The following is a 1,018,685-nucleotide window of genomic DNA, read 5'->3' as shown; positions in this document are numbered from 1 at the left end:
TGATCTTGAGTTTCCCTGACATGAACAATCGTTGCGCATTAGCTTGACCGGTTACGAGTTTAGCAAAGTCTTCGTCGGAAAGTGCAAGAGTAACTATTGTTTATCATCGCGAATTAGTATGCTAAGTTTCACGCGAATGGATTCGACAATCGAATCGCGGTGGTGTATTACCTGTTGGTTTGGTCCCAATGCCGGTACCGACAGCGCCCTTCTCCTTTAGATCGATATGCCAACTCTCGGTTTCGCCGGCCTTGTTCTTTATGGTGAATGCAAAGATGGCATTTCCCTGCTTGATAGCATCCTTTTTATCGGCTTCGCTTGCGTTTAACGCGGCGTTGATAGCATCGAATGCCTCTGAAGAAGGAAATTTGTCTAGCAAGAGGAGGTTGGTTAGTAATTTGCGGAATGGGAATGGACGCGCAACAAGGGACATACCGTTTTTGAAGCTCATTTTGGCGAACTTTGTTAAACCGAGAGTTGATACGATATAGGGAAACCGGCGGTAAGAAGTTGTGTAGTCGTCTAGTCGTTTAGTCGTTAAGCACGCGAGATAAAGTTGGAGAGTTAAAGATTCGGAAGATCGCAGGATTGAGTAAGCTAAAGGCTACACGTACATAATGTACTATGCGAGAAACGATGACGATGTCTCTCTCGGACCTTGCACATGTGAATTGAACCTCGGCCGCTACCCAATTTGTTCATGTGCTAGGTAGATCCAGGCACTTTTTCGGTAAGCGAAACCGAACGGAAGGTGCTAAGTACCTGGGTACATATATATCTTAGCCTTTATTGTAGACGGATGCAGACTGTGATCGAAGATGGGGTTGACTGGGGAAGTACTTGGTACTTAGTAGTAATATTACGATTTATGTAAGCGGAATGGAGTCAATCCGAAGCCACAATTTCAACAGGTAGCCACTTGCCCCCACATTTCCCCAAGCCACATTTCCTTTTTCTCCATATCTCCATTTCTCCACCATATCGGATTTAAGTCATGAGCAACATACAGGGTCGTATGCCACTTAGTAAAGTCCCCCAGGTTCTCCAAGAGGCAAATAAGAAAAGGGATCGGCTAAGCTGGCAGACCAGGTCAACCTTGACTCAACCTAAACTCACATGTTACACAGGCACATATTACATGGAAGTGCGTTCCGCAAAGCTTACGACTTTGCCGTACCGAGTTCTGGATACAGTTAGCAAAGGCTGCAATGGCTGTCCACGGTTGTCCACAATGTAACAACATCCAATAAGAGGTCAACTTATTTACCACAATCGTTCCCCCGCGGGAGAGCCCCTGGCATCATTAACTCGATTAACTCGCCATCGCCTGATCTCTTCTGACCTTTTCCTTCTCTGGTCTAGAGGGGCTATTTCCGGCCTTACCCGTCATCTCACCGGTCGATAGTGATCGAGCTTTGCCATCTTTGCCAGCGTCACTAGCAACTCGCCAAGGACCCAGGAGTCCCAAGTCGTGCTGTGGGTGCGCTGTCATTCCTGTCATTGTTGTCATCAGGGTTTTAGAGTGGTTGTTGTGGTTGTGCTTGTTGTGCTTGTTACATACATACGCTCAACTACCACACACACCCCTCAGCTGCCCCAGCACACCTTGTCTACTTGTCTGAGATCTCACCTCTGTTGAGCTTTTCGAGGTGCACAAAAAAAGCCATCAACCATCATCATTTACCCAACTTAAACGAAGCCACGGGGAATAGGAAATTTATGGGATTTGAACTTCATCTTTTATGGTGCTACAATCGAATGAGGATGACGTAAAGGCGAAGACTCTTGTATCTAAGAAGTTCAGAAGTTTCGTCAGCAGCAACTGTCCAACTGAGAAGTGGCATCAAAATTATCCCGCTCCTAATCGCCGAACTGCCGAATACTGGTCTCTTCGCCGACTAGTTGTCGATATTCTATTAATCTCTATCACCGACATCGATTCGAATTTAACGAAATCGAAAATTTTTCTACATCTGATTCTACCACGTTTCTTCGCTGGCATGCGTGTGTAGGACCCAGCTTTCCTGCATTTCCAATTCCAGGTGCCAGACGCTCGGGGTCTCGCCCGGTCACTCGGGATTTGACTGCTAGCAACCCCGACGGCGAGGAGGGATCCAATTGGTCAGTAGGGAATTGCGGAGATCTTGATATTTTTGAATAGTACGATATCGCTGCGACCATCTTCAAGAGTCAACGTACATCCAATGTACCAAGCAAACCGGGGACCATCCTATCGTCAGAGTCTCCCAGCTTGTCCTAAACCGTACAGCTGAATCGTTACAATGCGTCGTATGATGGCAGATTCGAGAATTGTATGACCAAAGTAGAATATCTGTTCATCTGCTCTGTTATCGATCCGTCTGTGGATAATATACCCCGTCTGCCTCCGCGTCTGCGCCGCTTCGCTGCTTTTCCCCAGCCTCGCCACTGTAAAGAAGTCAAAACCCGCGCACGAAGATGCAAGGCTCAGACCCCGTGGGTGTGGCCTCATACTAAGAAAGACTTGTGCACAAACCTGATTCCTGTTCCTGATTCTTGACTCGCGCTGAAGGATGGAGACTGTTAGACGAGCGCAGGGGTGTTGGACCTGCAAACGTAAGTTTTTCGAGTATAACATCAGCAATCACAGCACTTACTAAACGTGTCGGAAAGGACGTAAGATCGGATGTGACCGCGGCTACCCAGCCTGTAACAACTGCCTTCGCACGGGGAGAGAGTGTCTGGGATATGGGATCCGCCTCGCATGGCCAGATCAGCCGGATGGTCGTCGCAGATTGAATCGCCTTCCTGACCACACGATCCACCATCACGAAATTGATTCGGCCTATTATGGGAAGCAGTTTTTGAATGTCACTTACTCAGATCTAGCATTAGCTAGGAAAGGCATCTCGCCCATTTGCCTCTCCTTCGTGAGGGGCCAGCCAAGACCTGCCCGAATCATCCCTCTATTCTCGAACATCCACGAGAGAGAGTCTCATCTCATCGATTACTGTGAGGAATAACCCTTTCGTTATATGTTAGATTCGCGAGACCCGCGAGACCCGCGCGCCTTGAATGATTCGCTAATACTCGGCGCTTTAGACCGGCGTAAGCTCTCTCAGATGATATCCACAATTGACGTCAACAATGGATTCCGCGACGATTTGTTGCCTATGGCGCTCTCAAGCATCGGGAGCGCCTCAGATGGCCTCAGAAATGCCATGCTCGCCGTATCGGCTTTTCACTTATGGGGCCCAGAGCATGCTCTATCTTACAAGGCCGACGCGCTTCGGTCGCTATCTTCCTCTCTCTCGAGCGAATCGGTCGGGATTACTGAAACACAACTAGCCACGTCAATGATGCTATGCGTCTATAATGTAAGCGCATGCGTAGTTTTTTCTACTCATAGACATATTAACCTGGGGCAGGTATTTGATGAGACTGAGGGCAATTGGAACCTGCATCTTCACGGTGCCCAAACCATTCTTCAGAAGCTTGCCGCCATCCACGGCGGTCAATTGAAATACGGATTCTTATATACATGGTTTCTCTATCATGAAATTCTAGGTTACTTTAGCCAGCCACTCCTTCATGGGACCCGAGGTCCGGCATCCTTACAGCTCCTACACGATGTGTCTTTTGATAAATCTCTGGTAAGGGTTTCCATCCCGCCCTTTCAACTTCTCGATAGTCCCAACTTTAGCTAATACTTCGCAGATTATAGGATCTCTTGGATGTTCTGTAGAAGTTATGGAGATCATAAGTTACGCCAACGGCTTACGTGCCATCGAGCTTAGGGGCGAGTCTGCAGATTTTAATGCCGAAGAACGAGCTCGGAGAGCTGATGAGTGGCACTTGTTCGAGAGTAAAGTAACATGCCTCCAACAGCATCTGGATCCTCATGACGCCCATCGCCTACCACAGCAGGAGCGTACTAGGATCCTCACCACCGCTGAGCTTTATCGAATTGCGGCATTCCTATACTTGCAAAGAACGGGCGACTGCACCCATAACCAAGACCTCAGGTCAATGTATCTAGAGCAAGCCTTCCAGGCGTTGAGTAGCCTCGAAGTCTGTACAAGCCCATGGCCACTCTTCGTCATCGCGTGCGAGACGGAGAATGACCAGCAAAGAATTATGATCCTTCAAACGCTCGATCGAATGGACGACGAAAGACGAATTGGTAATGTTTTTGTTCTACGAGATATTATCGAATCGTTTTGGAAACAACAAGATCTCCAGGCCGACAATGGCCGAATCTCTCATTCCAAGTGGTGGAATGTCGTCAACTTAAATATTACAGCGCCGTGGTGTATCTAGGACGATGTAAATCGTCATCACCCTCAACACCGCACCGCCTTCATCTCCGTCATACCAAATCATACCTAGTATATCCTCGTCACGATCGCCACCACTACCATCACCATCACTATCACCGTCACTACAACCATCACTACCATCACCACGTACCTCTACCACGTACTGCCAACCACCACGTATAATCCACTCACCATCTCATGGCCATAATGTCCACACCTACTTTGCCATTTTCGTCACATGTAAATCCTGGGTGGGGTTCACCAATAAGCTGAGCAGATCCGGCCTTGCATAATGACCAACAACATCGATAAACGCCTTAGGGTAGTCGATGTCTCGCAGATTGACATCCGCTGTCAGGATACGCTCCTCGCCAGCGCCGATGGGCTCGCAAAGCGGTTTACCGTCGGGTCCAAATATCATGGAAAATCCACCACCAGGCTAAAAAAAAAAAGGGAGGAGTTATGTTAGTACATATTATATGGCGTGGCGGGAAGTTAGGAAGACCTCACCGTCTTCGTGACTGGGTTGCCGGAAAGGTTGTTTTTTTCCAGGTTCTTCTCGGTTAGGATTTGTGATGCGACAAGGACAAAACATTGTCCTTCAATAGCCATGAACTGGCTAGCTCGGTAGCTTGCTTCTCCTGTTTCGTGGTATAGCCACTTAAGTTTTGCGGGATCTGGCATCTCGAACTCTGCGGGCCAACTGCACAGTTCCGGTCAGAAGGGGCTTATGATTAAAGAAGAGAAACAAGGAATGACCAAGACTGACCTTGCAACATGTATTTGAACTCCCTGCGAGTATTCGTAGTAACGAAGCAAAGGTTGCAAATGCTCCCAACAATTCAAGCCACCAATATTGCCAAACTTGGATGGCACGACACACTTAAGCGACTCGGCTTGCCCATCTCCCCATATTGTCCGCTCTATGTGCGTGGGCTTTATCTTTCGGCGGTGGTGAACTATCTCGCCCTCTGGAGAGATAAACGATTGTGCCATGTAGAGACTAGCACCATCTCTTTCGCTGTATCCAAGAACCACAAACATGCCCGCCTTCTTCACTGCAGCGAGGATACGTCTCATCTGATCGGAGTCTTTCCGCATCGAGTTGGCCATGTAGTCGTGGATGATGTGGGAGTTCTCGATGACACTAGAAGTCCACATAGACCTAGGTTGAGGCAAACAAGTTGACGTTAGCTGTTGGTGCCCTATCGAATCTTCGACCGAACTCACCACGGGTATCCAGGAATCCAGACCTCGGGAAACCCAAGCACCTGAACTCCATCTGCAGCGGCGCTCTCGATAAGGGAAATGGTTTTGTCGACGCTTCCATCAAGGTCAAGCCATACTGGCTCAGCCTGTACGGCACCAACGCGAACTGTGGCAGTCATTGTAAAGCGGGGAGGCGAATTCTGGTAGGAGGGGTGGTGGTTTGCTTGGGACGAAGAGGGGAAACACCCCCAAAGCTATAGTCGATCATATGCTGCTTGCCCTTATATATACTATACCATGCCGGCAGAAGCGTCTCACTGCAGTAACATACAGGTGCGGGGAGCTACGGCGTCTGCAGTCAGCAAAGAGCCACCTCAGTCCTATGCTACGAATCCCGAGCTTGCTACCCTCTCGGCTGCTACTATATCGAGCGATAGTATAGACCCCAGACGCCGCGTCACGCAGTAGCCGAATTCCACCATTGGTCGTGCAGGGAGCATTCTGTACGTGGTGCGGTCCAAAATGCTACACAGCACGACGCTTCCTTGCAGTCCTTGCAGCTTTCCCTCACTTTATGCGGCAGGTCCACGAGCTCGTACTGCATAGGCTAGCACCGCACCGCATATCTGTAGCTGCGGGTAGAAGAAACAGAAGCTTAAGAATCCACCAGTGCCACGACATTTTTTTTAACGCACAATGGTAAGGCTCTCGAAGAGCCCTTGCATCTTTAGCACTCGTGATATCCCTACCCATATATTCATAGGAAAATCCTCTCGACAAACATACCAAAAAGGTCGCTAAATATTCTATTATTGAGGCACGGCCGTACGAAGATCGTCACGTTCGTATGATCGATCGCAGAGTCCTTCCAAAGGCTATTATACGATCAACTAGCGCGGCTTCAAATAGTTAACCTACGTGGATCCTGGTTCCGGATCCAGGAAAGTCGCGAGGCTAAAGTGGAACGAAAACTGGGCGGAAGAGCTGGAGCTTTCCCCAGCCGTGACCAACTTGCCTTAAACTTAACCCAGATTCGCCTAGTTTACGGGCGATTTGCAGGTCGTCAAGCTAAGTCCTACGTCCTACGTCCTACTGCTTCTCCGTTGGCAACAGTCCGCGATCACGGGATCGGGTGACGGTAGCCGGCGTTCGTTTTAACGGCATCTGTTGAACGATGGAAGCTGGGAATAGCACGATATTCAATCCCCGGTCTCGAGCATGGGTGCTGACAAGCTATGAGCTATCGCTTTCTCGGAAAGCAGTTCCCGGACTTCCTCTCGGACCTTAAAGTCCCCCAGACTCCCTTCCCAGGATGCTGGGATATGTGGAGCCATGGGCGCATTACATACCAGACACACATATGCGGAATATGTAACGTCGAGGTCCGAACCAGAACGAACATGATTCTATACCATTCTGTGAAACTGAGGCACAGCAGGTACGCAAAAGGCACACAGGCACAGTACCAGAGCACTCAAAACATTTGACGCATAAAACATGCCATCCAATTCGAACAATGACATGCTGAGCAGGGTTCACCTGTTCTCCTAGGGTTCCCAGGTCCTTGCCTTGCATCGCAGCCCGGGATGTAGCCAGGTGGGCGGGATCTTTATCAGAAAAACGCCACGAGAGAGAATTACATAAAAACCGACTCAGTAGTACCGGGGGAAAAAGCATGAAACTTGAGAGAGAAAAAGCAATTAAGGAAGAAGAGGAAGGGACTAGAAATCGGGGGAAGGCCACGAATTTATGTTCATTTCCTTTACACATACACATACACATATCCATACACACACGTCTTGGCTTGGCGAGCTCTTGAAAGCCGCAACTTCGTAGCTGTCTTCAGAGCGTAAATATCTCGTTCTAGTCTAGAAATAAGCGGTGAATTTAACAGTCATCACAATCTGCAATCAGCACAATTTTCGGCAGGCAAGCCCATCCAGCCCTCCCGCGTAGAAAAGAAATGCGCGCCCGCCCGTGCATCGACGCCCACCCAATGATAAGCCGGGGACTGAGACGATGATTGGGCAGCGGGACGGCCCCCCTTACCTACATACCAGATCTACCTACCTATGTACGGAGTATGGTGTCTTAGTTTTGGAACGCCATCTTATCTTATGTATATCCCTGGGCTACAGCGCGGCGTTAAAAAAGAAATGTGAGAATCGATTACGTGAGCGCGGGTGCTGATATAGATACTCGCGTCGTATCCGTCGATCAGCATCTGTAGGCTGGCCGCCTTGCGTGCTTCATACTATTGCACGACCATACGTAGTAAGGTAACCTCTTATATGTAACTAGCCTACCTAGTCGTACCTATCTACCGACATATATAGGCACATACGTGCGTTTGCTATCTATCTATCCATCTACCTACGTAAGTAGGTATCCGCCTATCTGTGTACCTACCTAGGTAGTATCTAACCATACGATAACCAAAGGTTCGTCCGATGGCGCGGTTCACGGGGGTCGCTATTTAAGGGCGCGCGCGCGAATATCGAATTTATTTACCTAACAGGTACCTACTTTTTCAGCTTGCTTCCGCCATCCGATCTTCCGTGCTCTTTCCCCCTTTTCTCCCATGCCCAACGCCGAGCAACGTCGCACGACCTCCCCAACCTCGCGTCAGAGCTGAGCTGAGCTGCGGAACGGAACGTCGTCGGTATCCTACATACATACACACGGTAACAAGTCTCCCGTCATGGCGCCGACCGAGCCCCCCGCTGTGGGCGAGGGCAGATTGCAACCCCGGCTGTCGAGGTTAACCATGGTGGCTCTGACCTTCGCTATCCTTAAGTGAGCGCTCACATCACACTCGCTCCCTTGCTCCCTTCCCTTCCCCTGTCACACCCCCCCTCCCCTCCCCTCATATACACACCTACCCGCGTCCACAACACCAAACCACAACAAAAACCACCCCCACTAACAGCAACCCAACCCATCTCCAGCACATGGATCGCCCTAGCAGGCTCAATAGGCCTCGTCCTGCCCTCAGGCGGCTCCGTCTCCTTCCTCTACGGCTTCCTCTTCTGCGTCCTGTGCAATCTCGCCCTCGCCGCTAGCCTCGGCGAGATGGCCGCTATTTGGCCTACCGCGGGCGGCCAGTATCATTTCGTGTATGCGCTTTGCGCGGAGAGGTGGAGGAGGGTTGTGGTATGTGAGAGTCCCGGTTGGGATTTTTCTTTGTTTTTGTTTTTGGGGTTTGGGTTTGGGTTTTGAGGGGGGTTGGGGTGGGTGGAAGAAGATGGGGAGATTGGAGGGAGGGGAGAGGGAGGGGGGTTTGTGTTTATGTTTATGGGAAATTGTTGGCTGACTGAGTGATAGAGTTTCTGGGTCGGGTGGACGAATATCGCGGGCTGGCTTACGCTGGTGACGACGGAGGGTTTCTTCGCTGGTAAGATCCACACCTGAGATACCAAACAAGTGAAATAAACCGTTAACACAACCCCCAGCGCAATTCATCCAAGCAGCCGCCGTCATCGCCTCGAACGGCACCTACGAAATCGAAGCATGGCGGACATACCTAATCTTCCTCGCCGTCGTCACCTTCACGACCGGCTCCAATATCTGGGGGAACCGGATCCTCGGACGATGGAACGACGCCGCGCTGTACTGGTCGCTCCTCGGCGTCGTGGTCATCAGCATCGTACTTCTCGCGACATCCGATAAAAACGACGCGCACTACGTGTTCGCCGAGTTCAGCAACGAGACGGGGTGGTCGGATGGGATGGCGTGGATCCTAGGACTTCTCCAAAGCGCGCTGAGTTTGATCGGTTTCGACGCGGCGCTGCATATGACGGAGGAGATGCCGCGGCCGGCGGAGGATGCGCCGCGCGCGATTATATACGCGGTCATCGTGGGAGGCGTCACGGGAGTTGCATTTATCCTCGTCATCCTGTTCTGCATCACGGACCCGACGACCGTGCTGAGCACGCCGACGAATATGCCCATCGCGGAGCTGATACTTCAGGGAACGAAGAGCAGGGCCGCGGCGACGGTGCTGACGCTTATGTTGGCGGTTTGCTTTATCAACGGCACGAATGGCTGCGTGACGAGCTCGAGCAGGTTGCTTTATGCGATGGCGAGAGATAAGGGGATCGTGTATCATCGCTAGTAAGCCTTTCCTCTCCCCCCATCACTCATCCGCAAGTTCCTTTTCCTGTAGAGCTATGGACTGGACGCCATACTAACAGCCCTCCTCTCTAGCTTCGCCCACATCACACCAAAACTAGACGTCCCCGTGCGCACGATCGTCTTCACCTTCATCTTCAACGTGCTCTTCGGACTCCTCTACCTCGGCCCCTCAGTCGCTTTCAGCGCCTACGCCGCTAGCACCACCATCTTCCTCAACGTATCGTACGTGTTTCCCGTCATAACGCTGCTCGTGCGCGGGCGCAGTATCTTGCGACAGTACAGGTCGGAGCGGACGTACTTCGACCTCGGGCGCGCCGGGTGGGCGTTGAATATCGTTGCGGCGGTTTTCGTGGTTGTTACTTCTGTGGTATGTAGTTATTTTCTCGGCCCGTCCAAGGATGACACCCCCTCGCCCGTCTCCCAAAAGGGAAAACATGCTAACCAACACTCCAGTTCTTCTGCTTCCCGACCGGCCTTCCCGTTTCCGGGGACGATATGAGTTAGTCCTTGCCTACCTATCCCCCACCTTCCTACTAGGTAGCGATCCATCTTACTAATTACCTACCAACATCTACAGACTACGTAGTCGTCGTCATCGGTATATTCCTAATCCTAGTCGGCACGTACTGGATCGTGAACGGCAGTGTCTTTGAAGGACCCGTAAGTTTATACCACCTATCTTTTACAATCCACACACCACTACCACTATTTACCATGCTAACCGAAACCTCGTAGAAATTCGAAGCCATCATCGGACGTGCTCCCGGAGACGAGGAAGGAGTGCATACTCCCGCTACTGCTTCGGAATCTAATGGTATAGATGAGAAAGGGGAAATCCCAATTTAGACGAGTGCATGTTTTGTATTAGAAAGCGTAGCTCTTAATTTCTGGGGTTCGAGCTTATTTGTTGGATTGATATAAATCCAGGTACCTGGTATATGTAGACTTGATTCATTATTAGAAGATTGTATGAAATTGATGATCTAGATGACCTCTATTTTCTCTCGATCAGGTATCAGGTACCTATCTGAGTTTAGAACAGTCTCAGTCTGAACTCTCACATTCAGACTAGACTTAAAATTGGGTACTGACATCTATATTACTTCCATCACTCTAGTACTTGGTGTGTCGAGCAGCTGAAAGAAAACAGCAACTTAGAAATAGAGCATAAGCCAAACGACATCATCATACTACCATCATATCCATCATCACATACATTTGATTGTATAATGTCATGGCTAAATATATTCATTTACAAATGGGTATGTACATAACATAACATATCTACTTTGAAAAACTCGCAGCGCACCTTAGTCCGTCTAGGACTAGGAAGCTGGAAGAGTTGATTCGTGACCGATCTGGAATCCATACATGCAATGAATCTCTTCGTAGCCGAGACGAAGCTCGGCGTAAATATCAAATCTGACGCCAGGTATGCGAAACGCCAAGCAATGCGATGAGTTTAATTCCCTCGCCATGATCGCATCTTCTTTCTTTTCGTGTCCTTTTTGTCCGAGTCGCGTCTTGCACACTCGCCTCTCTAAATGCCGAATTTCTAGAAGCTCGATCTAAAGAAAATGGCCTTCGCTTGCTTTTGAAAGGCTGGGACCAAGCTAGTCGACTAGAATTCTATCACGCGAAGCGCTGATATTGATGTGATAACCGAACCCAGCTAAGAATACTTGGGTATCTCATATCGATTTAGTCGTTAGACTGAATCTAATAGTAGTTCGTCGCACGGATAGGAAATCCTGAGTTTCAAAAGAGTCGTCAAAAGGTCCTAAACGCTAGGCCCATTCCTTAACGATGGTAGAGTACGGAGTTCTGGCGCGGGTAGTAAGGTAATAATTTTTTAAATGCCGATAGATTCTTATCCGCTTAGGAGTAGGGAAGGTTTGACTCGCTCTTATATCCAGGTTCGGTGGGTTCGATATCTTTTATAGGGTGGAGTAGCATAGGCGGTAAACAGGGCCGTCCGTACGTCTCTTCCCAATCTTCGCCGCCCAGATTAGTATCTTCCCAACCCATCATGTTGAGGTAGAGTCGCTGCGGTGGGTTTGCCCGATAATACCAAGTGCTTCCACGGTATCTCGCCTCACGCCCCCAGCCCATAGCGCAACCGATGCCACCACTTTCTCCTTTCAGACCACCATTGAACCACTTGGCGAGGTCCTTGCCTTTCCAAGGTCGGTCAAAGAAGACAGGCATTGGGACATAAACTGCCTTAAGGCCATGTAGTAGCGCGGTGGTCTGCGTGACCATTTCTGATGAGATATGGTTTCCCCGAAGATTCTCGACGTGCATGATATCGAGAAGTTTCTTCGACACTCTCGAATGCGTGACAATAGTAGCTCTTCTTGGCAGATCTGTAGTCGCATGTGTAGAGTCATTAAATCCCCACAACTCATTACCACTGATCCATGAACTATTGAGCGGGTTGAAAATAGGGGCAACGGTAATGAGGTCTGCCTCTTCGCCGACACCCCATTTGTAGTTGTCATCTTCGGGACTTGCAACCGGAGGTTTCGGTCCAATAGGGGTAACAAACGGTAGCTTCGGAGGACCCCAGACCGTGTCCTTCCCCGACACACGCTCTACCTCCTTTCGAAACTGTGTATCGTAATCCCCATGAATAGATGGGATATAGTATCGCTCGTTACGTTCCCATAATCCTCGGCGAGGCTGCCGCTTGGCGAAAGTGGCCAATTTTTCAACAAAGTCATAATGATGACCAGTTACTCTTGCATCAATTTCCCAATTCCAAATATAATCAAACTCGGGAAACTCCTGAGCAAACTTTTGGACTGATAACCACTGCGAGACATGTACGGTCGCCTTCTTAGGGTCGATCTTCGGATACATTGTCTGCGTGGCTTCATCATTCCAGAGAACCGCAATATCCCTGAACTCCGGGGGAACATTCCTCTGGAGGACATATTGATACGTTTCTTCGTCATCCCAAATTGCGTACGCCGTATCCTTGACGTGGACAAACAAGAACACCTGGTATAGGCCGCCGGTGCGTATCGAAAGCTCCGTGATTAATGATCGAATCACCTGCTTGTCATTCTCACTGTATTCCTTGCCAGTATAAGTCCGTAGCAAGAGAGCGGTTCTCGCTTCAGAACCAGCTAGAGGTTTAGATTTGCCAGACTTAGGTTGTTCAGGAAGCCCCCTCTTGTGACGCAATGGCGGGCTAGCTTTTCCAAGACTATACAGGGGCAATTCCGACGAACCAAGGCTAGTCTCGCCATTTGAACTCGAGTTGTCGCGCGAGTAGACTGTCGTAAGGTAAGGATTGGAATGCCCTTGCAGGTTGTATCGGGCCTTGTTCTTTTGAGCGCATTTTTCCTGCAAGTCTCCCCAGCGGACCTTGTCCCAGTCAACCGATGGTTTCGAGGTGTCGTTGTCCGCCTGGAAACCGTATACACCCAATCTCGTCTCACGCTCATAGCACAAGTTTCCATCCATGCCAAGGACATCGTAGCTTCCAAATCCGGGCTCAGGAAATGCCTTGGGTTGTCCTTTGAAAACCATTACATCCCCTCCCGATGTGCCGCCTGGGCCTTCACAAGATACATACTTGGCCCTTTCGTCAAGCCAGGCTTTCTCATTATATTTAGGATACGGGTTGTAGATATATGGTTGGTGGTCACTGAAATAAGTCTTAGATATGGCGGGCGTCAGGTGTTCCTCGATTTGTAGCGACCGTTTCTTGGAAGGCTCAAGAGTAGTGAGTGTTTGCCCAAATAGTGCATCGGCGCCAGGCTCTCTGCATGGTCGTTAGAACTTGCCGTGCAATAAGAATGGCCGAACTTACTTAGCAAGTGCCTCATATTCTCTATCAAACTGTTCTCGGAGGTTCTCTTCTCTTTGTTCCTCTGCTTCCTTCTTTTTCTCCTCTTCTGTCTTTTTATGTGACTCAGTTTCGGTGTATTGGTTTTGTTGACTCTGTTCGCCTTGATCGCTACTACTCTGTTGGTTCGCTGGTAGAGGGACTTGCTGCTGGGCTTGCTGCTGGGTTTGTTGTTGGGCTTGCTGGACCTGTTGGGATTCGGTATTTTCCTTTAGGGGAACTTGTACTGATCCAGCTCGCCCATCATACCATCTCGTAGTATGGAGAGTAGCAGTCCCGTGTAACAAGAACCAGTAGAGGGTTGCGGCGAGGACTGCGAAAAGCAATAGACCTCTCGGTCGCGATAATAACCGACGCGGTTGCACCGCTAGCATCATACCGAACCGATTGGGTGGATTATATGCGGCTTATGGGCGGACGAAGCTATAAGTCGGATATCGCGAAATTTAAAGAAGTTCATTAATAGCCTGGAACATGGCGAGGTGGCGGTAGCTATCTTGCTAAGCCAAATATCGAGAATTTAGTAAAGGGCGAGGTGGAAATATCGATCCAGAGTCACTCCCTCAACTCAATATTCTATATCAGATTCCTTAACTAGGAATTTGATCAGCGATACGTAACAGGTCAAATTCGCGACCGTATCTACTTCTACTCAAACAAGAAATCGTCTGTACAAGACGTAATGTCGTCCGAAGGGTTCGTCTAAAAAATTCAATAGGAAAAAATGAGTGTAAGGGGTTAACTCTGTGACGGATAACCGGTCGGATAAAGAAAGATTACGACAGCGTGTGCCGGGGTATGAAGTATGAAATCTGAAATCTGAAATTTGAAATCTGGTCAAGTCGACGGGAAAATGAGGTACAGTACATGTAGGTAATAATCCCCACGTTAGAAGAGAAGACGGAACTCGAACAGAAGAGAATGAGCAGAGAAAAAAAAAGGGACTGGGGAAATAATGTCGCGATGTCTTGGCCGCGGTGATCAACACCAAAGCAAAATAGAAGGAGATTCGAAATTGGGACCCCCTTCGCTCCCCTTTTTGGGTAAGAAGTTGAAGGTTAAAAGATTAGACCTGGCCTAATGTTGCGAACGGGAAAGAGCACGATAAACGATACGTGGAGTAACTATAGGGGACCTGCATAGGCGACCGGGGTATAAAGTACCCATTACATGTATGTTAGTGTAGAGTTGATTGTATCAACCAACTCCGATGTATATCGTGGTACATTTACCTACTGCAAGCTACATGAGACTAGTGGGGTCTTCGGTGACAGGGCTAGGAAAATAAGTTCCTCGTACGAGACCTATTTCGGACCCATTCGAAACGAGAGGTCAAATAATTATCGGCGGTCTAATACAATGACAGCTTCAACGCACTAGATTAGTTTGTCGTTTGAATATAAAACTAGCACATAAAACCTCAAGTTTATCATAAGAATTCTTACTAGATGTTTTGTCGATATTTTTAACTATTACAAAGCGGATGATAAGACTATCGATAGAACTGACTGTTAGAATCGCTTGTACAACTGCTACTGTACATCCTAGGTACATAAAATATAAGGTATGTACGGAGAGGGGTTTAGCGTCATAATACCGGCACCAACTGAGGTGCGAATTTAGTCTAGTCGCACAGCGTACGCGGGTAACTGCTGCAAGGTGACCAGGAGGATTTTACAACAGTTGGAAGGAGTGAGACTTTAGGGTCCAAGTCCAACATGTGAAAGAGCCAACCAAGTTAAAGAAACCTAGAATTGACATTTCGACTTTCAATTTTTAATCTCCAACATTCAAGATTCTTTACTATTTTTCTTCAACAATTCCTCTGGGCTCTCATCGAAGAATTTGAACTCTTCATGCATTAGTAGTCCTACCTTTTAAACTTCACTATACCTAAATTTGATAAGGGGTAGGTTCTATGCTGCCCTTTCCCCACGTTCCCTTATTATTAAAATTGACGCGAGATAAGGTCAATTGAAAGATTGGCAGAACTTCACAGAAGACGCAATAGGCAGCTCCCTATTGGATTGTCTAGACTCTAGTTTACCTTGTCAGCACCTTGTCATTGTTACTTATTAATAAGACATGGGACTCGGCAGCTAGCCCTGGAGGTTTTCAAGAGCCCTGCCGAAATGATTAGTACCTCTCAACGTCCAATCCGCGATCCGCGACCCGACGTTTCTGCAAGACACAGACGGCAATGAAATGTAGCATTAACGCACACGTGGAGAGTTACGCATAAACAAGTTTCGCAAGTTTGGCAAATATGGAGGGAGCAATATTCATGAATATCACTCTCCTCAATTCCTAGTTTATGTAATATTCTCTTACTAATATGATCCGAATCCGAACGATCGTCAATCATGGTTCTATCGAAATGCATCTGACACAGAAAAGTGCCGATTCTGAAAATCACCGACAATCATCTTCGGAGCTCGAATTTAGCTTATTTGGCTACTTCTCGCTCCCTTGCCCATATCGCAGGATCGCAAACAAATAACTATCCGCCATCTGTTTCTCATGAGATAACCAAGGTGGCTATGAAAACAAAATAGGGAGAAATTCAAGTTTGAAAAGCGATCGATCATAGAATAATCCGGTTCTTCAACATCGAATGTTTCGTCACCGACTATCGCTACTAAGATCAAATCGATACACAGATGGGGGACAAGAATCTGATACGCACACCATCACCCCCAAAACCAGTTAGCGTACAACGCAATCCCACAAGCGGCTCGGGGTCACTCGTCACAATGTTAAAGATCGTCATCGTGCAGGCGCCCCGGATCATCCAATCAAGGAGCCTCCTCGGTAGCTTTATTACTCACGCGTCACACTCGCTAATTTTTCATTTAAATTCGCCCAAGTTGGTATAACCTTAGTTATAAGTTACCTATTGTGGGAGGAAAGAAGAAGATCCGGCAATCTCTTGGCCTGGGGCATCTTTGGTCTTGATCGTACGTATGGGGAGAAGGTAAGCTAAGGTTTGTATCAGATCCCTCCGGTCCGGATTCGTCCGCGTTGGCTTCGTTTTCGAAGTTTCCACCGTTGTGATGCGTTGCACTCCAACGCTTATATATAACCCAGAGGCTTGCTGACTGTGCAGTTGCTGCAGTGTACCGTTATCCGGCACAATAGTCCACTCAGATAGGAAATACCTAGAGAAGCCGCAATATTATTGAGATACGCAATCGTACATATATGTACGTATGTTTGCTCTGTAAGAAGATTCTTCACACGATGAAAGGACGGGGTTTCTCGTCAGACCTAACCTATTCCTCGTAATACTATGCACATCTACCTCTTACCAGCCAGCACCTAGCTAATAACGTACGTACGCGTACATCAATGACCAACAGTTGGGGATTAGCAACGCAGTGTGCACTTCTGATGTGATATCGATGAGAGGTAGCACGCATCTAAAAGACGCAAACCTACCCACCCAAACAAGCAAACCCGTAGCACATCTCGCATTTACACTACCGTAGCATCAAGCGAACACACCACAATCCCATCTCACGGACCCTCCAGACCTCCGACGTCTATCTTCCTACCTATGCGTTTACTCGCTCCTCTACTCTCCCACTCTAAGACAACATGCCTACTTGCAGAATCTCCCGTCTCATCCAGCAACCACCCATAGCCCATAAGTTCTAGACCCAACCTACGCCACTGGCTGCAATAACGGCCGAGCACAGCATAGTGAGCCCATCCATGTATACATCCATCTACTGTAAGTCCCTAACCTACCTCCTAGCTCAGGCCACAGTAAAAATAAATTACAACCTTGCGGCTGCAACCCGCCTAGAAGCCCAAGTTGCGAATCCCCGTTTTGGCCGTCGGGTACTAGCCTTTCGGTAGTTAAAGGGTTTTCACCTTGGTAATTAATTACATAAATACCTACCTACACCTTAACAAGGATCTCTATCTAAGCAGCTAAGATCAAAACCGGAAATTTTAAGTTGAGGTCAGTTTCTCCAGATTCGTCATATCATTGTATCCGTCCGTTCGTTTCATCAAGGCGCACCGATCTCAACATCATAGCACAGCAGCGGGCGGACAAGCGAACGAGGTAACTTGCCGACAGTAAAACAGCGAACAGAATCACAATAGCATACGAGTCAATTATACACAATGTACAAACAAGCAAGAATCGTAATAATTTCACGTATTTGTCATTTACTATTACTATTCTGTCCGCGCTCTCCAAGCGGACCGCTACGATAGTCTTGAACGCCGTAGACGGCGTGACTAAAGTAGATGTATTCTAGCCTTCTCTCGCACATGCTAGATCCTCCCCCGCCATCCCCTGTGTATGTCGCTCGCGTCCCCGTTCTATTCCTCTATCTCCACCTTCTATTAGCAACAGGCGACGCGAATAGCTAAGGCTAGATTCGCGTCGTCTGAGGTACGTGCTCGTGTCTAGGTAATCACCTGCCGTCCCGTCCCATCCCATCCCGGACATTTCTCCCACGTACCGTAGAGTGATTAAAAGACGTTACAGAAGCGCACTAAGCCCGCCAATGCCCAATGCAGGTAAAACCGAGAGACGTCGAGGTGGTGATTCGAGATGCATCTCAGAATTATCAAATTATGATAATATAATGCGTTCGTGATATCCGAACTGATTATGGACCAGAATGGCGAAGCTGGCTATCGACCTCGTCAAGGGGTATATAAACAAATCGCAGTAGCGAATGGAAGTGTGAAAGGGTATATGCGATCGAAAAAAAGATAAATGCTATCCCAGAACAGAACCGCGAACTCCAATGCTGATGATATATGATAAATCACACAGCCAACGAAATATGCGTAGTGACATAGGGTTCGGTCGATCGAGACAAAAGAGAGTCGTATCGTCGTTTCAGAAAACAAAAAATTTCAGGAGATGAGTTCGGGTTTACATCATGCCTAGTCTCGTCATCCTCTTCTCCATCCTCACCAGGCCACCACGACCTAATGCCTGACCAGGAGCCAGGCGGTTCCCGGTGGGCAATCCGAACGGTCGGTTGAGTGGACTAGGCCCTCTAGGACCGGGTCCCATCGAACCGGGGCCGGAGGGAAGTCCTCTCGGTGGTGGAGGTCCTTGAGCGGTGCTTGGTCGTCGCGGCGGGTACATTTGCATACCCGGTGGCGGTCCTTGCCTTTGCACTTGGGCCGCGAATTGCATTCGCTTCCAAGCGTCACGCTCGCAGTAGGCCTTGCCATCGACATCGAAGTATCCATCTCGTAAGACGGTGCCACAGTCGCCACATCGGAAGCAACCAGGATGGTATTTCTTCGAAGATTCATCCTCGAGATATTGCCCCTCGATACCCCTGTTGCATTTTCCACATAGACTGCCATTAAGCTTGTGGTAGTGTTGTTCACAGTATGGTTGATCGTTCAAAACGTAGAACGTCGATGATGAGAAGGGTTCTTGGCATGTTGTACACACGAAGCATGCCTTATGATATCTCCCGGTTAACCGGCCATCTGCCGATGAGATGGATTTCCCGGTGATTGGCAATTTGCAAGCCTTGCAGTTACCACGAGAGCGGGATGGTTGGCGGTTGTGGGATGGCCGAGTTGGCGGTGACTGGTTTAGACCAGTCTGAACAGCAGGATCCTTGCGATCTGAGTGTTCGGGAGAAACCGGAGAAACCGGCGACCTCAATGGAGGACCTAACTTCTGGTCTCGTCCCACTAGGCTAGCGGGATCTAATGGTAGGTCCTCTGGAGGTGGTGCGCGACGATCGTTTGACCGCAGCGGTGCGACGCTTTTTTCGGATTGTAATCGGTCAGTAGGGGAGGGTGGTTGTCCTTTGGGTTGCATTGAATCCATTGAAGCCTGGAGGTCGTCCATCAAAGAATCGAAGTTGGACGTATCTGAAGGCCGCCGTACCTCTGGACGAGATGCAACTGATCGAGCTGGACTCGTACTTGAGCTGGCTTGACTGGGTCGAGACATGTGACTATAGCCAGAGCTACTGGAAGATTGCGATACGGTAGATGCGTGGTATGGATTACCAACGCCGAATTCTTCAGCAAGATTCACCGAAGGTCTTCCATTCCCGTCTCGCGTTGGCGGGCGAGCGAACCCTCCCCGTGGAGGAGGCCTGAGCGCATCTTGTGCGCCAAATGAAGGACGCTGTAAGCGTTGGCCGTTTGTGGGTTGTCCACCGAGGTTTGACGTATTCCGCAATCGATCAGGTCTTGGGCCAGGTGCGGAGGGCGCACGTGCTGGTGCTTCGTATATTTCATCATTTGCTTGCAAAAGTTTCTCTGGGAAAGTCTCGGAACGTTTACCAAACCCAAATTGTGGAGGCTCGAATTCATCGCTGTCTCTTTGCGGTGCCCCGAATCCTCCGTATCCATTTGCTCGTGGTGCCCTAGGGGGTGCGAGGTTGGCACTATTTTTAGAGGAGGTTGAACCAGATGTGCCTGGCCTATCCATCGTGTCGATCGAATCTACTGTGAGATTTTCCCTACTATTATTTCGTGCGAAGGAATTTTTTGAGCCAGGTCGTCGGTTCGAGTCAAATGGACCAGGCGCGATGCTGTTCATCCTGGTTAAGAAATTTGTTGATTTATTTGGGCTAGTGCCATAAGTAGAATCGCCTTCATATGATTCTGCGTCTCCAAATCCTCCATATCCGCCCGGTCGCCTAGGCGAGCTAGCTATTGCTGGTCCGAAGTCATCTCTGCTAGGACTGGCACCAGGCCGTCCATTAGGCGTCTTCGGTGAGATGGCCTGAGATCCGGTTGAGGCGCTCCTTGGAGTTAGTTGGTCCTGCTTTGCAAATGCGCGATCTACTATCGCGTTAGCAGGCGTATTACATTCGATAGTGAGTGGTGAGCTTACTTGCTGCATTTGTATCGACAGCGGGGGGAGCAGAGCGGCCGAACCCGCCAAACATATTTACTTTGAGAGAATTCAACGTGCTACCTAAAAGATCAGGTATTGGTGGAGGAGGTGCTGCTTCGATAGTTAGAGGCAAAATCTATAACGAAAAGACGAATGAAAAATCACGAACGTTCTGGCGGAGCCGGCGTGCTACCACAGACATGATCCCCCATCATCGAAATCTCAACCTGATTCCCGCAGTTCGAGCATTTTATCGTCGGCATAAAAGCCGATTGTCGTGATGTGTCCGCCATGATTGAAAAATGCTTCACGATTCCCTTCTCTTACTCTACCCTTGCCTATCCTCATTAAGGATTGGTTAAGTCGGTTCCGCGCATTCAGCAGCTCTCTGCCTCGTCCACCCTTTTACTAAAAACGTGAGGGTTGTGTTGATCAAAGACGGCGTCGTTTGACTGTATGGAAGCCAGGTTGATCGTCTTAATAGCACCAACACCAATTAAAGGTTGATATGCTGATGAGAAAAAAGGAATTTTGATCGGTCCGTCGTGCTGGATGTCGTGCAGAAAAGTCGAAACATGAACTCCACAGATAGTAACAGTCAGATGGCAACAGTCAAATAGGACGGCTCCAGATAAGCGTAGCGCTCTCTCGCTAATGTTAATGCTGATGGTGTTAGGGAGGTGAGGTATGCCTTGCGATAGGCTGTATGCAGAGTTGTTCGTGCGACAGTGGACGCTATACGGGCCCTCGCTTGGGAAGATTTCCGTAAGAATTACGAACAATTGGTCGAGAAGAAACAAGGTCGAAGAAGTTTCAAAAGAGATCTTTTGGTGTAAAGGTCGGTGAGTTAGTTATCCAAGTCGTCTTGGACGTTGCGACCTGTGTCTCGAAAGAGTGGATGTTAATACGACCCCCTGTTCCTCTTACCCCTGGCTAAACTATGCACGGGCAGTCCACTTAGACCATTCATGGGCTGTCCCTGTCCCCTGTCCCCTGTCTTTACTTGGCTTGGCAGTAATAACTTAAAAGAGTATGTGATAGGGATCTCATTACTATGTACATGAAGCCCGAAAGCACGCGGATAATTCTTGAGGTCGAAGTCAGATTCTAGACGACTTCCAGGGAATTAAATAATATGCGAAAGAAGGGCATACGGTAGGAATTATGATGGTTATCTATATCAAACACTCGCCGGTTCGAATCTACGAAGGGAAGAGGTGGCGCATGAGGCGTCGAAAGGAGGATGTGATTAGGAACTTGAAGTCAAACATTGATGGTTTTCGCAACTGTAAGCTAAATATGTAAATTTGGTACCATCCGTCACCTGAAGGAGTCGGCGATGAAGTCACCGTTGATCGTTCACCGACGTCTTACTTCCAAGGTTAGTACTCACTCATTAACATGAATCGGTAGGATTTGGGTCTTGTTTAGTTAGTTGCTAGGTTCTATTCCATCTAGGTAGATATTCCACCTCTTTTAACTTTTGTTTCTAATACTCTATGAAGTAGGTGGTTACTCGAAACGTTGGTTCCTTCCTCGTCGGTTCCAGAGGATTGTGGCACTGTTTCCCTTTCTCCCTTCTCCCTCTTTAACCTTAAATTGGAACGTACTTCCACGTTGACATTTATTTCCACAGCTGAAATGCATGTATATCACCCGTCACCAACACACTTGCGCATTTATGGAAGTACCTACATAACCGATTAGCACAGTAGCCGCTTAGTCCGCCGAAGAATCCGACAATATTTAATGAAGAACGCCACAATCTCACTGTTCCGGATATGGACAAAATAAGCAAAGTTATCGATGGATAAGAAGGCCATAGCACGTCGGTAGGCGGTAGGTTGGTCAGACTGGCACTGGTTGGTGGTCAGAGTGGCTTTAGGTGATGGTGCTATGTAACACTAATAAAGCTGTACGATCGACCTTCCTTACAGCACTAGCAATCGCTAAACCGATCCAGCATAGCGCTGCTCTACTAGACAGGGCTGGCAGGAGCTAAGTCGACCTGAACGGGTACCTTGCAGCTTTAAAGTTGGTAGTGATTCGACAATTTCTACAAAGATACCCCTGTCTCCACTTAATCGCAGCTAGAAATATGGATCGAATACGGAGTACCCAGGAACCATGGATCAGTTCTGGTCTGCATATATGGGTACGTGTGGGTACATGTGGGTAATATGGAGAGCTACCAAAAGGGGATATTCTAAAAATCGAATTAAATTCCTTCTCGGTCTCTTTTTCTTTCACTCTTGCTGCTCTTGGGTCTCTCTCATACATCATTCTAGAGCCGTCGATTCTTCATCTCTCATTTGCTAATCGGCTATTCAGCTTTCCTATACTACTGTCATACATTTAACCAGATTCGTTTACATCGTCTTCTCATTAATATGAAATTCTAAATAGTGCCGATGTGACCATGGACGGCAATGCCATAATTAACCAATCAACCCCAATTGAACCGGTTTGAAATCTAAGGAGGTAAGCAGTAGCTCAGGCTGGTCAGGCTGGGCGAAGAGGGTTTGGGGGGTCTGGAGGGTTAGGTAATGGTTGTCATGGGGATACCAGAACCTTGCTAGCTCTGTTCCTCCTCATGTTTCTTGCCACTTACGGCCTCTACGCTGATTATCGTGATAGGCTTGCTGTGATTAGACGTCATCTCTGCATCTCATTGCTTCTTAAAGCGAACATGCTGAACACGTTCCATCACTCGCAGATCAAGTAACCGCCGCTATCACTGATCAGGAACCCCCAGATGTGAACATGACAGATCTAGCAATTTAACTAAAGAAGGCCCTAAAGAAGACGCGCAGTGGACACGCCGTCAATAATTTAGCCTTCTCTATTCGACCCTACTATGTATTAAGTCTTTAGTTAACTGTCGCGGTGACGCAGTTATCATAGCGTTGGTCCAAACTATTAGAAATATGCAGACACACTCCGCATACTTCGCATATTGGTCCGTCGAGAAAGTGAAGCATTCAACCTCTCGGCAAGATAGTCGTCCATTTCATGCCGTTCTTTCGGCCCTATGCGGCACCTGTTGGTCCCGAAAGCCCTTGTCGCACCTAGGTCGGGTTACCTGGGGTTATAACATGATCTACCTTAGCTAAAGTCACTTGACATTACACCCATGGATTAAATCATGGCCGCTAAGATTAACGTGGAATGACTGTTGAACGAATGGGAAAATTAATCTTCGATGTCGTTTGGTCAATCGTGATATCAACGGCGACACAAACAAGCCTAATCGCGTGAGAAATTTCCGGCGACTAATGAGACTCTCTAATACCTCCGACGTCAGATGTGGTTAAATTTGTTAAATTCCCTACCATCCAATTATCGCGGCCGAGTCTTGCCCTGGCCATTTGGCGTTTCTTGACACTGCATACAGCCCCTGATCTTGTACGGGGTAAAGGTCCACGAACTCGGGTCCAATGAAGTCTCGTGTGCTAACCATCGCCGAGAATTATGATTATTATTATTAAACGGCGTAAGGGATTGTGTTTATACGCTATAAACCGTCGCATAAAACAGCGATAACTCGGGCTCCTATTATTCTATTATTACCTATCAGCATCCCTAATATCTATCGATAGATAATTAAGTCTTTTCGAAGCTCTTATGAACTCTTGGTCTGTTCGCCTATCCGATCCGAACCCCCCTGGACCCGGAAATGAGGCTCAATGTAGCAAGTAGCTGGTTGGCAGGATGGTTGGCGAAAGTAGGTACAGAGTGGGACCTCTTAATCTGTGCATCGTAGGAATTCTTGGAATGTAGCCTTATTGAACATACGTTTGTTAATTCAAGGACGTAGAAATTTAAGAGTCTATGCAAGTTACGTAGGTAGGTAGGGAGGGAGAAGCGCACATAATATATCATAGACAAGTCCAATGTCTTACGAAGAGGCTCGAGGTTCAATAGTAATTTAGTTACCATAGTAGAATATGGACGGTTTCCTTTTGCACAGACTCTGAACAGTCCCTTAGCTCTACCCTTGCTTCTGATCTCCGAGTCTGTGTGTCGTTGGCCAATAGGAAGTTTTTGAAACATCCCCCCTTTTTTCCATAACAAATTGGCCGCACATTTTGCTTCACATGATTTGTTTCGCCTGTGTGTGCCTTTAAGCTCACTAGTTCCGTCTTACATAGTAGATTCTTACATAGTAGATCTGGTCCAAGAGATTGTGCACACGTGCCACAATCCAAGTATAAATCGGTATGCGAATTCCGTCACCACGGAATTGTGTAAGACATGCATTTCTTAGCCACCTTCTCTAGCTTCTACTTCATGTGGTCTTTCATTTTACACATGTGAAACTAATAGTACGTGCGTAGGTATGTTTCTAGAACAATCAAAAGATTTCTAAAGATAGAATCCCGGAGTAGCCCTTACGTCTCTTGAGCCTTGACTGTTGGTGATGGAAACAAGTCGGCGATGGGTGGAAATTGAGATCTAAACTAGGTAGCTAGGTAATAAGATGTGAACAAGTTGATGATGCGAGGAATAGCGGACGATAAGGACAACAGGCAAAGAAGAATACGCTGTATGTAGGTGCGCAACCGAAGGACCCGGGACCGGACATCGCTAAAGCTTTCGTACATGTGCAGGCTAGAGACGCCTCTTTTAGCCCTAACTAGATAAGTCTTGACACCGACATTCCAGAATTGACCAATCACACCCCTATCAACCCCGCTACAGCTTCGTCAAGGGTTCGTTGGGATTCTTAAGACCCCAACGGCGGGGAGCATACGGAGCAGCATACGACGTTTAAACTACAACTTCGTCCAACGACTGTGACGACCGATATCGTGAGTTCGGCTATCCAAGTAATTAATAAGAGGTAAGTAAACAATTAGTAGCTGTTCACCTTGCTTCTCATCTTCTCATCATGCCACATTTATAAGCTGAATCTGCATGTGTTGTTCGACTCGGTCCACCACGTAGCATAGTAGTGGGTTACTTAGTATCCCGCCATATCCGTCGAATTCCAACGTTCCACCTTTAAAAGCTAGAGCTACTGCACCTGTAGATTTCTTTATTGTTTGCTTTTTGAAAAACTTAACTTAGTTAACAGCATTGAAACTTTTGAAATACCCAGAATCAAAAAATCTATAGCCAATCTTGTCCTGAGTAGAGCTGCTATACAGCAATCTATCTCAATCTATTCTCTTATTCAACTACTTGACAGGACGATCGCGCGTTTAGGCGGCGATCACCACACATAGTCAAAACGTTTTCCAACCTTCTTAACTCGTAAGCTTATTTCTCAACCCCTAGAACAAATATTCAGATTGTATTCTGACTTGCCATGAAGCGTCCATCACCCGTACGCAGGAGGCCGCTGTTCTGCTTCTCCGGGGAGCGCAGCGGACTTGGCCTTTACCCAATAAAGGCCTCTACCCAAAATAGCGACCAAAATCACAAAGCAGTGCAACATGGCACCGCACGCTGAGGTAGACGCGGGCACCGCGTACGGGAACGGACACTCCCACGGCGACAATTCGACCCCTTCGCCATCGAACAACAACGATCTCTTCGTAGTTAGCTCACCTAACGTGGCCTACACCGACAATGAGATCCGGTCCAAATACACCTATCGCACCACTAGCGTGACCCAAGATGCTGCTGGCAAGTATGTTGCTACCCCTAAGGAACTAGTGTACGACTTTAAAGTCGAACGGAAGATTCCTAAGGTCGGTATGATGCTTGTAGGATGGGGCGGAAACAACGGATCTACCGTGACCGCCGGTATCATTGCCAACCGCCGAGGGCTCGTCTGGGAGACTCGCGAGGGTCCTCGTGCTGCCAATTACTATGGGTCAGTCATCATGAGCTCTACTATGAAGCTCGGTACCGATCCTAGAACCATGAAGGAAGTCAACATCCCGTTCCGCGATGTTCTCCCTATGGTACATCCCAACGACTTTGTTATTGGCGGGTGGGATATCAGTAGCATGAACCTCGCTGATGCTATGGATCGGGCTGCCGTACTTGAGCCTACCTTAAAGCAACAAATCAAGAAGGAGATGACCCAGATGGTCCCGCTCCCAAGTATCTATTACCCCGACTTCATTGCAGCGAACCAGGAGGACCGCGCTGATAACCTCATCCCGGGAAGCAAAGCTTCTACGGCCCACGTAGAGAAGATCCGCCAGGATATCAAGTAAGATAAACTCTCATACTTACCTCAATTCTTGCCCCTGCTAACTCCGTAACAGAAATTTCAAACAACAGAATGGCTTAGATAAAGTCATCGTCCAATGGACGGCCAACACCGAACGATTCGCCGATATCATCCCCGGCATCAACGACACGGCCGACAACCTCCTCAAAGCTATCGAGGAGGGCCACGAGGAAATTGCCCCGTCCACAGTCTTCGCCGTAGCCTGCATCCTAGAGAAAACACCATTCATCAACGGCTCGCCGCAGAACACTTTCGTCCCAGGAGCCATCGAGCTAGCAGAAAAGCACTCCGCCTTCATCGGCGGCGACGACTTCAAGTCCGGACAGACGAAGATGAAGTCCGCGCTCGTAGACTTCCTGATCAACGCAGGCATCAAGCTGACGTCGATCGCGAGCTACAACCACCTCGGCAACAACGACGGCAAGAACCTCAGCTCGCAGAAGCAGTTCCGATCGAAGGAGATCTCGAAGAGCAACGTGGTCGACGACATGGTCGAGGCCAACTCCGTGCTGTACAAGCCCGGCGAACACCCGGACCACACCGTCGTCATCAAGTACATGCCGGCGGTCGGCGACAACAAGCGCGCCCTCGACGAGTACTACGCCGAGATCTTCATGGGCGGACACCAGACCATCAGCCTGTTCAACGTGTGCGAGGACTCGCTGCTCGCCTCCCCGCTGATCATCGACCTTGTGCTCGTCGCTGAGATGATGACGCGTGTTCAGTGGAAGCTACACGACCAGCCTGAGGGCGCGTTCAAAGGCTTCCATAGCGTTCTTAGCATCCTTAGCTACATGCTCAAGGCCCCGCTCACGCCTCCCGGCACTCCTGTCGTTAACGCACTGGCGAAGCAGCGTGGTGCGCTTACGAATATCTTCCGCGCTTGTGTGGGCTTGGAGCCGGAGAGCGATATGACGCTTGAGCATAAGCTGTTCTAGATTAGATGAGCTGTCTGCTTGGTGAACGGATGTGAAAAAGTGCCTGTAGGACAGGGCTAGTTGGCTGATAGGTGCCTATCTAGGTAAGAAGTGGAGGAAATCTTGGAATATTTACATTCTTGTCGCTCCTTAAGGTTGGTTACAACCACACTTCTGAAATTTTTGGAAAAAAAGCTCAACGCTCCTTGACTTGGGATCTCAACATCCCGAAGAATATACAAAATATAGCTGCTATTGAATTATCAATGCCATAACCCAGTGGCTCTATCCGAACTTATTTTTTCTACCTACGCTGATATGTGGTGACTACTAAATGAACCTGTAAATGCAGAGTATATGTGATTCCCCCTTTTCTTTTCCAGTTTCCCATGGTATCCCCGAATCTCCCCCATCCAAAACGCCTTCGCTATGCTACTATGTACCCCTTAGGCGTATGTAACACTGAAATGCCCAAAATATACAAACAATACCTGTAATACCTAACTATATACCCTCATTTCTTTCAACAGGTTCCTTACACTCACAATCCCCAATCTCACAACCAAGTCCGACTCGAACTCAACCTCTTATAATTATCCCAATTCTGACTCCTATACCTCCCCCTCGGCGCCAACAAATCCGATCCACTAACCACACTCTCTCCCCTCGCCCTCACTCCCCCCGTCGCCTCCTCAAAGAAATAATGATTCGCAGCAGCAGAATACCCGACGCGCCAGGGGACCACCATCTCCCGTGCATCCGGCCCATGTCCACAGCTCCCCGACAACGCGCCGCTGGCGGGCGAGTTCACCGACACCGCGAACAGGTTCTGCGGCTCCGTGTAGTCGCTGACGAGCCCGGAGCGCACGAACACGATATAGCACAGACACGCGAGGTTGAGGATAAACACGAACCCCAGCACGGCGTAGAACACGGCCTGCCACGCCATCACGTGCGACGACGTGTATTCCTGCGTGCGCATCGACGCGCGGAAGGATTCGTATACACCCCCCGGCGACATGTCGACGCTTGGGTAGTCCCACACCGCGCGGTACGTCGAGTACAGAGTCCCCGCGACCAGTGTCGAGGAAGCGAGGACCGCGAGCGCTTCGGCCATGGAGGGCAGGTTCGGGTTGAGAGATGGGGACTCGAGGATTAGGTGCGCCATGATGCGCGCGTTGCTCGCGTTGTTGTTCTGCACCCCGCCGTTCAGGTCCATGGATAACCGCCATTGGTCGGCGAGGTTGCGCCAGTCGAGGCTCGGCGCCGGCATGTGGATGTCGAAGTCGGTGTTCCCTGACCCGGCTTCGTAGGATATGCTGTTCGCTGGGTCTTCGCAGTGCGCGCGCATGTACCCCCCTGAGATACCGGACACGTCGAACTCGGTGGAGCATTTGGGGGTTACCCAGGACGACAGCTGGCATAGCGCGAAGGTGTCGATGGTCCCGGATTTCGCGAGCACGTAGATGTCGGCGGACACCGCGACGGAGGTGTTGGTTATCATGTTGTAGTCGATGGGGTACAGCTGGAAGACGGGAGGGCGTCGGTGGTACTTCGGTCCCCACCGGAAGATGTCGTCGACGGCGGTGCGGTTCAGCCATTCGGTGTCCGAGGGCGCGGGCACGTCGTTGAACCAGTCTTCTACGCCGGCGCGCTGGCCCGGCACGTTGGTCGATGCGGTTCGCGCTTGTGGCCATTCGGTGTATACGAGTGGTGCGAGCTCGGCGCGCGCCATGTTCACGCACATCACGTTCACGACGGGCGAGACGACGCTGGCTCGGATGGAGTACTCGCCGACGCCTGCTAAGTCGTCCGGCTGCAGGATGTTGTTTCGGGGATCTGTGGCTGCGGAGTACACGCCTGCGTGGGGCATCGCTAGAGTGACGTTGTTTACGATCCTGTTGTATGTTGCGAAGCTCGTCTTCGGGTCTCCAAACTCGGTCTCTATCCAGGTCGACGCCATCGTAGTGTTGTCGAATAGATTGTGCTTCCCCACGGGTCTCACGCTCAGATGATCGGCGGTTGATGATTTGTTCTCGTGGAGCGTGTGCCATTCACCCCTAAATAGAATGTATTAGTCAATTCGGGGGCTATGTTGGAATGGATTCGGTGGGGACGTACATGAAGGTCAGTAGGTTGTGATAGGATTGACCTGAGTATTGCACGTCAAGACAAGAGGGGGCCGAGTTATTCGGATCCATCTGCGTGTCGATGGGTGTCGAACAAGCCTTCTGGACATAGTACGGATTCGCATAGGAAGCCTTTACGAACCCCTCCAAGCTGCGTGATTCCCATGCTCCATACTTGAGCTTGGGGCTGACCATCGCGTCGGATGCCGTCGTATAGAACATTGTGCAGATAGCTGCAATCAGCGATAAGGCGCCCATAACCGTCGTAGCCGCGAAAGGAACTCCTGCCCAATATCTAAGTAAAGAACCCGGTTGCTGTATTCAGCATCGTACGGTTAGTAACGGACTGCCAGCTCAATTAAGCCATAAGACGGGTTTCCTCTATAGCACTCACAATGACCCAATTCCGCATCGTCATTTCAGCGAGCGTCACGCCCTTAGATTTCTTAACAAATGCCCTCCGCGTCAGAACCTGGCCGATGAAAGCCACGAAGACAGTGACGAATGACATTTCGATAGTCTTGGCTATCAAGGTGCAGAGCAGCGTTGCAGTCGATGGCGCCATTTTCCATCCCTCGCTATCAGATATCCCTCTCCCGTAACGTGGCTGGTAGATTGAAGTAAAAAGCCATAGTCCACTAAGTAGGGTAGAGTACAGGGATAGTGACAAGAGAATAATGAATGTCCAGCTCCAGCGTTTAACGTAGACATCACGTCTCGAGTGACAGTCCAGAGGAGGTCGCTCTGATAGCTCATTAGTATCTACCTACTAGATGATAAAAACATGGAATGGGCGGAATGGGAATTACACATACCATATTTGGTAGCAAGCTCGTCGATATCGATGTCATCATCGTCTTCCGAGCCGCTTGAACTTGACGGACGGGATCTATCCTCCACAGCTAAGCGGGGCGCGTTGACCGAGTCCATGGGGTAATGCTCAGGGCCCTGGTGACTCGAAGGTTCCTCCGCTATCGTGTTGTAATTACTGCCTATGCTAGGCGAGGAAGGGACCTTTTTGCCCAGTAACGACAGTGATAGGGAGCGACTTAGTAATTCCGTGAACTTAGTGCGCCGTACGGTACCTCGTTTTTGCTGAATATCCCCGGCAGAAATGACAGTTTCGGTCACTGGTTGCATGCCGTGATCATCCGGTCTCAGCATCAGTTGCTCGTCGTCCCCTTGAGCGTGAGGCGTCGGCGTAGATCTAAAGGGAGAAGCCCGCCGCGATAGCGGAGGCCTCACTACTTCGTCTTCCGCGATATACGACGATAGGTGCTCCTTAGACCTCTCGGGTGGTGGTGGTGATGATGTTGGCGATGGTGTTAATGATTGAGCACGTGAGTGCCCAAAGTCTGGTTCGTCCTCATGGCCGGTCCAAGGCGAGAATGTCGAAGGTAGAACGTATTGCTCTTCGACCGAGTCTACGTCCGTTGCCCGAGTAGCCTTTTCCATCGCTGTAAATCTCTGCAAATCTCACCAAATCTCTTCGATTCCCCTTTTTCCTCCAGTTTTAGGGAAATTATTAAGTTGTGGAAACTTGACGGTGACCGGATGAGTTAAGAACTTGGAAGACGGACAGACAAACATTACAGTACAATATAATACAGCATACAGTGCAGTGCAGGTAGAGCTGCAAACCCGCAGACCCGCAAGCTTGGACCTTCAGGGCTGGCTTTTTGTTCACCTATTTTTCAGATGCGACCTGGGGCGCATGGATCAGCGATTGACAGAAGCCCGCAGTGGAGAAAATAGGATTCTAACCAGGGTGGCAGCGCAGATGTGTCAAAGACATGCCGTTGCAAATTGTGGAAGCTTTGACGATCTTATATTTTATTGGGGGGATAATAGATGTTAGCCTAGTGGTATGTAATGTACAGCTGAGTTATATGTATCGACATCGTATACTATTAGTATATGATCAGTACCTACCTATTCTTGCATTAAAACTCGCGGACGGTTACCTACAGCTATGGATATCATAAGTACCATGTTATCCTTAATGGGTCGTCGTTCCACTGCTCGGTTGGTGGTTGGTTAGACGGGACCCAACGACATGGAAGCTAAGGCACTGCCCGAATATTTACACATGATTGCCTATTATTGCTTGAAGTGAACCTAACAAGATCTCTGCTGACATACCTCTGAACTATTCGATCGCTGTTTGTGTTTCGCGGCAGATAAAAAACCCGTGTACCTGCTATGTAACGGCGCAGCGTCGATGTTCTCTCTCTCGGTTTCGCTGGCAGGGAGCCATCATAAATTGGATATTGTCCCCCTTGCTGTCGGGTAGCTGCATAAACAGGAATATCTACCACATACACACATCGTACTCCTTGTTCATCTAAATTGCTTATTTAGCCTTACCTATACACAACTAGGATAAGTCATAAATCCCATCAACATCAGCAAGGGTCAGCTGGTTGCGTGCGAGAGAGGTGCAAGGCAAAAGAAGCAAAACCAACACTCAGAGAAGTCCGTCCAAACACTAGGCACAGCCACTAAACGAGGGATACATGTTCTGCTGCCGCATGTCTATCATAATCCACTGTTTGTTCGTTAGTACGATTTCTAAAAACAGAACTTCGCTTCCGATGCATTAGCCTCATTACTAACTCTGCGATGCGATCTCTTCGAATACATAACAGGTATGGCCATATGGATTATCTCGCCTCCAGTGGGTCGGTATAAATCCTTACTAAGTTTCTAAGTTCATAAGGTTCCTATCAGAGGGATGGGTTCAATCCTTCTGCGCGTCGTGTGCAACATCCAGCGGCCAAAGCGACGTAAACGATCCTTGCCTGTCTCATTTCAGCCGTTAGACTAGCCACAAATACCACATTCGACCTGTGGCTTGCGTAGGATTCAAGAGGCTTAAGCCACGTGGAAATTGAAGCTTTTGGGATGATTCTAGTAGAACAATTCCCGTCTTCTTCATGCGATCCTTTTATAAAGTGCTTATATACCGACATGTCCTGTTCACTATGATAAGGCATTGCACCCCCTGGGATGGAACAGTGTCCTAGGCGTTTGTAGAAAACATTGCAAGTCCTGTCTTATAACCTCATGAAAACATCGACTATTCATTTTCGGATTCTGCTGCTACCCGACACAATATTTCGGCACGATAGCTCCACTAGGAGTATTTTTGGAGAAAAAATAGGTCCGCTAGCTCCGGGACCGAACGATAACTTTGAAGCTAGCAGCCGTCCAGCAAGGAACGTTGAACCGATCAAGCTGTTGAAACCGCCCTTATGTTCTTCTGTTGCATCATGACTTTTTTGAAACATAAGTTAGAACTAATGTAAAAGTGCACGGATGGCAACGCCTCCTTCACCAGCGAGATGCCAAGAGACCTACAAATCAACTTTACTCGAAATTCACAGAACTGCTGATTTGACAGACCTGGATGAGCTGTGGTAATTTCAACAGCTGTACCTAATCCCGATTGGGCGCATCGTACAGGTGCCAGCGCCGCCATTAATATCTTAGGCTTGGCGCGCTCCGGAGTAAATGGGAGGCGCTGGAGGCGTCGCGGCAAGTTACCTAAACAAGGTCGTACCCGTCCCCAGATGGAAATGACCCAGATCTTGTATCATCAATGATTTTATACTCGTGGAACTCGGTTGGCTGTGTGATAAGGTACGATCAAAGCCGATGAACCTTCAAAGATGACGATATGCGATTCTCAAGGAAGCAAAACATGAGCAACGTTCCGGTTCTACATGGATTACTTCCTCTTAGAAAAGTCAGCAAATATAACCGGAGAGTTTTGAATTATTCTATCTGTTCTGCATCTTGAATAAGTCATTCAATTATATTTGCTCCAATTGAACGAGGACTCATGAGCAACCCCTTTTTCTACTAACCCGGTTTATAATCCCATCAAGGTAGCATCTTAATACTGCAAGCATCATTTATAACGATATACTAATATACTATCATTAAACCATCGCGAGTTACACAATACTACTTCTGCCGTTCCTTGAGTTTACAGACCACAATATCAAAGAGCTGGATCGCGATATTTCATACAGGATCGGCCTTAAGAATGACATGGTGAGTTACATGTTACGAGACCTAGTGCCCATCGTGTTAGATAGGTAGGTATGCTTGAGAGACTCAACCTCCAAGCAAGCTGTTATAACGGGAGATCACATCTAATAAGCTCATGTCTATACGCCGGGGATGGGAGTATATTGACACAAAGGCATCTCTAACTTGGCGGAAACTAGTAAGCGAAGTTATTCGGGGTGTCATCATCCGCTGGCCCGAGTTATGTGTCCTTTGGATTGACGGCAAGGCAACAGCTGAGCTGTGACAAGCCGAGCACCTCCACGCGAAGCTGAAATCAACATGCGCAGCGTTCCATGGGGAGAATATAACCCGAAAGGAACAGGAAACAATCCCACGGGGAAGGATAACGGGGGTATTGCGGGATATTGCGGGGGGTTCGTCTACTGTTTCCGCTGGCGTCTTCGAACGGCCTCGATCTTGGAGAAATGGAACGTCGCAAACCAATGGGAATCTTCTTATCAGATCAGAGTCCTAGAATCCCGGGCTCTCTATTTGCTGTGCCCTCACGGTTGGTATCCGAACATGGAGCTCGCAATCAGGCGCATGGCGGCTAAATTGGAAAATGGTTATACACATCCGCGACCTCTTATGATTTTCGCGCACCTTTAGATATAAGCTGATATTGCCTTATTAACCGCCGAATCCTACCAGAAAAAGTCGGTCCGAGCGAAGGAAGTTGGTTCAGTTATATATGAACCAACATCATGACCGATACCTTAGAACAGCATCAAAGATAGATTTGAACCTGTTTTGCTAGGTTCTATCTCTCCGACGAATACAATCTCGAACCCTTATCACCGCAACCCGGAAGAAATCTCGACACAATGGTTGGCGGCGGCGCTCAAACGGACAATATCGTCCATCGCATGGCGATGGAGGATAGGGTCCCATGGCATCAGAAGAGAAACTTGCGCTACTTGTACTTCATGCTGTTTCCATGTCTGATGGGGATCGAAATGACTTCCGGGTTCGACTCGCAGATCATCAACGCCGTCCAAATAGTTCCCGCGTGGTCAAATTGTAAGCTTCTGGGGAAATTCCGAGTTGGAGATGGAGAAAGCTGAACGCGAATGAACTCTAGTTTTCGGCCATCCAACAGGCGGTTATAAGGGGATCCTGGCCTCCGCCTTGCCGCTCGGCGCCGTGATCGGTCTCCCCTTTATCCCACTACTTAATGATAACTTGGGTCGGAGATGGTGTGTTATGTTCGGCAGCGTGGTAATGGTCATTGGATCGCTGATTCAGGGGTTCGCGGTAAACGGTACGTGATGAAGCAACGAGCCATCCCTATAGCTAATTCCCCACCAAAGACCAAAGCTAATTATCTCCTAAGGCCCGATGTACATCGTTTCCCGGTTGATCATTGGCTTCGGACTGCCATATGCTATCGTTGCAGGGTCTAGTTTGATCGGAGAACTTGCGTATCCCAAGGAGCGTGCGATCTTGACGTCTTTGTTCAACGCAGCATATTTCATCGGCGCCATCGTGGCTTCGGCTGTGACGTATGGAACCCAGCAAATTCCGTCGGATTGGTAAGTTGACCTCAGATGTAATCGATTCATCAAATATTGCTCATGACCTGACAACACCGCTTTTCGTAGGTCTTGGAGGTAATATATACCAAAACATCGCGTCGACTCGAGTTTTCTAACGTGGAGATATTAGAGTTCCTTCCCTTCTACAGATGTCGCCATCTTTGTTACAAGTCGCCCTCATCTTGTGAGACTCGATTCGCTACCCAATTCCCAAGTTCCATGCTCATGACGCCTAGTTTCTTGCCCGAAAGCCCCCGATTCTTGATAAGCAAAGAACGATACGAGGAAGCTTTTAAAGTTTTAGTTACCTACCATGCCGAAGGAAACGAAGACTCGGAATTCGCAAAGGCGGAAATGGCTGAGATAAAGACTACCATCGCTATCGAACTCGAGCATTCGAAGCGCTCTTGGATGGATATGATCAACAGCCCCGGAAATCGACGACGTGTGATTATCGGCTCGCTTCTCGGAGTCATGTCGCAGCTTTCCGGAAACGTGGTTATCTCGTATTACCTGGGAGATATTCTTAACCTGATCGGCTTCACGGATCCCAGTTTCCAGGCCAAGTACAATATCGGAAACCAGTGCTTGGGGTTAGTATGCGCTGTCTTTACCGCGCTATTGGTCATGAGGTTTAAGCGTAGAACGATGTTCCTGACTTCCATATCCGCTATCCTCATCATATATGTAGCCTGGACTATCTCCGCGGCCGAGGCCATTGTCGGAGGATCGAAAGCTGCCGGAAAGCTCTGTTTGTTCTGGATCTATGCATACCAGCCAGCCTACAACATCGGCTTCAACGCCCTGACGTATAGTGAGTACCGATGGATAAACTAACCACACATCAACGCTCTTAGCTGACTAGGTCAATCTTTTAGCGTACCTCGTCGAGATTTTCCCGTACGCTATGAGAGCTCGCGGAATATCCATCTTCCAATTCTTCGGGAAAGCCGCCCAGGTAATATTTATGAGCCTTCAGAACATATCATAGAGTTATCGGGTTGCTAATCCGATTTAGTTTTTCGGTACGAACGTCAACCCCGTTGGTCTGGACCCCGTCTCCGGTATCGGGTGGAAGTTCTTGATCGTGTATTGTTGCTGGATCGCAGTTGAAGCTTTCCTCATGTGGTACCTGTGGCCCGAGACTTCGAATCGCACTTTGGAAGAACTTGCCTTCTGTATTACCCCCTCAATAAGCCCTGGATGCGAATACATGCTAACGGTAGGACAGTGTTCGAGGATATAAACCGAGCCCACGCCGCGACGGAAGCTGTCGAAAGGCAGATCCACGTCGAGGATGGCAAGCATCAAGAGTCGGCAAACATATCGGAAACTACGAGCAAAGACCAAGTTTAAGATTTTGAGGCTATCACCGATACTGATGAATGTTAACTCCGAAAACGGACTTGGTTTTCGCGGCCATATGAATATTGTGGGTTTCGACTGTTCGACTGTTCGACATCTAGAATTTGTATGTTTAGGTATTAAAGAGTCAAATGTAAAATTGGGTACAACATCAAGACTTTCGAACGAGAACACGACCTAATTTTTTTTTGAGAATAGAATGTAAATTTCTTTATGGTCCAGGCTGTCGGGGAAGAATAGAATGACGAAACGTTTACCCCAACTAACTTGTCTCGGACTTTCGGTCGACTGTCTGGGGGCGTAAAAGCAAAGTCCGCCCACTATTCTTAAGCGAACGAGTCTACCGTGAAGATCATCGAGGTGGGCTCAATTTGGTTAAACGGTTAATGATTTCGTTGGAACTGTATGTACCTCATTTAGAATCATGAATGATAACAGTGTACAGTAGGTTACTACTGAATGGAAAATGGTGATTCTTCATGTGGCGATTCGGAGTTCCTTGATGGAATATCGCCACGAGTCTTGGCAAGGACCTCATCAGCCGCACGAAACCCCGCGGCTCGGAACGTAAAATCATAACACATCTAGGCATCTACCCAGAGAGCGCCACGATGGCCTTAGACGATCAGAGCTCGATCGCGCTACCTACATCGAGAATAGGTGTCGTAATTGACCAACCCCAGAGTTAAGTAGACCTGACGTAGGTTGACACTCGGGATCTCGGGAGCCAGTTAAAACATCAAGGGATAAAAGAGGTGGTTTGACTGGCAGCTGGTAGACCGGAGCCGGCTCCGATGGAATTTGGAATAACCCATGGTAGTCGATCTCGATCGGTGGTGGCGACGGCGTATTACGGGTCTACTCGCACGTACTGGATCACCTCCTTCTTGAACACCGGATGCTAGCGACCGGTGACTAACCGAATTTGGGACTGGCGTATGACCCTTATTTTGCCCCTATTCAACCTGTCCAACTTTGCGGTTCCACGTTGTGACAACCGTCCCGGTCTCAAGCTTGACCGTAACTACGGCAGTACCTATCTAAAAGAACTTTAAAGAAGTCAATCAGAAATTACCTATATTCTAGCAGAAGGGTCGGGGTAACCGAATAATGTTGCGACTCTAGGTAGGTAGGTGGTAACGTTCAGATATGTGAGGCACGTATAAGAGGTAGCATTCCCCATTATGCAACTATTAACCCCCAAACTTCCTATTTAAGAAACCCGCACATATTTTGACGAGTAAGGAGTGCTGATTAAGCTGACGGGGGATAGTTAATACATAGCGTATTACAGCAACGTCAACACCAATTCGCAAGTAACTTGTTAGTTTTGACGATATATTAATTGTACGTTTCTTAGGAGATAGCTAGTAAGAACGATCTAAACGATTGATGAATTTCGAATTTCAAGTTCTACGCATTAACCCTAAAATACTAGGTAATCTAGGTACTGAGTCCCTAGTAGTAATTAACTATAACAAGAAACCTATAATCTAGCAATAATATCTTTATAAAACGGAAGCCGTACATAACCAGGTATCAATTCATGACAGTCATAATTCATCCATCTTAAACGCCACCCCCAAACCTCCTATAACCCACATCTAGCGACCCGCAGTCGACGTTTGTTTTTCCGCGCTCTGAGCCTCCCCCACACCACCCATCGCGTAATTCTTGGCTGCCTGCATGAGGTAGTTGCTGATAGGTTCGCAGCCGCAGGCTGCGTGGATAAGGAGTTCGTTCTTGAGTTCGATCACCTCGGACTCTAGGAGAGCCTTGTGCGAGGCTAGGGAATTGTGCTGCTCGTCCATGATCTGTGCTTTTTCCTTCAGCTCCTTGTTCGCCTGTTTCTGCTTCCTCCGACATTTGTTGGCCGCTTTGCGGTTGCGCTCGCGCTTTTCGAGAGATGACTCGTCGCCTGTGAGCTTGTTGCTGGATCGCGATGATCGCCGACTGTGTGTCATCATGGTGATGTCTTCCTGTTTTAAGGATGGCATTCCGTTCTCGTGATGGTTCTTGCTGCCGCCCCCCGCTGGTTTCTGGGATTCATCGTTCCGGTATTCATGTATTGGGGAGGATTGTTGGAAGTGGAGATCTCCCAGGAGAGTCATGTATCTTGATATATCGGGATCTGCAAGGCTACCTTGGCCATCATACGGATTGACATTATTGGCCGCTTGGTGGTACTCTAACGAGCTGTCTGTAAACTCCATTGGCAATGGTTGTGGCTGGAAATGTGGTTCGAGCGTACAATAGATGGACTTGTCGTCTGGGGCTTGAGTTAAAAGACCTGGATGGATACATGAGTCGGATGGATGATTCATCCTGGATAAGTACTTGTTTCTGCTTGTGTGGAATCGATTACTTGGTATGTATCTGATAGAGATGTGTGGAAGACTAGAGAATGTAAAAATTGGGGCAGACGACAGAAATAAGGATTAATCGGAAGAATTCAACGTACAATGTCGCCTAGAAAGCTCTATTTGAGGTAACCCGTAAAAGTTTCGATATTTCTTGTCAAGGGTTGATGCAAGCCATACTACAACTGGACATGCAAGATGGCGTAAACAGTGGATGTACTGTCTAAATGTAGTTGTTCTCCAAAATTCAGTGATATTCGAGTTGCAAGTCATCTAGGTCTGTGATTGGTCCATCGCCTAGATATAGCACGCCCATGTTTTCGAGTATCGATCAAGGATCACTTTGGGGGATGGCTTGGCTTGGGAGCCATTGGTATCCTAATACAAACATACGGGTCTACCTCGCGGAGGCTCCATCGATATGGGTCAGTATATCAGATCCGATGCCCAGGTGGCAAATTAAAGACCTCACCTTTCGGACCCAAATCCGAAGCTCGATTAGCCAATCGTAGGTCATATTGAGGTTACCCCTATTGACGGTTCGACCGGCATATGGAAGAGAGTACGCGGTCTCATGATAACGAGAGAAGAAAAATCAGATCCCTCGTTGTCCCTAGGTAAATGCTGATGTCACTATATCGCTAATCAGAATTCAGTAGGTTCTACTTATTCGATATGATTGGCGTGTTACAAACTGGGATCGCTTGCACAAAGCTAGTGTCTCTGCGTATTCGGCGGAATTTGGCCATCTTCGGATTCAGCAATCTACCTCATAAACGGCTTCATTAATATTGTCCATTCAGATAAGTTTTCTCACCCGGAGCATTTTCTCCGGATATATCGATGCGAATTTTTCACTTCAGTCACCCTTAACTTCGGCGTAGCGCGTTCATGCCATCGATCACAGAGTTAATGTCGGTAAGTTCGTGTGGAAATAGTTGTTTTCTTCCAATTAAACGAATTGTTGTACTATCTCATCAAATGAGAAAATCTTCGCATATTGCCGTAAAAACCGTCAAATATCACCGCTCGTTCTTCTGTGGAAATATGGCGTATTCTGGGAAGAGCTTTTTGACTGGGGCGTGCGAACGCCCCAATTTCGAAACACATGACCAAAAGATAGCCCAGAACCACAAGGAGCCAAAAGCAATACCCATTTCGTCGATAACAGACAAGGCAATCGTTGGAGCGATAATTTTGGAAGCGTGTACCCCGACATACTATGCCGAGGAGAGAGGGTGCTGACCCCCTGTTCAGAGCAGGCAATAAATTCTCACCCACTGTTTGTACAGTACATGCCTTGGCCCGGAATGTGCTCCGCTCGTACCACAGCGCCTGTAGCTTCTCAGCGTACGGTAGCATTACGTGCTGTCAAGAAGCCCAAATCACACTGACGGCAGCTGGCTAGCCATCTTGCCAGGCGCTATTGATTGACCGTCCAGCATAGGATTACAGCAAGTACCTGCCTAACGTTAGCACCCTGAGGATCACTTTTCAACTATGTCTTGGGTATTACGGTAAGCTCACAGTATTCAACTAAAACATCTCACTAAAACTGCTGAGTGTTGGTCACATTTCAGAAATGGCAGTTGATATACGTACCAGCATACCTAGTAGGCAAGGAACGAAGCCAGAGAACTTCTTTCTATTAATTCCTTTTAAACAAATTTACCTCGGTTTAATCTTCCCTGTCAATGAGATCATGTCAATTAAAATGTAAGTAGATAGTTGAAAAGGGGTAGAAATATTTGTAGGATGAGCAATGTCGCTAGAAAATGTTTGGGGGTATTTGAAGTTTCGTCTCGACAGCAATAATATAAATAAGGTATGTAAAACCTTCAAAAAAATAATAACAAGTAAGAGACGTGAAAATAACCAATCTGGATGGGATCTGAGTTTATGGACGATTCGTATCTATTTATTATGAGTTAAGGTGTACTTACGTATTTTCAATTCTCTATGGGGGAGATTATATTTCCGCAAATGAGGCAAAGTTACGTACCGGCAGGTACTGTCGATCGTTTTCAATCGATGATGTACAACGTCATTATCCCATGTTTAGATATCGATTTCAGGAATGATTTACATATGTAGTAAGTATCTTATCTCTTTCTATTACATCATAGCTTGCTGATCTTGATGAACAATGGTATGGGAACGTTGAGTTGTCGAGTGCGAATGTCCTGGGCGCCTCTGCCTCCCCCGCAGCAGTACGAACGATGAGGGGTTGACATTTCGTGTGATATAATAAGTACTAGGAAGTACCCTAAACGTATTTTTAATAGCAGGTACATGAAATTATGATAACTTAATTCTGTTCAAGGGTTATAATGCTACCTCGCGCCTTCGACAATAGTATCAGTATAAATGTAGTAGGAGGGAGGTCTCACTTTATCTAGGCAAGTTCAACTGTTAGTTAAGGTTCAACCTTGATTTCTACCACATGATGCAGGAAATTGCAATGAACACTTATAAATACCTACCTAGGTAGGTACCTTTTCCTGGAGGACGGAAAGATCTACTTTACCTTCACGAAAGGCAACCGTATCACTGGCGATACGAGGAAACGCGATCGATGTTTCTGTGGCTCTGTACGCGCACAGACCATTTGGTCGTATCCCCGAGCTTCTCGTGCAACAACACTGTTGTTTCCTTGTTCATTAGTTCGGCCTCATGGCATAATTTTCTTTGACTTCACGGGAACCGTGAGAAAGGTGGCTGAGAGTGCACCCAGGTATGTGCCTCTAAATTAATCATAGCCATCGCAGAAAGATCAGAGGATTAATTCTTCATTCATGCATGGGCTAAGGGGCGTAGGTAAGGAGAGCCTAGAGAGGTTACAGACGACTGAGTGAGTCATCTTGACCGGTACCGACAGCGATGATCCAAGATTCCAAGTCTACGGCTTTGATTGTGGCCAAACATCCTATTCTACCGATTTTAACTCTCCCTAAGATATCCAACGTCCCTCCGTCACGTTTCGGCCTCCGTGATTCTCACCCACATATCCTTATGAAAAGGTATAAAATAAAACGTTTCGGACCAGCCTTTCGTCGGGTATATAAGTTGAAAATCAAAAACGCGCAGCAGCTATAGTACCATATCAGCTTATATTAAGTTATGCTACATTCCGCGCCCAACGAGATATCTAGGTGGATAGGGGGACCACTAACCTCGAAAAATATTTTGTTAAGCTCCATAAACGCGATGGGCTTGCCGGCGCACATCCATCGGCCGCCGCCGAAAACCATGTCTATAGCGAATTCCCTCTCGGCCTTCGTGTCTTTGTCGCAGTCAAGGAAACGTTCTGGTCGGAACGTGTCGACGTCTTCGCCGAAGATGGATTCGGTGCGTGTTAGAGCTAATGAGTTGTGGCCTAGGGCGGTATTTCCGGGGATAAAAATATCATTGATCATATCCCCTTCCGGAGGCGTCTGCTTGTCTGCTGTGTGTTAATGAAATTTACTGGATATTACGTGCTGCATACACCCCTATCTCCTCAGATACGAGACCTCTATGGCTGGGGAGTCATCACTCACAATGTCCGTATGTTACCGGTATGCGCATGCGAAGGCCTTCAAAGATAACAGCCTGTTCGACCGTAAGCTTGGAGTTCCCGATTAAGTACCAAGGCATATGTGATGAGGATTCATACCTGTAGGTAAGGAAGCCTCTGAGCCTCTTCAAAAGTAATAGGCTTTGAAACTTCGTTGCGGTCTACGCATTGCTTGATCATTTCCTTCATCTTAATATAGACCCGAGGCGTGGACATGATATACATCAATGTGGTACGAATAGCCACGGCCGTCGTATCCGATCCAGCTTGTATCTGAAGCAGCGCTTCCTCGGCGCATTCTTTTTTGGTCATACCATGGCGAATGAATGACCCCTATTTTCATCGATTAGCGACCCTCTGAGGATACAAACCTAATACTATAACCTACCATCATGTCCTTCGTATGCTTCCCAGCATCGAACCTTTCATTAATAATCTTCTGTGTATACCTAACACAAAACATTAGAACCACCCCCAACCAGCAGACATCGACAATGTAACTTACCCCATGATCTTCCCAACGCCCTTCTCATCACTCGGCTTCGGACCGAACAGACTGAAGAAAAAGTGCGAGAACACGATATACCTAAAGATCGGAATCTCCTGCGACAAGTTCTGCGCTTTGAGCAGCTGGTCCACCTGGCCGGTATACCCAAACAGATCCTCCTCGGAATCCAGGAACCCAAATGCCTTGCCGTACGCCAACCTGGTAATAATATCTAGCGTCAGATAGCGTGACATCCTAGCGAAATCAACAGTGCGTATCTTCTCCTTCGTCGTTAGATGCTTAGCGCGCACCACATCGACGAAATGCATGATCACAGAATCAACCGCGACTTCCAAGTCGGGGTTCTCGCGACCATTGTACCCCTGCGCAGTCTTCGCCTTCAGCTTATCATGGCTGTAGTTATCCAGGATCGTAATCATCGTCCTGTGTCCCGGCGCAAAGGTAGCCGCGGCGAACCAGTCGTTCTTGGTGTACTTCGTGCGCGCGGACGCGATCTTGCGCAGGATAGCTGGGTCGTTCGTGACGATCGAGTTCGGCCCCGTCCGCGCCAGCGGCCCGTATTTCCTCAGCTGGCTGAAGTCCTGCTCCAGCGTGCCGAGGAGAATGCTCTTCGCGATCCAGATGTGCGAGAATGAGGCTAGGAACGGGCCTGGGATGTGTCGTAGTCGGTACCATGTGAAGAAGGCTGAGACTGTGTACCACATTACGAATATGCCTAGGAGGCCGAGGCTTATGCTTGTGAGGCTGAGTGAGCCGATGGTGTCGGCTATGATGTCGATTGACGACATGTTGATGGTTTCACACAACCTCGGGTAAGGCACTTGTTACACAACAGGATGTGATCTAGATAAGGTATATTAAATGAAGCCGGTGCTTACCATCGTAAGGCTGCCTGGAATAAGAGAGAAGGTACCAATCTTCTGATGGCAAGAAGTGATCTATATACTGAAAAATGAGATGAACTAGCACATGGGAGCGTAGCACTCCCGCATGTGTGTACCATGGCCTCATAGGATGTGGTAGATCAATGTCGTTCACTTCTGCATGTATTGAAACACCACCCGGATCCCACGATCTGCTCCCCTCCCCAGGCCACTGTAACCATGCCATTCGCTCATTCGTACGTAGCTTGCTACCGAGGCCCCAGCCGGACCTTACATGGTATTCGACATGTCATATGTGTATATGCGCGTATTTGAAAGTTATAGCTCGGTTCGCTTCCAGCGGTGTAAGAGCCCACGTTTTTTCCCGTTTTCCTTTCTTTATGAAGAAAAACCCCAGTTCCTTCAAGACGATGATCGGCAGAGGTCCAAGACCGTCGGTGGCAGGCGCTGGAAGAGAACGGGGCGGGCCGTCTGCGCGGGGATGTCCCGACGTGCAAACGCCAGTAAGCTAGGTAGGCATGTGTACCTATAAATTCGTGCAATATTGATGTAGCACACAGTACGACGTAAAAGGTTACATGGTAGTGACTGGCCAATGACGAGTGGCTGAATTATCAATCAGGACGGCTTGAAAAAGCAAGAACATACCAAACAAGCAGACAAGTACCCGTAGATGGTTCTGCGTCATGCAAAGCCAGATTGTATGACGGGGCAGTGACTCTGTCGGGCGAATTGTTAAGACATATTGGCGTTCGAGACGACTCTGATAGGTTAGAAATCACGCTGATACTACCCTAGGCAGGCAATCCTCTTCAATCTCGTCCCGGAAGGCTTCGGCGGGACAATGGATGATGGACCTAGACGGCCAGGGTCGCAATCGTTACCGAAACTTGTTGGATATCTGGTTTCGATGTTGCTTTCCAAGCTCCGCAGAGAAAGAGATCTGCGAGATGTTGGAAGCTGAAAAGCAGAAGAGTTCTTTCGTGGAGCTTTGACATCGGGAGATTTATCTGGGGCTATCACGGATCTCTGCTTTTTTGGAGACGATTGCAGGCATTAGGCGACGGGGGGGGGAGGCCCGGGTAGTTCCCGGTGATGTATGTAGCCGTGTGGCGTCGATTTAAGGTATTTCATCTAGCCGATCTTTTCTAGCACTGTATTTGTTGCATTCGGGTTGTTCGTAAGATTCCGTTTTAGTAGCTTGAATTCCCATTTAAGTGTCTTGGACAACAGTTATCGACGATACTGGTCATAAGATACGACAGGCCCTGGTAGCATTCGTACAGGGGTGTCGAAGGAGGCTGGGAAGTGCATACTGTCTGATTCCAAGAGCCGATTCTCTTTCAGCTCCGGACCGAGTGTGGTATCAATCACCTTACAATTGGCTGCGGGTCAAGGGGTATGTATATGATGCCAAAGTATAGGGAAACGTCAGTAATGGGAAGATACCTGCCATTCGTAGCGTTGGATCGAGATCATTGTGGATTATTGCAACGATATCGAAGTTCACCGATAATAGCAATTCCGAGAGCATACACGCCGTAAAGCATGCACCTTTCAAGTATAATTATACTAATATGTCGTCATTTCCAAGCCTATCTTCTTGGATGATACGCATCCTACAACTCATAGTTCCAAGGTCTTGCATCTGCAGAGAATAATACTTCTAATGATCAATCTGAGCAACAATGCCCAGCAACATAAAATCATTAAATCAATTCATTAATGAGCCTATATTAAGAGAAAATCATTCATGAGTCATAACCCATCTCACCGCTATCTTCATCATCAGACGTAAAAAAACACCGAAATCTATAGCCCATGAACTCGTCGACTCGTCAGTAAGGAAAGAAAACAAAAACGCACACATGAATCATTACGTCAAAACGTATCTCATCACCACCATCCCTCTTACCCTCTTCCGCTCTCCTCCCCGAGTTATTAAGTATCGTTCATTATCTTAGGCAGGTAGAAACCGAATTCGGAAATTAAATATCCCTCAATGCATGTCCCAGCATCCCCATCAACCCACCCCTAGGCTGCAACAATTCACCAAAAGTTTGCGCAAGTCCGCTGACGAGCGCCGGGTCCGGATTTCCGAGCGTCTGCCACGCGCCGCGGACGTGCCAGTCATTGTTGTCGCGCGGGAGATATTCGAAAGAGCCGCGTCTCGGAATACTAGAAAGTGTGCTATTATCATTATCGAGAGGTCGGCCGGAGGAATCAAATCGGTCAGGTAAGTATTCGACATCGTCTTCGTCAGAGGCCGGCGATTGGTCACCGCGTCTTCTTCGTCGTTTGACACGCGGACGATCGTAATTTGGTTCGGAGCCCGACCGTCTTCTAGAGTCCCGGGGCCGGTTCAGACGAGCAAGCTCTTCGTCGACGGCATCTTCGTCTAATGGTCTACTTAGGGTTCGGCGATGTCTTCGGAGAGTTTGTGAGGACTTTGGTGAGAGGGGGCCGAATTTAACTTCCTTAGGGCTAGGAGAAGGAGAAGGAGAACGCGTCCGCTGCCGGTAGCTTAGACCATCTAAGAGTGAAGTTAGTATGGCTAGACTTGACAACCGAGCATAGACTTATTCTAAAATAGAATATACTCAAGGAGACGCACCCTGCTCGATAGCCGGGCTCCGAGAGGCATCGGGATGAGATTGGATGTCACCAGAGCGTGGACGACTCACATTTTCTGGCCCAGGGCGGTTACCCGAGCCTGGGGGTGGGGGTAGAGGTCCAGATTGCGGAGGTCCAGGGGGTGGCGGAGGGAGGTTCATGGGAGGTTGGTTTATATAGTCTTGAGGGTTATATGGTTGGTGAGGGGGGTAAGCATTGAAGTTCGTCGTAGACGGGTTAGGATGTTGCATAAACCCACCAGGACCGGCTGGCGGTGGTCCGGTAGGCTCTTGGGGCGGAGGAGGATAATAAGCACCACCTGAAGCATGAGGCGGAGATGGTGGACCCTCATCGCCGTAGTAGTACGGGTTTGGAGCTTCCTCTTCATAACCTGCCTTGAGTTAGTCTCATGAACTCACATTAGGAAGTGTATTGTGCATACGCATTCGTTCGCGGTCACGGGACCGCCTAGCCTTTCGCCTTTCTCGATTCTGGTCTTCCCTGTCAAGCGAACGATTCCGACTCCTATCCCTAGATTTACCTCTATCTTCTCGATCCTTGCCTCTTTCTTTGCTCTTCTGGCGATCCTGATATTTCTTGAGGCCTATCGCGGCAGCGGCAGTGCCAAGCCCGGCGGCAGTTATATCACGAAGCGTGCTACGACTCCTCTTCTTACGAGCCTCTCGGTCAGACGTCGCGGAGGTTGATCGGTGACGATGGCGAGTGCGGCGTCGTGGCTCTTCGCTCGCCGACTCGTATCCCTCGAGAGGTTGACTCCCGTACTCAACTCCGGGATAAGGAACCAGGCCTAATTCTCTATCAGCCGTAGAGTCTCGGGAACGCGAATGGCGGCTAAGAGACCTGGAGTGGGATCGACTTCTTGAATGGCCTCGATCACGATCTCTATCAGAATACTCCTCTTCATCTAATTCCCTCTCACGTTCATGTTCTTTCTTCTCTTTATGATGATCCCATATTTTGCTCGCTGCAGCGCCAGTCAACCCGGCAGCTGCAATTTCAGCGCCTAGAAAAATTTAGAGATTAATTTTATGATATGACGTTTGGTAAATGCTCACCTGTTCTTAAGCGGGACTTCGAACGAGATTTTCCGCGAGATTTAGACCTATAATGCTCCACTACGCCAGCGAGAGCACTAGTAAATTCAGCAGTCAGCGATCTATCATCTACAAATATAGGCAGTAATCCGCTAGGCACTTGTATAACTGAAAAGGATGTATAGGTTGAATGGAGCATCACCACGAAATCTGTAATACTTACCCTGTCGCCAGGGCTGCCTTGGCCGCTTTCGAATTAGACTTGCTACGGGTGCGGGAGCGGCGCGATGATTGACTTGGAGATCTCGAGTAAGAGTCTACGGAATGCCGGCGTCGCGCACGTCCACGGTGGGCCTCTTCTTTCTCGATCTTGTTGTTCTGCATGTACTTCCATCCACCAGCAACGGCCAGAGCAGCAGCACCCTGTCATCACGTCAGTATTCATCTTCTTCCACGACAAAACACCAGGAAACTTACGATTGCTAAGCCAGTTGCCAGCCTACTGCGTGACTTGCTGCGGTGACGATGATGGTAATACCCGTCATCATAGTCGTCTTCGTATCTGTCGTCATGCCTATCCTCGTACGCACTCTTGGCACGGCGCACGGCCTCGGTACCCAAGGCACCCAGGGCGGCACCGGCAAGAACCTTACGCCCTCGGTGTTCGCGGTAACCACTATCCTTATTACCACGTGGCGACAATAGGGCAGTGAGACCGGCTCCGGCAAGGGCACCTTCAGCTAGATGGCGTTTTTTGTGATCGGAGCTCGAGCTACGATCTCGTCTTATGATAGTTCGCTTGACATAGTAATCTTCGTCGTATCCGTCACTTTCGTATTCGCGCTCATCACGACGTCGTCGGTGATGTTCTTCCTCCTCTCGGCGTGGCGGCGCGACTTCGCGATGCTCATCTCTTAGGACGATATATGTGGGCTCCTGGCGTGGAAGGATTACAGGAGCCGGCGCAGCAGCTTCGTGAATAACAACCTTCTGCTCAGGAAGTTTTTGACGGATGATAACAGGGGCAGGTGGTGGAGAGGGTGCCGCGTAATACTCGACCTCCTTCCTATATCGCTCAACGTCAACATCACGCGGCGGTTCTCTTTCCTCGACGACCCTGCGCTCAACCTTCCAGTTGCGTTCTCTGTAGTCGCGAGAGTCATCTCTATGTTCTTCTACAGTTTTTTCCTTGATTCTCACATCGCCGTCGTCGTCCCGACGTACCACACGTTTGTCGATCCGGACATCCGTGTCATCCCAAGGATATCCTTGTCGGCGGTCCCAATAATTGTCACGGGGTGAGGTAGATGTCTCCTTAATCTCCTCGACGACCCTAGTGTGAGAGTGTCGCTCTGGATAATGATCTCTTCCCCTATCGACCTCACGCTCATATTCTACGTCTCTGTATCGGTCGGGTGGGTCGAAAGATGATCTCGGTCGGTCGGGATAGGTAGTTCTTTCAATGCGGCGGTCGATGCGATCGACTTCTATGACATCATCGGGAGAGTGAGCTTTGTGGGAATGCGAATGTGAATGCGAATGTCTTGATCTGCGATCGTCGTCTTCCTCAAAGCGCTCAATACGATCTCGTTCCACAACCCTATTACCAGACTTTCCACCAGCAACCTTGTACCGTTTTATAGTTGTACTTTTGTATTTATCGTCATCGGACGAAGGACTTTCATCTCTTGTATAGCGCACATCGCGCTCGCGATAAACTTGAGACATAGATATCGTCGCGATGTTTATATATAACTTGATGGCCAAGCGACAGTGACGTCACAAAGGCTTGACGATTGATTTCAAAAGATGAAGCTTATAGATATGTATAAAAATGGGTTATAGCGACAAAAGGCAATGTTTCTGAGTGGTAGTAAAGATTATATATGGTGTGGGCAAAGAAAAAAGAAAAGAAGCTGGTGACGATGATGTGGGATGATGAATGGTGTCACGCTGAACTTGTAGTGCTTAAGTTGGGCAGTGAGGGAATGTCCGGGAAGAGCGAAAAGAGCGCTGAGCAATGAACAAATGCAATGGGTAGGCCGGCAATGGGCAGATGGGAGGATCTGAGAATGATGGTTGCCGAGGGGCGCCGTAAATGTGACTCTATAAGTCAGCCCAGCCTATTTCGTTACTTGGCATACGGAGCTTTTGTGGAGGGGCAGAATGAGACTGTGTCCAAGTATTTAGTCTTCGGATTTCCCAGTTCTTCGAAGTCTCTAATTCCTGCTTTCTTCTTCTTTTAGAATGACTAAATAAAAAAATGACTGTTTGTCTGTGCTGCGCCGTGACGTTGTGTAAATTTGCAATTCTATTTCCACCAACTTCCAAGGTTATTCTGTTTGTATGAGACCCGGGAGGGACGAGACCCTCTTCAGCTTCGATCTTCTAGTGCGGGGTCCTTGAACTCGGCCAATATCATCACTTGCTTGCATGGGTTCGGTTGGTTCTAGAAATCGAAAAAAATAGCACAGCCCACCTAGTTGGTAGTCAGCTCTTTTCGATGTTGGTACAAGTTGAAAAACGTTCTCAAACTGTTCTAGTTAATTAGCAGTGAAATATTCCATTCTCGTAGGACTTACTACCACCTAGATATTGATACGCAACATGTAGTGTGTAATAGTTCTAATAAATTATGTAGGCAGACAGGTGATTTCCGATGCTGATTATGATGATAACAAGTGAGACTTTTTTTTTCTACCTTGTGATCATTTGTCTGAACTGGGGGCTGTGATGCCTTCCTGTCTCGTTTGATACGATTTAATTGGTGAGAGAGAATGGAATGCGCAGCTACAGCCTATACCCATGCAACTTTTGATCTCGTGGGTGCTTAGTTAGCACTATCGGGCGTGTAATTCTCTCTCGCTCCTTCTGAGATATTCTTCTTCTCTTTGGTACCTTCCATGAATTTCGAATCTCGCAAGACCCATGAATGCATCATAATACCACTTTGTACTGTCATGACGTTATTTAACATGAGTATTCAATATCACCGATCTTCGTGTTTTCCAAGCTTGAAGTACGAGACGAACCACTTAGTTCGATAAGCTTTTGGGACCTAGGGTTCCTAGGGCTGGTGGGCTGGCAAGCTGGTAGAAAATGTCGTCATTTCTCTCTTTTAGATACGAGCCGGAGGGGAGAGTCTAGGCCTAAATAGTTCTAGAATTGCCTCCAGAAGTTTAGAGGATGGATGCCAGGGCAGATGGCCGTTCGGCTTCTTAAGTGGAACCTGCCGCTAGCCGCTACAGATGGATGAGATAGAGTTTCTTTTTTTCATGGTCGGGCTTCCCCGCCAATATCCTCCTGGCTGCCTGGACTCTTCAAATGTTCCACATATCAGCCAGCCACACCTTTGCACCGCCACAGTCTGCGGCTTAGACGCACTTGCCAACTTTGGTAACTTGTACATTGTAGGGCCACGTTCCAGCTTCGCAACCCCTTCTCCCTCTTTTTGAGAGCATCTTGCTCGGGCAAAATCTATGCATAATGACTGGTTCCACAATCCACACCTGAAACGAAACAAAGTTTGCATTGGTCAAAGAGATTCTCTGATCCTCTCAATATTATTCATCCTATCATTTTCACGCGTAGGCCGTCACGACTTCACGCAAATCGAGGCTCAAACACCTCCCTCACTCGACTTCACCGAATTATTCAACTACAACGGCTGACCTATTATGCTCAGCTAAGCTTATGGTACTAACTCAGCCAGCTCAACAAGCTCAGCATAATGTCGAGCCACTCAGAGCGTTATGCTGACCCACCGAGTACGCGCTCGATTGCGTGAGACTGCATAAGGCTCGCCTAAATACCAATTCCCTACCTACCTAATACTTTGTAGGTAGTACCTATCTAAGTAAACGTCTATGGATATAGTCATGGACTAAGTCCCGCAGATCAATCCCCATCTTTATGACCTAGAACCTCTGTTAATTAATTCGAGATACCGACTTAACGGAAACATAGATATCCATGAAATATTCAAGCTTTTTGACATCATTGAGTTGCACGACATGTTCAGACAATTCAATAATTATGAGTTTGATAGTTCGCCACGATACATTCATATCAGAAGACGACGGATTCTCCTATCACCCTTAATAATAAACATTGTTTCGTTTCGTTTCGTTTGGACAAGACGGCTTTCCACTTTTGATGTTTCATGAGTTGGTGTGTTACGTACTTGGGTTAGGGTTGTATGTAAACTCGTCCGATATTGAAGTTGGTTGTGGTAAGGACGGATCTCTGTTCCAGCCTTCGCCGCATTTGCCAAGGAAGATCCGACTCGGCTGATTCGATATCTAGGTATGTTTTCCCTCCAATGGCTCATCGATCTCCGGTTAGATGTCATGGCGTCTACCCGGCACTGCTGCATCTGGAGACGTGATCCGATTCTAGTATGACCTCGCTTATAACACCGACACCTATCGTTCCTCTTAGTCTATTAATACCTCATACAGACTATATACCTAGTAGTATTTACTCTTCTCATTATATCCACTTAGATATACTTATCTTTAGTGGAACATTACTTGTGTAAGTAAACATATCTAGCTCGTCATATCGTTGACATCAGTATGTCCACATCTATTCGACTAAGCTATAATTTAGAATTTTAGCTAGGTATATACCTAGGTGTAGATCATCTTACCATCTTTAACTCCACAATTTGCACCCCGCATTTCCCAGATACGGCACTCGATAGCGCTCTAATCGCTAAAACGTCGCAATTTAATCTGAGTTTAATCTGTACCCGTCCGCATGGTCCAGGAACGGGATGAAATGGCTAAATTCAAATCAGATGCTTAATCATATCGTCTCAACTACAGAAATTCTGTAGATATCATGATCAAGGTGCGATTATAGGTTGTTTTTACGTCACAGATATTGCGTTCAGGACAGGGACAGATGGCATCAAGCTTACCTATAACGCATCCCAACCCTTTGGATGACGCGTCAAGTGTCGCATCAGTCACGGACCTTTCGGCGGTTAATTCAGGAGATAAATTGCACTTGTCGATCTATAAACAATTCAAGCTAAAGCTAGAGCACGTTAGACTACGCGTCGGCAGCGAGCAGGCTGAAGGCGAGGCAGTGGTCGTCCTTCAATTAACCAACCAACACCCTGATACTCCCATGTGGCTTTACTCTTTTGAGTCTTGGCGAGGCTTGTTCCGCGATGTATCCACGTAGCTTAAAATCGGGCCTTACACAAGCTACTTCTCCGCCATTCTTAGGTAACATACCGGTGCCGTGTTAAGTCTTCGTGGTTGTAGTCGTAATGGGCTTGCGTTGAGGAAAACCTGCACTAATCTCCAGTCAATTTGCCGAGAGCAGTGCTCCTGAGTCATTCCGGGCATGGATCGACGTCGGCCGGTTCTTCGAAGGAAGGAGGTGTCTCCGTAGGCTCAAGGAGAGTCAAAGTCCAAAAAGGAATGTCCAAAATGTGTATATATATCTGGCTCGAGGACCTCATCTTCCCTCATCTCGACATCCACAGCAGTCATCCAGATCAGAGTCAAGCCACCACCTAATTCTTCAACATCACATCTTACAACTCTCAAAATGAAGGGAATCGTCGCTTTCTTCCTCCTCGGCCTCGCCATTGCCGCTCCTGTTGCTGAACCTCAGGAGTCAGACCGTATGTAATATTGAAGCTGTTTACCTAGCAAACGTCTGGGTATCCTTCCAAGACGAAACTAACATATCTCTATCTAGTCCCCTCTGACTTCCCCTCTGGTTTCCCATCCGGTTTCCCCTCCGGTCTACCTTCTGGTCTACCTACTCTCTCTGGATCTGACTGTAAGAAGCTACACGGTTGTCGTTCGTACAAATATGAACTAACGATATCTAAATAGTCCCCCGCCCTACTGGTTTCCCAAGTGGTTTCCCCGGTGGCTCAGACCGACCTCGTCCCACTGGTCGTCCTAGCCACTCTGGTGGCCCTCGCCCTACCGGAGGCCCTCGTCCCACCGGTGGTCCCCGACCCACTGGCCGCCCTACTGGCGTTCCCAGCGGTTTCCCTACCGGCAGCGACTGTACGTTCCCCTTAATCTCCTCCATGAGCTGAGTCTCTAACATGTGAATAGTCCCTGTCCCAACTAGCTCTGCTTAAATATGCTCTGCGCATAAAGTGTATACTAAATTCTTGGCGGCCCGATAGGGGTGATGTTGCAAGAATCGCCCGCATTGGTGAAATAAATTCGGGGATTATTTCTCCTATAAGGGCCGAAAGGATTCTAAAACTAGGATGGGATGGGAATGGGATTTAACCTTCTAAATTTACAAGATCAAACAATCCGCTGGGGTGTTTCGGTACCGAGCAGTATTCTTGTATCTATTCAATTCTCTAGTCGAACTAGATTGTTATATATTGGGAACGTCTGATGTTTTGTCTTTCACATACTTTCAGTGTTTTATTGACTATCCTAAAGTGGTAGTTAACTGGGGTACAACCCCCCTGAATGATTGGCCTAAATTGTGAAAGTATTCCAGGGGTCTATAAAGAGTAACTGGGAGGACAGAACTGAACTCTCATTGGTCATTCTAGTTCCGGTTGGTTGCAGTGGAACTGAGCCCTTTAATTCATTTTCTTCTGTTGATGCGATGTTAAGGAAAGAGCAACGCCTTCTACATTCAATGTTTTTCATACTTGTAACCTGCAACTACCTACCTTGAAGTTCTAAGGTAAGTACTCTTATTCATAATGAAGAACTTGCCCTCCAGAAAGCGGGGCATGTATAAGGGAAGGAAGGAGGGTAGATACATTCAGTATAGGTAAAAACAATCATTGAATGTCAATTGATATGATAGATTTGTCTTTTCAACCTCTTCGTCAATAAACCGAAACCTCTTGTCCACATCCTTTCCAATCCCTAAATATCGTCAATACCGTAGAAACACTCATATTTTATAGTTATTTTCATCCTATCTTTCATATCTGTCTCTTTTCGAGGCCTTCCTGGGCTCGTACACCTTACGAGCTATCCATTTTCAAAGAGCAGCTCTTTCGTCCTCATGGTTTTTCTTGGTGTACACCAATCATTCCGTCGCTAGGGAATCTGGTGACGGTGACGGGAATTGTGTTGAGAGGGCAGTGTTTCCTAGCAACACCTATTCGGTTGCACCAAAGAAGCCATTGCCATGGAGTCCAAACTAAAACTCATGCTGCGTCCTAGCACTTCGGCTCCCTCACTGAAGGATGTAGAAACTCGACCCGAATCAATCAAATCCACCAGGTCAAAGGCCTCGTCATTTCGTCATGGGTTGTTAAAGATAGATTCTTCCATCGACCACTCGGCCAAAGACCTGCCAGCACCTCCAGTTTTGACTCCAGGCGCCCCAAAACCGACAGGAAGAAATATCACTATGAAACACAGGTTTTCAAGTGTCTCGGTTCCGTCAAGGAAATCATCAAAGGCTAATGTTGAGAGACGAAGCGAAGGAACCCTTATAATCGACGACACTAAACGGCCCCACGTAGTGTGTCTTGATCCTACGATGCACCCTCTTGACATGCACGCGGCAATTCACCACCCTGGCTTAGTCACGGAGGCCGACTTTTGTGATGCTGGTGTTGCAATTGACCGCGACTCGCCTATCATAACACCGCCAAGTAGACTCTCCCCTCTATCAGATATCATCTCAACCGCCCCGGTCTACCGCATTCTCTCGGGAGGCAACATACATCAAGATGTCATAGATGTGTCCGCTCATACCCACAAACACCATAGCTCGGCCGTCAAAGTTCGCCCAGCTGCTGGACTTCTTCCTAAGGTGGCAGCACACGAAGGCCATTCAAACATCTCTAAGGTCCAACCTGCTGCAGAAGATCCTGGAGGCAGGAATGTTCTAACATCGAGAGTCAGTCCATCAATAGGCCCCAGTTCTCCTTTGAGCTCTGAACATACTTCAAACCACGAAGGTCATATCTGGGTTCCCAAGGTACAGCCTTACCACGAGTCATCAGTTATTGTGTTCAAAACGGAAGAGAACTCGTTGCCAAAGTTGTCCGTCGCAAGTAGTGACCGAAGAGATGAGGACTCATCGAAAGGATCTTCGTATTGGGGATTTCTACCAAAATTTGGCGACAAGAAGGATGAGAAGTCGAGTGTCGCCGATGAGTCCTTAGCCCATCCTGCTTCTCCGCTTGGGCTACAAATGACCCCACCTGAATCAAGAAGCAGATCCGTTGTCACGACTCGCATTGAAAATAGGCCTTCAAGCCAATATTCAACTTCTCAAAAAAGTTTCGATGTTGTCCCAAGAAACATCACGAGTGCCGCCGAATCAATTGATAATCGAAAGAACGTCCGCCATGACAATAGAAGCGTAGCATCTCCCGACAATATTTCCAACACTAGTCCTCGGCAGGAGGAAATTGCGCTTCAAGATAATGAGGAAGAGAGAGCCTTATCGACCGGCTCAGTTTCCCCTACCTCTCATCCACGTCATGCAGAGAGTTTGTGCGAGAATGACGATCAGGGGCAGACCATATTGCCCCAGTCGCCCGATAAAAATGACCCGTGGCGTGCTGGTACCTGGCTTCGCCAGTTTCTGGGATATCCCGAGTCAACTGATCCGAACCTTACCCAATTACCGGAGATGTCTCATCCTCGCCACGAAGAACATTACGATTATCCCAATGATATAATTGATGAGATCGCATCTAGAGTAACAACATTCTCGGAGCAGAGTGCAGCAGATGCCGGGACGATGGATGCGACTATGCATAACCTTGAACGGCTACTTAACGAAGCACTGAATCTCGCTGGTGAAGCTACTGAGCACGATCATTGTGGATATACTGATGATGGGAACCTCTCTAGCCATTTACATAACACATCTGAATCAATTCAACCGGATGTTCATGAAAAGATCAGAAGTCCAAGTAAAGATACGCACGAGCTCATAGTTACTAAGGTACCGCAACATGTCTTCGTGGGTGCGCCTGAAGGTTTCGGTCATGGTTGCGAGGCTTTATCATCAAGATGGACAGACCCCCGCGGATTGGTAAGGCCTGACATGCGCAATGGCAATATTAGTCGATCATCATATCCCACCGAGGTTACCAGAGAACGAAGCGTGCATAATCGCCGAAAGTCCAAGCAAAAGCGCACAAGTCGCGAAAAACGTCATGTATCGTCTGACGATAGCGTTTTGCCAATGCCACCTTCCGATAGCAAAATCAAGAGACGATGTCCATCTCCAATACCTCATGCATACGACGAAGATGATCCAACGGGGGTTATAAAGCATCGTGCCAGGGATGTCCCTAACAGTCGAGAAGTTAGAGAGTATATCCGTGTCTTTCATCACCCTCCAATTACATCTCGGAACAGCTCTAGAAATCTTCGCGAGGCCTCGCCGGAAAATGAATATAAACTTCGTAAAGCTGATACGTATCCTGGGGTACGTCGCAGAGATGTGGACGTGTGCAGCTTAGACGGTGGTTCCGACGAGATAGTAGACTTTTCTACCCAATACAACACCAAGGAAGGACAAGATATTGCAGTCCCAGAATTCAAAAAGTCTAGGCGTCATCGCAACCAAGATGCCTCGCCTGTGAAAACTGGTGCGCACCATAAACAAGCAGCAACCAGAAAACATCACGAACTACGCAATATAAGCCTTCACAGAAGGTCTCACGTGAGTATCAGAGATGGGCAACGATTCAGTCTTACCAAGTCTGTGAAACGCCAACCTACAATCGCCCGTGACTGGTCACCTATCCGCAAGAGATTTGTTGCTTCTGTCGCGTGTTTGAGCACTGCATTGATCGGTGTCCTGGTCGGAATCTATGCTGGTCTAGTTCCGTCGATGCAATATTACATTGCAGACTTCAACCACTACACGATTCTTGGCAATGTTGGGATGTATCTGGGAATGGCGCTTACGAATTTCTTGTGCTGGCCGTTACCATTGCTACACGGCCGTAAGCCATACATCGTGTGCAGCTTATGTGTAGCAATGCCGCTACTTTTCCCCCAAGCGATTGCAGTAAGTGTCCCTCGGTCTCCATACACGAGCGCTTGGAGATGGGCACTACTTCTTCCCAGGGCTCTCATGGGCTGTGCTTTGGGTTTCGCCAATATGAATTTCCATTCAATATTGACCGACCTTTTTGGCGCGTCTCTGATGAGCAGTAATCCACATCAGGAGGTCGTCGATCGTTACGATGTGAGAAGACATGGGGGAGGCCTTGGTGTATGGCTCGGTATTTGGACATGGTGCTTCATCGGCTCGTTAGGTATCGGCTTTCTGCTTGGTGCCATAGTCATTGACAACCTACAGCCTTCATGGGGGCTCTACATAAGCATCATGCTTATTGCGGTCGTCCTTCTTCTTAATGTACTCTGCCCTGAAGTCCGACGATCAGCTTGGAGACGTTCCGTGGCCGAAGTGAAAACTAGCTCAGCAGTATCGCGAAGAGTAGCTCGGGGGGAGGTCAAGATGCACCGAGTCAAGGACGGCCCCAAGTGGTGGGGCGAAGAAATGTATCACGGAGTAGCTCTGTCTCTAGAGATGCTCCGCCAACCAGGATTCGTTATTATGGCACTATACTCGGCGTATATATATGCTCAGGTGGTTTTGGTCATTGTCGTAAGTTGGCTTGACTCATGGATTTACGTCCTTTGCTAATATATCTAGCTTCTGGGATCTCTGACATCCAGATACTACCGGTTTAAATCCACATATGTAGGCACCGCGGTGTCATCTGTTGCGATCGGTGCCCTGTTAGCGGTGCCATTCCAGATGGCGAACCTCTTCTCTCGAGCCCGTTCCACAGGTCCGCTAACGAACAGTATGACCTTCGATAAAAGGTTGACATGGACTTCACACCTCGTCCGGCGGGCAATCTTTGTTATTGTGCTCCCTATCGCCGGCGTTCTCTATACTATCGTCTCCTCTGGCCCTCCGGTACATGTGGCCTTCCCTTGCATTTTTGCATCTATGATTGGATTCCTGTCATGTCTCGCCATAGCTGAGTGCAATGGTATGCTGATGGAGGCATGGGATACGTCTGATCTCCAACCAGGAATGACTGGTCGCTCTAGATCGTCAAAGGATACCATGAAACGGACCAATTACTCATCTTTCCCTCGAGTAACCGCCGGATGGAATCTTATTCACAGTGTTGGTTTCGCCGCGGCTGCGGCGGCGACTTGGGTAGGCGGCATAGCTACGCGAAGTCTAGGACAGAGAGCTGCAACGGGAGTTGTAGCATCCGCCTTGTTCTTACACTCGATTCTACTCCTAGGTGTATTTACACGGTTTAGACACGTCCAAATCATTCCCAATTCGAAAAGCTTCGAGATGGACAAATGGACGAAGGAACGGAGAGACAGTATCCGCCGCCGTGCTTCCGCGATCGCTACCGCCAAAGCCAACGGTCTTCAAGATATTTCCGAGATTCCCGAGGAGGACGTAGGCTAGAGGCCCATCATCCTTGGCAACCCGTCGGAGAAATTTCGTCGTATGAACATCCTTGAGTTGGGCTCTCTAACGCGATGGAGCGAGATCCGCAAGAAGAACCGTCTAATCGATGAAGGCGCTCATCTAAATAGACAAGTAGTTGATCTTGCTCGCGGTGAGATTGGGCGTCGAGGCAACCAAGGCGTAGAGAGATTCGGGGAAATTGTCCGAAAAGTGAGTAAGAGGAGTATGAGAAGCAGGCGTAGCCGTGACAGCGATGAGGATAACATCCCGCGAGTCGAACTTCGAGATATCGGACCATTGGGGCCACCAGGGGCCGGCCTTGAACACCACCACAGCGAATTACCTCCTACAGTGTATTTTGAACGCGAATGCATCATGGGTCAGACTTTGCCGGAAGAAGCGGAGGAAGCCCCATCCACGGACAGCGGGTCGGATGATGATTATGACGCAGGTCATTTACAAGAGCACTCCTCTCATATGACTTCCAAGGTTCAACCATACGCCGGCTTCAGAAAGCCAAGCCTACGAGGCGCCGTGGCTGGCACAGATGATTATGCGATCGACACGGAGCTCGCCCGTGGCGAACACGCCTCTCACGCAGAAGCAAAAGTGAAGCCTGCAGATCCCAGAGGTTCAGAGCACAGAGAACAACACGGTGCGCATATGACAAACAAAGTCAAACCGGCCGACACGGAATTTGCAAATTTGACGCGGGAACATGGCGCTCACATGGAAGCGAGTAAAGTGAAGCCGGCAAAGGTAGAATTTGAGGATGTTGACTTGACCGACAAATCCAGTCGCAGAAATTCGAAAAGGAAGCAAGACTAAAAATGGTTTGTAAGCGCTACTGACAATTCCGAATAAAAGCAGAGAATGAAAGTACCTATTATACATGCAATTAAAATTGATGCCTATTTTCAACCTTGAACATTTCATCACTTAGAAATGCTGCGAGATGAAGCTGGACTCTCGTAGGAAATATTTCAAAGTTCGTTTGAATCTTGGGTTAATCCTATGGGAATACCCCGACTACACGATATATGTGATAAGATATGCAGGTAGGCAGATTATATGGACCAAAGGGAGTATAAACATCGCATATAAGAGTAGTCTTATGTAGTTAAAATGCATATCTACCAATGAAGCTATTGAACAGTACCGTTTCTGACCCAATTTCAAGGCCTTCGATCTCATTCCGATCAACACTACACAAAGGTAAGCAACGCAGCACATAATTGGCTCTTCGGACTTTATGATGCATACACCTGACGCACCTGCTAGATCGGGGCTAGCAATCAACATTCACTCGACACTCACCCACAACAACACATCATCGCACCTAGCGCAGGCGACCACAGCACAGGCGCTACCATGAAGCTCTACGCTATCGGAGATCTCCACCTCAGCTACGAGTACAACAGGAAGGCCCTCGACGATCTCACCCCGCACCTGGACGACGGGCTCATCTTGTGCGGCGACGTCGGCGAGTCGGCCGATCACCTGAACCTCGCGTTCCGCGTCGCAAAACGCAATTTCAAGGACGTCTGGTGGTGTCCCGGCAACCACGAGCTGTACACCCTCGGCAGCTCCCCGCGTCCCCATCTCCGCGGCGAGGCGAAATACCGCCGCTGCGTGGAGCTCGCTAGGGAACATGGTGTGTTAACGCCTGAAGACGAGTTTGTGGTCTGGGGGGATGAGGGGGAGGGGGAAAAGGTTCTTGTGTGTCCGGTCTTCACGCTGTATGATTACAGTTTCCGCCCGAAAGACGTCGAGAGGAAGGACGCGCTGAAGTGGGCTGAGGAACGCGATACCGTTGCTACGGACGAGTTCCTGCTCCATCCGGATCCGTATGCTACCCGGGATGAGTGGTGTCGTGTTCTCGTTGATAGGTTTGAGAAGAAGATCGAGGAGGCGAGGGTGAGGAATCCGGGGTTAAAGACTGTGCTTGTGAATCATTGGCCGCTGAGGGAGGATCTGGTGTTCATTCCCCGTGTGCCGAGGTTTAGTCTTTGGTGCGGGACGACGTTGACGAGGGAGTGGCATGCCCGGTTTGATGCGAAGGTTGTGGTTTCTGGACACTTGCATGTGCCGCGCACGGATTGGAAGGGGGGTGTTAGGTTCGAGGAGTGTAGTTTGGGGTACCCGAAACAGTGGCAGGATGTTAGGACTACCGGGAAGGATATTAATGATTTGTTGAGGGAGATTATGCCGGGGCCGTCGCCGCCGCCGGGGGGAGAGGCGGAGATGAAGTGGAGGCGTTGGGGATAGGGGAAGGGGTGGTGGTGGTTATGAAGGAGATTGTTAGGGGGGACAGGAGGAGGAATTTGAGGAGGAGGATTAGGGGGAGAAAGGGGGTGAGTCGGGTGGTGTATTTTAGGGGTGAGGTCTTCACGAAGCAGGCTGATGGGTTTAGGACGGGCATAGTGGGCGGTCCTGGAATGGATAGTGATATGTGTCTAGGTCTAGGTACCTAGGTTATGGAAGGCCTGGAAATAGGAAAGGATGGTATATGATATATATATGGCTATCAAGGCTGGTTAAACACCGTAAGTTCATTCATCGTAGTCAGTTAAGTCAATTGGGACCATGTTTTGTAGAATAGAATGTAGATGCAGGGAGAGGAGAGTTGGCTTAGAAACTCTCAATAAAGAACATCGACCAGTTCAACCAGTTGGTTAACGTTTCCTAAACCCCTTTTTCTCAATTGATCATGTCGTCGACGATTAGATGTTCTAACCCCTTAATAATATATACTTTAAACTTACATGGTCACTCATGTTCCTTGAGATACCCCTCTTGACAGATAAAGTGCCTACTGCAAATAAATCATATATCTATACCATAACTCATAATAGATAAGTTATAACTAATATGAGTTATCAATTCCTCTCACATAACGTCATCGTCAAATCTCATATTTTGAGGTTTAGGAGCCCCACGATGGTTCTCCTATAGGAGTAGATCGGTGGGTCTCTTGAGTCTAGCCTCCTGCAGAGATCCGAGGACCGCAGAACTAGTCGAGAACGCACATCTCGCCTAGCTTAATATTCCTACATAACCCTAAGCAAATTTTATGTGTCAAGTTCGGATTCGTCCGTCCAGCCTACTATAGACTGAGAATATCGGTCCTCCGTGGCGCAATTGGCTAGCGCGTCGTGAGTTCTTCCCCCATCCCTTGACACCATCGTGAGGGTTGTCGGTGTATACTAACCATATTCGTATAGTGACTGTTAATCAGGAGGTTGACAGTTCAAGCCTGTCCGGGGGAGATAATTGAGTCTTCTAATACTTTTTGCTGGTTGTGGCTTTGGTATAGAGGTCAAGATCTCTTTGGCATTAGTTTTGGAAACTCCACAAGACACCGAATCATAATTAGTACAAATATTTTCATAAATAAAACGGTGCGTAACATGCAGGTTACTAGGTAACATACCTGTAATAATTTACAAGCGTTTAATTGTAAGTACCTATGTAAGTACCTAAGTGTGGGTAAGTGTAAGCAATAGGTACTGATTGGTACTCATGACATACCTAACGACTTGCTATGGATGTACGGCCAAGGTATATCGGAGATCTACCAGGTACCTAGGTAGATATCTATCCCTAGTCCTAATCACATAGCCTTAGTTTTTCCCAGGGGAAGAATTAGGACGCAGGAACTACGCTGCAGCGATGAACGCCTCATCAGCCGCCCCTGACATAAACGGCAGCTGGATCGTGTTCGGGTTCGTATAGAAATTCACCTCTTGCCTATGTTAGGTGAAGCTGACTTGGAAAGTCAGGCAACTTCAGGGAGACCAGTGAACCGATACAGGTTTTCACCTTCATTCTATCTCGGGATTTGAGTTCTTGAACTGTTGGTAGAAGTAAGGGAGCTCCGGTCCATTGGTAGATAGACGTGCTTGACGCGTATCATGCCTACGTATCATCTAGATCTATTGATATTCTTGGCGAATATGTATTCCTTCATATCATATCATTAATTGAAAAGGGATGCTTGCGTGAGTTGCGTACCTACTTACCGAGTAGGTATGTACAGCCGGCTGGTATTAATAAACCGAAGATGCTGATAGGTCCCGACTTTGCTTGACCTAGGTAAGGAGAGTACCTTCACCATTCTGGCTTTGTACTTGTGAAATACGAGTTGCAAATATACTTAAAACCCGTTGCTTGCTACTAAGAAACTCCGGAATTTTTGGTCCTACTCTTGACTGATTCCCGCTATGATACGTCCCCATTGGTGCGCAAACTCCATCACTAGCAGCTGGTAGACGATAAAAGTGTCAATTCTTTCGCATATAGATGCCCTGAAATACATTTCCAAGGACAATAAAATCCAGCCATAAAGTTTCAGCTGGTTATACCCAAGCCACCGACCCTCACTGAGTTACATACCAATCGCAAGAAGCTGCAGCTAACCTTGAAGCCACTACACAGCACCTACCCAGATAGGTAGGTATAGGGCTAGCAAAAAGAAAAAAACGTTATAGATGATACTGGGCACTCATCCTCCTAGAAAGTTATTTCCCGCACCAGGGAGTCGGCTTAGACTAGTGCATTATGCTAGATCGGGTAGTAGACCCCTATGGAAAATAGCCAGTAGAATTACCCCTATCCCGTCATCCAACGATATACATAGCACTGGACAGTTTACCCTCGCCAATAACCTAATCTCGATAACCGTCCCCTAGGCCATCCTCTACATCCTTCTGGTAGCTTTCCATGCAGCACCATCGCGCTAGGCAAAAAAAATCTGGGGGCATCCTTCTGGGTTACGCAGAGACGAAAACGGGACAGAGGTAGCGGATGAGTCAGGGTCAGCCAGAGATGCAGCCACCGTCGCTACGGCGCCACAGCGAGAGAGAATGCAGGGCGTAATCAATCTGAAGCGCCCGCGGATCAGCTGGGCACGATCAATTCGACCAGCTTTCTCGGTCTCGCAAGGTTTCAACGAGGCAACATCCAAGTGCCGAATCTACGATGTGCCAAGGGAACATGTATCTTGCATGATGTCACCTACTAGTCCCGAGCGGTTGGAGGTCGTGGTAGCTAGGTCGTAGCGATGCCCTAGATATCGCGTGTGGAAGCAGATGCGCACGCACATGAAGAACAGGAAGAAAATAGAGAGAAGGGAGGGGAAAGGGTTAGGTAAATCTTGCAGTTCCCCGTTAGCCACGTCGTCTAAAGGTGGTCCTGCGTGCGTGTTGTTTCTAATAAACCTGATTACCACAGGTAAGTTATTCATGATAATTCAACTTTTTTTCCCACCTGCCCAGCCCCGAATCCAGCCGAGGCAAACGAGCAGACATGTCATATATCAGCTACGTGTGGCGTCCTCTCAGATTGAGACCGGTGAAAAGGGGAGGGGCCCCTTGAGCAGATCACTACTAAGCGGAACGCTACGTAGAGGCTGTTATTCGGCACATGCAAAAGGACAATTCTAGAAAGATGGGACGAGATATCCGAGCATGCCTAGAACGATGCCGCAAACGGCCTGCGGCACAAATTTCCCTTCGCCACATCCACACGTCAAGTACGCACACGGCGAAGGATGGGAATAAGAAGGAAAGGAGATAGGTAATTAATAGATGATGATAGTCATTGCACAGCAGTCAGCGCAAGACTATGCGAAGGGGGGACACCGCGTCATTCTCTTATATGTCTGTCTACCTACCATCTATGTAGCATCTAACGTACCTAGGCAGCTAGGTAGGTACAAGTATGTAGCGTCAGAGTGGGATGGGTAGATTGGCGGGCATCCTCCAACCAGAGAGGGAAAAACAGGGTAAGATGATTCGAGATCTCACGCCGGGCCATGCGACCACCCGAGGAAACACGCATCATCCGCTTACGGTGGTAGGATGTGGTAGGCTGGGATTGGCCGCGAGACTCGGCGAAAATTAAAGACGAAAGGGGGGGAAGATGGGGGGGAGGAATCAGATCAGAAAAAGGCGCCCCCTCCTGCAAGATTGCATGGAGAAATCAGAGATCGGGTCGAGTTGCTCAGGCCGAGAAATAAAGGGAAAAAAAGTTAAATGAAACGACAGGTCTGTTTTTTGGTCTCACTCTCGCTCTCTTCCCTCGGCGATGCTCGTGACGAGTACCTAGTAGTAGAGTTAGAACAACCAGCTCGCTTCGTCAACGCCACCGCTTTTTAGATGACGGGGTTTTTATACCTACATGACTGTTAACGGGTGATATCAGTAACAATTTGTGTGATCATGAATATCTAAGTTATATCATATGGAAAGATATTATCTTGTGTAGCTCGTCGCGATTGCGTATAGTGATCTCGGGGTTCGTTGGCTGATTGTCTCGGGGCCCATTCGGTTGGCTGCATCTTGCCGTGTCTCCCTTGCTTAGCAGCTCGCTTCGAGACACAAGCAGGACGACTCAAGGGAGTCCCGTAGCATGCAAGCAATCCACAAAGCTAGTAACAGCATCACCGAGGATCATATTCTGGACTACGGGCCTACGGAAACGCAGATGCTCACGAACGTGACGAAAGCCGTCGACGTAAAATGCGACTATTATACTCTCTCGTACGTACTATGCTGCGTGGATATCCCGGCGGGCACTAAGCGGGATCAGCCGTCGATGAGGCGTCACATGGAAAAACTACTGCGTTTACCTAGGTCCTAGGCTATACCTATGCGATGTAGATGCAATAAAGTATTTTTATCTAGTAGAGAGTTACTGTAACTACAAGTACCTATATCTTCTATTTAATGTCAAGTAAAAAGATGCAGAATTATTGGAGGAAATTCTCTCTTTTTTCCTTTCTTTTTCTCTTTGCAGGGGGCTCTGCTGCTAGAAGGCGTTTTTAAAGCCGCCGAACCTCTCAATAAGGCTGAAACGACTGTGCGCGATACAGTGTTGTCAATATCTTACATAATTACCTCGGGTGGTTGCACTGATTGGAGTAGGACGGGGACCCAGAGCCGGGCAAAGTTATCACGATGCATAAGATCGTGATCTTGGATGATCTAGGGGACTGGGAAGTATGGATATATTATTATATTGGCCTGGGGTCATTTACATACGTGTGTTTGTACCCTCTACATCCTCCCTACCTGGTCCCGGATAGCCGGTGTACCATTAAAGGGGCAACCATGATTACATCTTAAGCGTAGCAGATGCAAAGATTGCTAGGTTTTGTCGATATTGGGAAGCGTTCGATAATACGTATCTACTATACCTACTCTTGGACTGAAGGAAGATAACCCTACAGCAACGGCAACCAGCAACCAGCTACCCATGAAGCTGAGAAAAGAACATCATCGGCGACCAGCTTCTAGGACTATTCTGCCAGTCCACTAGTATCTTTTACTAAGTCGAACCGTACAACCCGACATGCGGAACTGTGTGGTAGCACCCATCTCTAATAAGTGGTCTTGTACCACATATAGTTCCTGAAAATAATAGAAGTGATTTGCAGGAGGTCCCGGACCAGTTGACAACACACGCCGTTCCCTCGCTCTCGAACCTCTCAATTTCGTGGGAAGTGACAGGTAACAAATCTCCGCCGTAGGACCCTTCGGCTAGAGTGCAGGACGTTAGAGCCAGTCAGCCAGCCCCCCCTAACCCCAGAACATATTGGAACTGGGAGCGTGTAGATGTGGGGATAGGTAAGGGTATGGATGGGTATATTGGGACCTGGGTATGTAAGTTGGTAACTAGGTAGGTAGCTAATAGGTATGCGGTAATATGTAGTAGATATGCTAGGTAATATTGTATTGTATTGTACCATGTATGAAGGCATGTTCCGGGGAGTAGGAGTGGTACTAATGTAGGTAGGTATGTATGTATGTAGAGTGTTCGCTTGAGAAAAGAGTGCTAGAGATCATACGGCAGACAAAAAGATAGGACTATTGTTTGGCCAGTCTCGCTTCGTCTTTGGGACCCTAGATGTCGTGGTGTAGGCAGCGACATTAGGATAGGTTGCTGGGCTGCTGCTGGGCTTGCTGGGTTAGTGAAGTCAGATCCTGCAATGCATCCATCTGACGGCAGGAGGAAAAAGGTCCCGCGATCTTATTCATCATTTCCTTTCAAGGACCAGGCCTCGAAATTGTCTGGCCTGGGTCTGTCTGCTTGACTGGCCTGTACCGTGGTGGGCTGTTTGCCCATCAATCCCATCAATCCCTTTCACCGGAGTTTGCTGCGCCAATAGGAGATCTCCAATTCCATCACCCTGGTCTCTTAACCCTCTTAACCCTCTTTCCCCTCGCTGTGATAAGCATGCAGTAGGTAGAGAGAGTGGGACCCTTAGTGATCGCCGGGACCAAGCCACAGCGTAGCATTCTGACTTTCCCGAGCGTCGCATTGGGATAGGTCCTGGACGTCCCATCGGCGTTTAGGTAAGGGAAGTTCATGTGACATTCCCAGATTCATTTGGTCTTGGCTTGACGAGCTTGGCGGCGTAGAAAGATTGGATTCCCACCCCCTATCGAACAAAATACATAGTACATCCTTCACTCAAAACACCAGGGCCACCTGGTTGCCTACTACCCGGACCATGCCGCCGCCACCATTACCAGCCATTGCCTACCGACACATGTACGTATGCATTATTAGTCGTAGCCCTAACTACTAAAATTTCCTATTTTGGTGATAGTAACATGTTCGTGCTTCAGCCTTTTTTTTTTTTTTTTTTTTTCTCTCATCGTTAATATACCAACAGACTAATCCCAAAGATCTCTAATCTAACCCGTAAACTTCTACGTAATATGACAGACCCACCATAAAGAACACGAACACGGCTTTGGTGCTGTTTCGTACAAGGCAGTCGCATAGTAGACTCCAGCGGACCGTACATAATACATACTTGTTCGTCGTGCGAGCGAGGGATCCAATGATCCTAGGCCACGGAAACAGGTGGTGCCCACCGCAGAACCAGAACAAAATTACCAGTATGCCTGCTCGCTCGCTGCTCTCTATCCCCTGCGAAGTAATAGAGCATAGTAGGAAAAAAAGTGACAGGTCATAAAAAGCACCCGGGTCCCCCCCCCCCAGGGTCGTATGTATGTAGTTACCTCTTTGCTGCTATCCGGCCAACCCATGGGATAGGCTACGTTGGGACGTGATAGGACGGAGCTGGGACGAAAGCGTAGCGAAGACGAGAGAGAGGAAAGATATGTCGTGGTTTTGTTATGTGTGTATGTGCATAAATACGACGGCATGCGCATAGGTAACCATCTTTGCTCCGCGTATGGGCGAGCAGAAGAAGAAGCAGAAGCAGAAGCAGCGTACACGCAGCGTTGTATGGCCATGGTTGAGCCATCCGAGAGGAACACAAGGCGACGCCGGGTGCCCGCTTGCGAGCGTATGCGACAAACATATTATGGTAAGCGGGAATCCCGAGCCCGGAAGACCTTCTGTACGGCAACATCGCCGAGAGGTGAGGAACCAACATCGCATCGTCATCATCATCATCACTCACGTATTGCATACGGACATATTATCTGGGGGGGACAAAAGGACCTGCGCATGGAAAGAGGGGATCGGGTTTCAGCGAAGAACAGAAGTGAGAATAGAACATGGAGGTATGCTGCGCATGCGCAATCCTACGTACAACGCATAGACATGCAATATACATACATCTCATGGATTCGCAGAGAGTAATTACGTACCTAACTGAGCAATACCTACAACGTTCAATGGATTTTCCCGTTTGTCAGAGTCGGCTGAGTCAGGTCGCTTTTATTTTATTTTATTAACGGAACAAGCATGTTCAGAGCCGAGCCGATGGGGCTTCCAGATCTGGCTGGGCAAGACCAAAGATGGACTGGGGGTTACCTAACTCGGCCGTCGTTACGACGAGAGTAATATATGCCGAGATAAGCAAACGTAGCAGTCGTCAAGAAACGGAAAATGCCCCACGCTACATAGATCTGGCTTTCTACTACATATATAGATCAGAAGATCAGCCACGTTGGGTGCCATTGGCTCGCCGCCGGAGATACTGATTTTCAATTTCAAACTGGAGTGTGCCATTCAGCCTAATCTAGTAGCGATAGCATGTGTACGACACGATGGCCTCGCCGATGAATTGGGTTAGCGACGTGTACGTAATCCTCATACCAGATGCTACTGTAGGTACGCATTAGCGGGAGAGGGAAACCCATGTTGGATTGGAAGGAGATTGGACGTCCATCAATAGCGATCAATAAGGGCATGGCAGGACAATAGGATTCTCGCGGACTAAGAGCCCAGCTCCGATGCTCGAGGGGTCATCTGCCATTTTTATTCCAAGGCACGAGCAACCGACTCGCAATAGCGTAATCTTGAATAATGAGCGATTTTCAACTTCCGGTGGGTGCCTTGAGATATATATCGAACCGATCATAGGACGATAACGGTACTGACCGACGAGGTGCTGGGTATATCATATGCATGTTGGGATGTTTGAAACATGATCTCGGCTGGTACCTACGGAGTTGAGATGTATCTCGTACGTAGACGACGGCGAAAGTGCCTCTTTTATATGCCTCCTCAGTGATCAGTGGTCAGTAATGATCAAGAGTACGGTACGATATACGTAGATAGAAGTAAATTATGTAGAGTCGTATGGGAACGTCGTCCTCGGCTTTTTATAATGAAACCACACCCCGTGGGCAGGCGTTGCGGGAGGTGGTGAAACGCTAACGAATCTGGTAACGACCAGATTATTATGGCTGGAAAAGGGCGAGAGCACCCCAGTCGGATACCAAAGTAGCGAGATAGGAAAGAAGAAATCCTTCCGCGCGAGAGTGATGGCAGATCTGGGTGTGGTCTGCATATCTAAGGCGACCGTTGGATCCAGATAACACCGCAGTCTTGGGTCGATGGCTGACATTAGGCGCCCAATCTTTCGGAGCTGGCCCCGTACCAATACCGACTTTCTTCTCATTTTTTCTTCGCAACCAAATTTGGTGAATCGCGGGTGCACGGAAGATAAGCTATCCTACCATGGTTCCGGTACGACGTATGCTCTGACGAGAAGCTCGATGTTCGCCTCATAATTAGGATAATTTACAAAATTTCACTCAATTTCATACCCAGGGGTAGGTACTAGGTAGGTAGATACCTACCTAATATACGTGCACTTGACTTGTAGAATGAAGGAAATGCGTCGAACTGAGGCGGCGGCGTCAAGAACGCCTCGTGGGTCTGTAAATAGTTCGTCGACTCCGACGTCGTGCAGCGTTCCTGCAAGTTTGACAGCAGCTGACACTAAGTTGAAGATCTTGCTAATGAGGCTCTTGCTAGTGAACTTTCATGGTTTGTTCGATATCTTGACTCTCTGAGAAGCGGTTCCTTGTTGAGGACTACCGATAAAAATGATAGATCAAATGATATGCGGTTGGCAAGCCTAAGTTGAAGCACCATGAATCATCATCTCGCGTATTCTATCTTGCGCCTGAGTCGTTCATTTCCCCCTGATGCTGCGGGAAGAGAACTCGAATGCAACGCAGCGCTGTCATGTATCCGCCGAAGTACTTATTATACATTGTACTTTCCTTATGCGTATTGTACAATTCACTGTCAGAGGTCGGTCCCGACGTCCATGCAAAGCTTGGATGGAAGAGATGAGAGAGATGAGATACCTACATCATCCAAGTCAAGATCAAGAGCCGGCTGACCGGTTGGCGTACTAAATAAAACACGATCTCTCCCCGAGTCTTTATACGGAAGGGGTAAAAAAATGTTGCGGACAACTCAATCACCTACTCAGACGACAGGATCTGGTTCAGGCATTTGACCTCCTAACCGAATACACGATAGCATAAACTGTTCCATATGAAGATCGCCCCGATTTGGGAGAACTCCAAGGGTACGGATTCCTGAATCGGATGTAAACCCGGCAGTTTGGCGCATCTTCTGATTCTTCTAGACTTTCTGACGCAGTAACGTCGACTAGGGTCCTCCGGGCGTGGGGTCTAAAGTCGAACGATTTCAATGCAGCTAGTTGCTGCTAACCAGGGATCGCCATACCGGTGGATGGGAGATCTGTACGTGGTATCTTGTTCCCTCTTCGCTATGAAATAATTTCGACCCACGCACTTCATGAGAACCTCTTTTGCCTTGTCTAAAGCAAATCCCGAACCCACCGAAATTAGTACGTACAACAGATCCCGTAGCTTCATCTAGCCACTTATATTACTAGCCTTAGCTGTCATTTAGATGGGCACAACGCAGCATTGCGTTCACCGTGTCCGTTTGTATGTATAGGTAGGTATGCATGTGGGTAGGCAGGTTATGTAGGTAGGCAGCAGGTGTGTAGAACGGACAGTTCGCTGACATGCCGCACTGATACCCGTCTCGCAGGAACGAACCTCTTGCATTAATACACCGCGACGTTTCGAAGGGATGAACATCAGAGAGACACCCGAATAAGGCGATTAAAGCAACCTCTTCCCTCACCGTCCTTGTCAAGTGGGTCCGAGACGTATTATGGGCGATCTAATAGCGTACCTAGTATGCGAAGTTGAGGCATTGGTGGCAGCAGGACTTCTTTCCGCCAATGAAAAGCCGGCTAAGTAGTTCCTTAACTCCCTTTGGCCTGAGCGATAGGATATTTCTCTAGTACGCGATCCGAGCGTTTCACGCCGGCAGGGCTTCGAGTATTTTTCTAAGTGGAGATTGCCGGACGTTGGAAACGTGCTGGCCTTTCAGGCTGTCGAGTCCGGGCTGTCAAAATGGATAAATGTTTGGACTGGCGATCCTAGCGATCCTAGCGATCCTAGCTTACTTGGCAACACTCAACGCGTGACTGCAGGGTCTGGCATTTCTCTTTCTCCTTTGACAGAGTCATAAACTCTTTATCCATAAACCCGGATGAGTTTAGTGTCGTCTCAGGGGATTTCTTGACGAACAGCATCGGTTGGCCGACCGGTAGACTTCGTATTTGGATCGGATAGACTTGATCGGCTTTGCTCCTTGCTACAGTATTACATTGGCACTCAATGTAATGAACGGCTCAAACCGGCAATCTGTGGTTTAAGGATTTACACATACTCCAAAATATCTATTAAAATAAATTGAAGGGGACGACTGCATGTGATAATGGGCTGGCTTGTAAGATTAAATTAGCAATCGCATCGATTTTTTTTTCTTTTTCGAGACGGTAAGGTAACCGAACTGATGTACGTGCTTAGAACATAAGAGGGTTGTTCCTTGTTGGCCGTCACAAATCGCAACCCGGTCTAGGTTCATCGATCTGAAATCTCGAACTCCTTTTGCTTTTTTTGAGATTCCCGAGAGATAAGCCTAGATCGCGCCCACACGTTAGGACGATGGTACTCGTTACATACATTAACCCCGTTGGGCGTCTGACTTACACGTTACACGAGGCCATAGATTAATACCCTTTATGGAATAGGAAATAAAATAAAATAAAATAAAATAAACCCGCTATCTTAGCTCGTCCCACTATATGGTTCCTGTGATGGGATTGCGTGCAAACCTCGTGTTGGTAAGTCAAATGTCACGAGCGCCAACAAAATGCGGTAGTAAAGCGAACTTCCGAAGTGCTATGACGTACTTTTGTATCCCGAATTATATGTTGATCTTTCGAGATAGCCTTTTATATGTATGTAGTAGAACGGTCGAGTCGAATAGGACCATGCGATACATAGTAATAGTCCAACGGTACCTAGCCCAGGCTAAGGGTGAAAGGATTCACTAAAAACGCGACACCGATATCATCTGCGATGAAATGTGCATGATATCTCGGGACATCGAAAACAAACTGCATTTCGATCTGAGCCTCATATCCTTGTACCTAGTTGGCGAAGGAGTTTGCGTAAATAGCCCATGCAAACTTCCTCAGGGGAACTCATCCGGGATGCAAGAGGATGGGAGCCAAGAGTATCGCGCTGCGTTCAACCCTAGCATGTTTAAGTAGTGTGATACGATTATTTCGATGCTTCTCTGTGTACCTCGTAGCGCTGGGAGGATTGTTTGGACCTTCTGCAAATGGCTAAGATGGACAGGAATCAACGGCGCTGAGGCTACCTCAATCCCTTCGCTCGGAAGAGGTAGACTTATAAGTAATTATTTGTTACCCGCAAGTCGTAGTTCGGCAGTTTGACTTGCAAGATCAATTGAAGCAGTAGGCCGTTATCTGATCCGACCCAGCCTGAAAATACAGATATGTACACGTGGGTGTAGTTTGCTCGTAAACCCAGTGCTTATCGTATACGGAAAGGAGCGAAGCTTACGGTGAAGCACAACAGCGGCGAATTTCGCGTTGTGATGCGGTGATATAGAAAGATCAAGACTTATTGTTGTTGCACTTATTGGTGCCATAATACCCAGTACGTTCTTGCGGTCAACGGTCAACCCAATGAAGGTACAGGTACCTAGGTAGGTAATTTGTGGACCCGCTTTCCGGAATCGTGAGAACGGTCGTTGTAACTTTCGTGTGTCTAGAACTTCATATTTGGCTTAAGGGATTAATAGAATGTCCTCGGAGAAGTCGATAATTATTTCTTTCTAAATCATGCCCGGTTGTTCGAGGTTTGCGACTATCAGGCAATACTGTCTTGAGAGGTAGATAGGTACTTCGGCCTAAACCCAGCCCAACTTAGGGGTCCTTAATGTAGGTACATGCTGTACCTAAATGCCAATGCAAGCCACAATATGGCAATTGCATGAGATATGCTGGGGGATACTGTCAACGGCCCTACCCAAGTACCCAGAGGTAACATCACTGTCGACACTTTTGAAATTCGATATTCTAAACACGCCTTCCCAAATTTTGCTTCGGTAACCGTCAGAATTTCCAACTGAACGGTTCAAAGTTGCTGTTGACGTATCGGTCGCTAATCTGTCCAAACAAGCCAATCTGGATGCAAGATCTCCGAAAATTGCTTAGTAGTATGGGGGCGAAGGCAATCTAGCCGAGAACGAGTCCTGATCGATTAATTGCACGCTAACCGGAGTCGAACCATTTGCCCACATGGTTCTCCAAATCTGACCAAAATCCCGGGTTGAGATGACGGGATGGGCATCTTGGATTGGTCGATGCTAAAGACCAGAAAACACAGCTATCTCTGCTGCCTTATTGTATTGCACCGGATGACGTGAGCCTTTGCTCACAATAATATAAAAACGCCATATACTGGCAATTGATTGGCTTGAAGTGGAATTAATATTAGGAACATTGAGTCGAGCGAGTACTACTTTTCGGTAGATGTATGAAGAAAGAAGTAAGAAATTGGGGATGGATTTTTTCTGTCAACGAAACCCGGAGGTATGCATCTAGTACGTAAATTCCGGTTAAATCGAATTAAGTAACGCAGCTAGATACCTATTTGCAGCGAAGTTGCACTAACCATGCACTAAGTAGACTACGTGTATCTGTATATCGAATGTATTCTCCGATATGTCCAACCCTAACGGTTGCATATGCCCTTTCTTAAGGCGAAAACAAGAAGAAAGGCAACATTTGGCGGGCAAGGGGGTTGTGACTTCCGTAACATTGAACTCAACTTCCACACATTGCATCTTTACTTACAAGATACCTAGTATTATGTTCCCGACTAGGAAGGAAGTCGCAAACGAAAGGAAATAAGGAAATAAGGAATTTATCGAAACGTGTTGCGAATTTCGCTCGTTACGATCCGCCATCTAATCTGATCTGATCTCACTCATCTCATCCATCTCACTCGACACCATGAAACCATGAAACGCTATCGAGCATTTTATTATCACAACAATGGAAAGATGAACTTTCGGGTCTTCCGACTCATGACGTTTTCGCGGAAATCAAGATTTCGCTCGAAAAGTTTTAAGAGTTTAATAAATTTACCTCAAGGGGCATCGTATTAATAATTGGCTTCTAGGAGACTGGGAGATCGATTGATACCCAAACGCATAAAGAAAAACCCGCAAGGTAATTGACTTGCTAGATTACGAGATTATTCTTATATTCTAGGTGGGTTATAATTTTCAGTGGATAGTTTCCTAACTATTGCAATATTGCGACGTACTCTAGGTGAATAATTCTGAGGAAGATTGGATATAAGTCTTCTTTATTAATACCCACCCAAAAAAACGGATGCCATCCACCTTGAAATATTTACATTCATATTAATAGCCATACGGAAATCTCCTTCATTAAAGCTTCTAGAAGCCCATCGGAGTTAAGTCAAAATTAGCAATACATATTTTTACGAAGCATCAATATCCACATCCACATCTCTCACCCAGATCTAGTTTTTTGTCGGTCACAAGGCCACAGCAATTGACAGCGGTAATAGACTGGAAATAACCCGAACTGCAAATGTGATAGGTTGAGGTAAATGGACGTACATATATGTATGAGAATAAAGCCATAGGTAGAGAAGAAAACGTCAATAAACCTTGATGCGTTTAGGTCATAAAACGTCCAAAGTTAAGGTGTAGGAAAGTTCCCTAAGGATTGAACAACAAAGCAATTCCTACGCTGTACGCTGTACGCTGTAGAATATGCAGCATGCAGTATAATAGCTTTCGGCAACATGCAGCCTCTCAACCTGGTCCCCTGCCAGCCCGTTCCCCACCTGACTTAAAGTAGAGGTAAATGGTAGATTTCGACGGCATGCAGTGGACTGCTAAGGCATGCGAAGGAGCGGCCCCAAAGCCCCACAGGCTCTTTGAATGAGATCCATCTGGGTACTTGAGTACGAAGTCAAGGTACAAGTACCATATACATAAGATGCCAAGTCGATACGTATCTAGGTACATATAAACATGTACGCATGGATAAGTACATATTAAGTATCAAGTATTATACCTATTATGTGCTAATTAGGGCCTGGTAGTGCTAGTAGTGCTAGTAGTGCTGGTAGTGCTGGTAGTGTGGTATTAATAATAATAATAACTTTTTTTTTTTTCAGCCCATCTAGCACCTACCTTCCAGCACCCGTCCAGCACATGCTTGCCATGTTCCCTCGTAACCCACCCCGTTCTCCCAATCCATGCTCACACCCCCTGTCTCCGAAATCTCACATTTTCTCATCAAAAGAAGTAATGATATTCGTCTAGAGCTCCATTCGAGAGACCTTGTATCTATTCTGCCTCTTCGCTGGGTTAATAGGCTTAGGGTACCCGCAGCAGCAGCAGCGCAGTGCAGCGGTCTTGTCGTCGTCGTCCAAGAAACAGAGTTGTTCGACTCTGCTGCTCCAGTCGCATCTATGGCACTCATGATGTAGCCAAGTCGGCTGAACATGGAACCTCCATAACCCTCCAAACCCTCCATAACCTACCGCCGCCTACATCTAGATATGTACATGGTCTGTACTATGAAGGTTATAGGTAGCTCCGGCATCTGCGTCGCTGGCTGCGTGGACATTCTTCTTCGATTACGGATTGACACCGAGAGATCGTCATGAAAGGTCGGGTTCTTAAGCGTACCGAATCATACCCTTCCTCCCCAATCAGGAACACTCCTTGACGGAACAACCCTGGTCTGCCTACCGCCCATCTCATCTTCGATCTGAGCTGCCAAAGGGTTGGCAGAGATGCTAGTCGATGGGGCCTATCGCCACCAAGGGACCCTGTAACCCTCACCGTCTAACAGCCTTGGATTGCCAAAAAGTGGTGCCACCTTATTTCGCTGTGAGGATAATGGCGTGACCTGACAGGTTTCGGGACTCGTCATTCCTATACAAACCAGGTGCTATACTTGTGCTATACCTATACTGTACAAGTACCCAAGTTTTGGACCGTCGGGAGCGATCCGTTCGCGTTCAGATTCGCCCACAACTTTACAAGTCCCATGCAACTGGGGCTACCGTATGTTTGAGAAACAAGAGATCGTCATCTCACTATTCCCAGGCGATCATAGCCGACCGTGTCATTGCAGTTGCGAACCTTGCTCGCATCGAGCCAAGGTAGTTTATGTCGCTTCTTTGTAGAGATACGGATGCATCTTTTTTATTTTATTTCTATTATTATTATTATTCCCATTATTGCTATTATCGTTATTATTATTTCATCATGGGGTCGCCGTCTAGAGCTGCCAGATTGCAGCCACGTTTATTCTGCGGGCACGACAGCTTCGCAACCACCATCTCCTACCCGCTAGGTTTGCTCTGCGATACGATACCAAAGATCCCAAGTCTCAGGGCAGGCATCGTGTTCCTTTCCAAGGGTGTGGGGAGGGCGATGGTGCCCAGAATCGCGAGCAATCTTTCTTCCTCTTCAGACCCCCCCGGAATTGTGACAGAACCTAAGTCGCAGTACCAACTGACTGGCTGCAAGCCCTGACTTGTGAGATTCTTACCCTTGTCATGACTATTTCGTGCCCCGTTTCCCCCACTTCAAGCGACCCAGGTCAAAGTCTCCGTACTGTGGTTACTGCACATATAATAGTAAATTGGTAGACAGGGGTACGTTAAGTTATGTATGTATGTACACCACAGGCTGGTGTTCCTTATTACGCATATTTTGCCCATCTACGTATGGTACATCATACATTGGCAGCATACATCTCGCTCTAATCTGCTGTGCTTATTTCTCTGAACTCTCTTAATACCTACGACACATCACCCGTGTTTTCGTCATCTACTTTTGAACCTTTCTCTTCCCTTTCCCTCTTCCCATTCGACCGTCACGAGGCCAAAGTGACCTTGACGGTGTTAACGATTAGAGATCTTGGTTCATCTACCTGTCTATCCTATTAGACGTCATCATCTTTCTCAATACTTTACCCGTCTATTACTCTTAGAAGAATTATCTGGCACCTTAATCTTGTCCTTACGAAGTACGAGATCTCATATCTACTCGCACATCCCGATTGTTAAGAGACTACTACTGCCTCTTCAACTTCTGTCGACGCCTGAGCAACTCGAGAAGAAACATACTAGCAAGAAGTCCGGAGCGACTCACATACCCAGAAACCGAGAGCAAGATCTCATAGAATATTCGGGTCATATCTAGACCCACTTGGTGGCTACATAAAAAAAAAGGTAAGAGTTCAGGAAATGTCTTAAAAGAGAAAATCCCGTACCGCCACCACTCGTGGTAATTCGATTGTCTTGTATACGAGCCGTCTCTGTCCTCCACATGGTCTAGGAGGGAAAGCTAGGAGTACCGTTGCTCTAACCACACCCTTCCCGTCCTACTACCTGCATGCCATGATCTAAGGTGTTCTAACCAAACCGGGTTCAAAGATACACTTTCGCCATCCTGACGCCACTCCTACGTACACCGGCCGCTTTATGGTGCTTCTTTGGACTTCTTGTCGATTTAGATCGCCTTAGGTTGGATAACTCGTGTGACGGAAACTATCTCGACTCGAATTCTTTTCGCTCTCGAATCCTCTCATCCCTACAATAGCGCGCGAAACCCCAACTTCGGACTAAGCTTGTCGCATCGGCGACGATTAACCTCATAGTCACAAGCACACAGAAATAAATCAGATGCATGAGGTGTTCTAGGTGATCGGTTGGAGATTTTGGTATCGTCGTTGGTAGCAGTCCCGCTATGGAAGCGGGTGAATCTGGCACTAGGTCAAGGTCCGTTATTATTAGGAACTACCCGTTCTAGTGCGCTCGGCGCCATCCATCTCATCGAACTTAAGTTGATCAGTGTCTTTCTCTTAGTGGTTTTACCTCAAGCAGACTCGATACGTATAGCCAGCGTCTTCCAGAAATTTCAGAGCGGCATAATCGCGACGCGCCTACGATGGCTGCTACGGCTTTGATGAATCCTGCTCCGGCATATCATCCTCATAAACCACCATATCCAACTGCTTACCATCAGCCACCGCCATCGATGCCTAGCATGATTTCACCTGGTGAGAGTAGGAGGACGCCTAATGAGGAACCTTCCCAACGGCAGTCCCTTCCTTCTCTATCAGAGGTTTTCCCAGGGGCCAAACCAAGTCATTATTCACCGACTACTCCTACGTCGCTAGGTGGTTCTCATAGCTTACCTCCACCATTAAGATCCGAGCCGCCGCCCGAATCACGACCGCCACCACCTTCACATGAAGATAAATTCTTCCGCTATCCTCCGCGGTCAGAGGTTGGGCCACCCCCGGGTCCTCCTCTTCCTCCCGACTCGGGCTATCCGTACTCAAGCCAACGTGATCCTATCAAGCCTCCAGAGCCTGTTTCTAACGCTGGACACCAAAACCCGCCACCTCCGCCTCAAATACCATACCCTGCGGGCCAATACCCATTACCACCGGCACCTATATCACCGCACCACATGGGCCCGTCACTTCCACCTTACGAACAATCACGGCCGCCCCTTCATGCTGATGAGGAATACGCCATACACCGAAACCGATACGATAATACGTTAAACCGGCATTTTGAGTCTTGGGGATACCAGGACTGTTTAAATAAGGTCTGTTTCTCTGAATCTTGCGCCAGTACTATTGCTAACGGATACAGCAGTTGGTGTGGACATCAAGGACTGTTTGTAATTTTGCTGAAGCCTACAGCAAAATTGCTTCTGAACAACATGGTGGACAACCTATTCCAGAGAGATTACCTAGTGATCAAGAAGTATCGAGTATGCTCGGAAATGTAGAGTTTATGAAGCGTTCCCTCGAAAACCTACGGGAATTAGTGCAGCACAGTTTGGCTACAGAAAAAGCACGGGAAGGTCGGGGAAAAGGGCCATATGAAGGGGATGATGATATAAGCATGTACGGTGATGGCATGAAACAACCATACGGGCTTAGTGAGGTGAAGAAGCGGCGAGGCGTAAGTTGTTCTGTTATATATCGTTGACACTTTCAGACTAACATATAGTTATAGCGCGCAGCACCTCCCGGTCGATGTCACAGCTGCAACAGGATCGATACTCCCGAGTGGCGACGAGGACCAGATGGCGCGAGGACGTTGTGCAATGCATGTGGGCTTCATTATGCCAAGCTCGAAAGGAAGCGGCAAATGGAGCAACGGTCTATTCGACCGAAGACGGTGGAGGAGAGAGTATGAGCCCGATTATGGGTGATTATCAATGCCCAGTCACAGTATACCATCACGAACATCGGACATTATAGAAAGGAAGCCGAAAGCGGCATACGACCCTCATTCTCGAAATTATTCAATCACTCAAGATTCCCTAAATACCTACTAACTCACCTTCTCGATCATTCGATATTCACCATATTAAAGCCAGCGAATCTTATCCTATATCGTTCCGGAATATATAACGTGTGTTAATTATTATACCCGATTTGGAACTTGTGGTCTTTTTTTTTTTCTTCGCCAGTTTTGGTTCTTGACATACAGTCAGCTTTCGTTGTATATACCCTCATCTGGGCGAAAGGACTCCGGGAGGTTACGTCAGGGCATCATTCGGCGTCTGGCTGTTTCGCAAATTTGATTTCATGTGTGCCATTTTGACGTTCTGGGTCGGCTCATGAAATGCAGGCAAAGGGGACAGGCTGAGTGGGGTTGCATATGGGAGTTAAACAATTTTTATTTTACTTTGGCATCTAAATAGCGGAAGCACGACGAGCCGAGGGACGTATGGGTCAAGCCGAGAAAAAAAAGAGAACAAAACTCAACGCATTTCCTGCGGTGAATAGAGGGACGGACGAGATGATTCCTCATTATGTCTGGAGAGTACCTACGACGCAAGTCCTTTTTCTTTTTTCCAAGTCTGGTGAATGAGCTCCGACTTATTGACCTCTTTTTTGCCATGCTACAAAGAGCGGCGGGATGACTACAGTACTTGTACGGATTCAGTTCGTTGGTGACGCTCCTCAAGGAACGCGCCTATCTTGAATTTTTTTGGTAATAAATATAGGGAGGTTAATACAACTTTCTAAATCACGACTGTCCTATTCTACGCTGTATGCAACGTTGACATGTAAATCGTATGAAAGAGAAAAAACAAGGAACCCACATAAGCTCAGGTAATGGGTCTAGCTTCATTCGTTACCCAGTAATAGGCTATCTAGATCCTTCGAGAGATTGAATTTATTACAGATCTACAGTGGCTATCTAGCAGCCACCGTATGGGATCAGTATACGACGGGTACCTATCGGAAGAGAAAAATAAGATATGGTCTCACGGGTCCTTCCACAATCTTCCCTTTTCTCCTAACGCTGCTCCCCAATCTCCCGCTACTCGTAACACACGACGCGGGGGGGACTGTGTCACAGCTGGAGCTAGGCTACAAATCTACCGTAGCCGTCGGTTGTGGCGTGCCAGTGCTCACTAGTGCTCATATGAACGAATGCCTACGGCCGTCTTGGGAATTGCCTCCCTCTTCCAACAGACTCACTTACGCTTCAGCTGGTTGGCCGAAACAAATACCTACCTTGTTACCTACCTAGTAAGTACCTCGGCTCCTAGCTTAGTGGCACGGCTATTACGTAGGTGTCTATTTAAGTACCTTACCTAGTACCTAGGTAAGCGCCTAAGGTAAGAAGATCAAGGCGTTAGGAGTCTAAAACTCCCTTTTCATTATCCTGTCTAAAACGCACACACGCACGCATGTATCTTGGGATGAGGCGCTCCGGACGACGATGGCAGGATGCAAGCTCCCCTACCGCAAACGCACCCACGCGGCGGGAGGCGCGGGCCTCTCCACAGATGCCGCCGTGCGACGTGACCTGTCAGATTGATGACATGCGCCTCGAACTGCTTAGCCGATGTCGCTGCGACGCCCACGCAATATCCGTGGGGCTTGGCGAGGGATACAGGAGCAACGAGCGACACGCGACAGAATCCATCCGTCGCTCGGTGGCTCGCCAACCTCCCCCTAACCGCACCGTAGCGGTACCAAGATTGCGGTTTTCCTGTCTTTGTGAACTGTTCAATTGGGGAACTATGTAATATGTAGGTAAGGTGGGATCGTAAGGTAGACACTACATATAATAATAATAAAAAAAGGTTGGTTGTGAACCCGGACTACGCTAGGCAGGTTTGTGACACATGGATCTGAGACCTTCAGGGTCCTTTTTGTCAGTGCGTTGCGTGTGTGGCTGGCACGATACAGCTATGTAAAGACACTTGCAGACACGCCACCACCCGGGGCGTGTACAATACAATGGGTTAATATGTAGGTACGTTGACAAGGTAAGGGATGGAGAATTTCATATACCGGTGTGAGATCGATAATATCAAAGTAAAAGCCTACATGTTTCAACCAACGCCGCAACATTTCCTCTACTCTACTGTACCTACCTACTAAAAGTTGAATTTAATAAAGTGGCTTTAGAGGCTTTCGACAACCGCAGCGCCGCGAGCCTACCTACAGGATCGGGACGAAAATGCGGAGGACCCCATTCGTCCATCGAACGGTACACCTGTGATCCCGCGGCCGGCGTCACGGCAGGGAGGGAAGGGGAGGACTGGGAGCAGGAGTATTGGCGAGGAATAATTCTCGACTCGCAGCGGCTTCGACGCGATGATTTTTTTATTTCCTGCGCGAGATATCTAGGTTGTGGACCCTGAGGCTCAATATATATAATACCCACCGGACGCTTGACCCCTTGCCCTACACGGCCTGCCACGACTGACACTCGCAGCGCGTCACCCTCAACCCCGGCGCGATCTCTCTCTTTTTCCCTTTTCCTTTCCTTTTATTTCTCCTACTGGGGGGCCAAGCTACGTCGTAGACATTTCATGTATGCACGAAAGGGTGATTGCATTCCGTCCCGTCCTATGCTTAATACAAATGCGATGCGGGAAGACGGAATAGGGTGAAAATAAATCTACGCGGGGCCACCATGTGTGGGAGGGCAAATTAAAAATGAAAGAAAAAAGACTTAGGACGGGTATCAGAAGGACGGACGTGATAGATCAGATCAGATCATCGTCGCGCCGCCCCCTATCTATCTGGCTCCCGTCGCACGGTGTTGTCTGTCCCACGGGCGCACCAAGGAGGAGGAAAGAGAGGGGCTTGCATGAAATCAAGTTCGCCGCGATGCAGCCAGGCGGGATCTGCATCATTGCTCCAGGCTAGATCTCGTCCGTCCGACATCCGTCAACATTTTCCCCCGGGGGAAAAAAAGGAAAGGAAAGGGGGGGGTGGTGGCAGACGGGCGCCTCCTCGATGTCCGTTGCAGGACGGGTCGGGTACGGACTATCGAGCCTGGCCTTTCGCTACCTATACCACAACAACGCTGTACGCTTAAGTGGGAATCTGGCCGGCCGGCCGGCGGCAAGTCGCATGGATGTGCCACCACCGCCCGCGCGCCCAATGTTTTTTTCTCCCTCCTGGCTCCTGGTGCATTAAGCCGCACTTTTATGGTGACCCATGCTCGAAATAGCGCCTGATGCAACGTCGGGTTTTGGGTCTAGTCTAACCAGTCTCCTTCTACATAGTAGGTTTCCCTGTGCTAGTGGCTAATGAGAGAGCGTACGAAGAGGCACCGGCGCGGATTTTCTTGTGGTTGTGTTACCCCCAGGATGGAGTTGGGTGACTTAGGGTTGGTCATATCTCGAGATCGGTCACGAGGCCTGCAGCTAGTATGCGATCTCAGGTTCCCTTTCTCCATTTTCGGGTCACACGTGTACGAACGCGGGATTTTCGAACTTACTACTAGTTACTTGGTACTAGGTAGGTAAGTATTCGTGTTTGAGGAGATGGATGAATCAGCGTTACGCGGCTGTCGCTGCTTATAAAGAAATAGACTTCACCGAAGTTGTTCGTTGCACGTGCTTTACTCATCTTGATACTCATACTAGGTACCTGGTATGCACCTGCTGCTTCGGCGATGGATTACTTTACCCCGGCCGGATAGAGTTAGGGTTTTGACGGGACTCCGTCCGGCTCGAAACTCAACTTTACCACGACTCTTTCCTAGGCGCAACGTTCGTCCGATGTTTAGGTTTCGGCTCATGTTGTCAAAGTAACATGAACCTTGAACATTGAAACTTCCCTAGCTGCCTAGATGTTTAAGTTTACAGGTACCTAGTTCATGACTAACATTAGATTGCTAGATGCCAACGTCTATTCCAAGATTGGGTTTAGTGATTGATTCCTCAACCGTCAATCGTCAACCTTCCCCGTTCTCTTTTTATCCTTTATCCTATTCTGGAAAACCATCCATGTCCTCTCCTACGATAATCGCGTGGTGTCTCTCAACAACATAAGACATGTGTAAATTACCTTGTCTCTCTCGTGGATCCCCTTTCCCGCATGTCTACCACCTTCCACAGATCTAAGACATAGCTTGATCCTTGATTCACCTTCTTATCAATTGGCGACGATCTCTATCCCGTGCTCAACGTGATACAGCCATACGACCTTGATCTGATGGTTCTAGTTCCCAGGATGGCAATTGCATCCTTAGGATATCTAGATTCGTCGTCTACCAAGACAAAACTAACAGACTAAAACAAAATACCAAGCTAACATCATGCTAACCCACTAGGTACTTAGATAGGTACTTTGTTTATTAGAGATCTATAAGACCCTATAAGATCTACGCTTACGCAATCTCTTAAGAAATTAATAAGATTGATTTGATTTGCAGGCAGATGGAAACAAGAGGCAGTCTAAGTCTAAGACGGCTCGTCTCGAGCTGCCTCTGTTTCTCTGTTCCCTTTAATCCTATGCGAGATGGTTTCATGCTATCGCCCGAAATTTATGCTTACCTACCGTACGCTTTCTCTGTCTAAGATCGCGAGTCACAAGACAAGGCTCGAGTTACTAGGTACTAACTTTTTCTTAGGTACCTACTAAGTTGGTGCTCATTGGAACGATTGCACGGGTTAGCAAGTACCGACGCGTGCGTAAGGTAAGGTGTTATATCTACCGAGGAAACTAACTTAAAATAATCGAGTTGCGTAAGACGGCTTAGGCGGCTTAGTCAGTACTATAAGGATGTGGGATGGATGGGATGGAGTAGATGTGCGATGTGCGAGATGCGATGTACGTTACGATGTACCCGGATACTTCCACGACGACGATACGAACGTCTACTTCTTGTACAAGTACATTGCGACACGTGGTGTAGCAGTCTGCTTGTCATCCATTCTGCCAATCGAGATCCTTTCCAGATCCCAGATCGGCCCCCCCCACTCTACATCTCGCAGCTTCGGTGTGCTGTATCGGTACATCCATCTCACCCCCTTCCCCCCTAGTACCCCTAGTACCGCTCCCCCCCCCCCTTTACACACCCCCGTTCTTTTTTAGTCCCTTGGTTTTTTTGTTCTTTTTTTTCTTTTAATCTTTTTTTCCCTATTCCAATCCGACACGAACCCAAGATCCATTTCTTAGGTCGGCGTCTTATTTGCATACCATGCATACATCATTTCTGTATTGGGTTCCTGTGGCCTGATTTCGATCCTTCCCGCCAATTCACCCACAATTCTCCCACAATTCTCTATTTCGTGATCCCGCCAATCGACTCTTCGTGTCCATCTTCGGCGCGGCCGGCTTGGATCAGAGTTGAGAAATATTGCTATGTACATAGTATTGCGCTGCACGTGTACGTACATGCATTACCTACATGCTTACAGCAGTTCATGTCCACACTTGATACTTGATACAATGGATGCGATGGATGCGATGGATACAATGTGCTGTACAATACTACAAGTCCTATAGTGTCGGTATGTATCTATTAGGTATTAGCTATATGCCATGGTATCGATAGTTCCCTCTTTTTTATCCTATGATGGAATGTCTTCCGTCGTCAGCTTGTCTACGCCAGCGCCAGCCCAGCGGGAGATGTGTCGGAGTTTCCTCCGGTACGCTTTATTAGGGACCTGGAAGGGACTTTTAGGGAGGCAGGGAGGGTCTAATCTCAACTTCCAACGACGATGTACCGTAAACTTAATAGTTTCGAGTCACTTGTAGACTCCCCTTGTCCCGTCAAATATCAAACTTGTCTACTAGTGTAAATTTGCCTGCCAAGCGTAGCCCGGCACAGTTCCGTAGTAGCGGCTAGTGCCGTGTAAAGAGGTTCAAGACGTTACTTTGCTCATTTCTGCTTCGTTTGAGGAAGACTTAAGCAGCTAGGCAACTACCTAGGTCCCTAGGCAGCTAGGTCATCAAAGTGTTCTAGTCTCGATTTCCCCCTATTAGCGTCTGTTTTAGCATTCTTCCTAACCCGGCGCGATCATCGTCGTTTCGATGCGCTACGGCGGGAAAAATAGTCCATCGACTCGGTGCCCGACGCTTACATAGTACGCTTGAAGATTCTAGATCGTGGTCTGGAGTGTCGATCTAGCACGTGTAGACGATAGCTTCTCCGCGTATCAACCGGAGCCAAGGTACCCATGTTTCACTAACGCCTACCCTTTCAAACATCGTCATTTCGTAATCTACGAGTACACGCATCCCGTTGTTCCCCGTTGAACTACAACAAGCAGCTAGCCAAGCTGAAAAGAATCCGGGTGATCGCATCGGGGCTGAGATCTAGCTCAACGTCAGTACGTTGCATGGACGGCAACCCGACAAAAGGACGCCGCTTTCAGGGAGAGAAAAATCCACGCACTCGTGCGAAGCAATCTACATCCACCAAAAAAGATCATCGCCAGGGGACTCGACCGGTGAGCGAGGTACCCAATCAACTATCCTCTTTTTGGTGATCGCTAGATCGTCTCCGCTGTCATGGACCCTTGCTAGCCTCGCGAACCTCACGAGATTTCGACGTCATGTCTCAGTTACTACCATACCAGCTAGTTTTAGCGGTAACCGGTAATTCGGCTACTTAGGAATAGTACCCAGACCTCTTAATAATTCTTACCTCGACTCTGCTATAGGGACTGGGTTGGCTGGTCTTTTTTTTTTTTTTTTTTTTTTTTTTTTTTTTCCCACACCAGGATTAAACCTGTACCGTGACGCTAGCAGTATTATGTCGCTGCGGTATAATAAAGGGTCTTTATGAAAGTACCGAGATTCCAAGATCCATTCGTGGCATGATTTCAAAGTGGGCAAATTTCAACGATATGTAAATTATCGATATGCAGGCCTTTTCGTTGACGGTTAGAGCCAGCTATAGCATTGGATTTAAGTGCTTACACCATAGCGTTCTCCCCCATAATGATCTTCAACACTCATTTAGGGCAATAATGAAGTTTCCGCGGGGAGGCGGTATGAGTTTAATGAGTTGGCAGAAAACCACTCACCCTCATCATCCGTCCGCATCACGCATCACGCACTAGAGCGTCGCTAGTTGCTCTCTGAAACCATATGCCCGTCCCATTGACTTAACCCTGGAGGTTGGAGATTAGTCGCATCCATGTGTTGGCCTCTGTAGAATCGTATGAGCTTGTAATACATCATGGTATTATCAAAATTCGTTGTATGTCTCGCCGAAGCCGGTGGAGAAGCGTCCGGCTGGTAAGACGTCGGCGATAACGGCCCTTGCTAACCCTATGCCGGTGATAGACTTAGACATGCACTTCTTGCCACTCCGTGTTGCCCGAGTATCTAGATAGGATCATAAACTAGATATCATTTTCTGCCAGATCCCGAACAGAGATCTCTCCTGTCCTTGCCCGAAACACTCTGCTTACCTCAGACATGTGTTGTGTCGTCTCTGATCCCGGGACCGAGACCTAACGGCTTCACGAAGCGGGGAGGCGGGGTCAGGTATATCAAGTAAAGAAGTCGATTTGAGGAAAGAAACGTGTTTCTCTTTAATACATGCCATGTAGGTAGCTGTGTTGATTCCCCTCTCCGTAGTCTAGCCCGGCGGTACTACCAGCTGTCGTCCTACGTGATCCGAAACACAGATCAGTCAAGTTTTTAGTAAGGAGTGTAACCTTTGAGTCAAGGCTTAGTAACTAGAACTATTTCTTAAGGCCGAAGACTTGTTTATTATACAGACAAAGCTGTTGGATTATGGTTTGCGTGTACTACCTATGTGACATCTACCTGGAGTCCGATATCCGCCTCCTTTACGTCCTACGCTCTACCTAGCCCCTAGACTCGAAAGTGAACGTTCCTCCAATCCTTATACCCGACAATTTGGGTTTATCTTTTTTCATGCTCTTGAAGGAGCTTTGTGGTCTCATTTAATATGAAATTCACATCATGGATGGCGACAGGCAACAGCTCATGCCTCCCCTAGAAGGGGTAGCAGATACAATGACCAGCAATACCAAAGCATACAAGAGGTACCAATGACCACGGAACTATCCTATCTATAATGTAATTGACTAAGCATGAAATAGTGACTATCAAGTATATCCTACTATGTATCTAAGATTCAACCTGCAGTATCTTCAATGTGGTTGTTCACGCCAACGTATCTAGACAAGCATAAGGCCCACTCCCTTTCAACTGGCAATAATTTGCGAGGTTTTGTAGATCAAAGCAAAGCAACTCGTATGATATCGCGCCACCCAGCCACGGTGGGTAGTATTCGCTATTCCCAATATTGTATTGATTATTAGAAAACCGGTACCGGTCCTGGTGGAGCTGGCGCCTTATGTCAGTCCGTGAGATAGCGTCCACGTACACTCATTATAGTCGTACATACTTACTCAAAGATAGGTACGTTACCGGAGGCTCTCTAGGGTCGACGTTGTCTCCAGGCGCAGCCGTATTGTATGTGAGGAGGCGCGATGAATAGATTGTAGATTATGTTCATCTAGCACTCGTATGACGTTAGCCTTGGCAAATGGCTGGGGGTCTGTTTGCCTTGAGCGTTGCTTTCTAGAGTGATATGAGAATCATTTGGCTCTGATGGCGGAATAGGATGTGATAGCGTAGGACGAAGGGGTAGTTCATTGGGATTTAGAAGTATATGCCGCAAAATCTCTTAATAGGTAATATCTGACTTACAAGCTCAGGGGCTTTTGGATCCCTTTGTACGAGAGACTAAAGTTTCCTACACATACTACTACTAGTACTAGATGGTTTGTTCACAGTAAGGTATATTACAAGAGTATCAAGAGTTTCAACTCGGCTATGTAGATTAATTCAAGCCAGTGGCCGGATAGATAGATGGTGAAGAATAGATATACAGATTACCTACCTAGGTATTTACCTAGAGATGACGAAAACTTACCTAACAACACCGTATCCTCGCCCCAAGCATGACTTTTGAGGGATACCAAAAGCCCCTCATACGGAAGAGCTTCTAGATATAACGTTTGAATGCTGAATTTCCTGTGTCGCTGTTGTTTTTAACGACGATAACTGACTCTTAGCGATGACTTCGATACCTCCCAAGTGAACAATTCCAATTCCTTTACAGAACCAACCTCAACCCATCTTACACATTCTAAGATTATTCAGAACTGAACGATTTGGAGTTTCTAGAGGCTTAGGAGGTTGAATGATCTTAGTGTAAACTGATAGAATCGTGGATCCTGTTATTGAGAGGAGTAGTAACTCAGCCAATCGACACATACAAACCTAGAATTTACTTATCACTGCTCAATATAAATATGATGTTAGATGTTGATTAGCTTCTTTATGTGTCTGCAGTGTCATCGACGATTCGATGTCTGCGTTCCAATGAAAGCTTCTGCGGGCATTCTATCTGCGGGGCATGTAGACAATCCTCCGCATTCAATCCTTCAGCTGTCGGGTCTCCCATCTACAACCTCTAAATTTCATGGGGTTCTTTTCTCTTGCAATCGCTTCCGCTAGACGCAAGCTTAGAACAACTGACCGCAATCGGGCATGTTCTTATATACCAGCGTCAGGATCAAGGCAACTCGAGATGCCTGACGGGGCCGATAGCAGCCCGCTTCACGAGAAATTCAACGACCCGAAATCAGAAATACGACTTCTTGAGATCGAGGATGATACTACAGCCGATATCTGTTGGAAAATGAGAATTGTCCCTCTCAGGGACAACCCGCGATTCACAGCTCTTTCATATGTCTGGGGTGACCCAGCCATAACAGAGAATATAACCGTGAATGGCCAGCAGGTCCAGGTAACAGCAAACCTGGCGTCCGCATTACACCATGTCCGCCAACATTGGGAACGGGAGATCGGCCATGACTCGCAGGAAAATTTTTGCCTCTGGGCAGACGCCCTATGCATCAATCAAAACGACGTTTATGAGAAGAACTACCAAGTGCCACTAATGGGAACCATCTACTCTTCCGCCGAGCTTGTCATGTGTTGGCTCGGCCCAGCCGATTCAAAGATCCATCTAGCTTTCGAGACGATCGATCAACTTCATAATGAGTGGGCACACCTAAGTCCCGAAGAGCTCTTGAACTTCGACTGGATACGCCGTCACCCCTCGCTATGCACAACACCGAAAAACGAGCACCCCTTAAATCACCGATGGGAAGCCGTGAATTACCTCGCTCAACAGAACTACTGGAGGCGCACATGGATTCTCCAAGAGGTCGTTCTCGGTCAAAGGGCTATCGTAGCCTGTGGCCAACAGGCAATCGAATGGACCTTAATACGGAATGTCATGAGGACGGGCACTACGCTTAGTAGTGGGATAACGCATAACAACATTGTCTGGCCGACGTTTATATGCCCGGAAGTCTGGAAAGCCATTAAGAGCGTACCCGTAAACTGGGCCTCCATTCTATTCTTCTCCTACGCGAGTAAACCTCGAGCAGACCTGATAGACCCGGGACTCACCAAAGCGGATTGGCAACTCGCGATTGTGGCGGGGAGAACATTACAAGCGACTAATCCGAAAGACCATATATACGGACTTACAGGCATCTTCCCAATTCCCCTGGTCCCCGATTACAGCGAGTCTACGCCGGTTTCAATAGTATACCGAGACTACATTGATACTTGGCTGAGAAATTGGAAGGCCGGACTTTGCGGAGACTTAGAGGAACATTACTTCCTCTTGTATTCAGGCGCTTATCTAGACCGGCCAGAATTGAAACTCCCTTCATGGGCACCGGATTTCCCAGCGCTATCCAAGCACCGACAGGCAGTTTACGACGGGAGCCGTCAATTCGGCGAGCTTATTACCGATGGTCATGCGGACAATTCCGTGTTTCCCCTGGATACCGAAGGTTCCTCGATTGTGGACATGTCTCTGTTCGTGGACGGCATAGATCTGGGTCCGATTCTTAGTTCCGAAGACTACGGCGAGGATATGAGTCGAGTGTCTACCGCTACAACTAAGTACTTGGAACAGTTTATCTCAGAGGTACCGATATACCCTAACGGATTGCCCTCGCTTCAGATGATATTCCGATTATTCTGTCGAAAATCCTACGGGATGGGCAAGCCCCTTGATGCAGAGGGACTTGTCAAGGCTCTTGGGTTCGTGGAAACACTACTTGGACTCGATCCGGACGAGCCACCACTTAGCCAGGAACTCCGCAAGAAAAGCACAGAAAGTTTCGGGCTGGCGGCAGATGATGCGGTGGCGTTTGCCACTTCATTTATGAGCACATTTGCGCCTCACGACCCTTCAGTCGACCCCCTTGAAATCCTTGATATTCTACACCGGTGGCACAACTCTAGCGGCGGTATTAGCAGTCCGGAGATGGGATACGATGACGATCACTTAGCTATGCTCATCAGTTCTTGCTTGGATTATCTCCGAGAGGCAGAACGTGGCGCTTATCACGTTCTCTTCAGGACGGGACGGTACATCGGAATCTCACTGCGCGGAATACAAGTTGGAGACCGCATATTTGTCTTGAAGGGAAGCAACACACTATCGGTTCTAAGGAGAGCGCCAAATAATGAGAATCACTACATCCATGTAGCCCCTTGCTTCATCGTTGGTCTCATGAATGGAGAAGTTAAAGAATTTCTAAAAAGTGAAGACTACAAAGTTCAAAGGGTTGAGATTCGATGACGAGCTTGAGCTTCGGAGGTCGCTACAGTGCGGACTTCGGTTTGTCCCGAGAATTCAGCCATGGCGCCTATAGACCTTGACGCTAGCGCTAGGAAAAAGAAAACCCACACATGGATAAGCCACGTATAAAAAGGAAAAATGAGCAAAAATAAACGTACAACACTGGGGATTCGCTGGTCGTCACCGACCCAACTACTAATCCAGCGGTATCCAGCTTATCTATGGGAGAGCGGACGGGATCCCGAGCTTTCTAAATCCTATGGTCGTACGTGAAGATTAATGGTGTTGAATTGGTATATATTGTTTGCCTCCCCGCCTTAGTCTTGGGGTTGAACGGAGAACTCCCCCAATACCTGGGTGCCTACACATATCTCTTCAGAGCCTAATAAAATCTGGCAACGTCAGTCTGACAAAATACCTCGGTATGGAACATACGTAATGAGAAATCACTGACAATACTAGCGATGACTCCAACATTGTCTTAAAACCTCGCAAGTATAGCGCCAAGGGAGAACATAACACCGGCACACATGAACTCAACATCGCATTGCCGTGTTCTCATTAGAATCACGAGAAACAGAATCGAGTTACATCAACCGATTCGATGGCGAGCCAATCCCCGCGAATAGCGGCGTCCACTTGAATGGCAGGTTGGGGAAAAGATGCGGGGAAAAGCAAGGACGGGATTGCCTCCAGCAGGTAAGGTGAAGAGCTGTCGGTCAAATTCAGCCGGAAAGCTATACGGATTAGGCTAGCCAGGGGCGAGAGCCGGGGCCGATGATCGTCGCGATGTAATGCCAGGCATGTGGATGCGGAGCATTATGTCGGAAATGCAGCTTTAATTGCAGGAAATCGGGATCCCGTCGGCACGATGCTCGCCTATGAGGACTAGACCTTCACGCTACGGCGAGGGGATGAGGACGAGTATAAATATATTAGAGAGGTAGAAGCAGGCAATGACAATTCCCGTGAGGTAGTCTCTCTACCTAGGTGCGAAGGTATTCAAGATGTTCGGTCACAAGTTCCTCGGCCTGTTGGCGTTATGCGCTCTAAGAGCATCTGCCTCGGTCACGGTCCGGAAGACGAACAAGGGTCCAACCGGCTACGAGGTAGACTTCAAGTACACCAACACCACTGCCAAGCGTGTGATCATCGGCGACTTGCAGTTGTTCACTGATCAGCTGCATACCACGCTGGACAATCGTGCATGGTACAGTCCGAAAGATTATCAGCCTGGAGACTTCCCGGTCAATTATGGAACGCAGCCCGTCGATCTTGTGTACCCATATGAGATGACAAGCGAGGGCGATGGCTTGTGGACATTCACGACTCCTCTCCCCGCAGGCATCTACCAGTATCATTACCTCATCGACTGCGACTATGCGCCGAACTGCACCATCGTGACTGGTCAGCTAGTCACTGATCCGGATAATCCTCCTTTCCAGAATGTCATAGGAGATCAAGTCGCGTCTAACTTCCAAGTCCCGTACGACCCACAGTTCCAGGCCACGAACGACATAAGCGCGGACTACGATTATGCGCTGCCCGCGCCTGCGGAGTACCGAGGGACCATTAAGTCGGTGAATTATACCTCGCCGGGATCCATACACCCGGCGCCTGACGTGCACCACCTAGTCTTGTATCTCCCAGCCGAATACGGCAAGATAGAAGGGAAGAAATACCCACTTCTCTATCTCTCTCACGGCGCCGCCGGCAACGCCAACGACTGGGAAAACCAAGGCCGAGTATCCGCAATTCTGGACAACCTGATCGCAGGCGGGCACATCGAGCCGACAGTCGTCGTGATGCCGTCTTTCTATAACCTCGACGACAGCCTCCCCCGCTTCATCATGGGTGACGCGTCGACCATGTTCACAGCATTGCCATCTTCGATCCACATCCGCGAAAACTACCAGAAATACCTGTTCCCGTGGGTGGAGCAGAACCTCGAGGTCTGCTCGGACCCCTCTTGCCGCGCGTTCGCCGGGCTATCGTGGGGCGGGCGACTGACGTACGAAATGTACGTCAATGCGACGGACTACTTCTCCTGGTTCGGTATGTTTTCGGCCGCCACAAGCGCCCCGTACATCGACAACGCGACGTTGGCGGCGAACCCGGCTTTGGCGCAAAAGGGTGTGTTTGTCGCGTACGGGCTGTACGACTCGCAGTTCGAGCCGGGCCGGGAAATCCAAGCGGCGCTAGATAGCTTAAGCATCGGGCACCTATCGCGTGTCACGCCGGTCGGCGCCCACTGGTGGAACACATGGCAAGATGAGCTGTGGTGGTTCGGCGTCAAGGCCCTGTGGAAGCCGTATCCGTATAATACGCGGAGCGGGCGGTAGTATTGATCTAGTAGTCTAGTTCATATATTCGTATAATAAGGCAAATTCTCGTTCGATAGCGTACGTTCCAAGTAGGAGACCGCAGATATTCAAGTTCATAGCAGCTGGTCTCTGCAAACATCTGTCTTGGCTGCTTCGCTCTAATGCAAACTGCAGATACAGCCCTTTTAGGCAGTCCGTTGAGTATTCACCGCTTCCGCTAGAAGAATTACCGGTACACTGCACGTGTTGTCGTCAGGTATCCAGGTGATTATCACACCACGTTGAAGGCTAGATGAACTATGTACATATTAGTCTTAACCAACAAACATGAAAATTCTTGAATTGCGATGGCAGCGTAGCTTAGCATCGAGATTTCGAATTGGGAAGCATATGTACCTGCATGCTTATGCAGTTCGTCCTGCAACCTATTACCTGCATATGCATCCTGACATGCGAGTGGATGAGGGATTCAAGGAATTGAGTTGCGACGTGAGCCAGTAATAAGAGGAGGGGAATATTCTTTGAAGGTGAAAGGCTATTAAGCAAGAAGACTTCTTACCATGTTATCATGTTCCAAGTAATAAATCCTAAATCAAGTGAGAATCAACCAACACTCCATTGTTGATGATGGAAGTCAATAATGACTTATAAGAAACACCGACGACCTACCTAGGTACCGGTACTAACAATACTACACATATAGTTTGACCAGGTCAACCACTGTCGAGGGAGCATGGTATAGCTTAAATAAAGCGTTCAATATACCCGCTTAGATTGTATCATTGCCGTCTTCAACACACATATATGTATACTTGAACACCGCATATATCGACCAAACGGGAAGAGGGGATCTTACAATAGGACCCGAAGCATTACGATTGCCGTAAAAAAGGACATAAATATGACGGAATTAATAGGTTCCCTTTACAGGATGACTTAACAGCGTAGAAACGGATATAACGTAACGCGGAGGTTTGAACATTTGACATTTAGATGTTGGAATATGTAGTTTTAGTTTCATCGGAGAAATAGATGCGGCGTAGGATGCGGCTGACCTGATTCTAGTAGGGCTAGATCTCTACATAGTAGAACATCGTCGGCTTATGTCAGAGTAACTTTGGCGTCTCGACTTGGCAGATCATCACACGATATGACTGCAGCAAGGTCTAACTGAGAACATGTTAGCGATGATAGCTTCAGTTTAGCAGCGGATGGTGTGGGTCAGCCGGTATCCGATCGGGGCATCGTTTTGCCTGTGGGGCCATGTACAATACATGCAATGGTAATGATCCCACAACTACCGAATATGTATGAAGGAAGTTGATTGAAGTCAAAACTTGAATCTAAATTCCTCCAATCCCGCATTCCCATAAGATGCATTACATAACTCGCGTGACACGAATCTTATCTGTAAACGACCAAAGAAGGCAACTCCGTGACCAGGACCGACGACGGGAGGAAGCTGCGACCGTTATGCATCTTGTCAGTGTCCACTATCGACTATCGACTACCCACTGCCCAGCCCACTTGCGTAAGGGCGGCAAGGCGCAAGAACGTCCATGGATTAAACCTTGAAAGTTGCCTCAACTGTGGAACTGCGCCGCGCATCGTTGCGCTAAAGCCTGTCGAAAGAATACTTACATGTCTAGTATTGTTTCCGTAGTCCAATCTAATCGATACAGAAGACTCATAATTGTTTGCCCATTGTTGAATTGAATCACGCGATTCGAAGACTCTCGAGGGAAGATGTAAAATAAAGATTCACCGTCCAAAATTCGCAATAGAATTGGAAATTCCGGAAAGTGTGATTCCTGGTGGTGCGGTCGTACGATCCGGATCAGCTCATACAGAGTGTAAAAAGTCACGTAGAGTTCTTTTAGGGTGTCCCGGTTGGTGTGTAATGCTGATTAGGCAATTCGTGATTGGCCAATATACATTACGGTAGCCGCTTTAGGGAACGTGGGGTGACCTGATGGACCCTTATGGGGCGGGGACACCCGGTGAACACGACAGTCGCAACACTGAACCTCCACTAAAGTAAATCTAATCAGCGATTCTAAGCAGTGACTGGTGGCCTTCCCCTTTTTAACTAGACACTAACGGGAACCTTACCTACCTGGTCCCTATGTGTTACCCGATTCTTCAACCATTTCATCCACTTCATCCACTCAACCAACGATCCCATCATCCATCCCTACAATAACTCGCAATACTAACATACCGCAATGCGTCAGTTGAACCAGTTGAACCAGCTGAGCCTATTCAACGTGTCAGGGGTGCTCTGACACCACCTAGGCACCCTCGTAGATCAAGATAAATTCTATCTATTTATTCTATTTCGGGAAAACCGTCTAGGCAAATAAAACTCTCCCCTCTCCCACTGTCCGTTTACGTTTCCTCTCTTTCCTTTTCAGTACTCCTCATCAGTATATCTTACCTCCTATTCACCAACATCCAAGCTCTATTCCAAGCTACGTGTCTCTATTTATCTACCGCAGCGACAACGACAAAATCTGATATTTGTTGCCCTTCTCTATTCGACATCCACATACAAGCGTATTTCACGAGTAATCAAGCTGTGCTCTCGCAGCCTTGAACGAAGCCCTTCAGTGTCTACCTAGTAGCCTACCTACCTAGGTACCTAGCCACCAGTAATTCGCATTAAATCGAGGCCACGCGCCGCTCTATCACCTTCGTATCAACATGTCGCCCACATACACCATGTCAGCACACTTGTGCAAACAAATCTACAAGTCTTTCCAGACTCGCCAAACTTCTCCCGAACCGCTAAGCAGTCCTACGACTACCACCTACACTTCCACATACCTGCGCCGCTCGCCGTCGCCGACACCTGAAAAGCGCTCAATGGATAGCGACCGTGGTGACTCTACCGCTCATTCTACATCGCCGCCGTCGAGCTCGGGTTGGAAGTGGGGTGGCCGCTAGCTTGATCTCTACCTACCCTAGGTATTGAGGGAGTCTGGATTCTTGGAAGAATGTGGAGATTGGAGATTTTGGCGATGACGTACCAGCGAATGGCACGTAAATGGAAATGATACCCCTTTTGAAATTGAGAATTGGCGAATAGCTACCGACAGCCGCAAATGGCAAAACAACTCGACGAATCACGCAATTCAATTCACCAATCACGCAACGCAACGCAACACCGCGCAAAACATATAATCATCGATACGCGCATATGCAGCTATTACTGCATCGATGCTACATTTTATTACTATGAAGGAATATTCGTTATGGATTCAGTAAGCTACGAGGTAGCTTAGGGCTTATATTTGCCTAATCATGAAGCCCTCTGTAGGGCCGGAGTTATACGGATTTTTCCATTGGCAGGAAACACATCACGATACATAAGAATGAGGGCACTCCATGACAAGCAAGCAAGTTTAGGCCTAGCTGTTCAACTATTGAACTGGGGAAAAGTAGAGTACTTTTCACCGACAACATAAATTCTAACATCATGTCTATCATATTACATCTCCCACAGTGCATTCACATCAGCACATGTTCATCAATCCGGTGAATCATATGAGTTGCGCTCATAAATTTGGAAAGTTGAAACCCCTTGATAAAACATCGGTTTCCCTAACCTATATGAAATGAATATATCATAGTAAAAGTCACCTAGTAGGACAACATAAGAACAAATACGAGAGCTAGTCATGTAAGGTTAGCCATAATACCTACCATCGATCGATCAACCATACACATGTCTCTGAGTTTAGCAATTGGCGTAGTTATGCTGTTTTCTCGATGAGCAAAGGATAGCAAAAATGTACTCATAATTAATCTAGCCTACAAGCTTCGTTGGAGTCATGTAAGTTGAGTCAATAGTGGTTTCATACTATATGTAGCAAGCACTAGGGACACATTCTCTATATATTTGCTTAGCGACCCTGTAGCTTATATATAAATGTACAAGCCATCTAGATGTACCCAGTAGGTTAAGAGTACCTAGGTATCTAACGACCTATATATACGATGACTTAAACATCATGAATATCTCCTTTTATTTCATACTTATCTACTATCTAGGTGCACTACTAAGAACTGCACATTTCTTTGCTGGCAATTAGGATATCTAATTACTTAGTACCTGGGTACAGAATAAGCATTTTTGGCTGTTGGTGTATCCTCCATCCCCATTCGCATCCACACAATACGGATTAGATACTATGAAAGAGATACCATCGTGCAGCATTGCAACCCGAACCAGGTTTCAGTTCGGCCTCTGTTTGAGTAGCTCATGACTCCACTCTTAGCAATAAGGTAGCTGTAGCAGGCTCTCTCCTATTTCGACTTCTGTACGTAGACTTTAAAAACATATAACAACCAATGTGTCATCCTAAGCATACTAAACGAGTCTATCAGATATCCTCTGTACACTTAACTTCCGTATACCCAGGATACATACTTTAGTGAATATGGAGAAGCCTCGCCTATCGTTCCTACTTGACGTCACCTTATAGAGGACCAAGCCGTAACGTTTTGCAAGATTCACCCTTGACAAACAGAATGCGAAGACAATATCGAGGATCCGGCTGTCATAGTAATGAAGAAGCTGGCTTCAGCAGTATGAATAAAACTAGAACCCAGACTTGATATTCACCGCACTAACATCATGGCAGTCCGATAGCAATTCTGTCTTCGATCCCGGCTAAATATTCCGGACGCCCCTGGACACCACACTCAAGGATGCCCACCGTTCAATAGACTTGCTTACCGTGGAGCAGATAAGAACGACAACACACAAATAGCCATTTACACCAAAGTTGCACCAATGGAGAACCATATCCCTTTGATCTATCTTCCTCGGATTCATATAGTCGGTTTCCACCGCAACCATATTGAAATTACCTTATCAGACTCGGATATGATTTTTTTTGTAGCAAGCTCAGTTGAATCATCTAGAACACAGTAGGACATAATCAGTACCACGAGCCTACAATAACTCCACAACGAGCTAAGTCACCCGGAAACGTAGCATCCCGGAGAAGCAACAGAACGCCATGCAACAATTGAACGGAGTCAACAACAAGGTAGAGGGAACCATAAGCCCGCATACTGGAGAAAATCCGAACGCAAACCGCAATCGTCATCAACACGCACCCGGCTATCGAGACCATAAATCCATAACCAGAACATATCCAACGCACGCATAACCATCCCAACCTCACGATTGATTAAACCATCCATAGATAGATACCTAAGTAGACATCTCACGAAAATATTCATATTCCACACATCTAACTACCCATCCCTCCCCATCGACGCCATCTAATGCATATACATATCTATCTATCAAGGTATCTTATCTTACGACCGTCTCTTCATGACCCCCTAAAACCCAACAAAGAAGAAAAGGCATCCGCATGCATCTACCACCGAAAAACCACCTCTATTAATATTTCCACGTAGACCTATTCCCCCGTGAATGTTCCCATGTAGATAACCAGGCCCTTTACAACGCCACAGCAGCAGCGCCATAGCTCGCCGTGTTAACGCCGACCATCCTCTTGACACTAAGCCACAGCTCGAAAGCCTCGAGCTTAAGCTCCACGCGCAAGTAGCCCACCCACGCGGCGATGAACCTCAGCGCGTTGCCAGGCCATAACAAGCTTCCGGGGCGTTCACGTGCATCTTCCACTTGCTCGCGGAAGACGGTGCGCGCGCAGTACCTGGCGAGGATCATGAAGCTGCGCATTGGGCCCTGGCGGGTATGCAGGTTTTCGTCGAGGCTGCGAGTGAGGTCGTTTGTTTTGAGGATAAGTAGGATGATGCGGGGGACTTGGCCGAGCATCGTTACGAGATCTGATAGTAGACCTTCTTGTAGAGCGGTACCCATTGATTTCTTTTCCTCGTCGGATCGTGACTTTAGGATGGATGAGCTGACGACGGTGTAGTCGCGGCCGGTGATGGCGCTAGCAAATAGGGGGAACTGCTCGTCGGTGACCCCGGCAACCTCGTGCGCGTATCGCTTCATGGCAGTCATGTCCCCGTCGATAATCGCCAGCCACATTTTGGCATATGAGCGTTGTAGACTTTCGGGAATATCGCGATATAGTCCGTGGTCGTAGATGATAATCTCAAAATTAGCACCGCCCTTTCTTCGGCGAGTCGCCTTTCGGATGGCGAGATTGCCGCCGTGTGGGTCGCAGTGCAAGGATGCGTTCTTCCCGAAGATCATCTCGTTGAAAATTCGAGCAAGCGTGGCTGAAACCTCATCCCGATCAATATGGTTTGAATCCAAATATTCCAGATCGTCTAGACGGTGGCCCGACTCATTCGCCATAACCAAGATGCGCTTCCTTGCCCAAACAACGTCGGGGACCACAAGTGGTAGCTCGGGGATCCGAGAGAAGTATTCCTGAGTACGGGTCGCATTTGCGGCCTCGAGTTGGAAGTCGAGCTCTTGTGGTAATGACACATCCATCTCAGAAGATAACCACTCTAAATCATACTCGGGGAAGAACCTCTTCAAAGTCGAGAAGGTAAACCTGGTTAGGGTGAGATCGAGAGGTGCCCATTGCGCCAAGCCGGGATGCTGAACTTTTACGGCGACTTTTTGACCGGTCTCCTTCACGGTGGCTAAGTGGACTTGGGCGAGGGATGCAGCCCCTATTGGCTTCTCCGAGAACTCCGAGAAGTAATCTTTAAGCTCTTCACCCGTGTCGAAACGGAACATTTCCTCGATGGACTCATATGATGATACCGGACACTGATCTTGGAGGGGTATAAACGTATCAGTCCACTCACGAGGGAGAAGGTAAGTCATTGCGCTCTACCCACGGAGTTAGTAAATATTCAATGGGTTGCGTGGTCTTGATTATAGGATTACCAAGTGCTGTCCCAGCTTGATGAATATGCCTCCATTCTTCTCGAGAACCTTTAGTGTCCTCTCCGCACACCGCTTGTGACATGATTTTAGGATGATATCTTGTGCTATAGGGTCTTCGGTCTCGTCTCGTTTATTCAAGGTTGTTCGGTAACTAAGTAAAGACTTGGTTTAGTTATGATCTCTACCCCTTTTCATATTATCATATAGTTATCCATGGATGTTATACGTACTCGTTGATGCATATTGCCAGTGCTGCAGCCACCCTGCCCGTCCTCTCTGTGGCATCGTATCCATATTTTATGTCATCCGTGAAAGCCAGGACACCAGCTCCGGTTGCCGCAGTTGCAGTAGCGGTTAGCACACCAAGTTTCTTTTTACGAGGCTTTTGTCGTTTCGAATAGCCCGAAGAACCGGTCGCATATTGTCTTGCAAGAGAACGTTGTGTTGTCTTAACACTAGCTATAGGTAGCTGGGTGCGACAATTTACACAGGTCCATGATCGGTTAGTGGCGAGGCGGCCAAGAGAATTGATCGAGAGGCATTTCATGATAACGTAGCTCACGTAGCCTTCTAGTTCTCGTCATTTGAGGCGGTAAACTGATTAAACGGACCAATTACAAAATGTTTTCTATGACCATGAGCAGAACAATAAAGACATGTTGTCCTATTCCCTAGAATCTCCTTGCTGGTGGAGAATTTATTCAATGATTGTTGAATCGTGAATTATGTTGGGATTGTACTTTGTACGAAATGGACTAAGTAATAAAATTTCACAATCTTTTTTTTCTCTATCGATCGGGACATGCAAGTCCCGGTACGCAGAATACCTCGGCGTCATAGAGGCAGGGGCAGGGGTAAGGGAACATTCTATTCTGGATCGTGTGATGCACTGATCAATTGATGGACGGTACAGGGTTTCTGTGGCTGGGTCGAGCTTATCCAAATTTGGGATCGTATACGGGCTAAACGGTATCAGTACACTATTATGCATAAAAGCGAAAACTAATGCAACTATCAGGGTCTCAGCTTCTTTTTGTAGAATGCTTTTCTAGAATGATTGGTTCGAGTCGCGAACTATTACATTATCCATAGAACACGATATTCCCCGCAAACCCCTTAACGCGTTGTTACCCCTCTTACATGCATTGCAAGGTTCGCGTTGCTTTCCTACCCGCGTTTCTCTTTATCGAGCTCGACATAGAAATAGGTGGGCACTGTTCTTCATTGTCTGACTCAATTAAACAATTAAACCATCATTACAAAGAACGACAAATTCGTAAATTTCATATATCACATCATACCATACCATCGTACCATCAACTACCTATTATCCCATCACAATAGACGAGATGTTATCAACGATGCCAGTATTTAATCTCGATTTCTCATCGCCGCATCGGCCGGCGCATTCTTCGCCATTGTCGTCATCACCCATCAGAGCCAGTTCCCCGCCGCCTTTATCACATCGCGACCCGAACACACTTCCTCGCTTTGACACCCAGTCTTCGCCCATACGAGAATCATCTACCAAGTTCAAGTTCGCTCGTAATGTGAAGCCGAACCCGTTAAGACAGAACCGAGAGAATGCGCAAGAGAGCAGACGAAACCTGTTCCTTCGGAATGTACGGAAGCGGGCAGATGATAGACAGTGGGAGAGAAGAGGGGGCGACCAAGAGGTACGAGCGATCCTAATCAGATTAACAAACACATTGTACGACATTAATGCTAACAAGTTTTGTAGACTTTAAAGCTCGAATGGTCGATATTGGACAGGCAACGAAGAGAGCAAAAGAACGCGGATATCGATGGCATCGTATTTGAGGATGAGATCGATGAGATCCTAGATTTTCAGCGCCGGCAACCGGAGGACCCCGATGAAATGATGGTCGACGCAATGGCACAGGAAGAAGAGGCTGAGCTAAATGCGATGCTATCCATGCTTGAGACCCACTCATCTCAACCACGCGCAGAAACAAAACCGTCGACACTTGCCGATGATGACGACTATGATGATCTCTTCATGGACTTCCTATCGCAACAGAGCCAAAATAACCACAACGCAAACCAAGTGTTCGCATCTTCGGGACAGATGGACATGTCGTGAACTTCAAGGGCAACTGGTTACGTTAGTTCCATGGCAGCAAGGAGTTCTCTGGTACCGGTTTTGATTTGGCGTTGCGACTATATTGCGATTAGGGGTCTATGATAGGGTCAAGGGTTAAGGGTGGTAAGATATAAGTTCGTATTGCCTATATTACATGGCAATTTTGGGATTGGGACTTCACACAATCCGGGTGTATAAAAAATGAGGAAATAAGGGATAATCTTCCTCCTTGTATATCATCACTGTGGCGCGCATGACTCATCAGGCGCGTCAAGCACTTCTTTAGCTGAAGGCATATCTCCAACTAGGTCATGAGGCGGCGAGCCTGCTGCTTGCATCTGGTGTCCTAGTTAGTGATATAATAAACCAGTAGTCTCATGGGAGAACCATGAGACGGTCAATTAACTTACTTTTTGCATTCGATCCACGATGTATTCTCGATCTGCTACGTTGGAGTCGGCATATGTTGACTCCTCGAATTTGGAAACCATCTCTGAAACTAGGACTTGCTGGTCTTGGTAGCGCTTCAGGTCATCTTTTGGTAGGGTTTCTTTATTTTTCTCCATCCATGCCGGGAACTTGTCGTTTAGTTCCTTCATCGGTTCATAAAGGATCTCCTTATTAGTGAGTTGCTCCATCATTCCCATTAGCATCTTGGAAAAGTCCTCTTCGTTGCCTCCCTCGCTAGGGAGGTCCTTCATCGCTTTTAACATCTCAGCAATGAAATCATCCTCGGAGCCTTCAGCGGCAGCGGCAGCTGTGGCTTGGTCCCCAGATTCTTGCATCCTTTCCATCGTGCGTCGAATCGTCTCTTGAAATGAGGCGTCTTGGCTCAAATCCTCGGCGCCTTTCTTGGATGGCTGTGACGTCGACTCTGGTGCATTACCTGAACCTTCCGCAGTACCTTCCCCAAGTCCTTTGAATATGTTCTCAAACTGGGCTTGCATGTCCGGCTGGTTTTTATTAGTTCTGATATACTGCTCCTATATACGGTGATAACATAGCCTACCGAGTCATTCAAACCACTCATTAATTCTGCCATGCCAGCCTGAAGTCGTTTCTGAAACTCTTCTTCCGACAAATCCTCAAGATCCTCTAGTGGGTTGTCTGTTTCTAGCGCCGCGGCTGCCGATGCTGCAGCAGGAGCGGCAGAAGCTGGTGCAGGTGCAGATGAATTTGTTGTAGGTCTACCTGGTCCAGATGCTGCGACTGGTTTCTTTGCGTCTAGGTTCACACTGGAAAATTCGTCCAGAAAGTCGTCCAGGTCATCGAGGTCATCTTCATCTGGATCTGGCGCCTCGTCCGGATCCTGTGCTGCTAGATTGGCATTTTTCTCCACATCATTCAAGACATGTGCCGGAGTTGAATCGATATCAGAAGGCGTTGCTTTATCCGCCTCCATTTCGATCTGTTAAGGACTTAGTCCTTTTCTACACAGATTGTGAACCGCGGAATATCGCCAAACCCAACTACTTAGGTACTTGAAATCGGAAGCCCCGCGAACCAGGTGTACAGATTGGCCAAAACAGGTTTAATCGTCAAGCACGCGAACTGTATGAGTTAAACCAGGAATGGCAATAGAATGGCGATTTGAACAATAATATTCGCGAAGAATGGTGGGAGAAAGAAAGTGAGTCAACTAATAGAATAATATAGAACAATGAGTTTAAAAAGGCCGCTAGTAGAGCGATGCGATGCAAGTTGCGATTTGAATTAACGAATATGAACAAGTTGCCGAGGCCCTTTTAAGTGCCTTGAAGCTGTGAGATGCTTGGCAACAACTTGGAATGAGTAGGCAAGTAGATTTTACGTTATAATAACGGTTCTTACTGCAAGAGCGTACTGGAATTAGTGGTTTGACGTACATATGTCTACCTAGTACATAAGGTTTCTAAGGTTCAAGGCTCTAAGGTGATAAGATACTGCTAAATAACCCCACCATATCCGTTTTGGCTGGCTGGAAAATACTGGCAGAAATACTTAGACAGGAAGTCACCGCCTTCCCGTTTTATTATCTTTTTGCCTTATCCGTTGCTCGGACTTAACGTACAGTACCTGCCTGCGTGCCTAGCAGCAATAAAGAGAAAGAGAAACTGCTAAGGGTCTGTTGGAAAAGCGCTGGAACACCGCTGCAAGACGAAGCTTCCGGCTAACATCTATTCACGTTCATGCATTTCTTGCCTTTGGAGCCTCACCTACGAAGGCTTCACATTCTTTCCTTTTCTTCTTTTTCTTGATACACAACTTCAATACAGATCATCCCCTACTAGTAAACCAACTTTTTTCTCAAACTTTCTACCCGTTGTGAGGCCCTGAAGCCGATAAAGTCTATGACCCGCTGGCGAATATCGTAATAGATTCAACGCGAAAGTCATAGTATTAGCTTTTTCATAGAAATTTGCGCGAAGTCTTACCGCATTCCTTCCTTTTGATTCTACTACAAACATAGTAGAAAATCCATCCACCAGAACAAGAACAAGTTACACACGATCATCATCAATCGATTTATCCTCCAACCATGTCTCTGTGTCAATTGCGCCTCGGTGAGGAAAGGTACGTTACGCTCGTTATCGCACGGCTGTTGCGCGAGGCATTTATCATCGACCATTTCCCGTACTCTGTAGCTGACTTTTATGTCACAATAGAAAACAGTGGCGCAAAGATCACCCCTTTGGATTTTGGGCCAGACCGGTTAAAAATGCTCAAGGTGTTTTGGACCTGAAGATTTGGGAGTGTGGTATTCCTGGCAAGGAGAAGACAATCTGGGAAGGCGGTCTGTTCAAGTTAACCATGACGTTCCCTGATGGTAAGTTGTGACTACAATACGAGCTGCTTCAAGAGAGAATGATGCTGACTACCATTTCACAGAGTATCCCACGAAGCCTCCGAAGTGTATGTTTGACTATACCTACCGAGTACGACATGATTTATTGAGTAAATGCTAACTCACACTCCTAGGCAAGTTTACGCCGCCGCTATTCCACCCCAACGTATACCCTTCGGGCACCGTCTGCCTCTCGATCCTGAACGAAGACGAAGGCTGGAAGCCCGCGATCACAGTGAAGCAGATCGCGCTTGGCATCCAGGACCTCTTAGACAATCCCAACCCAGAATCGCCCGCGCAGGCCGAAGCGTACAACCTTTTCAAGCGAGACAAGATCGAGTATGAGAAGCGTGTCAGACGAACGGTCAGGGAAAACCCAGCCTCATAAAGCGTTCTTCGGGTGCTAGGAAGATGGTCTCTTAGGTCTGGGACTATTATACTTGGTGTGTTTTCGGGATTGGAGTTTAGGCTACGGATACCACACATATGGATGGCTGCTTTCTGCATTTGAGCCCTCGGAGTTTGACACAGGCAACTACGCAAGGATGTCAGAGAGGTTTTTAAACATTGCGGCCATGAAGTCCACGGCTTTTTCTTTCACTGGCGAAAATGATCTAGCTTGTGCTTTAGGAAGCCGTGGCACGATTTCAATGCAGATAGATTCCTCCGGGATTTATAGAGTCTATACATTCTCCGTTCCTTGTGACGACTATTCCGATGCTTACCTCTTATTCACTTCACGTGAATATCTAATAGCATGTGTTCAAAGCTAGAACCACTTGTTTAAATATCTAACTAGTAGGTAGAACAGGAACATCTGCTTACCCACTTTAGGTGGAATTGCTATGTATGGTTTAACCTGGCCTATTAAGGATTGATTCGATATCTATATGTATCACATAGGACGATCGAGCCCTATTTTAAGGCCATTCAATGGTACCCGGTTATCTAGATATGACGCAAAGATTACACAGCGCTCTTATGTCCCAAGTACACTTTTTCTCTATTTATTATAATGTTCAATGTTTAATGTTTAATTTCTAAACACATCAAATTCCATATCATACATCCAGAATGTTCAGATTAAAGTTCCGACTTTAGATGTTTCAATACGAGATAGGTTTAACAACAAACATTTCAATCTAGTATCTATTCATATAGTACCTAGATAACGTTATATAATTATAAAGTACATCCATGCATCCCAGAATAGGAATATATGAAATTAGCCTTTAAGTACCTGAATGTTTATCGACTGGTTTGACAATCAATCGGATGTATGTACCAATAGACGGTGGGCAGTTGGTAAGTGACTTAAGATTTCTTTCTTGTCCGAAATCGGCTATCTTCCGACTCGACGGTCTTAGCTAGTAAAAAAAGATTATAGGTGCCGTAAAGCTAGACGCCCCTTGGACGCCCCCTTGCCTACTATCTGACATAACGAACCCAGTTTGGTATCAGAAGGCAAAAATAAGTAATAAACCGTACTAATTGATAGCAATAATAGTTGTGACTCAAAGTCTCCTGTTCCGGTATTGGCTTTTTAGACTCACACTTTGACGCCGCTCCACCTAGCGCTGGTAAACATCTACCCCTTCTACCCACGCTTTTCTAGATCTAGTCGCGTGGCATATCTTCTTTTCCTAACACCATCACACCTTTTTTCTCTCTCTCGTTCCATTTGACGAGTTCATTCATTCCTACTTCGACCCTACCTGCACTACCACACTTCAAGACAAGCAAGATGTGTGGAATATTTGCTTGTCATAGGTAAGTTACCTTTTTTCCCCTGCATGGGAGACCGAAAGTCATGGAGGGGCAATTCGCGAGGGAGAATAAACCCCACCAAAAATAATTATTATCGATTGGTTTTACTTGTGCTGCCATTGGAAGAACACGCCGTATGCTAATAATTGGCTTGCGCCCAGTCACCCCGACGTCCAAAAATTCAAGCCGACGGCTTTGAAATTGGCGAAACAGTATGTATAGTCCATACTCGAGCTTGAGATCTTTAATTGACTCGTTCTGCGCAGAATTCGCCATAGAGGACCGGATTGGAGTGAGTCACGGCATAACGAACTGATTGCAACATTTAGGCGAATACTGATAGTTCCTATGCGTTCTAGGTGGAAGCTGTATCTGCAACAACACAAGTAAGGGCGTCCGTTAGGGTAGAGCCTATTAAGCGTGAGATTTGTCTAATCAATGTGCATTTAGTCCTTTGCCATGAGCGACTAAGCATCGTCGGTGTTGGTACGTAAACATCCTTATCTTAAGTACCGAAGATAGCATCGTGTTCATACTTACGGTATCACAGAGTCTGGCGCACAGCCCCTGACCAATGCGGACGACTCTATCATTCTCGCCGTCAACGGCGAAATCTATAACCATCGGTTGATCCGAAAGAACTTGAAGCACCCCTACCACTTCAAGACCGCCTCAGATTGTGAAGTCATCATTCCCCTGGTAAGGATAGCCTAGGAATTGTGTGTTCGATAAGCGAGGGGCACTCCATCTAACGTGCTTTTAGTATATGGAATATGGACTTGACGCCCCCAAGTATCTGGATGGTATGTTCTCGTTCGTACTGTATGATAAGAAGCTCGACCGAACGATCGCTGCCCGCGACCCTATTGGCATCACCACCTTATACCAAGGATGGTCATCCAAGGAACCTGGTACGACCTACTTTGCCTCCGAGCTGAAGTGTTTGCATACGGTTTGTGATGAGATCCGCGCATTCCCTCCGGGACACATCTACGATACCAAGACCGGCGAGACTATCCGATATTACGAGCCGAGCTGGTGGGAGGAGTCGAAGGTCCCCGAGACTCCCCTAGATCTGAAGTCCGTCCGAGAATCGCTTGAGAAGTCTGTGAGGAAACGGCTTATGGCTGAAGTTCCATATGGTGTACTGTTGTCAGGTGGTCTTGATTCAAGTCTGGTTGCATCCATTGCCCAACGAGAAACTCTACGGTTGAAGGCGGCTGCGTTAGCTGCTGCTAACAGTGCAGACGCTGAGGCGAGTGAAGACCCCGACAAGGGTGAGGGTCTCGTCGGTATCGATGACGACAACAAGCTCTCAACCGTGACGTATCTTCCACAACTCAACTCTTTCTCCATCGGTCTACCTGGCTCTCCCGATAACGAGGCTGCTGTAAAAGTAGCCAAATTCCTCGGCACAAAACATCACGTTATGACCTTCACCATCGAGGATGGCCTCAACGCATTATCCGACGTCATCTACCACCTCGAGACGTACGATGTGACGACGATTCGTGCTTCGACTCCCATGTACTTGCTATCGCGAAAGATCAAGGCTATGGGTGTCAAGATGGTCCTTAGTGGCGAAGGAAGCGATGAGATTCTCGGAGGATACCTATACTTCCACGCTGCCCCGGACAAGAAGGCCTTCCATGAGGAGACGGTTCGTCGGGTCAAGAACTTGCATCTCGCCGACTGCTTGCGAGCCAACAAATCTACTTCAGCATGGGGTCTTGAGGCTCGAGTCCCTTTCCTTGACAAGGAGGTAGGTTACCATAATACCAATTTGATGCTTTTGAGACGTTCCTTACTGATACCGTCTAGTTCCTCGAAGTCTGCATGAACATTGACCCGCAAGAGAAGATGATCACCAAGGAGCGAATCGAGAAGTGGCTGTTGCGAAAAGCATTCGACACATCGGACGACCCCAACGCGCAGCCGTACCTACCAGACGAGATCCTCTGGAGACAGAAGGAGCAATTCTCCGACGGTGTCGGTTATGGCTGGATTGACGCCCTCAAGGACAATGCCGAGATCCACGTTACCGATGAGATGATGAAGAACCCCAAGCCCGAGTGGGGCAGCGACATTCCCGATACTAAGGAGGCGTAAGTTCGATCATTACCCCTCTAAAAAGACCTCGCTAACATTCAAAAAAGTTACTGGTACCGCCTGATGTTTGACGAGCACTTCCCTCCCCACTGCGCTTCGACCGTAATGCGATGGACGCCGACATGGTCGAAACAGACTGATCCCAGCGGAAGGTAAGTTGCCATGATGGTAAACCGTTAATTTAATATTGTAACAGACGCTAATATGCAAAAATGCAGAGCTATCGCAACACACGTCGCCAAATACGACGAAACATCTGCATAATTCAGCATCCTTTGATGTTGGGTAAAAAAGGTGAAACCAAAGAGAAGCATAGAAGTACAGGGTCTGAAATATAATGGACTGAATAGGGCATTGAAGGGTCAATTGCTGAATAAGGCATCGCGTACCATTAAGGGAAACTTTCAGCGATTATGGCGAGATTTGATTGGTCTCTTCCGGTTAGGAGAACAAACTTAGAGCATGGATGTACCTGTAGCTGCAGTGCCGTGTGTTTTCATCTGGGTACCTGCCTCTTTTAGATAGGGACTTGCCATACATACCTAGATAGAGATTTGTTTCGGACAACATCCGTATATTTCTTTCTTGACTGTGACTAGGAGATTCCACTCTTGAATCGGTAGAATGGTAGAATGGATACCATTACATGCATGCATAAGACCGTCTTGAATAGAACCCTGGATGAGTTCAGTTAATCGTTCTATTTTGACTTTTAAACCACTCCTAGTGTAGACAATCCCCACGTGGACAGGGGTTAATCGAAAGGTGAGGTTGTACGAGGAATTACATACTGGCATCCATAGATGTACCTAGACTGCTAGGTTAAAGTTGCCAAGTGCTTCACGTTGGTTGCCCAGTTGTGCCTGCTAGTGTGCTTTAGTTCATCAGGACCAATTAGAGGCTGGGAATGTACGCCGCAGACCCGATCGGGTAGAGGAAAGAATAATTTCGGGTTTGTCGTTTTGTACCATATGTACCAAATCTAGCATCACCCAATCCCATTCAATTCAAATCCACACACAATACCCCAACACAATTACTTTTTTTCCTCATCTGCATCTGCTTGATATTTTTGTCAAAACAACAACCTTCGGTATTGTGAATAATCATAACCATTGATCAAGATGTCTATTCCGGCTTTCGCTGATATCTCCAAGTCAGCAAATGACGTGCGTACACCAACTCTTAATGCTTCTACACATTTGGAGCTACCCCCCCTCCTCGGCTATCAGTTTCCCAAGCCTCAAATAAATTTCCCGCAGCTCGAACTTTTTGCTCCTGTCGCGCAAACGAGAAAGACGAGGCTAACCACGGCAAATATAGTTGCTGAACAAGGACTTCTACCACCTGTCCGCTGGCACCATTGAGGTGAAGAGCAACACTCCGAACAATGTTGCTTTCAAAGTTACTGGCAAGAGTAGCCACGAGAAGGCCACTGGCGGTGCCGTAAGTATCCCCTATTTGATTCGGTTGTCATTATGCTAGCTGCACTAGGAGTCAATTCCTATGCGCAAGCTATGTAGACGACTCTTCTCCCTTAAATAAGTGTGTCGAAGGTTAACGATTGGATACTTTGGACTACAGATCGAGGGCAAATACGCGGATAAGTCACTCGGTAATGATGCCACCACTCCCAATGAACAGACAAACACCACAGTCGCCCGCAAGCGCCGGCCAGCGCAATTCTCACTGTCATTAAGTCGGATAAGGGTGCCAGGCCCAACAGCCTTTCCACTCGAATTCGCTTCACACGTTAATCAACACGGATTGGGTTTGCTAATTCTATACCGACGCGCAGGCCTTACCCTGACTCAGACCTGGAATACTACCAATGCTCTTGACACCAAGGTCGAACTCGCCGATTCCCTCGCCAAGGGTTTGAAGGCCGAGACTATCTTCTCCTTCCTTCCCGCCACCCAGAAGAAGGGTGTCAAGCTCAACCTGACATTCAAGCAATCTGCCTTCCACGGCCGTGCCTTCTTCGACCTCCTCAAGGGCCCCACCGCAAACGTCGACGCCGTTATCGGCCACGAAGGTTTCCTCGCCGGTGCCTCTGCTGGCTACGATGTCCAGAAGGCCGCCGTCACCGGCTACAACGCCGCCGTCGGCTACCTCTCCCCCCAGTACAGCGCCGCCGTTACTGCGACCGACAACCTAAGCGTCTTCGCCGCTAGCTACTACCACAAGGTCAACAGCCAGGTCGAGGCCGGTGCCAAGGCCACCTGGAACTCCAAGAGTGGTAACAATGTTGGTCTCGAGGTTGCCAGCAAGTACCGCCTCGATCCTGTCTCGTTCGCGAAGGTTTGTCCCCTCTGGCGCAATTGGATTGAACAACTTATGAAGACACTAACAAAACGTAAAATAGGCCAAGATCAATGACCGTGGTGTCGCTGCCGTTTCCTACAACGTCCTTCTCCGCCCTGGCGTTACCCTGGGTCTCGGTGCCTCTTTCGACACCCAGAAGCTTGACCAGGCCACCCACAAGGTTAGTATTGCATCGTGAATTATCCTAATAGTAGGGTCGTATTCTAACAGAAAAATAGGTCGGTGCTAGCTTCACTTTCGAAAGCTAGAGGCTTCCATAAATCGGTGGATTGATTGCGCTAGACGAATTCCCGGGACGCGGATGCCCAATACCCTTTCATTATCCATATGTACCCTATAAACACAAGACAGGCAGGATTCGCATTCAGGTGGGTATCTCTTGAATGTAGATTAGACCTCGGACGTTTTATGCCGATTAAAATGGAAATAATGCTCGGGTGGTTCTGAATGCATACGACTCTTGCCTTTTCCCCCTTACTTTTTTTCACAATCGTGACAACTGACCGCTAGTACCTATGTATATCTGACTCCAACACATGCATACCGTAACCGTGAACCGGCCCTCCTCTAGGTCCTATCTCATGCAGGAGCGCTCCACTTCCCCTTCTTCCCCTTCTTATCCTTATCCCCTCCACCACTATCCCAGATCCTACTAAGCGCAAGCGGTATCATAATGCTCATCGCCAGTATCCCCCCCACTACAATAAACATGGCCCCCTCCCCCCGCTCCTCGGACCGCGGGCGTGCATTCAGATCGATCTCGTGCTCGTTGAAATACGTCCGTCGCTGTTGCTGCGTGCGTCGCTTGTCGCTCCACCGCGCGGAGCTGTGCTCGTGCGAGACCCGGTCGAAGTGCGGGACTTCCCCCTCGTAGCCCCGCCCGAACGGCGTTTGGCCCGGTCCCATGCCCCCCGCGCCCGTGCCCGTGCTTTCGTGTCCGGTCCCGGTTTTCGGGGATGATGATTGCGAGGACGAGGTAGAGGTAGAAGAGGGGGACCCCGCGCTCTCGTCCTGCGCAGCCTTCCTCTTCGCACCGTGAGCACCCCAGCCCCCGCTGCGGAAAAAACTCGGCGGTGGGCCCTGGAAGGCGGAGCGGCGTCGGCTTAGGCCCGAGGCGGGACGGCCGCCGGCGGGGTTTGTGCTGCTGTACGAGGGGTGGCGTTGTTGTTGTTGTTGGTGTTGGTGTTGTGCGCGCTTGTGCAGTTGCAGTGTGTCTCGGTCGTAGGTCGCGCGCTTGGCCGGGATCGAGAGGATGCTGTAGGCTTCGCTTATTCGCATGAACCGCCGTGAGGCGTGCGGGTTGCTGGGGTTGTGGTCGGGGTGGTGGGTTTTGGAGAGGGAGTAGAAGGATCTGTGGTTGGGGGTTGGCTTGTTAGTGGGGTTTGTAGCACGGGGACGGGTGGGAGTGTGAGGTTGGGTTTGTGGAGGGGATTGGGGAGGGTGCGACTGACTTCTTGATCTCGGCGGGAGTGGCGCCTGGTTGTAGTTTCAGTGTCTCGTAATGGTTCTTTGAGCTGTCGATTTGCTTATCGCGAAGGTGCGTGGAGCTGTGGAATCCATTTGAGGGACTTGTCGCCGGCGACAGAAGAAAGGGAGCGATGCCGTATAAGAGACATCGGCGCGGACGGGCTGCGGAGACGGAGGGGGTCAAGGGGGATACGGCGTGACGGAGTGGCATGCCTCATCCCGAATCAGAGAGGGGTTTTGGACCTGGAATTGGGTTCTTTGAGCAGATCTTAGCATAGAATAGGATTGCAAGTAGGTGAAAAGGGAATCTAGGTGCTGTATCACCGACATCCGCAGTCGGATGAAATGAGTGACGACATCAATGGAAGGTTTAATGCGCGTGCTCATTTCCGCTTTATCGACGGATCTTATCTGATGTGGCGGTGTCCGCATATGTGGCGTTTTGTATACACTGTAAATCCGAAGTCCCGGGCGAGCTTGGAAGCTGCAGGTACATACATTTACTTCAAAGGTTCATATGTCACGTTGGTACTCTTTCTCTCCCAGATCTCGGAGATCCCCCACCGTTCTACAAATGCCGTACAGTTACATCCGTGCAGGTGCAGTTACACAAATAGGTACCTAGCCGGAATATTGTTTGCTCAGTAATGTGCCGCTCTAAAATGCCGCCCTTCTTTCCTTACCGGCAGTCAGCAATTAAAAATGCAAAGACACGGGGAATTGGTCTATAAATCTTCACGTAAAATTGGGTATTCAATTGGAAGTGGGAAGTTGAAGTAGAAGTAGTTTAAAAATGACTCAAGAAACTACGGGCGTCCAATTGGGGATTAAGACGGACGAACTTGGGGATGGAAACCAACCCGGTGTGACGCCCTCTGCGGAAATACAAGCTGAGAAGAAACCCCAGCCTCCAAACGGAGGTTACATGGCTTGGCTTCAAGTTTCCGCTGCCTTCGTCCTTTATTGGAATACCCTGTAAGCTGACCTCGACTCTCACCCGTTTATCATAACCCACAACTGGGAATACTCATAGTAGCTAGTGGTCTCCTCAATGGCTTCGGTGCTTTTCAGACATACTATGAAGAATCCTTGCTCAGCAATGAGTCGCCATCAGCCATCTCATGGATCGGTTCCGTCCAGATCTTCTTTCTCATGGCTGGCGGTGTCTTCTTCGGTCCTCTGTACGATTTAGGCTATGCGCGCTCGATGTTGGTCGCGGGCACGTTCTTGGTGACGTTTGGCTTTATGATGACTAGCATCAGCGCGAAATATTACCAAATATTCCTGGCCCAGGGACTCTGTGTCGGCATCGGAACCGGCTGTCTATACATCCCCGCCATCACCTTGGTTCCGGCCTATTTCACCACTAGACGAGCCCTAGCAATGGGCATCTCTGGCGTAGGAAGCAGTCTAGGAGCGACCCTCTACCCCCTCATCTTTGAAAGGCTCCAGCCGCAAATAGGATTTGGCTGGACTGTCCGTATTATCGCATTTATTAACCTAGCGATGTGCTCATATGCTACATTCATCGCAAGACCCCGCCTAAAACCTGCCCGGACCAACTCCACTGCAGGTTTAAGCTGGAGCTCTCTCAAGGAGGTTGCCAAGACCGCCGAACTGTCAGACTCGCGCTACATTATCCAATGCGTCGCCATATTCTTCAGCAATGTCGCTTTCTTCGAACCTCTGTACTATCTGCAGAGTTATGCCCAGTCTCATGGGATGGAAGGCCAGGACCTAGCCAACTATCTCCTGGTGATACTTAACGCCGTCGCTATTCCAGGCCGTATTATACCTTCGTATGTTGCTGACAAGTTTGGTGTGTTGAACACCTATATAGGTATCTGCGCTTTTACGGCAGTAAGCGTCTTTTACTGGATTAGCGTGAACAATCGGGCTGGAAATATCGCCTTCTCTGTGCTGTATGGCTTTTTCTCCGGCAGCGTTGTTACCCTAGCGCCAGTGGTATTGGCGAGCATCACCGACGATCTTAGCATCTTAGGCACTCGACTGGGTTTCGTCGCCGTGTTGAAAGGAATTGGGTCCCTGATCGGGCCACCCATTGCTGGCGCCATCTTAGGGGCTACCAATAGCTACCTCGGCGTCCAGCTGTTCGCTGGTTTGGCAATATCGCTCACCACCGTGTTTGCCGGCCAGCTACGGATCATAGTGGCCCGTCATAAGAAGCGGATAGACAATGGAAGGTCCGAGAGCGAAAGTGAGCCGAGTGGCGAGTCGGAAAAGAAAGTTTAGATATAATTAGATGCCTCTATGCACTGCTTTAGAGTGCGTTATCGACGGCGTGTTTAAAGTTAGAACCGGGTTCAAATGGCTACTTTAGGGATCGCCAATGAATACCACGGCAAGTTCTCCGGACGTTTGAATCCTGAACCCAGTCCCCAGGGTGGACCCCAGGGCGGATTCCCGTTGCCGTAGGAGGGATTAATCTTTCTTTTTAAAGCCACTAAGGCGTTCAAAGTTTCCAGTTTGACCGGAATTCGGCCTGTGGGAGACCTGCCGTGTAATTCACATCCTCAGGTAGGTTGCCACCTAGGTACCTAGTAGGTAAATCGGAAGTCTTTAGCCCACAACATGTCCATGGAATGACTTGTTGACTAAGTCGATAGAGCTTAGGGTACGAGGAGATAGCTCTCTTGGACAACGGGATAATTGTCTTCGTTAGAGATCGCTTTCTTGAGACACCGTGGATTCCGTCCACGAACATGCAACGGTACATGAGTTGACCCTAGGACGGAGGACTTTTCCTGTATGTAACCTTATCACTAGGCAATAGGAGCCAGCTCCTGTTGCCTAGTGTCACAATGCACATACAGGATTTGTAGTCCATCTACACTGTTCCTAGGGACAGCATCTACGGTGCATCTCCTAGTACCCTTGGATTTCCCCGCTTTAGTCAATAAAGTCTCTAGCAGACTTTGTCGCTAATCCTTGGGTCGTTTCCCTTCTAGCCGAAAACCGAGCATTTTGTGCAATACCCTTCGCTCGTCCGTGCCAGCACGAATGCGAAGGGGGTTGGGGTCGTTGATCAAGAGTTAGGTCTTGATCATCCGAGTGCGGGATCAGAGTCAGTGGTCTGTGAAGTAGGTATGTTAGTCATTTGACGCATATAATGTTATTCGGAATTAACAAATACAAAGTAAAAATTCTGCAAAATCACTTACCCAGCCACTGGGACTACCTCTTATTCGGTAGTGTACCCATCCCCTTGAGTAGGTAGGTGCAGACTCTACCAGATACAAGATTAGCTTGTATCTCTTTAGGAGGCCTACATCCGCCAACCAAGGGGACGGGCGTGTATCTTGCTAGTATTCGTATTGTAGCCCCTCTCCCTCTGGGTTTGGGAGCTACAACGAGCTCATTGGCCTGATACTTTAGAAGTACAGACGGCAATGGGCTGTTTCGCCGTTCGATATTGAGTGAGGGGGGAGATAACACTCCCGAAACTGACAAGTGATATCTACGTTAGTAATGCATTAAACAAATCGTTCACTCAAATTTTCGAAAGGAAAACTGGAGGTGTGTGAAACTACTTACCGGCACAAAGAACCGCTCATGGATCTTGGCGATGTGGCTTCGCCAAACATTAAGGACGGTCATCCATCACGTTAGATGTGTTGGGGTAACGCTTCCCCTGAGATTCGCGTTGTGCGATCTTCAACGATACGGCAATAAGCTCATCGAAGTCTAGTTCCAAGACACGGACAGTGACTGGATCAGTCCTATCGTGCGAGGAGAATGTCTCGTTTCGAGTCTTGTTAAGCCCCGTTGTAGGTACAGGAGACCTCCTGTAGGTGTTGTTAGCTAATAGGGCCTAGGTTTATTCGAAACCGTCGAGGATGATTGCACGATCATCCTTATTGTCTGAAGGTGAAATTATTAATAAGGGGGAGTCATTTACCTGATAGGGTTATGCCGGCCACAGCACACCCGTCTCCAATGGGTGTGCCGGAGGTGCTCTGCACGAGCAGAGCACGGGGATTTAATGAATCCTTCCAAGGAAGCGAATTTCCTTGGAATGGTAGAAAGGTATTAAAAGGAGTTATTTATAATGATTAATATTGTGACAATGCGTTTATGCAATGTCGAAATAAAAAGATGTAGGATGTTAAGGTAGAATTAGTAAATGGACGGTATGAAAATACGCGTCAAGTTGGATTTGAAAAAAAGATGTTTTGGGAGAAAGGAAACGAGAATAAATAGGATGGGGGACGAGATATAAGTGCCCATGCTCGCCTGTACAATCAGTAACTGCCTGACTTATCTACACGATACTGATCATATGGATGTAGTAGTGTATATAATTAATGATATACATGTAGTGTACGTACCCAGGTACCCAGGTAGGAACATCGAATGTACTGATGATTCTATCACGTACCTCGTACCTCGTACCTCTGCGGTCATTACCTAGGTATTTAAGTATTCATAAATATTTCGCAGCAGTACATCCCAAGGTATATAATTTCAACCATCAGATCAAAAGTTCATAACTCAGTTCATTTATACCCAGATATTATCTGAACTGTTATATTGTCGTCTTACATTATTAATCCGCCTCAGCCAGACCTATCTTCCCATGCCGGGTTTTAAAGGGGGTTGAGTTTCATTTTCGAATCCAAAAGTACCTGCATAGGTATTTTTCCCGCACACAGGTAACTTGGAAGCAACGACTTATCTGAAGTATGTGTAGGGGGTTATAGAATACTACACGGTGGTCATCCTCAATAATGACGTCCAGGAATGTAGTATCGAGTCGCGCGAATCCTTGATTCTAATGTCAAGATTTCCTAGTCCCTGAGAGGCAGCGTCTCCATTGTGTCAAGGTTAATCATAACTACAAAATAGTCAACAGCGGCGCGAGCGTCTCTGCTGGTTAAACCCCCGGCTCGCATACACCACCCACCCCGACCTTATCTCAAGCCTTATGCAAAGAGGTCTCCTTGGTCACCATATAGAAATTCCGTCTTTAATCCTTTCCATGGGATTGTTGCCATTCGTGGACATCATACTCTACGTCCCGTATTATACCACTATGCGGAACGCCTCCTACAACTTGGCCTTTTCTATCGCACACGCTATGGCTAGCCGTGTCTCCATTTGTTTCAGTACGCCAACGATATCCCATGGATTGAGGTACTGTAGACCCATGGTCTTCAGAAAGTGCCTGAGGGACTATATGTTGGGAAGGCCAATCGCTTGAACCTAGTTCAACATCGGGCTGCGACCGTAAAAGCGACTCGTCGTTGTACAGGCCTCTCTTCTTTTGAGGTCTAAGCGAAATCGAGCCAACAGTCGGGGGGAAGTTCTTTTGAGACCTTTCTTCGATGACTGATGGTTTCGAGGACGCAATGGATACCCATTTCTCACCCAGGGTGTGGTAAATGGGACCAAGTGTCGGTACAGTGGCCACAACAAGACCGAGTGAGATCTCTGATAATACGAAGATGGTGCTGTTGAGAAGACAAAATGTATTGTCCGACTCCGGGCATGTTAAATTCCAGATAAGGCGACCTAGATTTACACCTGCGACACTGCAAGATGTCAGTATGTACCTAGTTGACGTTATACTTCCCCAGTAGGCTTCGACGGATGAACTCACCATGTGCCTACTGAGAATGCACTAGTGAGCACCCATTTCTTCTGCTTCGAGAGTTGTAATTGCCAGATGACTGGCAGAGGAAGAAATGTTACCAGAATATCGATGATCATACTGATGACAGCAGAGGATATCTCTGCTGTAAGAATATTGCCGCAATGCCGGTCCAATGTGATGTCCCAACTTGCTTGGATGGGTCTACATAGGACGAGGTCGACCACGATGCATTGTATCTCGTTTACAACGACTAGGATGATGAGGATCATCGAGCCATAGCGGACGACCTTCGCGGAAAATATCTCCCTGTACAGCAAAAGAATTGCAAGGCGGAAGGCAGTAATAGATGTGGACCAGATCCATTGCTGGACGAAAAGCCCCTGAAGTGAATTGGAGATGTTACTACTAATCGGAGGATACTGTGTATAAATATGCAGGAATGGGATGAACAAACCTTGAGCGAGTTCTCAATCTCTTCCAAAGTTAACTCGTTTACATGTATACCATATCCTCCACGGGCAATACCTGGTGTGGTTACCTGTCAGTCCTCAGAGTTCAAATTATTGTGTCGAACAGGTAGCCAATCTAGCACATACCGAATAAAGAAACACAAACGACTTCAATAATCAAACCAAAGTAAGCCAGAAGGATGAGATAATCGTACGTCTTGGGCATTGAGCTTCGAAGGTGGATGGCTAGAAATCGTAGGAGGACTGCTGCCGAGCCAAGCACAAACATGACAGCGGCCATGATCGACCAAACAACCGTAGGGCTGGTAGTCATGTTGCTCCTTGAGATCTGCAAACGTGTGCGAAATAGGGGAAGGGGAAAATCCTGGGCTCTGCTCAATGACTGGAGTTGAAAGCTGTTGGGCCACGTGACGGGTAACAGGAACTCGATATAGGAAACTCTCAGGGTAGGTCATTTGAGAATTTCGTGACGTGACGAGTCTTGAAATGTATTCGGAATTAATAAGATTCTCATTCAGTGAACCGAGAGGTCATTAGAACGACAGCCGGTAATTCTCAATCGGTTAACCCGTTAATTTATTTTCTTTATAAAAACGTTAAATCAATAAATGCCAGAAGCCAATAAACTAATTATAAAATGCAGTTGGGGAACAAGATTCAGCCATATACACCTCCATTTCTGCGGTCAGCGCACTTTCAGCTGTGCGACCAACTGCGCGCCCAATAGGCATTTACTCCAACATATATACCTAGCCATCCAAGTACTGTGACTTGGAGCATACGAGCCTTACTCTGTACCGCTGAGTCTTAAGGATAAAGTAATAATCGAGCACGCCATTCTGCCTGCATGCCTATTCTCAGTAGAGTAAGTTTGGGATCTACCTAAGTGCAGAAGGCCCATGTCACCATTAGCCGGGCGGTTTCGAAATATGATCCAGCATCTTTATTTGCGTGGGCAAAGGAGGGTGCGAGGTTATCGTGATAGGGATGTCTCAGCGCCATCGCACTCCAAACCCCAACACGCGTCTCCCGCGGGCCGCCACCGGCTTCTCTCGTCCATCCCTCGCCTGTTCGCCTGTTCGCCTGTTGGGAGCCATGGAAATAGCGGGCGCTTGTGTGACCGACCCTGGAATTTCCTTCGGCAGTCTACCGACGGCACAGTTCTGATGGTGAAACCCTCATGTCGCAGGAGTGACATTCACATTCCGGTCATATTATCCCGCAGCAATTATTGTCCAATACCACGCGACCTACGATGTAGAAGGGCGGTATAGTTAACATTCACAACCCCCGTTGTAGGTCATCAGTGAGGAGCAATGGATACTTGGGAATAGTTCGGACTTCGTCTCGGGGAAAGCTCTGAGACGTTTATAAGCCTTTGAAGGATTGTACGCTTTTGACACACTCTAGGTGTCGATCGATGTCAAAATCTACTTTCAACTTGAAGACAAATTCTGTCGATAGGAAACTGTACCCCTTTAAATCGTTCTCTAACGATGACAGTGTGTGGTTTGCCCTAAATCACTCCATCCGTTGTAATTGTCTCTCGACATGGTTCCAGATCTCGAGTCTCAACACTCTTCCCTCATGGTTCGGGTCACATTTCACGCCCAAACGTTGTGGCTGTTCACTTTTAGTGATCTTAAAACGATTGTGATCCCAAGCACAATTTTCGGCATCATCAACGCGCTAGCATCATCTTTTTTCGGAATTCCCTCTACTGGGACAGATCCTATCAGGAGACTGCCCCTTATTTTCCTCTGGGTATGGGCACACCTACTGCCCTTTGCTATCAACAACCAGAGGGCACCATTATCTATTATCGAGGACTTAGTCAACAAACCATGGCGACCGATACCCCAGGGCCGAATCTCTCCTAGCCAAGCTAGAGTGTTGATGCTCTGTCTGTACGCCACCACGCCCCTTATCAGCACGTTACTCGCCGGTGGTCTACGACAGAGTGTGGCTCTCATTTTTCTCGGTACCTGGTACAACAACTTCGGCGGTGCTGACAGACACCCCATCATGCGCAACGCCATCAATGCGCTGGGCTATTTATGTTTTGCTTCTGGAGCTATGGAAGTCTCGCTCGCCTCACCGCTGCCAATAAACTTCTCTGGCTCTGGTTCCGGCTCGGGTCTTCTCCAATGGCTAGGCATCATTGCAGGTATAATTATCACGACTGTACATACACAAGACATGTACGACCAGGAAGGAGATGCCTTGCGAGGTCGCCGCACCTTGCCGATTGTCGTTGGCGACGCTTGTGCTCGATATATCACAGCTCTTTCAGTGGCACTCTGGGGGATTTGCTGCCCTACCTTCTGGGGTGCAGCCCCCGGTAGTATGGCTTTCATCGTGAGCTTCGGATTTGCGATCATAGTCGTTATTAGAACATTGATGTGCCGGGACGTCCCGAACGACAAGTTGACATTTTTAGTATGGAATATATGGGTTTCTACCGTATTTATTCTTCCAATTTGTTCCCCGAGTCGTAGGGTATAACTGTGTTTAGTTGTTTTATTTAAAACCGAGTGAAAAAAACATCAGAGATATGTTTGGCCACTGGTAGTGTAGAGTTAACTGATCAATCTATTAGGTACCCTCACGATCCGTCGTGCTGTGCGCAGCCCTGGAACCACACCATTTCCAAACGATGTGAAATCCTGTTTAATAATCTAAATGTGCTGTGCCAGGTGACTATTAGGTATGACCTAATTCTGGTGACGTAGTACCTATTTCCTATAGAGCTCAGCCCATCGGATGTGGGACATAGTCATGCAGGCAGACCCCAGCTATTCTCAGCACTAATGACGGATACGCGCAGAGCCGCAATAATTAAATCTAGTGAATTACTCGGAGTTACGAAGTAGACGGGAGCTTATGAATTCAAACCCCCCACCACCTCTTTCCTAAATAAGAAGGGATGGGATTGCCAAGCTTTTTAAGTAGTCTAGACTACCGCCTTCTTTCGACCCACTCAAATGTGTGTTTTACCAATTATAATTAGCCTACATAAGGCTTTATTAAAAACAGTTCGGTAAGAGTTTTTAGAATAATAAAAAGATAACATAAGAATTTACTAAGAAATTACCTCAAGCGGTTATTGGTTAGAAAGATAAAAAGGTGGAAATTGAGCACTTCTGTTGTTAAATGAACCCTAGATTCCATTGGCTAAAAAGGGCTAAAGTGAAGATAAAATGGATCTGCCGAGCTGATAACACGGCATACATACAGATGAGGCTCTTTGTCTTTTCTGTTCCCGGTTCCCGGGGCTAGCGACCAACAGGACCTCATGCACCTCCACGGGCCAAGCTACTGTGCCGCCCTCTTTCTTAAAGGGGGTGACCTTGCAGTGGGCTAGTAGAGCCGAAAGACGGGAGTATACATATTTCTCGTGGGGGCCGACTTAATCTAGCCACTCTTGAGTCTTTAATGTCTCTAGGTAAACATGAGGTCGTACAGCATGGCATACAAGTAAGCAAGATAACCCGTATGGTATAACCACCCCTCTCCTCGATTTGTGGTAGTTGGCATTCCCCCTCTGTTGCCGTAGTACCTTCCCTGTAAGGCTGGCTGGTTAACTAGGTGCGGCGTCGTACGAATATTACAAGGCTACCCCCCTTAGGGAGGAGTAGCTCGGAGTTTACATATGACAGGTCTCATGTCATATGAATCTATTCCCCGTGGGCAAGCGCGCCTAAGTGAAAAAGAGCCCTCAATATAGAAAGGCCACGATGTAAAATAAAAATCTTGGATAATCCTTGGTTACACATATATACGCCTGAGCTGATTACACCAAAGTTGAATCTTGATAGCACTGGGCACTCATATCAACAGCACCAATCTAAACAAAGACATTTGATTGTTATGTCTTTAATAATAATCTTAAAACAAGCTAGTTAAATAAATTAGAACTTGGGATGATGTAAAAGGAAGGACGCATCTTTGGCATAAATAGGGATACGTAGCCTTGTCCCCTCTTGCTACAGCCTGTAGGGCTTGGCAAGCCTTCTTGTCTGGGAAGAAATAATGATCAACTTATTTACATCCGGTGGGACGTATATCTATCTACCCAGGTAGGTATCTATACATCGCCTTGGCGCGCGCTGGTGCATAGGATGTCTCCTTTAAGAGGGGGCAGAGCTGGAGTTTCGTGTGACAAAGGAACAGCAAGTGTCCAGGAAGGGGCCTTGAACCCATGAGAAGTAAACTCCGAGCACTGAGTGGGAGCGGTTGGTGTAAGGTCACACTGGTTGGTGAGGTCGTACTTGTGACGAGAATGCACCAACCTTCGAATCGACAAAATGAGAACAACTGTTGCGGGTGGCGCGATTCTTACTGATATCAGTATCAGTCGTATCGCGTTCAGACTCTCTGGGAATCGAGCACCCTGCAGATTCTGTTACGTCTCAAGGCGTTCTCGATATTCCCTAAGCAGCTCAATCCAGTTCTTAGGCATGACAGACTAGAGCCTCAATAACAGTCGCCTTGACAGCCTAGAAAATCACAGCTCGACTTTCTGCTGCAATTAATGCCAAACACTTAGTCAAGATGGCACACATCATGCCACAAACTTCCGCCAACGTTATCCTGCCGTTTCTTCTTGGTGTATCTATGCACCACGGTGTATTCATTCACGGAGAATGGCATAATCAGGCTCCATCGATTGTCGTTAGCCACTTTTCATTTCTCTTTGTCTTGCTAGCGTTCAGAATCGTCCGTGGGTCCGGGGCCGTCTTTCAAATTGTAGTCGAGACGGCTCTCTCAACATCCATCTACTTTCTTGGCTTATTCCTTAGTATAGCAATGTATAGGCTGTTCTTTCATCGCCTGAAAGCGTTTCCAGGGTCTCGCCTAGCTAGTCTTTCCAAGCTCTGGCATGTCTGGATGTGCCGAACGTCGAAAGGTCACCGCGTCCTTCAGGCCTGGCAGCAGCAATACGGCAGTATTGTCCGCACAGGTTAGATCAGAGCCTATATCACTGCCTGGATGCATAGACATCTTTCTAATCTAACGCATATTCAGGCCCAAACGAGGTCACCCTTTTTCATCCAGCTGCTTTCGAATTTCTGGACGGCATCAAGAACGAAAACACAAGATCTGACTGGCATGATATACTTCACCCAAAGTCAGGTGCTATTTTCACAAGGGATAAGAATGCCCACAAGGCTCGGAAGAGAGTGTGGGAGTCAGCCCTGGGCTCTGGAGGTAATTGTTCGGTCCTGTCCAAGATGACGAGGCTAACTATTAAGCTTTGATTCATCATTATGAAAGCCTCAAGCGGCATGTCCAAGTACTCGAGAGTATGGTCAGCGAGTATAGTGAGACGCCGGTGGTTGTAAATGACTTGTTGCACTGGTTCGCTTTTGATTCAATGGGTGATTATGGGTTTGGGCAAGACTTCGGCTTGATGAGAGAACGAAAATGGAGTCGCGCTGCTATCAACTTGCACTCTTCTTTGTCTGTCCTCGGATACTTGAGTCCTGCGATCTGGGTCTGTATTCTTGCGTTTTTCTTCATGCCTGGGCTCTGGAAGGTAAAACATTGGTTCCAAATGATCGAGTTTGGTGATAATTGCGTTGAGAAAAGGAAAAAAGTACGTTCAGATCCTTGTCTTTCTCCAGTGCTCTGAGGCAACCCTTTCTGTGCAAAATTAGCAAGATATCCCCATTAACTAATCGTAGCAACTTTCTGGACACGTGGATATAGTCTCAGCCTTCATCCGTGACTATGAAAAGCACAGAGAAGATGAGATCTACAACCCAGACATGACGCTCAGTGGAGAAGCTGCCATCTTGTTGGTCTCTGCAAGGTAGGCATTGGCTCGCATTACTTGATTGAACGTACGTACCTGGAGAGTGAATACAAGTCTAACGCTGCCGTTTATGTCACAGTGAAACGATTGCTCCGACTCTGACCACCCTTCTGTACTTTCTGGCTCGCCATCCAGAACATGCAGCCAAAATACAGAAGGAATTAGAAGACGTCGATACTACGGATCCACAAGCTCTCTCCGTGCTGCCTCACCTTGCTGGGACGATTAATGAGGCAATGAGGCTACTTCCTGCAGTAATGAGCTGCAATCCAGGTTCTAGAGTGTCTCCACCCCAAGGCCTGAACATTGATGGGACATTCATCCCCGGTGGCGTCAAGCTTTGTGCATCGCGATATTCAATTGGTAGACGTGAGTGACTGTCATTTCCAAATCGTATATTTATAAGTCCCCTGGTTCTAATCAAGTGTAGTTGAGTCGGCCTTTGAAGATGCCGAAAGCTTCATCCCAGAAAGATGGTACTCGCGGCCGGAGCTGATTAAAGACAGACGAGCATTTGTACCTTTCGGAGTTGGTAAGTGTACTATTTCATACACACTGTGCAGAATCTGTGCGCTGGCATTGACAATATGAGTAGGTCGCACTAGTTGTGTTGGAAGAAACGTTGCCCTTGCGACGTTGAGGCTCGTAACGGCACGTTTTCTGAGTAAATATCACATAAGGTTTGCCCCTGGTGAAGGCATTTCTGAGGCCGTGGAGAGAGACTTAAAAGATGGGGTCGTGTCGCAGCCAGGCAAACTTGTTCTGGTTTTTAAATCGCGGACTTCCGCCCAAGACTGAAGGGCCTTTGGTAGGACGAGCGGAAATTTCTTAGTGCAGTCAATTTGCTAGAAATTGTTGAATTACAGGGCCTAAGCCCTGTATTTAGTACACTACTGTACTAGGTAAAGGTAGTTGATTAATCCGCTATTAGATAAATTCCATATTTGATTACCTAAAGAATCCAGGGACACTATTAGTGCTGGCTACACTGAAGTTCTCCTAGCACCCCCTAGGGGGTGCTGCGCTTTAATTAACGAAAATAATTTTCTATACGATTTACATATAGGAATACTTACCAAGACTCTTATGTTAATAAAGTACTTAAGATTAAGAAAGAATCTTTCGCAATAGAAAGTATTTTGCTAATACCTGGTCTTTTTGCTAATTAAAGCGCAGCACCCCGTAGGGGTGCTGCGCGAACTTTAGTGTAGCTAGCACTAGAGTACAATACAGTGACCCCTCTTAGCACCCAGCTTCCCTGTATTGCAGCTCACGATAGCACTCGCGCTGTAACTAGCGTATATGGATGACACCTACCTAGTTACAGTGGTTAGTTCCAACACAAATATTTAACGAAATTTTATAAAATTAAAATGGAGATTTTTTTTTGATTCGACAATACATACTATGCGAAGTATTAATGAGCGCTTCGGAGTTATGTGTCAGGATACGATGGGGATCACTGGCTTGATTAAGGAACCTCCGTTCGAGGTAGACGCATTGATGGATTAAAAGTGACTACGATGATACAACTCTACGCAATGTCTGTATATACGACTAACACTCATGGTGGGATACCTCCTAGTTCAGCAAAGCCTCGTCCTATATCTGGAACATATTGCATCTCACAGGACTTTCTTTCCTGTGACGACGTAGACATCATATCTGACATAGCCACCCGCCTCAATCTCCTCGTTTGCTCGTTTCTCGGCTACGTCCAGCTCCTCGTTAGTCATTCCCACACCTTTCGAGGCCAACGCGCGCAACCAAGAGAAGATAGCCGTCATGCCATTCTCTACTGCCTCCTTCCTCGTTTCTGGCAGCCTGTCAGAGCTCACGCAGTCGCTGTCGACCGAATCCAGTCCCGCTGCTCGCATATCCTCTGGTAGAGTACTCCAGCCGCACTCGAAGCGTTCACGCATCTCTGTTTTCCACTTATTGCCTAGCGCAATGAGGGTATCAGTCGGCGAGGATTCCAAGGCTCCTCCCCGAAGAAACGTCGCTGAGATGAAGTTACCCTCTCCCCATTGCAGCCACCCTCCAGGCTTCAGCAGCTTCGTCAGGTTGCGAACAAGGGCTGTCCACTCAGTCGGTAGTATAGCCGCCACAAGTACACGGGCATGCACCAGGTCGTAGACTCCATGGAGCTCTTCTGGAACTGGCTGTTTCATATCTAGAACTTTCAGGTTGATATCCTTGGGGAGCGGTTGCGGGTACATGGACGAAGAGATATCATATCCATCCAGTGTAGCATTGGGGAATGCTCCCGATTCCTGTACGCACTGTAGGAAGTGGCCAGTTCCTGTGCCGATGTCTGCGATGCGAGGACTGGGAGGAAGGGCAGCGGCAATGCGAGGGTGAATGAGGTAGCCGATATTCCTATATAATGAATGAGCGAGCCTGCGTGCTCCGAGACTGTATGCATAGATGTCGAACGAGATCAGTTATATTTACCTAGTCAGGAGGTCAAACTGTCCATTGAGCCTGTGGCATAAAGTCAGCTATTCGATGCAATCCAAGGCTGGGGATAATTGTGACATCTGAATCGTACCTGCGTCCCTCGGCCGCGGATCGAGTGAGTTTGTCTGCGTAAATATCCGGCATGGTCGTGATGCATGTACAGTGTCTTGAAAACAGAGTTGCTTGATTTCTCATGAGCAGGAAACGAGTTAAGAGATAGGTCAAAGAGAGTGATAGAACGATCCTAAGGTAAGGATGTTGGGGGCTTTAAAAGGCTCTGGTGCTTTCAGCTCAGCACAGCACAAATGTGCTGCGTCTTTAACAAAGACGCTACTAGGTACTACTGGCACACTGGTCATGTTGCACAGAATCAAGTGGCGTGGAGGGTGACACAAACTCCACTCTCATACCGACGATGCAGAGAAAGGGATGGTGGTATAGGTACTTACATAGAGGTCGACCAGAATGTGGGCAGTGAGACGCCAACTTGCATAGCGATATATTCACACACACCCCCCCACCCCCCCACCAACATCCACAACATGGCCAGGTGCAGGTGTTGTTGCACCGATGCCTCTTCATCTAACTTATTGAATAGCGGTATGTTATTATAAGAAACGAATATCAGTGTCGAGCGCATTGGCCACCCAGCTCCAACATGTACGGACAAGTTAGGCCAATTCTTTCTACTCTTCTCGTTCAAGCGATTGCATGAGCTCAAGAGTCGCACCCTCAAGTGCGTAGATGCGCCTGTCGACAATTTCCTACCTTTATTTAGCCAGTGCTCCGGTGATGCTTCACAAGACAAGGCCATAAACCACTATTCAAATATATGGCTTCCATGCTGAAATCGACCATAACCATCGAAGATATAGAACATATCCCACCGGCTAAGCTTCCGGAATCGGCGGCCTCAGGTTCCTCGTCAACCCCGGCAGATGGAGAGGAGGGCCAGAAGACTTCAGGCCAGGTCGACGAGGTCAGTTGGGACGGACCTGACGACCCTGAAAATCCAATGAACTGGCCAACCTGGTTCAAAGTGGTCAACGTCGGTCTGATCAGCTGTCTGACTTTCCTTACTCCCTTGGCGTCGTCTATGTTCGCGCCTGGCGTGCCACAGGTCATGAAAGAGTTCAACAATAACGACGATCTAATCGCCGACTTTGTCGTCTCAGTCTATGTTCTCGGCTTTGCACTTGGACCCATGTTCCTCGCGCCTATGTCCGAACTATTTGGTCGTATATGGATATATCACGCTACCAACGTCGGCTTCATCGTCTTCAGTGTCTTGTGCGCCGAGAGCTCCAGCGTGAGCATGCTTACTGCCTGTCGATTCTTCCAGGGCCTTTTCGGTGCCGCGCCGATTACGATCGGTAAGTGCATAGACTCTCGACTCCACCCCGTCTGCTTGACGAAAATGGTAACTAACGATATGTAATCATCAGGTGGGGGGACTATTGCGGACGTTATCACCCAGTAAAAGCGAGGCGCCGCGCTTGGAATCTTCGCCCTGGCTCCAGTGCTTGGGCCTGTCATCGGCCCAGTCGCAGGCGGCTTCCTCGTTGCTGCCAAGGGCTGGCGTTGGGTATTCTGGGTTCTCGCAATAGTCGGCGGTGCGCTGACTCTTCTCTGTCTCACTTTCTTGCGAGAGACGTATGCTGCTGTTATTCTCGAAACAAAGGCAGCTCGTCTCCGAAAACAAACAAACAACAGTAGCATACGTTCCCAGATGGATCGGAACTTGAATGTCAAGCAGCTTTTCTCGCGGGCTATAGTTCGTCCCTGCAGGATTCTCGTCTTCTCACCCATTGTCAGTGCACTATCGCTCTACATGGGCGTAGTTTATGGATACCGTACGTTTCAAAGCTCATTTCAGTCCGTCAATTGTGCAATGAAAGTTTTGCTTCTAGGTACTCGGGTGCCTTCGTGTTAATCGTTTCCTTGGCTGCGCTATGGGCGGTTGCTAATGCAGTCTAAACAGAGTATCTCCTATTCAGCACATTCACCAAGGCCTTCGAGGATCAGTACGGATTCTCTACGTCCATTGTCGGACTGACGTTCCTTGGTCTCGGAGTAGGCAACTTGATTGGCCTTGCGGTCATCAGCAGCCTCCTTGACAAGCATCTCAGAGACGGGTCCAAGGTCACCGAAGCCAATCCCAACGGCAAACGAAAGCCAGAGTACCGCCTCATACCCCTCGGGTGGAGCTCCATTTCACTACCGATTGGGCTTTTCCTCTATGGATGGATGGACAATGCAGTACCAGGTTCACTGGATTGTACCTCTCATCGGCACCGCCATATATGGTTTTGGGCAATTAGCAGTCTTTCTCTGCATCATGTCCTATCTTATCGATGCCTTTGGTGTGTACGCTGCCAGTGCTCTGGCGGCAAATACAGTCGTCAGAAGCATTTTTGGGGCTGTGCTGCCGCTCGCAGGGGCGCGTATGTACAGTGTTCTTGGATACGGATGGGGCAACAGCCTGCTAGGTTTCATTGCACTAGCTTTGATTCCGATTCCTATTCTTCTGAACAGGTACGGAGAGACTCTGCGAAAGCGGTTCGATGCAAGCCGCATCTGAAAACTTAGGCTCGTAGCTAGCATCGTCGGCGATTGTATTAAAAGTTTGAGAGACATATCCTCGTCATGTATTCTTCAGTTTCTAAAACCACGGCGGGTTAATAGAGAACCTTCCCCCATCACTAAGCAACACGGCTCCATTAATGAATGACCCGCTCATCCCGACCAAGAATAAGAAGAACCCAGCCACATCAAGAGGATCGCCAGCTCGTCCCGCCGGCGTGTTGCCGAACCGCATATTTTGCATGACTGGCAGAGGTGCCGTCATCTCACTGTGGTAGTATCCAGGAATGCAGACGTTACTCCTGATATTCCAAGGAGCCAGTATCGTTGATAGCGTTTGTCCCAGATGGACGACTCCGGTTTTGCTCGCGGTGTAGGCAAGCCCGGTTAGGCCCGACCTTTGTATGCCTCCCATGGAAGACATGGTGATAATCTGGCTGGTTCGCCTGTCTCCTGGTTCGACATTGGACTGTGAATGTTCGAGGGACCGTGTGTTGGTATCGGTCGCCTGGAGCTTCTTCACTGGCCAGCCACGTCGAATATTGCCCTTATGGAGAAGATGAAGGAAGGCGGTTGATGTACCAATGATAGCGGCTATGTTGGTGTCTAGGACGTTGAGACTACCTTTATGAGCCTCGAGAAGCCCCTGCTGCAGGGCCTCGATTGTGTCCACGCTCTCTGGGTCGAAGAAAGGATTCGGAATGCTTGCATTGTTGACGAGGACATCGATGTATCCCGACTCCTTCTCGATATGCTGGACGACCGCATTCACAGAGTCAATGGATCTCACATCACATGGAAGGGGAACGACTTTCACTTGGGTCTCGTTGAGTTCCTTGGCAGTATTGGTGATCACCTCAAGACGGCGCCCGAGAATGTACACCCTGGATGCGCCAGCCTGACAAGCTGCTGATGCCATAGCCTTGCCAATTCCTATCATGCGCAAGGGATATTACTAGTGAGCTTTTTGACATATTCATAGGTGAGAGGGGAAGTAAGGAGGTCTCACCACTCCCGCCACCAGTCACAACAATGATCAAGCCATCAGCCGAGAACAAGGCAGCGGGGCTGATTTTCGTACCGCTGTGCTCCATTCTCTACTCAGAGAATTGAAAAATGTACTTATAGCGGCAAAATGTGTATCTATGTTATAATTTATTTAGATGGAGAATGATTTGTAAAAGGTAAAAAGGGTGGAATAGGTAGTTCCGGAGTTCTTGTAAGCAGGGTAGGTACTAATGTACGACGTGGTATTGTGGGGACTACGATACGATACTACATCGTAGTACTCTGTAGTACAAATACTATCAGTATACGAAGTAAGGGAGTGGTGAAGCTTAATATATTGATTTTCAAATAAGAATTGTTTCGGATATAAGAATGATTCCAATAATAAGAACAATCCCTTCTTATGCTAACCATGCAGTTGGTTCAAGGTTGGTATGGGGGTGAGCTTATCTCTCTGTCCCGCGCAGTAGCGCTAAAACGGTATGTCATTTGCGGTATTCTCGAGATGCCTATACTTCGTACAAATGGATGTACCCTAGCATACTACCTCAATTGAACTTATATTATCATGTACTTATACAATTCTCTTACAAGTCCGCACCTACATGTACTAGGTAGATTTTCTCTCGTATCTACCAACTCTCAAAGGGATTGATTTGTTAGACTTGTACTCGATCCGAAAGGCTGGTTCGAAAACGTTGTCCATTTGGTAGTAAGATCCTAACTTGAATGTAGAATGCACCATTTTCCAGACGTCGAAATTTAGTGCAACCAGGTTCATTCAATTACCCTTTTCAAGCGCAATAATAAGATAATAGTAATTATCAAATCTTTGAAGCTAAATTGATTGAAGATGAGGGTCTATGTATACATAATAAGTTACAAGCGCGAGTATAAGGTTGGTGTCAAAATAGAGTACATGACTTACCACTCTATCTGTATGAGGCAATATGTACCTCTCTTTTCGACATTTCTCCGGCCCGTACCCTCAAAAAGACGCACCCAACCAAAATTGGGCATAGAATGACCAAGCCCATGCTGCCATGGTGAGGCGACCCCACTTTAATAACGCATCTACACCCGTGGGTTCGATTCCAGTGGCCTCCGGACCTCCGGTTGATTCCGGCGATCACACAACATCTCCGCTCTATACAATTTGAAAGATACGAATCCTCTTCCTGTTGCTGAGAGCTAGCATTTTCTTATGGACCAACCGTATTGCAGAGAAGACACTACACTCATTCACTCTATCTACGACCGGTTCAAGAAGATTCGCAATAGCAATGTGTATATCATTTAACGAAAACGGCGATTCATTCTAATCAAGCCCAAATGTATCTGGTCGCCTATACCGATGCCCCAAACGTGTCCCAATGCCCCAAGGCTATCCCAATACTCCAAACCGGAAGATGCGATTAGATATTTTGTCCGGCTGGGGCCTGCTCCCAATTGCCCTTGGCGATATTGAGACGATTGTCAACTTCGTCCCGAAAACCGTACCTCTTGGTGTGATGCGCAAGCCGAATCCAGCAGCGGCGCATCAGCTCGTCAGCTTCTCTGACGAGAGGAATTGAGGTCACGGGCTCAAAGATGAAGCCTCCGATGGTGGATAGAACCGCGGTCATCCAGTAGCGCTGACCTGTTATATCGTATATTAGTGACTAGATAATGTGGGGCAAGGGTAAGGCGGGTTGACATACCACGGCCGAGCTTCAGCTTGTACTGAAGCAAGCCTGCAGCTTGGACCTTGAGGATAATATCCTGCAAGGTTGTGCCGTCGTTGACGCGGCGACCAGCATGGCAGATGCTGTCGGTAATGAGCGCCTTCCAGTCGCTCAGGGGCGCGGCGTCGTGCTTGTCGCTGAAAGAACGGACTAGGAAGATCGCGCCGTTCGGTTCCTCGGTGTTGTAAAGCTCAAGAGTGACCATCTTGGTACTCTTAAGTTCGAGGGCGATTTTCCATCCGTTAGGCACCGAGTGTTCGATGTCAGGAGAGGGGGTGGCGTACAGCCAGATACTGTCGACCTTTTGGCCGAAGAACTGAGCCCAATCGTTCTTCGACGCGGTAGGCGACAGCACAAAATTCGCCGAACTGGCGAACTCGTACTGTGAGACGCTTGTTAAGGCGCCATCAACAGAGATGCGACTTATGAATGAGTGCATCGTGAGTGCGGGAAATGAATTATTAGGTTGATACGACAAGTATGTTTAAGAGTTGGGGTTTGTTGTGTCGTATGTTAAAGGCAATGTCTTAATGATTGTGCGTTGTAGTGCAATATTGACTTTCGCAGAAACGTAAATGCCAAGTGGTCTACAACGCGTTTGTAGGGAGAAAGAAGGAAATAATTGAGGTCAGGAAACGATTGTTATATAGAAAAGTATTCTCTATTCTGCCTACCCCTCGTCTACCGCCCGCCTACTATTCTGCCACCTGGGCGACCATATTTTCTGCAGGACAGTATCTTTTGAGGGCAGGTACCGAGTCACCACTTCCTACTTTAGCATTAACACTGTCCATTAAATTGTCTGTTGAGCTTTAAAGGGAATCTTTGGGTCACTTGACACCTGCTTATACTGTTTACCAATTTATTATATCATTTTGGTCGATTTAAGGACTGGAGGAAGACCATTTAAAGACCGCCTTTAACTTGTTTGCTGATTTGTACAGTATATATTGGCCTTATTCTCGTCTGTGTTAACTCAGTCCTGTAAAACATCAACCGAGGCTAGATAATCTTAATGTTATTATCGAAATAAGGTATTGTTAATATACATGTACATCGTGCTGCGCTTTAGGTACTACGTGAGTCGATTGGAACAAATATTCAATTATATATTTATTTTCGTAGTTAATGCCAGGTTTGCTCCTTCATTGGGCACTTAAAAAAAATTTGCACTTCAATCAAGAAACATCATCATTCCATGTTGTGGATATTATGCACAAGTAGTTTGAGTTTCTTGTGGACAATGTGCGCACACAGTGTAAACACATTGTAGGAAACCAAACATCTATTCTAACTATGTCTCTACCTAAACAAAAACGTTACGAAAAATAATGGTAGCTAAACTAAAGGCTTTTATGTCGTGTAAGCATCATTTATATGTTATATAGCTCCCCTTTAGCTGGTATAATACTGTACCAATTCACTACTGGCACAGTGTTTAAAGGAAGATTCACGATAGCGATGTAGACATTATATAAAGTAAAGGGTGATGCCTTCCATCAAGGCTTTTAGGCCCCGACTTCCTGAGTAGCCCAAACGCAAAAAGTACAAAACAATAATAACTGCTGAGAAAGAGCCAAGAAGACGGCGTGTTCTGTCACGAGGCGGAACCAAACGGCTAGGAAACAACGACGTTGTTGCGCGAGGAGCTCCTAACTACTCTCGCTATGGAGAACACGGTATACATACAGGCGAAGCTCTTTGCCTGTCCTGCTCCTAGGACTAGCGACCAACAGGACCCTCACGGGGACTCTACGAGCCGAACTCCGATCCCATAGACCTCTAGCTACCAACCTAGAGGAAGACCGATGTCTGACATGTTCCTTCGATGTCCCCCTCCCCTCCCAACGATATAGCTAGTTAGGGGTAAAGATAAGTCATCTAAGGGAGTTTCCCTAGCCCTTCCAATATCGTCTCTCCGATATGCATCCCCTAACCCATAAGCGACCGGAATCACCGTACAAAGGAGGTATTAGGTAAAGCCATCAATAGGACCAGTCGGTCCCATTTCATTACCTCGGCCTTGGAACCGCAATTATTCCCCCTCTTATTTCGGTTGGGGGCGGTTCCATAGGCCCTCCGCGATGGTATGGTAAGAGGGTTATTGGGCTCATCCTTCTTGCCATATCCACCGACTGCCTTGTTTATCTCCAGCCAACAACGTCGCATAAGCTCGTCCGCTTCTTGCTCCATTATGTTTGTGAGCGTGGCTTCACGAATGAACTTGCCGATTATCGAGTCGACAATACGGCAGTTGATCAGAAGCGACGACCTGTTATATGATATGTTAGTAACTAAATGTGAATATAAAATAAGGGAGAATGGTAAGGTGGGATGACATACCACGGCCGTGCTTCAATTGGTAGGTCAACAAATCAGCAGTCTTCTCTTCCATGATGATATCTCGGAGAGGCACTTTTGCCTCATTCGTCGGCCGGCATGGCAGATGCCGTGTGTCGTGATCTTCTTCTAATCATCGAAGCGTGGCATGTCTTGGTTATCGGTGTACGAGCGAACCATTAAAATGGTACCTTTGGTCGTCTTAGTGTTATAAAGTTCGATGATAATCATCTTGGAGGGTTAGAGTTCCAATGCAATCTTCCAAGGATTGGGGACCGAGGCGCCTGGGTTGGGCGAAGGAAGTGCGTAAAGCCAGATGCTCTCAACAGTCTGACCAAAAATCCCAACCCATCGAGTTGAGCTGTGCGGTGCGGTGCTTGAGAGGACGATGTGTGCGCGCCCTCGGCGAATTCGTAGCGTGCAATGCGCTTGATGATTCCGTCTATAATCTGGCCGGTCTATAGGCGCTACATGTTGAATGATGAATGATGAAAAGTAATTAATGACTTGATGTAACCAAGTCAAATGTGTGTGATGGTTTGCGACAGTGCAGGAAGAGCACAATATGAACGGTTGTGAATGGTCGTTGTTGTATAAATAACACGTCCAGTATTTATGTGAAACTGGTGTTAATTAGAAGATGAAGAATTAGAAATAAGAGTTAGACGGTGGAACATGATATTATATCGAAAATGAGAAGGTGTTGCCTTTTCTGCCTACTGTGCATCACCCGGGTGGTGTAGTTTTCTGCCGTTTGAAATTTTTGGGTGGCAGGTGCCGAGAGTTTCTTAACCTCCCCAGGGCTTTCAAGCTCAAAAACGTATTCCGCCATAATTGTCAGCTGTACGAATTTCGATTCTTGATACAATAATTTTCGTTTATCTGTGATGATTGAGTACTTGGTCGTAACGTAATAGCCTTATTACTTGATTGAATAATAAATACAATTTCATGTTAATCCCTTGCAAATATCACCAGTCTCAATGCCAAAATATAGAAAAGATGATTACTTCGCAATTATTACCGTATAGATAAGTACCTAGTAGTTTAAGTCTCAAATGGACAATGTGCGCACACAGTATAAACACATTGTAGCAAATTAAACGCTTCTTCTTACTACCTAGGTGCCCATGTCTATCCCTAAACGAAAACATTACTAAAAATAATGACAGCGAGAGATGAAAAAGGCTAACATAATTACCTAAGTACGTAGGTAGTAGAAAGTAATAAAATAATTTCAGACCATTCATGTACACAAAAGGGGCATTTAATCCATCCATACGGTGCAAATGCAGGTACCTATGTAACTAAAGGCTAAACAAAACGACCAAGCCGTGCGATTCCAAGACGTTGGATCCATAGATGGTCCAAGCTCCCTGCAGCAGTTACCTAAGCAACCCCCCGGACCCCAAAACCCAGCCCCACCAACAATTGAAATCGAGCTCGCGACGCCATCGCCGCAGCGTTGACGCATGTTAATTCGTATCTGTCGGAGACCTGCATGTAGCAGTAGTGATTGGCAGGAAAGCCCTTAATCTAGGGGAAAATCCGATTGCACCAAGACAATTGATTCGTAGATCGATCGATGAAGACGATGAGATGGTAAGACTAAGGGGAAAAAAAGTAGGTAGCGGCAAGATTTTGGGGGATCCAGGGGGCCGTCGTCATCAGCCCACCGATTATTCTCTTGTTTTTTCTCCCCTGTCCTGCCGAAAAAAGAGGCTGGGCCAGTGATAGTGGGGACGCGCACATACAATTCGCAACCGCCCAGCGGTCCCAACCTCCTATCAATCGGTGAAGTACCAATACGAAGTCCAGTCCCGCTGTCATATATCGAATAAATTTCAATTCAATCGAAACTCCTTTAACCTTTCTTAGTTTCTACTTCCTTTGTTTGTTTATACAATTCTCGCTTCGTCATACTTCATCGTCGGAGATATTGTCTCTACTTTGCTTACTACTTGGTACATACCGCAACCCATCCGCTAGCTTCCGAGTGTACCGCTTCCGCAAATCTTTAGATTAAATGAGCCGCTCCGCCCATCCCACCGCCATGAATAATTCTCCCACCAGACCTCGTCCACGTCAAGCTCAAGCACCACGTGACTACGACGACGGGCAACCAGCAATATATCACAACAGCGCAAAACCTGCGCCTAGTAGTGCGCGTTTTGACAGCCACGACGATTTTTATGACTTTCTAGACAGCAACCGGGGAGGTCCTATGCCCGCTCTGAATAGTCTTGCAGGTCCTTCCAACGCAAACGCCAACGTCAGCGCATCATTGCATACGCAGCCACTACAGATGCCCCAGCAGCAGCAACGCTTCGGACAAAATAGTGGCCCGTCAAACCAGAGCCCATCAACCAGTCGGCCTCCGCTCACTAATTCATTCCCGCCCCAGGCAAGCGGCGCTCCGGATAGGTCGCGACCTCCGTCGTACTCTGGAAGCAGCCGTTCCGAGGAGATGCTCGTGGCAGATCGCACCCGCGACGACGGTCGCATCCAGCGCCAAAATGGGCGTCGCGGACCGCCTGATGGAAAGCCAGTATCAGGTCCACGACCTCGTCCACCCACTAGCAGCTCTGCCGGGTCATCCCCACCCCGTAACTCAACGAGCTACCCAATCAACCCACAGGTTCAACATGCGCAGGCCCAGTCCAAGGCAGCCTCGGCATCGGATCCCAGCCTATCCATCCCAGGCGCAAGCGTAGGCGCATCAATCCAGCGCCTTAAGAGTCCCAGCGTGGCGGACTGCGTGCTACAGCCGCTTGACCAGAAAGTGCGTGAGTACAACGAGTTGATGAACCGCGAGCAAGACGAGATGGACCGTCTAGATGCCGAACTCCGTGCACTGCAAGAGCGTCGTGCGGATGCCGAGACACGCTTCCTCGAAGCCAAGGGCAAGCACGACGATTACAAACAACAATACGTCAATGTCGAGCGTGCTATGCGTGGGGAAGCAGCACTACCACCTCCCACCCCTAGAGAGCAGCCAGCGCCTCTCGCGCGACAACACACGCGACCTATGAGTCTGCAGGATGACGATGACGACGACGATGATGATGACCTGGCGCTGCCCCCGTCGTCGCACCGACGTATCAATTCCCAGCAGTCTTTCGGACGTTCCTCCCAGAAGCTGAGAAGTGGAGGCCGCTTCCGATTTAGCCTGTTTGGAGACAAGCAATGAATGATGGTCTGATGGTTTTTTTTAGTATGAAACGTAACGTCTGGGGGGAAGGTTGGTTTCGTCAGGAGAATAAAAAGCAATGGCCGTATAATAAAGATGGAAAGGCCTAATGACTTACGTTAACGTCTTCTAATTCTTCGGTGTATAAATGACAAGTTAATGGTAATAACGATTAGAGCATGTAGATGGAAGATGGACGGCATGGAAAATGGAGTCAACTTTAATTTGGAATTATTCATCAGTCCCTCTTGGCGATCGACCATTCCTTGTGCTACATTCCGATATATAATCAGACTCGAATCCGACCATGGCAATTTATGAAGCTAAATGGCGTCCCTGGATTATCGACGATGCTAAGTGCGTCAATCTATTATTCGAGCTAAGTCAGCCCAAGCCAGTCATGACTCTTCTTAGCTCGCTAGCTAAAGTCTACACACCCAGAAGCCTCCTTGAAGACTTCCAAGCTCCCTTTAACGTCGTCATGTAATATCGCCGCCCGTTCCATATGATAGCACCCATGTTCCCGTGTGGCCAGCTATCGACATTGATTGTCAGCATACCTACCTAGGTATTTGAGAATGAACTCGTCACCACTCAGCTCCTAATATGCAGACTTTTTCCAGCTGGGAGGACCAGCCGAAGGTCAATGTGACACGGGAATAAAGCAAAAATTCTTCCATGTCCCTTAGAGAGTCGGTACCGAGAGTGGTCAATTCCTCCCATGATTGCTCAATCAAGTCAGGTTCCGAGTCGTCTTTTTGGGGTTCGTTTGCTGCGCTCCCGAAGAGGAGTTGAGTCCAAGCGCCGTCGCGCCATACGAGCTTATTAGCCGCAATCATACCACTTTCATCAACCACCGACCCGATAATACGTGGGTTTAGCGTGAGTTCTCTCTTCAATTCGCAATTCTTGCATATTGCGACGGGCTTATTCGAATATAGTGGCATGCTACAACTAAACACCTCGATTAATTAGCGAAGCGGACGAGAATAAACGTCTTTACCTACCTACCATTCAAGACAGCAGAGCGTTCCTTTACGCCAATGTTCCATCAACTTCATTTCAAGAATGACTACGTTCAACTTCCCGGTGAAATCTACCATAGGCTCGGGATGACGTACGCGATCTTCTACGTCGGCGATAGTAAATAAGGTTCGATCCGGACCATTGATAGCCCGCTCGGTGTCCCATGTACCAGAAGGAAAAGGGATATAGATGCTCTGCTTCTTGGCCATATTCTTCAACCTATTCCTTAGCCAATCGGCATCAGGAAATTCAGGATTGACATCGACCATCGAGCTAAAACCAATCCCAAGCTCCGGGGATGTACCCCTATTCTTGTAGATGGGCTTAGAGATGAGAAGGATTGTCTGGTTGGGGACCCAGCTCTTGGCCGAAGGGACTTTGCCTTGCCAAAGCTTCAGGGTGCAAGTCGCAGTGTCGTCGAATATGCCCACTTCTATCATATCAAGGGTCTGTTGAGTTTTCTTCGACTGCACTGTCCTACGTGGCCCAACGCTTCTCACACACACTAAAATCTTGCCCTCGCCTAAATCATACCCGGTAGAAAGAAACGACTTTAGCGTCATCAACGCAGGGAGATATTCGTACTCCTTTAGATCACACTCTAACGGGTGGCGCAATATGCGATCTCCATCCGAGTCGGGATCATCGTTATGAAAGACAATGTGCGTTGCGCCATTACGGCCGGGATAGAGGGTTGTAGTTGAGGAACAGAATGGTATGCTACTCGATGAAGCCCCTGTTGAGTCGGCGATGAAGGTTGTCCATATCGTGACTCTCTGACCGAGAAGCAGCTGGTAATCCGATATTTTCATATAATACACTCTTACCTTCGACCTCTGGTTATTATCGAAGCGCATTGATATTGCAAATCAACTTACTGCAATAGCCCCTGATCCATCGGTCACAACAAGAAAATGGAAATCTTGTTCACGGAAATTCTCGGCAAAATTTACAACCCTTCCCGATATCTGGTAGTTACGCGGGCCCGTTTCAAGGAGAGAGATTGGGCATGTTTCGTAGTGTCGTGAAGGCTTCCAAGGTCGCGATAGAGGATCAAGCACTGCTTCAACTTCAGAAGATGTGAAGCCATCTCCCGGCATTTGCGATTTCGAAAGCTCATCACTCGGATCTTGAGAACCGGGTGGTAATTCCCTAGAATAAAAGGTCTGAATAGAAGGGAAACTGACATCCATAATGAAGACAACTTTAAGGAAAACTTCAAGCTGGTGTTTAATATTGAGCAGACAGGAATGCATTCAATCCCGTAAGATGAGGGATTATTTCCATCTAACAGACAAATTATGCTGGGAAGTTACACTGTTGCTTAGGTGGATACTTAGGCTCTCAAACTCTATTCTATGACAGAATAAGAGCGCAATTTCCTTTCAAGCCTTCTTACATACATATTTCCAACTATCCTAGAAGAATACTCCTACCTTGTATACGATTCGCAGACGTTATATGACGTGTCATATAGGTAATCAATTGATTGTTGGCTTACCCTAGGTACCTTCTGCACATGTGGTTTCGGACCTTGGAATAAATAGAAGGGACAAGAGTAGTCGTCACGGATGAGCCTTCCTATGAAAGATATACCTCCATTGAAGATAAGTCCATCACACACAGTCTCACACCACCAACAAAAGTATTTTATAGCACCTTCTACGTCGTCGTCTGTTGTAAGTTGAAGCTAACTGCATAAAATATTAGGTGATAATGTGAGGTAACTACTAGGTACCTACCTAGGTAGGTATGTAGGTGCCTACGAGGTAGCAATGAGGTTACGAATCGACATCAGCACCCTCCAAAATATGAAACATTGGCTTTTATATTGAGAGCCAAAAACGCCATTCGGGGATCTACGGATGTAGGATCCCGTCATCTCGGGACCGAGTCGACCGAATCAATCCACTATGGCTTTATGATATGATACGCACCAATTAAATGTAGGATTTTATGGAAAGCAACTAGTCATCCTATGCTTCTCTAGCTAACGGTGGTGGACCGGACTTAAGATTACACATTTCTTCAATTATGTAACGTATTGCTTACTGTTGTCTCGGGTCCGTTAGGTACTCTATATCTATTCCTACCGGTATCTACCTACTAGGTAACTTCAAGAGATCTAGACCTTATCAGTCTCTCTCGGCTCATCATCATCGTGAAGATCCGCGGTTTTAGATCAGAGATGGAAGACTGTCTTGCATCCGTAACTCAACACACGGATACACCGACATGTTGTACTTGTTACTAATCTCACACCTATCATAAAACGTCTTTAAATGCGGAGAATCATTTTAAAATATATTCCTTCAGGTTTGTTCAGTGTTCTGATGTTGGAAGGCTGAGCGTTCGCTTGGTGGGCCTCTATCCTACCACAGATCTGGACCGGGACCGAAACATACATGTTCGTGCCATGGCTATACCACATATGTGGATCACTTTATAGATCGAGTTTTACTACCTTATCGCCATACATATATCATTAACCCATTCGTCCTTTGTTGAGAGATGGTAGGTACCTAGGCAGTCACCTATTTCCCTACCTAAATCACAACCAGACCTCAACAACGTTAGTAGCAATGCGTCTATGTATAGTTGTCACTGTAGCCTCAATGGCTCAGATGGCACTATCAATCTCTTGTCGTGGAAATAGTAGTGGCATTCCTAAACCACTCGAGTTCAGAAAGTTAGAGAGGCAGTACCAAGCCAATATCCGAGCATCTCTAGGTGTCGATGGATGCACAGAAAAAACGATCCGAATTCGGAAATCTTGGTAAGTAAACATCATAGATTCCCTTCAAATTCGTGATGAATTACATGAGCTGGAGCTGAAGTCTAACATGCATATTAGGGATGATATTGACGTCGCAACAAGAAACGATTATGTCCGGGCTGTCAAGTGTTTGGCCGCGAAACCGGCAATGGTCGACAAAGCCCTAGCCCCTGGAGCCGTCAACCGCTTGGATGACTTTACATATATTCATATAAACCAGACAAATAACGTTCATATCTCTGTATGTAATTATCTTCCCTGAGGACTGCAAAATAGTCATGCTAAGACCGGTGGTAGGGCTCATTCCTATCCTGGCACAGGATCTTTGTCTGGCAAATGGAAGAGGCACTACGAAATGAATGTGGATACAGGGGCACAATTCCATATTGGGATCAAGCTCGATTCTCCCAAGACCCCACGAAGTCGAAGGTGTTCGATAATTCTTCCTTCGGTGGTGATGGAGAGTATCTTCCCAATGACCACGGCCCATACACCGTGTTAATTCCAGGGCTTGCAGTCAATACGACTACCTCACGGCCTGCTGGCTCTGGGGGTGGTTGTGTCAAGGATGGCCCCTTCGCCAACTTCCAACTTAGTCTGGGGCCTACGGATAGACCGTTTATCGATCCCAAGAACAAGTATGGCTATGAGCCGAACCCTCGCTGCCTGAAGCGGAATTTTGACTACCCGTCCAGCACGGACTACATGACTTGGGAGAACGCAATCAAGATCGTAGGAGCATCTGATGTTGTAACGTTCTACTGGAACATGGAAAATTACTGGCATTTGAAGTCACACCAGTTTCTTGGTAAGGACGGTCTCGATCTATTTACCTCACCAAACGACCCAATCTTTTATCTACTACACTCTCAGATCGACCGAATCTGGGCTATCTGGCAAGGCCAAAACTTGGATAATAGAACGTTCGCGATCACTGGAAACCGCACCTTCTTCGGTATCCCACTCGACACTGCGCCAAATGTGCCACCTTCAAACGCTACGATCGAGGATATCATGGATTTAGGACACGGATATAGACCCAAGATCAAAGACGGCATGCCTATGACGTACAGTGGAAGATGTTACATGTATGAGTAATTTGGAAATACAGGTCGACAATCGCATTTATAGAAAGACGGTACACCTCGGGGTTTGAATTGGTTCTATTTAACAGGAAACGCATAGATGCATGGAGGATAGAAGGTGCCTACCTACCGTACCGGGAAAGGGGGGGTAGCTGCAACGCGTTGAAATGGGTATTAATCATTATTGACCTGAAAACAGTTCAAGCTGTACCAACAGTTACAGCGCTTAGAAGTACCTTCCCATACAAATTAGGTGGAGAGGTACAAGGTTGTAATGACAACGTTTATAAAGGCTCAAAACCGTTGAAATAGTTGAAGCTATTCCCACCAAGCGTTGAAATAATAGAAGTAGGTAAAGTTTTACAACCATTGCAACCTATTCTTCTTCGTTGAACAACCTTGCAACCGTTATTACTACTATACAGAAACCTTATAACGGTTACTGCAGTTTTAACGAATCCTAGCTATAACGTTTGTGAATAGCTTCAACGTAGTAAAACAGGCTTTAGAGTCGCTATTGCCACAACAGTTACAGCAATGCGTACCTAGCAACCGTACCTACCTAGGTAGTTACCTAGGCACCTGACTACCTACCTACCTACCTACTTCTCCACAGTAAAACTAAGATGTTTACTTTCTACCTAACTATCTAGTACCTAATCTTTTGTTTTTTCCTAAGTAATAAACCTTCCACATACAACACCAACAACACACATCCAATACACATCAAAGTAAGTTCAATTTTATCTAAATGCCTAAGGAGCTACCTACTTTTCTAATAATATATTCCAAGTACCTAAGTAAGTATAACCCCCTCGTATCAAATCAAGCTAATTGAATCAACAAAGTCAACAAAGTCAACAACAGCCTAATTGCATCAAGTAAGTATCTCCAGATCAACACGTCAAAACAAAGCTAATTAAATCAGGTCAGTAATCAATTTCTCCAAGATACCTACCTACCCAAAGAACGATTAGCTAACTTAGGTATTAATCGAAGCCCTTAGGTTCGAACCTTGGATCTAATACCTTAGATTTCGTTCTTAATAATTAGATAATTCTTAATAATAAACTACTTATAATCCAACGATTACAACTGCTTCTCAATGCGTGAAATTTTTTGAAGGCTTGAAATCAATTTTACCCTTTCCGTATATATAACTATTGTATGATTTCAACCGTTGAACATACGGAAAGCGTAAAATTGATTTCAAGCCTTCAAAAAATTTCAGGCGTTGAGGCCTATCTACAACCGTTGCATTTAACCCCCTTTTCCGGTTAGGTAGATACCACGAGATTAGAAATACCTACCTACCACCATTGATAACATAAGAACACATCACTTAGAAATGATGTCTTTCTCGCTGCATTAATACGAATAGAGGACACTACGACTCAATTGATAGTAATTTCTGTATTTGGCTAATAACCATTTTCCCAAAGCGCAATAACATCATAGCCCCTATTCTGGCCCGCCTTTAATTCCCTCACAGAGCTTCAAGGAGGAAGTCATACGTATCGGTTAATTTTCCCACTCTCATAAAGACATGGACCTGGTCCGCCTTATTATTTTTCATCGCAACGAAGGAGGCATGGAGCAGGCTCTGCCAGCTCTTGGGCGACAATACATCCAGTATACGCGTGGTCTCAGTTTTACCACCTTTCCATCGGACGGTATAGGTATTGACGTCATCCGTGTGCGATACATGTCCTAGGGTACCAGCTACACTGATCTTTTGGGCGATCGCAAACGAAAGTGCGACTAGATTGTCGGAAATTCTCTGCTGCCATGATTCGGAAAGGTTGGTTCTGAATTCTACTCGGTCTACAATGAACCATACGCGCATCAATGCGGTCATTGGTAGTTTCTGTAACTTGGCGATTGGAGTGCCCTCTGATATTGGTCCATCACTCTCTGCTAACACTTGTTCTGAGGTATAGAGGACAAGCTCATCAACTTCAAATGTTGGGTGCTCAGGGTTGGTAGAAGAAGTGGCTTGTGGGTTATCCATTTTCGATATGGGTCGATGATAACTTCGGTCAGACAGTTGGAAGAGGTATTGAAGTCTTATGAGGGTAATTCTTTCTGTATAATTGAAATGAGGTTGAGGTCTTGTTTAAATATATGGTTTTGGTTGAGAGCCCGAGCAGTGAGTGATTCATGCAGTATGGAGAACATGTTTGGTTAAAGGTTTATGATCTATTATTTACTTGTCTCTCTACCTACCTCTGTGTTGTCATAACGACTCATTAGACAACTGGAAGTTAAGGCTATGTAGGTTTTTACGTTTATCATAGGCAAGTTACCAACAATCTGTGCAATGTCCGGAATATCAGGAGCAAAAATGTTCGCATTTGAAGGCACGGATCTGTGAAGGCATCTCGTATCTCTGCACAAACACAAGAAGTTGCCCCTTAGAAACCCAGTGTAATATATCTACATTATTGATTTTTATTATAAGAGAAAACATCTTGCTAGAATAGTCATCACCAGTGGAATTAGTAGCAAATATAACATAGATCTCAACATGACCCTGAAACTAGCGTTAATAATCTCCAAGCAAATTATTTAACTAGGTAGGTAAGTGACTACCAGGCACTTAAAGAAAATTTTATCCAGGAGAAAGTTATCTGTGGTTTTCTATCTTTTATCAACACCTTCCTGATACAGGTGTTGCATAGTCGCATTGCATTGACGCCGTAGCTTACAATAGCTTAATTCAACGACGACCACCTCTATGTTTACTAAGTAGGTAGGTACTTACCTATCTACTTAATTTAGTAGACTTTTGGTTGAAATTTGTTAACATTGTTTTTTCTAAATTTTGAATACCCATGGAAACAGGCGGGTAGTAGAACGTGTAATTTGACTTGTAACCTAGGAGGTATGTGAACTGTTAAGAGTTCTCTCGGCTCATAAATGCCTCAACGATGAAATTATTTCCTCTTATGGTTCCAATATGGAAATATCCCTAGCTTCATTTTCAGTTTGCGAAGGATGGATTCTGAAATTGCATCGTGATATGCATGAGATTGATGATTACCTTGCCTACCCCTTAAGCTGGGATATATCAAACTAGTCACCATACTAACCTTAAAGACACTCGCTGTATTCGCTTAATCATTAGCATAACTTCCACTCATTCGCACTGCGACATGCACGTGGTAGATACCTACCTACCTAGGTAGGTAGGTATTATAAAATAACCATCTTAGTTTCTCATCCACATGAAAAATTCACATTCTCATGCACTCCTCCAAAGATAAAGAGCACGTCTATTGAAATCACGTGCACCCATGACTTGGACAGTGTCCTGAGATGATCTCGCTAGTAAGCCCCTGGCGTTTAGGATGAGAATCTTGAATCAGCAACATCAAATGGTGTGGGACTCTGCTTATCGTCTGACGGGAAACCAGTCACTTGGGAAACAATCTGACTCGTTTGTTATATGATTATCCAGGGGTAATGACTTCCATTGGAGGAAACTATTCATGCGTTTGATCCTTTTAGGTACTAAAAACAATTTATTCCCCTCCCCCCTTTCGAATTAGAGCTGAAGCAAACAAGTCAAGGGGAAGAAAGTGACTAGAGTTGCGATGTAACATGACATGGAAGACGAATGACGGGCGACGATGATGGCGAGTCGCGGAATAATTAGGGAGTCAAGGCATGGCCATGTTGATTACCTACTAGGTAGACTTTCGCATAGGTAGGTACCTAGGTATTGATGAAATACAGTAGGCTTTTCTGTTTGCGCCGTTTCTTTTTCAAGTATGGACGTCATGATCTTCATTGGCCAATTGGGACTAATCCTGAACTAGTCTCTAGATGGATGCTGATAACCGGGAACCCGTTCTTGCATCCCAGCCAATCGGCATAAATGAAATTATAAGACGATACTAACGGGCGCTGGATACTTCACTATGAAGCAAATATGTCCTCTTAGCTGTGTAACGCAGTAAGCAGTAAGAACAACGAATATCGAATACCGTATTATTATTGCCTACTTAGGCAGGTATGTAGGATACATACGATACGGTACCGAGGGAGCGGTACGCCGACAATTGAATTCATCTTCCGGTGGTGTCAAGTTCGTTGCGAAGAAAGACTCAGCGAGAGGTTCGGTAATTGACCTATAATAAGCAGATAAAGTGAGACATAAATCGAGACACTTATCTGACTGTCGGGTTCAATTTCTTTGTATGCGCGACTTTTGGGATTTCGACTTCAATTTTCGGTAGCGGAAACAGATGAGATTGTCCAGGTTGCTAAGCTGCTAAGCTGTTAGCCTGAAAATGAACAAAGGAGGACCCTTCAAGCTTATCGAGATCGGAGGGGAAGGGAGGCAAGAAGTATGAAATACGTACGTGAAAAATACGCTAATCCGAACCCGACTCAGCCGAGCCGAGGCAACTGACTTTACCTAAGTGGTATGGTTAACCGTTCCAATCATGGAAACAACCTTGGCGATAATAGCGACTTTGAAAGCTTGAAAGCGTTGGAATGTAACGCGAATCCGGGGAGCCAATCTGGGGTAAAATACTAGGGAGCCGTAGTGAAATATGGTCAAATGTGGAGAAGGACCCTAACCCCCTGTCCTATCCCAAGCGAAACAACGTCATTCAGCGGAAGCCCTGGAGCTAAGAAAGTCTCTTCAGGTATCCATAGTACCCATAGTACCCATTGTACCCCGAGGTTAATCGAGGTTAATAGCTATGGGGAGGATGAATAGCGTTTAATAGCCAAGCTAGCGAGGTGGTTAGCGAGGTAATTGCACCATAGTATTGACTTAGCGAGGGACAACTGGTTGTGCAGGAAGTCGCAGGTTGTCTCCAGCTTAACGAGATTTTTCAATTTCTAATTAGTTGCTAGTAAGATAGACCTAATAGCGGCAAATGAGAAGAATTGTCTGCTGCTAGGTAGAGGTAGCTATACTTTCCAAGCTTTTTAGTCTTTTAGTCTACCGTTTCCTGCCTGCCATCAATTTCCAAGTTCCATTCGCATTCGTTCGCATCCGAATCCGCATCCATTCGTCCTCCTCAATCTCTAACCACTAATAAGCACCACCTAAACTCGCACAACCTAATAATACTATTACTACTACCAAAAATAATAAAAATAATCCATTACCGAGAAACAATAGCGACCATTTTGCAGCAATCAACGACAATGTACCAGCCGAGAAGGGCCAAAGTTGCGGCTTTTCTGGTCTGTTAGCTGTTAGCTGTTAGCTGATTCCTCGTTAGCTGGTTCCTTTCACACTCCTCTCCCGATCGCACATACACGTATACATCTACGCGCATCTTACGCATCTACGGCACCCAAGCACTTGGCACACAAACAGCCTTTGTGCACCGGTTTTCCATTTTCATCTCTCCAGTCGCCTCTCTTTCTCCCACTCGTTTCTCTCGTCCCTCTCGTCCTTCTCGGTTTCGGCCCTAATAAATTCACATTACCTATGGCGGTCGCGGGGTAGGCGGTCTTGTCTGCCTCGTTATTCAGTACATGTACAATAGCTCAGCTCTCTCCTCACTCTCACCGCTCCAACCGAATTTCACTTTTGCCTTTTGCCTCCTCATCGTTATCCTATCTCGTCGATCATTTTCTCCATTCTTCTATGTATTTGACCGACCTCCTATTCGGGCTTGGCTGAAATCCTCACAACTAAAGAGCTGAAACTGAAAACTGAAATTAACATCTTACCTACTCCTATACCGTCGCCGTTTCGACCTCGAGTTAGCTTACGGCCAGCCTCGCCTGCCGTGCTTCTTATATACGCTGCACATCGGTTTACGAGCTAGCGCAGTATAATTTAAGTTCATATTATATCACCTCCGTATAGAATGATAACTTAGGAAGAACCATCGCCGCTTCGTTCGGATATACTAAACGGTTCACCTATACTCAAAACCCGTCTTCTCGTCTCCTCTTAGGAGTCGATACGTACTAATGGCCTTGCATAAGGTCTCTAGTCGTATCGCGACATCACTATATCGAAGATGTCAGCAAGCAGTTCCCCCAACCGCGGTCCTACGATCATTGCTGTAACCTCCTGGACCCTCGCCTTAACCAGCGTCATTGTTGCTGCTAGGTTATTCTGCCGGACTCGTATCGTGCGAAGGGTGACATGGGACGACTACTTCATTATAGTTGCTTGGTGCATCGCTTTTGCTCTTACCTTCTCTATTGGTATGGCTGCTGGTAGGGGACTTGGCCGTCATGATAAAGATATACCTAGCCAGGATTGGGTTACTCTGCGTAACTGCGAATATGCCTTCTCGATTTTATATGTAAGTTGAATTAACTTGATAAATCAGATCCTACGTTAAATCTAACTACCCGGCAGAACCCTGCCTTGATGGCCACCAAGACATCCGTTCTAATCTTCTACCTTCGCCTGTCCAAAAATACACAAAGAGTGATGCGGATAGCTTCATGGGCTGTCCTAACTATTGTTAACCTAGCGGGAGTGGTCCTAACCTTTATAAACCTCTTTCAGTGCCGTCCAGTCGCCGCGGCATATGATACGGTTACGGAGCCGGCGTATTGCATTCCGTTGCTAACCCAATTCCTATGCTCGGCGCCCGTCAATGTTTTGACAGACCTCGCGATATTGGCTTTACCATTACCCGTCCTTACTAGTATGAGGTTACCGCGACGACAGAAAATCATCTTGATCTTTACGTTTGCTTTGGGAATATTCGTCACTGTCGTCGATGTCGTTCGGATCTACTATCTAGAGCAGGCTATTACTATGACCTCTACAGAAATCGAGAGCGAGAAGGGGCCGATCATCGGACATTCACCTGAGTTTGCCTGGAACGCATCACTCTCATTCATGTGGTCGTCTCTCGAAGTTAATGTGGGCATAGTTTGTGCGTGCATTCCGACACTAAAGCCACTCATTCGCCGCATCTTACCCGCCATGCTGGTCGACCCTAATGGAACCCGAGCGTATGAGAAAGGCTCCTCGACGGATGGGAATGTAAGCTCAAATAATGCCCGACCACCCACTGCAGGTATCTTCGCCGATGGCAATATTACACCACCAGCCCCGACGCATTTCGGAGGTAGACAGGAGAGTCAGGTCTCCTCGATCGATTTCATGACTACACCGGACATAGGCTTCAATACTCATTCCCCCGACCCACTTAATAGATCGCCCACTATTTTGACGAGCGCCACTGGAACCTTCTCGATGACGGAGAACTCGGTCTATTTCGGATTCGTAAACATGCGTCGACCCAAGAGCATGATCAGAACCTCAGTTCGCGACTCATTCAAATATTGTACCATAGTCATTATCCTATTTTTGCTATGGGGGTTTTCCTATGGCCTGTTAAATCAGCTCAATAACGCCGTCTCTACCGTTTCGGGCATGTCGACCGCCGAAACTATAGGGCTTTCGTCGATGTACTTCGGAGGAGGATATCTACTCGGCCCGTTGCTCGTTGGAGAATGGATTCTACGACATGACGAACACACTAGGTCTGGAAAGAAAACCAACGGTCCAGATCATATTGGTGGCTATAGGGCAACATTCATAGTGGGACTCTGCTTCTACGGTGTGGGGACGATTATGTTCTGGCCTAGTGCTGTCCTCGCTTCGTTCGCCGGCTTCATGGTCTGCAACTTCGTCGTCGGATTTGGCCTTTCAATTATAGAGACTGGGGCCAATCCGTTTATCGTCTTCTGCGGTCCAATGGATTATGCCGAGATGAGACTCTGTCTAGCCCAGGGAATCCAGGCCGTTGCAACTGTTTTAAGCGGACTTCTAGCTGAGAGAGTCTTCTTTACTAAGCTTGAAACGAATACTTCTACCATTACAAACCCAGGGTCGCTACTGGACGTCCAGTGGACATATTTAGCTATTACACTCCTGTGTGCGGCACTGGCACTTTTCTTCTATTACATGCCATTACCAGAGGTCACCGACACCGAGATGGAGACCTCCACGCGATACCTTCCGGTTGACCCTAAAAAGCGAAGTTTTGGCGGGTTACAACTTCGAACATGGACTCTAGCATTGGCCGTTTTAGCCCAATGGGCCACGGTTGCCGGCCAGGAAAGCATGAGCATCTTTTTTCAGAAAATCATTACGCCGAAACTCGTTGTGCATACAGCCAACGGCCAGTCGATAGAATCGCTACTCTCTCCGATAGGGCTTACTCTTTCCATTCCGGATTACCTTTTAATCTCCCATACTTCTTTTGCTCTCTCGCGTTTTCTGGCGGCATACCTCGCCTTTTTATCTCCAACGCACCCAAAAGTCCCACAACCACGTACCATATTAGGCATTACCACCGGACTTAGTATTCTCTCTGGTATCGCTGTGGTTACCCTCCGTCCAGAGAACCCAAACTTGGTTGTCATTCCGGTAGTCCTTTTTTATTTCTTTGAAGGTCCCTTGTGGCCTCTTATATTTGCCCTCGGACTTCGCGGTCAAGGCCAACGCACCAAACGGGCGGCGGCATATATCACCATGGGTGCTTCTGGGCCGGCGTTCTGGCCATTCGTGATATATGCGGCGATTCAACAAGGCGGTAGTGTTCAAACAGCCTTTGCCGTGGTTCCTGCGCTTTTTGTTCTATCAGGATTCTTTCCCTTCTTCTTGGACATGAAGAAAGATGCCCGAGCCTTAGTTGACACTCGTTTTGGTGCCGAGAACCAATCAAGAATACAAGATCGTGCAAACCGGGACATGGATCTTGACACCATACTTGAAGCGCGGCGTCGAGCATCGATAGCTGGCCTGGCAGCCGATGACGAGAAGGCCGGGTTTTTCAAGAGGCTCTCAATTGCATTGAGCAAAGGTAGCAGCGCACTCCCCGGTCGAAAAGAATCGGACCCGCCTACTTCAGAGCACCGCGAAGCAAGTAGTGGAAGCCCTGGTTGAGACAAAGAAAGCTGTCAATATCCACCTCTTGAATAAAACCCAACCATGCGATCACCAGCTTAGGTTGATACGCTTTCCTCGGAATCGTCGTCGTCAGCGAAGACACGGAGTGAGATGCACCATTAAGAAAATACTTCAGTCTCTCAGGTCCTACAATGATGATATTATCCCTCGCATCCCGGCTTCGATTACCAAAACCTTCAATTCCAATGGGTCACAGATGATTACATAAAGCTCTTGGTTTTTAAATCACTTGAAACCCAGGAATTTCCTTGGAATCAACATGCAAGATAAGCATAACTCGAAGGCTCTGTTATTGAAACGGTAAGAGCGGTCATCGTGAAATCATTCAACTTGATATTGATACTAACGTGATGTTAGCAGACTGCTTTGAAAGTGGGATTGAAATCCGGTTTGATACCCACATATTCTAGCGATTAATTAGATACCCAGGAGGTACGTTTGCAAAACTAGGGGCACTTGGTACCCTAGGTACAATACAACTTGGCCAAACCGCTCAAGTTTAAATTATGGTGGTCGGGCCAGGAGTCGAGTCACTGTTAATGGGGATCTTCGTGTTCTGTTCATAATGAAAATACACGGAATAAACCCTAATTACTGATGTCAGGTCATCGCAGTACGATGGTCGCAATTATTAACCTAACATATAACTTGTTATTTATATATATGGTGTTGAGAATCTGATTCAAAGGTCGTTTCCATATGATACCCATATATAGTTAAATTAATATAAATTTACAACATCAATCTTTGAGTATTTATGACATTCAGTGAATGTGAATGAAAATATAAATCCAAAGTGAAAACCGGAATTCTCGGTGTATTGTTGTACAGTAAACCCCATTAAAAATTACGGGGATCGTGGAACATGGAACATCCTCTTAATCGGATTTCTAATTATCTATGCATGTAACAGTAAGAATCCCATAAAAGGGGCGAACGATCTTGATGGTTAAATTTTCGGAAGGCGAGGAATTTGTATTTAAAAAGAGCTATGCATAAAAGAGATCGGGATTGTACTATTCTAGGTTATTATTGCGAGCTTACCAATCCAATCCAGGTCGATGATGTCTCCTTCCATTTCATCCCGATTCGTATCGTTTGAATCTTTCTTTTTAATCAAGTTATCAATTCTATCTTAGTTCTAGTTCCTTGCAACTTTTTTTATGTTATTAGACTATAGAGGAGGGTAGAAAAGCAACAAGTCCTCATATCTACCCAAGTACCGAGGTATACACCAATAGTCGAATCCGTATTCAGAGACATTATTTGTGTAACGTGAATACCGCGGAACCGGGGGACCGGTATCGCTGAAGTCACGATGACATCCGCTCGAGTCGAATCGTCTGGAGGATCCCCTTTTAAAAATGGTTCGAGAGAGGAGTCCGGCGATTCGAAAGATGCCCCGTCGATAAACGACTCCACCACGGAGGAGACGCCGCTGCTGCGGTCTGGGTCCGGTTCGGACGTCGTGGGGAGCGTCTCGTCTGTCTCGTCTGATCCGTCTGAGGATGGCGATTCTCCGGATTTGGATACCCCGAATCAGAGGGTCAGTCGCGGTCGCGCTGTGGCTATTATCTTGAGTGTTTACCTCTTGATATTTCTGCAAGGTAGGTGCCTGCTACCCGCTGTCTAGCTGGCTGTAGATAGGTGGATATATGTGCTAATGCATCTGCGCAGCAACCAATATGTCGGGCATCACGATGGCGCAGTCGACGATTGCCGCGGACTTGGACTCGTACGAGAACGCGATGTGGTTCACGACGGCGTTCCTCGTGGCCATGTCCTCGTCAACGCCGCTCGTCGGCAAGCTGGCGTCTATCTTCTCGCCCCGAAGCATGGTGCTAGTCGCGTCCTCCTTGTTCGCCGTCGGTTGCTTTGTCACCTCGCAGGCTCGCTCTTTCTCAGTCTTCATCCTCGGTAGGGTGTTGACGGGAATGGGTGGTGGTGCGGCGATGGCCTTGGCTATTGTGCTTATTCTTGAGCTCACGACTAAGAGGGACAGGGGGCTTTATGTTGGGTTGATGTGAGTGGAGACTTCATCGATGGGGAGTTATGTGTAGTGCTGATGCCCTTGTCTAGGAATGCCGGGTTCACCACTGGTGTCTCGTTAGGCGCTGTCGTCTTTGGTGGGCTCATTTCTGTCACTGGCTGGGTATGAATACCTGTTGTCCCCTTATAGCCCTAGAGTATCAACTTATAGTATCATAGAGAGCTCTCTTTTGGGCACAAGTCCCGCTAAGCTTGATCGCCGGGCTCGCGATCTACTTCAGTATCCCGGCTTCTTTCTCCTCGGGCCATCACTCCAAAGAGGGCTCATTGGCCTCGAAATTGAAGCGGATTGATTACCCCGGCGCCTTATTCTTGGTAAGTCAATAGTCCAAAAAGGGAGTCTTCCCCATCTTACTAACAATCGATAGACCAGCACCGTTGTTCTTTTCCTGTTCGGACTATCTAACAACATTCAACCCATTCCACTGTTCATCTCGTTGGTAACGCTCGTCATATTCGTCCTGATCGAGTGCTACGTCGCCGCCGATCCTATCGTTCCCATTTCCGTCATTAAGAACCGCGGCGCCTTACTAATATGCCTTTCGCAACTCGGCTTTATGGCTGCGCGGTGGGCGGTGCTGTTTTATGCCCCTATCGCGGCCCTTGCAGTGCGTGGTTTCGCACCGGCTACGAGCGGTAGTATTCTTATCCCGACGAATCTCGGTTTCGGCTCTGGTGGACTGCTTGTCGGTGTAAGTCATTCCATATCTTCTAATATTGCGCATGTATCGAGTAAGGGGAGCGTGGTTATCTCTAGCAGACTACTAATATCTATCTTAGTGGCTACACATTCGCCGTGCTGGGAGTTTCTGGCTATCTTGCGTTGTATCTTTCACCCTTTTCGCCGCGAGTTTGTTCATGCTGTCTTTAGCATCAACACCTGACGTCCCGATCGCCGTATATATCGTCATAGTGTTCTTCAACGGCCTCTTCACCGGAGCCGCGCTGAACTACACACTAGCCCATCTTCTGCACCTGACCGCGCCTGAGACACACTACATAGCTACCAGCTTGCTGGGCACATTTAGAGGATTTGCCGGCAGCTTCGGTAGTGCTATTGGTGGAGGCATTTTCGCTCGGACTCTGCGCGAGTCGCTAGAAAAAGGGTTCGACGGCATCGATGGCTCGGACCGGGACCATAGCGAGCTTGTCCGGAAGCTAATCGGAAGTCCGGCACTCGTGTTCAATGGTGGACTTGGACCCCGAGAACATGAGGTCGCGGTGCAAGGATATGTCGACGCGATAAGGGTTCTTTTCCAGGCTGCTGTGGTTCTGTCCGTGATTGTCTTGGTTATCCAAGCAGGTACTGGATGGAAGGGACCTGCGGACAAGGTGAAGGATTCGGAGGAGGTTGGGGATGGTGGCGTCCAGAGTGATGGGGCTAGTGGAGACCGGCGGTAATTGGATGTAAGCCTCTTCGCGTATTCAAAATTTGGTGGTGTACTAAAATGTATAAGGCGGTTATAATTATAGAAATTTAGTTCACATAGACTTATTTTAGAAATGGCTGAATAGGTAGTTTGGTGAATTGAAGCTGACGGCTTCAGAGTTTATTTGTAAGGGAAACCCCCTATTCCTGCGTCTTAGATCTATGACGTTCATATGCACCACATACGTAAGAGGCTGATCATGAGAGCATAGGGCACAGGGCACAGTCACGAATACCGGGAGAAAATAAATGGATTCAGATATATATTTGAATATTCTATGTGCATCTAACTTTTAAAACAGATGTTTTTCGGTAGAAACAGTAAACATAGGTAAACAAGTTTTTAAACAATGCGACAAAGGTTTATGGCAACTCAGACAGACATAAAGGGGAAAACTCATCCGGATGTATCATCAACTTTACCGATGCATTCTCTTCGCAATCTCATTATCTCCTTGGGAGCCTCATTGCAATTATTCCTCATCCTCCTCCTCATCATTCACCGGGTGGTCAACGAGCCATTGCACATGCTGAGCGAATCGGTCGTCGCCGATTCTAGCTGCGGCCTCTGGAAGAGGAATATTTTCGTACGCCCACAGGTCCAACAAGTTTTGAGCTTGAAGTCGAGTCACCGGGTACTGGTCTGGTGCACCATCTGGCCCTCCATCTTGTCCAACGGCTCGGAATCCGAACGGTAAGGCTGGCCGGATGTTTTCTATGATCGGTGGAGGGTTGCCGAGTTCGAGAAGTAATCGGAGGAGCACCCCGTCTCTGTCTATAATGGCCGCGTACAATGCCTGAAGAGAGCGTCGGCAGTTGTAGTGGAGCAGCCATCGGATAGTTCGGCCTTGTCTGTCGCGGACGGCGGCGTACAAAAGACGACCAGGGACGTTTCGGAAGCGGCTCCTTCGCGACACGGTGAACAGGACTTGCGTCCATTCCGCGTTTGGCTGCTGGAGATCCGCGAGTTGCAAGAGCAGATCCTCGCCATGCACATTCTGCGGCTCATCGGGTTGAGGCGTAATTAGACCATCGTTTGGATTGTATGCTGTGCGGTAGCCCAACATTTCGAGGGCTGCTCCGAGCACAATTGTTCCGCCCATGATGGACTGCCCAGCGATTCTGGTGATCCGTTCGGCGCAAATAGGCTCGCTCAGTAACGCAAGGTGGCGGATCAAATCAACGTCTTCGGGACCTAGATTATCGCGGGTAGCCACACTCTCCACAACGATCGGAAGCGAGGCTCGTAGGCCCTCTGTATAAATCTCGGTGTCAAACGCGACGATATCATCCACGATTCTTCGGAGGGAGGCATTGACATGCTGGCGGGGAACATCTCGCGCTGTCTCGCCTGGGTTGCCGTATCGTTGTAGAAAGACTGGGTCGAGGTTCATCAAGTTGACCCTGTTGTTGTTCAGGAAGAGGTGTGGCATCATCAGCGCTAGCTGGATACGGTCCCCCCCTGAGAGACGCCCGACTAGTTCGATAAGGTCGTCATTAGATAGGAACGGGATCCGATGGAGACATATTGGAATACGGCGCTGAAAGTCCGAGAGGGCTGCGGATGGCGCCTTGCATGCCTTGCCCACCTCACACGCCTTACCCACCTCACACTCCTTGCCCTGCTGGCATGCCATGCCCTGCTGGCACGCCATACCCTGCTGGCACGGGCACGCCATAACCTGCTGGCACGGGCACGCCATGCCCTGCTGGCACACCATACCCTGCTGGCACGGGCACGCTATACTTTGCTGGCACGGGCACGCCATGCCCTGTTGGCACGCCTTGCCCTGCTGGCACGCCTTGCCCTGCTGGCACGTCATGTCCTGTTGGCACGTCATGACCTGTTGGCACGCGTTACCCTGCTGGCACACCTCAGCCTCCTGCTTACTCGCCTTGCAATCTTGAATCACTTCGACCGCCTTGCACATGGGTCGCGTTATAGTCTTCTTCGACCTCGATTTAATTTCCGGCATCCGTTCTCTCTGCCGACGACGAGCCCGTCGCTTACGGTCCCTAGACTCCGAACTTGCCTCCGAAGGCAAAGGCGGCAGCACGCGACTTGGAGTGCGGGTTCTCTTCCAACGGGTCGTCTCTGATAAAGGCGACGACTTGAAAGCAAAAGTGGAAGTTCTATTCCCGTCGTCCATGACTGTACTGACTGCACTTGGTGAGAACGGCGGCGTTGGTTCGAAAATATAACTCTCCTCGCTGTCCGTAATTGACGAAGGCGGAGCAACTCTAGATCGCCCTTGCTGCCTGGATTCGCGTTGAAGTTGTCGCAGCGTTTCCCACTGCTTGCGGATATTCTCCCGTCGTCGTCTCATCCGAGCTTCTTGTTGACCATACAGCCTGGTCTCCTTCTCGATCTCCTGTGTCAACTGACATACCTCATCTGCCTGATCATCTGCCTGGTCATCTGCCCCATCATCGTCCGGTCCCTCCGGCTCTTCATCGATGGGAGGTAGGCCCACCTTTGAACGTAAGTATCGTGATCTTTCTCGTCTCTCCAATCGCCGCATTATCTTCTGCCGTCTTCTTAGCCCCTCGATATCTTCCTTGGCATTCTTCCCACCGTCACGCTTCCCAGCTCGAGCCCTAGTCGGAGGCGCCATGTTGTCGAGTGGGTTGTCTTGAATATTGAAGATAAGTCGAGAATATGTAGAGTGAAGATAAATCTAACCAATTGCTAAACTAGCAGTTATCCAGCGATTTGCTTCTTGAGAAATGACAGAGGCGATGGTGCATAGGTATTTATATTACTAGCTCTCCCAAGGGTGCTTTTGATTGTTCCTTAATAATAACAGAACATTGTCATGAAGTCTCATACAATTCCATTGTTCTCAAACCCATCTCCCCGTGGCTTTGTATCTGTCCACCATTGATAGGTACCTCCCCATGTCTTCAAAATTCGATGTGCATTGCTTTGTCAGATTATCAAAGGGACCAAAGACCTAGACTCTTTTTCACATTATCGTGACAGTACACTAACCGAGCCTGAATGACAAGTTGGCTACGGTGACTCTATGGGTTTAACCTCAACTCACTAGATTATAAGTTCCTTGATATTTGGATATATGCCACGGAAACTTTTGGAATCGAGCCAATTATCAATTGGACTCGTGTTAACGCCCGACTTTCGTGTTATCTTCCTACGAGGGCGGGCTATAGCTGAATAAACCGAATGTAAGGAGATTTTCACGCGACACGTGCTACTTTATATCTGTGTTTCAACAGGCACCCCTGAAGACCAGCTTGTGTAGGACTAAACGAGAGCTCCTTCTTAGTAGAACTTCTTAGCTATATCTACGTTCTGTAAAAGACCCATCGGCAATTGTAACCTGATATAGCCTTAAAGGAATCGTAGAAGGATTCGTTTATTCTCTTCGGGAATTTTAAGATTGATCCCAACGACATGGCTTCGAAAGCTCACGCCTGCAAGGAATCTGAGCTAATAGTTGGCTGATGTCACGTTGTAGATCGGATGAGTTGAGAGTAAAGTGTCAAAGTGTACACTGTGTCTATTCTAAACGTCTTGAACAGAGTGAGATAATCATCGCGTATCCCTCCCATGTAACACATAAATGCCATTAGTTCTAGAAGGCCATAAGCTATGCGGCGATGCAGCTGAGGGTACCTTACAGAACAGCCCTGTAACAACAGCTGATCTTACCCTTGAACGGGCACCGGGGGGCTAGACCACTAATACGACCAGCCATTTTGGGTAGCTGTCATCCATCTCACAGGCTGAATTATAACGGTTCGTGTCACTATGAGGAAACCTCTTGCGACGGGTAAATTAAATGATCGTCAGTCCGAATGCTTACCTAGGTATGCGGTATGTGGTGCGGCAACATCCATATCCTATCCATGAAACTATCACGTTGCGCACAGGAGAGAAGGGATGATATTTATATAAGCTGGCTTGGCTTCGAATCCTGATATTTCAAGTTCGAGGCAGCTTAAAAACACCATCATCCCAATTTGTCATTACCTACCTAGAACAAACAGAAAGGAACTCTCAAATCTATCAAGATGATGTTCAAGAATTACACTCTCGTCCTCGTTTCAGCCGCTCTCTCTTTCGCGTCAGCTTCAGTCCTACCTAGGGCGGCATGCTGGACTGGCGAGATTCACTACCCATGCAACAACGCCACTACGGGTTGCACTCCGGATGGAATCATGGTACGTTCGATAATAGTCTTCGCTTCTCAACATTAAGACATGACTTACTCATTAACTGGTATCTGGTATAGGTTAAATGCCAAGCTGACAGTGGCGCGATGATCTTCGACTCTATGTGCGGAGGACCGACCGGACAGGGCTCATGTACCTATGACGCAGCATGCAACGCATACTGCGCTTAGAGCAAGAGAGCACTTTATAGAGTGACGTTTTGGGCATCTAAGTGCGCTTTGTGATGCTATACTGATGGCATCTTGGTCGGATTCGGGTTTTAATTCATGTAACTTCTTCATCTTTACTTCTCAGTAATATGGATATAACGATGCCCCTATTTATATCTCGAAAGCCGTAGGTGAATGGGTTAGTGCGATGAAAACGGGATTGTAAATTGATATCAAAGAGATCTATGTAGACCTCAATCACCTACCTAATTATAGATCTCCGGTCATCGTGGGGCTCCTTTAAATCCGGGGTAAATGATTAGCGAGTTGACGTGCTCGCCGTAGTGAAAGACGATTGCTTCTTAAAGGTTCAGAAGGAAAATAAAAGCTTCATTCCCCCACGGATTGCCTAGACCAGATTTTAAATACCCCACACGGTGCGAATCAAGCTGATTACGGAGTTATACCACTACCTGATGTCATTTCGAGACTTCATAATATAGAATATAACCTAACATTATATAGTGGTATTGAAGGTGTCCAACAAATTCACGGCTTCGATGCTAACCCCAATGCTTAATCGGATAAGGGGGTAGGTACAGTATGACGACGAAGAAATATGCAGGCTACAGCGAGTTCGGCGACGTTGGTTCATATGTCGCATATCCCCTACGCCCTCCAACAACATTTTGGAATTCTACAAACTTAAGTCTCGAGAAGTCATGCCGACAACTTGATATCTCGTTCCATATCTACCTACCCAGTACGCAATAGAAATAATGACAAGCCGTACCCCTAACCCCCTTGGCCCACCCGTTGGTGGTAACACGGCTCAACGTCCGTCCCGGGAGACGAGATTAGTTGGTCGACACGTTACACTGGTCGGCGTGTCAAGTGCGCAACATGCAGATCAGCTCTATCCGCATATCTCAGGGCCGGAGAATGCGTATCTCTGGGATTACCTGTTTGACGGACCGTTCGATGACATTGCTGTATTCCGAGCTAATCTCAAAGCTAAGGAGACTAGTCAAGATCCCGTCTTTTACTCGATCCTATTGAATGATCAGGGGAACAACGAGGTCGTCGGTATGACTAGCTACCTGCGAATTGAGCCCGGCCATCGCTGTATCGAAGTTGGCAGCTTATTATTCTTGCCGAAATTACAGCGCACGCCAGCTGCCACCGAAGCCATGGTACAGATTTATGTAACATTAACTCGAGTTCAAGTCGTTACTGATCTATAGTGTAGTATCTGATGGCGAGACACGTGTTTGAGGACTTGGGATATCGGAGATACGAATGGAAGTGCAATGAACTCAATGCCCCAAGTCGGAGAGCGGCTTTGCGTCTTGGGTTTACGTATGATGGTCTCTTCAGAAAACACATGATCGTTAGGGGTCTCAATAGAGATACTACTTGGTTTTCGATGATTGATGACGATTGGCCCGGTATTAAACAAGCTCTGGAAGCTTGGTTAGACCCTTCAAATTTCGATGGTGAGGGCAAGCAGAAGAAAAGGTTAGAAGAGTTCCGGCAATGATAAATAGGAAGAAAGGTATTTTATGTACTAGGTAGATTATTTTTACTTTTTCTTTTTGGTGAGAGGGAAAAGTACCTACCTACATTGTAATTTGTGGCAGATCATTAATGTGGCGCAAACGCAATTAATCAGCTGATCGCAGCTGGCATATAATCATCTACAAACATCAACTTCCTTTTTGAAGTTTTTTTCCTTCCTTCCTTCCTGCCTTGCTTGCTTAACACTCACGAGGAAAAAAAGAAAGGGAAAACAACAAACTTCACCACAAATCTCGTGGTCCCCTCCACTTCCCAAATGTGCATCACCTAGATAACTACAAAAGCCCAAAGCCGGACTTGTTCTTTGATGGCGACTATATAATAGCTATCTGATCGGCAGCGCAACGATAAGGGCCTCGGAAGAAAATGTTGCGCTTCTCGCTTAGAAGGGTCTCGCTGTCAGCAAGTCGCAGTTCGATCAGTTCGATTCGGACCGGCCCGCTTAGGCGCACATTCGGGTCTTACTCTCCGGAGCTGCCTAAGGTTCCGATCCTTAGACCAACGATATGGGCTCTTGCCGCTACGGCTACCATCTATATTGGTTGCGCCACACACAACGTCTATCGAGAGGCCCGGATTGTCAAGCGAAGGGGGGATTACAAGGAAGATGTCATTAAGTCGTACGATGATTTGGAATACGTCAAGAAGCGTGGAGATGGCTTCCGTCGCAATCTGCCCCTTCCGCGGAAGGAGAGGTGGTTTCCGACTGGGCATCTCTCTGCTATACAGAGTGGATACACGGGCGCGGAGATAATGACTATTTACTTCTCAGCCCTCAACGTCAGCCTTTTCGGGGCCAAATTTCTTGCCCCCAGCTCCGTGATGCCGTACCTCTCCCACGTACCAGCGTTCAGCCCTAATTATACGCTCCTAACCTCTATATTTGGCCACAGCGGCCTCTTACACGTTTCGCTTAACACGTTCGTGCTTCTACAGTTCGCTCCTAGAGTCACGAAATCCCATCTATTCCAAGGAAATGGCAACCACTTCACGGCGTTTTACCTTTCGGCCGGTATCCTCTCGTCGCTGGGACACCAGGTCGGGACTATACTACCGACGCGGACGTATCGATTCAACCGTTTCGCGCCGGCGGCGGAATCTAGCGGCGTGATCATGGCTGGTAAGTTACATTTGCAGTAGTCGTCTGTTTACAATCCTCACTAACTTTATACATAGTGATAGGAGCTTGGGCTACGATGAACCTCAATGAGAAGGTGGGCATCATGTTTCTACCGGGATCCTATGCTGTCCAGGATTTGGTGACTTTTATGGTCGCACTTGATACGTTCGGGCTCTTTTTCGGATTGCCGTTTTTGTCCACCGCACATGCTGCGCATCTGAGCGGGTTGGCTTTTGGTTGGGCATACGCGCATTTCGACGGGGAAAAGAAGCTGTGGCGTCCTACCTGCCGGTCCGCCTTTTTATTGATGAAGCAATTAAAAATGATATGACCGTCTAGTCACATAACGAGAAGCTTCGACGAGGTTGACATATTTACTCCTTACAAGGGTACTAGGTAGGTAAAATAACAAATGATGCATAGGAATGGTTTAAGAGGTAAATAGCAAGCGAGCTATGTATATCCATGAGACAATGAACATCTTTAGATACCCTCTTTAGAATTGTAATTTTAGCATTATATTCCGTTGTATTGAAGTGAAAGAGGTAATTCTTTAATGCTGTATTTTGTATAATGGATATCGAATTGTAAGATGAAGATTACTAAAGTGAATATTTGATAAAGCAATCGTTCAATTGGCGGCAGCTGCCCGCACTGAGGTCATTATTTCGTAGTGGGGCATCCCCGGAACGGATAATCCACCTACCGCACAGGCTTGACCAGTCGGGTAGAGGCATTTCTTGATTAGCGAAGCGGCAAAAAAAGTAGGTCGAGGTTTAACGAGAATCCGCCCTCCGCCCTCAATCCCGTCAGTCCGTCCGCGTAGATGCACCCGATCGATTGATATCATCGACCTTCGACGAACCTAGATCGCATCTTCCGAATCCAAAGAACCTCTCCACTCAACCTACAAATTCCTCAACATATCAAACGATCGCGGATATCATCAATTGACCCTCGAAACGATGCTGTCTTCCTCGAGAAGAGCAGCCACCTTGGCTTTGAGAGGTTTGTTCTCCTCTTCCCCGATAGCTTCACCCCTGTATAGATATCTACATATTTACCTACCTGGATGGATATATATATATAGAAATATATGTAAATATGTAAATAATCATGCTAACTCTCATCTCCAGTCAAGCCGACAACCCGTACCCTCGTCCCTTTCCAATCCGTCGCCGCCATCTCGACCACCCCTAAGAAGGATGCCACGTCGGTGACGCCTCACACCTCCACCGGTCTCGCGCACCGCGAGCGCAAAGAAGTACCGCTCCTCAGCGAAGTACCCAAGAAGGGCGTCATGCAATATGCCTTGTACGTCATACTCGCCCCTAGTACCTATCTACACATATAAATATTCATGAATATATATGTATACAAATATTCAACACGCATAATCTAACATACCATCCCCAGGACAACCCTCGACCAAATGGCCAACTGGGCGCGGCAGTCGTCGCTATGGCCAATGACATTCGGGCTCGCCTGCTGCGCCGTCGAGATGATGCACCTATCGACACCACGCTACGACCAAGACAGACTCGGGATCATCTTCCGCGCGTCGCCGCGGCAGTCGGACGTGATGATCGTAGCGGGCACGCTGACGAACAAGATGGCGCCGGCGCTGCGGCAGGTGTACGACCAGATGCCGGAGCCGCGGTGGGTGATCAGCATGGGCAGCTGCGCCAACGGCGGCGGCTACTACCACTACAGCTACAGCGTCGTCCGCGGCTGCGACCGCATCGTCCCCGTCGACGTCTACGTCCCCGGATGCCCGCCTACCAGTGAGGCTCTTATGTACGGTATCTTCCAGCTCCAGCGCAAGATGAGGAACACGAGGATCACGCGGATGTGGTATAGGAGGTAAGACGATGGGGGTGGTGAGGAAAAATGGTAAAGGGAAGGGGAAGGGGTCCGGGGATAGAGAGGGACCGATGTCCCCGGGCGACTCGGCGGTAGATTACGCTTTCTCTCTTTTGTCGGGCATAATGATGTACATAAGATACCGGGGTGCATTTAAACATACGATTCACACAACGCGAGTCTTTGCTGCTTCGTATATCTTGCGAGTAACCGGGATTTGTCCGGCTTGGTTTTGGTGAGGAAGCCATCGGGCACTATTATGGGCCTTGATGAGGCTGATATCTCGATTGTTACTACAGGTGTAACAACTACCTAGCCAAACAACAGATTATTGTCTGTAATTCGTTGATATTGTTCGTCGTACTCAATAATATTATATAGCGGGATATTCATCGTAGGGGCTGTCGGAATATAATTGCCGGGGTATACCCGGTCGATGATATTGCTCAGCCAGCTAGACCTGCGATCTACAACTTGATTTCTGAATTTCTGGATTACACCTCATCATAGCTAGGTGCCTATTCATTCTATTCTTTATTTTCCATTATAAAGAGATTTAAATTTTACGAAAATATTGAAGAATATGAGTAGCGACACCCCCCTACTCGGTGAGTCTACCCCTATCTAGGATGGCGATGATGTAAGAGGCTTGGTCTATAAGCCACCAAACCGGATATCCGTAAAATCTCAAATGAACGAGACGAATATGAAAAGAAGTCGGAGTTATATTGTTCAAAGAAACCGCCCTCACAAGCCAACACGTTAATCAGGTCAAGACGCAAGTGGTCCTCACTACGAAGATGAGGATGAGCACCAGACATTCGTGGAGAGCTGGAAGTCCGGATACCACCGAGTCCAAACGGCAACATCTCGCTTCACCAACTCCCGCACAAAACACTGGATCCTCCTCGTCCTCATCATCCTCGACGTCGCCGGTATCTTAAGCGATATCTTCATCGCCCTTATCACATGCGAGATCGGTGTCGAAAACGACGAATGGGTGGCCCCCACGAGAAATGCCTTGACCACCTTCTCGTTGGTCATGAGTTGCATCTTCCTCGCGGAATTGGCCTTGTCTGTGTTCGCCGATGGCTGGGGGTGAGTGTCTTACGTCGTTCGGTCCGATGCGTTTCCCGGCTGCTTACCCATTACCTACTCACCTGCTTATTTGAATGTTTGCTGATTCTTTAGCAGGTACTTCCGGAGCTGGTTTCACCGATTCGACGCCTTCGTGGTTGTGGCTGGATTTGCCGTCGATATGATCGAGAATAATACGGCGGAGGAGATCGCCTCGTTGATTGTTATCTTGCGATTGTGGCGCTTCGTCAAGATCGTCGATGAGTTCTCCGTCGAAGCCTCTGAGGAGATGGAAGAGATGCGCAAACGCTGCGAGGATCTGGAGTCGCGCAACGCAGCTCTAGAGGCGCAGATTGCGCAACGATAGTATGTTCCTACATAAGGTAGTTTCCGCACAGCGCTCATGGTGTGTCTGGCATACCTTTCGGTCGTCGGTGGTTCAGAAGTAAGGTTATGGCTTGACTCTGGAAACCTTGATGCGATAGAGGTGAGTAAGAAATAACAACGTGGCATATTGAATTTTGTCATCCCATCTCTATTGAACTTTACTAATATAGTAATCGCATAGTACCTTGCTTGACAGAGATTAGCTAAGGGCGCTAGTTAGATGATGTCTTCAATATCGAGATACCCCTTTTTATCGTTTCGCTTGGTGTTCCGCTCACAACTACCTTTTAACAGCTTGCCAAGTATACATCGGATGACAACTTTATCCATGCACAGTATCGAGGTAGAAGCAAACATACTTAGTACCTAAGTAGTGGTGATGACGCTCGACATATTAAGTTCTTCAATCCTATCTTCGGATGGTAGAACTCTACTACCAACCACATGATAGCTTCGTATGTGAAGCAAACTGCTTAATCACCTACCTAGTAAATAATAGGTGGCAAAGGTTTGCCCTGCCCGTCTGAACTTTGGTTCGACCACGAACTTATGCTTACATTTACCTACCGCTGTCACGTCGTCGCAAAAACTCTACTTCACTCTAAAACTCTTAATGTGGCAGACCGTTAAGAAATGGTTAAATATTCACAGATTGATGAGTCTTCATAAAGATCCTTCAAGCCACCAACGGACGGCCATGCATTAGCGAACTATCATCTCTTCTACGCGTCAACATTAGAACTCATTGCCTCCTTCCCAGATTATTTGAGCCCAAGAATGGCTGCTTCTAATTCTACATAGGCTAGTTTTTCCTCTTTTCCCTTCATCATACATATGCTCATATGGCCTTGGTTGAGCACCCGCTCCTTCATTCTTACTAGATAAACATCCTACACTCGTTTTCATACATAACATAAAATATTTTAAACACCATGAAATCTATCATACTTTCAGCAGTCACACTTCTGGCCTCTGTCGCCTTAGTGGATGCTGACACAACGACTGCGACTTCAACCTCTTCGACATCGTCAACTACTACTACAACATCCGCTACGGTAGCAACGACGACCACAGGATGCGCCGCCCAAAATATCGTCGACACTTGTCTCGATACTACTGAGAGCTACGTAAGCCTCTGCGGTACAACAGACTACCAGTGTCTCTGTGACAAGTATGTCGCGATCGTCATGTACGGTGTCCTATACAAATTTCGCGCAACCGATATATACGGAACTGACTCTACCGCGATAGATGCTTCAACAACTGCCCCAACGACCCCCGAGGACCGAGCTACACGCAACAGAGGGATAGTTACTGGTTAGTCACGCTACCTCAGATGAGAGCTCCGCATTACTAACATAACGAACACAGCCAAACCGCCAGCCTCTACGCCACCACCTCCGGAAATCTCACGATGAGCCGGACCATCACTCCCACCTCGGTCCCGGCTGCCACGACGTCCACCAACGTCATCATAAAATCCATGGACGCATCCGGAACCGCGGCAGCCACCGAGAGCGGGAACGACGCACAGGAGCGGATCACCCGCGTCGGGGGCATGCTCGCGGGTGTTGCCGGCATCGTGGCCGTTTTCCTATAGACTGCGGTCTTCGTGGGAGAAATAAGAATAATAAGGAGTAAGGGAGTTTCTAGGCTACCGGTGATTTTACGCGTGGTTGACTTGGGTATCCGTGGATATTCGAGGAGCTGGATAGAGGACTAAGATTCCTAATAAAAACATTGTAGTGTATAGTTTCGATATTTATATATTAATATGCTCGTTACTTTATCTTATAATATGTCCCTTTCACCATCTCCCTCGCAACCCCTTTTCAATCTCCGCAAAAACATCCACCCCCTTCCTCCCCAACGCCGTCCCCACACCCACTACCGCCGCGCCAACATCCCTCATCCGTCTATACCCATCCGCGTCTCCCACACCACCCACCCCAATAATCTGTATATGCCTCGTCTCCGGCGCCTCATCCAGCATCTCCCTTAACGTCCTCACATTCCCCAGCGCCAAAGGATGCAGCGGCGGTCCTGCCATCCCACCGATTCCTGTCCCTGCCAACCTCGCATTAACTCCCCCTCCCCCTTCCCCCTTACTACTCACCTCACCATCAAGAACCAAACACGACCCCAGCGTATTCGTAGCCGTAACAAAACTAACCGGACAAACCCCCTCAACCACCACATCCCTCAACGCCTCCACAAACCCACCAAACTGTCCCGCATGCGTAAACGGCGCCGTCTTAACCCCCCACGGAACCCTCCCCCCTCCCCCATCCTTTACAACCTCCCTCACAGCCCTCAAATACCCCCCCAGCGCCACCGCATCGTACGCCAGCGGCGGAACACCCGGTATATTAGGACAGCTAAGATTAACCTCCATAGCAAGCGGCACCTGCTCCCCCACAACCCCCTGCGTCCTCGCGATCCGGACATAACACTCCGCAACATCCACCGGCGACCCCGTGACCGAGACGATGAACCCTTTCCCCGGCACCCCGGCACCGTTCCCCTTCGCTGCTATCGCTTCGATGAACCCGAGGTACGAGTCTAGCGGGATAGGGCTATATCCCAAATTATTCAAGCTCGCGGTCGCGGTTCCGTCATCCCCGGGAGTTGAGACTTGTCCTGCGGGGATGTTGGTATCGGGGTTGAAGAAGGAGTATTGGTGTTTATCCGGATCATGTGGGAAGCCGGACAGAAGCGCTGTACGGGTGGTTACGGCGCCGGTGGAGGGGCACTCGTATAGGGCTGTTAAGTCCTCGAGCGTTGTTGCCCATGGGTTGGCTGAGTTGACGAGGGGTGGGTTGATGTTGAGAGGTGGTGGGAGCGACATGGTTGCGTTAATGTGTATTTGGTGCTGTTTGATATTTACCCAAGATATTTCAGAATATACGTAATATCTATTAAATTATCTATGAAGGAAATATACAAAAGTATAGGAATATCATGGCTTGAGATGTATGAGTCTACATGCGATAGCGGGGTTCACTCAGCTCGAGATAAGATAAGCATATAATCCAACCCCTATATTCTCCCCTTTACAAATAATAGATCAGCCCATGAAATCACACCAACATATTATAAATACCTGAGTTAGGTAGATGATAAATGATGAATGGTAAATATCAATTGTTATCTTACAGCAAGGCTATGAGTTTCCGGTAAATCTCCCCTAGATAAATAATATTGTGTTGAGCATTTGAGTAAGGCCGCATGAACTCCTTACCTTGTTAATCCGTAACAGCTAGTATCACTTCGCCACGCCTCCTAATTTTAAGAAGATGGCAAGTGTGTGTTAATGTATACCTAGATAGCATTGGTTTCGTAAGAAGCAACGCTACACACGAAAATTCTCTTGCTCTCGGACCCGAATACAGATCCATGAAAAAAGAAAAAGCGGGCTTGAGTAGATCCCAGCAGCCATGTCTCAGCCACCACGACGGCCACCGGTGCTCATCAGAGTAATCTTCTGTTTCTGCTTCTTCTTCTTCTTCCCGCTATTAGTCCCGGGCCCACTACTAGACCCAGCACCGCCCCCGTCGAGATCGAAAGCCTCCATCTGCATTGCTAAATCGGCAGCACCGAGAAATTCGTCATCTTTAAGCCAACCGTCATTAACCTCGCTTTCTGAAACGGGTGCTAGTTCGGGCGAAGCAGGAATAGCGCGTGTCCCCCAAATCGTTTTTGACGTCGAGGGACTTGTGGACATATCCGCAAGTTGGCTGAATCCTGGCCGGGGATTCGGTGGAGTTGTGCCCTCGACAGCACCGAGCGGCTGGAAGTCCTCTGAATTCATTGTCGGTGTAGGATCGAACTTATCTCCGTTAGCCTGGTCGAAATGTCTTCGAGCACTACGGCCGATAGCCGAGGCCTCTAAGCGCTCCGCCTGCAATCTCTCACGTTCTTCCTGTGCCGCCTTGTCCCTGTGTACCTTACGCCGGCGCTCTAAATCGTCCGAAAACGTGTCTAGGATATCCGAAGGTACTATGTCTGTCCAATCGCACTCCAGGAAGCTCACAACGCAACCGTGAGGAATATGTCCTAGATACTTGGCCCGCTTCCTTAATGCGTCATCTACCACATGGCCAGTAGAAATGTGCTCGACACGTGGAAGTAACGTCGAGGGGAAGTTGGAGAAATCGCCAAACTTAGTCTTTAAAATGCGAATGTCTAGTGGTGATAGGTAAAGGTGCGGAGGCGCTGAGTAGAAATGAAACTGCTGCTTGGCTGGCTGCTTTGCCTTTATAGCGCTCGTCGGCAATACTTGCACCTCTTTGTCCAGGGGTTCTCGGATCTTGTCTTTCGCTGTGTTAATAGCCCTGATAGCTCGTTGTGTCCAATCCCCTTCCTCTACCCCAAAATATTTCTCATCATCCAGTGCTTGTTGCCGCAAGTTATCTATCTCCTCGTTGTATTGTTCTACCACATACTCGTTAGTCCCTTTCATAATTCTAGCATAATCCAGGACGTTTGCTGCAAAGTGCCAAGGTATATCCTCGCCCATATTGACGATGTCCGGACCTCCTTCATTTGGTAGAGCCAAGGTAGAGCCCGCATCTCGAACCATCAACCTCAATACGACATCTTCTCCCGGCCTTGGTAAGGAGCACTCCTGGCCAGCATAGAAACGGACCGGTTTGACTTCGGAAAGTCGAAAGGAGTCTTCGCATATAGGACATTTCTTCCATCGCGCCTCCTTTCGCGGGCTCGGCTCATCATCGTTCGTCGAGTTCATGAATCGCAATAGACACGGTAAGCAGAATATGTGGCCACAGCGAGCCATGCGGGGAGCTACAGGATCTTCGAGGCATATAGGACAAGAGGTGGATTGCGATACGGTCGAAGCTATAATCTGGAGTACATCGGACCATTCCAAATACTTATCGGCATCTGCGGCTTGTAAGGAGTAGTCTCCGGTAGGCGAAACTACGAAGCGATAGTTGGCATGGACAAATCTGCGCTTCTGTCAGCATGAGATGACAATGACCCGACATTTGGAATAAACGCACCGTGCCTTATCAATAGAGTGGTAGCCGGAACCAGGTCCCCAGGTAGGATGTCTGCGACTCGATCTAGAGTGGTGGTAATCGTGGTGGTGGCGCATTGGAGAAGAGAAATCTAGTAGATGGGTAATGGAGGTTTGCCCTCGGCGGCTTGAGGCGTTTCGTAAAGCACTCTATTTCAATGGTTCAGCAGGATATTTCCTTAGTCTATTTATTAGGATTATAATCATCTTACGAGCTCGGCCATCGCGTCATCCTCATCCGGTGGTGCGATGTCTCTCAATGGTCTTCTTTGATTCCGGTGCTGCTTCCTCGACGCTTGTCCTTTTCTCGGAATTGAATTTGAAAACGACGGGCTCGACAGACCAGAGCGGCGAGAATTAGACTCGAAGTTAGGAGTAGGAACCGAGATAGGTTGTGAGTTTGTGATGTGAGCTGCTGGAGATGATAGGGACTTCCCTCCCAAATTTGTCGAGCCAGAACTCATTGTGATAACGACTGTCAAAGCCAGCCGTAGTTAGTCGATGAGTCGGATGACAACGGATGAAGCAGAAGGCCAACGTCTAACGACGTCATGAAGCCTTAGCTGTCCCCCAGTATCAATCAAGAAGAGAGAAAAGAAATGAATAGATGCAATAGATATTTAGGCTACCGAGAAGAGTACAAAGATTCGCTCGTCAATGATAAATAATTCGATTGGTTGTCTGATAGTTTGGTAGTCGGCTTTGCAGTTCGAGGGGTCCAGGATGGACGGACCCCGGAGGTTTGAAGAGAGGAAGAAACGGAAGAGTCACACGGCGGGGCGAAAGCTAAGTGGTGATTTGATGTCACTCCAACGTGGAACCACAGCGCTGCCATCTGCTGACAGGTGCAACAAGGATAGGGGGGGGGCCGACCTTTAAATAGAACCAAGTTACCTCGATACATAGGTACATGATATAAGTACTGCTAAACTAACACCACAATGCGCACCTTCCATCATAGCAATTGAGAATTACTAGGTATATTTGCCATACAAATGAGTCATTTCAATGTTCGTTTGAAAATAATGCACTGTCTATCTTATAGTTTAGATAGAATACGCATGCAGTATATACGGCGTGGTGAAATAGTATAGGGCAATTAAATATCAATTATAGGTAATAACCTATTGGCTTAGAACATCAACTCATGTGAAATCTTGGAATTACGAAGGAACAGAATCCAAAGAATTATGTAGTGTAGTCTTAATCACAAGCACGTATGAAAAGGGGCTCCAGGAATATTCATCTATTACTGTAAGTTGCTTTTCCGCAATTTTCACATTACTACGCCGTGGGTCTCTCTGCCTCGGACGATATGCTGGGTTTCCAATGGATGTCCTGTGCCTATACCCTAGCTAGGCATTGCCGCCAGTCCACCACGAACAAACATTCCCTATTGCATTTCGTAATCCTAGCTTTCGCCCTTCTCAAACGACATAGACAGTAGCCCGAAGTGTCGAATAGTAAGAGGCATCAATCATAAAGGTAAGGTGAGGTGAGGTAAACGCAACCTTCCAAGCTCAAACATTGTTCGTGAGGACGTAGCATGAATCACAAGTAAAAAGAAAACAGTGAAACCGTACAACCGTAAAACAACATCAACCACCTAGCATTTACCGTCCAAAGCAGCGTGGGGCCTTTTCTCGCAAATCGACGGCAAGATGGTATTCGTTGGCTGGCGGTTGAGAGATGCCGACTTAACGGAATTATATGTACAACAATATGCCTGACAGCGAATAATACCCTGCCAGCACCTATCGCGGTGAGTCGACGCAAGATGGGGAATCATGAGCTCCAGAAAAGAAAAGAAGAATGTGAAAACAGTACCGAATAAGTACCCAAAGCAGAGGCCAAGCAATTTACACTTATTTGTTAGAAAGCTTGCTTTTCACCTTGCCGAACAGGGCACTGAATCGGTTCTTCTTCTTTTTCTCGACCGATGCGGAACCGTCGGTCGCCTTGGCGCTACTCGAGGTGGTAGCATCCGCAGGGGCAGCTGGCGTAGCTGGCGCGGCGGTCTCGGTGGCTTCGGTAGTCTCGGTTGGCTTAACTTCGACAGGCTTGACTGTTTCTTGAGTGCCGTTAGCTCCGTTGACTCCGTTGGCCCCATTAGTGGCCGTCGATTCCGCAGCTGCGGGAATCTGAATCTCCGAAGATTCGCCAGCAGCGTCCTTCGACTCTGTCGGCTCGCTCTTCAACGGCTCCTCGACGGCTTCCACGGGCTTGACCTCCTTTAGGAGCTCGGTTTCAACAGCCTTCTTGTCCTCGACAGCTTCCGTGTTTGCTGCGGCCTCAGGGGCCTTTCCTGCTTCGACAATAGATTCCTTAACCTCAGCGGGTACCTCGGGCGAGACTTCCTCGCGAGTTTCTTCCTTTGTCGTGGTAGCGATCGCATTCTGTACTGACTCGGGAAGTTGCTCCTTGATCGGTTCGGGCAGGGTGGCGGCAGCTTCAACGACGGACGCTTGTACAGTTGAAGCGGCACCAGTAGCCTTCTCGACAGCAGCATCCTTAGCAGCAAAGGCGCCAGCAACCGCAGCACCACCAACGGCGGTAGCCGCGGCAGCAACAGAGGCAGCGGCCTCTCCAGGACTAACGACCTTCTCCGTCTTCTCAGTACCCTCACCAGCTGTACCTTCAGAAGTGGAGGGTGCTTCCTTCACCTTTTCAAGAAGCTCGTCCTCAACGGCAGCTTTATCCTTCACCTCCTCGGGAACAGCACTGGCTTCGGGCTCCGCATTTGCCTTTTCTTGGCTTTCTTTTACCACCTCGGGAACCTTGGTCTCGATGGGTGCGCTAGCCGCTAGAGCAGCAGTCGTAGATTCCGGCGCAGCAGAGGACAATATAACAGGAACACCACCTAACATGAGACTAAGTAAGCGCTGACACATAGTGCGCGAGGGACTGTGAAGGGCACCAAAGAGACTTACCTGGAAGTGTGTCGCTCTTCTCATAGGACTCAGGGTCCAGCTTGACATTGTCTGTAGGGGCGGCAGCTGCGAGATTTTCAGGGATCTTCTCACCCGGGGCCAGCTTAATCGGATTGACAGCGCCTGCGGTAGCCGGCAGGGGGTTCACGGAAAAATCACCACCCTTTTCGGTCTCGGCGGGGGCGGAGGCGGCAGGTGTTTCGGGGAAAGTTCCAGGCAACTCCTCAGCCTCAGCCTTCTTCTCCAGTGGCACATCAGCGGCCAATGCAGCGGTGGTAGAATCTGGGGCGACGGAGCTCATGATGGCGGTAGTCGCGGGAGCTTCCACAATAATACGTTCCGGGGTCAGGACGTTATTCTCGTTCCCACTTTCGTCCACTTCCTTCGGCACAGTGTGGTCCGTAACCCAATTGCCGTCAACAACAAACTATGACAGAAAAGCGAAGGGTTAGTTCGGTATAAGAATATAGTAGGTAAGACAGGACTAAAACTGTGTCTCGTGGGTATAGTCTAGAAATGGAATTCTAGGACAAGTAAAAAAAAAGAAAGAGAGAAAGTAGGTAGGATGAATAGGTTGGAAATTTGTGGGCTGTGGGTATGGGTATAAGATCGAAGGGTTGCTGAACAATGACAAGTCTACCTAATGCAGGGTGCCGCATGACCCGAAGCACAGCTCAGGGAGCCCAGGGCAACTGGAGCCTCTAGCCTATTTAAATAATAAGAGACCAGCAGTAACTGCATCCAGGGACAAGGTTTCTTAAGGTTTCTTTTAAGAAACGAACGCAAATCAGGACAGGTTAAGCCTACTCCAGTCTGACTGGGCTGGGAGCTAGCTGGGGGGCATGACGGTGTTGGGACGCCACAATGCAGCTCGCCTGCTCATGCACTTGCAAGTCCCCGAATAGTGACGTTCGAATTTGCTCAGATACCTAGACCTAGGTAGGTACCTAGCAGGTCGAGCAATGGCACAAGACCTTTGCAGGGTGAGAATAACAAAGACGATAATGGTTTTAAGGGCTGATCAGGGATAGATGAGGGGGACTTGATGGGGATGAGAATGGGAATTCGTTTGTATCCCCACAATCTCCATAATCCCCATCCCCATAACACCCATAGCACCTCCCATAGCACCCTTAGCCCCTATAACACCTATAACACCCATAACAACCCCTCATAAGGACCTAGGCAGCTAGGGCAGCTAGGTAGGTAGCTGAGACCGAATCTGTGATGGTGCTATGTCACTCCAATACAATTGACCTATCAGAGTGGAAGCCCACACCGCTTCGTTGCATTCGTGATCGACTTGCGTCATACGAAGTTCACGGAGTTATGTTTTGCATCTATGGGACACAAGGCGGGGTCCAACGGCTTTGAAGCTCCCTGTGTCCACCAGTCCATCTGTCCAATACATAACAATCATGTATCGTCATGTATCGTGACAGCTGGTGAATAGGAATTGTGGATGCGCAATACGCAATAAGGGGAATTGAATGTGCAACTCGACAATTGAATGTCTACCTAATACTAGGTAGGCACTGTCGCACATTCGGTATTATCTTATCCGCGAGGTAATGTATGTATGTGGGTGGACATGTAGGAATTCATCATTGCGCATAGCTGCCTGCCTAGGACCTGGGTACGATATTGTAGGAGGCTATGTTATCTTTATCACAAGAGCACCTTGCGCTCTTCCGGGTCCACCTGTTATCAACGGATGGCAGTAGCAGGGGTAAGAGGGATAAGGGAAGAAGAGGAAGATCCGGATAGATTGGACAATTAAAAAAATAAATAAATACTGCGAAAAAGAGCGTATTTAGACGAACCTTATAATAGATCTTTTTAGAAGCATCTTGAAGTGTCACCGTTTTCTCGAAGCGATCGTCGATTTTTTCTAGCTTTTCTGTCTTCTTCCAATCATCGAACGTGCCTGTCACGTAAACTTCGGACGCAGGATGTTCCCTATAACAATAATAGATGAAATATATCAGCTAAAATTCTATACAATTTTGATAATTTGATAGAGGATGGCCAAGTGTGCGATGAACATAAACATGGATGTAATAGGTGATCGCGTGCGGTGCTAGTGAATCTTGACAACGATGTGCATCAGGAATTGACAGATTCCAAGTTCGCAATTTGAGATGCGCGCGCAGAAGCCAAGGTGAGGAAAGGTGAATTGTCGTGTCTAGTAGATACTTACCACTTGAACAAAAAGCTTCCCATCTTCAACGTTGTATTAAATTAAACAATATAGAAAAAAGATAACAGTAGGAGGAGAGATGTGTTAGGAGGATTGACGTTCTATGTCTCGGTCGCTTTGAGGATGAAAAAAAGAGAGAAATCCGTGGCGGGAGCTTCCCAAAGTCTTGTCTGGAAGCCTGCGGCTCTCAGCGCGCTGTAAGGGAGGTACTAAGGACCTAAGGTAAGGCCGGGTAAGCTTATAGGTACCTACATAGGTACCTAGGTAAGCTAATCCAATGAAATAGGTCCGATCTATCGATCTTTAGACCTAGAGGTCCTAGCACCTAGCGGTAAAGCGGTAAGACCAACCCTCAAGACCCCACCCATGCAAGTAGATAACGTCAGGTACCCGATACCTTCACACATGTAATGTTGCGTTATCATCACCTCAACACTGATAGACAATCTCCAACAAATTTCATTATGCACCTAACATTTTGAAATCTGAGTAAGAACTCACTACAAGGTACATTCATAGTACATACATATACCTAATATTTTATGTATCATTTACACCTATTTTATGATTCATTCGAACTGTTCATATATTAATACTCGCTTAAAATAAAAGAACGTCGAATTCAGTCTCCATGTGTCAGATACAAACCTCTCTATTTCCACATCCGGAGCAAATATTAGTCCAATTCCCACCTTTGCGTTACGTCGAAGCTATCCCATGCCACTATCCGTCATGGAACCATCTATTTAATTCGATTTACTCATGTACTGTCCGATCACATGTAAGAACCCGTCATTAGTTATGTCCGAATAAAGCCGAGCCAAGAAACTGTGCAGTAGTCGTGCTGAATTCGTCACAAAGTCACAAAATCACAAAATCAATGAACTCTCAAGTTGTTCCAACTCGCTGTTATATTCCTTGTTATCCATCATGGCAACGCCGCATAACATGCCGAACGTAAGAATACACTCATTACCCGTCGTTAATCATCCTCAACCAATATGGCGCGTAGGCAGTTCCGGAGATAAAGACAGAAAATAAACCCTTTCCCCAATGGTCCGTGGATATTCGAAAATGGAGAGAAATAGGACATGCTCCTCCCCGAACACCCCCAAAGTGCAGGTAGACAAATCCCATGCAAATACCTCTTTTGCTGTAAGCGCGCCCCCCTTTTTTTTGTCTTCCCTTGCAATGCGTTTCTAATGGTACAAGTGTATCTCTGACCTCCCAACCTTCGAGTCTATAGTTAGGTATACATGACACGATCAAGAAGGAATGTAATTAGAGAGACAGTAAAAAAAAATAAGACAGATAAAATGGGATAAATAGGGATAGAGAAGAAATATAAAAAAATCGAAATAATATAAAAATTGTTTGAAAGAAGTGAAAGTGAGAAGTGAAGGTAAGAATCAAAAAGGTGTAAAAAAAACAAGGGAAGAATATAGAAATACAGGAGAAAAGAGAAAATCGAAAAAAGGGGGAGAAATAAAAAATTACAACCGCCACCCGCTCATCGTATATTCCTTCCCCCTTTCTTCCGATTAGAACCACTTGTGATTGCCGCGTTCCTCGAGGTTCTTCAACGTCCTCGTAGCATCGACAAGCAGGCGATTCTTGCTGCCGACAGCTTCGTCCTCGAGCCTTCTTCGAACCATGCCAACGATCGCCATGGTCTCCTTCCGGCCCCGCACGTTCAGCGCTTTCTCCGAGCTTAAGTCGGCCACCATCTTAAGCCACCTCATGGCATCCCGCTCCCCTTTCTCTCCAGAATTAGCATTAGAGTGGTTGTGGTGGTGGTAAGAGGAGGTCAGGTCGGACCCGGTGTTGTTGCCTCTGACCATTGCGCGGTGTCCGAGCGCCCAGCAGATGAGTGCGCATACGTACATCCCCCAATAGTCCGAGATATCCAACATGTGCCAGCTCCCATCCCAGCCCTCCTCTTTCTCGAGATTCGAAATAACAGTTGCGTTTAGTACATTATGGTTGCTGCAGTCGATGAAGGCCAGAAGAGCCCTAGCGGCGAATTTTACAGCGACACCGGCGTGGAGGTTGTTGCACCAGAGTTGGAGACGCCTCTTGTGCTGTTGAAAGACCTGAGAGGACGCCACCTTTTTTGAGAAAAGCCAGGTTTCGCCGCTAACCGCGAGTAGGTCGTGGAGAGGTGTATAATGCAACGCCAAATAAGTGTTCCCAACGGCAGATCCAGGAAATAGTCCAGTGATCCGCTCGGTAGAACTTTCGTCTACTTCTGCCGTGAGATCTAATATGGAAGGGCTGGGTCTCTTAGGTAGCCGAAGCGCTTCCGAAGCTAAAAATACAGTTTGGTCGAGGTATGGCGCATCAGCTACTTGTTCGGCAGTAGTTTCGCCAGATAGGTTGGTAGGTTCCGTGTTCGTTGACCACGACCCGAGCAGGACTTCCCAGGATTCTGATGATTGGGCGGCCCAGAGGTCTTCGGTTGGTCTTATTAGGGGAATAGCGGGTGTCGTCGACATAGGAAAAGGTTTCATTAAATGTTGCTGATAATACACGGATGCGTGGACATCCAAAACAAAACAAGCGGCCAAGAGTCTCCGTCGTGACTCGTTATCAATCCATTCGTTCCATCGGTCATGACGCGTTGAGGTTGAAAATAGTAAATCGTCCGGCATTTGGTGATCGGCCATCTGTGAGGAAGAAGACGTTGAGTATGGATACCATTGGCCAGTAGGAGAAGAAGAAGAAACAATGCTAAAGAGATGATCCTGAAAAGTAGAGTATATGAGATGACCAACAAAAGTAGGGGAAATAGGAGAAGAATGCGAACTTACCCGAGTGTATACTGACTGGAAGGATTCCGACGAGCTTCTCGACGCACTTCGTCCGCGGAACCGCGAGTAGAGCTCGCAAAGGAGAATCGCTTGCATGACTTGGAGGTTCCATTGGGTACACTGCATCTGTTCATTTAGCGCTTATTTTCCACGAGAGGAAGGTCTTCTAGGCCGGGCGGGTTAGACTTACGGTCTTAACCTCCTTCCAGGCGAATTCATGCAATTCATTGCCTCGGATACGATCCTCCTTGCTTTGAAGAAACTGCGTACCGACGGCGGCCATGGCACAGCGCAGGACCTCGTCAGCAGCAGTTTTGGTGCTCTTGCGGTGGACTAATGGGAAGAGAGTGTCGAAACGCTTCCAGTACAGGTCGATGTATCTCGGGATAGCATTCCGGACGTGTGGTGACAGGGTGTTCGCGGTTAGAAAGGTTGTCCCCCCGAGTGGTCCCAGGAGTGAGGATCCTTTCTGACGACCCGTCGAGGCAACGCCGTGTATGGGTGGGGCTGCAAGGGTGACTAAATTTTCAGCCGGTTGAGCGGACAGTGAGATGGTCGGTGGGGTCGGACTACGAACTGAAGAGTAGGGGTTGTATTGTTGCGTGTGGTCGACGAAAGATGCGTCGTCGGAGAAGGATAGCGGCATGCTCATCGTGTGATCAAGCGCTGGTGCCGTCGGGGAGAAAGGTGTCCCGAAGAAAGGTGCCGTGGTGGCGATGTCAAGCCCACCACCAGGGCTATGTATGCTATGAGAGGTCCCAGAGTAGAGGCCGGTACCATGCCAGTCTGATGTTGGCGACTCGTACCCCCGGGGCATATTATTCCTCCTATGGCTAATTTCCGAAGGGGTAGAGTAGTTGCTCTCCGAAGCAGATGACGGCCAAGGAGAGCCGTCGTGGCCAGCGTGGACAAGACCTGGAGGCATACTGTTGTCAGGTATTGTCAAACTAGGTAAATTTTGGGACAAGGCCGCTGTGGTATCCATGTAGATGGGGAATGGAGATGAGGTGCGAGGTGTGAAGCCTATCTCGAAAGGAGTACCTGTGACTGGTGACCCCCCAATACTCGGGGGCGGGTTACTGATAATAGAAGACAGCACATAGCTATGACCTCCAGAAGGGGGATTAGAGGTTTGATAACTCTCACCCCGACCCGAATGCTGGCCACTGCTGTTACCCTGGTTACTCATTGATTGGTATGGAGGCTGGCTAGTTGTGAAGGCCACACTCGACGACATATCGGACGGGTCAGTCATCGCTGATCGGGAGCCAGAGACGCCACCCATCGATGAAGGACCATGGGTCATGTAGCTCATGCCAGGTGGTCCTTCTGCAGATGGTGGCCGGCTGCCATCTTCGCCTGTGCCCCTTGATAACTTATCGTCTTGATCGTTGCTAGCACATCAGTTCAGAAACGTTGTCCTAATCCCTAATATAGCAGCCTACTTACTGCCTTTGAGCGTGACGCGCAAGCAGGTCAGCTCTGTGAAACGCTTTATCGCATCCAGGGAAAGTGCAGGAATGCCTGGGAGTCCCATGACTCAGTTGGTGGCGCCTACAACTCAATGTTTAGTAACGTACGCTGCTATGTTCTTCATAGCCAGGATGCTTCACCTAAGGTGTTCTGCTCTCGTAAATGTCTAGTCGTCGATGTAATCAGCATTGACGACGTCTTGCGTACTAGGTAGATACGGGATGGTTGGTTAGGTTAGGTAATTAGGTAACTTACCTTAGGCGGTTTACATATTTCGCATGTGTGAACTGGTACGCCCTTCTTCGCTCTACTAACACGTCTCGTGATAGGGGTCAGCTTGACGGGCATGCTCCCTTCGCCCGTAGCATTCCCCATTGGCCTCGATGGCATAGACGGCGGCATGCCTCCTCCGGATGACGAACTTTGGGCGTGGCCTCCGTATCCACCAGGATCCATCGACTCGGAACTAGTAGTGCTCCGCCTACTCACAGACGCCGGTCGTGCTGATGATGTCGACGGGGACGACGTGGTTGCTGTAGATTTAGATGAACGTCCTGAAGGACCGCGCCGTCTTGTTGGGGCTGGAGTTAGTCTGTCGTCTTGATCTTTTGACTTCTCATGGCTCGACGTTGCCGCACGGGAAGGATCTTGACTTTTAGATGGCCCGGGTTGGATGGAGCCGTCCTCGTTCTTATCTATCTGGGTGGTGTCCTCTTCGTCCCCCATATCCATTATAAACTCAAGGCTAGTCATGGTGCAGAGAGGCTCAAAATGGAAACACACACAGCCCTGTTAGATTTGGATAAATAAAGAGTATAATGATAGAAATAGTCACAAAGGGTAAGACTGGAGATGGGGAGGGGTGGGATCTGTAAAGAAAGGGCAAGGCTAGAGAGACCTCAGCCTTCTAACTGGTGGTAGTATTCAAGCTGGTTCGAGATGTGTCTGGTGAATAGCATTACCTCCGTCTGCGATGAAACGGGAAATGCCAACAGCGAAGCAAGAGGTAGGCTGAGCTGCATTGCTATATTGAGGTACTCTTAAAGGGCCGAAAAGGCACAAGCAAGCATGATGGAGGACAGATGGGCATGGAGAAGGTAAAGTGAAGTGGTCAACGAGAGTTGTCGGTCATGTCCAGGCAGGCTGGGTGAGAATCCGTCCGCCTGGCCATGCACCTACCTAGGTACGTAGCTGCAAGTACGTCGTAGTGTAAGGCACCCCTGCCATCAGCTGGGCTGCATGGGTATGGACGAGGGCGCGCGCGACATGCAAGGTACTGGTCCTAACGGTAGTGGCTCATTTCGACTATTTACGGGATATCCTCCATGAATAGTACGTATACAGAGTATACGGCAGTACTATGCGCTTGCTGGTTGCATACCATAGATATGAATCGCGCTTAGATTAAACTGGTTTCTGTTTCTGTCATTGCTGTTAAGTAAAGGAATTAAGGAAAATAATCCTAATATGTACTCTTGTCTCCGCTAGAATAGTATCTCGCTTACGGTACATAAGCAATTAGTTTCTAGCAGCATAAAGACTGCTCATTGTGTACGTAGATATGTAGGCACGTATGTGTAGGCTCGAGACATACATACATAAGGCGACGTTCCGTACCGTAACCCGATAGACTGGGCCGCGGCAAGGAGTGCCATAATTAGCAGGAGTCGGGACCCCTGGACGTCAGGGCAAAATCAGAGCGTGGTATCGGTAGTACGATACGCACATGTCCTGCACGCTCCATCGCAGATTTAGACTTAAGAACGCGAGTATCTCTTGGTATCTGTTCCCCGGAAGCCATACTGAGATGATATTGAGATTTGTATTGAGATGTGAGATAGCGCTCTGTGTGGAGAACATTAAACCATTTTTGTGATGGGTTTTGCAGTCGATTATTGCTGTCTCTTTCAATCAAATTCTGTGGATTTGCTTGTGTAGTTTTCCGGGGAACCGTCCTAGCCCATGGTCGGCTCGAGACGATGGATGACCAATGCCTGCTAGAGCAAGAGCGGAGTACCTATACAGGTCCAATTCCAATCTGACAGACTTATGAGCCAAGGGGGCGCAGCTACATAAGCGTAAAGATGTAATGGCAATGCATGAGACGCGGTTCATGAGTAGTACTAGTACTGTATAACACCACACATAAAAAACGGTGTACTTCCAGACTCGCAAACTCGCAGCCGGAGACCACCGCCAGTGTAGTTTTTACGGTTCAGATGGTTTCACGGCAGGCGTTCCCACCATCCACCATCCACCCTACTACCGTAGTATGAATTGCGAAGATTATGATACCAGAACGCAGATCTTCACCGGAGGATCCGGCTCCAGAGAGTCGGTCGCCTTCTGATTCGCATATATGGTCCGCTGCCGTTGAAGGAAACAGCCGGCGCTTCTGCCGCTTATCCAGACTCCAGAGCGCTGCATAGAGCAATTCTGAAACACCACGCCAAAACGATGGTAACTTACCTACCTGCCTATCTACACGGCTGACTCCCTAGTGCTCATTAGCAAAAACTTGAAAAGGCGATATCTCCGGAGTCACGAGACATTGGTATAAGAAAGACAAGAATAACAAGCAATCCCCAAAATAAGCATTGATTATAAATCATAGATGTCGGGGATTTCCAAGATTTCTTAACTTCTTCAAAGCTTCCCCACGGTTTGGCGAATCCATCGGCTTGTTAATGGCACAGGGGGCTCTGTGTTCTGTCCGTTCGGGGCAGATACATACCCCTAGGTATGTACATAGGTACATATTCTGGGGGAGCATGTTTGGGATAATAGACAGACAGTGAACAGCGAACAGTATAATACTGTCGTTTTTGCTTGTTAAGTTCCCTACGTTACAACCTAAGCTTTGCACGGCCCGCTGCCCAGGTGTAAGACTAGGGGTACATGCGGGGCGAATCCTTCAGGCTGGAGTTCTCGTTCTCATTGGTCTGCCTTTTCCAGCTCGACCCGTGGTAGGCCAGGATTATGGATGTACTGGTACCGCAAAAGGGGGCTTGGATGGACTTTGGAAGGGCTAATTGGACAAAATCGTTAGACAACCCACTTTGCCCTACTGCGAAGCGATTCTATTAATAACTGATAGACGTCACTGGCATTAAGGAATTAGAACGGATACTAACACCTGTATCATCGTATCATAAGTGTGGTAGTAAGCCTAGACAGCAGCCCAGAGTAGAATATAGATGGCCCGGACCAATGCAGAACGATGGAGAAAAATCAAATAAACATATTTGAGTAAGCAATCAAAGCTGGCCAAGGCTAGGGATCTACTTCGATATGTTTCATGATCGCGTGTATTCAGATGTGGCGGCTATTTCGATACCAGACGCCATCGGCAGTGATCCGAAGAAGATTTGCGATAAGGCGAATGGGGTCCAAAAAAAGCCACGAGAACTGGTGGTCTCTGCTTGTATGTCAGTAAGTAGGTACTATCGAAAGGGATGGAGATAAACTAAACACCGACCTATTAGCATCGGCATACTAGGTGTCTACCTAGGTGTCGACCTAGATATTTAATGAGTTGGGGTCTAGATGAGTTTCATTCCAGGTACATACACATGATGCCGAGGGATGACCTGCATAGAAGCGTGTGAAGAATGTTTCTCCCGACCTATCTTCACGGTCAATAAGCACGATAGGGCAGGATAAGGCAGGATAGGGCCGGATAGGGCTGGCAGCCATTGGAAGTCAGGAAGGGTACGTAGATTAATAGAGCAGGATTGTACATGTATCGATCAACTAGACACCTCCCTCGGCACGTAATAGTCTTACACAACAGGGTTCCCACGTTTTTTCCTTCTCGACGCATGTCGTAGATACAGTGTTTTGTATGAATCTCTTTCCGGTGGTGTGTTGCAAAGAAAACGCCACTACTATGTAAGACGGTTCTTTCATCGAACCTTCTTCCCCCGGCTTCCACAACATTCAGGTGTGGAATTTGCGGGATCGAACGGCGACATATCTGATGCAAGTGCAAACGGCATGTGGCCATTCTTAGCAACATCAATCAATTAATCAATTGAATAGCAGTTGCCCGCAGCAATTTGTATAACCTCGGTGCCTAGGTGCCTAGGTGCCTAGATACTTGGTAAGTGCCTTAGTTTAGCAATCACGGAATATCGAATCGTTCTTGCCCCACTTGCTATAGATTCTGCACCCAGCCTCCTTTATACATATATTTATAAAGTACCTGCCTTAGGTAGTATATGCCTACATGTAGTATGTATAGATTTGTGTACGTTAAACTTTATATTGTAATGTTTCTAACTTAACCCTATCCAATGTTTCAACTTTTCAACGTCGCAGGGAATAGTAAGTTAAGGTTATGTAACACGAGTTGCCCTACTTCTACCTAGGTAGGTACAGACCTTTTGCTTAGACAGCGGGCGCTTAGGTGTTATTTTTAGGCAGGCTGCGTTGGTGTGTATGGATGTATTGGCGTATATACTAATATACCACCTTCATTACCACACACCTACATTACCACCACATGCACTCACTACATGCACTACATACACCACATACATCATATACACCTAACTACTTTGTACTTACCTTCTACCCTCCTTTACATCGTTCATCATTCATCATCTCAAATCCGGTCGCCAAAATAGCTCCCGTCCAACATGTTTGTGTGAGCCTTCGAATGTCTTGGCTCTGCCGCATTCCGCATCTGGCTCCGAACAGCCACATTTGTGTGAGTGCCCATAACCAAAATGGTTCTTTCTTCCTGCAAGACTTCTAATAGTGTCCCGGCCAGCTCTTCTCTTTTCGGCGACAATCAAGCCAATGATGCCATATAAGGCAGCATGTCTTATTGTATTATGTTCTTATCAGCTGCACAAGCGCGGTGTGCCGTAGAATCCTACATAATCGCGTGGTACTCACTGCCATAACACGAGACATGCATCATCCACCGATATGACTGGTCGGAAAACGTGCCTATTCTTCCACCTCAACGTCATCTCAACACTCAAAACTCTTAAAACTCTCTCTCGACTTTGTCGGTTCCACATTGCCGCGGTATAGCGACACGAGATCTTTCAACTTGAGTGATCTAGAGTTATCTGCATGTCTTCGATCCTCATTCTAATTCGGTACTAAGTAGATGATAATATCTACCTACTAAGTATGTAGGTAGGTACCTATATACCTAGGTATCGCGGCAAATGTGCCAAGCCTGGCGTTGGCTGCCGGCTCACCGCGTTGTACCTTGCATCTGCTTCGTCGACTATATCGAGTTCGACTTAGCCTCGCTCCATGGGAGAGAAGAGAAAGCAATATTTAGACTCTTGCATACTAATCCATCGTATAGCACCCCTACCGGTCCGACAGCCTTGGGATATGTTCATTATGGCGATTACCGGCTGGATCGGAGCTAGATCACGGCTGTGCTTGGCATGTCCCAACGTCCTCTCTGTTTCTAGACGGTATGTGTTTTTGGAAGTATCGCCTAGTATCGCCTCGTAAGAGTTACACTTTCTCGGAAGTTGACTCTATTTCTAGGTCCGAGAAACGGTGAGGTTATTTTGTCGTCCTATCGTTTGGGCTTCTGTGGCAATGATACAGGTTCATATGCATATGGTCGTCCGTCGTCCGATGTCTCTAGTCGGAGAGTGGACCTCATCAATGAATATTCTTAGTTCTCCCTCCACACCGATGCAGTAGTACGGGGATAGAGAAAAGATGGCTTGGAACATGTTGGGGGAGGTGACTCTCGGAACGCCACCCGAATACTCTCGATGGCTTGTAGAGGAAGCCTACATGCCTAGGCAGCGTCGCCCCCTGAGTTTCCAATACTGCGTCCCGCTTCTAAGACCCCATCTTCACACCACAATAACGCATATATTACGTTTCTCTTCTGCATTGGCCTATCGACTTCCAGAGAAGCATGTTCTTATCCTGAAACGGGCGGGTCCTTCTGTACAGTCACTAAGCACCTGGAATAGCTTCGAGGGGAGTTAGGATTTATTAAGCAGGACGAATACATCGTTGTTCGCAATTTCAACATATTCAGTATCTATTAAAGGATATACTATTATAAGTCGCTTTTCTTGGTACTACTGCTAAATAGCATACAAACCTTGCTTAATACCAACATATATCAAATCAATCCGAGCGAGGTATGTCTATTATAAGTCCAAGGTAGTTCACAATCTAGCCTCATCTGTGTTAACGTCGTAGGCATCTGGTTCCTATGTGGAAAGGCTCTCGATTACTGGCATGTCTCTATACCACCTACCTATGCAGGTCAATACTAGTGGCCCCTGGGGAAGCTTATACTGCAAAAGGCATGTATAGAGTAATTCTAGCCACCTACGCATCTAGTATCCAGACATACAACCACCAGTTCGGGGTACACATCTCGAGAAATATGCCCCATCCTGTCGTAAATTGCAACCTTCAATTTACCTATACGTCTGAGGCTTATATTAGTCGGTGTGTGGGGCTACGCTGATGAAAGGGGCAACTTGACACTACTGACTGCCTTACCAACTTTTTACCAATACTCTAAATCCTAGGACTACTCTCCAAGACCGGCCTGGGATCCCAGATACTTGAGTTTCAGCTTCTGATACAGCTATCCTGGGTTATGAGCTGTCTGGCAACAGTCTCTCTATGGATACGCCCAGAGCTACCCCTTGCCTCAGAGCCTGCCATCACCCCTATCCTACAATGTATGAGATCGTCTCGTGGCTTATACTACCACGTCTATCTTCGCTGCTATATACCCCCCACGTAGTTCGGTTAACTGTGATCATCCTATCGCAGCTTCTCTAGTGCTCCTGTGGAATTTAAATCTAATCAGTTGGGTTACATACGGCACAGCATTGCGACGCTTGGTACGACGACGATATTAAACTCATATATGATGGCGATTCCAAACACCTAACATAGTCGCCGAATATACATTCAAGTATTCGTACAAGCACGACTATTGGTAAGGCTACAAGCTTTTCTACACCTCGCCACTCGACAGCGTGATAAGCTTGACGATCGCCTCAACGACTGGCACGATCTTCATATCAGCAAGCATGTGAATTTTAATATACCCTTGACATGACGGTATATCTTTCCTATGTAGTGTAACTCTATAAGGTAGCCCTACATAAACGAGAATGCCTACAGCAAGTAAGAGGCACGTACTGTAAGGTTAGGAAGAGCTATCAGCCATATTGTATAAGCCACTGTTACATTTATTGCACAGGAAAACGAAACAGATGGCCGCGTGGATGTGTCATACGAGATTACTTGCTTTACCGTCCATCGTAAACGATATCGGTGCTCAATATCCCACGCTCACCTTGTCGTCGAGGCTTGGAATATGGCCAAGCTCTACAATATAGAGGATCCAATGGGCTTTGGCTTCATGTACGTAAGATAGTAGAAACCAGGAGGATCATATGATAGGTGGATAGTAGTGAGGGCCTCACTTCCCCGACGCACATAGCAAGAGGATTGAGAGCTTACCTACACCTACATACCTACTACGCAGATACCTATAGGTAGGTAGTTAGGCACTTACATCGCGTCTCAGTACTCTACACTCCCCGTTCATTTGGTATATCTATAAAATATTTAGGACTCGAAACCCTTCATAGATCAGACTGCTGCTATGGCACTCAATGACGAAGTTAGCCATTAAGTTGTTAAAGGGGCAGAGCGCATCATCCACGATCCCCACAGATAGCCCAATCAGCAGCACATAATACCACTACGAAATAAAACTTCAAAGGCAATCTAATTCCCAATTCCAAATCACCCAAGTCCCCCAAAACGCGCATAAATCAGTCATGAACATTCATGTTTGTTATTACGTAGCTCTATCAGATGGGATTGAACACACAAAAGCAGTGGAGTCGTCCAAGTTTTCCGTCTACACCACACCTTTAATTCATGACCTCCGACATCCCCATCCCGGACCCAGCAACGGGGCTCAATTTTGTGCGGTGTCAGGACGATGCAAAATCCATCAACGCCGTTCGTTCCTGTTTAATGATTTTTCTGTATGCCCCGATCCCTAATCATCAACGTCTCGGTTATTTTCGACGTCTCCTTCGTCCTCTGAGCCGAATTGGCTGTCCCCGTCGTACGATCTGACGCCTTTTTCACGGACACGAAGGCGGGCGAATGGCCTATGTAACTAACTAGCCGACGCAACTAGCCGCCCACGGTCATTGTTCTTGTCGTTCTTATCGTCACTTTCTGAATCATCGTCGCTGGCCGGCCGGCTGTCCCGGAGGTTACGTCGATTCTTAGTCATCTATTCATGTTAGTTATGAACATAATCCATGCTAGGGAATTAAGAATCTTACCCAAGATCTTACGCCACCGATTAAGCCGATGGTATACCCAGTGATAAAATCATTAGGAGCTCCAAGTCTCTCCCCTGGTGTAGTGGGTGACCTAGCAGCAGCAGCCACAGTGGCGGCTTCTCGTAGATTGGCATCGCCGTTTGAGCCTGGAGTGGCGGGCATGGAAAATCGGTTTGCCGGTGATGGACTCTGAGGTCTGCTCGCGGGCCAATATTGTCGAAGCTCACGGCTAAGTTCCTGGCCGGTCGTAGTCCAGTTTGCCCTGATGTTATCACGCAAGTCCTGAACATGTCGCTTAATATCTAGCTCGTTCTTCTTGAGCCAGCTCACGTTGAGCTCCTGGCGCGTTGTTCCTCGCTTCAATTGACGCGCAATGTACTTCTCGTAGTCGCGAACAATCCTAAAGTAGCTTAAGTAAGCACTATGATCTATAACATTTAAAATAAACTTAACATCATAGCAACTTACTTTGTAATAATACCCGTTGTGCTGACACCCTCGGTTCGTTGGGTTACCAAAAATTTGCCAGCCTTCTTGATAGGAGCGTAGATATCGTCACCTTCGGCAGCACCGTAAGGGATATCATCATGGGCAACATAATCAATCCGGTGTTTCTCGAGAAACTCGGGCGTCACAATCCAAGGACAGTTCTCAACGACCTCGTCAACCCACTTGCAATGTCTTAGCGTCTCGGCACGTTCGCTGCCCGAGAGGACCGTGAGGCCCTTGCGTTTGTGCGTCTCTTCATCTCCCGTAACACCAACGATCAAGTAGACATCGTCAAATGCTTTCTTGGCCTGTTCGAGTTGACGCATGTGACTGTCAAAAAGTCAGCTTTGTTTTTTTTGAGGGTAACAAACAAGAAACCGCTCTCCCTAAACAATATATACATACCCTAAGTGAAATAAGTCAAAGACACCATCGGCATATACTCTTATGGTGCGACCGGTAGGTGGGGGATTTGTTCTGTATCCGACAGGGTGTACCAGGCGGCCGGTTGGGGGTGGTAGCATAGCAGCTTGCTTCTTCTTTTCCTCATCCTCATGTGCCGGCATTTCCTTAGAACTGGACTTCCTGCTCTTCCTAGCGACCCGGTCTGCAATGTCAATGCTGGCCTCGGTAGTGTCACTGGGTTCACCAGGATCTGCGGTATAGTCGGTGGTTTCTATGGCGGAGGCACGATCGGAATTGGCTCGTTGGCGTTTCGCTGGATTCGAATTACCCGTAGATTCCGACTTGCGGTGTGTAAGCCTTCCAGATTCGGGTGCGGTGGTGTCCCCTTCTTCTCCGGATGCATCTCGGGAAGATGGCTGAAGGAGAGGGTTTTCGTCCATCTTGGAGGTGCTTGAAATTGCTGGGCGTTTGCGCTTGCCAGCGTGAGAGGAATTCGACGGCGACGACATCTTTGTTTCAGTGGAAGGAGGAAGGAGGGAAGTAATGATTGGAACACCAAGACGAAACGAAGTCTAAAGCAGACCAAAATCTTGCCGAGGATGTTGTTAAGAGCTATCAGAAATTGACGCGTTGAGGTTGGAAGTTGGAGCTTAAAGCTTATGTATGTATTAGGAAGGATGACACGCAGGTCCAGTCAAGTTTTAGTCGAGTTAACGAGACTGCAACGATACAGTATACACCATACACCATGGAACACACTATATGCAGCTCCTCTCAGGTAAGTGCGCAGCTTCCCCGTCAAAGGGATCCGGAAAATGGGGTACCCGCCGCAGTAGCGTTAATTGGTTCTTTGACTAAGGAAGTCTTGGGCAAGCGTCATAAGTCTTTAATGCTACTAGCAATTGACTTCCAGTAATTAACTTGCTAGAACCAAGCTAGAATCGTTGACATTGGATATGGGAGTAACGAGTTAACAGGTTGACAAGTGAAGTTGGAGTTGTAATATTATAGAGAGTGATAAGACAGGTCCAATAACTCCCGACAAATTATAGTTAAAGAGATGTAAACGTGTCTAAGTACCCGAAGCTTAGAAAGTGGATTTGTACCTAGTATGATGTTAATGGTAACACAGAAACCACGGTCCTCCGTGAACATCGGTATCTGATATATCGATAAAGAAAAATGAGGACACACTGAAGGGCCACTGAACTTTCTTTTCGATCTACCAGGTACCCCTTGCTCCCGGTTTAAGAAGATCAATCAGGGTTATCACGCTAGTCATAAAAGGGGTTGTAGTAAGAAAGAAATATCTCGAAAAGGTGTCTTTTAAAATTGCACAAATTCGACAATGCTACTTCTAATGCTGTTATTTTCTCGCCAAGTCTCTTATCCATGTAGTTGTCATCAATTATCAAAATTATCAAATTTTGAGAAAAAAAATCAATCAATCATTCGATTCCAGTTTCGGAAGATGTCAGTGGCGTCATGATTCGCCAATTAGCTGAACACGTTTTGATATAGTAGGCCCTCATCGGCACGGGTGTGGCTCGCTTATCCAGCCACCGGCATTAGGTCAAGCCACGTCAACTATTTGACCTAGCTCTTTTTGAGGTAATATTAAGCTATGACAATGTTGAAGGTTCAACTTTATTAACTTTCAGGCATGTGCGACTGATGTTGTATTGAGATTCAATTACAAGAAATTCATTAAATTAATATGTTTAATACATGCCTATAACAGCAGGTAGTCATTTGATAGTAAAGCGTTTGTATTAAACGAGTATAGCCGTAGTTTGTGCTCATTTCGTAGAAATTACCAATCGGAGTAAAGTTGAGGGTGAAGCCATCTCCAATTATCTCATATCTTACCATCACCGAGTATTCCCTTACGATCCTTTTACACATATATTTCATTTAGTTTTACTTGTTTATTCATTCATTGGTATATCAGTCAAGTCATTCTAGCTTAAGTATATGTTCCCATATATTCTCGCCGTCGCATGTTGCCTTAATCCTTGCCTTACATGTCGCCAAACTATATGGCAATCCGAGGTATTCGTCCAAATACAAATCCTGAAGCACGGCCCTGCGAAACCCGCACCCCGCAGTTGGTGCCTCTCAACCAAATTCCACCGGTGTGGGCAGACAAGCGCGAGTGGGTGTGAGGCATTTCTCGATCTTATGATATAGAAGTCGATCCCGGCTTCGAAGCCAAGGCATATATAAATATAAGTATAGATATATTATATGTATATCGAGTTTATTTCATCTTGCGAATGAGGTAAGCGTTCATTTCGCAATCATCAAGAAAGACGAACTGCTCGCTGCTGGCGCGTATGTCTGCCGCACCGGTGCGGGTGCTTCGGGGAGCTCCTGAAGCAGAACGCTTTGGCCTTCTCGGGGGCAGCGGGTCCGAATTTCTGGGATACCTCACAGTATTCCGCGTCGTTGCCAACCCATTCACGGATGTGGTTATGTAGCTCACAGCGCGCGGTCCGACACTTGCGACAGTAGACCTGGCCGCGCGGGGACAGCATCGCGAGGGAGTTTTGCTTGCCCACGCCGCCGCCTGCCACGAACGGTCCCGAGATGAACGCGTTCCGCCACACCCACTCCATGTCGTTTGGTCCTTGCCGTCGCGCCGACAGCGCCACCTTCCCGTGCATCCGCTTGTGAATGGCGTAGAAGTGCGTGCTCGTCAGCCCTAGGCACGTGCTATCGATCGGGTCTAGGAAGTCGAAGACGGCGTAGTGCAGCTCCGGCGGAAGATCCTCTAGCGTGAGCGCTACTCCCGGCTGGTGCGTGAAGGGCACTGGTTCGACGTCAGTCACTGAGTACGACCGTAGCGGACCCGGTAGAATCGGGCGCTTGGTCTGGGCGGGGTTTGTCGCTCGGGGTGATGGGGAGATCGGGTTTGAAGTAGATTCGTGCGGTTGCGACTCGAAATACGAATCTGTCTCCGCCTTTTCTGCCACCGCCCGCGGCGTGCCGACTGGAGTGAGCAGACGGTGTTGTTTCCGCAGAACGGTGGATGCGTTGACCGACGCCGGATAATCAGTCGAGGTGAAAGCACGCCGAGGCACATGAGAAAGGCCCTTTTTGGATCCTGCTTCCTTCACGGATCCCTTCTGTTGCTGCATTGCTACCGCCGATGAGTCCGAGGCTGGACCGAGATCGACTTCGAGGAATCTGTTCGACATCTCCATCATATCAGATGTCCCTGGGGATAACGACTGTCCCAGTGAGGGGGCTCGGAGAATTTCAACCATGTTGAATTCTTGTAAGTAGGTAATTTCAAGTTCAAAATCTGCAAAAGAGATGTTGCTCGGTGATAAGCGCTATTGATGCGCCAAAAGTATTTTGAACTAGGTAGTGATGCAATGTGTAGCTAGTTTGTATTAGAGTCGAGTTACGACGAAACTAATGAGCCTTAGGGTCAAGTGAGCAATAAGACGCTCTTCGGTCTTCGGTTCAGAGTTTGTGGCGGATCGATAGCCCAAATGCTACCAATAATAGGTGGTGACGATAATTTCGACTTAGTCAGAAATGGGTCAAAGCTGGCGCTTAGGTGCGGTGGATCTTATTGCGTGAAGATAATCTTCAGGCGTTCGTGGGGAGAAACTCTTTCGGTAGTCTGTTGGCGAGTCATGACACTAGCCGGAGCCTCGACATCTACGTGGGACGGGGGAGGGTTTATTAAATCCGCCCTCGAGAAGAGAGCGGTCAGGGGTCATCAGCTACGCCCGGCGCAAATACTAGCCACAGTACGCTACGATACGAAGATCACTATTCGGTGGAGCTTGGATCCACTTCTGTTAACTTGGCGAGGCGCCGAAGAAGAGGGTCTGGAGATCTATCGTGACAAATGGGGAGAGGTGGAGTGGTGTGACCCGCAACCCTCGACGCCCCCGACCGGAGAGGCCAGGAGGACACGGGATGACGGAAGAATCCTTTGGCAGACCGGGCTAGGCCAAAGAGATGTTTCTGTTCATAATTGAACAAGGCACTAACCAGTTACGGGAAACGGTTTTTAGAAGACAGGCTGAATCCGGCTCAGACATTTGTGGCAATTCGGCGCATGCCAGAGGAATTTTTCCCATTTTCTTTCAGTTCCGGGATATTTTCACTGGTGACGCCGGACATCCCGGTTAGTTTCTGTGCGATAACGGACCGCGTCTAGCATGTACATTGTAGTAGTTAACTCTATGGAAACTACTGATGTACCCCCATCTTGAAAACTGTTCTCTGTTTCAGAGATACATATCGTTGCTAGGTATAGTATGCATCGTAACACATCAGAGCATTCACCGCTTGCTTGGAGGTTAGGTAGGCTTAAGCCACTGTCTAGGTACATACGTACATCCATGGATGTAGGGACCAGACAAAAACCCCCAAGTTGCAGGACGTGGCCGCGACAAGGGTCCATCCCGCTTACAGCTGACGGCCAAGTTCGACTTCCCCTCAAACACTACTGCAGGTCTCTGCCGTCCGGTTCCTACGGTGGAACAATTATCCACATTGTAATTGTTTGATACGAACATGCAACACTGTTCTGTGTGTATGTAGGCAGTCTACATGGCAACATGGGCAGTCATAGAACGGAATCGAGCGCGCAACTCGGAGACTTGCCCAGCCTGCCGGTACTCGACATAGCAGCGATATGATCGGGAATCGGCATTTGCAGAGCTGTTGCTATGGCTGCGGCCGAGACAAGAAAATCTTTCCAAAACTAATGATTATAAAATCTAATCAAAGACGGGACTAGATTGTTACCAACCAATAGGGTTATGTCAACATCGCCAATGGTTAGCCATGTAAGGGGTGGCTATCAATCTGATCCCTCTCCTGAGTATGTAACTTGATTTTAGATATCCCTCCTTCCAGGACGTTCTGGACTGTACATAGAACTAAAGATGCCTTGGCGCCCATGCGCCCTATCCGCGCATTCAGATCTTCGCGATCGTATCCACAACTATGGGGTCCTGACGTCTCACTACCGATTATGGAGCCATCTACTAGCGAAACTTGTCTTCTGTGGTATGAGGTCACTCAGCTCACTCGCAGACTCGGTCGCTCAAATAGCAGAAGAAACCCTTATTTTCGTCTTAGGGGTCCTGTATGTAACTAGTTTGCTAGTCTTGAAACCTGTTACCAGAATCAGAACATCGAATGGGCAATGTCGGCTCATAAACAAGGCTGACAGACTGATACTCCCCGGAATACCCATCTTGGAAATATCTTGCCGTGAGAAATAATGACCCGATTCCCAATCCCGCGTTAAGCCGGGGAAAATGCTCCGGTCGTGTGTTAATAGATTTCTTCGCTGAGCTCCGACTCGCGAATGGGCTCAATACAAACATAGCCTGTTATCCTTGATTTCTGACGCAATAGCACTTGGCTTCACCATAAACAGTCTAGATTCAATTGACAGTTGGTCCCGCCCGTTGCTCGCCTATGCAGTACGACATCACGTAAGGCTAGTGATACCATTCACATACATTAGTAGGCACATAACTGACGATAAATTGAGATTAGATTAAAGAAGTTGTGTGTTCAGCATACACTTCATTTCACTAGCTACGTGGTAATTCAAGGTATGATTCCACTTTAACTAACAACAGGGCCGACAACGTCGATGGCGATGCGGGGCACCAACCAGGTATGTACTAGACAGATATACTATACTTAATTGAGGTTGAACTTCACCAGGCGAGCAAAGTCAGTTATGGACCTTTTACACAACGAATATATATCATAGACACATGCGATTATAATTATCCCTTTAATTTACCGCGAGTGTACCTATAGGGTTACCTATACTCAAGATAAACTATTCATTATCAATCTATCTGAAGTGATGCTCCAAGTGTCCCATATCTGCTGTAATCAATAGTAATGGTATGTTATATCGTTGGGAATAGGCATGTATAATCCCATACGACAATCTAGATCTACAACTTCTCACTCTAAATGGCCTACACTTATGGACACTAATAGTATAACGGCCAGTAGCATTCCAGCATAGGCATGACCAAGTGATTAAAATTGAGTATAACAGTCTACCTTTTATAGACGAAACTCATGATGAGTTAAATGGTATGGCTTGCAAATTATAATGAACATGCCATATCCATAAGGCATATTACTCCTCGTGTTTATCTGTGAAAATGCCTACCAGAACAACTAGAAAGACATGACTTAACCTGGCTGACAAGTATGAGAGAATGACTATCTAGGGTCGTACGGGTTAGGTATATTCTTCCATATAAGAAGAGGTTTCCATTAGTTTTCTCCATAATACGTTTCTGAAGTGTTTATTTCAACCCCCCCTATCTAAAGAAACGAAGATATATAAAAACACCACTTGGTACTACCTTAAAATAAGAAGCGATATATCCATTATTTTTATATTTATGCCTCGTATATAACGAGAAGTGGAATGTATAATTCTATATTCATCTCCATTAGTACCTTGACCGAAAAAATCTATGCGGATTAAGAGGATAACTCTCATGCTGCTTTTTAGCGAAAAGATAGAATGTACAGAGATTTGAAGTTGGCTAAAGTCGATCAAATATAGTATAAGTATAGATGAGATTGAACAACTTATCAATGTGCTAGGTTTGTGATGATTGATTGGAAGTACAGACTCGGTCAACCGCAACTTGCTGTTTGTACATAGTACCGATGTGTGCGAGAGGTACCTCATCAATGACATAACAAACAAAAGACGCGAAGTACCGAGGATAAAGGGCACCGGCGTCGAGTTCTATATCAACATAGGCAATAAAGATAGATGGTAAATTAAGTAGGCCGTCGCTGCAATTACTATTCCAGTGGTGATACACCGCAGTGCTAGAAACATGGCTTAGCATAACCCAAGGTTTCGAGAAGGCGTCCATCAAATTCACTCCCTCTTCACCGTAGACATACAAGATGGTTATACAAGGGTCCTATCCGTAGATCCAACTGATGGCGAATTCTTATATGCCGACCCAGATGATGCTGATGACGACGTCCATGCCCTTGCCCTCTCCACCGTCATATTTGAAACTCCACATGCCATCTGTCTTCTCATTCCAGAACGCTTGGGTTGCTGAATGCATGCCTCGTCGGCCGACGTGCGGCTTGCCGTCCGTAGCAGTCGCGTTACCGCCGTCGCTCGTGCTGATGAGCGGTCCATCGGCCTTTGCTTCGCTACCGCCTTTGGGCTTGTTCAGGGCAGAAGTCGGGACGAGATGTTGGACGATGGTGCTATTGACCACGAATTTATGAGCCGGGATCTGGGAGCTTGATGGAGTCGATTCTGATATGACGGCTCGGAGGATTGAATTCTGGTGTTGGCATGACACGTTAGCAAGATTGAACGAAGTAGGCACTTAGGCACGTAGAGAATTGAGCGACCTACAATTATAGTACCGTTCCAACCTTCAACCTTCGAATGCTCGTAAAACTCTGCACTACCGATGGCGCTCTGGCAAGCCTATATTTGACCGAAGTTAGCTGAATGAACACCCGTATAGCGATGCCTCCAATAAAAGGCGGCGGGGCGAACCTACGTCCATCGCTATCTGCTTGAGTCTCGTTGTGCTAATTGGCTAATCATTATTCCTGTAAGCTTCAAGACGGAGATCAGGGGTGGCAATTAATTGTGACGTACAGCATTGCTCGGTGCAGACGCCATTTTGGATCGTGGGAACGCGGTTTCGTACGACAAAAATGGTACAAGGACGGAAAGTATAGGCAGAGGTATGTGTCGGATTGGAAGTAGCGGTAGATGTGTATTGTTCCTATATGAACCGTGCCACGATTTGTTGTCAATTGGTCATTAAATGGACGTAAGGTAGGATTATGACAGCCTCGTGAGACTTTCTTTCAGCCTTCTCTCCTGTGACGTTGTAAACAGTAAAATGAATGGAGTTGTAAGATCCTTGCTTCAGCTGACATATGCAGACTGCTAGGTGCTTCGTTAACCAGGTTCTTAGCACGACAAAGTTGCTGTTTCCAAATCGTTTCAAGCCTTCCGCGGGGCAATTGAGCACGTGAAAGGGATCTCTCTCTTTCCTCGTCGGAGGCATTTGTACTAAACTCCGTCCTCTACAACTCCCCGGTCGCTTCCATGGCAACAACCACTGAGAATAATGATATGGCCCACGTGGAAGAGGATTATGTAACTAGCGCCACTGGCTAAACCATCTTTAGATGTTTTTTCACTCTCCACTATCAAGCTCCTTCAACATCCAATTACTCGCCATCATCGTCATAGCTAGTCGTCTTTTTTTCTTCCTTTTTTAGTTTTTCTTTATTATAGTCCGCCTATAGTTGTCTTAGGATTAAAGCTCAATTTCTTCTTATTCTTCGTTGTCTGCTCTTGCCCGCTATCTCTGGCTGATCTGATCCAACTATCTACTCTCGCTGCGATTCGCTGCAATCCAATCACATCAACACCAGGCTCGACAGCTATCAATTGGCTACAAACATTGGAACGCATATCGACTAACCGCTCCGGATTACTGAAACTTAATTCCACAAATCATATCACATCAACCACCTGCTTATCCCCAATTGCCCGATATGTCTAGCCAACCTCTTCTGCAAACGGCTCCAGGTAAACAATCCCTCCCGTTTCAAGAGATCGTCAATTCTGAACGTTACGTGAATTAACATGCTTTGATCAATTACTTTAGGCAAACGAATTGCCCTACCTACCCGAGTCGAGCCCAAGGTCTTCTTCGCCAACGAGCGTACATTCCTATCATGGCTAAACTTCACCGTAATATTGGGTGCCTTGGCCATCGGTATGCTGAACTTCGGTGACCGCCCCGCATTCATCTCGGCTTTCCTGTTTACAGGCGTAGCTATGCTTACCATGATATACGCGCTGTTTACGTATCATTGGCGAGCCAAGTCGATTAGGGTGAGAGGGCAAGCTGGGTTTGACGACCGCTTTGGGCCGTCCGTCCTAGCTATCATCCTTCTGTTGGCTGTTGTGGTCAACTTCGTGTTGCGAATAACTTATTCGAGCGGAGAGGGTGGCAAGAAACACTAAGAGGATATGAAGGATTGGTGTTTACCGAAGTGCTGGGTTCGGGATGAGATCATGCTTTCGAAATCCAATGAGAAGACGAATCCTGAGCGACGACTTGACGTGCTTAAAATAGCATCACCTGCAAAACATAGACGATAGTCTCCGAAATAAAAGAAATTGTATATGATGGGTGGAGGAGACGGAGAATTTGTATATCAGAAAGCATCATGTTCTAGCATCGCATTTGTTCCATACGAAGGGTAGTTTCGGTGGGGTTTATGTTGGACATCACGGAGTCGATTTTTACTTATATGAGCATTGTTACATCGGGTTTTGGGGGGAGTAGTTCGATATTTTTATAGCGCGATATCTCTCGAAGAAAACAAGATCGATCCAGCTTCCCTGTGGTTCCTCATACTGATGCAAGGTGCCTTAATTGGTGTTCGTATTGGTTGCTACATCTCTCGGCGAGAATACTAGCACCACTTAGCTGGCTATGTCGAAGATGTGTTTGTCTGTTCTCCATATCGCTTCTTTAATTCCTCGATAGAGACTCGGCAAAGGAATAAACTTATGACAGGGACTCCTCTCAAGCGGGGCTGGCCTTCAATGGCTCTTTCAAATGGGGTCTTCATGACTTCGAAATCGTCGTTACCGAGCCTTGTCTCCTCAATGATAGTATTACCTTCATCTCTTGGTATTTCTTTGAGCTCCTCCCCAATCGCGACGTACTGAAACCAAACGCACTCATTGCCCGCCTGCTCTCTTAACTCCCGCTTTGCAATTTCGGCTATTGAGACTAACTTGCCCGCGTCGGAAGCTTTGGAGCGTAGGATAGATACAGTCGTCTTTGTCGCAGGGGAAGCAAGATGTTGAAGAATCGCAGTCACCTTTTTCTGGATCTTGGATGATGAGATTATCGAGTGGGTTCGAACGTCGTATTTGGACTCCACGGCTTGTAATATTCTAGCATCCTCGGTCGATGAAGGGTTGGGGCTGTTTTCTGGTCGAGGTCGCTTGTTAGAAAGGATCGGATCTGTGTCAGCTCGCTTCCGCTTTGTAGGCGAGTCGCAACCCCGATTGCTCTTCGAGGAGCTTCCGAAGACGGTCATGATACCGCCAGAAAGGGAGAACCTTTCTTCATTGGAAATTGCCGATAATTGATGAGTCGTGTCGGCGCTTACACAAATCGTTGTGAAGATGTAGTGGGATAAGTATTAGCTATGCGGCTAGGTAGGTAGCACCTTTGGAAATAATTAATTGCGATCTTATCGATAAAGCCCACTACCAACCACAGTTTCCAGGTTTCGATATTCGTGCAACGCAACCTTGAAATGGGATTATGTATGGTTGTATCTATGTACCGTGTATCAAGTACCTATGTATATGCAAGGACTGGGGACATATCCTGGGGTTATCGATAAAACGTCCTTCGCTGTCAACAACAAAACCTTGCAGTTTATTTCGCAGTTCATACACTTTCGAGACATGTCTTATCCGTAATTGGCTGATCACCAAGGAAAAGACCCTGTTCCAAAATGCACGCTGCAGTTGCCTAGGTACATACATACCTAGTACCTAGTCATTGCCAAGAATTAATCAAGATATTATGCATAGGACATCGTAATATTGTGACTGGGGTATCAAGCTAAATTCTGATCTTTCTGAGTCGCTTTGTGACTGAGAAGCTGTCGCAATGTCTTCGCATCGAAACACCACGCACTGTTGCCGCTTATGCGGTAACTTACCTATACCTTCTATTAATACGATTTGAAAATGGCGTATGCACCTAGCCAATTCAACTAATAATTATCTAGATATATATATTTGAAGAAGAAGTACATATGTCATAATGCGTAGTAAGCCCGGTACCATTGTAAAGCCTACACAGCCTATCACTTTTTAAACGTCATCTAAGGTTACATGATCTGTTTATCAAAGCTAGGGGTCTATGCACCTATCATACATATGCCTTTTTGGTCGCATGAAACGAACGAGGGAAACAAATCAAGAAGCCGAGCAATCTTGTTGTATGATAATCCATAGTCTTGCCCATTCGATATAAAAGCTATGCTAATGAGACAATGTATTCCATGTAAATTTACATATATTTGTTAGTTATGTAGAGTCTCTGGGCATTATACCAACAAAGTTTAACTACACAAGATTCATTATGTCTATGGTATCATGAAAACATATTGGAAAGAAATAAAATGCAATTAATAATGCTTGCCAGCCTTGTTATTGTAAAGTCCTCAAGAAACGCTAGCCTTGCCTACTCCGGCACCTTGTGTTTATTGACTAGGTACCTGTGTACTGAAGTTTTGCTGTGGATACTCAATCGTGTCTAAAATTATATTATGCAATAAGTCGGACAATTTGTACGATACTTGGTCTAGCTGGTCTACTTCGCGCTAGTTTCATGGGACAAATACCTAAGTACTTAAGTAGCTAAAAGCAGCCATGTGACACACACCTTATTGAAACCTCTACTACACAGATTGTCACGCTCCTTCTAAAGAATATATCTGCCTGTTCGTTTCCCATTTAAGGGGTATGATTCCAGGTTATCGCCACCACATCCCAAAACTTCTTTACCACCTACTACATATGCGTCGTCCATCCTTTGCTATAGTAAGTGAGTCATAAAAAAGATATCCTAGTCAAATCGTCACATATCAAAATCGATGTGTATGTTATGTACTATTATGTGTGCATAACCCCCTTTATTTTGCAGCACGGGCCACTATAAAGGTCGTGCGTATTTTGTGCACGTAATAGCACCATGACGCTATGTACACTTGTATTGTCGAATATCCCTGCCGCGTAACTTGATTGAGATACCCCCTGCCTTATTTTGTACTTGCCTAGAAATCCTAAGTCCAACCAACCAACCATCGGACTATCGGGCAATCAAATCAAATCATGGTGCTAGAAATTCACGAGGTTTTACGAATTAACCAGTAAATATTCGCAACTCTAGGCATGTAGCCACCCACTCGACATTAGGAAACAGGGACTATCACACACCCGCAACAACACCATCAGGTAACCAGGACACCCCCATTTCCACCTGTAAGTCCTTCCCTTTTGCCCATTTTTTTGCCCTTTGCCTTCTGCATTCTCGCGACCTCTAGATTGAACTACCTAACCTTGCACCTTGCACCTTGCACTCTGCACTTTGCCAGGCCCTGGCAATAGAAAGCTTTACAACCTTACAATCTTACAACCTTTCATTTTCATTTTCCTGGCCTTTTGCGCAATCCACTTGTCGCAACAACCAAGAAGGAAGAGAATCGCAAGCGAATGATAATCGTCTTTCTTCCGATTTTCATTTAATTCATTTCACGCGTTCCTTTGCATCAGTGGTTTTTAATACTTACCTGTTTTCCCCCATCCACATCGGGCGCGCGACTTTTGCCTTACCTCGTTCCCTTTGCCTCTTTTTGTCTCTGGTCTCCGGTCTCTAGTCTAATCTCACCTTGATGATTATCACACGCGCCTTTCTAATACCGCTACTACGTACTATCTGCGGAATCTGTACCTAGTATTTGATACACGTTTCGCACCGCTCATTGTCCTTTTTTCGCAGCCTGCTCTCTTTCCAGCAAGGACATTTTATTATTACCTACCTATTCTTTTTTTTATTTGTTGTCGCCCGGTCGCAACATTCTCTCAAATGAGACGAGCCTATATACATCAATACTAATAAATACGCGCAAGTATCTCGGATCATTTGCACTGCGCTGCATTGCACTGCCTTCCAAGATTGTCACTTTGGCATGGTGTTGCGCATTCCTACTCCTCTACCGCCAACCCTGACTCAGACTTGAGTTTCGTTGGGTTTGACCGTGGCCACATCAGCGCGCGGCCTACTCCTTTTTTCTGCGTTCGACAACCCATCAGAATCCATATCTCGCAATTCGATACGTGCGCCAATCCTTGGTTCTGTCCTTTTGCCTTGGTACTAGTGACTACATTCCTGCTAGTCTAGTTCTAGGACTGTACCTAAGGTGGACTTGGTCCATTCAACAACGGGCAGTAGCCAGGCTAAAAAGGGTGGTCGCATCCGCCGGCTCAGCCGATTCCCGGTTGTACACTACGTACACCATACTTTCTGCCTGCAGCCACAGGGAAGGAATTAAGGGAATTAAGCAACGAACTCTACGTTCATTCGCCGCTACGTCAGCATCGCCTTCCCATTTGGCGTCGCACTTCTAACAATAGTTCCTTCTACCCCTTTACAACTTTAGAACAGCGTTGTAAGCGTACTTTAGGTACTTTGGGTACGTCGGAATTATTAGTCTAGGCCTGATCTGTCAGCGCTCCGACCACATTCATACATCATCAAGCCTCCCCCCAACGCCTCTTCGGCCTGGACCTAGACTTTCATATATTGTTTTCTTCTTGTCGGGTATGCTCATGTTCCGCTTTTGGAGTTCAGATTCCAGGGGAAGTGATAAGACTCTACAAGTTGAACAACCTATGCTTGATTTCGGAAAACCTATTCAACCGTGGGTGTCGTCGGAGTCTTCAGTTATTACTACTACTACAATTTCTTCGCCAACGACTCCGAAGCGGCGCAAGCAGAGCAACGTCGCGATAGCGTCGCAGCCAGCTCCAGCTTCGTCCGCTCGAAAGCGGGCGAGGACAGATGATGATGGTGATGAAGGCGATCGCGCTCAAGCGCTTAAGAAGGTAGCCTTATCGGTAGAGAAGGGTGAAAGGGATGTACCGCAAGCGGTGTCGCGTGAACCCGACATGGATCGTGCTAGAGATATTATCGAGGAACAGTTCAGCCTTGAGATACTACTCAAGCACGACGAGTTACGGTTGATTAATCAAGAACTTGCCAAATGCCAGGTGGCTTTGGAGCAACTACGCAGGTGCCATCTAATACCGTATCCACAGAACGTTCCCACGCCGGAACAAATGGTGAATATCATGAATGGATCAGGCGCAGCCTTACAACCGAAGTTAGGCGAACAGCTGCCTCAGTGGGCACCACCTTTTGGCGTTACTGATGGCCCATATGCGCGGCATTATGCCAAGTGGCTCATACCCGACCCCAAGTTCGACGGTATCCAGCCCGTGACTCCCGCCCACACCGAGGCTTCGCGGTTCAGGACATCGGTGGATGGTAGATCGACAAGGAATAGTTTCACTGAGTCAAGCGCATCTCAAGGTAGAGGACGACCCGTGAGGGGATCTGCGGGTCAAAAGCTCCAGGCCCTATCTAGTGGTTATCCGCCCCCCAAAGACAAGAACAGTCCTTGCATCTTGAAGCGATCCGACGGAAAGACCGTGAAGCTTGTTTGCATAGATTGCCATCGCGAGAATTTCTCAAGTACACAAGGTTTTATCAACCACTGTCGCATAGCGCATAAGAGGGATTTCAAGAGCCACGAGGAAGCTGCGGTACACTGTGGTCACCCCATCGAGGTTGCTGACTCTGGCAGCAGCATCGTAGGAGAAGAAAAGCCGGCCATTCAAAGCGCTCCCCCGTCCGGCCTTGTTCATCCCTTTGTCCGAGAGAATGCCATGTCCGAATCCGAGGCTTGCTTCTCTGTTGTACGTCGTATCCAGGAGTCGATGGAGATGTATCGTCGGGGACAGTTGCCTGGCGTTTCCTCGATCCCAGGTACTACTGAGAGCTCTCAGAGAGCTCCAGTTACCGCTGCACAACAGCCGAACTTCGCTCCTTCAGCTGATTCCCCACACCTTTCCCGCCTACTTCAAAGCAGGGGTTTCAATGGCAACCTAAGCAATCTCGTCAGCGAATCCAAGACTAAGATAGACTTAGACCAATTCTTTTCCCCCGAGGATGAGTCGTCAGATGAAGTTGATATAGGTGGTAATGGCAACGTTCGTGGAACCGGGAACGTGGCCCCGTCTCTTGTGCGAGTTCCCGCGAGGGCAACGATGTCGCCCGCTCTTGCCATCACTCGACCAGCAAGTAGCAAAGGCCACCCGCTTGTGCCATATGCTACACCCGTACCGACTCCTGCCCCACGAGTCACATCAGGCCCCGAACCGGAGATGATCGTAGATGACGACATGTTGGATGTGGATCTGAGTCCTCATACTGCTGTTAGCAACAATGCGCCATCGCTTGTTAGTGACGATGGCGAATATGATGACTCAGAAGCCGATTCCGAGGTCGAGTCCGATGTGAACGATAGTATTGGAGCACAGTCAATCTCGGATGTTGACGAGATCGATATTGACGATGATCACAGCGGTACACGCTCTATTAGACATCACCGTGGTTCTACTGGCGCCGGGCCAGGGACGACAGTACGATTACGTAAGGATGATTCCAAACACGTAACATTTGTTAGCCCTATCAAGGGTAACGGGAACGACCACCAGCGACGAGGAGGTCGAAGATAGGGGCACGGAACTAATAACTAAGTGCTTGATGCAATCTATTCACATGGGGCAGGCGGTTGGCCACCGCGATAGTGAGGAGAGTGCCTTTTTTTTCTTATCGTTGGACTACCGAGTTCTTTGGCGATTACCATTACCCTACACCTTTTATTACGCCATTGCCTTTATTCAGATTTTTACGTTCCGAGATGTGCCCCGAGGATGGGAGACATGTCTCTTCTAGGTTACGAAAGTTGTTTCAATCAGCATCAACATGGAAGCACATTGGCGTCAGGTTGACAGGTCAATTTGAGATTGCTGGTAGAGGCTAGAGGGAGGCACTTGACGTTTTGCTTTTGATATATATATTCTCCAGGTTGCGCAAGCTAGCCGGCAATGATGATGAGGAGGTTCGAAAGGCCCATGGGCTAGCAAGACAGGCAGCCGTTTCTGTATCTATAATTTTCAAACAGCTGTACAAAGAAACTGTCGAAAACGCGAGCTATCGCAGACAAAACACAGAACTTTCCACTGTTGTGAATTTGTCTTGCTTCCTACTTTTTTTTTTATCGATACGTGATATGTGTAATATCTCCCCTGAGATTAAAATAATATTTATCATTTAGCAAGTACTATCACTACCTACCTACTTAGTACCTACATGTACCCTTAAGCCCTCTATTACTGCCTACCTACTATGCTCCGCAATTTGCACGTCAAATCACACAAAGGGAAGTCCCAATGCATAGTGGCTTAGCACTAGCTATGTAGGCGGGATGCAGAAGTGTAGCAGTAGGCAAGAAGGGGAACTGATTGGACGACGAGCAACGAGTAGGCTATTGGGGGCAACACACAGTTACTCCGTATGGCTATGTCGAAGTCCAGCTCCCGCATGGAATCGATCGATAGAGTACCAGCCTACCTACCTACCTACCTAGTACTTACCTGTGTAGGTACCTAAGGTCATATTCGATGGCAATACGCCAGTAATCTTTGTCATACACAACTCTCCCCGCATACTCCCGAGCTACCGTACTTAGGTACCTACCTAGGTAGAGTTGTATATAGTATCCAGGGACAAAGAAATCGGGCGAAGAGTCCTAGAGCTGAAGTCGATATTGCTACCCAAAACCCATCCAGTACCAAGCCACCACTAAAGCCATCTCCTATACCGACTCGCTCGGCAATTAGAAAAATACCTAGATATTTATCTATAGAACAATTCCCATTAGCAGACAAGACGTTAAGTCACACAAGCTTAAGACGCCTAATTGCATCGCGAATTTACTGTTATTATTGCCCCCCTTGATAATACGCCAATACACGATATAATATAACGAATGTTAAACCCGCCCCCGAGTTCCTTTATCTCTTCATTTATCTTCCTAATAATAAGATACATAACCACCCCCCAAAAGATAAAAATAAGGATACGTGCTATTAGTCTTCCCTGAGAAACCCCCGCTAGAAGTCGGTGGGGGGCAGATGAAGGGGGTTCAAAGCAAGCACAAAAAAGGAGATGCAAAATCCTTCCATATTTCAGGTTCTGTTCACGAGGGGAAACACATCATTCGTCGTCGTTCTATATACAGCAACAGCGATGAAGAAACGCCAAAATAGCCTTCTATTCCTGGCCAAAGCCCATCGTCTCTTCGACTGCTGTAGTCAATTTGCCCTGCAAGTGCTCCAATGATTTGTACGGGGGCAAATCTAGACGGTTGAAACTGCATGATTGTTAGCATCTTTCTAGATATCATTGGATCTGTATTCTACCCCAACGCTAGGATATTGATACGTACCAAGTATGAGCCTTTGGCAAATTGCCAACTTCACCCGCCTTTTCGATTGTAAACCTCCTCGGACCATCGCTACCTTGGAGATCCTTGAACCCGTTGACGGGGATTCGCGAGGTACCCGTTGTGAACTGTAGAAGTCTGCTCTTCTGCTCTCCATCCCAGCTTCGTACTGTTTGCCAGAAAAATTGGATGACCTCGTCGCTTTCAGTGTAACCCCGGTAATCCGTATGCTTCTTCCAGTCCTCTACGTCAATATCGGCAATACCGCCAATTAACAATTCCAATTCGCGTTCGTCGAAGACGTTGATTAAGTCCTGGGGGATGAGCTCGTGGAAACCTTCCTTAAAGGCCTGGAATTGCTCTGCGATGCGCTTTTCGATGCGCCACTTCACCATAAGATCTACGTACTCCTTTTTATTCTCGTTGGTAACATCGATGTTGCGTCCGTTAGGGATAAGGTCCTCAACTGTCACAACGCCAAAGCGCTCATCTTCGGTAGAGAATGTTTGCTCCAGTATACCGCCCGAGATATCGTTATCCAGCATCCACTGCAAACTTCGATGGAAATCCGCGTCCACACCCTCCATGTCGGCTAATACCACAGACTTACCCAAAATCATCTTGTAAAGGGCGCCGATGAAAAAGGCGTCGAGGAATCGTCGGTGGAATATAGCAAGACCAACCACACGACCGATGAATTTAAAGTAATTCAAATGCTCGGGGTTGATACCGGAGTGTGGGTTGATCTGGAGTGTATAATTATCGTGCGCGGAATATTCGAAGAGACAGTAAAATGGGTTAAACATTTCGTGCGATAAAAGGAAAAAGAATTCTCTGGAGAGACCACCATAATCCAGACCGTCTTCGCCGTCGAATTTTATCATTAAGCGCTTTTTCAAGTCTGTGGCAGACTGGCGCGAGATCTCCGCGAATGAGTCTTCGAAGATATGTGATCGTCGTACCTTCATGTGACACTGCCCCGAGAGTATCCTCATGGCGGGTTGTGAGCGGAAGTATATCAACTTCCTTCGGAAATCTCGCTTGTACTGTGGTACATTCTGGTCCAGGGAGGAAGGTAATCGGGGGTCGTCCCAAGTCGTTGTCTTAGTATTATGATCCACGAAGTATACACGAGCCGTGTTGGTCAATCGCATTTCCCAACCACTAGGCAGAGGCCCCAACTGAGATACTGGTTGCTGTTGTATCGTTCCGTTGGCATTATTTTGACCGCCATACATTCTAATGTATTGCTGGCGTCGAGGATCGACCCAGGTCGTAGTTCGAGTGTTGTGGTCGACAAAGTAAGGCCGGCCTTCGGGAGTCCATCGTTGCTCCCACCCAGGAGGAAGTTCGCCAGTTCCAGGACTGGTAGCGCCGGTGTGCATCAGGGTTCCTTGGCCAGGACTATTTGGAGAACCACCGGATGGCTGAGGCGGTGACTGCTGTGAGAGCGTGGGGGAATTCGCACCAGTGCGATCTTCCGGTAGAGTTCTGTTCTGATGCCTTTGGCGTTCAACCTGAGTAGCCGCCTCCCTCTCGCCACGATTCTCTGCCGATGTTCCGGTCTGAGTTGGACGATTCCAACTAGTAGTTCGCGTATTATGATCCACATAGTAAGTTCTCCCCAAGTGATCCTCACGCCGCTCCCAGCCAGCAGGTAAACGGCCTTGGGCATCTTCGAAAGGACTCATCTGATTTGCCGGCCGAGCCTGCGCCGCAGTACTGCCATTAATAGAGGGCGCACTTGCGCCGTTCGGCCTGACGGGCAAGGCCATTTGTGCTCCCGGTGCGAGCCCGTTAGGACCCGAAGCCGAGGAAGTTGGCCGTTCCGAAGCGCGATCGGTGCTCGCTGTAGATGTCTGGGGGACTAATGACGGCCGGCTCACGCTTGCAGGCGAAGGTTGCTGTGCAGGACGGGCAGGGGTAGACAAGTTAGTAGACAAATTGATGATCAATTTACCGTGAACAACAAGATTGTCTGTGGACTTCTTAAGGTCCCTCGTGAGCATCTGGTCTAAGAAATAAGTATCCTTGTCAGCTTATACAAAGATGGGGGCAGAGCGGCGGGGAGATGATTGGTCATACCATCAGCACCCTCCGCCAACTCGATAACATCCCCAATGCGAATATTGATAACACCCAAGAAACCCTGATCCTTCTTCTTGAATTTCTTTTGGTCAAATACCTGCACTGCCAAGATGCTATCCTCGGTTGCTCGACTAGATACTAGGTGAGTATGAGGACCAACGATAGTTCGTAGAGGACAAATGCGTACAAGTCGAAATTCTCGTTCCAGTAGGGATTGAGGGTTCGTTTCGAGACGATTGTAGTCTTTGTCTGTTCGCCGTTGATCGTGGCTACGGCGAAAGGATCGGGCAGACCTATACGATTAAAGAAATAGGTTAATGGGGTTGGGTACTAATGATTGGTAAGGATAGTGAGGAACATACGGAACACATCCCGTTTATACAGGCCGTCGGCAGCGATGACTACGACAATAAGGTTAATATATACGTCTCGTTAAGGATAGAGGTAGAAGCGATAGGGAATGACGAGAAGGATGGAGAGTATGTTGGCGATGGAAGATGAATAGGGACTCGAAGACGCACTCGTGACTCGCAAATTTGGTTGGCTGTAGAATAAACTCGATATTAGTTTCAAAACGTCTCAAATATTACAGTGATATTCTTTTAAGCTGAATAAAAAGGTGGACTGGGTATTGTACATTGAATATTCTATGGTACAAAAGAATAATCACAATTAAAAAACAAACTTACGCTGATGGCCCCGGCTCAGAACGACTTGCGGTCATGCTGGACTGGTGGATGCTTCACCGTTGGGAATGAGGTCAAGCGTTTTCACGTCTTTGCTCTCATGACCCTCTCTCTCTCTCTCTCCTCTCCCACCGTGGGCGTCCCGTCCAAAGGAGGGGTTCGTCCGTCTTCGGGTCAAGGTGGATAAGCCGAGTTTAAATAGAAGGATAAGACTCTTAAATTGATAGTTTCCTCTCCCTTCCCTTTACCTTTAATTCTTTTTCTAATTTTGGCCTTATGATATTGACGTTTGATGGCGATGGACACTAACGAGAAGAAAGTTATGAAGTTCAAGTTAGGTAGGGTGTAGCGGTAGTAGTGGGTAGCAGGTAGCAATAGTAGGTTTCTCAATAGTGGTGGCGGTACCTCCGATGTATTAGGTGGATGTATTCAAGGTTGTACCTATTGACATGGATCGCAAAGAAACATCTGGGCGCAACACACACACAAACTGTACCTAGCCCGCTGCCCACTGCCCGCTAAAGTTGACCCAGTCCAATGGCGGTGGCATTTGATTAGTTGAGGCTGTGCATGCGCTAAGAAACAGGAATGATTGATGTACATACTTCTTACGCACGTGCATTTTTGTATGTATAGATAAGACGATACCTATTTTTACATGTTTATCTACGTATTTGTACCGGTATCTGTTAGCACGATGGAGATAGATCGAGTTACTGTACAGGTATCTAGCTCTTGCCTTCTATGCAGGTAGGTAGCATGAGCTTAATCCGTTGTATGATGTACCTATCTCCAAGTATTAGTCAACCCTTCGTTCGGCGCTCTTAAACATTCTCTTCATCCTAATTCATACCGGTATGTTTCACTAACAGAGAAAAGAAGATATGGATCCGTGTATGGATTACTATGTGCTTATTGCCAGGTCACCCAATTTGTAAACAACATGTCGCCTTTCATGTCTAAAATGTGTCAGATCAGACAGCCCCAATAGAATAACGACTGTCAACACTGGACTCGTTTTACGGCGTACCCTTCACTGCCTTCATTCCCCCCTAGCTACCCTAGGTATCCTCTAGGTACAATACTTGCATTCACTCTATTTTGGAAGCTGATGCACTATCTTCTAAGCTCCGAATCTACATATCAGGTAGGTACGTAGTGCTGTCTACGAATCCAATTTCGCAAGACGCGTAGGCGAGCAGGCTGGTAAAACTCCTATCCAGCGGCCTCCCACTACATATGTACCTAGGTAGGTACTAGGTAGGTACAGTACCCTAGCATCTAAGCCTCGCAACCTCCAGGATAATACGCAGTATGACCAGGAGAGAAATGAGAACCCCCGCTCATTGGCTATCTTAGTTCTATAGATCTGGACCGTGCCGTTACCCGTCAGCTCCGATCATTACCCGGTACATAGAGAGGTAAGCTACGCTGTATTATTCCCGAGTCCATTCCTGTAGAAAGCCACAGTCGAGAAATCCAATCGTAAAAATCACAAATCAATATTATGTACCACACCCTCTTGCCCTGGCACCATGTAACTTTGATGACATTGTTGGTGTACATATGGAGATGCTGGCAGATCAAGACAGGACCGGTTAGATAATCGATCGGATCCTCTCTTATTCCTACTCCTTACGTAGATTGGACTTAATATTAAACAGATTAGATTCTCACTTTTATGATGATGATGGCGATGACGACGACGACTGGTAGCCATCGATTTATCTGTCATAAACTAGCAAATAGGCCCATAAGAACAATGCAAACCCCATCCGACCCAGTCACCCTATTTGCGATCGTCCACCTGAAACAAGTCGTATACATATCATAAACAACCCCCAGATTATGTTTCTCGCATTGCCAAAGAATCAAACAAGATCGTAGGCAAAATGCGCAGTTAAATGTGAGCCCATGAGCCAGCCACCAATCACTCCAGGCCAGACGCCGTCAACATTACTTTTGTCTTGGCGTCCTTGATTTGCAACTACCAATGCCTGACGAGTACACAACGAAGATCGAGACGGTAAAACACTCATATGTCAGCCGTCTGGTTACAGTTGTATATCTCGCCTGGCAACGCCCCTCCCGGTCTTGGATAGGTAGGTACGGATAGAGAAGAAAGGGACAGTTATGCCATCTCTTCAAAGTCGGTAATGTAATAAAGCCCTGTATGCGTCCCACATACCCTGTCGAATAATGTTTCCTGTTCTTCAAAAGAAACCAAGGTTATATGCCTTGGTTCCTCGGACTATCAATCATATTTACCCACTAGTACGATCCTCGAACTCCAACAAGGGCCATTGACCGGCGGGTCTCAGAAAAGAGGACATGTCGGGTTACTTCTCAGTAAGGGTTGAAACCACCACCACGTGCTCGTCCCCGGTAGCCGCCACGGTAGAACCCTCCTCGCGGCATGTAACCTCCTCTTCCTCCGAAATACCCACCTCGTGCCGCGCCACCAAATCCTCCACGGCCGCGGCCTCCACGACCACGGCTCAGACCCGGAATGTTGGTCCGCTTCGGGGTGACCTTGATGTTACGTCCCTTGAGGACGCTGTCGTTCAATACCAGGGCCTGAGCTACGAGGCTAGGTTCAGTAAACTCGACGTAGGCATATCTGTGCATCAAAAATGTGAGCCAATGACAACCTGCTAATTTATTTTTGCATGTAATTCGGACTTACCCCTTCGGCTGACCCGTAAATTTGTCGAGTAAGATCGTGACGCGGTTGATAGAGCCGCAGCTCTGGAAATGGGCTTGGATTTCCTCAGGGGAGACAGAGTAATCGACATTTCCGACAAAGATACTTCGACTATCTACGTCGGATCGGTCTTCGGAAACTTCCTGTCCTCGTTCCTCTAAGGCAGCATGCATCTCTCTTAGCTTGGCAGCTTCTTGCTCCATCTCGGCAACGCGTTTCTTCATGGCAGAGATTTCCTCCTGTGCGCGTTGGTAGTTTTTGTTAGCCTATTACTTCCTTTGTAGATCCAGGTTTCCACCAGGCTGCACGTGTAAAAGGGTCGAAAGGGGATACATACTTCATCGTTACCCTCTTCATTGACCATAGGGTCCTCACCAGTAACGTCTCGCTCGTCGTGATTCGTGTCAGACATGTTGGGCTAAAGTCAATTCCCAGATTTTCTTCTAAGATGTCAGTAGGTAGAAAACCATAACGAGCAAGGCAGAAAGACCAACCCCTCGGTGAATTGTAGTTATAATAGAAGAGCTGGGTATCGGGGGATCCAAAGAACTCTTGCACAGAGGGAAATTTATAGCATTTGAATATTGCTACACAAAAGAATGCGCCAGTGTTAAAAGCTGGTTTGTGGAAAATGCGATAGAAGGCGACGCAAATGCCCAGTCTTCAGTTGTAATCAGTTGTAAAGCTCTAAAAGCTGCAGTGGAGCAGACAAGATCCAGAGATCCTTAGGTAATACAGTTCGCGCGCTAACACAACACGCTAAGACGGCCTGGACGGCCAGGTAGCTACGCGGTACGTACCTATTTCATCTTTGCTCCAGTCGTTCCTTCCAAGATTTTTCCTTCACTTGTCTTTGACCTGACGGCGGGTCACATGGTCTGTGCGTTGGTAACAAATAGCATGTTGTAGGGAAACATCTATGTATGAATATGATAGTAGGTTTTAAGAACTGGACTACTTCACACAACATATTCTATCCAATATACCTAGTTGTCGATAAATGTGTTTTGATTCTTTTCAATGCTACTTCTTTTTGAGTCTATAGGCTTAACTATACAGAATTGCTAACTATGGAAGATATATCTTCCTACAAACATACTCAGCAGGTAATGGGTCCTATTCCTTCGAGCACATGGCTCGTCTTGAAATATGCCCCGACATATACTTCATACGTTGGACAAACAAAATAGAAACTTCAGCGATTCATTTATTGTCATAATATCGTAAAATAGTTTGTACAATGTTAGCCAAGAACATCCAGCACAATGTCTAATGCAAACTATTCAAGCTACATAAACGAAAACTGAAATAAGAACTTGATATAAGCTTTTATGACACAAGATAACCACAACATCAAGCTTTCCATACCCAACGTAAGATATACATATAATAGCCATATAGTCTTAGCATACGCTTTGGATTTATAATTAGAATCAACAATCACCTTTAAACAGCCTTTATCGAATAGCCGGTATGGTCACGAGGACAATCAGGTAAAAACAATAAAACTTACATCATCGGACATGACTGACTACGACGGACCAAGCAAATACGACTTTTACCAGAACAATCTCAATGCGCTATGCCGATACACCCGCGAAGGCAAATAAACCCATGATTCAAGAACACTTTCTTCCATGAGAACCGATTACCAACCTAGAGTACAATGATTTCCCATCCATTAATCTATGATGAGAAGCCGTTCCGGAGCGTACAACATATGCAGTAGCAACACAAATACAGATGCGGGTTCTTGCTCAGTCATCACCAGATGCCCCATTCCACCATTCTTATCACACCCTCGATCGCCTAGCAACCATCTCTTTGCTCATCTTCGGCTGCCAGGCTGAGTTTTGCCGTAAACTTGAGTCGTATGTAGTATTCGTCGGTAGACGACAGCTCATGAGGTAAAGGGATAAGGGTGTAAGTACAGCTTTCCCTCCCTTCTATCCTAGCATAAGCTATCGCGTCTAATAGGAGACCGTCGTGTTAGCATGCTTCCCTCAGCAGCTAACATCGACGGAAGCCTTAGAGTTCATAAGCAGGGCCACGATGAGACCGTAGAGACCCAAAACTTCGGCGAAAATGAGAATCAGGATCATGCCGACGAAGAGCCTAGGTTGTTGAGCGGTTCCTCGCACACCCGCATCACCGACGATACCGATAGCGAAACCAGCAGCCAAACCAGCAAGACCCACAGAAAGACCCGCACCCAGTTGAATGAAACCCGTGTACAGGGGAAGCTGTTGGGTCAAACCATCGGAAATCAGGACGGAGACGACGAGACCGTAGATACCAATGATACCAGCCATAATAACGGGAACGATGTCTATACAGGTTAGTATTGTTGAACGAAATATGGCGATGGCGAAGGTGGCGCGTACTCTTCACGATGAGATCAGGTCTCAGGACACCCATAGCCGCAATACCAACACCGGACTTGGCGGTTCCGTAGGAAGCACCTAAGCAGGTGAAGACGATGGCCGCTGTGCAACCCATGGCGCCGAAGAAGGGCTAGTCATTAAAGTTAGCATTATATCCAACGTCGCGTCTATTTCGCATTCTAGGATAACAATGTCGATCTTCGCTGAGACTAAAGGGACGAACTAACCGCGTAGACCGGGCTATAGAGAACAACATTAGCATGGTAATCAAAACATATCAAAAGCCGGAATTGGAATTGCAGAATATTGTTTAAAGCTTTGTTTGATGATGGAAGGAGTTGGCGGGAGAAGGCATCCAATGAACTACGTACCAAGCTTCAGAGTAACCGGACATGATGACGGTGGAAGAAGAGCTTTTCTAGAAAGGGGAGAAGAGAAAATAGAAATAGAAATTTTCTGAATGATAGACTTTCAAAGCGAACTGATGAGAAGGGTAGAATGAATTGGGAATTGAGATGGCAAAGCTCAAGAGTTGTAGTTTTAGTAGTAATGAAAGAGAGCTATGGATGGCTATGGGAATGTATTACGGGGAGAAGTGTTGCTTTCGCGAGGTTGCAGGTGCTGTTACAGTTTGGCCCTTTGATTGGGGAGAACTGAAAGGTTAGATTGATTTTGCAGCTCCGAGTCACCTGGAAAGTGGACCTCATGATTATGTCAGCGGAATCGGCATTACGTGTCGCCGAAAGGGAAATTCCGTCTTGGTAGGGTCTTGGCATCTAAATCCGAATTGAAGCTTTGACATTGTCGAACTTTTTTTTTTTCGTCCTTCTATTCTTCAACGAAAAACACTTCAACCTACCACTTTGCGCAATTCTTCATAGGGCGAGCCACCGCAAGGAACCCTGTGTTATCAAAATGTCTGGACAAGATCAAAACGCTGGTATATTTAGACAATACGCCCAACGAAAACTTTGAATGATTATACTTACTTATTCATAGCTTGGCCTTTGGCCGACCATACCCTTACGCAGGAGATTCTCGACCTCGTGCAACAGGCTGGTCGTAAGTCTACTACTGTCTTCGCCAATCGAAACCCATTTCGCTGATAATTATATCTATAGATGCCCGCCAGCTCAAGAAGGGAGCCAACGAAGTTACCAAGACGTTGAACAGAGGTGTTGCCGAAATTATTGTCCTTGCTGCAGATACCACTCCTCTTGCGATCCTTCTCCACCTACCGCTACTTTGCGAAGATAAGAATGTGATCTACTGCTACGTACCTAGCAAGGTTCGTCTCGTAAAGGCTATCCTAGGAGATCCTTATGCTAATCCAGTTAAACAGATCGCACTCGGCAGAGCTTGCGGTGTATCCCGAGCTGTCATCGCTGCCTCGATCACAACCAACGAGGCCAGCGACCTATCAGGCCAGATTCGCAGTCTGAGAGACAAGATCGAACGTCTCATGATTTAAAGATACCCCAGAGTTAGGAAAGGAATTCAGGGCCCTACAATTAGGAACATGTATTAGGCTACAAGTCCTAGACAGATAGCCTAGAAATGATTATATGCAGATACAGATACTATACTCTGTATTAGATCAGATAGCTTAATATAAGATATAAACTTTTATACCTATTTCGTCTCATACAAGGCACATAAGTAGGTAGGTATTTGATAATTCAAACATGGTAGGCTAAAATATAGGAGTGATAAGTACAAGATGTACCACAGTATTTATGCATACGGATCACATTAGCGCATCTGGTTACCAGCGATGTCGCCCTATCAAGTATGCCCCACCGTGTGACGGCATCAGCAACCCCACCAAAACTCTACTATGTAAGACATCCTTCATTAGGACAACCAAAGAACCTGGGAACTTTCAAAGACTTTAAAAATGACCATATCAAACTTCTCAGAAGTCGACATGATACAAAAAGTTTACAACTCATAGAAAATTCGTTTGTGCTCATTATCTCTTAGTTCAAGCTAATAGAATTCTCTATAATTCTCTATACCTACTTACGAATATCATGATTGAGTTCTTGAGTACTAAGAATGCCTAGTATAGCGCGAAAGCTCTTGATTTGCGCCGCCGTTGACGGCCTCATAATCCAGCCACTTGCAACCAAAGGGCAGCGAGCTCAACAACCCGTTAAAGTCAAATATGGCGATGCTACAATATCCTCGCTTCCTCGCGATCAACCGCTAGAAACACCAAAGCCAAACTCATCCTTTGAGGCTTTTGGTATTGTAGGTTCGTCTTCTCTAGAGCATCTAAACTGTCCTTGTAGACAGATCATACAAGTAGAACTAAATTCCCTCTAACTGTCCCTTTCAATAGGGCTCTTCACTGTTTCCCGCTTAAGCTATCTTATAACTGTTACTGGTCGCCAGCAAGTTGCGCAAATTCGTGGCTTTCCTGTCTACGTCGTGACCGACGTCGCGCTCACCCCTTGTACGAGCCAAGCCGATGCCGAACTAGCCATTGCGAACACGGCGACCAAACTCCGACGCGCATCAGCAGATAAGTTTGTCGACGATAGCGACTCAGAAAGCGAGGTCGAAGGGCCCTCGTTCTCTGGCGGCGACGATACTGAAGATCCGGGTGCCCTAAGCGACCGCGAGACTTCTGAAAATAAAGATGTGTCCGAGGTAGGAGGTGAGAGAAGCAGCATAGCGGAAGACGTCATAAAGCGTCGCGGTAGCTATGGACGCTTTGCGCAGCGCTGGTTCAGTCGCAAAGGCTGGATGATGGACCAAAAGCGCAATATGGGACTCAGCAACCTTGTAACAGATGGACCGGGTAGCCCAACCAACAAACCAAAAAACGGAAGCCCAGAAAGGGAATTGAGCGAGGCAGTAACGCAGGAAGGAGTCGATCCACCATCCACCCCGTCTGTTGGCGAGAGTTTGATGCCCAAGTTACTGCGATTTGCGCATATCTGGCTTGGGACATCCAGAAGCTTTTACTTTTCATATGACGTGGATCTCACAAGAAGTGTTGCTAATCGATCCTCCACAACGGCAACAACAAATCTTCCGCTACATCAACAAGCTGATTCAACCTTCTTTTGGAACCAAAATCTAATGAGGCCCTTCCAAGGCACCGGTAATGACTCAATAATATTACCCCTGATGCAAGGCTTTGTGGGACAAAGAACCTTCGTTGTCGATCGTCATCCACCGCAATCTGATTCCCAGGAAGATTCTATGGAAATGGCTGACATGTCGCCTCCTCCCGAGCGCAATACCGAATTCTTTTCACCAGAAAGAGCATCTGTTGATTTGAGATCATCTGAAAAGAAATTCGTTATTACGGTGATTTCCAGGAGGTCGACAAGACGAGCTGGGTTGCGTTATTTACGGCGTGGCATAGATGACAATGGGCATGCTGCGAATTTCGTTGAGACAGAACAAATACTCTCAACTCCATCATGGGAACCAACGTCTAAGATCTTCTCATTCGTCCAGGTACGGGGTAGCATACCGATTTTCTTTACCCAGTCACCATACTCCCTAAAGCCGATACCGGTACTACAACACTCCTCCGAAGCCAATTATCGAGCGTTCAAGAAACACTTTGAACTACTAGGCAATACATATGGAGCTATGCAACTCGTGAATTTAGTTGAGAAGCACGGTGTTGAGGCTATAGTTGGGAATGAATATGAGAAGATGGTCCAAAGATTTAATGAGCAGAAGGCAGAAGATTCTCAACCCCTCGCTTTTGAATGGTTCGACTTTCACTCCGCCTGTCGCGGGATGAAATTCGAGAATGTGAGCTTGCTTTTGGATACCCTGGGCAAAGAAATAGAAGAGGCCAGCAGCACCGTGGAAAAGGGCGACCAAATAGAACGGAAACAGAAGGGCGTATTGAGGACAAATTGCATGGATTGTCTGGATCGTACCAACGTCTGCCAGAGTTCCTTTGGCAAGTTCATGCTCGATCTGCAGCTAAGGGGGGAGGGTTTCGATATGTCAGCTCAGCTTGACCAGGAGAACTCGTGGTTTAATACACTTTGGGCTGACAACGGAGATGCCATATCCAAACAATGTCAGTCCATACCTATTCCTTATCAAGAAACGACTGATCCCCCGGCGGGAGGGACTCGAATTGCTAACTCGAAATATTCTAGATGCCTCTACTGCTGCGATGAAGGGCGATTATACTAGAACGAAGAAACGAGATTACCGTGGAATGGTGAACGACCTTGGCTTGTCTCTAACACGATTCTACAACGGGTAAGGAATACTGTTCCACTAAATTATTCAATTGCTCACAGCATATGCCAGAATGGTCAACGATTATTTTTCGCAGGCTGCTATCGATTTCTTCCTAGGCAATGTTTCATCCATGGTCTTCGACGAGTTTGAAGCAACTATGATGAGTAAGGACCCTGGAGTTTCGATGTCAAAGATGAGGGAGCAGGCTATCGAGACATCGCAGAAAATAGTCATCGAGGACGATAAAGAGGACTTTATCGGCGGATGGACGTTGTTGAGCCCTAACACATCTGACACTATCAAAACTTCGATGTTTGAAGAAGTAGTGCTTCTTCTCACTGACACAGCGTTGTATTTATGTCGATTCGATTGGAAGCTTGACAAAGTGTCCTCCTTTGAAAGGGTAGATTTGGCACATGTAGTCAGTATTAAGGTCGGCACGTACATAACCTCAGCCATCTCCCCCGCGGAAACCGACGAATCGAGGAACATCGGACTTGTCATTACTTATGAACCAGGTAAATTTGATATCAAGCGAACCAACACACGATCTCTGTCCAGTACGTCGGGACAATCAGACCAAATATCGGGAAAGGATATATTTGGTGAACCGACAAAGGCCCCAGCCGCCGTATCCGGCATCTTGAACCAAGCTATTCTCAACGCCATCGCGGGTAAGCCGCAGTCGCAATCGCACCCGCCGCGGAAGATCGCTCTCAAAGCGCTATATTCTAGGACGGCAGTATCGGAAACGAAGGACGTGAAGAAGATGACGGAGAACGAGCAGATCAACGTTATCGCCACGGAGATCGAAAGGCTGGTCTTCCTCAGCCAACCAATCCCGGGGGATTCGGAGCGGAAGAGCATTGTAGAGAAAGGAGACATCATCTCCCTCGCCGAGGCGAAGAAGAGCACCGGGATTCTAGAGCAGTGGGGTCACAGCATAAAGAAGTTGGTTTGGGCATAGATGAATCTTCATAGCTGCTCATTATGAGGTGTACATAATATGGTGACTTAAGGCCCTGGTAGATACCTATTGAGTTATTTAGTTAGACGGCCGAGAGGTGGTGCGATACAGGTGCATCTGGTAGCGCATATCTTGTAGATCAATAGGATATCGCAGTTCGTCGGAAAGTCGGAACCAGACCGAGTCGTGTGATTGCAGCTTCTCCCACTCGCAACCCTCGGGCGGCAGCTTGTCCGCCTGGAGTAAGGTGTGGTCTAGCAGCCATTGCATCGGGTACTTCTTAGCCTCCTTACCCACAGCTGCCTCTGAATAGCTCCCGGGGCTGTCAACGACTAGGAGTAAGGAACCGGCCGGGATTATAGTACTTAGATTTCGGAGGAACGCCGTGGTTAGTTTGATGCCTCCCGATGTATAGAGCTCGTTCAGCGTGAATAGCATCGTGATGAGTAACGGCGTTTGGCCGAGAAGCTTTGATAGCCTGGCGCTGTCTAGTTGGAGCACGTCTTGCTGTACAAAAGTCGAGCGCAGACGTGTTGCTGGCTCGACTAAGGCGGCATTTGTTGCTTTGACAGCAGCACTTGCATATTTAGATAGAAATGGCGGTGTTGTGAGGCCGATATGAAGCTTTTGTACGACTTCAGCCCATGGTCCAGTATCTAGGAGCGTAAGATCTCCAACGATACTAGAGGCCCGAAGATAGTCCCCGAAAGCTACGATCTCAGCAGCACCACCTCCGATGGCAAGCATTCTCAGCGTATCGCTGGATTTCGATACCCGCTCATCTTCCTCTAAATCGACCGTTGGAGAAAACCGACCCATCTCAACTTCATCCTCAAATGGGACATCGCTATCAGCGACACTAGTGGCGAGTATCAAAGGCCCTAGCTCGTCCCTAATCTGACTCATTACTCTGCTATAACACAACGCGCGACCGGGACTCCATCTCGCCGCGTACACTTCGAGGAACTGCTCGTTGCCAAATGCGGTCTCGAAATCTCGGTTGAATAGCGCTTGCTTTACCTTCTGCAATGTGGTGTCAAACTCATCGTCGCTAAAGATCTCTCTGAACGTGTCATTGAATATGTTTAGTAGCTTCTGCTGCGCTTTGATCTCCTCTGGTGACAGGATCGCTGCTGCCGACTGTTGCTCCGTTGCCCCTGAAGCCGGGCCCTCCGCCGACTTGGAGGCGGATGTCGAGGTTCGAGGCGGCGGCTTGGAGGATTTCGATCCGGAGCTTTTCTTAACCATGACTCTTTATCATGGGAAAAAATAATTTAGGTTTCGTTTAAAGTGTTTCAAAGTCCGTTTCCCCCTTTTGCCCAAATATTTGTTAGGTAAAAAAAAGTTGCCTGCAATTAGACTTTTCGGGTTTTTGCGTTAGAGGAGTTGAAGAGGCCTGTGATCAAATTTTGATGACCTAGAAGAATCATGTTAATTGGTGGATAGCAATAGCACAACCCAATTCTATCGAGTCATTTTTCAAACTCATGTATTTATTCTACCTATTTTTCATCTAATTCACGGGGACAAAAAAATAAAGATTATTTACTATAATATTTCATAAATCTCATAATCATTTAGTCGTAAGGTAAGTTAGTTACCTATAGATTAATTTCGTAATAATTGATGAGCAAATTCAGGACTGTGTAGGTATTAGGTAGGTGCGCACCTAAACCCGGGAATACGGCGAGGTGTCGGTGACTCCTGTAAAATAACGGCTTTTGGGAATTATTCACGACATTGACCGAATGGATAGGTACTATACATATTAACTAATAGTTCCCCTGCGGTGTCGCCGTCGTTACATAAGCATCACATGGCTAAAAGTCAAAAGGCTCTTTAAGTCGAATTGGAGGTTAGAGTAGCCCCGGCTAGGCCGGCTGGTATATAGCTTCAATCAGAGGTGATCGGGCGAGAGATCACGATGCTTCAAGTAGAGTCACGGGAGGAGCAAATATTCCGCCCTTCCGCCTGGCTCGCTATTGGTAGGGGTGAGATGAATAAGAAAGAACCTAAGGCAGGAAACGCTCGAATGATCTTCTTCGACTTGCTCACGTTGCTTGATAAGCTAGCCCTGGACGTTCGTGCGTTCGTGAGTTTAGAGAGTTTAATATAGCGCACCTTTCGGGTTAATTTTATGCGATGACGCTTAGCCCAGAAGGTCGGAGGCTGACAAAAGCTGACATTAGGTACCGATACATGCCTACGACGTACGGACGTACCTACATATGTAGGTGTGTATGTAGGTGAATACCTAATATATCATAGGTCCGATACGGAGCGAGATATAAGGCCGGAGTTATGAGTTGGATGTATATAGAATAGAATGGTCAACGACGTCTTCGGCGATGAAACAAATAAGTAAAATGCTCTAACCAAGATTTGATATTAGTCCCCGGAGGCTCAAATGACCTAATTACATATTGGAAATATTAGTAGCAAATATATTACCAATCTCACAGATAACTGATGAGTCTTTTTCCGGACCTATTAGACGGATAGTAATAAATTTGGCTCGCGCAGGGCTGCAAGGCGATTGAAGCTAGAACTCCCGTTCACCTGAGCAAGGAGGATTTGCCAATAAGTATATGTATTCCGACTAGGCGTGTTCGGGGAGATTTGCCCCTTTTGCTCGCGTAGTAAGAGATATGGTTACACATATGTACCTAGGTAAGGATTCGAATCGTCTAATGTAACTTTCTTGTATACCTTTGGAAGTACATATATTAACAGCTCCCGTTTGAAACAACATCGTGAACGAAGTATCGGATGTTGAAAAGGTGACGTAGGTAACAGATGGGATGCTGTATCACCACATTGACGGCAAACTTCTCAGTGGCAAAATGAATCCAGGGACTTTCAAAATTTCAGAAGAAAAATTGAGACGCGTCGGACAGTAGCGTAACCGACTGTTTGGGGAAGAAATACTGGAGCCGGGCACCTGAACAGGCATTCGTTGTTGAGGGTTTTGATAAGAGTTGAGAGGAAATGATGAAATAATACCGCTCTAGTCAGTATAGTAACAGGTAGTGACCGGTAGTACTTGACTACAGAATCCTAGCTCACCCCAGCTCTTTGGGAAGTGAACCCCCACCCCACCTGCTATGATTGATCGTCTCCGACTAATACTTGCCTCAGCGGACTTTAGTGAGCCATACATGTATCGTATCAGAAAGCCCCGGCCCCTCCAGGTCCCTCTTTCCAAGAAGAAAGGACCCATTCAAGGACGCCTGTTGCCGCTGCCGGCGTTCAGCGACTGCAGAGATCAAAACATTTTAACCATCCGCGATTCTTCCCACACTCTTATTTCCTTCTCTCTCTCAATCAACTTTTCCATTGACTCTCTTTTTAACCTCATTTCCCAAGATATCTTCACAGAAACGCAATCATGGGGTATACAGAGAAAGATTGGCTCGCCATTAACACAATCCGTGTTCTTGCTGTAAGATGACGACTCTCTTTTATTAACCCCGCCCCCGCTCTGCCCCTCCAATCCTCCATCGTGAGCTCATTGAAGCTTTGCTCGCTCTGCCTTTTTTTTTTGCCCTCATTCCGGGTCTCCCCTAAGAATAATTACCTAACAAATACTAACAATTGTCTTCCTCTAGGTCGATGCCACCTTCGCATCCAACTCGGGCCACCCTGGCGCGCCCATGTGAGTAGCAAATATATCTATACATAAAACTATAATGGTTTTTCTTTGAAGGAATAGTTATTGACATTAATCGGTATAGGGGTATGGCACCGGTTGCCCACGTTCTCTTCAACAAATTCATGAAATTCAACCCCAAGAACCCGAAATGGTTAAACCGGGATAGATTTGTGCTTTCGTAAGTCGAAATGCTGCTCTATGTTAACCCAAACCAATTATTGACCTGGGTCTCAGTAATGGGCACGGATGCATGCTCCAATATGCTCTTCTCCACCTTTTTGGATATGCCCTATCCATTGACGACCTTAAGGCATTCCGAGTGAGTCTCCCTTTCAAGTCTAGATGTAACTTGTAAAAAGAACAGAAAGCTTACAGCTGCCATAGTCAGTTGACAGCATCACCCCCGGACATCCCGAGGCTCATGATACACCCGGTATCGAAGTTACTACCGGTCCTCTCGGCCAGGGTATCTCCAACGCTGTCGGTCTTGCTATCGCCCAGGCCCAGACCGCCGCCAACTTCAACAAGGACGGTTTCCCTATCGTCGACAACTACACCTACTGCTTCTTGGGTGATGGCTGCTTGATGGAGGGTATCTCTAGCGAGGCTAGCTCGTTGGCTGGTCACTTGCAACTGGGTAACCTGATTGCTATTTACGATGACAACCAGATCACTATCGATGGTGACACTGCTTGCGCTTTCACTGAGGATGTTGTCAAGCGGTACGAGTCGTACGGCTGGCATGTCGAGATCGTCAGCGATGGCGATCACGACCTCGACAGCATTGAGAAAGCTATCCAGAAGGCCAAGGATGTCAAGGACAAGCCTACTCTAATCAAGCTTAAGACCACCATTGGTTTTGGCTCCTTACAACAAGGTACCCACGGTGTTCACGGTTCCCCCCTGAAGGCCGATGATATCAAGCAGCTCAAGCAGAAGTTTGGCTTTAACCCTGAGCAATCCTTCGCCGTTCCCCAAGAGGTTTACGACCAATACGCCCAGAAGGCAGCTGAGGGTGCCGCTCTTGAACAGGAGTGGAACAAGCTGTTCGCAAGTTATGCAACGCAGTACAAGGCTGAGCACGACGACCTCGTTCGCCGTCTTAGTGGGCAACTTCCGGAAGGCTGGGAGAAGAACCTTCCAGTCTACACTCCCAAGGATGCTGCCGTTGCGTCTCGAAAGCTCTCCGAGATTGTCCTCTCCAAGGTTGAGGGCATCATCCCCGAGCTCATCGGCGGCTCTGCTGATTTGACAGGATCTAACTTGACTCGGTGGAAGGGTGCTACCGACTTCCAACCTCCTTCGACAAAACTTGGTGACTATGCCGGCCGATACATCCGATACGGTGTCCGTGAACATGGTATGGGTGCTATCATGAACGGTATCGCGGCATACGGTACTCTTATCCCCTTCGGTGGTACTTTCCTAAACTTCGTCTCATATGCCGCCGGCGCTGTCCGTCTATCTTCGCTGTCCCAGGTCCGCGTTATCTGGGTTGCTACCCACGACTCCATTGGTCTCGGAGAAGATGGTCCTACCCATCAACCTATCGAAACCCTCGCTCACTTCCGTGCTCTGCCTAACATGATGGTCTGGCGACCGGCCGACGGCAACGAGACTAGCAGTGCCTACTATGTTGCTTTGACTTCTAAACACACCCCTAGCATCCTCGCTTTGTCGCGACAGAACCTACCTCAACTCGAGGGATCGACTATTGAGAAGGCGAACAAGGGTGGTTACGTCCTACACGATGTTGAGGGCGCTGACATCACCCTCGTCTCGACTGGTTCTGAGGTCTGCATTTGCGTTGACGCCGTCAAGTACCTCCAAGAGAAGCACGGCCTCAAGGCACGTGTCGTCTCCATTCCTTGTTTCGAGGTCTTCGACTCGCAATCCAAGGAGTACAGACTTAGCGTTCTCCCCGACGGCATTCCCTCTCTGTCTGTCGAGGTCATGAGCACAATGGGTTGGGAGAGATATACCCATGAGCAATTTGGCCTCAACAGATTCGGTGCTTCTGGTGCCTACAAGGACGTCTACAAGGCAAGTTTTCCAGAGTCCTTTTATGGATCCCACAATTTACTAACAAGTGCAATAGAAGTTCGAGTTCACCCCTGAAGGTGTCGCAAAGAGGGCAGTGGCCACCGTTGAGTTCTGGAAAGACGTTCCCAACATCCGCTCGCCCATCAACCGTGCATTCCAGCAGCTTATTTAAAAATAGAGGAGCGATGAAGAATTTTGGAATGATTATAAGTTAGCTGGCGCAATGAATGAGATGGTTTCCGCGGACATATAGACTTGTGAGCCAAAATAGTTTTGAGACCAGATAGTAACCAATGCAGTGAAATTTTAAACAAAATCGTAAATCTTCAATTGAATATGAATCCTTCATGTCTAAAATGGGTATTGTACTAGCTCTATTTTGAAGCGCGAAGCAAGTCGATTACCTAGCAAGGGCGTAGATATAAGTGTTTCGCCATGCCAACTCCGCGAAACCATGGTCATAGTTCTGTGCCTAAAGCATGACTATGGATATAAAAGCCCCGGAATATAAAGAGCAACCAAACCCCTGGGATCTTGAATTGTAGCGTAGCCCAAATATTACTACCCCTGAACCCAATCCCTTTCCACCACCACCCCACAAGTCCCCAGACTATGCAGGTACCGGGGAGCAAGTACTTCATAGGGAAGCCGTTTTTTTCCGTCTTTAGATTCCGGTGTGGTGGTATGTTCTTACTTTTGACACCTGTATACCTACCTACCTAGGTAGGTAGATACGTATCCCTACACCCACCCATCCTCCCAGCTCAATCCCCAGCATCCCCCGCCGCCCCGGCCCCGGAACCCGAACCTCCACCTCCGCCCTCGTCTTCATCCTCATCGGACTCCACCTGCGCCTCGGCCCACCGCGCCTGTATCTCCCGCCCTACCCGCTCCAGCCGCGCCGCCGCCCGCCGCGCGTCTCGCGCTTCGTCGGCTGACGGCGATATCACTACCCCCACTAGCGTCGGCGGCGCGTTCGCGTCCTCGGCTTCGAGCGCGGGGTCGTCGACGATCACGCTGCTGTTGCTTTGGAGTTGCAGCTGTGCTAGACGTCGCTCGATGGTGTCGGTTGGGCTGGCGGTTGGGGAGAGGGGGGTGCTGGGGGAGGAGGGGGGGATTGGATCGAGGCCGTTTGGAGCGGCGGCGCTGGGGGGTTGAGGGAAGGTGCTCGGGGGAGCGTGGGCTGTGGTTGCGGAGGAGGAGGGCCGGATGTCGGCGCGCAGGAAGGATTGCAGGATTACGGGGCCGGCGTTCGCGTGCTCGACTATGATGCGTTGAGGGGTGCCGAGACCGAGGCGTAGCGCGGATTCGTGCGCGCTGAGGGCGCCGTGGGAGAGCGAGGTTAGGGCTTCGAGTTGGTATTGCGTGCGTGCGGAGGTTATGAGGGGGGTTAGGGCCCGGTCGGAGAGGTGTAGGGATAGGTGCGGGTGTTGGGAGGGGAGGTTGGCCATTTTGGTTTCGGGAAGCTCCCGAGGTCCCTTTCGTGGTCGTCTTGTGATGGCGCTTTTTATAGGTATGTTGTCTCGGCTCTGGGGCCTGGTTCTCCTTTCCCCCCTTACTGCGTGAGTGCGGGTGGGAAACGGAGGGAATCAATCGGATAGTTGGTAAATCGGTTCCTCTTAATAGGGATTTTGGGTGGATGTTTTAGCTAGTTAAATATATGGGAAGTAAGATAAGCTGTAAGTATAGTGCTAGCCTTAGGATCGCTCATATGGGGGAGCTCGAGTGAATGGTGTTTCGTTTGGTGGAATGCGACTTTTGCAATGACCAATATGAGAGAAGCGATCTATGCGCGTCGGTTCATGTCATTGGATGTACAAAGGTACCTCGGAGAAGACGGGTCGGGCGGGACTTAGGGTGCCCCTGCCAGGCGCTCACTTCCGTCTAGGCAGGCTGCTGCTAAGTTCCATTGGGTGATGAACCGTCAAACTAAACTGCAGGTAAGGATCATGCGTAATGACGCACTTGGTTAGAAAGCAGCTTTTCATTGGCTAACCTGGAGTTCTGTACCTAAAATATTGGCAGGTGGCTACCTGAAGCGGAGCTGCTTCGGTACCTGTATGCTACCTAGAATTTAGAAAGCCCCACATGCCGGGTTGCGCACTTGACCAATTCTCAATTCCGCCATCACATCCTTAATACCAAGTAACATCCATCCATAACTCCAGCATCGTCGAGTGCCCGGGTGATCCTTTGTAAAAGGTCATAATCCATATATACAGTCATTCTCTTCTTGGTCCCTCGAATAACGATAGTACGATATCACGGTAACGACATAATAATTATCTTACATCAGACTTATTCCCTACTCGTTCCAAATAGAATAATTCCGACCATGTCTCAGAGGTTCTAGGAGCACCGTGCGGGAAGACAGAGGACGAAGAAGAGGGCTGGTGTCGACTACGGAGCTATGACCAACGATAACGTTACTAGTAGTACAGTCGGCGGTGGAACTTCGAGGTGGTTGCCACGACCCGCTAGGGCTCCGACGAGGACTGTAAGTAAAATCTAATTCTGCTTACTGACTTTTCTTTATCCCTTTGCTTCTTTCTTTTTATTTTCCGCGTATAGACATCTGTAGGAACTCAACTTGTCTCTACTGTCGGGGCGGTCAAGTGTGAAATGTTGCCATTACTGACGCGATGCCCCGACGACGACAGAAGCTACGCAATGGCACTTGGGTTGTACCTGGCACCGGCGAACGTACTCGTCGCCAATTCACCCTTCGATATCCTCACCTCGATGGTCCCAGCGACGATGACAACTTGCGCCCTCTCGCCGAGGGTACCACAATAAAGGACAAGGTTCGGAATGTGTGGCATAATACTAGAGTGTCGGCTAGCAAGCTATGGGCTTGGTCGAATTCCCCCAAGGGACGAGGCACCATCAAGTGCTCTATCGCGTACTTGTTGGCTAGCATGGGAACTTTTTGGCATCCTGCCGCCGCCTTTCTAGGCCCAATGGATGGGAAGCATATCGTCGCCACGATCTCTGTTTACTTCCACCCAGCCAGGTCAGCAGGTTCGCAGATTGAGGCTGTCGCTATAGCTGTCGTCGCTGTGTGTTATGCCATGTTCATTGGAACCTTGTCTATGGCTACCTCGGTCCTCTTCGGTTCTGTGTTAGACATGGTAGAACTCTCGTATGCCTTGGTTCTCATGATCTTTATTGGTGGTGGTTTAGGTTTTGTCGGATGGGTTAAACAGAAATTGAATAATCCTCTGGTGAGCGTTGGTGCCAGTATAGCATCCATCGGTATCATCACCATTGTGACAAAGGAAAACTCGGTTCATACTGGCGTTTTCACGAACCAGAAGATCATCCAGTCGCTCAAGATCTTACTTATGGCTACTACGGTATCGACATTAGTCAACTTACTCATCTGGCCGGTCTCTGCGAGGTTGGCTTTACGCAAATCCATGCAGAATGCGTCTACTTCGCTTGGCGCTATGCTGTCTATGATAGCAAGCGGGTTCTTGAGCGGCGCCGAAGAGGATTTCACCTCGAGCGAATTCACAAAGGCATCGTCTACGTACACTTCAACTTTGACGCAGATGAACAAGAACGCGCGGGAGTCGAAGTACGAGTACTTTTTCTTGGGACAAGAACAGATATATAGACAAGACAGGGCTGTAGTAAAGTCAATGGAGAACCTTGCCCAATCCTTGGGTGGTCTCAGAAGTGCGGCTAACACCCAATTCGAGCTCCTCAGGGAGGTATCTAACGGCTACTTTACCTCCAGCCCAGCCGTTTCCCCTACCACGAATCCCTTCTCCCCGACTTTTACTCGGTCTTTGTCGGCGATGTTAAAAAGCGGCAGTAACAGGGTTGGCTCCCTTGGCGCTATAGATGAGGCACCTGATGAACGAAGCGATCGAGAAGATGAGCCGACGCCTACGCAAGAAATGCCCTTCGCTATGTTATCTCCATCTGGCTCGTCGTTAAAAACACCTTCTGACATCTTCGAATTGTTTATCGCACGTCTTGGGCCCTCTATGAAATCACTTGTTTACACGATGGCTGAAATGCTTAAAGAGCCACCATTTGGTGTTCCAGGCTCGCCGATCACGATTAATGAACAGTTTAAGCAAAGCCTCTCGGATGCAACTAGTCTATATAACCAAGCAAGAGGAAATGCCCTTGAAGAGATTTATAAGACTATCGAGTTAGGCAGGACCAGATCCGAATCGGTCCAAGCGGACTTTGAGGAGGTTGCCGCAGCATGTGGTCACTTTTCATTCAGTTTGCTTAGCTTTGCGGATGAGATGCAGATCTACCTTGATACGCTAGACGACTTGAGAGATGTCGTAGAACAAAACAATCGGTCTTGGAAGTGGATCATGTTTTGGAAGCACTTTAAATTTCCATCCAAGGCGAAGAATGATGATGTAGAGCGGTTGTCTTTGCTCAAACCTGTAAAGCGATTAAGGCAATCTAAGATGCCCAAAGGTATCCCTGATGCGATGAAAAACCGGCGTGGTACTTTCAGTTGGGACACAGCACCCCAAGGCGAGGGTATTTGGGATCATGTTGTTCGAGCTACATCTCGAAGTCTCCTAAAGTTCTTCGGGTTCCTCGCGAGGGACGACAGTAAGTTGTTGTTCGACTATTTTCATCTTTAAGTAATTTCTGCTAATATCTATCGCAGTTCGTTTCGGTCTGAAAGTTGGCATTGGCGCTACTTTGTACGCCATGTTTGCTTTCATCCCTCAAACGCGACCCGTATACGCCCACTGGAGAGGAGAATGGGGGTTGTTGTCTTTCATGATCGTATGCTCAATGACTGTTGGTGCTGCCAACGCTACTGGTATGGCTCGTTTCACTGGTACCATTATGGGTGCTGCCTTCGTTCTGGTCAACTGGTGGATATCTAATGGTAACGCTGTTGCGCTTGCCTTCCTCGGCTGGGCCGTTTCTTTTGGCGCGTTCTACATAATGGTTGATCGCGGTAATGCGGCGTTTGGTCGCTTCATATTACTAAGCTACAACGTCTCTTCATTATACGCGTACTCTCTCACCCAGCAAGTCGACGACGACGATGACGACGAGGGTGGTGTCCATCCCATTATTGGTTCCATCGCTTATCACAGAGTTGTTGCTGTGTCGGTGGGTATCGTCTGGGGTCTAATCATTTGCCGTCTCATCTGGCCTATGCCAGCTCGTCAGAAGTTTAAGGAGGGTTTGGCCGTTTTATATCTTCAAATGGGCCTCGTATGGAAGCGAGGCCCACTCGCGGTGCTTCTCCGTAACGACATAGCCGCGGCAAGTTACATGAAAATAGGTGAACAAGCTGCGATGCAGCGGTATGCAACGCAATTGCAGGCACTTCGTGTGTCCGCGAACAACGAGTACGAGCTTCGCGGGCCGTTCCCCTTCCAGGAATACGGTCGGGTCATGGCGTCAACGCAACGTGCACTGGATGCTTTCCATGCTATGAGCCTGGTAACACAGAAGCATGGGCGACTAAGTGCGGGCGAGAAGGCGCTATTATATTATACAGCAGAAGAGAGGGCACAGCTATGCGCACGTATCTGCCACGTGTTCCAGGTGCTCGCGTCAAGCGTGATGCTCGAGTATCCGCTTACAGACGCTATCCCTAGTGTTATGGTCATTCGGGATAAGCTCCTCGGAAAGATCTTCCGCTTCAGAAAGGAACATAGCCACAACCATCACGCCGAGGGAGTGGAAAACGGAGGAAAGGCCCCGGCGAACGGACACGCAGACACAGATGCAGATGCAAATGCCGAAGCGGATAATGGTAAAGCTAAGGCTCCGAAGTTGGGCGATGTTGTGGTGGAAGAACCGGATTATGCGCTCCTATACGCATACGCCCTGGTTACCGGCCAGCTGGCGAAGGAGCTGACGGTTGTGGAAGAGGAAATCGAGAATTTGTTTGGACGGCTTGATGAGGATGCTCTGCTGTTGCAATAACGGAATGAACTGACTGGGCTGGGCTGAAGTTTCAAAGCTATAAGTTTACGAGAACCATGTCTCGTTTGCACGTTCCAAGGGGTATTGGTATGGTAGGGCTCTCCTATAAAGAGAAGGTTTATATATAAATTATAAAGCATCGATAAACAGGCTCTAGTTTGTCTATTCGGTTTACACATGATTAACATGGGGACTGGCGTGCTTTATTGGCGAATAGGTATACAATATATAAATACATATATACGCATCCTTTGGCTTATTGATATATTTGCTTGATTCTTTAAGACCTTGAGTTACATACATACGTCTATTACAATTCTCTTACCAATGCGCGTCTATCCCCCTTTTCGCTCAACCCCACTTATAGAAAGAATCTATACCCTATACCTTGATGGCCTGTCTGTCTATATTACTTAGTCCCCCGCGAACAGTTTATAGCATAAATCCCAATACAATATAAAGTCAAGTCTAAGTAAGTCCAAATCATCGATTGCAAAAGTGCTCAATATTCGCGCTATATGCCGAGCTCCCACTACTCCCCCCTGAACTCCATAAGATCGAAAGGTCTACAAAAAAACACATTTTTTACCCAAAAAGATGCCGGAACCAGATCAATTCGATTCTCCGTCTCCCCCTTTCTTTCTTTCTTTCTTTCCTTTCCTTTCCTTCTATTCCCCCTTCTTCCTTTTTCGTTCGTATGAGTCTCTTCTTCCGGGCTAGTAGTACATGCAGACTACACGGTCTTTTGTCATCGTCATCTTCACTTCACGATGTTTATCTCAGTTTTGAGGTGGATGCTGGGTGTAGAATTCTTATTCGAACAATCAATCGTCATAGTGGTCTTTGGCGCCGATGACACCTTCACTCTGCTTCCTGCGCCTGCGGCCGACGACTTCCTTCAGCCACTCGCTTAGGGTAAAGCCCCAGTGACAAGCGACGAGCACGCCGCTGAGGATATTGACGACCTTGACGCCGAACGTGAGCAGGCTGTCGCGGCGCTCCTCGACGTGCAGCATGATGGGCTCGATGTCGTACTTGAAGAACAGCCCAGGTACTAACCGCTCGTGGACCTCCTTGCTCTGCTCCGTGACGGCGTATTGGTTCGTGAAGATGGTGCGCTGCGCCGATGCCGCGCCCGATCCTCGTTGTACACTATATACTGTCGGCACCACGGACATGAAGTATTGGAACTTGTAGAAGTGCGCCTCGGCTAAATTGATCGTGCGGTCGAGGGGGTTCACGAGAGATGGGTAGTAGGGACCGTATGAGAGTTCCGAGATGACGTGGGAGAAGTTGAAAGCTATGAGAGAAGACGAGTTAGTATTGTTCTTCCCAATCAAATACACAAGAAAAGAATAAAGGGCCGTACTCACCACCATGATCCAAGTGCTGTCCAGCCTCAGCATATCCATGACCTCTCGCAGTAATATGAAAGTCGCCCTGGACCTTATTCAAATCCAGACTCCCATAAATACGACAACTATCAGCCTCCGCGCCCCAAAGCCTAGGCGTCTTCCCCCAACGAGCCTTCTTGCGTCCCATAGCAACGATATCATGAACATGTTCCTCACCGAATCCCTCGTCATGCCAACCAGCGCCCGTGACAGCGCGACCGTGGCTATCCCTTCCTAGCTTATGCACGCCCTTCGCATCGACCCACTGCCCCCACGAAGTCGCGTCCTCCTGCAGGCGCGAGGCGGCTAAGATGCGGTCGCCGGCGGCGTCCTGCACGTTGACGTGCAGGTCCTTGCACTTCATCTTGACGACGATATCGAGATTGATCTGCATGCTATGGCCGACGCCCTTCTCGACCGCGAACGTATGCGTTTCCTGGCCCTGCCACCAGCGCCCCAGTTCGGACCACAGTAGCACGAGCGACACCAACGACATGGCCACCGTCCACTTCCCTCCTCCCGACGTGCGCGTTACATATTGGGGCTTCGATTTCGCTACGGTGGAGAAACGGGGTCGGTAGTTAGCTTCGCTGACATCCTGCGATTCGACACTCCTCCCTCGCACGAGACGACGGCAGGGAGAGAGGTGATGGGTAGGGAGGTAGGTCGCACTTACGGAAAGCGTCAAAGGCGCGCACGAAGTTCCCCTGTTCCGGCTCATCATCGTAGTGGCTTTTCTCGTTATAGCCGTTCATCGTGACGGCGATCCCCTATCTAGGATCCAGAATCGTGTATGTTAGGTCCCTAAGGGAGTCTCTCGTATGCGATTCCGAACGCGCTGTAGGCTCGCCGAGACGTCTAGCTAGATAAAGCTAGCACGGCATTTGTTTTTCTAATTTGGAATTGGATTGCGGAAGGTGGTGATGGTTGTCGGTGTCGGTATCGTTGTCGTTGGCATTGACCATTGACAAGGTAAAGAAGTGGATGGGATGATTCCAAAGGTTGAAATCGCTCTCGAATCGCACTTTTACCTTTTAGCACCTATCGATATTAGAGGACAACTTGCACCAAAAGGAATTCAGGTACTAGTGTACATCTAATACTAGCAGGCTAGGTATGTAGCCAAGTGGACCCCCGACTCGAGGTGGGGACGGAGACCCTTCCAGTCCTCTCGCGGCTGAATTTGGAGAATATGTACCTAGTATTGATGCACTTGCGCTTACCCGACGAGTGGGGTCGATCGACTCACGTCGTCGTAAGCACTCATGTCTCTATATATGTATGTACCTACTTGTGCATGCAATTACACTACTATACATCTACGATTGTGGTATAATCAAAGATAGCACATTTAAAGACGTGGTAGCACCTAGTGAAAGTACATCATAATTCACACAATTTTTAATGAACACAAGTGAATTGAGCTACCGGACCCTATCCCTATAGCTCCTGCGCATGCCAACAATCTGTTCCTGTTGCCTAACTAATGAGTGGAATGAGATGGGAAGGTGATGTGGCATCTGTAGAGGTCGTCGTGACCTCTACCCGAAAACAAGCAAATCCGTCAGTAATGGGATACTCCTAGGCCCCGGCACCGGAACGGGAAGGAAGAAATAGACAGCACACAGAAATAACGCCATTCGTTCTTTGCCACGAAGTCCACCCTCGAAACTGTCCTACTAAGGTAGTGCTCTTAGCCGAACGCATTGCGAGGCATCTCACTATTGCTTACTTCTTCGATGCTGGCTTGTGGTTTTCTGAGAGGTATTCTTCATCCGATGCATCGAGGATGTCGTACTCCTCATCGGTCATAAAACCCTCGTCAGATTCCGCCCACTCCTCATCTTCATCACAATCCTCAAAGTCTTCCTCTTCCTCCTGCACCGATTGTGCGAGCGTCTCCGTCTCCGTCTCCATTTCTCTCTCTGATCGAGCAATCTCATGCATGCTAGCAGATGGTGATTCATGCTCCAACTTGGGAATGATCATCTGGCTCTTGGCCAAATCAGGAGCAGATGAACTGCTAGCCTCCTCTTGCTTGGGGAGAGGCTGCGCCTCTACGACCTTCGGGAGTGCCTGGACAGTTACATCACACCACAGTTTGTGGCCGAATTTGACACCGTCAGGGGTGGTTAATCGCCAGTAAGAAATCACCTTTCCCTCTCGGTCGGGAGTGCGCATCAAGACGGTGAACGGGAACTCCTGGCCGGGGCTAAGTGCGTTGTAGCAAATAGTCGACTCCGAAGCCGAAACCAGCTCGTGAATACCAGCCGGGTGAGCGGGATCGACAGCTCCCATGTAGTCACCGCCAACAAACTTGACCGAGCACCCAGCTGGCCAAGCATCTGTGCCCTCATTTCGGAGAACCCAGACCTGCTCGAAAGTGTGGTTAGGAGGCAGGATAGTTCCATCAGGAACTCTGTCGTGCTGGAAGACAGCAACTAGGTCAGGCGTAGTTGATTGCTTCTCTACAAGAGTTGCTACCTCTGGGTCTACCACTTCTTCCTTCACTTCTACTTCGGCTTCCTCTTTCTCCTCCGACTTAGGGAGCTGCTGCTCGGTAGGTTGCACATCGACTACGGTCTGCACAGGCGTGGCAGCAATGCTCTCGTGAATGGAGGCATCCGTTGCTGTAGCTCGAGTAGTGCGATCGCCCATCGCGGGCATGCGCTGGCCATTCTCGTGCTCACCAGTGGTGGTGACGCTAACGTGACGCACCGGCGTTTTGAACTTGATCAGAGGATGCGTCTTATTATGCGTGTTGGAAGGGCTAGCCTCGCAGTTGGAGCAGAAATCAGTATCATTGCAGACGGCACACTTATATCGTACGCCAACAATGTACTTGGACGGGCTTCCGCGGGTAGCTGCACATAATGGACCGTCACAGCAGATGCCGAGGTGGGTGGTACGAGATACGGATTGCATGGCCCGGTCAGTCAAGGGCTCGTAGATGGCTACGAAACGATGGTTTGCGTGGATGAAGCCAGCATTCTGGACACATTCCGAGCAGTAGTCCCAATCAGGACAGTCGAGGCACTTGTGTCGAATGCCGCGAACATATTTGTCGCAACCGTCGCAGATGGCGTTGTGAGTGGTATTTCGGCCGGGGGGCAGACGCGAAGACACACTGTGTTCGAAGACTGTACCTTTCACGACAGGGACGAAACCATGCCCGGGGTGGTGACCATGCTTATTCTTGGCAAAGCAATTCTTGCAGAGGTCGTAATCATCGCATGTCGTGCAGTGAAGGAAATCCTCTCCAGGGAAATCCTGAACACAACAGTTGCAGGTCCGATCATTGAAAGACGCATTCCAGGCTGGAGACAAGTGCGCACTTTCGGCGGGCCTAATAGGTAACTTAAGCGAAGGAGCAGTAATCCTACCAGATTGGGGTCGAGGAATCTTAGGGGCGACGTGGGTGCTGCTGTAATTGATCCGGCCATCCTGAATGGTTCGCTTGATAAGCCAGTGTCCATCACCATAACACGTTATGCCCTGGTTGACGCAGTCTTGGCAAAGGTCAAAGTCGCCATCGTCACAGGTAGAACAGTGGAAATGAGCGTCAGGAACAGCTCGGTCACAGCTGTTGCAGAATACGGCGAACGGACGCTTAGGGCAACTGGGAGAAGCCGTGGTTTCTTCCATTCTAGGTTCCTCCACCTTTGCCTCTTCCGGTTGCGCTTCCTTTGCCTCGGTGCTGCGGTAATAACTCTCTGGAGATCCTTGTTCCGCTGTATGTTCTCTCGAGGCAGAGAGTCTCTGCTGAAGCGATTGAAGAAAATGAATAGCTTCGTTTGTGGTAATCTGAGGGGAGAAGTGGCATCGACTGGTATCGTCCGGGCTCGTTTGCGTTCCCTCGCTAGACTCAATGGCACCCAGGGGCTCGGCGGTAACTGCAGGCGCGGGTTTGATTAGGTCGACGAATTCATTGCCCTCTTCGTCTCGTCTAACATGAAGACTGGGCATGTCATGTTTACGCCATAGCTCAACGAAGTCGGGCAGATTCGAGTGGATGTCTGACACAGAAATGGAATCGAGGACTTCGGTGGCAAAATCAACGCGAGTCTCGGCTAAGACGTCACATGCCAGAACTGGTGAAGGTTCCTGGGCGGCAGGCTCAACATGGACAACCTCCTTAGGTTCAATCTCGGGCTCGTCTTCAATAGTGACGGGCTTAGGTGCCTTGACCTCTTCAGGTTCGCGTGCAGGTTCGGCATCCTGCTCAACTTCCGGCTCTAGCACAGCCTCAACCTCAGCCATGGGAACGCATTCGGGCAGTTGAGTGGTAACTCGCAGCTTTAACTTTTGCTTGGCTTTGGCGGCACGGTAAAGTTGCTTGTAGGCAGAGATATTGGTTGGGTGTAGGAGAACAAATGAGCCGGCCGAGTCTGAGTAGCGCTCAAATGCGGCTGTAGTTTCCGCAGGAATATGCAAAGAACTTCGAAGCTATAGATCAGGTGTTAGTGGATGATTAGTTTGGATCGGGATAGAAGGATAAACGATAGACGTGAAGAGGTTAGATAGGAGTAACTAACCTTGCCCTCCAATGTAGATACCACAAGCTCACGAAGAGGGAGCTTGAATCGACGGGTTACGCCATCGAAGTTAACCTTGAGAGTAATCAAGGTCTCCGGGGTCGCGGTTGATGACGAAGCCATCTTGACCGGAAGGCTAATGGGGGAATAGAGCTTGTTAGTTGACCAACTTAAAGTTTCGTCGATTTATTGATGGAAGAAAGGAAGAAGGGATAAAGCAAGCGTCGGGTGTCCGTCAAATAATGACGAGGCAATATACGCCCTGCGAATAACTTTATAGTGGGAGGTGGTGCAAACGGTGGCACCTAGGCAGACGGACAGGGGACGAATTGAATAATACATAAAAGAATGGAAGAGCACTGGGCAGACAAGCAGGGAAGGGTATTACATACATATGTACCCGGAGGCAATCAGATTACTAAGTGTCAGGTGGACAATGTCGCTTATCAGAAGTGGTGTTTGTGGTACTGTACTTCCTAGATTTAGGCGGTCAGCTTCTAGAGCCGTATCGTGGCCTCAATCAAGAGGCGAACAAAGGCGCAGCCGACGAAGAATATAGGTGTAGAAAAGGTGTACAAGAGGTGTTAACAATAAATATTGATAACCCCGAGACGAAGGTAAGATTGTGGTGATGAAAAAAGGATGGAAAGATGGATGGAAGACGACACAGGAAAAAATGAGAAGGTCGTTTGAAGGTTGTAAGGAAATGACGGAATTAATGTGTTTGGTGAGGAGAATAAGAAACCTTAGGGGAAGAAGGTGGTCCGAGGCAGACACCGCCGATCTGGTCAGTGCCAGGTGCTCAGGAGTCAGGAGGGGAAGGTGTTTCGATAATGCCTGTGCTGTCCAGCTATTGCCGTAGGGGGGCCGTTCAGGTGAATAGGTAGGTAGATAGGTAGAGATGTTACCAGGTGCAGGTTTATTAACTTACATGTACGTTAGACGCGTGCAGGAAGTAAAGTTCGATCACTCCGTTAGACAGGTGCTAGTCTAGTGTACGGGCGACGAAGTAAAAAAGAACAGACCGTTAGTATCAATTGTGGGATGCGGAATGTAACTTCACGTCGGTGTATTGATGAAGTTGAGTTGGGAAGTTGGTTAATCAGGAGTTAAAAGACGAAGGACGGATGAGAAGCGGCAATTGGCACCTGCCTAGGTATAATGTATATAGGTGCTGCAGGCAGATAAGTTACTCGCAATCAAGGTAGCAGGGATACGCTAGGTACATATGTACATATGTACGTATATACTTCGTACTTGTTAAGGTAAATAAATGCACACCATTGGCGTATAAGAAGGCGAGGTTAAATGGGTGGATACATGGTCCGAGCTTTCACTAGGTACCTTGTGCTGTTAGTGCTATCAGAGCTGCTAGTCAAAGGCAGTAGCGGGGCAGTGGAGGCGACAAATAAGGCGGGTTAACGAGCAACAAACCCAGCTTCGATGACGGATTGCTTAAAGGGAAAGCGGGGAGGGGACGAGTGAGGCTGTTTCCTGAAATGCGGTACTTGTATACATAGGTGGTTACTTCCAAGCAATTCCCGGGTCTACGCTACAAACAAGCTTGGATCACCTAACTGCCGCATTAAAATGGTCCACGTATGCCTTTACACGGTGCATGTCCTCACATTCGCATACTGTATGAACTTTAGCCGATAATGGTTCAGATAAAACCTATACAAATCTATTTCCTGATATTACTTCTGTAATCGACACTGTATTTCAAGAGATTTATAGAACATAGTACCTACCTAATTATATAAATATTAAATCGGATACATTAAAGGTCTAACTAATGGCTTCAGTTACATTGCATACTACTTACATAGTATAGCTCTCTTTACATGTATCTGTATGATCATCAATGGAATAGACGCCGAGGCAAAGTGAGGATTTGACACTTGTCAGGGGGTCCGGGGGAGGGATTGTAGGTATGATACATTGCTACATTACGACCGCTACGTGCCTGCCTTACGAGGCTCACATTTACACTTTGATACCCTTGAAATCTTCAATATCAACTGATGACGATGACGTACCTAGTCGCGTAGATCTCGGCTTATACCTTTACATACCTAGTAGTTGCGGCGTATCCGACTTTCCTCATATGTGATATGCGATCTCTATCACATACATATCTGACCGAGGTATGCCAGTATCCATGAATGTAGATCGGAATAGGAAACTACCAACTACCCTAATTGGACATCTTCTCTCCGACTATACGGAGCTAAGCCTGGATGCGGCTTCATCCACTTCAAGTCTCCGAATCAATCCTCGGGAGATATATACCACGGACCTGCACGGGGTTAACAGTTCACGGAGCGGAGGAAAGGTAATACGCCAAGTAATCTTCTATTTGCTTTTTACGAACCATAGCCACTACTATCGTCTAGCTTTCACTAGGCACGTCCGAACTATTCATGTCTTGCATCATGCCTAGGAAACCATGACGCGGCTTGTTGTCTAAAAGAACGCCTCTCTAGTATGACTATCCTATGACCACCAGGGTAACAGTCGCACAGTTCATAAATCAATAGCTGTCCAAGGCCGTATTAGGACGCTGGGCTTTATGTGAGAACCATTGCCTATTACACCACCTGCTATCATCGATAGAGTCGCGGCTGACTAGTAATAAGACAAAAGTTGGCAAGCACATCAGCAATGATGCAATTAAATGGTTATTGATAACTTTGAATATCAAAATACGCAAAAATCAAGTCACGGAATATCCAACAAGTCAGATGTAAACTCAGGTTCGTTTGTACTGCTTACTACCTAAGTATGTGCCTACATCATCGGGTTGGATATTCACAAAAGAGTATGAATATGGTTTCCCTGCTTGTCGCTTTGAGACTCATCCTCGAATATACGAACCTCTTCGGCTTTTAGCGATTAACGTCAACTTCCCTTTTCGCCATGTCCGAGACCTTCGTAGGCTCCGATCCGAATCGGCCCGGAGCTTGTCCATCTTCGTCACCCCGGTGAGCTGCCGAGTCTTTAAATCTTCAATGTTGCATTGCAAACATGTAGTTTCAAGTGAAACATATCAAATGGTAACATCCCCAGCAAATGCGTCGAAGTTGCATGCCATGTTTGAAGTAGGTAATACTCTAAACGATCGATTGCTTTACTTGAAATTAATCATGAGCCTTGGCGATCCTGGGAAAGATAGTAGAACGCTTGTTATGGAGGAAAATACATAATGGTTTTCTATTCGTCACTTCACCTATGCCGGCCATATACCTATCAACATGCCATATTACCAAAGGTGGTTGTCTTGGACAGCCGAGGGAATATACCTAGGTACATTTGTTACAAAGGCATTCCCCTTTTGAAGTTTCGCTTCGCAACCTCACTACCTAAACAGGTGATTATCTTCTCCATGTCTTCAACACCTTATACGATTCTCATTCATAACATTGCGTAATATTTATTAACACTTTTCTGTCGCCAATCACTAAAGATTATCTAGTTCTTAAAGAAGCTTGATCCAAGTTGCATTTGACTTTAATACAAGTATTACAGGGGCATGCCTGACGAGAACTTGATGTCCTATCGCTTTAAGACACGGTAGGAGGCAGGTAAGTATTAAAAAACCTATTTGCAGTCTAATGAGCGCAAAGCTCACTTGCAGTATAGGTTAACAATGTTTACTTTGCAACAAGTTTCAGCCAGTTAAAATATTAGACCAATAGAAGAATTTACCGCGATATCCACTGCCAGTTCATGGTTCACGTTCTATTGATTGTTTTCCGTTGGCGTGGCCGTCGTCTCTGGCCAAACTGGACCCAACCAGCAGTAGCCACAACTAAATCTCACCTGAGTTAGTACCTGTCAGCCAACTATGCTTTAAGCAGTTACTCGAGAGTTGAGGTTTTATTTTGTTCCCTATTGTTGTTTATGGCTCCAACTAGTATAAGTATAATATTAGGCGAGTACTTACCTAGGTGGTATGGGTATAAGAAGGACGAAATGAATTGGAAGAGGAACACGTATATGGGAGCACGTCATTCCATCAGTATCTTGATAGTATCAAGACACTATGAACGCACTGCGTAAAATGGGAGCTGCCATAAATAGACGAGTCTGTGTGTTGCCGCTACTCGTAACCATCTCTGCCTTAGTAAATGATACACCTATCGGCTTTAAAGAAGTGTTCGGAAGAATCGCGCTTGCGCTAAACTTGAGCGAACGCTGTTATAGGCCACAACATACGTGCTTCTAAGACCGGCATTGGATCTTGTATGCAGTAAAAAGGGCAAGATCAACGTTGGCGGACCGCGGATTTGCACAAGACTCCATAATGCTTGACACGCCTTACGAGATGGCCCATTGGCTATTCCTTCAATTGGTAGAAATCGACGAGCGTGAGAGGTAAACAGACACCGCGAGCTGGCCCTCCGTCGGTATATGTATCAGGGAGCTGCGATAGAGATTGTACGTAAATTTGAACACTTAACACTAAATACCGAGATAGCTTAACAAATATGACGGTCGATACCACTGTCTACCGTAGTGAGGTATGACAGCAGGTTGGCGATACCGGAGGTCACCATAAGAGAGAACGGTAGAACAGGCCGCTGGTACGCTGGGTAGACGTGCTATACCTAGCTTATTAATGGATTTCCTTTCCGTAGCCGATAACATTTTAACAGCTTGGCAGCACTAAATCTCGATGTTTTTATACATACCTAGGTACGAAACAGACGAGACCAGGTGGCTTCCAAGTGCTAGTTATGAGAGGATGGAGATTTCTCGAAGAATCCACTCTGTCACAGTCCAAGGTGGACAGGGATCATACAGGCAATGATTCATGCCGTCGATACGTGTAAAGACTGGTTGGTCGAGAGTGGTGAGTGCTAGGTAAAGATTGGATTGTGCTGTACATTACAGTTGTACTCGGATGATTTGGACGTGATTCTGCATTACAGAGGGGCCTCGGCGAGTGATGGCGCACGGATGGATGAATACATGATAGGTAGGTATCTATACACATACCTAAGAAAGGTCTCCGTTATGCTGGCCAAAGCTGTTTGTTTACGGAATGAGGACTTTTTTCTCAAAGACCAGAATTCTTGCCCGCGGACTAGTGGTGGCACAGATACGGCGCTGTATAATAGGTACGCCTTTCGGCACATACCTACATACCACTGCAAGGTATGCGTTGCTAGATATTGTACAGTGTACGGTGTGCTGAGTACGTAGGGATTTGAATTATAGACCGATGACCAGATTTGAAGAGTAGATAAAACAAAATACTATACGATGCATGTACGCAAGTATAAAAGAACGCATAGCAGAAATATGAATAAACATGAATTACTTGAATAAATGATCGTAAAACTTAGGTAATGATCAGATTAGAACGAAAGAGTAGAAAAGTTATGACAAATAGTAGTAGGTATTGAGCACTTAAGTATTAAGCGTTCAACGTTGTCATTATTATTGAACAAAATGGCATTAGACATTGGCAGATTGTTCTGACCGAGAAAAACATTAAAAGTGAAAACTCGTTGATAAGAGGTGCAGCTTCGTACTTGTACGTTCGGAGGTCAAGTCGAGCAGAACTTCCAGCGCATCTGACTGCCTAAGAGCAAGTCCAGAGGTCTAGAAGTCTAGACGTCCAGCCCAAAGAACATTGGATCGCAGTTACGCTCATTGGTTCATTTGTCCCGCTCATAGAAAGACAGGGAATTCTCGCACGGACCATAATGACCAACACCGTTGAACGCAGCATCAGAAGGTTTTAATGCCTGGAGGTGCCTTCTCGAAAAACCGATCTGGACTTGACTGTCTGGACTTGTCTCCGCACTGCGGTTTTTGGCTGCAACGCTACATACTTGCTACCTACCTGGTACTTACAACATTGAAGTTACCACTTACCACTGGGCACTTACCACTGATTCACTGGCAACAGCAACCTTAGCTTACATAGTAGGTGCTTACCGTCTGGTACCGCACAGTACTGTACATCCCGTATATCCATACATCCCCATGGAAGATGGATATCCACTAATCCACTAACCTACATACCTAACCTACCTTCAACCTTACACCAAACCGAAGCAGGCCTACCTAATCCTGACCTCGAACTTCCAAATATTAAACCCTTTTGGCTTGGCTTCTACATCTATCCAACAAAAAGCCCTCCTCGTCACTACATCACCTAAAAGAAAAAAAACACCAAAAATATCTCCTCCGCAGTGCCTGTGAATATCTTTCACCGGCCCGGAGGCTTTTCTATAAAAGTTCTTGCTCTAAGATTGTTTTCCTTCCTTGCCGTCTTTTCCTCTTCCCTGTCCCGCTTGTCTAAACCCGGCTCGACGAGAAAAGAGAGAGAGTGTGTGAGAGAGAGAACTTCTATCGTTTTGGGGGAAAGAGAAAAAAAAAGGGATCGATCCTAGGAAAATAGGCATACTGGCTTCTTAATTGATTTCTCTGACCTGCTTTCCTTTCTTTTCTGCACCGCAGGCGGTTATTTCGCCTTTAGGTTTTTATTTCTTAAGGAAGCCCATCGTCCGATATCACGCCCGCCAATCCGAACGACGTATGATATCCATATCCACCAAGACGTCCACGTCTCCCACGTCGTGCCCGAGCACTCGTCAACAGCTCTACTAGGAAGCCTCTCGTTCATCGTCTACCGTCTACCGTCCATCTCCATCGTTCAACCAAACCCCGTCCTCGGCTTCGAAGCCCCGAACCCGCCATTTGCCTGTGATAGCGCACCCTTGAACAGTAATCCGTTTTCAACATGGTAGCCGCAGTCCGACGAAGAAAAATGATCGGCCACCGCCGTCGGGTAGAAGACGAAGGTGAGGATGATGGAGGTCTCGACCAGCTCGATATCGATGACGACTCTTTGACCGATGGGTCTATGGCTTCCGAAGACCCCGATCCAGCCGACGACAGCGATACTAGTAACGTTGATGAGGCCTCACCGACCACACCTGCTGCCCCGAAATTGACTAGTCAGGTAGCCAATGGTAACGGCAATGTGAAAAGAGCACAATCCAAGTCTTCCGGCAGCCCGCCCAGCAAAAATCCTAGGAAGTCCACTCAAAACGCTGTGTCTGACACCGCATTTATGCTGAATAACCTGAGCATCTCGAGCGGAGCTACCCCAGTCCAAGTCTTGAATTTTGACGAATCTACCGAGCCTCCATCCAGATCATCGGCCCCTATAGTGGTCAGCTCCAATTCCGCCACCACAAATACTGAACACCCGCAAGAAGCACTTGTTGATCGACGACGAAAGGAACATGAAGAGTATAGGCGCAAGCGAGACGAGGATCCGTCTTTTGTTCCCAATCGGGGTGCATTCTTCATGCATGATCACAGGCACGCCGGTCCGTCTGCCAACGGCTTTCGTCCTTTCGGTAGGGGCCCCCGAGGGAGAGGCCGTGGCGGCATCGGCGGCCCCTATGCTCCTATCAAGTATGTTACTAAAGACCAGCAACAATGTGTCACCCCTTTTACTAACCTACATAGTCATCAAATGCATAGTCAAGCCGATCCCACGACCAATGGTCCATGGGCCCATGATATGCACGAAGTAGTTGCACAGCCCATACACGTTCGACAACCGCGGCCCTCGTTTACCGATGACGGTCCACCAAACGGCGACGGTTTCATTCCTACCTGTCCACCAAGCTCCACGCCGATCAACCGGACGATGGCAACGGACAAGCACGTTGGGAATGTACAGATCAGGGTCTTTTTCCCAGGAGTCAAGGAGCCCATTGTCTTTTCAGGCATACAAGTACGACAATATACAAAATTGCCAGACCACCGACCACCATTGAGACGAGATAAACCAGTTCGCATCTCCTTGCCCGATTTCCCTCCTCGGTACATTTTCCCAGCTACCGACAGGTCGTTTATATTTATTCCTAGAGCTATGCGTCCGAACCAGAGATTACGGGGAAAGCCAAGGTCTGGCCTCGGGTCTATTGGAGGTTTCTCCAGAAGAACTAGTGTCTTCGGTGGAAGTGTATATGCAGGTAGTGCGTACACTCCAAGCATTGCCCTCAGCCGGCGCTCTTCTATTGCTCCTGATTTAGGTAGGGACTATCTCGTGTCTCCGACTGGTTCTACCATGTCGAGGCCGCCTTTACCTTACGATCCTTCTCGGCCCGTTGTTAGGCTTCCCCCACAAGCTCGAACGGAGCAACAGCTTCCCGCTGTCGACGGTGCACCAGGCGAGGGCCCGGGTGGCGTTGGGCACCCTAATATCAATGACACCACAATGCAAATGCAGCATCCTGTCCAGAAGCCGATCTTCCAAGAGAACCGACCAGTGCCTCTTCCAATGCACCAACCCCGGCCTCAGAAGACGGTCTCGGTAGCCGGCATCGAATCGCCTGAGATGCACCAAAACCCGTCTCAGCCGTACCAGCAAGCGTTCCATCAGCAAGTCCCTGTTCAGGTGTCGACTAGTCTGGGCCAAGAATCGCATGTTCGTCATCCCTCGTATCCGTCTCAGCATTCAACCGGCACGCCTCTCTCTCAAATCCCAGAGCGTGCTATTCATGCTGCACCTTTTCAGCCGAATCAATTTCCTCAGCAGAATTATTACCAGCCGTACCAGATGATGCAACCGCAGCAGGGCTACTACTATCCTTCAGGCCCTTACCCTGGCTCGCTACCCCCATCAGGCGCCGCACCGAACTTCATACAGGGGACTCAACAACAAGGCCAGCCCCAGGGCGAGACTCCTACTAGCCAGCCAAATGGTCAAGGTAATCCCAGTTCTAATTTGGTTGCTCAAGAAGTCAATGGCATGGTCTATTACTACGATGCGTCTCAGCTACCACCTATGGCGACATACCCCTACCCGGCACCTCAGGGTTACCCGATGCCCGGTGGCGTGGTCGGTATGAATGGTATGGTCACCCCGACTCCAGACGGCTATTACTACCCCCCATCAGGGCCCGGCGTTGTCTATTATCCGCAGTAATCTATTTCCATGTGGGCTGTTGACGTTTTGGCTTTAAATCATCTAACTAGAGATGGCGGGATACTCGGGCATGCGCATTCCACGTCAACGAGATTGGGCATATTCGGTATCGTCGTTTAGGGCATCGGTCTGGCTACGAGTCTTGGGGCTCTCCTTTTGCTTCACCCCTTGGATTACCACTGGCAATGTACAAGAATATCCATTATCCTCATTCCTACGGTACTATAGCAATTTTACGAGAGCTTTTCCCACCTGAAACCGGTCTCGGACTTGGTTTTACGGACAGGAGGCGTCTTCTCCCCACTTCATCCGTCTGAACTGGTTTTTCTTTTGATTCGATTCTTCCAGCTATGGCTCTTATTGTGTTTTTTCCTTCTTCTTCCGATGACTTCTGGGAGGGCCCCATACCGCATAGGCGTTCGGCGGAGTTTATGCTTTCCTCTACATTTGCTTTTCTTTCCGCATGATAAGCGAGCTATTGGCCTTCTCGGGAAGACCCAGCAACGAGCACGGTCGGGGTCTTCCTCACACGGAGCAAACTGCAGAGGTTATCAGAAGGGACTAAAGTGGGAGGTAGTTGGGGATTATCACGAACGCATCAGGCCGAGCTGAAAAAGGGGGAGCTTAGTTCACACACACACACCGCATGAGCGAGGACCGAAGACAAGAGAGTGGCTAGGTACCGCGGGTTCAGTCGCGGACGTAGGAAACCTAAATTATTTACCACCCAAAACCCCTTCCCCGATCCTTTTTTCTCTCTGCCGTCTTCCTTCTCTATTGATATGTGACGCTGGTATATACGTAACTGACTTGTCAAGCTATGGTCTGATATATATATGCGTGTTTCTCAATATTATGCTGATTGTCTGGTATGCCGTTCGCAGTGAATTCAAATGCCCGCCCCAAAAAGTAGAATCCTCACCCAATCATCTACTTCGCCTGGTACCAGCTTGGGTGCGTACGTAAAAATATATCTCGTCTAGTAAGCTTAATCATGGATATTTTCAGGTAAGACCTGGGTGGTCATCACGATTCCCAGTTTTTGCAAGTCGTCTTAAATGATATGGTAATGCCAAGTTCGGTGCGAAGCAATTTTCAAGAGGGTCGATAAGAAAGATAGGGGTAAAACTAGGTATAGAAATTCCATTCTATCTAGGTGAGCTAGGGATTGAAGTACAACAGCACCGTTGTTTAGGTTGTTTAGGTAGGCGCAATACAGAGCGAGAGTAGACAATCTTGGGCCAACGAAGTCGCCGCCAACAGAAAAACAAAGCTCAACAACCCGAAGCGAGAGACGATGTTCATAGGAACCTGCTTTACTTTCGGTCTTCAACGGACTTCTACTGTGGGGTCATTGACGACCGCATATCGTTGTAGACGCCGAATGCCCTCCAATTTGCTAAAGCCGACACTTTCCCGCCAGCTAACATGACTTTAGACGATATACTCATCCGTAGCATGGTCGTTCTCCGCCCCATTGTTGCCAGGGCTATCAGGGGGCGGCTCGAGGCTCTGCGTTGGTTGAATCTTTGGCACCAGGCCCAAACGCCTGTTGCCCTGATCCCAGACCTGCGAGGTGATATGTTAGGACAACAAGACATGGAACAAGGAAAGGCAAAAATGATATCAAAAGGGACACAGGCATAGGACTTACGACGTAGACGCTCTTCAAAAATGTGTCACCAAGGATATCGAAAGGCATCATGCCACGACTCTGTACACCTCCGTACCAGTTCTTCTTGTCGTCCGTAAGGGCGAAGGCTAAGTCTTCCTTCTGGATCACGTATTCCTGGTCACCAACAGCTACCTTGAATTCTGGTAGGTCATCTGCTTTCACGGTAGTTGGGAAGATGTATCCTTGATTGAGCCAGTCGTAGGTCGCCCCTGGAATTTGATCGTACAACTTCTCAACTACTTTATCCGACATAAGTGCTAGCGTGGTGCCGGTGTCAGCAATGGCAGTGTTGCCACTCAGTTTGACTTTCTCCCCATTGATGGAGCACGATTCGGATGAGAAGGACCAGAAGCCCTCCTTGTTGTCAACTTGTGTCCATTGAAGATCCTGTCCGGACTTCTTCACAAGATCCTGGTCAATGAAACCAAATGTATAGAACGACTCGGCATCCTTGTCACGCGAGCTATAGAAGGCCGAGGTAAAGAGTTCGGCTTCCTTGGGGATGTCATCCTGTTTAATCATGTTCTCAACAGGAGTAGCTTGTGGGTCAGCTTCACCAGAATCTGTGACCGTGTTGATCTTTCCCCAAGCAAGACCAAGAAGACCATCGCTTGTGCCCTGAGAAAATTGTCGTGATAACTTGGCAGCACACTCGATTGTCTGCTTCTTGATAGCCAATTTCCCCAGAATCAGTGTATCGCTTCCACAATCACCCGAAGCAGTCGAGCCGTCCCCGTACTGGATCTTCCATTTCTTTCCGGTCATCTTCTCGAAAGTCTTGGACTTCTTGGGGTCGAAAGCGTTATGGTCTGAGTGAGCAGTCTTGCCCTCGAGAGTCGATCGAACCTAGTACAAGTATTAGATTAAAAGAATGAGATAAATTTGGAGATTCAACGGACCCATGTGTCAGCGGAACCGGTATCAAAATCGAGTAGTAATTTCTGAACGGGTTCGCCGATTCCAACCTCACAGATATACATGGAGTCGTTTTGCTGATCTTCGGCAGTAACCTCTGCGGTCTGTCCATCATCACCAGGATCATCCTTCTTGACAAGTGTTCGCTCTGTGTGGACAACGCCTCCAAGTGCCGCGTGGAGTTCCTGGGGGAGCAGACCATGCGATCTAACCTTGTCGACATGGAGATATGGGCCAGGTTTAGTAGGGTCAAAACGGTAACGATTCATTGAATGGACATAGGACTTGGTGCCATGACGTTGGTAGTTCTGGTTATGGATGACCTTGATCTTGGTGAGACCTAGGTCTGCCTTGAACTTGCCCTGGGCAGCATACAACATGGTTGCAGTGATCTTAGGGTGGATCGAACGAGTGAGTTTCTATTGGAATTATGACTAACAGCTGGTGACTTGTGCGGAATGGAAACGATAACGATGCCTGATGCTAGATATATCGAGGATAGAGGATAGGGGATAGGGGATAGGGGATATAGAAAATATGTTGGTACACCTAGATATTGGATAATGATGGAGGTTTAGGGAGAAAAGAAAAACATGAGACCGGAGAGAGAGAAATGTAGGACTTTATATGGCTTGCTCTTGCTATCCTAATGGAAAGAGGGCTGAAAATATGAAGAGAAGGAGTTTCAAACTTTCACCATTACAGGGGGGGAGTCATTCCTGCCTTGGCTTGGAGCAGACGCACAAAAAGGGGTTCGGATAGACTCGGATATTGAGACTTCCTGATTCGTGATATCTGCTATGAGCGACTTTGACGAGGAAGGAATATCTTGAGTTACCTATACCTAGTCATAACATGTATATCTAAGCAAGTGACGGTGAAAACATTGAACGTCACGAGAACCTAATTTGATACGGTCTGTTTCGGCTCCTTTGTGGCAAGAGCGGTTTCCTACCTAGGTACCTATGTTTAAAACTGTCAAGGGAAACTGCTCTCATGTATGACAGTAGATCAAGTTCTCTTCAAACTTACACTATGGGATTTCGTATATTATTCTATAATAAAAACTTCTACATACACATTGTATATGTCGATACTGCTTCATTATAGACTTCTTGGAGAACTCTTTGATATCTGCCCGTTATTGGACTCCTCAACTAAGTATCTTGGTGATTTTTGAAGATCGAATTATTTCTAGGCTATTCGGAGTCGGTGTGCTTGTGCTTGTGCTTGAGGTACGTAGAACTTGCCTCTCCGGAATGATGCGTTTTGTCTTGCGCCAACGGGAGGCTGAGAGTCAGATACACAAGAAGACAACGGTAACTGGTAGATCTATAAGTAGCATGTGAAAATGTGATATCTGCATAAGCTGATATTGGTTTTGTCTAGGCGGCCTCAATGACTGTTTCGTTGATGTCTTATTGTAATATAAACCTCTTGTTTTTTGCGTCCTGTTTCTATATGTAGCTATTCAATCTGTATGTCTATGCGAAAACAGCTCATCGGGTCTGCATATGTACAACATAGCTGATTCCTGCGCATGTACCATGTTTTAATAGGACTAGACCATGTCGGCCTTGTGCTTATTGGATCTCTGGACTCGTCTGCTATGTAACCGCCCGATAGACAGACATAAGCATCGATGCTCAGCGTAATCTCACTTTTCCACAAATGAAGCCACGAAGACCGTTACTTATCCAGCATTCTTCACCGTCTACCAGTGAATCAGCAAGGACAGCTTCCTCGGCTACAAGATCCCTGTTTCGGTTAGCACTAATCACTCACACCCCGAAGAAGGGTTATAAATCGATACCTCTCCAGGGCCCATCTTCTAGTAGTTCCGTCGTTCCCACCGCTTCCTTGAACGGTGTCGAACTTCTTTGGAACAGGAGGAGTGACCCATTTCCCGTTTCTCCAGAAATAGGGGGTACTAATGGTGCCCTCCATGATAAACCCATCGTCGTTGACAAGAAGCACCTCCTTATTATCGCCCGGGTTTACTTGAGCTCGCTTCCTTGCATCGTTATACATATCTCTGATGGTAGTTTTATAATGAGTAAATTCGGACTTTGTTGTCATTTTACTATCAAGAAAGATGTCGTAAACGGTATCTTTGATTGGAACTTTGCTTTCCGTAGCTAATGCTGAAGACTCAAAGTCAGAATACTTGCTCGGCAGGTATCCAGGGTGTAAGTTATTCAAGTGTGTCCCCGGGAGCGAGGATGTTTCATAACCTAAGGTTCCATCCCGAGCTAGAGTGATCATTAATCGATGGGGTCCATTGACCAGATCGGCAGCAGCGCTCTGGAGGAATCTTTCGAAGTTTTCTAAACCCTCTTCCCCAGAAATAATGGCTACAGCAGCCACCCAGTCCCAGTGAATAGCTGCTCTTAGCATGCGGTCTCGATGTAAGTCGAGCATATAGAAGGGCGAAGACTTTGAATTCCATCCAATATTCGTAAACCCGAGACTAGGAACTTTCAAGAGTTCCGGGTCATATCGGATGGATGTAAATATACGAAAATCGGCCATTGTCTCTAAACACCCTGGATATGGCCTTGGTTATTATGGTTAGTTATTTACCTAGTACCTAGGTCCTAGGTATTCATCTTTAGTGAATGTCATCTTGAGGTAAGGGTGTAGGTATTGAAGGATATGAGAACTCCAAATATTCGGAACATTGAATGGTGGGGGTTATTCTTATCCTTATCTTCTATCAGATCGGTCAGGGTGGGGATGACAAATGCGGTACGTACACGTACCTGCTATGTACATCCATATTGATGTACATAAACACGATGTACCAGGGTAGCAGGGACTGATGACGAGAGGATGTGGGCCAACAGGGTCTTAAGCTTCGATAGAACAGCGCACATTAATGTGGGACAAGAGGCTAGGATAGAAGAAAAAGTGTACTTGGGTACATAGCTAAGTAAACTTTTTTTTGCGCCGTGCAGACTATTTTCGATGGATTATATCGATTTGATCGATTTTTGGTAAAGCTTCCTGCAACAACATCATCAAGCCCTCAACTCGAAAATCCACTTACGATCTCGCGACCTCGACTCGCCCCCTATTGTCGCATACTACCTTGACCCACGTAATTGTCGATATCATCTCCCTATTATTTCATTATGTCTCGTGCTTCTGCAGCTCCGCCGCCGACGCCTCCATTAGCCCGACCCGTTGCCATCCCGGTCGAATCTTCTATCTGGAGTCGCTTCACCAATTGGGCATCCGAGAACAAAGCACTTGTTTATACTATCGCCGGTGTAGCTGTTGTTGTCACAAGTGCTGGTGTGGTTTATTATCTGAATGACGCTGTTAGTTATCCGCCTTCGACCTCGTATCCCCCGCCGCCTGGTAGCTTACATTTATCTACGAGTAGAAACCCAAAGTCGCAGCGCAACCTAAGCTCAGCAAGAAGGAGAGGAGGAAAAGGAAAGAAGCAGAACGTCAGGCAGAACCCACACAATCACCTACCACTTCGGGTGAACAATCGAAAGCTCCCACCGTAGAGGCCGCCGACGAATTACCAGAGATCAACGAAACCACTGTTGCCACCTTCACTGACGAACAGCGCCGGGACTATGCCTTGCAACTCAAGAACTCCGGCAACAAGGCCTATGGCAGCAAAGATTATAACCGAGCTATTGACCTCTACTCGAAGGCTATTCTTTGCAAGCCAGACTCCATCTTCTATTCCAACAGGGCTGCATGTTACAATGCTTTAAGTGTTTGGGATAAGGTCGTCGAGGACACCACCGCCGCTATCAGCCTCGACCCCACTTACGTAAAGGCATTAAACCGAAGAGCCAATGCCTACGAACATCTATCCCAATTCAGTGAATCGCTCCTCGATTACACTGCTAGCTGCATTATCGACGAGTTCAAGACCGATTCTAGCACCAATGCTGTTGAGCGATTGCTTAAGAAGGTCGCCGAACAGAAGGCTGAGGATATCATCAAGTCCAAAGACCCTAACAAGCTGCCAAGTCCGACCTTTGTTTCCAACTATATCCAGAGTTTCCGCTCGAAATCCCGACCTGAGGGTCTAGAAGATGATGTTGAACTATCGGAATCAACTGGTCTAGGCCAACTGCAAATCGGGCTTAAGGCGATGGAAAAGAAAACCCACGAAGGTTATGAAGAGGCTGCGAACGCATTTGAGAAAGCTCTAGAGTACGATGACTTGGGCGAGCACGAGGCGCTCGCTTATAACTTGAGAGGTACCTTCAGAAACTTGCGTGGGTCGCAAGAACAAGCTCTACGAGACATGGACAAGAGTATCGAGCTCGATCCGACCTACACCCAGAGCTACGTTAAACGGGCAAGCATGCATCTAGAAATGGGTAAGTAATTGAAGCCTGGTGATTCGGAAGAGCCGGAAATCCATTTAAACTGACACGCTGTTGGTAGGCGATCGGAATAGCGCTGCTGCGGACCTAGAGCAAGCTTTGAGCCAGAATGACACTGATCCGGACATTTTCTACCACCGTGCCCAATTGCACTTTATCCATGGCGAATTCCAAGACGCTGCGAAGGATTACCAGAAGTCGATCGATCTCGACCCATCATTCATCTTTTCGCACATCCAACTAGGCGTGACGCAATACAAGATGGGCTCTGTAGCGTCCTCGATGGCAACGTTCCGTCGGTGTGTCAAGAACTTTGACAGCGTCCCTGACGTGTACAATTACTACGGAGAACTACTATTGGATCAATCTAAGTACGAAGAAGCGATCCAGAAGTTCGACACTGCCATGGAGATGGAAAAGCAGACCAAGCCCATGGCGATGAACGTGTTACCCCTAATCAACAAGGCGCTAGCACTCTTCCAACAAACGATGGAATTCAGTGAAGCTGAGAAACTATGCGAGAAGGCGCTGATTAGTAAGGACACGCCCCCAAATATGGATGTGTCGAATTTAAATGCTAATAATTTACAGTCGATCCGGAATGTGACATTGCCGTAGCCACGATGGCGCAACTGCTTCTCCAACAGGGCAAGATCACCGAGGCGCTCCAGTACTTCGAGCGCGCAGCCGAGCTTGCCAGGACGCCCGGGGAGATCGTCAATGCGCTTTCGTACGCAGAAGCCACAAGGACGCAGATCCAAGTCCAAGAAAAATACCCCCAACTTGCTGCCAAGCTTCAAGGAATGGGCGCGGGAGCTGGCGGGATGGGCGCCACATTCGCGGGTGCTCGCTAAAAACTTGGTCCTACACACAACACAGTCATTGATAACTACTTACCTACCTATCTACCTAGGTACTTGACTTTTTCAGACAGGAAAACAGGGCGACTCCACTCATCTCAAGGCGACTGCGCGAGGCTTAATTATTCGGGGTAGGGTATGTTTCGGGTTCGCACGAAAATTGACGAAAGTGGCCGAGGGTCTATAGGTCCGAACGACGATACGATGCGCTGGTAATGATGTCGTCCTATTCACTGTACCTGTACCTAGTATTGTACATAATTAATACCTCCCTCTCGTTGTCGGTTGAAAGCTGGACGCATCGGGGGATGTTGCGGCCGCGCTTTAACGCATTCACGTCATGACTAGTGGACCAGTAAAAAAAGGGGGATGGACGTTTATAGCTATCGTTATGGATACTACACGAGTGGCAGGCTTATGTGTTTAGAGAATACATTTGCAGTATCTTGATAGCTTGACCTATCGTGTCCGCACTCAAGTGACATGTCTTTTACATTTCCGTACAGTATATGTCTCGGGGTTAAAGACGGCATGATACGAGAAGATCATGATTCGTCGACAGTAAAAGAAATGTCAATAGCTAACCTAGGTATTTCTAGTATATGGTGGAAGACTATAAACGAAACACCTCGTAAGCTAAACCATCTGCTCTGGTCCTGTATATGTATATATATTCAATAGGTAAACCTAAGGAGGTAGGTAGGTAACCGTACTTCAAGAGACAGCTCCTCATTAAACCGGATGTCCGAAGAAGAAAAGCAGGAGAAAAAAATGAACATCGAAAATTTCTAACTAAAAAAGTCCTGACGTACATATAAACAAGCCACATCGGAATATCGGAAATAAAGAGCACCAGCGACCATAAAAAAACCAACGAAAAATGTAAGAAACCAATTTAACAAAATATGCCCCGTGCTAAATCTTCATATCGGCTATGCCTAGGTAGCTAGGTACTACTACTAGGTACCTAGATAGGCTTGTGTTTTTCTAAATATGTATTGTACCTAGGTAGGTACCTAGATACCTAAACTTCACTTTACTTGGATCTTAGCGATCCCATCGACCTCGACGCCGTGGCTTGACCGGGAATCTAAATCCGACTCGGCCGTAGACCCGGCCGAGGAGGCGGCGGATCCCGCGGACGAGCTCGTGTTGTATTCGTCGGCGGTGAACACGCTAACTGGTGTCTCTGCGCCCGAGCCGGACCGGGAGACCCTCTTTCCGTTGCTGCGACCCTCCGATTCCCCGGTCTTGTTGATCTTGGTGATGACGTCGGACAGCGTGTCGCCCAGCTGCTCGACGTTGTCGGCGTCGCGGGGGACCAGGTGGCCTAGGCCGTGGTCGTACAGCTGCGCCGTGTCCTGGTTGCACGAGTTGTACAGCGCGACGGAAGAGTACACGAGAGGGTCGTTGGACCCGAATACGTGGAAGGTAGGGATGTTGATCGAGATCCCGTGCTCATCCGCTAGCTTGGCGACGAAGCCGTCACCTTCGGAGACCAGGGGTGGTGAGCCGGCGAAAAATATGGCGAACTATAGGGGTAGACGCGAGCTCGTCAGTTTCTTTGCTCAGGTTTCTAACAACATAATGGATTGGGATGTTTCGAGTAAATGAAAGCAAAGATTTAATTAAGGGGGAAAATACCTTGATACGTCTTGGAACCCCTTTTTCTTCCCATCTCCTATTCTCCTCCGCGCAGATCGACGCAGCCATCATGGCGCCTTCCGAATAGCCTATCAAGCCGTCAATCTCTGGATCCTCATCAATAGTCTTGAATAAGCGGTCCAGCGCCTCGCGGAAGGTCTGCCATCTGAAACCCAAGGGCTCATCGTTTTTGCTGAACAGCCGTAATGTGTCCTCCGGGCTGAGACCACGTGGGATATGCCTGACTCTGCGGATAGCCGCGAAGGCATCGCCCTCAGAAGAGTCGATAAACCGGTATAGCGGCCGCGACCCGAAATAATTCTCCCACCCAAGCGGCGGCTCGACCTCGTGCTCTCCTTGACTGAATGCGAATGTCGCCAAACCCCTATCCTCCATGTGCTTGGAGAAGGGACCAAGCTGGACGCCGAAGTTCTAGGCTCTACCGTCAGCGCCTGTATAGATTCCCTAAGAGGGGTCAGTGACCTACCTTGGCACTCCCGTAGGCGCCGGGTAAGCAGAGGAATCTCATTGTAGGCGAGGGGATCCGAAAGATGTGATTTTCCGTTCTCCTTTAAGCTCTTCTCCTACTTATTATATTGGTTTTATGAGAGAAGTGGAAAAATAAGATGTATTGCAAGCATGAAAAGAAGACAACGTGCCCTCTAGCGACTGTTCTTGTATTAGGTTAGGTTTTCGTGTGCCTTAGGTAAAGCTACTCCCTGCACAAGTCCGGATACCGTACAGCCAGTAGCAGCTATACATCTACACTCGAAGGGGTGTCATAGTCGGTAATTTGCTAAAGCTATAGGCTAGATGATGACTCAGAGATTTACCTTGCGGACCAGCATTCGAGCTAGGGCTATGTTAAGGAAAGTTAACTGAGGTAATCCCTGAAAATTCACATGAAGGGATGGCAACTTGAAGCAATGCCAACTGAGATTGTCATCCCTGAAGGAAATTCCCGTAGAGCGATGGGTATGTGAAGAAACGTTAAACAAGATCATCCCTGAGAGCCCACGATTTAATATCCCTGTTACCCTACACCACTGATAGATAATTGATGTAAGCCGAGTGGAAGGGTGCCTTGGACGACGGAAGAAATCTTGAAAACGTTTTCTCCATGTGTTCGTCTCTGAGAGGTTCCTATCCCAGTACAACAAACCTCGGGGATGCAGCTAGGAGAAGCACGTTGCGGTCTCAACAAACCGGTGTACTGTTCTTGCGATAACGAAGCCGATGACAACTTACATGCCTACCGACCCACGGACTTCCGATACTCTTTACCTACATATCTTGTACGAGCCATTACGTAGCATAGTCACATCAGACTAGGTTTACGATGTACCGCACCGACCGAACCTGAACCTTGCAAATCTGCAATTCTGTATACCGAGACAGTGTCTTGTGAGTGCGCCTTGGCAAATGTAGAGTTAGCCCAGTCACGTACTTAGGGGGGGTTTCCCGGGACGTATTCACTCACTTACTAAGAATTAAGATGACGTGAAGGGAAAATGTGTCGTACCTACCAGCAAGGAACTGGGATAGATGTCAATACGCCTTGTAAAGAGCCGGAAGATAAGTGATTTGCCTTCTGAGGATGTCACTTGTGTCAGGTTGAAGGCAAAAGTGACCTACTGAGTGACGTTAAAGCGTCGGACTTAGTCGCGATATCCATCTCTATTCGTCTCAAGTGAAAAACTTGCCGCCTGTTGGAGTCCCGTGTTTCATTGTCAGTTAAACCCTTGGAGGAAGAGTCTCTGGAGGAGAGTTGCCACGCAAGCTTAACCCAATCAGTAAATATATCGAGTCTTCGAAATGAACGAAGCATACTTGGACCATAATCCAAGTACGTCTTACTCCTTGATATATCATGACTACTGGCGCGTTCGATCCTGGTGATTCTACGATTGTTTTAAGGTTGCCCAGCTATTACTCCTTGGCACCAGTCTTTTAGCACCCTTTCTCACACCTCTCAATATGGAGTCTGAGGCGCCGATGCCCATTGCTATCGTGGGCATGTCGTGCCGCCTGCCGGGCGACGTGTCTTCGCCGGGCGACTTCTGGAAGCTGTTGACTAAGGGCCGAAGCGCGTGGTCTAAGATACCCAAAGGTCGCTTTAATCAGGAGGCCTACAACCACCCCAATCCAGAGAAGAAGGGCACAATCAACTCACAAGGGGGATACTTCGTATCTCAGAACCTGGAAATGTTCGATCCTGGATTCTTTGACATGACGCGCAAGGAGGCCGAGACCATGGGTAAATATTACTCTACGAATCTAAGTTGCGTCACGGAACTAATCCTTTTCAAGATCCTACGCAGAGACTCCTCCTCGAATGCTCGTACGAAGCTCTCGAGAATGCTGGCATTCCTAAGGAGTCTATCTCGGGGCGGAGAGTCGGTGTATTCATCGGTGGCTCCGACAATGAACATAGGATGGGCAATCTTAGAGACCTGGACGACGCGCCCATGTTCGACCCTACCGGTAGCCAAGGGGCGTTCTTGGCAGGACGAATATCGTACTTCTTGAATTTGTGCGGACCTACCGTCACTCTCGATACGGCATGCTCATCTAGTATGTATGCGTTACACATGGCTGTTCAGAGTATACGATCAGGGGAGTCTGAGCAAGCTATTGTCGCGGCTTCTCATCTCATCACACAACCTGATGTCTGGGTATCTATGGCTAAACTAAGGTAAATAAGGCAACATTTCTGTTTCAAGAGATTAGCTGATTAATGATATAGATTGTTTGCCGACTCGGGAAAAACTTACGCATTCGATCACCGCGCCAAGTCCGGATATGCAAGAGGCGAAGGGGCAGGGTGTTTGATCCTTAAGCCGTTACATAAGGCGCTGGAGGATAGAGACTATGTTAGGGCCGTCATTTCTCATACGGGAGTTAGTCATAATGGCAGAACAGTTGGTGCGTATACTCTACCTAGGTGTGCATCTGCTTTGCAAGCAAGAGATTAACATAAAATGCAAAGGCATCGTTGCGCCTAGCTCCGAAGAGCAGGAGTCGTTGTTACGAAACGTGCTTTCGCAAGCCAACATCGATGCCAAGGATATCGGATTTTTTGAGGCTCACGGAACTGGTACTAGAGTTGGAGATCCTATAGAAGCCAAGGCCATATACAAGGCACTAAGCCGGAAGCTAGATGGATGCAAACCGTTAAGTATTGGGTCAGTGAAATCGAATATTGGTCACCTTGAAAACGCAAGCGGCATTATATCGGTCATGAAGGCCGCCCTTATGCTGGAAAAGGGGTTTATTGTACCGAATGCCGACTTCGAGAAAGAAAATCCAGCCATTCCCTTATCCGAATGGAACCTAAAAGTTAGTTCATGAAGATAATACCTTCTCAATGCTATGTAATAATGAGCCGAGGATGGATCGAATACTAACTTTTACCATTAGATCTCTCAAAGGCAGCAGCCAATTCCTCGAGACAAGAAGTATATATGTGTAAATAACTTCGGGTATAGCGGATCGAACGCGCATGCAGTACTTAAGGCACTGCCGGAGGAGAACGAAATCGAGTTTCTGGACGCTAACAAGTTCGAAGGCCATATCAAAATGAAAAGATTATTCGTGATAAGTGGAAACGACGAGGCCGCCGCGAGGAAGAGTATGGAGCAGCTGGGCATTTTCCTCGAGCAGCACGCGGAGCTTTATCAAAGCACTATGCCTCGAAACCTAGCCTGTAAGTTTGAACATCATCCATATTTCCAACACAGGCATACTAATACGTGATTAGACACATTATGCCAACGGCGTTCTCAACTACCGTGGCGTATCGCTTTGGTGGCCGACATGTGTAGCAAATTAGCAATAGCCCTCAACGGCGAAGTAGCACCAAAGCGTGCGCCCTCCAAGCCACCAAAGCTCGCTTTTGTCTTCACCGGACAGGGTGCACAGTGGTATGCCATGGGTAGAGAGTTATTGGGGTCCCACGCCGTATTCGCATCAGCCATCCAGAGAGCCGATAAGCACCTCCTATCCATTGGGGCCGACTTCTCGTTGCTAGAGGAGCTGATGCTGGATGACAAAGATTCGCGTGTTGGCTTGGCCCATATCAGTCAGCCGATCTGTAGTGCTATTCAACTTGGACTGGTAGATCTCCTGGCATCGTGGGGAATCAAACCTTCGGCGGTCATTGGCCATTCTAGCGGGGAAATTGGCGCGGCATACGCAACTGGAGCTCTGACGCTAGAAGCGGCGATGTCTGCAGCGTACTATCGTGGTCAGGTAATTATCGACTTGAAAAAGAATTTTCAAGATGTTCGAGGTTCGATGATGGCGGTAGGTATAGGCGCCGAGGAGTTGCAGCCCTTCTTGAAACAGATACGAGATCCATTTCAAGCAGTAGCAGCTTGTGAAAATTCACCTAGTTCGACAACCGTATCGGGAGACGCCGAAGCTATCGATCAACTTTCCGATATGATGGCGAGCAAAAAGATTTTCAATCGCAAGCTCTTCGTCGATGTTGCCTACCATAGCCCGCATATAAAACTAGTTGCTGAGACATACTATAACATGATCGCAGATGTCGAGTTAAGAAGAGGTGATGACGAGGTCGCGTTCTTCTCTTCTCTTCATTCTCGCAAGATTGCTACCGACGAGCTTGGCCCGCAGTACTGGGTGGACAACCTCACAAATCCAGTACGTTTCACGACCGCATTACAGTTGCTTTGCGAAGAAAGCGAACCCGATATTCTCATAGAGGTCGGCCCACATGCCGCTCTCAAAGGCCCTATTATGCAGACTCTCAAGACTCTCGGGCAGCCAGCTTCTAAAATACCGGCATATATTCCAACCCTTGTACGAAGCCGTGATGCTACTGAGACAACTCTTGAGCTCGCTGGCCAGCTTTTCATTCGCGGGTACGAGGGCATCGATTTCTTTAACATCAACCACAGACGTTCTGAAATAGAGAAGCCCGACATTGTTCCCTTTCTCTACACATATCCGTGGTCGCGCCAGCATTGTTGGTACGAAAGTAGGATCACACGACAGCACCGGCTCAAGCCGTTTGCACGCCATGACCTGATTGGAACGTTGACTGATTGGAGTAGCGACCTGGAGCCGACGTGGCGCAATTTCATCAGGCTAGAAGAACTTCCATGGTTACGTGAATATCGCATCAACGATCAAGCTGTATTCCCAGCATCCGCCTTCATCTCTATGATTGTAGAGGCAGCTAGTCAACGAGCGGCAATTAAGGGGTTTGAAGCGAGTAGCTTTGACCTGCGAGACATCGTTATCCCTGACCAATTATTTCTAGCTGATGATGAACCAGTTGAACTCCTAGTGAATTTTAGGAAGCACGCCGCATCTCAGACAGGATGGGATGAATTCCACATTTCTAGTTTCGAGTCTAAGCGAGGATGGTTGGAGCATTGTCGCGGTTCCGTTGAGATAAAACCCCCGCGAAGGAATAATGCGGTGGTTTCCCGTCCTAAGGAATATTTCAATCCAAAATCGGAGGGGAATGAAATATCAATGCCCGCAGCAGGCTTCTATTTCAACCTCAGTTCTGGTGGTATTAGCTATCCTCATACCTTTTGGAATTTGGTTAGTGTCAAGATGGGCGCGTATGGAGTTAGCGGTCAAGGTGCTCTCCAGGATACGAAGCTTATTATGCCTTTAGCATATGAGTCTTCGTATATAGCCCATCCGGCCACGCTAGAACCCCTTATTCAAGTGTCGCAGGCCAGTCTGGGATTTGACGGAGATGCAGACCCACAGCTACCATCTGCCATCAAACAGGTCCATATCGATGTCAGCGATGACTGGGAGAGGAGCTTTGGGTCCAAATTCATTGTCCAATCCTCAAAAGACACCAAATCCGGGACATTCCTAGCCGAATTGTTCTCGCCAATGGAGAGCGAGTTGTCCACCGTCTCTATGTTAGGATTAGAGCTCACATCGCTCAAGACTGCTGCTCCTGAGCCACCCAAGCCTAGAGAGCTGTGCTATAAGATACAGTGGGAACAAGCTGAAGCACGGCATGCCAATGGTGTGAGCCACGCGCATATCAAGACCCACGGAGAACGTGTTACGGTGGTGACAGAGCGTACTCGAGACGACACACTGGTGGCATCGCTTTGCGCAGTTATCGAGGCACATTCTGGAATCTCTCCCGATATCTCAGGTTTGACCCAAATCAGCAATTTTAACGGCTTTTTTGTCGTCCTCTCGGAGCTTGACCGTCCTGTTCTAGCCTCGGTAAATAAGGCGGAGTTCGAGAAGGTCCAGAATATATTGACACAAGCCGGAGGTATCCTATGGGTGACATGTGGCGCATCTAAATTCTCTATGAATCCAAGTACCAATATGATTTTAGGTCTATTTCGCACGGTACGATCGGAACTTGGAAAGATGGCTATTACGCTAGACCTCGATCCAGATAGCACTCTGGACGTCGAAGGCCAAGCGGCATTGATTGAAGATGCATTTAGGCGAACAGTACTAGCGGATAATCCTGAAGCCGAGGTTGAGTTCGCCGAGCAAGGTGGAGATCTAGTCGTGCCTCGTTTTATCGTTGACGATGATATGAACCTCCGACTTCATCGTGAGCTGGGAAAATCTGAGCCATACCTCCAATCATTTCGCCAGCATGGACGACAGTTGCGAGCTACTGCCCAAGCCGATAGTTCTCTTGACACACTTTACTTTGAAGATGTTTCCTTTAACGAGAACTTGGGTAAAGACCAAGTTGAGATAGAGGTTAAAGCTAGCAGGCTGAGCCAAGACGACATTTCGGCACATCTAGAAATCAATACGTCTAGCGAGCCTGAAAGATCATGTAGCGGCGTTGTCACTCGCGTCGGCCAGGATGTTGTCAATCTTGGCATCGGGGATAGAGTTTGTGTGTTGGGAGGTGGCCGGCTGAGCACACACATCTCTGTAGCAGCTAACGGCGCCGTCAGGATTCCGGAAGGAATGAATTTCGAGGATGCGGCAATGATACCATCGGCATTCGGCACAGCATTTTATGCACTATCACAAGTCATCCGCGTTCGAAAATCGGAACGTGTGCTCATCCAAATAAACGACGCTAAGGGATTGGCAGCAATACAAATTGCACAAGACCTTGGCGCCAATGTGTTTGTTGCAATCCATGGTAGCGATAGAAAGGAGTTCGTTGTGAAGTCATTTGGTGTCAAGTGCAGGAACGCCTTCGACACAACCAGCATCTATTTTAGCCGGGACATACAAGACGCTACTAGAGGAGCTGGGATGGATGTAGTGCTCACCAGCTCATCCGGGTTGTCAGCGGCGGCCGATACCTTGGGTAAGGTTTGGGCAAGTATTGCGCCCTTTGGACGTATCGTCCACATGCAAGGAGCACTCCATGATCACCTTGACGGTTGGAGCGCCAGATCAGACCTTGCCGAAAACATAAGCTTTACGACAATCAATCTGCTGAATCTAGCTACTACCCGCCCGCGGCTTATGAGGGATATCCTCCGGGATGTTGTAGGGTGTTTTTCGAGGGGCACTCTAAAGCCACTAAGGAAGCTGGTGGTATTGCGAATGGGCGAATTGGGCAGGGGCTTGCAAATGATCCAACAAGGCGTTCTGCACCCTATTGTAGTTTCTGCTTGGAGGGGCGACATGGTAATGGTAAGACCAATACTTGTGTTGGAGACCTTCGAATTGCTGTTAGCTAGAAAATTGCTAACATTTCGAGTAGGCATTGCACTATGCATCTAAGCGCTTTCTAAATTGCGAAGGGACTCATATCATCATCGGCGGCACTGGCGGATTAGGACGCAGTATGGCTAGATGGATGGTCGAACACGGTGCTCGACACATCGTACTTTTATCGAGGAGCGGAGGCAATGTCGATAAACTAAAGGAACTCATCAGCGATACTCGGGGCAGAGCCAATATAACTGTCAAGGTATGTGATGTCGCTAACGAAGAAGATGCTTACCGGTTGGTGAGGGAACATGTCGAAACACTTCCACCGATATGCGGTGTAGTCCATGCCGCAATGATGCTTCATGTAAGTCCGATCCCACTCAGTAATAACCTTGATTGGAAATCGTTTACAAGAGAGTCCTAACCATTCATAGGACGGGCTGATAGAAGAAATGAGCCACGAGTCGTATGTTTCGGCAACTCGAGCTAAAGTTAAAGGTACCTGGAACATCCACAATGCGCTCGAGTCTGTCAATGCACGGCTTGACTATTTTGTCCTCTTATCGAGCGTTGCGGGCATTGTTGGCAGTCGTGGTCAAGCCGCGTATGCCGCGGCTAACACTTTTCTTGATGGGTTTGCCTCTTGTAGAGCAGCGCAAGGCCTACCTGGGGTATCCCTTGACCTATCAGTCGTAACTGATGCGGGTTACATTGCTGAGAATGCAGGGCGAAAGGACGAGATCAGTAAGAATTTTGGCGGACAATCAATTTCCGAAGCTGAGGTTTTGGCCCTTTTGGCCGTGGCCACATCCGGCAATTGTGGCGCTCAGTGCCTGACCGGTCTGAAGCTCGTTCCAAACAACACGGGCGCTTTGCCTTACTATGCGGAGGATCCACGGTTCAAGCATCTTAAAGCGGAGGCAGCTGCTTTGATACGAGCTGCGGGCCAAGACTCAGGGCAAGCCGTATCGTATAGAAATGCATTCCGTGCTGCAGCTAGCAACGACGAGGCTCGTCAAGTTGCCATACAGGGCGTGCTACAGAAGCTATCCGAGGTTTTGTCAGTCGCACGCGAGGATGTAGATGCTCAGCGTAACATGGCATCGTATGGTTTAGATTCCTTGACGGCGATTGATGTACGCAATTGGATTACGAGAGAGCTTGGTGCGACTCTTGAGATTCTAGAGTTGTTAACAAGTACGAATGTGACGGATTTGGCCGACTTGATTGTTTCGCGGACGAAGGCATAGTTTTCTGAAAGCTGTTCATTTCCTATTGAATCTCATAGATAGATAGATACTGGGTAGATAGACAATAATGTTCATCATACGATTGAGATGAGCGAAGCGTAAGATAGTTAAGTTTTGCCTTTAAGATTAAAAGTAAGGTAATGAGTGCGAGGTGTGACTATTAGAAGAAGGTTGATGGAGCGAAGAGTGAGTGTGGACGGAGGCACCTGCCAGTGACGGTACTTATCGATTAGGTACATAATCCAGATGAGATTGTCCTAGTACTAGGTACCTCGGCATCAAACTACGATCAAGCTCCGATATAAGACATTTGGTACGAAGTAGGAAGATTCAGTACCTATCTCTGTAATTAGAAAATAAAAATGACAGGAAAAAGGTAAAATGGTATCATTGAGCACTATCTTCTGATGCATTAATTCAGTCAATCCAAATAGCTCCCCCAATCTCCCCCTGAAGCGTCAAAAATGTGACATACAACCTCGCAATACTTTTGTTGCCCGGGAATGAAAGTCAATATAGCTGTAATGACGGATTACATAGATTTTGCGCAGCATATTCCTCAACTACAAATGCAACTCCCACTGTATCCACCAATCCCTGGTAGTCTCCCCCCCTGCTATATGTCTATTATGCGATGTAGAAGCTCCTAGGCCTTGATATCTACCTTGGAATCACCATTAGTGTGACTGGTATGGGTATGGTTGGTACGATAAGTATCGATGCTCATTCGGCTCATCTGGCTTGCCATACTCAAACCTGTACCTTTTCTTGTCCTCAGCGCCTTCTCCCATCGTTTCTTGTCCTTGATGGGAGCGCCGCTACCGTCTAGACCGAGTACCTCCATGAGCTCCGGCATCTCCGCATGATCCCGTGTTGTCCGCATGCGATGACACCATGTTACTCGCTTCTCTTCGACTTTAGGGTCTTCATGTTCGTCTGCTTTGTTCTCTTCACTGGGGAACTCAAGCTTCTTCTCTTCTTCGCTGCGTGGCGTAGTCACGGGTGTATCTATTGTCAGGTTGGCCGGTTCGAAAAGGAACTCTCCTCCTACTTGTCGTTGGTCGCCCATCTTCATTACCAGACCTGTCTTGACTTGCTTTAGGCCCTGGACTACGCCGGTCACGACGGTATGTGCTAAAGATTTCCCCTGGAGATAAGCTGGTCGTGACCCCATTGCCAAGGTACGCACCATTCCAAGTTCGGAATATAGACGACGAGTTGGGTCAGCATAGACTGGAAATGGGCACCCGGTTTCTTGAAGGTACGAATTGATTAACTCGGGAGTGCCACACCCTATGACCGCAATAAAGGTGCTGACCGGCAATTGCAGGAGAGCATCTGGGGTAACAGAGGCTGATAGAGTGCGCAGGTACTCTTGGCAGTTCTATGACATCGGTTAATACGCATGCTTGTTCGAAAACAATCGTCGGTAACTAACCCCACAGAAGAAATGTCGAATGAAGACTATTAGGACTCGACGGGCAGAGTTGTGGCCAGCATAGAGGCTCTTGAAAGTATGTGACTTTCCATCACTGTCGAGAACTGTGTATGTCTCTATTTTGCGTAGCGTCTCGATTGTTGGTAGGTCGTTGGTAGTTTGCACTTCGCCTTGGAAATCCTGGGAATTCACTGGATCGTCTTGAGTTTGCCGTGTCGCCAAGTCGGTATCGCTAGTAGTTGCGGCAGACGTGTCTATGGTCGTAGTAGTAGGCTTGGCATCTTGAATGGGTTTCTCTATTGCATTTAGCCCTTTCGAAATATTCGAAGCAGGTATCGCTGCCATTGCCGGTTGCTTGTTTTTCTCATTAAACGATGACCGTGTGTTCTTTTCATTTGTTATAGGACCTCCCGAAGAAGTAGAGTGTACCGACGAAGCCATCTAGGATATGCTTGCTCTCAACTTTTAGTGGGATGGATACTTGACATGAGATGGCGGGGGTTGGGAAGTAATCCGGATTTACTGCCGAATACGAGGGAAAGGTTGGGTCTGAGTGCTTGCTTTCAATACTATCAACCGTTTTCCAAGGATTTTTTCTATGCTCCAGGCAAAGAATTATAGAGGTGACATGTGCAATTAATTGGCATCCCAAGAAAGAAGATGGAGGAGAAATCAATGCTGAAACTTGGAGAGAGTTAGTGACGGTTGACGTCGCGGGTATACAAGGGAAATCTACGGGTACCGGTATGTAAGCTGGGAAGTGGTACCTAAACCGGGTAGGTACCTATGCTCAATGCCTAAACGCCCAACCCGCACCGCCCGCAGTGCTCAACATGTCGTATCTCGGTACAATGCAGGGATTAAGGAGGCTCTCTGTAGGTACAATAGGATAAGCTATTCTATTTAACTTTCAGGCTCCCCACATCGTTATCTCGGCAGGTACTTATTTATAGGAGTCAACCCTTTCCAAGTCAAAGTGAATGGTAACCGTATATACTTACTACATAGGTAATTTACTAGGTAGGTAATATTATGTTACAGATAACCTTCATGAAGCAAGGTAGAATCTTGCCAAGGTATCGAATCTAATTAAAGAACTATTCATATACTATAAAAGTTAGGTATTCTACTTTAAATATTCGTACTATTATAAAGAGCAACCCGACCACGTGGTTAAGGTTTCAGGGGAGGTTACACCCGCTTTTTAAAGGTTCCTGCAACCCATGGCGTAGCTCCAATGAAATTCCATACTTCTTAACAAGGATAAGAACCTTGAACTCCCTACCGCTGAACTACCTGTGTATATAAAATCTGTATCTGCTAGCTATTACTAGGCATGCAAATAAATGTTTTATTCAATATTGTCGCCTTGTCTGTCAATGGAGCGAGTGTTATTTTCAGGTATGTACCTAAATCGTTTAATACGTAAGTTGATTCTCTTAACATAGGGGCATATAACTTCAGGCGAACGAATGTATATTAATAAGCAACGTCTACTCTGTTATGAATCAAATTGAACGCAGCAAATTTTGAAGGACTTGTGGGAATTCTGAAGCCCTAGCCGAGTCCTCATGAGTGGAGGGCTCGCACTTTACGAATCGAGTGGGACTCGGGATGGCTCCCAATCGCAGAGCATCAGCCATATTGCTTGCTATCGTTCGTGGTGGTTATCTCGGTCTGACACCAAATTCCATAGCAGCTGCCTAACACAACTGCTACAACTCATTCGGTGTCCTGCTACGGTCTTCTCTGTCGTCTTCCACTGCCACCAGACCAAAACCCTAAGCTAGACAACTCATGTCGTAACGTCTGTGAATTGGTCCCGGCGGGACTTGCCGGTTGGCAGCAACTTGAGCTCCGCTACTTCTGTTAAATCAGTTACGCGAACTGCAACTGCAGAAGAGCTGGATGGTTCCAAAGTTTATAGGTCGGCAAGTATTAAAGCACGAGCTGTTCTGATGTGCAGCTCGGGTTCGAATGATTGCGGATCGAGAGTACAGGGCTATAGGGCCTTGGGACTCTTTGACTGCTGGATCTTCTTATTCTTGTCTAAATGTTCGTGCTGTTCACTTGTCCTTGGCAAATCAATCGAGTCCACCGCCAACCTGACTGGCAAAAGCTGTGCTAACCGACTTCTCATCGTCGTCATATCGACGTCGAAATCCATTCGAAAAGGCTGGGTAGGAACTATCCGCAACATGTTGTTTTAAACGGTCGCTCTGGGTGAACGACGTTGGTCGGGTGCGAAGAGCATCCGGAAGCCCAGCTCCGAGACTAGCGCCACCTTGCCCAACACCTTTGCTTCCAATGACACTGGCAGTACCGTCTGTGTATTCAGACGTGGCGACACTCTCACCGGCGATACTCTCTGTCCCTCGGCCCCTACCCTTGCCGCCGGCGCGGCCACCTGAAGCTGGGTTGAAACCCGGAAGCCCCGGCCACTGTTCAGAATTAAAGTTGGAAAACATTTGCGGGAAAGCAGTATTGCCAATCCCAGCCCCGCCAAGAGCCGAGCTATGGATACTGGACGTATCATCGGGGATGTACGAAATCATTGAACTCGACTCAAAGTCTTGGCCTGAATTTTGGCCACCGTTGTACCCGGCTGAGCGACCATTGGTGTAACCGCTAGAGACGTACGAAGCCTGCTGAGGACGCGGGCGGTACGTATTTTTAGGCCGACTGAACTGAAGCAAGGACGTTTGCAGATTGGTCAGAGGTCCTTCCACGAGACATTTGCGCTCTTTGAAGTGTACTAGGAGGTGGTGCCATAGTTCGTGTTTGGATAGGACTTTGGGGTTGCCGATGATAACGAGACCAAACTTTGCACGAGTGAGAGCAACGTTCAACCGGCGCGGGTCAGAAAGGAATCCAATGCCTTGGTTGTCATTGGAACGTACACAGGAAAGAACAATAAAATCCTTTTCACGGCCTTGGAAAGCATCCACAGATGCGACCTCTACTTCCTTGTAAGACTCCTTCTTAAACGTGCCTGTATTCTGCATCGTGGTGACAATGTAGCTGCGCTGGCCTTCATACGGGGTAATAACACCAATATCTGAAGGTCGTACGCCAGCTTTGAAAAAGCGAGTTACAATCTTTTCCACATTGGAAGCCTCAGTCCGGTTGAGGTATGACGTTCCGGATGCAGAAATTTCCTCGTTGCCCAGGTTAGACCAGAACATCATCGGCATTTCGCCGACCGGCCAAGGGAAATCGACATCTTTACGGATTCTGTTCGGTGCCGAGACACCATTCTGGAGAGAACCTTCGTAGAACATGTTTGAGGGAAACTCGGATAGGCAAGGATGCATTCGGTACTGAATGTTCAGTCGAATAGGGGTAAACCCGAGTCGGACGAGGCGTTCAAAGAGTGACTGGTTTAGACCGGCCTTTGCAGCCTTCTTGTTCATAATCACAGGTCCGAGCTGTTTGTGATCACCGACAAGAACAACCTGTTTACATCCCAGAACGAGAGGTATCATGCATTCGGGTTCAGCAGACTGCGTCGATTCGTCGATAAGGACATTTCGAAATTTCATCTTGGCCAAACGCGGGTCTCCAGCACCAACGCAGGTACAGCAGACTACGTCTGCATTGTTCAGAATCTCACGCTCAGCAGCACGAGTCAGCTGCTTGTACCGTTTCTCGTCTTGGCTTGAGAGTTCACCAGCAGTGGTCTTTAGCTGAGAGAGCTTCATCAAGTCGGGGTTGGTATCGAGCATCCGGACTTGCTCATGCAGGGCTAGGAAGCTAACAGAAGACTCAACATCCTCACGAGACTTCGCCGTAAGACGAACGACTTTCAACCCCGTGAGGTTGATACGTTCACAAAGTTGGTCCACCGCAACGTTTGAGGGAGCACACACCAGGACTTGACCATTATTCATCTTTGCTAAATGATAAATGATTGTTGCAGAGGTAACCGTTTTACCAGTCCCTGGAGGCCCCTGGATGAGACTTAGAGGCGTCAATAGAACATTCTTGATAGCGCTAATTTGGCTGTTGTTGAGCTCCGGAAGGCCAGGCACGCTAAACTTCTTAGGTAGGTTGGTCTTCATAGGAGCAACAGCAACTTCATGACCGAGAAGCTTGTGAAAGATATATCCAGAGACACTCATCTCATCCACGGCAAAGGTCTTCATAGCGGCCTGCATGCGATCGTAAGAAGTGGCTTTCCAGACGTAGTCGGCCGAGAAATTATGGGTGCATTCAGTTGGCACGGATTTATCGTTTCCTGTCTTGCGTAATTCCAAGGTTACCTCATCAGATTGACTGTTAGGGATCTTGACCACGTATCCAACGCCCTCCCAAGGAGGCCGAAGTTCACCCTTGTATTTGATTCGCATTTCATCGCCAACGGCCAATTTAACATCCCCAGATTCCAATTTCGGAAATGTAAAACTAGAGAGATGCTTCGTGTTGAGACCTAGGTCCCATCGAACAACCAGGCCGTCTTCGGATTGCGCTTCCTTCAGTTTTTTGTCATAGTCGGACTCCATCTTCACAAGCGGCCCAAATATATTCTGATACTGGTACGGATCCTCGTACTTTAGGAGAACCGGGAGCGGATCATCATCGATGCTGGCTGCCTTCTCCAGGTCAGCAATAGTAGCACTGGCATTCTCCTTCCACATTTCTTCTAATTTAGCGATCATGGGAGGTGTCAAGTGACGAGCACGCAGTTGTTCATTATCGCTCGGTGGTGAAACGAGCCAAGGGAGAAAACTTCGGTCCTCAATCAACGGTTGCCATCTAGAGGTATCCCAGCTCATGTCCTTCGAGGAGGGCGTAGCGGCGCAAGGCTGACGACATAAGAGAACAACGACAGTATCCGATTTAGCGGGGATAAATCCAAGTAAGAAGACGTTCTTCGTTCCGCAGTTATAGCATTCAAGAGTAGTGTCACCGAGGGTCGACTGCGGGTGAAGCTGTACTTCTTTATGCCGGGCTCGAACTAGATGGTTGACAATGTGCGACGAGCTCGCATTGCCTCGGGCACTGCAAAACCACTTGTTGCAAGCAAGACACTTCACGACCGAACCCGGAGAATGGATACCACAGTACCTATAATTGCACATTAGCAATCCGCCTGGATAGCCAACCTTGGAACCTATAGCCAATCAAATTTTGAAGACCTACGCGCAAGCATGTGGAGGGAGCTTTTTCTCTTCCTCCGGGGCCTTAAGGTTTAAACCCTTCATAGCCCCAACAGGGACACTAGCTACACTCTCGGTATCGTCATCATCGAATGTCTCGGTTTCGTTGTCGTCATCGTCATTCCGTCGTCTTGCGCTGCCTAAACCTCCGCGCCCACTGTACTTGCCATAGAGAAGACTCTCATCGGGATCCAGCGTGGATAGGTCATCGTCGCCGGCGTTGATAGCGGCGGCGGAATCGGATACAAGATGATTACCCAGGTGGGTAAAGGCGCCTTCCATAATAGTGCCGTCAGCCGGCTGGGGACAGCCGGGTTTGGGAGGCAGTTACTTTCCACCTGATATATATTAATATGATTTAGATTAGTTTTATTTTGGTTCATATGGATTTATAATTTGACATGATATGAGAAATGGACAGAAAGGTGAAAGATGCGAGGGTTAGGGTGAAGAGGGGGGTTTAACAAAAAGGTCGAGCGATTGGCGAAAGTATTCAAGTATTTGGATTGTGGAAGAAAGAGAATGGAGGGAGTGACGAGTTGAGGGAGAATCGACAGTTGCCGAACTTACCTAAGTCCTTATTTGGTGCAAAGTGATGCGTAAAACCACAGCTTCTATTGTTCCTCGTCGCAGCCTAATTCGGCGCAGTGAGAGGGTTGACGAGTTATTGTTGTAAGGTAAAGAAAGAAGAAGTGGATGTGATCCGATCACATTGTGGAATTCTGAGGTTTAGATTTCTTAGATTGCGATAACTTTCGCGCTTGCATCTTTCAATGTGGCGGCCGGAAATCCAGGCGGGACAGGTGGGTCTTTGACGCTTGGACCAATGATCTCTTATCCTGAGCCGACCTAAACCTGTTTAAGTATCGGGCAAAGTCTGATAAGCCCCGATACCAAATTTTCCAATCGATACCAATGGACAAGCCCCCCCAAAAAAGTTCATTACTGCAACCACTTTCTCTAGGACTTTGACTTTATTACCAACTTAAAGCTTCCCATTACTCAAATCGAGACCGATTTCTTAACCTTCACAGCTTACCTACCTCAAGGCATATAACGTCGGTATACTGTATAGAGTCAATCGCGCAAACCTAGTGTTCACGACATCACAACAGACCTCATATATAGCTAGGCTATACTATCAAACTAGCACGTCGACACGCCGATAAAAATCATGATCGTGTGTTGATCTACCTAGTACTTAGGCCTACTGTACAAAGTTTCTAACATAATGATATTATAGCGCAAGCAAGCTCGACAACGGCGCGACTACCTCTACAGAAGAGCTCTACTGTTACGAGATTCCGAGATAAGTGAGAAGAGAGCAAAGCTCAGAGCATCCTTAGCCACCGGCAGGCCCTTGGATCCATCTATTGCAAACGACAAAGAACTAAGGAAGGACTACCAATTCGATGAATCTCAACTGGACCGAAGCAAAAATGAAGAGCTAGATCTCGATGATGAATATTCCCAGCTCTCTGGAATCGTCGACCCTCGAGTCCTCGTTACTACTTCGAGAGATCCCTCCGCTCGCTTATCAGCATTTGCCAAAGAAATTCGTCTGCTACTCCCAACTGCCATACGACTAAATCGCGGCAACTTAATTCTACCAGACCTCGTTCGATCGGCGCAGTCCAGCGGCCTAAGCGATCTGCTTCTTCTCCATGAACACCGTGGTGTCCCAACGGCTTTAACGTTGTCCCATTTCCCCCATGGTCCAACGATATCATTTTCACTACACAACGTCGTGTTACGCCACGATATCCCCAACAGTATCCGAGGAACCGTTAGCGAGTCGTATCCACATTTGATATTTGATGGTGAGTCGTATCGCATGTGCCTAATTTACCAGTGTTATTAATCTCAAGACGCAGGCTTTACTTCTCGACTTGGTGAAAGGGTTGTCAAAATCTTGAAGCATATATTCCCCCCGCGAGAACCCTTGACGAGCAAAAATAAGCTTGGAAGTCGAGTGGTCACGTTTAAAAACATCGAAGACTCGATCGAAATACGCCATCACGTTTTCGTCCGAACAGGATTTGACAGCGTAGAACTATCCGAAGTCGGGCCTCGAATGACTATGAAGGTTTTTGAGATTCGTAGCGGCACACTGGAGAACAAGGATGGCGATGTCGAATGGCACCTGAACCAATACACAAGAACTAGTCGCAAGAAGGATTACCTTTGAGGTTAATCATCACCTTTCCGTCCACGACCCAAGGCATAAATCCATACTTTACACGCAGCTAGAGAAATACGTGTCGCCATGGGGAATGATGGGTTTCCGTTCGGATCCAAGCGAATCTCCATATGAGCGTATAAATATCCTGCAACACTTGATCGACATAGTAGCCGCTCAGGGTATACACGGATTCCACGATGAGTAGCTCTATTCCGGATGGCCGATCCATGCGCCGGAATTTAGTTGGGGGCTCAACTTTGAATACGCGGCGGTATCCTTACTGCCGTTAATCAGTCCGGTTCCGTAGGGCGCCATCTTATAAGGACGGACGACATTCAAAAGTTTGCATGATATAAAGTCATAGTAAAACTATGGTGATCTACATAGTATAGGCTGTCTTAGGAGAAAACAGCATACAGCCAAAGAAGAATATGTCTACCATACGATTGAGCAATTCAAAGTATGGCTAGAGGTCTAGACAAGCAGGCTGTCTGAGCTTTTACGGGAGCTTATCAGCAGGAGAGCAAAGTGCAAATCAAGTCTCGGACGCAGCTGTCTTAGCAATATGTTGGTAGATTGAGACTGAATCTATAACAAGCAAAGGCATTCTGAAACGCAGTTTTGTTGGTATGGTTTAGGAGTTGTATTAGCAGACATCGTGACAAGACAGCAGTGCAATGAAGTTTTTGTAACTGCTAGACAGCAGATTAAGATTTCATCCATAGCAGGTATTTCGGAATTACCAAGTGACGGATAAGTAACTAGCCATAGCAGTATTGGTAATGAGGTAAGTCTGAGCCCTATGAACACGACAGCGTCTAGTAGGAAATCATTCGAGTCAGCTGTTTTGTAGCTGCCTAGACGGCTAGGTACAGGTAAACTACTACCAATTCATGGGCTGTGACGACATGTGAGCATCTTTTAAGTTCACAGCCCCAGAGGCAAGGAAGCGCTAGGGATTTTCCATTGGCGGGTGAAGCCTTGGTACATCCAGCAGCTAAACTCAGAAGGGTAGCAGGGATGGCAGCTCTCCAGGGCTCTACCTATTTTTGGGGTAGTACAGCCTGTACAGCGTATTGTACAATTACGGTATTACCTGCAGTTCATTCTTGCCACGGTCAGGTAATGTACTTCTTTAGCTCTAATTTCCACGTGCATATGTAGAAAGGCTTCCATCATGGATCTTTAGATTGATAGTGGAGTACATGTATGCAAAGTACTCCATATTATCCTTCAATTTGTTCAATTGATCCTAGCTTTAGGCGAACCTCGCTCTTTGTCCAAGCCACCACTGGTCGTCGTCAATCATCAATCATTCAGTACCCTGAGCAGTCTGAGTTACCCCATTTGCGAAAACCAGATTCGCGGGTTAATCCTTGAATAAGAAAATTCTATTTTGTTTCTTTTAAGATTTTACCCATCGACTTGTTATATCTCGTTTTTGTTCACTTTTTCTTCTTCATCCTTCATTCTCGACGTTCCATTATTTTCTTCCAAATCCATTCCAGATTAAATTAATTGTATTAAAGAATAGCGTCGGAAAGCAGGTCGACTCGGAGAGATTGATAGGCTGTTGGTAGCCTACAAAGCTGCCCAGACGTCACTTCGGTCAGCTAGTATTTGCAATTTACAGGGGCCGTGTGTACCGTAACAAGCAGCTGTAAAAGCTGTAAATTGATTCAGGGTTCAATCCATCACTCCATCACTCTCCAATTCACATTCCCTCCTTTTTACATCATCATAATCATCACCATATCCGACCATTACACCACTTCCCGCCCGTCGCGCCGACCCGAGATCTTAAATCCATTAGGCTTTTTAGATTTCATGAGGGCGACGGCCTAAAAAGCCATCATGTCTTACGGACAATATCAAAACAATCCATACCAGGAAGCCCCCTCAACCGAGCAGGGTTACGGTTATGGCCAGGTAAGCGATAGCAACAGCAATGACAATGGCAATATTAATAGCCTGCGCATATCCATATCCATCTAACAATCATTTAGGATCATGAGATGCAAAGCTATCCTCAACAGCCAGCTTCAGACACGCTCTCGCAACAGGATTTCCTTGGTCGGATTCAATTTCTTCGCAATGAGATCGGCACTCTCACAAACAACGTCCGAGCAATTGCGTCGCTACACCAGCGCGCGTTAGCCGAAGCAGATGGCGGCGCAGCATCCTCGCAACTCGAGCGTATTATCGCCGAAACCCAAACTTTAAACCGCGGCATCCGGGACCAGCTCAAGTTCCTAGCAAATGACGCCAACAAGACTACCGATGCCAGCCGTAACGTGAAGGAGCGCCAGGTCAACACAATTAAATCCGAATTCGAGCGCGAGTTGCGCAGCTACCAGGAAGAGGAGGGTTCGTACCGCCAACGGTATCGCGATCAGATCGCCCGACAGTACCGCATCGTCAACCCCGACGCTACTGAGGACGAAGTTCGCCAAGCAACCGAAGCCGATTGGGGTAATGAAGGTGTTTTCCAGACTGCCGTATGTCTTACATTTCTCTTAATTTTTGCCAGCGAAATTCGCGGAATGAAGTAATGCTAACAGTAACATAAAGCTTCGCACCAACCGTACCGGCCAAGCATCGACAGTTCTCGGAGCCGTGCGCGCTCGCCATAATGAATTGCAACGCATTGAGCATACTCTCACAGAGCTAGCATCTATGTTCCAAGATCTAGCTGTGTTAATAGAGCAGCATGAACCCTACGTGCAGCAAGCAGAGGAAAACGCCGTCAACACTGCCAAGTATATGGACGAAGGAAACACACACGTGAAGAAAGGTATTATCCACGCTCGCAACCGCCGCAAGTGGAAGTGGTGGTGTCTATTCATCACTATCCTTATCATCCTCATCGCCGTCGCTATCGGCGTCGGTGTCGCGGCTAGTAACGGGGCTTTTAAGAAGAGCAACTAGGACAACTCGCACGCGACGTGATCGTTTCGGGGAGGGATGGATGACCAAAATGGGATGTGCTTCCTCCGGGAGACGAAACGACCGGATGGAAAGGAGAAAGAAAAAAACCGACAGATCATACGGGAATGGCTGATCTGGGGAGAATCATATTAATTGCCGACTTTCCGTCCAATATCTATCCATATGGACGTCGGCGAGCCTTCCGGCCTCCGGTTAGCACGGAGGATGGGGGAAGGGTACTTAATGCATCGTTTTCTTATGTACGCATACTTTTTGTGCGGATTCTTTGCCGCTCGGGCGGCGTGTCTATTGGATCTTTTTCTCAGGGTGACGGTCCTGAATTAGACGGGCTGGTATTGTAGATAGGTAGATACGTATGCCCGTATGTTTATTGCTTCTTTTCTCAAACCCTTCCATGTGTTTTCGTAGATTCCTCAGGTATGTTTTTGCCTTCGAATTTCAAGAATTCGAAGCCTAGGCGCACAATAAATCTGATGTACCTAGCGTGAGAAGATTGCCATTATACCGAGTGTTCAAGTTCGATTATCATCAGTTATACTTGGACACAATGGGGGTGTATATTACGAATTTTATATAATAAACTACAACATATAGTGTTTATATATAAAGTTGTCAAGTGTAAGTATCACCTAGAATCTCAACTATAATGAAATACGTCGTCTCATAAAACAGTATCTGTATCAATGAAGAATAGAATATATTTCACAGCGTATGTCTAATACAAGATAATTTTACTCGATACCGGACCCTTATCATGAAATATCCAACATTCAGATATTGAAAGTAATGATGCTAGCCGCCGGAAACCTTTTCTTCGCTATTTGGTTAACTAGGAACGCTCGACGATGCAGTTGCTCGTGTCCTTGCAAGCCACACTTGGAAGATTTGCATTCGGTGCGACCATTGCAAGTAACTTGTCGAACAAGGGAGTCCCCAACCCCGTCACCGGGTCCCATCCTTCAGTAGCATTCCATCCTGCTCCCGGGACATAAGGCGTTGGTAAGCCACTATAGACTGTAACATGTTAGTGACAATGCAAAGATATAACAGTCATAGGTTCAGAATCGGCATATAAATCACGAAAGAACCCGCAAGGATAAGAGTGTAAACATACTATCAGTGCCAGTACATCCCTTGCTACCACCCAGCTTGATGTCAGTGAGACCACCTTTTACGGCATCGCTGTAAAGCCATGGGTTTAAGAAGCCCAGGGGTTTCTCGCCGCTCTTGATACGTGCGTTGTTGAGCAAGCTGATGATAGCAGCGAAGGTTGGTGCCGAAGCCGACGTCCCGCCTACTTTGATGAGCTGCCCTTGAGTGTACACGTTGAAATTTCGTCCTTGAGCTGCGACATCGGGGAATCCACGTCCACTTGGGTTGTACAGTCCTTTGAACGTGTCGCCAATGCTGTCGAGGTACGTAGCCACTTCTGATTTCTGGTAGTCGGGGATTGGGAAAACATCCGAGAAGCCACCAGACGAGAAAGAAACAGCTCGCTCGGGTTCTACACCTATGGTACCGCCCACCGACGTAACATAGGGGCAGGCTGCAGGGAAGATCGGTAGAAGACGCGTAGTGTTCTTGCCATCATTAGTTTGGCACGCACTGCCCGGGCCGGTGCTAAAAAGAGGTTAATTCGTTGATGAACCCGGATCTCAGCGTGTATTGATAAAACTTACTCTCCAGAACTAAAGAGAACTGAGACGCCACGAGCACCCAGTTGGCCAAACATGGTACATACTTTTTCGACGTACGCCTTCGGCACTGACTGTTCATCTTCGCCATATGACGTAGTTAGGGTATGAGGCAGCTCCTCATCAGCCAGATTTAGAAGGTAAGTTAGATACTCGAGATATGGCTCATTGGATCCCTTTACAATCGTTAGCAAGTCAAAGCTTAGTATTCAGAGTTCTACTTGGTAGTTTACTGACAGTTTTTGCGTTAGGTTGGCTAGTAATTATTAGTTTATGGTCAACTCTTGGTGGTGGAGGTTTAGGCTTACTCAAGATCAGGAATTAATGGACCACGACCACCAGTGGAATAATATCGGATCTGGGTATTGAAGCCCAATGATGACGCATATTGAATATCTAGATTAGCTTCGACATCATCGTCGACCGAATCAGTCTGGTTGTTCAGACCACCATTAACCAACACAGTAGTGAAGTTCTGGGAAACGGCATACGGAGCGAATTGGCCAAGGAATGTATCCAATGCGTCATGTTTGGCGTATTCATCCAAGAATCCACTGACACCAAAGATAGTTGGTACGTCTGGATCCGCAGTCGTGTCACCCACGTTATAGAGGGCGCGTAAGCATTCAGGAGTTACGGTAGAATTACAGAAAGTCACGTTGAGATTCTGGCTAGGAATTTCAGCAGCGATTTGAAATTTGTGGGCCACCTCTTGCTGCTCGATAACCTCGTAGACTTGGACAGCTTGCGGTTTCATCTGGCCAAATCTAGTGGTAGGCTGGATCATGGTGATGTGTGGTCTCACTTCGTCGGGAACGGAATAACTGTTTCGAGTTAGAAAATCTCAATGCTTCCCCGTCGATCAGGGATAATTGCATACTGCAAAGTCCGGACTCGCTGGGCATTTGTGCCGGCGTTTTTGTACACTTGAAAATTGGTGTTCAACAAATTGGACGCTCTCAGTACGGTGGTTTTGAAGTTGATCCATTCACCATCATTCTCGATGTCGGACGAGGGGATACCGGCTGTCTGAAGCCATTCTAGCACAGCAGCAGTGGATTCTTCTCGCGGCTTCATCATCTCCTTAACCTCATCACGAGACATGTGCCGTCCGTAAAGAGGATTCTGTGGTGTAGAGATGTCATAGAGAGTTTTCTCAAAGTGACCCAAGTTAGGCTGTTCCAGAGCAATTCGCAACTTGAGTTTTTGGGCTGGATGCGCGTTCTTGACCTTAGACCAACCAGAGGGAACCTTCGGTAAAGACTCAACAACGACATCTTTACCCTCGACGGCAGTTTGGAGTAGCGCAATAGCTGCGCAAAGGAGTGTGTAAGACTTCATCGCGAGCTATGCTGTAAGTCAAAAACAAGGGTGATGCAAGACCGATAAATGATAGAATGACCAACTGCCCCTTCACCAGAAGAGCTGGATATTGTTTGGGGTGAAATAAAGGAATGGAATAGACCTCGAATGAGATCGAGGAGTAAGTATTTTAATAAGTATGAAACATCCCTGTGTAAGATTATGTCAAGGCGAGCGATTCCAGTTAAGAAAACTTGGCTGGCCTAACCAAGAATCTTCATTAAGAATGTTAAGAGGAAACAAGCAGACAAGCAGACAAGTTCGAATTAATTCCCATAACATACATGTATGTACCCAGACAGACCAGGTATGTATGTACTTGAAGTATCTTACTCAGCCAGCTTCCGGCGTGCCTGCCGTCGAATTAAAATTAATATCCATGCTACGGTTTCCCATCACGGACTTGCTTCCTTCCACCTGCCAAAATGGACACCTAGTGACGCCAATCAAGAAAGGGAGAAGCCGATGTTATCGGTATCCTAAACATACTAAACTACCTGGTTAGTCATTGCACCCAATAAACAAACCCGGGGGAACTGTTAGGTAGGATTCGCGGATTTGAAAGCTGTGCTATGCAGGTGAGACCACAGAGCGAAGATCAAATTAGAGGAGGTCGATCATTAACTTGATCAGTGAATCTACATGAGCACGATTCGGAAATACCTGCTCTCTGCAGTCTCAATTAACGGATCAATTGACCAATTGACACTGTACGGACTGTACAGATAGCACTAGGTATACCCATGGCCCCGGGCTGCCAGGGCTACTAGGCTTGTTACCTAGCAGCTAGGGTACGATAACAAGCAACGACTAAACCTCTGGCGAGCTCTATTATTAGCTTATGCCTGCCTTACGTGACATACCTATTCCTAGGCATCTAGATAGGCATTTGCTTGTTTAAACCTCCCTACCGACCTACCTACAAATATTTTTCTACGATATTCAAACAACATATCCATTTTCAACCGACATTACGTGTGGACAGTGGAGGGAACTATAAGAAGGAATAGACAACGCAGCTAATGCTGTCATAGACCCGTTCTTTTCCTTCTCACTCCGAATCCACCAGATTATAATAGTTTCTTCCTTCGTTAGGAAGTTAGATAACTATTACGCTATATTACTAGTTGACCGGCTTGTTTAATCTAGGTACCTATTATTGAAAGCTCCTACCATAAAAGATCAAGCCGACCCATTCTGACCATCGGTAATAGTAATCGTTTGAATTGAATCAAACATAGTGGCAGAAGCTCGCCCGGTGTCTTGGCCGATGAGACATCTTTGTCCGATAGCTCGGTAACCCGAACCACAAAATTTCGCCAAACACTAAAAATCGTCATCAAATGCGTTCGAGGGTAGAATATATCTCATGGGTCCTGGTTCTGACATGGAATGACCGGCTTCCACGCATCCTCCTTCTTGGCGATGGCCAAGCTAAACAAGGTATTTACAGCTTGGTTGCCACTGTTTTGATTCCCAGCTATATAAGCCATAATCATGTTCAACATAGCGATATCTTATGATATGCTATTACTTGAGACGTTTGTTGTATGGAATCATCGTTGGTCATTGGATCGAGCTTGTGCAGGAATCGACTCTCGCAACAGATCCTGCAAGATGGTACCGATGAATGCTACCACCCGATTAACTAACATTGGCCGTTTCAAACATCGCAATTTCTATTGTAGTTCTCATCGAGACATAAATAGGTACCTCCAAAAGAATATTAGAACAAGAAATTCTTCCATTTCTACCATAATCAATTCTCTATTTTCACTATCCCTGCCTCTTACGAAACCCAGATATAAACAGACTTAAAATGATTGCCCTATTGACTATAGCGAACTACAAACCCTCGGGTCTTTCTAGAATTTCATCATCAGACGAAGCTGAAAGGGGGGAAGCAATGGGTCCTACACCACGGGCAAAGCAAAACTACACCAAGGCCATCATTCTCGGCCTGGTGTGCGGGATTGTGGTCGGGGGCGCAATTGGCATAGGCGTTGCTTATGTGACGAGAGGTAGAAAGTCTTAAGCGTTACATACGGCGTTTATATCGAGTCATCTCAGAAGCATCAGGGGATACCATATAAGAATAATCACTCCATCGGGCGACATATGCAAGATTCAAGGCGATTCAAAGACATGTATGCTGTTACACGGATAAAGCATATATCGGGTACTATTCTTGACATCAATCCAGCTAATACATCATGACTAGGTGCATCATAACACACTATAATACTCGCCCCTTTAACGCCCTGTGATTCTAGTATGGAATTCCGGGTATAATTCTGCAAGTTCGGCTTCCCTAGCCGCAATGGTAGTCTCGGAAGTTCTACCCTGGTGCTTAAGTGACCACAATCGCAACCCCGTGATAATAACCATGAGCGCAAACTTCTCTCCTAGCTCGCCGGCCTGCGCACTTCCCCTGAACTCGATCTTAAAGGGGTTCATCACCGACCAGTTACTATTCCAAGCAAAAACAGCGATGATCTCCGGCCCTTCACTTGTGCTTCCCTGTGGTGTCTCATCGGTCACTCTCACCAGTTTAAACCCACACTTCCACGGCGGATCGATTAAATTCCTGTCTTCATCGCCTTTGCTCTTCCGCCACTCAAAAACCTCGCGCCGCATCCCTTGTTTTTGCCTAGTCTCGGCTGAAAATCGAAAGGTCACAGTGCCAAAACTTGTAGCAGCATGCATGATTTCCGTACAACTCTCATCAGAGATGTCGCCTGACGGTCGAGCTAAGGTGATGATGGTATTTAGCGACGAGAGATTTCCGTTCTCGTCGCCAGCAGCAGCGAGCAATGTGTCTTTGTCACTTGGGCCATTATGTAAGATCACACCTGGCTTTCCCGGCCCCTTTCCGCCAAAGCCTGTGTGCACCGACACGGCGAAGAGTCGTTTATTTATGGTACTACCCAGATGAAATATGGTGCTAACCTTCCATTGGTAATGCGCATCCAAAATTGATGGAAATGGTAGATATGGGGAAAGCACGGCGTCTGACAATACATTAGGAGTGTCTCCTTTTTGTACTGCGCTGCTCGGATGAGATTCTTGGGCAACCTCCGAATATGGTGGTGGCGCTAGGCTGTCATCTACCGCTACCTGAGATTTCGAGTCTTCCGGTTTCCCCATCTTGTTAAGTCAGATCTTTCGTAGGTGTTAATATATCGTATAAATATCGGGGTGTTTAGGGGAACATATAACGCCACAACACCAAATATGGACGTCAAGATATCAAGCTACTGTGGTAGATAGAAATAAATCTCAAACCCCACAGAAATATATAAGCATAAGGGAACTTGGCCTTTCAAGGATGTTCGGAATTATCTATTTCCGATTTATTTGGGCAGCGTTGGACATCAGCATAGGTGTTGGCGACTATCAATTTGCTCCCATCATGTTATGTTTACCTATGCTTGCCGTTTCGTATCACTCCGAGATTAAATAGGTCAGAACTTGACGTCAATGCCAAGGAGTAAGCGCGTTGTCCTGATCGTCGTAGGAGTTAAACCAGAGCCGGATTTCTTTAATCGTCCAGGCAGCCAGGCTACCTTACTTCTCTTGAACCCTATATTACTATATATAGAAATGACATGCGGTTAGGAATATCTAGAAAATAGTATGTGATTATTGCTGACCAACTTCGCAGTGAATCGCGGGTATGGATTCACTGGGCGACTCCATAAAAATCATCAACATCTACTCTGAGACTAAAGCTACTAGGTAAGTTTATGGATGTAAAACGTCAACGCCATTCTTTGCGAAAAGTAAGTAAAATCTAGTTGGTATCATGTTGGAAGCTAGCCAAAGAATGACATAGCATGATGTAGGTTCACTTGAAATCATATGAAAGTCGGCCTGTGATGTTGTGGTTCAATGTTATGGTAAATTCATCTAGTGTCGACGAGGTTAATCGATGGACTGCTTCCTTTGACTCTCTACCACACCTTCATATATTCTGAAAGGCTGGTAAAGTCTCTGTCGAGAGTCAAAGGTCGCTTGTAGGCGTCACCGAAGGACGTCTTTCTGAGGGTTTACCTCGAGATATTGACTATTTGATGATCAAGTTCTCGAACAGCCAACTTCGATTGTATCCTCGATCTTGGCTGTCCCCGTTATACACATTTTGATGAATTATATAATGGTTATCTGTGCCGTCTCAGCGATCGGAAGACAGGCTTCTAACCTATTTTCACATAATTTCCTATATAGTCGTTAGCTGAAGAGAACACCAGTTTCTATATAGTAGGCACATACCAGGAAATTGTCCCTGTTTCCCATGACATTTCCCCACCCACCATTCGTTCTCGTTCTTAGTTTTGCTGACAATTTCTATTAAGTCCCCTGCCCTAAAGCTTATATCACCCTCGGCCTGGGCGGAGTAGTCATATAAAGCGGTTACCATCTCGACAGCCGGTGCTCCGCTGAGTCGGGTAGGCTTTGGTTTTGGCGGGGGAGGTTTTGGCTTCCCTGCTGCAATTGCCGCCAATCCTGCCGAGCTAGGACCACTCAAGGGGGGTGACATAGGTGGCTTTAGACCGGCTGCAGATGCGGAGTAGGGTGGAGGAGGGTTCTCTACAACTTCCGGTTGGGATTGTTGGCCGTACTTCGCTGATACTGGGCTCGGTATTGGCGACGGACCGGCAGTGAGAAGAGCTGCAGGTCGCGTACCTGCCTCGATCGCTGGCGGCCGCGTGCCTGCTTCGATTGCCGGTGGCTTGTTCCCGTACTTTGGTGGCGGCTTCTTTTGACCACTGGTCTTAAACCGGACAATACTTAGCGCTTCGGTTTGCTCTTGAATGTCTGCTCTTTTGCTCATGAATGCTTCCTCTACGTCGAGCGTTAAGTCGAAATATCCAATATCGCAATGCTGCATCTTCTCGTGAAGTGTGTAGAAGATGTTCAGCTGCATGTAATAGAAGGACTGGAATAGCGGCTTGATGAATTGTCGCTCAAGGGTGAATAATTTAGGCAGTTCGTCTTTTAGCAGATCGTTGAAGTAGTTGAATTCCTGGGTGGCTTGCTCGACATCACTTTCTGCCTTCCACAAGGCTTTCTCATCTTTGGCACTCTTCTCCTTTTTATCTTGAATTTTCTTGAGTGTCGCATTGTGCCGGTCAAAGTCGAGTTTTTTGTGTTCACGCTTCGTCGCAGTTTTTCTGATAACCTTAAGTACGTCGAGCAGCTCGTTCGCCGGGCGGATGACTCGCGAATCGATCATTTCAAGTTCGGGCTTAAGCGACTCCTGTAAATCCTTGACAACGGCTTCGTACTCCATGCAGGCCCGGATACCGTCGGGATTGCCTTGGATTTCCAAGGAATCTGGGTCAGACATGCGGCCAGATATGGGTTTATAAATTTCAGTCATCGCCTTGCTGAATTCGATCTGGTGGTTGAGCATGCCATTTATGGCGTCGGAGTACTTCATGCTTTCATCGTGGAGGCGCTTGGTCTCGACCTCGAGCTCGTGGAATCGTCGTTCCGCATCGATGAACACAGGATCCTTGCTATGTTCGCCAATATTGAATTTGGCTTTGAATTGTTGCGGCGCCTATGCGTTAGGGAGTTGGTTAGCTGAAAATAGCTTTTCTACATTGGGCGCATTGATACTCACCCGGACGACGCTCTTCTGAAAACCTCGGAAGCTCATCGCTCTACGAGGTTAAGGTATCCTGCCTGGCCAAGGGCTGTCCGGTAAATGTGGAGGGATTGGAGGGGGGTATTATTGATTTGCGTTGACAATATTCTTGGTACGAGAATTAATTAGGTACCTAGGTGATGCTCCGAAAAGCAATGCCGAATACGCCGTATGCCGTATGTGGTGTCGATCGTAGAGTAAACTCGAGTAGGAAACTCCGAAAAGAGGTAGTAGGGTGTGAGGATGATAGACGATGGATGTGTTATAAGGCAAGACTAATAGTAGTAAGACTTGAAGTAATATAGATGTATGTAGTAGTAAACTTGGGAACAAGTGCTACTAGGACCTAGGTCTTCTCCCAGTGACGACGTCGTTCCTTGTGGCAGTGCCTTAGCTCGGGCTTCACGGAGAGTCCGCAATGGTGGTTGTGTGTGGCTTGGACGTTTATCTTACTTGGTACCTTCAACGCTTAAATGGGAACCTGAAAATACCCAGAAGAGGTTACTTGGTAGCTCCTGACTCGTGAACCTCCAGTTTTCCACCCCTATCATGTTACACAGATAGATAGATAAAATATCAGATATCCGAAATTCCACATGATTCCAAGGTTCCTTCTCTGGATGTTAGATATGCTTGCCGTGTTCCGTAATGTGGGAAACTTTCTTTGTGTTAGGTGGGCTGTCACTTTAATCCATGCTAAGCAGCAGGGCCTAAAAAGCTCGCTAACGTCATCAAACTTGAAGGAGGGGCAAGCGTCATTGTGGATCCATATTTATGATTATGTAACAGAATCCATGGATACCTACTACTAGGTACCTATGTACTCAAATACTAGCGCGCGTCATAGTTCATCCGTCCCGATATCCCCGAGCTTCAGCTTTTAGCAACGCCGCCGAACCGACCGAGCTTCGGAGCTTTTTTTTCGCGCCTTTTTGACAATTGCTTTGAAATTCGCCATTCGCCATCCGCCATCCAGCTTAAGACAAGCTCTCCACTAACTCCTCCCTTTCTTCTAAACCTATTAATTTTTCTCCATATTACATTTAATATTTTGTTCACACATCGCAACATTATGGCGAACGTCGCCTCATCAGCCTTGAGACGGGCTTCGCGCCTTGGTCTCAAGCAATCCCTCTCTTCGACCCCTCTACGAGGAATCCCTTCCATATCAAGAGTAGCAGCCGTAACCACAACGCAAGTTTCACGAAGAGGTTATGTATCCGAAACAAAGCGAGACAATGCACAGGTTAATGTCGAGACCGCAATACGGTTAGATAAGAAAGACTTCATGAATGAGAAAGGCGAGCTCATTACAGGACGACCCGGTGCCCCTGCAAATGCCACAATTAGCCCAATGGCCGAAGTTCTCAAGGAAGCAACCGTTTTAGAGGAAGGTCAACGTCCTATATATCTTGATATGCAGGCTACGACACCAGTCGACCCCAGAGTTCTTGATGCTATGTTACCTTTCTTCGTCAACGTCTACGGCAACCCTCATTCGCGAACACACGCATACGGTTGGGAAAGTGAAAAAGCCGTAGAGGAGGCGCGAGAGCATATCGCAAAGCTCATTGGTGCAGATGCTAAGGAAATTATATTCACTAGCGGCGCGACCGAGAGTAACAATATGAGCATCAAAGGTGTCGCGAGATTCTTCGGGCGATCGGGCAAGAAGAAGCATATCGTCACTAGCCAGACGGAGCACAAATGTGTCCTTGACAGCTGCCGACATCTTCAAGATGAAGGCTTCGACGTCACATACCTCCCTGTCCAAACTAATGGCCTCATAAATTTGCAGGAGTTAGAGGCCGCAATCCGACCGGACACTGCCATTGTTAGTATTATGGCCGTTAACAATGAGATCGGTGTTATCCAACCCTTGGAGGAGATTGGCAAAATGTGTCGCCGAAAGAAGGTCTTCTTCCACACCGACGGCGCACAGGCCGTTGGCAAGATTCCTTTGGATGTTAATGCGATGAATATCGACTTGATGTCAATCTCATCGCACAAAATCTATGGTCCCAAGGGTATCGGTGCCTGTTATGTTCGAAGACGGCCGCGAGTCAGATTAGAACCTATCATCAGTGGCGGTGGTCAGGAACGAGGTTTGCGCAGTGGTACCCTTGCCCCACCCCTCGTCGTGGGCTTTGGCGAAGCCTGTCGAATCGCTAAACAAGAGTTGGAAGTAAGTTTATATCTGCATTTTTCTCCTCTAACATTCCCCTAAACAACTGATGAACCGCTTAAACATGCATGGCTTGCTGAATTCCTTGACCGGAATTATTTTGTTGAGACACAGCACACGCGTCTGATTTTCCTCGTACCTACGTACTTGATCGTCGAATATTTTGAGAAGGTTCATGTTGCTAACAAACTTCTGCAGTACGACTCGAAGCGCATCAAATCACTATCTGATCGATTATTAAAAGGACTCTTGGCTTTGGAACATACAAGCCAAAATGGTGACCCTGACAGTTTCTATCCAGGTTGCGTTAACGTTTCCTTTGCGTACGTTGAAGGCGAATCGCTTCTCATGGCCTTGAAGGATATCGCGCTATCATCTGGTAGCGCTTGCACTTCCGCTTCATTAGAGCCAAGCTATGTCTTGAGGGCATTGGGAAACAGTGATGAGAGCGCACACAGCAGTATTAGATTCGGTATTGGCCGATTCACTACGGAGCAAGAAATCGATTACGTTCTCAAGGCTGTTCAGGAACGAGTCACCTTCCTTCGCGAATTAAGTCCTCTATGGGAGCTCGTACAAGAAGGTATCGACTTGAACACGATCGAGTGGAGTCAACATTGATTTATCGCCAACCCTTACCAATCGCTCTCTATCCTCACCCCGTATAAGGCGCAGGGTGTAATGGTTGCCTATGAATGGAGGCCACACTATGGCCGATATGGCCAGTTCCACAATCTCTTTGAACAGGAAACCGAGGCCGATGAAGCTTCGTTTGTACTTTAGGAGTTAGGCTGGTTGGTACGTTGTTTGGCTCGCCGCTCATTGCGAGCATGCATTAGGCAGGAATACGTGGTCTCGGGTCGCTTAGGGTGTGCGGCTATTATGAGAGGACCACCGGATGGAAAATTCATATGAATAAGGATGTGTCTATTGATACCTATGGAATAACGTGCTTTAATGAAACATGAACTCATGAGTAAGTTCTCTGTGTACCTGCATAAGAAATCGTGATAAGGGGGATGTCCTCTATATTTGTTCTTGTACCAATCATGGTTTACTTTGAAGATGTGTCTACATGGAGTCCCTCTCCACTATGTATTAAATAACCCCTCCGACTTGTAGGGCTGAGAGAACGATCTGATCCAAATTGCTGGAGAAGCCTTGGCAAAACCAATAGAAGATTTTACCGACTTGTGTTTCAGAGACGTAATAGATCCATCTAGAAGGTACATCTACATATGTCTATGTACGTCATTATAGAGGTGACAGAAAATACCAACAAACGAATCGGAGCATGAAGGCGCCGAAAATTAGGGACACTCCCATTTCTATGATGAAACCTCTAAAATGTAAAGTGGAAAACTGACGCAATATGTTTATGGTTCTACAAACATATCACATTACTTAGAAAAACTTAAGTGGCTTGAAAGAGTACCTGAATGCTTGTCCCGATGCAAAGAAATGACATCAACGAAGACGACCCGGTGCCACAGTCTATGACGTCGTACTTTCCTAAAAGCGTAATTTTACTCTCCACCTTTGTGCTACAGAGACCAAACACCACACCTACGATGTAAGTACCTAGTTCCTTACACTAGAACTTGGAGATTTACCACCTTCATCATATTTGTTTATCCTGTAGGTAATTGCCTCCCGATTATAATATTTAATTGAGGGCCTATGACTTCTGGCTTAATCTTTTGAATCACCTAAACTCTCTGTTTTCTTAACATTACTAAAGATATTCTATATTAAGTAGACTACAAATATCTATTTAATTTATTTATATCTCTACACCATCAATCAACATGTCAAACGATAACACATCGACTCTTAAGGCAGTCGTCGATTCTGCCACTGGCACAGCTCAGAATGCTTTCGGTAGTATAACTGGCAACACTTCACACCAAGTATGTCCTCCGTCCTATAAGCAATTCACATTGTTCTTCACTTACTAATACGGATATTTCATCAGGTCGAAGGACAAGCCAAGCAGAACAAAGCTGACGCCGAAAACGAAGCCTCCCATGCCACAGCCAAGATTCCGGGCTTCACTGCATCGTCCTCTGGTGCAGTCACGAAGGATGACCCTAATCGAACCTCCGGTGCATATAACCAGACAATAGGTTCAGCTAAAGAGTTCGTTGGTGGATTAACGGGTTCTGAGGTCAGTAATTGGTTCGGGGAATCTATTAACCTATGACGGTTTCCCAATTCTGACTCATATATGCAGTCGTTAAAGGCTACTGGTCGACAACAAAACCAGGAGGGTCAACAGCAGGAGGCAAAAGGTCAAGTTAATGATTATGTCGGTGGTATCTCTGACCGTGTTGCTGGTACGATTGGTGGAGCTTTTGCCGGTATCACTGGTAACAAGTCTGCCGAGTCGGAATATCAAAAGCAGCATGACGCTGGAAAAACAACTCAACGAGGGGCCGAAGAAGATATTGTGAAGAAAGCCGATGCCGAGTCCGCAGCCTCACGCAAGTCTTAGGCACTTCAACGAGCTGCCATGTCGGGAAGTTCCCGACAGGAACTATGTAATCTCCTGAATTGTGGCGGCGATATCATGATACCCACGCGTTATGAGATTAGCTGCGAGATATATTACTAGCGGATTGTGGAGATGGATTGGTACGGCAAAATGCGTTCATATCCGAAATAGAATCAATACCCACCTATGCGCTCACAACGTCTAGATGCTTATGTGACCACAAAAGATCTTGGCAAGGATGTCTGGGGATGGTACTAGGTAATAAATCACGATGATTACCGAGATAATATGTATGTCAGCTATCTGTCAGGCTTGTCAGCAGACGGACGAGTAGAAATTGAAACCAGCATGGTGAATTCGTCAACACCCCCCTGTCGCGGCTCTCTACAGGGGTAACACCTGATTCTGTAGCCCGCCTTATAGGGCAGAACGCAGAATACCATGTAGGTACAGCATTTGTATCCGTTTGTTCTTGGTAGCGCTTCGAACTGTTGCGATTTCGCCGTACGTAAGACTCGGCTCTTCCCTAGATTGTCTTAGGCAGTGGGCTTCTCTGTTGCAAGACCCTGTCATGAGGTGCTTGACGACCGAATAAACAGGTCGGATCAGATATCTGAATGGTTAGAAACATCGCTCATATTCACATGACTCTAGCTATACTGGCATAGCCTGATGCAGATCAGATGAATCATCCAATTTCCCGCGTGAGGCTACTTACGCGATTGATTACCTATTAGGAGCGAGCCATATCACCTACCACGATCGTCGATGGATGAAGCATTGTAGACGATCTTGGAAGGTATAAAGCCAACTTTGATTTATAGTAGGTACCTACTTACCATCTAGATAGGTACCCAGGTATGTAGGTAGTACCTACCTAGTAGTTCCACAAGAATTCGGAGGAGAGGAAAGAAGGGAAAAATTGATCTAGAAAAACATGAGACATAATAGAAAAATATTAATGAAAAGGAAATTATAAAACAGCAGAAATTCCCAATGCGGGCTTCTGAGTGGCGGTTAAACGATGCAGCCACATCCAGTTTGTATCAGGTGAAGGTCTAAAGTCTTGTAAGAGTCTGCGAGAAGTCACCAATCGATTGAGCTTGCAGGTACGTAAAATACATCCATTCCTCGATTACCCGCTATGAGGCATCCCAAATCCGCCTAGGACTTTTTGATATTATTTGGTTTATCATTGCGGAGGTACATCAGGTACATGCTGTATTATGGAAGGATCTAACCTTGAATTGCCAGTGTCCAAGAATTGAACATTCTCTATTGTGGAGCCGCCCTGCCCTAAACCTGATCCGTGCGTGATGTACTTCGTACTACTTTTTGTACTACTTTTCGACATCTGTCGTCTCGGCCCCCAACTTTCGAACCTACCCTGAATCAACCTCAATTCAGCATAGAGCCGCAGACCATACCAGGCTCCAGAGGCTTCAGGGCTGACTACGCCGTGGGAGCAGCCTATTCCCTCATGCACGACAAGCTTAATCATTGCCAATCACTAGCCCCCAACTTACTTCTGCTTTTCCCCCTAATATTTTTAGGGCCCTCAACCTGCCAACCGGGGCGTGGCCCGCGGACAGTCCCATCTTCATCGCAACTATGGCCCCTACTTTTTCTCAAAGATGGGCAGGATGGCCTGGACGGGTAGGATGTGTCGACTCATGGTGTGCCGATATTTCCTCTTGACCATGACAGCATCATGGGTGTATCTTATTATACGCTTGGGAGTGTCACTGTATCTTCGGTGAAGATAAAGCACTTCCAGGGCTATTCTGGCGCTATTCTTGGGCTGTTCCTTTGGGGGGGAAATCTATTATCGTCTAGTACACATTATCATATCATCGCTTGATCTTGCTAAGCCATGTACTATTCGGTTGGTAAGTTTTTATATGCGTGCCCAGTGTCCGGGGCGTCTGGGGCTAGTTTAGCCATGTTTCTCGGTCACGTCCTTGGGCTTGTATAGTATAGGAAACCGCCTTGATCTACGGTGTCGTTGAGAGCATCTAGCGCCTCCCTTCCCATGCGACCTAACGGTGGATGGACAACCTTGGAAACCCGCACTATTCATCGGGAGTCCAGACGTCTGTCCACTCTCCCTTCTAATTCGCTTACGGCACCGTATTATATGCCATTACGAGCCACCATATTCTGTCGAGTTACTGTTATTGGTGGAACACATCTTAAGGCTCACCGAAGGCGTACTCTGCTCACACCCTTACACATGGCCGTTCCTGGGACCATAAACTGCAGCCCAGATAGTGGAGCGTCATGCAGTAACTCGGTATAGGCGTAGGAATTTCTTGTCTCCTGGGTTGTCGTCAAAATGACTCCTAAGACAAGACTGACACCTACTTATTTCTACAATGTGCGGGTCGACATCTATACTCTATCAGGCAGCACTACCCGCTACCTCAATCTCGATGGCCGACGCTGGGCACGAGTGCTGCTAGTGCCCGCGCGGCTCTACTTACAAAGCTCTTTTACAGCACGAGTTCACACAAACCCCTGCCGGAAACACATTTCCATTGTTACTATGAACCGGGACAGATGCGTCGGTGCCACTCAAGAACGCTTTAAGGAATCGGCTTAGATTGCCCATCTCCGCGCGGCATCCCCTTAGGATTCGAGCTCATAATCTACTTGTATCAACGGCCCACTTGTTTAGAAGTCATCCTACGACAGAGTTGTGCCATCTGCTCACTTGCGTTGGCATACGCATAACCTCGTGAACATTGCCTAAAACCTTAAAACCCTTTCTCCGAGATTTCGGCGTCCTCCATCTTGGAAGCCTGAGGAAGTTGACTGTTTGGCTCCTCCTTTCGGCTATCTCCTGCTGGTTTCGAAGGAAAAAAAAGTCGAGTGACACCGGCCGTCCTTTTGGTTGTCTGCCACTCAGAACGCGAGTTTCAGGGGTTGACTCATCAGGGCAGGTCCGGTACTAATAGATTGAGGTATCTCCCTTGTAGTAGCTACCAGTGCGAGATTTTCATACCATACTGGTAGAAAATAATAAACCACTTCCGGACGAGCGTGACCGAAATCTATCATATTCAGTTCGAGATTAAATTATCCATCAACCCACGAACCATCTCGACCATGGGTAGAAGAACATCTACAGCGATGATGCGAATTGCGATCGCGGGTGCTGGGGGCTTTGCCTCTCTTCTAGCTCAGGAGCTCTCCCGTAGCGCCTACGCCATAATCGTTCTTTCGACAAAGGTAATTGAATCAGGGCCATTACTATCAGTTAGAAATAACTAATTGGTTGATAGGAACACCCGGAATTCGAAGCCAGTTACGATTGTCAGGTAGCCGTAGTCGACTACAACATCCTCGAGGACCTTCAGTTCACTCTCGAGGGTGTCGACCTTGTGATATCCACCATCTCCGGCGCAGAACAACTTAACCTCATCGATGCAGCTAGAAGGGCTCGCGTGCGCTGCTTTGTACCTTCCGAATTTGAGGGCGCCATTGGCCGTAGACCACCAACAGGGACTGACCCTTTCGACAATGATTCATCGACTGCTCTAGAGCAGCTTCGACATTGGTCACAATCTAGACAACACTCGATGAAATACACCGTATTCTCTTGCGGTATCTTCTACGAACGGTTCGCCCCTGGCGGTCTTCAAGCATTCAACATGGGCATCACATGCCGGATTCGAAACCAGGGAGACTACATGATAGATGTAGGACAGGGGATTGCCGAAGTCCCGGAAGCCACTCCTCAAGGCCACCCTATATACATTGTAATGACATCAGCAATTGATGTGGCACGGTTTGTCGCGGCGGCGGTCGAGCTTGGTATCGATACTTGGCCAAGAGAGTTCAGAATGCGTGGCACCCGCATGACGACTCGGAGACTTCACGAGATCTGTAGCGAGGTCCGAGGAGGTGAGTGACAAAGACACCATTTATTTGAATACCACCGCTAATTCATTTAAGTCGAATTCGATGTGATCACGAGACCATACGATCAGATCGAGCAGTGGCTTCGCTACTACGAGCAGAGTCGGGACGAGGCTAAATGGTTCTCGATGCAACATCTTCTGCAGACTGCCAACGGCCGCTACACTTTCGGGGACACGAATTTGAACGATGCAGTGGATGTACAACCTACGAACTTTCGTCAGTGGCTATACAACACTTGGGGCCCGGCGTAATAATACCAGTCTTTCCGGTTCAGGTGGGCTTGGATGGCTAACTATCGTGTACGCCACTCGGACAGCCGTCTATGTATTTGTCGACTATTCTGCCTGCGATCGGCATCTTGAACTGGTTGCCCGTTCCACTAGCCTCGGCGACCCTTTTAAGTGATCTAGAATGCATCATGGCGGAGTTGAAGAGAAGCATATAGTTATTACTTATTCTTATTTCCCGATATTTTCTACCTAAATATTCGGCTTGTAAACAATATGCACATCAGCATTTAGTGCTACCTGACTATCGACTGTGAGCCTGCCGGCTAGGCGTAGCAGTCTGATTCAGACGCCCCTCCTTTATACAAGACAAGAAGACTCGGTCGAAGTTCCCGCTGCTTTTTAATTCTAGGTGATATCGTCCCATGTACGTAGGAGATCTTGTGAGACAATCTAACCCAATTCATGGCACGGCATTCTTATTAGCGTCCCACTTCCATACGTGGCTGCAGGTATGGATATGGATATACATGCGTACTGCGCCCCATCCATATACATACCTACCTGCCTACCATACCGCCTCTCTCCCCTACAAAAACCGTAAACAGACTGCTAAATCGTTACCAAACAATCGGGTTCGTAAGGCCAGGGCACTGCTAGCCATTGTCATTGGATATCAAGTTTCCCCTGTCCGTCTACGCTCACTGGGTAGTTATCTGCTGACGAAGACTGCAATGCTTACACAAAGTCCGGGTGGCAAGGAAACGCACGATGATTTGATCCGTAGTCTTCACCTTCACTCGGCAGTCTACCAGAACCCACTCTCAAACGTTCATAAGTTAAGTTGCGATCGGATGCTGCCTTGAGCAACGTCAGACTACCTGATCATATATGCAGTCTCACCTTGGTATATATAAACCTGCACATATAGCATTTGCCTTGCGGGATGGCACCTAGGACGAGGCCGCATGTCAAGAATCGGTCATGATTTTCGTCCCTGCAGCCTTAGCTCTATCGATTCTCGTCCGGTCTTCCCGTTATTGCCTAGGATAAGCCCTAAATAAATTAAAATTCCCTTTCCCCCCAAACGCCCCCATAGGCCATTTTGCGTCTTTCGAATACAACATGGGGCACATATCCTGCCCTATGCTGATGTGCGTTAGCGCCCACCGAGAGATGCAGATAAGCCGCTGTAACACCCTTGAGTCGCGGGTCGTGGTGCCGTACCATGGCAGCATGGCCGCTTGATCTCGAACCCCATTCTATCCAGTGTTTACGTTTATCGCAGAGCCTCAATTTCCTAAATTGAAAGAAGAAAATTTTTTCTACGTCGTTTCCTCCCCCCTTAAAAATTCCTCCGGGTTGAACCGCGGGGTAGCCGGTTGAATGACCCTTCGCAGATTATCACGGGGATGTGGGCTTCGACCCGTCAAGAAGGCGGCGTAGGGTGGTGCGCCCCTCCGCCATTATTTTCAGGCAACCTACAGGACCCCTCACGCTTACACCTCCCTTCCTTCTATTTTTTCCTTTTCCTCTTTCTTTTTCTTCCCTTTAGTCGTCACCGAATTCGTCAACGATCCACAAACAAAACTTCTCCCACTCAATTTCCCATTCCTTGAGTCTCTGCGCCTTGATCCCACTTCCGGTGCTTGCTTCCCTGATGTCTCTACTCCATTCTTCGGCTGTCTGGTCCTCGAATGTCGACCAGCGGATGCTATTCTCGGCGAGGCTACCTAGCCCCGCCAACCCCAGGTTTTCCCAGCCCTGCAAGGCCTGCCAGAAATCGTGCGTCGACCCTGCAGTGTCCTGACCGAGCATGGCAGGGTCGTCGTTGTTCAGGGAACACGCCACACCGCATGCTAAGAGAGCGGGCAAAGGATGGCTCATGACGGAGCCACAGAGACGGAGCACCTCATTAGAGATAGGGCAACTCTCCACTAAAATCTTTTTCTCTTTGACGAGATCGATCAGTAGCGGGTGCTTGTATAGGCTAAATCCGTGGCCAATACGCCTCGTACCCAGGAGCACGGCGTCGTATAAGTTGTGGTCCGTATCGCTGCCGGACCCGAGACACTCCCCGGCGTGAAAGAAGAAAGGGATATTAACAGCCTCTTCAGCGCATTGCTTGCGGAACCAAAAAAGTTCCGGGAGTAGGTCACGCAAAGGCCGCCCGCCATCTTCCTGACCTACTAGATCATAACCAGCAATCAAATGCGGATGCGTGATTTTGGTCATAATGCACTGTTCCATGTTTTGCACAATATCTCGCGTAGGGAGGAATCGTAGTGCAGACCAGATAATGCGTACTCCCCAAAATCCTTCCCCTTCCTCGGTTGCCTGGAACCGAGCAACTTCCTCGTCTATGACGGTCATCATGGCACTGTAGTCATGCTCAACGGTTTCGCTGTCCTGTACGTAGTAGTCCAGCGCCCACGAGAACCTTATTTCGCACCAATTGATACCATCGGCCTTTAACAGACTAATGAGTCGTTGCAAGAATTTGCGGAAGATAGGTTCGTAGTGTATCATAGAGTTGACGACCCGGAAACACTTGTAGAACTTCTGCCATATGTGATCGACACCGTGATGCTGGGAGACAGCATCCGTCCGAGATATGGTGCAACGTCCGTATAGCCACTTTAGGAAGCCGGCTTTACCGCCTTCGGGAAATGCATCGGCAGCCTGTGTCAAGAGAATATGGGTTCCTTCCTTATAATCTTGACTCCATAAACTACCATCCGTGCGCGGTTCTTTAAAGAAGCGGAAATTCAACTTCGCTTCTTCCCTCGCCCCAGCCGTTGTAAGAGGCTGGTCAGCGGACAGATGCATCCCCGGCGTTTCGAAAAGGACATCCAACAAATACTCAAAGTCGACCATAGCATCCATGTGAGCATGTAGAAGCGCGCCTTTGGGCATTTTCCGAACGATACTCCATAACTTAGTACTCTCCATCCTCTCTTTTGATAGAGAAAACATCATGCCCGGATGAACGGTCATTTCAGCCTCCTGAGCAAGCGAGTCCTCGAGCTGCGGTGTCCATACCGTTCTCTTCTCCTCATCACGGATGCGCGCTACGATATCACAGGCGCGTTTGGCAATAGGGGAGAGGCTCTGTTTGAATGATGCGTCTAATGTTTGCGTCATCTATGTTAGTGGGTGAGAAAAAAGGGGGTTGGTTAGGTTTATACAAACCGCTGCGTTTCTTATCCTCTTGCACTATAAGAGCCTCCCGACCTTGTATGTATTTTTGCATAAAAGGGTCGGTCTCCTTAGGGATATCTTGGGAAACCTCCGCCCATTCTTCATCGGTGTAAGATCCAAAGTCCATTTTTCCAGGGATCGTATGTATACCTTGCTACTGCTGTATGTAGATGATAGGGATAGGGATGGGGCAGGTACTAATGTTAGGCAGGCAACAAGAAGATTGGCGGAAATTGCAGGTAAGAGTAGGAAGGGTTCTAGGGTTATAGTCGGTTTATAGTAGGTTTATATACCTGCCCCTCGATGAAGATTACCCAAAAGATAAGTGACAAACTAGTGGGAGTTGGCAATTGCGCAAGTAGTGATTATTCTAAAGTTGGCAAGTTCCAGCTCCGTATGGATTCACCGTCAGGCGCTATCTTTGCCCCGCGATTCCCGCAATCCCCACTAACGGGTTTTAGCGGGCCTTTCTGTGCTACTGGGTACAAACTTTGGAACTCACTGACTCATTCGACTTTCGGCATTCGACCAAGATTTAAGCTTCTTTCATCATCTTCCTTTCAGCTCCTGGTATTCATTCGTATTGTTTTGATCCAATCAAATGCTTATATGCCACCGCATTGTACCAAAAACAGCTGTAGGATGACTGTTTAATCACCAAGTACCGAGACGGACTTTCATCCTTGCCTACCGTATTGATCCCGGCAGTTCCATTGCCGCCGGAGATCGACGGGGTCAAACCCGGTCCGGGATCTATGACATTCAAAGGATCGGGATCCGTCCCGGATGACTTACAGCAATCTCATTGCTCTTATATATGTGCCAGTGGGGTACTTGCTATCTCCGACGTACTTAATTGTTCATAGTACCCCTAAACTCGCGGTATCTATTCATCGGAATAAGCCGTTTTCTGAAGACACAATCTCGAAATGACTCTTCATGGATGAACTTGGATTTGTACCTACCCACCTACTACCCAGTAGGTATGAAATGAGAATTACCTTTGAGGAAATCATTCATTTGTACCTCGACGCTTTTTCGTTTAAGGAGGCATACCTACATATGTCTTCAATTTTTCTGGTCAAACAAAGACAACATCTAGGACAGACATCGGTTAGGGGCTATTCCCAAGTCTCACTCCTGACGAATATACACTAGTAGCTTATCAATCTATTGCTATTGACTCAGATGACATCTTCCGCTTAGGTATATTCATCGGCATATAATCACATCAATCCAGAAGCAGGGGCATACTCTTACAAAGCTATCCGATATGGTTTTTACATGTGTCTGCTTACCCATGGCCGGGGATAACATATTTACTCTTCACAATTCCCTGCTAACTGACCTCAAGTCTCTCGCTTGTAACTGTGCCATCAGACGCGATGAGGCTCGCACTGTCTCAGCTTCGACGCGAGATAGTTAGAAGACCCACCGAACATCCCGGTGAGGTCGACTATACCCTCCTCTACGCGATATTTGAGCCGCAATATTAGCTAATTGGCTAGCTATAGGTGTGGCTTATTGTCCTAAGAGCTAGGGTGACCACTCGCGAGAACTTGCTCTAATGGTCTAGGTGGTAGATCTGGGTTCTGCGTCGGACTCAAGCGAGCCTGCAATGTCCGGACACACATATTGGACGCCACGTAAAAGATCGAGCTGATAAATTCTCCGGTATCTCTTTCGAGAAGAGCCTCGGTTAGGAAAAAGCTCGAAGAGACTTACCTACCTAAAGGGGAGAGCAAGATCCATGTGTAGATGGTCACATACCTCGGACACTCCATGCGACGAGTATGCGAAGTAACTCTAGAGCAGCTACTGGGCATAACTATCCATGTGCTATAGAGCTGCGAGCGAATTTATTACCAACTAGCTGGAATTGGGGGCTGATCGTGGCGTACACCACCTGCATCATCTTAATCTAAGCGTCTATTGTTATTCCAATCAGCCCCCAACCCCCCAATTTCCCGAATTCTCACTGATTAACAGATCTCCTCACCACCAACCATCGTCGGGGCCGCCGTTTGCCACGCGTCTCGTTCCTCCATATCAACGTGAACGGGTCCGGGTCGTTGGGTTGGGTTGATCAATTCCGCGAGAGGCAACGAGGTCGTCTGATAGGCCGTTTGTCATCAAGAATCATTAAACGCTTCCGTCTTCTAGCCAAACCTTCCTAATTTGAATAGCTGTGCCGATGGGGATGAATGATAGCGTTTCAGTTAGAATACTATACAATCCCCTTTTGGTTATACGAGTGTTTGTATGACTTAGGTAGGTAAGTAATTTCATGTTACGGTAGCAGTTGGTAGTATGCGAATGGACATACTTCTGGGATTCAGAAGCTCGGGTGGCTTAACACGTCGCTTCGAAAGCATTATGATACACGCACTCCCCCCTAAACATGTGCGGAGTAAAGAAATTTTCCACTTCCAGCCCCCCCTTTTTTATTAGTTCCCAAGTGGCGCTAGATCTGCAACGCGACATCCTCACGAGCGGCGTGGCTCCCCTTTCTCCAGGCCTCGGTGTGGTCCTTCCGTTCTCTTTCGACCTTCTCGTCTCCGACCTTACCCCAGCCCCCTCCGCCGGGGGTGTTGATGATAATGCGGTCGCCGGGCTTCATAGGAGAGCTATTCTTAGCGCCCAAGTTGATGTAACGCTCTTCATAATCGGCGTCGCTCTGTTGTGGTAGGTGCTCGCCCTGCGCCGCTATATCCTTCTCCGGGTTCGTCTTCTGCACACGGCGGACCCATATGTTAAGTCCGCATTTGGCGTCCTCGCCGCCCGCAAGGCCGTACGGGTGGTATACCCGGCGCTCGCTGAGGATCGATACTTGCATCGGGATGCGGAACTCGATGTCACGAACCACACCGTCGCCTCCGCGGTGCTGGCCGTTGCCGCCCGAGCCCTTGCGGATAGAGAACTGGCGCAGTATCACGGGATACCGACGCTCGAATATCTCGGAGTCCGTAATGCGCGTATTGGTCATATGCGTGTGAACACCACTCGTTCCCTCCCAGTCAGGCCCCGCGCCGCTGCCACCCGCGATAGTCTCGTAGTAGCCGAAACCCTTTACCTCCTTCTGTCCCGAAACGTTACCACCGAAACCGAACGTCAAATTGTTACAGTCTCCCTGGCTGGCCGCGCACGCCTGGAAGGCCTTGAAGATGACATCCGTAACCCGTTGGCTGGTCAGCACGTTGCCGCCAACCACTGCGGCTCCCGTCGAGGGAGATAGGAGTGACTTGGGAGGAATCCTGACAGTGATGGGTTTTAGGCAGCCCTGGTTTAGAGGGATGTCTTCTGAGATGAGGCAGCGTAAACAATATATTATGGCGCTGAATGTGATGGCTTCTGGTGCGTTGATATTGGCATAGACCTGGGGACCAGTACCTTCAAAGTTGAAGTCCGCCTCGCCTTTCTCTGGGTCGATAGTGACGCGTAATTGAATCGGGGATCCGTCGTCCATGTAATCTATCGCAGTTAAGTCTCTCCCCTCAAATCCCTTATAAACCTGCTTCAGTAGCTGTCGGACACAGAGCTCGGCGTTCTTTTGGATGTTCACCATATAGAACTGCACTGTTTCTTCACCGTACTCTTGTATCAGGCCCTCGATGAGGGAGATACCCTTCTGGTTTGCAGAGACCTGGGCCCGGAGATCGTTGAGGTTGTCGGCTAGGCATCGAGTGCCACTGCAACCGGGATATTGTGCCGGCTCAGTGTAGAGAAGCTCTGTGATTCTCTCCTCGTTGAACTTTCCTTCGCTGACAACCTTTTCACTCTCGATCGATGCGCCTTCCTGGAATAGTTCTCTCGAATGCGGTGGCATGCTGCCCGCCGTTATTCCACCGATATCTGCATGGTGGGCACGAGACGCTGCGTAGAACAATATTTTATCTCCCTTCTCGTTAAAGGCGGGCATGATGAGGGTGATATCTGGTAGATGGGTGCCACCGAATGAGGGATGGTTCGACATAATCACGTCTCCCTTTTTCAGCTTGCCTTCCCAAATCTTTGCTTGCGTCTTAACACAGGTCGACATAGACCCTAGATGGACTGGTAAATGGGGAGCGTTCGCCACGAGCCCACCAGTAGAATCGAATATAGCACACGAGAAATCAAGGCGTTCCTTGACATTCGTGCTTACGCTCGTCTTTTGAAGCGCCCTACCCATCTGTTCCGCGATGGCCATGAAACGGTGGCCAAAAATACTCAACATGATGGGGTCTGCTTCTCGTTCAGATGACTCCTTTTTATGTGAGCTGGTAACATTAGCTTGGTCTCCTTCAGTAAATTGGATGTCGATGGTAAGAAACTCACTCATCCTTGCTATCCTTCTCTAGGTCAATAATAACGTGAGTCTCGAGAATCAGCGCCTTTGCCTTTGGAGTTACCACGATAGTCTGTGTGCCGTCTGCTAGCATGGCAGGCCCGTTAATCACATTGCCGATTGATAAATCTTCGAGCTTATAGATGGGTGTTTCCAACCGACCGCCCTCGAAATAGACTTGGGATTTGCCGTGTGTTTTGTCGTCACTGACGGTTTGCCGCTTGACTTCCTTCAACTGTTGATCCACGGTTTTATCTTGGTACCTGAAGCTTCTGCCTATACCGCGAACTCGTACATCATCCACAATTATATCTCTATCATCGAGGGTGAATCCGAATTCGTAGCGGTGGTTGTTGACGAAAGCCTTGTCGAATGCCCAGTCCTGACTATTGTAAGATGCCTTTACCTCTTCCTCGTTAGGCTTGATGATCATGAGAGCTGACTCTGTTCCGCGATATCTCATATTTAGGTACTCCTCGAAAACAATCTCACTGTCCTCAAAACCTTGATCCAGTAGCGTCGAGCGTGACTTTTCTTTAAGCCTTTCCATCTTGGCTTTTAGTCCTTCGATCACATCACTATTTTCTTTCCACACTGCCGAGTCCGGTTCCTGTCTCTCGTCCACGACATCTGCCAAGGCCATGCCGTATGCCGATAAAACTGAAGAATATCTATGTACCAGGATTTGTTTGATGCCCAGAGCCTCTGCAATAGCGACAGCGTGTTGACCGCCAGCACCACCAAATGTCGCCAATCGATGTTTTGAGGAATCGTGTCCCTTTGCTTCGGTGATCGATCGGATCGGCCTCGTCATGGCCTCATTTGCGATCGTCAAGAAACCGTAGGCTACTTCATCCAAGGTCATATTCTTTCCAGTTTCTTTATTGACCTGATCGGTCAGCTCTTGAATGACTTTCTTGCTCGCCTCAAAGTCCAAACCCTCATCCTCATTCTTTCCGAAGATTTTTGGGAAGAATTCCGGCAGTAGACGGCCCAGGAATAAATTCGCATCCGTCACCGCAGCGGGGCCACCTTTTCGGTAACAGGCAGGGCCGGGATGGGCTCCTACTGATTCAGGACCGACGACAAAAAGACCATTCTTGAAAAAGAGTCGACTCCCACCTCCAGCAGCGACGGTGTTGATATCCAGTTGGGGGGATTGTATCGTAACGCCTGCTGTTGTCGTTTCGAAAACGTGCTCGTATCGACCCTCTCCGTATCTAGAAACGTCAGTGCTGGTGCCACCCATGTCAAACCCAATGACCGGAATTCTAGTCTCTTCATCGTAGCTCGTGATAGCATAGCCCACCACACCACCTGCAGGACCAGACAGGATGGCCTTCAATCCGGTGAATTTCTCGACATCCACCAATCCACCATCGCTCTGCATGAACTCGCATCTTGCGCCTTTACCGCCCTCTTGTTGGAGCACATTCCTTGTTCCCAGACCACCGGCAAATCCTTTTTGAAAACCCGCGATATACTTTTTTATTGCTGGTGTCAGGTATGCATCGGCGCAAACACTTGTTGCCCGCGAGACCAGTTTAATCATTGGCATGAGTTCGTGACTGAGTGAGATATGGTCGAAGCCGATTTCCCTCGCAATCCTGCCCACCAATGCTTCATGATCTGGAAATGTGTAACCATGCATTAGACAGACAGCTATACTTCTGATACCTTTATCGAATATGCTCTTCAACTGGTCCCTGATCCTCTTTTCTTCCGGTCGTTGCAAGATGCGCACCGTCTCTCCTGAAAGACCCATCACGAGACTTGCTTTTGCCACGTCCGCTGTTCCAGCCTTTACGTCGGCTTTGGTTAAACTTCGCTCTGGATCCTCAGCGTAATCCTCAAGCGTGACTCTCTCGTCTACCTCGACAACGTCTTCATATAGAACGTCCGGTTTCTTAATAGCGAGGTCGAATATCTTAGGACGGCTCTGATTGCCTATTACGAGACAGTCTCGAAAGCCCTTGGTCACGACCAGCGCCATCTTCTCGCCCTTACGTTCAAGTAAGGCGTTAGTTGCCACCGTAGTTCCCATACGTATGCTGTCTATTTTGGAAGTGTCTAGAGCTTCTCCGCGAGGGATTTCTCGTTCTTCAAAATGGCTCATGATGCGCCGGATGCCTTCCAGCGGTGCATCATCATAATTGGCCGGATCCTCAGACAGGAGCTTGATTACAACATTCTTGCCGTTCAATGTGCCAACGCAGTCCGTAAAGGTGCCGCCACGATCGATCGCGATACGGACTCCGCGGTCCTTATGATCTGTGGAACCCATCTTATCAAAGGTAGACTGAAGAAAGAGAATTATGTGACAGAAGATAAATGATGAATGATGAATAATACACTGATCTGAGAGATCAACACTATTTACATGTATATGATATATGTGGCGTTAGGGTTCAAATGTTATAGGGGTGCATTTTTAAAGTTAACAAGGCTTGATGCTATCATAATAAGTACTAACTTTGAAGGTAAAGATGCATCCATACATGTACGGAGCTCCGAGTCTAATCTGGTGAATTGAAGCTACGCGCGCCGGTGTCGCGGCCGGGATTGATGGAATTGATAGGCATTGATACGAAAATTAATTCTGGAGAAATCGGAATGACTCACCTAACCCCACACACAAAGGCGTACAGATCGGTACATCTTTCTAAGGTTAGCCTAACTGCTTACCCCGCAGTGGATTTATGGTTCTGTACTTGCTGACAATAGGGCAACAAGTCTGACGGGTGGCATCTATGGATGGCGTCTATCCGCTGATGGATGAGAAATTCACTCCGGTTCTGACAGGTCCCTTGCTGTAGGTAATAATAATTACATAAAAACCACAACAAAACAAGTTCGTCAAAGCCCGTTCGGGATATGTTCTTTTGTCGGTAGATTAATTAATAATATCATTTCCTCATGATTAGTTGGTAGTTAGGTATTTTGTTAACTTGGTTGGTAGTTGGCAACCCGTCGATTCCCAAAGCCTCCTTGGAAATATTATATTCCTGTTCCTGTTCTTGTTCCTGTCCTCGCAACTCGTATTATGCTCGTACAACCTGTCGTATGATATTCATACATCTTGAGATGCATCAATCGTCGCGGTAAGGGAGAATACTCTTAATCGTGTAAACATCCCATCATCCGTTTCTGATACCCCTATTCCCCTCTTACTATACGCCTGCTTCGTTGTATAACGCCCATAAGAATCAATCCTAGTGTGTGACAACTCGCACTGCTTGCAACATAATCCCGAAGAAGAGGCCTCTGGAGACCTCTTCGATCTGGAGGCAGTCGAAGATGCGGCCAAGTGCTTCACTTGTAGCCGACTGCCCCATGATCCCCATCAGCGCAGTTGGGACTCCGCTTTGTATAAATAGCCTCCTCGCCTTAACCCTCAACTCCTCCTTTTCTTCAATTGTCATCTCCTTTGGCCAACCTTTGAGCTCTTCTTCTGTAGGCAGAGAATTTTCCCGCAGTTTACGCAAATGCGTAGCGATGCCGGTATCCGACGTGTTTGCCTCAAGAACAGACTCTTGAACTAGGGATTGGATAGACATGAGTGCCGGGTTGCCCGGTCGTAGAAGGAAGGACTTTGCCGCCGTCAAAAGTGTCCTCCGAATGTTCCAGGCTGACGATAGGGTGTAAAGTTCGTTGATCACGGCGAAAAGAAGCTCGACGGCTACACGAGTCTCCTGCTCCGATAGTGGCGCATATTGCTTACTAAGGCGTTTGGCATGTATGCTACTCGGTGTTGGTTTTTCTGGCTGAACTGAGCCGGACGATCGAGTCGGTGGGGTGTTGTATGCAGCAGACATAAACCTTGAATTTCCGTCAACGCTCAGGCGCGTGCTTGAAGGTGAACCGTAGTCATCTGTAATCTCATCCGGCGGAGGTGGTAACTTGATGTTCGTAAAGCTCAGCTCGGACGGAGATCGCAGAGGAGAGCGTAGCGCAGCAGCGCTCGAGGCGCGACTATGTACTCTACTACTAGTTGCACTAATCGAACTACGTTCCCATCGATCGGCCCTTGCTGGGTGAAGACTGTCTTGCTCTACGTCTACTTGGATACTGGGGCGTCGTTCCATAGGGGCTATTTTCCCAGGCTGAACCGAAATCACAGACGATCTCTGGCTATCCATACTGTCTCTAGATTTCCCCGACCCATTCACCGATGAGGTACTATCCATCCTCGGGAGAGATGACATGGACAGCGGACGAGTGCTGGTAGGGCTTTGCGTTTTGATAGCGTCCTTGATCTGATGCTCGTTCAAGGAGGAATTGGTTGACTTCCTCGGCCCAAGACCAATGTTACCGAAAACGCCGGTAACTCCGCCAGCGAAAACCTTTCCGCTATCCAAAGCACCCTTGGGTGCGTTCTGAATAACATCAAGCATGCCCTTCCCCACTGATTCGAAGGAAAACCCTCTATTACCCATTCGCGTTTCTTGGCCTTTGTCAAGGAAACGCTTAAAGGCTTCAGACTCGGCCAGCACCTTCTCAGCACAAGCCGTCCGCATATATCTTTCTATCTCACCGCGCAATGATGTCCTTGTGTGGACTTTCCAACTCGGGAAGGTAGTGAAAGCTTCAAGAAATGCCGTAGAGCCCGAGATCGTTGCAATTCTTCTTAGGCTTTCGTGGAGGCCCTCGAATTGGAGATATGTTTTCATTACCATCCAGCCTGGGTAATGCGAAGTTGCAGGCTCGATCTGAAGTAGATATTCCCAGGAAGGCTTGGATCGAAGTCGGCCCTTGTCATTGCCTGCATCGTCATGAATGGTAACTGTGGCATTATGGAGTGTCAAGGGCGGAGGGTTACGTGATTCGCTGTCTTCGGGGTCTTCTCTCGCTGGTGGAACTATTTGATCAAAACTTGTAAAACGACGATGAGGCTGTCCCCTTTCTCCGTTGGCTGGCGATGAACTATAACCTGGGTTATCTATGGTTGACCTAGGAGAGATAGGAGACCTGAGCAATTCCTCCTTATCACCAGCTTTGCCTAATGTTGACTCTTTAAATCCAACTCCGAAATCCGACTCCGGATCCTTAGGTTTTTCTAAGGAAGGTCTATTCGGCTTCTCGTTGTTCTTTGAGTCAGGCTCTTGGACATTGTTTTCTAGGGAGTTCCTATTCGATGCTCCCTTAACTTTATCAGCTTCGGCGATCATTTCGTTGAGCCTCTTCATCTCTTCCATGGCCCTTTCCATTTCTTCGTCAGCCTTAGACAACTGCTTCTTATGTGTAGACTCTTTGCGACGAGCCCGATCCATTTCGTAGGAGTTACGGTTGCCCCTGGAGAGACCGATGTTCCCAACATTACCGTCAACATCGCCAAAGGCCTTCTGATCCTGGATTGCATCGTCGATAGCTTGCGACAGGTCTGTCTCCCCGGACTCGAGAAGATACACTATCCAAGCATTTATCCATTCTGCTTTAGAACAAGTTTGCAGAGTACCCTCAAGGACGATGGTGGCAAGTATCTCTCTTAAGAAGACTCTAGCAGGATCACAATCATAAGCGGACCTATCTAGGAAGCCGAGTAAATCCTCAGCGACAATCTTGAATTTTCCTGCTTGTTGTCTCTGATTGAGCAGGTTGGATAACGGGGCCTCGGTATTTGAGGCAAGGTAGTTATATATAGCATCCGCCGCAGTCAAATTCGTATCGGAAGGGAGTTCCGAGTAAGCAGATGCCATTTCGGATAAGAAAACGATGATGATAGAACACGAGTGTGTGAGAAAGTCGACGAATGCATCGGCGGGTCGCTTGCGGCTCAATTGGTTAGAGATGGATAGTACGAACTTGACAAATACCTTTCTACAAGAGAGAGGAAAGGACTTGTCTGATGGTATGATCGGACCGTACCACCAGTCCACATAATCACGAATGACTGCGTCGACAAGAGCATTTAGTGCCTGTCGTGTCTCAGGTTGAAAGTCATCGAAAGGCCCGGCTAGGGTTTGCTCGTCTTGCTCGCCATTCTGTTCGGCCTTGGTAACGGATTTCGTGTGTGTAGATTCCAAGATGCGTTCCAAAAAGTCGTAGCCCTTTTCACCCCGGATCGCTCTCGACACTTCAGGATGCTGAGATTCCCATGTCGCGAATAGTATTATGCCAGCGACAGCTCCAATTAATAATAGACCAATCTGTCCGAGGATAAAGTATGTTATAGCAGCAAGTCCAACTGCAATTGCAGCGATGGTTCCAGGGGTTGCTGTGGACAAAAATTGTAATATTTTGGTAACGATATCTTGTTGAGTAGTTGATGACGGTAAAGACGGTAAGGACGACGACGATGTATCGGCGTCTCGCTTCTTCGGATTCGTCGGACGGCTTTGGAGGTTGCCATTAGATCTAATTGTCGCTTCGTTCGAGTCTCGTTTCGTTTCATCTTGTGACACGATAATAGGAGATGCGCCGAGTTGCGCATCGTCAACGGTATTCATCTGGACTCGGTCGGTGGGAATTATTAAGGGCTATTTAGTGGCAGTAGTGGGCGCATCGCATTTACGTGAAATGGTTTAAAGTTGAGGAAGATCAATTAAAGGGAGACGTATACATAGACATAGTAGGTGATCAATCTAGAATGAGGTGGCCTAGTAGTCCGTATTACAGCATAGGAGGGTAACAGGATAGGAGGTAGGAAGTAGGTATACGATGGCTGGATGATAATATCTTGGATTTCAAATTCGAGGACATTCGTGGTCGATAATTTTGGAAACAAGTTCATATTGGACCAGGGGCCTAGCGGGTCTAATCTACCTAGTTTATAGGTACTAGCTACCTGTAGAGATGCTATGAGATAGGCAGTTATACTTGTATCTGTACCATATCCTATCATGTACCTATATCTGTAGGTACCGTGGCATCCCGGCACTCCGTACGACTAACCTGACGTTTCTTGATTGACCTTAATCACGCTAAGCCACAAACAGTCTAAAGTCACTTACCTAGACGCAACCATCAATGATACTATCTGAGGTCATTAATTAGAAGGCGCGTCTCTCAAAGCATTAACGCGACAAGTTGTAACCCCACATTCTTGGTTCCTTCCTCTGAATTAACGCTTCCTTTGTGACCTATCTACTAGATATCTAATCTAGTAACCACCTACCTCCAATTACATTCCTTCCTACCTCATCTTCCGATCTTTAATCTACAAACACCACCCTGATCCTTCACATCTGGTAGGAGAGCCTTGCCACAATCGTCACAATGGGTCGTTTCAAGAATCTCAAGCGATCGCGTCGCGATGACGATGAAGATGAGGATGTAGCAAGCGACGAAGAAATCAAGTCCAGCAAGAAGTCTACCAAGAAGTCTAACAAAAAGGCCAAGACGAGCGGCGATTCCGGCAAAGATGACGAAGGCAATTCTTTTTGGAGTGTACGTTATTGCACCAATCTTACTTTTTTCGTTTGTCACTAACATGACTTCTTTTGAAGCTGGGCGGCACCCGCAGAGTTACAATTAGCGATTTCAAGGGAAAGACCTATATCAACATCCGAGAGTACTACACAGATGCCTCCGGTAGCCTCAAGCCAGGAAAGAAGGTAAGCTACGCAATGCGGGGAAGCGACACTGCCGTCTTCGTTATCTAATTCCTTACCCTAGGGCATCATGATATCTCTCGAACAATACGACAAACTAGTCGAGGCTATCCCCTCCATCAATGCTGAATTGCGAGCGAAGGGACATGAGACACCAGCTCTTTCGAGTGCGCCCGCCGCAGACAAGCCTGAAGAGTCAGCAAAGACTAAGCCGGAGAAGACCAAGCCGGAGAAGGCGGCTAAGTCAAAGAAGAAGGCTAAGGCTAACATCGAGGCCACCAGTGACGAAGATGAAGAGGAAGAGGAGGATGAGGACGAGGATGAGGAAGAGGATGAGGAAACGGATTAGGGATTCGTCCGTCACGGAAACAAGCTTGTTAGGTTCCCTGATATCACCCCTCTTGGGGGTGATTGAAAAGGTGGGCTGAACCTCAATCAATAACAGGCACTCATAAGATGATTGTTTCTAGTTGTACTACTATGTTTTGATGGATTATGTGGCTATGATGGTCATTGACGGACTTTTCTTTTCGGCTAGTTCACTGCAGGATTGTCGGTCATTCCTCTTCGATACCCATTGCTCTCAGTCCCATCTCTGGAGCTACGAATTGACCTACGCAGTTTTCACATGTGTCTTTGCATTAAGTTACGTATGTGTTGTATCCCGATCTCATCTATGGGTGCTTAGCCCGTATGTTTACCTGTTTGCGGAGATGACGTCTCCAATTAGCTCTCGGCACAGCTCAGACTCGCAGAGCAGGTCTATCAGTAAACTTGGAAACTGAACATAAATATCTTTCAATCAGGAAAGCTTCGGTATCCGTGATCTCCCCAGAGGAATGTTCATATAAAGAGCAGTTGCGCCCATGCCAGATATACAGGCGCAGCCCAATATGCCGTTCGCACGATAACCACTAGTAAGTAACATGTTTGGCCAGTCAATATTTTCGTTGCCTTCCACTCAAGTTCCTAATAGGAGAACAAACGCACCGGTGGATACTACTTTAGACTTATGACAAACCGCATTTTGGTGCTCGGCAAACAAATCATCATACAGCATCTTGGAGATACCGACGCTCTTCACAGCCAAAAAAGGCCAAATGTATCATTTCCCTAAAGAGCAAATCACGGCCAAACTGGATACATATGTGTATCTTTCTCAGGTTGGTTTCTATATCAACCCCATGTTTGTTCTCTTTCCAGGATCCATGTGCATACAGTGCTTCCACATCTTCGCAGGGTAATGATAGAAGTAAGAGATACGGGACACTAACTTGCCACCAGAAATTATCAGCTCAGTATCATATCGATTCTAGTAACACAAATGCATCGATTGAGACTTGAGAACATATTAAGTCATTGCTCATCATGGTGTGAACGACTACAGTGAAATGACAAAGAGCTCGCCATGATTTTGCCGGTCTATAAAAATGTCGCAAAGCCGCATGACATTTCTTGGACGCTGTAGAGTTGATAGTTCCCTCGCACGTTCGACGAAGACGAGGAAACCGGCATTTCCTAGTATAATGCATTCCATTGGTCCTCTCCTAATTTATGCTAGCAGCAGCATCATCATCATCGACCTATCTAAGGGTGATGGAAACTTCGTGTCGAGGGACAACACGGCATCCCACACTTACCAACCAGGAGGCACGGAGGCCAGCTTCAGCGGCGCTCTCACTATTGACCCTGACCTGGCCCACGAATATTTCAAGAACGAAGTAGGAATCGACATCGACAAACTACAGCGTCACCCAGATGTCTTCTCCAGCAGTCCCAGAGAGTAGCCGCGCCGATGGCACCCTATTCTGGAATTCGACCGGGCGGAACAGCGTCAACTCCTCGATCGTGGCATACGAACATCTAACGTATCGCGACTATTAAATATTATCTTCATCGACTGGGTTTATTCCCCTATTCTGTGCATATCAGCTCGCCGATTATCTGCTTGCTCTATGACTAACTTCGTTCTCAAAGTCGTATATAACGCCTGGGTGCATTGCCTCTCATAGCCTAGCCTCATGGACGAATATTTCGAGGTAATGGAAGCGTTCCTAGTCTCTTAGACGTGTTCATATCACAACGTAGGTACCCAATTATCTAAGTTGATAAAGATAGAAACTTCAAAGGTACCGTGTCTCCCTTTCTGTCATAGCATATCAACTCGTGGTTACATAGTAATTATCTATCGCAACTTGATGCTACACAGTTACCTGACTCTGAAGTGTGTAACAGACCCATCTACACTGGGTGACAAAGATCGCCATGAGTAGGTAATCACGTATTACCAAGTACTAGGTATCTAGAGGACGAAGCGGTCAGTCGGGTAAAGTGGTGAAAAGCTACTATATCTTGTGTATCATAAGCATACTTGAGTGACAATATACCCTCCTAGACTTAGACGCACTTTGTCCTCCTGTTCGTTCGAGAGTTTGCAAACTTGGGCATAATCTCATCGTATACAAATACGGAGAAGTCGAGTAGGTAGTTAAGGTACCTGTACGAGCCTTTTCTTCTAATGACATAGCGAACACTAAATAGATAGAAATCGAGCGTATAATTTTAGGGATCAAGCCGCCTAGTATGTACCTATATATTTACAGTGATGTCTGCGCCTACCAAAACCACCTACTTACAGAGAAAAAGGCATGAATCAAGAACAGCGGTGACTCGAATCTACTGACAAGGGAAACTTATCAGCTACTAGCTCCCTCGACATCGTCACGGTCTAAGCACTAGCCATGGAGGTTATACATGAGATGCGGGTCGCTGCGTCGTGGTGCCACAAACCGCCTTCACCAGCGTAGAAAAACGTTTCATGTCCATCGCCCGCCCCCAACCGAGGTATCACTAATGCCTATCTTCCTCTATCTTCCCAGTAGCGTCGGGATCGCAAGCTACCGTAGCTAAGGTGGGCAGTTTCTCCCAGACATCACCGCATCATCTTGGCAAGGGAGCTTGATCGTGAGCGGTTTCACGAAGTCGGATTTCCCAGCCCCCGTACGATGGACGCAATGGAATGGGTGGACGTAGCGATGCCCTGTAACAGTTGAGGGAGTAAGTGCTGAGTTACACTGGATTTTGTACGAGTACGGACTAGATGGGTGGTCTCAGCATCTGAGCCGCGGCGTCATGCACGAGAAACCAAAACCAAACCGGTGGTTCATTTGAACCACGATATATATGAACTGGCGATGTGGGATGCGGGGCATAGTTGGGCAATTAGTATGTATTCGAAAGGGCGAGCTGAGTATATGTCTGACAAAGGCAATCCCGTTGCAATGGTAATGTAGTAATCCCCGGGAACGCTGTCACGAAATTTCCGCTCAATTCCTTTACAGCCCAATATGTGATACGATTGGCTGGGACAGTTGTATGTAGCTTAGAATCTAAGTTCGCTGTGTATCAGGCAATAGCTTTTAATTCCATCATCGAGTTCATGACCAATGATACCAGAAGAGACATTTCCAACACACGCCCACAGTAGACACCACATCCTTTTGGTGAATAGAAGAAAATCGGGTCGTCATCATGTCGTAAATAGGAAAAATAATTGTGCTACCAGCCTCACGTTCTCTACGAGACTGATGGATGTGATGAACAAAGTAAAACAAAAAGCAGCCTCGGTCATGAACATTACTCGCCTAGAAGTCGTGATAGGCGGGAATTTTTTGCGTTGCTCGAGTATCTCGTTGTCCTCAGCGTAAAAATAATAAAAAAATTGGTAATCGATGATCATCTCAAGAAAATTAAGGTCCACCATGCGACGCGTCAATTCGTGAAGCATTTACACGGCCTTCTGCGGCAGTTAATAACAATCAAGAATGAAGTCGTAATTTTCGTCATCGTATCTTCTGGTGGATGGGCCCAAACATGCCGATGATGAATCGTCGCAGCGAATACAAATGATTTTGAAGGGAATAATAAGTAAAGGAGTGTGTGTATGTGTATCTCGTAGTCGGCGTCGAACTCTATGGCGCGAAGGTGATTCATCCTGATAGAATCATGTCTCGCACAAGTGCCCAAACACCGAAATTAATGCGTAGAAGAACTCATCAATAGCCTACCGAATAATCGGGTCGACGTTATCGCCGGCGAGACACTGCTGAAGCCGGACGGTTCATGGTGTCGTATCCGGGCGTAGGCATGGGACCATCAATCACCGTTTTCCGACGCTTCAAGTCCATTCCACCGCTGGACGGTCGGGGTAGATCATCCTCGTCGTCGCGGCCTCGCTTCAAGGCACCGGGTCCGCCGTTCATGACTGGCTGGGCGGCGTACCCATTCTGCATCGGAGCGCCCATATCACCCTGAGAGCTATAAACATCTGGCGCCGGCGCACCATTGGTGGGCGCCCGGTCACCACTCATTACATTATAAAGGTTACTGGAAGGGGGCGCACGCGGTGGCGTACTATATCCTGTTTGTTGGGTATAATAGGGTTGTGGTGGTGCAGCGGTCCTAGGCGTTGCACGGCCCGACCCAGCTGGATGATTTGGTGAGCCCGTCATTTCCTGAGGCATATGTTGATGATCACCCGGCAACGCTGTGACGGGTGGTGCATTATAGCTATACGACGTTCTATTGGCGTCGTAGGCTCCGCTATCGTGCGTATATTCGGCCTCATGTTCTGCTTCGTCCTCACCAGAGGGGTGAGACACGCCATCGCTATGTTGCATCATCCCATTTGATGGTTTTACATCCGGAGGCTCACTCGGTCCCGTACCTGTTGGCCGTCCAGATGGAGGTCCCATCTCACTTTTAAGGTAAGAACTTGTTTGGCCATAAATATTTCTGTCTTGTGGACTGCTATTCGATGGGGGATAAGGTGATTGCTGAGGAGCTTGGCCATTATACACAGCGCGAGAGCTGTCGTACGGCTGACCGGCTTGAGAATAGGGCTGCATGCTTTGCAAGGTAGTGCCAGGCGGTGTAGTTGCTGGCGTTGCTGGCATTGAACGTGCTGCATTACTAAGGCCTGTGTCAATAGACATGGGATTAGTACCTTGTCCACCACTCATCCCTTGTTGGCCCCACTGGAAACTTTCAGATGCACCCATGCTTCCCATTACGCTTGACGCGCTCGTAGGCGGCGTTGGGAACGTGTGAGCCCTGTCAAGCGAAGGCCGACCTGTATTGTTATGCGACGGGAGCGAACTTTGAGGACCAGGAAGTCCGATATGATGATGGTGCTGCTGTATCGACGGCAAGACACCAGGAGGTGTAGGACCAGGCCCATTGCGCATCTGGTTTTGCTCTTGTTTTCGGCGTTCGGCCGCAGCCATCACCTGGTTGGTCCGGTTTTGATTTGTGGGGTGATATAATAAAGCCCCAATGTTGTGAACGAAGAGAGGATATAATAACTCGGTGATTTTTTCTTTATTAGCAAAATCCAGAGCTCTTTCGAACGGAATCCTAAGATGATGTTAATTGATCATTGACACACAGTAGCAATCATATTAGAAGCTTACCAAACACCCTTGAGGTGCATTGGCCCAATCTTTACCACATGGCGCACTTTTTCGCTTTTCAAGATTCCATCTCTCCTACCACGTGTCATGCCGGCAACATTAAGGAGCTTCGTTCCGTTTATCATGTGGTTATCTGCCAAAATTGTAAGCTCATTCCTCGGATTTTCACTAGTTCATTTTGCCGAATTCCTACCTTCTCGACGCGCAACACAAATCCCCCGTGCCTCTACTTGGAAGCACAAGCTACCTTCATCTTCCCAAAGAGTAGCAGTGACTCGGGGTTTCATCCCCGGCGGCGCAACTTGGCCTGTCGTGTCAAAACCTTGGTATTGGTTCTGCATGCCCCCTTGAGTCGCCACTCCTGGAAGGGGCAGAACATTCTGAGCACCCATAGAGCCAGAGACTGGGGGCGCGGACTGAGGAGATGTCAACCCATTCGCATAGCCATACTGATACGGAGGAGCAGAGTACTGTGCCGGTCCCGGTTGTAATAGTGTCGGCTGTTGATGGCCGTATTGAGGCAAGGCATTAGATGTTACAGTCTGGGGTTGCGGTGCTGGACCAGCGGACATGTGAGACGGTTGATAGTACATGTCTGGAGGCGCCGGATTCATCGCGGAATAATGGTCGTACCCACCAATTGCCTGGGAAGGGGGCCCAGATATCGCCGTTGTCACTGGTAGACTTGGGGACGGCGTCTTAGGACCGTTTGACGAGGGAGCGGAGGTGAAGGAGGATTGCGAGTCTCCGTTGGAGCTCGCCGAAGATGCAATAGAGCTAACCCGGGGAGACGATGTACTCGAGGAGTATGCCAATGGCGCCTGCGGCAGGGGAAGCGAAGGCAACCTCTCACTTACATACGGCGTGCGCTGGGGAATGTGAGCACCGTAGTATGGTGGTACGTCGGACGTTCCCCGGGTTTGCGGCTGGGAAATCGGCGGTAGATCCAGTTTTACGACGCTCAATGATAAAGCCACGGCGGGCTAGATGGGATGAAGCTCAAATACAAGTCGACTGGACACGACCTATGTTTGAGCAGAGGAGGCCAACACAACGGATTGGGCTCCAAATTTTTTATCCGGATGATAAACGAACCACAACAAGACGAAGTGGCCAGGTCAATTGATTCGTCGGTAAGCCAATTAATGTGAATAAAGATTGATCTGGCGGGTGTCACGGTTGATGGGCGCGTACGAAGAATTCGACGAGTTCTGGTTCTGCACTTGCGGGGAAAAAGACACGGTGGATGTGTTTCCTCGGCAGAACGGTCTTTTCGTACAGCGTGATCGTAACGGGTCGTAAAGCTCTGATGAATTGGTCAATATGAAATTTCTTCCGGTACAGTATCAAAGGATTAAGTCAGATTCGAGAGTAATCTTTCTGAAATGATTGATGTATGGTAGAGAATTTCTGGACTGAAATCGCGGAGTTTCGGAAGTCATAAGCTGGTGCTGGCGTAGTGGAGTGTATGAAAGAGAAGGTGGGAGGGAGGGGGGATAGGATAGCGGGCGGTAAGATGTCGTCGTCGTTGGTCGTTTGGACAGATTGAGGGCTCTCGCACACGAACGGATACACACAACCACAAGCACACATCGAGGTTTATTCTCTTTCCGAACAAGAAATTTTCTGCTTCCTCTCCTCTTTTTCTCTTTTTTTTTCTCTCCTCCCTTTGGGCGAGGCTGTCTCTCAACTCTAATGCAGGAACATCAGGTCCCAGATGCGCAGGGCGTAATGCAAGGCAGGAAAGAAAGTGGAGGTGGGCAGAGTTTGCGCAAGTAGGAATTGGGAATAGGATGAACACATACCTTCTACCTTCTCTCCAAACCTCAATGGCCTTCGCTGCTCGAAAATTAGGGGAGGTCGGTTCAGCACACCAAAAGAGAGAAGAGAAGAAAAGATAGAGAGGGAGAAAGGGAAAAGAAAATCCCAAGGTTTTTTTGTCCTCTCGCAATGGTAGTGGTGGTGAGGAGGCAGGAAGGTAGATAGATAGTGGAGGTACGAAAGTTAAGAGAGGTCAAGGTCAGAAACGATGGAACACAGACTTGCAGACGGGACTAGACGCTAACTAGTAAGGTAGGTGCAAGTTAGCAAGGGTAGCAAGTAGCAAGTAGCAGGGGAGGCAGGGTTAACTAGACGTGGTGCAGGCGGGCAGGGCAAGGCCAGGTTCAGAAAATTGTAGGTTGCTGCTGCTTTTTAGGATGTGGATTGTGGACTGTGAACTACTGTACCATGAACTGTATGTAGACGCTTAGACTGGGTACGAAGAAGGTAGGCGGTAGGGATTAGTAGCAGCGAAAGCCGCTAGCACTAGACGGGTCCGGGTGTGGTGCGCCTGCTGGGGTTTGTTGTTGAGCCGGGGTGTGGAGGGGGGAAGGAAGGATTGAATAGAATAGTGGATAAGGGAACTGGCGACTGGCGAGGTTGGTGGTCGGGGTGTTTTTTTTCCCTCTCTTTTTTGGGTGTTCTGACTTTCAATATTCCTTGCACTTGCAACTTGCAAGCAGCAAGGTCCTGAGAAGGTACGTACCGACCGTACCTACCTGGATGTAGCATGGGGTCTTGCCTTTGGCGGCCTAGGGTTGTACAACTAACACCAGCGCTCTCCTCAGTGTGGCTCCTTTCGGTGGCGTGTACTCATCAGGGTTGTGTGTCTACCGGGATGAGGGGCTAGTCTTGCAAAATCGTAAAATCGTACGCACAGTATAGGTCCATATCCATAAACTGTAAAGAGAACCTAACCTTTCATAGTAGTTATGTAGGTACGTACCTACCTACAACGTACATACACAGAAACTTCCAAGTTCCAAGATTGGAGGGACGATTACCTTTACCTCAAAGGTAGTATCAGCTTATGAGCGTTAGAATATGTTGGTCGAGTCTATCATTATTCATATGTCAGAATTAATATATTGAATAACATAATAGGAAAGAAGTAATACAGTTGTTTAGATTTATTCGTCGAGTACATTATCGAGACTATTATTGAGAGTTTTAGTTGTTGTTTTTTTCCTCTTTTTCATTTCTTCTTTTCAACCCCCGGACCCAAGTTACCGTGCTTGTCCCCTGAATTCAGGAGCGGATAGATAAGATGCACAGCACAGTATGAGCTAAAAATGGCAATCGAATCAAACCAAATAAGGTAAGTAAGATCTCTCTATTATTTCCAAGAAGTTGCCTGTCATCTGTCATCTCCATCGAGAATTGGCCCGTAACCCGTTCAACGTTCTGATCCATAAACGTATGTCTATCATGAAAGACTGAGATACACGATAACATTAAAGGCAAGACCGAATAACCGGGGCACCATTATACGATGGCTAGAGTGTCAAATTGAAGCACTATATGCACAAATGGTGGAGGAGGATATTGGTTATTGGACAATTCCCATCCCGGACTGTATCATGGCCCATGGTGTTATCGAAGCTCTACGCTGTACGCTGTACTATGCGTAGACTTTACTTCCAGCTAGGTTAGTTCAAAGAAGACACAAAAAACCCTACTTCTTGAGCGTAAGGCCACGAACGACCCCACAATATAATCCTCGCAATGCAAGGACACAAAATATACCGAGAAGAGTATAATTTACTCAAGTTGCCAAGAGCCCCATCTTTTCAAGCTAAGATGGATAACAGCCGATGAGAAGAAAAAAAAAAGTTCGACACTTTCAGCATCAAAGTTGAAAGTTAAAAGCTCTAGCTCTAGTTGTCTAAAGTATATCGGGCCGCGTATTTTAGGAACGGGTTTATAAAACTCTCCAACTGGGATAGCAAACGTTACCAAGTCACTATTTTTACATGTAACCTCTTATAGGTACCCGGTATTTGCTTACTTACTAAGGTACAATACCTAGTACCCAGTAAGTACAATACGTGGAGAAATACCTACGTAGGTACCTGTCTAAGGTGCCTATCGTTTTAGTCGGTAAAGAAAAGGCTGGGCTGGAACTTTCTTACTTGACTTTTTCCATCGATTTATTCAGATCGGTAGGAAGGTCTTAACTTTTCAACTTTCAAACACGAGTTCGCTGTTAAATCCATACGATGAACCTGCCGGTAAAGTTATCTTCAGACCTAAATAGCAAAGGTGGAAAGGTCAATGCTTTTCCATACCTAAGGTCTTGGGACAAATCCAGGACAGTGCAAGATGGCGTTACCTACGAGGCGTGTCGACAGACTATATTAGGAGTGGCTCCAACAAAGAGGTCTTTGTATGAAGAAAAGGGTATAGATCGTCGTCCGGATGGGCGCAAAGAGCAACAGAACAACGGTCCTATCTCGTCAAAGACAATTCCCTTCCACACAACCTACCAAGTCCGAGCAATATGTGCTATGGCACGGTGTCACAGAAGTACCCATTTAATATAGGATGTACTCGACCGTCCGAGACGCCGTTGACTTGTGTGGCTGTCATCACGTCGGTACAATTACTTTGCGCGAATACATGCCACAACTACCTACTCACCATATATTCTCATGCCCTGCCACTCATCTTATGTAATTCCGAGTACTACTACTAGGTAAGACGCGGAATCATCCCTTTGTGCTTTTTACTTCCGAGGTCGTCGCAAGAGTCAATTGTTGGTCGTTTAGATCTAGCCCAGCCTTCTCCAGCTTTATAGGGCTTCATACACGGGTCGGTATCATCACTCCCTGAACGTTCGAGGTCTCTGGCCGTCTGGTTTCCGCCTCAATACATACATCCATATCTACCTAGTAGGTACATACGAACAAACATACACTTTTGCCCGAGAAGCGGCCCTTGCAAGACGAGGAGGAGAGGGAGAATGAGAAGTAGCAGAAGTAGAAGGAGAAGGAGAAGAATTGCTCGGCCATTCTCAAAGGTTCGACGGCTGGTCGGCTTGGCGTGACCCTATTCCTTGACCCGGTGCTCCGCATCACCACTTATCTCCGCATCGACATCGGCCTATTTTACGTAGTATGGAGAAGATTCTCTTCACCCCTTATATTAATTAACCATACCTACCTCTTCACTTATACCTGGGTAGTCAGGCTCGGGCAGTGCCTTTAGAATTAAGCCGATTTCGAGGTCGTATAGTTTCATGGTGGCTTTATTGTTGTTGCTACAACTAATCGGTGTGGAGTTGGCGATTGGCGATGATTGCCAGGCTATTCACTATGGCAAGAAGAGGGCGGTTGGGGTTAGTTCAAGCGGCCAATAAAGTGTTAATTTGGAAATAGACCGTTTCCTTTCTCGCCAAAGGCGTGTCTGCAACAAGGTAGACCGGTCATCAAGCCTTCACTCTACGCACGCCCTTCTAACCGGGCTTGTATATAGCACGTTTTTTTCCCTTGGCTTTTCAACCTTCCCCTCTTTTTGTCTTTTAAAGTCGTCTCCTTCGCTGGTCAAGGGCTAAAGGTTTCTTGTTGGTAATCAGCATCCTGGTCATTTCGGTGGACCTGTCAGGGTTGCAACGTCGACTTGGCCAGGACCGACGGATTCAGCCAACAACCCCATCGTCATCCTCGTCCTGGCTCCTCCCTACGGACCGAAGCCAGATCCAGCTGGTGGCTCCGACGAACCTTGAAAAGCTCGAATTCAATTCACTGTACCATGGTGTTGATCACGAACGGTTCGAAGTCCTTAATACTCACGTCACGTTAGTGAAGTGATTGCTACTAGGGAGCACGTCTTATGGCAATGCCAGGCAGCTACTATGTAAGTATTCTCTTTTGCCCGAAGCAGAGATCTGGTGTGGCTGTTTAGTTCCTTGCTGTTCGTCAACTAGTGTATATCTAGAGGCGTTCAGCTAAGGACGGCAGCCAATGCAATGCACTCGGCCAGGACCCAGTCTGTGTGTATGCGCATGTATGTACATAGATAGATACTAGGTAGGTATGGTAGGTATGTATGTATGTATGGCAGATGTGGCATGCTGCGAGCTTAAAGATATCCATTGTCTAGTCATATCATCCGTCAAAGCTTACAAGAGACGGCTATGGTTCGACCGGGTTATAATCAAAGGCATCCCCTAGGTTTTGATATTTCCGTATCCACTTGTCAACTACCTCCTACGCTGTACATATATATCAACGCGGCATTCGAGAGCCTCTGCTGCATGCACGATTGGATGCTGATGCGGACCATGCCTGCCGTATCCATTGGAAACCCCGTCAAGCCTTGTGAGATGCAGACACGCTTACGCCCACAAGAGAATACACGGCACGAACTCCACATCAAAGACAGGGCAGGCCAGGGCATGGCATGGCATGGCTCTGTACCATTATCAACGTTCTCTCTTAAATCTGCGTTCGCCTCCGCCACGCCTGGGAACGCACGGCAGTGGCTAATCGTTGTCCTACGCAGCGAAAGCAGGTCCGTTACACTTGCTTCATGGGGTAGCATGTACGATTTCATCTACGGACCAGAGAGGATCTGCATGTTTCCAGTAATGACCAACATGCTAGGTAGATACATTAATACCTACGTACCTTACCTTACTGCATGCGACCTACTTACGACATGGAGATATTTAGATATGACCTAAAGTTGGTAATGCCACCATCTGTAATCCTACAATAGGCTAAGGAGAGGAAACCTCGTGAAGAGTTACGGTTTTAGTGTTTCATGACGAGAACATAGGTACTAATAATTCCCTCGACGTTTATCCCTGAACCTGAACCTGAACCTGAACCTGAACCTGAAATCCCGAACCGAGGCTCGTCTAGTTACTGTACTTTGTACTAAACTCGTTACTCGGCGGGGTAGCAGTCGAGTTTTAAATCGATATTATGGTAAGCCTCTGGTTCTAGTACATTGTCATCTGAAGTGGCAGATAGAAAGATATTCGAATAGCTACAAGGTAGGTAGGTAGTATAAAATGAAAGAAAATATAGAAACATACATACATACGCCCCGTACATGTCCAAACATACCTACATACATACATACTGTACCTACTTGCATATAAAGTTACTCCATGTTGCTATGGGATGTGTAAGACGGGAGCCCGGGCTCGTCGATGTGGGACTTGCAGGATACTAAGAGGAGGCCGCACTTCTCTGCAGCACTTACGTATCCCAATGCAAGATTCCGCGATATCTTAGCAGCATCCGTCTAACTATACCTAGCGTATATATACATACATACCTACACTCTCATACATAACCTAGAATTCAGACCATAAAATCGCCAAGCCCGTCTCTTGCATGCTCACCCTTGGACCAGTCCACCTATTATGTTCAGGTACGTAGACGCTATGTAGCTTAGTTATTATCGCCCCCACCATAGTAACATATTCCTCGAGTACGACTGTATAATTTCCAGATTCAAGTACGGCACTATGTACGTTGTACATCCGTTCCAGCACGGCACAGCACGCCCGGCTGAGGATGATTTCTGGTACTTGGTTAGGAACGTCGTAGTTCGCCAAACCGTAGCGACGATCCCTCAGTCGGATCTTAAAGCATCCGTCTCTTCTGTAATCGCGGCAAGCTCCGTCCAGTTAGCGCTGAGAGCAGAAAAAGGTTTTAACAAGGATGAAGTCTTCAACTGTCAGAACCTTATGGCAAAGCATCTATGTAGGTATGTATGTATGGAGGGTAAGTATGTACTGTAGCTAAGTAAGTAAGTAGGTAGCTACCTAGTATGTATGTAAGTGTATGTAGGTAAGTGTAAGCAGGTATGTATGTAGGTAAGGATGTGCTATGTAAGGTATCTCATTGTGTTACGTCCATTTGCAAGTCTTTTTGGTAATACCGAGACTAGAACACAGAATACACTCTTCGAAATCTGAATGTCCAGTGGGGAAAGAGGCTAGCAAGCTAACGAGCTAGTAACAGGTAGAGTCAGATGAACGTTGAAAGTAACAAATAGCAAAAGCCTGTGGCAGGTATCAGACTTGGTTGACCAATCACGGTACGGAGTCGTGATCCTGTCGATAAAGGGATGGCTTGACAGCGTGGCCCGGTAAGCAACTTATTTAGTCTCGTCCCTTTCGTGGCCTGAGCTTACTGGCTGAACGACCAATGGCTCAGACGGTCGAGGGAATGCTGGCAGATCTGAAGCTAGCCTTAGATTGATTCGCGGTCAGCCACATGGTCGCGATGGCCAAGGAGCGATCGCCTTGTTTAATTTCCAGGGTCTTGTTTCAGTCCGCGAATCTCATCACAGCCGTGAATGTACAAGAGGACGAAACGAGGGAACATACGATATATTTACATCTACGTAGTATCATTTGCCAAAATGTCCGTTCCTCGCACTAAAGAACAAATACTCCGTGGTAATAAGACGATCCAGTGGCTAGATAACCTAGTAGGTATATAATAGAGAGATACTAAATACAGGCAATGAAGCAATCATATTGGTAACTACCTAAATACGTATAATTATCAAGCAACCTGCACGTACTTCCCGTGCACCAGTAGATCGACGCAGGGCAACGGAAGCCAAAATCCACGACGTTATATCCCAGGGGATCATCTCGGCCTTTAAGACGAGTGGACTCGCTTTATGTACGGCGTATATCTGTGAGTAAATCGTCTGGGGGATCACCATATCTGCGAGGCTCCGGTGAGATGCATGATTCCATGCAGATTTTGTATTATTTTCGTTCCTCTACATCTCTTCCCCCTCCCAGTTTCTGCGCATCTGAAAGCACATGAATCTCGTGCTATCGTTACTGTCGGGTTGATTCCCAACAGAGTGGCTTACTGTGGATACGTAGCAAGGTGACGGCATGCTGTGGAAGAGAGCCTCAAGGCTCACTGCAATGCTGTGCCATGCTCATGCCATGCATGGCATTTTATCCGCTTCTGATACCATAAAACATATATATTTATCTACACTATACTATTTAAACTAGCTCGGTCTTCATGATATAGATTCGCCTTTCTGGCATATGATAACTGTTAGAGATCGATATTTACATGATAGAAAGATGATACTTAGGTATATCATAACAAGCTTACTATTACATACCTAGTACCTATCTAGTTGAGGACTGGTAGGTAAGATCTTGAAAGTTGCTATTGTCGTCTTCTCACATGTGACCAAGCATAATTCACATACAAACGTAGGTACCTAGGTAGAGATCAAGACGGTAGATAAAAGTTCCTCTTCATAGGCATGTTTAGCCTTAGGGCTAGAGATCTCATCTTGGCATCTCGCACTCCGGACATGGCATGATTAGACTAGACCTATTATGTAGGTACCTGTCAGGTGCCTAGTACCTAACCCATCGTGGCCAATGTGTCTCGAACGCGGTAAATCCGTGTGGCTGATCCGGCATGGCCAACTCGATAGGTACCGGGATAGCAAATGGACAGGATTCGCTAAGTCGGCTCCTGCTTGAGCCGAACTGCAAAAAAGTAAGGTACATACATACATGAAGAGCTACAACGCAGTATTATAAGTTGCCTAATTAGGTTCAGGATCTCGCTTACACTTGTCAGTTCCTCCATCCCTTTATTCGCTTATACGGAGTACGAAGGACGCGTCACGGCAAGTCAATTTGTAGAAGACGAACCCAAAATCTCACGTCGAATCACCTTTCTATCGAAAGCCCTTCGGTCGTTTTCCCCATCATCTTGTGCCACGCAGAATACATAGTAGACCACGCTTCTACCATCGTAAGGGCCGTCGTTGGAAAAGGCTCGTGGAAATCTCGTAAGATGACAGGGGCATCCATCAAGATGGCTTGAGCACTTGCATGCTTGCATGACCCAGAAGCAGTCTAACGCACAGCGGGCAGCGGCTATGCAAATCTCACATCTGTAATGTACCTATCCAATCAAGCCCGCGTTACCCCATATTGCCGCTGGAGTGACCCCCAAACTCCCATCTGTGAGATGCGAAGAATTTTAGGGTGATGTGAACTAGCCTTGCTTGGTTCCTGCTCATGGTATTGTACATGCTTCGTACGAAGATGTCTTTACTAGTATATTTTATAGCTACCTACCTATCTATGATTTGCATCACCTCGACCATCTCGACCACCACGACTCCGATTCCAGACGACGGCCGTTCCGTAGTCATGGAATTCAGTCATCCAGGCAATTCTCATACCTACCTCGACCCTGTCACAGCCAACAGCGCGTGTATCCTCCAACAAGCAAACATCAGCACCTAGGTAGGCAAGTACATACGTACAGTAGCAGAGTAGGTAGATTATGAAGGTGGAGCACGTGAATTATTAACAATTGGTTGATTAATTGATTCAAGCTGGATGCCACTAGGCAAAAGATCCTCTAGGGCCCCTTTAGTAGGTACTGTTGACGTTGGACCTTCGCCGTCATTTACCTATTACCTAGCTGCTAAAAGAGTTAAAAAGGAATTCAAAAGAGTTTCCACCTCGTCACATCCAAGAGAAGGGGGGGTATTCTAGGACCAGTTCTACATATTAGATTTGTGTTGCGCAAGCCCCTTTTGCGACCCTCCCATGATGTTGACCCAGATCTCCCCACCGTCTTTTTCTCGCGACCAATCAAGCATGTCCACGTCGACCAAGCACCACCATTAGATTTCGCTGTGAGGGGAAGCGAACAATCTTTAGAGCGATAGACTAGACTAAACAAGCACCAGTGGAGTGACCGAAGCTATTGAAGAGTTCCTTAGTGATCACCGAGCCGAAGAAAAGCCTGCCGGTTTTATTCACACATTTTTGACCATTCGGAAAATTCGGCGGCAGCTTGTCGAAGCCTTGCGTCTTAGATTTTCACAATTTTTTTCTAAGAAATCTAGGTACTTTCTTACGTATCTACCTACATATCTACCTACATACATACCTTGGTAAGTAGGTACATAATAGGTAATTGGCCATATGTGAATTTGTAACACTCTTTCGAGAGCTCCCTGTACGCTCCCAATGTGAGAAGGCGTCTGTGTTCCCATCGCCGCCATAGCAAGCCAGTGTGGCTTGCCTAAGATTGGCATGTCGAAGAGAACCACAGGCTCAACAGGAGTGGACACAAAGCTGAAAGGTTGGGTAGGTGTTGAGCTATAGCATCGAGATGTCTTCGAGCTTACGAGATTTCCCACTTCGAAGTCCAATCGCTATAACGTGGTTTCTAAGCCGACCATTTGCTGGCCCAATAAGGAATTAGAACGTGGTTGAACTAGACTACATAGTTCCAACACACTCTTCTCGAACCCTTCAAATAATGGACATAGTCTATAATAGGACTACCTATGTATTTACTAGTAATCCGCGTGGAGTTCGTTTTGATAACGCTGCCCTACGTATTCGGTCTCCGAGGAGTATACCCATCAAGTAAACATTATCAGACTATCTGATCATTAATGAACTTCCAGCGTCAGCAAAACCTACCTACCTACCTACTCGGTACCTAGGTAGCCAAGCTCTTCATCGTACTAGGTAGCTTACAACTTCTATCTAAGCAGTTTTGAATAATAGGTAATAATAATATAATATAACAATATCGGCGATATAAATGGTTAATTGTTAACGTGTGTAGGACGTCTAATGCTACTTAGGTAATTAATAGCCACACCGTATGAAGAAATATTCAAACACCCGACAAAACGATAGGCCAAGCTTCTTTCTGCTTGTAGTTATTACGTCTGTCTCTCACCGCTCTTTCGCCAGGAGGTCCATGTCCATGTCCAGATCTTAACCAAACACCCCTCTCTCTTCTTCACCTCCACTCTCACATCTCATCCTTGTCGCCGCAAATCCTTGCCGATGGCTCCATCGCGCTTGTCCGATGATCGCCGGTTATTGGTTTCGCCATTTTCTTGCCCTCTTGGAACTTTATAGACACAGGGTCTTTTTTCTTATTCAATACCATTGCCCAAGTCGTAGCCCGTTTTTAGAGATTTTAATGCCATGTCATGGCTTTCACGTGGCGGTGGCTGGTCTGAAGCAAATAGTCTCGAATCTCGTCTCTTCGGAGCGGTCTTGGCCATTGCGAATCTCGACCGGTGTGATCTGATTGGGATGCCGGTCCACAAAGTTTTCCGAGTTTCTTGTCGGTCTGCCGGTTTAGACCTAGAAACATTCTTCAACCTGCTCACAAGCATTTCCTTGACGCCGGATGCATATGGCGGTCACAAGAGCAACCGGACCAAGAACTCGGATTATCTAGCTAACAATGCTTTGTTACGCGTGTAGCACAAGCCATCATACTGTACGTACATAGTAGTATGTATAATAAATAATTGCCATACATCCATAGGTACGGTAATAGACACAACGGTCCTGCGTACGGACCCATTCCCCAGTCCTGTGCGCTTCTTTCTCGCATGACTGTCCGGTGTACTATGTATGTAGCAATTACGGAATTGTCGATCGCCGCAAGAAATATCTAAGACTCTTAAGTTGATCTAGCTTCTGAAAGGTCCGGTAGGTAGCTTGATAGGTAATTGATAAAATGTGATCGCCGGCAAGGATTTCGACGGATTTGCGTGTATGTATCTCTATTCTTATTCATCATTAAGCTTGGGTTCTATCTCGAGATATCATGGATGTACCAGCAATGATACCCAGTACGTACATGCGAAAAGTCACATATCTATTATCTCTTAAGGGGCCACCGTTGATCTGAAAATCAATCTTACATCGTGCATGCACCGTGGACCACACCCTGTACTATATCCCTACTTATTAAGTAGTTAAGGGTCACCTCTGACTACTTGCGATGTCGTGGATGCTTACATAGATGATAGGTATCGTTATGTACGTAGCATTATGTACTCTCTAGTACGTACATACTTATGTGCGGCGCGGCATCGTACTACTACAGCACATAACCGCACTTACATATCTAGCGGGAAAAACTGGACAGGGGATAGAGACAAGCAATTGCTGCCGCTATTGCTGACAATGCTTATCCTCATCCACTATTACTTCTTTCCAGAAGATCAATGTCGGCAGCGGCAGCGAAACAAGAAGACGGGGTGCGGATGATAGCCGAGGAATTTCAAAAAGCCGCACTTTCGACCCATACATACTACAGGGACAAGATCATCATCGTATGGCGGGAAGCTCCTCTTTAGTTTTGCCCCGTGTCTGCCAGCCATTCGAGCTTGTTCTTCCCACGGTCTTCTTTTTTGTAATATGAGAATGATTCATCCTGGGACGGTCAAACCCCCCCTCCCCTACCCTTCCCAAGTTACAACTCCCCAGCCACCCCACGTAACAAGCAGCAAGAGTCGAGCATGGCGGGCGCGATGAGGGGCATCCGCCTCCGCTGCCGCAGCAGCACAAGCCGTGCCAGCCAAGCAGGGAGCAGAAGCAAGTATGATCCGCATATGTAGCCTAGTGACAATCTTTCGATGCCTGTCTGTACGTATACCCGTATACCCTCCCTTCGCAAATACGTGTATCCTATTTATGATTATTTTAAGGGCTGGCCTCGACTCGATATTCCTGCCAACCCATGTCGCATCGACATTGTGCCACCCCCATTGTTGTGGAGAGCGTCAACCCCCCACCAGTATACCAACCATCCAGCTATCCTCGTTTCGAGTAACTTTTACAAGTCTCGTAACCAATAAAGGAATTCATTATAGAATAGAGTATTAAGTAGTAGGATTTATGCTCTTATATATATGAATAGATGAAGGAAGAAAAAGAAAAACAAGTCAGTTTCGGAGTTCCTGTTTCGTCCGTGAATCGCTGTCATGGTTGCTGGATTTGCCGAATATCCTCTAGTCTAATAAATTTCAGGGATTTGATAGAGCCAAGGGTGAATGGATGATTACTGAATCAAGGCTTCTATGTACAGTATCTTGAGGGGCAAAAGGCTAACTCCGGATCGCATCGTAGCCGGGCTCGGCCTGAGTTTAGGCAAGCTCATCGTCTTCTCGAGCAATTCTAAGCATAGCAACCTCATATCGGGTCTTTGCCCGCCAATCGCCGGAAACACAAGTCAATTTCTCTAAAACATTTCACATATCGGTCAAGACCCAACAGGAAGGCCATTGCAACGTAGTCGGAGAAGCAGTATGTAGAAGAAGAGCAAGCTCGCGCGTCGAGGCAGCAAAAAGGGTGGCAATTGTTCATGCCGGTAAAACGTAAAAACGCTGCGGCTGCACAGGAGAGAGGAGGCACGGGTCGGGAATGCAACCCGACTCGATAATATTGAATCATGGCACCCCATCCATTGTGACCTTAGAGTGGATAAGCAACACAGCATAGCGAATACAGGCTGGACAAGAACGACAGCGGCCCCAATCGCCAGGCTGCATGAACGCCTGGCATGGGGTCTAGCATGCGCCGCGGAGCCTATGTATGTAGGTATACATACGTACATACACATATGTACATAAATCCGAGGCCTGGGTTTGCACCCAGGTACCGTATGTGTTCTCGGCTCCTAGAGGATTGTGACCTCGATCCAAGCTCGTATGTAAACAGCGATTATTAACTGCTTTCTAGAGTTAAAGATTCAGTATGTACGTAGTTACATACATGAATCCTTGGTATGTATGGGAAGCAAGGAAGAAGCTCCCGTCTGTGGGCTGGCCGTTGTGCAGATGACAATCGGGGCGTATCATCAGCCTCCGATGACATGATGAAAATGTGAGCTGTCAGCATCTGAAGTCGTTAAAGTTGGTACCTACCTAGGCTGTTAGGTACAGGTATCAAGCAGTCGAAGTTGGTCCATGGCATAGTCCCCTAGTCCAACGATGTCCAATGATGTGCATCGACTAGGTACACTACAAATAACCTGCCTTGCTAGGGTATAGATGTATGTACATACATCGTACCTCAGCTATGCTTCTCCCCAAGACTAATGACGAGAAAGAGGGTTGCATGAGAAACGATGACGGGAGATGTGGTGGGCTACTTGCATGAATGTGCGGGGGACAGGAAATCGAACCGGGACCGATCCCATGGCGAGACAAGCAGGTGTTTTTTTCTTTCCTTTTCTTTCCCTTCTCTCGCTCTAACTCTGTCTTCGATATTGATACATATCTGTCGCATCTTCGTCAGGCCAAGACAGGTCCGGTCGAGGCTAATTCTACTTATGGTGTGGCATCCAACCAAGCGAATTGCCGTCCTCGTGACTTGGGATCCTTCAATTCAAATCTGACATTTTTCATCCTGCTAATGAATCCATTCATCCCTACCATGTATGTACATGTATGTACGTAGGTCCCTACGACTGCTACTGCAACCCGCGCTGGGCGCCAAAACCAGTCTGGCTCGGACCTTTGGTTTTGAAACGATCGCACCCGATTGGTTCGTTGGGCGCCTCCGTCAGATGTCGTGATATGATGTCCCCGTCGGCGGGCGAATCTCGTAGCCTTTTTTGTGAGATATCGTAACGCGGCCTTGGCACAAATGCCTTTTTTTAGTTATTATATTGTATTTGTTATGGAGGAAAAATAGACCAATGAAGGTAGTCCGTATAAATATGCAAATGTGGTTACTAAGTAAATATGTACCTAGGTACATGCATACTTACATAATCCAAGTACTTCAATCAACATTGAAGTTCAACCTTGAATGTTGGTGCACTTATGTACCTAAGTACCTACATACATAGCATTCGCCTCCGAGGTCTGAATAAATTGCTGCCTTCCCAACATTGAAGGTAGGTAAAATGTAAGGTCGAGTTTAGGTTGTACATAAATGGGGCATCACGTGTCACTTGCCGGCATGTCTTCTGCTGTGTTGCCCGGTAGCTCAGTAGTTCAGTTTTGGGTTTCCGTTAGCGTCGAGTCGAACGTACTTTTAGGGTGAATTGGGGTGAATGTCTCATTCGAAGGAAACAGCAACAAAGGTCGTTGTGCGAGGGTGGGTGAAATAATATCTCTCTCACCTTCACAATGACGTAGTAATCACGCGTTTCCGATTCCCAACTTCTTTCGTTCTTACCTTCGTGTCACTGATTCTCTTCCTTTACCATGTCACCTCCATCGACATCAAACACGTCAAAACAGGCCATAGCCAAAGCCGCAGACCCTAAATATGGTCAGTCATTCGATCCCTGGAACTCGTCGGCTACTGGCCACCAGCGCGCCGATAACCACCTAGGGAGAAGTACGGGATGGCGCCAGTCCCGGAACTTAAAGCTTACGAGTCAATTCAAGGGGGGACTCGGTGGCGGACAGCGAGTATCAGACACAGTTGGTGCCGGATCGAAAGACTGGGATCCTAAGTTGAAGGCTCTCGTTACACCTGAATTATGAACGCGCGCCAAAGTTTCCGTCGCAGACATGCTAGTGAAGCCGGGAGTTATGGGAGCAAACATGTCGTCGTCTGCTTCGATAGTAGGGGATGCGAGCTCTAAGAGAGACTATAAAAATCACAGAGACTTTACCGCCGAGGAGAAGCTTATGGCTCGACGAAAAGACGAAGACGAAACTCGAGAGGCTGAAAGAATACAATCTAGAGGGGCAATCTTTGACGGCGTCGTGGTCTATATCAATGGTAGCACACATCCCTTGATATCAGACCATAAGCTCAAGCATGTGTTAGCGCAACATGGTGCCAGAACCTCTATCAACTTGGGACGACGACAGGTAACCCACGTGATTCTAGGCCGATCAGCCAGCGGATCAGGTGCCGGTGGAGGTCTGGCGGGAGGAAAATTACAGAAAGAAATTCAGAAAGTTGGCGGCTGCGGAGTGAAGTTTGTAGGCGCGGAATGGGTCATCGAAAGCATTAAAGCCGGTAAAAGGCTTCCAGAGGCGAAATTCAGCAATCTTAAAATCGCATCAAAGGGTCAACAGAGTGTATACGGCTTATATTCAAAACCGAAGGCCTCGGCGGAGCCATCCACGACCCAGTAGACAGGTTTTGTATCATCCATAGGTTGGGGGGTTTACAATGTTACTGGCATACGACACGGTCAACGGGCTGAACGGGTTGCATTAGGGTTTGCGGCATTGCGTTATGAATTACATGCGGGTGGGTGGTTACTTTGCATGATACATCGGCATGAAGCATTAATTGCATAGGTGGTCGGTACTAAGTGCGCCACCAGGCGTTTTTGATTTGTGTACTTCGTGGAATGACGACTACTACTTTTGTTAGGTACAATTTATGTCGATCGTGGTGTACGGTTCGTCCCGTACCGGAATAGTATTATACGCAACTAAGGATAAGATGTAGGTACTTACCTACCTTCAGGTACTCATCCATCTATCTATAAACACTTAACGTGAAACATTAGGTATTCGGTAGTATATATACACGGTATGGCTGCTATCATTGATTGTACGTGCCTACATATGTAGTTCCAGTTGTTTCGATATGGGACGAAACACAACTACATATATGACATCATCGGAACCAGTATATGCATATCTGCATAGCACTCGAGATTCGAGCCTTTGATATCGTTAAAAATCGGTACAATGGGGTCAGGTAGGGCTTACCGAGGATGTCACCTAGGTATGCAGATATGCAGGTACTGCCAACAACATCTTTCCCCGCGGGGAAATCTTATTACCGGTCTTACTAAACAGGGGTTTCCTTTCACCGCAGGTCGAAGTCATTGTTATGTTGATTTCTATTACTATTTCTATCTTATTTTTAAATACTATATAATTTCAATTAAGAAATTTATTTACAGTAAATATTGTCATTTAAAAACAAAAAAAAAAAAAAACAGAAACGCTCAATAGGCGATATAAGGTACATGACTTTGATAGAGAAGCGTTCAGGTCATCGTCGGCACATACGATGACGGGCCTTCATCTGCAAGATGAAGTTCATCGGCGTTCGTTGGAGAACCCAGAGTCTTTTTGGGCAGACCATGCCGCAAAACTCCACTGGCATAAACCTCCAAAGTCCATCTTGACTAAGACAACGAAGAAATTCGGAAGGGGGGTCGAGTATCCCCATTGGGATTGGTTCACGGGCGGTGAAATATCGACATGTTTTAACTGTGTTGACCGTCACGTTCTTTCTGGCAACGGCAACACGCCTGCCATTTTCTACGACAGTCCTGTCACAAAGACCAAGAGAGCAATCACATATGCGCAACTACTCGAAGAGGTTGAGGTTACGGCTGGTGCCCTGAGAGAAGAGGGGGTGAAGAAAGGAGATGTCGTATTGGTTTATAGTCAGTCTTTCCCATTGTCTCTTTTTATCAGAATAATAAGTTGTCTGACAATTACCAGTGCCAATGATACCTGCAGCTTTAATTGGTATTCTCGCTATCAACCGACTCGGTGCAATCCATGCTGTTGTATTCGGTGGATTTGCCGCTGCTTCCTTGGCTCAACGCATCGAAGCATCCAAACCTGTGGCCATCCTAACAGCTTCGTGTGGAATCGATGGAGCTAAGCCAACAATGAGTTACAAGCCTTTGTTATCAGAGGCCGTTCGAATATCTAGCCACAAGCCAAGTCGGGTCATAGTCTGGCAGCGAGATGAACTACGGTGGGACCCATTGGACAGGTCCACGGGAGAGCGCAATTGGTATAAGATAGTACAGAGCTGTAGAGGGAGAGGCGTGAAGGCTAGCTGCGTGCCTGTTGGTTCTGCCGATGAGATCTATATTATCTACACTAGCGGAACAACCGGGTCCCCTAAAGGTGTTGTACGTCAAGCAGGCGGCCACGCAGTCGGTCTACACCTTTCGATAAGTTACCTTTTTGGTGTCCATGGGCCTGGAGATGTTATGTTTACAGCGAGGTGAGCATCGCGAAAGCCTGACAATAGTTAAACGAATATTAACTTGATACGAAGCGATATAGGCTGGGTTGTGGGACATTCCTACATCATCTACGCACCTCTTCTTGTTGGGGCAGCTACGGTTCTTTTCGAAGGAAAACCTGTGGGAACACCGGATAGCTCGACGTTGTGGCGCATCATACATGATTACAAAGTAACGAGCCTATTCACTGCCCCAAGTAAGTACCACCATAAGACTACACTAAACGTGGACGCATAAACTAACGATCCTAGCCGCTTTGCGAGCTATTAAGAGAGATGACCCGGAAAACAAGTCTCTCAAGAAGATAGGTGAACAAGGTGGACTAAAAAGTCTAAAGGGGCTCTTCCTTGCCGGAGAAAGATCAGAACCATCGATAATCACTATGTATCAAGAACTCATACGGCGGTATGGCGCCCCTGACGCTACCGTAGTAGATAATTGGTGGTCGTCAGAATCAGGTTCACCAATTTCAGGCATCAGCATAGCTCCACACGCGGCCAGCTCCAGAGAAGGACAGGCCATAAATAATATACCTTTACCCGTCAAGCCCGGAAGCGCTGGCAAGGCGATGCCTGGTTTCGATATCAAGGTAGTTGATGATGACGGCAACGAGGTGAAAAGAGGGAAAATGGGTAATATTGTTTTGGCAACACCACTTGGCCCAACTGGCTTCACGATGTTGTGGAACGATGAAGAAAGATTTTACGGTAGTTATCTTAAGAGATTTGATGGGAAATGGATCGACACCGGTGGTTCGTTATTTAATGGCACTCACTGACCTACTTGGCTACCTAAACTAACACTTCTTAGATGCCGGGGTTATAGATGCGAATGGATATGTCAGTATCATGAGTCGAAGCGACGACCTAATCAATACGGCAGGCCACCGCTTGTCGACTGGTATGTTCAATATCTCCCTTTTGTATAGGTAAGTTACGTTAACTTAGGTGGATAGGCTCTATCGAACAAGCCATAACGAGTCATCCTCTAGTCGCCGAAGCTAGCGTTGTCGGCATTCCAGACTCCCTGAAAGGCCAGCTTCCCTTCGCTTTTATAACACTGTCAATTCCCGAACATCCTACATCCGCCGTACCAGAGGAAAATTTATACAATGAGATACAAAACCTAGTTCGGACCCAGATCGGAGGTATTGCAACTCTTGGAGGTATAATACAGGGTAAAGGCATGATTCCCAAAACGCGATCCGGCAAGACCCTTCGGAGGGTTTTGAGAGAACTGGTCGAGAACGCGGTTCATGAGGAGCTTGACAATGAAGTACAGTACCCAGCTACTATCGAAGATGTATCTGTGATTGATACGGCGAGATCTAAGATTGCCGAGTATTTTAAGCACAAAGGAGATGCGCATAAAGCAATCGAGGCGAGAGCAAAGCTGTAGGACCTGTTCCGTTACCCAAGCCTCAGCTTCGAAGACTGGATCATTACTATTTTTACTGTCGGTGTCTCGGGTTAGGCGCAAACAATTGTCGCACGAATATGCGCTCGAGGCTTTGAAGTCTAGGACTCTGGCGATGCCCCGATAGTTTCAACCTCGGAGTGGTCTCATATATCCCCTTCTTCGCATCATTATCTAGATCTTGACTCCGAAGGAGGATCTTCGGGCTCGGGTATAGACTTGGGCCTTCGGGTTTGTCATCCTTATCTAAACTCTTTGATATTTCGGTCTGCCAATCACATTGGTATTATACTAGATGTCATAATACTATTCGCTCAAAAAGAACATTTTGGGGAGAACCGACTCTATCAAGACTTGGGGGTCGATCGCTCATGTGCCTTAGATATATGGTGGCGAGGAATATGCCTTATACACAGCACCCACCAGAGACTTGACTACAACGGCGTTTCCGTATTTCTCTGCTCCGCTAACTAATATCATTCCCCACGGAAAACATGGCCTTTTTGCAGATAGACAAACGCGTGGACTGCCTTGCGGTTTCATGGTAAATGACTCAGCTTATGATGGAGTCGTCACTCAGCTTCCGCAACAAGCTTCTCAAATAGGAAACTCATGTATCTGTGTATAGCCTCAACATCTAGGACCAAAACGTGAATAGAAACTCAATTGATTTATATTCAAACCGAAAATGATATAAATTGAGTCTGTTTGCAAGACAAGATGAAGTTCTCCTATGTTGAGTACAGCACAGTCGACAAGTGTGTTCTAAAGCCAGATAATCATTCGCAAAATGTCTGAAAAGGAGATAACCATATCCTGGGAAACCCATTGTAAGTTTTCAACTGAAATAAAACTGTTTGATAGTTGTGTTGACAGATATGAGTTACTGTTCGATGGGATACCTCGCAAATCACCAAATGTTGTTCGAACAGCAACACGACATTGCAGGTAGTCGACCTTCTCTTCACGACAAATCATGTGCCGCAAAGTTCAGCAACTCAGAAACATCCAGTAGACAGTTCAGTGTGGTATCTTGACAATGGAAAAGAACCCAAACTTGCCAGCGCGGAAGTTTTCGGTTCTCAGGAGGCCTTCCGGTTTCTCATAAGTAGTCTTGAAGCTACCAAATCATCTGGGAATAGAGTCGTTAGGCTTATCATTCCTTTAAACAAAGGGGTAATCGTCAGGTCGGATATCATCCCTCTCCGTCTCGGGGATGCCATGGGAATCGAGCACGTTGCATCTTTCGCGAAGCCTCTTCAAAGTTTCCCCGGTGATGCCCTGCATCTAGACGCGGTAACGTTTCCTGAACTGTTTCGTTCTTCTGCGGGAGGAATATTGCTACAGCACTCGCCTCCAACGGCGGGACTTACATCTGGAAAGTTGGCGGTAACTCCGGAGTTCGAGGCCGAGTTTGAGAAGAAGTTGTCGATTCCATTGGTTGTACCAGCGCCAGCCGCTCGTAAACGCATCGTGCTTGTTGGTTGCAGTTATCGCGACCCCTCGTCAGGAGCATGGACAACATTCGCGTGTAGCGCCGCTCGTGCGCTTGGGATCGACCTCGTTATCATCGAAAGGCCCGGGTGCTGGATCGAGAGAAGCGAGTACTCAGATTGGTACGAGGCTCTCTTACCCGCTGGTTCATGGTGGTCGAACCCGCCCAGTGATGACATGGCAGACCACATCGTCGCAGCAGTCAGATCCTATGGCAAAAAGGTCGACGGCATTGTTGCCTTCTTAGAACCATTTCTCGCCACTGTCAGTCGAGCAGCCCAAAAGCTCGGTCTTCCATGCCAACCAGCCGAATCGTACGAGATTGCAACCGATAAATACAAGTTGGCTATGTTCGAAGGCCGTGAACCCTTCTATGGATCTACGGCTGAGGATGCGTTGAATTTCGTGTCTAGCGAGAAGCTCAATTTCCCATTGATCCTCAAACCACGCCTAGGTCTGAATTCGGAAGGCGTTGTACGAGTAGATGATGCAGCAGGGGTCCAACCCGCGGTAGAGATGATCCAGAAGACCTTTTTCAAATCATTCACGATGGAGCGATACTGCGACGGGCCAGAGGTTGACGTTAATGTTGTCTTACTAGATGGTGAAGTCGTCTTCTGCGAGATCTCTGATGACTTCCCCAAATCAGGAGATAAGAGTGACGCAGGAATTCCCGCCTCGCAAAGGAACTTCTTGGAGACCTATATTGTTCACCCCTCCGCACTGCCGCCTACCGAGTTGGAGATGTTGCAGAAAGCCATCAGTATGACTATTCGACGGCTAGGGTTCTCCAGTGGAATAATGCATGTGGAGGCTAGAGTTGATCAATCATCGGTTGAATATCGTCCTATTGGTACCATTATGGATCTATGTCCGACCGAAAAAGTCGCCAAGTCGAGTCTCCCTTCTCCTTGGGTCCTTGAAATCAACCCTCGACCTCCGGGTTTAACTGCCAGTCGCATTGTCGAGTCTGTGTACGGAATTGATTATTTCGGAGTTGCGCTGACCTTAGCTATTAATGATAAGGAACGGGTCAGGGCATTAGCTCGCCCATTTCTGAACGGAGCCCAACACACGGGCGCTATGGTCTTAATCGGTGCCGAGTTTGATAAGGAATGTGAAGGGATCTTTGATTCGGATGATATCTGCGAAGAGCTGCTGTCCCGCAGGCCAGATCTGGCACAAAACAGTAAGTAGCCCCTGAAATGTAGACAACTACTATAACTATTCGGACTCTTTATGGAATCTTGGAGAAATATGCTGATATTGACACTAGTTAACCGCTACGAATGTCTTGCGAAAAGAGGACAGAGAATTCCACACCCGAGTTCCGGCGCAAACACATTCGTGGCTTATTTCAATGTCTTCTCCAAGTCGAGAAAGGAGGCGCTGGAGATAGCAGCTGATGTGCGGAAGGAAGTTCGATACTCGATTCGTTGAAGTAAGAATACGCGATACAGGCATTACCACTTGGAGCTCTGCGAGTTCATGGTTAGCCACTCTTTAAGTCCCTGTAATTTTATGCTCACTCATTTTCTTATTTCAAAGGCGTTGGGTTAGATTGATAGAATATAGACATGGGCAATTAGATAGACATAGACAGGATAGGCAGGATAGACAAGATAGACAGGTATAGACAGGTATAGACAGGTATAGACAGGCATAAACTAGATAACTTACTGATCAGATCTCATATATCAAAAACATACATGGACAGTTAAATTGCAAATTTGCTCCAATGATTGTCGTCCACATAGCTGATTGTGATTTATTTTGTATGTTGAAATTAGCTGTGCCGTTACTAATATGCTATAGGTACATTTCGTCTGAGTCAGAAATGGGATCTTGCAACTTATGGATATTTGGGTACCTTACTCTCAGAAGCTTGTAATGTTTTTTATCGTTCTTTTGCCACTCAGTCGGTATGCAGTATACTATGTTTCTAGGTATCCATAATAGAAATATCCTGAGCTCCGAGTCGATGTCTACCCCCTTGCTGTCTTTCACAGACTATATATGAACTCGGGGTTCTCTCTGTCCGTCAAGTCGAGAAATTCCTGTCCGTCCAATTTTGTATATCCCGGGGTAGCGCGTATGGCTGCCTTTATCCTATTTTCGCGCTTACACCAGAAATTGATGAACAGCAAGATGGCGAATGAAACACACATACACACAAGGACAACTATGTTCGCGTTGCGGTATCGTGGCGCATCATTCGATTGGAAGACTTGAGGTCCGATGATATTGCCGACGCAGTAGGCAATCAGGTACATCGCCGCAGCCGTCGTTTTCTTCGTCCAACCTGCCACATTCGTTGATATCAGCCCCAGCAAGGCAACGAACCCGGTCGAAACACATTGATAGAGATAATATCCTGCGAGTCGCCCACCACTATTACTCAGCGGCACGAGGAGTATAAGGAATAGGCCAAGCACGGAAACCAGGACCCCACCGGCACCAAATAACTGTCAAGAAATGGTCAGCTTAAGGTACAAAAGGTACATGTGCTAAGGGATCCTAACTATGCGACTCTTGAACCTATCACCCAAGTGTCCGGTGACGAGGAGGGAAATGACCTGAACGACACCCCCGGGGACTCCTAGTAGTAGAGATGTGTTCTCCGAGAATCCAAAGGAGACAATGAGTTGCGAGAAGTAATTCGACATCCCGCCTAGTAAAAAACGTCAGCTTCTCATATCAGATGTCGGGGATCATGCAGCTTACCATTGGGGATCGAGGAAATGACACTATAGAGGACGAAAGCCCAGATCATGGGATCTGTGAATGCTTCTTTGCATTGATACCATTTAAAATGCTTATTTCCCACTCCCTGTTGGTTTATACGGATACGTTCGACGGCCATAACGCGTTCGCGTTGTGTTAAGAACCGGGCATTCATCTGGCTATCTGGCATAAGATAGAGGAATAAGAAGCCCATGAACGCCGTAAAAAAGCCAGTCACAAGGAATACCAGTTGCCACGACTTGATTGCAATGGGATGAGCCTCTGTGCCTACGGCAATACCGTAGGCTACGCAACCCCCAACGACTTGACCCCAGCCGTTGAAGCTGAACCACCAGCCTACTCTCGTGCCCTGCTCCTTTTTGGTATACCACTGAGACGTGAACAGGGCGAAACCGGGACTGACGGCTGCCTCGAAAGCGCCGAGGAAGAATCTCACTGTCATTGCTCCGCCGAAGTTCTTCACGGCTGCCAAACAGCAAAGTGTTAGACCCCACATTATCACGTTGAAAGCTGAATATTTCGCTAGCGGTAGTCGTTGAAGTAGACGATTTGTTGGCCATTCCCAGAAGAGGTAGCCAAAGTAAAATATCGATGCTATCCACTGTGAGAAGGTAGAAATTAGTTACCTATACTACCTAATAAGTACCGCTAGAAGAACGGCAGTAGGTAAATAAAGGTTTGACGTCGATACTCACCGAGTAATCCTGACCTTAAATTACGCGAAACAGATTAGTATCTTCTTCGAGTAGGTATAGTATCCATTCTTAAAAGACTAACCTTGCAGATTGAGGTCTTTCTTCAAATGGCAGTTTTAGCAATGTTCTGTCTTATTCTCGACATGAAATATCTTACTTTAATTCCCATGATAGAAGCATATGATAGCGTAGTCTTATCCAGGTAGTTCAATCCGTAAACAACACATAGTAGAGGCATCAAGTGAAGGTCGATCTTTCTGAGCAATTTCTTCTCGTCTTCTGGAGTAAGAACGATGGCTTCTGCAGTAACGAAATTCAAGGCCTCATCGGGATCGTTGTTAGCGATATGTTTGCGCATGGATTCAATAGCTATCTCGTCAGGTGGATCTACTGCTGCTTTCTCAACATCGCCTGATGAAGCTGTTACCGATGTATCTTTGGCGTCAGGCATGGTGCTTGATGTTCGCTCAAATTTCACGAGCCAACGTATGAAGTGAGGGGTTGGTTGGGTTTGCAATTGGAGATGGACGATGGACTGAGAGGGGAATAGCAATTGAAAGACATGATGTTGATCGTCAGCTGTTTTCACTGATAAGGTACGGGTTAAGTAACAACCGTCAAGGATGGACGTCGGGGTATAGCCAATCAAAGACGCATATAGTTATCAACAACAGCTCTTTGTGAATGCGTAACAGGGCGAGTGAGTCGCAAGAAGAACCCTATTTTGGGGTTAGAAACCACATATTGGGTTATATATGTGTCTTGATATAAAGCCAACTATTTGTCAAACGACAGCATACCTACCTTGGTAAATACTTAAATGAACGTAAACGCAGTTTCGGAATATCTTCACCAGGTATGAGAGGTGAAGATTAATACTTATATGAGAAGTGCATGTAGTGTTAAGTTTTCAACTTTGATGACTGACATTTCGCGATTAGCAGTAGGTAAGTACTACTGTCGCCGAAATAACCTACCCAGCAAGAAGAAGGGAGAAAAGTCATCATAACAAAGTTCAACTAAAGGAGGAGCTTCTTAATAGTCCAAAGTCAAAAGATTGACGATGCCTATCTGAGCAATAGCTCGAACATTGAAAATGGGGTGTTCTTTCGGACCGACACGTTAGACGTCGGGTTAATATAAGCTTCTCTAAAGCGCAACCATACAGTACACAGCATGTGAACTTCGTCTCATGTATAATGTGCAGCAAGATCGGATAGGCAGGTAACCGTCTGGTTGGTCGGTTGCCTGGTTGGGTACAGCAAACGGTACCTACCCATGATTCGTTGGTAGTTACGTTGCGCTCACAGGTACATGGCACATGGAGGCCACACCACCACTACAAGTCTACAACTCATGTGGATGTCTCGGAGCCATAAATCTCACACAGTGAAACTTGTTTAACAGTAACTTACCAGCTTGCCAATGATGTTTATGGAGTCCAAGAGTTCTAAAATAGGATGATCTTCATCTATTTCGGTACGCACAACCTAGGCAATCGGATCGTCAGTGATCAACAAGTTTGCTTGCGCAATCAATGATTATCGATCCAATCTAACCGCGCTACCTGTTGATCGTTTCTTTCTTATCAAGCCACCGGAATACTAGATACAGCGCCAAATTTTCATGTCAGCCGGTTAACCGATCTGCTAGTAGGTAGCCAGTTTAAAAAACGCAGAAGAGTGCAAATTATTAATAGTTACCTATTGAGTTTAAGTGCTACGTGAATACGGAATACATTACAGAGGCATTAAATAGCGTGGCGTAAGTGCTGGTACAACCCAAGATCCACCAATTCCACGATGCTCTTTATCAGATAAATGATTCTACATTTTCCAATGAAACGTCATATTCAAACATGAAACTTCTGTAAAAATTATCATATTAGATAGGTTCTACTCTATCAGCAACATTAAGACTCGGAAACACGTGAAACAATGACTTCATCACTTGAATCACCAACAATGAGAACAAGACCAGATAATGTATAGGCGCCAGACCAAAACTTGATCTCCCAGCCGCGTCGACGTTGCCATTGAACTATCGTACAAGGACTGCGCAGACACGCGAAAGGAATTGTCCAGAGACCAATAAAACATCCAGCTAAGACTGTAAACTCTTGCGAAGTATTTAACAATCGACTCCCCAAAAAATGAATTTGTACAAGAGAAGCCAACAAGGGAGCAAGAGCACGAATCGAATACTTCTTGGGTGACGGGACGGAAGTAGTTGCAATGGTTTGATTTTGTCAGAGGCTCCCGAAGATAGCGAAGTAATTCTCCATCCAAATTCCGGCAGGTAAATATCTCCTCTACATCCGAGAAAATCCTCCACGACCATTCCAACTACCAGAAGACCTCACACATCGTAATCCTCCATGGCGAGATTGATTATTTGTCCGAAACACCGAGACAAGAAATTACAAGAATCAAAGTCAGATCCTGCATGCGTGGCCGTGATAATACTCCATAGTGCAATGCAGAACACACCCGTGAGCCGCTAACAGTCCCAAGTCTAAAACACACGCCAGCCATCCCAGTACAACTCCAGCTTGCTTCCCGTCATGAGCGTCGAAAGCGTTCCCTCTCGATCCCCAGAGATTAGGTACTATCGAACAAAGGAGAATCGTAGGTCATAGACGCGAATGCGAAACTAGGAATTGATTTATAGGGCGGCAACAGCAAGGCCGAGAAGACCAGCGAGGCCAGCACCGGAGAGAGCGGCGACCTTGCCAGCACCAGCGGTGGGGATGGTGCTAGGGGTGGTGCTGGTGCTGGGAATGCTGCCGGTGGAGTGGGCAGAGCTGGGGGTGACGGCCGGAGCGGTGCTGTTGGGGTAGACCGGGGGAGGAGCCGGGGCCGAGGTAGGGTAAACAGGGACCGGGGCGGAGGTGCTGTGAAGATGTTAGCCTATTTGATTCTCATCTAGAGGACAACACTACTTTCTTACCAAGTAGTGCAGGCGACGGACGAGGTGGTGTAGACGGGCTTGCTGATGGTGCAAGGGCAGTCAGTGATGGTCAGGGTAGTGGCCTATAGAAGTAAATTTGTTAGCCGACATGCGCTTTGGTTTTTCCTGTACAAGATATTCAGGTATCTTACCTCAGTGACGGTGTAGGTGTTGGAGCCGTAGGTGATCTTGGTGGGGCCAGGGCAGTAAGTCTCGTAGGAGGTAACGACCTCGGTGGTGTAGGCGGTAGCGGCAGTGGTGGTAGCGGCGGTGGTGGTGTTAGCGGAGGCCGAGTAAGAGGCAACCGGGTAAGAGGCCGAAACGCCAGTGGCGAGGGCAACAGCAGCGATGGTGAACTTCATTTTGACTGATTTGTCTGGTATTAAGTGACTCGTGGGAGTTTAGTTGTCGAGGATTATTATGTTTAGTCGAGCAATTAGGTATGCTTGTTAACGAATGAAATTGACTGAAAAGTCAGGGTGATATTTGCAGAGAATGTGTGTGGGTGAGGAAGGAAAAGAGAGGAAGGATTGTCGGTCCTTGGATGTGTCGATTTATATACAGAATGAACAACATGGGGGAAGGTCGCTTCAGGGCTGCACAACCAGCACAACGCAACGTGAACTTCACCTCCCATGAGCGCCCAGGTGTTGATAGCCTAACCCTGGTTTGTTCATGGTCCATAAACCCATGGGTAGGGTCCGCGGCGCTAGGATAGTAGGGTCGACTGGGTCTCCATCCATCTCTTCTCTCCATATTTATTTTTTTCCTCATCTTATTTCGCTTTCCTATCCAATCATAAGCCTCTACGTCGAAGAATAAAAGGAGCTGATGTATACTGTACATAATGTGTGTATTTCTTATGTAGGTATGTATGTATGTACATACGCACATAACACATACGTTAGCATGTCAGGTAGATAATTAGTATAAATCGCCCCAGGGAGGAGTATCTATGGGGTCGTTCTCTCAATAGTGAGTGATGAACGTCAAATCGACCCCTTTTCGGGCGGAGTGTGGGTTCTCCTCTGTGACTTGTTCGCCCGTCAAGAACCGAAATGGGTAGCGCTCAAGATACTGACCGAAAGGGGCGAGTACCCTCGCTCAACGATTGTATATTTCTGCTAGGGTCTTATTGAGGTATATTGGGTTGTAAGTACCTTAACTAAGTGTTTAGTATTACCGAGTACAAGACGCATGATGAATCATTATCATGTAGCATAACAGGAATACGAGATGGGTCTTTGGACAATAGTTCGGGATGCACTATTTTGGATCTGGCCGCTCGTTGGGTGATGGGGACCGGGGTTGTGTAGTAGCATCGACGCATCCTGCAAGGAACAGAGCCAGTCAGCCGGGGTGATAATAGGCCAGCGACAAGTCTGGCGATGCGGAAATTGGAACGCCACTAGCGTCGTTTATTCCTTGGCCTTCTTGGCTAAGAAGATCACGGTAGCCCTGGAGGTCTTTAACGCATTTGTGATACCTCTAAGTATGGGTATTCTGCAAGTGAAGCTATTATTGTAAGTATCGACATGTGTTGAATTCAAATTTAACTTGATACATTCAGACTTGAGACGTTAGGCTCGACATCTTAGGCTATTCGATGGGGTATGATATAGTTTCATAATGTGCAATTCAGCAAACGTTCAACTCCTAGAAGATAGAGGTAGAACGATAGAGGAATTAGAAAAGAAAGGCAAAGCGGAGCGGTTGCTCCAAGATTCTTCTTCTGAGTTCAAAGGTTGGTTCCATTTCTATTTAGCACTTGCCACTTGCAGATGCAGGAACAGATTGCGCTTCTGCAGGAACCGCCAATTGGGCGCGATTCAACAGCTTACACCGTAAGCAACTTGGCATAACAACGCGCACAATCTTACCAACGGCAAAATAAGAATTGAGGATTGGCGCCTATACTTCCAAGAAGATAAAAATAATCAATACTTGACTCAGTTGGGTAAATAGGTAAATTACCTGGAGAAATTTCTTTCGCAGAAAAGGGAAATGGAAGGGGAGAGGAAAAAAAACCAATTCGGATAAGACAATAATAACTCCAGCCTTATCTCGTATCTTGTTCAGGGGCACTTTCTCCATAATATGTACCTACCTAGTAGGTAGTCAACGCTAAACTCCGAATCCGGACAAAGCAACAACTTGAAATTAATGGTGTGAAGGAATTTATTTCATGTATTAAGCCTACAAAATTCATACTGCATAGTACGATAGGGTATGTCCAATCTTGAATACCCTAGGTACTACTTAGTAGGTAATTATTAGTCAAGATAACAGAGCACTAAACCTTGGCTAGGAAGTTACTATGCGTTTAGCATTGACTGATACTATTGTTATGGATTATAGGGCTGCCCGTACTGCGCTGTGCGTACGCAGTACCCTGACAGCCTGATACTTTTCAGGCGAGTCCGGAGTAGGGACGAGGATTAACCCCTGAATATATCCCTGAAAGAACCCCTGAATGACAAGCCGCCGCCGACATCCGTTCGGCCATCTCCAGAATCTCGATTTCTGGATTGGTTCTTCTTGCATAGGACCTAGTTCAGGCGGAAATTGCTAACCTTCCTTTAAGCCTTCTGGAAGTCGGTCAAGTCGGTCAAACAGTGACTGATAAGAGCCAGGGCTCTTTATTATTCACCATTCTAGATCTGGCAGCAGGACACGACAAGCTATCGGACGATATCGCTACAGCGTACACGTAGATTGCCACCTCGTGTCAATCGATCGTTACATAAGAGTCAAGGACATGGATAGTTCTACTAAGTACTGTATAGTGTTTTATGGCATAAAATACTGTAAAGATACACTGTACGAACCTATTTTGGCGCCGCTCTGACTTGGCTGCTTGGTATTACCCACAGGGCAGTCTGCCAGTCTGCCAGTTCGATATTAATGTCTCGTATCTAACAATACAGCGTATGAGAATTTTCCGAAAAGCCCCAGCCAAAATCGCCTTAAGAGGGAGGGGAGGCCGATCATTGCGGGTTAAGCCCACCAGGTCCAATCTTTCTTCGCAATATTAACCGATCGCATCTGTGATTCACGAAAATCTCTTTGGGCTGGATCTGGCTTACGAAAAATACGGTAGTCTGGTAAGTCTGATAAGTCTGGTAGTAAGTAGTATGGATGTCACATCTGATTCAACCATCTTCCTATGGGATTTGACCAGCCTTACCTACTTACTTGCAATATTTAATTAAGGTCGAGCACAAAGCAACCATTACAGTTCCTTCTAGCTCTCAGCTGAATTGATATGCTCGCCTATGATGAGAAACGGCTTTAAGGACCGGCACAATCATGCAGGTTTTTATGGATTTCACCGCTAACTCTCGTAGCGACAGTCATGGTGCCAAAACTAGCAATGCTACGTAGGTAGTTGAGGCTCGTCCATGGGGTATCCCAGCACCTCACATGCGAAGTTCCGAAAGGATAGGCACTCGAGTGTGTTGCAGTATACGCACGGTAATATTTTATTAGTATTTACCTACTCTTCTACATAGTATTGAGCTTACATCGGACCATCTAATCTCTACTATGCCTACGATGGATCGCCGATGCAACCACCATGATGGTAATCAAATACATACGAGATATTATTTAACGATGCGAGATTACCAGTCAAAACGCGCTGTGCGTGTCGCTAACTTAGGTATATCTTACGGATTTAAACCCATCAATTCTGTCGGAGTAATTCCTCCGTATAGAATTCTATCGCCGTCAATTCGATGTCGCTTCGCTCTAACTCTTCGCTGTTAATTTTCGGTTCACGATAAAGTCTTCAAGTTTTGTCAACATCAAGATGATAACGAGTTGAATATTGTGGCAGTGGTGCCAAAGCTAGGTAAAAACCAAGAACCAAAGGTGTCTACCTACCTACCTAGGTAGGTAGACAACTTAAAAAACAGCGTATACTTGTGCGAAATGTCTAGAGCCTACCTAATCTCTATTTTCATTCTCTTTCATTCTATAGAAACCTTTTGGGCAGATACTAGGAATCGTTGCTGACTGATGCCATACGGAATCGGGATTCGGCATAGACTAGAGGGTTACATGTGATTGGCACAAGCTAACAGGAAAAGTTTCAGCGGCTTTGATTTCAAATCGTCATTGCATCGAAACTATTTACGTAGATGAGATGGTATAGTTGTAAATATTTAGATACTTGTTACTCAACCCACCAATCCTCCAAAACATTTTCTCGATCTCAAACATAAACCTACGAAGTAATTAACGTTAGCTTCAAAATGGGTAGCGTAATGAAAGCCGTTGGTATGTGGATAGCAATCGATGTCTACCTACCTGAATAGTATATTTCGCATCAGCGACACTTAGCGCTAATCGGTCCAATCCAGACATCAAAGGCGGCAAGGGGCCTGCTAATTCCCTATTTATCAACCATCAGACGCCCAAGCCCGAGCCCAAGGAGGGGGAAGCTCTTGTGCGTATCAAAGCTTTCGGGCTGAACCGCATGGATCTTATCCAGCGCGAAGGACGGTACCCGGTGCCGCCCCAGGCCCCGTCCACGCTCGGCGTCGAGTTTAGCGGGACCATCGATTCGTTCGGGTCCGGTTCACACGGCGATTTCCAGATCGGAGACGCCATCTTCGGCCTTGCTTACGGTGGCGCATATGCCGAGTACGTCGCAGTGAGTTCTAAGATGCTGCTGCATAAGCCCAGTAGCTTCACCTGGGAGATGGCTGCCGGAATCCCCGAGACGTGGATTACCGCAACTCAGGCGCTTCATCTTGTCGGCGAATTCGCCCCGGGAAAGACTGTCTTGTGGCATGCTGGTGTATGGTTTACCTTCTTCTAGCCTGTCCCTTCTAGTCTTGCCATTAACTGACCGTATCTCTTAATAAAGGCCAGCGGTGTAAGCATCGCCGGTATTCAGCTGAGTAAGGATAGCGGCGCCAGCGGTGTTTATGCTACCGCTGGTACAGATGAGAAGTGCCGATTCATCGAACGCGATCTCGGCGCTACTAAGGCCTTTAACTACAAGACGCAGGACTGGGCACAGGAAATTCTCGATGTGACCGGGGGTAAGGGTGTAGATCTTATCGTAGACTTTATCGGCGCAAGCTATTTTCAGAAAAACTTGACAGTTGCGGCGAGAGACGCTAGGTGGGTTACGTTGGGTATGATGGGCGGTACGAAGCTCGATGGAGTAGATTATAGTATGCTCCTCTACAAAAGGATCCGGATAGAGGGTAGCACTCTACGGAGTAGAGACGCCGACTATCAAGGCCGGCTGAGGGATAAACTGGCCGAGTATATCCCCCATTTTGAAAGTGGCAAACTGAAAGTACTCATCGACACGGTCCTGCCCATGGACGATATCATTAAAGCTCATCAGTTGCTGGAGGAAAACAAGACGACGGGAAAAATCATTTGTACTGTTCCATAGGGAAAACAAGCATACCAAATGATCTTTAGAGGATACTGGTGTCTTCGTCTTCCGTGACCGAAATCTGCACAACTATAGGACTCAAAACCTTCCAGTACCTAAATCATGATCATACCTCCCACCTTGAAGGTAATATCCAGACAACGCCATGTGACTAAACTTATTTGCAACCCGTATCGTTAATGTTCCTTGATCCATCTTAACATCTGGTCAAAAGCAGTTTCTTGTGCGCTTTTGATGTTACCGTCGTTGTAATCTCCGATAACAGCAAAGCCATGAGGGACGCCGGGGTAAACTTGAACCTCATGCTCCACATTCTCCTTGGACATTATGTTTTCTCCGGTCTCGCGGACTTCGTCGGGGAACATAGGGTCACTTTCCACGCATACTAAGCTTACCGGTACTTTCAGTCCTTGGAAATCGTCGGGAGAAACTAGAGTCGCATGCGCCAATGCGCCCGCCTTGATATACGGGCCCTTTGTTGGGGTTGCCCCTTCGCCCGCTTCTTCGTCAGATGGCTTCTGAGCCCCGCTCCAACCTGTTTGTACCTGACTGCGCTCACTCGCTAGAAGTAGGACATATCTTCCACCGAAACAGTAGCCTACTGCATAAATGCCCCCTCCGTTGCCCACCGCATCGGCGAACTCGCTCTTGCATGCGTCGATAACCTTTTCGAGTATCGGCAGAACCTTTTCTTCGGTATGACGCGCTAGCCATTCATCGATCACGAATGACTTTGCAATTTCAGCCGCCTTTAGTTTGATCTTGTCAAGGAATGATGTCCCCTGTGCCTCAGCCTCGGAAGCCAGAGAAGAGTTGGGTGCAGGGTTTCCATCGAACAGGTCGGGCATTACAACAACACTTAGAATGAGTTTAGTATATATTGTTTGTCTTGCGACTATAGATAAGCCTAGGAGTGCGATCGATGTGTTATAGTATGGGCGAAGAAGGAACTGGACATCCTGAGATATACTCACAAGCCTTCATCCGCAAACTTGTCGGCCTGGATCTGATTGTTCGTCGATTTTACGCCGGTGCCGCTGGAAAGGAGGAGGAGGAGCTTTGAAGGGTTTGTCGGGTAGGATTCTGGCTTGGAAAGATATATCTAACACAGTAGTAGTATAAGTATGTGCGATATGTAAAATACCTATTTTGTAGAAATACTAACATCAACTCCACCAAGCTTCCTTAATTCTCCCTTTGGTGTTAGGCCGGTAGCTATACAATCGACGTCAATGTCGACACTAATCATGATGTTACATGAAGGGTAACCTACGAGTCGGCCTGTCGCTTGTGCAATGCTCGCCCATCGTTGGACCAGTCTGCGCTGGGGTATCCCCCGGGATGATGTCCTCTTGAGCATCACTTTCGGGGGCTTTCGTTGCGACGTCCTCTTCTGCCATAGTTATGAGATTGTTTAGTCACAGTAGCTCCGTAGGTGAAACGAGGAATTATGAGAACAGATACTAGTAGGGGGAATAAAATGTAGGAGAATGTTGAATGAATGGAAAACTAAGTGTGTACGGCAGACAGGTAGGATGATGTGCTTGGCAACATGCGTACGAAACAATGTACGTACCTACCTAAGTAGATATCTGGAGCAGATGCAGGTAGGTAGTACGAGGTCTTGAAGAATGACGTATAAGGATTGGCTAGATTCGTTGCAGCTTGAAGCCCTACGTATAATGGTACCTACCTAGGTACCTAGGTATCCATAATTAGGATAGAACCCCGCATTTGAGGGGCGATTCCATGCTACATACTGCCACACACCACTTTAACTTTTGACGCGACTTTTAAACCCGACGCGTTTGTTAGATGATTTACCCTTTTTAATCAATACCTACCTCATATCACAGCTTTTCGCCTTCAAGAGACGAAGCGATCTACCAAGGTACAAATCTATTCAGTATGTCGGTTGCGTCAGCACAACAGGCTATTACCCAAGGGGCCTTAGAGTATGTAAATTCTATTTATTATAGTATTTACACGAATTGCTTGACAAGCTAATCGTCGCTTCAGTGCCATCTTCAACGACCCTAATCACGTCGACCAGCGCTTCCCAGTTCCTATCTTGCAATGCTTACAGATCAAGCCTCTTGCTGCGCAACAAAATGCTACCGGCCAACAGCCCGAACGTTATCGAGTCGTTTTAAGCGACATACGCAACTATGTCCAATGCATGTTAGCGACTCGTACGTATCATAACCCATAACCCATAACCTATTCTATTTATTGCTTAGGTAGACGGTAACTCAGTCTCACTGACAATATACTCAGAGGCAAACCATGTCATTCATGATAGCTCCCTTGTTCGGGGAGCTCTCGTTCGAGTCAAATCTTATCAAGCAAATATGGTCAAAGGAAAGAAGTGCGTATTGAGGGACTCCGCGGCTTACAAATGACAGTAGTTGGTTGACAGATCGTAGTATCCTAATCATCCTCGACCTCGATGTTGCTTCGGAATTAGGTGTCCATGACCGAATCGGCGAACCTCAAGCATTTGAAGCTAAGTCGGAGTCGGCGAACACCGCCATCGGTGGTACGAACTTTTACGGTGCGAAGACGGAATCTTCAGCGCCGGTCAAATCCGAACCGATGTCGTCGCGTATGGGTGGAGGTGGTAGCACCGCGAACCATGGCAACGGAAACATTGTCATTTACCCAATCGAGGCCCTCTCTCCGTATGCGCACAAATGGACTATCAAGGCACGCGTATCACAAAAATCAGACATTAAGACCTGGCACAAGGCATCTGGCGAGGGCAAATTATTCTCTGTCAACTTTCTCGATGAAAGTGGAGAGATCAAAGCGACCGGTTTCAACGAGCAGTGCGACCAGTATTACGACATGTTACAAGAAGGTCAGGTTTACTATGTCAGCAACCCGTGCCGTGTTTCTCTCGCGAAAAAGCAGTTCACCAACCTACCAAATGACTACGAACTCACATTCGAGCGTGATACCGTCATCGAGAAGGCCGAAGATCAATCCAGCGTGCCTCAGGTCCGCTTCAATTTCGTCAATATTCAAGAGCTTCAGTCTGTGGAGAAAGATTCTACCGTTGATCTCGTCGGTGTTCTGAAAGAAGTTAACGAAGTCTCTCAGATCATTGCGAAGAGTAGCGGCAAACCATTTGACAAGCGCGAGCTAACCGTAGTGGATGATTCGCAATTCTCCGTCCGCGTCACAATATGGGGCAAGACAGCCACGGCGTTCAACACCCAACCCGAGTCTATCGTTGCTTTCAAAGGCCTGAAGGTGTCCGACTTTGGTGGGCGATCGCTATCGTTGCTTAACTCCGGTACCATGTCCGTCGATCCTGATATCGAGGAAGCTCATCGCCTAAAGGGCTGGTATGACTCTCAAGGTCGCACCGGAGACTTTGCCTCTCACAACAACATGGCGTCGATGGGCTCCGCAACAGGTCGTGTAGATCAGACAAAATTCATTTCTCAGGTCAAGGACGAAAATCTTGGAATGGAAAATACGGACTACTTCAATCTAAAGGCCACAATTGTCTATATAAAGCAAGACAACTTTGCCTACCCTGCGTGCAGCAGCGAGCAGTGCAACAAGAAGGTGATCGACCAAGGCGATGGCTCGTGGCGATGCGAGAAATGCAACATAGTGCACCCGCGACCTCAGTACAGGTACATCATGGCCGTCAATGTCAACGACCATACCGGGCAACTGTGGCTGTCGTGTTTCGATGACGTCGGCCGTGTCGTCATGGGCATGTCTGCAGACGAGCTGATGGAGATCAAAGAGAATGACGAGGATCGATTCCCCGCCATATTTGAGGCTGCCAACTGCACCAAGCTATATTTCAGATGCCGTGCAAAGATGGACACGTACGGTGAAAACCAACGGTATGTTAATTCACCCCGCGAGCGAGCGATGCGACAACTAATAAGATGTATAGAGTACGGTATCAGGTGATGAGTGCCAACCAGTTAGACTTCCGAACCGAGGCTACGAAGCTGTCCGACCTGATCAAGCAACTCTCTGTTGGTTCGTGATCGTCGTTACGGGACCATCTCGGAATTCGACCTGATCGCAATCTCTCCTGAACTTGCTATCATTGCATGACAGCTAGGCATAGCTTGCGTCGTATGAAATTAGGTTAGGGGAGGCAAAGTGATGTGTTATCCAGCTGCCAACCCCTATCAGCTCGTGGTTAATGCTCGCATTTGTGTTACGTAGATTTCTTGCTGATAAGGCATTCTTCGCAATATTGCAGAAAGTTCTGCTGATGCTAAAAGCTAGGGGTGCTAGTGAAGGGCGAGTCAATTGTAAATTACGTGCTACGAGAAATTTGCGGTCACGGCATAGCATGATAATGGACGATGAGTTGCAATATGGGATATCAGTGTTTATTCTTGATTCTCCGCCGCTATTTGCCCAGATAGGTAAATAATACGCAGGTCGGAAATCTTGATGGTTCTTAGCTATCGTCTATTCTCTAGCTGAATGGTATTCCTCAAGCCATTACCTAGGCATTATCGCCTAGGGGTACAGATATTCCCTCTGAACGCCTTCGCCTAGGGATGTGCAAGTAGTCGTGATAACGTGAGTTTCGGTTGCTTCTAATCAGATTAGTATCCCTTCCCTAAACAGGGAAGTTTCAACGGAAACTGAACACCATCTGAGACCGGCTGATGACAATGAAGTCTAATTCCCCAGAACCGATTCAATGGGTGGCAAATAGACTCCCCTTTCCTAGCCTGTTGCAACTACGCCACCCATCAAATCTTCATCGTCAACTTGGGCATCAAAGCCAATGGTAGGATCAGGCTCGTTCTTTTCGATACGCTTCTCCTCCTTAATGATGTATTTAATGTATTCCTTGCTAGTGCCCAGGCGCTCCCTAGTTGTCTTGAAAAACGAGTGCAGCTGCTTCAGCCGCAGCGCCGTACTGCCAAGTTGACTCGCGAAGTCCTCTTCCGAGAGTAACGTGGAGGGAGATAGGAAGGTAAGGAAGCTTGTGCCGTCGTCATTCTTTTCGATGACGCCATTTAGCATGCCAGATATTATCATGTTCTGGATGAGCGTCTCTATATCCTCGTCTTTCTCAAGTACCTTGCCCGTCTCGGCACTGGTTGTCTGCTGTCGAATCTCGGGGAGGGAGACTTTGGAATAGATCTGTTCTAGTCCCAGAACTCGCCACTTCTGATAAGCTGCCAGAACCTCTTGAATCAGTCCTGTATTTCCATCTTCTGCCCAAAGCTGATTATTTTTCTCCACTTCTGTCTTCAATGCCTGAACGTTGTCTGTCACAAACAATATCGCGACCGCTTGATAGGGTTTGCCCAAGTTTCCATAAAGCTTGCTTGCAGCGACTCCTGTATATGATTGGGGTTCGTCAAGCTTCCCTTTCGAGAGTAAGCTGACTAGCACCCACTTCTTGTATGCATCGATCATGATCTTGCTCGTGCCTCCCTCGCGAGTAGGGAACGATACGACTTGTTCAAACGCATCGAATGCTTTTGTCCAATTTCTTTCAGAGCAGTACATCATTCCACGGAGTAGGTCATACTCTAGCACTAGAGATGGCTTCAAGGTACCGGTAAGTCCAGTCTCTCGTGAGAGATAGGCCGGTGGCGGGAGGGTGAGGTCACAAAGGTATTTAGGCTCTCCATAATTAGCCATGCCAGGAAAGAAGACAATGTCCTTATCGATTACCGGTAGGGAGGGCTCGATGATGTTGGTGCTGTAGGCGAGTTTCGTGAGGATGATATGAGAGGTGGTGAGTAGGCTGCCGGTAGGATCGAGTCTCAAGATGGCTGTCGCGAGCGCTTCGACAGCAGCTGAAGGCTAAGAAGTTAGGTTAGCAATGTGCTTAAAGATATCCATGGACGTATCGAGAGATGTGCGGTTTGGTGACTTACAGGTAAGTATTGGCCATTCCCAGCCGCAAGAAAGACATCATGCAAATGGCTTCTAGCATATCGGCATTGTCGTGCATCGAATGTGACAAGAAACAAAACCAACTTCTCCAGGATGAGATCGCGGGGTACAGAAGCGACTAGGCCAGGGAAGACCAGGGTATGAAGGACGGCTAGGTAAGAAAGTGAATTGATTGCAGGATCGAGAATGTCAAGAAGGTCAGGGCCATGATCTATCAACTCGGCATTCTGATCTTGAAGTAGCTTAGAGAGCTTGGAAACGTGGGCCTTAACACTCGTATTGTAGCTCGCATTATCGCCGAAGCAGTCGAGATTGGCTCCTGGCGGAAATGCCAGGAGTGTCGATGCTATCATATCCATGGCGGCAACCGCTCAGGATGGGAAGGGCGTCGAGGAAATGATATCGTAACGATGTCCGGTTTCGCGTTTGCACTTGGTAAGTTATTAGGTAGCGTTAGGTGGTTTGTAGTAATGGTCTTGGGGTGGACATGGAACATGGGACGCGGGACATAGGTAGGAACCTGGAAGCTTTAAGGCGGGGCTAAAAACGGCGTTAACTTTGACCTGCGGCGTTCTTTACATTTCTGTTAGGTAAGTTCAATGGGGGGGTTTTGGCCCCCATGAGTTTTCGCTCCCTGGTCAAAAGTGGGTGTTTTGGACCAATCAAACGCTATTATTTCCTCACAGACCACTTTTTCGAATATGGATTTGATGTATTTCTTTTAGACCCTCCAACAGCTTTTAAACCAATCAAATCTCCTTATCGATTTAGAAACTCCTTTGAGCCAATTAAAACGCTCTATGCTATTCGACCCAGTTTTAGTAACCAATAAAAAACGCAAAGTTGGCTAGGATTAAACCAGACCCGAATAAGTGTCATGCTCGGTTTAGAAGGAGACTAATCCCAACTAGATCAAATGGCGTAGCTCAATTGGCTCGTTTCAAAGAGTTATTCTCAGAATGGCAGTTGAAGACTTCTTAGCCAATCAGAGCCTAGTGTTTGATTTTGAGTCTTTCAATGTACCGCGCTATACCCAGATTGGCCGGTCTATACTCAAAACAGTTAAGCCTTAGAGCCAGGGAGCGAAAACTCATGGGGGCCAAAACCCCCCCATTGAACTTACCTAGGTACCTGTATCTACTTAATTCAACGCGACTCTGCGGGGGGCATTGACATTAAAGTTATTCCCTGGGGCTATCGGAGGTGGGGTAAATAGCCCTAGACCCACCGGTAGCAGCCCTAGAGGTGTTCAAATATAGGGCTGCTATCTACCACCTATTACCACCTATCATCTAATGGGTTTCCCTGCGGACTATATGTCCATGTTTATTCTCATCGACGACATACCCAACTATTATATTACATCTTCATATGTATATCCATATACGACAGATGTCTCCTCATCCTGGCATTCGCATTGGAATACATCTAATACCTCTACTAGGTAACGAATATTTTAAGTCTTAGGTACCTACAAGTATAAGTAGAGGTAGGTCATGACCAGATGGACTATTTGGCAACGTCCTATACATATACCTACTAGGTAGGTAGACTAGACAAAACAGACCCGGGAAAGAGAAGAAAGTTCACAGTAAAGTTTGTAAGACAAGGACATGGCTAGATACTTAATTTGTGTATCACATTAGCATCCTATTGGTTGGGCTCTTATGCCACACGTTGAAGGTGACGACACCATTGTCCGTACATTATTCATGGCTGCTTAAATTCCAGGTGTAAATCAAATATCTTCTTGCCTTTCCTCTGTCCTCTTCTCATCTATTCATCAACACATCAGAACTTATGAGACGATATCAGTATCTTCTTTACCTACCTATCTATCTGCATATCTAGTTAAATCAGGTTCTTCGATTTGACACCCTAGATCACTTTGACTATACCCAGGGCCAGGGAGTAAAGTGAACTCGATATCACTATGATTATTCCTCAAGAAATTTCCGAGGCTGCCACTCAGGTGGCTAACAAGCTACTCCCTCATGAGACTAATCATACACCGTTGCCGACTGTGATCCCGGATATCCCTCGTGTATACCACCAAACTTCTAGTGAAGTAGGTCACAGAACCTTGTGGTAAGTAGTCTCGTTAAAACTCATCTTCATATAACTACCTAGTACTCATGTAATCTCTACTAGGGCTGTCTGCGTCCTAATGGGTTTGTCCTCACTAGCCTTCTATATGATGGCTATGAGAGTTCCCGTGGTAGGAAACAAGAATCTGGCGAGGCGTACCAAAGAACAGCACAGGACTAACTGCTACAGCAAAAACGCCTCTTTCATGTCATAACAGCATTGGTCACGACTTTTGCTTTCCTCTCTTATTATGCAATGGCTACAGGCGATGGCATAACTTCGCATTCTTACGTAACTGAAAGGTCAAAGCATGGAGCTGTCACGGAGATTGTCGAGCGTGACGTCTATTGGGCTCGTTACGTTGACGTAAGCTATTTGATATTCATTGAACCTACCCACTCCGCCAAATATTGTCGTCAGCTAATAATATCAGTGGTCTCTTACTACTCCTCTCCTACTGCTGGATCTATCCCTTCTTGCCGGTCTCAATGGCGCAAGTATCTTGGTGACCGTTGTATCAGACGTGATCATGATATTAGCTGGCCTTTTTGCGGCCTTTTCAGAAGATGAGGCTCAGTCATGGGGATGGTATGCATTCGCTTGCATTGCATACCTCAATATCATCTATCAAATTGGCTATAAAGGGCGACACGCAGTATCTGCCAAGGATAATAAAACGAAGGCTTTCTTCGGTGCTATCTCTCTTTTCACTCTCCTTTTATGGACTGCATATCCAATGTAAGTTGTCGTTCTTACGTACCTATAAGTTGAAAAATAATAATCATAATTACTAATCCTTCTTAGCGTATGGGGAGTTGCTGATGGAGGTCGCCGTGTAAATGTTGACGGCGAAATTATCGCATACGCTGTCTTAGATGTCCTTGCAAAGGGTGTATTTGGGTTCTGGTTACTCATAACCCATGATAGTATGGCCCAGACAGTGCCATCCATTGATGGATTTTGGTCAAATGGCGTCTCTCATGAGGGAACCCTTCGCGTAAGTCATATCCCTGCCTAGATATATTTTCTGTGTTTGCTCACGGTGAATCAGGTCGGAGAAGGCCGCACACTAGGAAATAATTGAACAAGTTATTGATGTGACCCAATGTCGCATAATCGTTAATGGAGTTGACTCACTTGCCCTCGCTCTTAAAATTCATTCACTACTATAATTGGAATTTAGAGATATGGAAAATTATGCTCTGATATCATACATATAAACGTGTAATGATCCGAAAATATAGGATGGATGAGATAGGATCGAGATATTGCCCCTTTATTGAAATTGGTGGGGTATATTTTCAAATATCAAAATGTCGTCGTTATCATAATAGACTTGCTCGAATTAATCAGCAGCGCAAGTGAAGCAGGCAACGTCCGCTGGATTACCGCATCCCTCGATATAAACACCTGTTTCGGGATAAGGGCAAATGATTCTGTTATTTTTCTCTCCATGGACATCGGTTAAGACTATGGGTAGAGAGCTGGGCACTGTTCCATTCTCTACCCAGGCTCGTAGGGCATCGAAAACAGTCGTTGGCTGTCCATTTCCAAAGCAGTGCGAAAGTCCAGGCACTTCATAAAACCGGTAGAACTCTTGGACGTCGGGCACAAATTTCCTAATGTCATCGTAGTATTGCTCTGTAGCTTGTATTGGTATGACCTGATCGTACTGTATGAGTCGGTTATAATAGTGAGCTTGGTCATAATTCAAGTATAAGAGGAATAAGACGCACCAGTCCATGATATGTCATCATTTTCCCACCGACTCTATAGAATTCAGTGAGATTTGGGTTGCCGCTTGCGACTATAGAATCGTATTCTGCCCCCGAGACACGCATTATTTCATCGTAGCGCTCTCGAGTAATAGTCGTATAATCATAGTCTGGGTTCTTCTCAACAAAGAGTTGGATCCATTGGTACGCGAGTGGTACTGGATTGCCCTTACACGTACTATTCGTACATGTTATGGCTGCAATCCCCGTACCCGTAAAATCACCACTAAGGTCAGTGCCATAACTCAGCCCATACCAGATAAAGTTGCCATCAGAATCGGTCGGACCAGTCCAACTAGCATTCGCAATGACGGCTGCGGCTCTGCTCAATTCCATGGACCTACCCTCAAGAAAGCAGGTGAAGTTAACCCCGACATGTGGAAAAGGATTGAATGAACACCTTTTGGGACTAGATATGATACCATCAACTATCCCGTCATCTCCATCACATTCCTGCACCGCCAGAGTTGTAAGGAAATCCAACTCACAGCCATGGGGATATTCATTCATGGTGTTCATCAACATCTGTGGCCAGAACATAGCAGGGGCCCATTGAGCCCAGTGAATAGCTGGGGCAGAGGCTGCGATTCCATCATATGCATCAGGATGATTCTGGGCCAACTCGAAGCCCTGACGACCACCCTGAGAACAGCCGTTGAAATAGGAATAGTCTGGTGGTCTTCCATAGAAGTCTTGTATGACACTTTTCGCGATGACTGCCTGTTTATAATATTAGATTGTATTTCTTTCAAGTATGCCTCAGCGCTTTTGATACCATATCATTCAGGATGTCACCACCCCAATGCCGGACTAAGACTTCGTCGATCTTACCAGGACTATCCAATACCCACGAATACGGATCTAAAGGGGTGGCAATGCCGGCATCCGTACTGGCCGTAGCATACCCTTCACCAACGGCCCCTGCCATGTTGCCATAGCTCATGTCAACCCGGCCTGGACCAAGTCCACTGCCCCCGGCAACTTGCAGACGCCCATTCCAATTATCTATCGGTAGCCATGCTTCTACACTCACAACATCACTTTGATCGGGGTGGGTGTAGGATACGGTAATATTGCAGAAGCTCGAATTTTTGACATCTAAGCCATCGTGATTGGGATAATACACTGGAGTGACCTGGCGGCTGTAATTTGTCACTAACTGCGAAGATATTAGCAGGATAACAGCGCCCGAAAGAGTAGGCGGATCGATAATCGATGAGTTGCAATTAGACATTCTATTCAAGGTCGTGAGTCCGCAAAAGGGCGTGGCTACAATGCAAAAACCCGTAAAAACGCGGCGGTAGGAGATATATCTTCGATATTCGACATCTCGCAACCTAACCTTCCGAAATCTTGGCCGGGCTTAGGATGATTGGTCGGCAGATGTATGATATGCGGACTTCTGAGAGCACTGCTGGGAAATTATTATAGAACCGTGCAGGTGTGTAATGCCTAGTCGATCTTTCTATTTTGTGAGAAGTATGAAGGAATTTGATATAATATACTCTTGGTATCTACTGTAGTGAGGCACACGAAACTGAGAGGATCTAAGGAGGGCTCTGAAATATCGCATATTCCTCTCTTACCTAGAACCTAGGATTTTTGACTCGGCTAGACTAACAAGTAGCAAACATTTTGCAACGTTTTCAACGAAATGACTTATCTACGAAGTACCATTGTCGTAATTAAAATCTATGAAATGATCAACATGACGCGAATGAATGCTCAGATGATTGATTGATGGATCTGAAAAAAGGAATGTGGCGAAACGTCGTGTTTGTCAATGTCTGCGTAACGTTTAAGAAGAGTAGGTCGCAAATAACTTGTTACAGATACTGCATTATGTAAAGGTTGGAGGATTTAGATTTGTGTCTCATCCGCTTCTTGTCCTGCTCGTTCTTTTTCTTTTCTTTCATGAATCGAGTACCTTCCTGTTTATGATGCTAAGTATAAAATAAGATTAAAAAATCAAAGCTTCGTCCAGACAAAATGTAAGTTTCCATAGGTCCGTGCAGAAATTATCCAGATGGAAGCCACACTGGTCGATAATGCAGCCAATTCGGTTGCCATGATAACAGATTTATAAGGCGAAATTACATCCATATATCCTCCACTACTAGGTACCTCAGATTATACCTACCTACATATTAAATGCCAAGTACACATCCATGGATACCTAGTAGTAGGATGTGAATATTGCATACTACTGGGTAGGTAGATATACATTAGATATATGGAATTCCTATGAAAAATAGGGATATCATAGAATACCTACTAGGTAGCACCTACATGTAGAGAGAACCTTAGATGTTGAGAAGTTACCGCCCGTCCTTCCTCCACCATCTGGAGACGCCACACAGGCCACCTCTACCTACTTTGTCATTAGTTAGGTCCACGGGTACTGCCCGGTTTCCAGTACAGGTAGGTACAGCGTACTTTCCCCTCCCGCCCCCTTCGAGTCCTGGAGCTTCCCGTCCGCGCTTCTCCAGCTACCACACACCCGCAACCCCCGACATGCGACATGCGTTGGAACTCTCCAGGAATTGGCTCGATCACGTTAGCCTCGCTATTAGCAATTAGCAATAGATTCGAAATTACATAGTACATAAGTAGGTATGTATTCCACGGCAAGATATCCCTGTGACACAACTATCTTTGCATCCCTGTCACACTTGGGAAAGCTGTCGCAATAGTCCTCTCTCATTGGTTAGATCTCGTCGCAACCTCCTGTTTACCTGCAACCTCAACGACCTCAACCTTCAACTTCACCCATCTCTCGTCCTCTTTTTCATCACTTCTTCATCAACCTCCACCCAAATTTTCTTCGCAATTACAGATTCAAAGTCGCCATCATCTAGCGACTATACCCGAATACTTTTTATTTGCTTCTGCCGTCCGTCATTTTCATTATTTAGCTCCCCACAATAACATCATGCCGGTTGAGCTCCGCAAGCGCAAAGCTCCTGCGCCGGCTCCAGAGCCTCCGACCAAAAAGCAGACCAAGGTCTCAAAGGTAGCCGCTAAAGTTAAGGAGACTGTCAAGGGCAAGCCTGCGAAGCCTGTTAAATCTGCCAGTGCCAATGGCTCGTCTAAAGCCGCAAAGCCCGTTGTCGGCGACATTGTCGCTCTCGACGGCTTTGGTGGCGAGATCGAGACTAACGATGGCGAGAAGACTACTCTGAAGGCTCTTGTTGACGAGAGCAAATCTGGAGTCGTGATCTTCACATACCCCAAGGCCTCTACTCCGGGTTGTAAGCTTGTTCCTACCCATTTCTAATATGGCGCTCGCCAAGTCTGACCGGATTTATAGGTACCACCCAAGCTTGTCTCTTCAGAGACTCCTACGAGCCCTTGACCAAAGGCGGTCTCGCCATCTACGGCCTCTCGTCTGACTCGCCTAAGGCAAACACAACTTTCAAAACCAAGCAAAACCTACCATATCCGCTTCTATGTGATCCCAGCGCTACCTTGATTGGCGCCATCGGGCTCAAAAAAGCACCCAAAGGCACCACCCGTGGCGTCTTCGTCATAGACAAGGCTGGGAAAGTTCTCCTAGCTGAACCAGGCGGGCCAGCTGCGACTGTTGATGCCGTTAAGAAGCTGGTCGCTGAAGACGAAGGCGATGATGCTGCGAAGGAGGAACCGGCCGACGAGAAGCCTGCGGAAAAGTCGACAGAAGAGGCCAAATCTACTAATGGAGAGGCCACCGAAGATAAGAAGGCCGATGGTGCCGATGAGTGATAGGATAAAAGCTTCATTGCCTACCTTTGCCTACCTGGTTATTTCTTGTCTACTTATTACCATTTCTTCGGTTTCCGGTCGCAGCGCAATGGTGTGACGATATGCTGGTATCTAGGTAGCTTGATTGTTGATAATGATGTATTCCGTAGATTGATGGAATTTTATTCGCTGGTGTATGTGATGCATGTATTTACTCTCCATCGTGGGACTGTGAAGTACATTTCAAGGTACCTCGACATATCGGACATGCATCCATGATGTGTAGGCAATTGCCTAATGTTAAGGTTTATCTAAAAAATTCGTTTAATTAACGCAGCTGTTCTGGTGTTCTGGCTAACAGTGGAGAACCCCGGAGTGCCGAATTTTAACCGTGTGTGGATCTTACTTTGACCAACACGATTAATCTGATTGGATCTAAATGCTCAAATGTTCATCATCGTCGATTGAAACCTCAGCACGACCGGAAATGCCCATAAACTTCTCTTAATTGAATCTACATCGCATTCGCCATGGCGTCGAAGCTCGCCCCGGTCCTTCTTAGAACGGCAGCTCGCTCAGTATGTCGAGCTCCTCGGCGATCGCAGTTCCGGGCTTTCACTGCCAGCAGCTCTAGGAGAAGTGAAACCCTCGCAGTGGTATGCTCTCCTCATTTCCTCATCACTTCATCTTGTTCCTCTAGGTCGATCCGAACTTGGACGGATATGCCGGGTGTCGGCAGATAGCTAGCTAGATTGATTGTAGCCTCGCCGTTGCTATTCTCATATACGTCCAAGCATCATTCCAGATCCCGGAATCGATAACTAAATGTGCCTCAACTCCCAAAGCTCGATTGCTAACGTTTGCGATAACAGCACCGGAATACACCCGATAACAACCCTGGCCTACCTTTCAAGTTCTCGGCCCAGAATGAAGAAGTCATCGCAGAGATCCTCAAACGATACCCTCCCCAATACAAGAAAGCCGCCGTGATGCCGCTGCTGGACTTAGGCCAGCGTCAACATGGTTTCACATCTATATCGGTCATGAACGAGGTGGCGCGACTCCTCGAGATGCCCCCTACGCGTGTTTATGAGGTCGCTTCCTTCTATACCATGTATAACAGAACGCCTGTTGGCAAGTTCTTCGTTCAAGCTTGCACTACGGTAAGTTCTATCGTCTTACTTTCTAATAGATGCTATGAGGGGTTGTTCATTCCACTAGTCCTACTGCCTCCAATTGAGAGATTAGAGCACCAATGCGATATTTGTTCTACTGTCTTTGAATTGGGATACAATATGATCACCGTAAAACGGATTGTATGCTAACGAGAACCTCTTGTGATAGACACCATGCCAACTCGGTGGCTGCGGTAGCGACGTGATTGTGAAGGCGATCAAGGAGCACCTAGGCATTAAGCAAGGCGAAACGACAGCGGACGGACTCTTCACATTTATCGAGGTAGAATGTTTAGGCGCTTGCGTCAATGCTCCTATGATCCAGATTAACGACGATTTCTACGAAGACCTGACCCCCGAATCTACCAAGCAACTGCTAACGGCGCTGAAAGAGAGCGCCTCGTCGACCAGCTCCAAGGTCAAGGTGCCCGCACCCGGCCCTCTTAGCGGCCGCCAGACTTGCGAAAACAGCGCTGGCCAGACAAACTTAACGAGTGAGCCATGGGGTATTGAGACTACGAGGACGGACCTATAACCAAGGAGAGCATAGGCATCGACTTAGACACTGTATATAAGCCATATCTGTACTGATTCATGAACGAAAAAAAAATTACATCACCCTTTGTAATGATCCACCAACGTGCCATGAATAGGATCTCTGTATTAAGATCTACGTATATGGTTAGACTTGGTTAATTGTGCAATCAATCCCGGGCCACTGCGATGTGTAAAGTCTGAAGGGATGAAGAGTAATCCGAACCCAGCTCCGGACTTATACTACACACCCAATGTTTTCGAATGCTAGACCTGGCAATGGCACTTCCTGCCATAGCCCTTGTGATTGAATATAAACAACCTAGCAATCTCTCGGCGATGGCTACCAAAGAGCAAGTCTTCTCACCTCCATCTCTACAAGGTATCTATACATTAAGGTTTCTCCGGTGCCCCTCCCCCCTTTCTTTCTTTTTTTTTTCTTTCTTTTTTTTTTTTTTTTATTTTTTTTTTAGCAACACAGTGACCTTTTGATATTACAACACGGTTGGCTATTCGCTTTAGTCTGATTGTTAGGATAATAGCATAGGGAAGCAAGATTAAGTAAGGGGGCAAGGGGTCTCATACGGGCGTCAATCAGGTTACAATATATCATACCCATACCATGATCAAAGGTTTCGGGTGAGTTCTCACTCTATATACGCCGACTTATTGAGTACCTGATATATACCTGATATATCCATGGTACCTAGCTAGGTAGTCGTAACTATCATCGATGCCATCAGAACAAATGATCACTGCGCGCAACACTATGTTCATACATCCCAAGTACTCCTCAGATTATTACCCCATACATATAACCCCCATATATATTTTAAGCTTGCTCAAGATGATATAGTAATCGCAGCAGACCATAATCCTTCAACGTACCGCAAATCGCTTCGATTCTATCGCCGTACACATGTATCATGTGGCCAAAAAAACTTGAAGGGTCTAGTTTTTGGTATTTATAAACCGTCCTGTCGCTTCCGCGTCTTACCTTTCGGCTTCGGAGGATCGATAATCGTCCAACCGGGAGGTCGGGGAGGTAGAGGCATTCCTCTTCCCCCACCACGACCCCGACCCCGACCACCCACAAATAGTGGAAATGGTGGTGGACCAGTATGCGGAGGCGGTGGTGGCAGTGGTTGTAGGTCCATAGGCCACATTTGCATGAAGATACTCATTCCTGGCTCAACTAGATCTTCCCAGAGTTCGGGCAAGATGATGTTAGCCGGTTCTTGCTGCGTGAACACAGATGGGGCGACCGGAGGCGGAGTCGGAGTTTGCGGAGGTGGATTCTCATTCGATGGTTCTCCTACCGCAGGTAAGACAGCAGGTCCTGTTTCTAACCCGATACCAGTCGATATCGAGGAAAGGAGAGAAGTAGTAAGAAGGTCGTAATGCCCTGCGTTCACGTGTGATGCTACGGGGTTGGGCACATGGTGGAAGCAAGTTCGTATCAAACATTCCATCCCCTAAAGCCGAAGTAGTTAGTTAGTTTTCTGATATAACAACAGCTAGTGTGTTAATGGTGAATGTCGATATCACGTCCTTATCATGGTATTTATCATATATGATTCGGGAAGTGTTATGTTCAGGTCAACTAATTCAGCAAAGCTGCTAACCGATGACGACGGTTGAAAATATCGAAAATCGACTCACCGCCCAATTTTTAGCCTTCTCCCAGGGGAAAACATAATTGCGCCCTAAAGCATCTTTGAATCGGATAGGAAGCTTCTTTGGAGGTCGACCTGCCGACTTCTCCCAACCGGGTTCCCCATACTGAGGCGGTCGAAAAAGCTGTGATTCTGATCCCTCATTGGCATTTGAGTCGGTTATGGTTGACGTCGATTTAGTCGGCTCGGGCCCCGACTTTTGTTCTGATTTAAGAATTTGTTTATGGGATTGGTTGTTATTTATATGTGGCTTTGGTGATAGCGCGCTGCAACTCTTCTCTTCAGACTCTACATCGAATATCTTAGCCGTGGACTCGGGAGAGGACGATCGGGTCCTCTGCTGATTGCAATTCTCAAGCAAGGAACCGTCAAAACCTTCCTTGTTCACGGCTTCTATGCCTGGTGTAACAGGGAGACCGGGCGGATCTAGATTCTCGGTTATGCTTGGGGGACTCGTGGCATGTGCCTGCAGTTGCAGGTTTCCATCCGGAACCCGTTCATTATCAGGAAGTGATCTGTCAGAAGTATCTAGACTAACCCTTACGGGTGTCTTTCCTTTATCTTTAGAACCAAGTATCGGCTGATAGGTTTGTCTGTCGTCATATTGAGAACCACTCTCTGAAATACGTAGACTTGACTCCGGCGCATTGATAACTGTCGATCGAGCAAGTACTTCCTCGTTCTCCTCGTCTTTCCGACTTAAGGAATCATCAGGATCTATATTTTCATTTATGAAAGGAAGGTTAGTTGATGCGAATAAGTCTGTATCATTGTCAACGAGGGATGATTGTAGGTCCCCATCGACTTGATCTCGATCTCGGCTAGCCATTCCGCTTGTAAGAAAATCTCGAAGCTGTGACGAGACCCTCAAGGTACCCTATCAACGGCTGTTACGTCAGTTCTACCGTATAACTTTTAATTATAGATATATCGCGATCCAGGACCGGAGAAGAAATGGATGGCCGAAGAAGTGCGGCTGAGATTTCGTGCAACACAGTCTACAAAGTAATACAAGGTATAATATACATATGTACCTAGGTAGGTAGGTGAGCACTTACGGCCGCTAAGACACATAATTGGTATAGCCAGCGCTAGTATACTTGTCAAAAGCAAGAGTAGGTCCTTCCGAGGTTCTTTGGAATACGTATATGTAGTAAGTATCCATGTACACCTACTAGTATCGCGACTAAGACAATTATGTACGTGGAGATTTGGGGGCGGTTGATGTGTCAGCAATCTCCAGCGCTATTCGCGGGAACTAAAGATATCCATTTACAGGTAGGTACCCAGTCTTGAACTTTGAAGAAAGGTTTTTCTTTTTATAAAGTAGTAGGTACATGCCGACACTTGCGCAGGGAATGCCAAGCATGTTCAAGGACATTTATCCATAACTACCTAGTACCTAGTAGGTATGTAATATATCCCCAATGTTTACCGAATATTCTCTAGGCTCGTATACATGCCCAGGTGTTGTCGACGTACAGGTTGTTGTCATCGTCATCGTGGGGGCATATGTAAGTAAGACGGCTATCCTACTCAATCAAGGTAGAAAGCCTAGAAACAAATAAGCCACTGTTTCCTAAAGACTTCCATGCAGTGTAGATCTCGGCCCCGAGTTTGTGGTTACTTTCGACCGGTCAAGAATTGAGATCAAGAGAACCTTGAACAGCCCGCCTGTCTGCCCAGGTACCTACCTAGTAGGTATCTATTGGGTGCTACTTACCGAAGTATCTTTACGTGATTCGTTCAGCTTCGCAAAATGTCTGTTCGAGCGCAGTGGTGTAGTTACATCATCATGTCATTGATACCTAGGTAATTACGAACGCCGTCAAGCTTGACGATTCTAACAATCGCCGGCCTTTTCCCATGCCCATCAAACCCGATATATACCATAATCATTACAAACCCTTAAACTATCAGAAACATTCCGTCCTATAATAAGCGTGTCTACATGTCTACTCTACCTAAGTTGCGTTGCCACCAAGGCCCAAGGATATTGGGGGTATTTTAACAAATTGTGAAACGAATCGTGTGTCTTTAGAGCCATTCACTCGTCAACCTCTTCGCCCTCGGCATCCTCGTCCCCCTCTGCGCTCGTGTTCATCCCCGCTGTCGGGCTGTTGCTGGGCTTTAGAGGGTTGCGTAGTCTCCATTTCCCCTTATCTCCTCTCTCGATAATGGCAATGTCGGCGCGCGTCGCCCAGTCTATGAGGGTATTGTCATGTTCTCCGCCAAACTCTATTGGCTGCTCCGAGCCAGTGACGGCTTTCTCTAGATGTTTAGCGACGTGCTCCATCCGGTCATCCCATGCATTTGGCCCATCAAAACGGGCACCGCAGCCGAAAGCCGGGCATCGCATGTGGATCGGGAGGTTGCAGCGCGTCCTCTTTGCTTCATCTTGGTGGGTACGCTCGCGGAGTTCCCATTCGGGGGCTGGCTTCCTTTGTTTGACCTGCTTCTTAAGGTTCGGCGGGATATGCATGCGCCGAAGATGCTGTGTGTAAAGGTCTTTGCGGTTGAATATAGTCCCACGAGGAATGCTAGTTAAGGAGCTATATTGGGGACAATGTGCGGTGGAACGGTTGCGGGCAGGAGATGATTTACTCGAAGTCTTGGAGCATTGATCCTGCTGGCAGATCCAATAATTCAAAACAAGATGTTGCGAAGAACAGTGTCGCTTCCATTCATTCTTGCTAGCAAATGTTGAATTGCAACCTGCGAAACCGAAGACGCAGACAAATGGTCGAGTGTGTTGCTTCTTGATGTGGTTTTGTAGGCCGTTCTCATCCTTAAAGAAGACCTTTTTGGAGCACTCTGTGCAGGAGAAACTGCCCTTTGCTCCTTGAATCATAGGTTTAGTGCTCGATCTACTAATTGTGTTGGAGCTACCGAACTCCATCTTGGGCCGTTTCAATTCTGAGCAAGATGCTGAACTGCTATGCCGCTTGCGGTTCCTCGTATAACGGCTTACGCTGGGTTTCACCCGCTTTTGTCTTTGATTCGGTTTATATTCGTCGTCCTCCGCTTCTTCGCGTTTTACATCCAAATGAGGTGCCTCCTCGCTAGAAGTCATTTCATCTTCTGATTCGAATGCGGGATAAGTCTCAATAGATTCAGGAATGCGTATTTCCTCTTTCACAATCGGAGTGAACTCATCGGGGCTCATCGGTTGAGCGACTTCGGTCTTCTCTCGTCTACAGCACATGTCCGTGTGGACACCACTGTCATCGCTTGACATACTGTATCCCCTTGAAGGGAATTCCGCCCTCGGGTTACCGTCATCGCAAAAGCTCTCAGGCGTTTCTTGATATGGGTTAATATCAATTGGCTTCACACAGTCATCGGCAAGACCAGTGAACTGATATAATTGAGCACGGCAGTTAGTAGTCTCATAGTGGGCGAAGAATGGAGACATCAATGTCGTGTCGGGGGGCGTCGATGGTGAATTTGCTTGGTAGTAGTCAAGCTCTCCTTGTGGACTTAACATACTACTACACGTCGATGATGTATGAGAGAACGAGGGTGAATCTCGACGCTGGAGTAGACTGGATGGAAGCGGTGCCACACCATCATTTCTTCGAGTGACAGCCTCGGTGAAGGCAGGTCCGGCCATTTGATAGCCGACTTGTGCAGACTTATTGATTTCTGAAAGGTAGCGCCGCATCTGCGGGGCCCAAGGAGAAGATTCCGAAGGCTTGAGACCCTGATCAACCGAACCATCAACCGAGGCATCCGTCAGCGGGCTATCCACATATAATGGAAATTGCATGTTCTCCGAGTACGTATAGTGTTGGTAGTCCATCTTTGCTAAGCAGTCTGGCCTGGGTTGTCGACTGGGCAACAGCAGCGTACACAGACCGCCAGGTCTCTTCGTGTTTATTTAAAGTGCTTATTAGGAGAGATGAATCTAGAAATATAATCCTGCGGCGCTGCGTATTAACTGAGACCTCTTTTTCGAAGAGAAGGACTTGTAGGTAGCAACCACCAAGAGAAAGGGGGACAATGATATTCAAAGAAGAAGCTCGCAAGGCAGACTTGTAAAAAGGGACTCCAGGGAATGGCGTGACTTATGGAAGTAAACTTGATCTCGCATGTGTTACAACACACGCTTCTCAGGCAACAATGGGGCGAAGCAAGAAGTATGAAGCAACTTGCTTCTAAGAAAAACAAAGAAGCCATGAAGAAGAAATCGACTTAACTAATATGCTGCCGGGTGTGTGTGTTATGGACCGCACATGTTTCGGGCATCCTGCTTCCTTCGAAATCTGAAGAAGAGAGTATCCACGCGGAGCCGCAAGAGACATGATGGAGGTGTAGGGGAGCGGCGTGGCTGAAGGCCATTGCGGTCATTTTGGTTGCTTGGCATAAACCCCTGCAGCGTTTATTGCACTACGGTATGTATTATCGAGACATACGGTACCTACCAGTGCATATACCCCGGCCTGCGAGCGTATGAGGAGCAAGTTGATCTCCTAGCTATTGGGGGGAGGAAGGTCGAGTAAGATCAAGAGAAAGTACCTGTTACTTGTGGTACATGAAACAGTCCTGTACGCGAACCAATGGGTTCTTGTGCAGTAGTTCGCGATCCATCGCAGGGAACATTTGAGTCATTGGGTGTTAATAGTTAATAACGAATAATTACTTCGCATACTTCGCATACTTAGCGGCACCTGGGTCCTAGGCTTCTAGGTAGATGGAGGAAACGTAGTTAGTCTGAGAAGCCCACGATAACTACCTAGTAGGTGGTATATAACTCATCCCTATAGGTAATGATATAATGATAAAACGAAGAAAACAGGTAAAGACATTAGAATCCACCTACCACCGTAATATCCATCATAGGTGATATATTTAGATTAGGGGCGTGATGATTAAAGATGTGTAAAAACCTCTCCTACGGGCGACGATGTTCAAGGTGGAGAAGGTATTGGAGGCTTGCCGAGTCATTTATTAAGGCGTCCACCTAGGCACAATAGCGACAACACCAAGGCAGAAACATAACCAGACCACCCAGCGCCATAAACGGCAATCGGGGTTGTACAGAGGGAATGTTGTCTGCGACGTATTTGATATTTCCGTAGTCGTTACTTTGCATCTCGGAGGTGTCCAGTAACATCGTAAGAGATATTAAAAAGGGAAAAGAGAGGGAGAGAAAAAAAATCGGTTATCGCTTCGTCCTGATGTTGGCTCTCTACCTAGGCTCTTCATTACTTTGCAGGGTCGCCCGACTACTGTTGGAACGCTGAATTTTTCTCTTCTCGATGAGCTGGCTGCAGGGGGGGCCGGACTCGCACTAGACCACTCAGAAAGACGCGAAATAATGGCGTCGTATGAGGGCAACTTTGGACGATCCCATACCGGATCCTTAAATTGGGGGATTGTAGCCATAGCAGCAATAGGTTGACCGCCTTCTCGAGCTATCAGGACAGGACGACGAGAAGAATCAGGACAAGGGCTCTCGGGCTGGACTGAGCTAGGACTGATGTATCATTGACCTTTTCGCAATTTTCAAATGTCGGACTGCCCAAGGTATCCAAGACTCGAGCACGTAATCCGATAGTATTTTGCTTGCATAAAGCGTCGAATCCGACCGACGCTTCGGGCCAGCCCCTCCCCACCTCCCTCTCCCATTAAGACCAATCTCTGCCTAGTGGCCTTCCAGATTTGGTCCAACAAGAAGAAGCTGAATGCAAGCGCTGGCGGCTACGACGTCGCGGGAACCAATGGGTATCTTTCGATTGAGATGGTTGTCCCTACAGCGTACATGTGAAAGTAGCCAGCTGATGATCATCACTTCCATGTTTCGTGAGGTGAATATAACAAATTTATAACGGGCAGTTACAGTAGATGCTACCCGTAATTACTAGACACGGGATCTTGGATATTGGCGTTGTCTTGCATGTAGTCAGATGTGCGAACGAGGCACGAAATAATACATTTGAGGGGACAACCTGCGAGATGCGAGACGCTACGGCATATGGGGGACGGGGGTGGAACGGGTAGGACGGGCAGAACTGACAGAACGAACAGAACGGGGCACGGGAGACGGGAACGGGAAACGCTAAACTAAGGGCAACTATGTACCTAGGTAGGTAGGTATCTTAAGTACCTAGTATCTATGTACCCTGTAACTTTCAAGATTCAGGTTCTAATACCAACTTAAAAATTTGGTGGGGGCTGTGTACGTGATGGCTAGATTGGAAAGGTGGATCACCAGCATCCATGGATATCCAAAGAGAGCGAGAATCACTACCTGGACCGTGCGTCACCGAATTTGTCCATAGTTGGGGGCTATTTATACATTTGGAGTATTACTATCATAGTATTAGATAATACGCCACTGTCACCACTGGGCGGTATACATGTAGGTATGGATGTACAGTTTACAATTTGGGGATGGGGAAGTACAAAGCTCCACAAAAAGAAGGCAACCTAAGGCTTACATCAAGTACACTATATCCAACTGAGGTACTTGATACAAAAAACTCGAAAAAATAAATAAGGCGACCGTCGGATAGCTGATCTCAACACCGCACCAATCCCACGCTTTCAAAAATTTTATCCTTTCCCTTTTCCCCCTTCTACAATTGCCGGAGGAGCTGCAAGTCAGATCAAAGATGGTGTCATAAAGTAACCACCTGGAATTTGGACACATGGACTCTAGATCTCTAGGCGACCAATTGATTCATCTATTCATCCCACCGTCAAAAAAATTCAATCATTTACCGAAGAGGACCAGAGCCGCATTGAATTGTTGGCCGACGTACACGTGTAGGACCCCGAAGGCAACCAAGGCGTTTAAAGCTTTAGGTAAGCCTATCAAAGTTCCGCTCTTCTCTAAGGACTACCTAGTAGGCAAGAAACGAAGCTTTGTCCTTGAATCGGTGGACGTCCATACGGCAAGCCAGGTCTTGCCGCTTCCATGGAACTTGGATACCTAACCATGAAGTGATTACCTGAATACTGACCCATGGTCCCATGCAGTACTTCAAGACGTACTATGTAACCAACAAGCCCGACCAACAATCTTAGCTTATTCCAGGAGCTGTCCAGTCACGATCCCGCATTTAAGAAATAATGCCCTACGTTAAACGTAGCTCAGAACTTAAAGAGCTGAGCCCCCATGATACATCTGCAACTGTCTCAGACTTTGAAGATTTGTTCCTTGTGCAGACGGCTTCCATATTAAGCTCCTAACCTGCGTTACACGCGCCAGTGGCTCAGACATCTGCCCATCATCCGGTCTTGATCTGCTTCCACGAGTCTCGACGTGATAGCTTCGACGTTAAGTCGCCGTTTTAAGTTCCATGACAAGGAACATGGAGCCGGGCGTCACAGACCCTGAACTTATGAGTTACTGTGCGATACGACCATGTCATCAGATAACCACTTGGTTATACCCCCTTTTTGGTGTAAAGCTGGGACGTATAGACAAGCATGTGAGTACATATCTAGAACCACGAAGCTGGTTCTCTGTTGGCAGTTGGAACCCGAAAATGCTTAGTACCCCTGACCCATTACCGCCTACGATTAGCGACATCAAATTTTCTCTATGATCCTAGTCCTCAGTTTTATCATACGCTTCATGCTCCTTCATGGGCAATGGACTGGTTCTTTTGATACAGCTATCCTAATAGTTTCTATATCCAAACTAAAGTACCTAATGCTTGGTATGGGCTACTTTGATATATCTGAGGGCTGCTAGCTCGTGATATATAATATGGTAATCACTAGATACGATTCCAAACACCAGCAAAGACCCTCAACCTCGATTAATCATTAGCTGTTACTACTACCCAAATCCCGCCGTAGTTCCATCGGGACGAAAAAGAGGTTTGAAATGCCGAGTCTAGATTAGTCGAGACCAATTGCTATAATAATAAAGAAGACAAGTCTAGGTAGGATTCTCACTGATGCCAACACCTTCGCGCGGATCAAGTTATCCCACGGGGAATTCCATGATGCTATCCGACCAGACAGACTCCACACCACCACCACTCAGCGTTTACTTGGATTTGTATCTATTCAGATTAAACGCTACCGCGGGCTAGTGCCATAGGAACTATGTATTAGCCGTTTGAAGTTGATTAAAGTCAGTACCAACGATACAACCATGATACATCCAACAGATCATTCACTCTGTCGAAGCATATCCATCATTTATGAAAACGTCAGAGAGTCTGGTTAAATTTAACAACTATCTTAGTAAGTGCTGTTTTGTTTCTCGGTCCGTTTTATTGATACCCCAGTTCCGTCATCTAATCCCTATGATCCTTTGACGGATAATGGGCGTACTCCTTGAGGGGTGTAACCAAGGGCTGGAAGATTTAGCTCAATACGTCGCTAGGTACTAGGTAGTCATTGCCGCCCGACCTAAGGAAAGGCCCTTATAATGGCATCCATGGATATGAGAATCAACCCTCCCCCCCTACCTAGATCCATCCATGTATCACTAGCCCAGGGGTAAAATTTACCATGACCCCTTTTAATTAACATCATGCTACTATCTTGTAGAAAAAGACCTCGACAACTGAATTATTTGAATGCGATGATTATAGTGGGTAGCGGGCGACTTTTTTATGCTCGTCACCTATGATCGTTATTCATATTAAGCAAATATCTTGTCGAATTATGACTGCTTGGTACGTAGGTAGGTAGGTACCATGTAGGTCCAGGTAGCCACTATGTAGAACCAACGCTGTAAATTTCCTCCGAGCAAAGTTTTGAGAAGACTACCTACCTACTTAGGTATGTTTCCTAGTGAAGTTATAGAGTCTGGTTTCTTTCAAGTGGCTAGAACCGTATGATGAAGGTGGAAAGAAGCGCCACCATGCTGTGCAAAGTAGGTAATTACCGAAGACGTAATGTAATTATTTCCTACCGACAACATTGAACATCGAGGTAGGTACCTAGATAACATGGATGCGTGACGTGTATCGCGTACACCAGATAATTCGCTTTATTTTCCAACTTTGACGGCCCCTACCAAAACACATATTTTCCTATCTCCCTAGGTAGGCGAGCCTAATGACTTATGGCTAGGTACCTACAGGGCACTTACCTAGTAGTTACTAACTCTAGAAATGTCGAAAGAGAAGCCAAGATTGGGCATTTCCCCTGACCCAGTTAGCAGTGGACATGGACATGTATTTCGCATCCTGAAAGATACTACCTAGATTTCGTATATTCTACGTATGCAAAGGATATGCCTTGCGTATGCGAAAATGTCTATAATCGTGATCGGACGTCACTGGCTCGTATGGCATTAATACGTACCTAGGTAGGTACGTATAGGGAGGGATAAGTAAACAGAAGTTTTGAAGGCGAAATGTATAGAGGATGTAGAAACATCCTACAAAAGTACTAAGTAGCACTGGTACCTGTATGCGTGCACCAAAAAGAACGTTACAATTTGCGCAGAAATATTATGATGCAATCTACCTAGTAGGAGATTAAAAGAGTTGATTAATTCCTTGGGAATACATAAAATATAGTAGTGCCTGCTAGACTCCCGGCCTGCGTTGGTAGGTACCTAGTAAGGGGATATCTCAAGATTCTATTTCCATTCATGACCACCTAAACAGAGGTACCTATTCAACACCATCATAATGCGACATTAACATTCATGACATTAGTAACAATTCTCGCATAACTTGTGATCACATGGGACATTAGTACACTGTTTGCTCGTCACAGGCATCATTTCTGTACACTGGCACTGCTAACGTGTTAGAATTTTGGCAGTAACGAAGGCAGGGATCACATACACAATGACGCCTGAGCATCTCCTCTACTTCGTGACGCTTTGCAGACTCGTCGCAGCCGTCGTCTCGCTTTCTCTTCTGCTTCGTAGACCGAACCTGTCGCTTCTCAAGCCGGGGGTGGCCGGGGGTGTCAGAGCTATTGGTCGAAGTAGCTGGTGTCGACGATGTAACGCCGCAATCCTCGGAATTATTGGCTGATGACTCAACTCTAGTATTAGACGGGCATTCGTCTTGCCAGTCATCGATCTTCTTCCTTTCCTGATTGTTACGGCCATGAAAATGATCGTCAATATGATTAAACCGCTCAGTCCAGGCTTCTATGCCATCCTTCTTGACTTCAATTATTTCCCGACAGAAGCCACACCAGAAACGGACCTCGGAGTTCCGCCCCACGCGACACCTCTCAATCTTAGTTTCCAAAATTGTTGAGTCTTTGATGTGGTGATGTACAACCAAGTGTTGCCTAAACTGCTCCCGCTCATAGATCATTATGCCGCAGATCTCGGCAGCGTCGTTAGCCTGCTTCTCATCACACCTCCAGTGTTCCGCCATATAGTGCTGGCTATTCTCATGCCGCTTCCAGTCGTTTTTACTGCCAAACTTCTTCTTGCAGTGCTGGAACGTGCAGCCGTATGGCTTCAAATGTCGTTTCTCATGCTTTCTATAGGATGATTAGCCCCTTAGGTGCATGGATTGCGAGAAGATTGGATAAACGGCTTCTTACTTTAATTCACAACGTCGATTAAAACTCTTCTGGCATTTGGAGCAAATGTGGGCTTGCTCAGGAGCGGTATTCCGGGCTGGCTCTTGTTTCATCACCTCTTGTTCGGGGGAATCATCTTTTTTGTACCCATGTTCTCTAAGAAAACTATGGAAAACACTATTGTTTCGAAGTTCCTCAAGAAGCTTTAGTAACTCATCGGGATCTAGGTTTCTCGTGTCACTAAGGGCCCCGAGTTTAGTCCGAGTATTGGAATCCATATGAATATCTGTTAGTTCTTCTAATTGTCTATCAGACTGAGAATTTTCGAGTGATGGCCCATTATGGTGATCTTGGGGCTCTTTGGGTTCATCCGCCTTGTCATGGTCCGGAGAACTTGGGTCGCTGATTAATTTAGAGTCCGTTTCCCCGTAATCGAGGCTGTAGTTTCTGTCATGTACTTGGCCGGACTTTGCAAACTCGGTATTATCATTAAATGTGGAACAAGGCTGAATAGATGGGGACTGGGGTGTTTCCGTCTGTTCATCAAGCGAGACATCGTCTCTTTCCGGGTGTACCTCTTGTACGTGACCGCTATTGGCGGTGCGCAAGTGACATTCGTCGCCCGATTCATTTACCGGTGGCGCCTCTTCCATCTCAACTTGGCTTGGTCCTTCCATTGGACTTGTTTCAGTAGATAGGTCTATAACCGGATCCCGAGGCAATGTCCAATTTTCAGAACCAACAGGAAACATAAATCCGTCAGACGCAGGGGCCGCACTATGGTGAGTTATGTCCGTCGTGGCCTTGGATGAAGTCGCTGGACTATCGAAAACAATTAGAAATCTCTTCTCATACATTATAAACGATTGATCCTATACCTAAACTTATATTGATCCAGATCCTCATCTGTTATGGATTCCTTTTGATGGACACGTTTCATGTGAGCTCGGAAGTTGTCTGCTCGTGGCCAAATCTTATCCTTATTTTTACAAGGTCCAATTGGGCATTTGTAGCGATTACCTGTGGCGTCTTCCTCCGGATGTAGGCTTCTTATGTGTCTGTCAAGGTCGTTTGGTGTGCTGAAACCCTCACTACGAGGACAACTTTTCACACTACACTTGAAAGGCTTCTCATGCCTTTGCTTGTGTTTCCTAGGAGGTAACATATTTCAGTGATAGCTCCCCACGGCGAGCTTTCAATCAATAAGACTTACTTGAACTCGGATTTCGTTTTGAGAGTTTTCTTGCATATCTCACACGTCTTGTCCCTAGAGCTAACCTGCTGGCCAAAAGCTGACGAGGGAGATGGTGATTGTTGAGGCTGAGACCAAGGAGCTTCCGGATTCACTCCACCTTTGGGCATGATATCCTGGTTATAAGAGTGGAAGTTCAGGTCACCTATATGTCCGACAAGGCTTTGGGTTTCTTGGTTCCGGTCAAGAGACTCGTCGCAAACAGAACCGTTGGCAACGCTACGCTTGGCCCCATAACTCCCGCCGTATCCTGAATCAGAAGGGGGCACTACTCCAGGTGCAACCGTATCGCATTCCGAAGATACTCTACCCTCCCGGTAATGGGTCGAGAAAACAAATTGGTTTTCCCGCAGGCTGCTTGAGATAGCCGGATTTCTGAGGTCACTTTGGGGAGGTGTCAAGCCGGGGGGCGTCCATGGCCCATCATTCCTTTGGTACCATGACTGTATACGATCCCTAACCCGCCCGGATCCATAAGGATCGGCCAGACTCCGGCTGGAAGGAAATGGTAGGTTCATGATAGATATATTTTCCAAGGTGGCAAGATTAGGAATGTGAGCAAAACTGAACGTTGCTACCTTAGCGGACCGGGAATGACCCTCTATCGCAGAGTCCGAAGATGCAGAAGGGGTCAAGGCTAGGTGATCGGCCATTATAGAAAAAAGTCCACGAAACAATCCAAATATCCGTAGGTGCCTAATATAGGAAGATAGAAAAAAGATATAAGGAAAAACAAGGCTGCAAGGCTCAGGATCGCAGCTACTCGTCAAGTTTCTCTCCGATTTCCAAGGCTAAGTGGTGAACTTATTTATTCCAATGTATCCCCAGGTGATTTCGGTAGACTTTAATGGGCGAGTTAGTACTAAGAACTGTGAAGGATAGGGACGTCTTTTAAATGTCTTCACGGCGTGTATAACCTAGCTCTAGGAAGTGCGAGCACATGGCTAAACTAGAGCGGGAAATATGAGTATTATCGAAGGACTAACTAACGAGTAGAAAAACGAGATTAGAAACTTGGTTAGGCAGTATTCCAAGTTATATTTTCCTCTCGGAGAGCAGTTAGGTAAGTAAGGCTACCCAAGTAGGTTATAGGGAGATGAGATTTGTAACGTGAAGGCCGCTTGCTTAGCCCAGTAAGCTAAAAACAATGTATTTTTGAGGCTTCAGATGAGCGGAAATATGGCTTGATTAAATCCGAAACTCGATGAGAACGGGGTGAAATGTTGTATGCGACAAGGAGCACATCGCTCTAAAAGCGTCTTTAATCGTTGTTGTTAAATGCGCCCGTTGCTTGAATTGAAAGATAAAGGATAAAGAAGTGAAGATGTGATGTTTAATGGTTGGAGGGATGGGAGGAAGAAAAAATGTGTGCGGTGCTGGTGGTGCAAGGCAATAGACGATTTGAGAAGGCAACCATCAGCTGTCAGTCAGTACCTTACTGCCAGAACTTTTTCTCGGTCAAGGCACGGCCTAAATGGTAAAAAGAAAGTGAGGCGGACAAATGCACAAATTTACTAATGCAAGATAGCATCTACCTATTATCTTGCTAGAGGTGTACTTGCTAACCCACCCAGATTCTATATCGAATTCAAGTACCCACATATCTGTGCATGCATAGCCACAGTCTTTGTCCTAGCTGCATACTTGGGTTCCATATAAATTTTCGGTGTGCAAATTTAATGTTTAATGGCAGTGTAGGTAAGATGCCTATGTACCTAAGTACTTGAGTAGATGTACGTCATAAATTAGAATTTAGAATTGACTTTGAAGGTTCCAAAACTGTAGGTACATACATATTATCTCTAATTCTGATTCTTGCATCCTCAACTCACGTCAATCTACTGTGTTTTATCATTTATCTCTCATAGTAATGGTTTCTTGGAAAGGGATGCACTTAATCAATCACCTCTTGTGGCTAGGAAGATTACTCTGCATGGAAGCAAGAGAATTGAGTGTATCCATGAATATTTTTAAGCCTAGGTACCTAGTTGGAGGTCTTGAAACGGGAATATCTGCCAACTCTAGTTCTACCTAGTACTATCCTCTAAATTTCGTCACACAACTCTCATTCATACACCTCAAGCCTACCATCCAAGAGGTGGTACAAGGATAAAGCGCTCTGCCTCTAATGCACACACAGCTCGGCTATTTGCATCTACAATAACGGTCGACGGCCAGAGTTCTTGTGCGACAAGATTATCAATTGTCCGGTCAGCTTTCAGCCCTCCCGAAGAATCACTAGCGACGAATATCAAACGCTAACGAACTATTCTCTCGGTAACAATCCGCTGATGTACTCGTTACTTGGAACCTACCAGCTACCCATGGATATGGATGTACGCCCCTAAGTTGGATTGTTTGCTTCGAACTATAGTGCTCTTCGGGCCGCGCCGTTAGACCCAGCATTAGCTCAAAGCAGGTGATATTCCACGGCTGCTTGGCTGCTTGGTTGCTTCGAGGCTCCATTTTGTATGGTAACATATACCCGGGTCGATCTACCCGGCTACTAGTCGTTCGCTAGGCCGCAGCGACTTTGTCATTATCAAGCGGTAGCAGACATTTTTTAAGCCCTTATGCCAGGGTGGACGGTTAGGCGTATCTCCGTCGCTTTTCCTAGGAAGTCTTCACACGTGCTTGGACGTGTTTTGATCAGGGCCAAGGTAGTTCTATCCACTAGGGGACCCCTGCTCAGCCTCAACTTCTAGCTTCAACAGCAATCAAGTTGCCCAATCTCATGGTTAAAACTTGAAGCTAATGAATCAATCTTTCTTATTTCGCGATATTCCAAGATGCCATGAAGTTCTCATCAGATAACTATCGAGCAGATATGTTTCTTAGTAGTATCACATGATGATCCTTACATACCTACCTAGGTACCTAAGTATGTAGATTGTACAGTGAAAAGAAAAAGTGACAGATCAGAGCATTGGTCCTTGATGTGAAATTATAGTAGGATTTCTGTGGCTAACCTAATGCGAGTTTCCTCCTCGTGGAGGCAAGCTGCGTGAAATTGGGTACCTAGCTTACCTACATACCCAGGGTATATCTCGTCGTCGCGATCAAATGCCCTCTTGGTTATAAAAAGAATGTTTGTTTCTATCATTGGGTTACTAATAGTTAACCACCTCTTATAAGAAAACAAACGTAGTTGATATAAAGTAAAAACATCGTCTCATAAATCAGATGTATAAAATGATTGTTATCTGGTATCACCCTCACCCTACCTTCCCATAATTTATTCTAGGTTTATTTTCTTCCTTTCGAGGTAAGAATAAAACACTCTATTCTACATATGGGCTATCTAACTTTGTAAAGCATCACGTAGTGAGAAGAAGAAAGTGGTGTTTGAGTGAGTACCCGCCGATTCAAAAATCTTGAAAGCTCCCTTAGGAACTCTGTATTGACCAACCTTCTTTAAGCTTTATCCAACATCAACGATGTGCGACTACGATGAATTCCGCTTTGAATGCAACCATTCTGTGTGTCGCTTGAAGTCATATTGTCACTTCGCACGTAATGACCCTAATCATGAATGCCTTGGAGTCAAGAAACTCCGGGATTCTTGGTTTCAGACCGGGCAACTGTGCGAAAAATGCGTCGAAAAGGGACTCCGCTTAGTTAATGGCAAGATATGGTCACCTCCGCATCGAGTACAATGAACTACACGCATGATGTAGTATGCATTTGGTTTAGACATCGACCATTCGCCACATAGCTCGCTTCAAGTCTCGGTTAAACCAATCAACACAGTCCCAATAAGCCACATCGAAGTGATCGCATACAATTCAAGGATGTAGTTTCCAGATAGCTGGAGCAGTGGATGTAATGCGTCAGGGAGCTTTGTATGTTGCTTACCAACTGTTACAATTCTGGTCAAGTGTTTCGAAAGGGGGGGACAAGTATGCAAAGATAGTTGTCTGTAAGACATCGTCTTCAAGTTGAGAACTTCCCTGTGTATTTTTTGGTCCACAAGGTCAGTCATAAGTAGATGGATTACGGGCGAAAGAGTAAGAAATAACCTGTGCTTAAGTCAAATCCAAGGGGTAATTGGCATACCTACTAGGTACCTAGTACTTCAAGGAGTTCTGCTGGTGACTCACTATATCCATGGCTTCCATAGAATTCATTATTGCTGTCACGCTTGTCAACATTTGGCCCATTAGAAAGGGGCTCGTTGATAGAGAGTATTTTTCTGAAATCGGTAACATAACCCTGCTCGCATGAAATCGCCACCAAGACATGTTCATATCCAATCGGGATCCTGCACCAACCCCTGTCAACATGTCAAAGGGCTGCAGGCAACCTAGCATGCGTGAACCATCATGTCATTCATGAGCTAGATCCATTGTTGTTTTTTTTTTCGCTCGGGGCAGCTTGCTCCTAAGACCGAGTGATGAGGCTAAAGGAAGGGGTTGGAAATCTCGGAAAACATGAGGTAAGTACCTAGATCCTAGCTAGGTAGGTAGGTATATAAAGAGATGCTCTGTTCAAATCCATTACTTATCATAGTAATATCCCCTCCGTACGACGAGGAAGACCAATTTTATGCTGATGAGTAGAAACTGTTCTTTCGATCTTGCAAATACAGTATACTGAGCAGCAACCCGGCCCGTGTGTAACTCGGAAAGGTAACACTTGCTCGAAAGCTAGAAGCTTACTTGAATCGTGAGAAAAGGAGGAATAATATTCTGCCTGATAACCCCACACAACAGAAAACAGGAAATGAGCCCTGTTTAATTCGATTGATGAAGCTTCAGTTGATGCCTCATCATAATTATCTCATACCGAGTCACCCTGAGACAGTTCGTCCATTCCTTGTAAATACAATACACTTGAGCTAGATGATTCGCACGGGTTATGCCATGTTCGTCGCACCTTGAACGATGCCGATAACATTGTAGCGCTTGGAGAAGAAAGTGATCCAGTCGTCAAGTGTTTGTTTTTCCTTGTCATCGAGACTCTGCCATTCTGGGCTTACATCCTCTAGTTTTGTAGACGTCTTCCCCAGCGCACGAGAAGCATCCTTCCCTGCGAAGACTGAGGTAGTGTTAGCAAACACGCCGTCTCTATGTTAAGCTATGAGATAAAATATCATTGGTGAAGCAGCAGTTCAACGTGAGATATGGACAGAAGCTGATAGCTCACTGAACAACAAACAAGAGAGTTCTATTTGTTCTATAGAATCAAACTTTCGGGAGAGGTAGTGATACGCGGTGTCGCATGGCTTTCTAGTGCGAGGGAAGTAAAATACCATTACATACCATGATACGATCCACCCTCTCGATAGGCCTTATTCCCGCTTACATCATAAACCTTGCCCTGATAGATAAATGTGAGAAGACATTTAATAAGTATGAAGAAAGGAGGATATGATAAGGTGTAGCGTAGAGGAGGGGGCGGGGTCTAAGCGATCCATGAAAATTAAAAGGCACACCTTGATTGCTACATAGGCCTTTTGCCCTTCGGACCCTATTCCGAGATGGTTAGTAAGATTTATAAGTATAATACGAAAGTAAGTGGTGGAGTTAGATTTGATGATATGATATATTCGTAGTGATTGAGTATGTCGTCCGAGTTATATAAGGACAACCCACCATCGGCTTTTGCTAATTCCTCGATTGAAATAAGATCGTCTTTAGGAGGATCCAGATTTACAGGAACCTTGGGCTCGAATTTGCCCGACATTGTCGTTAAACGATCGATGATTACCTGGGTGGTAAGGTATTCTTATTTATTGTTAGAAAGAATTATCGAACAAAGAGAAATGGAAGCTTGAAATGGTCGTTTTTAATATTACGTGATAGGAAGGACCTCGGATCTATTAATCAATTCAACATTTGGTTCCAACTTCCGAGTCAATTGGTGCGGGCGGGCATGCATGTGGACATGGACACGGACCAGGTACATAGGTACTAAGCTCATATCGGAGTTCAGATAATGGAAGCTCCAGTAAAAAAACTCCAATTCCCGAAGATAGAAACGTGAGAACGTCATTAATTTTAACAATTCGAAAATTACTAGGTACCAATGTAATCACCAGATGACAACTCTTCGATACCTAAACTACCTATAATGTCTGCTTCGCGCGCTGTTGCAATAATAACTCCTGGCAACAACCTCCAACATGTTCGGTATGCCCACAAGAGGCTATCGAGACAACTCGCGCCTCTCTCCCCCGCGCAAATAGGACGAGCTACTACTAGATCTCATATCGCATACTCTATTCAGCAAACCCGGCTCCAATCTTCAAATTCACACGAATCTGATAAGCAGAAACCGCCGCTTCCGCCCTTAAGACTACTCCTTCGAGCCTTAAGACAGAGCTTAAGTCTTCGCCCTATAATAGGCGCATTTCGTGATCAGAGTCTCCGATCACTATTTCGGCAAAGCCCGGAAGAGCTTGTTCTTGCGATTATTCTGTAAAGAGACATCCCATCATCATGCCCATTCCCAAGCATATCATACTGACCTGGTGGGCATATTCTAAGTTTATGTGTCATATTTGGCGCATGCGTCTATGTAGTTTATGCCTATTTTAATTATTTTCAGTCTGAACAATTCACGAAATTCCCGCCCGAAATAGCAAAGTCCCTTCGCCGTGCACTATATTATAGCAACTATTCGCCCGATCCGAAGCTAGCTCTCAAGTACTACCGTCTCGCCTTGGAACAATGCTCCAAAGCTGGCCTCGATCCCTTTTCCGATGAAGTCATGGGGCTCCGGATCCAACTGGCTGCGTGGTTCGAAAAAATTGGTAGCTACAAAAACTCTATCCAAGTCTTAGAAGCGCTGCTTCAAGACAGTAAGCAATGGGTTAAAGTTATGGAGAAGAGTGTCCGAGACGGGTTGATCGACAAGTCAGGAAATTTGCTAGGCACATCGAAACCGCAACCTCCTACGAAAGAAGCCGGTAGCGATCCCGAAATGCCCACGAATGTAGAAAACATGTGGGCCAAGAGGACAAGAATTCTCGGGAAATCGGTCGGAATAAGCGTCAAGCTTGGAGAACTTTATTCCAATGAACATGTTCTCCAGAGTAACTCTGCTGGTGACCACTTAGTATGGGCAGTCGAGACCGTCTTGAAAGAACTACAAAGACGCCAAACTGAGGGTGTCAAGGTGGACGAGGGCGACTGGATGACCCCGGAACAGATTGGGGGCGCACTCGAGGGTATGCTACTCTAATTCACTCGTGGATCCAAGACTAGGAAACTACTAACACAAAAATCAGCGTTGGGGAATCATTATGAGTCCAAATCGCAGCATTATCTCGCAGCACCGCTCTTCCTTCAAGCAATCTCGCTTTCGCCCCCCAACAGCTGCCATACGGCTGTCCTGAGTAAGTACGGAGATCATATTACGCCCCCAGATATGGCCTCCCCCCTATTCTCTTCGTTATGAATAAGGTTGCGTTAGGATATGTGCTTACTAGGGACTCGCAAAAGTGAACAACCTGGCCACCTCTCTGGCGCAACAACCCGTCGAAACATGGTCAGAATCTAGCGAGGTTTCTCAAGCTAAGGAACCTAATGCGGCTGTCCGTCCGACACGGTCCGCTCTCCTAGCTAGTGCCCGTTCCTGGGCCCTGCATGCTCAGAAGACGGCTGAAAAGGTACAGGGCGAAGATAGAACTATCGAATGCGACGAGACTTGTGCTGTAGCACTCTGCAATCTTGGAGATATCGCGGCTATGTCTGGAGACACCAAGGAAGCCAGTCTAAGGTTTAAAGAGAGCTTAAGTTTAAGCAGACGAATTTCGTTTGAACCGGGTATCCAACAAGCTGAAGAAGGTCTTCAGCGTCTTGCTGCGTCACCATCCTCTAGGGCTATTTGATTAGATACAGTCCAAACGTATAGTTAAGGATGACTGTCTACTTGTCTCTCAAGATAGGAGCTTCATTATATGGATGCGGAATAATTCTATCGACGAATTATCCGCAAACTCTATCTAGAGTGACACACGACAGAAGTCAACAAGACTCTAGACTTTTCCGTCATGGTGTAGTGCACAAGAGCTTCTATTCGTAACAAAGCTGGGGATAGATCGCTAGTGAAACATCTCTGGGGCCGCTTCGAATTGAATAAACATTGGTGATATAGATGTAGCTCGCGCTAATAAGCCACTCGACGTATACCGATCTTTCTTCAACGCCTTACCGAACTATCGAGGCTATGGAATGTTACGATGACACCCGTCAATATCGGCTCTCGGAGATTCTTCGCATATGATTTAGATTGTTTTATATGAGTCATTCCTGAGTTTCGCCACCCGAAGCCGTAGCCGCAGCCGGTAAAGGCCGTAATGCGGGATACCGGGCGGAAAAGGAAATGGAAACGGAAATGGATAGGGACAGCGAACTCGGCCATCGGGAGCAGGAACAAGCTACAAGTACTCGGGTTGAATGACCGCGTAACCAACTTCTATTTTCGGTATGACGAGTTAGTTGACGATTGAAAAAGTCCCTTTTCCGCCAACATTCACACACTCATCAACATCGTTCTACGAGCTAAACCCGTACCCTCGGGATTATAACCCGCGTATGAAGCTTAATCCGACCCTCGAAATAGATATTACGTTCTAGAATAGCACGAATGTACATGTTGGTACCACGCTATATCGCGCTCCTCACCTCCGCGGTTGCGCTCCTCGCAAAAGGGCCGCGGGGAACGGCGGAGTGCATGTCCGCTGGCCTGTCAGAATCCCGGATTAGACTGTGCGCTTAAGGAGCAAATGTTACCCAGTGGCTAACAAGATTAGCCTCATTGGTTTCTTCTATCGGTCATGAGCACGAGCGATGGACGGTCTCGCCTGTTGCGGTGCATATTTAAGTCCGATATTCGACGACCTGTTCGAACAGGAGTCACGAATTCAGCAACTTTAATCTGACATACATGATGCTTAAGGTTATTACATATCTCAATCTATTGAGTGACCAATCTGAGAAGTCTGGTTGGCGGTATCGTCCTATAACCATATGGGACCCGCTAGTATTACGTCCTCATCTGAATCTATGCTTCTCGAACGTTGCCTCGGGACCTCTTGGCAGGGTTTAAAGCCTATCCCGTTGGGAATCTTCAAGCAGTCAATGAACCTCACGTCGTCTTTATGACATATCATCAAAATATGCTGGGGAAATCTAGGGCAGTTTTCTGGCCTAGCTATGCCAAATATGCATTCGTCGTAGGATTTATTGGCCGCGCGGATGATCTCGGTTTGATTGAATCTCTCTATCTAGTATGGATATTACCGCAGCAGCGCGAAGACGTCTACAGAAGTTAACCTAGTCGACGATCTATTCGCCCCGGGCCAAAGACATCTCGGGGATAAAACGTGCGCGTCGTATCGTAAATCATATTAATACGATGGTTTCTATGCTCGATGACCCCAGCCGGCCACTAGGTTTCTCTAGTAGTCCAACGCTGGAACGAATTCTCCGGGATAATATTTGGAGTTTACACGATCACGTCCATCGGACTTAGGTTCTGGCTTATTTCTGGTATCCCGACGTAGACACATGTGGTGGTGAGGTGAAATATCTGATGGTATTCATTATATTTTCCCCTATCTCCGAGGACCCTAATTCGTATTGCTCCAGTTATCAGATGCCGATAATTGGAAGCCATGATCAGTAATCACAATATAAAACTACCGATTAGCTAGAGCGAGCATGCTTCTTTCAACAGTGTCTTATGTAAGATCCGGAAATAGTCGGCTCTTAGAAATAACTATTTTAAACATCTAGCTGACCAATGTTAGTCATTCTGGATATTGTTCTTTTACAGAATTGGCCTAACCAGCTTCATGAGATCAAACAAGGGGTTTAGTCGTCGATCCCTGCAAGCACGCTTACGCGCTAGACTACCTAGGCATGTACATATCGTGAAGATTCTGCTTTAATCTTGGTTTCTTAGGTACCTAATTACTTAATGGATTCCTAACATCTCAGAATTATATTAACCTTTTATATCTAGGAGGTAGGTAGATATGCGAGTCTGTCGAGTAGTCGACTAAGGTAGTAAAATATAAATTCAAACCTGCGGCTCAATATAACCTTCTCTGCCGTCATATGTATGAAAATGGGTCTCTCCGCCATGAGCACGGTACGTGGGGTAGGTCAAATGCAACAGAATGTAAAGATGTATGACTGTATAGGTAGTTTAGGTGCTTACAATGAGTGATTGCATAGGTACTTAGTAGGTACATGTAGCATCAAATTCCCAATACGTTCAACGAATCCGACATAGTTGGTAAGAAGCTGAGGTATATGGATAACTAACATAGGTATTGTTACTCTAACTCTATTACCTAAAGCACATTTTCGCTATGAGATAGGGTATCTACCTAGTAGGTAGGCGAATATTATTAACTCACGATCAAACTCTATAAGCCAAATGCCGGACCAGGCCATCTTCCAAAAACCTCCTAACAAGGGGTTGATGATGAGAAGAAGGAATAGTTACTTATATGTATGTCTAAGCTTCCCGTTCTTAAACTTGGGCTTAATGTGGAGAAATCGCAGAGCTGTGAACCAATCTGCTGGGAACGTTAGGTATTGGCGCCATCGCATCAGGTTACCAATCTAGCTACCTTCCATCAGCACCTAAGTAGGTAACTGATGCGCAACTAGGTTCTAACGACAGGTAACAGCTGTCAAAGGGTCCTCTTACCGAATTATGCTAGGTACCTAGTCATGAGATGCAATGTATGACGGGGTTAAGCGGAAGAACAGATCAGCATATTCAATAGCACTCGAGGCCAATTGCGAACATACTGCGAGTATGTGAACAAGCTAGGAAGTCGACGGGGTGGGCAGGTATTTGCGATCGTGCACGGCGAACTTTGCAACCCCCGCCGAAGGCCCCCCCTATTTTGACGTCAAGCATGACATCAACCTAAATTGAAGATGCAAGTAGGTCTTGGTAGAAGAGGCGCGTATGGTGGCATATGTTGGTAGAGTTTCTCGGTATCTAATCTTACCGAAAAAGAAAAAAAAAACATATACCTGATAGATACATGCGTCAATACGTTCCTGACAGCATGTCTAGTTTGCCTCCGAAGTACCTACCTAGGTACAGACACCGCCATGCCGCCATGCCACGCGAGCTGATTCTGCTTTATTATGTAAGCATCGTTTCCGAATTTCCTGTGTCCGAAGAGGGCGTATTTCCCGACAAAGACCCCGCTCACTCACAAAAATTGCCGGGTCTCGGATTTCCCTGCCTTTTACTTTGGGCAGACTGGATCTCGAACTTTCAGGTCCCGACTTATTTACAGCAGAGGGATGGACCAGTAAACCCGTATGCGGTTAGACGGCAGCTCCGCCTGCACGTCCAAGGATGAGGAAGTACTTTCTAATACATGTAACATTGTATGTTGAGCCGATGCATCTCTTGCAGCGCCCTAAGTTGACGATGCCATACTTTCACCATCCGGGCTCGGCGAGCTGTTGAACAAGGATGCTCGTGAGTAGGTGAGATTTATATAGAGGTAGGTAATGTTTGGTTGATCATTGCAAAATGATGCCCGCAAGACTTCCTCGGTTCCAAATCAGAGATAAACGCAAGATATATGCTCTCGATGCTCCACCTCATCACCTTCTCTTATTTTCCCTCTTCCTAAAGATCAAACTCAAGAAGCCTTGTTCTTCGCTTGCCGCTACCTTCGCCGAGAGTAACATTCGATAGGAAGAAGAGAAAGAAAAGAAAGAAAAGAAGAAAGAATAATAATCATAGAAACAACTACTATATACCTAGCTATGGACGAAGTCGATGTAATTACTACTGGTCTCGCATCTCCCTCGAAGCCGATGTCGTACATTTATGGCGATACGGACTTGTATCTCGATTCATCGAACGCTTCAACAACGTCCAGTCCAATGGATTCGCCGGTACGCTGCTCATGGAAGAGCTTCTCGGAACGGCAACTAACAATACGTTTGCAGTACGATATAGCATTTCAAGGAATGTATCCTAGCCCTGAACACACAGACGGTTCAGGGGAAACGACGCAGTCCTCTCCACAACAGCCCACCTCTAAACCTGCAGCAAAAAGGAAACGCGAGAACAGATATAAGAATGCACCTCCATCTGTCTTATCAGTAAGCTGAACAGCCCACTCCGGAGTCGTGGTTATGAAACAATCTACTAAGTTGTTCGTTGCAGCGTCGAAGAGCTCAGAATCGTGCATCACAACGGGCCTATCGAGAACGGAAGGACCAGCGCATCAAGGATCTCGAGATTCTACTCGGCGAAGCCCAGAAAAAAAACGATGTCCTCAGCCAAGCCTATTCCAGCTTGCAAGCAGAGTATGTCAGACTCAAACGCGAGCAAGATACAGCCGATCAGTACCAACAAGGCAGCCTGGTATACGACCCAACCATCTCATCGTCGGGAGATATGGATCTATTCCTCTATAACAATAGTTCATCGAGTTACTCCATGTAAAACAACGAGAATGCCGGTTTATTCTGATTAAGTACTAGACACTTCTAAACCCTTAGGTTTGGAGTAATGCCATAATCAACGCACTTCGTCTAGACCCCGATCATCGTTCCCGAACGAATCGTATAGAGCAAGGCGGAATTCGGTCAGCGAAATAGACGGCCAACATCGGCGCCTGGCTCGCTCGAGGATTGTTCGATGACGTAAAGGCTCGACGGCGATAAAGGTCTCCGCGATCGGTGAAGGCACCAGATATGGATCATCACCCTCCCTGTAGGCAGACGGGGAGTAGAATCTCTGTTATTCTGCATCTTTGCGCAACCTCGTTTATCTTGAATTGACGTTTAGGTGGCCGTGTGTGGGGTTCAATCAAAAATAAAAGCATCTTATGAGAAGCATATGAAGAAAGGCATTGGTTGATTGATTATCTCACCAATGACGATTTCTGGTCCGGATAGGGGTTTAAAGGAGGGGGCACTGAGTTTTGTCGCCATGTAGGGAGTTTTGCTGAATAGAATTACTGATACTCAGGGCAAGACCGTGTGAGTTTCTGTTTTTGCGCTACTCTATAGTGATCGTTGCCATTGATAACGAATAACGACGGCTCGATTCGCTATTGCCATTGCTATTACCATCGACTTTGTCATTGGTAAACACCACACCGACCGATGAGAAGGTATAAGTGTGATACGAAGATGCTGCCTAGATATTGTGAGAGCCACCATTTTTACGCTGGTGCTGTGGCAGTTCAGCGGTTGATTTACGTGCCTTGTCTCCACGGCCTGTCCTTGATACCGCGGCAGGCGTACGGTGTTTGTTACGTGGTGTGCTCCACGGCTGTGCTTCGCGTCAACGGGCGGCCTTTTTTAACGTTACATAAGGACACAACGATGTCACATTAGAAGCCTGACATTGGCTTGAGCCCTCAATAATGAAAGATGATGACAATATCTTGTCTCACTACCCATATGTAGAGATGACTACTACCCAGTAGATACTAGGTAGGCTTCTCTTATGTATGGAGAGATGCAGAATCTCCGCAACGAGAAAAGAACAAGTGAAATTACTTTTTATGGTGCTAGAGATTCAATTAGGGTTTTTCCTTTCATATAAAGTAGGTAAACTTCAATATTCTTATTCTCGTGATTAGGGCAGCAAGCACCTAGGTGCCTACCTAGTAGTAAGGAACTACCTAGGGGTAGGTATGAAGGTAATGGATATGAGATAGCACTTTCCATGTAGCTTATAGGACCTAACTACTAGGTACCTACCCTAGTAGTAGTCAATTCAAGCCATGCCCTTAAGATGACATAAAACATCTTACTCAATACTACAGACATAAAGAATCATAGGAATGCGTGAGCAATATGCTAGTATTGATGTTATTATCCCTGGAGGTTATCCTCACTTGGTAGGTAGGTATGCGCTGGTTGGTTGATCCCTTCCTAGTACCTGGCTACCTAGTAACTAATGATCTATGCAATTTAGCCAGATTTTCGACCACACACGCGATGGGCGATTAATATGTGATTAGCCGAAGTTATTTCAATATATCAATGTAGCAGCGATGCCACGCTATATATGATTCCTCTTATACAAACTTCGTAAGACCAAAGCCTTTCGAAGACGCCCCTGAGACGCGAATACTAGCATAGCACAGACTGCCCTTACTTACCTAGGTGCTCAATCTGTCGGACAAGAAGAAGAAACTGATTCATATGGGATAGGTGTATGGTATCGTATCAAATTCATAAGCTCTAGACGAGAATGTGAGTGAGTTAGGTTGATATTAGAGACGGACCTTGACATGCTCCAGTTGGAGCGGTAATTGTGCACTATATCGCATTACATGTTCCGTATCTTGGCTATATTCAAAATATATTGATATTGACCCAGTTCTATGGGATCTTAAATATGTGCCTGCTTCAATTATCTAGGTAGGTAGGTACCTACCCACCTCTGTTTTGATTCTTGTCTGAAATCATTTATATCAATGCTGTTCCATATACCGTCTGCGATACAGTTTAGTAGAGAAATTGGAAATGAAACAACTCAACGTTTCGATTCTCTTGATGCTCGGCCATCTGTTGAGATTTTCTGCAGCGGGATTTCAAAATGAATTTAACGACATCACTCGTGGATCTGATCTCTTATTGAAGTGGGATCCGATCAATTCGACCGACTATCCCCTTGTAGTCCACTCCCGGCTCATCAACCAGACCAGTCAATACGGGGCAAATTCGTTAGAGGTTAACATCACAAGTAGGAACCCGTGATAGCATCATGCATAGGGTCTTATCTCACGCATCTTACCAGTTGGGCTCAATGCTTCCTCATTTATGTGGAAAAATATTCCATATCCGCTCCCATATCTCGAAACGGCTAAATATGAAGTAGAAGTGTGGCCTCGGGATTGGGGGCAATCGAAGGCATCGGTTTCGGCTTTTGCTTCCTCTTCATATTTCACAGTCTCTCAATCAGAGGAAGCTGAGATAACGGATAGTCTGGGAAGCGTCAGTCATTAGATTCTTTGATTTACACCTAATGCGCGTGTACACTAATCTAAAACAGCCCTTTAATGAGACGATAATCATACCATCCAAACCCACGACTCAACCAACTTCCAAAGGAGGAATTAATAACAATACCGCAATCGCAGCCGGATTGGTAGTGCCTATCGTGGTGCTACTCGCTATCTTCGGGTTCGTGTTGACGCAACAACGACAGAAGAGAATCCTCGAGGAAAAAAGGAAACAGAGGGAGGACCTCTATATCGATTGAATACACTACACGGCGGAAATAGTCCCTCTCATGATATGGAAGATCGCTGCGTAGAAGCAGACTTAAATGATAATACCGCAGCAATCATCCTAGGTCAACTCCAACTTTTAACGTTATCTGGTACCTACCTAGGTATTTAGTGTTCGTTGTTTGGAAAGTATTTCGGGAGCTGGGGGTGATCATGATTGACAATTGGGTGGGTTGAAATTATAGAAGAGATGAAGAGGGAGCTGGACTGCTGGGTTTCCACGAACATAAAATACTAGAAAAAGCCCACTTTTAGAGGCATATTAATCGACATAAGAGGAATAACAGGACTTATAATGTCGTTATTACATATATTAGCTTTTCTAGGCGAAAACTGCCTCCGTCCTTGATACCTATAAATTGGCGTAGGGATTCATTCGAGAAGAAGTATAGCAGTACCTTTCATGGACAGAAATTGGCAGCGAATATTTAGTGGTTGAGAGGATCATCGCCTGCAACACGGAATTTGTGGCTTAGGGGATAGGATGAATGAGTAGGTACCCAGTACCTAAGGTAGGTAAGGATACGTCTATTTTCAGATGGTGTGGCTGATGGAGATCGGGAAAGAAACTTGGTGGAAATTATCAAGGTTCGTTTTTGATAAATACTACAAAATCTCAATGTCTCGGACAACTCGGGTCAGAGCGAGATGCAGGTAGCCTTCAAAGATCGGCGGCGAGCAGCACGGGCAGGCGGGACGAATATGTACCCCCCGCCAGAGATCTTGATCTTCAGGCTGATCCTACATGTAAAAGGTTAGCGGCATCGCAAAAGCATCGGCCGAGTTGAGATGTTGGCTGGTCGGGTCTAGACCCCAAGGATAACGTTCAGCTGAATGATGATGTTGCGCTAGCATAAATGTCATGTCATTCAATCGCTCTAAGAAGGACGGTTTAGAGGAGAATTTTCAATAGCTTAGGTACGAATACTTACTAAATTCGAGTGCTATTCTGAAACAGGAGTACTTCGCGCAGAGAGCTAGATACCATACAGCACGCCAAACTGCTAGCCACGGCACCACAAATAAATTAAACCTCCGGATTGATTGGATGTTGAACAGGTGAATCTCCTTACACGTAAGTCAGCCCTCTCGCTATACCATGCAGATATTATATACCTAATATCTTGCGTCGTAATGAGTAACGTCAGTACCTACCTAGCAGCCTAGGTAGTAGATAGGTAGATAATGACCCACTTCGTTCCTCAGCCACGAGCTAGAAGACGAATCTGTGTATAATACTGCTTACCTGCCAGCCTGCTTAGGTAGGTACCTAGATAGGGTGAAGAATTAAGGATTTGCTTACTTGCCTAGGTGTTTGAGAAAAACAACATTGTATATTGTATGAACCACACCTAGATCACCTTTGGTCTGGATAAAAATACCCTGTGGAGATTTCAAATACATTGTTGAATCTGATAATCTTGAAATTATTCCAAGATCTTTGGGTATGTAGGTACTTTTCAAATAGTTATCGCAAGTTATTAGGACTATCAGAGAGACTCGTATATTGACTGGGGAAAAACCGCGTGGCTAGTCCCACATTGAACCCCTTTTTTATTAGTCCAGGTACCTGGGGTCTTAATTATTTTATGCTTACGGAGGCTGCCCCTTGCTAACCGCGAACCGAAGGGGCTAAGCCAAACTAATGGCCAACTTTTTGGCGCCGTCGCTTCGTTTAACGATCCTATATCGGTCGCTATCTTGTTTTCTACCCAGGTACTTGCTGCCAATCCAGAATTCCTCACGATTCGGCATTTTCCCCAGAGAGGAAATTCGTTTCCGTTGTGCACAAGTATAGATCATGACATAGAGTGATTCTATCCAATGACAGCATCTCCTGTTAAGCGAGAGGTAAGCCCACCATACAATCGTACGTACATATTAGGGAAACTTACATACTACCTAGGCATGGACGCAGGAACGAGTAGCAGTGCCGCTAGCTGGCAGAATCTAGGCATGATCCCATGTTTAGGAACAATTGGCCCTCAGTGGCCTTCATGTTCTTTCTATCCAGGGGGGCTCTTAGTGATTGGATTTTAAATATGTTACGGCCGCCAGTTCGGGTATGGGAGGTCTTCCTTCTTTGCCTACCTACGCGGTTCTCCTATTCTCAAGATACTATTCTGAACCTGTGGGCTTACTACCCTCTTTGACGTATACTACGTCGTCCTTTCGTTTACATACACATATACTATAGCTATAGCGATGGCTCCCTCATTCCTGAAGAGCGTTGGCGTTGCTGCCGTTGCCTTCGCTGCTAATGCTGGTGCCACCCAATCCTATCAGGTTTCCGAGGTTTATAATTCGACGAATTTCTTTGACAAGTTCAACTTCTACACAGTGAGTGAATACAACAAGGTATGCTATTTGACTGTTGGGTTAACATTTGTGGTATTAGAGCACCGATCCTAATGGTGGTTACGTTCAATTCCAAAGCCAATCTGCCGCACAAGACCTCGGCCTGGTCAAATATAAGAACGGCGAGGTATATGTTGGCGTAGATACCAACAGCGGTTACAGTGCATCGGGGGTTGGAAGAAAGAGCGTTAGATTAGAGAGTAAAAACGTGTACAACCACGGTTTGGTCATCGCCGATTTCACCCATCTTCCCAAGCCCGTGTGTGGCTCGTGGCCCGCATTCGTAAGTCTCCCTCTATCAAAGACATTATCTACGTCTTAATATAAACTCTAGACGTTCGTATGTTATTAAGCAACTGATGTAGTTTAGTGGTTCTTCGGTGCGCCATGGCCTACTAAAGGAGAGGTAGATCTGTACGAAAATTGGAATGACCTTACCTTCAACCGTCATACTGCCCATGTCGACTCGCCAGATGTTGTTGGGAGCTGTGCGCTTGCGGCGGCTGACATGACCGCGACGATTGACTCTCCGAATTGCTACGATTTTGCTCAGGGGCAATATAACTACCAAGGTTGCTCAGCTTCAGAATACTCAAGCACTTTCGGTTCATCATCTGGTGGTATCTATGCAATGGAGTGGACTTCGGACTACATCAAAATCTGGGACTGGACTAGAACAGGAGCGCCATCCGACATTTTGAACGGAAAGCCGTCGCCCAGCTCGTCATGGGGCACCCCTTCCTACGCTATTAAGCAATGCAATATCGACAAGGCCTTTAAGGACATGAACATGGTCTTAAACATAGATTTTTGTGGTGTTGCCGGGCAGACCGACAAGTGGGGTGCAAGCTGCCAGGCTAAAACTGGATATTCTACTTGCGCTGAATATGTTGCGAAGGGGAACACTGACTTCGCTGATGTCTATTTCCAGGTTGAGGATATCAAGGTCTACCAGCTCGCGGATGTTCAGACTTCGACTTCATCTGCGATATCTAGCACTTCAAGCACGCTAAGCACCTCCAGCACCGCTAGCGCCTCAAGCACCTCAAGCACCTCAAGCACTTCTAGCACCTCTAGCATCGCTAGCTCTTCTGGATTAAGCTCTTCCGCCACTACTTCTGGCAGCAGCTCAGTGGCGACAACATCCTCTACCACCACTAACAATGTATCATCGATTATCTCGTCAACTGCGTCATCTACCGCGTCGTCAACTGCCTCTGATGACGATGACGATACCTGTACCGACGATGGAGAGTCTTCAAGTTCCTATACGGCATCTTCTACTGGGAGTGTGTCAGCTACGACGACCGGTTCTGCTAGCGGCTCGCTCGTGACTAGCAGCGCATCTTTCACATCGGGACAGAGCACGACGACTTACCCCTTTGGTAACTCCTCCTACACCGGATCTAGCTCTTCATCCGAAGCGACAGAATACACGACGTCGACGATTTATGCAACTAGCGTCCACACAATCACATCGTGCGCTGCCACGGTGACCAATTGCCCTGCACGCGGCTACATCACGACTGAAATCATCTCCATTGGGACTACAGTATGCCCTGTAACAGCTACTGGCTCGTCCCCCAAGCCGACGACGACTGCCAATGTTCCTGAAGGTTACACAACAAGCACCGTTGAAGTGACCAAGACATACACGATCACCTCGTGCAAGCCTACTGTTACGAACTGTCCCGTAGGCGCCGTCACTACCGAAATTAGCGTCACTACAACCGTGTGCCCCATCGGTAGCTCTAGCCCTAGCTCCGGCAAGCCGGTCGGAAGCACCGGTACGTCGAGCCAGCCCGTTAAGAGCACCGGCGTCGCAAGCCAGCCTGAGACTGGAAGCACAGTTACGAGCGGAGCCTCAACTTCGCATCCCGTGACGACAAACAAGGCAGCCACGCCGTCGACAACGGCTGGCAGCGGCAACAGTGGAAATGGAAGCGGAAGCGGAAGCGGAAGCAGCGCCAGTAGTGGTACCAGCGTTCTCTTAACGGCAACCGTCTACCCTATCTCGAGCGGCAAGGTGAGCTACAACGCGACCCTGACGACGTCCTTCGCGAATACCACAAGCGCAACAAAGACTGGTTCTACAGGAGCGTCAACCAGCAGTATTGTAGAAGTTAGTGCCGGTGATAAGATGGGCGCTAGCTTTGCGCTCGCGGGTTTGGCAGCATTTTTCTTCTTTGCTATGTAGATTGATTAGATGGGGAAATGTAATTTAGGATTGGGCTACTGTATGGTGGTAATACCTAGATACTCTTAAAATTTACAATCGTATACTGCATTTTTTTTAGCCTTAAGAGAAAAGAGTTGATACTTGAAGCGTTGGACGTGAAGAATCATTGAACCATTCAAACAAATCTATGTACACAGGTACCTAGATGCCAAGCCTACCAAACTCCGATATTACGTCAGTACAATATCTACCTGCATATAGATAGGTACGTACCAAGGTAGAGTTTATAATTCACACATGTGCGCTTCTTTTGGTAGGACATGAATGTTATTTTCCGTCTCACGCGCGCAAGAGCGAGCGCATAGTTCAACATGTTGTCGCGTCGTTTTATACGACCATCATGTCACTCTCTAACGATCCGAGCAACTTCCCAGATTACCCTAGCCTCCCACCTCCCTCGATTCACCCGACCAACTCGACCGTTCTCTCAAACCCACCTCCGAAGAAACAACTGGCCCGGTCCTCGTGAGACGCGTAATTACAACCACGATCCTCGCTACCGACTCTCCCAGGCTAAGCCTCTTATAACATCTAGCCGTCTTGGAAAAGTAGCTCGCTCGCCGAGTCTGCACACCGTTATCGTTCTATCCATCCTCGGTGCTGTAGCATTCTACTTCAGCAATATTCAAACTGTACCCGTGTCGGGACGGCGGCGCTTTAATTGCTTTAGCGATGAGACCGTAGAGGCGGCGAGCGAGGCTCAGGTTAAGAGGCTGATTTGGGAGGTAGAACGCTCCGGTGGCCGATTCCTGGGTGATTGGGATCCACGAGTGATTATGGTAAAACGAGTGATGAGAAAATTGATCCCAGTATCGGGCATGGAAGGAGCAGATTGGGAGATCAGGGTGATTGATGATCCTCGTACGTGAATCTTGGTGCTCGGGTATAGGTGCACAAGACACGGTAAGATATACTAACATGCCAGTTGCTGTTAGGCACCGTAAATGCCTTCGTCCTCCCCGGCGGTAAAGTCTTCGTCTTCAGCGGCTTGATACCTCTAGCAAGGAATGAAGATGGCCTTGCCGCCGTACTGGGTCATGAGATCGCCCACAACCTCGCCGGGCACGTGGCCGAGCGTATGTCGGGGCAGATCGGGGTAAATATTTTACTCTATTCTGCCATCCTCCTTACAGGCGGACTAGCAATGCTTGGTACACATTTTATAGGAGGTGCAGTTTTAGATCTACTATTTTCACGGCCGATGGGTCGCATGCAAGAGAGCGAGGCGGATTATATCGGCCTAATGATGATGGCAGAGGCTTGCTATGATCCGCGCGAGGCACTTGGATTTTGGAAACGCATGGAAAGGGCGCAACAGGGAGAGCCGCCCGAATGGCTAAGCACCCACCCGTCCGTATGTCAACATCCCCCCCTTCCCTTTAAATCTCGAGTTTACTCTGCTTGGAAACTAACAATGTACAGAATTTTAACCGAATACAGAAGATAGGAGAATGGATTCCTAAAGCCCTAGAGAAGATGCAGGAAAGCGACTGTCGGGGGTCCTTAGGGTTTGCCAACTTATTTAAAAAAGCTATGGAGAGAGGTTTATTGATAGAGTAAGATAAATCTGTATATACATAGTACTGTACATAAGTTATGATAAATGATACCTGTGGACGAGAGTGAAGGTGAGCTATAGCGCACAGTTTACTCCACCTCGGTGTGTATTAGTCCATTCGGAGGCGTCACTATCCCGGAAATAGACTAGTGTTTGCGACGTCCTTGCATATGACCAATGACATCAAGCGTAATCCAATGAACAATCACCGCTTAGGTCCGTACTACGAATGTACTTTAGGGTCTCGTGCCGAGGTTCTTTCGAATTGGATCGGTCACGGTCGGTCTAAATGTAATCGCATCGCATTCAATCGCAGCTTACATCGTGACAAAGCCGGATATACTCAACCAGCCAACAAAAAGAATACATACCTGGGCAACATCAATTGGTAAAGCTACTTGCGCTCAATTGCCAACCAAGCATTCATTTCCCCTTGTCGTTTAATAGTATCAAACTCGGTACCTAGATTTCACCATGTCTAAGACATTTACTGCGAAGGATGTCGCCGAACATAAGGACGAGCAAAACGGCATATATATCATTGTAGATAGTGGCGTCTATGATATAACGAGTGAGACTTTATCTTCACTAACATACCTATATTATCTTTTTGGTCCTTTTAAATCTATAGAATGAACAACTAACTTCTGTATCGCGTAGATTTTCTCGAGGAACACCCGGGCGGAGCGAAGATCCTGAAACGAATGGCCGGCAAGAACGCGACGAAGCCATTTTGGAAATATCACGGCAAGAGTGTCCTGGACAAATACGGCGACAAACTAAAGATTGGCGATTTGACAGAAACAGCAAAGTTATAAGAGAGCTGGTTATGTGCAAACCAAATCCGACAGGAAAGGGGTCGCAATCTCTGTGACCGACGACATGGCTATCTAACTTATAAAGATTCCCATCTGTTGAATTGGATGTAGTCTTGGCCATCCCCCGCTATACGGAATCATGTCACGACGAATAACAGCGGACTTATATTTAATACAGTACATACCTGCTTTACGCCGGAGTTGAATTATTTTCATACCATCGAGGGTTTACATTGAGGCGTCAATTAACTTGCTCACCACACACCTGGGTTTCTAGCTTATCCTCCCAGACTCTACTGATCTATAAAAATCACCCATTCCATTTCGAACCACGACTCTGACATCCAGGCATCCTCCAAGACGTACAGCCGTTATAAAATTCCTGTTTGTTATTATATGCACCTTTTGATATAGCTCTGTTGTTCGGCCCTCTTTGAACGTAATGAGAATGTCGTCCAGGCATGTGCGATCTTGTCGATGTGTAGCACCATGCTTGCATTTAGGTGATTAAGTTCCTAAGTTGCTGGTAATCCATAACAATAAAACATAACAGATTCAAGCCCAGCCCTCGACCCAGAGAATAGTGGCCTATCGACCAACGAACATCTTTTGATTGTGCTTAATGGAGGGGTTTTCCGTGTTAGTAGAAGTCATCCATACCTACAGGTACCTAGTAGGTAGCCATGTATTTCTCACGTGGTCGTTTTAGCGGACAATATTATCGTTTCTCGACGAGCGTAGGCTTGTTAACATACATCACAATCAATTTTAGTCGAATGATTAAGTCATGTTTAGGATGCATTTCTACGATAGAATCGTAGGTACTACCTATTCTCATCTATCTCGTAGTAAGCATTGTATCTGGTGATTTAGACAAAGTATACTTAAGACTCATCCAATAGCTTGAGGATAATGAATAAAAATTCATTCCCAACATATAAATTTGGCTAGTATTTGCCAACTACCTAAAAGTTAAGCTATTGTAGGTACCTAGCGGATTTCTGGAATAAAATCATAGCCGGAGAATCGACTCAAATTCCAATATCCTTTTCACTTATTACTTACAACTCCACGACGGGCTACTAGTATTCGTTCATATTAGGTGTTTATTCACCGTATAATGCTTTCAAGCATTATGTGCATATACGCAGTAGCCTGGCAACACCAACCTGGGAAGTTCTAATTATCTTATGATGTTTAAATGTTTGAACTATATTCATGTTGAACCTACGTAAGGATAGGTAGCGAATCAAACAAAAGTAATTGTGAGAGATTAATAATATTATGATAGGTAAAGGTCTGGACGCCCGGACGGTGCGTTTCGCGACTAAGAGATACGCATTCTCGGTACCCGCTGAGCTTTTTAAGGAAAGCCGAAAGCACGATACTTCTCCACGGAAATTTATGTACAGCGCCTAGTACAGCCTAGTGCATTACAGTAATTTATACTTGAATAGGTACCTACGATGTCCACAGCAGTGACAGCATGTAGATTGCATAATTCAGGGCTCTTATGTATTAGCTTCTGTCTAATGGATATGCGTTGTCCTTGGCTACTTGCCCTGTTACTCAATTGTCAACAATACAATTCTTACGCTTAGGTACTTTGTAAAGATGTATGTAGGATTCATCGACGATTTGCGTCTTGGCTTTGCCGGGATCCAGGAACATCCATCTCGATACCTCTAAGCAAGTACTTAGGTACTGTTATTGATCAATTTCAATGTTTCTCTGATGTCAAATGGTTGAAAATTCACTCATTTTTACTACCTTGCTTCCTCTCTTACTGTAGGGGCAAATTGCAAGCCTCTGATGATCAAAACAACAATACGAACAATCAAATAAGAGAAACAGACACTTTTGAAATGCTCTTTCTTTCTAACATAGATTCTCGGAAGCTCATCAGGAGTAACTACAGAATGTAAACAATACTTCTCTTTAGCACAGCTTCCTGCTGTATGGGAAAGGTACCTTTTATTATCGCATACCTGTTACGAAAAAGGTTTAGATCGGTTTAAAACGGAGCGGGCTAACTCTGTAAAGGGCTAGTGCTACACTACGCCCGGACCGTCTGCAAGCCTGACATCACTCGCACCTGTCGCAGCTGGAGACTTGCACGAAAACAAATCCCTACCTTAGTAGCGACTCCACATCTTTCTTCGACTTTTCTCCATTTGCACTTCAAGGTTCCTATCTAACTACCTCCTAGTAAATCCTACGATACCTTACCGACCTATCCATAGCCCCAGCTAAAGTCTTTCGAGTAAATTCTATACTGGATCAATTCGACCGTTCAGATACGTATATTGCGAGTAAGTATGTGCATCTTTTCAATTGATTCTCTAGCATTAGATTTCATACAAAATATCATCATCGCGTGCCCAATTTGGTAGAATCCTTTGGAGGCCATTGACCTCTTCAACCCTCGTCGCATTCCCTCATTGCGCGCAGATCAGATGTTCGTCTGCTATCCAAAATGCGGCATTACAATAATACAGCTACCCACCCTGTGGGTCCGATGACCCCGGTGCCTGTTAAACCTCCACCTACAAAATCGCGCAGAATCCAACCGCCCTGGCCTACAGTGGCTCTGAGTGGCCTACCAGTACCACTTACCGAGCTCTTCCGTGGACCTGTGCCGGAACAAGCTTTTTTGTTTCCCTCTCCAGTCTAACGCCGAGTGCTCATCTTATTATTATTTCCTTTTGACCCGAACCTTTCCCACCTTTCTTAACTTCTTCTTCTTGCTCTTCTTCCCCCAACTCACTCGTCCTTGCGAAGAACTCTCCTCTCTCGATCTCGATCCTATCCAAGGACTTGTGTTGTTCGCACATTTAAGCTTCTCTGACCGCCAAGCAAACAGTTAAGCTCCACCATCACGACCAGTCAATTCTTTGCCTTCCACATACCAGCCATAATACCCTCCTGACCGCTCGAGAGGTAAGCTATATTTCTATCAATTGGAAACTCGTCTGCAGCAGCATCGTTTTGAATTGTATATCGATTCATCCCGCACCACCTTCTGTCGCCTAAAAGAGCTATCGGTGCCATTAGCCAGATTGAATTCAAGTCGTATTGGACCACAAGATGCGCCTTTTTTTCAGATCACATCCGGATCGCGACAGACAACTTGGGTGGCAAGACAAGTGCTTGGTGCTTCAATTAGCTTGCCCAATTGCCCTTTGGGCAGTTTGGTAGTTATTTCACTTTAATAGCTCTTGTGCTAAATATCCTCACAGACTATCAACATGCCTGCAATCAACAAATCCATTGTCGCACGCGACACCTTCGGCCACATTGTCCGCCGTGAGAACTGGGCTGTATGTGAAAACCCTTTCGCTACCCTATGGTTGTCCCTCATGAAATGTTGGGCAGCCATTGGATACATCAGTGATTCCAATTTTAGAAATTTGCTAACAAATAACAGCGTCAAGAAGCCGGTGTCGTCGTCGTGTTCTGCATTGTCTTCGTTGTGGCTGTCGGCCTGATTGGTTTATGGATATCCAAGTGCCTCGCAAAGCGAAAAGCCCAGAAGGCCACTGTGCACGCATAAATGACTTGAACGAGAGCGAGCGGGGATCCGGGGGACTTGGGGGGATGGGGTTGTTATGGACGACGAAACGAGACATCAGTGACGTGCTACCTACTTCGATTCGGCGACACGTCTATCCCTCACGGATACATTGATCAATCATGTTCGTATACGAGAGGACCTAGGAACTGGGGTTGGCTGTGGTTCAAAGAATGTTATACATGTTGCGTTTCACATGTTTAACACGCCATTTATCGACAATCTCTAGTTAAGAGATGCCAGTCTCGATAGAGTTTCAAATGCTCTAATTTTCTCTAATACCAATTACTTTTGATAATTCGTTCATGTCTAAGAGCTCTGAAGAATTCATAGTGACGTGCTTTGCCCCATTCCTAATCGGACTATGTTGGGTATTGTGATCCCATAACCATAGCTCTGTTGTTCTGGATGACTGCAAAAGTAGGTACCATCCAGCATGGTCTACTCTAGTAGAGATCCATCTTTTCTAAATGAACTAACCCATTGGCTGGCTACAGTGAATATTAGTACCGATTTACTGACACGATTGTGAAGCGATGGAGGAAACATGTACTGACCGGAGAGAATTGTCTTAGTTTAATTCCAGCATTTCTGAAGACCTGGGCTGTTTCTGTATCCATGCTATACCCTTGGCTATACACTACCTCACTAATACCGACTTGCACGATCTTGATACTACACGTCAGGCAGGGACACGTATTACAGTACAAGATGCTTCCATCGCGAATCCTCTCACGACCGGCCTCTAGCAACGCATTTTCCTCGGCATGGAGGCAAAGGCAGGTAGACAGCGACACCCCGCTGCTCTCCCCTGCATTGCACCGCGGACATCCACCCTCTCCACAGTTTAACAGATGCCTTGGCGTGCCATTGTAGCCCGTGCTAATGACATGATGTTTAGAGTCCACTAACACGCACCCTACGGCCCGTTTCATGCAGTTACACCTATGCGCTGCCAGAGATGCCAACGACATGAAGTAACTATCCCAACTAGGCCGTAGACGATCAGGGTTCGTCAGGTCTAGTTTACCCAGCGTCGCATATAAGTGTGCTAGATTTGAAGAGGTATTCAGAAGCCGGATTGCGGCCCGTGACATGAGCGGCAGGACACCATAAGTGGCATCGTACAGATGCTGATCAGATTGAGATACAAAATCTTCAAGCGTAATGAGATCTTTGCGTGCCGTCTCTTGCTGCTTGCTGGATCGACGTTGGTAACGCTGCCAGCGCACAGTAAGTGGCGCGTCAACACTAATCAAGATAAAGAATGGCCGCCTGCTGAGAGTCTCGAGAACGGTTTCGTCGTGGATATCTGTTGTTACCCAGCGAGACCGCCAATATTTGGTGACAAAGTCTAGAAGTTCTGTGGTCTCCGAAAAGGAATAAGGCGCTGATGTCTGCTTTAAATGCTGAGGGGGGCTTTTCTCGGCGGCGTCAGGGGTGGCTGCATCTGTCTCGGACCCAGAAAGGCCTAAAGAGGCATTGCTTGACGGTGCTGTTATCTCTAAGTATAGCTTTTTGAAGCCATGATGATCTATTAGGTACTGAGCTACTGTGCTCTTACCGGCACATTTTGCTTGTCTTCAGTGTAAGTGAGAGCTTCATGATAAAAGGGAACGGTGTGTCGAGATTAGGTACTTTACCTCCACAAATCCCAATAAGCATCTTTCTCCCCCCGCCGACTGTTTCGTAGTTGAATTTTTAGTTGCGAGCAAGAACGGGAGGATTTTCGTATTCCCACATAAGCTCTTGTTAGGTACTGTCCATGGATGTAAAAGTAGAACTACTAGGTAGGTAATTAGCAAAGTACCTCGGTAGTCTACACAGGTCCTCTCATCCATCCATTAAAGACGCGTCGCGTTGAAAAAGGAAAATAGGGCTTACCGATAATTATCCGAATATATGGATCAAATACATACATAAACTCCGTTGCAACTCCATAAAATATACAGTGCCAAGAGAAGCCTAGGAGGGGCACCTGCAGATATCCGTCTCTCAGGCGTCCCTGGCATGGCAGGCAGGCAGGCTAGCAGGAGAGGTCGGGTGTTGCCAGCCCTAATGCGTGGGATCATACCAGCTTCCTTTTTACACCAGCAACATCTCACTGCCTTGTGGTCACGCTGTGACTATTGGGACGTGGGACATGTGACCATAATAACTCATAAGACATGATTCCTAATACGCACATGCACATTATATAGAAAATAATATATAAATAGAGCGAAACCTATGCGTCTTTCATTCATCTACCTAGGCTGGTATTTATTCCCCGATTTTTATACATATCCGTCCCAAACGCCAATCTACCTAAGGTACCTGGTACCAGCACTGAAACTTAGTTGAATTCAAGGTTCCAAGGTTGTGAATCGTCATATGTCATCCGCATCCCTTTAGAAGCTCCAACCCACCAGCCCACCTGCACCGTACTGCCCCGCTCTTAATTGACTTCACCTGCCCCTCAAGCTTTCAAGCTTAAGCTCATTCACATATTCCGAATACAACACTTCAAAGTTCAAACGAGTACTTCCAAAGTAGTTTATTTTCTCTTCATACAACTTTGTCTTCTCTGGTATAGAATATCTGATAAATTGTTCATTTGCGATAGTCCATTACTACTTCATAATTCCCGCAACTTAGGCTAAGTGCAACTTTGACGTCTCTATTCGTTAACGTCGACGTTAACGCTTCACTCATTGCCTACCATCGCTTCGGCAATATGGCTGCACTCAAGTTTGCGCCATTCGCGTCTGAGATCGAACTTCCCTTTTATTCGGCCTTGTTTGCATCAAAATTAGACCATGACAAACTCAGCGATTCTGCACGACCAGTATTGGGGCTTTACGAGCCTCGTCCCGGCACTACTCCAGACGACAGTGTGAGAATGCAGATCTTAGCCAGCGCACTTACTAGTAATAAGTACGATCTCATTTTATTATGCTCCTCTCGCGTGCCTAGGTGAATATTATATAATCTACCTACTTTAACTAATCATGCTATCCTCAGTGTGCCGTTGAATGCTGTGAGGGCAGAAGGCATCATCAGAAACACAAACACGTTGGACGCTTTCAAGCAAGTAGACAAAGCCGATATGATTAATCAGGCTGCACGTCAGGTTTGTCTTGGGCTCTGTTCGAATATGCAGACTTGTCTGTAACTAACGAAGTAAATAGATATGGGATGCGATTAAAGATGGAACCATCTATTCAGTTCCCTCACTCCTTTCCCATTACATCATACTCTCTTATGCAGATCTCAAAAAGTACCGAATGACGTACTGGTTTGGATTTCCAACCCTGCATTCTGATCCACAATGGAAACGAACCGGAGACATTCTTCATTTTACCCCAGATGAAGCAACTGCCCTAGTCGATCGAGTGGGAACCTGGCGATACACCATTGACCCCAGAGAGCATGGATTTTTCCTCGCAAAAAAGATTCACGGCAGAAAAGCGACTCACGTTCAACTCCCTTCCGATCCTGCGACGGACGAGATCGGGTATAGGTGGGAAGTTGGTTCCCTTCGCGAATTTGAGGCTGGTTTCTTTCGTGGCGTCTCTGAAGAAAACAAATACGTAGCATTTGTAGACCCATCTACATACGAGGAGCATCCAGCATGGCCTCTCAGGAATCTTTTAGTATTGGTGAGGCAGCGATTTCACCTAACCAACGTCCAGATTCTCTGCTACCGGGATATTCAATCGCGCAGACACGAAGCTCGCAGTATAGTTCTACCGCTTGCCATGGATCCAGTTGAGAGCCTTGAAACAACAGAGATGCCAAAGGCTACCGGCTGGGAGCGAAATCCGGCTGGAAAACTGATGGCGAGGTCCGTCAGTCTAGCAGAATCCATGGACCCTACACGTTTAGCCGACCAGTCGGTAGATCTCAACCTGAAATTGATGAAGTGGCGGATTTCCCCGGATCTCAACCTCGATATAATCAAAAATACCAAATGCCTTCTCCTGGGGGCAGGTACGCTTGGTAGCTATATTTCAAGAAATCTAATGGGGTGGGGTGTTCGCAAGATTACCTTTGTCGACTATGGAGCGGTATCCTTCTCGAATCCGGTGAGACAGCCGTTATTTACTTATAATGACTGTCTGAAAGGAGGTGCTCCAAAGGCGACTCGGGCAGCGGAGGTACTTAAGGAGATTTATCCGGGCGTCGATAGTGAGGGCCATGTTCTTTCGGTCCCGATGCTGGGTCACCCCATAGTAGAGAAAACACAGGGCGATTTCGAGAAACTGAAGTCTCTGATAGATGAGCACGACGCAATATTCCTCCTAATGGATAGCAGGGAATCGAGATGGCTCCCTACGGTGATGGGTAAGGCAGCAGGAAAGATCGTCATGAACGCGGCCCTTGGGTTCGATACCTACGTAGTCATGAGGCATGGTGCGGAACCAGCAGATGGCAGCGAGGAGACACTAGGGTGTTATTTTTGCAACGATGTGGTAGCACCAGGAGATGTAAGTCCGCAGTTTTGTAATCAAGGTGCTTAACTAACATTGGATTAGTCACAAAAAGACTTGACTCTCGACCAACAGTGCACGGTCACGCGACCCGGCATCGCTGCGATTGCGTCAGCTCTTCTCGTCGAGCTTCTAACAAGTCTTCTACAGCACCCACTCGGCCATCACGCGCCCGCGCCCGCAAGCGGTGCTCCGTCGGGAACCTTTGAAAGCGACCCTAAGGATGAGTATGCCCTTGGCATAGTACCGCACCAAATTCGTGGATTTTTGAACAGGTTCCAGAATCTTATCATTAAAGGTCATTCATACCCATGTTGCAGCGCATGCAGCAAGCCAATCATTTCAGCATACAGGACTCAGGGATGGGATTTTGTAAAGCGTGCTCTTGAAGATAAGGAGTACGTGGCTGAGCTAAGCGGCTTGGCCGAAGTTCAAAGGAAGGCCGAAGCAATGGCTAATGAAGTGGATTGGGAAGAGGATGAGGAGGGAGAGAAGGAAGGAGATGACGAAGGAGTTCTCGTATAGAGCCTTCTCCCTCACATTCACCACGATCGCCGCAGACGTTTAAGAAAGACACGTGCTAATCGCTTCGAGCTCTGGAAGTGACCGCGGTGGTCCAAAGTCAGTTGGATTGATAGGTCGACAACACTGAGCAACTCGCAGAAGCCATCGATTCGTGTGATACCCCACATAATTCCACGCGACACGTCTAAGGAGGTAAAAATCTTCGGCCCAAGGCAAATGCAGCAGCATACACGTTCGGATGGCACGGTAGACACGATCATATCCATCGGAGATATTTTAAAGGGGGGCCGCCTTTGGTCTCATGGGAGGTATTGCTTTATAATTCACCGGGGAAAAAGAAGAACTTTAATGTAGCTTATGATTCTGCTTAATCCTAGAGGAGTAGGGCAAACATGGTTTGAAATACCGGAGTTAAGGATAGGAAAGAATCGAAGCAATTCAAGTTGGGTTAGGTTGATAACCTTGGGAAGTTTAGGTTGGGGGGCACCATTAGACTAACTAAGATGTTTCTACAATTTTATGAAGGAATGCGAATATGACTAAATGCACAGCAGCTGGTGTGGTATGATAACAGAACCATAATGAAAGAAAGCATTTCGTAAATGAGAGGAATGCTTTTAATCAAATCACCAAGTTCTTCAAGTCGAACAGGGAATTCATTGAATCAAAGGTGCCTGGAAACATTATGTACTCGAGAAGGTGGGGGACTCATCAAGGTTGAATAGGGGGGCTTAGAGTATGACTCGGCTAATGGATCGATTAGACTGACGCTATATGTTTAAGGAGACGCCCGTGAATCGGTAAGAGTTTCCTTAGGTACCTAGGGACAGATTTTGTTGAGCTTCTAGGCCATAAAGTTCAGTCCGCTCGACCCGAATCTCTGGGGAATCCCCGTAAATCATTCTAAACATCTACTGAGCATTCCAGAAAGCTACCTAGGCTTTTACCTATATAGCTTCAGTTACAGAATATGCTAAGGTAACTACCTACCTACGAAGCAAATACATATATAGCTACCTAGGTAGGTAGGTACTATATAAACTTACAAGATATTTTTATAAAGAGTATTAATATAACAATGGGAGGGAGTAGAATTAGGATGATGCACTTCGTTGGATTAAAACTAGGTACTTTAGAAATCTCTTATAGGGATTTCATGTATAGGTAGGTAATAATTCAGTTACAAGTGCTCAGCTACTACCTATCGAATACTTTCAGGGATATGAGCTACCCTTTCGGCCACCCCGCAACCCCAGAGAAAGCACAGCTTCTGTTATCTACGATGAAAACTGGAACCAGCTTGTCTAGATCTTTTGCGAGCTCATATAGCAACTCCGTTGGCGGTTATTGCTCACTCGAGTCATTAGAGCTCCTAGGATAAATATAATGGGGCATGCGGTCGAGAACCCGCGCATTAAGAGAGGAAACATTAAACGGCGTGGCGGAGATGACACATGTAGTGCCAATAACTACCGATGATCACCCTGCAGCCTATAGTCCCGCTATCCGCCGCTACCTCTCTCCGGAAGATGCCCTAGAGTTTCATATATTAGTGCCGTCGCGAATTCCACCCGATCTATTTAGTACCTATGATGTTGTGGAGTCTTGGTATAACTTGCGAGTCGTGAAGCTTCGATACTCCTTGCTCGAAGAGCACGTTTGGGATCGATTCTGCGATTTCGAACAACTTCCTTTCCCACCATGTATTTCCTGGGTTAAAAGGCGGTCTCCAGTAAAGTAACCAGAGTTGTATAAAGTAGTGGACGATCTCGCTTTTATGAGATCGACAAGACATCATCAGCACCTCACCAGCGCCAACTTTATTCTCTCTCTTATCCACTATACATCGTCTCGACCTTCCCTTGACCCGTATTTCATCGATATTCTGGTTTTCGTCGTGAATTCTCGACCAAAATCTTACATCTTCACCTTCTCCCATCAAGGTTCCACTAGCCAACATATATGTTAGCAACATGGCTCGATTTCAGGAACTTGAACGAGCTGCATGTGACGTTATTCAAAATGTGAAGGAAATTCAGGATCTCAGGCATGCGAGGCTTTCAGTCATCGGTGGCCTAGCCCTATGGCATTATCTTCCTGAATACCGCTCGACGGATGTGAGGCAACCCACTCCAAGAACGTTGATGAACGTAAGCTAATGCGACAATTTAAGAATATCAACTTCATAACGAACATATCGACGTCGCCTAGTTCTCTAAAGAAACGCTTGCTAGAACGACCGGACTCACCCTTTTTCCAACGTTCGCAAGCACTCTTCTATAAATGTCCCAATGGAGGAGAAATTCGAATCGACATCAGTCCCGAGTGGCTTGTAAGTTTTGCGTGCTCCTATGTCAACGTTGATGGTAAACTAACAAGCGAAGTCGCCGTACCTGCCAGAGTCCGCCGTGAAAGTACAGGATATATCACAGGACGAGATACCGTACATCTCCCTCACCGACCTCATCGTTTTCAAGCTCGACTCGAGCGGGCTAAGGTCAAACCCTGCTAAGAAGGAGCGCGACGCATGTGATGCCGCGGCGTTAGTCGACCTAGCATGTTCGCGTCGAGGATCTATAGACCTCTCCAAGAAGCAAGAGCAAGTGGTCGAAGAAGCACTCTGCGACGTCGCAAAATGTGGCACGAAAGAGAAATGCTGGTGGGAGGAGCATATGGGCTTAGACAACAAAACCCTCGAGGTTCCAGGCGGCAGATCGCAGCAGAGACAGGGCCGCCCTCATTCCAAATCGGACCCTTCGCCGTCTCGGACGCCGGTGACCAACGACCCCAACGCGGCGTGGCATTACGAGAAGCTCGACCGGGCGCATGTGCGGCAATTCAAATCGATGCACAGTAGCCGGGCGAGCGGAAGGCCCGGGATGATGCGATCGGCCTCACATCGGATGATCAGGGATACCGGGCTGATACTGACGCAGCCGAAGACGACGCACGCGAGCTTCCAGAACGAGATAAAGCGTTCTGGTTTAAGCAATGAAGTCGGCCCCGAGTCGCCATACTCGGACGAGCATGACGAACAGTACTACACGCTTGAACCTAAGGGGAGCCCGCTCCAGGGCAGCCCAGCTAGGAGTGGGAGGGGATACTTCGAACTCCCGCGCACACCTCTGGGCGGCTTGGGGACGGTGACGGAACACGTGGGGGCTGTGGGAGTCAGGAGAACTTCCAAGGCGGGATACTTCGACTTAACTCCGACAGATACCCCCAGCACGGTGGTACAGCCGAGGAGGCGCCCGGGGATGGACAAAAGGAGTGTTACTTTTCTCTTGTAGGAGTCGTGTGCTGCTCGCAACTTGGTAAGGTCGCCAGCCATGTTTCATAGGTTTACGTGATACCATATCCCAGTCCGAACGGGGAGTTTCTCTGGTTATTTCTATTATGAACGTTGGTTTCTCTTGATAGGTAGTTTTTGTATAATATTGATGAATGTTATATCTTGGAAATTCATATTAATCCTTTTAATTTTTATTAAATTTTGTTATGTACGAAGCCGGATATCGGGTACTAAGTTGAAATGAGAAAAATAGAATGATGTAAGTGAATTCCGTAGGTTTAGCGCATTTGGGTAATAGAAGTTACCGCATAGCCCGTGTGGGGTAGGATGTTGGTTGCTCTAGGCGGGGGAATAGGGGGTTTGGTGCTTGGCAAGCCTGGAAATGACCTGTAATATTGTCGGGTTCGGATGCTCGTGGCCTGTGGCGCAGGGAATAACGATCATCTGTCTGTAACTCTTGAACACCTGTGACACTTTGCTTAAATACAAATGTTTTACTTTTCAAGACAAGTTCTTCAGACACATGGTTATAATTTACAATTACACTCATCTTCTTCTATTTCTTACTTCTTCAATGGTTTCTGTGGAATATAATACTTCGTCGGAACAAAGGGAAGCGAAGAGTTGAAAAGCAAGAATTCCGGGTAGTCGGAGTAAAGAAACAGGGATTCCATTTCCTTTTGGAGAAAGTCGGCGTCCGTCTTCGTTCCCGTCTGGTGTCATCTCAGCCAGCCAGCCATCAGCCATAAGTCATCACGTGGCTTGGTATTGTAAGACAACTTTGCAACTTTTTTGCTTGGTTTACTTTACAGGAACTTAAAATATTTCAGTTTTCATCTTGCGGAACTCATCAATCGCATAAATAACAATCCTAGGATAAAGGCCTAGTCGGTCTTACAAACTGAATGAATGGGGTCATAGCGTTGTTCAACGTCCGCACTTCCGCCCTATCCCTTTCCCATCATGCGGTTTCCCTTTCGAGCCCGCAGGCGCCAAGAGTCTGTCCACGACTATATCGGTGTCCTAGTTCCGCTCGAGGAGGCGCACTTACATAGCCATTCCGCTAGGTCAGGCAGAAGCGAATTTGAAGAAGTGAGGACCAGTTCCGACGACGATGAACCTGAGTCCGGTCTACCTAAAGATGGAGACAGCGAGCAAACTGGCATGTTACAGATGAGTGCTGCTGAATACACTATCGAAGGTCTCAGGAGAGAGGTCCGTCGAGGTGATAGGCGGCACCAATGGACCGAGTATGAATGTGAGTTCATATCTTCATATCCCTTAGACAAATGATGACCATGTTACTAATAAACCATGACAGTAAAATCCAAACTCATCAATAAGGCCATTCAGGACATAGGAATGGGTCGGTATAATTGGCAGTTATTTGTTTTGTGTGGGTTTGGTTGGTTTGCGGATAAGTGAGTGCCCTTGCTTTGAAAGAGTATTACTCATTTTTTTTTACTAATTCGGTTGGTAGTTTATGGATGCAAGTGAGTATCTGATTTACGACGGCCTTTCTAAACCATCGGTTTGAAATCAATATCTTACACGTGTATAGGGCGTCTCATTGACTCTCCCATCTCTGTCCGGGGAGTTTGGTATTTCGGAAAAGCAGGTCAGATACACTACCAGTTCTCTCTTCCTCGGACTTTGCATAGGGAGCTTTTTCTGGGGTATCGGGGCCGATATTATGGGCAGACGTATCGCCTTTAACGTCACCCTACTAATCACAAGCATCTTTGGCATCTGGGCGGCGTATGCACCAAGTTGGGGGTGGGTTTGTATTCTATTTGCTTGTATGGGCACCGGAGTTGGAGGCAATCTGCCGGTAGATGGAGCACTCTTCCTCGAGTTTTTGCCCGACTCTTCGAGTGCATTATTGACCCTCTTATCTGTCTGGTGGCCAGTTGGTCAGCTTGTCTCATCGATCTTTGCCTGGTACTTTATCACACGATGGCCCGTTGAACAAGGATGGCGCTATTTCGTTATGACGATCGGACTAATAACATTCGCCATGTTCCTTATTCGATTCGCTATCTTCCGTCTGTTCGAGTCGCCAAAATACTTATTATCTCAGGGGCGGCAATCAGAAGCCGTTGCGGTTGTTCATGGCATTGCTTATCGGAACGGGAAGATGACCTGGCTGACTGAGGAGATATTAGACGCTGTTGCTGACATGGAGGGTGCTGAACGGACCCCAGGAAGGGTTTCCACCACCAATATTATCAAGGAAAACCTCACGTCTTTCTCGTTTGGTCGTATACGGCCTCTTTTCCAGAGTCGCAAGCTTGGCACGGCAACTCTATTGATTTGGTTTTGTTGGAGTACCATAGGTTTAGGTTATCCACTGTTCAACGCATTTCTTCCTCAATACCTTTCGCACGGCGGCTCTGGCGCGCCAGTAACCGACGAGAGCATGATGGCATACGATGCCGCCTCGTCAGAAACGTACCGCAACTATGCCATAATATCTGTAGTTGGTGTGCCGGGAAGTCTACTCGCCGCGTATACCGTCGATCATAAATCACCATTCCTCGGGCGGAAGGGGACCCTCGCCATCTCCACGCTGGTGTCTGCCATCTTCCTATTCTTCTTTGTCAAATTTGGCACAACACCCAACTCGCAACTCTTCTTTACCTGCGTCGAGGCTTTCTGCCAGAATATTATGTATGGTGTCTTATATGCTTTTTCGGGTATGTATGAAAACACTTCTGGTCGAAATTTTAGATTTCCCCTTTTCGAATCATCTCTAAATTTCTTTCTTTCCCTTTAATTAAAATAGAAGCTAATGTTATTACAGTGAGTGAAACATTTTCGTATCCATGTAACCAACTACACGGAGACAATATCAGGTATGTTTTGGTAATAAATGGCAAATGCTAACCGTATTTAAAAACACCAGCCCGAGATCTTCCCTGCACCCGTTAGAGGAGCCGGGACCGGTGTGGCTAGCTTCTTGAATCGCGTGCTAGGATTAATCGCCCCGATCATTGCCGCTAACATCCCCGGCGACGGTACTACGGCTCCGATTTATATGTCCGCAATTCTAATCTTGGCCGCCTTTGTAGGGATGGTATTGATTCCTATTGAAACGAGAGGCAGGCAGAGGCTTTGAGTGTGGGACTTCGGACATATTCCTAAGAAGGTACCTACAATACTACCCTACGTGTATCAATAGAACTTGTATAAGGATGGCATGCTCACCTGAGTTGACAATTCCATCATGGGTTATTAGTTAAATCACTAGCTTACAGTAGTTATGATAACATAAGAATGGCAGTAAATCAATCATGTAGATTCATGTGTACAATCGCTAACTAAGTGAATACTCGACTTATGCTTCATCACCTATTACCCTTAGCCCCAGCAGGCGCGTCTACTCTCCGCTTCTGAAACGATCGCCCCAAAGCGTCTTTCACCATTGGATCAGCCCGGATCGTGTTCTGAACAAGCCATTCCTTGAGCTTCATTCGCATGGTGCTTATCACCTCAGGGTCGCCGGCAAAGGGCGCCATCTCCAATTCCATGAGCCGCGTCACATCAACATCCATGCTGCGCGCCGTGTGCTCAAGCCTGTCTATATTCTGTAACAACTGCTTCTCCGACGCCTCGCCCGGCTTCTTTCCCCGCTGGTCTGGAGGTTGCAGTAATGGGCCTATTTGCGAAAAGGCTATGTATAACGTAATACTCAACTTGCGCGCGAGGGAAATGACTTGGAATGGTAGGTAAGGCGGGTGGGTGGTAAAGCGCGTGAGAAGTGGGTTCACAAGGTTATCTAGGAAGCGAGGGAAAGATGGGCGCGTGACGGTGTGCAGCTCAAAGACGCATAACACGATTAACGTCAACCATCGCCAGTATCGTCCCCAGTCAAGGTAGCCCAAGAGCCCCAGCACGTACATAGCTACAGCGGCGAAGCCATAGTAGGGTATCAAGACCTGAGCACCACGGACGACGTAATCGTGCACGGTAAGGCAATGTTTCCAGCTCACAACGTCGGGACCGAAGCGTTCGTATGCGAAACGTCGAGCGGGGTCAACGAGGGTGTCGGAGGCTGTCTTAAGATGCATGAAGAAATCTCCTTCAGTCCCATCGGCGGTTCCAGAGCTCATCAGCTTATCCGGATGGTGGAGGGCAGCGAGACGGCGAAAGCGGCTCTTGATGTCGCGCTCGGAGGCGGAGAAGGAAATACCGAGGTCGGCGTAGTAGTCTGAGGCGCGGCGCATCTCATAATCGGCTTCGTAAATGGTGTAGAGTAGATACAACGATACGACAAGGATGTGGATACGGCGACGGTGCTCAATATAGCGGGGTGTACCAGGCGCGGGCTTGCGGTCGCCCGCACGGATTGTTATGCCATAGTAGATAGACTGCACCCAACCTGTTGCAAGCTATGTCGCGTTGATCTTAGTATGAAGCCTCTTCTGAGAGAATGAGAATGTGGATGAGGAAGGAACTAGGGAATCGTGGAACATACATTTGGGAGGAATGTCCATCCCAATAGAGAGAGGACGTTGTTGCTGGCCATGATGGAATACAGGCTATATCATGGCTAAGAAATAGTATAATTACTCCAATGACTTAAACGGACGGGTAAATGTTGTATAGAAAGAGTTTGTAGGAACAAATGATGTCCAATAAAGATTCTTTGAAAGCTCGCAACTACATTACGTAGCAAGTATTATCGCACTACTGAACAGGTGTGCATTCCCCGAGTTTAAAGATGTACATGTGGGTACCTAAAAATAGGTACATATCTATCTTGGTACTGTGTGACAGGGTCTTCCCTCTTAGTCAGTCGTACAAAATTCAGGTTCTTAAAGTTTATTATATTACTTCTATGTGGATATCTTCTGCATTTTCTCTCGAATTATTGAGATTTCGTCTTTTTCAATTCTCCCAAGTCATTTCTCAAGTACGGGCAGAGACGATTCATCGCATCTTTGGTGGGGGTTTAATGACAATTAGTTCCGCGGGCTCACGATTATTGCGGACAGCATTTATTATTGAGATATTCTCCTCTACCTAGGACCTAGGTATGTAGGTAGGTACTCGCATTTGCCAACAAACGCCTTCATGTTTGCGCTGCTGTGCTGATCTCTTCATGCAATGCATGCATTGTAAGATTCTACACCAACAAAGCCCGTCTGACCCAGTTAGCGATATTTGGGCTTCAACGCTGCGTGACATCATCATCACTGCTCTCTCCCGAGATTCCATCCTTCATTATTATTCTCAAATCCATGCCTTGCTCTTACGATCACTAACACAATCCTGATAGCCACCCAGGCATTCGCCACCAACGGGCTCTATGTATGTCATGAAATCTTCTCAATGCGCATGACTCGGCAGGCAGCGGAGTAAGATACAAAGTGGCATGAAGAGGCGGTGAGTTATCTGCTTCTATTACCCCGTACGGGTGCTCTGTCCATTTGACAGGCTTCTTTTTTGCTCTCGTTCAAATTGCTACATCGTAGGCAGGTGAGCTGGCTGTTTCAAGATCACAGCTGAAAGCTGAAAGGCATGGAAGAACGTACAGCATTCCGTTTGGCTTCTCTCATTGAAGATCGGACGTAACTACCAGTATGACTTAGTCAATGTGTCACGTTGAATGATCACGAACTGAATTTAAGCCATGTCATTTACGTTGAAACCAGGAGCGACGCCACTTACACAAATAAAATGCAAGCCATCGTGAAAGCAGCTGCAGGCGCCATGATCGTCTAGATCAATCAGATTCAAATTAGCTCATAACTACAGTCAGATAGACTGGGACCATAATCGCACCCGTGGTGTTATATTTCCGCGGCTAGACATGATTGTTCTCTGTCAAGTCCAGCTCAATCTCATCGGATAACGAAAAGTAAATGAATAACTTAATAAGTCGTCTGCCTGTATTAGATTGTCGATTACAGTTTGTCGAATACGATGTTTGTATGTAGTTGCAATTGAAGAATTAAAATGACGGGCGAAATTATCCGTTTGTCAGCTGTCCGCCAGTGCTAGTGATTAACGCATCATACGATAATTGAGTTAATTGGGCTAAAAGGAGACATGAACATCCCCGTTCCTAGCTTCAATTTCTTGTGTGCACATAACCTTAATTGCGTACCTGTCTGCCTGGGTATTTAGTAGGTAGGTACATAGGTAAGTCTCACTCAACTCATTTGATAAGTCTATATGTCAAGTGCATACTAGTACCTAGGTACCTAGCTACCTAGTAGATAGGTAGATATAGGCAAGTACCTGTATATACCTACGAAACGGAGTAGAGTTAACGAATGTTTTCGTTGGGGTTAAATAAAACCCCCATTCATATGTGCGAATTATCCAGAGAAAAATACCATAGATATTTATTCTATCCTGATAGCCTAGATGTCTAAGTATATAGATGTTCTTTTTCTGGATTTGACGTCATGGTTGATTGTGGGTTACAGGAGAAAAACATTACTCAGCATGAAATCAAGCCAATCAGAATAGCCCTATCTACCTAAATGAGGTGAGTGTGAACTCGATTTAACCATTCTTAAACTAATGTCATATATCCATATTAACATGAATTTATTGAAAATAATTATGTAATTATCGTAAGATCTATATTGAATAGATAAGCAGGCATGTATATAGGCATGTGCAAGTAGAAAACCATACGTTGATTGACAAGGTTGATATGAAACGGGGGTTTAGAGTAAAAATATCATTATACCGTGCTCAGAGTACCTCTGAAAACTGATTTACTTTAATATCAACATTTAAAATCTATACCACCGAAATGAATATTGCTCCTAGACTAACAATTGGTATCACTGTTACAAGACTCGGAACTCCCGCTAACGGCCTTCATCGGAGGTAATTTTCATCGATTGCGTTACGGTTAGACGAAAACTACCCAGGTAAGCTTGATCATCAAATCAGCGAGGCCTAATGTGGTAGCCAATATATCAACATACCACATTATGCGTGCGGCCCACAACCTCTGTCCACAGAAACCAGGTTCTTGTGAATATGGATTCAGCCTCATCATGCAAGTATGCCCGAATCATGTGGTAGATCATGATCTAATCCCTCCCTGCGGCCATTAGTGGAACCCGTCGCATGCGGAACTTCAACATCGTTACTTTCTTGGCTTCGGGTTAAGTCTTAATAGCCTGGCATTATACAACTCGTTAACTTATTGGATGTGATACCGACATCCAATAGTTGAAGACAACACCTCGACTATTTCTATCCCCTCTAAGCGCTGACTCATTCTAGTATCGGCTAGGTTCTGTGATAGTGCTGACGTATGTGGACCTATACGGAAAACCGGGCCTGAAAGACCTCGTGAGCAGATAATTTAGTTATCGGCGAAGTAGGAGTGGACTGCTAAGATTGGTCAGTACACAGGCAATCTAATATGGAAGACCAATAATGAATAATACGGTAGGTTTCTGAGCCTCGAGCATAGTTAAGAAACACTTGCCAATGGTAACAACCCTATGATATCTCGAAAATCATAGATTGGTATGCTTCGTGATACTCTACTAACCGTATGGGATATGCAATGTGGCATGCATACCTCTCGGCGAGACTTCATAAGCTCGGTATGTGGTCAGATCCTCACCGCAAAAGTGGCAATTCTAGTCCGAGAGAGTCTAGCTACCACATGCTGTGTTCCTGTTCAATATTCCAAAAGTATTTAGCTTAGACGTACTTAGTTGCTTAGGGAAGGTCTTACAGCTACGACTCTGTAACCACCGTACGGTCGCAGCCGAGGTCTCCTAGAATTGCATACCCAGGCCCCAGGTATGCCCCGAGAATAATGGGCGCCATCGGTCGATGAGGAAATCCATCGATGATATGCCGTACTGGTGTTGCTGACCGCACAAGGCAATGCTCACCTGACCATCAGTTATGTATGACTTTGAACAATGGTTGGGTAGAAGGTGCCTCGACGCTTTGGCAGCGCCTGCAGCGACACATGGATCATGACCTAGTACCCGTCAGTTAATGTGCCATCGCGGAACGGGTTAAAGTGGAGAGAAAGGTATAGGAGCAATCAGTTCGTTGAAATAGATGTGATCTGTCCACATCTTGGATTTGTTGGCTAGCTTAGGATCGTGATGAGGAGGGACATTGGATTTGCGACATGTATTTACCTACCATTTCTACACCATAATATAGTAAGCTCCAGTTATCAGAGGCCGGGGCAAACCCTCATCGACGCCTACGTGACATTGGAGCTCGTAGTATTGCTCTCTTCGCCGCGACGCCAAAATATCAGGTCTCATTGAATATGTTTTCCGAAGAGTTGATGTATGGAAAGCCAAGGGATGTATACAGTCTACCAAGGTTCCCTTACGATGAACTGGCTTCCATCCGTGGGCCTATGGCGTACCTTCAATGTCACTTTATAAAATAAACATAGGTGGTGCATATAACCTCGTAATAGTCCGGGAGACATGTATAATTTCGAACCAAGTTGACAAAATATATCAGCATGGGAAAAGTAGGCATACCCGACGAGGCTGGGACGTGGTAGTACTCAATTACAGCGCCACAAGCACCTAGGTCGTGAGCTTGTAAATCAGTGTAACATCTCAGGATGTTGACTTTCCGGGTAGTAGAGCCGCCTGTAACACTCGGTTAGAAGTCTAGGCAACATGTGTGTAAGCGAGGTTCATAATACCCCCCAATCCGACTGTATAGTCGTAATAATGGACCATTGGTCATATTCATACACGGAGAATCATACGAATTTGGTAGGAAAATACTTTGCGCTCCTGTGATGGCGTTGTAAGTACCTATGTATCGGCATGTAGGTATCATCGAATTAGGGATGGTATGAGAAATCGCCAGATCTCGGGGCGTTCCGCATGGATTACACCACAGAACCAGCCTGCTCATTTTAATGTCTTCCGGTTGCCGATCGGAACGGTCTCCCATTTCATAGACATCCCCATCTATTTTCGGGAGACATTTGGAATAGGAGGACACTGATCCGTAAGCTATCGGGTTTGGGAAGAGCTCCCTTCAGGCATTGAACCCTTCCACAACCCATGCATGAATGACGGCCTAAGCAAGCCATGCTCTTTAACCAACTCGAATGTGATTCGAATGATGTAGCCGAACACAAGCCACCCATATCTGCGAGAAATGATCTTGCGGGCCTAGCTGTCGTTAGACCAGTAGGTATCATTTTCTTACATGATTGGGAGAGGTCGAGAATTCCTTATTGCGCCTATATTATAAGTTAAGGTAAACATTTTTGCCTAAGCAGATCTGAATAGCTAGGCGCGCTCATGAATTGACTAGTGATGCGTCAGGTTTAGAGAAGATGAATGAATTAGAAAATGCAAAAACAAGAAGTTGGGGTCCAGAAAAGCAGGTATACCTAACAATATATATGGTAGGCATATATATGCACCTTTCAGCCCCTACCTGCGGCTTTCCTCCCCATTCTTATTTATCCATTGCCGCCATTAAGAAGTCGAATATAGCAAACCTATCGGAATTACGCAGGTACCTACTAGGTAATATCGATGCACATGAAAATAGTGGACTCGATATATTGGGGCCAGGAATTGAGTTGGCGGCCAGTAGGTCGTATGCGTCTTATGCGCCTCCTACCTGGTACATATCTTAGGTAGGTAACGCGAGAAGGGATTAGGAACTTAGGTATCTAGAGGCTGAAAAGAAGGGAAAGTGTTGGAGAGAAAAGGTGTGGATTGAGTCTAAACCATGAAAATTGAGGCTCTGCTGGTTATTCTCCCATAACCGGGGCCAAGAAGAAAAATTAGGTCTCATACTGGGTCCACTAAATTAAATTGGGATAGTGATGTACATAGTGGAACAGGAGCGTACCTAGCGGAGATCCCCAGAGCCGGTCCCTCCTCCCGGAACAAACCTAACTTAAAGAGGTCGCCAATCGTACCTAGGTACATGTACGTAAGCACTGCAGGTACATACAAACAAATGTACTTACCTCTCAAACGTTTACCTTGTGCGTGGATATTCCCAAGGTTGTTTCCAAGGCTTAAATCCTTGAAGTTATCCATTCTAATGCTCTCTAGGATAAAGTGGATACATCCATGGATCATTCCTACCTACCTTACCTATCTAGTACCTAGCCAACATTAAAGTACCTGAGTAGATTATCCCGATTCCTGACCACTACATACCCAGTACAATCCTAGTCGACTACCTGGTAATCTCTTGCAACTTTGAGCCTCAATGTTTGGACTTTACGTACTATGCGTACATCCTAAGTCCAAAATGACCCGCTCTCGTCCGTTCTTTCACGAGATCTTCGGTAATAATGAACAATGACAGCTGAACAAGGCTGCTCGTGTAGCATTCGGTCTACACAGCCTACATAGTACTTACTGAGGAGGAGGTACCCAGGCCCTAGGTCCTACATAGGTAGGTCTTGAACTTCTTCAGTCTTGAGAGCCTTATCATGTACTAGCTGCCCAACCCCCGGAATATACTACCATTGCATCTATCTGAACATGATCATGGTCGATGCGGCTTAAAATCACGAAAAGAGCCAATAAATACATATTCAGAACCCCGAAATATCGACATCTATATCTCGTTTGCCTGGTTTTCGGTCTTAACAACTTTCCTTTCAAGCACATACGTTATTATGTCCAATCAATGGTTTCATCCTCGTCACGCCTGATTTAGCCCCTTTCATTGAATCGATAATATTAATGCATTGCTTTAACCGAGATCGATGTGGACGTCGAAGAAGTTAGTGGTAATACCGCAGAGGACATCAGGGCTACAGCGGCTGCCCTATGAAATAATAGCATATATTGTGAAGTACCTAGACATTGATGATGTTTTTCATTTATCATTATGCAGTCGCCACTTTCAGTACTTAGTGCGAGAAGAAAGGTTTTGTAAAACCCTCATTAATGTAAGCTATCAACCTGACTAAAAACCGGAGGTTCTAGCTAGCAGCTATCCAAGGTACCTACCTGGGTACCTACTTATGCGTATGTTTACTGACATCTCCGCATAGATCAAAGCCTCCTATACAATTGAAGCAGACGAGGCTCGGAGAAGTGGTCAATTCGCGCGAGCTCTACGGCGGGTTGCGAAGAGACGCCAAGCTCTTTCCCAAGCATCTCCGTATGTTATAGGAATCGTAGGCCTCGCTGACTCATATGAATATATTCATGGAGTACTTTGCTACATCATCGAGGCACGGCCTCAACGATGGCTGCGAATTCTCGACCTTCACGGTTCGGCAAGCCACGAGATGGTCGTAGATATTCCAGCCTTGATCCGCGAGGCCGTGCCGAGATCAGCTAAAAGCCGTAAATATAAATTTCGAGTCTTATATCATTCGAATGGTATTACATCGTGTTTGTTTTCATTCGCGCTACCAAACACCGAAAACTGGCTATTGATATTCCAAGCCGAGGAGAAAAAGATCGTGGCCCAAATCCCACTAGAGTCTACGGCTAAGATATTCGTGCGAAACAATAAGGATTTTCTATATTTTGGTACGCACTCAGAAGAAGGCGCGGATGGGTTTAAATATTGGGTCCTTACCGGATTTCGTATCGAGGATCGCTCCTTGTTCCCTCGGAAGATGCGCTTAACAAGCGTGGTCGGGTACGACATCGGCACTACGGTCTGTTTCGAGATCATAGACAATTACTTCTATGTCCTATCGAATCAGACAAACTTCGAGCTCAGGGAGACTGATTGGATTTCCTATTACCATTGCTTACGCTTCCCCCTGGACGATCCGGATCGCAATAGGGCCCAGGTCATGCATAAGGATGACAGCTGGAGGAGAAAGCATGCCGAAGGTCCCATAGACGACCGCTGGGGATTTCTTAAGCTAGATAAAGACGAGGCTTCCGGCGTAATCAATATAATCGAATCCAGGAAGGAATGGCTCACAGGGAAGAGTGGTAGTCGACGAACTTATTATATGACTGAGGTTTGTTTCAATGAAAATTTGGAGCTGGCTGATGAAGATAACCACCCAGCCGTTATACCGCCGGTTATCATGGTTGGTGGGAGATCCATCAGACCTATTAGGGTTGGGAACAACGCAGTTGACTCGGATGTGCCAGTTCGACAACCCGAAAATGTTCACCCGGGAGATGATAGTTCTACGACGCCAATGTTCACGCGAACCCAGACTCACTTACGTTCTTACCAACGATGCTCTAATACGTACCTAGATTTAGTTGATGATACTTCTAGCGGGTCAACCGGTCGACATCTACGTTTACGAACCGGACATAGGAAGCCGAAACCGAAACCGGAATCAACCCCAAACGCTCTTCCAACCTTGGAAGTATCGCCAGTATCCGACGAGAAGATAGATTTAGACGATATCATTAAGCAGTGCTATCACCCTAACGAGATTTATTTCTGGCCCCCGGAACGACATCAAAACCAGGAATTATTAAATAAGGTTTACGAAATACTGAACCCACCCGGTTATCTAGGCAGCATCACCGCCTTTAGCGATGAGCGCTCAATAGTCTACGCTACTGGGGAGGATGTAAATGGACTCAAGGTTTTAATCTATGTCAGCTTTGACCCGGCAGCTAGACTGGCTGGCATGTTGCGTGAGGGGTACATACTGGGGGAAAAAATATCAGCCCAATACGATGAGATGACCGGTCAAAAGGGTTACGGTTCGGGTGCAGAAGCCGGTGGCAGTACGAAACACGTCAAGGATATAATGGCCGAAGATGAGGGAAAAGGGAAAGTTGAGACTATTGGCGACCAGTCTCGCGGAGCTTTGCCCTCCTATATTGCAAATCCTCCGGCCCCGGAGGCAGTGAGCGAAGACTGCAAGTCATGGTCTTGGCTTGAAAAGGCCATGCATCAAGATCTCACAGGAAAGCTATTTACTTTTGCACATTGAAAAGTAGCAGAATACGATGCAAGTCAGACGGCGCCTTTTCCTTGACCACTTAATTTTATCTTCGTGGGTTGCATTCTTGTGTGCCCAGTAGGTAGAGCACTTTCCTGCAGACAGGCTATGTAGAGCAAGAGAAGTTATGGATTGGTGAGAAGGAGGTCTAGATTGATGGCCTAGCTCATCCGCCTCTGTATATAAGTATTTATAGGTCTTATAGAAGCTTGCCGACTAGGACGACTATAATCCCTTAAGTGTGTTAACAATTATTCGAAATTGATTAGATGTTATTGAGGCTATCATGGATACATCGTCGCATATCGACCCCTATTGTGCTACACGACTCGTAGAAAACACCCATATCGTATTCTCGATGTGCACTAATATTGGGGGCTGCGATAGGCTCTTATTGGCAATTATTATATACACCCTTGTAAGTAGTTCGCCCTGCCTCAGTGTCTGCCTTACGATTTCGGTAATGTCATTCATTTCGACCCCATTTCGACCCCATCAATTTATAGCCGTCCATTCTCTGATAGGGCCATGAATCGGTCAATCTGCTTACTTAGGACCTAGGTAACTCAACAACATGTATCTATCGCATAGAGTCGCGGCCACCTGACATTATCTGCAACTCAAAATGACAAGTCATTAAGTATCACGTCTATTTGGGTATAGGACGGTCTCACCGGCGTTCCATTGATAAGTTATGTATGTACACGTTAGTTACCTAGGACCTAGGTATGTTTGATGTCATCAATGGCCACCATATCCCCCACCCCCATCCAGACCTGGCTTACAATCAGATGCGGAAAAAGATACACGGTAGACTATCCTTACAATTTGAATCTTCTTAAGATGCGGCTACGGCCGGGTCCTCCCGAGATCTTCATATTAGACGAGGTCGGATACTACATCCGATTAGCTTACTACCTATCTACCTAGGTAGGTACTTATAGATGATAAGGTATATACAAGTAAGCCTCACAGTCTATTGTATTGGGCATTTGGGAGTTTTCTGGGATATTCTTACCTATTCTCAAATTCACTTGAGTTGTCACTGTAAAAAGATGAGTCAAAAGCCAGCGATAGGCTACCCCCTAAAACATCCTTTTCTTCGTCATTTCGTGAGTGTTATGAGACAATGAAAGGTGATGCTAGAAGTATGCTGAACATTACAACATCTAGCTATCCGCTTACTCTGGTCTGTGATAAAGGGGGAAGCTTCTCATCTACAAACAATGCTAGCCTCTCCCTTGAAATTTGATAAAAAAATCCGAATATTCCGATCCTTAAGGATGTCTAATAATAATTTTCATAGTCGGTTAGACTAGACGCCATGGAATCCCCTAGCTACCAGGCAGATGAGAGGTAGACATGTGCATTCTCTTCCTTCCTAGTACACTAAATTCATATTCGCACGAGAGCGTTAAGCTACTGTACCACAAAGATGGACTTGACTAAGAGATCCATTAGCTACGTAGGGTACCTAGGTAGCCTCGGGGATAGGACTCCAACCACCTTCTCGAGAGTACGTCATAGACACGAGGGTTGTAAAGGGCACTGTCTAGGGTGGCCATAGTGATGAGGTACTGTTCTGTCTGAGGCGTCAATGGCCCCCACGAGTTCTTCCCGTCAATTACTATAGATGAGAGATCGTACAACTTATCTAGTTTAGTCTCACAAGCCATCAACTGGTGTACCAGTGTCCACGAGTGTGAGAATCCCCTGCATATGTGGCAAGGAAAGATACCTAACCTTGAAACCTTAAGGATTAAATTCCTAAGCCTTCCCAATGCTTTTGTCACTTATTTGACGTCGATGGTAGCCGCTGTCGAGTGGCATAGCCGAGTAGAGTAATCAGCCAATTCACTACTCGGAATATGCACCAATACTTACCGTACTTACTACCTAGGTACGTATGTGTAACTATTGGTCGAATTTTAGTTAGCCCGTCCACCTTAAAAAGAGGTTAGATATCAGCAATCATATGAGATGACTAAACAACTAATGTTTATAAAAGGGGCGACCGAACCACCATCAGTTGATAAAGTCATAATGGCAGCACGGTAAATGGATTTTCCATTGCGACTTGCGGTCGATGAATTTCTTGGCAGGGGTTTTGGGGTAGGTATTATTTTATAATCACGTGGGTAAATATCCATGTTCATGTACAAATTTATCCATCATGCTAATACAACTTCATAAGCTCTACAGTTGTAGATACTGCAGGTATTGACCTTGGGTCCGGTAACACAACATGGGAAGTTATTCCATACCTACCTGCCTACCTAGTACGTAGTACATACTACTACCAGGGTACACCGTGAAGAGAAGGAAGGTGGGGGGACGCTTCCGCCCCTGTGGTCTCAACGTTGAGGATGATTGGAGGAGGATCGTCAATTAAAGACCCCTAAAAACATACTAATTAGTCCGAATTAGGCTTAGCTCGTGGTTCTACTCACGCGTACTGCTCGTACCACATACTCTCAACTACTGCAGACCAAGCCAGTTAAGTCTTCACCGCAAATATGGAGACGCACTGCTATCTCTATCCCCTTTCAATTTTTTATCCTTATGCCGACGTGAGAGGCTTGTCATATTGATTTCTTTTTTTTCTCTTTTCCTTTTCTCCCTCTTTCCCTATTTATTTCTATAATCATAGGGAGGTAATAGAAGAAAATAGGACTTCGAAGAAAAGGAATTGGTGGAAAATGGCACGCTCATCGGCTTCAACCACGACCAGCATCCCCGAGGCACCTAAGCCGCAGAAGACGATCCGTCTCAACGGTAAAGGCGGGGAGCATGTTCCGCAAGATGGAACCTCAGACCTACAACGAGATCCGATCGAGGTCAAGTATCGTGACTTCTTCTGGACCTACACCGAAGAGCCGCATCGGACGAGACGCCTGGCCATTATCAAGGCACACCCCGAAGTGACCAAGCTTTGCGGCCCCGAGCCCCTCACCAAATACGTCGTACTCGGCGTCGTAGGCCTGCAGATTTTATGCGCCTACGTTCTCCGCAATACTCCCTTCTTCTCGGCCCCTTTCTGGCTGCTTGCCTACGTTGTTGGCGCCACCGCCAACCAAAACCTGTTCCTGGCCATCCACGAGATCAGCCACAATCTAGCCTTCCGATCCCCCACCGCGAACCGCCTCTTCGCCATCGTCGCCAACCTACCTATCGGCATCCCCTATAGCGCCTCATTCCGCCCATACCATCTCACCCACCACAAGTCTCTGGGCGTCGATGGCCTTGACACCGACCTACCCACCGCCCTCGAGGCCATCTTCCTCGACTCTATCCTAGGCAAGGCCTTCTTCTGCACTTTCCAGATCCTCTTTTACGCCGTGCGTCCCATGTGCGTCTACAGCGTGCCCTTTACCTGGGTCTCCGCCACCAATGTAGCCGTCCAGGTCTCCTTCGACGCAGTTATCCTCAAGACCCTCGGCACCCAGGCCATGCTATACTTCATACTGTCGTCCTTCCTAGCCGGAAGCCTGCACCCGCTAGCCGGCCATTTCATCGCCGAGCACTACGTGTACGAGACCGTCACGCCCGCCCAGGCGAACCCAGACAACCGCGTGGCAGTCCCGGAGACGTATTCGTACTACGGCCCGCTCAACTTCCTGACATACAACGTCGGCCTCCACAACGAGCACCACGACTTCCCCGCCGTCCCCTGGACGCGCCTGCCGAAGCTAAACCAGATCGCCAACGAGTTCTACGCCGACCTGCCGTACCACCGCAGCTGGACCTACGTCATCTGGCGCTTCATCTTCGACGAGAACGTGGGCATCCGGTGCAGAGTGAAACGCAGGGAAGGCGGGAGGCTCGTCGGTCAGAAGGCCGATTGGAAGCAGGACGAGATTGAGGCTTAGAAAAACGGCACGGGTTACATATGAAGTCATATGTAGGTATGTTGAGGGTAATACATAGTACTTCATCTAATAGGAAACTGTATATTTACTCCCGATGGTGCCTCTTATTTAGGTGTGGCTTGGCGTTCGGCATACGGAGGCAATGGTAGAGCTAGCCTCGTGAAGTATAACATAATTATCTCTAAATGGGTTACCCATGGTTTCTACACACGTAGCTTAGGGTTCGTGTTATCAGGGGCAACCAAGCAAGGATTGGGTTTATAAGGAGGGTATGCCATTAAGAGCTACGAGCATCCTTGGTGATCATATGTTTGCATCGATCGCTTATACTTCGATAGCATGGGATGAACTATGAGCATGTGGAGCTTAGGATTTCACGGCGATCATATGAGGATCGCATCAATTTCATGCAAAGTATATATCAGAATGCTCATGCCTCTCAAAAACCAACGGGTGAACAAAAGGAATACATGCTAAAGTACAATGTGTTTACCATGACGAAGGCGAGTTTAGATCCTCCGTTCCACTTACAAAAGTCCGACCAAGAGAGCCCAACTTCCAGAACCTCAAATTACTTCTGTTTCACCTACCCAAGTAGGTACAAACTTCCTTGCCTCCAACCTTCATCTAGGAGATTCGCCTATTAACCTCACGGCCGTAACGGGTATCCTCCTCACGCCTGTAATAGTCAAATCTCCAAGAACTTTCCAATCTCCAGTGCCACCTAAAAGAAGAGGTAGGCAAGCATGAAGCTTAGGAAGCATAGAAGCGCCGTAATTTGGACCGACACGCCCTCAGAGCCGGATCGATCCTGCTGGGCTAATTCCGCAGGCTTAGGACCGGAACCACCATCAGCACTTGTCACCTTTCGCTGTCGTAGACCCTCCTTGTCTTGCTTCAGTTGCGCAATCAACTTCTCGGCCTGAATGAGTTGTTGTTTCAGTTCTTCGGAGCTGGGATCACTCTTCTTGGCGGCGGATACGGTTGCTGCGGCTGCGAGGGTCGGGACCTCTTCACGCTTGGTGTCCTTCTCTTCTACCGACTTCTGATCTGCGTGGCTGCCTGAGTATTCGCCAGGCGAGGAATAGGCGGGAGGAGCGACGTCAGGTGTCGACTGGGCCTATGAAGATCATGGAATATTAGCTTATCGAGCATACAATTTACCAGAACAATTATATAAAATAGAACACGAGGAAACTTACGCCATTGGCTGCTGAAGATTTGCTGGGCGTCTCAAGGTGAGAGGCTCCAGGAGTACCCTTAGGAGATAAGAAGACCACGCGAATCTTCTTCTCTTGTATCGAGGACTTCTCAATACCCTCCCACTATTGCATCGGTTAGCTAGATAGGCAACATAGGGGGGCAAAGTGGTAAAGCGGTAACGTAGTGCTTACGATAGACGCGAGATTCGAGAATTCCTTGTCGCCTGTAATTGGGACAGACTGAACTAAGAACTTATCCCGACACTTGGCATCCACGGGAGGCTCCTGTTTCATGGCTTGAAGGATGACTGTGGTTATGTTAGTAAGCAGGTAAAAATGATGACTCGCGGTAATGCGCACCCGAAACCTCGACCTCTTTTCCAGGCTCAACTCGACCAGAGTTAGGTCGGACGCAGTACCTTGAATGGGGATAATTATTAGTATTATGATGCTAGAGTACTAGGTGGGTATGGGATATCGCATATCGCTGCGGTGGGTGGGACGAAGTGGCATACTGCTTGGGTGCGGTGGTTTTGACCTGGTATTCATTAGTCGGGGATCACGACAGCCTGCGCGGATGATCGTAAGTTATGGGTCATACCTTGAAGGCAACAGGGTGGGTATTCGGGTTCTTGATGCGTAGAGTTTCCGTGATCTCCGCCGCGAAAGGTCCTAAGAAACCATAAGCATACACGATATCGGGGACACGGGGGCACGATGGCAGGATTATGTTATGACGTACGGTGGAAACCGAGTTCCTGAGGATCAATATCGACAGACATGACGACGGTAGAAATGCGATGTATGTACGCTTAAAATAAAATGAAGTCGGAAAGTCGGTTTCGTGTGGTGAGAAACTGCGTATAGAGCAGTTGCGAAGGCGCCGAGGTAGTTTGGAGTGTAATCGGTGTAATCGCAAGCTCGGCTTTTGGACACGAGGGTATGTAGAGAACCGTCAACGTAGACAGGAAAGGAAATTGTCAGATAAAAAAGGGAGAATTAACGGTGGATTCAATAATTATGGGAATAGAGTGTACAGCCTAAGCGTCTAGAACTTAGAAGAATGAGAAAAAAGTTACTTTGTGGGAAAATGGGAGAACGGCGACGAGTGAATGTATGTGAAGATGGAAATCTGGCCGGGACGGAATAAAAAAGCACAGGCGACGGTGGTGTTGTTCGTGTTACGACATCGGGTTCACCTGCAAAAGACACTACAGCACTAATTACAGCGTGTCTAATAGGCGTTAAGTAAAGCGTCTCAAGTAATTGAAGTTGGCAGTCCGGCGCTTTGGGAGCCCTGGTCTCAGCACTTAGGTATCCTAACAGCCTAGGTACAATATAAATTTGTTCATACAGGTACTTAGGGGTAGTGGATATGGCAATCTTGGTTTAGCGCCAATTAGTAATTACAGTAGTGCACACATCCCACGGGTATGCGCCTATTAAATGTAATGAACGCACGAACCACTTGACATTATCCCATGGGTACATACCTTAAGTACCCTGTATCATTGAAACATTAATGGATATGTGCAAGGCCACGAAGGGGTACCTAGCGGAAATGTACCTCCTTGCACAAAACCCTTACACCCTATACATCCATACATGCATCATTTGAGGCAACATTTAGAATGACGTGCCACTAAAAGAAAACGTAAGTCACTCTCATCGTATCTGCAACTTCCATGAATTCCGTCGCCTTCTTAACAGCATTTTGAATCTTATAGCTGTACACGAATACCAAACGCATAAGACAAAACATCAAGTTAGGTAGATCAATGATATAACTCGGAATCACCATCGGTCCATTCTTTTCCACCAAGCAACTCACAACACATCCTCACTTAAGCCCAATCTTCCTAGTGATCTTAAATCACGTACATCTAAGTTGCCCAAGATGTCACAATCACTACTTGAACAGCTCTTGGATATGGGCTTTGAGAAACAACGTGCTGAGCTGGCCGTCAAGAAGTCAGACGGGTGTAAGTACCTTCATTTAATAATACTTGTTTGTATACGTACCTACCTACCTAGGCAGCTAGATACATATTCTACTGGCCGAGATCGTTAGCTGATGAACTGTCCTAGTGCCGGATGCCATGGACTGGTTGGAAAAAACTCAGGATACGCCTATAGACGAGCTTCTCGAGGAAGAAAGCTCCGGTGCCAACGTTGCCAAAGTCGATGACGGCACCGTAGCAATGTCACTCGTTTGTAACGAGTGTGGCAAGAAATTCCGCAATCCAAACGAAGCTGAATTCCACGCCACTAAATCGTGAGTATAATCCAATAATTACTTCTATTGGTAGATAGCCAGTAACGGAGTTATGATTAAACTAATTTAAATTTTAGAGGTCATACCGATTTCGCCGAGTCCACTGAGGAGATTGCCCCTCTCACTGAAGAGGAGAAGAAGAAGAGACTTGAAGAGCTCCGGGAGCGTGTTAAGGCCAAGAGAGCCGGCCAGGCCGAAGTGGACAAGGAAGAGCAAAAGCGAAATGAGGTAAATCCGAGTCAAGATAGTCAGCTAAGTCATTGCATATTCACTAATATTCGTGTAGAAAATCCGCCAAAAGGCAACGAGAGAGTCCCACGAATTGAAGGAGGAACTTCAGCGTAAGGAGCAAATGAAGGAAGCAGCCAAGAAGCGACAAGAGAAGCTTGATGACATGGAAGCTAAGAAGCGCATCAAGGCCAAGATCGAGGCTGATAAGGAGGAGCGTCGTCGCAAGGCAGAGGAGGCGAAGGCCGCGAGAGAGGGCCGATCCGTCCCTGTTCCCGCTGCCGCCCCGACACCCACTCCGGCTGCTACCCGACCTGCTGCCACTCACAACGAAACCCGCCTAAGACTACAAACATCTGGCGGCAATGTCATGAAGACATTCCCGGCGGATACTACCCTTTTTGAGGTTGCACAGTCGCTAGAATCGGAGAACGGGCTTACCGTTACCAAATTCATCCAGAATTTTCCCCGAAAGATTTTCGAAGGAACTCTCGATCTCGGCAAGACTCTGAAGGAAGCTGGATTGGTCCCTAGCGCTGCTCTTGTCGTACAATGAGCTAGCTGTTTGGGTTAGTTTCATGATTCTCATGAATGCATGACATGGCGTTTGGACTTGGCTTAGGAAGATGGAAAGGGGAATTCGTAGGGCGAATAATTCGTTTACAGGCAAGCATCCTTCACTAGGGGGTGACATATAAGTCCTGCAAGACATCGTACTAGGATCTCATAGCTTAGATCTAAGCTACTATCGCATTTCGGCTTTTGCTGCATAATGAACACTTTGCGGCGTAATGGACTCATAAAATTTGTTCTTTAACGGCTTCATCTGTAAAGCGCATCGTCATATTAACCTATGACTGAGTGAACTTTGCCCATGGCAACTTGATGTTGCCTCCTTCACGCCACACCAATGGTGTATGGAACCCCGGAACCATGCAGTGAAAGTACAAAGGGAAGGTGAGTATTCGTTGTCGTGGAACATATTTAGTCGAAAAGACCGAAGCCCATGTCATCGTCAGACTCTTCCTTCTCTGAGCTGGGTGTTAGCAAATTCCTGCGATGCGCGAGGTTGCGCTTGTGCGCAGATATAAAACGTACCTTCTTCCTTCTCTTCCTCCTTGGTCTCCTCAGCAGCAGCAGCACCACCGGCAGCCGCCGCACCGGGGCCAGCAGCAGCGGCACCGCCACCAGAGCCGACGTTTGATAGCAGGTCCTTCACATCCTTGCCCTCGAGAGCCTAAACATTTATTAGTGAACAGGATCCTTTCCTCCCAAATTCGGCTATTTAATTTATCGTACCTTAGCGATGAGTTGCGTCCAGATGGGCTCGACGTCGACGACCTTGGCAGCCTTTAGGAGGGTCTGGAGCTTGTCGGCCTGTGTTGTTGATATCATATTAGTATCTCTGCGCAGTGATCCGTATCGTATCTCCCAAATTCAAATTTGTAGGGAATTATTGGAGGGGTATAGGTCGGCGGCTTACAGTGATCTCGACACCATCATCAGCAAGGATGAGCGCCGCGTACGACGAGGCAAGTTCGGCAGTAGACATTTTCGTGGATTTGTCTTGAGTGGTAGGTGTGAAGTGGATGCGTTGTGTTGATCTGAAGGACACCTCGAAAATGAAGGTTGATGTTGGATTTGCGCTCGTGGATTATTACTAAAAGTCACTTTCAATTGACAATCCGAAATTTTTGGTGGGAGAAAGGTAGGGCTAGCACGGAAGGAAAATAAAGATTCCGTGCTTAAGATTCGGGAATGGTATTGATTGGTTCAAATTATAGTGAATTGTAGAGCCAATCAGAATCTTAGATCTTCAGCCCCGCAAGATCACCCGAGAAAACACTTGCAGTTTCCTTGAGTTCCGGTTATGATGAGCGATGAGCACACGACCCCACCTGCCCGCTTTAGCCTTTCAGCCCACTTTGCCTGCTTTGCACCTTGCCCACCTCTCAAGGGTTTGCGTCTCGTTGCCTCTTCCTCCTTTCCGGAAGTACCGTAGCAATCCTGCAGTGCCCTTTACTTATGTAGGACGTACCTGAATATACCAATCAGAAGCATTCTGGAAACCGTGGATTTTGGGCATGTGCTCCCAGAACAGTTTTGAAATATCTCTTTAGCTAACAATCTAGATTGTGTTTCCCGCAAGAACGAAACATTATTGGTTCTATTGGCACCACCTGCATTTCTAGTATCACGCCTGTGTTTCTCATATATTCAGCCATTATACAAAATTTCAATTTGACGAGCATTATTGCTAAGTGATCCAGAGGTTATCGACCTAGGACCCAGGTACTCCTCAATCATATACATAGGACCTAGGTGCCATTGGACAAAGAAGGAACCGGGAGAAGAAGAGGACTCCTCTATCTCTCTGTTCTTTATCCTTCCTATTTTCACAAGGAAATAACCCACACCCATCTCCAAGCTATCCTGAGCTCACAGCCTAAAATTCCTCAAATTGCCTTGAAGTCACTGATATGGAGACACCAAAGATACCTGGTCCGAAGGACCAACGGGAGAAAGATGTCCTCGAGAAATTAATAGCTATCCGCGACCAACTGCAGCTACGTAAACTTGATCGAACCACCTATGTTCGAACTCAAGATGTCATGGTCCTCTACGATCAGACTGTCGAGCAAGTCAGAATCCTAAACGAGTCGAGAGGCGGGAAGTCAACTGAGGAAAATCGAGGTACTGCGGAACTACTCTGAGCTTGTTGCGAGCGCTTGATAGCTGACTTGCATAATAGTGGACAGAGTCGTGGACAGCTGTTTTCAGCTTCTGTCACTCTTCTTCATGACGATCGGCCGAAACAACGAAGCTCCCGCCGCATATGCGCTGACGTCGACTATCAGACGACTCCTGGATCATTTAGCCGAAGCTAACCTATTCTGCGTCCAAGACCTCGAGAGCATGTCGCAAACGCTCGAGCATCTGTCGGAAATCGTACACAACTCTGCCAGCACGAAGCCTTCCCCGTTCCTCGAAACATTGATTGCGCAACGGATAGAGCGATGTCGGGCGTCCTTATCAGTTCTACAGAGGAAAACCGACGAAATAGCCGAGCCTCTACGGCCAACAGCGGACAAGCTTGTCTCCATACTAAGGCAGATGGCTGTGGTCAATACTAAGTCTAAGGTATATTCTTCATCCATCCTTGTCTTATAATATACTCGTAATGCTGATAGTCTATCCCAGTTCACACCATCGGAGATACTTAAGCGCGAAACGGAATTGAGAGAGATTGGGGAGAAGCGGAAGGATGGACAGTTTGTTGACGCTGATGGCAACGTTCTAAAGGGCAGCGAAACAATTTCGGGGCTTCTAGATAGATGCTTAACGTATACAAAGATCGTTCTCGAAAGGTACGTCGCGCAACTTTTTTCTATCCAGTTATAGTAACTAATGGCATGCAAAGAAACGGTCAATTTCCGGAGAAGTGGAAGCCAACCTATGACGTACTTGTTGGTATTAGGAACGAGCTTGACAAACTTTCGTTGACCCAAGCATGGTCATTGCGAGAAACTGATTTATACGATTACCAACGGCAACTTGACAGGATTGATGAGAGTAGAGTAAATGGTAATTGGGTGGATGACCAAGGACAACCAGCCGAGCTATACGTCCAACGGGTATGTTCTTAAGCCAGCAAAATTATTACTAAAGTACAGAATACTTCTGCTAACACTATCCTAGACTCTTCTTTATCTAATTAGAAGAAGCTACGGTTATATCTACCATCTTATGATATCATCGGAACCTGTCTCTGAGGCTCTTCTACCGATATACAATCAACTCCAAACCCTTAAGCGCTGTCTCGTCGAGGTGAAAAATAGTGGAGGAGTAACCTCAGTGAGGGAGCTGTACCCTTATAGCATGAAGCTACACTCGATTGACAATATGAGAGTCGATGGTAAATTCATGGTTGGGGAGGATATACCTGAGGGGCAAGGTAGCGTGGCTGAATTGTTGGCCGAATGCTTTGACCTGAACTACGAACTTCGGGTAGCTGCGGAAGCGGCCACGGAATCTTCGACTCCAGAACCGCAAACAAAGTCAGAGTCATGAGCATGAGCATACCTACCTAAGTAAGTTTATCATGTCTAGGAGTTTTTAAGTTTATTGGGAGGTTGACTTGTCTTGTCTTGTTTAGACAGACATGTAAATGGATTTGGGGTTGTATGATTTAGTCTAGTTTTCAGGGGAGCACCATTGTTGTATTCTATCTAGTATTGGAACGGGGCACATCCAAAACGCGACAAGGGGTGGCTAGGAGTAGCCGTGAGTATTAAATATGTGTAAGCTATTGATATGGATCGAATATATCAAGATCAATACCCTTTACAGGGAACATCTAGTCTACCTAGTAATTATTCGTAAGATCCAATCATCGTCCCATCGGGGCTTATTACGGCAATCAGGGGTATCTGAATGCAAACTTGGCCTAAATAGACATTTTTAATTAGTACAGCTACGGCGAATCCGTTAGGTATAAGTAACGCCGGTGCATACCGCTAAGATGAGGGCCTAATGTTGATTATTAGTAACGGGTCTGTCTATTGTGACAACAGATAAGTAGGTGGATTTACATTTTCAGTATCCCAAACTCCAGATTTGGTATAAATATCTTTCTCGATGATAGCCTTGACTTCTTCCTTGGATTCGGCAACAACCACTATTGTGCTGCCGTACCAGTCCCAGGTAGAGGGGTCATCGCTTTCGGGTTTATCTTTCAGGACGGCACCTTCATACATAATACTTAAGCTAGGTACTTCAACACCCACACCGGGCGAAAGGAAAACTCCAAGAGGATCATGTTAGGTAGCCGTACCTCCTGTCTTAAACTGCTGAGATTCGACGTATGGCTTTAGGCCGGCAAAGTGCTGACTGGTCGACGGGGTGTTACGTGTAAGCCAAGTCTCATGTTCTAACTGCTAGAGGGATGCGAATTGTTGCGGCTTATTCGCCCGACTCACGCGCGCACATCAATCCTCTTCTGCTGGGTCCCCGGCTTATCGGGGATGACGACAAGCCACTCGAACTTGCCGGGAGGTGGGGTCGTGATAGTCGCCATTTGCGTCTTGATGGGATTTCGAGTGAATCTAACGGTGTTGGGTTGAACTCTGGCGGATACTGGTTGGAAGAGTCGGCGAACTACTTTGAAGCAAGAAGCCATGAGAGAACGGTCGAGATGCTTACAGGCTGATCAGAGACTATATGTATGTCTTCGATTACGCCAACGTCGTGCTCTGATATTTGCCGGTGTTTTTGTCTCCGAGGTACGATCGATCTAAGGTAATTAGAACCTTGGAAGGCGTGCGTACATGTACGTGTGGAGTACAAAGGGCGTAAATGTACTTGGATGTATCCACATAGTATAGAAATAGCTTTTCAGGTCTAGTCTTACATCATTGAGGCTATTGAGGTTATGGGTGTATACAACGAAGGTACTTAGCTATAGTACTATGCAATACGGAATGTCATGCATAATAATAGTATAACTTGCGTAACTTCAAGGTTGCGTATATGACCCCTCATCTGGCACCCTCCTTCTCTTCAATATTCCCCGCATCCCTCCCTCCTGCCCTCTCACTTATCCATGGATGTGTCCAATAATGCAGTCAATTGCATTTTAGAAAGCAACCTTGCACATTGAAATGCCACACCTCTTCCCCCAATTTCATCATCGCCGTCTTCTTCTTACTCTTTTCCAACCAATTGGCAAATTCAGAGGGATTCTCGATTGCGACAATAAGAGCCTCCCTATTCCTTGCATCTCGTGTGTACTTTCCCCATTCTCTCACATGTCACGGCACGAGTCTTTTCCGTGCTTCCTCTATCAATCCCTTGGCTTTCCGGGCGTCTCCCGCCCTGCCACTTCGCCTTCGCTCTTAGCTCGGAAACAATAAACATCGTCCGAGTCCTGGCGAAGTCGCCTCACTTTTCATCTACATTTGTAGTTACTTAGATACTTATTATCCACGGCTGCTACGGCTCCGGGTGGGCGGTTATTGTGGATGTGACTATTAGTCTGGGCAATTGCTTTTATTATATGGTCCTATGCACATTGCACCTAGTACCCATGTACCTATGCAGCCATGTACGGGTGTCATGTGGGTGTCAGAAAGGTCAGAGAGAAGGACGACTTAAGGGCTATCATCGGCGTTTGTGTTGCACTTCTGTCGTCATCGTCCGATCCCATAGCCACCTTGGACCCTGAAAATATGATGTTGCCATGTTGCCGAGCTTCGGCGGTCTACACAGCCAGACAGCTAGCTAGCTAGCTACCCGAAAAGGTAGTTGCATCTAGCTGTAACCAGGTGTATCCCCCAAATTCCCCAAGCCTGGTGTATCATGACTATTTATTAATAAGGCTTGGTGGAAGCCTCGGCGCGAGAATGAGCTATTTTGTTTTGGCTTTTAAACGTGACCTGTTCCAACATTCCGATATAAAGACAAAGACTGTAGACATCCTTCACTAGCCGTCTACTTGAGTATATTACTTGCTCATACTCGTACTCTTTCCATACCTACATACACATATATCCATACATACGCACATCCACATATACTCTATACCTACCACTATAGAGCCAATTCTCAAGGGACGATACTTTTACGTCACAAACTCACTTGCTACAACACTTAACTTGATAGCATCCACAATGCTATCCACCTACCTCCAAAACGAGTCGCGAAGGTGGGCAGCTCAACACCACCGACAGAGCTACCCCGCTTCCGCATCTCCCTCCCAGAACGAGTCTAGCAACCTCTCTAGCTACGAAGACAGCGACTGCGATTCCGTCTTTTCGAGAACCAGCAGCCGATCTAGGAGGTCCTCGGTCTCGAGCATAGCGTCCGAGGACGAAGAAGCCCCGGTCGCCTTCGACCAGCCGCGAGATCTAAACGGCGCCCCTATCACCATGTACGCGTCGCTAGACCAGGCCGTGGCCCAGAGCACGCAGATGCTTGAAGCGGAAGGCCCGCGGCGGCTAGTCACGCCGGGGAAGCTATATGAGAACGAGGAAGACGATGATGAGATCATTGAGGATGATATGATGATGCATAAAAATAGCGGCAACATATCAACTCAGCACTACTCGGGCGGCCTTACCCACACCAGCTCCTCGAGCATGGCTGCCGCAGGCTGAGCAGGGGAATGCGAGACGAAAAGGAAAAAAAGATTAATCAAAAATAAAAAACGCGCCAAGCTCGACATTGTTCTATCATATTAATTGTATTGCGACAACGCACGTCTTGGCATAGTCTTGGGATTCTTGAGATTTGGGGGAATATTGATTTTTTTCGGTATAACTATAAGCCAAGACGAAAGCTTGGAAATAGGCGTTTCGGGGAACCTGTAGCGATCTACGATGGGAAAGGACGGGCAATGGTGGCGTTGTATAAGTTTCGGAAAGGGCCGATGCTAATGTTTTTTTCTAATGTGGAGGGTGCATGTGAGCAATCCAGGAGAATACCAAGATACCCAGAAATATGATAACGACGCCATCTCATCTCTATCGAAATTGATTTGCATTGTGTCTTCGTGCTTGCACTCTTAACTCGCTTCTCGTGTCTTAAAACAAAACAATTAAATCTAGGTGCTATGTAGCTTATACAACTTGGCGCACCCGCACCCCTAACCGATCTATAACTTCGTGCATGATGCCGTCGGTTTTATATGTATCTATATCTCTAAGCGTGTATCCTCTATTGTAGATATGCAATGTGATAACTGAAAATGGTCTCTAAAGCTTCGCTTTGGGCGACTCTTGTTTTTGCATCGTCTCTGCTACGATGCGCCTCTGGATCTTTCCTGTTGCGGTCTTAGGCATAATCTCAGTGAAGTAAACCTGTTCTCATAATTAGCTTCCCATCACTGTGCGCAAAGAAATCAAGACAGTTACAACTCACCTTCTTAGGCACTTTGAACTTAGCCAGTTTCTCATTCACCCACGCCTTCAATTCGTCTTGATTCAGCTTGGCTCCGCTCTTCAGCACAATGGCAACGCCGATGTCTTGGCCATAGAGGTCGTCGGGAATGGCAAAGCTTACGGCTTCCGAGACAGACGGATGCCTAGCCAATACGTTATCTAGCTCGATCGGGCTGATTTTTTCGCCGCCCTTGTTGATGAGCTCCTTGATTCGACCCGTGATAATGATATAGCCGTCCTCATCCTTCTTGCCCTGATCACCGGTACGGAAGAAACCGCCCTTGGTAAAAGCAGTTGCATTGGCGGTTGGGTTGTTGAGATAACCCTTAGTCACGTTCTCACCAATGATGCAGATTTCGCCCTCGCTACCTTGCGGTAACTCATCGCCGGCATCGTTGAGAATTTTAACCTCTACGCCTTGACCTAGACCAACAGTGCCGGGCTTTCTCTTTGCCGGGGGTAAGGGGTTAGACGTCATTTGATGTGCAGCTTCAGTCATGGCATACGCCTCTAACACGGGCGCCTTGAACTTCTCTTCTAGCTGATGGAAAACTGTTGGAGACAACGGCGAGGAGCAAGAGCGGATGAAACGGATATTTGGCAAGGGGCTTGGAGTTGGGTTCTTCAGTAGGATCTGATGTATAGTCGGTACAGCAGTATACCAATTCGCCCCATAGGTAGAGAAGTCCTGCCAGAAATCCGAAGCCGAGAATTTAGTCGGCACGATCATGGAGCCGCCGGAGCAGAGAGGAGCCAGGAGAGCGCAAAGAAGGCCGTGGACGTGGAAGAGAGGCATCACCAACATTGTCCGATCTTGCGCGGTAAGTTGATATGTGGATTGGATATTCCCTATATTAATAATTAGTACTATGTCACTTGTTACATGAGTCGAAGACTTGGTGACTTACTCATCGTCCTTGTTAAGTTGCGATGTGTTAAGGGGACCTATTAATTGGTTAGAAAGGGGCTGTGGGCAATATTCCGGGTTGTCTATAACATACAACTTTAGGCCGTGACGTCGTGCCACTGTATTGATATAAGTCAGATCTTGTACTAAAGCTGTATTCCCAACATTTTTTTGGACTCCGACGCTTACCTTGTGTGCAAGACCAACGCGACATCATCTGGTTGTGGTTGGAGTATGTTCTCCTTAGCCCGTCCCTTAAGCTGCCCAAAGTCCTTAACATCTAAAACCACCTCTTTTCTCACATTGTCCCAGTAGCACTCAGCAATTGCAGCTTTGAACTTGCGCGCGGCCTTGACAGATGGAGCATTGGCTTGGTATGCCCCCTTCGGCACAAGCACAATAGCAGACTTAATATCCTCAATATAAAATTCGAACTCCTCTTGCTTATAAGCCGGGTTCAGGGGGGCTGCAATACCGCGCTGCCACGAGGTAGCTAGGAACGAGACGATGAATTCGTACGAGTTTACCGTCGCGATCGAGACTGGGGAGCGGTGAGTAATACCGATTGCAGCGAGCTTGCGCTGGAAGGAGGAACATTCGGCTACTAAGTCTAGGTAGGTCGCCTTTAACGGAGTCGGTTTAGAAGGTATTACGACAGCGACGGAAGAGGCTACGCCATTAATCGAGTCCTTGAGAGTGGACATTTCGAAGTTTGGGTGTTTCTAAGTGAGGTCTAGTATTTGTATATTATATTCAATTGCTTGAGAAAAGTGTCTAAAGAGAACCCATAAAATAGAGAGACAAACTACAAAGAGTAGCTACGAGACATGAAATTAATTCTTAACGGGAAAACGGCAAAGAAAAAAAAAGCTGAACGAATTTCTGTGACGAAACGTATGATAAGTAAGATCCCTGGATCTGCGACTCCGGCAATATCAATGCAAGTTTGAGGTTGTTGCCGCTACGTACCTACATGTATTATGTACATAACTGTTGATACAGCAATCTCCATCCAACCATAGACTGACCCTTGGAAAGCACGCACCTCCAGGGCGGGTTGCGCTAAAACTACACTAGCCAATTAGTGCCAATGACCCAAAAATTAGCGGGCATGGCGATATGTAATCCCTGTAATTACAGAGCTTCTAGTGAAAGCTTCGCCTAAACCGAATCTTGAACTTCAGCCTTCTCGTTAGCCTTGTCAAGAAATACAGCTAATTGTTTGGCTTGCTATTACACGGTCTCTATTCTTAATTTAACGAGAACCTCAAGCACAAACCAGTTATAAGAGCTATTAGCACTCTCTTAAACATGGCAGGTCAACAGCCGCCGCGAACAGGTCTGTCCCTGTACGCCAATCTTCTTGAGCCAGAAGGCGATTCAACTGCTTCCATATCCCGCGGTCCAGTCGTGTCGCAAGAAGCACTTGACGCGGTAAAGGAGCAGGAAGCCTCTAAGAAGCCTATCGATTCCGCTCTGCGCTTCCAGCCGCACCCCCAGATCCGGCGCCCACAGCAGAAGACCCAGAAGCCTAAAGCGAGTTTCCCGAAAGCGCCTCTTGCTCCGCCTACCGCCCTAGATGTCGCGAGTCCTGGAACAGCTCAAGCCCCGTCAAAAAGCCGGCTAGCAGATTGGGCGCCCACCGAGGAAGATGAGTTCATGTACGGATTAGGGGAGAAGAGGGCGCGTGGCGGGCGGAGGAAGAAGAAGAAGAAGGAACGAGAGATACCCATCGAAACGGACTGGGATGAGATTTACGACCCCTCCAGGCCTACGAACGTAATCGAATACTTACGGAGCGATGAGCGAATTAGAGAGGTGCGAGAATGGAAGGACTTGCTATACAAGCACAGGCGACGCGACGACGATAGCGAGAGGCGGGGAAGCTGGAGTAGCGAAGAGGAAGATGCCAGGCCAATACAGAGTGAGTTGAACGATGAAGCACACACCCTAAGATTATATCTTACTAACCTATATATCTTCGGTAGATCAATTTGCGCCTCCTGATTCCTACTCCTTCGCACCGCCACCACCTTCACCTCCACGAGCCTCAGTACCGGACGACAAGACCGGCGACGACGCTTACGCGCGCCGTCTAGCCTTGTCACAAGGAAATGCCCCTCCACCGCCGCGCTCGCCATCACCGCCCCCGCCACCTCCTCTACTAGCGGCTCCTCCCGAACCAGAAGCTCCAACCATATCACGTGCGCCAGTGCGCTACACGGAGTCAAAGCCAGCGTCCGAGTCCCGTGCGCCGCGCGACCCAGACGCCATGGATGAGGACGAGGACGAGTACGTGCCGCCGGAGCCCGAGGCCGAAGAAACGCGGAGCAGCCGGCCGGGCCAGAAAGGATTCGCCGCGCGTCTCATGGCCAAGTACGGTTGGTCGAAGGGGCAAGGTCTGGGCGCTGAAGCAAGCGGGATACTACAGCCACTGCGCGTGCAGGTCGAAAAGCGGAAGAAGAAATCAGACGCGGAAGGCGGCGGGTGGGCCGAGCCCGGCGGGAAGGGGCGTATCATCGGTTCCAAGACCGGCACGGGGACCCAGTCCGAGAGCAGTGGCGGCAAGTTTGGGTCTATGAGCAATGTCGTCGTGCTGCGGAACATGCTCGATGGCATGGAGGATTTGCAGGCCGAGATGGAGTCCGGGCTAGGTCAGGAGATCGGCGAGGAGTGCGGAGACAAGTATGGCCGTGTTGAGAGGTTGTACATTGATGTCGAGGGCCGGCGGGTATACATCAAGTTTACGGACCAAGTTTCCGCTCTAAGGGTAAGTGTTTTCTTCCGTGATCACTCTACACGATTCCCTATACTCCCTTGCCCTTGTGTAATAATGTTCTAGTAAGGGATAAATCAAGTTATGTTATGCTAACGATTATGACTACGATACAGGCAGTAAATGCGCTAGATGGCCGCATATTCGCAGGCAACACGATTGAACCTCAATTTTACGATGTCGATAAGTTTGAGAGAAGAGTCTATGAGTAGATAGAACAAGTATTGGAATACGAGTGGCTACCTTAGAAACCGCCGGAAAAGGCGATGGCTGACCCCGGATCCGCTGTGATATCTAGTTAATTTGGGTAGTCATGATAAATACCTACCGACATAGTAGACCTATTTCGTTGCTGCTTTTGATTTGCTTTTCCATTTGAACAAGAGCGACATTAGTAACCAGAGTATATCAACTTACTATATAAACTAAAGGGTAATGTGAGCAAGAACTTGAGCACAAATTACGCAAAGCAATACTACACATGCGAGAAATACTTCCTTATGTTGGAGTTACTATACATGGCTGGATATAGAATGATTTATTAGATTAGGTATTAAGTAGATTACAAAGTAGGTTATTATGATTGCGATATTCCTTGGTGGTAGGCAAAGATTTACAGCATTCTACCAGTTTTTATGCCAGATCATGGTCACTTCCAATTAGTAGCCTCTGCACTATGACTACGATGATAAGAGTTCCGTAATTATACAGGACAGCAAAGTACTACAAATTGACGAGGTACGTAAACGCCTATCAACAGAATCACACCAGAATTGTGAGAGTCATGTTCCAAGTAGCACATGCATCAGTATTAAGTCTAGCGGTTCCTTATACGTAGCCCTAGTCGCAAACCGCGACCAATGAAATGACAACAGGTTTTATGACTCTGGAAAAGGGAATGTCGAGAAACGCCACCATCTTCTCCCATCATGTTCTTCCACCATGCTCCAACACCCAAAAGTCCAAACCTATTACAAGAGAGCGGCAACGAAAGAGCCAAGAGCAACCAAGGTGTAGAGAGCAGGCATGCTGGTCCCGAGGCCAGTGGCAGCGTTCTTGTTGTTGCTGGTGCCGTTGGAGGAGCCGTCGCTAGAAGCGTCAGAGGTGTCGTCGTTGGCGTTAGCGTCCTTGCCTCGGCAGTTGTAGTCGCCCTGGACAACACCGCCCTTGTAGCTACCGAGGGTGGTGCAAGAGCTGGAGATATCCTCAGTGCTGACAACCTCAAAAGCACCCTTGACGTCCTTCAGACCAGGGAGCTGGACATCGGTGAAGGAACCTCGGACCTTAACGGCACCGCCAATCTCGTTGAGGGAACCGAAAGCATCGAGCTTCTCCAGAGCAGTGTTGTTGGCAATGGTGAAACCACCACCAATGCTCTCAAGCTTGGGGATAGAGATGTTGGTGACCTGGGGGTTGCTAACGAAAGATAAATCACCGGTTTGGATCTGAGTCAAGTTGGCGGCACTGAAGGTTGTGAAGTAGTTGGAATCGAAACGCATTGAGCCGTTAACAGTGTGCAGAGAGGGAACTGAGAAGGAGGTGACGTTGGCAATTGTCATGTTGGCAATCCACTCCAAGTTGGGCATCTCCATGCTAAGGTTGAGACCGTTGGCTTGCACGTACAGAGTGTTAGACAAGCTCTTGATGCTGGTCGAGAACTTGGTCAATCGTCGGTTGTTGTTGATGTTCATGTCAGTAAGAGACTCGACGTTGATGCCGTTAATGCTCTCAATGAAGGTATCGGCGATAGTAACACTCTTCGCCTTGGTGATACCGGGGTTGCCGAAGGTGGGCTCAGGAAGAGCGTTCAAGGTGGCCCAGTCAATGGAGCCAACCTCACCGAGGGCTGGGAAGCTGAGGGTAGAGAGCTTGGTGACGTTCTTCAGAGCGAAGGCACCGCCAATGGTAGTTAGGGAAGAACTCTTCAAACTGTTGAGGAGACCGTTGTTCTCGGCCGTCAGAGAACCACCAATCGACTCTAGGCTTCCACTGAGATCGATATCAGGGCCGGCAGTGGTGCCGATTAGGACGCTACCCTTGATAGAATCACACTTGGCAACCTGGGTGGCATCGGCCGCAGACTGGATCGTAGCGGTCGCATCGTTACATCCAACACCGAACACGCCTATAATTTCTTGTCAGAACGAATGCTTATATGTAACACCGCGAAATTTAACTTACCGGACGCCATGCTGAGCGCCGTGGCGGCAGTAAGAAGCTGCTTGCTGAACATCTTGCCTAACTGTATAGGAAAACTGTTAGTTATAACTGGCTATTTAGACATATGTTAAGAGCCGAAAAAGAAATAAGTATTCGTCCTCGATAGTCAACTAATTGGATGTCCCAACGCGACTGAGTTGAATAGGCGAGAAGCTCAACCCAACACTGTCCTCCGTTAAATAAAATATTCCATGGCCCTCCGAGCTTGAAATTGCCAATTGGCTTGGTCAAGTGATGAAACTGTGGCCATCAGGAAGTCGCGAAATAGGATGATTGAGAAGGCGCATGTACAGTCATTGAGTGACTGTAGTCGACGGTGGTTGGACCCGTTTCCATCATTCATATACTCTTGGTAAACTTGACTCCATGTTGCTTGTGTTTGTGTTCCATAACCACCCGTAATCGCTTCGCTTGAATCCCGATTCCACAACTTCAACTTGCAGTGAATTGACAGATACGACGCGTAATCCCTCTCATGTGTATTAAACATCACAACACTAACGCACCCCGGACAACAAGCCGACGTCCGAATGGATGGTAGTATTTGGTAGTCGACATGAATATGTCGTGTTCTGTCATATGCGGGCCAGGTAATCCAAACCCAATTGGAAGTGAAAGGCGCTGGAATCGAGATAATATCGACTCCCGGTATTATACAATTTCGACGTATCGAGGGCTCCGGTTCCTAGCTGGGAACATTCTAAAGTGGAAGAGTAGAAAAAGTTATGACTAACCTGCTAATATTCTCAAGATTCGATTTTCAGAAACCCAAGATATGAGAATTAATACCCTCCCAAGTACCTTTCGACGCGGGTAAAGGATTATGTTGGAACGTTGTGTTGCTTTGTTGATCGATTTCCGATGTTACGAGTGAAGGTGGTGTTTTGTTATTGGTTACGAGGGAAAACGGAGAGATGAACTCTGATGTGAGCGGTAAATATTAAAGGTAGGAGGAAGTTATTGAGCGAGTGCTCTTCCTCTTTTACTGGGAATATGGACAAACGAATGAATCCGAATAAGAAGGAAGAGGAAGGTTGAGAAAAAGTGAGTTGGAGGGAAAGTCAGGGCAAGAAAAGGCCGAAACGTTTTGGAATTCGACTTTTGATGGATGGCGTGGCTTCCCTGGCAGTAGGGGGGGTGAGAACAGGAAGGGGAAGGGGGGATCAAGTGGATTCGTTAAGGGGTAAAGACGTACAGTGCGCATACGATTAGAAGGTGCGATATCGAACCAGACTTGCAAGACCCAATTATAAGTTGATAAGGACCGGAGACACAGGCCAGAGGATCTTCATCAATTTTAAGCAAGCAATGAGTCTTGGCAACGATGAAAGAGGAAGAGAAAAATAGAGGGCAACATCCGGAGCTAAAGTACCTTTAGATCTTTAGAGGCTTAAGCAACATTTTCCTACTGCTTTTTTTTTCACCCTTTTTTTCTCTTTTATGATAAGAATTGTCTTTGTATTCCGACATATTCGACACGCGGAGACACAGCAAATACGGCAAATTCATTATGTATGAAAAACGCAGGTGTTCGTATTTCTAGTCGTCACCAAATGCACAAGGTCGTCTTCTCACCTTATCATCACACCTGTCTTTCATGCCATTGGAAGAACAAGCAAGACTTCTCCAAACTTTTGCAAGCCAGGCATGCCGGACCTACGTACATAGGTACAGACGGTCGTAAACGATTGATCCATGGATCGTACAGGTGTCCAAGAGGTGTGTCCAAGTGGTGTCCAAAGACGACTCTTGTAACAAGGATAATACCGTATTCGAGAGAAACACAGTGTCGCAGTTTTCATATCTAAGCAGCTAAGTCGACCAATTGGCGAGATTGGATCCTCATTTTCGAAGGCTTAGTTTGGTAAAAGCAGGGAATCGCTGCAAGGTTTTGCGGCAGCACTCCATTCTCTCACAAATCCACCTCGGAACATCCACCATATTAAAAATATACATGGTACCTATGTACATGCCTTGCGTATTGACATTCATATGCGCCACTCTGTAGGATGTATGGGTGTATCTATTTAGCTATGGCCACCGGGCTGATCTGTGACTTATGATCTTCTCATACCCGGCGATGCCTTGCTGGAAGAGTCCGTCATCCACCTTTTGACCTTGGTATGATTCTAGAATTGTTTCCGCGTAGTTTCAAGTAGCACTGTTCCAAGTTTATAAGATCTGGGCAACCAGCAGAGAAAACGAGGCAGACTTGACAGCTCCAGCTTCAATTCATAGCTTGTAGCTTCCAAGTTGTAAATAAGTATGTAATATTATGCCGAACTGCTTCTTACAACCATATGTACAACTTCTAAGAGCAAGCTTATAACATTGAACAGTAGCACCAGAGACGGTGACGGCATACCTATACCTAGGTAGTTACAATGCTAATAGTTACGATGCTCATCTTGTGCATATAGTCTGGATTGATGCATACCCGCCGTCGTGTCAATCTCCGGTACGCGGTGCGCGGTGTAAGTTAACAGGCTTTAGCTCACACCAAAGATTACCGAACACCCACAAACCCCGTACAGTATATGTTCAATCCTGTCAATGTTGGTAGTAGCTCACATGCAAGCTCGTAAGTCAACATTACCTTACCTAATAAATGATAATTGATATTTTGCCCATTTGCATCGGTTAGGAGTAAAATTTTAGAATACGGCAGTACGGTTGGTTCGGTCAGGATCTGTGGCGTGTTGGATATAGAGTAATATGTAAATGATTCAAAGTCCGGGAGCACCGCATATATATTTGTTTGGAATTGCTATGCATCTGTTTTTTTATTTTATCATTTTTATTCCTTTTATACTACTAGTTACTACCAGTTACGACTTAGGTTTCTAATCGTGTCAACCGATCGACTCGGCTTTGGAGTCTCTTTACGAAGTTTATGGCGGGTTTAAAAGTAACGATTGGTTACCATCTCTTTTCATTCAAAAGAATATCTCGATTTAACAGTCAAAGCTTGAGCATCGTTCAAGGAAGATCCATCTTCCAATCCAGCCAACGGCGCGGCCGCGGGTGTATTTGATCTGCATCCATCCAATACCGTTCGATACCACCCAATTATTTCCCACTATCTCAGGTACGCCGGTACGTGCGATAGATGTACTCTGTATATCCCTTGATATGTGTAATCAATGCACCCCCACCCCTCTTTTTTAGACCGTGTATGCATCAATTAAAATGGGTCTGCTTTATTTTGGTACCTGGTAAGCAATGCAGGATGCGACGATGCATCGGCAATGTTAGCTACACAAAGTAAGAACCTTCAACTCTTTACCCTAAACTGGATTAAGAAGAATATTGAAGTCCCTATTTATCATAATAATAATAGACCTGTTTCCCACTTGACTATCAATTTTAGACCACCGGGGGCATCAGGGCATCTCCTCTCGTTGACGACTGGAATAACGCAATCCAGTGAAAATTCGTGGCGAAGAAGACCAATGGCGCTTTATATTCAGCTCCCCTCAGTGGCCACGCTGACGCGTCACGATACCTACAACTAGATTTTGGAGTTGGTTGAACAATCGAACACGAGAAAAACATCATGATTCTTTTTTCGTATTGATGAGCAGTCGAAACGCCTTCTCTCGGCAAAATCCCGCACCACGGCAGCACGGCAACCTGTCAATATGTCAACATGACAATTGTCGACCGACGGAATGAATTGACAAGTTGTTCCCATTTGCTAATCGCACGCGCCTCTGTTGCTCATCGTCCAGATTCCACGTTCTGCGACAAATTCGTCGACTAGCGGCCTCTTCTCCTAGTCCGAACTGCGTCATCGACCAGCATTTCAAACCCGATCTCTATGATCTACAACGGCAATTTCACTAGCGTGAATACATCTACACAATCAGATTCGACAATATTCTGAACCTGTGATAAACCTGCAGTATGCTAAAGTTTCAAATCGGCAATAGTTCGAGCTATCAAATATTTAAACCTACTAGCTGCTCATTTCTCTCTCATTTCCAGCTGAGAGGAACCGCTTGACAATTTTTATTGTCTAAGTAAGGGATGCCAATCACACGACTTGTTTTCACGGCTTATTACGTCCGCAATACATCTCCCCGTACGGATGCACGCATTACCTCAACGCTCCGACCTAACTAGGTAGGTTTCCGACAACATCATATATATTAGCTCTGCCTCGTTCTCCAGATATCATTTGTGGAAGCTCATCGTGCGTGTAATCCACTTTTCCACGCTGCTATATCTACAGAATCAAGGTCGCTCGCCTAAATTAACTAGACGCCAATGTTACACGCCGAAGGATGATCATAACTACCGGCAAGTGCCCAGTTGCCTAACTTCGTGGCGTCTTGGATGGCTTTCTTGGGAGAAGATTGGTATTTTCCACCTCTCAGTCAGCTACCTGGATGAGTGTAAAACTCGGCACTAGGTACCACTACATTCGACAGAGTATCACAGCATCACCAGGGTGCCTCCCAGATTATGCCTTGGAACTTTTCAATAATGAAGATCATTTTTCCGTAGTGCAATTATAAGTCTTGTGATACCAGTATGACATGGCCCGCCTGCCTACCCAGTTAGGCAGTAAGAGTCAACGAGTGTTAGTAGATTATGGTTATTATGTAATTACTTTGAGAATGGTTGAACTCATTTATATACTAAGGTCGAACACCATGAGTTAAATACGCAATCATCATTATTGCATTTGGGCACCTTATTTCTAATAAGTTGAAAGTATAAGTGAATGCAGAATAACCCGCGGGTTGGAGCACACCATTTATTGAACATAAAACTACATCTTGAGTATTTCCTATGGCTTCAAATAGGGGTTTTGTCAAATCCGAGTATACCTATAGAGCCTTACTCCAGCGTAGCCACGTCGGTGTCTGAGGCTTTCCACATATACCACATAAAGACGCTTCTATAAGGAGCAAACCTATCTGATATCTCCTTCATCTCGTCTTCCGACATGTACTTCCATTTACCGCCCTTTTTCTTCAGTTTGGATACATCCCGTCCAACGAATGCGGCCATCCCCCTCTGTACGCCTAGGTCGCCGAGGGAGAAGATGTCCATCCTCTTTAGGCCGAAGCACGCGAACATCTCAACGGACCACTTTCCTAGCCCCCTCACGGCGATTAGCTTCTCTAAGACGACGTCGTACGATGCGTCCGCCAGGATCTGCGCGCTCAGCTCGCCGGTGGTGAATTTCTCCGCGAGCCCTTGCACGTACTCGGCTTTGCGTTGTGACAGGCCCGCCGTACGCAACCGCTCGATGGTGTACACCGCGACCTGAGATGGGTGCGGGAACTTGCCGTCGTTTTCGGCGAAGAGATCAATGAATTTCTGCTTGATAGATTTGGCTGCTGCCCCGGAGACTTGCTGCGAGATGATGCCGCTGCATAGGGCTTCGAAGGGGTCGATCTTCTCGCTCAAGCCCTCAGGAGTGAAGACTGAGCACTGATGCTTCTCTATCAGCGGCTTCATTCGCGCATCAACGCTTATAAGATGCTTGCACGCTTCTTCGAGGATATCGGTCGTGGTGGTCTCACCAGCTGATGTCGAGGGAGGGATGACCCTAGTTATGACTCGGGATGTCTCTGGCGAGAGAAGCGTTGCGTTGGTAGCGTTAGGATCTGCTAGCCGCCTCACAGCTGCCGCTTTTGGCTTCGGGGTCTCATAAGCTGTGGCGGGTTCACTAATCAACTTTGCACTGCTCGGTGTAGGCGTTGCTGGAGGATCAGCAAGTTTCCGGGCACGACGCCTTTTGGGAGTTGTAGGAGCATCCGGGGCCACATTTCCTTCTGGATTCTCTTTCGAGTCGTCCTCCTGTGACATGTCTGGCGCCGCTTTCCTTTTTCGTCCCCTCGGCGCTTTAGCAGCTGGAGCAACCGGAGGGGTAATCGTGGTATCTTGTGTTGCAGATGCCGCTGCTACCCGAGCCGATCTACGTGTAGCCATAGTTGCTACCTGGTGGCTCTTGAATGAAGATAAAGTCGGGCGTAGAAGGTGGTAGCCTTGTGGGAATGTATGTAAGTGCCCCTTGTGTCTACTGTTGCATGAGTATCGAAACCTCTGAGCTAAGGAATAGGTGATTATCTGATCTTTTCCGCCAATTAAGTACCTAATGGGAGATCGAGCTTTGAAGAAGAAGTTTCTATTACTTCGAAGAAACATGCGTAGTTCATAAGTGAATGATTATAGGTATAGTTATCTTTCCACATAGAATATGTGTGTAATTTAGATAACTGGTTGTTTTAAGTGAGAGGATCATTGACTGCGATTGACAGGGAACTGCTACAAATAAGCATCACAGATAGGACACGCCTTCCATATGAGATGAGTTAGTTGCAAAAAGAGGCAATTGAAAACCAGAACAACATATCGGAATTTGTCCCAAGGTTACGTATATATACATATACATTAATTACCAAATGAAGAATACCGCGTTCTATCTATTCAACCCGCGCCTTTGCTTTGTCATCCAGTTAGAGAGAGCGAGCGAGCCAATGAAATAGTTCGCATCTGACTCATTTAGCTTATGTAAAGAAGATATACAGATTAAATTTCTACATAGAGGTTGCTGCCTAGTTGCCTATGCGTTTATTGGAAGCTCATATAGAATATTAAGAATATCTCACGAACCTTAATTATGAATAGGTATTTGGTTTCGTACAGCGTATCCGATATTGTCAAAAGCAATCTTAATATTATGGTTTCGTAGTCAAGTAGCAACAATTGAGTTTTGAGTTAATGTCTAGATAAAAAACGTCCTTTTCCCTTTGAGGGTCTCGAATCTCTATCTCCACCTTCGTGACAATCCCGAGGTCCCTAGTAACTGCATCTGATCTCTTACCCGTCGTACCGGTTCTTCAATCATATCCATCAAGCTATAATGATTAGCATAATTACATGTAGGTTGTCGAAATAATTAATGGACCGATAGAAATAAGGTCAATGTTACATGGAGTACAGACCCTACCGGCAGCACACTGGTGTACCTACTGGCGTAATGGCGGAGTCTTAATAGAGCTGGGGCATAAATGGAAATTTCGCATGCAGCATGGCGTTTTCCATCTTGGCTATCTGTATCCAGCTGCCACTTACATAGATCGTCCAATATCCATCCAGCCATACTTACAGCCTGCGTTTATGTGCTCGGGGACCAAATTGTAAAAAAAAACATAAAAATTGGTTAAATTAGGGCTACTTATGGTCACATTATGCAACCTCGTGATTTATTTATTTTACTTTATCTACTAGGTATAATGCAATCGCTCAATTGAGGGCGTCAATGATCGAACTCCCCCTTTCATTTTTTCCCGGCATTCATGATGCCAGTGACTATCTTTTATGATATTCCCCATCACCCCTAAATTTTCGAAATAGGCGTCTAGTAAGCTACTGCTAGGTACCTACCTACGTGTACTAGGCTGCTAGGTAGGTAAGCACACGTAACAAAAAGACAGAAAGAGCATGCGCTTTTACTTGTAGACTTTTAAGATTAGTTACATCTAAGCTTAACATGCACATGAAATTGCGCAGCCTCATAGGGCACTTGGTCTACTAACATTAAACGCGATATGGCCGTGCTAAAATAAGTTAAATCTTGGATTTGTCGCGTCAGTGCACGAAGTACCCAGTTACTATTTTTATACTTCGCTTGCAATTTTTGCTCCGGGCAGCATTGGCCACTTCTTCTTAGCGTGTTAGCGTCAACCGTTCCCCCCCCTTCGTAAATTCATAAAGTTCACAAGATTTAGGTACTGCAAAGTTACTCCACCCCTAAAACAGTCTGTTCCAGTGAATCTCAAGGCGCTAGGTTCCAAACTTTGGTGTTACTAAACAGCCCAGGCCAGCTTTCGTGTCGTCCAGCCCATTTGACTTTTGACTTTTTGAAATTTCACCACAACTGGTTCGTCCAATTTGACTCCGTCCGCGCCAATTCATCCGTCAATCCCTGGTGCCTTTTTTCTATTCTCACATTTCAGGGACAGCTGCGATAGAAAAAAACCAACGATTTTTCCCCTTCCCCTGCGCATCTGACCGGCTTGATAACTACACTCGCTAATTTAGTAGATCTTTTTTTTTATTCTCGCTCGTCTACTTCCTCTTTCTAATCTTCATATTATCGTACTATTCATTATCCAAACTACGATAATTCAAACGAGGTTGGCCTAAAAACGAACGAGAGGCTACTTATCATTCGCCTTGGAACTTTAAACTTCCTTTCGTTTGCTTGTTATTGCGCATCGTTGGGGTGGTGTCGAGGGCCACCCGAAAGCTCGCCCACTATGCTTCTACCTAAAGGTGGCATCACCTGGAAATCTGCCAAGGCACAACTTCCTCCTACCAGAGCGATATGGGTCTTTTTAACAAGAACACGAGTTCTCCTATCTATCGCTGTAGCTGGCATCATCTTATTACTATGGCGCGGCATCAGATCCTCGGCTAGTGAGATGCAAAGGTATCTTCAATTTCGATAATCATCCCAAAACGGATCTTGCTAACCTTAGCCTTTCTAATAGCTTCTACTGCTGGGGTCCCTCAAAACCGCCAATGGACATGACCCTCAATGAGCAACAGGCGTGGAATGCTCATTTACAAACTCCTGTCATCTTCAACCACCACGCTCCGATCACGATCAACGAGACCTCGATATCGCACGTCAATCTCAATGGAATCAGATCAACGCGCCAGGCTATCGACAACGAAGAACGAGTTCTCCTTCTTACCCCCCTGAAGGATGCTGCGCCGTATTTGTCCAAGTACTTCGAACTTATTGCCGAGTTGACTTATCCTCATCGCCTCATCGACCTCGCATTTCTAGTCGGAGATTCCACTGACGACACTATGGGCGTATTGGCTATGGAACTAGATCGCATCCAGAAGCGCCCAGATAATATCCCGTTTAATAACGTTCTGGTTGTGGAAAAAGATTTCGGTAGCCATCTCAGCCAGTCTGTCGAGGATCGGCACAGCTTTGAGGCTCAAGGTCCGCGACGGAAGGCTATGGGTCGTGCTAGGAATTATCTGCTATCTGCCTCGTTGAAGCCGAATCATTCCTGGGTCTACTGGCGTGACGTTGACATTGTGGATAGTCCTAAGAAGATTCTAGAGGATTTCATTGCACACGACCGAGATATTCTAGTTCCTAGTATGGTTTGCACCCTTAAAATAACAAGACATTCTGCTAATAGGTACCAGATATCTGGTTCCACCGTTACGAGGGTTACGGCGACAACAAAATCGATATCGAAGGCAGATGTAAGCTTGCCTCCTAAAGCTAAATCTATAATATTATAGATACTGTAGCTAACATCATATACTTAGTCGATTACAACTCCTGGGTCGAGTCCGATAAGGGCCTGAAGTTAGCCTCTAAACTAGACAAAAACATGGTTCTAGCAGAAGGTATACAAGTCGCTCTCCAACGGATCTTGATTAATTACTAATGCGGTACAAAAAGGTTACAAGCAATATGACACCGGTAGAACTTATATGGCACGGATGGGTGACTGGCGAAACGATCCTGACGAGGAAATCGAACTCGATGGTATTGGTGGCGTCAACATCCTAGTTAAAGCCGATGTCCACCGATCAGGTTTGTTCCACACGTTATTCGAAAACTTATGATCCCAACAACTAATGCCAATCTCCGCAGGTATCAACTTCCCATGCTATGCATTCGAGAACCAGGCCGAGACGGAAGGTTTCGCGAAAATGGCCAAGAGAGCAGGCTACGAAGTCATTGGCCTGCCCAATTATGTCGTCTGGCATATCGACACAGAAGAAAAGCCGGGGAACGCATAAAGTAGTGTTACTCAGCTTTTCGAAAATCATGCCAATTTTCTTGTCTAAAATATCTGCACTCCTTCGGTCATTCGATGTCCGGATGGGACAGGGGACATAATACTTCTACGAGGATCTCACGACACGCATACAACAGCTGCATCAAAAATATCAGATTCGTCAGGCATGTTGGGCAAAGAGGCGTTGGGGACGGGTAGGGCATTAATTCTCACGCCATTGGCCTCGTTTTCTTTTACTTTTCTCTGGCATAGCGTTCGAAAGGGAAATGGAAGTCCGGCTACTCATACCAGTACACCCACCTCATCCTTGAGAACCTCGACCTCGAGCTCCCCTCAAGCCCCCACCCTCAAAATCGACTCTGCCGTCTTGTCACCTACTTCTCACGTCGATGTTCTTTGCGCCTTACATATTCATTGGTTGGTTGGTTGGTTGAGCTGGATGGACTTCTATCTTGTCGTGCTTGGGAAAGGGCACGATGGCAATGTTATGATCGGGGCGTTGTGAACTTCTGCTATAATAGAATTTGGCTATTCATGATGTCCTGCATGGATTTGGAGACAAACGAGGGCGCACAGTTGTGTGTACCCGTTTAGTCGCGCTGTATGGAGTTTTGTTGGTCAACTGCCGTCGTGACATGTCACCGGCAATATAGCAAGTACAGAGTTGGGATAGCCGCATGGACTTGCAATCTTGAAGAGTCCGTGGGAGATCGGAACGGCCATAGTGGACACCAGGGCAAAACTAATATATACAATCTGTTGCATAATCAACCTTTTCTTACGTTTATGTCTAGTCATATTATGACCTGTCTGACCTTTATATATCAGCATACTACTTATCGGCGGGCATATATTCAACCAAAAGATTTGGTCATGATCATAGCTAACATGCATAGTACTAGATAGTTGCCAAGTATGGGATAAGTTTATGAAAGCATGAGCTTGTAGGTTCATCTATGTATGTAGTATCTGCATTGTAGTATCTGCATTGCAGTTCACCGAGCCAGGTCCCAAATATGGAGTAATGTGAGCCGTCAACGCCCGGACTAGAATCGTACGGCTTCGGTGAAAGGGGGAAAAGGTCTAGGCACATACAGACACGATGTGGCGTTCTGTGATGTTCAAATTATTGCTACACCTGGACTCTACTGCTGGCGAGCCTGTCCAACCATTTTATTCCTCTTTTTAAAGCAAGTTTTATGGTACAAGTTTGCTGTTATGCTCGTCTGGTTTAATTTGCACCCACTCAGTTTAATGGCTTCGAATAACGGTCATGGAATCCAAGGCGTCCTTCTCCTTTTCTTCAGCGTGGATCTGATCGATCAATGGTTGTAGATAGGGAACATCCTATTCCATCCGTTTTATCAGCATTTGCGCCACCAGGATATTGAATTTTTGGTATGTCTATTATAAGAGTAGATGTTTTTTTGTTTGACATACCTCGCTATCCTTCGTCCATTCCTCCTTGGGTAGCAGTTTGTGTGTGCAACTGCATTGGAATGCACGTCGAAGTCGGTATACACGATCGTAGGCCTCTTTCGGCGGCAGGCGCTTCAACGCCTTAATGACTCGCTCATCCTCCTCGCAAATCAGGTCATCAGCTCTGCAAATGAGCGCATTAGCAAATTTCAATCCATCCATCTTCGTTTCGGATCGAAATGGGCGTACCGAAGACCAAGCTGGCGGTAGCCGGCGGCATTGGAGTACCAATTGGCGACAGGCGTGAGCAGCTTCGTCAGCCACGGTCGCTTGATTATGAAAGGTGCGAGACTCGGGTAGGTGGACATGGTGACAATCGGCGCAGTTTCAGCGGTAGTAAAAAGAAGCTGTTGCGAGTCGTAATATCGATCGTACAATTGGTACGATTTTAGAAGAATTGATGTTCCAAAATGGCTCTTCGGGTTCCATCATATCACGTGATTAACCGTGCTCGCCCTGTTCTCCCGTACTCCGGGAATTTGGGGCTTGGGGGGCTTGGGGCTCGAGCTTCCTCCACTTGGATCGTTAAGATCGTTGTACCAGACCCTAGAAGTGACATCAAAAGCTGTGTATTCATTTGCGGAATTTCGATGGTTTTCGATGATTTTTGATGTCATTGTCACACTACAATTTTATTTGTTCATAAGTCGACTCAAGGTAATCTGACTCGGATTTCCTTGTCGTGAAACTTTGATATAATTATGGCATTCAGGTTTTAATGACTTAGTGTCTCTTAATTGTTCCTAAGCGTGATACTTTCGAGGTGGACTTATTCAGGAAGTGACCTCGTGCCTCGAATGCGCGATTGCATAGGTACATAGGTACCCCTACAAAAGGAAAGTACGGTGCTGGTGCAGGGTACAAGAGGAGAGTTAAGGCAATAACATTGTAGGCAATTAAGTAAAATACGTCAGAGTTGGGGAAACCGGAACTTCAATTCCTGCTGACCGTGATGATGAATAAATACATCCATCTCATACCCGTGGACGTCTCACTGTAGACATAGACGGGAGGCGCTATAAGTGTTCCTTGTGGTACTTTCAAAATTCGACAAAGCCATATTAAGCCATATTTTGACTAGAGTTTAAGCTATAATTGCCGCAATTTTCTTCTATATTCCTAAGCTCTCATCTTTTAGTCTCTTCCTCTTCCTTTTTGTCTGGATATTAGCTGCAATAATTTTGTTTGCCCACCTCGATCTCGCAATCGTGGGTACGCCAGAGAAACGCTAAGCTGGTACCGTTCCATCTGTCCATCTATTATCGTATGTAGATTCCATCTGTCGATATCGATTGATCCATATCTAATCCCAATCACGTCTGATGATTAGAAGTGACCCGCTTAGCCTCGCTCCAGTTTAGCAAAAGTCCGATTGATATCCTGTTTCGGACTTCATAGAACTACTCGACCACATTACCACACAACCACCACCATCTTTTCGCATCTCTCATTTTTAATTCACAGAGACAAGACTTTATACTCGCCCAGTTGACACCTTAATCCCACTCGCTCTACGGGCGCTTTTTCGGATGCCAATGGCATGTGACAAACGATAGCTGCTGGGTCGACGGGACGGTGGATTTGCGAGGGTGCATTCCCCCGCACACCACACGCCATCGCCATCACCATCACGACTCTTCTAAGCCGGTTTCAATCCGAATAGGTCTCTCGCTTTCTAATTATACATACATCCACCGTCATTTTCACAGCACGCGACACCCGTAATAGCCACGTTTTTGCTCTACGGGGCCTCTGATCAATACCAGAGGCCCCGAAATCGTACTCTGTCCTCCCTGGACTCAAACAGCGAACAAGGGCATGTCTCACGACGAAGCCCAGAGCCCTCCGACAGGACGGTCATCACACGATCCCGCAGAATATGGGCTTTTCTCCCATCGCTCCTCTCCCACAGTTAAATCCACCGCATCGCCAGCGAACAATTCTCACCAAGACAAACAAAGCACATTGGCTTCTGCGGTGACAGCCATGGAACTACATGACCCTCGGGGTCTTACTCCGTTGCAGAGGTGGGCTGCAGGTGCGTCCGACTCTCAATTCAACGCATTGTCGGGAGCCGTAGGTGGCTTCACATCCGGCGTCGTCACATGTCCTCTCGATGTCATCAAAACGAAATTACAGGCCCAAGGTGGATTTACGGCTATAGATAAAGGAAGATATGTTGGCCATCACAAAGTATACTCAGGCCTGGTAGGCACGGCAAGAATCATATGGAAGGAAGAAGGATTGCGTGGCATGTATAGAGGTTTAGGACCTATCATTCTTGGCTATCTGCCAACCTGGGCTGTCTGGTTCACTGTTTACAACAAGAGCAAGGTCTTTATGGCCGAGAAGAAACGTAAGTTGCCCCACGCAATATCACCTAATTTGAGGCAAATAACTGATCGAATCAATTCAATGTACAGTGCAGAAGAACCAATTCTTTATCAACTTCTGGTCTTCGATCGTGGCCGGAGCTAGCAGCACAATAGTAACGAATCCAATATGGGTAATCAAGACACGGCTCATGTCACAGTCGGCAACAGGGTATAACAGACAAATGTCAATGTTCCCACGATCGAGCAATACTCCAACCTCCAGACCAACTATTGATTCGCCATGGCATTACCGCTCAACTCTAGATGCCGCACGTAAAATGTACTCCTCTGAGGGTATCTTGTCCTTCTATTCTGGACTTACTCCAGCCCTTCTAGGTTTAACTCATGTTGCTGTACAATTTCCAGCATACGAATTTCTGAGGATGAAGTTCACCGGCCAAGCCATGGGTGAGATGACTGGCGATGCCAAGGAAAATCATTGGCTCGGCGTGCTCTCCGCTTCGATAATGTCGAAGATCATGGCCAGTTCGGCCACATACCCTCACGAAGTAATCCGAACAAGATTGCAAACACAACGGCGACCGACTCCCGGAAGTGAGTATCTGCAAGGACTAGGTGTTTCCGAGTCCACACCAGGAAGTCAGAGCCATGTTCCAAACAGCGAGCGGAACATCAGCCTTCAACCTAAATATCGAGGTGTCGTTATGACATTCCGGACTATTCTACGAGAGGAAGGCTGGAGAGCATTTTATGCCGGTATGGGTGTGAATATGATGCGAGCTGTACCAGCCGCAACGGTAACGATGATGACATACGAACTTGTTATGAAAAATCTACACCGAGCACAGTCCGATGGTCGACAGAAGAGAAATATAGATGAGACGGCGATACACGAACCATAAAACGATGTCGATGTTCGGATGATACAATTCAGTCAGCAATTACACGTGTCGGTGGCGCGAATCCTTGCGTTCTAAATGTGAAATTAGAAGAGGCGATTCCCATCGCTGAAAGCGAGAGGAAGAAGAAAACTAGCCAACCAAGAATTGGCTTCGTGGACCCGGGTGGATTAGGCTTGGTCCAGGTACGATACCCTTCTTTGTAGGTATAGACATAACCAGGTCATGATTGCAAATAGTAAATCAAGTACTATCTACCGAAGTTAATTATGATCTAGCCTCTCTTTTAACGATCTCGTAGGAAATGATTTATACATCATTATTATTTTACCTCACCTCAGATGACTGATAATGACAGCCAGGCCACCTATGTACAAGCATGACTATGGAATCACTAGGTTCTGAAAATTGTATTTGATCGATAAACTAAAACCATGTTTATAGAAGCACTTGATTTCTGCTTCTCCTACATTCAATAACTATCGTTGGATTGTAACTAAATTTCAACAACTATATCCTTCTCTTCGAGCGATAGTTGTTCAGGAAATATTGCTATTATACTGTCAGAATGAAAGATCAGGTGAGTCCGCCACCCTGTTTCTTAGCCAAATAGGTCTTTTGACTGTCCAGAATGTTGCCTAACTCCCATCACTCTCTACAGCGTTCCTCTTATACACGCCAAGTCCTCTCAACAATCTTCACCCACATGTGCTTCTGGAAGAACATGCTTTTATTCATGGTCTTAATCGGGTTATGGGGGTCAACGAGCTGGAAGTCAAAACTCCGCAACAGCTGGGACGAAGACGCAGTCGTATTAGCATGTGGGCAGGTAATTTGTGAACTATGTAAACAGTCGCTTACCTCAACATAGACCTTATTCATCTCCATAAACGCAACGTTCTTCCCGCTACAACCAAACCGACCGTATCCGAAGAGAAGCTCAGTTGCGTTTGTCATCTCACGGCGTTTCTCAGGGTCGATGTTGAGCCAACGTTCAGGCCGGAATAGATCCACGTCCTTTCCATAGATCGCAGTTGAACGCTGTAGGGATAGGAAGCTGTGGGCAATGCGCGTTCCCCCAGGGACGAATTTCCCATTGACTATAAACAATCCCATATTAGCTACTGTCATTTTAGGGGGAAGCTAGGCTTTCATTCAACACCATGTTTTGCCCTACTAAATCAGGATGACATGATTATTAAAGAGAGGGTATGCTCTGTGCTCTCCAGGATATAAATGGAGGCAGAAACTTACGCGTATCTCCTTCGGGCGGTACTCGCTTCATCGTAAGGCCAGAAAAGGGAATATTTATTCGAAGACCTTCATAAATCACAGCCTTGGTACCTCGTCGTTAGTATAAAAACCGAGATAACCGTGCCTATTTTGGTAGGATCGGTACATACCTGTAAGTAATCCAGGCCCTTTGCCTCGTCTAACGTTATAGGTGACGAAATTCGGCCTTCAGCTATGGCGGTATCGATCTCTTCGCGCAGCTTAAAGTAAGCCAATGGCGACGTTAGCAGACTTAGCATAGTCCCACGAAGTGCGGTAGCCGTGGTGTCGCTACCGGCTATGATCTGGAAGAGCATTTCCGACTCGCAGCGGCGACGCGAAACACCGTGTCTCACGAACGAACCCTGGTCTCTCACATCAGCATAAATCGTAACTTTGAACGACAAGATGAATAGGGGGTAATCTCTACCAGCATATCTTGGTGATCCTTAGCGTCGGGTCCAAAGCGCTCGCCAGCGACTTCTTGGGCAACCCTTTCAAGAAGTCAGAAATCTATCGCTCTCTAGATACTTAAGATGTTATGCCAACTTACGCCATCATTTTACCGATGCCCTTCTTGTCCGTAGGCTTTGGGCCGACCAGTTTAAGCATGGTCTCACTGAAGAACAATCGCGTTAACCAGGGAACATCAGCCAGCGCGACCAACATGGGCACTTGGGTTTCGGCGGTCTCGATATAGCCATATACATCCGTGTCCGTGGCCAAGTAGCCGAAAGCACGTCCATATGCAATCTTGGTGATGGCGTCCAGAGTAAAGTACTGGATTCGTTCTGCGAAGTCTATCGGCCGTAAATGATGGTCATCGGACAAGTACTTGCGTCGGATGAGCGCCACGAGACTGGCTAGCTGCTCGTCGATGTCGGCCTCGATGGTTGGGTTCTCTTTGCCCCCATACCCGAAAGACAACTGGGCCTTCAACTTGTCATGGACATCTGTATCCATGATGCTAAAAAGCGATGGGAGATACGGGTCCATGCGCATCGCGTTATACCATGATGACCGCTGGTACTTGGATCGAGCTCCGTTCATTCGCCGGATGATCTCGGGGTCGTCCGTTATAAGATCATTAGGACCGATACGTACGAGAGGGCCGTACTTCTTGTTGAGCTTCCGGTAATTGTAAGATTGCTTTCCTGAAAATGTCACCCAGCTCATGAACAGGTAAGAGAAGGAACCGATCCATGGTCCATCGATATGTCGGAGTCTATGCCATGCTAAGACACGTGAGTATACAAAATATACGAACAGCAAGCTAACTAGGGTAGGGAATAAGAAGGAAATAGAGAGAACTTTTATGAGTTCTAACTCCATGTTGAGCAACTAGAATCAAGTTCAGGCTTGCTCGAGACTTGTCTTTCATCATTTTACCTGGTATGGTTGGGCTTTGACGGGTCTTATACATATCGAAGCTTACGTAGCTACAGCAAATACAACACCATTATGTAGGTTCAATGTGGATGCTGTGAGAGAAACTACCATGGTACATACATCTCGGGGATGTTGATAATGCGGCACGAGTTACATGTACCTAGAACCTGCATTGAAACACAACCAACAATCTTCGCTTAGCCGGGTATACAGGGAGCCTGCAGGACCACCTATAAACCAAACGAATACGGAGAGATAACTTATATGGTTTGCTTCATTGGATACTAAGATAGACGTCAATCTCGCAAAATATACCCGTTCGCGAAGGATTTACGGAGTGGGTGGTTGGAGATATTGGGAACCTTTGCTGTCGAGTATGGTAATCAGGTAGAGATTACGTGTATACATATCTCAAGTAAGTGATGATACATACCTATAACTAAGAGGAGAAATTAAAGATCATCTCTTTCTTTATAGGTATATTTCAGTTTCCATACTTACTTACCTAGGTAGGTAGGTAGGTAGTCTATGTATTTCTACCAGGTAATAAACATTGAAGTTACCCCGAAAATCAAAGGCAACATTTTCTAAGGTCGTATTATAATGACCGGAACTAGCATAAGTTTGCAAGCCCGTCCAAATAGAACCTATCAAGCCTAGTGAACACCGTCAACAACATAATGAATTATTGGAAATTATTGGCGCGACCAGAATGTTACGTAGGGTCATGGGGGTCCATAGGCTCAAGCTGGCCGAGGAGATACATAGCGATGTTGTGTTGTGGGAGAGGTTATACCTAAGTAAGCAAGCACTTTATATCACAAGCTCAGTTTAAGCTTTATAACATGCTTACTCAGGACCCTATAAATATCCAATATAGGCAGACAACCTTCATGCATATTTGAAGTCACTTCACGTGATGTGACTACCAATATCATACATGATTGGATATCAATGTACGACGTCTTAGGTGACGAATCTTCGGATCTAGAGTTACATATGATCTAGAATCCCGATAAGCAAGCGCTCTTGGATACTCCTTTCGGATAAATCGTGCATAGATGCAGCAAGATATCATTGGCTGGGTGTAATGAAGGTTCCATCCATCATCTGTACGCTTGGAGTTAAAGAACGGCGTTAGAAGTCCATTAGAATATTCGGGATGTGCTTTGCATGTTGACATCATTTTTTTTTCGTATCGCGAAGCTATCAGCGCCGTGGGATTCACCTCGAAACTTAGGTATCTTTAAGATATATGAGGTATTGGCGAAGATGGGCGTGCGAAAGAGTCCAACGTCGAGTATAAAAGGGGGACATGCTCAAAGGTTTTTTTCTAGTATCCTCATGAACACAGACGGCCACAACATATCCAATCCCACGAAAAAATCTATTCTAGAGTAAGTAGCGAAACTTGGCTCTCAATGAAAGCGCAAATAGGGGAATATTTTAACTAACTAGGTTGATAGACTCGACAACCATCTTTTACCATGGCAATGATATCGCAGAACCCCTTTCAGCTCACTGGGCGCTATGCTGAGCGCAACAAATGGGAGGTGATCAGCGGCCCAGGCGACTCTCGTCCAACTGGGCTACAGATAATCGAAGACGAAGGCCTCATCGGAGCTATGAGCAACAAGGTCGTCCTCATCACGGGAGTGTCTTCAGGTATGGGTCCAGAAACTGTCCGCGCCATAGCATCAACGGGAGCCACCATATTCGCAACGGCCCGGAACCTCGACAAAGCGCGGGAAGCTCTCGGCGATTCCCTCCTCGAGACTGGCCGTGTGCACCTTCTATTTATGGATCAGACGGACCTCTCGAGCGTTCGTGCGTGCGCTGATGAGTTTCGACAACAGTGCGATGGCAAGCTCAATATTCTGATCAATAATGCTGGTGTCATGAAAACCCCTGAAGGTCGTACCAAGGATGGGTTTGAGCTGCAATTCGGAACAAACCACTTGTCTCACTTCCTTCTCTTCTATCTACTCAAGGACCTCCTGCTAGCTAGCTCGACACCCGGGTTCCACTCAAGGGTCGTCAATGTTTCGTCTGTAGGCCATCGTGACGGGCCGGTACGCTTCGATAATCTGAATCTCGAGGGCGAATATGATGGCTGGGCGGCATGTAAGTGAAAATAGCCTGTCTCACGAGGCTCGCCTACTTTGAATATAGACGGCTGACGACTTATTCCGCAGACGGGCAGTCGAAGACGGCTAATATCTATAGTAAGCATAAATATCTCCTATAGGCCCCCCTTTCCCTCTCTTCCCCTCTTCCTCGCATTCAAGATACTTACTAAGGCAAATGTGCTGACCCCTAAAACAGTGGCAACCCAAATCGAACGACTCTACGGCGCGCAGGGCCTCCACGGGCTCAGCTTGAGCCCCGGCAGCTTCGCCAGTCCGAACTTGCAGAAATTCTGCCAAGACGATATGGACGCGGCTCAGATGGATGAGCGGATGGCGAAATATTTCACCAACGTGCAACAGGGGTGTGCGACGAGCGTCTACGGCGCCGTGTCGAAAGATTTAGAAGGCAAGGGAGGTTTGTACCTCGAGGGTGCATCGGTAGCTGGGCCGGTCCTTGGCGATTATGATAGGGTTGAGTATGGGTATAATGAATGGGCGTTTGATCGTGAGAAGGAGGAGAAGGTGTGGGAGGTTAGTAAGAAGTTGGTCGGTGTTGAGTGAACAAACGCGGGAATATGAGTGCACATGACTCATAAACATAGAATTGTCGGTATTCATAGAATACTTAGAATAAAGCTCAAAGCAAATAGACTATCACACTCCTTTTACCCTTGAGCCAACATACCTACTCGCATCAGCTGCAGTCCCAAGCCAGTTGAACACGAAATTACTAGCATGTGGACGCACCCATATGGAACAGCATACGACAATGGCCCCTTTTTGTTTGCTCTGCGACTTGACAATAATATCGCTCTTTGAGTTTTATTTGCGTATCCTAGAAATATACGTTCTGCTCCAAGTGAACATGGAAATGATCTCGCTCTCGCAAACATACAAACAACAAACAAGGGATTCATTAAATGACATATCAAACCGGTCCGAAGCACTTCCAGAACCGTTCGCTCGCTGTCAAACCCAGACAGGAGCTCGAATCAAGCCATCGAAAACAAATGCTTCCCAGCTCCGCTTCTTCTTTTTCTACCCGATTTATTTCATGACGATCGTTTATACGCGACAGAGCGTGTTAAAGAGCAACGTTGTGTTTACCACTACTACTACCCAACACATCATCAACGAGGCCCTTCCAAATATCTGTAAGCGTGCCCTGCTCCCTCTCCGCCGGCGTCTCCTCGTGCGCGAACTTGAGCTCGACACCATCCATACCCATGCCCTCGACCTCCGTCAACGCCGACGGGGAGACGAGCTCCGGGTTCGCAGCAACGATGCTGATCTGAGCCGGGGCAATTGGCCCATCGGCAACCTCAGGCGTGTGATGCGTCGCGAAGTTATCCGGGAGTAAGGGCACGCGCAGATGTGCGAATGGGTCGTCGCGCGACCCCTCGAGGGATGCAGAGCCCGGGAAGACGATGTTGTCCATGGTGGTAGTGGCAAGAGCGGCTTTCGGCGCGCTGGAGCCAAAGGTCTGCATCAGGCGCATCGTGCGAGGTGGGGGGTGTGGGCGGTTGGACGATCGGGTGTAGAGGTGACGGGGGTGCTGGTAGCGGCTTGTTAGCTCTTACTTCTTACATACACCTAACTAGGTAACCGGTAGCTCTAGGTGGTCGATCGTCTTTTCTTTCAAGCTACGACGGTAATAAAACTACGGCATGATGATGGAATTTGGTATAAAAACACATACATCCGGATCTATATTCCTCTCCTTGAGGAGCTCTGCATATTTCCGAGAGAGGGGAGCGGTTGTGCTCTTGGTGCTTGTGAGGAGCGTGTTGGACTGAGATGCAGTAGCTGTGGTGGTGATGGAACGGGCGAGCTTTGCAGCTGGACCTGTAAGGCGGGGACCGGCAACCATGTTGGAGATACGGGTAAAGTTTCGTAGACAGGTATGTGATAGACTTGAAGGTGGTATAAAGGTTCAATGGCTTGATACAAGTACTGGATGGGAACAAGAACAGGAACAAAGAAAGTGAGGGGATGATGGGATGATGGAAGGGTAGATATGGTACTATGTAGGTACCGTATTGTTGAGGAGGGATCGGACGTCCGGGGTGAGGTGAGCTGAGCTGACAAGGGACTGATTCAAGGACCTGGCAGCCTGGTTTGGTTTGTTTGCTGTCGTAGTATGTACTGTAGGTCTGAACGCATGCAACAGCTATGCAAAGCTATGCAAGCTCCTGGAGGAATGGGTTGATCTGCTTCTTTATCTAGACCTTGATTCGCTCGGTGCAACACCTCCAACACGGAATTGAGTATTGGTGACTCCAAACGAGCGAGTCGGATATAAAGAGCCAAGAGCGGCAGATGGCTGCTTCGCCTTTTCCCCTTTCAAGGAAGCTTGCGTGGAGCTACGCATAGTTACCTATAGCAAGTCCATAACAAATCCATATTTGATGCTAGGGATTGGTGTTGATCAGACGACATCTTGTCACCTCTTGTCTGCTAGACTCCTAGAGCTCTACACGTGTACCCCTCCAGCCCTCGAAGCTTGGTGTACCTACAATACAGGTACCCACGGACGCAGAATGTCTAATATTAGAGCAATTGGTCGTGTGCCAAGATTCATAGCTGCGGACTATCGCAATAGTGTCTAAAACGGCCAAGATACGATACCAAGTCGAACAAGTTACAGCTCATACCTGTTGACTCGACTGCTCGAATACATAGTAACTCACTGTCATGCTATGAGTTTAGCATCTGCATCAGGACGGGGATGGAACAGATGGATGGATACATAGAAATCAGGGTAGCGGATGATGAATGACCAGCATTTTGGCAGATCGTTTCAAGCGGCACATCCGACCTTGTCGACTTGATAAGAAGCCAATAGGGTTCTAGAATCGGCTGCCTCACCGACAAATCAATCGATTCACTCCCTTGTCCACTCATCCGTTGAGGAGCGGAGCTTCTGTGGAATTACCGAGTAAATCAGTAAATCATTTACAGCATTACCCCAGACATCGATCCCGTTCCATCCCCGATCATCCTCTAGCCTTAACAGGTTTAGTTCTATGCCAACAAAACTCCAGAGCGAATCATGATTCTCCTATTTCACTAATTCTGGACCCTGTCCACATGGCTATCTGTTTAGGTGATTACCGAAAACCGATAGAAGACTGTCCCTGAAGATGAAGAAGAAAAAGAAGAAAAAGAAAAGAAAAGGGGTCACATCATTTTCTTACATACATAGGTACATATCAATCAACCTACATGCCTTTTCTGATCGATGAAAATAACAATGCCATTCTAATAGTTTCCAAGGATGGATATCGAAATAGGGGCTTATCAATAAGGTTGTAACATTAGGCGCGCTTTGTACCTGTTCGTCCCAGTGCAATGGTCGGAGTTTCTGGAGTTTCTCGCAGCTCATCTACCTACAGAGTACAGAAGGCGCATTCAAAACATTTTGCCATAGGCGGATCAACACCAGCTGGCGCTGTATCCGCTCACAGCTGTCACCCAGCTGCTTACTGCTGGCTCTAATCCCCTCGACAGCTGCAAACACTCATACCAACAGTTGGCTTGCAGCTGTGGCCCACTTCAATGCCAGCTGTTGCCGATCTACCTATGGCAAAATGTTTTGAATGCGCCTTCTGTACATAGATCATCCAATAAAACCACCACAACCTACGGTACACCCGATAACTTCGAGGCTCGGTGATAGGCTTGCATATTAGAATCCTCGGATTTGCGATTGCTTATTCTTCTAAATGCCTCTAATTACGCGGCGTCGTAGACCTAAACTAGGCCATCCCAAATAGATAAAGCTTGACTTTGGCCTCGGGAATACGCCCGTAGGGGCTCATGAGTCATGTATCGTTGTCGATGCGATGTCCGATTCCGCTTGGTGGTTTAATTAAGCTATATCGGATTTCACAATCCGAGGACAACTATCTTTTTTTTCCTGAGTAACTCTACATTAAATATCATTGACACCGTCGGTACATCATTCTCCTCCAGACAAGTGGCGTCTCGACTTGCTCTCGGAGTAATTAGGCCAAGTCGCGGACGATGGCCAAGAAATCTTGTTCACTATAATTAAGAGCAGCTAGCCCATTCTGCAGATTGCTTTTAAAGCCATGATTGCCTAAGGGAGGTGTTGGCTTAATATCACATCTACCAAGAGTGGTGTCCGGATATCATTCATGCAGAGGATCGAGGAGCGCCACGCAATCATAGCAGCAGTAAGCAGCCGTCTTACTAATGAATATTGTTAAGGAAGGCGTTATTTGTATTCTTCGGGGCTAGCTGGATCTAAACGCCAACCGTCTCACAGCAGGACCGATGTTGGAACTAAGCAGCTAAGTTACCTATTTTCCTTCGCAGCTGGGATTACCAAGCAAGACTTGCTAAAGACGCTTACCCATTCGATAAATCCTTATCATGAGGTGTGAAAGAGAAAGGGGGTTGGATAGGCTGACCCCTTTACCTCACCTTCTTTAATCCGTTTTAACCTCACAGTCTCCAATATACGCAAGATACACTCATACCGAGCATCAGTCAGAGGTAGTAAAAGTATCATTACTCGTATGTAAAATGCCCGGATGCAATCTGACCTATCTTCTCTATCAGGAACAAGGAGCAATGCATAGTACCATGTCGTCTACCGTTATCTTCATGCTGTCATAAGTCGTAATTCATCGTCCCATGGTATCACTATCCCTAACCTAGTCGTCATTTCCTATAAACATGCCCAGGTGCATAGTATTAGATCCCTATCAATGTTTCCGTTCGTGTATCCTAGCGTTATGTTTCACTTCCTTGGTCTTATTATACGCGCTCTGCATGTTGTTCGTCCAGTTCTTGTCGACTAATAGGTAGACGAAGAAGCTGATAGGTACGGCGACGCAGAAATACTAGGATCACATTAGTCGATGATTAGCTTCATACGGAATCTTGTGGTACGTACAACCCAGATGGTCTGGGTTAACCCCGAGAGGTCCGTCGACATGCTGAAGAAGCTTGACACGAAACTGAGGGGCGCGAAGATGACCGCTAAATACGTAAGTCGTCCTAGAGTCTTGTTCTGCTCGATGGCACGCCGGCTCTCCTCGATCGCCGTGACGGCCGTAGCGACGGCCGCGATACGCTCTGTCCGCGAAAGCAGGTTGTCTATATGCGCCGCCACGATCTCATAGTCCTTCTTCAGGTCGGCGATGCAGTCCCGGCGACCGGAGCCGGATTCGTGGCTCGGGAATATCTTGGTATGGGTGTCGGCCACCATGGCCTTGTAGATGGGCAGGCGACGGCGCCACGTGTGAAGCTTCTTGAGCGACGTGTTGAAGTTCATCGACTCCTGGAGGTCTAATTTCCTCACTTGGAATCGCTCCGGGCTCTCGATCTCCCACTCGATCTGACCAAGCCGTGCGGTGATGTAGCGACTTAATGTTAGCCACTGTATTATGTGAAGTTAGTGATCGTCATTTGCGAATAACTTTACTGGCGGGCAAAATATTTTAGTCATCATAGGTGCTAACACTTTCACGAGAACGGGATTAAAAGTCAGGTCTTAGGACGTGCTGAAACAAGTAATAAATATTCTTGTATGCTACTCACCTCCGCACATATGATCTCCAGGATTCGGAAAGCCATCGCGTTGGGGTTGTGCTCTATAGCATCTATATCTTTCTGTGATGTCTGCCGAATCCAGAATATCAAGTCCTCAAAGAGGCCAGTCCGAGGCGGTACCTCGAAGGGCGTCTTGTTTGAGGGTGTGGGTGAGTTTCTGAAAGGCCGATATCCTCTCCATAGAGGGAATCCCTCTGTTATCGAAGGGTCGATGAGCAATACCCCTATAACGAACGGTAAGCGATACATGTACGGTATATATACAATCTGCGCCTGAGGGATCACTCACCAATAGCCTGCTGAGTATTGCTAGATCGCCTGATCCATAACGACGCCTTGCATCTAACAAGGGCAACTGTTGCTGATTTATCGTCGAATAAGGACTCGTGCTCATTGTCTTCGTCAAGCCTCCTAAGCACGTTGAACCGCCCGGCCTGCTTCAGTGCATCTTCGTAGCTTTTCCGGCTCGTAAAGTACCGGGGCTGCATGTACATTAGACGGAAGTACGATCGCGATCGCGAAACGATATCCAGGTCGGGAAGTTCGACCCATGGATCTCGTGTGTTATACCAAGTATAATCGTTGATATGCTCTCGAAAGAAGAGAGGATCAATGTCTAGTTTAGAACCCAGAAGCTCGATCACATCGCGTGAGAGATCTTCGACGACATATAACCGAGTAGCATCTGGAACCGCAGGGTCATCTAGACACGTTTTTAAACCATTAGGGTCGTCGATTTGTTGCATGGCTGGAGCTGACTGGCCCGAGATAAAATCGATGGCCATAATCTTCGTCCGACTAGCTCTCTCCGCCCGAATCTCTTTTAGATTATCCATGCCCTTGATAAGTTGCCATTTGGTAGGTGATGTCGTCACATCCATCCATTCCGCAAGGTAGCGGAGATGAGGCCACTTTACTCACAATAATCAGTAATTCTTTCTTCAAGTAAACGAACAGAGACGAAAACATGACTACTGAGAGAGCAAATTTCTCAATAGGCTTATCTAGAGCCAAAAACGGATTGGAGAGAGCCTTGGTATTACATACACCCATAGACAAAGATTTTATATGCATGAGATACGGCATAGTCCTTCAAGATCGTCAGCTATAAATCCGCTGAACTAGTATATTTTTGGGGGCACACGTACGACTTGGTCGTCTCCGGAGTCTCCCAGTCCTGCACATGCTTGCAGGGAGATTGCTCGTATATATCCCCATTAAAGTAATCATCGTACCCTTTCCCAAGCTTTCTATCTGGAATTAACAAGTTGGGGTCACTGTCGCCTTGGTCGTAAAGAGAAGGATCTCTCTTCTCATCGCCGTTTACCGAACTTATATCCCGCCTAAACCAATGCATGATATCGGATCACAGTAAATGCAAACGATGTCCCTGGACTCGAGGACGTGGATACTCTATACAATGGAAATCGAAGAGGAAATATGAACATGAAAATCACGCTGGACGAGGAACATGAAAAAAAAAAATGAATATAAACAAGTATAGAAGTGGGAGAAATGACTTAGGTATCTGCTTGTTGTAGAGCCTGCCGTTATATTTGTTAAGCGGGTCTCTATCTGCGCCACATCATGGACGAGGCTCCCGGTGTTACATTGCATGCGATAGGCGCTGCACGTATGACCGCGGCTGAGTTTTTTTTCATAAGAAAATTAGGAGGGGGTTGGAGATTTCAAGGTAGGTATACTAGTATTTACCTCTAACCGATCCAATTCGTGAGGGGTATAGTCTGAGGAGTAGGGGGCTGGAGAGTCCACCCAATGCTGCAAAGAGACAATTTTTCTTTTCTTCTTCTTGTGATGGGACATGTCATATTTCCTTAAATGGGCTACTCCCTTCTTAGCAGGCAATCTGCCACCTTGCTCCATAAATGCTTAGATTGCATGTAGAACCCCTCCCGCAGATGCACGACACGCCTGGCTTAGTAAGACGTAGGTGCTGCTTCGTTGCAACAAATAAAACATGGTCGAATTCAATGGAATGGTATACTGTCCCCAATGCCCCTTAACGCCAAGTGCTGTAAACCTTCGTTTCCTAAGCCGACGACCTTCCATGCCCAATGCTGCTGTCAACAATCAATCACGACAATCATCGACAAACGTCGAAATATATGCGACACTCTTCCTAAGGAAGCTTTCGTCGCCTGTCGTTCTAGATCTGCGTCGAACCACAGGCAAAAAGAAAAAACACATCCCATCCCCTTTGCCCTGTCAAGACTGATGGCCGACCTCGTCTAGTCCGCCTTCAGATGCTCGTTGCCTATACGTAACTCGTTGGCGTAGAGAATCATCGTAGCGGCAACGTTAACCCAACGCCAAGTGTTGCCTCCTGCATCACCGTGTCGGAGTGTCCAACCTTCGTCACCGCCGCTGGCAGAAAAGTGCTGCAGCAGGAGGCTTGTGTAGACGGCGATTAGTATTGAAGGCGAGAACCAAGAGAGGAAACCTAATAAGCGGTTTGCATCGTCCGAGTCGTCGAAAGAGGGCTCATTTATAAGAGACGCGATACCTGACTCCCGTACTGCTGGAATGATACGGGTTGCGCAGTAGAATACGATTAGTCGGTAAACCAGAGAGATCATCACGGAAGGGGCGATAGTCTGAAATGCCGCATATAGGAAACTCAGTGACGAGTAGACGGCTGAAGGCAAGAAGTTAAAGAGGTGGAGAAGAGTTGAGTAGCTTGCCATGATGATAGGCGGAAGAGGTGGGAATTCCGGTTGGTTGGCAGCTTGCTCCGCAGCGGCGGCTTGGGCCTCCGATGATTGGACATAGTCTGTGAATATCTGGTAGACGCATAGAACAACGTAGGCGAATATGAGAGACGATTCTACAGGATTTCCACGCCCAGTACTGATTCCTATAGCTCCCAGAAAAATGGCAGATGTGACGGTCACGCCGATGAGTATCGCATCAAGATTGTTGATAGAGGGGAACGACGCGACCCGCCATAAGAAGTAGACAGAGCTAGCAATGATGGAAGCTGACAAGATTAGGAGAATGAGCTAAAGATAGATTAGCACTTAAGAAAAGAAATGTCAGTTTGTGACAGATAGAATAATACTCACGACCCAGGTGTCGCTTCTTCCTCTATTCACAAGCTCCCGTGAGATCCAACCTGCAGCCTGGATGACCAACAGCGTGCAGAATCCTTCGGCAAGCTGGAAAACGGGGCTAGAGTAGCGTAGAGTCTTATCCCAACCGCCGAGGGTTACTGATTCTACCAGACCGCCATTGCCGAAGAACCAGTCAGTCCAAGTACTGTGTTTTTGAGTGCCGAGGCCGCCGATTGTTCTCGACACCCAGTCTGTGCTGTTGGCATCAACGGCGAAGTTGTGAAGGGACCAGATTAGGAGTGTGGGGATGACAACCCATTGGGAGGTTTGAAGAAGCTTGGTAAATGCCCATCGTACGCGCGAGTTCTCGGGAGTAGCGAGCTTGACGGTGCTGTAAAAGAGATAGAAGAGAAATAGGGAAAGGCTGTAAGCCAGCCCACTATCGCGTCCGCCTACATCGAAGGAGACAGGTATAGACAGGACGATGATTAGCAAAAAGATGAAACTGGAGACGATGCGAAAGAACCACCACATGGGCGCGTTAGTGGTGGCTGCTGCCGCGCCGACCTAGCGAGGCGTTCGGCCAGGGCTGGTTTTGGGTATGATGTTTGGTATTTTCGAATTCGGAGGATGCCGTAGTTTTAAGCCGTCGAGAGTTGTAATACTTGTATCGATATCGATGGGATTCGACCGGATCGATGGCAGCGCGTCACGACGAGATGATTAAATCGGCTGAGATCATCGGCGATAAGTTTATGAAGTTGCAAGAAAAACCGTCGCGTCGGGAAGAGGGGTTAAGTTGTCTGTTCTTCGTCCTTCGTGCTTCCCTAAGCAAGATTTTAATTTTTTGATCGAGGTGGCCCTAACGAGAACTAAACTAACCTAAGAGTTTATTTCCTAGGCGAAGGTTTCCCACTTGACGGACTGAACCTTGGAAGCTGCCAGGTGGCTTATCGTTTATCTGCACGTGGCGGGTGCGCTGAACGCTCAATATTGAAATCTTGAATGCCGAGCACTGGATCCTGGACAATATGTACGTTTGGTTTACTTTATTAATTATGACAATTTCTTTTATATGTGCAAAAGGAGAGAAAGAGATTGATCAAATGGAAAATATTAGGGAGCGTCGAAAACCTCACTATGGTTAACGATGAATAACCTTGAAGTTTTTTTTTTCTCTCTTCTTTTCCACTAAAGTGAAGAAAAAGGCATGTGCTACAGTATCAAGAAAGGTCGCGTGTACATCATGCATGTACCCATCACTCATCAGTTCAGACAATGGTGCAAGGCACGAGTTGGGCTGGGTGGTGACCCACTGTAGCTTACAAGCTTTTAGGTAACTTTAGCTGTTCTAAGTAATCATTCACCGCCCTAGTCCATTTAGCTCACTGATCTGTCCAGCTGCCAGCTTTAGAGGTAGCCATCCCGGTCATGAACCCCTGCCCCTCCGTCGTCATACCTCCCCCAATGATATCTTTCGTCACACGAGACATTAATATCCGGCTCTTCTTATTCTTTAGCAACATCTATTAATTACAGGTTGCTGTGAATGCTCAATAAATCAATCCTTGCTATATATCTCTTGAAATTTTATTTATAAATCCTAGGCATTCAAGGGCTTAAGAGGCTTGAGAGCGAACGATCGTGGAGAGGAAGACCCCATTGGACAACTCACCGACAAGCATCTGAGGTTCTATTTGCTCAAGCGCAGCATTAGCCTACATACATGTACCTAGTAGTTACTTCTGGGTCTTGTCCTTCGGATGTCCATTATCTATAAGATCTACTTACATATGTAGCTTGAAGTGGCCGCCAATTAGATATAAAAAAACCTGAAGAATATTTATTAATACATGATCTACATAGCCGGATACCCTATAACTTGCCTATTACCTACGACGTACATTAATAGCGTGTTTAGGTATGTCATTATTTCAAGTACTAGGCATGTACTAAGTAATGCAAGGAGAGCAATGTCAGATTTGACTGTAACTATTGTTTAGCGTCTATTCCAAGGTACTTTCAGATATCTAGGTAATTTGTTATATACCGACAGGATTAAGACGAGGAGATAAAGCATAGAATTCATTCATAGAATCATCTATAAAACGCACACATCGGGAATAATAGCCATCATCAAACGATATAGGCAGCGCAATTAAACCCCGTCCTCTGACGCCTTACCGTACCACCGCCCAAGAATCCGAAGACATAAAGTAAATGGGTATCTCGTGTGAACTAAACAACGTGCTTATCCCAAGTCAATCCTCCCTTCAACTGTCTAAGAATCCAGCAAAGCAAGCACTTCCGCGAGGCGTGGAAATATGGACTGCCGATTGGCTTCGTCGACAAGCATTCGCATCTCCTCCCTCCATTTACCGTCCTCCAAAGATTTCAGGCCCCGTATATGTTTCGGCGACAGCTTCCCCACAGCCTCTACGAACGTATCGTCGTACTCTTTGGCATTCTTTCGACATACACTACCGATGCGAGAGTCTGTATCCAGCGTTGCCATGATCACTTCACGCATCACCGTTAGAATGTGAACCCGGTTGCGGAAGGTGACGTGCTTGTCGATCATGGCGTTCATCCTCTTAAGGAGCTTCTGAAGTTTGAAGGCTGTAGACTGTCCTATTGTATCTTGTCTGGTTTCGGATTCTTTATCAAACTGGCCAGTCCAACCCAATTGAGTCTCGGCTCGATCCACGACCCATGTGAAATTACATGATTGTTCCTTACGTCCCGAACCTTGATCGTCCAAGTCCATCTCATCTGGATTGATGTCGACGCTATCATTCGCATTGGCATCGTCATTATCATTGGGTCCGTCACCCTCGTCCTCATTAGCATCATCAATTACATCCGCGGTATGGTACGAGGTTGCGTTACTGTCCGAATCGGCGACATTATTCGCAGGAATGCTGTCGCTTGGATTTGAATGGCGAGCTGCGTTCGCGTTCTTGCGTATACTAGTCTCCGCTTTACTAGATGCAGTAGATTTCTGTGCTGAAGGTAGCCGGGGTATAGGTTGCGGGGGGAGGGGTGTATAAGGGCTTTGGTGCGTATGAGGCTTATTAGGCGCAACTGGGTTAGGCGTGATAGAAAATCCAGCTTGGTTCTGGGATGCGCCTGTAGCATAAGGAGGGGGAGGCGGAACCCCCGTCCCAGGTGAAGGTTGTGGCTGAGATTGCGGTTGAGATTGAGGTTGAGATTGAGGTTGAGGCTGAGGTTGAGGATATGGAGGATACGGGGGATACATGTTCGGTGCTGGTGAACCGTACATTGGCATCGGTATTACCTGATGAGGCTGACCCGGGGTCGCCGGGGGATAGACGTAAAATCCGACTTGGTGCTGCATTGGCGGCGGTGGTGGCGGTGGTTGCGGTCCATACCCAGGCGGTATAAAAGGTTGTTGCATAGGCGCATTCGGAATTGGCTGCGATTGTGCTTGCTGGTTCGACTGTTGGTCGGGTGTTCCATAAGGTTGATTCATTGGCAAAGGATCATGTGGCCTCATAGGTGTCCAGGAGCTTGGATTTTGTATCCTCTCTTGGTTCATTCGGTGAATGGATTTAGATATCTCTTCATCACGCATCGCGGCGTTTACTAGGAGATGAATAAACTCCTTAGGCGTTCCCTTATAAGGATCCATGTCTCCTAAAATATTGTAGAAGGACTTTCGTCTCTCTTCCTCTTCCTTCGCTACTCGAGAAGCATAATGCTTAGAAGTCGCGGCCGTAGTGGCGGTTGCGTTGAAACCATTGCGCTGTTTCTCGTTCTGGTTCTGGTTCTGGTTCTGGTTTTGGTTCCCAGATTGCCCATTGGTAGTTGATTTGCGACTGGGTGTCTGAGTTTGAGGCCCGGTATACGCAGGGACATACTCCAGAGGAAATTTCAACTATAAAGGCAATATTAGCAACATTTTCAGTGCCTAGCCTAGAGAGTAATGTGAAATCCTGACCACTTGCGGTTTTTGCGCCGGCCGTATTGACCGCGGAGCTAGAGCGGGAGCGGGAGCAGGTGCTGGTTGTAGGGGTGGTCGCGTTCGCGTAGGAGCCGTCGAAGGTTTATTCGTTGAAGTCGTAGCCTGCGCTGGCCTTGTCGAGCTGGCAGCTTCTGTTGTGGGTATCGTCGCTTGCGTCGTCGCTGGTGCTAGCACTGGACGCGCCGAGGGCTGTTGTGCTGGAGTTGAGACTTTCGACTTGGAAGCCATGATAATCCTAACCTCAGAGGCCGACAGAGTCCTCTATCATACTATATGTGTAGGTATGACAGAAGAAATCTCTGAGTGTGCACCGTATAAGATGTATTATGTACGAGGTAAGTTATTATCATTGGCCTCTACGCGCAACATTCAACATTGAACTTCATTAAATCAATTGAACTTAAAAGTACCAACATACTAAATGCCATGTACCTACGTACTACCAGGATACGGAAACATGTCCAGGGTCCGCCACGTGTGGCTGTGCACAGTGGCTTACTAACCACCCATAATAAAAGTGCCTAGTACGATTTCCGATTTCCGATCTGCTAATTCATCATGATGTATCTCGAAATGAAGGGCAACATCAACGTTAATATCTATCTCAGTCCTCTATCGAACACTACTCCAAATTCAACTCATTAAAGGAGGCGAGATGAGGATGAAGTTGGACTCATTAAAACCTAGCAAATCCCCAAGACACCTGACCTAATTATTTATATCTACCTAAATTAAAATGCCAACGTGGAGCTGAAGACGAAGAATGGTTGTAGGCTACTTGGGTATACAAGGGCTCGGCAGCATGGGACTTTTCGCCGCAGAGCGTACAAGGTTCCTAGCTTATAATCCGAGGGTCCCAAATCAAGCCTTAGGTGGTCATCGCCGTGAATTCCAAAATCAAATCCGCAGCCCACGATTGAAACAACGTTTTGACCAAATACGAGATAGAATTTCCTAACGCCAGCCTGCTAAAACTCCGAGTCAGTCTCCCTAATGATCCGGCTCATCCAAGTACACAGAAACCGTCAGACAGGTATATGCCATGCCATGCCATGCCGAAAAGACTCAGTTCAACACAGCTGCCCCCTTCTCCAACGCCCACTCCACCGCCTCCATGACGTTCTTCGCGGTATGGTACGGCTTATGCTTAGGTACCGAGCCAGGGACGTAGACGCCCGTCTCGACAAGTATGCTTCGCCACTCGATCCCGTGCTGGGATTGAAATGCGTTCGCGCCGGCGATGTCGCTCTCGGGGTTATCGCCGATCATGTAAACCGTGCCGATCTCCTTGGAAGAGTCCAAGCTTTTACCGTATTCCCGCAAGATGCGCTCCGCGTACACGTACGTAGCCTCAGTCGGCTTGCCGAATCTTGTATACTCCAAATCTGTTCCGGTCTTGGTTTTCCAGAGCGCTCCTAAGGCCTCCTTGAATGCGCCTTGGGCGAGCCGTGGCTGTTCGTGCTCGGTGCACCACTCGAAGTCTGGGTTGCAGAAGAATAGCTTTGGCTGGTCGTCTTGTAAATACCCGTTGTTTGGCAATGAGACGTCGCCGTTCTTCGACGAGACCGTTCCGAGCAGGCCGCCGCTGGATAGAAGGAGGTCCTGGACGACCTGGAGGTCAAGATACCAATCACGTGGCGAGCTCCAGCATAAGATGGCGGAGATAGGTGTTGTGCGCAACTCTGGGCGCTCGCTGCCGTGCTCATCGTGATGCGCTCTTGTTATCTCTGGAAATGCGTGGATGTGTTTACAGGTGGCCATGATATCGGATGAGGTAACGACATTCTTGAAGCCGTATGCGTGCGCCACTCCCCGAATCTGTTGACCGTGTCCGCCAAGCACCAGAATTGTTTTGTCGCCGTATTCCGGGACGAGATCGAAGTAAGGGGTATGTGACTGTACGAATTGCTTGGGGCTGAATGTAAGGCCAAGTCGTTGTCCAACTCTGTTGACGTGCGCTTCTTCGGTGTGTCCGCCACCATTCGTCAGGAACATGAATGGTACATTCTTGCGCTGTAGCAACCTAATAGCATCGCTGGCTCCTGGAAGGGGTTTCTTGCCCTTGACGAGCACGCCGTCGATGTCGAACGCGAACGCGACTGAGCGTTCTTTGACTGGAGCCATGTTTTTCTCTCTCTATTTATTTTGGGATTTATGTTTCTGAAATTGAATCCCAGCCTTGAGATATTATTACTGATGGTCCAAATTAGTGGCGTCACTTAGCCAATCCAACGACTTCGCTTTAGAGGTTATGGTTTGTGGTTGGCGCCGTGGCAGCTTTCGCAAGCTTTTGGAGGCTTTTACAAGCTCTCAGGAAATCAATATCCTTAGGCTCCAAGGTTTGTCTTGTCTTTCCTTTAGGGGGCGCCAGATAGCGACAATGGGTACCAGCCTGAAACCTACGTCATGCGCCGAATACTGAATCATAACAGCAAAGATAAGCGTGAATATGTAGACGTGGATGTAGGCCAGGTTGCAGGCCTCTTTTTCTTATGAAGATAAAACATCTGCAGACGGGATTCATGTAGCCAGCCACGTATGACGAGCCGTTTGCCTACATACTCTATTGATAAGCCATCCTTCCCTTGCGCAGCAATGGGTCAACAATTTAGAGCACAGAGTATCAGCTTGACAAACACAATCAAGAGGTAAACTTCGCGACTATTCGCAATATAAGTAAGCTTAATTGGTGATATGATTATATGTGGCTTGCTATTCGCGAAGAATTCACATAGAGTTTACACACGTCCCTTTGCGTTCGGGATCTTACCAAGTAGATAGATATCCATTGGCAAATAGCAGAGAATAATGCGTCGATGGCCAACTGTCATCCAGCAAAGAAGCCATAATGTGTCGTCCCTGATGTTGTGCAAAGTGTTCGAGCTCTGTGTGTAGCTCCTTTCCCCTTATCAATCGCAACCTTTCAAACACGTTCTCGCACATGCTTTGATGTTACGAGAGAACTAAGTGGGGACCTTAAGCAACACCCGAACCACATGAATTCATCAATTGAACTATCAGCGCTAGGATCATCGTTCATTGCATTGCCACCGCATGCGTACCTGAGTATGTAGTACTTGGAAGCTTAAGAGTACTTCAAGGTTGTGTTGCCTGTCTTGGGTCGCTACCTACATCGTACGCTACTCTCCTATATTAGCGACTTTCCTAATCGAGGACAGATTCCTCAGACGAACCAATCAAAAGGAAAATGTCCCTTTGTGCTCAACAGAGCAGTCCCGGCACTCTGTAACCGACAGTGGTGTTAAAAAAATAATAAGTTCGTCCCATCGTGCACATCTACCAAGCGATCAAGGTTCAACTAATGATTAGGTAAGAAATAAGCCATCGTATTCATAGTTGGGAAGGGAGCTATCTAAGCCCACTGTCCTTTATAGAATCTCAATAAGTAAGAGACTAATTAATTCATCGCAGATGCCCGTTGATCATCTAGATTATGCGGCGTCAACCATATTCGGCGAACTTAACCATTTGCCACTGCCGCCTCCACTATGTCAGATCTTTTTCTCCTTTTGAATTTTTTTTTCTTCCGTAGCCATATCCGAGCGGACTATGATCCGCCCAGTCGAGGCCGCAGACGCCTAACGAAAACACTAAATCCTCAACGCCATACCTAGTCGTAAGGTAGCCGTCGTGATGCCTTTACCATAGACACCTATGCGCCGCCCGTTCCCTCATAACACAATCGAAATCGACACAAACAAACCCGAAGACATTAACAACCCTGAGCGAAAAGGTTCCTTATCTTCGGTATATCTTTTCTCAGTATGATTCGCATATTTCCCCCGTAATCTGATCCCATGACTCCAGCCGTGATTCGCGATATGGTCGAAAGAGGGGTATCCTGTCTAAGACTTTTAGGCCGTTCATTCTATATGACATTTTAATACAAGTTTTGGTGGGGTGGAAGAATTATATCCGAATGAGTAAAAGGGAAGAACTAGAAAAGTAGAAGGTTGAGAAATGTATGAACAGAACATGTTGCCTCAGGATTGAGGCCACCCAATTAATGTTGGGTGAGGATATCTGCCCCAGTCGTGGGCCTAGCGACGCTCGCTGAAGACAGCTTTGGCCTGGTCGGACTCCTGCACTAAGGGCCGGTGGGTATATTGACGGGATGGGGCGTAGGACTGTTGGCGCCGGTGATAAGGAGGTGTCTGCTCATACGCAGACGCTTGACGGGCACCATTGGCATGCTCGTATCCAACAGTAGGAACCTGAGGAATACTTGAATGAGGAGCGGTTGGGGTGCTCTGATGGCGCATATGTCTGTAGCTAGAGTAGGAGGAAGCATGTCCTGATGATGGAGACTGCCAGGAGGGCTGATAGGGACCGGCGTTTCGCTGGCTTGAACCGGAGGAGCTATCGTAATAGCTGGACGGGGGATGCGAGCTATGCGAGACATGAGAATGTCTTAGAGACATGGGCGCTCTATCGTAGGTCGCAGCCTCCGAAAACTGGGTCGGTTGTGCGGAAGGATAATCTAAAGGTGAACGGAAAGTGAAATTGTGCTGATTATCAACCTCCGAAAAAGAGCGTTGGTGAGAGGCACGTCGACCATTGAGGTATTCACGAGAAGTACTGGAGTCTAGAGCTGGAATTACTGGTTGGCCTCCGTTTCGTTGAGAAGCTGACCCAGACCAGTGATCATAACCAGAATTGTTAATATCGGTATCTTCTCGGCCATAGTACGAGTCCTCAGCGTGACTTTCCTGGATGTTGTTGAAAGCAGGGCGGTGGGGAATGGAGTAGGTATCTCGTAACGGCGCCAAGGCGGGTCGTTCAGGATGTCGAAGATTCATACGCGCATGGCGATCGCCGTATGGAGGGGCATCAGATACCCGCTGGCGTTTCTCGACTGGAGCTGGATGCATGGCATCTTCGTTTCCCCAGAACGACGGCTGGCTCACTCGACGAGTCATAGGTTGTGCCTCAGGCCGAAGAGAAACGCCGACTGACTGCGATCGCTTATGGGTATGACTACCGCCGCTGGTCTTTCGTTTTAACATAGTCTTTGGCCGTGCATCATTCGATGCATCCATGGAGATATTTGGGAGGATCTCTATGTCAGGGATCTGAGTCATGTTGGTTTCCTCCATTTCTTGCTTGAGGCGAGTAACAATTTCCTCGATCTCAGCCGTACTGTACCCATCACCACATTTGGTTCGCAACCAATCAGGAACAGCAGTGCCGTTCAGTGTAGCGCTGTCTAGTGCACCAACGTCATCATCATCCTCACTGTCATCGCGGTAAGATCTCTTCCTATTGGATTTCTCCTGTACGCGATTTTGCTCTCGCTTCCTCATTGACAAGGACCATTCCTGGACAATCCCAGGTTGTCCAGTCCGCTTGTTCTCGTCACTCCAGTCTTGGACACGGCGAATCTGCTTCTGGACTAGGTCACATTGAACCCTAGCCCACTCCTGTGCATTACGGTAGCGGCTACGCTGATAGTGCTTCCGACAGAAGTGAACCCAAACATGCGACGGTATGTTTCGAGTGCATGTCTTATTGCGGCCGAATATGTGCGAGATGGCTTTGCGTAGTTGAGAGCCTGTGTCGCAGTTTGGCTTGTACATGCAGACAACAATGCCGCCCTGAGAAGGCTGTTCAGCCAGAGCTGGAGACGGGGATATTGAGGGCATGGCGTAGCCTAGCCGATGCTCAACTCGATGTGAGGGGGACGAAGTGGGTTGGATTGTGCTAGGAAGAGAAGGGAAACCCCGGTTGATGGTGTCTGTAGCAGCGAAATCAGGTGCTGAAATGGCTCTCTTGTGTGCTTTGGCAAAGTCAACAGGAACGAGATGACTGAGGTCAGGTCTGATATCTTTAGCACTAAAATTGTGTTAGCAGCAGAATTTTCGGGTGAATTTCTTTTCAAACAAAAGTCCAAGGTTGATAATGGGCAGCTATTTATAGAGGAGCAAGTCTTCGAGAAATGAGTTCTCGGAGTCTTGGAAGACGAAGAGAAAATTGAGTGACTAGTACTTGGAAGTACAATCACGTTGGGGCCAAAGGTTTTTTTTCAGTCAGTATGACTGAAATAGGCAGCAGGCTTCTTCTGTATTGGATGAACAGAGGAAGACGATAGGTCTCGATAGGTTTAGTTGGGTAATTGGGTATAAGTTTTGAGGAGTTGCGAGACCTTGAAAGTAGCTAGCCAAGCGTGCACAAGCACAGTACACAGTACTCTCTACAGTGAACTCAAGCTTTTCTCAAGAGTCGAATGATGACACTTGCCGGTTTCCGATCTAGGCAAATACCCAGTAGAATTCCTCGACGGTGATAGGCCAATTCAATGGATTGAATGAATGAAATGCAGGAACAGTTACTCACATGATCGGGTTTGGTCGCTTAATCTGATCCAAACTTTGGGTACCCCTCGACATTAGCATAGCATCAGATGGTGAACTGGTCCTTAGAAGATCTGTGACTAAGGGCTCTCCATTGATTGTGGTCACGGGTGGAGATATTATTCCTTCTTTTGTTATCCTTCTATGTGACTCCGTTGACCAAATCTTTGGAATTGTGAGCTCAACGCATTCAAATTGGGTCTCAAGAGAAGGGGTGTCAGGGATGGTGTTGATAGATTGGATTCCTCCAACCGTAGACATAGAAGAGATCCTAGAGTGTGATAAAGAAGTGGATGAAGAAGCGTAAGAAGATAAGCTGCTGTGACTATCAGAGAATTTGTGTCTTGGTGATTTGGGACTGGCAGATTCAGCGGGTGAAGTGCTGTTAGAAACTTGTCGACCTGACGCCTGAGTTGATTTAGTATCGAGTGTGAGTGGAAGAGCATATCCGTTAGCGTCCCACGGCGTCCTACTTCGACTCGGTACCTTTGTATCGCTCGTTCTCCTAGATGGTGTCTTCTCATTGGATGAAATTTCTGATGTTGAAGAATATGTTGTCGTTCCTTCCGTCGTTGAGCAAGTTGAGGTGGAGCCAACTGCATGATCCACCATCCCCCCAATCGTGCTTCCCATACTTCCCACACTGCCCATACTCCGTACTTCTCTACTCATCATTCCATGTCCTCCCCCTTTCCCCAACGAGGTTGAATTTAACAACGACGTGACATCCATACTGCCAGCAACCTAAATGTCAGGTAAACCGTTGTGTTTTTATTAAGTGGAGAACTTTGTCTGCGAAAAGCAAGAGCGACCAAGCCGTCACACGGAAATTCCGATGACAGGTTAAATATATAAGTATATATTTAAACTTGGTCCGTGCTATCAGTTGAGATCTCAGAGGCGATTAAGATATCTTTCGTAGTTTAGACCGTTTCCTGCGTATTATTGGCGGCAAATGTTTATGCGGATGTTCGCCTTGGGATCCGGATAAATAAGACGACTCCGGCTCTCTTTGCCCAAGTTCCAAGTAGACTGCCTTCGAAGTAGCGTGGATGAAATCAGAAAATACTTTCTCCCAATCAGTGTCAACAGATCGTCATTCTCTTTCTCTTTTCCTAAGTGTATCCTGCACTGCTCGCGGGTTTTAAAAGCCTGGTAGCTGGTAATTCCGTTTATACGATAAAGCGATAACCCCTTTTCAAAGAAAAGGATATTTTCTCAGCCAAAGCCCTTCAGTCGACCAAGTACCGGCGAAATAAATCTTCCCTAGGCCAGCCTCACCCTCCCTATTCGTATTTCGATAGCAATAGCCCACCACGAGAGTGTGGAATGGATATAGGCGTGCTAGATTGAGGCGGTGTTGATTTTCCTCGATCTCGTGTGTTGTATTCCGAACATGGAGGAAGTACACTCAAGACAATGCCACAGAGCCAGCTTCACCCTATCGACAAAACCGTGGCAAGATGAGAGCAAAGATTCGAGAGTAGTTTAGATAGGTAGTTGGTGTATAATATGGGGGATCCTAAGTTTTTGTTGGCTCGAGGGAGTATAACCAGGGGGTCTAATAAGAATATTAGGGTTATCAACACTGATCGACGCTAAGGGAAACTGATGAGCGACGGAAGATTGAAACGATCGATGTAACTGTGTGCCCGAAGACTGGAAGGAGACGGGTGTTGCCTGCTTGCGCGGCCACCAGACAGAGAGTATACTCCTATTCGGCTGGGTCGGGTTTGGGGAGAACCGAAGGAAAGGCAATAGTAGAGAGGCCACACGGGACCCCTTGCTATTTGACGGGGTTTGTCTGAAACACCAAACTAGTCGTAGATCTGGTATGCCCTCTATAGTAGAGGATGCCAACAGTAGATAGGCGAGGGGATTTCTTGCCTGGCCGTCCAAGAGCTCTCAAGGCTAAAGATGGCAGGTCGCCTATGAAGGAGAGTGGTCACTTGTGCAGTGTCAGGAACGAGACGGTAGCAGGTGCTATCAAGGGGGACGCAGGGGAATTAGATAGAGACACAGAAAGCGAAGATAAGACGACGTCCAACGGGACGGGATGCTTGTTCCAAGAAGGGAAGAGTAAGGCTATGCCAATGTTGCATAGACATAAAGGATCTGGATACAACAACGGCTGCTTGGGAGGAACTTGGGGAAAAGTGTAACTTGGGGTATCCGAAAAGAAACAGATCCTCGTTTCCGAGTTTGAGACAAAATTCTTTAGAGGACTAAAACAAAAGTTTGTTCTGAGTCCGAACCGGAGGCCGACTATAAGTTGTCAGATAGTGCTAGGTAGGTGTCAATGGATATATGAGCTGAGAGAGAAGGCGGCCGTCATGGCTAATAGATAACCATTATAGGACGAAAGGGTAATATTCTAGAGTAGAGTTACCGCGTGTAGAAGCATGTGGATACTTCACATTATGCATTGCTCCGTGAGCTAGTAGGTGTGTTTGGCGTACCCTGTAGGCGGGTAGGCAGGTATATCATAGATGATATTGGAATAATCCGGGTAAGCTTTTTTTGTGTTATAGGTAGTCAGGTAAAGTTGCTAGAGGGAGGTTATGTGATCTCTCGGACGAATGAGCGAATGGACGAAACCATTCTCGTTGTCAGGGATAACGCCTGCTCTTTCCTAAGAGCCGTATGAGCCGTCGAGCCGTACATACCTAATTTGTCAAGTTATGTAGTGTGTATAGGGATGTGGGGTTCGCGGGATGGTAGAACGTACGGCAGAATATACGGCAGGAAGGTCCCTAGGAGTTGGAAACGAGGGACTCACCCGTGCCTGTGTCAGATCGACGTGTGGTAGATCATGGCGTTAGACGTTCCATCTGAATAGTTTCTTTCGTGATCTTCACAGGGTATAGGTATGGCCTGACTAGGGCACATCCGCGTTCCATCCCGGATTAGTAAGTTATCTATGTGGGTGTTCAAAAGAAATCGCATCCACGACGGGGGGCGGGGTGGTAACAGTATAAAACCTGGGTAGGTGCTAGAATCTAATGAAAATCATAGTAGTTCTGCTAGCCGTTTCTGGCCATTGAACTTCCTACCTGACGTCCATCGTTATTAGTAGACAAGTACCATACTATTCGTATGGAACGGCTAGCTCTTGGAAGGCGAGTCTGACCAGAGACGCTAGATAATAGTACAACTTCCATTTTCAGTTTGTCGTTGTCAGGGGTTGCGACGTTCACATTGTATTAGGTATCAGGGTATCAGGGTATGTACGGCTCCCCACACTTGAGGCTCCAGAGTGTGGCTCAGTATTATGACAAGGTAGTAGTGATATAGCATCGAGAGGGTGGGGCTACCTTCTTGGGTTGCCTCCCGTACATACTTACATACATATGTCAAGCTGCTCTTCAGGCAGATCTAACCGAACCGATAGACGATGTGTGTATGGCATCATGGGAGTGAATACCTAGCAAGCTACTAGGTATACATGCAAGTCTAAAGTCGAGATGATCTACAAGCTGAGACCGGTGGTGGGTCTGAAACTCTTATGCGGTGTTTTGATGCCGAAAGGTTGCTAGCTACTAAGGCTAGAGCTGCGATCTGTGACCGGATTAGCACCAGACCGGCACAGGAGATTATATGCCGCTAGCCCCGTCGGGATGTACCGAGCCTGACAGGGCGAAACCTCCTGTTGCTGCTACTGTGGTCGCATGTTTGGGGACCGCGGAGGCGTAGCACAGCGACCTTTTCTCGTCCAGGCAGCCCAACAGCTCCAGCAGGCCAGGTACTACTGCGGCGCCGTACAAACTGCGGCTGTGCGAGGACCAGAATACCTCTCAATCCTTTAACATCACCGTGAGGCGACAAGGTTTAAGCTAAGTATCAGGTAGAGGATGGCTGCATAGATATTCGTAACTCGTAACGAGCAACTACTATGTATGTATGTAGTTTGAATTCGTATTCCCCGAAAGATGGCCTCGAATTTGATGTGACACGTTGCTAGCTTCGTCCGATTACAATTGATGGTTGATGGGTGATGGGTGAAAGGGTTTGACAGCTAGGCCTAGATCCATAGATGCTTACAAGGGCCATGGCTTGGCTATCTTGTTGCTTGATGCTTGTTGCTTGATGCTGGATGCTGGATGCTGGATAATTATGATTGTAATCTTGCGTTAACCAGCAGGAATTTCGGGTAAGGCTCTTCATGCTCCCATCTATTATCCGATCGTACGGGGGACAAGGAGCCTGGAGGAACGGGTAGGGGTGTAAAGTGAGATATTTTGTCCGTTCTGATGACGAGTCAAGATCGCTGTGCAGGGTGGGTAAAGATGGGCAAGATGGGCAAGGTGGCCGGGTGGCTGATCCGGGGTGGTTGGAAGGTTAGATGCGATTGGCTCAAGACGGTTCGAGTTGACTGTTTCGACTTAGGTTCACTATCGTACGCAGAAGACACAGTCAATCTGCTGGAAAGCTGAATCCAAACCAATTTTCTGGGTCGAAACTCGAACTCGAGACTTGTGACTTGTTTGAGGGTTGGGTAAAAGACCCTTTAAGGTCAGAGGGCTGAATTGTAAATAGGAAAAATAGGGAACATTGAGGCGCTAAGACCATTGAATAAAAGACCCCTGACTGTTTCAGCCCTGGTAAGTTTTTGGATCGCCCCTTGGATCGACTTTCTTGGCAAACTCTACAGCGTACTACTAGTGTATGTAGGTACCTACTCTGCTATTACAATGCGTCCAATACAATTATTTAAGTTTTCGTCTTTTTCTAGAAATAGCAGCACGTGCGGTGACAATCATTAAAACCAATCTGCAATCTACAGTTCAGGCATAATAGTATGTTTGTATAGGTACTATTTAGGTATAGGCAAAGGAAGAAACGTATTAACTAACTGCAAAATAGAAAATTAACAAGGAGGGAATTTCATCTTGTGGGATGATCCTCCATGCGGTTTTTGGTGATACTCTTGGCGGGATTCAACTTTACACAGTACAGAATACAGAATAGTCCTTATCGGTTCATCCGGAACGATGATGAATTCCTGACTTCCTCCTACGACCTAAAAAGGAAATTAAGCAGACAAGCAAAGCTGTCATCCGTTCTACTGTTCAAATGTTATATCTTCATTCCCCATTTAAACGTTTGCCTTGTTAACCGATAGGCCATGGGTCATGGGCCATCCCCTTGTGCGGATCTCAAACACCTCCACTGCGATCCAAAAGACGCGAGAGCCCGGATTGAGATACTACCTAGTACCGTTTCACCTTACGCCCAACTATACTCCATGTAGTATTATGTAAACTATGCGGCTGCGTAGTATGCCTGTTTCTTTTCACAGGCAATTGTTGCGCCTACGTTTTGGGTTCATGTCCGATACTATTGAACTTCTCGTTCATGAAAGATGTCTGATTCTTTACCCAATACGGTACAGTATATATACCAAAGCATAAGCAGAGCCTCGATCATATAAGCTTAAAGTTGGATGCATGGGCAGCGTGAGCCAAGGAGTCAACCTTATCTTTAACACAACCCCAACCCCGAAGTCGTGAATGCCTACCTAATGTAATCATCTGAGGGTAGATTTGATCAGGAATAGAAATCCGGCATTGAAGTTTCGCATACCTACTACTGGATACCTAAACCCTAAACGTCGTGTCCTTGGAGCATACTACATAATAGGTCCTAGGTATGTCTTCGAAACATGTGATTTCTGTCCATCCTTAATAGCATCGTCCATTCATCTTATGAACCGGAGGAACCGAAGCAGAAAGACTTCGCCTTCAAGAAAGGTTTGCTTGGCAGTTTCAGTATACCTACCTAGGTAGGTAGGCATAAAATAACAGTTCCTCTAACTTGGCATACGAGTGTTGGCGTTGAACTTAGCCATGGACCTACGCGTACGCAATGAGTGGCTTGAACGGGACCGTAGACCCTTCTACCGACACACATGAGGCCGATTTAGAAGGGAGAATCGGCATGGTGGGCAGCTACTTCTGATGAGGAGTCTTCAATCACCCATTAAATGCAGCTCTTCTACTTAGATACATGGTGGGAATTATTCCCCGGTGTGTCTATGATTGGACGGACCGTCTGACGACGGCGACAACCTGAGGGCCATCGCTCCAGCCACGTCATCCGATGTTTGATCCCGCCGGGTTAGAGCTGCTGTAAGCTCTATTGAGGATGGATATGGTAACACATTGTCTTTCTCGTCCACCGAAGTAGACCGGAGCTCTATTATTGGAGAGATCCCCGGTTAGTTGCTTTCAATTGCAGCCCATTTGTTCGTAATAAGAATAGCCCGTCACCTCGTAGCTTTGTGGAGATGAGATTGGAGATTAGCAGCCTGAAATCGCGCCTTGTTCTGCAGCCACCCTCTCCGGAGATTTCGTGACACATGTGCTGGTTGGTTACAGAAGAAATTGTGACCGGTAATTGAGCTGTGTATCCACCCCTTGGCCGGGGAGATCGGTCATTAAGCAACTAACCGGTCACTAAGTAGTGACAGATCAAGAACTTTCCTCTCTTCACCTCGTGGTTGACAGAAAGTGTCTCAAGCATTTCTGACGCAGTTCTCCGTGTTGGCGGGTATCGAGTCGCCACGACATATTTTACATTCCGTAAATAATGACTCGACTAAGCGGAGGTGCGCACGGGTTGATTCAATGCGGGATTCCTCTACCAAAATTATACCAAAGGCGAAAATCGGTTCAGGTCCGAAGATGAGCGAAGATGATTAGGTAAATTTAGAAATACTTCAAAAGTTGCTAGCTGTGACCCCCGGTCTTTTCTCTCCCCTCCAAGTTCCGCTGACAAATTCGTCCGCCTTCATATGCCTTCGTCCGTCCGTTAATTCGGCCGAATTTTCTTGGCATCAACCTCAAGGTCAGAAAAGGGCCTCGATCAAGCAGGCAAACGAAAGAATTATGGTAGCTTATTGATAGAATTTTAATTTTTGACGATTCAAGTTATTGTATACGCTACTAGTTGTTGTGTGTGCGCTCAGTTAGCTATTCCTTTTAATTGGTGACCCGGTAATACGGAAATTCCAGTCTGATCAGGGTACCAGGTATGCTCTTATAACCACTGCTTATAAACACAGAAAAAAAAAGTACAGTGTAGATATTAATAATGTAAACTCCAGGTTATAGAGCCATCGTCACTCCGTGGTTCACATAGGACAAAGAAAATGCCCCAGCTCCCTGTGCGAAGTGCAACCGGTGGGGGAGACCCAGAGGCGAAGAGAAGAAAGATTCGCAAGGGGACACATAGTTGTTGGGAATGTGAGTTCTCTCAAGTATTTCGGTCTTTGTATAGAAACTAAACATATACATTCTGGTAAGGCCGAAGGAGAAAGACCCGTTGCCAATATGCCTCTGACACAGCCGCCATCTGCATTGGTTGTCAAGCACGAGGGACAAACTGTGTAAGCCAGGAATTTCCTAACGAACAGTCACATTCATCGGAACGAGGTCTGTCGCAGCGGATGAATAGGGTAGAGGGTATGCTTGAAAGGATAATCGAGAGAATTACGCCCGGTTCTTATAATCATAGCCAGTCGCGTGGTAAAGCCTCTACTTCCTCCGCCTCGGTCGAAGATGAATTAGAAGACTTATCACCAGACATCCTCCGTCCGTCGGCGGCAGACCACCCTCATGTGATTGGTATCTTCGATGCCCTACGAGAGGAGGGAGGGTCTTGTCCTTCAGCCCGCACATCGTTTGTGCCGACTCCAGCATCAACCCAGAGTGACACAGCGCCGGGTCTTCCTGTCAAGTTCTCACATATCTCGAAAACTCTCCACGCGACGTTTCCATGTCAACATGATATCGATGCCATAGTAAAGGCTGTAGGGTCCGGTCCATATTTTATCGCGGCATACTTTACTGGCATCGATGGCCCCTTTGAAGACCCGTCCACCGTCTCGGAGGTTCCGCCTCCGACTAGCCATCCTGCGTTGCTCTCGAAGCGTCTGATGCAATTAATTAACTGCATGCAGAAGATATCTGTAGACGCAATCCCGAAGGACCTTGTGTCAAAAGAGCCAATGCGCTTGCAGATGAATAGGATTGTAAATGTAGTCTTGGACTTAGTGGCTTCCGATGATGACCTAGTCGGCTCGGTCGAGGGCCTCGAGACCTTGTGCTTCGTTGCGTTGTACCAGTATGTAATCTTCGAATCCACACAACCCCCCCATCCTAGCCAAAGACCCCATTTTCTTATATAAGAAAGGTACCTATCACCTAGTCTATGAGCAACACTAACCCTTCTCAGCGCAAACGCGGGCAATCTCCGTAAATCCTGGCTCGCCCTCCGCCGTGCCCTCGCCGTCGCACAGCTCATGGGCGTGGACAGATGGCCCAACGAAAAGCCGATGAAGTCGGTCGACCCACAGTCAGACCCAAGAACGCGCACCCGCGCCGGCAAACTCTGGTACCGCATCAATTTTACCGACCGGTACCTATCGCTTCTTCTCGGGCTCTCCGCCGCCTCCGAGGATGATTCTTTCGCAGAACCTATCCGAATCGCCGGAGACACGCCGGTCGAGCGTCTGGAGAAGCTGCACACCGTCGTCACAGGGGCCATTATCAAGCGGAATATGAATGTCAGCCGCGCTGCCCCGGACTCTGCCTTCGGCACCACGCAAGCCATTGACTGCGACCTCGAGATGGCCGCCAAGTCGATGGGCGCCGAGTGGTGGCAGCCTCTACAAACCTTCGACACGTCCATGGCGACTCCGCTCGAGCTCGTGCGGGCCCATGCTCACGTTATGATGCAGATGAACCACCATCACTTGCTGATCCTACTACATCTTCCCTACATGATGCGGGACCCTAAGGAGCGGCGCTGGGATTACAGCAAAACGACGTGCTTGCACGCCTCGCGCGAGCTGCTGCATGCATACCTAGTCTTCCGCCATCTGACCGACGCGGCCTCTGCCTGCCGGCACACGGACTACGGTGCGCTGACTGCGGCTATGACGTTACTTCTGGGATACCTCGACCCCAAATTACGGGTACGGGATGTGGAAATATCAGAACGGCGCAACGCAGACCGTGATGTGATCGTCAAGGTGAGGGATGTCATGAAGGTGATGGCTGCGCGGGACGGTGATAAACTCGCGCACGAGGCCTCCGATATTATCACGAGGCTATTGCCCCTAGCAGATGTTGATTTGACGATGTCCGGACTCGGAGAGAATGACGCCCCGGTGCGTCTCGAGATCCCGTACCTGGGTACTATCAACATCAACCCGGTGCGCAGGCAACCGCAACACAACCCCCGGCAAGACAGTAGCGGCATGTTACCATCCCCAACCAACCGCAATAATAGCAGAGAGGAATGTGGTGAACTTGAACGCCTTAGTGTTTACCCTTCGCCCACCACCTACCAGGCTCCTGATAACCCCGACCATATGCCAATGGACATGGGCCTACAACAGTTTCCTCAAGCCCAATCGAGTTTTCTGTCCTCTCTTGGAGAGGATGCCAATTTCTCATTCATGCAATTCGAACCGGATATATCTTCGCCATACCAATTCCCCGAGCTCGCGGCTGATGTGGATCAGTGGACTTTTCAGGGGTTCGACGCGACCTTTTTCGAGAACCTGCTTTCATAAAAGCATACCCTCTCTTCAGGGCCCTATATACCTAGCCAGTCGTTGAAACTTGGGACTTATGTGTATATGGTTCGGTATAGATATCCACGCTTATATATGTATATATAATTTTAGGAATGTCTTGTGGACATCCCCTGAAATAGAACATATGTACAAGAAATATTTTCAAGCATAGACCATTGTCAAATTCGACGACTCAAGCTGGACTAGTCTATAGTATTATGATCTGTCCACCTGTATTTTTCGTGAACTTCGTCGGAACCCTTGGCTCCAAGTCTAGGATCTTATCGGCTGCAAATTCGGCTGCGGTCACAATCATAGCCGAAGGATTTCCGGTGACCATGCCAGGGAATATGGACCCATCAACAACGAAGAGGTTATCGGTACCATAGACCTTAGTGTTAAGATCGACGACAGCCGTGCCGTTTTCTTGACGGCCATCATCCGTGCCCAATTTGGCGGTTCCTACGAAGTGTTAGTGGGGTGCGCATAATATATGTTAGGGAATACCAACCCATCCAGTGATTTGAGCGACGTTTGGCAGAAGTGACTTCGATAGCATCAACGTAGGCTTCTGTGGTTTGGTTTGTTTTCGGCAATTGGAACACAAGGTCCTTGACTGTGCTTAAAGCGCTTCTCAAATTCTCAATGCCCTTGACAACAGCTGCCTTGTCATTGGGGTCTCGAAGGTAAGGTGGCGTTGAGACAATCGTGCTCAGGCCAGGGCTGATGGTCATGCGGCCTCGTGATACTTGGCCTCTACCAAGGTATTGGCTCATGATCATGGTGTCTATGTTACTTAGCTCCCCTCTCTTTTGATGCTAGTAAATGATGCGAAAACTTACTTGTGCTATTTGTCTGGTCGGCACCTTCGACACGAGCTGTCCATTGAAGTTGACGAACCACTCCATCCGCGCCTGTGATTTCGTCCCAGAACTGATTATTGTTAGAGGCGCTTTCAGCAGATGACTTGGTAGATGAAACATACCACAGGACCAATATTGGGAGCAGATTGTGCAAGAATACCAGTACGGTTTGCTATATAAGGTCAATTGAATGCTTTAGGTTACGTTATCATTAGGTCTTACCAAGGTATTTTTGCTTATCGGAGGGGATTGGTGTTGTCCATGCCTCGTAGAAGTCGTAAAAAACGACATCCGGATGTGTGAAGTAGGTATCGGTCTGTATATGGTGGAGTTAGTGCAGTTCAATTACTTCCGGGTTACTAACTTACGTTAACATGGTCCATCAAGTTATAACCGACTGGTAGGTTAATCCAGGATTCTTTGTCAATGAAAGCCTTTCCATCAGATGCTGAAGCAGCAACGACCTCAAGTTGGTCAGCTGGACCAATGCCACCTAATTCAATCAGCATATTGTTCCAGGCATTAGTAACGTATCAAGACATACTTCTTAGGAGGAGCTTGGCTGAGCCAAATGTCCCTGCAGCGGCGATAACTCGTCCAGTCTTAGCGGTAACGTCGACAGTGCCAAATCCTCCCCCTTCTACTGTACAGTCTAACTCAACTCCGGTGATGTGACTCCCGGTTCTTAGAGCTCTCCGGACTGGAGTGTTCATCCAGAGCGCGAAGTTATCACGCTTGGCAGCTGTAGCCAGATAAGTAGTCAGGGGGCCACCTCTCTCGCCGCCCGAAAACATGTATGTCGTAGCACCATAAGTATGGTTCTTTTGAGTTGGCGCATCATTCGGAATCGGCACATTCTTCCACCCTGCCTTTGACAATCCGCTGGAGATAACATCAAATCCTTGGTGCATGTATACTTCACCATCTTGAGATGGCTTCGTAGTTCCCGGAATACGTGTGAACGTTCGGTCCGTAGCACTTCGGAGATCAGAGTTGTGCCACCCGGCGGGAAAGTTTTCATCCCAGTCCTTCGGGTTTGCCTAGTCCATGTTAACGTCTAAATTTTGGAAACGCCGTCAAAACACCTTACCTTCCACCACAAACCAGCATTAACAGCCGTGCCTCCACCAAGAACACATCCAGCCATTTGGTCAGTATCAAGACAAGCCACACCATCTGAATCGACCCAGATCTGGTTGCACAGGCCCGGAACATCGAATCGTGTCAGATCTGTCTTCTCAAGCCAGAGGGGCTTCATATTTCCACCCCACATCCCCGCAGATGGCGGACCCTTCTCGATTAACAGAACGCTATGACCCTTCTCGCTTAGACGGTCCGCAATGGGTATCCCACCAGCTCCGGCACCGACGACAATGTAGTCGAATGTCTGATTAGCCATCTCCTTGGCACAAACAGGAGTTGTTGGCGGTGGCACATCCTCACCACCACACTCGCCAGGAACGGTTTTCGTTGCCAATGCAGCCCAGTCAGGGTACTTAGCTTTTCCAATGCCCTCTAGAGGGGCGCCGAATTGCCCGAAGCTTTGGTGTTGTCTAAAAGAGATTTTAGCAGGGCACTCCGGGTTAGAAGGAATAGCTGAAGCGGCAGCTCGTCCAAAGACAAGCGTTCCACCGGTAGTTTCAACGTGGCCGGTGGTGCCCTCTTGATTCCAGGAGAAACAGTTCTGGCATCGGTATATGACCTCGAAGCCAGTGTCGTTGACTTTCGACGAGATCTGCGTCAGAGTTGCGTTTCCGCTATAAACTCCCGGTAGATTGTATCCAGTAGTGAACCGGAAAGACGTCAAAACTTCGCCATTGTAAGGCCAGGCAACGAGCAGCAAGGCATCTGTCATCTGACCCGACTCGCCGTGGGATACTCCACACCACCCGGTCGAACATTGCTAAAATGATACTTAGCAGAGTTATCAGCGCGTCAACCATAACTAAGTACGTACGAGTATACCGATGTACTCCGATGCATCCGTAGTTAAGGCATCTTCAGGAAGAGTTAGGCCAAACGTATATCCCGTAGAGGGCCATGTTCCAAATTCTATCCCTGTGTCTGGATCGGTGTATGGGGTGGCAACTTGGGCAAAACAGGTCTGTAGGGCTGAATGAATTTAGCAGGCGTCATCGTGTCGGGAATCTTAAATACTTACTGGCAGCAGCTGCTATAACAGCAGTTGCAATACGTGAGACGGACGGCATCTTGAGGTCACGGGCCAAGCATCCAAGACCTAGGGAGGCGTGAGTAGGAAGCTATAGAGAAAGGGGATATGAATCGATTAATAAATGGCATCGTATCGGTAGGATCGGTGAAGCCAAGAAATCTCATTGCTTGCCCGGTATTCCGGGAAGAGGACGTGATAGGACATGATCTGCAGCACAGACATAGTATAGCTACTGTTAAAGTCGAAGTCCTTGGCTAAAACACTAACTGGATTACGGAGGACAGTGCCGGGGAGGATCTGTATAGAAAAGGCATAGTACGGATGGTGCCAGTATCCCTATAATAAAACCTGTTATATTGTTGCAAATGCGGGAAGACATCGCCTGTCAAGCCGACTGGATAGAATAAGCGATAGACGCCCATAGTTACCAACCAAGAGCGCGTAATAACAATACGAATCTCATTGATTCGCGGAGGCAACTGAGTAAATACATTATTCGGGAACTCATTAAGCCTGAGGCTAAGATGCTCATCCCGATATCAACATCGCCACGAGTAGACAAGGTACCTAGGCTAAGATCCATGGAATACAGGAAATGAAAATATCGGCTCGATCAAGCCAAGTCGGATGTGTAAGGGGAAAGTAGACGATCGACGGAAACTAAACGAGTCCGGGGACTAAATTTCTGTCAGGAACAGATGAACTTCTGGAAGCTTGAAGCCGCCTGCCAATGATAGGTGTCGGAATGGTCAGGCATTGGGGTTTAGAGGATTACGCATCCGTGAAAGTGGGAGGGTTGGAGGCGAGAAAGATTTTAGTAGGCGATTTGAACGGTTTGGGACCATTGACCCCCCGTCTTGGCGGCGCTACGGAGTAATTAAGTACGAGAGGGCTGAATATTCCCCACATCTTTAGAGCTCTTCAGGGCCGTCATTCCACTTTCCCCCACAGTCTCAAGGTTCTCCCCGCTTCCATCCCCTTACCTTCCTATACTTTAGATCCTACCTGCCCTACCTATCCATTTTCTCTGATTTTTAAGCATTCAAGCATTGAGTTTTGTTTCTTTACTAAACCTTGGAATCGCTGCCTTACATGGATCCCATGCATTGTCTTATCATGACCATGCAGGGGTTCAATTAGCGACCCATCCCCAGCCAAGTATAAGGTTAATTGAAGATTGATTTGGATAAATTTAAGTCGATTGGACACTTTCCCGGTTGGTCATCGGCGTTTCCATTGTTTACCCATTAACATTTCTCGCTTCTCAGCCTATATCCCCGTTGAAAAGAAACCTTCTCATAATTGTGTAAGCGTCAAAGCTGGCACGTTTCGTCTCTTCCTACCCCGAACCCTCCCAGATCTAGGTAACCCTTCCGAAACTAACCCGCCTAACAGTCCAGTCGGTTACAAGGGCCGATCGGGGTTACTAGGTACCTATCACGAGATCACGTTCTACACTGCAGGTGCGAGAATTCCTTGAATTTCTTGCTAGAGCCCTAGCCATTCTTTCGCTACGTATTCCGTGTTGTCAGATCAACAATCCTAGAGAAGAGTCTACAAGGGACCGATGCGTGGTCGACATGTCTTTGACGGCTCGCTCTTCCACTCGAGAAAGGCAGCATCGGTGTTCAATCTCCATTTATGCTAGTCCTCGTTCCTAGGAAGTTTCTAGAAAGCACGCCAGCGATACGTTGAATACCATTGGACGACGAGAGAGATTGTGTAACATCTCAATATGACCTCTATGTTCTTGGGGATCTAGTGAGTGGTACGCAGAACGGCGTCAGAATAAACGGGCCATGTGCGAACCACCAGAAATGGTACTGTATTACACTGTGCTCTCATTTACCCCCTGGACTATCTAACTAGGCATTTAAGGATTTTGCCACAACACTAGATAGTCTAGGGGATAAGTCAACTCACAGTGTATCACAGTAGTATTAATACATGGCTCGCACATGGCTCACTTATTCTGACGCCGTTCTGGTACGTGACATCAAAATGCTTTTCCAAGCCACATACGCAATATACACAGACATATATCTAACAAAGTCTCGATGCTTCCATTAAAAGTAACATTTCTTATGCTGCATGGTTAGAATGTTTTGTGATACACTTACTTTCATCAAAAGTTTGAATATTGTGTTATCTTCACAATATACCTATTAGGTGGGTAGACGGACATACACCGAGTGAAAGAATACGACGACAACTTTTCTAGTGAGCATATATATCAGTAGTGTAGTGAGACTTCACTATACATAGACGAGTCGGAGATATATGACAATAAAGTCTATGTATTACCCTAATACGACTTAGAGGTACAACCTATCTCTTGGGAATTGGTATAAAAAGACTTAATGCCGACGAGATCGACAAGAGTCTTATGGTAAGGGAATCTCTTAAGTATTCAGATATGATGATCATAAAATCTCCCCGTTAGGGATAGATTCATGCTGCCTCATGAAAACCAAAAGACACGACTTCACCATCTCATACTAGTTATGCATATTCGCCCCAGCTCTCTTGGTGTCGATTCGCGATCCTCGTCTTAATTCGACCTTCAGAAAGAAAAGGTCGAATCAGATTTGCAGTTCTCTCAACTCAGAATTAAGATCACAGGACTATCCAGTGGCAAGAAAAGCTTACACGATCCTGATCTAATACGATCCTTGCTAGCCAGATCTCGCGCCCATTTCTCCGGGGGTCTCAGTGCCGAACCACTGCCTGCTGTGAAGACATCGTGCATATAATATCTATTTAGGATGTAAATTGCCCGGCACCAAAATACGACATGGAACAACCCGCGATAGCCAACCACAGCGATGGTATAATGAGGCCGTTTAATCTATCTTATTAACAACTTCTCCTATGATGCTTAGTTCGCAGGTCTGACCCCCGTCTCCTTGACTTGGTCAGCCAGCCCAAGTTCTAGCACCAATCATTCTCCACGTTCGATGACTGGAGCCGCGGCCCGCTTCATATACAGAATCTGGGGTTCGATGCACACAGGAGCCAGCCAGAAGGGACGAGAACTGCCGAGGGAAGAAGTCTTGTGCAGTTTCGTTTTTAAGGATGACCCAGAGCACCTACGTAGGTAGCTGGCAGAGCCTGCTACTTACTTCAATTTACTAGTAACCTCAACTCCAGGAAACAGATTTGAACCAATCTTCCGTAGATCGCAATGAAGAACGTCGTCGCTCTCATCGCCACGGCGGCTCTCGCCGCCCAAGGTGTCTCCGGCCACTACATCTTCCAGGCGCTATCCAAAGGCACCGCCAAGGGTACCATGTACGAGTTCGTCCGACGAAACTCCAACTATAACTCTCCCGTTACCGGTTTGTGTTCCCAATCCAAGGAGTGAAGTAACGTACACCTGCTAATATTTGAACGTAGACCTATCCTCTAAGGACCTCCGATGCAATGTCGGTGGTGCCACCGGAGGCAACACGAGCACCCTAGAGCTGAACGCTGGTGACCCATTCACCTTCACCCTCGACACAGCCGTGTACCACCAAGGCCCGACTTCCTTGTACATGTCCAAGGCCCCGGGTACTGTTGATGAGTACGACGGCAGCGGTGACTGGTTCAAGATTAACGACTGGGCGCCTATTTTCAATGGCGGCTCGGCTTCCTGGACTATGTCAGGTACGGGCGAGTTCAAATCCCTTCACCGATCCATCGACTAACCTCGGATTAGGCAGCTACTCTTACACCATTCCCAAGTGTATCCCGAGCGGCGAGTATCTCCTGAGGATCCAGCAGCTCGCCATCCACAACCCCGGCGGCGTTCCTCAGTTCTATATCAGCTGTGGCCAAGTCAAGGTCAGCGGCGGTGGTAGCTCTTCGCCCTCGCCTACGGCCAAGATCCCCGGCGCTTTCAAGGCGACCGACCCCGGCTGTGAGTTTCCCTCCTTTTAAACAAGACGATATACTTTACTAACCTGGACCACTAGATACTGCAAACATCTACAGCAACTTCCACAGTTACATTGTCCCCGGTCCATCTGTTTTCACCTGCTAAACGGGTAATTACCTAATTACCTATCCATGGCTTGCATAGTGTTGTGCGGGATTGTAACAGACGAAGTAGGGAAGTCTGGATATTACTCCATACGATGTATCTTTATAAGATAGATCACCATGAAGCACAATGAGCATTCATTAATTTGTCAAATATGAAGTGTACATACATGATGAGGTATCTTGGTGGCGTAGATTTCCATTGGAACAGTATTTCCCAAAACGGTGCATCAAGAACTATTCGCAAAGAATTTCGTTATCTTCTGCGTACCAGGCTGCTTCGTCTTATTTGGGCTCCTCGTCCGATTTCTAGTAGCACTAATCTTTTGTCTCCCTCCTTTCTGTGGTGACTGCGGTTTATCTAATGCGCTAGGAGGGTTTATCGTCGTCGCAGGTAGCTTCTTCAAAGGCTCCTCGTCATTGAGCATATCCTCAGCTTCCCTCTTGACACCCGCTACAATCTTACTTTCTTCCTTTACTTTAGTCGAATCTTCCGTGACGAAACCTTCTTCCTTCTTAACCTCGATATCCGGTTGCTCTTTCTTTGAACCTTTCTTCGTAGCGCCCTTGGCAAAGAAATTTGCTATATTGGACTTATTTTCTTTGCTGTCGACGGGAATGATGAAGGTAGGCGAGTTGTTGCCTACTTTACCGACATCCTTGCTGACCGGATACACATCTAATTCGCCCTCATAAGGGTTCAGCAGAGCCTGTAGTTGTTTTGACCATTCGTAGTGTTTAGGGTCCAGCCACATGCGTAAGTCATCAGACCCATTCTGTAAGATGACCGGCATGCGATCATGGAGGAAATTAAGTTGTTTATTCGAGCTTGTAGTGATAATCGTGTATGTGTAGTGCTTCTGCTCGTCGTCTATTATCGATCGGTTAGTACTACAGTCTCTGGGGTTCGCTCAAGTACTTACTCTCATATTGTACCACATCCCACAATCCAGCGAAACACATCAACCTGCCATCCTTCCGTTTGACATAATGCGGTATCTTTTCTCGGCCTCCATCCTTCTTTAGCCACTCGTAGAATCCCTGTGCGATGACGATACATCGCTTTCTTGCTTTCATGGTGCTCCACATACCGCCACTTTGAGCGAGAGAGTCGTCCCTACAGTTGATAGTTTTCATCGTCGAACCGAAGTCTGGATTACGTTTGGTCCAGAACGGAACTAGTCCCCATTTCATGCTCTGCAACTTATAACTAACGGATTGAGACTCGGATGTGTCATCCACAGCCCCTTCTCGAGAATGATTCTTGATTAGGACTTCGCTAGAAGCATTGGCGTGCTGTTTTGGGGGGCCTGCTCCCCAATCTGGAGTGTTGGCGCGATAGACCATGCCATGGTAACCGGGGGCGAAGTTATAGCTTTGCCTGGGAGCATCGTCGCCTTCATCTTCTGGTGCTTCGTCCACGACCATATCATCATCTTGTAACAATTGGCGGATTTGCGCCGGCCGCTATGATTTAGTTGTAGTTAGTCTACAATGACCTCGTTGATGAAATGGTTTATTACTTACCAAGACTAACGAGTAACGCCCGCACATTATAAGATACGAAACAAACGAGGCAGAATGAACATATTAGGTTAGATGTTAGATAAGCCCATGGAAGAGATATATCTAGATTGTAGGGCTAGTTGGTCCGTTAGCTATGGTAAATATAATCATCCCAAAAGTTAAATTAAAGAAAGTTGGCGTTTGTTGAAATTAGCTATGACGAAATGATTTTGGCATCAAACAGCTTAAACGTGGAGTCAGGTGATTCTTTCTTTTAGTTCTAATTCCACAAGAACTGAGCACTTTAAGAAATATCAAGGCGGTCCTCCGATCTAGCATCACTTAACTACCTAGACAATAGGCTTTTGAATTGGTGCTTCGGTTTCGTGTCATATCATTTAGCGGCCTACGACATGGCTACTCAGCCCCATAGAAATTGTGTAAAAACTCAATGGCATCGGTCATCGTTTATGTAGAAAAGTGGTCAACTGGTGTTGTCAGTGGTAATTCATCTTATTCTGTATGAATTCATTTTGCAATTCCGTATCACGCCAAGCCATGCAGAATCCACTCCCGAAGCAGATCTCTTCCGGTTGAGAATTGCCTCCATGGTATATCCGAAGAGACGTAACGCACGACCTAAACCAACCCAATTTTCCCTTAGACCTTGAAACCACGCGACCGTCTGCGACCACGAGCACGCTCGAACTTGCGGCCCTTGGATTCGACATAGGGTTTCTATAGATTATTAGTATATCGTAAATGAGGTAAAATGGCTTCCAAGTCAACGTACCTTGTGCTTGTGAGGACCCATGCCGAAGTGCTTGACAGCCTCACGCGCGTTCTTGGGGCCGCGGAGGAGTAGGGTGTTGCTACCAGTAGGGGAGCGTAGTGCGAGCTGGTCGAGGGTCAATGCCTCGCCACCGGCAGCGGTAATGCGAGCACGGGCCGTGGCAGTGAATCGAAGAGCAGCGATAGAGACCTTCGGGACCTCGAGTAGGCGGTTGTCGTCGGTAACGGTGCCAATGACAACGATGATCTTTCCCTCCTGATCCTTGGAGAGCTGGCTCTTAACGCGCGAGAGGGAAACGGGGGGTCGGTTGGTGCGGGACATAAATAGGCGGCGCAGGACAACCTTGTTGAAGCTGGAGTCGGTTCGGCCTAGAGAGTAATTGTTAAGTTAGTATTATATCATAAACGGAATGGCACACATGATTTATGATTGATAACTTACGGGCCAGGAAGCGGTATAGCTTCACCAAGAGCTTGAGGTAGACATTGTCGCTCTTGGGTGCCTTGCGGTGAGTGCCGCGCACGTGGTGACGGTCGAGATCAATACCTATTCAGAGAAAAAGCCATGGTCAGCTTTTTGGTTCAAATATGCTCTTTCAGGCGCATCTCAGAGGATGATTCCTGATTGTTCGCAGACAGCGAGAAAGACGAGTTGCATTGCGACAGCTCGCCTTTCACACTTCCACTCGCATAGACATCTCCAAATAAATATTAAACGTACCCATCTTTACGGTGACTCTTTGCAATAAAAGAAAGAGAGTCGATGGGAAGAAGAAAAGCTGTTGTGCTGTTGGTTAGTATTGACTGAAGATTGGGAAAAAATCTCAAGTGGACCGAAAAGTTCTAAATCATAAAAGATAGATGGAGCGAGTTTGTGCGAGTGGGCGGTGTCAGCTGGCAGTTAGGGTTGGTCAGTGTGGATCCACATAAACATGAGAACTTTAATCGCTTGGTCCAAGCGCCGGATAAAGATATGTATGATTATGTAAGTACCTAGTAGGTCTACAATGAATTTGGTACCTTAGTACTGTGTACCTAGATACCTAGGTACATATAGGTACTTTGTACAGTTGATTGAATCCATTCCTACATTCGTAAATATCAAACGTGTATTATATGTATAACCTACCTAGTACCTATCCATTCAATAAGTAACGAGGAATAGTGTCCAATAAGTTGAAAATCTTTCAAATTCGCTGTACTTTTCTATATAAAACGTTGTCTCGACGCTACCCCAATAGGATGACGACCTCAGACTGCTCATGCCGATAAACTCCCAGCCGTACTTATGTGACATGAATATAGCTCAGGTTACTCTGCGCAATCCATTTTACCATCTCAGCTAGCTAAACCTGGATTTCCATGTTCCTCTATATGTTTATATCTACTTCGTACCCTTGCCTATTTTAATGTTTGATACGCTGTTCCGCATGTCGCATCTGTTACCAAGGAGCACCGACGCCATTCCACTTCTCACTACCTACCCAGCTAGGTAGGCAGGAGTCCTGCACAACCATAGTGCATATCTAAAAACGTAGTGTGAAGTACAGCCCGAATGTAGTCTAGAAAAATAAAGGTATCCAACTAGAATTCAGCTCCTTTCCATCTATAGGACCACCGGCTCTGGCTTCAGGCCAACCAAAAAATCTCTAGTGACTTCAAAACTCAGCCAATTAGCAGCCATACTAGGAGCAACCTTGAGTAGGTTCGGGATAAGGCCCTTATACAACCCGCGCGGGCCTTCCTGTGATATTATCACTCTGACAGCATCGCCTATCGATTTATATTTATAGCCCATGCCAGACATAGTGTTGATTTGAAATCTCCGTCGCAGTACGTCACTGGGTCTCTGTTAGGGAATCATGTCACGAACCAATATGAGAGCGAATATAGTACTCACAATGGATATGTGCAAGTTTGGGCAACAGCACCAGATACGGCGCCAGCAAGGAGCTTTCGTGCCGCGCTAGGGTTCTGATCGCCTTCGGGAGTCAGAACCTTACGGACGAATTCATATGTCATGAAGTTCAATCCTACCTAAGACACCGTTAGCAACCCTTACTTACATGGGTATAGCACCGCATGTGAAAACTAAAAACTCACATATGGAGCCACTCCAGCAACAGTAGGTATTATACCACGATATAATGCCGGTACGCCGCCCTCTTCTTTATACATCACCGACATCGTGGTCCACATTCCTGGTAGCTTCTCCTTCGTTGTATGACCGAGCGCCGCGAATGATGCCGATTGAATAGATAGTCGAGTTCGCACGATGTCAAGCGGGTACGTGAAGAAGACAGAGGTGATTCCCGCGATGCCACCGCAGATAAGCCTCTCAAAAGGAGACAAAGGGGCTCCGGGGTACTTCTCGAAGAAGTGCTGCGATTGTTGTTAGTTGGGTTAACTTGCAATTGCCTCTCTTCATAGTAGGCATCGTGCATCCATCACAGCCTGGATTGAGTTGCAACGTATATAACAGTGTGCGTAAAGAACTCACCCGCTTGTAGAGATTATAGCTGCCGAACTGCACCGCAGAGTAGGGGACGATACGAATACAATTGGTTCCGTTACCAGCCATAAAACCTCTCCAGCCTTCTTCCCTCCACATCTTGGCAAGCGCCTTTCCTACTGATAGTTTATATTCATTGCGACCAGCACTTTGTACTTGAAAAAGAATTTTTAGACGCTCGAGAGGGGATACGACTGTCCGCGATACGGCACCGGCGACACCACCGGCGCAGAAAGCAGCGACTACCGGTTGTGAAACGAAATCGTTGAATTGGCTGCCTTTGTTTCCATCGGCGTATTTAGCCTTGACGTCTTCCGAGCTCTGGAGGGTTTCAGTAAGCTGCTGCTACTAATACGTGTCCCGTTTTTCTTTCCCAATTGAAAGGCCATGCTACAATTAAAACGGAGGAGACATACAGCAGCCATATTGGAACCTCAGCCGCAAGAAGACCAAGAAGACGAGAGGAAGTCGGTCGGCGCAACGGAAGGGAGCAGGCGGCGTGTAATTCGCACGAGGCTGAAGCAGGGGGCCGAGAATTTTGCGCGCGGCTGATACTTGTGCATGTATATCGGGAAAGAGATATTTTTCGGATATGACGATTATGGCGACAATGTGATTTCTATCGAGAATAGCTTGACGATGCGGGCGACATAGTCGAGCTTGTTGGTCGGGCTATCGAGGGCAAACATAGGTGACGGCGGTAACTGCGCAGGATTCCCAAATAACCTCCAGAGGTGGTTTGCTCAGGCGCGTCGCTCTATGTTCCGTTTGGTCAGATCATCGAATTGACCAAGTTACATAGAGCACTCATGATCGTTCCACCTCTTGGATATATGCTATAGATCAATACCACTTTATTGCGGAAGAAGAAAGCGAGCGTATACGATATGATACTTTAACGGCGAGACGAATGAAAAGACCAAAGGGGTGAGAAGGAGAAGAAAAGCTTAAGAGCTAGGAATTTTAAGCTACGAAAGATAGGATGGCAGGACGCAGTTGCTAAGGTTTGAGTGGTTGAACGGGAAGGAAGTCGGCCAGTCGGAACTTGGAGAAAATTTGGATTTGGGTCTTAAGGAGAGGGGGAACCTTGGGAACTTGGAAGTCACTTGCTGAACTCACCTGAGACTTTTTTACTGACAAATATTAACTGCAAGTGACCGTAGCACCTTGCTATTTATGCATCTATTAATATTAAAAATTAAGATGCTAATAGTATTAGAAGAAATTAGGAGGACCTAGATGGGATTTAGCAAGGACCCATATACTATATTACGTATTAATATTTTACTGACATTTAGATTTTACGAAGCCGTTGAACTTCAACTAAATTCAAACGAGTACCTACAGAAAGGAACATCCATCAGTTTCTAGGTTCCAAGAATTCAAGCGAATAAACATATTCTATGAGCGTACAACTAAATTTATAACAGTGAGGTAGGTAGGTAGGATAGAACAGAATTGTCCTTCGAGTTGATCCTCGGCATTGAGATCAGCCCCGTAGAGCTTGGACAAAGCGGAACATTGATGCATCTAGTAGGCCAATACAAGGCTCAGGTCTTACGGAATCAACTCTAGGTTTGAGGATTCTCTGCATCGAGCACGACAATGCACTGTAAGAGGACGTATTCCTCCTTACATCCGTTGATCCTTGTGCTATTATGACGTGACTAGACATGAGGGAGGTCTGGCAAGATTGGGTACAGCTGTCATTCGACTTGAATATGCATGAGATCTTCATTTTAATACGTATTTTCTGGTTGGTTACATACCTATGTAGCTTCTCCATTAATGCCCACATGTATGTATGTACATACATAATTATCATAGCATAATGCATACATTAAGGTTAACAAAGCTTCTTCGCATTAGAGGTCTAGGACGAGTACGTGTTAGCGTGGATAGCTCTAGCCTCTAGATGAAGCTCTAAACATGCAATATACTTGATAAAGCTGTCTTCCAGGTTCGGATAGCTTTACTATTTAGATTATATTATAACAATTGAGGAATTGAGTCTTGGAGTGAAGAGCAGGGAGGTGAAGTAACAACATATTATATGTATAGTTACCTATGGTTTTAGCTATTATGTGAATACCAAAGAGGACTGGATTTACAACGCCAACTACTAGAATACGAAATCAGAAGAACTGCATTGCATTCGCCTTAAACTATGAAGTTGACTAACTACCTAGCTGGAGAAAACCTCGTCGTTTAGGCACATATCTGGCTACCTAGCTGCATTCATGATCCACCTAGTAACCTTTTTGCTGTCTCAAATAGAAAATCCTCACGGTCTCAGTGGCATCGTTTCCGGATTCAGTCTTTCAATTAATAGTCGGATAACTGCCTCGTACGTCGGTCGATGAAATCGAAACTAAAAGATGAGTTACAGCCCAATGTAGAAAAGCAATTACCAAACACCCGTGTGACATAGGAGAACTTTTTAATGTTTCACACGTTGCTGATGCGACTCGCCGTCGCAGTGTAAGATAGCCAGGCCAGTTATACTTATCACTCTGCAACGTCCAGGTCCTCGTGTTGGGGCGGAGGGCTATCGACAGCTATACCAATCGTTAGCACGTTGTCCGTTGCGTTCAAAATGAAGATGCACTTACCCTTTCGGTCATCGCCATTGGTGCCATTGTCACGGCGGTCGCGGTCGTCTCTGTCGTCACGGTCGCGGTCACTATCGGGTTTGACTGTAAGCTTCAACTCGATCGAGGACTGAGTCGGGTCAGTGATAGGAGACATGGATCCATACCGAGTATCCGGACTGCGAGAGCGGTCACGCGTGTCACGACGGTCACGGTCGTAATCGCGGTCGCGGTCTCGTCGATCGTCCTTACGAGGAGAGTAATCACGAGTGCTACGACGGGGTGACGGAGAACGTCCGCGGCGTGGGGATCTAGCTCCACGGTCGCGTCGCTCACGGTCACGACCACTATCGAATCGCCAGGACGCAGAAGGAGGAGTACGAGCCCACTACATATTTGTTAGTTATCAATACTCATGAAGCAAATAGATAGTTGTCAAGACAACTCACCTCAATTTTCAGAAGATCATCACGACCGATGCGCTTGTTATGCATCTCATGGTACGCATCATCAGCATCACGACGATCTTCATACTCCACGAAAGCAAACCTAGAAGTTTCAGTCAGAATCGAACAGTTGTGGTGATGTTAGATTGGTTTCACTTACAGTCTACTAGACGCAGATCGTGGTGCTGGAATATCACAGCGGACAAGACGACCATAGCTAAAGAAGTTTGATGTCAGCAAACACGCCGAAAAGGTAACTTTCCCAATGATATATGATATATATTTATATTTGCATCGAGTGCAACAATTTTCGAATTCCCATCGCGATGGTTAGGGGGACGTGGAACGATGGATCTAAGTATTTCTGACGCTATACGACCGCTCGATCGAAATAGATGGAATGCTGAGATGGATACGGAGGGCGTGGAAGGCAGAAGCGTAGACAAGAAGACGGATCGAGGACTCGAACGAAGCCGAGAACGACGAAGCGAGGTCGGGGTGAGGACGAGGAGAAGGCAGGTGACATCGGACACCGCATCCGTAGGACGGTCGATCGATTCACCGACGAGGATTATAGGACATACCGTTCGAATTCGTAGGCGAGGTCTCTAGCACGCGTACCGTGGCTGAAGCCAGTCACGTACAGAGTAGTACCACCTCGAGACATGATGGCTACTAGATACTTTTAAGAGTAAGAAGAGGATTGAATGAAAAATGGGTTGATGAGAGAAAAGTGAGAAAAAGGAAAGCCCCGACGAAGTTTCAAGTCGAAGAGGCAAGAGTTGATCATCAAGGTCGCGTGTTTAGCGATGAAATTGATGAAGGACTAATGGTAGGATTAGTTCGCGGAAAGAGTTGAAGTTGGCCAGTGGTTGGCTGAAACCATAAAATTTGCTTTCAAAGGGGAACGGCAAATTATCGGGGGAAACAACATTAGCTGTCATTGCCTTTCTATACAGTGTCAATTCAGTTGGTAAGAGCAGAAACATTTGCATGGCGCTATGATTCGATGACGTAGCTGCGTGGTTAGTGGTCTTCCATTGTTCTTTCTATGGGTTCTTTCTATATGTTTGTACATGAACAAGGGAAAGGTGCCTGCAAGTATCTCTTCTCTATCTTAAACTGAGAAGTTACAGTGAAGTACAGTTTATTCAATCGTAAAGTAGAAAGTAACACGGAGCTGGCAGACAGTCGTTCATGCTCATTCATAGAAGCATTGGTACAATTAGGTATATTAGTATTTCGGTCTTCTGATTGGTTCCTCGTCTTAAAGGCTACAGTTTCCGAAAACAGTGTTATAGTCTTCAAGGTTATAGACGGTCTTTGAATAAGCATATTGTTTGCATGTTTCAACTATCAACTTTTTTGACACTAGTCTGTCAAATTCAACAATTACTAGCTTGCTTACCCAGTATATATTAATTATAACACCTCTAGTTAGTATTATGCGACAGTCTGAGGTATGCTGATATCACCAAATTTGCAAAACCTGATGTGCTGCATAAGCGCTGCATGAGCCATAAAGTCGGGATAGCATTACGGAACATAATGTGTAAGCGTGAGAGGTAAGACGAGCCCTACCTAACTGATAGGAATAACCTGAAATATCAACATATTCTGGTTCCCGTTCTACAAAATATGTATGTCATCAAATACCCAACCGTATGAGAATTTTCGAGAACCTCGATCCAATCAATGTTCCCTAATACTATTCACTCTAGCCACTACCAACTTGCTTACCCGAGGTAAATACAGGTATCCAAAAGCGTGTTTCAATCAGTTGTAGCGATTATTATTACGGTTTATTTATTTCTTGAGTTATCTCGCAGTACCTAGGTCCTAGGTACCTAGGCAGCTAGGGTAGAGGAACCTCATAACCCAATCGTAGATTTAGGGGAGAATAGCGACAAATACCGCTTCTACCGAAGACATAGTCTCATACTTTAATACCGAAGTTAATATAACACCTTGAACTCCAAGTGCCCCTAGTCCTTCCCAATGTATCTAGTCTCAAGCACACCATAATGTCATTTGCTCTCGCTTCCGGTGCCCTCTATAACGCCAATATATACAGTGCGCAGTATATCAGAGGATCAAGTACAAACTACACAGTAAACTAGGTCCAGTGAAGATCCCGATCCAAAATATCATATTTCCCACCGTCTTCTGGTTGCGAAGCCACTTCGTCCGGCTCATTCTCACGAGTGGGAGTTGGCACATCTGCAAAATAAGCAGATAACCGCGAAGTTTCTTGAATATACACCACATGACAAGCTCGTGAACGCAAGCTGACAGGAAGAACGTGATGAGTGTTGCAGTATGCTTGTTAACTCGCATGGATGAGATTGAACTGTGATATACGTGTCGTAGGAGAAAATTGTGGACAGGACGGTTCCAGTCGCGTGCGTATTGGTCCCAGGAAACTACATAGATGTGAGTAACCTCATACATAGATATAGACAAATTTCAAAGTTGTATGAGTTGATAGGTTCCAACATACCGGAGTTCCACCACGCGTCATAGAAGCTTCTATCCGCAAAGGAAGTAAGCTCGGCGAGTATATTAAGGACTGTCTCCCAGATCAAATACCAAGCCAGCTAGAAAAAAACAGTAAGCGACGTGACCAATTGAATAGAGAATATTAGCCAAAGTGAGGGTGGATGCTTACTAGGTACTCCATCATGAAAGGGAAAATAAGGTCACTCAATAACCATGGGAATTCTCGAAACCTCTGAGCAACTGTCCAACCTGCCTCCTTCATGGATACAGTTCTCATCACGACGGGGTAGATAGAAGCTTGGGAGATCATGATCATAACAAATATAATACCGAAAAGAGCACAAGTTTTCTCAGCCACGTATGACCAATCGATAGTCTCAGACCGAGGATACTGCAGCTCATATACAACGGTAGGCAATACAATATATTCGTAATGATTCCAGAATGTAAGGTTGTTTGGATAATAATGTGTTGGGTCCGTCGCTTTGCCCCGGAGCTCATCCGTGAGTGCATCAGCCTCCCACTTTATCAGTCTCTCGAAGACTTGTAATTGTTCCATATCGAGCGGGTCCGCTGCTTCGATTGCATGGAATATATTCTCAATATCATCTTTATCGGCCGATCTAGATTTTGACAATGAATGCCGCCTTTCATGGTACTCATCTGCAGACGGAGGGTGGGCGAGGTGAGATGTGGACAGAGTAGAAACACGCGGGCTTGTGAGCGAAGGAGATGTGACTGGCGAGATACTCTCTAGTTGTTTCAACTTCAGCAAGAGGCTCTAGGGATCCATAGATTAGCGAAATAATAGTGAAAAGGAGTGTTTCGAGTGGGTTATACAAGGAGTGACACCATCGGTAAAATAAGGGTATATACTCACTCGGCGTTTTTTATATACCGATGAAAGGTGGCCGTTATAGAAGGCATAGGAATGCTGCTTCATTAACATCACAAGGCCGTGGAGAACGAAGAAGACAGTATCTGTAATAGAAAATAATTAGCACATATTCTTGTTTCGGAGTTTCAGGGTTCAACAAGGGGCACCACCGGCGACTTGGTTAAGAGGATAAAGGAGACATTGGTGCTGGTAAGGTTTCTTACGCGTCCATGGCCAGTCCCTCACAAGCGTGAGGCCAACCACACTTGCGATGAAAAAGGTTTGCCATATCTATAAAAATGGTTAATTAAAGAGGCATTAGGTATAAGCTATGATGCAACTCACGTTTTGTAGTACCCAGCCTGATCTATTCCAATCGATATAATGAAGGAATACGAGGCGTTGAATAAGCCAACTCACCCCAGTCATGCCGCACATGACTCCATCGGAGAACAAGAGGACAACCACTATGTCAATGGTTAATCGTTGCATATCATACCAGATATAGTGGTTGGTTTTCTAGGATATAGACTTACCATCTCTTCGAAACATAGACTTCATAATCTCATTGGTGCCTAGTGGGTTTCCTGTTTTCCTCCAATTCTCCGCTCCCATCTTAATGATATAGATGGCCAAGCCGATCCAGAAAAGAACATAAAAGCCGTGAAATGGGCTATTCGCAGTATCCTGGTTTTGCCTGTCGAAAGCCGAGAACTGCCTAGTGAAAACCATGTCACGAAGTTTCTCACCTCGACTTGGTGATAACTTCTCTTTCTCCTATCATACTCATAATTTTAGCGTTGCCTAAAGGTATATAAAATTGGTACTTACCCTTTCCAAACCCCTCCTTAGAATTTCCCGGAGTTCTGCGTCATCACTAGCCACCACGTAGGTTTTCTTTCCCTTGGCCGAAGAACGAAACTCGGGGGCGGACAATGATTGATGAAGCTGCTCGGAGCTTGACTTTTGATTGAGTTCTGGATTATCTAGCGGTAGGATCTCGGGCGTATCCGATGCTGAATTGTCATATGAGTCTAGCTCTGCCCTGCGTCGTAATAGGACCGGTTGCGGTAGATTGTCCCTAGCCTCATAACCTGAATCACTGTTGCTATCCGACGGCGTATCTGGCGGGTGATGTACAGCCCTCAAAGCTTCCGCTAGAGCGGTTGGGTGCTGCGTTTCATGTTTAGAGTGTCCGTCATAAGCATTGAAGCCTCTAGAAATCGGATCGGGATTGTGTTCAGCCGGTCGGGGCCCCTCTGCTGAAGACATATTTACCTATCTCCAAAACGGCGAGAGTCTCTGACTACAGTCAGACACCGGTATAGTGGAGAACGAGTTTAATTAATAGCTATAATATAATAGCAATTGACCGGAACCCTCGGTACTAAGAGTATAAGTAGATGGGCTGCTTGTCTCGATAGAAAGAGATGGGAAGCTGAATGGGGTTCAAGGGGATTGTCAACTTTATTATTATTAATTATGAATGGATGTTCGGGATGTGGCCATTTATATGGTTACAGTGCCTGGACTTGTCGAATCATAAACCACAATTCACTTGATGATCTCGTTCATTCGGATCGTGTCCAGTCTTCTGTGTCGCCACCTGATTTCAGCACGGTCGGCGCAACCGGGCGAAATCGTTCTCGTTTTAAGTACTAGGTAACAAAGCTTCCGTATAACCCGGTTGGAGCCCGATGATAGGAATATTGGAAGATTGGATGATTGATTACCTAGGTTCCTAACTAAGGTACCTATTTAATAAACTCCTTGATTGAAAGCCTGAGCTATGCCGATCTGACCGGCGACGTCGGAATAAATATAAGATCTTTATTAGAGGGGCTAGGAAGAACCGCTAGAAGAGGTTGGAATAACAGTAGTAGGTATGTTTCGTATTGCCTAGTAGGAGGCTAGCGTGGTAATAATCAATACCTATAAATGTAAATCCATATCAGCAAAACCCGACTTTAAATCAATGTCTTTGTTCCTTCTTTTAGTTTAACAATAGCATCTCCGTCAGCCTCGGACAGCAGGAACATTCGACGTAATATGATTGTCATCCTCCTATAACTGACGGACCGTTGGTGACAAAAGGGCGGGGCACCGTTACACTGCATAACGCCTACAAACTTCGAAAATGCAGTCAACTTATAGGTACATCTATAAGTACCTAATAGCCTAGGTAGGTGTTTTTATAGGCGTAGAAATACTACGTAGGTACATAGTTACCTATCTACATACCTGGAAGGCAAGAAATAAATCACTCAATGTAAGAATATACTCATTTTCTGATCTATAAAATAAAATAAAGGAACGATGCCTGAGTGAAGACTGCATTCGCAACTTAGTAAGGCTAATAGGCAACGCAATAAGCTTAAACGTATCATCGTCAGATTCTCCCTAACTTTTCCAGTAACCTAGACCCTTCGCTCATTCATTGCGTTGTGAGAGAAACGGAAAACGGAATTTCCATCTACTGCATCTTCTCGTGAGTTGCCATAAGAGAACCTATAACCCATAGTTAGCAATAATTTCGTCGCTCTCAGTTTGAAAGACTGGGCATCTTACCGATAAATGTGGTAACCAGTCTACTCCGGACTTGGCAGATATCCTCGGGGACCAGCCAGATAGTTGCACCCATCTTTCTGGCAATGCTGATACTAAGCTTGGCATTCAAGTATGCGTCTTCATCAGTCTGACCAGGGGTGACAAGGTCATAATCAACATAGCTACTCTTCATGCCGTTTAGGACGTCTAGGAAGAAAATACCGCTGCCGATAGCGGGGTCCTTGAAGGACCGGACCGACGAATTTCGGCCTCCTTTACGAGACATTTCATTAGCCCATCTCACCATCTCGGCATCAGTGATCTCCCGCTTCCCAAGACGTTGTGCTAAAGCTGAGAGCGTCAGGGTTATATCCTTTCGCATGAGCTGCCAGACGAGACCCAACGTGAGCAGCTTGGTCCCATCAGTGATATCCGCACCCTGAATTCCAACAAGGGAGAATCCATTCTGTTTGCCAAGTTCGATAGCATAGTTTGTGTTCTCAATGGCCTTGAATCTCATCAACTCGCCACCATGGGCAGGCCTCTTGTTTACGTGTCTCCAGTTTACTGATCCCTTGATAACCTTGTCGTAAGCTTGTAATAGAATAGAGCCGTCGCGAAGATCGTCGAAGAAGGAAACGACCGCTGGTTGTACGTCCAGACTATTCATCCACAATGTGAACACTCGAGCTTCCCGTTCACCTTCAGCATCGAAGTCTTCTACCTCTTGCTTCTCCTCTTCAGTAATCGGGTCTAGAGCTGGATGGGTGTTGAACAAGTTGGCAACAAAAGCTAGGTTGAGCTTAGGATTTCCTGCCACGAGGGAGGTAGGCGTTAAGAACTTTCGGCAACCAAGCTTGTCGGCGTCAACCAATACTTGTTCCGCCCGTTGCAATAAATCGCGCGTTTGAAGAGGAGCTCTGCTACAGCCGTAATCCCGTCCAATCTGTGCTAGCAGAACTGTGTAATTCTCTCCATCCTTCACGTCGGTCGAGAAATTACCGACTCGGCGTTGCCAGCCGGCTGCCTTGAGATGGTAGTTGAACCATCTTAGAAGGATCTGTTCTGGCGGTAATCGTAGAAACTGTTCTAGCGTCTCGTCGTCCTCGAGTAATCTGTAAAGTTCGGGGTGAAGTTTGATATCAATCTTTCCTAGGAGACCTCGGCGGATGATCTGCCAAATCAGACCTAGAATCAAATGCTCGCGGACCTCTATGATATCACCGCTACCAATATTGACGACGGAACACCCAATACCTTTAGCAGATTCGATGACTATGTTGTTGTTCTCTGTCATATGGAACGCATTCAATTTCTTGATCTTCCTGCCGGGGACATTCATTACACGTTCGTCGATCGTGTCCGGGACGCTGTCATTGATAAGTTTAGCAAGTACAAGACCATCTTTGCACTCGTCAAACATCTCGAAGGTGTCGGTTGGGAAGGGCAACCGGCTCCCAATATCAGGATCACCAGCCAATACGGCGTTGATGTGGCGAGTGAATTCGGTTCGCTCATCCTCGTTGATAGTGTGAGTGACGTTGGCACTAGAGCCTTGTACATGGATCTTGCCGATGCTTGCTTTGGAGGAATGTCCACCTGTCCTCTGAGCTACAACACCTGCCGGAGAAGATGGCGCGGCGCCACCGGTATTCATGCGTCGTTGTGCGGGAGACGATTCGCGCAGCTTTGCGATCAACTTAACGAATATCAGCACTATAAGCGGGGGTTATCGCGGAACCATCTACTACTCACGCCGACATAATCTTCGAGTTCGACCCTCCTCGAAGAGTCAAGGTCAACTTCTTTCAGGGCTTGTCTCACAACATCGTATGGCTGTCGCTCGCTTTGCTGAGTAGCCTTGATGGCAGTAGCTTCGTCGAGGTAACCTTTGTCGTCGACATCGAGTCTGCGGAAAGCGTCCGTTAAGGAGAAGATGTCACCTTGTTCGAATTGAGGATATTTCCTGGTGATAATCGATTAGCTTGGCGACAAAAAAAGAAAATTAGAAAATTAGCTCTTGAAAAAGTACCTCTGAAGCTTGATGACGTTCATGACCAATAGATCCGGACTTAGGGAGTCGGTAGTGACGGTTGATTGGACAAAATGGTTGAATAACAAAATGACAATTCACGATGTTTTCGCGTACCGGTCTTGCGGAATTACCTGCAATCGTTATGTATGTAGCAAAGACTTGAGGAAAGGTTACCGGATTTCGATATAGTGCAGTTTATGTAAATGATGATGAGAAGCTCTCAAAGCTCAAATGTGTACTGCCTAGATCAGGCTACCTTCGGGTAGGAAGTCAGAAAGTAAGGGCCAACATTAGAAAACGTATAGGAGGTTTCGGCGGGGGAGGGGGGCAAGCGCCGCAATTGTTACTGCTGCGACACCGACGTAATTTCTTTATTTCCCCCCTGGGTCTTGGTCTTGGCTACCTTGGCAAAGCCACAAGCCACAGCAACTTGCGTAAGGCTAAGCGTGTACCTAAGTATATCCTAATTTAGGGCAGGCAGCAGGCAGCAGTCAGAGTCGGATGTGGTGGAAATGGAAGGGTTGCACAAAGTAAGTATAGGTACGTACTGTAGGGACATACATACATAATCCGGTAGGCACTGTATACATTTGGATACCTCTAATGTACCTGCTACCGATCCCACGGAACGTCAAGTATATAGTGGGTAACGAAGATGAAGCTATTCTCACTTATTACAATTATCCGTGTGTGATTCGGGAATGCAGTATCATCTAGTTAGTTAAAATAGCTTCTACGGATGTTCCGAATGCATGCTACGTGTACCTAGTATGATGTAGCTATACAACTTGGAAGTACAAGATGTTCGATAAAGACTGTTTACACCGTGTGGCTTTATAATAGAGCTAAACTGGGGATCCGTACTGCAGTTGCTTCCCCGCTCTTCAGAAGGTCTATAGTGATCTCCAAGTGTTTCCACCAGACAGCACAACGAATCTATACCCAACGAGCCAACCTGCCAACGTAATACAAAGGCAGGTAATCGGCGTGTGTCTTGTCCTGATAGTACAAGTGAGACTCAAGACTTGATATTATTGATTATCATTAAGTACATGATATGTTCGGTCGAACAAATTTCCATGACGACAGTTCAACCCTCTTTTCCTCCATATGTACGAGGACAAGTATGTTTGGGGACTCGCAAACATGCACTCTTGTGATACAAGATAGGAGAGCTAGGCAAGATCAGCCAAGTCAATGAATCCCTAATATTTGGACGGTCGTCCAGAAGAATAGAATCCGAGAACAGGGATATAGATGGCTCCGTCTCAGGATGCGGGCTCTAGAAGTTGGAGTATCGCAACTCCTTAGTTGGAAGATGATCGAACAAGGACGTTCTTAGCAGTTTGTTCCAGCTCCGGGTAGACTAACCCCTCGATGCGTACGACTATCTCAACCCAGGCGTCGATTGTCGTCCCTGGTCGATATAGGTCGTGTTCCGTTGCCGTCGATAGGTAATCCCGATCCGCGACGCACGAGTGTTTCTTTGGCCATGCTGACAGCCCAACGCTACCATATCGAAATGTCGCACTTGATACGTCATTTACGGCCATCCCTAAATCCCTGAACTCTACGCTGCGCCGAAGATGGTATCAGGGGCAATGGTGAAGTTCATACGTGGCCCGGCGAATTGGTTGTACTTGGTCTCGGCCTTTCCGGTATAATTCCACCAGGTCGACGATGTGTTCAGGTCAGTAAACTTGAGGCTGACTTGAATCTGAGGTCGAGAGTGCGTTTCATTGGTCGCATTATTCGGCAAGAGGAGCTTTGCAACGACAGAATATTCGGTTCCCGAATCCTCGAGATTAGTACAAGCTCTGTAGTCGGCACCCTCGCCTTGTCCGTTACAGTACGCCTTGAACGACGGTTTGGCAGGGTGCGCCGTGCCATTCCCAATACCAGTCACGTTGAAATCTAAAATGAATAAATAAGCAAAGAGGGTGGGATAATCGGAACTCTTAGGAATTTACCATAGGAGCATGCTCCCTTCGAGCAACCAGCGCCCCATTCTGTCACCGTCCAATTCCAGGCCAGGGTGTTAGCCGCGATCCGCATCACGCCCGCCGATGCGGTACTGGCGCCGGCCACGGTAGCTAAGAGAGAAGAAATACGCATATTGACGAAATAACAGCAATGCTTTTTAACGAAAGACTAAAGGGTGGCTAGTTCGAAGTACCGGAAGTAATATCGAAACTTATATTAAAACAATGAGTGTGATGATATCACAGACCGACCAGCATATGGGCTCAGAGAGGAGTTAAGGAGAGTCACGAACTTTTAAATGACAATTTGACCAACCAACACTGCAATCATGCTTTGTTGAAAGTAACATTCTTGGCCGCTTGGTTCCTGTCGATTGCTTCTTGAAAGGAAACCAGGTGGACCTGATTCACTCGTGCAAGGTTGCAGGCAAAAATGGTAATATGGAGAATGTCCGTCAGTATCCCTGCGTCTCTACGTCGATCAAAGGGATATGAACCCGCGCCATTGGTGAGCGAAGAAGCCAAGCGCGATGGCGCTAGGTTATTCTCATGTCTGGTTGTCGATCCATCCCTATGGGGAATTAATCCAAGAAAGAGGAAATAAAAGGGGGCTTCCTCAAACTCCTACAGGATAGAGGTACTTCGGCATATGCAAGGACATAGGTTGCGGGAAAGTACCCCCCCTTCCCGTAGTCACCCCACACAGCCCACATCATCTAGAAAGTTACAAGAAAGATACCCACTAATATACTTAGATTAAACACATGTAACTCCTTATTCGTTAATTTCATCGTATTCTTGTCATCCCATGCGCCTCCTAAGCCTCATTGTTTCTCTTACTCAGCACCAAATTCTTTCTACACAGTAATCCTATCATGAACCTCGGCTGTTCGATATGAATTAAATTATCTAATCGATTTAATACTAGGTACCTATCGAGGCTGTATGTAATTAAGCTGCATGCAAAGGATCCCTTACAAGTTCCCATACGTTATGTAAATACGTATGAGTTGCTCCAAAGGTTTAAACCGGATAAATTTGTGTGCCTCTCAGTGTTGCAGCCTTTGTACTCGACATATGCCGATGATCTCATTCTATTCAATCCCATCCATCCATCCATCGGGCAAACATAAATCATACACATTAGTTCGAGCCCATTCCTCACCGCTAGGCAAATATAACTGAATAATAACACACCGTACATCTATTCCTACGGGCGCAATACCGAATAGTTTAATGAAACACATCAAACCAGGTTCCATCGACTCACAATAGGCTTCTTGAAGGTCGCCCATGGATGATTGGTTCGGAAGTCATCTTTTGTATCTTAGCCCCGAGGCTACGTAGGGGTTTTCTACCATATCGGCTCGGCCGGTCTGGCTACGTCCGAGTCAACCCCCGGAACCACCGGCGCTCCGAACAGCATCACTCAGATATCTCATCAAAATGATTAAAATGTTCATGGCTTCGGCAGAAAATGTGTAGAAAGTGGATATTGTTCATCAAGATTTACTTTGAACACATAACGCAATCCCGCATATAGATAAGATCATTCCAATCCAGGTATCTAGAGTCTATTTAGCAAACGGATATCTTGGAGTGACAATATTGATAGCTCACTTCTACTTATGACTTTCTTATCAACCCACCAATCGCCAAGTACTGTGAATAAGAACGCAAGCGTGTTGACAATAGGCACGGTCAAGCTGAGTTCTATAATACATGTTAGTTGTTCAAGTTGCTGATTCTACCTAGGCACCAATGCATGTAAGGTTAAAATAGGGTTGATATACTAACCAGCTTGGCCTATGAGCAGGAAGAACCAAACACTTCCCGTCAAGTTGATCAACAATGGGATAGCATATCTCGGATTCCGTAGCAAATCAATTACGGCGAAAAAAGCACCGTAAACTTTGCTCTTAAGCCAACTCGCTTTCACATCATCCCTTTCAAGTGACAGATGAGCTGGTGGGTTGTGATCTCGAGCTGCGCGCCGGATAAACGGCGTGGTGAGTCCCCAAGCAATTCCGACAAGTAAGAAACCGGCGACGTAGTTTATGGCTGGCGGTTGAGGTGGGTTCTGAGGAGATGACATCCCGGGAGAGCTGTAATTGTTGATTAAGTACCTAGTTAAGTAACAAGAACTTGAAAGTAGTTGATCGTTGTTGATGAATGTAAATGTTCAAAATGATCAATGAAACAGTCGGGCTTCGGATACGTTTAGCCAAGCCACAATGTGGCTTTCATCGGATAAGACACAACCTTGTACTAGGTACCTATACATAGGTCCATTCTAACAAGGTTGGAATCATGTAAGAGTTGCAAGTCCCCGTGAATTTCAAGGTTGCTTGTCGGATGCCGGTTTGAATCATTTAATATACCTACTAATAATTTTTACGGTATAATACACGAACACCTACATAGTAGATACCTAGGTGCCTAATATTCAGTCTGTTAGTAATTATATATCCATCTTATACCTAACTCAATTACCCTCAAGTGACATTCTCATCAAAGTTCCATAAAAGTTCAATACAATTAACACCATTTTCAATCATCACAAGTCGTCGTTGCCAACCCCCTAGGCATTATCAATATTGTCTAAAGGGGTAATGTCTTTATTTTTATTTTTAGCATTGCTTATACGTTGAATGCTGAACTCGTCCGTACTTTTTGCAGCCTTTGAATTGACATCATGATGGGGCAGTCGACTCGTCATAGTTTTGCCAATTTTGCTTTTCATCCAACGCACATGCGTCGATGAATATCTAGACATAATGAGATTCCGCGGGGGAAGGCGAGAACATATCTGCCGATAATCTCAACAACAGGCTCTTAGCTTTTGTTAACGACAGATTGAGTTTCCCCCACAAATCTAGCATCTAAGATTCTAAGATTCTAACTGTTATAGATAGCTAGGCCTAGATTTTATTGTATATTGTTCCTAATACGGCAATGGGGTATGTCGTGATGGCTTCCGTCAAATCATCCAGCTATCTGGCAATGGTCATATGTCAAGACCCATTTAAACAAGCTCCGAAACATTTCTATTGTATGCATAGTTATCGTCTTTCTATGATACATCGTTTCAACATTGAAGTCATGAAAGGCTCCACTGATATAGTATTGGATGACCTACTTGGATACGCACATGGAATGATGTTGTCACCAATCATGTTCCGAGGCTACATCATGTTTTAGAGCCTCACTGTTAAAAGAGTTGTGAACCTACTTGGCCTAGCAGCCTAGTAGTTGAGTTTGTTTAGTAGTTGTTGTATGACCAATCATTTGATAGCTAGCGGGGAAGACAATTCGCAGTCCCTGACGATTAGATATCGAGACGGGCTGGACTTGTAGAACCTATATTGTGGCAGGCTTTAGTGTTGTTAACTAACTCGCTCGTACCTAATATGTAAGTAATTTTATGAAATCATATAACCTGTCCTACCTAGGCTGAAATAGTCAGAAGTGGCTTGAGTGGTGATGGTACGACCTCTGACTATACATAGTCTTGTCGTCATGACTTGATGATCCATACTGAATGAAAGTGATGATCAGTAAGAGAATATGAGTTAACAGCTTGGCCCTGGTGAGAATGCAGCACAATAAGTGTAAGCATAGTTTGAGGAATTGGGTATAAAGAGGAGTAGGTGAACCCATTTCCCTCTATATATCCTAAATGTGTCTCATCATCGCATCTTCGACTGAAAGTTGCATATTTAAATTCACACGACCAGATCAAACATTCATCCATCATGCCTACCGAAGCTCAAGTCGCCGGCGGTCACAAGGCCACTTTGAACAACCCCAAAGTTAGCCAAGAGGCGAAAGAACACTCTAAACAAGTTCTCGAAAACGAGTTCAACGGCGGTGATGGTATGTGACTAATTCATAATGATGTTGGTTTGGATTCTCATCATACTTGACAGTGTCCAGGGCAGGAGATGACGAGAACAAGAATCCGGGCAACGTTGCCGGTGGTTTGAAGGCGTAAGTGTTTAAGCTCTCAAGCTAAGATATCTGATGCTAATAAGAATAATAGAACGATGAAGAATCCAAATGTGTCTGAGGAAGCCAAACAAAGCGCCAAGGAGCGTCTTAATCAGATGTAGACTTAGAATTTGGTGGAATTTCTACTAACCATACTGATACTTGGTCAGTGGGTGTCGTGGATCATCTTCAGATATAACTTATGGTGGAGCAGAACCGTTGGCATAGCTAGAGAGAATGAATAGAGCATGTCCCACCATATAATCCATATTCTGCACAATGATGGAGTGAATGCTCTTTCTTTTCCCCTATTGTGGTTCGAAATATGCACTTACGGGTCTATGCCAACGTGCCCGACCATGGATAGAATTTGATGCGTTTTCGCACTGCTGGACGAAACTTGGGAGTAGGCGAATCGGTGATAACCATGTCGAGAAATGGAAATAATTTGCTAAAGACCGTCCAGAGTTCGGAATCTAGAACATCCTATGTATTTAAGTATTTATCGAAAGCTAGATTCCCCGAATTCTTCGATTTGTTCGAGAATCAGCTCCGGAAGATCGGCGTTGTTCTATATATGGGTCGCCCCACATGAGCATACGACAGCGACCAGACTACCGAGCGGTTCGTTCGTCAGCCTCGTAAATCAAGAGCGTACTAAGTATGTAAATCATACACTCTTAAAGCTGAACTTGCGCCTTTACTGCCTGCGATCTATGGGTTGTTGTTACGTAAACGATATGTTTAAATTCGATATATATACACCATGGGGATATATACTGTCGCGAATCTGTGTTGCGTACAGACTTGAAAGGAGAAAAGGAGAAAATAAGAAAAGAGAGAAACGAGCCTCCGACATTGCGTCAATCGTTCATAAGATCAGCTGATATGGTTCTTTAACCGATACGGTGGGAATTGATCTGAGCCGTCGGAAAATATAGCCGGGCGCGTCATTTAGCTATTTAGCTGTCTCGGCACGGTGCAGTGCCTCGGGGATTGCGCGTCTGGGCTGTGTAGAAGTAGGCATCGATATTTCCTAAAAGCGAAGAAATGTAACGAAGCACGACATAAATCGATCTTGAGAAACCTCAGTTGAGAGAATAAGCATGATAACGTTTTGATTAATAGCAGATATGATAAGACTGGTACCTTGCAGAAAACCGAGTTTAAAACAAGAAAATTGAAACTTAGGAAAGTACCTGGACCGTTTATCCCTACCGCCGTACCTCAATCTCGCATTCCTATTGGCCGAAGTCCACTAAACAAAGTCCCTGTCAGCTTCGTTCTAAGCATCTCGTTTTTTTGGGGAGGCGGGGCTGGCGGGGTTTTGGACTGTGGAGGTTTTTGCTAGCAGTACCGGTCCTAGCGCCGTTACACTAAGAACTAGCAGGGGAATATTCAGCCAACCATAAGCCCCAACCTCATTATTTTCGTCACCAGCCACTGAAATTGCAACCGCTACCCGCCTCAATTAGGTATGGTAATCCCTTTTGTTACCTCGTTAGCTTCCACACCTGCAAGTCATCGATTTTTCTTCATTCTACTTTCTGCATTCTCCTGCGTCCGGGTGGGCATAACTCCATTTCCAATTGGGGTCCTTCTACTTCATAATATTGAACGTTTTACTTGGTTCTCTCTCATTCATTGGTTTCGTGGGTTTCGTGGGTTTTTTCGTCAGACGTAATTTTCTTTCTCGTTCCAGTCGTTAAATCCCAACACCGACGACACCGACTCTCGCTTTGATCAACTTACTAGCTAAGCTTCGTGCAGCTTAGCGTAAACGAGGCTGGAACTTAGGAAGTCAACAAAGACATTCATCCCTCTTGTCACGATTCGAGTAAACAAATACCAACGACCTTCGACCTACGACCTTTAGCATCTAATTTATTTCTCAATTACCTCTCTCGGCACCCTCGATTGTGCCAATTGAACGAGTATCCGATCACGACTTAAGACTCATGAGAGTTAATAGATAATTAAGCAAAATGACTGCCAAAGCGAAGCCGTCTAACCCGTTAAATGGAATGCACACAGCTGGTATCTTTTCCGATATGAGTGTCGATGGACCCGATATTGGAACTCTAGTCCTCATCGTCGACCGAGCAAAGAACCTCCCAAACAGGAAGACAATTGGGAAGCAAGATCCTTACTGTGCGGCACGGTTAGCAAAAGAAGCGAAGAAGACGACTACAGATATTAGAGGCGGGCAGACTCCAAAATGGTGTGTATTTCATCTCATGATAATTATACATTCAATCTAATAATTGACTATGATATAGGGACCAGGAACTTCGGTTTAATGTTCACGACTCACCTGATTACTACCAGTTAAAATTATCTGTGTTTAACGACGATAGGAAGACAGAGTTGATAGGCGAAACCTGGATTGATCTTCGCGATATAATTGTGCGAGGTGGCGGCCAAAGTGATCAATGGCATATCCTGAATTGCAAAGGCAAATACGCTGGTGAGGTTAGGATCGAGATCACATTCTATGATAGTCGTCCGAAGCTAGAAAAGCCTGTTGCAAAAGCGAACGTGGGAGCTACAAGCTCCGACCCGGATGCTATAGTCGGATCTCAGAAGACCGCAGTAAAACGACGCCCTCTACCATCCGACCCGGTTACCGGCCAGGTACCTTCACCGTCGGTGACAGAATTAGTTCACACGCCATCCCCGCGGGCACAGCCAAACCCGCAAGCCACATTCATTCCCAACCCAGCATCACTACAGGCAATCGAATATGGCACATCACCTTCAAACAGACCTAGCAACCTACACGATCAGTACGCCCAAGTGCAGAATCAATACTCGACACCACCTCACCGAGCAGAACATCCACAATATCGAACTTTGGATAGGAATTATAAGTTCCCTACCCAAGAGAACGAACATTCGCGATACTTAGATTCTCACGCCAGAACATACGAGCCCGATCCTCGAGCATCTTTTAACTCTTATGAATCTCCCTCTTCGCTAGTTCACCAGCCCCGACAATCGATTGAGAATGACGACTGTCCTCCACCTCCACCCGTACATCGGGTTAGGAACTCGAGTGGAACTTCACACGAACTAGTACCTCGTGGCGCATTTGATACAGTCCAGCATAAAGCTACGCCGCCGATGAGACACGACGTTTTACGAAGTGAGGCTCATCGATATTCAGTCTCCTCCCCATCGTCATCCTACCCAGGACGTCCTACATATCGTCCTTTTGAATCGGCACCGGAAGTACAAGGAGCAGTGCAGTATCACGACAGCGATATCGGCCACCAGGCTGCTCCGCGACACTATTCTTACGATTCGGCCTACGAATCTCATCACCGATCGATGCAACCAACAGTAGAAGATGTTCCAGAGACTTGGACACCACCGAGCGCTAGAGGTAGACTCAGCGGGTCTCGAGCACTCGAATATGACGAACGGGAATTCCACCAAGGCCCAAGTCCTGCACCGCTGAATTTAGGCGGACGGGGGAGTGCGGGATCTGGTCATTATAGCCCCTCCCCTCTCCCCTCACAGCAACAATATGAATCTAACGGCTTCAGCCCTTCACCGGAGCCGATGGCTTCTGAAGACTATTCTCAAGCGCTCACATTGGTATCTCGACCATATTCAAATTATAACGAGCATTCTTTTCGTCATCCAAGTGAGCTAGAAGACAACCAAGTTCATACGCCAGGTGATTATGACCTAGCTCCTGTGCCTCCGACATTGGTTCCAGGAGTCGACCCTGCTTTAGCGCGAGAGATATCAGATCGATTTCATCAAGAAAGGAAGCAAGGTCGTCGATATACCCAGCCTATTCCGGTAGATATTCCGAGTCGAGGTAGACAGCAAAGTGATCCGCCATCGAATTACCTCGTTAAATATTCACCTAACGCTCACTACGCAGCCAATTCAAGATCCTATGAGAGAAGCGTTGTTCCTTATTCTAGTGGACCAACTACCCCTTCTGTTCCAGTACCTGTTACTAGACCTCGGGGAACATCTCCAAATCCAAGTGCTAACCGCACGATCAAGCGCAAATCAGTCAGCCCAGCTCCACCTCCATCTGACGGCCGGCGACTCTCGGGTATCCCTTTCGGACCGGATTCGTACGATGCTCTGAACCCTACTGTTACGTCCAAGGACGCATCAAGCTCAGAATATACTAATGCAGAAGGGAAAATTGTGACCTCAGATGGAAGGGAGGTCGACCCTTCAGATCACTTACCTATGGAAAGCTGGGCACCGGAACCAGAGCCAAAGAAACCGACCGAGTCTCTCCAGACACGATCACGTCCAATTCCTGCAGGGGCACAGCCAATGCCACCTTCCGGCCGACGTCCACCACGCGAACTCGCTCGCCCGCAGTCTATGGCTGGTCTACCAACGACATACACCACTTCTGAGATGATACCTTCTCCCCCTGCGAGCACGGGACGTGCTCGATTACAGAAGAAAACACATCGTGCGTCAGCCTTACCAGCAGCTATATCTTCGGGTTCTAGTCCACTTGGTCCCTCGACACCACACCAGCGCAACAGTACGCCCCCACGAGCACTTGTTCGTGCTAGCACCTTTGATTATGAGAATCATGGGCCTGGTGGCGCTCGTACGGGGTATGGTAGCGGGCCGCCGATTCCGGCTAAGGTACCGATGATGAGCGGTGGCTTAGGGCCATCATCCGGACGAGGTGGTGAGGAATGGGCGCTTATGGAGGAAATGAGTAGAATCGACATCGGTACGGGTAGAGCACGACGACACGGCGGATATTGAGAACATGAGATATCACAAATTCTGAAGAGAAGGCGTTGTACAGTATAGTGTTTTAAGTGGAGGAGGCGGGAGTGATTTCATGCTTATCGTGCTCATCGTTCTCTTTTCTACAATTCCTATCCGGTCTGGTATATTATGGGTCCCTCGGAACGTTTGGAGCCAGTTGCGTTTAGTCGTGGTGATTTAGACAAGACTCTTGGGAGGGTATCTGGTGCGTGGAAAATAACACGGAGGGCTAAACGAAACATTGTCTGGATATTAGTTTAGACTTATTGTGAACGATTCGTCATAACACAATTTAGAAGCTGAAAAGCTCAGCTACCTAAGTAGGTAGGAGCCAGCTCTTGTTCTACAACAGAACAGTTTTGGTCAGGTACCTTGCGAATATACGAGACTTCAAATGATTTATACGTCTCTTCTTGTTTGTGATGTTGAATGTCTAGGTTGCAATTCCATGCTCTCCTGGGTGTGAGAATACAAGATCCATTCGAACTAGTGCTCTAGGTAGTATCAAAAGTAAAAACTTTTAAAGGTAGCGAGTTCGTGGTAGCACGTATGCATCTTTCTCTCGCCCCTTTCCCCATTCCTACACGAATGCATGATGCTTAATGGCGATATCTCGTTCGTTCGAGTACCCAGGCATAAAACCAATCCTAAATCGCGACCTCTTTTAATAAGTAAATACCGTCGATTTAATCGTTTTCTTTTCCCGACCTACAACGCCGTCGCCATGCAAAAAAAGAACAACCAACTCGTGACTGTCACTTCTCCTTTCTCTACCCCGGTCAAAATTCTTTCCTCCGGAGTCCGATCCTCCTTCATTCCTAATGTATCACCGTGTAAAATCACTAGTGAAACCCCATCATCACTCCATCCCAACCAGCAGAGTCCCCAACATCCCACCGGTCTGTGTCGCCATCTGTGCCCTCTCGACCTCGAGACGCACGCGGCGGTGCAGCGTCTTGAACGCGGTCTGGAGCTCGGCACTTCCGCCCACGAACTCGGCGTAGAGGTCTAGCAGGTGCGCGGAGACGTCGACACACACGCCGACGTAGCGGGGGTCGACGATATGCGTCTGTACCCACTTCAGCACGGGCTGAACGGTATTCTCATCGCGGCCCTCGAGGGCATCACGAAGCGCACTGCGGTGTCGCAGTGCCGTCAGCACCGTTAGAACCATTAGAGAGCTGTGGTCCTTGGCGAGCGGGTCGAGCACGCGGTCGAGGGCGGCGCCGAAGCGACCGTGTCGCAGGTCCTTCTGCCACGGGGTCTCACGCTTGGGTCGGGAGAGGTCGTTGGCGATGACGACGTCGGCGCCCTCGCCGACCATGTCTAGACGCTTGGAGGCGGCGTGGCGCTGCTTGCGCTTGTTCTTCGTCTTGTCATGTGTGTCGATGGTGCCGGATAGCAGGGCCGACATCTCCTTCTCCCTCTCGCGCTCGCGCGCAGCTTCGGGCCCTGTCAGCCGTGTGCGCAGTGAGAGAACACCGGACTGCATGCCGACGGCTAGGTGGCGGTCGTCGTCGTTGGCGCCGGCGGTAATCACGCGGACGGCGAGCACGGGCGAGGGGTACTTGACGCCAGCGACGACGTTCCAGCCGGTGGTCTCGAAGATCTTGACGTGGCCGTCGAGACCGCCGGAGACGAGGCGGCGGCCGTTGGAGGCGAGGGATAGGGAGGTGACGGTCTTCTGGTGATTCGAGATCACGTGCTGCGGTTTCGCGGCCACGAGGTCGAGTACGGAGATCTGGTTCTCGGACGAGGCGAGCACGGTGGTGCCGGAGGGTAAGGGTAGCACGTCCTCGATGGGCGCGGCGTGCTTGAAGGTCATGACGGCCGTGCCGGGCGTGCGCGGGTCCCACAGCTTGACTGTCGCGTCGTAGCTACCGGATACTAGCATGTTCGACATGGTTCCGGGCATGAAGCTTCCACTTCGCACGTAGTCGCCATGACCTACGAACGTTGATGTGCTTTCTTGGCTGGGCAAGTCCCATAGCCTCACTGTCTTGTCGTCGCTCGTACTCATGAGAGTGGTTAGGTCGGCTGGGGAGAACTTGGTTGTCCATACTGGCTGCTTGTGTTGCGCCCACGTCTTTAGAATGGCTCGCGACCCGACGTCGAATACTTGGATCTTTCCTGTATCGTCTCCAGCCACCAATATACGACCATCTCGACGTACATCTCCGCTCCGTGCAATATCTCCAAAACGAGTGATCGTCTTCACTAACTTCCTCGTTCTTATCGAGTATATCTGGACTCGGGTACCGGTTGTGACGGCGAAGTAGTCATTGTTGGAAGAACCAATTGTAGCGGGATTCGTCGCTGGAACGGTGATATGTGTGATTGGATATTGCGTCGGCGAAGGAAGCACAAGTTGGTTCTTAAATGACTTCCAATATCGCTGCTCTGCAGTAATTGGTGAAGGCCCTGAAGGCAGCTTCAATTGCTGAAGTGGTGCGACCTCTGCCGCCATCGTTAAAGGAACTGATGTCGCTGTCGTGTGCCTCTATCTGAAAAAGAGCGATGAATTCAGTTAAAACCAATCAACTTTTTTTTTCTTTGGAGATCGGTCAATCAAACAAATTTCTACCGACAGTCCACTATGATAAGACATTTGATAAGGTGGTACCTGCGACAAAGTGGATCACATCAATACTGTGGCTGGAGATTGTACTGGCTGCAAGGTTCCACTTCTACATAGGTACATACTAGGTACGTATATAAAGTGGATCATGACAGATGCCTCGGCAACTTTAGGTGTAAGGTGACTGTAAGAAGCCGAGTCTACTTAAGCATACGGAATTATCATCTCTTGATGTCTTCAAGAATATTGCATTATCTGCCTGCCTAGCTAGTATTTAGTTATATCGGATTACCCATTCTAACGTTTGGTTAGGTATAAATCATGTCTCAGTCAAAAGGATACTCTGATTTGAAATACTTTTTAGTCTCGTCACCATCTGAATATGTAACACATGTCGAAATCAACCGTCCATCTAAGCTAAATGCTTTCACGGAGGAGATGTGGATCGAGCTAGGGACGGCATTTGCGAGACTATCCCACGACCCCGAAGTTCGCGCTGTAGTCTTCTCCGCAGCCGGTGACCGGGCGTTCACGGCTGGTCTTGATGTACAAGCAGCCAGCCAAGGGGGGCTTATCGGGGGCAGCGGCGAAAAGCTAGACGGGGCAAGGCAGGCAACAAAACACCGACGTCAGATTATCCAGTTCCAAGACTGCATAGGCCAGATAGAGAAATGCGAGAAGCGTGAGTAGCCCATTATCCTGTACTGCTCAAAGTATCTATCAACTAACAAGACATAAGCTGTGATCCTTGTGATGCACGGCATTTCAATTGGCTTGGCTATCGATATTGCCTGCTGTGCTGATATCAGAATATGTTCGAAAGACACCAAGTTTGCCGTGAAAGAGGTAGATATTGGCATGGCCGCAGATATCGGGACTTTAAGCAGACTGCCCAAGATCGTCTCAAGCTTTTCGTGGGTGAAGGATGTCTGTCTGACGGCTCGGGGCTTCGGAGCGGATGAGGCACTTGCCGTTGGGTTCGTGAGCCAGGTACTAGAAACCAAGGCTAAGGCCGTCGAGGTGGCTGTAAAACTAGCAGCCACCATAGCCTCAAAGAGTCCTGTAGCTGTCCAGGGCACAAAAGAACTGTTGAATCATGCAAGAGACAATACCGTTGCAGATAGTAAGTGTGATTTGAACATATAGCTAGTATGTTAGCTAACTGAACTAGGTCTGAGATACACCGGTATATGGAATCAAGCAATGCTACAAGCTGATGATTTCAAATCCGCATTACTTTCGGGGCTGAAAAAGACCAAGCCGAGGTTCGAAAAACTATAGTTTATTGGTAGCAAGAAAGACTCGCAAATATAGGTATCAATACGTTTTTGGGTTAAGCGCATTGTATAAAGTCAATTTGAAGGTATTCTGTGTCAACCCCAGAACGCCGTACAACCTAAAATATCACATATAACTTTTTCACAGCAGGAATGTAGTGCCAAAAGGTCACTCGCTCCTTCATTTGACATCTTGGTCAGAATCTGAGTCGTCCTCGACGTCAGGGACATTTTCCTTTAGGCGCTGTCATATATTTTTAGCACCTAGTTGCTAGAAATAATAAATCGGAAGTACTTAAACATACCTGGTCAAGCTCCATCTTCAACTGGGTCACCATATTATCTTTGATTACTAGATGAGATTCGTCCAGGTCCTCAATTATATAATCGTTGTTTTCACTATCGATACTGATAATGATTGATTTGATCGACGGGTCGCACTCGACCAGAGTTCCTACGGACATAAATTAGTACACGAGGTGCAGGTATGTATGTAGTAAGCTGAAGGAATTAATCCAACCTTTGATGGCTCGAACCATTTTGTTTGGTGATATGTAAACGGGGCGGGTTGATTGTCCCTTACTAAAAATCGAAGGCGCCGAAGAGTGAATATATTTAGATTATTGTCGGAATATTGTTCCAGTGATGAAGATTTGTTGATTGCTTGGGAAGACAAGAATTTCATGTATTGACGTTGTTGAAGACTAAGTTGGGTTTACCGTCTCAGCTGTTAAATACTCCCCACAGTATGTATCTGCAGCTTGATTGTTTGTACCTGCCATCGCTAGTCGCTAGGGTCCTCAAGATCTCTAAATTCATCAAATGGGATTTAGTGTGAGGGCTAGTGGGTCTTTAAATACATGCAATCGTCATACCTTCCTCCAAGAATAATACCTTAACAACCTTTGAAACCTCTTAGAAGTCTCAGTATCCGAATAATCGCATTTTCTCTTGTTACTTACAATATAATATACAAAGCATAGAGACTCGTGTTTAAATATATAAATTATACGTAGACTTATACACAGATGTGTAGAACTAAAGCTGAAATGCACCTATACACATGTATGTAAATACTAATAGGTACCTACCTAAGTATTGTACCTAAATGTCAACAGTAACATTGAGGAATAGGTACTACTTAGTAAGTAAAGATAAGGCGCATTCCTTTCAAAGAACGGCATTTTCTAGAATTTTATAGAAAACCAAAGCTGGAAACCCGTTATAATATAAAGCAAATAGTTATAAGCCAACAAGCATGAACAAACCAAGCAAGCAGCTCGAATATTTTCCTCGTTATTCGTATTCCTCGTACCTAGGTCTTTTCATAGTAGATACGGGAGTGCGGGATAAGAGCATTACTTCACCAGGGTGCTACCAGGGCTGCGGGGCGACTATTCCTTAGCGCCGTTATTCCCTGGACGGTTACGTACGCCGCACGCTAGCAACTACTAGGTTCCGAACTTACCGGGGGTCATCTTGCCCATCTTGCCCATCTCAAAATCCACCTTGGCAAAATCCAGATATATTCAATGTTTTCCTGTGAGACAAGTCGATTGGTTACAATTCTACCTGTCCTGTCTCACCAAGATACATGCTGTAGTATAGAAGCCAAGAAGCCAAGAATATCATCATCCCGTCTCTTTGTCTGCCGATCAATTACATTGTACCTACCTTAAACCCACACAAACTGTCAACCCAAACCATACTCTACATACTATCATCAACAGACACTGTCGAGCTGTCGTCAACGGCTCTAGAACTTCTATGACTGCAGATCTCTTCCTATGTGATACTTTCGCATGTGCAGCGTTGCAAAGTCGACAGCACACGATACACGCGATACAACGCAACCCCCAGGCTTTAGATGAAATCACTACCCTCCACCATCACTTCTTCGACTCCTAGCACCGCATAGACAACTCCGCTCTCTATGTCGCACTTGACATACTCTATTTCGCCTATAGATATTGGATCTTCTATACAATACTATCTCTAATCCGACATATAATCCGTCGCCTCGATCTTTAAGTTAATCGACTACCCATTCGATTCGGTTCGGTTCGGTTCGAAGCTTGCGACAAGCAACATAAATAAAAGATGGATACAGACGACGATAGCGACTCTGGCAATATCTTCTCAACTTATCCCTTCTCATGGGTTTTAGTTCCCCTCATCATATTTGTCGGTGGCGGAACACTGCTCATGTGCTACCGTTATCGCCGACGCAGAAAGCTACGTATGCTATACGGTACAAACGCTTTAGAACAAGACATAGAAGCGATGGGGCGGCGGCCAAGACAGAGGCCGCCAAATGAGAGACGGGAAAGGGGAAATAGGAGAGGGCTCGGCTTTGGGTTGGGTAGTAGGGAAGAAGGATTGAACGAGTTGGGCGAAGCGCCACCGGCCTACACCGCACCGCAGAAACAACCCGAAGACACAGAAGGCGTGGAATTGAGACCTATACAACAACCACCGGGTACCACAACTACAGAGGGCGCTAGCACAAGCAGACCACCAGCTTATGATGACGTACAACGAGGAGCTGACCAGTCCGGATCCCACCCCGCTGCGCCAACTTCAACTTCGAATTTACCAGAACCGCCCCCGAGAGCGGTGTTGAGCTCAAATTGAATTATATGTTCCAAGTAAAATATGATGGGACGGAATAATGTATCTGCATATGGCATATGGCACAGGAGTTTGGGGGTAGCATATCGATTGCCTGGGTAATTATGAAGTTTTAATGGAGTCATGAAGCCCGGGATCAAAGAGGATATGTTGAACGGCGATTCAACATATTGGTACTAGGTATATCAGGTCGCATAGAGCATCGACCTCTGTATGGTAGAAGGAGTCAGCATTGCACGGCATCCATTTGCCTCGGATTGACATTAGGTATATCAGGGGTATTCCCTATTCTCAATGAATTACCAAGTATATACGACGTCCACTTTAAAGGAATATTAACTTAGCTTTTAAGGCATGTTCATTCTTGTCTACACCACCTTGGTATCTCTCTATCAACAGTACCTATATAATGCGCAACTTACCTACTGTTCTAAAATCGTTCAATAATCGCCGGCGGCTTGTTCCCTAGTATCTCATCGATCTTAGCCAGGATTTCCGGCGTGAGCTTATCTATAGCTTCAAGAGCTTGTACATTTTCATAGACTTGCTCGGCACTGCTCGCTCCTGTTATAGCTGAGCTCACATTGGGATTCCTTAGAACCCACGCAAGAGCTAGTTGGCTCTGCTTGATGCCGAGCTGATTCGCGATGGGCTCCAGTTTGTTCACCTGTTCGATAATACCATCCCACTTCTCCTTACCCGTTCGCCTCCAGAACCCAGCAATAAATTCGACAGACTCTTGAGCATATCGCGAGTCTGAGGGGATTCCGTCCCGATACTTGCCAGTGAGGATACCCGATTTCATCGGCGAGAAGACGGTTAATCCTAGCCCAACTTCCCGATACAAGTGCGCAAACTCCCTCTCCACTTTCTCTCGATCCAGCATATTGTAAAGCGGTTGCTCCATGACTGGGCCGATGAGACCTAACCTATCTGCGTGACGCCATGCTGCCTAACAAATCAAAAAACGTCGTATTAGTATTCTGTCAGAATATAACGGAAGTTTCTTCCATGTATTCGATTCATAGGATGGATTTGCTTCACTTACTGCTATAACGTTAGCTTCTATATCTACCATGGAAATTTAGAGGGCTCCCAAAAAGTAATTCCTAAAACCCCAACACGACATATTTTTATACGTACCAGCAATTTCATCCGCGTTCCATTCTGATGTGCCCCAGTACAACGCCTTTCCAGTGTTGATCAGATGATTGAAGGCGCGGACCGTCTCCTCCATCGGGGTTAATCTATCTGGGCGATGGGCATAGATCAAGTCCACGTAGTCGAGTCCCAGGCGAGATAGGGAAGCATTCATGCCCTCAATAATATGTTTTCGGCTGAGTCCCTTGTTATTCACAGGGTTATCACCAAAAGCAGTGCCCCAATAGATCTTGAGAATTCCCAGCATCAGCGTCTACCTAATACACAAGACTCAAAACTGTTATTCATAAGGTTGTTGCAATACCTTTGTTGAGATCACGAGGTCGTTTCGCTTCCAAGCGAATTTCTTGATTGCTTCACCCATAACTTCTTCCGATTTCCCCTCTAAACTTGCTCTATATTAATATATAGACTTTGACATGTCCCTGAAGTCTCGCGAGCAGACTTTCTTACCTGCGTAGACCTCAGCACAATCGAAGAAGTTGATACCGCTGTCGTAGGCAGCTTTCATACATGCGAATGTTTTTTCTGCCCCCTCTCGTTAGCAATCAGCCCATCTGCTCATAAGAAGGGTAACTTACCATTATCAACGTGCCCGCCATATGTGAGCCAGCCACCCAATGATATAGCCGAAACCTGAAGGCCGGATCGGCCCAGTAGACGGTAAGTCATTTTCGGGATGTTAGGAGGGGCTGACATCTCGATGGAGTTAGGGGCAGTAGTTTTTCGTTGTTGTTAGTATATAGGTAGATATATATGAATCTACGAAGAAATTCGCTCTAGGTGATGAAAGTGAAAAGGCCGCATTTATAATTGCGTGCGCTTTTCTCGCTTGTTTTAGAAGGCGCAAGAGAGGCGTTGCGTTACCGGACATCGAATTATACCCCCTACCGCTGTAACATCCGTACTAGCCCGTCAACCCTTGTTCTGCTCTCTTCTTGCCTGCCTTCTAAACCTCTAAACCCCACTAAGTATGTCTTCTGTTTCTTTGGTTTAACTACATGTATATTGATTTCATATAAACATTTGTCTACCCACATCATTCAAGCTAGGCGAGTATGTACTAGTTAAAGTCATAGTTTTATTCTAATCCACTAGAACATGCCTTGAGGGTATAAACTTGGGGTTCAATTGCTGATACCTAGTTGTTACTACCTCATTATTATTAACCGCTCCTATAGGGATAAATATTTTTACAAGAGGTCTATTTAGGAGAAAGCGCTGGTAAGGTCAGTTTCTATGAACACTGCCCTTTAACTTCAAACATTTCACTCGTGACAATGAGATATGCCTAAGTGAAACTCACTCCATAGATGTGACCATGTGAAAGGAACTAAATCGTCCTAATACAATATATCTACCTAGTACCTTGGTACGTGAGACTCTTATAAAGCCTACCTAGTAGAGATATACCTATATGCCAACTATATATACCAGGTAACTCTGTCTCTAGGTGTTTAGGACACCAATATGTACATACCTACTACCTAGTATACATCTTCGTACCAGAGATATACACATAATCATATGTACCTACTACCTATGATGGCCGTTTTGACTGGCGATATAGCAGGTGCCACCGGCGATGCCATCTAACCTTTACGTTAAACTTTCTTAACGACATCTAGCATACCCGAATTATAATCCACGAAAACGCGGTTTCCCTAGGCCGTGAGGTTCGGTTTCGAAGATGCCCATTGATAGATGCTTTAGGTACTTAGTTTCACACCTGCTTCTAAGATTGTTTTCTACCTAGGACACACTTTTCCTTCCTCCCTCACCTCTGGTTATCACTCAAGGATTTTCCCTTGATCACGCTTTTTCACACATCAATTCTCCCTTCTCCTTTCAATCTTTCTAAGGTCTTCAGCCATAGAAAGTTGAGATTGAGGCTTCCCTGTGAATTTATTCGCAATACCTTCCCCTCTATTTGTTGTCACCATTCTAAGGTATGTAAGTGAATCAATTTCTTCTTCTTATATCACTTATACGTGTCCCTTGGTATAATTTCCATTCTCTACCTGCCCGTTTCCGCTTCTCTCTATATTTGTTCTGCTCGCCTGTGTATCTACCTACACAGGTAGAGTAGCAGTGAGAGCGAGTAATTCGACGCCTACCATTCTACAAAATAGACACCAGACTTGGGTGTAGTCCCCTTCTCTGCTTTCTAGTACCCTAACCTTCTTTCCATCTTTCCCGACTATACCAGCTCACATTACCCTTGAACCCATACTACAGGTAAGTACTAGTAGCCAAGCCTTTAAAAATCCCCAAGAAGTTATACTTCAATCACTTCTGTTCCTTTCTTCCTTCTATATAATACCCTTTCTGCATTCTTGCCACTTCACCATAGTATTTGGGCAAGCTTGTCACTCCCCTTCACTGACTGATACTTTGTGGTTTGTCATTTCCCCCACACAGAACACGATTACACGTACGCGATTCCATCATTTACTATCATACTAACTGAGTTAGCTAAGACTATTCACAAGCAATTACAATGGCTGATTGGGGCGAGGCTCCCACCAATGCCGTCCCTTCCAATGAGTGGGGTGGTGGTGATGTTGGCGCTGCTTTTGGCACCCACGACGAATTCTACGATGGTGCTAATGCCAATACTGATACCGGTGGCTCCTTTGGTGGCCCTGGTGGAGGCGGAGGTGGAGGCGACCGAGGCTGCTTCAATTGTGGTGAAGAAGGGTAAGTCAAATTAATCTATCATCTACTAGGTATGATGTCAATTAACATGTCAAAGTCATCAGAAGTCCGAGTGCACCAAGCCTCGTGTCGTGAAGTGTCGACACTGCAACGAGCAAGGTCATTTGATCCGTGACTGTCCCACGGCTCCTCCCCAGGAGTTTACTGGCGAGTGTCGATACTGCCATAAGAATGGTCACATGGCCAAGGACTGTCCCGACAAGCCTCCCGTTGTTTGCAATAACTGCGGCGAGAAAGGTAAAAGCCCAAGACAATCATTACTTTTCTTGGCTGGATTCGCAGATAGCTAATCACATAAATTTCAACAGATCACATTGCCTTTGGTTGCTTGAATGCCCGCAAGGTTGACCGCTCGGATATCCGTGAGGTTAACGCTGAGATAGCCTGGCAGAAGATCATGCAAGGCATTGCAGACAAGGAAGTGATTGATGTCAAGGAAGGTATCCAGGAGTATGTCAAGAGTCAGCCGACTACCACCTACGCTGATCTCGAGGAGTCTTTCCGCGCACAGGGCCTTCAGTTCTACTTGATGGCCCTCGATAATCCCTCGCTGATGCAGGGTCACACACACATGGATCTGCAAGGCAACCTCGGCAAGAAGTACCGTGTTCATTATCGCTGGAGTAACAAGCCGCTCCGTCCCCGCGAGGCCCAGAACTTTCCTAAGTCGGCAGAGGAGAATGTGCAGCGTCTTCGAGATGCCGGTGAAATCGTTGATCGCGGTATACCCAAGTGCCTCAACTGTGGTGAGCTTGGTCATATGTCGAAGCGATGCCCGCAAGAGAAGGTTCAGAAGGAGCAAGCGACCATCACCTGCTACAACTGTGACCAGACAGGCCACCGCATCCGCGACTGTAAGTTAAACCAATGATCTTAGACTTCATTATATGCTAACAATTAAAAGGTCCTGAGCCACGTAAGACTAAATTCGGTTGCAAGAACTGCGGGTAAGTCCTATATTATAAGACTTGAGTACGATTGATCACTGACCACTTACATTTTTGCAGCCAAGATGGCCACATTGCTAAGGATTGTAAGCAAAGTTAACTCACCGTCCCCGGGTTCCTTACTGATAATTATGCAGGCACCGAGGCTCGTCGCGCACCTGATGATCTAGAGTGTCGCAAGTGTGGTGGAGGTGAGTTACCTGATATTAATACATGAACTACTAGGTAGGAGTGCAACTAACTGGTTCTTTTAGCTGGTCATTTCGCCAAGGACTGTCCTCAGGGAGGTGACCGTAGTCGCGCCTGCTTCAACTGTGGCGAAGAGGGCCACAATTCTAGAGACTGCCCGAACCCGAAGAAGATCCAGTGCCGTAACTGTGACCAGTTCGGACATATGTCGAAGGAGTGTCCTAAGCCTCGTGACTGTAAGTATTATCAATACGCTTATCTATATGCTTTAATCAGAAGACTAACACCCAAAAAGATAGCCGAGTGAAGTGCAACCAGTGTGGACAGATGGGACACACTCAGTCCCGATGCAAGGCGGAAGTAGCGCCTGTCGACGATGAAGTTCCCGACAAGCCTGACCACGGCAGTGCCAGTAACGACGCTTCAGGAACCTGGGATTCGAACGGTATCGCTGCTACAACTAGCGGCGATAGCTGGGAGATGGGTGCGCGGGGCGCGAACTACTCCAATAGTGAGTGGTAAACACTCCACGAATGTTGGACGGCATCTTCGATCTCAGAAACCCCTGTTCCTTCGGTACTCATGCCCACGTCCATATCCTCTTTTGGTGTTTTCTGATGCTGAGAGTACGGTGATTTCTACCTCACATCATGGCTACTAAGACAAGTTAATAGTGATGGACGATAGAAGTCACAGCAAAGATAACTAGGTAGTGCCACACAATAGACACCGATGATATAACTCTGGTCTAAGGACTTCTTTGCCTTTCACAATTCAATGGTGCTTTAACTGATTTGAAATTTCCGTGCTCTCGGAACTCCGAACGATAAGACAAGGGTGGCTTCGGTGATCAACTAAAGAGGCTTTAATTAATTGTCTCAGCCACGTCGAAATGATGACCGGTCAAAATTATAGCGAAACGAAAGGCTCACCAACTAGGTACTTTTTCGCGCCTTTTACCCTCGCTCAATCGGACATCCTTAAATTCTACGTAATGCCAAATATCACTGAAATAATTTACATCATCACCCGTCTTGAGCTTTTGAACTCGAGAAAGACTTAATATTTAGGGTATATACAAATATCGACTCGATTCTATAGTGTCTATGTACTAGCTCTAGAAGTATGTATATTTCTGAGCTTAGTACGTTCAACATGCTTAGTAGGTAGATAAATACCAGGAAAGTATACAATTTGCTCGACGAAGAGTCGCGAGACTATTAGATTCTCCGGGAGTGTGAGACGAACTGTTACAACGGCTAAGACCATTTCCATCTACTTGGTAGCCTGGGAACGATTACGAAGACGAACGCGAAATACGGGGAGTCTATAGATCTTGGCTGGGTAGGCAGAAATATAGAGGTCGGCGATGGCAGTTGTTATAAGGCTAGAGAGGAGAAGATGCCATTCAAAAGGAGAGGAAAGGGGTAGATTCTGATTTTGGTGGAGTAATAGCGTTTTATCGATAAAAATATTTCAGGCACCGTTCAAAGACCCTCCAGGCATTCCCCCCTCTACCCCTACTAGGTTGCCCCTATCGGACGATCTCTGGCAAACGGTGTTTGAGCTGCCCCGCAATGTTGACAGGGATTCCAGCTGCCCCTCCATGACCAGACCATAGACAATTGCGCACTCACTTTCACAAGCTTCCAAGCCTCTCTCTATAAATGTATAAATGCCCAAAGAGTTGACCCTATTTCATTATACACATTTCTCAACAATCAAGATTTGAATAAACTCGTTATTATATAAGAATATCTAAGAAATTAACCCATCAACTAGGATGTCGATAACTATCGAAAAGATACTTGCCGCCTCCCCAGTGACAACGAGGGGACAACCGACTCACCTGTCAGCTGATGCCAAAGGGGAAAGGATAGCTTATGCTGTAAGTGTTCTCACTCTCAATGAGATTCAAGTGGATGAATATTGGACCTGACATAGACAACATTAGTCTGGGAAATCAGTCTTCGTTCGATCCATCGATGATCCTTCCAAAAGCAAACAATACACTGGCCACACAGCCCAAACGACTGTAGCCAAGTTTTCTCCAAGTGGCTTCTACATCGCCAGTGGTGATGTTTCGGGCTCAATCCGCATATGGGATTCGTTAGAAGCTGAGAACACCAAAGGTACCGAGTATTAATCCCGGAGCATGTCTGTGATTCAAAAGTCTGACTAACATAATGTCCTGTTCAGGTGAATATCACATTATCTCAGGTCGTATCAATGATATTGCCTGGGATGGTGACTCGCAGCGCGTGATCGCTGTTGGTGATGGGCGCGAACGGTTTGGGCACGCCATCACCGCAGACAGTGGAAATAGCGTAGGTGAGATATCTGGACATTCAAAGGTTATCAACTCAGTCGCTATAAGGCCCTTGAGGCCCCTCCGAGCTTCGACCGTTAGCGACGACATGGCTATGTGCTTTCTACATGGCGCTCCATTCAAATTCAATTCGAAGTCTACTGGCCTTCATAAGGGATTTGTCTTGAGCACGGCCTTCTCGCCGGATGGAGAGACACTCGTTACTGTAGGTGCGGACAAGCGAATTCAACTGTACGATGGGAAGACTGGTGAGCCGACAAAGTCCATTGGCGAAGGCGAGCATACCGGTAGTATTTTCGCCGTCAGCTGGGCGAAAGACTCAAAGAGATTCGCCACGGCTAGCGCCGACCAGACTGTCAAGCTATGGGATGTGGAGTCAGGGAAAGTCACACAGACATGGAGATTTGAAGACGAAGGCGGCGTCAGTGTCCCGGACCAGCAGGTTGGCGTGATTTGGCCTCATGGCCGTAGCGACGGTCTGATCATTAGTCTTAGTCTTGGCGGAGACCTAAGCTACCTTGTAGAAGGAAGCCCTCAACCCATCAGAGTTGTTCAAGGACACAATAAAAGCATTACAGCTTTAGGAGTAGGATCGGATGGCAAAGGTCAAACTCTATGGACTGGAAGCTTTGATGGGCGAGTTACCAAATGGGATGTCACTTCTGGTGTGGGTAGCGTTGTGGATGGCCAGAGCCATACGAACCAAGTGACGGAATTCACTTCAAATACCGGACGAGCATACAGTGTTGGGTGGGATGATACTTTACGCATAGTTGACGAGTCTGCAAACACGTTTGCTGGAGAGTCACTGAAGTTGTCAGCACAGCCGAAAGGTGTTGCTTCCGCAGACGGACGCGTGTACGTCGCAACAGCCGCCGGCGTCGAGGTTTACGTTAAGGACCAACTTGCAGGCAAGCTTGACATCACGGACTCCCAACCCACGGCGATCGCCGCCCAGGGGTCTTTGGTGGCTGTGGGTCTAAGCAACAAAGCTGTTAGGCTGTACAAGGCAGACGCGAGCAATAAGTTAACGCAATCACACGAGGCTAAAAACTCGACGGCGGAGATATCGGCCCTGGCGTTCTCGAAAGACGGCTCCTTGCTTGCCGCAGGAAACACGTCTGGTAAGATATACGCGTACAAGACGGGCACCCTCGAGGTTGCGACGGATCGGTGGTCTGCGCATACGGGTCGTGTGACGAGCATCGCGTGGAACGAAGCGGGCACACACGCCATCAGCGGGGCGCTTGACACGAACGTTTTCGTGTGGAGCTTGGCAAAGCCGGGAAGTAGGGTTAAGACACTGAATGCCCACAAGGACGGCGTCTACGGCGTCGCCTGGGTGGATGGCGGGAAGAAGGTCGCTAGCACGGGTGGAGATGCGGCTATCAAAGTCTGGAATGTAGCGGGTTTGCAATGAGCGAGAGCAAAGAGATAGAGACATGATGACATGAAGTAGAGCCTAGTAAAGCCTGGCGTTTTACTGGGGTCGTCGATGATAGCGATGAATATATAAGAGAATAAACTCATCCGATTTATCGTTGAAGGAGTCGTGAGATTCTCCTAGATGACCGGAAGTTTTCTTTGGACGCGTTCTTTCCAAGCAAGTTGTCGGTGGATTTTCCCCTAAATCTATTAGTATAAGAATATAACATCGTATGCGTTCAACATTTAGGTGCTCAATTCGATTTTCTCAGGATAACAGAAATAACCATAAGACAACAAGGGGGGAACGCGCAAGTCAAATTAGATTTGATTCGTCTATGTAGCCTAATAAGCAATAACTTGTCTGTAACCGGGGTATCTACTCTGTCGATCCGTAAACGCCGAAATAAATTAAGGAACTCTGATAGTTCTACATGCAGACACATGCGGCATTTTTCTGGGCTTCGTCCAATGTTTGTCGGGGCATCAAAGCGTCGATGACATCCCAGAGACCGCCCGGCCACGCCGAGTCAGGCTCGGGGTCCGGGGGCCACTGCTTTGCAGGAGCTTCGAGTAGCTCTTCGGTGAGTTGATCGGCGAGGGAACTGTCTTAATGTTAGAATTTGTAAATACTTGGATATATGCGATGTGAATGTGCTGTAGGCGACTGTTAAAAACATACCCGAGCTTGCCTTGAGTCAGGAATCCTTGCTTCTCCATCTCGTCAGCAATCTCCGACTGGTGGTTTCCCATGAGAGCCGGGTTCGGCACTGCGATGATGGTTGTGTTGTAATCGAGTGCATCTAGGATGCTTCCGGAACCTTTAAAGTATTAATTTAGAGTATACAGTATAGAACCCAGACATGGGGCCTGCGTGAGAGGTAATGGAGCTGGGAATTCGGATAGATCAATTTGTATTTTTCAATAACATACCCGCATGTGTGATGATGACTCCCTTAGCTCGCTTCGCAGTCTCGCGGGTGGTGGACGGCGCGGCGAGAGCAAACCAGCGCTGGAGATCTTGCTTGTACGGGAATCCAATCACGTTGAGCTTTCTGGGGTCATCATCTGGATCCCGCGGGGGCTTGGCCGACTCGAAGTAGTTGAAATCAGGACCACACTGGATGATGAGATTGGTGAATTGCAAGGACTTGAGCTTGGCGATGAATGCGTCCGAAAGCACCTCTTCGAGGAGGGGCTTGAAGCTGGCACTAGCACCAACGGTGACGAGAACGCATTTATAGATGCGAAACTCCTCATCGTAGGCGCTCAAGTCCGGCATGATATCGGATAGCAGAGGCTCGAAACCCTCACCCCAGAGCAAGCCTGTCTTTAGGGGGTGGGTGTTAAGCGTGACGGCGACGCTGTCAGAAAATGATGATTTGACCTGTGAAATTGATAAATTTAGTGTAAATATCATTAATCAGAGATGTAACTTTGAACATTCTTGGGGGGAAAAAAAGGAAAAAACCCCAATGATTCTCCTACCTAATATTTTTGGGATAGCTTGGGCAAGCTTGAGGTGAAGTGAGAAAGAATCCATTAAGTTTGTGGTGTGTCGTTAAAGGAAAGTTGCAGGGAAGGGGGGGAGATAGATGAGCTGCATGAAACCGAGACAGGAAATGATTGGCTAATCTACAATCTGATCTTCGCTTTACCATTTCGAGGTAGGGTTGCTTTGTGACGTTTGTGGCGCAGTTATATCAAAGTGTGGCGTTCCCGAGGAGCTTCATGAAATCTACAACAACAGATAGATATCAATATTTTTCAAAGCCGCGAAGAAAACAGGTCTTCAATTGTCCTCGCGTTCCATCAATTTAGTTTCTATGGCATTTTTACCCAGATACTAATCGCAGAAGATGACTTTCTGGAAACTCAGTGACGATCCTGCTCTCCCTTTTGTCCCCAGACATCCAGAGTGTCGTTGAACGCCTTATTGAGGGTGGATATTGCCTTACCCAGCTTTTTGATCCCTTCATTCGCAGCTGCCATCTTCTCTTTCGTTCCCTCCAATTGACTCTCCATCATCACCTTCTCTTTTTTCATCTTCCCAATCTGACGTTTGATTTTACGCCCATAATTGACAACGTTTTGGCGAACCTTGCTCTGAAGGTCTTTGACTTGGCGCTGGGATTTCTCCAGTTCCTCTCTGAGCATTCGAATCTCATGTTCTTGTCGTAGAATTATGTCCTCCAACCCATTGTTGGGAGCGGCGTCGGAACCAGACATCCCGGCGAACAGAGACTGGAGCCGCTCTGAATCTAATTGAAAAAAATCCGAATGTTAGCATTTCTAAACAATAATGAATTCATAATGGACAGGAAGGTAGGGATATTGTGCTTCATTATATCGCGAAAATAGAAAAGAAAATAATGAAATTGCGCGAACGAGGTAAAGGAATATATCTGCTGGTTTGGGCGATACCTAGGTAGTCTGAATAGGGCGAGGGCAAATGGTGACAGTAATAAAGCATATACTTACATAGGGGAATTCTTACAAGTAATTATGACAAATAATTAATTACTTGTAGAGACTGCTTTGAAGATTGCTTGTTGGAAATGTTTGTAGAATCGTACCTATTGATTAGGTGGTTCGTTGTTGTGTGTTGGATAAATGAACATGGAAATTCTAGATGGTATGAAGATCAACGAGGATGGTGGGTAGGAAGGTGAAGTGCTCGGTACGAACGTGTCAGGTGATAGATCGAGGCAAAATACTTCAATTCGAAAAGATGGACAGTAACGAGATCAATTGCCTGGGGTAAAAGCTATATAGATCTAAGTAAGTTGTGCTGCGGTAATGAGCTTATTGGTGCAGTGGTCTGATGTGTAGGTTGCCTTGCAGACCTCGAGGTCGTGGGTTCGATCCCCACTACTCACGTTGCGTCAAGGTCGTGGGTTCGATTCCCATACTTCGCACTTGAAGTGGTGAGTTTAATTCTCACCTATTACTTCACCCTGGGAAAGGACTAGACCTCCTATCGCTGGACACCTACTGTAGGGGCCCCTGCAGTGGTGCGCCAGACCGCTGGGCATGCCTCCAGAATGGGTCACTCCCCTTGGGGGGTGATAGTGACGTTAGATCTCGATCTAATGACCCCCGCTCCCGTAGTGTGCAGTCATCAATTCCTACGCTTCCTAGCCCAGGATATTTTTTGCCCCTCCCTTAAATCACCATAGGGGTTTATCGTAATGATCACCATCACCACGTAGGTAGGTATTAGACTTCGTACCTAAGGTAGGTATTTTGTACGATGATTTTATTACATGAATTTACTCTATTTCAATGCGTTAGTTGCCATGTGTAAAAAAACATATTTGGTTCGGATACATTTTTCTTAACAATACTACAACTCGAGACATTTATAAAACACAAATCGATAGTCATATAAAAGCATACGGCTATTCTATCGATTGGGAATTAATCATGTAGTGTTATCTCAATAAAATAGTACATCGTTAGCCTAACGAATTATCTCATATATGATTTTATAGCCCATTTCCATTTTGCTGTGGTATTGGCTTAGCAATGAGAGGAAACAACAACGTTGCTGTGTGGGAAGCTCTGGACTGCTCTCACCTAGATATCCATATGATATCCTTTCTACTAAGGTATATCCTGACTTCACTCCGGGGCCAGTCGCCGACAAATCTTCCGTGGGCTGAATCTCGATGTGACTAGGCCGCTGAGCTGTTATGATAATTATACGGACCTGCAATGCTTCTAGCCGATCAGAGCCAACTGTTGTGGGCATTTAGACGTATATCGTTACTAAGTACTTGATTGAAAATAAAGACAACGGAAAATACAGTGATATGACATCTTCCCCGAGCAGAGGGTCTTCTTATGTGTCCCTACCTACCTATATTCAAGAAAGATGAAGGGGATTGAGGAAGTTGTCTAGGTCACGTGGTGGTAGATAAGCGAACATCAATTGATCGTCTCGCCTGGTACTCTGTAGAGTATAGGTACTTAGGTACATTACTAGTGCCTGAGCACTCGTGTAATCAACCAATCAAAAACATATCCGGGTAAACTTCATACCCGTTGAAATTTATGGACCCATAGATTTTGCGCTATGCGTGCATGGATTTTAATTGTAACTTAAGTGATCTCTCATGCGACTACCATATAGATACGACCTTTCGTAACTCGACTAGATGGTGGTGGTATAGCCATTGATCGCTATGGCTTCTGGAGTACAATCGATACGACTGTGCATACAAGCTTTTCGACATTCCCCAGCTCCTCGAAAAGCCGGCGCACGAGTATACGTCGCGAGACGGCCGTTCTCTTCAATACCTCCGCGATGGCGCAGCGCAACCCGGAAAAATGACACAGAAGACCAGGAAGAATATGAAGGGGAAGATGATGACGATGTCGATCCAGTTGAACTAGAAAGATCATTTCGCTCTGTATTAAAAAATTCGGGTGCCGATGTAGAAGCCTTAACTCGGTTCCACGAACAGACCATAGGAGCTACTGCTCCTATCCTCTCGAGAGCCCAGAAACTCCCCACGGGTAATCTGAGGAAGTCTTTTTGGCAGGCTGGCGAGGATGATCCGGATCTGATAGTGGACGATCAGGATGAGGATGTATTCGAAGAGGACGATATTTTGGGCATGGCGCACAGCAAATTAGAGGAGTTCCGCGAACATAGGGAGTATGCCCGCCTTGCTGCTTGGGAAATGCCCCTTCTATCTAGTCAGTAACACTGTATCTTGGTCGGCTCAGAAATATATAAATTGACTATTTATGTTAGAATTAGCTAGGCCTTTCGAGCCGCCCACCGCCGAAGAACCCTTACGATTCCGATATACGAGTTACATGGGGGAATTCCACCCGGCAGAAAGTAAAGTGGTTGTTGAGTTCTCGCCAAGGGACTTACCACTCGATGATGCACAGCAATTGAAATTAAAAAAGCTGTTGGGCCCTCGCTTCAATCCGGAGACGGAAGTCGCCAAAATGAGCTGCGAGCAGTTTGAGCACCAGGCACAGAATAAGCGATATCTCGGCGATTTGGTCGAAAAATTGGTAGCGCGAGCAAAGGTGAATTATACTCTATTCTACTTGATCCCCACTGTTTATTGTATTTACTTACCATGACTTTAAGGATCCGTCCGACATGTTTGAGGATATTCCGTTAGATACGAGACACCACAGATTCAAAACCAAGCCTAAATTCCCGAGGGAGTGGAGGATGAGCGAGGATCGACGGAAGTTCCTCGAAGATACTAGGCAGAAGTCGCTATTACTCGACCAAACGAAAGAAGAGGCGGGTTCTTTGGTTAATGGTAAAGAAAGGATCGAGCAATTCTTCATCGATAATCCCATTGAGATTACAGTTCGCGACCCCGTGAAGGCGCGGTTGAATAAGCCGTCGTTAAGGAGCAAATAACCACAACCAGCCTGACGAATCTGATGTGTATATTACCAAGAACGAAAGACAACGCTAGGGGGCCTGTCGTATATAAAGATCTAGTCATAGTTAAATGCTAATGCATTTGGAAAGTCCTTGCTTGCTAAGATGAAGCGTGTGATGCTACCTCAAATCTGCCACCGCCTTCGTAGGTACGAGCTAGAGAACCCAGGTGGGATCTGTTGTCGCAAAAAGAACTACCATATCTTGTGATGTATGAAGACTGGCCTGCCCAATATTGATATTCATAGCTCTGGCTCGACTTACGAAGAAGGCTGTGTTTTCGTATGATGTGATTTCTAAACCAGCGTTGAATTAAATTTTTATAAAAATAATCATGACGACACCTCTTGACATATCTATAACTCTATATATTATAGGTATGTATGGGCTTTAGAATTCGAAAATGCTCGATATATACTTAGGTAATATCATAACTCTTCCAGTGCGAAGAAGAGATTAGGTAAGTTCCGAATGATATATTATCATTCATGCATATAGTTAGGTTTGCTTGAAATAAACCCCGTGGAGAACCATTGGCTTGCTACTCCTATGAGAGATGTAAATTGTTTTTCACATAGAATCCATAATTAAGATTTTTCTCGATAGAGAAGAGATATATAGGCAAGGAAGCAACCCTAGTACCTAATTCGAAGCTCTGGCATAAGCAAGCTGCAGGCAAGTTGCGAGAAGAAATGTTGGCTTTGAAAGACTGTAGCCCACACCGACGTAGACCTTGGAGCCTACTTACCTGGTATTACTGACGCTTTAAGATTATCGTGATGGACTATGAAGTTAGTCACAAATAGGCATAGGTATTAGGTCAGATTTGGCCTAGTCATATGGTCCTTCATTCAACGTGACTCTCCGGCCAGAAATGCGATTATTCGATAGCCTACCGCACACCCGTGCCATTGAATGGCCACATGGTTATTCAGCCATTCTGATTACGGTCGTAGCGTAAAGGAAACGTCCATTAGGGTTGACCGACGATGCAGGGTAAATTTTGCCAAGGCGGCATTCGGCAACTATGGAGAGAAGAAGATACTTCGACGCGGAAGATCGGCTGTGAAAGACTTCTCTGGCATTTTGCACCATCGAGAACCTCCTACGTAGAAACACATCGAGGCGTTTCACGAGTAAGTTTATACAGACCACGGTTGTCAAATAGGATCTGGCCATTCTGACTGAGCCACATTGCGAGTAACGGTAGCAGGCCTATGCGTTGCAACCAAACATCGTAGGTTTGGTTTATGACGGCTTTATTGAAGTAATTTTCATATCCCGGCGCTTCCAAGGTTCTTGATTATGCGCCACAGTGGTTGCGATATCTTAGTTGCTAGGGGGCGACACCGAGTGTAAAGATGAATCGTCGATGAGAGACCGCGCAATCGCAAAACTTGGCAACCTAGTACATAACTAAAGGGGATTAGCGGACAAGCTTTTGAAAAAATACGGCTAGATCGGTGCATCAAGCCACAATAAAAGTGGATAAATTCAGCAATTGCCGTGTTGCGCCACAATAACTGACGTCACGCTGTCTCAAGCCATCCTCTAGTTCACAATGAAAGATCACAAGAGATGGAGTACAATACTCGAATAATATCACTAATTGAGGTACTTGTACATACTTTTGCCTGTTGTGTATGGCAAATATGATCAATTGATTTTTCTAATAATACCATTACTAGGCAGCCAGGCAGCTAGGTAAGTAGGCGATGAAAATATTTCAATTGATTAAGCTAGCATGCAAGCTCCATATGTACTTAATACCCTACCGTCTCTCATGAGATTGCCAAGAAGCAGGGGAAGAGGCATTGGTAGGTACATGTAAGCGGCTAGGCGCGTATGTATAGAAGTACCTGTTCAACTAGTCCATGTTTGGCGGGTCTGGACTTTAAAATGTATGACGCAGTAGCAACTGAAAGGGAAACTGGGTCGTTGTTTCGTTGCAAATGCATCATAGTTCAGGGTCCCGCCGCCGAATAATTCAAGGAACGGCACCGCTTTCCGTGCACAAAGGCAAACCAACTCATAGGTAACCTATTCATAATAAGTAGTGACTCGATCCCAATTGCCATATCTGATCTTTTACCAAACAACTTTGGAATTTGCGACAGCATTTATTTTACCCCTCGCGCACTTCAAACATCATTTCTCATTCTCATCACGAGTCTGATCCAACTCTCCACACCTTTCAAAAATCACGACAAGCAAGCAAGGCATCTATTGACCTTGTAATATCCCATAAAAGACAATTCAGACTCGTTCTAGTCTATTATAATTTCACACTCAGTCCACAATGCCTTTCACCGCAAGGTAAGGAATACATTTCAGCAGCTATTTGAAGTCCGTATCGCAAAGGCGACCTGCTAACCTGGTTTCATTCTTAAATAGTGACATCTGCAAGATCATTCTTGCCATCATCCTCCCACCCCTAGGTGTCTTCTTAGAGCGAGGATGTGGTGCCGACTTCTGCATCAACATCTTACTCACTATCCTGGGTTACATTCCGGGTATCATTCACGCGCTGTATGTTTTTGCACACCTACTTACCTCTAAAACCATATGGTTGACTAACATTGTCCCTGCAGGTACATTATCCTCAAATATTAATGCGCCCAAATAACCCACCCTTTCCTTCCGCATTCTTCGTCATGCAGCGACAGCATAGCAACTCTCTGCCATAGACAGTACAAGACGGTTGGACCAATGGCGTGATGGCACAGGGGTTCGTGATGTTACGAGGCGTCCTGCGTGGATCCAGCCATTGCATTTTTTCCTTCGACGCTAGAGCGGGGGGTGGGTAATGAAGTGCCGTTTTTCGGGTTTGACCGACGTCACCAGACCCTACCCTTTGTTTCAGCCCGCTTAATCTTCTTTCGATAATTCACCACCGCAACGATTTGTTGTACGAACGACTGACCGACCTGGCAATGACAAGGCATGGAGATCCGGGGTTAGTTGAGCATGGGTCGCTATGTTTATTCACGACGTTTCTAGATCTGCTTTCCATAATGATTATGATTTCGATACCCCCTCAATCAATGCCCTCATCTTGATATTATTGTGACTATGCAAAAACAAGTATTCGTAGCCTATGAAACTAGATCGATGGTAATCAAAACAACAAGGATAATAGTGGCAATACAATGATAACTACGCAACATTAAACTATTTTGAGGAAAGTTGACGGCGTTATCCCAATCGGATCTTCAGGACTGCGCAAGTGTTGATCACCGAAATCCTCTACCGCGGAAAAGAGACTAGTGACGTTGAATGCGGTGTGAACCCAAGAACTTGCGAACGCTAAATTGAATTGTATCTAGGTAAGTTTGAATGAGTACCTACCTGCTATCATGCTACGTACGTTCCTGTGAAATACAACATAGACGCCGCTGGACAAAAAATCAGTTATAGTCATACTTGGGGATCGAATAGAGCATCTACTAGACATGGTCTATATTCATTACGCTCGACCTATCTTGAACGATAACACCTAAGAGCAATTGTAAGTATACATACTAGGTCACTTGGGAGTGTGGCTGAATAGTTACTCACGTCGTTTTTGCCTACTGATACAACGGCATCTTCCGAAACTCGTACACCTCCCACTCCTTCCACATAGGCAATTGGCGCATCGCCCATCACTTTCTTGGCGACATCGCCCACGGTCGTGTTCTTCTTCACCAGCACACAGTCTCTGAAAGCATGCTTCGTGTCCGATCCAGAGCTGAATGTGGATATGTTTCGCACGGGGAAGACTGGAACGAGTCCCAGAATCTCCGCCGCTTTCGAAAGTACTTGGACGACGCCGGTGGATCCGTATCGGAACAAGATCATATCTTTGTACTCCTCGATAATATTCTTATTCTTGTCGTCTAGCTCCTTTAGTCCTCCACCGTCTGGGTCGCCATCCGCGATCAAGTCTTCGCGTGTGTCGACGAACTCTGTTCCTTCTGTATATCTTATATAGCCTTGCTTGGCCATTTTCCGCAGAAACAGCTCAGCCTTCGCCGAACATGCCACCACCATATTGGGATCTTGCATTTTGGTGATCTTCATGAGGTTCTTGTAGGCGTCGGAGTCGTCGATTTTATTCAGCGCGATGACCGTGGGGAATTTCTCATCCGTAAATGCGCCGACGACACGGTCGACCGTCTCCTCGCTCCAATGTTCTAGGGGCTCCTTTAGGCCCATGCGATCCAATGTTCGGGCTACCACCGCAGCTGTACTCCCATAACCTGAGAATTGCCCCTGCAAGGTTTCGACAGCGGTGGCCTTGATGGCGACATGACGCCTTTTTATAGAGCCCCATTTCTCCCAGAGGTTTCCTTTGATCCAAGCAACAATCTCACCACGTAGCCAGGCTATATCCTGAGAAGGATCGTAGCCTCGTGTATTTTCTCCCTCTGCGTTGGTCCTCCCACTGGCATCCACGACGTGAATCAATGCATCCGCATGTCGGAGATCGTCTAGGAATTTATTACCTAGACCTCTACCCTGGTGTGCGCCGGGAACAAGTCCAGCAACGTCGAGGAGTTCTATCGGCACGGAGCGACGACCATCGACACATGATCCGTAGTTGGGTTTGCATTTATCTTGTACGCTGAAGCGTTCGCAAGCGCATGCTATTTGAAGATATCCGATAGCTCGTTGAGGATCAATAGTGGTGAAACTAGGCGGTGCACACCATTTGTTAGTTAGAGACTAACGAGTCCACATCATTATTTCTTCTCTTGTCTTTTCTCTCTCGTTCTCCCCCCCTCTCTCTCTCTCCCAGGCATGAATAGTAACAAGGGGTAGGCATACGGATAGTTTCCTATGTTGCATTATATATGTATCAGTGCCCGCAGTTCGGGTCGATAAAGTCGGCTAGATTCGACCCACCAACTTTGGACGTCGCATCGGTTAAGCTGTTCAGCGTCGTGCTCTTTCCAGCAGAGGGTTTGCCGACAAGGCCGATTAAAGGATCTCGTGGCATCTTGCAAAAAAGTTGCAAATTTTGTAATTATAAAAAAATTCTTATGTTTCAAGGTTCTCTAGAATCGCGTAGCTTGAATTTAAAAGTTTTGAGGCTATAAGTGGGGTGAGAAGTACAGTGGTATGTTCCTGTTGCCCGAATTCTATGGATGTTAAGAAAACTTTAAGATAAGAGCCCGGAGGTTCTACTAGCTGAGACCCGCTATAACGGCCCCGCAGCTTTCCGTCCTTAGGCGAGTCTCATCACTAATAGGTACCTAGATCTATTCACTATCAACATTTTCTAACATTGTTCAATCGGAGGTAGTTAAACATCATCATCCGTACCCATAATGCGACGAGGTCATTTCTCATTAAGCGACTTACCTGCATGGTGTGTCTTAAATGATGTTACCTTCGTTCACGTTAAATCTGCCGACATAAATGATCGAGGTTATGGCTTGGTGGCGGAGAAAAGCCTGGCTGATGAAGATGGAAGCTCTGATATTCCAGCTCTCTTAACAATCCCGAGAGACCTTGTTCTTTCAGCTGAGGGCGTAGAAGAATACGCTAAGGAAAACAAGGACTTTCGACAACTTCTAGATACAGCAGGACGTCGGGTTGGTATATGCTCAACCTGAGGGAGTACTTTGCTGCATGCTAAGCATGATTCTAGTCAACTAGAGGCGACGTCTTATTATTCCTTCTAGTGCAGCTGGTTTTGTCTTCGCCCGATTACAAGGGTGGCCAAGGGCCATCGACGCCTTGGACACACTACTTCAGTCTCTTGCCGTCATACGTACCAACTCCTACAATGTGGACAGAGTCAGAGCTTTTTCATTTGAAAGGAACTTCACTGGAGGTGAGTCGCTGTGGCAATTTGGGGCTTGCGGCTTCGTCCCAGGTGCTGCAGAATCTGAATTGACGTATTTGGGTAGTCTGCAGTATCTGCAAAGTTGACGACATTAACGAAAGAGTTTGATGATCTTCGTACAAAGACAGCTAGCCTGCCGTTTTGGGATGAAATATTCTCTATCGACGAGTCGATTACTATTCAAGACTGGATTCTTCTCGACGCCTTATATAGGTCTCGCTCTCTCGGCTTGCCCCAATCCGGAGAAGCGATGGTGCCATGCCTCGATTTAGTTAATCACTCGAGTAAAGCAAATGCCTACTTCGACGAAAATAGAAACGGCGACGTCGTCCTTCGTCTACATAATGGATGCAATGTATCATCTAATGATGAGATTACCATCGATTATGGGAAGGATAAGTCGCCCGCGGAGATGCTGTTCAGCTATGGCTTTATCGACCCTGATTCGACCATCAGTAGCCTTGTCCTACCCCTAGATCCGTTAAATGATGATCCGCTCGCGACGGCAAAACTTCATGCTTTTGGTACATCCCCAAAGCTAAGACTAGCAGAGGATGAGAACGGTATACCTCATTGGACCGCGCCTTTTGTGTATCTCATGTGCTTAAATGAAGAAGGTGAGAAGTTTCCAGTCCTTGACATCACGCGGCGGGCAAACTTATAATGCCATTCTCGGTCTATGAAGGCTATGTTATGTTAATTCCGAGTTGCAGATGGATTACATTTCAGAGTCCTGCAGGAAACAGACGGGTCTCGCCATTTAAAGATGTTTTGGCAAGATATCGATATCACGCACGAGCCAGATGGGATCATAGACCATATCCGCGGCCATGAATTATACCCGATATTTGAATTACGGGTTATAACAGTTCTTCTCGGCATCTTTCAAGAGCAACTTGAGCAACTTAGTGATAAGAAAGACGGGGGCATGACGCCAGGGTCGACAAGGGAAGAAATCTGGCTAGCCGTCTCCCGTCTCAAGTCACTTGAGATGGGTATCCTTAAGAAGTGTCTGGTGCTCCTAGAAGAAGAGGTAAGACTGAAACCTAAAACAATGGCCGTGATTCTTGTGATATAGAGTCATCTGATTGACCTCGGCTATAACACGTTGCTAACTCTTAACCATCGCAGAAAACCCGGCTGCTTGAAGACGATAAAGTGTTGGAGTATCTTAATTCAATGATGTCTGATCAAGATGATATTGCCGCCGGAACCGCTAGCGACGAGGAAGATTTCAGCTAGAACCTCAGCACTCGGCCATCGTCTTGGCTAAGTGCTGACTCTACTGCAGTCGATATATCATTCTCGTGTCCACGGTGCGATACCTAGATACCCCAGCAACTCATTTAATTTATTTGCACGGTTAGATTGGAAATTTGATTACCCCAGGACTAGGGCTTCAGTTTTTCGTTAATGTGATGTGACATCATACCAGGTTTGTAGTTTCGATGAATTTCTTACCTTACTGCAAAATCACGAGCGGAATGGTTAACTTGATTAGCTAGTCGCATATGACGGCTCGTTAGGCAATGTGAGAACTTTAGAGTTGAACCTGCCTGCCGTTGATCGATTATCCAAATATCAGGAAGCAATCTATATGGACGCGCCTAGCGGTCTTGAAGGTCTCTTTGGGCTCATAATTCGGACCGAGGACCCAGAGCCAATCCTGGGCTGCACATGTTCGGCACTGCATTTATACAAACAATTGAATCCTCATATGGGAGCTGTTCCTTACATACATGGCCCAGCATTCTGTGTCATGATCTACTTTGCTGGTTTATCCACGGCGTGGGCGATTTTAACCGGCAGCCACCCTCCCAAAGCCGCGACACAGACATACCCCGATGTGGACAGGATCCATCGCTTAAGAGTGAATACTTAGACGGGCCGTCTAGTCTAGCATTGTGCGGACGAAAATTAATCGCCCAGCCATCCCACGTTTTCTCATTACATTGGAGCTGATCACAGCATAAGCATGGGTCCGAGCTGCCTTAATAATCTATGAGGAGGCAAGATTCAACTTTGACTCTTTCTCGACGTGCCGTAGATCGACAAAATATAGTCTACTTTATAGAAGAGCGAGACTATGGGTTAATTGTATGCGCCACCATGGTAAATGAGTTTTCTGTACCTAGAAAAAGCAAGATTAGGAAGTCTACTTCATGTAGATCATCACTAGTAAGCCCGGTATAGGCTTAGTCATGAGTTCTTCATACGGGTTGGAAGGGTGTGTTTAATACGATTAATTCGCATTTGTATTCGCCTTACTAAGACACCAAGGGAGGATACATGGCACGCGAGTGCTAAGACCAACTAGTCATTGAGCTAACACTTTATGGTTACTCGTGAACTGGATGTTAAAATTTAGTTGATAAATACCTATCCTGGGAGGGGAACTTGACTGGAGCTCTACTGAGGCTTTTAATATGAAATAACGAAACCGGCCGACGCTGGCCGTTGTACCCATTGATAATTGAGATCGAACCCCGATATCCCATTGAGTATAGATAATGTAAAACCACCCACTTCCAGTGGAGTTGCACTTAATATGATATTGGTGTCCGAACGTAGCACTCAGACCTGTCAACTAACCGGGTTCGTAGCGTTCGCAACATGGCTTGAGTGCGTCGATATCTAACTTCAAGCGTTGCACCGCATGTAAGTCGATATAGGAATTGGCCGGTCGCCGCAAAGACGACAGCTTGGCTACGGTCACGTCTACTCCGAACGAAGTAGTGTGACGAGGATGGCGTGGTAGGACTTAGGAATGGGAACGTGTAGGATGCCGGCCTCTACCTACGGAAATATGCGGGTTTTCTTACAGCCGCATCTTCCCCTATAACCGACAGTAACGGAGTCAACTAGGTATACCTCGGCGTCCTGTACCCTAGACGGACAGGGTCGTATCTTGCGTCGATGCTCGGACTCATGTTCTTGGGATCCCGATTCGCTCTCTTATCGTTCCCTTCAAAGAAACATGGCGACTCAATGCTTGAATTACATAGTATACGTAGGCTAAGAGAAGTCAGTGGATCATGAGCATATGTGAGACAACTTCGCCTATCTAGAAAAACCTGGGGTAAATCCCCCGCGAAAAGATTCGAGACCCTTTTACTCTCCGGGGTCAAGACCGAGTTGTTATCGTACGGATCATAGGAAACTAACTATAATAGTAGTTCGAGTGGTGTCATTATTTTAGCGTTGGGTAATGATATGCCAAGTGCCAGGTTCGAGAAATATCATGGGCTGGCCATCCTCTTAACGCGTGGGGATGAAAAAGTTGGTGAGTGTTTAGCGTCCAACATATGCGAGTACCCACTACAATATTGATACTAGGTACCTGTTTGAGCCAACCATGACTTCCCTATTATTTGTGCCTGCTGAGGTTACTACGCTGTACGTACCTACCGTATGTGCGTGATGGCCCTGATGGCTCTCTTATGCATGGCTAGCGTACAACGCTCTAACAGGTAAGGTGCGTGGAGTATATGACGATGGAATTATGAGTAGCAGAGTAAAGTCTGTCACACCTTAGAAACTTATTCGAGTTAATGGATGTTCTAGGTGCCTGGCCTCTTTCAACTCGATGATAGAACCTTGGAACCTTTGGAGGACATCGGATGGATGCTGTATGTATATGTATATTATGTATTCCTTGCATGTATATGCCGTAGATGCGACAAGTTACAATTGCTCGGGTTCGATCTTTACGTATGGGTCGGGGTTTGGTTATCTTTTACTCGTCTTTTTGATAAGAATAACGGGAATATTTCGCTTTCGCTTCGTCTTGTTGTCTCTATGGATGAACATACATAATGCATTTAAATAGGGTTTAAGAGTAGCTGAAATAATCGATCCTTCTGCTAACTCTGTCTATATCCACGTATACATACCTGTATGATATCAATTGGATGTGCGATACTTCGTATATGTACTTCCTATTTGCTCCTTCCCCCCTTGCCCACCCCAGATTCGTTAGCGCACCCCATTAGTATAATACCCCGCTGATCTCAGGAAATCCGTCTGGAGTAGCGGGCATTGGTGCTTCCGTTTCTCGCCATTACCTCCACTAAACTTTCCTGTCCCCACGCACCCTATTCTTCAATCTCTCAACTTGTTTTTTTCCTCCTTCTATGTCCCCTCATCATTCTTCCCACCACCGTTAGACTACCCGACTTTACACGCGCCACCCTTTATATCGACGACTAATAAACTCGACAAATCTACCCCCAATCGATATTTTTACTACGAAACGACTTACCTCCGACTACACGCGGCTATCTGGCGGGACATGAGCAATTTTCGCATCCGCTGCTGGTGACGTGCTGACATCCGCAACCAACGCCGTTCAGAAACCGAAACTTAAACCGCCATCAACGCTTAGGGAATGGGGAACTCGGTGTTGGGTTTGACGCGAATACAATCGATTAACGAAGTCGAAATCGAAGTCGAAGCCACTTTAGACTAGAGAACTGAACCAGTCAGCCGCAAATATGCCTGGAATTCTGCCTATGAAAGTGATTAAGGTGGGCACAAGCTCACAGAGCCGCATCGCCCAGGCCTGTGACAGGTACGTGTTTTGAGAAGCCGCGATGTGCTTTTGGTACCCCATACTGAGTGTCCTTTTCCAGGTGTCGGAGTAAGAAGATTCGCTGTGATGGAATCCGTCCGTGTTGCTCGCAGTGCGCCAACGTTGGGTTCGAATGCCGTACAAGCGACAAGCTCAGCCGCCGTGCGTTTCCACGAGGCTATACCGAATCCCTCGAGGAGAGAGTGAGGCAGCTAGAATCTGAAGTGAGAGAATTGAAGGATTTATTGGACGAGAAAGATGAGAAGATCGATATGCTATCGAGAATGCATGATCACCGCCAGCCATCTATCGGATCTACCGGAAGCCCGAGAATGGTAGAATCAAGAAGGGATCCCAACTCTCCAACGAAGGAAGATACTTTCCGTGTGCAGGCCTCGCCGCTGTTACTTGGTGTTGAGAATTCGGACTCGTACTTTATGGGACCTTCAAGCGGACGCTCCTTCATCGGTAAGCAAAACATAATTAATGCTATAGCCCTGATACCATGTCTAACTATATTCAGAGTCTTTCAAACGCAAACTCCAAGAGAACGGGAAACCTTGTTCTGATTTCAACCCGGAGGCTTTCCTCCATATCCAGGGCTGTTATCCTCTGATTGCAAAATCCCAATCCCAGTCGGTAAAGGTGCCGCCACGCCTATTCTCGGATAGGTGTGTCAACATATATTTTCAAGAATGGGCGCCACTCTTTCCTGTTCTTCACAAACCGACATTTCTCCGTCTGTATGAAGAATTTGTTGCCGATTCGGAGAAAGTGAAAAATAACCATAAGCTTGCACAGCTCTATCTGGTTTTTAGTATTGCCGCCCTTTCAAGTGACTTACCCGATATGGAGCAAATTGCTGCTTGCGAGGTTCAGTGGCAAAGAGCGCTCGAAGCAGTGATGATGGATAACACGATGAATACATTGCAATGTTTAGTCCTGGCTTTGATGTATTGTACTATCAGAGCCGACTACAAGCGATTGCAACATTACAAAGGTGTCGCCGTCGGTCTATCTCACAGATTAGGATTGCATCAAAGCCAGAAGCGATTTTCGTTCGGCGCCCTCACCATTGAAACACGGAAGAAGGTCTTTTGGACCTTGTATACCCTCGACTGGTAAGTTTCCAGATTCCTAATACATATTGCTTCTATGATAATCTAACAATCTTAGTTTTTCTGCTGCCATGCTCGGCCTCCCTAAATTGCTTAAGGAGGATGACATTCATGCGGAGTATCCATCAGATACTGATGACGAATACGTGACTGAGAAGGGATTCCAACCCACTCTACCAGGGGAATATACCAGACTATCGAGCGCATTAGCGTTGTTTAGGGTCTCCCGCATTCTTGCCGACGTGCTAGAGAAGCTCTATCCGGCTGCCACGTCTTATGAATTGACTCTCCAGCAGATTTCGGCAATAGATGCGGAGCTGTCAGATTGGTATGAGAACTTACCCACCCACCTCAGGTTAAATTTCGTGCAAGACAAGCCATCAACGGATATCACTGGGAGCAGGTCCCCGATTCTGGTATGTTATCACCAGTCTCTTATCGATGTCGTCAATACTAACAATTGCTAGTCACTTGCGTACTATTATATCCGCGGTCTCATCCACCGTCCTGCCGTAGGTTCAAACTTAGGCGGCAAGGCGGCGCCCGCCCTCATCGCTGTCGGAGAGTCTAGCAAGCATGTCGTACAGATTATTCAGTTATTAGAAGAGAGAAGCATGTCCTTCTCGTTCTGTCTCAATAAGGCAGACGTTCTTGTCCTGTGCGGGACAAGTCTGCTTTACCAGAGCCTGGATTTAAAACATGAGAGCAAGCTTATGAAGGATATAGAACGACTCGTCAACTCTGTCATCAAAATACTCCTGAGAATGAAAGCACCTGGTACTTACGACCTCAAACGAGTTGCATCCTTACTCATCACTGTCGATGTGCCGTCTCAACCTGCATCAATGCGAACCAGCCCAGACACTACCATGGCTGCTCCGCCATCAAGAACATCGCCGCTATTGAACCTATCGAGAAAGAAGTCTCCGTATAGTGGTGGTCGAAACGCCGGCGCGAGCATGAGCGAGACAGACCTGTTGTCCCAGCAAGAAAAGTTACGACGTATGACTATACCCAATAGTCAAACCGGTCGGCCAGAGATGCATCGCGCGCAGTCACGCGCGTCGCTCGATATGAGCGCTGAACAGTCAACGCCGCGACGTGATCATCGATTTTCAATATCTCAAATTCAGCAAACGATGATGCGTATGTCACCAATGAATAAATCCAAACAACGGAATCTTGATTATCTTTCACTCAACGAGGCACCCCCTGAGACTCAATCCTCGCCGCCGACACAAGACCAAAACTTGCCACAGCCGATGACAAATGGCCAACAGCACCAGACGCAAATATACCCCCCACCTCACCTAATGAATAAGGGTGGCTCGAGTGGGGGCGTCTCAATCTCGGAATGGGAGGCATTACTCGGCGCAATGGATGGCGGCCAGATTAATGTATACGACGCGATATACGGAGGGCCGGCTTTGTCGCTTACGGAGACCCCGACCACCACAACGACGGCTCTTGGTGAATGGTCGCCAGATGCCTGGGACCTTTCTAGCTTCAATATCGGTGATCTAACAGCTAATCCGGCGCCTCCACAGAGCGTACTTAGTATTAGCGACGACAGCCTCAGTTCCGGAGAGGACCTAAATTCGAACGATATGTATCTCAGAATGGGTAGCGAGGACTATCAAAGCGGATTGATGGCACCACCACGAACCAGCCGCGACGGGAACTTGGTTTTAGAAGGTCTTGAGTTGAATCTTGGAATATAAATTTTCTTTTGAGAGTTCGAAGACAGTGGCGAATAGTTGGTCACTTACAATCCACGAGATTACTCTCTTTGGTATGCGGCGTCGATCATAGACGGCTTATATTTTGTGGCGGAATTGGTTACGAGTTGCGCGAACCGCGAGGGCTATGCAGGTTGGGACATTTGGACCAGGTGTTTTAGGTACCCATTGGCGCCTCTGGCATGGTTTTTTATCTGCGAATATTCTTGGGCGAATGACTTTGGAACTTTATCTATAAAGGCGACGGTCCCTGTTGGCCTAGCGATTTTACATACGTTATATTTTTCTATGTACCTATCCACGGTTGGTGTAACAACTTGTTATATAGAGGTACGATGGATGCCCTTATGAACATAGCTTGATTAGGGAGAAGGCCAAAAAAAGAAGAAATTTCAATCAACCGTCGAGTCATCCGTCCCATGCGAAGATACACAGAGATATGCAGCCTTTCGCGATGGCTAGTATATCCGGTGTACGAGTCACGGCTGGCACTAGAAGAAACGTGTGAGCCACGTGTTGAGCAGCATTGAAGCTACCATAAGCAAGAGCTGAAATCAGGCTGATTGGTAAGGAAGCCATCCATCGAATAATTACCCAATTAGTACATACTTAATATCCTAAGTATGTCCGCGTCGTGGCTTTCTCCGGATACACCGGTGCAGCAGGCAGATACAGGTGGTATGAATGGCTCACGTGCAAGGGGTATGTACCCGTTACATAGGAAAGTGGAGTATCTGGTGCGACACGAAACGTGCTAATCGCCGATTAACTCCAGCGGCCGCATATGTCGTTTTCAAGTTCCTATCACATTCTACGAAGTACTAGCAATCATTCCTTTGATCACGTACTTTACGATATACCTTGTTTACGACCATTTTCTTGTTCCCAATTCGTACTCGCGCTTACGTTGGGTCTTTCCTAATCTCCGCCGGGCGGTAGATTTATGAGACCAAGTCTGAGGACACTTCTATAACCCTACCATGGATTATTTATGATACAAACTTTATACTCCCTCTATTGCTTTCGTCTTCTCCTTCATCAATAAGCAAATAATTATGGCTTTGGATCCCAAGCCCTCATTCATTAGTCAGCCCGCTCCCCAGCAACCGCTGGAAGAGGCGCCTCCCGTCGACGAACAAACACCGTTAATCAAGCCCGGCAAAGCGATAATGGAAGATGGGGGTCCGGGTGAGTGCTATCTCAAGAAATATCATCATGGAAGTGCGCCGCAATAGACCTGGACCGCTGATGATCCCGAGAATAGCAGGTATTCCGGTACCCCGCTCTCGTAACGATGCCACCACTTCCCCCGGATCGCGACGTCTACCGCAAGCCATAGCTCACCGAGGATACAAGGTCGTCGCCCCAGAAAATTCGATGCTCGCGTTTCGAGCAGCTGTTGAGGTGGGCGCGCATGCCATCGAGACCGACTTACACCTATCTAAAGACGGCGTCGTTGGTGAGGACAAAAAGACACGCTTTTACGAGGCTCGGAGATAAGCTTACCGACCCTAAAACAGTTCTATCGCATGATGCCGCACTCAAGCGATGCTTTGGAGAGGATTCCAAGGTTCGCGACCACGAATGGAGATACCTAAGCACATTACGAACAATACGTAAACCCGAGCAATCTATGCCCCGCCTAGTCGATCTGCTCGAATATTTAAATCAGCCGGGGGTAGAGCACGTTTGGATTATGCTTGATATCAAGGTACTGTAATAATGTAGTTGCTACGGATGAATTAATAATATGGGAAGTTGAGCACGGGCTAATTGCTTGACTTCTAGACGCATGACGATGCTACCGAACTCTTGCGAAGGACGGCAGAAGCCATAGCTTCGGTGCCGGGGATACGGCCGTGGAGTGAGAGGATATTACCTTGCTGCTGGAATGTAAGAGCGCCTTGCCATTCTCCCATGATCCTACGCTTTACTTGGAGTTACACTCGTAAATTCTCTATGTGCTTAGGTTACTGACTCGTAGGATGTAGATAGAATACGTGAAGCTAACCAAGGAGTTCCTACCCGGGTTTCCGATCGCCCACGTAGGAATTTCAAGCGTATATGCAAGGGCGCTTGCGAGCTTCATGCCTAGCCTGTCCGTCAGTATGGTACGCAATCTTTTAGCTATGCCAATTACCGGCTGGCGCTTCATACGGGATATGAAGAAGTCAGGTCATCCCATTTACACGTGGACGGTTAACGACGAATCTTGGATGGAGTGGAGCATCCAGAAAGAGCTCGATGGTGTTATAACAGACGACCCTAAGTTGTTCCTAGAGGTTTGTAATCGTGCCGCGGGTAAAGAGGCAGACGGCCGGGCGAGAAGACCGGCCACTAGACCCCTCAAGATCATCGCGAGAGATATGTTTGATTGGGTACGGTACATTCCTCTCATGGCCCTGATCATGACCATCTACTTCGTTAGATACGGGTTGCCCCAGACACAGGTTCGAAAGACGCTGGGCAGTAAATAGATAATTGTTAGTATTCCAAGGTAGAATCGTGGGCATATGGAGCAATGCCAAGCCTGCCGAGGAGGAGTAATCGTAATACAAGACTTAGTACGCCTCTCAGTTAAATAGAACTTGGCGTACGTGATTTACGTCGAACAATATATAGTAAGATGACAGGTTACCCGATCGTCTATCAAACCCATTCTAGTGACAATAAAATATGCCGAATTTTTACGTACCTAGGGTGATATGAATGTGCTTTTTGTAGAAAGAATTCGAGTGACGGCCTTAGGAGAGAAAATCGGAATGTCGAATAGAAAAATAGATGAATTATTTAAAGGGTGTAACAATATGGAATTAATCTCAAGCTTTTGGCGAATTCTCAATATGCAGGTAGGTAGGTAGGTACTATGATCTGGGTGTTGACATTCAACAACCGGAGTAATGGTCACGGTATCTTAAGTCTATCATCTCACCAGCTAGCACTTTACGAGATCTACATGTACCTGTAGATTGTTATAATAAATATCTTGCTTGGCGAAGTGCCATTATTAGGCATATATATAGGGCATAATAATCAACGGCGTTAGATCTACGACCATCACAAATCACATCAATCATATCACGAAAAGCTTCATAAACCGAGATCAAGTTTTCAGACTGCGTGTTACTAAGCAAATGTGTTTCCAGTATCCTCAATTTGAGGAAAGGTTTGCAGTACCTTGATCCTGGAACACGACATGAAAAGGAAAGAAAAAACTTGACTAAAACCCAGTATCCCATAAACCCATGACCACGATAAACCGAACTTGCGTAGAAAAATCAAAAGTAGTGGTTGAGACCCTCACTTAACCTGACTAACCCTCACCAAGAGATTCAGCTGGGCAGACTATACGTCGAACCAAGGATCACACGTCGGTGGGGGAAAGAAAGAAAAAACCGCCAATGTCTCAAGAAAACGCGTCTTATACCATGCCGATACCAGGTGCTTAAGCGGTAGCTCCGCCATCACCGTCTCTCTTCGGCTTCTTAGGGTCGTCCGCGCGCGGGTCCAGATCGTCGCCCTTGCGCTTCGTTTGACCGGCCCGGTGCTGGACCTTGCTCTCCATGTCTCTGATTATGTTGTTGGCAGTTCTAGGTGAGTATGTGCGAAGGATGTTCGCACGAACTTCTTCGGGAGACTGGTCACCGTTGCCGGGTGTAGACGGAACGCCCATGTCCGCAATAGGGGCGTTGTTGCCGCGAGAGTTCATGGCTGACATGCTGGCCATACCGAACATGGGTCTGTTCTGAGCAGGCTGCGCGGCGGTATATGCCGCCTCTGGAGCCGGGACGCCGCTGCCGAATCCCTGTTGCTGATAACTGCCAAATTGCGGCCCTGTAGGCTCCATGTACAGGTTTGGTGCGATGGGTGTGCCATCGTAGTGAGTCGCAAAGCCTCCACCAAAGATGCTGCTATGCTGCTGCTGCTGAACAGGAGTAGGCGCCGGGTACTCCTGAGTGTAAGAACCACCGAACTGCATTCCAGCGTTGTGGGGCGTTGCCGTGCCACCGCCCGACGACCTTCCCTGATTATATGGATCAGGCATGGGTGCATTGGGGTCCGGAGGTGGTGGGTAAATGCTGCCGACAGAATTGTCGGGATCGTCGCCCGTAGCGTGCTGGTGATGCGGACGACTGCGAGATTGCACGGCCGGAGTGCTGCTTCGACGCATCGATTGACTGCTGTGGGAGCGAATTGAGAGAGCTCGAGATCCATGCATGGGGACAGGGGTTCCCGAGCGATCAAGAAGCGGCATAGAGGCATTCTCCGGGTGTGACATGTTGCCATCGCTAGGCTGCATGCCGGGATAAGAACCCATTGCCTGACCGTTACCAAATTGCATTCCTTGACCATTACCAGGCTGCATGTAAGGCTGCATGCCGGGATACATGCTAGGGTGCATGCCATGAGTGCCATAAAAGCTCGGGGCCTGCTCGTTGTTGGCGGTATAGCCACCGGCAGTGCCAACTCCATGAAACGATGCATTCATCGGGTTGCTAGGGTTGTACGTCGGCACGCCAACATAGCTGTGAGGAGCCATGTTACTAGGGTTTGGTGCACCCGTGTGCGAAGGGGCTCCATGCGGTGGGCGACGAGGTTGCACAATGGGCTGACGAGGAGGACCACCCGCCTCCTGAATATCATCGCCGTTATCCGCCTGGTCATTACCTGGGAGGTTATGGTGAGCCTTCAATCCCGGCCAGGTCTTCTGTGCGTCTTTGATGATGTGCTTCAGGAAGCGTTGGCTATTGAGAAGAAAAAGAAGGTTAGTAAACAAATTATTTCCATTGGGAGTGGGGAGTGGTTTAGATACAGCGAGTGATTCAAAAAGGGGAGAAGGGGGTAAATGAAACTCAACAACGACCAAAAAACCCAACCCAAAAAACAGTAATAATTAGGGGGACTTACTTGACCGAATCCTTACTAATACTGTAACCAATTGCTCTCATGGTGTCGGCTACACTTGGCCAAGAAACTTTAGACAAGCCAGATTTACGTCTCTGGCCATTACCACAACTGTTCAACACCATCGAGAGTAGAAGAGCGCGATCAGCATCATCAGTCCACGTGATAGGCTTGTTGTGCGGGCTATCCTGGTTAGGATTGTTCTGAGTCTTAGAGCCCTTGGAACCTCTAGACTTCTTAGGTTTGCCACTGCTAGCCTTGTCTGACTTGTCGTCACGATCATTCTGGTTGTGATCGTCCGGAGCCATGATGATTACTGTTCAACTATACGTAGGATCGTTAGCTAGGTACATCTCATACAAGTGGATAATTTTGAAATAGAATATCAACCAAGTACTAGAGGATAATGCTATAGGGGTTCATGTGTAACGTTCAACATATTGATGCGACAATTGAGACTGAACCCCAATGAGAACGGCAAGACTTTAAAGTCCCGATAGTTGGGGAGGGACATAGTGAATCATCAAAGGCTTGAATCATTCCAAGCCATTTTGGATAATTTGAAAATGATGTGATGGGGCAGTAAGAGATGCTAGTTAGGAGAGAATAAATGAGAATAGGGAAATGATGTGAGAATTTTGGAAACAAGTATCATGTAGGGGAAATATTCCACCCATGATCATCAAAATCAGAGATACAGAATAGGAATGGACAATACCGTCTTGTATCAAACCCGCGTAACAAATTGTTCGGGAATGGGGTTGGATGGGGTTGGATGATGGTGGCTGAAAGAAAACGAGATGAAGGGATAGTATTTCGAGTCCTCGATCTTGACAGATGATGATGAGGGTATAAGAAAGACGAGGTGGCAGTATTGTGTAGATAGGTACGTAATATTACGTGTTAGGGCTAGGGATTCGGTGGTGATGATGAAGGTAGGGGTGTGATGAAGCATGCTATGAGCAGGAACGTGGGGATACTCGAAGATCGAGAGCGTTTATGATGGTAAGAGGAGAGTGAACGTGATGATGGGAAGCGGATGAAGGTGAAATTACGTGTTAATGGGAAGAGAGTGTCGGGGAGATAAACATGATGATGAACAGGACGTGTTGATTCCAGGAAAAGCCAGAGCGTGAAAAATAAAAGCAGTATCTTAGGAAATTTTGTAAACATACCTTGTTACCTTGCAATCGACTTGAAAAATCTATTGTTCGTAAACGCCCAGGAAACGTACGCTTCCAAAATGAAAGTGTGAGGCGTTGAAAGGAGATTTGATAGAGCAGAAGTTGGATGATTGAAGGAGGAAATCACGTAGTGAAGAATCCACGAATTATTTGCCAGTAGGGTTCTTGATAGATGGGCGTGTAGAAGAAGTTTGTGTACGTGAAAATCCTACGGGCTGTAGAATTTACACAAAGATGGAATAAGAGGGGAGAAAGATTTTGGGTACGAGGTAGCTGTGATGCCTCGACGAGCTCGAGAGGTCACAATAGTAAATGAATTGGGGGAAATGGAGGTTTGTGATGAAGTGGAAAAGATAAAGAAGTGAAGAAGTGAAAAAAAAGTGCCTGGAAGGATGTGTAGTACACCAATAACTGGAATATTTCAGTTTTTTGGCGTGGAAAAGAAGAAGGCAAATCACGATTCAGGTTGGGGAAATTCTTGGTAAATAGAAAGAATGGTTTGTTTGGCTTGCGTTCTGGAGAATTAAATAGGACAGGCTGTAGCTGGGTGATTACAGAAATAGCCCTCTATAGACGGCAATGCCTTTCCTTCAAGGGGGGATAGTATTGAGACGAGCAAATCGTGACCGGTAGAGGCTGATTTCCTTCATCCGCCTAACTAGGCATGGCCCGATCTTGAATTATCTTAACCGGGTGATTGAAATCTCTTGCCAAAGGCCAAGGTACCCCCGACGATCTTGCCGGTCAAGTATCCCGAATAAACTCCACATAATATGGTGATAGGCCATTTCTGCCACTCGCGATCCCAGTCCAGGGGAATAGGTACAGCACCAAGCCAAGCTCCAAGACAAGCACCCGTGAGACCTCCGAATGCTTCATCGAAAGGGGCCTGCGCACTAAGGACTTCAAGCCAGTCCTTGCTCGACACACCACGTGTATAGAACAATGGGAAAAGTCCCAGAGCGGCCATATGCGTCGAACATAGGAACGTTTGAGGCACATGGGTCAAGAATGGAGCCCCAAACAGAATAAGAATGCCATATAAAGCCAGGCTTGTGATGCTCGACAATATGAGGGCAACAAGAGTTGTCTGGCAATACTGTTAGCTATGAATGGCAAGAGGGAAAAGGGGTAAAGACAGACAACGGCAATACTTGGCCCCATGCTCTCTGATCCGGGCTTCTTCTTCTCTCCGGGCCGAAGTTTCCTAGCCGGCTTCGTAGTCTGGGAGCCGGCCGGTGGCAAGCACGTGACAGCATAGACAACTTGCATGGCCGCGACTACAGGGAGAGAGCTGGACATGGCAGCTACTGGATCTGCTACCAGAGCATCGAACCGTAGGAGGAATAGTGAGAAGAGTAAGACTGGATAGATATGTCTCACGGCTTGGGCCAGGGGCGAGGCTAAAGTCCGAACAGCCTGCGTAGGAGTCTCTCCATCTTTGGATTTAGAGACTTCACCACTTCTCACTTTGCCAATTGGAGATGACATTGTTACTGGATCTAATAATGCCATTCGAGTTGTAGGCGACAAATCGCCGATAATGAATGGCGGCGGTCAATGGGCGGGTATTAAAACATGAGTTTCCGGATAAGAAATTGATTAAGGAAAGTCGTCGTTGAAATCAAATTGGATTATTGACGATATAATTGACCTGAGACTTGTAGTTGGCCTGCACGTGTCGCACAATCACGTGTTTTAGCTATGTCACTTCTTGAATAGGGTACTGTGCCAGTACATTTTATTTGTTCCAAATGGTGGGATATCCAGTATTATTTGTGTACTTCCTATGTATACTAATGTACTTAATCTGAAGGGGACTTAGGTACATTAGTCCCGGTAGTTATCGATAAGAACACCAATAATTAATATTTTCTTGGCATTGTCTTTTTTGGGATTTGACACCAACGACTTTAAGTATTAATGTACCTAGGTATGTAAGTACCTAGTACCATACAAAGTATGTACATATAAATCAGTTCAATGTGATATTTACATAGGTACATACTACAATACCTATTAGGTACTACGTACATATTATGCCGGGTCACTGGTTGTAATAAATAGAATGCGGCATACAGGTATCCGTGTACGATATCCAAATATATTCCGGTTTATCGAAATTTTTGAGGCTGCCCAGTTGTTTCTTTGAACAAGTACGTGGGTATGATCGCTAACCTATATATACTGCCTACTAGGTATATACTAGGCATCTGTGTGGCCCTCCATATGGCCAAACATAACCACGTCCATGGATGTCTAGCAAATTTACTTGCTGTTCCAGGTCGAATTAGGAGCTACTCTCCTGCCCAGGAATGAGGTTACGAAGGGATAAATCATAAATAACATCCTCGACCTTCTTGACGTGATATTTGACAGCATCGACTCTCCTTCGGACGACATCATTCTTTAGGTTGAGTAGTTGAAATCCGGCGAACAGATCCTTGATGAAGTTGCTGATGCGAACGGTCAAGTCAATATCACCCATAGTCACCGAGTTCATTGCTAAGCGACTGAGCTCCTCTGTGATATCCGTCAAGGCTAAAATGTATTCCTCAACGGTAACATGAAACGCATCTTTATCCTTGAGATTGACAGGCACTTGATAGAACATTTAGTAAAAGCAACCATATGATTATTACAGAATAAACGTACCTTCGAGAATTTGACCAACCTCTTCTATTGTGAGAAGGCGACCGAGCTGACTTGGACGAGCCTCTGTCCCCAAACCACCCAACCAGCCGCTTAACAAGATGGTGGCTACAACATTTTGAACACTACGAGTCCATTTGCCATTATACCTTTACGCACATTAGTCATTCGAATCGCCCTAAGTATGAAGAAGGGAATAGGGCATATACTTGTAGTAAGGGTAGTCTGAGGTGAACTGGGCTAGCTCTCCGATACTCTTAATCTCGGGCTTGATGCCATCATCCTCCACCTGCTTCAGGAGTGGCAGCACTTTAGCAAGTATTAGCTATATCCGAAGCCAGAATGTTGGGGTCTTTATGTTGTATATACGCTTAGAGCTGGGCGTGGAGTGGATGCGGCTAAGAAAACCCTGGCAAGTTGATGTGTGGCGATTTAGAGATGCGACGATATGGTGGAGCTTGTCTCCAACCTCAATTTCCTCCTCGCCGTGTGCCTTGAGATATGAAATGATAGAAGGATCTATCGAACTCGAAATATCGTCGCTAGCCATTTTAAGAGGAAGCGAGGTGCATATATTGATGTGTAATAATAGGGACAGAAGAAAAAAAGAAAGAAAAAAACCACTAAAGTTTTGCTGTGAGGGGTATCCAATGGAACCTAGGTACCTAAGTTACAGCATAATGTCTGGTAATTCCTGCCTGAATGTTCAATCAATTCCACCACTGTAGCGCTATTTAGGTACCCGTTTGCCCTATGAAATAATCGAACTGCTACTACCTAGGCACTGGAGGGCGACTGAACTGCTAGGCACTACCGCCTAGGTATGTACCTGTTACCTGGTCGTAACGGTAGGTATCCATAGATGGGAATACTGCTATTCTATGCTCCTTGAGCAAATACCTACCGATATATTACATGCAAGCGCAAATATCACTAGTCTACTACGTAGGTGGCATGAGGCTTGGTTTGATTTCTTATGGATTCTTCCTCGCGTCACTAGACATGCTAGAGACCGCAACGAAAAAAAGAAGATTCGCGTCACCTGGAGGCAGTGTAATACCAGGGACACAGTGAGAGCGATCATGGGCAAGCCCAGAGGATGCGCTCTCTTAAGACAAAAATTAGAATAATCACGATTGAGTTCAAGTAGAACTCTTTCAGAGATTAAACTGAAAAGAACAGATACTACACTTGATCTAAGCCAAAAGGCAAAGAGAGCTGAAGAGGAAAGGAAGAAAAATAAAATTTGGCGCGGGGAGAAATGGTATTTATAAACTTTGTGGCCTACGAGGCGGTCAGTGTCGGCAGTACTGTAGGACCCCACTTAAGGTCACCGGTAACCAATACCAGCCACCGCAGTTTACGACCCGCTTAGATGGATATGTCTTATCGTATTGAAGGATATATTAATTTATGGGGTATATGAACATTGTGTGGTGGTATCGAGAGGAACGAACGAAAAGTATATCCATCCTGATTCCTAAATCATACATGTCACTCCCGATATCTGGAAATCTCAAACAGTCTATTCCCTCTGTTTGAACGAGCTCGAGTACTTTACTGCTAATTAATCTTCATACATCCATCTATCTAATCGGCTATCCAGGCGGGAAGTTCCCTAGCATCGTAACCTGATGGCAACTCTTGGGGATTGTTCACACTGGGCTGTCCTTGGATATTAGGCGGTTTTGGTGTACCACTGTATGGAGCTTCAATATAGCTTGGTGCATCTTGTTGTGGGCTCTGTTCCGAAATTGGTCGGCTTCGTCTAGAACGCCAGATCATAAACCCAACTCCTGCGAAGATGGCAGCTGCTGCAGGTAATCCCACCCCAAGGCCGACACCTATCGCAACGGCGTTAGATGAGCCACCAGAGCTCCCGCTTCCCGACGAACTTGTACTGGTGCTTGCAGCTTGAGACGATGTTGATTTAGTACTTATCGACCCGACTGTCGAAGATGATGTTGGCGCCTTGTCGTTAAGGGGTATTGTGGCGATTATCGTGGGTAAAGTTGTTATATTATTGTATTGGAATACTTTGGTGTCATTATTGCAACAAGCGAATGACCCGTCGCCTGTCGATCCGTCGTCGCAGCAATACTGATTGCTTTCATTGATGCCGCCACAAGGTCTAACCCCTATTCCGAACACTCCTACATCTAATACCAATGTTAGTTCAAAATGGCCCTATAAGAAGCAATTAAATCGATACTTACACCATGGACAGACATCAAAACAGGCCGTACTGCGCCACGAGTAGTCAGTACAACCCCTCCGTAACCAGTCATCTACACCTCCAGTCTTGCCATGACAAACTCCGTTGGACCAACAAACCTCTCCTGGCATACAACAGCTCGAATGGCCCGTAGTGTGATTGTCGCATCTGAAGATAGGTTCCAAAGCTGCCCCATCGATCCTATAGCATGTCTGGAACTCGCTGGCTGCTAACCCCCCGACAGCCAGACTGGCTACTGAACAAATGACGGTCAGGCCCTTGGATTGCCTCATATTACCAAGAAAGCTTGTCGTGGACACGATCGTTTATCTTGAGTACCATGTGTCGCGAACTGGTGTTAAAGGGTGGTGAAGAACGCCGTTTAAAAATGCCAGCGCAGGTTCAGTTGCGAATTCAGCCATCTAGCATATTCGAAATAGGTACCAAGAGCGCCCAGCTCTCCAATTGTGCAACGCGACCTACATTGGTCGGAGACGCGGCACATTGCTTCCTTAGCCTAGGTCTTCGCCGCTAATTAAGGATGATCACCCACACCGATGAAGCGCCAAATCAGGCCTCCCTACCTACGAAGTCCTAGCATTATTTGGAAGATTTCATTGATGGTGGCTCGAGGCTTCGCATCTATAGTCCAGATATGAATGCTGTCAGCATCATAAAACCAATCACAGGTGCAGATGTTCTTCCTGAAAGGGGACAAACACGCCTAGGTGGAAATTAACAATACGAATGGGCGTCCAGTTGTTGCGTGGACTTCAATCCTTGGCGTGACGAGGCCTTAATATCTACGTTGGAGTTAAAAGAAGCCACAAAAACACGGGATGGTAAGGCTGCATAAGTCGAGGACTTGTCGGTATTCCCTTGTGAGTAATTACGCCTTATGGCCACGGGTTTTTACTAAGAGGGAGATGTAAACATCGAGTATCAGAGCCTCTCATTGGATCATGAAAGATCAGATGAAGAGTAATAATTCATATTAGGTAGATATAGAAGTTTAGTTAATAACTGAAATTTTAATCAATTATTTAATACCTAGGTACCTAGTAGATAGGTAAATATATCACAGCGACAATGGAACGAACCTATTTCTTTAGCTTGAGTGCCCCTGATTTTGGGGGCTGCCAAGTGCCAAGAAGCGGATGGCAACTGTCAACAACATTTCAGTCAATCAATTAAGTGCCTCAATAATACCAAGGAACCATTCGGAGTTTTTATCTTACATCTGCTTCTGTCCTTCACCACTTGCGTTATTTCGCATTTTCGTAATAGCGATGGCTCCGTCACCTTTACCGGAATTTGTCTACAAGATCGTGCCTTCGGCGCCTCCAACACCGATACCATCTCAGTATCCTCTGTCGGAGCTCGACCAGAAAGACGGGTTTGTTCACCTAAGTATCGGTACCCAGGTAAGAGCTCCCGTCTACGCAGAAAATAGTGCCTCTCGTCTTGACAGACGCATATATCAAATAACAGAGATGATTATCGTGTTTGCCGCACTTTGCTAACACGAAGCTAGATCCCTATAACGGCAGGTCTGTTTTTCAAAGAGGCTACGAGTATCTGGGTGCTTAAAATCCGGTTTGATCCCAAGTTCCACTCCGCGACAACGTGGGAGATTGAGGGATGTCCGCATCTGTATGGCAATTTCGGTGTTGATGACGTCGAGGCACTAAAAGAATTTTCTCGATTGGATGGTCAGACCTGGAAGGAATCGATGCAGGATAACGATGGCTTTTTAGTCTAGGCATTCATCTGAAGAAATTCGATTTCACATATAAAAATCAGATTGCGTTGCACAACGGCTGAGTTTCCGGCTGAGACATGCCTTGCCGATCTTGCCATCAACAATAACATTTCAGCGTCGTGCAACTCCCTAGGCTTACTCGACGCACCGAAAATGCGGTGTAAAATCATCCAAAAAAATATTCAGTTCTTTTCCCAATGCTATCCTAATGACTTTTTGAACCAAGGTCGGCCGTAGTAGGGACGAAACTATTTTTTGGACCGTGACCCCCGTTGGTCTCTGCCCTGATGATGAAGGCGTAGAAACAAGCTTCTTCACGAACTCGCCTGGTATCTAGGTAGAGGAGATACGACTGGATAGTATATGTTGAATTGAATCTAGGTACTTAGTCTTGCGTCAGGGCAATTCTTGGGCTCGTGAGGCTTCCGTCAAAGGCCGTGTCGGATTAGAGTCTAGCCCGTGGGAGACCTGTTGGTGGCTAACCCCGGAATAAAAGAAGGCCAAGGCGTATCGTATCCTATGCGTGTACCGTCTTCACAGGTATTTATAGTTCCTCGTAGAACAACGTTGTTTCCTCGCGTTAGGCCCGCGCCGCCATAACTCCTTAGATACTAAGTGTACAGAAAAGGGTATTCGGGAGGATAGCCTCAAGTCGCTTCGAGTAGTATAGCTGGTTCGTAAGAATAGACTTAATATTGTGAGATATAAAACCTATCAAAGTTGTCAGGTGCTACTTGAATGAGAGCGAATGTAAAACAATGGTCTGAGTATATCCGACTAAACGGCCCCAGCCCCGTAGAACATTTAAAGATGCTGGTGGACCTATCCATTCAAGATATATATGAATAAGCTGTTCTTTTTATTGCCGCAATAACTTACTACTGCTTTCTTTAGATATTATGTTAGATATATGGGCTAAAGGGATAAGTACCTACCCTAATATCGCTACATCCCAACCACCCTCGATATAGAAACAAAGACATAAGAAGCAACACAATTTGTGTTCGAGTCCGCACCAACGAGCGTGGCTAGTATCCGAAAATACTGAAAGGGAGTTGATGAGGTGTAATGAGTATCGATCGACGTATGGTCTCGGTATGATCTTGTCATGGTCTCAAAGATCAATAGATGCCAATTGCCGGTTAGATTAGATAGATGTGCACATAGGAAGAGAAGAAAACCAATAGAGTAATTGTGCTTCTGTATTAATACCCTCTGAAGAGGCTATTCGGTCATAACAAAGGGCGTTGTTTGAGTCATCTGGCTGGTGCCCTTGCTCTTCCAAGCTTCCTAACGACTGTATTGATAGGTGCCTTCTCCTATCGAATTCTTTTTTTTCAATTAGCTGCTCGCCAATGTCCCACGCTATGCCAGACTCCATGCTAAAACGAAAGAAAAAAAAAAGCAATCTTTAAATGCAAGCCCAAATGTAGGGCCACAAGCACCGGTACTCCCCTATGCTTTTGGTTTGGACGACGGCCCCTGATCCCACTACGCAACGGATATTTCAATGTGCCGCTGACTGGCTTGTCTAGACTATCAGTCCTTCTGACTACGCCATTTCCGGAAGAGCTTAACCCGGTGTCGGCCATCATCAGTGAAATCGTCTTCGTTTGATGCGGTGAGAGATAGGGAGCAGCGGTCCCCGTGAAGGCTATCGGTCCCATCTTTGGACGAGTTTCCAAAGCTGCCATTTGTATCCGTATGCTTCAGATCGCCCACATCGACGGCGCTGTCAATCGTGGGTAGTATTAACGTCGAGCGGCTTGCGCGTTTAGAGTCTGAACCGTTAGATATGATGCCGTGGGTTACTGTTCGCTTATGTCTTGCTAGGAACGATCTACGTGTCCGATGCAATGTTTTTGATGGGTCAATATCCTCCGCCGAGATACAGGCTCCAGGGTTGACATTTGCATCCGGATGGCGAAGTGATGTAGTGTATTCGGCAAACGCATCCGGGAAACCAGTATCATATTCACGGCGTGAAGACCGATTGCTGCTTTTGTTGGACATGGTGATGGTCTGTTTCGTCTTAGCTATGATTACGGCAGAGGGAGACCCTTATATCCAACTATTCGGCGTGAGACGGCAAGACGGCAAATCAACTGTGGCTGAGTACTACACGACCACCCTGTTCAAGCATGATTCTGCGACGCGGGGAATATCAATGTCTTTCGAGGGGTTGTGATGTTTGTGATGATTAGATAGGTGACTTAGAGTAAGGTTATAAGAAACATTAGGACAGGCAAAAAGCAGACAAGACAGATAAGTATCCAGTTGTTTAAAAAGATGGATCAAATATCACCAATGAGGTTTCTACCCTTAGACGCTGCCACTCGGAACATACGGCGATGTCACGGACTGTGTCATAAACAAGACATATTCTAATAGGTCAAGTTTGACAAGCGAATTGCTTCAACTTGGAATACAATTGGATATCATCACTCGACGAGACAGAAGATTGTGGGCGGCTTTGTTTCCGCAACTGACAAGTTGCCCAGGTTGCCTAACTGCGCCCCAGCTGACGAATGGCGATTGTTGTTGGGGAACGAAACTAGAGCGAACGAAAAGCGATTGCTCACCTAAAAGAGGCGCTGAAAATCCAAGCTAGGGCTTGTCCTAATGTTCGATGCCAAGAAAAAGACTAGGATCGGCTCTTCTGTTGAAAATTCCTTGGCGAGCGATCAACCGCGCGCTTGAATAATTCCAGAATATGGGAAAAATCGGGTCTAATTTAATAATATCTAGTGCCGTATTTCCGGTGGACGCCGTTTCTTTAGGATTAGGAGAGGAGAGGAGAAGAGAAGAGAAGTCGTCGATGTGATTCTTGAAGAATTGAAGACTCGATCTTCAGCACAGGTTGAAGGGGATAAGACGTAAAGTCGGTAAAGATAACGTAGGGGATCGGGTAGGGCGGCAACCCGCTAGAGTTAAAGAAAATGTACGAAGTAGGCGGCACTGGCGAGAAGAAATCTGGAACTGGGAAATCTTCCGAACCTAGGGGATAACCTTCCTTTGATGACACGATAGGAATATGCAGAAAGAATGTATGTAGGACCTAGGTAGGCAACTAGGCTGCTAGGTAGGCATGTGTGGTATGTATGCGCGGTTTAGCGTTAGAATTTGACTGGTCTTAGAGTTGGTAAAGCAAGCGCGTCCATGCAGGCTTTAATTGTTGATCGTTGGAATGTCACAGAGTCGGAGTGCTTCAAGGTTTTATTGGAAGTCCTGAGTCGTTCCTCGTCCGGAGGCTGAGGCTGCGACCGAGCTGCCGAGTTCCTTAGAGTTCCTTAACACATGGGCATGGTCTAAAACCATGACGAATTACCTTAACCTTGCAGCAATCATGAACGACATTGAATGTACATGTAAATCCGATGTTGTGGTACGGGTAATCGGAATTGCCAATACGGACATGCCCGGTGGGTATCATGCCAGCAGCTAATGCTAATCCAATCCATGCTCTTACACAGAGGGACTCAGTTAGTAGCCCGTGAAAGTCCGAGTGGCGGCCACGGATGAATATGCCGAACGAGATAGCATACTATGCGTAGCTCTGTCAAAAAGATGCCACGGGAATCACGGCATCACTGTCTGGTGTTATCACCCACCGACGTTCTCAATTCTGACTGTTTACCGCCTAAGCTAGGCTGGCTAGGCTGCTAGATAAACTAGGTAGGGAGCCGGTAATTTGGCCGTGGAACCCATCCTGTTAGAATTATACACGCCATGAAAACCTTTCTGTGTGTCTTGGAAAAGGCAAGATGTTCTCACTCACGTATACGGTTAGCATGGCAGAATAGCGTCAGAATAAATGGGCCATGTGTGAACCACCCGAAATGGTACTGTATTACACTGTATTTTGATCTATCCCCTATATTATCTAACTAGGAAAAATTGTCAGCTTTACCACAGCATCAAAGAGTCTAGGGGATAGTAAACTTACAGTGTATTACAGTAGTATTAATACATGGCTCGCACATGGCTCACTTATTCTGACGCTATTCTGCATGGTTACCTGGGTACATGGATGTACGCTGTACAGTTAGTGCAAGGATTCCCTTCGCCGGTGACTGGTTGAATGATTTCTGCATCGTCGAGGTCTGGCCGCGCCGACAGAGCAATGCTAAACGTCATTGCTCAAGTAGGAATTGAATTTGAATGGTCAGTTAGGGTGTCAGTAAGGGTCCCAATTCAATGGATGGGGGGGAGTGAATGGGGAGGGAAATAAAAAGATGGGGAACAAAACCCTCTGGAATTGCTACCGTATTATCCCTGCCACCCCCCAGTCTGCCAGTTACCTTACTTCGCTTATCTATCCATTTAAGGTTGGCTTGGCTCCATAAGCGGATCTACGGTTGTTCCAATCCGAATATTCTTAAATTGGACCCGACCTTGAACCTAAATTTCTTTAGGGAGTACGTACCTGCTTTCATTAAACAGATGGCAGATCTGGATGTCATTCTGATTTCATTCACCACCAAAAAAGGGGTGCATACTATTAATCTTCAATTGTAGAATATTCAAGAATAACATTCGTGGGTGACAGGTTGGATGTGATACTGATCCGAATTAATCTATGAGCTGGTACATCCACGTGGTTAACTTGACCGCACACTAGTCGATATCGATCTACGTACACCTCAACGTCAACGTCCGTCGGGCTCCCGAGTCACGTAGATCATCTTAGTCAACGGTTTAGTATATCGTGATACGATTGTAACACTGCAGAATTTCTGAAACTTCTAACTAATACTTAATAGTATATAATGTACGGTGAAGAACCGTATTATGGAATAACACTCATGCAACAAGCAATTGGAATTTTCTCCCGTCCTGCAAATGTTGGTTGAGATGCTTATAACATTTTCACCCAACTAGGTAATTTATTATATGTTTATTATCGCGTGCTGTCATACATATTGCGACTTAGGTGACTATTCAAACCTATAGCGAGCCTCCTCCTTTCAACACACTCCGTCTTGTGTAATAGAAATAACCATGCTAATCATTAGGAAATGTCTATAGCTACCTACTTACGTACCATTGAAATGGCTATGGAAACTTGACGGCAGTCCCGGGACCTTGGGATGCATGTCTTGGATAGATAGGTAGGTAAGTAGGAAGTATTCCCAGATCAGCATAAACTCTACTAGTTAAAGTCTCACCCGAGACATCATCCTGATGCAGCATATCATAAGGCCGGATAGCGACTATTGTCTAATGTTACGATTCGGCTGGCGTTACGATAACGAGCACATCGAGCCAATTGGTATATTTGTTGAGATTTGTGCCGCCTCTTGATAATGCAGGGCATGATTTTTTCGGGAAAGAATCGTCGATTCCACGCTGAATAAAAGACGCCACTTGCAAGGAACTATCAGCTTCGTAGTAGGTGCCACAATAGGATTCGTGTAACCCATTACATGACCGAGCGGCACGAAGTATGAGGCAACGGACTGATACTTATTAGGTAAGAAAAAGAAATTTTCACATACCTACCTACCTATCTGATTAACTTGAAGCTATCTATCAGGCGGAAGCGCCGCGGAGATTCCGAGGCAGGGAGGGATAACGGAGTCTCTGCATAGTGCCTATCTGGACATCAATCGTCCCGTTTACGTAGTGATGATTCCGGTACCTCAACGGCTAGCCGTCGGAGACATGCTTCACATTAAATACCTAGCTATATCTAAAAAGTAGGTATTATAGAAAGCGCCGAGGAGCACTGCTGTCTTACATGTACTTAGGTGACATATTTTTCAACGCTACGATGCAATTGGAATAAGTTTGCGAGGTTGCTGGCGTAGTATCTGTAAAATCACCTATTCTGGTACGACATCAAAGCTAGATAGCTTGGCTTCCTCACGATGTCTTATTGTATAATTATTATTATGAGGTTGGTAGAAAAATTCCTATCTTGAAGTTGAAGGTTACCTATACACGCACATTCGAAAGAAGCTTGTATTGGCAGACATCTCGCAACTTGCTAAAAATTTCGAGAGTGACTCTTCGCCACAAGTTTCAGCTCTACTACGTATACGTAGGTACCATATCAGATGAGAGATACACTTGACCGAGGTCTTGATAAGCTGACCGCTTCTCATGGGAAGGTCTGATATATTAGCTGCATAGGCATATTCAATTTCCTGAATCGCTGGTCGTACGACGACGGGAATGTCATCGTATCGCTCAATTATAGATAGTCGCTTACGCTTCAGTCCTTTCGAAATGATAGCTATATGATTGGTGATGTCAGCGAAGGAATTTTGCCCCTGAGAACCGGGGGGTTCCACGTATCTCCATTGGTAAACATTCCGGACGTCAAGTTGACGGCCTCTTCTACCTCTGTACGACGCGACAAATACGACCGACGGTGAAGCCAGGGCATGTCTTCTATGATCGGCTCCGGGAAGGCGTTGTACGATGGCGAGTAGATACATAAGCTCTAAGTATCATGTTTCAGACTCCTTGCCAATGGGTTCTTCTGAATATAAATAGGAGATACGTCTCGTATCAGCTCATTAGTAGTAGCTGATCATTGTGTTCTCTGCCTTCACATACATTCATAAATTCCCGTATCTATCGGACTATACCTAGTGAACCCTTTACAGGAGGTAGTCGCTATGGCTGCATGTATACAGCAAGTTGAAGCGACGAGGCCGACAACGACGCCTACAGCACCCCCGGTAAGCCCGCGCGAGAGGCTTCTGTCGAGCATACGCGGATGTCGTATTACCATCCCTGACCTGCAATCTATGATAAGACATTGGCCTCAAGGAGTTCATCCAGAGATCGAAAGGCTAGAAGAACATGTCCAGAAGACGTTTGCAAGGTAATGTGGTAAACTTCATTTTCCTGCTAATATTAAATGATCTATACACTCACGAATGACAGCATGTCGTCTTCCTTCAGGGGCACAACTCGGTTCCGTAAACTGAAGTCATCCAACATGACATTCTTCGGGGCTTCTTGGTGGCCATTTGCATCGTACGAGGCTCTGAAAACTGTTACGTCAATGTCGATATGGGTAAGAACGTGGATACCAATAAGTGTTATTTTTTCCTTTAGCTAACCTACCCCTTCATGCAGCTCTTTGCTTGGGATGACGGTAGGAGATACTGTTATAAGTTGTAATAGATGATGAATACCTTTATCTTACTAATACTTAGAGATTGATTCACATGAATTCTCAACGATTATTAAGGACTCGGAGAATGCATCTACCTTCCGACAGAAGACTATGGACTATGTGCAGCAGAGCCTGTCCGGAAGCTCAGAGTCGCAGCTGTCAAGTATATCCACAGATACTATCATAACAGGCTTCAAACCAGTGGGCCAAGCCATATCAAAATCTTGTAATGATCGTGAGTTACCATACCATGTTCTACCAAGAGGCTGTGAAATTATAACCGAATTTTAGGCCAGGTCACCAGATTCCTCAATGAGATGAGCTTTTTCATTAAGTCTTGCGGGGATGAGCAGCAGTTTCAGTTGACGAATCGACTCCCCACTGTTGAAGAGTATGTATGTTGCCGTCTAGGCACTGGAGCAGTGCGGGTATGCCTTGCCACTATTGAGTATGTATAACAGCTTAGGCTTGTTCATGTTGCTACAAGTGGAGTTGCTAAAGGCCTCATAATAGATACGTATACGGAATTACACTATCCCAAGAGGTGATGGATGACGAAGCGATGCAACAAATTTGGCATGAAACAAATGTTATAATCGGCACGTATGTTAACTAGAAGGTAATGTCGCTGATTAGCACGATGCTGATAATGTCTCTAGGACCAACGATATACTGTCTTTTAAGAAGGAGATAGTAAGTATATCAACTTTATTTCTGGCTAGCCGAGTTTCTGACATCTTATGAAATTATAGGCCCAGTCGCAAGTTGACTCGTTAGTCGCTCTCCTATCCTTAGAATGCGGGTCTGTACAGGCGGCCGTGAATCACGCTGTTGGAATCGTGAGGTCTGCGACACTTAGGCTTGAGGCGGCAGAGAGGGATATCCTAGATCGCTATTCATCGATGCCCGCGGTCCAAGAGGACATTCGGAAGTTTGTCGAGGGCTGTAAACATGCTTGCACGTCGAATCTAAATTGGAGGTAAGCATCGATAGACCCCTTGCTATTAATTCGATATTAATATCAAATTCTTTCTCAGCCTTACGTCAGGGCGATATAGGCTTAACTGCCAGTCCATGAAAGGGGGCCTACATGTCACTCTCTGACCGTCATGGGAAGTTTTTATGAGGTAGACTGTCAATAAAGTTGGGGTGGATACGATTAACAGTTGAAGAGTTAGACATAGACAATTGGCTGGCGTCTCGATGATATCTGGCGTTAGAGGATATAAAACCCACTGATGACTCTCGTTTCCGGAAGAAATGCCGAATCACAGGTAACGTATAACTTCTACATATCATGGAGCCCAAGGCTCTGCCAATCTTATGCTCATGATGCAGGGCCTTCGATCTCGTTCTTGTTTATAAGGTCGCTGGTCTCCAATTTTCATGTATTTTTTTTTAGGAGAGATAAATATAACGAGCAAGATGTATTGAAGAAATCTATGACGTACTGATTCAGAAGTCCTAGAATCTCTACTTCTACCATGCCGAAGCTTTAAGATTGCTGGAGGCTCGGCGGCAAATCTTCTTCCCCTGTACCCCATGTGGTACTCTCCTTTTCGCCTAACGTGAGTTCCAGTGTGCCTCCGTTGAGGAAGAAACTGTGCGTGAGATAGCTCTTCGTGTACTCTTTCCCATCCAGCTTGGCGCTTTGGATATATATATTCTTATAGGCTGTGTCGAAATTTACAGTTTTGATTGTCGCCGTGTTGCCTGTCATGCGGTTCGTGATCGACACTGACGGAAAGAAGGGAGCTGTGATGAAATAGACATCTTGGCCTGGATTTGGAAATATGCCGAGCATGGCTAGCGCAACGAAAGAGCCCATGGCGCCCGAGTCATCGTTACCAGGAATACCTGCTGTCGTGGTATTGAATTGGCTGGGTATATAATAGTGAACTCGCTCAGCAGATTTGCCTGGACGACCCGCATAGTGATACTGGAATATAGTGAGGAATGCTTGTTCGTCGCCGACATAGAGGATATCGCTCTCGTGGAGGTAGTCTAAACGGCTAATAAATGTGTCGGGGCCACCGAGAGTGGTAATCAAACTTGCCATATCATGGGGGGCAAAGAAAGTGTATAGCCAAGGACTACCTTCATATGTCTCGTGGCCACCCGGGTTGAGGTAGCAAGAGTCAAAAGAGTTAACGGAAGAGCAGAGAGTTGGGTCCTGATAACCCCATGTACCATTTAGATACTTCGGTTGAAGAAACCCGGTAAATCCGGTATCTGTCCCCTTGACGTCTGATTTCTGGTCCTTATTGTATAAGTTTATCCAATTTCCAGATCGCTTAGTATATTTCTCGTAGTCATCCTGTTTGCCTAGCGCCTTTGCTATCTCGGAGATGCAGAAGTCATTGTAGGCATACTCGACGGTGCGAGAAATGCTTCGCGTGAAAAGGCCTTGCCCAATTGGATCGTAATCGTCGGCTGGAATATAGCCGTATTTCTTCCAGCTATTCAGACCGCCACGGCCCTCGTAATCCCATACAGGAGGTTCCTCTTCTGCGTCCTTTATCAAAGCCTCGTATCCAGTCTCCCAGTCGACATCCTGTGTAAGGTTCTTTAGATATGCATCGGCTAACACGACGTCCGCGTTAGATCCGCCTTGTGTCCATCCCTTGCAAAGAGACATCCTGCAGTCAGGTAACCATCCTTCATGACGATATATATCAATAAGGGACCGGATCATCAGTGTCTGCGAATAGGGGTCTACTAGCGTGATAAATGAGTGAATCGATCGAAAACTGTCCCAGATACAATACCATGAATCGTAATAAGGCTCGTCGCTTTCCCATAGATAGTTCTCGCCAGTATAATCTTGAGGGCTTAACATTGCTCTGTATACGCCACTCCAAAATATGGTTTGCAACGAAGTATCTTCAAAGCCGGTCGTGTCGATACTTAAGACTGAGAGTTTATCTTTCCATATCTCTTCTGCGGTAGTCAATGTCTTTGAAAAATCGAAGTCAGGAATCTCGGTCTGTGCATTATTGCAAGCCTGATCAACGCTCTTAAATGAAAGTCCAACTCGAACAGTAATTGAAGTGCCCTCCTCAACCTTGTCAAACCAAGTGTAAGTACCAGCAGGGAGAGGAGGAGAGTTATTGTCCTTTCCTACAACGATACTTTTCGGGTCGCTACCAGCCCTATTATTAACGAACACACCAGTCTCGCGGATAGGATTGCCTTGAAGGAAGTCGGCACAGAAATGTAGGTTATATGTCCCGGTTCCGAAACTTGGGTTGAAGGTACCGTTCCCAGTCATTCGGCCAGTATCTGGATCAACAGATGCACTCCCATTCTGACGTGTGTCAGGGAGGTCTGTCAAGTCCGCAATGAATAATGGGCTTAATGGGGCGTCTACAGTGGCCTTTCCCGTAGCATTGCCGAAGAAGGTGAACTTATAAAGCGCCGTATGATTCGCAGCAGTGATCTCTGCTCTAATTCCGGACTGAAGATCAATTGAGAAGTAACCAGGACGAGCAGATACACTTCCATCGACAATTTCGACGCTTCGCTTGGTCTTTGGGAAAATGCAGCCATTGACCGTATCGTTTGTACAACCTGGGTAAACGAAGATTGGGAAATTGGCTAAAGATGAGGCGCCGCCAGTTCCCGAATCATGCATATGCGAGAAGCCGCTGACCGGGCTTCCGTTCGAAGCATATCCGCCCTGGTTGTCACTTGTGACATCCGGAACAGCTTTCGCCATGCCTGAAAAATAGTTAGAAATATTTTATATAGGTATACTTAGACCTCCTTCATAAGTACTTACCGAATGGTAGAGTCGCTCCGGCGAATACATGACCTATTGCGGTGATTAGTTCATTTTAAGAGTAGGTATTTACAAGCAACCCACCGCCGTTACGAGTGCCGATGAGAGGATCCACGAAGTCATAACCACTAGAAGAACTGTTGGTAGCTCGGCGAAATCGATTTGCGGAGGATTGACATGACGCTGCCACAACGAAACATAGTAGGAACAATCGAGTACTCATTTTGCATCTATTCTTACCAAGGCCAATTGAACCTCTGGAGTAATGGTGTAACGACTATTCACACTCCAAAACCATCCCTCTGTAGATAAGAGGGTCGGTAAGGTCAACGACAAAGAAGATAAAGAGGAGAAACAGACGGCACATAAAAGGCAAGTCGCGAGACATACGTATGATATAGCAGAGTGACATTGCATATAATGGAGGCGGGGTGCAAATACCATGGATTCAGATGACATCTCGTGTATTCGGCCTCCTATTAAGGAAGGAAAGTGGACTTCAGATCGCCATTCATCGGTATTCGCAGCCATTCCTTCAGCTGAACTAAGCCCCCTTGGGCTGCAGCTAGGAAGTATACCTGAAGCAAGGCAGGCGGTAATAGGATGAGCCTCGGGACATCGCCCTCACCACCTGTATATGGGGGATACACCCCAAGACATTAAGGAAGCAAGGGCCTTCAGTGGACGGGAAAATATATCGTTGCTGTTTATGTTAACCGAGAGTTGCGTTAGCAAGGTAATCCTTCTGGATTATACGCTGTATATCGTCAGTCGTACGAATTACACAGCATGCTGAAGCCCCCAAAAACTAAGAATAGGAAGCCTTAATAATATTGAGATCGACATATCTGCTTAAAAGCTGACATTGATGTGTGTAAAAGTGCATGTTAAGGCTGTAAGGTGTAGGAACAGATAGGATAGGAAAATAAAATGCGAAGGTTCCGCGCTGGACCCCCCTGTTAGCGGGAGACTAAAACGGGAGAATACCCCGCTCTTTTTATACTTATGATTGGCCTAAAATTATCCCCGCGGAAAGCTGCTATCGCTATCAAGCAGCAGAAAAATTTCCAAAGGTCGAATTTTTATTTACGGTCAATTGGCACGAATTAGAAGCTCGATCAATTGAAATCATACGTTCATTCACCCACCTACTGCGACGACACATTATCACGACAATCGTCGATCTTGATACACCCAATTGAATCTGCAGAATAACATTCATACCGCTTTAAAGTTCTCCAATCAACACAATGGGGTCGACAAAACCGGAGAAGAAGGAAAAGAAGGACAAGAAGCGCAGTGAAGCCGATGGTGTGACGAAGGTCAAGAAGGACAAGAAAGAGAAGAAGGATAAGAAGGACAAGCTGAAGACTGTCGTTAGCGCTGTCATCGAAGACCAACTACAAGCTGATTCCACCGCCTCTGTCACCGTCGTAAAGGATGGAGAAGCAAAGGTTGCCAAGGTCCTGGTTCCCGTCGTCGGCGCTTTAGTACCTTTCGCGAAGCCGTTAGCAGACGAGAAAGCCACCAAGAAGGTTATGAAGACAGTACGGAAGGGTATGTTTCCCAATTCATCCAGAAGTAAAAAATTAAACACTAACACGTTCTCCTCACTCTAGCGGCCAAGCACAAGACCCTCAAGCGTGGCGTCAAAGAAGTCGTCAAGTCCCTACGCAAGTCCCCCGCCAGCGGACCGGGCAACACCTCGTTTCCTGGCGTCGTCGTCTTGGCCGGAGACATCAGCCCCATGGACGTGATCAGCCACATCCCCGTGCTATGCGAGGACGTCAACGTACCGTACATATTCGTGACATCGCGCGCCGAGCTTGGTGCTGCCGGTAGCACCAAGCGCCCTACAAGTGTTGTTATGGTTACCGAGAAGCAGGCCAAGAGCAAGAAGGACGGCAAGGACGACAAGATAGACGAGGAGGAAGTAGAGGATTTTGCCGAGGCGTACAAGGACCTAGTTAAGCTCGTCGAGAAGGAGAGCAAGCACCAGCTCAAGTTCACGTAGGTTGGGATGCGGCTGTTGTCCCTGCCTCGAGGGGTTAGTGCGAGAAGTTACCGGTCGATATGAGACTTCTCTCGGCCTCGGCTAATACTTTCCGGGCGTTCTTCATTGTCCTTTTGACCATTCAAAAGCACCTTCGGATCATTGTATGTACTGTCTCGGTTGGCTACATAGGCGTGGCCTTTTGGCGTTGGGGAATTGTTCATATTTACTGCGTTTGGGGGATCAATCAATACTGATTCATTACGAACCTCGTGTCTTCCTCCAAATTCTACTATGCGTCGCAATAATTGACTATGCACTACGACATGGCCACATCTCGCGGATTTGATATATTGGAAACAATAATCATGAGCATTCGTTTACTACATACATAACTGGAAAAGGCTAACCGTACCATCCATCATGGTGGTTTAACCTATAGGGAAACTAACAAATACAGGTCCTTCAAATCTCCCAGATTGCTAGTCGAAGGGATTGGTTCGAGTACCCCACCAGGTCAGGAACAGAGACAAGCCGACGGTTTCGAGGATCTTTGAAGTGGCGCCAACCGCGACGGTATCAACGGGGCGTCTCTCCGTGAGTAGTTGGCCGAGGTACTGCAATAGCGTTAACGACACATGCCATCAAAATTTTGTAAGACCGTAGAACCAATACGTACGGTAGGGGCAGACGTGGCCGCGAAGATTAGTGCACCTAGGTAAGCAGCGCCTCTGTAACTAAGGGTACTAGTTGCGTTGATGAGAGCACCGACGCCATACGACTGCAAGGCAGACCCGACTAGGGAAGTACCCCAGGCAACAGCAGCAGAAGAAGCCTCTTTCGATCTCAGGAATTCTTCCTTGGTATTGGCTTGCTTGGCTCGTTGGTAAGTCTGGCCGAAAAGGGGAGTGAGAACAACCAATTCAATGCCGTGGTTGAACACGGTTCCGAGGGCAATGGCCGAAGGTCTAACGGGGGGAAGATCTGATATAATCAATGCTGGTTAGCTAGCAGACCTAATCATGAGTCTTGGATTTCAAGTCGACTACCTTGTAGATATCTCATCTTGAACTCACAGAAAATGCTAAATAGAGCGGGACACTACTTACAATGAAGAGACATGTTGATAGATTAATTATAATGATGTATTTCTTGTTCAATTAAAGATGTATAGACTGTATTCCCATCCGAATTGATGTAGGTGTGAAGAGGAACGACGTTGAGACAAGCTGATCTTATAACGTCAAGCTACTGTGCCGATGACGAAATATTTCCAAGTACAATACTGACCTCAAGCAGTCTAGGAATTTGATAAAGTCCGAATTTGGAGTACATGATGCTATGTATTCAAGTTTTGCTGTCCGCAAATGCCATTCAAAGCTCCTTCTCTCCTTGTGTGCCCTTCAGCGTGACGTAATAGATGTTCTCAGGTGCCACAAGCTAGGATGGACCATGAGTCGTAAACTTAAAAGTAGTTGATCTACCCAATTCAGTCTTGGCCTATCTAGGTACGTATTTTATAATACTTCATACTTGGGAATCGTTCAGTTTACATGTATGTTGTGTCTATTATTTCCATGTAATGGTGAGGCTGGTCCATTCCTATCACCAATCTCTTGGTAGTGTATGTAAGCGCATTAAGCTTAGCATCGAAACGCCGAGATGCGAGTATACAAGTGGCGGGTCACTAACATTAAGTATACCGTAGCGGCAAAGGGTGTTTTCTCAAAATGGTTGTTTTACTGTACAATGATTTTACTCAGGGAAATGGTTTCTTATCCTGGAATGATTTCCTGTTTTAGCGCTAGGGCCACAATTCTATTCGCTGAATTGGCCAAATCTTGACTAAACCTTATATAGAGTTTCAAACCTTACTCTTTCAGTCACTAGTGGGACTGGCCACCCCACTAAGACTACTTAGCTCAGTTGTAACGCGCGTTTACTACACGTATTACTGAAGGGCCTGGGTTCGAGCCCTACCCTTTTTAAAATTTTAGGTTTTTCGAAAGTACCTTTGTATCTTTTACCCACTTATCGATTATTTCAACCAATCAGAATCTAATATATTAAAGTCATTGTACGGGAGCAAATCGTTGCAGCTCAGGAAATCATTCTCTGAAAAGAAACGTTACCCTCCAACCGTATCGTTATTATAATTTGAAACCATTTCATCTACCTACCCACTCCCGCTGTGGTATACAGCGTACTATGTATGTAGTTTTGCGGGTACCGAATTGTATCCTATACCATAGACACAAGTTGGGAAGCCAGGTGTTACAAATACTCGATCTTATTGGTTGTTGAGATGAGATCTGAGGTCCACGAGGTTACATTTCCTTACGGTCCGGAGTACCATCTCCTCTCCTGACCCACTCGGAGCTGTGGCTTGAACGTTACCGGAAATCGACTCTCAACAGAACAACCAACCCCATCATCTCTTTGAAAACTCACGACATCATGACGACGCGAACTAGAAGAATCCCCATTCCAAAAAACGGACCAATACCAATACTGGAAATATATCGAGACAAGAAATTCCCCGCTCGACTGCCAAACCACCCTAACCGAGCCGGACCGGATCGGACTGGGACTTACGATGAGTCCTGTGATGCCTAGATCTTAGGGTCCAAGGGTATTGCTCTGCTCCAAGACTACGCGCCGACCGTCTCTAGTTTCTTAGAAATGTACACTTATTATATTAACGCCTTAGACCTGTACAACGAAGCACGTATTGGTAGGAAGCTCCAAGAATGCTAACCCGCGGTGTATCAATTCCCTCACACCAGTCAGTACCAATTAACACCCGCTATGTATTTTATCTTCCAAGGGCTTTGATTTATTCTCTTCACGTCATCATATGCTGTCCGTCCTCTCCACCCCTTAATGCAAGCAATGCTCTGACATCCGAAACATATTGCAATCCTTCTAGAAGAGGTACCAAATGCAGTAAATCATTATCTGTGGGATCAGTGATCCATCCTTGTATGGGAATCGCGTTGTCTGTATGAATTCTCTAGTTAGTATACTAGTAGCAAACTTAATGTGATATGATTTGATATTCAGGGGACACCCTACCTTGATGGAACATGTAGCTTAGCGGACTGTTGTCCAGAATCATGACCTTGCTCAGGTCTGGTTCTATAGAGCTAAGATCCTTGATGAACGCGCCGTGCCTGAATGTGCAGTGTTGCCGGTAGTATCTTCCAGAAAAGAACTTCCTCTCGGATTCCAACCAGTCGATAACCGGATCAGCATATTCTTGCACCGATGCCGTGAAGACAACGAGATTGAACCATTTGCAAACCTGAATAAATATAATTAGTATGACCACTTAGAAGGTCGTCAGCAGCGGTTGATAATCTCACCTTTCGGAGAAATTCGTCGCAGTACGGTCGCTTATGAACATAGTACAGAATGGGGTGCTGAGGTCCAAGAGCTTGCTGACCCCCACTTCCGACGTATGTCGTGTTCAACCGCACTTCGACCATGTGTCCTGATCCCATTCGACCCCCTTTCGACATACTGTGTATCAGCGTCTCGTCCAGATCCAGTATCAACGTCTTTAGGTGCTTGGGGTCGAGGGGTTCAAATGGAATATAGGAAGGCTGTCGCTGGGGTATTAACGGCCTGGGAGGCGCAGGAGTCTTCGGATATCTCGTTAGAGCACTGATAGGTGAGGTAGGAGACTTGAGCTGGGCTGATAGATCTGCTGAGGCTTCACCACTGCCGGCGGCGGTGGGCGCGCTCACGGAACGGGACTTCTTGTGCTTTCGCTGTCGCATGGCTTCGTCATTGTTGAGCTTAATCCGTATCGATCTCCTCGGAGCTGTTCCGTCTGTAGGATCAAATGATTTGGATCGCGCATGACGACCGGAGGAACCGGAGCCGCGACGAGCACCCTGTGGTCTGCTACCCGTATCCGATTCCGAATCAGATGATATGCCAGAGGATGAAGTTCCTGAAGAGAGTACCGGTCGAGACGCAGGGAATGCATATAAGCCCCTGACGGTCTGGCCAGGATGTTCAGACAAGGCTTCCTTTTCACTATCTACCGCGATATTCTCGTGGAAGTCAGCTGCAAGTTTGCGCTTATCTGCCCCATATATACCGAATAGACTCCTGAGTTGTCGCAAGGGCGCAAAGTTTCCTTGTTCGTCGTAAAAGCAAGCAACGAAGTAAACTCCAGGCGCGGCAATCGTAGATAACACCCAGCGGATGGAGTTGACGAAGTTACTTGCTATGCGCCCTGGAATGACGTGCCATGAATAAGATCGGATATTCGCCTCCCTGACATCGTGTCTCTCTAATAATGGCGTCTTCTCATCCACGCTTTGAAAAGTGCCTATGTCGCCGTCGTTGTTGAATGGGCTCTCGTTAGATTCGGACGTACCCGCGCTTTTATCGCCGGGCGACGTCTCATCTGAGGGGGTTATGTTATCATCGGCCTGGGCGACGGCTAAACCGATATGACTTAAGGAGTTTGATCGCGAAGGTGGATTACTTGAGGTCGGAGAGACGCGCGCGGATATTATATTAAGGGAGTTCATCTTCCGGTCGACCTGCAAGCCATGAAGGACCGTATCGTGTCCGGCAAAGAACAACCAAGCCTCGTTTAATTATTAAGGATGTCCAAGGCGTTGTTTTGGTGGAAAGCGACGATGGGTGGGGGGACGAATAATACAATTGAGATCGGTCGGGCGGGCAATGCAGCCCGAGTCGTTGTTTGCTTCCTGTCCCGGAGTTTGGAGGAGGTAAAAAATCGTGGTATTGGTACAAGTTCCGGATATTGATCTACTTAGGTAGTTGTAAAACGAGAAGATGGGGGATTCTCTCTTTTATTCGAACCTCGGTTGAGAGAATACGATTGCTGACAAGCTACGCGCGACGTTGATGGAAGATTTTTACCTGCTTCTAAACATTTCATTCCTCATATAATCGAGAGTTGCGGCTGATGCGGAACCAAAGAAAAAAAAAAACACGCTGTCGCGAATGGTCTCGTATTTACAGGTAACAAGTAAGTCTTTGTTTCACCAAAGAGCTTTTAGAAGCCTCACTTTAAAGTTAGTAGGTAAAATCAGGGAGTTTATTGCAGTAACCCAGTAAGAGTTGCTGAGTGAATACCCTGGACACCCCGGGCAGCTGCAATGGGCCAGTATGGGCCAGTATGGACTCAACAGAATAAAACTATTGGAGCCAAGACCACCACCGTACCACTGGAAATTAGCGGCATTGTCCCGCTAGATAATCCATTATTGCAGCTGATGTTATTTTATGAGGTACGCTGGTACAGACTGGTACAGTGCTACTCTACCATTATAAGGAGCAAATTACCTATCACGTGCTGAAGAACCGTGCCCAAAATCTTAAAATGCAACCGACCCCGCCATCAATTTAGTACCATGTACCTACTAGGGAGGTACAAAGCTACCTACTAAACACAAACCCCATTAGGTCATTTGCGTATTTCGCGGTAGATCGTATTGACTCACAATTCTCATTCTCACAAAAAAAAGTTGACAAACGACAACCCGAAGACTCGACAACGCTTTGTCAACGAGACTCGTTATTATATCATTGAACTATTGGTTCTTAGATATTCTTTCTTTTTTTTAATATCGATTTTTATCTTTCATACTAAAACCCAACAATCATAACATTCCCGGTCACTAAGCGGGGTTGCGAATTGCAGGTTGCGTTCTATTTGCGCCGACCAACATCATACCCTGATCGTTCGATTGAAATTTGTTGGAGCCTCTACACAACCAGATATCTCAACGAGGAGTTCGTATACGATTGAAGCATGGCTCCTCCTAAGGGGGGCTATGCACCCGACTTGGACAAGTTCCTAGACGCGTTGAAGAGTCGACCAGTTGATCATTCCGTCGATTTTCTCATTTCGTGAGCGCGAGGCCTTCTGCTGCTGTTGTTGAGATTGGAGGCTAATTTGCCTGGTATAGCCTTCTTAAGCGACGACAGATCCGAGGGTCTGAGCCATGCGCCATTGCTACCGCCCACGTCCTCCTCCAAGTTGTTGCCAGGGACAGATGGAACGACGTCGACCAACTCATCGGGCGCATTCAACTGGTCGGTAGGAAACTTGTGTCAGCGCAACCTCACGAGCTAGTGATTGGAAACGTTGTGAAGAGAGCGTTGGGCTTGATACGCGATGAAGCAGAAGAAGATAGAAATGAGACCGGTAGCGACTCGCAGCCAGATATCACTCCTTCCTTACCCCCTGCGATCACACCCGCTCCGGTTGAAAGACAATTCCGGCCCCTTTCACTAGCTACCCTTGGGTCGTTTGCTCGTACGCAGTCCATGTTCAACCTACTATCCGATCCCGACTTCATTCCCTCGCCTTCCTCCACACCCAAGCTAGGGTCAAACGCCTCGACACCTTTACGGCATGCACAATCTACAAACATACACGCACTTCGGTCAGAAGTGATAGATGGAATCGAAGAAATGATGGATGAGATCAGACAAGTTGATGAACAAGTTCAAGCTTATGCTGAGATCACCATTCACCCAGGAGATTATGTATTAGTCTACCAACCATCGAGGACAGTTCAGAAATTCCTCACACGGGCTGCGTCGAAGAGGAAATTTACGCTCTTTCTTGTCGTCGACCCATCCACAGCCAGCAATACCGAAGACCCATATGCATCATTACGGAAATCTTTGTCATCTGGAGGATCGACCGTGATTAGCATCATGAATATTGGTCTTGCGGCCTATATGTCGAAAGTCAATAAAGTCATTCTCGGAGCCCGAGCGATTACTAGAAAGGGAGGGGTCATCGTCGACTCCGGTGCTGCAGCTATCGCCCATGCTGCACGAGAACAAGGCAGACCAGTCATTGTTTTAGGCGGAGTCTATAAGCTTAGTCCCGACCATCGAGCACATCACGAAAGTTTGGTCGAATGGGGTAACCCTTCCAAATATGTAAACTTCGCAGACGGCGCAATGGTCGGGCAGGTGAGTGTTAGGAATACCGTTGCAGAATTCGTTCCTACGGACCTTATTAACACGTATATCACAAACTTGTAAGTGGCTATTTTCAATAACAAATAAGATGCCACCAAGTTGCTAACTTCTCATGATAGGGGCGCCCACTCTAAAGATCACCTGCACGGGATCATTGGCGACCATTACAACGACGAAGATATCGGCTTCGATCTCTTCGGGAAAATCCAAAGATGAGGCTCATAGCGTCATGTCTAATTGTGATCATCTAGCGCCGATCCCATCCGGCGATAATCTAGACAATCTAACAACCTAGCGGGTAGAAGTCTCAGCCCAATATGTCGGATGGGTGTATACCTAGGTTGCCTCACTGCCTCGGCATATCTGCATGTCTAACAAAGATGCTGTGGTGGTGTGCAAGTCCATTCGAATTATTCCGGCAGTTTGACTCATTTCTATTGCTGCCTCATTGAGGCGGTAGGCCGCGTCACTGAGAAGGGTAGCTTGGCATGCAAGTGCAGGGGTTTTTCAACAGGCAAACACAGAAGAACGACAGAGAGCAGTTACTAGAACGTGGGGTTTTTGGTGGGCTGACTTAGAGAAGCTTGGTGCTCCTCCATCGCCCGGGATCGAGCGAATCTCGTTTAAGGGATGGCCTGCTTGGTTTATCGAGGGCTGAACAGCTCAGCCTCCAATGAAACTGTTTCCTGCCCCAACGCTTCGTGCTGATGGGATTGAATAGCTCGGGTCGTAGATAAAAAGAAAATAAAAAATACTTTGTAATCCGAAGCCCATCGGGTCCAAGCTTTGTTCATGATTCATAAATGGCGCTCGCACACGACTTTCGCCGCATTACTTGCCTATCCTAACCATCGAACCATCGAACAATATCGATACCTACATATTAATCAACTAGCTCTTACATCAACACTTTAGTTGTCAAGTGAATGATCTGACTTCTCCTAAGCATAGCATAACATAGCATAGCATTTCTACATTCGATATTTTCATGATGGAAGAAGCTCCACCTCCTCCATACAGCGAAAATGATACATTTTCGCATCCGGGACGGTCGCCGTCAGCCCGAGCTGGAGCAAACGACGACACTGCTTCCGTCACCGAATCTTCTTCTCATGGCACACCCATTTATACACCACCGGAAACTCCCCGGGAATCACATTTCAACCTCCCTGGAGTCGATGAGCACCGTTCAATAACATCTGCCCACTCTTACTTCGAGTCTCGCCCCACTCTCGTCAGCCGCTTGGCCGGCCAAAACTTCGTGGCCTCGTTAGCTATCACGGAGGATGCTTCTCCAGACGACTTCCCGTACCCGAGCTGGGCAAGTGTCCATGACACCACCGAAGAAGATTGGCAGACATTCTTGAACCATCTCCTGCCTGACCATGCTGCACGATCTAACTCCCAAACCATCGACCGCAAACTGCAGGCAGAAGATGATGCACAGTCATCCAAGACCGAAAGAAGTATCGCCGAGGCGCAGCTCGGTCAGATCAAGTCACCCTCGAATTTATCACTACAGCCTTCACACGACATCGATACTATGGTCCGCGAGTGGAATGACGGTTTCTTCGGACCAAGAGGCGTAACTATACAGCGGGCTCCACACTCGTCCCGTAGTGCATCGGAGACGCCCGCTTTCGAAGATCCTCCCATTTCCGTACCGCAACCCCAGTCCCAGCCCCGGGAACAGGAACAGGGGCAGGAACAGACTCCTAGGTCAAAATGGAACCCGTTCAGACCGTTCGACATTAGTAACCAGGGTGTCCGCATCGGACCTCTTTCCATTGACAACGACCGTGTAGCGTTCGGGGACTCATTCGAAGTCGACCGCAACGGCGTGCGTTGGAACGGTCTATCAACCAATGACCTCAAATTCGAAACCGACAACGGTACCCGAGGCGGCGCTCCCCAAGGCCCAGGTTCCTTCACCAACATCCCACCCGGAAGAGGCGGGCTCGGCGAACACCCCATAGGTCGCGGCCGGGGCGGGCGCTGGTGGAGAACCGCCCCGAACCCAACCCCCCACAACCCCCGAGCCCCCTCCCCAAGCGCGCACTCCAGCGCCTCCTCCTCCTCCAGCTCCTCCGACTCCAGCATCGGCAGCCTCCCAGACTGGGACGACCTACGGGACAGCCAGCTCCCAATCACCAAGCAATCGATCTCAACCTGGCTCTCGCACCCGGAGCAGCCCGTAACAAAAGCCATACTCCGCAGCGCGCGATCCAACATCAAAGCGGCGCGGAACGCGCCCCCACCCACGAACGACCCCGGCTGGGACGTCAGCAAGCAGGCCTTGCGGCAAGAAGTGCGGTCGCTCCTCGCGCGTCTGCAGGATCTGAAGAGGGAGCAGAAAAGAGCAGCGCGCGCGACGCGGAAGGAGAGGCGGGAGGTGAAGCGCGCGGCGAAGCGGGAGAGGAGGGAGAGGAGACGGGAGGGGAGACGCAGGGGCGCGGCGTTCGATCCGTTTGGGGTTGCGAGACGACATACGGCTCCTGCTCCGCCGGCGGTGCTTGAAGCCTACGTCCCGCCCGTCCCGCCCGTACCGCAATTCAACGCTCCGTTCGGGGGGTTCGGGTTCGGTGGGAGGGGTAGGGGAGGGGGAAACGCGCCGAGGCCCTGGGAAGCACATGTGCGGGCGGCGCGGGAACAGGCGGAGCGAGCGCGGACGCAGAGCGCGGAGCAGGTAAGGGTCGCGATGGCGCATGCGGACTCCGTGTGTGCGCTTGCGGCGACGCAGGCGGGACGGGCGCGCGAGGACGCGCTGAGACAGGCTAGTGCTGCGAGGGCACAGGCTGCTGCTGCGGTTGCTGGGGCGGGGGGTTCGTATTCGTACTCGCATGTGCAACCCTCGCCACAGCCGTGGAGGATGTGGGGTGCTGATGGTGGTAATGAAGGTGTTGGGAACGCTAGACGTGGGTTTGGTAGTGGTAATCATAGTGCTACTTGTGATAATTGTGGTCATGTGAATAAATACGAGAGGGCAGATGCGCTAGAGGCGCAGTTGAAGGCGAAGACCAACGAGCTTTCAAGGCTGTGGAATGAGGGTTGGACACAGGATGCGATGGAGACGATACACGGAAAGGGTGAAGTTAACGAGATGGGATTGACAAAGTTAGAAGCCGAGGCCAAGAAGCTGGAAAGTGAGATCAGAGATCTCTCGAGAGATGTGAATCAGTTGAGACTTGAGGCTGATGAGGAGATGGCGAGGAAGATGGCGGAAGAGGAGGGTTGGCATGGGTAGATGGGATAATCTAACTCAAGACTTTAGGATTTTATGATAACGGAGCATGGTATCTAAGGATGGGCTTGGGTATTGATGGTATATTGATGGTACATGAATAAGGGATTCAGGGGTTAAGGGGTTATGAATTTGCCAACTACCTACGGTATAGGTTCGTAGATTTTAGTCTAGTTATGAATTTACGGTAAACATAGTTGTGTAAAGTCATAGATTCATCATTCAAGAATGAACCTTTAAACACTTTAATTTCATCACTCGTCTATTTCCTATCCGAACAAGTCATAAATGCCCCTCGTAGACCAGATGTGCAAACGATGCAGTTCTCAACAGAAACCGACGCCGGCTTTTCCCGCCTCGGAGAGAAATTTATTCAGACCAATACCATGCCATATGATGAAATCCACATACATCATCTCAACCCAGCCCGAAGAATTTCATGGCACTGCTTAGAAGTTTGTCGAAATCGTCTTTGCCTTCAGTCTCTCTCTTGACCCGTGCTATCATCTCTTCCCTCTCGCAAACTCCCTAAGAATGCTTACTCTCGTCCTTCTCGACTAGGGCTTGGACGCCTAACGCACGGCCGACCTTGACTTTGCGTTTAGTCTCCTTCGGTTTCTTGTCGTCGGCCTTTCCTGCGTCTCCGACGGGCTCGCCCTCATCCTGGGCTTCTCCTTCGTCGTCGAGCTGGGACTCGCGGATTTGCTCGCGGATGCTAGAAAGGTCTAGTCGCATGCAATGGGCATCCTCACCGTCGGCATAGTACTTGGACTCGGTCTTCTCCTGGTCGAATCCGAGAGTTTTGGTGTAGAGGTGGATAGCGGCTTTGTTGGAAACGCGGACGTGGAGGCTGACGTATTGGGCACCGAACGTTTCGACCATGGCGAGTTCTGTTATCTCATGTTAGCATATATAATCATGTAGGTGAATATCTAGTAGTATAAGAAACTTACGACTTTGTCGCATCAGCTTCTCGGCAATACCCAGGCGACGGTGAGTGCGCATGACTGAGAGAGAGGTGATGTGGCCGTGCTGAACACCGTCGGAGGGTTCCTCTTCCATCTTTGCCAAGACATAGCCGACGATCTTGGGGTAGTCATAAGGTGTCTTCTTAGGTCGAGATACGTCAACGGCAACGTAGCTTAGTTGAGGCCATGATAAAGCATGGTATAAGTAATATTTCATAAAGTAGTTCTCCGGTAAGTTCTCGAGGTTGGCATGTTGGATTAGCGGGATATCTGACGGTTCTAAGCGTCGGATATCCATGGTGAATATGTGCCTCGGTCTAATCTATTCTTTGGAGTAGATTCTTTGTTATCCTCTTCCTAGGTGGGAAAACGTAGCTAGTTTGTTTAATTCAACATTGAAGCTCGAGCTTATTGTCACTTTTACACTACACAATCAATAACTCATTATCGATAACAAAGTGGTGGGGTAAGTACCTAATTCTACTTACTAGGTACCTGGGAGCGCTTGCCCCTCTATCCCGATTCGGTCCTTAAACGAATTATGAATTACGGTTTAGCTAAGCTTCGGAGACGACATTTAAGAACTAAATATTCTGAATACGTTTAGACTTTCATTAAAACTATTATTTATCAAAAGCAGGTCAGGCCAAAGGCTGTATAAGACACCAAGACACCTAAAATCCGCGCCGTTTTGATAAATACCCATTTTCGGGTATTGCCTCACTTTCAATATGTCATCAGACGACGATCCGTTTGAAGAGGTACTCAACCTCGAAGAGAAGTATTATAAAGAAGGTTATGACGAAGGCTACAAAGATGGAGCCGAAGCCGGTCGCATCGAAGGCCGTTCCGTCGGCATGAAGCAAGGATTCGAGAAATTTGTAGAGGCAGGTCGTTTACAAGCCAGAGCTACAATCTGGGCAAACCGAATACCAAACTTGCGGAGACAATCCACACTCTACGGCGACTCACAAAACACACAAAAGGACTCGCAAAACACACAACAAGACTTACAGAAACAAGCATCACCTCAAGAGCCCTCATCTAATTCTCAGGGAGAGAAGAAACCCGAACCTGAATCTGAAGCTGATGCTGAATCCGAATTGCCAAAGACTTTACCTCTTCTTAACAGCAATACGCGACTAGAGAAAAACGTCCTAATGCTCTATGGGCTAATGGAGCCCGGAACATTGTCAACGACGAACGACGACGAGTCCGTCAATGATTTCGACAGTCGGATGAAGGCGGCTCAAGGCAGAGCGAAGATGATCGAGCGCGCTATTGGTGAAGGAACCAAGAAAGGGTCGGCAGAGAGATTCCGGCCGAGTCAACCAATTCAGAAGAATGAGAACATCGAGGATATTGGTCAGATATCTCGGCGGACAGAGGGAGAGGGGAAAGGCTAATTGTCGTATACCTCTACCTCAGGAGATGGAATTAGCAAGCGATATCCCCATGTAGATTATGTAACTTTGTCAATCGTCTTAGTACGTCACTAAGAACCGAAGAAGTGCTCTACTGAAGCATTCTAAGCATTCCCGGCTAAAATGTGAATCAAGTCGATCAATGCATTCAAGTGCTGCACATCAACGCCGTGAAAGCTTTAACCGCAATGAAATCTAGGATTAGGGCTGTTCTGATTTTCCTTCCTATGTATATACACTCGCCCCTCGCACGCATCTCCATCTATTTGAAAGTCCGGCAAGGATATCTATACACAACGTTAGCATCTCACATCCCACCCCACACTCTCTCATAGTACTCACCCCTCTGGATACGAGTTCTCCTCCGTCAACTCATACTTATACGTCTGCCACGCGCCCTCCTTCCCCAAGCTCTGCCCACTCGGCAACGGCGGCAGTCCATTCACTAGTAGCGTGTCCTTCGCCGCACCAACATTCTTCTCGAAATACGCCGCGAGACCCATCGTCTTGCCCTCTTCCTTCGCCGCGACAAGAGCCTTCTGGCCTTCCTCGCCGATCAGCTCTTGTTTCGGGGCCGCGGCGCTGCCGACGGAGAGCAAGGCCACGGCGTCGGCTTGGTTGACGAAGCTGAGGCGCGGGTATGCCCGCCGCGCGTCCCGCTTCCAGTACGGGTTGTCGGCGATGTCGCCCGCGGGGATCGTCACTGGGTCGTCGTAGTCGAGCGGGTTCAGCGCGCCCGGCGTCGGGTTGCGGAAGTACGGGTTCAGCGGCACGCCGTTGGATCGGTTGGGGTCGACGGCGAGGAGGCGGCGGATGCGCTCTCCTATTCCGGTTGATTGGAGGGTTTGTTTCTGCGGGTGGGTGTGAGTAATTGTGATTTCGGACTCGTGTATCGGGAGAGGGTGAAAGGTGCGTATGTATATATATAGCTCCATCTCGCACTGGCAATGGGGATTAGGTTGTTTTGCATTCGGGTCTGCGTACCTGGTTGATGTTCATCACACCCCCCGCAACTTTCGCAGCTGCTTTGGAAGCCATGGTGGCTGGTATGGAGAGGAGATTCTAATCGGAGGTTATTCGCTAGGTAAGTTGAAGTGAGCTGTTTCGAGGTTGCTGGTTGATGATGTTCTAGTTACAATTTCGCCGAGAAATTGCCGACCCGATTACCTTTACGCCAATTCTGTTTGGTTAAAATACTTAGGTACATCCACAAGCATGTACATCACTTATGACATGCGATCAAGAGTGTTCAAAGTTCAAAATCGTATTTTAGATTATCATGGATATAATATGTTCTAAAATTGCCTTGGATTTATCAAAAAATTGAAGATGCGCTTCTGAGACGTGTCGTGTCAACGCTAGCTCAGTAACTTGGACCATAGCTTAACGGATATCACTAGAAGACTCAGCAATATGGCTACCTATATAGGCACATATGAAAAGAGCTTGATATTCTTGATTCTTTTGCCGGTCTATTTATAGGTATACAAGATTTTGTCTACACGCGACAGTTCGACCTCCAACCGTACTTGTCTATTAGGACCATCTAAATCCATTATTCGGCGGCTTCCGCGCGGCCATGCTTGGAGTTGAGGAAGTGGTTTCTGCTTGATGTCAGTTCGACTCGGATAGAATAATATGCGGATTAGAAAGATATAGGGGTGTATGTACCGGTCTATAGCCCACGACATGGCGCAGTAGAAGAATATCATTGGGGGAGCGACGTAGAGGACCTGGGCGCTAAATCGTCGCCAGGTGTTGAAGATAGCGGCGTGTGCGGCACCGGCGAATGGGTTCTGCTTGTTTGCGCTCAGGACGTAGCTGATGATACCCTTCTGCGGTTGACCACCTGTTAACGCGGCATGTTAGTAAACCGTTTTAAATATTCTTCGACTGCGCAGTATTCGATCGCCGGTCTGATATCCTAACGGTTGTTCCTCGGTATGTGGAATTCATAGATGCTTCGAGTTGACTATGTCCTATTCGCCCGTAGTTCTCAACTCGTCTCCTCTATACCCATATCTCCCACCATCTCCCATCTCTTTCCACATGTATACAACTCTCGATCGAAATCCGAAGTAGAGTGAACTCACCAAAGTGGCCCCATTCACCTAGATACCTGTGAATATAGCGTTAGCAAGAAGTTGAGGAGTGCCTGCGTTGCTTGTATGTGGTTTCCCCAACTCGCACATAGACAATACCCGAAGAACGAAAAAGACGCAGCTAGGGCCAGTAGACTCACTTTCCATGCTTGCCAATAGGGCCACCGCCACCGGCCATCAGAGCCTGAGAAGGGCGCATCGTAAATTCCGTGTTCAATCGACGTGTGTGAATAGTCCAATTGAAATTTCGTAGAAGAGTGAGGCTTAGAACTAAGTTGTATTTCGCGACGTCGATTTCGAAGATGTTCCCGGACGACTGGACCGAGCTAAAAGTGAAATGGCAAGGTAGCGCCTCCTGTGGCTTGACATTTTTAGTCATTCGGAATCGTCCGTTTGAACCAATGAGGTAATCCCGTTAGCATCCGGAAGGAACGCACTGACTAAAGTGGGGCTTTATTCAATCCACCTTGAACGATTTCTTAAGCGCAGAAGGTCTTTCGAATTTCTACGTCGACGAGCAAAGCTAACAGACGGCAAACCATACACGAACGCCGCCTCGACGTAATTAAACGCAATGGAGAATGCACTAGGACGAGTGTACCGGTTAGCGGTCCCCGCGGTCGGTGCCGCGCTGTTGGTCCAGGCTTCGCTCTACGATGTGCGCGGAGGTACGAGGGCCGTCATCTTCGACCGTCTACAGGGAGTCAAGGAGACCGTCGTCAACGAGGGCACCCACTTCCTGATCCCCTGGCTGCAGCGCAGCATCATCTTCGACGTCCGCACCAAGCCCCGTAACATCGCCACAACCACCGGTAGCAAGGATTTGCAGATGGTCAGCTTAACCCTGAGGGTCCTACATAGACCCGAAGTCAAGGCCCTGCCTAAGATATACCAGGTTTGTCTCTCCCTCTATCTTTTTAGACATTATACTATTTAGTGGAGATATGTGGTTGCGAAATCGCAAAGAAATAAGAAATCCAAGAACTAACCCACCACCCCACAGAACCTCGGCACAGACTACGACGAGCGAGTGCTCCCCTCCATCGGCAACGAAGTGCTCAAATCCATCGTCGCGCAATTCGACGCCGCCGAGCTAATCACGCAGCGAGAAGCGGTATCGCAGCGGATCCGAGCGGACCTGATGAAGCGAGCGTCAGAGTTCAACATCGCACTCGAGGACGTCTCCATCACGCACATGACCTTCGGGAAGGAATTCACCAAGGCCGTCGAGCAGAAGCAGATCGCCCAGCAGGACGCCGAGCGCGCGCGCTTCATCGTCGAGAAGGCCGAGCAGGAACGCCAGGCCAACGTCATCCGCGCCGAGGGCGAAGCCGAGAGTGCCGACACCATCTCCAAAGCCATAGCCAAGTCCGGAGACGGCCTCATCCAGATCCGAAAGATCGAAGCCAGTCGCGAGATCGCCCAGACTCTAGCCTCGAACCCGAACGTATCGTACATACCGGGTGGAAACAAGGGAGGAAGCAGTGGGAGTCAGTTCTTACTGAACGTGGGCAGGACATGAGGGGGATGATGGGACCACAATAAAAATAAAAAGAGAAAGGGTGTCCGAAATAGGGGCATATGTATACTAGCCATTTGCTGCCCGGTTCTCCACTTCGGGGTATGAATAATATGTCACTACTAGTAAAATCTCATATTTGCTGGTGAAACTTGTATATTGATTTGCGTCTTTCTCGTAGCCAGACCAGGGTATCAATGCTGCACACGACAACTTGATACGACACAACCTTCCGATGCTTGGTTCTGCTCCTAGCGTTTCCTCTACGGGAGACTTAAGCTAAAACTAATATCGGAAATAGGGTATCTCGCATAGTCCTAATATCCCTATGCCCCATTACAACGACTAGACAATACTATCAACGCAACGCAATCCAACCGAAATGATCAACTCAACTCCTTTCGATTTCTTTCATGCGATGCTACCTCTGCTAGCCCAGTTTGTCTCTTAGATATCAGCGATGCATCAAATTAGTTGAAGTAGCCCCTTAGATGCCACGCTTCATCGTCTTCGACTCTCCTACCTCAGACCATTATTTATCAGGTGGGGTAACCGAGATCTCGCCATCGCGAATAATCCAGCCCTTTAGTTGGAGATTCTTCCATTCATCACGAACCTTGAGTCGAACCAGTTCACCCGCGGCCTTTGCATCTTCCGCGCTGTCATGACCCTCCGGTGTGCTCTCATCTGCCTCTTGCTGGATCTTCTTGTTTAACAACGTTTCCATCAGCATTTTGAGGCTGTTTCGATGTGGGAGACCGCGCTTATGAGGAAACAGGAGGATGGTGTCGATACAAGTAGGGTGAATGATTCGGATGGCGTTAAGGTCATTCTCAAGTCCATGACCGATGAGAGGCGTGTCTGTACTAATCAGTGAGAAAAGAAGATCGCGTGCTGCTTTGGGATCTGATGCGATCTTGAGCTTGGGTTTTGCTTCAGAGGATGGCGTTGGTCTATGATCTTCTCCAGGCACCCATCGTTCAGCCGAGGCCATGGCCTCCGGCGTAACGCCAGAGTAGCGGGTATTCAGATCCAACACCTCGCCATATGGTTGCACTAGTATATCGGCCAAGATCTCGTAATTTGGCCAAGATAACGCGGTTACTCTGATCAACTCAAGACCATAGACGGTGTAACCCATTTCGCAATCGAAACAAACAGCCCTATCTTTAGGGGCGGTTGGGTTGTGTGGAGTCTCGCAGAAATTGAGGATACTCGCAAGTCGGTTGATATCCGTTGTCTTGAATACGTGTGTGGACGCCGTGGCGCATCCGCCCGAGTCGTCGTCGACATTCTGGTGACAGCAACGATATTTCTTCTGGGCCTGTGATAACTTACCAGGACCACGTTCCGTAAAATAGACTTTCCCAGGGTGGTACGTACAAGTACCATTTGATGCCAACGCACCATCGTCTCTTCGGCCCGGGAAGACCTGGAAGCGTCTTGTGCATCTATCGCAAACTTCCACATTGCCGGAAGCGGTGACGCTTGCGCGAGCTTTCTCTATGTCTTCGGCTAGAGGAATTTTAGATACATAGCCGTGCTTCTGGAGACCGTCGAAAGGCCAGACTAGTCGAGGGACAAAATCAACCTCTTGAGCTCGAGTTAGACCGGTGTCGATGGGTTTGGGAAGATCAGGCGCAGTCTGCTCGTCGCTAGTCTTGGTGGCTGATGTTCGCTCTTCCTTCCATTCGGCCACAGTCATGCGTTTGTATGCCATGATCTTATTTCTTATTGCGTTTGCATAGATCTGAAATCGCTTGATAGCTACCTCTTCCTCGTCGTCGAGCGTTTTTATAATGAGTTCTTGGTCAGATAGCAATAACTGTCTCGACGTCTTATCTTTAGCACCCTTTTTCAGCTCAGAATTCAAGCGGGCATATTGTTCGTGCAGGGCACCGACGAGCTTGAGGCGTGTACCATGCTGGGCTGGTGACTTCTTCAATAAGCGAGGGTTCAGCGTCTCCGGCTTCTTAGCTGATGACTGCGTGGATGATTGGGTATGTTTGCTTGCTTGTGTATTCGAAGCACGGCTAATAGAAACTGTACTGGCAGTGCTTGTAGTGCTTGCAGTAGATCCCGCATGGCTAGGTACCTTGCTAGTGGGGACAGATGAGGCTTTCATAGTGTGTGGAGCTAAACTTGGACTCTTGCGTATCTGGGAAGTCACGGAAGAAGTTGAGCTGCTACGCGCTAGGGAAAGGGAGCCTTCACTCTGAGTGGCATCAAGCCGAATGGCACCTAGATGACCTCTAGACCGGTAATGGTTCTCGGCCCGGCTATCCTCAGCCTCAGCCGGTTCACTTACTGGTCGCTTTCGATCCATAGTGAGCGGAGAGGAGGCTTTCTTGCTACTTAGGTGATCTGGAGGAGACATGACATCCTAAATTCTGTAAGCTTAAATTCAAGTTGATGTGGCGTATTCGGTTGTTACCTGTTTTGCAACTTGTGGATGAGGCGGAGCTGGTGTGGTCGAGTTAAGTTTGATTCGTTTCCTGGGTAGTACTTGGTCGGAAGGTGTTGTGATTTCTTGGGTGAGTGACTCCTCTGAATGTTTGCTAAGAGTAACAGGCAGGTCGATGTCATTACCATGTTTGAATAAACACTGAAAGGCTGTGCATTTGTCCCCCGCTGGACATGGTAGGCTTTTCAGTGACGCAAGTGAATTGGCCATCGTGATCGGATTAAACGGTGGCGAGGTTTTAAGAAGTTATATAAGAGGAAGTGACAGAGTAAAGAGATGGGATTACGGGGCTGTCAAACGGGTGATGGAGGCTTGAGTAATATGGATATCTAGGGTATCTCAGGATAGCAGAGGATTGGGTTGTTGTATCAATTCAATTTATGTACTAGGTAATCTTGTCGTCATCTGTCGTAAATTCGTCGAAATATCGAAGAGAATGCAATGCAATACGTCGTATGTTTATGTCGAGTCCAAAATGAAATTTCCTGAGAGTAGACCTATTCTCTTAGTTGCCAGAGAGAAAGGCTTATCCTGATGTTTTTATGGTTCCTAAGTCTTCAAGCTTATGTAGATTTATTTAGAAGACAAATGTCATATTCAGTTATTACGCAGAATAGATGTGGTATACGTCTCGATTAGTGAAATGCAGTTACCATGAAATAAAACAACAGCGCTTTCTAACGTTGAATGTGAAGATAGTAGGTGGGAATAAAGACGTGCTCTTACCTTCAAAGTTCATACTGAGACGTTTGTTGGCTTGAAATATTCCGAGGATCACCCGTACTCAAAAAGTAATGAACAAGAATCTTTCATAACTTTTTGTGAATATCTTCATAAATTTTACCATTTCTTAGATAATTTACATTTAATTGCCTGTAGGAATTGTATAAGTAAACTCAAAACTCATGAACACCTACATACTTTGACCTAATAGTTCTATTCTCATCAAATCACTAGACTGTAGGTTGGATTAACAAGTCTTTGAAGGAGGCTATTCGTACTATGTATTATATGGTACTAATGCTGAAGTCTGGATTCTATTGTACAATTTTAGCGTGTGAATAGATAAAGGACAATTCTATTATCTTCATTATCTCTTAACGTGTAAGGTCAACAACAGATATATGCAAGTTTATCAAGGCCAAGCAATCCTAATCATCTTTAACATTGGCTTAATATTTCCCTAGAAATATTATAGCAGCTGGTGATATCGTGAATCCAGTCTTCAACCTAAACTTGAAAGTATTTATAATTCTCAAGTGTACTACATATGTAGGGGTCGCATGCATCCAATCGTCATCGTGTCCAACTAAAGAATCTCTGGAAGTCGCTACGTCAGCCCTAGCAGCCTAGAAGCCTAGGCGCCTGCTCAGCTATTCCCTTAGAGACTCGGTTTATGCACGGATACCCGGAGTTAAAACATAGGATTGTCATAGCTCCCTATTTTAAGAAACCCGCGGACAGCGGATAGTCTCATGTTACCGACGGGGTCTTTTTCAAACAGTTATTTTACATCCTAAATATTTCGATAATTCTCGATCATAAACTTCTCCAGCGAAACCATTGTTCGAAACGATAAGAAACTGTTCAAGATGGAATATAATGGTGGCAACCTGGCAGCAGATCACCTCTGCGTGCTTGTTCATGGTGTAAGTAGTGTTACCATCACAATCCCTGCCTGCAACCCTCATCTGCGGAGCCGGTGTCTGTACAATCTGGACAATCTGCACGTCATTAGGTAAAAGTAGGTACTGACATAACATCCCTCACCGCAGCTTTGGGGCAATCCAAATCATATGAAGTCCGTTGCGAAAGCGTTGAGAGAAACGTATTCGGAAGACAAACTCCACCTCTTGGTCGCCAAACGAAATAGCGATAGTTTCACTTACGATGGTATTGAGCGTGGTGGGGAGCGGGTATGCCTCGAGATTGAAGAGGAACTCGAAAGTATCCGAAACAAGGGCGGGAAGATAACAAAGCTGAGCATTGTTGGATATTCTTTAGGGGGATTGGTGGCCCGTTATGCGATTGGGTTACTGGAAATGAGAGGCATTCTCCGTGAAGTCGAACCAGTAGTATGGAACCCCTTTCCGACTTGACAAAGTTGTTGTATCCCTGACTAACAATGGCGATCTCTAGAATTTCACAACCTTTGCTTCGCCGCACCTGGGCGTCCGAACACCCCTGCGAGGATGGCATAATCACATCTGGAATGTTTTGGGCGCGCGAACTCTATCTATGTCCGGAAGACAGTTGTTCACAATCGACCAATACCGTGACACCGGTCGACCGTTACTAGCTGTGCTTGCCGACCCCGAATCGATTTTTATATCTGGTTTGAAGAGGTTTAAACGTCGGACGTTATACGCGAACGTGGTCAATGATAGAAGTGCTGTCTATTATACGACAGGCATAGCTAAGACGGATCCCTATATGAATACCAGCCGGATCAAGGCCAACTACCTCAAGGGGTACGAAGATGTAATCCTAGACCCGCTGAATCCGGTGTCACCTCTAGTCTCAAAAGCCGGCAAAGGCATAGCCGGTTTCACGGCCGGAAGCTTGGGTTTTCTACGGAATACCCCGTTGATGCTTGCGCTAGTCATCTTCATCCCATTCGGTATTACTGCCTTTTTGCTCAACTCTGTCGTACAGACGTTCCGCAGCTCGAGGCGCATCCGACTATACGAATCAGGTCTTACAGATATCCCGGTAGAGAATTACCGTTCACCTATCTGGATCAAGGACATACGAGGCACAGTCGAAGACGTTTACGAGAACCTTAACAGTTTGCAAGAGGAATCGTATCTTCATGCGTCAGACGATGAGGGTGATGGTGACGATCTGAATAAGGCTGAAGCCGAGATTCTAGCCCTGGAACGAAAGAAATCTCACCCTCAATTCCCAACTCTAGCTTTGACTCCGTCTCAATTCGCCATGGTCGACGAATTGGACAAAGTCGGATTTCGTAAATATCCCGTCTGGATTCACAAGGTCAGGCATAGCCACGCCGCCATCATTGTTCGTTCCGATACACCAAGATTCTCGGAAGGTCTCGTCGTGCTTCGTCATTGGATGAAGGAAGAATTCCTCATCTAAGGTGGCTAAGTATCGAGTACCTCTATTTCATTTGATTAGGCCATAGAAAGGAGTTCAGCGGGAAAGGAGTTGTATTGGTAGCAAGCGTTTTGGAGAAGGCCTATTTTTATTGATACCCTTGGCGTGGGAAAGATAGATATTCGTTGCTGGTTTAATAGACATTTCCTAACTTAACATTACAAACATTTTATTTGAATATCGTTTTCTTGAGTTACTCACTTTAATATAGATATTTGTTAGCCTTCAAGTTCCTGTCTGAAGGATGGCACACATCTCACGAACAAACCGACGTTCATATGTCTAAAATCTCTTCCTTTTATCAGGATATCGTTATTAGTTATAATAACAATATGCGTGTGGACAAAATAAGACGATAGGGCAATAGACCAGCGTTTCTGTTCCTGTAATAATGATGGTAGAAGGATTATTATAAGTGTATAGAAGTATGCCACTGATTGATATATGTTTGATAGTAACAAAAAAAAGTTGAATTTATGTTAACCTCCTTCCGCTCCTGCAGTTGGTGCTAAATGCGTTCCGTAGTCGCGATTGCGCATCGGCGGGGCATTGTGTTACCAAACGGTCGGGGACCAAAGCCGTTATGGGACGAGAACTAACCGTAAATGGATTAGTGAGGTGCCAGGATGCAGGGTCCAACGCGCGAACCAGTACGGAACTTTACACGCCAATTACGTTCTCGAAATTCATAAGCATATATGTTTAGTACTTGCTAATGTATTAAGGGGAAAGACGAGCCTCGTTCGAAATACAACATTGACGGACAGTATGATGCTTTATCGAGCGTATCGAGGGCTATATACAGTATTACCAGCCAAATGCCTCCTCGACCGATAGTCTCGCCGCCGCGTCGGATCACCAGATCCTCGCTGGCGCGCTTCCGTTTCGGCGACGACGGCTCCAACTCCAGCACCAAGGAGAATTCGACCCCTCCTCCTGCTACAGATATCGAGGACGTGATCCCGAATACGGCATCTATACGAAAACGTAAACGTACCACAACAATCCTCGAAACCCCTTCATCCTTAGCCTCATCCCCACGGCCCGCTACCAAGATAGAAAAGATCGAAGAAGAGATCGAGACGAAGAAACTTCCCGCCCCACGACGCCAGCGCAAACCCGCCCGCAAAACCCTCGACGCAGAGACTGGGGAATCTAAGGTTACCGCGCCTTCCGACTGGGAGGAAATCTACGACACCGTCAAAGCGATGCGCCAGCCAGGCGGTCCAGCCTCCAACGCAGCCGTCGACACCATGGGCTGCGAGCGTCTAGCACTCACCTCCGCAAGCCCGCGCGACCAACGTTTCCAGACGCTAATCGCACTAATGCTCTCGTCACAAACAAAAGACACCACCAACGCCATCGCAATGAAGCGTCTCCAAACCGAGCTCCCACCCCACACTCCCGGCGCTCCAATCGGTCTAAACCTCGAAAACATCCTCGCAGTCGACCCCGAACACCTCAACCAGCTAATCTGGGCCGTCGGCTTCCACAACAACAAAACGAAGTACATAAAAGCCGCGGCACCGATCCTCCGAGACAAATGGGCGAGCGACATCCCGGACACAATCGAAGGGCTAGTAGCGCTCCCCGGCGTAGGCCCAAAGATGGCGCACCTATGTCTATCAGCAGCCTGGGGACGGACAGAGGGGATCGGGGTCGACGTGCACGTGCACCGGCTGACGAACATGTGGGGCTGGCACGCGACGAAGAGCCCGGAGGAGACGCGGCTCGCGCTGCAGGCGTGGCTGCCGCGCGACCGGTGGCGCGAGATCAATTGGCTGCTCGTCGGCTTCGGGCAGACCGTGTGCTTGCCGGTGGGTAAGAAGTGCGGGGATTGCGAGTTAGGTCTGCGCGGGCTGTGTAAGGCTGCTGAGAGGAAGAAGGTTGCGGAGGGGAGGAGGGTGAGGGAGAGTGTTGTGGTGGAGAAGATGGAGGTTAAGGGTGAGGATGGTGGGGCGGGGGTTAAGGTTGAGGTTAAGGAGGAGGAACGGGAGGAAGAGATTGTGGAGAGGGATGTTGTTGTTAATGAGAATATGGAAGGTGTAGTGAAGAAGGAAGAATCTACGGAGAGGTTTGAGGATATAGGAAAGGTTGAGGTAAAGTCGGAGTGTTCTCCGGAGTCAAGACAAGCGCCGAAGAGGTCACGGAAATCAAGGAACGGTTAAATTCTAGGGTTGGGTCACTATACGGATGGGATTGGGCAGAATGTAACATATCACAAGGACACGATCAGACTTAAGGGGGTATATAATGTGTATAAAAATCAAATTGTCTTCGTAGAGGCTTCCTCTTGAGAGGAGGCCTCGTAATTGCTAAGCAAGTATTCATGTATGTACAATGCTGCAGAAATCTGAAAAGTGTCGGCCCACCCTATATTGGCAGGCCTCAGATCTCGTAGAGAAGCCAACTCCCGACCACGATGTCAAAGATAAATAGTTCAGGGATGCTCCCGACTGATTCCGCCTGCGCCGTCGCAGGCCGTGTAAATGAATAACAAACGTACCCGAAGCCAATATGCCCGGACGCCATGCTTCGTAGAAGAGGAGCAAATAGAGATGCGGGACCAAACCGGCTTGTTGGCCGCCACTCTATCTATCGTGTAGGTAATCAAGGGGTGTTTATGTTGGTGGTGGATGTGGTGGAGGAATCGGATTTAGAAGTCGGATGATCGAATCGCGGAGGCAAACGTCCGGGTCGGGTGCAACGGCGATGGACCGTCGAGAGCGACGATCGAGCAGACCTTCTCTTATACACCCCGGATGACTTGCGTTCGTTCCGACTCGAGCTGGGCCGCGTTACGCTCGTGCGATTCCTTCTTGCACTGCGATTGGGGATTGATGTTAGCACAGACGAACCACAACTCTCCTTATCGAGACCAGACTCGGCAAGATACTCGGCGAGTCCGACGAGCCACCATTCCGTGGCGGAATCGTCGGTATCGCTACACGAGGAAGAAGTTGGATTCATGCTTACGTCTTCTAATCCGCTGCACTTGTGATCCTCTAATAACCGGTGCTTGGCGCAGAAGTGGCCGTCGCAGAAACCGCAGTCGCCAACGATTCGTTGGGCGGCGGATCTGCACTCCTTGAAGGTGCATCGAGGCTTCTGGGGCGCCATGGTGATAATTATTTTCTGAGGGTTTGTGAAGGTTTAATTTGCTGATAATAGTTGTAGGGACGAAGATGTGCGTCGTCGTCGAAAATTGTGAAGTTGCGGTGTTAAGTGAGTTCCTAAGGCCGGAATGGGTAGGATGAGGATATCAAGGGGGAGTGTTGAAAGCGGCGGCTACGTCTAAAAGTCAGAAGACGATCTTTTTAAATGAGAAATGACAGAAATGTCGGACGATGGTAAGCTAGTGGAGAAGACGCCTTGACCAGGCAAAAGGGAATAGCAAATAGAGGCTGAATTGGATAGTGGTTGGCTCGCACGTGTAGATGAATGGACCTCGGCCGTGATAGATGACTTACAGAGAGTTAATACTCAGATCACACTTGTTTGTTCGGCAGCTATCAAGAATTCACCGATTGGTGTTCTGGCTCGTCGAATGTGATTTTGTGTGATTGCGTTTTACGAGTTTGTGATGTGAGACGGAAGTGTTGAGGCAGTGAGGCAGTGAGGGCAGAAGTCGGTGGTAAAGTAGTAAAGCACTACTAGGTGGTAGTAAAAGAATAAGAAGGTAATGATGAGATGTCGACGGCAAGGAAGGAATGGGAAAGGTTCCACAGGGGATGTATCGCTCTTTCCTATCAAGTGAATGACTCTTGACGTTGGCGGCGAGGATGGAACCTTGGAACCTTTTAGAATCCAAATGGGTTTAGTTAGGTAACGTAAGGTGGAAAAGAAAGGACAAGGCGAACGCGAACGACCGGGTTCCTTCGTTGGGACAATCTAGACAATCTAGGGTCATTTTGTGATCAATGATCATCAGCTTTACATAGTACCACGTAGTAATTGACCTATTCTTCCTACCTTGCCTACTAATTAATACTAATACTAAAACCAATACTCATACTCTAATAGTAACCTGGTCTTTGCAGGTCAGGCCGTTTGGCCAAACCATACAGACTAGACCATACAAGCCCTCTTCAAACTTATTAGTGCAAGGTATTCAAGTTACCGACATACTACGCATAGTATTCAGGTATCAGTTCTGATGACGACGATTCCGCGCAAGGCTCCGAAAGCGGGAGTCGAGCCGATTAGGTATAGCCGGGGGAATCTAGTGGGATTGCCGTAGGGATGCACGTATCAGTAAAAACCGGGGGCAGGGGTTCGACGGACAAGGATAAGAGAAGTAGACAAGGGAAAGAACAAGGACCGGGGTCACTCATCTCCAAAATGGAGATTCCCATCAACCCATTAAATCCATTAAGCCCCATTAGAGAAGCGACAAGTCATCAATGTACCTTAATTCGGGAATTCGGCGTAAAGTCACCATCTGCACCTGCTGCACTCGCTCTATATACCTGGGTATACTTACATCATGCAAGGAAAGAAAGGCCAAAGACTATATGCGTACTAATAATAAGTCGAACTCTAGCCGACTCGTCGGGACACGCAAAAACAAAGACTCTTTTGTTTCTAAGAAAGTTAATACCTAATACTAAATGAAAACCGCTACAGGTAATATGAAGGAAATTGCTCAATGGCTGCTGATACTACGAACATCCCGGAAGAGAAAATGGAGAACACCATTGATTCCAGATTCCAGATTCTCGTTCAACTGCAACTAAGTTTCTTACTTCATGCGGGCGATAACATTGAACCAACCGAACTCACCCGATAAATATCGAGAAATATCGGGCAACTTCGCGCGCGAGCCGGCTATGATACTAATCGACTAATCTGCTAATCTATTATATCTTATCCATACCTAGTATCACATGGGAAGTCGGCGACGCTGTCGTTATCTGAGACCTCGACTGGCGTGATCAAATGAGCAATTCATAAAATAAGGGGATATGCATCCCTTCCGCCGCAACGCTTACTAGGTGGTAGTTGAACCGACCGCTTCCATTCGCCGACTTGCCTTGGAAAGCTTACCTTTCATTACCTCTCAGACTGCCACATGTCCGTCCGGATGTCTGTCTAACATCGCTGCACCGGTACTTTTATTACTTTTATTTCCTTAATTACTTCATCCCGTCTTCCCGTTACCATTCCTGCCATTCTGCCCCAGCACGGTCGTTTTTGTCGTGTCGTGTCGTGTCAGAGTGGGAAATATGCAATGCGGTTCGATCAACTTGGCAACTGAAACTTGGCAACACCATTACCACCCGGAACGCCGTTGAACGTTTTGCGGTGTTGCGGTATTGCGTGGTTCAGTGTTGCGTGTGTAGAGGCGGCCCCGGGGTAATAACGACTCGACTAGCGGTGCGCAAGGGCGTCGCCGTTGGCGTTAGTTGTTAGTTTATAACTCTATCGACTCGTATCAGATCAGGGGGCAGAAGAGGCTGTACTTAGGTAATGTTTTATCGACTTTATCGACTATCCGATACTATCGTCTCCAAACTCCGGATGCCCCTTAACTCGATTTGATACGAACACGCGAGACTAAACTTCGTGTCACGGACCGCTGTTCTCGTCTGTGGAGTTATGAACCATGCAAGGACATTCCGCGACACCGCAGTTCTTGGATTGAAAATCAAAAATATCTTGCTGACCGACTCGACTATCTCGTATATAGAATGTCGATCAAGATCGTCTGGACGGGCCGCCTTGGAGGCAAAAACCCATTGGCCGGCCTGCCTCTTATTTATCTAAAATGCTGCTCTGTAGTGTGCCTCATCCTTGGAGTACTTCCATCCTATTTGTATGTACATTCTTGCTCCCCACGCAAGTATCTGCAAGTTAGGCGCTCTCGGCGGGAACCCATCGATCATGTGGTGGATATTTTGCGGAGAACCGGAGCCACTCTGCGATGCAAGCAGGGTCTCGAATGAAGATACTCTTTCAGGGGTCTCTTTTTTTACATACATATTACATACGTACGCACATCTGTGCATATGGTACATGTATCGAAAGCATGATCTGACCTCAAGTACATGCATCATTAGGTAATTGCTTATTGCTATGTCTATGGCAAGATCTAGACCGCCTCACTCAACCTATCCGAGACACGTATATACAGTCACATCTTTAGTATTTGCCCCTCTGACTCTCCCCCGAATTTGTGATTGATCGGTCATCCGTCGACATTACTTGCCAGATCCGGTATGCGGCATAGTACTGGCCTCATTTGAGAATCTCTACGGTCGATGAGGTGCGCATAACGCGTTTAAAGCCATAGAAGTCTCGCCCCATTCCAATGGCTTTCGCAAAGTAGTACTCACCGTTTTATAGATGAGATGATTCCGTTGGTTAGTTGATTACGTGACAGACGCCTCAAACTCCGGACATGACACGGGCTTGCTATATGACCTTGCTAAAAGACTCGAGATTCGAAACTGCCTAGAGCTTTATGAGTTTCAGTAGTTAGGATTTCTTAGACTGTTTCTCAGCTCATTACATACCTACCTAGGTAGGTATTGGCCAGCGCGGGTCTCAAATCTACAACCACTCCAGCGAACATATTAAAGAACATTAGTTTAGGTCATTGCTCAAAAGAGCGGAATAATTCATTGGAATTACAATTTGTATTTTACTTTCTTAACTCGCCAGAACCCATTGTACATAAAAACCCGCCGTCAGCCCTCCGGACAAGCGTCCTAACTCAATACCCCTTTTTAAAAGTTCTTCACAACGCAGCGAATACAGTCTCCAGACTTCATCGTCTCGAATGCCTTGTTTATGTCATCCAGCTCTTCTCGGTGGGTAATGAATTCGTCCACCTTTAATTTGCCTTCTAGGTAATCGGTGACGAGACCGGGTAGTTGTGATCGACCCTTGACACCACCGAAAGCGCAGCCCTTCCATACACGACCGGTAACCAATTGGAATGCTGTTCATGACATTAGTTTTTATGTTATACAGTCAGAAAGGTTGAAACTCACGTCGAGTAGAGATTTCTTGACCGGCAGCCGCGACACCAATGATGATGCTCTGACCCCAGCCCTTGTGGCAAGCCTCTAAGGCTGCTCGCATAACGCCAACGTTACCTGTGCAGTCGAAGGTGTAGTCACAGCCTCCGTCGGTCATTTCGATGAGCTTGTCTTGGATCGTCTGTCCGTCTAATTTGGTGGGGTTAACAAAATCGGTAGCGCCGAACTTCTTCGACCATTCCTCCTTGGATGGGTTTACGTCGACGACGATAATCTTGCCTGCCTTCTGCGTGACAGCACCCTGAACAACTGACAGACCAACACAGCCAGCACCAAAAACGGCGATGTTGGAGCCTTCCTCGACCTTGGCAGTAATTCTCGCAGCACCGTAGCCGGTAGTGATACCACAACCTAGCAGACAGGTTCGGTCCATGGGGGCATCCTGTTGGACAGCGACAACAGAGATATCGGCTACGACAGTGTACTGAGAGAATGTGGAGGTTCCCATGAAGTGGAGAAGAGATTGTCCTTTGCAGGTAAACCGAGAGGTACCATCCGGCATGACACCTTTGCCTTGGGTCGCTCGAATCTTTCCGCAAAGATTGGTCTTGCCGGATATACAGAACTTGCACTCCTTACATTCCGGTGTGCTTTTAATCGAGATTAGCCTAATGGGTCATAGGTATAAGGAGGGCTGAAAAGGCGCATACTAGAGTGCGACGACGTGGTCTCCAGGCTTCACGTTGGTGACACCCTCACCCACAGATTCGACGAGACCAGCTCCCTCATGTCCCAAGACGACGGGAAATGCGCCTTCTGGGTCCTTGCCCGATAGCGTGTAGGCATCTGCTCCACTGTTTAATAGGGCGTTCGGACTTGATTCGGGGTTATTTAGACTTGGCGAGATATACCTGTGTGACAGACTCCAGTGTATAGAACCTTTATCCGAACTTCGTGGGCTTTCGGGGGCGCTACTTCGACCTCCTCGATGCTCAGGGGCTTACCAGCTTCCCAGGCGACGGCGGCCTTGCACTTGATGGTCTATCGAGACGTGACATAACGATTAGCTCAACTTTACCAATTCGTAGTTTTGAAATAGATAGATGTGAGATATAAAATAGATTATGTATCTAATAATGCGACAATTCTGGAAATAGATATGTATATGGCACCATATAAAAGCGTAAAATAGCACATGGTATGATGTACGTAATGCGCGGGGTAATTCAATGGGAGAGTAACGGATGTGAGGGGGATGAAGTACTAACCTTACCAACGGTATCAGCCATGACGACGATGTTGAATGAGGAGAAATAAAGATGTGAAAAGAGGGAGAGAGGGAGAGCAATCGAATCTTTGGAGAAACCTAGACAAGAGGAAAAAGGCCTTAAACTATCGACTTTTATAATAGAATTGCTCAGGCGCTTGGTTGCTTGTTAATGCGGAGTTTTCGCAAGAAGCAACTTCTTGACCCCACCACTGGTTATTCTCAGGTGGGGGAGGTCGGCACGGCAGAAGAGAGCACCTAAGGTCCTAAGTAGGCTGTGACTAACCCGGCCTGTCCGCCATGGAGAAGATAAAAGAAGTACTACAGTACTCTCTTAATCCTGTTACCTTATTTCCTGATGTCACTCTTGCGTTCATCATCACCACCGGGCAGACTTCCTATATCTGGAGCCTATTTTCTCAATTCTAGCCCGTAATCCTGGATACGCGTTTTCCCGATATGTTCAAGCCTGAGGCTGTTGATAGCGGGTTTTCCGAACTACCCCATTTCATTCCGGTAGCGATTGTGTGATATCGTTAACCGGCATTTTGAGACGGACGAATGTTGGACAAAACTCGGGATGTTCATCATAGCCTTAGAGAAAGGCGTTAGGTTAGTGTGTTTTACACCAATGAATCCATCAATCCAAGAATTCTTATGGAATGCTGTGCCTTTATCATCTAGGATTGCTGCATTGCTAGATGCCGGTAGTGGTTACAATATGCGGTAGGCTGAATATCATGACATACAGTATGTATGTAGTATGTAGGTGTTAAGTAAGATGCATGTAAGGCGCACGTAATAGCAATCCGATCTGGTTTGCAGCTTTCTCTGGCATTATAAATGCCAACAAGCAACAGGGCTGAATGCAGAGTTGATATGAAAAACTAGAAGATGGGTGGAATGGAAAAGAGCCATTTATATTAAGTTCTGCTAACTGAGAACCCGGAGGTCTACGGGGCGATGTACCGGCGTATAATTCACTGTAAATTTAATGAATTCCATCAATTGAATTGAGAGACCCGCTTTATCCGTGCTATGTGGTACAAACGTGACTGCTGGAAAGATCTCAACTGTTATTGTGTGGTCTGTGCACGTAACCCGGGTAGCTACAGCCCTGTGTTCCATGCTTGTAAAGTTTAGATGCGCTAGCAACCGCGTCTTTGAAGCTTCAGCTTCGCGCTGTAAAATTAAAAATTTATCTATTGACATCAAAGTGCAAGGGAACAACAATATCCAACGTCAACATCAACGTCGAGGTTTATATTTGCGCTTCGTAATCCCATATTCAACTGCCTATTTTTAGATTGATTGATGGAGTTTCGTAGCCAGATTCATCCACTTTCTCTAGTGTTGTCCTAATGCCCCTTTGAATTCTCAATCTGCAAGGACGGCCATTCGAAGGAGCTTCTCAGCTCCACCATAGTCAACATGTCTTACCGATTTTCGAACATGAGCTCGTCGCCATCCACTCCCGACAGAGGCTCCAGAAAAGGCACGTCTGGTTTCGGTTACACTGCAGAGCACCCCTCCACTACTCCAATCGGTCATCCTCCGCCCTCTTCTGCTCCGTCCTTCACCCCAGCTGGCGAACCGTCTCCTTCTTATTTACAGAGTTCTATCGGCGCCATGACAGGCAAGATTAAGACCCCGAATTTTGGAAGACCAAATCTATCACAATCCAAGCCAAGTCGCAGTAACGCGCCTCTTGGGAGATCAATTCGAGGATCTGCAAGACAGCCTTCTGGTCTTAGCAGGGAATATCACGGAGAAGATGAGGATGATGACGAAGAAGAGGATGAAGAGTACGATGATGGCAGAAGAGGAAATGCACGGGTGAATCGTGCAGGTACCTACGGTATATCATACGATGACACGACCGAAGGCGAAGATACCGAACCTGATACCACGAACCCACTAGACGATGAAGATGAAGACGACGAGGACGAAGATGATGATATGGATATCATGGAGGATGATGGAGCTGATTATGATTTTGAAGAACATTTACTGAGGGAACTAGCTGACACTGAGCCTTATGATGACCCATTAGCTGATGGCGACCTAATGATGCTTACGACAACCGCTGCCGACGAACGTATTAGTAGGGAAGCCGATGACATTTTCCGAGCTTCGTCCATGCGCTCTACCGCGGCCCGAAAGCGAGAGTTGAAGTACGCTTCCCTTGCGAAGGACTTGTACAGCCAATCATCGTTCGCGGAGATATCTGAGCCGGATACGGTCATAATCCAAACCGAAGAGGTCATCAACAAGCTCTACGACGAGGGCGTAGGTTCCGAGGACGATGAGGAGAAACTTGATGATACCTTGGCTCATGCTTGTGTTAAACTTGTCACTGAAATATGGAATCCATATTTGGAAGACCTCCCTGACGTCCATGATGAGCATGCGGCCAAGGTAGGACCAAGCGCTCAAGCACCACCCTTTGTGAAGGCTCTGTACCTGGCTACATTAGCCCTCCGCATTCACCATACACCTACAACCAACGATGACTTTGGCGGGGCTAGAAATCGGTTACTACCTGCTATTCTTTTTGATTGGCAGGAGGACGAGCACAATCTTGATCCGGAGCAGATAAATTCTGTCCTACGCCACCGTCCCTCTCCCGCGGCGCATGGACTGTTCTGGCAAGTCGTTTTTAATGCCCTCGTACGTGGCAATATTTCCAAGACAGTCGAACTTCTCAGATTTGCTGGCTGGGAGTCTGTCAAGAAGTCACCACGCGGCGAATCCGTTTATAGTGGCCAGGTTTTAGCTAATATCAAACGCGTGGTCGAGGATTTATGCCTAGTCATAGAGATGTGTCCAGCACATACCAATGGAAGCTGGGATATCCAAAACAGTGATTGGACCTTGTTCCGCCTGAAGGCCAAAGCTGCTAAGGAAGGACTTATCACATTCACCGAAGGAAAAGAGCGAACTTTCTCGTCGAACCGATTTAGTGATTCCGATTTCGGCGACTCTGTAGATGGACGACAATCGCTCGCGGGACTTGCTCGAAAAGCAGAAAGCAGAATTCCTTGGGACGTATACGAAAATCTTCAATCTCTCTACGCTATTCTCGTTGGAGAATCAGAGGCTATTCTTACGGCTGCACAAGATTGGTGTGAGGCAACTATTGGCTTGTTCGGGTGGTGGGACAATGGCCACAACCAACGGAACCTTGGCCTATCCCATCCAAGATCGCTTCAGATGGACGGTCAGCCTGGAGGAGATGACGACTTCCTAGATCGCCTTTCCCTTTCCCTTCAAACTGCCACGGAAACTAATTTTCACATTAATTCTGCTGATTCTGTCGAAGTATCCGTCGCTTCAGCATTTGAGGGTAATATTGAAGGCGTTATCGGGTTTTTAAGATTGTGGTCACTACCCCTCGCGTCATCGGTGGCTGAGGTTGCTTCGTTGGGTCGATGGCTGCCTCCGCAAGAGCCGCAGAATCTCATTAACATGAGTGATTTTGATATGGAAGAGTTAGAAGTTCTAGGGATGAACCAGAGCACGGGGTCGGACGAGAAAGACGGAATCAAGGATACAACCCTAATCCATTATGCTCGTAGTCTAAAGGATTGCAAGCATATATCAGGTCTTGGTCTACAAGGCAAAGTTTCCAGAGAAGGATGGGAGATGGCAGTTCAGGTCGTTGGCCGAATGGATTCTCCCGAACGCTCCGAGCAGTTGGTGCAAGAATTATTACAGGGCGTGCTGGGCACAATCAATGAGGACTCTCGTGAGACAGTTGATAAGATCTGGAGACTATTGAACGAACTTGGAATGATCAATTTTGCTGAAGACACGGCTGAGGTATGTGAAGGCCAACCAACATTATAAAGTTGAACATAAACTAATTTACCACAGTCCTTCGGTGATATACTCGCAAAAGACACATTCCGTTTTGGCGAGGCTCTCTGGTATTACGCCTTAGCGCACCGTCCTGGCAAGGTCCGCGACGTTCTTAACACTTTAACTTCTATCTCTCTTGTGGAATCCACAACGTATCCGCCAGAGAGTGAGTTAGATGATACCCTAAAGGAACTACTGAGAGAGCGTACAGCAACGTTGGAGCAGTTCGCGAAGCGAGATCTCGAGGCAGCAGAACTTCTTGGCAAGATGCTAAGTGGGTATGCTACGCTCAGAAAATTCTACGAACTTCGTGACGGAGACGGCAAAACGAGACAGAAATCCCTATTGTCCCGTCAACAAGCCGCTACCGCCTTGACAGCCGTCATTGCTAGCGCTGATGACAATATCCGAGGTGGTCTATACGACGACACGCGCGATGCGGTAGTTAGTGAAGATTTCTTGCTGGCATTGCTGGGTGAGGCTTCGGTGTTTGTGGGTCAGTCGCCACCAGTGATTACTCTCGACCAAATCGATACTCTACTCAAAGCTATCGAGGATATTCAAACCGTCGGGTCTCGGGTCTATGACGCCTCCGATGAATTCTTCAAGTTAGTCCTCACCTCGGGGCACGGGAAGGGATCGACGCCCGCAGATCTTCTTAAACAATCTACGTCTTCTTTGGGTGGCAGTTTTATGATGACCGGCAGCTCAATGATTGCTTCTCAGCTCCGGCAGTCCGTAGTCAAGAGCGGTGTTATGAAGGGTCCTGTTAAGCGAGCTTGGGATTGGAGAACAAGCGTGCTCTCGGGTAGCAGCTCTAGTGATGTGCTGAGGCAGATTAGACTAGGTCTAACAAGGGACCTAGCCAACCTTTGGCTTGAACAAGCGGATAGTGTCATCCTATAATAATAATGGCCTACCGTGCAGTTCGGAGCTTGAGAAGATCCTTCACAGGTAGTACAGCATTGAGTTGGCGTTTGGCGGCGTTGAGAACCGGAGAGCCATGATTGGCTAATGTACCGAGTAATACTATCACGAGCAAAAAGGCTAATGAAAAACCAACTTGTCCTATGACCTGGAGAAAGATGCAAAGCTTACTACTCATCCTATTCCTCGCGAGTGCTATCGCTGCAATTTCGTAGTTCCGTTCGAGCGTGAATGCTGTGTTGTTAGAACAATATGTCTCCGCTAAAACTCCTGGGGAAGAGCCAAGTTACACAAACGGAATAGGGGGAGGAACTATACCGCCAAATAGTTAAGTCCGGTGCGGGGAATATGAAATTACCATAATATTCGGGGTATAATTGGACGCCCCCAGACTTGAGCGGACTCCTTCCCCATGCATCTATCCGTGGATCCGACTCCATGTTCGATTCCAGCTTGCATTGATGAGGGGGAAAGGGACAATCCTCCTCCACGTTAGGATAGTGGCTTTGGTCCAAACGTCGTAGGCAACCATGGGTGACCATGTAAGTACGACAGCGTCGGTACGGTATCTACACCGGTCACATTATGCCTGTAGTTTAAAAGCAAGTTGTACCAGGGGGTGTCTTTGTACCTGTCCTTTGATGTAGATAAATAATTCAGACATGCCAGTTTAAGTCCTAAAAAAGCTCAGGCAGTTAGTTTACCTATCCAATATCAAACGTCGAAGCTGGTACCTTGGAGAGAAGAAGATGGCATTTTCGGAAGAAGCAATTTCAGAGCTGCGCTCTATCATAGAGAAAGGCATCGGTCCTGAAGATGGGGCGGCGGCAAACGCCATTCCCGGCACCACCTGCGTCATTGTCGATCGCGACGGGACCGAGCTCTTTGCTCACTCGGCTGGTAAGCGAGGCATCAAGTCGAAGGAGCCCATGACGCTCGACAACATATTTTGGATAGCAAGTTGCACCAAAATGGTGGCTGGGCTCGCCTGCATGCAATTAGTTGAAAAGGGCCAGTTAAGCCTAGACGACGCTGCACAGGTGGAGGAACTTTGCCCCGAGTTCAAGAACCTCAAGGTCCTGAAGGACGACGGGACCTTCGAAGAGAAAAAGAATGGCATCACACTAAGGATGTTGTTGAACCATACCTCGGGTTTCACATATTCCTTCTTCGACGAGACAATAAGGGATTGGAGCCATCCTGTGGGTATCGATGAGTTCGGAGGCGATATTAAAGAAATTCTGAAGTTTCCGCTGCGGTTCCAGCCTGGAGAGGGTTGGGCATACGGGGTAAGCAGATACTCCCATACCAGTCTAAGGAATTAAAGCTAAAACATAACGCAGGTGGGCATCGATTGGGTTGGAATATTGCTTCAAAGGAAGACTGGATTGACCCTAAATGATTATATCCAAAAGAACATCTGCCAACCCCTTGGTCTGCAGAATGTCAACATGCTTCCGACTCAGGCTATGAAAGACAAGTTAGCATACATGCATTCTAGAGGGCAAGACAGCAAGATCTACCCGAAGGACCATATATATCGTCGGCCTTTGGTCGCATCAACTCCCGAAGAGACCGCGAGCATTTTCCAAAGCGGCGGAGCCGGTCTCTTCGCAAAACCCCAGGAGTACGCCCGTAAGTAGTACCACGCACCTTAAACCGACACCATCTAGAAGATTAACATCGACCCATCTAGGTATAATATCGGTCCTTCTCAACGACGGCACAGATCCCAAAACAGGCGTAAAGATCGTTTCGAAGGCGACCATTGACGAAATGTTTAAGAACCAGATCCCCAAATTCCCCAACTTCGGACGGCAGGGCATCCCGGCCGCGAATCCGGACTTCACTCACGAGCTGCCGGACTTGTATCCCGTCGCGGACAACCCTCCTCAGGGCTGGGGTCTGACATTTATGCTGAGCGGTGCTAGCGACGCGTCAGGAAGATCCGCAAATACTGGTCACTGGGCAGGTTTACCGAACCTGTACTGGTGGGCTGATCGTGACCACGGCGTCGGTGGTATAGTCTGCACACAGATTCTGCCCTTCGCGGATCCGGCAGTGCTCGGGCTGTGGGGTCAAGTAGAGGCTACTGTTAACAAGCACTTACGGTTAATTAAAGAGGTAAAATGAAAAATTATTTTGTCTGAAGCCTTAAAGTTGATGGTTTGGGATGGGTTTATGTCTACCTAGGTAGTTGGAATAGGGGTTGGGATAAAGTTCACTACTGCAAGTTGCTTACACATGTCACATAATCTCAACTATGGTTCACGAGGGGAACAAGTACATCCATATACATGGTATGGAAATGGTAATTGTATTTTCAATTTTATTTCGGTCGCTGAAATATAATGAGATCCTAACGAAGGTCCCGGCCCCTTGCTATGCTCTTGCCCGTCAATTCTGTATCGAATAAGAGGTTTTACATATGAAGTAAATCGTCGACGATATCCTAAGGCCATTCTTAGGACCCAAATAAAGCCGCCCCTTTCCGACTCAAGCCGAATTGACGCCATGATCCGTAGTATGTTGTAGCTCGAACACCAGAAGATCCTCCTGCTGCCCCTGGGCAGAACTTAGCTTCCGAATCCCCCAATATGTCGTCTAGCTTCCTCTGTAGGTCGAATAGCTATAGGGAGATAGAAGTAGAGGGACGTGGTAATGTTGGCCCTTCTCGACGGTGAACGCGACTAGGACCTCAGGGAAGAATGTGTTTCCTTTGCCGAAATAGCTTCCGGTGTCGAAGCGGAGGGTCCACGTGGACTGGCTCTCAACCTCGCTTAAAACATCGTCTATGGAGAAAGTTGGAACATCTCCAGAAGCGTGGGCGCTAGAGTACGGCAGCCACGCCTTGATGCGGCCGTCGTCATCGGTCTGTGATTCGAAGGTCTTGAGCGGAGCATGGCCGCCTTCCAGCTTCACACGGATGCCTTTTGCTGGCTTGCCCACTGAAGTGTCCAAGACATGGCAGGTGATGGGGTCTTTGTCGCTCGCCATCGAGACGGTGGTTGGTGAGACTTAAGATGTTTAGAGCAAGAAGGGGTTGAGGCTGCTGCTTTTTCTGCGGCAGCGTGTAATTTCACAAGTGGTAATATGTCCTACTTGTACTTGAGAGGCTCTGGACTTAAGGATCCTATTAGATAACTAGTCTTGCAGCTGGATGTAGCTAGATGTAGGACAAACGAGGCGGAGCTGTTTGGTGGGGCAGTGAGTACAACCTCTCCCTTTCCGAAGCGGGTGAAAAGGAGAACAAGACTATCCAATAAGCCCTGACTTAGCCCTCTTAGGCCTCTAAAATATCTTAAATGGTATGTAAGCCAGTGATCAGGAGGCAAATTGAAAATGGTCGAAAAGGTTAAAGTCTTGGAATTTAGTTGGAGATTGGAGAGATTTGGGATGTCTTTGAGGGGTGGTGTAACAGCTGAAATTCCCTAATGTAGCTGCATTTTTTGGAGCTGATTGTACAGTACCAGGTAGAACCTTCTGAACCTTGGAATCCGTTAGCTGCAGCCCCCACCGTGGGGCAAGATACGTAGCAGGGCTTTAGGGCTATCTAATGTGGGTCAGTTCTTTATATAGAAGCAAACGTAATACAGTACAGTCTCATAGTGCGAATACATGACGACTAACTCTCCCCTATTCATCTCTCCACAATCATATTTCCGGATCCAGATCATCCAGTCTCTTCGCTTTGTCCACTACCAGGAGGTTACTATCTGTATCGTAATCGAGACAAGTGGTAGGCTGAAGGCCAAGTACGACTTCACAGCCTTCGTTGATTCCCAAAGGAAATTATCGATGGTATGATACTCATTTGACTAAAGAATAATATACCGAGATCTGATTTGACGTCTAATTATAGCTCAACGAGACATTTAAGCAGTGTAACACATCTGCACGAAATCATCTACTCTTCTCGCTGCGCGTCAGAAAAGAACTATCCGATTCAGCCTGCCTTCTATACTTGAAGTGGTATTGGTAATATTGGTAGTATTGTGGAATGTGGCCTCGGTGAGGCAGTGCATCGATCAAGACGTCTCAAGGATTCAAGCGGTGAGGAGTATAACCTTCACTTAATCGAATAAATGAAATAATTGGATGAGGATAGACTATTGTCTGTCTTGCCTCCTTCAACCACTTCCAGCACCTCCCAGCCAGCCTCAACTTATGCTAGGCGACATTCGATTATACCCAAGTTGCTACGGCACTCCCACACTTTAACCATCTTCAAACCCGCCTTCTCGAACAAATTTCGGAATTCCGAGGGGGTGCGTTCCTTGCCATTCATCAAAGACATCATGGCTATATCGAGAGCAAACCCATGATGGCCATGGATTCCGTAATTGGCCAAAAGAGGTTTGGGCGCAGCTTTAATATACGGATCTCCTATAGTTTCAGTTAAGGTGATGTCGGCGACGAGAAGTCGCGACTTTGGTCCCATGGCCCCAGCAGTCATCGCGAGGATCTTGGCACTGTCGTCGTCTTTCCAGTCATGTCTATTTTTTTGTCAGACGTAACTTCGACAAGGACCTATAGGGGGTATATCTTACAAAACGTGCCGCATCCAGTAGATGTCGGCCTCCTTTACGGGATTTGGTGTAAAAAAGTCATGGGTTAGGAATTTCGTCCGTCCCGACTCTAGAGCCTCGGGGAACTCTTTCTGCCATAGCGAGACACCTTGTTCGGTTGCTACCACTTGATCCTGTACGACGAAACGTAGCTCCGGATACAAACGGGCTAGTTGAAGATCAAAACTACCTAAGATGCCTTGTCAACCTTGCTCGCGAAGACCAACGCTAATTATGGTGCTTTCAGTTCTTCAAGAAGCAACTTACCGACGCCGCCCCCAACATCGACAACCAGCGCATTTCCCAACTCCTTCCAGGGGAAGTCATACAGGTGAGCGCTGCCAAGGCTCTTGCTGTTGCCGACCAAATACAAGTTGTACGTCTTCGTGTCGTCTCTAGGAACCAATTCCTCGTCTGGCGATGGCTCTACTTCCTTATAAAACCCTCTTGCCGCGCCGGGGCTTGCTTTCTCGCCTGCTCGTGACAGGGGAACTTTCTCGTTCATCCAGTCGAAGAAAGGGAGCTTCGTGCCGACGGCCAGCGGCCAGGCAGCATCCTCTGGGTTTTGGCTTGGCCCTCTTACTGGGTCGATCAACGCTTCTGGCAATGCCGACGCGGCGGCAAATCCCATGGAGCTGCGGGTTGTCTACTGTTATAGAGCATAATCTCAGCTGGGAGTGAAGGAACCCTAACCTGCATTTAACCTGTGCCTGTAGCTTCTCATCATTGACCAGAGCCTGAGTGATTCTATTATTCGCAAACCTGTCTGGTCCGACTTCGCGAAAGAAGTGCTGCGTTGTTAGGGCTCGCAATAAGCGACCTAGTTTCCGTCAGTGGTTATATTATAAGGATACGTTTTGAGGTAGAAGAGATGTGGCACTGGTGCGAACTCACTAAGCTTCTGACGGTCGAGTCCAGTTGCCTTCGCCAATTCTTCGACGGGAACTCCGTCCGCGCCACCCTTGGCAAGCAGTATAGCGATATCGTGTTGCAGAGCTATGTGAAGTGCTCGGACCTCAAAGTATAGCTCGGCGAAATCTACAAGACGCAGGTGCGGCTCGGCTACGAGCTCCTCGACTGAGCCCAACGCCGCGATGATGGTTCGTTGAGCGTCATAAGCTTGGCGCCCGGGTATAGCGAAACTGGTCTCGGATGCCGGCACCGCGTCTGGCGCCGGATTCTCCCATTCTGAAATGAGCGTTTCCGATGCGTCTTGGATGAGCTTTACAACTTGCCGAAGGGCTGTGGCCCGCGATGATACATCGTCATAAGACATGATGAAGATATTTCTATTCCTCGAAATACAGGAATTGGAATCAAGAATAATAATCTACGAGGACAATTCGTATTTTCTAGTTGGTTTCTTACGGCAATTCTTTATGAATTCTTGTCTGGAAAAGTTATCTAGGATGGTGTTAAGTAATATCAATCGATTTGCCGTATTGGCGATTGCATTTCCCGCTTTAACTGGGCTGCCCTATTCCCCTCGAGATAACGAGATGCGGAGAAACCCTGCCAGCAAAAGAGAGTATAAAAAGGGCAACGATTTTGCCTATAAGGTAGTACCGAGCTTACGTTCACGGGTGTAACGTCTTACCTAGGTATTAGACGCCCTCTTCAAGGCACTCTTGTCGATGTGGGATGAGCTTGGGGAGAGATAACGGATGTCTTGCATTGACTTTGAATTAGCCGCAACTGCTAGGGTGAAGTATACGTAAGAAATTCAACGTCGAGTAACTTCAGTCAACTTTTTACTTTATGCCTCTAAGCCCCTAACCCCAGCATCATATAGAATATCTAGGCTAGTCATTATGGAAAGTAAGTATATTTCAAATAATGTCTGTCTCAATTCAACTATATAGCAGATTATCTATTAGATAATCGAGGGATCAAAGATTTCTCAGACCCACTAATAATAAACCCCTTTTCTGTAGGCTCCGTACACATTCTTGTTGGATACGATAGCTTGTAGTATTCAATCATAGCGCATGCAATAGGTATCCGAACAATTTACCGCCACTCTAGTAGATTGTCGATTTCTGAGCCTCTTACATCGTCATCCGGAGTTCGGCGTTTGGCTTTTATCTTGCGCCTCTGCCGGTTCCGAACAATATGCCAAGAAACCGGCGACGCTCATATGCGTGTTCCGATCTATTCGCTGAAGAAGGTTGCGTGAGACGGGTACTAAAGGTGTACTAAGACCGCCACTACACGCCTCTAAGCAGTATCCCACATTACATCGGTATGGTGTGTGACACGGCAGAGGCTATGCCTGCATATCCCAACAAATGCCGCTGTAATTCCCCAATGAATCCTCCGGATCTCGAGATGCCGCATATAGATTTCCAGTTTGATAGTTCAGATTGATACTAAAATCAAGTCTAGGCCAGGGCCCCAATGTAACCTCAGCTTCTCTGTGTCATCACTATTTAATCCAAGCAGTAAGCTTGACAGAATGTTAGACTATATGAATCTATACTTGACTAAAATTACTTGTCATGCCACCTTGAGCAACTATTCTAGGCCTCCTCGTCCAGACTTTGAAGTCCCTTGTTCCGATTCTTCCGAGCCCTGTATGATCATATACTAGATGAGCTGGAGCAGCTTGGTTGATAACCACAATATCAGTTTCCTTGATTATCTGCCCATTTCCCGCTGGCGTGATATGTTCCCGGCTACCCGTGTTCATTGAGGGATTAGAAGTATATCTCGTCGGATGGAGCAAATTATCTTCGGATGGGATGCGTTGCTTAGCGCTCCTGCGCGATCTTTTTGTGATATTTAGCTCAAAAGTCCCTCGAGATGACGACTCTGTGTTGCCATTAGACTTAGGTCTTCGTCTAAATAGGGGCGATAGCATAGGCGCACAGGCAACCATTATGCCTAGGTTTATCTCTATCGACGACCATAGGTTGACCTTCCCGGAGTCGAAAGGATTGACGAGGGTTTTCATGTATTGGATGCGAATGATCTGGATGGCCGTAACGAAGAAGCCTAGAGCGAATAGGCCCAGTAGCATGGCTTTCTTCCGCCCCTCGATCTTAGTTTTGATAAGAACCGGGAAAGGGAGAAGCATCCTTAAGTCTGGTAAGTCTAATTGGATGTCAATGAAATCGCATGGAAAGGGGTACTTACACGGCAAAGTCAACAACAATTGCTATCGCCGATGAAGCGTCAGAGAATGCGACTACGTCATAACATCTACCATCTGTGATAGTACTATCCCATTGCTTCGCGATCTGCTTGAAGTTTAGAATCGTTGTGATTTTGAGTGTGCATATGTTCAAGGTTGGCATACAGGGTGGCATATATCGAGCTGAACTATTAAACAGACTAGATTGGAGAGTACGCATCCGACCAAGACGAAAATCATCACGCAACGATAGATCCCCTGGGGAACGAATCGAAAGTATGATACTATGAGGCTGAGCTTGAATCCGAGGACGCTAAAGATATATCTGCGTCGAGTTAAGCACACAACCGTGGGTATAGTATATCATAGTAGGAACACTCACAAGGGCGAGACCGCATATTGTAACTGTTCCTTAGTATTAGATTGAGTTGACTGCAAGATGACACTATATTTTTAACATACATGGCCGTATGTATACATGTTTTGTACCGGGATGTCCTCGGGGTTCATCATCCCCAAACCCCATGTCGTCTCTTAGATTTACGTTAGTGGCTGGTGTAAAGCGGATGGGTAGGCGATGATATACGTATTGATGCAACTATTGTATAAGCGCAGGTTAAAGGCTATGAACACTGTCAGAATGAGGTCAATAATGATTGGCTTCTTCAATATACCTACCCATGTAGCAAAGATGATCCAATCGTCTCATTGTATCCAACATTAGCATATCGGTTTTGTTCATTCATTTGGATGATCAAGGGGTCAATACCTATCCCTAATGAGTGTACCAACTGGCACCGAACATAACCTCGAAGACATATGAAACAAAAAGACACTGCCGTCATGGCACCCATAGTAGCTACTATCTTAGGTCCGACGGTGAGGGTATCGTCCGGGGCGTTATGTATCCATCCCATTTTCCCGTGTGGTCTCGGGGTCCACGTCGTACAACTAATCGGTATTCGCCAATGCTGGCTCGGAGCGGTTCGTTAGTGAGACATTTGCCAACTTATCAACTGATTATCTCTTCAATCAAGATGTTTTCCTAAGATTCTAGACGTGTCATTCCTACTTCGTAGATCGTTGCCATATAATGGAGAACTGAAGTAAATTGTGAGAGAACTATATCATGGGCTGTCCCGAAGATAATAATATAAGATAATCTTGCGGTAATTATCTTGTCGGTATGGTAGGGTGTGTATTCCTTATAAAATAACCTCATCGACCAAAATGCCTACCTACCTGTTATGCCTACTAAGGTGGCGGTAGACAAATTGGGCGCCATCCTTTAGGACATTCGTACTTACCGAGCATCCAACAGACTTCTAAGAAATTATAATTGGCCGATTTCTTTCAGTCGTGAATTGGCGCTTTTGAATATTACTTCTATTTTAAGAGATGATGTGTTTACGCCCCCAAAGATGCCGGAGGTCCGGTATTAATATTGATGTTGGGTAGGTACGTTTTATTCTACGTAATTTCTTATTTTTTATCCGTTCTAGGATGGAGTTCAAAAGTAATTTAGACACAGCTTCGTTGCCTCGGAGACTTATAGAAAAGTAGGGTGAATGGAGAAAAGGGGTAGTCATTAATTTTGTGGGATTAAGAGTGCCATCTTCGGAATCGGCCGGATCGCGACCGGAGCATATAGAATACGTAGGGTTAGAACCGGATTATACGAAGAGACCGGACCCCAAGAAGACGAGCGCGACCGGTCAAGGAAGTCGGGGCCGCGAGAGCCTAGCAAGCCTCCTAATGTTACAGCAAAGACGAGCCGGCGGTAATCAGGACATATGTAACCATCGAGCCAGCTGAGCCAACGGCTTACATACCAACATGTTCACCGATGTGGTATCAAGTTTCTATGCGCAAATGGGAATAGGCAACATAAACTAGATCCTTTCCTATTGGACTGACTTCTGGGCGGGGAGCCAGCCACCCTGCAATGCATTACCATCGGGAGACCTAGGTGGTGGTGGTAATATGTATTAGTTACCCATAACCAGATTACCTACCTAGGTACATAGATGGTATACTCATTGGTTTCTAGATCTTTACTTTTTTATAAGATCTCCTTTTCCCCGCTGTTTCACAATATCTCCAAAATGCCCAATAGAATGTGAAAGCCCACGATTATAAATTGAGATGCGTGGTAATTATGGCTGGCGAGATGCTGGCTGATATATTGATGTGGCCCAAGTCAAAACGTAAGGGATGGTATAAAGGTAGTCGCCGTCTTTTCTGTACCGAAAAGGTAGGTATGCCGTGATGTCAATTTCTTCTTCCCCTTAGGAGAATTTGACATCCGATCAGATCCGATCTCTAAGTTACCAAGGGCAAAGATGGCAGGCTTAAAGAAAACGACCGTGGCTCGAGATGAACCGCTGTCTATATCTGAGGGGAGGCAGAGTATCCATACCACTAGGATGAGAGAGCACTTCTTTCGCCAGCAAGAGCCTCAGGGTACTGACCCTCCAGTTCATCCGATAATGGCACTATTCCGCCGAAAGCAACAGCATAATCCATGTGAGATCGCAACCCAGCCCTCTGTATTCGACGATCCAGAGAGAGCCAGATATTTCCATCCCACTGAGAACTATGAGGGTATACACCGATTCGACCCTGAAGCAAGGTGGACGTGGGCGGAAGAGCTGCCACTCATAAATAAACTTGACCGGAAAATCACCCTTTGGGCATGGATCGCTGTTATGTGTACGAACTTAGACAGTGTAAACATATCCCAGGCAAACACGGATAACTTCTTAGATGATTTAGGCCTGTCCACAGACGACTTCAATTTGGGGAATACCGCATTCAAGGTGGCATTCATATGTGCTTCACTTCCATCACAGCTAATTAGTAAGAAAGTTGGTAAGCATAATTGGAAGAAAGCCTCATACTAGGTATATCATCACTTACCAATTCATGGTATAGGTCATCGCATCTGGATACCTACAATTATGTGTTCGTGGAGTGTTGTGGCGCTGTCACAATTCTGGCTTCGTGGAAGAACGTCATTTCTAATTTGCCGTGTTCTCCTTGGCCTTCTAGAAGGCGGCTTCCCTTCGATTATTCTCTTATACCTCGTAAGTCGTGAGGCAGTATAGGCAATATTCCTTATAATACAGCTATATCTAGATACTTGTATGATCAGCTAACTTCCTATAATTTTAGTCCTATTTCTTCAAAGGCACCGAATTACCTGTCCGTTTAGCTATCTTCTATACAAGCATCAACATTGTCTATATCGTGGCACCAATCCTTGCTTTGGGAATTTTACGACTCCGTGGCTATCACGGGCAAGCAGGATGGAGATGGCTCTTCTTGATTGAGGGTATAATCACTTTTGCTGGTGGGGTCTGGTCCTGGTTTGCTATGGCGTCGTCGCCTACCCAAACCAGATCGTGGTATCGGCCGAAAGGCTGGTTTAGCGAACGTGAAGAGGTCATTATGGTCAACCGTATATTAAGGGATGACCCTTCGAAAGGAGATATGAATACCCGCCAAGGAGTGGATTTAAAGGGGCTTTGGATGGCGCTGTGTGACTTTGACCTCTGGCCGATTTATATTGCTAGCTTTGTTTACAAGATGGTGCCCGGAGTTTTTGAGCAATACCTAACCCTTGTTCTGCGAGACCTCGGGTTCGATACGTTTAATTCGAATCTGCTTGCAATCCCAGCTCAAGTTGCTGGTATTTTCACGGTGAGTTCTTCCCTATGACCTATCCGCTCATCTCGCTCGATTGATGGTCCGAAAAGAAAATAACTGTGAATTAGACACTCATCCCGACATACCTCTCTGAAATCTGGGATGAAAGATCCTTGATGAGTGTATTTGCGCAGGTTTGGATCTTGCCTAATATCATTGCTCTCGCCGTTTTGCCAAATGGTACATCACCGTGGACGAAGTATGCTATCATGTCGATTGTGATTTCGCGTCCATACTGTAGGTAAGCAAAACTGCGTACTATCTTCTTGTAATAGCTAAATTGTGAGATAGTACAAGGTATGCAAATCGCTTGGGGTAGTCGTAACTCGAATGCCGTCGGGACACGGACTGTTTCGGTTGCTGTCGCCAAGTGAGTCATGACATGTATCTGATGAACGACTAAGTTGACCCTCAAATAGTATGTTCGCCGAATTATCTGGTGTCGTGTATTCGAATATTTACCGCGCTGATGATAGACCAGAATGTACTCTTGCTACCATCATTTTCAGGTGTTTCATAACTGACTTAAACAATTGGTAGATCGCCGTGGAAACAAGCAGCTCGTCGCAATCTGTGCAACCAATATAGTGATATTTATACTTATAAAGCTCTACTACATGTGGCGCAATAAGCGAAAGGATAGAGAATGGAGTGCAATGACCAGGGAGGTAAGAATAATGTGTGTAAGTATAGTATAAAGTGGAAGCTGATGCAAAAATAGGAACAACTGCATTATTTAGAAACGACTACAGACCAGGGAAACAGGAGAAAGGACATTAGGTTCGCCCATTAGCACGAGGCCGAGAGGTTCCTCTCTAATTAATATACATACTTACTACCCACAACACCGAAGATAAATATAATCCATGGCGCTTCTAGAATTATTGGTAGCATGTTGAACTTTTGTCGAATACAAACTTGAAGATGTTGTAAGGTGTACATAGGTAAAAAGGGGCTGATCTGTACCTAGGTACCGGCGGTACTCCAAGACTCCAAGTGATACCCCACCAAATGGTACGTACCTGAGGTCTTCCAGGCTGTCACTGAGAGACTGTGGGGCGCTATGAATTACCTAGTAGTTTATGATTTGCTACTAAAAGAAGCTCGACGCGATTCCAGAATCTACTTCTATATTTGTGCATTCGTCCCACGACAATTTGGTACATTTTTATCTGTATGAAATAAACAGGAGTTCCTATTTGCCTCGATCAGGCTCACCTCCTAGTCCCTCGTATTAGACCATCTCTTTTAAACTCCGACCTCATTCATTCCTATCCGTCATGTCGTCCGCTGTCATCTCCGCCGACGACGGCTTAGAGCCGACATTGCAGTCTATCCTGGACCAGAAGACCTTGCGGTGGATATTCGTTGGTGGTAAAGGTGGTGTAGGAAAGACGACGACATCTTGTTCCCTCGCCATACAACTCGCCAAAGTCCGCCGCTCCGTTCTACTCATCTCCACCGATCCCGCTCACAACTTGTCCGACGCATTTTCGCAAAAGTTCGGCAAGGAGGCTCGCCTAATAGATGGCTTCACAAATCTCAGTGCGATGGAGATCGACCCGAATGGAAGTATTCAGGATTTAATGGCCGGGCAAGGTGAAGACAACACCGATGCTATGGGAGGCATGGGAGGCATGATGCAGGATTTGGCCTTCGCGGTAAGTACAAGGAACAAGGATATCGCATAATATATATTTCCCACGACTTAAACTAACATTACCTTCTAGATTCCAGGTATAGACGAAGCCATGTCATTCGCAGAGGTTCTAAAACAAGTCAAATCTCTCTCATACGAGGTCATTATCTTCGATACCGCTCCCACAGGCCACACCCTCCGTTTCCTACAGTTCCCATCCGTCCTTGAGAAAGCGCTTGCTAAGATCTCCCAACTCTCCTCACAATACGGTCCATTACTGAACGGTTTCCTCGGTAACCAAGGCACGCTTCCGAACGGCCAAAACTTGAACGAGATGATGGAAAAATTGGAGACTCTTCGCCAGACTATCTCCGAGGTAAACACACAGTTCAAGGACGAGAATTTGACGACATTTGTGTGCGTCTGTATAGCGGAATTCCTGAGTTTATACGAGACGGAACGCATGATTCAAGAATTGGCAAGCTACAGTATCGACACGCACTGCATCGTGGTCAACCAGCTGCTATTCCCAAAGCAAGGGAGCAATTGCGAGCAGTGCATGGCACGGCGGAAGATGCAGAAGAAGTACCTGGACCAGATCGAAGAGCTATACGACGAGTTCAACGTTGTAAGGATGCCGCTTTTGGTCGAAGAGGTTCGGGGTAAGGAGAAGCTAGAACGGTTCAGCGAAATGCTGATCCATCCTTATGTCCCCCCTGAGTAAACCGCATGCCTGGATTCTATTGGGCTATTTGGAGTCGGGAAGCGTGGCGTTTGAGACCTTTGATTCACATCGAGGGTCTAATGTAAAGGAAATAGAGGCATAATGGAGTAATTTAGTGCTCCTGGCATATATGCCCACCTAGATACTCACGAGATAGGGAATCAAGAACATGGCATGTCCATTCCGATCTGCCATCCACCATTGACCCGAGAGATATCTCCATCTATTTGGGATACGCCAATCAGAATACTCCCATAACTATCATGTGGAGGAACAGAATTGCGCATACAGTGCCTGACAATTCGTTCAAATTCGATTTCTTGCCACGCCCAATGTAGTAGTCGGAGAGAAAACATATAGCGATAGTCTCTTGACCTCCTGATTTCCTTGAAAACCAACTTTTACCTACCCCCAACAGGCAACTATGACCTTGATGCTGACATGTGGATGACTAATAGAAAAGAATTGATTATAAAGAAATCGCGCCGTCGGCGTATAATTATCCCAGACAATCAGCATGACAAATACTATAAACACCAATTTCTTATACCCACGAAGACTCTATCGGCGACTTTGTGGTCATTATGTACTACTACAAACGGACAAGTGTAGTTCCTACATGTTGCGTCGACCTTGCGTGATGTATGAGAGATGAACCTAGTCTAGTTTCTGATGGGGTATGGTCCTCTATAAGCATCGTTAACCACGATCGGACACCACCTCAGCTATCTTGGTGTTTCGCCGAAATACAGAAGTTGTGGAGTTAAGGCCGGCGTTAAGTTCAATCAGGAGATAGATGAGGCGAAAACCGGTGTCTTAGCCGACTCCAAGAGATATTTGAAGTCCAGGGTCAACGTTATCCCCTAATAAAAGCCACGATGATCGCTTAGCTTTTAGGATAGGCAGCTAGAGACGCCACGCTATCATTGTCCCTCGGTATGCAGTCCATCAAGATTTACCATGCGCCGTCCGGCCAAGGGCCTAATCCCTGGAAGGTCATCATTTTGCTCGAAGAGCTGGGGTTGCCATGGGAGATCGTCTGGATCCCGTACGGCGAGATCAAGTCCGAACCATACACCTCTCTGAACCCGAACGGCCGGCTTCCGGCTATGGTCGACCCTAATAAAAATGTGACGCTTTGGGAGTCCGGCGCCATCATAAACTACCTCATCGCCACGTATGACAAGGAGCTCAAGCTCACGTACGGAGATGATAGGTTCGAGGAAAAGTGGCTTCTCCAGAGCTGGCTGATGTTCCAGATGAGTGGCCAGGGACCGATGTTTGGGCAGAAGAGTACGTATTTTCGGAGTTGGCCCTCTCAGCCACTTCCTAGGTTCTTATCTCAACTCCGGGTTGAACCCTAGTCCACATTCATCATTTCATCTCGTAGAAAGCATTCAGCTCACTGTCTTCTAAAATAGTATGGTTTACCCATATTCACGTTGAGCAGAACCTGCAGACGGCCATAGACCGTTATGGGAACGAGTCTAAGCGCATCATGGGCGTCGTAGAAGGCACTCTGCGAAAGCAGCGGGAAAAGCTAGGTCTCGCGGCCGAGGATCCAGTTTGGCTTGTCGGCGATAAATGCACCTACGCGGATCTTGCGTTCATCCCCTGAAATATGGCGCTGGGAACCATGTTCTCCGATGGTTCCTTAGACTTCGAGAAGGAGTTTCCGGAGTACTATCGCTGGCACCTTAACATGACTGGGAGGCCGGCAGCGAAGAAGGTTCTAGAGTACCGGGAAGAGTGCATACGATCGATGAAGGATACCGCAGCGGAGGTTCTCTCAAGGCAAAAGGATGCTAAGAAGCTTCCGAAGTATGAGAAGTCTGTTGGTGTTGATACCGCCTGAAAGGGCTAGATTCTGGGATCTACCTAGTACTTGAAGATTCCATATACCTAATCGAGTAATTGCTCTCCTGCTAACGATTTGAGGCTTAGCGTGGGTAACACGCGGTAGTGCTTACCGCTACTTTGTCTTAATGTATCTGAGAATGGTAACCTGCAGCTCCTTTCATCAAGTTTATTACAATAAATGGAAAGCACTCTACCCATGTGGTCTAACTCTAGAATCGCACTTTCACTATCAACTTTTGGGCGAATGGTGTCCAGCGCATTGAAGTGACTGTGGGGCGCTATTGCATAGCAAGTCAAGCCATCTCAGGGGAATTAGTGGGTATCTAGTAGGGGGGCCATGGCGGGGTAAGGTGCGATGGAGCTTGAATAGGTATTCGTTGTGTGAAGCTTCCCAAGCTTCGTGTGAGCTTGCTTTGGTTACACCTTCACCGTTTCATATCTGCCGTTCTAAGATTTGAGCCTTTCTTCGTGCTGTTTCTCCATTTTTGAAAAAGCATTGATTTGTACAGAGATTTAGAAAATTGCCTGCGGAAAGAATAACACTGAACCAAAAAAAGTTTTACTTAGTAAAGAAGTACTCGAATTATCAACAATGGCCGCCGATATCCCTATCATTGACGCCCACATCCACCTCGTCCCGGAATCAGAGCTTGAGACGTTGGCGTGGTGGAAGCCGGACGGACCTTTACAAGGACAGCTCTCGGTTGAACAATACAAGACTGCTACAGGAGACTCGACGCCCAAAGGCTTCATATTCCTAGAGACGGACCGCAAGAATGACCTAGAAGCTGGAGAGAAAGATGGTAGCGGCTGGAAATATCCCTTAATGGAGGTTTCCTGGGTGAAGCGCATCATCACCGGCCAGCCGAAACCTGGCGAAGGTCACACTGCGGAAGATGCTTCTCTATGTACCGCCTATATCCCTTGGGCGCCGATGCCGAGTGGGGCTGAAGCTATGGAGAAATATATCGACCTAGTAAAGCAGGAAGCCGGCGAGAGCTGGCCCAAGGTTAAGGGTTTTAGATACCTACTGCAGGACAAGCCGAACGGGACCATGTTACAAGACAAATTTATCGAGAGCTTGAAACTGCTGGGCCGCAAAGGCCTTGTATTTGACTTAGGCGTCGACCAACATAATCGCGGCAGAGCCCAACTGGAGGAGGTCGTCGAGATGATTGACCGTGCGCACGAAGGCGTTCCCGAAGACCAAAGGGTCACTTTTATAATTAGTTCGTATTCCTCATTTCTCTGCTTTACCCCCCGAACCCCCAGACTTTTTTTTTTAAAAGCAAGACTAATGACGTGCAGACCACATGTGCAAGCCGGACCTCTCCATCTACAACGTGCAAACGAGCCCGTCGTTTATCGCCTGGCGCACGGCCATCTTCACGCTAAGCAAGTGCAGTAAGACATACATGAAGCTCTCGGGCGGGTTCCCGGAGATGCCGGACTCGCTAAAGCAGCGGTCGCCCGAGGACATCTTTGACGCCATTAGCCCGTGGCTGAGCGTGGTGCTTGCTGCCTTCGGCGCCTCCCGCATCATGTTCGCGAGCGACTGGCCCGTGTGCACCATCGGCGTCGGCGACGACGCTTGGCAGAAGTGGAAGAAGATCGTCGACAGACTGTGCTGGATGGCTTCGTTCGAGGATGAGGAGAAACGTATGATTTGGGGCGGCACGGCGTTGAAGGCGTACGGTATCGAGGCGTGATGATGATGATATTCGTGATACGACATATACTTAGGTATTTATCTATTTACTGAGGGGTACGGGATGCAGGAATGTGGAATATCAGGACTATATTTGGCTGGTCATGCATATAGCAAACAAGTATCTGAACTACCTACTCCAGGTGTGAGGTATGCACATCTTTCAATATAATCAAAGATTGTTAAGAGCTTCTCCTCTTGCTGTAAATTGATCTTTGGATTAAATCAACTTCTCTAGCAAATCGGGAAATTTTGAATACCTAGTATTAAATATGTTTAATCCACATGCTAACAATAGCATGTACCAATTTCCAACATTAGACTCGTAAGACTTCAATGTTCAGTATTCGCTCCATCTAGAAAACGCCATCAACGCAATGTCCCACCCATCAAATGCCGCAAACATTATTTTAGGTGCTAGGCTATAATTATAGGAACGCCCAAAACAGTGCCATCATGGCCAATGAGTATATAAATCCGTTGCTCAGCAGGCGTTCTGCCCCGTTTGTGGCCTGACCGCAGCATTGGCGGTTGTACGTGACGTTGTTCATCTGCGCTGCGACTTCGAAGACGGACCCCGGGAATCCTCCAGTGTTGTAGTAGTCCACGTTCAAGAAGTTAGGGGGACGTCCCCAATCGCTGCGGCAGTTATTGGCTGAAAGGCCAAGGCTACCGGTTCCCGTGACGTTATTCGTCACATTCAGCTCCGTCCGCGCGGGTACGAGCATATTGGTTCCGAGGATCGACAGTTCAACATTAAGGTTATGGTTAATCATGTACAGTCGGTCCTTAGCATCCTTCTCTGCTAGATTGGGTGGTCGCTGAACAGTACAGGGGAACTTTTGGTCAGTGGGGTCAAATGGTGTTTCCCATAGCTGAGAGAATTCATCAAGGAGCCAAGGATATGCCGTCTGGTTAGCCATGTAGTCCATAAACATAACCACTCTCTGGCCTCTCAAAACCATCTCGCTTAATGTTGGCCAGTCATCTAAAGTCATGGGAGCTACCGACGGTGTGTAAATGTAGCGCAATATACCGGTCTGTTCGATATATGGTACATATAAGCTAGGAACAGAGCTATCACTCAGTCAGTAACTAATTCTCTTCTTAGGGTTAGGTGGTACATACTAGTTTCCATTGCCTAGGAGGATAGTAATAACATCGTACGGATGAGCTGCAACCCATGTCTTAACCTTGCCAAGCCAGTCGGTGATGGGACCAGCATCAAGAATATCACAGCTCGTATGACAAAAATGCGGCTCGCTCCCACCAGTAGGCCACTGTATTTGTGCTTGAAGAAACCGTACGCCATCATTCAGCTGTGCTGTGACGTCGTATTGTTGGTTCGCTGCTAAGTTGTTGGATGTTGTAAAAGGGGAGTTATGGCAAGCGACGTTGGTAATGTTGCTATATTTCCTGGTGCAGAATTCCGCATAATTGTTGCACGGTTGTGTGTTGGTCACCGTTGGGATAGCTGACGTAGTTGAGGAGGAAAAGTTGCCGGCTAATGTTGTCGTCGTCGCGGCGGAGCCGGTCAAAAACGTCACCGTATCGGATGACGAAGAGCTAATCGTAGACCGGGTTACGTTGTCGGTTCCCATGGAAGTCGCTACACTTCCGGTCGTTCCTAAGTCCGTGCCTAACGTAATCTGAGTGGAAAACGACTCATAGGTACCGGTTGGAGTGGTAGCTGTAGCTGTCGAGCCTGTTGCTGTAGTTCCGTCATTGCTGAGGGTAGTTTGTCCAAGCACGCCGCCAGCAACAGCAGCCAATAGGGACAAACGTCCGAACGGCGCCATAGCTTTCCTAGAAGTATATAGAAAAGCTCAAGCGTAGTCTGACATGGAGCAGATTGCCCAGATTGCCCAGGTATTAGATGGTATCAACGACGAAGATGTATTATCGTAACGAGAGAAAGGGAACCCGTCTATATTCTAGGTTTCGTCCGAAAAAAAAATAAGATTTAAAAGTTGAGATGACTTGGCTTGCTTTCATGGTTTGCATGTTCTGCTTGTGACAACGGTCGACTCGAACCTGCCCTGTCACCCCTTGGCTCTGGAACATGGTGGGCTGCCTGGGTGCATGTACGTACCTGTATACTTTGAGTACATGAGATCTACTTGTATGTGGGTCATTCAGCTTACAAGGAAGGCTGAGCCAAAGATTATGAGGGCGTTAGTGGTAGATGATGAGTGATTCTGGCGCAGATTGCAGGGAAAATCGTGGGTTACACGCGTCCACAACTTGTTATGTCTTGAGTTGGCGCTAGAGAATGATGTCAGCGGCATTCCCGTACCATAAGTGTACCCAGATATTTATGGGTCACAGCTTAAATACGGCGATAGTATGCACATAGTTGTCAGTCCCAATTTTCATCACTAAATCCGTTGATCAGTATAAAACCATTGTTTAGTTTTTGTCTCTTATGTGACTGATATGCAAAGAGAAAAAAACTTGATATTGAGCTATATCCATGTAAGTCATGACCTGGTCATGAAAACTCTTTAAGTAAACAAATATCAAATCATGCCTAGCAGCTGCCTAGGCCCCCTCGTAATTGTAAATGAATCCAATCTTCATTGGTCCACCCGTTATTCAACTGATCAGTGCAGGTGCTGAGCTTAAATGGATGTTTCAAACATTCAAGACATCCTAGCCTACTAGGTACACCTACCTAACAGACTGACTTGCCAGCCTGCAAGCGCCTGCCAGTTGACCCTCTGCCTGGCCTACCCAGCATCTAGGTCAATGCTACTATAAAGTCTTGGCACGGTGGCAGTGAGATCGTTGCCCGGCAGTCGGCATAAGATGGCAAGGGTTATTTGCAAGTGCAGTGGAGAAAAAGGGTTCCTTGGAAGCTGAGAAGTTTAAAGAGAAACTTTAAAGTACTGTACATCTTTGGTACAAATACGTATGTTTCTGATGTCAAGTACGAGACCCAATCAATAATACGTATGGGTCGGATGGGATGATCTTTACCTCTACCCAGCTTGATTCCCATCCTTGCTGACTATCCTAGGTAATCATTCACGAATTCAGAAATCAAGTGTTTTTGATCTTCTGTGTTGTTTCCTTCAATGTATTCACGTGCATGATCTCAAGAACTTTGACATTTAGTCATTCTTGACGGCCATTCCCGTAATTCTTTTCAATTCTAATTCGATTCTTAAGCCAATTCATTAGTTCTGCAGATACTTTAATCTGAGCTGCTGAGATCGAGTCCATCCGGACCAGGGAAGATACAAGGCTACCTTTGGATTTGGATTCGTTGAATATGGCTTTTGGATCTATTCCTGGGTTTCGAAAGCGAACGCCAGCAACGTCGTCTTCTCCTGACGCCAATGCTCATAAAGAGAGCCCCCAACCAAGTATTGAAGATCAAGCCACTTTGAAGAGAGGGACGAGAACACGACGAAATGCCATCATAGTATCATGTTTCTGCTATCTGGTCGCTGTGGTCTTCTTGGTATTGGTAAGCTTTAACTTCTTAACTTACATTTATATGTCTCTAACGGCTTCATCGTATCGTAGGTCGAGATAGGCAACACGAAAGGTACCCGAGTTTTAGGTGACATCTACTTCTTCAAGCTTGATCTTTCCGACATTCTTCCTCAAGCGGTGCCGACCACCCTGAGTTTGCAAAACTCGATTGCACGAACTCTCGGTCTCCACGATTTCTACCAGGTCGGATTATGGAATTTCTGCGAAGGATATGATACTGAGTATGTGGATGGGTCTATATCTCAATAAGGGGATCTTGGCTGACAAATGAATTAGTGGAATTACTCATTGTTCGACTCCGACTACTCTTTATTGGTTTAACCCGGTAGATATTCTACTGAGTGAATTATTCTCGGGAGCTTCAATCGCGCTGCCTTCGGAAGTGAATGATATCCTGACTATTCTCCGCATCGCATCGAATATTATGTTCGGGTTTTTCCTGACTGGCCTACTTTTGGATTTAGTCTTGATTTTCCTATCTCCAATCGTCTTATATTCGCGATGGTGGAGTCTTCCTCTCAGCATTTTGGCTTTCCTTGGAACGCTGTTGGTTCTAATAGCATCAGCCCTCGGCACGGCTATGTCTCTAGTATTCAAGTATGCTTTGACGTCGCAGACTGATCTCAATGTGAACGCCGACGTTGGTACGAAAATGTTTGCCTTCATGTGGATAGCGACCGGATTCACTTTAATCGCCTTCATCATCCACGCCGGGTTGGGTTGTTGTTGTACATCACGCCGAGACATACGTACCGGACGAAAGGGCGGCAAGAAACTCAACCAGACTCCCACAGCTGAGAAAAAAGAGAAGAAGGGCCTTAACTTACCTAAATTTGGTAGGAAGACGGAAGCATCAGGTTAGTGGTGAAAGCGACAGGTAATCAGGAAGGATATCTCTATGGTGGCTCCGAACATATGATAAATATTTTGGATGCACCATTCAATGGCTCATAACTGCAGGTTAGATACTAGTTTCGGAGGTTAAATAAAAATGCGTATGTACGTGTCAATGAGGTCGGCGACATCTTCAGTGCTTGTACAAATTAATTAGAAGCTCATCACAGTTCTAGAGATTCAATAATCAATAAAATCAGTGACGAGCTAGGTACGAAGGTACATGCTACAGTAGAGTACCTAATAATAGCGGTCAATTCTCGGCAATTGCTAATACTAATGTGGGGCGATATATGGATTGGTCACGTGTCTGTTTTATTTCAGTGCCTAAAGTTAAAGTTCCTTCTGACTAATCCCCGTATCTAAGGTCATATTCTCCCACTTCATTTATCCAGTCACAGTGATCCTTCCTCCATCTTCTTTTAACAACTTCCATCCTCGATTTCTTGCAAATCAACTCTCATCATTTTCTCATCAGCTTCTTTTTTTTATTTCTTCAATACTGGATTTTATCAATCTCGTTGCCGCACATCCCCAAGAACGCGATCGGTAATTACTTTCCCCTTTCCGATTAATCCGACCGCGACCGTACAGCGACCGGACTTGAACCGCGAAAATTCACCACGTTCCCTCATACTTTCTCGGTCGCGTCTCTTCGCCATCTTTCGCCACATCAACTTCGCGACAAGCAATGGTCAGCTCAATCATCGTGTGAACTAATTTGTTCTCAGTGAACTTCTCGTGGGATAGGTTGGAGGTCTTGGTCTAAAACAGACGAGATTTTTGCGGAGATCTGGGGTTCGTGGTGTGGACTTCGGGTGGAAATCTGCCTTTTCTTCAATTGAGTTGACTTGGCATCAAGTCTACTTGTCTTTGTACATCATTCTCCATTTCTTTCTACTGGAGCATACACTCCTGTTGTTCTTTGACGTACAGCTGAATTGATACCCATCTATCTTCTTGCCAGTTGGTCTTTTTAAGAAGAAAAAAAGAAAGAAAAGGACAAGCGAGAGTCAGAATAGCATCAAGTCTCCGCAAAAAAAAAACCAACAGATCCAACCCCTCACTTGAAGCTTGCGAACAACTTACCACTTCAGTACTGCTTCACATACATATATCTCCCACCCCATTTTCTAGACTACTACGCCTTTCAAGGCTTAGCGAATCATTATTCGCAATTATTTCTCTCCCTCTTCCCACAAACCTTGTAACCTCGCCAGATACTACATAATCTAGCAACATGACTTCGTCTGTGTTCTTCAAGTTCAAGTCTCAGAAGGAGCCATCGCGCGTGGAATTTGATGGTACTGGTATTTCAGTTTTCGAACTCAAACGTGACATTATCGTAAAGAGCGGTTTGGGTGACGGTACCGACTTCGACTTAGCCATCTATTCCGAAGATGGAAGTGAAGGTAAGCCCCTCTTCCACCAAAATAGTTCATTAGTAATAATGCTAACACAAGTGTAGAATATGATGATGACACAACCATCATTCCGCGATCTACCACGGTAGTCGCACGTCGATTGCCTCCACAGAAGCCTGGAGCTGGTCGCGCTGCTCGGTATGTCTCTGGAAAGATGCCGGCGAGCGCCAAGAATTCTTCTCGACGAGAGAATGCAACGAAGGCCACGAAACCCACATCCGCCGCTCTCACGCAGATGAGTGCAGCAATGACTGAAGAGGAAAAGATGATGGCTATGTTTCAAGCCCAATCCGATCAGTGGACTGCCCAGCAGGAAGAGATGTCTCAGTACGTTGATCTATCCAATCCATTTTCATTACACATGCTAACATATTCATAGTCAAACTGCGGTTTACAAGCCAGGCGCGAAGAAGCCCGCCAATGTCCCGGATCATGATCCCCCGAATGGTTACATCTGCTACCGATGCGGACAGAAAGGACACTGGATTCAAGTCTGTCCTACTAATGACAACCCAGAGTTTGACAATCGCCCCCGTGTCAAGCGTACAACGGGCATTCCTCGCTCGTTCTTGAAGACTGTAGACAAGTCAGCGCTCCAACAGACCGGTACGGACGGTGAGGAAGTTAAGCCTCCAGCTGGCGTCATGGTCAATGCAGATGGTGAATTCGTGATCGCGGAGCCCGACAAAGCTTCATGGGAGCAGTATCAGGCTAAAACAAAGTCATCGGCAGCTGCCCAGAAAGCAGCATCTGCCGAGGATAGGGAACTTGAGGAGAAAGGCCTTTTGTGCGCCATCGACAAAAGGATGTTCATAGACCCAATGAAGACTCCATGTTGTGAGAAGACGTATTGCAATGAGTGCATCACCAATGCTCTCATTGAGAGCGACTTCATATGCCCAGGTTGTCAGACGGAAGGAGTGCTCATTGATGACCTCAAAACAGATGATGAGACCACTACTAAGATTCAAGACTACCTTAAAGAAAAAGAGTCTACTAAGACAAAGGAGCGATCAAAGAGCCCTCCCGCCGTGAAGTCCCCATCTGAAGCACCTTCCACTAAGGAGGCCTCGCAAGCAGAGTCCCCCAAGGCCCAACCAGCAGCTCCTGAGAAGACTACATCACCCACCCCTTCTACGACGGCCAAGTCCCCTCCGGCAGAGGTTGCCAAACAGTCATCCATTGCCACCGTGCCGTCATCTAGCTCCAGCGAGACCCCTAAGCCTCAAGAGGCAACTTCAGCCTCCAAAAAGCGATCGGCGGAGGATCCGCTGGAGAACCCTAAGATTCCGAAGGGACCAAAGGCCATGCAACGAGCACAAGAGGCCAAGGACATGCAGAATATGATGCAGCAAGGCATGAATGGTATGCCAAGCATGATGCCCAACTTGATGCAGTTCCCTATGAACGGCTTCGGTCAGCCTAACATGAATATGGCCATGATGATGGGAATGAATCCCATGATGAACCCCATGATGGGTATGAACGGAATGTTCAACCCGGCTTTTCAGGGCATGAATGGTAACGGCATGTTTGGAGGGAACTTTGGGGGTATGAACGGCGGAGCAGCGAATAATATGAACGGTATGGGCATGAACGGTAGTGGTAGTGGTGGGTTCAACAACCAGAATCAACAACCACACAGACCTAACTTTACGACACCTAACAATGACAATGACGCTTACTTTCGTAAGCCTGTCAACCCTGGACGGCATCAAAACAAGCAGCGTAGAGTCCGACCAAGTGACTATAGGGAACTATGATGTTTCTTTTGCGCCGTATGAGTCTTCACGTTCTATACTTCGCCTACATACCCACGACTACTCATTTTATCATCGTCGACACACCCTTCATCTCCCATCTCACAACCCGTACGATTGTAGATACACAACTACTTCTCACTCATCTCATCATTCACGCATAGGCCCGACATGAGGCATCAGGCGTTAGGTTTCGGAAGGCAGTCCATTGTTGGACAGACATAGTGGCGTTTGGAGTTCGTTAAGTTCATATTCGAGGAGCCGCACGAGCAACACTGGTCGGCGGTCATAGGACAACGAGGTTTGGAGGAATTTTCATAGGTCGGTTGGGGTGGTACTTGCATGAACGCTGGATGATGTGGCATTTGGCGCCGCTCACCTTTATTTGAGAAAAGCCGGAGCATTCGAGATTCGGTTACATAGGGCAATGAATTGACAGTGGTTTTGCTGGGCTTGAGCTCGTTGTGCTTGCGCGTGTGATTTGTTGGTGATGGTATATGTGGCTCCTAAAAGGTAACTTTATACGTTGGATTGTGCCCACCTTCGCAAAGCCTCAGCGCGCCCATTTTGATTAGTCAAGCTACGTTGAGCTCACTTCATTGATTGTATCCCTTACGATCGATTACCTACCTTATTTTCCTCTCTACTAATAATTTTTAATTTCCTTACCTACCTTGTACCTTTAAAGTGATTTATTCAGTCCATCTAAGGACCGACTTTCGAACTGATCTAAGGACCGAATTTAAGATTACTTTACAGAGGTGCCTTTCAAAAGATTTCACCATAAACCAATCCTTGTCAGCTGTAATGCACAGCTGCCAACTCAGGGGCCAGCTGTAGTACCAACAGCCGTATCGCCTCAAATAAATCATCAACTTTAACTACTTATTTCTCTTAATACCGGCTTTAAAAGCTTTGTATTTTACGTATTTATAATTAAAATTAATATTTAATACTTATTAGAAGTTTTTCTTTACCTAAATATAAAAGTAGCTCTAAAATATTAACTGAAGGTTAAGAGGTAATTAAAGAAAATTGGCGATATGTTCTGCCAGCTGGCGAGTAAGAGCTTGCAGCTGGTTTCGCAACTGACAAGAATTGGTTTATGGTAAAATCTAACAATTACCCTCGCAGCCTCGTTAAACTCAGGCCAAACCGCAAAGCTAACCGCCCACGCGCCTTCACTAAAATCCAAGCCAATCAAAAGCCTAGATCGATGAAAATCCGGAAAAACTCCTAAAGTCAAGTTATTATAATACCCTAGGGGGGTGCCTTCTTATAAAAGCAGCCCACACAGATATCCATACTTGATGCTTACCCTTTACAGTCTTCCACCTTGATAAGTAGATATGAGAAACTGCCCGTCTGTACATACCTATATATATTCCCTCTTAAATATGTTTATGTTTTTTACTGCCCGTCTTAAATTCGGATTAGTTCTGCTTTTCTTAGGCCTTAGCCCTGACCCAGCACGACGTCCAACTTCCGAGGTTATCGTGTACGATTTCTTATGCTAACCAGTTGTTTATTTTCGAAAATCCCATTGCTTAGCTACCTGTAAGTAATCATTGAATTTGACTAGGTACCTATCTAATAGCTCTAATCCGTTGCTTTCAAACAGTGCGCATAATGGGGTCTCTTAGTGATATGACTGATATTAGCATACCATATGCCCAATGTATCACAAGCCGCATCTTGAACACAATGTGCAACAAGCTCCGACTCCATAGCACCTCGTCCGGAACTATTCCTCGCTGGACACCAGGTTCAACGCTGACTTGCGGTATTGAGCATCAGTCTTTCCTTCGAGCTCACTACAGCATCGATGACATCGAACATGTCAAAGGTTGTCTGAAAGAGGTTATCAGTTTGCTCAATTCTTTCAACCTTGGACTTCGCTTCGTGTATGTCGAAGATTTACTCCCGGAGACTTTTACTCTCGCTTATGCAAATGATCCTGATTCCTACGCCACTTCTTTCTTTCCCGACGCCGCACCAGGTAGACGCAAGATTGTACTTCACGAGAGTTCATTCTTGCCGCTATATCGTGCTTCGATTTTCAACATCCTATGCCACGAGTTTGGGCATACTCTCGGCATGCGGCACTGGGACGCAGGTTGGACCGAGCCGAACTACCCATCGATATGCTTCCCACCTGATTCAAATAATAAGCTCTCCGTAATGGGCATATATAAGCACCCGGAAACTCTTCGATTCCATCCAGAAGACATTGAATGGCTCAGAGAATTCTATAGCAGGAAAAATGGGTCAATGATACAGGGCTGCACGATCAAGGACTACCCAAGCCGTCCATAAGGTCATACAGTAGACTCATGAATTAAAAGGGGATGGTTAGCGACCAGGATTGGAAAGGGGTCAATGAGATATATCACACAATCATGGGTCATGAAAAACGTATACAGAGTTTGATGAATAGATTCAATAGTCTTCTATCCACCTTGCGGTGGCAGCTATATATTGACACAGTTTCTGCCTCCCGATGTCCATCCATGAATTCTTTCCTTCGGAGGGCGGATGAACAAGTATTTACAATGGCTAGCCCGGATCTTCACGAAAGGCCAGATCCAGGGCCACAATATTGGCGGTTTTTAAAACATCCCCAGGAGCCGTCGCCGGTCGTTTCCACGGCGGACGGTCTCACTGTGTTTCGCTAGAGCAGGCTTTGTACCTTCTTCTCCGCTCCCGCCTGTGCGGGTAGCAAGGGGGAAGAAGGGCTACTGCTCCGGATGTATGGTCAGAAACATACGAAACGATCGCACGATCGCGTCACGAGGGGGACGCGATCGTGGGGGCCGCAGCATCGACCCAATGGTGTGGGCGCGACGGGTGCGGCGGGGCTCGGCCGTCAAGAACCAGCTTGTGGTCCGGGCCCCGTCGCAAATAAACCCGTCGCTGATGCAATGGAATAACAAGACGAGCAGAGCGAAGAGAAAAGTTGGCGCTCTATGCCCGTTAATGAGCGAACAGCCTTGATATCTCCTATCTTCGGCCTTCTGGCGTATTATGATGGTGTGCTGCTTGGTGGGATCTCCCAAGTGCTGCAAGTCTTCACGATCGAACAACGATGCCGTTTCGGCGGGAGCTGCGGGGGACGTACTCCTCGTCGCCGCTAGAGCAGGAGCTCTCGTCGTCGCTGTAGCCGCAGCGGGAGCCGCCGCAGTCGATCTTGACGCGGTCGCCCTTGCGGGTGATACCGTAGCGCTCGCAAGTGCAGCTGCTGCAGTCTGAGGCTGGCGTGCTGTAGCCGGAGAGCGATGAGTTTGGCGATGAGCTGCCTGAGCGGTACGATAGGCTGGAGCCGGACGAAGAAACGGGAGAGCTGGCAAAGTCGCTGATGGCATCCTCCTCGAAGCTGGTGTTGTCGAAGCGGGTGGTTAGTTCCTCAATGGATTCGTCGTCATAGTAGTCAGCATCTAGGATGTGACGGGTTGCGTGGGGCGACATTGGCTTGGGAGCAACGATCTGAGAGACAGAAAGGGGGCGGCCCTTGGGAATGTCAAGAGTGGGGCGCTTGGAAGATCGGTGCTTGTCCTTTGACGAGGAAGACGAGCTGTGCTTTGAGGAGCTCTTGCTGGAGCTGTGAGACTTGGATGAGGACTTGCTGGACTTGTCCTTGGGAACATCGAGGATGTTCAGTTCTCGGCCGGTGGTGGGCTCAACGGTAGAAGCCTCACTGGGGTTGTGCGAAACGTGGTATCCGTCGATGATGTAGTAGTACCAGTATCGCTGACCAGCCTCGAGGTTGCCTTGAAATCTGAAAGTACCCTTCCATGATCCAGACTTGCTGGAGGACTTGTCCTTGGAAAGGGGGATCTGGCCGACGTAGTTGTCCCAAGATCCAAGCAGGTGAACGGACTTAACACCGGAAGAAACGCGAAGAGAGAAAGATAGCTGGATGGTTGCCATTGTGATTAATGTTATTATTGCAAAAATTGTCGTTTCTTAAAATTTTCAAAGGACTTTGTGAGCAAGGGAAAGCTAGTTTCTCGATCTATTAGGGGGTATCGGCGGTTGTGAATTAGGGGGGTTAGTTGACCGGCAACTGGTGTTGAGTATAAGATTTTCGATTTTTGGTATATTAGATGAATATTAGAACAGAAGAGCACAGCTCTAATGTTTAGCAAAAGAAAAAAAAAGAAGAGGGATGAGAAGAAACAAGGAACTAGCTTGTGGTGTTTGAATGCTTGCCGGAGAAGAAAGAGAGAAAAAGGGAAAACAACTCGAGGAAGGCTGGCTGGTATTATACGAATCGCGGCCGTATAGAGAGACCAGGATGCGACCCAATATCCAGACCAACAGAATCGGCTTCCTACCTGCAGTACCAGTCAGCCCGTGTGGGAGTGACCAGTGTGGAAGTGTATTAGTGAACGACTTCCCGCTACGGCAACTGGATGTGCGGGGCCGTCATCTTGGATAGGCTTGGACTCGCTTGATGGGATCGTGGCCTTGGCTTCTGTATGGTTGGTAACACACACCCAATCCAATGTAATGTCACTTGAGCGCACATCCCCCAACCTAAGCCATTACTGTCATCGGTACAACAAACATGGGTAGTGCCGAACTGCAAGTTGGCGGCGGTTAAGCAATGTAAAAATCATGAGTACAATGGTACAAGATTGGATGAATAAATAGAAACTGGGCGGAAAAGGAAGTCGAGCTAGTCGGGAAAAGGCGATTGGGCGTCTAAATCTTGGCGATGATTGGCCGATCAACAACCAATACCAATCTTAGGCTTATCACATATCACACGGTCGAGTTGTGCATCAGACGAATCAAAGAGGTGCAAACAATCCTCTCCATCGAGATGACCCCCCGCCCGTGTACATACGCATAGTATGTATGTCCATACTATAGTACGAACGCCACTAAGCCATAATATGCATGCGAGCAGGTCTTGAATCTTGATGAACCGGCATACCAGCTCCATGTGGACGAAGCTGTATTCTTTTGCATCGGTACTCCATTGGTGAATGGAACAACCCATCCACTCAGCTTAATAAGTTAGTTTTGCATAAACATTGCGTAATTCGAACAAAATGGCAAAGCTCAGACTAAATAGTAGGTACCTATTGATCTGAAGCTTACGGCATTGCAATTTATTGCCGGAGTCGCTATTGGCCGCGAGATACGGCAGCTGGACCTGTCGTGTACTAGAGAGAAAATGATGATATGATCCCTCGTCATAATCCCTAGTCCTTTCAGGATTAGAGTAGAGAAATGCGAACCTGCCTGCCGGCGAACCTATGAACCTAGGCAGCTGGGTAGAACCTGGGCAGTCGGGTAACTCGATCCACTGCCGTGCTTTTCTCCAACGGAATCAACAAGCCTAGAACATAGAAGAGTTCCCAGGTTCCTGATTCTTAACCAAGATTCTTTGCGGAGTCAGATGGATCGACTTGCAATTGAAGCTCAGCCGGGCGACGGATAACGGAGTCCTAAAGCATTAAGCTGAGCCCTTATGCAGGACATATCACTAGCCCCGGCGGGTAAGAGAAAGACAGTCGTACAGAATCTACCATGAGGCCGTGAAAGTCCGAAAGTAGGTAACACTCCACTTCGGTCTTTTGATAAATGGCTTTTCCAGCCCTATTGCGGGAGGGCGGGAGGAAAAGTGGGAAAGATGGAAAAGGTGGAAATGTTGACAGTGGATCGATCAAGGGCTCAAAGTGCAAAAGGCAAAAGTGAAAGTGTAAAAAAGCTGGACCGGGAAAATCCCGAATGACGCTAATGCTCTAAATATGCTAGTTTATGCTAGTTTATGCGAGTTTAACCTAGTAAGGATGCATATGCAATAATCGACAAGGGCTATCTTGGCTTCTAAGTGGTTGAGAGAGCCAATTCTGATCACATGACTAACCCTAGCACGGCGCGTGGATGCAAAGAGACTAAAATGCAACAAAATGCAACAAAATGCACCGAAATGCAACAAAATGCACCGAAATGCAACTCGACGATCACACTACGCAGACTACGTTGCCTGCCAGGAACATGGAAGGTAAGCATACAGGCATGCAGACTCTTCTTCGAACCGGGGTTGGATATGTTGAATGATATGGAGAAGGCTTCCTTAGCTGCTTAGATCAACCGACTCTCCACCAAGATCGATAATTCACTGGGACCTGGCAACCTGGGACTCTCTATTCTGTATGCCTCCGCCCACCTTACTAAACAGGCAATGGATCTCACTTAGTGCCTGTGCGGGTCACCTTGCAGTTCTAGCGTTATTCTGGCGCTTATTAGTCTCTTGGACCCTTTTCTAATTGTCATGGCGGAATTTCTCTCCCATCTACAACAAGGTGCCTCGTGGAGATAGTGGGTAGAATATGTACGTAGGGTGTCAACAAGCGCGTATCGACATGGGCTAACACGCCGAAGCGCAATAGCCGAGCCTCCCGGCGGAAGATCATGGCTCAAAACAAGGACTCCGTAGACGAGAACCTCGTCAACTCGGTTACGGAATACGTCAAGTCCTACATGTCGAACTACGATGGATCTCATGACTTCAACCACATCGAGCGCGTCGTTGGACTTGCCAAATACATCCATGCTCAATCGCCGGCGGCCCCTCCGCGGGATCACCAAGTCGTCATCCTCAGCGCACTCTTGCATGATGTGGGAGACAAGAAATATCTGAAGTCAGGGGAAGATGCTTCAACCCTGGTGTATGAGCTTCTTCTGTCTCTTGGTGCTGCAGAGAAACTTGCGAAACGAGTCCAAACGATCTGCCTGGGCGTCAGCTACTCAAGCGAAATCAAGGATCCAGCTCGAGTTCAAGAACTTATCAAGACTTATCCCGAATTGGCTGTTGTTCAAGATGCTGATCGGCTTGATGCTATTGGGAGTATCGGTATTGGCAGGGTCTTCACTTTCACCGGTGCCAGGACACAACGGTCCATGGCAGACTCGATTCAACATTTCCACGACAAGCTACTCAGACTTGAGAGCATGATGAAGACTGATGTTGGACGAAGACTTGCTAAACAAAGGAGCGAGAGAATGCAAGAGTTCCTCAAGTGGTGGGACGAGGAAACAGCCTTCAGTAGTGGATCGCCGATAACAACTTGAAAACACTTGAGCATATTGACAATCTTCCTTTATGCGTTATGCCCCCGTCAAAATATTATACCCATGTACCTACCTAGTAGTTTCTATGTCTTGCGTTACCACCAGCTTACAGATAATAGTATTGCATCATTAACTCCAATCCGAAGTCTCTGTTCATTCACTATTACCTAGGTAAATATAAATGGATGCGATCTTCAAATTCCCTATTCGCCTCTTCTCACGCTGCCCTCCCCTATGCACTAATTATGGGTATTATATCCAAACAGCAGAAACAAGATAATTTATGAGTATTTATAACACAAACTAGCTTGTACATCCATAACTTCTTGGATGTTCAGCATTCCGCCGATAGAGCCGAAGTTCATTACAAAGTCTAATGTAATGTTCTTATAAGGTTTCTCGCCGAAATAATCATACGGATACGCCCATTGCGTATCAGGCCCTCCTATATCCCCTTTTCTCTTCGGCCAATCTACTCTTGGTGTCAGCAACTTGGGATTTAGTCTCGGACGGTACATACCGTTTCGCTGCCAGACGTCCCAGAGACGATCTATAGCACTGTGGTGAAGCCAAAAGATTGGGTCCACCGTCGATGACCACGTATTTGCCATCTAAGAATGATATCGTCAGCCTTTTATATGGTAGCCTGGTCAAAACTTTCTTACATCACCAAGCACACCGCCAATTCCTAAGTGACCACCACCATGGACTGATGCTGCAGCAATTCCAAGGTCTAGACCTTCGGTTCTATGCTCGAGATCGACATAAGTGTCTGCTGCCATGACGAAAGCGATAGTATCTGTGTGCAATGCTCTTGCCATGAGCCAAATGCTAAAGTCTCGTCGAACACAACGCGGGTTATAGTCTGTGTGGTTACCGGGCCCCATGGAAGCGTTAAGACCAGCGAACGGTCCATCCGGAATACAACCTTGAATTGGCCATTGTTAGATCAATAATTACCAAGACACGAAGCCTCTCTAATGCGAAGAAACTCACCGCCTCCCGACCTTCCAGGTATGTCGAATGCAGTCTTCCATTCATCTGGGAAGCCGCTGAGATCCTCGACATAATCGCCGTTACCTTCTACTCGATCAGCCTCATTTTCTTGGAATACAAAAAGGGAACTATGTCATACCTCCGAATCCGTATTCATTGTCGAAGACTGGCGAGTTTAAGAGGGCAGCCTCGGTTACAGAATCTTGTGCCCAGTCTGTTTTTAAGTCCGTCAGCTCTACCTTCGACGATTTAGAATTATGGCGCAAACCCCAGTACCTTTACTACCTAGTTAACAAATCCTCGTTCAACCCAGGCCTAATGAAGGAATACCTACGGTATTGTGCCCTGATATGAGCATTCGTGCCGAAGGGCTTGTTCGAATAGCCATAGAAAATATCGATGCCATCTACTTATGTTAACAACGCTCGAGGATAAGGCGGTACTCTCTTACGGTAAAAAATGCCCCTTCGGAGCTGTTAATGATAGAACTTAGGTATATACGCGGTGATAAGGAGCGAAACTCACAACCCAATGGACGTAATCCGCCTGGCTAATGTGCAATGCCACAAAATCGTCGTAGCGCGACCTGACTCCCGAGAATGTGTCAGACGTCATCCCTGGGTTGGATTGGAGGCATTTTACTGCCGATATGAAGTCGAGCCGTTCCGCGTTAGTCAGATCTCTCCTTTTTAGGTCACGATCTCGTTAGCTAGTAGACTCCATCTATCACGTTTGCCACGTTCAACAAGGGTAACATTTTACTGAACACACCACTCTCTCCTCACAACAAGCGTCTCGCACACTTCTCCAGAGACAATATTCGTAATCGCAAGGACGATACTCATAAATGAAGTAGAGATCTGCATGCTGATGCGATCTGCAGGTACATACGTTTGAGATTGGTGGCCAACCGGTACCCTGGAAATTAGAAATCAGCCACATTATATAAATCCTCACGCCTTGACGACATCACATTGGTAATTTCCCAGGGGCACTATTCTGTATTGATCTAAGAGGGACACTATGTTGAACTTTAACATCAGATCTGATGCAAGGGATCGACCCGAGCGAGGAGTATTAAATTTGCCGTTGAAAGGGCTAGCAGGTAAAAAATAAGCAAAGAGTATACGTATCCAAGTCTAGGCACCATCTGATCTTAACTTTACTAACGGCCACTAGACATGGTATTACGTTGGAAAGAATCTAGGCGTAAGACATCTCCCTCGAGAAATAGCTCTTTGCTCGTCATCGATTATCTAGTATGTGGAAAGAATGGTTCGTAGGTCTATGGTTGGAGAAATGAACCCGATGGACTGGGTTTCTTGGCGACTAGTTCAAATGATGTGCACCTACGGACGCCATACATGTACGTGTGTCTTCTATCCTTAGAGATTCCCGCATACCGGTATGGCTAGAAGTCCGATACCGTAGTATGGACCAATGTTTAGCAGCCTATGGAGAATGTCGTCAAAGTATAGTAGTGTTGGAACTGCTGCGAAGGCCGAGGCTTCGGGATGTTGGGACTGCTTTAAAGACCGAGGTTTCGGAATCTCGAAACCCGAAAGACAAAAGCGCCACACGTTTATCATTATAGCGATAGCATCCCCTTCGGGGCAATGGCTAACCTTATTGAGCTAAACGGGCTTTAAGAAAAGGAAATACATTCTTCTGGAAGGTGAGATTGTTGCCCTGTCCACGAGGATGGCACGTCGTTTTGAGACTCAACGTGCATTCTACACGCATACTGCTCTGTTACATACAATCGATTCTTTTTTGCAGATCAGGGTCCAGCACGCTGGATTCATTCTATGAAAGCAACTAACACTGCAACGGGGAAAACATCCGTACTTTAAGTATCACTAGCATAATAGCTAGCGGAGGAATGTAGCGTATAGAAGCAAAAGCAAGCCTCCCGCGGGTGTTCACCCGGTTGATTCCTATTCGAGATCGCATCACGATGGAGGCGAATTCAAATATAAGTCTTTCCCACGCACGTTTGCGGGATCGAACGGAGTTCGTCCTCGGTAGCGTGATATCATGCCGTTTCACATGAACCGATGTCGACAGTGAACTTTTCGCCCGTCACTTCCAGGTGACTTAGTTGAGCACACTACTTCGAGGCGCTCAAAATGGATTTCAGCAACACCCCAGGTTATCATGGCGCTAGAGAGATCGGGCTCAATGGTTGGCTCATTGGGTTCTCAACGTTGTTCTACGGCCTTCGCCTCTTTGTTCGAATATCTATGACAAAATCTCCCGGACTCGACGATGGAATTGCCGGTATGGCCTATGTAAGCTCTGCCTCCTTTAGACCACCTCAGGAATTATTCATGTACTGACTGATATAGGTGCTCCTATTGTTTCAATCTATGACAGACATCCACTGTTAGCTCCCTAGTAACAACGAAAGGTTAAAGAATAGCGATACTAATCATCCCATAGCGGTATCTTTCGGCAGTGGAACGCACCTATCCTATATACCACAGGATATACTAGGTGAATTTTTTAAGGTGTGCTTCACCCATGCATCTCAAGTATGTCTTATCGTGGGCCTGGATGCTGACTTGTTGGTAGGCATTGGCTATCCAGACACTCGTTTATTTTTGGGCTGTGGCCCTGGTAAGATTTGCAATTCTCGCATTTCTGCCCCGACTTGCCCAAGACAGTGAGTAGTTGAGACATAAGGTGCTGCCGCTCGTCTCTAATTGAGATTTAGGGAGCATTACAATAATCTCGTGGACCGTCACGGTCATAATTTTGGCCCAGACCGTCCTTGCTTTCCTATATAGGCTTACGGAATGCGATACACTAGAGTAAGCTCATGGCTGCGACTATTTTCTCTACGGATACAATTTCTTTACTGAACCTTTTTCATAGGGAGACCTTCAAACCTCAAGGCCCCCAGGATAGCCATTGCGTAGGAGCAGTGAATCATAATAAAATGATGGTCGCGCACGGCATCGTTGGCATAATCGTCGATACAATTCTCCTATTCTTACCTATCTGGGTAATATACACCAAGATGATGTGGTCGAAGAAGACTCTCCAGATTATACTTGTACTTAGCGTCGGGGTTTTTGCGGTCGCCACAGGAATAATACGGGTGGTCTTGATAAAGACTAAGGACTTTGTTACAGATGTGTAGGTTATACTTAATTCTTACCTCTTGAATGATGGCGCCATCCATCTCTCTCCTCCCCCCACCCCCACGAATTCGTTTCCCAAAGCTAATACCACATGGTAATAGAACGTACGAGATGCCATTTCTTGGCATATGGACGAATCTCGAGGGTCACGTCGGTTTATGGTGCGGCTGTTTCCCTGCGCTGCAACCCCTTCTACGTATGGTACCGGACCAGTTTCGCGGCACAACAAACGGTAGCGTTCAGCAAAATGAGAAGATAGGGCATAATGCGACTAAAACAATACGCGAAGGAAGCGTAGAGTATCGAAACGAAGTAGACGGTGAAAGCCAACGGGGAATAGTTTCGGTAGAAATGGGGATTGGAGACAGAGACATGCGACATATAGATAGATCTCCTGTGTGAAATTGGACTTGTTGGATTTATTCTCAATATGTAGAGCGGTAGAGGGATTTGGAATTTAAGGGCTCGGAATACTTTCATTAATACGGATAGATATACTTCCATACGGATATTTCCTTTATAGTATCTAATAGTTAGACTGTTTAGTAACTCGATGCTTTGATCTCGATACTCTCGGTTGTGGTAAGACTCTACCTCCCGCTTCTTTCGTTTCGTTCGTTTTATCCTTTTAATTTGGGAGTGTGTGTGCAGAAACAAGGCTTCGATGTTGACCTACAAGTAGGGTAGGACACACTCGGGCCATGTCTCTAAAGGGATTACACAAGCTGCGGTTATCCGTTGGGTGGTGGAGAGAAATATACCTGGTAGATATTGTTATAATGTTACATAATGAGGATGCCCTGACTGGAATATGGCTCTGTAAGACTACTATGTACAGAATAACTGAGCTGAAATGGAAGGCCATAGATACATATAAGTAAACTAGGTTAGCTCGAACTCTTGTTGCTTAAGTTCATCCGTTCAAGGCAAGCCCGACACAGAGTTAAGGAACGGTAGTACCTGCTTAGGCGTAAGGCATGCAACCTTAGCCCTATCTCTCATCATCACTAGGCAACATTGAACTCAGCTAAGCAGGTAGGTACATGTAGGTACACACCTACCTATAAGCACCCATACCTAGGATATTTTGCACTTATCACGGCCCTTACTAGAGATCCTCAACCTACTCCTTTCACAATATTCTCTCAGCCCCCAAGATTCTATATCTTCGTCATTTGCCAAGACCAAGACTTCATTCTCGTGGCTTTCATTATCGTTATCCGGCTAACCTAGTCTCGTCTGATCGATGTAACCATATCATGCAGGCTGTCTTACACATTTACGAAGGCCCGTCCAGCAGCAGCTGTTGGTGCAACCGACCTCCAAATCTCACGCTGACCGAATCCAATTGTCTTCTTCGCCTAAAGTGCGCCAATCTGCAGAGTCCGGGTGGGCAGGTCGCCGATAGGTAGGCTAGCTTCGATATTCTTTACCTGTTTTTCGCCTTCTATGGACTGGCGCCGATTGCTAGAAGTCTGTGGTCGCTGCTGTTCTCTTTCGTCCATCATTCTTTTTACAACAATCGCTTCTCCGAAGTAGTTGCTTCAATCTTTCGTTGCTAGTTTTGTCCTCTTTAAATTGGATTACATATACGCACATATAGAAAAGGTAGATGTACTCATTCTATATGCCAAATCCGATCATTGTCTCGCACAGGTAGTTGTCCGTCTGACTGACGGCTGCCTACCTCACAATGACGCCTCTTTCCACCGCCTTCGCCGCGGCAATGCTGCTCCTCGCATCATTCACCCATACCGTTACGGCGAGCGCTCATGGAAACTTGTCATTGTTCGACGATGCGGCTCTGCATAATCAGCCTAGCGAGGATTACAACCCCGGCATTGGACCGCGTTACTTCGTGGACGGGTTACCACCGGTCCCCGCGCTATGGCCGCCGACCAAGGCGAAACGTCTAACTCCGCAAGGGTGCAATGAGGACTTCCACCCCTGCCTAGAGGTTGGTTCATCGGGGGCAGGGGTATGTTGTAGAAATGATCAGTATTGTTTCTTGGATGACAAATGGGAAGTCAAATGCTGCGGCTTAGGAGTTATGTGCAACTCGACCTGTCCTGAGACCTTGCTATACTGTAATTCAACACTTACCACTTCTACTACAATCAATTCGCTGGGTACAACAACAATTGCCCAGGAGACGAGCCTGATATCGGGATGCTGCGATCGAGCTTGTAGTAGCTCCTCATTCCTGTGTCAGGGGTGGTTTGGTGGACAATGCTGCCCATACGGAGCGAACTGCATTTCTGGGGGAGCATGCTCATATCCACCTACGTCGACTGTGGTAACGCGCGTGACTCCCGCGCCGTCGGGCTGCACCACATCGCAAATAGCTTGCGAGACGGGTGGCGGGTGCTGTAATATCGGTAGCACCTGCACTTCTTCGGTATTACCCACGACCACCCTACAACAGTGTGGAGTAAATCTAACAGTCGTCGATACTGGTGGACTTTCCGAAGGTGCCAGAGTAGGAATTGGGGTTGGCGTTGCCGTGGGTGCTGCCGTCATCATCGGCGCTGTGACGTGGTTCTGGATCAATCGCCGGCGGAAAGCGAAGTCGGCGCTCGGAGGCGACACGTTGTCGGGGTCCGACAACCAACGGATGGAAAACCTCAGGGAGCCATTTATACCCTATACCGGCACGAATTCGGACATTACGAGCCCATCGAGTGGGATGGGGATGCGGCCTCGGCTACATGAGACAGGATTGACGTACGAATACTACGGCCCCAATGCAGTGCGCGGACCATATACCGACAGCAGCATGTTTGTGGCCACGGAGCCTCGGTCAAGCCCCGGCTTTTCCGATCGCGCAGCCACGGCTGCGAGTGGCCCCGAGCACCCGGAGGATATCGTACAGCCAGTCGAGATCGATACCCGAGCACGCAGGGAACCAGAGCAAAGGGGGGTTATTGTTGAGAAGGATGCTACCTCCAATGATAAATCAGTCAAGGGAGACCAAGGGCCATTTGAATTGGTTGGAAGTCCAGGCCCTTCGCCGCCGCCGATGAATGAGAAGGAAGCAGAACAGCAGAGGAGTCGGGCGTTTTCACCTTTGCCCCCACCTCCACCGGAAGCTAATGGGCAGGAAGGAAAAGAAGCGAAGAAATAGATATCGACATGTACCTTGTAATGATGAGCATGATAGGAATTTTCAGGAATGATAGGATGGAGTTCTTGGTATTACCCTAATCCTAACTGTAATGAAGTACATAAAGAACTCGAGACGAATGAAATGAATGCGGTCGGAAACCGTCCGACCTAAACAAACGCCTCGCCTTGCCTCGCATCCCTCATTTTCCCTCGACTCCCAACGCCTCTCGTAAACATTATGCATTTTCCACTGACATTAACATGGGTGGCCGTTCACCCCTACGCCCTAGCTCTCGCAACCAATTCCAACGTTTCTTCCGGATAAAAAAGAAGGGGGGATTGGGGACCAGAGATCATCTCCAAACTTCAGAGCAGACTAATAAACTAGACCATAACGCCTACCAAGCAAGGCATCTTGCAACATAACGGGAAAGTTTTTGGCCAAGCTGAAGTATATATATAAGAAGGACGAAAGAAAGAAAGAAAAGAGAGTAAAGTGGGACTAGAACTTATGAGCTTCGGTAGCCTGTCTAGCCTACCACGCCCCCGAAAGGTGTGTTTTGCTTCAGATCCTCGACGAGTTCGGCGACGCTGCTTAGATGGCGGCCGAGCAGGGCCTGCTTCTCTTCCTGGGTACGGGTCTCGCCGTCGCCGGCGGAGCGCGGACGTCCATTGCCGTCACTTCCGGCCCTGCCGTGGCCACCACCGACGAATGCCTTGGCTAGCTTACTAGGGCTGCGCTGGAGTAGGCCGGGGAGCTGGGGGTTGGGCTGCGCGGCGGGGATCGAGGGTGTTTCGGGCATTAGGTAGAAGTATAGGAACTCGATTAGCTTTAGCTTGACGTCGCGCGCTGTGCATCGGTTGCGGAAGAGCGAGGTTATGGTCAAAAGGCCGTCGAGGGCTTCGAAGGTTCGGGTGTTGCGCGGCGTGTCGATGAGTGCGGTGACCAGGGTTACGACGGTCGAGGATTGGATCGCGGGGCAAAAGTCGGGTTCGAGGAGGTCAAGGAGTAACTGGGGTGAGTGGGGTGGGTCAGTATGCTGGTATGAATCAGGATAGATTGCGGCGGGATGAAGACTTACATTCATGTACACCTCGCGCGAGAACAAGGCCTTGCTGGGCGGGTGCAGCAGCATGACGCCCTGGACCAACTCCAACGCGCTCATGATCAGCAGGTCGTTGGATCCGTCCGCGCCTCTAGCGAGCAGGCGGTCCAGCGTCTGGACCAAGCGCAACGCGACATTCCACTCGAACCCCTCCTGCAGCTTGAAGAACTCGCAGAAGGCAGGGTCTTCTGAGATCTGCTCGAGGTTCTTGGATGAGGCTGTTTCCTCCTCCGCGGTGTCTCGGGTGGAGATTATCGAGGCCCGCCGGTCTCGGCTGCTCTGCGCCCGTGACAGACAGATGTTGGCGAGAAGACCTTCGACTTGGCGGAGACCCTTGCGGATCTTGGGACCGTCGTAGGAAGATAGGTTGTCGAAGGCGAGAGAGAGTAGTTGTTCCATCTTGAACCTTGTTGAATAGGTAGATGGTTGGTTTTGGGATTGAATTGGTGACGTTGCTTAGTTTCGTTGTTAAATCTGTGGGGTTTTCGTTTTTATACTGTACACAAGATCGCGGAAACGGTATGCGATGCGACGGATATGCGGCAATGCGGTAATGGTGGGATCAAGAGAGTAAATAATGGGAAATCAAAAAGGCCAAAAGTTGCTTGAGAGCGACGGCGGCACGAACTGTTAATACAAATGGACGAAGAGAAGAATTTGCGATGTATGAAAATAGAATAATCTCCTGATCTCAGAAGAAATCAAGAAGGGAAAACCCAATAGAGGATTTCTACGACGACCAGCTCGTTTTTGGTTCGGTGATTCTGAATGCGATAGGACGTTTGTTGCAAGGGTCATGATGTTTAAGTGGAGTTCCTCGTTAACATGGCAACCGTAGGAAGGTGCTGATCCAGTACCGACCTTAGGGGTGTCTTCCAAGGTTTAGCGGTGCCTTACAGCATGGGATGTTCCTTTTACCGAACCGCTGTTAGCTTTGGGGCTAGCTGGTAGCAACCTGCACCTGCATATAATATCCCTAGCACACCCTATAAAAGCCAATATTCACCATCTTATAACAACAAATAATATGGGCGATATGAGCAAAAATTCGATTAGTCGAATCCAGATCAAATCACACCTGCATATTTTGGAACACAAAAGAGAAAATTACCGATCGATAAAATATCTGGTATAATATGCAGTAGATACAAACATGTTCTGCATATGATCTAGCTTGGTACAAAGTAAATACCTTCAGGACTCATAAAGGGACGAGCCCAATGGCCAGGAATGCGGGGTAGCTATTGCAGATAGGGAATAAGCTTGTGTACCCTCTCTGTAGCTCCCTGTATTCTCTCAGCAACGACGCTCACGAGTTCTGTGTTGCCCTTGCTGCTTGCTTCCAAACAGTGAAGTCCGCAGGCATGTGAAAGTATCAAATGACCATCGTTCTTTTCATTTTGTTTTCACTCGACAGCGCGGCTTACCTCCAATTTAAATAACTAGAAAGATTCAAACCTCGAAACTTCTCGTCTTTCTTATTGAATTATCAATTTTACAATCTTAGAAACAGTTCCCAGCGACTGAAATTGCTTTCTTGTGAGCTCGGCTAGCCACGCAATCACCACATTCCTATTTCACTGCGCCTCAGCTTTGCCGTCGACGATCACGTATGTCTAGGTAACTACATACATATATCATACAGCTAAAACATTTCGCATATTACCTGCATTTATATGACGGATCTATTATAGAGGTCAGCCAATGCGAGCCACTCACACACAAACGGCATTTCAAACAGCTTCCCTACCGCCTTGACCTTGACATTGACCTTCCGCTGTTTCCCACTTCACATTTCCCCACTACTTACGTCCGATACTACCTAGATAGACAATCTAGATACAGTTTACGCCAGCAAGGACTAGGTAACCATAAATCCCGAACGGTCTCCTGCAGACCGCTCTTCATTTGGAATCTTCCTAGACTATAAGGACTGTTTTCCGTCGGAAGGACCGTTGTGGCAACCATGGTTCCAGGCAACACCAACAATATATCTCTCCAGTCGCCCAACGCGATCCCTCCTAGAACCTCTTCAACCGGTTCCACCACTCCCTTACCTCCCGCTAGATCTGTCCTACGACCTGTTCCGGAGTCAGATTGGCTCAGTCAACATAATCGGCATCGAAGTTCTTCTACTACTACTGCTATAACAGGCATGCATGCAACAGGGCCTCAAGACCCGGCACGCTATGAGAGCGAAGATTTAAACTACACTTCAAGAAAGACATGGACCGAGCAAAAAGAAAAGGTTCTTGTGGGTCCATTTGATTATCTATTCGCTCACCCGGGGAAAGACTTCCGTACTCTCATGGTCAACTCTTTCAATGCATGGCTGGCAGTACCTCAAGAAAGCTTAGATGTAATTACAAAGGTTGTCGGTATGCTGCATACAGCATCCTTGCTCATTGATGATGTTGAGGACAATTCGTTGCTGCGGAGGGGTCTGCCGGTTGCACACAGTATTTTCGGTACGGCGCAAACCATAAATTCGGCCAATTACATATACTTCTGCGCCCTGCAGGAGCTGCAGAAACTCAAGAATCCAAAGGCCATCAGTGTCTACACTGAGGAACTTCTAAACCTTCACCGCGGTCAGGGTATGGACCTTTTCTGGCGAGACACTTTGACATGTCCTACTGAAGAAGAGTACCTTGAGATGGTTGGCAACAAGACTGGGGGGCTATTTCGTTTGGCTATCAAGCTCATGCAAGCTGAATCGAGTACTCCAATCGACTGCGTGCCCCTAGTCAATATACTGGGCATACTATTCCAGATCCAGGATGACTACAGGAACCTGTCGAGCCCCGAGTACGGCCAGAATAAAGGGCTTTGTGAGGATTTAACGGAGGGCAAATTCTCGTTCCTCATCATTCATAGCATACGTTCAAACCCGTCAAACCTACAACTCCTCAATATCCTTAAGCAGAAAACAACGGATGATGAGGTCAAGCGCTATGCCGTGAAGTACATGGAAAGCACAGGGAGTTTTGAGTATACCGAGAAGGTGCTCGCGATCCTAATCGAGAGAGCGAGAAAGATGGCGGACGAGCTTGATGCCGGTAGAGGGAAGAGCATCGGGATCCACAAAATATTGGACAAGCTGGTGATATCGTGATGAAGCCATGAGGCGATAAATGGTTGGATTTCTTTGGATTTTTTACTGGGCGGATCTCTGTGAATACTTTATTCAGATGTTATCGGACTAGAGGTTAGGTGTGAGAGCGAGCTGGCGTGAGTTAGGATACCCTCATTTCCTACCTTTTTCGAGACGTGAGAAATTCAAAAATTCATTAATAGTTATTTCCATGCTCACTGGATTGATTTTCCATTGAGGCACCAAGGAACGTTTACGTATACAAGCTTCCTTGCATGCCAAGCCCATGATACTTTGTTTTCTTCATCTTAAGGGGGAAAGTATCTAAGGATTAGTCAGCTACCAACCCCTTTCTCCTTTGACATATCCTAATAATGTAACAATAAGATTGAATAGCTATTCCTTTGACGCCATTTAACAATGGCATTATGTAAGAATAATAACAAGGAAACTATATACTCGGACGCACGTAGTATCTCTTCAAACAATCGAAGACTGTTTCCCCAGAGAGATAAATACTTATGATCCGCCCAACGCCTAAACAGCTAACTGTGGTCTCTGCAGTTTTTAGTCCAAGCCGAATATCAAGGCAAGCCACTCGGGAGAGAAAGTGGCAGTCCATCCCAATTTGATAGGATACGAGTGCTATCGCGTAGAAACACTTTCTGTGTATAGGAACAGTTATCATACGTAAACTAACCTCCAGTTGGTTACAGAACGAAGTAGCTGCTGTAGCACACTCATGACTTATTACGAGTATATAAGCAAGATGGCACTCTCATCAATAGGCCATCTCCTTTCCTTCACCATCACACTCTACTTCATATCAAGACTTCCTAATCTACAACAACTCAAGACTAAATTCATTGCAATTCAGAACTACTGTACAGGAACTAACCTAGCTACAATGGCGTCTTCTAACCAAACTGTGCCAAAGTTGTCGGAGGACCTCTTGCTGATGATTGCTGCGCAGCTCACAGACCCAGGTGACTACTATCGTCTCGCTCGCACGAGCAAGACCATGATGAACAAGATGGACCTACCTCGCATGGTCTTAGTCCTTGAAGCCAAGGCGCTCCGCGATTACATCTTGCCACACCCTAGGGGACTACATAGGAGACTTCAATTACTTACCTATCCACATAGATCCGTCATGGACTGGGCACTTCGCGAGGGGCGACCTATGAACATTCTATGGAACATCATCCAGAACTATCTCGCATACGCCCCCGACGTAATTTATGGAAACGAGGAACTGGGGCTTCGGCCAGCATGGACTTACTGCATTAGATACAACAACTGGGAGGCTTTGCATTTGTTTAAGAAATACGGTCTCACGCCATTAGACGCCGATCCCGCTCAAGTTATGGTATCTTAAACCTTCGCGGAAACTATTTCCGGTGGAGCTGTAATTATACAGCTAGGTACATTGGTGCTAGAGTGAACTCGAAGAGACACAGATTAGACACCTAACTTTCCTTTCCCTTATTTTCCCAGTAGATAAAATTGTAATAAATATGTACCTATTTCCTACACATACTTCTTACCATAGTGATTTGCCATTATGTACATGAATGAGACGTGACCTATAAGATATTTACGTACCTAGAAAGCAACATCAACTTAAGCATCACACTGCCGAGAACCGAGTAACATTCCGTTATATCATGTAACTATATCCATCTCTTCTCATCTTCTCGGCAAGCGTATGAACATGCCCCTGACCAATCTCACGAGTCTATAGAAAGGCAAAGTCAGTAAATAGCATCAAATCAGCCCCTTCTCATCTTACTCATACACCAGTCAATAAAGTCTCATACCACATAAATCACCACATAAACAAAATATTACTCCGCATCCAATTCATTCATCTACCTCACCAAAACTCACTAAGCAGCCTCAGGTATATTCTTCCTCTTCACCAACCTAACCCACCTCCTCCGTCTCCACTCTCCTCTCCTCCCATCCCCATCCTCACCCTCCTCCCAGCTCGGCTTCAGCGGCGTTCTAACCCTATCCTTATCCTTCCCTTTAACCGGAACCGGCTGTTCGACGACGCCCACCTTATTACCAGCCTGCTCGTCGAAGATATCGTAAACCCACCTCTCGCCCTCTGTCTCGACCTCGACGCCCGTGATGATGCGCTCCTCCACCCACTCGCGGCTCCACAGGTCTAGCGCCCACTTCTTCTCGCTCCACTCCCATCCCCGCGGCGGCAGCACGTCCTCGAAGAACCGGGCCCCGGTCGACCTATCGCCCGCGATCCGGGCCGGCGAGAGGGGATCGTACGGCGACGCGCTGAACAGCCAGGGCTCCCACTCGCCGGCGCCGGACAGGCGCTGCAGCTCGAAGATCTCGACCTCGCGGGTCTCCGGCGCGTTGTCGAGGATGACATCCCGCTCGATCCAGTTTTCCACAAAACCCCGGGCTTTCTCCTCCTGCGGGTGTATGTGTTTCTCGTGCGCGGTCTGGAGCTGTCGTTGAATGGCTGGATGGCTCATACATGTGGCCGCCCAGCCCAGAGCTAGGAAGATGAATCGCCAGGGCAGGATGTTCGATGCGATGCTCATGAACAGACAGGCGACGAACAGGGCGACGAAGAGAGCGCTGCTCAGCGCTTCGTCGCTGAAGTTTGTGCGCGGCACCATGAGCCGGATGATGGCGTCGTGGAGCTGGCTGAAGTCCTCCATGCTGTTTTGGAGGTCCCGCATGTTGTGGAAGAAATCCCTACTTAATTCCTTGACGGGCTTGACGGTGATGGCGGGGGCGAGCGGCGGGCCGTGCGGTGAGTAGCCGATGGCTTGCTCGCTGGATAGACTGAACTCGGCGGCGGGGTGGCGGGCCACGAAGTTGGGTATTAGGATGGCGATTATCATGATTGTTAAGGGGAGAAGAGGTAGGAGGTAGGGGTCTAGGCAAACTAAGGTGTATACGGCGAGGAAGGAGAGGGTGTGTGTAGGTTGCTTCCATGATAATACCCGGCCTGCTCGGGCTTGGAACACGAAGACAACGCCTATTCGGGCGTTGAAGCGGCGGAAATTGTTGGACATAGTGGTTAGGTTGAAGTTGGGGCGCACCACGCCTGGACTACCGCCTTTTGGCGTGGGCTCATCTTGGGGGATGTGAGCATCATCGAGAGGCACGACTTGTGATAATAACTTCTCGACCAACTGGTCCTGAATCCTAGCTTTCTCTTTGAAAGCCGAGAAGCGGCCCCGAAGACCGGTACGTACCGACGGAGTCTCGCCATCGGAGTGCTCTGCCGGAGTTGAAGGCGTACGCGGTCTGGCCGGCGCAGAGCCATCGAGGACGATGGATGGGATGGGATCATCGCGATTGACGAATACGTCCGCGTTATAATCGTCCATCTTATCTCTGTGATGCCACTATTTCCCAAATGATAGATGCTAGATGCCAGATGTTCCGTCATTCAAAGTCGCGATGACGTAAGGCAACGACCCAGAGAGCTTTAAAACAGCTTTAACCCTTAGCCGGCTTGGGCTTATGAGTTCAACAATGTTGTGTCATCATCTACTCGAAGATATGGGTTAATCCTCAGTACTAATATTAAATAGTTTTGTGTTCTGAAGAATTATGAGAAAGAAATGTGAAGCAACTGGATGGAATGAATCACATGCCACGCTGCCTAAGAGGCAGGGACATATCGGTGTTCCTGCCAATGCCGACACCTCTGACGTTAGCAGGTAGGATTAGCGTATCGATAGAAGGCATGTGGGACCTAAAGCACCAATAAATAGCGGGTCGTGCACTTGTTCTGGGGTTTGCAGGGGTACATATTACAGGGGTTGGTGGGTGAGCTACAGACAAAATTATTTCTAACGACACAACCAGCGTCAACACCTCTTCAACCTTAAACCCGCCACATACAAACACCAACAAGATGCCGATTACAATATTACAACCGGCAGCCGTCCCGGTTCACGGTCCCAGAGACCCCAGCTACGACTCCGACTCGGATTCAGAAGGAGGGGTAGATTTAGAAGGCGACATCTCCATGCGCCCAACCAAACGAGCTCGAAGGACAGACGACAACTCGATCGTGACCCCGGGCGAAATAATCACAGAAGATCCGCAATGGATGCGGTAAGCCGACCCCATTCTCATGCGAATCCCTCTAGATACAGCAAAAACTAACACAGAACTCCCTCCACAGCGGCCACGGCACATACACAACCGCCGACCCCCCCGCCATAAAATCCTCCGTGGCCGGGACCCTCTCCAAAACCAACAAGCTCCTCTCCGTGCGGCCCCTACGCGCGCGATACACTCCCGAGATCGGCGACCTCGTAGTCGGCCGCATAGTCGAAGTACAAGCGAAACGGTGGCGCGTCGACGTCGGCGCCTCGCTTCTCGCACAGCTGCCCCTCAGCGCCGTGAACCTCCCCGGCGGGATACAACGACGGCGCACCGAGACCGACGAGCTGCAGATCCGGACCTTTTTCTCCGAGGGCGATTTGCTGGTCGCTGAGGTGCAGCAGTTATACGGAGACGGCGGCGCCGTGCTGCATACGCGCAGCTTACGCTTCGGGAAGCTGCGGAATGGGGTGTTTATGGCTGTGAGCGGGACGGGAGGAGGCGGTGGTGTGGTGCGTGCGAAGCGGCAGACGTTTATTTTGGATATAAGTCGTGCGGCTGGGGATACGGATCGGATTGATGTGGTGTTGGGCGTGAATGGGTATATCTGGATAAGCAAGCATGTTGATGGCGAGGGAGCTGCGGCGGAGGGCACGGGACCGGGTATTACGCGGATTGAGGAGAGCGTGGGGTTGAATGTTTACTCGAGCCAGAATGACTCGATATCCGCGCCTACAATGCGGGAGATTGCGCGGGTGAGAGGGGTTGTGAATGCGTTGGTCGAGAATGGCCTACGTGTTGACGAGGAGATGGTGGTTGCTGGCTACCATGAAGCTGTGGAGATGGCGAGGGCGGATGGTGATGGTGAGGAGACGCTGTATCTCGGGGGTGAGAGGGGCAAGAGGCTGGCTGTTACGCTTACAGGCCGGTAAGGACTGTCTGCGGCAAAGAGGCCATGGAAAGACTTAATGCTCTACAGGAATAGGTTTAATACAAGATAACCTATGGAAAGGAGACTGATGCATCCTAACCTCTAGCTAGCAGATCCATATCAAATAAAGAGCAAAATACCATATATTTTTATATACCGAAGAGGTTTCATTTCCTATTAACAACCTGAAAAACACCATTCTCATTATCTGGCCTTCTTCGTGCCTCGAAAACAACACAGTTGCCTCCAGAGAATCAATACATTTGGCTCAAGCCTTGTAGTGAAGCCAATACTAACCCCATTAAATGGGATACAGTAAGGATGCGCAAGAACATCTTGTCTCGCGTGGATATTATCATACATATTCAACAACATACCAATTAATCCAATCACACCTAAAAGGTGCAAACCAGAATTAGAGCTTAGCTCGTGGTTCGTCATCTTTTCACTAGTCAGCCAATCCGAATATCAAACAGAATCCAACGACGGGAATGCGTCCTTTCCGCAGCGCCATTCCTTAAAAAAACCGGCTTGAACCTTTATACTGGAAGAAAGCGGCGTAGGCAGAGGCGAGGAGGACGACCCAGCGCAGCAACGCACCTTTGGCAGAGGGGCCACCGAGCCCGAGGATGAGCCACGCCCAGTAGCGTAGTCCGGAGATAGGACGGCCATCGCGGTCGAAGTCGGGCTTGGAGCCAGTCATCCACATATGTCGCTTAAAGTCGGATGGCGAGAAGGGCGCATACCGCACCCGTAGGAGTTTGTCCATCCATCCCGGCACCTCGACTATGGTGCGTCTGTGCGTGAAGCAATCGAAGCCTGCACGCCCGTGGTACGAGCCTGTGCCGGACTCCCCAACGCCACCAAATGGTAGTGTGGCGATGGCGCCGTGGAACCAGGCGTCGTTGATCGTGGCACCGCCGGAGGTTATTTCGTTTAGGACTGCAGGTATTATTAGCGTAAATTCGACTTGTGTAATATTTTCAGCCACTTACTTCTTTCGTTCTCGGCCTTCGATCCGAAGGTAGTAAGTGATAGGGGTGTAGGGTCAACTTCGCGTATGATCTTGATGGCGTCATCTAGAGTATCATAGGGAATAATAGACCACAATGGACCGAAGGATTCATCCTTCATCGCAGGGTCATCAGTAGAATCTACAAGGATAACTGTCGGTGAGATGTAGAGATCGGATTTATCTGCCTCCCCGCCTAGAACAATCTTGCCATTCGTACTGTCGATCATGTTCTTGATTCGGTCGAATTGGCGCTCGTTGACAATGCGCCCATAATCAGGGCTTGCTTTAGCTCCGTCGGGGTAAAACTGCTTGTAGGTTGCGTTGAGGTACTTAATAAAGTCCTCGACTACGTCTTTCTGGACAGCAACATAGTTTTGTGACAAACAGACTTGGCCGGCATTTATAGTCTTACCCCAAAGGAGACGCCTCGCAGCCAATGCAAGGTCGGTAGATTTGGAGATGAACGAAGGGTTTCGACCTCCGAGTTCAAGGACGACTGGAGTAAGAGTCTCGGCTGCCTTCTTCGCAATGATTCGTGCGACAGCGTTGTTTCCAGTGTAGAAAATCTTGTCCCACTTTTCATTGAGGAGGGCGGTAGTCTCAGGTATAGCACCATTCACGACAAAGAAGGATTTTGGATCGAGATAGTTCTCGATCATCTCCTTCATGACAACAGCGGTCGCCGGAGCGCCCTCGGAAGGCTTAATGACGGCAGTACATCCCGCTCCGATAGCACCGATAAGAGGCGCAATATTAAGCATTAGGGGGAAATTGTAAGGCCCAATAATGAGGACTGTACCAAGAGGCTCCTTTCTGATGCGTGGCTTTACGGCGGTAAACGTCCAATCATATTCGATATTCTTGTCGTCCTTTACCCATTCCTTCAACTTCTTGAGAAATGTATTCAATTCTTGAATACAATGGTGGATTTCGGATAAAACTGCATCGTGGTGCGGTTTACCAAGGTCCTTTTTCAAGGCGGCTTGGAGTTTTGGGGTATAATCTGTCAGACCCCAGTAGAGTTTTCGAAGCTGTACAAATCGCCATTCGAGGTCCTTCGTCTTCTGAGATTGGAAGGACTCTCGAGCTGTGGCAGCAATTTTAACAATGCTGTCGATTGGCGTGGCCTCGAAGGCGGCAATCTTGATATCAGACGTCATGATTGTAAATATGGGATTCTGTGTAAGTCAAAGGCACAATTGTCACTATGAAGTGACATGGAGTAAGGAAGAGCTAGGTAAAGGATGAGGAGAAGGTTATGAATTATCTATGAGCTTTTCCCAGAAGCTGCAAGGGCAGATTTAGCTTTGAATTTTTGATTTGTCTCTCATTTATTGGCAGTTGCTACGTATTCGAGAAAGAGCATTTCATGTTTCCCAGGTAGGAGTAGCTATCGGACGTGTTGCCGTGTACATGCGTATTACGTGAACATTAAGGGACAGAATTACAGGGATAATTCATACAAGCCGAGGCTTCCACATGTCTTAGCTGCTTAGTTTGTCAGCAACGGCCATGCGCGGACCCCGGTCAATGTCAGTATACAGTATATATCCCCAGATACACTGTAAATAGCATACTGTCAATCTTTGAAGCACAGACCACTCCAATCGACACTTTAGCTTGCCCTATCAGCCCCACATTATTTTCGATACACCAAAAAGTTCAAGGCTGATATCAAAATTCCGCGAACTTTTCATTCTCTCACTTCAACAACGCTTTTTTCGCAAGCAACATTCCACCGTCAACCATCTCAATCTTTAAACGCAGGATTCGACTTCTTTGCGTCCAAAACACAAATCATTAGAAATGGCTCCTCAAACCGTATGTATTACCTGACACCGCTTTGCTGCTGGCCCAGTCTCTCTGGTACTCGGCGAGATCATGGCGTGAAGTAGTAGGCTAAGGTCAATTTTCCATCATGTAGAAGAAGTCCGGCAAGCAGGCCAAGACGACGAAGAAGGTAAATTCTAACCCTGTTACCCCATCAATTGAAGTATACAGAATACTCATAAGCGCATCAGTTCGTCATCAACGCCCAGCAACCCGCTAGCGACAAGATCTTCGATACCGCTGCCTTCGAGAAGTTCCTGCAGGACAAGATCAAGGTTGACGGCCGCACTGGCAACCTCGGCGAGACCATCGTTATCCACCAGGCTGGCGAGGGTAAGATCGAAATCATTGCCCACAACGAGCTCTCTGGTCGATACCTCAAGTACTTGTGAGTATATTCTAACATTGTTTAATATCCGGTCCAATTCTAGATTTCTAACACTGGTTGCGTTCAGGACCAAGAAGTTCCTCAAGAAGATGCAGCTCCGTGACTGGCTCCGTGTTGTCTCCACCTCCAAGGGAGTGTACGAGCTCAAGTTCTTCAACGTCGTCAACGACGAGGCCGATGAGGATGAGGACTAAGCGAACACGCAATCATCATGGATGGGGGAACTGGCGGTAGTGCATGGACTCGACGCAGGACATGCACTTTTGCGCTATCATAGATAGACTTGGATTCCCAGGAATAAAATTCGCCAGTGCAAGGAATTAACTTCTTTTTCTTTTCCCAGTGATTCGTGTCGCCTGATGTTACATATCCTCTTCCTGGTAGTTCCTTATATATAAGGTATCTCATATCTCAAGGTAATGCTCTCATAACGCCTTCGAATGCAACCAGGGCCATGGCGTTGGCAGGGAACGCTCTCAAGAAACAAGGCAAAAATCCCCGCCAATACCCCTTAGCACCACCCTCCCTATATACGGCTTGCGCCGCCTCTCCCCAATTCTTAAATCTCGGCGTACCATCGTTGAGTTTCCCGCCCATAGGATCCGTCATAATACGTTGCTTCACAACATCACTAGGATAGCTAGTGATCCAGAAAACTTGAGCGCTCAGCCCACCCGCCCAAAAGTTTATCGCAGGTGCGCTAAGGCTTGTCCGATCTCTCATGATACGAGAGAAAACATCGTAAGACCCCCACCAGAAGAAGAAAAAGGATCGGAACAGCAGCGTTGCGAATAACCCTTTATACACCCCCGCGATTCCGTGTGCCCCGTAGATCTTGCGCACGCAGTCTACGGGTCCAGAGTAGAGCCGCTCGGATTTCTTGGCGGAGTACTGGATCTGCAGGCGCGCCTTGACGTGCTCGACCGGTGCTGCGATAAAGCTCACCGTGCTTCCCGCCATCACACCCGCGAGCCCGTGGCCGTACGATGGTAGGTGCGCGGCTGCATGTGAGGTCGCAGCGATAGGACCCTCAGCCTCAGGCTTTACACTAGAAGGCATAGTGGTAGAGTGAGGTGTTAAGTGTCGGTAGAAGACATGCTCAGCAAGGAGCCGCCGGTACACGGTTAAAGAGCCTAGCATGATGCTATCCATAAACATCCACCCCACCAACGGCGGCGTGGCGCCTTTGTACAGACCTCGCACGCCTTCATTGCGGATCGTTTGCACGACGCATTGTAGCGGCCCGCTGAAGCGCGAGGGGTCAGTTGTTTGGAGGCGCACTTTTATAGTGTCAAAGGGGTGGCCAACTACACGTTGAGTTAGTAATACATATTTTACTATTACGATGAAAATATATAAAAAGACACATATTAGAGTAAATAGTAAAAACTGACCCGAAAGCTTGGCGATTCCAGAGAAGACACCGGCTACGAACCCCTTGTAGTTCTTGGCCTTTTCCGGTTTCTGCTTCTGGTCGGCCGCCATCATGAATGCTACATTGGCGGAAGGGTAGAAAACAGATGGTGACGTCGATGAGATATCACTTATCAAAATTCAATAATTAATAATTAATAATTATTCAGTTCAGATCCGGATTAGTGCCGAGATCGGCGACGGGGGCTTGCAGTTAGGTGGAAATTCTCGGTCCGGACCGTAGGTACCTACCTAGGTACAAGGCATTATGAATTATTGTCCGTCCCTTCCTCGAGGATATCAAAACTTTAATGATCTTGATCTTGATCTTGCCGGAAAATAAGTCCGATGCTGGCCTGCTAACACTCTTCAAGGTTCCCTCATTCTTCGCTAATCCTCCATCGCTCCCTAAAATCATGCGTATAACTTCACCTCATCGCCCGGGCATATCGATTTACGTCAAGACACAACTTGATAATCCAGCTTATCCCAATAGATGATCTCTACCCCAAAATAAGCAACACCATTTTCTCTCAAAAACGTCACCATATCTCCGCATGCTTGCGTCCACAAATCCTCGTCCTCAACTTCATAATCTCGATCGTTCTCGTCCCAAGCCACCACCATAATCGTCGGTACGGCAGCGGTCTCAGAGCCTTCCATTCGCCTATTGGCCCCCTCGAATTTAATTGACCACCTCTCTCTTAACTTCAGCCCTAACCCTAGAAAGCCATCTTTTGCTTTCAAATCTTTGATTGTGGCCTCATGTTCGCTACCCAGGTTCCGTTCCCCGTCCCGCGAACACCATGGTTCTAGGGCCGGGTAGCAAACTCGTTTCTGCTCCACCTGAGAGTATGGGCTGACATCCGCGGTCATCCATGCCTCGGACCGGTTCGTGGTAATTGGTTTGTTGATACGAGGGAAAGTTTGCGCTCTATCGAGCATCGATAATCTTGCGGCAGCCATCAGTCACAGCTAAACCAGAACTTAATTCGTTTGAATGTTTGCGAAGTATTGTCACAAAAGTTACTGAAGGTAAGTAATCTGAGGTTAATTAATACCCAGAGTTTTATATATGTGCTGACGCTGACGCGACCGGAAATAATCATCAATAGTCTGGATGAAGATGTTCAAAGATGCGTCAACGCCACCGGCAGAACCATACCTTCGTCTACCACAAGCCAGCAACATAAATATACCCCCAGATGCCAAGGGTGAGCAAGTTCGTATATATTACTAGTAATGTCTTTAATAAGCCCCCTGCTGCGCCTCTTATAAGTTGTCGGTCTATCATTCTACATGAGTGACGATCTCACATTCGAATGGTGAAATCCAACTGACACTAGCCAAACTTTGAGTTGGCGCGACCAACCGGGCGAAGATATTTCGACCTTCTTGTGTTTCACCTCACCAACTCAAATCAGGCGGAAAATTCCGCCAGATTTTACTCCTTACTTCACTTCAGTGGATACCTACCAAATAATATGAAGCTTCCCAGCTCCACAAGCTGTGGCCTTTACCAACAGATGGCTTTCCTTGGGTTGTGGCCCACTGATCCCCTGATACGGGTTTGCTAAGCCGCATAGGAACCACCCAACTACCGGGTTGATCTCTCATTTTCATTGATACATACCACCGCCATCTTCCATCTACTAATTTTCGAACACATACGTACTAGCAAGAAACATTTCGATGATGTCCCCAGTTGGAGAGTGAGCAGAGATACAGCGATGGCCTTGGATAACTGCCCCTATTCTATTTGAATTTGTGCTTCCCTTTGTTTCCTCGATACATTGAAATCTATAAATACATATAAGAACATCCAAACATCATCCGATAAGTATTGAATGAAACAAATCCCTAGATTGTACTACCTTCGCTTATAAGATCATCAGAGTTGCTAGAATAGACGCAGTTGTACCCTAGAAGTGAATATCATAGCTACCTACCAAGGGTCGTAGCCATCGCCTAGAGATGAGCGATAGGACGACTGCCGATGTTCGTTGACAGGAAATATCAGATGCTGAAGATTACACGCTTCCCGTGCCTTCATTCTTAACAGTTAATATCTGGAATTAAACATCCGTTATATCAGACTCGAGTGTGCGTTTGCTTCAGATATTTTATTTGAGTAGTAATCTAACTCGTGTCAAACAAAGTTACTCCAATGATGGAAACATGTTTTCATGATCAATTTGCTGCAATTGGTTCTCATCGATATTTAAGAGGGAGTTTCATGTTCAACTTTCGCACGTAAAATGTACTTAGATTCCCCCAACAATACTGTGCAGTTAATTATCTACCCGGGGATTCAAGGGTTTGTTACTCGGCCGGCGACCTTGCTATCCGCATACTCTAAGTATAAAGCTATTCCGAAGAAATATTTATAAGAGATACATACACCGTTATCGTTTATCATTCTAGATCTCCCAGTCGCAGACAATCTTCGAAGTTCCAGTCAACAATAGCCTTCTCTTCAACTCACAGTCACTCGTTCTCAACCGATCATCCACAATGAAGTTATCCGCTACCTTATTCTTCGTCGCCTCTCTTGCGGCTACTACTACGGCAAATATGATATGCCACGCCGGCGACTCAGATCATTGTTGGAATGGGGATGAGAAACTCGACTGTATCATTGGCGTAAGGAACCCCATAAAGTTACCCAGGTAGTAGTGAAACGAACACCGCTAAAACTGCTTACAGAGATGTGACCACGGATGTGTGGGCTTTTGGGGCAAGGTAAGTACTAACATTATCTCGCATGTCAAGAATTATAGCTTTAGGGGCTAACCACGCATTTCTAGGCCCTTTGCTTGTCTTAGAAGCAAGCAAGTCGAGCTCTTGGGCCTCAAACAAGTATTGATTTACAATGGCTGAAGTCGATTATTTAGGTACCTTTGAGAAATATCATGGGGTCTTTCGTTAGTATACAAGCTGGTTCATGTATTTATGTTATATTTAAGAAAAGTACCGGGGTACTTTGAAGCTCTATGAATGAGATCTTCTTATTGCTAAAGGTTGCACACCCTAGAGATCGATTTGAAAATTCATTGATGTAAGACCTTCTAGAGTACCTAACAATTGACTCGACAAAAGATACAGCTCATCACTTATCATAATCGGCTTTGCAACATCTTCTTCACCAAACAAAGTCATCATCTTCGGCGTGTTACTTGAAAATACACATGGGTTATCAATTATACCTAAATCACGAGTGCGCAAGGGGAATGATTAAGTAAATGCTGTATACACCTGCATGCGATGTACCATAACGGAAGAAGTCAATGCTTACCTATATTTTTATATTTGAACTATTCTTTATCTCGACCATGGCCTCCAAACCTTAGACGCCGAAAACACCATCTAAAGCTGCGATAATATCATTCGCTAAGCCGGAAGTTCTGAGTCCAATAATTTCAACAGATGTCACGGATTGCAAAATCATCATGGAAGCTCCTGCGCCGATAAAGGATCTGCAGAACGAGATTGCCAGCATGATCCCCAGAGTTTTAGGAGACTGTGTCGATATCAAAATAAAATACCTCCGACGCGGCGCCGGCGAGGTCCCTCACCACCTTTTCTGGGCCAAAGTCGATCCGCACGGCCTCATGTCTCGAGATAAAAGACTATGGAAGGCAGCCCAGCTAGATATGCAGGTACCCACCATCACCATAGACTACACCAAACTCGATAAGTCGCAGCTTACCCTCGAAGGGGACGGGTGGGAATTGGTCGAGGAGGAGATGGGTAAGATCATCAACAAGTACACCCAGATGTTTTTCAACAGAGGCAAGAATTACGAGCCCTGGCGTGGGTTGGATCCTCGCTTAATTCTCTTCAAATTCCGTCCGTATAACCTCACCATTGGACCTACATGCGCGCGAGCAAGAATACCCCCGCGGTGCTCGCAAGGGTACAAGATGTTCCTTGGTATCGATGACGTGCAGGTCCTAACCTACAAGACGATGTTGCATCTGGATAACCCGTATGATCCGAATAGAGGGCCCTGGGAGAGAGAATGGATTGAGTGGAATGGTGATTTAGCGGAGAAAGAGGCTCGTGAATCTAAGGGATTAGAGTCAAGACATGGGCATGGTCGCAGTGGGGGCGAATGTGTTGTCTCATGAGATAAATTTGACATACTTAATGGGTAGGCCTTGGTATGATTCGATATTTGCCTAAATTTTAGGAACCAGAGGGCAGTTTGTACTTAATGGCCACTATTAGAGTTGTCTGCACAACTAAATGCCGAACCTATAAGACCAGTCGCATAAGCATCTTTAATGGCAAGAATTGTTGAGTATCTACAAATAATTAGTTAAACGATTGATACCCTGGGTACTTAGGGGGGCCACTTACGTTCCGCCAACAGTGATGAATAACCCCAAGACAACAAGGAACCAATGGAAGAAATATTGTGATTTCTGCCAAAGGCTCCCGGTACGATAATGCGAGAAATCGAATAGCCACAGGATTCCCGGGACCGAGATGGCCATTGGGGCGAAACATATCGATCCTACTAAGGAGAGTAGGTAGTTGAATATCGCTATAGATTCGGCGAGGATAAAGGCGACGGCTCCGAGACCAATGGAGCAGCCGAGCCATGTTCCCCAGTGGATCGCGGTGTTCGATTGAAGATGTCTAGTATTGCGTAGGATTCGGACGAACAGGTATTTGGCGGCTACATGTTGATAGACGCATCCGCTTACAGACAACCCGACCAACCCAATTCCATAAGAGACTTTCTTTATGGTTCCGCCGGCACTCCCTAAGGATGGATTCGCAACCCATTGACCAGTCCACCGATACACGACCAAAGAGAATGATAGATACATGCAGAGCACAAGGCCCATACATATGTATAGAGCTTTCTTAAAGTCTCGCGGGTTCCTCATTTCGGATATGACTGGCAGAAAGGCGGAAGTACCTGCACTCGAAACGAAGATCGTAGTTGTTGCGGTCATCCCTTCTGCGAAGGTTGGGTATGCGATAACGTGATACCCTAGATCGAATGGGCCTGTTTGCGGTGCTGCTGCTGGTCGATCAACTGTCGTGACGCCAATGACAACGATGAATACAGCGAGAAAGATGGAGAGGAAGCCCACCCAAGTGAGCCAACCGATATTGCGTAGAGTCCGGATCGAGGCGGCAATGGTGATGATAACGGTCGACAAGAACCCCCACCAAACGGTACAAGCAGCATGATCCGAAAGCGTGTTGAATGCTACCGATAACCCGATAATCCCAGTTCCAGCGCAGAGAACAAATGCGATTAGGTATAAGGCCCCAATAAGTTCCTTGAGCCAAACACCACCTACTTTATAACCCATGTCTGCTAGAGCTATATACACATTAGCTATATGATTTAAGTGACGGCTTTGAAGCGACTTACTATGACATTCAGGATGTCGCGTCTTGAAATCGCCTTGTATGACGGCCGTATCTATGTCATTTCTTAGATATCCTCTAACAACATGCCTGAGTCCTTACAAGTGTTCATGATAGACCATCCTACGACTGATAAAGCGCCACCAAGAGCACCTAAACTATACATGGCCGACGGTACTAGTTTCTGTTAAAATCGTACGGGGGGACGTTGAACTATGCGTTCTAAGATAGACATCATTCTGGTAAAAGGTAGTAACATACTGTGATTGGTTAACTTCAAAGCTCATAATAAGATAACAGAGTTAGAAATATTTGGACTTGCCTTGATAATACTCCTGTAGCAAAGATAGTTTTCAAGAAGATGACAGCGGCAAAAGGCCAACTGACATTACGGAAGTCAACGCCATCCTCGGTTCTCTTGAAGACTTCCTGGCTTTCAAGCTCGGCTTCGTTGATAGATACACTTCCCGATCCATTTCCAGCAGGAGCCAATTTGGTATCAACCTTCTCCTCCGAAGTTCCTGGTATGATTACGGCGGCCATTCTACGGACTATCGTAAGTATTGTAAATAGAGATTGGACGTGTAATGTAGGCCAGTCATATACAAGAGATTACCCCGAAAGGCGTCTGAAACATCTATGTATGTCCGGCCAAAAGTGTCCAGAATGTTTATCTGCAAAGACATCGGAGTACCTCGACGCATGTCTTACTTAGTTATCTCTGCTTCTGCTTCTGCTTCTGCATGCTGCCAATGTTAAGGTCAAGGGGTATCTGAGACCTCCGGTAGATAGTGTAATATCAACCAATTAGAGGAAGACTTCGAAGTAGCCGAATTCCAATATCAGTAATTGATAATCGTATCGAGCCATTTACATAGGCCATCACGGTTGCCCGCATTAGGGCGTCATCATCCCAGCCTTCCGAGTAGCTCTTATCTGGGCTTGGCTGTTATAATTTCCTTGTGGCATATACCTAGGTATCTGACTAAGCTCCCATTATGCAGAAAATCATGTCGACGTTGACAGGGAAATGCTTGGCCAGGTGTTAAGAGAGAGAGGTCAGATAGGGAGAGTGGGATAGACATGGTTGTCAAATCATCCCACTTATGGTATCTGTGGAAAAGATCACAAAATCAGAATCAATGTTCGACGTTGCCAATTATAAACTTGTAATATTAACTCGACTTTACGTTATGAGGCTCGCGAGACTATTTTAACGTTTCAATATGAATCATGAAGGATTGAAAGGGTTAAAAGGGTTTGATGGAAAAGGATAAAACAAGAAGGGATTCGAGAACCAAACGGTCCAGGGTGCCAGGGGTAATCTTAACTCTATCTAAGACCTGGAGTGTATTGTACCAAGGTACCTGGAAACCGCTAAATTTAAGCCACGGCCGCGCCGTCGGGCGGGCAACCCCAACCTAAATTCAGCCCTACTTCACCCGCCCATCTGAGGTCCACCACTGCCGCGCTTATTCTTATTCTAGATCTCATTCTTACATTTCCAACCTTTCTTACCTACCTGCATAACGAATACACCAACAGACAAAACTTGATCGATGCTGACTGTGTAGAGCCGAATCAGCTTTCGGTCATTTCCTTTCTAGCTTTATAAGTCTTAGCGTGCTTGAGGACTGGCCGATGCGTTTGACCGGTCTCCAATGCTTTCTATCTTGTCAAGATAGACTAATCTCCAGCTGCTGACCCATACGGAAGACGAACAAACAAGACGTCAACCACACCTTGCTCATTTCGCAAGCTTTGTCAGGAGATCTCATCATAGTCGAATACCTGGTATGCCAGAATTTGGCAAGCGGCTGGGGGACAATGCGAAACATAGATAATTCGATGAACCCAAAGATAATAATCGATTATGGATCACTAGGTAAATTGTAAAGGGGGAGAACATCTTCTCTTTCTAGTTTCTCTAAGAAGCTCGGCGTCTGCTATTGATTTAAATATTACGCAAAGGTTCACGGGTTCCAGTGGCATTTATGGACAAGCGCCTTGGCCAACTTCTTCATTTGTTCGGGGCTAAATCCTTCGCGTCTCTCAGCTTGCTGAACTCAGCCTGCCAGCCCGCCCGCCCGCCTAGCGATACCTCCCTATGGATCGCTCTAGTAAGGCTCATTCGACAAGGTTTGGAAATTCGACAGAAATAGAACCGACCAATCCCAATCCCAGGGATCTCGTGTCTAGAGTAGATCGAGTCCACCATGAAAGGATTAGACCCCGGCAATACTCATACTATGCAGTTTTATGCTGCTAAATATTAGGTACGCATGGTACCTATGTAAACTGGTCATGGCCCACTCGCGCCGGCAACTTCCAGACCTGAGAACTCTCCTTCTTTTCGCCTTCCGGCCTTCTATGATGATCTCTTCTTTTTTCCCATCATGACCGACAATGAATCGACTTCCAGAAACGAATCAAGGCACCGTCACTTCTTGGATCCCGATTTCAATTGCACATCCTCATCAAGCCGGTTGCGACAAATATCTTTGGAAATATGTTGCAAACACAATCGCCGCCTGGGACCCGGGCTACGGCATCTCGGTCCAGACAGACGCAACATGCCTTCCTAAACCGGTGACAACATGGTGGTTACAAGATCGATTTGGACCGATTAAAGAGACAATACTTAGTATAGGACCTATTACTTGCCCTCAAGATTATTATACCGCCACTGCGTCCGCTAAAGATTCTTCGAGTACTTTTGTGGCCTGCTGTCCACTGTGCGTTTAACGATTCGCCTAGGAGACTTAAGATCTATATGTTAACAACTTGCCCATAGGAACTACGACTTCGTAAGCGCTATGGCTCCGGGAGACACTGGCCAATGTACATCAGACGTTAAGAAGGGGGGTATAATCACATTTGCTCAGAAAGATGCCAATTGGAAGGTTACCAGCTCGACTGCCACACAAGCGATGACCATCGCAGCTATCCCCGTGAATGGCTGGTCATTTGCTACACCCACAAATTCTGCTGCGGAAAATGATACGGATATTTGCGCCGCCTCGGTATCAGATGCATTGGCAAACCATATTGCGGCAAGCACTGCAAGCTGTGATGCTACTAACGATGGTGGAATTTCATCAAGCACTGCAGCGGGGATTGGACTTGGCGCATTTTTTGGAGTCACAGGGCTTGCTGCTTTAGGTGCCGGTTTATTCATGATGTTTAGGGCGCGGAAGGCAGCTCGACAACGACCTACGAACGCGCACATTGCTCATTTCGTAAATAACAGCGGCAAGGATATGAACTCAAGCGCACAAGTCCTTACAGCTTACTCACCCGAACCGCGAGAAGCGTACACCCCACCCGAAAGACCTCAATACCACCAAGTCTACCAAGCGGACGTCTGGGACGTTTCAGCTGCTGGTTTACCACCGCAATCTTTTGATAAACACACATATGCTAAAACAGTACCTCATGGAGAGATGGAAGGTACGGCATTCAAAAATATAGACGCAAGGACAAGGAGGAGAATGGAGCTCGAAGGAACAATGTTTCAAGACACCGATGGCAGGACGATGGGGGTGGGGACTACAAAATTCCCTATAGACTCTTCCCGTATAGATTCGGAAGAAGAGATAAGGAGAAGAATGGAACTCGAAGGCGAATTCGACCGAAACGTTAAAGTGTCTTTAACATCTCCTTGGTTAACAAAAGCCAAGCCATTACCATCATCAGAATCGTCATCGTCATCACAACACCACTTGCCTTATTAATATTATCAGATGGCGGTTATTAATACATATCAACCTCGTCACACACAGAAGATCTATCGCCAATCTGCGATATTCGGCTTACACTATATTCCAATATAAAATGGAGAATACCCCTACGCATGATTTTAAACATACTACGGTACACGGTACCTATATCTATATTATGCTATATACTGGAACATACAAAGCGCATATCACATGCACATACCAAGATATATGTGGATCGAAATTCATTGTACATACTTTTCGCGCCATTCTAACCCTTTTAATCGACCGCCACGACGAGTTCACACGCAAAATCCCTCAGGAGGGACAAATGAATAGCCTCCGTCAATAATATGGTCATTACAGAAACTACCTAGTTAGGAGGACATAAGCGAAGACGACGAATTGAAGGGAACCCATTGGGATCTGAGGGTGACCTAGAATAAGCAGCCTTGTTCAGAATTATCCATTCTGATGATCTCATAACATATAACGATATAGCATGAGGAGACACCGCTCTCATGGCATTTCCAATACGACTCAAATAGCTACTTCATTGCTATCTTTACATTACTAGTTTACGCATGTCACATCTTACAATTAGTCACACAGGATGGGCATATCGAGATCTGGAGAGCCGCATGGTACGGTACGACTTGAGGTCTTGGATTTTGCGTGAGGGATGTTACGCCTACTCGATGCCCTTGCATACGCAAGTGTCATGTTCTGTATTTCGGTGTTGAATCATTGCCACATCGCTTCATCAGTCATGTATTGCGGATTTTTGCCATCATATTTTATTTACGCAAATGTGAATGGTCGGGCTTTCATAGTCGCCAAGATATGAGTGGAACAACTTGCATACCATGTTTCCAGCGCCTTGTTACTCTATCGTAACCAAGTAAACGGTGTAGACTTGCCAACGAAGCCAGCCCATTTGATCTACCTTAGGGTCAGAAGTAGCGAGACACGAAGATTGGTACTACTCAAAAGATGAAACATCTTGTTTTAGATCGCCTTTCTCTACCAGATTTTACCCGGTACTCCTTCAGCCTCAATTGAACGACATGAGTCCCTGAAAAGTCAAACTGAGGTCCTAATAATCTCGTGGCAAGAGAGCAGGAAGACCTCGCACTTGGATGTTATGGTGATACATACAACCTACACGGGTTACGGAGCTGAACACAATGACAACGACATTTCAATTTGTTATTTATTTGTCATGAAAGACGTAAGATATTGGCAATATCCTGCGATTGATAACGTTCACGGCAAACACACGAAGCTCCATACCTCGTCTGGTATCCAATCCTAATGGCCGGAGGCATACGATGCTAGTCCGTTATGCAACATTGTGCTTCCCCTCAAGATCGTGCTACACCGAAAAGTGACATATAGAAAGCTACATGTGTATCTCTAGTAACACTACCTATGTCAGGAACGCAACTATTGACGGCGATCTTTTGACTCAGCACTCATGGCAGTGGCTTCGATCCGAGAGGTCGAGTCATACTCAATCATGGAGAGATCGAGGCGAGGACCACATTATTCCATCAACGGACGTAAATCAGATAACATATAAACGCCTAACTTAACCCTTTCTTTAGACGAAAAATCCTCCAGAATTCCCATCACCCCTCCTACACCCGCACCACCCCCTAACCAAGGCCTCGCACCAAGAACCGTCGCAATGTGGCCCTCTCAACTATCTCCATTCCTCCTCGCCCTCACCCTAACCACATGCGCCGGCTCCCCCCTCTACGCCGCCATCATCCCAACAACCGGCATACCGACGCCCCTCAACGAATCCACCCTGCCCATCCCCATCCCCACATCGAACACCACCTCCAGCCATATAACATGGCACGCACCAATCCCCGTCCCCACAACAACAGCCACAACAGCAACAAACAAAACCTCATCCAACACCACCCACACCCACACGAGCATCAGTTTCAGCGGTCTCTTCCCCCCCGCCATAACCACCAAATCCCACGTCCCCAGAGGCGACATCCACAGCGCAATCACCACAGCGACGCTCTACAGCAACGGCCACGCGTACACCGTGACGCAGTTCAGCGAGGTCAACCCGGAGCTGTCGACGATCGGGCTAACGACCACGGTCGTGGACGGGACGGTCGTCACGACGCCGGCTACGCTGCCGGTTGTTAGTGGGACGTCGGGGACTGGGGAGCCTTGGAGGACTAGTGTTACTAGTACTAGTACTGCTGCTGCTGCTAGTACGTGGTGAGGATTCGAGGATGAGTAGGTGGTTGTGTGGATGGATGTTGGACTATTGATGAGGATTGGATCTCGAGGGTGGAGGATGAAGAACGCTTACGGATTTAAAATAGGAAATGAGGGCGGGAGGGATGAGATAACAGCACATTATGATCATGGAAGTTGAATTTGGGTAATAAGGGTGTTGGTTTCCCTCCTTTTGATAACGCAATCATGATAGGCACTTCACTTATATGGAAACAGGGGTTATGGATGCTATGATGCCATGTTACTTTTTTAACAGTATTTTTTCACACTCCTTGAGTTATATAGAACCAACCTAGGAACAGCTACACAGCATCAATTTTGACGATTTCAAATACCTACCTACCTTAATCATTTCAGACAAATTCATATGACGAGAAACTTTGGGTGACAACCTCTCTTGAGCATCATTAAAAGTCAAATATTAAGTGGTGCGATGACATCGGACACAACAAATCCAAAAACCGTAATACAATTCCATTAAACGGTCATACTCTAAAACCAACGCTAAACCTGCCTTATAATCTCAAATATTTGCCCCCAACGTTAATTTCTAGGTATTTAGATGTACCATATAGCCATAAAACTCCCACATCCCACCCTTCCAGTCTCTAAGCGATATATATCCCCCTCACTCCTGCCACTCCAAAAGCCTTCCCGCTTCCAAAACCCCAACAACCTCACCATCCTCCACGACCGCTAGCACCGAATCTTCTTTACAAGCCGCCTCCCCGCCGTAGCCGGGGGATCTAAGCGGTTCCCGCAGCCACTCCGCGGCCTGGCTGATGCGTGTGTCGGCACGTATGCTAATCCACTCACCGCGTTCGACCAGCAGGTCCGGAATCGCAGATACGCGGGACGTGAGGGATTTCGTGTCGAGCTTCCTGACGCGGCTGGGCGAGGCGATTGCGTTGCCGATGCGTGCCCATCCAGATCGTGAGTCGTAGCCTAATTTTAGGATGTCTGCGCCGCAGGCCCCATTGTCGATTGAGTCGCAATTATTCGTGTTCGGGTCTAGGGGGGTAGTAGTGTTGGTGCTCTTGTTAGGAGGCGACCAGACGGGGATCTCGGCAAGCGGAACCGCAATTTCGCGGAGAAGGCGGGGTTTGCGTGCGTCCTGGCCAATAGCACCGCCGGGATGGTTGCGGGCGAAGACGGAAGGCACGGCAGCGTGCGTTTCGCTAGAGGCAACTACCGCTAGGGCGTCTCCGAGTGCTAGGGCTGTTGTCGTCGAAGTCGTGGGGGCCGAAACTCCGAACGACGCCGTTTCAGGCTCGTGGATTGGGGCCGGGAGGAGGATGGCGTCCGGGCGGCGGCGGATGATCTCGCAGGCGTCGGGATGGGTGTGCGAGGTTAGCACGATAACGGGGAGTGCGGCGTCCAGGTGCGGCAGCAGCGCAAGTAGCTCCGCCGTCTTTCCCGAGAAGGTGATGAAGAGGACTGTGTCATGCTTCCCGATCTTGCCTAGGTCGCCGTGTAGGGCTTCGGTGGGGTGTAGAAACGTTGCGTGTACCCCGAGGCTGTTGAAGGTAGCAACGAGCTTTTTGGCGATGTGACCAGATTTCCCTACGCCACAGATGACTAGCTTGCTACCCCGTTCGCCTCCGTGCCTCGTTATAGCGCCTACCGCGGCGTCAAATCCCTGTGTCGCCGTGGCATCGGTCTTGTATAGGTGGGTGAGGCTCCGCAGAGCAGTCGCTTCCGTGTTTAGGACATGGACGGCACCCGAGAGTCTTTGCTTGGTAAGCGAGTCCGTTTCCGGGGTATTTTCAAACGCCTCAACATCGTCCAGGCAGAGCTCATCGATAATGGTGTTTGGTTCGGCTTCCGTCGGAGTTGATGGAGACGGTGGAGAAGGAGGTGGAACAGTAGGACGCGGTGTCAATCCTAACAGATAGACTTCGCTATTATGAACAGGACAGTGCTCAACCATTGTCATATACCAGTATTCTTCGCCAATAGGCGGCTGAAGTAGTAAGGCTAGGAATTGTCAAAGATAATTGACCACAATCCATTCACCTTGACACACGAAATTGCACTATTCGAATATTCCAAGGTGCCCATAGCACAGGATCGTAGGAAGCTAGTTCAGTCCTCCATGACGATGACAATGACAGTGACAGTGACAGTTGTGTTTGAGAGGGGAATTATCAGTGCGCCTTAGATCTCCCTCGGAGTTTATCTAATGGAGGTTTAATATATTTTAGCCTCGAGTGGCTTTTTTAGTTCCGGAACAGCTAAGATGCCGCGACCTCCAGGGCCAGGTTAGTCACCTACTCAGGCAGAGTTGGTCTATTAGCGATCGAGACAAGAGCGAAAGTATCTTAAAATCTCAAGATCTGGATGAAAAGTGCATGTTTAGTATTTGCAAATCAAAAAAAGATAACACCGTCCGGGCGGACCGCGAAAGCCGAAGCTAAGCAAAGGGTTGATGCTTGTAAGGAGGGCCGATTATGTTGATTATCTGATGAATCATGACCGAATGCGGATAGGTACAGGCCGAGATCCATGCAGCTAAGAAGAACTAAAGATTGACGTGTAGGGGATCAGATCTTGCGTGCTCCTTGCCCTTACATGCCTATCCGCCCGGATAGGACCGCGAACTCAAGAGAAGAGTTATCGATGTTTCAGTTTCAGACAATGCGTTCGTCTTAAAGCCGATTGCGGCGGATGAACGTTGTGGAATCCAGTGATATCTTTTTCATGTGCGATGACCCGCATAAAGATTCCTTCAACTGAAGCTAGGAACCGTGGCTAGCTAGCTGTAGATCCGCGCTTTACCGCTAGAGCTAGGTTCCTAGATAATATATTTGCTAACCTGCTATACCCGACCTATCCATGCTAGGTAGGTGGTATTAAAAGCAAATGTTGGTCAATCAATGCTTTAGCGTGTGCTGCGGGGAGTTTCTGAGTGGTCCCTTAGAGCAGCCGTTGAAAGGGCTCAAAAACCACGCTGCTTTTAGCCAGCTCTGTCTTAGTCATCATAAGATAGCTGCCAGATGAGGGGGGTGACACGGATTTCTTGACGTTATAAAACGGAAAATTCACGAAACTTAGGCATGTATAGGGGTTAAAAGGAGAAGTTTATTATCGACCTACGGCTTCGCATCAAATGTTCTGTCTCGACGACTGAAAGTCGGTTGATGAGTAAGGACCCAAGCTTTAAAAAACAACTTTGTAACCCTATTGGTGGCTATATCCGATCAAATGCATAATGTGACTGTCGGGGAGTTGGGGTTGAAGAATCGTTGCCTCGAATCGATCCTTTATTTTGAAGAAAATAGGTACGAATCCTGATCGTCTCCTTTAATCTCAAATGTCGACTTGATAAAGCTATTGTATTGGTCTCAGGGAATCTCGTGGATGTGAGCGCAAATCACCCTTCTCTCCCCGCCCTATTATATACCGCCCTTTATACACCGCTACAATTTAGCATGTCCCCTATTACATTCCAGATCGTGTCTGACTTACATCTGGAGACACACCAGTCGTATGACTTCACCATCAGACAGACAGCTCCCTATCTAGCCCTTCTTGGTGACATTGGCAATGTTGTGGATGAGGGCCTGTTTGAGTTTATCAAAAAACAACTCACTCGGTATTGGGTCGTCTTTCTTCTTCTAGGTAATCATGAGCCTATGGGAACCAGCTGGTCATTGGCAAAACGCCGAGTCCGCGACTTCGCAGACCAGATGGAGCGGTTGAGGACACGATCCACAATCGGCAGATTTGTCTTCCTCGATCGGACGCGATACGATTTGAATGATACGATGACCGTACTAGGCTGCACATTGTTCTCGGATGTCGGGGCTGAACAAGCTGCAGCTGTCAAGAGCCGGCTAGTTGACTTCAAACAGATCCAAGACTGGACAGTCGAGGATCATGTGGAAACTCACAAGTTGGATCTTCAGTGGCTTAACGCACAAGTGTGCGACATAACCAGAGAAGAGCCTAGGAGACAGATAATCGTATTTACCCACCACAGTCCGACTCAAGATGATAGGGCTTTAGGCCCGGGACACATTGGCAGTCCCGTCCTGTCTGGTTTCGCTACCAATCTAAGCATCGAGGAATGCTGGAAGAACCATTCTGTTATTCTTTGGGGGTTTGGTCATACCCATTTCCAATGTGATTTTACAGATGGCTTCGGGAAACGAATTGTAGCGAATCAAAAGGGCACTTCCCAGATTCCCTGTGATGGGTTTAACGCTAGGATGACTTTCTTGATTGGCAAAGATGACCAAAAGGAAACTTCGGGATTGATCTGAGATTGTACTGAGAGTTATGATGTTCTTGCGGAAGTAGGCATTTTGCCAGAGAATATCAGAATAGGGGAAACTCGAAAATGCTAGTGATAGACTGGGCAGTTTAAACTCAAGAACCCGATGAAGAAGCTAAGGTGAAATAGCCGGAATTGGCTCTGCTGTTTCCTCTCGGATCTCCGTTTTCTTAACATATCCGTTCATAAATTTCATGAATCTGACTGTCCGGGGCACGTGACTAATGCCGGAAGAGACTGAGTAAAAGCGGCATTCCAAACCTGCCACGCCCTCCACTGAGAGGCAGCTATTGGTGTTCTCTGAGGATACGTACCACTCATTTAGCCCCAGATGCCCCAGGAGATAGTTGACCCAATAAGAGATAGAACTGAGGGCAGCCACTTTAAAGGCTCTGATGTTCGGTCCCTAAGACTGAAGGTGCAAAACGTGGCTATTTTATGGAGGGTGTCAATACCGCAACCTTCAAACAGAAGGATCGGCAGATATGCTGCATCTAAACATAATGGGACGCAGGGTCAGCGGCAAACACGGAAAATGCGTTCTCTTGTTGAAGCGCTTGTAAGTGCTATGGAGACTAGTAGGTGTCTTAAGTCTCAGTGGTAAGGGATGGTAGGCAACTAGCACTCCATCGAATAACACCACTACGCCATTGCAGCACAGGAAAGATAAAGATAAACGACCTTGTGTAGATTATCTAAAACGAAAACGCGGTGTGCTGTGCTCGTACATATTGTGCAGAAACTTCTGAGTCTGTGAGAATTGAGCGAGCAGGCGGGTGAGAGTTGGAGATCCCGTAACGGAACAAGATTGAAAACGAAAAGAGAAGCTTGAAGAGAAGGGAAGAGATAAGATAAGCTAGGCTGCACTGTTTGGCTGGTGGAGATCACTCCATGTGAAGCATGAAGCACAGACCATATAAAAGCTTATGTACAGTTCGACCAAGCAGCTGCGAGGCTTTTGGTGGAGATTAGCGGGTCTCGATACGGATCGTAATGCTAGGAGGTGACGCCAGTCGTGCCAGCCACATGATCTACGTCCCATTCACAATGAAAATGTGCTGTCCTTCCAAAACCCAACGCATTCTTCCGAGTCGCAGTTTCAACATCTTGATATCTATGAACAAACGACTATTCAAATTGTCTTCGAACGGGGACAAATAATTGAAGGATAGGAATAATCGACTCCTTTTTCTCTCCATTTCCCTTTTCCCCCTCCTTCTCTTCCCGAATTACAAGACGCCATGACGCGACCGATAGTTTACGGCGTCGCTCTGGGCGTCTTTGTCTTAAGTACGTCATTGTTTGTCTCCTTATCGTCCCACGAGGCACCCAGGCAGAAGCAAACCGATGCACTCGATACTCAACATTCACTCCACCCCTTATTTCCTTTATGATAATAAAAGTTATATGTAACTAGTTGGAATGGAAAATGTATTTGCTTGATGGGAATTGTTTAAATGAATGCAGGATTGGAATTGTTCCTATTCCAATCAATCACACTTGAAAGATGGCATAACCATTCCAAGTGCGGAGCTGCAATACACTAACGCTAGTCTCCACAACAGCAACTGTTATGACGATAGTCTCTATCCTGACGCCCCACTGGGTCTCATACTCAGTTACAGCCGACACGGGCTCGAAATTTACGAAATACATCGGGCTTCATAAGAGTTGTTCCTCGGTCGACGACCCATCGTGTCGGCCATTCCCGAACGACGATGACTGTCGCGACGACCAGTTCTTCTGCTCCATGTGGAGGAGCAGCGGCTTCCTCATCTCTTTCGCCACCATCGTCGAGCTCGCGACACTGATCACCTTCCTCGTCGTCATGGCTGGAGGCAAGTACAAGCGCGAGACGGGCTGGAAGTTGATCGGCTGCTTCCTAATCGCCGACGCCGCGGTCGAGTTTGCAAGCATGGGCATTGTAGTACGTAATTTCATATAAACGCAAGTATTCTAGAGCTACTCCTGACGATTGATATTAGGCCTACCTCTTCGACACAGATTCTCAATTCGTCATCCCTGGCTGGTCCCTGGATTGGTCCTGGATCCTATGTACCGTCAGTGCCACTGTCTCTGTCTTAATTGCGGCAAGTCTGGCGGCCTCCGCCTGGCTACTTCCTCCGGAAGACGACTACGAATATCTGGAGGACCCAATGGATGCCTAAAAAAGAAACGGCCCAGGGGGTCATATAGGCGGATGAATGAATTGATGATGAAATGGATGGAGTATAGATCTCCGTCGCGGGGCCTCCGACCTTGGAAACGACATGAAACGCCATGCAGGAGGTAATTAGAACACCAATTATCTTGTTCGGTGAGGGTTTGAACTGGGAAATAGTGCTGCGGTGTTCTCCGTCGGTGGGTGTGTGGTATATACACGGCATGTGGCGTTTTTGGGAGGGTCTGCTTTTTGTTTCTTTTGGCTGCATTAGACGCATGGCTATCGTCTAAATTGCACTTGATTCACAGGCAGGTTGTCACGATCAGGCAGGACTCCATCACATTGAAATAATTAGGGAATTATGGAAAGAGTAACATTTTGGTCCATAATAACTTTTAGCAGTTTTGCTTTAGTCCAACATGATGATCTCATCGTGGGAAATTGGGTATCCTATCAGTCTATGTGGTGGAGCTGTGTGCGTATATCATGTCCATGATTAATAGTGGTAATGTAGATCGCATTGTAGTTGGTGCTCCAATCAATCTTCCTCATCGTCAGAATCCGATTCGGCCTCTGAAGCATCAGACGAAGAAGAGCTACTGGAAGATGTCTCAGCTTCATTGACCCGCAGCTGGGGTTGCGCAACCTCGTCCTCCGAATCATCAGATGAACTACTGCTGCTATTACTATTACTCGACTCTGAATCTGATCCGCCTTCGGCTTCGGTTTCAGATTCAGACTCCGAACTAGTCTCTTCTTCGACGACTGCAGTCCGCACCTTTCTCTTTCGCTTCACCCTCTGTGGGAGGCTATCCTCATTCAACCGAAGGCGTAGGACACCCTCAGTTTCAGCCGTTGCACCTTCACTCATAGCGCGCTCAAAGTCCTTAGTGTAGCTCCCCTTCTCGGTCGAGCTGGTAGTTGTAGTAGTCGTTGTAGATGCCTCAGTTTCAGTATCAGATAGTTCGTCCAACACGTTCTCGCAGCGCATTCGCTTGACAACCCGGCGCTGCATTTCTATATCAGAAGTGCGGAGGACGTAATCCACTTCCTCGAAACGCCGTTTCCCAGGTGTTGTCCTCTGTTGGCTCAGAAAGGCGGCAATGACTTCCTGGTACTCCTTTTGCCTTCTTTCAGCCGTCTCCTTACTGGACCCAGGGAAGCCTTCCGTCCCCTGCTCCATATCCTGTACCTTAATGCCAGATGCAAGCTCCTTTAGTCTTGACCTAACGGCACCCTTCAATCCCCGGATATATTCGTAAAAGATGTGAATATCAGCCGCCGGGATGGTAGTTTCCTCAGCGAAAACCTGCTCCAATAACTTAGTCTGGTGGTTCTTGTTAAACTTCCAGGTGTCCTTAGATGTATGCCACTGCCGTAAGTACGCAAGTGCCGGTTCTAGGTTTACGGGGGCTTGTTTCTTGATTGGTTGCGTAAGGGCTATGGTGGTTTTCTTAGCAGCAGGTGTGGCTTTTCGCTTGATTGTGGGCTTCGTGCCGTTTGTCGTTGGTGTTGCTGGAGTAGTAGCTGGGGACCCGTTGTCTTGGGTCAGCTGAGCCGCGAACGAGACAGACTTGGATTTCTTTGGGGTATGAGTGGAAGAAAATTGAGTTTGAGAAAGATCTTGCTTGGCTTTTTTGGCGGAGTGGTCTAATGCAGGAACGCCAGAAGATTTTCTCTTCGCATTGGTGTTGACGGGACCGGTAGGATTTTCCCGACGATGGTTGGGCACCGGCGCAGCGGCTATACTTGTAGGTAGGGTAGGGTTCTGGTTCTGGCTCAGGTTCTCGGATGCAGGCTTAAGCTTAAGACCCAATCGTTTCCATGCTGGAACTCGCTGCGCTGGCGCGTCCCCAGTGGAGAGAATGGAAGACATTGAAGAAGGTAGATAGAAAATTAGAAAGTCAGTAAGGGCGAGGGATATGAATGAAGAATGATGCTAGGAGGTGTGACCACTGCTACCACCACCAACAACTAGTGACGGCAGATCGAGATGCAACCTATGTAGGTACCGGATATCCACGTGCCTCTGACGTTTTGTCCGTCTTGACCTGTCTCAAGCCTTTTACGATAATGGTATAGGTAGTGGTTCAATTTCAAGAATTTGCCTTCGTAGATGTAAGACCGGCAACGCAAGTGCACTAGCCTGTGTGTTATATTCGAGAATTGCCGCCAATGAAATTTTGGTGAAGTCTTCACATTTCACACTTTTCAGTGGGGAATCAGGAATTTGTTTAACATGGATTGGCGAATATGAGATCTCATGTTGGCTGGTTGGATAGAAATCGTTATCTTATCTTCTGATAAAGATTTGATAAGCTCGAACTCGAAGGGAAGTGCGTGCCAGGTGGTGACCCACTTCAAGTCCGGTCTAAATAATATCCGGGTGATAGGGTCCAAGCTTAGGCAAGCTCGGAAGGTGCCTGGCCTGGGCTATGGTCATAGCTTCGCTGCTGCCGTTCCCCAAGGCTCCAACCTGGCGCGTCAGAGCTTCTAGGGCTAATAGCAGGGCTGAACTTGCTGAACTTGTTCCCAACCTTGAAGCTGCTTCCAATTCAACCTCACTCCTTCAACTTTACCGATCACCTTTACCGACCTCCACCGAAAGAAAAAAAGCCGCATTCCGATTTCCAAACAATCAATACCCACTACTCGATTCTCGTACGGCTTCACACCGACAATACTACTTCCAAGTTCCATCACTAGCAATCCTTCACCATGTCGGGAGGTTCGTTCGACGCTCCCTTGCTTCTTCGCAGCTGACATGCTCGTTCCGATCTAACTTCATACGCTTTATGACAGGTAGCGCGGGCTTTGACCGGCATATCACCATCTTTTCCGAGCAAGGAAGACTCTACCAAGTTGGTATGTTCTCATGACATCGATATTCACTAGGTTTTTCTCCAGGTCGTCTCTCCCCCAGAAGCCATAAGCACCTGAGGATCTGTGGGACGTGGGACGTGGGACGTGGAGGCAAAAAGCAAATGCAACATGGGGGTTCTCTTGGTTGCTGACGACGACTTTCTCATACAGAATATGCATTCAAGGCGATTACCGCTGCCAACATAATGGCAATTGGGGTCCGAGGCAAGGATTGCGCCGTAGTCCTTTCCCAGAAGAAAGTTCCTGTACGTGATTTCAGCTTCCGCCCAGTTGCGGTGAGGGTCGAATGGGCGAAAATGGTCGAATTTCGGCGCTGAAGCTAATGGTGATGGGAATCAATAGGACAAGTTGATCGATCCTTCATCCGTCTCCCACATCTTCCAGATTTCACCGTCCGTTGGTTGTGTCATGACCGGATCTATCGCGGACGCTCGGGCGTTTGCTCAGCGCGCCCAGGGCGAGGCTGCGGAGTTCCGATACCAGTATGGATACGAGATACCGTGCGATGCCCTCGCTAAGAGGCTGGCCAACATTAGTCAGGTCTACACTCAGAAGGTAAGACGTCGTCAAACCATGGTAAGGCTCGGTGGCCACCAAGCTGACCTTTCTTTTCTGATAGGCGTACATGCGTCCCTACGGCGTGGCGACGACGCTTATATCATTAGACTCGGAGTTCGGCCCACAACTTTACAAGTGTGACCCGGCAGGCTACTACGTGGGTTACAAAGGAACTGCCGCCGGTCCGAAGCAGCAGGAGGCTCTCAATCACTTAGAGAAGAAGCTCAAGAACAAGGATCATGCAGAAGGCACATGGGAGGATGTTGTGGAGTTGGCCATTACTACGTTGAGCACGGTCCTCAGCATGGATTTTAAGAAGGGTGAGATTGAGATCGGAATCGTTGGAGGCCCCCGAGCGGACGGTAAGGGGGGGTCAGATCCCTTCTTCAGAACATTGACGGAGGAGGAGATCGATGAAAGATTACAGGCCATCGCCGAGAAAGATTAGCGAAGCGAGGCGGTTGTGGCGTAAGGCTGGTTACTGATCAGCATAGCTGATTCGTTTAATGCTGACTATAGCAACATTGGATCCATTGTGGAAACGTGGGTTCATGCCGTACCCATGTCTCTCTGTGCGTGTCACTAGTTTAGATCCTTCATGAAACGGGACCTTTTGATGATTATTCCGATCCATACTTGTGGTATTATGGTATTATGGTATTGTGGTAATGTGGTATTGTGGTATTGTGGCATTGTGGTCATGGAAAACACATTCGCATCTAAGCGTAGCTCAGAGTGGCTATAGCTGAAGACGCTTATAAGGAAATACAATCGTTCAGGTGGTGGCGACATGGTCGATCTGGGGGGTTATATAGCCCCAAAGCGGTGAATAATTGTCATCAAGAACCACATCTTAGGAATTCGGATGTGACGTATCAGCATGCAGCACCATAAGCAGGTCAACTATTGTACCAGAACCAAAGTTACGAACATCTCGGGCGTGTGCTCATCATCAATCTCAACCGGAAGGCTGGGACTTGAAATGTCATCGTAACCACAGCCGCCAGCCACAAGATCGGCTTACCTCCAAAATGACCCGATCCAAACAACAGTGGTACCTCGTGGAAGACTGGGAATTGGGGGGTCATCCGAATTGACCAACAAGAGCTCGAAGAACGTGGGATGACAAGGTATGATGATCAATTGAAGATTCGGAACAGTCATTCCCGTCTTCTTTTTCTTTTCCCTTTTTCATTACTTGGCTTTCTTTACTTTTATTTTGCTTCCTTTCATTTTCATATGTTTCAACCTTTTCCCGTCAATGAAGAAGCGTGGGTATGATGTATGTAGATCCGCGTTCGTGCAGCTGGGGTTATGAAGTTCTTTTTTTGGCCAACGCTCGACTGTAGAGTGTCGAGATTTAGGAAAAATGTCCGTTTCAGCTACGCCCGGAACGGTGGCTGAGGTCCAACGGAGGGCCCCTATTGGCTATTAGCTTTTACACCTAAGTCCGAATAGTCGCACTACTTAGTTTTCTTCCACCTGAGAACTATACTGCTTTGAGATTCTTGGAGCTATATGTGGCGCCGCTGAAGTCTTCCTCTAGCTTTCTCGTCCGAGCCAACCCTATGTGCCCTACGAGGAGGCTCTTCCACCTTGAACCCTACGCACTCTGCCCCCTGGCATTAGCATCTCCCGCTTGCTTCCCTGTCCCTACAGACCAGTTCCCACTAATGGATCCGTTACTATGCCCTACCTAGGTACATGACGATGGACGTTAAAGTGTCCCTGCATTGGTGCTGCAGGTCGTGGCGTCTGTTACCCAGAAAGGCGCCTGCACGTAACATGTCTAGACGTACCGGGGCCCAGGGTCTCAACCCAGACTGATGGAGAGATCTAAGATACAAACCTCCAGCTCAGTCAGGATGTCCCAGGTTTGAGCTGTCAATCAACGTCCCGCTCTGCTGGTCGATAATAGTTCCGATTCGGCAATCGGCAGCGTAAGAGGTGGGTATGAGCTGACTTGGATATGATGTATACTATGATTTGCAATCTAAGGGGAGGGAGCATCAGCGCAAATATTCTTTCTCCTGAACCTCTCTGTATCGTGAGAACTTCGAGCTATCTCTAGTTGTTCGTAATAAGACGATTAATTCTACAAAAGCCGGATGATTTCGCTGCTCAAGACTCATTATGAAGCCGTCCTTTCAACCAAGTTCAACAGAGTTCCTAGACTCCTGCAGCCTTACCATCGCCTGCCATTCCCGCTCCTGAACTGGACATATTTCTCTATCCCACTGTATCATCGCTAATTCTCAATATCTTTAAACCCCCTTATCATAACTCGTTATTGCACTCCTGGGTTGAATCTTCATCAAACGACCAACAACTAGGAAATTACTTTCTGGAAAAGTAGAAAAATGGACGGACGTAAGTACAGACTGTTGGGTCCGCGCTGTAGATGCCCAAGCCGGAAAATAGGAGAGACACCTCCTTTTTCGAGTTTCTAACAACCAACTCAGTGAACCAATACCGAACGGAGCGGGTCGCCGACATCCTTGCCGATTTTCGAAATCTTCAATATTACATCGCTGCAGTGCCATCAGAGCCCGAAAATGCCGAAGACTACTACACCGAAGGTTGGGCGGCTTTGCGCCAATGCGCCATAGATGGCCTACACATTCTCAACTGCGCAGCCGACGTCACAGTACCTCAAGCCAACGGCGGCGAAGTGGAACAGCAACGAGCGGAGTTGAAACAGTACGTTTAATTCTTTGCTAGACCAGTAACAATACTATCGATTTGCTTCCGAGAATGGAGAAGACACTAACACGCAAAACCTCCCACAGAATCCTTTTAGACGCATTCTCTCGCAGGCACGAAGGCCAGAAGATCTACCTCCGCCAGGCAGCGGCACAAAGATGGATCGAGTATCGAAACAGCGTCCTCCAAAACCAGCCACCAAACAGTTCGCACAGACGACATCTCAGAGCCTGTGATGAACAACTACGAGGTGTACGGTAGATCCTTATTTCCCCCGAAGACGATTACTTGCCTAGCCTACCCCCTAGTCCCTCCAAGATACACACATTTCCTTCGTTTTTCGGACTTTCTCACTAACACACAGACTAGGAGCTATCACGAATTACAGATGAATACGTCTACCAAGAACTTCAGACCTCCGACATGTCGATGGGCCGCTGGACGGCCGAAGACCCTAGCCTCCGGTCTGTTCAGCGCTGGGTGCGGGCACGCCCGCAAACAACTTAATCGCCACTTCGGGGCGGACTAGAACACCTCTTCGAGGTTAGCGGACAGCGACTAGCCTCGAATTTGGAATGAGACTACTAAAAATATACGTGATGTGATCACGAAGAACACGGGCGAGCCGGTGCTATAGATTTCAGCACCTAGACGGAGGATCAGGACAGGGAACAGGGGAACAAGGGAAACGGGACACCGGAAGATCGACGAACTTGTCGAATACGTGCTCAGGAAACACACTCATTATAACCATTATAAAGTTTTTAGACTGGTGGGTTATGTTCACGGAACTGTTGATAGGGCATCGTTTGAGAGGAAAGACGCAGCAAGTCTGTAAGGAGACTGCCGGGTGCAGTATCAGCAAGCGTACCTAGGTGCATAACCCACCGGAGACTGCACATGGCATACGGAGGTTGACTTCGGTCAGTTGTATAACTAGTGCAGGACGAGAATAGCACTCGCTTCAGAATAGAATAGCATAGTTAGTAGCTACTATTACAATGTATGGATCTACCTAAACACCTACCAGGCTACCAGACTACCAGGAGCAGCAAAGTAAAAATGCTCGGTTTCGTATCTTACCTAGTGAACTCGGATCCACACGATGTCACGATCCTGTGAAGATTTTAAGAATCGCCGGGTTACCTCCCAAGATATCCCCATATGTCCATATGTCCTGTCTAGCCCCGGAGTTGTCCTAGTTGCTCGCTTAGCCCTCGAGGAAGATTTACCGATGTAGTCAAAAATAGTGTTGTACAAAATTGAAGCTAGAGTTTGGGCTGCCGTATGCCGAATGCCATGTGAGACTGAACATACGCAGCCGCTAATCAACGGCCGGACGGTTTAGTGCTAGAGTCTAGGGGCCGTCGGCAAAGATGATGACGAAAATTATCCACCAGTTCACACTAAGCCTATCTTTCTGCCGGTTCAAAGCCAATGCCACATGGCGATCCAAGGATTAGCCAAGGCGAACGTGTACTGATAGTTCTGTCGGCTATTGACGACAAGATAGAATGGTCTGGCCTTGTCGGCGGCGGCGGCGGCGGCGTCCACCGAACTCCATTCCTTAACGGGCGTGAATAACGACCACAGCCGTCGGGATTAACAATCTCTCCGATTCCTACACGACCCAGGATCCTACTATGTAAAAAAAAGAAAATTCCAGCGTGGGGCTTTCAGCTAGCAACGGGGAACGAGTCCATACTCTCTTCGCTAGCATTTTGGCCTCATCTCGACGCGAACGCGAGGGCTGCGAAGGAGAACCAAACTTTTTAACAAAAACCCCCAAAACTTCATAGGATATGGATACGACTTATACTGACCTGTTCTATTAAAAAAAGCATAGCCCACAGTAACGTGCTATCATGCGCTCAACATAGACCGCAACTCGCAACTCGCAACTCATTTGCGATTGATATGTCGCCCCTTGCCCAGCTGAACGGACTTAGACTATTGGATGTGAAGTTACCAATGATCTTTGCTGATGAGCGTCGGAGATCTTGGTCCAGTGACCGTGGCCCCCAATTTCAATAGACGGGGCCAATAGGAGGTGAATAATGAAAAGAATCTAATGAATCCATTTTATTATTGACGGCACTTAAGTACCCACGTACCGAATAGTCGGACCGGATCCACCTAAATCCAGTAGCCCTCAATTCTCCACTTTAACTTTTTATAGCAGCATTTGAATTTGGAAGTTACGCGATCTTCAATTTCTCATTGTTCAACTTGCTTTTCATACATATTAATTCTGCAGGAATATCAATCTCGACCATTAATCTTTGACGGGATCGAGGTCGACACTTCTCTGCCAGTTACCTACTAGTAAGTCTTTTGTGACACACCCGATCTTTGAACCTCAATATGGCCATCTCCTTGACGCCCAACAATTTACTATCAATGTGGTGTTCTGGGCTCATTCGGTTGGCGGATATCAATGGCTTTTGCCGGACCATCTCTCACGTATGATGGGTGCAAATACTTACTTAGGTAGGCTTGGATTATACCCATACATCGACTAGACTAGATTTCTTCAAGATGGCAGCTTGTAAAGTCTGTGAGCAGCCACTTGTGCTGGAGGTGGAAGATGACGATGGCAACGATGAGCAGGAGTTCGTTCCTGATGACCTGGAAATTTCCTGTGGCTGCCATTTTCACTGGCAATGTCTCCTGGATCAAGCCGCGGAATTGGCTAAATCGCTTAAGTGCCCATCATGTGGCGCTGAGATTTCCACAAACACGAACACAGCAGGACCCTCGACGAGCAATCCATCCATACAATCAGTACCCGGTGCGGCTATCTTAACAAGATATACCAACGAGGGTGGCGTTCAGGAGAACTACGATATTCTCCCTGAAATCACCGAGGAAGCTTATATTGAGGCCAACCCTGAGGTTGTACCCGCTCGTGCCTATCACGTCATGTGTAGCATAGGCGATATAGACAGCATATTAGCGATACTGCGTGATGCTGAGCAGTCGCAGGCAGAGCAGATGGAAGAACAAGATCGTGTGTTGAGCGCTGCACAACTCATTCGTTACCAAGACCCACTAGAAGACTCGAAAAGTGGTTTGCACTTAGCCATTGAAAAGGGACAAGAGGAGGTTGTGTGGTTGCTTTTATGGATAGCGTCTACGCTACCCACCGAATCATTCCCAGGACCGGCAGTGCAAGCGGCTCAAGCGATGGGGATCCAGCGGCCCAGCACGTTGGTTTCGGAAGATATCCGAGCGCTTAAGGATAACCAAGGCCGGACGGGTGAGGCGGTCGCGGCGCAGATGGGAGGCCTTTGGACGGCCATAGTGCAGTCCGGTACCTTACGTCCCGATTCCTAAATTCAATCCATTCAAAGATATCGGGTTACACCAGGTCGCCTCGATTACTGCATAGATCGAAACCTTTATATCCATAAGTCCCCTTTTACCCTTTTTGGGGGCTTGGTCAATTGTTGGATAAGTTAAATCGTGATAGTCTTCATGCGGGTGCTCTCTGCAGCGCCGATCTCATGAAACAATGGCTATTTCCAACCTACCCCTCACCAGCCCTCACCAAAAATTCCGCCTCCTATGCATGTCCCCGAGATCTACATACATAGCGACGTACGTGATCGCCAATAACATAGTCGAAAGATCTCTGGTAATCAGAAATGTGACGAGTCATTTCTGTCGCTGTTCGCGATTCTGACGCCAGCACAACGCAACTTGCGATCGGGAGCGGGAGCAGCAAAAAAAGAAAAGAAAATGTTACAGTAAGTTTAGCCACCCTAGGGCAGGATAGGACGAGTCATTCTCGGCAGAGATTGCTGTAAAACAAAGCGAATCCTACAATGCTACCCATTTTGCATGTATACCCAGTACCTATTCTTTGCATATGTATGCAAAACCCTGAATCGGAAGTCATGTATATACGCTCAAATGACCTTCCAGCAGTATATCCAAGGGTAGCACGAGGTCATCTTGGCCCCTCAGACCGTCATGCACCGGCGACGATAATCAGATCATCGCCTTCGGCACTCACTCGCATCGCAGCGCATCTTTTCTGCAATGCGAGGACCCACGGACGGTAGGCAAATGTAAACTCCAAAAAGTGTCTCACAAAAAACCAGGCAAATGTGCGCAGCACACAGATACATAGGCCCGCACGTGCAGCGCAGCGCAGACAGATGGGTAGGAATCGTGGCGTCGGTAACCTGTAATATAGGCAGGTACCTGAGTCCTGTACGTCGGACCCTGGGAGCGGAGTGGGAGCGGAGAGAGGGTCCCGCCACACGAAACGAATCGAAGCGGGTACCCCCTGGGGCAAATATAGCGGTGTCCGGTACCTACATACTTACCTACATACAATACATGCAGCCACAGGAGGGCGACGGGCCGGGCGATATACTATGTATTCCCCCCCCCCCTTGTCGTTTCTCCTGCGTCAGGGGGCGGACTAGCTGACTTCATGTCTGTGTGCGCATATGTGCATATATCTTGCCTCGCGTACTGCGTATGTGTATATATCTTGGTACATGTATGCGCGTAGGCTATGCGCATACATAGGGAGGGAGGGAGCACGGTCGATGCATAGGTCAATTGATCTGCTGCCGATGGCAAGGACATATGCATGGCTAAAATTAACTCTACGTACGTAGGTAGCGATGCGCCAATCCCTACCTAGGTCCTAGGTATACAAGAGGAAACCCCGGTGTCGCACTGCGGGGTCGGGTCGACGGCGACGATGGCGATGGTGATATGCATGAAACGGTACGGGTCCTACATCTGGCTGAGTCAGATGGATGGCTGTGCATATAACGTCTTTTGCTTCTCCGCGCAATGACTGCGCCGTCGGTTCGTCGATAGGTCTGAGAAAGGCCGCGTCGCGCAAGCTTAACTCGAGATATCGTATTCAGACCCGGGTGGATGTCTTGTGGCGTCCTTCGAATTGATTAACTGTAAGCAACTTGGCGAATCGTGGCTGTTACACGATGTTGCTTTACAGGTAGGTAGGTAGGTACTTCTGTAGGCCCCACGTCTCAAGTGTCTGCGATGCTGGCTATACCGAGCGCGATGATGGGATCTAGCTACGACGATCTCGTTCCGAGATACATTGAACTGTAGAACGCAGATCCCTTGGCTCCTCGTGTCTGTCGTCTTTAGGCCGTTTAGTAGGTCACGAACTCTGGCGTACGTACGGGTGTCTTTGAAACGGGTTACGAAAAATTACCTACTATAGGCACTATACACCTCGATAGACCTTCCCAAGGCCAGGCCAGGAGGAATACCTCGCGTTTCTTGTGAGAGCCCACCTACGTCGAGCTTCGGCACAGTCTAGCCCGAGTTTACGGTCGTGGCCTGGACGCGGCCGAGGATTGCCGGGCAGGGGCGGCAGTTCGACCCCCTCTGAGGATTTCTCAAAACGAAGTTGGGACGAAGGCGGTCAGGGGTGAGTGTTTCTTCGGCGTCGTAGGGCGTTGTTGGGGATTCCTTAGAAGCTGCTTCCTCTGCTATGTATGTGCATCAACGGCCGTAGGAAGAGAGCTTAGCTACCCACCAAGGACCTAGGACCTAGATAGCTTACCTAGGTACCTACTCAGATGGGTAGGCCTGCAGGTCCCGCACCACCAGAAGGAGCAGCGTAGAGATGTCCTAAGTAGGTCAGAAGCAGCGCATAGTAAGTCTGCCCAGAAAGCTCTCGATTGGGAGGGATTTTGATGGGGGGGCAGATGGATTTACCTACCTACCCACCGACCTACACACTTAGTCAGAAGGATTCGCGAGTTGCCGAAAGCTCCATCTGCATGTAATGAAGTGTAATAAGTGGAGAGTGGGCGCGCGCATCGAGGGAACACAAATCCTATGAAACATTTTAAGCTCAGGATATACGGGTTGCGGGAGGAGGAGGAGGAGGAGGAGGCTGGCGCCACGAGACTTTCCCAGCGTCGCGATGAAGGATTCGGGTTTCCTGATAAGATTTCGATACCTGGCCGGGCGGGTAGGATCGGGTGTTTCCTTTCAGCTCGACGACGAACTTCGGGAACGTCGAAACGGAAACCTCTGGGGTTAGATAGGGCTGTGCTTGAGAATCTAACCCCGGGTAGAGGATTGAAACAATGAGTAGTCTCTTATCATCTATTATACGGCCATCATAAACGGCCTAGACAGCATAGCACACTCGATAGATTGATTATACACAGTCATGTTTATGGTAGTGTTCTTTAAGATATTGTGACATGTATTTTTATAGCAACATTGTGAATGTAGGCTTCTAGTGTTACAAGATTGAACCGTTCGTAGGCGGAGACGCCTCGCCCTGGGTTCCCGAACCCGTAGTCTAGACCCTGTTGCCAGTTCAGTCTTTGGGACTTTGTTGCAGTCTCTCTTCTAATCTCCCTGATACACGGCCTCCTATTCCCACACTCAACCCATGCAATCTCAATCCGCCAACTCCCCTTATGCCCAAGGTAAGAAAAAATACAGTCTTTGAATAGGAACCCTTTCTTTTCGGCCGCGATGACATGCTGGACGGTACCTAGCGCACTGGGTATAGAGGTCGCCGTTTCTGTCAAAGGCATATGGTAATAAATCAAAAGCGACCCTGACGCCTTGTGATGAAATAAGAAACAACTTCTAGTTGATCAACTTCCACGGACTGATAAGAATAATGAACACAAATGGTATGAAATAAACAATAAAATAAGGAGGGGAATATGATGTAGAGAGAGAAAATAAATAAAAAGGAACGCCGGGTATCCGTAATTGCAAATGCTATTGGTATCGAAGGAATGTCAAGAAGTGTATGATGCAAATGCCGTCATGCGAATGCTGTCGAATCGTTGTGGCCGGCCGTGAATCGTCCATCATGATGGGGGTCATAAAAAAAGAAAAAGGAACGTTGTCAGGCGTTAGATAACTAAAAATAGGCTGTTAAAAAAGAGAGAAATCTGAGATGATATCGACGAATATGAATAACGCTGAATAAAAGTTGGTAAATAGGTTTAATTAGATGCAGGTGTTCCTGTTCGCGTCGGCTGGAAGACGGCGGCAGTCAAGAAAATGTCGCCTGTGGGGGAGTTCTTGACCGGTGGCGTAGGTGCAGGGGGTGAAATTGGAGGTGTCTTGTTGAGACCCTTTGGGTAACCATTATTAATGATATCGTGGCTACGGGCACGGTGTAGAATTTTGCGTTGCTCTTCTGTCTCATGTCGGGACGGGGGTTCCGGGCTGGCAGCGCCACCGTTTAGTTTAGTAAACTCGTTTTCGACGTCCGCGAGCAGAGCGTAAACGTCGCTGTCAGCGTAGATGCGAATGCTTTCCATTCGCTGGAGAGTAGACTCTGCTGACGAGCTCTTGCGTTTACGGTCAATTGGAGCTTCTTCAAGCTCCTCAGCCGGTAGCTCAGGGATCATTGAAGGGACTCTGGCGACAACACGTTGAGGAGATGTAGATGGTGACTGAGACTGAGTGGGGGTACTAGTCTTGGTTGGGCTTCGGGGTGGCGTGGAGATATCAGAAACTCCGGTTGGCAGCCGAATTCCCATGGCTTGCTGAAGAATCTCGCTTGTGCCAGCAACATCTTTGACCATCGAAAGGGTAGACGCGGCAGCAACATGCTCAAGAAGCTTTTGCCTGACGCGGGTTCGTCGATTCTCGGCATGTTCAAGCTTACTAACCCAATCATCAATTGAGGCATCGAGCTCAGCAAGGGTTTCCTCTTGCTTTAGCATCGACTCGTAGCTAAATTTAGCAACACGAGGAGATCGCAAATATTGACAAATGCGGCTGTGGAGATTTCGACGTCCAGCACGGAGGGAAGTGTAGGTACGACGAAGATACTCTGTTCGCTCATCAAGATGGCGAAGCTCCTATACAAGGTTAGTTAGGTAGATGAATAATGACAATAATAAAATGGACCTACCTTTGAAAGGCTCTCAACGTCGTCCTTCTTGAGCACCTCAAACCTTAGAACTTGGCCTAGTGCTTGCTTCTGCAAGTAAGCAACTTCTGATGCATCCATATTATTGACTGCATCAGTAGACTTCCATCCTTGGGGCAAGGCCTCGAAGGCCCGGCGTTCAGCACTGACGCTTCTCTTAGACGCATCTCGCTTATGGAAACCACCGATTGGTGTCCCATCGCTTCGCTTTCGTGGACGCCCGCGATCCATGATGCTCCCAGACTCGGAATTGCCACGTCTATGTGATAGGGTCGGGGCGGCTCGTGTCTCGGAGTCTGCTTTCGGGGTCGCCATGGATTCATTGCTCGATCGTGATTCGAGCACAGGCGTAATCGAGCCCATTCTTTCCCATGGTCTCGGCGAAGCTCGGCATTCTGCGGGTGCTGATAATGGTGTTGGCAATGTGGAAGTAGTCATATTCGTAGACGCCGACATAGGGGTCGTAATCGAAGTCGAAGCGGGCGTGAATGGAGTGCGCGTCCTCGGCGAGTCATCAGTACGAGCAGACTTCATGGCTGATTCCGGTTCCTTGTCCTTATTTCTAAGGCGGCTTAACGAAAGTTGCCGCGCTAGTCTCGGGATTGAGCCACTTTGCGTGGGTATCGTTAAAGGTGCTAGATCCCTAGGTGAGAGAGGTTGCTTTAAAGGTGAACCAGTAAATTTCCGTACGTCTTCGGAAGGGGCAGATATTTCTGAATTCTCATCCAAATTTTCCTTCATAGTAGACACGGACTCCATGAAATGACGCTGGCGCCAGGAATTAACAGGAGAGCTAATGGATCGTTCATGTAACGCAGGCCGGCCTGGGATTGTTGCTATGGCTGGTTAGTTGTGTTGATGAGATAGAAACACGATTCTTTGACTCACGAGAATCCATTGCAACCTCCTGTACTGTTGTCATAGGACCTAACTCGGGGACGCTGATTTTCCTCCTTCTCGTCAGGTTGTGCTCCTTGATTCTCATCCGGAGACCGTTCGATACCGAGGTCTTCTCTGCTTGTCCCATAGCCATGGCGAAGGCTTGCTCAGGGTCCAACTGCTTCCCAATAATCGGTGATGGGAGCTGTTTTTCCCTAGGGAATAGCTGGTACTTCCTCGCTTCCGGGTTCTGCATCCTCCAAGCAAATGGCTTCTTTTCCTCAGTCGAGCTTACAGACGACAACTGTATGGTGATGTTAGTATGGTGATACATCTGATAGAGCTACCTTAAACCAGGAAGGTGAAGGGCATACCGAATCGGTAGAGTCTTTGGCGGAGAAGGCATTTACTATATAACTTCTTAGGCTACCCTCAAAATCGGTATCGACGAGACAAGCTGCTATATGGGCCATTGGACCTGCAGGTAACGAGGGTCCCCAGGCAAATCACAAACCACACTAGGGGAATATTATGCAAGGAATTGAAATAAGAAATGTCTCTCATGCGAATGAAGGGCACGAAAGGTGACGGGCGGAGCTCATGTATTTGTAAGGTGAAACAAAATGCAAAATCAAGCGTGCGTTCAAGAGCAACAGAAAAGCTGCATGACAAAAAATATATGCAAACACTTAAGAGACAGCCCTGCCTTTCATACAGACGGATGGAGAGAAACGGGGAGGCAAAGGAAACAGGATATGCATGTCCTTAATACCTCGAGTATAGTCGGTACCAAGTTGTTCTAGTATGTATTTCCATGGAACCTATAGGGGAGGCCAATAAGGGAATTCGTTCGTCTAATGCGTCAGGGGACCTTTGGATGCAACCTCCACTCAGAGCTTAGGGAGAAGGAGGACAAGACGAGGAGAGACATGCTGGTGCTGCTGGTGCTGGTGCTGCGGCATCCGCATGCATTACCCATTACCGTAGGTGTTGGATAATGGATAAGATGTAAGTAAGACAGCTAAAACCGTGCCAGACTCGACATGCCCATACATGCCCATACATGCCATACATACAGCTGTATGTAGCTACCCAGCTAGAGGTCTCCTAAAGAAGCCAGGCATCGTTTCAACGTTGGTTGTCCCTAGGTTGAAGAAGGTATCCCGCACTAAGGATCGGAGCAAGCTGCAGAATTGGGTTTAGACACATCGAGAGAACAGTTTTGGTGGAGGTCCAGAATGCTGCGTCGACAAGGCGTTCAACAAGGATTTGAAACCGCTTAAGCCCTTGACAGGGATTCGAGGTTCGTCTAGGGTTATCGCAGCTTGGGTGGACAGGGGGAGTAGAGCTTTGACCCTTGCTGCATGCAGGGGTCGCCCATGGCTATCTTACAAGCCATGGGCAGCCATGGGCGAAAAAAACGAGGGTCTCGGTGGGTTTATTATAGCAATGCTTGTAAATAACCGAGTTTTCTTAGCATTGCTTAATTGAAACTTGAAGAGGAACTTTTCTTCCACGCTGCCGCGGAAGACGACCATCGAATAGTTTAACTGAGCTGTATTTCCGTCAAGGGGGTGACCTAAATCCAGCAGACATCGTACCGGGGAACATCGCGGAAAGCTAGGTATCAAATATTTGTTAATTCAATTTCAGATCTTGTTACCTAGATAGGTAAGTATTCAAGGTATTCATTCAGATCCGACTGGCTGGACTCTGGGTTTGGCAGTGCCGAAGAAATCCCTACGTCACTCGACTTAATAATAACTCTTCGTCGGCAGGTCTTTTCTTTTTTTAAAGGTAGGTAATAGATAAGTTCTTAGACTATATCCTAATTTCCTGGTTATGATCGTGATACATTTAATTAGAAATTCTGAGGAAAGCCGATTTCAATTCACGTATTGTATTGTTCGAGCTGTATGATAAACATAGATGCGTACTTGACTCCTGAATTTGGAGGTGAATGGTCGAAAGGAGAAAGTGTGATAAGGCAAGTTCCGAGGATACGACCTCGACACTAAATGGGAATACTAATGCTGTTACTTGCATAAACTGCATAAGTTAAATAAGCTAACATACATGCATGGGTCGGGATCCCTCCAATTGCATACACGACGGCGGAGTGTCGACGTGCATACACCGGATATTGATCTGCGGAGACGGTAGTATCGCAACTGCAGAAGTTGGGGAACACATACTGACTAGACTAAACAGCTTCATTATTATAAGATATTATAGGATATCGAAGTTGGCGCCTATGCAGCTTTAATTGTCGCTTTGACAGTTTTGCTGCCAACTATCCCAACCTATCTATGCCGGTCGTCAGCGTGCGTTGAAGATACAACCATGACGAGTATGACAAGCATGACAAGCATGACGAGCACAAGGAACCCCAATTATCAACAGCTATCTTCGCCAGAGATAAACTGACACGAGCAGCTCGAGTAAACTTTTACTTAAGCGAATCCAGTCTTCTTCATAGCCAAGAGAATTCCAACTTGCCCCTCGGACCGCCTCAGACTTGATCACCCTGAAGATGCCTCATCTTAACAAGCGAACATAAGTGATGTAGGTGATCATGCAAAATGCACGACAGCCGTGATAACATTAGCGCCATGTACTCCATAGCGAGTACCAAGATTAGGTAATGCTGTCTTAGATCGTTGCCGGCAGAATTTGTGGGAAGAGAGGATTGTGCGTGCATATTAGCCACTTCGTCATCGATACGCATGTTAGAGGTTTACGATTAGGAATAGCAAAATTGTGTACGACCGGCTTCGGATCTTCGTATACCTGCTGACGAAAATATGTCTCGACTTTTAAAAGTCCAAGTCTTCGAGGCGGTGGTGTAACGACAACGTTGAATATTTGCTTAAGTACCTAGGTCTATCAAACTTCCGACCCGTTCCTCCTAGATTCCTTCGCGTGCTTACTGAGATACATACTAGATGGAAGATGTTCGTGGAGCCAAGTGGCTGTTACAGATCTAGAGGTTGTGTGATGATGTGCATGCTTTCGTATCAAATGGTAGTCTCTGATAGATAAAAGGTTACATATCATCACAATGAGGGGAAAATAGCAGACGATCTAGATCTAATAGTATACATGTTACTATAGGCAAAAAGGCATAGACGTTCATACCTCGTGGCTCGGGAAACAGTACAGATTTGGTTTATGGTGGTATTTATAGGGGACCTTGGGTTAGGACTACTACCAGAAGCGGTGATGCCATCACATATCTATACAAGGAGAAAATATCATTGGAGGTCAACAACTTCAGAGAAACAGGGGACTATATGTTTTTGGTCATTCATTCTCATCTAGGTATAGATCGTGTTATTAAGCTTTGTGCTTTGACATAACAAGTTGACATACGCCTTCTCGGCACATGAGCGAAGAAGCTGTTGATAATGTATCTAACGGGGCAGAATGGAGTCAGAGAAAGTGCCCCATGTGCTAATCTTACTATCTGCACTGTAAAGAAGCCTATCCCCTATGTTATACAACAGGCATTATCTACCAATTACGATGTGCGTAAGAGGTGTAAGCTACCAATATAAGCAGAGCAAGGGATAATCACTTTCACAGTCCAATACAGTAGTATTAGCACATGGGGCACTTTTTCTGACTCCATTCTGCGGGGGTGTCTTCGCAAGATGCATCAAATTCAATATACGATATAGCGGGTAGAATTAGTAGTTAATCGATGGTTGTCCGTGCTTTGAGTCAGTGCGTAACGCGGTTGTGACTTAGTCAGTAAAAGTTGTAACCGAGCTGACTTCAACCTTGCTTGTATGTACATAATTGCCATCGCCATTTCTATTCTTTTCCATTTCTATCAAGCCCCCAGGTCTTTCCAGGCCTTTCCCGGATGCTTATCCGCCACCTCAAAGGCAACCCAAGCCAAGATGTGGCAATTACATAAGAAATATTTCATCAACTTCATGCGTACTTACTTATTGCCTCAACTACCGCTATGATAGAGGCAAATTCAAGACGAAACGCCTGTTCTCTATGAACTTTTCAGCAAAATTTTCGCACGGGAGGAGCCAAAGGAACAGGGGTAAATTTTTACGGCAAGTGGGGGAACGAGTTACAGCTCTCTCGTTTAAGCCCCTTTTTAAGACACACTTCCGCTGTCACCTACATAATTACCTGGTGGGTAGGTACCTACCAGCCTACGTGGGGCATCAACATTACCTGAGTCCTAAAGAAACTGGCCTGCTGCTTGGCATGCAGAGATTTGCAAAACGTGGAAGCGCATAATGTTTATCTTTACATGATCTACGTTTTTCTTCTCTAGTGCTCTCATCGATGACATAGGAACACAAGCTAAGTCTCTAAACTCGAGTCAGGATACTAACTTTTCGAAACTACCTAAATACTTTGGTATGTGACAAGAAACAACCATCATATACATCATAGCTATACATCAAGGTATACATCAAGGTATACATAATATACCCTTACTGTACGTAACAGGTATCGAAGGAATTCGCCAACGGGTCAGCGTCTAGAAAAAGCTGAGACATCTTATGCCCCGACTCAAAACAATTCGCAACCTCATCCGAACCCGTCTAGCGCCAAAGAGATCGGAAAGATCAATTCCCATCCATGTCTCAAGCTCTAGCAATCTCATGTCATACCAGCCGAAACAACCAATTGCCGGACCAAAAAAAGAAGAAGAAAACGTATCAATACATGTAGCGATGGTGTTTCTACATACATAAGTGTAGATATCCCAAAATGATCTGCATTCGAGCCTCGGAAAAGGGCGCTAGGACCATCAGTCTTCATAGCTGAAGATGGACTAGTTTTACTTGAAGCAAGCCGGAGCTGTTCCCCCCATCTTAAGATGTACGCCATATTAGTGTGCCCGTAAATTTCCATCCTTGGACGGGTAGTGAACGGTGCAGAAGGTGGTTATGAAGATCTTATTCCTAATACAACGTTCTTTCAAACCACCAACTACTTGAGAGGCGACTCGAAGCTACCTATTCTCAAACTAATAGGATTTATTTTTGAGGGATTACCAAGCTCAATACCAGCCCGCCAGAGACATACGTATATGACGGCTTAAGCCAGGTTTTATGATCACCCTTCCCGTCTGCCATGGACCTGGACCAAACCTTGGAAGCGATCTGACCGATCATCCACAAGGGATCTAGCCGATAAAATATTGCGATATCGACAGGGAAACCCCCTAGCTAGTCTATTTTTCTTCCTAGCAACCGTCAGGGTCCATTGAGGTCATATCTTTCCTGCGGAAGCAAGCATGCCTTCTTGCTTCGCCACACAGAGTACACACTGTTACAAGTTACGAGAATTACCACATTAAATTGAACGCACACTGCTATGGAAGTATGACCTAATCGGTAAATAATATACACCTATTATGTATTTCTGGACTCGAAGCTCTAAAAATAATTGGAAACTAAATGAATTTTCCATCTAAATCATTGCTGCTTGCTCCCATCATGGTGGCAATTGGGAGTACTCTTACATAAGGGCAATGATTATGGCTACTCTTTGACCCTTTGGCCTACAGATACACCTGGCTTCACCGCTACCTGGATAAGTAACATACCAGGGGATCTGCAGAGATGAGGTTTACAGCGTCACTTTTTCTTACGCAACGGCCAGACCAGAACAAGTTACTACAGAGTAAGTAACAAGTCAGGTGGCATACAAGATAAGCTTCTCCGATCTCTACATATGCGCTCAGACCTTGGATGATTCTGGTTGGTATACATGCTAGGAATAATCGAGATCCTATCACAAAGCAACTGCGACTCTATCTTGATGATGTCTAACTCGCTAGGCTCTTCGCCATGGAATATATTGCTCTTTGATAAGGTCGAGCGCAAATCTACTTGTGTCTTAGGGCACGTCAACTACCGAGTTAAGACAATGACGGAATCAAGAAGGAGACTATTAATTATCTACAAACATTAGGAGGTAAAATCTAGTTTTCATCATGGGCTGCATGGGTTGAGATTACAATGACTTAAACTGGACATTACGATGAGTCAATCTTTGTTAGATCTCCTTGAAAAGTTGACATCACGCTTCAGCCCGACGATATCTTAGGCAGGTTGTTAATATCTCAACCACACTAAAAGTTCATAGCTTTGACCCCAGAAAAGCTGTTAGTCTTAGAAATTAGGTATTATCCTTATTGAGTAAACTAACTAGGCGTAGGCGATAATTCTCAACAGTTTTAGGTAAAATCGCATTGTTTTGGGAAGTGAGTCTATCCTGTCAGTCGCAAACGTGGTCGGAACTGACGTCTATGCTAGCATCAAGGTAAACCTTTAAGCTTACTTCTCAAAGTCGATATCAATCTAGATATGCAAGCTACGAGGGTTGTCGTTAGAGTATGTACGCTAATAATTAGGACGTCCCAACTTTGTTCTTTCAAAGGAATGGTCCTAGCCACATCGGGGATTAAGTCCGCAGTCCTGAACGACGGATCGTTATGGTTTTGGTCTAGGAACGAATCCCAGGTGGCCTCATTCCCCACGTCTTGGAGCTTCGAGATCCACCACACGTGCTAACTAGCACATGGCAGTATGGCAGGGCTGTTAGCCAGACTTCATCTCCGACCTCAGGACCAACCTCACCAGTGCCTCGTCCTCTCAGCCGAAAAGCTTCTTCCTGACTAGAAATCAGGCTAGAATCCCCCTAATGGAAGAATCTCAAACCACCTAGAAGACCAACATCAAACTTAGCATCTCCACGTGCAAGGGATTCTCGCCTTGGTATTGGTAGTTTTGCGGCACTTGATAAGTGAAAACAACGTTCAGGGAGATATATAAAAAATTATATGGTTTAATGTGCCCATTTCGCCTCTTACCCCAATACCTGAGCGCTGTTACTAGCACGTTGCGCCGGGTAGATCCCTATACTCCCCCGCGCCATTCCCATGAGCTAGAGTATCACTGGCCCTTTAGCCATCGTTGAGAATCATAGTCGGGATATGTACGTATCTCACATGACTAACTCAGGGACGGAGATTTTCCCATTGCTGGGTTGGGTGAAGAGGTAATAAGCACTATTTTCGATACTACATACAATACATACCTATGTACAGCATATAATTACGCATGACGCATGATGCATAAGATGCACTCGAATTCTGGTAGTTTTCTTTAGGATTCACCCCTCATTTCATGTTAATAAGGTATTCCATGTTTCGAACTGGTGTTCGTAGAGCCTCAAGCAATCAATAGGCAAACACGGCAGTTCATTATGGGGACGGCTGATTCGCCGGCGACACTTAATACATGGCATAAGCATGAACCATCCATATTTCCTGTCAATTTGAACAACCATAGTTTGGATTCTGGAGGTAGCCCTATGCTTTGCATTCCCTCAATTTCCGTGGGTTCATTTGAACTGCAGAGATCTACTTCGTACCTACCTTTGTACCTGCCTACATATGGAAAATAATGAATGCCTATTGCTGATTGTATGTGCGTGCATAACTGATAGGGTATTGGGGTATTATGGTGAGGTCTGAGAGCATTATTTTGCCCAACTTGGGGTATTGATTGTAAATTAGCTGTCAGTGCCGTACAGAACGCACGCTGCCAAGTAGTGATCGCGAGGAACTGTTCTCAACTCTGCATGCAGTACCAATGCCAAGTACTAATGCACTGGTCCCTGATACCTTGTAGCTTAAAATAACATATCTTTACCCAACCCGGCGGCAGCGCGCATCGTCACAGTACCAGTGAGCATTCACAATCACCGAAGCAGCGCCGCGGTCGCTGTCACCAACTTCACCGTCATAATCCTTCGACGAAGGACTGGGTAGAGGAGATGGTGAGAATATCTAGATTACTACCCAGAACATATCAGAAACATCATCACCACCCCTGCTGTCTGTACCCCTCGAATCCTGGTGTTGCGGTTTCGGAACAGATCGCACACGACTTCTAAAATTTTCAACACAATTTATGAAATATTATGTTCTTCCTAATGGAGCTTTGATGCCGAGTTCTATGAGGTATTGTGTAAAGCCATAGCGCTCTAAAGATAAACACATCGGCTCGCCTACAGGTGTATCATCGCGTACTGAGTATATACGAAAGATACTTTTAGGATCGCGAAGTTGGGGGATGTGCTTCTCAACGCAGTTCAGATGTTCTGGATCCCTAGGAGATTTTCCATCCCATCTTTGCCAGGGACGGGATTCCCATCCCGCATCCGCAGCTGGGAGCTGGGAACTGGGAAGAAGAAGAGAAAAAGTTTGTTATCCAACAGGATGTTTCAGAGGCAGAAGTCGTTTTACATGGATCTGATGCAGGTCGTAACAGGAATAGTCGCAAGCGAAGCCCTGAAAGAAGGCATCGTTTCAGCCCGCTGCTTGACGACTTACCTACCTACCTAAGTAAGTTGGCACACCATGCTAGTTATCTCGACGTCCAGGTCTCTCATAGCTGTGATTGGCTGCCTTCGTATTTTCTTTGCTTCAATTACTGCACTCGCTGGGATATGAACGCCTCCTTTTGAGAACGACGGTGAAGAATCAGAGTTTAAATCTATTATGTATGTATAGTGATTAAATTACTAGATAAGACTAAAATTTGGTGTATTTACATATTCTGTGTCAAATATGTAGATAATAAGTAAATCGATATAAGAAGTTTGAGTTTATCTTTTAAGGGAATACAGAAGGAACCTGAACAGTGAATGCAAGCCTCAGGCATTTAGGCTTGAACCGGCACCAGCGGCTTACATCGGGAATGACGCCTTTCAAATCAGCGGTTGGAAATCGGAAATCTGTGGGTCCAATCACCCCGCTTAATTGGACCTTCAATTCAATAGCAACGGGTTGCTTCGATGCTGCAAACAAATAAACCGTCGCAGCTTAATTCGGCAGGAGGGTCAGTCTGCATTGGCTCGGATGAGAGGACAGAATAGCTTCGTGAGGGGCAGTCTTCTATTCAGAAGTATCCAACTCACTATCCATAAACTTAGACCATCATCGCTTCCGTCATCCTCATCTCTCTTCCCGGTGCACGTCCATTTACGAGGATATAGTCTTGCTTCGAAGCGAATCATGACCCCCCGCGACCCGAACACCCTAGCCAATTATGGCGAATGGGGCACCAAGCACACTACCGTTAACTTCAAGGTCAACTTTGAGAAGCAGCGATTAGAAGGCTCGGTTCTTCTTGAGCTAGAGTCGCTGACAGACAAGGAGAGCCGTGAGATCATCCTTGACACAAACCACCTCTCCATCTCATCGGTTAAGCTTGATTCCGCCAACTCGGAATGGACAGTGAAGGACCGAGTTGAACCCTATGGCGCACCACTGCATGTCTCTGTGCCAAACGGAGTGGCTCAAGGAGATGTTATAAAGTTGGATATTGTTCTAGAGACCACTGAGGACTGTGTCGGTTTGCAATGGATGACACCCGCTCAAACTGGTAACAAGAAGCACCCATATGTATACTCGCAATGCCAGGCTATCCTAGCCCGGTCTATCTTCCCGTGTCAAGATACGCCAGACGTTAAGTCAACATTCTCCTTCAACATTACCTCGCCTTTACCTGTAGTCGCGAGTGGAGTGCCCGTGCCCTCGGATGTCAACGGAGAAGGCGACAAGCTGTTCCGCTTCGAGCAGAAGGTCCCTATCCCATCTTACCTGTTCGCACTAGCTTCAGGAGACCTCGCTACTGCGCGGATTGGGAAGCGGTCTGTGGTTTCCACGGGACCGGAGGCTATCGAGGGTGCGAAATGGGAATTCGAGGCGGACATGGACAAATTCCTGGAAGTGGCAGAGAAATTGATCTTTGATTATCAATGGGGAGAGTACAATGTATTAGTGCTGCCCCCAAGCTTCGCTTACGGAGGTAAGACCCCCTATCAGCACCCGAGCTTCTTAATGTGGTTACGAGCCCCGTCGACTTACAATTATAGGGATGGAAAACCCAATTTTCACTTTTGCTACACCTACTATCATCAGCGGTGACCGCCAGAACGTCGACGTGATTGCTCACGAGCTTAGCCATAGCTGGAGTGGTAACCTCGTGGGTTGTGCGTCATGGGAGCACTTGTAAGTGAAACTGATGATGATGATTGACTCGGTTATCGGAGCTAAGTAATACGTAGCTGGCTGAATGAAGGATGGACTACCTACCTCGAACGCCGCATCGGTGCTGCTATTCATGGCGAGCCTCAATTTGATTTTTCGGCCATTATCGGTTGGAAGGCTCTTGGTATGTGAAATCAACGATTGCGTTCCGCCTTGTACTGACGCAACTATAGAGGACTCGGTTTCAGTATTAGGGGCTGATCACGAGTTCACCAAACTCATTATTAGCCATAAAGGGGTAGACCCCGAGGATGCCTTTAGTACAGTTCCTTATGAGAAGGGATTCCACTTTCTCTGGTACCTTGACCGATTAGTTGGCCGAGAACATTTCGACAAATTCATTCCACACTACTTCAAGACATGGGCTAATAAGTCACTGGACTCGTTTGAGTTCAAGAAGACATTCCTGGATTTCTTCGAGAGCTATGGAAACTCGGAAATCAAGGAGAAGATTGCCCAGATTCCGTGGGAAGAGAGGTTCTATAACCCGGGCTTGCCGCCAAAGCCTGAATTCAATACGGCTTATGTCGACAGCTGCCTTGCGCTTGCTGAAAAGTGGAAGAGCGAGGTAAATGACATGGCTTAATTCACCTGACTATTGTGCCGACACTTTTATCACTAGATAGCTAACTCCTCGCAGGACTATCAACCGAACCCCAAGGACATCGAGTCATTCACCGCGAACCAGACTCTTGTCTTTTTACAGGCCGTGCAGAATTTCTCAAACCCTCTAAGCGCTGAGAGATCTCGTCTTCTAGGAACCACTTACAATATCAGTTCATCGAAGAATGTCGAATTGAAATCCGCGTATTATGCCGTCGCCCTTAAAGCTAACGACAGACAAGAGTTCCCTGGCATAGTTGAGCTTCTTGGCTCTGTTGGGCGCATGAAGTTTGTGAATCCGTTGTACAGGAAGCTCAACGCGCTGGATAGAGACTTGGCCGTTAAGACGTTCGAGAAGAACAAGGACTTTTATCCGTCGACTACGAAGGGGCAGATACAGAGGATTCTGGGTCTGAAGTAAAAGCCCTTTGATAGTCTCTGACCAATATCAACTCTGACAAAAGTTAGTGATTCAAGAGGTACCTAGACGTAGAAGAATCAAAATACGAGCTGACTATGACTCGGTACATATTCTCTGTCGAATTAAACAGGCTTTTACCGATTAATGTGATTGATGTGTGATATAATAATTAAACTTCATAGTAATAGTTGAAGCCTAATGAATACGTAGCTCCAATAAAATACCCCTGCTGCCCTGAAGCTTTAGGCTTATTTTGGGAGCTGTCAGCTGCATTCCAGCTGAAGATATCAGACTGGCAGCTGCCATGAGCTGTCAGTAAGATTGCTATTTAAATGAGTTTAATGGGCTAACCATATTGACACGTGAATATCTTGGCGATGGACCCACACTTATCCCTTTCTGGTGACGAATGGAAAAAGGAAAAAGTGAAAATGGGTGGTCGCGAATCGCGTACCCATCCACTTCTTTAATCGACAAGTTGTTGATTCAACCCACCAACCAAATTTCAATAATCATCTCCGCGACAACGCCCGACATTCCACATTCCACGATAGAACTTTCCTGCCGTCTGCCGCTGCGGAAAATCCTTTGCGAACCCCGCCATATCTTACCGTTCTGCCGTTAAACCGCCTCCATTCTTAACGGCAGCCCGCAGCCGCAAGGTTGCTCTTTGTCGACCGCCACTTGGTGTGAGGTGCTTTTGCGGGGGCCACGAGACTCGCTTTCGTAGCCCTCCCCGGGTACCGAACGCAACGAAAGGGGGAAGGATGATTATTCAAGATTATTGTTGAAGTAGGATTTGTTATTTGTTTAAAATATAACGATAAACTCATTATACCTTTGCGATCCCTGCCATTATATCACGATACTCTCTAGCTCTTTAACCGGCTCCGAAAATCTCGTTACCCGTACCCGAAGCTACTGTTATACATCCCTCTGTACGCGACCGTTGTGCGCCCTCGTCTTGTCGGATGCCTCGGCTTTGCTTTAAATCCGGTGAATAGCTGTAGTGGACGGGAAGGTATCGCCTTCATCTAGCAGCCATGCCTCCCGCCGGTGGAGGAAACATTAAGGTGGTGGTGAGGGTTCGGCCCTTCAACAGCAGAGGTACGACCATACCCGCTCGTCAGATTAGACTTAGGAGTAGCCTAGCAAAGCTCTCAAGAATTTTGCATCTAGACTAGAATAACACTGACATCGTCCAGAAATTGACCGTGGGTCAAAATGTATCGTTGAAATGAAGGACAACCAAACTGTCCTGACACCACCCGATGCCGCTCATAATGCTAAAGGAAACAAGGACACCTCAGTGAAGACTTTCGCCTTCGATAGATCATACTGGTCTTTCAACAAGAATGACCCGAGCTACGCTGGTCAATCAAATCTGCATAACGATCTTGGAAAACCTCTCTTGGACAATGCATTCCAAGGCTACAACAACTGTATCTTTGCTTATGGTCAAACGGGTTCTGGTAAATCATATTCCATGATGGGATATGGAAAAGATGCCGGTATAATACCTAGTATTTGCCAAGACATGTTTGGGAGAATCGAAGATTTGCAGAAAGATAAAACGACAAGATGTACCGTTGAAGTGTCGTATCTCGAAATTTACAATGAGAGAGTACGAGATCTGCTAAACCCATCCACCAAGGGTAACCTGAAAGTTCGAGAACATCCATCAACCGGTCCGTACGTGGAGGATCTCGCCAAGTTGGTGGTCAGTAGTTTCCAGGAAATCGAGAATTTGATGGACGAAGGTAACAAGGCAAGAACGGTTGCTGCAACAAACATGAACGAAACGTCCAGTCGAAGTCACGCCGTGTTCACGCTCATGCTTACTCAAAAGAAGTATGACGCGGAGACGAAAATGGAGATGGAAAAGCAGGCAAAGATTAGTCTGGTCGATTTGGCCGGTTCGGAACGAGCAACGTCGACTGGAGCTACTGGTGCTCGACTGAAGGAAGGTGCTGAGATCAACAGGTCCCTCTCGACGCTTGGTCGTGTGATAGCAGCATTAGCCGACCTGTCTACCGGGAAAAAGAAGAAAGGGGATAAGAAAGGTGGGACAGTCCCGTATCGAGACAGTGTTCTTACCTGGCTTTTGAAGGACTCGCTTGGTGGAAACAGTATGACTGCTATGATAGCAGCCATCAGTCCGGCTGATATTAATTACGACGAAACTCTCAGTACTCTACGATATGCCGACTCTGCTAAGCGAATTAAGAACCACGCCGTCGTCAACGAGGATGCAAATGCTCGTATGATTAGGGAATTGAAAGAAGAGTTATCACTATTACGGAGCAAGCTGGGAGGTGGCGCAACTGGTGGCGCCGGTGGTCCTGCAGTTCCGCCCGAGGAAGTCTATGCCGAAGGGACGCCTCTAGAAAAGCAGATTGTTAGCATAACACAATCAGATGGCTCTGTCAAGAAGGTATCGAAGGCAGAAATCGCCGAGCAGCTGAATCAAAGCGAAAAATTGCTGACCGATCTCAACCAAACATGGGAAGAGAAACTTCAAAAGACAGAAGAAATCCATAAGGAGCGTGAAGCCGCCCTCGAGGAGCTAGGTATTAGTATTGAAAAGGGATTTGTAGGCTTACATACCCCAAAGAAGATGCCCCATTTGGTCAACTTGTCCGACGATCCCCTTCTAGCAGAATGTTTGGTCTACAACCTCAAGCCGGGTAAAACTACAGTGGGAAATGTAGATTCGAATTCTGAACACCAGGCAAATATCCGTCTTAACGGCACCCGAATTCTCCACGAGCATTGTTCTTTTGATAATGCTTCGGATGGTACCGTCACGATAACCCCAAGCGAGGGAGCGTCTATTATGGTCAACGGAAAACGCGTTGCTGAAACAACTAGATTGCATTCCGGTTATCGAGTTATTTTAGGCGATTTTCACATATTTAGATTCAACCATCCGATGGAAGCCCGGGCAGAGAGGGACGAGACTCGACAGAGTTTGCTTCGACAGTCGGTAACGGCAAGTCAACTGGCGGCCTTTGATCTCACGTCGCCCACCTTGCGCCCAAGCCACGAAAGGTCTGTTAGCAAAGCAGGCTCTGAATTTGGTGACAGTCGCCCCGATTCTCCAGCGCCATCTCGAAATGGACGGGATTCGGATTGGTCATTTGCGCGTCGTGAAGCTGCGGGCGCTATTCTAGGAACTGACAAAAACCTTCAAAGCTTAACTGACGAGGAGCTCAATATGTTGTTTGAAGATGTCCAGCGCGCACGGGCCGAGCGAGTCAACGATCGCGACGAAGATTTGGATTCAAATACGTCTTATCCTATAAGAGAGAAATATATGTCAACCGGAACAATCGACAACCTCTCGCTTGATACCGCGCTCACGATGCCGTCTACTCCAAAAGCTGGTGATGGGGATGATCGGCTGAAAGAAATGCGAGACAGTATGCAGAACCAATTGGAGAAGCGGAAGGAAGAATACCAAGGACAACTTAAGAGCGCTGAGGAAGCTAATGTTGAGGTAGAGGAGATTAAGAAAGAAAAGGCCAGAATGGAAGAGACTTTGACACAGATAAAAGCTGACATGCAGAAACAATTGGAAGTCCAGAAACAAGAATTTGAAGCTAAGATCGAAAAGTTAGACCCTCTTAAGAGGCCTAAGGCGAAACCGAAACTATCCGACGAGGAAATCGAGAGCGCTAAAAAGGTCATTGCACACTGGAGGGGCCGACACTACGTCCAGATGGCCGAAGCCGTCTTGCAGCATGCCGCTACCCTCAAGGAGGCGCAAATTATGAGTGAAGAACTTGGAGAGAATGTTGTCTTCCAGTTTACTGTGGTGGATTTTGGCCATTCGCGTTGTTCCTCTTACGATATGGTATTGAACGATGTGCCTGGTGAAGGTGAAGATATTTTCCTCGATGAAGCGCAAAAGCCATGCGTAGGAATCCGTGTTGTCGACTACAAGCACAACGTTATTCATCTCTGGAGTATAGAAAAGCTTCATGATCGTGTGCGACAAATGCGACAAATGCATCAATACCTTGACCAGCCGGAGTATTCTCAACATTTCAAATTAGACAACCCATTCGTCGAAACCTGCATGCCCGAGTATTCTCTCGTCGGCGAGGTTGATGTCCCTCTCCGAGCTGTTTTTGATAGCCGAGTTCAGGATTTCACACTGGACGTCCTATCGCCTCATACTTCTCACGCCATTGGAATTATCAAAGTCTCCCTAGAACCATCTAGCGCCCGAGCGCCCTCGAGCACCTTGAAGTACAATGTTGTTATGCACGACATGGTTGGCTTCGCTGAGCGGGAGGGAACCGATGTGCATGCGCAATTATTTATTCCTTGCGTCTCTGAGAGTGTTACTACGACTCAGATGATCAAAGATTTTGATGAGGGGCCAATCCGATTCGACAGCGTTCATAGCATGAGTGTTCCATTATTTGGTCCACAGGATGTTAATCTTAGAATTGCTATATTCGCTAAAGTTTCTGCTATGCATCTCGACAAGTTGCTAAGTTGGGATGAGATGCGCGATTCAACACCGAACGCCGATCAAAAACCTCAAGGCGCGCGGATAAACGAATCTCAATTCTACACCGAAGAGAAGCACGACATGTTAGCCCGCGTCCAGATTCTCGAACTTAATGAGAATGGAGAATATGTTCCCGTGGAAGTAACACAAACGAGCGAGTTGGATACCGGTACTTTTCAATTACACCAAGGACTCCAGAGGCGCGTAGCGATCAATCTTACGCACAGTTCAGGAGATGCCTTACCGTGGGAAGACATCAGCTCCGTTAAAATCGGTAGAATTCAGCTCGTTGACCATGCCGGTAAAAATCCCGACCTGGGGTCACCGGCGCCTGATATTCCTCTAAGACTAAGCGCAAGCCCATCTCTTCGCCAAAACGCAAACGGTACTCGAGGCATGACTATTACAGGGCAGTGGGACTCTAGTTTACACAATTCACTATTACTAGATCGAACGACAGCAGACAAATACAAGGTTCAGATGACCCTATCCTGGGCTATAGCTGCTGATAACCTTGCCGAACCGATGAAATTCTCAGCAGACGTCTACTGCCAGATTTTAGGAAGGACATTCGTCCGTCAGACATCAATGCTTTCATCCCTGTTCCAGCACGTCCGGATCGTACATTCTTCCACAGCTATCTTTACTGTGAAATTGCGGCCTGCGCCGATTAAGCGGGTTGGCGACCTGTGGAGGATGAACAGCCAGCATGACTACGTTAAAGGAGAAGAAAATCTTAGCAACTGGGGTCCGAGGGGAGTGTCTCTAATAGCTGATTACATCGTAGCACAAAGGAAAAAGAGGCGAATCACTGAAATTGCGGCTGCCCAACTCTTTCTTAAGAAAATTGGTTTGCCTGAGCCAAAGAACAACCCCATAGAAGAAGAGCCCTCTGATGACGATCTATCGCCGGGGCTCAAGCCTCACGATTCCGATCAGGATTCAATTAACGCGCTTCTCAATGATACCCCCGAGACATCCCGCCCCTCAACACCGAAGCAGTCGGAATCGGTCGAAGGTGAACAGAGCGAAGAACTGACAGAGCAACTCGAAGAACCCACCGAGCAGACTCCTGTGCAACATCGAGAACCGGAGTTTGGTGAACATGAAGCTTTAATCCTTAACAAATGCTTAAAACTCTGGACACGATATCCGGACCCCGCGACTCGTATTCTCGGTCCAGCAAATACAACACCCCCATCAGATGGTGCTGCGCCGGAGCCAACGACGCCACCTAGATTAACCACCACTATCATCCGGGTTCCTAAAAACCCAAATGTACTGAAAGGAGGCTACCTCTTGGTACCCAATAACGACTACAGCAAATGGGTCAAGAGATTCGTAGAGCTTCGGCGGCCTTATCTACATCTTCATAACGTCAACGATGGCGATGAAGTGGCTATCGTTAGCCTTCGCAATTCCAGGGTTGACAGCCAACCAGAGATTTTGGCGTTATTTAATGGTCACGATGATGATCCTGATGACCTATTTCCAATGAATGGCAACCCGAACGGAAGCTTTCAATCTGGCCATAGTCGAACATTTTCTAGTCAAACTGATTCGACCATTCGGTCTGGCGGCTCAAACCCTAGGTCTTCGGGTCCTAGTCTCGGCGGCTTGAGCGAACGTCTGCAGGCAGGCGTATTTGCTGTTTACGGAACAGACAACACGTGGCTATTTGCGGCTCGCAACGAGCGGGAGAAGATGGATTGGATCTTCCGCATCGACCAAAGCTACTTCTCCGGTACCGCCAGCGTCAGTGGTAGCGGCGCGGTGAGCCCGATGCCGAGGAGCAATGCCTTCGACGCCGATTAAGATATCCTACCATACAAATCAAAGCAGCCAGCCAGACTGGCCTCTATTGGATGCTACGAAATCACGACTGTCTTCGGTTATCATAATGGAAGCATATACCGGTTGGGAATAGTTGAAAACACAGACGGCGTTGCGTTTTCTTATGTGTTTAGAATACCCTCTGTTGTTGTATCATCAGAACAAAAAAGAGCTTTTTTCTCTCTGTACAATTTAGACAAATACCCCAGAGAGTCTTCAGATCGTGGAAAGGGGGTTGAAAATTACAGGTGAATAAGTGTAGCAAGGTGGATGGATGGATAGGGAGAAAGGGGCGAGGACGGAGGTAAGGGCGATATCTTTTTCCTTTGTCGTATAAACGGACTTCGGTCTTAGATCTCTAAGAGTCGAAGGTGTCGAAGACGCGCGCCGGTAGTGATCCCATGCCAGGTAGTCGCTGGTCGCTAGTAATCGGACTAGAAAGGAAGTTGTCCCCGGGACGGCTTCCGTAATATTAAAGAATTTGAAGTAAACTGCGTGCTTGCTCGATAGGCGTTCCTTGGCAATGGTGATTAACGCCACCCCCTCCAACCCCTCCCCCAATTACTGCCCCGCTCCCCAGCAAAATTCTAGGTTTTTTTTTCCAAAAAGAATTTCAATGAAGCAAAACGACAACAATTATCAACGATAAAAAATAAAAAAGAAACGTACAACACCGGGGATTCGCTGGTCGTCACCGACCCAACTACTGATCCGGCGGTAGCCAGCTTATCTATGGGAGAGCGGACGGGATCCCGAGTTCTCTAGCTCCTATGGTCGTACGTGAAAGTTTTAGTTAGTATTATGGTATATAAGCGTAAAGGCTAAAGCTCCTAGCCTGTTAGCTAGGTAAGTTTGGGTGGTCCAAGTGGGAATTGGGACCGGTAAAATCCCGCTGCTGCCAATCGTCGTTAAAGGGAACTAATAAAACGACTCGAAAGTCGTATAAGTCTTTGAGAAGGAACAACATGGGACGCGACTTGATAATCTTAAGTGTGGTCTAGGGTTAAGGGACGGAGCTCGGTGTTTAATTTAGGCTCTCACAAGTCGGAACTGCAAGGCTGGGGGGGTATCATTATATTTCAATATTCGGTTTTAAACCATTGTGATGTGAATGTCCTATAATTCCACCCCAAAATCGAATCGCCAATAATAAAAAAAGAGAATGACAAGAATGCTATACCCTAACCAAATCGCCCCGTACCAAATGCAAATGCTGAAAGGCCGTCTGATAACCCCAGTCGCGCGCCTGAACCCGTTTTCCGATTATCTTTAAGTATGCGGTGTATGTATATGAAGGTGGGGAGAGTGTTTATGTCCAAGGTGACTTCCTTCCTACCCCCTAATCCCCTACGGATAGGGACCGTCGAGTAGTCCCCTCTCTAATAACAGTCCCCAACATCCATAAACAGCCCCGCGCCCTGGATCTCACTAAACTTAACCTCGCCCTCTCCCAGCGCAATCGCCAGCTCGTACGTCATGACATCGCGGCACGCGAAGCTATTAATGAACGTCTTGGTCCCGGGACGGAAACGCAGGGTTCCGACTAACGAACCGGCTGCGGGGCCGTCTATGGCGGTTACGTTCACGAGGTCGGAGCCCGTGGATGTGATGGGGTAGTCGGCGGGGAAGGTGGCGATGAGGGAGCAGGGACCGACGCTGTTGGGCGGGATTTGGAAGGTGACGAAGTCGCTCCGCGAGGGCGTGATGTCGTAGTTGATGGGGAAGCCGATGGCTGCCGGGGCTTGGGTGAGGCAGGTGCTTGAGACGGTGCCTGCGAAGGCGGTGGTGAGGGTTGTGGCGATGGTTGAGAAACGCATTTTGAATGGGGTTGGAGGGTTTTGGTTGAGTGGTGTGTTTTGTATTTGTGTACGTTGGAAGACAGAAGTAGATGCGATGAGCTGGATGTTTATATGAGAGTTGCTGGTGTGTGATGGTAGTGACCAAGATGAATGTTGGATATATGTCGGAGCATCGCTCTCTTTATATATCAAAACAGCCTCACCCCATGTCACCCCATGAGACCTCCAACACGAGTCCGCATCCATTAGTAAAGCTCGCCTCTCGTTCGTCGACAAACCGGATATAGCTACACGAGCGCAGCTGGTATGCATCATTCGCCCATCGTCCCGTCGTGTTGGGTGGCATAGCGTAAGACCTACCCCAGATCCCCAAACCGAAAGTCCCGAAGGAAATAAGTCTTGGGGCTAACCCGAACTAAGCTACTCTCAGCTCAGCTGAGCTGAGCCGGGCTGATACGTTGCATGAGGCTGTAGGGCTGAGAACGCGGTGAGGTGGGATTCAGACTGTGCTTCGACCTAGCTCTTCGTATTCCATCGCTAGCTCGCTCGCCGTCGATCCTTCAACGCCTTTGTGCTCACTTTAGTAAAACCCCGTTGATGCGCTTGCGTTCAACGTAGCGAGAGGCTTGAAAGCCGATTCGATGGTGATGCCCATGTGGCTGAGACCCGAAAGGGTGTGGGGAGGGGTGCGAGGACTGGCTTATTCACGCGGGCATGAATTCCGTGTCTATTCCGGGTATCATGAGATCGGAGATGTGGTCTGCACCCACTAATTCGCCCGCCGTCGTATAGAAAGCCGAAGATGGAGTTAGTAAGACGGCTGGTAGAGGTCGAGGTCCATAGTGCTGATGTCAGCTCTGATACGTGCAACTTCTATAGTGGCCTGGATAAAAGTCATGAGACTTATCTGTACTAGTGTAGGCTATTGATGTAGTAGAAGTGCTTGAAATTATGAGGTAGAATGAGGCTGGATGTTAACAAATGTCTATTATTAATTACATACTAGGTATGTATTGATACCTATTCCGCCTAATCTAAAGCCAATTCCGTGATTCGCCAGGTATCTCTAAGTGCCGTACCCCATAATAGATATCATAATCTAAGTAATCATAAGTTCGTTACGTTCGTTATCGTTGTTGAGATATAGGAGACCAGCGCAGTATATCCGTACGGTTTAGCCCGGTAAAAATATATAGACTTGATGGTACTCTGTAAGGTAGATACCTTAAAGTAAGTTTCATCAAGCCTCCTTCTCTATGTCGCTCACACTCTTGTTGGGTTTGACGTGAGAGTGTTTCTTTTCGTTCACATATACGTCCTCGTCTTTACCCTCGTACATGATCTCGCAGTTAATGACGGCTTTTACGTGGTGGATAAATACAAATATCCACATCGCAACTAGCATGAGCGTCATTGCGCTGCCCACTGCCATGGCCGCCCGGCTTTGGAAATTCTTTGCGAGGGCGATGATTGTTATGGTAAACCCAACATTTGGGAACACATAAGCATACCAATTCAGGTGAAAGGTTAATTGCTTTCTGATAGCCAGGTTGGCGACTACAGAGATACAAAAGAACCATAGACTCAATGACCAAATAAAGATACTCGTGAACGTCGCGAGAACACGGAGAATCTGTATGGTGATAGAGTCGGCACCGAAGTAGTTATAGTGGTTGGGAAAGTCATTTGCAAGCCCGATAATAGCAAGGCTGGTAAATGAGGGCGGCCCAACCGCTATAAACATACCGGGCCGTGAATTAGGTGACGGGAATCCCCATTGTATCATCCGTCGAACATAGCTCGCCTATCTTATGTCAGCAGTCCTATCAAAACTCCGGGATCACTTAAAAAGCATAACTGCCCATATGAAGGGAAAGTGATATTTTGTATATAATATGAAAGGTTGATACTTACTATAAAGTCATTAGCATTTGTATCAAATTTGAGAATACGAAAACGAAGACATTTAATGTTAACGCGGGACGACACATACCATACATCATAATCGATACACACATCCCAAGGCCTTGAGCGGTCAGACCGCCAAGTATCATAGGAAGAGCTTCACTCGGCGGTTGAAATGCAGCACCCGATGATGCGACGGTACCCGACAGCATGAAGGGGAATATGGGAAGATCCCAGGCAGGTGTCATGTCTTGGATTCTCAGAAGCGGGGAAGTGAAGAGTAGTGAATATTGACCAACGGCTAGAGCAAAAGTGATGACGAAGTATATCCAAAACAAGACACGATAGGCAACAATCAGCCACGGGCCGCATGAGGGGATTCCATATCGGGCAATGCCAGCGATGATGGATGCTAAGCTAAGGGTCGATGTGCCTAGGAAAAGCGCCTCGGTTGGATGAGTGATAGAATGCTTCAAAGTGCCGGGAAACTTGATGAAGCGGTAGGTTATCGCAGCGGTGACGAGGGTGAAGATGACAAGGTCAAAGATATAAACCACTTTTCCAATTGTTTGGAGGCCTGGGAATATCAAGCCTTGAGTCTGTTCTGCAAGTAGCAAAGCAAGACCGCCTGTGGACATAGGAAAGGTATAGTTGGCCCAGGTAAAATGTTCAAGCCTTGCCAAGAAATCCCTCACGGAGCCGACGAAGCCACAACGGCGTTTTTGAGTGTCGTCATTGTCTTGGAACTCTTCATAGCTGCTGCTACCCGAAGAGATATCTTGTTCCCCACCTAATTCGAAAACCATGTTCGCTTGGAGAAATTCTTAGGCGAATTGAGGTTATTTAGGTAATTAGGTAAATAAGGATGATTTTGCAAAACGATGGGATGAATTGACGCTGATAAATAGGATTTGCATTACGAGATTTAAGTTGCTGTACGAAGTAGGTGCTTTTAATAAGGATTTGGAGCTGGCAGCTGCGTTGGGAATTGCGAGTTTAGGTTCCAAAAAAATGGCAAATGGTTTCAGGGATCTGCGCTGCTACGTCGAAAGGTTGTACAAGCTAAAGCTTAGTCATCGTTCGATTTCACGTTAGTTGAATCGCGTACTTAATTTAAGCTTTCACCTCTCCTGATTCACCCATTAAACTAGAAAAACTTGATCGGGCCTACCTGCCGCCTTCATACGTGGTATCAACTGTATCGAACGTTTAGGAAGGCGGTCTATCTAACGCATAGCCTCTCTCTTACAACTACAATCTCCTATTTATTCCGGAGTGGAAAAAAACAAGAGTTATAAACAGTGATGCACTAATCATTAACAGACAGGTTGAACAAATTGCGAAAGCTAGCAAGCGGCAATCGAACATTAGCGCCCCCATCCCATGCTCCATCCCGTGTTTTACGCACTACCATACACTACGAATACCACCATCCTGGGACCGGATTCTACGCGGGTTTTACCGCTACGGCGTTACTGCAAACATCCCACTAAACTCGAACCAGAACTTTCTAAACAATTTCTAGCCACTTCACATTCAATCCTATTCTTTAACAATTCAGACTTCATCATGAATTCAGATGCTGGCAGAGAGCTGGGACAAAAGTTGTGTATGTACTGCAAAAGCTATATACAATCGAATATTCAGTACAGGATTTTAATTTAGGGAGTAAAAAAACAAGCGTTTGCGGTCCGAACAGCTAGTTTCTTTCTTATTTACAGCGAACCCGTATCACTAAGCCCAAACAGAGCCTCGATCCACGTTTACTTTTTTCCGCCAGCTGAACCCCCACGTCCGACGCGAATGCCAGGGTTTATTTTACCAACCGGGTGCTTTAAAAAGCGGGCTTGGCGTTCTTGATGAGCATCTCGAAGTAGGCCTGGTTCCACTCACCAGCCTCGGGAGAGGGCTTGTAGGCGTCGGGCTTGCCACAGAAAGAATCGTAACGGGTAGCACCCTCATCGCTTGTGCCGTCTGATTCACCACCGGGCTTGCCCCAGACGAAGGCATCGGCCAGCTCGAGACCGGTGTCAGCAGTAGGGCGGACACCGAAGCCAGCACCGTTGACGTTGCACCAGTCACCCCATTCCTCACGGAGACCAGTGACGGCGTTTCGGCCAGTGTCGACGATGGCGTGTTCGGGGAAGCCAGCAGTCTTTAGCGCGGCCGAGAACTTGGTAACGTATGTCTTCTCGTTCTGGCACGAGTTGTACTTGGCGTCCGAAGCATCGGAGAACTCACCCGGATCCTCGTCCCTATCATTATGTTAGCCTCTTTGCATCGAAGAGAGAAAAATCTAAAGTAAGTGGATATGAGAATAACATACCAGGAGTTCCAGCCAGCAATGTTGGTGGCGTAACCACGGACCTGCTTGGGGCTGCCCGCGTTCTTGTAAACCTTGGCAAGCTCCTCAGCACCGGGCTTGAGGTTAGCGTCCCAACCGAGCCAACCACCGTGACCAGCGTCGATGTACATGACGACGTTGGGAAGGTTGAGGCTCTTGAGAGCATAAGCGACACCCTCCTCGTAACCGGTCTTGCTGTCGGCGCAAGCAGTCTTGTCGGCGTTCGTGACAAGGTTAGGTAAAGAGTCAGGCTCGATCAAAAGAGCGAAAGCCGTGTTAGGGTTGGCCTTGATCTTAGCGACGATGGCTATACTAACGTTAATGGTCGTCTCTCCTTAATATAGGTGCCGGCATCAACTTACGGTCAACGTATTCAGTCTTGTATCGGTCCAACTCGTTGTACTTAAGTTCTCCGTTGGAGGCCTTGGCGGCACAGTCACGACCGGGCAAGTCGTAGATGACGAGACCAAGGATGTTCTCGCAAGGAACGTCGGCGACAGCAGCGTCGAACTTTGCGATGTTGGCAATGGAGTCGCTAGGTTTCTTGTTAGTTACCATGATCGCATTCCATGTTATTGCCTTAGACTTACAGCCATAAGAAGCTACCAACGTCGGCGATCTTGGCAGCCGAAGTCTTCATGGAAGCGTCGGAAATGGCTTCGACAGCTTTTTCAACCTCACCACGGTAAAAAGTGTTGGCGTGCAGAGTGTACTTCTTGAACACGTTGGTGCTAGGGTCGAGCGTGACGGCTTCCGAGCAAGCTGCGGCAGCCTTGCGGGGTACATTGTGAGAAGGTGCGGCGATAGCACCGGCGGCCAACGCCGCTACACTGGTTGCAGAGACCTTCATGTTCGATTCGACCCGGATACAACCCTTGGATAGTAATGAGCGAGTACGGTGAAAAGGATATCAAGTGAGTCCTTGGACCGGAGGTCTCAAGCTTCTTATACCATTCATTGTGGCGGAAGTGGTCGACACCAGCCCTTGCGGACCATGTGCACCTCTGCCCTAGGTGCATTGAGTAGCAATCAGGAATTAGGCCCGTCAATCGCGAAAGATCTCGGTACGTCCACTCCGAATAGAGACATGCCGGCAAGTTCCCTTCGTCGCGGGGAAAATATTGCGGGGTCTGGTTGGCCACCGTGATTACCACATGGCCGGACCAGACACATCTCTGGCATTTTTCCTCTATGGTGATCTTAATTTACCATACGTATAACCACCCGCTCGGTCCTATTGAGGTTGTGTGGAGAACGAGAGACCTACAAACCTCAATCTATGCCATATTTCTCACTTTTGCAGTCCTAGTCAGATCCTGGTTAGCCTATTCAACTCTTTCTAAGTTGCTTACTTAGAAGACGACCCTGAGAGCCGTGGGGGCGTAGTATGTTAAGCCATGTTATTCTTGGCCCTTGTAGACGACAGGCACCAAAAGCGAACTCACTAGGATACTAGGATACGAAGGCGAGTAAAAACAGCTTAACGGCTTATAGAAAGTTCGTTTACGGCAACATGTATAAACGGCGAATGCCAAGCCTTCTCCATCTGGAGTGATCTGCAACACGATAGATTGCTTCCCCATGGGATATAATATGTAACGGGCGATATCTGGAGTGAGTTAAGCCAAGACAAGCAAGGTACCGTTCTATTAGGGACAGGGAAAGAAGTGTCTCTGTTTGGCTAAACTCCCTTCTTAGGTGAAACACGTGTTATAATAGGTCTGCCCTGCGAAACAGAATAGGGTCCCATTTAGCCGCAAAGGAGGCTACTGTCTCCCGCCTAGCGAATCACAGGCTTCGGCTAAACAACTTTACTCTCCTCCAACTCCGGGTAACAGACGTCACATCGGCATCCAATAGACGAGGGTCTTGGCCGAGCTGGTGGGATTAGAAATGGATGGGAGTGGTGGTACATCGCCGCGTGAAAGGACCTTTGTGATCTCGTAAGTTGGCCCGGAACGCGACTCCGACGAGATTCCCATATCTAGGAATCTTTCATGATCCTCGTCGAGCATACCATAATCAAGCCTCTGGGCTTGCCACTCGAACAAGTCGCACCCGATGGGAGACCGCTTGGCGTCGGCCCCCATGCCATAATCCACCGTGTATGAGGCTTTGTTGTCGGTCAAGCCTCATAGTTAAGAATAGACAAGGCTTTTCCGCCTAGCTGGATTCTATCATGCTCGGTATGTCCATCAATCGGATGCCTAATCTCTGTCGTTCCTAGCCTCCGAAATCTCCCTCCGGAATATGACGCGATTCGAGGTGATTTGAGCTTATTTTTCATCTCGCGAATTCCATGCTCATGTTAGAGATCTTCAAGCATATGAGCCGGTTAGAATTTACGCGCCTTAACACAAAGCCGACGATTTTGGATAACAATATTTATTAGACGCCAGTGGGCGCATATGCAATTTAGGACTTCTCCCCTTGGGCAATGAGATCGACAATGGCGCCTATTTTCTTTTTGCCTACCTCGACCTCTTGTAACGTTGTGGCGATTCTGCTATTACTTCTTTCAGAAATTTAGAATTATCTTTGGACCCGAATGACTTGTCATGAGAGTTGATTATATTGCCCAGAGATTGAGCCTCTGTCTTATTCCACTCGGGCTTTACAATACTTGTTACTCACATGCAGCATACATAAAAGTTATATACCGGCCTCATTACCATATATATTCGCTTCCGCTTGTGTGTGCCTCGAAATAGAATGCGAGAGCGCCTAGACGAGTCTAAAGAGGCGATCGGGATTTAGTAGCTGCATTGCAATATTAAGGGTCTATGGGATGGGTCAAGGGAAAATGTGTAAACAGGTAACGTAATATATAAAGGGGTATATCGCTATTGGCTCCCTACTTACCTCTCCTGCCACGAGACATCATTACTAAGCCTTCATTTGTACATGAATGCTTAATAGTTTCAAGAATATGTCAGTAAAACCTGCTTGAAGCCGCCGACTACACGAATCGGTCACGATACCAGAACGCCAGATATTTCAACTCTCGAGGAACCGGGGCTGGACAATCTAGGCTATTCAAATAGGGGGGATAGGATGGGTAGGTGCTTTTCGTCAAGTAAAATCATTGGCATCCCTACAGATTGGAGAAACGCATACATTAATTATCTGGTCACCGACGAAGTCATGGTATCCCTTGAATTGGTACAAGATTATAATTCCCATAGAGTCGGTAACTACACCGGTGATAATGAACTAGTGGAGCAGGTCTATGAAGCTTATAATATAAGACCGTAGGTACCCAATAGACATTGAGGAATATATATTCCTAAAAATAATATAAAATGAAACACAAAATCTATAAAGATCGTAAATAACTATAAGTACATAGGTACCTACTGGGTAGCAGAAACTCCGGTGAGAGTAGAAATGTTTGAAAGTTATCCGTGGATTAGGGCGTCAGGGTTGTTAGGGGAGGTACAGTGATCTATAGGGGATTAGTGCGAAATTCAGCCAATCAAAAATGAGATTTTGGTGGGTTCTAGTGAACCTTAGGGGATGGTATTTGGTGAAGTCGTAGTCTAATAGTGCCACCCAATTTAGGGGGCAATGAGCTTTTTATAATGGGAACCTTAGAAGTCGATTCTTATATGTACGTTCTACACGATTGCTTAACTATCCATAATTAGCTGTTTTAAAACTTAATAGTGAATGAAATGGCTCATGAAGTCCAGTTGATCGATGTGGCATTCATACCGATATACTCTACTTCTAGGTAAATTTGGATGGGTTACCCATCTACGCTTCCTAAAAAGTCGCTAGGCCAGTTTATCTTTACCAATCCTTCCAATGCCCCCGCCGCTACATATATCCCATAAGGGATAATATCATTTAACTCGGTTTTCCTACCTACCCACGAGATAGGTAGGAAGGTAAGTACTGGGTAGACTCTCGTCTGTTTAACCCAAGGTCATAACGCCACCTTCTCCTCTGAAGTAGGCCTGCGCGATCCTCTTTCCTACTGATTCACCACTCCAGTAAGCACCCGTAGCCGTTCCCAGGGCAACAAAGGGAGCCGTATGTTCACCCGCTAGCCAGAGGCCTCTATTAGGTAACCCGTCCCTCATGGCCTTTATATCTGCATCGCCCTCCTCGAGGCCCACTTGGAAATTGCTATAACTGCCATTACCGGCGAGTTCATCATTCAGCCACTCAGTCGCATAGCAGCCATTGGGCTGGCAGTCGGGAGACTTCTCGTCATAGTTGGGAAGACGGGAGTAATACGGCTTAAACCAGTCATACAAGAACTCATCTTTTTTCTCCTTCGAAGGTAGTTTCGCCAGCTCGCCGGTGATGAATTTTGACTGGTCGCCGTAGAAGTAGTAAAGCATTGTTGGGTGAGCAGAGGATTTCAGAGATGCCAACTCGACAAATTCCTGGTTCCATTTCTTTGGATTCCTGTCGGCTGCGTAGTCTGGTGCGAGCATTTGGCAGAACCCCTCGATTCTGTTATCCTCGGAGCGATCAAGGGTCCAGAAGGCTTTCGGGAAGCTGATGTAAGCCTGCATGAAAATTAACGTAGCCCAAATTGAATATCGCATATCTTGATGTCGAATAGGATATTACCTTCTCAAGACATCCATAGCCAATACTTTGAATAGCCTTGCTGAGTCTTGATGGCAACGCCGGCTCAAAAGCATCGGTGTGTCGTTTTAACCAACCAAGCGGTGCAGTGAGGACAACTTCGTCGAACTCCAGGCTCTCTCCGCCCTCGGTGTGAACTTTCAGTGTACCACCTTCATCATTGGTACTCTGTATTTTGTTGACAATTGTCTCGTATTTGATTTTGGCGCCCTCCATGGCCGGCTTCGCGACGAGCTGAAGGATCTTCTCATAGGTATCCGCAACGAACAGATTCTCTGCGAAATGTCAACATTTCCAGATCAAATTATAGCCGAGAATATCCAAACTCACCACCATCTATACATTCTTCTAACCAAAAGAACTTCAAGCTTTGGGTGAAAACGTGACTACCAACAAACGCCCCCCACTGGTCGGCAAGCTGATAGACAAAATTCCTCTTCCTCTCAAAATTTTCTTCGGTATCCGGAATTCTTTTAGGCACCTCTTTTTTGAAGAAGTCCCAGAGACTTTCATCGGGACTTATTGTGGCAGAGTGCTTATTGCTGTACGCAAAGGCAGCTCCGACGACATCCCACATGATAGTCGAGTAGAGTATCGCATCCGAGGCAGGAACTTGCTTGCCCGCTTCGTCGAAGACAGAACTTCTTTCCTCCCACTGTCCCGTTGCAGTTTTAGTTTCATTGGCAAGGTCCAGGATAGGATTGTCGTTGGTGCCATGAATCCAGTTTGGTCCAGCACTATACACGACCAGGAATTAGCTATTGCTTATGCCAGATATCTTAATAATCTAATTACTAAAAATCCGTACTGTTTTCATTCGTAGATTAGTACGTATCCTTCTAGAAAAAAAGCTTACTGAGCTAGCATTTTACGAGGCTCCTGATACTAACCTCGACCTTGTGTCCCGAAGGCAATTTTGACTGATGCACTCTTCCGCCGAGTCGATTCCTTCCCTCGATCAAAGTGACTTCGAATCCATGCTGAAGGAGAATATCCGTGCAACGTAGACCGGAAAATCCAGCACCCACAACTCCGACATGAGGTTTGCGACCGGAACTTCGCGCTCGGCGCTATGAAATGTGTGAGCGTAGTGCTATTGTACTGGGGTTCACTCAGCTGAGTAGTAGCACAATGAGGAGACTGGGCCGCATCTAGCCGATTTATTACACGATTGATCACCGATGGGTGCCTCGCTCACATGATAAACCCGAGAGCTTCGTCAAGGTAATATTATACCTCTCCTATCATTTTCCCCAAGCTCGGGTTCTCCGATATGTCCTCGACCGCCATTTCCATGATACTATACTGGCGGCAGGACTTGAGGTCTGTCCAGATACGCGAGAAATTTCGTTGCGAGGCACTGGTAAATGAGACAGAGTAAGCATCCATACTTGCTTAAAATAATATTTGTTTATTTGCTTGAGGGTTACTATAATACTTCGAAGGGTACTGGGTAGGGATATGTGCGTAGAGTACAGAAGAGTGTGTGATGCGTAGTGCGACTAGTCAGAGAAATATAAAGGTTGAAAGTGAGTGCTGGATAGGTGGATACGGTTATATAAACTCAGTACGTGTAGTTCAGCATTGGATGGTCAGGTGTATCAGACGAATGACAGTAAGGAAAGCGGGATAGACCGACTAGTCAAATGGAGTTGAGTAAGGAGGTTGCCACTAAGTGTAGATAGTGGACATGACTCGGCACTTGCCCAATCTTTTGATATCTTTGTTTGCATAAAGTAAGATAAGTAGCATGAGGACTGAAGGCTGGCACGACCTAGACCCGCTTGGCACGATAGGATAAACTACCTAGGTATATAACCACATATCTGCTACACTCGCTTTTGAGTTGGTAGATGCAGCAGATAGATGCAGTAGTAGCCTCAGGCAGATGCAGATCCTCAGGGGTAGAGGGGCAGGCTACTAGTTAGACAAGCGTCGCATGCGTTGACAACTGTAAAGTTATCGACAAAGCGTGCTCGTCTAATAAAGCCAGTTCACATATCGTCTATTGGTACGCTATCTGTAGCAGGATACTAAGAGTGACACGCCGATAGACGAGTGTATCTGATTGGATGGACAGGTTTGTCTCAGAGCCATTCAGGCTCCAGCCACTTAACCACTCATCAATTGGGTCGGGATTGTCGGAAGATGGGAACTGTAAAACGATAGAGTGGGGGAAAAGTACAGCTCTGAGAGAGGATAGGGATAGTTGTATAATACTATTAATAATAAAATATCTAAAAAAGAACATACCGCGGTAATGCTTGAAGCAGAGTTCGAGCTTGAGTCCCAGCGATTGTCATCCAGTTGGTAGATTGAAGTACGAGTTATAGCCCTGGAAATGTTGCAAACAAGAGGAAAGCTTGAAAGTCTAAGGTCAAGTCTTTATCAAATTGTGGGGAACGATATTTGTACCACCTGAATTCCGGTGAATGATTAAATCTTATATCCCTCAAAGTTTGCGTTAGGGAATTAGAATGTTGATTAAGGTTCTTGTCCGACATGACCTATTACAGCGAAATCGGAATTAATATATTTCCATGTTCTGATTTCTCTTGAGTCTTTTAAATCCGTCGCGCATTGTGCTTACCAATACTGTAACCATCCTTCAAGCTTCATTGTACGATTTCGCTTCCTTCAACGCCAAAAATGTCAACCACACCACGCCACTCCTTAATGGCTTGTAGACCAGAGGGCGCATGTACGGCTTTTGGCTGAGTCCACTCAAATAGAGTCTCTATGCAGTGTTCTCGACCGTAACCCGAATACTTCACTCCACCAAATGGTGTTCCTACTACATTTCTATTGTAGTTATTTATCCAGACCATTCCGGCCTCAACTGATCGGACGAACCGATTAGCCTTCAATTGGTCATTTGTAAATACTACCGCCGTTAGCCCATAGGCTACTGAATTCACAATGCGAGTCGCATCCTCAAAGTTACCAAAGGGCGTGACGGTCACTGGAAGGTGATTAGTATGCAGACGCTTTAAGAATTTCAAGGGGCTTACCGATGGAGCCGAACATCTCTTCTTTTGCAATGCGCATACCCTCGCTTACATCGGCAAAGAGAGTAGCAGGAACGAAGAAACCATCTTTGCATTCAGGATCGGAAGGTGGTTGAGCCTGAGCCGCAATTCTGGCACCCTCTTTTTGTCCGAGAGAAATATACTCTAGGAGGCGTTCTTGCGCCGCTTTGGATACTTGCGGCCCAACGTGAGTCTTAGAGTCGAGGCCATTCCCCATTCTGATCTGGTTTACTCCTGCAGCCAACTTTGTGACGAACCTCTCATAGATCTCACGTTGGACAAGAATGCGTGAGGTAGCGGTGCAGGCTTCACCCTTGTTAACTGTGATGATGGGAATTAGTAACTTCCCTGAATGTGGGAATAGAACCTTCAAATTAAAACGAGTAGGGGATTCTTCGATTCCCGAGACAAACCAAAAAGAAGGGGCTGATATTGGTACGACGTACAGAAAGCACCTTCAAGAGCTGTGCGCACCGCGCCATCGAAATCTGCGTCTTCAAAAACAACCAACGCGTTCTTTCCACCGAGCTCAAGCACAACGGGCGTGATAGAATCACTCGCAGTTCTTGCCACAGCCGCCCCGGCCGCCGTTGATCCCGTGAAACTAACCTTTTTTACGAGCGGGTGCGTGATTAATGCCTGCGGCACTTCTGGTCCTAGCCCCGGCACAACCTGAACCACGTCTTTTGGCAGGATACCCTCCAGGATCTCTACGATCCGTATCACCGTCAACGGAGCCTGCTCACCGGGCTTTAGGATAAATGTGTTGCCCGCCGCAAGCGCAGGACCGAGCTTGCCGCCGGTGTGGATAGACGGCCAATTGAAGGGTAAGATGCCGACACACACACCGAATGGCTCATGCACCACGGTTGAGTACAGGCTCCCCCTATCGTAGAACTGCGACGGCAGTTTATCGACCAAGCCCCCAAAGAAGCGAAAAATGTTCACTAGGAAACCGCAGTCGAACACCTTAGCATCCTGAAAAGGCTTCCCATTTTCCAAACATAACAACATCGCAATCTCGTCGACATGCTTCTCGAGCTCGTCTGCGCAGCGAAGAAGATATGATGCCCGCTCGGCATGAGTCAGGGGTCGCCAGCGCTCTGTGAAAGCTATTTGCGATGCGCGCACGGCTGCGTCGACCGTGCCTGAATCTCCGGACTGGATTGTGGTAAGTACTTTACCCGTAGCTGGGTTCTCGACTGTCCAGCGTTTATTGGAATTGCTGCAGGAGTAGCGATACGCAGATACCTCTGGAAATTTAGGGGTTGCCATATTCACAAGATTTATTTGTATCGTAAAGTGATATCTATTTCCTACCTTTCTCTGCAAGTTGAACTCTCTGAAGAGTTATTATATTTCTAGTTTTTCCACTGCGGTGTATATATGTACATCGTATAAACTTCTTCGCATCGCGAGCGTAGCTCTCGCAGTCATAAACTCCGCAAAACCGTCATGGCGCAAAGGGGGTTGAATCAATCGAAGAAAGCTCGCCCCTCTTTGGTCGCGTTCACGAATGTTGCAACTCCGTCTTGCCACGGATTTAGTAACTCCCAGCCATTTTAACCCCGCCTGAATGGTCTGTTTTAAGTGGCTCTCGGGCAATGCGAATTGGGCGACTCGCGAATTGACGTCGTCTCGGGCTTCGTTTTTACGAATAGCTTAAAAAAGAATTCGATAAGGCAAATTCTTGCTCTGAACAAGAAGGAAAGTGGAAGCAGAGGAAAAATATCTAGGCTGCTAAGTACAGAGTACGGATAGAGGAAAAGAAAAGTTGGCGTTAAGTTATTGACCGGAGAATAAGCAAAAGGCGAGTGAAGATAACGGAAATTAGGGGTTTTCAGCCAACGGGCTTGCTAATATTTAGGTACCAACTAACTTGATATATTCACAACTAGGTCCCAGATCTACATCAATGGATGTGAAATTATGAGGCTCAAAATCGCACATCAACTTCAGATCGGAAATCTCTACTTAATAAAGCTTTGTTCTTAGAATCTAAAGCTAATTTTGTCTGGCATGTGAAGTCTCGATCAGTAAAATCTCACGTATTACTAAACAGATACGACCTCGGATTACCCCGAGTTTCCCCTGGACGGGGACCCCAGACTTCCCTAAACTAGCGGCGCTGTAACAGGCAAAGCAACAGCCGAATTAACCAATCAGAAGCCGCTAGACTTCGATTACCACCGTAAGCCGAGGCATCGTCCTTGGACCCAGCTGACGTCAAAAAGACCATAGAATCCGGGGCATCCTTTTATCATGCATTCCTTCTTTGTTCTGGAGCTTAGAAAACAATCTGAGCTTCGTGTGTTGTCGTTCGAACCTCTTGCGTCGTATGAATAGCATCGATCGTATCCTTGTCTCGAATAAATCACTTCCAAAACCCTCGCCCATAACACCGACATCACCGACAGCCGCCATGGCTCAGACGTTCACCCGCGACGAGGTCGCTAAGCATAACACCGAAGACTCGCTGTGGTTCGTCATCGATAGCAAGGTCTACGATGTAACCGACTTCGTAGACGCGCACCCAGGCGGCGAGTCCGTGCTCCGACAAGTCGCTGGCCAAGACGCCACCGTCGCATTCTACAACCTGCACCGGCACGAAGTACTGAGCAAGTACGAGGACCTTCACGTGGGAACACTTGAGGGCGAGAAGCCGCAGGTTGTGACGCCGAAGCCGGGAGACCTTAGCCTAGTGCCATACGCGGAGCCGCTCTGGCTCGCACCCGCGTATAAGAGTCCTTACTACGGCGAAAGCCACAGGCGGCTACGGAAGGCCATGCGCGTCTTCGTCGACACGTACATCACGCCGGAGGCGCAGGCGCGCGAACTCGACGGCAAGAAGATCAGCCAGGAGCTCGTCGATCGCATGTCCAAGGTCGGAATGCTGCACATGCGCCTCGGCCCCGGTAAGCACTTACACGGTGTAGACCTACTTGACGGCGCCGTCAAGGGCGAGGAGTTTGATTATTTCCACGACTTGATCATGTCGCAAGAGGGCGTGCGCGCGAACGCGCGAGGCTTCCAAGACGGGCAGCTGGCCGGTATGGTTATTGGGTTGCCCTGCGTGATGAACTACATGAAGGACCAGAAGCGCAAGAAGGCGATTATGGACGAGGTGTTCAGCGGGAAGAAGTACATGTGTCTAGCCATCACCGAAGCCTTCGCCGGCTCGGATGTCGCGGGTCTGCGGACGACCGCTACTAAGACGCCTGATGGCAAACACTACATCGTCAACGGCACCAAGAAGTGGATCACCAACGGCGTGTTCTGCGACTACTTCATCACCGGTGTTAAGACGGATAAGGGTCTAAGCGTGCTAATCATCGAGCGCGGAGAGGGTGTCGAGACTAAGGCTATCAAGACCTCGTATTCGCCCTCCGCCGGCACCGCGTACATCACCTTCGACAACGTCAAGGTCCCGGTCGAGAATCTCCTCGGCGAGGAGAACAAGGGCATCTACGTGATCCTCAGCAACTTCAACCACGAACGGTGGACCATGGCCTGTAAGCCCCCCAAAAATATCTTCCTCTCCCTCCCCTCTTATCTAACTACCTCCATACTAACCCCCCACCCAACAGGCGCCACAATCCGCCAATGTCGAATAATCGTCGAAGAATGTCTCAAATGGTCTCACCAGCGGCTCGTCTTCAACAAGCGTCTAATCGAACAACCCGTGATCCGACAAAAACTCGCCAAGATGATCGCGCTGATCGAAGCGAACCAATCGTGGCTCGAGACCATAACTTACCAAATGTGCAACATGCCATATAAGCAGCAAGCACAACACCTAGGCGGGCCCATCGGGTTACTAAAAATGAGCATCACGCGCGCGGCGCACGAGATCGCCGACGAGGCCGTCCAGATCTTCGGCGGGCGCGGGCTGACGCAGTCGGGTATGGGCAGGGTCGTCGAGATGTTCAACCGCACGTACAAATTCGACGCCATCCTCGGTGGCTCCGAGGAGATCCTTGCCGATTTAGGTGTTCGCCAGGCGATGCGGCAGATGCCTAATGCGAAGCTATGAGCTTGGATCATTACGTACCTGTACCTAGGCTTCTAGGTACCTAATCCGAAAACGACCTAATAGGCTGATAGGTGAAATTTGATAAGGAGGAATGGCGGATCTGTGCAGAGGGCTCCTGTATATATAATGTATGTCTCGGACGGGTACATATGCCACGTTACTACCGGAGTGTAATGGGGGAAACGCCATAGCATAAGCCACGGAGTAAGGGTAAAAACTCGAATTTGCAATTCAGATAATCAAGAAACAAAATTTTATATCTCAGAATGGCCTCAGCTTGTTTGATGTATTATAATGATACGATGAGGTCATCTATGAATACATTTATCCGATTTAGCAAAAAGGGGGTTCCTAGAAATGGGCATCACATCGTTTCCTACGCCTTGCCAATCACCAAGTGCCCCTCCAAAAGCGTCTCAAACCCGACCAAAAACCCGCTATGAATATTGTCGTTGAACTATTATGTCCATTTCTTATCACAAACGCCGTGCCCATTTATAGGATTAGATGCAAAACCATCGCCGGTAACTCGAATCGACGACATACTGTTTTAATATCATTCAGGGCTGGAAACCCTGGGTTAGCATCTGGTGAGTCATGATTTGACGGTTCACGAGAGGTAGGCGTCGACGTCCACCGAACTGCCTAGGAAGCTGAGGAGCGGCATGCGGCTGGCTAGTTGGGTTACTACTGCTCTCGGTAGTGTGATTATTTGTTTGGTGATTGTGACTCTCAGTCACTCCACCTAATGCCGAATCGTTGAAGTAGCGCGCCGGATCACCCACGGCTCTACGTGGTTGGTTGTGGCGTTTGCTTGTGCCGCATTCTTCGCAGACAACCCAGACTACTCTTTCAGATGGACTGCACCCTCGTCGGATAGTTGTCCTCGCCGTGCCAATGCTGCTCGGGGCATCCGCACTTATACGGGATGACTGCGATGATACTGAGGGGGCTATAGTGTGTTGCCTTTCACCTACAGCTGATGTCGCCAGCGTATCAACCGGTGACCATCTCTTGCTCGGACGATTCCCATTATCATTTTGACCAATTCGAGAAAGGCCAAGGTGATGCTGGGAAAGAATCGGTGTTTCTGGTTGAATATCCTCATCCTTGTGGTCTACTAATTTTTGTTTCGGATGACCCTGTCTCCCAATGTGAATGAATGGTACAAGAGAGAGTGAAATTCCCGCAAATGCTGCCGTCGCAATAAAAGTATTGGTATATGCGATTTCCGGATTGGCCTCCAGCTGCATCCTATCATACGAAGACCATATTGCGGTAGTAACACCCATACCTAGTGGGACGCCGAGACGACTCGTCGTTTGGAGAACTGAAGCTCCGATAGAATGTTGTTTAAGGGGAAGAGATGATAAGATATAGAGCTAGATGTAATCATATTAGATGTAAGTACAACTCATTTTTTTTGGGACGATACATGGAATCACTCACCGACCCAACGTTCATAGTCCAATCCATTCCAATAGTACTCAACACGACCGAGGGAAATATCCAAATTAGGTAATTACTTCCTTGATGCAAAAACACGAGGAGCACATTGCTAGCAACAAGAGCACCAGCAGCCACACCCAGAAGCACCGTACCAGGAACTTTGTGCATAATCAAGCCAACGAGAGGACTGAGTAATAAACCCACAAGGGCCTGGGGTAGTAACCTCACAGCAACATCGAATGGCTTAAGGCCCTCGAGGTCCTGCATGAATAAAGATACCCAGAACAGTTGCGAATAAAAAGACATAGCAGCGCCTAATGTGGAAATAATCACCTAAATGGAGAATCAGCCGTGTTCTATAACTTCCAAGTTCTTATGTAGGTTCTAAAATCTCACCAAAGTTACCGTCCAGTTCTCCCAAATGGAGGGAGGTATCATTGGCGTTTGTGTAACCTTTTCCCAAAGAAGAAAGCATCCAAGAGACAACACACCCAAGGTTAGGAGAAGGATAACTGTCGGCGTCTTCCATGGTTCCGGGCCTTGGGGTCCAATAGTCAAAGCAATAGTAAATAGTAGAAGACCCGTGATCAGCAAGACCAGCCCGACCCAATCGAATTCCAATAAGGGAGACTTCTTCTTATGGGTTGCGATTGAAAGCATAGGAAAAGCTTCTGGCTCGGCGATAATGTGCATCTCGTCCCTCTCTTGAGATGTCTCAGGTTCTGGAATATTCGGAACGAAGATGCATGCAAGCCCGCAGACGACCGAATATAAAATAGCCAAAGCTATGAATGGGGCTTTCCAACTGAACTGGAGAGCTAGGGCTCCTGAGCCGAGACCGCCGATTATGGTTGCTGCCGGTGTGCCCATCAAGAAAGAAGAGAAGACCATATTCTTCCGACGTGACGGTTTAGGGTATACAAGACTCAAGAGACCAACGGCAATTGGAACGTTCGCTGCGCAAGCGATACCTGTCAATCCGGATATGATATCAAGGACAATCCCATTCGGCGAAAGGGACGTCGACGACACGAGCAAACTGAAAGCTACTAAGCTGATGATAAGAAGAGTTTTCCGAGGTAGAAAGGCGCATGTATCAGCAATGTAGCCAAAAGGAAGCAAGAATGCGCCGGTCGTCAGACTGTGAATTGGTGAGTTAACATTCCTCATAATTGTCTATAGTTAGCAGAAATACCCTGAACTTGCTGTAGCCCATGCAATCTGAGCCGGTGTCATCTCTAATTCCTCGGACATAGATCCAGCCACAAGTACAACGGACCGTTGAAGGAAGACAGGAGTAGCTGCAGAAAAGGCGATTAGGACAACGAATATGCATTCTTTAAGGGCACTCCTTAAGCATTCAGGCCGACTTCCGGCTGGTAAAGGGGCTCGGACTCCTACGCCCCCCGTATCGTCGTCCAAACAGACTTCATGAAGGTCGTCGGGGGATGTTGACTGAGATTCGGGTCCGAAGACCCACATGTCCTTTTCCATAGGCATTTTCAGATGAAGTGAGGGTATAACCAACGAAAGACCAACGATAGCAAGAAAATAAACCAAAGAGTACGACAACGAAAAGAACGTTCCAAATGAGAGAAATGAACTTGGCGATCTCCAAAGACGGCAACATGAAACGAATGGAGATGGATTCTCGAAACTAAGAGTTGGATGGGTTTTGGGGAGAGTGAGAGTGTGCCTTATCCTCAGCTCCTACCCTTAATACACTAGTGTTCGGGAAGTAGGTACTTTCTGCTTCGATTATCTTTCCCGTGGAAGGAAATATCTAGAATATCAAAGCAAGAGTAGTACCAACTTCCATGGTTACAGCCGCGCCCCCTGATTCCTCAATGTTAGGAAAGACCGATGACAATCTGTGTGACGTACACTGAGGTATACTTCACTCCATACATCAATTCTTCTAAAAGAAAAAAATCATGTAATTGACTGGTACTGGAATAACTATCTGGAACGATCGCTCACTCGTCATTTGGATAGTTGGGGAATACACACCTAGGCAGCCAGAAGAACACTCGTTTCACACCCACTTACAAATTCAACTCATCTGCCACGTATAACTTGAGAATCGCAGAATCGAAGATGGTTTCGTTCACTTTATTAAGTCTTGTTGTCGTTCAGGTTTTCAACGACGTTGCGTTTGCCCGACGTTTTTTCAGGGTCCCAGCGCCACCGTTTCCCAACATTACCAACTTTGTCAACATCACCAACTTTGCCAATTTCACCGACAAATTCGACGCCGATACCCAATGTATCCCATTCGAAGATCCGCATTGTTGTGTCGATTTCCCCGTCTGCGAATGCCGGAATGGTATAATCTCTAGCACCTGAAAGGCTTCCTCGAGTCGAAAGCTAACCGGGTATTGATTATAGGAACGTTCTTCAATGTGAACCCAAGACGACTCAACGGAACCGATCTCTTTTGTGTGCCTCCGGGTAACGTGACCTTTGGACAAGATACCAGCAGTATTCCGGGTTGGTGTTGCTAGAAAGAAATTAAAAGAGACGGCTCTATTTCTTGGGATACTGCATGCTTAAATATTTGAATGTTGCAGTACGAGGACAGTGTACTGGGGGTGGACTTAGAAGAGTGACCCCATCACTGGTAACATCAAGATAATGAGGCTCTTGTCATGGGTAAAGATTTTCACGGGTTGAATGGTTTGAAATTGCGCTCGTTGGTTCTATTATTTGCCTTGGGGAGTGTTGTGCAGGAGTTGTGGTCGATACTAGAGTACATGAATAAGTTTAGCAATATCCCAATATTCGTACATAACATTTGATTATACCTAATACACGCACGTCAATACCTAGTAGGTACTAGTCACTTTCCATGTGAGTAATACAAGTAGTGTACAGCGAAATTGTGTGTTCAAAGTAGCTCCAATGCTAGAGAGTGAGCGTGACATCCCCTTTCCTACGCAATGCTACGAAAAACGACTCCCGCGATTCCTAAGATACAAGTCAGCACCAAGGACAAGCACACTGGGATATTCATAGACTCACACTTCTCGATGAGTCTGGTTTCTCGCGATGGACCTTCGCAAACATTTTCCTTAGCTTTAACTCCAGATCGTGGTCTTCGGCACCTTGGTAAAATTTGCAGACGAAGTGACCGCCGGATTTTAAAGTGTCGCTTGCAAATTGTAAAGCCGCGAGACAGAGGTCCTGTAAAACAATATCAGTATATAGACCGTTCACTTTCAATTGAAGATGATCACGATCTTACCATACTACCCGCATGATCTCGAAAGGCCATACCGCTCGTGTTCATCATCCTAATATACGGGTTACTCAATGTGTTACTGGAAAATCCGGTGGTTTGTACCCAGGGCTCTGACATGTCGCTTAGAACGATCTGCTCAAGTTAGTGCTTCAAATCAACGGTAGAAAATGTGCCTCAGATAGGTAGGCAAGTGGATGCATACATCTACAAGTCTTCCGTCGTTCTCTTGGTGTTCTGACTCAACTGATTCAGCACGCTCAGCATCAATATAACTCTGTCGCTCGGTAATGCCGACTTCCTCTTCCTCTGACTCTACCGCACGAGTAGACGGACTCTGCCGTTGCGCGAACTCAACCAGGTAATCCTTCACGAGTTGCTGAACATTCGGGGCTAAAAAATTGCCTTGGATGGTCGATACCCCCTTGGGCGGCTGTGCCGGGATGATGTCGATTCCAATTATACGCCCATTTGGCTTCGTACGGTCAAAGGCGACCTAGAATAATGAGCAACAATCGGCGTGGAGAGACGCAGGCTTCATACCTGGGACCAGCTTCCTGGCGCATATCCCTACATTGCTTAGCTATCTATATAAACCACTGGTAACCCTAGTACTTACTAGGTCGATCACTGTCTGCCCTCTCCTAAACAGCTTATATTTCGAGTCCATCTAGATGTTTCCCGTTAGCCTTAGCGCGCTCCAATCGACGATGAACCTTCAGCTTACCTCTAATAGTTTAAATGCAGCGCGACTCTTGAGACCCCTGACCTTGGCTTGTTGCGCGTAATAGTCGCTCCCTTGCCGCTGTTTCCATCTCGAATTAGATGAATTCCAACGTATACTCTTTAAGGCGATAGGCGCAAAAGGGCCATGTGGACTACATGTTGAGATCGCTCCTGCTAGAGAGGCATTATTCAAGAGGCTTCCATTGCGAGGCGCCGCTATTCTCGCCAGCGCATTCATTAATGTTACAAGGGATTGAGGGATGGCGACCGTGCACTATCCCATCTCAAGATTGCGACGACGGGTATCACGAAGATCTTGAATGATTAAACAAGTAGAGCTTAGTCATGATTTTTGAAATCGTTAAAATAATAAAATCGATGAAAATTTAGCTATCCAGTGGATGACATAAGTGAGCTATGACATCAGTAATTTTGATAACCGGAATATTCTCTTAATGTGTACCGTAGCGGCAAAGGGTGTTTCCTCAAAATGGTTGTTTTACTGTACAATGATTGTACTCAGGGAAATGGTTTCTTATCCTGGAATGATTTCCTGTTTTAGGCGCTAGGGCCGCTTTTTGATTCGCTAAGATAAATAAACCTTATATAAAGTTTTAAACCTTACCCTTTCAGTCAATAGTAAGACTGGCCACCCCACTAAGACTACTTAGCTTAGTTGTAATATGCGTTTACTACACGTATTACAGAAGGGCCTGGGTTCGAGCCCTACCCTTTTTAAAATTTTAGGTTTTTCGAAAGTACCTTTGTATCTTTTACCCACTTATCGATTATTTTAACCAATCAGATTCTAGTATTTTAAAATCATTGCATAGCCGGAAATCGTTGCAGCCCAGGAAATCATTCTCTAAAAAGAAACGTTACCCTCCAACCGTATCGTTATTATAATTTGAAACCATTTCATCTACCTACCCACTCCCGCTATGGTATGAAGCATATTAACGCTAATTGAAGCTCAACATTTCAAGCTTCAGCTTCATCTTTTCAAGTCAACATTCAGACTCTCTTTTCATTCGCATTCGCATTCCTAGAAAGTCACATATACTGGGATCTGTATATACCATGCTAAAGTAATCTTAATAGATAATAGATATCACACAATTCGATGGATCCGACTTCGGGGTCCTCGGAAGCCAAGCGGTGCCAGCACATATAGACGCACAATGCATGGAGACGGATCCTAGAAAGCGTCCGGGTATCATTTACGCCGTATTCGCACGCCTTATTCCAGGCACCCATCTGATTAGTTGCATGCCAATTCCGGGGACTAGCTAGGTCCCTAACCCCGTGAGGCTGATAGCTAAAGGATGGCCGTAGATGAAATCCATCCATTCATTTATATTTACATAAACCTCACCCAGGTAATTCTCTAGTAGAAAGAAGATTCTCTAACCTTAATAGTCGTTTCACAAATCCGCAAACATGGCGAAACCCAAAGCCATAACCGGGCTATCAACCCGTCCCCTCAACGCCGTCTTCCTCCTCGCCTTCAGCATCTTCGCGGCGGTATTCACGTACCTGATGCGCGTGGACACCGTGATCAACGAGGTGCCGACGAATTTCCATCCCGTAGTCGAGACCTCGACGTTCGAAAACGGGACGCCGCTCGTGACGCAATACACGGGCGTCAAGGCCGTCGACGAGCTCGCCAAGTTTTTAGTCGCCGCTTTCCTCGCCGGACCTGCTGGTTGGGATGTCGGCGTGAAGGCCCAGCAGGCTTACTTTCTGATGAATTTCTTTGCTGTTGTGAGCGTGTGGGCCGTTGAGTCTAGCCGGCGACGGAATTCTGGGAGGCTTATTAGTTTGTGAGTACTAATTTAGATTTCTAAGTTATTAGATATGTTGAGAAACACACATGTTGCCTTTTTTTCTCTTTTTTCTCTTTGACGATAATGGTGATAATATGGTGGCGGGTTTTGCTGACGCCGGAGTATGGGATAGCGTGGCGCTTTTTGGCCTCCTCTACCAGATCATCGGTGCAGCCATCATTGCGCCTGTGTATTATACAGCGTATGTGTTCACCTCTAGAGGAGACGCATACCACCTCAGCGGCCGCGAGGTCCCTATCGGCTATGCGCGGGCTCTCCTGCCTGCCACCGTACTTGGATATCTCATCCCCACTATGGCTCTTTACTACGGCTCATGGGACATCCAGACCGTGCAATACCTAACAGCCTTCTGGCAGCCGTCCCCGATATACGTCAGCGTACTCCTTGTGCTTCTATCCTACGTCACATCCCCATCGTCTTCAACCACTACCGCTAAAAACGGCGACGTCAAGCACTTGAAACTCGTGTATCTCCTCGTGGGTCTTATATCAAGCGCTTCCCATCTCAGCACCCTTTACCTCTCCTTCACCTCAGACAACCCGCAGCTTTCGCTTAGCTACATATTCCTGCCAAATCGGGCAACATGGAAAGACGGCATAGTCCTCGGACTGCACTATATCTTCCAAGTCGATTTCTTCGGAGCATTCGGGTCCGCGCTCCTCTGGAGCTGGCTGAACACGTATGATGTTCTGCGCGTCCAGGGTCGATCTAGTGCGTCGAGCCTTATCCAAGCGGCATTGGGTATTGTAATTACCACGTTGGTGGCTGGTCCGGGAACTGCTATTGTGGTGGCTTATAACTGGAGGGAGAATGTGCTCGTGGCGATCGAGAATGCTAATGGGAAGAAGCCCAAAGCCGCATAGAACATACCTTTAAGGCCTAGTCTATCTTATAGAACAGGTTAACCGTGATCTCGAACTCGTGGCCTCACCGTCGTAGTCCGGGGTTTACACCATTGTACAAAATCAAACATCGCAAGAACAGAATCACCATTCTCAATCTAAGATCTGCCTCCAAAATACGTGATAGGGCCTCTTCAAGGCCAGCATGTTCATATTCACGCGTAATAATGCAACCGTATACCTAATCCTACAATCCTCCTCCCGAACGCCAAATCATGAAAAAGAAATCAAATCATCAGTAAACGCCGACACATGCATGCATGATCCAACCCCTCCGTTCCTAGTGCAAAAATCCCCGCCGTTCTGATAAAATCCCGGATCCGTATTTCATGCCAGGAAACTAGCGCCGACACCTCTACGGTCCCTCTTCAGAGGCGAGAAGGAAACCGAGCCGGCGAATGCACTCTTCTGGACGCCTAGGGCGGCTTTCCCTAGTGCTCTCTTCGCGCCTAGCTGCACCTTGGCCGGCTTCCTAGCCGGCGGTGCCTCGCCCTCTTCTTCGTCGAACAGGGTCTTGGTAGAACCTAAGACCTTGCGCTTCTTCTTCTTTGGCTGCTCGCCCTTCGGTAGATCCGCGGTTTTGCTGGATGACGTGCTGTCCTCAAGCGGAAGACCAATGTTGAACTTAACAGTCATCGTCTTCTCCACCGGCTCTGCAGATTCATCTTGATTCTCCTGGTTCTTGTCGGTAGCTTCCTCTACCACCTTCTCGAGACTGTTCTTGGTCTTGAGGGACTTCTTTAAGATAGGCTGTGCATTCTTCTTAGCCGATGGCGCTTCGCCAAGAACTTTCTTAGGTCGACCACGGGATTTGGAAGCTACCTTGGGTTTCTCATTTTCGACAGGGGCGGAAGAGGCCGGTTCATTCTGGGCGGTCTCTTCTGCTGGGGCCTCTGTCTCTGCCTCTATATCTGCCACGGCCGTCGTGGGTTCGACAACTTCAGTTTCTGGCGCAGCGATGGCAATTGAATCATTGGATGTTCCTTCGTCGGTCTTAGGAGTATCCTCCATGATACTCTTGGTACGATTTAGGAAGGGTGTAATGGAAAACATCGACTTCTCCCCAGGAAGCGTAGGCTCCAACCCTCGCTTCTTGAGTAAACGTCGTCCCTTGCCGTCATCAGCTCCGGGAGTCTGAATCTCGATCTGAGCGAAATCATCTGTGCCCATATCCTGGGGTTTCCTCTTACGAAAGACCTGGGATCGGCCATCGAGTTTCGTGGTGTCGTCTGAACCTAGAGAGCGAGATTGCTGAGCCTTTCGAAGGTCTGTTTGGCACTGCTTCAATTGTTCCTGGGTTTCGCGTAGTTTTGTCTTCAATTTCTCTATCTTTTTCTCGAAGTGGTCGTTCTGGGCATAAGCTTCACTTATCGTCGTTTGACTCTCGTGGCGAATTTTTGCATTCTCTTTCTGTTGAGCCTCTAACTTCGTTTCAAGCTCTGCAATCTGTGTGCGCGACTCATCGTCGGCATCACCCTTTGGTTTGCTCTTCTGTGTCTTCTTCGCCGCGAGTTTGGCAGACTGAAGTTCCTCTTCTAATCGTTCTTTGTCGTCTTGCTCTTGCCGTAATTGTCTTTGGGCTTCCTGCAACTTCTTCCGAAGATCGGCTTCTACTTCTCGATTGCTGTCTTGGTCCTGTATCGCAAATTGACGTGTCCGCTTCTCTTGTTCGAGCTGGTCTTCAAGCCTTTCGCGCTCTGCCTTCTCCGTAGTCAATTTCTTCTCAACTTCGCGAAGGTTCTTTCGTAATTCATCCTCAACCCGATCATTACTTTCGCGCTTCTGCATTGCTCGTTTGGATGCCTTCTTCTCATTTGCGAGTTCGACCTCAAGGGTGTTGACTTGGCGTTCTAGGGCTAATTTCTCTGCAAGTGTTGCTTGCTGCTGATTCACCTGCGATCGCAAATGCTCAATCTCGGGCTTTAGAACAGCCAATTCTCGGCTTAGAGATAACTTCTCAGCAAGCAGGTTGGTGGAGTCCTGACTTGCGTTGTTCATGGCTTGAAGCTCGGCCTACATCATGAAATTAATACAGGTACCCAATCAGGTAACCCGGTCGGCATATGCATACCTTTAAATTTGTGTATTCTCGCTCCTGTTTCCGTAATTGCTGTTCCTGAAGGCGAATTACATCCATTTTGGCTTCTATCTGGGCACTCAGGCCATCGCACTTGTCTGCGAGTTTTGTGTTTGTATCATTGTTCTGTGCTATCTGGTCACGCAAAGAGGTGTTTTCGTCTCGTAATAGGAGAATTCGGACTCTTAATCGGCGAACATCCTCATCCTTGATCAGGATATCTGTGTTACTGGTATTCATCTGATGTTTTAATTCGAGATCATGGAGCAAATCCTTTCGCTATTTCCAATAATAATGATTAGTGGTGATTTAGAATGTGGTTGGTTGAGGTAGTACCTTTTCAGCATCCATGTTTACTTGCACCTCGCGGCCCATGGTCGCCTTAGCAAGCCTACCCATTAAGGTAGACGCGTTTTGATTTTTAAGAGTACTACAATTTGCAATTAAATAAAAAGCCTGGATTTATTTCTGGGAGGATTGAATGAATGATCAATCTTGAGAAAATTTGCGGTGAAGGGTGAAGTTTGTTGGAGATTTGGAATAAGGAGGAACTGGCGGAGATGGGTTGCTACGTAGTGGAGGAAGACCAAACGTGTTTGGTGGGTGGATTTCCAAGACTCTAAAAGTCAACAGAGTGCCGAAATAGGATTAGTGACGGGGTATTAAGTTGATCCATGGGGTCCGTGCATATGGTTATGAGGCTTGCATAACCTGAGATATGTATGTATCAATTAATGCACCAGACTGCGCGGCCCCTGCATTACTTTATCCACGCGGCCGGCAGAGCTAGGTGCCACCAAAGCTTCAATATCCAATTGAGGACACCTTTTTGAACTTCAAAGCCAGACTGACGACCCATTTTCACCCGCGCTATCGTTTTTCACTCTCGTCAATTGTGCGTAAGCACAACGTTCTTCTTTATACTTTGACTCTATTTTCTTTTACGAGGTAGCCTTCAAACTATCGCAAATATGCGCTGGTTACCTCTTCTCCTTTCCTTCTCCCTTCCATTTGGATCCGTCGCTGCCAAGAAATCGTCCTCAGTCGATCGATTTAGTGAATTCCACGCGCAAGCTTTATCATCTTCTCCCGTGAAGCTTTCCGATGCGACCTACAAGAAGCTTACCTCGGTTCCTCGCGATTATTCCGCGGCAATCCTATTAACTGCCTTGGAGCCACGATTCGGTTGTCAACTCTGCACTGATTTCCAGCCGGAGTGGGAGGTGTTAGGCAAGAGCTGGACTCGGGGCGACAAGAATGCCGAATCTCGTCTAATTTTCGGAACTCTCGACTTTGCTCAAGGAAGAGATACCTTTATTGCGGTATGAGAATTTCTATGGGATGCCAATTCTCGGCTGCATAACTAATTATTGATGTAATCCATATAGCTTGGTCTTCAGTCAGCTCCCGTACTACTTTTATTCCAACCTACTACCGGTCCACATGCCGCCACTACTCTCGAGGCCATTCGTTACGACTTCAATGGGTATGAAATTGCCTTGGTATCCTCTAAATACTAAACATGCACCGCTAATCATTATTAGTCCCCAAACTGCCGAGAAGGTTCACGAATGGATTTCTCGTCACCTACCCGGCCGACCTCACCCATCTGTCAGCCGCCCGATTGACTACATCGGATGGGTGGTAACAATCGTTAGCGCTCTGGGTGTGTTTGGAGTTATCTTCAAGTCCTGGTCGTTCATCTTGCCCGTCATCCAGAACCGCAATGTCTGGGCCGGTTTGAGCTTGATTGGTATTCTCATGTTCACCAGTGGCCATATGTTCAACCAGATCCGAAAAGTACCGTATGTGGCTGGAGACGGACATGGTGGCATTAGCTACTTCGCCGGTGGCTTCCAGAGCCAATATGGACTTGAGACGCAGATCGTCGCCTTCATGTGTAAGTATCAAACCAGGCCACCTCAAAGATTAAATACCTTTGCTAATGATACTATAGACGGTCTCCTATCTTTTGCAACTATTTCTCTAGCTGTGAAGGCCCCGAGAACCCGGGACAATAAGATGCAACAAGTCATTATTATCGTCTGGGGCGTCGTCATGGTCTTGATGTACAGTTTCTTACTCTCTGTTTTCCGAATCAAGAATGGCGGCTACCCGTTCAAGCTTCCCCCCTTCATGTAAACGCTCGTAGAAGTCCCGCGGGGCACGGAGCACTTAGTTTCGGTGGGTTAGCGAAAAGGAGATTACTGTGTCGGGTATTAGCATGCGGCGCAAAGCAGCCGCCCTTGATGCATGCACACGATGGAATTTGTGACGGTTGCCTAGTCATACTTAAGGTATCTGGGCAGTAGAGGGTTAGATCAAAATGGAAAAGAAAGTTATGACATGTCTCTTGCATTTTGAAATGTGACAGTGTATACTCGGTACTTAGGTAGGTATCTGCTATCTTGTCTCATGGCTGCAGCAAAACTTAAGCTCTGGAATATGTATTGCTTTTCGGAGGTCTGTTTGCTTCCGGCTACAAACAGATGCTAATATGTACCTAGACGTATCTGGACGTACCTAATCGTAGCTGTCATAGTTCGAGTCATCAGCTAGTGCAGGGTCGAGTAGCATCCAACCGCTACCAAGAGATATCCATGGATGTGTTTTTCATGGGACCTCGCTATAAATATGACTTTTTAGCACTCCTTTTTAACAATAATACCCGTAAACGGAAAAACAAAACATCTCCAGGTTACCTTATCTGCTTATGTACCTAGGCCAGATACTTATATGAATATTGAAATACGTACTTCCATTTTTTTTTTTTTAAAAAAAAAAGACGTGCCTAGGTACTGTGTACATACATGTATCAAAATCAGGCTAATGCATCTTGCCTTCGATGAGTAATTCGGTGTATTACTTGACAACCTTGAAATAGCTACCTGATATCCATGGATGTGATATTTCTTTTTTTAATAAAAACCTGATGTTCGAATATGACTGTATGGTCTCGATTAATGCCTACGTACCTAAGGTGCTTATGCTTAGATTAAAGGTTTACGTGGATATGGCAGGATGAATCGACGAGGCGGTACATATGGATGGTTGGAGTGTTTGAGTTCCAATGGTCAGGGTAATGAGGGCAATGAGTGGTCAGCTGCCTAATGCACCCCCACATACAGTGGATATCGTCTAGCAAGTCACATTGACCGATACGTTCGTGATTTAGAACATTGGTGCTGTTATCGCGGTATCGATAGCGGTACCTTGATAGGCACCTGGGCACATTCTGAGCAGAGCGGGATCAAATGACACACTCTGCTGCAGCTCATGTTTAAAGGGACTAAGGTTCAAGCTAGCACGCCCTCCCCCCCCCCATCATTCATCATCTGGGGCCATTACCTGGGCCATTACCTAGGCCAAACTTTCAAGGTTATTGCACTTGCTATCCCTACACTATTCCTTACTATCACTGTGCACCTAATCACTTCCTCTTCCTCCCATTCCCATTTCCATTCATTACATTGTCGTTGGGACATCGTCATTTTGTCGGACGCAAACATCCCATCGTCATATCTCAAAATCCTCGACTATTCGACTGTTTTATACTGTTATTCCACCTACGCCGTCAGTGCCGACAACGATGAACCACCACCCCGCATCCCGACCTGTGGGATATCGTGATAGTCTACCGTTGCTCCCCCACACGCGACCTACGCGTCCGTGAATCTCCGGTTATCCTCGTCTAGTCCCACCCTGATTGTAGAGGCTGCGATTTCATCAACATCGCCATCATGGCAACTTTCTTCCAGTCCTTCAGGAACTCGAGCATGCCCAAGCGGCTGCTACGGTATACCTTATCGAAGTTGGATTACTTCGATACCGATGCACTAGATATAGATCAGTTGGATTTTGCCGTGGGAATAAATAATGTCTTCACTTTACAAGATGTCGGAATCAAGCTACAGGCATGTTTTCGTCATTTAATGCCACTCCATACCGCTAAGGCATATTGTGTGTGATATGATACAATGATAGAGAGCTAACAGTATTGTCGGAACATAGAAACTAGAGCAGTTACTTCAACTTCCACCGTCTTTCGAGGTTAGGAAGGCCAAAGTCCTGTTGCTCCGAATTACTGTACCCTCCGCCTTATACACGAGCCCTATCACGGTTGAGATCGATGGTGTTGAGATAAAATTGAAAATTACGTCCAAAGACGAAAGCTCGTCGAAAGGGGCATCGCATAAGAGGAAGAATCCTTTATCATCTGAAGAGGACGATCCTGTTCCACATGCTATTGACTTGGCTCAGTCGTTCTTAGATACACAGCCCTTAAAAGAGAAGGCGGAACTTCAAGCTGCCCTCGAAGCCGAAACCCATGACCTCGGTGCCTCCGTAACAAGCAGCGAGGATGAAAGCGACGAAGACTATCCTTTGGGCACTGGTCAACCCCTTTCTCTCCCTACCTTCCTGGCAGAATTCCTGCAAGGCATAGTTGATCGGTTGCAAATCTCTATTAAGGACGTTACTTTTCATTTAGATGTTGAGGTTCCAGTTGAGCAGAACTCGACCGTCCCCGAATTGGTCACATTCCAACTTGCTATAGACGATGTGAAGGTAGAAGGAGTTACGATGACGACAGACGAGACTACCGACGAAGATGGGACCAAACCCGTGCTCAAGGAGGGGAAGCGATATGTCGGACTAAATAAAATTCGAGCAAGCTTAATATCTGAGGCGAATGTTTTTTCTAATCTACCGCGGTCGCCGTCAATTCCCTCATCATTTGTTGCCAACTCGCCTACTGTTACGAGGCAACAGTCAATCTCGGAAGAGTCTACCTCACCGGCAATGTCTTCATCAGAATGGCGTTCTAACGCCGACGATATTGCGCAGAGTCAGTATCAGCGATCTCTCATGGATAGTGAAGATGCTTTCAACATACCATACGAGTTAAGTGGAAGCGGATCGAACGCAGAACAGGACGAGGAAATAAAATCAGCGCCATCAACCCCACGAGCTCTTGCGCCTCGGATCCCACAGCGAGATGAATCGGGGCCGACTTCTAGTTTACCAACAGCCCAGTCTTCTATTGACACAGCTCCAGCCCTTTGGTCATCCGTGGCGCGTATCGCTCAATCCGAACCAGCTCTAGAACATAGGCAAAGATGGGGAGAAGACTCTATTGAGTCTTCAAAAAGTATCGAGGATCGGCCTCTAGAAGATGATGGAAGTGACGCAACGCCCTCCTTGAGCGATGACCTCACGCAGTCTCACCTTTTCAGCCACGAAGAAGCTGAGAGCATGTATATGAGCGCCTTTTCCAACGCAGAAACTTCACAGATCAGTCACGCAGCCCCCGCTATGCCTGGTGGCTGGGATTCGGAGCCTTCAAGTGCAGAGAACTCGCCCAAGCCGAAGCGCCAAAGCCAGACTTCACCAACAGGTTCCCCAAAGCCTACAACCACACCTAATAATCCTTCTGTTGACAAACATGCTTCTTTATATTCACCACTAGCACCCGAGTTAGAAAATGATCCTTTCCTTGACAATCTCGAGGATGCAAGACACTCGCCCGATAATGTATCAAATCATCTGGAGAACGAAGATATCCCAGCAGAGGAGGCCGCTACGCCAAGAGGGCCAACTCGATTGGTCAAAGAACTCGTTTCCTTAAATACTATCTCACTCTATATCCCTTCAAATCATCAGCATGTACAAGTAGCGTACGCTGAAGAGCCAACCCCCAAATCACCTCAGTCGCATCTAGGCCGATCGGTTTCTCCAAATCTCCCTGGGGCGTTCTCTATCCACGCCGGCGACCAATCAACTGCGTCGATAGCTCCAACTCCTACTATAACGAACCATGAGAGCGCAATTGATAAAACTCTAGAGGTGATAATATCGTCTCTAGAAATACGTTCTGACCTATCAACCGGTTTTCTACTAGTTTTAGTAGTGTCGCGAATTCTTTCAGCCTTGAAAGAACAGCCACAAACTCGACCCAAACAGAAAGCAAAAGCTGACGTTAAGAGTAACCCATCACCCATACCTAACATCAAGATTGCAGCTGAACAGATTACTATACACTTTCTTGAGAGTCTAGTCGGAATTGCTGATACACCTGAACGATTGTTTAACCCCAGTCCTACTTCGCTCAACGCCGACGCTGTTCTGAGTGCGACTATTCAAGGCTTGAACGTGGGACTATCTGGATCTACATCCTCCACGCAAACTTCAGTGGACGTGGGTAAGTTCAAGCTTGGATACGGAAACGATGATATGATTTCCTTCGATCAGCGCATACAAATGCGAGCTTCTGTAAGGGATGCATTCCCTGTCGCAGGCGCCGATATCTCTCTTAAGGTCACACAGACATCCACATCGACGAAATGCGAAGTAACAACTTTACCCCTCCACGTCAAAATAGATCTTCAACGACTGGATGAAACCTTTAGTTGGTTTGGTGGTTTGAGTGGCTTCTTAAACATGAGTTCATCGATGACTTCTAATACTTCACCTGCCCCTCGTAGTCCAACGAGAGCGCCGCCGAAAGCACGTGGGGTTAGATTTGATGCGCCTATTCGTCCAGATGATACTTCTGCAAGTTCCGAAAATAAAATGAACATGAGGCTGGGCGGCTTCCGCCTAGAGCTTGTTGGGAAGGAGTGCAGCGTATCATTGGATACGAGTGCGGTGAAGTTAGTTAGTCGAGAAGAAGGGGTCGGGATTGGTATTTCCAAGATATACCTCGCAGGTCCGTTTATGAGTCGTTCCATGGGCGACCCTCCTATAAATGCTGTGATTACAAACACCCGTCTCGAATACCTCACGACACCGAAAGACAACGACCTCGAACGACTTCTAGAGCTCATCATACCATCCAAAAATAAATTCTCCAACAACGACAACGAGATAATGGTAGATACCTTACTTCGACAAAGGAGGAAAGGTGGCGTATTACGCGTGAATGTCGATGACCTTGAGGTCAGCGTCGAGAAACTTCATCATCTCCAAGTGCTTCCTGCTTTAGGGGAAGAGATTGCACGCCTGTCAACTGTCGCTAAATACCTTCCCGAAGATGATCGGCCAGGGATCCTCACACTGGGCCTTGTCCGCAACTTAGATCTTACGGTAGATATTGATGGAAAGTTCGGCTCTGTGCAAGCATCTTTGAAGGATGTAGAGGCCGGCCATATTACTATTCCTTCTTTAGTCGCTCTAGGGGTAGGATCCGTTTCGATACGGCGAAACCATACCGAAGAATTAGTCGGAAAGGCCATCTCATCTATGGAAAAAGTGAACCAGGGTCCTGTCTTGACTATGAGAATTATCGGAGACGAGATGGAGCCAGTCATCAAGATTAGAATGCGGAATCTAAGTATTGAATACCGCGTGCCGACCATTATGGACATCTTAGGTCTCGCAGCAGATACAACCCCGCAAGACTTTGAAGCAACTCTGGCGGCCTCTGTCGCAAATCTTGGCGAGCACGCCCATGCAGCTATCACGGGAAAGCCTCAAGTCCGTCCCTCAATATCTAATGAAGGTGGAAACAGAGATGCCAAACCGACAAAAGTTGATTTCATCCTTCAAGATTGTTTGTTAGGCCTAAATCCTCTCGGACTTACGTCCAAGTTAGCCATTGTATTGACGGATGCTCACTTTGAAATTTCGCTCTCTAACGGGGATGATGCGAAAGCACTAGGTCAACTAAACAGAGCATCCATACTTCTCATCGACGATGTTTCGATACTAGAATCCAAAGAGTCCTTATCAACAACTCGAAGACGTAGTTCGAATACTCCTACTCCACAGGTAGTGGAACTATGCCAACGAGGATATGTTGATATCTGTTTTATTTCTTCGGCAAAAGTCACAGTGCAAATAGGCACCAATAAAACAGATGGTAATAAATGGATTGACGTTGAGTTGCGAGATGATCTCCTCGTTGTGGAGACATGCGCAGACTCGACTCAAACTCTTATTGCCCTCGCCAATGCACTCGCCCCTCCAACGCCACCGAGCAAAGAGATTAAATATCGAACGAATGTGGTCCCCGTCGAAGACCTCCTCGCATCTATATCCGCGGATGCATTCGGTAAAGCTGAAGGCGATTATGACTTCGATAATGACTTCGGATTAGCACAAGAGCTCGGTAGAGATGATGATAGTGACTTTGGAATCGGGGACTCCGGCCAATCAAGTCCTCTCTCAGTTGATTCCCGTTACTACAACGAACCTTCAGTCGAAGCCCAGCTTTTTGATGCGACGGATTCCATGCTTTCGGAAAGGACAACAACACAGGACACAACTGAGGGTGTCCTACTTACAAACTTTAGCAGCCAGCCGGAGGTACAAAGCGACGACGAAGATCTAGTCATACACGATAATTACTTTGGCTCGGGATCTGTCATAGAAGGTACTGCACACCGATGGAATTCTACGAAGAATGAATATGATAACGCCAACGTCGCCAAGGTACAGCGTAGTCCTCTGTCCGTTCGCGTCCGTGATGTTCACTTCATATGGAACCTCTTCGATGGTTATGATTGGAACCGTACCCGCGAAGTTATTTCGAAGGCTGTACACGATATCGAAACCACAGCTATCGAACGGCAGTCGCGTCATGATCGGGCTCGCGCGAACACCGATATGGAGATCGTAGAAGAAGAAACCGTAATCGGTGACTTCCTTTTCAACTCAATTTACATAGGTATTCCAGCAAATCGAGATCCTCGAGAGCTTGCTCAGGCTATCAACCAAGAATTGAACGACGCAGCTACGGAGACAGAATCGATAGCAACAACAGCAATGACCATCACACCAAGTCGTCAAGGTAATGCTTATCGGACCAAGAAGAAGCTCAAGCTAAATCGTAGCAAACATCACAAGATTACGTTTGAGCTGAAGGGTGTGAATGTAGACCTAGTTACATTCCCTCCCGATTCTGGAGAAACACAAAGCTCGATCGACGTTCGGATTAAGGATCTTGATATTTTCGACCATGTGCCCACGTCAACGTGGAAGAAATTCGCAACTTATGATCAAGATGCCGGTGAACGAGAAATGGGAAGCAGTATGGTTCATCTAGAGATACTCAACGTCAAGCCGATTCCAGAATTAGCAGCATCTGAAATCGTACTGAAGGCCACGCTTTTGCCACTCCGCCTGCACGTGGATCAAGATGCTCTAGACTTCATTACACGATTCTTCGAATTTAAGGATGAGTCAGCACCAGTTCACGCGTCACCTAGCGATATACCATTTGTACAAAGGGCTGAAGTTAACTCCATACCCGTCAATCTTGACTTCAAGCCAAAACGCGTCGATTATGCGGGTCTGCGATCCGGTCACACAACTGAATTCATGAACTTCCTAGTGCTTGATCAAGCACGAATGGTGTTGAGACACACCATCATTTACGGTGTATCGGGATTCGATAGGCTCGGACAGACGCTCAATGATATTTGGATGCCCGACGTCAAAAAGACACAGCTTCCAGGCGTACTTGCCGGCCTTGCTCCCGTTAGGTCTCTTGTTAACGTCGGAAGTGGCTTCAAGGATCTCGTCGAGATTCCCATTAGGGAATACAAGAAAGACGGTAGAATAATTCGCAGTATAAGTAAGGGTGCCGTTGCCTTCGCTAAGACAACGGGCACGGAGATTGTCAAGCTTGGAGCTAAACTAGCTGTCGGTACACAATACGCTCTGCAGGGCGCCGAAGGTGTCCTCGTCAAGCAGCCAGAGCCTCGCGATATCTCGGGATGGGACGACGAAGAAGTGGATACCGAAGAACAAAAACAAATCAGCCTGTATGCTGATCAGCCAACGGGTGTGATGCAGGGACTCAGAGGTGCATATTCTAGCCTTGCCCGTGATCTCAACATGGCAAGAGATGCTATAATAGCAGTCCCCGGTGAAGTGATGGAGAGTCAGAGTGCACAAGGAGCTGCCAAAGCCGTTCTTAAGCGTGCGCCAACGATTATTTTTAGGCCTCTCATTGGCTCAAGTAAAGCGATTGGACAGACACTGATGGGAGCCACAAACGCATTGGACCCCCAGAACCAGAGAAGAATAGAACAGGCAAGTCTATGCCCGATCACCCACAAACGATTCATATATACTAACCAAGCTACAGAAATATAAACGATACTAATAATTATCTCGGGTGATATCCAGCATCTTTAGGGAACGGAGTACGGATACAACTTGGGATTTGCTTACGCTTATGTTCGACACTTGCATGACATATGATACGATAATGCATCATAGATGGCGAATAAATTGATTTTTGTTTGATGCTATAAATCATGAAATTGGCAGGACTTCGCAATTTTGGGTTACAATAGGGGTTTGGGGGCAAACCTCACCTTAGCATGTTAGCACTGTTTAAATTCATCATTAATCTGTACTTAATGGACAGAGACTCATTTAGAACGTCAATTGAACGTTACTTGATACCTATAAATCTAAATAAATTTGTAGCAAGGTAGCTGAAGCGGATGTTTACTTGCGGGAGTTTAGTACCTAAGCATTTCGTCTGGTAGCTGGGTGTGTTAGTGGATGTAGGGTGTAACTAGGATGTAGGATAACGGATATATCGCAATACTCCTATCCCCACGCGATGCTCTCTCTTCGACGATCGCCATAGCTTAGACATGTCGCCAAGGTTCCCTGGTGTCATACCGCTCGAAAGATTGCCATAGTTACCACTTTAACCTAGCCTATTATCAAATATGTATCTGATGAAAACCCCCTTTTCTCTTCTCCCCCCTTTCGATAGCAGAAGAGTGGGTTACGCTAACAGATGCAATATGCGGGGTTGGGTATCTATACCGATACCGACTTCCCATTATATAATCGTACAAAGTGGCGTCCGAGACATTGAGACTTCTCATCAATCCTCTATTATCGGAATTTTGATATATTCGAAGTAAACATGGATTCGCAGGTCAAGTACCTTCTTTCACTTCAAGCGATTCGAGACCGCGCTAAGATCGTGGGAGAGGTGGCTAAGGCTGGGAACCTGACTCATTTCGATCTTCACGAAGATAAGCTCGATGATGTTGCGGATTTCGTGACTTCTGTTATTAAGGTCTGGATCATATTCAATTTCACGTAGATGTATGTTTTTGGATGCGTGAAGCTTATACTCTTTATTAGCGTGACTTCGGCCCGGATAAGTTCGACTCAATCCCGCCTCATGGCCGCTGGCAGCACTTCGAGGTCGGCGGCGTGCCGCGCGTCGCGGACATGACGGAGGAGTGGAAGAAAGGCGGATGCGATGACGTCGAGCTTACCCGTCGTTTGATCGACCTGTTCTTCGTCTCTGTGCTCTTGGATGCCGGTGCCGGTGATCATTGGCGGTACGTCGAGCCCGGGACAAGCCGGACGTACGAGCGCAGCGAGGGAATCGCCGTGGCGAGTCTTTATATGTTTAAGGCTCTGGATTTCGCCGCTTCGAAGGATGGGTCCGCTCCTAGGGTTGATGGTATGATTGTTGTTGACTCGTTCAAATTGAGATTTATGATGCTAATTTGGATGAAACGTAGGGAAGGGCCTGGAGCAATTGACGACGGAGGCACTGACGACAGGCTTCCAGGTGTCTGACAGCAACCCAATGCTAGGAATGGAGTCCCGTGCAGGTCTTCTCAGAAGCCTGGGGAAATCTCTCCTTGCTCACTCAGACGTATTCGGAACCGAGGGCCGTCCAGGTAACCTCGTCGGTAAGCTCTTTTATCATTAACTTATGAAATATTAAACTATTACTAAGAAACCCTTAGATCATATGCTAAAAACCGCTGGGGACTCCCCAAAGCTCGATATCCTCATCTTCTGGGACGTCCTCCAAACCCTGCTCATCCCCATCTGGCCCCAGGACCGGACGACCGTCAACGGCTTCCCTATCGGCGACGCCTGGACGCTTAGTACTCTGCAGAAACAGACCAAATCCAGCGACACCGCGGACTACATCCAGCCCTTCCACAAGCTCACACAGTGGCTCACGTACTCGCTCATGGTGCCCTTCCAACGGGTCCTCGGGAAACAATGGGTCAACGCGGAGTTTCTAACCGCCCTCCCAGAATACCGCAACGGCGGGTTATTCGTAGACCTAGGTGTCCTGTCTCTCAAAAAGGAGACACTAGACCGCGGGCTTCAGGCATCTGGTCATTCACTTCCGCTCTTCGACGCAGGCGATGACGTCATCGTAGAGTGGCGCGCCATGACGTTGGTGCTAATCGATATCCTGTATAAAAAGATCCTGGAGAGGATGGACAGTGGTGTGAGCTTGTCCATGGCCCAGGTTCTAGAGGCCGGGACGTGGAAGTCGGGACGCGAGGTGGCGGCGCAGCGGAGGCCGGAGACGAAGTCGAGCCCGATTATTATTAAGAGTGATGGTACTGTGTTTTAATAGGGGTTCATGATGGATTATCGATGTAACCTAAAATAGGGTCCGGTTCGTTAGATTTAACGAGGTTAGAATGAAGAAAAAAAAGGGACCTATGTGTTAATTCTATTGTATCGCTTGTGATGAGGACTATCCCCTAGGTTACACAACCAATTACAATTAGTGTGCATTTTACCTATATGGGTGGGGAAGGGGATATTGTGAAATACTGTCCAATACTGTAGCATTAGGACATGGTCAACTTTCCCCGACCCTATTCTGTATATTGCCTACAGTTATTTAGTTAATCGATTATGGCATTGCTCATAAGAAAGGCCCCTTTTACTGAAAAGCTCTAAGGCCTATACTCAGACTAAAGTAATACCACAGTACCTACTAGAGGGAAACCGACAATGCCGAACTATTCCCCCATTCAGCACAAAATAGCCCATTCACAAACAACATTCCACCGTCCCTGCCCGGGGAGCAAGACCTCCCAAGTCGGTCTTCCCACGCCCACCACCACACCAGGACGTACATCCTGCCGCTTCTCCAACCCGCTAATCCTCGGACTACCAGCAAGTACTATCCTCATACTCCTCGCTAATTCCTCTCCCCCCTCAACACTCCCATCGCCGTCATTACTATCAACACCCTTCCCAACCACAAACGCCATCCCAGCCGCCCCCCTAACCTCCTCAACCCTAATCCTCATAACCCACTCCTCCCCCTTCCCACTACCACCACCACCACCCCGCTTCGCCGCCTCGGCCCCAGCCCACGCATCAACAAACCAATCCCGGACCTCAGCCGCTAGTCCGCCAGCCACATACTTCGCGCCCTTGCCCCTGCGGTGCGGGGAGAAGGCGTCGGGCAACGGATCGCTCGGGTGAGCCCCCTCCGCCATCTCCGCGGGTTTGAAGCGCGGTGCTTTGAGGAAAGTAGGTTGTTGCTGCGCGGAGGCTGGGGATCGGGGGTTGAGAGGGGATAAGGGTTGGGAGGAGGGGGAGAGGGGGGAAGAGTGGATTGCGTCGTGCATGGGGAGGTCGTGGTCTGTGTCTTGGTGGGTTTGGAGTTGGGTGAGGCTGAGGGAGGAGGATATGGAGATGCGGCGACGTTTTGGGGAGCGCGGTTTTAGGTCTGTTTCGCTGTCGCTGCTTGAGCTGTGGTTGGGGTAGTTATCTGTTTCGCTTTTGATGGGCGAGGATTCGGGGACCGCGTCGTCGTCGTCGTCTGTGTTGATGTCGAATACCTCGATGGGATCACCGCCTCCGTCCACACTAGCGCCGACTTCGGCCTCGCTGAAGAAAGGCGGCGAGCTAGTGATGATATCGTGGATTGGATCCGTGGCCCGGGGCGTGGGACGGATGAACGATGCTGCCCCGGATCTAGTCGGAGCCGGCGTCGGGATGCTGGAAGACGGCCCTGCTCCTCCTCCCGATGGCCCCCTAGGCGTCGAGTGGAGAGAGAACCGCGGCGTGTTTTGGAACTGCTGGCCGCCGCTCTGGAACGCCTTCGGCGTTTCTGTTTTAGGCTGCGAACGCTTCGGCACCAGGAACCGGTGGGGCGTCGGAGTCTGATACAATTAATTAGCAACCGATCCTCACTGTGATTGAATGTCACTTACGGCCGGCGGAGGTGCCATGATTATGGGATAATCAGGACATTGTTTTTATTTGATATATGCCGATAATGAGATTCCTCTTTATAGGGGAAACTCGATAATGGTGACGACACGTGCCTCGAGTTTTGGTAATGGGTACGGATTTTCCATCATCGATATCACGGTCTTATTCCTAACACATTAAAAACTGGAAGTATGACTTGACTGGAACCCCTGGGAATATACGCAGTTTACGTTTCGTCACTACGTCAACTTTAGAGGAAGTTATAACGCGATGAAATTGAGGTACGGACATCGGGAAACGGCGAAGCCTCGGTAGATACTAAACACTTATGTAATATAACTTTATGTAATGAAATGTTATGTAATATTTATGTAAATAATTTTGTGCAACATGGTTTATGTAATAGAGCATTTCGAGTTAATAATCAAGTTTATGTAATGAAGTTTGTGTAACAGTATTTGTGGAACAGAGTTTATGTAAGGAAATATTACCTAAGGAAGCTTTATGTAAGAGAGCTTTATGTAATCACAACGGAGCGTTATGTAATGAAAACTTACGTAATATATCTTTCATTCCATCTTTCTCAATGCCCTGTTCCAAGGTCTATTTTCTATACGATCTTCCGTCAGTGTATGAATAGACAACCATATCGTGTATAGCTATGCCTGGATTAAGAGTTACATCATAAATGGAATCGTTTCAAATTAATCAAGACTAGATGTCTGCTCTTCGTCAAATGTCTCCCTATTGAGACTCTACGCCTACGCCTATGCCATGAGAACCAAGCACCAATCCCTGAAAAGCCCATGTAGAAGCAACATCACATAGGCAAAGCAAAACCTACTTCCATTCTATTCAAACTTGCCGCCCCCAAACAACCCGCCAACAACTTTACCCCTACCCTCAGCGCCCTTCCACTTCTTCGCCTCGCGCCTCTTCTCTGCGTCCGCGACTGCGGCCCGCCTTTCCGTTTCCCTGGCGAAATAATTGACGCCCGAACGCTTCCCTGCGGTCTTCTTGAGTAGCTTGCCGTCCTCTCCCGCCTTACCTGCGCTTAAGCCTGGCGCATTTCCAGCAGGGGTACTAGCGCCGCTAGACGATGTTGAGGAACTAGACATGAGCGAGTTGGTTGTAGCGCGCCTGAGCAGCGCCGGGACCTTGAAACCGCCGGTCCCAGACGCCGACGGCGCTGCGAATGCTAGGCGTGAGTTGCTAGCCGTAGACAGTGATGACGAATCCCGCTTCATCTTGATACGGTCTACGACTGCGACGTCAGGGGTTCGGTTCTCCTTGTTAGAAGAGGCAGTTCTTGGTCGCTCTTCATCTTCGCCATCAGATCCTATTTCCGTAGCAGGGATAATAGACGCGGCGGAACCGTTAGGCTCGTCAAGGAGATCGGACAATTCTCTTCGGACATCGGTGATCGATGTGGGACGAACGCCGCCTCTCGTACGCCGGACATTGGGCGGCGGGCGTGCAGCATGGTCATCCTCGTGGGCACGTTTGCGTCCATCCACAAGCTGACTGTCTGGAATCGACTGTTCCGCTGTTTCGGCACTCTTACTCTGTTCCTGGTTCTGGCTTTCCTCGCTCGTGCTCTCATGCGCAGAATCCGCAACGTTATCACCAGAGTCATAGTCGGAGTCGCTGGCCAAGTCTTCTATACTCTTAAGGAATGCCGCGTTACGCGAGTTTTCGGCGATCTTGACGATGCGCTCGTCCGCGTATAGCGCTTTCTGCATCTTAGCGAATTGGCGCCGCTTCATGCGTCGTCGGGCCTCGCCTCCATCGTCGGAGTCTGACAGGTCGTAGTCGTGATTACCACCACCGCGGCGACGCTTGCGTAGCATACCGGTCGTGATATCATGGAACAGCTTGTCGACCTGGGCCGCATCTGCTGCGCGTTCTCGATCACTATATAAATGTAAGCTTTTTATGTCTTGAGGTAAGAAAATTTGACTTACGCAAAGAAGCCAGCAAGTTTCGCGTCATTAGCGTTGTTGCCAGCGGCATCGTCGATCATCTCCTTGACTAGTTCTTCGTCTTCATCGCTTGAGTCTTCGCCATCAGCCCCACCAAGACCTGCATACTCGTCCTCAGATTCCTCGGCTTGCTCCTCGACCATTTCATTGGCTTTGCTCTTTTTCTTGTCAAATTTCTCCTGCATGCGCTTCTTCCTCTTGGCCGCCTTTTCCATCACCTTGAACGCGCTTGCTGCAGCATTCGCCCCCATTTCGATATCTTTGGAAGCGGGACTAGGGCTTCCAGGAATATCGGGGTTTGCCAAGGTAGAAGATACTAATGTTGAAGGTCTACGGCGTACTAGCCTTCCCCCTCTCTTCACAAGGGGAGATTCTTGGATAGTCGTGTAGTCAGGTGTCTCGTTATGTAATACAGTCTCAACTGTAGATTGGGGTGCGTCGATGAATCGCTGCTTAAGCGGAGAGAAGTCTTGGAAACCACCGTCTTGAGTGGGCTCGATGAATTCTGTCATTTGTGTTGCGTTTATTTGCATCAAACTGTCGAAGCCATGCACTTGCGACTGTGAAAAGTGCAATTGTACGCCTTGGGTTTGTGTTTCACGTGCTTGAGTATCTAAATCAGGCATTTTCTGGCTGTCGGTGACCATGTCGTTCTGGGACTGACCTGCTGTAGCGGAGAATTGTGAGTCGGGGAAGTTGTCGATACCAGCAGTAAACTGCATTGGCGATCCGCTAGCTGTCCCGATTTGACTATCGTCCATGGTACCTGCGAAAATTTGAGTGAGTCCAAGGCCTGCTGGTCCTGCCAAGGGAACGGGGAGTCCGGGAATGAAGGTCTTCGTAGCAGACCGCAAGACAGACGTTGGGATTTTTGGGGAGCTTAGGTGGGCGGCAGATGGAGATTTCCAGTGAGTGGCTTTGGGCTTTGGAGTCGCCTCGACCCCATTCTCATCCTCATCATCTGAGACGATTTGCACATGCTTCTTCGGCCGGCGAGATCTCATCGCCGGAAGTTCATCCTCCGCTTCATCGTCCGAAACTATATGTCGGGTAACCTTAGGTGTCTGTTCCTCCTCGGATTCCCCATTTTCTTCTGCCTCGTCCTCGAACATGGGATTTACTGTAGGTTCATCCTCATCTTCATTTTCAGCATCGTCCATCTCGTCATCTTCATCGCCTTCTTCCGAACCGGAAAGCTCAATTTCTACTGGTTCTTCTTTTTCACTTTCCTCATAGCTATCGTCGTCACTATCATCCCAAGCCAGAGGATCGTCTTCGCCCTTCTCTTTTCTCTCTTTCCGTGCTTTTTTAGCATCCTCACGTTCTCGTTGCATGATCTCTTCAACCTCTTGACGAGCTCGAGCAACGATATCTTCGACCTGATCTCTTTCTCGCTGACGCTCTTCTTCGCTTTGGACGTTAATGCCTTTGGATCGCAAGAATTCTAGGCGTCGATCTCGTTCAAGTTTAGCCTGGGCCCTGGCGCGTTGTTGTAGAGACATCTGAAGCTCGGCAGGAGTCATTGACGGTTTGGCTCTACGACCTCGTTTGGGTTCTCTCGGAGGCGAGGAGAGATGAGCTAGGCGACGTAGCACATTCATAGAGTTGGATTCTTGCGCCTTTTTCTCAGGGAGTTTGTTAAAAATCGAATCCATCCTTCCTTTCTTAGAGCTAGTGATTTCTAGCTCGTCGTCGGAATCTATCGTGACCAGGTTTGCCTGAGTCGGAGGCATCTTGACACGGATTTGGCGTCCCGGTTTAGCCGCTACTGTCTTCGTTTCGGCGGGTTCGACTGTGGGTTCGATAGCCTTCCCCTTTCCCTTATCTTGCTTCTTGCTTTGTGCTAATACGTCTTCCAAGCTAGGTAACTCATCATCTTCCTCTCCTACCACATCTAACTGCACGCTAGTAGCTGGAGCCTTGGGTGTAGCATCATTATCCTGTACAGATTTTGGGGCTACGGGTGGAGAGCTGGGGGGAGTTCCAGCATCCACCACGTCGGCATCAGTATGCTGTGAACCAGGGGTTGTTGGTCGGCTTGAACTGGTAGGTTTGTTGATCTTAGGCGCCGCCCCCCTTTTGTAATTGAAACGCTCAAATAGCGAATCTTTGGTTATCTTTTTCTTAGTCTTAGCTTCGTGAGCAAGTTGCATACTTCGACTTATTCGTTGGGTCTCGCGGTTCATCTCCTCTAAAGCCTTCTTGCTAGCTTTACGAGCTGCAGGACGGGAAACATCTTGCGTGAGCTTGCGTCCACCATCATCGTCTGTGATGTCAGATACGTCGTCGACCTCGTCATCGGCGGGAACCTGCTCGGCCATTCGTTCCGCACGTTCCTGATCCTTACGCTTCTTTTCTGCCTCCTTAGCAAGCCTTTCTTCTCGCTTCTTAGCTAGCAATGCCATGAAACGTTCACTCTTTCCTGCAATGGGCGGCAGCTCATCATCTGTATCGGATTCGGCTGCGGATTGACGGAGAGCTCCCGGAGTTTCGGGTGCCGGCGTGACGAAGAGACCAGGCGACGGGGACTTTTCTGGGTTTGCTGAGATCTCTGGCGTAGCCTGTCGATTAGGCCTAGCTAGCCGTCTACGCGGAAGGGCGTTTATATCTTCTTCTCCATCGTCGTCCGAGTTCGGTGATCCACCATTATTATCAATATTCGTAACCGATTTATTTGTGTCTTCGGCTCTCATTCGCCCAGCAAGTCGTCCCCGAGGTCTGACAATCTCTTCCTCTTCTTCATCACTCTCATCATCTTGTGTAACCGATACTTTACTATTGATTATGTTTCTTTCGGCGGACTTGGATATAGTCTTTAGGTCAATTGGACCAACAGACTCGTCATCCGAGTCGGCGTCACTGACGGTCGCCAACAAAGCCTTGATTTTGGACCGGGGCGACAATTGCGGTGATGTGGGAGCGGAAGTACCTTCGGCAGGCGACGGCGATCGAGTAGAAGCCATTGTGGCGAGCTGGCTAGTAATACTCGATAGATTGGGAGATGCAATTAAAAATTTGGTCTTATGAAGACATTATGTATGAGAAATGATATTTTAATGGCAGGTCTAAACATGCAGTCTATAGTTGTAGGTTCAAACACTGTGTGTGGAGACTGGAGCAATTTACATGTTAAAGTAGCAGCTGCCCTTGTACGCGCTTTGACTTTATCAAGACGCGTATTATTTCGCGTCAAGCTCCGCGACTTATTATTGAACAATCCGATTAAATGTGGACCCAAAGAGAGCTATCATCCTATCAGATAGCACATAAAAACAAGGCTCTAAGGGCATAATAACTTCGGTTATTATGTAATTATTCCCTTAACCATCATGAAATCATTGATTCTGCATCGTCACTTAAGTCTTGCGAAGGTCATGTGAAATGTGCATAGCATTATTGCTCATAGTAAGGCTATTGCTACTTATCCACAAAGTGAAATGGCGTAGCAAGAAATCGGGGAGTGCTTCCTACGGTAGTGTAGGGGGTATCGGTGCAATAGAGTACATATCCGCCAAAGAGCAAACGCCGAAAACCAGCCTCCATCGTCCTCGTTTTCAGTGTTCATACAGCCCAAAGCAATGCAACCGAAAAATAACGCCTTAATGCCAATGCTAATGCGAACCACATACTCCCGAGGAAAATGTTTTAGGGTATGTAGATGTTAGATCCATCGCCCAAGAGACAATGTCTCATCTTAGCCATTTGAGGCTCGAAACCATTCAGTCGCTTCCATCGTGTCTTGTGGCACACGATCCACCTCTCAAACTGTGTCTTTCTGGGAACCCTGGAAGGTTTATAATGATACCGATCCACTTAGAGTTGGCACTTGCCAGACCGGTCCATTTCATGATTGCACTGGTATTTACCAGATCAGACTTGAGGTCGGAGATTTCGGAGATTCTGAAGTTTTCCGCCGTTTCAGCAGATACTGCTCGTTCAGGATTTTTCAACGTGCCCAATGGCAGCTCCTTTTCTTACCTCAAGGAACCGCTAGACATGAGTCCAAAATGCTATCAAGCATCGATAAATCCTGAGGACTTGTGCCCTCCCATGTTGCGGGCTCTTCGTCGATATCCATTGGTTCGGGATAGATTCCACCATTTGTAAGAGCGCGAACACCGCTGCCAGTACCGTTGATAGTATCCGTACCGGAATCTCCGTAATCTATCGGCTTACGGCCATCGAGCCACGTATAGTTGTCGTAGTGCTCCAATTCGCCGTCCCTGTATGTGTATATCACCGACTTCTTGATAATAGGGAAAGTACCGATACCGCAATCACCTATTTCTAGGGCGAGTCGTAGATCGGCCATGCCGAGTGGGGCTCGCTCGCTCGCAGCTTTGGCTTCGACGGGCAGTAGTCCGCTCTTGTCGCGGGTCAGCTCTCCTCTACTGAATGCTGCCTCCTCTCGTTTCAGTTGTTGGCGATATTTGTGGGTTTGGATCCAAGCAGTTCCGGAACCAAACCCGGTACTTCCAGAATCGCCAGGTCCATTGCTCCTCGTTCTGCTAAACACCGTTGAGAGGAACTCCTTGATGTATGTCTCAGCAGCAACGGTCATAAATTGGGCTGCGTCCGAGCCATGTCCATTGACTAGTCCCGTTTCGTAGCATATGGGTAACATTCTCGACTCGATGCTCGTTATGTCCGGGAATTCGCCCGACTCTACGGCTAAGGGTTGGGTGAATCGCTTGCGAATCTCGAGATCCCAGTCTATCATGGTTAGGACAATCTACATTTCGATTAGGATAGAACACACTTACTCATCTTATTCAAATCGTTGTTAGCACTTTGAGGTATGTCTGGGACTCGCGTAGCTCTGCCTCGGTGATGCTCCGTGAACATATTTGCCATAGACTCAAAGGGATCAAACTGTAAAGAATATTAGAGGTCATAAACATGAATGGTAGGCGCAAGGTAAAAACAAACATCATTCTGAGCCAATTCCTTGATACGACGTCTGTCACGACTCGGAAGCTGCATGACCTCGCCCTTCAATCTGCGTTCGGCAGCATCACCAGTGACTGGCTTGGTGCCAACATTGGTGGTAGGTTTGTCGTTAGCGGAAACCCACGGTGCAACAACGCCTTGATCCGGCATCTCTCTCGTAAGGTTTCCATATATGGCAGCAAGAAGCTGGTTGTGCAGATGGCTCTTGTCGCCATTGGCGGAGAATAAGATAGGATCGATACGTTCGGAATATTCCACCTGGTTCAACCGGCCTATAAATAAAATAAAATGCGTAAGTGAACCTGACTTTTACACGGGCAAATAGCCAACCAATTTGGACAAAGACGAACCAAGTATAAACTGTGTGGTGGATTCTTTGTAGGTGTTCCATTGTTCATTCCCAATAGCCGATTTTAGAGCAGTGTATAGCGGTTCGAGATCGATTCGGGCTGGGATGATTTGGCTAGTTTTGGGAACTTTCTGAGTAGTAGGAGCGGAAACGGTAATGGATTTAAGAGTCGGGGTGGAAAGAGTGATAGAAGGGCGGCTCAAGGCCGCAGGATCTATATCGGGCATGTTGGACGAAATACGGGGATTCGAAATTGACGGGGTGGTGCGGTGGGTTGCCGGATTGTCGATTTGATGACCCAATTCGGAAATGTTGATAGTTGGTGATACGGTAATGAGTAATGGGGTATAGGGTAATTTGACGAGGCGCGAAGTTGGGCGGATTTATTGCGTATGCGCGGGATGTCGCGTGCGGGCTATGAGCACAGCGCAGCTCGAAAAAAGGGTTTAAACCCCATTCATCGAGTGCGTCAGTTCAATGCGATCCAATTTACAATTTTGAAATGATGAAAAAATGTAGGTAGTATGTTGTTATTTGATGAAAAATTCGTCGCCTTTCTATTATCCATTAAGCGGGAGGTTTGGGATTGTCGTTTACTGGTAAGTTGGAAATCAGTGTAGAATGGGCTGCGCTTCGTCAGAGCAAGCATTTGATTGGGGTTTCTGGGGATGGAGTGGAACTAGCAGGGTATTATGTTCCTGTATATATACCTAAGCACTGGCATTATTTTGGTAGAGTTAGGTTAAGTTTATGTCTTTCTGTAAGTTACTAGTACTTAGCTAAGCTTGAATAACCTTTTCTAGCTGGTCGGTGCTTCCAAGCTCGTTACCCGAGCGCTATAGGTCTGTGACCAGGTGCCACCCAGCGCTGTTAGTGTTACCTATCAGCCTGTGTACCACCAACCTAGCCCCTCCATTTTATTGTCAACTTGGAACCTAAGCATTTCATATATCGCGTCGCGCGTCGACACTTAGTAAGTGGTAACTACATACCAATATCCATGATATCGTCTTGAATACCTAAGTTTCTTGCACATATTCTCATACTCGCATCAGTCGCCGCATCTTATGAGTTAGCATCTCATTCTCTAATCGACGACGACGTATCAAAATGACACAATGTCTGGGTCAAATCAGGACCGGACGAAACGAGTCGATCTTAGTATCAATCGCTTGATTTCGCAGCTGATATCTGATGACCCTCGCTTGAGCGATGAAGATGCGCAGCAGAGACATGACTTATTCTTTGACGAGATCAAGAAACAATTAAACGAGTGAGATATTATACATGTATATATTATTAGGTATTATACAATTGTTAACATTGTTATCGCTAGACCTAGACCGCCTCCTCTTGCCGACCAGAATCATGCTTCCGAACTTATCAGACGAAGACTGGTTCAAACGAACCCGAACCAGGCTTTACGTTATTCCAATCTTTACTCGAGATTGTTGGCGTTGCCTGTACTAAATCAAAAATGGGCTATGTTGTATTTGCTCTACCAATTGGCCGATTCGCCTGATCCCAGTGAACCTGACCCTGTTGCCTTTGCCGAGTTTCAGCAGGAGCAAGCCAAGCGAAGAAAGCAGGAGGAAAGAGAAGAATTCGCTGCTTCAAACGGTCCTTCCAACGAAGGTGCTAAGACACATAAACGTGACCGAGACTCTGACAACTACAATCCCACCGAACTTCGAGATGTACTCAAAAATCCAAAAGATATGAAGTCCGTCGACGGTGATTCGCAACGGCCTACTACAAGTACTAGCGACTATAAACGTAATAGGACACCTAAAGATTCTGCTCCAACTACACCTAAGAGGGATGTTGCTATTAAGTCAAAGCTACTCGCAGACAATTACTCCGATATCGACCCCTCTGAACCTGCCCTACTTCGAGATCTTCCATATACCCTTCAGGGGCTTTCCTCTACTACTCTCCCATTTGGCAAGGGAAAAGAGCACTCCCTTAGACTACCTACCACTCTCCCTCCGCCTATAATAGGCATTCTCCATTCGCTAGCCGAGCCTTCCCTTCTCTACCGTACCCTTGAAGATTTTGTCAAGACCCCCACGAAAGGGCTCGTTGAGCAAAGTCTCCGGGCAGCTATCAGCAACGAATTGCGCTCATACTTAACACTCGTAGCAACACTAGAAGGTCAGATTCGACGTGCACTGTCTACTATATCCGAAAATGCCCCTAGAAACGGCATCGGAAAAGCCGGTGTCACTCTAAAGCGTTGTGTTGTCTGGACGCGTGAAGCAACTATGGGTCTGCGCCTTATGGCCATGATCGCCGAAGACTCTAAGAGTAAAAAAGGCGGCCAGCTTATCACCCTAATCCATGGCTTCGCTTCGACCAATGGGGACCCCGTAGTCGCCGCATTTGCTGAGCGCCTACTTACTCCTATTACTCGTCCTTTCTACGACATACTACGCCACTGGATCTACGATGGGGAACTCTCAGATCCATACCTTGAGTTCTTCGTACAGGAGCAGTCAGTAGCTGCCATGCCCAAAGGTAAATCAGGATCTATCAATGTCTGGGAGGATAAATATGTCTTAGCACCCGACATGACGCCCTCCATCATCACTGAGGAGTTTTCTGAAAAGGTTTTTCTGATTGGGAAATCTCTCAACTTCATCCGCCACAGCTGCGGTGACGCCCAATGGGTCGAGTCATACTCCAAGGAGTCCTCCAAGGAGCTCCGCTATGGCGATACTGCTACCTTAGAAACCTGGATCGATGAGGCCTATAAGACGACCATGCGCCGCCTGCTGCATCTCATGACCAACAAGTTTCACCTGTTCGAGCACCTACAGGCTCTGAAGAGCTACATCTTGCTAGGGCAAGGCGACTTCATCGCACTGCTTATGGAATCGCTGGCCGCTAACCTCGACCGCCCAGCCGGCGCCCAGTACCGACACACACTGACAGCGCAGCTCGAGCACGCCATCCGCGGCTCCAATGCGCAGTACGACTCTCCCGAGGTCCTACGTCGCCTCGACGCCCGCATGTTGCAGCTATCACACGGAGACATTGGCTGGGATTGCTTCACACTCGAATACAAGATCGACGCCCCTGTCGACGTCGTCATATCCGAGTGGGGTAACCGCCAGTATCTCAAGGTCTTCAACTTCTTGTGGCGTATCAAGCGCGTAGAGTTCGCCTTGTCATCCACCTGGCGCAAGGTTACTACCGGCTCGCGCGGCGTCCTGCAGACGAACCACGACTCTGTAGCCCAAGCCTGGAAGACGACACGCGGGTTTTTGGCGGAGATGGTGCATTTTGTGGGCCAACTCCAGTACTATATATTGTTCGAAGTCATCGAGAGCTCTTGGACCGAGCTCCAGGAGAAGTTAAAAAAAGAGAATGCGACGCTAGACGACGTAATTCACGCTCACAGCAACTACCTCAACTCCATCACGCACAAGGGCCTGCTCGGCGCTCGCCGCCGCCGCTTCGTAGCCAACGCTGCAGTCAATACCAGCACCACCGGCGTCGACGAGGACGATAACAGCTACATGATCCAGCTAGGTGAGCTACTACGCACCATGCTCGCGTACCGCGACTGCGTCGATGGCCTGTACTCGTGGTCCGTGTCAGACTTCACACAGCGCCAGGAGGCCGACCTACGACATGAGCCCCTAGTCCCGCCCGATGACGAAGAAATCCCGGGAGGGCCTCACAGCGAATTCCCGGCCTTGCAAGAACGCCTCAAACATCTCGGGGACAGGTTCCGGTCGAAATTGCAGATCTTGCTCGGGGATCTAGCCTACCAACCGGACGTCGACCTCAGGTTCCTAGGCGTCGCGATGAACTTTAACGACGTTTACCAACCTGTGCGTCGTAAGCCTAAGGGCACGCCTGGACCGTCGACCGCGATGAAAGGAGGAGGCGACGGGCTATCGACTTTAGGCGGAAAGGGAGTGGCTAAGGGCTGAAATGGGCTGATGTTCTGATAGAATACGAAAAACCGAAATAGTGAACACATCGGTGATGCTTTTTGACGAGTATCTCCACGACAGTCTATCCCGTGCTCGAATCTACTCCGGGATACCTATACAAGCCAAACCAACCCATACATTCGCGCGGCCGGGGTCCGAAGTCTCAGCTTCGCCGCGCAAAATAAATAAACAAACAAACAAATAGAACCTCGCGTTTGCCCTACGGCCGAGAAATGATGTAACGTAACGGAAGGGGCGAAGTCAGTTGGGTTGTCTACGATATCACGGTTCACAGAATGGAGGGCGCTGTTGGGTTGTTGGCTGGGCTGTTTAGGTATCTATACTACAGTCTACGATGTCTCGCGGGCTTTGCATGAGGGTCTAATTAGGTATTGGCGATCAAGCGATCGTGATCGATCGAGGCTACGTCAGTGGCGCTACCCTGCCCCTCACGATGCTAAAGGCAAGTGTCTAGTATACATGTATCTCTAGCCTTACAATCAATGAAGAAGCCGCTCCTATGAACGGGCTAACCTAGAATACCAATACCTTAAACCGATGGCTAGATAATTAGTGACAAGTGAATTACGTATAGTATAAGTTCTACAATCGTAATAGCAAAAGAGTGCACACATATACAGATCACTTAGGAAAGAACAGAAGACAAGATTTCATATCAGCAAAAATCATAGCATTTCGTCATTCGTAACTGAAGTTCGTTAAACCGAGGACATCCGACCATTCCCCGTTCCCTTCGAACGTGACGATTCCTGTAAACTAAAGGGCGAACTTTTCCGAGGGACCTTTTTCGTTCTATATCTACACATCTTTGTGATGATGCCAGTTCTAGCAAAGAACGCCATTCCCCCTCAAATGCCTATCGTATCATTAAACGCCCTTTTTCCATTTCTCTTTCTCATGCCGTTGTGGAATCTCAAGTTGGAAACGCGCAACTTGTCGGTAAAAAAACGAATCCAGATTCCACCCCTTCACCAATAAACGCCACTGTAGAAAACGGGCCTGGTCCGAAATTCGTGTCCATGGTACAATGCCCCTTTGGCTAAGGTTATTGGAGAGGGGAAATTGGTTGATCGACGGTACTTGCGAACGACCAAAGAAAATCCCTTATTGATATGTCGGGAGTACCAAGGACCAAGGATGGCCCAAAAAGTCATGGCATGCCCACCAAGGCCAAGGCCAAGGTTAAGGTACTAAAAATGAAGATGAGAATGATGATGATGATGTGTGTATGTGTGTGTGTGTGTGTCGTGATAAGTTCGGATATGGTACCAAGTGATGCATCATTCGAGACGCAAAACTTTTAAGGCATGCCAACTATCTCCAGTATGGCTCAAATTCCTCTTAGGCCAAACCGGCCCATAGCCCCTACAACTTCGTAATATCCTGCCAAATTGGCCGATATGTGCAAGACCAACCAAACCAGTTGCTGTTGCATCTTCAAATACTACCCCGTAGCCAGTTGTTACACCAGATTTAGCAAGATTTGATGAATTCTGTGAATATGGTTGATGACCCAAGCGATGTGCTTAGACATCGGTCATCTCCGTATCCAGGGAGAGAGGAGGACTAGACACCTCATCCGCAGGACCCCAGTTACCCTCGAAGACCGTCGCGGCTGCTCGTTGACGGGTCGCGACCCAGTTAACTGCCTGTAGACTAAGTAGGTGGAAGATGTTTGGTCGATCCACAGGAGTTGGAGCCAACATCGACTTGATAATAATGTCGAGAGACTCGGGGTGGTTGGGATCCTTCATGAAGTCCGGCGGATTTTGTAGCTCATTCTTGCGGCCCAGACCGAAGATGTCCGCGGACTGTCGAGATCGGAAGTTGTATGCGCGGCGGGGCTCTTTGGCATTGCGGCTCTCTCTAAACAAGTTAGTGCTACGATCACCGTCATCAAGAGGCATGCCATTAGCATCTCGAGCAATTGGTGTCGCGTCTTCAGCTTGAGTCATGGTTGGAACTTCGGAGAAGTCTCCTTCTCTCAGTGCAGTCCAGGTCGCTCCGTTCTCAGGGAGCTTAACATTGGCCGCGATCTCTAACATGATCAAGCCAAAAGAGAATATGTCAGCAGCTTGGCTGATCTCAGATCGAAGGGCCTCAGGGGCCATGTACTCGCGGTCGCCTTCGATGTCGGGTCCTCTTTCCAAGGGCAACGACGTCGTCAATCCGAAATCGCCGATCTTCAGGGTACCTTCAAAGTTGATGAAGATGTTGGCGGGTTTAAGGTCGAGGTGAATATACCCAGCCTCGTGAATGCTTCTCAGTCCCTACGTAGTATGTTAGTTACAGTACACACCTCGCCCGTCTGTTTAGTATATACCTTGCCAATCTCAAGAAGGATCTTCCAGATTCTGAAATCATCCAGTCGTCCCTTCAAGCCAACAAAATTGAGGTAGGCATCGAGGCTACCCTCTTCGCAAAACTCGGTCTGGATGTAGAGGCATTGGCTCTCCTCCCAGCTATCGACGAGTTGAAGAACGTGCTCGCATCCTCTCAGGTCTTCCAACACGCACACCTCACGGCGTCGGTGGGCCCTGTCCTTCATACCTTGAATCGGCACAGTGAGCTTTTTCACTGCATAGACCTTGCCCGATGAAGGGGAGCCCGGACTTCGGTGAGTAGGAGTACTAAAATAGCCTTGCTGAGACATTCTTGGCTGGCTCGGCTGGATGACCTTGTACACACACGAGAATTCGCCCTTACCCAGAAACTCAACCTTACCAAAACGCGCAATGAGTTCCTCGTCCACGTCGTGAGTTGGTAAACCATTAATAGGGGTAATAGCCCGTCGCTCAAGAAAGATGGGGGCATTGCCTTGTCGGGTCGTCGGGGTAGCAGGAAGGTTCAGGTTTCTGTCGCCGGCGAGTGGGGAGTTGTCATTCGCGTTCGAGATGGATAGACCGCTCGCGTCGGGAGGCACAATGTTTCCCTGAGGGGTTCGGGGAGACGTCTTCTCTGCAAATTCCATTCGCTCTAATGGGCTTGCTGGAATTACGGGGTTCATCTTAGCAAACTCAACTTCAACAGGCAAAGGGGGCAGTTCAAGGGCGGGCGTAGAGTAGGCCTTGAGCGGTCCAGGCGCTCCATCTGGGCTAGATGGGCCATAGTGAACGTGAACCTCTTCGTGCATTTCTTCACCACCTAGTGGCGTGGGGTAGAAGGGTGTATGCGGTCCCCAAACGAGAGGAATAGTCGCACTATAAAGACGTGGCTGGTTCGGATTATACTTACAGCTAGCAGCTGCGTCACGTCGCATGCCCATGCTTGATCCAACTGCCGACAGAGGAGGAAGACGTCGGTTAGCTGTAGGGCTCTCGTTCGTCGAAATGCGAGTCAATCTGCTAGAACCTCGAGGTACAGTGCTCTGCTTCGTGGGTGTCGGCGGGAAGTCGCCGTCGTTGCTGGTGTCGCTACCACAAGCTTTTCGAGATGGGCTTCGACCATCGTCGTTATACAAACTAAGTAGGCTCTCCTTGCGAGAATGGGTAGAGAATCCATTGAATAACAAGGGTCGAGGCTGATCGGTAGTGAAGACATTCGCCGTTCGGTTTGGCGTAGCTAGGTCGAATGGAGTAGATGGCACACCAAAGGTATGTCGCATGCGTCGGCCTCTAGCCTTAGCATTGCTCGTCAAGGGCTGCATGGGCGGGTACGTAGCGAAGCTGCTTGCATGCTTCTTGCAAGGCGTGTCAGGAACAGCGCCAAAGCCAGAATTGGCAGGGGCGAGTTCGGGGTTGCGATTCATCTTAGACACCAAGCCGGTCGATGCGAAAGCTCCCTCATACGGCCTGTCACTCTTATAATCAGGAGTAGAGATGAGAGCAGAGCTCGACTTATCTGCCTGTGGACGAACAGCACCGACAGGCAAGCTCTTGGAGAAGTTCATGGGAGCTCTAGACTTCTCGGCAATTGGCATTGCGAACTGCATTGGCGAATCGCTAGCTTGACCCGAACTAGAAGATGATGATGTCGTAATGGTGCGAGAGAGCGGGTGTGGCTGATGGTTCAGTTGCGCGAACATCTGCGGCTGAACTTGGTGCGGTGCCGGGGTAGGCGGTGGTGCTGGCAAGCCGAATGCGGCTGAGGCCGGCGGCACGAAGTGTTCCACGGACAGACGCGGGCGGTTCTTACCAATTGGAGTCGTGGTTCCATTAGGAGACTGTTGCGCTGCCTGTCGTCTTCCCCATGATGTTCGTTCGCGCTGAGGGGTAGTGACTTCACCAGAAGATTGAGCCAACTGTTGAGCGGCATTGCGCTTACCCCATGATGTGCGCTCGCGCTGCTGGAGTGTCGACTTTCGTAAAGATCCAGCTCTGCGCACAGGGACGGAAGGTGGTGTGAATGAAATTAGTGGCTCAGTGATATTGGCAGTTGGAGTCGTCCAGCCATATTCGCGACCGGAATCATCTTGGAGTTCCTGGTTAGGCGAAGTAGCGCCAACTTGGTCGAACACATTGAAGTCAAGGTTCATGGTAGCTGGGCCATAGCTACGTCGCTTCGGGTTTGGGCTTCCCGAAATAGACTGATCGAGACTCATTGAAGCATCGCTTCGCTTGAGTGGACTCGCGACGGAGGATAAAGTAGTGGTAGTAGTGTTGCCCTCGCTAAATCGAGACAAGCTCAATTGCGAGGACGAACCGCTCATGTCGAGATGCATGCTGTGCCGATTCGCAGCTTTTTCAGCTGCCTTGCGCGACACAGGACTGCGGGTATGAAAAAAGCCGAGATTTTCTTGGCCGGAGGGTAGTGTGTCAATTGAAGAGGATGGTGATTGGCTAGAATTACTACAAAAGGTGGAAGAAACCTGACTCAAAACTCGTCTTGAGGGGCTTTTGGGTGATGTACGATGTCGAGAAAATGGTTTATTTGATGAGGCGGGACTCTTCGCTGCTTTCGCAGATCTTAGAGACAATTTCGCATTTGGCCGGAAAGGCGTTGCGAGAGGTGATTGAGTGTGGGGTGTATGAGGTTGGTTACCTGAAGGCGAATTCTGTCCGAAATATTGAGACTGAACGCGCCTAATTGATGGAGATGAAGGAGAAGATCCCGTATCCGAACTACTTTGAGATGAAGTTCGAAGAGGAAATTTAGAAGGTGATCGCGAAATAGAACTTCGTACAGATCGAAGGCCTGCTTGAACATCCACAATATGATGATGGTGTGGGTGTGTTGGAGATGGAAGAGTTAGAGTGCCACCACCGTTAGACATCTTGCCAGAGAAAAAGGCTCATGTGAATCAAGAGGTGGCCGGAAAGTTCTCTCAGTTCGACTTCGGTTTGCGCGACAGGTCGTAGCTCGGGTTCGACAAGTAGACAATGGGCGATGCTTCCTATCCTGTTTATTCGACGATGCCAAAAAGCGTAAAGTGTTGACGATTATCGTAGGTGGCGGGTATCAGCAATGATGGGAACGTCAAAACAGGTCAGTATAGAAGTAATGCAACTCGTTGAAGCTCGTTGACGCGCTTAAAAAAAAAAGAAAGAGGAAAAAAAGAAGACGGTAACAGATAACCGTTAGAAAGAAGAATCGCTTGTAAGAGATTGAAACCAGGTTCCGATCTAGATGCTGCTGGTTGCTAGGTGGCTCGGCGATGGCAGCGATAAAAAGTACAATCGATTTGGTGGTGAGGACGATTGATACTCGTATTTCGTGGACGTAGTTCGTGATTCTCGACAGAGGAATGCAGCGTAGTGCGATTAATTAATCAGGAACATGTGGAATGACAATCCAGGCAAGGGCAAGAAGAAGACGTTTCTTCAACGGCTCATGCTGGATCAGGTTATAACGTCTGCCTGCTCCCTTTCTTCGGTAACACCTCCCAAACTTTAAAAAGTGAAGCTTTAAGCTCTCTCCCAATCACACACTAAGAAATCTTAACGCCGTACGCGGATGCGCCATTCAGTTTGTCAAGCGCAGTAGTCGCAGAGAAAAGCGGCAGAGAAGAAGAGGGCGGCAATAAAGCGTGTCGTGTATGTATGTAGTGATTTTGGGTTTCGACGAAGCGCGCACCTCCTGACAGATCAACTGTATTTTGTGGCGAGTTTGCAGGAAAAGATGGGGATCAGGGAGTTGACGAGGTTGGATTTTGGTTGGACTTTGGAGGGAAAAGGAGCGGTCGGAGAAAGATGCCAAGTTTTAGTTTAGATACCTGAGATACCTGTGGACGGTACCTATTACAGTACATTTAGCTCGCTAACCTCACTAGATCGGGCAGGGTGTTTAGCTGTATTTGGGCATTTTAGAGCGCGTTTTGTTTATTTCGAGACGCGCATGTGGGGCTAGTGCGCCACCAAGCAGGTACGTCCCTCTGTACTTCAGTACCACATCCTTGTCGAAATCAAGGCCGTGCGTCAGCGCATCTAGCCTGCACAAGTACTTATGTATATATATGTACAGTCGTACTTTTCACACAAATTCGTTCTTTTCTGTGTTAATCCACTGACCGCCTCCTACTAACCTAGGGGATTTTCTACGAAGCTGCAGATGCATACCCCCTTACAATTAACAAGCGCTGAATTAAGGAAATTTTTGTGTTTCTCATAAGTTGATTAGTTCGTGGGTTTGGAGGCGAAGTGTGTGGGAGTTGTTGGTTGATCGGTCATTAAGGCAATTTTTCTGCCCAGTAATGGATATTAAATTCAATACCTGCCTAGGTAATCAATACAATCATGTTCAACGTCAGGTCCCAACTCATGCAACGATTGACATTGAAACGTCAATACACTATTACGTGGTGCGTAGTACACACGTACCCTATGTAAGATACACCTTGACATTGGTAGGGTTGGTAGGGGAGGGGGAAAGGGAAGGAGGCAGGGGACCTAGGGTTAAACTGATCTGTGGGAAAAGAAAGAAAGCCACATGTCGGGGGTGTCATGTCGTCTGATGCGCGCGCGCTGATCCGGACCCTACCATTTTTAAGTACTCAGGTACATGTAGATACCCACTTTCTACACTTGCGAGTGGACGTGCAGCTGCAGCTGCCCTTAGGTAAGGTAGGTCAGTGAGGTCAGGTCCCTGCAACCCTTCAGGTCTAGCTAAGGCATCCTTGGTAAGGTATCCTGACCAACCTTTTTCCTTGACTGGACATGGAGTGTCCTGGAGCGTCGATTCCATGTCCCTCCATGTCCCATCCCGCTCGCAGGCTGCAGCAACGACCCCCAGTTGCGGCTACGTAGCCGTAGCCTCAAACAACCCCCACCACTTGTTCAGCCCGGATCATTGGGTTGTTCAAACTCAAAATCAATTGTTGCCGTCTGACAGAGACGCCGGCCATTTTTCCATAGCTTCTCCTTTTCTGCGCCTTTTCCCCCCTATCTCACGTCACGAGTCAGGGACGGAGAATTCCAGAATTGGCCCTCCTAACAAAACTCATGTCACGTTCCCCTTTCTTCGATATTTCCGCATCACGTATCACGTATCACGTAGGAGATATACAAAAATACATATCTACAAACTAGGTACATGAAGGAGAAAGCTCCAGAATTGGAAATAAATAAATAGTGTCCGAAGTAAACAATAATCTTAATACGATAATACGATGGGTTAATATTAAGTATTAAGATCTCATTTTTAGAGATTCATGCGTCGATTGGTCATTAACAAGATTTGTATGCTAGACTTGCCCAGACTTGCTAGGTAGGTCCTCCCGTTCTCCGGTTCTCTCACCCAGTTGCCCCTTCCTCTCTCATGCATTGAAAGCTTGGACCACACCATATTTATTTCCCTTTTCTTTTTTTACATTTTCCCAATTTTTTTCTACGATGCGATCTCACATCATCACATGCGTGCTCTCTTATTCTCCCACTCTCCCCCGGGCGTCCCCACGTGCTGCCGCGCAGCTGTCAGATGATGGACCCTTAAAGCATAAGTTTATTACTTTAAAATAAAATTAGCCTGATAAACTCGAAAATTCAAGTCACGATGGGGGGATGAGTTCCCCTCAATTTGCCAACTGTTTATTATCACAAGATGATTCCGGGGTAATAAATCCATTATTATGTATGTGCTTCATGTAGGTATGTACAGTATGTGGATGATAGTGGATAATAGATGGAGGATGGATGGATCCAAATGGGTAGTAAAACACATCGTCTTCATATTTGGTCCAGATAATGTTTTTTTCTTCTAGATTTCCAAGTTTGCGACAGAAGATAAATATTTCCAACGTTCGATCGCTTACCTTACCTACTAGGTAGGTCTCTCACCAATTGTATCACTGCAGTTTGACAGGTTGATATCGCTGTTATCAATCGCAATATTTCATCTGCTAATGTTTTAGGTCCCTCATCTATGTAACGGCGTCCGTGTTTCCCTTGTCGCTAACTGATAGATCACTAGGCCGAATCGTCGAGTCCAAGTGTCTAGATAAACAAAGGATCTATCCGTTCGTCATGATAACACCCCTTCCCGAGATCCGAACGCTGAGACTTCTTTTTTTTTCTTATCTCGAATCTATCAAATTGATCAATTCACATTGTCACCCGTTCGCTATTTCCACCGGGTCGCCGCGGGGCAATCCATCCGCAATTCCAAGGTTCTTTTGGATCCACGGATTATGGATTATGGATAAAAACATCCATGGATTGGAACCCTTGAAGGCTTGGAAAGCTTCAGATAGATCGATAACAACCCGACGAAGTATCCTTACATGCAATAATAACGAGTCTAGCCATCACGGCAAACATTGATTTGTAGGTTTGCTTCTCTTCTCCATTGTCGCGCATCTTAAATCCTACAACGTGTCCTGAATCCCTTCGTTCAATAACATTTCTGAGTACTAGGTAGGTATGTTTGGAGAACTCAAGCTCAACCTACTAGAAAGCCTTCCAAAAAGGAAGCATGCGCCGCCTATTGACGTTATTAGAAGCGGTAATTCCGTGTGGCTTGCTCGCAACAATGGTACTACAATAGTACCGAAAAGGCAATGTACAAGGAATTACTCCATCAATCCAACTAAATCCAACACATATTGTTGTTTATTGGCCCTACTATATATCGTATAGGAATTGTACAGCTTAATACTTTTATAACTGGTCAACTATTGCCTTCCCCCACGTAAGCGGCGCGCCAATGCTGGCAAGAATTTACATGCCACGTATAGTCTTGTGGAGGTACAAAGTGGCTGAGAGGCTTCCCATTCGCATCGTAACCACAAGGACGGATCCTCTCCGCATAGATTCGGTCCGCTCTATACTTCTTTCTACCATCACCGGCCCCATTCCGTAGTTAGCATTAGCATATATAGCGACGTGATCGACTGGTGCCACGCTAAACTTTCGCCATCCTTTCTCCTCCTCCTCCGCCGACGCAGCGTCAATTCCGTTCCATAAATTGAGGGGCCGTGTCTAAAGTAGAAGTTCTTCTAAGATTCATGTCAATGTCTTAGGCTTCACGTCGTTACGCATGTGTGGGTAAGCACGGAGGAGTTTGTTTTTGTCAGCCGTCTCCTCTGAGTCGCGATGACTAAAAATATTTACATCTGATGTGTATCTGTCACTACATAAAAAGCAATAATCAGCACTTGACCGGTCAGACATTCACAGACGCCAATTGTTACAGCTGATATACGAGAGACAACTTACTAAGGGATCTCCCGATCCTCCCCGGGTACATGAGCGATCCCATATCTGAGACCCCAGACTCCAAAACAACGTCATTTTAAGACCATTGACAAGAACTTCATTATCCTTAAAGAAGTAGGCACTGCATACCTCGGTTAGAGGGAGTATGGGACCAGACATAAGAGGGGTACAGGATGACTCGATGAGCTTCAAGCTCACGACCCCAAAAGTAAGGGATTAGGCACAAATGCTCTCCTCAATCAACACTATGTTGGGTGCTGCCAGTTAGAGAGCCCACCTACATAACGATGGCATCTAGGCCGAAAATGCCTATACTTAGTAACTGCTAGGTATACTACCAGGTATACTAAGTGGATATCCCCATTCTGGTGCGATAAATGGGTCTACCTAAAGGGCATGCATGCGTGACTTTCTGTCAGGTATACTGGCATTCCTTATATTTGCCTATTTTTTACTACGTATAGTACGCTGGCGTTGGCAAGATATAGTCTTACGGTCGTGTGCCGTCTGCGAAAGTAGCAGATTTGTATTTAGCCCTATTGTTTTCAATCTAACCTTGAAACCCATGAGTTGTTTAAGTCAATAATAGCACCGCCTATAAACCAATTTATAGGGGTTATGACTAATCGGTTGGCTGTCCGTGAGTTCATATATCAATAAGTTCAAAGGTTCGTAGGCTACACAGGAGGAACGATAATCCTGCGAACTCTTGATGTTTCCCTCCTTCAGCCAGCACAATCGTTCGAATTGTGGAGGTCAAAATATCGTCTTCATAGTCTAACTTACCTAGACCTCTTAGATTGAGTGTAATGGGTAATCATTACCTAGGTATACTGGTTGAAAATCGTTAAATCATACTATCGTGAAGTATATCACAGGATATATCAATCAACTCTATTGCCATAAGTATTCTCAGTCATTTTACTTTATTTATGTAAGCTAGCAACCTTGGACTTTCGTTCTTCTACGTCCAATTTGAATTCGCTGAGGATGTATCTAGCTTGGACAACAATGCCCATGTAGTGCCTTGTATAATTAATTAATCGTCCCCTCCCCCCCAAAAAAAATCATTGATGTCATCTATTAGAAAGCTACATATGTGATAGAAGGCATCTATATTCAATACTAACATGATTGAAGGAAAAGGGGTAACTTATCGCTTAAGGGGTTACTAATAAGAACATATCGGGGGGATAGGAATTGAGTGATTACATTACCTTTGAAGTTTCTATGATTCAAAGGACATACGAACTATCTAGGCTGGAAATGATTTGTCACACGAAGCTCTGGCTCTACCTCCTCCTAAAGGGGGTACTCTAGGCGCTCTATGCACTAGCGTGCATACAAATGATTCCTGCATGGCATAGGAGCCTTCGAGACTGGAAGTAAGGTGATTAGTTGAAGTTTTCAATTGGGTTTTAGTCAGATAGTATCATACTCGGTTTGATCTGACCATAGAGGAGAGGCCTTAAAGAAAAACCGTCGCTGGAAAAGAGCACAACTCTATCGTGTACTTGCCCCTAATCCATCTTTTTGTATCGGATACTGGCACCTAGTGTTGTCAGCCCTACTCCAAGGAAGAAAAACCTGTGACGAGACCCATAACACTTATGATACAGTTTAAAATCATATCCTATCCCAAATTTCGCTATACCCGTTCTACCAAACACGACGGTATCCACTGATCGAAAAATTGAGACCGCGACGACATCTGTTCTCAAGATCTACGACAAAAGGATACTCCTAGGATATGTAGATCAAAGGTCAGTTGGATTTAGCAGAGCCTCGAACTCGGACATATCGTCACAAGCATTGAAGGGCACGGTGAAATACTGCTCACTAATCCTACGATAATATGCTAAAGCTCTTGACCAGCGCTTAGCAGAGAACGAGGGGTTGTGGTGTATCAGAATAGAGTCAGCAGCGGGGTCCTGAGGTATAGTCTCGTAGCGGAATTCTTCAAGGCTCGGTAGACGGGAAACCAAGTTGTCGAGTGTCCTAGGTCTCCAGGCTCGGTCATGTCGTACTTTGAGGAGGAGGCTCGTGACGGCGGGGGCTTCCGGTAAGGTTTGCCACCAGCGCTCCTCACAAGCGGCGTTCAAAAATGCAGACGAGCTATTACCTAGAATAACTCGATCAGCAGGGGTCAAAGCTTGCTCGAAAGAATCAAAAGGTTTTCGGCTGGGAGAGTAGATCTCGATCTCTAAATTGAGTTGTCTTTGAGACCCCCACGAGCTGAGTATCCAGAATAGGTCGTGCATTGCTGTGGTAATAACGCTGTTATCTGCTGTGCGCGGGGATCGCTTGTTGTGCGGTGGAACTTCCCACAGGCGACCACTGTCCCCTTCAAGTTGTAGTGAAAGCGAGATGCATCTGACTTGAGCTCGGTTGCCGTGAGTCACGAGGCTCAACTCGGGCAAGTTCCATAGAGTAAGTTTGATGTGTTCGAAGTTAGAATGCTCGAGGTTGTTTTGCCGTTGATGTATTAGGGTTGCTGTCTGAGCGGAGGAATGGCTATGTTGGATTGAGCGAATCGGGAGGGAGAGCTGTGTTTCTCTAGACAGAGCTTCCTCAGATAGGTTGATGGCGGTAGATCGCGACATTTTGGTCAGTTAGTGACGTTATAAGGTAGAGGGGGTGGGGAATATTACTTGGTAGTAGATCGAAGACTTTGGCGTGAAGTGGTTCGAGGAGATGGATAGAGAAAAAGAGAAGAGAGGCTGGGGGGCTCCTGGCTTATTTATAGCCTACTGTGTAGGTATCTAAGATTTGCCCGTCTCTTTGTTTGAGTTTTTTGAACATAAGGTAGCGTTTAAGGTAATAGGGGCTGCAAGTATTTATTAAAATTTCCAATCTAGATTTTGGCCCTGGTGAAGCCTATTTTGAGTTGATTGAGCGGTAGTAAGCTTTTGAAATCTGAGTTTATTAAGTAACGAATTATCTATCTAGGTATGTACGTTGACGTTGATTCAATTGCTTTCCACTTCTTGTAGCCAAGTCTTAGTTTCGGCGTCTTGTTCTCGTGAACAGGCCTACTTATCCGGAACACCGCGTAAAGGTGCGTGGCAATGGTTCCGGGACCTCCCCAATTCTCACTTGAGATAACCCTCATTTGAGGCTGGATCATTGGCATGCTATGTGCTGTGTGCTGTGTGCTGTTCAAAGAGATATTTACTTACAAGGGAGCTAACACGACGCCACAAAGGCGTCTATGAACTCGTCCAAGGCTCGGCGACACGCCACCTCCGCAAGTGACCTTTCCTACTTGGCCATGTTTATGCTCAGACAATCTTTGTTGGCCATGGTCGATGCTTGCGCCGCATCGCAGAATGCGACGCGGGCCCGAGCTCGGTAGTAGGCTAGCTCGGCCTCCGGGAGGGAGGTTATAATTGTCGTAGCGTTTAAGGTCGCGGCGCTGGAGCCTGGCCTATTCACACTTCGTTAGTAAGTCATCTACCGGGGTGTCAGCCTGGAATATCGGAGAAGCAAGAAAAACATAGCGCTCACATGGGCTTACTGCCGCCACCCATGCCGTTCTTATTGTTATTGTTATTGTGGCTGCCGCTGATGATGATGATTGTCAGGCGTCTGGTCTTCCTCCAGGTTGATATGCTAGAGGTCTATGGGATCGGGACTCGGTCCGTAGAGTCACCGTTGAGTCTGTGAGAGTCCCGTTAGCCGCTAGTCTTGGGAGCAGGGCAGACAAAGAGTTTTACATGTATGTATACTGTGTTCTCCATAGTCATGGTGAGAGTAATTAGGAGCTCCTCGCGGAGCAACGTCATTGTTTCCTAGTCTTTTGGTTCCGCCTCGTGGCACTCATGCTGTTCTTACTGTTATTATTATTATAACTGCCACCGATGATGATGATAGTGATGATGATGATGGTGGTGGTGGTGGTGATGATGGATGAGGGGAGTGGGAGATGGATGAGTGGGAGTGGGAGAGGGAGAAAAGAGAATAGCAGACGGAGGATCTTTAGAACCTGCTATGTAGATTCAATTTAAACTAATAGACATACCTATACCTTCTCGCTCATAGCTATCTGAAACCTGTCGCTTCTGGATTAAATCTATAAAAATGCCATTCTCAGGCCTACACTTGCCTCTCAACTCCATTAATGCATTTCTTCTTTCCGCACCAGTTGGACCCCCAAGCAAACTCACATACCTTAGTTATTACACCACTTTGGAGACAAGAGGTAAGAGGTGAGCAAATTATCAAACTATACCACAGTCGTGGCTGCCCCTTTCGCGGTGTCAATATACGGGTAGTAAAACGGATTCCAAAGTACAAGGTACCTAGGGTCTTAGATTTTAAGGGACCACCCGCACCACCATAATTGGAAGTCAGCATAAGGCTCTCGTACCGAGTATTTACTAGAATATTCAACGTTACCAATTTTGATTGAATTTTCATTAAATGTACCTACATATGTACATTTCCAGACTGCTTGTACGGTACCTAGTAGGTACTTGGTACTATGAATAATACGTGTGCAATCTATGTATTTATGTATCTCGAGATTTAAAAATCATGCTTACCAAATCAGCGAATTCTATTTTTTTGATTGGCTAAAATTCAATGTACTGTTGTACTTTTTTTTTTTTTTTTGGTGAAGCTATCCACACTCAACCTGGCGACCAAGTTAGGTGGTGGGTGACGAGGCTGATTGTGGGGTGCTTTCTATCTTTCATATATCACCGGGATGCTTTCCACTTTCTCTCACCTTTTTCCTTTTTTCTCCCAAAATATGGAATCGATTCCTTTCTATCTTTTGGTACTGTGCAGGTAGGTAAGTGCATTTTAATAACATCGCCATCCCCATTCATAAATACGATACGTCTATCGTAATACACTCCCACTTGTCACTAATTTTCTCCTCTATCGTTTACACGTATTTTCTATCAACGCGTCACGCTCGCGTCTCCTGTCGGATTTTTCTATTCCCCTCTTTCATATTCATTTATCTTATTACATCATCCTCACTCATAGATTCATCTTCAACAACTACCATCTACCACGTTCCCAAGTCCATACCGGATAGGAATATCATGTCTACTTCTTGTCACGTAATAAAAGTTTCCAGCTAATCTCAACCCCCTAAAGCAATCTCGACGACTTGAAACCGTACACCAAAATTGGTCACGGGACGACGGGTCCGCAAGAGAAAGGCGCGCTGCTTACTTCGGTGGGTAGGCGCGTAGGGGAAAGAGGGATGGTTGTTTGGCCAATCGACTCGAATCTCCTCCTCGAAACGATGGCGAACCCGGTCTCTATACGCAACCTGGTCAATGGCTTCGTAAGAGAAAGGCGTGCTGCCTATCTGCTTTGGTAGGTAGGTAGGCACGTAGGGGAGAGATGGTAGGGTAGTTGCCTGGCCGGGATATCTCCTTATTGACGGTATCGACGAAGGCGTCTGGATTAGGGCATCGACGATACTGGACCTGCACCTGGAACGGGACCTGGACCTCCTGGACCTGGCCTGGAACTGGAACTGGAACTGGTTTTTCCACTAACATACTACTTCTTTAGGGACTTCATTTATAAGGCTTCTTCCCCCTCCCCTCTATCATAAGGCGCTTGATTTTCACTTGGCCTGCGAATTTTCGCAAACGTGATTTCATTTAATTTTTGGAACCTCAGTGAGCCTAGCTCGCGATTCACACTTTTTTTTTTTCGTTGCTCTCTCCGAGATCTTCTTGGGTTGCGAAGAAGAAAAACTTCCAGTACCTAACGTCACCCACCACCTCACCGCCCACACCACCTCGCCGCTCACTTTTTTTTTCACTTTTTTTTTTAACTTTAAAAATTCATAACTTTACGAACTTTAAATATAAAGCTTTTACATTTTAAAATTACGTTTATTAATATAAAAAGTATTTAAATATAAATTTTTAAAAAGATCGATTACGTAATTGAAATATTATAAAATTTTTAATATAATATATAATAAAATAATAAAAACATTTTTAAAAAATCGAAAATTAAATATTTTTAAAAGTGGTTTTAAGTTTTATAATTTTAATAATATAATAATATAAAATAAAAAATTAAAAAATTTATATTTATAAAAAAAATAAAAGTTTTTATTTTTTATATTTTTATTTTTTTATAATTATAAAACTTAATTTTATTTTTTTAAAAAAATATTTTTTAAAGTTAATTTTAAATATTAATATTATTTAAAAATATAATAATATAATATTATTTTTTAAAAAATTTTATATAATTAATTTTAATTTATTTTATAAAAATTAAAAAATTAAAAATATATAAAATTTTAATTTTTAAAAATATTTATATTATAATATAATTTTAAAAGTTTAAAATACGTTTATATTAATATAATAAAATATAATTAAGTTTAAAACTTAAATAAAATATATTAAATAAATAAATATAATTATTTTTAATATTTTATATAATAAAAAATAAAAAATAAAAAAGTTTTATTTTTTATATAAAAGTAAATTTTGTTAATTTTTATTTTATATTATTATATTATTAAAATTATAAATCTTAAAACCGCGTTTAAAAATATTTAATTCTCGATTTTTAAAAAATGTTTTTATTATTTTATTATATATTATATTAAAAATTTTATAATATTTCAATTACGTAATCGATCTTTTTAAAAATTTATATTTAAATACTTTTTATATTAATAAACGTAATTTTAAAATATAAAAGCTTTATATTTAAAGTTCGTAAAGTTATGAATTTTTAAAGTTGAAAAAAAAAGTGGAAAAAAAAGTGAGCGGCGAGGTGGTGTGGGCGGTGAGGTGGTGGATGACGTTAATAGGTATTCGACCCTTGTGTTAGCACCATTATAGCAGTCTTCGGGGCGACAGACTCACTGATCCGGTGGCTGCATTAGTGCTTACCCCCTGAGAGCCTGCTCGGTCGCAGTTGAGTGTTAAGGGGGTCCCCTATCGGCGACGTCCTAGATACCACCTACGGGCACCTGTTGATTGATTAATAGTCCCCTAGGGCTTCAATTTAGCTATTACTGTCCTCCTAATGCGATATCAGCCCCCGTGAACCACCTGCCTGTAACCCTTGATATCCGTTAGTTGTTTACCAACCTATGATCTATTCTACGCTTCTATCCGTTATTTCGCTTAGACATGTTAACATGAAATATATATTCTTTTATTCTAACGAGGGTATATTGGAAATCGTGTACTCATACCATTGAACCGTGCTGAGCTTGGTACTGGTTGTACTGGTAGATTATTAGGGCTCAAATGGGGGTTTTACAGTGGTATCAACCTGCCCACCCGACCTAGAACGCCGTCCTGATAGGGGACTCCCACTCTAATTAAGCGCATAACATTTCTCAACATTGCCTGCATCATTACCCCACCAATTTGGCATCCCGATGACCTTTGCGCTTCCGAATATCAAGAAAATTAACAACATATTCAGATTGAATCCGGCATCGAATGCGGCAGCGAGGATGAAGTTATATTTAGCCCACATTTGGTAGCGGTACCGATACGCCCAGAACATAACCACGAAACCTCCCAAGAATCGTGAGAAGTACCCTGTGGATACGTTGCCGTAGAAGATGGAGGCGCCGCTGAAGAAGATCGTGGTATTGAAGAGGTGGAATTTTGCTCGAGGGAAAAGTCTGTGAAGAAGGTAAATAATAGCTGGGGCGCCTGCACCAACGAGAAATGCGTATGGAAGCGGACGGAACTGTTCTTGTCGGAAGAGTCGTGTTGGCCCCTTTTATTGGTGTTAGTACTTTGCATTGAGAGGATGGTGCTAGGTAGAGCTTACGAGTAGGACGTATTGAACGCCCATAGTGAGGGCACTCGTTAGCGATTGGCCTGTCCAGATATGGGCAGCGTCCACTGTAGCCCCTGTAAGATAATCGCGCTTGGTATCTACAATCCAGCGCATTGCAGCGTAATTGATTGGCACACCTAGAGTGATTCCAAAGAGCTGCGAGAAGAAAATTGCACGTTGAGGAACGTGCATGTAATGTCCTATTTTCTGGTCTTGCAACATGTACTGCGCTCTGTACCAGGCTTCTCAATTGTTAGTAAAATATCGTCCAGTACGATAGGGGTAGAAGTTTAATACCATCTCCGGCGATTGAGCCATATATCTGAGAAAGGGTGATTAGCGTATGATAAGACACTGAACAGGCGATAGGCTTACACTAGCTCCGAGGGGATTGCGGTTAGTCTTCAGGTTCTGAACCATTGTACCGTATAGCAGCTCATTGAATGTTCCAATAGGAAGTTGGTAATTGCTTATAGCATAAAGCCACCCAAGCGGCACAACTATAGCAGCCCCTGTAGCGAGAGCAACCAAGAAAGTCCACCAAGGGATGAATATTATGTCCAGCCCAGCCATCGTCATAATGGCTGCAAACGCGCATAGAAACAGGATAATGTACCACCAGACAGGAACTTCTTTATATTGTCGCATAATCACATTTAGGCGATCCGTATCTGCTGATGATTAATATCTTATGTAGAGAATCTGCACCTTCATAACTTGGAGGTTAATTGTAGGAATATGGGATATAGAGACATACTAAAAATAAGTTAGCTTATATGAATGGTAAATTATTGGGAAGTGTTTTATAGGAAGTAAATAGGGTCTTAAAGGGAGTGCATCTTAAAAACGTACCATTGGTGATTGATTCCTTGCCCAGCATTTTGTTGCCTCGCCCGAAACTTCCTGTATCCATCTCTGATTTGACTAGCCCCAAAGAAGGCAATCCAAGAGTACGCGGAGACATATGAAGCATAGTCAAAGAAAATAGCCCATAGATAATGGACACCGAGATATATTGGACCGTTTTCTTCATAGGCTGTCTGATTGAAGGTATTCTGAGGCGTAAGTAGACCAGTAACAGGATATCTACTTCCGTTGGCGGTACATGCTCGGTTCGTCATCAAGCAGTGAGAATAACCACCTAGATGTCCCCATTTCGCAGCAGGCAGTAGAACCCAACAGGACATGACGAAGGAAGCGAAGAGGACGACTTGCGACCACCAGGGACTCAAAAATAGCGGAACTCCAGCAAGATAGTTAGAAATATTGGCCCAATCGAAACTTAGATTAAGGAAGCCCATTCCTCCTAAGCCAGAGCCGATGAAGTTGGCGACGGGATTGTGTGGAGCGACCCAGCACAGGAAAGCGAAAGAGCTCGTCATCGGGAAGACGTATTCGGGTAAGAATTGCCATAGTGTAATCCCTAGAAGTACCCACCAGAAGACGCGCATTTGCTTTCGCGCTGTTGGAGTCGGGTTCTTGTTTTGCTTGTGCTGCGTTTCGAAAAGAGCTGTTTGACAGAGGGCCTGAAACCAAGGGTATGCTGGCTCATAAAGTAAGACTTGACGAGCGATGGCGGCGAACGCATAGCCAATAGCATCAATAGACCACATGAAGAAGATAGCTGCGGCAGGGTGAACACGCGTGTTGAAGTAAAGGTCGCCAAGCGCGATAGGTGTAATGGCCAGGTTACCAGTGGCGCCAGATGCAGCTGTTACGGTTATTAAAACATGCTCCTTTACTGACCAAGGCCCAGGGTTGAGATTGAATGACTGTTTGGTGAAAGGGATTCGAATTTGGCGATTAGGGAGAACGCGAGCGAGCCAGAGACCGACATAATTGCCAGCGATCTGGACGAAGAAGACTGAGTAAGGGGCATATGTTGTTCGAAAGCTGTTCATAGCAGATAAAAAGGCCCCTGGGATAACGAAGATGACGGAAAGAAGAAAATATCGAAATGTTAAAGTAGGTAGAGTCGGGTCATCATGAAGACTGACGATTCGTCTGACTTCTGGAGGGATTTGGCTAATTTCGGGGTCATTCTCATTCTCGAGATCAACGTCGACCTCGATAGCTTCTTCAATCGAAAGCTTATCTTTATGGTGGCCTCCGTCATCTTGAGTTGAGGTTGGTCGTCGATTGATTGGAGGCTCTTCTGTAGCCAGGGCGCTAGTAAACTTGGCTTCGCTCTCGGCAGCAGCCGAACCATCAAGAGAAGACATCTCGGCGTAGAATGTAACTCCCGATTGACTGTACCTAATGATGCTAAGCTACTTACCTATTAGGTAGGTATGATCGGTACTTGGCAATCTTGGAAATTTTAGGAACACTAATGACTCTATAATTTTCGAGATTCAATGTTGGCTGCCGGTTAGTTATAAATGCGCCGAGATTGTCACGCGACGCAATTTATGGTAGGAACGTATTCCCCAACTGCTTGAACTTTTTTTTATTCTTTATAACACTCTAACGTGGTTTCTCCCAATTGAAGTATATCTCCCGCGTATTTGCGGCGGTTTGACGGGCGGATCGTGGTACTTTGTACTAATGCAACCTTAGGAATGAGAAAAAAAAGGTTAGCATCAATCACGCAATCGCGCCTCACGAAAACGTCTACGTGCTAAGCGGGCCATATTCATTTGAATATTGCGTCTCTTGCCAGTAGCACCCTGGCATCGACTTGACGGTGCTACCGATAGCCTTGCATCTAATTACGCTATAAGCACCAAAGGCTGTCGCGTTAGGTCTTTAGTTGCGCTCTGTTAGGCAGGTGATAAATAAAGCTTCATCATGTTCGGTGGATAGAAATAAGAGCCTCGCATCAGCTGGGTAAGACATTGTTATACGACTTATATGACATGATAAATTGAGGAAATGGTGAAATTTTTCTTGAACAATTGGAAGGATACTGGCTCTAAAATTGTCAACCTAACAGGACTTGAATATGTCTATGGGGGTATGAAAATTTGAGCGAGAATTTAGACACATTGAATGCAGTTGAACAAAGAAAAGTTTTAGATTCGGCAGAGCTTGATCTGATTCTGGTCTGAGTTCGATCTAACGCTAAACTATTACATAATATGAGGCCCATAATTTATATCGGTCCCTGGGACTAATTTTAACACATGTTTTAGCTCCTGTGTAAAAAATATCAGGGAAAATTCTTGGATGGTACTATTGTATCTGAAGGATCATTACGATAAATTATACTTATTTGACGTTGTTATGAATGATAAATGGGATAGGCACGCTTCTTTACCAATAATTGAGAAGAATAAGAAACTTCAAGGTTCCAACTTGGAACCTTGAAGTTGGTTAAATGCGGATCTGGGATTACATAATTACATGGTCCGTGCATGAAATTATGTAAGGCGGCATAGGGTAGTCATCTTCACGTGACTATTCCATAAGATGTACCTGCCACCTTAATAACACCAGCAACATCTAATCTTCTAATTCTATTATTTTTCAATAATGTGTATCCAGTTCCTACCTTTACACAATTGCGCAGCAATTAATACTCAGGAAATGTCCCTGAATTGACTACTCTTAACGGCAAGGCGTGTAGACTACCCGACAGGGAGTTATCGCGGAGTGCAAAATGGGAATCAAAGTGATCAAACCCCGATGGTAAATTACCTAGTCAACGATGGCATCACTCACACTGAGGACACATCGGTATGGAGATACTGGAGATATAGTAGGGCGACAAATCGATTCCCTCTAGGTAATATCTTAAGGGATCCTACCAACTTCCCTGCAGGCTGCAGGTCTCGGCAATCGAAATAGGGCTGTTAAGGCTGTTCAAGGGAATGTTCTGCAAATCCGTGTCTGTGTAACCAAGGCAGACAGGAACGCCGACGGGAACTCTAGGGTATTCGTAATACTTACCCATGTCGTCATCCGGAGCCCTCATCCCTCTTAAAAGGACCTGGTTCCTTGCGTCGTTTCCTGGACGACGAAGTCATATGTGCGCGCCAAGAACATACTGTCTGAGTAAATATGTCTACTCTCAATTCTACTCTGATACCGGACTTTCCGCCTCCAGCCGGAGTCACACCCAATTTTGTTAACCCACCGTCTTCGGCCCCTCTCTCGACGGTGGTTATTGCTGTGACTTTGGCAGCGATGTACTGCTTTTTGTCATTACGTATCTATACTCGACTGCGCGTGCCTGGCAGCTTGGGGGTAGATGACTGTAGGTTTTCCTCTTTTACATACCAAGGAAATATGCTAATCATGGTACCTAATCCAGGGCTCTGTTTGCTTTCAGCGGTGAGATAGATATCCATGGATGTTTCTACATTTTTTAAGCGTTGTTGGCTAATAAGAACCCACAAGGCAACGATCACTTCGTATTGCGCCGTCGTGTTTAAAGGTTCGTAATATTAAGCGAATGCTCTAGATTGCAATGATCGAAGCTCACTTTAGTAGCCCTCAATGGCGCACTTGGTCCTCATCAATGGAACGTGCCATCATCTAAACTCAGCCTACCCTTGATTCTTCAGGTACATAACCTACGTTCAACGTTGCTTTGGTTATGGGGATTTACCGACTGATTGTCATATTAGGATTCAATTTTGACGATTATTCTGTATGGAGTGTCTGCGATCTTCCTCAAATCGGCGCTTTTAGCCCTTTATCTTCGCATTTTCCGACCGATGAAGATCGCGAGGATCTTAATATGGACTTCACTCGTGGTAATCACACTCTTTTACACGGTTTGCTTCGTTGTAGATGCAATCATTTGTGGCGAGTTCCTTAGCCACCCGGGCTTATCAACAATGGATTCCGCGCATTTCGACCCCGATGAAAGCTGTTCAGTACGGCAGAGGCCCATTTGGGTTATGATGGGGGTTTTCAGCGTTGTTTCAGATTTCTATCTGCTGGCCATCCCCGTGGGCTTGACTCTTAACGTTCGACTTCCACCGAAGCGGAAAATTGCGGTGTGCTGTATGTTTCTCACGGGACTCCTGTAAGCTATATAATTCTCTGAGGCTGATGTGTTCGGTACTGATGGCTTTCAAGAGCTTGTGCTTTCTCGATCCTCGCTACTGTTTACCGTTTTCAACTGTTTCGAACTTCTGACTTTACCTGGCTTGCCTCTTTAACGTATGCATTCATGTAAGCACTTTTACGGCCTCGTATTCATTATGAACATGATGTATCGGAACTAACGACATATCTTCTTCAGAGCGGCCGAAATTAATGTTGGTATTGCTTGTAGTTGCATGCCGGTGGTGTCTATGCCATTACACAACAAGATGGCCAAAATTACAACCTGGGACTCGTTTATTAGAGTTATCACACGCCAATCGTCCAACTATGGTGATCGCACACATAACTCCAGCGATCATTCTATGGATATTCCAAAAGAAGGATCCCCGAAAATTCCACAAGCTACAGAGGCAGAATTGAGGTCATTTATGCGCAGAACTTATTACCCCCGATCTAGTCGAATGAGTTATGTGCTTGTTGCATATGATAAATTCTCTTCAATCAAAGACTACCATGCGCAGCTAACTAACCTCACTCGAACATCTCAACCAAGCCATATCGATGCAGTCTAGCCCTCAGATATCTCTATATGGCAGCATCTGAATTTGGGAATAACCGGCTATGAGTAATAATCTAGGATAAGATTTTCAGGGATACATCTTACCCGAGTACCATAAAGTGACTCATTGCTCAATATACGTCGCTTCCGACCTGAATGCTACCTAGTTTCTATAAGGGATCAAGTAACAGAGCCACATCCAGCTGAAAGGAATTATATCCGTATCCGACTATGTTACCGGACCGCTTAAGTAGTATCCTTGGTTTCAGCGCCTGTATCACAGCGCTGCGATTTAGATCTAGGACTCGGAGCCCGATTACGCGTCTAGTTACCCAGGCGGTTGCGGACTTCATCGCACCCCTTGCTTCAGGGCTGAGTCCTACAGTTGCACAGAAGATTTGTCGGGCAGGTCAGCTTACTTCGCCTATCAAGGTACTTAGATATACCGAGCAACACACCGTGCCCTATAATCAACGTTTATCACAGACAATTTGCTTCGCTCGGCAAGTTTCAGCTATACTAGGCAATCTTGAACGACAGGAGCGAACCGGGATTCCGGGTTTAAATCCCGTTATCCGATCGCTCCATCAATCCACCTCACTATCTCCGCAGCCACCTCATCGCTATTCTTCTCCATCATCATCATATGCCCATTACCGTATATACCTTTCTCAGCTAGCCTCATATACTCCGACTTCGCCACGCCAGCCTGCCGCAGGAACCGAGCGACGCCCCAGTCGTACTGCGCATGGTACGATGCCTGCGATGTGACCACCAGTACCCTCACATCCTTTAAATTAACAAGCTGTCGTGGTGGCGGAGACTCAGCTTGGAGCGTACAGCTTGTCAAGTTGGGCCCCGGCGCCTGGACCTCAACTTTAGCGAAGTCCGTCGCTGGGTCCGTCACCGGCGGATCGTACGTGATCGGCGCCATCGTAATGCCGTACTGCGCGCCGGGCCCCGGCATAATCCCCATCTTGGAGAAGGGCGGCCCGACCGGCTCTATCGCCACGATCATCTTCACTAAGCTCGGGCGGATGTCGGCCACGAGCCAGGGAATGGAGCCGCCGGCTGAATGGCCGACTAAGATGGCGGGCTTGCCGATGCGATCGAGCAGCGCGGCGCACGCCGCTTGCGACGCGGTCTCCTGTGCTACGGGATCGTTGAGGATCGGCAGCGTTGAGCGGTAGAATTGGTCAAATATGGGGTCGCCTATCGTTCCGGGGCCAGGCCACTGCGTGTGTAATTTCGCTTGTGGCCATGTCCCGAGTGTTTGGCAAGCGGTGAAGACGGGCTGGATTAATTCGGCTTGATACGCGACCATGGTGCCGTTCCCGGGAAACCACTTCGGTAAAAGGGGTTAGTCATTACTATTACGATAAGGAGGCCCCGGGTTTTGAGTAATATCCATGGCATTGACTCCCCAGTTAACTTTATTAGAAGGGTTTACCCCTGCCAAGGTGGACTAAAGGGGGAGGGGGAAACTCTCGATATGACATACCGGACTCCGACCGCGAAAGGGCTGGTCAACGAGGTAGCATTCAAAACCCTGCGATAGGAAGTACGAGGCCCAGCCTGGCTGTCCATCAGGCTTAGTGAGCCAGTCCTATTCTCAGATAAGCCGTCAAGAACAACGCCGTATAAACCGAGACAGGGGGGCTTATGATTACCCACCATGCCAGATCTTGATGCACCGTGTATGAATACAACAGGCAAGGACTTCCTTAAGCTTTCGTCTACTTCGGGTATGAGCCTTTCGACGTACATCTGCCCCTGGAGCGAATGGTTGCCCTTGGCATCAGGTACATATTGCCCGCCTACGTAAAACACCTCCCGTCGGTGGAGCGGGGAGGGATTTGTTTTTGTGCTGTTCGCCATGGCGAGACAGACGGGTTGTATCAAGATATGTATGAATAGACCAAGTAATGATTTAAACTGCATCTCTAGTCAGTTCGTAGGCAAATTCAGAGGCTAGGTATGTTAAGGTGCGATGTGAGTGCAATAACGATCAGAATGCCCATCCGTCAACTTACTCACGTGAATCAATAGTTTATCGAGGTAATATTTATTTACGATCTATGAGCACAGCATGAGCATGTAAGACGAGATGAGGGGACGGCGATACCGATACCACACCATGCACGTAAGAGAGAAAGAGAAAGAGAGAGAGCACCAAGTTCTAACTCGGTTCAGGTTAACTTAATTCAGCTACAGCGGCTATGCATCTAAACTGCGTCAGATTTCCCCGATATGTAGCCAATCACCCGCGTTATTCCCAACCGTCCTCGGCTCACCATTCTCCGGTAGGTAGGACCTAGGTACTCGACTCGGGAGGGGGAAAAAACGACGACCAAAGACGGCAGACAAGCAAAGCAAATAAACGAGGAAGGGAATCATTTGCGACGAACGACGAATAATCAACCCCCTAAACACCGACCGACCTACGCCCTCGATTTTCGTACACCCTCCCCCTAGCTAGCCGTCCCCACAAAAGCGGGCGGATCTAATCCCGCCCTTAACCTTCTAGCTCGTAAACAGGCCCTGTAGTCACGGGATCCTTCTTGGCGTCATCATTCTCGTTATCGTTAGGACTTCCCTTCTCGGCCTTCATGCTGCTCGGAGCGGTCGGGCTCAGCGGCGAAACCAGCGGGTCCTCGGTCTTCTCCTCGTCGATCCTGGTCTGGCTTCCCGGCGACTTCTGCGCGTAGTTACCGTGCAGATGCGGGTTGTACGCGCGGAACGAGCGCTGCGGCGACATCGGCGACGGGAGCTCCGAAGCCGCGGGCGAGCCGGGCAGTTCGCTTGCTCGCTTGAGCTCGTCGGCGGCTAGTTCTGTGCATGCTGAACTGCTTGGGTCGGTGGGGTCGGTGGGCAGATCGGATTGAGCGCGCGCGTTGTCGCGGAGGATGCCCTGGCGCTTGCGCAGGAAGAATATGAGGTATAGTAACCCCCCGAGGATTATGGCACCGAGGCCCGCGCCGATGCCGATGCCGGCTTGCGCTGCGGTGGATAGGTTCGTGCCTGTGGGGGTGCTTGACGATAGGTCGGGTTGGTTGGAGGGAGGGACGACGGTAGATGGTGTCGTGCTTACTTGGGCTGGAGGACTTGTTGACTGCGAGGGGTTCCAGAAAATTGTCGAGGCTAGTGGCGCATTCGGATCGGTCACAGGATTTCCTGCGCTAGATGGTTTGTTCGAGGACGACGAAGTCACCGTTTTAGTCGCTGTGTCTGTCTTGACTGGTGTATCAGTCGTTACAACCGGTTTCATCCCAGTGTACCATGAGATCGATCCGCCTAGGCCCGTGGGGAGCTGCGCGATGTTGTCGAGTACCGGCTTGTCGGTGAGGACCTCGACTTCTTTGGAACATGTGCATGGGGTGGGAGGGTGAAAACCTGGCAAGTCACCTAGCTCCTGACATCCGGCCCATATGTTCGTATCGTACTTGCAGTTCTCTAACCCTACCCATTGCTGCTTGTCGAATCCACCCTTGGAGGGACATGAGGAATCCTTGTAGTCCGGGTCGGTGCAGCCGGCTATGTATGTGATGTCAACTAGCAGTCGCATATTGTTAGCACTACCCTAAGAATCAGGTGGCTTCCTAATACTGCGACGGGCAGGTAAATATTGTGTTGTATACTTACAATGGCGATGGTAACATGCTGAACTACCTAGACAGATATCTCCCGCGATACAGCAGGTCCAATCTACGCCGACGCCGACGTTACCGCAAGGGATGTAGTCGTCCTTCGCTTCCGTATTGACGGCATAGTAGCAGGTGCCATTCGAGATACTAATATCAGGATCCGATTTATAGTGTCTCATGTTGGTGAATTATCTGTACCCAGATCGGGGTACAGTGCGATACAGTGCGATAGGGTTGATGATTAAGGTGTGGTCCGTTGTGAGGAAGGAAGAACGGTTATCGGTTATTCCAACCTTGAAAAATTGGATGTGGAAAAATGGAAAAATGAGAGAAAAAAAATTAAAAAGGAAAGAAAGAATGTTACAATTTCCATACATCAAACCTCGAAGGTTGTACAGGCCTGGAGATTGTTTGGTGCTTTTAAAACGAGGGTCTAGCAGCTCTAGGTGCTGGCTTGTTGCAGACGATATCCGTCGAAATTTGTTTGTCAACGGCACATGGCAACACGGAGCAACCTTGAACCAATCATACCCACCGTTTGGATTGGTGTAATGCTTCTCTCGGGTTTTCTATTATGATGAGAATTTATGGATCGGTGAAGGTTGAATAGAATTGGATATATGAGAAGGAGGCAGGTGCCTAGTAGCCTAGGTACTTAGTAATCCATATGCTAAATGGACTCGTTGCACCTTCTCAGACAGCGCAGTCTTTCCTCCTTTTATTTCAGGTTTTTTTTTCATAATTGTACTACCTCAGGTTTGGACTACAGGTTAAAGTTTATATATAGGTCTATCATTGATGGATTGAATTTGCCTTGACCCGTTGCTATGTCTTTCAATGCTCTGTTCCTCCATCTTGCATTTACTAGTATCCTACCACTTTCACACTCTAATTGAATCGGATGTACATAATAGGTATGTAAATCATTCCATCTCCCCTGAGAAATCATACTATAGCTAAATTAGAAATATTGACTAATATCTATGCCAGTATCCGTAAGCTTCTTCGGTATTGGAGGTCTAGATAATACCTATGTTCCCTGCGTCGGTGACGAAAACTATACTTCCCCAGGTATATCAGACACGACCCCACGGGGAGAAAATCCGCATCGCAGACTCATTGCAGAATGGAGAAACCGACAAATTGGTCTCTCTCTTAGCACCGGTTTCGGCGACCGAGAGATATCCGCCCGGATGGAGCATCTCATGTACGCGTGTCTTCCGGGCGAGATACTCGACGTCGTATCCTTGGCAATTCAGATGGAAACCGGTAGTTTCGATAACGAAGTAACGAAACCGCGAATTATTGCATTAGAGCCGAAAGAAAGGATAATAATATACAATTCCCTTTTACTAATGCTTTATTAACAGATCTAGCTATAGAGTTGCATATCCACATGTTACATCCCCTTTGAATATGGGAGGAGACAGGTAGGCCAGATATCGAAACACGGTGGTAATTTGAACATATCTATTCTAAGTATATACATTACGAATATACAATATGCATACAGCTAACATCATGCAGTTTCGCATTTCTCATTATCCAATAGTCAACACCCCTTTTTTTTTCACATACGCTTACGCCTTACCAACCTCGACGGTAAACGTTTCCGTAAGCGGCTTATCAACCTCAACGGTAACCACGTCCTTGGCGTCACGCTTTTTGCATCCACTCTTCCCACCGACACCCAAGAACGTAACCTTGGTGACTCTGAGCTCATCCGCCTTGTACCCGAATGTACCGCTGGCGGTGAGCACGCCGTCAGCGTACTCGAGAGTAATATCACTGATTCCAGCTTGTTCGATGCTCACGCCGTCGTCCAGGTATAATCGGCCACTTGCTTTTCCGTCCTTTCCTACGGGAACTATAATCTCGAAGGGCTTGGTGCGCAGCGCCGTGGTCGTATTAGCCGACTCGGCGCGTACCGGCACGATCACGCCACCCCGGAGGTATAGGGGTAGATCCGTCCATTCCTGGTTTTCGACCGTGATAGCCTTGCCCTCGCCGACAACCTTCTCGTGTGTGTACCAGTCGTAGAAGATATCGTCCGGTAGGTATACGTCGACACTCGTGCTGTTTTCCTCTGTGACGGGAGCGACGAGTAATGCCGGGCCGAGGAAGTACTGCAGATCCAAGGGGTATGTGTTCTTGTCCTGCGGGTATAGGTAAAAGAGTGGATTTACCATGGGTGTTCCGTCGACGGTTTGTGCTTGCAAGGCTGTATACATGTAGTCGAGTAGGCGGTAGCGGATATCAATGAACTTGCGCGCAGATACCGCTGTAACGTTCCAGCGGTAGAATTCCTGGGGGACCATGTCTAAACTGTTGTGGTTGCGATAGAACGGCGAAAATGCTCCAAGGGCGGCCCATCTCGAGCAGAGCTGCTCCGTCGAGTTGTCACCGAATCCGCAGGTGTCTGCACCGACCATCGGTATTTGGTACACGGAAGCGAAGGTCATCATACTTCGGATCGCGAGCCTGTAGTGATTCCATGAAGACAAGTTGTCTCCTAACCAATGGCCCACCTTAGTACCAGCGCCGGCAAATGTCGAACGCGTGATGATCATGGGGCGCACTGTAGGTCGTCGTTGAAGCATAGCTTCGTGGGATGCGATAGACATCATAGAGCCGTACATGTTATGGGTATCGTACATGGTGAGTCCATTCTGATGGATTACATCGGTGTTCACGGTCTTGTTAGAAAGACCACCTTCAGCTGCATTCCAGCTGTCTGCGTTGGCGGCTTTGTTGTGGATCGCATACTTAGGGAAAAGGAGATCACGGTCGGGGAGTCCCATTTGCTTGCCCTCCTCTGTCTGGCGCGGGACTACAAGATGATTGAAGTATGCCGGTGGCATGCTGTCGCGGATTTCGAGAGACCTTACTTCGGTCTTTGCGCAATCAGTGCCTTCGGGCTGGAAATCGCAAGAAAAGCCTGGTAGGGTTCGAGGATTGGCCCTTACTGGTGGAGGCTCCGGAGGGTAACCCACAGCCGAAGCATCTGGGTTATCACAGGGGAAGAAGCAAGGGAAGTTAGAAGGCTCGTTCATATCGATCCAAAGTGCGTCAATATCGACACCATCCTCAGGCGAGAAGAAAAGAGAAAACTCGTTGTTCCAATAGTTGCTGATGTTCGCCGAGAACCAATCGGGAAATGCGGTCACACCAGGCCAGACGACACCCTTCCACACTGAGCCGTTCCCACGGAGGAGGAAGATGTTGTCGTCAACACCTCGCTGGAAGGCAGTCGGGAAGTCCTGGTAGGCCACAGCTGGATCCACCATGACGACGTAATGTTGGTCATGCGCGTGCAGGTAGTCGACTAGCTCGCGCATCTTGTGCAAGGGGAATCTCTCTGGATCCAGGGAGAATACCTGATAACTATTAGCTCACAGACGATTAAGAATTGCAGAAAAGGCCTACTCTTCGTCGGTACATGTAGTCAATATCGGTCCACATCGTTTCCAATGGAATGCCAGCCTGGCTATAGTTGTAGACTACCTCGGCTACGTCGAAGACGTCCTGGTATCCATATCTGCAATTGTGGTAGCCAAATCCCCAATAGGGCATCATTGCAGGTGTCCCAACAATTTCGGCGTACTGCTGCGCAACTTCAATCGGGCTCGGTCCAGGTACGAAATAGAAGTCGAGAACACCACCGAGTGTGTTGTATTCGAGATACTGACCAGACTCGGCCGTGTTGTTGATCATAATGTCCATGCCGTTTGAGTTCAGAAAGAACACGCCGTGTGTACCGGATTCACGGTGTTCATAGTACACGGGATGATTTCCGTACAGATTAGCACCTTCAGGAACGGCGTAGGAGTCCTGCGACCAGAAAGTTCTAATGTAATCAGTGGTATTCAACATGAAAGGATCCGAGTGCTCGCCAAGTCCGTAGAGACTTGGATTCTCAGGTAGCTTTGTCCTTAGGCGCAAGTACTGAGATTCGAAGACTAGGCTGGCGGCTGAAGTGTCGAAGAGAACCTCGCCCGAGTCCGAACGAGATACGGTAAAGGAGAACGGGCTTTCGACGAAGTCGAATTTTAAGGCGGATTGTGCCTCTTTGGCGTCTAGGACTTCAGGTCGGGTGAAGACGGTTTCGGGAATCTGATAGACACTGTTGGCAGCATCCTGGATTTTGACATGAAGTCGCTTCTCTATAAGCGTATTAGCGATATACCCGTGGATTTCCTTGCACAATAGCCCAACATACCTGTGTCATATGAGACCTCCAACGTCAGGTCCTTCACATCCGTACCGTACACATTGCAAGCCGCTCCAGCCAGAGTTAAATCAGCAGTTAATCCCGATGCTGTCTTCACGACATTCGAAGCCTTGTAACCGGGGCATGAAGTAAGAGCGTTGTCACTCGGATTGTCCCTTCTCACAACGGCAGCGGCTGAGACCGCCGTCGCCATGAACAAAAGAAGACTTGCCATCTTGAGGTAACTTGTATCACCCCCACGCGTGAGAGGTCAATATAGTTATGGCGAGACAACGACTACCACGTGGAAAATGCGTAACCCGACTCACTGGTTCACCATTCCGAATAGCGCGGTGCCTCATGGTTCTTATACACTTGTACTCACCGAGCTAAGTCCCCCAGGTTATACGACCCTTGCCGTAGGATCGTGAAATTGTTTACCTACCGCAGGTGTCTCCAATCCCCGCATATACCCCAACATACCTCATTCAACTCCGACATGCTCCGCTATACTCCGCCATAACTCCGCCCTAAAATACACTGGCAGCCTGCTTAGGCTTCTAGGAACAGGCGTTAAAATTTCGAGCCAGTGGAATTGGAGTCTAATCGTAAAGCCATCATTTAGGCCAAATGAACAAAAAATGCGCTGGAATCGGCGTTCCCTCGGTCACCCTAAGCTTCCAAGACGGACTAATTCGCTAATTAGGCCTTTTCTTTGTCCTCATGATGGCGTCTAGTAAAATTAGGCGGGGAGAGCGGAAGTGCTAAGAGTTTTACTGCCTTTTCAGCCAGCGGCCTTTTCGCGGAGCTTCCACGGACCTTTCTAACAAAGGGAGAGGTAAAAGACTTTTTGTCCACCTTGGCAGGTGCTAAATGAGCAGAAATCTCCCCACAAGCTTGTCTCCGCACCGAGCTATGAGAGCTTCCCCGCAGAGGCTCCATCGCGTATTTGTTTTTGGGGGCGGTGCCCAGCCAATAAAAGCGCGAAGAGGGCGCTGCTAGCTCGTTTCCTGTTTGCTTTTTCCCCCTAAGATGAATGCTGTGGGGAATATGGGTCATGCTCGGTGTAAACCCCCGCAGGATCATTGACAGCGGGCTTGACACCGGAATTCGCCGAGGTATCGAGACTGCTGGGTTGAAATCGCGAAGAGAGATCTCAAAAACCATAAGAACCCAGGTGGAAGCCGCTGGTGACAATCCATAGATAGATCGATAGAGTGATGATCTGCCATATAAAATAGAGTGATCATCCCTCTCAACGTGAGCCTCCAGCTTCCAAGCGTTTTGGGAAATTGCATGCGAGAAAGGCGCCGAGGTGGGAGTGAAAAAGTGCTTGGCAGCAGCAGGCGTCACCCATGATGCATCGACATCTTCAACATCTATCCTACCCACTGCTACGTATAAGCAACAGAAAACCATTAAACAGCCGACTCGTATCATCACCGTCGTCTTGGCCGGTGAAATCGTGCCCGTGAGCCAAGTATACATACCCCTTACTTAACTAACTCGACTGATCGATCATTCAATCTCAATATCTTACGTAGATCTCCCACCGCAATGGTCCACCCCGCGTCCGCCACAGAGCCGGGATCCATGGTATCGGCACGAAACGAGATGATATATCTCCGCCAAAGGAAAAAAAGCAAAAAACTAAAGATAAGAGAAAGGCCTGCAGGCGATTCATACCTACGCAGAAACAACCAAAACCATCGCATGATCGTCGCCAACACATAACTCCATACGACCGAATCACCGGATGTATCAGGACTTAAGACATCAGAATGTACAACTCGAATTGATCTCGTTGATCTATATAAATATACCATAAGCCGCACCCAACCCGAGCCGTACGTAACCGCGCCCATACCCAGCACCAAGCCCCAAAAAATAACGTAAAAAAATGCGCCCATCCCCGTTTCCCATCCCGCTTGTCTTTATGAATCAGATAAAAAAAAAGGGCCACCCAGGATAGACAGAGTCCAGTCCGACGATTCAGCTCATCTCGTATCGCGCAAAAACAATAATAAAAAAAACAGCAACAGCAGGAAGCAGCCAGCCAGCCAAAGCCATGCTCGAAAAGTTGGTGAAAAAAACAACAACGTAGAAAGTGGTATATATAGTCGTACAGTCGTTCCTATAGCTTTTCGTGTTGCGCTCGACGGGATAAAAAATTTTGGCGAGGTAATATCAAGATAAGAAGAGAATGAAGAACAACAACAACAACAACATGAAGCGTCAGGTGAGGTCGTGCCGCGTATCTAGTTCGAATACAACCGTTCGGTGAACAGAAAGGAAATTCGTTAAGAGCTGGCCTTTTCTATGCCTTTCGCGAAGGCACATCACCCCTATCCGTCCGATACCGTTTTAACTCGAGACTTTTCCTTCGTCCAAATGTTTCGCCTTATATATATATCGTGTTTCGCGGAAATAAGCTTGGCGTCATTCGTCAATATCCATTTTATCCACCATCGTACTTGCTGCTACTATCGTCCGATCTTCTTGATCTTGATCCCTGTTTCGATCTCTTTCTGGGTCGCGGTCATGGTCTCGGTCCCTATCACGCTCTCGATCACGTTTGTTTCCATCCGATTGGTATTCCACATTATTTCCACCAGAGTCCCGTTCTGGGGGATTATTGGTCCCTGTACAGAGTCGATATTCACCGTCGTCCCTGCGCTCGATGATACCTTCATCTAAAGCCCATTTTGCTAGTAGACGATCGACACCAAGCCTTGCTGCCTCGCCCTTTTCCATATGCCTACCGACATGCTCAGTCCACTCGTCCCATGAGGTAGGCCCTTCGAAAAGACTGGCACAGTCTGATTTAGGGCAAGAGGACCTCTGCGGAGGCTGCCTACGCGTCACAAGACACGACTGTTGCATCTCCTTCACGTGGGTCTCCCAGTCCACCTGTAATTTGCTATCACCCTTGGCAAGCGCCTTCTTAATTGCAAAGGGTGCATGCATGCGGCGAAGGTGCTGTGTAAAGAGATCTTTACGGTTAAATTCGTTCCCTTTTCCTTCAACCGTACTCTGCGGACATGATGAACACCGGTAGTATTGGAGACACAGGTGTTGTGATGCGATATGTCTCTTCCACTCATTTTTCGATCCGAAGGTGCTTGTGCAACCAGCGAATGCGAAGGCGCACGGAAATGGTCGGGTATGAGCGGCAGCAATATGTTTACGTAACGATGAATAATCCTTGAACGGAGCATGGCTGCAGTGATTACAGCGGGTTTCCTGTTTGGGTGCTTGTTTTTGGAGTGATCGGCGTGGCTGTTTAGGTCGTGATGATGGTGGCGTAAATTCGGGGTTATAAGGAGTTTCATCTACCCCAGATTCATTCGTTTCGTGGGACGAAGCCTCGTCATGTCGAGTAGATGTAGCATTATCCGCCAAAATTGGCTGCGCGTGCGCGACAGAGACGTTTTCATTACTTACGTGCCGAACATGGCTGAGGGCCTTGAGTTGTTCAGCGGCTTCCTGCATCTCAGCAGAATCTTCGACATCATTTTTACTGGATATGACGGTACCCGGCGTTGTATTAGTATATGCCATACTAGGAGTAGCAGAGGGCTGGGGTAAATTTATTGAATCAACCCTTCCGATGCTCTCTGGACGAATCGGTGTCTCTGGTCGTATTTGCGCATGAGTAGGAAGGTCATGTCGGCGAGCAATCGGCGTACTCGCGATCTCCCGAGCCTCGAGGAGCATCCGACCATCTTCCACATCCTTCGCCGACGCCCTATTGACAGAGACCGATCCAACTAAACGATTGTATAGGTGGGTCATATTGTGAGAATTCACATATCCTAAAAAGCAACAGACCTTATCGTGCTGCACGACATTCCATACGGGTACAGGCATTGATATGAGAAGCATGGTGGGCGGACCAAGAAACATGCCTTCGACGGCGATCTTTGACGCGATAGCTGGAGCGTTATGGATCCAATGATTGAAAGAAGACATATCCGGACTGGCTTCGCCAACGAACGTTGTGCAAACTAAGACCCTCGGCTCCTCAAATGTCAAATCTGCCACTGCACTCGGGTGGATAATGGGATCTTCCCGGGATGCTCTGAGCAATTGGGCATCTCCGTCGATCCCTGTTCGTGGAGAACGTAATTGCGCATCGGTACCTGGAGGAAGAGGGGATAGAGAGATACCCTGGCCCTTGCCAGGACTTATGGTATATAAAACAGGTAATTTTTCGGTGAACGGTAGGCTTTTGCTGGCTCCATTGGTTAATCCGGACGCCTGTATTAGTTCTTGATGTCGTTGATGTGTTATTTCATGATATAAATTCTCTGCCGTAAATGGCCTACCACCACCAAATTTAACAAATGCCTCAGTTACGTGGGAAGTAAATGATCGCAAATTTAGATCCCGGGAATAGTGCTCGGGAGTGCTCGCTGCGATAACTTGCTTGGCGCTGCCGCCATCCGAGACAGATTGTTCTTTTGATGCGCAAGTATCAAGAAGTAAAAGAATATCGGATTGCGCCTCTTCGAAAAGACAGCGGAAACCACTCCACTTCAGTTTTAAGTCTTTTCTTGGGGTGCTGATAATGTGTCAGAGCGTTCCTCATAGAGGTGGGAGGTAACCTACCTTGCCCAATATAGCTGATTATCCACGCCCATATAACCATACCCCGCGTAATATATTATCAATAGATGGTCGGAAGCTGCATTTTCGAGGAAAGATGACACACGAACACCTAGCTTAATGCTAGGATTGTCTACTGTAGGTATGTTGAAGCATTCGGTGCGGTAATTATATCGTTGTCGAAAGACCTGTTCGAGAGCGGCAAGATCGTGTTCGGCGGCATTGTCTTCTTCCCAACGTAGAATTAGGACGGATGCCTTTGTATACGGCGACTTTTGAGTTTGCCTATATATAAGCATAGCGGCATCTTGAAGGTGCCTCGCGAACGACTCAAACTCATGCCTCTCTGGAGGCGGTGGAGGGACGTCCTGGACTTGATAATGCTGCGCCGGTTGAGTCTATTGATGTGAGTCCACGACTCTAAGGTCACCAATTGAATATACCTACAGGTTCATGAGGGAATGGCGGCGGATGAGGAGGACTGGCTTGAGCCTCAATCTTGGGAGCCAGCCTTCTCTTCTTTGCCGCCGGCTGATCCATCGAATGTCAATTGGCGGCAGAAGACGACGGAGACTCTCGTTCAAGATTGGAATGATGGGAGAAGTCGCAGCGTCTCAGCAGTCGGAAACCATCTATGCTATGATGGGGACGCCAATGGTTACCAAAGGAAAGGTGGTTGACGGCGGGATGGAAAGATTGGGAATGATCAGGCTACGGGCAAGGCTGATTCGGGGGGGTTTGGTTGTGTCGGCTAGGCCTCGATGCGGAACCTTGGGAAACCCCCTAGTCTATGCCAAGATACAGTTTAGGTTCATATTTATGGTTAAGTTCAATAAAAGTGGCAATGCGGAGGGCGCAGCGAACAAGCTCCAATCAACCTTTCCCTTATTGGGATAGAAAAATACAGTTGCCTAACAAGCTCCAATAGTTTTGCTAACTTTCCTTACTAAAGACCCCGTTACGCCAAAAAGTATCTTTACTAGTAAGCGCCACCAATGTTTATGCGTATGAGCAAGTTATTCAAGCTCGAGGTCCGATCATTACTAAAGAAGCAGCCTCCGCCTTGCTCGTTTTTAGTAAGAGCCCAGCAAGCGCGACACAAGATTGATTGACAATGTTGTTGACTTATTTCTATTGGTTCGATTTATGCGCTTCTATATTGACTCTCTACACAATACTACACTTTTGCATTTGTAAACGATTGGAAACCAGGAAGAACCTGATATATTAATTCCAATAATAGACATGCCAGCGATTTGCTACCTACCTAGATTTGCCAGATATCTAGAAAACAATGACACTGAATTGCAATTGTACATAGACCTGGATAGGTAACTACTAGGTAGGTATGGCATCGGGGGATACGGGATAAATATTTATACTAATTATCATTCAATACTACCTGCCTAGGTATTGAGGAAGGTAGATACACCGACTCATACATATATATAGCTGATGATCTTTTGTATTCATTTCTGGGTATAATAACGCAAGTTCATATGTACTTGCCCTTCAAACTCCTGTGGAATGAAACCGTCCGTGTCCTAGGACATCCTATATTCAACTCACTTCCCTTCCGAGAATCCAACTTTTCCCCTTCCTTGGCTCCCGGATTTCCAACCACTTCCCATTAAATAGCGAGTCCTGGACCCTAAGCACCGAATCCAGCGCTATTCAACACAGGCCCACTTTCCGCCACCGCCATGCAGCGAAACTCATATCCAATGTTCTTAGATTCAATTTTTGGGTGTGGTAGTGTGCTCAATGCCGATCTTTTCCTCAGAACTAATGAGGTTGCGCTCGAGTCTAACGATAGACCGATCATTGTGCGTCTTCCAGGCCGGAATACCGATATACTTGATGGAGCCCGGACTCTCGTCCTCGAAGATGGCCGCGACCTCTTCCAGAGTCTTGTTGGAGGTTTCGGGGAACATGAAGAACGTATGCCAGAACATGGTGAAGCAGAATACTGCAAATAGGACGTACGTCTTCCAGGTGATGTTAGCAAATGCTGGAGGGACGAAGTATGCGAGAGCAAAGTTGAATGCCCAGTTAGCAGATGTAGCAAGAGCCACGGCCTTTCCACGAACACGGAGAGGGTAGAGCTCGGCAGGATACGTCCAAGAGACGGGACCCCAAGTCGGCGCATACGATGCCACGAATAAGTAAGTGCTAGCAATGACGGCCTTGGCAGGCTTTCCACCGATAACCATAGAAATAGCGGCGGTATCAAACTCGTGGGGAGCAGGGGGGTGCGAATACACTGCGAACAAACCGGCATTGATGCAAAGCCAGAGAGTCATAAAGAACGCGCCGACAAGCATCGTTGGGCGACGACCCCACCTGTCAAGCCAGATGAGAGCCGGAATTGTCATGACGACGTTGATAATGAACTGGATACCACTGGAGAGAAGCACATCATTGCCGGAGCCGGTCATCGTAAAGATGTAAGAGATGTAGTACATCATAACGTTCATGCCCGTAAGTTGTGACCAAATCTGGGTGAAGAGACCAATGTGAGTTCGGTTGATCATCTTGGCTCGGAATAGTTCGAGGTAAGACACGTCTGCGTTTCGGCGCTCGAAGTCGACCACTTCCTTAATATCGGCCATTTCCCTCACGACGAGTTGAGCGTGCGGGTCACCTTTACCGTGAACCAAAGCCAGGACTTCGTGAGCCTCCTCCCAACGATCATGCTTCGCCAACCAACGAGGCGATTCAGGGAGGACGACAAGACCAAGGAGAAGCAACAAGGCGGGAATCATTTGAAGACCCCATGGTAAACGGAAAGCAGCCTTGCCGTCAATGAAACTACATCCGTAACACACGAAGAACATAATTGCGATACCCCACGTAATTGCCCATTGTTGCATACCAATAAAACGACCTCTCTTCGACGGTGGCGATATTTCGGAGATGTATACGGGGACTTGAGCGGAGCAAATACCCACGCTGATACCGTTGATGATACGACCGACAATTAACATAGGGATATTCTGAGCGGCGCAAACAATGATGGATCCGATAATCCTATGAGACAAACATTGTTAGACCAATTCTTAGAATTAGCTACACCACATCATGAAGCACATACCAGATGACGGCACCAATTTGGATAGAAGTCTTTCGACCAAAGATATCAGTGATGACACCGGAAGCCAAGGCGCCGAGCCAGGAACCTCCAGGCATGGAGGCAGTGATTCCGCCCTGCACGACATCATCCGGACCCTGGCATGCGCCGGTTGTCGGGTTGTTGCCCTGCGATAGTTAGTACAACAGTAAGGCTAGCGGTAGTTTTTAGGGCATAGGCCGACTAACTTGTTGGTTGAATTGACATTTGTAGGGTGCAGTAGAGATGATAGCACTCATAGACGAGATATCAAAACCGAATAGCGCGCCACCTAGTTTTTCACAAGTTAGTCTCTAGTATAGGGGTGGTAGGACAACTAGGTACCCAGGACGGGTAGCAAGACAGTAGACGGGAAGGTAGCAGATAATAGTCACAGCTTACCTATAACGGATATGGCCGCGATAAAATAAATGTTGCCAATTTTCTTCATGATGTCTGAGACCCCGCGTGGTCTATTAGCGACACATATAGGATACTAGGTAATTTAGGTTTCTAGGGTGTGGAGAGATGAGGAGAGATGAGGAGTAAAGGGAGCTGGAGTAAGGCTGGAGTAGGTAATAGTCAAGAGTCAGAGAGTTCGGAGTGAAAGTTGAAAGAGAGGTCGATCAATTATTATATGCGAAAGAGATGTCGCTTGGGTGGCCAGGATCCGAGTAGGGAAACTTTCCTAGGATGTTCATCCTTTGATGCTTGCAACAAAGCAGATTGGTCACTAGACCTTCCTCTGTGCTCCTGTGGCGTCTTTTCCGGGGGAGATTGCAGCCCGCGAAGAGGTGAGAGTAGTCCAACATTGAACCAGCATGGGCAACATGGGATGCTTGGCTGAAAGCTTTCCGCGTGTGGTGTGTGTGTGTGTATGTATGAGGTACGTACTTCTTAGTAGAATGCGGATCCCCAGATTCCTCCTTTCTTGGATTTCCATAGGCCCACCTAGGCTCATACCACGGTGTACCCAGGTAATAACTATTGGACGTTTTAAGGCAATCGACCTAGACCCATCGATCCCATCGAATTCCGTGTCGTTAAGCTACGAGCCCGGCTAGCTCGTCACGAGACAAGGAAATCAGGAATGCTTTGAGGCTAACAGCAAGGGCAAATCACGACCTTACCCTGGTTCTGATTTGGTCGACATTTTCCCATAACTGATACATTGCCCGAGCTCGTACGTGTATGTCTGTAAATACACCCATACATGTGCGGTGTAAAAGTAGGTACATAACGATACCAAACCTTCCCAGCACAGTGGGACTGGGGAGCTTGGGGGACTTTGGGCTTTTCCATAAAAGTTTTCAAAGGTCACACGCGTGCTAATACTTCCTGCTGTGTCATATGCGGGTAACAAGCCAATCCACGGGAAAAGAGACAAGCAGCAAACGACGATTATTGGCTGTTGGAATGCTTAACTTGGATGACTAGGATGAAAATCGCATGGGTGCGGATGTCTTAATACTAGTACACCGGTACATACGGTATGTGGTATGTGGAGCGTGTAGAGTGCCGTCTAGACTAATAACATCCCGAGGTTTCGGTTTTGTCATTCTCGCGCAAACCATCTCCAGCTCGTCTGATCAAGGCTAGAAGATCAGCGGCCAACTTTTGAACGAAATCAGAACGTTCTTCTGCAGGCTTTTGGATGCGAGGGAGAGCCCAATTCCTCCAATTCCTTCCAATTCCACGTCGCGATGCAACCGAATCTTGATCTGCATTGACGCTCCCACCTTTCAAGATTCCGGGGTAGAGGTAAGGGGACGAGAAGAGTCTTGAGTGACGCCTAATTCGATTCGTTGTCGAATTTGTCTCGGTGGTTTTCCCCGCCGTAGTGGGAAGGTGCTTAAAAACAAAAGTGCTTCGAGAATAATTGATACATGTACCTCTACCGATATTAGGTACAATTAGTGCCAATGTAGTTCCCGTACTCGCTGGCACCTGATAATGGGATGATGTCAGTGGTCCAAGAAGAGAAACTAATAAGGAGCTAATAGTGACGCTCTTTCCCTTCCCTCCATTTATGCGACGTTTACCACGGGCCGAATAGAGCTTGGGGAGAGCTAGGGACCCCGGTTTCCTCCACTGGGGAAGGCTCGGGGCTGTCGGGGTAATTCATGGAGAGAGGTAGGTACTCGAGCTTTCTTTTCATTGTTCCATTTATTCAGGTCTTAAGTTTTTTTTTTTTACATGTTACATTGAATTGATTGTTGTACCAACAAGCCCTAATTTCACGCTCAATCCCAACCTATGTCTTTTTAGTTATCTTCCTTCTCTTTTTTTCATCTTGTTTTTTTTTTACCCTTTCTACAAGGGTGATCATCATGTAGCGATCTAATGATCTGACTGTGCCTAAGATTGAATACATATGGAGGAGCATTGAGCAGTCAGCTCGTAATATTTGGTTACACAACACAACGGGCCGTTTATGTGAATACTAATAACAAGATAAGATCCTGACCGCTTTGCTAATACATAAAGTATACTGTATACACATGCAGGATAAATCCCTAATCTAAACTTGCAGGCTAGGAACACTCTCACCCGAACCATTAATACTCTAACCCATCCGAGGTATTGCTCCATTATCCACAGACTCGGAGCCGAGCCGTCCTAGGAGATGTTGAACGTTGAAATACGCTAGTTGTAATTACCTAGGCGACCTCGGCCGGAAAGGACGCTTGCGGTTCTTCGTTCTGAGTTGTGCGGCAATGAGATTTTCCCGGTCTTTGACAGAATGGCTATCAGTCGGTGTTACTCCGTATGTAACCGATTCCTCGTCCAGTAAAGGAAGCAATCGCCACTTTCCTATTCGTGATTCAGCCGCACTGACACGAGGCCAGGCCTGCCCATCGTCCACGTGGGAAGAGGAGAAAAGGACTTTAGGGGTTACGAGTGGACAATAAGCAGCACGGAAACGCTACAACGCGACGTTGCACAACTTGAATCCTTCAAGTCCTATGTACCTACATACCCTTACGCCGGGAATCCTAACATGCTAGGACCGTTTCGCAGCCAACTAACTAGTAGCCCTACAGTATGTTTGGTCCGGTGCGACCAAAAAGTGCTTAGCATTGCTTAGCACTCCCTAGAGCCGGTACCAGCAATAATAGGGTGACTAATAACACTTTGACGGTGTTTGTATAGTGTGCATCACCATCACCATATTAACTACTGCAGTGGAACACACGAGAACAAACAATATAAACTCGAAATCCTGAAGTGATGCGCACATTTGATCTAAAGTTGAAAAGCACCAGACAATTCTTCGTTTTACGGAATGCCAAAACTCTGTCCGCCTTGAACTTCACCTAAGTCTTGCTAGTGGCCTGCGACATGAGATGATATCCAAGTTCTTGAGCCGGTGAACCATTGCGATCCATTCAGCAGAGGGTTCATCAAATTTCGAAAACAGATGGATCCATGATGCTACTAATATCTTAAATATGTTTGCAATGTGACTGGAATAGTTGGCATCGCTTGGCGACTTCAGTCTTCTAACCACTAGCAGTTACTCCATGTTACGACTGGAATGCTATTGGACAAGCTTCAAATGCTCCGGCAACAAGGTGGGCTGTTCTCGTCTGCTTAGCACTCGAAAAGTTTGCTCGGGTTAAGCCTCGCCGAGTATTTTGATAGCTAACATTTATAGCTTCAAAAGCTCGGACGTCGCCTAGGGAGCCTTCCGAATCCCAAACATTATGAACTCGTTTATCTCACGATCGGCAACTGGGGCCGTTGACTTGGCGGTCATCGGGTCTCAATACGGTGGTCGGCCAACCTTGATGCATCCGCATTCCGAGGGCGATGTCTAACATAACGATGTATACATGCGTTGTCGTCAATAGGATTTAATTACGACTACCTACCTATGCAATTTTGGGAGATTTCCCGCTGTTCTCGGGAGTAATGCTGGTTGCCGAGATTAGACTTCACGTTTCTCGAGGGATGTCTAACACACCGTTCTGCAACAATCCTCGAACTGATAAAATTAAGCGTCGGGTGTATTGTTTCAATATGGCTGAGACCCTTTAAAGAGCTTGCAGAATTATCGCGTTCGTAGAAGCTGAGAAGGTAACAAAAATGATCACGGACCATGCTCTCGATTATGACTTCAAGACACAATTAAGATCATCCTCAAGTTCTGAAATCTATTATAACAAACCTTGGAACCCTTCGACGCATTGTTTTCTTCTATGCATTTTTCTTAATTAAAACCCGCCATATTTCGACCTACAAATTCTCACCCCAAAAGCCGTGAGCAAACTACCTACATGTGTACCGGCCGAAAGTTTTGAGTGCTGATCCCTTAGGAGTGTTAATCATCAAGTTTTCTCCTGCATAGAAGATTTCTAGAAAGGTCAGCTGACAGCCATTTTCAAAGTCACAAACACGGAACCACCCTGTATCTCTAAGTATACTATGATAAACAAATGTGGAGTGACAGTCTTCTTACCTTACATACCAGCTTGCTTACCTACTGCTTACCTACATTCGATTTCCATAAGCTTGTCAGCTTGATAGGCAATCTTGACTGCGCGCAATCGAGAGGTTTCTGTAAGACGGATATATAATTTGCCGACCTGCTAAGATGTCAGGATGTCAATCATCGAAGAACGAGACTACGAAATGCGCAAAGTCGAACGCATAACGGTGGTGGCAATGGGATCTACTCCATTTCTCAGCCCTCACCAATGAGAACGCACCTTTAACCAGCACCGCCACGATTTTCAGGTCTTCGAGTTTTGCGGATTCTACCCTTAGCGCCTCATCCAAAAGAGAATGCTACCCAATGGACCTTGGAATCTCCTATAAGCTTGGCCATTAGAAGAGAAGAAGCCGAAGAAGCGGGTAAGATGAACAATTTCGCCATGTTTCTAGCTTGCTCGATATCCACGATACGCACATATCTGTATATTTGAGCATGACGTGCATCTTTATTTAGCTGGGACGAGTAGGATTCAATGGGATGTGAGATCTTGATGGGTTTCGACGGATGAGTATCAGATACTGCACATGTTTTCGTAATCCTGGTCTTTCAAGTATTATCTTGAATGTTTCCCCAATTGCCTTTGGAGTGATCGATGATTGAATTGAAATCCTTAACGTTGCACGTGGCTCGTAACCTTGAATTAGACTCGATTCTTTAGTCGGATAACAGTTCGTAAAAGCCGGGACCGGGCTCAGGTACCGTGCCTTCCGAGACTTTATGTAGTGGGTACCTACTAGAAACACAGAAGTATGAGAGGCCGCCTTTTTACGCGGAAGTAGCTGTGACGTTTTTAGTGACTCGAACTAGACACGCACAGCCACAAAAAGACTTGCGCATTCTAAGCAGTGGAAGCGGCCCTGGAGTATACAGACACATTCACACCTGCCAGTTGTTGGCAAAGTCGGCAAAGTCACTTCCACTATGCTCTGAGACGATTTGACTCACAGCAACTAAGAAGAATAGGCAATTTCAAACTTTACAACGTCATATCAAAAGTTGCGATCTACCCGCAATACCTGGATTATATTCACTGACTTTTTATTCATCTTATCTTTGCACCAGCTGCCGACGGTGGCGGTCACACTCAATTCGGTTGCCTGCTTAGGTACTCGCAATTAAGTCTGACGTCGTCACAAGACGAGGGTACGCGAACAACAGCGGGGCCTGTCTCAACGTATTTTTCTTCGTATTCCCGACCTTGCCATTGCCAACTTTTCATCATCAACAATAAATTCAGAAAATAGGAATAATCATTCACGCGCGACAAAAACGATGGAGTCGGAGGGACATTTAAAGAGGAAAGACACCACCAAGGGTCCTCCGTTGAGGATATTGAGCTTAGGTAGGTTCACGATTGATTACCCCGCCAACTTGATACCGCGTATTTGCTTTAGGCACTAACCCCGACGTTTCGCGCCCATACAGATGGCGGAGGAGTACGTGGCTATTCCATGTTTATCATTATCCAAGAACTTATGCTCCGGACCTACGTCGAAATCGAAGGTCGAGCGCCGCGACGCGATCAGATCCCGAAACCATGTGATCATTTCGACTTAATAGTTGGAACCGGCACGGGCGGCTTAATCGCCTTGATGCTAGGGCGTCTTCGATTAGACCTGGAGCAGTGCAAAGAATTATACGTGCGAATGACTAGGATGGTATTTGAGTCCGATAAGACTATTGTTGGTATACCCTATCGATCAACACTATTTAAGGCATCTATGCTCGAGCGCGCAATCAAGGAGGCGGTAAGGGAACATACTGTTTCCGACGACGAAGGGAACGATGGGGCATCATCAAGCATTTTCAGTCCAGTATCTGCTGTGTCGCGGTCTAGCGCCGCTACGAGTAACTTTCCCCGACGACATCAGAGCAATGCCAGTACCGTCAGTTTCAGCGGTCGCAGTCCAGCGAGCCAAGCCCGCTCAATATTTCGTGGCGGATGGGGAGATCCCGACGCGCAGCTCTACGATACTAGAGAGAATAGAACAAAGACGTAAGCTTTATCCCTGTTAAATCCAAATTTCTCAGCACAGCCACTGACATTTGTAGTGCTGTTACGGCTATGTATAAAGGAACCTCTAGGGGAGGTTCTGCTGCTCTTTTACGATCTTATGACTCGAGAAAAGAGCCTGCTCCTGAATATGATTGTAAGATTTGGGAGGCTGGCCGCGCAACATGCGCGATCGGATTGGCATTCAAGCCGGTCAAAATTGGACAGACCGTATTCCATGACGATGGAGCTGGGACGTTTAATCCATCGCCATATGCCCTTGACGAAGCTACAGTAAACGAATGGCCGGGACGAGACGTGGGTGTGTTTGTCAGCATAGGGACCGGAAAACGACCAAGAGGAACCGATCAAAACTCACATGTCTGGTATGAAGGCTTCATAGGTGAATATGCGGAAGCGAGGAAGAAGTTGATACAAAAGGTGGAGGGCTGCGAAGCAATCCATGAACGTATGAAGAAGGAACTTCTGATGAAGAGGGGGGTCAACATCGAAAACTACTACCGATTTAACGTTGAGGTTGGCGTTGGCGAGTTTGCTATGAACGAGTGGGATCGACTAGGAGAAATCAGCACGGGCACGAAAAGATACTTAGGAAGAGATACCGAACAGAGGATGGTTCAAGAATCCTCAACAAAATTAGCCAAGATTAACAGGGCAAAGCAGAGGTTTGAAAGGCTCAGCAGCAATGTACCTGACATCACAACCCAGCCGACCATGGGTTCTCTTAATGCTCCATTGGCCGTAGAACTCCCCGGGGACTTCCCTACGTCATTCCCAGCTCGGAATAGTCCTCCAAGTCGGCAGTCGTACGAGTCCGGCATAGACCGCCTTTCGCTTCCTGGATCCGGAGCCGGTCCGGGTAGCACGCCGTCTTCTCGTGGTTCCGATCGCGTTCGGCCACCTACCAGCCAAGCGTCCCCGCCTCAAACGGCCACACGCCCACAGCAAAAACCGCCCGCCTCTCCAATTTTGTCTCCAGCAGTCAGGCCCCCTCCTGATGAAGAGCCAGACCGTCTCGTAGTGACCGCACCCACCCCGGCACAGTACCGCAACGCAGCCGGCTCTGATAAGATTGCTATCACGGGAACTGATGAATACCCACGAAGACCACAACGAGATCCTGTCATACAACCCATGATACAGCCATATCAACCACACCGTATCGAGCCGCCTCCGCTACCTCCGAAGACACCGTTACCTGAGAAGCAGCTCGCAAGTGGTCGACGTCCTAATGGAACTCCTCTCCCGCCTTATCCTATGGATGAGGAGGGCCCTCCACCGGTAGTCAACATGGCAAGAAAACCAGAATACAGGGGTAGATAAGCAAAAACAATAACGATATTGAATTAGCATAGAAGCTACGTGGTTAGTCGTCGGGTCAAGTCTGTTCGGCAAATCCATTTACGGTCCGGCGTCTGTGGGATAGGATATTTCACGTGGCACTGATGATTGATGATACCATTCGCGCATAAGGAGTTATATGAATTTTCTTCACGGTGTATGATGAGGTTTAATGTTGCGCAAATGAGGATTACGGATACCCTTTCACGTTGGGATTAGAATCACGGTACATATTCGCTCCATTACAATACGAATAGGTAGTTAGGCGGGCAAATGATTTAGTTTTACCGCCAGAAAAATTTTGCTCTACTGTGTCTGCAGATTTGTGGGATGTTTTTTTCTTTTTTACATATTTAGGTATGTGACGTGGCTACCCATTCTTCGTTGATGGAGCCGGACGTCTACGTTCTCGTTGGTCGGCGAGGAATCTTATTATATAACATATTATGATGGGCTCACGTCTTCTGGTAACGGCTTTGCGGCTCTATTGCGTGACACTTTAGTTGAGGCAAGTTTGTCAATCTTGGGTAATGCCGTAGGTGATCCTCCCGCCTCGTTCATCACGTTTTCCGCCAACGAGATCTCGTCCAACTGTTTCGGATCAAGCCACTTTCGAGCGCCCTTCTAGCACTAAGAGAGCGGCTTATAAACGGCTTAAGTACCTAGATGGCCCAGGTATCTGTACATACCCTATAAAGTACCGAACGCCGTGGCGTTTTGCTTTCCGTGTCGCCCGCAGCCGGTGAGGCGTATATCCTAGGCATGTCTCGGCAGTTAGGAAGAAAAGAAGAAAAAGTTCGAAGACTTTCAGATTTTCGTGCTGCTTTTATTGGTTGACGGACGGAAGCTAACGGGCTAGGTGGATTTTGTATGTGCTCGGCCGAGATGATATCACAGATGACGGGTCACATTTCCAAACTGACCTTTTTCGTTGACGATCATCAAGACTAATAAAGGTATAGCCTCTGTTATTCCCGTTACGGCACTCCGTGCCGCTGTTTGATGTAGCCACCGCCGCTTCCTACGAGCGGCGAGTAGGTAGTTAGCTGGCTAGTAGGCTAGTAGAACAGCTAAGCGTAGTTCTCTCTACCCAACTGTGCCGAGATGGCACACTTAGTTGGAGGTCATAGCGATTCAGAATAAATGGAGTTCTCATCCGATTCTTCCTTGGATACGAATATGTACATCATACCCATTCAATAGCAAAAATTCCGATACAGAACTTTTCCACTTTATTTCTGCTGTGCCGGAATGGTTCCGTCGATCCGTAATATCTCAAAAGCAGAGCTTAAATGCCGCCGGTATCTTCTTGGACGATGAAATGATTTTTAACATCTGCACCTAAATTCCTAACCATGCTCTTCCCCTCTAAGCGCTTGCGCTAAAGAATTAGGTACTTAAAGTCGACCAGCCCTATGTTTAAGCGCCATTTTTCTGTCTTGCTGGCCATATTATCCGCATGAATATTTTGAGATCAGTCTATTACAAGCTGAGGATAGTGCTTACCAACAATGACATGCAATCTCTGAGATCTCGAGGAGATACACGCATAGCAGGGTTCGCTAATACGGGGATAACTCAGCCTGCTGCTTGCATGGTGTTTAATAAGAGTATCGAACCAACCCCTTCTTTATTGATCTTCCTAAGTAGTATTCGCAATTTTAAGCCTTCTTCTTTCGGCGTCGATGTTTACTACCTATGCAGGAACTTTGGACTTATTAATCACGCACACGTTTCGATTCGAATTGCCTACCTACGGACTCGCCTAGCCATGTGCTTTCGTTCCTCTCGCCTAACATCCCCTGCGTGTCTATCTATGTATGGCATCTGCAGGTTCGAAAACGGTCCTCGAGGGATCTAATAAGTTTCAGAACTCTTCACGCACCTCCCAAACCCCCCTACCCTCCCCCATGCCGCCGCTAGATTAGTCCCTAGCACGTCCCCCGCGCCGCACGTCTAGGCCGCATCGAGCGTGGAACCCTTTCCCCCAATCCAATCTCTCGCCCCTGGCAGCAAGCATGCCAGGTCGGTTCCCCGCCAAGGCGGAATTCTCGCCTCTCGCACCAACAGCAAAGCGCTGAAGCTCTGCTCATTGGCCAATCCGCCCTGCTACGCCGCTCCCTTACGCCCAAAACGTGCGCGACGACCACGGCGGTGCGGGCTGCCGCTAATATTGGACCTGCGCGAGCCCTGTGGTGGATGCGCCCATTATCGATCGCCGGTTTGGCGTGATCCTCGATGTGCTTGCTGCTGCTGTGCCTCTTTTCGCTTGCCAGCAGGCAGGTTTCGATCCCGTAGGTATGTATGTAGGTAGGTACATCAATGTTCGTAGGACCGCTCGCCGCGGTGATCTTCGTCTCTTCTTTTTTTCCCGCTCGTTTATACGAAATTTCTGCTTTTGCTGTCGCTGTTGTTTTTGTTGTTGCTGTTGGATCTCACGATGCTGGGCTGGCTTCTGATATCTCCCCCCAGCCCGGTAGTACTAGTGATATTAGGAAAATAAAATCCCACGCGCCCTTTGACGGTTTCCCGCGTCGTCAGTGACGACCCTTTGCGGGTGTTTTCCTTGTATTTTTTTCTGTATTTTCCAAGCTAAACAGCGTCATCCCTTCCACGTTCTTTTTTCGTATTATATACCTACCTATTACATAGGTGGATCTATATACCCAGGTAGAGAGGATGAGTCTTCCTCCGAATCACAGAGACTCGCAGCCCGGGCTCGAGCTCGCGCCTTCTTCCGACCCGGAGGTCCTCTACCGCCCGAGTGACCCGTATCCCATAGCCGTGCCCGGCCAGGCGCCTGTACCATATCCAAACGAGGGAAGTCTATATACCGCAGATGGATCATACGGCTCGCCGCCAAGTTCCTACGGATACACGAACGGGGAGAAGGTGCTTCCACCATATCCGTCGGCTCTCGAATCCGGAGTTGGAGCAGAAGCAGGAGCGGCGGCGGGGCCTGGGTCGAGAAAGAAGTTGTGGATTATGATTGGGGTTTTAGCAGCGGTGGCCGTGATCATAGGCGCGGTCGTCGGTGGTGTGGTGGGAAGTAAATCATCAGCGAATGGGGCAAAAGCGGCGGAAAGCTCGGGCTCGACATCTTCGCCGAACAGCAGCAATGGCAACGGCAATAGCACGGGCGCTAGCGTAAACACGACATCCGTGCGACCTTTGACGAGGCTTTCGGTGACGGGCCGACGGTTAGCAGGGGATGGCTTCACGTCGCGGCTTTTCTGGCAGGGGGGCGACAACCATATCCGGACGTCGAAGTACACGAGCACGGGAGGACAGTGGTCGCGTCCGTTAGTTTTCAGCGGTCTCGATGCGAAACCAGGCACACCGATCCCCGCAACCATATACCTACTCTTCCCGCAATTCGAGGTGTATTATCTAGACTCGAAGAACACGTTCCGAGGCATAAATTTCGGCGAGGACGAGACGGCGCCGAAGACCGACAGTATCGAGACGGATCGCGCGGCTTTTACTATAGATGATGGCACGCAGATGTCCGCGTATTGGCCGTATATCATTTACCAGAACCCGAACTCGACGTTCCATCGCCAGGTCTTTGATTCTAGGGGTATGGGATATTTCAACGATACCATGCAAGGGTGGTTCGACACTGATGTGGTCCCGCTCGGTGACAACAGGACTGGTATTGCAGTAGTGCCCACAGTGAAGGCATATAAAGGACCGTACGCTGCGGGCATCGCGTATCGAGACCAGGATGGCCGTCTATCCGTATTTTCATTTGGTGGTGACGATACGGGGATCTCCTGGGATACTGGTATGTTGAGTAATTTCTGCGGTTAAACCAAGTTCATTAATGTACTAATATCAATGTAGGAAGCCCCAACATCCCAATCCCAGCAAGGACTTCCATCGCCGCGATCGCAGTCGGGCGCCCTAACAGCAATTCAACAAACACGTGGATTTTATACCAAGACGCGAACAACAAGATCCAATGCGTCTACCAAGATGATGCGAACGGGTGGAAGGGGCCTCAGGAGGTAGGCGATGCGGACGCGGGCACGGACATCGCGTGTCTGACAGAAACAGTACTCGATGAGCCAGAACAGGTGCTATTATCGGAGCAAACGGATATGAGGCGGTGTTATTACCAATACAACGGCGCGATTCAGGAGAAGCGTTTAACTTCTTCCACCTGGATAGATGGAGATACAATTCCGACGCAATAAAAGCATCAGTATATAATTCTTTTCATGAACTAGTTAATTCAAGTAATAACAATACCGATAGGCTTGTATACTATCTAATGATATAGTTACCTACCTGCATAAAGCTTTCCGGCAACTGCTAGTAAATGATGGTTGCTACTAGGAGGTATGCAAAATCACCAGCTCAACACTTTCGTGGGTAAGGTTACGTTTATAAAATCATCTAGTTTTCTCTATCGTGTACAGTGAAAAGCATAAAACATACGGGACTGGTTCCCCTTTAAAGCCCCTCCCGCCCCCGCAAACTCATAACCCAGACTGCTAGTTGTCATTTTAAGGACTAACTAGTAACTTAGCTTTGATCATCTTCGTCTACACTAGAGTGTGAAGCTTGTCCGTTATCTATCGCCTCGCCCGTTACAGTCAGCCCATCGAGTATGATTTCGCCATCAGACTTCTGACCAGAGTGAGAGTCAGGCTCTGGTCCTCCAGACTTCACTTCTTCGTCAGACCCCATGGCTTCCCATTTCATACATAATGCGGCAAGGAAAGAAAGGCCACCAGCAGCGATTATGATGGCGAAACAGCCCTTGATACCGTCGGTAATTGCACTCATGACCATCGGTTTCACCGTTGTTGAATTGCCGCTTATGAGGATTGGCGAATTAACACCTGCAAGCAGCTCAAAGATTTGTTCATCTGAAAATGAAGACTTCGCATCGCCGTTACTCAATGATTCCTTTAGAGACTGGAATCCTGTATCCATGAAGATCACTCCAGCGAGGGAGAGCGATACTGCGATGCCGCCAAACTTTGCCACATTACTGAGCAGTGCAAGATCCAGTCGTTCTTTGGTAGTTTCTATAATGGTGAAACCCACTGTAGTTGCTAAATGCCACAGCATGCCGATACCAACGGCAACAAGAGCTTCAAACGCCATCATAGATGACTCCGGTGTCTCATCAGTGAGCGTTTGGAATAAGCCGCCGCCAATTAGTAGGAACATAGAACCGATCATGAAGAAGATTTTGTAGATGCGGTAACCGGGTAGTAAAGCACCGCTTAATATAATAGCAAAGACGAAGATGCATACGAGAGGTAACAGTCGGGTTGCAGCATCCAGTGGACTCAGACCTTCGTGGAAGGCAAAGTAGATAGGCACGTAGTAGAGTGCAGCACCGTAGGCTGTAGCAGCACAGGTCGTGCATATCCAGTTTAGCAGCACTGTTCGGTTCGTAAAGAGTGAAAATGGGGATACAATGCGCTCATTAGGTGTCGTTCCGATACTGTACGCTTGCTGGACCGCATATGTGAATGCGAACAAGACGAATATGGCCCAGGAAGCTAGGGCCCAGCCGGCTCCCCAAATTCTTGCAGACCCTAGAAACATACAACTGAATGAGAAGGAGAAGCAGACCACGATATGCAGAAATATCCCGAAGCAGTCAAATCCCCTGACGCTCCGTGGTCCGAATTTCTCATTCAGTATACAATAGCGTGGCAAGCAGAATGCTTGTAATATGAAGCTGATGCCACATAATGGGATCATTAGGTAGAATGCCTAGGCAGTATTAATGTCAATTTTTCTTGTCAGAACATCTAGTATGAAGGGTCACCACTACTCACCCAGCGCCATGTAATCTGTTCAGTGCCGGCGAACACACCACCTGCAGCTCGCATTAAAATTATTGTACTAGAAGAGAGACTTCGAATCTCAAGGATTGGAAGTACACGAACCTATAACTGGACCTACAACCAAACCAGCGGCGAAACAGCCGGCCATATACCCAGTTACAATGAGGCACTCGTAGGGAGAACAGAGGATGAGATTGTGGCTTAAGATGCTTTAGATGCTGTCAGAATTATCAATATACTTTTAACGGGATGCGGGAAATATGAACTTACCCTTGGTAGATAACGCTCGCGCCCCAAGCTGTACACATACGGCCGAAAATAACGAGCACGAAATGATGTGCGGACCCGGAGATCGCGGCTCCCATCATCATAACTAAAGTAAACAGGAGACTCAGTATCTTGAAGTCTACGATCCTTAAAAGCTTGTGGCCAAGAGGTATAAAGGCGATGATAGAGACGGCATAGCCAAGTGCGAGCCAGGGTAGAGCCACTATACTCCCAAAGGCTTGATAGATAGCGGGCTGGAGATTTGCAATGTTGCCGACATCGTATCCTTATTTGCAGTATTAGAATTGGTTTCTAGAGATACTAAATTCAAGGGTGTAACGCAAGAACTTACCGTGAACTAGACTCAAGAAGCCGTTCGCAAGCAGCACGGTTTTCCATTTCCATTCTGGTATGTTGCTTCTAAGACGGTGACGTTCTACAGTGGAAATTGATCCGGCATCATGAACCCGTCCTACGTGGGGATTCGTCATATTCGCCGTATCAAGTGCTGTAGGCGAGGACTCGTCGGGCGAATTGTGATGATGGGATATTTCCGTATCTTTTTCCTCGCTGTTTTTATGGGTGTTCGTCAAAGATGGGCGGTGTTTGTTGGCATCGAGATTCATATTAGCAGAACTACCAGTCTTCAATGGTGATTGATGTCCATTTTTGTGGCTCGACTGTGTTTTGTTGGGTTCAAGTTGTCGGTCTACAGAGGATGAGCGTGTGGCATCACGACTAGAGTGACCGGAAACCATAGCGTTGGCAAGTATATAGATATCTCGTCTCGCCTCCGATGAGGCTCTTGACTTGATAGGCTCCATAGTGATGGTTTATTAATACAGATAATTTTCATAAAAAGTCCTGTACTAAATGATCATTGAAAGAAGATGTGTAGTTGAAAAAAGAGCCCAAAGTTCGAGAGACATGCCATATAGGTAGATACCTACCTCCTAGGTAGGTAGTACAGTATATACGGTAGTTCCTGCACAAGCTACTCCAGGGCTCATTTGAGATGATTGCGAAAGAGCACCCGTATCTCATGAAAGCTGACAGAAGCGACGGCGGACACTTCTGAGACTATGGTCCTTAAGGTTCTTACGTACCTAGTACCTAGTAAATACTACGGAGCTAGTATTTAGGGGCAGCCACGGTATATATAGAAATCTTAATGAATGAGTCCCGAGATACCGTCAACCATCCCCGGACTATTCTCAGCCGGTGCCAACGAATACGGGCCGTCATCTCTTCAGCCATCCGGTAGTCCGGAAAGGTGACCGTTCGGAGTGGATATTTGACTAGACCCTATTTTCCCTAGACCGATGATTTATAAAGCTCGCCTTGTTTATGACTCGGTGATATGATATCGCCGAATAAGTACAATTCAAGATTTTGTTGCTGAATTGGAAAAGATCGGACTTAGGGTTCCATTAGAGTTGTTACTGTAGCATTTCCGGGTTTGTCGGGCGTCTCACAACTCCGAAAAAATAATATTTTCAGAGCAAGCGCAAGTTCCTGAATCATTAATAATAAACCCCTATTCCTTCTATATATCTAACTTCCTAGATATCCACAAGAATATTACCTGAATATCCGATATTGATTTGTCTCTGATACTTTAATCAAGAAACACACATTATTCGCAACATGTCATCCTCTTACAACGAAGCGACCACGGCCGATGAGCTCGTGAGAGATTTCGCAGCTGAAATCAAAGGAAAGGTCATTCTAACCACCGGAGTATCGCCAAACAGCCTCGGGTCCACTTTCGTGGAAAGTCTTGCTGAAGCCGAGCCCGCCTTGTTGATTTTAGCTGGTCGCAAGATTGAGAAAGTCCAACAGACAGCCGATGCTATTTCTCTTGCCCACCCAAAAGTGAAGACTCGTATTCTTCAACTCGACCTGGGTTCATTTGATGCCATCCGGGAGGCCGCAGCAACTGTGAATGGTTGGGAAGACGTCCCGTATATTGATGTTCTTGTCAACAATGCCGGCATTATGGCGGTGGAATTTGCCTTATCTCCGGACGGCTTCGAATCCCAGTTCGCCACTAATCACCTCGGCCATTTCCTATTCACAAACTTGATTATGAACAAGATACTAGCTTCTAAAACCCCCCGAATTGTCAGCGTCAGCAGCGATGGTCATCGTCTAAGTGCGATCCGCTGGGGTGATTACAACTGGAGAGTATGAGTACCCCTAACATTCAAATAAAACCATGACAAGTTTGCTCACGTCATTTAGAACGGAGAGACGTATAACAAGTGGTGTGCCTACGGTCAATCGAAGACCGCTAATATGCTGATGGCCATCTCTATCGCCGAAAAACTCGGGCCACGAGTACTTGCGTACAGCCTACATCCCGGCGTTATCTCAACTAATCTTGGTTCGCATATCGATTGGGCTACCGACTACGCAAATTTGAGTATGGCTTACCATCTAGATATTAGTCTTAGACTTACCAGCTAACATGTTTATAGGGAAAGCTGATCAAGAGCTGGGAAATAAGGAAGGTTGGTCTGCGTTCAAGCCCAAATCCACCCAGGCAGGAGCTGCGACTCATGTTTTCGCGGCATTCAGTCCAAGTCTCAAAGGTAAACCCTTAAGTTACCATTTCTAATGTTTCTCGCATCTATGTTTCGTTACCTAACCCTATGTTAGATTACAACGGCGCTTATCTCCAGGATTGCCAAGTTGCGGACCCCTGGGTTCATACAGTGAAACCATGGGCTACCAGTTCCATTGAAGCCGAAAAGCTGTGGAAACTGAGCGAGAAGCTTGTAGGGCAGGAGTTTACCTATGCGCCGTCTTGAATGCTTTCTGAAGAACCATTGATACCCCTGGATTATTGTACAATAGACTTTACTCCTCTCATAAGGTCCACACGAATTGAGGATTTACGTTTAGACGACCTGGCTAGAATTCTTTTCTTAAATGAATAATATGAACTTTTATACAGAGGTCTACGTCAAGAGTCTCGCGTATCAGCCATGCTCCTTACCTAGGTAGTGCGAAATCAAGATTGGTAATTGCCTAGGGTAAGATTTGGATCTAATAGTGAACTGACCGCTGGACTTTAGTACCTATATAACCGTTGTAGCTCAGGGAACTTGGCCACTGAAAAAACCCACCATAGGTATCTACCTAGGTAGTGCGGTACGAGAATGTTTCACCCGCACTCCTGCATTCTCCAGGCTCAATCCTTTCTTATAGAGGATTGAGCGCTGCTTAGCGCTATCGTTATAGGGGTTGTATTGATCAATTATAGTGAGTACTTAATTTCAACTCCAGATTACCACTTCTCAACTCAGACCTCATTCAACAACGGTTCAACAATGCCTAATAGCTTGAAAAAACTATTAAAATAATACTAAGAGCAACACTTCTTATAAATTAGAAACTGGGTTAAATTAAAATTGTTCGAATAAGGAATTTAATTCTATAAGTTATATCTGTATGCAATCAGAGTCTATAGCTGTTGTTGAGCTATTGCTGAACTGTTGCTGAACCTTCGTTAAAAAGAGGGGCTAAACAGCGCTAAGTCCCTTAAGTCTTGCAGGGGATCTAGCGGTAAAACCGCCGTCGAAATTTGGCACGTAATGGGTGTATCTATGGGATCTATAAAAGTCTTGTTTATAGAAATTCTCAAATGATAGAATAGGTAAGTACCTATTAGATGGATATCAAGTATCCATAGACCCATTATATTTAATTTTAGATGATCTGTTCCTGCTCTGTGCTGAAGTGATCCCAAGAAGGTGCCTAGTACCTACCTAGGTATATACCTACCTGTATCGTTAGGAAATTTCGCCTTCTACTTCTCGCGCGGTCTCGATTGACGTTTAATACGACTTATGATGAGATCACCCATCACTTTAATCTATTCTTCTTCGTTTAATTTGTGTACCTTATAATGTCTCTTCTCGTTGATACTACCTCCTTGCATGTCGGCTATATGCAAATTCTGTGCTAATTTAAGATCTCCCATATGCTCCGCATTGCAACCATTAGGTGAACTGTGGCGATGTCTAGAAATATATATACCATCTCCTCATACGACATTGGGGATTCTGGTGAAGTTAGTCGAGCAACACCTATTAAATCTAAGGAGAAAATAACTACCAAGAAAGGGGCAACATAGGTAGTTATAAGTTATTTCTTGGGTGCGAAAGATGTATTTACTTCACGCACTTGGTGTTATTGTACTACAGCTGATCCTGACGACGGGTGCTGACCATGGGGGATTGAATACGCAAATGTACGTAGTACGCCTGGAAAATAGGTACCAATTAGACAGCATTTTCGCTAATCTTGAAGTTGACTTTAGGGAAAGGGTGAATCTCGCCGGAGATCTAACTATAAAATCCGAATCTATAGTTGGATTAAGGAGAAAGATGATCCTTCCAGACAAAAAGCATCGTAAGAAATCGATGACCACAGGGGCTAGTCCATGCACAGGAGATTCCAAGAAGCCAATATACCAAATATCTGGTTTCCAATTCAATAAGACAACTATAGAAGCTGGAGAAAGGGGTATGACGCATTTCCAATTGGACGATGTGGTGAACAAGGCAACTATTCCGTGCACAACGCCATTTTTACAGGACACGGACGAGCCAGTATGGAATGAGTGCGATGGCGACTTTGATGTAGCAAGCCCGAAAACTACATTCCAATATACGCCATCGAGTAGAGAGCTTGAAGTCAATCAAATGTGGGTATGTGAAACGGAGAATAGGACTCACCCGTAAGTCTCATCAAGGCCGCCCTGCTTAAACTCAATAATAATATCTCGTAACCTCTAGTCGTCCTTATTTTTCATCAGCGACAATTGATCTTACCGAGTTGCTTGAATGTATCGAAGATGAAAAACAAACCAGGTGTACCGTTGCAGATGAACTGGTGTCTCCATTTACCGGCAAATACATAACCCCAATCTGGACTTCTGGGTCAATGGAAATAATTCCCCCTTCTGAGAAAGAGGCCCCAGGCACTCCCTGGAATCCAACCCCATGCATCGGGCCATCGTTCAGTTACCCGAACTGGGACGTGGAAGACTTTGCCTACGAGGGTGCTAACGATGAAAGCTCCGTAAGCTTTCGCTTAAATAACCACGGTAATAACCAATCGACAAAATGCACAGTTCCAGAAGGCGAATGGGCTAGCTGTGACAATTCAACAAATGTTCGGTTTACTGAGGATACCGGAAAACTCTCAATCAGACAGAGTTGGGTTTGCAACGGAGGAGACCGATATTCAGAAAAGTACTATGGCATGTTTACTCTCAAACTCAAACTGCTCGACTAACATTTTATATTTCAGTGTGACATTCAAGGCAGTCGGCAGTGCATCCATCGATAATCGGTCATCCAACTCTACTTATATCAGAGGATCATTAATTGAGCCTATTGAACTAACTCCAAACGTTGCGCCAGAAGGAGTTAACCATCCGGGCTGCATTGAGACCTCCGAAACACCATCGTGGATAGTGACATCGTTGGTGTGGAATGAGAAGTGGCGAGACGGATATAACTCAGGCAATTTGACTGCTACTTTTCGTAATCCTGCGAACGGCTTCAGTCTCTCCTGCACAGGGGATGGCGAAGAACTGAATCGTGATGGGAGATACGGCAACGAGAGATGGTGGGGATGCGCCTTGGCCACTTCTCCCTTCAGCAATTATAGGGTTGACACATTGATTAAACTCAACCCTCTTACAGAAGTCTTCTCCATAGACCAGCGATGGTATTGTAATGGCCACGACAGTAAACTTCCGTACGTATGACCGAAGCGCTCACGTTAGTAAGAAGGGGCTGATTAAACCCAACAGGGCCAAGTTAAAAGCAGTGGGAAATGTGAACACCACATTGGAATGCTCCTGGACGAATGAAACTTGGGCCAAGTCATTCATCAAGACTTGCTATCAAACGGAGTTGCCATTAGAGGTCCAAGGAAGCGTAATGGAAAAGACAGAGCTTCCCGAAAATATATTCTTCGAAATGGCGCCTAGCGGTTATAGTTGCACAATTGCCTCCGTTCTCTCAACTCAATGGAGAGCAGAATGGATGTCGGACTCTCTTTATACAAGCCCCACGTTTGCCAACAACTTCGAAACGACGGATCGATTCGATATTACCTTCGTCGCTTTAGACGGCTTCCAAGGCGTGAGATATAAAGATATTTCCCTTACTCCTTTCATGCGCACGAGCGAGCCCGGACGCTGGCATGACTGCAAGAACTACGAAACAGGCGAGGAAACATCTAACGTATGGGCAAGTCACTCTCTCGAATGCAAGTGGCAGCTCGATCTTGCGACAGGTTATTTCGCCATTAATCATACTTGGTTCTGTGATGACAAGGATCCAGAGTATCCGTAAGTTCTCCCCTTCTTAAGATTTCCTCCACTTTACTTCAAATTCAAATTATTCTAATATTCAAATCTAATAATGGAAAATCTAGAATCATCTTCAAAGGTTCTGGAAGTAGATTCTTTGACTTTTCCTGCTATATCGATCGTCGTAGCGATGAGATTTCATGCAACCCGACCGGGTTGAATGTCGCGCCAGTATTACCGACGTATTTATCCTGGAGAAGCATTCCGGCTGCAGAGCTTAGAACTTAATGGTGACAACGGGGGAAATTTTTTTTATAATTATTCATGTTTTATTTGAGTTCAATTCAATTGGAATTGCTTGAAAACCTTAGCGATAATCCAGTGTTCCAAGTTTGACTTCAACACTTTCAGGAATTGATTACTACAATTAGGTATAAGGAGCAATGCGCTATGATCCACTAGAGCTGTACCACTGATTAGTGCTAAGTCGTAGTGAGCTTAGTGGAGATACAGGCTCTAAACCCCGAAATGCACTGGCTTTAGGGCTATCTTCTGTGCTGTGTTCTACAACTAGCACTTTCAAGGTATAAAAATAAAAGAGGATACTAGGTAAGTATTCAAGCACATAGGTAATCTATGATTGCAGTATTAACACATGTCCGAGTTCGGGGACATTTTAATTTTTATTTCTATAGCTTAAGCCCTCAGCTACCTTATAGAACTCCTATATTCTAGGTAGTTCGCACTGCTACACCTATCTTACTAGGTACCTGCCTAGGCAGTTGGGTACCAGCTTAATAGTAACTTTGCACTTCGTGGCGTTTTCTTTGAGGGATACCTGGCCTAGGATATAGCGATTATCCACTGAAACCAATAGTGAGCAGGTCACTGTTAGGTCTAAGTTTCAGCTAGAACTCAAGAAAATACAGCATCCACCAATTGCTTAGGGGTAACCTGCAGCACGCTTACACGCGGGAAGACCCTTGTAGGCTCACTTACCTCTTTAGGGACTCTCGAATTGTATGATTGGTGGGCACTACTTGTGCCGCCGTGCGGGACCGAACGCCGTGCTACAGTACGATGCTCTATTCCGTAAGCACTGTGAAGTGTCGGGTACCTTGATTCTAGGTGATTCACGGTGGAAATAGTTAAGGTAAAAAGGTTCCTAGTAGGAACTAAAAAGGTACCATAGGAGCTTTATCTATGTGGACCGTTTTATAATAAATTGCCTAGGTAGACATGGCAGCTCTAGCCCCACGGAACCTTGAGAGGTTCGTAGTGTGTGAAATGCCGCGGAAAATATAGGGCATGCTCCTCATGTCCTTTTTTGGCCTCCGTTAACGCCCACCATCCATGCATATAAATCAAAGTCAACTCCTAACCTCCCATAACCACGGCCGTGGTTCCAGCCTTTTTCTCTCCGTATCCACCTCGGAGAACCACATCGGCGAGCTTTACTTCGTGTAGTAAACGAACGGACCCGTGGTTCCGTTGACATAGTACTGCACCTGGGGCATCTGCTGGACCGTGGCGACGTACGCGGGCTGGGCAACGTAGGCCTGCTCCGCGACGTAGAACTGCGGGGGCGGGTTGGTTTGGGCGGCTGATGCGCCGGCCCAGAAGGGCGATTGGCTAGGGTAGCCTGTTTTTGTGTTAGCTGTACCTGTACTGGTCGTCGCGGGGAGGAAAAGCAAAAGTAGGTACTTACACCATGATCCGGTGTTGCCCTGAGGAGGGGGGGGGATCGACGGCGACACTAGAGGAGGGTTCACCCAGAGGTAAGGCTGGGCAGGCGCTTGGGCGGGAGCGGGAGCGCTTAATTCTAATTAGTTTGAATCTTTGGGAGTAAGATAAACGCAGTCATTTGGATGCTTACGAGCTCAGGAAGTATAAAGGTTGAGGACGTTGATTACCCATAGCGGCGGCGGCGCGGGCTCCAATAGGTGGAGCGATGTGCGATACGACTCGAGGGTGTTGTGTCTGTTGTTGGTTTTGGGGAGGAGCTGCAGATGCGTCTGGGGTCTCGGGTGTATGTTCCGCGGAAGAATCTGAGTCAGTCGCACCTTCGACACAACAACTACAAGCTCGGGGAGGTTCAGGTTCAGGCTCAGGCGCAGCTGCCGCCGGAGTTGTGGGCGGATTGGGAGGAGGGCCGGAAGGAGGTGGTGCTGCAGCTGCAGGAACAGGAGCAGGATGCGATTTCTGTTGTTGTGAGTTGCCTGCAGTAAATGTGAAAGGTGCAGGCGAAGAATTTGTAGGCTGGCGAAATGTTGAACCGTCAGTGTTTTGCACGTCTGTCCAGTCAGCGAATCGGACACCAAATCGTCCTGTGGGATTCGCGTTCGAGGTGGGAGCGCTCATGATTCGTGTGATACCAAGGCCGGAAATGGTTACAGTGGTGGATGTGCCCACATGCACGCTGAAATTTTCTGCTTGTGAAGAGTCTGTAGATGTGGTGGAAGTGGACGGTGTAGACTGTGCGGGTGAAAGTGGGGTGGTCGCCGGAATGGGGGGAGCAGATGTAGTCGCGTTGGTATTAGCTGAGGATTGCTGCGTAGAATTTTGGCCGCCTACTGTGGTGCTAGATGAGCTAGATGAGCTAGATGTAGAGGAACTCGTGTCGGTCTGGTCAGAATCTTGATTAGAGGCGTGTGTGGTGGTAGAGGCGGTACTAGTTACCGGCTCAGTGGTTCCTGGGTTAGGTGAATCAGTATGAGTATCAGTAGCGCCGGCAGTTTGCTCATTAGCGCTAGTGTCGTCTGCCGATTGGTGCTCTGCGCTATGATTTTCGAAGGTGGTGTTTTCATTGGCCGCTGAGTGCCCTGAGGTGCCATTTGAAGCGTTAGTGGAAGCCATCGTGTTGACAAACTGACAATACAAGTGATAGATTCGATTTTTTTTCTTATTAGCTTGCCATTAGTTAAGTTGGGAACACGGGGATGCTCCGCTCTAAAAATTTCAAACCTAGGTATCTTGTTGTTTCAATGGAAAGTTTTCATAATACGACCTAGTAGTATCCATATATAATGAATTGGCAGGGAGTGATTTGTTCAAGAAGTAGGTAGGTGATGACAAAAAGACGCCCTGCCAATAATGGTGACTGTTATTTGAAGCACAGGAGATAGGATGGAATGAGTCGACAAGCAAACATAGACCCTCAGCTATGCGCTACACCACAAGCACTTCTAAATATAAGCAACCGTCTGCGAGAAATGTCAGTAAATTTTTCTTTATTTCCTACACATCTTCGGTCTCGACCTAACCCCTCGAGTTGGGATTGCCTCGGGTGGCATAACTATGGCAAACATAAAAAAATGCTAGCAATTCAACCTATGATATACAGTGGCACATGAAGATATGGGATACGCCTTAACAAAAAATAATAATATTCATACCCCGAAGAAGAGTGTATGTGTTATAGACAAGATGGATCCGTTCACTTATCCAAGGCGACTTCACCAAACATAGGAGCTATGTATATTGAGAAGCCAATAGTGATGTTTGCCCGTCATTAAACCTCGGTGGTCGTAAAACATATGAGTCATTAGGTTGCTCCAACTGCCAAATTTCGTCTCATTATTGAAGTGTCGGCGACTTTATTTCCCAATTTTCTTTTAGGAATCGTGACACTAAGCATAGGCCTCATGAAATCATAGCCCTATTAGCACAGAAACATCCCATGTGATTTTAATAAATTACCAACAGGGCACGAAGGTCAGGGTTAAAAGGCTAGAAGTGTGCAAACTGAAAGATACGGATAAGCACCATGTGGCGTTTTTTAGTGGCCAAGGTCCTGAGTGATAGTAATTATCTACTAAAATATAGTGGATAGGTCACTATCAGCTTTAGGCTATTATAATGCTCCAAGATTGTGACCATTGCTTATTTGATTATGCACTGGGTAAGGAATATGGTTGATAGGCGAAACTTTCGACCCCGACATTCGTAGAGAAATCCCATCAAGTTTATGAGTATGTCGTCTTCTTAGGATGAGCATTAGAACGTGGAGGAGGAATAGGAATAATGGCTGGCTCTGGAGCATAGTAACCCCTCACTTCTCTGAAGGGTTCTGGCCGAGGCGCTGGCCTAGGTGCTGGTGGTGAATAGTAACCAGATACCTCTGGATTGTCGAGGTTTGTCGTAGCAGGGGTCGCTTGTGCTGAATTGGACGCGACGGGCGCTGGTTCTTGCGCGTCTGTTGAACTCGCCATTGACGATCGAGGTGAGAACTCAACTCCCCTGAGTCCTTCATCTCTAGTTGTACTTTGGGTGGGTCTTGCTCTTCTGCGAAAGAGCCCACACAGATAGTCATTCGCCATTATGATCCTCTGACAAGAGTAGATGGGATGTTAAAAGCATGCACCACCACCTATGAAAACGCCGTCACGTAAATACGGTCACTGACAGCTCATGAGCCTTGTTAGTCTCGAAGTTTGATCATAGAACAGGTCAGGAATACCTACCTGGATAAATGCTCGACGAAACAGACGCTAAAATAGCAAATAACGAGCGACAAGTAAGAACATTTCAATTCGGACGGCAGAAAGCTCAAACGACGAGAGAATGATCAGAAATGAAGAAAATCGTGAGTGAGGCACAGCAGCTGATGCCTGAAGGCAAGCAAGAAATAGTAGGTAGCAGGGGGTAACTGCAGGCATTTGATTGGTCCTACCGAAGCGAGCTGGTTCCTCATAATTGATAGACTATGCTAATGTTTCAGGCAAAACAACAAGAGGCTACTAACATTTACCATCCTGCGTATTTCATTGGCTATGATGGTGATAGGACCCGCCCACCCTTATCGCCCCTAATTCAATCTGAATTCACCCCTGTCTCTTCTCACAAACCTTTCCCTTTCCTCCAAACCGCTCCCAACAAGCTTCCTAAAGAAATAAAATAAACAAACTAGAAGTAATTAAAAAGACATAACCCCTCCATGCGCGAATCATCATGCTTGTCCACACCCTCCCAATTCCCTCCCCCCTCACCCTCACAGCCGAACCTCTAACCCCCACCGCCTTCGCCCCCTTCGGCGCCGTCCTCGCAAACCCGGCTCCCGAGACCCGGCCTTCAGCTCCGGCCTCAGCTCTTCCTCCCGGCTATGGCGCCGTTTCCGCTAACCAGGGCACGGCAATCCAGTACCGCGCCCTGGCGCCTCCCCTAAGGAATCTGTACGCACAAGCGCCTAGCCGGAAACCCGCGTCCCCGCGCACCACCATGTTCGTGTGCGGCGCGCGTCAGCTCGTCCCAGATGAGCGGTCTGGTGCCGGCCTCTTCGAGGTCAAGATCCTTGAACGCCATCCTTTCACCACGCAGACATTTATCCCGCTAGGTGCGTCCGGGGTAGAGACTAGGTACCTGGTTATTGTGGCACCGAGCCGCGCCCCTGATACCCCGGATAAAGACTTTCCTACGCCGACGGGAGAGGGGCTGCCAGGGAGGGGTTTGCCGGATTTAGGGGGCTTGCGCGCGTTTGTGGCGACGGGCGCGCAGGCTGTGACGTATGGGGCCGGGACGTGGCATGCGCCGATGGTGGCGCTGGGGCCTGCTGGGTCGGCGATTGATTTTGTGGTTGTGCAGTTTGCTAATGATGAGGCTGTTGAGGATTGTCAGGAGGTTGCGCTTAGGGTGGGAGAGGGGAAGGGGGATGTTTCGAGGATAATGGTGCAGGTGCCGCCCAGTAAATTGAGATCGTCGAAATTGTAGTTTTGGTAGTAAATGTAGGCAGGTGTTGTTGGATAATAATAAGGTTTGACGTTGTAAGTTACCTCTAGGTATGTGCCCCCTGAAGCAATATGGAGGTACTCTTACCTTTTACCGCTTAAGTTGAAGACATTCGCGTGAGCAAACCTTGCCCGAAGCTGATGCCCTCAAAATTGATGAATACTCACTTATTTGCAGTTATATGCACGAATATCCAGATCACGTATTTCACGGCGTTGTTTATATAGGTAAACACTCGATTAAATCCTCGCAATTTTGTGACTATCTAGGAAACGAGAGGTGAGGCAAGGAGGAAGTCGCAGCGAATGTACGTCCACGGTAGTGCACCTAGAACAGGGGCAAGTTCTAGGGAGATAGATGGTACGTCGTAACTGCCTGTGACCTCTCCGAATAGCGTCGTAAAGAAAAGCCCCACCATCAGCCACCATTGATGTCAACATACTTTAGTCACCCATAATTTTCGTGACTTTTTTCATCCTTTTCCATACCCTCTTTCCTGTTCGTCTTTTCTCTTTTTCAATTTCTGTTTTACTTATCGCGGACGCCTTAACGATTACTCGAGGCAAGACGGCCGCTTCGGCGGCCGTCCGACAACGTATTACTCACTAGTTGAATACGCGTCACCTATTTTAATGGGTTAGTCATATATTTCAATTCATTCTTTAACGCGTGAGATAGTTTCGACTTACGTTGACCACCTAGTTGATTAATACTCAATACCGACCGTGCTGAGCCAGCTCTGCTCATTCATGACCTTCCAGATCTCGTTCTGCGTAAGCATCGACCTTACTCGTTGTTCCCCATCCGTGGCATCTCCGTTGGTCATCTGCAAAGCGCCTGCAGAATCGGCCTCTACCATACCTTCGACTCTCAAGTTGACGTTCTTATCTTTGGCCAAGGGAACGTGCTCGAGCCTACCAATAGCCTCTCCGGGACGCACTAGGATGTGAGATTGTCTTCGAAGTTCCAGAATGTCAACTTCGATGGTGTGGGCTGTTACAAAGTGACACACGTGGACTACCTTCTCCTGGCCGTAGCGAATACATCGACCCTTCGCTTGTTTCATGTTGCTGTCATATGTTTCCTGCAGGTCTGTCAAATGCGGACATGCGAATATGACATGGTTTGCATACTGAAGGTTCGTGCCTGATGAGGTCGAATGGTCGAGATCCAGGATTCTGACCTTCTTGGTTGGTCCTTTAGGATCTGTAGTAAACTGAATACCGGTTTTTTTAAAGACCTTCATCAACTCTTCCTTCTGGCGATCGAACTGGACGAATAGGATTACCATATCATCATGGGGTATCCCTTTGATGTAGTTCACAATCATCTCTGACTTGGAACTCATGCCGGGCATCGGATACTCTAGTTGCATGCTGGACCTAGGGTCAAGGAATCGTCGCGGCCTGTTGATAAGTGCTAGACTCTTGGTGGCGTCTTCGAGGAGCGATTTGCAACCACTTGCATCATGACGACTGCCTTCACCGCAGTACGTCAAACCTAGATGATCTGCACAAATCACATGTCCACACTCACAGACTATGTGAAGCTCAAGTCTAGGCTTCAGTTGTCCGCAACTATCACAGCGCAAATTTTCGTCCTTCGAAACGAGGTTCTCTACAATCCGTTTCTGCTTGATGGCGAGGTCAAGCTGTTCGAGCGCTGCTCGCAATCCCACGCAAGCATCACTAGCCTCACTGCCAGTGTTCGTATATTTGCCTCCTCGGATTGTCTTTTCACCACCAAGTGTCGGATATTCGGTGCGCGTAATCGCTCGGGAATCATTCATTCCAACGTATTCTGAATCGTCGAGAGTTCCTGCATAATGGTCGTGGAGTTGTTTCTCCAGCTCACTGCGCTTAACATACGGGGTCGATATTACACCGAATGATCTTAGAAGGTTATGGAGAACGGCCTTGGTGTGAGTTTTTTTGGTCGAAGGCTTTTCACCTGGAATTGGTCTTCGCGCAGGCTGAGTTCTCTTTTGTCTAAATTTCTCTAGACCTTTTCCGTTGTCGCCAATAAGTCTTATCAACTCATTCTTGTTTGGCGTCAGTTGCTCGTCAGGCTCGGCCGATATGCCACTATGGGGTTTGAAGAGGTCTTTTAGGAGATCAGCGGCTTCTCCATCTTTCATATCCTTAACCTGTTTGGCTTTCAGATCAAAATAGTCATTCCACGAAGACTGTCTCAGCTTGTTCAGGAAACCGAGGAAATTTTTGTCATCGTTGCAGAAGTTCGGGCACTTAGCAACAAGCTCCTGAAACTTTTCTTCGTACACACCAACGTTAAGCGCTTCGAAGCGTTTCCTCCATGCATCAAGTCCGCCACAGTTTTCGATATCCCGGTTCCAAATATCTCTAAGCATCATTGAGATATCCTTTACAATAGTTGTAGCGTTGCTATGCGTGGACTCTTCCTCGTTATCGAGAATTCTCCACCCCAGCCAAATTCCTGCATCGTTGTAGGTTCTGAAAACGATGATAGCTCGTTGGACTTGGTCACATCGCTCCTGAAGAAGTGATTCGAGCGACTGCGAATCCGAACTACAGGAAGATTGAGAAAGAAATAGTGTCATGCTGACGTCCCTTCCATTTTCAACCCATTCTTCGGGTTTAAGTAGCGTTTGAAAACGAGCGCGGCTCCCCCCGGGTAGCATGTTCGCATCCAAACCACATGCGCGCAGATCGTGCTCGAGGGTCATGTATTGGATAGATTCCTGCTGGCTCAGCTCACACACGATCACCTTTTCCTCTACTGAGATACCGCCAGCGAGCCCTAGGTCTAGGGGATTAGAGGTCGCAAAGGTTTGTAAGAACTCTATCGCCTTTTCATGCCTCTCGCGAATGCACGAATCAGACATAAGCTTGCGATTTTGCAAAGCCTCGGCGTTGGTCTGATCACCGAGAACTGGGCCTTTGGTGATTTTTGGCATCCCCGCACGCAAGTAGATCGGTCGTGCGACATTAATGTTGATGAGACCCGCGATATCATGTACGGCTGCAAGGTCTTTCGTCGTCGGGGTTGCCGATAAAATCCATTTGGCATGCGCTTCACAGTTGGCGAAGAATTTCGTTGCCGTAAAGTTTTTGTACGAGAACTCGTCGTATACCGCACGAGCAAACGTAAAGGTCTCGAGAATATGAAGGAATTTGCCTTGGTTCATCTCTCTTTCTAGTTCTAGCCACGTGGCGATCCGGTGAGATATTTGGACGTTTATCTCCACGCCCTCTTTTCCGGCATTTTCTTCTCTCGTACCGCGCCCCTTCGCCCTTCGGCGAGATAGGTCTGAGGCATAAAGTTTATATTCATCGCTGAGAGCTTTGGTACGTCTGTCCATGTCATCCCAGATCTTCGATAAATCAGGGTTGGGTGTACCGAACATAGCGGCCACATGAGCTCGGGCCGCGGGAGCAGCATCCTCATACCAATCTTCAAAAGCACGACTGTAAATCGAGTCTCCGTCTTTAAGTGGGATTAGGTCCGGCGGGTCAAGCGAAGCGGATAAACGAGCAAGTCTCTGGTGGTATCGTTGACCAAATACTTCATTGTTCACCAGGATGATTCTTGCCTCCCGAAGCCTTGTTAAAAGAGACCAAGTAGCGTCATCCTGGAGATCTGAAACCGACTCGATTTTGACAACGTGAGCCGGCTCCAGTGGAAGAAATCTGAGAGCTTCCTGGGCCCATTGATCGACTAAATGGGATGGGCACACCACTAGAGTGGCTTTCAAGTAGTTCCAACCTGACTGTCCAGCCCTACGCTCTTGGAATGATTGCAAATTGTCGAACGGCTCTTGGCAATGCGCTACTGCTAGCATGATAATGGTTTTGCCGTAACCTACGTCATCCGCAAGTACGCCACCGTGGTTGATCACGATACGTTTAGCACATCCAACCAATCGGAGTTTCAGCTCGGACACAATTTCCTCTTCAATTTCCTGCTCAGTGAATTTCGGATCACCTCTCTCTCTCTCAAGAGTCCAGGCAAGGGATTTGAGTTGGGATCTACTCAATTCCCCATTGAATGTATCTAGAGCAGGTTCTTTTGCGGATGGGAATTCTTCTAAACTTTTCAGCGCATTTCGAAGCGGTTCGAACTTATGTCGACCATCACTGTCGGATTTGATTTGGATGTTCTGGGATAAGACAGCATTGCGCTCGACTCGGACACCCGCGGTTACTTGAGCATTGAGGTTCTTGGTAGGAAGCAGGAAGGATGCAGCCTTTTGTGCTAGGGCCTTGTGCCGGAGCAAATACTGCACACGAACAACGTACATCTTCCCATTGTCGACTAGGTCGGGCAGAACCTTCACTCTCGGCTCAAAAATTGGAATTCGCGACTTGTAGCGCTTCTCAAAGTCTGACATCGCATCTGTCAGGTGGTGGCCGACATATCTGCTGCCAACTTTGACCCATCGTACCGGGGGCAGTTGACCATACGGACACTCGCGAGGACTTGCTCCAGCTATACCATTCTTCCAATCCTCTAGGTTCTTCAGCCAGGCCTCAACGTCTTTCAACTCGAAACTAAGCTCTAAACCTTTAATTCCAGCCAGTTTGACATCGAGATGCGAGATGAATCCATGAAGATGATGCAAGTCAGCCTTTGTGACAATGGCCCATCCGTCACTGGCCTCTTTACACTTGGCCTGATACATGGCGATTGTTCTGTATGTATCGCATTCTATCTCTCTAGCGATCTGAGCTTCGACGAGAACTTGCTGATCCGGTTCCTTGTCCTTGATGATAGAATGCTTAGAGCCAAGGATTTTGAGGTTCTCCATCCCCTGCAAAATCTCATATTCTTTCCTAGTAGAATGATGGACACTTTCAAAGTGAGACTCACTCCAGTATCCATCTACATAGGCCTCAACAGTGCCAGTTTCCTGTTTGGTCATATTGTTCCCAGGGTTAAATTTGATCACGACTTCTCGGTATTCATGGCTTTCTAGTTGACGGCAAGACTCAGAAACGACAAAACCGTCTAGATCTGGTGTAAGCGTCCGTGAGACGTCCTTGAAGAGAAACATCGCCTTATTTTTTTGGGCGTGGAGGCTTTTCTCTGGCCCGTCGCAGTCAGGGAAGTGCTGATACTTTCCACGGGCACGCATCAGGCCTAACTGCGAGTGGGAGAAATCTTCGCACGTTGGTTGTATGTCCGCGATCTCCAAAGTGTCCTTGTCTTTTAGAACTAATACGCTCATTCGTATGGACATAAATTTCCACGGCATCCAGACATGCGGTGCTGGCAACACACTCAAAAAAGTTTCCAATAACTTAGCCGTTGCGATTGGCTGTGGCGCCCGAACATACTTCGCAGCTAACTCGGGGTTGAAACTCTCCAGCACGTTCTTAAGAGCGGTTCCTATTTCACTCCATGGATCCAGGTACAAGTACCAAGTGATACCGCTTTCCGATAATTTTGCTCGGACATCAAATCCCCATTGGCCAGAGTAGCAGATTGTCACGACTTCCGTGACTCGGACACTTTCATAATAGAAAGTAACATCCCGAAGTCTCTCGAGGGCACCCGGAACATCGGCGATGGTTGCCTCCTTAAGAGGCCTTTGTGCTGTTGGCAGCCAATTTACGTTTATCATGTCCCTGATAGTCCCAGGGAAATATAGCATGACTGCTTGTTCCACTTCACTGAGCAATAAGTAATCCCACGGACGTTGCGTCGGCTTGAAGCAATGCCGCGGGTTTCCGGCACACCATCTACAACGGATGGTAAAGCAACGGGCACACTTGACGAAGTCACCGGTGCTATACTTGGCTGCTCCATTGCAGAAGCAATATCGGCGACACTTAGCAAGAAGTTCCTTGGTGACTTGTAGTGTGATAGGCTCAGCGTCTGTCGTGCTAAACCCCACCACTCGCTCTAGCTCAGAGTCTTTGGCTACCCGAGGTTCTGGCTTGCTCTTCAGTAGGAGTGGGCGGCCTAAATACTTCTGCAGACCCCCTGGCAGCTGGGAGACTGCGTAGATGAAAGCCAAAAAAACAGCGCCGGCCACCGTGGTAGTCATCGCGTTTCCGCCTAGATCGCGTAGCTGGTCTTGGTTCTCTGTAGCAAACTCGACTTTATGCAGAGGCAATCCTTGAAGGCACAACGTCTCGAATCCAGATATCATTCGACACTGGGCCGACATATAATGTATGCCAGACGGCGTTAGGCATCCAACTATTCCGAATGGACTTCCATTCACAGATCGATGTATATTCTGACTTAGGTCGGAGATACGAGTCTTGAAACGGGAATCGTATACCCAACGTATTTTGTCAATCCAATAACCCCCTACTAGGGCCCGCAACAAATTGATCTCCATACAATCCTTGACACGGTCAGGGAGGTATTGTATGATGCTTCGGTCCATGCGATCATACGGTTGTCCGTTTCTCTTAAGCCATTCTGTCAGATTGCTATGAGGACCCAGGTTTTCTTCTCTGCGTACTCGATCGTGGATGAGCCTCGAGCGTGACCAATTACTGCTGTCCTTGCTCATTAATGAGGTCTTCTCCGAGTCATCTTGTCGGGCTCGCTCAGTCAGAGGGTGTGCGGGAGGGAAGAGCCACGATTCAACATGGCTAGATGCTCTTCTTGGCAGTACATTCGTGAGGTAATCCCACCATGTAGTTCCGATCTTATCCGCATCAGTACTGTTTTTTTCCTCCTCTTCGGCCTTATTCTTGGCCTCCTCGGCCTTCTCCTTACTGGTCTTTCCAGTCTTTTGGGGCTTCCGACCATCTTCCTTTTTCGACTCTTTCTTCGGCTCCTTCTTAGGGTACGTCTTACCCTCTGCGAAGACATTATTGTCTAGTGCGATAAGATACCCCCGATTTCTCGTCTGAGGGATATAGTAATCCTTAGTGTCGAGTTTGCCGTGAAAGGCAGTGTACCCAAGGAACGGAAACCAGACATTCTGGGTCTCAGTCCATGGAGCTCCCAACACATTCTCGAGGATAACCACCTTGGGTCGATGGTCTCGGATGTAACTCATCATAGAGAAGAATGTCTTGTTGGATGATCCCATATTAGGTAACGCCTCAAGGCAACCGAGGAAAAATTTGTTGATACGCTCATGCTCGGTGTCATTGTAGCCATCGCCCTTTGCGAGCTTCACGATATAGCTATGCTCGGCCTTGAGGTTTTCTGCTGAGTAACCCGTTTTCTTGTTGGTATTGAGATTTGAAAACTCGACACAGGAACAACCCGAAATGAGGACGTCAATGTCGCCAGGGATTTCTTCAAGGGATCCCATCGCCGTGGGGCTAAAGTCCTAGGTAAGTTATATGAATAGCGAAGCATGGAATAAAATGAAACTTACGCCTTTCCATTTGTAGGATTAACGAAATCTTGTACGTCATTGAACACAGTTGCGTCGGTGTTTCGCATGATGTACGCTTGCTTGAAACCGACAATCTCGGCACTGAAGACATGCAGGAATTGAAGAAACTGTCTTCCGGGCTGCAATCGTTCCCAGGAGTCCCGAAGCATTTCAAGCGCGAACAAAGGCGCTTCGGTGCCAGAGCACATCGTCGCGACGCGCAGCATAATCTGGCCGTTCTTCTACTCGTCTATTAGTAACTCAACGTTTTATACTTGGGTGGGATGAGAGTAAGGACGCGTCCTAGTTAAATACGTACCTCATCAAGGAGCTCGATTGACTTTTTTGCCATATCCCAGAATGCGGCATCGATATCTGAGATTGGTGGCAAAGTGAGGTCTAATTGGTTTTTACCGCCACGTCCATCCGAAGAGGGGTCGGCAGATGCCTCATCTCCTCCCCCATCTTTGGGCGGATCATTCGAGTCATTACCCGAAAACCTTTCGAGATTATCACTTGACTCTTTCGAAGCTGAGGTTGAGGCCTCGCCCTCCTCGGCGGGAGTACGAGGATTGGTAATAAAAAACTTATCAAGTGTCTGGTTACCAGCGCCAGCAGAGCCTTTGCGAGCTCGCTTACGCGAAGCCTGCTTTTGCGGCTGGGCACCGCGCTTGGGCGGCATGATAGCAGATTCAAATCAAAATATGATTGAATCAAAGTACAGAGAATTGGGGTGGATAGTAAAGGTGTATGATGAGATAATGAGCAGTATATGCTCAGGTGATGCGAGATGCAGAAAGGGAAAAGTCACGTCCACAAAACACAAAGGTTTACGTGAAGGTGGTATTGTGGGTGGGAAAAAAGAAATCAAGCAGTCTAGGGATCTCAAGACACGTTATTGATCGATGGACTCAATAATCTTGACGTGTTCTTGTGATTCTATGGCTAGGTGTGTGTGCATATGCAAAGGTTTGATGCTTACAAGATGAGGTTGCATATGCAGATGGAAAGCTTTGGTATGGGAAAAGAAAAGGTTGATGGTTGAAGGAAATGAAAGTTAGGCGGTGGGGTGATGAAAGTTGGAAGTGAAGGAGAAAGGAATTCTCAGAGGGGGTATTTATGGATTCAGGTTGTGGGAGTGATTAAAATTCTCTGAAGCAAGATCAGCAAAATACTTCAGTACTAGGGAAGGTACCAACAGTACCTCAAGCCCTAAGTACCCCAATACATACTAGAAATGTCATAGTTCGCCTAATGGCTGGCAGACAGGCGACAGCAAACTGAGAAGCGGACCAGAAGCGGGACTGGGGGCAGAGGGCACTGGCCGGAAGACGTTCGTTGGACCCGCGTGCTCCCGCCTGGTGACAGTCATGAGGTTTCGCGAGACCCGCGAGACCCGCGTCTTATCAGCTCGTTTGCTGTTCACAGTGGCCACAAGGAAAGAACTACTAGGAGCTCGTTATTCTAGGGACCGCGGAACGGTACTAGTGAATATGGAAGGGTCCGGAAGACGGCCAAGGATCTGGACCTCAGCTATGGCAATCAAAGGGTGAACATGGCGGAGGCTACAGTTTAACAGATCATGAGAGCCGGGAACCAACCAACTAGGGGGCGGGGACTACGTACTCACTGGTCCCTGGCTATCAAGAGACAGGAGGTTAAGTAATAACACCCTCCTGTCCAATCAACTCGTCAATAACTTATTGGATACTCGGCGTGAGAAAGGATACGACATCGCCGGGAACACCACATATTATGGGAGGGAAGACAAGGGATATCAGCCCGCAGAGTCTGGGAAGCATCGAAAATCACTCAATCTTACTACAAACCCTATCAAGTCTCAGGGTACGGGTTACGAGTTGGCAAGTGAGAAGTTTGATCCGTCGAAAGACATCAAGCTCAATAAGATCACCCAAGATGTCAACTCCGAAACGGGAGCAACCACCAGTGATTCAAAGGGCTCTTGGTTTGAGCCAGTTGGAACAGGGGCGTGCTGGCATTGACAATTTATCCAGTTACGCTACTCAAAGAGAGCTAAGGAACAGCATGGATGTTCAGGCTTCTTACAACTACGTAAAGAATGGACAATGGGCGATACTCCAGAGACATTCACGGAGAATTGGATGAAGCCTTATGCTGGAGTTAGTTATGATAGGGGGTTTATGATAGCTCAATATCAGTCTATCAATAATCATGCTTTAAGATCTTTTCGTGTTAATGGTGAACTAATAAGAGAACACTACCTACCTACCAAGTTATATGGTGTTGTGACTTTGCTAAGACATGAGATGTGAGTTTCTAACTAATGGTTAGTTAGATGAAAGGATAGTGCTTTTAATAATAGTTGGTCACTTATCTACCAGCTAGAAAGATAAGCTATGCTATAAAGCCAATACTACGTTAAATACCAAAGGATATGTCTACCAAAGGATATGTCTAGACTCTAGCAATGGAGTGTCAAAGCTTTACTAGGGGTGAAATTCCATCATCATGAGTAGAATGAGGGCTTTATTCACCTCAAACCTTCATGGACTCTAGAAACACTCTCTCGCATGATTGATTATGAATATTCATAGTTGCCGTTTGTGAGACTGAATGAATGAAGTCAAGATAGCATTCCCCCTTACCTAGTAGTATCTAGGTAGTCACGTGCTTTGTGGCTTGCGAAAAAGGGGCGCGCTAACGGAGGCGCTAGGGTTACTAACATTAAGTGGCGCTGTGGCTTTTCGGAGTTTTGTTACGCCTACCCCCTTTCTACCTAAAGGGTACAGGCAGACAGGTACACTATCTAAATCTCATCTACTTGAGTCTTGAGTTACCTTTTCGAAAATTACTAGAATTGATTCCTAAACTTCTCCAATGATAGCTATCATATTGAAGGAGTATATCTGCTATCTCATATCGGATCTCCAAGGATCCGTATATTTTTAGAACGAGTGGGCCACCTGCCTGCACCTGTCGTAATATTCGCTGTAGCTTGCTACTGTATTTGGTGGCCGCCGTCGCATTAGGACGCCTCATCCCTCGACTAGCCCACTTCGATGGGTGATTAGCAACTCAGCCGCACCGCAGCTTGTTTTAATGTCTAGCCGTTATTAGATTTGTTAAATTACATATTCATCATCACATTTCCTCTCTGTTTAATATATACCTCAAGAAGAAAAAGACCGTCGTCACGTCGAGTGTTCGGTTCAAGATGGGGTCAGTCCTTGAATCTACAGATATCAAGAATAAGCTGGAGGATCTATCTGGAGTGATCCTGAAGCCGGGCGAAAACCCATATAATGCGCTGATCGAAGCTTGTAATAACGACCCAGTTGAGTGTGCCCCTATCCCGTAGCTATCTTATGCAAGGAAACGTAAATAGCGTCAGGCAATTGGAAAGCGATACCTCTCTGCCAAGAATGTGTTATGGCTATTCATGTTTCCTAGACCAGAAGCTAATAGATGCCCAGGAAAAAATACAAGCATTGTATGCTGCGCATCGAGTCAGGCGCAATGCGCAACAGAGGGACAAGTTCCTCGCCTCTGACTACAAGGAGTTGATCATCGATCCATATCTCTTGCGACTAGAGAACCCGCAGATTGAGCCAGGCTTCGGTTAGTATTAGAATATGCCGGGCTGATGATGGAGATTCACGTTTCTCAAGTCAGAAACGGTGCCCTACTTGTTTGAATGAGTGCTAACTTTTGGTAGTATGTTATAAAATATGTTCTTAATATTATCTAGCCTGTATCTCATGTATTAGCCTAGAATGGCCCCTCGGTGAAAGAAGTGTCGAGCTTTCGGTCGGGATGTTAACATATAGCAGAAAGATACGAGATATTGCATGACCTTCTGGGGTCGGCCTCCGATTCATGTACTAGAGCTCGCGGAAGTGATTCAGGAGAAACTAAAAGCCGTTTCGTCAAGTAAGCCATTATTCCTTTCCAAGTCGAAATAAGGGGCTTGATGGCGATGGGGCCAATAGCATCCTTGCATCAACTCCTTTTTATTTTGATACCTGTCTATGTAACGCGCTAACATGATATATAGAAATATGGCTCATGCCCCTCCATCGCATGCACATAACCACCCTCGAGCTCGCCTTCTCCCGAACCGCCGAAGAAATCGAGGCGCTCAAGGAAAGCCTCCGGCCCGCCATACCGGGTATTGCAAGCTTCACGCACCGCCACCGGTCCCGCCTCGTGAAACCCATGATTTCGTATGATCTGTCCGCCTTCGCTCTGTCATTCCTCCCGGCTGCTGGCGAGATATCGCTCTCGCCCGCTCCCACAGCACCTGATGCCGTCGAAGTGCTTAAACAAGGGGATGGGTACACGTACCATCACCTCAGACGCGATGTGTGGGAGCAGGCGAAGGAGGCTGGCGTTACGGTCAACTCGCGGTATATAGTGCCGAGCGCGCATATCACGCTGGGAAGATACTTGACGGACGAGGATCATGCGACGCCTGAACTGAGGTTGAAGTGGGTTGATGCCATTGATGAGATCAATGCTTGGTTGGAGGCCGAGGTGTGGGATAATGCTGACTCGGAGCTGGTAGGGGAGTGGGTTGTTGGACAGGAGAGAGGCTTAGATGTCCGTGTTGGCACTTTGTGGTATGGTGGTGGTCGAACTGTTCAGATGGGCGAGGGATTCTAGATATTTTATGTTAGATCTTTGTTCGGTTATATTGAAGTTCCCTTAGATAGGTACCTATAGAACATTGTTCTTAGGGTTCAAGATCCTAAGCCATAGATAGACAGTTTCGAAGTCATACATACTTTGCAGGTATCTTAGAGATAGAATACAGCTGGGAATGCACCTAATGATGTGACTTTAGTGATTCCGGTATACCAGAAGCTTTGATAGAGCTATCGAAATTTAGTCTCATTTTCGGGAATGGGAAGTCACATTAGGGAAGGAACGAAGGACGCAGCTTGGACGCGCCCATCACACCCCTTTCACGCGCTCCTGCCGTCTCTTCGCCGGCTCTTCGCCGGCTCCCGGACCACGGCGAAAGACTTATATAGAAAAGTTGTCACCAACCTAGACATCCAAGAAGTGGCTATTACTCATGAATGGCGCAAGCATCTATGGAGTAGAAGTTAACTCGTCCCTCTCCCATTAATTTGGTACGGGGAAAACCCGGGTGCAAGTCCCGGTGGGTGCAAATCATTTTTTGGAGGTTTCGAGTTCGATATTATTATTTTTTATTTTCTTTTCTTTTTACATTCTCTAACCACCATTATCCTGGCCGGTATTTATCGTCCATAGCACACCCATGTACCTGATATCCCATAAAATTTATATTATCCCTCTACTATTCAACTACAATACATCCAAGCAGCCAAGATCTCTACACAAGTCAGATGTATCAAGACGACGGGAATCTATGGATATTACACCCAATATAGTAGATAATTCTTTAGGAGAGCTAGTTTCAAGAGTCAGCAATGTCACCAGAGTCAAGATTACAAGGTCAAAAGTCATAGATATCAACATGATCACAAAACTGAATGGCCAAGAAACATGATTAAGAGTGCTTATGGAGTAAACTGTAGATTTTAAGGAGTAAAGCTGACCTAAACCCCATGCCACGCCGAGGTTTTGGGGAATATCATGAGGACTAGAAACGGATATCACAGTGAAGATGCCAGGACCATGATCTTATTTCCGAATATCATATAGCCATTCATTACTCCAGTATCGTCACTTCATCCTAGCATTTATCACATACATGATGGCAGAATTCGTAAGAGCAGATTCGGTTCTGTTTTGACCTATCTAATGCTCTCAAACCGAGGATCGAAAGACTCCCGTCGCCAGTGAATGCCCGGCCATGATAAACCACCCTATTGCCCTAAAAGAAGTACGTGCAACGACATAAGTATGAGAAATGCGTTTAGAATACCAGGGCGGCACCCTTCGTCTTCTTGTCACCACTAGAAACCAGTTAGTACACACATAGCACGTTGATCATAGGAAAATCAGAGTGTACGTACCCGAGCTCGAAGTGCTTGCATCGCTTAAGCGCGAGTTGTAGCTTGGTCTTGCAAGCAACGCATTCTAATCGTAGCACAACCTTCTTTGTCGTCTTGGCCTTCTTGTGGAACACAGGCTTGGTCTGACCACCATAACCGGACTGCTTGCGGTCGTAACGTCTCTTTCCTTGCGCGAAGAGAGAGGCCTAGGTACGAGTTAGATATCGGTGGGAGTATACGGGTGTTGATCGTTGATCGGGGTCGACGAGGTCGGGCGCATAGGAATTGGTATGAACCTACCTTGCCAGCCTTGTACTGAGTGACCTTATGTTGGGTGTGCTTGCGGCAGTCCTTGCCCTTGCAGTAGGTCTTGCGGGTTTTCGGAATGTTGACCTAGATGAAATATCCTGTCAGCTTGCCATTGTATAGAATCGAATTGCAAAGTAAATCGTGATTGTCTGCGCCCAGAAACAGTCGATCGCAAGGTGAGGCAGTATTCGTAGAGCCAACATCGTCCGAATTCCTACATCACAGGGAATTGCAGGCGATAGATATCGAGTTGTTCATTGTCGCCTCAACCGTATTGTTCGTCTCGTGTCGTATTTTCGTAACTGTACCGTATCCTCCAAAGTTTCCTTCGCGAACGTTGTAACATAGCCCAACCATCGGAAATCGTGCAATTTATCTCCAGCAATAAATCTACGCGATTGAAAGCTGAATGAAAACATTATTTCACTTACCATTTTGACAGCGGTGATGGGGGCTGTGGTCTTGAAAGGTGTCGATGATTGATGTGTGGGAATAATTTCGTGGAGCTTTGCTGAAATCGATTTTTGCGCGGAATTGAGATGTGTGCGTGATAAGGGTAAACTACGGCTAATTTCGATAGAGGGGAAACTGCTATTATTATTTGGGACCCGGTAAAACCTGTGGCTGGTAAAAAACCCCAATCAGCCACTTTCTCGCACTAGCCACATTGTCGGAATTTTAGAATTACACTGCATCATGGATCATTGTTGTACCAGGGTGCCACCACTGACCTCAAACAACAACACAACATCAATTATTGGCTACTGTCGGTGAAGAAGTTGTTACTATCCAAGCTCAATGACTGGTCAAACGTGGCATACTATTCAATGCCGTCATATCCATATTTCTTGACGAAACTATGTATGGAACTAGATAAGGAATCTCTATTCTGCGAGCCCTACGATCGCCAAAACATCCCTGCGACGATATCCGACAGCCGGACGGCAAATCATATCAGCCTTTTTCTACCGGTTTTCTCTTCACATGCTGCCGCCACTAGGAGCGGTAACTAATAGGCTCACCGAACTCCATAATTGCCTTTATTCGGTCATAGGACATATTACTCATCTAAATGACTCCGTTCGGAACTAGTTTCGCAGCGGCAACGGACGTGGTGATCTCGTCTTATGCAATTAGATGCCGATCCCACGTCGAGTAAGTGAGTACGAGAACGGGAATACCCAGCCAGCTACAACGTTCATAGGCCAGCTTACTTGTACGAATATGTACAATAGTAATAGTACATAGTACAAGGATCAGAAGATAAAAATTTATCGAGATCTCGTATCGCCCAGCCATTGCTATCCAATTTGCCATCCTGGTAAATACCCACTGCCATCAACATCAACATCATCGTCATCCATCGGGTTTACGCCGTGAGACTACGGTGCCACCCCCGGGACAAGCCGTTGCGTTTTCTTCGGATCGGGCCCTCACCGCCACAGAGTTTCTGGACCTTCCAACGGGGCCTTACCATTGAATATGGCCTACGTCTCCATCATAAGTAGGCTTCGAAGACGACTTACTGGCAAATCTGCGAATCCTTGGCAAAGGCTTCAAAATTCTTAAATTAGAGGGCGTGGAGACTACGACCACAAATGCACCAATGGGACCCATCGCCGGCATTGCAGCCGGTTGATATCCACCTAAAAAGTTTTAAACTGCCATTTGCTATGCCCTATCAAGCTAAGTTCGGGGCAGTTGCCCACCGATACTCGGCGTAGTAAGTCTTCGTCCCTAGACTTGACCAATATTGACCGAGAGAAAATAAATACAGAGCCCGATAGGTTGTATCACTGTTACCCTTGCGGCATTGGTTAGTATTCGCGTAAATAGGGGGTGATTCCCTCTTGCCAGTGCTGGATGAAGTCACTCACTTCGTTCTCTTCTTGCTAAGTTTTCATAGCTGTATTATGTTCAAAAAAGACGATCCTTAATAAAGACGATTAACCCTCAATTCTTAGAGTCTGTCTATTAGCTATCAGCTGTGAAGCTTGCTGTCGTTTATAACTTAGACATTGCCTATGATGATACCAATACTGTCGTCGAGCTCATATTTATAGGCATACATACCAAACAATCCTTCCTGATGTTCGAATCCAAGGAAACCGACTTCCAGCCTGCTCACCATGGCGGCCAGAACCATAACTCGCCCTCAAGCTCATCCTCGAGTAACTCTTCAATTCACTCGGGGGACACAACAGAATCCATACGGCCGGCGGCGCGGCCCGATGCCGATGACGGGGAGCTAGAGCGGTACTCGACACACCAGTCCATGGGACCGGACATGCCAGTTGAACCGGTCGACTCGGTAGTAGATGTACCGGACGAAATTTACGACAGGCTGCCGCCGCATAGGAAGCTAGTCATTGTCCTCCTCTTGTCGTTCTGCTCGTTCCTATCACCTGTATCTAGCACATCCGTGTTGGCGGCGACTCCCGAAATAGCAGCCGAGTACTCCACGACAGGTTCCATCATCAACCTTGTCAATGCCTTATACATGCTATTCATGGGCCTGTCGCCTATGTTCTGGGGACCCCTAAGCCAAGTATATGGTAGAAGATTGGTAGGGCTTTCTTATTATCAATCTCGTTGAGATGACTAAAGAAACATATCCAGGGACGGCCTGTAAGAGCTAACATGTTTGACTATAGATAACTCTAATAACGGCCGTAGGGTTTCTTGGATGTAGCATTGGAACGGCGCTTTCACCTAACCTAGGGGCCTTTTTCGTCTTCAGATTGCTGACAGCATTCGAGGGCACATCATTCATCTTAGTCGGCGCTTCCGTCATTGGGTCAGCAATACCTTCGTTACCATTGAAATGCAACATCATAGTGTGACCAGACTACTTACTAAACCCCTAGTGATATTTACCGTCCAACGGAACGAGGAACAGCTACAGGCTGGTTCCTTTCCGGGACTCTAGTAGGACCGGCCCTCGGCCCATTCATAGGCGGCATCATCGTCACTTACACTTCGTGGCGCGTCATATTTTGGCTACAATCGGGGTTGGCCGGCGTCGCTGCCGTCGGGTCTTACTTCTTACTACCCGAGACCATCTACCACATGAAGATCGACGATCTCGTCGGCTACACCGGTGTTGCGAAGGCCAAGGTCGTGCTTGGCATGATCAGCCCTTGGCGCGTGGTACGGCTATGGGAATATCCGAACCTGTTTCTTACCGGCCTGTCGAGCGCGTCCTTGGTCTGGAATATGTATTCGTTACTCACACCGATCCGCTACGTCATAAACCCCAGGTACCATCTCACGACACCTATGCAGGGCGGTCTATTCTATCTCGCGCCTGGCTGCGGATATCTCGTCGGTACATTCGTCGGGGGACGATATGCGGACTTCGTGGTTAAGAAGTATATTAAGAAGCGAGGCGTTCGCATCCCAGAAGACCGCATGTACTCGGCCCTACCTTTCATGGGCATCGTAATCCCCGGCTGCGTCCTGATCTACGGCTGGTGCGTGGAGAAGGACGTCGGCGGCATCCCGCTGACAATCGTAGTACTCTTCCTTCAAGGTGTAGCGCAGCTCTTCTGCTTCCCGTCTTTGAATACATACTGTCTAGACGTGATGCCGGGTCGCGGGGCCGAGGTCATCGCAGGGAACTACGCGATGCGGTACCTGTTCGCGTGCGGCGCCACGGCCATCGTGCTGCCTGCCATCAACAACATCGGCGTGGGGTGGTTCTCAACGATCAGCGCGCTGTTCGTGTTCGCGGGCGCGGTCTGCGCCTACGTGTCGATCCGACGGGGCGGGCAGTGGCGGCGCAGCATCGACGCCAAGAGGAAGAGGAGAGCGACGAAGAGGATCCTGGACGAGAAGAACAACGACGACGACGACGGAAACCCCGCGAGGATTCTGGGTAGTCCGGCTGACTCCGACTCCGCGAGAGGCAACCCGGTGACGACGCCCCGAGCGCGCGAGAAGAAGGAAGAGGTGTGAGATCTTGGCGTAGGGCATACGCAGACACGGCAACGGCAAAAACATTAAAGAAAAAAATAGTCGTAATTAGAGTTGGCCGAGTATGGCCGTAAGCTAGCTAGCTTCTAGATCTATGTAGCTTAAAGTGATAGAAACTTAATACATACATGCATACGTGCGTAATGGTACATGCGTAATACTTTAGCAAGCCCGCGTGCGCTGACTCTTACCTGGGGAAAATGGAAGTGTGGCATACGAGTACGATTCTTACCCGTCCCTCGCTGCCTCGTCGTGGTGGTGTACCAAAAAATGACCACTCCTGAACGTTGGAGGCTGTGAGCGAGAAGCTTATGTTGGATCCTTGTACGATCTACTGGTGTCATCTCGCAGTTTGCCGTGATGGGATTGCTGCGAAGCTTCCGATAGGCCATTTTAGAAGTGGTTTGCTTACCTGATAGGGGGTCGTACGTACTATGCAGACTACCTGACTACCCAATATTTTAAAGCTTCATTTCCTACTGTTATACACGGGTTGGCCACGTAATACCCGTCGACTTCGACATGTTGGTAGGCGATCGTGATGGATGGCGGCAGTGTTTTTAGTTATCACACAACGGAATGCGGCCTTGACGTATGTAGTCCTACCAATGTTCGACTAGAAAGCAAGACAGGAGTTGGAAGATCTCATTTCACGTTATGTGTGCTCAATCACCTGTTCTGGTAGCAAAGCGCAATGGCTGTGCTGTATCATCTTGGATCAGCAAGCATTTCCCCATTGGTATTCAGCTGATCTTAAATATTTTGACACTTACTAGTCAAGCGTCAGAGAGGGACTCTCGTGGTCTTTTTTTGCGCTGTGATTTTTTTCCGAGTACGATTAATAAACTATTGCCAAAAATAACTTAACCGATAGCTGATTTGCCTTGGTGTTGATGTTCTCGACACCATTCCATATGTGCGCATGAAACAACTCCGGGATGCGGTGCACACATCGTTTCATCTTAGTCCGGACCGGATTTTACGGTCCACTAACACAATAAGACGGTTCGGAAGCGCTGCATGAGTCCCACATGATCGACACACACGGCTTTGTCCTGCAGTTCGTTCGACCGATCTGTGAGACGGCTATTGTCACTCACCTGCAGGAAGGGCAGAAGGGACATCGGATGGATTCTTGACGAGGATAAAATAAGCTGCTGTTAATGTGTCCGCATGGAACGTTCCGCTTCGCCATCCCACGTCATAATCGTCGATCATCTGGCCCGTTACCCGCGCGCCGGGGCTGACGCCAAGGGTTCATACACGGTCGGCTCTCTCGTGCGTGAGGATAAGACGACGACGGATTGAAAACCGACTCGCTTATAGCCAACAACGGAATTTCAGACGCCACAGCAAGCGCCGAAGCAACTTGCCCAGGAAGAGATTGGGATATTTCGCAATTGATCTTCGGGACTCTACAATGCTATACTAGCATAATAAGCGATGGAACAGAAGTATCAGTCTAATTTTGCGATTGGACAGCTTGTCCATTGTCGTACATGAGTTTGCCTCCAATTCGATTAATAAGTGGGAGCTGAATGAGGAAAAAAGGACATTCGTACCGAAAGGCCCGCAAAAACTTGCTACAGTACTAGAATCATGAAATTAACTTGTTTCGTATCTCGCTTGACGTGATTGAGTCTAGATTGATTTCAAGTTTTTCCAAGTCAATTGGCAATTCTATTATTCTAGCGATTTTTGAGACCTGAATAGTCGATGTCTAAACTCTCGTAGTTGTAAAATGTAAAATGTAGGTATGACGAAGAAATCAAGTGCGACTGGCTCTAATTAGCTTCTCTATGCAGCCACTGACTGCATAGTACGGAAGCCACTTCTAGAAGCAATTTCCCTTTCGAGACTAGAGGTTCATACTGACCCAAGATAGTAAAGAGGCGTACTTTCCTTGCACTTCCACACCTTAAAATGTCATATTGTCGTACAAGTCTAGTCCAATTCAAGCTGGATAACACTTTAGCGGCCGAAAAACCGTTATTTGTGTCTCAAGCCTCGATCCCACATCTCACGTTGTGCGTCCTTGGCGATTCATTCTCCTGGGCTGCTTGGCTGCCATGGTAGATTCTTGATTGCTTGGCAGATTCTTGGCGGTAGCGGGAGAATCTGGATACCTCCCAATTTTAGCGAACCCCACGATGATGTCGATCCTCACCTCCGCCCTATTCTTTTCTAGTATCTATTGGTGCTGTCAAGTTATTAAGAAATTGACAGCCTCATACCAAAAATTGACTTCCATCCTTGTGTGTCGTTTAATGAAAAATTGTTGCATTTTCAGATGACAGATAGCTGACAGGCAAAAAAACACATACCGTGTAACAATCCTATTAAAATTGAGGCGCGCAAAGTGGTGGTTTCACGACTCGAGGCGAGGTACAATCAGTTTGTGAAAGTGGTGATACAAATATACCTCACTTTCGAGCTAGTAGAAACATGTGAAGGAAAATTGAAAAAAAAAATCGCCAAAAAAAAACCGAAAGGTTGAAAATTTGCTTGGAAACAATGACGTAGGAACTCAACTCCTGTGACATCTATCCACTAGTAAGATGTTTCCACAGTTAGGGTTCTTTCATACTGTAAATAATTCATCACTGGCTGGCTGGAAAGAATATCCATTGTAGAAAGAGCTAATCAGGGGCAGTGCAGTTGGTTCTTTCAATGCGTGTTTCCGATGATGGATTTCATAAAGGTTATTTGATGAGAATCCACTGTCTGTAACGCTAGCGGCGACGATAAAACATGGGGGTAACATGGACAGGACCCGCTAACCTGCATATCGAGAGCTCCATCTAGCATAAAACCCCTATGTATTCCCCTGTACCCCTGTATTCTTCTTCTTCTTGGCAATGGAGCCTCATCCAGCTTTATTTCCATATCTAGCTGCCTTCCTAGGATTGGTATGTAAACATTTATCGAATACGACTCAAGAAAGCCAAGTAAAAGGTTGTATCGAAACAACTGGGAAATCAAGAAATATTCCATAACTCCAATTTCTGAGACTGTTTAGTGAGTCTCGGAGTATTCTTTTCGCAGGTCAATGAATGGCAGGTAGGCACATTTACCGCATCTTCATCAGGTTTACGAAAGCTGCGGTCATAAAGTTTCCATCGTCCCCATTTAGCCATTTAGCGGTATCTTGGGACCCAATTCACTCTAGAAGATGGTTCTTTTATATGCGGACTTACATGCCATACGCCTGTGGACTCGTCATACCACCACACTGCACATCACTTTTAAACAAAAAGGCTAGATTTGCAATAAGATCCTTGGCGATGCCGAGAGAGTTTTGTAGATAATGCATTAGGAGTCCCGGAATCCCAGTTGGGGACAAGCATCGTCACGGTCTGACCACAGAAAGAAGAGTGCTATGTATTAGTGTATTCTGTGTAGTATGTATCACAAGTGTATTTTATTATTATACTGTATTCTATTCTGAGTATTCCCACATTCGCTCCACGTTTTTTGAAATTCAATTTCATCAGTGAACCAGAAACAATTCCAAGAAGATCAACATCCCACGTCCCACGTCCCCTATTTTTCTCCTTTTCTTCTCTGGTCCACGGTTACATAACCAAGTACAACGGTACAGCAGGCACTTACCCATACAAGTCGTGCTTTCCTTGGCTCCCGATACCTAGCCGTCATTGGAACTGGAACTGGAACTGGCAACCAAGTCAAAGCAAACTCACGAGAGAAACGTCAACCACCGCACAACTCTTTCCTCCTCAACTTTTTCCCCAACCTTTTTTCTCTTACCTATTCCAATTTTTCTTCTTTCTAATTACTGCTGAACCAGAATCTTTCATCTCACCATCCAATCCTTCGCGAGTTGGCGTGTTTCACTAGATCACTGTCGGAACATCATATCACGCCAACTTCACCGTTCCTACAACCTACAGAACACGATACGTACCTTGTTTGGGAAGATCACTCTTTTTTTCCTCTCATCTCCATCTAATAATAATCCAAAGCCCTCTTTTATTCGTCCACTCACTCAACAATTCACATTGAATCCTTTTTCCTTATCCAATCTATTACCTGTCGCCGCCAAGCCTGATATCTCGGAATATCAAGGATCTGCAGCCAGCTGTTTTCTCAACTTCAGTCTGGTGTTTGATATACCTGTCACCGAATAAGCTAGATGGTCATAGGTGACCTTTGACGCTGGTAGGAAGCTGAATTAACGACATCGCAAAAGAGACGATTGCTCTCTTCAATTAATGTACTAAATTAGAAGATTGTCATTTTCGATGCTGAGCATTGATCACTGAGCTTCTTGGTTCTAGTAACCTCACGGAATATGGACCGGATATCTACTTACGTATCGAGGAAGTCTGGCTCATTTCCTAGCTTTATGGCTCGAAAAAGTGAGATATATCTACCGGTCACGACCAAGCCTCAACCTAAGTTTAGGGTAAAAGCGTTATTAGGTCACTGCCTCTATCGAAGAGTGGTGATATGGACTGTAGTGATAATCGTCTTGTTATCATTCACACTCTTCAACCCGAGGATTACTGCACGATCACGAGACGTATTCGATCTAGTACACGGGAGTAAGAGCGGGACTAAGACAGAACCTCATATCTCTGAGAGCATAGGCCTACAGAAGCAGGATGGCCAAGAGGACCGCATACAAGAGCTAGTAGAACAGGAAACGCCAGCGAGCGACTTGGAAGATCAGGAAGAAAAAAAGAAGGAGAAGGAGAAGGAAGAAGAAGATAAGTCCAAAGGTCCACATTGGTTGAAGTACAAACAGTGAGTAACATTCACAGTAAGAACTCAGAATTACTTACTAATATTCAATACGTAGTCTTGACGGATATTATAATGGTCTAAGGGCTCTTGTACCATTTTCAGCGTACCAGCCCGAATATCCTAAACCATCGCCTACAGGACAGGATTCTGAGCCTTCACCTATTTCTCTTCATTCCAAGCCTCCGCAACCTAGTGTATATCGACCTCATCCAGACTATGATTCCGATGAGTATCAGCAGACGTACGTTCCAGTAAAACGATGCTATATTGACGAGGACAACAAAATCCCTGCTCCAGACCTATATGCGTACAATGGTGTCCCGCAAGGTCAACCAAAGGCGGCTATCGGATCTTACGAAGCATTAGGCCTTCGGGAAGACGTTTGTTTTGATCGTTTTGGTCGCTATGGGCCATATGGTCTTGGATATGACCTGGAAGTTGGCGGGACGGGCGAGGCTCTCGACACTGAGCATGAAGGTAGTGAGACTGTCTGGGAGAAGACCGGCAGAATTAATTACGAGGGTGTCGACTGGGCTGCTGCGCAAGAGCGATGCTACATGGCCAACGAAGGTCGATTCTTCACTGGTAACGAAACCCGAGATTTCGAGCTAGCCCAAGCTGGTCGTCAAAGGATGGACCGAATTGCCATCGTGATACGAATCTATGTCGGCTTCCAGTGGACGAGCCACGCCCTTCTCAACTTCCGCGCCATGATTAATGAGCTCAGCTTAAGGTCAGGTGGCGAGTACGATATTCATTTTCTTCTACACGTTCGTGATAACAACGCACCCATCTGGGCCGACCCATCGACAGTTCAAGGTATCCTCGACGTCAACGTTCCTCCCGAGTTTCATGGACTCTGCACTCTTTGGTCAGAGGCTCAAATGAAGTTGTATTATCCTGGTAACTTTGGCGAGACCTTTGAGAACCCGTCGAACGGTGATATTCATGGTGTTTACCGGTCCGCACACATGCCTCTTCAGCACTTCGCGATGATGCATCCTGAATACGCGCACTTCTGGAACTGGGAAATGGATATGCGTTGGACCGGATCGTATTATGAATTGTTTGATAGACTGGGCAAGTGGGGCGCGAAGCAAAGCCGTCAAGGCATGTGGGAGAGAGCAAGCAAATATTACATACCTGGCCTACACGGAAGTTGGGAGAACTTCACAGAACTTGTCGAGCACGAAACTCGGTCATCGGGAAAGCGGCCGATTCTAGGACCGGTGGTCTTTACTGGAAAAGCTGGTCTAGAAGATGGTGATGTTTTCCTACCGTCAAGCTGCGCTACCGGGTCGGACATGGCGCAATGTGGCGTTGGCGAGGATGCGGACCTCATTACACTTAACCCACTTTTTGATGCCGACCAGTCTGGTTGGGTATTCGCTGGTGACGTAACTGGTTACGATAAGCAGTACCAGAAGCCACCAAGAAGGTGTGCTATTGTGACTGCCTCGCGTTTGTCGCGCCGCTTGTTACGTGTAATGCACGAGGAGACGTGGCGCTTGCATCACAGCATGTTCAGCGAAATGTTCCCGCCTTCTATGGCATTGCACCACGGCCTAAAGGCCGTGTACGCTCCTCATCCAGTGTACTTGGACCGCGATTGGCCCCAACAAGAGATTGAAAATGCCTTCAACGGTGGTCGAGACCACACTTCGGGCGGCCATGGTTCCCCATTCGACCTGACGAACGAGCATAACCATAAAGGGACAAGCTGGTACTATAACAGTGAATTTGCTGGGTTGTTATGGCGTCGATGGCTTGGCTACGCTCAAATGGATGGGAGAGGCAAGAATGGCGGTCGCGCCGGCGAAGGCACCAAGAGAGGCGGACAGAAGGAGGAAGAAAACCCGAAGAACTCTGGACGATTATGCCTGCGCAGCATGCTAGTACACCCGATTAAGTGGGAGAATCCTGCCGAGCAGGACTAGAAGTAATATTAATATAGGAGGTCAGTTTTCTTTTATACAAAGTTTAGAGGAGCTTATCAAAGCACGACTATGGCCAAAACCAGACGGACACATAGAATGGGACTACTGGAATCATGGCATCAAAGGAACAAAGTCCTATGAGGAACCATTCATAATGCCCGGTACAGGGTACCACGAGGCAATGGCATATTAGGGGCGTTCGCATATGAGGAGTCCGGTGCGTCAGTTTTACCACCTGAAGGTCGTTCGTCAGAGGCATCGCGCACGTTGAGCAGGTCGTTTGAGGAAGACCGGCTATATTCTTTTTGGGTTCGACGTGTAGCCCTTTTTGTACATTCATATGATGCCGACACTGAACATGAACCATTTGCGCAAGCGTACTTCCGACGAGGTAGAGACCCAGAATCCGATGTTGCGCGGAGTTAGTTGCCTGACATAATGGAGGAGATGTGCAGTGTCAACTGTATGTATATAATGGAATATGGGAGAAAAGAGCCTTTGCTATATGCCTAGACGGCTTTCTCGTGAGCTTTCTGTGAAATGCACGCCCATTGCCTAAGAATATTGTACTTAATCGTAATTAATAATCCGTAATAATCTCAAGATGTCTATCCTCAAATGGGTGTGGTCAAGGGAGATTTCTCCATCTTCAGCTCCCAGCCTCCATCCTAACAACCCCAACAATTCCGACGCTAAATCATTCCCGGACCAATAAGGGCATAGATATTTCCGGAAAACCGATAACTCCGTATATGCGGGTCGGATCAATGCAGTCGGCCAATAAGAACAGCAGACAGCAGCTCTCGATCCGATCACAAAAAGTTTTTGAAAACCACAAGTTGATCAATTTCATGAAACTCATCTAATTCATTCAATAGTTTGTTACATGGTGATATTTTGGTCTCCGTTGATAATCAAATCCTCTTGCACTACATTTACAGCCTTCCCAAGAATATTTATCACTTTATGCCCCTATCGAATTATTGTCAGTATGTAACAGCCTGTAGGTTGTCACAGGAAGTGTTGATGGTAATATTCTTACTTGTTCGGCTTCAGGCTCGAGGGGAAGCATGGCTTTGCGAATCGCGTTGACGACGGTGCTATATCCCTCGTCCTTGTCATTCTGGAACTTGCAGATTCCTATATGGTCGGTCTTGAAGGGGGCGCTGTCGCCGCAGCCTGGAAGCTGTGCTGAGTCTGGCTCGACGATCTTTATAGGCTGTTAGTAGGTAGGTGCTTCATAAGGTCAAGTTGGACGAGTGCCGTACCTGGACCAACCCCACGCCCATGCGAGTCTTCAAGGTCTCGAAGTAGAAGAACGCTTCTATCCTATCCTTTGGTTCCCGAGACACGCGTCGCTTGTTCAGGTGCTCCGCGAACGATCGCGTCAGCTCGTCGAGCCTCTCGGAGTCGACGCCTAGCAGCTTCAGGGTGTGCTCTTGCGTGTTGATGCCGAACAGCTTGACTACCTTTCGCGCGATCTCGGCGAGTCGTGCGGAGGACGATCCCCGGAACGGCGTTCCGAGGAAAATCATCCCCCGCAGGTTGCTGGTGATCGATTTGATCGTGGAGGATTCCGGCTTCTGCTCCCCGTGCACGAGGACTTGCGCTGCTACGAGCCCGCCGAGACTGTGTGCGATGAAGACGATGGGGCGGTCGCTCTGTTTATGAGGAAGTGTTGGTGGTTAGTGACTTTGCGAAGCAAGTGGAAAAGGAGTTTCTGCGCTTCACCCACCGTGTTCGTGTTAGATCGCTCAGCTGCTAGCTTTGCACAGAGGTCATTGGCGTCACTATGGATTTCTGTGTTCGCGACGCTTGACTGGTCTCGGTGGGCGATTCCCGTATCATAACCGAAGAGGAAGATCCGGCTGTCAGGTATATCTTTCGGGAGGAGGTCCTTTGGCCAGAGGACTCCGTCCTTAGTCCATGTTCCCAACACATCTCCTCTCAGTCCGTGGATGAATACGATACTTCCGTTATGTCAGAAAGGGCTAGTGTTAACATAGGTTTAGTGACATACTCGACTTTGGCCTGGGCCGAGCCATGGACTTCTATGAGGCCGTGGTTATCCATAGTGTCCAGTACGTCGCAATCAGCTCAGCTTTGCTATATTCTGTATTTAAGGCAGCTGGAATCGAAGGATCTTGATGTCTATCGATAGGGTTCCTTAGGGGGTTAATAACCAGCTCGCTTCAGTCATACTCCAGATCCAGAGCCTCGTCTAAAACGGCCCCCACCCTCCATTAGGTCAGCTGAAGGATGCGCTATGCATTGTCACACACAATTTATCAGCACAGTATCTGATACCGTACGAGTCCGCGGCGCGGTCTGCAAGAACGCCACCCTCAGCATCGATCGACAAGAAAAAGTCCGGAGCCTGAGCTACATTTGGACTAAGGCTGGCAAAATACGCCTAATTACGCACTTCTTAGACCGCCACTCGTCTGCCCGTCATCTCGGATACGCATATTGCGACGATCTGGTACCTATTCACCGAAAGAAAGCCTCCTTCGGCTATCCTTCAGGACCAGTCAACTTCGTTCGCCCCCCACCACTATGTTTAATGGCTAGTAACACGACATAACAAGGCTAGCCATTCCCAACCCCCCTGACTCCCCTAGTGAAAAGTAGGAAGTTTCGGGATTTGATACTGCCTAACCTATGTAGGCACAGATAGACAAGGCGTGGCAGAGTTCATCATTACGTAGGTAGGTACTGGGTACGTATCATTTCCATGCATAGGTAGCAATATGGCTATCGTTGACAGACATGGAGGTAGATGTTGGTTTGTTGAGTGTCTATGTGAGTACTGTTAACAAGAATCCAAGACGAAGCTATCTATCGGCGTCCTGAGCTAGCTACCTCTTCCTCCTCTTCTTCGATTTTCGTTCATTTTTAATATCGTTATGATCGCTCTCGGTATTATCGTCAGAGGAGTCCAAGTCTGAACTACTCGACTCAGACTCTACATCCCTAGCCGCTCTCTTGCCCTTACTACTGCCATTCATTCGAGACGAATGATTAGACGAACTCTTCGAACTAGCCCATTTATTTACTCTTAGTTCTTGATCCATAGCTATCTGGTTGTCGTCTTTGTCCTGGCTGAGCTCCATGAGATACTGGTCGAACTCTTTAGCTGTCTTTGCGACTTTCCTGAAATGCTTGACGGTCAGGGTTGGAGGCTCGTTTGAATCTTTGGCCTCGTATTTGGCAATGGCAATTGCTGTTTGGAAGGCGTTGCGTATTTGCCTAGAGTATCGGTCAGTCTATTGCCATCTAGGTAGTTAATACCTAACTTAGGGTTTAAGTACCTTCCATTCCATGGGAGCATGTCTTGTTTCGTCAGGTGCTTGTAGTGCTTCGCCGCATACTCCAGAATCTCTTTCTCCTGGAGCCGAAGACCCCCCGATTTTCCCTCGAAGCCTTTGTTTAGACCGTTGAGGTTGTTCCTCCAGATTTTCAGCGTACTGTCTTTATCTAATCTCGGATAAAGGAGTGCAAGGTGTATGCGAGACTTGAAGGCCCTGTCGATTGTGCCGACCCGATTCGTCGTAAGGAAGAGTATCCCCTTTAATATGATGTTAGGTTTCACAGGCAGTATAGGAGCATGTATGATAACTTACACTGTAATACTCGAGACTGCGAAGAAAAACTAGATGAAGAAAGTTCATGTCAGGCGAAGCAACTCTTCGTGGGGGGGGACTTTTATCTTACCTGAGACAATAGCATTGCGAGCGATGTCCGTATTAGCAGTTCTCCTTGCGAGGAATATACTGTTTGGTCTTTAGCCCATATTCCCTGTTCAGCCATTTGTCTATCCCGGTAGGTACTTACTCAGCCTCATCTAATAGAAGGACACAACCCCATTTGTGAGCCAGTTGGAAGTTTCGCTCAAGGTTTGTCTCCACCTTCAATGCATCGTCACCTATGTCGCCGCACGTCACAGGGAATAGAGGTCGTTGAGTGTGGTCAGCAACACACTCTGCGGTGCTTGTCTTGCCTACACCCGGTTCCCCGTGGAGAAGAATGATCAAACCCTTGCCTTTGCCTTGAACTAAGTCTACTCCAGAGAGAGCGCCATCCGTAGATGGGGCACCCAGAGTGTTTGACTTCTGATGATTCTCGACCAATGCGAGGACAGTATTCTTCATAGTTGGATCAATGACGAGGTTCTCCCAACCGTCTGTATAGTGGACGTCCTCAATTAGGTTGATGTCGAAAGTCGCCCATCTGCGTGTTCGGAGCACAAACCCGAATACCTTCGGTGGTAGTAGAACCATCTGATCAGTAGTCAACGCCGTATCGTATCCAACCATCTCAAGAGCTGGATTGCGCTGCTTTTTGAAGTGCTCTCGATCATTCTGGTCTATTTCAAAATCGTTGTATATGATATCGTTGCCACAACATCCTGCATTGCCGCACACTTTGCAATGCAGCCAATTATCGAGTAGTTCCCGAGGATCATCATCGATCAAGTTGTCGACCCCAATTTTCGGTTTGTTTTCGGGTTGTTCTATAAAAGCGAGCTGGAAGTCGATGATTACCTCAGATTCAACCTAGATCACACTTTTAGTCACTGGCCAGCTTTCAGTACCAACATGGCATACACACCTGTTCCTGGCGCTTATCAAGAGTGAGGCCAGTATACTGCTTATGTGCGGTCTTGGACGGGTTACAAAGTTCTGCGAACTTCCTGCCCCTCTCAAGTAGTTTATTGCGCCTCTCTTCTTCGTCCTCGGCCATATACTCAAGCGGTGCAACTGGGAGCGAGGTGATGTCCCTGGCCCCATCGAATCTGCGAATCTGAAACGTTTCATTCACAGGACCGTATTGGACACCGTCGAAGCCGACATAGAAACATTCTAAGATGAATGACCCGCTGGAGAAGCCCTTGTCCTTTAGTTTCTCGGACGCGGGATTAGATGGCCCAGTTAGCTGTGGCGACAAAACTTCGCGACCACCTGTCACTTTAATGATTCGATACCTCCATCAAATTAGCTGAGTGCCGTCTTGTGTTTTGAAGACACTTACAATTGCATTTGGTTAGTGCTCGTATCCAGCACCTCTCCTCCTGTCTTAAATATGTGCCAGAGATCATCGAAGAAGACTGTGCTTGATTTGTTCTTGATCTGAAGTGCATCTATTTTCGGTTGCAAATGGAGGTCTAGCATTTTACAGAGAAGTTCTAGGTGGTTTCGAGCTTCGTCCGCCTCTATCTCTCGGGCTGCAGAGTGTAATTGTAATTCCGTCGTGTCCGGCTCCCCGTTAGGTACATTCTGCCCAGTAGGTCCTATTTACCCATTAGTTGTAAGATTCATGCCTCATTTAGGTATCTCTCCAATAATTACCAAGTAACTTTCTTTCTAACTCGTCGAGGCGAGTCCGTATACTCTTAGCATGAGTAATCAAAAGTTTGAATGGCTTCATGAAAACTAGGATGTGTTCATGCGGTCCGACGACCGTACTGAGTCCGGTGATATCTTTGAGTAGCTTGATAAGAACGCGAGATCTGATACGAATTCGATGGGGAGCACGAGATCTGTCGTGCTTTACCGTAATTGAAGACCTCTCAACCTGGTCAGAATCTTCCTGCGCTGATCCCGTTTTCCAGCGTAGGCCATCTTGCTGGGCTTTGGTATTTGTATGGACAGCATGTACAGCTGGTTCTTCCATTAGCATCTCGATTACATATCTCGATTTTGAGTCTAGTTCTGGTCTGTGCCTCCATGATGATGACGATGATTTTGGATCAACGTCTGCAGTTTTGCCGAATTCAGGCCAGCTCAACTTCTTTATCTCTACTTTATTGGATGGGGGAGCTAAGCCTTCTTTTAACTTAGCATGCTTGGTCGGTTCGTCAAGAATTCTGCCGAGTTTCTCCTCGATATCTATAATTCGATGCTCAATCAAATCAGCGTAGGCTTTTGATTGCTGTAATCGCATATCAGCCTTTTCACGTCGCTCATCAAGCTTGTGGTTGTAACCGCGGTATCTGGAAAAATATGTTTTTCGAGCAAGTCCGTGAGCATCTTCCTCCTTTGCTAGAGCTTCATTGTCTTCATCGACCTGTAGTTCATCTTGGTCCTTTCCTAAGTTGTCTTTTCCGTTGTTTGCTCTGGCTGATACTTCTGGTAAGTCTGTCGTTGGGAGGGATTCGTTCTTATCTTCCATAGTCTCCTCAAAAGGGATCTTTTTCGAATCGTTGAGCATTTCTGGGCTATTTGCCATGGTAATGGAAGTCATTCTGGCTGCTCGATTTGGGCAATATTTGAGCAATAATATGCTCCCCACAATGCAGAACAGTACAACAGAAAACGAAGAGAGAGAAATGTGCTAACTCGGCTTTTGGCGGGGATCTCAAAGCGCGGCTCTTAAGATAGACCAGTGAGGAGCTGCAACTCAGCCTACATTTTGGGAGTAATAAATCAAGCATTGCCCTTGTCCTTTCCGTCATCTGCAGCCTGTCGCCAATTCTCCCAAAAGGGGTAGCTGATCATCTGTGATGGTAACACAAAGACTTGAATGATTGGTCCGATTTCAGCTGAGGCTGGTTGGTAAGCATGCATATATAGACAAGGTGTCCTATTGGTGTATAGCTCGCACTGTCATGCAAGTCTAGGATCAGTTATCGATTTGGTGTGGAATATATTAATAACTTGGAACCATGAGCACTGGGGGCCATGTATCTACTCATTAGTACGTACCTAGCAGGCATACTCGAAAGAAACTACCTAATTTACGCAAGGATGTACTAATCTATAGTAATTATAGCGAGTTATCCTTTTCTCTGGCACTTTCTTCCTGGCTCAATAATCTCCATGGCTGAAGTTATGAATACTAGTCATGGGAACCGAGAATCGGAACTTGAACAATCTCGGCCCGTCAGCTAACGCAGTCAACGGAAACGTCGAAGTTAGAGACCAACACATAAACCAAAGTCGAGAGGTAAATGTGTCAATAATCATCAACAATTGTACACACGAGACTATACTCAGAGAACCTCCGTTAGCACCAACAAATGCCGCCGCTGCATTCCTTGGTCAAGGGCCGCGACTTGGTTCCGATCAGAGGACCGTCGTATTTGATGATCGGCTTGGTGAATATATATACACTGAAGATTCAAAAAGCCTGACTACCTACCTGTATGTATACTACCTATATACCATAAAGTTGAATTCGCTAACTTAAATAGTTTCAATCTATGGGATAAGACTCTACCTTTATTGAGTCAGCTCAATGACATTGAATCTAAGTCTTGTATGAAATCGAGAAGCAAAGGTTCCCGAAACTTATACACCCCCAGGGACCCCTTGGAGAGCGCAGAGATTTCGATTCAAGAGTCAGTAACAGAGTCATTACGTTACTCCAAAAATGTCTACACTACTCGGTCGAATGTCTCTACTCTCCTCATTGATATAAAGAAAAACTTGGTATATTATATATCCTGGATCAGACTACTACCGCACGACGGTAAATATGGTCTTTGTGGTAAGGGACCCATTACTTCTACCAATACATGTACCTACATACCTGAGTATCTATCTAACATAGCTCCTTTACAGCACCGTTCGAATATATATTATCTGTTGGTCTCGACTTTCAACTTGTGTACTGAATGATGCCTAACCCGATGTCGGTAGGACGTATCAAACAGCACAAAGATAGACTCAACGACCCTTAAAGTGCTGGCCGATATCACCATTGCCTTCTCCCAGGCCAAGGACTATATGAAACTCTATACAGCGCGTCAACTAACGATCTCACTACACGAACATACTGCCGATATATTCAGCAGTCTAGTAGTGCTACTCGAAGAATTGCTCAATTGTGCAAGGTCTAAGATCAGTCTGACAGGTGTGTTGCTTAGGGCTCTAATAGGTACCTAGACTCAAATATTAACCCCATACAAGATAAACAAAAGCACACCTTGGAAATTCTAGTTAAGTCATTCAACAACTTCATCGATAAAACCGACGATGTGGCTAGACGTACGAATAACTCCACCTTGCATGACGGTTACAGTTTACGTAACCGAGATCAGAAGCTTGATATCCTTCATCATTTCGTGGGGTTACTCGAGCCTCGTGCTAGCAGATGCCAGGATGTATCCGATGAGGTGGGCACGGGAGTAGAGGAATATCGTAAGACTCCCTTACATGATTACGATATGTCTATAAACACTCACATCCTGCAGAACATAAACTTGACCGATTGACACGGTATCTGGCTTACGATGGAGATCAGACTATGAAGGACATCCAGAAACTGGCATTACCACAGGACATTGAAAGTTATCATATGGATAGGCTGACCGGGCTGACGAAACAACCCGAATTTCAAAGCTGGTTGCAGGAAGACAAGATGTCAACTCGTCTACTGATACAAGGAAACTTCGAAACCTCTGGCATAAATTCGCCTCTATCCCACTTATGTGCTCGCTTTCCGAACGAGTATCTCCGCAGAGGCCAAACCGGGATCATATTTCTTCATTACTTCTGTCGCATTCAATTGAGTCGCAGAGGAATGATGGCGAATGCATGCGATATTGCGAGCAACTTAATAGGTCAGCTTATCCACAACTCTCAATTAGCATCTCACATTCGTATCGGCTATTTGAAACCGATGCGTATGAAGAAGATCAAGAAGCAGAACTTCAAGCAGACCATTCAGTTGTTTTTTGAAATTCTTAGTCAGATTAGCGATGAGAGTCTTGTCATATTCTGCTTCATAGACTCTATCTCGGCCTATGAAAGTAGTAACAAGCTCAGAGAAACCCTTGAATTCTTCGAACGACTTTGCAACTTCCTCGAACCAAGATCTAGCCGAAAGAGAAAAGGAGAAACAAGAACCAATATTATCTTCAAACTTCTCGTGACGGAGGCAAGAAGGACGAGTCACGTTTACAAATACTTCAAGCGGCCTGGAGAAACCTTGAACATGCACGAATGATTGATCATGAGAAAGACAATGGCCCTGGGCTCGATTATAATGAGTTATGTTCGTAAGGTACATAGATTATGAAAGGAATCGTGGAAACAATGCCTGTGTGAAATAGCCATTGTTAACAAACAGCCTCGACCGAAAATCGTGTATATAAACCCGAGCCGTCCTCGTAGAGCTCGAGAAATCCAATTCATCATCACCATCACAACAAACCAACTCATTCTAACTATCTCCCTAAAAACTCAGAACCCTAAATCCAAACACATAACTAAATATCCAAATTCTACATCACCATAACCATGTTCCAACAAATCAACCTCACCTCCCTCCCCCTCTTCAGCGAGCTCGAGCTCCCCCAATTCATCAGCGCCGCACCCCGCGGGTGGAAGTGCTGCCAGGACGGGCAAACCAACGCCATCGGCACGGAGAAGTGCCGGCGATGCGAGCACAAGAAGTGTTCCGACTGCGTCGTCGACTCGGTCGAGTCCGATGCCACACCTCTCAATGTCGATTCCGACTCCGACTATGAGTCCGAGTAAGTCAGTAAGTCTGCCACTAATGTGTGCGCGTGTAAGATAAGTATTCCATCCAATACTCAAAGTGACTTATCTATGTCCATCTGTTGAGTTACTCTGGTAAGTGTCTAGATAGATAGACAGACGTGCACCTAAAGAGCCTGCCCGAGGCAAAAAGGGCATTATCTCCCGAATTGTTTGCTGAGTTTGACACTCAGCAATTCTAGCAGCGTAGTGCTAGAAGTATTTAACTCCAGAAAATATAACTAACTCCACCCCGAAACTTACCCCTGATATTAGTCTTCGCTATATGTATACCTATGTCTTAACGTGATATGATATTATAACCATGCAATTGTCCTCAGCTTTCGAGCTGAAAAGAACCGGCAAGTAATCTTTCGTGTAACCTCCCCATGACATGATTTTCGTAGTCCCCTTCAAAGACGCCGACGAACAAAGGACCCGCACAAATAAACACACACCAAAACACCATTCTCAAAAGAAGCAGATGTAACGAGGAAGAATTGCAATATATTCGTATTATACCGATTGTACCGAGCCCCTCCGCCATCCATCCCGCGATTTCATCCACTCGTATGCATTCGTCTTCAACTTAATCCCCTACCCACGTACCCCAAGGCGACAAACCCAGGACACAAGTACGTACAGGTAAGCAGAGAAAGCCACCGTCAACACGAGAGGAAACATCGCCAAAACCACCAAACCCCAACCCCTCCCCCTTTTCCCACATTCGTAAAGACTAAGTAGTTAGGCGCAATATAGACAAGAACAGGGGCAGCGACCCCACCAACCCATCATCAGCTCGGCGGATTTAAAATAAAAAGAGTCAGACCCATTCATCCCCCATCCGCCCACCCATTCAATCAATCAATTCCACACGCGCCGCGGGAAAAAAAGGAAGAACGCAGTAATCAAACGTCAGGTAACTTCATACAAGCAAGCTCATCATAACGCGTCTCAACAGAAAAAAACGGGGAGCATTCAAGAATGTACTTCGAATAGTAGACGGGGAACACTCGAAAAAAGGCTACCCCTCAAATTCCTAACGGATGGCTGGGTGGGTGGGTGGACATCGCGCCTCGATCGGAGGGGCCACAGCCGTCGGGAATAGCGAAAATCGTCTTAAACAAGGAAGTAATGACCGGGGAATCGGGTTGGTATCAAGAGGGCAGGGAAAACAAGTAAAAAAAAAAGAAGAGCCGGACGCCACGAACGCCTCTAACGCCATCTCCAGGGGTTTCCGAACGATAAAAATAACTTTGGCCGGGTTAGGGCGGCATTTGGCGGATGGTATGTAGATGATAGATGAAGGTGTAGAAATAAGAGCGCGGGGTTAAGATTGAGCTGTCGCTATCGCCATATGTATTTATGGATGATTGGATTGGCCTCTCTATTTCTTGAGCACGGCGTCGTAGATGCTCAGTATGCCGGTGATGGCGGTACCGGTTAAGATACCCTTGTAGCCACCGTATATGGCGGTGTTGATGCGCGCGATGGATGTCTCGTCTATCCAGCCACCAAAGGTGAGGCCCTGGTTGTAAACAACGTATGAGATCAGAGCCTTGGTAATGCTGAAAGATAACGGGTCGACAACCGGGTCATATGCGTGAGAGCGACGACCGACGCGACCGTGGTGGGAGCTGACAGACAGGTTGATAAAGTAGCCGGCGATGCTAGGCAGGATTGCGCTGGTAAAGGCCCAGAGCAGCGCGGGCGACCAGAACGAAGACGTCAACAACAAAAACATATCCGGGACGAAAACGGGGAAGTCCTTAGTTCCGAGGAACGCTACGGCCGGGATAGTAAACGCGTAACGGTCTGCCAAGATCTCGGGGCGCAAGAAGTAAAGCTCGAATACGGAAATGGCGAAGAGCACCGAAGTCACAGTCGACAAGCTCTCGCGCGTCGCCTGGGTTGCTTCAGTAATGCCGGACTCCCTGTATAAGGTCGCGACGCGTGCCTTTACGGCGATTGTAGAGCGGTCGACAGCCTCTGCGACATCCGCAGGTGTAGCGGGTAGTGGGATGCGACTTGCGAGAGAGAGCGCGCGACTAGGGGTGCGCGCAGGAGTACGCGCGACGGCAGTGGAAGGCTCATCATCAGAGCTGTTCAATATCGTTAGTGGATGTATCTAATAGCTGTCGCAACTCGCGACGCGACTTACTCGATAGGTGGAGGAGGCATCTCGTCCGCGGCCTTGGTCGCTCGTCGTCTCACAGTCCTGGGTCTCTCCTGTACGTCATCATTGGCCGGAGAGATAATTCTCATGCTCTTCTGATAGCGATTCTGATAGTAGGGGTGGAGCTTGGGATCGAGCGAGAATACTTGCTCGTTCGCACCCAGGTAATCGTCGAGGGCGAGCTCGAGCTCGGATTTCTTGAGGGATTCGAAGCTATTTAAAGAAACAAAGCGATATGTTAGCCATGTGGTTCTTGTCTCGGAACGGAGCGCAATATTGGTAATCGTCTCTTATTGCCGTCCCGCATTCCAGACGGAGCCGGAGACGGAGAGGGCGATGCAATTAATGATCTATGATATCTCACGACGATATCTGTATATCGACGAGTCACGGACATTTTGCGCAATGACATGGCACGGCAGGACAGGATTGGGCATCAATAGCAAATTAGAGATTGGTATTCTAGTAAAAGGAACATACTTCTTTAGACCATATTGTTGAGCGATCTCAACGAGGTCTGACTTTCGCTGCCTCTGCAGCCAAGTGTTTGCACCGGACATTTCTTAGGTCGCAAGGTCGCAGACGTGGGGAACGGGGGAGAAATGGGATTGATGGAGTCGCGCAGAACAGGCGATCAAGATACGATGATTTTCAAGAGATTATCAGTAAGTGGTCCGTGACGTGACTGGGGGGGCAGGTATATCGATGGATGATGATAATGATGGGATATTGATTTGCACCGTGTTGCGTATTGCGTATTGCGTGTTGCGAGGGGCGCGCGTGTGTGGTAATGGTGGGAGGGAAAAGAGGCTGGCAGGCCGAGACGCTGGAAGCTGGCTTGTTTATGTTTTCTTATTTGGGGCTGTTGACGTGCAGGTGCTTAGGTAGTGCCGTAGCTGGTGCAGGTGCAGGGTCGAGTTGGTCGAGTTGGTCGAGGACAGCACCGGTGGAGCTGCCACTTGCTGCTCGACGGTAGGCTTTTTGCTGGGATTGTGCTGGGGTCTTGATGCGTTGATGCGTTCGTTCTTACCCCGGGAGAGCCCGGGAGTGACAAGTCTGCAAACTTATAGCAGGTACATCCAGTAAAGTATCAAGTATTCCGTTTTAGAGTGGGAAAACAGGGGACTGCTAGTCCACCGCGTTGTCAGCTCCCGCGCTTCCACTGTCAAGGTGTCATCGTCCTATTTAATCGTTGTGAGAGGTGGAGACGAGAAAATTTTAAGCTTCGATGTTTCATCAATTCATCAATTGAAAATTCAAATCCTTCAGAAGTTTTTTTAATTGGAGGTTGAGGAGTTTAGTTGTTTTCATTCAGAAGTTCGGATGATGCTAATGAGAAAGTGATTGTTGGCCTTAGGGGTATTTAATCTTTAAGGGGACCTATACTGCCTGTCTAGGTACTTACCTACCTGGCACTTGTATATTAGGTAATAGTCAGTATGTAGTTTACGTAGGTATTAAAGAGAACATAGTATATTATTCGAGAAGCGCATTTATTCCTTTTCATGAAGCTTTTTTCAATTCATATAATTATGTAAAAGCTTCCCAACTTTATTCCATTTGCGGCTTTTATTTTTCCTGGTGATGGACCCCCTTATACCAGATGCTAAATCATAAACCCCTCTTCTCCTATAAATCAACCCAATTGACAAATCTCTCGTCGCCTCTCTTTACTAATCTAATAGGAACGTATTTATTGCCGTGGAGTTTAAGCGTGATCACGCTTGTAGCAAGTTTGACAGTTTCCCTCGACTTTCGTTGAGCCGTCTTATACAATTTCGCCTTCTGGTCTTTGCTCATGTTGGATACTTTGTCATCGTTCGCCCACTCGTCTACCGCAAGCTCAATGCTGTATTTCTGGAAGATGACTGCCAGAGTGGCCACTAACTCCACGATCGCCATGCGTCGACCCAAGCACGCTCTTGCGCCGTCCGAGAAAGGGATGAATGAGCCCCGAGGCGGGTGGTACAGTTGGGCGCTAGTGTCGGATCCGGCGTAGCCGCCAAAGTCCTCTGTGTCCGCGCCCTCAACAGCGGTACTGGAATCCTTTGCTGATTCCGTTTGGAACCATCGTTCGGGTACAAAATCGTCTAAGTCCGTCTCGGCATTATTTATTCTACTCGGTTTATTCGGCCAGTACTTGGGACTGCGTTGCGAGGCAACGACGACTAAACCGATGGTTGTATTCTGAGGAAGTGGATGCTGCGTTCCTCCAATAGTGAGAGACTGACCCTGCGCTGAGGTAATCTTCTTTGGTATGTCAACTACAGGAGGAACTAGCCGGAGAGTCTCATTGATAGCAGCGCCGACCATTGACCCAAGCAGAGGGTTAAGTTTCGCATCATAGTCCCATGCTTTTGGATCCGTGTCGCCTAAAATATTGTCTATATCCCGTTGTAGTCGCCTCTGCGAAGCCGGGTTGGTGGCCAGTTCAATCATGGCAAAATGAAGAATGTTGGCCGTGGTTTCATGGCCTGCCACAATATTAATGAAGGCATTACCGATGATCTCCGAATCGGATAATCGTGCGATCTGGGATCCGTTCTTCGGGCTTTCCCCGTAGCTCGTCCGGACCAGCGCGCCCATTATATCTAGGCCTTGTTCCATATAGTCTCCATTCCTCACATCCTCGATCTTATCTTGCAAAAACTCATTTAGGTAGCCTACAAGATTGCTTTCTGCTTCTACGGCAAGTTTTGCAGTCTTGCTAGGAAAGTTCTTGAGAATCCACTTTGGCGTGATGAGAAGCAAGATTAGATAATCTAGAGTGTGCGCCAATGCTTTTACAAAAGTCATTGTGTGCCCCTCGGGAGCATCCTGTGTGGCGTACTTGGCCAGTCTCGGATCAGCGTCTGCCGGGAACTTTTGGCCAGGCCACAGGATCTTGAGACCAAACCCGATGTTTGCGATGATGTTAAGCGTGAGAGATGCTGTGTCCCGTTCTAACGTATTAATTGTCTTGTTTCCTAGCCCGTCGGAGCCAAGCCACATGTTCATGAGCCCTTCCGTCTGACTAATGGATTCTTTAAATACTAGGGCGGCATTCTTCTCGTTGAAGGAGGCAGATGTGATCTTGCGGTGCATGCGCCAAGCGGCGCCTTCCAACGTTAACACGTTCTGGCCATACTGTCCGAGGATTGCGTAGGCTTCTGTTGGTTTGGGGAACGCTTCTCGCTTCGATGTAACTTGATGAAGAACCTCTGCGTTTTCGGTATAGCATACAACCATACCCGGCGAGACAATCAAAAAAGTGTCTCCCAACTTAGCGAATAATTTATGGTTCTCCTCATATTGCCAGTTTGTATATAGAATACTGAGTCGAAAATTATTAGATTGTTGACATCAATACTATGAATACCGGGGGTTCTCACGGTTCAACCTGTTCCCAAAATTGGCGGGGCAGGAGTTTATACATAGGAACCCAAACCCCATTTAATATTTGCCCTATTCGATTCCAGGGACTAAGGGCTATGCGGGTATGTTAATATTTTAAAAAGTATAGTTTATATTGAGACCTTTAGAGAATTGAATTCTAGGTATGGTCTCTTAAATAGGGGAGTTGAGTTTGTTGTAGTTGTACTTACGGACGACATAATAAGGTAGACCGGATCGTTTCGCGGCTGCGATATTATTCCTGAGTCCCGATACTATGTTGAATATACAATATGAAATAGCTGCACCTAGCAGCAGAAATATCGTGGAAACCATCAGAAAAGTTAGCACTATCAACCGTATTTGAACGTGGTCCACTGGCGTTCGACTTTGCGCAACTAGCACACGGCGGGGGATTAATTTAAGTCTGTGCCGACTCTAGCATAGGCCTTAAAGAAGTGTCGAGGAACATGAATTACTATGGATGTATTAGTTATTCGAGGAATGGGGGGTTCTGTTCTCTAGATTCAAATGTGAATTTGTATGCTCAGCAATAGGACTTGCGTGAAAATTTTATCAATTAGAAAGATTATGGTGTAGGTAGGAAGATGAAGAAATAGAATGTGTAATCATTAAGAATATATTGGTTTAGGGGAAGGGAAGGAGAGGTCATTGCTGTTGGACCTAACGTTTCGGGTCCCTGACATCCCGTGCGCTATCCAAGATGCTGCATCCGCAATCCGCAAAAACCGTCTGATGTTGCCTCTTACATCTTTAGCTCTCCGCATATAGTAGGTTCATAGGAGCTATTCTCGTGCTAAAACCCGGTTGAGAGGCAACGTTTTTATTACCGCCACATCCCCCTCAATCCACTGGCACTGGCACTGTCTCCTGGTTTCAAGCCTTACCCATGTTTTGAGGATCAAATCCCTTTGCATATCTGTTTACATCTCCGCCTATCTGTAGACTAATATCGAGTCATGTATCCATACCTTTTTGAAAGAAGGATTCGCCAATGATTATGATTATATCATCTCTCATCGTATATGAGATCCATCCGATCTATTACCTAGTAGTGTTGGCTACACTAGAGCTCGCCTGGCACCCCGTAGGAGGTGCTGCGCTTTAATTAGCAAAAATACAAGTAATTGCGTATGTAGCGAAGTACTTATACGTATAAAAACTTTCTATACGATTTACATATAAGAATACTTGCCAAGGCTGCCATATTAATGAAGTATTTAAGATAAGATTAGGAGAGAATCTTTCGGAATAAAAAGTATTTTGCTAATACCTGGTCTTTTTGCTACTTAATTAAAGCGCAGCACCCCCTAAGGGATGCCAGGTAAACTCTATCTAGTAGTGTAGCCAGCACTAATAATGAATGAAGATGGTTTATTTTAAGAACCAGTTTCGAAGTTCAATTTGTATTACTTCCAAGACTTCCGGTGATACAATAAACGTTGTGGCGTCTATGTAGTACAACTCTATTTAACGGTTTCTTGCCGAATGTAGAACGCCACTTCCGTCGCTGAAGATTTTAGGGATCTCTCCGGACTTTAGCCGAAGCTCCCAATCAGAGCGTATGGAGCATTGGGCGGAGGCGCCGGAGCGGCGTGGCTTGTGTAAGATGGCTGGAGGTGGCTAATATAACAAGGTGGCAGGTGACGAGGTTATATCAGATCTCGGAAGGGATCCGATTGGATTCCTTCTCTTTCCTTTCTTTTTTATGATATTAGATAATAATCCAAAGCAATTTAGATCCGAGGAGTTACTCCCCGCGCGGAGCGGAGTCGCGGGCAATTTCATCACTGACGTAATTGGAGCTGAAACATCTCCAGACTCACATTACTTAAGTATGGTTGCGTCGATCCTCTTCTGAGTGGCTTACAATTATCACACCTAGAAGCTTGAAGAACAACAACAAAAAGATCAAAGCGAAGTATGACCTGGATTTCGAATGTTAAGCGATTACATCGCAATAATGTCTCAACTCTGCGTAGCTCTCCGGTTGCCGAGATCTCAGGCGCACTTGGTGATTTGGGGACTCTCCTCCCGCTAATGATCACCCTCGCCGTCAACGGCTCAATCTCGCTTTCTACGACACTTGTATTTTCAGGTTTCTATAATCTCGCAACCGGTGTTGTATTTGGCATTCCCTTGCCAGTACAGCCAATGAAAGCTATCGCAGCAGCAGCTATAGCGTCAAAAGCCTCAGAACGCGAAACCGTGGCGGCAGGCAGCGTCGTAGCTATCATCGTGTTACTATTAAGCGTCACAGGTCTATTGCATTGGGTTACACGCATAATTCCCATTCCAGTCGTTAAGGGTATTCAGTTCGGCGCCGGCCTTTCTTTAATTATTTCGGCAGGCAGCTCTCTACTACAGCCTTTCACCCATCACTGGACATTCGCCCTGGACAATCTCGTCTGGGCCTTTGCCGCCTTCCTGCTGCTCATCTTGACGCAGAGGGCATCCCGATTCCCGTATGCGCTAATCATTTTCCTCGTTGGCCTAATCCTCGCTATCATTTCCGTCGCCACGAGCCACCACCACCATCTCCCTCATTTCCGCGTCTGGCATCCATATGTTGAAATTCCGAAATGGAGTGCGGATGCTATCGGGATGGGTATCGCACAACTGCCACTTACAACGCTGAATTCAATCATCGCCGCAAGCGCTCTCGCCGCAGACCTCTTACCTGACTTACCGACTCCTAGCGTTACTGAACTCGGCATCAGTGTCGCTATTATGAATCTTCTGGGATGCTGGTTTGGCGCTATGCCTGTATGTCACGGAGCCGGCGGACTCGCAGCACAGTACCGATTTGGTGCACGAAGTGGTGCTAGTATTATTTTGCTAGGCTTATTCAAAATGCTTCTGGGAATCTTATTCGGCGAATCATTATTGGACTTACTGAAAGCGTTCCCCAAGACCCTACTAGGTATTATGGTCATCGCGGCCGGCTTAGAGCTGGCTAAGGTGGGCCAGAGCCTGAATTATGGTGCCCCGGATTTGTGGGAAGCCTCAGTTGATCAGCCTCAACGTCTGCACAGAAAACATCGGGACGTTTCGGATCAGGAGAGGCTGGAGAGATGGACTGTTATGCTTATGACTACGGCTGGTATCCTAGCTTTCAAGAATGACGCTATTGGATTTGCGGCTGGGATGCTCTGCTATTGGGCGTACAAGTTTGCGGATTGGGTAGAGAAGAAACGAGGACATAGGTCGAGTGAGAGGGCACCGCTGTTACACACTTGAGTATTGTGTGTATCAATTTTCCACGTGTGTTCATTTATGCTCATTTCACGAAAGCAGGCGAACGTATTCTATGGGGTTATGGGTTATGATAGCGTATTGGGCGATGGTTATATGAGTGTGATTAGGAAAAGTTAGATACGTCGTCTTTTAATTGTGTTTTAATTGAACATCAATCGGAGTTATATAAGGCCACTCTACCAAGTACCTAGCAAAAAGATACTCGCGTTTCAGTTTCGGTTACCACTGTCACAAACAACTGTGTTTGTACTTCCAAGACAGGTGTTCTTACCATGCCTGACGCCGAATAAACTCACATATTTCCGTACCTTTACACATAGTATATCTCTTTGAAAGATTGTGTTTGGCAACTATCAACAGGATACGCATGAACTAAATAAAATTTACTCGCACAGTGCCCCTTTATACTTGAAATGCTTAATTATTGGTGTTGGATACATAATGTATCCGCCTAACAAATTTAAACTGTTTGACTTCAGAACTATTTCGTACCAAGAGCGTAAAAATATGATTCCGACTCCGGCACCATACCCCAAAGTACTTAGTTACTTCCCAAGTTAAATGCAGATGGTCTTAGCGTCAATATTGAAGCAGGGAACCCAGCACAGCTAACAACCTAAAGCGTCGATTAGCTTGGTTTTGTCAGCCAATGATAGGCGGCCAACAAGCTCTACCCGAACTTATCGAAGGTGCAGAACCATTACCATTACAGATTAGTGGCTCGCAAGGGTGTTAGCGGGGAATCAATTTGCAAGGAAGTTTCCTTCTGTTTGGCAGTTCTGGGTCGCTCTGGCACTGTCAGGCCACTGGCATTTGCTGTATTTTTTTTACGTTGCGGGAAGGCGGTCACCCATCCTAATCCCTCCCGACTGGGCAGTACCTTACTCCATCGTCACCCTTCACGCTTTTCAAAGCTTCAAACTCCACAGACCGGCGAGTCATAGACGAAGGAGCTGTCGTCAATTCAACAGCGATGACTTCGTCCAACCTTGCCGCGGCCCATTTTGGTCGCCAGCCACCACATGGTTCTCCCCAGCCAAGTATGCCGCCCGCAGCCGATCGAGATCCAACGCCTGCGGCTACAAATCCCGATGCGAATGCGCCAATACAAATTTTGAATCAACGAGACATCTACCGCGACGATCCTCACGCTCACGATGTTCACTCTATGCCCTCGCCCCCTACCGTTTCCCCCCTATCCACTCCGGCGGCAACCCAAATGAATATTGGCGATAATGACGATATTCCGGATCTCCCTACCGGAGCTCTACCACCTACTAATGGCGCCACCGATTCTTCTTCGGCCGTCCAGATAGCCTCTGTTAATCTTGGATTAGCTACCGACAACTTTCCCATGAAACTTGGTCATGCCCAATTACAAGACCAAACGCCCCTATCGCGCAACCAAGTCCAAGCCGTTGCGACTACCGACCCCGAGCCGACGAATATGGACTATTCGTCACGTACCATGAACTCTAGCATGAGGCATAGTCAGGGTACTATCGATCCAAATGCGTACATGATGAACATCTCCCAGGCTCCCACACCTGTCTTTCAGAATCCAGGTCCTTCCATCGTGGCCCCTTCTGAAGTCTCGCTACAGGCTTCGTATACCCAGGAAAGCGATGTTGTAACAACCAGCGGTGACCATACATCAACTAGCGCGAGTCAGAAATTAGAGTCGTTTGCCAGAATAGAATTTGCCGACAGTGTATTTCAGATGACCACCTACGCTGTTATCATTGGTCGCGACCAAAGGGCCATGGACCAAGCCAGGAGAGACGCAAAAAAGGAGTTGAACTATAAACGGAAAGTGGAAGAGAATGCAAGGAATGGGTTACCACCCCCCACGCCTCTCAACTTTGATCGAGGTAAATTTAGTAAATCCTACGTTAGTGAAGAAGGCGGTATGCTAGGTCCCGAGTCCGACGGAGAGGATAACGAACAACCAGCCAGGAAGCGCCGGCCGAGTTCCTCGCATAGATCTCAAAACGGTGATGATGATGCCCAAAGCGATCATGTTAAATCGAATAGGCAATATGTCTCACATACCCCTGGAGCGGCTGCGGTTGATTTGGGCACCTTGCAGCCATCGCCATCTCACATCCCCTTCGTTGGTATCCATTCGCCCGGGCCAGATATTGCGAATAAAACACGCGGCATATCAAGACAACATCTCAAAGTTGAATTTAATGAGAAGAGAGGCGTCTTCGAGGCCGTTGCCCTCCACAAAAACGGGTTCTTTTGTGACGATAACCATTACGGACTCGATGATCCGGTTACCCTTAGGAGTGGAGATAGGCTGCAAATTAAAGATGTTGAATTCAGGTTTGTTGTTAATGGCGTTCAACTAGGCAAAACTGGCGGCGAGGAATACCACGAGGAAGAAACATCGAGTAAACGTATGTCTATTGGAGGCAAGGAGATGAGTTTTGATTTTGAGCACTCGGATCATGAGAACTTTCGGGATACGAGCGAGGAACTATCGGATATTGAAAATGTGCCAACCCCTCCTGCCGGGTCCGCCGGGTCCGATGATGGTGAAGGAGACCAGGACGAAGATCAGGAAGCGGTCGACGCGCAATCTGACGAGGCAGATGAGCCGATGGCTGACGTGACCGAATCAACTGGCATCCAGGACATGGCTCACCCCCAATTTATGACTCCTGATCTTCCCAAGCGTCGAGGCCCGGGGCGACCCCCTAAGGATGGTATCATGTCGAAGAGAGAGCGACGACTGCTGAAGAAACAGATGCAAGAAACCTCTAAGAAGACTATACCCCAAATTCCTCTAGAAATACAGAGCGAGAAGATAAAACGGCCAGTGGGTCGTCCTAGGAAGAATCCTCTACAGGAGGAAGGGGAGAAGCCAGAGAAGAGGAAATATAACAAGCGGAAGCCGAAAGAGGATGGCGAAGAGGGCTCTGATGCAGATAGACGTGCGAGGGAGAAGAAAGAAAAGAAAGTCCGACCAAAATCTCCGCCGTTGGAACTTCGAAAGGAGGACTTCACTGAGGAACAACTCCAGAAGCCGACGAAGAATTACGGTGTTTTGATTGATGAGGCATTGACGAATGGGCCTCCGGACGGACTGACCCTCAAGCAGATCTATAAACGGATTATGTCCAAATATCCTTGGTTTTATTTCTCTGCTGAGACAAAGGGGTGGGAGAGCAGTGTTCGCCATAATTTGATTGGAAACGAAGCCTTCAAAAAGGCCGAGGGTACTGGATTATGGTCTCGCGTTCCTGGTGTAGAGCTGGACGCTGGAAAGAAGCGCAAGCCGACTTCTCCTGATCGACAACTTGGATCAGCACATCTACACTCGCATATGCCGACGCATCAACAGTACTACCAGAACGGTTCTTACATGCCAGCGAACAACCACGGGTACTCTCATAACATACCCAACTACACAGCCGACCATAAACACTTACAAACAGGATATCAACCTCATGGCCAGTCTAACCAAACCCTTTCTACCCCATCCTCACAACCGCTCGCCCAGCAAGTATACCCGTCACAGACTCCGGCACCTGCACAGTTGCCTGCTGGGTACCTCTCCAGGCAATCTAGCAATCCTCAACAGAGTACCTATAGCTCACCTTACGCAAAACCACCTCCTCAAGTTAACCCTCCCATTAAATCAGAGGCTGCTGCTACGCCCAACCCTCAGACATTGCCTACAATGCCAGTACAACAGCCCGCCGTACAGCCTCCATCCCAATACCAGCAGCAGGCTGTATCAAATGTTCCTGATAGTACGACACGGCCGCCACTATCACCGGAGATCGAGAAAGCTATCGCCCAATTCAGAGCAAACATGCTCGGTGTCATATCGAAACAGACCCACCACGCTGCGCAAATCATTGATTCGGCTATAAGTCGTGCGCGAGGCTTACCTGTTCATACCAGTGTACCTCCAACCTTCGAATCGGTTGAGAAGACTCTAATAAACGCAGTATCAAACATGATTAGCGAGATGCAAGCTAAACAGCAGCGGCAAGCGACGTCCGCATCTCCCGCACCAGCCGCACCTCCTGTTGCAAAACTAACCCCGGCACCAAGTGCACCAACTCCAAGTCCAGCACCAGCAACCAGTTTAGATACCGAAATTCAACGGAGAGTTAGGAATTTCCGAGACACAATGGTTGTCGCTCTTAAGAAGAAGACAGACCAGGCAGAGGTTATTGTTGACTTGGCTATAAACCGAGCACAAGGCTTACCGAACACTGGTCCCATTCAAGGGTGGGAAGAAGCAGACAGGCTGATGGTCAAATCTGTTACACAGATAATCGCGGACGCGCGGAGGGCCCATAGTCTCCAATCGCAACCTGCACCAGCAGCGATCTCTCAGTCAACCCCTCAGCCTCAGCCTTCGCAACAAGCCCCGCGGCAGGGACCATCTGCATCTCCAGCTCCAGCGCAACCATTTACGCCTACAGCAGGCGCTCAAGCCAACTACGGAGCAGCTTTCAATGCCCCCAGTACGCAGCCCCCTCCGCCGACGTCAAAGCCAACACCACCATCAATATCTCGCCCTGGTGTCACAATTCAACGCCCAACCCCAATGGGTATTGCACGCCCCGGGGTGAGTCCAATATCTCGACCCCCTGTCTCCCGCAGGGATTCCGCTGTCGCTTCCCCGTCGGTGCCGGGTCCGACTGCAGCACCGCCAACGCACAATGTTTCTAGTCCGGCACCGCCAAGTGCAGGTGTTGTTGACCAGATTACCGGACAAAAGCGATTATATGATGACGCGTTTAGTAATAGCACTGGTCCCACCGACAGACATGAGCCTATCCAGACCCCCGCTCCAGCACTCTCTCGCGATAGTGTCGTTGATCAGATCGGGCAAAAGGGACTATACGATGGTGGGGTTAGTAACAGTAATGGAGGTAAAGAGAACCCTAAGACTATCGCACCGGCACCTCTACCCAACATGTACAGTCCAGCACCCCCGAGCGCGGGCGTTGTTGACCAGATTGCTGGTCAAAAGAGACAACTGGACGAAGGGCCCGGAAGTACAAACTCGGAACAGCCCGAAGCTAAGAAACCGGCTCTTTCTTCGGCCTAGAGGCGGATAAGTAGAATGAGCAAGTGTTTACTATATGGTCCTTATGCGGGTACTAAGGATGATTGCCGCGCTTATATGATGGATATCAATCGACAATTGGGACTTCCTTTTAGCACCGCTATATCCTTGCCTCGGATAATATCCAGCATCGAATTTTGGTCTACTGCAGCTGAGCGTATACCCATTACCTACTACTTCTATACCCCCAAGGGAATCAAGACGAGAAAAAACTAGGCGATCGGAAGTTTTTTTTTCGCGACGAGTTTCACGAGATACGAACTTCTCTTCTCTTCTTCCACCCTTCTATTGGGATGTTCCGTAGCATGGATAGGTACTTTTTTCGTGGAGAGAAATAGAATACTTGTAATAACTGGCGTATCTTCTCGACTGGTGTTTGTTTGTTTGCTCTTTTTTTGTTTTCTAAAAGTGGCTGTACTTAAGAGGCTATGAGAGGGGTTCCTCTTCTTTTTTTATTATTATCTTTGTTTGCTTGTTTTTCCGGCATGGGGTATATCCAACAGTACGCGAAGCGAGAAGAGAAGCTGATTTTTAAGACGTCGAGGTATTGGAATTAGAGGGAGAAGGGGGGAGAGGGGTGGCAGGGCTCAGAGTGTGGTAGTTAGGCACCTAGGTAGCCGTACGTTTTATCCGTCGGCGGCGGTGGGCATTGCGTAGAATTTGTACGCTGGGGTGGATGTTGACGTGGGTTGAGTCGGTAGTTAAAACGTAATGCGAAGAAATACAGTACGTGCGTATCGTACGCTTCAGCTACCTATGTGTCTTTGGGGTATGAGCATGGCTTGGGTGATTCTGTTGTGTGCTGGTTTAGGAAGCTCGTCGTTTGCATGCGCGGGTCGGATGGGGCTTGGCTACTGTGAAATGGCATTTGCTAGGTACTTGAGTGGAAGTGAAAGACGAAGGGCTTTATGAAGTTATATCAGACGAGGTACATAATGTTATCAAACATCTGCTGAAAAGCAACACGTATCAAAGTGCTAGGTTAATTAAGATCATGGCCGAGTCACCACGCTGGAGAAAATAGATTCCTTGAATGGTAAAATAATCAATTCCGATCCAAAAAGTCCTCGGAGCATATATAGCCCCTATAATCTTATGGTATACATTGCTGTTGAAGATATCATGTATATAACAAACACCGATGTTGACCGACTGTCAGGTTCATCGTAATCCCGTATACTCCCCGTAGCCGAAAAAATGCTCCAACCAGGTTGAATCCGTTGAAGCCAATGCATGCACCCACTCGCCCTATGCAACGCTTTTTCTTTTAGACTCTATATCTATCTAGTATGTCTAGATGTATCTAGGTCGGTCTAATATACCACTATAAAACATCCGCTGGTACTTTAAGCTTAGAAAAGTCCATCAATTTCGCCCGTCTCAGTATCGACGTCAACGTTCAAGTATCCAGGGGCGGTAGGCAATCCCGGAATCGTTTGGATATCGGCAGCAAGAGCATACCTATTGAATGTTAGCAAATTGTCTAGGGGACGTGATTATATCATTGTACTTACAGATAACCAGCACCTGCGGCCATCCTCACATCCCTAATCGGGACAGTGAAGCCGGTCGGTGCACCCTTAAGATCTGGGTCATGAGAGAGCGAGTACTGCGTCTTGGCAACGCAGATGGGGAGGTTACCGAAGCCCTGTTTCGTGTACGTGTCGACCTTCTTCTGAGCAAGTTCGCTGAACTCGACAGCTGCGGCGCCGTACATCTTCTGGCAGATTGCTTCCATGCGCTGCTGGATAGTACCCTCGCTTACATCGTACAGCAGCTTGAAATCCTTTGGCTTTTCAGAAGCAGCGATTACTCCCTTGGCAAGGCCGATAGCACCCTTTCCGCCTTCAGCCCAGTGATTGGCCAGGATGGCGTCCTCGGCACCGGCAGCAATAGCTTCCTCTCTCACGACAGCAACTTCAGCATCGGTGTCAGTGGAAAACTTGTTGATGGCCACGACGACCGGGCAGCCATATGACTTAGCGTTCTCAATGTGCTTCTTAAGGTTCACGCAACCGTTTCGTAGGATTTCGACGTTCTCTTCCTTGTAGACAGAGTTTAGAGGTGCGCCAGGGGCGATGGGTGGGCCACCACCGTGAACCTTCAAGGCACGAACTGTGGCAACGATAACGACGACATCTGGAACCAGACCCGAAGCACGGCACTTGATGTTGAAGAAACGCTCGCCTCCCATAGTAAAGTCAAAGCCAGCCTCAGTTACGGCAAATCCGGCCTTGGCATTGTGGTCCTCATCAGGTTCGGTACCGGCCAACTTGAGTGCCATCTTGTCGGCAAGAATAGAGCTGTTTCCGATGCTAATGTTGGCGAAAGGACCAGCGTGCACAAAGACAGGTGTGCCCTCCAACGTCTGCATCAAGTTGGGCTTGATGGCATCTCTCATGAGAGCCGTCAATGCACCTCCAGCTCCGAGATCATCACAAGTGACCGGGTCTCCTGATCTTGACGTGGCAACAACCATTCGGCCTAGTCTTTCTCGCATATCTGCGAGGCTTGTACTCATCGCTAGAATAGCCATACATTCACTAGCAACGGAGATATCGAATCCGGTCTCTCGACTCTGTCCCTTTTCGGTCGGTGCGACACCAACAGTGATGCCACGCAAGTGACGATCGTTAACATCGAGTACGCGTCGCCAGGTGATAGTTTCTGGGTCAATATCCAACCTGGCAAATCGGTGAATTTCGTCCTCGGTAAGTTCATTAGGATCAGTCTTGTCGATTCCTAGCTTCTTTAGTCGTCGGAACATGACAGGTGCAAAATTCCTCTTCCCGTTCTTTGCAGGCACAAGTCTTCGGTAGAGAGGACCATCCTTCTGCGTATTCTCGTGGAACATACGTGTCTCGATAGCAGCGGCGAGAAGGTTGTTAGCTGCTGTAATAGCATGAATATCTCCGGTCAAGTGAAGATTGAACTCATCCATGGGTATGACCTGACTGTATCCGCCGCCAGCTGCACCTCCCTTGATGCCAAATGTAGGACCTTGGCTAGGCTGTCGGACGTTGGCGAATGTTATCCGACCCAAGTGCGCTCCTAGAGCCTGTGCTAGACCCATGGTTGTGGTAGATTTTCCTTCGCCTAGAGGAGTAGGAGTAATACCAGTTACGACAACATAACGGCCATCTCGACGATGCTCCAATCGCTTCAATAGGCTAAGATCGACCTTGGCTTTGTATGCACCGTAAGGCTCTAACTCGTGATGCGCAATACCAACTTCTTCCGCTACTCGGGTAACTGGCTTCGGTTGCTGTGATCTCGAGACCTCGATATCTGAGGGGACAGGGGTGCGTAGGTTGAGAGGAAGAGGGACTATGCGTCTCTTCTTTTGCCGATCGAAGTACATCGAAGTAGAATCAACGACGTTTTGCAACAACATGGCAACAGTCATGGGACCGACACCGCCAGGAACTGGCGTAATGAACGAAGCCACCTGGGAAGCCGATTCAAATTCGACATCGCCTACCAGCCGTTGGCCGGACTTCCTGGATGCATCAGGGATGTAATTTGTACCGACATCGATAACAACGGCACCCGGTTTAAGCCATTCTCCTTTTACGAAGGCAGGCTGGCCAATAGCAGCAACAACAATGTCTGCATTCTTCAATTTCTCTTCGACGCCCTGGGTCTTAGAGTGGCAGACAGTGACAGTTGCATCGGCATTCTTGAGCAGGTAGCTCACTGGGCTTCCAACGATGTCGCTTCGACCTAGGACTACAGCATCCTTGCCCTTGAGATCAACACCTGCTTCCTCCAAGAGGACCATGACTCCCTTGGGAGTACAGGGGACGAAGAATGGGTGGCCACCCTTCTTGGCAAGCTCGCCTATGTTGGTGGTACCGAAACCATCGACATCCTTCTCATCTGCAACTGCAGAAGTGATGGTATACTCATCGATTTGCTTAGGGAGTGGCAATTGGACCAAGACTCCATGTACTGCAGGGTCATTGTTCAGGACATGCAACTGTGCCAAGAGTTCTGCTTCGGTGATATCCTCAGGGAAATGAAGAAGTTCACAGGTAATATTTGCCTTTTATGAGTCACAAATGTTAGATCACAGGATGATATGCGAGATATGATATTAAATTGTGAGATCCTACCTCCTGAGCGGCCTTGAGCTTCATTCGGACATAGGTCGCTATGAGACAATTAGTTGCGGCGCAGTTTACGAGGATAAGTTGAGTCACGACGCACATGAATCAGATCGATCACCGACTAAGAAGCAAATAAGTTAGCATTTTGACCAGGTATAAGGGTAAATAATCATTATGACAGTTAAAGCACCGACCCTGGATAATCTTGAGACATGGCTGGTACTTCGGATTAGACTTTTGCTTTTCGACTATCTCAGCTGCGAGTCTCTCCCGGATCTTCTTCGCAATTGCTGTACCGTCCAACCTAGTAGCAGCCATGGTGGGGTAACTAGTTGAACTGGAAAAGGGTCTGCAAGAGGCACGCGACAGTGAGGTAAACGACCAATGTTGTCGTTGCACAATTCCTGATGAGGCACGACTGAATAAGCTTGTACAACCTAGTTGATCCAACCCTGAAGAAGAGAGTGTGGGCTGTCTAGGTTGTCTAAGTTGTCGTGAGTACGCTGAAAACCGGGCGGTGAAAGATAACGGAATTGGGATTGGAAGATCGCAGCTAACATTAAACAATTCGCAGCTTTTTCGGGATCCGCAAAGCGGAGTTTTCATCGGCCGAGTTACACTTGTGACTGGTCGAACCTGTCGAAACATGAGTTTCTTCCTTCCTCGCAACGCTGCTTTTGGAGTTGCAGGAGGATGAAAGCTTCTTCCGATTAACCCAACCATGCTTTCCCAAGATTTTCTTAGCTTCTTTGACCCGAAGCTGTGCCGTATCTTTCCGTATTCCTTAGTGACCAATGACTCAATAAAATCTGGTGCTACTAGTGGCGTAACACACTATGGATAGAGTTTGCTTTAGGGTACAGGTACGCTGTACTATACAAGACCGGAAGTACCGATGAGAGAAAAGATCAATGCGGTAGTTGGCACCGAGTAAAACAACTTCTTCGCTCAGAGACTTAAAAATGTAAAGATATAATGCGTGTAACACAAGATCAACAAGGAGCAACTAGATGATTTATACTCCAAGTAATATAAGTAAAATAGAGATTGATGGCTGTCGCAGAAAGTTGCCAACTCTATCAGCTGAGTAGTAGTAGTATGGACTTCATCTTGCTCACTCCTCCACCGGTTGTCAAAATGAGTTGCATTATGGAAAGTTTCTTCAATGGCACGCACCAAAATAGAAAATATGCTCTTGAGATGAGATGACTCAAAGACGATCCTGATCACGGAGTCTAGTCTCTTCCTCAAACGAAAGCAATAACCCAAGGGTCAATATACTATTATCTAATTCATCCGTTGTGACATCCATGACCAGTGGATACATGGGTGCGTATTTTTACTTTTGCAAGGGTAAATAAAGTACAGTACCTGGGCTGGCTTTGAAGACTAAATATTTTGTGGGGTTATGATTGGTTATCGCAACCTTGTATTTTCCTATATACCGAGTCACGTGGCTATGAGTAACGTAGGTGGGGTCCAAGACGCTGATAGGTTATCGAAAATCTGCGAAATCTTGCCCCACGCACAAATCATTCAAAAACTCCATACAAACCACCTCTCCATCTTTAGGTGACGAGATACCAAACGAGACACCGCAAAGATGAGGCCTATTCTTCTGTCAGGTCACGTAAGAAATGCCTCCATAGCCGACATCTGGATGTTACATACTGACAAATATCTCTAGGAACGTGCCTTGACCCAGATCAAGTATGCCTTTCCCCGCGTAAAGATGACAATATTGCCCCGCGACGAGATCGTCAAACTAACCATCCCGCCTCCCTCAGATACAACCCCGACGGCGACCTTCTATTCTCCGTATCTAAAGATCAGCAGATTTGCGTGTGGTTTTCCCACAATGGCGAGCGACTCGGTACATACAAGGGCCACCAGGGTGCCATCTGGACCGTAGACGTGGACCCGACGTCGACATTCATAGCGAGCGGTAGCGCCGACAACACCATCCGCCTGTGGGAGATCAAGACTGGCCGCTGCCTAAAGGCTTGGGATTTCCCTACCGCCGTGAAGCGCGTCGAGTTCAGCGACGATGGCCGACAGCTCTTAGGTGTTACGGAGAAGCGTATGGGTCATCTCGGAACTATCGTTGTTCTAGACATTATACCCGACGTCGACGCGGAGCAGAGCGATGAGCGTGCCCTTACAATCGTCTGTGACGAGAGCAAAGCCACCGTTGCCGGCTGGAGTTACCTAAACAAGTACATTATTGCAGGTCACGAAGACGGCTCCGTCTCGCAGTACGACGCCAAGGTAAGCCGAGAATATGCATAACATAGGCAAATATTGGAAGGTTCTAATGGGTTAAATTGGTATAGACCGGAGAACAACTCGACAATGTCCCTGTACACGAACTCAACATGCAGGTGACGGACCTCCAATGGTCGCAAGATCGCACCTACTTCATTACTGCCTCCAAGGACAAGACCGCCCGACTGATGGCCGCGCGCGATCTCGAGCCCCTAAAGACATACCCTTCCGATACACCTCTCAACAGCGCATGCATTACCCCGAAGAAGGATTACGTCATTCTGGGTGGTGGCCAGGCAGCTATGGATGTCACTACGACCGCGGCCCGTCAAGGAAAGTTCGAAGCGCGTTTCTACCACAAGATTTTTGAAGACGAGATTGGCCGTGTAAGAGGTCACTTCGGCCCTCTGGTAAGCCAACAATCCCAAGTCACTTTTTTCTCACTATACTTCGGCTAATAATTTGATAGAACACTGTAGCAGCGGATCCCACAGGCAAGGGCTACGCGAGCGGCGGAGAAGACGGCTACGTTCGAATCCACCACTTCGACAAGGGATACTTCGACTTCCGGTATGAGGTTGAGCGCGAGCGTGATAACCGACTATAGTATAGCGGCCCTCTCGCCCCCATCCGCAGAGTCCCGTCTTGAAGTTCCGCACCACCACCGCGGGACTGACAGAAACAACCAGAGCAAAAGATACCGGCGTTGTGTCTTCCTTTGATTTTCGTTTTAAAGTTCCGTTTTTTTCTCGCAGCTATACTTGCATCCGGGAAGAAGGCTTCGGCGTTTGAGGGTCCATCCATCCATCCATCGACACTTTTGTTGTTGTTCCATTAGGCAGGAAAGAGAAAAAAGGTGACGACAACTCAGGGTTAGCTAGGTAGACATGAGCAATTCCTTTTTGCTTATAATCGATTTACCTGATTTTGAGAACGTACTTGCTTGCTTGGTGTAACGTGGCGATGTGATTAATAAGTGATGAATAACTTGAACATGAAGTGATTATTAAGTGATTAATAAGCAATATGGCCATTCGGCGTTCTTGAGGTCGTGAGAATTATGTCAATATAACTGCATTAGAACCACACAATGTATATCACAAGCAGAGATGAAAACATATCCATGGATCAAATCCTTTAGCATATCAAGGGAAGTGGTATCTTGGATGAAATTTGACAATTCCTATGTCTAGTATTTTTGCAAATTTGGCCTGAAGCTATCGAGGATTTAAGGACTTGAGACAATTGTAACCTCCAGCTTGCAGACAAACCTCAAGGGCAACCTAGACAGCGATGTTCTACCGTAGTAGATGTGGTGGGTACTACAAACGCTTCCCGGAAACTTGCGATTGAGCATAGCCATGGCATCAGTGCAATTCGTACAGTTGACTCCGTCGACCAAGTAACCCAACCAGCGTAACGCCATTTCCATTCCTTCCTTTGCCATACCACGTCAAATGAAGTTATTCTATAGAAGAAATCTCTCCGTATCAAGCGTAAACCGTGCCTACTCCATCAGTGCGAATTTTTCACTTCTTCTTGCCCTTAGCCTTGGATTTGGGAGCAGGCGCTGAGTTCGTAGAAGCAACGCTCGATGCTCGAGATGAAGGCGTGGCGGATGTAGTCTTGCTGCCGCTACCCTTGACATTATCTAGTGCCTTGTTCTGATTTCATGTTAGCGATTCATCTGTAGTTACTAGTAAAGACTCTCTATGGACATACCTTCACACCAGTCTTGGACTTCTTTTTAGCCGGAGCCATGCCGAGGATGCTATCCTCGTCATTTTCTTCGTCATCCGGCTCTCTTTTGCCCTTGCCGTTAACCCCATTTGCCTTCGACGGTTGCGCGTCTTCGAATTCCTTCACAATAGTAGTGAGAAGGGTAGTACAACGACGACTAATCTCGATAGGTGTCCGGCTGAGGAAAAACCAGTCAAATCGGAATAGGGGACTTTCTCGTATCTCGTCACGGATTCGCTCGTAGACGCCTTCCGAATCGATGCCATATCGATCTAACATCACCAGGAGGAATCTATCCTCCTCCTCGGTATAGACCTTCTTATTCGTCGTAGAAACAGAATAGTTAATCTTCATCTGCTGAAGTGGCACTCGGTATTGTTGCATCTTCTTTCGAAGCATCTTGCGCTGATGTTCCGTCTTTCGCATACGCTCCTCTCCGGTATCAATTACTTGCAGATACTTGTTGTAATCCGCTATCTCGGTATATCGTTGCCAGAAGACCTTAGCGTAGGCCTTAACTTCTGCAGGAGTCTTGCTGTCAACTTCCTCTGCAATTCTTTCATAATCTTGCCGTCCGTAGCGGCCCGAGCCGTTGATGAATTGCTGGAAGTCTCTTTTATTCCATTCACCGAAACCTTGGCTAGACAGTTTCTGTTTTTCTTCCTGTTCGTCTTCGGCCAGGGGCGTAGCATTGTCGATTTCCTGCTGATCCAATGCTCGTTCAGCCTCACGCTCTGACAAGTTATCGTCATCCCCATCAGCTAAGGGAACCTTGTAGCCAATTTCCTTGCGGTAGAAGGCCGTCTCCCGGTCCTGGAGATCACGAAGTCGTGGAGGGTAGAATTGGTAGTCGTGAACCGCAACCTGCTTGGGAGCCCTCGGCGCCTTGGGCTTGGGTTCCGCTTTGGTGGTGCCATAAATAGCTTGTCTGTAGAACTTGTCGACGGAGTAGGACTGCTCTTTGCGTTCACGCTTCGCGGGATTGATCCAGTTCACACCAATATCCTTCTTCTTTCCAAATATCTCCCCATTCCATTCGTACGCAGACTCCGACGAGAACTTCTGGAGATCATCGATACCTAGCTTCTCGTACTTGGCACTGAGCTCCTTGGTTCTGTTTTCTCCCTTGGACAAAATTTCTTCGATATCGTCGTCGTTGAGGTCTGTACCCTTGGCTGCCATGCCGGTGGCTCCCTTTGTCTGGAAGACCTTTTCTGCGCCGTGTTGAATCATGTCGAGAAGCTCATCCTTAGCGGCCGGACCTTTAGCCCCTGGATGGGCACGTCCTTGCTGAATGACCAGCTGATCAAGGCGGAGCTTCTGCGCAGCTCGTTCAAGAACCTTTTCCTCTATGGCGTTTTCCGTGACAAATCTGTACACAACTACCTGTTTCGTCTGACCGATTCTGTGAGCACGGTCCATGGCTTGTAGATCAGCCTGAGGATTCCAATCGCTATCATAGAGAATAACGATGTCGGCACTCGTTAGGTTGATACCAAGACCACCAGCTCGTGTGGTGAGAAGGAAAATAAACTTCTCGGAGTCGGGCTTGTTGTAATCATCAATCGCCGCAATACGATCTTCGTGTGCAGTGCTTCCGTCGATACGACAATATTTGAAGTCACGGAATACACAGTAATCCTCAAGGATGTCTAGAAGACGACTCATTTGCGAAAAGATTAAAACACGGCTGCCCTGTACCTGTAGTCGTCGTAGAAGTTTATCGAGAAGGGCCATCTTTCCAGAGTTATACACAAGGTGCTCGTCGGTAGTGTAAGGTGGACCCGGCTCAGCTCCTTCGAAAAGGTAAGGGTGATTGCAGCATTTTCGTAACTGCATGACGATGTTGAGAAGTCGGGTCTTCGATTCTCGCTTCCCACCAGCACCGTTGACAGCGTCGATGTCCTTCTCAAGAATTTTTTGGTACCATTTGACCTGCATTTCTGACATGCCAATGTAAAGATTGACCTCTTTCTTGGGCAACAAGCTTTTCTCGACGTCGGCCTTGACACGACGTAACAGGAAAGGACGAAGCACGCGATGGAGCTGCTGGACTACCACATCCGAATCTTCACCCTGTCCTGAAAACCATTGGTCAAAAGCTTCACTGTCACCGAAAACGTCCGGCAGCAAGAAATTCAACAGTGCCCACAGCTCGTGAAGATTGTTTTGCAGAGGGGTTCCGGTAATCAGAAGTCGATTGCGCGAGTTGAACAAGCGGATGACTTGAGATAGAGATGATTCTTCGTTCTTGATACGATGTGCTTCATCGATGATGATATACTCCCAAGCAAATTTCTTCAGGTGGGCTTTTTCTCGAAGGATCATCTCGTAACTTGTAATGCACACATCGAATTTTTCGTCGATCAAGCGCTCATTGATTAGAGCGTGTCGCTCGTCCTTAGCACCCTGAAGTACGAGAACATTGACTTCTGGTGTCCATTTGGCAAACTCTCGCTTCCAATTGTCGAGTGTAGACTTCGGAACCGTGATTAGGTGGGGACCCTTGATATCCATAATATGTCGCAGGTAACCCAAGAAAGAGATGGTTTGGAGCGTCTTTCCCAGACCCATTTCGTCAGCGAGGATGCCGGAGATACCGTTCTCATGTAGTGAAATAAGCCAGTTCAAGCCGGCAATCTGGTAATCTCTCATGAGGCCCTGGACGAATGGCGGTGACTCTCGAAACACGGTCTCTGCGGATCCGCCCTGCCTCTCATCTTTGAGAAGCTCTTCATCTTCTTCGGCTTCCGTGCGGCGAGCTCGATCGGTCTCCGCGCCACCTTGACGAACACCCTTCTTCTTTGACTTCGCGGATTGTTCATTCTGACGATCGATCTCGTGCATGATATCACGAATCTTAGGATTAGGGTTTGTCTCAATAAAGTGTCGGAAGAGATCGGTCAATCCCAGAAGGTAGCGAAATCGTCGAATACTGTCATCTTCCTATTGTCATGCAATTATTAGTATATAATTCCAGCTTAAAATATTTTCAGTCCTCTTTCTGGTTACATACCTTGGACTCGCCTAGCAAGTCATGCTTCTTACCAAATATACTTCGTCGTAATTGGTTAGCCTCCGAGCGCTTCTTACGGCCATCGGCCTGGTCGCCAGCAACACTGCTAGCTGTGGTATTTGGGTTCGTATCAGTATCAGTCTGATCAGGGGTATCGTCAACCTCCTATCTGAAAGTTAGTATACAGAGTAGGCTAGCATGTAACAGGCGGTGGCCCTTCAGAGCAACTATAATGGAGGCGATTTCATTAATAGGATAAAACTTACCATTTCGTCGGGTTGAGCTGTGACAGGCTCTTGCGCATCTGACATGGACGCGTCTGTGTCGGCAGCGCTGGCTCGAGGACGAGGCGGAGCCATGTTGGGAGATATATGGCGGCAGACGCTCTACGCGACTGTGACGCGACGAACCGAATCAATGCCTATCGTAAAACGAAATCACTTGGACTTTAGTACAACACCTTCGGGTCGTTTAAGTGTGCATAGATTGATCTGCAAAGTAGAGAGTCGAATGGACGTAGCACGTGTCCGAAACGAACGTGCTCGAAGTTGTGTTGTAGATGGAAGTGGTTGTGAATAAGTTGTGTAAAGGCGAGAGGTCCAGCAGAATTTAGAGTAGAACAGCCAAAAGAATATCTTGAAGAAAGGTGGGCCAATTAGTGGGTTGCTGATACCGTACTTAGATTAGCTGCCAAGGCTAAAAACCGTCAAGAGAAGCTGTAATAGGCAGATGGGTCGTTTGGTCTGTGCGCAATCCCACCCAGATGGTATTTCGGGTTGTGTATGTCAGAGAATGTTGTTGTCGAAGATGTGGGAAAGATGGTAAAGTTGTTGAAAGAAATGTTTGGTGGATTGTGGGGACTTTGAAAAAGATATGTGTATGTTTCAATTGGAGAAAATTGGCGAGAATTAGAGATATCCAGTACCATGAAATATACCGGAAGGCACCTATGTTGTGACTACCATACTTTTACTATGTAGAAACTCTATTTGGGCGAGTTTGTGAAGGCTTCAAAAACCCCTGTTCGATTTCGAGAGTGCAAGTATGTAGGTACCTAGGTACTAACCAATCAAATGTTTATATAAGCATCATATTCATGATTGGCCGCTGAATGTGTAAAGCCTCGAATTTGAAAACCTTTACAGAAGCACTGGCACTTCAAGTCATTTCATTTACCATCCATGGATATCAGATGATCATATTCGCTGCTCTGAACCTGGCTCAGATCATCTACATACTAGGTAAGCATCAACATCAACTTTCAAAGTCTTCTCAATGCCAATTGAAGATAAGATCGGTCTATAAGTTACAGGGGGAACCACCTTATGTAATGTTCAGCTTTGAAGGAGACCCGGCCTTCGGAACTTGGAAGCTGGAACTGACTCAGCACTGAAACTTACATAATACCTGCCAGGTCACGAGTGTCTCCACTGCGTGATAGGCCAGACCTGCCTGTTATGTAATCTAAGTCATGATTACACACTCTCTAAATTATATTATATTGTTCAAGGCGCAATCGCTACCGTCGAAAACAGTTTTATTCAAGCGCAAAGATGATGCGTCCTGAGCGAGCAAGGGCAACGTTCAATGGTTCAACGAGTGTCAGAAATGACGACGATTATGGCAGGGTTCAGTCCCTGGCAGGTGCAGTACAGCATCAGACCCGCTTGCGGTCTGGGCGATTAACTGCAAGAAATGTATTCTTAGTCCAGGCAAGTATGTTTGACTTCTGACCCGCTTTCTTAACCTTGAGCGCAAAAGCTTTCTAAGCTGACAACGGCATAGAGTCACACTAGAGTCACACCCGCCGCAAGGTTAAATAACAAAAGAACCTAGTTCAAATATCGGCCGTCAATCAAATCTTGAATCATCTGACAACATTGAAGGAACAAGGAAGACCAACAACTCGCAGCAACTCCACGTAGCATCTCAAAGTTCACAATCGTAACCATTCAGATTATCTTCCTAGGTCACAGCGACATCTGATCGTCCCTCCTTGCTTCATGAAGTATGAAGCCTGAAGCCCGAAGCCTGAGTTTCCCCTAATAAGACCGTCACAAGTCGTCAAGTCAGGTTGCCCCAGACATAATACAACCCTAGCTGCACCTTCCATTTGCTGCTGGCTTCGGTCCACCAGTGACCAGTCGGCACAAGCCTAGAGCCTAGCCCACAACCTATCCCCACCAAACCCAACGAAGAAAAAGAGAAGGATCTAATCTTCAACCCTTCTCCGGTCTTCCTGGCCCTTTGACCGCCATCTTCTCACTAGAATCAGGCACCTTTGCTTCCTCTTGCTTTGATATATTTAAGTCAGCTAGCCTCTGACTCAATCTATTCCATCTCAAGTCTACAATGGAGGCTTTGAGGGGGTCCTCGCCACCAAAGAATGCCTCTGGTAACGAGTCGCCGGAGCAATTACTCGACGCCTTCAAAGCCGCGGCATTATCTGTAACCAAATTATATAAAACTTCGGCGTCTGCGCAAGCCAAAGCCCGTAGTGACGGCTACCAAGATTGTCTGGACGACCTCCTAGCCTTCCTCGATAAAAGTCATATCGGCCTTGGAGATGGTGAAGGATGGCAAATTCGTAAATGGGCGACCGAGCGATTAGATGGAAGGGATGCGACGCAGGAAAGCGAAGACGAAGTTGACAAAACTGAGCCTGCGTCATCGCCAGAAATTCATCGTTCAGGTATTCAATCGCACCTATCCGCAAACCGAACCGAACCCCACGTCCAGCATGATCCTGCACCCCAGTCAGTTCATATGCAGCTATCCACCGCCGGTAACGCCCCGACGGAAGAACAGCAAATGGTCGCCGTCCCAACTCAAGAGAACTTCACCTTTCGATCATCGCATCCATACCCTCAAGAATCGTACCCGAACCTAGAAAATCTAGATCTTTCCGATTCGACAAAAACGAGCGAAAATTCTAACTCGGTTTCCTCCACTGTCCCTATAGCCCACCCGGCTCGGTCGCGCGCTAATAAACGAGGACCGAGGGCGCGGCCTACGAATCAACTCGGAAAGGGCGCTGGCCAGAAGCGCACCATCAACTTCGCTGAATTGTTTGACGTCGGAGGTGTTGCATTTGGCAAAGATATGTTCGGAAGGGACGGGAAGCGGAGTCGCCACACATAACGAAGAGAAAGCTCGAGGCTTCATGACGACCTCGAGTAACGACCTCGAGTAGATAGGCATCACGAGTCGACAGGTTCTCGGCTCTTGGACGGTGTTTATATGGACGAGATCCCCATTAATTACGACGCATGATGGATTGAAGGGAGGATTCATATTGGAACAGGACATTGCATGGGAAGCACCGGCAAGCATTTCGAGGCGTTGAGTACCTACTTTCGTACGGTTCATTACTATCCTGGAGGGGGAAGGGAGAGAGAGGCGTCCAGGAATTCTTCTACTTGATTTCCTATAGACGAAGGACAATACCAAACCAAACCAATCAACTGTTCAATTCGCATTTCCGCAGGAGGAACTCCTCGGGTTTCTACGGCAATATGCCGCGCTCGCATCACATTAGGGATGCAGGATGTCAGGACTGGGATGAGTTATAGTACATAGAGTCAATCACTTGTACATTCGTCGAAATGAACTCATAGAAAACGGCGATTCTTCGTGATATGCTAAACAACATTGATAACCGTAAAGTTTGCACCCTCGGCTACTTGAACTCTTATTCTAACTATCAAGTAATTGATAAAAAAGTCAACTCTCTTCATTATATGTCTCCATTGGTACTATCTATGGTGAAATTGGTTCTCGATTTCTTTGGTAAAGTTTAGAACCAACCCCCCAGACGATAAAGCATTGTATCGATTCCCAACGGGTACTTCCTAGCCGATGTCTCATCTACCCGCAAACAATGACGACGGTAATTAACAACAAGAACAATGGGGAAATCCGTCAACTACTTAGCACGATATGACAACGCGTCCTTACCTACGCGCGAATAGCGTGAACCCAGGGATAGCTTTGACAACAACTTAAACTTAAACTTAATGTTGGGTTATTAGTACTATACTGTGCCTCATAGCTCTTCCTAGCACTTGGGGAAAGCAAACAATGTCGAATTTCCCATTTATCAATGAGTGTAGATTATCTACTAGGTAGGTATATATATATAAATTTGAGGAAGGTGGGATAATATTGTCCATGACGGCGTTGAATTCGGCTACTTCTTCAAGAGTTGTTATACTCGGCATATAGCTATAGTATATAACCCAGGCAATTATGCTTGTTATTCAAGATCAATTCTATGCTTCGTAAATGTTCATTTTTGGGTTGATAATGCTATGTAATAATATGAACTCGTCTCCATAGATTGTTTACTCGACACCTAAGTACCTATCTAGATGAGTTCAATGCCAGAACATTGAATCCCAAACCAAGTGTAATGAATAGCTTCTTCAACTGAGCCTTCAAGTAACCAACAAACTCGAAGACACCATCCAATACTATGCAATTCAGTTTATTGCGCCTCTACCTAGATAGCTATGCAACATCTCATATACAAATCCATCCATTAATCCAACAAAAACCGTACCGGCGGCGCCTCCACACCTCCATTACTCGGGCAACATTAGTGTAAGTATCAGCAGTCCTCAATCCTCGATCGACAGCTTAGTCTCCAGCCACTTCGTGAACCGAACCGTCGGCGCATCCACCGCCCTCCAAAAGACATCCGCGGCCCAAATGACAAGTGGGATATTAATAGCGCCTGCGAGCACGGCGCCCCAGTTATACGCGGCGCCCTCGGTGCCGGTGAGGTCGTAGGCCCATTCCTCAACCATGTAGCCTACGGTATGCGTGACGGGTCCGTGCATTAGGTATATGGCGTAGCTGATGCGGCCGAAGTACTGTACCACGGCTGAGTTGAAAAACCGTTGCCACGAAACCGAACGTGCCGTGCAGAATACGAATATGATCGACCCGATCATCTGGTAGTATCGGTACTTGTCTGAGAACCATTCCGGAACATACGCCCCGAGAGACTCCCAACCGGGGTTACCGTCCGTCCCCGCGTCCGGCTCGGACATTAGGTATAGGGCCGGAATAGAGAGGAGTGTCCATAAGTAGTTACATGCTTTTCGCTTTTCGGGAGCGGTAGTGGGCACTTTTTCGAGCGGGAGTAGCGGTTCGGGAGTAGAAGTTGGTTGAGTCGAGTTCGGTTCGTGGGCGCCCCTGATGAGATCCAATTCGGCGAGCGTCATACCCCATAGGAATAGGAACATTTCCCACTTATCGCTGCGGAGGACAAACCACATAAGGAGGGCCACGCAAAGAAACCGTATACCTGTTCGCAGTCTAGCGGTGCCAAACATCACGAGGAACAGCATCATCGAGCACCGGAACTCCACGGGGATCGTCCATAGGTGAACGTCATAGCCAGTCGCGCCGCCGAACTTCTCCCAGCCCCAGACGTGCACGAAGTTGTACATCTCTCCTACCCAATGCCGTAGCTGTTTACGTAGGGTCTCTTCCAGAACGGGATGGTGCTCTATCACATTATGCATGTAGTCCCGGTCGCTGGCGAAGTCTCTAGTCATCTCGTAGATGCCGAGACGAAGTAAGATTAATACGCCGAATGTCGAAATAAGTGGTGGGAGGTATAAGCGGAAAAATCGACGAAAGACGAATGAAGTCATGGTTCTCGAGAAACCATCAAAGGAACGACTTCGAGTTTGTTTTAATGGCTTAAGGGACAGGGCGTATCCTGATATGACAAAAAAGATACAGACCATGGACGGTCCGCTGTATAGTAGCCTAACGAACGGGAGCCTCCATATTTCGTAGTTGACGCCATCGTGGCCCCAGCCTTCTGCTATCTTGAAGGCCGTGTAGAAGTAGTGGCAGAAAAAGACAAATAATGCGGCTAGGCCTCGCATGCCGTCGAGGTAGGCGGTAGGGTGAAGCTTCTCTGTTCGGAACCGTTCACGGGCACATCGATGTTGGATAAAACTGGGTAGGAGGAACATGCCCGTCCTTAGCATCATCGAGCTCCATGATGATAGACGCAGGCCGTTGCAGTAGCTCTTTGCCGTAGCGGCCCATTGTATCGTCGAAAAGCGGCCCTCGAGATCTATGCGGGCGCTCTCGCTTTCTACGTCCGATAAAGATCTGTCGTCGATGAGAGATAGCTTCTCCTCGTGGGAGAACGAGGCCCGTGACACCGCATAACCATTCATTGTCCGGCAATGTGGTGAAAGAAGTGAAGAAGTTTTTGGTGTGAGAGTAATACTCTCCGACTACGAAAGTAAAGATTCTCGAAGAGTGACTTAGCCCCTGACTAAACGATAGACTACAACACAGTGACGAGCTAGGAGAGCACACCGAATAGTTTCCGCTCGTCCATCTGAAGCTGTGGAGGTCACGGACCAGCTCTAACGATGATCGTGTTGTATACCCTGTCCCCAAGGGATACCGATCGTCGAGGGTTGAGGCTGACATATGTACATAGTTCTATCCGTCCGTTTATTTGCCTTTGGACCTGTTCATGCTGGTTTATTAGCATCTGAAACAGAACCAAATCCCCCCTATTGCCACTTGGCATAGAGAAGAAATAAATTTAGCAAGTTTATCATGTTCAGATGGCCACTAGCACTAGCTCGCAAGCAACACCGTTTTGGTAGACGAAACAAACAACCCAAACATGATCCTGATGGAGATTTTGGGTGTGGAAATGGTATGCCCAGTCTACCAGTATGTCTCGGGCATAACTAAGCTGTGGCGCTCCAATTCCATGCTATCTCCCATGTTCTACTTTGATAAACCTTCAGAGGCGAAATGGACTATTGGCGGTCGAATCCGTGGTCGGTGGAACGAAGTAGGTCACAATGAAAGGCTTCAAGGCTTTCCGAATAGAACGGAATTATGTGGATATGTGGATATGCGGAAATCCAGGGTGAAGAAGTTGTATCGGCTCCGGTGTCCCCGGCCAATGGATGACCAAATCTGGTGACTTTAGTGGTTCAGTTGGAAGGGATTGTCGTCATACCCATCTGATCTAGAAAGATTACGGGCTCGGCGGATTCAATGGGTTTCTTGGGTCTTTTGGATTTCTGGGTCTTTCTGGGAAAATATGATGATCATTGTCACGCATTGTGGAAATGTGACATTTGAGGTTTGGGTACTCGCTTGGTTCTGAGCGGGTTCTGCCTCGCTAACCGTGTCTTGGCGATGAGATTTACTCTGGTTGGGGTGGACCGGTACAGGGCGCTGTTGTTTGATCTGCAGGAACAAAAAGCTTGGTTTGTCGGTTAAACAGCTTGGATGGGGAACAGTTCATTGCTCGGATCCATTCTAAAGCATGGTGAGCGTGGGAAGCCGTGGGGGAAGTTCCCAACGTTCGGTTATGACCGTTGAAACACCTAACGTCTTGTTATTGTTAAGAGCTTGAGAACTGACGTCTGCTATGAAACGGGAACTAAAATAAAAAACAAAGTCTATTATTTTTAATATGGGGCTTACATAATAAACTTAGTCCGAGTTCTGCGCGTGTGTGGTTACACAGATCATGTAATGGCTGCATGGGTCGTGGTGGTGTGGAAAGGACGAACCGTTGAACCTTCTTTTCACCAACCTTGGAATTTAGAATTATCGATTTTATTCTCTTCTACTATTTTATTTTCTCCGTCCGTCACATCATGCATCGTAACGAGTCACCTGTTTGATGGCACCCTACACATACACATATACGCCACATACACACACAAAATCGCTTCATCTGACAATCATGTCTAATTGAATTAGGTATTACGGGATTCGAGAAAGTTTCTATCCCAGATTATCTACATTCGGTCCTAATAAGGACTCGAAGCATTACTAATACCACTATAGTAATTAATCCACTTGAAGATTTCGGTATGCCAGACCAAGCTGTTCTCCTGCTTCAAGACCCAATGGTTCTCGTCAGGGAAGTTGAGTAGCTTGCTTGGTACGCCCTTGGTCTGGAGCATGTTGAAGAGGAGGATGCCTTCGCTAACAGGCAGTCGGAAGTCCAGGGAGTTGTGGACCACGAAATGCGGCGTTGCCCAGTTATCCACGTACAGTAACGGATTCCACTCATAATAGGGCGATCCGGGCAGGAATCCGGTTTGGTTGAATGGGCCAGAGAAGTCGTGATTCATGAACCATAGCTCCTCGCTTGCGTACTGATTCAGAGTAGACGTGCTGCCGTCGTGCGTCACCAAAGCTTTGAATCGTCTCCCAAGTTCATGTCCTTGGATCCTAGTGGGGGGTATTTCCGTCAGCAGCCGCACGGCCATTTGATCTTACAAAAGTCAAAAATGCTTACCAGTTGGTCATATATCCACCAAAGGACGCGCCAGCTTCGATACCGTTTTCCGTGTCAACATACTTCAGGTTCTCGTTGACGTAGTCCCACACATGCACCAAATCCCAGTACGGGTACGATCCCCAATTCCCTTGGATGGCATCTGTCAAGTTTTGACCCCAACCTGAACTGGCTGTCGGGTTTGGTGCGATGACGACGTAACCTTGATCCGCCCAAACCTTGAAGTTCCACCGCGTGGACCAAGAGTTAAAATGCGCGCCTTGGGGACCACCATGAGTGATGAACGCCAATGGATAAGTCTTGCTCTCGTCGAAGCCTTCCGGATAGACGATCCAGGCCTGCTGCTTAATTTCGGAACTGTTGCTGGAATAGTAAAACTCGGACACGTCCTCAGGCTTCAATCCCTTCAGAGCGGGATCGACTAGATTGGCTTGGAAGTAGGTCTTGACGACGTCACCTTCGGGCGAGATGGTGAATATATCACGACTGGTCCATATCTTAGTATCAGACACAAGGATCGAGTCGTCAGGCAAGACATAGAAGCCGGAAGGTACTCCTTCATTCGTAATATTCTTGGGCGTGTACGAGTCGCCGGCGGTGAGGGGAACTGGAAATATGCGTTCTCGGCCGAGGTCAGGAGCGGCGACGAAGATCGTTTCCGAGTCCTTTGACCATGCCAAGCTATCGGGTGATCTATCCCAGTCATGAGCAAGAGCTGTTACGTTGAAGTCATCCGAGTCCGCATTGGCAACATAAAGGATATTACGATCCGATTCGTATGATATCCCATTCATCTGGAAATACGCAATATGCTTTCCCGAGGGAGAGAATCTGGGACTCGTAGCAGCACCTTCGGCATTAAGGTACTTGGTAGTTCCCCGGGCATTAATCGCCTTTGCGTCCTTCGAAGTGCCGTTGAACGGCACCGTGTAGATTACATCGGTAGTGAAATTGGCCAATGGGAGCGAAGGATCCTTCGTTAGGAAGACGACGCTGCTGCCATCAGGTGAGATATCGTAGTCGCTCTCGTCACTTTGGTCGTAAGGACTTTCGGCACACGTAATATTGCAGATTCCAGAGATATAATTGGTCAACTCGCCGGAGAAGGAATAAGATCCATTAGCTCCTTTCAGCACACCGCCAAAGACAGCGTTCTTTTCCTTGTCGAGCCATGTGTCCCAATGTCGAACATAGGTTGACGTATAAATCCTAGCCGAGCTAGCAGATGCGCTTGCAGTTTGCGCGTTGTATGCAGTGCCGTTAGGGAATGCCTTGGTATACACTAAAAAGTGAATATCGCCGGATGGGACCTGAACGGCTTTGAGTCCCGAGTATGGCGCAGGCAATGAAGCGATCAATTTGGCATCAGCTAGGGAGTTGGCATCCGCAGAGTATAAACTTATACCACCGTCATCTTCGGCGTTGGTACCGTTGACGTATATGATGCTTGACGGGGTTGGGCCGACAAATACAACTTCTGAAATGTCAGAGCCGGCGTGCCAGAGGGAGATGTCGCCGGTCTTCAAGTCGAGCTTGTTCCAATGCGACGCGCGCTTTTTCGTCTCGAACGTGTAGTTTGAAACCGTATAAATCGCGAATTCCTAACAAGAGGTTAGTGTGTGCGTGGGGAGCGCTGCGGGACACTAAATACGAACGCCACTAGGGTTTGGTGCGGCGACGCCATAGCGGTTCGCGGCAAGCATAAGCTCTGGTGTAATGCCGAGCGCGGTAGGCAGGGCAGCTAAAGCTACCTGCATTTGAGATTGGAACCTCATATTCGCTGTGGCACGACGACAACAACCTTCTGGACGCCGATATGTGTGAATTGGCCCGAGCAGGTGAAGGTAAACAACAAGGTTTCCGAAAAATTAGGCTCAGGGCATCATCATATAGCTACCCGCAGCTAGGATTGGGAGCTATCTGGGCGGGGGTCACACATAGATATCAAGTAAAATATCAACATCATGCACGTAGATTACATCGCTATCTCTTGGAATTGCGCCATTGATGCAAGTCCAGACCAGGTCCTAGAGCTGGAATTCCAACATTCCATTCCCGCGTCGACCGAACCGACCCAGGTCCGCAAGAGGAGCTCAGCACTAGAGAGCCCTATCAGCATGAAAAAGGCAGGTGAAGGCAAGCAGCCGCAGGTAAGAGCTTGGCACTCTCGTGTCGATTAGCTTCGAGAATTGCCATTGGAGTCATTCGTTCAGCCAGCAGCTTCCGGATCCAATAGGCGGACGAAAAGTCAGACAGGGCTTTGGGCTTCCGCTAACTCTCATTCGTGGTGGGATGATGCGGGAAAAAATCTGGACGCTGCTGTGCTGACGTTGGACCGAACGAGCACTGAGGACGACTCCAAATTTCCCCATTCTTATTCACACCTACGCGAGATGGATCTACTACCAGAATAGGAGGTGATTGGCGTCGGAGAGCACGCCAATGCAAGGGGCAGCCACATCGCACAATCCGCGGTGAATCGCGTGCTGGACCCGTTCCCGTTCCTTCGGAATTGCTCAGAACCGAGGATGCATGGAAGGGTCACGATAGACTCAAAATTTTCTCATATTCTAGATCTAGAATTGGAGAATCGGATTATCGAGGTTAACAAAAACACACACAAAAAAAAAAACAGACCTATTTACTCTGTACAGTAAATACGCACTGCATAGTAGGATTCTCCAGAGTCTATTATCCGAGCATTATATCGCCAGGGTTACTTTTCATAGACGTCATTGGCTGACCTTCATGCATTATACACGCCTTACTCAGATTTCTCGGATCAGCGATATCAGGTTCGATTAAAATCAACTACCTCCTAGCATAATCATCTCCCATTTTCAATCACGCCATTTTACTAATAAGTCTTCTTACCACGCCTCGACTTCTTCGTCGGGGCATTGTACTTCTTCGAGTAACCACCCGTCCTTCTAGTTAACGACGTAACATTGCGTGTCGGGAAGCCCTCCCAGCTCGTGCCATACGTCGCAACAGCGTGCGCGATAGCCTTGCTCGTCGCCTCGAAAGCCACGAGGTTCAAGTTCGTCACGTTGTCGGCCGCGGAGTGGTAATTCGGATCGTACCAAATCCCGGCTGTGCCGCCAAACAGCGTAACCTCCTCCTCGGTCTTGGTGCCATCAGCCCCGGTATCGAGTCCACCGCTGGGGACCCCGGCGTCTAGGAAAGGTCCGTAGTCGCTGCGTCCATTAAACTCCGACGGCACGAACGGCAACTCCTGCGCCGTATACCAATCCTCGAACAACTTCTCCACCTCAGCCGACCCGGCAGGACCGGAGAGGTTGAAAGCACTGCCGTCCCCATCATATATACCCAACACGTAATTCGGCGACGCGATCATGTCGAAGTTGAGGTACAGCCTGATCTTATCCAGATCCGCCGGTGCCGCAACCCTCACGTAATGCTCCGCGCCCAACAACCCCTCTTCTTCGGCCGTCCACCACGCGAACCGCACCTGGTTGTCCGTGGTGTATTTCGCCAAAGCCTTCGCCACGGTTAGGATACCACATGAGCCGCTGCCGTTGTCGTTGATGCCTGGCCCTGCGTCAACGGAGTCACTGTGTGCGCCGAGGAACAGCACGTTTGATGCGTCACCGCTTTTGGAGGACGCGATCACGTTGTGTGAGGTTAGGTTCGCTATGTATTGCCAGAAGTCGCCCGATGAGGTTACGGTGGTGCCGTTGGCGATTTGTGAGACTAGACGCAGACCGTCGGCGCGGGAGATGCCGCCGACTGGGATCTGCGGGTTGGGTGGTTAGTCTTGATTGTGTCCCATAGGTAAGTGGGCAAATAGGTGAGTTCCTTACCAGGTCATTCACGCCGCCGAGCGTGCCGGCTGCGATGCCTACGTCCGCGTTGTTGTAGATGATGGCGCCGACAGCCCCCTTTTGTCCAGCTAGTGTGATCTTCTGGACGAAGGTGCAGTCGCCTCGCGCGATGAGAGCAATTGCTCCGGTCAAGGTTTCTGGGTGGTCCACCTGGTGATACAATTAGACCATGGTTACGATACGAAGTGCGAGTGTGACATACAGCATTGCAGCCAAGATTGGCTACGGTAACCAAAGGTACATCCGTCCAGGTTCCGTTCTTTCCGAACGAGAAACCCCCCGCTTCGAGCGTCTTGCCGCCGACCGACAGTTCCGCATGGGTCGCGAGAGTCACCTCGGTCGTGAAGTCCTGCAGCTTGATATCATAGTAGTCGCCGAGCGCGCTGAGCTGGTCGGAAAAGTACTGAACGGTTTTAAGATGACCTTCCGTACCGTGCACCTAATACAGCACCATTCATTAGTTTCATTCCCTCCTTTCTCCTTATGAGGTAGGCAATTGTAGGACGCACTCTGTTTCTTCCCGCAGTCGAATAGGCTATGTCCTCTAGGTCCTGAGCACAGCCCAACAAGTCATCCAGGAGAATGGCATCTACTAGAGCTTTCTAAATCGAGCGTTAGCATTCTAGAGTTAGAGTTAGTATTTATAGGTTTATTGTCTTACATCTTCGACTAGCGGTAACTCGCGTTTGGCGTAAGTGGTGCGCCTGATCGGCTCCGCGTTGCCAGTAAAGGCGAGCAGACTCGCAGCCGTGAAGGCCACGGTGGGATTCGATAGCTTCATGACTTCTCAATGGCACTAAAGTGCTACGTCAGAACAAATAGCAGTGACAACCAGAGTGAACGAGCATCCAAGTCACATCGAAGGCTTTCCAACATATTTATATAATCAATCAGGTAGCATTCTATCTCTCTTCGCATTGTGCAAGTCCAGGTTCATATCTGAACTCGCGTCATTAGCTCCTGGCCATTGCATGTGGTCGATAGCAACCCTTTCCAAGACCATGGTTTGCCATCGCAAACACGATACGGCTTCGATTTCGCCAAGGCGTGGCAGTTGCTCTACCTTCCTCATCAAGGGCCGCCAAGTGTGACTACGCGGGGTGAGCAATTCGGGCCTAGAAGAGATTACGAGTTCTAGATGCATTTACTGCATGAATCGAACTTGTAACGGTAAGTAGGTAGGAAATACCGCCTATCTGTTATATAGGTATATACCCAGGTATGTAAGTAAGTCTACGTGCGGGCTTTAGACGAGGTATGATATAGATGATACTGGCCTCGACACCAGCCACGTACATATAAACCCTATTGGTCTATAGCAGCCATTGTATCGACTGAGTGAACACTAAGGCGGATAGCGTTACTAGCACTGCGGCGGCAAGCACACCGAAAATCCAGAATGGGGATATCCTGTCGGAAACCGACCCGGATGCGCAAGGTGGGATTTCGTAATTTCGTTTGTCGGAGTGCCAAGTCGTGAACGATAACACTAAGGTAGGGATTTATGGCGCGAGCTTGTTGCGGAACTGCGGGTCTAACTCGGAATGTCCTCAAGATTCTAGAAATCAGATTCGAATTTACCTCATAAGCTATAAAACAATGATCACATTGCTATGTAGCTAGGCGTGGTAAGTTTTACTTAGCAAACATTCCAGTAGAAGTGATTCAATTAGTCAATATGATAGAGATTTTAAATTCATTTGTTTCAGTAGTAAATGGTATAGTCGCTATAAAAACAGCGGATGCAAATCTATGCGTGATGTCGTTTTTCTCGTCATACACAACCCTCCCAGAAACGCCGGCAACTCCTATTACAAACATGATGCTTCCATCTATCTTATCAAGCCAACTAGTTGTCTAACCAGTCCAGGAAATCAGGCGTAAAGTAGCTGATAACAATAGAAGCGCCTGCTCGAAGTATGCCTTCAGTTACTTCGAATGCCATCGTTTTGAGATCGAACACGCCGGCTTTTGCAGCAGCGTGAACCATCGCGTACTCTCCGCTCACGTGGTAAGCGGCAACGGGACGACCCTCGCTTCGCTCCTTTGCGTCACTAATAATGTCGAGATATTGAGCGGCCGGCTTCACCATAATAATATCAGCTCCCTCTTCAATATCTCGAAGTATGGCTCGTCGTGCAAGTCCGCGTCCTCCAGGTGGCAGCTGGTAGCATTTTCGGTCACCAAACGAAGGCGCCGAGCCAGCTGCGTCTCTGAAGGGACCATACAGACAGCCAGAGAACTTGGCAGCATATGACATTAAAGTAATCTTGTGTGCAATTCCCTCCTCTATCAACTTAGCCTTGATAGCGTGGATACGACCGTCGTTCATGTCGGATGGTGCGACACAGTGGGCGCCAGCCAGGGCGTAGGCAACAGCAACGTCGGAGATTCGATCTACAGACAATTGATTGTTTAAAGTCGCATCATCCTTGAGGATACCACAGTGACCATGTGATGTGTATTCGCAAAGGCAGACGTCAACGGTGATATAGAGGTGAGGGAATCTCTGTCGCAACAAGCGGATCCCTTGAATGACTGGACCGCTCGGATCGTCGGCTGCAGTGCCTAAAGCATCTTTGGTACCGGGTTTGAGAGGGACTCCGAAGAGGATGACTGATCGAAGGCCCTTGCGCACCAAGGGTTCTAGAAACGGAACCAACTTATTCAATCCCCAGCGTCTTTGGCCAGGAAGGGAGGGAATTAGGGATTCATCGTTCTCGATATCCGAAATGAAGATAGGGTAAATTAACATCGACTGAACCCGAATTGTTAGTTTATTGAAATTTTATCTTATTTGAAAGGATTAGCATACCTTGGTCAATTGGCGCTCAGCTTGCCATGCTCGTGCAAGAGGATGGTGGTAACCGCTATGAAGTTGACTGGAGATGTTGCCGGCAATGCTCACACTTGTGGCCGCTGTGCTTGCGTACGATTTCGCTCGAGAGATCTGGGAAGCGCCGTCGTCCATTGTAGAAACTGAAGTGGTACCTCGGGGCTGACGTGGGGTATTGACATCCCGAATTGTGAGGTCCTGAACAAGACTTGAGAAGGACATCTTGCTGAATTTATGTTGAATTGGACGGAGAGAGAAAAAAAAGGATGCGAATTGGAGATTGGAGATGTCGGGTTGAGCGGATTGCAGGAAGTCGGTTCGACTTAAGAGGCGCAGGTGTCAAGTTCAAGTTGACCTGTAGGAGAGTGGAGTAAGTCGAACGAACACCGAGTCCAGCTGCAGTCGAGAGTCGAGACCGACGATTTAGATGTAACCGTCCTTCGGTATAAAAAAAGATGTGGTTGTTAAGTAGAAGCTAAATGAAAGAAGTGGATTTAAAAGTAAAGAAATAGTAAGTTTGCGACGGAGAAGTCACGGCTTTTGAAACTTTTTGAAACTTTTGAAACTCACGCCAGCTCGTGCTTACGATTGAGTTTTTGCCCCTCGGACGAAGACCCTGGAATAAACCCCACCGTTATTGACCTTTTTAGCAAATCGAACCTTCGCGCCTTCTACTCTATCTGTCTACCTGCACATAATATTACCATTTTACGGAAGTGCTGGAAAGGATTGCCGACATTTGCCGTGTATCCAAAGGCAAAGCCGCCATTCGCCAATCAAATTTGCTCGATTTGAAAATATGTCTTATCTAATGCAGGTAGTGACATTCCCGAGGTCGCACGCAGCACTAAATCGTGTGCCTATCAGCTCAATTACGTACCTTTACCTCTATCGATCTCCAATAATAAGAATATTACTTTTTCCTTGTACAACCCCAACTATCCCATGACGCTCAAACAGACAAAATATATGACTTATCAAAAGCCACCATGCAGCCATGTTCACAATAAACCCAATCTTCTCCAGACAAAACTCGCACCTCCTAGAAAAGCTGTAACTCCAGTGAATACGATGAGGCTGCCATAGCCGCTACCATAACCAAAGGCCGCCGTATCTCCTTTCCATGGAAGACCCTGCATTAGACTCTCACTTAATGGGCCTGACACTACATTGCCGATGCCCCGACCTGCAGAAAGCCAACCAAAAACCATACTCGGGTCTATATAGCCCTGGCCTGTTGCTTCTCCTTTGCGGACGATGTCGCCCATAATACCAGGCCATGCAGAGGTGTACGATCCTGCAAATAGACCATATACGACGCAAAAGAAGTACAGAAGTGGAAGGGATGATGACAATCCCCATATAACCAAGGCACCAATAGTTGCACCAATGGTCGATAATAGTATGCATGTTGTGACATGGAGGCGATCGATGAGCCATCCCATGGTTACAGACCCGAAGACGGCAGCAATGTTTACCAGAAGGATCGTGGTCACTGAACTGTACGAAGCCGTGCCGAAGGCGCTGCGGGCATAAGTAGGGAGATAAATTCCCGGCAAGAAGTATCCCGTCGCTTCCACGACATTTGCTAGCTGGTATAGCCAGAAAGCCGGGATCATAAGCAGCTTCAAGTCGAATGGCTTCATATGGCTCGTTGCCGAGTGAGGTAAGCGTGGTTTGATGAACCATGCCAAAGGAGCCGCCAGTACGAAAACCAAGCCAGCCCAGAGTCTCAGTGTCGTCCTGAACCCAAAAGAATGAAGTAGCCATTCTAAGAGAAGAGGTAATACGACTCCAGCGAGTCCTGTACCTGACCACATAATGCCATACGCTAAGCCTTTACGTTGCACGAACCATTCATCTAGATACTAATGAAATATCTTCGTTAGCGACGTAAGTATTACTTTAAGACGACATTCACTTCAAAAACTCAGAGAAGTGCCGTTCTTTCCAACGACCATTGGGGAAACATTGCTTCCACCGTCCCATATCTTTTACTTACCACAATACAAGGAGAGTACGCGACCGTACCACCGATGGCGTAAAGAATTCCTTGGGTAGCGATGAGTTGCGGGACCGTCGTCGAAAACGAGCTCATTGCAAGCGAGAGGCACATAGTAAGCAAGCCAATTATAGACGTATATCGAGCCCATTTGGTAAAGAGGCGACATAGCCCCATCATTAAAGGCGCGGTGAGATACATGATACCCATCGCGCAAGTACCAATGATTGTGATATTTGGCGAGCCTGCGAAAGGCTCATGCGTGCTATAGTAGTCCTGGAATACCCCGAAGGCAAATGGGAATCCTATCGAAATGGTTAATAGCTTGCTACTACTTTGGCAAGAGGATACTGAAGCTTACCCCATACGAGTGCTTCAATCGCCCAGCATGCTGCTAGGAAAAGCCATGCATCTTTACCACCATCGACAGGTGGTAATGAGAACTCTTGTCTTTCTCCTTCGGGCTGTAATTCGTTCTGCTGATTTAGCTCTTCGACTGCTATTGTCGACGCACCGACCCTTGGAGTCGGGTGGGCAAAAGCCTCTAGTTCTATATCACGACTCGCCATATAGTTACGAGCAATTTATCATACCAACAATTTCTTTATGAAATAGCAGTTCGAGAAACCAAGATGGGCCATCTACGCAATACAAGTCTCGGGAACTGTCCCGATGTGAGCTTTACCTTTATAAATTCTCATATCTCCGGTAAAGGAGAAAAGGAGTGGAGAGGCCTATTATAAACCGACCGACATTTGGCACTATTCACTTATACCCATATAACATATCGGCGCGCCCTCCGCATAATCGTTATTTAGACGACTTCTTGGTCAACTCGATTTGTTTCTATTGGTAGAATGCCCGAACAATTCAATAACATGCAACCCACCTACCTATTATTGTATCCACACTTTTCCGAGATATCGGGAACGGTTACGCTATAATAACAATAACTACTAAATACTATATACCTAGTCTAGGGCTCTAAGATAGTGCTCTCAGAATTAAGGCCATCGGTAGATGGCTAACTACCTAGTGGTGGGGACCCATTTCGACAGTTGTAGGTATGTCATAGATCTTGCTAAATATAACTACCGTAGGGGCTGATTAGAAAAATCAGACCTCTCACAGCTTTCCGAACAAACCCCATAGTTAATTGTGATACCACACTCCACTGTGTCACCCCTTCAAGACATCTTATTACTCATGACGATCCTGGCATCAATGGTATCACTTGCTCTAAACTTCAATATGCTCCTTCTTCATCAAGATATCTGCTCAGCGAAACGCTCAAGGGCTTGTCAGGTTCACTTTGATCTTGGTCAGGTCATCACTTGAGAAGCCCAGCTTATCCGTGATGAATTGTTCGAAGCCTCCGTGTTCTTTCTGCACGCCGTCGACAAACGCAGCCCAGCTCGAGGCTCGCAGGTTGATCAGATTATAAAAGCCCGGTTGGTCGTGGCTTTTCGCATTCGTGCCCTTGACCGCGAAGTCTAGGAGCATCAACCGCACGGGTTCCGTCCCTATCCGCGATAGCAGATAGTCTAGGACCACGACATCGTGCGGCGCACCGGCGAGGGTGAGTAGTAGACCCGCTAGAACGCCGGTCCTGTCACGTCCGGCTGATGATCAATACACGTCAGCGAAGACCCCGCCTAAAGCCTACAATCACCCTATCCACCAATACTAAAATGTGGGAGCATAGCAAACGTACCAGTACAATGCACCAAGAACGGATCCTCCGGACGATCCCGAATATGTTCTAGAATCGCCTTCCAGCTCTCCCGGTACACATCCACAACCTCGAGATACATCTCACGGTACCCCTCCTCCCCATCCCCCAACGCAAAGCGGTCCAAATCCGGCGTCGTATCCGGCCTCGAGCTTTCGATCCAAGTATGTTCCACCCCATCCAACACAGGGTCAGGCGCCTTCCCGCGCTCCTCCGGCGACCGCAGGTCGAACACGCGCTTCACGCCCATCTTGCCGCCTAGCACGGCCTTCCCGTTCTCCGACAGCTGCGCCAGCGCGCCGGACCGGAAGACGTACCCGGGTTTGAGAGGGCTGCCCGGGACCAGCCCGATGTCCCGCGTGTTGAAGGTGCCGTCGACGAAGACGAAGGGCGGTTGCGTTAGCACGGGGATGTATTGGTCTTTGGTTATCTCTTGCGAGACGTCGGTTTCGGCGAGCTTGAGGAGCGCGGCTGCGTCGGCCATGGTTGCGATTTTGCAATTGCGGTTGTGATTTCGTTGGCGGGGTTTGCGTTTGTGTTGGGTGTTCTTCTGGTTGGTTTACAGAAGCTTGAAATATGAAGATTCAAGGAGGAAGGGATGATATGAGTGTAAGCACCTTTCTACGGAAGGAAAGGAAGCCCGGCCCCAGCCCCTGAATTACAGCGACAGAAACCTTCCGAGGCTCCTTCCATCTTGGCTTATAGCTTACAGGGGATTTCCTCTATTTTACAGTGACGTTACTTGGGTACCCCGCCCCCGCGTTACCCGTCCCCCGACTCTTGGCTGATATTAACGTAAGCCCTTGATAAATCGATATCGCACGTTAACATTACCTAATATGTAGTTAACTCGGAGTTTACTCAATGGAGGGTTTCTTATCACAACGCCTCAACGAAAGTGATATCAAATCTAGAAAATGAACAATTCTAATTCTTCAAACTGTGCTGGTTTGCTTAAATATTTTCCGGGTGAAAATATTTTTTTTGTTTCGCTGTAGGTAAGCATGCTCTGTCTTTATTGATCCCTTCAATCCACACGATTTCTAACTGCGCTAGATTTAACAGCCGGATCTCTCGATGAGCTACATTTCTGTTGCTGAGATAATATAGCATCTAGGTCCGGTTACACCGGCTAGTTAGTCATCATGGATTGGCTTCGTCTTCCTCGGTTTGGCCGTGATACCGTCTGGATTTATTCATCAACTGCGATCGTCGCTATAGCCGCAGTCATCACGCTACGTCAGGGAATAACAGACTACATTCAGGCGGAGACTCACTGCTATCAATCGGTGCGCACAAACTCGGCAGCAGAACCTTACGTAAACTGCTTCTCTGTGTCACCTACCGGAAAGTTTTCTAAGGTATTTAAAGCCGGGGAGGATACGGGGTTTGTCAAGAATGCGAACCCGGGCTTCGCCATGCCCGGCTTGTGGGACGGACACGGACACTTGCAACAATACGGAGAGTTTTTGAATTCGGTGGACCTCTTCGGTTCCACTTCCATGGATGATGTCCGATCTCGTGTGTTAAGCTATGCCGACAAGAACCCCAAGGCCGGATCGAAGGAGGAGTGGCTGAGGGGTATCGGATGGGATCAAATGGCTCTTGGGAAGATGCCGACTGCCGTAAGTTGGCCTAACCCCTATATTGAATTGATTAATATTCGTATACTAATATTGCTGAAGGATGATCTAGCAGCGGATAAGAGACTTAAAGATCTTTACATCATGCTCGATAGAGTAGATGTACACTGTATCTGGGTTTCCCAAGCCGTCTTGGACCTACTCCCGGAATCCATACCTGATATTCCTGGCGGTGAAATTGTTAGAGAACCTGGCATGGGCGTCTTTTGCGATAATGCGATGGACATGGTAATGGCTCTATGGCCTAAGCCTAATAACGAGAAGAAACGACAATTCGTGAAGAGCGCCATGGGGAAGTTGAATGAAGTAGGACTCGTGGGTATTCACGATGCCGGAGTTACGCCAGGCAATCTGAACCTGTACAAGAAGCTGGCAGGGGGTGATGACTGGACGGTGCGAGTTTATGCTATGATCGAATGCGACGAACGCAACACATTCTGTCCCAATGACATTGATCAATACTCGAGTCTAGACGGCTTCTTGAGTATTCGGAGCGTGAAACTCTTTGCTGGTAAGTCACCCAAGAATTCTACAATGTTTCAGACCAATCTAACCTGAGATAGATGGGGCCCTCGGAAGTTGGGGTAGCGCCCTTATTGACCCCTATACTGATCGTCCAGATACGTCAGGATCTTTACTTGTCAACGCCTCCGAATTAGTATACGACACAATCGCATGGGCCAAGGAAGGTTACCAAGTCAACATCCACGCAATCGGTGACCTAGCCAATCGAAACGCCGTTGACGCGATTGTTACCGCCCTGAGGCTTCTTTGTCCCGACGAGCCTCTCCCAGTCTGCCAATCTTACTATCGCTTTCGCATCGAACATTCCCAGATCATTCACCCAGATGATCAGGCTCGAATCCATGCTGTTGGAATCATCCCTTCTATTCAACCCACACATGCTACAAGTGATATGGCATACGCAGAGACAAGATTAGGCAAGGAACGTACCATGAAAGAGGCATATCGAATGCGCTCCCTACTTGATGTCAACCCCGTTTTTGGTAGCGATTTCCCAGTCGAGCCGCCCAACCCATTTCAAGGTATTTATGCAGCCGTCACAAGGCGCAATCCACATACAGGCCGAGGGACAGACGATTCTCCCGATGGATGGCACACGGACGAAGCTCTCGACTTGGACCAGGCAATCAGGGGCTTCACTGAGGGTCCTTCGTATGGCGGGTTCATGAAGGGGAAGACAGGTGTCATTAAGCCGGGGGCCTACGCAGATTGGGTAGTCCTGGACAGACCCTTAGAGGAGACAGATATTGAGGATCTACGCTCCTTGAGGGTCAAGGAGACGTGGGTTGGAGGCAAGAAGGTGTATTCTCGGGAATGATGAGGTGGTTAGCAAGCCCAATCACTGGGTATATAGAGAAGAAAAAAAACAGGATACTTGATGACTTGGTTTGGTTTAAGTGAAATCTGACGATCCTATGTGTCTCTAAGAATGACTTGCAGCTAGTGAAGGTATGTTCAAATATCATTAGGCTTGCACGTTGAGAAAAAGGGATAAATATTTTAAGACCGATCAATAAATGACACTGAACAGTCAAGACCAAATCGAAAGAAAAAAAATAAAAAACAAAAAAGATAATTGTCTGGAGTTGAACCAAAGACCGACAAAAAAGTGTTTTGCACCCACCGGGATTTGCACCCGGGTCTTTCCCTTACTTTCTTAATGGAAGGGGAACGAGTTAACTTCTACTCCATGGATACCTCTCATTGCTCTGAACGCGCGTAGGTGACGAGCTAGATGTTTAAACCGGTGATTCTTTTTATTTATGAGTCTTTCGGAGTGTTCCCGGCCGAAAAAGCCCCGGTTCGCGGGCCGTTGACGAAGAAAGGAGGAAGGAGCGCGTGAAGGAGATGTGAGGGTCGCGTCCCAGTCGCGTTCCTGTATTCTGGCTTGAGGTGCCTGCCTATGTTGAATGAGGTGGGATATGAATATGCATTTATCAATGGCTCATTGTATATCTGCCTGGGTATTGTGATAAATTCTTTCATATATACTAGGTAGTATAAGGGTAGTTCTTTGACGTAGGATATCCGACCTCTACCTACTATCAGTCAACATGGTCTCTATAGATGTTCCATTATACATGTTTGTCAGGTATACGTATCCAGTAGGCATATAGAGAAATCGACTACATACGAAGGTTCGGGCCAGGGGTTTGGACCATGCGTAGAAAGCTCTAATGGCCCAAAGCCGTTTAAATTGGAATATTATCTTACCGTGTGGCGTTTTTCTCCAGTGGCTAAGCCCCCTGTAATAGGCTAAGCTATAGTGGTTATCCACTAGAATTTAGCGAACGGATCACTACCAGGTTTCGGCTTTAGCCTAAAGTAGTACAGTATGAAATAGCTGCTTATTTCATCACGCACTGGGTAAGGGACGTGGCTGATGGTCCAAACTTTTGGTCCGAACTTTCGTACAAGTCGACGAGTTCATCTTCACGCTCAGCTCTTGGATACCTCGCGCGTTTCTCGGAGTGGGGCGGCTTGTCGATGTTTCCGGTCGGCTTATTCTCGCTCCTCCAGGTCGCTTCAGAGCTGCGACTTTCGACGCTAGAGTACAATTCTAATCTACTTGCTAGACATATTCAGGTTTAATGCTACTAGTTACTATAAAGAGAAGAAATTCCTAGGTATATATAGTGCGGTAAGGTGGGATTTTTCTAAAAAGGGGTGTGCGCTCGAATATCAGCAATTCTAACAACTCGGAATACACTCATATATTTTATTTCTTTGAGCCTTCTGTTAAAATAATGGGACGGCTCAAAACCATTTCCACGGAGATAGAGATCCAAGCGCCGCCCACTGTTGTCCGGTGGATAGTATGTAAGACTACCTGGATGTTTTGGAAATCTTGCTAAGTACCATACATTTAGTTCTTAGACTTTCCACGATGGACTCAATGGCATAAGGGGTAGACAGTTGAACTTGTTGACTCTAGCAAGAACCCCCTTCAATTAACGACGGGGGATCGTCTTCGAATCAATATGCATGGAATGGTATTTCATCCGACTGTAAAGGTAAACCTCCTATTGTATTTGTCCGTTGGTTCGTCATTTTCTGATTATCGATTTATCTAGGAAAACTCAGTAGATTCTTTTCAATGGGAAGGGAATTTGACGGGAATTTTAGTTGGGAGACATCAATTCAACTTTGCACAGAGTAAGAAAAACCCAGGCGGCACCACATTTATCCAGACGGAGGATTTTGAAGGTATTTTGACTTTCTTGTTCAAGCAAGGGTCGAGGTCAACATTAAAAACCATCCGCAACTGGGATTCATTCAATATCGCTTTAAAAAGGGAAACCGAGAAGTCGGCATACTAGGTAGGTACCTACCTAGTACTTACATAAAATAGTCGGGAAGGGTGACCAATATGTTATGCTCTGGTATTATATTGTGAGCCAAAATATCCCCTGCGCCGCTTATATAGGCAATTGACATAAGCGGTGGTAAGCGATCGATGGCGACTGTGTAACGCAGGGGATATCATTTTTATTGTAAGATGAAGTATAATTAGCCCACTAAAGGTGATTATTAGGCCTTGAATTTGTAGTAAATAAGTCCTAGGTATGCTGCGTATTTACCTCCCTAGATGTACTTAATGAAAATATTGAATCGAAAAAATTGAAAAGATAAAGTGAAAAAAAAGAGAAGAAAAAATAAAACAAGTGCCTAAGAACCCGTTTCGAACCATTAGCTCAAGGTAGTTAGTTACCTATGTGTTCCAACCTCTTGCGCCGCAAGCGGTTCATACACACGGTTTTCTAACTGAGCTAAGCTCGTATCAAACAAGTCCTTAGGCAATTGTTACAAGTCACCATGTTCTTTTGATATATTAACTTACTGTAGCGCATTGTACATTTTGATTTCTCGTCACCTACCAACCTAATTGCTGGCGATTAGTAAGCATTGATGTCGTCCCGGAGCTGCACACAGAACATTGGATTATGTCATCATTTACATCTGAACTTAACCCGGTAGCCCGGCTGCCCGGATAAAAAATACATAATACTATTTAGTACTTACGCCCTAAGAGATAAAGGAGTCGTCCGCAACGTATATCATACATCTAATATGTATTCGACGCTCACAGCGCGAAGCTTAGGGGTAATGCAGCCCTTATTACATGCTGAACCAAATATACCAGCAAATAAGAACGTTCTCCCTCACAAGCCCCTTTAATCTGATTGGCTATTATAGCCTACCATTTTCCATAACAGGTAAGTATTGAGCCAAATCTATCCTTTGATTGGTTGAACCGGATGAAATCGACTTGTATTTGCAGGGGTATACCCTGACGACAGCTGAAATGATCTAATAACCTTCAACTTGGCGTGTATATCTAACATTTTGGAAGGGTTTATTTCTTCGTAGGTTAGGTTTTATGATTTTTATACCTCGGCTATAATGCATCTTAAGTTGATACTAACTTTATTTTTTTTTTAAAAAAAATATTAAACTTATTGCGTCGCGTAAGATTTGGTTGCTTTAAGTACTGGAATAGGGAACAACTTCCGCCAACCCATCCGATCAAAATGTGCAACATTTTTGCGAACACTTTCTACAAAATCATAAAACAATATTCATGTAAACCCTTTCGGGTTATCGGCATTGTATATTAACTTTTGGATTAAATTTTGCGGGGTTCCCGAATTCCCATTTGCGGCTCACCGGCTCAGTTCCGTATTTCCCTACTGGGTCCGTACCTAGGCAGACGAGAAGGTACCTACATACTCGGGGAGTGACTACTCGGCACGGCACGAGACCTGGCGTGTATCATATTTTTCGACGCGTTTGAAAGCGCCGACTATCTATTTTTACCTCCATAGGTAAGCAACGGGATTCTTCAGGACTCCCCTCTTGTACACGCAAACACCAAACCAACATTTTCTTCAGATAGAGAAGCACGTGTTCTATCCGTGATATCATTATCGCGATCCTTGTCGAAGATCTTACCAGAGAATTGGTATTCAAGGTTGCATCACATTATTCCCAACTTGTATTGACAGAAGCCGGGGGACGACAGCAGCATCCACTCGACGATCAAAATTACAATATCCATACAAGTGGGGCGCCATAATGAACCCGGGACTTGGCCGTCTCTCACGACGACACACATCTTGTTTATCTGAAGAGAGAGCGATGTGAACCATCATCATTCCATTCTCAAGCCATTTTGGCGTCGTCACTCTTTTGCAACCATTGACCGGGCGTATCGCCCATAATGGCCAAAGATTCGGGGACCATCATGTCCCTGGTCGAGCGCTATCGTCCTTCGTTATTCGTCTTAGCTTCGCAGGTGGCCGCCGCCACCCTGAACGCCGCCGCGAAGTACGCCGAGACTAGACTCGAGCAAGTCCATCCCTTCCAGGTCCTCCATGTCCGCATGTTGATCACCGCCCTCGGATGTACCTGGTATCTCTGGCGCACCGGCGGATCTAAGAAGTCCGACCTCTTGTTCGGCACGCCTGACGTCCGGGGCCTGATCTTGCTGCGAGCCCTCGGCGGTACTTGCGGTGCTTCGGGTTTTTTCTGTACGTCCTCCCCTTTTGATATCGTATTCCTATCTAGACTAGCTCAAGTACCTAGTATTCGGCGGGGCTACTTGGTATACTAACTATCGACGCTTAATAGTTTCTATGGTATATTTGAATCTTAGTGAAGCAACTGCTTTAAATTTTCTTGGTCCTCTAGGGTCGTTGATCCTGACTCGTTATCTGTCATTCGCTAGTGTCCAATGGACTGACTGCCTCGGCGCCGTTGGTGCGCTTGGGGGAGTCGTACTCATATCCCAGCCTGAAGAGATATTCGGCACGGTACAAGCTGCCGAGCGTAATGTCTCGGCGGATGCCACTGCCAATATGAAGGGCTTGGCTTTTGCCGTGCTTGGCCTCTGTGGAGGTGTCGTAAGTAGTAAAGATTTAACAATTTCACGAGTTTTGAAGCTGATGCCACGTTAGATCACCCTCACGTCGATCCGCTGCATTGGAAAGAGGGCGCACCCGCTGACCAGTGTTAATGTATTTGCATGGAGCTTGGCAACTGTGAGCTGGATCGGTCTTATGATAGTTCCAGGAATTACTTGGCCTAAGAACCCGCTCACGTGGCTTTGTCTAGTGTACATCGGCACCTGTGGCCTTGCGATGGTGAGGAGATTTGAATTATTATTTTCCTGAAATTTTTAAAGGGTTCTAACGTCAAATTTAGGAGTTCACCCTCACCGTTGGAATATCCAGCGACTCATCCTCAGCTGCTACTGTTATGATTTATTCTCAGATAGTTTGGGCTCTGATCCTGGACCGCGTCTTGTTCCAATCTACGATCAACCTCTGGGAAATATTAGGTGCCGTTATTGTTATTGGCAGCTTAACTCTTGTTACCCTGACCGGGAAAAGCCCCAAACCGGATACTGTTGAGTACAAAGACATAAGATGTGAAGACGAAGAGGCAGGCAGATTGAGTTTAGAAGAAACCCATGCCGAGCCAACCAATGACAATCCACAAGAGAATCAACAAATTTCTTCAACCCCGATGACCAACTCCGAGATGACAATTCGAACATGATCTTCCAAATAGATCGATGTGACTGGGGTATGGCCTGGAGGATTTCTATTAACAACAACATTCACTCGTTACGAGTCACTCATTGAAGATTTTCTTGGATAATGCATATATACCCGGTACATAAATGAACAACTATCGATCCTGACTACCATTTGCAAAAATAGGGGGTGATGGTGGCTTAGTCATGAAGAGTCTAGACAGCTTATCTCCGACTATCGCCCAACCCTAACCCTAACCCCAACTCCTAGCAATTACCTAATCAACCCCTTTCCACCAAGCGTTGGTGACCCTAACATGGGCTTGGACTCTTGGATAAAGAAACATGGTTGGTAAAATACATTCTGAAGTAAAATTGAGTACCTAGGTAGCTATGAGGATATCTATCGTGGAAGCTACTAGGTACGCCAGTGGAGGACAAAGGCTATGTCCTGTTCAAGTAGTTGATCGAAGTTGGAAGAAGAATCTGGAGAGGGTTTGAAGCTACCTATCATAGGTGCAATTCAACGGTACCTATGAATATTGTGCTAAATACCTATGTAACGATTCCCAATGACTGAGAGCGTAGTTTGATACAGCTAAACAAGTAGCGCTGTAACATTATCTGTATTCGTAAACCAGTCCGAAAGGTCGTCTTCCGAAGCATTCGGTTTTGCGCCCCCGTTTTGCCACACGCTCTCCATGATATCAAATGCCAGCTGTATCGTTCCGAACGCATTTAGTGGTTGTAGCATCGCCACGGTTTCGCGCATAGACCACCGACGCTCCGGTTGCGAGAGGCAGCCGGCTACATAGAACGGCCACGCCATCGTGCGGATACGTGTTTTTGGCGATATCTCCAAGTATAGCAACGCTATGATATTGCCAACATGGACTTGCTTCGGAATTCCGGAAGGCCCATCGTCCTCCGCGACTAGAGATAGATAAAGGAGTGCTGCGTGACACCAGACTTGTGTAATCAAGGAGGTCTGGATAGAAATTGTTTGTAGGGTCTCTGTTATAAATATTTCAGGCATCATGTCCTCTCCTGATTTAATAGTCTTAACTTCCTTCTTAAGGTCATAAAGATACAGTTCCAACGCCTTTCTGATTTCCGTCACGCGGCGGACTCGTTCCTCGTGATCGATAATTCCGGCTCGCTTGCATTGATATTTCCACGCTTTCAGCATGGATATCTCGGCTATTTGTACCAATACCCAATTTCGACATCCCACGACACCGGAGAAATCAATAGGTGGGTAGGGGTCGTCTTTGTGGCCAAGAATACTAGGGATGTACTCGTAGAGTGTAGGCTTCTCATTGCGTACAGTGCTGGCAATTATGTCATCGAATATTAGAAGAATAGTGCTGAACCGAAACCCCGCTTGATCAGGACTGCTCACTGGGAATATTTGGGAGGGTACTATATGGGATCCTGGTCCCAAGCGATCTATGACGGCCTCGAAACTTGAACGGGGGTTCTCCAATCCATATGTTGCGGTTCCAAGGACTGCTTTGAATATCGTTCGTGCGATATCAAGGTAACTCTGACACTTGCTAAATCTTTGAGTAGCAGCGCTGAAACGCTGCATTTGCATAATGGCTGTCATAGTATGTACAGCTTCGGGTAGACGGTCTTGGATGCCTGTACTGATGAAAACATCCGGCCCCTGCGTCAAAATTGTAGCACCCTGACTCATTTGTGTGACTGCCGTCTCATAGAGAGCGTTATTGTCAGCCCAGCTCCCTATAAGGCCAAAGAAATAGGAGCCTTGGCATACGATAACTTGTCGTAATAGCGGATTATTCATCGCCATGTCCAATATCCATGATTTACCGCCTTGAATAGGGTTGGAACGGTAACATGGGTACAGGAAAGGAATTCCGTATTCGATGTAATAGTTGGCCGCAAGGGTTTCAGATCTTCCAAAGGGAATGGGAGTTGCATTATGAGTGTCATCACTAGGAAGCGAGCAATCGGATCCTCGCTGAGACTGCATAGAGGAGTTCTCTGAGTATCGTTCTGCTGCATCATTCTCGATAGATTGAAGTACGACTGTAGATGCCTCTCTTAAATTTTTGGGCAATGTGCGATCAGAGTCGGAATCGCTGATGTCTTTAACTTCGTAGAAGGTAAGGTCCATTTCCATACTGCTAGAATGAAAACTGTGAGATAATTAGTACCGACGAGTTCTAAGCAATAGTTATTCGTTTCTCCAGTCAAAGATATTGGCTATATGTCGTCCGATAGTTTTTTTATTGAAAAAGAAGAAATAATGGCCAGGATTTCTAAGGAGGAGTGTTATTATTTTTTTGGTATACACATTAACACCGTAAACCGATGTAGGAGGCGGAAAGCGCACTGGGTTAGACACTGCAAGTAGACTCTGTCGCTGCCTAACGTCTAGGCATAGTGGAAGAAGGCGTGTCTCAAACCTGTAGGGAAGGAACAAATGGTATCCATTTACGCAACAATTTTCCTTTTGCTACTCTTTAATTTTGGAATCAGTTTAGGTATGTATTCTATGGAAGCTATTAGGTGGGCTACTTAGGACCTTGAATGTTATTGTATCCCCTTCCACGATCAATGCCAGGAGCGTTTCCGGGAGTCACCTTATGCCTTGGCGTCAACAGGCAGTTTATTTCTTTTCCAGGCTGACGTTATTGCAGACATCACCGAAGACTTCTAAAGCGTGACCAAGATACTCCTGGACCGTCTTCACACGAACCGTCATATCTTGGCCCAGGGGTAGAAGACTTTCAGCTTCGTGGCCTTTGCCAACGCCCTCCCCAATAACGACCTCATACAATGCCTTCATGGCCTTGTCTTTATCACCATTTGGTTTGAACGTGCCACTGGACATAATTTGGATCATCTGATCTGCTACAGACCCCTTATAAACATCAGGGAGGGGAGTCTTGCCAACGCGGGTGGCGTCGCCGAAACTTGTATTGAAGGTCCCAAGCGTGACTGTCAAAGTACGAATGCCAAACGGGGCAACTTCCTTAGCAAGGACCTTAGACATTCCTAAACGACATTAATAAGCATAAATATGCAGTAGCTGAGGATTACATGTGGTAGTTACCATCGAGGGCAGCCTTGGCTCCGGCATAACCACCCATGCTATCTCTTCCTTCCAAGCCGGCACCACTGCTTATATTTACGATGACGCCGTATTTTCGCTTTCGCATGTGCGGTAAGACGGCACGGATGAGTCTGACGGGACCAAAGTACAGAGTATCCATCTGTGCTCGCAGTTCCTCTTCGGTGAGAGTTTCCATCGGGCCATAAATCGAATATCCGGCGTTGTTTACTAGGACATCGATTTTGTCTCCTGACTCCTCGAGAGATTCGCTAACATATGAAGTGTTAGTAATTGCACTGCACAAGACCTTTGAGATTCTCTCGTAAGATCTTCGCAAAAAGCGATATGCTTACATGAACTTGTCGCTATTCTGATTATCAACGTCGAGCTTAAGCCATTTGCTACCGTTTCCGTGAGCGTTGACCTCGGCAACGAAATCTGGGTTACGGGAAAGGTTGCGGGAAGTTGCGATTAGCTTGTGGCCATTGGCGAGGACGAGACGGGCCAAAGATTCACCAAAGCCTGAGGAGGTCCCAGTAATTAACCAGGTGAGAGGACGATTGGGCTTGGCGAATGTGGTCATCGTGAATATATATCTCAGTCGTTTTCAAAGTGATTTGTTTTTAATGCTCGATGTCTGGGGGAATCCGAACGAAGTATTCTGTGTGATATGACACTAGATATATATATTTGAACATCGATGATCGTCACGGCGGTTGTAGAATATTGCTTGGGCTGTAACGACCAGCCGCTTCAAAGTATCGTACCTTAACTCCAGCCTCGCGTCTTCGACTGATGGTGGCTCCGGGGCGAGACTGGTTCATGGTTGTATATCTGTTGGACTTAAAGTTAAGTCCGGATTCAACGGTGGTTATACGGGTTAAAATTGGCAGCCTTATCCCGTTCCACGCTGGTGTTATAGCTAGAAAACTATACGACAAGCTATTCGATGAATTGTGCGCTCAACACCTGTTAAATTCCATATATACTTAATGGAAATAGGAATAATAGACATCAAAATCAAGAACCGTCGCCTAAAAAAGAAGCTCACTTGGTAACATAAGAAAGACTAGTTAGTCATTGATAGTAGCAATCAGCCTACATGATATCTTATAATTGGCCTTGTTAGCTTGAAAGGGGGCATTAAGCCAATTAGGCTTTAAGGTCTAAATAAGGGGGGAGACCTCCTTTTATACAGCTAAATCCCGAGAATATTATACTTAATACCCTCAAAGACCAAGGCATCCTTGGAACTACCTGAGTAGATACCTACCTAGTACCTACCTAGTTACCTGATTGCTGATATCTATCGTCAATTATGGCGTTACCCCGCTTGCTGTTGGGCTTGAAGATAGTTGTTACGCTGACTGGTAACATGATGGTACTGTCTAATTCATGGATATTTAATCGACAAATGACATAAAATAGTGCTTCAATGATAAAGTTTAACCTATGAAGATAAGTGGCTTGAAATAGGTATCGGTGGTTGCCTTTGAAAGTTAGAAAGTTAGAGAGGGTTGTGAGGCGAAGATTTCAGGGCGTAGATACCTACCTAGGTAGGTACGCATCATTGAGATAAATTAGGGATGACAGCTGTCAAGATAAGATTATCAGTCATACAGCTGCGGGACAGTTGTAACGGGATTGTCGGGAATCGGTCCACTTTTAGGTACCGGTCCGCCACATTTTATGGTAGGGGCGGAGGCATTATCGCTAATTGTGAATGACGCGCGGGAGCTTCCCTCAATTTTTTAGAAGCATCCAACATCGCATATGTCATACTTATACCATACACTTTCCATCTTTCTGATGAGGCTGTCGACAGTCCTAGCCATGCACAGGCGAGTCAATGCTTTAAGTCATTATGCCGACTATATTACATGCTAACAGTCATGTAGTAGACTGATCCATATAGTCTAATCCCCCATTATGCGGTCGCAATTGACCCGCCATGTCTTGCGACGCCTTCTTGCGAGCGACGCACACGTTCCCCTCCTTCCCCTCCGCTCCACCTTCGTCCTGTCTCGGTCCCGCCCGACATTCCGTGTATATCCTGTCGGATCGAGAGTAGTGAGGACTATTCAGAAAAGGACCTTTGTCAAGGAATTCTTCGGCCAAAAGAGTCCAAGGGCATTGAAGCAGCTTGAGACCGAACCGGGATATGCAACCCTGCTCAGATTCCATGCTTCGGAGAACATCGGCGTCCAAGATAGTAGACGACCTCCCACACCGGACGAATTGGTTACAGCATGGCGGGAATTTTTTGCATACAAGACCCGGCACCGCCGAGCAGTCAACTCCACACAGGCATTGTCTGCTCATCGAGTGCTGCTACATCTTTCCAGCTCTTCGGCCAACTCTCGGTCCGCACTTCTATCAAAAAGCGATCTCAGGAATGCTATGGAGTGTCTGTTAAAACCTCCGAGAGACTATTTTGAGCACCATGTCGATTTTTCGAAAGAAATATACAGTGAGATAAAAAAGCGAGGTGCACATCAACCAAAGGATTTCAATATGTTGTTAACTGCCCTGTCACAGTATGGGAAGGCTCTTGAAGCTAGAGATATGGTTCTAGAGTACTTTCAATCTAACCAGGATAAGGAACCTCTTGATGATCGACTGAGACATTTCATACCGGTTATTCAAGGCCTTGCCGAGGAAGGCCGTGAGCCGGAACTCTTAGACCTTTTTGCAAAAGCAGAGGAGGCTGGTTTTGAATGTGAAGAAACGGTTCATTGTGTAATGGCCACCTATTTCGCAAAGAAAAATAAGGTTGAGGAAACAAAAACTTGGTTCAACAAACCAATCAAAGGAGGCAATTCTCCGCTTCCTACAACATATTACGAAATACTTCGTTTTGCACTTCGCAATGGGGAAAAGGAATGGGCCATGGGAATTTACCAGGATCTCATTTCCAAGATAGAATCTGGTTCATGGAAAAGTAATAAAGCTTGTTGGGATACCGCCTACCAATGGGCTATTTTGTTACTTGGGAAAGGGATGGATCATATTGAACATATGATGAAAGTCGCCCACGATTTCAACCAGGATGACCCCGAGTCTCAACCCAATATAGAAACGGTGAATATGCTTGTTCAAATCGCCACCGACAAAAACGATCCGTATATGGCCGAACGTTTCATCGCATTATCGAAGAAACTTGGGTTTGAACCAAATTGGAAAACCTATATACTCCAGTTAGAGTATCGGATCCGCGCGAATGACCTTGATGGCGCGTTTACCGCTTACCAAGCCCTCGAAGATTTGGACGTATCAACGAAAGATAGAGGCATTGAAGCGTTGAACTCTCTTATTCGTGCCATGTGTGCCGTACCAAATCCGGTCTACGAACGGGTTCTTGATGTCACAAGCTACCTCGAACAACAACTCGTGACGTTAGAACCCGAAACCGTCGCTTCTATCTGTATGGCGTTTCTTAAAAATGACGAGACCTACGAAGTGATAGACACACTATCACTCCACACTGCCTACTACAGTGTTGTCGAGCGCTCGATGGTTCAAGAAGCTTTCGTCAACTACTGTCTGTATAAGAAAACCAGCACAGCTCGAATTTGGGACGCATACTCTTTATTACGACAATTCTTCCCCGAGACGAAACCCGAATCTAGAGTAAGGATCATGGAAGCCCTTTTTGAACGAAATCGTGCCGATATGGCGGCACATACATTCGGGCATATGCGCGCAATCGGAAATCCGCGTCTCCGCCCTACCCTGGATACTTACGTCCGCTTCTTTGAAGGAATCGGCAAGTGTCCTGATGAGGAAAGCATGAAAATTGTCCATAACATGCTAAAGATGGACACGACGATTCAACCTAACACGCTCCTATATAACGCATTGATGATCGCACATGTAGCATGCGGCTTACCATATCAATCTCTTGATCTCTGGAAGGACATCACTACGTCTCCCGAAGGGCCTTCGTACGCCTCACTCGAGATTGTGCTTAGGGCGTACGAAATCACACCCGATGGTGATGCGCTTGCAGATGAACTTTGGGGGAAAATGCAGAGAATGGAGATCGACATACCAAGGCATGTCCATTTCGCATACGTGGTGACAATGGCGGCACACAGTCATCTTACGAAGGCCAAGTCGCTCTTGGAAGATATGGAAAAAGCGTTTGAACAGCCGCCCGACTCTACCGAGTGAGTAAATCAAGTACAAGCAGATGACGGAGGACTTATAACTAACATTCACGCAGACTCGGTCATGTATACAATGCGCTACCTTCACGGGAGATGAAGGAAGAGTTCAAGACGTGGGCGGTAGAAGAATACCCAAAAGCATGGGGGCAACTAAAAGCAAAGTATAAGAAACGAGACCAGGAGGGCCTAGCGGTATTCAAGGTCCGTCGTCGGCCATGGAAGGCCTGATTTTGATGATGATGTAAATGAATTGATCTTTGTACAACACTATTCATACATACATCCATGCGTCTAGATACTTCTTGTCGGCCTCTCTGTATATAGGTGGCATCTATACAAATAAAAGAGCACAACAAGTCGTTGTACATCGAACCACCCACCCCAACCACTCGCTGCTTATCTGAAGGGCCTTGTGGGTGTGACGGCGTTCTGCTCGTAGAATTTGAACGTGTCGCGGACTAGAAGCTCGGGGTGCTTGTGAACACTAGGATGCAGGCCCAAGCCGATGGCGCGCCGGATCGCCTTCGCTAGTTTCCTCTGGTTGGGCGGGCGCAGTCCCGTCTCCATCGACCTCCTTATCCTGCCGTGCGGCGTGATGAACTCCGATACGACGGAGAAATTCTGTCGTGGTCCGTTTGTTAGCAATGTTACTTCAACCCTTCCCCTCTCCCTCTTCCATGCCACCCCTTATCCCTTATCCCTTATTCATAGTAGAAGAGTAGTTACTTACGCGATACATATCAAGAGGGTTCAGACCCAACATGTCAACGAGGTCCTTCTTCCGCGACTGGTTGCGGCGCCACTTGCCCATCTCGGCCGGGCTGAGGTCGTGCGGCGAGTACACGTCGCCCGACCGCCACCGCCGCGTCATCTGACGCGAGTACTCGTCGTTCTGGTTCCGCTGCTTCAGCTCCTCGTCGATGTTGCGCGCGCGCTGGCGCGTGCCCCGCAGGTTGTCGTAGATGTCCTCGTAGATCCCCGCGGCGACTTGTGTGGGGTTCGAGACTTCGGAGGCGCGCGGGGGCTTGGCTTCGTCGATGTCGAGGAGTTGGGAGGTGGTTGTTGGGGTGTTTGGGTGGACTGTGGGTGGGGGGTTAGTTGGGTGTCCTGAGGGGGGAGGAGGGGACGTACGGGTTTGGGAGGGCCGGGTGGTTGATATGCTGGCGAGTTGGGGGCGGAAGAATTTGGTGGGTTGTCGGAGGGCGGCGAGGATGGGTATTCTGGGAGGCATTTTGGGCGATTGATGTGTTTATCGACCTGTGTTGGCACTTTCAATGGCACTCCTTCATCAGCGTTGAATATGCGATTCAATGCTACAAATTGACGCTAGAAATTTGGTCGGGAAAATGAATTTTCCAGTGCAAGCTCCCGCGGTGGATCCACTCACCCCGCAGGGTTGCATGTGCATGCAGGGGTTTAACTCTTATCGGAAATCTAGAGTGGGTCTTAGATTTTGATAAGAAAAATAAATTGTTCTGCCAACCTCAACCTTCAACGTCTTTCTTCTTATCAATCACGAATTGACCGGCAGCCATCATGGTCCGACAACTCAAGCACCACGAGCAGCGCTTGCTCCGGAAGACAGATTTCATTACTTGGAAGCAGGATAACAACCACAGAGATGTTCGTAACGTCCATTCCGATTGATTCGAATTTATTACTGACTCTTCATGCGCTCGTGGTAGGCGGCTGTTATACGGCGATACATGATCCAAAAACCCGAAGATTATCACAGATACAATCGAATTTGCGGTGTACGTGTTTAAGGAATCGAATGGTGTTTTAGGAGACGAGGACTAATTTTATCGATGTAATATAGTCTCTGCGCCAACTAGCACATCGCCTCAGTTTGCTTCCCCCCGAAAGCCCCACGAGACGGAAACATGAGGAGCTTCTCCTTAACAAGCTCTACGATATGGGCATCCTATCATCCGCCTCCAAACTGTCCAATGTTGAGAACAATGTCACGGTGTCCGCGATGGCGCGGAGAAGATTGCCAGTGGTTATGACCCGATTACGAATGGCTGAGACGGTTCAGGCGGCTACCAAGCTCATCGAACAGGGACATGTCAGAGTTGGTGTCGAGACTATTACGGATCCTGCATTTTTCGTTACGAGAAACTTGGAGGACTTTGTGACCTGGGCCGTTGGCAGCAAGATCAAGCGAAACATCATGAAATACCGCGACAAGTTGGATGATTTCGAGCTGCTATGAGGCGATGGGAAGGGTTCCAATTGTTTCACCTAGGACTGGGTACATCGTGATGATTAAATGTACTTGATTTGGTTCATAGCATGGCGTTTGAGGGCATGAAAATACAGTATTAAGTCTATTTGTTTGACTAATCAGCTATGATACGTCTTTGGTATATACCTGTATTTGGCTTGGTTATTATATCTATGCATGTAGTGATGTTGATTGGTGCATCTACTGTGCACGTAAGAACGGTAAAGCCGAGTTTAAAGAAGTCCTTTGAACTCGTCAAAAGTACCTACTATGTACATAGAACAGTACGTAGAATATCGCGATTTGCTACTAGGTACCTAGGTACCTTACGTATTTTCGAGGTCTCTTAGATTTATTCACAGTATGTACATTGTAGATACCAAAATCGTGAGTCACTGATGTGAAGAAAACGTGCAGTCACCACTTACCACGGACCCACAGCCGGGCTGATTCAATCTATCGTACAGCCCACGAAAAAAACTATATATACACGCGGCCGACGGCCAATTTTGATTTCCTTTTCCCTCTTTCTTTCCCATACCCCCCAGGCAATTTTGGATAGAGATACCCCGCCAAGTACTAGCACATGGGATACGGGTTAAAATGTGCTTTTCAATTTTTGGGTCAATTGTTGCTAGTGAGTTACAGCTCAATTTTTGGAAACCAACTCACCTACTGGGTGATTCCTTTCACTTTTCATTGAGATCTAGGCCTCGTGCCGTGACTTAAGGAAGGGTGTTCGACATCGTCACTGCTTACTAAGTATTGAAAATGTATATCACGTGATGGTTTGTACGTGCCTACGCTTTCTTTTCGTGCAAGGGCAGTACCCACCCTGCCACCTTGGCACCTTGGTAGTAACTTTACTGTGGCGCGTTCATTCCTACCTTTTCTACCAGTCATCAATTTCCCAATATTTGTATATATCAATCTCGATCTAGATGGATGTTGATTTGGACATGATTTACATAATCTTAGATTCTCAAGTTTGTAAAATGTCCCCGTAAGTAATGAGCATGGCTCGATCTCCGGACCCTATCGTCATATCAGATGATGAAGCCACCGAATCATCGGAATCAGCACATGAGCCTACTACAGCTACTTCTACAAAAAAGCGCAAAATAAAGCCGAAAGTCTTGGATAAGGTTGAATGGAGTGACGATGACTCTGAAGTCACCTATGAGGCATTCAAGAAGCGCAAAGCGAACCGGAAGTCATCATCTGTGAAAGGTAAAGGCAAGGCCACTGCAAAGGGTCATGCGCGTAATCCTGCTAGAGCAAAGAAGGATAAATCTCGCCAAAATGATGACAGTATATCATCTGCAGACTCCGACTTTTCGGAAAAAATACTTCCTCAATACATACAGGATCGTCGCAACCAGTTTGATAAGAATCGTGAAACTTTACGTGAAGGCGGCCTCCGACTACCACCAGATTATTCGGATGTCTACTTTTCGGATGATGAAAAGCTAGCCGAGTTAGAAGAGAAACCTCAATTCGACGAGAGGAGTGGTATCAAACCATGTCGCCCATACAAAGATGTGGTTCTAGAACATTCAGCTGGTATTATCCCAGCCTCTATTGCACAATACCTCCGAGACTATCAAATTGAAGGAGTCAAGTTCCTTCACTACCTCTTTGTCTATCAAAAGGGTGGAATCCTTGGAGATGATATGGGCTTGGGTAAAACCGTCCAAGTTGCTGCGTTCCTTACCGTCATGTTCGGTAAGACTGGAGATCGTCGTGATGCGAAAAGGATGAGGAAATTCCGACGAACTAAAGACGATTGGTATCCTCGCGTCTTGATCATTTGCCCTGGTTCATTAATCCAAAATTGGAAGAACGAACTGGATAGGTGGGGTTGGTGGGAAGCTGACTTGTACCACGGCGCCAATAGGGACGATATTCTAGGCGCTGCACGAGCAGGAAGGCTTGAAATCATGATCACCACATATACTACTTACAAAAACAGCCGTGATCAAGTCAACAGAGTACCCTGGGATGTTGTCGTGGCGGACGAATGCCATTCAATCAAGGATATCGCAGCCGGAATTACACAGGCGATGAATCAGGTCAACTCCCTTTGTAGGATTGGCCTGACCGGAACAGCGATCCAGAACAAATATGAAGAACTCTGGGCATTGCTGAACTGGACGAACCCCGGGCAGTTTGGAACACTAGGGGAATGGAGGGATACGATCTGTAAGCCACTGACTATCGGTCAATCGCATGATGCTACTATTCCCCAGTTAAGCGAGGCCCGAAAGACTGCGAAGAAACTTCGCTTCAATCTCCTTCCTCGGTTCTTCTTGCGTCGAATGAAGAGTCTGATCGCCCACCAGCTACCGAAAAAGAGCGACAGGGTTGTGTTCTGTCCACTTTCTGATCTACAGCGCGAAGCATATGAAAAGATTCTCAGTAGTGAGGTTGTCGAGTTCGTCCGGTCCGCCTTCGATTATTGCCCATGTGGATCGGGTAAAAAGCGAGGATGGTGTTGTTTCAAAGTAAATGCGGACGGGGAATCGTGGAAATCACAGGTGTTCCCCATCATAATATCACTGCAGAAGCTATCAAATCATTTTAACCTCATTATCCCGCAAAATTCGGATATGCCAGACAAACACAGACGAGAACTCCGATTCCTTCAAGCTGCGATGCCAGATACGTGGAGCGAACATTATGCCAGCCGAGACTCTCTACTCAATTTAGCTAATCCAGAATATTGTGGGAAGTGGAAAGTCTTGAGTAAGCTCCTGAAGTTCTGGTACGCTAATGGTGATAAAGTCCTGGTCTTCTCACACAGCGTTCGGTTACTGAAGATCCTGCAACACTTATTCAACAACACAAGTTATACATTTAGCTATCTAGATGGTTCGCTAAGCTACGAAGAGCGTCAACAAGTAGTCGACGACTTCAATTCAGACCCCAATCAGTTCGTGTTCCTAATCTCAACCAAAGCCGGTGGTGTTGGTCTCAACATCACATCAGCCAATAAAGTTGTGGTCATGGATCCGCATTGGAATCCATCTTATGATCTTCAAGCACAAGATCGCGCCTATCGAATTGGTCAAGTCCGCGATGTCGAGGTATATCGTCTCGTTTCGACAGGTACCATTGAAGAAATCACCTATGCAAGGCAAATTTATAAGCAGCAACAAGCAAATATTGGGTACAACGCTTCTAACGAACGTCGCTATTTCAGAGGGGTTCAGCAGGATTCTGAACGCAAAGGAGAGATTTTTGGACTCCAGAATCTACTGACCTACCACGGCGATCAAGTCGTTCTTCGTGACATCGTTAACAAAACGAATATCGCTGAAGCTAAAGCAGGCGTTAAACTGATAGACATCGATATGGATAAGGCAGCTAAAGATGCTGAAGATGACCAATTCATCAAGAGGGAAGGCAGCGCTGATGATGACGAAACGGGTGGCCTTAAACTACTATCTACGCTTCTCACTAAGGACGAGAATAAAGACGGCATCTTGAAATCGGCCGGTGCGCGGAAAGTCACCCATATCGATCCTATTCAAGCAATCCTTGCTTCCGAAGGAGTTGAGTATACGCACGAGAACTCGGAGGTTGTTGGCACATCGAAAGTTGAGGATGAGCTATCACGACAAGCGGAATTAGCCGCGAGTCAAGACTACGACCCGGCGGCTCGTGCTCTATTCTTCAATAGCCAAGCCCCTTCAGCCGAGGGCAGTGCTAACGTTTCGGTCGAGTACGAATATAATCCTCCGGTAGATGTCCGGCAACGGCAATTCTGCACGATGGCGAAGACCTTCGGATTCCCCGGCGTGACGGAGTTCGCCTTGGCGGTCGAAAGTATGACCCAAGAAGAGCGAAGGAACTGCCTGGAGCTCTTCTACAGGAAACGTACCGAGAAATTAAAACAACTAGATGAAGTCACCGAGTCTGATGTTAGCTCGAAAGTAGAGGAGGATACGAAAGAGGATATTAAGATGGTGGATGTCAAAGTCGAAAATACTAAAGATGCATCAACTGAGACCGAGGGTGATACAGACAATGAAGATGTTAAGATGGAGGAGACTAAGCCTAGCACACCAGCTATAAAACCGGAAACAAAGGTTCAGTCTCCTGCTATTCGGGATTTGAAGAAGATTAAGAACGAAAGCTCGCCGACAACGTCGAAAAGAGCGTCTTTGAGTATCTGGCTGTCCGACGACGAAGGGGACGAGCTATGAGTTTTCTTGTTTATGATACCTTGAGCCGTATTGAAGATCTGGAAGTCTACAGGTTACATACGGAAGGCAATGCAGTGCATACTTGGCTAGGTGTTTATGTGGCAGGATGGATGGAATTAGGAAACGTCGTCCATGTGCTAATATTACTATATTGCACTGTGGTTCAATCTATCCCATATGTTACACAACCCGCATCCGGTGCTTGCCGTAGCACGCGGAAATTACTTACATAAGCGAGGCAGGGGATATTTTGTCTTACGGTCCAACACAATGGCATTAGCACATGGAGTACCTCTCCTGGCTGGGTTTACGCAATTCAGGTTATAGCTACACGGAAACTAGCCTCACGGCTACTATATAGACGGATAATGATACCTAAATTAAGGATGCAGACACCGTCCATGAGGACAATCTTCGGCACCCGACATGTGGTTTAATAACTCAGCCCTTACGTGGATCATTTGATTCCTGTGCGCTCGGGCATCGAGGGAGGGCAAGTTACAATACGTAAGCTTATGTGTCGTGCCATACAATAAGCGACTTGACAAAGTATTGTAGAAGGTTGCGATGCCTTCTTTCAATATCTCCTTTTAAGATATCTCGGTTAAGGCGTTCAGAATTTGCATATAGCCGATGCTTAATACCGCGATAATTGCATTAACTTACGTAAACCTATTATGTCATCGTCAACGCCAGGTTCACGGTCCTCGCCAATATTCATGGATGAACAACACCGCCGTGGGAATAAGATATGATTAATCTTATATGAGGCGCAAGCCTCGAAATTGCCATCGTATTACTCATGAGGCTTAGCAAACACTTGTATACTTCATACGTGACATTGCTTTTTGCTCTGAGGAGTCCTACCTTAGCACGTTTGAATTATATTGTACGTCTTCCGCCTTCCAATAGGAATTCAAGGAGTCTAAATCGATGCATGCAACATTCAGGTACAAAGTCATCTGTGTAACGTTTGTCCAAGTAGATTTGTGGAGAATGCCTGTGTAGATCTTCCGCTTTTCCCGATAAGTTGGTAGCACAAGATGGAGTTACACATGTACCTTGTATCTTCTCGGTACCGCTTCCCTCGCTGAGGACGCTGTAGGGAGTTAATTCAGTCAATGAGCTGGTTAAATAATGGAAGGCTTGGCCTGCATTGTATTAGAGAAAGGCTATGTTCGTTCCACCATTGTGTCATTATCTGGTCAGTCTGGTCAGCCTCCTTTTTTGTTCCTGACAGTTGCTAGCTAAAGTTTAAAAGGTTGGTTGCTGCGAATTAACATTCCATCGGGGATCGACAGAAGCAAATCTCCAACCACAACTACCACAACTACCACATCCTGCTCTCAGCTTAGTGATATTCTCCAATACTTTAATACTTTAATACCTACATAAGCCATCTTCTCCACGGGGCGTTTTTAAATCCTTCATTTACGTCAAGATATTCCCGATTCGGCTTATCCTAATTTTCCAAGTGCCCTATAGACGTCATCTTCGCTCCTCTGTGGAACCGATCTTCACCCCTTGATCGTCCACCTGCAGTCATTCATTCTTGTCAAGAGGAATACACTCACAAAACTTGTCATCTAGCCACCTAGACCATCGACATTCGTTCAACAAGGAAACCCGTAAATCCATTAATGATGAAGTCACTCGTTCAAACACTACTATTCACGACGGCCACCTGCGCCACCATACGATCCAGACAAACTGATGGTCAATGTTGCTTTCAACTCGCCTCAGTAGGGAAGGTCAACGAAACTGTGTTGGAGGACCATGTCGGGGATTTACTCCTGGGTGGTACCTTTCAACAGGGTGGGTTCTGTCTAGATAAGACAGCCAAAACTATACAAGATAGTTTAAAGCACAATTGCTTTATGAGAAGCCCGGATTACCAGTTCGAATGTTACCAAGGTGCTGTTGGTACCACTGCATTCGAAGTCACGAAACCACAGGCAGACGGGAAGTATTATCTTACTTATGATAACGGTCCCGGTACCTTCTACGCTTGCCCAATCCCCTCGGGCACAGGCAACGAACAGACCTATGATATTTACTCCTCGGAGAAAGCAAATAAGGATGGATGTGTCCCGGTCGCGTTAGCGCTTACGAATGAGACACCAGAGTGCGCCACCAGCAGTGTGGCTGGCGATGCCACTCCGACCCAACCCCAACAGCGCGAGACTTCATCTCAAACTTGCTCTATCGCAGCTTCAGCGCCGTCTCTTTCCCCTTATAAGCTAAAGACCGGAAACTCATCGACATCCGCGGAAGCCAAAATCACACCCATAAACAGCACAATATTCGATTACACCATCCCGAAGGACTTCCTCTCCAAGACCGATTCGAAATCGTCCCTATGCGCCCTCCAATTCCGCATGCCGGTATGCACGTCTCTTCCCAAAGGATACCCTTGCTACAGCTTTAGTGGGCTAGAGCAAGAGTACCTATCGGACTCCGGGATGGCGTTTCACCTCGAGTCCGACGACGGTAATGCGTCGTGGAATAGCACGGAAGTGCACCAGGTCTTCCCGGGAGATAACACTATCATCGGTACTTTCGAGTGCGGGGAGAAGGCCGACCGTAAGATGAGCTGGCATGTAAGCAGCGTTAGGGAGTTCGCCCTCGAGTTCCTGCAGGCTGGCGTTGGCGAAAACGCTGAGTTTCAGGATGGGATTGGCGCCTGGATTGTCCCTTGCCAGTGAGAGGTTGAAGGACCGGTTTGCGTGAGGTAGGCATGGAATATTGCTTGCTTCACGTGGGAGAGCATACTATATCAGGACTCATGTGTCTTCTGGCTTTGGGGGAATGCACGGTAGTGCGTAATGAGTTGAATGCTGATGGGATCAGTGGTTAGTATGGCCATCGTACGCCCTATTCGTTGCAGATATACTTAGATGTCTAGGCAGGCCGCAAAAGGCTTTGATACATAGGAAATAATACAAAAAACTGATTATAGATGCTTAGGTACCTACGTTTAAGGTCTCATCGTAAGTTGCACGCCGAAAGAGTCATTGAAACATCCTATCTCGGAGAAAGCTATTTGCATGGGGGTTGTGATATACTGCCAGTAATAAAGCTTCCGGCGCTATCTTGGCACCAGGAACGCGAGCACAGCAATCCGACGAATCATCAACCTTAAGAATAGATATGACCTCAACACTAATATGATAGTTTGCCTAGAGTTGGGGTTGCGGGGGTTTTGACACTTCGGTTGTCGTTCGCCGAGAGCCTTGATTTGTCGAGGTGATGGTATATTCGAGCACGTCAACGCGGTGATATATTTCACAATCCCCACTTTCATGAATCAGAGACGCGCCGCGCCAGTCACGACATCGAGATATCATCCCGCATCCAAGATAATTATCAGATTCAAAGACGTGATCTAACTCTAGATCTGCACAAAGGGAAGATTTCATCCAAAGAGATTGAATCCAGGACTATGACGTTAGAATGGCTGAGCTCGCGCAATTTACCAATCGTCCGGAGTCGGCAGGAGATAGTTGGTATCTCCACGATGGGCTTCGGATACATATAAAACCTGGGGTAAAATGGATTAAAAAACCGTTGGTGTAAAGCGCAATTCCTTACTGAATTTTATAAATTTTATCAAGCCAGCGATTGTCGTCTGTACGTCTTATAAAATGGCTCCCTCAGCAACAGAAACTGTTGTTCCAATTATCGAGGATATCAAGCAGAAGGCCATCCCAGGCAGCCAGAAGGAAGTTATCCAGAAGGACCAGAAGGTGGACAGTGGTGCAGTTGGCACCACGGACTTGGAGGATGATGAACTTCCTAAACTTGAGACAGCACACAAGGAACCCCTGAAGTTGAGCGGTGCTCTCGACCAGTTCAAGCATTTTGATGTTACACCTGTGATCGGAAGAGAATATGTAGACGTAGACTTGGCCGAATGGCTGCGTGCCCCGAACTCCGATGAGCTCCTCCGTGACCTAGCCATCACAGGTATGACCCTTCCGGCCCAATCGTACTAGTCGAGAAGAAGATGTGGGCTAACAAGTATTCTCCAGTGTCTCAACGTGGTGTCGTCTTCTTCCGCAAACAAGACAAAATCGACAACGACCTACAAAAGGAGTTAGTCCAAAGACTGGGCGAGCTATCCGGCAAGCCAGCCACCTCGAAGCTACACATCCACCCCGTCATCAACTCCGGGCGCGAGGGCGGCGGCAAAGACGACGAGATCAGCACCATCTCATCGCGACAAGCGAAGAAGCTTTATTCCAAGAACATCGTATGGTCCGAGACGAAACAGACGCAAAGGAACCAATGGCACTCCGATATCACGTTCGAGCCCATCCCAAGTGACTACGCTCTGCTACGACTGACTCAACTCCCCAAGACCGGAGGAGGTATGTTTTAAGCCATAAGCGAGAAAGGAGAAGAAGAAGAAGGAACTGAGCTGACACCAAACAGACACCCTCTGGGCCTCAGGCTACGAGCTCTACGACCGGATCTCCAAGCCCGTGCGCGGCTTCCTGGACACCCTAACAGCATACTACGCACAGCCCGCCTTCAACGAAACCGCCACGCGCAACAACTTCAAGATCTACTCCGCCGAGCGCGGGGCGCCCGAAAACATCGGCGAGGTACTCGAAGCGATCCATCCGGTCATCCGCACGAACCCGGTAACAGGGTGGAAGAGCGTGTTCGCCGTCGGCCACCACGTGCAGCGGATCCACGGGCTGTCCGACTACGAGTCCCGCTCGCTGCTGGACTGGTTCACGAAGCTGATTGTTGAGAACCATGACTTGCAGGTCCGCTTGCGCTGGCAGAGTGAGAATGATCTGGCGATTTGGGATAATAGGAGTGTTTACCATGCTGCTACCCCGGATTATATAAATCAGGGCTTGGGGGAACGCGAGGGTTCGAGGGCGGTGAGTTTGGGGGAAAGACCGTATTTTGATCCGGCGAGTGGGAGTCGGAGGGAGGCTTTGAGGGCGGAGGCGGGGAGGACTTGATGGTGTGGGTTGGGGGTTTGGTGGTTGTAGTTTGGATGTTGCGTGAGGGGCTTCTAGGTAAGAAGATGGGTGGCGGTGTGAGGTGTGAGGGGACTTGAATATCTTACTTCTTTGGTATACATACGTTATCAAAGGGTCCTCACTAGGTATGGTTACCTGGGTAGTGGAAGAGGGCTACATGAGCCTGCATGAGCATACGACCAATTATAGAGCCTTGGCTCGATGTTATAACAGAAAACTTTTTCTTATTATAGGTGACGTGAAACAAACCCACTGCCCTTATTAACATGTTAACATATAGGTATTTTATACCCCAACGATTAAGAAGTTACTTACGTCAATTTTTGTCATCTTATAACAATTCATATCTCTTTAATAACATAAAGAATGGATTTATAATACTATGTAAGTTACCGATCAGTTAATATAGGGGTAGGTATCATGGTGTCACAACCCCTGAACCAAACGTTATCTGAATTATAACTTAATAAATTGGCTATATACCTACTTATAATCATCATCTGCAGTAAGACAAACATATAATAAAAACCCACTATATTTCTATATAATAGCTCACGATTATAATATGTAGAAGGGGTTATGACGGCTTCCTCATGCCTAGCCCTCCCTATTTATAGGATTAGTCATCAGTGAATACTGTTTTACGACTTGGCGTCAGTGACGTCTTTAGGCCAAGAACAAACATTTACTTGATCGTTTCGACTACCATCTAGCATTTCTAAGAATAACAAAAGGACCTCGCGTACATGACTCCTTCACCCATGCCCCCTCCATCTTGTTTGCGCGCGGATCTACCCGCAGTCATAGCATCCACTCTTCAAGTAGCCAAGATGCTACGAAGTATGCGTACTATGATGTCTCATAACAGGACGACGAACGAGCGAGGGACGAGGTGGCGCCCACATACAGACTCTCATCGTTCCACCACGAATACATATCTTCCTATACGTCGCTGCATCGGGTCCGACGAATCACTGGCATCGGACCGAAGCAACACGCTCGTGGGATGAGAGTATGCCGCAGTGTGGGCACGCAAGCATTGATAGACGAAAGAAAACAACGGGTAAGGCGACATTCAAAACATGGCCGTCCAACCAACGCGTCCTTCACGAGTATGCAGTGCAACCCCGTGACCTTTCTTGCACGACATCGCTGCTACGTACGTTTAATATCCCTCCATATATAGCTCTTGTTTTAGAGCCCAAGGCGACCAATATGACCAAATTGAAGGGGAAGAGATGGCATGACTTCACTGGCTGTGCTCTGCGTCAGACATGAAGTTTCCGAGGTGAGAGAGACAAACTTATAAATGTTGAAACCGTGCGTCAAAAGGCATTGTGACATTGCATGCATTCTACATTCTACATATGCAAGGATTTGCGTCTCAGACCAACAACTAAAGATACATGCCTACCTAGTTGCCTACACATACCTACATACATATGCAAGCACTGATATGATTTTCTGCGGGTGCAGCAGGGGGTAAGACGATACACTATTCCTGATCGACTATCTCGCTAGTCTTGGAATCTCCATCGAGCTGCCAAGTTTGCAGGTTCTCTGCTTTTCTACTTGGAATCGACAGGTGGATAGTTCGAAATTGGCCGAAATCACGAACCGTTCTTTGACCAAGGACCACCTGCAAAAGCGTGGCTACAGGGATACCTTGCCGGGGTTCTTTTATGAAGAGTTGCTTTGCCGAGTTGGTACCCTGGCCTCAGACCCTGTCCGCACCCTAAGCACTTTTCTCGTGATGCCCAGCGTCAGGCCCTCCTGGACCTCTAGCGCCCTCCAGCCTCAAAAATAGTCGATTTGGTCGTTCGGGAAATTCCATCGAAAACCCATTTTCCGGCTTCTCGATGACACCCTAAGGCATGGAAGAATCGGAAACATGGCAGTATGGGTTATGTAAGCCGTCGCACCCTTGAACCAACATGGTGTGGTCGAGATAAAATCCTCTCGCCAAAGCAGTGATCGGCGACATGGGGCGGGAGAGGATCCCGGATTGGTTGAGAGCAGACCACGTCTCAAGTGTACGATATGTTACGGCCACTGCGCGGACGAGCACGCGAATCTCCGATGCTTGAACTGTCGATCGTCCTTCGTCGTCCTGTCGTTCTTGTCTTGACTCTTTCTAAACTAAAGTGCAAAAGTGACGGCGAGTGCAGAAGTGCCCATATTCTTCCCGCGTATCCTTCTCATACCCATACAGACCACACCATACGTACATACTATCCCTACCTATACATTCCTGACAAAAAATAACGAAACATCCTGGGAAAAAAGGGGGGGTTTCTCAAGGGTCCTCTATCATCATTTGTCAACGTACAACGGGCAGCTGACCCTACTTAGGACAGCAAAATCCCGTTGGGCGAGGAGAAGGCAAAAGCGACGCGATCTCTCCTCTCTTTGAACTGCCGTCTGCCAACTTGCCCCCCTTAGCCTTAAGGGATCGCCTTTGCATCATCCACCTACGCTAATTTCTTCTTCCTCCCGTTCGATTAGACTAGACTAGTCGAAGCTCGCTCAAGGGTCGTGGGCGTTTCCCATCGTTAGCTACCCCACATCCGTCATAATTCCCCGTCTTTAGGTCGGCGAACTTGCGTCTTGGCTTGGGCTGGTTAGTCACCAGGCATGCCGCAGCATCCGAAAGCCACGGCCGATGAGCCGGCAGCGGAGAAGAACCCTACAGCCGAGCCCGCGAGGCCAACTGTCGGCCCGGTCTTGTCAAGCCCCACGGATAGTGCCGCTGTTACACGATGGCTGGAGTCGCAGGTACGTATCACGATGCCATCACAATTAGTGTTCCGTTGTCGAATCTGACATGCAAATTCTAGCCAGATATTGATGCTGAATTCTACGAGTTAGATTCGGCTTTGGGCGATGATGCGTGAGTGAAAAGAGCCAAGACCTCGATGTTGAGGGGTTGATACTCATGATTGGAGTAAAATAGTATGAGTTCGACGGCCTCGTTGTCGGCCAGCATCCTCGAGTATCGCACGATTCATGGACGGAGATTCCATAGCCAAAGGGGCAACACAGACTACTGGTACTGTCCTCCTCTTCCGCTACGAATAATTATCGGGACGCCAAATTGACTTTTCGCCTTTTCGGCACTGAATCTCTGTAGGGGACCCAACGATGAGATACAAGGGAATTCCATGGACCTCTCGTAAGTGTTACATCCCAAGTCGGACCTAGGATTTGAAGCTTACTCTTCGCTGTGCCTAAATAGCCACCACACGCTTACGCTACTAATGGGCGATAAGCTATTCTTCGCCCCTATCGGCGACGACCCGAAGAAGGTGCTCGACGTCGGATGTGGAACAGGTAAAGCATGCCGGCTTTCTATCTCTCTGCCCTAATTTCTACCTAACCCAATACTAACTCAAACCCCAGGACTCTGGACAATGTAAACCCCCAATCCCCAATCCCCCATCCCCCCCTAACCCAGCCCAAAACTCCCTTAAATCTAACCCCACCCAGAGACTTCGCCGACGCCTTCCAAGAATGCGAAGTAATAGGAACCGACATCTCGCCCACCCAACCCTACTGGGTACCCGTAAACCTTCGTTTCGAAATCGACGACTGCACCACCGTCCCCTGGACCTACGCGCCGCAAACCTTCGACTTCATCCACCTGCGGTACCTCTTCGGCGCCATCCGAGACTGGGACTCCTTATACGCCGAAGTCTACCGGGCCCTACGCCCAGGAGCCTGGGCGGAGTCCGTCGAACCATCAACGTACGTACGCAGCGACGACGGCTCGATCCTGGCGAACGACGGGTCCGCGTTATCGGAATGGGCGCCTTTATTAATGGAAGCGGCGCGGAAGTACGGCGCGCGGACGTACGAGGGACCGCGGCCGATGCACATGGTTGAGGACGGGACGATCGTCAAGTCCTTCGAGCGCGCCGGGTTCACCGATATAGTGATGCAGAGCTACAAGTGTCCGCTCACGCCCTTTTCGCAGGACCCGCATTTGAGGGAGGTGGGCTTGTATGCGAGGTCTGCCATGGAGGAGGGTATGGAGGGTGAGTGTTACTGCCTACCTATTTATCTCTCTGGTCCCGTCTCCCGTATGACGCTACTAACCGAAAGCTTTGCTTTCTCTTCCCGTAGGATTCGTTCTGTACCTCTTCACCAACGGTCTAGGTTGGTCTCGCGAGCAAGTGACGCTATACCTGCACCGCGTACGTCAGGAGCTACGCGATACGCGAAAATCGCCGTATATAGAAGTCCAGGTAGTGTATGGGCGGAAGCCCGAGACGCCTAATTAATTGGTCCTATATGAAGAAGATAAGCATCGAAATCGGTTAAGGAAGGGGGGATTGATGGACGAGTGACTAGGCAAAACGCACTCGGAAATCGCCCCGAGGCTATATATTCGGTATCGGGTATATATATTGTCTGCGAACATAATATCTAGCGTTTAGCATTGCATAGGGTTAGCTCACAGGGCTGACTGTGCGACGGAGTAGGAGACCAGCATACCTCTAGTACCCATATCGTCTTATACCAATATTAGAAAGGGGCAATTCATCCCCTCATCCTCAACACCACAAATAGCTAAGCAAGGCCATCGACAGTCACATAAGCCGAAATCTCCTATTTCAATAATGATTACAGTTGCACAGCCACTCAATAGAACAAAACTATGTCATATTTCACCAATTTCTGATTTCAATCGTCCTCTAGCAAGGCCAGCTCCAGAATAACACCTCTAATATCCATCCGATCCGATCCGATCCGTCCGTCCTTATCCCGTGCCAGAATTATATGTTTTTTTCGTTGGAAATTCGTTGAGGTTTTTGTACAGACCCTAAACCATGATAGGGTCGCGCTGCGATTGCTGTGCCGCTCCCAAAACTAATTATATCCCGGTAAGGTTGGCTAGGTGCCTATTCCCCCAGGATAATCCAATCAGCACGAGCCTGATGGCCAAGCCTATTAAACGCCTTACATCCGTGCCAACGATTTGGGAAAGTCTATTTCTTCTACTCCCAGAAGGAAAAAGCGATTCGGTGCTACTCTACAAAAGTAGAGTGCCGACTAAAGTGAAGGCACCAACAACGCCAGCAACGGCAAAGATGCCCATGTCCATTGGCGGAGCCGGTCGGCCACTGCCATTTTTACCCGATGCGGTTGCCGTCACGGATCCGGAACCGGGTGAAGCAGTGCCTGTCGACGTACCTCCGGCATTCTGGGAACCAGCTCCTTTTAGACCCGGTCCAGTACCAGCTCCCGCAGTCATGTACTATGAGTTTGTTAGTTTTTTTTCTGTAACAGTAGCCAGTGAGGACTGTAGCAGTCTACGTACCTTGACGGCCCCATTAGGGATGGCGGGAAGTGCGCTTGCACCCCAGCCCTCGAGATCCCAAGTATCATCGACAGTCGGGCAAGCAACCGACGCAGTGGTTGAGGTAAACCCGCCATTTCCGCTGGGCGTCGGGTATTTGCTCAGAGCTGACTTGAAGGCCGAGAATTCGGTATCCTCCTTGACCGAACTAGAAGTTCCGGAGAGTTCGACAATACCGTACCCATTCCCTTCCCTGCTGTATTCGTACATCAAGCCACCCGAGTACACACTAGACATTTGATCGCTCATCAACGCACCCAACTCCTCGAAGGTACGGCCGTTTGTTATGCAGCCCCACTCAGACAAGAAGATGGGTATACCGTAACCAGTAAAGTTCTTAACCTTCTGGTCCCAACCCGACTGTTGGAAAGAAGACGGAGCACACCAAGAATAATCGTTCTACACCGAAACAGTCAGTTTTCAAGGTTTTTGTTAGCGATTGAGAATACTTACAAAAGCGAAGAAGTCGCTCCGCTCATCATCAGTACCGCAGTTGAAGTACTGTGCGGTCTGCATACGATTCTGGCTGACATCGGCGGCGGAATAACCAACAGGAATCTTGCGGTACTTTTGGGAACCAATGTACTGGCGCATATCACGAGTGGTAGCTTTGACGTAAGGTGCGGCCTTTACAGACTCAGGCTTATCGTTGATAACTTCATTCCCCGAGAAGAAAGCGAGCGTGTTATCGTACTTGGCAAATTCGTCGATGGTGGCAAAGATGCTCTGGAGGTAGACGTCGTTGTATGACGGGCCGGGCTTGTCTCGGTTTATGGAGTACTGGGGGTTGTTGACGTCGAGAACGAGGTAAATGCCTGCATCGTTCAAAGCTTGCATACATTCTTTGTGGTTGGCCGAGTTATCTACAGAGTAGACACGAACCGTGTTGACACCGAGTTCCTTGAATTTGGCGATGTCTCGCTTGCAAGTGTTGGTATCAACGAGAGGATCGCTGTTGGCGGAAGAACCACCGGGCTGATAGTCGATGCCTCGAATATAAAATCGTTTATCACCAGCCCAGAACGCTACCATTTATGATCAGCTTCCGTTGTCTATATACAAGGAGAGAATTGAGGCTATACCATTGCCAGACGCGGTCACGGTGGGCAAAGAGTCAGCGCGTTTGGGGAGTTCCGGTTCGGTGGGAGTAGGTCCTGCTTGGACAATACTCGCCGCCGCCAAAGCGGACGCTATAGCGAACGACCGCATGATGCTATTGTAACACTATGTAGTCAATTGGCTGTTATGATTTGAGGTTGGTAAGTGATGGTATGGTATTCGTCAAGCGAGGTCAAGCACGTATTGAATTACAATCCCAAACGAGTGAGGGTCGCTGAAAGAAGAATCAAGATCAAACAGTTTGCGAAGATGAATATATCGGAAGACAGTGAGACAACATTAACGAGTGAGTTGTCCTTGAGAAGGGGAAGAGTCAAGATGGAGTAATAACGAGTGGAAAGGTCGAGAGGTGGAAGAAAAACAAGTCTCCTGACGTGGGCTTAGGAATGGCAAGAGGAAAGGTGCGACAATGCTAAGATGTCACTTCCCTTGGCTTTAAAACATAGTATTCTCTGATTCCTCAGAACAAGGAAAGGGGCACCCAGCAAAGCAAGTAAAAGCAGGGTATTGGTCACTGCCACTCGGGAACAAAAGGGGAAGGAGGGTGTGTCTCCAACATCGCCACAGGTGACACCAATAGCCGGCATAAAAACGAAATTCACCCACTCATATTCCATAACTCTGGGTCAAGAGCAGCGAGTGGCGTTCCTAGTGTAAATTGACGTATCTGCAGGAACGGGTATGTACCGTACCGTAAGTACCGCGCGACACATTTGATATAGAGAGTTACTTCTACATTGCCACATATGTACAGATAAAAATAGCAAGGGGCTAAAGACAAAAGACTAGGTAAAATACAGTCATGTCTTAGAAAACAGCCATCCCCCTGACTTGGCCGAGTTTCTTTTATCGACATAGGATTACCTATGGAACCCGTGGGAGCCGCATATTGAAGTTAAGGGATTATGGATGCTGGGATACGATCAACGGCAAGGAGGGTGGTCGTAGAGATCCGGATGCACCTGCTACATAGTATAAGAGTGGGGCCATACGCCGCAGTTAATTATTAGTTCGCCGTCATTGCTCTCTGTTAAAACTAAGGTATTACGAGATCCACTATTTCTTATAAGCTGGCGTCTTATGTTGACGACCTAATTCGTCGTATTCCTCTTCTCCTTCAGCCAAGTAAAATTCGTATTCAAAATTGGAGCAGTTCGTGATCATCGCCAAACTTTCTCAACACCGTAACATATTCTTATTACTTAACACATCTGCACATTTGCACAGCCTTCCTCGGGTTTCAAAGTGTTTTATTTCCAAAACTAACCATTCCACTTCCACCGTGTTCTGGTTGTCGAAAGCGCCTACACTACAGATGACAAACGCATACAACGAGACATACAATCCGAGCGTTCGTTGGTAGCCACTAGATGCACTCTAACTCATGCAAACTTCCCGTTTAGGAATTGACTTTCACTGACATGCTGCAGCCGTTCGTTCTTGGCTTCCGGACTACCGCATCTGGGTGGGTTTTATGCCGTCATTTTAGATCAACCATTGCTGGCAGGCCAAGTTTAAAACCTGATAATAGCCCGGCTGTTGGTCCAGTTAAAACTGGTCTAGTGTCAAGGGAGTATCACACTACGACCACGCACCCACCATCGTATTGCTGGCTAGCCGCTCCCTCTAGCTACAGCAAGGCCAGTGTCCCGTACGGGAGCGAGTTTATTATCAATTTGCATAACAGACTTCCCAGTTTCTAGGCATATCCCAGCATGCTGTCCTTCTTTTTACCTTCATAATAGCCAATTGGCTGCCACGTAGCTAATGGAAAATGGATTTACATTGACAGCAATACTTACTTGACACAGCAGCACAGTAAAATCTAGCGTGTACCACATGAGATTCGGCATCTTTATTCTACATATAATAACAAGGATATCGAGATCAAACATGAGAATCAGTTCTCGAAACGACAAAGAACATTCGGTCGAATTTCGAAGAAAAAATAAAGACATCTGAATCGTGCATTTTTTATATGTAAAGGCATTCGTTTATATACTAGGTTGAGGATACATCTACTCTCTCCCTGTTAATATCTAGAATGATCGCCAACGCCCCTTAGCTCATATCATACAGACATCCAGAACCCCATTAGTATTAAACAATATTTTGTACTCCCATTCCTTTATACGTGCCTCCTTCATATTGCTTGGGCATCTCGCTTTTCTATAAGGGCGTGGGATCTCAGGATGAGGTCTGGGGTGGATTCGATGTTTTAGATTGTTGCATCGCGTTCCTATGTATACAATTAGTACTTCGCTGGCTTACTATAGTCGGCGGGTATCCACGCGGGCCATGCCAATACGTACAGTCTACCCTCTAGGGTGTGGAGAAGATATAACTCGGCCTCGTAGGGTATATAACCCAAAAGCTGATCTAGGATGATGAGCGCTGCCATGAGCGAGTACTTCATCCTAGTGATGTGGGCTTGAAGAATACCCATAAGCTCGGGGAGGTCGAGAGTCATGATGACTTTCCCGCGACCGGTTTCGACAGCTTCCAATCGGCTGTCGAGGATGTCGTACATGTCCTCCAAGAACTGCACGGCGCTGTTGACGTCTTCAAACATCGCACTCCAGCGGCGCTTTTCGGCATCCGGGAAATTGAACCGGGCCTTAAAGCTCGTGATAAAACCGGTGAAGTCGGCCTGCAGATTGTCTAAGTCTCGGTCGGCTTGGTTTAGATCAACTCGAATTCGCATCCCCAGGATGCGGTCTTCAAGTTTAACCGGATTCGGGCCGCGGGAGCCTCGGGTGTACTGATCATAGGGACCGTACTGTGGAGGAGGCGGAGGAGGTGGGCCTCCGGGTCCGTAAAATGGCGGAGTGCCGTAGTGCCAACTGCCTGGTTCCGGTCCAGACTGGTATGACTTGCTCCCGTCCCGATGGTCGCTCTCTGACCAGTCTTCGCAATAAGGCTTTCGGTTGCGATTCGGCTTAGGCTCGTATTTGTCCCCTTTCTTGCTGTGAGTTCGGTCTGCCTTCGGTTTTGCGCTGCCGCGGGGATTGTGTTCTTTCTTACCGCTTCGTTCGCTTCGTTCTTTCCGCTCCTTGCGCTCCCTGTGTCTGCGGCCGGAATCGCCATCTTTTTCGTCGCGCCGGCTGCTGTCCTTGGCGCTGTTGGCACGATACTGGTCGTACTCTCGTCTCAAGACATCATCACGGAGAATTTCCCAGGCCTCCTGGACCTGCGTAAATCTCTCGTTATTCTCGGGCGTGTTCCCCCCTTCCGCTTTATCCGGATGCACTTTCTTGCATAATTCTCTGTACGCCTTCTTGATATCTTCCAAACTCGCATCGCTTTCGACCTCTAGCGCTTTGTAGAGGTCATGCTTGGGAAATCTCGGGCGGACCATTATTGAAGATTCTCTTGATATATCGCGATCTATGTATTGTTGATAAAAATCGAAACGATCTTTTCGTTTTCGGTTTGCAGTGGTGGGAAGCATATTGGCAGTATTCGGCGGCTCGCAGATATCGTATAAGTAATGATTTGAAGCTGTTAAACAGCATAAGTGTAGTGAAACAGAGCAATGTGATGCAATATCCTGTCATGGCTCGTGATAAACGTTTTATTACAATTCGAAGTAATCAGCAAAGATCAGAACAAGGTCTTTATCTATTATATTCCATGTTTTGTAACTGTGTGCTCGCATTTGGATGATGCGGTACACGTGGGTCGTTACCATCAACCTGTCTATTCAAAACTTACTACGTGGATGATATCGAGCCTCGACCCTTCTAAACGGTCATCGTAGTGCCAAGCGCCGAGGTCAACCCACGAAGATGAACGTTAAATGTCACATGTGGATGCGCTGGAGATTGCCTACGTACTAGAGGTGAGCGATCCAAAGGGTGATGGGTGGAATGAATCGGCCTTTACACCAAACTTCAGAATGAGTTGTGGCAACAGGTCATCGCTCCAATTAAAATCGCGTAAGCAACCGGGTAACCTTCAATGATAGCTCTCTAAGGTGATCCAGTGTCGTAATTTCCTGAATTGGCATGCAAACATATTAATGCATAGCTGCCCGGGCAATTTGACGGCACATGTTGCGGCTGAAGTGCACCCCGGGCATACAAGGCCTGTCTGCCGGGTCTATTAATATCGTGACTTCATACTGGATAAATCCACCTAGGTAGAGGGAGAATACCAATCACGGGAGAGCCTTTGGCATATAGAAGATCTTTCCTTGGAATCAAACATGGCTATTGTAAATGGGGATTTTTACCACTTAGGGAGGTGATGCAGATTGCTTGTCAAAATGAGAATTCCGCCCTTGGTATCATTGGGCTATCCAACCGGTTGGGAGGGCCTGCAACACCTACCACAACTATTGACCAAACAGTCATGGACCGTAACTCCGATGATTGGACAAACAGATCCTCAAGGGCTGTCGTCGTGGCGCGGTAGGACTCCCCTGAGTAAAATGCAGGAATAAGATAAAGGGTCCTCTCAAACTGTAATAAGCTTATTGTCTGCAAATCTTGGGTCGGATCTGCTCGGCAGAGTCCTCACATGAACATGAAAAGCATTCACGAGGTGGATGCGAGCAGCTGAAGATGCAGACGTTATTTCGGGATTGCGATTTCGCTGTCGTCTTTTTTAGGCGACGATCCCTCATCCACAGCAAATACCCTTATATACACAAATAGGGTGTCTCCCGGTCCATGTCCGCAGAAATTCCCTTGGTGAATTCAAATAGGATAGATATCCGGTCGTTAGAGCGTTGCCGCTGCTTCGACTGCACCCGAAGCTTTAAATGTCGCCTTATTCGTCCACCTGATCTCAACGTTGTGCATCCATTCCATATATCTTGCCCAACCTATGCAAAGCGGTGTTAGAGACGAGGCCAATTTAGGGGATAGCTCGGAACCATACTCCAATAGGCAAATTTGCGACCGAGATATTTACCAGCAAAGGGCACCAAAATCATGGTCAGCAGCAACTGGAGCTGCTCTATGCTCTGTTCCCATTCCCTCTGCGCATCGTAATCGTCTTCGGACGTGAAACTCTCGGTAGAGGTGGAAGGAAGGGAATCGACTTCGTCGTGGTCGGAATCGGGAACGTCGGGTATGGTGAATGAATCTGAGAGAGACATGGTTCGATGATGATCTCAAAGGTTGAGGAGGCCAATGCTAAATAATCCAGGCGAGAGAGAAAAGCAGCGAACGATGCGCCACTGCTAACAGACCCGATGCATTGAGCCCCTACCAGCCTTCAGCCTTCAAGCGACCTAGAACCGAGACTACAAGATTATCCCCGATATACAACCCAACTGAGTTATAATATTTGATATCGTCGAAATGTTGAAATGGGGACTTTACTTGTGGCTGTTGCAACTTGCAAGGCAACTCGGAAGCTATTAGGTATTAGGTACAGCGTAACGCAATACGTACAGGTACCTCTTTTTACGGATCAACCTGGAACATTTAAATGCATGGTCCATATGCCGACCGATCTTGACCTCTCATTGGTCAGATACCACTTAAGAGTGGAGAAGTAGGGGAAACGTTATTTAATGTGGGGGTCAGGTAACTCAGTCAGCTCTGTTAAGTGTGCTGAGTCACAAGCTGGCAACGGGCTGCTATCAGCTTGGGCTCGCTAGGGGAAAGAACCCCTCTATTGGAAGTCAAAATGCATGTTCGTCCAATGAAACGACGTAGAGAATAGAAGGCGAAGAAACTCTCACCTGTTCATCGTAGGGCTTGAACGTCATAGGATAAGGCCCTGCGTCCTTTCTGTTTCTTCTCCTTTCCCAAACTTCAAACCCGACTTTCGTTGGTTTTTGTTACCATTTCACAAACACAAGGAGTCAAGCTAAAGGAAAATCGCAAAGTCGCAAAAGGGGAAAAGCTTGTTAATATTTATTTCCCACCATCCACCATCCGATTTACAGAACTCCCCAATATCAACCCACCACGCCGTCTTTATCGCCACCACAAGTGATATCGAATCTGATATCGAGCCTGCAACACATTCTTGATTTGGGCATCGAGAAACTGGCGCTGGAGTGACACAACCGCATAGGATAGTTTTAGCAAAAGGCAAAAATTAAAATCAAGCAAGATGGCTGCACCAGATGCGACAGATGCAGCAGATATTGTAAGTTTGAGCTTGGCTCGCCTTATTCCTTTTACATTCTCCATTCTCCCAAGCCTCCTTTTTAGGAACGCGGGATGGACATTGCCTGATTGATTTCGACCTCACGCATTCGATCGGGATCGGGGCCGGCGTTTCGCGACTTCCAAGGTTACAAGCTTTACTGGTAACACCCCTCCCTGCGACATCAGCAAGGAAAGGAAAGAGAGACAGAGACGGCAAGAGACCTAAGGTACAGTGGTTTTTGTACCCGGCCAATGCCCTAGCCGCGCTGGAGAACCTTAAAAATCACCCCACGAGCGATATAGGAGGGGGGTCTAGCGAGGGAGGGACAATCTTTGCCCCTCCAAATTGATATGGGATAAAGATGGCAAGTACTGTGGGCAAGGGGCCCCACCACAGTATGACACCGGGCCACATTGAAAATTCCGAGACTGCAGCAATCACACTGGAAGAGTCATACTATCTATTCTACATATTTCACAACCCTCACATAACGCCTTTCAATCGACGACTTCCTTAGCGCATTCGATCCGATCCGATCCTATCCCGTCTGGAACCCTCTTTTTTAGCTTTTACAGTCTAGTCTAAATTATTTTACTTCTAAACAAGATTCTAACCAACAACAGGAACGTCCCTCCATCCCCGACCGCAAGCAACGAAAATCCGTAGTCTTTAATTCCGAAGCCCTCGTAGTCGAAGCCGACGGTAAAATTAGCACCATGGCTTCCGAAGAAACCAAGGATACCGCTATTTCTCATACTCCCCGTACGCCGCCGCTCTCAGCAGCTCTTGGGGCCTTTACTGATTCGAAAGAAGCTCCGGTCGATGACGCCGCCCCTCTCACTGAAGATGGCGGCCTCGATCTTCTTAAGAAGAAGAAGAAGAAGCCTAAGAAGACCGAGGATGGAGAAGGGGAGGCCGACGGTGCAGCTGACGGAGCTGATGCTGGCGGCGTCGACCTCCTCATGAAGAGGAGAAAGAAGAAGAAGACCAAGGCCGAGACTGATGAATTCGCTGCTAAACTTGCAGCGCTCAATCTCGACAAGGAGGGTGGTGACGCAGAAGGTGCTACCGACGCTAAGACCGAGGAGCAAAGCGGAGATATGGAGAAGGGAACTGGTATCTGGAGTCACGATGAGACTAAGGCAATTAGCTACGACTTGTTACTCGGACGCTTTTTCAGCCTGCTAGCTCAGAAGAACCCCGACCACGCCTCAAGCGGCACCCGAAGTTACAAGATCCCGCCTCCCCAGTGCTTACGTGAAGGCAACAAGAAGACCATCTTCGCCAACATCCAGGAGATCACCAAGAGAATGAAGCGAAGCGAGGAGCACGTTACCGCCTACCTGTTCGCCGAGTTGGGTACGAACGGTTCCGTCGACGGAAGCAGACGATTGGTTATCAAGGGTCGATTCCAACAGAAGCAAATCGAGAATGTCTTGCGAAAATACATCAGTAAGTCCCTCTTATCACGAGAATTTAGTCCTCGTCGTTTCTAACTAGCGATAGTCGAGTACGTCACCTGCAAAACATGCCGATCTCCCGACACAGAGCTCAACAAGGGAGAGAACCGTCTCTACTTCATCACCTGCAACTCGTGCGGATCCCGTCGGTCCGTCACCGCCATCAAGACCGGTTTCTCCGCCCAGGTCGGCAAGAGAAAGAAGATGCAAGGTTAAGCTGCGTTTCGCTAGCACGGTCCCTACTGTTGATATGCCAGGACTTTCTGTCTTCATATGGGTTCTTCGCGCGGCGTGTCTGAGATAGATGCGTCGCTAGGTAGTTACTAGGCGGGCTAGACTGAAAAATGGCAAATGGGAAAAGGCTTTTTCATATTTCGCAGCGAATTCTATGTTTTATAAGATTGTATGTGATTGTGATGTTCCATGTTGTGATCCTTCCGAAATTTCGTGATTACGTGACACTCTTAAACGGCCGTACGGACTTTACTAAACACAACATCTATCTATCAACACGCCAATTTCTGGTACTAACTATTGAGGAAATCTACTATCTTCATGAATAAAATTGCCTTATATACACGTATGCGAAATATCTATTAGATCTATGGTAATTGTATATGAAATTGCGACTCTACATCTCTCGACCGGAAGGCAGTGGGTTATAGACAACACCCCTTATAGCTGGTGAAGTCCGATCGCTGTTTGTTTCGTACAAAGCAAGGGATTTGTGTATTCCTGGTTAATTAAAAACGCCAGTTTCAAGGCTCAGGGTTTACTGAAGCAAACTCGGTGGTGTCGTACTCGAGAAGCTGTTCTCAGGGCTTGGTATCCACTTCATTAGGAGGTTGAGCCCGTCTTTACTAGGAACCGACCAGCGGTAAGAATTGATTTTGATCTCTTAGTAGGTAGGATGATGAGGTCTATGAATAACGTTTTGGATGATATGTTGTGGCCTTGAGTTTTGCCCGCTCGGGAAACCGGTGGTCGCCAGGTAATTCCGCACAGATCTCCCTGCCGTGCAGCTCCGAGAGTTCTCTGACTGCTGACAATTCCGCTGGCCGAATATTTCCATCGATTTCAGATACCTGTTGTACCTGGACTCCATCTAAAGAATCTTTTTGTATACAACAGGGCTTCTCCTTGAATGGCAGTCTGGTTGCCAAGGTGTGGCGTTTCTTCCATCGTTTCCATATGACGAGCGAAGTGAGTAGCATGAGGAAGACAGCTATGATAGAACTGATTATGACGATGTACGTTTCAACCCAAAGACCGTTTCCCCCGGAACTGGAACTGTATTTGAGTACCGATAACGATGTTGTTGCAGCTGTGGTGATCCCAAAGCCTTTCGCGGCCCGATACGAAAGCGACGGCGATGGTCCTGACAACGCAATTCTGCTTATCGATGTCGGTTGGCCTGACGCCGAAGTCGCAGATGGAATAGGTGAGCTTAGTCCATCGAATGTGACGATATTTGACTCATTGCCTCTATGGTCGAGTTTAAGGGGAGCCATTGCCACTTTCTGGTTCGTCAGGTCAATGACGGTATAGACTGAGCGAAGCAAATGACTGCTCAGAAATCCCACGTCGTAACCTTTAGCTTCGGAGATACCAAATCTGCACATGTCCTCCCCAAAGGTGTTGAATAGCTGACGAAGCTGTTTGGATGGCGGGATGACTAAACTTGCCATGGTAACGTTGACTTTGAAAGCTTCTGGTCCGCCGAAGCCAAAGGTGAAATACCCTTCGCTATTTTTCATATTACACGGTATGACAGTGTATTCGTGGGTTCCAGTCTCGTCGTATCGAATAATAGCGCCGGTTATGTTTCGTATTTGCGCTGCAAGGTAAGGCGAGAGCCATAGATCGTCTCCTAATTTGATACGGACGAACAAGGGACCTTGAACCCAAATTTCATCCGTCCCTGTAGGGCTACTAGCTGAAAGTGAGGTCATTGCGATTGCCATAATCGGTCCCTCATTACTAGTCCCGTTGAACGTCCGCCGCGATGTCGCTGGTAAAGCTTCTAGGCTATCTCTGTTATATGTATCTAGACTGACGAGTTCACCTTCGTAGCGACTTGTATCAATAGCACCTAGCAAGAGTCCTCCTGTAAATGAATCTAGCAACTATATATTAGTTTCATATTAGAGAATTATTCATAATTCAATTAGTTATCTTCATATACTTACTTTCATCTTGCAGCCATAAACTGAAGGCAGAAGCTGGAATGGAATCTTGGAATGCTAAATAATCAAGTAGGCTGTCCCAAGTATTATAGAGATCGCCAAGAAGGTAAAAGAACGGTAAGGATGGCTCTATATTATCTGCTGCTGGCGTGTTGCTTGGAAGTGACGCTATATCATATGATAGGTGCATAATATAGATCGCTCCGTCTTCACCATTGAACCCAAGTGTGTCTATGAATATAACCCCGCCCGAGTGGTCGCGATCGCTACCGAATGCGTCATATGAATCAAATGTCGAGGATAAATTTTGGTTGACTATATCATAATGATTAAAATAAAATACGCTCGATAGATGTTTATACTACCTAGGTAGGTAAAGTGGGAGGTAACTGACACGATCCGAATTGACACCCGCCGTAAACGTCCGTAGTGTTGGCGCAACTTGTTGAATTTGTGGACGGTATTAACGTATAATTTGTGAAGAAAGTTTCGAATTCGATCCTCATAGTTATGTTTTGACCTGGAGTTCCGACTTGTACTTGAACTGTGTATTCGGACACATCTTCTGACCACTGTAAATCGAGTAGAACTTGGGCAATTGATAGTTTGAGAGTAACTAAGACAGTGAGTGATCTTAGTAGATACATCTCCCAAAACTCAATGCTGGAATGACATGCTAGAATAACAGAGGGCCAAAGCAAGAGGGGGAAGAGGAATATTCCAAAGCCAGCGGAGTAGTGTCTCTCATGTTGGATATTGAATATCGAGAATTGGAATCTCCGGGGAGCTAATATAGATCCAGCCTGATACTACAAGCGTTTGTCTAATGAATACCACGGGGTATATATCCATCCGTCACAGAAAGAATTGGACGGCCGATTATTGGTAGATTTTGATATGTGCTTGGTTTCAATGATAGGAGTAGGGTAACTGCATGTATGAGCCCCATTACAAGCCTCTAACCGTCTGATATAGTCAAACGGCAGCTGATCGGGCTTCGAGAAGGTGGCTTGCGGACGAAACAGAGATACAGGAGACCCATGAATAGCTGAGCATCCCAGCAATGCTATATGACGAGGTCATGTTTTGATTAAAAGTAAGGAGAGACATTTGTAGAAAGAATCGATGTGGATGAGTCCACGATGATAAATATCCATTTGCAATGAAATGACGAAGGAAAATCGGTTGAGCGGATGCAAGATCCCTCATTTCTCTCACCTATTTACCTACCTACCAACGTCACTCTATCGAAGTCATAATGGTAAACGAATCTTCGATTGTCAAATCGTTTTTTCTAAGAAACGTATATTATGTCACAATGCTTGTGATGAAAAGGGTGAGTGATTCTTGAGGTAATCAGAAGTTGAAGTTGGAGGAAACATCGAGCCACATAAGATATAATTGGTCGATTAGTATGCATTACCAGCTGGCCGTTGCTATCTGGGCAACCAATCAAGCCCCATTTCACCCGATGCCAGCCGTCAGACATGCTCGGCATTAATCTTAAACCTATGTGTAACCCGTTGGCCGCAGCTATGCGCGTCTCATTCAAAGCTACCACTTTCACACCCAGACTCCTGACCAACATACATGAACACAGACGCCTGAGAACACAACGAGGCTGGATGTGAAACTGTCCATGTGGTATCACATTCGTATAACTTGCACCAACTCGCCAATACACAACCGGAACTCTACTTCATTCGGCTTCTTCCCCGCTCGCTCATCGGAGACAAAGAACTCATTCTTGTGAACCAACATGTCGCAGGATCAGCTGCTCAAGGGCCAGTCCGGTTTGCCTGTAGATAACCCGACCAAGTCGTACTGGCACAAGGAGCCTTCGGCTAAATTGTTAGGTCATAGAACGACGAAAGAGTTACCCCGCGTCGCCGACGTTGTTATCGTGGGGAGCGGCATCACGGGGAGTTTCGCCGCTCACTTCTTGAAAGAGCAACGCCCCGATCTAGATGTTGTAATGGTCGAGGCAAGAGAGGCTTGCTCGGGGGCTACTGGAAGAGTGAGTTGATTAATGAAACTTGCATCAAAAGAAGAGTCTAACTAGACGACCTGTTCTGCGTATCATGAACGCCCCCTTTTCCAAAGTCTCATCCACGATGAGACCTAGACTATATATAATCGATATATTCAGAGATTCGGCCCTTTTACAACATATAATATATACAACCTCACCCACCTACCTACTTGACGTTTCATTTCATTGCCACATCGTTAACCCTTAAAACATACATAAGAACATGTCTACTAACTCATCTACCGCTCTAGAATGGAGGTCACTGCCAACCCGCAATCTACGCCTCAGAGCCTCACATCGCCTCCTTTGAGCTCCGTAATTTCATCTACCTCAAGGGGCTAGTCGAGGAATTTTCAATCCCATGTGACTGGCACACGACAAGCGGTGTACACGCCTTCTACTCGCCCGTGCTATTCAAACTAGTCCGTAGCAGCGTCCAGTATCTCATCGACGAATACCCGGACCTAGCCGCCAACGTAGCCGTCGTCACCAAAGGCAAGCAGAACGAAGACGGTAACAGCGATCTAGAAGGCACCCCAGCCTACCTCCTCGAAGGCGAGCGTCGGGAGCTCACCCTCGACGCCCTAAGGGTCCCGCACGCCGAAGGCGCCATCGTGCAATGGAACGCAGCAAGCCTATGGCCATACAAACTCGTCGCCTTCGTGCTTGAGCGTCTTCTCGCCACAAACGACAACAATGAAGACGGAGCCAGCGGGTCCTTCAACCTCCAAACCAACACCCCCGTAACGGGACTCTCGCGCGCCGAGCCCCCTGGCCTCAGCAGCCCAAGCGGCTCCAAACCAACATCGATATGGACAGTCCACACCCCGCGCGGCACAATCTCCACATCCCAAGTGCTCCTCGCAACAAACGCCTACACCTCCCACCTCCTCCCACAATTCACACCACTAATCGTTCCAACCCAAGGACAAATCTCCGCGCTCGAGCCCCCGGAGAAACCAACAGTACCCACGGACCCGCCATTGGACATAAAACACACCTTCTATATCGAAGGCGAGCCGGACCAGCCCTTCGAGCGCGACGACTACCTAGTGCAACGCCCCCCCGCCTCCGCGTCGCTAATCTACGGCGGAGGCCGACGGCACGCCAAGGGTCGGGGTGTCGGGGTATGGGATGATAGCGCGGTCGACCCGGCTGTATCCTGGTATCTGCGCGGCGAACTCGGCTCCGTGATCGATTTATCTCTACACCATCCCCCATCCCAATCCCCCACCAAAGAGCCCAAAAAACACAAACCCCTCCCCAAAAAACAAGACCTACACCCAACCCACGAATGGACCGGCATAATGGGGTACTCCAAAGACTCGCACCCATGGGTCGGCGGCGTGCCCTCGTCCGCAGGCGGGGGGGACGGGTTATGGTTATGCGCGGGGTACACCGGGCACGGGATGCCGAACGCGGTGTTATCAGCGAAAGCGGTAGTCGACATGATGTACGGCGACGAAGACGGGGAAGTCGATCTGCCGCCCGAGTACGAGTTAACCGAGGACCGGCTGGCGCGGTCGGGTGTGTTGGATGAGGTTGTGGATGTGGATGCTAGGGGGAGTTTGTATGCTGATTTTGGGGGGCGATAGGTTTTAGGGGGGATGGGTGGATGGATAGACTTAAGTCGATATTTACAGTGTGTAGGTAGTTGGTTATTATAGATACCTGTCTAGCACATATTAGACTCCGGAGAATTCTAAATGTAAATATAGAAAGATATAGGTAGATGAGTACCTTACCTACGTAGATGACATCTACATTTCCCATATTATATAGGCACATACCCAGTGAACAACATACTTATATCCGGACATGAGGTCTCACGTTCGGCACAATGTTTCATTCATTCGTGATTACCTGCTAGCTACCTGCCAACCAGCATCGAGCACTGCTTCCAATATACCGACGAGGGCTACCTTATCTTGCCTGCCTGCAGGTTCTGATCGCCCTATCACGCAACGCAAAGCGGGTAAGCTTTCCATTAGACATCTGACAAGACCAACATCTAAAAAGCCTCACGAGTATTATCGCCCTCACCTTCCATTGTCGTGTCGCGCGCGGATCCTCGCCTCCTTCCTTCGGGGTATAACAAACTCCATTTGGTTTCCCTCACGTTTCATTCAATAACTCCAACGCAGATGCTTTCCCTGGTTCCGTATACCCATCCCATTTTTCTTTTCGCGTCAAAATGCCATCCCGTCGGCTATTTCATCCTTGCCGAACCTTTTCGTGTCCGGTGAAGTATAGGGTTCGTGAGTTTCCAGTATGTCTAAAAAAGGGAATCTTGGGCGCCTAATGTCGCCCGAGAGAGAAACGAAATTAGCGGAACAAATTCGTGATGAAAATTGAAACCCAAAATTAAGTCCAAGTCGTCCTAGCTAGATTCTAGGGCCCCTTTGCATCAACATTGTCGAAGCTGCCTTGAGCAGTTCGAGAATCTCATATTGAATGAGCAATTCGTAGATAGTCTTCACAGATGCTTGTTTGTGATATCGTTGACGAGCTCGAAGAGTCAGATGTGTCTTTGGGAGGCTGGTTCTAATCGGCCTCGGCCAACTGCATGATCAACTTGGCTGCCATGTCAAGGAAAGGGAAGGGGCTCATAACGGCCTTCTCCTCCAGAAGAGTTCCGTCGAGCCTTTCGTAGCCGGTGCACTTAAAGTCCACAAGGTAGACTTTGTCTTTAGGGTCCATTTCATAGATCTGAATATCCATTCGCATCCAGACGAAGTCTTGCTTGCGCTTATCCATGACCGAGTAGACGAAAGTGTTGTCGTCGGAAGCAGCTTCGGCAGTAACGTTACCAGAAGAAATTGACGTTCTTCGTATATCTAAAAGTTGATTAGGCTAAGAACTCGCAAGTTGAAATTCGCTGGCTTACCATCTTTCTTCCAGCGACACACTATATGCCAAGGATCGGCGGGCAGCCTATAATATTTGATGGGGTCAAACGTCTCCAAGTCAATTTCGTCAATCGACATGCCCTCATACGGATTACCCTCCTCTTCGTTGGGCGTCTTGGCGTATGGATCTCTAGTACAATTAGTATCTCTTAAATAAACCACACCCATTGCTCTCTATGACACTTACGCAGGATCCGGCCCATGCACCTTTTCGTAATCCTCATCTACAACCCAGGTAGCACCAAGCTTGGATAAAGACTTGTAGATGCAAAGTAGAGCTTCAAATGGGGCATTTCGGGATCTTATACCAAATTGCCACCGGACTTGTTTGGTTCTCTTCGGGGCAACCGGAGTCATGCTCTGTGGATGAAATTGGCTATCGTCAAGTCTCATGGCGCTCTTAGAGTGTGGCTTGAGGCGGCGGGCGGCTTCCTGCTGCTCGGCAGGCGTTCTAGGCTGCAGAGGAACATCGGGCACTGGTTGAGCATCTAATGGCTCTTCAATGCCAGCGTTCTGACGCTCAAGATATTTTTTGTGTAGCGAAGGTAAACTTGTTGGCAGAATTCCAACGTGACTCACGTATCCGCGAGGAGAAGAGCTGGTGATTGTCGAGGTAGTCGAACGAGCCGAGTCGGCAAGTGGGCTCGCTTGAGATTCACTGGGGTAATCAAACTGAGATTCCCGCTTACTGTCCAATGTTGTGTCACCCAAGGCTTCTGCAACACTGCGCATTTGCTCTTCGCCTTCCATATTTGGGGGAGAGGTTGCAAAGTAGGGGTTGTCGGCACCCGTTCCGTAAGCAGCTATAATGCGTCAGTGATACTCCGAACTCCCTCGGACGGAACTTGCGACTGGGGAATGCTTGATAAATATGAGTGACTTACGATTTACTTGCATGAGCTTATTCTCACGGACGATCATGTATGCATCCTTAATAGCAGACGGTTCATCGGCTTCAAGGGCTTCCTGAACATCGCGTTTGCCGTAACCCATTGTTTTACTGATCTTCTCAGTAACTTCGTTATGGAGTTTCTCCTGGACTCTGGGGGGAGCGTTGGGCGCGATATCACTTGGTCTAATAGCCCGATTAGGATCCACGCCAGTATTTAGAAATTCCTCGACGGGAGGAGCGAGGTAAGGAGGCAAGTCCTTCAAGAACCAGGTATCTTGTCTGATCTCGTCGATGATGATGCGTTGCACAGGATTAGTCTGCAACATTTTGCGGATGAGATTCGCCGCATCGGACGGGACCCAGTGAGGAACAGTAAAAACGCCCCGCTGGATTTTCGAAAATAAGCTGGGAATATGGTCGTCGTCAAAAGGCAGCCTGCCGACCAACAGGACGTATAGAATGACGCCACAACTCCAGACATCAACTTCCGGCCCAGCGTACAACTTCCCACTAATAACCTCAGGTGCCGCATAATTAGGACTACCACAACTGGTTTTGAGAAAATTTCCATCCGTCATAATATTGCTCAGACCAAAATCAGCAATCTTTACGTTGAGATTATCATCGAGCAAAAGATTCTCTGGTTTTAGATCTCGATGCACCACCTTATGTCTGTGGCAGTACTCAACGGCGCATATCATCTGTTGAAAGAATTTTCGGGCTTGGTCTTCAGGGAGTCGGCCGTGTTTAACGATGTAATCAAAAAGTTCCCCACCGGCATATTCCAAGACCATGATAATCTCGGCTGGAGTCTTAATCACAGTGTAGCTGTCGAGAATCAGTTAGCGAACTGATGTCTTTGGAATTCGAGAGATAGGTGTTTGAATTGACCGTAACACTTACAGTTTGATGATATGGGGATGTCGGAGGAGTTGCAGATATTCGATCTCTCGTTCGACGCGACCTACCATATCTCTACTGATCAACTTCTTACGCGCGATAATCTTGAGAGCCACCTTTTGGCCGGTAGATCTATGCACCGCCAGCTTGACCTTTCCGAAAGAGCCTTCGCCTAATGTTCTGATTATATTGTAGGCGCCGATTCGCTGGTCGGTTTTGGTCTTCTCTCGATTCTGCGATGCCTGCTCGGAAAGCATGCTAGCAGCTCGAGCTCTGCCATTTGAGCCATCGGTCGTGGGGCGAGTGACATTGATTTCGGGTACTCTCGCGCCATTATTCTTCTGTCGGAGTAGGGAGGGAGATAGGGACATGGAAAGTTCCTCTTCGTCAAACGCTCGGGAAGTCATCTTGTCTCGAAATGACTCTTGATGTCTAATTGATGGCGAGGTTGATGAGAATCGTCATGGAGCAACGTTCAACAACGAGGGGCTCTCAACTAGGGGCCAGTAGCCGGGGTCGGGGAACAGGGGGATGGGAGTGGAGGATAGAGCTGTAGGGTAGCGATGCACGCTTGGCAAGACTCTGGGTCTTCTGGGATTCTTGGCACCAACTGCAGTCTCATTAGTGCATTCGCTAACCCTGACTGGAATAGCACCTGAGGTATCGGGTATATGATGATATGTGAAGCGGATTTAATGCGTGTTTGCCATGCATTTACGACTTAAAAAATTGGACGGAAGTATTAAATTGGCTATTCCCCGTGTCTTTAATGTGCCGAGGAATAATTCAGGTACTAAACTTAAGACTTGTTGAGTGAGGTCAGCCTGTTACTCGCCTTGAGGCTCTAGCTAACGGGTCTCAGAGGGCTGAATTGTTGGCTCAATAAACTTTTTTTTCTGTCCGGATAATATCAATGATCCTGGAAGCCTGTAGGAATCAGACGCTTAGAAGAATGAGCTTACCTTAACAGCAGCTGACAGTCTCATCTAAGTCCAAGCCCACGAGGTAAGGGATTGATTTTATGTAGGAAGTTGGGATTGGCAACTTTTAAGACTAATGAGAGAAAAAAAGAACCTTAGAACTAAGCACAATTCACAATGTATGTAATGCTGGAGGAAATGACGGCCCGCCTTATCCGATACTATTGGTAGCCACTGCTTGGAGTCTAGAACTCACATGTCAGTGTCGAACGACCTATGCAGCTCTTTCCTGTTGTCCCAGCCTGAGAAAGGAGCCACAAATCCGCTTAGGGTTAAGAAAGTCCCAGAAAGAGCCACTAGCATACGTGGTTATGTACGCTTACCTAATTGGCAGGTATCGTCAGGGCAAGAAGTCTTTGATTTGGTGGCTTTCTGTGATACAGTGATACCTGCCTCTGAGACAATGGGCTTTTCAAATTATTCTTAGCCAATAGATCTTGAGAGACAAAGTTTCAATACCCCGGTAATGCCCAGCAATTCCCACGATCTTCACTTGAAAGATCTAACACAACAGGGACGTAGGTATGAATGTAGTCAACCTGTGGTCCTGTGTATCTTTTTACAGCCAACAATACCTGGGCATCGTTCTGCCTCATGACTGATATCAAACCCTTACAAACGTACTACGTACTATGGAGGTACCTAGGCATGGTTACATCTAGTTTCTATTAAGCTTTATTTTCCATCTTGACAGTAGCCTATTGCACAGTACAATAACATTTACCAACTAACCTAATACACACGTGTGTGTGTGTGTTAGGATGTGTTAATAAAGCAGCATATGTTAGGTATATTGAACTCTTTGTTGGGGATTGTTAGTTTAAACGGGACTCGGTGCTCTGTACGAAATACATACCAGCTTATTACATCATCCCTTATTTTCTTCCTCTTTCAGCCTTTCGACAAGTTTTGTCCTGAGAAAGTCACTGAGACCTAGGCTGTGCAATTGCAGATGCATGGTTAGCTGGGATCGGAGATGCCAATTTGGGGATTCCCGAAAGCTTACATTCCCTCGTTGGTAACGATGCGATAGGTCCCGCTGGGCTGGAACTCTCCTACGATATTTCCAGAACCATCGACCTCGATACTACCAAGAATATCTTCCGGCCATGCTATTCTGCCGTAGTCGGGTGGATTCCTCAAATCGCTGAGATGGATATGTCCTCCTATACCTGCACCCCCAGCGCCTCCTTGGGCACTTGCTCCGCCGCCGCCACCTCCACCGGCACCCCCTCCCCCACCTAAGCCGGCTGCCGACCCTTTCGTACCTCGCTGCTTACGCTGTTGTGGGAAAAATGCGCCTCCTGAACCGAGGGTTGCCCCGCCAGGCCCAGCGAAAGCGTGGGCCTGAGCTAGAAGATCTGGATCATGGGCAGCATAGTTTCGAAGAACTTCGGTTAAGATGGACATGAATTCGTAATTCTCGGAAAAGGACTGGGGTGTTGGCGGTAGAGCTGCTGTAGAGCCAATGGCTAATCTATGGCTAGGTGGATTGGTATCGAGAAATGTGAGAAGGTGTCCATTGTCTACTGTAGCATTGGGAAACACTTTCTTAAAGAGCAATCATTGTAAGCGATGAATTCCAATTTAATATGTGGATGATATGAGGGGTTACTAACTATGTAGGGGTTGTTGCTTAATGTAGAGATGCCTCGATATGAAAACAGAGCCCTACATGTTGGAGTTATTCGAACTCGCGATAATAGCATCTTGAAGCTATAGATAGGCTGTTCTAAAGAGTGACACGAAATTTGCTTAGGAGCTTCGAAGCTGGAGCTGGAGCTATGCGATTTTAATTCTCACTGACGTAGTGTGCCCTGCTTAGCGTTTTAGCGCTTAGTGTCAGATAAAAGGTACCTGCGTACTACCCCCACACGCTGATTAGTGGAACCCTGTAGGTCATTAACGCGTAAATCGCGGTGGATGCACTGGACGCGCTTTCTAATTCAAGACCCATTGAAATATCAGAATACATGTATCAAATCGTCGTCAGTACAAGATTGAGTACACATTAGGGGCCATAGAAATGAAAATCTATACTGGCCGAAACTATTCAAAATGCAAGGAAATAAGTCCCTAGCTGCGTCAATATTCGCGCCGAAAACGCCTGGTCCCTCGAACCCAATTCCATCTTCGTCTCCGGCTTTTGGAACACCTGCCCATACTCTCAAACCGTTTGCTATAGCGCCACCAACCAAGGCCACCATCCTACCGATTCTCCTCCCGCCCGCCACTTTAAGACCTCTAGCATTCCGAACTTTCACGAAAAAGCACAGCTTAACTCTAACCTCGACCGCCCTACAAGAATTAGCAACCTTCATCGGCCGACATTGCGGTTCAGGATGGCGTGAAGAGGGGTTAGCGGAGAAAGTCTTAGAGGAGGTGGCTAAGAGCTGGAAGAACCGAAATGGAGGCGTTATAGTGGATGGTTCCAGTCAGGAGCTGAAAGAAATCCTGAAAACGCTAGAAGGAAATATGAGTGGTGGTAGAATATCAACAGGACGGGAACTAAATCGACAGAATAGTCTAGCCCTAGACTCCAGCCAGGAGCTCGATTTATCAAACACAAGACTAGGACTAAGGCCGGCAAAGCATCTATCTCGCAATGACACCGAAACAAGTTTTGGTATATCAGGGTTAGGTGTTGAAGAAAACGAGCCGGACGAGGAAGGCTTAAATCATCCGAGGCATTGGTTGAAGGTTGTGAGTGCATACGATCAACCGCGCATGCTATACAATGTTACAAAAAAACACTTTGAAAAGTACATAAACACACACCCCTTAACTATTTATAGGATATTGAGGCTTACAATACTCCAAGGGACCCGTCTAAACCATCTCTAATGCCACCAGCATCCCACAAGACGACTTTATTCCGAAATAGATATAATGTCATACACCAAAGACTTCTCCGAAACGAATCCTTTCAAAGCTCGACCGTAGCCACCACAAAAGCAGCCCCATCCCTAAAACGATCTAATTCTTCCAGTCTCACGACCCAACAAACCTACAAAATCACACCAATCGCAAACCTCCTCGGCCGACATGGCAGCCACCATATGCTTCTGGGTCTGCTATCGATCCTACCAACAGGTGGCCTAGCGATAAGCGACCTAACGGGAACTATCTCGCTCGATCTATCGCAAGCCGTAGCCCTACCCGAAGACTCGGCATGGTTCACTCCCGGCATGATCGTACTCGTCGACGGCGTTTATGAAGAAGAGGAAGAATCAACAGGCAAGGGCCTTGGCGGTAGCAACGGTGTAGGCGGCATAATCGGCGGCCGCTTTCAGGGTTTTTTCTTAGGTCAACCGCCGTGCGAAAAGCGCAAGGCAACCCTCGGAGTTATCAACGGTCCCGACGACCACACCATCGGTGGCGGGTTCGGATGGATCGACTTCCTAGGCGTAGGAAGTGAGCGTGCCGTCGGCTCCAAAATGCGCAAACTGGAAGCGCGTCTCGCCCGACAAGCTCGACAACAGGCTGCCCTCGCCGACCCCGACTCCACCATCACCTCCACCTCCGCAACCCCGAGCCGCACCCGCGTCGTCATCATCGGCGAACTTAACCTCGACCAACCGCGTGCCCTACAAGCCCTACATAAAATCCTAACTCTCTATTCAACCGAGCCCGAGGGCTCCACACCCATGTCTTTCGTGCTCGCTGGCAACTTCACGCGGCACGCAGTCATGGCTGGGGGAGGCGCTTCCGGCGCCTCGGTAGAGTACAAAGAGTACTTCGACGCGCTAGCCTCCGTGCTCTCGGATTTCCCCACACTTTTATCGACATCCTCATTCGTATTCCTCCCCGGCGACAACGACGGCTGGGCCTCCGCTTTCGGCGGAGGAGCCGCCGTCCCGTTGCCTAGGGGCAAAGTACCGGACATGTTCACAAGTCGCGTCAGAAGAGCGTTCGCAGCCGCAAACGCGGAGGCGGGGATCGCCCCCGGAGGAAAAGAAGGAGACGGAAGGAAAGGCGGCGAGGCGATTTGGACGACGAATCCGAGCAGATTATCTGTGTTCGGTCCGAGCCATGAGATCGTGCTCTTCCGCGATGATATGTCGGCGCGGCTGCGACGCACGACGGTGCGGTTGAAATCTTCCTCTAGATCCGCGGAAGAAGAAGACGAGTCTGCGCACCCGGACAATGATGACGACGTGGATATGGCGAATGCGCTCGACGGCGCGGATTCAATGGACGTTGATTCCGCGCCGAACAGACACGCGAAATCCGACCCGGAGATCCCGCACGACGTGCACTCGGCACGTAAGTTGGTTAAGACGGTCTTGGATCAGGGATACCTGTGTCCCTTCCGCCACGCGATTCGCCCTGTGCATTGGGACCATGCCGGCGCGCTGCATTTATACCCGCTGCCGACGGCGATGGTGCTCGCGGACCCGACGGCGCCGCCGTTTTGTGTCACGTACGAGGGGTGTCATGTCATGAACCCCGGCGCTGTGCTGGTTACGGGGCGCAGAGGCGTGGGGCGGTGGGTTGAGTATGAGTTGGGGGGCACGGGACGGGTGAGGGAGTGTTTGTTCTAGAGGGTGAGGGGAATGTGGGTGTTTATATCTGAAATGTTCAATGTTAAAAACTTGGAAGGCATTCGTAAACGTGATGATGATGGATGGGGCATAGCATGGCATTCTGGTAATAATACGAAATCACGAAATTCAAAACTTGGGAGCCCAGTCTAGGTACGATTTTTCTTAAAAAGTAGAGGGGCAAGCAGAGAGAAGTAGGTTGATCAAATTTTATTAAGACCGTCATGGGACATTAGTGTACGTTTCGGCTCGTTTTCTCCACAGCATCGTCGTCGTCTATGCTGGTGTGTGTGTTTGTGTGTTGGCTTGCAGCCATTAAAAAGGGCGTAAGCAATCTGGTAAAAGTATGTACATAGAAAAAACCGCGCGTGGCCACAAGCTTCACATATGCACTGCTGCGCTCCAACATCGAATCGAAAAAGGCTGGATATTCCTGGAGATGCACGATCCAAAAATATGTATAGGGGTGTCTAAATGATGTACTATAGAATTGAATGTTAGTTATGGGAGAAATGGAATGTGTGCGGGATGTTAAGGTGCGAGGCACTTACCGGAATAAAAAGGTACGGAACCTGTCTCTCGTATTCCTTCCACGCCTCGCCGTACTTGGTTTGGCAGCGCTCGATATCCCGCATGGCGCGATGCGTGATCATGCAGCAGAAGAAGACGGGGTAGAACCAGGGGAAGGGGCTGTTGAAACCCGTGATCAAACCCCAGCTGATGGCGAAGAACGCATCGCACGTATAATGCAACTTGCGCGCGTATCCCCACCAACCGTCAACGAGAATCTTGTCGCCGGTCTGCGTATCGATGGTCTTCGGGTTATCGATGTATATCCAAGGTAGAGCCGGGAAGGTCTTGCGCTTCTCGTGGTTCCCACGTTCTCTAGCCCGGAAGGCATTCTTTTGTCCGTTGGCCTGATCCCAAACAATGTATACCATTAGGTACGTAACAAAGAGTACACCCAAGGCATACTTGTTCCAAGCATACTCCGACGGGTCGTGGTTGGCGAGGTAGAGAGTGCAGTGGCAATACGAAAGAGGGACACCAGCCATGTTCCAGAAGATTAACATAAAACCCCATTTCTCGTAATACATATCCCAAGTAGTAATGATAAGCTGCTCGCCCTTAGAGCAGGCATTAGCGTAGAGATAATGAGCCATAACCAGGAACATGACCTCTCCCGAGACGTAACCATAGTTCTCGTACTGACGCGCCGCAGCCGCGGAGCTGAGTCCAAAGAGGATGAACCAGGGAATGCGAACCTCGTAGAACATCTTAAAGTCGAGAATTCCAAACATGCGGGGGTTAAGCTCGGCTCCCATGAAAAAGTCGTAGATCGGGTAACCCGTCATTCGGTGTGTCGCACCGCGGATTATGGCAGAGAAGTATGCGACAAAGGCACACAAGAAGCCGGAAATGATAGCGACCGACAATATGGGACCGAATTCGTCAAGGAAGGTGTAGATCTTGAACACACCGCTGAAATGGCAAGCAGCCATAACGGCGATTGTGAAATAGAAGCTGGCGTAGGCGGAGCAGTAGTACGGAAGCTGTTTGCCTCCCTCGTGAGGAAGAGGCTTGCCTTTACTCCAAACACCGGGCATGAGCATATAGCAAGCAGCCTCGAAGATGTAGTATACCCAGTAGATCTTCCATGCTCGTAGAGAGGGGAATGCGCCAGTGTAGACAAGATCCCACATACGTCGGCCGAATTCAAGAAGAGGCTCGCCATCCTCAGGTAACGGCAATTTACCATCATAGTAGGTAGCACCGATCCACATATAGTACATGAGAGTAGGAAATCCAATCATGAGAGCCAAGGCACCGAAACTACCTCCAAACTCAAAGACCCCAGAGTGGTCAATTTTGGGGTCCATGCCCGGCTTCCAACCATCGACGACCTGTTCCTTGGCGTGACCATTTGCGGTTCCATTTGTATGTCCATTTGTATGCCCATTTGCGTGACCATTTGCATGACCATTCGTGTTTCCATTAAGTTTTGGTTCTTTTCCATTTCCATTGGCATTATCATTAAGAACAGCAGACAACTTCTCATCGGGAACAGGGCTGAATTCTTCGTCCTTCGGTGCGACATCTGAATCGTCTATGTTCTCGAGGAATTTGCCGGTTGTCCGACGTCGTACAGATCTAGACCTGGTCGATCTGCTTGTGGCAGTTTCGGCAGCAGAACTTGAGTCGCCATCATCAGACGCGCCGTCAATAGGGGGAAACTGGGATTTCCGTCGCGTCGAACGGCGACCAGGAGTTTCGACCATTCCATCGAAGAGTTCCTTTTTTCTACGATTTAATTACTAATATTAGCAAATGATGTTCTTGATGTTATATCTGGTCACACATTGGAAGGTACATCGCCCACAATTCTATCGCGAATCGTGTTCTTTTCTCACCGTACAACATAAACAAAAAGAACACCAAAAAAAGGAGATAAGAGAATAAATAGATAGAAATTCAAACATACCTAGGAGTCGCACGTAAAGAATATCGTGACGACATTTCTCAATTAAGACGAAGGACGTGAAATAAAAACTGAAGGAGTGGACAACGGGCAAGTCAATGCTCGTCACTTTGGAATTGGAAGTCGTAACGGACAGAAAAGCGTAAATGAGACCCTGTTCATTCCTCCTCTAGTCACTTTTTTTTAATGTTTTGGGATTGGACCTTTTTTAATTTTCGCCCGCTTATTCCGGTAGTCAGGGGCAGCCCGCGGAGAGCGGCCGACGATCGTATTGAACTTTAACCGAGGACCCACTCATTTATAGTGCTTAACCTTTTTAAGTTCAAGTTCTCTATAGATCATTATGTAATCCATTGTCTCTACATTGTCTCTTGTAATTGGCAGTGCACTAATATTAAGCTATTGAACACCTCAACTTTTATGAAACTTTCCTACAGCTAAGACTTCAATAAACATAATTGAATCAAAAACAAGCCTGAGTCATCCACGTCCAAGTTTTCCATCATACTCCGATCAAAAAAGATGAGAAAAAAGATGAGTTTACGAAGTACACATCAGCAGCTTCATCTACCCAAGTTTATCCACCACTACTAGGCGACTGTGGTCTTGATCGCCGTGGCCATATTCTCGATCTGAGTCTAGGACTACCTTCTTCAGGACTCCAACAGTCCAACTCAGACCTTGAGGGGCTTTCGGGGCTGTTGATGGGTCTCATCCTGACCGCTTTTCCACGGAATATGGCGTTGGCAAGCCACCGGGTAGCTGCGGGTCATCGTTGTGAGCTGTCTCGGATGCGTCTGGTTCTCGGTGGCTCAGCTCAAAAACCCATGTATCTTTGTTGGTTTGCTTCAGAAGTTCATTGAGAGATTCGCTCCGAATCGCTTTATCATCAGTAATATCGGCATCCGAGCTATGCTTCTAGTAATTTACCGATATCCATACGCACGCCATTGCCATGATCGACTAGGCAGTCATTCTCTAAAACAGAGTTAAACGACCTGGACCCAGGCTTGAGCACGAGAAAGCCCTTTCTCTAATCTCTCATTTGTGCTTTGACTCGATGTTGGGCGTTTGAGACGAATACCATCCTCGGTCATTATTGCTTCAACCCATTTTCCTCCTATTTTCGCAAATAGAGGTTTTCGTTGGCCTTGACGCGGAGGTTCTGGATGTGAAGTATGCGATTCGATCGTATCGATAACATAATCCTCCAACTCGTCTATTTCGGGCAATCTTTCCGACGGACGCTTGCGCCTCTGACGTTTAGCGAGCTTACACCTCAGCTTTCTAGCCGTCGACGCATAGTTTATAAGCTTCCCTTGAAGCATTTTACTGACAGCGTTAGCAATCGGGCATCAAGCGTTGTCTTAATTGGCCTACATCTCGCCGTCTTTCCCATGGCTTCTTATTTTCTCTTCGAGTTTGAAGCAGTTCGAGATCAACAGAAGATTAGCTATTGCGCTTTGGATGCTCAGACGTAACTCCGGTACATCCGGCTTTTTCCAAAGCCATAGAATTCGAACCCAAAGCGTATTGAATGGCGCAGCATGAGCGCTGTTAATTTCGCCAAAGCGCGCCACAAGATGAGCGAATCCGTCCTTAACGACTTCGCATTGCCCTGTAATCTTCCGGATTAACGCAACCCTTGTAGCATCGAATCTCCGGTCCAATTTATCGGCAAGCTCTTTAGTTATATCGTGAAAATAGCACAACAAATCAGTAAATACGGAGGTTTCGAGTATGAAAGATTCGATCTCTTTCGGTGCCGAGCGTATGGTATTTACACACGTACGCAGGTTTCCTGTCAAGTTCACCATAGTCCCGCTCAATTGCATGATAGCTGCAAGGCCTCCGATCAGTGTAAGTGCTTCGGCCATAGTACTGAATAACTTATTAGATGCAAAGTTCCGAGGATGCTTTTTCGACTTATTCGCGAGAAAGGACAAGAACTTTGTTGGTATATTCTATTCATATTTTCAGCCTTAATTCCAAACATTTCCACAGTCAAATCTGGTGGGAACATAGCCCTCGTTGGCTGGTTATCTGCGAGAGGCTTAGAATAGAAGATGGAGTAGGAACTCCTTCGATAATTCGATGAGCGGCCAAGGGCGATGGCGTGATGGCTCCCCGCATACCCCCAGGCTGACTATGTCCCCATAAGGCGGGTAGTTTTGAGGCTCTATGGTCCGCCCATGCGACTTCGACCTCAACTCAACATCTCTAACACAAAGAGAACTCGAGTTTGTAGTCTTGCTGTTCTTGGTGAACCTGCAGCATTATAACAAACAGCTGTTCATAAGGTCAACATTATTTCACCAAATTTCGCGTTATAAAAAGAGCGGAGTTTACGCAATGCAAATTTCTGGCTCCGTTGGTTCATTGTCATATCTTTTGAGGTTGGGATACGGACTACTACGTTAGGGATTTCATCAGCTTATCATCCCTCGCAAGCTCAGCTCAGCAGAAAAGGGCGCGATAAGGCTCTTATGACAATTCTACGCTGTAGGAATACGCCGATGCGGGGAGAGCTATTCTCCGAAAACGATTACGACAGCTGAAATTTCCGGCTCCATGATCGCAAGGTCAGATCTATCGCATTCGTAAGACACTAACTACAATAGCATCTAGTTCAATCAAGAATCCGATAGACGTTCATATAAATCGAGGCAGTCAGATGCTAAGTTTCTACCAGGTTATCGATTTGAGTAAAGTATTATTAACACCAGTTATTAGGTAGACTGTTACAATAAGGGTTTAGGTAAACGACACATTCCCGGGTTATCTTTTACTAACTAGCACTGCTATAGATAACTGCTATCGTTTCCATTTCCGGAAATATATCATTGTGGAGTCGACGCCCAAAGACAAGGCTTACGGCAGTACCCGTCCCATCACCTACATTAAGATGGACATTATCACCACCATACAGGTATTAGAACCGGAATCGTCAGTCTTCACCGATTGGATGTTGCGTATAACTTCACGCTAAGTCCGACCCAGCGACCGATATGGGGTCGCGGATAGAAAGCCACGCGGAGGGCGCATGCCTACCAACCCAGACGTTCGCCAGATAAGAATCCCCGCAAAGGGCGCAATCCAGTTAAGACCTTGACCTTACAGTAGTTTGATGAGGTTATGAGATTATCTAAAACGTGAACATCGTCGATGGCAGTCCATCAAAGCGGTCAAGTTGCCCCCATTTCGTAGGCAACGGTCTCCCCATGACAGCTACGTAGCTGGCGTTCTCTCTCGGGTCCTTATCTTAGCCACCTACCACTTCGGGGAGACGTATTGAAGAATACCACCATGAGGTAATCCTATCAGCACCTCGCAGACCATGCGAGGCTAGCAGTGTCTTTCGTATCGAGATTCCCTACGCCCTATTCTCTATCTACTCGACCGCGAGTAAATGTCATGGCTAGGGCCTTGCTTTCGGCCCGGGAACATGCGATAGCGGCTTCTCGTCAGCCCGCAGAGATTAGAATCGGGTACTGGCATGACGGTCAGCAAATGGACGAGGCTCGGAGTATATATATATCGTAGCGCAGTTAATATAGGTTATTCTTGGTTTCCCGATCTGCAGCTCTGCCCGCTTCACTTTAAGTCTCAACAATGTTCTGGCTAACCCTCGCCGCTCTGGCGAGCCAGGCGACTTCTGCTTCTGCCTCAGCTCTTCCGGTGAAGCTTGAGACTCGCACGGAACTCAACTCGCGCCTTACGAATATTCACATATCGATTGATACCCCGATCGATGGCGAGGTGACGTATACTTACGGCCGTTGCAACAACAAGGCCCTCCATGAGGCTCACCACACAGTTGGCCGAGGCTCGGGTGACAAGGACTCACGGATGGTATGGATTCTACCCGACGATGCCTGGTTCGACGGATGCATCTCGGCATGGGATGAGTTAGGATCCTTAATTGGCCGTAGCGAGCCGCAGCGACTTAGCAGGAGGAAGTTGAAGAGACGAGGCGCTAACACCATTGAGATGACGAACGCCACCGGCATCGATGCCTGGGGGCCGTGGTTCGACGGCGTCGAGCTGCTCAAGAACAAGGAGATCAGTGCCTTCGACGCTCAGCAGGCCAAGTGCAAGGAAGTGGCTATCGTGGGAGCAGGCATGTCGGGTCTGATGACCTACCTGGTTCTCACGCAGGCCGGCATGAAGAATGTGAAGATTATTGAGGCTGCTCAACGCCTTGGTGGAAGAGTCCATACTGAGTACCTCACCGGTGGTCCGTTCGACTACTCCTATCAGGAGATGGGCCCCATGCGATTTCCGGAAACGATTGTTTATTCGAATGAGTCTTATAACATTACGGATCATCAATTGGTGGGTTATTCTACCTTCTTTGAACCTCAATTTCACCGGAGCAGTTGAAATGTGTCCTGGTGAACTCTGAATTATGTTACTAATAAGAAATAGGTGTTCCAATTGGCTCGTGAGATGAACAAGATCAACAACTACAACAAAAACTGGAGCGTTGACTTCATCCCCTGGCACCAGTCTAGTCCCAACGGACTGTACTACCACAACGGCATCAAGCTGGACAATGGACTACCACCAACCGTCACCCAGGTTAGCAAGAATGCTTCTCTAAAGGTCACTTATCCCGAGAACCCGTCAACTTCGGCTTTGTCAAGCAAGATCGACGCTATCTCCGCAAACGAGACTTTCATGATTGAAATCGCGACCAACATGTTCAAGGCCCACAAGGATTTCTTAGGTAAGTCACTAGATCGATTGCTTGTGTTTAGAATGATATACTCACAATAATTATAGTAAATGGTCTTGGTGGCCTCGGAGGTGATACCTGGTCCGAGTTCGCGTATATGGTGAACTACCTAAATGCAACCCTGAACGACACCGACGTGCTTGGCGGCGACTCAAGTTCATTCTGGGACTCCGTAAGTCGACTCTTTAAGTAGTACCAGCCTCTCAACACTAACATAACCAAAAGCTCTACGAAGGCGTATACTTCGACGCCGCAACCTGGCGAACCATCGACGGCGGTCTCAGCCGCCTCCCCACATCATTCCACCCCCTAGTAGACAAAGTCACAACCATGAACCGCAAGATCGAGCGCGTAGAATGGCTCGACGACACCAAGAAAGTGAAGCTACAATGGCGCAACAAGTTCACCGACAAAGTATTCCAAAACGCCTCGTACGATTACGCCGTCTTCGCGCTCCCCTTCTCCATGGTCAAGAAGATGCGACTCCCATGTAAGCCCTCATCCCCTTTCCCCCATCCCAACCCCTAACAACCAAAGCACGTACTAACCCCCCTTTCAGACCTCCCCACCACCATCTCCAACGCAATCACCAACCTGCCCTTCGAATCCGCCTGCAAAGTCGCGCTCGAATACAAAACACGTTTCTGGGAACACTACGAGAACCCGATCTACGGCGGCTGCTCCACGTCCACCGACATCCCAGGCATCGGGTCGATCTGCTACCCGTCATACTGCATGAACTGCAGCGGGCCCGCCACAATCCTCGCGTCCTACGCGTCGGGCGACTGGGCCGCGCGCTGGGTTTCGGTGCCTGAGGCCGAACACGTGCAGTACATGGTGGACGCAATGGTCGAGATCCACGGCGACGTCGCGAGGACGCAGTATACCGGCAAGTATAACCGGCGCTGCTGGATGCTGGACCCGTATGAGGGCGGCAGTTGGGCGAGTCCGACGATTGGACAGCATCAGCTTTATTTGCCGGAGTATTTCAAGACGTATAATAACGTGAGTCTGCTTCCCTCCTTTGCCTCTGTTTTTTATTATATGGGTTAGAAGGGGAGTTTGCTAATATTGTGATGTAGATGATCTTCGTTGGCGAGCAGACGTCTTATACGCATGCTTGGATTGCATCGGCGCTTGAGTCGGGTATCCGTGGTGGTGTGCAGTTGCTCCTTGGTAAGTTTACCCCGGTTTGCTATAGCATTTAGATCTTCGCTAATAAACATCTAGAACTCGGACTTGTCGACGAGGCTAAGGCCACGGTTGAGAAGTGGATGGCGAGGTGGATCGATGTTGTGAGTACCTTTCCCCCTTAAAGACGTTTCTTCATAGAGGCTAACAGAAGCTTTCACAGTAAAATCAGAATTTTTTCTTTTCAAAATATACACCTATAGATATACATATAGGATACCACCGTCGTGTGGACGACTGATATTTATTATGAGAAACGTTTAGCTGTGATGAGGTTATGACCACGGTCATCGCCAGCGTGCATATGAGATAAAAGTATATACTATTGCCATCTAGATAGATAATGTAGATAGATTTAATTCATAATACTTGTCTACAGTTTTCTAATCAGCGAATACGTGGGCTTTATTGTCATAGTACAGGAGGTAGTTATGATGCATACCCCTTAATTCCTCCGTCCATCCAAGGAAATAAAATAATTTTCAAATAGTTAAACATTAGATCTCTCAGAGATCTCTGTATAAATGGCATAAACCAAAACACACTGTTATTGGTATAGCATACCCCAGGTCCCAATTCCCACCGTTGGTATCGAAGCGACGATTCCCCAAATCCGATTTTCCTGACTCCTATACCAGGTATCCATATATCCGTCATACCCATATGTCCGTCAAGTCATAACATCTTAAAATCATAAAAGAACAACAATATCTAAACCAAAAGGATCTCCGTAGATTTCCTGCCTTCCAGCGCCTCGCCTTGCATGAACCCATGGAGATACGTCCCACCAACAAGATTATAGGTCGTCTGCCCCTCTTGCTTAGAAAGCGTAGGTCTGAGGATTAAGGGTACTCTTGACCCCTGAACAATCCAAACCAAGTCCCCTTTCTTGCAGGAAAGTGTGCCACACCCCAAGTGCCCGCCACTTGTCCTGAAGAGACGGAGATTTAGAGAATGGGTAAACGAGGTCTCAAACTCGTGGGCCATATCCATCTCCTCCTTTGATGGTTCGTGTGAGCAAAGTCCCATCCAAACTTCGAAAGATTTATCCCAAGGCTTTTCAATCGGCACCTTGCCACGGGGGCCAGTATCTAAGAGTTGAGTTCTCCAGAACGCATCTTTGTGGCCCTTATCTGGGTAGTCTCGCTCAAGCTCTCCTAGAAGGTCCAACCAATCACTGCAGTCCTTTGTTTCGTTGACATTTTCTTTCGACTCCCCGACTCGACTGATCGTGTCGAATTCAAAACCCCGTAACACAAGGACGTAGTTATCACGAATCTCTCTGAAGCACGATAGCTTGCCAGCAGCTTCATACCTAGTATACCCGGTGATTCTGAGGCCGAGGTCCTTTTTCACACTCCAATCAGGCACCCAGGACGGCAAACCACTGACGTGTCGAAACTCGTCACCTTCGGCATGCGCGAGGACGTGCAAGTCGTTCGAGACTGCGAGAAGATACTCGGTAACCTTTGTATAGACCTCCGAAACACTGCAGTCATATTCGGGGTATAGCATGGGGTTGTTTTCGTTCCTAGGTCCTGCGAGGCCAATGAGCGAATACACCTTGTCATGGTCGTCTGATGCTTCGTAGGTGCGACACCTAATTAGACTGCGAAGTAAGACGTCTCCGGTTCCATTGAGGATGTCTCTTTTGATTTCAGCCAATTTCGCGGGCTTCTTGAATGAACTTTGTGATTTATACGTGTTGGCAGACGTTCGCTCAGCCATGAATTTTGAGATAGAAACCATCGTCTTCCAGTCGAACTCGTAATTGCCGCACAAAACAGTGGTTTCTTGAGCTAGAACAAGTTCTTGAACCACCCAAGCCCGAGTGAACCACGTCCTCTCGAAAAGCGAAACGAGTGCCATCCAATGTTCATGAGAGTTTGTATGACCTAATAGATCGGTGTTGTGATTGTTTTCGCATGCTTGGGGGTTGATAGAGCGCAAGTCTTCATTCGATAAATCGTCCAAACGCCCTATTAGTTCATCTGCTAATGGTGTAGAGTCATCGGCTGCACCTAACCATACAATCACACGTTCGGCCAAGCGGTACACATCCGCCATTATACTGACTTGTTCGCCACGCTCGTCCTTATCGTCTTGATTGATACATATTGCGTCGACCCAAAGATCTCGATAATGCCCACTTTCCCTGAGTTGCATCAGACAATTTAGTAAGTTTCTTGTTATTGACAACTCTTTGCCGTTACAGATTATGGCATGATGCCTTTCAGCATTCATGCCAATCTTGACCTCATGCTGAGTCGTAGGTCCCCACGTGTATGATAGAGCATCGTAATTCACAGTTTGAGTCTCGTTTAATTCGACACTGCGAATATGGCATTCTAGTAAGCCATTCAACCCTCTCGTCGGAAATATTCTAAGAACTCGAATGGTTTTGGAGGATTTCGTGGGGATGCCATCACCTTGAATGTCCAGTCCGAAGTTATCGTGGTAGATGCGAAGTGGCACGGTTGAATAGGAAAACTGTCCCAATTTCTCGTCGACTTCGACTTTCGAGGATTCGGAGCGCTTGTAGTTCGAGTGTTGGTCCCTTTTAACCCGTTGTATCCAATGCTTCCCTAACAATATGCAGCCGTTGAAACAACGCATTTCAATAGGGGATTGATTGCTTTGTTCTCGAGGGAATGCCTGCTAAGAAGAATCGCATTGTTTGTCCGCAGTCGAGTGAATCGAGGCAAACAAAGACGTTTTTGTTTCCGGTGGCCTCGAAGATTATATTGTATCACCCGACCCAATCACCGGTCAGTGGTGGCGCAGTTCACAATTTAGAGCTGCAGGAAAGCGCTTGCTATTCTGTGAATCAAGGCGGCTGTGTCTAAGGCCACCATCATTATCTCTACTAATCCGTGAGTAAGATCAAACTCACCGGTCATATAGGCTTAGAGACATCCTCGGAATTATCTATTTATTCCAGACCTGTCGCGATGCTTGGGCATGTTTTACTTTTATTGAGCATAGTCTTACTTCTCGCATCTTGGCTTGTTAAGAATATCAAATCCTGTAACGACGTCAGCGACAATAAAATCAAAATGAAGGTCATGAAATACACAAATGTGCCGGGGTTCTTCCTCCATGATGAAGAACCTGAAGGCCCGGAGTTTCGTGCAGTAAGTATAGGTCTCCCCAGGATGCACGGAAACGCCACACGATCTAATTGAAATTTAGACAACGTTCCCCGATCTAGGACTGATCGACCGCCCCTATGAAACAGACGCAAGTTTTCGTAGTTATTGCAACAGCCTTCCCGCAGATCAACGGGCCGCAATACCTAAAGACAAGTGGGCGCGCTTTGAGTATTTCCTCAAGCACTTGAACAAGACTGGACAGGGCAAAGCTGAGTGGAAATTATTCTTTGTCGTCAGACATGGCGAGGGGTTCCATAATGTAAAAGAAAAGGAGGTAGGGAGAGCCGAGTGGGAGGTAAGTCAACCCAGCACTCTCGTGATGTTCGCCTCAGAATACTAAACCGTGAGTATAGCGTCATTGGTCGCGCGTCGATGGCGATGCTCTTCACAATTGGGCCGATGCTCGTCTTACAGAGTATGGAAGGTCGCAAGCAGCTAGTTTAAGTCAGGTCGTCAGCAGCGATAAGCCTTACCGTCCCCAGAGCGTATATTCGAGTCCCTTGGCGCGTTGTCTTGAAACGACGGACATTATCTTCCGAAAGAACATGCACGATAAGTATATCCAGCATGCTATCGTCAAGGAGAATCTTCGGGAACGCTTCGGAGTACACACATGCGACCGCCGCAGCAGGAAAAGCTGGATCACAGCGACCTTCCCTTGGTTCACGCTTGAGCACGGCTTTTCAGAGAAAGATGAGCTTTGGGAGTCGCATCGACGAGAGACCGAGGAAGAAGTCGCCAGACGAGCGAGGTCGGCTCTGGACGACATCTGGAAACACGATAGAAACAGTCACATTGCGATCGCCGCGCACTCAGGATTTATCAGGGCTCTGTATGCTGCTATCGGCCATCGCGCAGTGTGGGTGGCGGCTGGTCAAATGATGCCAGTTTTCATCAAGGGAGAAATGGTGGAAGTCTAGGATCAGAGAGAGAGAAGAAATGGGACGCAGAGTGCATCTCATGAATATGCTTTCTGGTTTTAGGAAGGAGAGAAGGCGTATCAACTAATATGGGGAAAGAACGAGGGGACGAGTGCTCTTTCTCTCCTTTTCTACATCGCACATACCCAGAGACAGATGCTCTTTCCTGATTTGATTTTATAGGAGGCTAATTGAATTTCATGCATGGAGCAACTGAGAATGAATTTTACCAGAACTTTGATTCTAGTCTCTCGTACCTAGTAGTATACCGCCACCAATTCATCTTCGCGATCCCTCACCCCTCAAATAAGAGACTACCAAACTTGTGATAACCCGTATATTCCACCTTCTCATTTATATTCCAGCCCACCATGTTCGCCCGTCTCCGCCCAGAACAAGCCCCTACCCCCCTCAAAAGCGACTCTTCCGCTCGTTTCAAATCCCTAAAACGTCGTCTCTTTGCCTCGGACGAAGAAGACGACGATATACGCTCACCTCCACAAAAGCGACCCAAGCAGGGACATTACTCAATTACCCCCCTCTTGAACAAATACAAGAATCTCGCCGACGACGAAGACGACCAGCCCTCAACCCGCCAGCACGGCCGCCGTCGTCATCTCAGCCCATCCCCCGACTCCGAACTAGTCAAGGAGCTCGACGGTAAGCCCTTAACTCGCGCACTGCCAAACCACACCACTAACGCCGACCCAGACCGGTACACCCACCTGCGCGCCACAATGCATAGCGCAGCGCTGTCCTCGCTGTCCACCGCCGAACACGAACTCGCCGCCTCCAGCGAGCGTTCCATCCGTTCGAAGCGGCAAAACCTCGCCTCCATGGAATCGCAGCTGAAGTCTCTCGTCGCGCCTCTCCGGGACTTGACTGTGGACTACATGGCGACGGGCGAGAACGGGCTCCCGCGCACCGTCGCCGTGAACATCCGCGACGCGATCAGTGCTTTCGAGACGAGCTTGGAGAAGACGGTGACGGAGCTCGCGGGGCTGTGGGAGGAGTGGGAGGAGACTCAGGTGGAGATCGACGGGCTAGCTGCGGAGTTGGGTGCTTCTTCGCGAGGGGATGACGGTGGCGTTGGGAAGGGAGTGGTGGGAGGAACCGCTTCCGCGCGTGATGAGGTCGTGGTGGGGATTGCTGCGGATCTGGATAAGGCGAGTGAGGATGTCGTTGAGGAGATGGCGACGTATGAGGAGGTGAGTCCGAGACCCCGGATCTGGAGTTGTTGTTTGTTGTGGGAGTTGGGAGTTGGGAGTTGGGAGCGAGATCGGAGACTGACTGATGTTTAGAAATTCCTCAAGGAGATCGGGAAGGAGGCTGGGAATCTATTGCACTCTTTCTTGAATCGCTAGAGACGCTGCTGGGCGAATGGGTTTCGGTGACGGAGTAGGAGATGCAGACTAGAGCTGGGACATGTATGAGTGGCCGATGTGGACGTTGAAATTGACAGAATTTGCGCTGTGGCTGGCTGACTGGCTAAGTTTTATGACAGGTAAGCTCTCTGAAGTTATAGAAACTTATTACCGATTATGATATGTAAGAAATCACAACAATTGGGAAATCTCTCGTGTCCAATGTTATCTTGTAATGGTAATATGCATTTAGCTCATGTCAAGTTCTATCCACCAGATTTTAACTAATGCAGTTCGTCTGCTCGAGGCGATTCGCCGCTCATTCTAGGGCTGTGTCCTTAAGAAACTGTAATGAAATTGGCTCCGAATCTCATGTAACACGCATATGTTTTAAATGACCTTCTAGCCAGTACCTAGTCCATTCGAAATGTCCGTCATCTCTAGTCCTGTAATAACCATTGAAAAATGAATCATAATCCTCATGAATGCTATTATTATACCCGACCCTGTGATGTCATATCGCGTCTCCTAGCTGACGTCGTGACCCGTAAATAAGAAGGCGGAAGGATGAGAAGCAGGAACTCGCGCGTGCATGCCTTTTCCCATGAACGCTTGCCCCCAAACGAAAATGCAGCAGATGGCGATCGTGGCGTCGTGTACCGAATCAGAATGTCGCCCGCCCGGTGTTGTGTAACGCCATGTCTCGGATGTCGAGTATGGTGCCGAAGAAAGACTTCCTCCACCTCAGCTCCGTTTGTAAGCTTTTTCGCGCCCGTGGAACCGTTGACTAAAATATTCGCCCTGATAGAAAACGTCTTAATGTTGTAGTACCTGTTCAAAACCTTCGTGCGATAGTAAACGGCCTAAGTTGCGATGAACGGTACGTATATCTATGACACAACGTCGGAAATTTTGTGTGGCTGGCTTAGTGTTCCTCTTGTACGACGACACCCCACGGATGGTCTACGTTTCCGTACATGATGTCTCCGAGCCATTTCTTCACCTGGAGAGTGTACGAACCGCCTTCGCCTGCCTTTCCCATGGGAATTTGGATATCTTGTCCGCGGTGGTGGATGAGCGAAACTGGGCAGACGAAATACTGTAATAAAAGTTAGTATTTGATATTACGCTGAGCTTTTTAAAAGTGAATTTAGGATGACTTACTGCTGTGCCAGCAGCAAACGACTCCAGAAGTCGTCCCTCTTCGTTGGCTTCTACTACCTCTTGGATGGTGTATTTTCTCTCCACGATCTCAATCTCGTCGCTTAATCGCTCGCGGATAATCTGCAAGAGACTGCGTCTGGTGACACCGTCTAAGATCAATCTGTCGTCTAAGGGAGCTGTAATGAGCTGAGTCTTTCCCTCCTTGCTCTTCCATACGACGAAGAAATTGCTTGCTCCGGCTTCTGTGCAGTAGCCTTCGTTACCATACAGCCATAAGATCTGGCCAAATCCCCGTGCGCGGGCCTCTTGGGTCGCCAAGAGAGAGGGACCATAGTTTGCGCCAACCTTAGCGTATCCGAATCCGCCAACCCAGGCACGTACCATGTCGTCTGGCGACGTGTGAAGTTTCATGCCACCAGCTGGTGAATCTAAGATTGGCATGAAGGTAGCCATGATGTAAAGAAGAGCTTCTGTGGGTGCCTGGACACCAAGCTGCGATTGGGTTCCGATGAGCGTCGGACGCAGATAGATGAAGGTACCTGGACGTTCCCGGGGTAGCCATTTGGGTCCATCTACGGCCATTAACGCTATGAGTAGCTTTTCTACTTCAGAAGGTTCGAAAGTTGGCAGGCTGATGCGCACCGAGGATGTGAGGAAACGAGCGGCATTGCAATCAGGTCGGAACAAACGTAGTTTGCCATCGAACCCACGGTACGCCTTCAGACCCTCAAAACACTCGGTGGCATAGTGGAGTACGGAAGCCGTCGGCATAAGCGACAAGGGGCCAAAGGGTTTAAGTTCTGGGGTCTGCCACCCAGACTTTGCTGTCCATTTAACGGTGATCATGTGGTCGCTAGCGACAGTTGCGCCGTCGATCGAGTGGACTCCCGGAGGAGGAACATCACGGGGCTCCTTGGTGAAGGTATATGTGATCTTAGAAGCGTTTATCTCATGGAGGTTGGGTTGAGAAACGCCGTTGCCGTTTTCATTCGACGATTGGGTAGTTTGGCCGTTGGTGCTACCGTTAGTATGAACGTTTTCGGTTAATCTGTGGTCAATGGCAGAAGAAGTCAGGTCCAAGTCCTGTTCGCCATCGTGGACAGTCGAAGGGATCGCAACAGGAGTCATGGTGTTTAGGTGAAAGGTGGTATCGATGACGGGATTTATTATGGAAAGGATATCAAGAGGCTAAACTCGGAAACGTAACAAGTTTAACAGGCTAAGATAGAATACGTTTCCTCTTGAAAGACAAGATGCACTGGGATAGGTGAAGGAAGAAGAGACGGAGTTGGTGAGATTAAGTAGGGGAAAGTATAAATATGTAGATCAAGCCGGTACCGTGTTGAACTTTTTAGAGGTCGATGACTCAATAGCCAATGAGACACCTACTAAGACGTTTCTTCGCTTGAGGAAGATCTGTGCTTGTACCTACTGAATAGTGTCAAGCTAGCAAGCCGGAACGTTCATTGACAAGTTGCATAGGGCGTGTGATCCCTGTTTGCGGTACGCTTTGGACCCGTTGAAGATCCGCCAACCCAATAGAATAACGGAAGCGCAAACTTTGCAGGCTATAAGTCTAGCCAATTGGTCCAGACTTTGACCGATAAAACTAAATAGCCATCGTACTAGTCCATAATACCACCTACTTCCATAGAGTACATAGTTTCCACGAGGTTGGAACCGATTTGGACGCTACGTAATTAGTGAGGTTGTATAGTCTCTTTTTCGGGAATATCTTTAGGCTTGTGTCCGTCAGGTGGGCGAACTCGCGGGTGACACTACCACTTGTAAGGTACCGAAGTAACGCATCTAAAGTTGCCATTTTCTGTTGGATCTAGAATCTGTTGTGTGTGGATCATCGTATAGAACAACTAGACGCCGTGAAAATCTGTTGAAGTTTCGGTTTTATACGGCGGCTGAAAATCATGTGGAAAGTGGAGCACATCATGGCATCTCTTATCTCTAATTCGACATAGAAGATGCTGTCGATGTCGAAAACTCCCTGAATAGTCTGAGGTAACTCTCAACATGGGTAAATCGGGCTTCCGCTTCTCGGGCCGCACGATTCTTTGCCAAGTTAGATCCCTCAATGAGTCAAGAACAAGAAAAGAGAAAAAAAACCTGGTCCGAAATCGCAAAGGACTGACGTCCCTAGGTAGGCATGTAACTTTTATACATGGATCTTCCAAGGTTCTCCACAGCTATACATCAATCAGACGGTGGCAGGATGGACACGCGTTTTTTCGGTCTGAGATTCTAAAAGCCGGAGCTAGATGTTGAAATAAAAAAGGGGAAGACCGAGGTGAAGTCAAGACTGTGGAATTTGGCCGCTCTTCGGCTAACGGAAACTTTGGAATTTCTTAAGGTTTACGCCATTATTAGTCTTCGGGAGAGCCGAGAATTGCCGCATATTACCTTAAGTGGCCGCGCCTGCCGTAGTAAGACCTTGGCGGCATCATAAATTGCTATCTTATCGGTGCAGTCATGGGCTTAAACTCGTCACCTTAATGGCCTCGTACTTCGTATTGTTCTCGATACATCATTCTGCTACTTACGTACTACTCCATATTCATCCACATATCCATCCATATCCATCTATATCCATCCATCCCGTCTCTTACATACATGCCCGCATATATTAATGACCCCCTCAAACATGGTCTCGTCCAATAAATATGTTACAAGTGTGAATCCGGCAAGAAATCCTTATCTAACGCAGCCAGCCGCAGCTAATAAAGGGCTTGTGACTGGATAGCTTTTACTAATCAAGCCTTTGCCGCAACTTCGGCCGGTTCATAATCTCTCCAGATTAAATTCTCGGGGACAGCCTTCCATTGCATTTCATCATCAAGAAGTTCCGTTGCCTTGCTCCACTCTTCTCGGACCCGCTGAGCTTTCTGTTCGCTCCTAGGCTTAATTACCGCTTCGAAGGGTTCGGGTTGAACGAACGTTCCGCCATCTGGAACTAGCGCGTCTATGTTAGGAATAATCTCCTTTCCGGTGATCTCGTCAATTGGTCTTTCGAAATCGAAAGCCCAAAGTAGTCTCGACATGGCTAAGAAGAGAGATCGGTCCGCAATATGCATTCCCTGACATAGCCGACGGCCAGCACCAAATACAAAGTGATCGCGCTTGGACGCGTCCTGGTTGTTCGCAGCTTCTACCGAAGTCTGATTATCACCAGCCCAACGGGTTGGATCGAATTTTCGAGGGTTCGGATGCCGCTTCGGGTCGTTTGATATTCCCCTTTATACCCAGAGGAATGAGCTAGCTATTCCATATGTTCGATTAGATTATTCCTCACTTACCAGACGTTCAAGATCACACCGGCACCCTTTGGGATCTTGTAACCCATGTATTCGTCATCACGAACAGTAGCATGTGGTACACCAAGAATCACAGTTGGCATCCACCTCAGACTCTCTTTCATACAACCACGAATGTAAGGAAGATCGGGGAGGTCGTTTAGATCCGGGAGCCGGTCTCCACATACCCGATCGATTTCGGCTTGGGCAGCTTTACAAACTTCAGGGAAGAGAAGCATGGCTTGGGACCATCCTACTAATGTGGCCGATGTCGTATCCGACCCGGCTTCTAATAATGACCCGCTGACATAAGCGGCAGTAAGATCTGAGAAGCCTTCCTTGTCTTGGGCTCGAACAAGGTCGACGCATAAACACGGCTTTACTATCGTCAGACGTCCCCTCCGAAACAGAAAAATAAGATAGAGTATCTGCTCACTTTTGCTTCGCCTATCTTGACCCTCTCTTTCGTTTCCCGATAATGCCCTAGGAATAATGCAGCTTCTGCCCGGTGTAACTCCTGCGCATGCCTTCTCATCGGCAAGAAAACATCCGGAAGATGTCTTAGCAGAGGGAAGGCGTTGAGTAAAGCGGCAGCACCTGACCCCATGACGTCGCTAAACCCCTCAAAACTCTATACTTCAGTGAGCCATAAAATCTTACAATAGCAACTCGGTGGCTAGGCCTACACGGAAGAGCTGTTTAAGCCTTGGGTCATCATTGTTAATGGTGCGGAAGCCAAATAACATTTGCGTCGACAGAGAGTTGGTGTATCTCCGGAAGTGGTGAATAAACTGACTAGGAGTTTCGAGAAAGGCGTTGAGCATCGCCTTGTTTTCTAGATCCTGATACGGAACGTATGTTCGGGCAGCCTTGATATTGAGGCTATTGTGTACAAGTTTGCGGATCATACGCCATTTATCGCCGTACTCCTGTGTTACAAATTAGGTATCACAACGTCGTCGAACCCTAGGACACGTTCATTCATGGCGTACCATTAACAACATTCGTTCATTCCCGCTGACTATTCTCCCAAGATACACACCCGACCTTGAGGAGTAATTGCTACTTCGCTTGTCAAGCAGGTCCTTGATCGCTTGGTCAGATGAGAGAACGATCATGACATTGGTCCCTAGAATTAGTGAGTATACCGGCCCGTATTCTTCAGCCCACTTTTGGAACTGCAGATGTGGCTTTTGTTTTGGAATTTGATGTATATTTCCTATCAGAGGTAATGTCGGCGGCCCCGGAGGGTATCCTTTTGGTCGTTGCCCAATCCTACCTAATCGGTAGACAAGAAGCAAGATTGTTGCCACTACGGCAGCAGTAGTCATCGAGATAGCCATTATTTGGTGTTTCAACAATGCGAGATTACTTATTCAGATCCAAGAGGTTTATCCAAAAAAATATTAATGAGTTTCTACATATGTATATATGTATATGCTATTTCGTTGCGGACTAGGTTGTTCATCATTGGTATCTATATACGACTATGCGGAGTAAAACATCTCGCGTTACTCAGATTCTAGCGAAGCGCGGGGTTCTCTACACCCATACCATCTTATCATCATCATAATTCACCAGACGGCGCTTACATGCCCAGGTGGCTAACCATTGGCTTCTCTATACCACGCTAGAATATGGCAACTCTTTGCGAGGATTTGTTTCTACATTAGTGCGAAGCCATGCCCGATATCAAGCTATACAGCCCTTCAACATTTCTGATCAAATACATTCATTTCACGGCTTATCCGAAACCGCGGCCTTACGTATCTCCCAGGTAAGTATCAATCTACAAAAATGTCAACATATTTCCACGGCAAGTTTTGTAGCTACCGTAGCTACTATGGGGTAGAAAGCCACTTTGAGTCCTTGCTGACATCCATGTCCCTGGGCAAAGTAGCAGTATGCAGCGTTATGCAAGTGAGCCTGCGGAACTGCATACTGCATTTTGATTCCCCAACATGGCTGACACACTGTTGGAGACTGAGACCTCAGCTACAACCGGCCTATCGGCACTTGCGCCATCACAGACGATCGGAAGCTCGAAGCTATCCGCGTTAGGTGCCACAGCACTTGGCTTTCCATCGCCAGATCTCATCATCATACCCTACTGGGCTTCAAAGGGATCCTACACCCCTTGCGTTAATATAATTCCAAATTGCTATGACATCTTGCAGTGTAGACTACGTGGGGTTATGGTAGAGCTATTGGATCGGATTTACGAGGCTCTTGTTGCGATATCAGCTCATAGGACGAGTAGGTGCTTAGTAGGGCGAATTAGATCGTGGCTTAACTCACGGATATCAGGTTGGAAATATCAACTTGGCTTAATAAATACCCTTCGAGGTAATTACTAAGTGACTATACATACACGTAGAAGTTCCCACAGCTTAGAATCAATTTGTTGAGTTGGAGAAGAGACAGATGCGCTGTTAATTCGTTGCCTATACGATGCTCAATAGCGTCAAGCCACCGGATGTTTTACATATTTCTCTAGGTGCTTCATCCGATATCATGATATTAGTAATGCACCTTACACAGTGCTAAGTAAATGCGTTAGATATCCCATCATATCAAAACCAAGAACTCGCTACACACGAGTGCGAGTACCAGGTAAATTCAATTATGCGTAGATATATTGAACCTCGAAGCATTGCAAATCTTCTCGGCCGTGAAGTTATTATAAAGCAGAGCCTCACTCAAACACCATACTACCGAAAACAGGGACCAGTGTATTCAGGCAGTTCCGGGTTGACGGCTCCGGGAAACTCTGGCCCGACGCAGGTGAAATGTAACCTTCGCAACTTGTACGTGTCCAGAAAGTAGCAAGACCAATCTACCTATCTAGATACTCAGTAGAATGTATGTTTAAGTCTCGAGGGAAAAAGGAAGTTATGATGATGTAAACAGTTCACATGCGGCGTAAGGCTAGTTTCCACCATCCGCCCTATCGTACAATTACCTAGCGTACTGTCTCTCCAGCTGTGCAACCACACTCCGACCGGGCAATTTCGCGCAGTGTATCACCACTTCCGCCACCGCCATGCCACCAACCCGTTACACGAGCCGGGCTGTGGACCCCTCACCACTCGGGTCACCCCTAACCCTCCCCTTCTCCTCCGTCGTGTTACAAAACCGATTCATGAAAGTCGCAATGACGGAGCGGCTGGCAACCTGGGACCCCGATGACATAAACGCAAGCGGGATCCCCACGCAGCAGCTCATAGACCTGTACGGACACTGGGGCGACGGCGGGTGGGGGACCATCGTGACTGGCAACATAATCATCGACCCCACGCATCTCGAAGCCGCAGGGAACATGATCCTCGCGTCCTCCCCTCTCTCCTCTCTTAATACCCAAACCGACCCGCGCTTCATCGCGTACCAAAAACTCGCTGCAGCAGGAAAACGCGGCGGCTCCGTCTTCCTCGCACAATTAAACCACCCAGGCCGGCAGACCGAGTTCGCGCTCCAAGAGAACCCAGTCTCAGCATCAGACGTGCAACTAACGAAAGGAATCGGGGCGTTGTACGCGTTCGGCAAGCCGCACGCAGCGAGCCTTGACGAGATCTCTCACATCAAGGCCGCGTTCGTGCACGCCGCGGCGTACCTAGAAAAAGCGGGGTTCGACGGGATCCAACTACACGCCGCGCACGGGTATCTGCTAGCGCAGTTCCTGTCGCCGACGGCGAACCTGCGGACAGATTCCTACGGGGGCTCGTTAACGAACCGGGCGCGTCTGATAGCTGAGATCGCGGACGGGGTGCGCGGCGCGACGGGTCCGGATTTTGTGCTCGCGATTAAGATCAACAGTGTCGAGTTCCAAGACGCGGGGTTCTCGACGGAGGAAGCGGCGCAGTTGGTGGCGCTGCTAGAGGAGCACCGATTCGATATCGTCGAGCTTAGCGGCGGCACGTACGAGTCGCCCGCATGGCACCATAAAAGAGAGAGCACGCGCCGGCGCGAGGCTTTCTTCATCGAGTTCGCGGAACTGGTGGCTCCACATGTCGAGCGCGCGCGAACCTTCATCACTGGGGGGATCCGGACCGTAGGCGCGATGGTAGATGCGCTGGAGAGCGGGTTAGACGGAGTTGGCCTAGGGCGCCCAAGCGCGACGGAACCGAGGCTGCCGATAGAAATACTACGAAATGGACAGAAAGGGTGTATCAAACCCCTGGTGGGCGACACAAACGTTCTCGGAGGGGAAGATTCTTGGGGTGTAGGTGCGTCATTAGCTGGGGCACACATGCTCCAGATAAGCCTGAACCAGCAACCAATAGACCCGTCGGATCAGACTTCGATAGACGGCTTCCTTAAGGGCTTCGAAAAATGGGTTGCAGCATTCCCGAAGAGATCGAAGAGAGAAGTACTCGATCATGTTAGGATCGAGACGGTAAAGCCGAGACCTTATGGAGTTGTAGAATCGTCGACAGCTTGAATAGAGAGGCCATAAAGCGATTGCGCATGCAAAATATTAGATCCGAGACAGACCCCATAACAACACTACAGATATCATGAAAAATCTTCCGTTATATATGCCTAGATACCTAGCGGTTATAGTTGCTTTGACAAATCCGCCAGCGAGTTTGGGGAAAGCCTTGATTTGCGTAGCTAGGTGAAACGGGCTATCAGGCGTTCTCAGCTCGCAGCTCGCTAGATCAGGTAAACAGCTCTTTCTAGTCACTGCTTACTGATTTAAAACACCTGCTGGCATTCTTAGGTACATATGATCGGCCTTCCAAGTAGTTCTCGCAGCCTATCACCCCAATGCGTGGCAACGCTGTGCATTTTTTCAACTATCATGACGGTATGGTGCCTTAGAAAAGGAATCGGGTTATAAGGCATTGAGGTGAGGATATGAGTTTCGTAAGGTAGATTTTCTAAGCCATAACCAGCGTGATGCGGATCTTAGTGTCGTGGATCAGGATTTAAAAGGGGTTCCCAGACGGTGTTTCATTGTGATACGTGGCTGACCCGGAACACCGTTGGGGACAGGCTTGTTTACTAAACAAGTTCAGCTGCCCCTTGCTCCGAATGCACAAAAAATTCTAGTGTGCCCCAAACCGTAAATTACCCATATTGATCAAAATAGTTGCACCTGCTGGTGATCAAGTGTTGCCTGTACGCTAACCCGAGCGGACTGAGACCGAATTATCCGAGTGAGCGATAGTATAAAGTACTGTACATAGCTAAGCTTCCGATATAATTATAGCTGTAGGTTGGTCGTAGGAGCTCGGCTAGGACCGCCTCTCAGGTGCGCAGACGAATTCTTGAATAGGCTTTGCCAAATGTAGGCTTCGCTAAGCAATAGCTCTATATCTTTCTCGGTCCAATCGCGAGTGGGCAACGCCTGTAGGAACATCATGATCTCCTGGAAATCCATCTTTACCAACTTGGTTGACCATTTCACGAGAAACGCTGCACAGACGTATAAGTGAAATTCTGAGAAGCCTTGTTCCTCAGCCTAAACAGAGTTAGCGACGCAATGAGAGAGAATACGAAATACGTACTAGGTAAGTATCCCACATCCGAATGGTGTTTCGGACACTAATCTCTCTCATGAGAAGGCAATTCATCCAACGGAAACTAAATTGAATAAACTCTACATGTTCATTCTCAAGGTGCTTTGCGAGTCCTTCATCGATCCTAGCGGTAAGATCCCGGAGTGCAGCAACTTGTCGTTGAATACCAGGTTGGGCAACGATGTAATGATCCTGAATTCCGTCAAGTAGTTTCGTCAGGCACCAAAACGAGTCGGCTTCCACTGCGTCCAGCACGGCCTTCGGCAGTTGTCCCGGGTCCATGCCACTTTCAATGTTGCAATCCGTGATGTATGTGCCTAGAAAAACTTCCCAGAAGGGAGTTACCAAGTCATTAATTCCTTGTACGTAGCCGCTCGCTGGGTGTCGAATAGCCCAAAGGTATAGTATTCGCTCTAATGATCGTTGTGTTGCTTCATAGCTGTATAGCTCAATGTGAGGATTAGTCCTGGGGACATCTATACTGATCTGATGCCATATCGCTTCATCAAGACCTCTTGATCGACCACTAGAAGCGGGGTTTGCCCCTCCTCGTTCGAAAGCTTGACGCACGCCGTCAAGATATTCTTTCCGCTTTCGTTCGAGTGTTGCGACACGCCTTTCGCTGCTAGTTGGTAGATAACTTAACAAGAGTTGCCATGTCATAGCCCGAACTTCTTCAGGGACACCACCCCACGCCAAAGCTCTGAGATCAACCAATGGTATCGTGCTAGCCTGAAGAATCTTTTTGAATTTGTTGATTTTCGTTATACGAGAATTTATGGCATCGATTTCCTTGGGAGTTGCGTTGGGTGGGGTCGCTGGATGATCGATAAGATGCAGAGCATTGGCTGGATCTACGTTGTATGAGCTACCTTAACAGTTCTAGAAAATGGAATAGGGCTAACCTTTGAGAATATCTTTGTATTGTGGTCTAAGGATTTTCCCTTCACTCTTCTTCGGCATCGGGTAGGTCGATGTTGGTCGTTCGATAGCTATGTCGGCACTATTCGAATAACGTCTGTTTGGCAAACCAAGCGCAGCATCAAGGGGTGTTGTTTGGAAAGGCGAAGAGGAACTACTTTGGGCTGCTGCTGCTGCCCGTCGAGAGCGACGTCGCATGTTAGACAAGCTTGGGAGACCAAACTCGTCTCCATCATCGTCTTCGTATCCAAGCATATCGTCCCCCTCAGGCATTTCAGGGTCCCCAACGTCCCAATCTCGATTTGTGTTAGACAAGAAGCTAAAATATGATTTCAAAGGAGGAGAAGATAATCCAGATGAAGACTTTGGCGGTGGTGAGCTGACGTCGCTAGTTCGGAGTTTTTGCGAAGAGGAAGAAGGAGGGGTTCTTGGTCGGGATGAGGAGCCAGACAGAGTCCTGGTGTAGGGCGCTAAGTTAGCGAAGAGGCACAGCTATATCAACTCTAGTAACATACAGGTTATCTAGCTTGAGCATATCCGCATGGGAGTAGGCGGCACCGACGACAAGATTGGGATCTCGGCCTACTCTCTTCGGGGTGCTTTCTCTCTGAGCACGCCAGAAAGGCGAAGCCGACCTAACTCGATCTTAGCTGCGACAGCCTTGAAGTGGCATGAATATGTGGACCTACTCAGATCTATCTATCGAGAGGGGAATAGATATTAGCGATCTCGTTTCTCTAATATTAAATGAAGCGCCCCAAAAGCGCATTGGGATGATGGATGATGTGGGGATTGGATCGAAGCAAACGGATTGCACTCACCGACTTGAATCATTTCCTACGTCATTGTTAGCTTTGAAACATTGTTCTCTTTGATATTGACATATTCGAACTAACCTGCTGGGATGGCGGCTTCTTGCCGCTGCCCGAGGATGAAAACATGGCAAGGGGAATGTTGGCGCTCGATCACAGCGACATTGTTGTTTGGGTATGAAGTGCGATTCAACCGTTGACAAGTTGACAAGGGCCAAGGCTTGGGATACTTGGATGTTGCTACCATAGGATGATTGAGCTAATGCAGTAAGTAACCTTATGCCCCTCGATAACTTAAGCCACAACTTAAGCCTCGGCAGTCGAAGATACTTCACTACTAGGTAGATACTTAATATATGGTATTATTAATATAATCTATCGCTAGCAATAGGTACCTATGTCAACCTAAGTACATACATATGTGATTATCCCTACCTAGTATGATAATAAATCATTTCAAAGATGATATCTTGTATCATATATGATTTACTACAGAGTGCTTATTTTCAGCCTTTCAATATTAAGCTCCATAAATAATAACAAAGAATCGAATCTAAAATAAGCACCGTAAGGCAATTGGTACTAGATACTTTAGCAAAAGGCACTAATCAAATTGATTAGAACTAGTCTAACCACATGTGCCTAGGTGATAGAGAAAAAGTGTGGCTTGATAAGGTAGTCACAGGTGAATACCCCAGGACCCCACATAACCACAAGCTATAATTAATTTGATTGGTGAATTGTTTGTGATCCGTGCACGACCATCGAACCTTCCTACCAGTACAGTTTGAAAGTTTGCCTGCCGCCGTCCTCGCGTCTCCCATTGGTTTAAGATTTCTCATGTCGTGTCTACGGCAGGAAGATTTAGAAGGCTACAATTCTTTCCTCAACACCGCTTGCTTCCGATTTTCCTGATCGGAAACTAATCGGATTCTAATCAGAAATCTTTCGTCACATACTTTCTTCTAACGTTCAATTCATCTTCATGTGTAGTCCCTCCCCATATCATCTTCCTAATACTATTCCTTTATGAACAGAGTATCGCATGGTCGACCGATTGAATTAGATCACCGATCTTCTCTTTTCTAGTTCAATCATTTAGGTCGAATCCAAGTCAACATCCACTTGACCATTTTCGAGTTTTCTTAAACGCGTCTATCAAGTGAATCACGAGATTTTTCGCCATGGCTGAAGTAGAGAACGAGAATCTGGAGATAGATCTCTTCGCAGACTTGTAAGGATGACATTCACTTGAACATACCCGTCAATTCCTTTTGTATACGCTCTGCGTACGCCTTGCGCACATACTTACCCATCTGCAGATACGATGACGATGGCGCACCAGCCTCGATTCCAGCAGCAGCAGCACCTGCTGCGCAACCGTCGAACCCCGTCCCTGCCCCAGCTACTACTTCGTTCAACCAACAGCCAGCAGTAGAGTCCTACAGTAGACCTGAGAACGATCAAGACCACAACGATGTAGCTCATACGATTGAGGAGAACGGCTATGGTGACGAATACCAAGATGATAATTATGATGACGACGATGATGTTGATTTTAACTTGGGTAATGGTCCTACTGGTGCTGTTACCGCAGTTCATAATCACCAAGATGACTCTTCTGTGTTTCATACTACCCGAGGACCTAGTGCTAAAGAAGACGGGTAAGTATTTTCCCTTTAGATCTTGTTTTTGTTTCTGTCCTAGTTTTCTGCCAGTTTATTGGCCCTAAAAGAGCCCTACTTCGTCTCTCGCCTCTACAAGACCAGGTCAAAACGGTATTTAGAGCATGCTTAGATGCTCAAAGCTTTTGGTTCGGGAGATGCAAGCTTCCTTGTCATTCTTTGGGTGGTCGAAAGAGTATAAGTTTTGGTATCCTAGGGCTTCGGCTAGGAGGACTTTGGTGAACAGGAGGGCTATTTCTGTCTCGCTAGCTGTCTTCGATATGGAGACGTGATGATGGTGTGCCAAGTCGGTCGACACTCAAATGCATAGCCAAGGGGAAAAGCACTCCAGCCGTCCAGATCTCAAGAGGGGCATTGTGGGAAAGAAAGAGGAGATGAAGACAATGGAGGAGTCACTCTGCCACCTTAAAAAGGAAACCAACGATAAAGGTCGACTATAGTCAGTACAGAACACTACTACTACTGCCCTTCCGTAGCCACTCATCAGGGATAGGCTCATAAAGCCCACGAAGAACTATAACTTTGATGGCTGTAACAAGAATTGGCAGCGAATAGCGCTCGAAGTCATGTCCTAGCTTGACGATAGCAAAGAGACGATCAAAATTCGACATTTCAGACATCACCTGCCATCACCCTGCCGTTGTCTTGTTCTGTTGAGCGGTGCTATTTAGGCCTCGCTCCTCGGATTATATCACTGGCCCATGCATCATCATCACCTCCATCTGAACTACAAGATTCCCACCAAGATTTTATCCAAGATATCTCGTACGCAATATCAGCCACTATGGATATATGTCTAAGAGCCAAGAGGGGGGAACTATATACTACTGCTCTCTGATAGCGAAGACCCTGAAACTGGCCGGCAGTTCTTAGACACCAATACCCTCCCCCTTGTTCAGATTCCCGACCGACCGGTTTAACCTATAGATGATGACGAAAGGTCAGAAGGTTGACTGTACGGACTTATAGCCAGCCACATGCGAGTCCAATGAGTTTGCCAAGTGGCCATCGCGCCTTGTTCAAACTGCATATACTGACTTGTTTTCGTCGACTATACGCACTTTTTCTGCCGTAATCATTTGTGATACGCTGAGACTAACAATGAGTTTTGTAGTAAAATGTTCATTGGCGGCCTTAACTGGGAAACCACTGACCGTAAGGAATCCCCTTGCATCTTTTCATCCGAATCCAGTCACTAATTTTCTACTTTTAGAAAGCCTTCGGGACTACTTCTCCCAATTTGGTGAAGTGACAGAATGCACCGTTATGAGAGATGGCGCCACAGGCCGATCGCGTGGATTTGGATTTCTTACGTTCAAAGACCCTAAGACAGTGAATATTGTTATGGTCAAGGAACACTTCCTAGACGGCAAAATAGTAAGTTTATGCAAAGCTTCATATGATCACTTCAGGTGGCTAAGAACTAACGCGGTGCTTAGATTGATCCCAAACGAGCTATTCCTCGCGACGAACAAGAAAAAACCAGCAAGATATTCGTTGGAGGTGTCAGCCAGGACACCACTGAGCCCGAATTCAAGGACTACTTCGCTCAGTTCGGCCGAGTCGTCGATGCTACCCTTATGATGGACAAGGACACGGGGCGGCCCAGAGGCTTCGGGTTTGTTACTTTCGAAAGCGAAGTCGGCGTTGAAGCATGTCTCAGCACTCACCTAGAAATCCACGGCAAGCCCATCGAGGTGAAGAAAGCCCAGCCACGAGGCAACATGCGTGAAGAAGAAGAAGCTTCGAGGCGAGGCAAGTTTAGAAAGGGCGGCGGAGCAGAGGAACAGCCCAGCCCTCAGGCTCAGATGACCAGCCAGATGGGCCAAGGGGGAATGACGCCGCAAGTCATGGCGCAGTACATGCAGCGGATGCAACAGTACATGACTATGATGCAGCAGCAGATGGTCATGAATAGAGGTATGGGAATGGGAGCTATGAACCCCGCCATGATGCAAATGATGCAGATGCAACAGATGCAACAACTTCAGCAGCAGATGACCCAAGGTGGAGGTCAGAATTCCTCAACTAACCCGATGACGGCAATGGCCAACATGAATCCGGCTCTCATGCAACAGATGCAACAGCAATTGCAGAGTCAAATGATGGGCAACGGAGCTTCTGGCCAAGGTCAGGGCCAAGGCGATGGAGGCCAACAAAATTTCAATGAGTTCAATCAACAGCAAATGTTCAACCCACGCGGTGGTGGAAGCCGACGTGGTGGCCGTGGAGCATATAACCAGAACTATGGTAACGTGGGCGGCGGAGATCCAACCTCCTGGGAAGGCATGTACGATGATGTTCCGCAGCCCAACTTTAACCAAGGGGGCCGAGGAGGATTCCATCGGAATAGAGGTGCCCATCAGTCAAGTCCCGGACCGGTCGATCCCACCCATGCACCCCCGGCCAACGCACCTACGGGCCCGAAGAATGCAGGCAAGCCTGGTGCAAATTATCGGGGTGGAGGACGAGGTGGTAGTCGGGGCTTTCACCCTTACGGCCGCTAGATCCGTCGTCCTTAAAAGGGTTACTATTTCCCATACATCTCTCTCCGCGTAGCTGTTCTTATTATGAACGAGGAAATTGCGCTGGCATAAGCTTTCACGAGCTCATGAGTCGATGAGGCCCCCATGAGGCAATATGCACATCGAACACGATTATCATCGCTCTCACCAAATACCATAATTAACTATTTCTTCTCGCCACCTCCGACGTTTGCAAGTGACACCGCTCTACTACAACGGTCATTTGTTTGTACCCATACTTTACCTTTCGCATGATATGATGCAGTTTCGCAGACGTGGACACCCATTGAGGATATAACCTGGCCCTCTTGGCTTTTACGGTGAGAGAAGAGATAGAGGCTTCTCTCTGTGCAGATACGAATTGGCATTGCAGGGGTCCGGTTCACTGGCTAGGCTGACTTTTGCGACTTTCACTCGGACAGTTCCATCGTTACACGGATGGGCGGTCGAACCCGGTTGTATCTAAAAAGGGGTTCTTTGCTATAGCCCGTAATAAATGCGATGTCTATTGCACGCGCGGTTATCTTGGTGTTTGAGAATGTGAATTGTGAGATTTAATGCTTGATTGTAAGCTTGGTACAGTATGTGATGTGGACTTCCTAGGGGTATTGTCGTTAAAGTAACCATATAACCCAGGGTCGTAGACTTATTGTACTAAAAGTTAGATGTAAATATGTTGAACTCCTATATATTCACGCTATTGGTAGTGCAGATTATTAATGATGTCTATTAACTAGGTACCGTCGAGTTTTAAAGAAACCCACCTCCATAATACTCTACATAACAACTACATGAGGTCGCTATTCCCTCCCCACTAGTCTCTATAAAGCCGCGTGAACCCTTCCGCAGGCGGTTGCAGCCAATTCCGCTCATCATACTTAGCCCCCTCACCCTCAATAACATGGAACGTATATATAATCCGCCCTTTCTGACTCAAATTCCTCTCACTCTTATGCAGCAAATTGCCATGAATCAGCACCAAATCCCCCGCCTTCACCTCCCCCATCACATACTCCCCATCCTCGCCCTTCCCCTCCCTCTCCCCGTACTCCTCTCCAACAGGGAACCTCGGCCCCTCATTATCTATAAACTCGGTTCCCCCGGCTTTCGCGCGCGCAAACCGCTGTCGCACGGGTGCCCAGCGATGGCTTCCTGGCAGAAAACTCAGACACCCGTTCTCGGCCGTCGCGTCCTCGAGCGCATACCAGAACCCTACTGCGGACGGCGGGTCCGTGTACAAAAACGTCGAGTCCTGGTGCGCCGGCACCGCGCCCCCGATCTCCGGCTGCTTGCAGATGACCATGCTCTGCAGACACCGGGGGTCTCTGAACCCCAGCGCCCGCGCCACCGCCGCGGGATGGCTTTCTTTACGGCCGGCGAGTACACTGCCTCCGCTCGACGCTGCTCCCAGTAAATCCGGGTTCAACTCTGGGGAGAGGAGAGAAGCGAAGGGTGGGGAGAGCGAGTGCAGGAAGTGCCCGATTTTGTTGATGGCGAGGCTTTTGGGCTTCGTGAGAGAGCCCGAGGCGTCGAAGGCGTCTTCTTCGAAGAAGAACCGGATTTTGTCCCCGGATGTTAGGAAGTAGGAGTCCCCTACGTGCGCGGACTTCTCGCCCGTGCTGAAGCGCGTCATGGGGTGTTCGGAGAGCGAGAAGTTGTCTAGTAGGCTATGGGTTTCGTGCAGCAGGGCTTGGACTGTGGTTGGGGGGAGGGCGTGGGGGATTATGAGGTACCCGTCTCGCCAGAAGGAGGCGAGTTGGGAGGTGGTTAGGCCCCCTGTTGGGGTGGGTGGTGAAGTGCTCATGGTTTGGGTTGTGGATTGTGGGTGGTGGGTTTCTACGGACTACCGATGATGGTTTTCGGTGGTTACATTGATTGAGTAATACAAGTGACGCAAACGGTGATCGGTTGGATGAACTGATATCGGGGTGCGATAGTGGGGTCACGGAGCTTAGGTCGGGACTCTTGTCGATAAGGACGCCGAGATGAGGGGTTGTGATAGACAGTATGGGACACGGTGGAAGCTACAGTTTAAAAGCCGCATACAGACAGTGTCGATACTTCCTACCTAACATCCATGCCCGGCAACTCTAACCGATTCACATTTGGTAGGTACAGATTTGGACATTGTGCATCGGGACAACTTTCTTATTTATTCTTAACAAACAACTCTCTCCTTTATTTGCAACCTTTACAAGTTAGTTAAGCGTGCTTTACCATGAGTTCAGAACAAGAAGTCCTATCTGGACCACCAGCCCCGGAGCTTTTGGACGACCGAATTTGGGTTGATGGATGTTGGGATTTCTTCCATCATGGCCATGCCGGTGCGATGCTGCAGGCCCGCCAACTCGGCACGGAGCTATATGTCGGTGTGCACTCCGACGAGGCCATCTTGGAAAATAAAGGCCCGACAGTCATGAATCTGCGGGAACGGTACGGATAGCTCTTCCCAGATCGTATTCTGAGGAGCGTTCTGCTGATCCTGGGTTTTATATAAAAAAGACTATCCGCGGTGGACGCTTGTCGCTGGGTAACTCGATCCGTCGCACACGCACCATATGTCACGCAGTTGGATTTCATAAGTCACTTCGGCTGCAAATATGTGGTGCATGGAGACGATATTACCTCAGATAGCAGCGGCGAGGATTGCTATCGTTTTGTGAAAGCAGCAGGTCGTTTTAAGGTTGTGAAACGTACACCGAGTATATCGACGACTGATCTCGTCGGTCGCATGTTGCTATGCACCAGAACGCACTTCATCAAATCGCTAGAAAAAATGCTCTTGGGCGAAGAGGGTAGTGGTACCGAAGCTGAGAGAAAAGCGGAGGGAGATGCTATGCTAAAGCGTATTAATCAGTACGCGACTGACGAAAGTGGCAAAAACCCTGGCGCGGATGTGTTCTTCTGGTCAGCCTCCAAGGTCTCCAAGACAGATGCCACAGAAGAGAAAGGCTCGTTCCGCCCACTGCTTAAGGGACAGGGTCCGAAACCTGGCCAGAGAGTTGTTTACGTCGATGGAGGCTTCGATTTGTTTTCTAGTGGACACATCGAATTCCTCCGTCAAGTTTTCCTCAAAGAGGAGGAGTTGGCGAGGAAGGAAGGCTGGTATGACCAACAGGCTGTTAATGAGCGCCGCGGTAAGGGTGCCGATTATGGTCCAGTTTTCGTGGTTGCCGGAGTGCACGATGATGAGGTTATCAACTCTTGGAAAGGAGTTAACTATCCCATCATGAATATTTATGAGCGTGGTCTCTGCGTGCTTCAGTGTCGTGTTCGTAATCTTGTTTTCCTTGTTGTATTTTCTGATGAGACGTCGCTGACTGTATTAATAGTATGTCAATGCTGTAATATTCGGCGCCCCCTTCTCGCCGACGAAATCGTATCTCACGAGTTCTCCATGGGGTACCCCTGATACCGTATACCACGGTCCTACATCGTTCATGCCGCTTTCGTACGACCCATACGAGGCACCGAAGGAGTTGGGCATCTTCCAGGAGATTCCCAGTCATGAATTCCAGGATGTCAATGCCGGTACTATCGTGCAACGTATCATGAAAAGCAGGGATCTTTATGAAGAGAGACAGAGGAAGAAGGGTGTGAAAGCCGTCGGAGAGGCTGCACACAGACAACGAGAGATCCTAGAGGAGGAGCAACGTCGCAAAGAGGAGAAGATAGCAGCTGAAGCGTAAGTATATACCTACATGGCGAGTTCTCAATTGGGTTTCATTCTATACGGGAAATAGAGGAGAAATAAGCAAAAATAACGAAGCCTATTGGCTTGTAGTGATAGTGGTAGTTAAGAGCTCACGGCTTGAATAGAGTTATCTAACAACTTCAGTCTTTAACCTCATTTCTTAGGTTGCGACTCAATCGGAATTTCCGATCCGAAATCCATCACATTTATTTCTTTTAATTCATTTACCAATAGAATACAACCAAATATATTATCATTATAGGTTGACTATTTCAGCCCATGGTCGTACCAACATTCAGCTTCTTGAGCAAGTGTCATATGTCTACCCAAGCAAACGTAAGAACGGTTCGTCATAAGTCACATTGTTATGAGCTATAGTAGCAAGCTGAATATAGCTGACGGAACGAATGAACTCATGGTTATATGCCGTTTCCCGCCCTACTAAACGCTTGATAGGTTAGGCTACGCTTACGTGAGGTTGCAGAAAGCAAATTCTTGAGTGAGACGGGCAGAACGGGTACGGATATATGCGGGTAAGCAATGCATATCATAGCGAATAGGCAGACAGGTAACTGCTTCTCGTTAGAATATCAAGCGCTGTATCTAAGAATATGCTGATGTATCTGGTAGGTACCGATGACTCAATATTTGCGTCGACGAATCATAGCTTCGGTTCCGCATGTGAGCAACATTGATCTGAAATGTCACATCCCGAGTATTCCAGGAACGAATCCATCAAGCCTTGAGACTACTTTGAGACTACCTTGTAGGTAAGATAGTAAGCTATCGTGAAGGAGGATAAGCGGTGTAATTTTTATTTGAAATCAATGTTTCAAAAATAAGAAGTTGGCTTAGGTACGTAAAGGAAGAAAACATCTAGAAGCCATTTGAGGGTTAGAAGCGAAGTAAGAATAAGCCCTGGAGCCCTTGTCATCTTTATTCTGTCAGTTTGGAGCTCGGGCCAACAGAGTCTTTCCAGAAGAAGGAAGGAGCGTGGGCGATCCCGATCTAAGTGACGTGAGAAACAACCTTGGAAACCCCCTTCTGCCTGAAGACTATTAACAGGTTTCACAAAGACAGACTCATTGTTTGCGCTACACGACTTGACGGCAGCTACACGTCAAGTACACACTTAGAGTATGCGACAAGAGCTTCAAGGTTATCATTATTTTGACCAATTTTTGATAATAGTTTCGATTTAATTGTGTAGGGCTTTGTTTCACCTGATACTCCCTAGGGTGTGTTTATTTAATTTCCCATGCGTAACTAAATTGGGTTGCATCATATCGACGGCATAAGCAACGGCTGCTAATCATTATATTTGATACATTAGGTACGTAGGTCGGTACATCGAGCATAAGTTCCCACACACTCAGCTACGCTGGAAAGCTGCAGATAACAGGTACCTACGTTGTGACACGGATACCCTAAGGGCCCGTGCTCCCTTCTGGAAGCTGCGAAGAATGCAAAGAAGCTTTAAGGAAAAAGGAGCTGGGGCCAAATAAAGGCCTCTACTGAGCTTTAACTGGGGAATGGCGTCCTTGATCTGCCCCACTCCCCCCAAAGTCTCAAGGGCTAAGAGGTTAAGCGCAATTCAATGATCTTCTTTCCAGTCCCAAACCCAAGAACTCATCCCCCCCTCAAATCGTCACTCTTTTGCCACGGACAACCCGAAACTCCAATACGAAGATACTGAAATCTATCATATTATCCTTCTATTCTATTAGATCTGTTCAAAGAATCACTACACCTATCCGTTACATACTAGAAATAGTTACGCTCAGGAGTAAAGAGATTGATCGTCTTTGCTTCTACCCCTCCTCATTCCTGACTCCATCTCCATTTCCATCAGGAGTATCCAGTTTCCAGTATCCATCTTAACTTTCTGCTTTGATAAGGGTGGACTGTGCTCAAGTATCGTCGTCCGTCTCGATTGTTAAGAATTAGTTACGAGTAGGGGTGGTTGTGTCAATTGTATCCTTGAATAGTAAGTGGATTTGTCCCTACCTTGAGCTTTATCGCAATCCCGTATAGGCCCTCTTCCATCTCCGCCTCATTTAAGTCGCCCCAGTTCATTCAGCTGCCGTTTTCCTATTGTTTTACGTGTATACCTACCTTTTTGAGTCCATTCTAGTTCTGACTCTGTTGTTAATCATTGGAATAACTGCTTGCTTACGCAGCGCTTGCCATCTTTCGCATTTACATTCTCTTTACAATTTAGAGCATAGCCTCGTCTTGTGTTGCACATACCACGTCCACCTTCGTTTAGCGCCTTGTCATTTCTCAATTTCTTCATCATTCATTAAAAGCAGGCCATCTGCTGATCCTAGCTGGATCCACGAAAAGCCTGAGCTTCTAGAATCTAGATTAATGGTCGGCAAGAAACGCGAATCCTGCGTGCACATCCCCTGAGATCACTCCCAGGTAATAATACCACTAAACTCTCGCTTCCTTCGTTACATTCCGAAATCTTCCATCTAGCATACATCATCCTATCATTTACTCAACTGCATCCTTCTGCTGAGGCATTAAGACGTTCGTTGGTTGCCTTAGTTCTGCCTCTTTGCCTTATGCGACATGTCTCTGCCTGCTGCTTACCAGAAAGAAATAGAATCCCTCGTGGACCAGGTTCGACTCAAGAATCCGATCGATATTCTACAATTCTGTTCCGACTACTTCCTCCAACGTCTCGCAGACGAACGCGCTGCCCACTTTACGCGAAAGACTTCATTGGCTCGTAATATTGGTGTTATGTCGGGAACAGCGTTCACGAGCCCTTTTGGGGTGAACTCAAACCCTTTCGGTGGTGACGGAACAAAAGTTGAGGCTAGCAGTGGACCTCCTGGAGGTCTCCTGAACGTTGTAGAGGAAGATGAGAATGATACGATTACTTCCCCTACGACTCCATCGTTCGGAGTCCATAATACGTCAGGCGGGCCTTTTCGTGGTCCGTTTGGAGGCGATGGGTTAGTAGATGGGCCTCCGTCCTCTATGCGAACACCACCAAACCCCGACAGCTATCCAGCCCAGTACAACTTTGGTCGCCGCACCTCAGTCTCCGCCGAATCGCTGAAGCCTGTGGCAGACGTGAATGACAACTGGACTCCCCCATCATACCCAAAAACACCAGAGCAGCTACAGAGGCTGAGGAAGGCTATCGAAAACAACTTCTTGTTCAGTCATCTCGACGATGAGCAAAACGCCCAGATTCTAGGCGCTTTACAAGAGAAGCCTATCCCAGCTAAAGATATCAAAGTATGATTAATCTCTTCCCGTATGCTTGTTAAATGCTAACGTTCATATAGGTTATCATCCAAGGCGACGCGGGTGACTACTTCTACATTGTCGAGAAGGGATCTTTCGATGTGTACGTCAATCCCGCCGGCGCATTGCAACCAGGCGCGGATGGGATGGGAAGCAAAGTTAGCAATATCCAAGCCGGAGGTTCTTTTGGTGAGCTGGCCTTGATGTACAACGCACCAAGAGCTGCTACCGTAATTTCTTCCGACGCTGGTTGTACTCTATGGGCACTTGATCGCGTCACATTCCGTCGCATTCTCATGGAGTCTACTTTCGCACGTAGGCGATTATATGAGAGCTTCCTAGAGGAGGTGCCGCTCCTCTCTTCTCTTACGCCTTACGAGAGATCGAAGATTGCCGACGCGCTGGAGACCAAGAAGTTCCCGAAAGGCTACACAATTATCAGGCAGGGTGATATTGGGAAATCGTTCTTCCTGTTAGAAGATGGCGAGTGTGATGCATACAAAGATGGCGGGTCACAGTCCGTTAAGCATTATAAGAAGGGCGACTTCTTCGGTGAGCTTGCGCTCCTAGACGACAAGCCCCGAGCGGCGGACGTTGTCAGTACAACCGAGGTGAAGGTTGCGACGCTAGGAAAGAACGCATTCCAGAGGCTACTCGGACCTGTGGAGAGTATCATGAGAAGAACCAGATATGTGGGTGTCAAGTCGGGGGTTGAAGATGTCGATCCCCTACACGCGTAATCCTAATTGATTGCCTATTTTGGAGTGCTCAGAAGTGAAGATTAGATACATGATACTCTAGGACAGGAAGTAGTCTAGACGGATGGCAGCATTCTTTTCGGAGGAGGCGTTCTCGGAATTACCCTCGTTTTCCTTGTTAAATAGGTTTTATGATATTCATTGATACCGTATTAGAAGCATTGTTATTAATGCCGGAATCGCCTTGTAATAGATACTTGACTCTCTTGTACCCATTTGCAATGCCTTCGTATGTTGCTTTCTTTTGCCTTCTCTTGCTTTTAATGCCCTTAAAGTATCATCGTACGGTTCAACCACCCAGCACCATCCCATAACCGCCTACTCCCCCAATTACACAGCGTAACCTCACATAAACGACCTCACCCCCCACCCCTCTGCCTCTCCAAAACCTGCTGTCTCAACCCCTCCGTCGCGACCTCCGTCTCCAACACCCGACTCACCCCCCTCTTCCACGTCTCGTCCAGCCCCTTCAGCTCCCCGCCCACCTCGTCCTGCACCCGCCGGCGCTGGATATTCACCACGTCGATCTCCCGCTTCGTCTCCGCTAGCTCCCGCTCTAGCGCTTGCACTTCGGCTTCCAGTTGCCAGTTCCCGACTAGCCATTGGTTCTTGCCGTAGGTGTCGAGGAGGTGCAGGTGCGTTTGCCGGCTGGAGAGGTAGGTCGAGGATGTGTAGGCGCGGGAGAGGCTGGTTTGGAGGGATGATAGGGTGGTGTTGGAGGGGGAGTTGGGGTTTGGGGAGGAGGGGGGCGAGGAGGCTTCGTACCGGGTTAGGTCGATGCCTGTTAGCGGCTCTTTGGCGGAGATGCGGTTCAGTTCGCTGGTTATTAGGGGGGTGAAGGTTGGGGTGTAGACTGGAGGGAGGGTTGCTGGTGTGGAGGAAGATTCCGGAGGGGGTGATGATGAAGAGGCTTCGGCTGCGATGAGGGATTCGGCTGCGGCGCGCTCGGCGGCGGTGGGTTCTGCGTCGACGTCTTGGGGTTGTTTGTTAGTTGGTTGTTTGGGGTGATGGTGAAGGTGAGGAAGTCGGATGGGAATGAGAGGGAGGCTTACATGGCAGCGATTCGTGGACGGTTGTGCGTATGGACGACGACATGTTGGCTCTCTTGTTGGCTTCTTTGTCTTTTGATGGGTGTCTTGGGATCGAGTTAATTGTCGCCAATTAAATAGGTTTAATTGGAAATGTATTCGAAGATGATAGCTTCGCGACGGGAATTTCGATATCGTTATCGTTATCGATGAAACGTAAGCGGAACAGCTGGTGACAGCTGCTGCTGACTCATAACAGTGGAGCTAGTCGGGAACCGGCAGTTCGCAGCGGAGTCCGCATTTTGTTTGAGTGGAGTGACACAGCAGGGGTCTGCCGAAGCTTCCAATGACGTACTTGTTTCGTATGTAACCTAGCAGGATGCGTTGTACCTGCGCGATAAGTGAAAGAAGGCATCATCTATTCTATTTGGGTTCCTTAGTGGATCCGACATATCTAACGAACCCTTAGAAACCTTAGAATCTTCGATATTCATCATTGCAATTTGTTCGGCGAGGGTCTTCGGCCGAGTGACCGCGACAACGTATTTACCCAGCTTTGAATTGCTGCATGTTCGTGAACCCCTGGAATGGACCTGACGCACTGTTTCGTTTTATACAATCGCCGCGACAGATCCTTAGTCGCTGCGTTGAATGACTCGCTTGTCAGCCTCTAGGTGGCTCATATCCACCAATATAATAGGAACATTGGGTCCTATCTACTAGGCCTAGTGTACAGAGGAGATACAGTTGGTCAAGATGAGGTGGGCCAAGCGAAGTAAGAAAGCCGGGGATTCCTCGCCGTTCCCAGAAACGCGACAGGATCCTACTGTTAGGGCTCGACATCCTATCCTTTCCAACTTTAATATTATCGTACTATTTGTTACAATATTTGGGTTACTAGCGACTTTTGTCCCGGTTGGTTCGATAACTCGTGGATGGACGGCGAAGTTATGGACAGGTATTCACGTTGGACAAGACCCGGTGACAGAGGCACATAACAGTGATGAATATGTTATCGGAGTGGGCAAGGCTGATATTACTGGCCCTTGTATTGAGATCAACTTGATGGGATATGCAGACCCTCACCAGATCGGAACTGGTTTACGTCAACGTCTCTATTCTAGAGCTTTTATCGTAGCTGATCCCGCCAACCCATCCGATACCTTCGTCTATCTTGTTTTAGATACCCAGTCTGGTGATACGGCAGTTCGATATGGCATCCTCTCAGGCCTACATGACCTTGGGCCTGAATACGAGAACTACGGCCACCACAACTTAGCTGTGACCGGAACTCATTCTCACTCAGGCCCCGGGGCATGGCTCAACTACCTCTTACCTCAGATCACAAGCAAGGGTTTTGATCGACAGAGTTATAGAGCTATAGTTGACGGCGCCATCCTATCCATTCGCCGTGCTCATGAAAATCTTGCACCGGGACGTCTTAGTGTTGGATCTACCAAAGTCTTTGGAGCCAACATCAACCGCAGTCTTTTCGCGTACCTCGCAAACCCGGAAGATGAACGTGCAAGATATAATGTCAGTTCTGAAGATGATGGATCTGTGGACAAAGACTTGACCCTATTGAAATTCCAGCGGATATCTGATGGCAAAAATATTGGTGTTCTGACCTGGTTTCCTACCCATGGCACTTCTGTGCTTGGAAATAACACATTGATATCTGGTGATAACAAAGGCGTAGCGGCATATTTGTTTGAGAAGAGTGTTATTAATGATGAGACTGCAGCTAAGGGATTTGTTGCCGGCTTCTCTCAGGCGAACGTCGGTGATACTAGTCCTAATGTCCTTGGGGCATGGTGTGAGGATGGTACAGGGCAAATGTGCAGTTTTGAGAATAGTACTTGCAGCGATGGCAGGTCTCAGAAATGTCACGCTCGAGGTCCTTTCTTCAGAGAGAACGATGAAGGCACCTCGTCTTGTTTCGAGATTGGGAAACGTCAGTTTGAGCCTGCTCGGAAACTATATGATCAACTCAACTCGGCATCAAATCCAGTCCACGGAGGCTGGGTTAAAGCTTTCCACACCTTTCACAATATGTCAAACCACCAGTTTCAATTGCCCAACGGAACAGAGGTCATGACTTGCCCTGCTGCATTAGGCTACTCCTTTGCAGCCGGTACCTCTGACGGACCAGGCGCTTTCGACTTCACGCAGCATAGTAGCAATCCTTCGAATACCTCACCGATATGGCGTGTGGTCGGCGGCATGCTCAAGGCGCCATCAAAGGAGCAGATTGCCTGCCACGCTCCCAAACCAATCTTACTCGATGTCGGCGAAGTGTACAGTCCGTATCAATGGACTCCTAACGTGGTTGACGTACAAGTCTTCCGTGTTGGACAGTTGGTGATTATTGTTAGTCCGGGTGAGGCCACAACCATGGCTGGACGGCGTTGGAGGAATGCCGTCAGCGATCGGATCCTGTCGTCCTTCGCAGACGAGACTCAATCAACACCACCCGTAGTTGTTCTGGGTGGTCCTGCAAACAGCTATACGCATTATATCAGCACGGAAGAAGAGTACGGGTAAGTGATTATATTCTTTATTATTTTATTTTTTATCGTTCTGAGGTTTCAATGCCTGCATATCACGAACATCACTCCCCAATTTTGACTATCATATGACGCTCCCGTACAGTATGTCTCACACTGAGGGAAATTAGGATTCAACGATACGAAGGTGCGAGCACACTCTACGGGCCGCATACCTTAGCAGCATACATCAACGTTACCTTATCCTGGATTCCTTACCTTAGTTCATCGGCTAGCAGCCGACCACCAATGGGACCGGAGCCACCCGATAATAGCAATCGAAGTCTTAGCTTCATCCCTCAAGTCATCCACGATTCGCCTCCACTCTTTAAGAAGTTTGGACAGGTCAAGCAGGATGTAGAAGAGACATACCAAAAGGGCAGGTCGGTAACAGCGACATTCGTCGGCGCCAATCCAAGGAATAATCTCAGACTCGAGCGGAGCTATGCCGTAGTCGAAAAACTCACCAAGGCTGCCGGATCGCCGGATGAAACGCTAGACGCATGGAACGTAGTCCGCGACGACCGCGATTGGCACCTGGTATTCCGCTGGCGCCGCACTAGCGAGCTCCTCGGAACCAGCGAGGTGGAAGTAACATGGGAGACGACGGACCCGTGGGCGGAGCCGGGGCGGTATCGGATCCGGTATTTTGGAGACGCCAAGAACTTGGCGGGGAAGATCACGGAGTTCGAGGGTGTCAGCGGCGAATTTGAGCTGGTTCGATGATCGATCCGATTTAAAGCAACTGCCGAGCTCCAATCAAGTGCCCTGCAAACGGCAGCTAACCCAGCTCTCCGGGATTGCGTTTACCTAATTTTAGGGGCATGGGTGTCATGCATACTGTACATACATACAGCGTATGGGTATGTATGTATGTGCCGGCACCTAAATGTGACGGCACCGCTGCCGCTGCAGGCATGTTTGTTTAGGTTGGCTTGACACGAGGTATGGAAAGTTCGAGCACGCGGACACGGACTCGGACATGGACACGGGAATGCTGCATAAAATGTAAAATGTTAAAATAAAATATTAGGTATGTATGGGAAGAGCAAAAGCGAAAATAGAATGTGATATTGGCTTTTGGGACGGCTGGGTTAAGCGGGCTTGGTGTTTCTCGTTTCTTGTTTTTTTGCTGTAATGTTTTGTAATTAGGTACCTACGATAGCGGTGGAAATTGTTTGAAATTCTGATTCTGTGGTATGGTACTCTTCCTTACTAATTAGAAATCGGTCTTGGTAGGTGTTTCAATTCATGCGCGTTTGGACCCTTTGACTTGAGGAGATTAGCGATTGTGAGGCTATACCGTTATCATAGAGACATGAGATGATTCATCGCATGTTGTTCGAGGGGTCTAGATGGTCTGGGCTGCTGGGCTGGGTTGACCTTGAAAGGTCACGAACTTGGCGGCGAGGTGAGGTGGGGAGTGGGATTGTCACCGGGTATGTATGTACCTACATACAGTGCCTGGGGTTCTAGACCGGGTCTCGTCCATGATCACATAGGTACATGCATCCATTCATCCGTTTATGTTTAAGGTACCTAGGTGTTTTGTTTTGTTTCGGTGTGTTAAAACATTGAAATTTGAGGCGTTACTTAGGTAGTAGTATAGGCTACCAATAGCGCTTCCTTACTATTATGACAAGCGTAGTAATAGTGATATTTCGATTGGAGTATTGGAAATCCCTTACTTGGCTGCGCGGGAGATCATTTGCGGGATGTGCCTGATCGACCCGTGTTTATTACGCGTCCTACGCGTAAAATGGCTTTTTGGTTAATTAATTAATTGGACAGCCCTACGATCTTCGGGTACGTATCACGAATGGGCAATTATAATTTACAGGAAAGCAAAATTTGTACAGCGAGATTTAGGTAGGTATTGATAGGTTTAGAACTTTTGTTTGTTTGTTTGGGTTGAATTGGGTAATCTCTCTCTGCATTCCTACCTATGTATTCCTAAATGTACTGTGAAAACTCCCAAGTCGCTTGGCCGGACATCCATCCCCCTGTCTCCTACATACAGGCACGTAGGTGGCAGCGCGGAGGCGCCTACGGTGCAGATTGCAGAACGCAAGAGGCGCAGATTCTGCCAATAGTAGGTCCGAACGACCCGTTGTCGTTTGTGGAGATCCCGTGGGATGATGCGACGATATGTGCTGTCACTGTAGATGGGTAGTAGTATGGGATCGGATGCGAGCTATATTGCAACGGCCCTACTCGGCATTTCTGTGGGCTCCGCCTCAATTCGACATATGTATGTATCTCTCTCCTTTCTCTTAACCCTCAACGGAGCGAACGGAATGCGTGATTTTTAAATGTCTCGTCTTTTTCGAATAGGTGGTAATTAAACAAGTGGAGAGGTATGTAGGAAGTATTGGCATTCCACCCTTCCTCGTGCATCTCTGTCGTTGTTGTTGTTGTTGTCTCATCATCAACCCATCGAAAGGTAAGACAAATAACACTATGCCCATGATCACGAACCCTCCGACGGCGGACCATAAGGCCGATTCCGCCAACCCGCCAATTCAATTAATGTATTGAAATGTATACAGTATAATACAGTGTAATAGCGTACAGTTTG

At 47.4% G+C, this 1,018,685-nt stretch overlaps 329 protein-coding genes and 3 non-coding genes across 332 annotated transcripts in view; 164 read left to right on the top strand and 168 right to left on the bottom strand.

Moving 5' to 3' along the window:
- The window catches only part of GGS22DRAFT_161891 (sterol-binding-like protein), a 1,055-nt gene extending 182 nt beyond the window's left edge, over positions 1 to 873 (bottom strand). Inside the window, exons 1-4 of the mRNA XM_047961146.1 lie at positions 841 to 873; positions 436 to 762; positions 172 to 372; positions 1 to 93 (exon numbers count right to left, since the gene is read on the bottom strand). The exon at positions 1 to 93 is cut by the window's left edge and continues 182 nt beyond it. Coding sequence (XP_047819584.1) covers positions 1 to 93; positions 172 to 372; positions 436 to 451 — 310 coding nt within the window. The 5' untranslated portion in view covers positions 452 to 762; positions 841 to 873. The remainder of the gene's footprint in view (positions 94 to 171; positions 373 to 435; positions 763 to 840) is intronic.
- Positions 874 to 2,282: 1,409 nt separating this feature from the next.
- Positions 2,283 to 4,407, top strand: GGS22DRAFT_133738 (fungal-specific transcription factor domain-containing protein). Its single transcript, XM_047958526.1, has 5 exons — positions 2,283 to 2,595; positions 2,653 to 2,991; positions 3,082 to 3,356; positions 3,408 to 3,632; positions 3,697 to 4,407. The coding sequence occupies exons 1-5, from the start codon at positions 2,553 to 2,555 to the stop codon at positions 4,297 to 4,299; spliced, it is 1,485 nt and encodes a 494-aa protein (XP_047819583.1). The 5' UTR covers positions 2,283 to 2,552; the 3' UTR covers positions 4,300 to 4,407.
- Positions 4,408 to 5,880, bottom strand: GGS22DRAFT_133796 (putative nitrilase). Its single transcript, XM_047958527.1, has 4 exons — positions 5,529 to 5,880; positions 5,068 to 5,463; positions 4,809 to 5,001; positions 4,408 to 4,737 (listed from the first exon to the last, which is right to left on the bottom strand). The coding sequence occupies exons 1-4, from the start codon at positions 5,684 to 5,686 to the stop codon at positions 4,516 to 4,518; spliced, it is 969 nt and encodes a 322-aa protein (XP_047819582.1). The 5' UTR covers positions 5,687 to 5,880; the 3' UTR covers positions 4,408 to 4,515.
- A 2,154-nt stretch (positions 5,881 to 8,034) lies between these two features.
- On the top strand, positions 8,035 to 10,638 carry GGS22DRAFT_133876 (amino acid transporter). Its single transcript, XM_047958529.1, has 8 exons — positions 8,035 to 8,303; positions 8,456 to 8,660; positions 8,832 to 8,901; positions 8,960 to 9,620; positions 9,714 to 10,008; positions 10,095 to 10,140; positions 10,219 to 10,301; positions 10,377 to 10,638. Exons 1-8 carry the CDS (start codon positions 8,209 to 8,211, stop codon positions 10,485 to 10,487), a joined length of 1,566 nt encoding a protein of 521 aa, XP_047819581.1. The 5' UTR covers positions 8,035 to 8,208; the 3' UTR covers positions 10,488 to 10,638.
- Positions 10,639 to 10,874: 236 nt separating this feature from the next.
- Positions 10,875 to 14,536, bottom strand: GGS22DRAFT_161861 (uncharacterized protein). The gene is made up of 2 exons (XM_047961145.1): positions 13,462 to 14,536; positions 10,875 to 13,413 (listed from the first exon to the last, which is right to left on the bottom strand). Exons 1-2 carry the CDS (start codon positions 13,872 to 13,874, stop codon positions 11,520 to 11,522), a joined length of 2,307 nt encoding a protein of 768 aa, XP_047819580.1. The 5' UTR covers positions 13,875 to 14,536; the 3' UTR covers positions 10,875 to 11,519.
- A 3,114-nt stretch (positions 14,537 to 17,650) lies between these two features.
- GGS22DRAFT_161859 (uncharacterized protein) lies at positions 17,651 to 21,385 on the bottom strand. Its single transcript, XM_047961144.1, has 3 exons — positions 20,514 to 21,385; positions 20,342 to 20,455; positions 17,651 to 20,289 (listed from the first exon to the last, which is right to left on the bottom strand). The coding sequence occupies exons 1-3, from the start codon at positions 20,635 to 20,637 to the stop codon at positions 18,398 to 18,400; spliced, it is 2,130 nt and encodes a 709-aa protein (XP_047819579.1). The 5' UTR covers positions 20,638 to 21,385; the 3' UTR covers positions 17,651 to 18,397.
- A 3,762-nt stretch (positions 21,386 to 25,147) lies between these two features.
- GGS22DRAFT_133693 (myo-inositol-1-phosphate synthase) lies at positions 25,148 to 27,557 on the top strand. Its single transcript, XM_047958525.1, has 3 exons — positions 25,148 to 25,600; positions 25,662 to 26,510; positions 26,566 to 27,557. The coding sequence occupies exons 2-3, from the start codon at positions 25,783 to 25,785 to the stop codon at positions 27,467 to 27,469; spliced, it is 1,632 nt and encodes a 543-aa protein (XP_047819578.1). The 5' UTR covers positions 25,148 to 25,600; positions 25,662 to 25,782; the 3' UTR covers positions 27,470 to 27,557.
- Positions 27,558 to 27,771: 214 nt separating this feature from the next.
- GGS22DRAFT_199935 (uncharacterized protein) lies at positions 27,772 to 31,086 on the bottom strand. Its single transcript, XM_047966359.1, has 4 exons — positions 30,393 to 31,086; positions 29,972 to 30,321; positions 29,570 to 29,892; positions 27,772 to 29,508 (listed from the first exon to the last, which is right to left on the bottom strand). Exons 1-4 carry the CDS (start codon positions 31,030 to 31,032, stop codon positions 28,005 to 28,007), a joined length of 2,817 nt encoding a protein of 938 aa, XP_047819577.1. The 5' UTR covers positions 31,033 to 31,086; the 3' UTR covers positions 27,772 to 28,004.
- A 3,392-nt stretch (positions 31,087 to 34,478) lies between these two features.
- On the top strand, positions 34,479 to 36,545 carry GGS22DRAFT_188028 (general substrate transporter; the record flags this gene model as incomplete). The annotated part of the gene is made up of 9 exons (XM_047964674.1): positions 34,479 to 34,674; positions 34,736 to 34,915; positions 34,988 to 35,186; positions 35,256 to 35,264; positions 35,320 to 35,373; positions 35,426 to 36,003; positions 36,068 to 36,147; positions 36,208 to 36,367; positions 36,421 to 36,545. The coding sequence occupies 9 exons, from the start codon at positions 34,479 to 34,481 to the stop codon at positions 36,543 to 36,545; spliced, it is 1,581 nt and encodes a 526-aa protein (XP_047819576.1).
- A 1,423-nt stretch (positions 36,546 to 37,968) lies between these two features.
- On the bottom strand, positions 37,969 to 39,547 carry GGS22DRAFT_161846 (uncharacterized protein). The gene is made up of 2 exons (XM_047961143.1): positions 39,387 to 39,547; positions 37,969 to 39,311 (listed from the first exon to the last, which is right to left on the bottom strand). The coding sequence occupies exon 2, from the start codon at positions 38,876 to 38,878 to the stop codon at positions 38,159 to 38,161; it is 720 nt and encodes a 239-aa protein (XP_047819575.1). The 5' UTR covers positions 38,879 to 39,311; positions 39,387 to 39,547; the 3' UTR covers positions 37,969 to 38,158.
- A 2,059-nt stretch (positions 39,548 to 41,606) lies between these two features.
- GGS22DRAFT_161843 (cytochrome P450) lies at positions 41,607 to 43,887 on the bottom strand. The gene is made up of 6 exons (XM_047961142.1): positions 42,976 to 43,887; positions 42,859 to 42,919; positions 42,570 to 42,803; positions 42,454 to 42,505; positions 42,088 to 42,356; positions 41,607 to 42,004 (listed from the first exon to the last, which is right to left on the bottom strand). Exons 1-6 carry the CDS (start codon positions 43,764 to 43,766, stop codon positions 41,888 to 41,890), a joined length of 1,524 nt encoding a protein of 507 aa, XP_047819574.1. The 5' UTR covers positions 43,767 to 43,887; the 3' UTR covers positions 41,607 to 41,887.
- Positions 43,888 to 45,850: 1,963 nt separating this feature from the next.
- On the bottom strand, positions 45,851 to 49,258 carry GGS22DRAFT_188025 (uncharacterized protein; the record flags this gene model as incomplete). The annotated part of the gene is made up of 6 exons (XM_047964673.1): positions 45,851 to 46,395; positions 46,477 to 46,866; positions 46,918 to 47,499; positions 47,552 to 47,628; positions 47,754 to 47,953; positions 48,008 to 49,258. 6 exons carry the CDS (start codon positions 49,256 to 49,258, stop codon positions 45,851 to 45,853), a joined length of 3,045 nt encoding a protein of 1,014 aa, XP_047819573.1.
- Positions 49,259 to 52,734: 3,476 nt separating this feature from the next.
- GGS22DRAFT_133498 (uncharacterized protein) lies at positions 52,735 to 53,935 on the top strand. The gene is made up of 4 exons (XM_047958522.1): positions 52,735 to 53,171; positions 53,249 to 53,332; positions 53,389 to 53,568; positions 53,620 to 53,935. Exons 1-4 carry the CDS (start codon positions 53,096 to 53,098, stop codon positions 53,643 to 53,645), a joined length of 366 nt encoding a protein of 121 aa, XP_047819572.1. The 5' UTR covers positions 52,735 to 53,095; the 3' UTR covers positions 53,646 to 53,935.
- Positions 53,936 to 54,673: 738 nt separating this feature from the next.
- Positions 54,674 to 61,237, top strand: GGS22DRAFT_179463 (uncharacterized protein; the record flags this gene model as incomplete). The annotated part of the gene is made up of 6 exons (XM_047963682.1): positions 54,674 to 57,178; positions 57,218 to 58,132; positions 58,181 to 58,417; positions 58,598 to 58,813; positions 58,967 to 59,644; positions 60,251 to 61,237. 6 exons carry the CDS (start codon positions 54,674 to 54,676, stop codon positions 61,235 to 61,237), a joined length of 5,538 nt encoding a protein of 1,845 aa, XP_047819571.1.
- An 858-nt stretch (positions 61,238 to 62,095) lies between these two features.
- Positions 62,096 to 62,238, top strand: GGS22DRAFT_t61. The gene has a single exon. It is a non-coding gene; the product is annotated as a tRNA-Arg (tRNA).
- Positions 62,239 to 78,163: 15,925 nt separating this feature from the next.
- GGS22DRAFT_133365 (uncharacterized protein) lies at positions 78,164 to 80,133 on the top strand. The gene is made up of 3 exons (XM_047958521.1): positions 78,164 to 79,291; positions 79,342 to 79,653; positions 79,708 to 80,133. Exons 1-3 carry the CDS (start codon positions 78,623 to 78,625, stop codon positions 79,888 to 79,890), a joined length of 1,164 nt encoding a protein of 387 aa, XP_047819570.1. The 5' UTR covers positions 78,164 to 78,622; the 3' UTR covers positions 79,891 to 80,133.
- A 9,780-nt stretch (positions 80,134 to 89,913) lies between these two features.
- GGS22DRAFT_179462 (uncharacterized protein) lies at positions 89,914 to 91,620 on the top strand (the record flags this gene model as incomplete). The annotated part of the gene is made up of 1 exon (XM_047963681.1): positions 89,914 to 91,620. The coding sequence occupies one exon, from the start codon at positions 89,914 to 89,916 to the stop codon at positions 91,618 to 91,620; it is 1,707 nt and encodes a 568-aa protein (XP_047819569.1).
- A 1,007-nt stretch (positions 91,621 to 92,627) lies between these two features.
- On the top strand, positions 92,628 to 93,962 carry GGS22DRAFT_188016 (carbohydrate esterase family 1 protein; the record flags this gene model as incomplete). The annotated part of the gene is made up of 1 exon (XM_047964672.1): positions 92,628 to 93,962. One exon carries the CDS (start codon positions 92,628 to 92,630, stop codon positions 93,960 to 93,962), a length of 1,335 nt encoding a protein of 444 aa, XP_047819568.1.
- A 2,088-nt stretch (positions 93,963 to 96,050) lies between these two features.
- GGS22DRAFT_161759 (uncharacterized protein) lies at positions 96,051 to 97,432 on the top strand. The gene has a single exon (XM_047961141.1). It carries the CDS (start codon positions 96,648 to 96,650, stop codon positions 96,888 to 96,890), a length of 243 nt encoding a protein of 80 aa, XP_047819567.1. The 5' UTR covers positions 96,051 to 96,647; the 3' UTR covers positions 96,891 to 97,432.
- Positions 97,433 to 98,839: 1,407 nt separating this feature from the next.
- GGS22DRAFT_161757 (ABC1-domain-containing protein) lies at positions 98,840 to 101,539 on the bottom strand. Its single transcript, XM_047961140.1, has 3 exons — positions 101,031 to 101,539; positions 100,801 to 100,951; positions 98,840 to 100,743 (listed from the first exon to the last, which is right to left on the bottom strand). The coding sequence occupies exons 1-3, from the start codon at positions 101,345 to 101,347 to the stop codon at positions 99,424 to 99,426; spliced, it is 1,788 nt and encodes a 595-aa protein (XP_047819566.1). The 5' UTR covers positions 101,348 to 101,539; the 3' UTR covers positions 98,840 to 99,423.
- A 622-nt stretch (positions 101,540 to 102,161) lies between these two features.
- Positions 102,162 to 102,904, top strand: GGS22DRAFT_188014 (uncharacterized protein; the record flags this gene model as incomplete). The annotated part of the gene is made up of 2 exons (XM_047964671.1): positions 102,162 to 102,476; positions 102,542 to 102,904. The coding sequence occupies 2 exons, from the start codon at positions 102,162 to 102,164 to the stop codon at positions 102,902 to 102,904; spliced, it is 678 nt and encodes a 225-aa protein (XP_047819565.1).
- A 151-nt stretch (positions 102,905 to 103,055) lies between these two features.
- On the bottom strand, positions 103,056 to 104,444 carry GGS22DRAFT_133250 (Pex19-domain-containing protein). Its single transcript, XM_047958520.1, has 3 exons — positions 103,914 to 104,444; positions 103,315 to 103,857; positions 103,056 to 103,242 (listed from the first exon to the last, which is right to left on the bottom strand). The coding sequence occupies exons 1-3, from the start codon at positions 104,304 to 104,306 to the stop codon at positions 103,144 to 103,146; spliced, it is 1,035 nt and encodes a 344-aa protein (XP_047819564.1). The 5' UTR covers positions 104,307 to 104,444; the 3' UTR covers positions 103,056 to 103,143.
- A 497-nt stretch (positions 104,445 to 104,941) lies between these two features.
- Positions 104,942 to 106,444, top strand: GGS22DRAFT_161753 (ubiquitin carrier protein). Its single transcript, XM_047961139.1, has 4 exons — positions 104,942 to 105,457; positions 105,550 to 105,710; positions 105,773 to 105,796; positions 105,863 to 106,444. The coding sequence occupies exons 1-4, from the start codon at positions 105,423 to 105,425 to the stop codon at positions 106,114 to 106,116; spliced, it is 474 nt and encodes a 157-aa protein (XP_047819563.1). The 5' UTR covers positions 104,942 to 105,422; the 3' UTR covers positions 106,117 to 106,444.
- A 736-nt stretch (positions 106,445 to 107,180) lies between these two features.
- GGS22DRAFT_161750 (asparagine synthase) lies at positions 107,181 to 110,169 on the top strand. The gene is made up of 10 exons (XM_047961138.1): positions 107,181 to 107,498; positions 107,657 to 107,707; positions 107,762 to 107,787; positions 107,855 to 107,881; positions 107,946 to 107,981; positions 108,046 to 108,194; positions 108,259 to 109,257; positions 109,317 to 109,600; positions 109,652 to 109,756; positions 109,823 to 110,169. Exons 1-10 carry the CDS (start codon positions 107,473 to 107,475, stop codon positions 109,866 to 109,868), a joined length of 1,749 nt encoding a protein of 582 aa, XP_047819562.1. The 5' UTR covers positions 107,181 to 107,472; the 3' UTR covers positions 109,869 to 110,169.
- Positions 110,170 to 110,728: 559 nt separating this feature from the next.
- Positions 110,729 to 112,177, top strand: GGS22DRAFT_188010 (uncharacterized protein; the record flags this gene model as incomplete). The annotated part of the gene is made up of 5 exons (XM_047964670.1): positions 110,729 to 110,773; positions 110,928 to 111,050; positions 111,189 to 111,905; positions 111,970 to 112,089; positions 112,148 to 112,177. 5 exons carry the CDS (start codon positions 110,729 to 110,731, stop codon positions 112,175 to 112,177), a joined length of 1,035 nt encoding a protein of 344 aa, XP_047819561.1.
- On the bottom strand, positions 111,905 to 113,907 carry GGS22DRAFT_133163 (DnaJ-domain-containing protein). Its single transcript, XM_047958519.1, has 2 exons — positions 113,381 to 113,907; positions 111,905 to 113,280 (listed from the first exon to the last, which is right to left on the bottom strand). The coding sequence occupies exons 1-2, from the start codon at positions 113,605 to 113,607 to the stop codon at positions 112,509 to 112,511; spliced, it is 999 nt and encodes a 332-aa protein (XP_047819560.1). The 5' UTR covers positions 113,608 to 113,907; the 3' UTR covers positions 111,905 to 112,508.
- Positions 113,908 to 114,189: 282 nt separating this feature from the next.
- On the top strand, positions 114,190 to 115,649 carry GGS22DRAFT_188008 (MFS general substrate transporter; the record flags this gene model as incomplete). The annotated part of the gene is made up of 2 exons (XM_047964669.1): positions 114,190 to 114,371; positions 114,437 to 115,649. The coding sequence occupies 2 exons, from the start codon at positions 114,190 to 114,192 to the stop codon at positions 115,647 to 115,649; spliced, it is 1,395 nt and encodes a 464-aa protein (XP_047819559.1).
- Positions 115,650 to 118,152: 2,503 nt separating this feature from the next.
- On the bottom strand, positions 118,153 to 120,083 carry GGS22DRAFT_161723 (uncharacterized protein). The gene is made up of 4 exons (XM_047961137.1): positions 119,607 to 120,083; positions 119,465 to 119,535; positions 119,017 to 119,390; positions 118,153 to 118,948 (listed from the first exon to the last, which is right to left on the bottom strand). Exons 1-4 carry the CDS (start codon positions 119,791 to 119,793, stop codon positions 118,384 to 118,386), a joined length of 1,197 nt encoding a protein of 398 aa, XP_047819558.1. The 5' UTR covers positions 119,794 to 120,083; the 3' UTR covers positions 118,153 to 118,383.
- Positions 120,084 to 120,893: 810 nt separating this feature from the next.
- Positions 120,894 to 122,131, top strand: GGS22DRAFT_133134 (UbiA prenyltransferase family-domain-containing protein). The gene has a single exon (XM_047958518.1). The coding sequence runs from the start codon at positions 121,032 to 121,034 to the stop codon at positions 121,983 to 121,985; it is 954 nt and encodes a 317-aa protein (XP_047819557.1). The 5' UTR covers positions 120,894 to 121,031; the 3' UTR covers positions 121,986 to 122,131.
- A 1,171-nt stretch (positions 122,132 to 123,302) lies between these two features.
- On the top strand, positions 123,303 to 126,283 carry GGS22DRAFT_161718 (benzoate 4-monooxygenase cytochrome P450). Its single transcript, XM_047961136.1, has 7 exons — positions 123,303 to 124,443; positions 124,509 to 124,691; positions 124,736 to 125,079; positions 125,168 to 125,295; positions 125,378 to 125,667; positions 125,729 to 125,830; positions 125,894 to 126,283. Exons 1-7 carry the CDS (start codon positions 124,035 to 124,037, stop codon positions 126,094 to 126,096), a joined length of 1,659 nt encoding a protein of 552 aa, XP_047819556.1. The 5' UTR covers positions 123,303 to 124,034; the 3' UTR covers positions 126,097 to 126,283.
- A 500-nt stretch (positions 126,284 to 126,783) lies between these two features.
- On the bottom strand, positions 126,784 to 128,265 carry GGS22DRAFT_161714 (S-adenosyl-L-methionine-dependent methyltransferase). The gene is made up of 3 exons (XM_047961135.1): positions 127,850 to 128,265; positions 127,753 to 127,782; positions 126,784 to 127,677 (listed from the first exon to the last, which is right to left on the bottom strand). The coding sequence occupies exons 1-3, from the start codon at positions 127,951 to 127,953 to the stop codon at positions 126,924 to 126,926; spliced, it is 888 nt and encodes a 295-aa protein (XP_047819555.1). The 5' UTR covers positions 127,954 to 128,265; the 3' UTR covers positions 126,784 to 126,923.
- Positions 128,266 to 128,773: 508 nt separating this feature from the next.
- On the top strand, positions 128,774 to 130,339 carry GGS22DRAFT_179455 (putative MFS multidrug transporter; the record flags this gene model as incomplete). Its single annotated transcript, XM_047963680.1, has 4 exons — positions 128,774 to 129,131; positions 129,246 to 129,611; positions 129,740 to 130,024; positions 130,080 to 130,339. 4 exons carry the CDS (start codon positions 128,774 to 128,776, stop codon positions 130,337 to 130,339), a joined length of 1,269 nt encoding a protein of 422 aa, XP_047819554.1.
- A 44-nt stretch (positions 130,340 to 130,383) lies between these two features.
- GGS22DRAFT_133059 (uncharacterized protein) lies at positions 130,384 to 131,679 on the bottom strand. The gene is made up of 2 exons (XM_047958517.1): positions 131,351 to 131,679; positions 130,384 to 131,274 (listed from the first exon to the last, which is right to left on the bottom strand). Exons 1-2 carry the CDS (start codon positions 131,433 to 131,435, stop codon positions 130,421 to 130,423), a joined length of 939 nt encoding a protein of 312 aa, XP_047819553.1. The 5' UTR covers positions 131,436 to 131,679; the 3' UTR covers positions 130,384 to 130,420.
- Positions 131,680 to 132,472: 793 nt separating this feature from the next.
- GGS22DRAFT_161701 (uncharacterized protein) lies at positions 132,473 to 134,076 on the bottom strand. Its single transcript, XM_047961133.1, has one exon. The coding sequence runs from the start codon at positions 133,510 to 133,512 to the stop codon at positions 132,934 to 132,936; it is 579 nt and encodes a 192-aa protein (XP_047819552.1). The 5' UTR covers positions 133,513 to 134,076; the 3' UTR covers positions 132,473 to 132,933.
- A 2,952-nt stretch (positions 134,077 to 137,028) lies between these two features.
- On the top strand, positions 137,029 to 138,563 carry GGS22DRAFT_161700 (uncharacterized protein; the record flags this gene model as incomplete). The annotated part of the gene is made up of 1 exon (XM_047961132.1): positions 137,029 to 138,563. A coding segment is annotated over exon 1 (1,117 nt), but the record flags the coding sequence as incomplete, so codon positions are not given.
- A 627-nt stretch (positions 138,564 to 139,190) lies between these two features.
- Positions 139,191 to 140,822, bottom strand: GGS22DRAFT_179454 (uncharacterized protein; the record flags this gene model as incomplete). Its single annotated transcript, XM_047963679.1, has 3 exons — positions 139,191 to 139,557; positions 139,615 to 140,456; positions 140,508 to 140,822. 3 exons carry the CDS (start codon positions 140,820 to 140,822, stop codon positions 139,191 to 139,193), a joined length of 1,524 nt encoding a protein of 507 aa, XP_047819550.1.
- Positions 140,823 to 141,756: 934 nt separating this feature from the next.
- GGS22DRAFT_132990 (Di-copper centre-containing protein) lies at positions 141,757 to 143,865 on the top strand. The gene is made up of 3 exons (XM_047958515.1): positions 141,757 to 142,405; positions 142,484 to 142,646; positions 142,703 to 143,865. Exons 1-3 carry the CDS (start codon positions 142,212 to 142,214, stop codon positions 143,501 to 143,503), a joined length of 1,158 nt encoding a protein of 385 aa, XP_047819549.1. The 5' UTR covers positions 141,757 to 142,211; the 3' UTR covers positions 143,504 to 143,865.
- A 5,624-nt stretch (positions 143,866 to 149,489) lies between these two features.
- On the top strand, positions 149,490 to 152,386 carry GGS22DRAFT_187995 (MFS general substrate transporter; the record flags this gene model as incomplete). Its single annotated transcript, XM_047964668.1, has 2 exons — positions 149,490 to 149,780; positions 149,837 to 152,386. The coding sequence occupies 2 exons, from the start codon at positions 149,490 to 149,492 to the stop codon at positions 152,384 to 152,386; spliced, it is 2,841 nt and encodes a 946-aa protein (XP_047819548.1).
- A 1,092-nt stretch (positions 152,387 to 153,478) lies between these two features.
- GGS22DRAFT_161690 (MFS general substrate transporter) lies at positions 153,479 to 156,017 on the top strand. The gene is made up of 7 exons (XM_047961131.1): positions 153,479 to 154,017; positions 154,088 to 154,433; positions 154,490 to 154,562; positions 154,619 to 154,774; positions 154,828 to 155,151; positions 155,240 to 155,866; positions 155,917 to 156,017. The coding sequence occupies exons 1-6, from the start codon at positions 153,729 to 153,731 to the stop codon at positions 155,858 to 155,860; spliced, it is 1,809 nt and encodes a 602-aa protein (XP_047819547.1). The 5' UTR covers positions 153,479 to 153,728; the 3' UTR covers positions 155,861 to 155,866; positions 155,917 to 156,017.
- Positions 156,018 to 156,049: 32 nt separating this feature from the next.
- On the bottom strand, positions 156,050 to 158,634 carry GGS22DRAFT_199894 (uncharacterized protein). The gene has a single exon (XM_047966358.1). It carries the CDS (start codon positions 158,501 to 158,503, stop codon positions 156,362 to 156,364), a length of 2,142 nt encoding a protein of 713 aa, XP_047819546.1. The 5' UTR covers positions 158,504 to 158,634; the 3' UTR covers positions 156,050 to 156,361.
- A 1,268-nt stretch (positions 158,635 to 159,902) lies between these two features.
- On the top strand, positions 159,903 to 160,401 carry GGS22DRAFT_161685 (uncharacterized protein). The gene is made up of 2 exons (XM_047961130.1): positions 159,903 to 160,073; positions 160,145 to 160,401. Exons 1-2 carry the CDS (start codon positions 159,924 to 159,926, stop codon positions 160,253 to 160,255), a joined length of 261 nt encoding a protein of 86 aa, XP_047819545.1. The 5' UTR covers positions 159,903 to 159,923; the 3' UTR covers positions 160,256 to 160,401.
- A 342-nt stretch (positions 160,402 to 160,743) lies between these two features.
- On the top strand, positions 160,744 to 161,908 carry GGS22DRAFT_161684 (putative acetyltransferase, GNAT family). Its single transcript, XM_047961129.1, has 2 exons — positions 160,744 to 161,427; positions 161,484 to 161,908. Exons 1-2 carry the CDS (start codon positions 161,014 to 161,016, stop codon positions 161,772 to 161,774), a joined length of 705 nt encoding a protein of 234 aa, XP_047819544.1. The 5' UTR covers positions 160,744 to 161,013; the 3' UTR covers positions 161,775 to 161,908.
- A 38-nt stretch (positions 161,909 to 161,946) lies between these two features.
- Positions 161,947 to 163,474, top strand: GGS22DRAFT_132931 (uncharacterized protein). The gene is made up of 2 exons (XM_047958514.1): positions 161,947 to 162,932; positions 162,989 to 163,474. The coding sequence occupies exons 1-2, from the start codon at positions 162,179 to 162,181 to the stop codon at positions 163,261 to 163,263; spliced, it is 1,029 nt and encodes a 342-aa protein (XP_047819543.1). The 5' UTR covers positions 161,947 to 162,178; the 3' UTR covers positions 163,264 to 163,474.
- Positions 163,475 to 163,650: 176 nt separating this feature from the next.
- On the top strand, positions 163,651 to 165,295 carry GGS22DRAFT_161681 (mitochondrial NADH-ubiquinone oxidoreductase 20 kd subunit). The gene is made up of 3 exons (XM_047961128.1): positions 163,651 to 163,940; positions 164,069 to 164,246; positions 164,349 to 165,295. Exons 1-3 carry the CDS (start codon positions 163,898 to 163,900, stop codon positions 164,797 to 164,799), a joined length of 672 nt encoding a protein of 223 aa, XP_047819542.1. The 5' UTR covers positions 163,651 to 163,897; the 3' UTR covers positions 164,800 to 165,295.
- A 5-nt stretch (positions 165,296 to 165,300) lies between these two features.
- Positions 165,301 to 166,756, top strand: GGS22DRAFT_132905 (uncharacterized protein). Its single transcript, XM_047958513.1, has 4 exons — positions 165,301 to 165,403; positions 165,566 to 165,893; positions 165,990 to 166,359; positions 166,441 to 166,756. The coding sequence occupies exons 1-3, from the start codon at positions 165,379 to 165,381 to the stop codon at positions 166,237 to 166,239; spliced, it is 603 nt and encodes a 200-aa protein (XP_047819541.1). The 5' UTR covers positions 165,301 to 165,378; the 3' UTR covers positions 166,240 to 166,359; positions 166,441 to 166,756.
- Positions 166,757 to 167,191: 435 nt separating this feature from the next.
- Positions 167,192 to 167,859, top strand: GGS22DRAFT_187989 (uncharacterized protein; the record flags this gene model as incomplete). Its single annotated transcript, XM_047964667.1, has 3 exons — positions 167,192 to 167,430; positions 167,511 to 167,576; positions 167,631 to 167,859. 3 exons carry the CDS (start codon positions 167,192 to 167,194, stop codon positions 167,857 to 167,859), a joined length of 534 nt encoding a protein of 177 aa, XP_047819540.1.
- Positions 167,860 to 168,066: 207 nt separating this feature from the next.
- On the bottom strand, positions 168,067 to 169,404 carry GGS22DRAFT_199890 (dihydroorotate dehydrogenase; the record flags this gene model as incomplete). The annotated part of the gene is made up of 1 exon (XM_047966357.1): positions 168,067 to 169,404. The coding sequence occupies exon 1, from the start codon at positions 169,105 to 169,107 to the stop codon at positions 168,067 to 168,069; it is 1,041 nt and encodes a 346-aa protein (XP_047819539.1). The 5' UTR covers positions 169,108 to 169,404.
- On the bottom strand, positions 169,219 to 172,036 carry GGS22DRAFT_161673 (uncharacterized protein). The gene is made up of 3 exons (XM_047961127.1): positions 171,513 to 172,036; positions 171,284 to 171,450; positions 169,219 to 171,229 (listed from the first exon to the last, which is right to left on the bottom strand). The coding sequence occupies exons 1-3, from the start codon at positions 171,762 to 171,764 to the stop codon at positions 169,702 to 169,704; spliced, it is 1,947 nt and encodes a 648-aa protein (XP_047819538.1). The 5' UTR covers positions 171,765 to 172,036; the 3' UTR covers positions 169,219 to 169,701.
- Positions 172,037 to 172,530: 494 nt separating this feature from the next.
- GGS22DRAFT_161669 (carbohydrate-binding module family 48 protein) lies at positions 172,531 to 176,646 on the bottom strand. The gene is made up of 4 exons (XM_047961126.1): positions 176,431 to 176,646; positions 176,054 to 176,189; positions 174,231 to 174,657; positions 172,531 to 174,160 (listed from the first exon to the last, which is right to left on the bottom strand). Exons 1-4 carry the CDS (start codon positions 176,451 to 176,453, stop codon positions 173,166 to 173,168), a joined length of 1,581 nt encoding a protein of 526 aa, XP_047819537.1. The 5' UTR covers positions 176,454 to 176,646; the 3' UTR covers positions 172,531 to 173,165.
- A 677-nt stretch (positions 176,647 to 177,323) lies between these two features.
- On the bottom strand, positions 177,324 to 182,133 carry GGS22DRAFT_161661 (uncharacterized protein). Its single transcript, XM_047961125.1, has 6 exons — positions 180,969 to 182,133; positions 180,854 to 180,879; positions 180,690 to 180,794; positions 179,431 to 180,634; positions 179,241 to 179,360; positions 177,324 to 179,096 (listed from the first exon to the last, which is right to left on the bottom strand). Exons 1-6 carry the CDS (start codon positions 181,464 to 181,466, stop codon positions 177,972 to 177,974), a joined length of 3,078 nt encoding a protein of 1,025 aa, XP_047819536.1. The 5' UTR covers positions 181,467 to 182,133; the 3' UTR covers positions 177,324 to 177,971.
- A 6,678-nt stretch (positions 182,134 to 188,811) lies between these two features.
- Positions 188,812 to 190,565, bottom strand: GGS22DRAFT_132777 (choline-phosphate cytidylyltransferase). Its single transcript, XM_047958510.1, has 4 exons — positions 189,938 to 190,565; positions 189,512 to 189,862; positions 189,044 to 189,443; positions 188,812 to 188,991 (listed from the first exon to the last, which is right to left on the bottom strand). The coding sequence occupies exons 1-4, from the start codon at positions 190,444 to 190,446 to the stop codon at positions 188,872 to 188,874; spliced, it is 1,380 nt and encodes a 459-aa protein (XP_047819535.1). The 5' UTR covers positions 190,447 to 190,565; the 3' UTR covers positions 188,812 to 188,871.
- Positions 190,566 to 191,779: 1,214 nt separating this feature from the next.
- Positions 191,780 to 192,184, top strand: GGS22DRAFT_132760 (uncharacterized protein). Its single transcript, XM_047958509.1, has one exon. It carries the CDS (start codon positions 191,912 to 191,914, stop codon positions 192,125 to 192,127), a length of 216 nt encoding a protein of 71 aa, XP_047819534.1. The 5' UTR covers positions 191,780 to 191,911; the 3' UTR covers positions 192,128 to 192,184.
- On the bottom strand, positions 192,184 to 193,321 carry GGS22DRAFT_132757 (uncharacterized protein). The gene has a single exon (XM_047958508.1). It carries the CDS (start codon positions 193,204 to 193,206, stop codon positions 192,241 to 192,243), a length of 966 nt encoding a protein of 321 aa, XP_047819533.1. The 5' UTR covers positions 193,207 to 193,321; the 3' UTR covers positions 192,184 to 192,240.
- Positions 193,322 to 196,378: 3,057 nt separating this feature from the next.
- GGS22DRAFT_161646 (Tctex-1) lies at positions 196,379 to 198,004 on the bottom strand. The gene is made up of 4 exons (XM_047961124.1): positions 197,598 to 198,004; positions 197,497 to 197,535; positions 197,346 to 197,420; positions 196,379 to 197,271 (listed from the first exon to the last, which is right to left on the bottom strand). The coding sequence occupies exons 1-4, from the start codon at positions 197,619 to 197,621 to the stop codon at positions 196,921 to 196,923; spliced, it is 489 nt and encodes a 162-aa protein (XP_047819532.1). The 5' UTR covers positions 197,622 to 198,004; the 3' UTR covers positions 196,379 to 196,920.
- A 174-nt stretch (positions 198,005 to 198,178) lies between these two features.
- On the top strand, positions 198,179 to 199,366 carry GGS22DRAFT_161645 (uncharacterized protein). Its single transcript, XM_047961123.1, has 2 exons — positions 198,179 to 198,545; positions 198,625 to 199,366. Exons 1-2 carry the CDS (start codon positions 198,512 to 198,514, stop codon positions 198,984 to 198,986), a joined length of 396 nt encoding a protein of 131 aa, XP_047819531.1. The 5' UTR covers positions 198,179 to 198,511; the 3' UTR covers positions 198,987 to 199,366.
- On the bottom strand, positions 199,367 to 200,175 carry GGS22DRAFT_161643 (uncharacterized protein). The gene has a single exon (XM_047961122.1). The coding sequence runs from the start codon at positions 200,075 to 200,077 to the stop codon at positions 199,460 to 199,462; it is 618 nt and encodes a 205-aa protein (XP_047819530.1). The 5' UTR covers positions 200,078 to 200,175; the 3' UTR covers positions 199,367 to 199,459.
- Positions 200,176 to 202,742: 2,567 nt separating this feature from the next.
- Positions 202,743 to 205,560, top strand: GGS22DRAFT_132731 (uncharacterized protein). Its single transcript, XM_047958507.1, has one exon. The coding sequence runs from the start codon at positions 203,382 to 203,384 to the stop codon at positions 205,356 to 205,358; it is 1,977 nt and encodes a 658-aa protein (XP_047819529.1). The 5' UTR covers positions 202,743 to 203,381; the 3' UTR covers positions 205,359 to 205,560.
- A 1,045-nt stretch (positions 205,561 to 206,605) lies between these two features.
- GGS22DRAFT_161640 (HECT-domain-containing protein) lies at positions 206,606 to 210,227 on the bottom strand. Its single transcript, XM_047961121.1, has 7 exons — positions 209,908 to 210,227; positions 209,740 to 209,762; positions 209,581 to 209,619; positions 209,406 to 209,511; positions 209,216 to 209,349; positions 207,134 to 209,144; positions 206,606 to 207,058 (listed from the first exon to the last, which is right to left on the bottom strand). The coding sequence occupies exons 1-7, from the start codon at positions 209,940 to 209,942 to the stop codon at positions 206,959 to 206,961; spliced, it is 2,448 nt and encodes an 815-aa protein (XP_047819528.1). The 5' UTR covers positions 209,943 to 210,227; the 3' UTR covers positions 206,606 to 206,958.
- Positions 210,228 to 211,576: 1,349 nt separating this feature from the next.
- Positions 211,577 to 213,359, bottom strand: GGS22DRAFT_161638 (uncharacterized protein). Its single transcript, XM_047961120.1, has 3 exons — positions 212,946 to 213,359; positions 212,591 to 212,847; positions 211,577 to 212,524 (listed from the first exon to the last, which is right to left on the bottom strand). The coding sequence occupies exons 1-3, from the start codon at positions 213,018 to 213,020 to the stop codon at positions 212,251 to 212,253; spliced, it is 606 nt and encodes a 201-aa protein (XP_047819527.1). The 5' UTR covers positions 213,021 to 213,359; the 3' UTR covers positions 211,577 to 212,250.
- A 639-nt stretch (positions 213,360 to 213,998) lies between these two features.
- Positions 213,999 to 215,629, bottom strand: GGS22DRAFT_161636 (vacuolar ATP synthase 16 kDa proteolipid subunit). Its single transcript, XM_047961119.1, has 4 exons — positions 215,364 to 215,629; positions 215,220 to 215,232; positions 214,993 to 215,122; positions 213,999 to 214,937 (listed from the first exon to the last, which is right to left on the bottom strand). Exons 1-4 carry the CDS (start codon positions 215,384 to 215,386, stop codon positions 214,612 to 214,614), a joined length of 492 nt encoding a protein of 163 aa, XP_047819526.1. The 5' UTR covers positions 215,387 to 215,629; the 3' UTR covers positions 213,999 to 214,611.
- A 196-nt stretch (positions 215,630 to 215,825) lies between these two features.
- On the top strand, positions 215,826 to 216,621 carry GGS22DRAFT_161634 (L30e-like protein; the record flags this gene model as incomplete). Its single annotated transcript, XM_047961118.1, has 4 exons — positions 215,826 to 215,932; positions 215,992 to 216,054; positions 216,114 to 216,280; positions 216,335 to 216,621. Coding segments are annotated over exons 1-4 (379 nt in total), but the record flags the coding sequence as incomplete, so codon positions are not given.
- A 246-nt stretch (positions 216,622 to 216,867) lies between these two features.
- Positions 216,868 to 220,225, top strand: GGS22DRAFT_132650 (SacI homology domain-containing protein). The gene is made up of 4 exons (XM_047958506.1): positions 216,868 to 217,249; positions 217,337 to 219,049; positions 219,132 to 219,237; positions 219,289 to 220,225. The coding sequence occupies exons 1-4, from the start codon at positions 217,051 to 217,053 to the stop codon at positions 220,184 to 220,186; spliced, it is 2,916 nt and encodes a 971-aa protein (XP_047819524.1). The 5' UTR covers positions 216,868 to 217,050; the 3' UTR covers positions 220,187 to 220,225.
- On the bottom strand, positions 219,995 to 221,719 carry GGS22DRAFT_132647 (uncharacterized protein). Its single transcript, XM_047958505.1, has one exon. It carries the CDS (start codon positions 221,432 to 221,434, stop codon positions 220,265 to 220,267), a length of 1,170 nt encoding a protein of 389 aa, XP_047819523.1. The 5' UTR covers positions 221,435 to 221,719; the 3' UTR covers positions 219,995 to 220,264.
- Positions 221,720 to 223,228: 1,509 nt separating this feature from the next.
- Positions 223,229 to 226,197, top strand: GGS22DRAFT_161630 (transketolase). Its single transcript, XM_047961117.1, has 7 exons — positions 223,229 to 223,263; positions 223,324 to 223,628; positions 223,795 to 223,841; positions 223,921 to 224,016; positions 224,073 to 224,157; positions 224,223 to 225,881; positions 225,937 to 226,197. Exons 2-7 carry the CDS (start codon positions 223,575 to 223,577, stop codon positions 226,051 to 226,053), a joined length of 2,058 nt encoding a protein of 685 aa, XP_047819522.1. The 5' UTR covers positions 223,229 to 223,263; positions 223,324 to 223,574; the 3' UTR covers positions 226,054 to 226,197.
- Positions 226,181 to 227,637, bottom strand: GGS22DRAFT_161628 (uncharacterized protein). Its single transcript, XM_047961116.1, has one exon. It carries the CDS (start codon positions 227,330 to 227,332, stop codon positions 226,646 to 226,648), a length of 687 nt encoding a protein of 228 aa, XP_047819521.1. The 5' UTR covers positions 227,333 to 227,637; the 3' UTR covers positions 226,181 to 226,645.
- Positions 227,638 to 227,994: 357 nt separating this feature from the next.
- GGS22DRAFT_161625 (Fusaric acid resistance protein-like-domain-containing protein) lies at positions 227,995 to 232,074 on the top strand. Its single transcript, XM_047961115.1, has 3 exons — positions 227,995 to 228,378; positions 228,542 to 230,471; positions 230,530 to 232,074. Exons 1-3 carry the CDS (start codon positions 228,292 to 228,294, stop codon positions 231,810 to 231,812), a joined length of 3,300 nt encoding a protein of 1,099 aa, XP_047819520.1. The 5' UTR covers positions 227,995 to 228,291; the 3' UTR covers positions 231,813 to 232,074.
- Positions 232,075 to 232,288: 214 nt separating this feature from the next.
- Positions 232,289 to 234,248, bottom strand: GGS22DRAFT_161622 (DUF1692-domain-containing protein). The gene is made up of 3 exons (XM_047961114.1): positions 233,883 to 234,248; positions 233,186 to 233,761; positions 232,289 to 233,112 (listed from the first exon to the last, which is right to left on the bottom strand). The coding sequence occupies exons 1-3, from the start codon at positions 233,959 to 233,961 to the stop codon at positions 232,637 to 232,639; spliced, it is 1,131 nt and encodes a 376-aa protein (XP_047819519.1). The 5' UTR covers positions 233,962 to 234,248; the 3' UTR covers positions 232,289 to 232,636.
- A 291-nt stretch (positions 234,249 to 234,539) lies between these two features.
- On the bottom strand, positions 234,540 to 238,081 carry GGS22DRAFT_161621 (uncharacterized protein). The gene is made up of 2 exons (XM_047961113.1): positions 237,742 to 238,081; positions 234,540 to 237,652 (listed from the first exon to the last, which is right to left on the bottom strand). The coding sequence occupies exons 1-2, from the start codon at positions 237,862 to 237,864 to the stop codon at positions 234,935 to 234,937; spliced, it is 2,841 nt and encodes a 946-aa protein (XP_047819518.1). The 5' UTR covers positions 237,865 to 238,081; the 3' UTR covers positions 234,540 to 234,934.
- A 6,248-nt stretch (positions 238,082 to 244,329) lies between these two features.
- On the top strand, positions 244,330 to 246,895 carry GGS22DRAFT_132541 (CASC3/Barentsz eIF4AIII binding-domain-containing protein). The gene is made up of 2 exons (XM_047958504.1): positions 244,330 to 245,181; positions 245,236 to 246,895. The coding sequence occupies exons 1-2, from the start codon at positions 244,499 to 244,501 to the stop codon at positions 246,701 to 246,703; spliced, it is 2,151 nt and encodes a 716-aa protein (XP_047819517.1). The 5' UTR covers positions 244,330 to 244,498; the 3' UTR covers positions 246,704 to 246,895.
- Positions 246,896 to 248,137: 1,242 nt separating this feature from the next.
- Positions 248,138 to 249,673, bottom strand: GGS22DRAFT_187965 (acid protease; the record flags this gene model as incomplete). Its single annotated transcript, XM_047964666.1, has 3 exons — positions 248,138 to 248,272; positions 248,358 to 249,224; positions 249,278 to 249,673. The coding sequence occupies 3 exons, from the start codon at positions 249,671 to 249,673 to the stop codon at positions 248,138 to 248,140; spliced, it is 1,398 nt and encodes a 465-aa protein (XP_047819516.1).
- A 980-nt stretch (positions 249,674 to 250,653) lies between these two features.
- On the bottom strand, positions 250,654 to 251,937 carry GGS22DRAFT_161609 (aminotransferase). The gene is made up of 2 exons (XM_047961112.1): positions 251,107 to 251,937; positions 250,654 to 251,051 (listed from the first exon to the last, which is right to left on the bottom strand). Exons 1-2 carry the CDS (start codon positions 251,823 to 251,825, stop codon positions 250,940 to 250,942), a joined length of 831 nt encoding a protein of 276 aa, XP_047819515.1. The 5' UTR covers positions 251,826 to 251,937; the 3' UTR covers positions 250,654 to 250,939.
- A 344-nt stretch (positions 251,938 to 252,281) lies between these two features.
- On the top strand, positions 252,282 to 254,964 carry GGS22DRAFT_161608 (mitochondrial outer membrane 72K protein). The gene is made up of 4 exons (XM_047961111.1): positions 252,282 to 252,616; positions 252,682 to 253,645; positions 253,713 to 254,186; positions 254,243 to 254,964. Exons 1-4 carry the CDS (start codon positions 252,428 to 252,430, stop codon positions 254,503 to 254,505), a joined length of 1,890 nt encoding a protein of 629 aa, XP_047819514.1. The 5' UTR covers positions 252,282 to 252,427; the 3' UTR covers positions 254,506 to 254,964.
- Positions 254,965 to 255,009: 45 nt separating this feature from the next.
- Positions 255,010 to 257,171, bottom strand: GGS22DRAFT_161607 (serine hydrolase-domain-containing protein). The gene is made up of 3 exons (XM_047961110.1): positions 256,643 to 257,171; positions 256,156 to 256,587; positions 255,010 to 256,043 (listed from the first exon to the last, which is right to left on the bottom strand). Exons 1-3 carry the CDS (start codon positions 256,682 to 256,684, stop codon positions 255,543 to 255,545), a joined length of 975 nt encoding a protein of 324 aa, XP_047819513.1. The 5' UTR covers positions 256,685 to 257,171; the 3' UTR covers positions 255,010 to 255,542.
- A 961-nt stretch (positions 257,172 to 258,132) lies between these two features.
- Positions 258,133 to 265,268, top strand: GGS22DRAFT_199888 (ketoacyl-synt-domain-containing protein; the record flags this gene model as incomplete). The annotated part of the gene is made up of 8 exons (XM_047966356.1): positions 258,133 to 258,412; positions 258,466 to 258,850; positions 258,902 to 259,080; positions 259,145 to 259,494; positions 259,576 to 259,861; positions 259,916 to 263,787; positions 263,858 to 264,172; positions 264,243 to 265,268. The coding sequence occupies 8 exons, from the start codon at positions 258,133 to 258,135 to the stop codon at positions 265,056 to 265,058; spliced, it is 6,483 nt and encodes a 2,160-aa protein (XP_047819512.1). The 3' UTR covers positions 265,059 to 265,268.
- Positions 265,269 to 265,456: 188 nt separating this feature from the next.
- Positions 265,457 to 267,233, bottom strand: GGS22DRAFT_161595 (AhpC/TSA antioxidant enzyme-domain-containing protein). The gene is made up of 2 exons (XM_047961109.1): positions 266,497 to 267,233; positions 265,457 to 266,442 (listed from the first exon to the last, which is right to left on the bottom strand). The coding sequence occupies exons 1-2, from the start codon at positions 266,935 to 266,937 to the stop codon at positions 265,705 to 265,707; spliced, it is 1,179 nt and encodes a 392-aa protein (XP_047819511.1). The 5' UTR covers positions 266,938 to 267,233; the 3' UTR covers positions 265,457 to 265,704.
- A 5,384-nt stretch (positions 267,234 to 272,617) lies between these two features.
- Positions 272,618 to 274,543, top strand: GGS22DRAFT_161591 (Brix-domain-containing protein). The gene is made up of 3 exons (XM_047961108.1): positions 272,618 to 272,835; positions 272,899 to 273,475; positions 273,530 to 274,543. The coding sequence occupies exons 1-3, from the start codon at positions 272,830 to 272,832 to the stop codon at positions 273,841 to 273,843; spliced, it is 897 nt and encodes a 298-aa protein (XP_047819510.1). The 5' UTR covers positions 272,618 to 272,829; the 3' UTR covers positions 273,844 to 274,543.
- A 616-nt stretch (positions 274,544 to 275,159) lies between these two features.
- GGS22DRAFT_161586 (t-SNARE) lies at positions 275,160 to 277,173 on the top strand. Its single transcript, XM_047961107.1, has 3 exons — positions 275,160 to 275,766; positions 275,844 to 276,335; positions 276,409 to 277,173. Exons 1-3 carry the CDS (start codon positions 275,692 to 275,694, stop codon positions 276,763 to 276,765), a joined length of 924 nt encoding a protein of 307 aa, XP_047819509.1. The 5' UTR covers positions 275,160 to 275,691; the 3' UTR covers positions 276,766 to 277,173.
- A 226-nt stretch (positions 277,174 to 277,399) lies between these two features.
- Positions 277,400 to 279,975, bottom strand: GGS22DRAFT_132384 (subtilisin-like protein). The gene is made up of 6 exons (XM_047958502.1): positions 279,361 to 279,975; positions 278,789 to 279,304; positions 278,718 to 278,736; positions 278,466 to 278,656; positions 277,901 to 278,406; positions 277,400 to 277,800 (listed from the first exon to the last, which is right to left on the bottom strand). Exons 1-6 carry the CDS (start codon positions 279,819 to 279,821, stop codon positions 277,616 to 277,618), a joined length of 1,878 nt encoding a protein of 625 aa, XP_047819508.1. The 5' UTR covers positions 279,822 to 279,975; the 3' UTR covers positions 277,400 to 277,615.
- Positions 279,976 to 281,986: 2,011 nt separating this feature from the next.
- On the bottom strand, positions 281,987 to 283,146 carry GGS22DRAFT_199880 (uncharacterized protein). The gene has a single exon (XM_047966355.1). The coding sequence runs from the start codon at positions 282,987 to 282,989 to the stop codon at positions 282,096 to 282,098; it is 894 nt and encodes a 297-aa protein (XP_047819507.1). The 5' UTR covers positions 282,990 to 283,146; the 3' UTR covers positions 281,987 to 282,095.
- An 892-nt stretch (positions 283,147 to 284,038) lies between these two features.
- GGS22DRAFT_187954 (BAR domain-containing protein) lies at positions 284,039 to 285,507 on the bottom strand (the record flags this gene model as incomplete). Its single annotated transcript, XM_047964665.1, has 3 exons — positions 284,039 to 284,061; positions 284,115 to 285,408; positions 285,472 to 285,507. 3 exons carry the CDS (start codon positions 285,505 to 285,507, stop codon positions 284,039 to 284,041), a joined length of 1,353 nt encoding a protein of 450 aa, XP_047819506.1.
- Positions 285,508 to 286,138: 631 nt separating this feature from the next.
- On the top strand, positions 286,139 to 288,700 carry GGS22DRAFT_161569 (cysteine desulfurase). Its single transcript, XM_047961106.1, has 2 exons — positions 286,139 to 287,680; positions 287,879 to 288,700. Exons 1-2 carry the CDS (start codon positions 286,568 to 286,570, stop codon positions 288,299 to 288,301), a joined length of 1,536 nt encoding a protein of 511 aa, XP_047819505.1. The 5' UTR covers positions 286,139 to 286,567; the 3' UTR covers positions 288,302 to 288,700.
- A 615-nt stretch (positions 288,701 to 289,315) lies between these two features.
- On the top strand, positions 289,316 to 290,373 carry GGS22DRAFT_161567 (uncharacterized protein). The gene is made up of 3 exons (XM_047961105.1): positions 289,316 to 289,590; positions 289,656 to 289,847; positions 289,914 to 290,373. The coding sequence occupies exons 1-3, from the start codon at positions 289,489 to 289,491 to the stop codon at positions 290,172 to 290,174; spliced, it is 555 nt and encodes a 184-aa protein (XP_047819504.1). The 5' UTR covers positions 289,316 to 289,488; the 3' UTR covers positions 290,175 to 290,373.
- Positions 290,374 to 293,029: 2,656 nt separating this feature from the next.
- GGS22DRAFT_132332 (NAD(P)-binding protein) lies at positions 293,030 to 294,550 on the top strand. The gene is made up of 3 exons (XM_047958501.1): positions 293,030 to 293,405; positions 293,459 to 294,080; positions 294,132 to 294,550. The coding sequence occupies exons 1-3, from the start codon at positions 293,283 to 293,285 to the stop codon at positions 294,347 to 294,349; spliced, it is 963 nt and encodes a 320-aa protein (XP_047819503.1). The 5' UTR covers positions 293,030 to 293,282; the 3' UTR covers positions 294,350 to 294,550.
- A 746-nt stretch (positions 294,551 to 295,296) lies between these two features.
- GGS22DRAFT_161556 (Metallo-dependent hydrolase) lies at positions 295,297 to 298,028 on the bottom strand. The gene is made up of 2 exons (XM_047961104.1): positions 297,518 to 298,028; positions 295,297 to 297,453 (listed from the first exon to the last, which is right to left on the bottom strand). The coding sequence occupies exons 1-2, from the start codon at positions 297,651 to 297,653 to the stop codon at positions 295,877 to 295,879; spliced, it is 1,713 nt and encodes a 570-aa protein (XP_047819502.1). The 5' UTR covers positions 297,654 to 298,028; the 3' UTR covers positions 295,297 to 295,876.
- A 1,600-nt stretch (positions 298,029 to 299,628) lies between these two features.
- On the bottom strand, positions 299,629 to 304,696 carry GGS22DRAFT_161554 (Hydantoinase B/oxoprolinase-domain-containing protein). The gene is made up of 4 exons (XM_047961103.1): positions 304,565 to 304,696; positions 302,326 to 304,511; positions 301,844 to 302,247; positions 299,629 to 301,785 (listed from the first exon to the last, which is right to left on the bottom strand). The coding sequence occupies exons 2-4, from the start codon at positions 304,135 to 304,137 to the stop codon at positions 299,991 to 299,993; spliced, it is 4,011 nt and encodes a 1,336-aa protein (XP_047819501.1). The 5' UTR covers positions 304,138 to 304,511; positions 304,565 to 304,696; the 3' UTR covers positions 299,629 to 299,990.
- Positions 304,695 to 308,515, bottom strand: GGS22DRAFT_161553 (PXA domain-containing protein). The gene has a single exon (XM_047961102.1). It carries the CDS (start codon positions 308,297 to 308,299, stop codon positions 305,066 to 305,068), a length of 3,234 nt encoding a protein of 1,077 aa, XP_047819500.1. The 5' UTR covers positions 308,300 to 308,515; the 3' UTR covers positions 304,695 to 305,065.
- A 303-nt stretch (positions 308,516 to 308,818) lies between these two features.
- On the top strand, positions 308,819 to 310,105 carry GGS22DRAFT_161551 (PC4-domain-containing protein). Its single transcript, XM_047961101.1, has 3 exons — positions 308,819 to 309,239; positions 309,299 to 309,406; positions 309,468 to 310,105. The coding sequence occupies exons 1-3, from the start codon at positions 309,069 to 309,071 to the stop codon at positions 309,750 to 309,752; spliced, it is 564 nt and encodes a 187-aa protein (XP_047819499.1). The 5' UTR covers positions 308,819 to 309,068; the 3' UTR covers positions 309,753 to 310,105.
- A 728-nt stretch (positions 310,106 to 310,833) lies between these two features.
- GGS22DRAFT_187946 (uncharacterized protein) lies at positions 310,834 to 311,190 on the top strand (the record flags this gene model as incomplete). Its single annotated transcript, XM_047964664.1, has 1 exon — positions 310,834 to 311,190. The coding sequence occupies one exon, from the start codon at positions 310,834 to 310,836 to the stop codon at positions 311,188 to 311,190; it is 357 nt and encodes a 118-aa protein (XP_047819498.1).
- A 2,109-nt stretch (positions 311,191 to 313,299) lies between these two features.
- On the bottom strand, positions 313,300 to 315,577 carry GGS22DRAFT_132215 (apses-domain-containing protein). Its single transcript, XM_047958500.1, has 3 exons — positions 315,068 to 315,577; positions 314,875 to 315,007; positions 313,300 to 314,818 (listed from the first exon to the last, which is right to left on the bottom strand). Exons 1-3 carry the CDS (start codon positions 315,486 to 315,488, stop codon positions 313,489 to 313,491), a joined length of 1,884 nt encoding a protein of 627 aa, XP_047819497.1. The 5' UTR covers positions 315,489 to 315,577; the 3' UTR covers positions 313,300 to 313,488.
- A 14,722-nt stretch (positions 315,578 to 330,299) lies between these two features.
- Positions 330,300 to 331,978, top strand: GGS22DRAFT_161537 (uncharacterized protein). Its single transcript, XM_047961100.1, has one exon. The coding sequence runs from the start codon at positions 331,018 to 331,020 to the stop codon at positions 331,591 to 331,593; it is 576 nt and encodes a 191-aa protein (XP_047819496.1). The 5' UTR covers positions 330,300 to 331,017; the 3' UTR covers positions 331,594 to 331,978.
- Positions 331,979 to 332,278: 300 nt separating this feature from the next.
- On the top strand, positions 332,279 to 335,063 carry GGS22DRAFT_132106 (AMP-binding enzyme). The gene is made up of 6 exons (XM_047958498.1): positions 332,279 to 332,870; positions 332,929 to 333,445; positions 333,500 to 333,663; positions 333,719 to 334,219; positions 334,278 to 334,367; positions 334,423 to 335,063. Exons 1-6 carry the CDS (start codon positions 332,489 to 332,491, stop codon positions 334,863 to 334,865), a joined length of 2,097 nt encoding a protein of 698 aa, XP_047819495.1. The 5' UTR covers positions 332,279 to 332,488; the 3' UTR covers positions 334,866 to 335,063.
- Positions 335,064 to 335,673: 610 nt separating this feature from the next.
- GGS22DRAFT_179425 (glutathione synthetase ATP-binding domain-like protein) lies at positions 335,674 to 337,937 on the top strand (the record flags this gene model as incomplete). The annotated part of the gene is made up of 4 exons (XM_047963678.1): positions 335,674 to 335,713; positions 335,767 to 337,566; positions 337,654 to 337,796; positions 337,854 to 337,937. 4 exons carry the CDS (start codon positions 335,674 to 335,676, stop codon positions 337,935 to 337,937), a joined length of 2,067 nt encoding a protein of 688 aa, XP_047819494.1.
- On the bottom strand, positions 337,669 to 340,480 carry GGS22DRAFT_132100 (major facilitator superfamily transporter allantoate). The gene is made up of 8 exons (XM_047958497.1): positions 339,975 to 340,480; positions 339,900 to 339,918; positions 339,818 to 339,831; positions 339,102 to 339,723; positions 338,900 to 339,048; positions 338,253 to 338,842; positions 338,058 to 338,186; positions 337,669 to 337,855 (listed from the first exon to the last, which is right to left on the bottom strand). Exons 1-6 carry the CDS (start codon positions 340,266 to 340,268, stop codon positions 338,381 to 338,383), a joined length of 1,560 nt encoding a protein of 519 aa, XP_047819493.1. The 5' UTR covers positions 340,269 to 340,480; the 3' UTR covers positions 337,669 to 337,855; positions 338,058 to 338,186; positions 338,253 to 338,380.
- Positions 340,481 to 342,319: 1,839 nt separating this feature from the next.
- Positions 342,320 to 343,219, bottom strand: GGS22DRAFT_132034 (uncharacterized protein). The gene is made up of 3 exons (XM_047958496.1): positions 342,919 to 343,219; positions 342,767 to 342,849; positions 342,320 to 342,710 (listed from the first exon to the last, which is right to left on the bottom strand). Exons 1-3 carry the CDS (start codon positions 343,126 to 343,128, stop codon positions 342,482 to 342,484), a joined length of 522 nt encoding a protein of 173 aa, XP_047819492.1. The 5' UTR covers positions 343,129 to 343,219; the 3' UTR covers positions 342,320 to 342,481.
- Positions 343,220 to 346,910: 3,691 nt separating this feature from the next.
- On the top strand, positions 346,911 to 348,272 carry GGS22DRAFT_132010 (quinone oxidoreductase putative). The gene is made up of 3 exons (XM_047958495.1): positions 346,911 to 347,047; positions 347,131 to 347,570; positions 347,640 to 348,272. The coding sequence occupies exons 1-3, from the start codon at positions 347,023 to 347,025 to the stop codon at positions 348,180 to 348,182; spliced, it is 1,008 nt and encodes a 335-aa protein (XP_047819491.1). The 5' UTR covers positions 346,911 to 347,022; the 3' UTR covers positions 348,183 to 348,272.
- On the bottom strand, positions 348,272 to 349,758 carry GGS22DRAFT_131996 (alpha/beta-hydrolase). Its single transcript, XM_047958494.1, has 4 exons — positions 349,459 to 349,758; positions 349,351 to 349,400; positions 349,160 to 349,287; positions 348,272 to 349,043 (listed from the first exon to the last, which is right to left on the bottom strand). The coding sequence occupies exons 1-4, from the start codon at positions 349,583 to 349,585 to the stop codon at positions 348,362 to 348,364; spliced, it is 987 nt and encodes a 328-aa protein (XP_047819490.1). The 5' UTR covers positions 349,586 to 349,758; the 3' UTR covers positions 348,272 to 348,361.
- Positions 349,759 to 349,952: 194 nt separating this feature from the next.
- Positions 349,953 to 352,238, top strand: GGS22DRAFT_131984 (replication factor-a protein). The gene is made up of 5 exons (XM_047958492.1): positions 349,953 to 350,140; positions 350,205 to 350,377; positions 350,463 to 350,553; positions 350,612 to 352,051; positions 352,105 to 352,238. The coding sequence occupies exons 1-5, from the start codon at positions 350,094 to 350,096 to the stop codon at positions 352,199 to 352,201; spliced, it is 1,848 nt and encodes a 615-aa protein (XP_047819489.1). The 5' UTR covers positions 349,953 to 350,093; the 3' UTR covers positions 352,202 to 352,238.
- Positions 352,239 to 352,709: 471 nt separating this feature from the next.
- Positions 352,710 to 354,581, bottom strand: GGS22DRAFT_131988 (uncharacterized protein). Its single transcript, XM_047958493.1, has 2 exons — positions 354,071 to 354,581; positions 352,710 to 353,996 (listed from the first exon to the last, which is right to left on the bottom strand). Exons 1-2 carry the CDS (start codon positions 354,446 to 354,448, stop codon positions 352,902 to 352,904), a joined length of 1,473 nt encoding a protein of 490 aa, XP_047819488.1. The 5' UTR covers positions 354,449 to 354,581; the 3' UTR covers positions 352,710 to 352,901.
- Positions 354,582 to 356,004: 1,423 nt separating this feature from the next.
- On the top strand, positions 356,005 to 357,471 carry GGS22DRAFT_199872 (opsin-1). Its single transcript, XM_047966354.1, has 6 exons — positions 356,005 to 356,177; positions 356,241 to 356,307; positions 356,367 to 356,543; positions 356,611 to 356,915; positions 356,982 to 357,174; positions 357,229 to 357,471. The coding sequence occupies exons 1-6, from the start codon at positions 356,023 to 356,025 to the stop codon at positions 357,259 to 357,261; spliced, it is 930 nt and encodes a 309-aa protein (XP_047819487.1). The 5' UTR covers positions 356,005 to 356,022; the 3' UTR covers positions 357,262 to 357,471.
- On the bottom strand, positions 356,998 to 359,186 carry GGS22DRAFT_199868 (tannase and feruloyl esterase; the record flags this gene model as incomplete). The annotated part of the gene is made up of 3 exons (XM_047966353.1): positions 356,998 to 357,849; positions 357,914 to 358,672; positions 358,728 to 359,186. 3 exons carry the CDS (start codon positions 359,184 to 359,186, stop codon positions 357,523 to 357,525), a joined length of 1,545 nt encoding a protein of 514 aa, XP_047819486.1. The 3' UTR covers positions 356,998 to 357,522.
- A 1,698-nt stretch (positions 359,187 to 360,884) lies between these two features.
- Positions 360,885 to 361,693, top strand: GGS22DRAFT_187933 (AhpC-TSA-domain-containing protein; the record flags this gene model as incomplete). The annotated part of the gene is made up of 2 exons (XM_047964663.1): positions 360,885 to 361,203; positions 361,263 to 361,693. 2 exons carry the CDS (start codon positions 360,885 to 360,887, stop codon positions 361,691 to 361,693), a joined length of 750 nt encoding a protein of 249 aa, XP_047819485.1.
- Positions 361,694 to 362,125: 432 nt separating this feature from the next.
- GGS22DRAFT_161511 (thioredoxin-like [2Fe-2S] ferredoxin-domain-containing protein) lies at positions 362,126 to 363,492 on the top strand. The gene is made up of 3 exons (XM_047961099.1): positions 362,126 to 362,328; positions 362,545 to 362,835; positions 363,017 to 363,492. The coding sequence occupies exons 1-3, from the start codon at positions 362,203 to 362,205 to the stop codon at positions 363,380 to 363,382; spliced, it is 783 nt and encodes a 260-aa protein (XP_047819484.1). The 5' UTR covers positions 362,126 to 362,202; the 3' UTR covers positions 363,383 to 363,492.
- A 431-nt stretch (positions 363,493 to 363,923) lies between these two features.
- Positions 363,924 to 366,305, bottom strand: GGS22DRAFT_161510 (uncharacterized protein). Its single transcript, XM_047961098.1, has 2 exons — positions 365,044 to 366,305; positions 363,924 to 364,856 (listed from the first exon to the last, which is right to left on the bottom strand). Exons 1-2 carry the CDS (start codon positions 365,884 to 365,886, stop codon positions 364,347 to 364,349), a joined length of 1,353 nt encoding a protein of 450 aa, XP_047819483.1. The 5' UTR covers positions 365,887 to 366,305; the 3' UTR covers positions 363,924 to 364,346.
- Positions 366,306 to 366,807: 502 nt separating this feature from the next.
- Positions 366,808 to 369,314, bottom strand: GGS22DRAFT_161508 (uncharacterized protein). The gene has a single exon (XM_047961097.1). It carries the CDS (start codon positions 368,857 to 368,859, stop codon positions 367,105 to 367,107), a length of 1,755 nt encoding a protein of 584 aa, XP_047819482.1. The 5' UTR covers positions 368,860 to 369,314; the 3' UTR covers positions 366,808 to 367,104.
- Positions 369,315 to 374,482: 5,168 nt separating this feature from the next.
- On the bottom strand, positions 374,483 to 378,172 carry GGS22DRAFT_161502 (uncharacterized protein). The gene is made up of 5 exons (XM_047961096.1): positions 376,738 to 378,172; positions 376,403 to 376,675; positions 375,546 to 376,346; positions 374,825 to 375,482; positions 374,483 to 374,775 (listed from the first exon to the last, which is right to left on the bottom strand). Exons 1-5 carry the CDS (start codon positions 377,427 to 377,429, stop codon positions 374,689 to 374,691), a joined length of 2,511 nt encoding a protein of 836 aa, XP_047819481.1. The 5' UTR covers positions 377,430 to 378,172; the 3' UTR covers positions 374,483 to 374,688.
- Positions 378,173 to 381,152: 2,980 nt separating this feature from the next.
- GGS22DRAFT_161499 (cytochrome b5) lies at positions 381,153 to 382,616 on the bottom strand. The gene is made up of 4 exons (XM_047961095.1): positions 382,371 to 382,616; positions 382,211 to 382,245; positions 382,038 to 382,095; positions 381,153 to 381,813 (listed from the first exon to the last, which is right to left on the bottom strand). Exons 1-4 carry the CDS (start codon positions 382,459 to 382,461, stop codon positions 381,632 to 381,634), a joined length of 366 nt encoding a protein of 121 aa, XP_047819480.1. The 5' UTR covers positions 382,462 to 382,616; the 3' UTR covers positions 381,153 to 381,631.
- A 170-nt stretch (positions 382,617 to 382,786) lies between these two features.
- On the top strand, positions 382,787 to 384,766 carry GGS22DRAFT_131864 (uncharacterized protein). The gene is made up of 4 exons (XM_047958491.1): positions 382,787 to 383,195; positions 383,265 to 383,947; positions 384,008 to 384,115; positions 384,222 to 384,766. The coding sequence occupies exons 1-4, from the start codon at positions 382,849 to 382,851 to the stop codon at positions 384,608 to 384,610; spliced, it is 1,527 nt and encodes a 508-aa protein (XP_047819479.1). The 5' UTR covers positions 382,787 to 382,848; the 3' UTR covers positions 384,611 to 384,766.
- Positions 384,767 to 388,325: 3,559 nt separating this feature from the next.
- GGS22DRAFT_131844 (uncharacterized protein) lies at positions 388,326 to 389,292 on the top strand. Its single transcript, XM_047958490.1, has 3 exons — positions 388,326 to 388,664; positions 388,719 to 388,874; positions 388,939 to 389,292. The coding sequence occupies exons 1-3, from the start codon at positions 388,533 to 388,535 to the stop codon at positions 389,218 to 389,220; spliced, it is 570 nt and encodes a 189-aa protein (XP_047819478.1). The 5' UTR covers positions 388,326 to 388,532; the 3' UTR covers positions 389,221 to 389,292.
- A 1,788-nt stretch (positions 389,293 to 391,080) lies between these two features.
- Positions 391,081 to 392,384, top strand: GGS22DRAFT_161491 (uncharacterized protein). The gene is made up of 3 exons (XM_047961094.1): positions 391,081 to 391,479; positions 391,534 to 391,730; positions 391,789 to 392,384. Exons 1-3 carry the CDS (start codon positions 391,260 to 391,262, stop codon positions 391,996 to 391,998), a joined length of 627 nt encoding a protein of 208 aa, XP_047819477.1. The 5' UTR covers positions 391,081 to 391,259; the 3' UTR covers positions 391,999 to 392,384.
- Positions 392,385 to 394,058: 1,674 nt separating this feature from the next.
- On the top strand, positions 394,059 to 396,671 carry GGS22DRAFT_131815 (glycoside hydrolase family 16 protein). The gene is made up of 3 exons (XM_047958489.1): positions 394,059 to 394,366; positions 394,425 to 394,667; positions 394,755 to 396,671. The coding sequence occupies exons 1-3, from the start codon at positions 394,232 to 394,234 to the stop codon at positions 396,579 to 396,581; spliced, it is 2,205 nt and encodes a 734-aa protein (XP_047819476.1). The 5' UTR covers positions 394,059 to 394,231; the 3' UTR covers positions 396,582 to 396,671.
- Positions 396,672 to 396,845: 174 nt separating this feature from the next.
- On the top strand, positions 396,846 to 398,254 carry GGS22DRAFT_131801 (uncharacterized protein). Its single transcript, XM_047958488.1, has 3 exons — positions 396,846 to 397,484; positions 397,559 to 397,977; positions 398,046 to 398,254. Exons 1-3 carry the CDS (start codon positions 396,935 to 396,937, stop codon positions 398,181 to 398,183), a joined length of 1,107 nt encoding a protein of 368 aa, XP_047819475.1. The 5' UTR covers positions 396,846 to 396,934; the 3' UTR covers positions 398,184 to 398,254.
- A 216-nt stretch (positions 398,255 to 398,470) lies between these two features.
- Positions 398,471 to 399,595, top strand: GGS22DRAFT_161477 (cytochrome b5). Its single transcript, XM_047961093.1, has 2 exons — positions 398,471 to 398,752; positions 398,842 to 399,595. The coding sequence occupies exons 1-2, from the start codon at positions 398,656 to 398,658 to the stop codon at positions 398,997 to 398,999; spliced, it is 255 nt and encodes an 84-aa protein (XP_047819474.1). The 5' UTR covers positions 398,471 to 398,655; the 3' UTR covers positions 399,000 to 399,595.
- A 2,559-nt stretch (positions 399,596 to 402,154) lies between these two features.
- On the top strand, positions 402,155 to 403,061 carry GGS22DRAFT_131750 (uncharacterized protein). Its single transcript, XM_047958487.1, has 2 exons — positions 402,155 to 402,319; positions 402,427 to 403,061. Exons 1-2 carry the CDS (start codon positions 402,248 to 402,250, stop codon positions 402,550 to 402,552), a joined length of 198 nt encoding a protein of 65 aa, XP_047819473.1. The 5' UTR covers positions 402,155 to 402,247; the 3' UTR covers positions 402,553 to 403,061.
- On the bottom strand, positions 402,877 to 404,413 carry GGS22DRAFT_161468 (cytidine deaminase-like protein). Its single transcript, XM_047961092.1, has 3 exons — positions 404,214 to 404,413; positions 403,128 to 404,146; positions 402,877 to 403,061 (listed from the first exon to the last, which is right to left on the bottom strand). The coding sequence occupies exons 1-3, from the start codon at positions 404,233 to 404,235 to the stop codon at positions 403,017 to 403,019; spliced, it is 1,086 nt and encodes a 361-aa protein (XP_047819472.1). The 5' UTR covers positions 404,236 to 404,413; the 3' UTR covers positions 402,877 to 403,016.
- Positions 404,414 to 404,830: 417 nt separating this feature from the next.
- Positions 404,831 to 408,209, top strand: GGS22DRAFT_161466 (E1-like protein-activating). The gene is made up of 4 exons (XM_047961091.1): positions 404,831 to 405,486; positions 405,574 to 405,682; positions 405,741 to 407,039; positions 407,088 to 408,209. The coding sequence occupies exons 1-4, from the start codon at positions 405,287 to 405,289 to the stop codon at positions 407,565 to 407,567; spliced, it is 2,088 nt and encodes a 695-aa protein (XP_047819471.1). The 5' UTR covers positions 404,831 to 405,286; the 3' UTR covers positions 407,568 to 408,209.
- An 837-nt stretch (positions 408,210 to 409,046) lies between these two features.
- GGS22DRAFT_199854 (uncharacterized protein) lies at positions 409,047 to 411,062 on the top strand. Its single transcript, XM_047966352.1, has 3 exons — positions 409,047 to 409,684; positions 409,741 to 409,899; positions 409,952 to 411,062. Exons 1-3 carry the CDS (start codon positions 409,541 to 409,543, stop codon positions 410,855 to 410,857), a joined length of 1,209 nt encoding a protein of 402 aa, XP_047819470.1. The 5' UTR covers positions 409,047 to 409,540; the 3' UTR covers positions 410,858 to 411,062.
- A 289-nt stretch (positions 411,063 to 411,351) lies between these two features.
- GGS22DRAFT_161462 (MFS general substrate transporter) lies at positions 411,352 to 414,157 on the top strand. Its single transcript, XM_047961090.1, has 6 exons — positions 411,352 to 411,629; positions 411,690 to 412,117; positions 412,181 to 412,280; positions 412,340 to 412,352; positions 412,421 to 413,553; positions 413,764 to 414,157. The coding sequence occupies exons 2-6, from the start codon at positions 411,823 to 411,825 to the stop codon at positions 413,975 to 413,977; spliced, it is 1,755 nt and encodes a 584-aa protein (XP_047819469.1). The 5' UTR covers positions 411,352 to 411,629; positions 411,690 to 411,822; the 3' UTR covers positions 413,978 to 414,157.
- GGS22DRAFT_161457 (uncharacterized protein) lies at positions 414,137 to 415,564 on the bottom strand. Its single transcript, XM_047961089.1, has 2 exons — positions 415,337 to 415,564; positions 414,137 to 415,250 (listed from the first exon to the last, which is right to left on the bottom strand). The coding sequence occupies exons 1-2, from the start codon at positions 415,385 to 415,387 to the stop codon at positions 414,207 to 414,209; spliced, it is 1,095 nt and encodes a 364-aa protein (XP_047819468.1). The 5' UTR covers positions 415,388 to 415,564; the 3' UTR covers positions 414,137 to 414,206.
- Positions 415,565 to 421,576: 6,012 nt separating this feature from the next.
- GGS22DRAFT_199850 (uncharacterized protein) lies at positions 421,577 to 423,968 on the top strand (the record flags this gene model as incomplete). Its single annotated transcript, XM_047966351.1, has 2 exons — positions 421,577 to 421,762; positions 421,868 to 423,968. The coding sequence occupies 2 exons, from the start codon at positions 421,577 to 421,579 to the stop codon at positions 423,740 to 423,742; spliced, it is 2,061 nt and encodes a 686-aa protein (XP_047819467.1). The 3' UTR covers positions 423,743 to 423,968.
- Positions 423,969 to 425,757: 1,789 nt separating this feature from the next.
- GGS22DRAFT_161440 (sphingolipid delta4-desaturase) lies at positions 425,758 to 428,045 on the top strand. Its single transcript, XM_047961088.1, has 2 exons — positions 425,758 to 425,885; positions 425,946 to 428,045. The coding sequence occupies exon 2, from the start codon at positions 426,451 to 426,453 to the stop codon at positions 427,618 to 427,620; it is 1,170 nt and encodes a 389-aa protein (XP_047819466.1). The 5' UTR covers positions 425,758 to 425,885; positions 425,946 to 426,450; the 3' UTR covers positions 427,621 to 428,045.
- Positions 428,046 to 428,305: 260 nt separating this feature from the next.
- GGS22DRAFT_131508 (VAMP-associated protein) lies at positions 428,306 to 429,718 on the bottom strand. Its single transcript, XM_047958486.1, has 7 exons — positions 429,565 to 429,718; positions 429,424 to 429,494; positions 429,338 to 429,360; positions 429,183 to 429,241; positions 429,015 to 429,130; positions 428,823 to 428,945; positions 428,306 to 428,740 (listed from the first exon to the last, which is right to left on the bottom strand). The coding sequence occupies exons 1-7, from the start codon at positions 429,602 to 429,604 to the stop codon at positions 428,345 to 428,347; spliced, it is 828 nt and encodes a 275-aa protein (XP_047819465.1). The 5' UTR covers positions 429,605 to 429,718; the 3' UTR covers positions 428,306 to 428,344.
- Positions 429,719 to 430,719: 1,001 nt separating this feature from the next.
- GGS22DRAFT_187912 (ubiquitin-related domain-containing protein) lies at positions 430,720 to 431,881 on the top strand (the record flags this gene model as incomplete). Its single annotated transcript, XM_047964662.1, has 4 exons — positions 430,720 to 430,804; positions 430,911 to 431,097; positions 431,175 to 431,325; positions 431,384 to 431,881. 4 exons carry the CDS (start codon positions 430,720 to 430,722, stop codon positions 431,879 to 431,881), a joined length of 921 nt encoding a protein of 306 aa, XP_047819464.1.
- Positions 431,882 to 432,095: 214 nt separating this feature from the next.
- On the bottom strand, positions 432,096 to 433,032 carry GGS22DRAFT_131491 (ribosomal protein 60S). Its single transcript, XM_047958485.1, has 4 exons — positions 432,809 to 433,032; positions 432,625 to 432,702; positions 432,424 to 432,562; positions 432,096 to 432,356 (listed from the first exon to the last, which is right to left on the bottom strand). The coding sequence occupies exons 1-4, from the start codon at positions 432,875 to 432,877 to the stop codon at positions 432,310 to 432,312; spliced, it is 333 nt and encodes a 110-aa protein (XP_047819463.1). The 5' UTR covers positions 432,878 to 433,032; the 3' UTR covers positions 432,096 to 432,309.
- Positions 433,033 to 433,691: 659 nt separating this feature from the next.
- GGS22DRAFT_131473 (uncharacterized protein) lies at positions 433,692 to 435,509 on the top strand. The gene is made up of 5 exons (XM_047958484.1): positions 433,692 to 434,019; positions 434,078 to 434,466; positions 434,527 to 434,693; positions 434,747 to 434,960; positions 435,025 to 435,509. Exons 1-5 carry the CDS (start codon positions 433,806 to 433,808, stop codon positions 435,394 to 435,396), a joined length of 1,356 nt encoding a protein of 451 aa, XP_047819462.1. The 5' UTR covers positions 433,692 to 433,805; the 3' UTR covers positions 435,397 to 435,509.
- Positions 435,510 to 435,624: 115 nt separating this feature from the next.
- Positions 435,625 to 436,659, bottom strand: GGS22DRAFT_161433 (uncharacterized protein). The gene is made up of 5 exons (XM_047961087.1): positions 436,305 to 436,659; positions 436,160 to 436,215; positions 435,918 to 436,072; positions 435,841 to 435,855; positions 435,625 to 435,772 (listed from the first exon to the last, which is right to left on the bottom strand). The coding sequence occupies exons 1-5, from the start codon at positions 436,502 to 436,504 to the stop codon at positions 435,746 to 435,748; spliced, it is 453 nt and encodes a 150-aa protein (XP_047819461.1). The 5' UTR covers positions 436,505 to 436,659; the 3' UTR covers positions 435,625 to 435,745.
- An 836-nt stretch (positions 436,660 to 437,495) lies between these two features.
- GGS22DRAFT_161431 (uncharacterized protein) lies at positions 437,496 to 438,878 on the top strand. Its single transcript, XM_047961086.1, has one exon. It carries the CDS (start codon positions 437,994 to 437,996, stop codon positions 438,477 to 438,479), a length of 486 nt encoding a protein of 161 aa, XP_047819460.1. The 5' UTR covers positions 437,496 to 437,993; the 3' UTR covers positions 438,480 to 438,878.
- On the bottom strand, positions 438,879 to 441,050 carry GGS22DRAFT_161429 (acetyl-CoA synthetase-like protein). Its single transcript, XM_047961085.1, has 5 exons — positions 440,359 to 441,050; positions 440,264 to 440,288; positions 440,171 to 440,207; positions 439,243 to 440,111; positions 438,879 to 439,181 (listed from the first exon to the last, which is right to left on the bottom strand). Exons 1-5 carry the CDS (start codon positions 440,871 to 440,873, stop codon positions 439,077 to 439,079), a joined length of 1,551 nt encoding a protein of 516 aa, XP_047819459.1. The 5' UTR covers positions 440,874 to 441,050; the 3' UTR covers positions 438,879 to 439,076.
- A 242-nt stretch (positions 441,051 to 441,292) lies between these two features.
- On the top strand, positions 441,293 to 443,280 carry GGS22DRAFT_131420 (uncharacterized protein). Its single transcript, XM_047958483.1, has 3 exons — positions 441,293 to 442,093; positions 442,158 to 442,939; positions 443,062 to 443,280. The coding sequence occupies exons 1-3, from the start codon at positions 441,481 to 441,483 to the stop codon at positions 443,155 to 443,157; spliced, it is 1,491 nt and encodes a 496-aa protein (XP_047819458.1). The 5' UTR covers positions 441,293 to 441,480; the 3' UTR covers positions 443,158 to 443,280.
- Positions 443,281 to 443,916: 636 nt separating this feature from the next.
- On the bottom strand, positions 443,917 to 445,178 carry GGS22DRAFT_187905 (uncharacterized protein; the record flags this gene model as incomplete). The annotated part of the gene is made up of 2 exons (XM_047964661.1): positions 443,917 to 445,070; positions 445,127 to 445,178. 2 exons carry the CDS (start codon positions 445,176 to 445,178, stop codon positions 443,917 to 443,919), a joined length of 1,206 nt encoding a protein of 401 aa, XP_047819457.1.
- Positions 445,179 to 449,918: 4,740 nt separating this feature from the next.
- Positions 449,919 to 451,615, bottom strand: GGS22DRAFT_161385 (DNA glycosylase). The gene has a single exon (XM_047961084.1). The coding sequence runs from the start codon at positions 451,325 to 451,327 to the stop codon at positions 450,011 to 450,013; it is 1,317 nt and encodes a 438-aa protein (XP_047819456.1). The 5' UTR covers positions 451,328 to 451,615; the 3' UTR covers positions 449,919 to 450,010.
- Positions 451,616 to 453,444: 1,829 nt separating this feature from the next.
- On the top strand, positions 453,445 to 454,963 carry GGS22DRAFT_187903 (glycosyltransferase family 62 protein; the record flags this gene model as incomplete). The annotated part of the gene is made up of 6 exons (XM_047964660.1): positions 453,445 to 453,617; positions 453,679 to 454,307; positions 454,358 to 454,417; positions 454,484 to 454,564; positions 454,620 to 454,754; positions 454,815 to 454,963. 6 exons carry the CDS (start codon positions 453,445 to 453,447, stop codon positions 454,961 to 454,963), a joined length of 1,227 nt encoding a protein of 408 aa, XP_047819455.1.
- Positions 454,884 to 455,524, top strand: GGS22DRAFT_131375 (uncharacterized protein). The gene has a single exon (XM_047958481.1). The coding sequence runs from the start codon at positions 455,129 to 455,131 to the stop codon at positions 455,465 to 455,467; it is 339 nt and encodes a 112-aa protein (XP_047819454.1). The 5' UTR covers positions 454,884 to 455,128; the 3' UTR covers positions 455,468 to 455,524.
- Positions 455,525 to 455,879: 355 nt separating this feature from the next.
- GGS22DRAFT_161383 (14 kDa subunit of cytochrome bd ubiquinol oxidase) lies at positions 455,880 to 456,908 on the bottom strand. The gene is made up of 3 exons (XM_047961083.1): positions 456,631 to 456,908; positions 456,403 to 456,565; positions 455,880 to 456,309 (listed from the first exon to the last, which is right to left on the bottom strand). Exons 1-3 carry the CDS (start codon positions 456,747 to 456,749, stop codon positions 456,214 to 456,216), a joined length of 378 nt encoding a protein of 125 aa, XP_047819453.1. The 5' UTR covers positions 456,750 to 456,908; the 3' UTR covers positions 455,880 to 456,213.
- Positions 456,909 to 458,259: 1,351 nt separating this feature from the next.
- On the top strand, positions 458,260 to 459,679 carry GGS22DRAFT_187901 (mitochondrial carrier; the record flags this gene model as incomplete). The annotated part of the gene is made up of 2 exons (XM_047964659.1): positions 458,260 to 458,797; positions 458,865 to 459,679. 2 exons carry the CDS (start codon positions 458,260 to 458,262, stop codon positions 459,677 to 459,679), a joined length of 1,353 nt encoding a protein of 450 aa, XP_047819452.1.
- Positions 459,680 to 460,089: 410 nt separating this feature from the next.
- GGS22DRAFT_161378 (cytochrome P450) lies at positions 460,090 to 462,352 on the bottom strand. Its single transcript, XM_047961082.1, has 6 exons — positions 461,502 to 462,352; positions 461,379 to 461,442; positions 461,080 to 461,313; positions 460,931 to 461,012; positions 460,538 to 460,776; positions 460,090 to 460,468 (listed from the first exon to the last, which is right to left on the bottom strand). The coding sequence occupies exons 1-6, from the start codon at positions 462,278 to 462,280 to the stop codon at positions 460,346 to 460,348; spliced, it is 1,521 nt and encodes a 506-aa protein (XP_047819451.1). The 5' UTR covers positions 462,281 to 462,352; the 3' UTR covers positions 460,090 to 460,345.
- Positions 462,353 to 463,514: 1,162 nt separating this feature from the next.
- GGS22DRAFT_131330 (short-chain dehydrogenase) lies at positions 463,515 to 465,077 on the top strand. Its single transcript, XM_047958480.1, has 4 exons — positions 463,515 to 463,734; positions 463,804 to 464,461; positions 464,533 to 464,562; positions 464,663 to 465,077. The coding sequence occupies exons 2-4, from the start codon at positions 463,825 to 463,827 to the stop codon at positions 465,025 to 465,027; spliced, it is 1,032 nt and encodes a 343-aa protein (XP_047819450.1). The 5' UTR covers positions 463,515 to 463,734; positions 463,804 to 463,824; the 3' UTR covers positions 465,028 to 465,077.
- Positions 465,078 to 465,094: 17 nt separating this feature from the next.
- Positions 465,095 to 465,617, bottom strand: GGS22DRAFT_161360 (uncharacterized protein). Its single transcript, XM_047961081.1, has one exon. The coding sequence runs from the start codon at positions 465,381 to 465,383 to the stop codon at positions 465,132 to 465,134; it is 252 nt and encodes an 83-aa protein (XP_047819449.1). The 5' UTR covers positions 465,384 to 465,617; the 3' UTR covers positions 465,095 to 465,131.
- GGS22DRAFT_131321 (uncharacterized protein) lies at positions 465,467 to 466,449 on the bottom strand. Its single transcript, XM_047958479.1, has 2 exons — positions 466,166 to 466,449; positions 465,467 to 466,021 (listed from the first exon to the last, which is right to left on the bottom strand). Exons 1-2 carry the CDS (start codon positions 466,334 to 466,336, stop codon positions 465,551 to 465,553), a joined length of 642 nt encoding a protein of 213 aa, XP_047819448.1. The 5' UTR covers positions 466,337 to 466,449; the 3' UTR covers positions 465,467 to 465,550.
- A 2,331-nt stretch (positions 466,450 to 468,780) lies between these two features.
- GGS22DRAFT_131273 (uncharacterized protein) lies at positions 468,781 to 471,716 on the bottom strand. The gene is made up of 6 exons (XM_047958478.1): positions 471,198 to 471,716; positions 471,097 to 471,139; positions 470,339 to 470,960; positions 470,038 to 470,273; positions 469,391 to 469,876; positions 468,781 to 469,337 (listed from the first exon to the last, which is right to left on the bottom strand). Exons 1-6 carry the CDS (start codon positions 471,404 to 471,406, stop codon positions 469,200 to 469,202), a joined length of 1,734 nt encoding a protein of 577 aa, XP_047819447.1. The 5' UTR covers positions 471,407 to 471,716; the 3' UTR covers positions 468,781 to 469,199.
- A 582-nt stretch (positions 471,717 to 472,298) lies between these two features.
- Positions 472,299 to 473,654, bottom strand: GGS22DRAFT_187896 (ICE2-domain-containing protein; the record flags this gene model as incomplete). Its single annotated transcript, XM_047964658.1, has 2 exons — positions 472,299 to 473,069; positions 473,133 to 473,654. The coding sequence occupies 2 exons, from the start codon at positions 473,652 to 473,654 to the stop codon at positions 472,299 to 472,301; spliced, it is 1,293 nt and encodes a 430-aa protein (XP_047819446.1).
- Positions 473,655 to 475,103: 1,449 nt separating this feature from the next.
- Positions 475,104 to 476,967, bottom strand: GGS22DRAFT_161342 (uncharacterized protein). Its single transcript, XM_047961080.1, has one exon. The coding sequence runs from the start codon at positions 476,770 to 476,772 to the stop codon at positions 475,402 to 475,404; it is 1,371 nt and encodes a 456-aa protein (XP_047819445.1). The 5' UTR covers positions 476,773 to 476,967; the 3' UTR covers positions 475,104 to 475,401.
- A 700-nt stretch (positions 476,968 to 477,667) lies between these two features.
- Positions 477,668 to 479,753, bottom strand: GGS22DRAFT_161340 (HAD-superfamily hydrolase). Its single transcript, XM_047961079.1, has one exon. It carries the CDS (start codon positions 479,227 to 479,229, stop codon positions 478,171 to 478,173), a length of 1,059 nt encoding a protein of 352 aa, XP_047819444.1. The 5' UTR covers positions 479,230 to 479,753; the 3' UTR covers positions 477,668 to 478,170.
- A 693-nt stretch (positions 479,754 to 480,446) lies between these two features.
- On the bottom strand, positions 480,447 to 484,814 carry GGS22DRAFT_131242 (uncharacterized protein). The gene is made up of 2 exons (XM_047958477.1): positions 483,460 to 484,814; positions 480,447 to 482,958 (listed from the first exon to the last, which is right to left on the bottom strand). The coding sequence occupies exons 1-2, from the start codon at positions 484,206 to 484,208 to the stop codon at positions 481,167 to 481,169; spliced, it is 2,541 nt and encodes an 846-aa protein (XP_047819443.1). The 5' UTR covers positions 484,209 to 484,814; the 3' UTR covers positions 480,447 to 481,166.
- Positions 484,815 to 490,325: 5,511 nt separating this feature from the next.
- GGS22DRAFT_161333 (uncharacterized protein) lies at positions 490,326 to 493,184 on the top strand. Its single transcript, XM_047961078.1, has 4 exons — positions 490,326 to 490,506; positions 490,582 to 490,720; positions 490,781 to 491,600; positions 491,712 to 493,184. Exons 2-4 carry the CDS (start codon positions 490,627 to 490,629, stop codon positions 493,054 to 493,056), a joined length of 2,259 nt encoding a protein of 752 aa, XP_047819442.1. The 5' UTR covers positions 490,326 to 490,506; positions 490,582 to 490,626; the 3' UTR covers positions 493,057 to 493,184.
- Positions 493,175 to 496,240, bottom strand: GGS22DRAFT_131198 (uncharacterized protein). Its single transcript, XM_047958476.1, has 10 exons — positions 496,084 to 496,240; positions 495,880 to 496,034; positions 495,013 to 495,825; positions 494,467 to 494,962; positions 494,291 to 494,415; positions 494,145 to 494,238; positions 494,045 to 494,094; positions 493,902 to 493,992; positions 493,571 to 493,846; positions 493,175 to 493,521 (listed from the first exon to the last, which is right to left on the bottom strand). The coding sequence occupies exons 1-10, from the start codon at positions 496,130 to 496,132 to the stop codon at positions 493,268 to 493,270; spliced, it is 2,403 nt and encodes an 800-aa protein (XP_047819441.1). The 5' UTR covers positions 496,133 to 496,240; the 3' UTR covers positions 493,175 to 493,267.
- A 2,972-nt stretch (positions 496,241 to 499,212) lies between these two features.
- On the top strand, positions 499,213 to 500,272 carry GGS22DRAFT_161328 (glycoside hydrolase family 61 protein). The gene is made up of 4 exons (XM_047961077.1): positions 499,213 to 499,433; positions 499,492 to 499,743; positions 499,796 to 499,996; positions 500,052 to 500,272. The coding sequence occupies exons 1-4, from the start codon at positions 499,280 to 499,282 to the stop codon at positions 500,117 to 500,119; spliced, it is 675 nt and encodes a 224-aa protein (XP_047819440.1). The 5' UTR covers positions 499,213 to 499,279; the 3' UTR covers positions 500,120 to 500,272.
- Positions 500,273 to 500,342: 70 nt separating this feature from the next.
- Positions 500,343 to 501,672, bottom strand: GGS22DRAFT_199846 (DUF159-domain-containing protein; the record flags this gene model as incomplete). Its single annotated transcript, XM_047966350.1, has 3 exons — positions 500,343 to 500,989; positions 501,042 to 501,585; positions 501,646 to 501,672. The coding sequence occupies 3 exons, from the start codon at positions 501,670 to 501,672 to the stop codon at positions 500,349 to 500,351; spliced, it is 1,212 nt and encodes a 403-aa protein (XP_047819439.1). The 3' UTR covers positions 500,343 to 500,348.
- A 151-nt stretch (positions 501,673 to 501,823) lies between these two features.
- GGS22DRAFT_161326 (60S ribosomal protein L18) lies at positions 501,824 to 503,353 on the bottom strand. The gene is made up of 4 exons (XM_047961076.1): positions 503,138 to 503,353; positions 502,859 to 502,963; positions 502,418 to 502,785; positions 501,824 to 502,362 (listed from the first exon to the last, which is right to left on the bottom strand). The coding sequence occupies exons 1-4, from the start codon at positions 503,139 to 503,141 to the stop codon at positions 502,285 to 502,287; spliced, it is 555 nt and encodes a 184-aa protein (XP_047819438.1). The 5' UTR covers positions 503,142 to 503,353; the 3' UTR covers positions 501,824 to 502,284.
- A 239-nt stretch (positions 503,354 to 503,592) lies between these two features.
- On the bottom strand, positions 503,593 to 506,069 carry GGS22DRAFT_161325 (mitochondrial carrier). Its single transcript, XM_047961075.1, has 5 exons — positions 505,345 to 506,069; positions 504,917 to 505,249; positions 504,520 to 504,798; positions 504,317 to 504,453; positions 503,593 to 504,257 (listed from the first exon to the last, which is right to left on the bottom strand). Exons 1-5 carry the CDS (start codon positions 505,351 to 505,353, stop codon positions 504,023 to 504,025), a joined length of 993 nt encoding a protein of 330 aa, XP_047819437.1. The 5' UTR covers positions 505,354 to 506,069; the 3' UTR covers positions 503,593 to 504,022.
- A 994-nt stretch (positions 506,070 to 507,063) lies between these two features.
- On the bottom strand, positions 507,064 to 508,837 carry GGS22DRAFT_161321 (RNA-binding domain-containing protein). Its single transcript, XM_047961074.1, has 6 exons — positions 508,550 to 508,837; positions 508,126 to 508,182; positions 507,969 to 508,068; positions 507,687 to 507,907; positions 507,541 to 507,611; positions 507,064 to 507,486 (listed from the first exon to the last, which is right to left on the bottom strand). Exons 1-6 carry the CDS (start codon positions 508,630 to 508,632, stop codon positions 507,437 to 507,439), a joined length of 582 nt encoding a protein of 193 aa, XP_047819436.1. The 5' UTR covers positions 508,633 to 508,837; the 3' UTR covers positions 507,064 to 507,436.
- Positions 508,838 to 509,764: 927 nt separating this feature from the next.
- On the bottom strand, positions 509,765 to 513,356 carry GGS22DRAFT_161318 (MBOAT family protein). The gene is made up of 8 exons (XM_047961073.1): positions 512,173 to 513,356; positions 511,878 to 512,118; positions 511,687 to 511,808; positions 511,566 to 511,632; positions 511,345 to 511,445; positions 510,634 to 511,245; positions 510,466 to 510,562; positions 509,765 to 510,388 (listed from the first exon to the last, which is right to left on the bottom strand). Exons 1-8 carry the CDS (start codon positions 512,611 to 512,613, stop codon positions 510,051 to 510,053), a joined length of 2,019 nt encoding a protein of 672 aa, XP_047819435.1. The 5' UTR covers positions 512,614 to 513,356; the 3' UTR covers positions 509,765 to 510,050.
- A 228-nt stretch (positions 513,357 to 513,584) lies between these two features.
- GGS22DRAFT_161317 (calponin homology domain-containing protein) lies at positions 513,585 to 516,373 on the bottom strand. Its single transcript, XM_047961072.1, has 4 exons — positions 515,921 to 516,373; positions 515,644 to 515,854; positions 513,910 to 515,587; positions 513,585 to 513,849 (listed from the first exon to the last, which is right to left on the bottom strand). Exons 1-4 carry the CDS (start codon positions 515,941 to 515,943, stop codon positions 513,815 to 513,817), a joined length of 1,947 nt encoding a protein of 648 aa, XP_047819434.1. The 5' UTR covers positions 515,944 to 516,373; the 3' UTR covers positions 513,585 to 513,814.
- A 1,120-nt stretch (positions 516,374 to 517,493) lies between these two features.
- Positions 517,494 to 518,038, bottom strand: GGS22DRAFT_187884 (uncharacterized protein; the record flags this gene model as incomplete). Its single annotated transcript, XM_047964657.1, has 2 exons — positions 517,494 to 517,837; positions 517,894 to 518,038. The coding sequence occupies 2 exons, from the start codon at positions 518,036 to 518,038 to the stop codon at positions 517,494 to 517,496; spliced, it is 489 nt and encodes a 162-aa protein (XP_047819433.1).
- Positions 518,039 to 518,805: 767 nt separating this feature from the next.
- On the bottom strand, positions 518,806 to 520,077 carry GGS22DRAFT_161313 (uncharacterized protein). The gene is made up of 3 exons (XM_047961071.1): positions 519,703 to 520,077; positions 519,526 to 519,618; positions 518,806 to 519,472 (listed from the first exon to the last, which is right to left on the bottom strand). Exons 1-3 carry the CDS (start codon positions 519,998 to 520,000, stop codon positions 519,408 to 519,410), a joined length of 456 nt encoding a protein of 151 aa, XP_047819432.1. The 5' UTR covers positions 520,001 to 520,077; the 3' UTR covers positions 518,806 to 519,407.
- A 1,583-nt stretch (positions 520,078 to 521,660) lies between these two features.
- On the top strand, positions 521,661 to 522,017 carry GGS22DRAFT_187882 (Conidiation protein 6-domain-containing protein; the record flags this gene model as incomplete). Its single annotated transcript, XM_047964656.1, has 3 exons — positions 521,661 to 521,781; positions 521,835 to 521,895; positions 521,948 to 522,017. The coding sequence occupies 3 exons, from the start codon at positions 521,661 to 521,663 to the stop codon at positions 522,015 to 522,017; spliced, it is 252 nt and encodes an 83-aa protein (XP_047819431.1).
- Positions 522,018 to 523,730: 1,713 nt separating this feature from the next.
- GGS22DRAFT_131045 (uncharacterized protein) lies at positions 523,731 to 526,813 on the top strand. Its single transcript, XM_047958475.1, has 2 exons — positions 523,731 to 524,116; positions 524,175 to 526,813. Exons 1-2 carry the CDS (start codon positions 523,881 to 523,883, stop codon positions 526,654 to 526,656), a joined length of 2,718 nt encoding a protein of 905 aa, XP_047819430.1. The 5' UTR covers positions 523,731 to 523,880; the 3' UTR covers positions 526,657 to 526,813.
- A 268-nt stretch (positions 526,814 to 527,081) lies between these two features.
- On the bottom strand, positions 527,082 to 529,188 carry GGS22DRAFT_161306 (WD40 repeat-like protein). Its single transcript, XM_047961070.1, has one exon. The coding sequence runs from the start codon at positions 529,127 to 529,129 to the stop codon at positions 527,522 to 527,524; it is 1,608 nt and encodes a 535-aa protein (XP_047819429.1). The 5' UTR covers positions 529,130 to 529,188; the 3' UTR covers positions 527,082 to 527,521.
- Positions 529,189 to 529,424: 236 nt separating this feature from the next.
- On the top strand, positions 529,425 to 530,648 carry GGS22DRAFT_131030 (ClpP/crotonase). The gene is made up of 3 exons (XM_047958474.1): positions 529,425 to 529,922; positions 529,980 to 530,363; positions 530,412 to 530,648. The coding sequence occupies exons 1-3, from the start codon at positions 529,562 to 529,564 to the stop codon at positions 530,519 to 530,521; spliced, it is 855 nt and encodes a 284-aa protein (XP_047819428.1). The 5' UTR covers positions 529,425 to 529,561; the 3' UTR covers positions 530,522 to 530,648.
- A 50-nt stretch (positions 530,649 to 530,698) lies between these two features.
- Positions 530,699 to 531,056, bottom strand: GGS22DRAFT_187878 (RNA polymerase 2 general transcription and DNA repair factor tfiih component; the record flags this gene model as incomplete). The annotated part of the gene is made up of 3 exons (XM_047964655.1): positions 530,699 to 530,761; positions 530,823 to 530,971; positions 531,038 to 531,056. 3 exons carry the CDS (start codon positions 531,054 to 531,056, stop codon positions 530,699 to 530,701), a joined length of 231 nt encoding a protein of 76 aa, XP_047819427.1.
- A 939-nt stretch (positions 531,057 to 531,995) lies between these two features.
- On the top strand, positions 531,996 to 533,600 carry GGS22DRAFT_161302 (uncharacterized protein). Its single transcript, XM_047961069.1, has one exon. It carries the CDS (start codon positions 532,618 to 532,620, stop codon positions 533,149 to 533,151), a length of 534 nt encoding a protein of 177 aa, XP_047819426.1. The 5' UTR covers positions 531,996 to 532,617; the 3' UTR covers positions 533,152 to 533,600.
- Positions 533,579 to 535,008, bottom strand: GGS22DRAFT_199841 (Aldo/keto reductase; the record flags this gene model as incomplete). Its single annotated transcript, XM_047966349.1, has 6 exons — positions 533,579 to 534,100; positions 534,197 to 534,219; positions 534,292 to 534,538; positions 534,614 to 534,693; positions 534,763 to 534,837; positions 534,891 to 535,008. The coding sequence occupies 6 exons, from the start codon at positions 535,006 to 535,008 to the stop codon at positions 533,579 to 533,581; spliced, it is 1,065 nt and encodes a 354-aa protein (XP_047819425.1).
- A 2,286-nt stretch (positions 535,009 to 537,294) lies between these two features.
- GGS22DRAFT_161299 (uncharacterized protein) lies at positions 537,295 to 538,903 on the top strand. The gene is made up of 3 exons (XM_047961068.1): positions 537,295 to 537,879; positions 538,025 to 538,051; positions 538,098 to 538,903. Exons 1-3 carry the CDS (start codon positions 537,425 to 537,427, stop codon positions 538,189 to 538,191), a joined length of 576 nt encoding a protein of 191 aa, XP_047819424.1. The 5' UTR covers positions 537,295 to 537,424; the 3' UTR covers positions 538,192 to 538,903.
- An 880-nt stretch (positions 538,904 to 539,783) lies between these two features.
- GGS22DRAFT_161297 (WD40 repeat-like protein) lies at positions 539,784 to 542,160 on the top strand. The gene is made up of 4 exons (XM_047961067.1): positions 539,784 to 539,832; positions 539,946 to 540,051; positions 540,118 to 540,295; positions 540,363 to 542,160. Coding segments are annotated over exons 1-4 (1,836 nt in total). The 5' UTR covers positions 539,784 to 539,830; the 3' UTR covers positions 541,913 to 542,160.
- Positions 542,161 to 542,227: 67 nt separating this feature from the next.
- GGS22DRAFT_161293 (glycosyltransferase family 1 protein) lies at positions 542,228 to 543,466 on the bottom strand. Its single transcript, XM_047961066.1, has 4 exons — positions 543,406 to 543,466; positions 542,851 to 543,304; positions 542,600 to 542,738; positions 542,228 to 542,522 (listed from the first exon to the last, which is right to left on the bottom strand). The coding sequence occupies exons 2-4, from the start codon at positions 543,197 to 543,199 to the stop codon at positions 542,348 to 542,350; spliced, it is 663 nt and encodes a 220-aa protein (XP_047819422.1). The 5' UTR covers positions 543,200 to 543,304; positions 543,406 to 543,466; the 3' UTR covers positions 542,228 to 542,347.
- Positions 543,467 to 543,792: 326 nt separating this feature from the next.
- GGS22DRAFT_187872 (uncharacterized protein) lies at positions 543,793 to 544,146 on the bottom strand (the record flags this gene model as incomplete). Its single annotated transcript, XM_047964654.1, has 1 exon — positions 543,793 to 544,146. One exon carries the CDS (start codon positions 544,144 to 544,146, stop codon positions 543,793 to 543,795), a length of 354 nt encoding a protein of 117 aa, XP_047819421.1.
- A 1,862-nt stretch (positions 544,147 to 546,008) lies between these two features.
- Positions 546,009 to 547,428, top strand: GGS22DRAFT_161288 (mitochondrial ribosomal protein). The gene is made up of 3 exons (XM_047961065.1): positions 546,009 to 546,621; positions 546,680 to 546,966; positions 547,031 to 547,428. The coding sequence occupies exons 1-3, from the start codon at positions 546,105 to 546,107 to the stop codon at positions 547,313 to 547,315; spliced, it is 1,089 nt and encodes a 362-aa protein (XP_047819420.1). The 5' UTR covers positions 546,009 to 546,104; the 3' UTR covers positions 547,316 to 547,428.
- Positions 547,429 to 549,284: 1,856 nt separating this feature from the next.
- Positions 549,285 to 550,380, top strand: GGS22DRAFT_161286 (putative plasma membrane proteolipid 3). The gene is made up of 3 exons (XM_047961064.1): positions 549,285 to 549,655; positions 549,734 to 549,868; positions 549,931 to 550,380. Exons 1-3 carry the CDS (start codon positions 549,639 to 549,641, stop codon positions 549,950 to 549,952), a joined length of 174 nt encoding a protein of 57 aa, XP_047819419.1. The 5' UTR covers positions 549,285 to 549,638; the 3' UTR covers positions 549,953 to 550,380.
- A 7-nt stretch (positions 550,381 to 550,387) lies between these two features.
- On the bottom strand, positions 550,388 to 552,449 carry GGS22DRAFT_161281 (P-loop containing nucleoside triphosphate hydrolase protein). Its single transcript, XM_047961063.1, has 4 exons — positions 552,227 to 552,449; positions 552,149 to 552,158; positions 550,898 to 552,014; positions 550,388 to 550,835 (listed from the first exon to the last, which is right to left on the bottom strand). Exons 1-4 carry the CDS (start codon positions 552,318 to 552,320, stop codon positions 550,806 to 550,808), a joined length of 1,251 nt encoding a protein of 416 aa, XP_047819418.1. The 5' UTR covers positions 552,321 to 552,449; the 3' UTR covers positions 550,388 to 550,805.
- Positions 552,450 to 552,525: 76 nt separating this feature from the next.
- On the top strand, positions 552,526 to 554,599 carry GGS22DRAFT_130940 (SET domain-containing protein). The gene is made up of 5 exons (XM_047958472.1): positions 552,526 to 552,918; positions 552,975 to 553,160; positions 553,237 to 553,789; positions 553,886 to 554,205; positions 554,304 to 554,599. The coding sequence occupies exons 1-5, from the start codon at positions 552,652 to 552,654 to the stop codon at positions 554,412 to 554,414; spliced, it is 1,437 nt and encodes a 478-aa protein (XP_047819417.1). The 5' UTR covers positions 552,526 to 552,651; the 3' UTR covers positions 554,415 to 554,599.
- Positions 554,600 to 557,665: 3,066 nt separating this feature from the next.
- Positions 557,666 to 560,581, top strand: GGS22DRAFT_179403 (fungal-specific transcription factor domain-containing protein; the record flags this gene model as incomplete). Its single annotated transcript, XM_047963677.1, has 5 exons — positions 557,666 to 557,742; positions 557,804 to 558,210; positions 558,266 to 558,863; positions 558,919 to 559,276; positions 559,328 to 560,581. The coding sequence occupies 5 exons, from the start codon at positions 557,666 to 557,668 to the stop codon at positions 560,579 to 560,581; spliced, it is 2,694 nt and encodes an 897-aa protein (XP_047819416.1).
- Positions 560,582 to 561,654: 1,073 nt separating this feature from the next.
- On the top strand, positions 561,655 to 563,076 carry GGS22DRAFT_187866 (PLC-like phosphodiesterase; the record flags this gene model as incomplete). The annotated part of the gene is made up of 5 exons (XM_047964653.1): positions 561,655 to 561,787; positions 561,864 to 562,058; positions 562,120 to 562,310; positions 562,388 to 562,492; positions 562,591 to 563,076. The coding sequence occupies 5 exons, from the start codon at positions 561,655 to 561,657 to the stop codon at positions 563,074 to 563,076; spliced, it is 1,110 nt and encodes a 369-aa protein (XP_047819415.1).
- Positions 563,077 to 564,044: 968 nt separating this feature from the next.
- GGS22DRAFT_187865 (uncharacterized protein) lies at positions 564,045 to 565,812 on the bottom strand (the record flags this gene model as incomplete). The annotated part of the gene is made up of 2 exons (XM_047964652.1): positions 564,045 to 565,344; positions 565,508 to 565,812. The coding sequence occupies 2 exons, from the start codon at positions 565,810 to 565,812 to the stop codon at positions 564,045 to 564,047; spliced, it is 1,605 nt and encodes a 534-aa protein (XP_047819414.1).
- A 1,561-nt stretch (positions 565,813 to 567,373) lies between these two features.
- On the bottom strand, positions 567,374 to 568,203 carry GGS22DRAFT_179402 (GPI biosynthesis protein family Pig-F-domain-containing protein; the record flags this gene model as incomplete). The annotated part of the gene is made up of 2 exons (XM_047963676.1): positions 567,374 to 567,778; positions 567,832 to 568,203. 2 exons carry the CDS (start codon positions 568,201 to 568,203, stop codon positions 567,374 to 567,376), a joined length of 777 nt encoding a protein of 258 aa, XP_047819413.1.
- A 594-nt stretch (positions 568,204 to 568,797) lies between these two features.
- GGS22DRAFT_161269 (Translin) lies at positions 568,798 to 570,007 on the bottom strand. The gene is made up of 4 exons (XM_047961062.1): positions 569,710 to 570,007; positions 569,550 to 569,649; positions 569,344 to 569,489; positions 568,798 to 569,289 (listed from the first exon to the last, which is right to left on the bottom strand). Exons 1-4 carry the CDS (start codon positions 569,888 to 569,890, stop codon positions 568,979 to 568,981), a joined length of 738 nt encoding a protein of 245 aa, XP_047819412.1. The 5' UTR covers positions 569,891 to 570,007; the 3' UTR covers positions 568,798 to 568,978.
- An 841-nt stretch (positions 570,008 to 570,848) lies between these two features.
- On the bottom strand, positions 570,849 to 572,558 carry GGS22DRAFT_161267 (uncharacterized protein). The gene is made up of 2 exons (XM_047961061.1): positions 571,557 to 572,558; positions 570,849 to 571,499 (listed from the first exon to the last, which is right to left on the bottom strand). Exons 1-2 carry the CDS (start codon positions 571,846 to 571,848, stop codon positions 570,931 to 570,933), a joined length of 861 nt encoding a protein of 286 aa, XP_047819411.1. The 5' UTR covers positions 571,849 to 572,558; the 3' UTR covers positions 570,849 to 570,930.
- Positions 572,559 to 572,602: 44 nt separating this feature from the next.
- Positions 572,603 to 573,796, top strand: GGS22DRAFT_130831 (uncharacterized protein). Its single transcript, XM_047958471.1, has 2 exons — positions 572,603 to 572,979; positions 573,090 to 573,796. The coding sequence occupies exons 1-2, from the start codon at positions 572,713 to 572,715 to the stop codon at positions 573,315 to 573,317; spliced, it is 495 nt and encodes a 164-aa protein (XP_047819410.1). The 5' UTR covers positions 572,603 to 572,712; the 3' UTR covers positions 573,318 to 573,796.
- A 1,060-nt stretch (positions 573,797 to 574,856) lies between these two features.
- Positions 574,857 to 575,330, bottom strand: GGS22DRAFT_187860 (uncharacterized protein; the record flags this gene model as incomplete). Its single annotated transcript, XM_047964651.1, has 1 exon — positions 574,857 to 575,330. One exon carries the CDS (start codon positions 575,328 to 575,330, stop codon positions 574,857 to 574,859), a length of 474 nt encoding a protein of 157 aa, XP_047819409.1.
- A 4,522-nt stretch (positions 575,331 to 579,852) lies between these two features.
- On the top strand, positions 579,853 to 581,749 carry GGS22DRAFT_130759 (terpenoid synthase). The gene is made up of 9 exons (XM_047958469.1): positions 579,853 to 580,152; positions 580,215 to 580,347; positions 580,410 to 580,428; positions 580,490 to 580,684; positions 580,741 to 580,897; positions 580,963 to 581,052; positions 581,109 to 581,142; positions 581,202 to 581,428; positions 581,487 to 581,749. Exons 1-9 carry the CDS (start codon positions 579,944 to 579,946, stop codon positions 581,551 to 581,553), a joined length of 1,131 nt encoding a protein of 376 aa, XP_047819408.1. The 5' UTR covers positions 579,853 to 579,943; the 3' UTR covers positions 581,554 to 581,749.
- Positions 581,750 to 581,923: 174 nt separating this feature from the next.
- GGS22DRAFT_130780 (glycoside hydrolase family 92 protein) lies at positions 581,924 to 584,729 on the bottom strand. Its single transcript, XM_047958470.1, has 4 exons — positions 584,672 to 584,729; positions 584,315 to 584,532; positions 584,231 to 584,263; positions 581,924 to 584,169 (listed from the first exon to the last, which is right to left on the bottom strand). Exons 2-4 carry the CDS (start codon positions 584,451 to 584,453, stop codon positions 581,945 to 581,947), a joined length of 2,397 nt encoding a protein of 798 aa, XP_047819407.1. The 5' UTR covers positions 584,454 to 584,532; positions 584,672 to 584,729; the 3' UTR covers positions 581,924 to 581,944.
- A 751-nt stretch (positions 584,730 to 585,480) lies between these two features.
- GGS22DRAFT_187857 (L30e-like protein) lies at positions 585,481 to 586,244 on the top strand (the record flags this gene model as incomplete). The annotated part of the gene is made up of 2 exons (XM_047964650.1): positions 585,481 to 585,787; positions 585,850 to 586,244. The coding sequence occupies 2 exons, from the start codon at positions 585,481 to 585,483 to the stop codon at positions 586,242 to 586,244; spliced, it is 702 nt and encodes a 233-aa protein (XP_047819406.1).
- A 346-nt stretch (positions 586,245 to 586,590) lies between these two features.
- Positions 586,591 to 587,837, bottom strand: GGS22DRAFT_161246 (DUF1761-domain-containing protein). Its single transcript, XM_047961060.1, has 3 exons — positions 587,333 to 587,837; positions 586,903 to 587,207; positions 586,591 to 586,840 (listed from the first exon to the last, which is right to left on the bottom strand). The coding sequence occupies exons 1-3, from the start codon at positions 587,343 to 587,345 to the stop codon at positions 586,706 to 586,708; spliced, it is 453 nt and encodes a 150-aa protein (XP_047819405.1). The 5' UTR covers positions 587,346 to 587,837; the 3' UTR covers positions 586,591 to 586,705.
- A 1,120-nt stretch (positions 587,838 to 588,957) lies between these two features.
- Positions 588,958 to 591,276, bottom strand: GGS22DRAFT_130743 (NLI interacting factor-like phosphatase-domain-containing protein). The gene is made up of 3 exons (XM_047958468.1): positions 589,589 to 591,276; positions 589,299 to 589,527; positions 588,958 to 589,223 (listed from the first exon to the last, which is right to left on the bottom strand). The coding sequence occupies exons 1-3, from the start codon at positions 590,768 to 590,770 to the stop codon at positions 589,069 to 589,071; spliced, it is 1,566 nt and encodes a 521-aa protein (XP_047819404.1). The 5' UTR covers positions 590,771 to 591,276; the 3' UTR covers positions 588,958 to 589,068.
- Positions 591,277 to 591,726: 450 nt separating this feature from the next.
- Positions 591,727 to 593,979, top strand: GGS22DRAFT_161244 (nagb/rpia/CoA transferase-like protein). Its single transcript, XM_047961059.1, has 3 exons — positions 591,727 to 592,121; positions 592,181 to 593,269; positions 593,330 to 593,979. Exons 1-3 carry the CDS (start codon positions 592,024 to 592,026, stop codon positions 593,424 to 593,426), a joined length of 1,284 nt encoding a protein of 427 aa, XP_047819403.1. The 5' UTR covers positions 591,727 to 592,023; the 3' UTR covers positions 593,427 to 593,979.
- Positions 593,980 to 596,676, top strand: GGS22DRAFT_161242 (uncharacterized protein). Its single transcript, XM_047961058.1, has one exon. It carries the CDS (start codon positions 594,199 to 594,201, stop codon positions 596,452 to 596,454), a length of 2,256 nt encoding a protein of 751 aa, XP_047819402.1. The 5' UTR covers positions 593,980 to 594,198; the 3' UTR covers positions 596,455 to 596,676.
- Positions 596,677 to 596,962: 286 nt separating this feature from the next.
- GGS22DRAFT_130726 (acyl-CoA N-acyltransferase) lies at positions 596,963 to 597,826 on the bottom strand. The gene is made up of 2 exons (XM_047958467.1): positions 597,405 to 597,826; positions 596,963 to 597,341 (listed from the first exon to the last, which is right to left on the bottom strand). The coding sequence occupies exons 1-2, from the start codon at positions 597,715 to 597,717 to the stop codon at positions 596,980 to 596,982; spliced, it is 675 nt and encodes a 224-aa protein (XP_047819401.1). The 5' UTR covers positions 597,718 to 597,826; the 3' UTR covers positions 596,963 to 596,979.
- Positions 597,827 to 598,009: 183 nt separating this feature from the next.
- Positions 598,010 to 598,995, top strand: GGS22DRAFT_130723 (DUF1715-domain-containing protein). The gene has a single exon (XM_047958466.1). It carries the CDS (start codon positions 598,151 to 598,153, stop codon positions 598,823 to 598,825), a length of 675 nt encoding a protein of 224 aa, XP_047819400.1. The 5' UTR covers positions 598,010 to 598,150; the 3' UTR covers positions 598,826 to 598,995.
- A 110-nt stretch (positions 598,996 to 599,105) lies between these two features.
- GGS22DRAFT_179400 (21 kDa subunit of NADH dehydrogenase) lies at positions 599,106 to 599,881 on the bottom strand (the record flags this gene model as incomplete). The annotated part of the gene is made up of 3 exons (XM_047963675.1): positions 599,106 to 599,130; positions 599,186 to 599,694; positions 599,828 to 599,881. 3 exons carry the CDS (start codon positions 599,879 to 599,881, stop codon positions 599,106 to 599,108), a joined length of 588 nt encoding a protein of 195 aa, XP_047819399.1.
- A 243-nt stretch (positions 599,882 to 600,124) lies between these two features.
- GGS22DRAFT_161237 (ubiquinol-cytochrome c reductase complex ubiquinone-binding protein) lies at positions 600,125 to 601,255 on the bottom strand. Its single transcript, XM_047961057.1, has 4 exons — positions 601,086 to 601,255; positions 600,937 to 600,962; positions 600,515 to 600,692; positions 600,125 to 600,447 (listed from the first exon to the last, which is right to left on the bottom strand). The coding sequence occupies exons 1-4, from the start codon at positions 601,142 to 601,144 to the stop codon at positions 600,399 to 600,401; spliced, it is 312 nt and encodes a 103-aa protein (XP_047819398.1). The 5' UTR covers positions 601,145 to 601,255; the 3' UTR covers positions 600,125 to 600,398.
- Positions 601,256 to 601,367: 112 nt separating this feature from the next.
- GGS22DRAFT_130710 (band 7 family-domain-containing protein) lies at positions 601,368 to 602,595 on the top strand. The gene is made up of 2 exons (XM_047958465.1): positions 601,368 to 601,840; positions 601,949 to 602,595. The coding sequence occupies exons 1-2, from the start codon at positions 601,520 to 601,522 to the stop codon at positions 602,465 to 602,467; spliced, it is 840 nt and encodes a 279-aa protein (XP_047819397.1). The 5' UTR covers positions 601,368 to 601,519; the 3' UTR covers positions 602,468 to 602,595.
- A 401-nt stretch (positions 602,596 to 602,996) lies between these two features.
- Positions 602,997 to 605,138, bottom strand: GGS22DRAFT_187847 (uncharacterized protein; the record flags this gene model as incomplete). Its single annotated transcript, XM_047964649.1, has 2 exons — positions 602,997 to 604,847; positions 604,899 to 605,138. 2 exons carry the CDS (start codon positions 605,136 to 605,138, stop codon positions 602,997 to 602,999), a joined length of 2,091 nt encoding a protein of 696 aa, XP_047819396.1.
- Positions 605,139 to 606,390: 1,252 nt separating this feature from the next.
- GGS22DRAFT_161232 (DUF676-domain-containing protein) lies at positions 606,391 to 608,266 on the top strand. The gene is made up of 3 exons (XM_047961056.1): positions 606,391 to 606,577; positions 606,704 to 607,003; positions 607,068 to 608,266. Exons 1-3 carry the CDS (start codon positions 606,521 to 606,523, stop codon positions 608,025 to 608,027), a joined length of 1,317 nt encoding a protein of 438 aa, XP_047819395.1. The 5' UTR covers positions 606,391 to 606,520; the 3' UTR covers positions 608,028 to 608,266.
- A 469-nt stretch (positions 608,267 to 608,735) lies between these two features.
- On the top strand, positions 608,736 to 610,293 carry GGS22DRAFT_161231 (DNA glycosylase). The gene has a single exon (XM_047961055.1). It carries the CDS (start codon positions 608,864 to 608,866, stop codon positions 610,211 to 610,213), a length of 1,350 nt encoding a protein of 449 aa, XP_047819394.1. The 5' UTR covers positions 608,736 to 608,863; the 3' UTR covers positions 610,214 to 610,293.
- On the bottom strand, positions 610,294 to 611,333 carry GGS22DRAFT_161230 (uncharacterized protein). The gene has a single exon (XM_047961054.1). The coding sequence runs from the start codon at positions 611,163 to 611,165 to the stop codon at positions 610,656 to 610,658; it is 510 nt and encodes a 169-aa protein (XP_047819393.1). The 5' UTR covers positions 611,166 to 611,333; the 3' UTR covers positions 610,294 to 610,655.
- A 3,297-nt stretch (positions 611,334 to 614,630) lies between these two features.
- Positions 614,631 to 616,692, bottom strand: GGS22DRAFT_130646 (alcohol dehydrogenase). Its single transcript, XM_047958464.1, has 5 exons — positions 616,297 to 616,692; positions 615,940 to 616,069; positions 615,739 to 615,874; positions 615,041 to 615,678; positions 614,631 to 614,988 (listed from the first exon to the last, which is right to left on the bottom strand). The coding sequence occupies exons 1-5, from the start codon at positions 616,315 to 616,317 to the stop codon at positions 614,774 to 614,776; spliced, it is 1,140 nt and encodes a 379-aa protein (XP_047819392.1). The 5' UTR covers positions 616,318 to 616,692; the 3' UTR covers positions 614,631 to 614,773.
- Positions 616,693 to 617,469: 777 nt separating this feature from the next.
- On the top strand, positions 617,470 to 621,194 carry GGS22DRAFT_130604 (uncharacterized protein). The gene is made up of 2 exons (XM_047958462.1): positions 617,470 to 620,117; positions 620,172 to 621,194. Exons 1-2 carry the CDS (start codon positions 617,727 to 617,729, stop codon positions 621,060 to 621,062), a joined length of 3,282 nt encoding a protein of 1,093 aa, XP_047819391.1. The 5' UTR covers positions 617,470 to 617,726; the 3' UTR covers positions 621,063 to 621,194.
- A 535-nt stretch (positions 621,195 to 621,729) lies between these two features.
- Positions 621,730 to 623,452, top strand: GGS22DRAFT_130606 (beta-lactamase family protein). Its single transcript, XM_047958463.1, has 3 exons — positions 621,730 to 622,372; positions 622,427 to 622,718; positions 622,780 to 623,452. The coding sequence occupies exons 1-3, from the start codon at positions 621,833 to 621,835 to the stop codon at positions 623,214 to 623,216; spliced, it is 1,269 nt and encodes a 422-aa protein (XP_047819390.1). The 5' UTR covers positions 621,730 to 621,832; the 3' UTR covers positions 623,217 to 623,452.
- GGS22DRAFT_161213 (Hydroxyisourate hydrolase) lies at positions 623,379 to 624,495 on the bottom strand. The gene has a single exon (XM_047961053.1). It carries the CDS (start codon positions 624,078 to 624,080, stop codon positions 623,688 to 623,690), a length of 393 nt encoding a protein of 130 aa, XP_047819389.1. The 5' UTR covers positions 624,081 to 624,495; the 3' UTR covers positions 623,379 to 623,687.
- A 753-nt stretch (positions 624,496 to 625,248) lies between these two features.
- Positions 625,249 to 626,927, bottom strand: GGS22DRAFT_187839 (putative O-methyltransferase; the record flags this gene model as incomplete). Its single annotated transcript, XM_047964648.1, has 5 exons — positions 625,249 to 625,579; positions 625,634 to 625,841; positions 625,919 to 626,297; positions 626,356 to 626,471; positions 626,546 to 626,927. The coding sequence occupies 5 exons, from the start codon at positions 626,925 to 626,927 to the stop codon at positions 625,249 to 625,251; spliced, it is 1,416 nt and encodes a 471-aa protein (XP_047819388.1).
- Positions 626,928 to 627,967: 1,040 nt separating this feature from the next.
- GGS22DRAFT_161205 (uncharacterized protein) lies at positions 627,968 to 629,948 on the bottom strand. The gene is made up of 8 exons (XM_047961052.1): positions 629,554 to 629,948; positions 629,463 to 629,488; positions 629,371 to 629,407; positions 629,247 to 629,317; positions 629,167 to 629,189; positions 628,950 to 629,109; positions 628,787 to 628,890; positions 627,968 to 628,728 (listed from the first exon to the last, which is right to left on the bottom strand). Exons 1-8 carry the CDS (start codon positions 629,699 to 629,701, stop codon positions 628,125 to 628,127), a joined length of 1,173 nt encoding a protein of 390 aa, XP_047819387.1. The 5' UTR covers positions 629,702 to 629,948; the 3' UTR covers positions 627,968 to 628,124.
- Positions 629,949 to 630,895: 947 nt separating this feature from the next.
- On the top strand, positions 630,896 to 633,337 carry GGS22DRAFT_161202 (major facilitator superfamily domain-containing protein). Its single transcript, XM_047961051.1, has 7 exons — positions 630,896 to 631,655; positions 631,719 to 631,870; positions 631,959 to 632,486; positions 632,561 to 632,729; positions 632,784 to 632,862; positions 632,912 to 633,160; positions 633,214 to 633,337. Exons 1-6 carry the CDS (start codon positions 631,127 to 631,129, stop codon positions 633,030 to 633,032), a joined length of 1,578 nt encoding a protein of 525 aa, XP_047819386.1. The 5' UTR covers positions 630,896 to 631,126; the 3' UTR covers positions 633,033 to 633,160; positions 633,214 to 633,337.
- Positions 633,338 to 633,584: 247 nt separating this feature from the next.
- Positions 633,585 to 635,076, top strand: GGS22DRAFT_130514 (anion-transporting ATPase). The gene is made up of 2 exons (XM_047958460.1): positions 633,585 to 634,153; positions 634,223 to 635,076. Exons 1-2 carry the CDS (start codon positions 633,773 to 633,775, stop codon positions 634,853 to 634,855), a joined length of 1,014 nt encoding a protein of 337 aa, XP_047819385.1. The 5' UTR covers positions 633,585 to 633,772; the 3' UTR covers positions 634,856 to 635,076.
- A 426-nt stretch (positions 635,077 to 635,502) lies between these two features.
- On the top strand, positions 635,503 to 636,559 carry GGS22DRAFT_130511 (thioredoxin-like protein). Its single transcript, XM_047958459.1, has 2 exons — positions 635,503 to 636,148; positions 636,277 to 636,559. The coding sequence occupies exons 1-2, from the start codon at positions 635,794 to 635,796 to the stop codon at positions 636,471 to 636,473; spliced, it is 552 nt and encodes a 183-aa protein (XP_047819384.1). The 5' UTR covers positions 635,503 to 635,793; the 3' UTR covers positions 636,474 to 636,559.
- A 357-nt stretch (positions 636,560 to 636,916) lies between these two features.
- Positions 636,917 to 638,638, top strand: GGS22DRAFT_130499 (amidohydrolase). Its single transcript, XM_047958457.1, has 2 exons — positions 636,917 to 637,944; positions 638,024 to 638,638. The coding sequence occupies exons 1-2, from the start codon at positions 637,308 to 637,310 to the stop codon at positions 638,422 to 638,424; spliced, it is 1,038 nt and encodes a 345-aa protein (XP_047819383.1). The 5' UTR covers positions 636,917 to 637,307; the 3' UTR covers positions 638,425 to 638,638.
- On the bottom strand, positions 638,481 to 640,502 carry GGS22DRAFT_130506 (PLC-like phosphodiesterase). The gene is made up of 2 exons (XM_047958458.1): positions 639,552 to 640,502; positions 638,481 to 639,500 (listed from the first exon to the last, which is right to left on the bottom strand). Exons 1-2 carry the CDS (start codon positions 640,220 to 640,222, stop codon positions 638,852 to 638,854), a joined length of 1,320 nt encoding a protein of 439 aa, XP_047819382.1. The 5' UTR covers positions 640,223 to 640,502; the 3' UTR covers positions 638,481 to 638,851.
- A 786-nt stretch (positions 640,503 to 641,288) lies between these two features.
- On the top strand, positions 641,289 to 643,008 carry GGS22DRAFT_130481 (SUR7/PalI family-domain-containing protein). The gene is made up of 3 exons (XM_047958456.1): positions 641,289 to 641,895; positions 641,955 to 642,145; positions 642,201 to 643,008. Exons 1-3 carry the CDS (start codon positions 641,698 to 641,700, stop codon positions 642,784 to 642,786), a joined length of 975 nt encoding a protein of 324 aa, XP_047819381.1. The 5' UTR covers positions 641,289 to 641,697; the 3' UTR covers positions 642,787 to 643,008.
- A 767-nt stretch (positions 643,009 to 643,775) lies between these two features.
- Positions 643,776 to 646,093, top strand: GGS22DRAFT_130479 (DWNN domain-containing protein). Its single transcript, XM_047958455.1, has 3 exons — positions 643,776 to 644,230; positions 644,287 to 644,569; positions 644,622 to 646,093. Exons 1-3 carry the CDS (start codon positions 644,059 to 644,061, stop codon positions 646,003 to 646,005), a joined length of 1,839 nt encoding a protein of 612 aa, XP_047819380.1. The 5' UTR covers positions 643,776 to 644,058; the 3' UTR covers positions 646,006 to 646,093.
- Positions 646,094 to 647,271: 1,178 nt separating this feature from the next.
- GGS22DRAFT_161188 (uncharacterized protein) lies at positions 647,272 to 648,498 on the top strand. Its single transcript, XM_047961050.1, has 2 exons — positions 647,272 to 647,559; positions 647,624 to 648,498. The coding sequence occupies exon 2, from the start codon at positions 647,632 to 647,634 to the stop codon at positions 648,316 to 648,318; it is 687 nt and encodes a 228-aa protein (XP_047819379.1). The 5' UTR covers positions 647,272 to 647,559; positions 647,624 to 647,631; the 3' UTR covers positions 648,319 to 648,498.
- On the bottom strand, positions 648,423 to 650,304 carry GGS22DRAFT_161186 (uncharacterized protein). The gene has a single exon (XM_047961049.1). The coding sequence runs from the start codon at positions 649,927 to 649,929 to the stop codon at positions 649,072 to 649,074; it is 858 nt and encodes a 285-aa protein (XP_047819378.1). The 5' UTR covers positions 649,930 to 650,304; the 3' UTR covers positions 648,423 to 649,071.
- A 1,662-nt stretch (positions 650,305 to 651,966) lies between these two features.
- GGS22DRAFT_161183 (uncharacterized protein) lies at positions 651,967 to 653,227 on the top strand. The gene has a single exon (XM_047961048.1). It carries the CDS (start codon positions 652,429 to 652,431, stop codon positions 653,086 to 653,088), a length of 660 nt encoding a protein of 219 aa, XP_047819377.1. The 5' UTR covers positions 651,967 to 652,428; the 3' UTR covers positions 653,089 to 653,227.
- Positions 653,228 to 653,369: 142 nt separating this feature from the next.
- Positions 653,370 to 654,699, bottom strand: GGS22DRAFT_187827 (Di-copper centre-containing protein; the record flags this gene model as incomplete). The annotated part of the gene is made up of 7 exons (XM_047964647.1): positions 653,370 to 653,560; positions 653,609 to 653,699; positions 653,754 to 654,016; positions 654,085 to 654,168; positions 654,224 to 654,298; positions 654,415 to 654,490; positions 654,610 to 654,699. 7 exons carry the CDS (start codon positions 654,697 to 654,699, stop codon positions 653,370 to 653,372), a joined length of 870 nt encoding a protein of 289 aa, XP_047819376.1.
- A 1,514-nt stretch (positions 654,700 to 656,213) lies between these two features.
- On the top strand, positions 656,214 to 657,632 carry GGS22DRAFT_187826 (uncharacterized protein; the record flags this gene model as incomplete). The annotated part of the gene is made up of 7 exons (XM_047964646.1): positions 656,214 to 656,375; positions 656,433 to 656,469; positions 656,527 to 656,594; positions 656,659 to 656,749; positions 656,801 to 656,897; positions 656,962 to 657,225; positions 657,332 to 657,632. The coding sequence occupies 7 exons, from the start codon at positions 656,214 to 656,216 to the stop codon at positions 657,630 to 657,632; spliced, it is 1,020 nt and encodes a 339-aa protein (XP_047819375.1).
- Positions 657,633 to 658,591: 959 nt separating this feature from the next.
- Positions 658,592 to 660,375, top strand: GGS22DRAFT_130353 (uncharacterized protein). The gene has a single exon (XM_047958454.1). The coding sequence runs from the start codon at positions 658,924 to 658,926 to the stop codon at positions 660,352 to 660,354; it is 1,431 nt and encodes a 476-aa protein (XP_047819374.1). The 5' UTR covers positions 658,592 to 658,923; the 3' UTR covers positions 660,355 to 660,375.
- Positions 660,376 to 660,865: 490 nt separating this feature from the next.
- Positions 660,866 to 661,840, bottom strand: GGS22DRAFT_187824 (cell division control 14, SIN component; the record flags this gene model as incomplete). Its single annotated transcript, XM_047964645.1, has 2 exons — positions 660,866 to 661,348; positions 661,418 to 661,840. The coding sequence occupies 2 exons, from the start codon at positions 661,838 to 661,840 to the stop codon at positions 660,866 to 660,868; spliced, it is 906 nt and encodes a 301-aa protein (XP_047819373.1).
- Positions 661,841 to 662,803: 963 nt separating this feature from the next.
- On the top strand, positions 662,804 to 664,904 carry GGS22DRAFT_161174 (isoprenoid synthase domain-containing protein). Its single transcript, XM_047961047.1, has one exon. It carries the CDS (start codon positions 663,408 to 663,410, stop codon positions 664,554 to 664,556), a length of 1,149 nt encoding a protein of 382 aa, XP_047819372.1. The 5' UTR covers positions 662,804 to 663,407; the 3' UTR covers positions 664,557 to 664,904.
- Positions 664,905 to 665,304: 400 nt separating this feature from the next.
- Positions 665,305 to 665,913, top strand: GGS22DRAFT_187822 (uncharacterized protein; the record flags this gene model as incomplete). The annotated part of the gene is made up of 1 exon (XM_047964644.1): positions 665,305 to 665,913. One exon carries the CDS (start codon positions 665,305 to 665,307, stop codon positions 665,911 to 665,913), a length of 609 nt encoding a protein of 202 aa, XP_047819371.1.
- Positions 665,850 to 668,186, bottom strand: GGS22DRAFT_161173 (Pex24p-domain-containing protein). The gene has a single exon (XM_047961046.1). It carries the CDS (start codon positions 667,901 to 667,903, stop codon positions 666,425 to 666,427), a length of 1,479 nt encoding a protein of 492 aa, XP_047819370.1. The 5' UTR covers positions 667,904 to 668,186; the 3' UTR covers positions 665,850 to 666,424.
- A 122-nt stretch (positions 668,187 to 668,308) lies between these two features.
- GGS22DRAFT_161172 (putative 3) lies at positions 668,309 to 669,703 on the top strand. The gene is made up of 2 exons (XM_047961045.1): positions 668,309 to 668,639; positions 668,710 to 669,703. Exons 1-2 carry the CDS (start codon positions 668,437 to 668,439, stop codon positions 669,560 to 669,562), a joined length of 1,056 nt encoding a protein of 351 aa, XP_047819369.1. The 5' UTR covers positions 668,309 to 668,436; the 3' UTR covers positions 669,563 to 669,703.
- On the bottom strand, positions 669,687 to 672,011 carry GGS22DRAFT_161170 (aldehyde dehydrogenase). The gene is made up of 2 exons (XM_047961044.1): positions 670,557 to 672,011; positions 669,687 to 670,503 (listed from the first exon to the last, which is right to left on the bottom strand). The coding sequence occupies exons 1-2, from the start codon at positions 671,734 to 671,736 to the stop codon at positions 670,079 to 670,081; spliced, it is 1,605 nt and encodes a 534-aa protein (XP_047819368.1). The 5' UTR covers positions 671,737 to 672,011; the 3' UTR covers positions 669,687 to 670,078.
- Positions 672,012 to 672,059: 48 nt separating this feature from the next.
- On the top strand, positions 672,060 to 673,097 carry GGS22DRAFT_130317 (ribosomal protein L22e). Its single transcript, XM_047958452.1, has 4 exons — positions 672,060 to 672,397; positions 672,501 to 672,536; positions 672,598 to 672,794; positions 672,862 to 673,097. Exons 1-4 carry the CDS (start codon positions 672,383 to 672,385, stop codon positions 672,986 to 672,988), a joined length of 375 nt encoding a protein of 124 aa, XP_047819367.1. The 5' UTR covers positions 672,060 to 672,382; the 3' UTR covers positions 672,989 to 673,097.
- Positions 673,098 to 673,205: 108 nt separating this feature from the next.
- GGS22DRAFT_187817 (mitochondrial carrier) lies at positions 673,206 to 674,279 on the bottom strand (the record flags this gene model as incomplete). Its single annotated transcript, XM_047964643.1, has 2 exons — positions 673,206 to 674,101; positions 674,189 to 674,279. 2 exons carry the CDS (start codon positions 674,277 to 674,279, stop codon positions 673,206 to 673,208), a joined length of 987 nt encoding a protein of 328 aa, XP_047819366.1.
- A 192-nt stretch (positions 674,280 to 674,471) lies between these two features.
- GGS22DRAFT_130340 (uncharacterized protein) lies at positions 674,472 to 675,315 on the bottom strand. The gene has a single exon (XM_047958453.1). It carries the CDS (start codon positions 675,171 to 675,173, stop codon positions 674,667 to 674,669), a length of 507 nt encoding a protein of 168 aa, XP_047819365.1. The 5' UTR covers positions 675,174 to 675,315; the 3' UTR covers positions 674,472 to 674,666.
- A 2,235-nt stretch (positions 675,316 to 677,550) lies between these two features.
- Positions 677,551 to 678,378, top strand: GGS22DRAFT_130300 (uncharacterized protein). The gene has a single exon (XM_047958451.1). The coding sequence runs from the start codon at positions 677,657 to 677,659 to the stop codon at positions 678,335 to 678,337; it is 681 nt and encodes a 226-aa protein (XP_047819364.1). The 5' UTR covers positions 677,551 to 677,656; the 3' UTR covers positions 678,338 to 678,378.
- Positions 678,379 to 678,420: 42 nt separating this feature from the next.
- GGS22DRAFT_187813 (amino acid transporter) lies at positions 678,421 to 680,141 on the bottom strand (the record flags this gene model as incomplete). The annotated part of the gene is made up of 5 exons (XM_047964642.1): positions 678,421 to 678,514; positions 678,570 to 679,551; positions 679,603 to 679,653; positions 679,701 to 679,775; positions 679,982 to 680,141. 5 exons carry the CDS (start codon positions 680,139 to 680,141, stop codon positions 678,421 to 678,423), a joined length of 1,362 nt encoding a protein of 453 aa, XP_047819363.1.
- Positions 680,142 to 681,910: 1,769 nt separating this feature from the next.
- GGS22DRAFT_130280 (uncharacterized protein) lies at positions 681,911 to 683,666 on the top strand. The gene is made up of 2 exons (XM_047958449.1): positions 681,911 to 682,333; positions 682,393 to 683,666. Exons 1-2 carry the CDS (start codon positions 682,005 to 682,007, stop codon positions 683,330 to 683,332), a joined length of 1,269 nt encoding a protein of 422 aa, XP_047819362.1. The 5' UTR covers positions 681,911 to 682,004; the 3' UTR covers positions 683,333 to 683,666.
- A 1,154-nt stretch (positions 683,667 to 684,820) lies between these two features.
- GGS22DRAFT_130283 (uncharacterized protein) lies at positions 684,821 to 685,925 on the top strand. The gene has a single exon (XM_047958450.1). It carries the CDS (start codon positions 685,008 to 685,010, stop codon positions 685,566 to 685,568), a length of 561 nt encoding a protein of 186 aa, XP_047819361.1. The 5' UTR covers positions 684,821 to 685,007; the 3' UTR covers positions 685,569 to 685,925.
- A 288-nt stretch (positions 685,926 to 686,213) lies between these two features.
- GGS22DRAFT_187811 (SIS domain-containing protein) lies at positions 686,214 to 687,515 on the bottom strand (the record flags this gene model as incomplete). Its single annotated transcript, XM_047964641.1, has 1 exon — positions 686,214 to 687,515. One exon carries the CDS (start codon positions 687,513 to 687,515, stop codon positions 686,214 to 686,216), a length of 1,302 nt encoding a protein of 433 aa, XP_047819360.1.
- A 754-nt stretch (positions 687,516 to 688,269) lies between these two features.
- GGS22DRAFT_130220 (uncharacterized protein) lies at positions 688,270 to 690,021 on the top strand. The gene has a single exon (XM_047958447.1). It carries the CDS (start codon positions 689,017 to 689,019, stop codon positions 689,848 to 689,850), a length of 834 nt encoding a protein of 277 aa, XP_047819359.1. The 5' UTR covers positions 688,270 to 689,016; the 3' UTR covers positions 689,851 to 690,021.
- A 1,180-nt stretch (positions 690,022 to 691,201) lies between these two features.
- Positions 691,202 to 692,296, top strand: GGS22DRAFT_130233 (uncharacterized protein). The gene is made up of 2 exons (XM_047958448.1): positions 691,202 to 691,788; positions 691,847 to 692,296. Exons 1-2 carry the CDS (start codon positions 691,435 to 691,437, stop codon positions 692,027 to 692,029), a joined length of 537 nt encoding a protein of 178 aa, XP_047819358.1. The 5' UTR covers positions 691,202 to 691,434; the 3' UTR covers positions 692,030 to 692,296.
- GGS22DRAFT_161139 (uncharacterized protein) lies at positions 692,037 to 694,244 on the bottom strand. Its single transcript, XM_047961042.1, has one exon. The coding sequence runs from the start codon at positions 693,899 to 693,901 to the stop codon at positions 692,564 to 692,566; it is 1,338 nt and encodes a 445-aa protein (XP_047819357.1). The 5' UTR covers positions 693,902 to 694,244; the 3' UTR covers positions 692,037 to 692,563.
- A 499-nt stretch (positions 694,245 to 694,743) lies between these two features.
- On the top strand, positions 694,744 to 695,914 carry GGS22DRAFT_187807 (N-terminal nucleophile aminohydrolase; the record flags this gene model as incomplete). The annotated part of the gene is made up of 5 exons (XM_047964640.1): positions 694,744 to 694,753; positions 694,828 to 694,890; positions 695,059 to 695,153; positions 695,251 to 695,463; positions 695,528 to 695,914. 5 exons carry the CDS (start codon positions 694,744 to 694,746, stop codon positions 695,912 to 695,914), a joined length of 768 nt encoding a protein of 255 aa, XP_047819356.1.
- A 1,617-nt stretch (positions 695,915 to 697,531) lies between these two features.
- Positions 697,532 to 699,189, top strand: GGS22DRAFT_161135 (uncharacterized protein). Its single transcript, XM_047961041.1, has 4 exons — positions 697,532 to 697,836; positions 697,929 to 698,166; positions 698,256 to 698,421; positions 698,539 to 699,189. Exons 1-4 carry the CDS (start codon positions 697,827 to 697,829, stop codon positions 698,674 to 698,676), a joined length of 552 nt encoding a protein of 183 aa, XP_047819355.1. The 5' UTR covers positions 697,532 to 697,826; the 3' UTR covers positions 698,677 to 699,189.
- A 1,173-nt stretch (positions 699,190 to 700,362) lies between these two features.
- On the top strand, positions 700,363 to 702,066 carry GGS22DRAFT_161134 (uncharacterized protein). The gene is made up of 2 exons (XM_047961040.1): positions 700,363 to 700,494; positions 700,664 to 702,066. Exon 2 carries the CDS (start codon positions 700,708 to 700,710, stop codon positions 701,503 to 701,505), a length of 798 nt encoding a protein of 265 aa, XP_047819354.1. The 5' UTR covers positions 700,363 to 700,494; positions 700,664 to 700,707; the 3' UTR covers positions 701,506 to 702,066.
- Positions 702,067 to 705,146: 3,080 nt separating this feature from the next.
- On the bottom strand, positions 705,147 to 707,436 carry GGS22DRAFT_187804 (uncharacterized protein; the record flags this gene model as incomplete). The annotated part of the gene is made up of 4 exons (XM_047964639.1): positions 705,147 to 706,013; positions 706,067 to 706,920; positions 706,973 to 707,267; positions 707,338 to 707,436. The coding sequence occupies 4 exons, from the start codon at positions 707,434 to 707,436 to the stop codon at positions 705,147 to 705,149; spliced, it is 2,115 nt and encodes a 704-aa protein (XP_047819353.1).
- An 8,338-nt stretch (positions 707,437 to 715,774) lies between these two features.
- GGS22DRAFT_161128 (peptidase family M1-domain-containing protein) lies at positions 715,775 to 718,264 on the top strand (the record flags this gene model as incomplete). The annotated part of the gene is made up of 5 exons (XM_047961039.1): positions 715,775 to 716,823; positions 716,891 to 717,026; positions 717,083 to 717,189; positions 717,239 to 717,633; positions 717,706 to 718,264. Coding segments are annotated over exons 1-5 (1,969 nt in total), but the record flags the coding sequence as incomplete, so codon positions are not given.
- Positions 718,265 to 719,027: 763 nt separating this feature from the next.
- GGS22DRAFT_130136 (kinesin heavy chain) lies at positions 719,028 to 724,543 on the top strand. The gene is made up of 2 exons (XM_047958446.1): positions 719,028 to 719,196; positions 719,295 to 724,543. Exons 1-2 carry the CDS (start codon positions 719,133 to 719,135, stop codon positions 724,424 to 724,426), a joined length of 5,196 nt encoding a protein of 1,731 aa, XP_047819351.1. The 5' UTR covers positions 719,028 to 719,132; the 3' UTR covers positions 724,427 to 724,543.
- Positions 724,544 to 725,473: 930 nt separating this feature from the next.
- Positions 725,474 to 727,214, bottom strand: GGS22DRAFT_161119 (uncharacterized protein). The gene has a single exon (XM_047961038.1). It carries the CDS (start codon positions 726,556 to 726,558, stop codon positions 725,824 to 725,826), a length of 735 nt encoding a protein of 244 aa, XP_047819350.1. The 5' UTR covers positions 726,559 to 727,214; the 3' UTR covers positions 725,474 to 725,823.
- Positions 727,212 to 729,160, bottom strand: GGS22DRAFT_161118 (voltage-dependent anion channel-domain-containing protein). Its single transcript, XM_047961037.1, has 2 exons — positions 728,242 to 729,160; positions 727,212 to 728,042 (listed from the first exon to the last, which is right to left on the bottom strand). Exons 1-2 carry the CDS (start codon positions 728,952 to 728,954, stop codon positions 727,484 to 727,486), a joined length of 1,272 nt encoding a protein of 423 aa, XP_047819349.1. The 5' UTR covers positions 728,955 to 729,160; the 3' UTR covers positions 727,212 to 727,483.
- A 550-nt stretch (positions 729,161 to 729,710) lies between these two features.
- On the bottom strand, positions 729,711 to 731,873 carry GGS22DRAFT_161114 (glycoside hydrolase family 6 protein). The gene is made up of 4 exons (XM_047961036.1): positions 731,083 to 731,873; positions 730,855 to 731,027; positions 730,475 to 730,799; positions 729,711 to 730,403 (listed from the first exon to the last, which is right to left on the bottom strand). Exons 1-4 carry the CDS (start codon positions 731,340 to 731,342, stop codon positions 729,983 to 729,985), a joined length of 1,179 nt encoding a protein of 392 aa, XP_047819348.1. The 5' UTR covers positions 731,343 to 731,873; the 3' UTR covers positions 729,711 to 729,982.
- Positions 731,874 to 734,179: 2,306 nt separating this feature from the next.
- GGS22DRAFT_161107 (FAD/NAD(P)-binding domain-containing protein) lies at positions 734,180 to 737,070 on the bottom strand. The gene is made up of 6 exons (XM_047961035.1): positions 736,396 to 737,070; positions 735,985 to 736,124; positions 735,926 to 735,930; positions 735,425 to 735,831; positions 735,077 to 735,369; positions 734,180 to 735,012 (listed from the first exon to the last, which is right to left on the bottom strand). The coding sequence occupies exons 1-6, from the start codon at positions 736,481 to 736,483 to the stop codon at positions 734,410 to 734,412; spliced, it is 1,536 nt and encodes a 511-aa protein (XP_047819347.1). The 5' UTR covers positions 736,484 to 737,070; the 3' UTR covers positions 734,180 to 734,409.
- A 639-nt stretch (positions 737,071 to 737,709) lies between these two features.
- GGS22DRAFT_187797 (dehydrogenase) lies at positions 737,710 to 739,398 on the bottom strand (the record flags this gene model as incomplete). Its single annotated transcript, XM_047964638.1, has 3 exons — positions 737,710 to 738,056; positions 738,106 to 738,444; positions 738,570 to 739,398. 3 exons carry the CDS (start codon positions 739,396 to 739,398, stop codon positions 737,710 to 737,712), a joined length of 1,515 nt encoding a protein of 504 aa, XP_047819346.1.
- A 1,147-nt stretch (positions 739,399 to 740,545) lies between these two features.
- On the top strand, positions 740,546 to 742,156 carry GGS22DRAFT_187796 (acyl-CoA dehydrogenase NM domain-like protein; the record flags this gene model as incomplete). The annotated part of the gene is made up of 2 exons (XM_047964637.1): positions 740,546 to 741,635; positions 741,711 to 742,156. The coding sequence occupies 2 exons, from the start codon at positions 740,546 to 740,548 to the stop codon at positions 742,154 to 742,156; spliced, it is 1,536 nt and encodes a 511-aa protein (XP_047819345.1).
- A 560-nt stretch (positions 742,157 to 742,716) lies between these two features.
- On the bottom strand, positions 742,717 to 745,124 carry GGS22DRAFT_199806 (MFS general substrate transporter; the record flags this gene model as incomplete). The annotated part of the gene is made up of 4 exons (XM_047966348.1): positions 744,801 to 745,124; positions 744,002 to 744,746; positions 743,606 to 743,938; positions 742,717 to 743,538 (listed from the first exon to the last, which is right to left on the bottom strand). The coding sequence occupies exons 1-4, from the start codon at positions 745,103 to 745,105 to the stop codon at positions 742,717 to 742,719; spliced, it is 2,205 nt and encodes a 734-aa protein (XP_047819344.1). The 5' UTR covers positions 745,106 to 745,124.
- A 276-nt stretch (positions 745,125 to 745,400) lies between these two features.
- GGS22DRAFT_161095 (uncharacterized protein) lies at positions 745,401 to 746,188 on the top strand. Its single transcript, XM_047961034.1, has one exon. It carries the CDS (start codon positions 745,703 to 745,705, stop codon positions 745,949 to 745,951), a length of 249 nt encoding a protein of 82 aa, XP_047819343.1. The 5' UTR covers positions 745,401 to 745,702; the 3' UTR covers positions 745,952 to 746,188.
- GGS22DRAFT_161093 (23S ribosomal RNA methyltransferase) lies at positions 746,189 to 747,889 on the bottom strand. The gene is made up of 8 exons (XM_047961033.1): positions 747,571 to 747,889; positions 747,463 to 747,513; positions 747,387 to 747,413; positions 747,049 to 747,339; positions 746,850 to 746,978; positions 746,627 to 746,788; positions 746,410 to 746,572; positions 746,189 to 746,349 (listed from the first exon to the last, which is right to left on the bottom strand). Exons 1-7 carry the CDS (start codon positions 747,805 to 747,807, stop codon positions 746,510 to 746,512), a joined length of 960 nt encoding a protein of 319 aa, XP_047819342.1. The 5' UTR covers positions 747,808 to 747,889; the 3' UTR covers positions 746,189 to 746,349; positions 746,410 to 746,509.
- Positions 747,890 to 748,504: 615 nt separating this feature from the next.
- On the top strand, positions 748,505 to 750,393 carry GGS22DRAFT_161091 (uncharacterized protein). Its single transcript, XM_047961032.1, has 2 exons — positions 748,505 to 749,392; positions 749,529 to 750,393. The coding sequence occupies exons 1-2, from the start codon at positions 749,010 to 749,012 to the stop codon at positions 750,277 to 750,279; spliced, it is 1,134 nt and encodes a 377-aa protein (XP_047819341.1). The 5' UTR covers positions 748,505 to 749,009; the 3' UTR covers positions 750,280 to 750,393.
- A 242-nt stretch (positions 750,394 to 750,635) lies between these two features.
- Positions 750,636 to 752,918, bottom strand: GGS22DRAFT_199804 (uncharacterized protein). The gene is made up of 3 exons (XM_047966347.1): positions 752,732 to 752,918; positions 752,390 to 752,674; positions 750,636 to 752,331 (listed from the first exon to the last, which is right to left on the bottom strand). The coding sequence occupies exons 1-3, from the start codon at positions 752,792 to 752,794 to the stop codon at positions 750,646 to 750,648; spliced, it is 2,034 nt and encodes a 677-aa protein (XP_047819340.1). The 5' UTR covers positions 752,795 to 752,918; the 3' UTR covers positions 750,636 to 750,645.
- A 291-nt stretch (positions 752,919 to 753,209) lies between these two features.
- GGS22DRAFT_161087 (uncharacterized protein) lies at positions 753,210 to 754,742 on the top strand. The gene is made up of 4 exons (XM_047961031.1): positions 753,210 to 753,717; positions 753,784 to 753,881; positions 753,940 to 754,295; positions 754,353 to 754,742. The coding sequence occupies exons 1-4, from the start codon at positions 753,367 to 753,369 to the stop codon at positions 754,535 to 754,537; spliced, it is 990 nt and encodes a 329-aa protein (XP_047819339.1). The 5' UTR covers positions 753,210 to 753,366; the 3' UTR covers positions 754,538 to 754,742.
- A 980-nt stretch (positions 754,743 to 755,722) lies between these two features.
- GGS22DRAFT_161084 (uncharacterized protein) lies at positions 755,723 to 762,815 on the top strand. The gene is made up of 3 exons (XM_047961030.1): positions 755,723 to 756,309; positions 756,407 to 762,430; positions 762,486 to 762,815. The coding sequence occupies exons 1-3, from the start codon at positions 756,136 to 756,138 to the stop codon at positions 762,501 to 762,503; spliced, it is 6,216 nt and encodes a 2,071-aa protein (XP_047819338.1). The 5' UTR covers positions 755,723 to 756,135; the 3' UTR covers positions 762,504 to 762,815.
- Positions 762,816 to 762,991: 176 nt separating this feature from the next.
- Positions 762,992 to 764,946, top strand: GGS22DRAFT_161083 (DUF1688 domain-containing protein). Its single transcript, XM_047961029.1, has 4 exons — positions 762,992 to 763,442; positions 763,511 to 763,838; positions 763,900 to 764,073; positions 764,131 to 764,946. Exons 1-4 carry the CDS (start codon positions 763,287 to 763,289, stop codon positions 764,757 to 764,759), a joined length of 1,287 nt encoding a protein of 428 aa, XP_047819337.1. The 5' UTR covers positions 762,992 to 763,286; the 3' UTR covers positions 764,760 to 764,946.
- A 17-nt stretch (positions 764,947 to 764,963) lies between these two features.
- On the bottom strand, positions 764,964 to 766,680 carry GGS22DRAFT_129979 (uncharacterized protein). Its single transcript, XM_047958443.1, has 2 exons — positions 766,363 to 766,680; positions 764,964 to 766,311 (listed from the first exon to the last, which is right to left on the bottom strand). The coding sequence occupies exons 1-2, from the start codon at positions 766,378 to 766,380 to the stop codon at positions 765,169 to 765,171; spliced, it is 1,161 nt and encodes a 386-aa protein (XP_047819336.1). The 5' UTR covers positions 766,381 to 766,680; the 3' UTR covers positions 764,964 to 765,168.
- A 352-nt stretch (positions 766,681 to 767,032) lies between these two features.
- Positions 767,033 to 771,308, bottom strand: GGS22DRAFT_199800 (MRC1-like domain-containing protein; the record flags this gene model as incomplete). The annotated part of the gene is made up of 2 exons (XM_047966346.1): positions 767,033 to 768,277; positions 768,328 to 771,308. 2 exons carry the CDS (start codon positions 771,306 to 771,308, stop codon positions 767,215 to 767,217), a joined length of 4,044 nt encoding a protein of 1,347 aa, XP_047819335.1. The 3' UTR covers positions 767,033 to 767,214.
- Positions 771,309 to 771,720: 412 nt separating this feature from the next.
- On the bottom strand, positions 771,721 to 774,241 carry GGS22DRAFT_161077 (transcriptional regulator of RNA polII, SAGA, subunit-domain-containing protein). Its single transcript, XM_047961028.1, has 4 exons — positions 773,646 to 774,241; positions 773,275 to 773,567; positions 773,109 to 773,217; positions 771,721 to 773,058 (listed from the first exon to the last, which is right to left on the bottom strand). Exons 1-4 carry the CDS (start codon positions 773,869 to 773,871, stop codon positions 772,325 to 772,327), a joined length of 1,362 nt encoding a protein of 453 aa, XP_047819334.1. The 5' UTR covers positions 773,872 to 774,241; the 3' UTR covers positions 771,721 to 772,324.
- A 345-nt stretch (positions 774,242 to 774,586) lies between these two features.
- GGS22DRAFT_129948 (Spc98 family-domain-containing protein) lies at positions 774,587 to 778,144 on the top strand. Its single transcript, XM_047958442.1, has 2 exons — positions 774,587 to 774,917; positions 774,981 to 778,144. The coding sequence occupies exons 1-2, from the start codon at positions 774,763 to 774,765 to the stop codon at positions 777,583 to 777,585; spliced, it is 2,760 nt and encodes a 919-aa protein (XP_047819333.1). The 5' UTR covers positions 774,587 to 774,762; the 3' UTR covers positions 777,586 to 778,144.
- An 880-nt stretch (positions 778,145 to 779,024) lies between these two features.
- GGS22DRAFT_129933 (uncharacterized protein) lies at positions 779,025 to 783,165 on the bottom strand. Its single transcript, XM_047958441.1, has 2 exons — positions 779,933 to 783,165; positions 779,025 to 779,879 (listed from the first exon to the last, which is right to left on the bottom strand). The coding sequence occupies exons 1-2, from the start codon at positions 782,819 to 782,821 to the stop codon at positions 779,136 to 779,138; spliced, it is 3,633 nt and encodes a 1,210-aa protein (XP_047819332.1). The 5' UTR covers positions 782,822 to 783,165; the 3' UTR covers positions 779,025 to 779,135.
- A 5,613-nt stretch (positions 783,166 to 788,778) lies between these two features.
- GGS22DRAFT_199794 (uncharacterized protein) lies at positions 788,779 to 789,799 on the bottom strand (the record flags this gene model as incomplete). The annotated part of the gene is made up of 1 exon (XM_047966345.1): positions 788,779 to 789,799. One exon carries the CDS (start codon positions 789,797 to 789,799, stop codon positions 788,954 to 788,956), a length of 846 nt encoding a protein of 281 aa, XP_047819331.1. The 3' UTR covers positions 788,779 to 788,953.
- A 4,557-nt stretch (positions 789,800 to 794,356) lies between these two features.
- Positions 794,357 to 797,430, bottom strand: GGS22DRAFT_161059 (OPT superfamily oligopeptide transporter). Its single transcript, XM_047961027.1, has 5 exons — positions 795,847 to 797,430; positions 795,369 to 795,664; positions 795,291 to 795,315; positions 794,985 to 795,235; positions 794,357 to 794,930 (listed from the first exon to the last, which is right to left on the bottom strand). The coding sequence occupies exons 1-5, from the start codon at positions 797,213 to 797,215 to the stop codon at positions 794,517 to 794,519; spliced, it is 2,355 nt and encodes a 784-aa protein (XP_047819330.1). The 5' UTR covers positions 797,216 to 797,430; the 3' UTR covers positions 794,357 to 794,516.
- Positions 797,431 to 798,889: 1,459 nt separating this feature from the next.
- On the top strand, positions 798,890 to 800,672 carry GGS22DRAFT_129884 (uncharacterized protein). Its single transcript, XM_047958440.1, has 7 exons — positions 798,890 to 799,191; positions 799,249 to 799,268; positions 799,335 to 799,371; positions 799,428 to 799,501; positions 799,565 to 799,968; positions 800,022 to 800,117; positions 800,188 to 800,672. The coding sequence occupies exons 1-7, from the start codon at positions 798,996 to 798,998 to the stop codon at positions 800,561 to 800,563; spliced, it is 1,203 nt and encodes a 400-aa protein (XP_047819329.1). The 5' UTR covers positions 798,890 to 798,995; the 3' UTR covers positions 800,564 to 800,672.
- Positions 800,673 to 801,012: 340 nt separating this feature from the next.
- On the bottom strand, positions 801,013 to 802,687 carry GGS22DRAFT_129831 (alpha/beta-hydrolase). Its single transcript, XM_047958439.1, has 4 exons — positions 802,584 to 802,687; positions 802,225 to 802,485; positions 802,052 to 802,156; positions 801,013 to 801,895 (listed from the first exon to the last, which is right to left on the bottom strand). Exons 2-4 carry the CDS (start codon positions 802,426 to 802,428, stop codon positions 801,122 to 801,124), a joined length of 1,083 nt encoding a protein of 360 aa, XP_047819328.1. The 5' UTR covers positions 802,429 to 802,485; positions 802,584 to 802,687; the 3' UTR covers positions 801,013 to 801,121.
- Positions 802,688 to 803,065: 378 nt separating this feature from the next.
- Positions 803,066 to 804,373, bottom strand: GGS22DRAFT_187777 (uncharacterized protein; the record flags this gene model as incomplete). The annotated part of the gene is made up of 2 exons (XM_047964636.1): positions 803,066 to 804,102; positions 804,193 to 804,373. 2 exons carry the CDS (start codon positions 804,371 to 804,373, stop codon positions 803,066 to 803,068), a joined length of 1,218 nt encoding a protein of 405 aa, XP_047819327.1.
- A 1,275-nt stretch (positions 804,374 to 805,648) lies between these two features.
- Positions 805,649 to 808,872, bottom strand: GGS22DRAFT_129812 (glycoside hydrolase family 31 protein). Its single transcript, XM_047958438.1, has 3 exons — positions 808,414 to 808,872; positions 807,621 to 808,357; positions 805,649 to 807,571 (listed from the first exon to the last, which is right to left on the bottom strand). The coding sequence occupies exons 1-3, from the start codon at positions 808,637 to 808,639 to the stop codon at positions 805,775 to 805,777; spliced, it is 2,760 nt and encodes a 919-aa protein (XP_047819326.1). The 5' UTR covers positions 808,640 to 808,872; the 3' UTR covers positions 805,649 to 805,774.
- Positions 808,873 to 809,999, bottom strand: GGS22DRAFT_199792 (uncharacterized protein; the record flags this gene model as incomplete). The annotated part of the gene is made up of 2 exons (XM_047966344.1): positions 808,873 to 809,795; positions 809,945 to 809,999. The coding sequence occupies 2 exons, from the start codon at positions 809,997 to 809,999 to the stop codon at positions 809,107 to 809,109; spliced, it is 744 nt and encodes a 247-aa protein (XP_047819325.1). The 3' UTR covers positions 808,873 to 809,106.
- Positions 810,000 to 810,578: 579 nt separating this feature from the next.
- Positions 810,579 to 813,802, bottom strand: GGS22DRAFT_129802 (uncharacterized protein). The gene is made up of 3 exons (XM_047958437.1): positions 813,460 to 813,802; positions 813,016 to 813,410; positions 810,579 to 812,968 (listed from the first exon to the last, which is right to left on the bottom strand). The coding sequence occupies exons 1-3, from the start codon at positions 813,550 to 813,552 to the stop codon at positions 810,844 to 810,846; spliced, it is 2,613 nt and encodes an 870-aa protein (XP_047819324.1). The 5' UTR covers positions 813,553 to 813,802; the 3' UTR covers positions 810,579 to 810,843.
- Positions 813,803 to 814,369: 567 nt separating this feature from the next.
- GGS22DRAFT_161051 (general substrate transporter) lies at positions 814,370 to 816,979 on the bottom strand. The gene is made up of 4 exons (XM_047961026.1): positions 816,524 to 816,979; positions 816,331 to 816,413; positions 816,107 to 816,270; positions 814,370 to 816,042 (listed from the first exon to the last, which is right to left on the bottom strand). The coding sequence occupies exons 1-4, from the start codon at positions 816,570 to 816,572 to the stop codon at positions 814,749 to 814,751; spliced, it is 1,590 nt and encodes a 529-aa protein (XP_047819323.1). The 5' UTR covers positions 816,573 to 816,979; the 3' UTR covers positions 814,370 to 814,748.
- A 4,746-nt stretch (positions 816,980 to 821,725) lies between these two features.
- On the top strand, positions 821,726 to 824,187 carry GGS22DRAFT_129744 (FabD/lysophospholipase-like protein). Its single transcript, XM_047958435.1, has 3 exons — positions 821,726 to 821,961; positions 822,045 to 822,615; positions 822,672 to 824,187. Exons 1-3 carry the CDS (start codon positions 821,892 to 821,894, stop codon positions 823,954 to 823,956), a joined length of 1,926 nt encoding a protein of 641 aa, XP_047819322.1. The 5' UTR covers positions 821,726 to 821,891; the 3' UTR covers positions 823,957 to 824,187.
- A 2,466-nt stretch (positions 824,188 to 826,653) lies between these two features.
- GGS22DRAFT_187771 (uncharacterized protein) lies at positions 826,654 to 828,173 on the top strand (the record flags this gene model as incomplete). The annotated part of the gene is made up of 2 exons (XM_047964635.1): positions 826,654 to 827,761; positions 827,821 to 828,173. The coding sequence occupies 2 exons, from the start codon at positions 826,654 to 826,656 to the stop codon at positions 828,171 to 828,173; spliced, it is 1,461 nt and encodes a 486-aa protein (XP_047819321.1).
- Positions 828,174 to 828,463: 290 nt separating this feature from the next.
- GGS22DRAFT_199790 (MFS general substrate transporter) lies at positions 828,464 to 830,878 on the bottom strand (the record flags this gene model as incomplete). The annotated part of the gene is made up of 5 exons (XM_047966343.1): positions 828,464 to 829,713; positions 829,779 to 829,819; positions 829,890 to 829,996; positions 830,058 to 830,340; positions 830,407 to 830,878. 5 exons carry the CDS (start codon positions 830,876 to 830,878, stop codon positions 828,505 to 828,507), a joined length of 2,112 nt encoding a protein of 703 aa, XP_047819320.1. The 3' UTR covers positions 828,464 to 828,504.
- A 742-nt stretch (positions 830,879 to 831,620) lies between these two features.
- GGS22DRAFT_161040 (NAD(P)-binding protein) lies at positions 831,621 to 833,002 on the top strand. The gene is made up of 4 exons (XM_047961025.1): positions 831,621 to 832,241; positions 832,299 to 832,479; positions 832,535 to 832,648; positions 832,716 to 833,002. Exons 1-4 carry the CDS (start codon positions 831,702 to 831,704, stop codon positions 832,865 to 832,867), a joined length of 987 nt encoding a protein of 328 aa, XP_047819319.1. The 5' UTR covers positions 831,621 to 831,701; the 3' UTR covers positions 832,868 to 833,002.
- Positions 833,003 to 834,226: 1,224 nt separating this feature from the next.
- On the top strand, positions 834,227 to 836,676 carry GGS22DRAFT_199788 (uncharacterized protein; the record flags this gene model as incomplete). Its single annotated transcript, XM_047966342.1, has 6 exons — positions 834,227 to 834,312; positions 834,382 to 834,801; positions 834,860 to 835,318; positions 835,377 to 835,829; positions 835,885 to 836,427; positions 836,514 to 836,676. 6 exons carry the CDS (start codon positions 834,227 to 834,229, stop codon positions 836,674 to 836,676), a joined length of 2,124 nt encoding a protein of 707 aa, XP_047819318.1.
- Positions 836,677 to 837,598: 922 nt separating this feature from the next.
- Positions 837,599 to 839,244, bottom strand: GGS22DRAFT_199786 (uncharacterized protein; the record flags this gene model as incomplete). The annotated part of the gene is made up of 3 exons (XM_047966341.1): positions 837,599 to 838,030; positions 838,097 to 838,203; positions 838,265 to 839,244. 3 exons carry the CDS (start codon positions 839,242 to 839,244, stop codon positions 837,843 to 837,845), a joined length of 1,275 nt encoding a protein of 424 aa, XP_047819317.1. The 3' UTR covers positions 837,599 to 837,842.
- Positions 839,245 to 839,757: 513 nt separating this feature from the next.
- Positions 839,758 to 840,998, bottom strand: GGS22DRAFT_161034 (uncharacterized protein). The gene is made up of 2 exons (XM_047961024.1): positions 840,852 to 840,998; positions 839,758 to 840,795 (listed from the first exon to the last, which is right to left on the bottom strand). The coding sequence occupies exon 2, from the start codon at positions 840,705 to 840,707 to the stop codon at positions 840,354 to 840,356; it is 354 nt and encodes a 117-aa protein (XP_047819316.1). The 5' UTR covers positions 840,708 to 840,795; positions 840,852 to 840,998; the 3' UTR covers positions 839,758 to 840,353.
- Positions 840,999 to 841,246: 248 nt separating this feature from the next.
- Positions 841,247 to 842,450, top strand: GGS22DRAFT_161032 (ureidoglycolate hydrolase). The gene is made up of 2 exons (XM_047961023.1): positions 841,247 to 842,147; positions 842,310 to 842,450. Exon 1 carries the CDS (start codon positions 841,339 to 841,341, stop codon positions 842,092 to 842,094), a length of 756 nt encoding a protein of 251 aa, XP_047819315.1. The 5' UTR covers positions 841,247 to 841,338; the 3' UTR covers positions 842,095 to 842,147; positions 842,310 to 842,450.
- Positions 842,451 to 842,818: 368 nt separating this feature from the next.
- On the bottom strand, positions 842,819 to 850,121 carry GGS22DRAFT_199782 (uncharacterized protein; the record flags this gene model as incomplete). The annotated part of the gene is made up of 3 exons (XM_047966340.1): positions 842,819 to 849,383; positions 849,440 to 849,681; positions 849,759 to 850,121. 3 exons carry the CDS (start codon positions 850,119 to 850,121, stop codon positions 842,819 to 842,821), a joined length of 7,170 nt encoding a protein of 2,389 aa, XP_047819314.1.
- A 2,125-nt stretch (positions 850,122 to 852,246) lies between these two features.
- GGS22DRAFT_161025 (RNA ligase/cyclic nucleotide phosphodiesterase) lies at positions 852,247 to 854,214 on the top strand. The gene is made up of 4 exons (XM_047961021.1): positions 852,247 to 852,755; positions 852,895 to 853,038; positions 853,252 to 853,351; positions 853,476 to 854,214. The coding sequence occupies exons 1-4, from the start codon at positions 852,636 to 852,638 to the stop codon at positions 854,081 to 854,083; spliced, it is 972 nt and encodes a 323-aa protein (XP_047819313.1). The 5' UTR covers positions 852,247 to 852,635; the 3' UTR covers positions 854,084 to 854,214.
- A 297-nt stretch (positions 854,215 to 854,511) lies between these two features.
- On the top strand, positions 854,512 to 854,594 carry GGS22DRAFT_t62. Its single transcript has one exon. It is a non-coding gene; the product is annotated as a tRNA-Gly (tRNA).
- A 370-nt stretch (positions 854,595 to 854,964) lies between these two features.
- GGS22DRAFT_161022 (zinc-binding ribosomal protein) lies at positions 854,965 to 856,216 on the bottom strand. The gene is made up of 4 exons (XM_047961020.1): positions 856,146 to 856,216; positions 855,706 to 855,798; positions 855,427 to 855,611; positions 854,965 to 855,366 (listed from the first exon to the last, which is right to left on the bottom strand). Exons 1-4 carry the CDS (start codon positions 856,146 to 856,148, stop codon positions 855,327 to 855,329), a joined length of 321 nt encoding a protein of 106 aa, XP_047819312.1. The 5' UTR covers positions 856,149 to 856,216; the 3' UTR covers positions 854,965 to 855,326.
- A 1,201-nt stretch (positions 856,217 to 857,417) lies between these two features.
- Positions 857,418 to 859,671, top strand: GGS22DRAFT_199774 (MFS general substrate transporter; the record flags this gene model as incomplete). The annotated part of the gene is made up of 3 exons (XM_047966339.1): positions 857,418 to 858,280; positions 858,369 to 858,511; positions 858,582 to 859,671. The coding sequence occupies exons 1-3, from the start codon at positions 857,804 to 857,806 to the stop codon at positions 859,669 to 859,671; spliced, it is 1,710 nt and encodes a 569-aa protein (XP_047819311.1). The 5' UTR covers positions 857,418 to 857,803.
- A 4,330-nt stretch (positions 859,672 to 864,001) lies between these two features.
- On the top strand, positions 864,002 to 866,393 carry GGS22DRAFT_179366 (uncharacterized protein; the record flags this gene model as incomplete). The annotated part of the gene is made up of 3 exons (XM_047963674.1): positions 864,002 to 864,254; positions 864,387 to 864,456; positions 864,512 to 866,393. 3 exons carry the CDS (start codon positions 864,002 to 864,004, stop codon positions 866,391 to 866,393), a joined length of 2,205 nt encoding a protein of 734 aa, XP_047819310.1.
- Positions 866,394 to 866,925: 532 nt separating this feature from the next.
- GGS22DRAFT_199767 (Alpha/Beta hydrolase protein) lies at positions 866,926 to 868,466 on the bottom strand (the record flags this gene model as incomplete). Its single annotated transcript, XM_047966338.1, has 5 exons — positions 866,926 to 867,365; positions 867,436 to 867,603; positions 867,662 to 868,054; positions 868,129 to 868,363; positions 868,414 to 868,466. 5 exons carry the CDS (start codon positions 868,464 to 868,466, stop codon positions 867,276 to 867,278), a joined length of 939 nt encoding a protein of 312 aa, XP_047819309.1. The 3' UTR covers positions 866,926 to 867,275.
- Positions 868,467 to 869,114: 648 nt separating this feature from the next.
- GGS22DRAFT_129569 (P-loop containing nucleoside triphosphate hydrolase protein) lies at positions 869,115 to 872,701 on the bottom strand. Its single transcript, XM_047958434.1, has 8 exons — positions 871,742 to 872,701; positions 871,425 to 871,683; positions 871,005 to 871,377; positions 870,228 to 870,949; positions 870,108 to 870,166; positions 870,017 to 870,045; positions 869,705 to 869,961; positions 869,115 to 869,642 (listed from the first exon to the last, which is right to left on the bottom strand). Exons 1-8 carry the CDS (start codon positions 872,634 to 872,636, stop codon positions 869,252 to 869,254), a joined length of 2,985 nt encoding a protein of 994 aa, XP_047819308.1. The 5' UTR covers positions 872,637 to 872,701; the 3' UTR covers positions 869,115 to 869,251.
- A 1,128-nt stretch (positions 872,702 to 873,829) lies between these two features.
- Positions 873,830 to 875,481, top strand: GGS22DRAFT_129561 (uncharacterized protein). Its single transcript, XM_047958433.1, has 4 exons — positions 873,830 to 873,881; positions 873,956 to 874,247; positions 874,304 to 874,534; positions 874,588 to 875,481. The coding sequence occupies exons 2-4, from the start codon at positions 874,121 to 874,123 to the stop codon at positions 875,340 to 875,342; spliced, it is 1,113 nt and encodes a 370-aa protein (XP_047819307.1). The 5' UTR covers positions 873,830 to 873,881; positions 873,956 to 874,120; the 3' UTR covers positions 875,343 to 875,481.
- Positions 875,482 to 877,262: 1,781 nt separating this feature from the next.
- Positions 877,263 to 878,611, bottom strand: GGS22DRAFT_187755 (uncharacterized protein; the record flags this gene model as incomplete). Its single annotated transcript, XM_047964634.1, has 3 exons — positions 877,263 to 877,977; positions 878,037 to 878,264; positions 878,532 to 878,611. 3 exons carry the CDS (start codon positions 878,609 to 878,611, stop codon positions 877,263 to 877,265), a joined length of 1,023 nt encoding a protein of 340 aa, XP_047819306.1.
- Positions 878,612 to 879,538: 927 nt separating this feature from the next.
- On the bottom strand, positions 879,539 to 882,044 carry GGS22DRAFT_161007 (cytochrome P450). The gene is made up of 3 exons (XM_047961019.1): positions 881,636 to 882,044; positions 881,423 to 881,519; positions 879,539 to 881,364 (listed from the first exon to the last, which is right to left on the bottom strand). Exons 1-3 carry the CDS (start codon positions 881,757 to 881,759, stop codon positions 879,681 to 879,683), a joined length of 1,905 nt encoding a protein of 634 aa, XP_047819305.1. The 5' UTR covers positions 881,760 to 882,044; the 3' UTR covers positions 879,539 to 879,680.
- Positions 882,045 to 883,161: 1,117 nt separating this feature from the next.
- On the top strand, positions 883,162 to 885,007 carry GGS22DRAFT_161005 (uncharacterized protein). Its single transcript, XM_047961018.1, has one exon. The coding sequence runs from the start codon at positions 883,368 to 883,370 to the stop codon at positions 884,682 to 884,684; it is 1,317 nt and encodes a 438-aa protein (XP_047819304.1). The 5' UTR covers positions 883,162 to 883,367; the 3' UTR covers positions 884,685 to 885,007.
- A 483-nt stretch (positions 885,008 to 885,490) lies between these two features.
- GGS22DRAFT_129501 (uncharacterized protein) lies at positions 885,491 to 890,144 on the top strand. The gene has a single exon (XM_047958431.1). It carries the CDS (start codon positions 885,676 to 885,678, stop codon positions 889,777 to 889,779), a length of 4,104 nt encoding a protein of 1,367 aa, XP_047819303.1. The 5' UTR covers positions 885,491 to 885,675; the 3' UTR covers positions 889,780 to 890,144.
- Positions 890,145 to 891,149: 1,005 nt separating this feature from the next.
- On the bottom strand, positions 891,150 to 894,224 carry GGS22DRAFT_187751 (formate-tetrahydrofolate ligase; the record flags this gene model as incomplete). Its single annotated transcript, XM_047964633.1, has 5 exons — positions 891,150 to 891,258; positions 891,312 to 893,842; positions 893,913 to 893,950; positions 894,007 to 894,027; positions 894,101 to 894,224. 5 exons carry the CDS (start codon positions 894,222 to 894,224, stop codon positions 891,150 to 891,152), a joined length of 2,823 nt encoding a protein of 940 aa, XP_047819302.1.
- Positions 894,225 to 895,437: 1,213 nt separating this feature from the next.
- On the top strand, positions 895,438 to 897,109 carry GGS22DRAFT_161000 (eukaryotic translation initiation factor 3 subunit I). The gene is made up of 5 exons (XM_047961017.1): positions 895,438 to 895,536; positions 895,594 to 895,616; positions 895,694 to 896,174; positions 896,240 to 896,581; positions 896,641 to 897,109. Exons 1-5 carry the CDS (start codon positions 895,510 to 895,512, stop codon positions 896,776 to 896,778), a joined length of 1,011 nt encoding a protein of 336 aa, XP_047819301.1. The 5' UTR covers positions 895,438 to 895,509; the 3' UTR covers positions 896,779 to 897,109.
- Positions 897,110 to 897,320: 211 nt separating this feature from the next.
- On the bottom strand, positions 897,321 to 901,542 carry GGS22DRAFT_129483 (SWI/SNF family of DNA-dependent ATPase). Its single transcript, XM_047958430.1, has 4 exons — positions 901,194 to 901,542; positions 900,928 to 901,092; positions 897,894 to 900,857; positions 897,321 to 897,835 (listed from the first exon to the last, which is right to left on the bottom strand). The coding sequence occupies exons 1-4, from the start codon at positions 901,284 to 901,286 to the stop codon at positions 897,701 to 897,703; spliced, it is 3,357 nt and encodes a 1,118-aa protein (XP_047819300.1). The 5' UTR covers positions 901,287 to 901,542; the 3' UTR covers positions 897,321 to 897,700.
- Positions 901,543 to 902,808: 1,266 nt separating this feature from the next.
- On the top strand, positions 902,809 to 904,548 carry GGS22DRAFT_160994 (uncharacterized protein). Its single transcript, XM_047961016.1, has one exon. It carries the CDS (start codon positions 903,280 to 903,282, stop codon positions 904,066 to 904,068), a length of 789 nt encoding a protein of 262 aa, XP_047819299.1. The 5' UTR covers positions 902,809 to 903,279; the 3' UTR covers positions 904,069 to 904,548.
- A 998-nt stretch (positions 904,549 to 905,546) lies between these two features.
- Positions 905,547 to 907,130, bottom strand: GGS22DRAFT_179358 (acyltransferase; the record flags this gene model as incomplete). The annotated part of the gene is made up of 1 exon (XM_047963673.1): positions 905,547 to 907,130. The coding sequence occupies one exon, from the start codon at positions 907,128 to 907,130 to the stop codon at positions 905,547 to 905,549; it is 1,584 nt and encodes a 527-aa protein (XP_047819298.1).
- A 1,439-nt stretch (positions 907,131 to 908,569) lies between these two features.
- Positions 908,570 to 911,393, bottom strand: GGS22DRAFT_160992 (alpha/beta-hydrolase). The gene is made up of 3 exons (XM_047961015.1): positions 910,894 to 911,393; positions 909,239 to 910,839; positions 908,570 to 909,171 (listed from the first exon to the last, which is right to left on the bottom strand). The coding sequence occupies exons 1-3, from the start codon at positions 911,011 to 911,013 to the stop codon at positions 908,745 to 908,747; spliced, it is 2,148 nt and encodes a 715-aa protein (XP_047819297.1). The 5' UTR covers positions 911,014 to 911,393; the 3' UTR covers positions 908,570 to 908,744.
- A 491-nt stretch (positions 911,394 to 911,884) lies between these two features.
- On the bottom strand, positions 911,885 to 913,976 carry GGS22DRAFT_160990 (Zn-dependent exopeptidase). Its single transcript, XM_047961014.1, has 5 exons — positions 913,745 to 913,976; positions 913,593 to 913,685; positions 913,286 to 913,522; positions 913,063 to 913,233; positions 911,885 to 912,995 (listed from the first exon to the last, which is right to left on the bottom strand). The coding sequence occupies exons 1-5, from the start codon at positions 913,862 to 913,864 to the stop codon at positions 912,096 to 912,098; spliced, it is 1,521 nt and encodes a 506-aa protein (XP_047819296.1). The 5' UTR covers positions 913,865 to 913,976; the 3' UTR covers positions 911,885 to 912,095.
- Positions 913,977 to 914,752: 776 nt separating this feature from the next.
- Positions 914,753 to 916,596, bottom strand: GGS22DRAFT_160987 (tetrapyrrole biosynthesis, porphobilinogen synthase). Its single transcript, XM_047961013.1, has 2 exons — positions 915,899 to 916,596; positions 914,753 to 915,841 (listed from the first exon to the last, which is right to left on the bottom strand). Exons 1-2 carry the CDS (start codon positions 916,139 to 916,141, stop codon positions 914,933 to 914,935), a joined length of 1,152 nt encoding a protein of 383 aa, XP_047819295.1. The 5' UTR covers positions 916,142 to 916,596; the 3' UTR covers positions 914,753 to 914,932.
- Positions 916,597 to 916,687: 91 nt separating this feature from the next.
- Positions 916,688 to 918,629, bottom strand: GGS22DRAFT_160985 (MFS general substrate transporter). Its single transcript, XM_047961012.1, has 3 exons — positions 918,283 to 918,629; positions 917,922 to 918,226; positions 916,688 to 917,787 (listed from the first exon to the last, which is right to left on the bottom strand). The coding sequence occupies exons 1-3, from the start codon at positions 918,488 to 918,490 to the stop codon at positions 916,921 to 916,923; spliced, it is 1,380 nt and encodes a 459-aa protein (XP_047819294.1). The 5' UTR covers positions 918,491 to 918,629; the 3' UTR covers positions 916,688 to 916,920.
- A 134-nt stretch (positions 918,630 to 918,763) lies between these two features.
- Positions 918,764 to 920,639, bottom strand: GGS22DRAFT_160984 (protein-tyrosine phosphatase-like protein). Its single transcript, XM_047961011.1, has 3 exons — positions 920,387 to 920,639; positions 919,637 to 920,262; positions 918,764 to 919,544 (listed from the first exon to the last, which is right to left on the bottom strand). Exons 2-3 carry the CDS (start codon positions 920,135 to 920,137, stop codon positions 919,212 to 919,214), a joined length of 834 nt encoding a protein of 277 aa, XP_047819293.1. The 5' UTR covers positions 920,138 to 920,262; positions 920,387 to 920,639; the 3' UTR covers positions 918,764 to 919,211.
- GGS22DRAFT_129422 (amidohydrolase family-domain-containing protein) lies at positions 920,527 to 922,702 on the top strand. Its single transcript, XM_047958429.1, has 4 exons — positions 920,527 to 920,651; positions 920,710 to 921,278; positions 921,339 to 921,807; positions 921,860 to 922,702. Exons 2-4 carry the CDS (start codon positions 920,799 to 920,801, stop codon positions 922,636 to 922,638), a joined length of 1,728 nt encoding a protein of 575 aa, XP_047819292.1. The 5' UTR covers positions 920,527 to 920,651; positions 920,710 to 920,798; the 3' UTR covers positions 922,639 to 922,702.
- A 233-nt stretch (positions 922,703 to 922,935) lies between these two features.
- GGS22DRAFT_t58 lies at positions 922,936 to 923,018 on the bottom strand. Its single transcript has one exon. It is a non-coding gene; the product is annotated as a tRNA-Gly (tRNA).
- A 3,523-nt stretch (positions 923,019 to 926,541) lies between these two features.
- Positions 926,542 to 927,998, top strand: GGS22DRAFT_199759 (uncharacterized protein; the record flags this gene model as incomplete). Its single annotated transcript, XM_047966337.1, has 4 exons — positions 926,542 to 926,851; positions 926,952 to 927,223; positions 927,278 to 927,463; positions 927,525 to 927,998. 4 exons carry the CDS (start codon positions 926,542 to 926,544, stop codon positions 927,879 to 927,881), a joined length of 1,125 nt encoding a protein of 374 aa, XP_047819291.1. The 3' UTR covers positions 927,882 to 927,998.
- Positions 927,999 to 928,456: 458 nt separating this feature from the next.
- Positions 928,457 to 930,007, bottom strand: GGS22DRAFT_187738 (fungal-specific transcription factor domain-containing protein; the record flags this gene model as incomplete). The annotated part of the gene is made up of 1 exon (XM_047964632.1): positions 928,457 to 930,007. The coding sequence occupies one exon, from the start codon at positions 930,005 to 930,007 to the stop codon at positions 928,457 to 928,459; it is 1,551 nt and encodes a 516-aa protein (XP_047819290.1).
- A 489-nt stretch (positions 930,008 to 930,496) lies between these two features.
- Positions 930,497 to 931,526, bottom strand: GGS22DRAFT_187737 (putative short-chain oxidoreductase; the record flags this gene model as incomplete). Its single annotated transcript, XM_047964631.1, has 3 exons — positions 930,497 to 930,885; positions 930,944 to 931,212; positions 931,297 to 931,526. The coding sequence occupies 3 exons, from the start codon at positions 931,524 to 931,526 to the stop codon at positions 930,497 to 930,499; spliced, it is 888 nt and encodes a 295-aa protein (XP_047819289.1).
- Positions 931,527 to 932,684: 1,158 nt separating this feature from the next.
- On the top strand, positions 932,685 to 935,733 carry GGS22DRAFT_160977 (complex I intermediate-associated protein). The gene is made up of 3 exons (XM_047961010.1): positions 932,685 to 932,784; positions 932,842 to 935,112; positions 935,169 to 935,733. The coding sequence occupies exons 2-3, from the start codon at positions 932,873 to 932,875 to the stop codon at positions 935,338 to 935,340; spliced, it is 2,412 nt and encodes an 803-aa protein (XP_047819288.1). The 5' UTR covers positions 932,685 to 932,784; positions 932,842 to 932,872; the 3' UTR covers positions 935,341 to 935,733.
- On the bottom strand, positions 935,509 to 936,343 carry GGS22DRAFT_187735 (ribosomal protein S18; the record flags this gene model as incomplete). The annotated part of the gene is made up of 3 exons (XM_047964630.1): positions 935,509 to 935,733; positions 935,843 to 936,192; positions 936,244 to 936,343. The coding sequence occupies 3 exons, from the start codon at positions 936,341 to 936,343 to the stop codon at positions 935,509 to 935,511; spliced, it is 675 nt and encodes a 224-aa protein (XP_047819287.1).
- A 283-nt stretch (positions 936,344 to 936,626) lies between these two features.
- On the top strand, positions 936,627 to 937,460 carry GGS22DRAFT_160974 (alpha-L RNA-binding motif-containing protein). The gene is made up of 3 exons (XM_047961009.1): positions 936,627 to 936,735; positions 936,798 to 936,866; positions 936,932 to 937,460. The coding sequence occupies exons 1-3, from the start codon at positions 936,649 to 936,651 to the stop codon at positions 937,325 to 937,327; spliced, it is 552 nt and encodes a 183-aa protein (XP_047819286.1). The 5' UTR covers positions 936,627 to 936,648; the 3' UTR covers positions 937,328 to 937,460.
- Positions 937,461 to 938,355: 895 nt separating this feature from the next.
- On the top strand, positions 938,356 to 941,875 carry GGS22DRAFT_199755 (P-loop containing nucleoside triphosphate hydrolase protein; the record flags this gene model as incomplete). The annotated part of the gene is made up of 1 exon (XM_047966336.1): positions 938,356 to 941,875. The coding sequence occupies one exon, from the start codon at positions 938,356 to 938,358 to the stop codon at positions 941,545 to 941,547; it is 3,192 nt and encodes a 1,063-aa protein (XP_047819285.1). The 3' UTR covers positions 941,548 to 941,875.
- A 1,190-nt stretch (positions 941,876 to 943,065) lies between these two features.
- GGS22DRAFT_129363 (uncharacterized protein) lies at positions 943,066 to 944,580 on the top strand. The gene is made up of 2 exons (XM_047958428.1): positions 943,066 to 944,399; positions 944,457 to 944,580. Exon 1 carries the CDS (start codon positions 943,188 to 943,190, stop codon positions 944,250 to 944,252), a length of 1,065 nt encoding a protein of 354 aa, XP_047819284.1. The 5' UTR covers positions 943,066 to 943,187; the 3' UTR covers positions 944,253 to 944,399; positions 944,457 to 944,580.
- Positions 944,581 to 945,122: 542 nt separating this feature from the next.
- On the top strand, positions 945,123 to 946,533 carry GGS22DRAFT_199753 (TauD-domain-containing protein). The gene is made up of 3 exons (XM_047966335.1): positions 945,123 to 945,513; positions 945,579 to 945,917; positions 945,982 to 946,533. Exons 1-3 carry the CDS (start codon positions 945,192 to 945,194, stop codon positions 946,524 to 946,526), a joined length of 1,206 nt encoding a protein of 401 aa, XP_047819283.1. The 5' UTR covers positions 945,123 to 945,191; the 3' UTR covers positions 946,527 to 946,533.
- A 2,464-nt stretch (positions 946,534 to 948,997) lies between these two features.
- Positions 948,998 to 951,102, top strand: GGS22DRAFT_129332 (S-adenosyl-L-methionine-dependent methyltransferase). Its single transcript, XM_047958427.1, has 8 exons — positions 948,998 to 949,322; positions 949,385 to 949,437; positions 949,501 to 949,596; positions 949,678 to 949,719; positions 949,783 to 949,877; positions 949,947 to 949,959; positions 950,034 to 950,581; positions 950,670 to 951,102. Exons 1-8 carry the CDS (start codon positions 949,182 to 949,184, stop codon positions 950,825 to 950,827), a joined length of 1,146 nt encoding a protein of 381 aa, XP_047819282.1. The 5' UTR covers positions 948,998 to 949,181; the 3' UTR covers positions 950,828 to 951,102.
- GGS22DRAFT_160943 (glycoside hydrolase family 72 protein) lies at positions 951,042 to 953,119 on the bottom strand. The gene is made up of 4 exons (XM_047961008.1): positions 952,989 to 953,119; positions 952,360 to 952,931; positions 951,868 to 952,305; positions 951,042 to 951,804 (listed from the first exon to the last, which is right to left on the bottom strand). Exons 1-4 carry the CDS (start codon positions 953,113 to 953,115, stop codon positions 951,580 to 951,582), a joined length of 1,362 nt encoding a protein of 453 aa, XP_047819281.1. The 5' UTR covers positions 953,116 to 953,119; the 3' UTR covers positions 951,042 to 951,579.
- A 1,481-nt stretch (positions 953,120 to 954,600) lies between these two features.
- Positions 954,601 to 956,521, bottom strand: GGS22DRAFT_160932 (DnaJ-domain-containing protein). The gene has a single exon (XM_047961007.1). It carries the CDS (start codon positions 956,474 to 956,476, stop codon positions 955,277 to 955,279), a length of 1,200 nt encoding a protein of 399 aa, XP_047819280.1. The 5' UTR covers positions 956,477 to 956,521; the 3' UTR covers positions 954,601 to 955,276.
- Positions 956,522 to 957,583: 1,062 nt separating this feature from the next.
- GGS22DRAFT_129277 (uncharacterized protein) lies at positions 957,584 to 958,228 on the bottom strand. The gene is made up of 2 exons (XM_047958426.1): positions 957,910 to 958,228; positions 957,584 to 957,853 (listed from the first exon to the last, which is right to left on the bottom strand). Exons 1-2 carry the CDS (start codon positions 958,127 to 958,129, stop codon positions 957,750 to 957,752), a joined length of 324 nt encoding a protein of 107 aa, XP_047819279.1. The 5' UTR covers positions 958,130 to 958,228; the 3' UTR covers positions 957,584 to 957,749.
- A 614-nt stretch (positions 958,229 to 958,842) lies between these two features.
- GGS22DRAFT_160925 (domain found in IF2B/IF5-domain-containing protein) lies at positions 958,843 to 961,020 on the top strand. The gene is made up of 3 exons (XM_047961006.1): positions 958,843 to 959,133; positions 959,760 to 960,588; positions 960,643 to 961,020. The coding sequence occupies exons 1-3, from the start codon at positions 959,098 to 959,100 to the stop codon at positions 960,810 to 960,812; spliced, it is 1,035 nt and encodes a 344-aa protein (XP_047819278.1). The 5' UTR covers positions 958,843 to 959,097; the 3' UTR covers positions 960,813 to 961,020.
- A 181-nt stretch (positions 961,021 to 961,201) lies between these two features.
- GGS22DRAFT_129262 (acid protease) lies at positions 961,202 to 963,457 on the bottom strand. Its single transcript, XM_047958425.1, has 3 exons — positions 963,177 to 963,457; positions 962,786 to 963,097; positions 961,202 to 962,715 (listed from the first exon to the last, which is right to left on the bottom strand). Exons 1-3 carry the CDS (start codon positions 963,427 to 963,429, stop codon positions 961,517 to 961,519), a joined length of 1,764 nt encoding a protein of 587 aa, XP_047819277.1. The 5' UTR covers positions 963,430 to 963,457; the 3' UTR covers positions 961,202 to 961,516.
- An 878-nt stretch (positions 963,458 to 964,335) lies between these two features.
- GGS22DRAFT_199749 (FAD dependent oxidoreductase) lies at positions 964,336 to 966,409 on the top strand (the record flags this gene model as incomplete). Its single annotated transcript, XM_047966334.1, has 2 exons — positions 964,336 to 964,799; positions 965,066 to 966,409. Exons 1-2 carry the CDS (start codon positions 964,542 to 964,544, stop codon positions 966,407 to 966,409), a joined length of 1,602 nt encoding a protein of 533 aa, XP_047819276.1. The 5' UTR covers positions 964,336 to 964,541.
- A 949-nt stretch (positions 966,410 to 967,358) lies between these two features.
- Positions 967,359 to 969,922, bottom strand: GGS22DRAFT_187723 (Pkinase-domain-containing protein; the record flags this gene model as incomplete). Its single annotated transcript, XM_047964629.1, has 5 exons — positions 967,359 to 967,651; positions 967,702 to 967,853; positions 967,911 to 968,526; positions 968,608 to 969,443; positions 969,519 to 969,922. 5 exons carry the CDS (start codon positions 969,920 to 969,922, stop codon positions 967,359 to 967,361), a joined length of 2,301 nt encoding a protein of 766 aa, XP_047819275.1.
- Positions 969,923 to 971,091: 1,169 nt separating this feature from the next.
- On the bottom strand, positions 971,092 to 972,313 carry GGS22DRAFT_160907 (uncharacterized protein). Its single transcript, XM_047961005.1, has 3 exons — positions 972,115 to 972,313; positions 971,502 to 972,046; positions 971,092 to 971,433 (listed from the first exon to the last, which is right to left on the bottom strand). Exons 1-3 carry the CDS (start codon positions 972,202 to 972,204, stop codon positions 971,364 to 971,366), a joined length of 705 nt encoding a protein of 234 aa, XP_047819274.1. The 5' UTR covers positions 972,205 to 972,313; the 3' UTR covers positions 971,092 to 971,363.
- Positions 972,314 to 972,457: 144 nt separating this feature from the next.
- On the top strand, positions 972,458 to 975,155 carry GGS22DRAFT_129202 (DNA polymerase alpha/epsilon subunit B-domain-containing protein). Its single transcript, XM_047958424.1, has 2 exons — positions 972,458 to 973,257; positions 973,317 to 975,155. The coding sequence occupies exons 1-2, from the start codon at positions 972,554 to 972,556 to the stop codon at positions 975,037 to 975,039; spliced, it is 2,427 nt and encodes an 808-aa protein (XP_047819273.1). The 5' UTR covers positions 972,458 to 972,553; the 3' UTR covers positions 975,040 to 975,155.
- Positions 975,156 to 975,274: 119 nt separating this feature from the next.
- GGS22DRAFT_129199 (ergosterol biosynthesis ERG4/ERG24 family-domain-containing protein) lies at positions 975,275 to 977,706 on the bottom strand. The gene is made up of 3 exons (XM_047958423.1): positions 977,522 to 977,706; positions 975,591 to 977,340; positions 975,275 to 975,521 (listed from the first exon to the last, which is right to left on the bottom strand). The coding sequence occupies exons 1-3, from the start codon at positions 977,554 to 977,556 to the stop codon at positions 975,510 to 975,512; spliced, it is 1,797 nt and encodes a 598-aa protein (XP_047819272.1). The 5' UTR covers positions 977,557 to 977,706; the 3' UTR covers positions 975,275 to 975,509.
- Positions 977,707 to 978,444: 738 nt separating this feature from the next.
- On the bottom strand, positions 978,445 to 979,547 carry GGS22DRAFT_129188 (uncharacterized protein). Its single transcript, XM_047958422.1, has 2 exons — positions 978,899 to 979,547; positions 978,445 to 978,850 (listed from the first exon to the last, which is right to left on the bottom strand). The coding sequence occupies exons 1-2, from the start codon at positions 979,393 to 979,395 to the stop codon at positions 978,508 to 978,510; spliced, it is 840 nt and encodes a 279-aa protein (XP_047819271.1). The 5' UTR covers positions 979,396 to 979,547; the 3' UTR covers positions 978,445 to 978,507.
- A 1,567-nt stretch (positions 979,548 to 981,114) lies between these two features.
- On the top strand, positions 981,115 to 983,572 carry GGS22DRAFT_199743 (flavin-containing amine oxidoreductase; the record flags this gene model as incomplete). Its single annotated transcript, XM_047966333.1, has 7 exons — positions 981,115 to 981,853; positions 981,947 to 982,247; positions 982,304 to 982,428; positions 982,482 to 982,746; positions 982,816 to 983,261; positions 983,339 to 983,432; positions 983,487 to 983,572. The coding sequence occupies exons 1-7, from the start codon at positions 981,131 to 981,133 to the stop codon at positions 983,570 to 983,572; spliced, it is 2,040 nt and encodes a 679-aa protein (XP_047819270.1). The 5' UTR covers positions 981,115 to 981,130.
- Positions 983,573 to 983,837: 265 nt separating this feature from the next.
- Positions 983,838 to 986,144, bottom strand: GGS22DRAFT_160900 (HET-domain-containing protein). Its single transcript, XM_047961004.1, has one exon. It carries the CDS (start codon positions 986,061 to 986,063, stop codon positions 984,159 to 984,161), a length of 1,905 nt encoding a protein of 634 aa, XP_047819269.1. The 5' UTR covers positions 986,064 to 986,144; the 3' UTR covers positions 983,838 to 984,158.
- A 359-nt stretch (positions 986,145 to 986,503) lies between these two features.
- On the top strand, positions 986,504 to 987,519 carry GGS22DRAFT_187716 (phosphoglycerate mutase-like protein; the record flags this gene model as incomplete). The annotated part of the gene is made up of 3 exons (XM_047964628.1): positions 986,504 to 986,581; positions 986,640 to 986,894; positions 986,953 to 987,519. The coding sequence occupies 3 exons, from the start codon at positions 986,504 to 986,506 to the stop codon at positions 987,517 to 987,519; spliced, it is 900 nt and encodes a 299-aa protein (XP_047819268.1).
- A 203-nt stretch (positions 987,520 to 987,722) lies between these two features.
- Positions 987,723 to 989,048, top strand: GGS22DRAFT_160898 (uncharacterized protein). The gene has a single exon (XM_047961003.1). The coding sequence runs from the start codon at positions 987,891 to 987,893 to the stop codon at positions 988,818 to 988,820; it is 930 nt and encodes a 309-aa protein (XP_047819267.1). The 5' UTR covers positions 987,723 to 987,890; the 3' UTR covers positions 988,821 to 989,048.
- Positions 989,049 to 989,759: 711 nt separating this feature from the next.
- Positions 989,760 to 991,432, bottom strand: GGS22DRAFT_129145 (branched-chain amino acid aminotransferase II). Its single transcript, XM_047958421.1, has 2 exons — positions 990,048 to 991,432; positions 989,760 to 989,982 (listed from the first exon to the last, which is right to left on the bottom strand). Exons 1-2 carry the CDS (start codon positions 991,173 to 991,175, stop codon positions 989,809 to 989,811), a joined length of 1,302 nt encoding a protein of 433 aa, XP_047819266.1. The 5' UTR covers positions 991,176 to 991,432; the 3' UTR covers positions 989,760 to 989,808.
- Positions 991,433 to 992,558: 1,126 nt separating this feature from the next.
- On the bottom strand, positions 992,559 to 994,282 carry GGS22DRAFT_160896 (cytochrome P450). Its single transcript, XM_047961002.1, has 4 exons — positions 994,039 to 994,282; positions 993,789 to 993,983; positions 993,356 to 993,729; positions 992,559 to 993,293 (listed from the first exon to the last, which is right to left on the bottom strand). Exons 1-4 carry the CDS (start codon positions 994,258 to 994,260, stop codon positions 992,813 to 992,815), a joined length of 1,272 nt encoding a protein of 423 aa, XP_047819265.1. The 5' UTR covers positions 994,261 to 994,282; the 3' UTR covers positions 992,559 to 992,812.
- Positions 994,283 to 996,286: 2,004 nt separating this feature from the next.
- On the top strand, positions 996,287 to 998,174 carry GGS22DRAFT_129090 (NADH oxidase). Its single transcript, XM_047958420.1, has one exon. It carries the CDS (start codon positions 996,396 to 996,398, stop codon positions 997,788 to 997,790), a length of 1,395 nt encoding a protein of 464 aa, XP_047819264.1. The 5' UTR covers positions 996,287 to 996,395; the 3' UTR covers positions 997,791 to 998,174.
- Positions 998,175 to 1,001,008, bottom strand: GGS22DRAFT_129089 (RabGAP/TBC). Its single transcript, XM_047958419.1, has 7 exons — positions 1,000,692 to 1,001,008; positions 1,000,617 to 1,000,632; positions 1,000,485 to 1,000,494; positions 1,000,311 to 1,000,430; positions 999,780 to 1,000,252; positions 998,863 to 999,728; positions 998,175 to 998,816 (listed from the first exon to the last, which is right to left on the bottom strand). Exons 1-7 carry the CDS (start codon positions 1,000,734 to 1,000,736, stop codon positions 998,559 to 998,561), a joined length of 1,788 nt encoding a protein of 595 aa, XP_047819263.1. The 5' UTR covers positions 1,000,737 to 1,001,008; the 3' UTR covers positions 998,175 to 998,558.
- A 649-nt stretch (positions 1,001,009 to 1,001,657) lies between these two features.
- On the top strand, positions 1,001,658 to 1,002,433 carry GGS22DRAFT_129082 (uncharacterized protein). The gene is made up of 2 exons (XM_047958418.1): positions 1,001,658 to 1,001,841; positions 1,001,930 to 1,002,433. Exons 1-2 carry the CDS (start codon positions 1,001,792 to 1,001,794, stop codon positions 1,002,273 to 1,002,275), a joined length of 396 nt encoding a protein of 131 aa, XP_047819262.1. The 5' UTR covers positions 1,001,658 to 1,001,791; the 3' UTR covers positions 1,002,276 to 1,002,433.
- Positions 1,002,434 to 1,003,215: 782 nt separating this feature from the next.
- Positions 1,003,216 to 1,005,378, top strand: GGS22DRAFT_160883 (RNA-binding domain-containing protein). The gene is made up of 3 exons (XM_047961001.1): positions 1,003,216 to 1,003,447; positions 1,003,506 to 1,003,669; positions 1,003,732 to 1,005,378. Exons 1-3 carry the CDS (start codon positions 1,003,411 to 1,003,413, stop codon positions 1,004,797 to 1,004,799), a joined length of 1,269 nt encoding a protein of 422 aa, XP_047819261.1. The 5' UTR covers positions 1,003,216 to 1,003,410; the 3' UTR covers positions 1,004,800 to 1,005,378.
- Positions 1,005,376 to 1,006,828, bottom strand: GGS22DRAFT_129053 (phytanoyl-CoA dioxygenase). The gene has a single exon (XM_047958416.1). It carries the CDS (start codon positions 1,006,619 to 1,006,621, stop codon positions 1,005,632 to 1,005,634), a length of 990 nt encoding a protein of 329 aa, XP_047819260.1. The 5' UTR covers positions 1,006,622 to 1,006,828; the 3' UTR covers positions 1,005,376 to 1,005,631.
- Positions 1,006,829 to 1,007,035: 207 nt separating this feature from the next.
- On the top strand, positions 1,007,036 to 1,008,506 carry GGS22DRAFT_179333 (uncharacterized protein; the record flags this gene model as incomplete). The annotated part of the gene is made up of 3 exons (XM_047963672.1): positions 1,007,036 to 1,007,250; positions 1,007,320 to 1,008,088; positions 1,008,150 to 1,008,506. 3 exons carry the CDS (start codon positions 1,007,036 to 1,007,038, stop codon positions 1,008,504 to 1,008,506), a joined length of 1,341 nt encoding a protein of 446 aa, XP_047819259.1.
- Positions 1,008,507 to 1,011,088: 2,582 nt separating this feature from the next.
- On the top strand, positions 1,011,089 to 1,012,515 carry GGS22DRAFT_179332 (camp-dependent protein kinase regulatory subunit; the record flags this gene model as incomplete). Its single annotated transcript, XM_047963671.1, has 2 exons — positions 1,011,089 to 1,011,766; positions 1,011,817 to 1,012,515. The coding sequence occupies 2 exons, from the start codon at positions 1,011,089 to 1,011,091 to the stop codon at positions 1,012,513 to 1,012,515; spliced, it is 1,377 nt and encodes a 458-aa protein (XP_047819258.1).
- A 153-nt stretch (positions 1,012,516 to 1,012,668) lies between these two features.
- On the bottom strand, positions 1,012,669 to 1,013,711 carry GGS22DRAFT_129046 (Pre-mRNA-splicing factor SPF27). The gene is made up of 3 exons (XM_047958415.1): positions 1,013,586 to 1,013,711; positions 1,012,950 to 1,013,506; positions 1,012,669 to 1,012,891 (listed from the first exon to the last, which is right to left on the bottom strand). Exons 1-3 carry the CDS (start codon positions 1,013,626 to 1,013,628, stop codon positions 1,012,823 to 1,012,825), a joined length of 669 nt encoding a protein of 222 aa, XP_047819257.1. The 5' UTR covers positions 1,013,629 to 1,013,711; the 3' UTR covers positions 1,012,669 to 1,012,822.
- A 606-nt stretch (positions 1,013,712 to 1,014,317) lies between these two features.
- On the top strand, positions 1,014,318 to 1,016,833 carry GGS22DRAFT_187705 (Neutral/alkaline nonlysosomal ceramidase; the record flags this gene model as incomplete). The annotated part of the gene is made up of 2 exons (XM_047964627.1): positions 1,014,318 to 1,016,101; positions 1,016,239 to 1,016,833. 2 exons carry the CDS (start codon positions 1,014,318 to 1,014,320, stop codon positions 1,016,831 to 1,016,833), a joined length of 2,379 nt encoding a protein of 792 aa, XP_047819256.1.
- Positions 1,016,834 to 1,018,685: the final 1,852 nt, after the last annotated feature.

This window comes from Annulohypoxylon maeteangense (genome assembly GCF_022496945.1).
Source record: "Annulohypoxylon maeteangense strain CBS 123835 unplaced genomic scaffold GGS22scaffold_7, whole genome shotgun sequence".
Lineage (NCBI taxonomy): Eukaryota > Fungi > Ascomycota > Sordariomycetes > Xylariales > Hypoxylaceae > Annulohypoxylon > Annulohypoxylon maeteangense.
Note: the sequence above shows the minus strand (reverse complement) of the source record. Positions and strands in the feature narration are given on the sequence as shown.

What these genes read in the sequence shown, in the direction of transcription:
- GGS22DRAFT_133738 (XM_047958526.1), top strand. Translation starts at nt 2,553, where the DNA reads ATGGAGACTGTTAGACGAGCGCAGGGGTGTTGGACCTGCAAAC. An exon ending in GGGGTGTTGGACCTGCAAAC is followed by an intron (nt 2,596 to 2,652) that starts GTAAGTTTTTCG and finishes CGTGTCGGAAAG; the next exon opens with GACGTAAGATCGGATGTGAC. An exon ending in GTCTCATCTCATCGATTACT is followed by an intron (nt 2,992 to 3,081) that starts GTGAGGAATAAC and finishes TCGGCGCTTTAG; the next exon opens with ACCGGCGTAAGCTCTCTCAG.
- GGS22DRAFT_133796 (XM_047958527.1), bottom strand. Translation starts at nt 5,686, where the DNA reads ATGACTGCCACAGTTCGCGTTGGTGCCGTACAGGCTGAGCCAGTATGG. An exon ending in TGGATTCCTGGATACCCGTG is followed by an intron (nt 5,464 to 5,528) that starts GTGAGTTCGGTC and finishes GCCTCAACCTAG; the next exon opens with GTCTATGTGGACTTCTAGTG. An exon ending in GTTCAAATACATGTTGCAAG is followed by an intron (nt 5,002 to 5,067) that starts GTCAGTCTTGGT and finishes GGAACTGTGCAG; the next exon opens with TTGGCCCGCAGAGTTCGAGA.
- GGS22DRAFT_133876 (XM_047958529.1), top strand. Translation starts at nt 8,209, where the DNA reads ATGGCGCCGACCGAGCCCCCCGCTGTGGGCGAGGGCAGATTGCAACCC. An exon ending in AGAGGTGGAGGAGGGTTGTG is followed by an intron (nt 8,661 to 8,831) that starts GTATGTGAGAGT and finishes ACTGAGTGATAG; the next exon opens with AGTTTCTGGGTCGGGTGGAC. An exon ending in GGGATCGTGTATCATCGCTA is followed by an intron (nt 9,621 to 9,713) that starts GTAAGCCTTTCC and finishes CCTCCTCTCTAG; the next exon opens with CTTCGCCCACATCACACCAA.
- GGS22DRAFT_161861 (XM_047961145.1), bottom strand. Translation starts at nt 13,874, where the DNA reads ATGATGCTAGCGGTGCAACCGCGTCGGTTATTATCGCGACCGAGAGGT. An exon ending in GAATATGAGGCACTTGCTAA is followed by an intron (nt 13,414 to 13,461) that starts GTAAGTTCGGCC and finishes ACGACCATGCAG; the next exon opens with AGAGCCTGGCGCCGATGCAC.
- GGS22DRAFT_161859 (XM_047961144.1), bottom strand. Translation starts at nt 20,637, where the DNA reads ATGGCGGACACATCACGACAATCGGCTTTTATGCCGACGATAAAATGC. An exon ending in CACGCCGGCTCCGCCAGAAC is followed by an intron (nt 20,456 to 20,513) that starts GTTCGTGATTTT and finishes CTATCGAAGCAG; the next exon opens with CACCTCCTCCACCAATACCT. An exon ending in TGTCGATACAAATGCAGCAA is followed by an intron (nt 20,290 to 20,341) that starts GTAAGCTCACCA and finishes ACGCGATAGTAG; the next exon opens with ATCGCGCATTTGCAAAGCAG.
- GGS22DRAFT_133693 (XM_047958525.1), top strand. Translation starts at nt 25,783, where the DNA reads ATGGCACCGCACGCTGAGGTAGACGCGGGCACCGCGTACGGGAACGGA. An exon ending in AAGATCCGCCAGGATATCAA is followed by an intron (nt 26,511 to 26,565) that starts GTAAGATAAACT and finishes ACTCCGTAACAG; the next exon opens with AAATTTCAAACAACAGAATG.
- GGS22DRAFT_199935 (XM_047966359.1), bottom strand. Translation starts at nt 31,032, where the DNA reads ATGGAAAAGGCTACTCGGGCAACGGACGTAGACTCGGTCGAAGAGCAA. An exon ending in CGATGCGGAATTGGGTCATT is followed by an intron (nt 29,893 to 29,971) that starts GTGAGTGCTATA and finishes TGCTGAATACAG; the next exon opens with CAACCGGGTTCTTTACTTAG. An exon ending in CACAACCTACTGACCTTCAT is followed by an intron (nt 29,509 to 29,569) that starts GTACGTCCCCAC and finishes CATTCTATTTAG; the next exon opens with GGGTGAATGGCACACGCTCC.
- GGS22DRAFT_161846 (XM_047961143.1), bottom strand. Translation starts at nt 38,878, where the DNA reads ATGAATCATCCATCCGACTCATGTATCCATCCAGGTCTTTTAACTCAA.
- GGS22DRAFT_161843 (XM_047961142.1), bottom strand. Translation starts at nt 43,766, where the DNA reads ATGTCGTCAATCGACATCATAGCCGACACCATCGGCTCACTCAGCCTC. An exon ending in AGCATACGAAGGACATGATG is followed by an intron (nt 42,804 to 42,858) that starts GTAGGTTATAGT and finishes CGATGAAAATAG; the next exon opens with GGGTCATTCATTCGCCATGG. An exon ending in AGAGGCTTCCTTACCTACAG is followed by an intron (nt 42,506 to 42,569) that starts GTATGAATCCTC and finishes ACGGTCGAACAG; the next exon opens with GCTGTTATCTTTGAAGGCCT.
- GGS22DRAFT_133498 (XM_047958522.1), top strand. Translation starts at nt 53,096, where the DNA reads ATGAAGGGAATCGTCGCTTTCTTCCTCCTCGGCCTCGCCATTGCCGCT. An exon ending in TGAACCTCAGGAGTCAGACC is followed by an intron (nt 53,172 to 53,248) that starts GTATGTAATATT and finishes ATCTCTATCTAG; the next exon opens with TCCCCTCTGACTTCCCCTCT. An exon ending in TTTCCCTACCGGCAGCGACT is followed by an intron (nt 53,569 to 53,619) that starts GTACGTTCCCCT and finishes ACATGTGAATAG; the next exon opens with TCCCTGTCCCAACTAGCTCT.
- GGS22DRAFT_133365 (XM_047958521.1), top strand. Translation starts at nt 78,623, where the DNA reads ATGGCTGCTACGGCTTTGATGAATCCTGCTCCGGCATATCATCCTCAT. An exon ending in ACCAGGACTGTTTAAATAAG is followed by an intron (nt 79,292 to 79,341) that starts GTCTGTTTCTCT and finishes CGGATACAGCAG; the next exon opens with TTGGTGTGGACATCAAGGAC. An exon ending in AGGTGAAGAAGCGGCGAGGC is followed by an intron (nt 79,654 to 79,707) that starts GTAAGTTGTTCT and finishes ATATAGTTATAG; the next exon opens with CGCGCAGCACCTCCCGGTCG.
- GGS22DRAFT_161759 (XM_047961141.1), top strand. Translation starts at nt 96,648, where the DNA reads ATGTCGCCCACATACACCATGTCAGCACACTTGTGCAAACAAATCTAC.
- GGS22DRAFT_161757 (XM_047961140.1), bottom strand. Translation starts at nt 101,347, where the DNA reads ATGAAATGCCTCTCGATCAATTCTCTTGGCCGCCTCGCCACTAACCGA. An exon ending in CTGGCAATATGCATCAACGA is followed by an intron (nt 100,952 to 101,030) that starts GTACGTATAACA and finishes GTCTTTACTTAG; the next exon opens with TTACCGAACAACCTTGAATA. An exon ending in TCAAGCTGGGACAGCACTTG is followed by an intron (nt 100,744 to 100,800) that starts GTAATCCTATAA and finishes CTCCGTGGGTAG; the next exon opens with AGCGCAATGACTTACCTTCT.
- GGS22DRAFT_133250 (XM_047958520.1), bottom strand. Translation starts at nt 104,306, where the DNA reads ATGGAGGCGGATAAAGCAACGCCTTCTGATATCGATTCAACTCCGGCA. An exon ending in TGAGTGGTTTGAATGACTCG is followed by an intron (nt 103,858 to 103,913) that starts GTAGGCTATGTT and finishes AATAAAAACCAG; the next exon opens with CCGGACATGCAAGCCCAGTT. An exon ending in TCGTGGATCGAATGCAAAAA is followed by an intron (nt 103,243 to 103,314) that starts GTAAGTTAATTG and finishes CTAGGACACCAG; the next exon opens with ATGCAAGCAGCAGGCTCGCC.
- GGS22DRAFT_161753 (XM_047961139.1), top strand. Translation starts at nt 105,423, where the DNA reads ATGTCTCTGTGTCAATTGCGCCTCGGTGAGGAAAG. An exon ending in TTGCGCCTCGGTGAGGAAAG is followed by an intron (nt 105,458 to 105,549) that starts GTACGTTACGCT and finishes ATGTCACAATAG; the next exon opens with AAAACAGTGGCGCAAAGATC. An exon ending in TCCCACGAAGCCTCCGAAGT is followed by an intron (nt 105,797 to 105,862) that starts GTATGTTTGACT and finishes TCACACTCCTAG; the next exon opens with GCAAGTTTACGCCGCCGCTA.
- GGS22DRAFT_161750 (XM_047961138.1), top strand. Translation starts at nt 107,473, where the DNA reads ATGTGTGGAATATTTGCTTGTCATAG. An exon ending in GCTTTGAAATTGGCGAAACA is followed by an intron (nt 107,708 to 107,761) that starts GTATGTATAGTC and finishes CGTTCTGCGCAG; the next exon opens with AATTCGCCATAGAGGACCGG. An exon ending in GTGAAGTCATCATTCCCCTG is followed by an intron (nt 108,195 to 108,258) that starts GTAAGGATAGCC and finishes ACGTGCTTTTAG; the next exon opens with TATATGGAATATGGACTTGA.
- GGS22DRAFT_133163 (XM_047958519.1), bottom strand. Translation starts at nt 113,607, where the DNA reads ATGCCACTCCGTCACGCCGTATCCCCCTTGACCCCCTCCGTCTCCGCA. An exon ending in ACTCCCGCCGAGATCAAGAA is followed by an intron (nt 113,281 to 113,380) that starts GTCAGTCGCACC and finishes CCCCAACCACAG; the next exon opens with ATCCTTCTACTCCCTCTCCA.
- GGS22DRAFT_161723 (XM_047961137.1), bottom strand. Translation starts at nt 119,793, where the DNA reads ATGACTACCAGCCCTACGGTTGTTTGGTCGATCATGGCCGCTGTCATG. An exon ending in CGTTTGTGTTTCTTTATTCG is followed by an intron (nt 119,536 to 119,606) that starts GTATGTGCTAGA and finishes TAACCACACCAG; the next exon opens with GTATTGCCCGTGGAGGATAT. An exon ending in GCATTCTCAGTAGGCACATG is followed by an intron (nt 118,949 to 119,016) that starts GTGAGTTCATCC and finishes GACATCTTGCAG; the next exon opens with TGTCGCAGGTGTAAATCTAG.
- GGS22DRAFT_133134 (XM_047958518.1), top strand. Translation starts at nt 121,032, where the DNA reads ATGGTTCCAGATCTCGAGTCTCAACACTCTTCCCTCATGGTTCGGGTC.
- GGS22DRAFT_161718 (XM_047961136.1), top strand. Translation starts at nt 124,035, where the DNA reads ATGGCACACATCATGCCACAAACTTCCGCCAACGTTATCCTGCCGTTT. An exon ending in GTCAGCCCTGGGCTCTGGAG is followed by an intron (nt 124,692 to 124,735) that starts GTAATTGTTCGG and finishes CTAACTATTAAG; the next exon opens with CTTTGATTCATCATTATGAA. An exon ending in GCGTTGAGAAAAGGAAAAAA is followed by an intron (nt 125,080 to 125,167) that starts GTACGTTCAGAT and finishes AACTAATCGTAG; the next exon opens with CAACTTTCTGGACACGTGGA.
- GGS22DRAFT_161714 (XM_047961135.1), bottom strand. Translation starts at nt 127,953, where the DNA reads ATGAGAAATCAAGCAACTCTGTTTTCAAGACACTGTACATGCATCACG. An exon ending in TCCGCGGCCGAGGGACGCAG is followed by an intron (nt 127,783 to 127,849) that starts GTACGATTCAGA and finishes TTTATGCCACAG; the next exon opens with GCTCAATGGACAGTTTGACC. An exon ending in CAGTTTGACCTCCTGACTAG is followed by an intron (nt 127,678 to 127,752) that starts GTAAATATAACT and finishes TTCATTATATAG; the next exon opens with GAATATCGGCTACCTCATTC.
- GGS22DRAFT_133059 (XM_047958517.1), bottom strand. Translation starts at nt 131,435, where the DNA reads ATGGAGCACAGCGGTACGAAAATCAGCCCCGCTGCCTTGTTCTCGGCT. An exon ending in TGTGACTGGTGGCGGGAGTG is followed by an intron (nt 131,275 to 131,350) that starts GTGAGACCTCCT and finishes TGCGCATGATAG; the next exon opens with GAATTGGCAAGGCTATGGCA.
- GGS22DRAFT_161701 (XM_047961133.1), bottom strand. Translation starts at nt 133,512, where the DNA reads ATGCACTCATTCATAAGTCGCATCTCTGTTGATGGCGCCTTAACAAGC.
- GGS22DRAFT_132990 (XM_047958515.1), top strand. Translation starts at nt 142,212, where the DNA reads ATGCGTCTATGTATAGTTGTCACTGTAGCCTCAATGGCTCAGATGGCA. An exon ending in ATCCGAATTCGGAAATCTTG is followed by an intron (nt 142,406 to 142,483) that starts GTAAGTAAACAT and finishes CATGCATATTAG; the next exon opens with GGATGATATTGACGTCGCAA. An exon ending in CAAATAACGTTCATATCTCT is followed by an intron (nt 142,647 to 142,702) that starts GTATGTAATTAT and finishes GACCGGTGGTAG; the next exon opens with GGCTCATTCCTATCCTGGCA.
- GGS22DRAFT_161690 (XM_047961131.1), top strand. Translation starts at nt 153,729, where the DNA reads ATGACATCCGCTCGAGTCGAATCGTCTGGAGGATCCCCTTTTAAAAAT. An exon ending in CCTCTTGATATTTCTGCAAG is followed by an intron (nt 154,018 to 154,087) that starts GTAGGTGCCTGC and finishes GCATCTGCGCAG; the next exon opens with CAACCAATATGTCGGGCATC. An exon ending in TCATTTCTGTCACTGGCTGG is followed by an intron (nt 154,563 to 154,618) that starts GTATGAATACCT and finishes ATAGTATCATAG; the next exon opens with AGAGCTCTCTTTTGGGCACA.
- GGS22DRAFT_199894 (XM_047966358.1), bottom strand. Translation starts at nt 158,503, where the DNA reads ATGGCGCCTCCGACTAGGGCTCGAGCTGGGAAGCGTGACGGTGGGAAG.
- GGS22DRAFT_161685 (XM_047961130.1), top strand. Translation starts at nt 159,924, where the DNA reads ATGATGTTCAAGAATTACACTCTCGTCCTCGTTTCAGCCGCTCTCTCT. An exon ending in GCACTCCGGATGGAATCATG is followed by an intron (nt 160,074 to 160,144) that starts GTACGTTCGATA and finishes TATCTGGTATAG; the next exon opens with GTTAAATGCCAAGCTGACAG.
- GGS22DRAFT_161684 (XM_047961129.1), top strand. Translation starts at nt 161,014, where the DNA reads ATGACAAGCCGTACCCCTAACCCCCTTGGCCCACCCGTTGGTGGTAAC. An exon ending in CAGCTGCCACCGAAGCCATG is followed by an intron (nt 161,428 to 161,483) that starts GTACAGATTTAT and finishes TCTATAGTGTAG; the next exon opens with TATCTGATGGCGAGACACGT.
- GGS22DRAFT_132931 (XM_047958514.1), top strand. Translation starts at nt 162,179, where the DNA reads ATGTTGCGCTTCTCGCTTAGAAGGGTCTCGCTGTCAGCAAGTCGCAGT. An exon ending in TAGCGGCGTGATCATGGCTG is followed by an intron (nt 162,933 to 162,988) that starts GTAAGTTACATT and finishes CTTTATACATAG; the next exon opens with TGATAGGAGCTTGGGCTACG.
- GGS22DRAFT_161681 (XM_047961128.1), top strand. Translation starts at nt 163,898, where the DNA reads ATGCTGTCTTCCTCGAGAAGAGCAGCCACCTTGGCTTTGAGAG. An exon ending in AGCCACCTTGGCTTTGAGAG is followed by an intron (nt 163,941 to 164,068) that starts GTTTGTTCTCCT and finishes TCTCATCTCCAG; the next exon opens with TCAAGCCGACAACCCGTACC. An exon ending in GGCGTCATGCAATATGCCTT is followed by an intron (nt 164,247 to 164,348) that starts GTACGTCATACT and finishes TACCATCCCCAG; the next exon opens with GACAACCCTCGACCAAATGG.
- GGS22DRAFT_132905 (XM_047958513.1), top strand. Translation starts at nt 165,379, where the DNA reads ATGAGTAGCGACACCCCCCTACTCG. An exon ending in TAGCGACACCCCCCTACTCG is followed by an intron (nt 165,404 to 165,565) that starts GTGAGTCTACCC and finishes CACGTTAATCAG; the next exon opens with GTCAAGACGCAAGTGGTCCT. An exon ending in GTGTTCGCCGATGGCTGGGG is followed by an intron (nt 165,894 to 165,989) that starts GTGAGTGTCTTA and finishes ATTCTTTAGCAG; the next exon opens with GTACTTCCGGAGCTGGTTTC.
- GGS22DRAFT_161673 (XM_047961127.1), bottom strand. Translation starts at nt 171,764, where the DNA reads ATGAGTTCTGGCTCGACAAATTTGGGAGGGAAGTCCCTATCATCTCCA. An exon ending in ATGACGCGATGGCCGAGCTC is followed by an intron (nt 171,451 to 171,512) that starts GTAAGATGATTA and finishes CCATTGAAATAG; the next exon opens with AGTGCTTTACGAAACGCCTC. An exon ending in CACTCTATTGATAAGGCACG is followed by an intron (nt 171,230 to 171,283) that starts GTGCGTTTATTC and finishes ACAGAAGCGCAG; the next exon opens with ATTTGTCCATGCCAACTATC.
- GGS22DRAFT_161669 (XM_047961126.1), bottom strand. Translation starts at nt 176,453, where the DNA reads ATGGGAAGCTTTTTGTTCAAGTG. An exon ending in CTAAAAAGATCTATTATAAG is followed by an intron (nt 174,658 to 176,053) that starts GTTCGTCTAAAT and finishes TTTCTGTCATAG; the next exon opens with TTTGTTGTTGACGGCAATTG. An exon ending in GAAGAGCGACACACTTCCAG is followed by an intron (nt 174,161 to 174,230) that starts GTAAGTCTCTTT and finishes GTCTCATGTTAG; the next exon opens with GTGGTGTTCCTGTTATATTG.
- GGS22DRAFT_161661 (XM_047961125.1), bottom strand. Translation starts at nt 181,466, where the DNA reads ATGACTAGCCTTGAGTTTATAATGGATATGGGGGACGAAGAGGACACC. An exon ending in AAATATGTAAACCGCCTAAG is followed by an intron (nt 180,880 to 180,968) that starts GTAAGTTACCTA and finishes ATCGACGACTAG; the next exon opens with ACATTTACGAGAGCAGAACA. An exon ending in ACGAGAGCAGAACACCTTAG is followed by an intron (nt 180,795 to 180,853) that starts GTGAAGCATCCT and finishes ATTGAGTTGTAG; the next exon opens with GCGCCACCAACTGAGTCATG.
- GGS22DRAFT_132777 (XM_047958510.1), bottom strand. Translation starts at nt 190,446, where the DNA reads ATGTCGTCGCCGTCGAATTCCTCTCACGCTGGCAAGCGCAAACGCCCA. An exon ending in TTTGACTTATTTCACTTAGG is followed by an intron (nt 189,863 to 189,937) that starts GTATGTATATAT and finishes ACTTTTTGACAG; the next exon opens with TCACATGCGTCAACTCGAAC. An exon ending in TCGGTGGCGTAAGATCTTGG is followed by an intron (nt 188,992 to 189,043) that starts GTAAGATTCTTA and finishes TAACATGAATAG; the next exon opens with ATGACTAAGAATCGACGTAA.
- GGS22DRAFT_132760 (XM_047958509.1), top strand. Translation starts at nt 191,912, where the DNA reads ATGTTCCCATATATTCTCGCCGTCGCATGTTGCCTTAATCCTTGCCTT.
- GGS22DRAFT_132757 (XM_047958508.1), bottom strand. Translation starts at nt 193,206, where the DNA reads ATGGTTGAAATTCTCCGAGCCCCCTCACTGGGACAGTCGTTATCCCCA.
- GGS22DRAFT_161646 (XM_047961124.1), bottom strand. Translation starts at nt 197,621, where the DNA reads ATGGCGTCTGCACCGAGCAATGCT. An exon ending in CGTCTGCACCGAGCAATGCT is followed by an intron (nt 197,536 to 197,597) that starts GTACGTCACAAT and finishes AATAATGATTAG; the next exon opens with CCAATTAGCACAACGAGACT. An exon ending in TCAAGCAGATAGCGATGGAC is followed by an intron (nt 197,421 to 197,496) that starts GTAGGTTCGCCC and finishes GGTCAAATATAG; the next exon opens with GCTTGCCAGAGCGCCATCGG.
- GGS22DRAFT_161645 (XM_047961123.1), top strand. Translation starts at nt 198,512, where the DNA reads ATGTCTAGCCAACCTCTTCTGCAAACGGCTCCAG. An exon ending in TCTTCTGCAAACGGCTCCAG is followed by an intron (nt 198,546 to 198,624) that starts GTAAACAATCCC and finishes CAATTACTTTAG; the next exon opens with GCAAACGAATTGCCCTACCT.
- GGS22DRAFT_161643 (XM_047961122.1), bottom strand. Translation starts at nt 200,077, where the DNA reads ATGACCGTCTTCGGAAGCTCCTCGAAGAGCAATCGGGGTTGCGACTCG.
- GGS22DRAFT_132731 (XM_047958507.1), top strand. Translation starts at nt 203,382, where the DNA reads ATGCTCATGTTCCGCTTTTGGAGTTCAGATTCCAGGGGAAGTGATAAG.
- GGS22DRAFT_161640 (XM_047961121.1), bottom strand. Translation starts at nt 209,942, where the DNA reads ATGACCGCAAGTCGTTCTGAGCCGGGGCCATCAGC. An exon ending in ACCAAATTTGCGAGTCACGA is followed by an intron (nt 209,620 to 209,739) that starts GTGCGTCTTCGA and finishes TTATTGTCGTAG; the next exon opens with TCATCGCTGCCGACGGCCTG. An exon ending in TGGAACGAGAATTTCGACTT is followed by an intron (nt 209,350 to 209,405) that starts GTACGCATTTGT and finishes CCTAGTATCTAG; the next exon opens with TCGAGCAACCGAGGATAGCA.
- GGS22DRAFT_161638 (XM_047961120.1), bottom strand. Translation starts at nt 213,020, where the DNA reads ATGTCTGACACGAATCACGACGAGCGAGACGTTACTGGTGAGGACCCT. An exon ending in ATGAAGAGGGTAACGATGAA is followed by an intron (nt 212,848 to 212,945) that starts GTATGTATCCCC and finishes CAACGCGCACAG; the next exon opens with GAGGAAATCTCTGCCATGAA. An exon ending in TTTACGGGTCAGCCGAAGGG is followed by an intron (nt 212,525 to 212,590) that starts GTAAGTCCGAAT and finishes TTTGATGCACAG; the next exon opens with ATATGCCTACGTCGAGTTTA.
- GGS22DRAFT_161636 (XM_047961119.1), bottom strand. Translation starts at nt 215,386, where the DNA reads ATGTCCGGTTACTCTGAAGCTTG. An exon ending in ACCTGATCTCATCGTGAAGA is followed by an intron (nt 214,938 to 214,992) that starts GTACGCGCCACC and finishes TAACCTGTATAG; the next exon opens with ACATCGTTCCCGTTATTATG.
- GGS22DRAFT_132650 (XM_047958506.1), top strand. Translation starts at nt 217,051, where the DNA reads ATGCCTAGTATAGCGCGAAAGCTCTTGATTTGCGCCGCCGTTGACGGC. An exon ending in TGAGGCTTTTGGTATTGTAG is followed by an intron (nt 217,250 to 217,336) that starts GTTCGTCTTCTC and finishes CCCTTTCAATAG; the next exon opens with GGCTCTTCACTGTTTCCCGC. An exon ending in AGATGCCATATCCAAACAAT is followed by an intron (nt 219,050 to 219,131) that starts GTCAGTCCATAC and finishes GAAATATTCTAG; the next exon opens with ATGCCTCTACTGCTGCGATG.
- GGS22DRAFT_132647 (XM_047958505.1), bottom strand. Translation starts at nt 221,434, where the DNA reads ATGGTTAAGAAAAGCTCCGGATCGAAATCCTCCAAGCCGCCGCCTCGA.
- GGS22DRAFT_161630 (XM_047961117.1), top strand. Translation starts at nt 223,575, where the DNA reads ATGGGGTATACAGAGAAAGATTGGCTCGCCATTAACACAATCCGTGTT. An exon ending in GGCCACCCTGGCGCGCCCAT is followed by an intron (nt 223,842 to 223,920) that starts GTGAGTAGCAAA and finishes TAATCGGTATAG; the next exon opens with GGGTATGGCACCGGTTGCCC. An exon ending in ACGACCTTAAGGCATTCCGA is followed by an intron (nt 224,158 to 224,222) that starts GTGAGTCTCCCT and finishes CAGCTGCCATAG; the next exon opens with TCAGTTGACAGCATCACCCC.
- GGS22DRAFT_161628 (XM_047961116.1), bottom strand. Translation starts at nt 227,332, where the DNA reads ATGGCCAACCTCCCCTCCCAACACCCGCACCTATCCCTACACCTCTCC.
- GGS22DRAFT_161625 (XM_047961115.1), top strand. Translation starts at nt 228,292, where the DNA reads ATGACCAACGATAACGTTACTAGTAGTACAGTCGGCGGTGGAACTTCG. An exon ending in CTAGGGCTCCGACGAGGACT is followed by an intron (nt 228,379 to 228,541) that starts GTAAGTAAAATC and finishes CGACGACGACAG; the next exon opens with AAGCTACGCAATGGCACTTG. An exon ending in GTTCCTCGCGAGGGACGACA is followed by an intron (nt 230,472 to 230,529) that starts GTAAGTTGTTGT and finishes TATCTATCGCAG; the next exon opens with TTCGTTTCGGTCTGAAAGTT.
- GGS22DRAFT_161622 (XM_047961114.1), bottom strand. Translation starts at nt 233,961, where the DNA reads ATGAACGGCTATAACGAGAAAAGCCACTACGATGATGAGCCGGAACAG. An exon ending in GCGCGCCTTTGACGCTTTCC is followed by an intron (nt 233,762 to 233,882) that starts GTAAGTGCGACC and finishes TCTCCACCGTAG; the next exon opens with CGAAATCGAAGCCCCAATAT. An exon ending in ACAGCACTTGGATCATGGTG is followed by an intron (nt 233,113 to 233,185) that starts GTGAGTACGGCC and finishes CTTCTCTCATAG; the next exon opens with CTTTCAACTTCTCCCACGTC.
- GGS22DRAFT_161621 (XM_047961113.1), bottom strand. Translation starts at nt 237,864, where the DNA reads ATGGCTTCGTCATCAACCGCGACCCCGGAGACCTTGATTACTCTCAAG. An exon ending in TATCTACATTGGAGGGCAAG is followed by an intron (nt 237,653 to 237,741) that starts GTTAGTTACTCC and finishes CCTGATCTATAG; the next exon opens with CTTCGAAGTTCTTTGCATAT.
- GGS22DRAFT_132541 (XM_047958504.1), top strand. Translation starts at nt 244,499, where the DNA reads ATGGTAGCCGCAGTCCGACGAAGAAAAATGATCGGCCACCGCCGTCGG. An exon ending in GGCCCCTATGCTCCTATCAA is followed by an intron (nt 245,182 to 245,235) that starts GTATGTTACTAA and finishes TAACCTACATAG; the next exon opens with TCATCAAATGCATAGTCAAG.
- GGS22DRAFT_161609 (XM_047961112.1), bottom strand. Translation starts at nt 251,825, where the DNA reads ATGGCCGATTTTCGTATATTTACATCCATCCGATATGACCCGGAACTC. An exon ending in AGAAGATGGGCCCTGGAGAG is followed by an intron (nt 251,052 to 251,106) that starts GTATCGATTTAT and finishes TAACCGAAACAG; the next exon opens with GGATCTTGTAGCCGAGGAAG.
- GGS22DRAFT_161608 (XM_047961111.1), top strand. Translation starts at nt 252,428, where the DNA reads ATGTCTCGTGCTTCTGCAGCTCCGCCGCCGACGCCTCCATTAGCCCGA. An exon ending in AAGCATGCATCTAGAAATGG is followed by an intron (nt 253,646 to 253,712) that starts GTAAGTAATTGA and finishes CGCTGTTGGTAG; the next exon opens with GCGATCGGAATAGCGCTGCT. An exon ending in ATGCGAGAAGGCGCTGATTA is followed by an intron (nt 254,187 to 254,242) that starts GTAAGGACACGC and finishes AATAATTTACAG; the next exon opens with TCGATCCGGAATGTGACATT.
- GGS22DRAFT_161607 (XM_047961110.1), bottom strand. Translation starts at nt 256,684, where the DNA reads ATGAGATTCCTCTGCTTACCCGGCGCCTACGGGAGTGCCAAG. An exon ending in GCGCCTACGGGAGTGCCAAG is followed by an intron (nt 256,588 to 256,642) that starts GTAGGTCACTGA and finishes GGTAGAGCCTAG; the next exon opens with AACTTCGGCGTCCAGCTTGG. An exon ending in GGGTTCCAAGACGTATCAAG is followed by an intron (nt 256,044 to 256,155) that starts GTATTTTCCCCC and finishes CTACCCCTATAG; the next exon opens with TTCGCCATATTTTTCGCCGG.
- GGS22DRAFT_161595 (XM_047961109.1), bottom strand. Translation starts at nt 266,937, where the DNA reads ATGGCTTCGTCGGTACACTCTACTTCTTCGGGAGGTCCTATAACAAAT. An exon ending in TTCGACATTTCTTCTGTGGG is followed by an intron (nt 266,443 to 266,496) that starts GTTAGTTACCGA and finishes CCGATGTCATAG; the next exon opens with AACTGCCAAGAGTACCTGCG.
- GGS22DRAFT_161591 (XM_047961108.1), top strand. An exon ending in TCCACATTTGATATTTGATG is followed by an intron (nt 273,476 to 273,529) that starts GTGAGTCGTATC and finishes CTCAAGACGCAG; the next exon opens with GCTTTACTTCTCGACTTGGT.
- GGS22DRAFT_161586 (XM_047961107.1), top strand. Translation starts at nt 275,692, where the DNA reads ATGTCTTACGGACAATATCAAAACAATCCATACCAGGAAGCCCCCTCA. An exon ending in AGGGTTACGGTTATGGCCAG is followed by an intron (nt 275,767 to 275,843) that starts GTAAGCGATAGC and finishes ACAATCATTTAG; the next exon opens with GATCATGAGATGCAAAGCTA. An exon ending in AAGGTGTTTTCCAGACTGCC is followed by an intron (nt 276,336 to 276,408) that starts GTATGTCTTACA and finishes AGTAACATAAAG; the next exon opens with CTTCGCACCAACCGTACCGG.
- GGS22DRAFT_132384 (XM_047958502.1), bottom strand. Translation starts at nt 279,821, where the DNA reads ATGAAGTCTTACACACTCCTTTGCGCAGCTATTGCGCTACTCCAAACT. An exon ending in CAGCGAGTCCGGACTTTGCA is followed by an intron (nt 279,305 to 279,360) that starts GTATGCAATTAT and finishes AACTCGAAACAG; the next exon opens with TTATTCCGTTCCCGACGAAG. An exon ending in GGGATGTACTGGCACTGATA is followed by an intron (nt 277,801 to 277,900) that starts GTATGTTTACAC and finishes AACATGTTACAG; the next exon opens with TCTATAGTGGCTTACCAACG.
- GGS22DRAFT_199880 (XM_047966355.1), bottom strand. Translation starts at nt 282,989, where the DNA reads ATGGGGAAACCGGAAGACTCGAAATCTCAGGTAGCGGTAGATGACAGC.
- GGS22DRAFT_161569 (XM_047961106.1), top strand. Translation starts at nt 286,568, where the DNA reads ATGGCGAACGTCGCCTCATCAGCCTTGAGACGGGCTTCGCGCCTTGGT. An exon ending in TCGCTAAACAAGAGTTGGAA is followed by an intron (nt 287,681 to 287,878) that starts GTAAGTTTATAT and finishes AAACTTCTGCAG; the next exon opens with TACGACTCGAAGCGCATCAA.
- GGS22DRAFT_161567 (XM_047961105.1), top strand. Translation starts at nt 289,489, where the DNA reads ATGTCAAACGATAACACATCGACTCTTAAGGCAGTCGTCGATTCTGCC. An exon ending in CTGGCAACACTTCACACCAA is followed by an intron (nt 289,591 to 289,655) that starts GTATGTCCTCCG and finishes ATATTTCATCAG; the next exon opens with GTCGAAGGACAAGCCAAGCA. An exon ending in GTGGATTAACGGGTTCTGAG is followed by an intron (nt 289,848 to 289,913) that starts GTCAGTAATTGG and finishes TCATATATGCAG; the next exon opens with TCGTTAAAGGCTACTGGTCG.
- GGS22DRAFT_132332 (XM_047958501.1), top strand. Translation starts at nt 293,283, where the DNA reads ATGGGTAGAAGAACATCTACAGCGATGATGCGAATTGCGATCGCGGGT. An exon ending in TAATCGTTCTTTCGACAAAG is followed by an intron (nt 293,406 to 293,458) that starts GTAATTGAATCA and finishes ATTGGTTGATAG; the next exon opens with GAACACCCGGAATTCGAAGC. An exon ending in CTGTAGCGAGGTCCGAGGAG is followed by an intron (nt 294,081 to 294,131) that starts GTGAGTGACAAA and finishes AATTCATTTAAG; the next exon opens with TCGAATTCGATGTGATCACG.
- GGS22DRAFT_161556 (XM_047961104.1), bottom strand. Translation starts at nt 297,653, where the DNA reads ATGGACTTTGGATCTTACACCGATGAAGAATGGGCGGAGGTTTCCCAA. An exon ending in AGAGGATAAGAAACGCAGCG is followed by an intron (nt 297,454 to 297,517) that starts GTTTGTATAAAC and finishes CGCAAACATTAG; the next exon opens with ACGCATCATTCAAACAGAGC.
- GGS22DRAFT_161554 (XM_047961103.1), bottom strand. Translation starts at nt 304,137, where the DNA reads ATGGGTTCCACAGATCATAAGGACCGCGGAGTCCGTATCGCGATCGAT. An exon ending in GTGAGATTGTTTTCGAGGAG is followed by an intron (nt 302,248 to 302,325) that starts TACCTAAATATG and finishes GTAAAGGCATCT; the next exon opens with TACAATAGTCAGGACTGGGC. An exon ending in GAGAAGGATAGCAAGGATGA is followed by an intron (nt 301,786 to 301,843) that starts GTGAGTTTCTTA and finishes TAATGTTACCAG; the next exon opens with CTCACATAAAAAGGAGTCAT.
- GGS22DRAFT_161553 (XM_047961102.1), bottom strand. Translation starts at nt 308,299, where the DNA reads ATGAATACCGTTGACGATGCGCAACTCGGCGCATCTCCTATTATCGTG.
- GGS22DRAFT_161551 (XM_047961101.1), top strand. Translation starts at nt 309,069, where the DNA reads ATGGGTCGTTTCAAGAATCTCAAGCGATCGCGTCGCGATGACGATGAA. An exon ending in AAGGCAATTCTTTTTGGAGT is followed by an intron (nt 309,240 to 309,298) that starts GTACGTTATTGC and finishes CTTCTTTTGAAG; the next exon opens with CTGGGCGGCACCCGCAGAGT. An exon ending in GCCTCAAGCCAGGAAAGAAG is followed by an intron (nt 309,407 to 309,467) that starts GTAAGCTACGCA and finishes TCCTTACCCTAG; the next exon opens with GGCATCATGATATCTCTCGA.
- GGS22DRAFT_132215 (XM_047958500.1), bottom strand. Translation starts at nt 315,488, where the DNA reads ATGAATCCGGCGCCTCCAGACATGTACTATCAACCGTCTCACATGTCC. An exon ending in TTGTGTTGCGCGTCGAGAAG is followed by an intron (nt 315,008 to 315,067) that starts GTAGGAATTCGG and finishes CAATTTTGGCAG; the next exon opens with ATAACCACATGATAAACGGA. An exon ending in ATGCACCTCAAGGGTGTTTG is followed by an intron (nt 314,819 to 314,874) that starts GTAAGCTTCTAA and finishes ACATCATCTTAG; the next exon opens with GATTCCGTTCGAAAGAGCTC.
- GGS22DRAFT_161537 (XM_047961100.1), top strand. Translation starts at nt 331,018, where the DNA reads ATGCTAGTGAAGCCGGGAGTTATGGGAGCAAACATGTCGTCGTCTGCT.
- GGS22DRAFT_132106 (XM_047958498.1), top strand. Translation starts at nt 332,489, where the DNA reads ATGACGGGCCTTCATCTGCAAGATGAAGTTCATCGGCGTTCGTTGGAG. An exon ending in AGATGTCGTATTGGTTTATA is followed by an intron (nt 332,871 to 332,928) that starts GTCAGTCTTTCC and finishes GACAATTACCAG; the next exon opens with TGCCAATGATACCTGCAGCT. An exon ending in GAAATGGATCGACACCGGTG is followed by an intron (nt 334,220 to 334,277) that starts GTTCGTTATTTA and finishes AACACTTCTTAG; the next exon opens with ATGCCGGGGTTATAGATGCG.
- GGS22DRAFT_132100 (XM_047958497.1), bottom strand. Translation starts at nt 340,268, where the DNA reads ATGCCTGACGCCAAAGATACATCGGTAACAGCTTCATCAGGCGATGTT. An exon ending in CATTTCCTCGATCCCCAATG is followed by an intron (nt 339,049 to 339,101) that starts GTAAGCTGCATG and finishes GTTTTTTACTAG; the next exon opens with GCGGGATGTCGAATTACTTC. An exon ending in ATAGGTTCAAGAGTCGCATA is followed by an intron (nt 338,843 to 338,899) that starts GTTAGGATCCCT and finishes ATTTCTTGACAG; the next exon opens with TTATTTGGTGCCGGTGGGGT.
- GGS22DRAFT_132034 (XM_047958496.1), bottom strand. Translation starts at nt 343,128, where the DNA reads ATGAAGTTCACCATCGCTGCTGTTGCCCTCGCCACTGGCGTTTCGGCC. An exon ending in ACACCTACACCGTCACTGAG is followed by an intron (nt 342,850 to 342,918) that starts GTAAGATACCTG and finishes TTACTTCTATAG; the next exon opens with GCCACTACCCTGACCATCAC. An exon ending in TCCGTCGCCTGCACTACTTG is followed by an intron (nt 342,711 to 342,766) that starts GTAAGAAAGTAG and finishes ACATCTTCACAG; the next exon opens with CACCTCCGCCCCGGTCCCTG.
- GGS22DRAFT_132010 (XM_047958495.1), top strand. Translation starts at nt 347,023, where the DNA reads ATGGGTAGCGTAATGAAAGCCGTTG. An exon ending in TAGCGTAATGAAAGCCGTTG is followed by an intron (nt 347,048 to 347,130) that starts GTATGTGGATAG and finishes GGTCCAATCCAG; the next exon opens with ACATCAAAGGCGGCAAGGGG. An exon ending in CTGTCTTGTGGCATGCTGGT is followed by an intron (nt 347,571 to 347,639) that starts GTATGGTTTACC and finishes CTCTTAATAAAG; the next exon opens with GCCAGCGGTGTAAGCATCGC.
- GGS22DRAFT_131996 (XM_047958494.1), bottom strand. Translation starts at nt 349,585, where the DNA reads ATGGCAGAAGAGGACGTCGCAACGAAAGCCCCCGAAAGTGATGCTCAA. An exon ending in CACAAGCGACAGGCCGACTC is followed by an intron (nt 349,401 to 349,458) that starts GTAGGTTACCCT and finishes TCGATTGTATAG; the next exon opens with CTACCGGCCTAACACCAAAG. An exon ending in GGAAGCTTGGTGGAGTTGAT is followed by an intron (nt 349,288 to 349,350) that starts GTTAGTATTTCT and finishes CTACTGTGTTAG; the next exon opens with ATATATCTTTCCAAGCCAGA.
- GGS22DRAFT_131984 (XM_047958492.1), top strand. Translation starts at nt 350,094, where the DNA reads ATGTCGGTTGCGTCAGCACAACAGGCTATTACCCAAGGGGCCTTAGA. An exon ending in ATTACCCAAGGGGCCTTAGA is followed by an intron (nt 350,141 to 350,204) that starts GTATGTAAATTC and finishes TCGTCGCTTCAG; the next exon opens with TGCCATCTTCAACGACCCTA. An exon ending in ACGTACGGTGAAAACCAACG is followed by an intron (nt 352,052 to 352,104) that starts GTATGTTAATTC and finishes TAAGATGTATAG; the next exon opens with AGTACGGTATCAGGTGATGA.
- GGS22DRAFT_131988 (XM_047958493.1), bottom strand. Translation starts at nt 354,448, where the DNA reads ATGGATATGATAGCATCGACACTCCTGGCATTTCCGCCAGGAGCCAAT. An exon ending in GGAATGGCCAATACTTACCT is followed by an intron (nt 353,997 to 354,070) that starts GTAAGTCACCAA and finishes CTAACTTCTTAG; the next exon opens with CCTTCAGCTGCTGTCGAAGC.
- GGS22DRAFT_199872 (XM_047966354.1), top strand. Translation starts at nt 356,023, where the DNA reads ATGATTATTCCTCAAGAAATTTCCGAGGCTGCCACTCAGGTGGCTAAC. An exon ending in GTAGGTCACAGAACCTTGTG is followed by an intron (nt 356,178 to 356,240) that starts GTAAGTAGTCTC and finishes AATCTCTACTAG; the next exon opens with GGCTGTCTGCGTCCTAATGG. An exon ending in ATTGGGCTCGTTACGTTGAC is followed by an intron (nt 356,544 to 356,610) that starts GTAAGCTATTTG and finishes TAATAATATCAG; the next exon opens with TGGTCTCTTACTACTCCTCT.
- GGS22DRAFT_161511 (XM_047961099.1), top strand. Translation starts at nt 362,203, where the DNA reads ATGGCGTCGAAGCTCGCCCCGGTCCTTCTTAGAACGGCAGCTCGCTCA. An exon ending in GAAGTGAAACCCTCGCAGTG is followed by an intron (nt 362,329 to 362,544) that starts GTATGCTCTCCT and finishes TTGCGATAACAG; the next exon opens with CACCGGAATACACCCGATAA. An exon ending in TCGTTCAAGCTTGCACTACG is followed by an intron (nt 362,836 to 363,016) that starts GTAAGTTCTATC and finishes CTCTTGTGATAG; the next exon opens with ACACCATGCCAACTCGGTGG.
- GGS22DRAFT_161510 (XM_047961098.1), bottom strand. Translation starts at nt 365,886, where the DNA reads ATGGCTAGCCGAGATCGAGATCAAGTCGATGGGGACCTACAATCATCC. An exon ending in AGAAGGCTAAAAATTGGGCG is followed by an intron (nt 364,857 to 365,043) that starts GTGAGTCGATTT and finishes CTTCGGCTTTAG; the next exon opens with GGGATGGAATGTTTGATACG.
- GGS22DRAFT_161508 (XM_047961097.1), bottom strand. Translation starts at nt 368,859, where the DNA reads ATGGACTACCAACACTATACGTACTCGGAGAACATGCAATTTCCATTA.
- GGS22DRAFT_161502 (XM_047961096.1), bottom strand. Translation starts at nt 377,429, where the DNA reads ATGGCCGATCACCTAGCCTTGACCCCTTCTGCATCTTCGGACTCTGCG. An exon ending in CTGGATCAATATAAGTTTAG is followed by an intron (nt 376,347 to 376,402) that starts GTATAGGATCAA and finishes TGTTTTCGATAG; the next exon opens with TCCAGCGACTTCATCCAAGG. An exon ending in AATCGACGTTGTGAATTAAA is followed by an intron (nt 375,483 to 375,545) that starts GTAAGAAGCCGT and finishes ATCATCCTATAG; the next exon opens with AAAGCATGAGAAACGACATT.
- GGS22DRAFT_161499 (XM_047961095.1), bottom strand. Translation starts at nt 382,461, where the DNA reads ATGTCGGGCAAATTCGAGCCCAAGGTTCCTGTAAATCTGGATCCTCCT. An exon ending in GGAATTAGCAAAAGCCGATG is followed by an intron (nt 382,246 to 382,370) that starts GTGGGTTGTCCT and finishes ATCTCGGAATAG; the next exon opens with GGTCCGAAGGGCAAAAGGCC. An exon ending in AGGCCTATGTAGCAATCAAG is followed by an intron (nt 382,096 to 382,210) that starts GTGTGCCTTTTA and finishes TTTATCTATCAG; the next exon opens with GGCAAGGTTTATGATGTAAG.
- GGS22DRAFT_131864 (XM_047958491.1), top strand. Translation starts at nt 382,849, where the DNA reads ATGTCTGCTTCGCGCGCTGTTGCAATAATAACTCCTGGCAACAACCTC. An exon ending in CTTGTTCTTGCGATTATTCT is followed by an intron (nt 383,196 to 383,264) that starts GTAAAGAGACAT and finishes GCATATTCTAAG; the next exon opens with TTTATGTGTCATATTTGGCG. An exon ending in CTGCCATACGGCTGTCCTGA is followed by an intron (nt 384,116 to 384,221) that starts GTAAGTACGGAG and finishes GACTCGCAAAAG; the next exon opens with TGAACAACCTGGCCACCTCT.
- GGS22DRAFT_131844 (XM_047958490.1), top strand. Translation starts at nt 388,533, where the DNA reads ATGGACGAAGTCGATGTAATTACTACTGGTCTCGCATCTCCCTCGAAG. An exon ending in CCAGTCCAATGGATTCGCCG is followed by an intron (nt 388,665 to 388,718) that starts GTACGCTGCTCA and finishes ATACGTTTGCAG; the next exon opens with TACGATATAGCATTTCAAGG. An exon ending in CACCTCCATCTGTCTTATCA is followed by an intron (nt 388,875 to 388,938) that starts GTAAGCTGAACA and finishes TGTTCGTTGCAG; the next exon opens with CGTCGAAGAGCTCAGAATCG.
- GGS22DRAFT_161491 (XM_047961094.1), top strand. Translation starts at nt 391,260, where the DNA reads ATGAAACAACTCAACGTTTCGATTCTCTTGATGCTCGGCCATCTGTTG. An exon ending in GTTAGAGGTTAACATCACAA is followed by an intron (nt 391,480 to 391,533) that starts GTAGGAACCCGT and finishes GCATCTTACCAG; the next exon opens with TTGGGCTCAATGCTTCCTCA. An exon ending in TAACGGATAGTCTGGGAAGC is followed by an intron (nt 391,731 to 391,788) that starts GTCAGTCATTAG and finishes AATCTAAAACAG; the next exon opens with CCCTTTAATGAGACGATAAT.
- GGS22DRAFT_131815 (XM_047958489.1), top strand. Translation starts at nt 394,232, where the DNA reads ATGGCTCCCTCATTCCTGAAGAGCGTTGGCGTTGCTGCCGTTGCCTTC. An exon ending in ACAAGTTCAACTTCTACACA is followed by an intron (nt 394,367 to 394,424) that starts GTGAGTGAATAC and finishes TTGTGGTATTAG; the next exon opens with AGCACCGATCCTAATGGTGG. An exon ending in GTGGCTCGTGGCCCGCATTC is followed by an intron (nt 394,668 to 394,754) that starts GTAAGTCTCCCT and finishes GATGTAGTTTAG; the next exon opens with TGGTTCTTCGGTGCGCCATG.
- GGS22DRAFT_131801 (XM_047958488.1), top strand. Translation starts at nt 396,935, where the DNA reads ATGTTGTCGCGTCGTTTTATACGACCATCATGTCACTCTCTAACGATC. An exon ending in CAGGGTGATTGATGATCCTC is followed by an intron (nt 397,485 to 397,558) that starts GTACGTGAATCT and finishes AGTTGCTGTTAG; the next exon opens with GCACCGTAAATGCCTTCGTC. An exon ending in GGCTAAGCACCCACCCGTCC is followed by an intron (nt 397,978 to 398,045) that starts GTATGTCAACAT and finishes AACAATGTACAG; the next exon opens with AATTTTAACCGAATACAGAA.
- GGS22DRAFT_161477 (XM_047961093.1), top strand. Translation starts at nt 398,656, where the DNA reads ATGTCTAAGACATTTACTGCGAAGGATGTCGCCGAACATAAGGACGAG. An exon ending in TGGCGTCTATGATATAACGA is followed by an intron (nt 398,753 to 398,841) that starts GTGAGACTTTAT and finishes TGTATCGCGTAG; the next exon opens with ATTTTCTCGAGGAACACCCG.
- GGS22DRAFT_131750 (XM_047958487.1), top strand. Translation starts at nt 402,248, where the DNA reads ATGCCTGCAATCAACAAATCCATTGTCGCACGCGACACCTTCGGCCAC. An exon ending in TCCGCCGTGAGAACTGGGCT is followed by an intron (nt 402,320 to 402,426) that starts GTATGTGAAAAC and finishes AACAAATAACAG; the next exon opens with CGTCAAGAAGCCGGTGTCGT.
- GGS22DRAFT_161468 (XM_047961092.1), bottom strand. Translation starts at nt 404,235, where the DNA reads ATGCTTATTGGGATTTGTGGAG. An exon ending in GCTTATTGGGATTTGTGGAG is followed by an intron (nt 404,147 to 404,213) that starts GTAAAGTACCTA and finishes ACTGAAGACAAG; the next exon opens with CAAAATGTGCCGGTAAGAGC. An exon ending in AACTAAGACAATTCTCTCCG is followed by an intron (nt 403,062 to 403,127) that starts GTCAGTACATGT and finishes TATTCACTGTAG; the next exon opens with CCAGCCAATGGGTTAGTTCA.
- GGS22DRAFT_161466 (XM_047961091.1), top strand. Translation starts at nt 405,287, where the DNA reads ATGGCTGCACTCAAGTTTGCGCCATTCGCGTCTGAGATCGAACTTCCC. An exon ending in AGCGCACTTACTAGTAATAA is followed by an intron (nt 405,487 to 405,573) that starts GTACGATCTCAT and finishes TGCTATCCTCAG; the next exon opens with TGTGCCGTTGAATGCTGTGA. An exon ending in ATGTGGTAGCACCAGGAGAT is followed by an intron (nt 407,040 to 407,087) that starts GTAAGTCCGCAG and finishes ACATTGGATTAG; the next exon opens with TCACAAAAAGACTTGACTCT.
- GGS22DRAFT_199854 (XM_047966352.1), top strand. Translation starts at nt 409,541, where the DNA reads ATGGCTCGATTTCAGGAACTTGAACGAGCTGCATGTGACGTTATTCAA. An exon ending in CTGAATACCGCTCGACGGAT is followed by an intron (nt 409,685 to 409,740) that starts GTGAGGCAACCC and finishes CGACAATTTAAG; the next exon opens with AATATCAACTTCATAACGAA. An exon ending in ACATCAGTCCCGAGTGGCTT is followed by an intron (nt 409,900 to 409,951) that starts GTAAGTTTTGCG and finishes TAACAAGCGAAG; the next exon opens with TCGCCGTACCTGCCAGAGTC.
- GGS22DRAFT_161462 (XM_047961090.1), top strand. Translation starts at nt 411,823, where the DNA reads ATGCGGTTTCCCTTTCGAGCCCGCAGGCGCCAAGAGTCTGTCCACGAC. An exon ending in CCAATGGACCGAGTATGAAT is followed by an intron (nt 412,118 to 412,180) that starts GTGAGTTCATAT and finishes AAACCATGACAG; the next exon opens with TAAAATCCAAACTCATCAAT. An exon ending in GGTGTCTTATATGCTTTTTC is followed by an intron (nt 413,554 to 413,763) that starts GGGTATGTATGA and finishes TTAAAAACACCA; the next exon opens with GCCCGAGATCTTCCCTGCAC.
- GGS22DRAFT_161457 (XM_047961089.1), bottom strand. Translation starts at nt 415,387, where the DNA reads ATGGCCAGCAACAACGTCCTCTCTCTATTGGGATGGACATTCCTCCCA. An exon ending in GATGGACATTCCTCCCAAAT is followed by an intron (nt 415,251 to 415,336) that starts GTATGTTCCACG and finishes AACGCGACATAG; the next exon opens with CTTGCAACAGGTTGGGTGCA.
- GGS22DRAFT_161440 (XM_047961088.1), top strand. Translation starts at nt 426,451, where the DNA reads ATGGCACGCTCATCGGCTTCAACCACGACCAGCATCCCCGAGGCACCT.
- GGS22DRAFT_131508 (XM_047958486.1), bottom strand. Translation starts at nt 429,604, where the DNA reads ATGTCTGTCGATATTGATCCTCAGGAACTCGGTTTCCACC. An exon ending in AAAACCACCGCACCCAAGCA is followed by an intron (nt 429,242 to 429,337) that starts GTATGCCACTTC and finishes TCCCCATTCAAG; the next exon opens with GTACTGCGTCCGACCTAACT. An exon ending in AAAAGAGGTCGAGGTTTCGG is followed by an intron (nt 429,131 to 429,182) that starts GTGCGCATTACC and finishes ACATAACCACAG; the next exon opens with TCATCCTTCAAGCCATGAAA.
- GGS22DRAFT_131491 (XM_047958485.1), bottom strand. Translation starts at nt 432,877, where the DNA reads ATGTCTACTGCCGAACTTGCCTCGTCGTACGCGGCGCTCATCCTTGCT. An exon ending in ATGATGGTGTCGAGATCACT is followed by an intron (nt 432,703 to 432,808) that starts GTAAGCCGCCGA and finishes TCAACAACACAG; the next exon opens with GCCGACAAGCTCCAGACCCT. An exon ending in GGAGGAAGAGAAGGAAGAAG is followed by an intron (nt 432,357 to 432,423) that starts GTACGTTTTATA and finishes CACCCAGCTCAG; the next exon opens with AGAAGGAAGAGTCTGACGAT.
- GGS22DRAFT_131473 (XM_047958484.1), top strand. Translation starts at nt 433,806, where the DNA reads ATGGAGACACCAAAGATACCTGGTCCGAAGGACCAACGGGAGAAAGAT. An exon ending in GTCAACTGAGGAAAATCGAG is followed by an intron (nt 434,020 to 434,077) that starts GTACTGCGGAAC and finishes CTTGCATAATAG; the next exon opens with TGGACAGAGTCGTGGACAGC. An exon ending in TGGTCAATACTAAGTCTAAG is followed by an intron (nt 434,467 to 434,526) that starts GTATATTCTTCA and finishes AGTCTATCCCAG; the next exon opens with TTCACACCATCGGAGATACT.
- GGS22DRAFT_161433 (XM_047961087.1), bottom strand. Translation starts at nt 436,504, where the DNA reads ATGGCTTCTTGCTTCAAAGTAGTTCGCCGACTCTTCCAACCAGTATCC. An exon ending in AAGAGGATTGATGTGCGCGC is followed by an intron (nt 436,216 to 436,304) that starts GTGAGTCGGGCG and finishes CCCGTCGACCAG; the next exon opens with TCAGCACTTTGCCGGCCTAA. An exon ending in TCAGCAGTTTAAGACAGGAG is followed by an intron (nt 436,073 to 436,159) that starts GTACGGCTACCT and finishes TTATGTATGAAG; the next exon opens with GTGCCGTCCTGAAAGATAAA.
- GGS22DRAFT_161431 (XM_047961086.1), top strand. Translation starts at nt 437,994, where the DNA reads ATGCTATCCACCTACCTCCAAAACGAGTCGCGAAGGTGGGCAGCTCAA.
- GGS22DRAFT_161429 (XM_047961085.1), bottom strand. Translation starts at nt 440,873, where the DNA reads ATGTCCACTCTCAAGGACTCGATTAATGGCGTAGCCTCTTCCGTCGCT. An exon ending in CGACGTCACGGCCTAAAGTT is followed by an intron (nt 440,208 to 440,263) that starts GTATGTTATAGA and finishes ACCAATTAATAG; the next exon opens with GTCCCCTTAACACATCGCAA. An exon ending in CAACTTAACAAGGACGATGA is followed by an intron (nt 440,112 to 440,170) that starts GTAAGTCACCAA and finishes TTATTAATATAG; the next exon opens with GGAATATCCAATCCACATAT.
- GGS22DRAFT_131420 (XM_047958483.1), top strand. Translation starts at nt 441,481, where the DNA reads ATGGCAGGTCAACAGCCGCCGCGAACAGGTCTGTCCCTGTACGCCAAT. An exon ending in AGATGCCAGGCCAATACAGA is followed by an intron (nt 442,094 to 442,157) that starts GTGAGTTGAACG and finishes TATCTTCGGTAG; the next exon opens with ATCAATTTGCGCCTCCTGAT. An exon ending in ACCAAGTTTCCGCTCTAAGG is followed by an intron (nt 442,940 to 443,061) that starts GTAAGTGTTTTC and finishes ACTACGATACAG; the next exon opens with GCAGTAAATGCGCTAGATGG.
- GGS22DRAFT_161385 (XM_047961084.1), bottom strand. Translation starts at nt 451,327, where the DNA reads ATGTTTCTTCGAAGTAATAGAAACTTCTTCTTCAAAGCTCGATCTCCC.
- GGS22DRAFT_131375 (XM_047958481.1), top strand. Translation starts at nt 455,129, where the DNA reads ATGTTGGGCAAAGAGGCGTTGGGGACGGGTAGGGCATTAATTCTCACG.
- GGS22DRAFT_161383 (XM_047961083.1), bottom strand. Translation starts at nt 456,749, where the DNA reads ATGTCCACCTACCCGAGTCTCGCACCTTTCATAATCAAGCGACCGTGG. An exon ending in TACCGCCAGCTTGGTCTTCG is followed by an intron (nt 456,566 to 456,630) that starts GTACGCCCATTT and finishes GCTCATTTGCAG; the next exon opens with AGCTGATGACCTGATTTGCG. An exon ending in AATGGACGAAGGATAGCGAG is followed by an intron (nt 456,310 to 456,402) that starts GTATGTCAAACA and finishes CGGATGGAATAG; the next exon opens with GATGTTCCCTATCTACAACC.
- GGS22DRAFT_161378 (XM_047961082.1), bottom strand. Translation starts at nt 462,280, where the DNA reads ATGGAGTTAGAACTCATAAAAGTTCTCTCTATTTCCTTCTTATTCCCT. An exon ending in GGCATCGGTAAAATGATGGC is followed by an intron (nt 461,443 to 461,501) that starts GTAAGTTGGCAT and finishes ACTTCTTGAAAG; the next exon opens with GGTTGCCCAAGAAGTCGCTG. An exon ending in TGAATAAGGTCTATGTTGAG is followed by an intron (nt 460,469 to 460,537) that starts GTAAGCGACTGT and finishes TCTTCGTCCCAG; the next exon opens with CTGTTGCGGAGTTTTGACTT.
- GGS22DRAFT_131330 (XM_047958480.1), top strand. Translation starts at nt 463,825, where the DNA reads ATGGCAATGATATCGCAGAACCCCTTTCAGCTCACTGGGCGCTATGCT. An exon ending in ATATGATGGCTGGGCGGCAT is followed by an intron (nt 464,462 to 464,532) that starts GTAAGTGAAAAT and finishes CTTATTCCGCAG; the next exon opens with ACGGGCAGTCGAAGACGGCT. An exon ending in GAAGACGGCTAATATCTATA is followed by an intron (nt 464,563 to 464,662) that starts GTAAGCATAAAT and finishes CCCCTAAAACAG; the next exon opens with TGGCAACCCAAATCGAACGA.
- GGS22DRAFT_161360 (XM_047961081.1), bottom strand. Translation starts at nt 465,383, where the DNA reads ATGAATCCCTTGTTTGTTGTTTGTATGTTTGCGAGAGCGAGATCATTT.
- GGS22DRAFT_131321 (XM_047958479.1), bottom strand. Translation starts at nt 466,336, where the DNA reads ATGGTTGCCGGTCCCCGCCTTACAGGTCCAGCTGCAAAGCTCGCCCGT. An exon ending in AGAGGAATATAGATCCGGAT is followed by an intron (nt 466,022 to 466,165) that starts GTATGTGTTTTT and finishes AGCCGCTACCAG; the next exon opens with CACCCCCGTCACCTCTACAC.
- GGS22DRAFT_131273 (XM_047958478.1), bottom strand. Translation starts at nt 471,406, where the DNA reads ATGCATTGGTTTAGGCGGGATATAAGTTCGGTAAACGGCGATGAGAAG. An exon ending in TAAAATCTTTGTCTATGGGT is followed by an intron (nt 470,961 to 471,096) that starts GTATGTAATACC and finishes TTGTGAGTAAAG; the next exon opens with TGGCCTCATCTCCGCTACCT. An exon ending in TAACCCAGACCATCTGGGTT is followed by an intron (nt 469,338 to 469,390) that starts GTACGTACCACA and finishes ATGTGATCCTAG; the next exon opens with TATTTCTGCGTCGCCGTACC.
- GGS22DRAFT_161342 (XM_047961080.1), bottom strand. Translation starts at nt 476,772, where the DNA reads ATGGATCCTTATAAGGGAACGCCTAAGGAGTTTATTCATCTCCTAGTA.
- GGS22DRAFT_161340 (XM_047961079.1), bottom strand. Translation starts at nt 479,229, where the DNA reads ATGGCTCCAGTCAAAGAACGCTCAGTCGCGTTCGCGTTCGACATCGAC.
- GGS22DRAFT_131242 (XM_047958477.1), bottom strand. Translation starts at nt 484,208, where the DNA reads ATGGATGTCACGTCGTTGTTAAATTCAACCTCGTTGGGGAAAGGGGGA. An exon ending in AAGCGACCAAACCCGATCAT is followed by an intron (nt 482,959 to 483,459) that starts GTGAGTAACTGT and finishes ACACAATTTTAG; the next exon opens with TGCTAAAGATATCAGACCTG.
- GGS22DRAFT_161333 (XM_047961078.1), top strand. Translation starts at nt 490,627, where the DNA reads ATGCCCCAGCTCCCTGTGCGAAGTGCAACCGGTGGGGGAGACCCAGAG. An exon ending in GACACATAGTTGTTGGGAAT is followed by an intron (nt 490,721 to 490,780) that starts GTGAGTTCTCTC and finishes CATTCTGGTAAG; the next exon opens with GCCGAAGGAGAAAGACCCGT. An exon ending in TGCTTCGTTGCGTTGTACCA is followed by an intron (nt 491,601 to 491,711) that starts GTATGTAATCTT and finishes AACCCTTCTCAG; the next exon opens with CGCAAACGCGGGCAATCTCC.
- GGS22DRAFT_131198 (XM_047958476.1), bottom strand. Translation starts at nt 496,132, where the DNA reads ATGCCGTCCGTCTCACGTATTGCAACTGCTGTTATAGCAGCTGCTGCC. An exon ending in ATGCTGGTTTGTGGTGGAAG is followed by an intron (nt 494,963 to 495,012) that starts GTAAGGTGTTTT and finishes AACATGGACTAG; the next exon opens with GCAAACCCGAAGGACTGGGA. An exon ending in AGCCAAGCTCCTCCTAAGAA is followed by an intron (nt 494,416 to 494,466) that starts GTATGTCTTGAT and finishes TGATTGAATTAG; the next exon opens with GTGGCATTGGTCCAGCTGAC.
- GGS22DRAFT_161328 (XM_047961077.1), top strand. Translation starts at nt 499,280, where the DNA reads ATGAAGAACGTCGTCGCTCTCATCGCCACGGCGGCTCTCGCCGCCCAA. An exon ending in CTATAACTCTCCCGTTACCG is followed by an intron (nt 499,434 to 499,491) that starts GTTTGTGTTCCC and finishes ATTTGAACGTAG; the next exon opens with ACCTATCCTCTAAGGACCTC. An exon ending in CAAGGCGACCGACCCCGGCT is followed by an intron (nt 499,997 to 500,051) that starts GTGAGTTTCCCT and finishes CTGGACCACTAG; the next exon opens with ATACTGCAAACATCTACAGC.
- GGS22DRAFT_161326 (XM_047961076.1), bottom strand. An exon ending in GCTATACCGCTTCCTGGCCC is followed by an intron (nt 502,786 to 502,858) that starts GTAAGTTATCAA and finishes ATTACTCTCTAG; the next exon opens with GCCGAACCGACTCCAGCTTC. An exon ending in TGGGTCCTCACAAGCACAAG is followed by an intron (nt 502,363 to 502,417) that starts GTACGTTGACTT and finishes AATAATCTATAG; the next exon opens with AAACCCTATGTCGAATCCAA.
- GGS22DRAFT_161325 (XM_047961075.1), bottom strand. An exon ending in GCTATAATCTCTACAAGCGG is followed by an intron (nt 504,799 to 504,916) that starts GTGAGTTCTTTA and finishes CAACAATCGCAG; the next exon opens with CACTTCTTCGAGAAGTACCC. An exon ending in TTGCTGGAGTGGCTCCATAT is followed by an intron (nt 504,454 to 504,519) that starts GTGAGTTTTTAG and finishes ACGGTGTCTTAG; the next exon opens with GTAGGATTGAACTTCATGAC.
- GGS22DRAFT_161321 (XM_047961074.1), bottom strand. Translation starts at nt 508,632, where the DNA reads ATGTCTCGAGGTGGTACTACTCTGTACGTGACTGGCTTCAGCCACGGT. An exon ending in ATGATCTTCTGAAAATTGAG is followed by an intron (nt 507,908 to 507,968) that starts GTGAGTTGTCTT and finishes ACAAATATGTAG; the next exon opens with TGGGCTCGTACTCCTCCTTC. An exon ending in CAATGGCGATGACCGAAAGG is followed by an intron (nt 507,487 to 507,540) that starts GTAAGTGCATCT and finishes CGATTGGTATAG; the next exon opens with CTGTCGATAGCCCTCCGCCC.
- GGS22DRAFT_161318 (XM_047961073.1), bottom strand. Translation starts at nt 512,613, where the DNA reads ATGTCTTCAGCAGAGGGGCCCCGACCGGCTGAACACAATCCCGATCCG. An exon ending in GTCTATGTTTCGAAGAGATG is followed by an intron (nt 511,809 to 511,877) that starts GTAAGTCTATAT and finishes CCATTGACATAG; the next exon opens with TGGTTGTCCTCTTGTTCTCC. An exon ending in CAGGCTGGGTACTACAAAAC is followed by an intron (nt 511,633 to 511,686) that starts GTGAGTTGCATC and finishes CCATTTTTATAG; the next exon opens with ATATGGCAAACCTTTTTCAT.
- GGS22DRAFT_161317 (XM_047961072.1), bottom strand. Translation starts at nt 515,943, where the DNA reads ATGAACGTCATCAAGCTTCAGAG. An exon ending in AACGTCATCAAGCTTCAGAG is followed by an intron (nt 515,855 to 515,920) that starts GTACTTTTTCAA and finishes GATTATCACCAG; the next exon opens with GAAATATCCTCAATTCGAAC. An exon ending in ACTGGTTACCACATTTATCG is followed by an intron (nt 513,850 to 513,909) that starts GTAAGATGCCCA and finishes TATGGGTTATAG; the next exon opens with GTTCTCTTATGGCAACTCAC.
- GGS22DRAFT_161313 (XM_047961071.1), bottom strand. Translation starts at nt 520,000, where the DNA reads ATGTCATCTCCTCAGAACCCACCTCAACCGCCAGCCATAAACTACGTC. An exon ending in CCTGCTCATAGGCCAAGCTG is followed by an intron (nt 519,619 to 519,702) that starts GTTAGTATATCA and finishes CATGTATTATAG; the next exon opens with AACTCAGCTTGACCGTGCCT. An exon ending in TAAGAAAGTCATAAGTAGAA is followed by an intron (nt 519,473 to 519,525) that starts GTGAGCTATCAA and finishes AATAGACTCTAG; the next exon opens with ATACCTGGATTGGAATGATC.
- GGS22DRAFT_131045 (XM_047958475.1), top strand. Translation starts at nt 523,881, where the DNA reads ATGACTGCCAAAGCGAAGCCGTCTAACCCGTTAAATGGAATGCACACA. An exon ending in GGCGGGCAGACTCCAAAATG is followed by an intron (nt 524,117 to 524,174) that starts GTGTGTATTTCA and finishes ACTATGATATAG; the next exon opens with GGACCAGGAACTTCGGTTTA.
- GGS22DRAFT_161306 (XM_047961070.1), bottom strand. Translation starts at nt 529,129, where the DNA reads ATGGCGGCAGAGGTCGCACCACTTCAGCAATTGAAGCTGCCTTCAGGG.
- GGS22DRAFT_131030 (XM_047958474.1), top strand. Translation starts at nt 529,562, where the DNA reads ATGTCTCAGTCAAAAGGATACTCTGATTTGAAATACTTTTTAGTCTCG. An exon ending in GATAGAGAAATGCGAGAAGC is followed by an intron (nt 529,923 to 529,979) that starts GTGAGTAGCCCA and finishes ACAAGACATAAG; the next exon opens with CTGTGATCCTTGTGATGCAC. An exon ending in AGACAATACCGTTGCAGATA is followed by an intron (nt 530,364 to 530,411) that starts GTAAGTGTGATT and finishes TAACTGAACTAG; the next exon opens with GTCTGAGATACACCGGTATA.
- GGS22DRAFT_161302 (XM_047961069.1), top strand. Translation starts at nt 532,618, where the DNA reads ATGGATACAGACGACGATAGCGACTCTGGCAATATCTTCTCAACTTAT.
- GGS22DRAFT_161299 (XM_047961068.1), top strand. Translation starts at nt 537,425, where the DNA reads ATGCAAGGCATTGCAGACAAGGAAGTGATTGATGTCAAGGAAGGTATC. An exon ending in ACAGGCCACCGCATCCGCGA is followed by an intron (nt 537,880 to 538,024) that starts CTGTAAGTTAAA and finishes CTGACCACTTAC; the next exon opens with ATTTTTGCAGCCAAGATGGC. An exon ending in CAGCCAAGATGGCCACATTG is followed by an intron (nt 538,052 to 538,097) that starts CTAAGGATTGTA and finishes CGGGTTCCTTAC; the next exon opens with TGATAATTATGCAGGCACCG.
- GGS22DRAFT_161297 (XM_047961067.1), top strand. An exon ending in GGGAAAGGATAGCTTATGCT is followed by an intron (nt 540,052 to 540,117) that starts GTAAGTGTTCTC and finishes AGACAACATTAG; the next exon opens with TCTGGGAAATCAGTCTTCGT. An exon ending in AGAAGCTGAGAACACCAAAG is followed by an intron (nt 540,296 to 540,362) that starts GTACCGAGTATT and finishes TGTCCTGTTCAG; the next exon opens with GTGAATATCACATTATCTCA.
- GGS22DRAFT_161293 (XM_047961066.1), bottom strand. Translation starts at nt 543,199, where the DNA reads ATGCCGGACTTGAGCGCCTACGATGAGGAGTTTCGCATCTATAAATGC. An exon ending in AGTCATCATCACACATGCGG is followed by an intron (nt 542,739 to 542,850) that starts GTATGTTATTGA and finishes AATACTTTAAAG; the next exon opens with GTTCCGGAAGCATCCTAGAT. An exon ending in CTGACTCAAGGCAAGCTCGG is followed by an intron (nt 542,523 to 542,599) that starts GTATGTTTTTAA and finishes ACATTAAGACAG; the next exon opens with TTCCCTCGCCGATCAACTCA.
- GGS22DRAFT_161288 (XM_047961065.1), top strand. Translation starts at nt 546,105, where the DNA reads ATGGCTTCTGGAGTACAATCGATACGACTGTGCATACAAGCTTTTCGA. An exon ending in GGAAATGCCCCTTCTATCTA is followed by an intron (nt 546,622 to 546,679) that starts GTCAGTAACACT and finishes TATTTATGTTAG; the next exon opens with AATTAGCTAGGCCTTTCGAG. An exon ending in AATTGGTAGCGCGAGCAAAG is followed by an intron (nt 546,967 to 547,030) that starts GTGAATTATACT and finishes CATGACTTTAAG; the next exon opens with GATCCGTCCGACATGTTTGA.
- GGS22DRAFT_161286 (XM_047961064.1), top strand. An exon ending in CCGGGTATCATTCACGCGCT is followed by an intron (nt 549,869 to 549,930) that starts GTATGTTTTTGC and finishes TTGTCCCTGCAG; the next exon opens with GTACATTATCCTCAAATATT.
- GGS22DRAFT_161281 (XM_047961063.1), bottom strand. Translation starts at nt 552,320, where the DNA reads ATGCCACGAGATCCTTTAATCGGCCTTGTCGGCAAACCCTCTGCTGGA. An exon ending in TATCAGTAGGCAAAAACGAC is followed by an intron (nt 550,836 to 550,897) that starts GTGAGTAACTAT and finishes AATTGCTCTTAG; the next exon opens with GTGTTATCGTTCAAGATAGG.
- GGS22DRAFT_130940 (XM_047958472.1), top strand. Translation starts at nt 552,652, where the DNA reads ATGCGACGAGGTCATTTCTCATTAAGCGACTTACCTGCATGGTGTGTC. An exon ending in CATGTGCTTAAATGAAGAAG is followed by an intron (nt 553,790 to 553,885) that starts GTGAGAAGTTTC and finishes TCCGAGTTGCAG; the next exon opens with ATGGATTACATTTCAGAGTC. An exon ending in TGGTGCTCCTAGAAGAAGAG is followed by an intron (nt 554,206 to 554,303) that starts GTAAGACTGAAA and finishes TAACCATCGCAG; the next exon opens with AAAACCCGGCTGCTTGAAGA.
- GGS22DRAFT_161269 (XM_047961062.1), bottom strand. Translation starts at nt 569,890, where the DNA reads ATGGCTAGCGACGATATTTCGAGTTCGATAGATCCTTCTATCATTTCA. An exon ending in CTCCACGCCCAGCTCTAAGC is followed by an intron (nt 569,650 to 569,709) that starts GTATATACAACA and finishes TACTTGCTAAAG; the next exon opens with TGCTGCCACTCCTGAAGCAG. An exon ending in TCAGACTACCCTTACTACAA is followed by an intron (nt 569,490 to 569,549) that starts GTATATGCCCTA and finishes ATGTGCGTAAAG; the next exon opens with GTATAATGGCAAATGGACTC.
- GGS22DRAFT_161267 (XM_047961061.1), bottom strand. Translation starts at nt 571,848, where the DNA reads ATGAGGCAATCCAAGGGCCTGACCGTCATTTGTTCAGTAGCCAGTCTG. An exon ending in TTTTGATGTCTGTCCATGGT is followed by an intron (nt 571,500 to 571,556) that starts GTAAGTATCGAT and finishes CATTGGTATTAG; the next exon opens with ATGTAGGAGTGTTCGGAATA.
- GGS22DRAFT_130831 (XM_047958471.1), top strand. Translation starts at nt 572,713, where the DNA reads ATGGCAACTGTCAACAACATTTCAGTCAATCAATTAAGTGCCTCAATA. An exon ending in ACCTAAGTATCGGTACCCAG is followed by an intron (nt 572,980 to 573,089) that starts GTAAGAGCTCCC and finishes ACACGAAGCTAG; the next exon opens with ATCCCTATAACGGCAGGTCT.
- GGS22DRAFT_130759 (XM_047958469.1), top strand. Translation starts at nt 579,944, where the DNA reads ATGGCTGCATGTATACAGCAAGTTGAAGCGACGAGGCCGACAACGACG. An exon ending in GTCCAGAAGACGTTTGCAAG is followed by an intron (nt 580,153 to 580,214) that starts GTAATGTGGTAA and finishes CACGAATGACAG; the next exon opens with CATGTCGTCTTCCTTCAGGG. An exon ending in ATCAAAATCTTGTAATGATC is followed by an intron (nt 580,685 to 580,740) that starts GTGAGTTACCAT and finishes ACCGAATTTTAG; the next exon opens with GCCAGGTCACCAGATTCCTC.
- GGS22DRAFT_130780 (XM_047958470.1), bottom strand. Translation starts at nt 584,453, where the DNA reads ATGAGTACTCGATTGTTCCTACTATGTTTCGTTGTGGCAGCGTCATGT. An exon ending in CATCGGCACTCGTAACGGCG is followed by an intron (nt 584,264 to 584,314) that starts GTGGGTTGCTTG and finishes TCACCGCAATAG; the next exon opens with GTCATGTATTCGCCGGAGCG. An exon ending in CGGAGCGACTCTACCATTCG is followed by an intron (nt 584,170 to 584,230) that starts GTAAGTACTTAT and finishes ACTATTTTTCAG; the next exon opens with GCATGGCGAAAGCTGTTCCG.
- GGS22DRAFT_161246 (XM_047961060.1), bottom strand. An exon ending in CGGCCACGTCTGCCCCTACC is followed by an intron (nt 586,841 to 586,902) that starts GTACGTATTGGT and finishes ACGCTATTGCAG; the next exon opens with TACCTCGGCCAACTACTCAC.
- GGS22DRAFT_130743 (XM_047958468.1), bottom strand. Translation starts at nt 590,770, where the DNA reads ATGAACTCCCTTAATATAATATCCGCGCGCGTCTCTCCGACCTCAAGT. An exon ending in GCGACGAATTTCTCCGAAAG is followed by an intron (nt 589,528 to 589,588) that starts GTGAGATTATCA and finishes ATATTTATTCAG; the next exon opens with GTTTGCAAATGGTTCAATCT. An exon ending in AAGCTACATGTTCCATCAAG is followed by an intron (nt 589,224 to 589,298) that starts GTAGGGTGTCCC and finishes GAATTCATACAG; the next exon opens with ACAACGCGATTCCCATACAA.
- GGS22DRAFT_161244 (XM_047961059.1), top strand. Translation starts at nt 592,024, where the DNA reads ATGGCTCCTCCTAAGGGGGGCTATGCACCCGACTTGGACAAGTTCCTA. An exon ending in TCCGTCGATTTTCTCATTTC is followed by an intron (nt 592,122 to 592,180) that starts GTGAGCGCGAGG and finishes TGCCTGGTATAG; the next exon opens with CCTTCTTAAGCGACGACAGA. An exon ending in AACACGTATATCACAAACTT is followed by an intron (nt 593,270 to 593,329) that starts GTAAGTGGCTAT and finishes TTCTCATGATAG; the next exon opens with GGGCGCCCACTCTAAAGATC.
- GGS22DRAFT_161242 (XM_047961058.1), top strand. Translation starts at nt 594,199, where the DNA reads ATGATGGAAGAAGCTCCACCTCCTCCATACAGCGAAAATGATACATTT.
- GGS22DRAFT_130726 (XM_047958467.1), bottom strand. Translation starts at nt 597,717, where the DNA reads ATGGATATCCGACGCTTAGAACCGTCAGATATCCCGCTAATCCAACAT. An exon ending in GAAGCTGATGCGACAAAGTC is followed by an intron (nt 597,342 to 597,404) that starts GTAAGTTTCTTA and finishes ATGAGATAACAG; the next exon opens with AACTCGCCATGGTCGAAACG.
- GGS22DRAFT_130723 (XM_047958466.1), top strand. Translation starts at nt 598,151, where the DNA reads ATGTCATCAGACGACGATCCGTTTGAAGAGGTACTCAACCTCGAAGAG.
- GGS22DRAFT_161237 (XM_047961057.1), bottom strand. Translation starts at nt 601,144, where the DNA reads ATGCGCCCTTCTCAGGCTCTGATGGCCGGTGGCGGTGGCCCTATTGGC. An exon ending in CCTATTGGCAAGCATGGAAA is followed by an intron (nt 600,963 to 601,085) that starts GTGAGTCTACTG and finishes CTATATTCACAG; the next exon opens with GTATCTAGGTGAATGGGGCC. An exon ending in AGGTGAATGGGGCCACTTTG is followed by an intron (nt 600,693 to 600,936) that starts GTGAGTTCACTC and finishes CCGCGTTAACAG; the next exon opens with GTGGTCAACCGCAGAAGGGT.
- GGS22DRAFT_130710 (XM_047958465.1), top strand. Translation starts at nt 601,520, where the DNA reads ATGGAGAATGCACTAGGACGAGTGTACCGGTTAGCGGTCCCCGCGGTC. An exon ending in CCCTGCCTAAGATATACCAG is followed by an intron (nt 601,841 to 601,948) that starts GTTTGTCTCTCC and finishes ACCACCCCACAG; the next exon opens with AACCTCGGCACAGACTACGA.
- GGS22DRAFT_161232 (XM_047961056.1), top strand. Translation starts at nt 606,521, where the DNA reads ATGGAATATAATGGTGGCAACCTGGCAGCAGATCACCTCTGCGTGCTT. An exon ending in TCTGCGTGCTTGTTCATGGT is followed by an intron (nt 606,578 to 606,703) that starts GTAAGTAGTGTT and finishes CCCTCACCGCAG; the next exon opens with CTTTGGGGCAATCCAAATCA. An exon ending in TCCGTGAAGTCGAACCAGTA is followed by an intron (nt 607,004 to 607,067) that starts GTATGGAACCCC and finishes GGCGATCTCTAG; the next exon opens with AATTTCACAACCTTTGCTTC.
- GGS22DRAFT_161231 (XM_047961055.1), top strand. Translation starts at nt 608,864, where the DNA reads ATGCCTCCTCGACCGATAGTCTCGCCGCCGCGTCGGATCACCAGATCC.
- GGS22DRAFT_161230 (XM_047961054.1), bottom strand. Translation starts at nt 611,165, where the DNA reads ATGGCGCCCCAGAAGCCTCGATGCACCTTCAAGGAGTGCAGATCCGCC.
- GGS22DRAFT_130646 (XM_047958464.1), bottom strand. Translation starts at nt 616,317, where the DNA reads ATGGCTGATACCGTTGGTAAG. An exon ending in TGGCTGATACCGTTGGTAAG is followed by an intron (nt 616,070 to 616,296) that starts GTTAGTACTTCA and finishes ACGTCTCGATAG; the next exon opens with ACCATCAAGTGCAAGGCCGC. An exon ending in TCAAGAAATCTCTACTCGAC is followed by an intron (nt 614,989 to 615,040) that starts GTGAGTTTCAAC and finishes TGTCATGAACAG; the next exon opens with CATTCCAATTGGTTACCGGT.
- GGS22DRAFT_130604 (XM_047958462.1), top strand. Translation starts at nt 617,727, where the DNA reads ATGTCTTACCGATTTTCGAACATGAGCTCGTCGCCATCCACTCCCGAC. An exon ending in TTGCTGAAGACACGGCTGAG is followed by an intron (nt 620,118 to 620,171) that starts GTATGTGAAGGC and finishes AATTTACCACAG; the next exon opens with TCCTTCGGTGATATACTCGC.
- GGS22DRAFT_130606 (XM_047958463.1), top strand. Translation starts at nt 621,833, where the DNA reads ATGGCATTTTCGGAAGAAGCAATTTCAGAGCTGCGCTCTATCATAGAG. An exon ending in GAGAGGGTTGGGCATACGGG is followed by an intron (nt 622,373 to 622,426) that starts GTAAGCAGATAC and finishes AACATAACGCAG; the next exon opens with GTGGGCATCGATTGGGTTGG. An exon ending in AAAACCCCAGGAGTACGCCC is followed by an intron (nt 622,719 to 622,779) that starts GTAAGTAGTACC and finishes CGACCCATCTAG; the next exon opens with GTATAATATCGGTCCTTCTC.
- GGS22DRAFT_161213 (XM_047961053.1), bottom strand. Translation starts at nt 624,080, where the DNA reads ATGGCGAGCGACAAAGACCCCATCACCTGCCATGTCTTGGACACTTCA.
- GGS22DRAFT_161205 (XM_047961052.1), bottom strand. Translation starts at nt 629,701, where the DNA reads ATGGGATGGATACATAACGCCCCGGACGATACCCTCACCGTCGGACCT. An exon ending in ACATGTATACATACGGCCAT is followed by an intron (nt 629,190 to 629,246) that starts GTATGTTAAAAA and finishes ACTAAGGAACAG; the next exon opens with TTACAATATGCGGTCTCGCC. An exon ending in CAATATGCGGTCTCGCCCTT is followed by an intron (nt 629,110 to 629,166) that starts GTGAGTGTTCCT and finishes AACTCGACGCAG; the next exon opens with ATATATCTTTAGCGTCCTCG.
- GGS22DRAFT_161202 (XM_047961051.1), top strand. Translation starts at nt 631,127, where the DNA reads ATGGCAGGCTTAAAGAAAACGACCGTGGCTCGAGATGAACCGCTGTCT. An exon ending in TGTGATTTCGCGTCCATACT is followed by an intron (nt 632,730 to 632,783) that starts GTAGGTAAGCAA and finishes ATTGTGAGATAG; the next exon opens with TACAAGGTATGCAAATCGCT. An exon ending in GTTTCGGTTGCTGTCGCCAA is followed by an intron (nt 632,863 to 632,911) that starts GTGAGTCATGAC and finishes ACCCTCAAATAG; the next exon opens with TATGTTCGCCGAATTATCTG.
- GGS22DRAFT_130514 (XM_047958460.1), top strand. Translation starts at nt 633,773, where the DNA reads ATGTCGTCCGCTGTCATCTCCGCCGACGACGGCTTAGAGCCGACATTG. An exon ending in TGCAGGATTTGGCCTTCGCG is followed by an intron (nt 634,154 to 634,222) that starts GTAAGTACAAGG and finishes ATTACCTTCTAG; the next exon opens with ATTCCAGGTATAGACGAAGC.
- GGS22DRAFT_130511 (XM_047958459.1), top strand. Translation starts at nt 635,794, where the DNA reads ATGCAGTCCATCAAGATTTACCATGCGCCGTCCGGCCAAGGGCCTAAT. An exon ending in ACCGATGTTTGGGCAGAAGA is followed by an intron (nt 636,149 to 636,276) that starts GTACGTATTTTC and finishes CTTCTAAAATAG; the next exon opens with TATGGTTTACCCATATTCAC.
- GGS22DRAFT_130499 (XM_047958457.1), top strand. Translation starts at nt 637,308, where the DNA reads ATGGCCGCCGATATCCCTATCATTGACGCCCACATCCACCTCGTCCCG. An exon ending in AAGGGTCACTTTTATAATTA is followed by an intron (nt 637,945 to 638,023) that starts GTTCGTATTCCT and finishes AATGACGTGCAG; the next exon opens with ACCACATGTGCAAGCCGGAC.
- GGS22DRAFT_130506 (XM_047958458.1), bottom strand. Translation starts at nt 640,222, where the DNA reads ATGGCGCCGTTCGGACGTTTGTCCCTATTGGCTGCTGTTGCTGGCGGC. An exon ending in CTCCTAGGCAATGGAAACTA is followed by an intron (nt 639,501 to 639,551) that starts GTATGTACCACC and finishes ACTGAGTGATAG; the next exon opens with CTCTGTTCCTAGCTTATATG.
- GGS22DRAFT_130481 (XM_047958456.1), top strand. Translation starts at nt 641,698, where the DNA reads ATGGCTTTTGGATCTATTCCTGGGTTTCGAAAGCGAACGCCAGCAACG. An exon ending in CTGTGGTCTTCTTGGTATTG is followed by an intron (nt 641,896 to 641,954) that starts GTAAGCTTTAAC and finishes ATCGTATCGTAG; the next exon opens with GTCGAGATAGGCAACACGAA. An exon ending in TGCGAAGGATATGATACTGA is followed by an intron (nt 642,146 to 642,200) that starts GTATGTGGATGG and finishes CAAATGAATTAG; the next exon opens with TGGAATTACTCATTGTTCGA.
- GGS22DRAFT_130479 (XM_047958455.1), top strand. Translation starts at nt 644,059, where the DNA reads ATGACTTCGTCTGTGTTCTTCAAGTTCAAGTCTCAGAAGGAGCCATCG. An exon ending in TTCCGAAGATGGAAGTGAAG is followed by an intron (nt 644,231 to 644,286) that starts GTAAGCCCCTCT and finishes ACACAAGTGTAG; the next exon opens with AATATGATGATGACACAACC. An exon ending in CAGCAGGAAGAGATGTCTCA is followed by an intron (nt 644,570 to 644,621) that starts GTACGTTGATCT and finishes ACATATTCATAG; the next exon opens with TCAAACTGCGGTTTACAAGC.
- GGS22DRAFT_161188 (XM_047961050.1), top strand. Translation starts at nt 647,632, where the DNA reads ATGGGGTCTCTTAGTGATATGACTGATATTAGCATACCATATGCCCAA.
- GGS22DRAFT_161186 (XM_047961049.1), bottom strand. Translation starts at nt 649,929, where the DNA reads ATGGCAACCATCCAGCTATCTTTCTCTCTTCGCGTTTCTTCCGGTGTT.
- GGS22DRAFT_161183 (XM_047961048.1), top strand. Translation starts at nt 652,429, where the DNA reads ATGGCTCAAAACAAGGACTCCGTAGACGAGAACCTCGTCAACTCGGTT.
- GGS22DRAFT_130353 (XM_047958454.1), top strand. Translation starts at nt 658,924, where the DNA reads ATGACGCCTCTTTCCACCGCCTTCGCCGCGGCAATGCTGCTCCTCGCA.
- GGS22DRAFT_161174 (XM_047961047.1), top strand. Translation starts at nt 663,408, where the DNA reads ATGGTTCCAGGCAACACCAACAATATATCTCTCCAGTCGCCCAACGCG.
- GGS22DRAFT_161173 (XM_047961046.1), bottom strand. Translation starts at nt 667,903, where the DNA reads ATGGACGATTATAACGCGGACGTATTCGTCAATCGCGATGATCCCATC.
- GGS22DRAFT_161172 (XM_047961045.1), top strand. Translation starts at nt 668,437, where the DNA reads ATGCCGATTACAATATTACAACCGGCAGCCGTCCCGGTTCACGGTCCC. An exon ending in GAAGATCCGCAATGGATGCG is followed by an intron (nt 668,640 to 668,709) that starts GTAAGCCGACCC and finishes CTCCCTCCACAG; the next exon opens with CGGCCACGGCACATACACAA.
- GGS22DRAFT_161170 (XM_047961044.1), bottom strand. Translation starts at nt 671,736, where the DNA reads ATGACGTCTGATATCAAGATTGCCGCCTTCGAGGCCACGCCAATCGAC. An exon ending in GAAGGCCGAGAACGAAAGAA is followed by an intron (nt 670,504 to 670,556) that starts GTAAGTGGCTGA and finishes TAATACCTGCAG; the next exon opens with TCCTAAACGAAATAACCTCC.
- GGS22DRAFT_130317 (XM_047958452.1), top strand. An exon ending in AGGCCAAGACGACGAAGAAG is followed by an intron (nt 672,537 to 672,597) that starts GTAAATTCTAAC and finishes TAAGCGCATCAG; the next exon opens with TTCGTCATCAACGCCCAGCA. An exon ending in GGTCGATACCTCAAGTACTT is followed by an intron (nt 672,795 to 672,861) that starts GTGAGTATATTC and finishes GGTTGCGTTCAG; the next exon opens with GACCAAGAAGTTCCTCAAGA.
- GGS22DRAFT_130340 (XM_047958453.1), bottom strand. Translation starts at nt 675,173, where the DNA reads ATGGCTGCCGCAAGATTATCGATGCTCGATAGAGCGCAAACTTTCCCT.
- GGS22DRAFT_130300 (XM_047958451.1), top strand. Translation starts at nt 677,657, where the DNA reads ATGGAAGCTCCTGCGCCGATAAAGGATCTGCAGAACGAGATTGCCAGC.
- GGS22DRAFT_130280 (XM_047958449.1), top strand. Translation starts at nt 682,005, where the DNA reads ATGAATCGACTTCCAGAAACGAATCAAGGCACCGTCACTTCTTGGATC. An exon ending in TTTGTGGCCTGCTGTCCACT is followed by an intron (nt 682,334 to 682,392) that starts GTGCGTTTAACG and finishes ACTTGCCCATAG; the next exon opens with GAACTACGACTTCGTAAGCG.
- GGS22DRAFT_130283 (XM_047958450.1), top strand. Translation starts at nt 685,008, where the DNA reads ATGTGGCCCTCTCAACTATCTCCATTCCTCCTCGCCCTCACCCTAACC.
- GGS22DRAFT_130220 (XM_047958447.1), top strand. Translation starts at nt 689,017, where the DNA reads ATGTCCCCTATTACATTCCAGATCGTGTCTGACTTACATCTGGAGACA.
- GGS22DRAFT_130233 (XM_047958448.1), top strand. Translation starts at nt 691,435, where the DNA reads ATGACGATAGTCTCTATCCTGACGCCCCACTGGGTCTCATACTCAGTT. An exon ending in TTGCAAGCATGGGCATTGTA is followed by an intron (nt 691,789 to 691,846) that starts GTACGTAATTTC and finishes GATTGATATTAG; the next exon opens with GCCTACCTCTTCGACACAGA.
- GGS22DRAFT_161139 (XM_047961042.1), bottom strand. Translation starts at nt 693,901, where the DNA reads ATGTCTTCCATTCTCTCCACTGGGGACGCGCCAGCGCAGCGAGTTCCA.
- GGS22DRAFT_161135 (XM_047961041.1), top strand. An exon ending in CAACGAGCGGAGTTGAAACA is followed by an intron (nt 698,167 to 698,255) that starts GTACGTTTAATT and finishes AACCTCCCACAG; the next exon opens with AATCCTTTTAGACGCATTCT. An exon ending in GTGATGAACAACTACGAGGT is followed by an intron (nt 698,422 to 698,538) that starts GTACGGTAGATC and finishes CACACAGACTAG; the next exon opens with GAGCTATCACGAATTACAGA.
- GGS22DRAFT_161134 (XM_047961040.1), top strand. Translation starts at nt 700,708, where the DNA reads ATGGCAGCTTGTAAAGTCTGTGAGCAGCCACTTGTGCTGGAGGTGGAA.
- GGS22DRAFT_130136 (XM_047958446.1), top strand. Translation starts at nt 719,133, where the DNA reads ATGCCTCCCGCCGGTGGAGGAAACATTAAGGTGGTGGTGAGGGTTCGG. An exon ending in TCGGCCCTTCAACAGCAGAG is followed by an intron (nt 719,197 to 719,294) that starts GTACGACCATAC and finishes GACATCGTCCAG; the next exon opens with AAATTGACCGTGGGTCAAAA.
- GGS22DRAFT_161119 (XM_047961038.1), bottom strand. Translation starts at nt 726,558, where the DNA reads ATGATGCATACCAGCTGCGCTCGTGTAGCTATATCCGGTTTGTCGACG.
- GGS22DRAFT_161118 (XM_047961037.1), bottom strand. Translation starts at nt 728,954, where the DNA reads ATGGTTTTCGAATTAGGTGGGGAACAAGATATCTCTTCGGGTAGCAGC. An exon ending in ATGTGTGTATCGATTATGAT is followed by an intron (nt 728,043 to 728,241) that starts GTATGGTATGTG and finishes AAGATAGGCGAG; the next exon opens with CTATGTTCGACGGATGATAC.
- GGS22DRAFT_161114 (XM_047961036.1), bottom strand. Translation starts at nt 731,342, where the DNA reads ATGAAGGTCTCTGCAACCAGTGTAGCGGCGTTGGCCGCCGGTGCTATC. An exon ending in CAAGACTGAATACGTTGACC is followed by an intron (nt 730,800 to 730,854) that starts GTAAGTTGATGC and finishes ACGTTAGTATAG; the next exon opens with CCATCGTCGCTAAGATCAAG. An exon ending in ATTGCTGGCTGGAACTCCTG is followed by an intron (nt 730,404 to 730,474) that starts GTATGTTATTCT and finishes ACATAATGATAG; the next exon opens with GGACGAGGATCCGGGTGAGT.
- GGS22DRAFT_161107 (XM_047961035.1), bottom strand. Translation starts at nt 736,483, where the DNA reads ATGGATGCTTACTCTGTCTCATTTACCAGTGCCTCGCAACGAAATTTC. An exon ending in AGAAGAATGTATAGATGGTG is followed by an intron (nt 735,370 to 735,424) that starts GTGAGTTTGGAT and finishes GACATTTCGCAG; the next exon opens with AGAATCTGTTCGTTGCGGAT. An exon ending in GCTATGGATGTCTTGAGAAG is followed by an intron (nt 735,013 to 735,076) that starts GTAATATCCTAT and finishes ATTTTCATGCAG; the next exon opens with GCTTACATCAGCTTCCCGAA.
- GGS22DRAFT_161095 (XM_047961034.1), top strand. Translation starts at nt 745,703, where the DNA reads ATGGTTTCGTTCACTTTATTAAGTCTTGTTGTCGTTCAGGTTTTCAAC.
- GGS22DRAFT_161093 (XM_047961033.1), bottom strand. Translation starts at nt 747,807, where the DNA reads ATGAATGCGCTGGCGAGAATAGCGGCGCCTCGCAATGGAAGCCTCTTG. An exon ending in CTGCATTTAAACTATTAGAG is followed by an intron (nt 747,514 to 747,570) that starts GTAAGCTGAAGG and finishes GGAAACATCTAG; the next exon opens with ATGGACTCGAAATATAAGCT. An exon ending in AACCAGACTCATCGAGAAGT is followed by an intron (nt 746,573 to 746,626) that starts GTGAGTCTATGA and finishes CTTGTATCTTAG; the next exon opens with GAATCGCGGGAGTCGTTTTT.
- GGS22DRAFT_161091 (XM_047961032.1), top strand. Translation starts at nt 749,010, where the DNA reads ATGGCGAAACCCAAAGCCATAACCGGGCTATCAACCCGTCCCCTCAAC. An exon ending in TCTGGGAGGCTTATTAGTTT is followed by an intron (nt 749,393 to 749,528) that starts GTGAGTACTAAT and finishes AGTATGGGATAG; the next exon opens with CGTGGCGCTTTTTGGCCTCC.
- GGS22DRAFT_199804 (XM_047966347.1), bottom strand. Translation starts at nt 752,794, where the DNA reads ATGGGTAGGCTTGCTAAGGCGACCATGGGCCGCGAGGTGCAAGTAAAC. An exon ending in TAAACATGGATGCTGAAAAG is followed by an intron (nt 752,675 to 752,731) that starts GTACTACCTCAA and finishes TATTGGAAATAG; the next exon opens with CGAAAGGATTTGCTCCATGA. An exon ending in GAGAATACACAAATTTAAAG is followed by an intron (nt 752,332 to 752,389) that starts GTATGCATATGC and finishes TTCATGATGTAG; the next exon opens with GCCGAGCTTCAAGCCATGAA.
- GGS22DRAFT_161087 (XM_047961031.1), top strand. Translation starts at nt 753,367, where the DNA reads ATGCGCTGGTTACCTCTTCTCCTTTCCTTCTCCCTTCCATTTGGATCC. An exon ending in GAAGAGATACCTTTATTGCG is followed by an intron (nt 753,718 to 753,783) that starts GTATGAGAATTT and finishes TAATCCATATAG; the next exon opens with CTTGGTCTTCAGTCAGCTCC. An exon ending in ATTCGTTACGACTTCAATGG is followed by an intron (nt 753,882 to 753,939) that starts GTATGAAATTGC and finishes AATCATTATTAG; the next exon opens with TCCCCAAACTGCCGAGAAGG.
- GGS22DRAFT_161084 (XM_047961030.1), top strand. Translation starts at nt 756,136, where the DNA reads ATGGCAACTTTCTTCCAGTCCTTCAGGAACTCGAGCATGCCCAAGCGG. An exon ending in ATGTCGGAATCAAGCTACAG is followed by an intron (nt 756,310 to 756,406) that starts GCATGTTTTCGT and finishes GTCGGAACATAG; the next exon opens with AAACTAGAGCAGTTACTTCA.
- GGS22DRAFT_161083 (XM_047961029.1), top strand. Translation starts at nt 763,287, where the DNA reads ATGGATTCGCAGGTCAAGTACCTTCTTTCACTTCAAGCGATTCGAGAC. An exon ending in TCGTGACTTCTGTTATTAAG is followed by an intron (nt 763,443 to 763,510) that starts GTCTGGATCATA and finishes ACTCTTTATTAG; the next exon opens with CGTGACTTCGGCCCGGATAA. An exon ending in GTCCGCTCCTAGGGTTGATG is followed by an intron (nt 763,839 to 763,899) that starts GTATGATTGTTG and finishes GATGAAACGTAG; the next exon opens with GGAAGGGCCTGGAGCAATTG.
- GGS22DRAFT_161077 (XM_047961028.1), bottom strand. Translation starts at nt 773,871, where the DNA reads ATGCCCGATATAGATCCTGCGGCCTTGAGCCGCCCTTCTATCACTCTT. An exon ending in CACCACACAGTTTATACTTG is followed by an intron (nt 773,568 to 773,645) that starts GTTCGTCTTTGT and finishes TTTTATTTATAG; the next exon opens with GCCGGTTGAACCAGGTGGAA. An exon ending in AGGAATTGGCTCAGAATGAT is followed by an intron (nt 773,218 to 773,274) that starts GTTTGTTTTTAC and finishes TATTCTTTACAG; the next exon opens with TTTGATCCCTTTGAGTCTAT.
- GGS22DRAFT_129948 (XM_047958442.1), top strand. Translation starts at nt 774,763, where the DNA reads ATGTCTGGGTCAAATCAGGACCGGACGAAACGAGTCGATCTTAGTATC. An exon ending in ATCAAGAAACAATTAAACGA is followed by an intron (nt 774,918 to 774,980) that starts GTGAGATATTAT and finishes TGTTATCGCTAG; the next exon opens with ACCTAGACCGCCTCCTCTTG.
- GGS22DRAFT_129933 (XM_047958441.1), bottom strand. Translation starts at nt 782,821, where the DNA reads ATGTCTAACGGTGGTGGCACTCTAACTCTTCCATCTCCAACACACCCA. An exon ending in TCCTTCTTGAGATTGGCAAG is followed by an intron (nt 779,880 to 779,932) that starts GTATATACTAAA and finishes CATACTACGTAG; the next exon opens with GGACTGAGAAGCATTCACGA.
- GGS22DRAFT_161059 (XM_047961027.1), bottom strand. Translation starts at nt 797,215, where the DNA reads ATGTCTTCTCTTGATGGTTCGGCTGCTGCCGAGAGCGAAGCCAAGTTT. An exon ending in GCAATCCCCTCGGAGCTAGT is followed by an intron (nt 795,316 to 795,368) that starts GTAAGCCTATCG and finishes ACCCTTTCTCAG; the next exon opens with ATATATGGCTCAATCGCCGG. An exon ending in TGGCTCAATCGCCGGAGATG is followed by an intron (nt 795,236 to 795,290) that starts GTATTAAACTTC and finishes ACAATTGAGAAG; the next exon opens with CCTGGTACAGAGCGCAGTAC.
- GGS22DRAFT_129884 (XM_047958440.1), top strand. Translation starts at nt 798,996, where the DNA reads ATGTCTACTCTCAATTCTACTCTGATACCGGACTTTCCGCCTCCAGCC. An exon ending in CAGCTTGGGGGTAGATGACT is followed by an intron (nt 799,192 to 799,248) that starts GTAGGTTTTCCT and finishes TACCTAATCCAG; the next exon opens with GGCTCTGTTTGCTTTCAGCG. An exon ending in TCTTTAACGTATGCATTCAT is followed by an intron (nt 800,118 to 800,187) that starts GTAAGCACTTTT and finishes TATCTTCTTCAG; the next exon opens with AGCGGCCGAAATTAATGTTG.
- GGS22DRAFT_129831 (XM_047958439.1), bottom strand. Translation starts at nt 802,428, where the DNA reads ATGGCGAACAGCACAAAAACAAATCCCTCCCCGCTCCACCGACGGGAG. An exon ending in GTGCATCAAGATCTGGCATG is followed by an intron (nt 802,157 to 802,224) that starts GTGGGTAATCAT and finishes ATCTGAGAATAG; the next exon opens with GACTGGCTCACTAAGCCTGA. An exon ending in CCTTTCGCGGTCGGAGTCCG is followed by an intron (nt 801,896 to 802,051) that starts GTATGTCATATC and finishes CTTTTACCGAAG; the next exon opens with TGGTTTCCCGGGAACGGCAC.
- GGS22DRAFT_129812 (XM_047958438.1), bottom strand. Translation starts at nt 808,639, where the DNA reads ATGGCAAGTCTTCTTTTGTTCATGGCGACGGCGGTCTCAGCCGCTGCC. An exon ending in GGAGGTCTCATATGACACAG is followed by an intron (nt 808,358 to 808,413) that starts GTATGTTGGGCT and finishes ATACGCTTATAG; the next exon opens with AGAAGCGACTTCATGTCAAA. An exon ending in ACTACATGTACCGACGAAGA is followed by an intron (nt 807,572 to 807,620) that starts GTAGGCCTTTTC and finishes AATAGTTATCAG; the next exon opens with GTATTCTCCCTGGATCCAGA.
- GGS22DRAFT_129802 (XM_047958437.1), bottom strand. Translation starts at nt 813,552, where the DNA reads ATGGATCAGCCGGCGGCAAAGAAGAGAAGGCTGGCTCCCAAGATTGAG. An exon ending in CGCCATTCCCTCATGAACCT is followed by an intron (nt 813,411 to 813,459) that starts GTAGGTATATTC and finishes TCACATCAATAG; the next exon opens with ACTCAACCGGCGCAGCATTA. An exon ending in AATCAGCTATATTGGGCAAG is followed by an intron (nt 812,969 to 813,015) that starts GTAGGTTACCTC and finishes ACACATTATCAG; the next exon opens with CACCCCAAGAAAAGACTTAA.
- GGS22DRAFT_161051 (XM_047961026.1), bottom strand. Translation starts at nt 816,572, where the DNA reads ATGAAGAAAATTGGCAACATTTATTTTATCGCGGCCATATCCGTTATA. An exon ending in CGCGGCCATATCCGTTATAG is followed by an intron (nt 816,414 to 816,523) that starts GTAAGCTGTGAC and finishes GTGAAAAACTAG; the next exon opens with GTGGCGCGCTATTCGGTTTT. An exon ending in AATGTCAATTCAACCAACAA is followed by an intron (nt 816,271 to 816,330) that starts GTTAGTCGGCCT and finishes TAACTATCGCAG; the next exon opens with GGCAACAACCCGACAACCGG.
- GGS22DRAFT_129744 (XM_047958435.1), top strand. Translation starts at nt 821,892, where the DNA reads ATGGAGTCGGAGGGACATTTAAAGAGGAAAGACACCACCAAGGGTCCT. An exon ending in GTTGAGGATATTGAGCTTAG is followed by an intron (nt 821,962 to 822,044) that starts GTAGGTTCACGA and finishes GCGCCCATACAG; the next exon opens with ATGGCGGAGGAGTACGTGGC. An exon ending in AGAGAGAATAGAACAAAGAC is followed by an intron (nt 822,616 to 822,671) that starts GTAAGCTTTATC and finishes TGACATTTGTAG; the next exon opens with TGCTGTTACGGCTATGTATA.
- GGS22DRAFT_161040 (XM_047961025.1), top strand. Translation starts at nt 831,702, where the DNA reads ATGTCATCCTCTTACAACGAAGCGACCACGGCCGATGAGCTCGTGAGA. An exon ending in GGGGTGATTACAACTGGAGA is followed by an intron (nt 832,242 to 832,298) that starts GTATGAGTACCC and finishes CACGTCATTTAG; the next exon opens with AACGGAGAGACGTATAACAA. An exon ending in ATTCAGTCCAAGTCTCAAAG is followed by an intron (nt 832,649 to 832,715) that starts GTAAACCCTTAA and finishes ACCCTATGTTAG; the next exon opens with ATTACAACGGCGCTTATCTC.
- GGS22DRAFT_161034 (XM_047961024.1), bottom strand. Translation starts at nt 840,707, where the DNA reads ATGGCGAATGACTATCTGTGTGGGCTCTTTCGCAGAAGAGCAAGACCC.
- GGS22DRAFT_161032 (XM_047961023.1), top strand. Translation starts at nt 841,339, where the DNA reads ATGCTTGTCCACACCCTCCCAATTCCCTCCCCCCTCACCCTCACAGCC.
- GGS22DRAFT_161025 (XM_047961021.1), top strand. Translation starts at nt 852,636, where the DNA reads ATGGGGTCAGTCCTTGAATCTACAGATATCAAGAATAAGCTGGAGGAT. An exon ending in AAGCTTGTAATAACGACCCA is followed by an intron (nt 852,756 to 852,894) that starts GTTGAGTGTGCC and finishes ATAGATGCCCAG; the next exon opens with GAAAAAATACAAGCATTGTA. An exon ending in CGCAGATTGAGCCAGGCTTC is followed by an intron (nt 853,039 to 853,251) that starts GGTTAGTATTAG and finishes AACATATAGCAG; the next exon opens with AAAGATACGAGATATTGCAT.
- GGS22DRAFT_161022 (XM_047961020.1), bottom strand. An exon ending in CTCAGTACAAGGCTGGCAAG is followed by an intron (nt 855,612 to 855,705) that starts GTAGGTTCATAC and finishes ACTCGTACCTAG; the next exon opens with GCCTCTCTCTTCGCGCAAGG. An exon ending in TGCAAGCACTTCGAGCTCGG is followed by an intron (nt 855,367 to 855,426) that starts GTACGTACACTC and finishes ACTGGTTTCTAG; the next exon opens with TGGTGACAAGAAGACGAAGG.
- GGS22DRAFT_129569 (XM_047958434.1), bottom strand. Translation starts at nt 872,636, where the DNA reads ATGACTTCCATTACCATGGCAAATAGCCCAGAAATGCTCAACGATTCG. An exon ending in AGCACTAACCAAATGCAATT is followed by an intron (nt 871,378 to 871,424) that starts GTAAGTGTCTTC and finishes AATTTGATGGAG; the next exon opens with GTATCGAATCATTAAAGTGA. An exon ending in GCAGTCTCGAGTATTACAGT is followed by an intron (nt 869,962 to 870,016) that starts GTAAGTTATCAT and finishes ATCATATTAAAG; the next exon opens with GGGATACTCTTCCTTACGAC.
- GGS22DRAFT_129561 (XM_047958433.1), top strand. Translation starts at nt 874,121, where the DNA reads ATGAAACTCTATACAGCGCGTCAACTAACGATCTCACTACACGAACAT. An exon ending in GTCTAAGATCAGTCTGACAG is followed by an intron (nt 874,248 to 874,303) that starts GTGTGTTGCTTA and finishes ACCCCATACAAG; the next exon opens with ATAAACAAAAGCACACCTTG. An exon ending in CACGGGAGTAGAGGAATATC is followed by an intron (nt 874,535 to 874,587) that starts GTAAGACTCCCT and finishes CACATCCTGCAG; the next exon opens with AACATAAACTTGACCGATTG.
- GGS22DRAFT_161007 (XM_047961019.1), bottom strand. Translation starts at nt 881,759, where the DNA reads ATGGTTTCCACGATATTTCTGCTGCTAGGTGCAGCTATTTCATATTGT. An exon ending in TCTACCTTATTATGTCGTCC is followed by an intron (nt 881,520 to 881,635) that starts GTAAGTACAACT and finishes ATACCCGCATAG; the next exon opens with CCCTTAGTCCCTGGAATCGA. An exon ending in TTTTGGGAACAGGTTGAACC is followed by an intron (nt 881,365 to 881,422) that starts GTGAGAACCCCC and finishes TTTTCGACTCAG; the next exon opens with TATTCTATATACAAACTGGC.
- GGS22DRAFT_161005 (XM_047961018.1), top strand. Translation starts at nt 883,368, where the DNA reads ATGACCTGGATTTCGAATGTTAAGCGATTACATCGCAATAATGTCTCA.
- GGS22DRAFT_129501 (XM_047958431.1), top strand. Translation starts at nt 885,676, where the DNA reads ATGACTTCGTCCAACCTTGCCGCGGCCCATTTTGGTCGCCAGCCACCA.
- GGS22DRAFT_161000 (XM_047961017.1), top strand. Translation starts at nt 895,510, where the DNA reads ATGAGGCCTATTCTTCTGTCAGGTCAC. An exon ending in CGTGCCTTGACCCAGATCAA is followed by an intron (nt 895,617 to 895,693) that starts GTATGCCTTTCC and finishes CGCCTCCCTCAG; the next exon opens with ATACAACCCCGACGGCGACC. An exon ending in GAGGTCACTTCGGCCCTCTG is followed by an intron (nt 896,582 to 896,640) that starts GTAAGCCAACAA and finishes ATAATTTGATAG; the next exon opens with AACACTGTAGCAGCGGATCC.
- GGS22DRAFT_129483 (XM_047958430.1), bottom strand. Translation starts at nt 901,286, where the DNA reads ATGGCTCCGCCTCGTCCTCGAGCCAGCGCTGCCGACACAGACGCGTCC. An exon ending in CAGCTCAACCCGACGAAATG is followed by an intron (nt 901,093 to 901,193) that starts GTAAGTTTTATC and finishes ACTTTCAGATAG; the next exon opens with GAGGTTGACGATACCCCTGA. An exon ending in AGTCCAAGACTGGTGTGAAG is followed by an intron (nt 897,836 to 897,893) that starts GTATGTCCATAG and finishes ACATGAAATCAG; the next exon opens with AACAAGGCACTAGATAATGT.
- GGS22DRAFT_160994 (XM_047961016.1), top strand. Translation starts at nt 903,280, where the DNA reads ATGGAGGCTTTGAGGGGGTCCTCGCCACCAAAGAATGCCTCTGGTAAC.
- GGS22DRAFT_160992 (XM_047961015.1), bottom strand. Translation starts at nt 911,013, where the DNA reads ATGAGGTTCCAATCTCAAATGCAGGTAGCTTTAGCTGCCCTGCCTACC. An exon ending in CCGCACCAAACCCTAGTGGC is followed by an intron (nt 910,840 to 910,893) that starts GTTCGTATTTAG and finishes ACCTCTTGTTAG; the next exon opens with GAATTCGCGATTTATACGGT. An exon ending in GGTGGATATATGACCAACTG is followed by an intron (nt 909,172 to 909,238) that starts GTAAGCATTTTT and finishes ACCCCCCACTAG; the next exon opens with GATCCAAGGACATGAACTTG.
- GGS22DRAFT_160990 (XM_047961014.1), bottom strand. Translation starts at nt 913,864, where the DNA reads ATGAAGCTATCGAATCCCACCGTGGCCTTCACGGCTGCGAGTCTGCTC. An exon ending in CGACTGCGGGAAGAAACAGA is followed by an intron (nt 913,523 to 913,592) that starts GTGCGTCCTACA and finishes GTGCTGTATTAG; the next exon opens with GTGCACGGTACGGAAGGTCA. An exon ending in CCAATCTTGGCTGCAATGCT is followed by an intron (nt 913,234 to 913,285) that starts GTATGTCACACT and finishes TTGTATCACCAG; the next exon opens with GTGGACCACCCAGAAACCTT.
- GGS22DRAFT_160987 (XM_047961013.1), bottom strand. Translation starts at nt 916,141, where the DNA reads ATGTCCTTCTCAAGTCTTGTTCAGGACCTCACAATTCGGGATGTCAAT. An exon ending in CTGAGCGCCAATTGACCAAG is followed by an intron (nt 915,842 to 915,898) that starts GTATGCTAATCC and finishes ATTCGGGTTCAG; the next exon opens with TCGATGTTAATTTACCCTAT.
- GGS22DRAFT_160985 (XM_047961012.1), bottom strand. Translation starts at nt 918,490, where the DNA reads ATGGCGAGTCGTGATATAGAACTAGAGGCTTTTGCCCACCCGACTCCA. An exon ending in GATTGAAGCACTCGTATGGG is followed by an intron (nt 918,227 to 918,282) that starts GTAAGCTTCAGT and finishes CCATTTCGATAG; the next exon opens with GATTCCCATTTGCCTTCGGG. An exon ending in CGTACTCTCCTTGTATTGTG is followed by an intron (nt 917,788 to 917,921) that starts GTAAGTAAAAGA and finishes ATATTTCATTAG; the next exon opens with TATCTAGATGAATGGTTCGT.
- GGS22DRAFT_160984 (XM_047961011.1), bottom strand. Translation starts at nt 920,137, where the DNA reads ATGGCCGACGCAGCCGCGCTCCTCAAGCTCGCCGAAACCGACGTCTCG. An exon ending in CGTTCTTGGTGCATTGTACT is followed by an intron (nt 919,545 to 919,636) that starts GGTACGTTTGCT and finishes TATTGATCATCA; the next exon opens with GCCGGACGTGACAGGACCGG.
- GGS22DRAFT_129422 (XM_047958429.1), top strand. Translation starts at nt 920,799, where the DNA reads ATGGATTGGCTTCGTCTTCCTCGGTTTGGCCGTGATACCGTCTGGATT. An exon ending in TTGGGAAGATGCCGACTGCC is followed by an intron (nt 921,279 to 921,338) that starts GTAAGTTGGCCT and finishes ATATTGCTGAAG; the next exon opens with GATGATCTAGCAGCGGATAA. An exon ending in GAGCGTGAAACTCTTTGCTG is followed by an intron (nt 921,808 to 921,859) that starts GTAAGTCACCCA and finishes AACCTGAGATAG; the next exon opens with ATGGGGCCCTCGGAAGTTGG.
- GGS22DRAFT_160977 (XM_047961010.1), top strand. Translation starts at nt 932,873, where the DNA reads ATGCGGTCGCAATTGACCCGCCATGTCTTGCGACGCCTTCTTGCGAGC. An exon ending in CAGCCGCCCGACTCTACCGA is followed by an intron (nt 935,113 to 935,168) that starts GTGAGTAAATCA and finishes ACATTCACGCAG; the next exon opens with ACTCGGTCATGTATACAATG.
- GGS22DRAFT_160974 (XM_047961009.1), top strand. Translation starts at nt 936,649, where the DNA reads ATGGTCCGACAACTCAAGCACCACGAGCAGCGCTTGCTCCGGAAGACA. An exon ending in AGGATAACAACCACAGAGAT is followed by an intron (nt 936,736 to 936,797) that starts GTTCGTAACGTC and finishes CGCTCGTGGTAG; the next exon opens with GCGGCTGTTATACGGCGATA. An exon ending in GATACAATCGAATTTGCGGT is followed by an intron (nt 936,867 to 936,931) that starts GTACGTGTTTAA and finishes GATGTAATATAG; the next exon opens with TCTCTGCGCCAACTAGCACA.
- GGS22DRAFT_129363 (XM_047958428.1), top strand. Translation starts at nt 943,188, where the DNA reads ATGATGAAGTCACTCGTTCAAACACTACTATTCACGACGGCCACCTGC.
- GGS22DRAFT_199753 (XM_047966335.1), top strand. Translation starts at nt 945,192, where the DNA reads ATGGCTCCCTCAGCAACAGAAACTGTTGTTCCAATTATCGAGGATATC. An exon ending in CCGTGACCTAGCCATCACAG is followed by an intron (nt 945,514 to 945,578) that starts GTATGACCCTTC and finishes AGTATTCTCCAG; the next exon opens with TGTCTCAACGTGGTGTCGTC. An exon ending in ACTCCCCAAGACCGGAGGAG is followed by an intron (nt 945,918 to 945,981) that starts GTATGTTTTAAG and finishes GACACCAAACAG; the next exon opens with ACACCCTCTGGGCCTCAGGC.
- GGS22DRAFT_129332 (XM_047958427.1), top strand. Translation starts at nt 949,182, where the DNA reads ATGCCGCAGCATCCGAAAGCCACGGCCGATGAGCCGGCAGCGGAGAAG. An exon ending in CACGATGGCTGGAGTCGCAG is followed by an intron (nt 949,323 to 949,384) that starts GTACGTATCACG and finishes TGCAAATTCTAG; the next exon opens with CCAGATATTGATGCTGAATT. An exon ending in GGGAATTCCATGGACCTCTC is followed by an intron (nt 949,720 to 949,782) that starts GTAAGTGTTACA and finishes GTGCCTAAATAG; the next exon opens with CCACCACACGCTTACGCTAC.
- GGS22DRAFT_160943 (XM_047961008.1), bottom strand. Translation starts at nt 953,115, where the DNA reads ATGCGGTCGTTCGCTATAGCGTCCGCTTTGGCGGCGGCGAGTATTGTC. An exon ending in CGTGACCGCGTCTGGCAATG is followed by an intron (nt 952,932 to 952,988) that starts GTATAGCCTCAA and finishes CATAAATGGTAG; the next exon opens with CGTTCTGGGCTGGTGATAAA. An exon ending in TCCCTAATGGGGCCGTCAAG is followed by an intron (nt 951,805 to 951,867) that starts GTACGTAGACTG and finishes ACAAACTCATAG; the next exon opens with TACATGACTGCGGGAGCTGG.
- GGS22DRAFT_160932 (XM_047961007.1), bottom strand. Translation starts at nt 956,476, where the DNA reads ATGCTTCCCACCACTGCAAACCGAAAACGAAAAGATCGTTTCGATTTT.
- GGS22DRAFT_129277 (XM_047958426.1), bottom strand. Translation starts at nt 958,129, where the DNA reads ATGTCTCTCTCAGATTCATTCACCATACCCGACGTTCCCGATTCCGAC. An exon ending in TCGCAAATTTGCCTATTGGA is followed by an intron (nt 957,854 to 957,909) that starts GTATGGTTCCGA and finishes CGCTTTGCATAG; the next exon opens with GTTGGGCAAGATATATGGAA.
- GGS22DRAFT_160925 (XM_047961006.1), top strand. Translation starts at nt 959,098, where the DNA reads ATGGCTGCACCAGATGCGACAGATGCAGCAGATATT. An exon ending in CGACAGATGCAGCAGATATT is followed by an intron (nt 959,134 to 959,759) that starts GTAAGTTTGAGC and finishes AACCAACAACAG; the next exon opens with GAACGTCCCTCCATCCCCGA. An exon ending in TGTCTTGCGAAAATACATCA is followed by an intron (nt 960,589 to 960,642) that starts GTAAGTCCCTCT and finishes AACTAGCGATAG; the next exon opens with TCGAGTACGTCACCTGCAAA.
- GGS22DRAFT_129262 (XM_047958425.1), bottom strand. Translation starts at nt 963,429, where the DNA reads ATGTATCTACTAAGATCACTCACTGTCTTAGTTACTCTCAAACTATCA. An exon ending in CGGGTGTCAATTCGGATCGT is followed by an intron (nt 963,098 to 963,176) that starts GTCAGTTACCTC and finishes ATTATGATATAG; the next exon opens with TCAACCAAAATTTATCCTCG. An exon ending in TTTATGGCTGCAAGATGAAA is followed by an intron (nt 962,716 to 962,785) that starts GTAAGTATATGA and finishes TATAGTTGCTAG; the next exon opens with ATTCATTTACAGGAGGACTC.
- GGS22DRAFT_160907 (XM_047961005.1), bottom strand. Translation starts at nt 972,204, where the DNA reads ATGCTATTATCGCGAGTTCGAATAACTCCAACATGTAGGGCTCTGTTT. An exon ending in TAAGCAACAACCCCTACATA is followed by an intron (nt 972,047 to 972,114) that starts GTTAGTAACCCC and finishes TTGCTCTTTAAG; the next exon opens with AAAGTGTTTCCCAATGCTAC. An exon ending in ATCGTTACCAACGAGGGAAT is followed by an intron (nt 971,434 to 971,501) that starts GTAAGCTTTCGG and finishes GCAATTGCACAG; the next exon opens with CCTAGGTCTCAGTGACTTTC.
- GGS22DRAFT_129202 (XM_047958424.1), top strand. Translation starts at nt 972,554, where the DNA reads ATGCAAGGAAATAAGTCCCTAGCTGCGTCAATATTCGCGCCGAAAACG. An exon ending in ACAAAAAAACACTTTGAAAA is followed by an intron (nt 973,258 to 973,316) that starts GTACATAAACAC and finishes CAATACTCCAAG; the next exon opens with GGACCCGTCTAAACCATCTC.
- GGS22DRAFT_129199 (XM_047958423.1), bottom strand. Translation starts at nt 977,556, where the DNA reads ATGTCGTCACGATATTCTTTACGTGCGACTCCTAG. An exon ending in TCTTTACGTGCGACTCCTAG is followed by an intron (nt 977,341 to 977,521) that starts GTATGTTTGAAT and finishes ATTAAATCGTAG; the next exon opens with AAAAAAGGAACTCTTCGATG.
- GGS22DRAFT_129188 (XM_047958422.1), bottom strand. Translation starts at nt 979,395, where the DNA reads ATGGCCGAAGCACTTACACTGATCGGAGGCCTTGCAGCTATCATGCAA. An exon ending in CATGGGAAAGACGGCGAGAT is followed by an intron (nt 978,851 to 978,898) that starts GTAGGCCAATTA and finishes TAACGCTGTCAG; the next exon opens with TAAAATGCTTCAAGGGAAGC.
- GGS22DRAFT_160900 (XM_047961004.1), bottom strand. Translation starts at nt 986,063, where the DNA reads ATGCGTTGTTTCAACGGCTGCATATTGTTAGGGAAGCATTGGATACAA.
- GGS22DRAFT_160898 (XM_047961003.1), top strand. Translation starts at nt 987,891, where the DNA reads ATGTTCGCCCGTCTCCGCCCAGAACAAGCCCCTACCCCCCTCAAAAGC.
- GGS22DRAFT_129145 (XM_047958421.1), bottom strand. Translation starts at nt 991,175, where the DNA reads ATGACTCCTGTTGCGATCCCTTCGACTGTCCACGATGGCGAACAGGAC. An exon ending in CGTTTGCTGCTGGCACAGCA is followed by an intron (nt 989,983 to 990,047) that starts GTAAGTCATCCT and finishes CTTTTATTACAG; the next exon opens with TATTTCGTCTGCCCAGTTTC.
- GGS22DRAFT_160896 (XM_047961002.1), bottom strand. Translation starts at nt 994,260, where the DNA reads ATGATCCGCAAACTTGTACACAATAGCCTCAATATCAAGGCTGCCCGA. An exon ending in TCAAGATAGGCGAAGCAAAA is followed by an intron (nt 993,730 to 993,788) that starts GTGAGCAGATAC and finishes ACGATAGTAAAG; the next exon opens with CCGTGTTTATGCGTCGACCT. An exon ending in GGTGTGATCTTGAACGTCTG is followed by an intron (nt 993,294 to 993,355) that starts GTAAGTGAGGAA and finishes CTGGGTATAAAG; the next exon opens with GGGAATATCAAACGACCCGA.
- GGS22DRAFT_129090 (XM_047958420.1), top strand. Translation starts at nt 996,396, where the DNA reads ATGCCACCAACCCGTTACACGAGCCGGGCTGTGGACCCCTCACCACTC.
- GGS22DRAFT_129089 (XM_047958419.1), bottom strand. Translation starts at nt 1,000,736, where the DNA reads ATGTTTTCATCCTCGGGCAGCGGCAAGAAGCCGCCATCCCAGCAG. An exon ending in ATGCTCAAGCTAGATAACCT is followed by an intron (nt 1,000,253 to 1,000,310) that starts GTATGTTACTAG and finishes GCCCTACACCAG; the next exon opens with GACTCTGTCTGGCTCCTCAT. An exon ending in GGATGTGGGATACTTACCTA is followed by an intron (nt 998,817 to 998,862) that starts GTACGTATTTCG and finishes AACTCTGTTTAG; the next exon opens with GCTGAGGAACAAGGCTTCTC.
- GGS22DRAFT_129082 (XM_047958418.1), top strand. Translation starts at nt 1,001,792, where the DNA reads ATGGCTGAAGTAGAGAACGAGAATCTGGAGATAGATCTCTTCGCAGAC. An exon ending in ATAGATCTCTTCGCAGACTT is followed by an intron (nt 1,001,842 to 1,001,929) that starts GTAAGGATGACA and finishes ACCCATCTGCAG; the next exon opens with ATACGATGACGATGGCGCAC.
- GGS22DRAFT_160883 (XM_047961001.1), top strand. Translation starts at nt 1,003,411, where the DNA reads ATGTTCATTGGCGGCCTTAACTGGGAAACCACTGACC. An exon ending in TAACTGGGAAACCACTGACC is followed by an intron (nt 1,003,448 to 1,003,505) that starts GTAAGGAATCCC and finishes TTCTACTTTTAG; the next exon opens with AAAGCCTTCGGGACTACTTC. An exon ending in ACTTCCTAGACGGCAAAATA is followed by an intron (nt 1,003,670 to 1,003,731) that starts GTAAGTTTATGC and finishes CGCGGTGCTTAG; the next exon opens with ATTGATCCCAAACGAGCTAT.
- GGS22DRAFT_129053 (XM_047958416.1), bottom strand. Translation starts at nt 1,006,621, where the DNA reads ATGAGCACTTCACCACCCACCCCAACAGGGGGCCTAACCACCTCCCAA.
- GGS22DRAFT_129046 (XM_047958415.1), bottom strand. Translation starts at nt 1,013,628, where the DNA reads ATGTCGTCGTCCATACGCACAACCGTCCACGAATCGCTGCCAT. An exon ending in CGTCCACGAATCGCTGCCAT is followed by an intron (nt 1,013,507 to 1,013,585) that starts GTAAGCCTCCCT and finishes AACAACCCCAAG; the next exon opens with ACGTCGACGCAGAACCCACC. An exon ending in GTCGGGTGTTGGAGACGGAG is followed by an intron (nt 1,012,892 to 1,012,949) that starts GTCGCGACGGAG and finishes GTGGGGGGTGAG; the next exon opens with GTCGTTTATGTGAGGTTACG.